This window comes from Balaenoptera physalus (assembly GCF_965194825.1).
Source record: "Balaenoptera physalus genome assembly, chromosome: 7".
NCBI classification, from domain to species: domain Eukaryota; kingdom Metazoa; phylum Chordata; class Mammalia; order Artiodactyla; family Balaenopteridae; genus Balaenoptera; species Balaenoptera physalus.
Window position 1 is genome coordinate 87,493,569 of NC_138886.1, and position 1,101,680 is coordinate 88,595,248.

A 1,101,680-nucleotide genomic window follows, 5' to 3' on the forward strand; every position below is an offset into this window, starting at 1 on the left:
CTTTGTTTCTCAATCAGATATATAAAAGTGAGCTGTGAGGTGGTTTCTTTAGCGCTAACACAAAGTATGAGCAGTGAATGGCTCCACTCTCAATAAGCATATAAAACTTGGGTTTTACTAGTTGCGAGCATACAATACAGTATGTTTGTACTCTGCCACTGCAGGCCATGGCAGACGTAGCCACATGCAGGCCTAGATCTGAATGACAGTAAAGTGCAAAGTCTGCGCAGGCGGCTGCAGTGATGGTTCTCTGCCCTGGGGAACCGCGCGGTGTGTGGTCCAGGAGCTCTCCAATTACACAGCCCCACCCCCAATTCTGACAAGTCCCCAGGGGGCAAATGCTCTGTAAAGCTTCCCGGGGAATCCCCTGCGACTCCCCCCTACCCTTCCCCAGGCTGAGAATCAAAGCTCTGAACTGCCTTCCAGTTTGTTGAGAAGTCTCATCTCCCAGGATCTGGTCAGGTGAAGCACTGGACTTAATCTATAAATACCTTATCTTCCAAAAGAAAATATTTTCATGATTATCTAAGTAAGCAATATGTTTATTATAGAAGATTAAAAAATACCAGAGGGTATAAAGAAGAAAAAAATCCACGAATACCCTTGCTAGAACCGCTGTATCATAACCTGGGTGCTTGTCAGCAATGCCCTACGCCAGAACTCCTGAGTCAGAATCTGCATTTTCACCAGACACCCAGTGGGTTCTTTGCTTATTCAAATTTGAGAAGTCTTGAGCTAGCTAATCCCAGAACAACTTTTGAGTGTATTTCCTTGTAGTCTCCTATACGTTTACTAAAGCTGGGATAAATATTAAATGATCAATATTGCAGTCGCCAACTTTTAAAAGGTTATTTTAATTTTATTTTAATATTATTCGGAGGTTCAGTTTGTGTCCTGATTTTCTCCTTTAATTGCGTACTCTATCCACCATCACTTCTAGTTGTTTTGGAGGCTTTCTTAAAACCTCGTTTCTTCATTCTCGGGTGAAGGATAAAATGGCAGGCGGCACACGAAGGGTTAATGTCTACTCATTGCTGTGATACCCACCTAAAGACCCCGCAGCCACCGCCTGCCAAGCCCAGATTTTGCAATATTTGCCATGTGCATGAATCATGTTGAAAGATGGACTGAACGGAGATTTCTTTTTGTTTGCACGTACTTGTGTGTGTGTGTGCGTGTTTCTCTGCACAGTCTCCATGTGTGGCCTCCTCCGGGTGAAAGCGCAGTGTTCCCACTGTTGCTTATCCTGAAGGCTTTCCAAACCTCCCTCCCGCCGACAGCCGGTGTGGGGTGGGGAACACCCCTGAGGAGAGAAAGGACAGTGAGAAGCACAGATTTCTCAGTCCGTTCCTGCTCAAGGAAGGCAGGCGAGGGAGCCCCCCTTCTTAAAGACCTCTTTTAAACCCATTTCTTCTTAGATACATAGTTTTGGAAGGTGCGCAAAGGACTGGCGACCGTGTCCCACCTTTCTCCAGCGGCGCTGGGAATACGGAAGAGGTGACTGCTGCCGCTTGCCCAGAGGAAGGAAGGGCTGAGCAATCCTGGGGCCTTCGGGGCCTGGAAGCCAGTGGCAGGGGGATCAGGGTGGGGTGGCGCCTTGCAGTGGCCGAAGGGCTGAGACAGACCCCTCAGCCACAAGGAGGGCGAGGGGAGTATGGAAGTACCGTCCACCACTCCCCAGGGACCGTCACCTCACTCAGTTATTCCCCCAGCAAGAATCGTTTGATATCTCGGTCGTCTCTCTCTCTTTCACACACATTCTGGGAGCTGCTTCTTCCCCAGCTCTGTCCCCTCTCACATCTTCACCCCATGTCCTGCCCTGGTCTGCTGTTCTGGGCCTCGCCCCTTTCCTTTCTCTGTAACAGGAGTCTGATTTTACGAGGGCTCTTTGGCGGGCGAGGCCCGTCATGTTTCCACGTTTCCCGGTGGGTCCAGAAAGCAGGCCAGCCACGCTGAGCAGCTGCTCTGAAAACAGCACAACACCTCTCACCACCACTGTCTCCCGCGGAGCTGAGCCCTCCTCCCACTTCCATCCGCGGGTTCCCTGGGGGCCTCTGGGAACACTCTTCCCGGCAGCCGTGGTTGTCGCCACAAGCATGTCAGTCATCCTGAGCATCGGCCCTGCTTGAATTCTCCTGCAAGCCCAGGCCACAAAGACCTTTGTTTGCAGCCTTGTCTTCCTCCCCCCATTCCCACAAACCCGCGGTCCAGGGAAAACACCCAGTACAAAAACTTCCTGTTTGCATCTGGTAAATTTTCCACTAAAAATTTCAGCACCCAGGTGAATGGGTTCTGGATCCGACCTCTCTGAATACTGAGAAGTAAAAGAGGGCGTTTCGTGTGCGCTTGGCGCCCGCGGAAGCCAGCAGCCTCTGGGGGCCCAGCGCAAGTCCCGGCTGGTGTCACCACGTGCGCAGCCCGCCTGCTCTGCTGGTTTTCCTTACCTTGATCTCAGCCACCTATCTTGTTGTCTGAAGAGAAGGGCGAGCTGTAGATTTCTCAGCGCTCACGATGGTTTTTCAGATGACTTGCGCCAACTCCCGAAGGTACTAGAAAAATGTAGACAGGTTGGCCACCTAAGGAAAAGCCGTCGATGGCATTTTTCCCAGCCTCAGCTGAATTCAAACCACAAAACACTTGTGTTTTCTACAACTTTCCTAGCTAACAAGACTGGATGGATGCCTCTGAAAAAAATAACATTTCAAAATAATATTTTAAAACCTGGCATTATTTGTTTTTCCCTCTGTAAAGGCCAGTCTATCGTCATTTCTCCGTAGCATGCTTCGGGGAAAGGGGTGGCTGATGGGCAGAAGGGACGTGACATGGTAACTAGGAAGAGCATGAGACATGAAAGAAACAAAAATCCTTTGTTCAGATGTCTATTCAGCCACCTACCAGCACAGTCACAATCTTTCTGGGTCTCAGTTTCCTCCTTTGGAGAATGGGAAGAATAATAGTATAGGCTCAATTACCTTACAAAATGATTTTTTTTTTTTTAATTTACTTATGGCTGTGTTGGGTCTTCGTTTCTGTGTGAGGGCTTTCTCTAGTTACGGCAAGTGGGGGCCACTCTTCATCGCGGTGCACGGGCCTCTCATTATCGTGGCCTCTCTTGTTGCGGAGCACAGGCTCCAGACGCTCAGGCTCAGTAGTTGTGGCTCACGGGCCCAGTTGCTCCGCGGCATGTGGGATCTTCCCAGACCAGGGCTCGAACCCCTGTCCCCTGCATTGGCAGGCAGATTCTCAACCACTGCGCCACCAGGGAAGCCCACAAAATGATTTTATGAATCATACGAGCTAGTGTTTGTAAAAGCATTTATTCACCATAAAGTGCTACACAAATGTGAGTTATTGTGCTTTAAAAAATAACTTGAAAGAAGTATTGAGTTTCTGGAAGCCTACATACCCAGAACCCTGGGTCGTGTGTTCTCAGATGGCAAATGGTGGTCCCTGCATGATCTGTCCCATGTACCCCAGTTGCTTTCTCGAGGTGTCAGGTTTTGGGGGGACTTTCCCATGCAGTAAATATGAACAGTAAGAGCTCTAGAAACTCATTCTTCACTTACCTGTTTCTTTGTCTTAAACCATCACTGTTAGCACAATTGTTAAGGGTACACGTGGCACTGGAGCAGGACTGACATAGCTTTGAGTCTGGCTCTGCCACTTAACTTGTTTAACAAGTTACTTCGCTTCTCTGATCCCAGTTTCCTCACCTGTAAAATGGGAATAACAATAATACTAATATTATTATTATTATTATCAATACAATACATAGCTTACAGATTTCTTGTGAGATTAAAAGACAGTGCATCAAATTGCTAACTTGTACGGTATCTAGCACATTGATTAAATGAATGTATAATGATGATGATAATTATTTTAAAGAATCTGAAGGAGAAAGTTTCCATTAACTGGTTCTTTTGCACTGAGTCGTAGAACTTCCTATTGGCCATGCATTCATTAGACAAGCGTTTGTTTAATACCTTCTATGAGCCCAAGCATACCTTTTGGTTCAGTTTAATGAAGGGCTACCACCCTGACCAAATACCTCCAGTAATCTAGCACTGAGAACTCCAACTGCAGTGTACAAAAGGAAGATGAACATAGGGAAAGTTAGTACTTGGCGGATACTGGAGGAGGACCTCTGTGGGAGCAGAGCTTTGGCATTTGGAGTAGGTTGCAAACATGGTAAAAATGATCTGGAGCAGTGATACATTCAGATACAGGATAGATGGCAATAGCAAAGAGACTCAAATATAGTGACCAAAATAAGGTAGAAGCTTATTCCTCTCTTACTCAGGGACTGGGTAGGCAGTCCAGGGCTGCAGGAGTGGCCTGATAGCATCAGGGAGCCAGGCTTCCTCCCTCTTGTTACTCTGCCTTCTCCCAGGGTGTTTGTCAGGTCCATTTGGCTCCCTGACATGTATGATGGATTTGCATTCCAGCCAGCAGGAAGGAGAACAGGGAAGGCACAGCCACTGCCTTTAAGGACATGACCTGGAAATTACACACATCCCTACCATAACTTAGTCACATGATCACAGATAACAAGGGAGACTGGGAAATGCAGTCTTCATGCTAGCTTGCCATGTAACCAGCTAAAATGTGGGGATTCTAGTACTACAAGAAGAAGGAAAGGATAGCAGTACCGTAGACCACACAGCAGATGAACAGTTTTGCCAAATAAGGGAGAGTGGGTCACGAAAAGCCAGGAGAAATGGCTGATCGACAGGGGGAACTGAGCCACAGACCACTGGGGACTCTGTGGGCTGTGTGGTTGTAAGAGGGCAGTGTGGTAGGAGGTGGCGTGTTTGTGCAGGTGGCTGCAGTATGGTGGGCACACTGACCATGTGGGATTGTAGAAGGAAGCATGATTTGAGGACTGGCCCATCATCACTTAAATGTCTTTTCTGGGACAGCCTGATTCAGTCTGGGATTTTTCTCTGCTACTTGAATTATTTGCCCATTCATTATGGGGTCACTTCACTGACTTTTCACTCAAGTTTCTACTTTCTTATATGAGCTCTATCCACTAATCACTACTGTCTACAGTAATGGTTGGATATAACAACATCAACAAGGAAAGAGATAGGATTACACTTAAGACTTTCTGAAGTGGTTCAGATGCTATCTCACCTGGGATGAGAAGGAAGGATGTGATCCCCTTTCATGATCTTCTCCAAATTTACAATCCTTAGACCACTAATTGAGCTGGTGAAAACTCAGTCTAAGAAGTCAGATAGATTTGAACTTGTATTGAACAATGCAGGGAAGGTATATCAGTGTATATGATTTTAATTTTAAAGTTCTCATCTCCAGCCTCATTTTCAACAACATGATAACACCAAGCTAAAAGTGATCCTTATAAAGATGTACTTCTTGTGTTTATTATGGTTTAGATTTTTGTGCCAAGAATACATATGACAGGGCTGCCATTCTTCCCAGCTAAATGCACGTGAACATGTGTTCTTGCATTTTCATCTGTTTCTCTGTGGAGAAATCATTCACTGAACCAACAACTCGTTTGGCGCAGTATCTTATGACTTCAAAAGCTTCTGTCTGTGAGCCACCGAATAGGCATTCATGGTGGGCATTCTTTGCTCTCAGCTTGAACCTCACTTTACAGAGATGTGGTTCCTCGGCTCAGACACGGATGGTGCGTCCAGGGTGCCCAGAGGGTTGCTAGAGCCTCTGAGACTTAGAGGAGGAGAAACGTGCTAAATGTGTCTGTGCAAACTTCACTTGTGTCTGCCAAGAAGCAATATAGCTTAGTGAATTACAGGAGAATGTGGGCCTGCCATATTGATCCTCGAGCACTGACTTTTCAAGAAATCTCCAGGAGTAATGGATATGAATGAAGTTACCTGGCTTCTGGTTTAACCTTGTCACTCAAAAATACTTTGGTAGTTCATTATAGCTCCAAGTACCAGATACTTATATGTTGCTAAGGATAAAGGGTTGGATGTGATAGACCTGTAAACACATAATTACTGTATACTGTGTGAGTTGTAGATTGAAAGCTATAGGGCTACAGCCAAATTAGGGCACCAAAGGTGGGATTTGGTGCCCAAGATCAAAGCCCTCTACACTCTGGCATTTCAGGATTCAAAAGAACAAAGGCAGGCTCCCCTCACTCAATAGTGAAACTGTCAGTCAAAGCATGTAAGTGGTGCTTTACAATGACATGGACAATGGAAACATAAGAACACTAGAGACTGAGATGACAGAGAGACAGGGGAGAAGTGGAAAGACTTGGAGGTAGGTGGGCTGATGACCTCGTCTAACAAAGCAGGGAGACAAGAGATTTCATCTTTAGTTGATGGAAAAAAGAAATAATTGCATTTACAAACACAAATAATAAAGAAACCAAAATAGTGATGCACCTTTATTGACAGGAAGAAGCAAGAAATGGAAGAGGAGCTCAGGTGAGCTGAAGTCAATACATGGGGTCTAAAATGGATAAACAGAGAAAGAAAATAGAAACATTATTTAGAGATGTGGAAGTAACCAATTAAAAGTGTACCTCTGGGGAGATCAACTGGGACTAAGGAAGCCTTAGGGTATGTCACTTGCTTTTCATTATAAGCCCTTCTGTACTGTTTGATTTTTAAGTCTTGTTGCATTTGTTAGAATTAGCTTTAGTTTCATGACAGACTACTTACAATAACAGTAGTGTAAACAAGAACGAGGTTTATGTCCCTTACATAAATTTAGTCCAGGGGTAAGCAGTCTTCGATGGTGGCTCTGCTCCCAGGAGTTTTCAGGACCACAGACTTCATCCAACTCATGGCTCCATAGTGCCATCCCTAGGCTGTGGTCCTTAGCCTCCTGGTTCCGGACGGCAACATCTGTGTCCCAGGAAGAGAAATGGAGGCAGGGATGAAAGAGAGGGCGTAGGGAGTGCCTCTTAGGGAAGGATCCTGGAAACTGTCACATGGCACTTCCTGTTACATTTTATTGATCAGAACTTAGCCACATGGCTACACCTAGCTGCAAAGGGGGTTGGGAAATATAATCTTTGTGTTAAATTTTCATACACATATACGTATTTTAAATTTCTACTACAAAAAGAGAAGAGAGTATATATTGTGGGACATTTAGCTGACCCAGCTACACTTACCTTGATATAAATAACAACAAAAAACATGAGCATTTAACAAAAAAGCTGTTTCCATAAGAAAATGCTGGGAATAAAAATATAAAGAAAAATAGAATGGATTGATGAAAGGAGAGAGGGATGGGTAGATAAACTGATGTGTGATAAAGCAATTCTAGTGATCATTGTAAAATCTAGGTTGTGGGTGTGTTCACTGTACAATTTTCAACTTCTCTATATATTTGAAATTTTTATAACAAAATGTTGGGAGAAAATAGGGTTAGGGAATACAAAAAATCAATTATTTTTTTAAACTCTTTTTAAATGTCACAGCATGTCTGACCTGAGAACTTTGGTTTCTCCCACCCCTTTACTCAATTCCACAAGTTTTATACAGAACTCCTCTAATTCTTCATATTGTAACTTACTGTCCCTTACCCCTAACTCCTTTTCCTCCCCCATCTGTCATTTCCTATTCTCTTTACTTTCTGTTTTTGTCTAGGTCTTAATATATGGCTTCTGGTGTCTCAGGCTTGAATTGCCTGCTTGGGCTTCTCCCCATAGGCTCTGCCCTAATCTGATTATAAGTAAGAGAGAGTCCTGGCCCCTCATGGACCAGCTTACTGGATTGACTGCCAGGGCAGGCTCCCCTCCCCCTTCCCTAGGCTGGGGAAATTGAACCCAATATTTTGTTCAACAACTTGGAGGAATATTTTTTCTCCCTCCCTGCCTCCCACCCTTCCTTCCTTCTTTTTAAATTTTGTGCCACTTAGCATATAGCAGGTAGGTTGAGGTTGTGGTCACTCACTCATTCATTCATTCAATAAATATTAAATGCCGACTATGAGCCAGACACCATATGGCTCTGGTCATTGATTCATCCTAAACACCAGTCATTTGGGAAACAACTTAGCTTCCAGACGAAAGCAGTAAAAGGGTCTTGCTGTTACACCATCCTTGGGGTTGCACCACAGCTGACCTTTTAGAAGAGGCTGCCTGATCAGGAGTCCTTCTGGTAATTCAGTAACTAGGCACCTTGGACGGGGGCCAGAAGGGCCTGCACTAGAAGCACTCTCCCCCGTGTGATTTAGGCTGAGAGCGGCTTGCCGTTACCACCTGCCCCGACCCAACGCACAAGCGCCTCATGGTTTGACCTCGCAGGTGTGTTTCATGCTTGGCAAAATCTGAAGCAAGCAAACTGCACAGACTTTCTCTCTGCATGTCTTTCTTCTCAGCTGGATGCATAAATAGTTCATTTATTTATTCCATGTCAACAATCGTCGTTTGCTTCTTCCTACTCCCTGTTATATGATGCGAATAACATGTCACTGCCCAGATGGGTCTTTCATTCTGTTGAGACTTAGTTGTCCTGCTAATGCTTCCTTTATATTTGGCCTTTGAAAGCAGCAGTTATGAATGGATTTAGTGCATGCCCTTCGTGCGATGTTTTCTGCCTACTTCTTCATTTCTGTAGAATTTGGCACTGAGTGAAGAGGAGAGATAATAAGGAATGAAAGGGCAAAATAAAGCCAATTGTTCAGCTGAAAACAAAACGTTCTGCAATCTCCTTAGCTAATTCAACCCCTTGGGAACAAAACATTTTAACCTGTTCACATTGTTTTGACTTACCAGGTTATAGTGGGTAAATGTGGTGACTAACGGCTGGGAAGGTCGCTTCACATCTCTGCCCTATCAGTCTAGCCTAAGTGGCACTGGCTTCTTTCTGCCTAAAAATATTGATAGGCTATAATCAGATACACTTAATGTGAATCAGGATAGGTCCATTGCCCTGCTGTCTCTTTGTAGTAAAAAAAAAAACAAAACAAAAAAGGATGGAATTAATAACCACAATAATAAGAATAATTCCAGTGCATTTTCCCCTGGCTTCCTGAGAACTCATCAGTTTGGGAGCGCCAAGAGGATAACCCCTCCCTCATCCATCCGGAGTAAGAGAGCTGGGTGGTGGCCCTTCTGTTAATGCCTTTGGTACAAACCTCGCAAGATATATGAGAAGGAGCCTCTCTAAATGTGTGCAGGTGGCTTCTTGCCTCCGGTAACAAGTCTCATTGTCCCTTTGTGTCCTCACATTCAGTAAGTCTCTCACAAAGCAATAAGTGACACTGTAGAAAAGGCAGGAGGACAAATAGGGATCCCTAAACAAAGAAGGTAGTTTGGGAGGGGGAAAAAAAAAGAAAGAAAATCCCTTGAAACATCTTAAAAGCAGCCAAGCCTAAGCATGATCATATGAAAGAAACTTTCTCTTTTATTTCACCATGTCGAGTTGAATTTACTTTCAGGCTTTTTTTTTTTTTTTTTTTAAGAGATTTTGTGGCACAGATGAAGCTCCTCCAGCAATCAAGACAATGGTCACTTCCAAAGATCCAGTGAAAGGAATAATCCAATTCAAATGGACATTTCAGATTATATTTTAATAATACAGGCTATATAATAAAAGCTACAAGAGTAATAGTCAAACAGTGCTTTGGGTGGAACAGCACCTTTCTCCAAGGAGCTCACGGTGATTTATAAGCATTGTTAATTCACAGGCAAACACCTCATCAACTGACTGAACAAGCAGCAATGACTGCCCTTCTGTGCAGATAGGGAACTGAGGACCCAAGTGATGTCCTCAAGCTCCTGGCACTTTGGCCTGAATGTACAGGAATGTTACAGGCCAGGCTGATCCTGCTCGGTCTTCACCCAAGCTGGGGGGCCACAGCATCACCGGCCAGCTGCTGGCCAGTGCCCCATGGAGGCCACCACCCCTGGCAGGAGAAGGTGGTGGTGGCCTTAGCTACTAGGGCCTAGATTCCTCTGCCTGTAATCATCCCCTATTTCTCAACTCCACAGTTGCCACCAAATCTGGCTTTGTGACTTCACCTTGCTAACTAATCTCTTGAAACCCTGGTTTCCTGATTTATTAAACTGGAGCAATAACACACACTTCCCAAGATGATTGTAAGAACTTGAAAAAAAAGTAGGTAAAGCACATAGCACTGTGTCTCCCATATAGGAGATGTATGGGAAAATGTTGATTTTTAAATTTTATTAATAGGTGGAATTGGTGCTCTGCTGCTTTGCAAATATCAGACGAGCTCCCCTCTGAGAGATGCTTTCCATTTTGAAGATTACCTTTAATGTAAGTTTTAAGCTGATTTTTCCTAATGGGGAAAAATGTGATTACACCTCACTCCTCTAACACACATGCAAACACAGACACCAGATCTCCCCAAGGAGAGCTTGGTTATACTTTTTGCAATTTGTACTAAGTCCAGCCATTAAAAAAAAAAAAAAAAAAAAAGATGTTCTATGAAGAATGAGCACATTTTACTAGTCAGGTTACAGCTTCATGAAGGAAGCTGGCAAACCCAGGTTCACTTCTGAATAGAAAAGGTTTCAGCCCGAATCTCTCCAAACAACTGGCAGATCCTCCTTCCAGGGAGCCAGTAGGCTTTACGGTTAGTGTAGGCTCTGGAGTCAGGCAGACTTGGGTGTGGGCTCCCCCAATTCTGAGTTCTCATCTGTAAAACTGGGGACAGCAGTACTCCCTGGCTCACAGCTCAGTGTAAGAATGGAACTAATGCAGGGGAGATGCTTAACACTGTTTCTGGGCACTACTGGGTAAGTGGTAGCTGCAATAGTTCACAACCATTGTACAGAAGGTGAAAAAAATTTGTAAATTCAGTACAAGCCAAAGTTTTCCTTTAAGCCTGAGCTATAGAGCTTTTAGCAACTACCTTTGAGTGTACACCATGATCAGGCTCCAGGAGGAAAGGAATCTTAACCAGCTAATTAGTTAGAGAGGAAAGACAGAGATATATGGAACGTACACCAGTGTGAACATTGTATTCATGGGTGGATGGAATTGTTAGAACATTTTAGAACAGCTGCTGGAATTTAGGCTTCAGGGCTTCATCTTGCTTTTTTTTTTTAACTTTGAAGAGTTTTGTGGGGACTGAAAACATTTTAGGATAAATGTCTACATGCAAGGCTTTTGGCAGAGACAGAAAAATTGTCATTCTGAATCCAGGTTTGACTTGAACAGGGAGTGACTTTAAAAAAACATCAGGAAGACAGAAATTTGTGAAAATTGTATTTACTCAAGGCTCAAGAGACGGTTTCTGTCTAGTCTAAGTGATGTCATGCAAATTAAGAAGTGAAATGCTGAGGGGATACATTGGACAGTGTTTCCCAAGGTGTGTTCCATAGAACCCAAGTCTCATGAGTTGATTGGTGACAAAGGAGGTCTGTGACCAGATAAGTTTGGGAAACTGTACATTAACTCTGCCTCTTGAGATAAACAGTGTACATTCACATATAAAAGCTTTCAGAAGTCCTGGAGTAAAGGAATCTCTCATGGTAGACCCCATAAGTAGCTTCCAAATAGCCATTCCTCCTTTCTTTGCCATCAGAATTGTGATTTTGTTTGAGAGATAATGGGCCCAGCTCCAGGAAATGAATCACAATATTTCTATGGCAGTAACAGAAACTGTGAACTCCTTTGCCAGGGGTGAGTATGGGGTGAGCATGTGACTCAGTTCTTCTGGTCAATGAGACTTACTTTGGGGACTCTGGAAATAAAAAGAGAAATACAGGGAGAAGGTGCTTCTTTTCTGACACCTCCTTGCTTTCTGCTTTTGCATGAGGTTGTATGAGAGAATATGATACCTGGTGCAGCGGCTGCCATCTTGTGACCATGAGGGGAGGACCCTGAGAACTGAGACAGGAGATGCCAATCTAGTGCCAGATACCGCAGAGCAACTGAGCTTACCCCAGAGCTGCCCACCACCATAACTTTGCTAATGTCAACAACTGTCTTGGACAGTTGGTTTGAGACACTGCTGGTTGGGAATGGAATGCAGCTTACAGTAGCCACCTTTTCGTTTTGTTTACTCCAGCTTTTCTCAGTATATGGCTAGGCCGGATTAGTAGCTTCTGAATACCCGTTCCTCTTTTTATGTGAAGGTGCACCCGTTTATCCCAAGATGCAGCATTAATGCGCAGCTGTTGGACCACAGGTCTGTTTTTTAGGTCTCTCTCCATCCCTCACCAGCAGTGCATACTCCATGGAGCACACTTTGAGAAATGCCTGTGGGAAGGGACCAGGAGAGAGAAGCAGGCAGTGGGTCCCAGGCCCCACTCCCCTACTAATTCAGCCCTTTGAGTCTCAGCTGTACCATCTGGTCTCCATCACCTCTCCCCTCGGTCTCCAGCTCCAGCACTTAGCATCCCTGAGACCAGGCCCCGTGCATCACACCATGCACTGGGGATCCAGCAGCTGCCACCCACCTACCCTGCCACTCAATCGAGTCTCTACCTTTCCAAGGTTGTAACAGTATGTACTCCTTAAACAAGACGACAGGGGCACTGAAAATCCACTTAGGGATCAACTGATTCTTTTACTGTTTTTCAAGTTTGCCTTCCCTTGTTCTCCCCACTGCCCTTCGGTGGAAGCCAGGGGCCCTCAGCCAGGGCCACTGGAACGGTGCTGTGCTTGCCACACTGGGACGGGCGCGGGAGGAAGTTGAAGCGTCGAGCGGAGGGTTGGGGAGGCGTCATGCGACCAGAGCCTTTCGCGCTGCTGGGGTCACCGGTTCAACCCGCTCCCAGGTCGGTAGTTACCCGGCCTGTGTGAAAATCCCACAGCAGAACTCGATAGCACACCCGATTTTAGGTTTCCCTGGCTGCCTCGCGGCCAGGCGGGCTCTGCTGCCCAGGCTGGGCTCCCAGGGTGGTGGGTGGGGCTGGAGGTGCCCCTCCTCTAGGGCAGCTCCCGGGAAAGCTCCACAGTCACCACTGGCAGAGGCTGCGGGGCTTAGGAAGCCGGCGGTGGTTTATCAGCCGTGCTCTGAGCCGGCTCCAGAGGTTGAAGTTCTGCTGCCCGTTTTCCTGCAAACATATCTTCTTCACCCCACAGCAACGCCTGCTTCCGATCCAGAAAGTAGCGACGCGAAATGATCCAGGGTTTTCTGATCCAGGGTTTTCTGTCCTGTGTTTATGTGCAGAGGGTGGGAGAAGAGGGAAGCAAAGTACCGTGAAAAGAGATTCGTTCCCCTCATTTTTTCTCAGTTATCCTAAAAACCCGAGGAGCACGTTTTACTGCCCTGCTTCTTAGAGATGTTGGAAACTGAGGCTCCAAAAGATTCAGAAACCTGTCCAAGGACACAGGGCGAGAAGTGACAGAGCTGAGATTCTGACTCAGACCTGCCTGATTGCAGCGGCTGCTCTAGACTCCTCTGGCACCGCCTATCTTCTAGGACAGGCCACGTTGGTTGGGAAAATCCGCCCCCCGCCCCAGCTTGTACTAAGCTCGTGTGAAGCTTTCAGAGTTATAGAAGGGCCAGGAGATTTATAAAGAAATTCAGATTTAATGTGCTCAGCAGCTTGGCAATTTGGGTTGCAGAACTTCTGCAGATTTCATCAGAGTGGGTAAGGGGAGGGAGTGGGATAGAAGAGACCAATTGTCCGGAATGCTCACAATGTAGACGGTTCAAGGCCTCTGGCCTGGTCAAATCAGCCTCCCTCGGACCTGAGCCTACCTGGAGGCGGTCTTGTGACTGCTTCCTCGAACAAGGTGGCTTTCCATGCGGTGACACAGTGCCTGGTGAGGAGTTCCAGCCTGGCGGTGAACAAATGACATCATTGGCTGAGGCCATCCATTTGGCACCTTCTCAAGAATGCTGGGATAATTTTAAAAGGTGGCAGGGCAGAGACAAGGGTGAGAGAGGACTCCTCTTTAGGAATCCTGTGTTGACAGCCATCTGTGACATCTAAGATGGGAACTGACTTACGCAGAAATGGAATTTTTAATATTAAGGGAAGAGTCGGCAAACTTGTGTGGGCCTAAATGAATTTCCAATGGATCAGCAGAAAAGTCAACAAAAGGTTGTGTTTCTTGTTCTAATCCCTTCACTTATTCCACCAAATGGTTGTCAGATGTTCAACCACACTGAAAGGCAAGGAAAGCCCACACCAGAAGGCTAAGCTTTTGGCTGCAGCGAGGTGTTTTAAAAACAGCAGTATTACGTATGGTTCTGGAACCAGCTGAAAAGCCCTGAAGAAGAGCTTACCCTGTGTGCTTTCTGATGCCTAGGGACAAGGCAGGAGGAAGGAGAAATAAAAGGCCTGCTCATTGCTGGAATAAAGAGTCAGTATGAAAACCCAGGTTCTTTAAGCAAAGCTTGGAGTCCAGACATTTTTCTCCCTGCATTGGAGAAGTGCTGGTATCCTTTAGAAGGAGTTTTGGAGTCTCTCCTCCAGAAGAGAGCTTCTGATAAGACATGGAAGTAAGACTCTTGATTCCTGATGCTCATCAAATTGCTGTTTGTAAATAGTTTTCCACTTATTTTCCATCCCTGATCAATTGGTAGTGGTTTTATGGAACACTCAGAGAAGGCTTCTGAGACCTTGTCTGGGCTCAGAAGGAGAAAGTGGGTTGGTCAATCAGTGATGCCTGCCAAGGGTCCCCATAGAGGAGAGAGGCAGCACATAGGCCAGATATTTACACCCTGTACAGAATAGAGCAGTGGTAACCAGCAAGGGTTCAGAGTTATATTGCCTATCTTCAAATCCTGCTGCACTCTTGTGACTTCCGTAGGTCTTATCCTGTGGGGCTCAAATTTACATACCCTATTTCAGATGAACAAAAAAGGTACAACCTCTTTATTTTCTTAAGGGATCTGATTTTCCTTGCAAGTCCTCACCTTGCTAGAAGGATGGGTTGCAGGGAAAGGAGGGAGGTGGTGGGAGCTACTAATTTGCCAGTTTTTGTATTTCCATTTCTTCTCATTTAAACAGTCTCTTTGGAGGTGAGTGGGTAATTTGGTCTTTCGTATTTCCTCTTCCCACCTTACTCTCCCACAGAGGGTACCTGGGTATGTGGGAATGGGGGAAGGAGGGATTGTAACCTTGTGGCTGAGGGGAGGAACCTCGGGTTGGGAGCTGCCCTGAGATTCTGGTTGCTGCCATCTGCATTGGGCTGTGTCGTCTCGCCCTCGAGCTCCTTGAGCTGTTGTCCTGGAGTTCTGTGGGGTCACCTATGGCTTGTTCTCCTGCCTTGGTTGAGACCCCATAGTCCTCCTTGACTGGGCCTCTTACTGACTTTCACTGGTGTCCCAGACTCTTTGGAACTTCAACCTCATCTTCCACCTGGCCCCTGGCTAGGATGCCTGGCTTGCCATCTCTGAGGCAGTGTCATTATATCAGTTAGGATTATAGAGGTTCAAGTAATAGCATAGAACTATAATTCATACTGCTTGAAGCAGTAAGAACATGCATCATCTTACATCATGAATGAGTCGAAAGTTGGCTGGACTCCAGGTACATTGTACTCACAAAATAATAGTTTCTTTCCCTCCCTCTACTCTTTATCTTGAAGCTGCTCCATACTCTCAAACCCTGTCACATGGCTGTCAGTGGAAGTCAGTAGGGCTTACTTTCTCGCTATGGCCCAGAGACAACCAAAAACTCTCCCCAAGCAAAGATGGTGAGTTCCAGTTCTTCATTCTGGTGGGCTCTCCATGTGGCTTTACTTCCCTACATTGTGGAAGAGATTCTACAATCTCAGCTCACCAGGCATGGCTCCTGCTGTTGGAGCCATAAATTCATTGGTTTATTATTCCTCTAATATTATCATTCCTCATCTGTAAACTGAGGGTAATATGGTACCTAACTCATGAGATTGCTATGAGGATAAGATGAGATAATTTACATAAAGCTACTTAGTATAGCTCCTGGCATATAGAAATGCTCAATAAATGTTAGCTTTTTTTTCAGTTCTTATAAGAAATATTAATTTTTCCTTTTGGCAAAAATAAACATTAACATTCTGAAATAAGTTTTAGAAAGATGATGTTCCAAACTGGAATCAAATTGTTCCATTTTGAAATGATAATTTGTGAATGTATATGAATTATATTTCATTATTCTCCTAAATTTTGAAGGGCTTGTAATCAGAGGCCTGTGAGAACAGCAGGTTCACAAGTTTGCTAGGTTCTTGGTTCTTCCTTGAGCCAGTTTCTATGAAAAAAATCCACTGGAGCTACACATGCCATGGTTGATTTACTACTAAAGGTATGAGGATGTTCAATGAAGGGAATGATAATGTCCATCACACAACATTCTGTTGCCATCCTGCTGGCTCTTTTGTTCATACTCTCTACTCCCTCCCCAAAAGCTTGTGTCTCCTACATGTGGACCCAACTACCACTCAACCACGACTTACCATCTCTAACTCCATGCTATTGTCTTCTTATAAGGTAAGTGGGGTAACCAGCTGTCCCTGTGTCCCTGGGTCTTTCCTGGATTTAGCACTGAAAAATCCCGTGTCCTGGACATCTTCAATCCCAGATAAACCCGGAGGGTTCGTGCCCCTATAGGTAAACCTTCTCCACCTGCTAGTCTGATAAGCAGGCTCTAAGAATCCTAGAAAATTAAATTTTCTCCATCTCATTCTATAAAGAACTTTGGATGCTATCTAAAAACTATGGGAAATTATCAAAGGATTTTGAAGTAGCTAAAACATATAATGAAAATTGCATTTTAGAGAGATCTCTGCAAATCAAAACTGCAATGAGATACCCTTTTACATCCACTAGGATGGACGGCCATAATAAAAAAGACAGAGAATAACAAGTGTTGCCAAGGATGTGGAGAAACTGGAATTCTTATCCACCACTGGGGGGGGGGAATGTAAAATGGTGCAGCTGCTGTAGAAAATAGTCTGGAAGTTCCTCAAAAGGTTAAATACAGAGTTCCATATGATCCAGCAATTCCACTCCTAAGTACATACCCCAAAGAATTGAAAACAGGTGTTCAAACAACAACTTTTGCATCAGCATTCTTAGCAACACTATTCACAATAGCCAAAAGGTAGAAACGACCCTAGTGTCCATTGACTGATGAATATTTATGACAAAATGTGCTATAGCCATACAGTGAAATATTATTCAGAGATAAAAATAAATAAATCTATGTTACAGCATACTGACCATGCTACAGCATGGATGAACTTTGAAAACATGCTAAGTGAAAGAAGCTCGTCACAAAGGACTGCATATTATATAATTCCATTTATATTAAATAACCAAAATAAGAAAATTTATAGACACAGAAAATATATTAGTGGTTACCTTGGGCTCGGGGAGATGGGAGCATCTGTAGGGGAGTGATGACTAAGGGGTACAGGGTGTCTTTTGGTGTAATGAAGATGTTCTAGAATTGATTGTGATGATAGTTGCACTCAAAGCCATTGAATGGTACACTTTATTTGGGTGAATTTTGTGGTTTGTGAATTATATCCCAATAAAGCTGTAAAAAGAAAGAAAGATCTCTGACAATATGTGCAGAATGAATTGCATGGAGATAAGGTTGAAGGCAAGAAATCCAGTTAGAGGGCTTTGGTAAAAATCCAGGTAAAATGTCATAAAGGTGAATCATGGTAGTGGCTGGGCAGTGAGAGAAGAGAGCTAGTTTATAAGCTATTAAGAACTCCATTCCACAAAACTGCTGATTGGTTGTCATCTAAATCTGGGGAGATGAAGGAGATGTCGTCAGTTGGGCAGCTCATGATGCCATTCTGCAAGATGAGGCAGTTCAGGAAGAGGAGGCTTAGAGGGTGAAAACATTGAGTCCAATCTGGACTGGTCCATTGGAACGTGATTAATTTCAGGAACCTGTGGGTCATCCGAGTGATATACCTCCTGTGCCATTGTTTATAGAACTCTAGAAAAGGGAAGGCATTGTCGGCTGGATAGACTTGGGATGGATGGTATTATCTAGAGCTACACTGTCCAAGATGTAGCTGCTACTCATAGGAGACCATTTAAGTTTAAATAAGTTAAAATTAAATAAAATTTAAAATTCAGACAGTCGGTTGCACTATCCATATCTCAAGTATTAAATAGATATGTGTAGCCAGTGACTATCATTTTGGACAGCACAGATATAGAATATTTCCATCATTGTAGAAATTCCTGTTGGACAGTGCTGATCAAGGGGATTTTGTTCACTGAAAAGAGAAATTTATTAGTAAGAAGATCATCTGAGGTCTTGAGAAGAATGGAGTGGTGGAGCCAGCCTCCAAAACTGATAAGGGGTTAGGAACTAGAGCTGATGAGTGTAGACAGTCTTTTTAAGAAACTTAACTATGTAAATAAATGTGAGAGTAACATTGTATCTGATACATACTATGCATGTAATAAATAGTTGAATCTGAAGAGCCCCTGACAAGGTGGCTTCTGCATTTCAGTGCTTCATGTGGACCTGGAGACCTTATTGAATACGACCTGAGAGCCATCATTTGGCAGGACAGCCATAGTAGCCACGCAGCCGCCTTACTTGTTTCTCTAATGTAGCTTAGGCACTGGGAGGGTCTAACTCATGAAATGTTCATGTGTGGGTCTGGTTAACCTGAAAACTTTTTCCCCATTTTGGGTAGCAATAAAATGAAAGGAATTCAGCTGATTTTTTGACTTGAAATGGAAAGGGATACCTCACTGGTAGGAAGATGAAAAGTTATCATTTCTTCTTATTTTCCCCTTATATTAAAGAAATCATTTGTGTTTTATTTCACATTACAAAAGAAATACATTTTCATGCAAAGTAATTTAGAAAACTCATATAAGCAAAAAAGAAGAAATTAAAATTATCCATGATATCCATTTGTGGGTTTCAGCTCCAGAAGAAGAAACCCTGGCTTAAACAACAAATATCATAATTTCCTGACATAACAGGAAGTCCAGGGTAGGGTAGGTTTCAGGGCTGGTTTCTCCATTGGCCCACTGATGTCATTAAAAATCTAGAGTCCTTCATTATGTTGTACACCTGAAACTAATAAAATGTTAAATGTCAATTATACTTCAATTTTTAAAAAAAAATCCAGATTCTTTTTCTCTCTCTGATCTGCCATCTTCTGTGTGGATTTATCGTCAATCTTGTGGCAAGATGATGGCAACAGTAGCTCAGGGTGTCACATCCAGAAAGAAAGGAGAGAGACTTCCTCATCTCTTTTAAAAATGAGAAAACTTGTCGTAAAACTTCTTATTGGACTCCTCCTCAAACCCTGTTTGCCAGAACTGGGTGGCAAGCTCACTCCTTAACCAGTACTTGCAAGGGGCACAACATTCCTTTCTAAGACTTTGAAGCTATGGGGGTGGTCAGTTGTCCCTGAGACATATGAATAAATGGGACTTGGGGAGATATTTTTTAAAAAGCAGCAAGCTATTCTGAAGAAAGATAGGGGAAATGGATACTGGGGAAGCAATCAACAGTATCCATAGTTAGTAACCTGTAGGTTTAACCTTCGTTAATGTTTTGGTAAATATCACCTGTGTGTGTGTGCGTGTGTGTGTGTGTGTGTGTGTGTAATAACACTGTTTATTCTGTGGTAATGTGTTTTTTCCCATCAACAATACATCATGAATATCCTTCCATGCCATAAACAATTTTCTATAGCATCATTTTAATGACCAGAGATATTTCATTTTTTAAGGATATGGCATGGTATATTTACCAAAGAGAAATTAAAAATAAATATTTCCAAGTCTGATGTGGAAATTTAAATTTCCATCTGCTATAGGCTAAAATGGTATTACAAAGTTAAGATCTTGCTTTTTTTGAAGGTCAGTAACAAATCAGGAAGGAAACTTGTGTTGACATTTATTTTAATAAATTATGTTTTAAGTTAAAAGATGACCATTTCTTAGCTCCCTAACAAAAATTTCTAGAGTAACCTTCCTCACACATCAAATGATTCCTTGATATGTGAATCACTGGATTTCTATTTAATAATGTTGTAAAGATAACAGTAAAACATCAGTCATTTCTGATAGGCTTAGGCCCTCTTATATAAGCTCTAAGACTAAGACGTTTATTTTACATTTCTTATGGATGTTCATAATATTTCATTTGTAAGATACAATAGCTAACCTTCCTTAGAAAAATTTGCTTTTTAGACAAATTGCTTCTCCCATATGGATTACCTGAAAAACAGCAAGAAAAGCCACACTTTCACAGGTAAAATAAAATTAGGAGTTAAGCATTGTTTTTTCAGACTAACTATATATTTTCCTCTATTTTAAAAATATTTTGGAAAAAAAGTAGAGCCCCAGTTTTGTCAAAATAACTGCCCCAATTCTCCACTTGAGTCTACAAAGATCTCAGTGGGAAGATACAAAGTAAATCAAGGAGTCTGCTAGTTTTTACATTCCACATTGTGATAAATTTATGCTGTTTCCTTTAAGGCTTACATTTAGTGAGATATCTCATTCCTAAAAGTCCTGCCAACTAGTTATTGCTCTTGAACTTGGTGAGGTGAGGATACCAACCTTCTTCCTGGTGGTCCTGTTTACTCTATCCCAAGCCTTTATTTGAGATAAATTTCCTACCCACAGTCTGTTTCATATGCAGAAATTCACTGCTAGTTTACCTTATTGCCTGTTAAATATATGGCCAACTTGTGATTATTCAGAAACTTAAAATCCAGCCATTGCTTCTTTCATACTTTGTTCATTCATGTTTGGTTAGCAATTCCAGCTCAGGAAGAACAAGGCATATTTTGTATGGTGGAGAAGGAAAGGACTGACCACCAAAAATATCAATTATGTCTTTAGTCTATAGTGTTAAAAACACCAGAAGAAATAATACAGTCAGCATTACTTAATTTCAATGCTTATAATTTTTGAAGCTCACCAGAAAAATAAAGTGTTATGCAAATTTACTTCTCTCTCTTCTTTATTTCCCTTCCCCAGCAAAAATATTGTAAATTGTTGAAAGAAGTCTTCTGGTGACTTGTCATATTTGGCACTAGTTTAATTAGTTTTGGCAACTGTATTAATGACTCATAAGAGAATACTTTTGGTCTCTTTACTAACAGATGCCAGCGCTAAAAGCAATGACAACAATGTCACGTGGCCCTAAAATTGCAGGAATTCGCCACTGGTGGTCCAATAAAAACAAACGTGTGTGAAAAGAGAGTGAGGAGAAGATAAGACTTAAAATATACATTGTTATAAATGTTTAATCATGAAAGATCTGATCTTCTGTCACTTACTTAAACAACATGTTCAAGTTGGGGATCTGCAAGAAACATCATAGGAACCACTAAAATTTTGAGTCCAACGTGTTTATAATCATATTTCACTTGGACTAGTGTTCTCATTTCTTGTTCAGAGGAAGTGTCTCTAACAACATCAGAAAATTCAGGTGATATCTTACTCATGTTTTGCTTCTCTAAAAAATTCCTTTTTGAAAACTAATGTGGGCCCTTAAAATTATTATCATTTTCCCATGTATCATCTGATTTGATGGCCATTATAACTACATGAGGTACTATCATTTGAAACATGACAATATTCAAGCAACAAATGTTTGAATGCCTGTTTGTCTGCCACAAACTCTGCTAAGTACTGGAGAAACAACTCTAAACAAGTCCCTCGCCTTAAGGAACTCACAGTCCAAAGGCAGAAGAAGCAAGAAAACACTTGTGCTTATCAAGAACTTTGATAGGAAAGGTCCCATATGCTATGCTAGTGTCATAGAGACAAGATTCCCTGATGTGGAGGACCCCCAGCCTCCTCTCTATCCCAGACCCAAAGAGAATTGTGGTCTTTCCTGTTCTGCTTTCCTCCTCCGCAGTACTTTAGGGAGATTCTGTATTTGCCTAATTATGGATTTTTGTGCTTCAGAATCAAGAGAATGGGTAGAGAGAGATTGAAAAGGTGTGAGGAAAAAGGGGGCAATTATTTTTTACAAGATGAATTCTTTGCCTACACCATTATGAAGAATCCTCATGGTGAGGAAAGAAGAAAAGGCACTGAAAAAAAGAGTTGAGAGGCTAAGCCATTACACGTAAAATCACATAAACAAGTTGCAGAGGGCAACTTGACTCCAATCAAAAAACATGCCCATGACCAATTCCCTTTTACCGAGGGTCCAGGACCATGCCCCCAGTCCCAGAGACTAGAAAGGGGTCTTTTTCTCTCCAACCAAGCTCTTGCTAGTCTGTGACCCAAACAAGGAGTCAAGGTAAACAGTGGTACATTTTCCAGAGCTTGGAACATTCAGTTTGATCCAACACCATATGTATGCATTGGCATAATGTCAATAAACTCTCCACACTGATTCAACATGATCCCTATTAGAATCCCAGTTGGCTTCTTTGTAAAAATTGACAAACTGATCTTAAAAATCATATGGAAATGAAAATTCATGTGGAAATAAATTCTACTTACATGAAAGATCTATACAGAAAGTAGATTAGTGGTTAGCCAGAGCTAATGATGAGATAAGCAGGCGATAGCTAGAAGACAGGGAGTTTCTTTTTGAGATGATGAAAATGTTCTGAAATCAATTGTGGTGATGGGTACACAACACTGGGAATATACGAAAATCTATTGAACTGTACACTATAAATGGGTAAAATGTATGATATGTGAATTATATTTCAATAAAGCTATTACAAAAATTATACCCTTTTTACGTTTTTCTTAGATGACTATTCAATTCAGCAAAGTTTTTAATTGCTTTGAAAAAGAAGACAATGACTGATGTCCTCCAAAAAGATTGCATTCAACATAAATTCAACTTACATCCTCAACAATAGTGAATGAGGATGCCTGCCTTCCTCCTTTTTTTCCTCTATTTTCACTTCCATAGCATTTATTTTATTTTATTTTTTAACATCTTTATTGGAGTATAATAGCTTTACAGTGGTGTGTTAGTTTCTGCTTTATAACAAAGTGAATCAGCTATACATATACATATCCCCATATCTCTTCCCACTTCTGTCTTCCTCCCTCCCACACTCCCCATCCCACGCCTCTAGCTGGTCACAAAGCACCGAGCTGATCTTCCTATGCTATGTGGCTGCTTCCCTCTAGCTATCGGTTTTATATTTGGTAGTGTATATATGTCCATGCCACTCTCTCACTTTGTCCCAGCTTACCCTTCCCCCTCCCCATATCCTCAAGTCCATTCTCTAGTAGGTCTGCATGTTTATTCCTGTCCTGCCCCTAGGTTCTTCATGACCATAGTTTTTTAGATTCCATATATATGTGTTAGCATACAGTATTTGTTTTTCTCTTTCTGACTTATTTCACTCTGTATGACAGACTCTAACTCCATCCACCTCACTACAAATAACACAATTTCGTTTCTTTTTATGGCTGAGTAATATTCCATTGTGTATATGTGCTACATCTTCTTTATCCATTAATCTGTCGATGGACACTTAGGTTGCTTCCATGTCCTGGCTATTGTAAATAGAGCTTCAGTGAACATTGTGGTACAAGACTCTTTTTGCATTATGGTTTTCTCAGGGTATATGCCCAGTAGTGGGATTGCTGGGTCATATGGTAGTTCTATTTTTACATTTTTAAGGACCCTCCATACTGTTCTCCATAGTGGCTGTATCAATTTACATTCCCATCCAACAGTGCAAGAGTGTTCCCTTTTCTCCACACCCTCTCCAGCATTTATTGTTTGTAGATTTTTTGATGATGTCCATTCTGACCGGTGTGAGATGATATCTCATTGTAGTTTTGATTTGCATTTCTCTAATGATTAATGATGTTGAGCATTCTTTCATGTGTTTGTTGGCAATCTGTATATCTTCTTTGGAGAAATGTCTATTTAGGTCTTCTGCCCATTTTTGGGCAGGGTTGTTTGTTTTTTTGATATTGAGCTGCATGAACTGCTTGTACATTTTGGAGATTAATCCTTTGTCAGTTGCTTCATTTGCAAACATTTTCTCCCATTCTGAGGGTTGTCTTTTCGTCTTGTTTACGGTTTCCTTTGCTGTGCAAAAGCTTTTATGTTTCATTAGGTCCCATTTGTTTATTTTTGTTTATATTTCCATTTCTCTAGGAGGTGGGTTAAAAAAGATCTTGCTGTGGTTTATGTCATAGAGTGTTCTGCCTATGTTTTCCTCTAAGAGTTTGATGGTGTCTGGCCTTACATTTAGGTCTTTAATCCATTCTGAGTTTATTCTTGTGTATGGTGTTAGGGAGTGTTCTAATTTCATTCTTTTACGTGTAGCTGTCCAGTTTTCCCAGCACCACTTATTGAAGAGGCTGTCTTTTCTCCACTGTATATTTTTGCCTCCTTTATCAAAGATAAGGTGACCATATGTGTGTGGGTTTGTCTCTGGGCTTTCTATCCTGTTACATTGATCTATATTTCTGTTTTTGTGCCAGTACCATACTGTCTTGATTACTGTAGCTTTGTAGTATAGTCTGAAGTCAGGGAGCCTGATTCCTCCAGCACCGTTTTTCTTTCCAGGATTGCTTTGGCTAATTGGGGTCTTTTCTGTTTCCATACAAGTTGTGAATTTTTTTTTTCCCAGTTCTGTTAAAAATGCCAGTGGTAGTTTGATAGGGATTGCATTGAATCTGTAGACTGCTTTGGGTAGTAGAGTCATTTTCACCATGTTGATTCTTCCAATCCAAGAACATGGTATATCTCTCCATCTATTTGTATCATCTTTAATTTCTTTCATCAATGTCTTATAATTTTCTGCATACAGGTCTTTTGTCTCCTTAGGTAGGTTTATTCCTAGATATTTTATTCTTTTTGTTGCAAAGGTAAATGGGAGTGTTTTCTTAATTTCACTTTCAGATCTTTCATCATTAGTGTATAGGAATGCAAGAGATTTCTGTGCATTAATTTTGTATCCTGCTACTTTACCAAATTCATTGATTAGCTCTTATAGTTTTCTGGTAGCATCTTTAGGATTCTCTATGTATAGTGTCATGTCATCTGCAAACAGTGACAGCTTTACTTCTTCTTTTCCGATTTGGATACCTTTTATTTCTTTTTCTTCTCTGATTGCTGTGGCTAAAACGTCCAAAACTATGTTGAACAATAGTGGTGAGAGTGAGCAACCTTGTCTTGCTCCTGATCTTAGTGGAAAAGGTTTCAGTTTTTCACTATTGAGGACGATGTTGTCTGGGTGTTTGTCATATATGGCCTTTATTATGTTGAGTTAAGTTTCCTCTATGCCTACTTTCTGGAGGGTTTTTATCAAAAATTGGTGTTGAATTTTGTCAAAAGCGTTCTCTGCACCTATTGAGATGATCACATGGTTTTTCTCCTTCAATTTGTTAATATGGTGTATCATGTTGATTGACTTGCGTATATTGAAGAATCCTTGCATTCCTGGGATAAACCCCACTTGATCATGGTGTATGATCCTTTTAATGTGCTTTTGGATTCTGTTTGCTAGTATTTTGTTGAGGATTTTTGCATCTATGTTCATCAGTGATGTTGGCCTGTTGTTTTCTTTTTTTGTGACATCTTTGTCTGCTTTTGGTATCAGAGTGATGGTGGCCTCGTAGAATGAGTTTGGGAGTGTTCCTCCCTCTGCTATATTTTGGAAGAGTTTGAGAAGAATAGGTGTTAGCTCTTCTCTAAATGTTTGATAGAATTCACCTGTGAAGCCATCTGGTCCTGTGCTTTTGTTTGCTGGAAGATTTTTAATCACAGTTTCAATTTCAGTGCTTGTGATTGGTCTATTCATACTTCCTATTTCTTCCTGGTTCAGTCTCAGAACATTGTGCATTTGTAAGAATTTGTCCATTTCTTCCAGGTTGTCCATTTTATTGGCATAGAGTTGCTTGTAGTAATCTCTCATGATCTTTTTTATTTCTGCAGTGTCAGTTGTAACTTCTCCTTTTTCATTTCTAATTCTATTGATTTGAGTCTTCTCCCTTTTTTTCTTGATGAGTCTGGCTAATGGTTTATCAATTTTGTTTATCTTCTCAAGGAACCAGCTTTTAGTTTTATTGATCTTTGTTATCATTTCCTTCATTTCTTTTTCATTCATTTCTGATCTGATATTTATGATTTCTTTCTTTCAGCTAACTTTGGGGTTTTTTTGTTCTTTTTTCTCTAATTGCTTTAGGTGTAAGGTTAGGTTGTTTATTTGAGATGTTTCTTGTTTCCTAAGATAGGATTGTATTGCTATAAACTTCCCTCTTAGAACTGCTTTTGCTGCCTCCCATAGGTTTTGGGTCATCGTGTTTTCATTGTCATTTGTTTCTAGGTATTTTTTGATTTCCTCTTTGATTTCTTCAGTGATCTCTTGGTTATTAAGTAGTGTGTTGTTTAGCTTCCATGTGTTTGTATTTCTTACAGATTTTTTCCTGTAATTAATATCTAGTCTCATAGCGTTGTGGTCGGAAAAGATACTTGACATGATTTCGATTATCTTAAATTTACCTAGGCTTGATTTGTGACCCAAGATATGATCTATCCTGGAGAATGTTCCATGAGCACTTGAGAAGAAAGTGTATTCTGTTGTTTTTGGGTGGAATGTCCTATAAATATCAATTAAGTCCATCTTGTTTAATGGGTCACTGAAACCTTCTTTTTCCTGATTTATTTTCATTTTGGATGATCTGCTTATTGGTGAAAGTGGGGTGTTAAAGTCCCCTATTATGATTGTGTTAATGTCACTTTCCCCTTTTATGGCTGTTAGCATTTGCCTTATGTATTGAGGTGCTCCTATGTTGGGTGCATAAATATTTACAATTGTTATATCTTCTTCTTGGATTGATCCCTTAATCATTATGTAGTGTCCTTGTTTGTCTCTTGCAACAGTCTTTATTTTAATGTCTATTCTGTCTTATATGAGTATTGATACCCCAGCTTTCTTTTGATTTCCATTTGCATGGAATATCTTTTTTCCAATGGTCTTATATATGGGCCTTCTTTTTGTATCCATTCAGCCAGTCTGTGTCTTTTGGTTGGAGCATTTAATGTATTTACATTTAAGGTATTTATCGATATGTATGTTCCTATTACCATTTTCTTAATTGTTTTGGGTTTGTTATTGTAGGTCTTTTCCTTCTCTTGTGTTTCCTGCCTAGAGAAGTTCCTTTAACATTTGTTGTAAAGCTGGTTTGGGGATGCTGAATTCTCTTAGCTTTTGCTTGTCTGTAAAGGTTTTAATTTCTCCGTCGAATCTGAATGAGATCCTTGCTGGGTAGAGTAATCTTAGTTGTAGATTTTCCCCTTTCATCACTTTAAATGTGTCCTGCCACTCCCTTCTGGCTTGCAGAGATTCTGCTGAAAGATCAGCTGTTAACTTCATGGGGATTCCCTTGTATGTTGTTTGTTGTTTTTCCCTTGCTGCTTTTAATATTTTTTCTTTGTATTTAATTTTTGATAGTTTGATTAATATGTTCTTGGCATGTTTCTCCTTGGATTTATCCTGTATGGGACTCTCTGTGCTTCCTGGACTTGATTAAGTGTTTCCTTTCCCATATTAGGGAAATTTTCAACTATAGTCTCTTCAAATATTTTCTCAGTCCCTTTTTTTTTTCTCTTCTTCTTTCAGGACCCCTATAATTCAAATGTTGGTGCATTTAATGTTGTCCCAGAGGTCTCTGAGACTGTCCTCAATTCTTTTCAATCTTTTATCTTTATTCTGCTCTGCAGTAGTTATTTCCACTATTTTATCTTCCAGGTCACTTATCCGTTCTTCTGCCTCAGTTATTCTGCTATTGATTCCTTCTAGAGAATTTTTAAATTTGGTTTATTGTGTTTTTCATCATTGTTTGCTCTTTAGTTCTTCTAGGTCCTTTTTAAACGTTTTTTGTATATTCTCCATTCTATTTCCACAATTTTGGATCATCTTTACTATGATTATTCTGAATTCTTTTTCAGGTGGACTGCCTATTTCCTCTTCATTTATTTGGTCTGATGGGTTTTTACCTTGCTCCTTCATCTGCTGTGTGTTTCTCTGTCTTCTCATTTTGCTTAACTTACTGTGTTTGGGGTTTCCTTTTTGCAAGCTGCACGTTCATAGTTCCTGTTGTTTTTGGTGTCTTTCCCCAGTGGCTAAGGTTGGTTCAGTGGGTTGTGTAGGCTTCCTGGTGGAGGGGACTGGTGCCTGTGTTCTGGTGGATGAGGCTGGATCTTGTCCTTCTGGTGGGCAGGTCCGCATCTGGTGGTGTGTTTTGGGGTGTTTGCAACCTTATTATGATTTTAGGCAGCCTCTCTGCTAATGGGTGGGGTTGTGTTCCTGTCTTGGTTGTTGCTTGGCAGAGGGTGTCCAGCACTGTAAGTTGCTGGTCATTGAGTGGAGCTGGGTCATGGCGTTGAGATGGAGATCTCTGTGATATTTTTGCCGTTTGATATTATGCGGAGCTGGGAGGTCTCTGGTGGACCAGTGTCCTGAACTCAGCTCTCCCACCTCAGAGGCACATGCCGGATGCCCGACCAGAGTACCATGATCCTGTCATCTACTCAGTTCAGAATAAAAGGGAGAAAGAAAGAAAGAAAAAAGTAAAATAAAGTAAAGTAAAGGAAAGTTATTAGAATAAAAAATTAAAAATAAAAATTAAAAATTAAAAATAATTTTAAGTAATAAAAAATGAAAGAAAGAAAGAAGAGAGCAACCAAACCAAAAAACAAATCCACCAATGACAACAAGCACTAAAAACTATACTAAAAACAAACAAACAAGCGAACAAAAAATGGACAGATAGAACCCTAGGACAAATGGTAAAAGCAAAGCTGTACAGACAAAATCACACACAGAAGCATACACATACACTCTCACAAAAAGAGAAAAAGGGAAAAAAAATATATATCGTTGCTCCCAGCGTCCACCACCTCAATTTGGGATGATTCATTGTCTAGTCAGGTATTCCAGAGATGCAGGGTACCTCAAGTTGACTGTGGGGATTTAATCCGCTGCTCCTGAGGCTGCTGGGAGAGATTTCCCTTTCTCTTCTTTGTTCACACAGCTCCTGGGGTTCAGCTTTGGATTTGGCCCCTCCTCTCGTGTAGGTCGCCTGAGGGCGTCTGTTCTTCGCTCAGACAGGATGGGGTTAAAGTAGAAGCTGATTAGGGGGCTCTGGCTCATTCAGGCTGGGGGGAGGGAGGGGTACAGAGTTCAGGGTGAGCCTGTGGCGGCAGAGGCCAGTGTGACGTTGCACCAGCCTGAGGCACGCCGTGTGTTCTCCCAGGGAAGTGTCCCTGGATCACGGGACCCTGGCAGTGGCGGGCTGCACAGGCTCCTGGGAGGGGAGGTGTGGATGGTGACCTGTGCTTGTACACAGGCTTCTTGGTGGCTGCAGCAGTGGCCTTAGTGTCTCATGCCTGTCTCTGGTGTCCGCACTGATAGCCATGGCTTGCGCCCATCTCTGGAGCTCGCTTAGGAGGCGCTGTTAATCCCCTCTCCTCGCGCACCATTAAACAAAGAGGCAAGAAAATGTCTCTTGCCTCTCCGCCCGGTCCAGACTTTTTCCCAGACTCCCTCCCGGCTAGCCGTGGCGCACCAGCCCCCTTCAGACTGTTTTCTCGCTGCCAACCCCAGTCCTCTCCCTGCAATCCAACCGAAGCCCGAGCCTCAGCTCCCAGCCCCCACCCTCCCCGGCGGATGAGCAGACAAGCCTCTAGGGCTGGTGAGTGCTGGTTGGCACCGATCCTCTGTGCGGGAATCTCTCCGCTTTGCTCTCCGCACCCCTGTTGCTGCGCTCTCCTCCATGGCTCCGAAGCTTCCCCCCTCTGCCATCCACAGTCTCCGCCCACGAAGGGGCTTCCTAGTGTGTGGAAACCTTTCCTCCTTCACGGCTCCCTCCCACTGGTGCAGGTCCCGTCCCTATTCTTTTGTCTCTGTTTTTTCTTTTTTCTTTTGCCCTACCCAGGTACGTGGGGAGTTTTTTGCCTTTTGGGACGTCTGAGTTCTTCTGCCAGCATTCAGTAGGTGTTCTGTAGGAGGTGTTCCACATGTAGATGTATTGCTGATGTACTTGTGGGAAGAAAGGTGATCTCCATGTCTTACTCTTCCACCATCTTGAAGCTCCTCCCATCACGCCTGCCACCTTGACTGATATTCAGCTGTCAGGCACTGGATGAACACATGGTACTTTATGGCTGGCATCGGTTTTGAGAGTTTGGTGTCTGTACTATATTGGTTGTTAAATTATTTTGAATATGCCTCCTATCTGTTCCCTACATCCTGGCTTACCTTGGGAATCATGATATTTTCACTTTTTTGCAAAGTTGATAAATTGAAAGTAATTTGGTTGAATTCTTTTAATTCTGAGTGGAATGGAGTATGATTTCATTTTTAAGCATTGATCTTTTATTTTTATCAAAGTAATCTACACATGGTTTAAATATTTAATTAGATCGTAAGAATTTAAAATGAAAATCATCTGTCCCTAGCCCATCTCAGTCCTGTTCCCTGAGGCAACCGTGTTACTCTTCTAATGTTTTCTGATTTTAGTTGTTTGTGTGATTCTCAATATCTTTAAATCTACTCAATACCTCTAAATAATATACATAAATCCCTATTTCTTGAAGTATCCCTTTAAAAAGCCATCTCTTGACTTCCTGCCACTGTATTTAGCTCATCTTCTTTCCTATCTTCCATATATTCATGTCATTCATTTTATCTTTATCAGTTGCTTTTGTAACTTTGAATAATATACTTACATGTTTCTTTTTTTTTTGTCAATTACCAACATAAGGATCTTAGACTCATAGTGTTTCCTTCTTCTGTCATTCTTCCCTTTCCCTTTCCCTTTCTACTTTCTGTCATCTATTGAACAAACTTGACAACTTCCACATTGTCAAGACTGATGGTATTTATTATTTATATTCTGCTCTGAAATGGTAAATGCATCTGTGCTGTGTCAATACTTTGATTCTAAAAGCTGAAACTCAATTAAATCCTTATGGTACTATGACCATGTAAATACTGTTCACTGTAGATCCAAGAAATGTGCTATGTTTATATTTCCTTTTCTTGTTCCTTGTGGAGCTTCTAATTGCTTATTTATTCTGGTATTGTAGGTTTTATTGCAACTTAAATATTTTTTCCATTCTCCAAAGAATACTATGAAATGTATGAAATCTCCTTTTCCAAGATACCTCTTTCTTGGACACCTAGCTCCCTAACACTAATTGTTTTCTAGATTGCTGCACAGCTGCATTCTGGAGCTTCCCTTTGTCATTCTCCTGGGTTCAGTTCACTACATCTCAGATCCTGGTATAACTGCCTGAGAAAGGCCCTATGAGAGCTAAACTTGGTCTGAAAATATTTTCATTATTTCATCACACTTAATTTATAATTAGACTGAGTACAGAATTTCCAGATAATAGTATTAGAATATTTTTGTTGTGAATGGCAGAAAACTTGGTTTACAAAGAGAGGGGTAGGGGGTTTCTGGAGGAAATAACCAAAAAGTCTAGAGTTGAATTGTCTTCAGGTATGTTTCAATTCAGAGGTTCACAGAGTTGTATGGGCTTTGGCTCTATTTTTTTGAAGTGATTCTCCCCTTCCCTCCACCCACTGCACTGTGATCAGAGAATGTGATCTGCATTTTTTAAAATTGTTTTTAACATTAATCGAGATATGGTTAATTTTATAAATGTTCCTTGGATTTTGGAAAAAAGTATACTGTCATACCAAAGAAGTAATTTTTTTTCCAGATTCTATAAATACTCATTTATATTATATTTCAAAAACCCAGCTTTATTTCTTTTTCTTAGCATGTATCTGGTGGGTCTTTTCCCGTGTATTTGCTCTATTCACACAGCTCACTATTGTGCTCCAGTAGTTGTGATGGAAACCATTTTAAACTCAAAGCATTATTTGGACTATTTGTGGGACAGAATCTCTATACACCTATACCTAGGAGAGTCTGGTGCATGGGTGCTCAAAATACTTGTTAAAAGGGTTAGTTTATAAAATGGAAGGGCACATCTAAGGAAAGCAGCTCAATTCTGCTCTGCTTTGTAGGTATCTCCATCTATTTCTGCAATTTCCCATGTGTTTCATTTTTTATTCCCTTTAGCTATTTGAAATCAATATCTAATTTTCAGTGCGAATATCTCAGGGACAGAAGTACATCACTGACCATATTTTTTGCCTGCTTTTTTATCCACTCAAATTCTCACTATTCATTTACTAAGAGTACAGAAAACCTGTGAAAGAATTGTTCCTACTCACAACTAAATTAAAGGAACTCATGGAGTGTCAGTTTTCTCAAACTCCCAGAAACGTCCTAAAGACAATCACCTAGGGACCCCATTTGTGCTCAGAAACAGGGTGGGATTGCTTTAGTGGGCATGTGGCCTCTTTCCTATTGATACCTCCGGGGTACAGAGGGAGGGAATGCAGAGGGATGGCAAAGGTTCAGGGGCACCAGGTCCGCTCCCCTTTGAAACATCACCAAAGGGCCTGACCTTGTGGACAATTGTCTGGCTTGATTTATGGAGCAAATCTAGCCTCACCCAGAAAAGTTTCTCTTTCCCCTAAAATGAAACTTCTATATTCAGACTTACATCAGCAATTTTGTTCCTTTTAAAGACACAACTCTCCCCACCCCCAGGGACTTAGGCATAATTTGAATTGTCATATGGTGCTGATATACAGAAGGTTTGGTCTGGCTGCTAATACTGGCAAAAGGAGTTGAGTTTTTCCCAGTAGAATGAACATTCTGTATTTAATGAAAGCAAGATTCTAAAAATTGGTTTCTGTAACATGTAGGTCTTATAGAATTGTACATGGCTCAGGGACCACTTAGATGATATACAGGAGTGAGCTATTTTATCCAAAGAAGTGTTCTTTAGTGATTCCAGTTGTGGTCCAGGGCTAACAGCTTCACATAAATCTCATCCGAGACAGACCCAAGGTGGATCTTCCCTTCAGTCAGCATTTGTGTGTTCTGTGTGGCTAATATTTTTGACAGTGTGACTTAATCACAAAGATGTGATCAAGTATCAATTTTTAAATGGTTATATTTCTTAATGAACAGCCTGCTGGGTGGGAGATGCTACTCACTTGATGGCTTGCTCTGTAGTATTCTAGAATGAGAAGAACATTGTTTTGCATCTCATTCTAAGCGTCTCTTCAAGATAAGCACCTCCACACTTGAATTTGAAATGAATCAAGGCGTTTGGCCAGTGCACTGTCACCAGTGTTTTCCAATTTTTTTCTTCCTAACCTAAGCAAAATTAGAAAGCTTTCCTTCCTCTAGATTGTAGGTAACATAAAATGTTAGAATAGACTGAAAAAGAAAACTTAGTTTAAAAAAAATTCCACTTCTAGGAATATAATCTACATATATATATATTTAAAAGCCAAGCTATAAAAGGATCTTCAGTCAGCATTTTCTTTAATTAAAAAAAAAACCCTGGAAACTACTTAAATACCAATTAATAAAGGGCTACTGAAATATATCGTAGAATATATTGAATATATATAGCTTCTGACAGAACTGGATGCTCTGCAGCTGTTAAAAAGAATGAGATTGATCTATTTGTGCTAACGTAGGAAGTTCTTCAAAATATCTTATTATGTGAAAACAAGGCGGATGAGGCACTATGGGTATTAGTTGTGTGATGCCCTCTATGGAAAAAATTTAAATATGTGCATGTGTGAGTGTGTTTGTGTATGTACAGTGCATTTGATATATGAGAAAATATTTTCTGAAAGAACTATAAGAAACTGCCGATAACAGGATAAGAGTGACCAGATGAGGAAGGAGAATATTACGTTACACTTTACAACTTTCTGTACTGCTTCAATTTTTCTTTATGTACCTGAATTAATTTTTAAAAAACGTGTTATCAGAGGTTATCTATGGGTAGGGTTATAGAACATTATTAGTGTCATCTTTATAGTTTTATACATTAAAGAAAACAAGCAAATGTTACTTTTAAAAGCCCAATTATGGCATATTATAGTCTTAACAACAACAGATAAGGTGGTTAAATTTCAAAGTTTAATTGTTTCTTTAATACAACTTATAAATTCACTCTCTTCTAGTCTAACAGAAGTGATGCTTGTGCAAGAAAACTTTTGCTCTGTTATGTGAAATAGGCTCAGGAAGAGAAAGTTGTTTCAGAGTGTGATAATCTAGAATTAGGGATTTAAAAAAATATATTAGAAAGAAGTTTTTGAAAAATATATGTATTAATTCATAATGATATCAGGAAAAATGTATAAAATGAATACACGATAGACAAAATGCATTTCTGAGTGTTTTTCTTTAGTTGCACACATATTGTGTAAAATTTTTTTAATTTAAAGATTTTCTCAAAGATATCATAATTTGCCACAATCCTTAAGAAATACCACCAAATGAGGACACTGAAACAGGTACTGGATGTTTTCCTTTCATGAAGCAGCTGTTTAAGTCATTCTGCATTTCCTTCCCTCTACCTGATAGTTTCAATTCTGTGGTTAAAATTACTTGAAACCAGCCCTGATCATTCACTTAAGACACAGTGATACTCTGTTCTCCCATAACCTCACAGAGCACCAGAGAGAACGCAAAGCGCTCACACTTCCCTCAGACTTGCTGATTACCTGATTGATTATGAAGTGGGATAGAAGTTGATTCTGGTGTATATCACTTCCATAAAATTAATGATCACCTCAAAAGTGGTTTTAGTCTACATTCAACAGGACCCACGAAGGGATTTTCACTCAGCTTCAGGTTTTTCTCTGATTAAAAATAGACTTTTCTCTTTTCCTTTAAGTTGAATTTCAAAGTCCAGTTGCTGTGATTGCTCAGTAAGAAAGAGGTGAATCAGATTTGCATTTGTGACTTATGAAGAACTTTAGTGCCTGATGGTGAGTGAAAAAGAGGAAGTGGGACACGCCTTGGCTGGCACACCAGGCTTCCAGGAAGCCAAGGGGGTCTGTACCTTTTCTCAGTGTCCTAGGAGGTTTAAAAGCATTCTCTTCTCAGCAAACAATGCCTCAGAGGGCACCAAGTCCCACCATATTTATTCAGACTGCTTAATATGAGTAGTCAAATTTAGGACAAAACACCATGTTATTTCCAGGGAGAATATTTTAACAATATTTTGTAAGAGTTGACTTGGTACAAATGCATTTCAATTAAATATACCCAAATATTTGCTGATGAAATACCTGCTCAGGTCATAGTTGGGAGTCTACACAGTAGACCCCGAGTCCACTACAAGTCACATCACCAAATGGTCTCTGCATTACATCAGAGCATAAACTCATTACACCTCATGAATATTCAGAACAAGTTTTTTCTCTCTCTGGATCTTAGTGGTCTCCCTGTAATCTTGCTCCTGACCTTGATCCTCTCCTCAATGCCAGTTCAGCTTTAATTCTAGTTCAGACACGTTTGAAGTACCATCCTAGGCCTTAACCCTCCATTGTCTGTTTTGGTTGTGATAAACTTAGTATTACTTCATTTTGAGCCAACTCCTGCCCCAGTCCAATTTTCATCTGTTACAAGATGTTGTGAATCTGCATCCAAAGTGGGAATTTGCTTGGCCCACCTGTGTTTCTTTAAAAGTCTTGAAAGTCGGTGTGTTTATTGTCTTTTGACTTTGAGGACTCCAGGCTTGCTTACCTCCCATGACCTTTTGTCCCTGTGTATCCTTGTATGTAAACAGTTTTGCAGCAGTGAAACTCCAACTCTCAATGACCTTGCCAGCACGGCAGTGAGTAATTGTTCTCAGAGAGAAATCTCTTTCTGAACTCATTTTGCTTCACATCTCCTGCCCCCAAAGGGCTGCTGTTGGCAACAGTCAGACATGTCATTTCTCCTCCACATGATCTTGTTTTTAGATGAACATCTTCAAAAGAGCAAGTTGACAAACAATTTGCAGTCCTCTTTCAATTATCTTCATTCTTTGTTTTCACCAAGTATAAATCTCCCATTTCCTCATGTCTTTGGGGTATGTTTCCACATTTAACCTTCTTTCAGAAGAAGGATATTTCTACCTTCTTGCTCAACTGGCTTTTGACCTAGATTCCTCTACTCTCCCAAATGCCAATATACCCATCCCGAATCCTCAGGAAAGGAGCACAAGTGGGTTTCTGCCTCCAAACAGCACAGTATGGAGAGAAAAGGTCCACTGATTTCCACCCTTTACCCACCTGCCCTCCAACACACGCCCGCAGCTGCATGGCAGACCACGTCCAAGCAGAGCCTGGCATAGGCTCCAGAGGGAAAGGACCTGGGCTCAGGGTCAAGGTGAAACCTAAAGAAACTATTTCCCTGAGCATAATGGCCCCTTTATAGTGGGATGCCTTTGCACAGTCTGGGGGTGGTCCCTTTGCCCAGAAACAAACCTGGGTAAAGGGGAGAAGTCCAGAATGGAGCAAATAATGCTTCTCTGCTATTCCAGTTGACAATTTGTTTTCCTAACATAGGTAGCCAGAAATTGCTGGCTATCACTTAGAGACCAGGAATTGCAACCCTGATGCATACAAATCAACTACAATATTGTTTTCTAGCACAGTTTCTTTAAAAAATAATTTGAATTTGAATGCCTTCTCCAGTTTGCCTTAGCCTGTCTGCTCCCTGCTTACCCCCCAAGTGTTTTGAGTTTACACCCCATTAGACTTATCAAGAATTAATTGGGGACCTTCTGAGTTCTCAGCTCTATGCTAGGTACTACAGACATGCCTTGGACAGACGAGACAAAGGCCACAAGCTCCTCCCTAGGAGATTTTCCTGAGACTTAGGATCTCAAGAAGAAAAAGCAGGAAATACACAAGAGGCAAAGTTAAGGGAATTTGGACATAGGGATAAACGTTGGCCAACAAAGCTGGAGAGGCATCTTCGTATATGAGGAAGGGATTGTTGAAGGGTGGGAGGGTATGTGAATAGAGAAAGGCAATCAAAGATTCATGAGCCAAGATGTAAATCTGTGGGGAGGTCCTTTGGGGTTTAAGAGGAGGAGAGCCTTGTCTGAGTGGGGATTTGTGTGAAGGAGCTCCAGGAGCTGCAGATTCCTATCACATTCACAGTGGTTTTTGTTCTTTGTCTCCTTTTAATACTCTTGTATTCAGTATTTGGATGGTGTGACTTTGTCTAACAGCATTGCCTAAGGGTCCTTCCTCCAGACCACATCAACCAAGGAAAGACTTTGGATTTACTTTTCTGTGGTGTTCTCCCATTAGAATTCTCTAGCCTTTCACACCTAGGAGCCATTTCTACAGCCATGCCATCAGGCACATGAAAGACTTCACTCTAGAGCCATATACTGAGTCTGCCCAAGGCCAAGTCCAATAGAGGAGACCACATAAGTGTCAAATGAATATCTAGAATAGTCAATTCAGGTTTACTTTCTTGTCTTTATCGTATATCATGCACTGAATTTCTAAGGCAAGATAGCTTATTTTTATGATCAATCATTGCACTAAACTAATGTGTTTATAATCACATTTTTCCCAGGTATCATTATTTAACAGGTTAATTGTTGGAACATTTAACCAGCAATATGATGAGGCATCATTCACCTTCTTCGCCTCTAGGCTAATTTGGCTGTTCACAGTTATGAGGTTCCTTTGAAAAATATTGGTAGCCTTTAGCAGTTAGAGATCTATGTCCTCTCCCTCATCCAACTCACCACCAGGACACATGTTTAAATGAAAGCACATCTCAGATCAAATTCTGCCACATACCCACGAACATGTATTAGCAGGTAGGCACAAAAATACTCATTCAAGCTCTTTCCTCTATTCTTTTGTCTTTTTAAGTATTCTGACCAGCCTCTTGCAGGAAATATTCAGTTAGATGTGGTCACAACAAAATTTTGACATCAGGATCAGGTGACAGAGGTGACAGAAGCTACCCTCCAATAGGTGGGGAACCACAGGACAGAATTCTATCCCTAGGGCATCATTCCAAAGGTGTTGGGCCACTGGGTTTGTCAAATCAAGGGAGGAAGTGCCAGTGGAAATCTTAGGCAACCACATGCCTTAACACTAGTCATTTATCCAGTGAAAATCTACTTCTAAGACTCCCTGTGATAACTAATAAACCCTCTGAGGCAGATGGAGATAGGATTATTTGAAGCCCTTGCCTTGGTCTCTTCTGGAGCCTAAATTCCTGATAAGAGTTCTTTATATGTTAACCAACAACTGTTGACTAATCACCCTAAGGCATAGATGAAAGTAAAGTATAAACATAGATATCATCTGGTTTGTCTGTATTTTAGGTCCCCCTCCCTTTAATCCCTAACAGCTGTCCTAAAGCAACCTCCAGTAAAAATATAACCTAAGTCAAATAGCATGCTTGCTAACTATCCATATGCAGCCTCCATGTAAATCCTCCAGCACCTCCCAATCTCTCTATCATCCTAATGAGATTGGCACCATTGAATTTCTCCCAAAAGCCACCACTGCTGGAATCCAAATTCAATTGATTTTACAGAGATCCAGAGACAAGCTACTTGGATCAATACACAGCAGATGTGGTGATGCTTTGCTCAGATCCCCCTTCAGAAATAAAAGACTTGTTCCCTGAGCTGCTGGGAGCTCTGCTGGAAGCCGACCTCATTTATCAGCTCTGTCCCCGCCCCACCCCTGCCCTGGGAATTGCCCAGACTCCTTCATCCAAGGTTACTCCCCAAGGTTACAATTTCCTGGGACAATCTGCATCCAAAGACTGATCAATAATGGGATATGAAGGTCTGGCCTCCTTGCCACAATACCTCTGATAGTGCATCCCAACTACAGAACTCCCAGCTTTCCCCCCTAACCACAGTCCTGCTTCCCTCTCTTTACCCACAGGTATTGATCCCAAGAGCACTCCCCAATAAACCTTCGATGCACTAATCTCCATCTCAGAGACTTGTTGTTTTGGAAAAATTTACTTGAAAATTAGAGGTTTGCAAGGGTGCCCACGCATCCTTGCAGCATGTGTAACATGTATTCATACCAGGAAAGGGGCTGTAAGCATCCTGAAATAGAGGGACCTAAAGTATAGTATCAAACAGGCCTAAATCCTCTTGGCTCCACACCATCTGCACAGTCTTTTCTGGGGGTGCCTGCATTCTGCTTCAGGACCCCAGTTTCTAGCTTTCAATCACTAATTCAGTTGATCAAAAGATGATCTTTAAGCACTGGGTGTTAAATTTAGTTTTTATTTGTATGGAAGTTATGCATGAACCTGGTTGATAAAATCAAATAATTCTACAAAGCTTATTTGACAGAGGTGCTGCTTGAGCACTGACATCAGTTCTCACCTTCTTTAATAATAGGACTTCTGAGTTTTAGCTGAGCACATGGCTAACAGCTAGTCACTGCATTTCCCAGCCTCCCCTGCAGCTTGGTCTATGTGCCCACAGTCGGGTCAATGGCTATGTGCTGCTTCTGGGGCGTGTTCCTGCCAAGGTATGTACATGTGCTCCCCTGACCTGTTCGCCCTTCCCACTGGCTGGGAAGACAAAAACTAGAATGGTCCCAGAGATGAAAGCTAGATTTTGCCTTGGTCCCAGAGATGAAAGCTAGATTTTGAAGGTTATAAAGCCAACCTTCCAACCCAGATTTTTTCTCTCTGGACCATATCAAACAAGACACATATACCTATCTTATTTAATTAAGCCTCTGTATTTGGGGGTCTTGTTGTTAAAGCCGGCTGTACCTTCATCCATATAGCTAGGTTTTTGTTTTTTTGTTTTTTAAAAAGGACAATCTTGCCCATCCTCTTTTCTTTTTCCCAAAAGCAACCACAACATGTTTAAATAACATACTTCTATCTGATATTTCATCTTTAGGCATTATTAATTGAGTTTCAAGTTTGGAAAATGAATATTCCACTCTCTTTCTCCTTCTCTCCCACCCTCACCATACCAATACACACTTACCACCCACCCCTCCATGCTCCAAAAATAGTTATGTTGTCATTTAGGATAGATAGATATTTAGTTTTTATATAATTATAACAATGCAAATGGTATATAAAACTGACCTCTGCAGTGCACTATGCATGCTTTATCCTTTCTTGAATAACATTTTTTCCCCCTGGAGATGATACTGAACTATTTTGTTTTTTCCATTTTCCTAGCTTCCCATTGACTTATCATTAATTCAAACCTAAACACTGTTGCATGATCTCCTCTAAATACATTCAGAAGTAATTGGGATGCAATCAGTTTCATTTGTTTGAAGAAATATGCCCAGAGCTCTCTGACTGGCTCCATCTAGACGCGTTGTTTACTAAGCCTGATGTGTGTGTTTGACCTGCCATCTTTAACAGGACTTCAGTGCCAGTTTTATAACTTTGGATTGCTATGCAAGTCTTAATCCCTTCAATGGGCTGCAAGAGCTGCTGGCTATGTGACACAGCAAGTTTCCTTAAGTCTAACCTGAGAAGGCCCCATATGTCAGTGTTCTCCCTGTTGGAAGTGTTCTCTTGAGAACATTTACCAATCTTCTGCACAATGAAGAGACTGGAAATCTCCAAGCTGGATCAATGTCTTCCTTCTTGGAGTTCAGACTTGAAACTCTTCCTGCATTAGGCAGAAAAATGGATGCCAATTAACAGCTTCCTAAAAAAAAAAAAACCCTCTAACTCAAGATATCACTGTTTAATCATTTCGAATCCAATATTGTTCATGCTGCACTATTGCACATGGATACTGGCCAACCTTCAATTTGACAGAATCCTCAAATATTTTGGGTATGGTATTAATGCATAATCTTTTGGTCTTTGTCCAAGTTCAGGTTTAGGTATAACGCTTACTGAGAATGCCTGGAATCTGAACAGCCAAGTTTAGAGCTTAAACAGAATCCCCTTCCTCAGTGCCCTTTTACTGCCAACAGAGCCAGATACCCCCCACTACCACCCCACTGCCCCCCACAGCTCTCAGGGAATTCTGGGAAGACAACTTACCTTGGCATATTTTATTACAAGATTAAACCACTGTGGAAGCCTGGGAGAAAACTTAAAGGGCAGACACTGTTCAACAATTGTCAGGCTCATTTTTACTTCAGTTATCTTTCCCAAATTCCAGTATGATTTTGGATGTTTAAACAATCATTGTGGTCTGATGAAAGCTTATCAGCTCAGAGCAGCCATAGAGAAGGGAATGAAGTAACTATTTCCTCCTAGGGTCTGAAGTGAAGCTAAACCACCCAAACGCACGTGCACTTGTGCACAAACACACATACACATCCTAACAACAAAAAAGGAAACATGCAAAAAAGCAATATACAGATTCAAAGCCTGATCATTTCAATCTGGCTATTGATAAAAATTTTGAAAAAATTGGAAGGAAATTATTATGAGTTGAATTCCAGGTGAATTTAAGAAGGCATTTCTAACTGGATATGTCTTTGAAATCTGTGCTTTTATATTTGCAATCATCACCACACATTTCTGAACATCTGTAGAACCTGAGCCAGGTGCTGGCTGCCACATACACAGACGACTAACGACAAAGCAAGTGAGATACATTAAATAGCCAACATGAAGGGAAGAAGGGGATGTAGAGAGGTGGGGACTTTATTCACACCTCCAAGAAAGGATAGAATGTATACCAATGAAAAGGAGGAGGCAAGCTGTCTGTGCAAGCGGGAGAGTATGAATGTGGGACCAGAGGTAGAGATGGACCTGACATGCATCTGGCATGTTCAGAGAGCAACAGGTTTGTCTAGAACACAGGATTCACATGTGGAATAATAAAAGACAACTGCAAAGGGTTATATTTATTCTAAACAGTGGTCGAGCTGAAATGCCAACTGAAGGCATTTGAACATCTTGAAGGCATTGGGAAAGCACAGAGGTTTCTGTTGTTGTTCAGGGTTGTGGGTTTGGTTAGGGGAGAGGAGGAAATGTGATATATACAAGTGCTGCTTTGGGATGATTCATCTGACCATGATGTGTGGCTGATAAGAATCGAGAGGGAGTGAGGCTTGGGAGTTAGGGGCTACGGCAGACTCAGGGTAAGGAAATGGGAACCTGGCCTAAGGTTACCAGCTGTTAAGCACCTTGGCTGTAATCTATGTTACAGGCTGTGTGAGCTCCACACCTTATCTCAGGTAACCTTCACAACACCCCATGGAGTAGGTATCTGGCTCCATCTTACAGATCAGGAAACTAACTGAACAGTTCAAGGTTACACGAGGAGCAAATGACACAGGTGGGATTTGAATTAATTTTTTTTCTGATGTCCAAGTCCATGTTCTTTCTTTCTTTTTTTTTTTTGAATTTTTCAATTTTATTTTATTTATTTTTTTATACAGCAGGTTCTTATTAGTTATCCATTTTATACATATTAGTGTATATATGTCAATCCCAATCCATGTTCTTTCTACTACGACACATCGGCTTCTTGTTTTTAATAATGGTTAATCATAGCCGTGACAGAGGACATAGTAGGGGACCCTACTTAGGACTGGGCTATCCTTGCAACCTCAGTGTCCTTATGTTGTACCACTATTTTGTGAGTCAGTCAATATCCTCTTATTTCCACTCGGGATTTATGAAGTAAAAACCATTTTGTGCTGCAGAGTCTCCCCAAGGGCCAAGTCCTGTGATCGCCGTGACATGGAAAGTGAGTAGCGAAACATGTTTCGGGTTTGTGGGAAATTGCGAAGGACAAGACAGAAATCATAAAGGCGCAATTGAATTATGTTGTGCCGTGGCCCCTGGGATAACAGCTGTTTTCCAGGTCTACAATCGTTCTCATTAGGAAATTAAAAACGTGAAGCTCCGCATCCGCAGCTTTGCACGGCTCCGGCCACGTGGTGACAGGAAGCCCTGTGTTTGCACAGGTGGGGGATCCAGCAGCCTCACAAAGCGGGTGGTTGGAAGCCCTGCCTGGAGCACAGGTGGGCTACCGGAGGAAAGGCAAACCCAGGAAGAGGCTCAAGTGCCCTGGTGCTGTCAGCTCCCCTCTGCACAGGGAGGAGGGGCCCTGCAGGCCTCTCCACCTCGGTGGGTCATTGTAGGGCCAGATCCAGCTACTGGTTGAGCACTCTCTCCATCCAAGCTGGTGCAGAAGGATTTGGTCCTGGCACAAGGTCAGTTCCCCTTTCTGAGCAAGTCCCAAAAAATTACTTACAATTTGATACATTTGTACACTGCTAAGAAAAACCCAAACTACATATGCTTTTGAGAACACATATAGGAATGTCATACTTTTCAAAAAAGGTATTTGTTTAAAAGCAAAAGGAATAAACAACACAAGACTTAGGGTAGTGTGTGGCTACCAAAGGTTTGGGGTTTGGGGAGGTGAGGGGCCAGGAAGGGCGGGACCACCTGGACGTCTACAGTGTTGTCAGTGTTCTAGTTTCTGAGTCAGGTGGTGAGTTCATGGGTGTTGATAAAATTATTAAAAACTAAAAGATCTACATATAAACCATAGCGGGGCATGCATGGACCAATGATAAGAGTACATTAAGATTATAACTAATTCATTTCTGTCCACCTGAGGTACAAAAAGAATAAGAAAATAAAAGATGTGATGTTGCCAGGACTCTGCCAAGGCACCCCTATTCTAGGACACCTAGGCTTTGAACATTCTTACATTTGAACATCTTACCTTGCTGGAGGCTTCAGTGTGCAGCCTGATGACCTGGCACCTGCCATCTGCTGCCTTCTTGGCATGCAGGGCCACTGATACCCACATGCAGAGAGAGCACAGTCCTTGACTAAAAACTGGGAAATGAGCGATGGTAGAAAACTTCATTGAAAATGAATGTGGAGAATGATAGTAATACCAGACTACTTTGGAAATTTAAATGTCAGTGATAGTTCCTTCAATTAAAAGACATTTAATACCAAAGAGAAAGTCAGAAAATGTGTATTTGCACCTGACCTATAACTAGTCTTGTAATCTCAAGAAATTAATTCCTTCTCAGGAGCCAGAATAATTCAAGTATACCTTTTATGGTCTCCTCCCCTGCCCTCCTTTCTTCATTTCTAATCTCTAACCTGAAACATCCATTCCACCCAGAAAGAACACGAAATGTTATGAGTTTGGGCTAGCTGATCTCAAAGGCACCTCTGTGCTCTGATGTCTATCCTGCCATGTGGGTCATGGCAGGGCCCTGGGGCTGGCAGTCAGGACACAAGGCTGTTGCCATTTCCTCCAGCTGAGATTGTCCAGTTCAGGGTGAATTGGGGGATTATCTTGAGATTTCCTAAGACTTATCTTCTTGTTTCTCTCTCCAAAGTTAGAAAATTCATCTCAACTTTTCCATATCTTGAATGTTCAAAGCATAGAACTAGAGTCATTGAAAACCAGAGAAAGAGGGGGAAAGGCAGAGAGATTAAGATGAGTGGGAATATGTGGCAGTCTGAGAAAAGCCAGGGGACCACAATTAAAGCAAAGCAGCACATCTCCAAATGTGTCCTCTAAACTCTTCTCATAACTAGGTTCAGAGGATTAAAATGTGCTCCTGGTGAGATGGGCAACTTTCACGGTATTACTGAAGAACATGTTAACTCAACAAAAATGTACTGAGAAATATCTGCGTGCCAGCAAATGTGTTAGGTCCCAGGGACAAAGAAATGACCAAGCCAGGTAATGTCCCTGCCCTGGAGGAACTTCTACAGGGAGAACAAGAACCAACTGCACTTAAGTGAATATACTGCATAACACCAGGCAGAGATGGGTGCTTTGCAGGAATGCTTCAGTGTATGGGGAGGGGTGACACCAAGGACGTAATGGTCAGAGAAGGCTTCTCTGCTGGGGAGGGCCGAGTGAAGGAGAGAAGCAGCCAAGTAAACATCTTACCAAGTGAGCTTTCTCAGAAGAAGGAAGGAGCAGCAACTGGCCAATTCCTGAGGCAGAAGTGGCAGTGTGTCAGGCCCATTTGAAGATAGGAGGAGGCTTGTGGGTCTGGAGTCAGAGCATGCCACATGATATACAGGGCCCAGTGTGAAACAAAAATGCAGGGCCTCTGGTTCAAAAATTATTAAAACCTTCAAAACTACATTAGCAGAGCACTGAACCAAGCGTGGGGCCCTTCTAAGCTCAGGGCCTGGACAACAGCGGGCCTGGCTGGCTCTGTCTAAGGTGGGAAATGAGATCTCAGAAGTACCTGTGGCTGATTGTGCTTGGCCTTGTAAGACATTGCAGGTTGCTTAGACTTTACTCCTAGTGCAATAGGAAGGCATCATAGGTTCTGAGTAGGTAAGTGTGGGGCCTGATATGGTTCTAGAAAGAGCTCTGACCCGTGTGGAGATGAGCCTGGGAAAACCAAGAAGGACAACAGGGAGGTCAGTGAGGTTGCTAAAGAATTGTAGCAATGACTATAAAGAAATAACTCAGTATGGCATTCTTTAATCATAATTGGATACAATATTGTCCTCACCACCCCTCACATTCGGAATATTCTATGTGTTCGTCGGCTCTGGAGATGAATGAAACTACTCTGGTTGCTGGAGCAGATGTGAGTAATATGCTTGGGTAAAGAACTTGGGCAGAAGGAGAAGCCAGGCTGAAAGTGCCCTTTACATGCTCAGTACGCCCCTGCCTCAACTGATTTGACATCAGGCAGGGACAGGAAATAGAAAGAACAGGAACACATACTTCATAAAAATTCTGTCCTGTGGGTCTCTGATGTGGAATTCCATTTCATTTTCTTTAAAGGAAAAGGAAAGTCCTGAGGTCTTAAAGAATGTCTTTCAATGGCTTCTACAGGTGTCACGAGAGGGGAGATTTGAAATTCTAACCAAACCCGAAGGCAGGGGTGGGTTCTTAGGCATGATTGAGTAGTAGGGTAGGTGGCCTCTGCAAGGTGTGGCTTCCCTGGGCATTCCACCATATCCTTCCTCAACCACTGAAGGGCAACCGGGAGATTCCACCTTCTGAACAATGGTTTTGAGAGCAGATTTTGGTGGAATTATGGGAGGAAGATTGAGGATTCTCCTGCCTGAGAAGGGAGGTAAATGTGGTTAAGAAAAAAGAGGCTTAAAATCAGCCAGCTGTTCATGAACACCAATGCACTCTAACGTGGATTTGTGCATATTCTAGCAACCTTGTGATTGATCACGATCTGAGTTTGTAAAGAAAGAGGTCAAGTAAGCTTGCCCAAGGCCACCCATTTAGAAACGGAGGAATCAGGACTCAAAGCCAAGCTCATATTTTGTTCATCTTGCCAAAACCATATCCTTGGACCCTCCTCTCATTGACCCCTCCCCTTGAATCTGTGTGGGCTTATGAGTGCTTTAAATGATGAGCATGGCAGGAGTGATGCTGTGTAGCTTCCAAGACTAGGTCAGAAAAGGCCAGACAGCTTCCATCTGGTTCTCTTGGAACCCTTGCTCTTGGAATGTTCCCTGTTAGATCCTATCAGCCACACTCTGAGAAACCCAAGGCACACAGAGAGGCCATATAAAGGTGCCCTAGTCAAGAGCCCCAGTGAGCTCTTGGAGCAGCCCAGCCCAGGAGCCAGGCATGTGAATGAAGAAGCCATCTTGGAAGTGAATCCTCCAGCCTCGGCTGTTCCAGCCTTTTCAGCTGAGGCCGCAGACATCACAGAGTGGAGACAAGCCAGCTCTACTGTGCCCTTTCCAAATTCTTTACCCACAGAATCCATAGCATAGTCTGATAGTTTTTGTTTTATGCCACTAAGTTTGGGAGAGTTGGTTATGCAGCAGTAGACAATGAGACTAATAACTTTGACTTGGGCTGACTTGATGGTGTGAATGGGTCTAAGATCATGTCTCCTAGGAATGAGCAATGTGCTTTGAAATAACTTGACTATAGAAACAAGCTAATACTTGATTGCTATAACCTTGGTCCAGTTGCTAGAAATGTCATGTATTCTCTTAAATCCTGTCATTTAAATGACAGGTGTCTGAAACCAGAGGTTCTTGGGCCAACAATTGATACATCTTTTATATAAATTTTAAATGAAGTCTTTCTGGCTTATGTAAGATCATTAAAGTCTCCTTTCAACACAATAATTCCATGCTCTGTAGCCTGTAAAGTCATTTGGAATTACATGGGAAATGACATTTCTAAATCAATGGCTGGTGGAAGCAATTTTAAATCAAAACATTTGAATAGGGCTTCCCTGGTGGTGCAGTGGTTAAGAATCTGCCTGCCAATGCAGGGGACATGGGTTCGAGCCCTGGTCCGGGAAGATCCCACATGCCACAGAGCAACGAAGCCCATGCACCACAACTACTGAACCTGCGCTCTAGAGCCCGCAAGCCACAACTACTGAGCCTGTGCACCACAACTACTGATGCCCACACACCTAGAGCCCATGCTCCACAACAAGAGAAGCCACCACAATGAGAAGCCCGCTCACCACAACAAAGTGTAGCCCCCGCTCGCCGCAAGTAGAGAAAGCCCGAGCACAACAACAAAGACCCAATGAAGCCAAAAATAAACAAATAAAATAAAATAAATTAAAAAAAACATTTGAATAACTTCAATTTTTTTCAAAAGTAATATATTTTAGGCTATATTTCATATACAAGAAGGTTTGGTCAAATTTACATTTATTCAGATACCCAAACCATATCCAGATTACACTTGAACATTTCTTTGAGGATCCTATATAGTATTTAATTGCTTTTGACAAGCATGATACCCTATAAAAGATATGACTTTCCTCTGAAAACCCCCTTCAGCTAAAAATACATTGTACTGAAAATAAAGTGGTTGCATCATCTAAACTCGACTCTCTGTAGCATTTTGTAAAATTTCATGACCAGAGAGAATGAGCTCTTAAACTTGGTTTCAGGGTGTCTAAAACAAGATTTGAGTGTGAAGACATGAGGGCGCTGCCCTCAGGCCAGGGAGCCAGGCAATACATTCAGGTCCTTCTTGCCAGGCTTTCAGTGCAACAACGTGGGACAAAGCAGCTTAGGATTTCTTGGGCGGGGATTTTGTGGGTGGAGGATAATTCTTGAGGAAAATCTTTTGAGGGGAAACTGAGGCGTTTTGAACAGAACATGGGAAAGCACCTGGGGCAGAACCGGAAGAATGGAGAATATGTAGCTGACAGGATACGTTTGGCAGAAGCTAAGAGTGACGACAGGAGAAGGTGAGAGAGTGAGAGCGAACAGTGGGTGATTGTGCAGTAACACCAAGAGCTCTGAGCATCCTTGTCACCAACATGACCATCTGCGCAAAGCCCGATGGCAGAGGCTGCATGCTTCTTCTGGCAGCCATTCTGCCTCAAGCGTTCTGTTTATTGTACAAATCCATGTTCATGGTGCTATGTCATACCCGTGAACACCAGAGTCTTCTTGTGTGTGTGCATTAAGGATTGTGGCAGAAACCCACATGAAAGACTTGGGTTACTGCAGTGATAAATTCTCTGGAAGATTAAATGACTCTGATGGCTTCCATGCTGCCATCTGGACTGTAGTCATTTTGAAGATTAACTCTTTACTTGTTTTAATTAGTGTGGCCAGCATTGCTTGTGTTGTTAGACTAAAGATAAAACTAAGGAAACCCACCTTACCACCACGAAGGTTATGGCCGTAATACTTGTGAGCTTGTCAGGAGTGACTCATCAAGTTACTTGAAGCCAGAGGCTCCAGTAAATCTAACATTTGATAATGCTTGTTCTTGTTTAACTTAGTGAAGCAAGGCCAAATAGTCAAACCTACTGCCATGCACAAGACAGGCAACCTTTTATAAAAACAGAAGGATCTTCTTCAAGATACCAAGAATGTCTAGATAATCATGCTGTTTCTAAACCTATTGGAAGTTTATCTTCCAATCGGAAATATATATACAGCTTCAAATTAAGTTCAACTTGGTTGAAAACACCTTGAGAGTTGTTACTACATTTTATGCACATTCATATGCCCCATTTAGTAAACACTCTTGTAAGGTCAGGTTCTCCAGAAACTACTCTCTGAGATGAAGATTTGTGTGTGAGGGATTTACTAAGGAAGTGCTCACAGGGAGACCAGTCAAGAGTGATGGAAGCAGGGCAGTAAGTGTAAACAGATAGGGTAGGGGGTCCCCAGAGAAAGAGAACCAGGCATGGCTTTCTTGACATAAGAGAAGCCATTTCTAGCCTAAGCCATTTTGTGATCTAAGCCTGGCCACAATGCTGGTCCATGAACAGGTCTCAGTAATTAATGATCTTAAGAGAACAAAAGAAGGCAGAAACAAATAACTGTTATCAGGCAAGAGAAGTAAGAATAGCAAAGATAATATATCAGTTGTAAAGACTCCCAGTTTTGTTTCAGTGGTAAAGATTAGCCTGAAGTGCTCAGATCAACTGGAACCTAAGGGAGGATGATGTTGACCTTTTCTGACCCTCAAGGCTTCAATCAACTAAAGCTTAGATTCTGTCGACCACCCAAACCCCTTCATGAATATGCATGTAACCCTAAGGTTAAAACTTCTCCAATTTTGCTGTTCGGGGAGACACTGCTTTGGGAAAGATCCCCAGTGTTCTCCTTACTTGCTGCAGGTAATAAATCCTTCCTTCTCCCGATCTTTGGCTTGGCTGTGTCTTTTGGCTCAGCACTTACCAAGAGGCGAATCCAATATCTATTGTGTGCCTTCTATGGTCCAGGCATCATGCTAAGCTTTGGAGATACAAAGCAACAAAGGATGCAGTGTGTAAATGAGTTGACATCCTTGGAACAAAGACTGGGAAGGATGGAAGGAGACATGAGACTGGAAAGGTAAGCAGGAGCTATATTGAAGAGCTTCCTGAAAACTATGCTAAATATAATGAATTTTCACTGGTCATATTTTCTGGGGCTCTATGCTTTTAAAAATATCAACTTCCCAGTTTTTCCTTAACCCATTCTAGAGACTCTGAGACCACAAGATACAAACACATTCAGACACCTTCCCCTCTAGCTCCAAATCAAAATTTCCATGTAAACCACCCCTCAGGGGTATGGATTTTACAGAGTGTAGATGATTATGTTCTTTAAATCTATTGTCTGCTTTTCTTGGCCTTTTCCTGAATTTTACCTTCTGGGCACGTGACTCTTACATAAAACAGATTATTTTTTTAAATTGAAACTGAGCAGGACCCCATGGGCCTCATGTGTCCCCCATTCCTTGTTTGCAGGGAACAGACTCCAGCCTCCATGACCTTCCCTGAGTTCCAAAGGGCAGATTTGAACAGTTGCTAATCACGGAAAGGAGGGGATGCTGAGACAAGGAAGGATAAGCCAAGAAACAATAGTGCAGCCTTGGGGCAGGGTCCTAGTTCTGCCTCAGTCCCTACTTGCTGCAAGTAATAAATCCTTCCTTCTCCTGATCTTTGGCTTCGTTGTTTCTTTTGGCTCAACACCCACCAAGAGGCGAATCCAGTTTTTCGGGTAACATAAGGGAGGAAGCCAAACAAAGGTGCTATCTCAGGCTGATTATCAGGCTGATCTTTACCATTGAAACAAAACTGGGAGTCTTTATAACTGATATATTATCTTTGCTATTCTTACCTCTCTTGCCTGGTAACAGTTATTTGTTTCTGCCTTCTTTTGTTCTCTTAAGATCATTAATTACTGAGACCTGTTCATGGACCAGCATTGTGGCCAGGCTTAGATCACAAAATGGCTTAGGCTAGAAATGGCTTCTCTTACACAAAACAATATCTTTGAGTCCTTTGCAGAATCAAAACCCCCTACAAATGGAGTTAGCATTCCTCATTCCAGAGAAGAAAACCTGAGACCAGATTAAAGGAGTGCAGGCCCTGCATACACCCTAATCTCTGGGTTGGGACACACAAGTTTCAAAGGCAGGAACCTGCTGTGTCCCCTTTGCCTGGCAAAGCAATAAAGCTATTCTTTCTACTTCACCCAAAACTCTGTCTCTGAGATTTGTTTCGGCACCAGTACACAGAGGGTGAGTTTTCAAAATCAACAGTATTTTAGGAATATTCCCTCTTTTCTAACTTCAATTATTGCATGTTGATTTTTATTATTGGCATGGGCATTCTTAAAATTCTTAATTGACTACACCTTGGGGTTTTATTTTTGATATTGCAAAAGAAGTATTTTGTAATCCTAAGAGTGCAATTCCCAAAAAGAGAGATAAAAGCTCTAAGAATGATGTACCAATTCAGAGTCTCTACTAGGGTTCAGCACTGTGGAGATGTAGGTTTTTATTTATTTTTAATTTTATTTTATTAAAGTATTGTTGATTTACAATTTCATGTTAGTTTCAGGTGTATAACACAGTGATTCAGATATATATATATATATATATATATATATATATGTATATATATAGCACAGTGGTTGAGATATAGATATAGATATATATATATAGAGAGAGATATATCTTCTTTTTCAGATTCTTTTCAACTATAGGTTATTACAAGATATTGAATATAGTTCCCTGTGCTGTCCTCGTTTTTTATCTATTTTGTATATAGTAGTATGTATATGTTAATCCCATACTTCCAATTTATCCCTTCATTCCCTTTTTCTTTTAATTTAATTTAATTTTTTATACAACAGTTCTTACTAGTTCTCTATTTTATACATTAGTGTACATATATCATTCCCAATCTCCCAATTCATCCACCACCACCCCTGCTTTCTCCCCTTGGTGTCCACACGTTTGTTCTCTACATCTGTGTCTCTATTTCTGCCTTGCAAATCGGTTCATCTGTACTATTTTTCTAGATTCCACATATATACATTAACATAAGATATTTGTTTTTCTCTTTCTGACTTACTTCACTCTGTATGACAGTCTGTAGGTCCATCCACATCTCTACAAATGACCCTATTTTGTTCCTTTTTATGGCTGAGTAATACTCCATTGTATATATGTACCACAACTTCTTTATCCATTTGTCTGTTGATGGGAATTTGGTTGCTTCCACGACCTGGCTATTGTAAATAGTGCTGCAATGAACATTGGGGTGCATGTGTCTTTTTGAATTATGGTTTTCTCTGGGTATATGCCCAAAAGTGGGATTGCTGGGTCACATGGTTATTCTATTTTTCATTTTTTAAGGAATCTCCATACTGTTCTCCATAGTGCCTGTATCAATTTACGTTCCCACCAACAGTGTAAGAGGGTTCCCTTTTCTCCACACCCTCTCCAGCATTTGTTGTTTGTAGGTTTTCTGATAATGCCTATTCTAATGGGTGTAAGCTGATACCTCATCGTAGTTTTGATTTACATTTCTTTAATAATTAGTGATGTTGAGCATCTTTTCATCTGCCTCTTGGCCATCTGTATGTCTTCTTTGGAGAAATGTCTATTTAGGTCTTCTGCCCATTTTTGGATTGGGTTGTTTGTTTTTTTGATATTGAGCTGCATGAGCTGTTGTGTATTTTGGAAATTAATCCCTTGTCCATTGATTGGTTTGCAAGTATTTTCTCCCATTCTGAGGGTTGTCTTTTCATCTTGTTTATGGTTTCCTTTGCTGTGCAAAAGCTTTTAAGTTTCATTAGGTCCCATTTGTTTATTTTTGTTTATATTTCCATTATTCTAGGAAGTGGGTCAAACAAGATCTTGCTGTGATTTATGTCAGAGTGTTCTTCCCATGTTTTCCTCTAAGTTTTACAGTGTCGGTCTTACATTTAGGTCTTTAATCCAATTTGGCTTTATTTTTGTGTATGGTGTTAGGGAGTGTTCTAATTTCATTTTTTACATGTAGCTGTCCAGTTTTCCCAGCACCACTTATTGAAGAGACTCTCTTTTCTCCGTTGTATATCCTTACCTTCTTTGTCATAGATTAGTTGACCACAGATGCATGGGTTTATCTCTGGGCTTTCTATCCTGTTCCATTGATCTACATGTCTGTTTTTGTGCCAGTACCATATTGTCTTTAGGTGCAAGGTTAGGTTGTTTATTGAGATGTTTCCTGTTTCTTGAGGTAGACTTGTATTGCTATAAACTTCCCTCTTAGAACTGCTTTTGCTGCATCACATAGGTTTTGGGTCGTCGTGTCTCCATTGTCATTTGTTTCTAGGTATTTTTTGATTTCCCCTTTGATTTCTTCAGTGATCACTTCGTTATCAAGTAGTGTATTGTTTAGCCTCCATGTGTTTGTATTTTTTACAGATCTTTTCCTGTAATTGATATCTAGTCTCATAGCATTGTGGTCGGAAAAGATACTTGATACGATTTCAATTTTCTTAAATTTACCAAGGCTTGATTTGTGACCCAAGATATGATCTATCTTGGAGAATGTTCCATGAGCACTTGAGAAAAATGTGTATTCTGTTGTTTTTGGGTGGAATGTCCTATAAATATCAATTAAGTCCATCTTGTTTAATGTATCATTTAAAGCTTGTGTTTCCTTCTTTATTTTCATTTTGGATGATCTGTCCATTGGTGAAAGTGGGGTGTTAAAGTCCCCTACTATGATTGTGTTACTGTCGATTTCCCCTTTTATGGCTGTTAGTATTTGCCTTATGTATTGAGGTGTTCCTATGTTGGGTGCATAAATATTTACAATTGTTATATCTTCTTCTTGGATCGATCCCTTGATCATGATATAGTGTCCTTCTTTGTCTCTTGTAATAGTCCTTATTTTAAAGTCTATTTTGTCTGATATGAGAATTGCTACTCCAGCTTTCTTTTGATTTCCATTTGCATGGAATATCTTTTTCCATCCCCTCACTTTCAGTCTGTATGTGTCCCTAGGTCTGAAGTGGGTCTCTTGTAGACAGCATATATATGGGTCTTGTTTTTGTATCCATTCAGCCAGTCTGTGTCTTTTGGTGGGAGCATTTAATCCATTTACATTTAAGGTAATTATCGATATGTATATTCCTATTCCCATTTTCTTAAATGTTTTGGGTTCATTATTGTAGGTGTTTTCCTCCTCTTGTGTTTCTTGCCTAGAGAAGTTCCTTTAGCATTTGTTGTAAAGCTGGTTTGGAGGTGCTGAACTCTCTCAGCTTTTGCTTGTCTGTAAAGGTTTTAATTTCTCATTCAAATCTGAATGAGATCCTTGCCGGATAGAGTCATCTTGGTTGTAGGTTTTTCTCCTTCATCACTTTAAATATGTCCTGCCACTCCCTTCTGGCTTGCAGAGTTTCTGCTGACAGATCGGCTGTTAACCTTCTGTGGATTCCCTTGGGTGTTATTTGTTGTTTTTCCCTTGCTGCTTTTAATATGTTTTCTTTATATTTAATTTTTGATAGTTTGATTAATATGTGTCCTGGCGTGTTTCTCCTTGGATTTATCCTGTATGAGACTCTCTGTGCTTCCAGGACTTGATTAACTATTTCCTTTCCCATATTAGGGAAGTTTTCAACTATAATCTCTTCAAATATTTTCTCAGTTCCTTTCTTTTTCTCTTCTTCTTCTGGGACCCCTATAATTCGAATATTGGTGCGTTTAATGTTGTCCCAGAGGGCTCTGAGAATGTCCTCAGTTCTTTTCAGTCTTTTTTCTTTATTCTGCTCTGCAGTAGTTATTTCCACTATTTTATCTTCCAGGTCACTTACCCGTTCTTCTGCCTCAGTTATTCTGCTATTGATCCCTTCTAGAGTATTTTTAATTTCATTTATTGTGTTGTTCATCGTTGCTTGGTTCCTCTTTAGTTCTTCTACCTCCTTGTTAAATGTTTCTTGCATTTTGTCTATTCTATTTCCAAGATTTTGGTTCACATTTGCTATCATTATTCTGAATTCTTTTTCAGGTAAACTGCTTATTTCCTCTTCATTTGTTAGGTCTGGTGTGTTTTTACCTTGCTCCTTCATCTGCTGTGTGTTTTTCTGTCTTCTCATTTTGCTTATCTTACTGTGTTTGGGGTCTCCTTTTCACAGGCTGCAGGTCCATAGTTCCCATTGTTTTTGGTGTCTGTCCCCAGTGGGTAAGCTTGGTTCAGTGGGCTGTGTAGGCTTCCTGGTGGAGGGGACTAGTGCCTGTGTTCTGGTGGATGAGTCTGGATCTTGTCTTTCTGGTGGGCAGGTCCACGTCTGGTGGTGTGTTTTGGGGTGTCTGTGGCGTGTTTTGGGGTGTCTGTGGCCTTATTATGATTTTAGGCAGCCTCTCTGCTAATGGATGGGGCTGTGTTCTTGTCTTGCTAGTTGTTTGGCATAGGGTGTCCAGCACTGTAGCTTGCTGGTCGTTGAGTGAAGCTGGGTCTTGGTGTTGAGATGGGGATCTCTGGGAGATTTTCATCGTTTGGTATTACGTGGAGCTGGGAGGTCTCTTGTGGACCAGTGTCCTGAAGTTGGCTCTCCCACATCAGAGGCACAGCCCTGATGCCTGGCTGGAGCAGCCTGTCCTCCACACGGCTCAGAATAAAAGGGAGAAAAAATAGAAAGAAAGAGGATAAAATAAAATAAAATAAATAAAATAAAGTAAGATAAAATAAAATAAAGTTATTAAAATAAAAAATAATTATTAAGAAAAAAAAATTTTTAAGTAAAAAAAAAAAAAAAACGACGGACGGAACCCTAGGACGAATCGTGAAAGCAGAGCTATACAGACAAAATCTCACACAGAAGCATACACATACACACTCACAAAAAGGGGAAAAGGGGAAAAAATAGTATGTCTTGCTCCCAAAGTCCACCTCCTCAATTTGGGATGATTCGTTGTCTATTCAGGTATTCCAGAGATGCAGGTACATCAGGTTGTTTGTGGAGCTTTAATCCGCTGCCTCTGAGGCTGCTGGGAGAAATTTACCTTTCTCTTCTTTGTTCGCAGAGCTCCCGGGGTTCAGCTTTGGATTTGGACCCGCCTCTGCGTGTAGGTCGCCTGAGGGCATCTGTTCTTTGCTCACACAGGACAAGGTTAAAGGAGCAGCTGATTCGGGGGCTCTGGCTCACTCAGGCTGAGGGGAGAGAGGGGTACGGATGCGGGGCAAGCCTGTGGCAGCAGAGGCCGGCGTGACGTTGCAGCAGCCGGAGGCGTGCCATGCGTTCTCCCAGGGAAGTTGTCCCTGGATCACGGGACGCACAGGCTACCAGGAGGGGCAGTGTGGATAGTGACTGGTGCTCGCACACAGGCTTCTTGGTGGTGGCAGCAGCAGCCTTAGCGTCTCATGCCCGCCTCTGGGGTCTGCGCTGATAGCCGCGGCTCACGCCCGGCTCTGGAGCTCCTTTAAGCGGCGCTCTGAATCCCCTCTCCTCTCGCACCAGGAAACAAAGAGGCAAGAAAAAGTCTCTGCCTCTTCGGCAGCTCCAGACCTTTTCCCGGACTCCCTCCCATCTAGCTGTGGTGCACTAACCCCTTCAGACTGTGTTCATGCAGCCAACCCCAGTCCTCTCCCTGCGATCCAACCGAAGCCCGAGCCTCAGCTCCCAGCCCCCGCCTGCCCCGGCAGGTGAGCATACAAGCCTCTCGGGCTGGTGAGTGCTGGGCGGCACGGATCCTCTGTGCGGGAATCTCTCCGCTTTGCCCTCCGCACCCCTGTGGCTGCGCTCTCCTCCGTGGCTCCGAAGCTTTCCCCCTCCACCACCTGCAGTCTCCTCCCACGAAGGGGCTTCCTAGTGTGTGGAAACCTTTCCTCCTTCACAGCTCCGTCCCGCTGGTGCAGGTCCCATCCCTATTCTTTTGTCTCTGTTATTTCTTTTTTCTTTTGCCCTACCTAGGTACGTGGGGAGTTTCTTGCCTTTTGGGAGGTCTGGCGTCTTCTGCCAGCATTCAGTGGGTGTTCTATAGGAGCAGTTCCATGTGTAGATGTATTTCTGATGTATTTGTGGGGAGGAAGGTGATCTCCGCGTCTTACTCTTCTGCCGTCTTCTCCTCTCCTACCATAATGTCTTGATTACTGTAGCTTGTAGTATAGTCTGAAGTCAGGGAATCTGATTCCTCCAACTCAGTTTTTTTCCCTCAAGATTGCTTTGGCTATTCGGGGTCTTTTTTGTCTCCATACAAATTTTAAGATTTGTTGTTCTAGTTCTGTAAAAGATGCCATTGGTAATTTGTTAGGGATTGCATTGAATCTGTAGATTGCTTTGGGTAGTATACTCATTTTCACAATGTTGATTCTTCCAATCCAAGAACATGGTATATCTCTCCTTCTGTTTGTGTCACCTTTGATTTTTTTCTTCAGTGTCTTATAGTTTTCTGAGTACAAGTCTTTTACCTCCTTAGGTAGGTTTATTCCTAGGTATTTTATTCTTTTTGTTGCAATGGTGACTGGGATTGTTTCCTTAATTTCTCTTTCTGATCTTTCATTGTTAGTGTATAGGAATGCAAGAGATTTTTGCACATTAATTTTGAATCGTGCAACTTTACCAAATTCATTGATTAGCTCTAGTAGTTTTCTGGTGGCATCTGTAGGATTTTCTATATTGAGTATCATGTCATCTGCAAACAGTGGCAGTTTTACTTCTTCTTTTCCAATTTGTATTCCTTTTATTTCTTTTTCTTTTCTGATTGCCGTGGCTAGGACTTACAAAACTATGTGGAATAATATTGGCTACAGTGGACGTCCTTGTCTTGTTCCTGATCTTAAAGGAAATGCTTTCAGGTTTTCACCATTAAGAATGATGTTTGCTGTGGGTTTGTCATATATGGCCTTTGTTATGTTGAGGTAGGTTCCCTGTATGCTCACTTTCTGGAGAGTTTTTATCATAAATGGGTGTTGAATTTTGTCAAAAGCTTTTTCTGCATCTATTGAGATGATCATATGTTTTTTCTCCTTCAATTTGTTAATATGGTGTATCACATTGATTGATTTACATATATTGAAGAATCCTTTCATCTCTGGGATAAATCTCACTTGATCATGGTGTATCATTCTTTTAATGTGTTGTTGGATTCCGTTTGCTAGTATTTTGTTGAGGATTTTTGCATCTATATTCATCAGTGATATTGGTCTGTAATTTTCTTTTTTTGTAGTATCTTTGTCTGGTTTTGGTATCAGGGTGATGGTGGCCTCGTAGAATGAGTTTGGGAGTGTTCCTTCCTCTGCAGTTTTTTGGAAGAGTTTGGGAAGGATAGGTGTTAGCTCTTCTCTAAATGTTTGGTGGAATTCAACTGTGAAACCATCTGGTCCTGGACTTTTGTTTGTTGGAAGATTTTTAATCATAGTTTCAATTTCATTACTTGTGATTGGTCTGTTCATACTTTCTATTTCTTCCTGGTTCAGTCTTGGAAGGTTATACCTTTCTAAGAATTTGTCCATTTCTTCCAGGTTGTCCATTTTATTGACATAGAACTGCTTGTAGTAGTCTCTTATGTTTTGTATTTCTGCAGTATCCATTGTAACTTCTCCGTTTTCATTTCTAATTTTACTGAAAATAAAAGTCCTCTCCCTCTTTTTCTTGATGAGTCTGGCTAAAGGTTTATCAGTTTTGTTTATCTTCTCAAAGAACCAGCTTTTAGTTTTATTGATCTTTACTATAGCTTTCTTTGTTTCTATTTCATTTATTTCTGCTCTGATCTTTATGGTTTTTTCCCCTTCTACTAACTTTGGGTTTCGTTTATTCTTTTTTCTCTAGTTCCTTTAGGTGTAAGGTTAGATTTTTTTATTTGAGATTTTTCTTGTTTCTATAGGTAGGATTGTATTGCTATAAACTTCCCTCTTAGAACTGCTTTTGCTGCATCCCATAGATTTTGGATCATCGTGTTTTCATTGTCATTTGTCTCTAGGTATTTTTTGCTTTCCTCTTTGATTTATTCAGTGATCTCTTGGTTATTTAGTAAAGTATTTTTATAGCCTCCATGTGTTTGTGTTTTTTACGTTTTTTTCCCTGTAATTGATTTCTAAAATCATAGTGTTGTTGTCAGAAAAGATGCTTTACATGATTTCAATTTTCTTAAATTTACTGAGGCTTGATTTGTAGCCCCAGATGTGATCTATCCTGGAGAATGTTCAATGTGCACTTCAGAAGAAAGTGTATTCTGCTGTTTTCGGATGCAATGTCCTATAAATATCAATTAAATCTATCTGGTCTATTGTATCATTTAAAGTTTGTGTTTCCTTATTAATTTTCTGTCTGGATGATCTTTCCATTGGTGTAAGTGAGGTGTTAAAGTCCCTTATTATTTATTATTGTATTACTATTATTGTATTACTGTCGATTTCCCCTTTTATAGCTGTTTGCATTTGCCTTATGTGTTGAGGTTTTCCTATGTTGGGTGCATAAATATTTATAATTGTTATATCTTCTTCTTGAATTGATCCCTTGATCATTATGTAGTGACTTTCCTTGTCTCTTGTAACATTCTTTATTTTAAAGTCTATTTTATCTGATATTAGTATAGCTACTCTAGCTTTCTTTTGATTTCCATTTGCATGGAATATTGTTTTCCATCCCCTCACTTTCAGTCTGTATGTGTCCCTAGGTCTGAAGTGGGTCTCTTGTAGACAGCATATATATGGCTTTTGTTTTTGTATCCATTCAGTGAGCCTGTGTCTTTTGGTTGGAGCATTTAGTCCATTCACATTTAAGGTAATTATCAATATGCATGCTCCTATTATCATTTTCTTAATTGTTTTGGGTTTGTTTTTGTAGGTCCTTTTCTTCTCTTGTTTCCTGCCTAGAGAAGTTCCTTTAGCATTTGTTGTAGAGCTGGTTTGGTGGTGCTGAATGCTCTTAGCTTTTGCTTGTCTGTAGAGCTTTTGATTGCTCCATCGAATCTGAATGTGATCCTTGCTGGGTAGAGTAATCTTGGTTGTAGCTTCTTCCCTTTCATCACTTTAAATATATTGTGTCACTTCCTTCTGGCTTGTAGAGTTTCTGCTGAGAAATCAGCTGTTAAGCTTATGGGAGTTCCCTTGTATGTTATTTGATGTTTTTCCCTTGTTGCTTTTAATAATTTTTCTTTGTCTTTAATTTTTGTCAGTTTGATTACTATGTGTCTCGGTGTGTTTCTCCTTGGGTTTATCCTGTCTGGGATTCTGTGCTTCCTGGACTTGGGTGGCTATTTCCTTTTCCATGTCAGGGAATTTTTTAACTATAATCTCTTCAGATATTTTCTCGGGTCCTTTCTCTCTCTCTTCTCCTTCTGGAACCCCTATAATGTGAATGTTGTTGCGTTTAATGTTGTCCCAGAGGTCTCTTAAGCTGTCTTCATTTATTTTCATTCTGTTTTCCTTATTCTGTTCCACAACAGTGATTTCCACCATTCTGTCTTCCAGGTCACTTATCCATTCTTCTGCCTCAGTTATTCTGCTATTGATTCCTTCTAGTGTATTTTCATTTCAGTTATTGTATTGTTCATCTCTGTTTGTTTGTTCTTTGATCTTTCTAGGTCTTTGTTAAACGTTTCTTGCATCTTCTCTGTCTTTGTCCCCATTCTTTTTCTGAGGTCCTGGATCATCTTCACTATCATTATTCTGAATTATTTTTCTGAAAGGTTGCCTATCTCCATTTCATTTAGGTGTTTTTCTGGGGTTTTACCTTGTTCCTTCATCTGGTACATAGTCTTCTGCCTTTTCATTTTGTTTGTTTTTCTGTGAATGTGGTTTTCCTTCCACAGGCTGCAGGATTGTAGTTCTTCTTGCTTCTGCTGTCTCTGCCCTCTGGTGAATGAGGCTATCTAAGAGGCTCGTGCAAGCTTCCTGATGGGAGGGATTGGTGGTGGGTAGAGCTGGGTGTGGCTCTGGTGGGCAGAGCTCAGTAAAACTTTAGTCCGCTTGTCTGATGATGGGTAAGGCTGATTTCCCTTCCTTTTGGTTGTTTGGCCTGAGTTAACCCAGCACCGGAGGCTACAGGCTCTTTGGTGGGGCTAATGGTGACCTCTGGGAGGGCTCACACCAAGGAGTACTTCCCAGAACTTCTGCTGCCAGTGTCCTTGTCCCTGCAGTGAGCCACAGCCACCCCCTGCCTCTGCAGGAGACCCTTCAACACTAGCCGGTAGGTCTGGTTCAGCCTTCTATGGGGTCACTGCTCCTTCCCCCAGGTCCTGATGCACACACTACTTTGTGTGTGCTTTCCAAGAGTGGAGTCTCTGTTTCCCCCTGTCCTGTCGAAGTCCTGCAATCAAATCCCGCTAGCCTTCAAAGGTTGATCTCTGGGAATTCCTCCTTCTGTTGCCAGATGCCAATGTTGGGAAGCCTGACATGGGGCTCAGGACCTTCACTCCAGTATGTGGACTTCTGTGGTATAATTATTTTCCAGTTTGTGAGTCACCCACCCAGTGGTTATGGGATTTGATTTTATTGTGATTCAGCCCCTCTTACCATCTCATTGCAGCTTCTCCTTTGTCTTTAGATGTGGGGTGTCTTTTCTGGTGAGTTCCAGCGTCTTCCTGTCGATGATTGTTCAGCAGTTAGTTGTGTTTCTGGTGCTCTCACAAGAGGGAGTGAGTGCACATCCTTCTGCTCCACTATCTTGAAGCAATCTGTCCCTCAATTCATTTTTTTTGTTGGCTCTAAATTTTCTGGTCCAGACTAACATCCACCAGATCTCCTGGGGAGGCCAAAACTATGGGAAAAGCCAGTGGCACAGCTCAACCATGTGTTTTTTACCTTCAAACATACCTTACCTGGCTCACATTGTTGTGCCTGCCACCTCTGCTTCATCTCAGTCACTGAGAAGGCTCACCTGGCCTCCTGCATCAGACTCCCCAGTCATCTCTCTGCTTTCACTCCTGCCAGAGTGATTATATTAGAAAAAAATTAGATTAAGTTATTCTTTTCCTCCATACCCTCCACTGGCTTTCTTTTGCACATAAAATTCAAGTAAAATAAAACTCCAAATCCTTACCAGTAGCTTCCACAGTTGTTCATGCTCTGGCCCCTCTGGGCTAATCTCCTGCTACCTTTGGTCAATCAAGGGCAGAGTGATGACTGTGACAAGCTTTGGGTACAGGCAATAAGGGGATGCATTGACCACAGAAAAATATTAAACCATGGTAAAACCCACTTAGTCAGCTTTTTATTACCTCCCTGAACCAGCAATTCCAAACTATGTCAGCGATAAAATAGTTCCTTGAAAAAAATCATTTTTTGATCTAAATTCTGAACAATTACTGAAAGTATGTAGAGTTTTAATAACATATAGGTAAGTTAAATGAGCACATTTTTTATTCCTTATCTTTTAATAAACATTGTATTTAATGTGGAAGTCAGTTTGGAGTTCTCCCAGGTACTGCAGGCAAAATTTCTTCTTTTTTAATTGCTAGTTAGTTTATAACTTGTGAGTGAATAAAAATGATTGTTATGGATTGCTACACAATTATTTTAGAAAATAATTTTGTCATGTAGCGTAGCAAGTGTTAAAAATGCCTCCTGACCTTGGTTTGGTTCATTGGACACCTCAAGCTTGATTATGACTGTGAGCCTTTACTCCAGCACAGTGGTTCTCAAGCACAGTTTTGCCCCACAGGAAACATTCAGCAAAGTTTGGAGACATTTTGGTTATCACAGTTGGGGGTAGGGTGATGGAGCTGCTACTTATATTTAGTGGGTAGCACCTAGGGATGCTGCTATGTAAGCATCCTACAATGCACAGGACCATCACCCAAAAGAATTATCTTGGCCAAAATGTCAATGGTGTTGAGGTTGAGTAACCCTGCTATTCTCTCTGCCTAGAATGCTCTTCCATCAGCGCTTCTCATGGCTAGTTTCTTGCCATCCAGTTCTCAGAATAAAAGTCACTTCCTTGTAGAGGTTTTCTCTGACTATATCAGTGTACTCCACCCAGTCACTTGCCATTGTATCACCTTATTTTGTTTTATTTTCTTCATCACAATTTTCACCACCTGATCACATAAGTTGATCACTTATGTGTTTGCTGGTTGTTTGTTTCTCTTCTGTGAATGGAAGCACAATGAAAGCAGAGATCTTGTTCACCTTTATATATCCAGTGTTAAGAAAAGTGACTGACACTTAATAGGAACTCAATAACTATGTGTACAATGAATGAATGGACAAGGATAAGGCACCAGATATCTACTGAATTCCTACACTAATGTGAAATAGTGCATTACCGGTTTTCTCTATTCATTAGCAGTGCATTACTTTACTTTTTCTATTAGTCATTCACATATCTAGAGATCAGAATCACACTTTTTTTAAAAAAAAATTTTGGCCACATGGCTTGTGGGATCTCAATTCCCCAACCAGGGATTGAACTGGACCATGGCAGTGAAAGAGCCAAATCCTAACCACTAGATCACCAGGGAACTCCTGAGAATCACACTTCTGATTGTCCCAATTCAGGATGGAAAATATTCCTTTTGACATATAGACTCAGTGTTTTTTTAATGTCAATATTCCAATAAGTTCTTTCTTGACCACATTCAAAATTTTCCCCTCTCCTTTTGTGCGTATAGTTTCAGACCTGAGCAAGAGCAATACATTTTAAATATGAGAAGGTAATCTCTTCGTTGATCTCTCAGATATTCTGTGTCTTGTGATTATGCCTATGATTATGCTTGCTTTATAAATTATGCTTATATATTATTAAGGCAGGTTACATTGTTACTCACTGTGATAAACTTATTTTGGTGGTAGGAGAGGGGGAAATACACATAGTCATTTCCTTTTAAACATTTTTAAAATGTCAATATTCTTCCAACAGACAGATGTAAGATGCCTTACTAGTCCTGGACTATGTAAGTAGAGAGAAGTCAGACAAGCCTCTGAGGGATCAGGGAGAATAAGATGTGCATCAATCAGCTACGACACAAGCTATATAAGCTGTCCATTCTTCAGGTGTGGAATAGATGAAATGCTCCTGAAGTCCGACTGTTAGACTCAGTAAATCATCGAAGACTCCAGGGAGGAGATGGCACTGAGTTGGGCCTTAATGGCTGGAATGGATTTGGATGTGGAGGGATGAGGGGAAGCGGGGGAAAGAGCAATGTAACCTGAGGGAATTTCATTAGCAGTGGCATAAAAAGCTGCTGCACATGGTATAAAACAGAGTAGCAAGTATTTCGGTTTGACCAGAGTAGAGATAAGGAAAGGGAGTAGGAGAAAATAAAGTTAAAATTGTTATGGGGTCAGGTTCTGGACACACTAGAACTCCCTGCTAAGGTGTTGAGCCTCACTGAGTTGTAGATGGGAAATCAATGGGGTCTTTGACACATGGAAGTGAGATGAGTAGAGCTTCAGGAAGTGCAAAGTTGAAACACTGCTTAAGAAGAATCAGAGAAGACAGGCTGAAAACCATAGCAATAGTCTGAGGGAGAGGCCATAAGGACCAGAACCAGAGATGCCTGGTAGTGCCAGGGTTGAGGTGAAAGTGGGAAGAGACCAGAGCATCATTTGTCAGTCTCAGATGTTGATAATTTTCAATAGTTGTCCCTCAACACTTATGTGAAGATTCCCTAAAGGAGAATAAGAGTGCTATGTGCATGAAAACCAGAGGAGGTGCTATGGTAGTAGAGCCAGAGTTCTTTAGGTAAAGGCTATGCCCTTTTGGAAGGCAAATTACTGACCTTCTCTTCCTTTGTGAGCTAACCCTTGGATGGGCCTCCCCTGGTACACCCCACCTTCTGGCCACATGTCACACTCTCCTTGAGGAGCTCTGGGAAGTATACTGGTACATCCTGTGCATTTCCAAGGGTATTTCAGTGTCCCTATCATTGGCACTTTTCACAACTGCCCAGGAGCCCCACCCTTTGATCTGGATCTGGAATGGGTAGACGAAATGTTGCAGAACAGTCTGCTTCCACACCTAAAGTGTATTTGCCCTTCCTGGATGTTATTTAGAGTAAATTCAATCAGTTACTCCAAGTGTCCATCTCCATCTTGACTCTGAAATTCCTTTTAAAAAATTGCTTCTCCATGTAACTGTCCTCTCTACCTCCTTTCAGAAAGCTGAGAATTATCTAAAAATGTAATGAAACTGCACTATTCCCTCAGTGTCTTTGACTATTAACTTTAACATGAAGATAAGGTAAAATCATGTAGAAACTGCAGTACAAGAGGATCAAAGAAGGAGAACATGAATTTGACATGTTGAAGTTTATATCCATATTTCTTCTGGTTGATCCTGGAGATGTGGCTTTTGCACAATTTACTTTTCAGTAAAAAATTTAGTATCTGATAGGAAGAATGTCTTTGGGTTGGTGGGCTGCAGAGCTCTCTCTCTGAATCACCCTAATAGATCCATTCCTTGATAGCAAGAAGCAAAATCTTTCTCACACCAGGTATAACCACCTTGTCTAAGGGTAAATTATGGTGATTATACCAGTCACCCTTGCAGAGTGCTCCATTCACAGGCCACTGGCATCACCATTGCCCACTCTTTTGCTCAGCCTCACTGTGACTATATCTCTTCCTGCTGCTAATGCCTAGAGTAGCAGCTACACCACTGAAGCCACCACAGACACAGCCACTGCTGACACAGAGACCTTCTACACTGGGTGGCTGATCCATGTCTCCTAGCAACACCCTGCTGTGGTCAACACCCAGAGACTCACTTGCTACTGCAGCTGAAAATGGTGCTACTATCTTCAGTGGCTGCAGAAGTCAGAAACCAGGTATCTCTGCCATGCCACCAGTGCCATGTCTTGTTGCTGCCATGCCACTGGGACCAAAGCTGCTGACGCCCATGAAGGCTTTAATGGAACAGCTTTTTGCTTTCACACCCTCTTTTGTTGTAACACCTGATTTTTATAACTCAAGCCTGAGCCCATTGGAACTGATTGGAGAAAAATTCATGAAACAGACACTGTAGTGTACTTGGGATTGTCACTGTCTCTAACCCCAGCTTCACTCAGCTCCACCTGCTCCCTAGTCTCAGTTCCTTGCTGGCTGGAGACCCCCAAGCATTTTCACCTCTTCTCTGACAACAACAACCAGCTACGTGGCAAAATTTGAATGAGAGACAAGAGGTGGAAAGATGAATCACCTAGGAATAAATTTAACCAAGGAAGTGAAAGACCTGTACACAGAAAACGATAAGACATTGATGAAAGAAATTGAAGAAGACACAAATAAATGGAAAGATATTCAGTAATCATGGATTGGAAAAATCAATATTGTTAAAATGCCCAGACTACCCAAAGCAATCCACAGATTCAATACAATCCCTATCAAAACTCCAATGGCATTTTTTGCAGAAATACAACAAACAATCTTAAAATTTGTATGGAAACACAAAAGAACTTGAATAGCCAAAGAAATCTTGACAAAGAACAACAAAGCTGGAGGCATCATGCCCCCTAATTTCAAACAATATTACAAAGCTGTAGGAATCAAAGCAGTATGGTATTGGCATAAAAATAGACACATAGATCAATGGAACAGCATAGAGAGCCCAGAAATAAATCTGTGCATATATGGTCAATTAATTTATGACAAAGTAGGCAAGAATATACAATGAGAAAAAGATAGTCTTCAATAAATGGTGCTGGGAAAACTGGACAGCCAAATGCAAAAAAAATGAAACTGGGTCACTATCTTGCACCACACACAAAAATTAACTCAAAATGGATTAAAGACTTGAAAGTAAGACCTGAAACCACAAAACTCCTAGAAGAAACCATAGGCAGTAAGCTCCTTTACAATAATGTGTTGGTAACAATTTTTTGGATTTGACACCAAAAGAAAAGGCAACAAAAGCAAAAATAAACAAATAGGGGCTATATCAAGCTAAAAAGCTTTTGCACAGCAAAAGAAACCATCAACAAAATGAAAAGGCAACATACCAGATGGGAGAAAATATTTGCAGATTATATATCTGATAAGGGGTTAATATCCAATATATTAAAATAACTCAATGGCAAAAAAACCAATCTGATTTAAAAAATGGGCAGAGAGTCTGAATAAACATTTTTCCAAAGAAGATATACAGATGGCCAACAGGTGCATGAAAAGGTGCTCAACCTCACTAATCACAATGCAAATCAAAACTACAATGAAATATCACCTCACACCTGTTAAATGCTTTCCAGTATCATGAGTAGAAGGAAGCGTAAGATTCTATAGAATTTCTAGGAAATTCAGTTCTTCCATAGATATTCACAGGAGTATGGGAGGGTTATTTGTCTCTGAAGTAATCATGATTATATCCCTGTAACTGAAATCCTTTATGATGTTTATACCTTGTGATATAGTCTCAGATTCACTGCACTGTATTCCTAGGTATGGCTAATGATGTCCATTTTTATCTGATTGCACATATAGAAAACTTTATTCTTGTTGCTATCCAGGAAGCTGAATATTCAGAAAGTAGATGAATGGATTGAATACATACCTATTTTCTTTTTAAATAACCTCCCAATTCAAAAACATAAATTTAAAGATTTATGGTGAGCAATTTATAGCATAATTATTATTTTCTTCCAAATTCAATGCTAAAAAAATTAGATAACTATCTTCATCTACTTGGGCTGCCATAATAAAATACTATAGACTAGGTGACTTAAACAAAAGAAACTTATTTTCCCACAGATTTGGAGTCTAGATCAGGGTGTTATATGGTCAGATTCTGGTGAGGACTTTTTTCCTGGCTTGTAGAAGACCTCCTTCTCTCTGTGTCCTCACAGGGCAGAAATTGCGAGCTCTCCAGTGTCTCTTGTTATAAGAGCACTAATTCCATAATGAAGGTCCCTCTCTTGTGACCTCACTTAAACCTAATACCTCTCAGAGGACCCACCTTCAGATGCCATTATATTGGGGCTTAGGGCTTCAACTTGTGAGTTTGGGGACATAGACTTCAGTCCATAGCAACAATATCACCTGGGTTTTCATGTTGAGTATTGTAGTTGACTCTTCCAGATTTCCCAGTAACCAGTGTTTGCAAACCATGATGTGTGGCCATCTGTCCGTCTGACAGAAAGTACCTGGGATAATTCAAGAGAACCTATGTCTCCTATTTTGGCTGCCCCTCCCCTTATTTTTTTCAGAAAAACATGGTCAACAGAGACTCATTTTTGAGGAAATCTAGGAATTCTTGGTTGAATGACTGATAGATCTGATGGAAAAAGGAAGAAAAAGAGAAAGTTCAGAAACAATGCAGAATTTTTAAACAGACCCTATATCAAACATCTTTTCTTACCCACTTTCCATTAAACATAAAAAATTATGTAAACTCGTAATTCTAACTGCTCAGTACAGCTTACTCATTTCTCTTTCTGCCTAAACACATCCATACATATACTGTAGTACATAGTCCCTGATTCTTTCATTTTGCAGATTTCATGTGAATCCATACATACAATGGTATAAAATTTATCACATTTGTTTGGAAAAAAAGACAAGAAATAACAGGTGTTGGTGAGGATGTGTAGAAAAGGTAACCCTTATGCACTGTTGGTGGGAATGTAAATTGGTGCAGCCCCTATATAAAACAGTATGGAGATTCTTCAAAAATTAAAAATAGAACTATCACATGACCCAGAAATTCCACTTGTGGGTATTTATCCAAAGAAAACAAAAACACTAACTTGAAAAGATATATGTACCCCCATGCTCATTGCCACATTATTTACAATGGCCAAGATATGGAAACAACCTAAGTGTCATCGATAGATGAATGGATAAAGAAAATGGGACACACACACACGTGCGTGCACACACGCACACACACACAATGAAATATTATTCAGCCTTAGAGAAAGGAGGAAATCTTTCCATTTGTGACAACATGGATGGACCCTGACAGCATGATGCTAAGAGAAATAAGTCAGACAGAGAAAGACAAATACCTTATGATCTCACTTACATATGGAATCTAAAAAACAAACAAAAACAAAAACAAAAAAAACAGAATAGCCCTCATAGATACAGAGAACATATTGATGGCTGTCAGAGGCAGGGGGTTGGGAGGGGGTAAAAAGGCACAAATTTCTAATTTCAAAATAAATAAATCATAGGGATATAATGTACAGCATGGTGACTATAGTCAATAATACTGATTGCATATTTGAAAGTTGCTAGGAGAGTAGATCTTAGAAGTTCTCATCATAAGAAAAATAATTTGTTAACTATGTATGGTGACAGACGTTAACTAGACTTATTGTGGTAATCATCTCACAATATATATAAGTATTGAATCATTATGTTGTACACCTGAAACTAATATAATGTTATATGTCAATTATACCTCAATAAAAAATAAATTTAATTTAATTTAATTTTAAAAAGAGGTAGAGAGATGGGAAGGAGCAGCAGATAAATTCCTTACCATAAATAAATACCTTTTCCCTCCCCTCCCCACCTCCATTGAAAGACTCGTTCAAAGGAACAATTGTTCCTATCTGGAAGAAATCTATATATCTTCCTGTGCAGGTGTAGTCATTTTAGTAAAGCTTCACTTTTTATTTAACTCCATTTTCCTCATCTCCCTTTTTTCTTTTTTCTTTACTCCTCCTGCCTGGAACTGTACCTTCCAATAAAGCTTTATTTGGGGGTATACTGGTAAAACCCTTCCTCTCTGACCTGGATCCAATGCCCTATTTTTCCCTTTCCTGAGGCTAAGTGATTTTCTAGAAGCTCTTTGAGTCTTCATAGGCATAGACCCCTCCACACTCTGTCAAGCCACTAGATTTGGCTGCGTTCTCATATGAATCCATCTTAGGCTGTGGGTGGGAATCATATAAATCTGCGTCTACTCAGGAAAACAATAACCATGCCAAGGGGTTCGATTAGAGTTTTATAGATAACAAGGAGTTCAACAGAGAGAATAAAATGCTAGTTACAAAGGTTTTTGGAGAATTGAAAGGATACAGAAGACAGTGAGGAAAAGTCAGATATTAGCAACATTAGGAAGCTGCTATCACCTCAAAGGAAGGAAAGACATAGGAAGGAGGTGGTGTTACCAGACTTTCAACAGAGGGGGAACCACTGCCAGGAGCAGAGCCCAGCAGCTGGAGCTGAGTGGGATCACAGAGGAAATGCAGCCCAAGCAGAGAGGAAGGAAGAGCAATATTCTGTTTTTTTCCTTTTTCCTGCCCTCCTATCACTAACCAGTGTCTCTCATTGCCCGAATCCAAAAGGAAACTATTTGGTAAGGGAGCTTTTGGGAAATGAAGCTTATGGGGATCAGCTTTCCGTGAAACAGAGTGAAGACGGGAAAGAGTATGGAATGGAACTGAAAGAAATTAGGCAAATGAGCAGCACAGGATCCAGTGTTCCATAAGTGAGAGCATCACTTTACTACCAGAACCCTCAGAGATATTATTTAATCTAAAGTACCTTCTTCTTTATGAGGTTTCAATGAGTATTGCCTAATGTTATGGGTGCTTAAGGATGTTTTTCAACTGAATTTTATGACTGGGGTGAGGGAGGGAAGCGTCTATGTTTTCCTAGATGTATTTAGTATATGCACCCTGTGTATCAGTTTAACACATGGCATTATAAAATGGAAGGTGGGACAGCAATGTTGACATGGATATGACACTGAAAAAATAATTTTCTATTTCCCATGTCAAGTATAAATTTTTGTGATGGAGAAGAAATGCATGTTAATTACATTTGTTTATGATTACATATTCAATTTATCAATATTAAAAGGAACCAATCCCTGTAAAGAATTATCACTATTCTAATAATAAATAGTATTAAGAGGGGTTAATCCATGTAAAAAGAATTAATGTAAAGCAAAAAATTAAATATAAGCTTGACTTTCAATCAGACAAAAATTAAGATTTTAAAATTAAAATCTAAAGTTAAATCTTTTCAAATCTAAAGCTTGATCTTATTTAATTCTGATTCAAGACCAGCTATCACTCTTACATAAAATGATTAACTCTGTCTGTTGTGCCAACTAATGTTTTATTAGATTGTCTACACATCCAACCACCTTGAATATCTTGACTAATTACAAGTTAAAACTTGTAATTTCTAACTGAATTATGTAGATTTTTTAATGGATACGTTTAACTGGATAACTGCTAAATATTCAATCAACTCTGTGCTAGGTGGACACAAGAGATGCCTTGGCTGAGGCAGAAGAAGTCTTCCTGGTAGCCAAGATAAAAAGGAAGATACATGTTATGTGGTCTTCATTGTCTTACAAAGAAAAAGAAGCACTTTCCTAAAACTATATCTCTAAATCAAATTTGTCACAAAGATCCTGACACAAAGGGTATTTGAGCAACATCATAGGTATCTTTAAGAGCACTTTTAAAAATCAGAAACATATTTATGTGCGTAATTCTTACAAAGTATATACTCTGCCACCCCACCATGAGCAATACCAAATGAGGCCAAGGAAAAACACAGAATTTTTCTGAAAGATTATGTGGTCTTGAAATAGAAATTTTTAAAATTCTCACTTGGTACACAGATAGGGCTTTGAAGACATAGAGAAGTGAGAAGTTAGCATGTCTCATAGAACATGTTTCTGCAACCATGTTTGAGAAATGGTCTCAAACTTGAGAAATGGTCTCAAGCAGGTCTAAGCAGGGGCTGCTGAGCTGCCAATTCTTGTTCCCGCTCAATGCCAAGTTGCCTGAGAGTGAGGAGTTAGTGTGGTTGCCTGGGTGGAAAGATTCCTGTACCTTAGAGATTGTATGTGTGGAGTGTCAGACTGACATTTCGTTAGAAAATTCAAAGAATTTGATTTACCTTTTTTTCCTCCTAGATGGAGGGCCATTCAGCTTCCTCACATAAATTGGCTTGCAAACATCCATTTATTTACTCCTTCACACACTCAAACAATTGATATTATTAATCGAATACTACATGCCAGGCATTGAGAAAATAGTGAACTTGAGTAAACCAAGTGAAGGGAAAACTGGCAGAATTGGAGGTCAAAGGTTAGACAGGGGCAAGGTGATGCTCTGCCCTGTGGGTGATAGCAAGAATTTAATTGGGATTTTATTTCCTAAGAGTGATATGATATGCTCTGATTTACATTTTAAAAGGATTACTTTGGCTACTACAGGGAAAATAGAAGAAGAGGGCCAAAGTGGAAGCTGGAGACCAAAAGGATTATTGCAGGAATCCTGGCAAGGGTTCAGGTGGTAGAGGCAGGGAGGCAGGGTAGAATTCAGACCACACTGTGAACGTGGACAGACAGGATATGCTATAGGATAGAATATGGGGTGTGAAAGGATAAGAAAAATCAAGAATGATGCCCAGAGTTTTACAAAGTTACTAGGTGAAAGTGCTAACATTTGCTGAATGGGAAGACTGGGAGGAAGCGGGGCAGAGGAGGAAGGATAGGTTCAGGGTGGCAGGAAAAGAGTTCTGTTTTAAACATGGGAATTAGGCCAGTCAATTAGGTGGTAAGAAGCAGGTCATGTTTCCTCAAAGAGTGGCTTTGCATTTGTTTAGAGGCCTCATTGTTGAGTACTACAGAATATGGAAGAGACAACTTTGCCTAGAATATGCAGGACAAGTATTGCTCACTGTTATGGGCTGAACTGTGTCCTCCCCAAAATTCATATATTTAAGCCCTAACCCCCAGTGCCTCGGACTATGACTGTATTTGGAGATAGGGTGTTTAAAGAGGTAAAACAAGATAAAATGAGGTCATTAGTGTGGGCTCTAATCCAATACAACTGATGTCTTTAACAGGAGAAGATGGCTATCTACAAACAAAGGAGAGGGCCTCAGAAAAAACTAATCCTGCTGGCACCTTGATCTCTGAGTTGTAGGCTCCAGAACTGTGAGGATGTTAATTTATGCTGTTCAAGCCACCCAGTCTATGGTACTTTCTTATGGTAGCTCTAGCAAATTAATGCACTCACGTTGGTTGTTAAAAAAAAACAAATCTATATTTTTTACTATATGATACCTTTTTAAGGAGGATAAAAGTCTGTTGGAATTGAACTCTTCCTCAAAAACAAATAAAATTGGCTTGCTCACTGGAATTATTTACATTTCTGTCTGAATGCTAAAGGATCTATACTAACAATTTCTGCTTCTAATATTGAGCAAATTCCCCCAAACAATTCATTGTTTCTTTTTTTTACTGGAGTATAACTGCTTTACAATGTTGCATTAGTTTCTGTTGTACAATGAAGATAATCAGCTATATGTATACCTTTATCCCCTCCCACTTGGACCCCCCTCCCAGCCACTGCCCCATCCCACCGATCTAGGTCGTCACAGAGCACCAAGCTGAGCTCCCTGTGCTATACAACAGGTTCCCACTAGCTATCTATTTTACACATGGTAGTGTATTTATGTGAAACCTAACCTCCCAATTCATCCCACCCTCCTCTTCCCCCATGTCCACACGTCTGTTCTCTACGTCTACATCTCTATTCCTGTCCTGCAAATAGGTTAATCTGTACCATTTTTTAAGATTCCACATACATCAGTTAACATATGATATTTGTTTTACTCTTTCTGATTTATTTCACTTTGTATGACAGACTCTGACTTATTTCACTTTGTTTGACAGCTGTAAGTCCATCCGCATCTCTACAAATGACCCAATTTTGTTCCTTTTCATGTCTGAGTAACATTCCATTGGATATATGTACCACATCTTCTTTATCCATTCATCTGTCAATGGACACTTAGGTTGCTTCCATGTCCTGGCTACTGTAAATAGTGCTGCAATGAACATTGGGGTACATGTGTATTTTTGAATTATGGTTTTCTCAGGGTATATGCCCAGTAGTGGGATTGCTGGGTCATATGGTAGTTCTATTTTTAGTTTGTTAAGGAACCTCCATACTGTTCTCCACATTGCTGTGTCAATTTACATTCCCAACAACAGTGCAAGAGGGTTCCCTTTTCTCCACACCCTCTCCAGCATTTATTGTTTGTAGATTTTTTGATGATGGCCATTCTGACCAGTGTGAGGTGATACCTCATTGTAGTTTTGATTTACATTTCTCTAATAATTAGTGATGTTGAGTATCTTTTCATGTGCCTCTTGGACATCTGTATATCTTCTTTGGAGAAATGTCTGTTTAGGTCTTCTGCCCATTTTTTGATTGGGTTGTTCATTGTTTTGATATTGAGCTGCATGAGCTGTTTGTATATTTTGGAGATTAATCCTCTGTCTGTTGTTTCATTTGCAAATATTTTCTCCCATTCTGAGGGTTGTCTTTTTGTCTTGTTTATGGTTTCCTTTGCTGTGCAAAATCTTTTAAGTTTAGGTTCCATTTGTTTATTTTTGTTTTTATTTTCATTACTCTAAGAGGTGGGTCAAAAAAGATCTTACTGTGATTTATGTCAAAGAGAGTTCTTCCTATGCTTTCCTCTAACAGTTTTATAGTGTCTGGTCTTACATTTAGGTCTTTAATCCATTTTGAGTTTATTTTTGCGTATGGTGTTAGGGAGTGTTCTAAATTCATTCTTTTACATGTGGCTGTCTGGTTTTCACAGCACCACTTATTGAAGAGACTGTCTTTTCTCCATTGTACATTCTTGCCTCCTTTGTCATAGATTAGGTGACCATAGATGAGTGGGTTAATCTCTGGGCTTTCTATCCAGTACCATTGATCTATATTTCTGTTTTTGTACCAGTACCATACTGTATTGATTACTGTAGCTTTGTAGTATAGTCTGAAGTCTGGGAGCCTGATTCCTCCAGCTCCATTTTTCGTTCTCAAGATTGCTTTGGTTATTCGGGGTCTTTTGTGTTTCCATACAAATTGTGAAATTTTTTGTTCTAGTTCTGTGAAAAATGCCAGTGGTAGTTTCATAGGGATTGCACTGAATCTGTAGATTGCTTTGGGTAGTACAGTCATTTTCACAATGTTGATTCTTCCAATCCAAGAACATGGTATATCTCTCCATCTGTTGTGTCATCTTTGATTTCTTTCATCAGTGTTTTATAGTTTTCTGAGTACAGATCTTTTGCCTCCTTAGGTAGGTTTATTCCTAGGTATTTTATTCTTTTTGTTGCAGTGGTAAATGGGATTGTTTCTTTAATTTCTTTTCCTGGTCTTTCATTGTTAGTGTATAGGAATGCAAGAGATTTCTATGTATTAATTTTGTATCCTGCAACTTTGTCAAATTCATTGATTAGCTCTAGAAGATTTTTGGTGGCATTTTTAGGATTTTCTATGTATAGTAGTAACATGTCATCTGCAAACAGTGACCTTTTTACTTCTTCTTTTCCAATTTGTGTTCCTTTTATTTCTTTTTCTTGCCTAATAGCCATGGCTAGGACTTCCAAAACTATTTTGAATAATAGTTGCAAGAGTGAACATCCTTGTCTTGTTCCTGATCTTAGTGGAAATGCTTTCAGTTTTTCACCATTGAGAATGACTTTTGCTGTGGGTTTGTAGGAGATGGCCTTTATTATGTTGAGATAGTTTCCCTCTATGCCCACTTCTGGAGAGATTTTATCATAAAGGGTGTTGAATTTTGTCAAACTTTTTTCTGCATCTATTGAGATGATCATATAGTCTTTATTCTTTAATTTGTTAGTATGGTATATCACATTGATTGATTTGCATATACTGAAGGATCCTTGTATCCCTGGGATAAATCCCACTTGATCATGGTGCATGATCATTTTAATGTGCTGTTGGATTCTGTTTGCTGGTATTTTGTTGAGGATTTTTGCATCTATGATGTTCCTCAGTAATATTGGTCTGTAGTTTTCTTTCTTTGTGACATCTTTGTCTGGTTTTGGTATCAGGGTGATGGTGGCCTCATATAATGAGTTTGGGAATCTTCCTCCCTCTACAATTTTTTTGGAAGAATTTTAGAAGGATAGGTGTTAACTCTTCTCTAAATGTTTGATAGAATTCACTTGTGAAGCCATCTGGTCCTGGACTTTTGTTTGTTGGAAGATTTTTAATTAGAGTTTCAATTTCATTATTTGTGATTGGTCTGTTTATATTTTCTATTTCTTCCTGGTTCAGTCTTGGAAGGTTGTACCTTTCTAAAAATTTGTCCATTTCTTCAGCTTGTCCATTTTATTGGCATATAATTGCTTGTAGTAGTCTCTTATGATCCTTTGTATTTCTGCAGTGTCCCTTGTAATTTCTCCTTTTTAATTTCTAATTTTATTGATTTGAGTCTTCTCCCTTTTTTTCTTGATGAGTCTGGCTAAAGGTTTATCAATTATGTTTATCTTCTCCAAGAACCAACTTTTACTTTTATTGATCTTTACTATTGTTTTCATTGTTTCTATTTCATTTATTTCTGCTCGGATCTTTATGATTTCTTTCCTTCTACTAACTTTGCGGTTTTGTTGTTATTGTTGTTCTCCTTCTTTCTCTAGTTGCTTTAAGAGTAAGGTTAGATTGTTTATTTGAGATTTTTCTTGTTTCTTGAGGTCAGATTTAATTGTTATAAACTTCCTTCTTAGAACTGCTTTTGCTGCATCCCATAGGTTTTGGGTCATAGTGCTTTCATTGTCATTTGTTTCTATGTATTTTTTGATTTCCTCTTTGATTTCTTCAGTGATCTCTTGGTTATTTAGTAGTGAATTGTTTAGCCTCTATGTATTTGTGTTTTTTACAGTTTTTTTTCCTGTAATTGTATTCTAATCTTGTAGCATTTGTAGTCAGAAAAGATGCTTGATATGATTTCAATTTTCTTAAATTTACTGATTTGTGACCCAAGATGTGATCTATCCTGGAGAATGTTCCATATGACGTTGAGAAGGAAGTGTATTCTGCTGCTTTTGGGAATGTTCTATAAATATCAATTAAGTCTATCTGGTCTATTGTGTCATTTAAAGCTTGTGTTTCCTTATTAATTTTCTGTCTAGATGATCTGTCCATTGGTGTAAGTGGGATGTTAAAGTCCCCCACTATTATTGTGTTACTGTCGATTTCCCCTTTTATAGCTGTTAGCATTTGCCTTGTGTATTGAGGTTTTCCTATGTTGGGTGAATAAATATTTATAATTGTTATATCTTCTTCTTGGATTGATCTGCTGATCATTATGCAGAGACTTTCTTTGGCTCTTGTAACAGTCTTTATTTTAAAGTCTATTTTATCTGATATGAGTATTGCTACTCCAGCTTTCTTTTGATTTCCATTTGCATGGAATATCTTTTCCCATCCCCTTACTTTCAGTCTGTATGTGTCCCTAGACCTGAAGTGGGTCTCCTATAGACAGCATATATGTGGGTCTTGTTTTTGTATCCATTCATCCTGTCTGTGTCTTTTGTTTGGAGCATTTAATCCATTTACATTCAAGGTAATTATTGATATGTATGTTCCTATTACCGTTTTCTTAATTGTTTTGGCTTTGTTTTCATGGGTCTTTTTCTTCTCTTGTTTCCCGCCTAGAGAAGTTCCTTTAGCATTTGTTGTAAAACTGGTTTGGTGGTGCTAAATTCTCTTCATTTTTACTTGTCTGTAATACTTTTGATTTCTCCTTGAATCTGAATGAGATCCTTGCTGGGTAGAGTAATCTACCAGGGTTGTAAGTTGTAGGTTTTTCCCTTTCATCACTTTAAATATATCCTGTCACTCCCTTCTGGACAGAGTTTCTGCTGAAAATATCACCTGATAACCTTATGGGGGTTCCCTTGTATGTTATTTGTTGATCTTCCCTTGATGCTTTTAATATTTTTTCTTTGAATTTAATTTTTGATAGTTTGATTAATATGTGTCTTGGAGTGTTTCTCCCTGGGTTTATCTTGTATGGGACTCTTTGCACTTCCTGGACTTGGGTGGCTATTTCCTGTCCCATGTTAGGAAAGTTTTTGACTATAATCTCTTCAAGTATTTTCTCAGACCCTTTCTCTTTGTCTTCTTCTTCTGGGACCCCTATAATTCAAATGTTGGTGAATTTAATGTTGTCCCAGATGTCTCTGAGACTGTCCTCATTCCTTTTCATTCTTTTTTCTTTATTCTGATCCTCAGCTGTTATTTCCACCATTCTATCTTCCAGCTCACTTATTCATTCTGCTTCAGTTATTCTACTAATAATTCCTTCTAGTGTATTTTTCATTTCAGTTATTGTGTTGTTCATCACTGTTTGTTTGTTCTTTAATTCTTCTATGTCCGTGTTAAACACTTCTTGTGTTTTCTCAATCCATGCTTCCATTCTATTTCTGAGATTTTGGATCATCTTTACTATCAGTACTCTGAATTCTTTTTCAGGTAAGTTGCCTATTTCATTCATTTGGTCTTGTAGGTTTTTATCTTGCTCCTTTGTCTGTACCATATTTTTCTGTCATCTCATTTTCTTTGATGGTTGGGCCTGTGCTCCTATCTTGCTGGTTGTTTGGCCTGAGTCATCCAGCACTGGAGTTTGCAGGTAGTTGGGTGGAGCCAGGTCTTGGTGCCAAGATGAGGACCTCTGGGAGTGCTCACACCAATTAACATTCCCTGGGATCTGAGGTTCTCTGTTAGTCCAGTGGTTTGGACTTGGCACTCCCACCACAGGAGTTCAGGCCCAACACCCAGCCTGGGAACCAAGACCTCATGAGCTACATGGTGTGGTAGGAAAAAAAAAAAGTCAACAAACAGAAAGGAGCAGAACAATAACAAGGAATAAAAAGTAAAATAAAATTAATAAAATAAAAAATATATTAGAAAACAGAAAAATAAAAATGTAACAACAACAAGATCAAAGCAAAACAGAACCACACCACTGTAACAGCAGAAAGAAAAGAAAAAAAAAGCCAGAAAAGGCCTTGAACGGGGGTGGGTCTCAGGACTGGGACACTTGCAGCTGGAAAAGGCCCTGGTTGGGGAGTGGGGCTTAGGTTCAGGACAGCTAAGGCCCTGGGGTTGTGGCATAGACTCAAGCCCTGCATGGCCAGAAAAGGTCCTGTGGGGGATGTGTGGGTAGTGGTGGGGTGGAGGGGTAGGGTTGGGGAGGGTATGGGGGCTTAGGTTCAGGACCCCTGTGGCCAGAGTGGGCCCTGGAGGACTAAGGATCAGGCCTGGCACCCCAGCAGGCTCGCCCGGGCCCGAGTGGGCGGGGAGCCACTTGCCGCATTCCCCTCTGATCCTCCAATCCCCCGAAGGTCTTTCCCCTTCCTCACCAATCCCCGCACCATGTGTTAGCCTCTCTGATCATGGGAACCCCTCCCCTCCCCCAGCCGCCCCTCAGGGGTGTTGATCCAGTCCTGCCTCCACTTTTCCTCCCACCCCCCCGCAAGTCCTACCCAGTCACGTGGAGATTCTTCCCATCCTTTTAGGTGTCCGAGGTCACTCATCAGCACCTGGTTGGTGCCCTAGTTGTGAGGAGATGTGAACTCCATGTCCTCCTACTCCACCATCTTGACTCTGCCTTCAAATTCATTGTTTCTTATCATAACTACTGGATTATACTATTAAAAACCTTGGAACTTCCCTGGCGGTCCAGTGGTTAAGACTTCACCTTCCAATGCAGCAGGTGTGGGCTCGATCCCTGGTTGGGGAGCTAAGGTTCCACATACCTCGCGGCCAAAAAACCAAAACATAAAACAGAAGCAATATTACAACAAATTCAATTAAGTCTTTAAAAATTGTCCACATCCAAAAAATCTTTAAAAAAAAAACCGTGACATTGACAAGTTGTATCATTATATAGATTTAAGCTTAACAGAAAGGAGAGCTAGGACAGTATCCTATTTTATATCACTTAAAATTGGAATCTGGTTTTTATTATTCTGTTCTGCATGCTTATATTTGTGGTTTTACAACACAGGCTTTGACAGAATATTTGTAGTCTAGAATCTTCTGAGATCATATGGCTTAGTCTGTGGCATCAGGTTAATAAATACTAAGAAACATTTCAACCATCTTCTTGGTAAGAAAACGCTGAGTATGGAAAAGGTCTATAGGAAACTTGTCACTAAATGAAGTCCACTAGTCCACTCAAGCCTCATACAAAATATTGGATGGAGACAACTACAGCTTTGGGTAAGGAAATGCTGAGCCATGTTCGATTGAGGAAGACACAGAGTACCTCTTCTGAAAATATGATTGAGTCCATCTTGAAGGAGTGATACCTGCTTCCTCATTATGATAAGTAATTATTAAAAATCAAGGTCCATAGAAGGATTTAAACAGTTCTGGAGGCATAAAGATTTTCACGGAGTGCCATTTTCCAAATTATTGCTAATAATATTTGTACTGAGGTTGGGCTGAGGAGAGAGTTATCCAACTCTAATTATGAAAACTGAATCTCACATGGGATCCCTATCATGCACCACTGTGTCCCCAAGACTTCATTCATTGGTGGCCTATGTGGCTGTCTCCTGCTGAGATTTAATTTACCTCCATTTTTTAAAGACTAGTTTATTTTCAAAATTAAGTGGACTTCCATTTATTTTTGAGAGTTTTAATTGAGACTTCTTACTTAGCCAGACTGTTTGTTCCAGCAGTGTCTATTAAATCAAGGACAGGCTAGCCAGGCATGGGGTAGTCACAGTTTGTTTTACACTGTCTATTAAACTGTCCATTAACTTGGCTATCAAAGAAGCTGCTCCCACAAAGCAGCCAAATTGATGCTCATGAATTGTTTGCTCCACCAAATAAGTTTTATGAACTTGAGGACACCCTCACTTTGTTTTAGTTTCATTAAACTTTGTATTTATTCTACTTATATGATTAGTTAGCCTTAGGAGCCTGAATGCTCAAGGAGATTTTAAGAACTAATAGATGATTTTGCAGCCCAGTTTATTGACTAATTATAAGTAATCCCTAAATCTGTTGATGAGAGGTGACAGTAAGTTTTCTTGCCCTTCTCTGCTAATGAACAGTACTACTTTGTGATTACACATGAATTTGGATAAGTGTTTCCTTCTCTGACTACTCCTCCTCAGATTCCTAACTTAGTTTTTCCATTTATATTATTTATTGGTAGAACATTAATAGAACCATTGCCCAAATTAGTAAGGTTTAGAAGATTGTTTATACAGAATGCCTCCAATCTGGCATGTTTCAGCATGATATTTCTGCAGTTTCGGTGTCTTAGCTCCAAGAAGGCACAGCAATGAAAAATAGTCACTAATTTCAAATTGTTATTGAAAGATATGTTACAGACGATTATATAAAAATCAGCTAATTAACCAGTAATTGCTATGTAAGCAGGAGGTAAGATTAAAATATATTCTTTGAAGTCTTTTATCATTTCAACTTTTTATCTTGTAGGCTTACTGGAGGAGTGAGGTAAGAAAAATGCATGTCTTCAGTGGTGATAAGAAAAGAGTAAACATTTTTCTTTGTTGGGGAACAGCCAACAGTTCTATTTTCCTAGAAAATCCAAGGCCTGAGGAATCACAATTGATAGGATGTGTTTAATAAAATAACAGAAAAATGTTTGGTTGGGAAACTTGTCAGTTGGCTAGTTTTACTCAAAATTGTAAAGTATGTGGCTTTTGTCTTTTATGTGCCCTTTCTTCCCTGCCCCCTCCAAATGCAAAAGATAACGATGTCTACAATTGACTACAAAATACTTGTGCAGAGTCAGGGGGAACCAAATATCCATAATCTAAGATGGTGAGCTTCATTCTACCAGAAAGGCCAAACTCAGGGGCTACTCCATGACCAACACCTGGAGATTTTCTAATTAGTGTACTGAATGTTGAAAACAGGTTGTTATTGATGAAAATAGTGGCCTGTTGACTATCATGATAAACACTATACATAAGCTCTAAATGTTGAAGTTAAAGATATTCAGGATGCACAAATAAACTAAAAGTTTTAAATTTTTTTAAACTTCCCCCCCTCAAATGTAAGGGATGTAAGAATCTAATGAGTAGCCTGTGTACTTTGCCATAACATCTATGCTTGATCTCCAAGGAGTCCTGTGTCCAGTCATTGGTTAAGGTTCTGATGAACGAACGAATAAGGGTAACAAAATCTTGCTTCTGGAATATTGCCCTGTTTTTTTTCCAACGAGCCTTCCATGCAATGTAGTGGTCAGTGTACTAAAAGGCTATGAAGCTGGAACTTTGTGGAGCCCGTGAAACAGGTGATAAGAAGTGTTTAGGGCCTGTTTACCTGAGAATGTGTTTGATAAATGTTTGTAAGGTAGCAGAATTTTTTGAGACTTGCTTCCATAATAACCTGATAGTAAGGTTGTGCTTAAGTTACTAACCCTTATCGACATAAAAGCTCTTCCTCAGCTGCTGTTATCTAAGACCAAAGGGAACCTAACAGTGGTGTATGGCCAAATTGGCTTTCAGTCCTTTCGGAACACACACCTACACCGGGTTCATGGTCTGTTTCTTCTTTTCCTAGTGCTCTTCCTTTTATCTTCTCTCTGTAAATCTTTTTTAAACCATACAGACCTTCCAGCGATCCTGTGCCCTCATGATATCTTCTATTTCTCAGTTTTCTCCTCTCCTCTGCCTTCTTGCCTCACTCACACACCCAAGCGCAAACAGTTAACTTACTTACTGTTAAGGCTCAGGTGCTTACGGTCTCAATGGGATTTCTATTTTAAGCCCCCCAAATGAAGTTCTAACAGTAGAATTTCAGGCATCAGAACGAGTAAGAGAGGTATTTCAAGGTTAGTTACCACCAAATGACTTTAATATTAAAGGCCAGGCCCTGGCGGTGTTACCCAATTAACAGGAGGGCAAATTGAGACAGGGACATTCTGGGCAAATCTGGGTATGAAGTGCCGTTTGTTTTATGATTTCCCCATTCTGCACGTGCCTTGTCCTCAACCAGCATTCCAGGCTCTGAACTTTTCCTGACCTTCTATTGTAAAACCTTCTTTTACTCTCCATTTTCTTAGCATCCAGTAATCTGACAAATCATCGTTGCAAGGATATCAGTGAAGCTTGTGGGTTCATGTATTATTTTATTTTATTTTTTAACATCTTTATTGGAGTATAATTGCTTTACAATGGTGTGTTAGTTTCTGCTTTATAACAAAGTGAATCAGTTATACATACATAAACATATATCCCCATATCCCCTCCCTCTTGCGTCTCCCTCCCACCCTCCCTAACCCACTCCTCTAGGTGGTCACAAAGCACCGAGCTGATCTCCCTGTGCTATGCGGCTGCTTCCCACTAGCTATCTATTTTACATTTGGTAGTGTATATATGTCAGTGCTACTCTCTCACTTCGTCACAGCTTACACTCCCCAACCCATGTCCTCAAGCTCATTCTCTACATTTGAGTCTTTACTCCTGTCCTGCCCCTAGGAACATCAGAAACTTTTTAAAATTCCATATGTATGTGTTAGCATATGGTATTTGTTTTCCTCTTTCTGACTTACTTCATTCTGTATGACAGACTCTAGGTCCATCCACCTCACTAGAAATAACTCAATTTCATTTCTTTTTATGGCTGAGTAATATTCCATTGTCTATATGTGCCACATCTTTATCCATTCATCTGTTGATGGACATCTAGGTTGCTTCCATATCCTGGCTACTGTAAATAGTGTTACAGTGAACATTGGGGTACATGTGTCTTTTTGAATTATGGTTTTCTCAGGGTATATGCTCAGTAGTGGGATTGCTGGGTCATATGGTAGTCCTACTTTTAGTTTTTTAAGGAACCTCCATACTGTTCTCCACGTCAGCTGTATCAATTTACATTCCCACCAACAGTGCAAGAGGGTTCCCTTTTCTCCACACCCTCTCCAACATTTATTGTTTCTAGATTTTTTGAAGATGCCATTCTGCCAGGTGTGAGGTGATACCTCATTGTAGTTTTGATTTGCATTTCTCTAATGATTAGTGATGCTGAGCATCCGTTCATGTGCCTCTTGGCCATCTATATATCTTCTGTGGAGAAATGTCTGTTTAGGTCTTCTGCCCATTTTTTGATTGGGTTGTTCGTTGTTTTGATGTTGAGCTGCTTGAGCTGCTTGTATATTTTGGAATTAATCCTTTGTCAGTTGCTTAGTTTGCAAAGATTTTCTCCCATTTTGAGGGTTGTCTTTTTTCCTCTTGTTTAAGGTTTCCTTTGCTGTGCAAAAGCTTTTACGTTTAATTAGGTTCTATTTGTTTATTTTTGTTTTTATTTTCATTTCTCTAGGAGGTAGGTCAAAAAGGATCTTGCTGTGATTTATGTCATAGAGTGTTCTGCCTATGTTTTCCTATAAGAGTTTTATAGTGTCTGGCCTTACATTTAGGTCTTTAATCCATTTTGAGTTTATTTTTGTGTATGGTGATAGGAAGTGTTTTAATTTCATTCCTTTACATGTAGTTGTCCAGTTTTCCCAGCACCACTTATTGAAGAAGATGTCGTTTCTCCATTGTATATTCTTGCCTCCTTTATCAAAGAAGGTGACCATATGTGCGTGGGTTTATCTCTGGGCTTTCTATCCTGTTCCATTGATCTATATTTCTGTTTTTGTGCCAGTACCATACTGTCTTGATTACTGTAACTTGTAGTATAATCTGAAGTCAGGGAGCCTGATTCCCCCAGTTCCTTTTTTCTTTCTCAAAGTTGCTTTGGCTATTCGGGTTCTTTTGTGTTTCCATACAAATTGTGAAATTTTTGATTCTAGTTCTGTGAAAAACACCATTGGTAATTTAATAGGGATTGCATTGAATCTGTAGATTGCTTTGGGTAATATAGTAATTTCCACAATGTTGATTCTTCCAGTCCAAGGACATGGTATATCTCTCCATCTGTTTGTGTCTTCTTTAATTTCTTTCCTCAGTGTCCTATACTTTTCTGTCTTTTGTCTTCTTATGTAGGCTTATTCCTAGGTATTTTATTCTTTGTGTTGCAGTGGTATATGGGAGTGTTTCCTTAATTTCTCTTTCAGACTTTTCATCATTAGTGTATAGGAATGAAAGAGATTTCTGTGTGTTAATTTTGTATCCTGCTACTTTACCAAATTCATTGATTAGCTCTAGTAGTTTTCTGGTAGCATCTTTAGGAGTCTTTATGTATAGTATCGTTCTGCAAATAGTGACAGTTTTATTTCTCCTCTTCCAATTTGGATTCATTTTATTTCTTTTTCTTCTCTGATTTCTGTCTCTAAAACTTCCAAAACTGTGTTGAATAATAGTGGTGAGATTGGGCATCCTTCTCTTGTTTCTGATTTTAGAGGAAATGGTTTCAGTTTTTCACCATTGAGAACAATGTTGGCTGTGGGTTTGTCATATGTGGCCTTTATTATGTTGAGGTAAGTTCCCTCTATGCCTACTTTCTGAAGGGTTTTTATCATAAATGGGTGTTGATTTTGTCAAAACCTTTTTCTGCATCTATTGAGATGATCATATGGATTTGCTCCTTCAGGTTGTTAATATAGACTCTCACATTGATTGATTTACGTATATTGAAAATCCTTGCATTCCTGGGATAAACCCCACTTGATCATGGTGTATGATCCTTTTAATGTGCTGTTGGATTCTGTTTGCTAGCATTTTGTTGAAGATTTTTGCATCTATGTTCATCAGTGATATTGGCCTATAGTTTTCTTTTTTTGTGACGTCTTTGTCTGGTTTTGATATCAGGGTGATGGTGGCCTCATAGAATGAGTTTTGGTGTGTTTCTCCCTCTGCTATATTTTGGAAAAGTCTGAGAAGGATAGGTGTTAGCTCTTCTCTAAATGTTTGATGGAATTCGCATGTGAAGCCATCTGGACCTGGGCTTTTGCTTGTTGGAAGATTTTTAATCACAGTTTCAATTTCAGTGCTTGTGATTGGTCTGTTTATATTTTCTATTTCTTCCTGGTTCAGTGTTGGAAGCTTGTGCTTTTCTAAGAATTTGTCCATTTCTTCCAGATTGCCCATTTTATTGGCATATTGTTGCTTGTAGTAATCTCTCATGATCCTTTGTATTTCTGCAGTGTCAGTTGTTACTTCTCATTTTTCATTTCTAATTCTATTGATTTGAGTCTTCTCCCTTTTTTTCTTGATGAGTCTGGCTAATGGTTTATCAATTTTGTTTATCTTATCAAAGAACCAGGTTTTAGTTTTATTGATATTTGCTATTGTTTCCTTCATTGCTTTTTATTTGCAATCTGATCTTTATGATTTCTTTCCTTCTGTTAACTTTGGAGGTTTTTTTGTTCTTCTTTCTCTAATTGCTTTAGGTGTAAGGTTAGGTTGTTTATTTCAGATGTTCCTTGTTCCTTAAGGTAGGATTTTATATCTATAAACTTCCCTCTTAGAACTGCTTTTGCTGCATCCCATAGGATTTGGGTCACCTTGTTTTCATTGTCATTTGTTTCTAGGTATTTTTTGATTTCCTCTTTGATTTCTTCAGTGATCACTTCGTTATTAAGTAGTGTATTGTGTAGCCTCCATGTGTTTGTATTTTTTACAGATTTTGTCCTGTAATTGATATCCAGTGTCATAGCATTGTGGTCGAAAAAGATACTTGATATGATTTCAATTTTCTTAAATTTACAAAGGCTTGATTTGTGACGCAAGTTATGATGTATCCTGGAGAATGTTTCATGAGCATTTGAGAAGAAACTGTATTCTGTTGTTCTGGGATGGAATGTCCTATAAATATCAATTAAGCCTATGTGGTCTATTGTGTCATTTAAAGCTTGTGTTTCCTTATTAATTTTCTGTCTGGATGATCTGTCCATTGGTGTAAGTAGGATGTTAAAGTCCCCCACTATTATTGTGTTACTGTCGATTTTCCCTTTTATACCTGTTAGCATTTGTCTTATGTATTGAGGTTTTCCTAGGTTGGGTGCATAAATATTTATAATTGTTAAATCTCCTTCGTGGATTGATCTGTTGATCATTATGCAGAGACTTTCTTGTCTGTTGTAACAGTCTTTATTTTAAAGTCTATTTTATCTGATATGAGTATTGCTATTTCAGCTTTCTTTTGATTTCCATTTGCATGGAATATCTTTTTCCATCCCCTCACTTTCAGTCTGTATATGTCCCTAGGTCTGATGTGGGGCTTGTAGACAGCATATATATGGCTCTTGTTTTTGTATCCATTCAGCCAGTCTGTGTCTTGGTTGGAGCATTTAATGCATTTACATTTTGGTAGCTATCAATATGTATGTTCCTATTACCATTTTCTTAATTGTTTTGGGTTTGTTATTGTAGGTCTTTTCCTTCTCTTGTGTTTCCTGGCTAGAGAAGTTCCTTTAGCATTTGTTGTAAAGCTGGTTTGGTTGTGCTGAATTCTCTTAGCTTTTGCTTGTCTGGAAAGGTTTTAATTTCTCCATCAAAACAGAATGAGATCCTTGCTGGGTAGAGTAATCGGTTGTAGGTTTTTCCCTTTCATCACTTTAAATTTGTCATGCCACTCCCTTCTGGTTTGCAAAATTTCTGCTGAATGATCAGGTGTTAACCTTATGGGGATTCCCTTGAATATGATTTGCTGCTTTTCCCTTGCTGATTTTAATATTTTTCTTTGTTTTTAATTTTTGATAGTTTGATTAATATGTGTCTTGGTGTGTTTCTCCTTGGATTTATCCTGTATGGGACTCTCTGTGCTTCCTGGATTTGATTAACTATTTCCTTTCCCATATTAGGGAAGTTTTCAACTATAATCTCTTCAAATATGTTCCCAGTCCCTCTCTTTTTCTTCTGGGACCCCTATAATTCCAATGTTTGTGTGTTTAATATTGTCCTAGTGGTCTCTGAGACTGTCTTCAATTCTTTTCATTCTTTTTTCTTTATTCTGCTCTGCAGTAGTTATTTCCACTATTTTATCTTCCAGGTCACTTATCCATTGTTCTATCTCAGTTATTCTGCTATTGATCCCTTGTAGAGAAATTTTAATTTCATTTATTGTGTTGTTCATGATTGTTTGTTTGCTCTCTAGTTCTTCTAGGTCCTTGTTAAAGGATTCTAGTATTTTCTCCATTCTATTTCCAAGATTTTGGATGATCTTTACTATCATTATTCTGAATTATTTTTCAGGTTGACTGCCTATTTCCTCTTCATTTGTTAGGTCTGGTGGGTTTTTACCTTGCTCTTCATCCGCTGTGTGTTTTTCTGTCTTCACATTTTGCTTATCTTACTGTGTTTGGGGTCTCCTTTTCACAGGCTGCGGGTTCATAGTTCCCGTTGTTTTTGGTGTCTGTCCCCAGTGGCTAAGGTTGGCTCAGTGGGTTGCGTAGGCTTCCTGGTGGAGGGGACTGGTGCCTGTGTTCTGGTGGATGAGGCTGGATCTTGTCTTTCTGGTGGGCAAGTACACGTTTGGTGGTGTGTTTTGGGGTGTCTGTGACCTTATTATGATTTCAGGCAGCCTCTCTGCTAATAGGTGCGGCTGTGTTCCTGTCTTGCTAGTTGTCTGGCATAGGGTGTCCAGCACTGTAGCTTGCTGGTCATTGAGTGGAGCTGGGTCTTGGCATTGAGATGGAGATATCTGGGAGATTTTTGCCATTAGGTGTTTCGTGGAGCTGGGAGGTCTCTAGTGGACCAGTTTCCTGAACTTGGTTCTCCCACCTCAGAGGCACGGCCCTGACGTCTGGGTGGAGCACCAAGAGCCTGTCATCCACATGGCTCAGAATAAAAGGGAGAAAAGAAAAGAAAGAAAGAAAGAGAAAGATAAAATAAAATAAAAGTTATTAAAATAAAAACAAAAAAATTATTAAAAAAATTTTTTAAGTAATTAAAAAAAAAAAGAAAGAAAGAAGAGAAAAACCAAACCAAAAAACAAATTCACCAATGATAACAAAACTATACTAAAATAACAAACAGGAGAGGAACCAAGATGTCGGAGTAGAAGGACATGCTCTAACTCCCTCTTGCAGGAACAGCAGAATCATAACTAGCTGCTGGACAATCATCAACAGGAAGACAATGGAACTCACCAAAAGAGATAACCCACATCCAAAGACAAAGGAGAAACCACAATGAGATGGTAGGAGGGGTGCAATCACAGTAAAATCAAATCCCATAACTGCTGGGTGGGTGACTCACAGACTGGAGAACACTTATACCACAGAAGTCCACCCACTGGAGTGAAGGTTCTGAACCCCACGTCAGGATTCTCAACCCAGGGGTCTGGAAATGGGAGTAGGAATGCCTAGAGAATCAGACTTTGAACCATAGTGGGAATTGATTGCAGGACTTCAGCAGGACTGGGGGAAACAGAGACCTCACTCTTGGAGGACACACACATAGCAGTGTGCACATCAGGAACCAGCAGAAGGAGCAGTGAACCCAGGGGAGACTGAACCAGACCTACTTACTAGTGTTTCAGGGCCACCTGTAGAGGTGGGAGGTGACTGTGGCTCACCATGGGGACAAGGACACTGGCAGCAGAAGTGCTGGGAAGTACTCTTTGGTGTGAGCCCTCCCAGAGTCTGTCATTAGCCCCACAAAGAGCCCAGGTAGGCTCCAGTGTTGGGTTGCCTCAGGCCAAACAACCAACAGGGATGGAACCGAGCCCCACCCATCAACAGTCAAGCAGATTAAAGTTTTACTGAGCTCTGCCCACCAGAGAAACAGTCAGCTCTACCCACCACCAGTCCCTCCCATCAGGAAACATACACAAGCCTCTTAGATAGCCTCATCCACCAGAGGGCAGACAGCAGAAGCAGGAAGAACTACAGTCCTGCAGCCTGTGGAACAAAAACCACATTCACAGAAAGATAGACAAGATGAAAAGGCAGAGAGCTATGTGCCAGATGAAGGAACAAGATAAAACCCCAGAAAAACAACTAAATGAAGTGGAGATAGGCAACCTTCCAGAAAAAGAATTCAGAATAATGATAGTGAAGATGATCCAGGACCTTGGGAAAAGAATGGAGGTAAAGATAGAGAAGATGCAACAAATGTTTAACAAAGACCTAGAAGAATTAAAGGAAAAACAAACAGAGATGAACAATACAATAAGTGAAATGAAAACTATACTAGAAGGAATCAATAGCAGAATAACTAAGGCAGAAGAACAGATAAGTGACCTGGAAGACAGAATGGTGGAATTCACTGCTGTGGAACAGACTAAAGAAAAAAGAATGAAAAGAAATGAAGACAGCCTAAGAGACCTCTGGGACAACAATAAACACATCAACGTTCGTGTTATAGGGGTCCCAGAAGGAGAAGAGAGAGAGAAATGTCCAGAGAAAACATTTGAAGAGATTATAGTCGAAAACGTCCCTAACAAGGGAAAGGAAATAGTCACCCAAGTCCAGGAAATGCAGCAAGTCCCATACAGGGTAAACCCAAAGAGAAACATGCAGAGACACATAGTAATCAAATTGGAAAAAATTAAAGACAAAGAAAAATTATTGAAAGCAGCAAGGGAAAAATGACAAATAACATACAAGGGAACTCCCATAAGGTTAACAGCCGATTTCTCAGCAGAAACTCTACAAGCCATAAGAGAGTGGAATGATATACTTAAAGTGATGAAAGGGAAGAACCTACAACCAAGATTACTCTACCTGGCAAGGATATCATTCAGATTCAATGGAGAAATCAAAAGCTTTACAGACAAGCAAAAGCTAAGAGAATTCAGCACCACCAACAGCTCTACAACAAATGCTAAAGGAACTTCTTTAAGTGGGAAACACAAGAGAAGAAAAGGACCTACAAAAACAAAACCGTAACAGTTAAGAAAATGGTCATAGGAACATACATATCGATAATTACCTTAAATGTGAATGGATTAAATGCTCCCACCAAAAGACACAGGCCTGCTGAATGGATACAAAAACAAGACCCATATATATGCTGTCTACAAGAGACCCACTTCAGACCTAGGGACACATACAGACTGAGAGTGAGGGGATGGAAAAAGATATTCCATGCAAATGGAAATCAAAAGAAAGCTGGAATAGCAATACTCATATCAGATAAAATAGACTTTAAAATAAAGACTGTTACAACAGACAAGGAAGGATGCTACATAATGATCAAGGGATCAATCCAAGAAGAAGATATAACAATTATAAATATATATGCACCCAACATAGGAGCACCTCAATACATAAGGCAACTGCTAACAGCTATAAAAGTGGAAATCGACAGTAACACAATCATAGTGGGGGATTTTAACACGTCACATACACCAATGGACAGATCATCCAAAATGAAAATAAATAAGGAAAGAGAAGCTTTAAATGACACAATAGACCAGATAGATTTAATTGATATTTATAGGACATTCCATCCAAAATCAGCAGATTACACTTTCTTCTCAAGTGCGCATGGAACATTCTCCAGGATAGATCACATCCTGGGTCACAAATCAAGCCTCAGTAAATTTAAGAAAATTGAAATCATATCAAGCATCTTTTCTGACCACAGCGCTATGAGATTAGAAATGAATTACGGGAAAAAAACTTAAAAAACACAAACACATGGAGGCTAAACAATACGTTACTGAATAACCAAGAGAACACTGAAGAAATCAAAGCGGAAATTAAAAAATACCTAGAGACAAATGACAATGAAAACACAATGATACAAAACCTATGGGATGCAGCAAAAGCATTTCCAAGAGGGAAGTTTATAGATATACAAGCCTACCTCAAAAAACAAGAAAAATCTCAAATAAACAATCTAACCTTACACCTAAAGGAACTAGAGAAAGAAGAAACAAAACCCAAAGTTAGCAGAAGGAAAGAAATCATAAAGATCAGAGCAAAAATAAATCAAATAGAAACAAGGAAAACAATAGCAAAGATCAATAAAACTAAAAGCTGGTTCTTTGAGAAGATAAACAAAATTGGTAAACCATTAGCCAGACTCATCAAGAAAAAGAAGGAGAGGACTCAAATCAATAAAATCAGAAATGAAAAGGAGAAGTTACAACTGACACTGCAGAAATACAAACGATCATGAGAGATTACTACAAGCAACACTACGCCAATAAAATGGACATCCTGGAAGAAATGGACAAATTCTTAGAAAGGTATAACCTTCCAAGACTGAACCAGGAAGAAACAGAAAATATGAACAGACCAATCACAAGTAATGAAATTGAGACTGTGATTAAAAATCTTCCAACAATTAAATGTCCAGGACCAGATGGCTTCACAGGTGAATTCTATCAAACATTTAGAGAAGAGCTAACACCCATCCTTCTCAAACTGTTCCAAAAATTTGCAAAGGAAGGAACACTCCCAAACTCATTCTATGAGGCCACCATCACCCTGATACCAAAACCAGACAAAGATACTACAAGAAAAGAAAATTACAGACCAATATCACTGATGAATATAGATGCAAAAATACTTAACAAAATACTAGCAAACAGAATCCAACAACACATTAAAAGGATCATACACCATGATCAAGTGGGATTTATCCCAGGGATGTAAGGATTCTTCAATATATGCAAATCAATCAATGTGATACACCATATTAACAAATTGAAGAATAAAAACCATATGATCATCTCAAAAGATGAAGAAAAAGTTTTGACAAAATTCAACACCATTATCATAAAAACTCTCCAGAAAGTGGGCATAGAGGGAACCTACCTCAACATAATAAAGGCCATATGCGACAAACCCACAGCAAACATCATTCTCAATGGTGGAAAAGTGAAAGCATTTCCTCTAAGATCAGGAACAAGATAAGGATGTCCACTCTCACCACTATTATGCAACATAGTTTTGGAATTCCTAGCCACAGCAATCACAGAAGAAAAAGAAATAAAAGGCATCCAAATTGGAAAAGAAGTAAAGCTGTCACTGTTTGCAGATGACATGATACTATACATCGGGAATCTGAAAAATGCCACCAGAAAACTATTAGAGTTAATCAATGAATTTGGTAAAGTTGCAGGATACAAAATTAATGCACAGAAATCTCTTGCATTCCTATACACTAATGATAAAAAATCTGAAGGAGAAATTAAGGAAACACTCCCATTTACCATTGCAACAAAAAGAATAAACTACCTAGGAATAAACCTACCTAGGGAGACAAAAGACCTGTATGCAGAAAACTATAAGACACTGATGAAGGAAATTAAAGATGATACCAACAGATGGAGAGATATACCATGTTCTTGCATTGGAAGAATCAATATTTTGAAAATGAATATACTATCCAAAGCAATCTACAGATTCAATGCAATCCCTATCAAATTACCAATTGCATTTTTTACAGAACTAGAACAAATCATCTTAAAATTTGTATTGAGACACAAAAGACCCTGAACAGCCAAAGCAGTCTTGAGGGAAAACAACGGAGCTGGAGGAATCAGACTCCCTGACTTCAGACTATACTGCAAAGCTACTAGTAATCAAGACAATATGGTACTGGCACAAAAACGGAAACATAGATAAATGGAACAAGATAGAAAGCCCAGAGATAAACCCACGCACCTATGGTCAACTAATCTATGACAAAGGAGGTAAGGATATACAATGGAGAAAAGACAGTCTCTTCAATAAGTGGTGCTGGGAAAACTGGACATCATGTAAAAAATGAAATTAGAATACTCCCTAACACCATACACAAAAATAAACTCAAAATGGATTCGAGACCTAAATGTAAGACCAGACACTATAAAACTCTTAGAGGAAAACATAGGAAGAACACTCTTTAACATAAATCACAGCAAGATCTTTTTTGATCCACCTCCTAGAGTAATGGAAGTAAAAACAAAAATAAACAAATGGGACCTAATGAAACTTAAAAGCTTTTGCACAGCAAAGGAAACCATAAACAAGATGAAAAGACAACCCTCAGAATGGGAGAAAATATTTGCAAACAAATTAATGGACAAAGGATTAATCTCCAAAATATATAAACAGCTCATGCAGCTCAGTATTGAAGAAACAAACAACCCAATCCAAAAATGGACAGAAGACCTAAATAGACATTTCTCCAAAGAAGACATACAGATGGCCAAGAAGCACATGAAAAGCTGCTCAACATCGCTAATTATTAGAGAAATGCAAATCAAAACTACAATGAGGTATTACCTCACACCAGTTAGAATGGGCATCATCCAAAAATCTACAAACAACAAATGCTGGAGAGGGTGTGGAGAAAAGGGAATCCTCTTGCACTGTTGGTGGGAATGTAAACTGATTCAGCCACTATGGAGGTTCCTTAGAAATCTAAAAAAAAAATTACTATGACCCAGCAATCCCACTACTGGGTGTATACCCAGAGAAAACACATAATTCAAAAAGACACATGCACCCCAATGTTCATTGCAGCACTATTTACAATAGCCAGGTCATGGAAGCAACCAAAATGCCCATCGATAGACGAATGGATAAAGAAGTAGTGGTACATATATACAATGGAATATTACTCAGCCATAAAAAGGAACGAAATTGAGTCATTGTTGAGACGTGGATGGACCTACAGACTGTCATACAGAGTGAAGTAAGTCAAAAAGAGAAACACAAATATCGTATATTAACACATATATGTGGAACCTAGAAAAATGGTACAGATGAACCAGTTTGCAGGGCAGAAATTGAGACACAGATGTAGAGAACAAACGTATGGACACCAAGGGGGGAAAGCCACAGGGCGGTGGGGGTTGGGGATGGTGGTGTGATGAATAGGGCGATTGGGATTGACATGTATACACTGATGTGTATAAAATTCATGACTAATAAGAACCTGCTGTATAAAAAAATAAATAAAATAAAATTCAAAAATTATAAAAAACAACAAAAACAAAACAAACAAACAAAAATGGACAGACAGAACCCTAGGACAAATGGTAAAAGCAAAGCTATACAGACCAAATCACACACAGAAGCATACACATACACACTCACAAGAAGGGAAAAAGGGAAAAAAATATATATATATCCTTGCTCCCAAAGTCCGCCTCCTCAATTTGGGATGATTCGTTGTCTATTCAGGTATTCCACCAATGCAGGGTACATCAAGTTGATTGTGGAGATTTAATTCTCTGCTCCTGAGGCTGCTGGGAGAGATTTCCCTTTCTCTTCTTTGTTCGTACAGCTCCTGGGATTCAGCTTTGGATTTGGACCCGCCTCTGCGTGTAGGTCGCCTGCAGGCATCTGTTCTTCCCTCAGACAGGATGGGGTTAAAGGAGCAGCTGCTTCGGGGGCTCGGGCTCACTCAGGCATGGGGGAGGGAGGGCTATGGATGCGGGGCGAGCCTGCTGCGGCAGAGGCGGGTGTGACGTTGCACCAGCCTGAGGCGTGCTGTGTGTTCTCCCAGGGAAGTTGTCCCTGGGTCATGAGACCCTGGCAGTGGTAGGACAGGGGAAGGTGTGGATAGTGCCCTGTGCTTGCACACAGGCTTCTTGGTGGTGGCAGCAGCAGCCTTAGCGTCTCATGCCCGTCTCTGGGGTCCACACTGATAGCCGCGGTTCGCGCCCGTCTCTGGAGCTCCTTTGAGCAGCGCTGCTAATCCCCTCTCCTATCGCACCAGGAAACAAGAGGCAAGAAAAAGTCTCTTGCCTCTTAGGCAGTTGCAGACCTTTTCCTGGACTCCCTCCCGGCCAGCTGTGGCGCACTAGCCCCCTTCAGGCAGTGTTCACGCCACCAACCCCAGCCTTCTCCCTGGGATCCAACCCGACCGAAGCCCGAGCCTCAGCCCCCAGCCCCCGCCCACCCCGGCGGGTGAGCAGACAAGCCTCTCGGGCTGGTGAGTGCTGGTCGGCACCGATCCTCTGTGCGGGAATCTCTCCGCTTTGCCCTCCGCACCCCTGTAGCTGCGCTCTCCTCCGTGGCTCCGAAGCTTCCCCCCTCCGCCACCTGCAGTCTCCGCCCGCGAAGGGGCTTCCTAGTGCGTGGAAACCTTTCCTCCTTCACAGCTCCCTCCCACTGGTGCAGGTCCCGTCCCTATTCTTCTGTCTCTGTTTTTTCTTTTTTCTTTTGCCCTACCCAGGCACGTGGGGAGTTTCTTGCCTTTTGGGAGGTCTGAGTTTTTCTGCCAGCGTTCAGTAGGTGTTCTGTAGGAGTTATTCCACATGTAAATCTGTATTTCTGATGTACTTGTGGGGAGGAAGGTGATTTCCACGTCTTACTCTTCCGCCATTTTGAAGCCTCTCCCTATCATATGGTTTTTATCCTTCATTTTGTTAATATGGTGTATCACATTGATTGATTTGCGTATATTGAAGAATCCTTGCATTGCTGGGATAAATCCCACTTGATCGTGGTGTATGATCCTTTTAATGTGCTGTTGGATTCTGTTTGCCAGCATTTGGTGAGGATTTTTGCATCTATGTTCATTAGTGGTATTGGCCTATAGTTTTCTTTTTTTGTGACATCTTTGTCTGATTTTGATATGAGAGTGTTGGTGGTCTTGTAGAATGAGTTTGGGAGTGTTCCTCCCTCTGCTATATTTTGGAAGAGTATGAGAAGGATAGGTGTTAGCGCTTCTCTAAATGTTGATAGAATTCACCTGTGAAGCCATCTGGTCCTGGGCTTTTGTTTGTTGGAAGATTTTTAATCACAGTTTGAATTTCAGTGCTTGTGATTGGTCTGTTTATATTTTCTATTTCTTCCTGGTTCAGTCTTGGAAGCTTGTGCTTTTCTAAGAATCTGTCCATTTCTTCCAGGTTGTCCATTTTATTGGCATATAGTTGCTTGTAGTAATCTCTCATGTTCCTTTGTATTTCTGCAGTGTCAGTTGTCACTTCTCCTTTTTCATTTCTAATTCTGTTGATTTCAGTCTTCTCCATTTTTTTCTTCATGAATCTGGCTAATGGTTTAACAATTTTGTTTATCTTTTCAGAGAATGAGCTTCTAGTTTTATTGATCTTTGCTACTGTTTCCTTCGTCATGTATTATTTTAAAATGACCTACTTAATCATCACCAGGGCCTTTCATGTTCCAAAACCAGAGAGGGAACCAGTAGAGGAAATGTTTGTAATCAGAATAGTTCAGAGGAGAAGGTAATTTTAAGTAGATGTCTTTGCCTATGCCCCAAATTGTATACTATTTTTCCTGTCAACCTCAGCTTCATAGACTGCCGGTCTCCAGCCGTGACATTCTATTTATGAAAAAAATTAACTAGACTTTCTGCTAAGGAATTTTTTTTATTCCTCTTGTTTTCTAGATTGATGGGGTATATTATTCATTATTATTTTTATAATGATTATAATACAATGAATAAATATCTTACCTTTCTTTTAGGAATGCCAAGTAATTTCTATAAAAGCATATAATTATATATAAAGCATATATTTTATATATATTTACATTAGAATATTTCCATTAAGTCAATGTGAGATGAGATGGTAGATTTTTTTTTTTAAGTAATTAATTAATGTATTTATTTTTGGCTGTGTTGGGTCTTCGTTTCTGAGCAAGGGCTTTCTCCAGTTGTGGCAGGCGGGGGCCACTCTTCATCGCAGTGCGTGGGTCTCTCACCATCGCGGCCTCTCTTGTTGCAGAGCACAGGCTCCAGACGTGCAGGCTCAGTAGTTGTGGCTCACGGGCCCAGCTGCTCTGTGGCATGTGGGATCTTCCCAGACCAGGGCTCGAACCCGTGTCCCCTGCATTGGCAGGCGGATTCTTAACCACTGCGCCACCAGGGAAGCCCGAGATGGCAGATGTTTTTATTTTTATTTTATAGGCAAATAAATTGTAGCAGATGCTGTTGTGCCCCACCCATACAGGGTCTTATCACTACACTGCTGGCCTGACACTTTCCCGCTACCCAGAGCCATATCTCTTTGCTGGAAATAGGCAAGGCTACTCTTCCCCACTCACTGGAGACAGAATTACCAAGGGGAATCAACCACCCTTTACCATGACTGATTTCAGTTGATGTATAAATACGCCAGCTCTCTCTATCCTCAGCAGTGTTACACGTTTGCAGTGTGTTACACGTTTGCAGTGTGTTACACCTTTTCAGTATGTCTTGTTATATTTCCCACAGCTTCTCGACAGAATTAAGTTCCAGCTTAATTTTAGGGGCAACTGGTTTAATAATGTGCCCTTAATAATGTGTCCCTTCCCTGTTTTACTACTTCACTCTGCTACTGTGTTTCTTCTACTAATGTTGTGCTGGTAAACTGGTGCTCAAAACACAAAGAAAACAAAAAACAACAAAAACAGCCCTGATGTGTAGCACCTGTTGATTTCCATGGTGTGAATACTGCTGCTTGGTCTATTTCAAGCTCCTAATGCAACATCACTGAACATGGAACTGAGGAGAGATGTGCACAGTCAGTTCTCCCAGGCATCATGAGCTTCCTCCAGTACACGACTCCCTGTACCTCCTAAATGAACTGTTTGCATGCAAATCCTTTCTTCGGCGTCTGTTTCTGGGGGAATACAAAGTAAAACAGAAAATAGAGAAACTAGGTAAATCCTTAGGTGTGGACATGAGGTCAGCATCTGAAGGAATGCTTTATTATTACCAAATAAATTATATGGTAAGATGTGATATTATTTTGCCATTTTCTTAGACTTTCACTTAGTTGTCAAATAGTAGTGCATTAAGTACATGCTGCTTTATAGAGAAAAGTGAAAGGACTTATAATTTTATTATTACAAACACTGTGAAGCAGATAATAAAATCCTGTATTACAGCATTATCCCATAATATTCTGCCAAAAGGCCTGATTTCTCTCCATTCATTGCTTTGCTGCATCAGTTTCACTAGCCTTGTCTGTACTCATGTTTGTTCATGTAATTAGCAAGATTAATTTCGCCTAGTAAGATTAAGAACCATAACATATTTATTGTATTCTTCAGAAGAACAGAAATTAATCAGTCTTGGGCTTTTCCTTTTTTTAAAAAAATTGCTAAAAGATGTTAAGAACCTCCTAACTTTTGAGAACATTGCCTTGAAGTCACTTTTAAAAAAACTTTTTTCCACTGCCAAGACATTCCAAGCAGCTCAACTCCTTTTGCTTTTCCTTTGCAACATAGGCTCCATACTGCCAGCATATGAACGGTGCTGGAAACTGCAGGAATTACCCTCCAGTGTGCAAAATGAAAGGATTTCAACTATCAGAAACATTCCACTTTGGCTTCCTAGAAAAATGGGTCAGTGTGCCAAATACAATATATGGTATGAATTGGATGCTAAGAGAAACTTGGATGACTGACTCACACACAGTTCTCAGTACTTCTGAAAACCTTCTTTTAAGAATTATTCCATGCTTCTCTGGTAGAAACAAATGTGAGTTTTGGAGGTAAACAGTAAATAATCATTTCCCCCAACTTTACTGACCCTACATACAGATTTTAATCCCTCCTTTACTATATTTGTATTCATGGTTCCCTCAATATCCTCTTCTATTTAAGTTCCTCTTTGAATTATTTTTTATTTAATTCTTAAATAAAAGAGCCCAAGACTATAAAGCATTTTGCGATTATTAAAGCACTAACTGTCCATGATTTTGTGGCACAGCAGTACATACTGAGCCTACTTATGCAAATTAAGAGTGAATAAATTGTAGACTAAGCCATGGGCAGACTGTTTAGGCCTGGGAAGAGACATGATCATTTAGTTCACTCAAAAAGCCATTTATCAAATGTCTACTTTGTATTGGGAACTGAATGTGCTAAGAGTAGTCTAAGGGAATATGGAGAAGTTAACACCTTACTCACTGTTGTTGTCATTGTTTTTAAACCTTGGTCAGTTATTACCATGTCTTGCATTTATTGATTTGTGTATTTATCTTACCCTCTTCATTAGATTTTAAACACTTTCAAGACAGACACTTGGTCTTATATCATTTGTCTAAGTGCGTCGTAGGTACTTGACAAAAAGTGTTAAACTGAACTGAATTTGAGACAGGCTGGGACCTGGGGCCCTTTGCTGGGACCTGGGACCCTTTGCTGCAGTGCTGCAATGCTTGTACCTGGACACATCTCTCCTCAAGCAATAAAATACAAAGAAATTGTATGGGACTAAAAATAATTGTGTGCATTCACAGTTGGGGCAAATTCTGGACCCAAAAGATACAGAGACCAAAAAATCCCACTGCCACTTTTAAAGAGCCTGGAGTAAAAACAGGGTGTGGGGAGCAAAAGCAGGGTACTGCGCATGCCCCCTGCACACAACATCACCTAACGGGTGGGCAAAACACCTAAGCCACCCCTCTGGCTTGACCCTTGGACACGCCCCTACCCTCACCGCATGTAAGAAACAAGCTTGCCCCACCCTTGGGGAGTGAGCAAGCACTCCCCTCTGCTGCAGCAGGGACGCAAATAAAGCCTTGCCTGAATTTCTTGTCTGGCCTCTAGTCAGTTTCTATTGATTGGAGAAGGCCAAGAACCCTGGTTGGACTACCAGTTGTAAAATAGATAGCTAGTGGGAAGCAGCCACATAGCACAGGGATATCAGCTCGGTGCTTTGCGACCACCTAGAGGGGTGGGATAGGGAGGGTGGGAGGGAGGCGCAAGAGGGAGGGGATATGGGGATATATGTATATGTACAGCGGATTCACTTTGTTATGCAGCAGAAACTAACACACCTTTGTAAAGGAATATACTCCAATAAAGATGTTAAAAAAAAAGAATTTATCATGGAACTGTGGTCCTTAATATAACAAATCTAAATGCCTTTATTCATTCACTCAATAAATATTTATTGAAGCTTTCCTAGCTCCAAGGACACAACAGTGAAAAAAAAAAAAAAAAAACAAAGAACCCTGGTTGCTAACAGAGAGGTGAACGCCTTTTTTTTAGTCCTGTGCTTAAGCCAGTAACAGAATTTAGGATTCCTGGCTTTACATTCTCAGCTGCTTTACCTTTTATTTATAACTTGTAACATAATTTGTGACATAAATGTCCTTTGTGTCTAAAGAGTTTATTATTAATGGGACCCCTTGAGTGCTTAATATGGCAACATTTATAAATGTATATTTGGATACTATTTTTTAAGTGTTAGATTTTATTCTGACTCAGCATATTGATTCTTTCACTGGCTCCTGTAAATGTGGCCCAAAGTCGTGGGTGGCAAAAATGCAGCCTGTGGACCACATGTGTTTTCTAGGCCAGTGGTCCCCAAACATTTTAGCACCAGGGAACGGTTTTGTGGAAGACAATTTTTCCACTGACTGGGGTGGGGGGGTGGGGGATGTTTCAGGTGGCAATGCGAGCGGTGGTTCAGGCAGCAATGCAAGCAATGGGGAGCGATGGGGAGCGGCAGATGAAGCTTCGGTTGCTGGCACGCCACTCACCTCCTGCTGTGCGGCCCGGTTCCTAACAGGCCGCGGACTGGTACTAGTCCACGGCCCAGGGATTGGGGACCCCTGCTCTGGGCCATATTCAAAACATGAAGAGTTCTTAAATTCCAGATGAAACTTGGGCTTCTGGTACAACTTGCCTAAGAGGAGCCATGTCTAAGAGATTCTGAGCCAGTGACGGGGCTGGCTGAAAAATGCATTGACCACCCTTACCCGCTTCACAGTCTTTAGCCTTCAACCCAGTTCTCAAGCTTCAGCCTGCTTTTAATTGAGTACTTGGGAATCCACAAGAAATCTTTGCACACACTTTTCTGTTTGCCACTCTCTTCTCCAACTTGATTCTGTCAGTTTTGCCCTTGTGTCTCCTTCACTTTATTCTAGTCCTTTCCTCTCCTCCTCCATTTCCCTACCTCACACTTCTCCCCAACCCCTCCCAGAAAAAGAAAAACCCAACACCCTGGCTGGGTCGGTTTGACTTAACTTTTGCTGAAGCCTTATACCAAAGAGGTATAATTCTGTGATGTGAATTAAACTTGAGTGTAAGAGTGAGATTGTACTATAAACAAGATTAAAACCAGTCAACCTGTGGATGATGAATGTGTGGCATGTGCGGTCAGTTGCTCCTCCTGTACCTACAGTGTGCATTATTACTCTGTCCTAGAGCTCTGTTCCATTGAGACTGGACATGACTCAAGAATCCTTCTTAACACTGAGTTTCCAGTATCTACTACCTTCAACTTTTTTTTAATCTTCTTTTGAATTTCTTCTCTTCTTGGGTGGGAAAAACTAGTCTTTAAAGGAGAGGTTTCTTCAAGTGTGGTTTCTGGGCCAGCAGCATGAGTATCACTGGGAAACTTGTTAGAAATGTAAATTCTCTGGCTCCAACCCAGAGTCAGAGACTCTGGGAATAGGACCCAGGAATCTGTGGGGTATTTGTGTGTGTGTGACAAAATATACATGAGATAAACATGCCCTTTAAACCATTTGTATGGTGTTCAATTTAGTAGTGTTCAGTGCATTAACACTGTTGTGTAACCATCACCATTATCCATTTCCAGAACTTCTTCCATCATTTCAAACAGAAACTCCATACCCATTAAATAACAGCTCCCCATTTCCTCCACCCTACTCCCCAGTCTCTCTATTCCACTGCCTATCTTTATAAACTTGCCTACTCTAGATACCTCACATAAATGGAATCATACAATATTTGTCTTTCTGTGTCTGGCTTATTTCATTTAGCATAATGTTTTAAAGATTCATCTATGTTGGAGCATGTATCTAAATTTCATTTTTTTAACAGCTGAATAATATTCCATTGTATGTATAGAAGACCTTTTGTTTAGCCATTGACCTATTGACGGATATTTGTGTTGTTTGCATCTTTTAGCTATTATGGATAATGCTACTATGAACATTGGTGTACAGTATATGGGTCTCTGCTTTCAATTCTTGTGAGTATATACTAAGTGGAATTGCTGGATCATATGGTAATTCTGTGTTAACTCTTTGAAGAACTGCCAAACTATTTTCTACAGTGGCTGCACCTTTTTACATTTACACCAGCAATGTACACAGGTTCTAATTTCTCCACATCCTTATCAATACTTGCGTTTAATCTTTTTTTTTTTTTTAATAATAGCTATCCTAATGGGTGTGAATCAGTATCTCACTGTGGTTTTGATAAGCATTTCCCTAGTGACTAGTGACATAAGCATCTTTTCATGTGCTTATTGGTCATTGGTATATCTTCTTTGGAGAAATATCTATTCAAGTCCTTTGCCCACATTTTGAATCGGGTTGTTAATTTTTTGTTGCTGAGTTTTAGGATTTATATTTTATATGTATCTTTTTAAAGTTATATATTAATATATCTTTATATTCTGGATATTAATTCTTCATCAGATATATGATTTGCAAGTGTTTTCTCCCATTCTGTGGGTTATCTTTTCACTCTCTTGATAGCATCCTTTGATGCACAAATGTTTTAAATTTTCATGAAGTTCAATTATCTATTTATTTTTCTTTTGTTTCTTGTACTTCTGGTGTCATGTCCAAGAAATCGTTGCCAAATCCAAAAAAAAAAAAAACCAAAGAGCCCTGGTTGGTAACAGAGGTTACCAAGGTCATTAAAACTTCCCCCTATGTTTTTTTCTAAGAGCTTTAGAGTTTTTAGCTCTTGTATTTAGGTTCTTGATCCATTTTGAATTAATTTTTGTTTATGGTTGAAGATAAGGGTCCAGGTTTATTCTTTTGCATATGGATAGTCAGTTTTCCCAGCATCATTTGTTGAAAAGACTGTCCTTTCCCCATTGAATAACCTTGACACTCTGGAAGCAATCTTTGTTTTAACTAGGACTTGAGGTAACTCCAATGCATACTCATTTTAACTGTGCTTTATCCTTTATCTTACACTTAACCAACCTAAGATTGCAACAGTCATAACCAAATGGTCTTCCCAATGCATAGAAGGCATATTATCTTGAAAATTATTACCAATCTCACTGCAGTAACCTAATGGGAATCCTAGACAATGAGAGAGCTCTTAACAAAAATGAAAATGTTACCAACTTAAATCCATACTTGTTATGACCAATAAGTGATCCACTGAATTTCTCTCATTGCCCTGTTACAGTTAACCGTAAGAAAAGACCCATGACATTTGGTTAATTGGGCTCTAGAAATACAATTTTCTTACAGACACTCAAAAAGCTTATATACAGTCTTTGAAAGATTTTTACCAAACTTGATTTTAAACTTGTTTATGGTAAGCAATGTGCATCTCAAGTTTAGTGTAGTAAGTTAACAAGACTAAAAATTTTAAAGCTCTGCTGAATTTTGTACTAAAGCCTGATTTGAATCATGCTAAATTGGTACTTAGCTTTCATGCATTAACGAAAAAAGAGTCTAACACATCATAAATAAATCTACATATACAGTTAAAAGTCTGCTTGTATACAGCCAAGCTAAACCAGCCATATCTAAGTGGGGCAATGATATGTCCAAGCTTTGTAGCAATACCTAGAAATTTATCTTCAACATAGCCCTGGAAGAGAAAGAGTTACATCAAACATTTCAAAATCCAGTGACATAGATTGATTTCTACTTATTATTTAGATATTCAGGTTTATTTAACTGACAAATTAGAATTTATATTTTAGTTAGCTGTATCTTTCAATGGTCAGTCATCATGCAACCCTGAAATAAATGTTAGCTGATTAAAGTAGTAAAGGTTAAAACATTTAAACCACAGGCTATAGATTTAGAAAAAATCAAGTCAACATGTATAAAGGGAAGAATTATTACAGGATTTATGAAATCTGGCCCAAACAAATTAATTCATCAGTTTAGGCAAAGGTCCGTCAATGAATTCAAGAGCCTTTTCAAAAAGAAAAATATCCATTGCAATTTAAACTTCTGTTTTTAAGTGAATGTTGTGGATTATTCCTTCTGAAAAAGGATACAACAGTTTACACAAATGTATTGAAAGTTAATTTGAAACTACTCTTGTGTATTCCAGGATCAGGGGACAATCCATAGGGGATTTGTGCTATTACTGTACTCTCCACCCCTTCTTGGTGATAGAAGGGAATTTGAACCTCATGGGACTGAAAGATGTTACAACAAACCATGATGCCAAATTTCAGGAAGAGATCACTAGATGAGTATGCAAGGCCTCTACCTACCTGTGTTGGATTTAATAAAAAGGTGTATTTAATGGGAGATTTAAAGGCACTTCCAAGGATATACATATATATCATATACATATACATACACATACACCATATACCATATATATGTACATACATACATACATTTCTGCATTACACATTTATTTAGAACCTAATCTTCAAATTAGAAGAAACTCCACTGTATTTTGAGCTATGTAAGGCAGGTATTACACACATGTAATAGATAAGGAAACTAAATCTCAGAATCATTACATGAATTTGTTCAGGAATGCATAGTTAGCAAGTGGCAGGACTTAAATTTAAACTAATGACATTTGATACTGGGGCATTGTTCTTTCTTTTGCAACACATTACCTTCCTAGCCATTCCCAGCTGTGTTTACATAGATAATTAGGGCTCATCAGAGGTCACCTACACTTCCTACTTAAAGTGTGATCTGTGGACCCGCAGTATTGGCATTTCTTGAGAGCATGTTAAAATGCAGACACTCAGGCCCCACCCCAGACCTAGTGAATCAGAATCTACATTTTTTTTTTAAACATCTTTATTGGAGTATAATTGCTTTACAATGGTATGTTACTTTCTGCTTTATAACAAAGTGAATCAGTTATACATATACATATGTTCCCATATCTCTTCCCTCTTGCATCTCCCTCCCTCCCACCCTCCCTATCCCACCCCTCTAGGTGGTCACAAAGCACTGAGCTGATCTCCCTGTGCTATGCGGATGCTTCCCACTAGCTATCTATTTTACATTTGGTAGTGTATGTATGTCCATGACACTCTCTCACCCTGTCACATCTCACCCCTCCCCCTCCCCATATCCTCAAGTCCATTCTCTAGTAGGTCTGTGTCTTTATTCCCGTCTTGCCACTAGGTTCTTCATGACCTTTTTTATTTTCCCTTAGATTCCATATATATGTGTTAGCATACTGTATTTGTTTTTCTCTTTCTGACTTACTTCACTCTGTATGACAGACTCTAACTCCATCCACCTCATTACAAATACCTCCATTTCATTTCTTTTTATGGCTGAGTAATATTCCATTGTATATATGTGCCACATCTTCTTTATCCATTCATCCAATGATGGACACTTAGGTTGCTTCCATGTCCTGGCTATTGTAAATAGAGCTGCAATGAACATTTTGGTACATGACACTTTTTGAATTATGGTTTTCTCAGGGTATATGCCCAGTAGTGGGATTGCTGGGTCATATGGTAGTTCTATTTTTAGTTTTTTAAGGAACCTCCATACTGTTCTCCATAGTGGCTGTATCAATTTACATTCTCACCAACAGTGCAAGAGTGTTCCCTTTCCTCCACACCCTCTCCAGCATTTATTGTTTCTAGATTTTTTGATGATGGCCATTCTGACCTGTGTGAGATGATATATCATTGTAGTTTTGATTTGCATTTCTCTAATGATTAATGATGTTGAGCATTCTTTCATGTGTCTGTTGGCCATCTGTATATCTTCTTTGGAGAAATGTCTATTTAGGTCTTCTGCCCATTATTGGATAGGGTTGTTTATTTTTTTGTTATTGAGCTGCATGAGCTGCTTGTAAATCTTGGAGATTAATCCTTTGTCAGTTGCTTCATTTGCAAATATTTTCTCCCATTCTGAGGGTTGTCTTTTGGTCTTGCTTATGGTTTCCTTTGCTGTGCAAAAGCTTTTAAGTTTCATTAGGTCCCATTTGTTTATTTTTGTTTTTATTTCCATTTCTCTAGGAGCTGGGTCAAAAAGGATCTTGCTGTGATTTATGTCATAGAGTGTTCTGCCTATGTTTTCCTCTAAGAGTTTGATAGTGTCTGGCCTTACACTTAGGTCTTTAATCCATTTTGAGTTTATTTTTGTGTATGGTGTTAGGGAGTGTTCTAATTTCATACTTTTACATGTAGCTGTCCAATTTTCCCAGCACCACTTATTGAAGAGGCTGTCTTTTCTCCACTGTATATGCTTGCCTCCTTTATCAAAGTTAAGGTGACCATATGTGCGTGGGTTTATCTCTGGGCTTTCTATCCTGTTCCATTGATCTATATTTCTGTTTTTGTGCCAGTACCAAACTGTCTTGATTACTGTAGCTTTGTAATATAGACTGAAGTCAGGGAGCCTGATTCCTCCAGCTCCATTTTTCGTTCTCAAGATTGCTTTGGCTATTCGGGGTCTTTTGTGTTTCCATACAAATTGTGAAATTTTTTGTTCTAGTTCTGTGAAAAATGCCATTGGTAGTTTGATAGGGATTGCATTGAATCTGTAGATTGCTTTGGGTAGTAGAGTCATTTTCACAATGTTGATTCTTCCAATCCAAGAACATGGTGTATCTCGCCATCTATTTGTATCATCTTTAATTTCTTTCATCAGTGTCCTATAATTTTCTGCATACAGGTCTTTTGTCTCCTTAGGTAGGTTTATTCCTAGATATTTTATTCTTTTTGTTGCAATGGTAAACGGGAGTGTTTTCTTAATTTCACTTTCAGATTTTTCATCATTAGTATATAGGAATGCAAGAGATTTCTGTGCATTAATTTTGTATCCTGCTACTTTACCAAATTCATTGATTAGCTCTAGTAGTTTTCTGGTAGCATCTTTAGGATTCTCTATGTATAGTATCATGTCATCTGCAAACAGTGACAGCTTTACTTCTTCTTTTCCAGTTTGGATTCCTTTGATTGCTTTTTCTTCTCTGATTGCTGTGGCTAACACTTCCAAAACTATGTTGAATAATAGTGGTGAGAGTGGGCAACCTTGTCTTGTTCCTGATCTTAGTGGAAATGGTTTCAGTTTTTCACCATTGAGGACAATGTTGGCTGTGGGTTTGTCATATATGGCCTTTATTATTTTGAGGAAAGTTCCCTCTATGCCTACTTTCTGCAGGGCTTTTATCACAAATGGGTGTTGAATTTTGTCAAAAGCTTTTTCTGCATCTATTGAGATGATCATATGGTTTTTCTCCTTCAATTTGTTAATATGATGTATTAACGTTGATTGATTTGCGTATATTTGATTTGCGTATATTGAAGAATCCTTGCATTCCTGGAATAAATACTTGCATTCCTGGAATAAACCTTGCATAATCCTTGCATTCCTGGAATAAACCCCACTTGATCATGGTGTATGATCCTTTTAATGTGCTTTTGGATTCTGTTTGCTAGTATTTTGTTGAGGATATTTGCATCTATGTTCATCAGTGATATTGGCCTGTAGTTTTCTTTCATTGTGACATCTTTGTCTGGTTTTGGTATCAGGGTAATGGGGGCCTCGTAGAATGAGTTTGGGAGTGTTCCTCCCTCTGCAATATTTTGGAAGAGTTTGAGAAGGATAGGTGTTAGCTCTTCTCTAAATGTTTGATAGAATTCGCCTGTGAAGCCATCTGGTCCTTGGGTTTTGTTTGTTGGAAGATTTTTAATCACAGTTTCCATTTCAGTGCTTGTGATTGGTCTGTTCATATTTTCTATTTCTTCCTGGTTCAGTCTCGGTAGGTTGTGCATTTCTAAGAATCTGTCCATTTCTTCCAGGTTGTCCATTTTATTGGCATAGAGTTGCTTGTAGTAATCTCTCATGATCATTTGTATTTCTGCAGTGTCAGTGGTTACTTCTCCTTTTTCATTTCTAATTCTATTGATTTGAGTCTTCTCCTTTTTTCTCTTGATGAGTCTGGCTAATGGTTTATCAATTTTGTTTATCTTCTGAAAGAACCAGCTTTTAGTTTTATTGATCCTTGTTATTGTCCCCTCTATTTCTTTTTCATTTATTTCTGATCTGATCTTTATGATTTCTTTCCTTCTGCTAACTTTGGTGGTTTTTTGTTCTTCTTTCTCTAATTGCTTTAGGTGCAAGGTTAGGTTGTTTATTCGAGATGTTTCCTGTTTCTTGATGTAGGATTGTATTGCTATAAACTTCCCTCTTAGAACTGCTTTTGCTGCATCCCATAGGTTTTGGGTCGTCTTGTCTCCATTGTCATTTGTTTCTAGGTATTTTTTGATTTCCCCTTTGATTTCTTCAGTGATCACTTCGTTATTAAGTAGTGTATTGTGTAGCCTCCATGTGTTTGTATTTTTTACAGATCTTTTCCCGTAATTGATATCTAGTCTCATAGCATTGTGGTCGGAAAGATACTTGATACGATTTCAATTTTCTTAAATTTACCAAGGCTTAATTTGTGACCCAAGATATGATCCATCCTGGAGAATGTTCCATGAGCACTTGAGAAAAATGTGTATTCTGTTGTTTTTGGGTGGAATGTCCTATAAATATCAATTAAGTCCATCTTGTTTAATGTATCACTTAAAGCTTGTGTTTCCTTATTTATTTTCATTTTGGATGATCTGTCCATTGGTGAAAGTGGGGTGTTAAAGTCCCTTACTATGATTGTGTTATTGTCGATTTCCCCTTTTATGGCTGTTAGTATTTGCCTTATGTATTGAGGTGCTCCTATGTTGGGTGCATAAATATTTACAATTGTTATACCTTCCTCTTGGATCGATCCCTTGATCATGATATAGTGTCCTTCTTTGTCTCTTGTAATAGTCCTTATTTTAAAGTCTATTTTGTCTGATATGAGAATTGCTAGTACAGCTTTCTTTTGATTTCCATTTGCATGGAATATCTTTTTCCATCCCCTCACTTTCAGTTAGTATGTGTCCCTAGGTCTGAAGTGGGTATCTTGTAGACAGCATATATATGGGTCTTGTTTTTGTATCCATTCAGCCAGTCTGTGTCTTTTGGTGGGAGCATTTAATCCATTTACATTTAAGGTAATTATCGATATGTATGTTCCTATTCCTATTTTCTTAAATGTTTTGGGTTTGTTATTGTAGGTGTTTTCCTCCTCTCGTGTTTCTTGCCTAGAGAAGTTCCTTTAGCATTTGCTGTAAAGCTGGTTTGGTGGTGCTGAACTCTCTCAGCTTTTGCTTGTCTGTAAAGGTTTTAATTTCTCCATCAAATCTGAATGAGATCCTTGCTGGGTAGAGTCATCTTGGTTGTAAGTTTTTCTCCTTCATCACTTTAAATATGTCCTGCCACTGCCTTCTGGCTTGCAGAGTTTCTGCTGAAAGATCAGCTGTGAACCTTATGGGGATTCCCTTGTGTGTTATTTGTTGTTTTTCCCTTGCTGCTTTTAATATGTTTTCTTTATATTTAATTTTTGACAGTTTGATTAATATGTATCTTGGCATGTTTCTCCTTGGATTTATCCTGTATGGGACTCTCTGTGCTTCCAGGACTTGATTAACTATTTCCTTTCCCATATTAGGGAAGTTTTCAACTATAATCTCTTCATACATTTTCTCCGTCCCTTTCTTTTTCTCTTCTTCTTCTGGGACCCCTATAATTCAAATGTTGGTGCATTTAATGTTGTCCCAGAGGTCTCTGAGACTCTCCTCAGTTCTTTTCATTCTCTTTTCTTTATTCTGCTGTGCAGTAGTTATTTCCACTATTTTATCTTCCAGGTCACTTATCCATTCTTCTGCCTCAGTTATTCTGCTATTGATCCTGTCTAGAGTATTTTTAATTTCATTTATTGTGTTGTTCATCGTTGCTTGGTTCCTCTTTAGTTCTTCTATGTCCTTGTTAAATGTTTCTTGCATTTTGTCTATTCTATTTCCACGATTTTGGATCATCTTTACTATCATTATTCTGAATTCTTTTTCAGGTAGACTGCCTATTTCCTCTTCATTTGTTAGGTCTGGTGTGTTTTGACACTGCTCCTTCACCTGTTGTGTGTTTTTTTGTCTTCTCATTTTGCTTATCTTACTGTGTTTGGGGTCTCCTTTTCACAGGCTGCTGGTTCGTAGTTCCCGTTGTTTTTGGTATCTGTCCCCAGTGGCTAAGGTTGGCTCAGTGGGTTGTGTAGGCTTCCTGGTGGAGGGAACTAGTGCCTGTGTTCTGGTGGATGAGGCTGGATCTTGTCTTTCTGGTGGGCAGGTCCACATCTGGTGGTGTGTTTTGGGGTGTCTGTGGCCTTATTATGATTCTAGGCAGCCTCTCTGCTAATGGATGGGGCTGTGTTCCTGTCTTGCTAGTTGTTTGGCATAGGGTGTCCAGCACTGTAGCTTGCTGGTCGTTTAGTGAAGCTGGGTCTTGATGTTGAGATGGAGATCTCTGAGAGATTTTTGCCGTTTGGTATTACATGGAGCTGAGAGGTCTCCTGTGGACCAGTGTCCTGAAGTTGGCTCTCCCACATCAGAGGCACAGCCCTGATGCCTGGCTGGAGCACCAAGAGCCTTTCATCCACACGGCTCAGAATAAAAGGGAGAAAAAATAGAAAGAAAGAAAGAAAGAGGATAAAATAAAATAAAGCTATCATAATAAAAATAAGGAAAAAAATTATTAAGAATACATTTATTAAGAAAAAAGTTTTTTTAATTTTAAAAAATAGATTTATTATTTTCTATAAGAAAAAATAAGAAAAAAAATTAAGAAAAATTTCATTACGAAAAAAATATTTTTAATTTTTTAAAATAAAAAATATGAAAAAAATTATTTAAAAATTTGTTTGAATTTTTAAAAATAGAAAATAAGCAAAAAATTATTAAGAAAAAAAAATTTTTTAAGTAAAAAAAAAAAAAAAAACGGACGGACCAAACCCTAGGACTAATGGTGATAGCAAAGCTATACAGACAAAATCTCACCCAGAAGCACACACATGTACACTCACAAAAAAAGGAAAAGGGGGAAAATTAATATATCCTGTTCCCAAAAAGTCCACTTCCTGAACTTGGGATGATTCCTTGTCTATTCAGGTATTCAACAGATGCAGGCACATCAAGTTGTTTTTGGAGCTTTAATCCACTGCTTCTGAGGCTGCTGGGAGAGATTTCCCTTTCTCATCTTTGTTCGTACAGCTCCCGGGGTTCAGCTTTGGATCTGGACCCACCTCTTTGTGTAGGTTGCCTGAGGGTGTCTGTTCCCCACCCAGACAGAACGGGGTTAAAGGAGCAGCTGCTTCGGGGGATCGGGCTCACTCAGGCAGGGGGGATGGAGGGGTACAGATGCGGGGCGAGCCTGCAGTGGCAGCGGCTGGCGTGACGTTGCAGCAGCCTGTGGCGCACTGCATTCTCCCGGGGAAGTTGTCCCTGGATCATGGGACCCTGGCAGTGGCGGGCTGCGCAGGCTACTGGGAGGGGCGGTGTGGAGAGTGACCTGTGCTTGCACACAGGCTTCTTGGTGGCGGCAGCAGCAGCCTTAGCGTCTCATGCCCATCTCTGGGGTCCACGCTGATAGCCACGGCTTGCGCCCGTCTCTGGAGTTCATTTAGGCGGTGCTGTGAAACCCCTCTCCTCGCGCACCAGGAAACAAAGAGGGAAGAAAAAGTCTCTTGCCTCTTCGGCAGCTGCAGACATTTTCCCGGACTCCCTCCCGGTTAGGTGTGGTGCGCTAACCCCTTCAGGCTGTGTTCACGCCGCCAACCCCAGTCCTCTCCCTGGGATCCAACCGAAGCCCGAGCCTCAGCTCCCAGCCCCCGCCTGCCCCGGCAGGTGAGCAGACAAGCCTCTCCAGGTTGGTGAGTGCTGCTTGGCGCCGAGCCTCTGTGCAGGAATCTCTCTGTTTTGTTCTCCGCACCCCTGTGGCTGCGCTCTGCTCCGTGGCTCCAAAGCTTCCCCCCTCTGCCACCCACAGTCTCCGCCAATGAAGGGGCTTCCTAGTGTGTGGAAACCTTTCCTCCTTCACAGCTCCCTCCCACTGGTGCAGGTCCCGTTCCTATTCTTTTGTCTCTGTTATTTCTTTTTTCTTTTGCCCTACCCAAGTACGTGGGGGAGTTTCTTGCCTTTTGGGAGGTCTGACGTCTTCTGCCAGCGTTCAGTGGGTGTTCTGTAGGAACAGTTCCACGTGTAGATGTATTTCTATTGTATCTGTGGGAAGGAAGGTGATCTCCGCGTCTTACTCTTCTGCCATCTTGCCCCGACCTCCAGAATCTACATTTTAACAAGATCCCAAGGTGCATATTATTGTTGGAGAACCTGGTTTAGAACTCACCTTGGGAAGCCAATGCTACAACTTGTGTGCTAAAATAAGATCTGCTGAAACCCTTAAGTTTCATTTTAATTTTCAAAAGAATAATTTTCTACATTTCAAAGATGCATAATGATTGATTTTTGTGGGTTTTGTTCCAGACTTATTAAAAGACAAAAGATTCACTAACTATAATGGGTTTGAGACCAATTCTTTAATTTTCATTTAGGAACTAGTACAATGTTACACAGAAGAAAACTGAGCAATTTACTTTTGAATACAGTTTTTAAATCAAGAATAAACTTTTAGCCCAGTTCATGAGCTCTGTTCCGCTACGGGTGGAGTTCTCGCTGCCTTCTGTTTTTTTGGGGAAATGGTCTCTGTGTAAAGGCAGGCATGCCGTTTGCATTGGTAGCACCCTAGGTGCCTAGTCCCCTGCGTGGCACACACTAGGTACAGTCAGTCTGGCTGAAAAGAAAGTGACATCTGATAAACATCAAAGACAGACAGGGCAGGGAGGGCCGCGGCCGAGAAGGCTAAAGAGCTTGCATCCGGGAGGAACCAAGATGGCGGAGTAAAAGGACGTGCTCTCACTCCCTCTTACGAGAACACCAGAATCACAATTAGCTGCTGGACAATCATCGACAGGAAGACACTGGAACTCACCAAAAAAGATACCCCACATCCAAAGACAAAGGAGAAGCCACAATGAGACGGTAGGAGGGGCGCAATCAGAGTAAAATCAAATCCCATAACTGGTGGGTGGGTGACTCACAGACTGGCGAACACTTATACCACAGAAGTCCATCCACTGGAGTGAAGGTTCTGAGCCCCACGTCACGCTTCCCAACCTGGGGGTCCGGCAACGGGAGGAGGAATTCATAGAGAATCAGACTTTGAAGCCTAGTGGGAATTGATTGCAGGACTTTGACAGGACTGGGGGAAACAGAGACCCCACTCTTGGAGGGCGCACACAAAATAGTGTGCGCATCGGGACCCAGGGGAAGGAGCAGTGACCCTGGGGGAGACTGAAGCAGACCTACCTGCGAGTGTTGGAAGGTCTTCTGCAGAGGCGGCGGGTGGCTCTGTTTCACCATGGGGACAAGGACACTGGCAGCAGAAGTTCTGGGAAGTACTCCTTGGCGTGAGCCCTCCCAGAGTCTGTCATTAGCCCCACCAAAGAGCCCAGGTAGGCTCCAGTGTTGGGTTGCCTCAGGCAAAACAACCAACAGGGAGGGAACCCAGACCCACCCATCAGCAGTCAAGTGGATTAAAGTTTTACTGAGCTCTGAGCGCCACAGCAACAGACAGCTCTACCCACCACCAGAGCCTCCCATCAAGCCTCTTAGATAGCCTCAACAACCAGAGGGCAGAGAGCAGAAGCAAGAAAAACTACAATTCTGCAGCCTGTGGAAGAAAAACCACATTCACAGAAAGATAGACAAGAAGAAAAGGCAGAGGGCGATATACCAGATGAAAGAACAAGAAAAACCCCCAGAAAAACAACTAAATGAAGTAGAGATAGGCAACCTTCCAGAAAAAGATTTCAGAATAATGATAGTGAAGATGATCCAGAACGTCGGAATAAGAATGGAGGCAAAGATCGAGAAGATGCAACAAATGATTAACAAAGACCTAAAAGAATTAAAGAACAAACAAACAGAGATGACCAATACAATAACTGAAATGAAAACTACACTAGAAGGAATCAATAGCAGAATAACGGAGGCAGAAGAACGGATAAGTGACCTGGAAGACAGAATGGTGGAATTCACTGCTGCGGAACAGATTAAAGAGAAAAGAATGAAAAGAAATGAAGAAAGCCTAAGAGACCTCTGGGACAACATTAAACGCAACAACATTTGCATTATAGGGGTCCCAGAAGGAGAAGAGAGAGAGAAAGGACCAGAGAAAATATTTGAAGAGATTATAGTTGAAAACTTCCCTAACATGGGAAAGGAAATAGCCACCCAAGTCCAGGAACTGCAGAGAGTCCCATACAGGAAAAACCCAAGGAGAAACACGCCGAGACACATAGTAAGCAAAGTGGCAAAAATTAAAGACAAAGAAAAATTATTGAAAGCAGCAAGGGAAAAATGACAAATAACATACAAGGGAACTCCTATAAGGTTAACAGCTGATTTCTCAGCAGAAACTCTACAAGCCAGAAGGGAGTGGCATGATATACTTCAAGTGATGAAAGGGAAGAACCTACAACCAAGACTACTCTACCCGGCAAGGATCTCATTTAGATTTGATGGAGAAATCAAAAGCTTTACAGACAAGCAAATGCTAAGAGAATTCAGCACCACCAAACCAACTCTACAACAAATGCTAAAGGAACTGCTCTAAGTGGGAAACACAGGAGAAGAAAAGAACCTACAAAAACAAACCCAAAACAATTAAGAAAATGGTCATAAGAACATACATATCGATAATTACCTTAAACGTGAATGGATTAAATGCTCCGACCAAAAGACGCAGGCTTGCTGAATGGATACAAAAACAAGACCCATATATATGCTGTCTACAAGAGACCCACATTAGACCTAGGGACACATACAGACTGAAAGTGAGGGGAGGGAAAAAGATATTCCATGCAAATGGAAATCAAAAGAAAGCTGGAGTAGCTATACTCATATCAAATAAAATAGACTTTAAAATAAGGAATGTTACAAGAGACAAGGAAGGACACTACATAATGCTCAAGGGATCAATCCAAGAAGAAGATATAACAATTATAAATATATATGCACCCAACATAGGAGCACCTCAATACATAAGGCAACTGCTAACAGCTATAAAAGCGGAAATCGACAGTAACACAATAATAGTGGGGGACTTTAACACCTCACTTACACCAATGGACAGATCATCCAAAATGAAAATAAATAAGGAAAGAGAAGCTTTAAATGACACAATAGACCAGACAGATTTAATTGATATTTATAGGACATTCCATCCAAAAACAGCAGATTACACTTTCTTCTCAAGTGCGCATGGAACATTCTCCAGGATAGATCACATCTTGGGTCACAAATCAAGCCTCAATGAATTTAAGAAAATTGAAATCATATCCAGCATCTTTTCTGACCACAATGCTATGAAATTAGAAATCAATTACGGGGAAAAAACGTAGAAAACACAAACACATGGAGGCTAAACAATACACTAGTAAATAACCAAGAGATCACTGAAGAAATCAAGGAGGATATCAAAAAATACCTAGAGACAAATGACAATGAAAACATGACAATCCAAAACCTATGAGATGCAGCAAAAGCAGTTCTAAGAGGGAAGTTTATAGCTATACAAGCCTTTCTAAAGAAACAAGAAAAATCTCAAGTAAACAATCTAACCTTACACCTAAAGCAACTGGAGAAAGAAGAACAAACAAAACCCAAAGTGAGCAGAAGGAAAGAAATCATAAAGATCAGAGCAGAAATAAATGAAATAGAAACAAAAAAAAAACAAGAGCAAAGATCAATAAAACTAAAAGTTGGTTCTTTGAGAAGATAAACAAAATTGATAAGCCATTAGCCAGACTCATCAAGAAAAAGAGGGAGAGGACTCAAATCAATAAAATTAGAAATGAAAAAGAAGAAGTTACAAGAGACACTGCAGAAATACAAAGCATCCTAAGAGAAGACTACAAGCAACTCTATGCCAATAAAATGGACAACCTGGAAGAAATGGACAAATTCTTAGAAAGGTATAACCTTCCAAGACTGAACCAGGAAGAAACAGAAAATATGAACAGACCAATCACAAGTAATGAAATTGAAACTGTGATTAAAAATCCTCCAACAAACAAAAGTCCAGGACCAGATGGCTTCACAGGTGAATTCTATCAAACACTTAGAGGAGAGCTAACACCGATTCTTCTCAAACTCTTCCAAAAAATTTCAGAGAAAGGAATACCCAAAATCATTCTACGAGGCCACCATCACCCTGATACCAAAACCAGACAAAGATACTACAAAAAAAGAAAATTACAGACCAATATCACTGATGCATATAGATGCAAAAATCCTCAACAAAATACTAGCAAACAGGATCCAACAACACATTAATAGGATCATACACCATGATACAGTAGGATTTATCCCAGGGATGCAAGGATTCTTCAATATATGCAAATCAATCAATGTGATACACCATATTAACAAATTGAAGAATAAAAACCATATGATCATCTCAATAGATGCAGAAAGAGCTTTTGACAAAATTCAACACCCATTTATGATAAAAACTCTCCAGAAAGTGGGCATAGAGGGAACCTACCTCAACATAATAAAGGCCATATACGACAAACCCACAGCAAACATCATTCTCAATGGGGAAAAACTGAAAGCATTTCCTCTAAGATCAGGAACAAGACAAGGATGTCCACTCTCACCACTATTATGCTACATAAGTTGGAAGTCCTAGCCACAGCAATCAGAGAAGAAAAAGAAATAAAAGGAATACAAATTGGAAAAGAAGAAGTAAAACTGTCACTGTTTGCAGATGACATGATACTATACATACAGAATCCTAAAAATGCCACCAGAAAACTACTAGAGCTAATCAATGAATTTGGTAAAGTTGCAGGATACAAAATTAACGTACAGAAATCTCTTGCATTCCTATACACTAATGATAAAAAATCTGAAAGAGAAATTATGGAAACACTCCCATTTACCATTGCAACAAAAAGAATAAAATACCTAGGAATACACCTACCTAGGGAGACAAAAGACCTGTATGCAGAAAACTATAAGACACTGATGAAAGAAATTAAAGATGATACCACAGATGGAGAGATATACCATGTTCTTGGATTGGAAGAATCAATATTGTGAAAATGACTATACTACCCAAAGCAATCTACAGATTCAATGCAATCCCTATCAAATTACCAATGGCATTTTTTACAGAAGTAGAACAAATCATCTTAAAATTTGTATGGAGACACAAAAGACCCCGAATAGCCAAAGCAGTCTTGAGTGAAAACAACGGAGCTGGAGGAATCAGACTCCCTGACTTCAGACTATACTACAAAGGTAAAGTCATCAAGACAATATGGTACTGGCACAAAAACAGAAACATAGATCAATAGAACAAGATAGAAAGCCCAGAGATAAACCCACGCGCCTATGGTCAACTAATCTATGACAAAGGAGGCAAAGATATACAATGGAGAAAAGACAGTCTCTTCAATAAGTGGTGCTGGGAAAACTGGACAGCTACACGTAAAAGAATGAAATTAGAATACTCCCTAACACCATACACAAAAATAAACTCAAAATGGATTAGAGACCTAAATATAAGACTGGACACTGTAAAACTCTTAGAGGAAAACGTAGGAAGAACACTCTTTGACATAAATCACAGCAAGATCTTTTTTGATCCACCTCCTAGAGTAATGGAAATAAAAACAAAAATAAACAAATGGGACCTAATGAAACTTAAAAGCTTTTGCACAGCAAAGGAAACCATAAACAAGATGAAAAGACAACCCTCAGAATGGTAGAAAATATTTGCAAACGAATCAACAGACAAAGGATTAATCTCCAAAATATATAAACAGCTCATTCAGCTCAATATTAAAGAAACAAACCACCCAATCTAAAAATGGGGAGAAGACCTAAATAGGCATTTCTCCAAAGAAGACATACAGACGGCTACGAAGCACATGAAAAGATGCTCAACATCCCTAATTATTAGAGAAATGCAAATCAAAACTACAATGAGTTATCACCTCACCTCAGTTAGAATGGGCATCATCAGAAAATCTACAAACAACAAACGCTGGGGAGGGTGTGGAGAAAAGGGAACCCTCTTGCACTGTTGGTGGGAATGTAAATTGATACAGCCACTATGGAGAACAATATGGAGGTTCCTTAAAAAACTAAAAATAGAATTACCATATGACCCAGCAATCCCACTACTGGGCATATACTCAGAGAAAACTGTAATTCAAAAAGACACATGCACCCCAATGTTCATTGCAGCACTATTTACAATAGCCAGGTCATGGAAGCAACCTAAATGCCCATCGACAGCTGAATGGATAAAGAAGTTGTGGTACATATATACAATGGAATATTACTCATCCATAAAACGGAACGAAATTGAGTCATTTGTTGAGACGTGGATGGATCTAGAGACTGTCATACAGAGTGAAGTAAGCCAGAAAGAGAAAAACAAATACCGTATGTTAACGCATATATGTGGAACCTAGAAAAATGGTACAGATGAACCGGGTTGCAGGGCAGAAGTTGAGACACAGATGTAGAGAACAAACGTATGGACACCGAGGGGGGAAAATTGCAGTGGGGTGGGGATGGTGGTGTGCTGAATTGGGCGATTGGGATTGACATGTATACAGTGATGTTTTTAAAATTGATGACTGATTAAAAAAAAAAAGAATAATCTTTTTAAAAGATTTTCCTAACTTAAGTTCAAAACTCATGGTATTCTCTGTTTCTTTCATCTTATATTTGATATATTCTGTATGTTCTTGGTAAGGTTTATGGTTTTTATCATAATTAAGTGAGGAGAATTTATAGCTTTTATTGTGCTCAAAGAATAAGAATCTCAATTAAATATAGTGACCAGTAGTAGGCATGAGTGCTGCAATTGAAAACCATCTTTATCCAAATTAAGGCTATTCTATTACTGACTTTTATTAGCTTTCTAATACTAAAATCATCCCTAGGCAAAGATATATTCTTATTAGCACAAAGTTACAAGACAACGTCTATTATCAAAAGGCCTTTAGTAAGCCTGTGGCTTCACGATAACTAGTCCTCAATGGTAGAAAGTGATGACAGTCACTCAATAGTTAAATTTTGATTTTTGGGGTCTTTGTGAAATGCAAATTCTAACTAGCTTTCGCAAGAAACTCATAGCCATGTCAAAGAGGAGTTAACTTCTAACTCTGGTATTTTATATTCAATAAAAATCCACAAAATCAAATTTTTTGAAATTCTTTAATTGTGCCTCTGAATTACTTAAGTGTAACAGAACCCCAACTTGAGATGGTGCCATACTCACCATGAGACATGGGCATAATCAGACATGTTGTGAGATCTTGCTGGGATCCTAGGGGTCTATTCACATGGGAATCCAAGGAGCTTCTGTGGGAGGTTGGAGGTCAGGGTTATTGTAGGAAAAAAAGTGTTGGCATTTAGTGCTTTCTTAACTATCCTCACAGGTAGTTGGAGCAGAAAGAGGCAGACTTCAGTACTATGGAAGCTGGAGCATGATTCACTGGGTAGAGCAGGCAAATAGTAGCAGGTATAAGGTAAATGGGGTATATAAGCCAGACACCTCAGAGCCAACCTCTAAAAGCAAGAGGGGAGTTTCAGATAAATAAATCCAAATGGAAGGGACTTAAATAGAAGTTAAACACAGCATGAAATGAAAATGTGCTCAACATCCTTAGTCATCACACAAATTAGATAACCACTATACACACAGTGGAATGGCTAAAATGAGAAGATGAGCAGTTCCAAGAGCTGGTGAGGAAGTAGAACAACTAGAACTTTTACACGTTGCTGAAGGTAGTGTATGTTGGTACAACCACTTTGGAAAACTCTTTGGCAGTATTAACATATCGATACATATACTTCACAACCCAGCAATTCCATTTCTAGGTGACAAAAATAAGTGCATATACCAGTTTCTAGTCTGGAATGTAAGGAGCTTGGAAGTCATCACTTTGTCCTAACAACAAGTAAAAAGCTAAACAAACAGAAAACTCAGGTCTTCTTAGATCTGCCAAAGAAGTGAAGTCACAGACAAAGTGCTGCCCTCAAAATTGGAGAGACAAACAGGCAAATACACAGCATCACAGCTTTTACTGGAGCTGAAACCCATGCACAGAAACCTCCATGGGAACAAGTACCAAGGTAGTAAAACCTGAACTATAACCAACGAATTGCTGGCGGCTCAATGTGGACAAGTCTGAGACTTAAAAACTCTAGAGGAGATGGGTGGCTAGTCGTGGGGGGAGGACACAATTTTGTAAGCTCTAACAGGTACTGATAGTGAATATCAGAAAAATCCTCTCATGCTTCCTGCAAAGGAGAGGGGAAAATAAGCCATTATGAAATAAGCCAGAGCATTCTGTTCTTTTTAACAAGGGCAGCTCTCATGAGAAACTCTTTTACTGAAGCCTAGCTTATTGGGTTATTAGAGCCTAACTGACTTGGGGGAAGGGAAATACCAAAATCCAGCTCACTTTAACCATCCAGTCCCACCTAAGGAGTGGGGGGGAAACAGAGAAGCACCTGTGAAGTTTATAGCCCAGGCCATATGCTCACTAAAAGACTGATACCTAATCACAGGAATATAGAGTGCTTTCCCTCCTCTGACACCACAGCATTAATGCCTATTGACTGGAGTTCTTTTTATTCACTATATCATATCTAGCTATCAAGAAAAAATTACAAGGCATACCAAAAGGCAAAAACACAGTTTGAAGAGCCAGAGCAAGCATCAGAACCAGATTCAGCTGTGGCAAGGATATTAGAATTATCAAACCATGAATTTAAAACAACTGTGTTAATGTACTAAGAGCTTAAAGGAAAATTGTTTATCTGCTCACAATACTTCTGATATCAAATGTGTGGGTTTTCCCAGAATTTTCCAGTTCTTTGTGGACACCAACTGGGTGACCTATAGTTAATTAATTTCTAACATTAGCTACCTTGAGTTAGAACAGACCCCATAGGGTGAGGGCTCAGTCCCACAAGATTGTGCCTCACTTGCCACTTGCAAGTATTGAGTCCCCAGATTGTCCAACTTGGCTACAAATCAGGAGTTCTTACAACCATCCCCTCAAGTTCAATAATTTGCTATAATGGCTCACAGAACTCAGGGAAACATTTTACTTACATTTACTAGTTTATTTTAAAGGACACAAATTAACAGCTAGATGAAGAGGTACATAGGATGAGGTCCAGAAATGTCCCAAGGACAAGAGCTTCTGTCCCCATAGAGTTTGGAATGTGCCGCACTCTTGGCAAGTGGATGTCTTCAGCGACCTGGAAGTTCTTTGAACCCCACCATTAGGGTTTTCATGGAGATTCCATTTAGTAGACATGATTGATTTAGTCATTGACCATTGGTTATTAACTCAATCTCCAGCCTCCTCCCCTCCCTGGACCTCAGGGCATGGAGCCAAAAGTTTCAACCCTCTAATTACATGGTTGATTCCTCTGGCAACCAGCCCCCATCCTCCACATTATTAGCATAAACTCCTGTATGGTTAAAACAGGTTTATTATGAGTAACAAAAGACACTCCTATAACTCCTATTATTCAAGAATTTACAAGAATTTTAGAAGCTCTGTACCAGGAAGATGAAATATATATTTCTTATTATATCACAATATCACAGGGCTCTAGTGGAAAAGGTAGATGACATAAAAGAACACATGTGTAATGTAAGCAGACATGAACATTTTAAGAATCAAAAAGCAAGGCTAAAAAAAAAAAAAGAAAACCCACTGTAACAGAAATGAAGAATGCCTTTGATGAGCCTACTGGTAGACTGGACATGACTAAGGAAAGAAACTCTGAGCTTGAGGAAATGGTGATAGAAACTGCCAAAACTGAGAAGCAAAGGGTAACAAGACTGAAAAATAAAACCCAGAATATCCAAAATCTGTGAGACAACTACAAAAGTTATAACATATGCACAATGGGAATACAAGAAGGAGAAGAAAGAGAAAGGAACAGAAGTAATATTGGAAGCAATAATGACTGAGAATTTCCCCAAGTTAATGTTAGACACCAAACCATAGATACAGGAATCTCAGAGAACACCAAGCAGGAAAAATGCCAAAAAACAAAAAAACTCACATAGGCATATCATATTCAAATTTCACAAAAATCAAAGATAAATAGACATCCTGAAAGAAGCCAGAGGAAAAATTCACCTTATAAAGGAACAAGGATAAGAATTACATCAGATTCCTACCAGAAACCATGCAAGCAAGAAGAGAGTGGAGTGAAATATTTGATGTGTTGAGAGAAAAATCTCATCAATTCAGAATTCTTTATCCTGTGAAATTATCCTGCAGAAGTGAACCTGAAATGAGGATTTTCTCAGACAAACAAAAATATAGGAAATTTATTGCCAATGGACCTACCTTGCATGAAATGTTAAAAAAAGTTCTTCAGAGAGAAGGAAAATGATATAGGTCAGAAACTGGAATCTACATAAAGTAAGGAAAAGCACTGGAGAAGGAATAAGTGAAGGTAAAATTAAAACTTTTTTTTCTTATCCTTAATTGATCTAAGAGATCAATTTGTTCAAAATAATAATAGTAACAATGTATTTGATAATGTACTTTTACATATATATGTTTATATATAAGTAAAATGAATGATAAAAATGATACAAGAAATAGGAGGGAGCAATTAGGACTATTTTGTTATTATAAGTTATTTGCACTACCCCAGGGGTGGCATAGTGCTAGTTTAAAGTGGACTTGGTTTTAGGTGTAAATGTATATTGCAAACTCTAGGGCAACCAATAAAAAAAGTTAAAAAAGAAGTATAATGAATAATGCTAAGAAAAGAGAAAAAATGAAACTATATAAGGAGCTCAATAAAACTACAAATGACAGAAAAAGAATGGAATTTAAAGATAGGAATAAAGTGAAAGTCACTAAGAGAGCAGATCATTTTTAAAACATTTATTTATTTATTTATTTGGTTGCGTCGGATCTTAGTTGCAGCAGGCAGGCTCCTTAGTTGCAGTTTGCGGGCTCCTTAGTTGTGGCTTGCCAGCTCCTTAGTTGTGGTATGTGAACTCTTCGTTGCGGCATGCATATGGGATGTAGTTCCTGGACCAGGGATGGAACTTGGCCCCCCTGCATAGGAAGCACGGAGTCTTAACCATGTACCACCAGGGAAGTCCCAAGAGTAGATCTTTCTCATCACAAGAAAAAAAATTTGTAGCTATGTATAGGGATGAATGTTAATTAGACTTATTGAGGTGATCATTTTGCACTATATACAAATATCAAATCATTATGTTGTATAGCTAAAAGTAATGTTTTGGTTTTTTTGGATTTTTTTGCTTTAAATTTTCTACTATTTATTTTTTTATTGAAGCCTAGTTGATGTACAATATTATATAAGTTACAGGTGTACAATATAGTGATTCACACTTTTTTCTTTTTTTTTAACTGATTGGAAATTGAATGCAAACTAAGACCACTTGACTGTTACTGTAATGAATAGCCCAGTTTTGCTTTTTCTTTTTTTTTTTTAAAGAAATTCATGTTCTTTTATTTATTTATTTATTTATTTATGACTGTGTTGAGTCTTCGTTTCTGTGAGAGGGCTTTCTCTAGTTGCGGCAAGTGGGGACCACTCTTCATCGCGGTGCGCGGGCCTCTCACCATCGCGGCCTCTCTTGTTGCAGAGCACAGGCTCCAGACACGCAGGCTCAGTAACTGTGGCTCACGGGCCCAGTTGCTCCGTGGCATGTGGGATCTTCCCAGACCAGAGCTCGAACCCGTGTGCCCTGCATTGGCAGGCAGATTCTCAACCACTGCGCCACCAGGGAAGCCCTGTTTTTTTTGTTTTTTTTTTAAAAGATTTATTTATTTATTTGGTTGTGCCAGGCCTTAGTTGCAACAGGCGTGCTCCTTAGCTGCGGCATGTGAACTCTTAGTTGTGGCATGCATGTGGGATCTAGTTCCCTGACCAGGGATCGAACCCCAGCCCCCTGCATTGGGAGCATGGAGTCTTATCCACTGCACCACCAGGGAAGTCCACACATTTTAAAAGTTATACTCCATTTATAGTTATTATAAAATATTGGCTATATTCCCCATGTTGTACAATATATCCTTTTTTTAAACATCTTTATTGCAGTATAATTGCTTTATAATTGTGTGTTAGTTTCTGCTTTATAACAAAGTGAATCAGTTATACATATACATATATCCCCATATCTCCTCCCTCTTGCATCTCCCTCCCTCCCACCCTCCCTATCTCACCCCTCTAGGTAGTCACAAAGCACCAAGCTGATCTCCCTGTGCTATGCGGCTGCTTCCCACTAGCTATCTATTTTACATTTGGTAGTGTATATATGTCCATGACACTCTCTCACTTTGTCCCAGCTTACCCTTCCCCCTCCCCATATCCTCAAGTCCATTATCTAGTAGGTCTGTGTCTTTATTCCCGTCTTGCCTCTAGGTTCTTCATGACCATTTTTTTTTCTTAGATTCCATATATATGTGTTAGCATATGGTATTTGTTTTTCTCTTTCTGACTTACTTCACTCTGTGTGACACACTCTAGGTCCATCCACCTCACTACAAATAACTCAATTTCATTTCTTTTTATGGCTGAGTAATATTCCATTGTATATATGTGCCACATCTTCTTTATTATTCATCTGTGTACAATATATCCTTGTAGCTCATTTTATACCTAATAGTTTGTACCTCTTAATCCCCTATATTGCCCTCCCCCCTTCCTTCTTCCCACTGGTAACCACTGGTTTGTTCTCTTTACCTGTGAGCCTGCTTCTTTGTTGTTATATTCACTAGTTTGCTGAATTTTAAAAATTCCATATATAAATGATACCATACAGTATTTGTCTTTCTCTGTCTGACTTATTTCACTTAGCATAATGTCTTCCAAGTCCATCCATGTTGCTGTAAATGGCAAAATTTATTCTTTCTTTTATGGCTGAGTAGTATTCCATTGTGTGTGTGTGTGTGTGTGTGTGTGTGTGTGTATATATATATATATATATATATTTTATTTTTTATCCATTCATCTGTTGATGGACACTTAGGTTGCTTTCATATCCTGGCAATTGTAAATAATGCTGCTATGAACACTGGAGTGCATGTATCTTTTCAAAACAGTGTTTTCATTTTTTCCAGATATATACCCAGGAGGGGGATTTCTGGGTCATATGGTAGTTCTATTTTCGATAATGTTATACATCAAGCATACCACAATAAAAAAGGAACAAAAAACAAAAGCATCAAATTGAAAATAGTAATAAATCTGGTAGATATTAATCCAACCACATCAATAATCACTTTAAACATCAATGGCTTAAATATACTATTAAAAAAGAGATTGTTGAAGGAATCAAAAACCAAAACTCAACTATATATTGTCCAACAGAAAACCACCCTAATTTTAAAGACATATATAGATGAAAAATAAATGGATGGAAAATGATACAACATGCTAACACTAATTAAAAGAAAGCAGGAGTAGCTACATTAATTTCAGGCAGAACAGATTTTGCAGCAAGGAAAGTAATCAGGAGTTAAGAAGAGCATTCCATAATGATAAAGTGTCAATTCTTCAAGAAGATATAACAATCCTTAACATGTATACACCTAACAACAGAGCTGCAAAATACATAGGGCAAAAGCTGGTAGAAATGCAAGAAGAAATTGATTAATCCATTATTATATTTAGAGACTTAACACTCCTCTAACAAAAATGGGCAGATCTAGTAGGCAGAAAATTAGTAAGGACATAATTTAACTCAATAGAACCATCAATCAAACATAAATAATTAACACCTATAAATTACTTAGTCCAACAACAGCAGAATATATATTCTCAAGCTCACAAGGAACATGCATCAAAACAGACCAAAACAGACATTATGGCACATAAAACACACCTTAACAAGTTTAAAAGAAGAAAATCATATAATGTCTGCTCTCAGACCACAGTAGAATTAAACTAGAAATCAATAATAGAAAGGTAGATGGAAAATACCCAAATAATTGGAGATTAAACAACACACTTCTAAATAAAACATAGGTCAAAGAAGAAATCTCAAGAGAAATTTAAAAATAATTTTAACTAAATGAAGATAAAAATACAACTTATCAAATTTGGGATTCAACAAAAGCAGTGCTTAGAAGGAAATTTATCTCACTGAATGCATGTGTTAGAAAAGAAGATCTAAAGTCAATAATTTAAACTTCTACCATAGGAAACTAGAAAAAGAAGAGCAAAATAATCCAAAATAAGCAGAAGAAAATAAATAAAAATTAGAGAAGAAATTAATAAAACTTAAACAGAAAATCAATAGAGAAAATCAATGAAACCAAAATCTGATTCTTTGAAAAGGTCAGTGAAATTAATAAGCTTCTAGCTGGGCTATACAAGAAAAAAAAGATAGCAATGCAAATTACTAATATCAGAAATGAAAGAGGGGACATCATTACTGATCCCATGGAAATTGAAAGAACAATAAATATTATGAGCAACTCAATGCCCACAAATTTGATAACCTAAATGAAATGAACCAATTCCTTGAAAAACACTATCTGTCAAAATATACACAATCTGTCAAAATGTACACAAGAGAAAGAGACTGTCTGAACATACCTATATCTATTAAATAACTTGGGTTAAAAATTAATAACCTTCCAAGTCAGAAAGCACCAGGACCAGTTGGACTCATTGGTGAATTCTACTAAACATTTAAGGAAAAAAAATTATACCAATTCTCTACAATCTTTTCCAGAATGTAGAAGCAGAGGGATTACTTCCTAACTTATTTTATGAGGCTAGTATTACACTAACACCAAAAGCAGACAAAAAGGCATTACAAGAAAAGGAAACTACAGACCAGTACCCCTCATAAAACTAGATGCAAACATCCTCAACAAATTATTAGCAATTCAAATCCAACAATATATAAAAAGAACTATACACCATGATTAAGTGGGATTTATCCCAGGTATACAAGGCTATTCCAACATTCAAAAATCAATTAATGTAATCCATCACATCAACAGGTTAAAGAAGAAAAATCACATGATTATATCATTAGATGCAGAAAAAACATTTCACAAAATCCAATACCTATTCATGATAAAAACTCTCAGAAAACTAGGAACAGAGGGGAACTTCCTCAACTTGATAAAGAATATCTACAAAAAGCCTATAGGTAACATCATACTTAGCAGCAAAAAACTAAAAACCCCTGCTAAGATTAGGTCCTCTCACCATTCCTTTTCAACATTGTACTGGATGTACCAGCTAATGCAATGAGAAAGAAAAGGAAATATAAGATATACTGATTGGGAAGGAAGAAATAAAACTGTCTTTGTTCACAGATGACATGATCATTTATATAGAAAATCTGAAAGAATGGACAAAAATACTCCTGGAACTAATAAGTAATTATAGCAAGGTTGAAAAATACAAGGTTAATATACAAAGTCAATCACTTTTCTATATACCAGCAATAAACAAGTAGAATTTGAAATTTAAAACACAATATCATTCACATTAGAACCCTTAAGAAGAAATACTTAAGTATAAATCTGATAAATATGTCCAAATATATATGAGGAGAACTACAAAACTCTGATGAAAGAAATCAAAGAAGAACTAAATAAATGGAGAGATCGTCCATGTTCATGCACAGGAAGATTCAGTATCATTAAGATGTCAGTTCTTTCCAACTCAATCTATAGATTCAATCCCAATCAAAGTCCTAGCAAATTATTTTGTGGATATCTACAAACAGATTCAAAAGCTTTTATGAGAGGCAAAACACCCAGGATAGCCAGCACGGTATTGAAGGTGAAGAAGAAATTTATAGGACTGACCCTACCTGACTTTAAGACTTACTATAAAGCTATAGTAATCAACCGTGGTCTTGGTGAATAGAAAAACTTAATAGACAAATAGGTTAATAGAACAGAACAGAAACCCCAGAGATAGTCCCACACAAATATAGTCAACTGATATTTGACAAAGGAGCAAAATCAATGCAATGGAGAAAATATAGTCTTTTAAATAAATGATGCTAGAACAACTAGACATCCACATGTAAATAAATGAATCCAGACACAGACTTTACACCATTTACAAAAATTAACTCAAAGTGCATCATAGAGCAAAACTATAAAATTCCTGAAAGATAAGGTAGGAGAAAATCTAGGCGACCTTGGGTTCGACAATGACTTTACGTACAACACCGAAGTCACAATCCATGAAAGAACTGATAAGATGGACTTCATAAAAATTAAAAACTTCTGCTCTGCAAAAGTCACTCAAGAGAATGAGGAGATAAGCTACAGATTGTGAAAAATTATTTGCAAAAGAAACATCTCATAAAGGACTATTTTCCGAAACATACAAAGAAAGAATTCTCAAAACTCAACAATAAGAAAACAAACATCCAGGTTAAAAAATGGGCCAAAGATCTAAACAGCCATCTTACCAAAGATATACAGATGACAAATAAGCATATGAAAAGGTACTCTACACCATGAGCCATTAGGAAAATGCAAATTAAGACAACAATGACATACCACTACACACCTATTAGAATGGCCAAAATTTCAAACGCTGACAGCACCAAATGTTGGTGAGGATGTGGGGCAACAGGAACTCTTGTTCATTGCTGGTGGGAATGCAAAATGGTACAGTCATTTTGGAAGACAATTGGTAATCTCTTACAAAACTAAATATACTCTTACCATACAATCCAGCTATTGTACTTCTTAGTATGTATCCAAAGAAGTTGAAAACTTATGTCCACACAAAAACCTGCACACAGATGTTTATAGCAGCTTTGTTCGTAATTGCCAAAACTTAGCAGTAACCAAGATATCCTTCAGTAGGTGAATGGATAAATAAACTGTGGTACATCCAGACAATAGGATATTATCCAGTGCTAAAAAGAAAATAGGCAAGCCATGAAAAACTATGGAGGAAATAAATGCATATTACCAAGCAAAAAAGCTAATCTGAAAAAGTTACATGCTGTATGATTCCAACCATTTGACACTCTGGAAAAGGCAAAAGTTAGAAGACAATAAAAAAAATCAGGGGTTGCCAAGGATTAGGGAGGAAGGAGAGATGAATAAGCAGAGAATATAGGATTTTTAGGACAGTGAAACTATTCTGTATGATATTGTAATGGTAGAAACCTGTCATTATACATGTGTTAAAACCCACAGAATGTACAACACCAAGAGTAAACCTTAGTGTAAACTATGGACTTTGGGTGATAATGATGTGTCATTACAGGCTCATCAATTTTTAAATTGTACAACTCTAGTAGAGGATGTTGAGAGTGGAAAGGCTGTGCATATGGTGGGGCAGGAGATATATGGGAAATCTCTATACCTTCCGCTCAATTTTGCTGTAAATCTAAAGCTGCTCTAAAAAAATAAAGTCTAATAAAACAAAACAAATAATATACATATGCTCATCAAAAGACATATTTTGTAACAATCAAAGCAGCAGAATAGAAATATAATATGAATGGTGGCATCTGCACACAATGCAATACTAATATTAATATGAAAAATAACAAACTACAGCTGCATGCAACAACATAGGTGAGTCTCACATAAAAGACACAAGAGAGTATATATTTTATTATTCCAGTTACATCAAGTTTAAGAACATGATAGAAATCAGTATCATGATTACCTTTGGTTGGGGGGAGGTTGAGCTAAGAGGAAGCATGAGAGAATCTTCTGGAGTGCTGAAAATGTTCTATATTTTGATGTGGGTGGTATTTACACAGGTGTATTCATATATAAAATTCATTGAGCTGTACACTTAAGATATGTGCACTTCACTATACAGCATGGAATCTTTTCCTCAGAGTGTCCTTCAGCCTGGTTCTCATATACTTTGGCCTGGGTCCCAGGATGGAGCTCATCAGCTGAAATCCTACGGGACATTGAGATCCCAAGGTGTCAGCAGCTTTGGTAATAACAGGAGGTAGCACAACCAGCAGCAATGTAAAGGGTCCTCTGTATAGACAGTAGTGTCCTCACCTTCAGGCATTTGCAGCTTGGATTCCCACATCAATAGCAGGAGCAGCACCATTAGTTAAAGCTGTTGTAACACTGGGGGAATCACAGCTGTTCTTGATATTTACAGGCACTAGAGATTTCACCACTGAGGTGGAGGAGAAAAATGGAGGCTACTTTGTGGGGTCCAAGAGAACCACTTCATGGAGACCACTCCTTCTGAAGACCGCTGTCACACAAGGAGGTCAGTGCATTTATGCCCTTTTGCACTAGAGTTCTGAACCATTTGAGATAGAATGTGGAACCAGACAGATGGAATGCAAATGTCAGCCTCATTATTAATAGATCAATGGGAGAAGAAGGTATAGAAACATGAGAAGAATTAGATACCCAATACTTAACCTCATAATTAGAGGCAGTGCTGGGAAATCACAGCCCCCTGCTCCCCTGCAATGACAAAGCCTTTATCATTTACCTCATGATCAAGAGCAGCCTAAAACACATGCCTTCTGCAGGCAAGCATACACCAGTAATAAAGAAAGAGGAAGGAGCTAAGCTGTAAGTACCCAGTTCATTATCTGAAGCTCCCTACTCAGATGAGGTGCTACCTTTCAGAGGAGGAGAGTGAGGCAGCACTGTGCCGCACAAACAGCTGTCCTCTACCTGGAAACCTCAGGAGAGGGGAATGAGTGTCTTCCAACAGCTGCCCAAAATATCTGGCAGGAATATGAGAATCTTGAGTTCCCACAGAGCAGACAGGGAATTGTCATTATCACTATGGCCTGTTTTTAGTCAGATAATAGCATGGCCTTGCAAAAAAAATGCACATCCTGAATGTAGGACATTTTGTAATGACATGTGGTGGTCATCATATTATGTCAGGGTCCTGAGAGTGTATGAGGAGACAACAGGAGAAAAATGATGTTTTTTTGTCTATTTATGAAAAGAAAATAAGGCAGGCTCATATTTGGATCAGAATGTAATTTTTACAATTCTAGGTGCCTGTTGCCCCAAGATGAGTGTAAAAAGAGTATTTCTTCTTTCTATGAGGTAGGCCTGTGTAGGAGGAGAAGATGCATACTCAGGGGTCTTTCATCTGAACAGCTAGATCCCCCAGGAAGAGGTCAAACCCAACCGCTCTCTCATCTAAAATGGGATCAGGATGCTGTTCAGATCTTCTGGGGCAGGGCTCCAGTTATAAAGCAGGGAAAAATCTCAGTGTGCTCAAAAAGGCACATGCTTTCACACAGAAAATAAGCTTAAAAGCTTAAGGTCACTTCAAGCTGGGAGAAAGTGAACTAAATTGCTATCAAGTTTTAAAGGCAAAGATAAAGAATTGCCACAATCATGTGAACAACGTGTGAAAAGTACCAAACTTTAGGTACTTGACAAATATTGCACTTGGGACATCTTATTTCCAGTTATTACTGGATGATATTTTCCTAATGTTTTAGAAATTATTAATATTTTTGAGAACCATTCATATTTTAACCTATAATAGTTTATTTAAATATGTGATTTTAACAGCTGTTGTATTAAGAGCTTTATTCAGATAATAAATTACTTCCAGGAAAATATATCTCTTTATAATGATAGTCAACAATCACATCACAAAATAGAATTCACTTGAAAGATATGCTTTACTGTTTTTATTTCAAACCAAAATTCATGTAGTCCATAAGCAACCATGCCATGAAATACAAATGGAGGGTTTCAGATCCTCTGTGGGGTAGATTATCAAGCCACTTAGTGCATCCTTGAGAGAACACAGATGTTCTGGCGAAGGAATCAGAGAAGAGTACTGAGGGGAAATGACCAGAAGGGACACCAGCAAGGGAGGGACAGGGTCTACAAGAGCAACCACAAGGAAGAAGGAAAGGTTGTTACAAACTTCCCCTATTTCAAAATTTTGCAAAGGACTTGGGTCTAAACTTCTAGCAAATTGAGATAGAAAATTTATAAAAACATTATTATACACAAGGCAATTCTTAAAGTATTGCTTTAATCTTTTGTGTAACTTCCTCTATTCTCTGGATTGTTGCAGTGATAAGGAACAGCAGACAGAGACATTCTTTGTAGAAACAAGAAGAGGTAATTACCTTCTATACTGGCACTGTTTTTTTGTTTTGTTTTTTTCTCCCTGATTTATTCATTCATGGGCTTCTTCAGCTGTCCTGAGTCTATGGGAAGGGGTGTTTACCCGTTAGTCATTGAATGCCTATTTCTCCCTTCCCTGCACTACTGATCAAGTAAAGGACACTTTCAACTTCTCAAAAGTCCATTTTAGATGTTCCTTGTATGACTCAATTGACATGTTCACTGGCGATAAGCAATCTCACTATGACTAAGCAGCTTCTACTTTTGACATCTTCCAGTAGAAGAAATGAGTTACTGTGTAGGAGTTTCCTTTCAGGTGGCCTTTACCTCAACAACTAACAACTGATCAATTCTATAATGCAAAACTTTCTCTTCGAGAGATCAGAATGTCTTATTAACGTAAAGTGCTTACTGCTGCCAAGTTCTACCTCTCAAAATGGTAGAAGACAACGATTTTCTGTTACTGTAGGGATTTTTAAAAGAATTTTTTACTTGGCACCCAAGAATAAAACTTTTTCCTGTTTCAGATTTTCAGAAAAAATAAGAACATTCCTCCTAAGAAGCTGTCATCTGAATGTACCAGACTGAAAGGCGGGGTTTTGCATGCCAGGTGGAAATCTACATTCAGTTGAAGGTAACTAGAAAGCTAATATTTAATATTAGATTTAAGATCCGGGTCCTATCTTCCTAACCACCTTGAAGAACCTTGTATATTATTCATAGTGGATTTCAGAGCAGACTTGGATCATCAAGGCATCTGAGAAGGGGTTGACAGTTATGGGAGCTCTAGTATAAGATGAAGCTTCAGTGATGGACTGGGTTTGAGAATATGATGGAGGGACCATAATTTAGTACTTGGTCTTCCCAGGGCTTGTTGGAAATCACAGGATATCATGACATATTTTCAACACATGTATTAAAGTGAAGGGGAAAAGTGAGGGGAAGAGAAAGGTATCCTGGGTAGTAGAATACAAGCAAGATAAATGGAAAAAAAAAAGAATAATTGAGTATTAATTGCAGAGTGATAGCAAGGATAATTAAAATTATTTAACTTTATTTAATTTTAGCTTTTTCATGTTAATTTAAGTCATAGAATATGACATAATTGATGCATAAACCTTATTTTAAATTAATATGATTATCTTTACATTTTGTCAAAAGCCCCTGAATTAGTAAGAAACATATCCTTGATCACACTGCTTACTATTGTGTAAACAAATGTCAATGCCAGATATTAAGGGAGTAATTTTTATCACCATTGCACAACACTAACAGGTATTTCTTCAGCTCAATATTTCACTTTTATATTTAACAGATAAACCAATTTGCTACTAAGTTTGTTTCTCCAGCCTGGGCTGTAAAAAAGCAGCATCTTCTGGGAAGCTTTGCAATTAATGCAGTATTACAGAGATGCCAAGACACAAATTCAGTGAGATCCATACTTACTCAGGTAAATTCAACTAATTCTTGTGCTATGTTAGCTAAATGGTAAACTATTTACTTAGTCATTCTACTTAACAAAAATTGTTAGATTTTACGTTAGGTCAGAATTTCATCAAATGCCTATCTAAAACTTATGTAAAGGTGGATGTGTGTGATACTGAAAATAATTAAAAACATACTGACCTCTATGAGCTTCAAGTTGTGCAGTGCTCTAGGCCATTAGCATCCATATTTATCCTGAGAGAATACATATTTAGAAACGCAGATAACTGGTACTGTGATGCCAGCTGCCTATGTCTTAAGGATGATCACCATTATTTTCTTGGCACTTATTTAGTAATAGGTTAATGGCATTCTTTGTAAAGAGTGCTAGTTCATTTTTGAGCTTAGCTCTATATCTTTAATAGAGAATTCCTTTGGATTCTTTTTAAAAAATTCTAAAAAGTTCTGTCTTTTATTATAAATGCTTAAATAACTTTTGTTTTCCCAACTTTTTACTATGAACATTTTTCAAGTATATAGAAAATTTGGAAGAAAAATACAACAAACACTCATATCACTCATACACGTACCATCTAGATTCAACAATTGTTAATATTTTTCCATATAAGCTGGTGTGCGTGCCTGTGTGTGTATGTGTGTGTTTGCTGAATCCGTTTCAAAGTGCAGACTTGATGATATTCTTCCCTAAAGATTTTAGCTGCATCCCCTTAAAACAGCATTCCACTACAGAATCACATCATTAACACACCCAAGAAAATTAACATTAATTCTATAATATTATCTAATACCCAGACCACATGCAAATTTCTTCATTTGTTCCGCAAACACATTTTATGTCATATATTGTATAGCTGGTTTGTGTGTGTCTCCTTAGTCTCTCTTTTTTTTTTTTTTTTTTTTTCACCCTTAGTCTCTTTTAATTAGAACAGTGCTCTCCCCGGCACTCCCTGCCCTCAACACACACACATTTTCTTTTCTTTGGCATTGGACTTTTAAAGTGTTCAGGCCAGTTTTTTTGTATATGTTCCACGTTCCCAATCTGTTTATTTTTTCATAGTGTCATTTAACTTGTTCATCTCTCCTGTGTGTTTCTTGTGAACTCAGTTGAGTCCCTTAAATCTATCTTAAACATGTGATCTAGCTACACTCACTTATGTTGATATTTTTTATTATCACATGTACATAAGACTTGGCCTTATCCAATAAACTAAAGTCTTTCTAATTTCATAAAATGTAATACCATTTAGTGAGACCACTCTCCTGTGCTTTATGATTTCTTAGCAAAACATACACTGCACGTTTAGCAGTTGAATCATACTATTCATATTCAACCTCTTTGCATTCTCATCCAAACATTTTCATTTAGAATGTAGTATACTACACTAAAAATTATTCTTTTCCTGTCAGTGTGCCATCATTTTTTCTTAGTATTATCTGTTTTTTGATTTTAATTTAATATATTCTCCTGTATTAATATGCAGTTAAAATCTTAGAACTATCTAAACAGCTGGTTATCTGCTTCTAGAATAATAATATATATTATGAATACATTAGAATGAATGCATTTTATAAAAACTAAGTTCTTTAGTGTACCAATGAAGTGTGAGGGAAATCTGTATGCTATTTCTATAACGTGTAATGAGTATCATGAAGTAAAATAGTCTATAAAAAATTGTGAAATTTTTAATCCAAACTATGAATATCTGGAAAACCAATGTCTGAATGTTTCAGTGACTGCAAATTAAACTAATTACAAATCTATTACAATTTATAAGTTAGTTCTTTAAACTCTTCTCAAAAGAACATAAAAGTGGAATGTTTATTTATGTTTGATTTGACTATGCACAGTATTTGTTTTAGGGCAACATTTTAGTCTTTTAAAGATTCACCTTTTAACTAGATATTGGGGAGAAATTGAACTTTTATAAATAGCAGACATATTTCTGGCCCAGAGGGCACAAATTCAATTACAAAAAGACACAGTAAAATGTACAGCACCTTGCATCAGAGAATCATTATGTATAGTACAGAAAAGAACTAAAGCCAGAAAAGGAGATTTTTCATCCATTTAATTAGTCATTTAAGTTGAGAATTAGAGAGCTGGTAATCCCTTGAGGTACAGTATCGGGAAGAGGAGGCCAATGTTCTGAAAATTTATTAAAAGTTAATTAACCAATTTTCTAATCTTAATTTTAGCTGATAGTCTTCTTGAATATATTTGCCCACTAGGAACAAATTATTCTTGTATTCAATTAATTCATTTAACAAGTACTTATTGAGTGCCTACTACGTCCAGGAATTTTTTTTTAATGTTGTGCCCATAACAGAGAGCATCAATAACAAAAAGTCGCTGCCCTCACTGTGCTTAAGGGAGATGAACAATGAACACATAAAATACATAAAATGTAACATCTGGTAATGATAAGTGCTATAAAGTCCCAACTGTACCTCCTCTCCCTTCCTTTCCTTAGCAGATCTCAGTGGTCTAGATCTGGTATCCATCCCCTGGCAAGCAGCCAAGAAAAGGAGTAATGCTCATAAAGTCATATATGGATCCACGGTCCCTACTTTGGATGAATGAGCCATGAGAATATCTAGGGAAATAATAGTACAGGCTGAAGGAACTGCAAATACAAAGAACTTAAAGACAAATTCCTTAATAAACATTTATTTTAAAAGACTAGACTAGAAAAAAATGGCCATAAGAACCCTAGACTGCCTATGTCCTCACTTGCTACAAGTGGAATATTCTTTAAAATGATCCCATGAATACAGGCGTTTAATATATTCAATATATTTCAGAATGTTAAATTATCTTATCCATGAGGATAATCTATTTCTCCTAACAGGCCAAGTAACGATACTGGTCCACAGCCTGGGGGTTGGGGACCCCTGTTCTAGATGATCATTGCTGGTATAGAGAAATGTTAACTGACTTTTAAAAACTGATCTCGTACCCAGCATCTTTGCTGAACCTCCTGATTTGTTTTACTTTCTTGAGCTGTTATAATATCCATATATAATACTGCTCTTTGGCTTTTATAATATTTTGCCTTGAATTCTCTTTTGATAGATATTAAGATTGGTACTCTAGCCCTTTTTACTGTTGTTTATATTTTAGTATGTTTTATTAATGATTTAAATTTCCATCTTTCTGTATCTTTTTGTTTTAAATCTCTTATTTTTGCATTTAGTATATTGTTTTGTTATCCAATATGATTAACATTTACATTTACTGTAATTACTGTTATATCAGATTTATTTCTGCATTTCATATTTCCCTTTGCTATGCTGCTTATTTTTCTTCTTCCTATTCTTTATTTCACATAGATTAAAAATTTGTTCAAATATCAAATTTCTTCAAATATCAAAAATTGAGATTTACATTCCAGTTTTATTCTTTTAATGGGTTATCCCTAACTTATTAAGACTGATTGTTACACTTTTTCATATTTTTCTATTTCCCAAGTTTATCAATATCTTTCCTCAAACAATACAAATGATTTAGAATTCTCTCATCTCTTTTTAGTTTCTCCCTGAAGTGTTTTGGTTCACATCATCTAGAATTTCAGTTTTTGGAAATTCAGTTGTAAATGTGTTTTTCTCCATTTTCTGTCATTTTCCCCTTATTATTCTTTATTTTTTGTCCTTACACTTTTAGACAATAATAATTTTTAAAAGTTTTTTGCCCACTCTTTCTTCCCCTATTTCTATAATATCATGCTGAATTTATTTCTCTTATTAGAGTTCTTCTAGAAGCTTTCATGTATTTTTTAATTGTGGTAAAATATACAAGGCAGAAAATTACAGTTTTAACTATTTTAAATTGTGGTAAAATACACATAACATAAAACTTACCATTGTAACCATTTTTAAGTGTACAGTGCAGTAGTGTAAGTACACTCACATTGTTGTGCAACCATCACAACTCTCTGTCTCAGGAACTTGTTTCATCTTCCCAAACGGAAACTCTGTACCCATTAAAAGTAAGTCTCCATTCCCTCCTCTCTCTAACCCCTGGCAATGGCCATTCTACTTTCTGTCTTCATGGATTTGGCTACTCTAGGTACCTCATATGAGTGAAATCATATAGTATTTGTCCTTTTGTGTTTGGCTTATTTCGCTTAGCATAATGTCTTCAAAGTTCATCCATGTTGTAGCATGTGTCAGAATTTCCTTCCTTTTTAAGGCTGAATGATATTCAATTGTATGTATATACCACATTTTGTTTATCCATTGATGGACACTTGGGTGGCTTCCATCTTTCAGTATTTGAATAATGTCACTATGAACATGAGTGTACAAATCTCTGTTCAAGTCCTTGCTTTCAATTATTTTGGGTGTATAACTGGAAGTAGAATTGCTGGATCTATGCTAATTCTATAATCATATGATAATTCTATGTTTAACTTTTTGAGTAACTGACATACCATTTTACATAGCAGCTGCACCATTTTACATCAACATTCTTCCTACCAATGCACAAGGGTTCCAAATTCTTCACATTCTCACTGACACTTGATGCTTTCTGTGTGGGTTGTTTTTTTTTTTTTTTGCCTGTTTTTTGTTTACAATAGCCATCCTAATGGGTGTAAAGTGAGATTTTGACTTGCATTTCCCTATGATGTGTGACATTGAGCATCTTTTCATGTGATTATTGGCCATTCACATATTGTCTTTGGAGAAACATCTATTCAGGTCCTTTGCCCATTTCTGAAATGGACTGTTTTCAGATTGTTCCTTGCTAGTGTGTGGAAATGCAACTGATTTTTGCATGTTGACTTGTATCTTGCTACTTCACTGAATTCATTTATTAGTTCTAACAGCTTATGTGTGTGTAGTCATTAGGGTTTTTTACATACAAGATCATATCATCTGCAAACAGAGATAATTTTACTTCTTTTTTTCCAGTTTGGATGCCTTTTATTTCTTTTTCTTGCCTTATTGCTCTAAGACTTCCAGAACTATGTTGAATAGAAGTGGTGAAAGCAGGCATCTTAGCCTTGTTCCTGATCTTAGAGGAAAAATGTTCAGGCTTCCATCATTGAGTATGATGTTAGCTGTGGGTTTTCCATAAATAGGCTTTATTATGCTGAAGTAATTTCCTTCTATCCCTAGTTTATTGAGTGTTTTTATCATGAAAGTGTGTTGAATTTTGTCAAATGTTTTCTCTGAATCAACTGAGATAATCACGTTCCATTTTGTTTTTTGGTCTGTCTTTCATTCTCTTAATGGGGTGTATTACATTGATTGATTTTTGTATGTTGAACCATCCTTGAATTCCAGGAATAAATCCCACTTAGTCATGGTGTATAATCATTTTACTATGCTGCTGAGTTCTGTTTGCTAATATTTGGTTGAGGACTTTCACATTCATATTCATAAGGAATAATGTTGGTAGTTTTCTTGTCTGAGTTTGATATCAGGATAATGCAGGCCTAAAATGAGCTAGGAAGTGTTCCTTTCTCTTCAGATTTTTGGTAGTATTTCAGAAGGATTTAATTCTTCTTTAAATATTTGGTAGAATTCACCAGTGAAGCCATCTTGTCCAGACTTTTGTTTATTGACATTTTTGATTACTGATTCAATCTCCTTACTGGTTATAGGTCTATTCAGATGTTCTACTTCTTCATGATTCAGTCTTGCTAGGTTGTATGTTTCTATGAATTTGTTCATTCCATCTAGGTTATCCAATTTGTTGGTGTACAATTATTGATACACTTTTATAATTCTATTTATTTCTATAAATCAATAGTAATGCCCCCTTTCTTATTTCTGATTTTAGTTATTTCAGTATTCTCTCTTTTTCTTGGTCAATATAACTAAAGGTTTGTCATTTTTGTTGATCTTTTTGAAGAACTCTTGGTTTCATTTTCTCTATCATTTTTATATTCTCTATTTATTTTTGCTCTAATCTTTATTTCCTGTTGCTGGCTTTGGATTTGTTTGTCCTTCTTTTTCTAGTTCCTTAAGTTGTAAAGTTAGGTTGTTGATTTGAGACCTATATTCTCTAATGTAAGTCTTTACAATTATAAACTTTCCACTTGGCATTACTTTTGCTGCATCACATAAGTTTAAATATGCTGTGTTTTCATTTTTCTCAAGATATTTTTAATTTCCCTTGTGATTTCTTCTTTGACATATTGGTGTGTTGTTTAATATTTATATATTTATGAATTTTCTAGTTTACCTTGTACAGTTGATTTCTAGTTTCATTCCACTGTGATTAGAAAAGACACTTGGCATGTTTTCAATCATTTAAACTTTATTAAGACTGTTTTGTGGCCTTAACATATGGTCTATCCTGGAGAATGCGCCTTGTGCATTTCAGAAAAATGTATATTATGCTGTAAGGAGAGTTCTGTATATGTCTGTTAGGTCCAATTTGTCTATAGTGTTATTCAAGTCCATGCTTTCTTTACTGATCTTCTGTCTAGTTCTTCTATCCATTATTGAACGTGGGCTATTAAAGTCCTCTGCTATTATTGTAGCAAAGAGCTTTTTTTTTTTTTTTTAATACAGTCTGTGTGTGGCAATGTTTCTGAGGCCTTAAATGGCTGAGATGATTTTTTATTGTACTCTCATATTTAAATGATGATCTGGATAAGTGCAAAATTCTAGCATCAGAAATTTGTCTCCCCTACAATACTAAAATGTATAACCCAGTTATCTTTTTACAAAAGTTTTTGAAATGTCTAAAATGAGTATATTGCCTGGTCATATGTGAGTGATCTGCTCTTTCACTCTGGAAGTTTTTCTTTATTTTTGATATTCTAAAATTTTACTAAAGTGAGGCAAAGTATGAAAACTATCCAAATAACAGCAATCTGTCTTATTTAACTGTGTGAGAGTCTATGTAATCTCCATGTTTTAAAGTATTAATTTTGGGCATGTTATTGACTTTGAGTTTTATGAGGGCAGGGGTCATGTCTTTCTGGTTCATGGCTTTATCTTCAGTGCCAAGCAGGGTTCCTGGCATATGACAGGTGTGCTAAATAAACATTTGTTGAATGAATGAATGACTAAATGAATAGATACTAAGGGAACTGCCAATTTTCCTAAGATTCTATAAAATTTATTAATATTTCTTCTGTAATTTATCTCAATAGCTAGGGAATTTTTATGGCAGAAATGTGAGAAATAGACATTTAATAGAATTTAACAGTAAACTGAATTAGTTCCATTAAATGATCTATGGATTATATGAAATATAAGAAATACATAGTCAGGAAAAGGATCATGCAAATTATCATTGGCTTCTACACAAATCTGGAGCCTGAAAGATAGAAGTCTCAGTCATAAATGCAGCAGCCCTTTGTACATGTCACTTATCACACTGTACTTGGTTTACAGCCCTTCCTCCCCTACTAAACTGTGACCAACTTGGAGGGACAACCTGTTTTTGAAGGAATACTGTATATGACAAGATTTGTACTGCACTTCTTTAGACTAGTGATATGTACCACTATAATAACTTAAATACTTAAAAGTGGAAAGAAGTGGTAGTTTTCTTTTTTTCCCTCAAGAATATCCACTTAGGATTTAATGTACAGCATGGTAGCTATAGTTGATAATACCATTGTATATAGTTAGAAGTTGCTAAGAGAATAGACCTTAAAAGTTCTTATCACAAGAAAAAAATTTTGTAACTTTATATGGTGATGGATGTTATCTGGACTTACTGTGGTGATTGTTTCTCAATATGAACATATATTGATTTATTTTGTCATACACATGAAACTAATATAATGTTGTATGTCAATTACATCTCAATAAATAAAAAAAGAATATCCACTTACATCAATGAATGCTAAGTTAAAAAAAAAGACAGAATGGAAGAGAGAATGGGGGACATTCTTTCTTAAATCATCTTTGTTATGGTTCTAAGCTTATTATGCTTAGTGGTATGATTTTTTTCTAATGATAACAACCATGTGTGAGCCCCCACCATCGTATTCTCTGCTTCTCTTAACTACCATCTAAAATAACAGCAGTCAGATGCAGACATAGAGAATGGACTTGAGGACACGGGGAGGGGAAAGTGTAAGCTGGGACGAAGTGACAGAGTGGCACTGACATATATACACTACCAAATGTAAAATAGATAGCTAGTGGGAAGCAGCCGCATAGCACAGGGAGATCAGCTTGGTGCTTTGTGACCACCTAGAGGGGTGGGATAGGGAGTGTGGGAGGGAGGCACAAGAGGGAGGGGATATGGGGATATATCTATACGTATAGCTGATTCACTTTGTTATAAAGCAGAAACTAACACAGCATTGTAAAGCAATTATACTCCAATAAAGATGTTAAAAAATAAATAAATAAAAATAAAATAATATCAGTAATGTCCACATTTAACAGTCCTATACATTTGAAAGTTGTCACAGATTTAGAAACAGATACAATCTTTCCTGAAGAAAAGTAATAAAAAGGTTGATAGAAAAAGAAAAGACAGGTATTCTCATGGTTGTGAATATAGAAAGTCTAATGATAATTCACAGCCACAAAAGACATTATTGTGACAACAGTGGTAAATGCAAAAAGATCTTAAGAATATGCTTTGGATGGTGGAATTCTTGCAGGTTTTTAGATATTTAGAATCTGTAACACTGAACTGTATAAATAACTAACAGTAAAAAAAATAAAGCCTATGTTTTTCTACAGAATTTGAATGAATTACAGAAATTTGAGAAGGTTTTAACAGACTTGAAAATATGAATTATTTGGATTTTGCATTGCTACTGTGCAAAAGAGGTATGGGATATTTCAACCAGTATGTCAAATAATATATGCATAAATTGGACAGAGCAGAGTTGCCTTATATTTTAAATAATAGTAATCAGTTTAAAAATAAACTCATTTAACTTTTACATACTTTTCATATTTCCCTGTCTAAACTAGTTCCTCAAGTTATTCCTAGCCCATGTTATTTCATTAGAATATATTGATGAATGTAGAGCAAGGTGGTAAAAATGATTCTCATAAAGGAAGTATAATAAAATATTTGCTTTCAGAATAAACTTCTATTCAAGTCTGTACATCCTGTAATGACCACAGAATTCCCTTTTACTGTTGTTTCATGGTTCCTAAGGTATCATTCCATTTGGGAACATATTTGAAAATTAAAACTTTGGCAACCATCTTTACAAAGTATATAGGCATACTTTAAAATTTGAACTTTAACATTTTAAACCATGTCTATATATCTTCCCTTTTGAAACAGTTGCCTTGTTTGAAGAATTTAAGCAATGAAAATGCAGGTAAAGTCACCAACAATGAGGCCATGTGGGCTAAAATAACTTGAGGAAAATTTACCTTTAACAGAAGTTACACAGAATTTTAGACTTAAAATGGACACTACAGATCATGTAATCTGAAAACCATTTGGGGAGCACATGGTAAGGATTGAAAACATCTTTCACCCTAAAATTTTTAATGTGATTCAGATATTTAATGTTTCTATCCTGCTTAGCAAAGGCAAATCTATATTTTTTGCATTCTCTAACTGTTATTTAAATGTAATTCCCATTACTTTAACTAGAATCTTTAGTGGAAAAGAGAATCACATTATGAATATGTAATGAAGTTTTGGAGTTTACTTAATTCCTTGGAAAAATACATCTTCATTAGTATTTTTTTAGTTGGGCAAAAAGTCTTTCTATGATACTTATATCAGTTAATTTTTTATGCTACCACACTTTTGGATAAATAGGAGGGAAGGAACATATGGGTTAAGTCCAAGTATTGTTTTTCAATATTTTATCTAAAATTGTATTCAATTTTCAATTTAGTTTTTAAAAGTTAGTTTTGCAATATCATTGCAATTAAGCCTGTAATTGTTGTATTTATTTAAAGCAATACTAGCCTATCGATTTACATTTAAGTTTTAAACAACTTATTTTGTTTTTATAATGATAAAGTTGAATAGCATGTTCTTACATGGATATACTAGTTTTATGCTGATTGTTTTCAGAATAAGCTAATCATATATGATATAATTAAAATTTTATGTTAAATAAAAGTATGCTAAAAGAAATACTTCAAATATAACTATATATGCATCATTAATATGCAAATTTTGACATGTAAACAATAAAATACTGTTCTAGTTGTCTGAAGAGTTAGAATAAAGGCATGTCTAGTAAGGCAACTGCCTTGTACATAGTCGTACAAATGGCATAATTATACCACTTTGTTTATCATTCTATTACTTTACCACTCATTTGGTGTTTGATAGCTGTGCTGGGCTGACCAGAAATTTTGAATATGTGAAAAGAATTTGTTGGGTTGGTGGGTTTTTTTTTTTCTTTCTAAATTTTAAACTTCCTAAAAATTTTAAAGTTTTTCATTTTACATTTGGTTTTTCATTTACTTGGAATTTAATTTTATGTATAATGTTGGAAACAAATTCAACTCCACTTCTCTCCCCTGTGAAAACTCAATTGTTCCAGTTTTGAACAATTACTTATTGAACTGTTCCTCCTTTCCTTTTGGTATCTTGTCAAAACTGTCTTGATATTCTTGGCACTTTATACTTCTTCTTTATAATCCCCTTGTCAAGGTCCACAGGAAAAAGCTCTGCCAGTAATTTGATAGTGAATTTCATTGAATCTATAGATTAATTTTGGAGAAAGCTGACATCTTTATCATATTAAATTTTTATACCATGAACATAGTGTATCTCTTTTTCATGTATGTTTCCAATAAAGTTTATTATTCCTTCTACAACTATCTTGTATACATTTTAAAAGATAATTATTAACTGTTCTTATATATTTTTAGTTGATACTATAAATAGTATATTTTAAAAATTATGTTTCCTATTTTGTGTTGCTAGTGTATAGGAATGCAGTTGATTTTTATAAACTGCACTTGTACTTGAATTCTCTTATTCTAAAATATAATCTGCATATTCTCTTATTTTTATGTGAATTCTCATATTGTCTTTGAATAATAGTTTTTTTGTCTTAATGTGGTAAAATACACATAAAATTTATCATCTTAACCATTTAAAGTGTACAGTTCAGTGGTATTAAATACATTTCCATTGTTGTGCAAGCATCACCACTATCCATCCCCATAACTCTTTTCATCTTATAAAACTGAAACTCTATCTATTAAACAATAACGCCCCATTCTCCCCTCTACCCAGCCCCTGGCAACCATCATTAACACTTGCTGTCTTTATGATTTTGACTACACTAAGTACCTGATATAAGTGGAATCATATAGTATTTGTCTTTTTGTAACTGTCTTATTTCACTTAGCATAATGTCCTCAAGGTGCATCAATGTTGTAGCATATTGCAGAATTTCCTTCTTTTTTAAGGTGGAGTAATATTTCATTATTTGTATATACCACGTTTTGCTTATCCATTCATTGATCAATGGACACTTGAACTGCTTCCACATTTCAGCTATTGTCCACTCCGCTGCCGTGAACTTGGGTGTACAAATATCTCTTTGAGACCCTACTCTCGATTCTTTTGGGTATATACCCAGAAGTGGAATTGCTGGATCAAATGGTAAAGTAATTCCATTTTAAGTTTTCTGAGGAACTGTCATACTGTTTTCCACAGTGTCTGTATCATTTTACACTCCCACCAACAGTGCTCAAGGGTGACATTTCTCCACATCCTCTTCAACAAGTTATTTTTTTGATATAAGTGTTCCTAATAGTTGTGATGTGGTACCTATTTTAGTTTTGATTTGCATTTCCCTAATCATTAGTGATGTTGAGCATCTTTTTTATGTGCTTATTGGCCATTCATACCTCTTTCATATCCAAGAAATTACTGCCAAGTCCAATGTTGTGAAGTTTTGTTCTGTTTTCTTTGAAGAATTTTATTATATTAGGTATTACATTTGGGTCCTTGATCCATTTTGGTGTTTGGTAAGGGTCCAACTTCATTCTTTGCATGTGAATATCCAGTTTCCCAGCACTGTTTGTTGAAAAGACTGTCTTTTCCCCATTGAATGGTCTTGGTACTCTTGTTGAAAATCATTTGACCATATATGTGAGGGTTTATTTCTGGGCTCTCTATTCTATTCCATTGATCTATGTCTGTCTTTGTGCCAGTACAAAACAGTTTTGATTACTGTAGCTTTGTAATAAGTTTTGAAATCAGGAAGTGTGAGTCCTCCAGGTTTCTTCTCCTTTTTCCAGATTATTTTTGGATACTCTGGGTGCTTGAGATTTCATCTGAATTTTAGGATGGGTTTATCTATTTCTGCAAAAAAAAATCATTGGGACTCTTATAAGGGTTACACTGAATCTGTAGATTGCTTTGGATAGTACTAAATCTTAACAATATTAAGTTTTCTAATCCATGAACTTTGGATGTATTTCCATTTATTTTTTTCTTCTTTAATTTTTTTCAGGAATGTTCTGTAGTTTTCAGTGTATAAGTCTTTCATCTCTTTGGTTAATTCCTAAGTACTTTTTTAGTTTTGATACAATTGTAAGTGGAAATGTTTTATAATTTCCCTTTCAGATTATTTATTGTTTGTGTATGGAAATACAACTGATTTTTACTTAGTGACTTTGTATTCTGCTATTTTGCTGAATTAATTTATTCTAACAGCTTTTGTATGGGTATGTGTGTAGTCTTTTTTTACACATAATATCATCTGCAAACTGATAATTTTACTTCTTTCTTTCCAAGTTGAATGCTTTGTATTTCTTTTTCTTGCCTAATTACTCTGACTAGAACTTCCAATACTATGTTGAATAGAAGTGGTGAAAATGGGCATCCTTGCCTTGTTCTTAATCTTAGAGGAAAAGTGTTCAGTCTTTCACCATTGAATGTGTTGTTAACTGTAGGCTTTCCATAAATGGGATTTATTATGTTGAAGTACTTTCCTTCTATCCTTAGTTTGTTGAGTGTTTTTATCATGAAAGGATGTCAAATAATTTTCTGCATTCATTGAGCTGATCATGTGGGTTTTTATCCTTCATTTTATTCATGTGCATATTGCATTGATCAAATTTTATATGTTGAACCACCTTTGTATTCCAGGAATAAATTCTACTCATCATGCTGCTGAATTCTGTTTGCTAGTATTTTGTTGATTTCTGCATCAGTGTTCATAGGGATTTGGCCTGTAGTTTTCTTTTCTTGTAATGTCTTACCTGACTTTGGTATTAGGTTATGCTGGCCTCATAGAATAAACCAGGAAGTGTTCCCTCCTCTTTAATTTTTTATAAAAATTTGAGAAGTATTAGTATTAGTTCCTCTTTAAATGTTTGACAAAATTCACAAATGAAACCCTCAGGTCCAGAACTTCTCTCTGTTGGCAGATTTTTGATTACTGATTCAATCTCCTTACTGGTTATAGGTATACTCAGATTTTCTATTGCTTTGTGATTTAGTTTTGGTTAGTTTTATGTTTCTGGGAAATTTGTCCATTTCATCTGGGTTATTCAATTTTTTTGGCATACCATTGTTCATTGTACTCTCATAATCCTTTTTATGTCTGTAAGACTTCTAGTAATGTCCCTACTTTTATTTCTGATTTTAGTAATTTGAGTCTTCTTTTTTCTTAGTCCATCTAGCTAACGGTCTGTCAATTTTGTTGGTCTTTTCTAAAAATCACTTTTGTTTTCATTGATTTTCTCTACTGTTTTTCTATTCTTTATTTCATTTGTCTCTGCTCTAATTTTTATTACTTCCTTCCTTCTGCTAGCTTTGGGTTTTGTTTGTTCTTTTTCTAGTTCCTTAAATTGTAAAGTTAAAGTTGTTGATTTGGGAGCTTTCTTCTTTTTTTACATTTTCCTGCTTTTTTTATATTTCCCCAAACACATTAACTTTCTTACTCAACTTCAGAGCAGTTAGCCAGCCACAGCACTTGCCCTTCAGATTCTTAAGGTTTGAGTCAAACAGTCCATCATGTTCCAAACATTCCAAGGGATGCATATTAAATATTCCAAGTGATTCCTCTGAAGCTCCTTTTGCTTGTCTTGAGGTGTGGAACTTAGCTCTGCAATACCTCTATCAGAAACATTTTCTTCTCTTCCTCTAACCTCCCATCCCCATCCTCTAATCCCTTCCATCCGACACTTTCATATACTCAATGTAGATGAGGAATTAGGATCATAAAATCTATGTTGTTGACTTCCTTTGGAAATCTTATATGGAAGACTATCTTACATTAAATGTGAGGTTTGTCATTTTAGGGCCTCAGCTGAAGAAGTCTTATAATTTCCATCATGATTTTTTTCTCTGACCCATAAGTTTAGAAGTGTTTTTAAATTTCCAAATATATCATCTTTTAAAAACATTTTTGAAATATTGATTTCTGACTTAATTCATGGGACTAGATCATGGGACTTAATTCATCTGTCTGAAGCAGACTGCTGGAAAGCTGTTGAGCCTTGTTTTATGACATAGTTTATAGTCAATTTTTATAAATGTTTCCTATGTGCTTGTGAAGATGTTTATTCTCTAGTAATAGAAGAGTACTCTATATATGTCCATTAGATCAAGACAGTTAATTGTGTGGCTTGATTCTACTTTCTTTTTAATCTGACAATTACTGTGAAGAATATTAAAAATTTCTACAATGTTTATGGCCTTACCAGTTACTCCTTGAAATTCTGACAACTTTTATATATTTGAGAATATTGGTAGGTGGTTATAAGTAGAGATCCTTTTTTTATCTCCTTGGTAAACTATGCCTTTTATAATTTCTGTGGCTAATTTCTTTGTCCTTAAGGCTTTTCACATTAAAGCTTGTATTGTTGGAAATTAATATTCTGAGCTATTCTAATTGTCTTTTCCCTCCACTATTTCTCTATTATATCTTTTTACTTTACTTTCAGCCTTGCCTTTACTTTTTTAAGAGTATGTATTGTAACTGACATACAGCTGGATTTCATTTTTATCCAATCAGAAAGTACCTTCTACCAGGAAAATTAATCTTTTAAATACATTTATTGCTTTTACTAAAATATATGGATCAATTTTTATTATTTTGAGCTATTAATCATGTTTTGCTTTATTTTTCTCCTTTCCTGCTTTGTATTGGATTGATTGAATTTTATAATCCACTTTTTTATTAAGAACTTATATGTTCCTTTAATATTTCATTACATATATCCTGACATTTAATGTGAATATTTCACTTAGTAAAAATCATCCGTATCTCTACTCTCCTCTTTTCCAACAGAAACATCTTAAACACCTTAGATTCTTTCACTGTTATCATATTTTCAAGTTTTTTGTCCAGCATTTTAATTTTCCTTTATTTTTTATATATTTAAATTACATAATTACTATAGTTTTACACAGTTAATGGTTGTTTGCTAATTTTTTTTAGGCTAATCATTCTTCTTATATTTCAGATCTGTTTTCTGAGTTCAAAATCCTTAAAAAGATCTTGTAGTGAGAGTCCGCTGGTTTTATGCTTTTGATTTTGTCTGAAAATATTCTTATTTTGCACTCACTATAGTGTAGCAGACTATGAAGTTAAGGTTGACAGCTATTTTCTTTTTGCACTTTGAAGTTACTATCCCATTGTCTCCTGGCTTCCTTTCTAATATTGAGAAGTCTAGTGTTATCAGTTAAATTGTCATTCTATTCTATAGGTAATCTGTCTTTTCTAATGGCTGCTTTCAAGACTCTCTGTTACTTTCTTCTGTAATTTTACTTCAATGTGTGCAACTACTGGTATATATATATTTTTAATATTGCACCCAATTCATTGTGCTTCCTGAATCTGAGGATTTCAGCTATCATTACTTAGAAAATTTTCTTTCCTCATTCTCTCTATTCATTACTTCTGGAAATCCAATTCTAGCCTCTGTTTTTCTTAACCTTTCTTTTGTACTTTCCCTCTACTTGACATTTTGTCCTGCATTTGGGGTCATTTCTTTAGATCTGACAGGTCATGAATTCTCTATTAGGGTTTTTACTTTTCTTTTCTTTCTTTTTTTTGGGAGGGGGGGATATGGCCGCTCTGCTTTTATTTTTTTAATTTTATATTTTTTAGTTTTTATTTTTTTTGAACTATAGTTGATTTACAATGTTTCAGGTGTACAGCAAAGTCAGTTCAGATTCTTTTCTATTATAGGTTATTACAAGATACTGAATATAGTTCCCTGTGTTATATGGTATGTTATGGTGTGTTTAATCTGCCATTTAACTTACAATTGAGTTTTTAATTTCAGTAATTAAAATTATCATTTCCAAAAGTTCTAGTCCTTTTAAAAAAATCTATTTGCTGTTTTTTGACTGTGTCTTTTCTCTTTCTCATGTTCAGTTTCATTTTTTAAAATATCAGTACGTATTTTATCTATACACACACACAAACTTTTATCTAATACTTCTAATAACTGAAATTACTAAGGGTCTATCTTTGTTGCATGTTTTTCCTACTGGCTTTTGTTCATGGTGGCTCATTTTTGTGTTTTGCAGTTTGGGGACTGTGAACTGTTTTATAGGGCTTTATCTCTAAGAATTTTGAGGGGTCTTTGTTTTAACATGTTTTCTTTTCGAGAGGATATGCTATTTTCTTTCTCCCAACCTGGATGTAATTAAACTGGCACTACATTATGCTATTATCATGGCTTGGGGTTTCCTAGATCATGCAGATTATGTGAATTCAAATTGTAATCCATTTGGGGGCATGGCTGTGGTTTCAAAATGTCAGAGGAAGTACACACACGCGCGCACACACACACACCCTGTCCAAAGAGCCCATGCCAAGAAAAACAAGTCTCTCTTCTTCATCCTCCCTGTTTTCTGCTCTCCAGAGTTTTCTTCTAGCCCACTGTTTCACTGAGGATGTTACCTTTCAAGGTTTCTGATTTCAAATGAGAGCCTCAGTTCCAATTTGGGACCTTATGAGAGCTTAAGACCATGTCTTCTGTCCCCACAAAACTGTTAACACTCAGACCTTTTGGTAACTGAGATGGGCATATGCTTCCAGGACAGCAGTGGCATAAGCGCCAGCTTAATAAGCTAGTTTTCACCTCCCTCCTTACTTTTGGCCTATGAGTATTTTACATACTTTATTTTGCAAGGTCTGCTATGCATTTTGAGTATTTTTTTTTTTTTTTTTTTTTTTTTTTTTTTTTTTTTTAAAGATTAGTTTTGTTTTGTTTTTTTTTTAATACTTTATTTATTTATTTTATTTATTTATTTATGACTGTGTTGGGTCTCTTAGTTTTCGTGTGAGGGCTTTCTCTAGTTGCGGCAAGTGGGGGCCACTCTTCATCGCGGTGCGGGGGCCGCTCTTCATCGCGGTGCGCGGGCCTTTCGCTATCGCGGCCCCTCCCGTTGCGGGGCACAGGCTCCAGACGCGCAGGCTCAGTAGTTGTGGCTCACGGGCCTAGTTGCTCCGCGGCATGTGGGATCTTCCCAGACCAGGGCTCGAACCCGTGTCCCCTGCATTAGCAGGCAGATTCTCAACCACTGCGCCACCAGGGAAGCCCCATTTTGAGTATTTTTATAAAATTATTTCAACCTGCAGTTCCTCGTGTTTTGTTGCAGATTTGTTAGGCTTACTATGTGACGTGATATGAAGTATTACATGAAATTGAATCACAACATTTAATTTTTCAAATCTAAAAGTATCTTCTGTGAAATATTTTTGTATACTTATCATATTGCAATGAGTATCAGGAATCATGTTCTAGTCCTGATTTTATTTGCTATTTGTGACCAGGGGCAAATAACCTAACATTTCTCAAAACTACTTTCTTGTCTTTAAATTAGAGCACAGGATCAAGGAATCCCTTAGATTTCTTCAAGTTCTAATACATAATGAGTCTATGAAGTAAAAACAGCCTTGGTGAAGGTTCAAGAGGTAATAATGCTCATCACATTCCTAACACTAACCTGCCATTCACTATATATCTTTCACTACACCTGACTCAAGAATCAAACTGTCCTTTTGTTGACCCAAGTTTTTTGTTTTGTTTTTTAAGGAGAGTAAAAGAATATGTATTACATGAAATTTACCTTCTTCACCATTTTAAAGTGTGCAGTTCAGTAGTATTAAGTACATTCACACTGTTGCATAACATTGACTTTTAAACTTTAAGGTTTAGGTTACTTATTGGCAAACAAGGACACATCTATTTCTATCATCTCTACCCTGCCCTCATCTGTTCTTCCTTTCTTCCCCTTGATACAATGGCTGGAAAACTGTATCAGGGGAGAAATGTTACAACCTAAAATCAGCTAACTAAAACTCTTAGACTCAATTTCTTATGTTGTCTTATGTTTTCATACTTCTAAGGTCTGAATGTTTGTGTCCCCTCAAAACTCATATGTTGAAATTCTAATGCCCACTGTGATGGTTTTAGAAGGTGAGGTCTTTGGGAGGTGATTAGTTCATGAGATGGAGCCCTCATTAACAGGATTAATGCTCTTAAAAAAGAGATACCACAGAGCTCTCTAGCCCATGCCACCATGTGAGGACACAGCAAGAAAGGGCCAGCTATGAACTGGACGAGGGCCTTCACCAGAATGCTACCATGCTGACACATTGATCTTGGACTTTCCAGCCTCCAGAACGGTGAGAAATAAATTTCTGCTGTTTATCCACAGCTACCCAGTCTGTGGAATTTTGTCACAGCAACCAAAATGGACTAAGACACATACCTATTTTTTTCTTGAGCCTTTTTGCTGGATTAACTCACAATTTTGGAGGTCTATGAACCACAGATAGATTCATATTTGACTTCTGCAGTGTGAATATAAAGTCTACTTTTCTGTAAAATATTAAAAGGTTTAATCCTCTTTCTCAAGGGCCTCTTTGATATTCAAGTAATACTCTTTTGAAATGCCCATGCTATCACCATCTGTGTTTTTTCTCTTTTTGTAGATTTTACAGGCTTAATTTTGCTAGATCATACTTTCCCAATGGTTTTGCATCCGACTTAGTTATCCAATATCATTTTTATTGACTTTTGGTAATTCCTCAATATTTTGCAAGGCTTTCAATTTCACTTTGCAGTGCAGTTTTACAGTGTTGGATGCTTAAAATATCAGCACCTAGACAAGGATGTCACTCTAATGGGCTCAGACAAAAGCTACTGTTAAATGGGGGAAGGAATGTTTCAGGATGTCTAATTTTGTGAGGCATATAATTCACTAAAACCAATTTTTATGTCATGATTATTTCTGCTTCACCATGTATCATAACCATGGTGGTGAGATTAAATAAGAAACACTCAGAAATTGAGGCCCCCTTCACTTCTGTTAGTCACAAGAGAATTCCATCACCCAGATGATCTCTTTCATTTAAATCAATATTTACTTCTTTGTGATTTGTCTAATCACTCCTATTTAGAGGTCAGCTCTTTAGAAATGAACATCTTAATTCAGTGGACCTCTGGAAAAATAAGACATTAAAAAATAAGACAATATTACATAACTAGTCATTTCAGTATGAGAAAAAAATCAAATTTCTTCTCTGATAGTTGCAGAAAAAAAAAGTAAGCTTGACTGAAATTTCCAATTGCTATTGATTTTAGGAACAATGTGAACAGACTTTAAGTAAAACAGATATATTTCATCAATTCCAATTCCAGGAAGATTTTCCCCTACATTTTAGAATTTCCAATATCAAGATGCATGTTAAAATCAAGAGTAACAATTATAATGAGTTTTTTTCAGCTGCACCTAGAAAATATGCCTTATAATCCATGGTGTTTAAGTTAGAATCTAGTCTAAAATTCTAATCTAATTAATAATGTACTATCAACTATTAGCCAAAATATTAAATTGAAGAAATGGCTATGCAGAATTCAACTTTCAAGTGGATTCATTCTATTGATAACAATAGTATATTGCAATACTAAATCCTTACTGAGACTAGGTATTGTTTTAGGTGTTTTATTTAATTTAATTTTTACAGTAACCCTATTATTAATCTGTCATGGGTGAGGACACTGAAGCAGTGGGGTTAAATGACTTAACCTCTTAACCATGTGTGAGGACCAACATAATGGATGAATTAGATGTTTCTCTTCCGTACAAAATTTTTACCCGCTGGTAAACAGAAACAAGTGCTATTCTAGATGAAGCATTTTATGAAAACACGCTAATTTTTAGTATCTGTCAAAGAATGGATACCTATTTACAGAGCAAATAGCCATATAGTTTTTCTCATTAAGACCCTGTGGTAGGCAGAATAATGATCCACCAAAGATATTCACATCCTAATCCTTGGAACCCATGAATATGTTACTTTATATGGCAAAGGGACTTTGCTGATGTGAAAAAGGGTATAGACCTTGATATGGGAGGATTATCCTGGATTATTGGTGGACCCAATCTTATCATGTGAGCCCTTAAAATCAAATAGTCTTTCCCTGCTGCAATTAAAGGGAGATATGACTATGGAAAGGTCAGAGGGATGCAACACTGCTGGCTTTGAAGACAGAAGGGTGTCCGTGAGCCAAGGAATGTGTATAGCCTCTAGAAGCTGGAAAAGGCGAGGAAAGATACTCTGCAGAGCCTCCAGAAAAGAAGGCAACCCAGCTGACACTTTGATTTTAGCCTAATGAGACCAATGTAGGGCTTTTGACTTACAGAACTATAAGATAACACTTTTATGCTGTTTTAAGCCATTAAGTTTTTGGTAATTTGTTACAGTAGCCATAGGAAACTAATACAGGCCCATGCAGGCTAATCTACTTCAATGAAATATCCTACAGCACACAAAAACATTTTAACATGTGAGGAAGCATTTTTGGATTAATCTACATACAACGTCTGGAAAAGTATTAGATGAGCAGTATTCATTAATTCCTGAGTGGTATGCTGCCCTGAAGATGCTTACCAAAACAGCCTGATGGTTTGCTTAGTGTTTACCCATAACGTGTTATACAAACCACTGGTAACTTGGGATGGTACACGAAAAAACACTTTCAAGTTTTCATAGTATCTTTACCTTTGCCTTCTACTTAGGACATGTGTTGCAGGTTTTGTACTCAGAGAAGTTATTTATAACTTACTACATTTTAGTATATAACCTAAGAAAATATGCCTTCTCTGGGTGTCCTGAGCCGTCGGAGTCCACACGGCTGAGGCGGCACTCCAAGAGGGAACCGCTCGCTTCCTAAAGTCCCTGGGCGTCCAGCAACACGACGAAGGAACCAAGAGCCTAATATAAGCCACAAGATACGATCGCGGGGACGACGGTCTCCTGCCAGGCCGTCACCCTCCTTACCGGTCCTTAAAAGACCCACAGCAGATCCACGCCCACGAGCATCCTGCCTCTCTCCGCAGCCACAAGAGCCGCAGCAGGCTAGCAGGCGATATCAAACTTCGCGATACTTGCAACTATCGCGGAGCTTTGCGTTACCGGCTTCCTAGAGGAAAGACGGCCGGAAGATCGCTCCGCCCATGTCAACCAAGATTTTGTTCTCGTGAGATCCCGAAAACAGTTCGGGAGCCACTTCTCGCGGGATTTTCCGAGTCAGGGCTGGAAGTTGCGGTGGGTCCCAGAGGGAGGCCCGTTACTGAGAGGGAGGCTAGGGGGTCGACCTGCCTGCTTGTTGTCCTCCCCCGGCGGCGGAGCCCCAGACGATTAGGTGAGCACCGCCTTGCCAGCTTCCACAGCGCCCTCCGGCTCTGCCGCTGTCTCGAACGCCACCGGCCGTTCTCCTTGGACCCCGTCAGGCTCCACCTTTGCTCCCTCTCGTCCCGTGACGTCGGGCTTCGGGGGGGGGGGGTCGATGTACAGAGGGCGGCGGCAGGTGGAGTTGGCCGCCGTCCGCCCGCCAGCCTCCTCCTGGCGGTCCTCCGCCGCCTGTCAGGTGTTAAATGCTGCCAGGCCCTTCCCCCTGGCCAGATGGATCTCTCTGTCCCGAAGCCCCGCGCGGAAACCAACAGCAAAGGTATAAGCTCCGAGCTCCCCTCTCTCCCCAGACAACTGTCTTTACTGCGTAGGGTTGGACCTGTTCCTGCCAGTTCCCTTGGGGTTGGGGTTTTACCCTGTGGCTCCTGTGAGTGACAGCTGGAGATTGTGAACCACCTCTAGGGCTGGGACCAGTTCTTTGTGATTCAGAGTTGAGAACCTGCACTCTGAAGTCGGACTGCCCTTGGATCTAGTGCTGACTCTGACAGTCATTTGCTGAGCAACTTTGGGTGGTTTCCTCGTCTGTAAAACTGAGATCTTTGCTGAGTGAGTTCTTGTGATTATTAAATGAGATGGTGTTAAGCAAAGCATTTATGTGACCCAGTGTCTGGCTCATAGTAAACCCTAAGTAAATGTTTGGTATTTTTATTCTCTGTTCTTGTATGCCTCAGTTCTTAGTGAATGGTAGATTTGTTATTAAGTAGGTGAATAAAGGTTGAGATATTTAGTTCAGTTTATTACACAAAGAGCTTAATATATGATGTACTGAGTCGGCATCACCTTTACTGGGTCACCAAGAGAGAATTTAAGGAGGGTATGGTTATCTGCCACAAGTCATCTGGGATGGCTTCTTGCCCCTAAATTAACAACTTTCATTATTAATAGTGGCATAACAAAAGCTACCAGATATTGAGTGCTTGTTCTGTGCCCGGAAATATGCTAATTGTTTATGTACATGTTTTCCTTTGAGGAAGATATTGATCTCATTAAATAGATGAGGGATTCAGAACTAAAGTTCAGAGACGTTTAAGTAACAAGCCTCAGCTCTGACGGCTAGGAATTGATGACACTATAATTCGGGGACCACAAATATAAATACCTATAGAAACCTGGCAGGTGAAATAAATGGATGAAGCTGCTGAGTGGAGATTATAGTAACTGGGATGCTCATACCTCATTTAAAAGGGGCAGGGCTACTCAGTTCCAAGGAATTGTTCATTCATGTGTGAACTGCTACAGCATTATAGCTACAAGTTCAGATAGCTTGGTTCAAATCCAGACTCTGCCACTTTCTAGCTGTGTGACCATGGTTAACCTTTATCTGTTTCACCATTTGTAAAATGGAACTAATAATATTGCTTACATGAAGTAATGAAAGGGTTGCTGTGAGGCTTAAATGAACTGCTACATCTAAATTGCATGTCTGGCACACATAAGCCCTCAAAATGTTAGCTATATATAAATATTTGTTAATTTGACAAGTATTTGAGTTTCAAACTTTGTCCTAGGTGCCCAGAATATGGCAGTGAACATAAGTCCCTGCTCTGGGGAACTTATATTTAAGTTGAAATAAACAATACCAGACAGTTCATATTTTTCTCTGAAAATGGAATCAAGCAGGGTGAAGGAAGAGAGAGTGGCGGGGAGAGCTATGTTAGATTGGGTGGTCAGAGAAGATACCTCTGAGGAGATGCCATTTGAACAGAACCCTGAATGAAGTGAAAGAATCAGTCACTTTGGTATTTAGGAGGAGTGTTGGCGAAGGAACAGAAATCTCAGGGGACTAAGGTGGAGTATGCTTACCATGATTAAGGAATAGCAAGGAGGCCAGTTTGGAATGAAATCAGGAGAGATGGAGAAAATGAAGTTAAAGAGGAACACAGGAACCAGATCAAAAGGAGCCTTACCCCTATTCAGTCCAAAAGGAAATCATCCTAATTTAAGCTAATTGTTCTGGAGTTTGAATACTGAGAGATAACCGCCCTGCTCAAACTTAACTGAATCTATTAATATTTAGTTCTAGAAATTACCCAAACTCAGGAACCAAATAGACTTCTATAAGTTGTGTGAAGCCCATGAGGATTTTGCACATGCTGTATGTGCCCTCTGACTGACATTCTCTTCTTAGATCTCCTTACTTTTTAAACTGTTTCCTCAGTACCTCTTTCTTACAGCACTCTGTTCTGCCAAAGCACTTATAGCAATTTCATGTGTGTGAACTTTTGAGTATTTGTCTCTCTCACTAGATGTCAAGGTTCTATGAGATCAAGGATGTGTTTTTGTTAATAAATTCAGCTCATTTATTGAGGGCCTACTCTGTGCTGGTCCTGGGGAGAAAATTTTGAAGAATACAGACATTTTCTTGGAAAAGATATTATTCTCTAGTGAGAGAGGCAGATAAAAAAAGTAAACATGATACTTAAACATTGTGATATATGCTATAGAGGCAATAAAATAGTACAGAATAGTGGAGTTCCCTACTTTAAATAAGGTGGTCTGAGATAAAATCTCTGAGGCCATGACATAAAAACACCTGAGAAAAGACCTGCTTAATATGCTTGAGTCAAGGGAAAAATTGATAGATTAAATTGGAGAGGTAAGTATGGGAAGATCATACAAGGTCTTATAGGCCATAGTAAGGAGCTTGGACTTTATTCTTTGTGCAGTGGGTCATTATTAAAAGATTTTAAATTAAAGATTTACTAATAATTTATATTCTTAAATAGTCACTATTGCTGCTATGTGGAAAATGGATTATAGAGGGAAATAGTGTCAGCAGAGAGAATGGTTAGAGAATGGAGAATAGAGAATGGAGTCTGTAGCAGTAATTTAGGAGAAAGCCAAAGTTTGGCAAATTACAGTCAAGGCCAAATTCAGCCTGACACTTGTTTTTTGTAGATAAAGTTTTACTGGAGCGCAGCCATACCCATTTGTTTATGTGTCTGTGGCTACTTTTGTGTTACAAGGGCAAGAGACAGTATAGCCTGCAAGATGTAAAATAACAAGTAGCTAAAATCTGACTCTACAGAAAAAGTTTACCAACAGTTGTTTTAAAGTGATGGTGGCATGGAGGAAAGTGATGCTTTTTTTTTCGTTTTTAGGTAGAGCCAGCAGGACATTCTGATGGAGAGGATGTAGGGACTTATATAAAAAGAGGAATAAGGGCTGACTAAAGGTTTTCTACCTTGAAAAGTTGGTTAGACAGTGATGCCTTTTAATGAGATTTGGAAAGACTAGTTCTAAGCAAGGTTTAATCACTATCATTTTTTTTTTTTTTTTTTTTTTTTTTTTTTAAATTTATTTTATTTATGGCTGTGTTGGGTCTTCGTTTCTGTGCGAGGGCTTTCTCCAGTTGTGGCAAGCGGGGGCCACTCTTCATCGCGGTGCGCGGGCCTCTCGCTATCGCGGCCTCTCTTGTTGCGGAGCACAGGCTCCAGATGCGCAGGCTCAGCAATTGTGGCTCACGGGCCCAGCCGCTCCGCGGCATGTGGGATCTTCCCAGACCAGGGCTCGAACCCGTGTCCCCTGCATTGGCAGGCGGATTCTCAACCACTGCGCCACCAGGGAAGCCCCTCACTATCATTTTTGACATTGGTTTTCTTCATTTTAACTGTGTGTTACAGTTGTAGTAAATAATTGGTGTTAAATCATATATGTTGAATAATAAATAAATTAATGAATTAAGTCTTTAAAAATTAGAAGGTGTTTGCTGGATAGGTAGACAAAGCATGTGAAACAAATAATGTGTTAAAAATTGTTGCAAGGCTTAACGTAGGTTTTAAGGCTCAAACAGTACTGTTATGAAAATAGGGCCCATCAACCTATTTTTTATCCCTGTATAGTGAATAAAGGTTTTATTTTCACATTAAAACTCTTGTCTTTTAGAATAATGTAACAATTCTCAAACAGTTTGGATGCAAAGATTAGAGTGGGAGAACAGATTTTTTTTGCTGATTGTTATATAAAAACAACCTTATCAAAATTAGAATAATGGTTTTACTTTTGAGGAACAACTGATGAGGAATAGTATAATGAGCTCTTCTTGCTAAAGAGAATATATATGTACTAGTTATAATCATGAATGTTATAAAAGCCTAATTCAGCATCATTAGGAAGTCCCTGGGAAACTGCCAATGATCATATGATCTCAATGAGAAATATGTGAGAAAAATAATTCCTAGTATCCTTACAATTGTAGCCATACAATTCCTCTGGGATTCTTGCTCTAAGAAATTCCATTTGGAAAATTATTTTTACTTAATTTCCTCTATTTGGTACCTTTTAATTGTACCAACAGTATATACTCTGTAGAGGCCCTCCTCCTCATTCACAGTGCTATATTTTCTGAATAGAAAATAAAATAGCTCTACAGTTAAGCACAGAATAAATTTGTACATAGAGACAAGTCAGACTCTTCAAAGAATAATAGAATCTTAGCAGAAAGAGATCTTAGAATTCATCTCTTTTTTAAGAACCTTGGCTCTTCAAAACCTAGAAGGGAAAAAGCTGTGACAAAGCTGGTACATATCACTTTGTAGTTGAGTTGGAGATTCCCTTGATTAGTTGTATACAGATTCAAGCAACATTTTAGAAGCAGCAATATTGACAGAAGAAACAGCTGTCTTCAGAGAAAGGAGATGAGGTAACTAAAAAAGCAGACAGAAGAATCACAAAAATATTGCTGTTCAGAGGATTTTAGCTTACCTGTTACCAAGTCCTATTCAGTGTTACTCTACCATATCATGAACGTTATACCTAATGTTCATGAGTCATCATGAATATTTAAATAAGTGGTTCTCAATCCTGGCTGTGCATCAGAGTCACCTTTTGAATTCAGCAGTAACAACCAAACACAATAATAAAACCAAATGCCCATGGTCCATATCCACTGAATCAGAATCAACAGACGAAGCATATATGGGGAGATTATGACACACAGCCAAGGTGAGAAAAACTGGAAATAAATTATGTACCCTTTATTATGTTAATATACTTGAGGAAAATATACTTTAGGAAAATATTTATACATGTTATAATTTATCTTGTTTCAGATTTTGGAAAGGGTATTTATGTGAGGAACACTTTTTTCTCATAGCAGTGGATAAATGAGGTGTTACTTTATAAGTTAGATTTGGAAAGTTTATTTTCTCTTTTATTATTATAGATATATGGCATCCAGGAGAAAGATGTCTCGCCCCTTCTCCAGATAATGAAAAACTTTGTGAAGCAAGCATAAAATCTGTCATAGTGGATGAAAATGGGAAGTCATTTGCAGTCATCTTATATTCAGATTTTCAAGAAAGGAAAGTACCTCTTAAAAGACTTCAAGAAGTGAAATCTGTTAAAGATTGCTCCAGGAATTTTATATTTGATGATGAAGATTTGGAAAAACCTTATTTCCCAGACAGAAAATTTCCATCATCTGCTGTTGCTTTTCAATTATCTGAAAATGGAGACTCTATTCCTTATACTATTAATAGGTATTTGAGAGACTACCAAAGGGAAGGAGCCCTGTTTCTCTATGAACACTTCATCCAAGGAAGAGGATGTATTCTTGGTGATGACATGGGACTTGGAAAAACAGTACAGGTATTTATTTTAATTACTTTATAATTAAAATTCAATGAAGTCATACATATTATATCATATATATTACATACATGAATGGATACCATATGCAAATTTCTGTTTGTATCCCAGATCTTATAATTGTTTCATGTGTGTGTGTGTGTTTGTCTCACACAGTACTTAAGGATGGTGTTTAGTCATTATTTTATCCTCAATATTTATTTAGTACCTATGAAATACATTATTTAAAATGATGTTATAGTAGAACTTGACTTGTTTTTACCTTTAGTAATACTAGTACTAAGATATCAATTATATTTAGAGTAATTTAACTTTCTTAGTAATACCTTATGGAAGGAAAGCATTCTGACATTTGTTAAGCTACATAGCATGGTTAAATTGACTTCTGCAGGCCTTTTGTACATATTGTTTGGAGTTTATCATAGCATAAATTTCTTAGTCTGGGATCTCTGGGCCACTAGGAGTTCTGTTGGTGGACTTCAGAGAGGCCTCCTATTTCTGTAAAATGTGTGCCAGAATTTGTATATTTATATACTTTTCTGCAGATAGGCTCTATGTTAGATATCTATTGCTGTATAACAGAGTATTCCAAAATGTAGCAGCTTAAAACAATACACATTTATCATATTACAGTTTCTGTGAGTCAGGAATCTGGGTACCATTTAGCTGGGTCTTCTGGCTCTGCCTCTCATAAGGCTGCAGTTATTTCAAGGTTGGACTAGGGAAGATTCACTTCCTAGCTTATGTGGTTGTTGCAGGATTCAGTTCCTTGTGGGTTCTTAGACTGAGGCCTCTGTTTCTCGTGAGCTATTGGCAAAGCCCTCCCTTGGTTCCTTACCACGTGGGCCTCTTCATGGTGCTTCTCACAGTGTGGAAGCATGCTTCAACAGGGAGAACAAGTGATTGGGCAAGAGAGAGCACTAGTGAGACAGAAGTCATGGTCTTTTGTAACCTAATCACAGAAGAGACAGCCTTCATTTTTGCCATATTCACATCATTAGAAGCAGGTTGTGAAGTTCAGCCCAGACTCAAGGGGGGACATTAAATAAAGTCATGGATACCAAGAGGTGGGGATTATTGGGAGCCTTGTCAGAAGCTGTGTACCACAAAGGTTTATAATCCAAAAAGATTAGAGTTCTGAACCTAGACTTTATACTAAGCAATCACTCTGGATTTTCAGGAGTGTTTGTCTAGTGTGATTAAGTCCTTCTGTGTTTCCTTCTTTACAATTGAATTTAAGCTACTTTATTCTTCATGACACCTCCATTGTTAGTGGAGTTCAAAGGTAAGCGAAAAATTAAGTTTAACATTTGAAAATAGACAAATAATAGCTATGTATAAAGCTCTGGTGTAAAAAACTAGGGTAAAATTAAGTCCCTCAGGAATCATAGTGTATTACTATTAGCCATAATCTATTTTCCTTTAATCTCAGGCAATGCACAAAGTTCTAGGCTTGCACATTGAAGGTGTTAAATAATTGCTTGTGGAATAAACGAATTTACTTTCTCAGGAGAACAGGTTCCAAGAATAAAGATAGGAGCCTTTTGGAAACTACCATCTGTGACCAAGATATGCAGATGAATATTAAAGGAAAATAAATAATAAAGCCCTTCTGTGACTGTCTTTACATATACTTTTACTGTTTTTGCCCATGCTAGAATGTTCTTTCCCACATGTCTTTGACTAGTCAATGCCTGTTCATCTTCAAAATCAGAAACATGAGGGTGCTATAAAAAGTGACTTGCAATTTGGGAAACCCCACCCTAAACCTACTAAATACAATTCAGATTCTTCTACACATTTTAGGCTCATATTAAGCTTTCATCTCGGAAGCTCATGTCACAAAGAAATTCCCTTTATTTTACATTTTATAAGATTATTTTAAAAGTGATTTTACTGCCCAATTTTATATTATCTAACACACTGAAATCATTGGAAGGCTTTGAGTTGTATTATATGCCATGACAGTGCTGCTATGAATAACTTTGAGGGCTCACCTTCTGAAGATTAGGAAATAGTTTTTGTACTAATTTTGATACATAGCTGGATTTATCTGATCCTTGGGGACCTAGTTCTCTGGTTATTATTCTTGTAACTCAGAAAATAATTTCTACATAAATAGGCGGTTTGGGGAGATCCATTTAAGATAGAGCTTCTGTAGATAGGATGACTAAACCAGTTGAAGAAATGTGAACAATAGTTAATGAGTTCACTAGAATTTCAAAATGTAGTAGAATTAGGTGAAAATGGTCTATGAAAATAGACCATTGGCAATTACTCTTTGAACTATAGTAGTAACTTCTTCATTTCTTTTTCCTTTTTCCTTTTCCTTTTTCCCCTTAATTTTTCCCCTTCCTACATTCTAACTTGGCCGTAGTATGAAATTGAGCTCTTCTTTTTAAAAATGCTTGTTTTACATACCAAAAAAGTTTGCTTCCCTCATTTCAAATTGAAAAGTGGGTAAATTTAATATTTTACATTCTTCAAGGGATGAGGATCTAAAAATATCCATTTGATCTACTGACTTGGAAATCATTGAAATCTTTGAGTAAGAGCCATTTTGCTGGAGTATTGGGGGCACAAGCCAGAATGGAGTAGGTGAAGACATGGACACCAGAAGTATGCTCATCTCTTTATATGACCTAGTAGTAGCTGAAAGAGGATGGAATTTTGAGGGAATTTCTTTTTTGTTTGTTTTGTACCATTTGGGGATAGGGGGAACTTGAGTATGTTTAAAGTGAATTGGAAGGATCTGATTGAGAGGGAATAGTTGCATATACAACATACATAAATATATACATGCATATGCTTCATATGTGCATGTCGATGAACACACAGACATACATAAATATGCAAAAAGTGGAATCCCTACTATGTTACAAACTGATTTTTCCTCAACATCTTGTTATGAAGCTTTTCAAACACGTAGAAGAGCTGGAACAATTGTACAATGAATACCCACATACCTACCACCTAGATTCTGTTAACATTTCATTATATATGGCTTATTCACATATCCATCCATCCCACCATCTTTTGTTGCGTTTTAAAGTGGCATACATCAGTATGTTTTATCCCCAAACACTTGAGCATGCATATCATTACCAAGGTTCAATATTTAATTATAGTTCTTTTTTTTTCATTTTGAAGTAAGATTTACAATGAAATGCAGAAATCTAAAATGTTCCCACAATTCCATGAGTTTTGACAGATACATGTCTCTGTGTAATCCGGCTAAACTGTGTAAGGTCTTTCAGGATATAGAGCATTATCACTCCAGAAGATGTCTTCACATTCCTTCCTGCCACCCCCAAGAGACATCATTGTTTTGCTTTTTTATATCATAGATTAGTTTTGCCTTTTCATATAAATGGGATCATACAGATGTATTCTTATATAAGGCTTCTTTTAGCATAATATTTTGTGATTCATCTTGTTATTGAGTGCATGGGTAGTTTGTTTCTTGTTACTGCTGAGTAGTATTGCTGAGTTGTATGGATGCTGCATTCTGTTTATCCATTCTCCTGCTGATGGACACCTGAGCTATTTCCAGTTTTTAGCTCTTAGAAATAAAACTGTTAAGAACTTTCTTGAACAATCTCTTGTGTATCCCTTCCTCTTGGGTAAATAATTAGGAATGGAATTACTTGGTCATAAGCTGATGTGTGTTTAGTTTTGTATGAAACTGACACTTTGGAAACACTTTTCTTTCATTCCTATCAACAATGTATCAGAGTTATGGTTACGCCATAACCTCACAAAATTTGGTTTTGTCAGTCTTATTAAATTTTTGTTGGGTGTGTGTATGTGTGTAAGTTTGTGTGTTGTTTACATATTTTATTAAGGTATAATTGGCATACAATAACTGTGTAAATTTATAGTGTACAATTTGATAAGTTTTACATATATTTGCACCCAAGAAATGATCACTGCAGTACCACAATCAAAATAATACATCACTCCAAAAGTTTCCTCATGTCTGTTTGTGCCCATGATTTTTTCAACACCAATAATTCTATCACCACTATTTTCACTTTTAGTTTTTAATTGGACTAAGAAGTTAAATTGGGAAAGAATGCAAAATCCTAGATTTTTATGAAAATTTCTTAGTGTTTTACAGAAATCTCACACCTAATTCAAAGGTAATTTGAAAATGACTCTCTATATATTTACATGATATCTAAACAGCTAATGTAACTATAATAAACAGTTTCAACTGGAATATACAGGTTTGGGAAACTGACCTTTGATAATCAAACAGCTCAAATGATAGGAATGGAGTTGAATGGGCATTTACTATAAGGCCGTGTTTCTCAAAAGTGTGATTTCTGGGCCAACAGCATCAGCATTACCTGGAATTTGTTAGAATTGTAAATTCTTGGGTCTTATCCCAGACATACTGGATCAGAAACTCAGGGGGTGGGGCCCAGCAATGTGTTTTAACAAACCCTCTAGGCAATTTGAGGTCCACTAAAGTTTAAAAACCTTTGCTCAGACTATACATTTTTCAGAGGTGATGGAAAACTTGTTAATCTGGTGAGTTGGTTCAGTGAAGGTTGATTAAGAGAGTGTTTAGTCTATGTGAATATTTATACATAAGATGACCATTTCATTTCTAAAATAAAATTTTAGAAACAGAAATGGTATTAGAGATAGTCTTGTTCAGCTTCTTTAAATGAAGAAACTGAGGCACAGGAGTACTAAATGGCTTCCCTCTAAGGACATATACAGGAAGTAACCATTTTAATTTCCATTCTAGTACTTTTTTCCCCCTTTTTTCTCTTCCCTTTGCTGCCTCCATCTTGCAACCTTTTGTTCAGCTTTTAATTAACTGTATTCATTCATTCAATTAGTTGACATTTATTAAGCACTTAGCGTGGTCCAGGCCCTGTGATAGGCACTGAAGAGTCTAATATAAATGTGCATGATCACTACCCTTACAGAGTTCACAGATGATGATGAAAAGAAATGTAGTTAAGGGGCCATCACCCAGTCTGATATTCTAGTGGAATTAAGTGGAGAAGCAAGCCTTCCTGGGGATGTCAAGGAAGGCTTCCCAGGAAGTTGGTATTTTCATCCTTTGCTTTTTGTTGGGTTTGCTTTTGAAAGTTCACCAAAATTTAAAACTAATTTGAGTGATATCAGTTAGGACGTTGAGGTTTCTTTTGTTTCTTTTTTTCACTGATGGCATAGTTCTAGTACAGTGTTCAAAAGGTTTATCATAAAAGAACTCATTCATTGAATCAAAGTGATTTTGAAAATCTTAATTTGGTAATTAGCTTTCATAGGCACAAAGTCTTAAAACACTACTATTAAATAAGTACATATGTGTTTTACATGTTTATTTCCCCATCTGCTATGTGAAGAAGATGGTATTAGTACTTTTTGAGCAGCAGAGGAGAGATAAAATTTTGCAAACTCTAAAGATATTCTTTGAATCTTTGTTTTTATATTATTTGATATTATAAAAAATGTCATTACTATACATTTAAAAAATATAGGTATAGTAAACCTCAATCCTGAGAGAAATGGGGGGATTGCTGATAATTATAGCTTTCTTAGGTTATTTTCAATACTATTTTTTGGATAATATGATCTTTAGTTGATTCAAAAGCTATACTAAAATTTAAAATTTCTTTAGATCACAAGTCATGTTGTTCACTCAGGAATATAGTAATAAAGAAAATAATCATATTGTCTTTATTTTCATTCATGGAGAAAATGCCATGACATCCAATGTGAAAGGTGAATTAACCTCCAGAGGCACAAAGCCTTTAAAGCAGAAACAAAAATGTCTTAGCATTTTGAAGATAAATTGCTTTTCTTGTTTTGGCATGTACTTCAGGTTTTAGGAGTAGAAGTTTGTAAAGATAAATGGGCTAGGTCCCCTTTTAAAATAGCACTTTGTTGTTTCTGTTGTTTAAAGCAAGCAAAAATCATCCTACTTTTTGAAGTATGATTCCAAAGTACTCGCTTACCTTTTTATCTCCCAGGGAGATGAAAAATAAGGAAAGTAGGCTTTTTTTTCTTAATCCTATAAGAAATAAACGATTTTTGCTCTGCCTTCTGTTGGTCTAAGAGGAGGTTTGTTGCATTATTTGCCTGTCTCTGACTTATGCTATATATCATGAGCTGACTGTGTATGAGAAAAGATGGCCTATAAAAATGTTTGCCTGACAGTTTCAAAGGAACGCCTGTAAAAACAAAGCTTTCCCAGAGTGATATATCATTTCTGAAATGCAGTTTTTGGCCTTTTACTGTTCTATAGGTAGCTGATTAAATAGTTTTTTGTTCTTTTCATCTTTGACCATAATTTGAAAACTACTGTATTCCACATTAAAGCATGTTCTGTTTTTGTTTTTTTTTTCAGATTAGTTTTGTAAACCTGCATTGTAAATATGTTGTTCTCCTTCTGTGAATTAAGATTTTGTTAGACCTCTCCTATGCTAGTATGAGTGATAGAGATGGCTAGATCTACATCAAAATTATGTATTCCCTTTGCCTTCTTGGAGTTGTGGCCAAATGACAAAGAATAGGTTTCCCAGTTCCCCTTTCATGTCTTGGGCTTGTCAACAGAGATGAGGGTGGAAGTGATGAGTGCTATTTACAATCTTGGTACATAAAATCAACCTGTGCTATTCTTTGCATTCTCTCTCTCTCTCTGTCTGCCTTCTGGATGTTGACACATTACTGCTAGCATTACCTCAGTATAATGAGCTAAAAAGTTTGTCAGTGGTTTTAAGTTAGCCTCTCTAGTTAGTGTGTATTCTCAACTAAATTCAAATTTATTTTCATTTTAACTTACATTTTAGGGGGTAGGTGAATAATCTGTTAGGAGGTAGTGTAGACTATTTTAAAGGGATGCAAAATTTTTCTTTAAAATCATTAATGTATTTAGTGAATTAAGTAAAGCTAATCCATAATTAGAGCTTACAAATTTAATCATCTTTTATGGAACTTCTTCTAAAGATCAGATTTTTCAGTAAAATAGACATTTTATATATCTTTGTTTCATGGAATTTGACAAGTTAGAGCTAAGATTGTATATCAGATAGATGAACAGATTGAATTATGAATTATCATAATTAGGACTATATAAGCATACCTCAGAGATATTGTGGGTTCAGTTCCAGACCATTGCAATAAAGTGATATCACAATAAAGCAAGTCACACGAATTTTTTGGTTTCCTAGTGCACATAAAAGTTATATTTACACTATGCTGTAGTCTATTAAGCATGCAATAGTGTTATGTCTAAAAAAACAATGTACATACCTTAATTAAAAAAATACTCTGCCACTGCTTTATCAACTAAGTTTATGTAGTATTCTAAATGCTTTGTTGTCATTTCAACAGTCTTCGTAGCACCTTCACCAGGAGTAGATTCCATCTCAAGAAACCACTTTCTTTGCTTATGAATAAGAAGCAACTCCTCATCCCTATAGTTTTCTCATAATATTGCAGCAGTTCAGTCACATCTTCAACCTGTAATTCTAGTTCTCTTGCTATTTCCACCACATCTGTGGATACTTCCTCCCCTGAAGTCTTCAGCCTTACAAAAGTCATCTATGAGGGTTGGAATTAACTTCCGAATTCCTGTTGATGTTGATATTTTGACCTCTTTACATGAATCATGAATGTTCTTAACGACATCCAGAATCGTGAATCCTTTCCAGAAGGTTTTCAATTTACTTTGCCCAGATCCATCAGAGGAATCACTATCTATGACAGCTATAGCCTTATGTAGTATATATTTTAAATAGTAAGACTTGAAAATTGAAATGACTTCTGATCTATGGGCTGCAGAATGGATGTTGTGATAGTAGACATGAAAACAACACCAATTTTATTGTACATCTCCATTAGAGCTCTTGGGTTAAGAAGTACATTGTCAATGAGCAGTAATATTTTGAAAGGAATCTTTTTTTTCTGAGCGGTAGGTCTCAACAGTGGGCTTAAAATATTTAGTCAACTATGTTGTGAACAGATGTGCTGTCATCCAGGCTTTGTTATTCTATTTATAGAGCATAGGTAGAGTAGATTTAGCATCATTTTAAAGGGCCCTAGGGTTTTCAGAATGGTAAGTGAACAGTGGCTTCAACTTAAGTTACCAGCTGCATTAGCCCTTAAGAGTCAGCCTGTCCTTTGAAGTTTTGAAGCCAGGCATTAACTTCTCCTCTCTAGCTATGAAAGTCCTAGATGGCATCTTCTTACAATATAAAGCTGTTTTGTCTACATTAAAAATCTGTTGTTCAGTGTAGCCACCATCATTAATTAGTTATCTAGATCTGGGTAACTTGCTGTATGTCGGCACTTGCTGCTTCACTTTTACGTTATGGAGATGGCTTCTTTCCTTAAACCTCATGAGTCAACTCTGCTAGCTTCAAACTCTTATTCTGCAGCCTCCTCACTTCTCTCAGCCTTCGTAGAGTTGAAGAGAATTAGGGCCTTGCTCTAGATTAGGCTTTGGCTTAAGGGAGTTGTTGTGGCTTGTTTGATCTTCTATCCAGATCACTAAAACTTTCTTCATATCAGCAATAAGGCTGTTTCACTTTCTTATCATTCATGTGTTCACTGGAGTAGCACTTTTCATTTCCTTCAAGAACTTTTCCTTTGCATTCATAATTTGGCTGTTTTGTGCAAGGTGCCTAGTTTTTGGCCTGTCTTGGCTTTACACATGCATTCCTCACTAAGCTTAATCATTTCTGGCTTTTGATTTAAAGTGAGAGACATGTGATTCTCTCTGTCACTTGAACACTTAGAGGTCACTGTAGGGTATTAATTGGCCTAATTTCAATATTGTGTCTCAGGGAATATGGAGTCGCAAGGAGAAAGAAGGAGAGAGGGGAACAGCTGGTTGGTGGAGCAGTTAGAATACACACAACATTTATTGATTAAGTTTGCTGCCATATGTGGGCGCAGTTCATGGCACCCCAAAACAATTAGAATAATAACATCAAAGATCACTGATCACAGATCACTATAACAAATATAATAACAGTGAAAACGTTTCAAATATTGTGAGAATTACCAAAATGTGACACAGAGACATGAAGTGAGCAAATGTTGTTGGGCAAATGGCACTGATAGACTTGCTTGACATAGAGTTGCCACAAACCTTCAATTTATAAAAAACACAATTATCTGTGAAGTGCAATAAAGTGAAGTGCAATAAAATGAGGTATGCCTGTAGTTTTCCTATAATGAAACAATCTGAGATGAGTTAAGAGGAAAGCAATGGATTAGGTCTTATACTGCCTCATTTAATAGGTATCTAATAGGTATCTAATAGGTATCTTTTTCTTGCCTTTTCAGTAACCTTTGAAGACCAGTTGCCTATAATTCAAAAGAATATACCTATCAGTGTGTGTGATGGTATGATTACAAACAGTAAAATGTACACATCCTTAAGATGAATGAGTTTTGACAAATATATATATATGTGTGTATATATATATTTGTAATCAATACTGTAATCAAGATATAGAACATTTCCCTCACCATAGAAAGTTTCCCCATGTTCTTTTACAGTTAATACCCCAGTTGCCTAAACTTTTTATTATACATTTTCTATGATTCTTTCTGTTTTAAGTTACATTCTAGGAAGTGTTGAGAACCCAGGGTGTTATGAATACTTACATCATCTGTGAATTCAGTAAATTCTAAACTTAAGTTACATATCTTTGAATACAAAGTATAAATAACTTTAAATTGACTAAAAAAATTATAAAGTGGAAATAGTGGGCATGCATCAAAGATCTTTTATCAGGAGGTGGGATCTAGATGGCAGAGTAGGAGGATGTGGCGCTCACCTCCCCTCCATAGACACATAAAAAATACATCTACATGTGGAACAATTCTCATGGAAAACTAACTGGAAACTGGCAGAAGAACTCCTAACAAGCAAAACTGCAAGAAAGATCACCACATAACCAGGTAGGATGGGAAAAAATGGCAGGTCAGGACCTGCACGCCTGGGAAGGACCTGAAAGAAAGAGAAGGTCCACATGGGCAGACCCTTTCCTCAGGAGCGAGCAGGTTGAAGCACAATCTGGGTATCCCAGTCGTGGCATCCTGTGTGGAGGAGACAGGCTCCCTTGCCTGTGGAAAAAACCACTGGGACAGACAGAAGCACTGGAGAAATCTAGACTCTATTCCAGGGAATGCGTGCATGCTGGCTTGCCAGCAGTCATGGCGGAGAAAGCCTTGCACTTACAGCTGCCGCTTTGATGCACTTCCCCATCTGAACTGGGAGAACACCCCAGCCTCGTTCACTCCACACTGCAGCATGGCCAACCGAGCCCTGGGAAAAGACTCAATCTTGCTACACAGAGACAGACCAGGGGGGCCTGGTGTGTGATCTAGGCGGGGTGGCGGCCATTGTCAGCACACACATGAGGCAGCAGGCAGGACTGCTGCAGCCACTGTCACGGCATGCACAGGTCAGTGCCACAAGAACACACCGTGGCTAAGTGCTGAACCTGAAGCAGACAGGCCCTGGGAGAGGACTCAATCTAGCTATGCAGACAGCCTGGGAGGCCTGAGGTGTGATCTGGGAAGGACAGTGGTGGCTATTGTCAGTATGTTCAGGAGTATGCAGTGGTTCATCTCCCAGTGAGAACGCCCTACCTCTGCACACTCCACACCACAACTTAGTGCTAGATCTGGGACAGACAGGTCATGGGAGAAGACTGCCTCAGAGGCAGCCCAGATGTCTGGCAGCTGTACAGCCACCTGAGTTCCTGCAGCCACAATGCCCTGACCCCCCAGCCCACACCACACCCTAGCCTTGCACTAAATGTGGGATGAACACAACAGAGAAAGGGATGTGAATTTGGGCTGCTTCTGAGCAGAGGTGCAGCTGCCTACACAGGCTATGCACAGGTAATCTGGAGTACATGAGCCTCACTTGCTTCAGCAATCACAACCTTTGGGGCAGGGCATGCACTCGAGGACAGTGGAGCTTGATTGAACCTGACCCTCAGGGCTTCTACTCCAACAACTGGGCAGCAAACCCCACCCCTGACAGAGTGGCAACAGCCACAGAGCAGAGAGGACATTACGCCTCACACCTTCATAAGCTTTAGATACTCTGACGATACCAACCACACCCCCTTTCAAGAGGATAATGGCCAGCATACCGAGGAAAGATGTGGCTGGCATCCATACCAAAGCCAGCCCTTGCACCAAAAACATTGGATACACAGTCTACAGAGGGACACTCCCACATAAAAACATTCCTTCAAGACTGCAGTAGATAACTGTTTCTCCTAACTTCATAGAGACAGAGAAAGTTAAGTAAAATGAAAAGGCAGAGGAACTACTCCCAATTAAAAGACAAGAGAAATCCCCTGAAAGAACAAATAATGAAACAGAGCTCATCAGTCTACTAGATCTTGAGTTCAAAAAGGTGGTAATAAAAATGCTAACTGAATTAAGATTATCAATAGAAATGCAGCTCACTGTAACAAGGAACGAGAAACTATAAAGATGAACCAACCAAAACCAGACAATTCAATTGACAAGGTAAGAAACAATCTGGAAACAATGAGTAACTGACTAAATGACACAGAAGAATGAATAAGTGATCTGAAAGCTAGTTAATGGAAATCACCCAAACAGAACAGCAGACAGAAAGACGAAAGAAAAAAAAAAAAAGAAAGCAACATACGAGATCTATGGGATAATATAAACATGCCAACCTATGCAAAGTAGGGGTTCCAGAAGGAGAAGAAAGAAAGAAGAGGATAGTAAATGTATTTGAAGAAATTATGGCTGAAAACTTCCCAAACTTAAAGAAGGAAACAGATATCCATGTACAGGAACCACAGAGGGTCCCAAGCAAGATGAACCCAAACAGACCCACACCAAGACAAATCATAATTAAAAGGGCAAAAGTTAAAGAAAGAGAAAAACAAAGAGTTTCAAGAGAACCCCCATAAAGTTATGTAGAAACTTTGCAAGCCAGAAAGGAGTGGCATGATATATTCCAATACCTGGAAAGGAAAAACCTGCAACCTAGGATACTCTACTCAGCAAGATTATCATTTAGAATAGAAGGAGAGAGAAAGAATTGCTCAGACAAGCATAAACGAAAGGAATTCAGCAATACTAAACCTACCCTAAAAGAAATATTGTAGGGTCTTCTCTAAATCGAAAAAAAGCAAGAATCTATAGGAAAGGGAAAATCACATTAGGAAAGGCAAATATATAACAGGATTGAAGATCATATAAATAAGCCAGTATGTAGGTTAAAAACCAATTAAAAAATTATAAAAGTGATTACAACTACAATAAACAGTAAAAGGATAAGGATGAAGATGTAAAATAGGACATCAAAATCACAAAATGTGGGGGAGGGGAGTATAAACACGTAGATCTTTAGAACGTGTTTGAATGTAAATATCAATTTAAAGCAATTAGATATAGTTATGGTTCAACATACTTGAACTCCATGGTAACCACAAATTGAAAATGTATAATAGACTCATAGAAACCAAAATGAAAGGAACTCAAGCATACTACAAAGGAATTCATCAACCCACAAAAGGAAAAAAAAAAAAGAAATGAACAAAGAAGAACTATGAAAACAACTGGAAAACAAGTATTAAATTGGCAATAAGTACATACCTATCAATAATTACTTTGTCAGTGGACTAAATGCTCTGATCAAAAGACATGGAGTAGCAGAATGAATTAAAAAAAAACAAGAACCTCCAATATGCTGCCTACAACAGACTCACTGCAGAGCAGAAGAGACAGACACTGAAGGTGAGGGAATGGAAAGATATTTCATGCAAATGGAAGTGACAAGAAAGCAGGGGTAGCAATATTCATATCAGACAAAATATACTTTAAAACAGAGGCCATGAAGAAAGACAAAGAAGGGCATTGTATAATGATAAAGCAATCAATACAAAAAGAGGATGTCACACTTGTTAACATATACACACCTAATATAGGAGCCCCTAAGTATATAAAACAAATACTAATAGGCATAAAGGGAGAAATTGACAATAATAAAATAATAGGAGAATTTAACATCCCACTGACATCAATGGACAGATCATCCAGACAGAAAATCAGTAAGGCCACAGAAGTCATAAATGACACAGTAGACCAGTTGGATGTAATTGATATCTAAAGGACACTACATTCCAAAAAAAACCCCCCAAAAACCCCACAGTACACATTCTTTTCAAGGGTGCATGGAACATTCTCTAGGGTAGATCACGTATAAGGTCACAAAATAAGCCTCAACAAATGTAAGAGGATAGAAATTATTTCAAGCATTTTTCGTGACCACGGTGGTCTGAAACTAGAAATCAACCACAAAAAGAAAAACAGGAAAATAATGAAAATGTGGAGACTAAACAACATGCTACCAAAAAACCAATGGGTCAATGATGAAATCAGAAAATACCTTGAGATAAAAAAGATGAAAACACAACTTTATAAAATCTATTGGATGTGGCAAAAGCAGTTCTTAGAGGGAAGTTCATCACAACACAGGCCTTCCTCAAGAAACATGAAAAATTTCGAACAACCTAACTTACCACCTAAAAGAATTAGAAAGAGAAGAACAAACAAAATCCAAAGTCTGCAGAAGGATGGAAATAATAAAAATCAGAGAGGAAATAAATAAAATAGCAATAAAGCACAATAGAAAAGGTTAATAAAACCAAGAGCTGGTTTTTTTAAAAGATAAACAAAATTGACAAGTCTCTAGCCAAGCTCACCAAGAAGAAGAGAGGCCCCAAATAAACAAAATAAGAAATGAAAGAGGAGAAATAGCAACCCATACTGCAACAGTACAAAAAAATCATGAGAGAATACTATGAACAGTTATATGCCAACAAATTGGGCAACCTAGAAGAAATGGACAAGTTTCTAGAAATAGCCTGCCAAAACTGAGTCCAGAAGAAACAGATAATCTGAGCAGGCTGATCACTAGAAGTGAAATAGAATCTATAATAATAAAAAAAAAAAATTCCCTGCAAACAAAAGTCCTGGATTGGATGGCTTCACTGGAGAATTCTACCAAATATGCAAGAAGAACTTATACTTATCCTTCTCAAACTATTTCAAAAAATTGAAGAGGAGGGAACATTCCCAAATTCATTCTGTGAAGCTACCATCACCCTGATACCAAAACCAAAGAGGCTACAAAAAGGAAAATTATAGGCCAATATCTTTGATGAATATAGATGCAGAAATCCTCAACAAAACTTTAGCAAACCAAATCCAACAATACATAAAAAGGATCATACACCATGATCGGGTTAGATTCATTCTGGTGTCACAAGGATGTTTCAACACATGTGAATCAATCAGTGTGATACACCACATTAACAAAAGTAAACAAAAACTACATGATCATCTCAATAGACAGAAAAAGCATTGGACAAAATTCAACATCCATTCATGATAAAAAAAAACTCAATAAAATGGGTATAGAGGGAACATATCTCAACATAATAAATACCATTTGCAACAAACACACAGCCAAAGTAATACTCAACTGTGAGAAGCTGAAAGCCTTTCCTTTAAATTCAGGAACAAGACAAGGATGCCCGCTCTCACCACTTCTATGCAACATGGTACTGGAAGTCTTAGCCACAGCAATCAGACCAGAAAAAGAAATAAAAGATCCAAATGGGAAGGGAAGAGGTAGAACTGTCACTATTTGCAGATGACATGATACTCTATATAGGGAACCCAAAATTCTCCACCCAAAAACTATTAGAACTAATAAATGAACTCAGGAAGGTAGCAGGATACAAGATTGATATACAGAAATCTGCTGTATTTCTTTACACTGATAATGAAATATCAGAAAAAGAAAGTAAAAAAAAAAAAATCCCATTTAAAATTCGCATTAAAAAAGAAAAAAAAAACCCTAGGAATAAACTTAACCAAAGAGGTGAAAGACCAATATGCCAGGGGTCCCCACCCTCCGGGCCATGGACTGGTATTGATCTTTAGCCTGTTAGGAACCGAGCTGCACAGCAGGAGGTGAGCGAGCAAAGCTTCATCTGCTGCTCCCCATTGCTTGCATTACTGCCTGAACCATCGCTTGCATTAGCGCCTGAACCATTCCTCCCCCCCCATCTGTGGAAAAATTGTCTTCCATGAAACCAGTCCCTGGTGCCAAAAAGGTTGGGGACCACTGCTATATGCTGAAAACTATAAAACATTGATAAAAGATATTGAAGATGATTCAGAGAAATGGAAAACTATCTCATGCTCTTGGATTGGAAGAATTAATATTGTTAAAATGGCCATCCTTCCCAAAGCAATCTACAGATGTACTGCAATCCCTATAAAATTCCTGTGACATTTTTCACAGAACTAGAACAAATAATCCTAAAATTTCTATAGAACCGCAAAAGACCCAGAATTGCCAAGGGAATCCTGAGGAAAAAGAACAAAGCTGGAGGTATAACCCGTCCAGACTGCAGACTATACTACAAAGCTACAGAAATCAAAAGAGTGTGGTATTGGCACTAAAACAGACATATAGATCAATGGAACAAAATAGAGAGCCCAGAAATAAACCCATGCACTTGTGGTGAATTAACCTACGACAAAGGAGGCAAGAATATACAATGGAGGAAAGAGTCTCTTCAACAAGTGGTGTTGGGAAAGCTGGATAACCACATGAAGACAATGAAATTAGAACATTCTCTCACACCATATACAAAAATAAACTCAAAGTGGTTTAACACCTAAGTACATGACCCCATAAAACTTGTAGAAGAGAACATAAGCAAAACATTCTCTGACATAAATCGTATTCAGGGCATAAAGCCTCCTTACCTCAGTGAAATGATGCTAACAAAAATAGCTCTTGTTTATTGAATCATTCTTATGTACTAGCTTGACATTTTACATATTTTTCCTCTTTTTCTCAAGAACTAAAATAATAATGATTATATCATACATAAATGCATACTCATAAAACTGTAAGGTACAATTTTTTTATTGAGGTGAAATTCACATAACATAAATTAACCATTTCAATTTATGCAATTTAGTGGCATTTAGTGCATTCACAGTGTTGTGCAACCCCCATCTCTCTCTGGTTTCACAACTTTTGCATCTCCACAGAACAATACCCCACACGCATTAAGTAATCAGTTTTCTTTTCCCCTTCCCACCATCCCTTGCCAACCACTAATTGATCTGCATCTATAGATTTGCCTTTTCTGAATATTTCATATAAAGGAAATCATACAGTTGTGACCTTTTGTGTCTGGTGCTTTCATTTAGTGTAATGCTTTCAAGGCTCATCCAAGTTGTAGCATGTATCAATACTTCATCCTTTTTGTGGCTGAATAATATTCAATTGCATGTAAATACAACAATTTTGTTTACCCATTTATCCTTTGATGGTCATTTGGGTTGTTTCTACGTTTTGGCTACTGTATATAAGTTTCTGTGTGGACATATGCTTTCATTTCCCTTGTATATATACCTAGGAGTGGAATTACTAGATCATATGGTAATTCTATGTTTAATTTTTTGTGGAACTGCTAAACCATTTTCCACAATGGCTGCACCGTATTACATTCCCACTAGCAATGTATGAGGTTTCATGTTTCTTCACATCCTTCTCAACACTGTTATTTTCTGTTTTCTTCATAGTAGCTATCCTAGTGCATATGAAGTGGTACCTCACTGTGGTTTTGATTTGCATTTCTGTAATGATCAATAGTGTTGAACAACTTTTCATGTGCTTTTTGGCCATTTGTATATCTTCTTTGGAAAATTGTATGTTCATGTTCCTATAGATTGAATGTTTGCATCTCCCAAAAATTCATTTGTTGAAACTCTAATCCCCAGTGTGATGGTGTTTGGAGATGGGGCCCCTGGAAGGTAATTAGGTCATGAGTGTGAAACCCTCATGATGGTGTTAGTGGCTTTGTAAGAAGAGATACTAGGGAGTTTACCCCCTCAGTCTGCTTTCTGTCATCTGAGGATACAAGATGACTGCCATCTGCAAAACAGGAAGTGGGCTCTCACCAGACATCAGATCTACCAGCACATTGATTTTGAAATTCCTAGCCCCCAGAACTGTGAGAAATAAAAGTTTGTTGTTTAAGCCATCCAGTCTATGGTAATTTGTTATAGCACTGCAAAGTGACTAAGATACATGTCCTTTGCCTATTTTTTAGTTGAGCTGGCTGTCCATATATGTATGAGTCTTGATTCTAGTCTTTTTATTGTGTCATTGTTCAGTTTTACTGTACTTACACTCAATTTTTTTTGTTTTTTTTTGTATTTAACTTTATTTTTTTATACAGCAGGTTCTTTATTAGGTATCCATTTTATACATATTAGTTTATATATGTCAATCCCAATCTCCCAATTCATCACACCACCACCACCACCCCCACCACTTTCCCCTCTTGGTATCCATACGTTTCTTCTCTACATCTGTGTCTCAATTTCTGCCCTGCAAACCAGTTCATCTGTACCATTTTTCTAGTTTCCACATATATGCGTTAATATACGATATTTGTGTTTCTCTTTCTGACTTACTTCTCTCTGTGTGACAGTCTCTAGATCCATCCACATCTCTACAAATGACCCAATTTCGTTCCTTTTTATGGCTGAGCAATATTCCATTGTATATATATATACCACATCTTCTTTATTCATGCATCTGTCGATGGGCATTTAGGTTGCTTCCATGTCCTAGCTAATGTAAATAGTGCTGCAATGAACATTGGGGTGCATGTGTCTTTTTGAATTATGGTTTTCTCTGGATATATGCCCAGTAGTGAGATTGCTGGGTCATATGTTACTTCTATTTTTAGATTTTTAAGGAACCTCCATACTGTTCTCCATAGTGGCTGTATCAATTTACATTCCCACCAACAGTGCAAGAGGGTTCCCTTTTCTCCAGGCCCTCTCCAGCATTTGTTGTTTGTAGATTTTCGGATGATGCCCAGTCTAACTGGTGTGAGGTGATACCTCATTGTAGTTTTGATTTGCATTACTCTAATAATTAGTGATGTTGAGCAGCTTTTCATGTGCTTCTTGGCCATCTGTATGTCTTCTTTGGAGAAATGTCTATTTAGGTCTTCTGCCCATTTTTGGATTGGGTTGTTTGTTTTTTTAATATTGAGCTGCATGAGCCATTTATATATTTTGAAGATTAATCCTTTGTCTGTTGATTCCTTTGCAAATATTTTCTCCCATTCTGGGGGTTGTCTTTTCGTCTGGTTTGTAGTTTCCTTTCCTGTGCAAAAACTTCTACTTTCATTAGGTCCCATTTGTTTATTTTTCTTTTTATTTCCATTATTCTAGGAGGTGCATCAAAAAAGATCTTGCTGTGACTTATGTCAAAGAGTGTTCTTCTTTTCCTTTAAGAGTTTTATAGTGTCCGGTCTTACGTTTAGGTTACTAATCCATCTTGAGTTTATTTTTGTGTATGGTGTTAGGGAGTGTTCTAATTTCATTATTTTACATGTAGCTGTCCAATTCTCCCAGCATCACTTATTGAAGAGACTGTCTTTTCTCCACTGTATATCCTTGCCTCCTTTGTCATAGATTAGTTGACCATACCTGCGTGGGTTTATCTGTGGGCTTTCTATCCTGTTCCATTGATCTACATTTCTGTTTCTGTGCCAGTACCATATTGTGTTGATTACTGTAGCTTTGTAGTATAGTCTGAAGTCAGGGAGTCTGATTCCTCCAGCTCTGTTTTTTTCCCTCAATACCGCTTTGGCTATTTGGGGTCTTTTGTGTCTCCATACAAATTTTCAGATCTTTTTCTTCTAGTTCTGTTAAAAAAGCCATTGGTAATTTGATAGGGATTGCATTGAATCTGTAGATTGCTTTAGATAGAATAGTCATTTTCACAATATTCATTCTTCCAATCCAAAAATATAGTATATCTCTCCATCTGTTTGTATCATATTCATTTTCTTTCATCAGTGTCTTGTAGTTTTCTGCATACAGGTCTTTTGTCTCCCTAGGTAGATTTATCCCTAGGTATTTTATTCTTTATGTTGCAGTGCTAAATGGGAGTGTTTCTTTAATTTCTCTTTCAGATTTTTCATCATTAGTGTATAGGAATGCAAGAGATTTCTGTGTATTAATTTTCTATCCTGCATCTTTACCAAATTCATTGATTAGGTCTAGTAGTTTTCTGGTGGTATCTTTAGGATTCTCTATGTATAGTATCATGTCATCTGCAAACAGTGACAGTTTTACTTCTTATTTTCCAGTTTGTATTCCTTTTATTTCTTTTTCTTCTCTGATTGCTGTGGCTAGGACTTCCAAAACTATGTTGCATAATAGTGGTGAGAGTGAACATCCTTGTCTTGTTCCTGATCTTAGAGGAAATGCTTTTAGTTTTTCACCATTGAGAATGATGTTTGCTGTGGATTTGTCATATACGGCCTTTATTATGTTGAGGTAGGTTCCCTCTATGCCCACTTTCTGGAGAGTTTTTATCATAAATCGGTGTTGCATTTTGTCAAAAGCTTTTTCTGCATCTATTCAGATGATCATATGGTTTTTCTCCTTCAATTTGTAAATATGGTGTATCACACTGATCGATTTGCATATATTGAAGAATCCTTGCATTCCTGGGATAAACCCCACTTGATCATGGTGTATGATCCTTTTAATGTGCTGTTGGATTCTGTTTGCTAGTATTTTGTTGAGGATTTTTGCATCTCAGTTCCTCAGTGATATTGTCCTGTAGTTTTCTTTCTTTGTGACATCTTTGTCTGGTTTTGGTGTCAGGGTGATGGTGGCCTCGTAGAATGAGTTTGGGAGTGTTCCTCCTTCTGCTATATTTTGGAAGAGTTTGAGAAGGATAGGTGTTAGCTCTTCTCTAAATGTTTGATAGAATTCGTCTGTGAAGCCATCTGGTCCTGGGCTTTTGTTTGTTGGAAGATTTTTAATCACAGTTTCCATTTCAGTGGTTGTGATTGGTCTGTTCATATTTTCTATTTCTTCCTGGTTCAGTCTCGGCAGGTTGTGCATTTCTAAGAATTTGTCCATTTCTTCCAGGTTGTCCATTTTATTGGCATAAGTTGCTTGTAGTAATCTCTCATGATCCTTTGTATTTCTGCAGTGTCAGTTGTTACTTTTCCTGTTTCATTTCTAATTCTATTGATTTGAGTTTTCTCCCTTTTTTTTTGATAAGTCTGGCTAATGGTTTATCAATTTTGTTTATCTTCTGAAAGAACCAGCTTTTAGTTTTATTGATCTTTGCTGTCGTTTCCTTCATTTCTTTTTCATTTATTCCTGATCTGATCTTTATGATTTCCTTCCTTTGGCTAACTTTAGGTTTCTTTTGTTCTTTCTCTGATTGCTTTAGGTGTAAGCTTAGGTTGTTTATTTGAGTTGTTTCTTGCTTCTTAAGGTAGAATTGTATTACCATAAACTTCCCTCTTAGAACTGCTTTTGCTGCATCCCATAAGTTTTGGTTCACCTTGTTTTCATTGTCATTTGTTTCTAGGTATTTTTTGATTTTCTCTTTGATTTCTTCAGTGATCTCTTGGTTATTAAGTAGTGTATTGTTTAGCTTTCATGTGTTTGTATTTTTTACAGATTTTTTCCTGTAATTGATATTTAGTCTCAGCGTTGTGGTCCGAAAACACACTTGATATGATTTCAATTTTCTTAAATTTATCAAGGCTTCATTTGTGACCCAAGATATGATCTATCCTGGAGAATGTTCCATGAGCACTTGAGAAGAAAGTGTATTCTGTTGTTTTTGGTTGGAATGTCCTATAACTATCCTTAAGTCCATCTTGTTTAGTGTATCATTTAAAGCTTGTGTCTCCTTATTTATTTTCATTTTGGATGATCTGTTCATTGGTGAAAGTGGAGTGTTAAAGTCCCCTACTATGATTGTGTTACTGTCGATTTCCCCTTTTATGGCTGTTAGTATTTGCCTTATGTACTGAGGTGCTCCTATGTTGGGTGCATAAATATTTACAATTGTTATATCTTCTTCTTGGATTGATCTTTTAATCATTATGTAGTGTCTTCCTTTGTCTCTTGTAATAGTCTTTGTTTTAAAGTCTATTTTGTCTGATATGAGAATTGCTACTCCAGCTTTCTTTTGATTTCCATTTGCATGGAATATCTTTTTCCATCCCCTCACTTTCAGTCTGTATGTGTCCCTAGGTCTGAAGTGGGTCTCTTGTAGACAGCATATATACTGGTCTTGTTTTTGTATCCATTCAGCCAGTCTATGTCTTTTAGTTGGAGCCTTTAATCTGTTTACATTTAAGGTAATTATTGATATGCATGTTCCTATTACCATTTTCTTAATTGTTTTGTGTTTGTTATTGTAGGTCTTTTCCTTCTCTTGTGTTTCCTGCCTAGAGAAGTTCCTTTAGCATTTGTTGTAAAGCTGGTTTGGTTGTGCTGAATTCTCTTAGCTTTTGCTTGTCTGTAAAGATTTTAGTTTTTGCGTCATATCTGAATGAGATCCTTGCTGGGTACAGTAATCTTGGTTGTAAGTTTTTCCCTGTCATTACTTTAAGTATGTCCTGCGTCTCCCTTCTGGCTTGCAGAGTTTCTGCTGAAAGATCAGCTGTTCACCTTATGGGGATTCCCTTGTATGTTATTTGTTGTTTTTCCCTTGCTGCTTTTAATATTTTTTCTTGTATTTAATATTTGATAGTTTGATTAATATGCGTTTTGGTGTGTTTCTCCTTGGATTTATCCTGTATCGAACTCTTTGTGCTTCCTGGAGTTGATTAACTATTTCCTTTCCCGTATTAGAGAAGTTTTCAAGTATAATCTCTTCAAATATTTTCCCAGTCCCTTTCTTTTTCTCTTCTTTTTCTGGAACCACTATAGTTCGAATGTTGGTGCATTTAATATTTTCCCAGAGATCTCTGAGACTGTCCTCAATTTTTTTCATTCTTTTTTCTTTATTCTTCTCTGCAGTAGTTATTTCCACTATTTCTTCTTCCAGGTAACTTATCCATTCTTCTGCCTCAGTTATTCTGCTATTGATCCCTTCTAGAAAATTTTTAATTTCATTTGTTGTGTTGTTCATGATTGTTTGTTTACTCTTTAGTTCTTCTAGGTCCTTGTTAAACGTTTCTTTTATTTTCTCCATTCTATTTCCAAGATTTTGAATCATCTTTACTATCATTTTTCTGAATTCTTTTTCAGGTAGACTGCCTATTTCCTCTTCATTTGTTTGGTCTGGAGGGTTTTTCCTTTGCTCCTTCATCTGCTGTGTGTTTCTCTGTCTTCTCATTGCTTAACTTACTGTGTTTGGGGTCTGCTTCTCACAGGCTGCAGGTTCGTAGTTCCCGTTGTTTTTGGTGTCTGTCCCCAGTGGCTAAGGTTGGTTCAGTGGGTTGTGTAGGCTTCCTGGTGGAGGGGACTGGTGCCTGTGTTCTGGTGGATGAGGCTGGATCTTGTCTTTCTGGTGGGCAGGTCCACGTCTGGTGGTGTGTTTTGGAGCGTCTGTGACCTTATTATGATTTTAGGCAGCCTCTCTGCTAATGGGTATGGTTGTATTCCTTTCTTGCTAGTTGTTTGGCATAGGGTGTCCAGCACTGTAGCTTGCTCATCGCTGAGTGGAGCTGGGTCTTGGCATTGAGGTAGAGATCTCTTGGAGATTTTTGCCGTTTGATATTACGTGGAGCTGGGAGGTCTCTGGTGGACCAATGTCCTGAACTTGGCTCTTCCACCTCAGAGGCATAGCCCTGACTCCTGGCTGGAGCACCAGGAGCCTGTCATCCACACGGCTCATAATACAAGGGAGAAAAAAAGAAAGAAGCAAAGAAAAAGATAAAATGAAATTAAACTTAAAAAACTCTTATTAAGATAAAAAACAAAAAATAAATATTAAAAAAATCTTTTAAGTAATTAACAAAAAAGAAAGAAAGAAGAGAACAACCAAACCAACAAACAAATCCAACACTGATGACAAGCACTGAAAAGTATACTAAAAATAAATAAATAAATAAAACCCCCCCTTAAAAAACGGACAGACAGAACCCTAAGAGAAATAATAAAAGCCAAGCTATACAGACAAAATTACACACAGAAGCATATGCATACACACTCACAAGAAGAGAAAAATGGAGAAGTATATATATATCATAGCTCCCAAAGTCCACCTCCTCAATTTGGGATGATTCGTTGTCTATTCAGGTATTTCACAGATGCAGGGTACATCAAGTTGACTGTGGAGATTTAATCCGCGGCCCCTGAGGCTGCTGGGAGAGATTTCCCTTTCTCTTCTTTGTTCGCACAGCTCCCGGGATCCAGCTTTGGATTTGGCCCTGCCTCTGAATGTAGGTCGCCTGAGGGTGTCTGTTCTTCGCTCACACAGGACGGAGTTAAAGGAGAAGCTGATTAGGGGGTTTGGCTCACTCAGGCCTGGGGGAGGGAGGGGTACAGAGTGTGGGGCTAGCCTGCAGCGGCAGAGGCTAGGGTGACTTTGCAACAGCCTGAGGCGTGCTGTGTGTTCTTTCGAGGAAGTTGTCCCTGGATCACTGGACCCTGGCAGTGGCGGGCTGCACAGGCTCCCAGGATGGGAGGTGTGGATAGTGACCTGTGCTTGCACACAGGTTTCTTGGTGGCTGCGGCAGCAGCTGTAGCGTCTCATGGCCGTTTCTGGGGTCCGCGCTGATAGCCGCAGCTTGCACCCGTCTCTGGAGCTCCTTTAAGCAGCGCTCTTAATCCCCTCTCCTTGCACACCAGGAAACAAAGAGGCAAGAAAAAATCCTTTGCCTCTTTGGCAGTTGCAGATCTTTTCCCGGACTCCCTCCCGGCTAGCTGTGGCACGCTAGCCCCCTTCAGGCTGTTTTCTCACAGCCAACCCCAGTCCTCTCCCTGGAATGTGATCTCCGAAGCCTGAGCCTCAGCTCCCAGCCCCCACCTGTCCCAGCGGGTGAGCAGACAAGCCTCTTGGGCTGGTGAGTGCTTGTCGGCATCGATTCTCAATGTGGGAATTTCTCTGCTTTTCCCTCCGCACCCCTGTAGCTGCACTCTCCTCTGTGGCTCTGAAGCTTCCCCCCTCCGCCACCCGCAGTCTCCGCCCATGAAGGGGCTTCCTAGCGTGTGGAAACCTTTCATTCTTCACAGCTCCCTACCACTGGTGCAGGTCCTGTCCCTATTCTTTTGTCTATTTATGACTGTGTTGGGTCTTTGTCTGTATGTGAGGGCTGTCTCTAGTTGTGGCAAGTGGGGGCCACTCTTCATCACGGCGCATGGGCCTCTCACCACCGTGACCTCACTTGTTGCGGAGCACAGGCTCCAGACGCGCAGGCTCAGTAACTGTGGCTCATGGGCCCAGCCACTCTGTGGCATGCGGGATCTTCCCAGACCAGGGCTCGAACCCGTGTCTCCTGCATTGGCAGGCAGACTCTCAACCACTGCGCCACCAGGGAAGCCCTATTAGTTGGTTTTTAAATGTTAAACTAATTTTGTATTCCTGGGATTAAACCCAGTTTGATCATCAGATTTTTTTTTTATATTGCTGGATTCAGTTGCTTAATGTTTGAATAATTTTTGCATTTATATTTATTATGGATATTGGTCTGTAATTTTCTTTTCTTGCAATATGTTTGTCTGGTTTTTGTATCTGGGTTTTGTAGGCCTCTTAAAATAAATTGCAAAGTGTTTCTTTCTTCTGTCTTTTCTAAAAATGTTGTGTATTTATGTTATTTTATACTTAAATATTTGATGGAATTTACTAGTGAAATCTTTTAGACCTGGAGTTTTCTTTAAGGGAAGTTTTTTGTTAATGAATTCAATTACTTTAATAGATATGTGGCCATTCAGATTTTTTATTTTTTGCTGTGTCAATTTTGGTAACTTGTATTTTTCAAAGAATTTATCTGTTTTATCTAAGTTGTCAAATTGATTGGCATAAACACTTCTTCATGTTCCTTTTTTATTCTTTTAGTATTTGTGGGATCTGAGTAATACCTCTCTGCATATTAACGTGGATCTTTTGTAGCCTCTATTTTATTCTTAATTAGTATAACTTGAGGGGTATTGATTTTGTTGATCTTTTCAAAGAATAAACTTTTAGCTTTGTTAATCTTCTCTGTTGTTTGTTTGCTACTTCATTGAGTTCTGCAATTATTCTGCAGTTGTTTCTGCAGTTGGATGTACTATTCTATATAATTACCAATTAGCAGTTCAAGGTAATTGATAATATTCAGATTTTCTATGTTTTTAGTATTAATAGCTGAGGGAGGAAAGTTAAAATCTCCTGCTATGATTGTGGGTTTGTCTATTTTTCCCTTTAATTCTCTCAATTTTGTCTTCATGTACTTTGAAGCTCTGTTATTAGGTCATATACTTTTATGATCACTATTTCTTCCTGACCCCTTTGTTAAGTGTTTCTGTATTTCTGGTAATACAATTTGAAATCTACTTTATCTGATATTAAGATAACCACTCCAGTAGTCTTATGCTGACTGTTTGAATGGTTTGTCTTTTTCCAACCCTTTATTTTAAGCTATCTGTGTCTTTATATTTAAAATATGTCTCTTGGAGACAAGTCTTTTATTTATCCTGACAGCCTCTGATGTTTAATTGGAGTGTTTAGTCCATTTACGTTTAATATAATTCCTGTTATGTTTGGATTTGGTTATATTGTTTGTTTTCTGTTTGAACAGATTGCTTTCTGTTTTAATATTTCTCCTTTATTTGGGGTTGATAGGATATTTTTTAGAATTCCATTTTAATTCTTCTATTGATTTTTAACTGTGCTCTGTTTATTATTTTTTCATGTTTCCTCTAGTGATAAAGATATACATTCCCAACTTTTTACTATGTGCTTAAAGCTAATAATGTATCACTTCACGTAAAATGTAAGTGAAATATTGGGTTGGCCAAAAAGTGCCTTCGGTTTTTAAGTAAAAGTAAAAGACACATTTTTCATTTCCACCAATAACTTTATTGAACAATGTATTCACCCTTTTGTTCCACTACCTTCTGCCATTTTTCAGGCAGCTTTGTAATTCTGTCTTTTTCCATTAAGAGAATTTTGTAAAGATCGAAATAAATAGAAATCCAAAGGTGCAATGTCTGGTGTATATGGTGGATGAATCAGAATTTCTCAGCCAAGCTGTAACAGTTTTGCCTGGTCATCAAAGAAACATGTGGTCTTGCATTATCCTGATGGAAGATTATGCGTTTTTTGTTGACTTCTTCTGGATGCTTTTTGTCGAGTGCTGTTTTGAGTTTTTCTAATTGGGAGCAGTACTTGTTGGAATTAATTGTTTGGTTTTCTGGAAGGAGCTCATAACAGAGGACTCCCTTCCAATCCCACCACATACACAACATCACCTTCTTTGGATGAAGACTGGCCTTTGGTGTGGTTGTTGGTGGTTCATTTCACTTGCCTCACGATCCCTTCCATTCCACATTATTGTACAGTATCTACTTTTCATCACCTATCACAATTTGTTTTAAAAACGGAACGTTTTCATTGCTTTTAAGTAGAGAATTGCATGCAGAAATGTAAGAAGGTTTTTTTCACTTAATGTGGAACCCAAACATCAAAGGGATTAAACATAACCCAGCTGGTGCAAATGATTTTCAGTGCTTGACTTGGATATTTTGATTATGTTGGCTATCTTCTGCATGGTGTAAAACGTTGATTGTTCTCAATTAATGTCTCGCTATTAACTTCAACTGCTCTACCCAACCATGGTGAAATCTCCAGGACGAAACTTCACAAGCCACTTTGGACATGTTCAATCAGTCACAGCACCTTCTGCATACATTGCACAAATCTTTTTTTGCATTTCGGTTGCGTTTTTACCTTTCTTGAAACAATAAAGCATAATATGCCGAAAATGTTGCTTTTTTCTTCCATCTTCAATATTAAAATGGCTACACAAAAATTCACCAATTTTGATGTTTTTTTTTTTTAAATACACACTGATATCACAGCTGTCACAATCTAACAAAATTGTTTTGAATGAAGATAGAAGACAACTAAGTGCTACTAGAACCATCTTATGGAAAAAACAGAGCAAACCTTTTGGCCAACCCAATAGATTGTCCTATTTTAATTTATTTTTATTTTAAGGAAACTAAGAGTTAGGAAAGCTAAGTGTAATACCTAAGATACTAGTTAATACATATTTAATATCTAAATTTTGAAGGTTAAACCAACATTACATTTCCAGAGTCAACCCAACTTGGTTTTAGTATATATTTCTTTTTTACATTTCTATGTTCCATTTGCTAATATTTTAAGAGTTTTGCTTCTATGTGAGTATGAGAAATTGGCCTGTAAATGTCCCATATTTTTGTTAGATTTTCTTATCAAGGTTATGTTGAACTCATAAAATGAGTTGAGAATATTTCTCCCTTTCTCTAAAATCTGGAGAAGTTTAAGACTGGCATTATAGCTTTCTTAAGCATTGGTAGACTTTATTGGTGGCTATTTGACCCTTAGTTTTCTTTGTAGAAGGTTTGTAATTATGTATTTAGATTTTGATAATAGTTATTTGAATATGTAAAATTTCTGTTTCTTCTTGTTTCAGTGTTAAGTTCTGTTCATCCATTTCACCTAAAATTTCAGTTATTGGCATAACATTGTTTATTATGTCTTATACATATTTTTTTGTGTGTTGCCTGTTCTCTTAGTTTCTCTTTTTTTTTTTAATCAATTTTCTAGGGGTCATCACTTTTAAAAATCTTTTCACAGAATGATCATTTGGCTTTGTCAATCTTTTTATTTTATGCTTTTTCATGTTTTATAATTCTATTTTTGTGTGTTAAGTTTTCTGTTATTTTTATATATTTTTCAGATAGATTCTTAGATATTTTATTAGCAGGCTCTCTTCTGTCCTAATATATATGCATTTAAGTCCATAAAGCATGGCTTTAAGTGTATTCCACAAATTTAATATGTAATTATTACTCATTAGTATTCAACTTAAATATTTTCTAATCTCCATTGTGAGTTCTACTTTGAAATATATTCCTTACTTTCCAAATATTTGGGGATTTTCTGTTTATATTTTTGTTATTTCTGATTTCTTGCACTGTGACCAAAGAACATATTCTGTATGATTTTTGTCTGTTGGATGTATTAAGATTTGCTCTATGACTTTGCATGTCAACTTTGGTAAATATTTTATGTGTACTTTAAGTGAAACTGTTTTGCTGTAGTTTACAGTGGTCTATCAAATGTTTATTAGGTCAAGTTTGCTTACCATTTTTTTCAAATATTCTGTATCTTTACTGATTTCTTTGTTTTGTTCTTACTAAGTTATTTCAAAATCTACCATTGTGCTTATTGATTTGACTACTTTTGTTTCAGTAAATGTTTTCTTCTTTAGTAGTTTACACTTCGTATAACTTCCAAATGAATTAATCAGTATCAAGTGTGCCTCTTTAATTTAGTAATGCTTTTTGCCTCAGATTATCTGATATTAATATAGCTATATCAACTTTCGTTTAGTTTTTGTTTGCATGGTCTTTCTCTACCTCTTGTTGTAGATGTTGTTTGTGTAAGTGGCACACATATTGTGAACAGAACCTCCATACTGTTCTCCATAGTGTCTGTACCAACTTACATTCCCACCAACAGTGTAGGAGGGTTCCTTTTTCTCCACACCCTCTCCAGCATTTATTATTTATAGACTTTTTGATGATGGCCATTCTGACTAGAGTGAGGTGATACCTCGTTGTAGTTTTGATTTGCATTTCTCTAATAATTAGTGATGTTGAGCATTCTTTTTATGTGCCTTTTGGCCATCTTTATGTCTTCTTCGGAGAAATGTCTATTTAGATCTTCTCCCCATTTTTTGGTTGAGTTGTTTGTTTTATTGATGTTGAGCTGTATGAGCTATTTGTATATTTTGGAAATTAATCCCTTGTCAGTCACATCGTTTGCAAATATTTTCTCCCATTATGTAGGTTGTCTTTTGTTTTGTTTATGGTTTCCTTTGCTGTGGAAAAGGTTTTCAATTTAATTAGTTCCCAGTTGTTTATTTTTATTTCCATTACTCTAGGAGACGGATCCAAAAAAGATATTGCTGCGTTTTATGTCAAAGAGTGTTCTGCCTATGTTTTTCTGTAGGAGTTTTTTTTACATTTAGGCAGAGACAGATTCAATGCAATCCCTATCAAATTACCAATGGCATTTTTCACAGAAGTAGAGCAAAAAAATTTTAAATTTGTATGGAAACACAAAAGACCTCAGATAGCCAAAGTAATCTTGAGAAAGAAAAAACAGAACTGGAGGAATCAGGCTCCCTGACTTCAGACTGTTCTATAAAGCTTCAATAATCAAAGGCATATGATACTGGCACAAAAACAGACATAGATCAGTGGAACAGGATAGAAAATCCAGAAATAAACCCATGCACCTGTGGTCAATTAATCTATGACAAAGGAGGCAAGAATATACAGTGGAGAAAAAGCAGTCTCTTTAATTAGTGGCTCTGGGAAAACTGGACAGCTACATGTAAAGAATGAAATTAGAAGATTCTCTAACACCATATACAAAAAATAAAGTCAAAATGGATTAAAGACCTAAATAAAAATATCACTCCGTTGTATAGTGTCTCCACTGTTTTTGCTGCAAGATCAGCTATTTGTCTAATTGTTGCTTACTTAATAGATAGATAATCTGTTGTTTTTCCCTCTGACCACTTTTAATATATTTCTGTCTCAAATTTTGAGCAGTTTTTTCTCTGCAGGAACTACTTGTGGATTTTTTTTTTTTTTGGCTTCATGTTCTTAGTCGATATGGAATATATGGCTTTTTAAAAAATTATTTATTTAATCTATTTTTGGCTGTGTTGGGTCTTCTTTGCTGTGCACGGGCTTTCTCTAGCTGCGGTGAGCAAGGGCTATTCTTCATTGCAGTATGCGGACTTCTCATTGCAGTGGCTTCTCTTGTTGTGGAGCACAGGCTCTAGAGCGCAGGCTCAGTAGTTGTGGTGCATGGGCTCAGTAGCTCCGCGGCATGTGGGATCTTCCCAGACCAGGGGTTGAACCCTTGTTCCCTGCATTGGCAGACGGATTCTTAACCACTGTGTATGGCTTGATTTTTGAAATCAGTTTTTGAAAGCTTTCAGCCCTTATCTCTTCAAATACTTCTACACCATTCTTTTTCTTCTATCATTTGAGATTCACATTGTAGGTATCCACACCATGTTGAAAACACTATTTTTTGATAGTTTTTCTAATTCTCTCATATTTTTTCTTTAGGTTTTAATATTTGTATAACTTATTTTTCTAAAGTAATGATCAGTTATTTTCCCCCATATATATGTATACCTCATATATTTTCCCCTTAATATTTAAAACAACTCTTCCAGTATTATATTTGGTGTTTTCATATAATTTTAGTTATTCAAAGAGATGAACTTAGTTGCCCAAGTTCACATATCTGCCAAGCAACTTAGGTTGAAATTTGAACCAAGGTCTAGTTTAAATATCTCTTGCTCTTCATTATATGAAGTTACATTTCCTTTTTTCCTATGTCTTTTTGTCTATCTCACTTGATATTTGGAGAATAGCTATTATTCAGAATGGTGTGTATAATGATGAATTGCCTTAGTTTATCTTAAAATAACATTCTATCATTCCACCTATATGTATTGGATACAGAAAAATGCACAAATTTATGAGCCAAGTATTACCCCCTTAATGAGTTTATTTTCTACAAGGAAAAAGGAATGTACACAGTTTATTGTGATAGAGAATATGATATCTCAACTGATAAGATCAAGAAAGAATTCACTGAGTAAGTAGAACTTATCATGGAAGAGATGGCAATGTGAGAATTTTTATTTTAATTTTTTTTACTGCATTCAAGGGTAACTTTTATATTATAGATTTGTTTGTTAATACAAATAAAGAAAACAAATACTAGTGGTTCATATTGTGTTTCCTCCCAGCAAATCTGTTTGTACTTACTCAAATTGTCACTTACTGAGTATTCAGGTAAACAGTAAAATTTTGTCCATCACGATACACAGTGATTGAAAAAATTGGACTTTTTCTCCCTAGGTTATTTCATTTTTGGCTGCAGTTTTGGGTAAAAAGGGAACTCGTGAAGATATTGAAAATAACATGCCAGAGTTTTTACTAAGAAGTATGAAAAAGGAACCCCTTTCTTCTGCAGCAAAAAAGGTAAGATATCTAGAAATGTACAGTTCATGAAGCTGGTATTGCAAAAGTGTCTGGAAACTTTTAAACATTATACATTATAGTATAAATTTAAAACATAAGGATTTAAAGATGTTATTTAAACATTTCTTTCATAGACCTAATTTCTGAAGGATTATCAGTTTTGTCCTCAAGTTAGATATGATTGACTCTGAAAATAGTAAAATGTAATTTCAGTTTGAATTTTGGGGGTGGGGTGGGGCTTTCAATCTTTTGCCTGGCAAGATTTACATGACTTAATTTGATTAATTTGTTAAATTTCCATGAATGTGTATGTAAAGTTAATTGAAGTCCATTGTATTGTTTTTTATTTATGTGAGAATGAAATGCAGACAGTAGTAGATATTGCTAACAAAGGTGCATCAATGATGAAGTTGCTTAGCAGAATAATTACCTCCTGAATATATGAAACAAATCCTTCCTATACAAGGAATATCAAAGTTAGAATCAGAAAGGCTAAGTAAGGTCTAGGCTTGTCACTGTCTCTGCCCATGTGACTGTTAATGCTATTCATATCCATTCTTCAGCTTTCTTCTTTGTAAATGTGTGTTTATAAATATCTTATACATAATTCTTATAAAAAATAAGAGATGTCTAAAAAAAAGAAATGCAAAAAAGAAAGGTGTACTATAGGTATGTGTCTGACTTTTATATTGTCCTCAGCATCCAGGAAACTGGATAGAAATAAAGTTTAACTGATTTCGTGAAATCCTTATCATGTTATGGTGATGAACCACTTCCTACACATTGTTAAACAGTGTCTTTTACATATTTCTTATATATAAGATTGCTGAGAAGTCCAAGTTTACTCTTGTCAATGATTACGGGCATTTCAGTGTAATTTTGAGAGGTATTGGCTTAAGGTATTAAAAAATCTTATTACTTTAAATTTCCTATTATTTTCAATAGCATAGGTCCATTCTTAGTGTCAATTTAAATTTGATCCTAAAGAAGCATTATAATTCTTAATGTGTTTTAAGTTTTCAAGAGTTCAAGTACTGTTTTTAGCTTTGCTTTCAGATTGATTTGAATGTGTTGAACCATCCTTGCATCCCTGGAGTAAATCTCACTTGATGATGGTGTATGATCCTTTTAATGTATTGTTGAATTCAGTTTGCTAGTATTTCCCTGAGTATTTATGTTTGTCAGGGATATTAGCCTGTAATTTTCCTTTCTTGTGGTGTTCTTGTCTGGTTTTGGTATCAGGGTAATGCTGGCCTTGTAAATGAGTTTGGAAGTATCCCCTCCTCTTCTATGTTTTTTGGAAGAATGTGGGAAGAATTGGTGTTAATTTGGTAGAATTTACCAGTGAAGGTGTCTGGTCCTAGATTTTTGTTTGTTTGGAGGTTTTTGGTTAATGATTGAATCTCCTTACTAGTAATTGTTCCATTCAGATTTTCTATTCCTTCATAATTCAGTCTTGGTAGGTTGTCTGTTTATAGGAATTTATCCATTTCTTCTAGTTTATCTAATTTGGTGGTGTATAATAGTGCAGAGTAATTTCATATGATCCTTTGTATTTCTGTGTTATTATTTGTAATGTCTCCTGTTTCATTTCTAATTATATTTATTTGAGCCTTCTCTCTTTTTCTTAGTCTAGTTAAGGGTGTCAGTTTTGTTTATCTTTTCAAAAAACAGCCCTTAGTTTTATTAATTTTTTCTATTATCTCGCTAATCTCTATTTCATTTATCTTCTCTGATCTTTGTTGTTTCTTTCCTTCTACTAACTTTGGGCTTAATTTGTTCTTTTTCTAGATTCTTAAGGTATAAAGTTGGGTTGTATATATGGCTTTTAAAAAATTTTTTTAATATAGGCATTTATCACTATATACTTTCCTCTTAGAACTGCTTTTGCTGTGTCCCATAAGTTTTAGTATGTTGTGTTTCAGTTTTCATTTGTCTTAAGGTATTTTTTTATTTCGTTTTTGATTTCTTCTTTGACCCATTGATTGTTGAGGAGCATATTATTTAATCTTGACATATTTGTGGTTTTTTAGTTTTCCCCTTTGATTGATATCGTATCATTGTGTGATAAGATACTTGATATGATTTCAGTCTTCTTAAGTTTATTAAGACTTGTCTTGTCTCCTAACATTTTATCTGTCCTGGAGAGTTCCATATGTGCTTGAGAAGAATATGTATTCTGCTGCTGTTGAATGTTCTGTATATGTCACTAGGTCCATCTGATCCAATGTGTAGTTTAAGTTCACTGTTTCTTTGTTGATTTTCTGTCTGAGTGACCCATTGTTGAAAGTGGAGTATTGAAGTCCCCTATTATTTTATTGTTGTTATTTTTTTCCTCTTCACATCTGTTAATATTTCCTTTATATACTTAGGTGTTCTGATATTGGGTGTATAAATATTTACAGTTGTTACATCCTCTTGATGAATTGACCCTTTTATCATGATCTAATGACCTTGTTTGTCTCTAAGAATAGCTATCCCCACTTTCTTTTGGTTTCCATTTGCATGGAATATCATTTTCCATCTACTCACCTTCAGTTTATATGTGTCTTTAAAGCTGAAGTGAATCTCATTGGTAATATGTGTTTGGGTCTCTTTTTTTAAAAATCCATTCAACCTCTTTATGTCTTTTGATTGGAGAATTTAATCTATTTACATTTACTGTTCCATTCGTTTCCATGACCCAGTCCTTCCAACTGCCTGTTCTTCATTGCGTTTTTTGTTGTTGTTTTATTTTGTTGGTTGTTGTCATATTTAAGTTTCTTCTAGGAAAACTCACTTTGTGGGTTTTTTTTTTTTTTTTTGGAAGTTTTCTCTTACATAGGTAAAGGATGGATTCCTCAGGTCTTCAAGTATGTCAGTTCTCATCTGCTCTTGTAGTGTTCTGATCATCCGGTAGTGCCCTTCCAGGCATTTTACTGCTATTATGGATTTATTTTTATATTTGTTCTTCTGTTTTATTGGCATCAATAAATACATGTGTTTAGTTAATCATTTGAACTGGAATTCTATAAAGAAAGTTTTTGATGAGATTACCAGTAATGTCCTACAGTATTCCCCAGAAGCAAATCCAAACAAAACATAATTTTGTGTGATGAAATTTACAAAAGATAAATTTGTTTTGATCCATTTAAAAACTCTGTGAATTTTTAAAAGATAGTCTATTAAATAGCTAGAAGAGAAATAAATTTCTTTATTATGCTAATGCAAAAATTGCAATGGAATCTTGAAAAATTAATGTTCGAACTACTTGAAAAAAATCCTTTTAATGAATTTAAATGTTATCAGTTAAGGAGTGATGGGTTTGAGGTATGTATGTGTGATACACGATGCATCTTATATATATTTTTAACCTTTTCAAGTGTGAATAAATCATCTAAGAATGTGTGAAATAGATGTTTTGTGCCAAGAATAAATTCTTAAAGGAAAAGATACAAACTATGCATTTCAAATATTCTTGGAATGATTCTTTAGATTTAGGCTGTTAAGATTGGAATTCAGTCTTTATGAAAATGAATCAAAGTAAATTCTTTTAAAAATACTACTATCTTGTATGATAAAACTTTAAAGATTCTGTGTAAAATTCATAATCAGTATTAATGCAGAGAGGGAGGATTTTTCTAGCAGTCATAGTACCAGCATCAGATGCAATTTCAATGGTGATTAAACAAAAAATTTTCCAGTATTTTATTTACTGTACACTATTTCTTTAGTTTATTATCTTGCAAATGATGCTACTTGTTTGATTTTTTGCTGCTAAGTTTATATATTTTGGATATTAACCCCTTGTTATATACATGGTCTGCAAATATTTTCTCCATTTAGTAGATTTCATTTTGTTGATGGTTTCCTTTGTTGTACAGAAGCTTTTTAGCTTGATGTAGTCCTACTTTTTGGCTTTTGCTTTTGTTGCCTTTGCCTTTGGTGTCAAATCAAAATACTCATTGTCAAGATGTAAAGGAGTTTACCGCCTATGTTTTCTTCTAGGAGTTTTATGGTTTCAGGTCTTAATTTCAAGTCTTTAATCCATTTTGAGTTCATTTTTGTGTATGGTATAAGATAGTGACCCAGTTTCATTCTTTTGCATGTGGTTATCCAGTTTTTCCAGCACCATTTATTGATATCTTGACAATATTTATTCTTCCATGAGCATGGATTATCTTACCGTTTATTTGTGACATTTAAAATTTTTTTCATCAGTGTCTCATAGTTTTCAGTGTACACGTTTTTTTATTTCTTTGTTTACATTTACTCCTAGTTATTTTATCCTTTTTGATACAATTGTAAATGGGATTGTTTGCTTAACTTCTGTTTCTAATAGTTTGTTGTTAGTATGTAAAAATGAAACAGATTTTTGTATTGACTTTGTATCCTGTAACTTTACTCAATTTCTTTATTAATTCTAACAGTTTTCTGGTGGAATGTTTAGGGTTTTCTGTGTATTTCTATGTCTTTGGCAAACAGTGACAGTTTTACTTCCTTTCAAATTTGGATTTTTTTTTCCCCTCTGGTTAGGATTTTCAGTACTGTGGGAATAAAAGTAGTGAAAGTGGGCATCTTTGTCTTGTTCATTGTCTTACAGGAAAAGTTTTCAACTCTCACCATTGAGTATGATGTTAGCTGTGTGCTGGTCATATATGGCCTTTATTATGTTGAGGTATGTTGTCTCTGTACCCAGTTTGTTGAGTTTTTATCATAAATGGATGTTGAATTTCCTCAAATGCTTTTTCTGCTCTATCGAGATGATCGTATGATTTTTATTCTTCATTTTGTTAGTGTGGTGTATCATGCAGTTGATTTGCATAGGTTGAATCATCCTTGCGTCTGTGGAATAAATCTCACTTGATCATAATTTGTGATCATTTTTGATATATTGTTGGATTCATTTTGCTAATATTTCATTGAGGATTTTGGTATTTATGTACATCAGGGATATAGCCTATAATTTTCCTTTTTTGTGGTATCCTTGTCTGGTTTTGGTATTGGGCCTCTTAAAATAAGTTTGGAAGCATCCCCTGCTCTTCTATTTTTTCAAAAAGTTTGAGAAGGATTGGTATTAATTCTTCTTTGAACGTTTGATAGATTACCAGTGAAGCTGTCTGGTCCTGAACTTTTGTTTATTTGGAGGTTTTTGGTTACTTATTCAATTTCCTTACTAGAAACTGTTCTGTTCAGATTTTCTATTTCTTCATGATCAGTCTTGGTACATTGTATGTTTCTAATATATTTCCCTTCTAGTTTTCCAATTTGTTGACATAAAATTGTTCGTAGTAGTCTCTTATGATCCTTTTTATATCTGTGGTATCAACTGTAAGTTCTCCTCTTTTATTTCTGATTTTATTTGAGCCCTCTATCTTTTTTTCTGTTACTTCTAGCTAAAGGTTTGCCAATGTTGTGTGTGTTGTCAGAGAATCAGCTCTTAGTTTCATTAACCTTGTCTGTCATCTTTTTAGTCTCTATTTTGTTTATTTCCACTCTTATCTTTATTATTTTCCTCCTTCAACTAACTTTAGGCTTCATTTTCTAGTTTGTGTTTTTCTAGTTCCTTGAGGTGTAAGTTTGGTTGTGTATTTGAGAATTTTTTTGTTTCTTGAGGTACTTATGTATCACTATGAACTTTCCTCATAGAATTGCTTTTGCTGCAGCAATAAATTTTGGTACATTATATTTCCGTTTTCATTTGTCCTAAGGTATTTTTTGATTCCTCCTTTGATTTCTTCTTTGACTCATTGGTTGTTCAGTAGCATGTTGTTAATATCCACAAATTTGTGAATTTTCCAGTTTTTGTCTTGTAATTGATTTCTAGTTTTATACCACTGTCGTCAGGAAAGATGCTTGATATGATTTCAACCTTCATAAATATATTGACTTTTTTTGTGGCTTAACGTATGGTCTGTCCTGGAGAATGTCGCATGTGAATTTAAGAATATATTCTGCTGCTTTTGGAATCATCTGTATATAAGTTATAAGTCAATCTGGTCTAAGTCATTTAAGGTGCCACATATATTTTTAAATTTGACTTTCTTAATTCTTTGATATTCTTGTTAGTTAATTTACTGTTCATTTATTTGCTTTACTTATGTTTTCTACAAATAGTTATAATTTTACTTGTCATTTCCATGCTCATGTTTTATTTACTTTTGTTTAATTAGAAGAGATGGTATTTATTGTTTTGCTATCCATTGATCTAAGTGATATTGGTCTATAATTTTCTACTTTGTTAGACTGTTTATCAAGTTTTGGTATTACTATTATGCTGCTTTTCTAAAAAGGATTTGCAGAGGCTCCTAGAGTGGATTCTCAACTTAAATTTCCATATATTAAATAGCCATAATATACCAAAGAAAAAGTTATCAATTATGCACAATTAGGATGTAAATTAATTAGATTCAGCATTTTTGAAAGAATTAAGATTGTAGAGTTAATTACAGGGAATATGCTTTAGAGCTTTGAGTTAAATAGAAAAAATTCCAATTTTATGGTCTGTAAGTTCTCTCAATATAGGTACATTTTATTTTTCAGCTTGATATCGCACTTCCTCCAATGTGAAATTTTTACTTTGGTTCTGGTGGTCTGTCATTGTCCTCTGAATAGACAGTGCTAGTCCTACCTTGCCACTGACACATGCTTTTATTCATTATTTCATTTATCAACTGAACACCTCGGTTTTCTAAGCACAGCACAAAGTACCATGGTTACAGTGGCAAATAAGAAAGTTATGCATCTCAAGGTCATAGGCTTTCTGATTTAAGGTGCTAACATGATATGTCATTGTTGGTTAAGAGCTTTGGAATTACACAGACATGGGTTCAAATACTTACTTTGCCACTTAATAACATTATGACCTTGGCATATTATTTAACATCTCTATACTTTAGTTTTCTCATCTCTAAAAAGGAAATAATAAATATTTTTACTTTATAGCGTTTTTATGTGAAGTCCTTGGGTTAATGTCTGTTAAATGGCATAACTCAGTTCTCGTACTTCTTTTAGTATTAAAATGAGTTATTGATCCATTTGATTTACCTTTCACAACTTTGAAGACCAATAATGTCTATAAGGAATGTCTTAATTTTTAAACAACTTCTGGAATCTTAGGGCCAATTCTAGGAATCTTCAGGTTCATTGGCACCTTTTTTTTCTTTTTTAGGTTTGGGATCTTTATTTATTTATTTATTTTAGCACCTTTATTGGAGTATAATTGCTTTACAATGGTGTGTTAGTTTCTGCTGTACAACGAAGTGTAGATTCATTTGCACCTTTGATGAATGACCCCTCGAGTGGAAAACTGCTCAAAGTGCTCAGTTGGAGTTTGGATAACATTTTCATCTTATAATATTAAAAAGTAAAAAGGTTGGGGGGTCGGGCAGAGACAATAACTGGGCTTATTACTTGGAGCCCAAATTTTTTATTTGAAGGTAGTAGGAGAAAAATGGAATTCATAGGATAAATTCTGAGCCAGAAGATGAAACTATTTGAGATGAATCATGTATGACAAAAAAGTACTTATATATGCTTGATGCTGGGGTAGAAAAAAGGAACTCTCACATTTAGTAGGTTAATCTTCCCTTCTTTTTCTTTTTCCTGTTTCTAAAACAAAGTCACAGTTTTGACATCTTACAGCTGACAAATGGCCCAGCTGAAATGTTTCATAGAAGAGAGTGTAGGATTTAGAGTAGTATTGTATTATTTTTTTGTTTGTTATTTTATTTTTTTGTTTGAATGTATGTTTAATTGGTTCATCTTTATCAAGTAGGACAAGTATAAAACTTCAGAAAAAAAACTTACTTAAAACCCTATTAAAGATAATAGCTTAGGAATAGTGGTAACAGGAAGAGATAAAAACATTAAAAATTAAAATGGCTGATGACAACAGGATTTGGGATTAGTACAGGAAAGGTCGGTGAAACCCCAAAACATTTATTTCAAGATTAAACAGAAATATTGTTAATCTTAATGGGTTAGGGCAGAAGTCCCACTTACATGAGTTAAGAGAGAACAGGAGGAGAGTAAGTATGGACAGCAAGTGTTGATAACTCCTGAGGATCATTTCTATAAAGAAAGTAAAGTAATGGGGGATAGCTAGAGAGAGATGTAGGTTTAAGGAAGAATTTTTTTGTTTGTTTGGTTTGTCTTTTAACGCTGAGAAATATATATTAGAATTTGTTTGCTTGAGGTTGTATGTGGTCCATTGAAAAGCAAAATGTAATCATGTTGGGCAAACTGGGGACAGTTTCTTCATCATTGACTTCAGGTTGACAGGAAGTGATTGGAGGCACTATATAAGTTCAGGGTTTGTCTTTAGAAGAGAACATGGACAGTTCACCCATGATAATAGGTGGGAGGGCAGAATATATAGAAGTAAATATAGATAGGTTATTGATCTAGTGATAAGAGAAGAGGAGGTTTTCTTCTAATTGCTTCAATTTTCCAGTGAGTTTTCCAGGTTATCAACTGATAGTATCTGAGAGAGGGGGACAGGAAATGGACTAGGAAAGTGAAAAGGAAAGAGAGCTCTGGAAGACCATACATTTCAAGAAAAAAACCTGGCCTGCTTTGCATATTTCTATTACCCACATGGCCCTTGAAGTTATTATTGGGATCCTGATTATACTCTTTTTTTGTTTTGGAGAATTATTTTTTTCTTATCTCTCAACTCCTTTTGGGGGGAAAATAAAAAATAGCTGCTCCTTTGGACAAGGTTGGGTATCTATTTTTTTTCTAATAAGGTGCTAAGTAAACAACAAAGTATTTTTTGATGGTCTTCTAAGTCCAGATATATTCAATTTCTCAGTTGTATTTATACTTATTAACTACAGTGTCAAAAATCAAGGAATAGGACTATTGATATTCTGGATTTAACTTTGGGGTTCTTTTTCATTTAAAAAATTATATCATTAAATTTTTTTTCTTCTTCTTACAGATGTTCTTAATAGTTGCTCCTCTTTCTGTCCTCTACAACTGGAGGGATGAACTGGACACCTGGGGATATTTCAGAGTCACTATTTTACATGGTAACAAAAAAGACAATGAACTGACTCGTGTGAAACAGAGGAAATGTGAAATTGCTCTAACAACATATGAAACACTGCGCTTATGTCTGGATGAACTTAACAGGTAATCGGAATAATGGGAATGATTGCATTAGTATTCTGTTTACGTCAGTTGTATTTATCCCTTTATATTGTGATTTTTTTAAAGCTCTAAATATTCTTTAGCATGATTTAACTTGATTTCAGGATTATTGAAATAGACAGTTTATAATAATTAACTTATTTTCTAAGAAGAAAAACCTGAGTCAGATTTTCTACAGTTCCTTATTTTATTTCCTCTATTACCTCTCCAAACAATGCATGTTAATGCATAGGACTTGTCCTAAATCTCATGTACAACCTTTTATGTGTATGATACCTCTGGACTAAAACAGTGATTTTCATGAATTATTTTAATTATGGGAGTCTGTTGTGAATATAGAGTGGCAAAAAATACATATACAGGGGCTTCCCTGGTGGCGCCGTGGTTGAGAGTCTGCCTGCCAATGCAGGGGACATGGGTTCGAGCCCTGGTCCGGGAAGATCCCACATGCCGTGGAGCGGCTGGGCCCGTGAGCCACAATTACTAAGCACTTTTTATGTCATGGAAATTAATCATTTTTCTGTTAAATGTGTTGTGAATGTTTTCCCATGTATTTTAACATTGTTTATGCTGTGTTCTTTCATATCGGATTTATTTTATAAAGTAACGTCCCTCTTGAAAAAAAAAAAAACAAAAAAACTGCACGTCTGGAGCCAGTGCTCCGCAACAAGAGAGGCCGCGATAGTGAGAGGCCCGCACACCACGATGAAGAGTGGCCCCCGCTCACCGCAACTGGAGAAAGCCCTCGCACAGAAACGAAGATCCAACACAGCCAAAAATAATTAATTAATTAATTAATTAATTAATTAAAAAAATACATATACATATTGAGAACCACTATTCCAGGACTATAAGTACCCAAAAGAAATGAACTGTATCTTAAGATTTTAGTGGGGAATCTAGAGACAAGCAATTATAAAGTCATGTGAATGCTATAATATGAAACAGGTGATGTTATAGGAGCACATGAGGAGCCTGACTGCTGCAGAGTGAGGAGAGTAGTCAGGGAGCTTCTCAGAGAAGATGACCTATGAGCTGAGTGAGAATTGAAGGATGGGTAAGAATAGGAAAGAGTAGGAAAATAATCCAGGAAGAGGGAACAAACAACATTTGCAGAGAGGACTTCCCTGGTGGCACAGTGGTTAAGAATCTGCCTGCCAATGCAGGGGACATGGGTTCCATCCCCGGTCTGGGAAGATCCCACATACCGCGGAGCAGCTAAACCCATGCACCACAACTACTGAGCCTGTGCTCTAGAGCCCGCAAGCCACAACTACTGAGCCTGCATGCCACAACTACTGAAGTCAGTGTGCCTAGAGCCCATGCTCCACAACAAAGAAGCCACCACGCTGAGAAGCCTGAGCACCGCAACCAAGAGTAGCCCCTGCTTGCTGCAACTAGAGAAAGCCCGCGTGCAGCAGCAAAGACCCAACACAGCCAAAAATAAATAAATAAATTTATCCCTTAAAAAAAAAATTGTAGAGGCCTTCAGTCAACAAAGGTCACAGCACTTTTTAATAAAGGAAAGCAGTTCTGATGTTTTCTGCATGTAATGACTGTAGCCTAGAGTGTAAGAAGGAAGTGGCCAGGAGACAACACCAGTGTGGTAAGCAAGGAACAGATCATAAAGAATACTGAAAGTCTCTTAGAGGATTTTGGTCTTTATTCTTAGAGCAGCAGAGTGTCCCTGAAGTGTTTTCAGGAGATTACTATTATGATAAAAATGATTAGATTTACATTTTATAAGTAACCAAGTTGCTCTGTGCAGAGTAGAGCCGAATTGAATGGAGAAAAACCAATTAGGAGGCTTGTTATGAGCTAAATTGTGTCCCCTCCAAATTCATGTGTTCAAGTCCCAACTCCAAGAACCTCAGAATGTAACTTAAGGTAATTAAGTTAAAATGAAGCCATTATAGTGTATGGACTTAATCTGGGAGTCCAATCTGACTGGTTGTCCTTAGAAGAAGAGAAGGCGATACCAGGAACTCATGTACACAGAGGAAAGGACACATGAAGACACAGCAAGAGGGCAGCAATCTGTAAGGAGAGAGACCTCAGAAGAAACCAAACTTGCCAACACTTTGATCTTGGAATTCGAGCCTCCAGAACTGTTGTGTCTGGCATCTTTTGCTCATCATCACGTTTTTGAGATTCAGCTATGTTATTGAATGTATCAGTGATCATTCTTTTTTAATGCTGAATTGTATTACATTTTATGAATATATCACATTTTGTTACCCATTCATTTGAGGATAGATATTTGGGTTTTCCAGTTTTTTTTACTGTAAGTAAAAATTTAAGTAATATTTATGTATAAGCCTTCTTTTGACATATATTTTGATTTCTCTTCTGTAAATTCCTAGGGGTGGGATTTCTGGGTTATATGGTAAGTATAGGTTTAACTTTAGAAGAAACTGATAAACCATTTTCCAGAGAGGTTGTACTATTCTACTCCAACTAGCAACCTATTAAAGTTCATTTGTTTCATATTCTCACCAATATTTGGTATTGTCAGTCTTTTTGTTTTTAGCGTGTATAGTGGTAACCCATTGCAGTGTAATTTGCATTTTTCTGATCTGTGTACACTTGAAAAAAGTGTTTTTTCTACCGTGGTTGGATGTGATGTTCTATAAATATCAGTAAAGTCAGTTTGGTTAGGTGGTGTTCAAGTATTCTCTATCTTTACTGATTTTCTTTCTAATTGGCTTACAATTTCTGAGAGAGGAATGTTGAAATTTTCAATTATAGTTATGGATTTGTTTATTTCTCCTTTCAGTTCTGTCAATTTTCAATTCATATATTTTGAAGCTCTGTAATTAGGTACACACACATTGATGATTAGTATTTTTTCCTTATAAATTGATCCTTTTATCTTTAAAAATGTTCCTTTTCATATCTAATAATCTTGAAGTTTCATCTGGTATTAATATAGACAATACAGATTTCTTATGCTTACTGTATGTTTATCATTTTCCAACTTTTTGTTTTTATCTGTTCTTTATATTTAGGGTGAGTGTCTTGTGGTTAGCATATAGTTGGGTCTTGCATTTTTATCCTTTTTGATAATCCCTGCCTTTTATTTGGAGTGTTTAGTCCATTTATATTTAATGTAATTACTTTGTAAAGTTGGATTTAGAGCTACCATTTTTGTAAGCTCTAGGATTTTATTTTACTACACTTACAAGCTCATAAGTTTGCCTGTTACTATTTCCTGGATGCTGTCAGAAGACAGGAACAATCTGAGACATGAAGTTAAGTAACTTACCCAAGCCTACAGCAACTAAGTCAGTGGTGGACATGAGATTTAAACCTTGACTTTGGGCTTTTATGCAATGTATTATATAATAGATATTCTATAGTTAGATAAATGTAATAAGAAATTCATTTATCATAGCACCAGTCATATTTTAACTTTTGTTTAACTGCTCCTTTAGACTGTGAGGTCTTTGATATAGAATAATTTCTGTATTTCAGTGCTTATTACACTTCTAGCATATAATAGTATAAAGTGGTTATTTTCTGTGATTGTTATAAATATTAAATAGGAATTCTAACAGAGTTATATAAATATAAATCAGGTTTCTGTGCAAAATTAGAAAAATCAAATGTTACAGTTTTTGCTGTATTTAGTTTTCCTTTATTTGTTTGAATGGTTTTATTTTTAACAATATTCGAAATAATTTATATTCAATCTGAGTAAATATTAAGTAATTTTTGTGAGAATGCTGTATATGATAGACCAGTATTAAACATTTATCATAGATAATCCATAGAGTAGATAAACACTCTATGAGTGAGCTATATCTCTGTTATTACTATTATGTTTTACTTCATTTTTATTTTTATCAAAGTTATATATGCATATTATTTAAAGAGCCAAATATGAACACTGTTCACTCCTGTCTGCCACCCCCATTAGCTGTTGTTCAGAGACAGTCACCTTCAACTCTTTAACTTATCTTCCTAGTTTTTACTTCCATATCTCAAAGAACATGTTCATGCTGCAACTTAAAAATTGTCCTTTAAGTTTTTTTTTTTTTTAAAGTTACTTTTGATTCTATTTGGTTTTTTTTTTTTTTAATTTTATTTATTTATTTATTTATGGCTTTGTTGGGTCTTCGTTTCTGTGCGAGGGCTTTCTCTAGTTGCGGCAAGTGGGGGCCACTCTTCGTCGCGGTGCGCGGGCCTCTCACTATCGCGGCCTCTCTTGTTGCGGAGCACAGGCTCCAGACGCGCAGGCTCAGTAATTGTGGCTCACGGGCCTAGTTGCTCCGTGGCATGTGGGATCCTCCCAGACCAGGGCTCGAACCCATGTCCCCTGCATTGGCAGGCAGATTCTCAACCACTGCACCACCAGGGAAGCCCGTCCTTTAAGTTTTTAACATCACTTGTTGATTTCCTCTTAAGGAAAAATGAGGATTTTGCTGTATTTTGCCCTTCTTTTGCTTACTTTACAGTGTCCTGGCTGACTATTTTGTGGGATAACGAATAGTATATAGGAGCTCCAACAACTTCTTAAACAGACTGTTGAACATTTACCTAACTCCAATTTCCAGAAGCATCTGGTGCTACCATTTAAGAAAGAGCTCAATAATATGAATCAGATTGTTTCTTGGCTTTCTTTACTACCGGCATGGGATAATCCTTCCTCTGTTTTTATAAGTTGTGTTTTTCATCTTCTTCCCTGCTTTTAAAATTTTGTGATTGTTTTCTCCTCTTTTCCTTTGTTCTTGATCTCTTATCCTTTTTCAACTTTATATTAAGAAAATGATCAAACCTTTAGAAAAACTGAAGTAATAGTACATGAACATCTATATACTCAACACCTATATTCACCAGTTGTGTGTGTGTGTGTGTATATATGTTGGCAAGATATAAGTTAATGTGTGTGTGTTGACTATTAAGTCTGTTTAGTCTCTTCTAATCTAGAACATTCCCTCAACTTTATTTTTTTATTATAAGACATTTTGAGGGTACCAGGCCAGTTGTGTTTTAGGATGTCTCACATTAGATTTGTCTGATTGCTTTCTCAAGGAGTTGTGTATTCCTCTAACATATGTAGTTTTGTAAGCTGATTTTGGTCTAAAGACTTAATTAGCTTCAGGTCAGACATTTTTGACAAGAATACTTCATAAATGATGCTGTGGACTTCATATTACATTATTTCAGGAGATATTAATGTCAAGTTGTTCTACTATTAATGTTGCAAAGTTTGTCCCATAGGCTAAGGACGTGATCATCAGGTCTCTCCATTGTAAAGACATGTTTCTCCCTTTACAATTAGAAGTACTTTGTGGGTTACGCTTTGCTACCATTTGAATATCCTGGTTCCTCAATCCTTTTACTTAGTGGTATTAGCATACAGAAGTTATTCTTGCCTGAATCAGTTATTTTATTGGGTTTTGCAAAATAATATTTTCCTAAGTTTATCATTTCTTCTACACTTATTAACAGCATTCTCCTATAATTAGAAATTAACTATAATTTCAACTGGCAAAGCAAGGTGAATGATGCTTGATTCTTTAGCTTTAATTTCCAATTTTCAGACTAACAAATTGGTACAATGGTCATTCGCAATGATAGCAAAGTTTCTCTCCCACTCCCCAACCCCCGTTTTTTGAGTATCACTATGGACTCATAGATTATTGAGGTACAATTGACATGCCATAGAATGTACCCATTTTAAGCATAGAATGGTTTTTAGTAAATTTATAAAGTTGTGCATTTATCACCACAATCCAGTTTAAGAACATTTCCATCACCTCAAAAAGTTTTTTGTTTTCAGTCAATCTCTGGTCCCATCTCGTTCCAGGCAGCCACTAATCTGCTTTCTGTCTCTATAGATTTGCCTTTTCTGGAAATTTCATATAAATTTCATACAATATGTAGTCTTTTGTATCTGACTTCTTTCACTTAATATGTTTCTTGGGGTTCATCATGTATGATGTTTCAGTGGTTTATTCCTTTTTATTGCTGAACAGTACTATTTTGTGTGTGTATGTATATACATATATATATATATATATATATATATATATGTATATACATACCTCATTTTGTTTGTACAGTGAATGGACGTTTGGATTGTTTCCACTTTTGGGCTGTTACCTATAATGCTGCTCTGAACATTTATGTACAAGCCTTTGTGTGAATGTAAATTTTCATTTCTCTTGCATAGATACTTAGGAATGGAATTGCTGGGTGGTATGAGGAAATTGAACTTTTTAAGAAACAGCCAAACTGTTTTAGAAAAATAGCTGTACTTTCCCAAAAGCAGTGTATGAGGTTTGCAGTTTCCCTTACCAGTACTTAATATTGTCAGTCTTTTTTTTTTTTTTTTTAAACTTTTATTTTTTTTAAATTTTTATTTATTTATTTATTTTTAATTTATGGCTATGCTGGGTCTTCGTTTCTGTGCGAGGGCTTTCACTAGTTGTGGCAAGTGGGGGCCACTCTTCATCGCTGTGCGCGGGCCTCTCACTATCGCGGCCTCTCTTGTTGCGGAGCACAGGCTCCAGACACGCAGGCTCAGTAATTGTGGCTCACGGGCCCAGCCGCTCCGCGGCATGTGGGATCCTCCCAGACCAGGGATCGAACCCGTGTTCCCTGCATTAGCAGGCAGATTCTCAACCACTGCGCCACCAGGGAAGCCCTGTCAGTCTTTTTTTGATTGACAGTCAAATAGGTTTTCGGTGGTATCTCTTTGGTTTTTCTTGCATTTTTCTAATGATGACATTTTTATGTGCTTATTTTCCCTTTGTATATCTTCTTTGGTGAAATGTCTATTAAAATCTTCTACCCATCTTTTTAATTGGATTGTTTTAACTTCAACTGTGTTGTAATAGTTCTTTATATAATTCTGTATACAAGTTCTTTATCAGGTTATGATTTGCCAATATTTTCTCCCAGTCTGTAGCATGTCTTTTCATTTTCTTTTTTTTTTTTTTTTTAATGTCTGAAACATTTATATTAACATATTTCCATACATATTTCCATACAAATACAAATATAAGATTTTTAGAAATTTCATGTAATGTCTGAAACATTTATATTAACATATTTCCATACAAATAACCCAATTAAAGTTTAGTATTAGTTGTTTTGTTTTTTTTTTATACTGCAGGTTCTTATTAGGCATCGATTTTATACACATCAGTGTATACATATCAATCCCAATCGCCCAATTCAGCACACCACCATCCCCACCTCACCGCAGTTTTCCCCCTTTGGTGTCCATATGTCCATTCTCTACCTCTGTGTCTCAACTTCTGCCCTGCAAACTGGCTCATCTGTACCATTTTTCTAGGTTTCACATACATGCATTAATATACGATATTTGTTTTTCTCTTTCTGATTTACTTCACTCTGTATGACAGTCTCTAGATCCATCCACATCTCAACAAATGACTCAATTTCGTTCCTTTTTATGGCTGTGTAATATTCCATTGTATATATGTACCACAACTTCTTTATCCATTCGTCTGTTGATGGGCATTTAGGTTGCTTCCATGACCTGGCTATTGTAAATAGTGCTGCAATGAACATTCGGGTGCATGTGTCTTTTTGAATTACGGTTTTTCTCTGGGTATATGCCCAGTAGTGGGATTGCTGGGTCATATGGTAATTCTATTTTTAGGTTTTTAAGGAACCTCCATATTGTTCTCCATAGTGGCTGTATCAATTTACATTCCCACCAACAGTGCAAGAGGGTTCCCTTTTCTCCACACCCTCTCCAGCATTTGTTGTTTGTAGATTTTCTGATGATGCCCATTCTAACAGGAGTGAGGTGATACCTCATTGTAGTTTTGATTTGCATTTCTCTAATAATTAGTGATGTTGAGCATCTTTTCATGTGCTTCGTGGCCATCTGTATGTCTTCTTTGGAGAAATGTCTATTTAGGTCTTCTGCCCATTTTTGGATTGGGGTGTTTGTTTCTTTGATATTGAGCTGAATGAGCTGTTTATATATTTTGGAGATTAATCCTTTGTCCGTTGATTCGTTGGCAAATATTTTCTCCCATTCTGAGGGTTGTCTTTTCGTCTTGTTTATGGTTTCCTTTGCTGTGCAAAAGCTTTGAAGTTTCATTAGGTCCCACTTGTTTATTTTTGTTTTTATTTCCATTACTCTAGGAGGTGGATCAAAAAAGATCTTGCTGTGATTTATGTCAAAGAGTGTTCTTCCTATGTTTTCCTCTAAGTGTTTTATAGTGTCCAGTCTTATATTTAGGTCTCTAATCCATTTTGAGTTTATTTTTGTGTATGGTGTTAGGGAGTATTCTAATTTCATTCTTTTACATGTAGCTGTCCAGTTTTCCCAGCACCACTTATTGAAGAGACTGTCTTTTCTCCATTGTATATCTTTGCCTCCTTTGTCATAGATTAGTTGACCATAGGTGCGTGGGTTAATCTACGGGCTTTCTATCTTGTTCCATTGATCTGTGTTTCTGCCAGTACCATATTGTCTTGATTACTGTAGCTTTGTAGTATAGTCTGAAGTCAGGGAGTCTGATTCCTCCAGCTCCATTTTTTTGCCTCAAGACTGCTTTGGCTATTCGAGGTCTTTTGTGTCTCCATACAAATTTTAAGATGATTTGTTCTAGCTCCGTAAAAAATGCCATTGGTAATTTGATAGGGATTGCATTGAATCTGTAGATTGCTTTGGGTAGTATACTCATTTTCACAATGTTGATTCTTCCAATCCAAGAACATGGTATATCTCTCCATCTGTTGGTATCATCTTTAATTTCTTTCATCAGTGTCTTATAGTTTTCTGCATACAGGTCTTTTGTCTCCCTAGGTAGGTTTATTCCTAGGTATTTTATTCTTTTCGTTGCAATGGTAAATGGGAGTGTTTCCATAATTTCTCTTTCAGATTTTTCATCATTAGTGTATAGGAATGCAAGAGATTTCTGTGCATTAATTTTGTATCCTGCAACTTTACCATATTCATTAATTAGCTCTAGCAGTTTTCTGGTGGCAGTTTTAGGATTCTCTATGTATAGTATCATGTCATCCGCAAACAGTGACAGTTTTACTTCCTCTTTTCCAATTTGTATTCCTTTTATTTCTTTTTCTTCTCTGATTGCCGTGGCTAGGATTTCCAGAACTATGTTGAATAATAGTGGTGAGAGTGGACATCCTTGTCTCGTTCCTGATCTTAGAGGAAATGCTTTCAGTTTTTCACCATTGAGAATGATGTTTGCTGTGGGTTTGTCATATATGGCCTTTATTATGTTGAGGTAGGTTCCCTCTATGCCCACTTTCTGGAGAGTTTTTATCATAAATGGGTGTTGAATTTTGTCAAAAGCTTTTTCTGTATCTATTGAGATGATCATATGGTTTTTCTCCTTCAATTTGTTAATATTATGTATCACGAAGATTGATTTGCGTATATTGAAGAATCCTTGCATCCCTGGGATAAATCCCACTTGATCGTGGTGTATGATCCTTTTAATGTGTTGTTGGATTCTGTTTGCTAGTATTTTGTTGAGGATTTTTGCATCTATATTCATCAGTGATATTGGTCTGTAATTTTCTTTTTTTGTAGTGTCTTTGTCTGGTTTTGGTATCAGGGTGATGGTGGCCTCATAGAATGAGTTTGGGAGTGTTCCTTCCTCTGTAATTTTTTGGAAGAGTTTGAGAAGGATGGGTGTTAGCTCTTCTCTAAATGTTTGATAGAATTCACCTGTGAAGCCATCTGGTCCTGGACTTTTGTTTGTTGGAAGATTTTTAATCACAGTTTCAATTTCATTACTTGTGATTGGTCTGTTCATATTTTCTGTTTCTTCCTGATTCAGTCTTGGAAGGTTATACCTTTCTAAGAATTTGTCCATTTCTTCCAGGTTGTCCATTTTATTGGCATAAAGTTGCTTGTAGTCTTCTCTTAGGATGCTTTGTATTTCTGCGGTGTCTGTTGTAACTTCTCCTTTTTCATTTCTGATTTTATTGATTTGAGTCCTCTCCCTCTTTTACTTGATGAGTCTGGCTAATGGCTTATCAATTTTTTTTATCTTCTCAAAGAACCAACTTTTAGTTTTATTGATCTTTGCTATTGTTTTCTTTGTTTCTATTTCATTTATTTCTGCTCTGACCTTTATGATTTCTTTCCTTCTGCTAACTTTGGGTTTTGTTTGTTCTTCTTTCTCTAGTTTCTTTAGGTGTAAGGTTAGATTGTTTACTTGAGATTTTTCTTGTTTCTTTAGGTAGGCTTCTATAGCTATAAACTTCCCTCTTAGAACCGCTTTTTCTGCATCCCATAGGTTTTGGGTCGTCGTGTTTTCATTGTCATTTGTCTCTAGGTATTTTTTTATTTCCTCTTTGATTTCTTCAGTGATCTCTTGGTTATTTAGTAATGTATTGTTTAGCCTCCATGTGTTCGTCTTTTTTACGTTTTTTTCCCTGTAATTCATTTCTAATCTCATAGCGTTGTGGTCAGAAAAGATGCTTGATATGATTTCAATTTTCTTAAATTTACTGAGGCTTGATTTGTGACCCAAGATGTGATCTATCCTGGAGAATGTTCCGTGCGCGCTTGAGAAGAACGTGTAATCTGCTGTGTTTGGATGGAATGTCTTATATATATCAATTAAATCTATCTGGTCTATTGTGTCATTTAAAGCTTCTGTTTCCTTATTTATTTTCATTTTGGATGATGTGTCCATTGGTGTAAGTGAAGTGTTAAAGTCCCCCACTATTATTGTGTTACTGTCGATTTCCTCTTTTATAGCTGTTAGCAGTTGCCTTATGTATTGAGGTGCTCCTATGTTGGGTGCATATATATTTATAATTGTTATATCTTCTTCTTGGATTGATCCCTGGATCATTATGTAGTGTCCTTCCTTGTCTCTTGTAACATTCTTTATTTTAAAGTCTATTTTATCTGATATGAGTATAGCTACTCCAGCTTTCTTTTGATTTCCATTTGCATGGAATATCTTTTTCCATCCCCTCACTTTCAGTCTGTATGTGTCCCTAGGTCTAAAGTGGGTCTCTTGTAGACAGCATATAGATGGGTCTTGTTTTTGTATTCATTCAGCCAGTCTATGTCTTTTGGTTGGGGCATTTAATCCATTCACGTTTAAGGTAATTATCGATATGTATGTTCCTATGACCATTTTCTTAATTATTTTGGGTTTGTTTTTGTAGGTCCTTTTCTTCTCTTGTGTTTCCCACTTAGAGAAGTTCCTTTAGCATTTGTTGTAGAGCTGGTTTGGTGGTGCTGAATTCTCTTAGCTTTTGCTTGTCTGTAAAGCTTTTGATTTCTCCATCAAATCTAAATGAGATCCTTGCTGGGTAGAGTAGTCTTGGTTGTAGGTTCTTCCCTTTCATCACTTTAAGTATATCATGCCACTCCCTTCTGGCTTGCAGAGTTTCTGCTGAGAAATCAGCTGTTAACCTTATGGGAGTTCCCTTGTATGTTATTTGTCGTTTTTCCCTTGCTGCTTTCAATAATTTTTCTTTGTCTTTAATTTTTGCCACTTTGATTACTATGTGTCTCGGCGTGTTTCTCCTTGGGTTTATTCTGTATGGGACTCTCTGCGCTTCCTGGACTTGGGTGGCTATTTCCTTTCCCATGTTAGGGAAGTTTTTGACTATAATCTCTTCAAATATTTTCTCTGGTCCTTTCTCTCTCTCTTCTCCTTCTGGGACCCCTATAATGCGAATGTTGTTGCGTTTAATGTTGTCCCAGAGGTCTCTTAGGCTGTCTTCATTTCTTTTCATTCTTTTTTCTTTAGTCTGTTCCGCAGCAGTGAATTCCACCATTCTGTCTTCCAGGTCACTTATCCATTCTTCTGCCTCAGTTATTCTGCTATTGATTCCTTCTAGTGTAGTTTTCATTTCAGTTATTGTATTGGTCATCTCTGTTTGTTTGTTCTTTAATTCTTCTAGGTCTTTGTTAATCATTTCTTGCATTTTCACAATCTTTGCCTCCATTCTTATTCCGAGGTCCTGGATCATCTTCACTATCATTATTCTGAATTCTTTTTCTGGAAGGTTGCCTATCTCCACTTCATTTAGTTGTTTTTCTGGGGTTTTTTCTTGTTCCTTCATCTGGTACATAGCCCTCTGCCTTTTCATCTTCTCTATCTTTCTGTAACTGTGGTTTTTGGTCCACAGGCTGCAGGATTGTAGTTTTTCTTGCTTCTGTTGTCTGCCCTCTGGTGGTTGAGGCTATCTAAGAGGCTTGATGGTAGGCTCTGGTGGTGGGTAGAGCTGACTGTTGCTGTGGAGGTCAGAGCTCAGTAAAACCTTAATCCACTTGACTGTTGATGGGTGGGGCTGGGTTCCCTCCCTGTTGCTGTGGCGGTCAGAGCTCAGTAAAACCTTAATCCACTTGACTGTTGATGCGTGGGGCTGGCTTCCCTCCCTGTTGGTTGTTTTGCCTGAGGCAACCCAACACTGGAGCCTACCCGTGCTCTTTGGTGGGGTTAATGGCAGACTCTGGGAGGGCTCACGCCAAGGAGAACTTCCCAGAACCTCTGCTCCCAGTGTCCTTATCCCCACGTTGAAACAGAGCCACCACTCGCCTCTGCAGGAGACCCCCCAACACCAGCAGGTAGGTCTGGTTCAGTCTCTCCCAGGGTCACTGCTCCTTTCCCTGGGTCCCGATGCACACATTACTTTGTGTGTGCCCTCCAAGAGTGGGGTCTCTGTTTCCCCCAGTCCTGTCAAATTCCTGCAATCAATTCCCACTAGGCTTCACAGTCTGATTCTCTAGGAATTCCTCCTCCCGTAGCCAGACCCCCAGGTTGGGAAGCCTGACATGGGGCTCAGAACCTTCACTCCAGTGGGTGGACTTCTGTGGTATAAGTGTTCGCCAGTCTGTGAGTCACCCACCCAGCAGTTATGGGATTTGATTTTACTCTGATTGCGCCCCTCCTACCGTCTCACTGTGGCTTCTCCTCTGTCCTTGGATGTGGGGTATCCTCCTTGGTGAAGTCCAGGGTCTTCCTGTCAATGATTGTCCAGCAGCCAGTTGTGATTCTGGTGCTCTCGCAAGAGGGAGTGAGAGCACGTCCTTCTACTCCGCCATCTTGGTTAATCCTCTGTCTTTTCATTTTCTTAATTGTGTGTTTGGAAGAGCAAAAGTTTTTAACTTTGACGAGGTCCAACTTATCAAAATTTTTTTATTGACCATGCTTTTGGTGTCATATCTAAGAAATTCTTCCCTAACTGAGTCACAAGATTTCTTCCTACATTTTGTAACTTTTATAGTTTTAGCTTTATATTTAAGTCTGTGATCTATTTTTAGTTAGTTTTTGTATATGGTGTGAGGTAAAGGTCTAAAGTAAATGTTTTCATACAACTCCTGGGTTTTTATTTATTCAATGTTTTATACTATCCTATAATCATGCTTAAATTTTGTAATTAGTCTGGCTCCTGTGTCCTTTGGACATGCCCCCATTTGTCTTTGAATACATCTGTGCTTTCTCACTCTCCAGTATTTCCCCTGCTGCACACCTGAAATCAAGTTTTTCACCATGGGAATCTGCTTCCTTTTAGTGGATTGACCACTATGGCTGTTCATTGCTACTGGGGTAACAATCAATTCCAAACCTTTTTAGCAGACAGAGCTATGTAGTACAACTTTTAAAAATCATGAGTTTATATTGATATTTTTTCATTCATAATTAATATAGTAAGTTTTGCTTCTTTTATTTTATATTTATTTCTCTGCTTTATTACTTTTAGAAGATTCCTTTTTTGTCATTTTAGTCATGTTTAAATGAGTTATTTCATTTCATTGTTACTAAACAGAATCTCTATTTCTTTTTATATTCCTACACATTTAATTTTCATGGGTTGTCCAAAGATGTGATCATTTAAATAAGGAGGTGAGAATTCTGTGGAATCAACAAAGAGTAAAGAGGAAAAAAACTTCAAAACTTTGGTAGAGAAAGCTGCACTCTAAAAAGTATATAGACTAAGAAAGGGAAGTTTTTTCAACCTTTCCTCCCTTTTTCCTCACTTTATAGTTTGGAATGGTCAGCTGTCATTGTAGATGAAGCTCATAGAATCAAGAATCCAAAGGCTAGAGTAACAGAAATTATGAAAGCTTTAAAATGTAATGTCCGAATTGGCCTCACTGGAACCATTCTTCAGAACAACATGAAAGAATTGTGGTGTGTTATGGACTGGTGAGTAAAAACACTTTTTCTTTTTTGGAAAATTATTTAATATTTCCTTAACTTAATGTTACCTTGTTTCCTAATTATTTGTTTCTGAAAAACAATTGTCTGTTTACAGAAGTGTTTGATCTCAAACATAGTATACAGAGTAGAGTGTCCCATGAAAGCCTATCTTTATTATTCTTGGTCCCTGAAGTAAATATCTGAACTAATTTACCAATTCCATCATCTTCTTATAGTTGTTCACTAAAATTGTCATAAAGAACATTCTGCTTTCTTACCTTTTGTTATTGTTATCATTAATAAACAAGTGACTTAGTATATTTCTTAAAAGCAAAAAGAAGTCAGTGATTTCCTATTTAGATAGTTTAATAAAGCCTTAACATTTTTTCTTATTGCCTTTATAAAGGGCTGTGCCAGGACTTTTAGGTAGCAGGATCCATTTCAAGAAGCGGTTTTCTGACCAAGTAGAACACGGTCAGAGACACACAGCAACAAAAAGAGAACTAGCTACTGGCCGAAAGGCCATGCAAAGGCTTGCAAAAAAGATGTCTGGATGGTTTCTGAGGCGTACCAAGACTCTAATCAAGGATCAGTTGCCTAAGAAGGAAGACCGGGTGAGAACAGCTTTTGTGTATATTATAAATTTCTTGTCGTGTTTTATTTTTTCTAAAAATATTCCTTTTGAAGAGGAAACCTATCTCCTGTGGTATTTTATGAATATAGTATTTTGCCTTTTACTCAGTGTGAAAAAAAGTTATGTGCAGAATTTCATAAAATATTAATTGAGCGCAATCATCTTCCTCACTAACTTTACTAACATTTTATCCAACAGATTTACTGTTAATATACATTAAACTCATTTCTCTTATTTTAGAACAAGAAGGCTTTTGATATAATTCTTCCTCAATGAAGGAAGAAGAACTTCTTTCCCTAATGTGTTTTCTGTTCATATTTTGTCCTTCCTAACTGTGTACCATCTACAACCCAGTATATTCTTTGGTAATTTAATTCTAACTACAGGCCAAAGTTGTTAAAAGCTTTTTTTATATAGGTACATCTTGTAGAATGCAATGTACAGTTACACAACTAACCTAATTTTAAGAATTTGTAGGAAAATTACAATTAAATTCTGTTAATTGTATAAGAAAATTTGAGGCATTAACCTTAAGAGAATTTTTTAAAAATATAGTGGTCTTTTATAGTTTTTAATCGTGTGGTTCTTCTAGCTCAGGCAATGGAATAAAGTTTCTAAAAATTACTGTGAATTAAATCTAATTAATATTGTCCTCAATAGGGGCAGTCCTATCAAATACCCTAATCTTAGGATATCCTGTTGATTATTACTTTAAAAAATAGATTTGAAAGGAAAATATGATCTTGATATGCAAGTTGGGGAAACTGATACAACATTTGACTTTTTGATCTAAAGCATATATTATCATTCAGTTGTAATACTTCATGAACCCCACTTTTTTTTTTAACATTATTTTGAAGTATAATTGCTTTACAATGTTGTGTTAGTTTCTGCTGTATAACAAAGTGAATTAGCTATATACATACATATATCCCCATATCCCCTCCCTCTTGCATCTCCCTCCCACCCTCCTATCCCACCCCTCTAGGTGGTCGCAAAGCACCAAGCTGATCTCCCTGTGCTATGCAGCTGCTTCCCACTAGCTATATATTTTATATTTGCTAGTGTATATATGTCAATGTTACTCTCTCACTTCGTCCCAGCTTACCCTTCCCCCTCCCCGGGTCCTCAAGTCCCTTCTCTACGTCTGTGTCTTTATTCCTGTCCTGCCCCTAGGATCATCAGAAACATTTTTTTTTTTAGATTCCATATATATGTATTAGCATACGGTATTTGTTTTTCTCTTTCTGACTTCACTCTGTATGACAGACTCTAGGTCCATCCACCTCACTACAAATAACTCAATTTCATTTCTTTTTATGGCTGAGTAATATTCCGTTGTATATATGTACCACATCTTCTTTATCCATTCATCTGTCAATGGACGTCTAGGTTGCTTCCATGTCCTGGCTATTGTAAATAGTGCTGCAGTGAACATTGTGGTATATGACTGTTTTTGAATTATGGTTTTCTCAGGGTATATGCCTGGTAGTGGGATTGCTGGGTCATACAGTAGTTCTATTTTTAGTTTTTTAAGGAACCTCCATACTGTTCTCCATAGTGGCTGTATCAATTTACATTCCCACCAACAGTGCAAGAGGGTTCCCTTTTCTCCACACCCTCTCCAGCATTTATTGTTTTTAGATTTTTTGATGATGGCCATTCTGATTGGTGTGAGGTGATACCTCATTGTAGTTTTGATTTGCATTTCTCTAGTGATTAGTAATGTTGAACGTCTTTTCATGTATTTTTTTGGCAATCTGTATATCTTCCTTGGAGAAATGTCTATTTAGGTCTTCTGCCCATTTTTGGATTGGGTTGCTTGTTTTTTGATATTGAGCTGCATGAACTGCTTGTATATTTTGGAGATTAATCCTTTGTCAGTTGCTTCGTTTGCAAGTATTTTCTCCTATTCTGAGGGTTGTCTTTTCGTCTTTTTTATGGTTTCCTTTGCTGTGCAAAAGCTTTTAAGTTTCATTAGGTCCCATTTGTTTATTTTTTGAACCCCACTTTTTAAATGTTTTGTGTAATTTTAGTTATCTATCTAGTAGGAACAATAAATTTTAAGTATATGAAGAAAGAGTTGTGCATAGAGGTTTAGAACTTGGTCTCTGAAATCAAATACCATGGACTTGAATCCTGGCTCCACTACTTATTAGTTTTATCACCTTGAGCAATTTGTTAAATCTCTCAAAACTTGATTTCCTTATCTTTTAAGTGGGAATGATACAATCGTGCTTGCCTCATATGGTTGCTCTGAAATGTGTGACATGTAAGAAGTGTTCAGTAAATATTACTACATGTTTTAGTAACAACTCAACAATAAAATACTTTGGAATATATTTAACCAAAGAGGTGAAACACAGTATGCTGAAAACTATGAGACATTCATAAAAGAAACTGAAGAAGACACAAATAAATTGAAAGATTTTCCATATTCATAGGTTTGAAGAATTAATATTAAAATGTCCACACTACCCAAAGCAATCTACAGATTCAGTACACTCCCTATCAAAATTCCAATGACATCTTTCACAGAAATAGAAAAAAAATCCTAAAATTTGTATGAAACCACAAAAGACCCCAAATAGCCAAAGAAATCCTAAGAAAGAAGAACAAAGCTGGAGGCATCACAGTTCCTGATTTTAAACTATATTACAAAGCTACAGTAATCAAAACAGTATGATGCTGGCATAAAAACAGATACATAGACCAGTGGAATAGAATACAGAGCCCAGAAATAAACCCATGTGTAAACAGTCCACCAATATTTTAGAAGGGAGCCAGTACTCAATGGAGAAAAAAAGACAGTCTTTTTGATAAATGGTGCCGGGAAAATTGGGTATTCACATGCAAAAGAATGAAATTGGACTCCTGTCTTACACCACTCATAATAATTAACTCGAAATGAATTAAAGATTTAAATGTAAGACCTGAAGCTATAAAATTCGTAGAAGAAAACATAGGGAAAAACCTCCTTGTCATTGGTCTTGGCAATGATTTTCTTAAATTAATTAATTAATTAATTAATTTTTGGCTGCATTGGGTTTTCGTTGCTGTGCACGGGCTTTCATGGCTTGCAGGTTCTGGAGCGCAGGCTCGGTAGTTGTGGTGCACGCGCTTAGTTGCTCCACGGCATGTGGCGTCTTCCTGGACCAGGGCTTGAACCTGTGTCCCCTGCATTGGCAGGCGGATTCTTAACCACTGTGCCACCAGGGAAGTCCTTGGTAATGATTTTTTGGATATGACATCAAAAGCACAGCAACAAAAACAAAAATTAACAAGTGAGATTACATCAAACTAAAAAGCTTCTGTACAGCAAAAGAAACAATCAACAGAATGAAGAAGCAGCCTATTGAATGGGACAAAATATTTGCAAACCATATATTTGATAAGGGACTCATTTAAAATATATGAAATCTCATACAACTCAATAGCAAAAAACCAACAATCCAATTAAAAAATGGGCAGAGGACCTAATAAACAGACTTTTTCTAAAGAAGACATACAGATGGCCAACAGACCCATGAAAAGATGCTCTATATCACTAATCATCAGGGAAATGCAAATCAAAACCACAATTAGATATCAGTGCACACCTGTCAGAATGACTGTTATCAAAAAGGCAAGAGGTAACAAGTGCTGTGATGATGTGAAGAAAAGGGAACCCCAGTGCACTGTTTGTGGGAATGTAAATTGGTATAGCCACTACGGAAAACGGTATGGAGATTAATCAAAAAATTAAAAATAGAATTACCAGCAATCCCACTTCCAGGTATACAGTTGGCCCTCTGCACCTGCAGGTTCCACATCTGCGGATACAGAGGACCAACTATACTACACTATTTTATATAAGGGTTTTGAGCATACACAGATTTTGGTAAACATATGGGAGGTGGGTCCTGGAACCGATCCCCTGCAGATATTGAGGGATGATCGTGTACCTGAAAGAAATGAAATTACTCTTGAAGAGATACCTGAACTCCTATGTTTATTGCGGCATTATTCACAACAGCTAAGATGTGGAAACAACCTTACTGTCTGTTGACAGATGAATGAATAAAGAAAATGTGTATGTACATAGAATGGAATATTATTCAGCCATAAAAAAGAAGGAAATCTGTCATTTGTGATAACATGGAGGGCATTATGCTAACTGAAATAAATCAGACAGAGAAAGACAAATACTGTATGATCTCACTTACATGTGGAGTTTAAAAAAGAAAAAAAGCTACACTTACAGGAACAGAGAGTAGAATGGTGTTTTCCAGAGGCTAAGGTTTAGGGGAAATGAGGAAATGCTGGTCAAAAGGTACAAAGTTCCAGTTATAAGATGAATAGTTCTGGGGATCTGATGTACAGCATAGTGACTGTAGTTAGCAATACTGTGTATACTTGGAAGTTGATAAGAGAATAGATCTTAAATGTTCTCACCACACATACAAAAAGTAATTATGTGAAGTGATGAATGTGTTAACTAACCTTATTGCTCTGGTAATCATTTTGCAATAAATACACATATCAAATCATAATGTTGTACACCGTAAACTTATACAATGTTGTATGTCAAATATATCTTAATAAACCTGGAGGAAAATAACTCAGAATTTCCCTCTGTACCTTAATCATTGACCCCATCTTCAATATTCTCATATGCACAATGTGTCTTTTGTTTGCAGTAATATGCTATTGTAGTGATACACACATATAAGTATTTTAAAATAGGTGGCTTTTCCCCTATTCACATTCCTCAAAGTCCTGATATGGATATACTTAGTTTTATTACCCTGGTTACATACAGCTATATGTAGAAGAATTTTACCAATTTCCAGTACTACCAGAAATATAAGGCAAACTGTATCCACTATAACTTTGTGGCATTGTTTTCTTATATTTTTTTCTTTTCTTGAATTTGGGCACAAAGTAGCAACTTCTACAAGTTTTGCTTTTATGTGTATTTACTTAATTCTTATCTTTACTAATCTTGGGAATTTATAGCAAGATATCAAATACAAATACTTTATCCTGTTTTCAGTAATAGGAAGTTTTTCATTTTTTTCTAAATTTTCAAGTAATTCAGTAAGTATTATCCATACCATTGTTCTAAAAATCTTCCCTTCTTCCTTTTCTAGTTTTTCTATTTGACCTAAACTTTAATCACTTATTTGCATGATGGGCTAATAATATGGAACCCTGAAAAGACCCACAATAATATGTTGAGAAATTTATAAGGAAATTACATACTGTTTTCATATTTTGATTTTTTTAAAGTAAAGAACAAACTATGAGATTTATTTGGAAAGTAAGTTATAATTTGTATACTTTAGGGTAGGGTTATAGCATAGAATATGGGAGAATTAGGAGAAATTTTTTTGTATTCTCCTATGTATAATGATGTATCCAGAAAAAATATAAATTTATGAGCAATTTTCACTATTACAGTCTACGAAACCTGATGTGCATTGTGATTATTATTGCTATAAAAAAGATACTAATAGTTACCTTGTATTTTATCTTGGCAGATGGTATATTGTTCTCTGACAGATTTTCAGAAAGCCGTCTATCAAACAGTATTAGAAACAGAAGATGTGTCTTTGATACTTCAATCTTCTGAGCCTTGTACCTGCAGCAGTGGCCGAAAAAGGAGAAATTGTTGTTATAAGGTAAACATTTCCATATGATATCTTTACTATCTTGCTTTTGATTACACAGGACTCTATTCTAATAGTATCAGAGTAAGTAGCAGATAAAATAACTTTTCCTCACATGGTTCTTTATCTTTAGAAGCTGTAAGTTACGAAAAGGGAATAATTTTCCAAAAGATTTTACAATATCAAATAGTAATCACAGCAAAATACAATATTCAAGTATCTTTTCAAAAAACTAGTTTTTAAAAGTAGCTCCAATTTTATATCTTCCCTTTCAACTATTATTGGGAAGTATCCTGCTTTAATTTTGAAATTTCATTTCATTTCCAGTAAATTTCTCATCAATGGATAATACTTCCTCTTTGATAGCAGGCTTAAAATATTATTCTGATGTGAGATTGAATGTTAATTTAAAAGAAACTGTGTATCAGTACAGTGAAGTATTTTATTTTTATTTAGAAGCAAATATTCATTTATGCTTTTTTTAAAAATCTATGTATTTCCTGCCCTTTTTTCACCTTGCCACTTTATTATCAACTCATATCCACATACATAGAGGGACCGTAAGTAAATATTTATCTAGATTGATATTTATTGCATATGTCATTTATTTTGCTGGCTTTAACCACTTCACATTTTTGTAATAGCACAGTTTCCTAGAAAACTGGAATGGGTGAGCGGAGAGAGTAAAGGCTTCTGTGTAACACCATCACCACACTGTAGAGTTTTATGACCAGGAACCTCTTATGGCAGCATTTCAATCACTTCCTGGAATGAGGACTTTCTCCCCTCTTTTATTAAAAACATCATTGTGTATGGTTCACCAAAACTACGATTCCACATTAGAGATTCATGGATATTTTGTATATCAATTGACCATTATTTTCTCAGAGCGTATTGTGCCAATAGTAACCGGATAATAAGTATTATTGTAAGTGGCATATTTTGTGATGTAAGTAGTTACATAGCCATGTTAGTCCCTTGCTTATTTTTATTTTCTGTACTTTTCTGGTTACAGACCAATTCACGTGGCGACACAGTGAAAACCTTGTATTTCAGTTACCTTGCAGTCCTTCAGAAGGTAGCTAACCATGTTGCATTACTGCAGGCTGCTAGCACCTCCAAACAACAGGTTTGGGTTGGCTTTTTAAATTTCTTTGTGATGCTATTTGGAATAAGTATTCTATATTTGGTATAAAATTTCTTAGCCAAATATCCTTAAGTTATTTTTGTATGAAATTTAAGAGGTTACTGACTTGCTTGTTTTTTAATTTAGGTATAAAAGAAGTATATGCACTTAAATTTTTAATCAAAGTGAGAAAAGTTAACCTTAAATTAAAATAACTTTTTTATGCCTCTGATAATGTTCATATATTTATTTTCCTAACATCTTTTGATATAATTACTAATTAAAGATATTTGATGAGTCAGTCCTAATTCTACTAATAATGTGTCTAATTACATTTATCTTATCTACTGGATTAAAATGAGGATTTATAATAATCTGTATATTAACTATTAGGAGTGCCTCCCAAACTGGCAAAAATCAGTAATTTCAGAATTTAGGCATACATGCAGTTGTTTACTTTAGTCATTTCAATTGTGTCTTATTCTAAAGCACAATGTAAATAAAAAAGATCTTTTTTAAAACCTTTTTATATAATGATTTTATATTTTCTTTCTGTGTGATAGGCTTGAGGCTGTTCAAATGTAATTTTAAAAGACTGGTCTTTGAGAAGTATTCAGTTCCTTATTTTGGAAATCTTAAAAAAAAGTAACAGCCAAATTAATAACCATATCACTATCTCAGAACTCATCAAAGCCATATATGATTAACATATCACTTTAAGGTTTTCTGAATTAGAGAAGGTAAAATCTTCAACCTAGGAAGGAATATATATTCCTTCTAAATAGATTTTTTTCATAAATGATTTCAATTTATACAGGTTTAAATTGTGTTGAGATTTCTTTTCTTCTACCTTTTCCCCTTAAGGAAACACTTATCAAGAAGATATGTGATCAGGTATTTTCCAGATTCCCAGATTTTGTGCAGAAAAGCAAAGATGCAGCCTTTGAAACACTTTCTGACCCGAAATACAGTGGAAAAATGAAGGTAAGTATTCTTCTTTCAGTTTGCATACACACAAGGATGATATACAATATATTTATCAAATGGTATGACAGGGACACCAATTAATCAGAACAGATGCCCAATCATTCAGAAGAGATAGTGACCAAAGACAACTGGTATAATTGTTATCAGCTCACTACGAACCCTGCGTATGGTAGATTTCTCAGGTAGTAGTAGTTACATCAAGTGTACTTCAAACTTTCCTTATTGATGTATTGGATTCATGCCCTGTTAAAAATGTATGCTGTCACCACATATATAATATCTTGTCTTCAAATGTTTAAGGAAGTAATCTACCAGAAATAAAAATGTTAATGCCAAAAAAGAGGATGATGATAGCCAGTAGTTCCAAATTTGAGAAAGGAACTACTTGAAGAGTTCAAGGTGGACAGGCCCTCTATGTCTGGACCTAATTTTCCGGCTCTTGTTTTTACTTGCTGACCTATATTGTAAGGTTGCTAAATCTCATTTGTGACAAGTGGACATTTGCTGTATACCAGAAAACTGACCTGTTGGTGCTGCTCTTGGTGGTGTATTACTGAGGGAGGGGTGTGAAAAGTAAGGCTAGGTTCTCCAAACATGTCCAGGCCTTTGGGAATTTCCTGTGACAGCTGTGTGAAATACTGACAGCTTCAAGCCACCTTGCAATAGAATTTGTTTGTTTAACCCTTTAATAACTATCAAGAAACTTTATTTATGGATTCAGATTTTTACAGAACAATTCCCAATTATTATGTTTTAATTAAGAAAAAATAAATTATTTCTTTTGGCAAAAAATAAAAAATAAAAAGGAAGTAATTTAAAATAGTCAGGATTTTTTCCCCTTAAAATCCTGCAAATATTCTTAAAACATAATGTACATAAGCACACAATAGTTTACTTGGACGTCTAAATTCAATGAAATAAAATGAAAGATTACCTTAAAAACTTGTGTATTTTTTTTACTGAGATGTAATTGACATCTGACATTGTATTAGTTTTAAGTGTATAATAGAATGATTCGATATATATATATATAGAGAGAGAGAGAAATGACTGCCCCATTAAGTTTAGTTAACGTTCACAATACATATTTACAATTTTTTTTCTTGGGCCGAGAACTTTTAATATTAGCCACTTTCAGGTATCAATGTGGTATTGTTAACTATAGTTACCATACTGTACGTTACATCCCCAAGAACTTATTTGTCTTATAACTGGAAATTTGTACCTTTTGACCACCTTCACCCATTTTACCCACTCCCCACCCCCTGCTTCTGACTACCACTAATCTGTTCTCTGTACCTATGAGGTTTTTTGTTTTTTAGATTCCACTAAGTAAGATCATACTGTAATTGTCTTTCTCTCTCTGACTTATTTCACTTAGCACAGTGCCCTCAAGGTCTAACCATGTTGCCACAATGGCAGGATTTCCTTCTTTTTCATGGCTGAATAATATTCCTTGTGTATTTTATATATATATATATATGTATATATGTATATATATATATATACACACACACACACATATATATATGTATCACATTTTCTTTATCCATTCATCTGTCAATGGACATTTATATTGTTTCCATAGTTTGTCTATTGTAAAGAATACTACAGTGAATCTGGGGGGTGCAGATATCTTTTCAAGATTAGTTTCATTCTTTTGCACGTGGCTGTCCAGTTTTCCTAGCACTATTTATTGAAGAGAGCCTTTCCCCATTGTATATTCTTGGCTCCTTTGTTGTAAATTAAATGACCATATATGCACGGTTTATTTCTGGGCTCTCTATTTTGTTCCATTGATCTATGTGTCTGTTTTATGCCAATATCATACTGTTTTGATTATTTTGGCTTTGTGATATAGTTTGAAATCAGGAAGTGTGGTGCTTCCACCTTTGTTCATCTTTCTCAGGATTGCTTTGGCTTTTTGGAGTTTTTTGTGGTTTCATACGAATTTTAGGATTTTTTTTTCTACTTCTGTGAAAATTGTCATTGGAATTTTGATAAGGATTGCACTGAATCTATAGATTGCTTTGGGTAGTATGAACATTTTAACAATATTAATTCTTCCAATCCATGAGCATGGAATATCTTTCCATTAATTTGTGTCTTCTTCAGTTTCTTTCATCAGTGTCTTACAGTTTTCAGTGTACAGATCTTTCTCCTCCTTGGTTAAATTCATTACTAGTTATTTTACTCTTTTTGATGTAAATGTAAATGGGATTGTTTTCTTAATTCCACTTTCTGATAGTTCTTTATTAATCTACAAAAATGCAAGTGAGTTTTGTATATTGATTTTGTATCTTGCAGCTTTACTGAATTTATGTATTCTAACTTTTTTTGGTGGAGTCTTTAAGGTTTTCTGTATATAATCTCATATCATCTGCAAATAGTGACAGTTTTACTTTTCCTTTCTGATTTGGATGCCTTTTTTTTTCTTGCATAATTGCTCTGGCTAGGACTTCTAGTACAATAAAAGTGTCAAGAGTGAACATCCTTGTCTTGTTCCTAATCTTTGAGGAAAAGCTTTCAGTTTTTCATCATTAAGTATGATATTAGCTGTGGGCTTATCATATATAACCTTTATTATGTTGAGGTATGTTCCCTCTATACTCACTTCATAAAAATTGTGTATTTTTAAAATAAATAAGTTTGTATTAGAGAGAACATCCTATGATTTATTATCACAACAAATAATTCAAATCTAACATTTCCTAACAGTAATATTTTTGTCATCCATATTGACTTTTATTTAATTATTTTTAAATTGAGAAATGTAAAAAGCCCAGTTAGTTTAGAACTGAGCACTTATAATCCTATAATTTAAGCCAATAGAATATTTCCAGAAATCATGGCCTTCTCTGAAAACTTCATTATTCATGGCTATTTATTTAAATTTTATTCATTGTGATTCTTCACTAAAAATTTACCACTCCTGAAATTAAATGGAATTTTATTACTCTGCACTTTATATTCTTATATATCCATTAACTATATGATTTAAAACATACTGTTAGAGTTACTTATTTAGGAATAATAGTGTTTGATTAAGATAATTATTACATTTATTTTTATTATGATTTTTAGAAAGGAATTATTGCCAGAGGCTGGGTATGTGTATTTATATGAGAAGGAAGCCTGTACTTTACTTGTTTTGTGGGAGAACACCAATAAAACAGAGACTGATGGTAGTAAGCTAGGGATATGTTTTCAAGACTGTGTTTCATCATTTGATTAGCAACATCATCTCGTGATCTAGTAATACAAAACTTACAGGCTTATAATGGAATTATTGCCTGTGGGGTTAAGAACTCCGAATTGCATAGACTTCTTGAATTCAGGTGATAAAAGATCCTAGATCTGCTTCTTTTATTATAGGTTAGCCTGCAGCTGTAGTTTATTTGTGGACATAATACCTACTGTACCTATCATAGCCTCAAAGCTATACTCATGAACTCCAGCTCTTTCTCTTAAGTGCCAAGGTCTTTTTTGACCTCAACTACTATTCAAGGGGATGGGCACAAAGTTGCACTCATTCCCCTGATGAGAATCCTCATTTTCCCTTTAATTCCCTTGTGAAATACCACAGAGTCTTATTGTGGAGGGTGGAAAAAAGACTAGGAAACCCAATTTAGTGCTGTTGGAATCATACAAGGGTCATGTTCATCTCTAGGCCTGACTGATTTGAGAAAAGTTAGATCTAAGATTCATTAACTGTGAACATCCTCAAATTTAGGATTCCTTTACAGGTGGATTGTCTTGTTCTGTGGAGGACAACTGAGTGACAAAACATTGGGTCTGTATTATTAAGACTCCAACTATAGTTACCACACTGTTATTTCTGAAATTTTTAGTAAGGAATCTTAGCTTACAGTTATTCATTTAACTAGTAAGGTTTTTTTTTTTGTTTTTTTTGTTTTTTAACTAGCCTAATAAAGACCTTCAGTCCAAAAACATTCACTTTCCATATTACTTTTTTTTGTTTTTACTATAAAATGTTCAAGAATACCTGAAATTGTAATAGGTATGATACCCTCAAACAATCAGAGTGAATTTCTGTGCATCATATCCTTGCCTTAAAATGTTAATGTCTGTAAGAGAATGATAAGAGAAGCCACAGACTGGTAAGAATTTATTTGCAAAACAATAAGGGACTGGTATCTAAAATATACAAGGAACTCTTAAAACTCAACAATAAGAAAATAAACAATCCAATTTAAAATACACAAAAGATCTGAACAGATATTTCACCAGAGAAGATATACAGATGGCAAATAAGCATATGAAAAAATTCTCAACATCATATGTCATTAGGGAATTGCTAATTAAAACGAGATATCACTAGACACCTATGGCTAAACTCAAAACACTGACAACACGCAATAGGAACTCTTATTGCTGGTGAGAATGCAGAGTGGTACAGCCACTTTGGAAGACAGTTTGGCAGTTTCTTACAAAGCTAAACATATTCTTACCACAGGATCCACTAATCGTGCTCCTTGGTATTTACCCAAATTAGTTTAAAACTTATGTCTGCATAAGAGCCTGTACACAGATGGTTATGGCAACTTCATTTGTAATTGCCCAAACTTGGAAGCAACCAAGATGTCCTTCAATAGGTGAATGGATAAACAAACTGTGGTACCTCCAGACAATGGAAAATTATTCAACAATAGAAAGAAACAGGATATCAAGCGAGAAAAAGACACAGAGGCACATTGAATACATATTGCTAAGTGAAAGAGCCAGTCATACATACTGTATGATTCCAACTATATGACATTCTGGAAAAGGCAAAACTATAGAGAAACGAAAAAATCAGTGGTTGCAAGGGGTTTGCAGGGAGGGAAGAATAGATAGAGAATAGGGAATTTTTAAGACAGTGAAACTATTCTGTATAATAATGTAATCATGGATGCATGTCATTATATATTTGTCAGGACCCATAGAACTGTACAACACAAGTGAACCCTAATGTAAACTATGAACTTTAATTAATAATAATTTATCAGTATTTATTCATCAGCCAAATATATCACCCTAATGCAATATGTTAATAATAAGGGAAACTGTTCAGGGAAGAGGCCTAAATGGGGGGAGGGAGGGAGTCTGTGGGAGTTCTCTGTATACTCAGTTCTTCTGTAAATCTAAAATTGCTCTACAATATAAAATATATTAATTTTAAAAAGTTAATGAATTATGTGAAATTCAAATGCACATGCTTTATTCAGTTATTTTATTAAAAAATAAAGCTAACACAAATAAAATTTACTTTATATTTTCTCCAAGTATCGAAATAATGTTTACCTGATCTGTGACATTTTTATTTACCATTTGCTTGGTTGTCCGAGTAGCTTTTTTTTTTTTTTTTTAACTCCACAGCTTTTTTTTTTTGAGAGATTGTTGCATAGAGGTCAGAGTTAGCACAATGTCTTTTCTTGCTCAACTATTAAGAGTTTTATATTGACTATAAATTTTTTTATTTAAAAGTTTAAATGTTTATCATTTAATAAATAAAATTAGTTCTTTATTGTATAGTTCAAAAAACCTTATACTTAGTACAGAAAATTCCTTTTCTTTCCTTTGTGGTTTGCTTTTCCACAGTGTTCTGGAGCTGTCATTGTGAGAGTGGAAATGCCTTTTTAAAAATAACAGTACTACTGTCATACACAGGCTTTGGATTATCTGTTTCCTCCCTAAAAGCACTGCATATGGGGGTAAATTATTGGCATTTTGAGGTCAAAATCAAATCTGGAATTCAGGGCTTACTGTAAATAGAGAAACGGGAGAAAATGAGAAGAGGTGTATATCTGACTGATTATTCTGAGAAAATAAATATCAGAACTTTTAGAACCTAGGTGAAGTTAAACACATTTTATTATATCTATCTAGAGAAAACTTAAATACTTCCTAAAAGGAATGCTCCTCTGTAATTTAGTTTCTGAACATATTGTAGGTATAAATAAAGTGTATTTTGGATATTAAATTAATCCATTTAAATGCATCCCATAATCTAAAATGCTTCCTTTTTATTAAAACCAGATGAGATGAAAGAAAAGTCTTTGAGAACTTTACCTCATTATTAACAATATGATGATGAATTTCATGTAATATCTAATACTTTATTTCTCTTACTTCGAAAAAATGAAGGGAATTATAAAAGATAACTGAGATTATATTGTATAAAAGTAATTTTTAAGAAATTCTCAAGTGATGTTTATATGTATAAACTATACTTTTTGTTGAAACTGTTTCACTGATGTTCTCTGGTTCCCTTCTAGGTCCTTCAGCAGCTTTTAAACCATTGTAGGCAAAACAAAGATAAAGTTCTTCTTTTCTCCTTTTCTACCAAGGTGAGTTTTGTCTGAAGCATATTCTTGATTGGCTCAACCTTAAATCCTGAGGCATAAAGTCTAAGAGGTAAAACAGCATCCAGGTCCGCCACAGCAACAGTCAGCTCTACCCACCACCAGAGCCTCCCATCAAGCCTCTTAGATAGCCTCAACCACCAGAGGACAGACAGCAGAAGTAAGAAAAACTACAATCCTGCAGCCTGTGGACCAAAACCCACAGTTTCAGAAGGATAGACAAGATGAAAAGGCAGAGGGCTATATATCAGGTGAAGGAACAAGAAAAAACCCCAGAAAAACAACTAAATGAAGTGGAGATAGGCCACCTTCCAGAAAAAGAATTCAGAATAATGATAGTGAAGATGATCCAGGACCTCGGAATAAGAATGGAGGCAAAGATTGAGAAGATGCAAGAAATAATTAACAAAGACCTAGAAGAATTAAAGAACAAACAAACAGAGATGACCAATACAATAACTGAAATGAAAACTACACTAGAAGGAATCAATAGCAGAATAACTGAGGCAGAAGAACGGATAAGTGACCTGGAAGACAGAATGGTGGAATTCACTGCTGCGGAACAGACTAAAGAAAAAAGAATGAAAAGAAATGAAGACAGCCTAAGAGACCTCTGGGACAACACTAAACGCAACAACATTCGCATTATAGGGGTCCCAGAAGGAGAAGAGAGAGAGAAAGGGCCAGGGAAAATATTTGAAGAGATTATAGTCGAAAACTTCCCTAACATGGGAAAGGAAATAGCCACCCAAGTCCAGGAAGCACAGAGAGTCCCATACAGGATAAACCCAAGGAGAAACACACCGAGACACATAGTAATCAAATTGGCAAAAATTAAAGACAAAGAAAAATTATTGAAAGCAGCAAGGGAAAAACGACAAATAACATACAAGGGAACTCCCATAAGGTTAACAGCTGATTTCTCAGCAGAAACTCTACAAGCCAGAAGGGAGTGGCATGATATACTTAAAGTGATGAAAGGGAAGAACCTACAACCAAGATTACTCTACCCGGCAAGGATCGCATTTAGATTTGATGGAGAAATCAAAAGCTTTACAGACAAGCAAAAGCTAAGAGAACTCAGCACCACCAAACCAGCTGTACAACATATGCTAAAGGAACTTCTCTAAGGGGGAAACACAAGAGAAGAAAAGGACCTACAAAAACAAACCCAAAACAATTAAGAAAATGGTCATAGGAACATACATATCGATAATTACCTTAAACGTGAATGGATTAAATGCTCCAACCAAAACACACAGGCTTGCTGAATGGATACAAAAACAAGACCCATATATATGCTGTCTACAAGAGACCCACTTTAGACCTAGGGACACATACAGACTGAAAGTGAGGGGATGGAAAAAGATATTCCATGCAAATGGAAATCAAAAGAAAGCTGGAGTAGCTATACTCATATCAGATAAAATAGACTTTAAAGTAAAGAATGTTACAAGAGACAAAGAAGGACACTACGTAATGATCAAGGGATCAATCCAAGAAGAAGATATAACAATTATAAATATATATGCACCCAACATAGGAGCACCTCAATACATAAGGCAACTGCTAACAGCCATAAAAGAGGAAATCGACAGTAACATAATAATAGTGGGGGACTTTAACACCTCACTGACACCAATGGACAGATCATCCAAAATGAAAATAAATAAGGAAACAGAAGCTTTAAATGACACAATAGACCAGTTAGATTTAATTGATATTTATAGGATATTCCATCCAAAAACAGCAGATTACACTTTCTTCTCAAGTGCACATGGAACGTTCTCCAGGTTAGATCACATCCTGGGTCACAAATCAAGCCTCAGTAAATTTAAGAAAATTGAAATCATATCAAGCATCTTTTCTGACCACAATGCTATGAGATTAGAAATGAATTACAGGGAAAAAAACGTAAAAAAGACAAACACATGGAGGCTAAGCAATACGTTACTAAATAACCAAGACATCACTGAAGAAATCAAAGAGGAAATCAAAAAATACCTAGACACAAATGACAATGAAAACACGATGACCCAAAACCTATGAGATGCAGCAAAAGCAGTTCTAAGAGGGAAGTTTATAGCTATACAAGCCTACCTAAAGAAACAAGAAAAATCTCAAGTAAACAATCTAACTTTACACCTAAAGAAACTAGAGAAAGAAGAACAAACAAAACCCAAAGTTAGCAGAAGGAAAGAAATCATAAAGGTCAGAGCAGAAATAAATGAAATAGAAACAATAGCAAAGATCAATAAAACTAAAAGCTGGTTTTTTGAGAAGATAAACAAAATTGATAAGCCATTAGCCGGACTCATCAAGAAAAAGAAGGAGAGGACTCAAATCAATAAAATCAGAAATGAAAAAGGAGAAGTTACAACAGACACTGCAGAAATACAAAGCATCCTAAGAGACTACTACAAGCAACTTTATGCCAATAAAATGGACAACATGGAAGAAATGGACAAATTCATAGAAAGGTATAACCTTCCAAGACTAAACCAGGAAGAAACAGAAAATATGAAGAGACCAATCACAAGCAATGAAATTGAAACTGTGATTAAAAATCTTCCAACAAACAAAAGTCCAGGACCAGATGGCTTCACAGGTGAATTCTATCAAACATTTAGAGAAGAGCTAACACCCATCCTTCTCAAACTCTTCCAAAAAATTACAGAGGAAGGAACACTCCCAAACTCATTCTATGAGGCCACCATCACCCTGATACCAAAACCAGACAAAGACACTACAAAAAAAGAAAATTACAGACCAATATCACTGATGAATATAGATGCAAAAATCCTCAACAAAATACTAGCAAACAGAATCCAACAACACATTAAAAGGATCATACACCACGATCAAGTGGGATTTATCCCAGGGATGCAACGATTCTTCAATATACGCAAATCAATCTTCGTGATACATAATATTAACAAATTGAAGGAGAAAAACCATATGATCATCTCAATAGATACAGAAAAAGCTTTTGACAAAATTCAACACCCATTTATGATAAAAACTCTCCAGAAAGTGGGCATAGAGGGAACCTACCTCAACATAATAAAGGCCATATATGACAAACCCACAGCAAACATCATTCTCAATGGTGCAAAACTGAAAGCATTTCCTCTAAGATCAGGAACGAGACAAGGATGTCCACTCTCACCACTATTATTCAACATAGTTCTGGAAATCCTAGCCACGGCAATCAGAGAAGAAAAAGAAATAAAAGGAATACAAATTGGAAAAGAAGAAGTAAAACTGTCACTGTTTGCAGATGACATGATATTGTACATAGAGAATCCTAAAACTGCCACCAGAAAACTGCTAGAGCTAATTAATGAATATGGTAAAGTTGCAGGATACAAAATTAATGCCCAGAAATCTCTTGCATTCCTATACACTAATGATGAAAAATCTGAAAGAGAAATTATGGAAACACTCCCATTTACCATTGCAACGAAAAGAATAAAATACCTAGGAATAAACCTACCTAGGGAGACAAAAGACCTGTATGCAGAAAACTATAAGACACTGATGAAAGAAATTAAAGATGATACCAACAGATGGAGAGATATACCATGTTCTTGGATTGGAAGAATCAACATTGTGAAAATGAGTATACTACCCAAAGCAATCTACAGATTCAATGCAATCCCTATCAAATTACCAATGGCATTTTTTACGTAACTAGAACAAATCATCTTAAAATTTGTATGGAGACACAAAAGACCCCGAATAGCCAAAGCAGTCTTGAGGGAAAAAAAAAGGAGCTGGAGCAATCAGACTCCCTGACTTCAGACTATACTACAAAGCTACAGTATTCAAGACAATATGGTACTGGCACAAAAACAGAAACAGAGATCAGTGGAACAAGATAGAAAGCCCAGAGATAAACCCACGTACCTATGGTCAACTAATCTATGACAAAGGAGGCAAAGATATACAATGGAGAAAAGACAGTCTCTTCAATAAGTGGTGCTGGGAAAACTGGACAGCTACATGTAAAAGAATGAAATTAGAATACTCCCTAACACCATACACAAAATACACTCAAAATGGATTCGAGACCTAAATGTAAGACTGGACACTATAAAACTCTTAGAGGAAAACATAGGAAGAACACTCTTTGACATAAATCACAGCAAGATCTTTTTTGATCCACCTCCTAGAGTAATGGAAATAAAAACAAAAATAAACAAATGGGACCTAATGAAACTTCAAAGCTTTTGCACAGCAAAGGAAACCCTAAACAAGACGAAAAGACAACCCTCAGAATGGGAGAAAATATTTGCCAACGAATCAACGGACAAAGGATTAATCTCCAAAATATATAAACAGCTCATTCAGCTCAATATCAAAGAAACAAACACCCCAATCCAAAAATGGGCAGAAGACCTAAATAGACATTTCTCCAAAGAAGACATACAGACGGCCACGAAGCACATGAAAAGATGCTCAACATCACTAATTATTAGAGAAATGCAAATCAAAACTACAATGAGGTATCACCTCACACCAGTTAGAATGGGCATCATCAGAAAATCTACAAACAACAAATGCTGGAGAGGGTGTGGAGAAAAGGGAACCCTCTTGCACTGTTGGTGGGAATGTAAATTGATACAGCCACTATGGAGAACAATATGGAGGTTCCTTAAAAACCTAAAAATAGAATTACCATATGACCCAGCAATCCCACTATTGGGCATATACTCAGAGAAAACCATAATTCAAAAAGACACATGCACCCCAATGTTCATTGCAGCACTATTTACAATAGCCAGGTCATGGAAGCAACCTAAATGCCCATCAACAGACGAATGGATAAAGAAGTTGTGGTACATATATACAATGGAATATTACTCAGCCATAAAAAGGAACGAAATTGAGTCATTTGTTGAGACGTGGATGGATCTAGAGACTGTCATACAGAGTGAAGTAAGTCAGAAAGAGAAAAACAAATATCATATATTAATGCATGTATGTGGGACCTAGAAAAATGGTACAGATGAGCCAGTTTGCAGGGCAGAAGTTTAGACACAGATGTAGAGAACAGACATATGGACACCAAGGGGGGAAAACTGTGGTGGGGTGGGGATGGTGTTGTGCTGAATTGGGCGATTGAGATTGACATGTATACACTGATGTGTATAAAATTGATGCCTAATAAGAACCTGCAATATAAAAAAACGAACAAAACAACTAATATTAAACTTTCATTGGGTTATTTGTATGGAAATATGTTAATATAAATGTTTCAGACATTACATGAAATTTCTAAAAATCTTATATGTTCTGGTATAATGTTATAAGTTATAATCCTAGTTATTACCTTAAAGTGTATATCTCAGAAATAACTAATTTTATTGTCAACTGCATTATTATGAACTTTCATCAAATTTTTAACTGTGGTCATTTTTAAGTCTTTTGTCATTTACAGACAGTTCTGGGTGTACTCTGATGCTTTTACAAATATGTTCCTATAAAAGGGTTTCATCTTTAAGAAATTCATGGAAAAGACTCTGACAAGTACAGGTTTCTGGTAACTGAATGTACTGCTGAACTGAATGAATAAGCATTTTCAGAACTCTAATGAAAAACTGATGAACTCATAAAAGTGCTAACAAAAGTTCAAGATGAAAAAAAAAATTAATTACATGGGACTGAGTGAACTGATGAGGATGAGTATAATTTTTGTGACTTTCTGTCTGAATTAAAAAAAAACACATCCAACAAGGACTCAGAGGCAAAGAATATACAAAATCAATTTTCACTGCAAAGTAAAGGAGCTGTTACAGTGGAGGATTACTGGACTGAATGTCAATATTATGACATAGTATGAGTGTGTTTCATGTTTGGTAATTGCAATCATTGTTGCTTTTGTTGTGGTCATCCATGTACAATGCTTGGTGTCAGTCTATTTATCTCTTGTAAAAATAAAATACAGTGTGTGTGTGTGAAAAAAAACAAAAAACAAAAAACAGCATCCAGCCACATTTACTATCTTATGTATCTTCTGTAGGAAATGGTAATGAGGGAAGAACTTTTAAAACAGATACTAAAATTTCAATTGTATCAGAGTTGCTTACTGTCAAATAGGAAACTCAAAGATAAATTTCTAATTCTCTGTTGATGTTTTTGTTAATAATTAAAGTGTTCTTTAAGACATTTAAGAAATTTTAGAATGTGGAAAATAGCAAAAATAATGTAATTTATTTACATAATTGAGTTAGCCAATACTTTTCTTTTTATTCCGTTTTAGTTTAAAAAACTAAAAATTGATTTTTTTTCCCCTGAAAGATTGATTTTTCTTTTTTTAAAACAAAGGTTGCTGAACACTAAAGTCAGTTTCAGTATAATGGGAAGATATATATGAGTCAGAAATTAGAAAAATATTTGTTGCTCTTGTAATTATAAGAAATTGTGACCAGCAATATTAATACTTAGTAAAGCTCATCTCTATAATGGTATGAAACTTACTAAACCATGAATTTGTCTTTGCACTTCTCTGTATCTTTTCTCTAGTTGCTCGATGTGCTGCAGCAATACTGTATGGCATCTGGGCTTGATTACCGACGACTTGATGGAAATACAAAATCAGAGGAAAGAATCAAGGTTGTGAAAGAGTTCAACAGTACACAAGATGTTAACATTTGCCTTGTCTCCACAATGTAAGAAAATAAAATTTGATAACTTGGTTTTTATCTAATTGCTTTTAAGATTTAAGGTAATCTTTAAACTAGTACTGGATTTTCAGTGGTTACGCTTGTATTGCTTTGTTTCATTTAGCTTTAAGAAGAAGCAAAAAAAATGCTGTTAATTTTGACTGAAATAACAATATCTTGAGTTTTATTTAAACTTTTCTCTCAGTTCCCTTATCACTGAATTCTCTTTATATGTCTGGCTTTATTTTTTAAAAATCCAAAAAATGGATGTTTCCTCAGAAGTTTTCTGTACTGTTTTGACTCATGTCTTGTGGTTAGAGCAATCAGACTTAATTGGATAATCAAGTTATTAATCAAATAGCTGAGAATGATAGGTAGCAGTGGTTTTCGAACTGTGATCAAGGAGCCCTTGAGAACCCACAGTGCTTAGTGGGCCAGGAGTTTCCCTCCTCTGTCTCTACCTGGTCTCAAGCAGAGCAGCTCAACATTTATAGGTTTTATAAAAGTTAAATAAGTTCTAACACCTATTTATGAATCTCTCAATAAACTTTTTAAGGAATACACTCACTTTAGAGAAAGATTTGATATAAACACCTAAGATTAATCCCTTTTGGGGGGTAACAAATCTGTAACTTTCAGCATCTAATGTAATAAGTATTTTATAGATGTGCTTCTACTATCTTTCAAAAAGAATTTCAAAGGACTTTTATTTATTTATTTATTTATTTTAAATTGAAGTATAGTTGACTTACAATGTCATTTGTGTTAGTTTCAGGTGTACAGCACAGTGATTCAGTTATATATATATATATATATATATGTGTGTGTGTGTGTGTATATATATATATATATATATTCTTTTTCAGATTCTTTTCCCTTATAGGTTATTAAAAAATACTGAGTATAGTTCCCTGTGCTATACAGTAGATCCCTGTTGGTTATGTGTCTTATCTCTAGTAGTGTATACATGTTAATCCCATCATCTTAATATATCCCTCCCCTCCCTTTGTCTGTGAGTCTCTTTCTGTTTTGGAAAGTTCATTTGTAACTTTTTTTTTTTTTTTTTCCCCAGATTCCACATGTAAGTGATATCATACGATGTTTATCTTTCTCTGTCTGGCTTACTTCACTTAGTATGATAATGTCAAGGTCCATCCATGTTGCTGCAAATGGCAGTATTTCATTCTTTTTCAACGCTGAGTAATATTCCATTGTGTGTGTGTATATTATATATATATATATATAACACATCTTTATCCATTCATCTGTTGATGGACATTTAAGCTGCTTCCATTTCTTGGTTATTGTAAATAGTGCTGCAGTGAACACTGGGGTGCATGTATCTTTTCAAATTATAGTTTCCTCTGGATATATGCCCAGGAGTGAGATTGCAGGATCATATGGTAGCTCTATTTTAGTTTTTTGAGGAACCTCCATACTGTTTTCCGTAGTGGCTGTACCAATTTACATTCCCACGAACAGTGTAGGAGGGTTCCCTTTTTTCCACACCCTCTCCAGCATTTATTATATGTAGACTTTTTGATGATGGCCATTCTGACTGGAGTGAGGTGATACTTCATTGTAGTTTTGATTTGCATTTCTCTAATAATTAGTGATGTTGAGCATTTTTTCATGTGACTGTTGACCATCTGTATGTCTTCTTTGGAGAAATGTCTGTATAGATCTTCTGCCCATTTTTTGATTGGGTTGTTTTTTGATATTGAGCTGTATAAGCTGTTTGTATATTTTAGAAAGTAATCTCAAGGGACTTTTAAAATAAACATGTAAAATACAAAAAATGAAAAACTAAGTCAAAATAAAAATTACTTTGGGAATTCTCTGGCAGTCCAGTGGTTAGGACTCGGCACTTTCATTGTCATGGCCTGGTTTCAATCCCTGGTCAGGGAACTAAGGTCCCACAAGCTGCACGGTGTGGTCAAAAAAAATTAAAAAAGAAAAAAGAAAAAAAAATTACTTAAAATGAGGAATCAAGTGTTATATATGATGAGTGAGCTACTTAACTGTTGAGCACTAAAATTCTTGAATTCTTGCAACTGAGGCCCAAGCAGAGAAGCTCTAGATTTCCATTTTCCTGTGAATGAATTCAAGAAGTAATTTCACACATGAGTCCTTAAATACAAAGTATTAAATGACATAGAATCCTGTCTTGAGCTAAGTTTTATAAGACACACATAAGCATTCTTATTTTTTAAATGATGTTTTTTTAAAGTAATACCCACAAATCAATCAATGTGATATACCACATTAACACATTGAAGAATAAAAATCATATGGTCATCTCAATAGATGAAGAAAAAGAGTTTGACAAAATTCAACATCCATTTACCATAAAAACTCTCAACAAAGTGGGTATACAGGGAACATACCTCAACATAATAAAGGCCATATATGAAAAACCCACAGCTAATAATATACTCAATGGTAAAAAGCTGAAAACTTTTCCTATAAGGTGAGGAACAAAAGAAGGATGACCAGTTCTCACCAGTTCTATTTAACATGGTACAATGATTCCTAGCCACAGTAATCAGATAAGGAAGATTAAAAGGCATACAAATTGGAACAGAAGAAGCAAAATTGTCAGTATTTGCAGATATCATGATTCTACATATAGAAAACCCTAAAGACATTACCAAAAAACTATTAGAACTAATAAATAAATTCAGTAAAGTTGCAGGACACAAAATTAACCTACAGAAATCTGTTGCATTACTATACCAAATAATGAACTATCAGAGAAATTAAGGAAACAATTTTATTTACAATTGCATCAAAAAGAATATAATACCTAGGAATAATTTTAACTAAGGAGGTGAAAGGCATGTACACTGAAAACTATAACACAAATATGAAAGAAATTGAAGACAACACAAATAAATGGAAAGATATACCATGTTAATGGATTGGAAGAATTAACATTGTTAAAATGTCCATATAACCCAAAGCAATCTTCATATTCAATACAGTCCCTATCAAAATACCCATGGCATTTTTCACAGAATAGATAGTCCTAAAATTTGTATGGAACCACAAAAATCCCAAATAGCCAAAGCAGCTTGAGAAAGAAGAACAAAGCTAGAGGTGTCATGCTTCCTGATTTCAAAATCAAATGTGTGGTATACAAAGCTATAATAATCAGACAACATGGTACTGGTACAAAACCAGACACATTGATCAATGGAAAAGAGTAGAGAGCCCAGAAATAAACCCACACTTACATGGTCAATTAATCTATGACAAAGGAGCCAAGAATATACAGTGGGGAAAAGACAGTCTCTTCAAAAATGATATTGAGAAAATTGGACAGACACATGTAAAAGAATGAAAGTAGACCGTTTTCTAACCCCACATGCAAAAATAAGCTCAAAGTGGATTAAACTTCTAATGTTAGACCTGAAACCATGAAACTTCTGGAAGAAAATATAAGCAGTATGCTATTGGACATTGATCTTAGTAATATTTTTTGGATCTGTCTGGGCAAGGACAACAAGAGCAAGAATAAACAAATGTGAGTACATCAAACTAAAGAGCTTTGGCACAGTGAAGGAAACCATCAGTGAAATGAAAAGGCAACCTACTGAATAGGAGAAGATAACTGTAAATGGTATGTTCAATAAGGGGTTAATATTCAAAATATATAAGGAACTCATAAAACTCAATATCAAAAAAACAATCCAATTAAGAAATCAGCAGAGGACCTGAGTAGACATATTTTCAAAGAAGACATACAGATGTCCAACAGGCACATGAAAAGGTGCTTAACATCACTAATCTTCAGGGAAATGCAGATCAAACGAAAAAGAGATTATCACCTCATGTCTGTCAGAATGGGTATTATCAAAAAGACAAGAAATAACAAGTGTTGGTGAGGATGTGGGGAGAAGGGAACCATTGTGCACTGTTGGTGGGAATGTAAACTGATACAGTTACTATGGAAACCAGTATGGAGGTTCCTCAAAAAATTAAAAATAGAACTATCATACAATCTAGCAATTCCACTTCTGGTCATTTATCTGAAGAAATGCAAAACACTAATTTGAATAGATATATGTATCTCAGTGTTCATTGCAGCAGTATTTAGAATAGCCAAGATATGGAAGCAACCTAAGTGTCCATTGATAAATGAAGTGGATAAAGATTACACACACACATATATATACACAATGGAATATTACTTAGCCATAAAAAGAATGAAGTCTTGCCGTTTGTGACCACATGGATGGACCTAGAGGTATAATCTAAGTGAAATAAGATGGAGAAAGACTAGTACCATATGATTTCACTTACACGTGGTATCTAAAAAACAAAACAAAAGAACAAACATAGCAAAACAGAAACAGACTCATAGATACAGAGAACAAGCTAGTGGTTGCCAGGGGGGAAGGGGTGAGATAGGTGAAGGGGTTTGAAAGGTACAAAATAAAGAAGTCATGGCAATGCAATGTATAGCATAGGAATATATTCAATTTTTTAAAAAGTCTTATTTATATGTCTCAAATCTAGCTGATCAGTTTTACATATATTTTGTTTTTTATGGTTTCTAGCTTTTATTTCTTTAGTAATTTTAGTCATTTTTTAAAATATCTGTTTGAATGGCATTTTTGCTCTATTAACTCCTGTGCTTGGGGGGTGCTAATCCTTCTATTTGTTCTTCCCTCTGGCTTTTGCTTATGGTAGATGGTTTCTTCACACATTTTGTAATTTTTTATTTTGAGCTTATCTTCAGTGGGGCTTCTTTCCTCTGTGGAAATCCTTTGGAGACTGGTTGTAGGAGTTCTCCATTACTGTGATTTTACTTTGACTTCTTTGTTAGGCATCCCAACCAGGACAAGAGAAGTTTTGGATTCCTGTTTTCCTATGACTGAATTCAAAGAGTGATTTGTTACCTAAGTCCTTACATTTGTTACATAAAGAACCTTACAAGACACAATAAATCCATTCTTTAGCTATGTTTTTCAAAAGACATATGCTCAGGTTTTGTTCTGTTTTCCTTGTTTTGCAAAAATTTATATTTAATTTCTAGGTGTTGAAACAAAAGAGTTTCACAATGGCTCAGTCCATCATTTTTGCCAGAATCCTAATTCTTCATTATCTTTTAGTTTATCAGCTTTAAACAGCTTGGACTCTTTGTTATGTTAGAGGAGGATTTAGTTTACTTATACTCCTCCCTCCCCATTTTCCACACAGTCTTTACTATTTTTATTTTTATTATTTGTCTATAAATTACTTTTTTAACCTGAAATAATATACTTCAATCTTTGATTTTTAGTCCAGCAACTTTCTACAATATCTTTTAAGTACTTGTAATGTGTGGTATTAGCATTAGCACACATCCACCCTTTCTTCTACTTTTGTCACCTGTCCATATCGTCTGTAAGCTATTTTAACAAATAACTTTGTATGCCAGAATATATAGAAAGTAAATTTTATGTTATCTTTGAATATCAGCAAATGTCTTTTATGTGCTCTCTCACTTGCTACTTTGGCCAACTGTAGAATTCTAGATTGAAAATAATTTCCTCTCAGATCTTTGTGGTATTACAACATTGTTTTCTGGTATTTAGTGTTGCTGAATTTTTGTCTAATGCCAATCTGATTCTCCTTCCTCTTTGTGAACTCACAAGAGTTTCTCTTCATCTGTTGTATGATATTTGAGTCTTGGTCTGGGTTTTTGTTCATTTATTTTGCTGGGCATAATCTGAGGGCTTGTATTTTTCAACTCTGGAAAATTCTCTTTGATTATTTCTTTGACAATGGCTTCTCTTCCATTTCCTTTGGTATTTCTCTCAGACACTAGGTTATCTGATTTTAGGGCTCCTACAATGATTCTTTTATTTTTTCCAGCCGCACTATGCAGCTCGTGGGATCTTAGTTCCCTGACCAGGGATCGAACCCGGGCCCTTGGCTGTGAAAGCTTGGAGTCCTAACCACTGAACTGCCAGGGAATTCCCCTACAATGATTCATTAAACCTCTGAACTTGGACTCTTACTTCATATTTTTATCTTTTTTGCTCTGTATTCTGAAAAATGTCATTTTCCGATGTTATTATTTTATTTTAAATAACTGATTTTTAGTCTTTTTTTTTTTAAGCCCTTGTTCTCTGAATTATCTTTATTCTGAAATGTCAACACCTTAAAGCTTTGCTTTCCATAATCATCTCATTCAGTTAATTAAGGAAGGGTTATCTGGCATTTTTCCTTGGGTTGGGATTTTTATTGGAATCACCGAATTTATAAATGACTTTGGAGAAAAGTGACATTTTAATGCTATCGAACCTTCCTATCTACGAACATGGTATCTCTTACTTATATTTAGGTTTCTCAGAAGTATTTGTTCAAGTGACTACTTCATTCCACCTTTTATAATAGTTAATACATAACAGTAAAATTTAATTCATTGACAGAATTTTTTTGTGGAACATTGATATGGTTAAAATACAATTTTTTACATATTTATTGATACAAAATAGGATGTGGAACACCTAAGGAATGAATAGCCTGCATGTTTATTAGCAATCTATCTTAATACCATTCCTCAGCTTGAAGAGGGCTATATTCTAAATATTTTATTGCTTAAGGAGTAAGCCTTTGCTGTTATCCATATGAGAGGAGTGAGAGGTTTGAAAGTTTATGAGTCTGAGTTGTATTATCGTCAAATAGAGAATCATCTCATCTCTAGAGATAGAGTTTAGAGATTATTTTTTCTTTAAAAGAAACATTGCCTCTTCTTTAACTCGGACAGTCTTAAGTTGTAACTTCAGAATATCTTTGAAGATTGTTACCTCAAGTGGTGACCTTCCTGTGACTCATTTAGGGCATCTGAAATAAATTCATGCATATCTTACTGACAAGAAGCTAACTGAACAGTTGACTAGACTTACTTTTGGTGTTAAGTGTTAGAAAATACTTCTTGATTTCCAATTTTATTTTGATTATAACTGGTTGATTTTTCACATAACTAGTCTAATTATATAATCTTATGAACCTTGTTCCTTCAGAATTTTCCCCATCACCGTAATAGACAGATAAACTTCTAACTTCTCTTCTGCTTGTTGGGTATCTAAATCCCACCCACTCCTGTAATTTACCCATTTTTTAAATCCTTTCCCAAACTTCCTCTTTATCCCACCTAACTTCTTTCTTTGAGTTCAAGTCTCTGTGACATCTTTATGCTGTTGCCTCTAAAGTAATTTTCCAAAGGAGAAAATTCAATTTCTATTGAATATTGAACAAGTCAGGATACTTGGGTTTGAATCCAGACACTGGCCACCTCAGAGACCTTGAGCAAGTTAATCAGTATTTCAGATTCTCAATTTTCTCATCTGTAAAATGAGAATAATAGTTAACTCCTAGAGCTGTGTTGAGGATGAAAGAATAAGATATATGAAAATATCTTGCACCATTCCTGGTATATAGTAGATGCTCAATAAATGTTAATTTTTTTCTATTTTGATAGAAACTGTATAAGAGAAGATTATTAACATTTTCCCTCCCTGGATGGTTAGTATCTAGAGTAAAGCATTATCTAAGTGTGAGTTACGTGATGGTCTAAGCATCTGAAAAGGGAAAATCAGCAAGAGAAAGCCTCAGTGAAAGCTTTGAAGGTTGAGATTAGAAAAACGAAGAAAATGAAGAAAATGATTTTATTATTGGATTTTAATTTTACCTCTCCTTTAAAAAATACAAAATTTTATCATTATTATATAATAAAATAATTATTAAATGTATGGTGTTTAGACCCAGAAAATTCAAAACATGAGAAGATAACAGTTATTTTTAGGTAAAATCTAATAAGCTATGCAGGCAGCTGAAATCTTTAACTCAGTAGACAAACATTTTATATATTCAGTTTTGCTAAAAGATACATTTAGAAAAGATATCTTTAGAAATAAACTTCATTCCAAAATGAATTATTTGTATTCTGACATGTTGTGACTGATAGAAAAATGAATCTATCAAATCCATTAAGCAATATCATATTTTAAAAACTGTCAAAATATACATATATCTTTCGTGGCTTCTTTTCACTGTATATTTTAACCACAGGTCAATTAAGTGAAGATAAAGCTTTGGCTTTCCAAAGAATTGAGGGGTTTTAAACAGAGGAATGATATACTTAGTTTTCTATATTCTGTGCTTAGAATTATTTTATGTAATGTGGGAATGGATTTAAGGTCTGAGGTAAGGGAAGACAGGAAGCCACTGAAGTAATACATACAGGTGTGACATAAAAGCTTGACCTAGGGCAAGTGAAAATAGGAATGGAGAAAGGACTCATGAAAAAAACATTTTTGAGGTAAATTTGACAGGACTGGATATTGGTTGGCTTTTTAGTTGTTTTATTATATCTTTCCTCTAAGTCTGTGGGCGACAAATTCTCTTAGTTTTCCTTAATCTGAGAATGTCATGATTCCCCTTTCATTCCTGAAGGATATTCTTGCTGGATATAGAATTCTGGGTTGATAGTTCTTTTAGCACTTGAAAATGCACTGCTTCCTCCTGGCCACCTTGGTTTCTAATGAGAAATCCACTGTCATTTGATGTTTCCTTAAAAGTTGTGTATCATTTCTCTCTGACTGCTTTCAAGAGTTTTTCTTTATCGTTTGTTTGCAGAAGTTTAATTATGCTGTATTTTAGCATAGGTTTCTTTGGGTTTATCATTTTGGGAGTTCATGCAACTTTTTGCATTCTATAAGTTTATCTCTTTTCCCAAATTTGGGAATTTTTCAGCTATATTTCTTTCAATATTTTTTCAGTCTCACTCTTTTCTCCCAGGACTACAATGATAGAAGTGTTAGCTCTTCTGTTACTGTCCCTCAGGCCTCTAAGAGTGTTATTTTTTTTTTCAGTATATTTTCTTTCTGTTGTTCAGATTGGGTAAATATCAATAATATTGACGTGCTCTTATGTTTATTGATTCTGTCATTTGTCATCTCCACTGTGCTATCAAGTCCATCCAGCAAGTTTTGTAATTCAGTTATTTTTCAATTCTAAAATTTTCATTTGGTATCCTCTCTTTCTTTGCTGAGACTTTCTATTTTTAAATTGTTTCAAGCATATTTGTAATTGTTTTTTGAAACATTTTTATTGTGGCTGCATTAAAATCCTTGTCAGATAATTCCAACATCTGATTCTTTGCAGTGTTGTCGTATGTTAATTGTCTTTTCTTATAGAAATTGAGATTTTCCTAGACCTTGGTAGGACTAGTAATTTTTTATTGTATGCTCGACATTTTGAGTATTATGTTATGAAACTCTGTATCTTATTTAAAACTTCTGTTTTACCCAGACACCATGCCAGCCACATGGGCTGGAAATCCGTGTCTCTTGCTTGGCCTCTGTTGACATCCTGAGTTTGAGGCACTTCACTGCTATTTCTCCATGGCTTCCACCCACACTACAGAGGGGCCTGGTTATAGCTGGGCAGAAATGAAAAGTTCCGGCTCCTCAATCAGTCTTCTCTGACACCACCCGAGTGAGAATGAGAAGTACCTCATTACTGTCAAAGGTGGGAATTTAGTCTCCTCACTTAGCCTTTGCTGACCAGGTTAGGGTTGGAGCCACAGATTTTTTTTCTGTGGTGTTTGCAAGAATAGGCTGTTTATTATCTAACATTTTTCGGTCTTAAAACTCTGTATCTTTCCTGGTTCTTTGGCTAAAGGAAGAAGGCTTTTCTTGGGGCTTTTTTGGTCTGTGACTGTTGGCTGCTGGCATTTCCAGTTCACTGGCTTCTCCAGAACCCAATCTGGGATATATTAGGCAAAAATGAAGCCAGGGAACTCACTGCCATGTCATTCCTTAGGTTTTGTGGTCTCTAGCCAATCTGTGTTCTCTCTACCTTTCATAATCTTGTGTTTTATTTTATATATAATGCCCAGGGTTTTTAGCTGCACTTAGTGGGAGGAATAAGGAGGAGCGCATTTTTTTAAGTGTGTATATTTATTTAGCTGGAGTATACTAGCAGTTTTTAAAACTTATGTTAGGAAAATCTTCGAGAATAGTATTTGAGTATCCAAAAAAATGTAAAAACCAGCACAACCTACTTACATGGTCTCTAATGCTCAAATTTCTTAGGGATATTCTAGAGTGGTACAAAAAAAATTGTTCCATAGCCTCTTTACTTGTGGCATATTTGTGTTTTAATCACCTTACTTTTATAATGTTAATGTAATATTGTGTTGATTTGGTTATAGAAACCTGGCATAATTGAGTTAGAGAGCAAAATTTATTTTTGCTGTCTTAATGTGCTCTATTCTGTTTACTCCAGGGCTGGTGGACTAGGCCTCAATTTTGTTGGTGCCAATGTGGTTGTATTATTTGATCCTACATGGAATCCAGCCAATGATCTTCAAGCAATTGACAGGTACCATGGTGACAAAATTTAAATTGACCTGCAAATACTTTTAATCTAAAAATGCTTCTGAATTTTTTAGGTTGCTTACAATGTGACTGTGATTAGAAGATAGGGAAGACCTTGTAAAAATTTTTTTAACTTTTATTTAAGATAACCCTGAACTTCTGAATCCAAATGGCAGGCTGATAATAGCCATTAATTTTCCATTCATCTCAAAATCCCATTATTGTGACAAGATTAATTTAGAAGAAAGAATAAATCCCCAGTACTGCAGGAAAATAGAAAGGTCACTACTAGTAGATCAGAAGTTTTGAGAAACTCATGGGAGAATTTTTATGATGAAGGAACCAGCAGGGAAAAGCCACAATCCCAAGTCAACAGGAGAGCACAGAGAAATTCAAGCATGGGATCAGCAACTTCAGGATATAGGAGTAGACTAAAGTACATCCTTATGGGAAATTAATTAATGTGCTGACTCTAAAACAAATTCCTCTCCCACACCTTGTACATAAAGAGGGATTAACCTATAACATGTGCTCCTTGATCAAAACTGAAAGAATCATTTCATAAATTTTATAAATAAGTGGGGAATGAGGCTGATAAAAGGTTCTTGCAGTGGGTGTTTGGACCAGATCATAAAGCACTGAAACCCAGCTTTCTTATACAGTCCATTTCATCAGTGTCTTATAGTTTTCTGAGTAAAGTTCTTTTACCTCCTTAGTTACATTTATTTCTAGATATTTTATTCTTTTTGATGTGATTCTGAATGGGATTATGTTCTTAATTTCTCTTTCTAATAGTTCATTGTTAGCATATAGAAATGCAGCAGATTTCTGTTTATTAATTTTGTATCCTGCAGCCTTACCAAATTCATTGATGAGCTCTAGTAGTTTTTTGCTGACATCTTTAGAATTTTCTATGTATAGTGTCATGTCACCTGTAAACACTGACAGTTTTACTTCTTCCTCTCTAATTTGGATACTTTTATTTCTTTTTCTTGCCTAATTGCTGTGGCTAAGACTTCCAATACTATGTTGAATAAAAGTGTCCAGAGTGGGCATTCTTCTCTTGTTCCTGATCTTAGAGAAATGCTTTCAATATTTCACCATTCAGTATGTTGTTAGCTGTGGACTTGTCATATATGACCTTTATTATGTTGAGGTATGTTCCCTCTCTACTCACTTTATTGAGAGTTTTTATCATAAATTGATGTTGAATTTTGTCAAAAGCTTTTTCCACATCTATTGAGATGATAATACGATTTTTATTCTTTAATGTGTTAACGTGGTATATCACATTGATTGATTTGCAGATATTGAACCATACTTGTGTCCCTGGAATAAATCTCACTTGATCATGGTGTATGATCCTTTTTTTTTTAACTGTTTTTTTCTCCATTTTCCTTTTTTTTTTTTTAATCTTTATTGGAGTATAATTGCTTTACAATGTTGTGTTACTTTCTGCTCTATAACAAAATGAATCAGTTATACATATACATATATCCCCATATCCCCTCCCTGTTGCATCTCCCTCCCACCCTCCTTATCCCAACCCTCTAGGTGGTCACAAAGCACCGAGCTGATCTCCCTGTGCTATGCAGCTGCTTCCCACTAGCTATCTGTTTTACATTTGGTAGTGTATATATGTCAGTGCCACTCTTTCACTTCTTCCCAGCTTACCCTTCCCCCTCCCCATGTCCTCAGTTCCATTCTCTACATCTGTGTCTTTTTTCATGTCTGCCCCTAGGTTCTTCAGAATCATTTTTTTTTTTACATTCCATATATATGTGTTAGCATACAGTATTTGTTTTTCTCTTTCTGGCTTACTTCACTCTGTATGACAGACTCTAGGTCCATCCACCTCACTACAAATAACTCATTTTTGTTTCGTTTTATGGCTGAGTAATATTCCATTGTATGTATGGGCCACATCTTCTTTATCCATTCATCTATCAGTGGACACTTAGGTTGCTTCCATGTCCTGGCAATCGTAAATAGTGCTGCAGTGAACATTGAGGTACATGTGTCTTTTGATTTATGGTTTTCTCAGAGTATATGCCCAGTAGTGGGATTGCTGTGTCGTATGGTAATTCTACTTTTAGTTCTTAAGGAGCCTCCATACTGTTCTCCATAGTGGCTGTATCAGTTTACATTCCCACCAACAGTGCAAGAGGGTTCCTTTTTCTCCACACCCTCTCCAGCATTTATTGTTGTAGATTTTTTGATGATGGCCATTCTGACTGGTGTGAGGTGATACCTCATTGTAGTTTCGATTTGCATTTCTCTAATGATTAGTGATGTTGAGCATCCTTTCATGTGTTTGTTGGCAATCTGTATGTCTTTGGAGTAATGTCTATTTAGGTCTTCTGCCCATTTTTGGATTGGGTTGTTGGTTTTTTCGATATTGGAGCTGCATGAGCTGCTTGTATATTTTGGAGATTAATCCTTTGTCAGTTGCTTCATTTGCAAATGTTTTCTCCCATTCTGAGGGCTGTCTTTTCGTCTTGTTTATGGTCTCTTTTGCTGTGCAAAAGCTTTTGAGTTTCATTAGGTCCCATTTGTTTATTTTTGTTTTTATTTCCATTTCTCTAGGAAGTTGGTCAAAAAGGATCTTGCTGTGATTTATGTCATAGAGTGTTCTGCCTATGTTTTCCTCTAAGAGTTTTATAATGTCTGGCCTTACATTTAGGTCTTTAATCCATTTTGAGTTTAGTTTTCTGTATTGTGTTACGGAGTGTTCTAATTTCATTCTTTTACGTGTAGCTGTCTAGTTTTCCCAGCACCACTTATTGAAGAGACTGCCTTTTCTCCATTGTATATTCTTGCCTCCTTTATCAAAGATAAGGTGACCATATGTGCATGGGTTTGTCTCTGGGCTTTATATCCTGTTTCATTGATCCATATTTCTGTTTTTGTGCCAGTATCATACTGTCTTGATTACTGTAGCTTTGTAGTATAGTCTGAAGTCAGGGAGCGTGTTTCCTCCAGCTCCGTTTTTCTTTCTCAAGACTGCTTTGGCTATTTGGGGTCTTTTGTGTTTCCATACAAATTGTGAAAATTTTTGTTCTAGTTCTGTGAAAAATGCCATTGGTAGTTTGATAGGGATTACATTGAATCTGTAGATTGCTTTGGGTAGTATAGTCATTTTCACAATGTTGATTCTTCCAATCCAAGAGCATGGTATATCTCTCCATCTGTTTATATCATCTTTAATTTCTTTCATCAGTGTCTTATAGTTTTCTGTACAGGTCTTTTGTCTCCTTAGGTAGATTAATTCCTAGGTATTTTATTCTTTTTGTTGAAATGGTAAATGGGAGTGTTTCCTTAATTTCTCTTTCAGATTTTTCATCATTAGTGTATAGGAATATGAGATTTCTGTGCATTCATTTTGTATCCTGCTACTTTGTGAAATTCATTGATTAGCTCTAGTAGTTTTCTGGTAGCATCTTTAGGATTCTCTATGTATCATGTCATCTGCAAACAGTGACAGCTTTACTCCTTCTTTTCCGATTTGGATTCCTTTTATTTCTTTTTCTTTTCTGATTGCTGTGGCTAAAACTTCCAACACTATGTTGACTAATAGCGGTGAGAGTGGGTAACCTTATCTTGTTCCTGATCTTGGTGGAAATGGTTTCAGTTTTTCACCATTGAGAATGATGTTGGCTGTGGGTTTGTCATATATGGCCTTTATTATGTTGAGGTAAGTTCCCTCTATGCCTACTTTCTGGAAGGCTTTTATCATAAATGGGTGTTGAATTTTGTCGAAAGCTTTTTCTGCATCTATTGGGATGATCATATGGTCTTTATCCTTCAGTTTGTTAATATGTTGTATCACATTGATTGACTTGTGTATATTGAGGAATCCTTGCATTCCTGGAATAAACCCCACTTGATCGTGGTGTATGATCCTTTTAATGTGCTGTTGGATTCTGTTTGCTAGTATATTGTTGAGGATTTTTGCATCTGTGTTCATCAGTGATATTGGCCTGTAGTTTGTCCTTCCTTGTGACCTCTTTGGCTGGTTTTGGTATCAGGGTGATGGTGGCCTTGTAGAATGAGTTTGGGACTGTTCCTCCCTCTGCTATATTTTGGAAGAGTTTGAGAAGGATCGGTGTTAGCTCTTCTCGAAATGTTTGATAGAATTCGCCTGTGAAGCCATCTGTTCCTAGGCTTTTGTTTGTTGGAAGATTTTTTATCACAGTTTCAATTTCATTGCTTGTGATTAGTGTGTATGATCCTTTTAATGTACTGTTGAATTCAGTTTGCTACATTTTGTTGAGGATTTTTGCATCTATGTTCATCAGTGATATTAGCCTGTAATTTTCTTTTTTTATGATATCTTTGTATGGTTTTGGTATCAGGGCAATGCTGGCCTCATAGAATGAACTTGAAAGTGTGCTTTTGCAATTTTTTTGGAATAGTTTGAGAAGGATATTGTTAACTCTTCTCTAAATGTTTGTTGAATTCAACTGTGAAGCTGTCTGGTCCTACACTTTTTTTTGTTGGTAGTTTTGCAATTACTGATTCAATTTTATTACTGGTAATTAGTCTGTTTAAAATTTCTATTTGTTCCTGGTTCAGTCTTGGGAGATTATTCATTTCTAGGAATTTGTTCATTTCTTCTAAGTTGTTCACTTTATTGGCATATAATTGTAGTAATATTTTATGATCCTTTGTATTTCTGTGGTATCAGTTGTAACTTCTTTTTCATTTCTGATTTGATTGATTTAAGTCTTCTCTCTTTTCATGAAGAGTCTGGCTAAAGGTTTATCAATTTTTGTTATCCTTTTGAAGAACCAGCTCTTAGTTTCATTGACCTTTTTTTTTTTAAGTCTCTCTTTCATTTATTTCTGTTCTGATTTTTATTTCTTTCCTTCACTAACTTTCAGTTTTGCTTGTTCTTTTTCTAGTTCCTTTAGGTGTAAGTTTAAGTTGTTGATTTGGCTTTTTTCTTGTTTCCTGAGGTAGGCTTGTAATTCTATAAGCCTCGAAACTGCTCTTTCTGAATCCCATAGATTTTGGATCATTGTGTTTCCATTTTCATTTGTCTCCAGGTATATTTTTATTTCTTCTCTGATTTCTTCAGTGATCCATTGGTTGTTTAGTAGCATATTGTTTAAACTCACATGTTTGTGTTTTTTCAGGGTTTTTTTTTTAATAGTTGACTTCTAGTCTCATATTGTTGTGTCAGAAAAGATGCTTGATATGATTCCAATCTTAAATTTACTAAGACTTGTTTATTGCCTAGCATATTGTCTATCCTGGACAGTGTTCCATGTGAACTTGAAAAAAATGTGCATTTTTTTCTGCTTTTGGATGGAATATTCTATATTTATCTGTTAAGTCCATCTGATATAATATGTTGTTTAAGGCCAGTGTTTCCTGATTGATTTTCTGTCTGGATGATCTGTCCAGTAATGTCAGTTGGGTGTTAAAGTTCCCTACTATTATTTTATTACTGTCAGTCTCTCCCTTTATGTCTGTTATAATTTGCTTTATGTATTTAGGTCCTCCTATGCTGGGTGCACATCCATTTACAACTGTTATACCTTCTTCTTGAATTGATCCCTTGATCATTATGTAATGTCTTACTTTGTCTCTTACTACAGTCTTTGTCTTACAGTCTATTTTTTCTGATATAAGTATTGCCACCCCAGTTTTCTTTTCCTTTCCATTTTCAAGGAATACCTTTTCCCATTGCCTCACTTTCAGTCTGTGTATCTTTAGCTCAAGAGTGAGTCTCTTGTAGGCAGCATATAGATGGGTCTTGTTTTTGTATCCAATGAGCCACTCTGTGTCTTTTGATTGTAGCATCTAGTCCATATATTTTTAAAGTAATTATTGATAGGTATGTTCTCCTTTCCATTTTGTTAATTGTTTGGTGGTTGTTTTTGTAATTATCTTTGTGTCTTCTCTTCCTTGTGATTTGGTGGCTATCTTTAGTGCTCTGTTAGCATTCCTTTCTCTTTTTCGTGTGTGTTTAGATTTTTGGTTTGTGGCTACCAAAAGTTCTTCAAAAGGATAACATAAATTGCTGATCTTTTAAGTTCACATACACTTAAGAACCCTAAATTTCTACTCTCCTCCCCCACCATGTTTACTGTTTTTGACATCATATTTTACATCTTTTTGATTTGTGTATTCCTCAACTACTTATAATGGATATACACAATTTTGCTACTTTTGTCTTTAAACCTTCCTACTAGCTTTATACATGGTTGATTTACTACCATTACTGTATATTTGCCTTTACCAATGAGATTTTTTTTCCTTTCGTAATTTTCATATATCTAGATGTGGCCTTTTCTTTTTCACATAGAAAAGTCCCTGTAACATTTCTTGGAAGCTGGTTTGGTGGTGCAGAACTCTTAGCTTTTGCTTGTCTGTAAAACTTATGATCTCTCCATCAAATCTGTATGAAAGCCTTGTCAAATAGAGTATTCTTGGTTGTAGGTTTTTCCCTTTCATCACTTTAAGTATATCATGCCACTCACTTCTGGCCCTGCATAGTTTCTCCTGAAAAGTCAGCTGATAGCATTATGGAAGTGCCTTTGTATGTAACTTGTTGCTTTTCCTTTTGCTGCTTTTTAATATTCTCTCTTTATCTTTAATTTTTGCAGTTTTAATTGCAATGTTTCTTGGTGTGCTCCTGTTTAGGTTGATCCTGTTTTGTGCTTCCTGGACCTGGATGTCTTTCCTTTTCCAGGTTAGGGAAGTTTTCAGCTATTATGTCTTCAAATATGGTCTCTGCCCCTTTCTCACTCTTCTTCTGGGACCCCTGTAATGTGAATGCTAGTATGCTTGATGTAGTCCCAGAGGTCTCAAACGGTCCTCCTTTCTTTTTATTCTTTTTTCTTTTATCTATTCCTTCAGTGATTTCCACTGCTGTGTCTACCAGCTCACTGATCCATTCCTCTGTATCATATAATCAACTGTTAATTCCTTCTAGTGTATTTTTAAAGTTGTATTTCTGCATTTTTTATTATTGAGATATAACTGACATATTATAGTATTTTTTTAAATGAAGTATAGTTGATTTACAGTAATATATTAGTTTTGGGTGTACAGCATAGCAATTCAGTATTTTTACAGATTATACTCCATTGAAAGTTATTACAAGATAATGGCTATAATTCCCTGTGCTATACAATGTCTCCTTGTTGCTAATCTATTTTATATACAGTAGTTTCATCTCTTAATCCCATACCCGTATCTCATCCCCACCCGCTTCCCTCTCCCCACTGGTAAGCACAAGTTTGTTTTCTATATCTGTAATTCTGTTTCTGTTTTTCTATATACATTCACTTGTTTTATTTTTTAGGCTTCACATATAAGTGATATCATATAGTATTTTTCTTTATGTCTGACTTAATTCATTAAGCATAATATTCTCTAGGTCCATCCATGATGCTGCTGTTGGCAGAATTTCATTCTTTTTTTTATGGCTGAATAATAATCCATTCTATGTATGTACCGCATCTTCTTTATCCATTTGTATGTTGATGGACACTGGATTGCTTACATATCTTGGCTATTGTAATTAATACTCCTCTGGACATTGGGGTGCATGTATCTTTCAAATTAGTGTTTTCATTTTTTCCAGATATATACACAGAAGTGGAATTGCTGGATTATAGCATAGTTCTTTTTTTAGTTTTTTGAGGAACCTCCATACTGCTTTCCATAGTGGCTGTACCAATTTACATTCCCACCAACAGTGTACAAGTGTTTCCTTTTCCCCACATCCTTGCCAACATTTGTTATTTGTGGTCTTTGTGATGATAGCTATTCTAAGAGGTATGAGATGATAGCTCATTGTCATTTTGATTTGCATTTCTCTAAAAATTAGCAATGTTGAGCATCTTTTCCTGTGCCTGTTAGCTGTGTATATGTCTTCTTAGGAAAATATCTTTTCAGCTCTTCTGCCCCATTTTTTGATTGGATTGTTTGGGTTTTTTGACATTGTTTTTTTTTTTGATATTGAGTTGTATGAGCTATTTATATTTTTTGGATATTAACCCCTTGATGGTCATATCATTTGCAAATATTTTCTCCCATTCTTCAGGTTGTTGTCTTGTTTTGTCAATGGTTTCCTTTGCTGTGCAAAAGCTTGTAAGTTTGATTAGGTCCCATTTATTTATTTTTGCTGTTGTTTCTTTTGCCTTAGGAGACTGATCCAAAAACCGTTGCTAAGATTTATGTCAAAGATTGTTCTATGTTCTCTTCTAGGAGTTTTATAGTTTCAATTCTTACATTTAGGTCTTTAATCCATTTGGAGTTTATTTTTGTAGTTGGTGAGTAAATGTTCTATTCTCATTGTTTTACATGTGGCTGTCCAGTTTTCCCAGAACCACTTATTGAAGAGACTGTTTTCTCCATTGTATATTCTTGCCTTCTTTGTCATAGATTAGTTGACCATAGGTGCTTGGGTTTATTTCTGGGCTCTCTATTCTGTTCTCTTGATCTATACTAAGGAGAAATGTTAAGGAGAGAGTTTCAATTTCAAATGAAAGGACTCTAATGGTATCTCAAAGTCATATGAAAATATAAAGTTCTCCAGTACAGGTAAGTACATAAATATCAAAACCAGTATTATTATAATTTTGGCTTATAATTCTTCTCCCTGTTTTCTACAGGATTTAAAAGACAAATGCATAAAAATAATTATAAATCTGCTAATGAATACATGACATATAAAGATATGATTTAAAGCAGAACTGTAAAGGAGAATTTTTTAATGCAATTGAAATTAAGTTGGTATCAATTTAAGATAGAATAAATTTGAATCCACACAGTCTGACTTGCAGAGCCTGCACTTTTAACCAGCCTCTTGCCAGTGACAACTGCCCAGGAAAATAGTTAAATGAAAACCACAGAAAAATATCCATTTCTTTTTGTCTTAACAACATTTGTTGTAATTTTGTTCTTTTTCGTCTAGGCCATCAAGACTTATTTATCCCAGTGTTCCCTTGAAACACAGTTCACTGTGCTTTGGCTTTCAGTGAAAGTTAGTTGACAGTAAAACTAAATGAACAGAATTCCTCTTCCTCTCCCTCTCCTTCCATTTACTCTGACAGGAGGAACAAAGAAAAGAAATGAAAATACTGACCTCCACACTGTATAACAGTTTCTCAACACTTGTCTTTGCATGATAAAAGACCATTTACATATCCGTACTTTATAGAGCTAGAAAATGATGAAGCATAGGTCCAGTGTAACATGTTATAAGGTTTTTGTCTGTAAAGATTCAAGAATATGTATTCTGACAGAATCTATCCCATTCAGCAAACAATTGCCTTACACCCAAAAGACATTTCCTTAGATCCATATTTTTTTTTTTAGACCCAAATCCATTGTGGGAGAGAAAGGGATTATGAGTCCCTCTCTATCCAGGCTGCAGGATGAAAGTGAGAATTGCAGTAACTTACCCCTGGCTTTGCTGTGTCACAGGAGCCCCCATTCTTTTCTGGGAATGCAAGATTTTTCAGTACCAAGATGTCCTCTAGTGAAAGCCCTTCTCTGTGAGGAGGAATGGCTGAAGGAGGCAGAAGGAGCACCAAATATAACAATACAGTGTGACTTTATAAGGTCAAAATTAAATTTCCCCCAAATTGTAACATTTTCAAGCATGAAGCAGTATGGCCTTGCCCCTGATCCCACATGACTATAACAGGTATTTAGAAACAGGTGACCTCATTCAGAACATCCAATAAAGCCTCCACCTGGGAGAAGCTACAGGGACTGGACCTATAGTTAATCAGTGTGGTGAGTCAGGTTAGAGTTTTAATTAGCACTGCAGTCCATATCAAAACACCTGGGGTACTAATCAACTGAGTGATCCAGTCAGACAGACTGCTTGGAAATCTCTGTGGATGAAGGCTGTAAATCTGCACTTCCATAGGCTTGCCAGTTGATTATTGCTTTTCCTCCAAGGTGTTTTTAACAGTTTCGTTGAGATATAATTAACATACAATAAACTGCACATATTTAAAGTGTACAACTGATAAGTTTTGCTGTAGGTATGCACCATGAAACCATTACCACAATCAAGATACTGAACATATCCATCACCCCCCAAATTTTCCTTGTGCCACTTTGTAATCCATCCATCTGGCCCCTCCCAGGGCCCCCCAAGCAACCACTGATCTGCTTTCTGTCACTGTGGATTAGTTTGCGTTTTTGAGAGTTTTATATAAATGGAATCATTCATAGGCTTAAGATTTCCATAAAAGAAAAATCTGAATTTAGGAAAAGTTTTTGCACAATAGAAGGCGATGTTTGTAACAGAAATGAAGTTGATATGTATATTTTTTTCTATAATACTTTCCTCCTCAATGACTGGCCTTTTATATGAATTTCTGTTTTTACATTATTATTAAATAATATAGCATATCTAAACATAAGATATTTCTTTTTAAATTAAAATTTTAGCAATATTTCATTTTTATATCCAAAAGCTACCTCCTGAACCCGAAGTTGTTTCACTTGATCTTGGTTGCCTTTTGTTTTTAATGTTTTTACAGAGCATATAGGATTGGGCAATGCAGAGATGTCAAAGTGCTTAGGCTGATATCCTTGGGAACTGTGGAGGAGATCATGTACTTACGACAGGTATACAAGCAGGTAAATATATTTCCCTTTTTCTAATTAAAAGTAAACATTTGTCAGTTTTCAAAAATTAATAATAAATTTGTGTACAAATATGTTTTTTATTTTATTCTAGCTATAATAAGGAATTTAATAAGATTATGAAATATACTCTAGAATACACTTCTATAAAACAGATTAAATCTTAGGTTCATTGAATTTTAGAGCTGAAAGTTGCTTAGAGCAGTACTTCTTTAATGTGCACATGAATTACCTAGGGATCTTTAAAATACAGATTCTGATTTAGTAGTTCTGGGTGGAACGCAAGATTCTGCATTTTTAACAAGCTCCCGGAAGTGCCAACAGTACTAGTCTGCAGATCACAATTTGAGTAGCAAGGTCACAGCTCCCCAAACTGTGGGCCAAGATGTAAGTGTATGCCACAGATGGGGTACAGGTGCACCCAGACATCCTACAGCTCTCTGAGCAGCAAGATTATCTAAGCCAGCTTCCAGCCTTGAGTAACCTCCTCTTTGAGTAGATGTTCACATGTTTCCATTTTCTATGTGTGCATGAAGAAGATTAGAGAGGAATACCTTAGAGATATCTAATACAAATGTTTCACGTTGTATATAATGAAACTGGGATCCAGGACACCCCAGTAAATGAAATTATAGAAATAGAACTCAAGCGCACTAACTAGTGTGCTGGTGCTTTTAATATTCATCTAAAATTGCATTAACTCTTTAATATCCTTAGGGTATCAATTACTACTCCATTTATGCCTCTAAATAAAGTTTACTTAGTCTGTAACTGCCCACTTGAGAAGATCTGGAATGAGGTTCAAGTTTAATTATAAATGTTAAATTTGAATTACTCCCTATATATTCAGCTGGAATCTGTTTAAGAGCAAACATCTGCCACATGTGGTGGTAGTTAACCTAAGAATGATCCAGTCTTAAATTTATGCTATTTTCTTAATTCTAAAAATGGAATTGTACACAGCAGTGTTTATTTTTCTTAAAGCATTTAGCTCTGTAAGAAACCTTTAGTCTTTTTGTTCTTAGGTATAGCACAACTATTTGAAAATTATTTTTTCAGACATTAACTAATCTTGGAAAAAAGTAGATATTATTTTTTCATCTTAGGAGCAGCTCTTTAGAATACTATCTTTGACTTGTCACAAGTAAGAGTCTTTCCTCAATCACATAGTAAGTTTTCTTGATCCCATTACTATATGTATTTCCTTTTTGCCTATTCATCTGACTCATTTAATGAAATAAAATGGCCTGTTATATAATATATAATAATATGTAATAAAAAGGCTTCAGAAGATGAGGGTAATTTAAGTTTTCAGAACTTTGTATGATCTAATTGCTTATTAAAATAAGCCACTTAAGGAACATTCAGCCATACAACTTGATAAGCACAAATAAAGATAAGATGGCAATCATATGAGGAAATGGCATAAATGTGATTTAAACATTGATTGGAATTTGAACCAAGGGTGCAAATGGCAAACACACGCTAGCCTCACAAGTGTTCCTCAAATCTCTTGGGGGGAAAACAATCCAATATGATGTTTAAAAATCCTATAAAAATGTTGGAAAGAAAAAAGAGTTCTCTCTGTGGGCCAAAAATGATAAGGAACCCTGAAAGACAAAAGGCAGTTGAGATGAGATTGAAGGAAGAAATGAAGCTAGACTCAGTCATAAGAAGACTACTGGAAAAGGTAGATGCAACTTGTGAATATTCCAAGCTTCGAGTCAACAGATACTAAAAAAAGAAAGGAGCCTTGGGTTAACTATGATGCCCCCTCTTTGGGGTATTATTAATGATCTAACAAGGTGGTTTAACCCTTATGATCTTTCCCCCATTGTACCAGATTGTAGACAATGGAAATGTCTGCTCTCAAGTAGGAACAATAAGTAGAAATACTGGAAGGAAGGAAACAAAGCTCTAAGTTTTTGCTGAAATCGAGAAGAAAGTCCAAAATAATAAATACTTGCAAACCCCTCCACCTGCTGCCTGCTTTGAATAATTACTGCAGTAGGCCTAGATAAGCCCATAAGGCATTTGAAGACAGATGAATATCCCCCCACCCCTCCAAAAAAATAATTAGTATTGAACAGTTTAGGAAAATAAACACCATGAAAATGGCCCTCAAAGATACCAGGTCCTAATCCCTGGAACCTATAAATGTTACTTTATATGGAAAAAAGGGTCTTTGCAGATGTGATTAAATTAAGGATTTTTGAGATGGGGAGATTAGCCTGGATTGTCCAGGTGGGCCCTAAATCATAAGCATTCTTGTAAGTAGGAAACAAAGGGAAATCTGACAGAGACAGAAGAGAAGCCAGTGTAACCACAGAGACAAGAGATTGGAGCTATGTAGTTATAAACTAAGGAATGCTGGCAGCCAGCAGAAGTGAAAAGAGGCAAGGAATGGATCCTGCCCTAGAGCCTATGAAGAGAACATGGCTCTGCCAAAACTTGATTTCATTCTAGTGATACTGATATCAGACTTCTAGCCTCCTGTAAGAACTGTAAGAGAATACATTTCTGTTGTTTTAAGCCACCAAGTTTATGATAATTTATTGCAAGAGATACAGGAACTCATATAGGCACTAAAAAAGAATTAACATCAGAGAAAACAAAATTAATAGAAAAGAGTAAAAGATTTTTAAAGAAATATAACTATTCAAAAGGTAAATGAGGCCTACCATCAAGCCTCTTAGATAGCCTCAACCACCAGAGGGCAGAGAGCAGATGCAAGAAAAACTACAATCCTGCAGCCTGCGGACCAAAAACCACAGTTACAGAAAGATAGAGAAGATGAAAAGGCAGAGGGCTATATACCAGATGAAGGAACAAGAAAAAACCCCAGAAAAACAACTAAATGAAGTGGAGATAGGCAACCTTCCAGAAAAAGAATTCAGAATAATGATAGTGAAGATGATCCAGGACCTCGGAATAAGAATGGAGGCAAAGATTGAGAAGATGCAAGAAATGATTAACAAAGACCTAGAAGAATTAAAGAACAAACAAACAGAGATGACCAATACAATAACTGAAATGAAAACTACACTAGAAGGAATCAATAGCAGAATAACTGAGGCAGAAGAACGGATAAGTGACCTGGAAGACAGAATGGTGGAATTCACTGCTGCGGAACAGACTAAAGAAAAAAGAATGAAAAGAAATGAAGACAGCCTAAGAGACCTCTGGAACAACATTAAATGCAACAACATTCGCATTATAGGGGTCCCAGAAGGAGAAGAGAGAGAGAAAGGACCAGAGAAAATATTTGAAGAGATTATAGTCGAAAACTTCCCTAACATGGGAAAGGAGATAGCCACCCAAGTCCAGGAAGCGCAGAGAGTCCCATACAGAATAAACCCAAGGAGAAACACGCCGAGACACATAGTAATCAAAGTGGCAAAAATTAAAGACAAAGAAAAATTATTGAAAGCAGCAAGGGAAAAACGACAAATAACATACAAGGGAACTCCTATAAGGTTAACAGCTGATTTCTCAGCAGAAACTCTGCAATCCAGAAGGGAGTGGCATGATATACTTAAAGTGATGAAAGGGAAGAACCTACAACCAAGATTACTCTACCCGTCAAGGATCTCATTTAGATTTGATGGAGAAATCAAAAGCTTTACAGACAAGCAAAAGCTAAGAGAATTCAGCACCACCAAACCAGCTCTACAACAAATGCTAAAGGAACTTCTCTAAGTGGGAAACACAAGAGAAGAAAAGGACCTACAAAAACAAACCCAAAACAATTAAGAAAATGGTCATAGGAACATACATATCGATAATTACCTTAAACGTGAATGGATTAAATGCCTCAACCAAAAGACATAGACTGGCTGAATGGATACAAAAACAGGACCCATCTATATGCTGTCTACAAGAGACCCACTTTAGACCTAGGGACACATACAGACTGAAAGTTAGGGGATGGAAAAAGATATTCCATGCAAATGGAAATCAAAAGAAAGCTGGAGTAGCTATACTCATATCAGATAAAATAGACTTTAAAATAAAGAATGTTACAAGAGACAAGGAAGGACACTACATAATGATCCAGGGATCAATCCAAGAAGAAGATATAAAAATTATAAATATATATGCACCCAACATAGGAGCACCTCAATACATAAGGCAACTGCTAACAGCTATAAAAGAGGAAATCGACAGTAACACAATAATAGTGGGGGACTTTAACACTTCACTTACACCAATGGACAGATCATCCAAAATGAAAATAAATAAGGAAACAGAAGCTTTAAATGACACAATAGACCAGATAGATTTAATTGATATATATAGGACATTCCATCCAAAAACAGCAGATTACACATTCTTCTCAAGTGCGCACGGAACATTCTCCAGGATAGATCACATCTTGGGTCACAAATCAAGCCTCAATAAATTTAAGAAAATTGAAATCATACCAAGCATCTTTTCTGACCACAACGCTATGAGATTAGAAATGAATTACAGGGAAAAAAACGTAAAAAAGACAAACACATGGAGGCTAAACAATACGTTACTAAATAACCAAAAGATCACTGAAGAAATCAAAGAGGAAATAAAAAAATACCTAGAGACAAATGACAATGAAAACACGACGACCCAAAACCTATGGGATGCAGCAAAAGCGGTTCTAAGAGGGAAGTTTATAGCTATACAAGCCTACCTAAAGAAACAAGAAAAATCTCAAGTAAACAATCTAACCTTACACCTAAAGAAACTAGAGAAAGAAGAACAAACAAAACCCAAAGTTAGCAGAAGGAAAGAAATCATAAAGATCAGAGCAGAAATAAATGAGATAGAAACAAAGAAAACAATAGCAAAGATCAATAAAACTAAAAGTTGGTTCTTTGAGAAGATAAACAAAATTGATAAGCCATTAGCCAGACTCATCAAGAAAAAGAGGGAGAGGACTCAAATCAATAAAATCAGAAATGAAAAAGGAGAAGTTACAACAGACACTGCAGAAATACAAAACATCCTAAGAGACTACTATAAGCAACTTTATGCCAATAAAATGGACAACCTGGAAGAAATGGACAAATTCTCAGAAAGGTATAACCTTCCAAGACTGAATCAGGAAGAAACAGAAAATATGAACAGACCAATCACAAGTAATGAAATTGAAACTGTGATTAAAAATCTTCCAACAAACAAAAGTCCAGGACCAGATGGCTTCACAGGTGAATTCTATCAAACATTTAGAGAAGAGCTAACACCCATCCTTCTCAAACTCTTCCAAAAAATTGCAGAGGAAGGAACACTCCCAAACTCATTCTATGAGGCCACCATCACCCTGATACCAAAACCAGACAAAGACACTACAAAAAAAGAAAATTACAGACCAATATCACTGATGAATATAGATGCAAAAATCCTCAACAAAATACTAGCAAACAGAATCCAACAACACATTAAAAGGATCATACACCACGATCAAGTGGGATTTATCCCAGGGATGCAAGGTTTCTTCAATATACGCAAATCAATCAATGTGATACACCATATTAACAAATTGAAGAAGAAAAACCATATGATCATCTCAATAGATGCAGAAAAAGCTTTTGACAAAATTCAACACCCATTTATGATAAAAGCCCTGCAGAAAGTAGGCATAGAGGGAACCTACCTCAACATAATAAAGGCCATATATGACAAACCCACAGCAAACATTATTCTCAATGGTGAAAAATTGAAAGCATTTCCTCTAAGATCAGGAACGAGACAAGGATGTCCACTCTCACCACTATTATTCAACATAGTTCTGGAAGTCCTAGCCACGGCAATCAGAGAAGAAAAAGAAATAAAAGGAATACAAAGTGGAAAAGAGGAAGTAAAACTGTCACTGTTTGCGGATGACATGATACTATACATAGAGAATCCTAAAACTGCCACCAGAAAACTGCTAGAGCTAATTAATGAATATGGTAAAGTTGCAGGATACAAAATTAATGCCCAGAAATCTCTTGCATTCCTATACACTAATGATGAAAAATCTGAAAGAGAAATTATGGAAACACTCCCATTTACCATTTCAACAAAAAGAATAAAATACCTAGGAATAAACCTACCTAGGGAGACAAAAGACCTGTATGCAGAAAACTATAAGACACTGATGAAAGAAATTAAAGATGATACCAACAGATGGAGAGATATACCATGTTCTTGGATTGGAAGAATCAACATTGTGAAAATGAGTATACTACCCAAAGCAATCTACAGATTCAATGCAATCCCTATCAAATTACCAATGGCATTTTTTACGGAGCTAGAACAAATCATCTTAAAATTTGTATGGAGACACAAAAGACCCCGAATAGCCAAAGCAGTCTTGAGGCAAAAAAATGGAGCTGGAGGAATCAGACTCCCTGACTTCAGACTATACTACAAAGCTACAGTAATCAAGACAATATGGTACTGGCACAAAAACAGAAACATAGATCAATGGAACAAGATAGAAAGCCCAGAGATTAACCCACGCACCTATGGTCAACTAATCTATGACAAAGGAGGCAAAGATATACAATGGAGAAAAGACAGTCTCTTCAATAAGTGGTGCTGGGAAAACTGGACAGCTACATGTAAAAGAATGAAATTAGAATACTCCCTAACACCATACACAAAAATAAACTCAAAATAGATTAGAGACCTAAATATAAGACTGGACACTATAAAACTCTTAGAGGAAAACATAGGAAGAACACTCTTTGACATAAATCACAGCAAGATCTTTTTTGATCCACCTCCTAGAGTAATGGAAATAAAAACAAAAATAAACAAGTGGGACCTAATGAAACTTCAAAGCTTTTGCACAGCAAAGGAAACCATAAACAAGACGAAAAGACAACCCTCAGAATGGGAGAAAATATTTGCAAATGAATCAACGGACAAAGGATTAATCTCCAAAATATATAAACAGCTCATTCAGCTCAATATCAAAGAAACAAACACCCCAATCCAAAAATGGGCAGAAGACCTAAATAGACATTTCTCCAAAGAAGACATACAGACGGCCACGAAGCACATGAAAAGCTGCTCAACATCACTAATTATTAGAGAAATGCAAATCAAAACTACAATGAGGTATCACCTCACTCCTGTTAGAATGGGGATCATCAGAAAATCTACAAACAACAAATGCTGGAGAGGGTGTGGAGAAAAGGGAACCCTCTTGCACTGTTGGTGGGAATGTAAATTGATACAGCCACTCTGGAGAACAATATGGAGGTTCCTTAAAAAACTAAAAATAGAATTACCATATGACCCAGCAATCCCACTACTGGGCATATACCCAGAGAAAACCATAATTCAAAAAGACACATGCACCCGAATGTTCATTGCAGCACTATTTACAATAGCCAGGTCATGGAAGCAACCTAAATGCCCATCAACAGACGAATGGATAAAGAAGTTGTGGTACATATATACAATGGAATATTACTCAGCCATAAAAAGGAACGAAATTGAGTCATTTGTTGAGACGTGGATGGATCTAGAGACTGTCATACAGAGTGAAGTAAGTCAGAAAGAGAAAAACAAATATCATATATTAATGCATGTATGTGGAACCTAGAAAAATGGTACAGATGAGCCAGTTTGCAGGGCAGAAGTTGAGACACAGATGTAGAGAATGGACATATGGACACCAAGGGGGGAAAACTGCGGTGAGGTGGGGATGGTGGTGTGCTGAATTGGGCGATTGGGATTGACATGTATACACTGATATGTATAAAATTGATGCCTAATAAGAACCTGCAGTATAAAAAAACAAACAAAACAACTAAAAAAAAAAAAAAAAAAAAAAAAAGGTAAATGAGGTTGTAGGATCCTGGGAACAACAAAAGACTACTAGAAAAAAAATCCATTAGAGATCCAGAAAACAAGAAACTCCAGCAATAGGCTGAATAGCAAAGGACAAAGTTTTCACCTAAAAGAAAGAGCCATGCAATTCTTCTAGATTACACAGCAAAAAGACAGAGATAGAACGAACACATGTAAGAAAACTTAGGAGAAATGAAGGCTAGATCTAGAAGTTCCAATATCAGTCTTATAGTTGAGCAAGGGAACAGAAGAAAGAGAAGGAAGAAGCCCCAAAGGATGAGAGTCCACAGATTATATGAGCCCACTGAGTGTTAAATAGGATGAATGAAAATAGATCCACACTTACATTGTCTTTCTATAATTGTAAAACCCTTAAAATTTCCAGAGATAAACTTTATGTAGAGAAAAAAAATTGTCTACAAGAGTACTAGAATTAAATAGCTAGCTAACTTCTTAATAACAATACTGGATATTTAGGAGCAATAACTTCAAATGAGGGGAAATCATAGCTCTATATTGTCAAAGAAAGTGAATTTTTAATTCAAAACTTTTCCACAGTGGTAGAAATTTTTCCTTCAGTGGTGAGTTCTATCAAACATTTAATATTCTTTTTGAGGACAGAGGAGGGAACAATTCCAGCCTACTTTAGAAAGATAGAAGAATCCCGATGCCAGAATTGGCAAAGACATTACAAGAACAGAAAATTATAGACAAATATGTCTCATGAGCATAAATGTAAAAATCTTTAACAAAGCCTCTGTTAGAAGTTGAATTGTGCCCCCCCCCAAAAAACAAATAAAATAAAAAACATATGTTGAAGTCCTTAACCCCTGGTACCTGTGAATGGGATCTTATTTGGAAGTAAGGTCTTTGCAGATGTAATCAAGTTAAATAAGGTTATACTCTATTACGGTGGGCCCTAATTCAATGACTGATTTCTTATAAGAGGGAAATTTGGATACAGACAGACACAGAAGGAGGATACCATGTGATGACTGAGGCAAAGATCGGAGTGATGAAGCTGCAAACTGAGGAATGCCTAGGATTGCCAGCAACCACCAGAAACTAGGAAGAGGAAAGGAAGGATATTCCCTTAGAACCTTCCGTGAGAGCATGGCCCTGCCAATATCTTGATTTCAGACTTTTAGCCTCCAGAACTGAGAGAGAATAAATTTCTGTTGTTTTACACCACTTGGTTTATGGTACTTTGTTACAGCAGCCTTAGGAAACTGATATAGCCTCTAAGGCAAATGTTGTAAATTTGACTACATTTTTATATGAAACTTCTATATGACAAACAAACTATAAGCCAAATTAAAGGAGAGACCAGAGGAAATGTTTGCCATAAGTATAGTAAACAAATTAGCATCTATAATATATAAAGAACTCCTACAAACCAATAAAAAGACTGATTAGGCATTTTAGTGAAGAAAAAATACAAACAGTTAACATGTATATGAAAAGATGCTTAACTACACTTATAATCGAGAAGTAAAAAATAAGATTGCGTTCTGCACGTTCTGCAAGAGACTTTCTTGTTTTGTTCTGTGGGGTTTTTTTTTAAGGAGGTGAGGAGATTGGCGTTGCTCATTGTTGGTGGGGATATTTTTAAAGAGGTGCTAATATAGTGTTTTTGAGAATACAACTTGGTGCACTTATTTTAGAAGCTAATTTAACAGCATTTTTAAAATGCACTTTCTCCCTATTTACCTGGCAGAAATATTCTCACATATGCACAGTGAAGGATGACAAGGATTTATATTCAGAATTGTTAGTAATTGTTCGAAAAATGAAAAAAGGAACAGCCTAAATGTCCAATAGTAACAGAATTAACATAAATTCTGATATACCCATATACAGCAAAAAAATTTTTTTAAAGATTATAGAGCAAATGTACTGATGTGGCACAATCTTTAAGACATTTTAAGTGGGGCAAAAGTAACTTGCAGAACAAGTATATCAATTGTGTTTATTTATAAAACTGTTTCTACATGTATATATAAATAGTTCTAACTGCATTGAAAAAAATCTAGGAAGGATAAACCTAAACATTACAGTGTTGGTTAGACTGATAAGGGATGATCTGTGTTGTTCAAGTCAAGGGATGATCTGTGTTATTCAAGGGGGACTTGCCCTTTGACGTTTTTGTTTGTGTTTGTTGTGATAAAGCCTTCACAACGTAAAATATAAAGTATATTTTATACTTAAAAAAATCGCTTATACAGCAACTGTGCTCCTTCAGGTTTGGAGCATTGCATGTAATCTAAAATTTGGCATTCAGAAATTCATCTTTCATATATATGTAATTTATTTAGAAATTAATATGTATTTACAGAAGAGTTACAAGAACAGCACAGAGAACTCCCAATTAACTTCACCCAAATTCCCCAGTTGTTAACATTTTACCACATTTGCTTTCTCTTTCTCTCAGCCATGATCTTTATTCTTCTTCTGAACCGTTTGAGAGGAAGTTGAAGATTTATCACCTTTAAATTCTTTGTTTTCTCCCAAATAAGGACACCATCCTATTTATAGGTACATATAAAAATAGCTTTATGCATTATAAACACTCAGTTTTACATATTGTTCTGCAACTTGTTTCTCCCTCACCGACTCCCCCCAACTCTCCTCTCAAAAATGCAGTTATCCAAATCAAGAAACTAACACTTATACAGCATTACCTTGTAATCCATAGAACCCATTCAGATTTCATCAGCTTTTCTGGCAATGTCTCCTTTCTCCTTCTGGCTCAGGATCCAATTCAGGATCATAATTACATTTCTTTTTGTGTCTTCAACCTTAAGTTAAAGTTTTCTTCAACCTTAAGTTACCCAGGCTTTTCTGGTCTTTCATGACCTTGACAGTTATAAAAAGTAAAGCCTTTCCTTGTGTATGCTTTCCCTCAGCATATGTCCATTTGATGTTTCCTCATCTTCCAACTCAAGACAAGAAGCCTTGGCAAGAATGGTACAGAAAGAATGCAGTGCTCTTCTCATTGCATTGGTCAGAAGGCACCTGGTGGTGACCTGATCCACCACTGGTGATATTAACCTTGATCACCTGTCAAGTTTGTGTCTGCCAGCTTTTTCCACTGCAGAGTCACCACTTTTTTCATTTGTAAATTAGTGTATATTTTATCGGGAGATCATCAGAGACTATGCCAATATAGTCAGCCCTCTGTATGCATGGGTTCTGCATCCTCAGATTCAGCCAACCATGGATTCAAAGTATTCAGAAAGAAAATTCCAGAAAGTTTCAAAAGCAAAACTTGAATTTGCTGCGTGCTATTTACCTAACATTTACATTGTATTTACAACTATTTACACAGCATTTACCTTGTATTAGATATTATAAGTAATCTAGAGATGATTTAAAGTATATGGGAAATAATTCATGGCTTATATGCAAATACTATGCCATTTAATAAAAGGGACTTGAGCGTCCATGGGTTTTGTTATCCATGGGGATCCTGGAACCAATCCCCCCTATACCAAGGGATGACGGACAACTGTATCCTGTTCCTCATCAAGCTTGTACTCATCAGCCTTAGGTTTCATTGATGATTCCCGCCTGAATCAGCTACTACTAAGATGGTTTGTCAGATGGTGATTTTTCTATTTCCATTATTACTTCCTTTATATTTGTTGGCATTCTACCATAAAAAAAGAGCTTTCCCTTCTCTTCCATTTATTTAATCTGTGTGGACTCATGGGATAGTATTTTAGTAACAGATTTTAGTAACCCACTGAATATCATTGATTATTTTTATGTTCAAACTCTCATTTTTTGAACAGTGAGAACCCCTTCAAGGGGGCTTCTGCGTCATTTTGACAAGCCCTCATCATGCTTATTGCACTTCCTTACTGTGGTAGGCTGAATAATGGCCCCCCCACAGATATCCACATCCTAATTCCTTGAACTGACCTGGATTATGTGAGTGGGCCCAGTGTAATCACAAGGGTCCTTATAAAGGGAGGGGTAGCAGTAGGGTCAGAAAGAGGAAAGAAGGCGGCAACGTGATGACAGAAGCAGAGAGTCAGAGAATGATACGAAGATGCCTCATTACTGGCCTTGAAGATGGAGGAAGTGGTCATGAACTCTAACATGATGAATATTCCTTTTTTACTTCTTGCATATCTTGTGTATTGTGAAGAAATTAAGCATTTTATAGCCTTGTATGGGTTCTTCTTAAGCTAGAAACTAAGCTACATTTTCCAAATACTGATTTTTTTTCCCTACCCTCTTGAATTCTAACATGATTTTGCTATAGTTACCCTACAGATGGATGCATCTGGCCTTTACTTTTACTGGAGCCACTTTGGAAAACTTAAGTACAAAATAATGTGCCTTTTATAAGTTTTGTGACAAAACTTTGGTAGGAGACTTATAAAGATTCAGATTAATGCTTACAAATTACTTTGGTGATTATATTTAGTAGTATAGCAGTCTGACAATACAGTGTTTAAGGAAGAGTCAGTAGCAAGGGTAAAGTCATAGGTAACTGGGCCATCAAGTACATCAGTTGCTATTGTGATTCTGTATTTCCAGGACTATAGCCCATATTTCTGGGATGTTGATATAAAACTAATCAAGTTGGTATGTTGATCCATAACTTATTCAAACTTAGGTCCCAAGGGTCTTGTTTTAAGAGGGACATCTGGATATGAGAAATTGATACAAGTATAAATTTTGAATTCAGCCAAACTCAGGTAAAAATTCTAGAAATGATGCTTCCTAGTGAGGCAGCTGTGAGCAAGGCACTTAATTTCTCTGAATTTAAGTTCTTTTATTTCTAAAAGGGAGATGATAATATCTTATAGGGTTGTAGGAATTAAATGAGAACGTAAAAATGCTACACATGTGTTCAATAAATAGTAGCTATTATTAATAAGAATAATTTTATTTGCCTAAAGTAATTTATTATGGTGCAAATCAATCTGATGATAATCACCATAAAGTATCGCTTCTTACTAATCCTTCCATTAGCAATAGATTGAAGTTATTTTTCATTCTTTGTTTCTTTCAAGAAATGTTAGAGTGTACATGGGGTTAATCAAATTGTATATACATCATAGACAGTAAATAAAGTGATGACATTATGTTGGTACTAAAGTGGTATATGTCCTTAAGGATTCCATGTCAGTGTTCTTTCTGTATTCAGAATTGTTTCAGAGATTCAGTGTTGCTAAACAATGATTGGGTTTTTGCTGTTAGTTGACAATGTAACCATGGCCACAATTAGTTTGATACCAACATGGTTATTGTATAATTACTTTAGATTATAATTTAACTTTGATGATGTAGCAACTATTTCTGCCAGTTTTAGTAGTTTCTATTGAAATAAGAGTCTAGAAAGGAGAAGTGTATTCAAATGTATGCCTTTTACATTTTACATCAGGTGGCTAGTCCATGGAGATATGATCTTGAGTCAGTTGTTAGAAAACAGATAAAATAGGAAATGTAAGATTTCTTCTTTAATAAAACTGGCCAGATTATTATTATTTCACCATAATGGCAACATCTGCCAGGGAAATTAAAATAAAATTTCCTCCCTACAGAGATTCTCCCTGCTCCAGCTAAAGCTGTGTATATACAGGGAATGCCAGGAAATTCTGACATATTGTTGGAGCGAACACTTCAAAATATCTTGTGTTTTTTCTGTTATAGCAACTTCACTGTGTGGTGGTTGGAAGTGAAAATGCCAAGCGGTATTTTGAAGCAGTTCAAGGATCAAAAGAGCATCGAGGAGAGCTTTTTGGGGTCTATAATCTCTTCAAACTGAGGTCCCAAGGGTCTTGTCTTACAAGGGACATCCTGGAGGTGTGAAATTTTTTTCGGATCTTTTCAATACTTTAAACATGGATTTCTCCCTCAGGAAAATTGCTGGTGCCTTTTCAGAGAAATTTTTGGTTTTCTTCTTAAAAAATGTTTTATGTTTAGAATTTCTACTTTTATAGAAATAGGAAATGAATTACTGTACCTCTAAACTAAGATTTTCCCCATGCATAGTTATAAATAATGTGCATACACAAATTCAGATACATATACAAGACAGTATGACCTCCAAGGCCATTTTCAGACGGTAAAGAGAAATTTATTATTTTGAAAACAGCTGTTGAAGTCAGGAACTAAAATAGAGACTTTCCTAAATAAACAAAAATATAAAATGTGTTTTGATTAAAAGTTACCAAATACTCCCTGAGATGCACTCTCATGTCTCATGGAGATTTTTGTTTTCTGTTCCCAATAAAAATTCCACACCAGTATTTCAAACTCTCCCAGTTGTGTTCATCCTCAGGATACAGATGTTTCTTATTCTTAACAGGATATTTATATCCTTTAAAAAATCTTTAAAATTCTTTAATATACCAGAGTACTAAGAATATTAACCTATTTTTTAGTTAATATTGATATGAGTATCATAAAATTCTAGACTATCATTTTTTTCAATCCCATCATCATACAGTTGAGGAAACTGAGTCTTGGAAAACTTAAGGATATTTCCCTTAACTTCCAGGACTTTGTAGTAAAGCCTTAATGTACTTCATTTATTTAATAGTACCATAAAAACAGTTCAAGGAACAATTGGTCCCTGTCCTTAAAGAACTTAGACCCTCTTTATGGGAGGTGGAAGAGAACATTTACATACTGAACACGTAACATCAGTAAGCATATGTTAAGCAAGTTTAGTAGCAGTTCAAATGTGATCATCAATGGTTGGGGAAGAGGAAGGTATATATGATTTGTATGTTGTGAATATTACAACTATTATACAATGTCTGATGTATATTGCTGAGTTTTTATTTTATAGTAACTATTTGATTCTGAATTGAGTGACCCATTTAGTCCCCCTTTCTCTGTCTTTTTCTTGTTTTGAATATGCTATTTCTCTGATGGACTTGTTCTTTCCCATTCCTCTTCTCTAATCAGTAAATAGCCTTGTTTGTCCTACAGGACCCCCTCAGATCCTACCTCCAGCGTTGGGTAGTACTACCCAACGTACTAGAGTATATTCATGTTTCTAATTTGAAATCATTACCTATAAAATATATTAGTATTATATTACTTATCCTGTTTTCTACTGTGTATCAAATAGTTTTATTCTCTTTTTTATCAGAATAGCCACCTATTCCTCTGTTAAAAAAGTGTTAGGTAAGACATTCCATATGACAAGTTATGAAACGGAAAGTTCTCTTATTCTTTGGTTGTCCTAAATATATGTTGTTTCTCCTCCAGGATTGTTTATTAATGACAGGACCCTCCATATCTTATATTTTGTTTATGGTAAAATATGCTTAACTGCTTGCTAGGCACATCATTGGCACTCAATTATTAAATTAAATTTTGAATTAAAATTTCTCATTTGTTATCAATCAGAATTTAGTAGATTCATGCTGTGCTTTTGGCCGAACGATGTTTTAAAATATTATTAGTCCAAGCCCTGCATAATGGAAACATATATTATAAAGTAAAAGAAGTATTTTACTTCCTATGATACATTTTTAATTTTTAAAGGTTGTAGAAAAATCCCTTTTAAAATGTTTTAAGATGTAGAAATTTGAATATATAGAACACTTTTAATCTGATGATTTCTGGGCAATTTAGTTCTATTTTGCATTGACTTTCTTTTAATGGTTTCCCTTTAGAGATAGATATTGAGAGCTAATTTCACAAATATTTATTGAGTATATGTTAAATATCCAATACTATACATCATAGAACTAGGCACACAGAAATGAATAAAATAGACAAAAAGCCCTGCCTACAAAATTTTACATTCTATTTGGGGGAAACAAATAATAATATAACTGAAGTTAGTATATTATGATGATAGATTCTAAGGATAAAAATAGAGCAAGTAGATCAATAAGTTCTAGAGATCTACTACACAGCATGGTGAGTATTGTCAACAATACTATTATTATTATATACCTCAAAACTGCTAAAGAACTAGATCTTAAATGTTCTCACCACATAAAAGAATTGATCATTATATGCCATATTAGAGGTGTTAACTAAAGCTATGATGATAATCATATTACAGTATATAAATATATCAAATTAACACCTCGTAGACCTTAAACGTACACAGTATTATATGTAAATTATATCTCAAAAAAAAAAAAATAAAGCAAGGAAGGGAAATAGGGAGACTGTCAAGGAAAGAGCATTAAAATTTTAGATGGAGTAGCCAAGGAAGGATGCACTATGAGATTGCATTTGATTCTTTGAAGAGACAAGAAAGGAAGAGGTGTTTTAGACAGAGGAACAAATGCAAACAAAGGCCCTGAGGGAGGAGCATGCCCAGCATGATTTCAAAATGGCAAGGAAGCCAAAGTGGCTGGAGTGGAGTAATCAAAAGAGCAGAAGATGGGGCCAGAGAAATGACAGGAAACCAGATCCTGCAGGAACTTTGGCTTTGACTTTGAGTGAGAACAAAAGCAATTAGAGTTCTGAACAGAAGAATGACATAGTCTGATCTATACTGTCTATTCTAAATGTTAAGAATTGGACTATAGAAGTACAAGAGCAGAAGCAAGACGCCAGGTAGGAGGATACTGCAACAATCCAGCCAAGAGATGGTGGTTTGGGCCAGAGGGTAGTGGTGGATGCCCTGAAGCACTGACAGGATTTACTGATGGATCGTCTGATAGGGTATGAGAAATAGGAGTTAAGGATGACTCCAAGTCAACAGAAGACTGGAGTTGCCATTTACCTATCACAAAGGGATTCTGACAGCTTGTAGATTTCTGGTGCTGCCAGTTGCGTCTGTTGTAGCCATTTGGCTTCTGTTAAAGAGATAAAAGGGAGTTCTCGGACAGAGGCTTCCCACTCCCTTACAGTAATAGCCTCTAGGCACTGGAAGAAAAGATCTCATGGCAATTCAGGAACTCTTTATCATTCTTTCAAGTTCTTTAGGGGTGATTCTCACTTGTTGCCCTGGATACCAGGTAACTGGAGCCATGCCATTGCTATATTATGAATATTGGTGTATTCGTAAGTTGGATATTTGTAACTCTGGTGATGATAGTATTATTTCCCCTTGTTCTGTCAACAAATAAAGCCTTGAAAAGAGAAATTTATTTCCTTTTGAAGAAGAATTTAATATTCTAGAATCCAGGCCATTAAATATCTCTGCTAAATGATATACCAAAAGCTATAAAAGCATACTTTCCTAAAAGATGTAGCAAGCCTATTATCTAATTAAGATTTTTTTAATTTTATATTAGATGGATATTTTCATTTTGATGTCTACTACACTGAAGGAGTCAATAAGCATATTTTAATGAATATGAACTATGAACACACTAGCAATATAAGCTAGAATATCAAGTTCCCAATACCCAACATTATCCGTGGTATTTAAAATGTTGATAATATGTGCTTACAGTTATTGCAATATTATATAATATTTACACATATACAATAGTTATATAGTTATCATATAGACATAGTTATTATGGCTATCACTACTGGGTAAATTTTTAACAGTTTTTCACTCTCCCTCCCTACTAGGGCTTTTAGTGGAGTTTGCTGAAAAATGTTATTAGTTTTCTATCAGAAAAAGTAAGCTTATGATAAGAAGTAAGAGTTTTTTATGAGCCCAGCAGGCTTCCACTGTGCCTCTATACTACCTAAGAATTATGAGCATTTTAAAATATATATGAATTCCTTAATTAGCAAATTGAAAAATAGCATTAAGAGAGTTAAAGCAGGCTGTACTCAATTTTTTTTTTTTTTTTTGGCCATACCACGCACCTTGCGGAGTCTTAGTTCCCTGACCAGGGATCGAACCCAGGCCCATGGCAGTGAAATCGCTGAGTCCTAACCACTGGACCGCCAGGGGATTCCCTGTACTCAATTTTCTTAACTCTAAGTTTTAGCATGCCGTTGCTGTTGTTTATCTGGTTGTTTCTACCCTATATTTTACACAGTTATTTGCATTCTTTACAGAGAGAAGGCCAAGTGGAAGCAGGGATCATGACAGCTACAACATGGTTGAAAGAGGAACCTCCAGTACACAAACTAGAAACAGTAAGCAATCTTTGAATCTGTAGCCTAGAACTCCTAGGAAACATGTATGTGAAGATTTTAAGTTTCTTTTCCTTTTCTTTCATTTTTCAATGCATAAAGAAAATGTTTTTTTAAAAACGTCAAGGACACAAAGTCAGAGGACTGTCAGTAAAATTAATAATTTAGGCTAATATTTCATATCATATCATAAAAAAAAATTCAGGAGCAGTCACCAGGTGTTTACATCCAAACTGGAATTTTAACTATGCCAAACTGTAAATCCAAAATTAAATGCACTGTATAGGTGACCAATCCAACCTAAATAATTTTTTTTTACTAAACAACAAATTAAATGGAAAAATAGCAATCAATGTATATTTAAAATTATTAAATTCAAACACCAAACTCATTCTCTGACTCAAGCAGATATTTTATTTGAGTCCTTTGTCTTGTGGTAGTTTGTCATCTCACATACTACATACTTTATTGTCATCATAAAGTCTTTTTAAAAGTAAAGAATATATATAGAAGATTTTTTTAAAAATTGTTATTGCTGTTTTTTTCTTGTTTTTTTTTTAAGGGATTTAACTCTAAATTTGTACTAGCCCAAAGATATAATGATAACTATGATAACTATATATTATGATATAACATATATATATATATGATATAACAGTATATCATATAATCTGTATGATAACTATATGCAATGATAACTATAAATTTATAACACCCCTATAAATTTATATAACCAAGTATGGGGTGAATATTTTTCTAAATTTATAGAAATACATGAGTATCAAATGTTGGCAGAAGTATTACCAGATAATACTTTCCCAAAATCTTTTACTAATGAAACCTCAGTTTTCAGAAACTGAGAATATATTTAGCTCTAATTAATGTGGAAAAAGTAAATATTGGATTTAAATTTGTAGCAAATTTTACTTCAAAATAGATTCAATATTTTCTTTATTTATGGTGGTCAAGATCCTATCCAATCTATTTTTAATCAATTAGAAACATTTTCCAGTTGGGAATTCTTTAGCTCCTACAAATTTGTTTTGTTTTTAACGCATGATTGAAAGTATCTGCTGGACTGTCGTAAGCAATAAGTTGTGTGCTTTTCACTTTGAGGCCAGAATCAGTCTCTGCATCTTAGAAGCTAACAGCTCTGCTCTGTGTTTTCCTTATAAATAATTTGATCATTTGATATTCTAGTTTTAACTTTTATTTATTTGTAAAGTTATTCAACTTTAAAAGAGTATACCAGACTGTAATATTAAATCCTTTATGTTTGTTTACTATCAATAAATGTTTTACTTTTAGAAAATACCAAGTAATATACTTGTACATAAATTATCTGCCCAAATTCAATTCCCCTCCACTGTGATAGATTTGATATCCTTATTTTGACATTTTCTAATGTTTCCACCATTGCTTCTTATATAGGCTAGGGAGCCTGACTGTCAAGAATACAAAAGTCCAGAACAGCCTGCAGAACCACTAGCAAAAGAAGCATGTGATCTCTGCAGTGATTTTAGTGAAGATGAATCAGTAGGACACTCAATAATAAAGACTGCTAAAAACAAAGCATCTGACTCAAGTAAAGCTTCGGGTACTCCTGGACAGCTTACCTTACTCCAGTGTGGTTTCTCTAAATTGTTTGAGACAAAATGTGAAGCAGTTGAGGACAGTGATGGAAATACTGCCTCTGACGATGAAAGTTCTGATGAACAGCCCACATGCCTTTCAACAGAAGCCAAAGATGTTGGTTGTCGGAAAAGTCAAGACTCTCTTGGTACTTCAAAGCATCAGAAATTACCTAACATCCTAAATCCAAATGGGAAATATATTTTTGATAAAAGTGAGATTTTAGAACAGAATATTTCTTCTGAGTCTGATGATGAGAAAAATTTTAAAAATACAGTTGACCACCATTGCATTTCACAGAATGTCACAGAATCAGAAGATAGTGATATCATCTTTCCCACACAGTACACAACTCAAAGATTCCTCAAGAAGAGTGTAAGGTTTAAGCCACCTGTGGATGGATCTGAAGATTCTGAAACAGAAAACCCTGTAAATATAAGAAATAATGGTGATAATAGAAAGACCGATGTCAGAGGAAATGGACTAATTTCAAAACAATTAAATCCTGAGAACAAGACCCTAAAATCTAATACAAAAAGAAAAGGCAGTAGTGATATTAGTGACGAATCTGATGACATTGAAATTTCCTCCAAGTCAAGAGTAAGAAAGAAAAGAGCTACTAGTTCTCTGAGGTTTAAGAGAAAAGAGGAAAATAAAAGGGAACTTTACACTTTTCCAAAAACAATGAAGAAAACAAACCAACTGTGTGCAACAGATGAAGACTGTACCTCTCAGGCTATTGATGATTTTACATCTTCAGATGATGATTTATCTGTTAGCCACATCAGTGTCTCTAAACAGAACCATAGACCAAAAACTATAAAAGATAGAATCAGTTTCTCTTCAAAATTAACTAGCCATGAGAAAAATAGCACTTTTATACCAAGAAAACCAATGAAATTTCCAAATAAGAGCATTGTCAATCAAGATCAGATGTGTGAATCAATGGATAAATTTTTAGGTAACTGCAGATATATTCTGAAAACTTTTCTTTGCATATTTGTTTCATGCAATCAAATAGTTTCGCAAGAGATTCTTGAATTAACTTGAATTAGCTCTACAATCAAGATGCTACATTGAGACACAAATGAGGAAGTGGGTGGTGGCAGGATAAAGGGGAAGACCACCTAGGTCAAGATAGAGAACTTCGTCATCTAGACCAGGACCCCTTCCATGTGGCCCATCTGAATCACAACCTTCCCCATACACTAATTATTCTAACTTTTTTGCATTTTTATGGCTTTATTAAATGTATATACAGTTGATACAAATGTGTATCCCTAGACATTATAGTTTAGTCTCACTCATTAAAAAAATTTTATATAGCTTAATGTATAGGATTCCTCCTCCATCCCTTTTGTTTCTTTACAATTTATATTTCTCTGTTGAAGAAACCAGGCCAATTGTTTTCTGCAACTTGCATATTGCGGATTGGTGCAGTTGAACATATTTCTCCGCCCTCTGTATTTCCTGAAAATGATCAGTTGGCGTCTGACACTATATCAAACTCAGGTTCAGTTCCTTTGACAAAACAAAAGTTAGTGTTTGACAGAATGTATGCTGGTTTCTCTCTTTGTGATCTTAGCAGCCATTGATGCTTAATGCCTAGAATTATTTATTCATTCAGAGTAGCAAAATGACATTTTCTACTTCTCTCATTTCTTTTTCATTTGTTAGTTAGGATGCTTCTGAAAGGAGATACTTCCCCTCATCTACTGTTACTTACCCAGTGGTACAGTTCATACAGAGAAGGCAGGAAAAATAATTTCTTTCACAGCTTTTAGTATAAATTGATTTCCTATCATCCTTAGATTTCTTAAAATCATTATGAATTAATTGATTCAAACACATTTAATGAGTCCAAATCCATTTCAATTAATATCATTATTGAGGCTCAATTTTCCCATCTTTGGACAGTGGGAGCCTTTAAACATGAGCATTTTGATTCCTGAGATCTTTAACATGATGCTAATCATCTTTGATACCTCTCAGGTATTACAGGATGTTCCATCATGCATTTTTTGCCTCATACCTAAAATCAGTCATTTCTCTAAGAAATCTTGGTTTCTTTTAGTGAGAAAGTGTGTTTCAGGACCACGGTCTGGTGCTAGGAATGATCATTGCTACTACTCGCTTGGGCCTTTCAGTGGATAAATTGTTTGTGTTACGTATGTGTGTGTGTATATATAGGTATATATGAGTTTATATATGTATTTATGTACATGTATGTATTTTTATATATGATGATAAAATATTTCATGAATTCATATTGATACTTCCATATTTGTACTTACCTTGGGGGTATAGAGCTTTTACTTAACCTCTTCTCTATCATATTTACATACCACTTCTTCTATGCTGATAATACCGGTTCTTTGGCATATAGGGAACGATTTAATTATAATGTTCCATAATTACTCATGTTTTATCCATGTTATACAAAAATCGAATAAGAAAAATATTATTATAATATAATTCCTAGAAACATTAAGGTTTTGGGGTGGTTTTTTTTGTATATACTCTCCCATTTCTCCCCATTTTTAAAATGGATATATTATGTCTTCATTGTCAACACACATGAATATTGCATTATACTCTCTCCTCTTAGACTTCATTTATTCTTGGTTTGCAGATAACTATAAATTTAGTGCTTCTCATTAGTCAATGTCTCTAATGTCAATGTCTCTCTAGTCATTTTGGTTGTCTGAAGCTTATTTTCTAGTAGATCCCTTATTTCTAGTAGATCCCAGGAAGTACTCATGAAAGTAATATTCCCTGAGATTGTTGTTGATAGCAGTTTGTACCCTTTATACTTAAAAGTCATTTTTTCTGGATATAAAATTCTTGGCTTACACTTTCTTAAGTATTTTAAATATGTAGCTTCATTTTCTTCTGGCATGAAGTATTGTGCTATGTGTTCTTTTTTTTTTCTTAGATGCCCAAAGTGTGTTTTTTCTTTTCCTTATTTTCTAGTAATTTTACTAGATTATATTTTGGTGTTTGTCTTAGCTCAGGCTGCTGTAACAAGTTACCATAGACTGGGTGGCTTAAACAACATTTATTTCTCACAGTTTGGGAGGCTGGAAGTCCAAGATCAGGAAGGATTCTTGATTAGGGCCCTCTTCCTGGTTTACAGATCACTGCCTTCTTGCTGTCTTTACATGGTCGAGAGAGAAATCATCTCTCATGTCTTTTATTATAAGGGCACTAATCCCATTCATTAGGGCTCCACCCTCATGACCTAATTATCTCCCAAAGACCTAACCTCCAAACACCATCACACTGGGGATTAGGGCTTAAACATATGAGTTTTGAGGGGACACAAATATTCAGTCCATAGTAGTCTGGATCAATATTCTCATAGTGTAGTTTCAACTCAGTTTTTATTTAAGGAAAGCTTATTTGTACTAGTATTTTTAGCTACTTGTTCTATTCCTTTACTTTGACTTTCCTCTTCAGGAATTTCTGTTATTCAGATGTTCAGTCTTCTTTGCCTGTCTTCAGTATTTGTCACATTCTCCCAAATCCTATTTTATTTATTTTTCATTTCTTTTTGCTTTTTAAAACTGTCCTTCTATTTCTCTTAAATCAGTATCTATTGTGTTTATTCTCTCTTACGTTCCTTCTAATTTAGTCTCCATTTCTGAATTTTTTTTTTTTAATTTCTATGTCTTTCTGAGTTCTGCCACTCATTTCTGAGTCATTCTAATTCTGATTTATATTATTGGTTCCTATATTTTATCATTTTCTTAAGGTGTTTTACCTAATTTTGAAATCAATTACAATTTTGTTGTTTTGTAAGCATATCTTTCTGGCATATTTTCATTGTAAGGATATTATTCTGCTGCTTATTCTCTTTTCTCTTATAATTTTTATGAGATTTGACCCTCTTGCTCATTTTTATAGAAGTTCTTTTACCTGAATTTTTTTAAATGAGGCAGAGTTTAAGAAATCTTTTCTAATTTCACAGAGATTCATATTTGTTATTTTTCTATAGTGTTCAAAACTATGATAGGATTTCCTGTTTCTGTTTCCCCTGCTTTGCTCTAGACCATCTCTTTCCCTCATCCCTGTTCTTCCTTTTCTGCTCATTTTGACTCCATCCCAGCAGTTTTTCCTCATTGTATGGCCCTGGCCTGGGAGCCCTGGAGGGTTAGTTTGGGGAGTTCCTTAGGGCTAGCTTGCCCCAGCCCCTCAGGCCTTCTTACCACAAGCCCCCTGTACGCTGTACTCAGCTTTAGAGAATGCAGAACCTTCCCAGATCCAGCTGCTGATCTCCAGGTAACCCACCGTGCTAGGGTCTCCTGTTCTCCGATCCATCAGATGCCACCCTGTCGCTTCCTTCTTCTTTTACACAGACTCTGATGCCATGCAGAGTGTGTAGCCATTAGTGGGTTATACCCACCCTCTTGTATTTTAGGGCTAATGGGAGTATCTTGTCATCTAATTTTGTTGTAAGTGTTGTCCTTTGCTTTTGGTTTTGCGGTCTAGTTGTTCTCATGTTCTCATGTGGGGATTCAGAGAGATTGAAAAACTGCTTCCCCTTACCACCATCTGCTGAGAATCTGATTAGTAGTTTTTAAGAGTTAGCATTGCTTTCAAAAGTGTCTCACTCATTCCCAAAAAAACTACATGAAAGAATCTGATATGTAAGCAAGCTTATATTTTGATAAGCTTTCTTTTGTGGTTATTAGTAGTGTCATTTAAAAGTTCATTATGATATATATTTTGATACCCTTGTAATTAAGTACAGGTTTACCCTGCTCTCTGAAAGTAGAGCCTTCCTATGTAACTTTTTGTAAGCTGAAATGGTGTAAAGCAAAGAAGCAATTACCTTAGGACACATCTTGTTAATGGTTGCACAAAATAAATCCAGATAAAGCACAGATGCTCACAGATACAGTCCAAAGCTATGATGGCTTGATGCTGAGATACTGAGTGTCATTCCTGGGGAAGGAGCTTGGTGGTGCCACGCTTGCTGCTGGGCTGTGTGCTGCCTCTACAAGGGCTTGCTGCAAAACAAACACTGCAACACTTTTCACTTTTGGCCCTTTTTCACAAAAGCGAAAATTCTCTTTGGATTTCCTTCTGTTAGAGTGAAAACAGGTACTAACGTAGGTCTTTTGGAAAAGCTAAGTGGTGCAAAGCAAACTTTCAAGAGCTAAGGGATACCGGTACTGCACTATCCTTTGGTTTCTGTGCTACAATTAGATTTTAGGTTTGAGGAATTATTGCATAAACTTTTTTAAAAGAGCAGCTAAGTTCTGTTTTTTGTTTTTGTTTTTTACTGTGTAAAAGGTGTCAATAGTTTGTGTGGAACTCGTTCTATTTTGAATAATGCATAATATGTGTCATCAGAATTAAGAAAAATCTGGGGAAATTTTCTACCAGAATCCTTTTGAAGGTTTTAAACTGTTGGTATACTTACTACTGATATTTTGAAATTTAAGGCGAATATTATCTTGGTTACTCTTTTACTCATCTTATTTAACAACATCTTGTTTTCTCATGATTGGCAATTCTGGTTGAGAAAGGTTCAGGACTAAAACAGCACAAGTGTTGAAGGTCATAATTGAGGTTCATTGCCAGAGCTGTTTGAGGGAGCTTTTATAGACCTCAATTTGAGCCTTCTTTTTTATGACCGTAATTTAAAAGTAAATTATAGGTGCCTAGAAGCAAAGCAGTAAAAAAAGTAGCCATTTTTTAAACTTCTTTCAGATAAAAGGTGTAAGTTAATTTTTTTTGTTTCCTAAAAACCTCCAAATCTGGGCATATGTACAAAAAAGACAGTGTACAAACAGTAAAACTGAACAAAGCCAACCAAACGAAACTCCCTGGTCATAAACCCCATGCTCCTACTTCGTCACTGTAATCAAATACGTGTTTAAAGGAACAGGTGAGGTTAGCACTGCTTTTAAATTAGTAAACTTTTTTTTTTTTTACATCAACAGATACAACAAATTCATAGAGACAACCTTCCACTATGACTTTCCTCTTAGCCAAAACCCTCATTTCAGGCTTAAATCTAAAAATTGTTACCTGATTCAAAAGTTCTTATATTGATGAGAGGGAAAAGTCATTTCTAAGTTAACCTAGACGAATATATTTGAACTCTTTCTCTTTTCAATTGTTTTAAAAAAGAATATTGTGATATTGACATACAATGTTTTTCTTGAGGATTAAAAATAAAATAAGCATAACCTGTTTTTAATGTGTTGCTGATAATTTTTAAAGTATACCTTGAACCATATTGCTTCATCATGAGACATCACTTAATAAACATCAATTACCTCCTAGGTGGTGTTCAGGAAGTGGCTTACATTCACTCAAACCAGAATGTGATTGGCTCAAGCAAAGCTGAAAATCACATGAGCCGATGGGCAGCACGTGATGTATTTGAATTGAAGCAGTTTTCCCAGCTTCCTGCTAACATAGCTGTTTGTACTTCTAAGGTAAGTAGAACATAGGATAATGTATCTCTAGTTTTTAACCTCATTTTCACTGAAGTTCCTCAACAGGATCTTCTGTAAGTACTCCCTAAAAAGTACCAACAAGACTATAAATGACTTACAAATAAGTGTAAAAAACAGAATACCATTTGGGGCACTATATCCACTAAAGATGTTTTATATTAAAAGACAAATCTATATCTAAATGCCTAATAATGTTGAGTTGCTTAATAGTTTCCCTCAGTGAAAGTCTGCCAAAAATGAGGAATCTGAGGGAATCACTTAAATCAGAATCAAAAATACTTCTCATATGGAAAAAGGAAAATGTATCATTAGATTTACCTCCATAATTTTTCATCTAAAATGAAGACACACACAAAAACTAACTTCTTATAGAATTTATATTTTTAACAAAAGGATTTTTATAATGTTAAAAGTAATAAATACTTCCTATGGGCTCTTCTCATTTAAATTTGCTGTTATATAGAAATAAGGCTTATATAAAAGTGATATTTTATTTACACACTTTTGTCAAAAGTTTTAAAAAATATTTTCTTCTCTTTGGCTTATTATTCTTTCTTAATTCCTTAGAGCTAGGTGTCTGAGGAGTAGTTTTTCTACCACTTTATGTGTAGAAGTGAAAAATTGGTATTGTATATAACAATGACACTTTGTTTCAAGTTAGTGCTACTTTTGAGAATGAAACGGGGCGGGGGTGGGGGGTGGGGGTGGGGATGCTATCTGAACTGTCAAGCTGAGACAGGAGATAGATGGGCCCCCAGGGCAAACGGTTTGTGTTCGTTCCTTGTGGACCGGTACTCTGAGACAGGAATAACAGCAATTGAGAGAGGAGGCTGGACCCTGCCCAGAGGGAAGATAAGAGACCACTTATTCCTCATTCCTGAAGTCAGGAGACCTCCCAGACTACACATGAGCAGAAAGGCTCCTTGGAGGTCAAAAGGGGAGTGATGCCAAGTGTCCAAACCTACCCAAAGGCCTCTTGCATAGAATTCATCTTGGCTAAGAGATGCATGCGCACACATGGAAAAATCCTGAGCTGTACCAAATATGGACTTTGAACCAGGCAAATCAAAATGACTGGCCAAAGGAAACCCGAAGAAATGCCCCATAAAAGTGATTCAAACTGCCACGAGGGTGTGACTCTTTCTCTGAGCCCACCCGTGTGTCTATCCACACATACTCTTTTTCTCGCCTAATAAATACTTTACTTGTTTCACTACTTTCCGTCTTTGTGGGAATTCTTTTTCTGCAAAGCCGTACAGCCAGGGCCTTGTCACTGACCACTGGTCTAGTAGCTAGGATTCGGTGCTCTCACCGGCGCGACCCAACCTCAGTCACTGGCCGGGAACCGAAACCCCGCTTCAAGCCGCTGCAGGCCTAGGCCACCCAAGATCAAAGCTATCTTCATTTATTTGTACCTCATCTGGTTTGACAAAGATTTTGGATTGTCTTAATAAAATCAGAATACAAAATTAAGTTAATGACCACAGAAAATATAAATTAAGACGGAAGTTCAAGACTGGGAGAAAGTTAGAATGCAGGTATATAGGATATACTATACTTTCCCAGATATATTTTTTTAATGAAATCTTGATTGAGTTTCCTGGTAGACAAAACAAAGGAAGTGAACAATGTATTTAGTGTTTTCTCAACTAGTACATTTGGAAATGTTGGGCAGTTTGGGTGGTCACAATGACTAAGTGCCTGACTGGTATTAATGTCTGGAGGCCAGGGATGCTAAATGGATGTCCTGGGGGGTGGGGGGAGCATCCCACATGCCAAGAATTGTTCTGCCCAAAATGCCATAACACCCTACTGAGAAACACTGAGCTAAATGATTGTCCTTAAGAAAAAAGAAAAACAAAAAACAAAAAAACACCTCTTCTAAGGAGGAGCAAAGCTTTTCCTAGCGTTTAATTTGAAAGAAATTTGTCACCTGGCATTTTAAATGGGGACCACTGAATGATCTAGTTAACTGTCAGTTGTCTTATAATATCCTTAGAGTAAATGTAATATTGAGCTTTGAAAGGCTGTGCTTTTAGCATTTTTCAGTGTAATCCAAAGGCCCAATTCCAAAATGCAACTCATGAAAGGACTTTCATGACCCAAGTATGCCACTTTTTTATATTCTCATTTGATCTGGGAGTATACCATATCTCAACCAATGCTATAAAATAGCATTTCTACAGTTTGACTACCTTGTGGGAGCTATATGAAAAAGGTAGGCAGAAATGTGCTGGGTTTGCCAGAAATTTACTATATTAAAATGAAGAGCATATCAGAATCTTTTAAACAGACAGCTAATTTTTTTTAACGCATTGTTTACTTTGTTTATTTATTTATTTATTTATTTTTGGCTGTGTTGGGTCTCCGTTTCTGCGCGAGGGCTTTCTCCAGTTGCGGCAAGCAGGGGCCACTCTTCATCGCGGTGCGCGGGCCTCTCACTATTGCGGCCTCTCTTGTTGCGGAGCACAGGTTCCAGATGCACAGGCTCAGTAATTGTGGCTCACAGGCCTAGCTGCTCCGCGGCTTGTGGGATCTTCCCAGACCAGGGCTCGAACCCGTGTCCCCTGCATCGGCAGGCAGACTCTCAACCACTGCACCACCAGGGAAGCCCCAGACAGCTAATTTTTTATTAGGTTTTTCTTTCTTTTAAACCATGCCTTTTTTTAAACCATGCTCTTTTCCAAACAAATTTTAATGTGAAAGGTCAGAAAATTTGGCAAACTCTGTAGTAGATGTTAATGCAATAATTTAACTGGATATTGGTCACTAGCTTATTTAAATATTTCTCAGAGAAGAAATTTACAGCCATGTAATACCTCCCAAAACGGACCCAAGAAGCAACCCCTAGATATAGAAGCAATAAAAAGTACCTTTGGAACCTTCGTAAGGAAAATTGTAAAAATGAAAATGCTGGAAATATACTTTGCCTTTAGTTGGGGGGGGTGGGTGTGCAAAGGGATTTCCTTTATCCTTACATTAGCAATACCAGTAGTTTTCAACCTTTTTCAACCCCAGCATTCTTGAGATGAACAGCACAGTCTCATCAGAAACCTTGTCTTTTCACAGTGATTTTCAGAGTGAGGGGCATTTCTTACCAGGAAACAAATTGGAATACCCAGCTCCTGGAATTTCTGATATGTCCTTTGAGGCCATATATCTCCCCAGTCACACATAGACCAATTTAGTAGACCTTTTTCAGGGAATATGAAGAAATCTGGTGTTTAATGACTAAATCACGGTGGGTATAAAATACTCAGGGAAGTTTTAAAGCCATTAAGCAGGAAGTCCAGTCCCATGCCACCAACGCTAGCAGGCATTATAGAATAGTCTATATAAACATACTTATTTCAGTGGCTAACTTCTTTAAATCAATACTTGATACAGTAAAATTCTGACAGAATAAGATTCAATCCCTCAGATTTGACCTATATCATTTAATACATCAGGTTAATAATATAGTTGTACTTTAGCATCTTGAAAGCTGAAATGTATTACCTATAAAAAACAATCACTTGGGGATGGTATTATAAACTTACCATCAAAAAAGAAAGGTCTTGGATACACACTACTATATATAAAATAGCTAACTAATAAGGACCTACTGTATAGCACAGGGGACTCTACTCAATACTCTGTAATGGCCTATATGGGATAAGAATCTAAAAAAGAGTGAATATATGTATATGTATAACTGATTCACTTTGCTGTACACCTAAAACTAACACAGCATTATGAGTCAGCTATACTCCAATCAAAAGTTAAATAAATAAAAAGTCTTGGTATATGAAAATCAGAGTTTTCAGGGCTTCCCTGGTGGCACAGTGGTTAAGAATCCACCTTCCAATGCAGGGGATATGGGTTCGAGCCCTGGTCCGGGAAGATCCCACATGCCACGGAGCAACTAAGCCCGTGTGCCACAACTACTGAGCCTGTGCTCTAGAACCCGCGTGCCACAACTACTGAAGCCCGCGCGCCCAGAGCCCGTGCTCTGCAACAAGAGAAGCCACCGCAATGAGAAGCCCACGCACGGCAACCAGAGAAAGCCCGCTCACTGCAACGAAGAGTAGCCCCCCCCACCCAGCTCACTGCAACCAGAGAAAGCCTGCACGCAGCAACGAAGACCCAGCGCAGCCAAAAATAAATAAATAAATTTTAAAAATAAAATCAGTTTTCAAAATAGTTAGTGATCATACATATTTTTGTTGTTCTTAGTTTTTCACCAACATCAAAAACTAAACCTACTATATTTTTGACATAAAACTGCAACCCCTGAGACATACCTCATGCTTTCCTTTTAGTTTAACTAGAAATAAATAAATAAAAGAACTCATATAATGAGACTCATCTTCAGTTTGTTGAACTCTAATATTCTAGAGGCAGAAGAAATTTTTGATTGTTATAACTAGCCTATGGCATGGAGTCTGTTCAGGCTGTCAGTTTGAATTGTAGCTCTACCTGATACTTCCTGTGTGACCATGAACAAGTTACTTACCTTCTCTGTGCCTCAATTTCCTTGTGCTTAATATACAAGTAATTATACTTCTTACCTCAAATCGTTGTTGTGAAGACTAAATGAGGTAATACCTGTAAAATGCTCTGAACAGTACCTGACACAAAGTAAGCAGTCAATGAATAATAAGTATTGTTACTACAACCAATGGATAAGACTGATGTCAGGTCTCTAACTCCCCTGGAGGGTGAGGATCAACAAAAACAATTAATCTATAAACAGTTGTATGCAGCTATATTTAACTATAAGTAAAAGAATGGGTGGTACTAGTCCATCTGGGGCTTTGAATTTCCTTAAAAACAAAACAAGAATATTTATGGTAGATTATTTTTCAAATTTTTATATGTGACTACTGTTTTTGTTTATGAAAACAAAGTCACTCAGTACTTTATACTTTATATTAATTTTGTTTTAGGATATTCTGTATTAGAGTAGAAGTTATTGGTAACTTTTCTTCTTAAAGCTGATAGATTTATTTTCTGTTTAGATTCATTAGTTTGTGACTACTTCTAATTCATGATATCTCCATAGCTGCTGACAGAGATTCAAATGAGTGAGACAGCACTCTGCCATCAAACTAGTCCTTTTGCATCTCTATACATATTACTCTGGGTTCTCCTCATTATAATTCTTCTGGAAACTAGAAACTACTTTAATAATGTCAGTGAGATGGAATGATGGTAATGTTGTGTTTCTCTTTACTAAAACTATTTGTAAAGATGGTTAAATTAAGCATTTCTGAAGACTTTAAAAATTAAAAAATATTATTTTACGTAAATGAGATATTGATAACATGTCAAAGCCATTCACAGAATTTCTAAGGAAAAAAATGATCACAATCACTGACCTCATCATATCTGGTCGATAGTATTTATTTCAACACCTTTAATGAGTAAATCATTGAACCACACCATCATCTTTGGTTAGATATATATATGTCACTCACTGAGAGGTTTTGCAGCTCTCCCTGTGGTGGTGGCTGTCAATAATGGATTTGCAGTTTTGGGAAAACTTTTAAACCGTTACGGGAAGAAAAGAGAATAAACTAAGGTGAAGGTAAATGAAGCAAGATGAAGGCAGAAAGTCTCAGCCATAGTGTTAGAAATATCGACAACCCTCTTCTTCTGAAATCTCCAAAAATCCCTAGACCTCCCAGCTACAGTACAGTATCTTTCATCTGGGGCTCACATCCAGAATCTTTTTGATTACTGAGAATTCTTTTGAGTGCTTCATGTCTGTCACCAAAGTTTTATTAGAGACCTTTGTGTTTGAAAAGATTTTGTGTTTGTATGTGTGTATGCCTGTGTGTGGTCTCTGTGTGTGTCTGTGTGTCTGCAGCCAGATGCAGATGTGTTGCCTCAATTCCTAAGAAAACAAAACAAGTCCTATTTATTTGTATGAAGGCAACACAAGATTAACAGTGGCCACAATATGCAAGTATTTCACTTTCCAAGGAATACTGTAATTGAGTCTAAGTAAGAGCTTTTAACTAAATTGCAAAGGAATATACTAAATGGAAAACTTACAAAAGAGAAGTAATGTACACTACAATTATAGATAACATACTATGGTCTTTCAGAGTTTCTCAGTCCTTTGATGTAATTATTGGTAACCAGAATGACAAAAGCTATGAATCAAATGGAATTCACCCATATATTAAGAAAAGTTCTAGAATATACTATCTTCTCCTATTTCCTTTGGTTTCTTACAGTTTATACTTTTATAAAATAATTTCTACTTATTTGAACATATTTGATAAATGTCTTGAATTAAAACCTATCTCTCCTAAAATAAATTTCTAATTATACCTTTTTAATTTAGCAATACAAACTATATAAAATGAGAACTTGCTTTGCCTTCACTTGTACTTGGATATTTTAGAACCATTTCTGAAGACAGCTTATTTTAAAAGACAAGATGTCTGATAACAAGGGGGAAAACCTGTGTGATTTAGGTTTAAGCTTAGACCAAAAAGAAATGTTCTAAGCATTGGAAGGAACTTCATTAGAGTTAATTTATTCTTTTAATATATGGAAGTATGTCATAAAGCTTAGCTATACCTGTGTGTGATATGGTACCTCATTTTTTCAATCAACTGCATGTTTTCAACTTAAGTTTACTTAAAGTTTTCTGAAAAGAATTGTACAAAGACAGCATTTGATTAAGGATTAATCACTATGGCAACTGAGACGTGGTGACTGAAAGGGGGAGGATGTATTCTCCCCTCAGTTTCCTGCCAGCTGTCATAGTCAACCTCTGCTGCCTGAATCCAAGCCAAAATATAGACTGTGACCAACTTGAAGAAACTATATCTGTATTTTTATAAATTGGTACAAGTATCAGACTATAAAAGAAGACTTAATCCCCTGAATTGGATGACAGACACTTGGCACTCTTGCCAGTGTTTGACAGAGAAATAACGGGTTGCTTTGTAGTAAAACCTGGATTAATAGTAAACCGTTCTTTATGTTATTGCAGTGTGGTGTAAATGAGAGAACTAAGCATGCCGACAGCCTGGAGGCGGGGGTGGCATGGGGGAGAGAGTGCCTTTTATATAACCAGTGCAGGTTTAAGCACTGTTCAGAATACTGTAAATACAAAATGTTGTCTTAGAACTTCTCTTTCTTGTATTTGTATTAAATTGGCATTTTGTAGATTACTTAAAGAAAGGATTTCTATGAGCTATGGTGGATTTAGTTGCAGTATGTTTATACAGCTTTTGGAGTCAGCAAGGAGGGATGGACTGTTTACAATGAGCAGACTTTGGGGAGATATAGCATTCCATTAGCCTAGTTTTCAGGATAGTGAATGGCATGATGGTTTAAAGTAATTGTTCACAAATGACTGGTTTATGAAGTAGTCCAGTAAGTAAGGTTTATGGTTTCAGCATGTAGCAGAATTAACTCTTACTGGGTGGGATTTTTCATGGTCTTATGATTTTTCTTTCTATAGCTAGATGTTAATTTTATGGTGTTTGTATCAGAAAGTTATTCTTTCAAGTGATTTTAGTAGAGATTGGATTTTTTAAGTTGTGTGTGTATATGTATGAAATTACGTGACCAGTGCTAGCATGAAAAAGGCTGTTGTGTTTCTATCCTTAGAACTAGGATTGATTCAGAGAGATAGTGTGTCATTTGTGAGGAACACGTGTTACCTCATTAGAGGAATGAGAATCTGGTGTTAACTATAAGCACCTATACCTATTCCACTCCTAGCTGGTGGTGATGAGAAGCTGTGGCATCCTTCCTCACAGTGACGTTACCAGGATTAATAATGCCACTAATGAGCTGATGTGTACAAAACACATTCAACTCCTTGCAAGAAAGGCATAAATTTTTATTATTGTAATTATGATTATTGCTTATTAGTAGGGGTGATGAGTGAAACTCTTTCTATTATTTTCTGCAATGACCTGTTATTCTTTTTGTTGTTAATAGCACCAATAATAGAATATGTTAGAATACCATAAAAGATATCTAGTCCAGTCCTCAAATTTTATAGATGAAGGGCCCACCTTGAACTATGCCTGATTTATCATAAAGAATACTATAGAAAAAAATTGTATTTGACAGCACTTATAAAAAACTAATTTGACCATGGCCTAGACTGACAAAAATATTCTTTGCTTATTAGGAAGTAGCTTGATTCTAACTCTTCTCCTAGCTGGTCATTGTTCCAGTTGCATAGACGATTGATACGGCTTCTTTGAACAGTTTCTCCATTTAGAATAGTTGAAAGATTATAAATAGCTTAAAAATACTATTTCTTCAAATAATGCCTTCTAAGTAACAATATAAAAGCTTAAAGATATAAGGCCTCATTGAACTCTGATTGACTCCACCTAGCGACTTAGAGAATGTTAAGCACTTAACAGCCCTTTTCAAATTATATTTTATCCCTCTATTGAAAACCATGGTATCAATTGGACATGGCCACTTAATGGAAACACCTATTGCCTTGTCATCTGAGAATCCTGCCTGTATACATATGAATTCTGAATTTTATAGGACGAATAAAGCAAAATTATAAGGTCATAATGTGCAGGATTCTTGGAGACTAATGCAAACAATATTTTACTGATTTTTTTTTTAAATCAGAGGGTACGTGACTTCCCTCAGGCTCAACAGTGGCAGTCAGCTTAAATCCCTGTAGTCTTTCAATCTTTCTGTCTTCTCTTGTGCTTTTCCCTCAGTTCCTTTGGTTTCTAGTTTGCTTTGAAGGTTTTTACTTTTTTTTTTAATTCCATTTTGCTTTTCCAATATGACAAATCAGTCTAGTTTTCCAAGATAACTTGCCTGTGAAGACTTACCGTCACTTTAGCAGTTAAACAAAAAATTCAGGTGGACTGAATGCATCTTTCTCTTTAAAAAATATTTTTTTAGATAGTTAAAACTATCTGTACTCAAGAAATATAGTAAGACTGTTTGCAATATCTATTCTGCCAAAGATATTTTGGCAAAGACATAATATTTTTTACTTTTTTCTCTTTACTTGTGCTTTTTCTCTACCACAAATAACCTTCAGCCTTAGTTTTTCTAACCTCCCAAATCTCCAAACCTCTCTTCCTTTCAGCATCTACCTCAGATGTGTCACTCTTTCACAAAGCCTGCCCCAATTCCAACCTAAGATGGAAGTAAGCTGTCCTTCTCCTTACACTCTTTCTGCTTCTCCCAACAGTACTTTATGTGGCCTGTTATTCTAACATATGACTTCCACATTTTTATCATAGTTATGTAAGTATACATCTTTTTCTTCTTTTCTATAAACTCTGGACTTCAAAAAATAGCACAATATATCTCAGATTCACATTTGATAATTCTGGAGACCTAAAGTAGTGTCTCGTACAAAATTGATAGTTTTTGAATAATTTAGGTTTTCAAGTTGTTGTCAGCGTATAATGAACCCCATCACTATCTTCTGAAAATTAAATGGCTTAAACTATCTTTTCCATTAACAACTTTCATAGTTTTCCTGAAAATCCTCTGGCAATGACCTGCCATTGTTCAGAGCTACTGCTGAATATATTTAATTAGCCAAGGGAAACAATCCCTCCTTATCTGAATTAGAAGTATTCTCAGGCTTGCCTGGCATTCATGGTCTTCGATAAATTTACTCAATCTGCACCTCCAAGTAAATCATCTACTGGCTGATCCTCCACTCAAGTTTCACTTCTTACATGAAGCCTCAGTCCTCGGAGATCACTCTATTCCAAGCTCCTTTCACACCCATTCTCTGTGCCAGTCATCACTGTAGACATGACAGACACCGTATTAACGTTTGCTCTCTTCTCATGTATGTTACAAGCTGCTTAAGGATCAGGACCATGACATATATGTCCGTAAGCATCACCAATTAGCAACAGGCAGCACAGAGTAGAAGTTCAGAAAATATTTGTTACTGGTAATTCCTGCAAGAAAGTACTACATAAGGCAGATCCCCACAACCATTTTCACTATGAGTAAAGGCTCCTTAACTCTTAGCTCCACAAGTTCATGTTAAAGGAGATACACTGGCAGATAATGTAAAGATGTTAGTTATTTTAGAGCAGCATAAATGCTGGTATTCTTCATCTTCACTCATTATCTGTCATCTCTTGACCATAGTGCTGGTATAAGACACCCACTCGAGAAGTGAGAACATGGAGAATGGTGTCAGAAAGATACCCCTACCCATGCATGACTTTGTAAGCTTTCCTCATCTAGCAGTTAACAAATCTGAACAGTCACTTTGGGGCATAATTTTCTCTCTTCCAAAGTTCTATAAAATATCTTAACTGTGTTTCTTTTCCATAGCACATGAGGCCTATCTCAATTTGGTGCTAGTCTCCTTTTCCAGTCTCATTCTGAGATACTCATTCAGAATTATTGACACTATGTGCCAGGCACTGTGCTAGACTCTGGGGATAGAAAGATGAGCAGACTCTTCCTAGTCAGCCTTCAGTTTATAAATCAGTCTCCAAGCACACTGTGGACTTTTACTCTTCCATGTCTTTGCTCTTGTGGTTCTTTTGTTTAAAATTCCATTTCACCTGTGTCTGCCTGTTGAACTCCTACTCCTTGTATCATCAGTGACAGTTGTCCCCTGTCTTCTCCAAAGCAGTATAAATGTTTTCCTCAAATTCATCTTTACTTATTTGTGTGTGTGTGTTTCTGTGTGCATGTATGTCTGCTATAGCACTTATCACATTGTATTATGTGATACTTTATAAGTAAGTATCTACAGGATGCTTTCAGCTGCAAGGAATAGAATAACCATCTGAAAATGGCTTATACAATAGGCTGTTGAACTAATTTACATAACAGCAAGGCTGGAGGGAGGTATTTCCAGGTGTATTACTATAGTCCAATGACATCATAAGAATTCAGGCTCTCTCATTTTCTGCCCCACTATCCTCAGTAAGTTCAGTTTTAGTTCCATGAGGCCTTTTGCCTTATGTTACAAGATGACTACTGCATCTCAAGAACTTATTTCCTCTTACAAATGTATCCGAAGACAGAAAGGCGTGGTTCTCTTCCTGTATCTCTCCTTTTATTGGGGAGGAAAATCTTTCTGGCAGAACATAATTGGCTTGACTAATTTGTTTATCGCCTAAGAACTGAGAGGGCAATCTACCTTCCCTGAGCACATTTCTAAGAGAACCTCAGTTTTGTTCAGACAACAAAGAGGGAGGCAGTGGCTGTTAGTAGGCCATCCACAGTGTCTGGCACTGTATTCCTGGTTAGACTGTGAAACTGTTTTGCATTAGGAAGTGAATCTTACTCTACCTTTTATTCCCAGGACCTAAAAAAGTACCTGCTACATAGATACTCAATTAGAACTTACCGATTTTAATTGAATTTCTAGTATATACTTAAGAGATTCTATACAGAGAAATGTGGAGAATTATTCTAATTTATTAGCATAAGCATGAATTCTTTTGTAGTAGATTAGCTTTAGGCAGGATAAATATGTTTGAACTATGATCCTTGATCTAAGATGGAAGTTGTGATATTTTTGCAAATTTCCTGATGAAGATAGAATCCCTTTTAACATAACCAGAGTCAGCTCTCACAGCATTTACGACAAAATTGTTGGTAGGTTGATGTTTTATTTAAAGGTGTCAGTCATTTTGTAACCAAGTTATTATCGGAATCAAATTTCAATTGATCTATAAACAACTTTCATGACTATTTAGCATTAACTGCTTCAAAATGGAATTAGAAAGCCATATAATACTTTTATTCAGTATTTAAGGCTATCCCGTTGCTGTAGCCAGATGAAACAATGAATACCTTAAGAGAAAGAACTTCTCACTTTGTTCATAAAAATTATTTGGGCCACTAGTATTTACCACCGCATACTTTCAGGAAAGGAAAACTACTTTTAGTTTCTCTTAAGAATATCCTTGATGGGGACTTCCCTGGTGGCGCAGTGGTTAAGAATCCACTTGCCAATGCTGAGGACACTGGTTCAATCCCTGGTCCAGGAAGATCCCACATGCCACAGAGCAACTAAGCCCGTGTGCCACAATTATTGAGCCTGTGCTCTACAGCCCGCATGCCACAACTACTGAGCCCACGTGCTGCAACTACTGAAGCCCACGTGCCTAGAGCCCATGCTCCACAACACGAGAAGCCACCACAATGAGAAGTCCACGCACCGCAACGAAGAGTAGCCCCCGCCGGACGCAATTAGAGAAAGCCTGTGTGCAGCAACAAAGACCCAACACAACCAAAAAATAAATAAATAAAATTGATTCTTTAAAAAAAAAAAGAATATCCTTGATGAATCAATAAAAATTACTAATTTTCTTAAATCTCAACCCTTTGGTACTCATCTTTTTAATATTCTGTTTGATGAAATAGGAAGTGTACAGAAGCACTTGTATAATTGAACTGCAGACTAAACTAGCCACTTTTTTTTATGGAACACAATTTGTATCAATACTTGAAAGAATGACTGACAAACTATGGTTATTTAGACTTGTGTATTTGGTAGATACTTTCTGTCACTTCAAGGAAGACAACAGACAGTACTTGTTGCCAGTGATAAAATTCAAGCTTTCAGGTGAAAATTAAAATATTGAAAAACTTGTGTCTGCCACTGTGACCATGACCACTTCCCAATATTTAAAAAGATTTTTTCTGATGCATAGGTGGTAATAACAACAAATATGGTTTTCCAATGTTGTATAATTGAATGTGTCAACATTTTGAAGATCTGCATAACTGACTTAATATTTTCCAAATGACCAGTGAATGATACTACAAAATCATGCATGGGGAAAAAATTCAGCCAAAGTACAAAATATACCAATGAATTTTAATTTTAACAATATAAAAAGTTCACTGATATGGTTTCAAATATTACATGAAACTAACCTTAATTGAATTTTGATAAAGTATCAAAAAAGAATATCTACAATTACCTGAAAAGGCTATGAAAATATTCTGCCCTTTTTCAACTACATATCTGTATGAGGCTGATTTTCTTCATACACTCCAACTAAAACAACATTGTTGCAGCAGACTGAATGCAGAAGAAGATATGAGAATCCAGCTGTCTTTTATTAAGCCAGCTATTAAAGACATTTGCAAAAATGTAATATGTAGCCACTCTTCTGGCTAATTTTTTGTTTGTTTGCCTTGGAAAATATAAACTTTTTTGCTGGTAAAGAGTTATTTAATTATTTTAAACTTTCAATAGATATAACCTACATAAACAAAATCTCTTTGGCGTCCTCAATAATTTTTAAAGTGTAAAGGTATCCTAAGACCAAAAAGTTTCAGAACTGCCATTTTAGACCATAAGAAGGGGTCACTTGATCATTAAATTCAGTTCTAGTGGAACATACTTTCAGTTGGCCTTTCTCTGTGGGAAAGCTTTACTTTGTCTTCTACATGACTCAAGAAAGCATATCAGAATAGGAGAGAGTATGTGGTTATAGGAAATCCACTCTAATTTACTAAAAAGAATTATTCACAGATTTCAGTACTTTATTATTAACAATAATCTGCATCCAACTTCACAACTAGTTACAGTGTCCTGGTGTCATTTGTGTCAGGGTGCTTGAAATGTTCTTCCCTAGACACTGGAGAGCCATTGATGGCCTTGTCACTGAATCAGGCTGCATAGAAACCTACACTTACCCCAGCTGGAGGCCTGGAGGAAGGAAGTGAGAGCCTAAGCTCCCCTTGGAAGTGCCAGCCACTGGAAAGGCAAGCAGGGGCGGGTGCCTTCCAAGAAAGACTTTAATTAAAATTTTTCCATCAGCACCACCCTTCCGTGATCTTTTCACTGACAGGTATTATTTAGTATAGGACCTTCAAGTAGTGTTTAGAGACATTTTTACAGTAATATAAATAATATATGTAAAGATTTAAAATTGAGTCAGGGCTCAAGATGCCAAGGACCTATTCATTACTATTTACTGGAGATCCTAAAAAGACTAGTAGATACCAGGGCTTGTGGTGCTGAGTCCAGTGCTCAACTACCCCAAAAGGCCTTGCCTTTGTCTGTAGGAGGTATTAAGGGGAATTTACTCCCTGACCACCCTCCCATGAAGGACTGAGGGAATATTAGCCAACACTCCCTGTTGCTGGTCTGCAGGCTTTTTTAAAGGTAGTTGCCACCATCTCACCTGCCTTTTTCCCCCAGGTTGACTGCTGTGGCACTGCCTTCATGTTTCCAGATCCCAAGGAGATAGGGCTTTTGTATTTCTGTTTGTTGTGTGTGCCCCACAGTATTCACCTGCACTCCCGAGGCTATCACTTCGTCCCTTTAGATAGATGAGTTTCTTGTACAATGAGAAATGGACTGCTGTGCACAAAAAAAGGAAGCTAGGCTCAGGGAAGCCAATATAAAGTTGTCCTTTTGTGGCTCACTCAGCAAGCAAAGTACTATCAAAAAAGAAAATATATATCTATATATATAAAAAACTGAATTGTAATGGTTACCCCTTCCAGGAGGAAAAGAGAACCATAATTACAAACTTTAATCTCCCTTCACCACCAAAAAAAAAAAATGTTTTAGGTTTGAATCTAAGTGTTTGTTTTTTCAGACTTGAATGACATTTTTAAACATATGCAGAAAATTATACTTCAGTGTATATTCGTGGTGGGTCCTCTAACCAGCTGGCTTTTCTCCAGAGGCTGAGTGAAGACAATTCAGGGGTACCTCATACTTGCCTTAAGTTTTTGTTGAATGTTGGAAAACTGCATTTACAGTAATATTTCCTACCTCCAGGCAGAAATCTTGAATGATTACTTCAAAGATAAGGGGTTTTTCACACTTTTGCAAAGATACTTAAAGGTCTTTGTCCTTTTAGACTCTCAGATGCCATATGAATGAATTTATTTACATGTGCTATATGTTTTTATGGTACTCCTGATTCCCTGCTTTGCAAAGACAAGCAAGTTTATGACTTTTTATGTGTTTATGGGGTTTGGCCCTTACCCAAAGAGAGATTTCTTTTTAATCTTTTGTTTGAACAGATGTGTAAACAAAAGCATTGCTGCCTCTCAGACTTAACTATTTAAGGTTTAATGAAGAAAAAAAATGAAAGAGCACTTGATGTTTTTTAGTCTTTATGGCAAAGTTGGTGTGATCAGGCCAGTGTGAGGGGCTTTGGCTACACGGTGTGCCCACTTGTGGCTGTGACCATAGACTGGCTTGTGAAGCTCTGTGCTATTCTCAGGAGCAAGGTGTAAACCAAAGAGCTTTCCTGTGATGGGCAGATCCTCTGGTGATCTTAGAATCTAAACTCAGGCTTCTCAACAAGTCAGAGCCATTGGGACCTTCCATTGCCTTTGAAAATCTCCTCCCCGGTCTCCAGTTTTCTCAGTGACTCATCAAGGCTGATCATCCAGTTATGGAAAAAACAGTGAATGTGGCTGTTAAATATACATTGCTCATTGTTCTGGTATATCCTCTGTAAGGTGTTTTCTGGAGAAACCGGCTCAGCAGACAGATCCATTCCAAAATTGCTTAATAAAGATTTCACTACATCATGGTAGCCTATCATAGACAGGCTACCCATTCTTTCAGGCTGTTCTTCATTGTACATTGTCCCCCTGCAAGCTTCCTCTACTTGTGGGGAATACAGATGAGCAGAGGAAAAGGAATCAGCATTATCTGTACCAGCTATGGATGTGTCTCCAGTAATTAGCCCCAAAGAGATTTAGAAAGATGGTAGAGATTGCGATAGTGTTTCTCCTGCCAAAATGGGAACTAGAGGCTGTTCATGGCTGTTTTTGAAACTCAGTCTCCTGGATTGTAATGTTTCCTGCCCCATTTGTTGCCCACAGGTGGGTGAGTATGGGAAAAACTGATTCCTATCAACTTTTCTCATTTCCTTGCTATTCCTACCTAGGTGCCCTCTATAGTTCTTTAGTAATTTGCCTCCAAAATTATTTTTTACTTCAAAGAAAGAGAGTTTTTTTCCTTAAACATTCTGTGCACTATTCCAATGAAGTTTTCTATTATATAAAGATAAATTTCATATGTAGCAGAGAAAAAAGAAAAATGCTAATGTAATCATATGGCCATGAGGTAGGGGGAATATTCCCTTTTTTCCTTTTCTCAGTGCACTGACATTAAAGTTTGTTATCTGCAAACTTTTTAAGAGTCAGTTTTATTTTTTCTTACTCTTTCATATTGAAAATCTATATATACCTTATCTTTTTTCAGTTATATCTTTAAAAAAATAACTACTGGTTCAATATTTTAATTGGCTATTGCTATTAATATTGCTGTTTGGCTTAGGTCTAATGCCTTGAAATACGGACAGTACACTTTGGGTCCAAAGGAAAAAGAAAGTATTTATTATCAAAGGTCATTTGAATGTCTCATACTATTAATCTAAAGATAAACTTTCCTTCTAGAACCAATATAAACCTAAAAGTTTACAGTAAGAAATTAGTTGTACAGGATTATGTACAGTTGACTAGGTCTAGTGTAAATTCATTTTGGCTACTCTAAAAGAAGAAATTTTTCCCTACAAAAGTGCCCTCTTATTTATTGTAATCCTAATGTATATCTTTTACAACTTAAAATTATAGCTTTTATTTTACAGACTGTATACTTTACACGTTTAAATAGTAATTTTATGATGTATTTTTAAATATATTTTAGAGACATTCAAAAAATGAATAATGATTTTATAACTTTATCAAAATTAAGTCAAAGCAGATGTTGATGATATATTACTATGCAGCATAGGGAAATACAGCCTTTGTTTTATAATAATGTAATAATTTAATAATAATGGAGTATAATCTATAAAAATATTGAATTACTATGTTGTATACCTAAAACTAATATAATATTGTAAATGAACTATACTTCAATTTTTAAAAAAGCAGTTATTCATGAAGTCTTTGAAGTGAGCCATTTCCACATTAAACATTTGATTGTGGATAGGTGAGGAGACTATTTTGGCCAAAATATATTAAAACAATTACCATTTATAGAAATAATATATATTTAATGTTTTTGTTGAATTAAATAATTTTTTATATTCCGAATTTTATTTTTAATGACAAATATTTACTTTTCTGACAATAACATGTTATGTTTTAAATTTTTAATTATATAAATCAGATTAGGACTTAACATAATTAGCCATGGCCAATCTTTTACCTTTTTAGACCTGTTTAACTCTGACGGGGGTGGGTTTTCTTCTACTTTTTCAACGTTCAGCTGGCTGCTCCACATAGTACATATATGTCCAAAGGAGGAAGACATTTTACCACTCATAAATTAGGATTATTATTTCAATATTCCCTGATAAATTCAGCTTCTTAAGTAACCTCACATTTCCATTCATTTAATCTCATCATCAAATGGATCTTTTAACTGTATGTTTACATTATTTAGAAATAATTACTACACTCTTTATACTTACTAAGTTTTATTTTTAATAAAGATTCCATAAGTTGAACTTGATTATTTTCATAAAAATACCATAGTAGAAATACCTAACAATATCCAATAATTTATGAAGATAATCATGAACATAGCAATTACTAAGTTATAAATTAAACTTTAACAGTGTCAAACTTTCTAAAATACTTATTAGCAGACATATTTATACTATACAAATACTGTACAAAGTTCTTGTCTTCATAATTCCCTCCTTTTCATTATAACCATAAATCTTAAGGGGAAGGAAACCTTCATCAGAATCACGGAGTATAGAAGTAATTTCTCAAAGCAAATCTTGGATAATTTAGAAGAAACTTTCTAGTAAAAAGTTAGGAGCAATCAGGGGCTTTTACAGAAACTGGGCTTTCTACTTTCTTCGTGTTATGATCTCAAAATTTCCTATCAGATACAGACATAGTGTTCCAGTTGTTGGCCATTCTGTTCTCTGGTGGAAAGAAGAGTGGGTTTATTTTGCTTTCTTGAGCAAGCAATCTCACCCTCTACCGTAATATTAAGGAGTGATAATGTTCTCTTTTAATTTCCTAATCCAGCTCATTTTTACTGAATTTTTCATTACTTGACCCTTCATTACTATTGCTACTTCATAGTGTTGCCTCAGTGTCATATGACTTCCTAACTTTGACATAAGCGGTAGTGAAAGAGTTTGCGTCCAATTTCACATGGTCTGGAATCTTTTCATCTTGGCCCCAGGCCTTGTACTTTGCTTTATAATAAATTATAACTGTCCCTTCAATTGCAACTGCACTGTCACTATTTTCCTTATATCAGCTATTGTAAAAGATACTATTTTACTATAAATAGTGAAACCAGCTTTTATAACAAGGGCATCAAAATGTTTATTAAAATAATTAGTAAACAAAATTTTGTTTCACAGCCTAGTTTCAGTAAGTGTTAAACTACCCTACTAAAATGGAAATCTGAACCTAGATTTTTTTTAAGTAAAAGATGGGATATTGAGCCAATGTGAGAGAAAAAATGCTTTTCTCTTTTTATTATTATCTAAAATAATCAGGTTTTTAAGTGTATAATATTTGGCATAAATTAAAGATCCACATGTCTGATAGCTATGAATAGAAAAGTTGAATTTCCCTGAAGAATTTGTAAAACCAACTTAAGAAAAAATGTATCTGTTCGAAATATGAGCTTTGAATGCTGCCAGGGTCAGAAAGACCCAGAGTAATCATGTAAATAATTGAAAATTGCCATGGCCTGGCATGATTTCTCCATGGCTTCAGAAATTGCAGTATATGAGGAGGGAGTGTTCTTGGTTGGCCCAGTTCCTTCTCTTTAGGTTTACTCCCTTTATCCCCATGTAAACATTCCCATCCCTCCTTATAATAATGGATAATTATTTCTTGGGAATCATCAAAGATTATGAGCTATTTTATTAGGAACTTTTAACATTCATCTTGTTTTCTTGTGATGTAAAATAAATGCATCAAATCTCTTTCAAATTTATCTTTAAAGATCAGCATTTTCCTCTCTTTATTAATAATGTTTTAAGATTTAAGAAATGATGTCTTTGAGGAAAGTACTTTCAGCATTACTGACTGAAGCAAAGCCCTGGTTCAAAATGGCAACCTGGCATTTTGTGTTTGTCCACATGAGTCACACTAGATTTTGAAGAAGTCAATTTCTTTTCATTAGAAATGGTTTGCTGTTAAAGAACATATAATTATGTCTTTTGTTCAGTTTATTTCAATGAAATGAACTTGAATATAAATTAAAGAGATAAATGATTTATTTTAAAAATGGAAAAAACTAAAAAGGGAGGGGGGAGCTCAGCTTTTTTAAGCCCCTTAAGAGTAGGGGCCTCTTTGTATATGTAAATATTTTTGTTCTCAACTGCATAGCACGGTGGCAGGAATGTAATAGGTGCTTAGTAAATATTTGTGGAATGAAAGCCATTCCCTACAGACATTCAGTGATATGTGCCACTTCAATCCCATTGAACTCCTGTAAAAGAAAAAATCACTGTCTAATTGACAATTACTAATCTGTGTTTTGTAGTATTTGTATGCCTGCAGATTTCTTAAGTGATAGTTTAATTGGGTTTAGAATTCTAGGTTGACGGTTTTTTTCTCCCAGCATGTTGAAGATACTCATTATCTTCTCTTGGTGGTGGTGATGGTGGTAGTGGTAATGAGAAGTCTGCCTTTAGTTTGATTATTATTTCTTTGTGGGCTAGCTTATTTTTCTCTGGTAGTTTTTAAGATATTCTCTTTATCTGTGATATAACAAGGTACAGATTTATTTTCATTTTTCACACTAGAGATTCTCTCTCCTTTTTTAGTTTGAGGATTCATGCCTTCTTCAATTCTCTGCTATTACTTCTTTGACATTATCTCTTCCATTTTCTGTTATCTCCTTCTAATATTTTAGAAATGTTGGTATGTTTTCTGCCGTCTTCTGTCTCTTAATTTTTCTTTCTTGTCTTTCTTTCTTGTCTGTCTTCCTTCCTTTCTTTCTTTCCTTCTTTCTTTCTCTTCTTTCTTTCTTTCTTCTTCTTTCCTTCCTTTCTTCCTTTCCTCCTTTCCTCCTTCCTTTCCTCCTTTCCTCCTTCCTTTCTTCCTTTCTTTCCTCCTTTCTTCCTTTATTCCCTCCTTCCCTCCTTCTCTCCTTCCTTTCTTCCTTTCTTTCCTCCTTTCTTCCTTTATTCCCTCCTTCCCTCCTTCTCTCCTTTCTTTCTTTCTTTCTTTCTTTCTTTCTTTCTTTCTTTCTTTCTTTCTTTCTTTCTTTCTTTCTTTCTTTCTTTCTTTCTTTCTTTCTCTCTCTCTCTGCCTAGCATTCTGAGTAATTTTACTCTACCAATTTATCAACTATCATTGTAAGGCTGTGTAGCCTGCTGCTTAACCCATATTTTAAGTTTGTTTCTATGTCTATTTTTTTTCAAACCTATATTTCTTTTCTAGAATTTGTATTTGGTTCTTTCTCAGATCTGGTATTTTACAATACCCAGTTCTTCCTTTATCTTTCTGGATATGCTAATGATTTAAAGTCTCTTTCAGATTGCTTTGTTATCTATAATTCCTCAGATATGGATTCTCACGTTTGTTGTATCTGTCCATTTTCATGGCAGTGGGCTTTGTATGTTCTTTATAATTTTTACCTGAACTCTTTTCCCCCTCCCCCCAGCATTGGAATCACAAGCATTCTCTAGATTTAAAAAGTGTTCCTATGTTATATTTTTGTATTCACCCCTCATTGAGATCTATGGTTTTCACTGGTTCTGGGCCAGTTTTTTATGTTGGTTTTTAGCTTAGATTTTTCCATACAATGCAAGTGCTACAAAATCAGATTCCACAAATGGCACAGGCTGGACATTCCATGTTTTCACCAGTGATTCTATCTAGAATAACAAGAGAGCCTGTTTCTATCCTGTGCCCCCAGTTTGGGCTTTCCTAGCTTTAATTTGAAAACTGGATATCCATTTAATTCCTGCTGTGTTTTTATTTTGTTTGTTTGTTTGTTTTTTAATTCAGAGAGTTAAATCATTTCCATTTTCCCTCTACACATGGAATCCTGCAGACTAGAACTTAGGACCCTATCCCTGGGGCTGCTGAGCTTCAGCTCCCACTTACCACTATGTTACTTGGTTTTGGCATCTAGAGATTTTCCTTTCTTACTTTTGAGCTCAAATATAATTTTGTTGTTGTTGTCAAATTGCATCCAGTATTTCTCTTTTTGGAATAAGATGGGGACTTTCCACATACTCACCTTACCATTTTGTCAGGGAAAATGGAACCATACAGTTTAAAATTATTTTTTTCTTGACTCACTATTTTTAACAATTTGTGTTATGCAAGACACCCTTAGTCTGTAAAATAAATATGATTCTATCTGTAATTTCAACCACCTCTAGTTAACATCTTAACAATCACTTAGTAATTCATGCAACCCACTGGAGATTGAAGTAGGATTTACAAAACCTAGTGTATTTCATTATTATATAAAGGTTGTTATTTCTTAAAAGTTTGACTACTTATATAAGATTAAATAACTGAAAGTCTGCTTAATAATATTGAGAGAAATTGCTGAATTAAAAAGTTTAAATATACCATTTTTATGCCATTATTTATATAATCATTAATTTTTATCCTTGTTTAGGAGAGTGGATGCCAGCATGTGTATCAGTATACCCGTAGTCTTGACAGTAGAAACATCATATTACCATTTCTTTTATTGTATCTTTAAGAAAGGTATATCTTTAGCATATATCTTAAACAATGAAAAGAGAAACATCACATTACTGCTACAAGTAATATCTTTTTAAAGATCTAACAAGATCTGACAGTGATATCACTTGGAGAATATGATATACTAGATTGTAAAGAATACTGGGAAAAAGTAAGACAGTCTCCTTATTTGACCAAAAATGACTGTTTTTTCAGAGTTTTTGCTTTCATCCTTTTTTCAGACATATAAGGAAAAAATGAAGGAAGATACATTGACACATACAAAGGAATGCCAACAACCAAGTGAAGGCAGCATTTCCTTTCCCCTTTACATTTCACACCCTGTAAGCCAGAAGAAGAAAAATGTCTACCGAACAGGCCAGACCACCTTCATAATTGGAGAAACACCAAAAGGGATCCGCAGGTATGTCATCTATAACAACATTGGACTTTATGAACGATTCTCAAAAGAAATATAACTACCTAGTAAAATACACAAATTATTTGAATTTTAACTATACCTGGCATCTGAATATTTCAGAGAAATATGAATTTGTACACTTTAAAAAATAAATCCTGGAATTCCCTGGTGGTCCAGTGTTTAGAGCACTTTCACTGCAGTGGCCTGGGTTCAGTCCCTGGTCGGGGAACTAAGATCCCACAAGCCATGCAGCACAGCCAAAAAAAAAAAAAAAAAAAAAAAAATCCCAAATGTTTTAGTGTTTTCAGAAAGCTAATCCCCAAATTGATAAAACATGAAATTATTTTATATAAATGAAATACTTAAGTGCATTATATTCATTCACTCATTGAGTATTTATTGAGCATCTAATATGCACTCAGGCATTTTGCTAGATGCTAAATATACAGTGTAAAAAAAGAGGCATAGAGCTTACAGTACAGTGGGATGGGGGTTGGCATCAAACCGTAAAATTTTCAAAAGTAAAAAAACTTATAAATAAATAATTATAAAATGGTGTGTTATAGGAAAAAAGTAGACAGGCCCCCTTTATAGAGAATAATGGGATCGGGAGGGATATAACTCCCTTTCTAGTGGGTAGTCAGGGAAGACCTCTCTATACGAGTGACATTTAAGTTAAGACCTGAAGGATAATGAGGCAAAGAACCAAAGTAAGAACTTTCTGAAGAGGAAGGAGGTTTTGAGAGAAGACTGGTGTACTTAGTGCATAATAAATCAAGCAGAGAATGGCATGAGATGAAGGGAGAGACATAGATGGGGCTGGAGCATGCCAAGCCTTGTAGATTATAGAAAAGAATTTGAATTTTGTTCCAACTGCAGTAGAAAGCTGTTGAAGCATGACATGATCTTATGTATGTTTCTAAAAGATTTTTCCAGCTTCTTCATGGAAGAGGGCAGAGTGGACTAAGGGAAGCCATAAGGAACTAGGTGATGGTGGTTTGCAATAGAGTAGTTGCCATGGAGACAGAGCTGAATGGATAAATTCAGTTTGATGTTGAACTGGTTTTTGGGAAGGGGAGAAGACAGGATTACTCCCAATTTTCTGCCTTAAGCAGCAGACTGGATTCACTGAATGGGGAAAACTAGGAGAGACACAAGTTTGGAGTAAAAAAAAAAAATCAAGAGCTCTCTTTTGCTCATATTAAATTTGAGGATATAGGGAAATGTCACATGGGCAGTGGATATGCTACTCTGAGATTTGGAGACTGGAGGTCTAAATTTCGAAGTTATCAGCATAGACATTATAAATAGATTACAGATAGTTTTTATAGCCATAGACTGTGTGAACAGCTTAGGAACAGAACACAGAGAGGAGAGGAGAAGCCCCAGTACTGAGCCTGGAGAGTGACTGTGGCCTACTGGGTAGGAGGCCCAGTGCAAGGTCCTAAAGTCCGAGACAAGTGAGAGTTTCAAAAAGGAGGGAACACTTAACTTTATTGACTGCTGCTGAGAACCAGAATCAGAAGAAGTGGGAAAGCCCCTGGAGCTGAAGAACTCTTTGGTCACCTTTCCATGAGCAGTCGAAGTAGGCAGATGCCAGGGTGAGGTGGGCAAGCAGTGAAAGGGCAAGCCCCTGGGACTGCTCCTTAAGTTTGGACGTGGAAACTAGCAGTAGCTGGAGGGCATTGTGGGATGAAGTGTAGTTTGTTTTTAAGTTGGGAAGATAATAGAACCTGTTTGTGTGTTGAGGAAAAAGACTAATAGGAAAAAAAGAGATCATGCCAGAGAGGTGATAACAGAAGAAGTGAAGTCCTGGAGGCAGGAGAGGGTGGGATCCAGACCACAGGCGGAAGATCTAGCCTTTGAGAAGTAGTAAGAGAAAGGGATAAAGAAAGGCACAGATACAGCGATATTTCCTCAATTAATTGAGAATTAAAGTCATCAGTACAGAGGGAAAGAGATTTGGGGAGAGAGAAATTCTGAAAGAAGTCATTAGTGGAAGTCATAAAGTAGGAAAGCAAGCTTAGTGGGGCTAGACTTCCTGGGTGATGTTAAGTTCCTATTTGAGAGTAATTCCAGTAAAACCATCTGTGCAGTGGTGCAGACTTCATTCAGCAAGCTTCAGTTGTTCAGTTGCAGACACAGAATAGGGAAACAGCTGAGTTTTACCAGGAGAAGGAGAGAGAAGCAAGGAAGCTAAAGGATGTTTGCAAAGAAGCGATTATAAAATTGAACATAAGCTGGAAAAGGGGAGGCTGATGTTAGTGAGAAAGCAGAAGAGTCAGCAAATTGGAGGACTTGATGAGAAGAAGGGTATATTCCAGCATTGTTGTCATTGGGATAATTGAGCAGTTGAACTGGAGCATGATATGATTGAATTCAGGGATTTGGAGGTTGTGCAGTTAATGGTAATGACATTAGTGGTATATGACTTTGGGAATAGGAGTTGGGTGGGACGTGGAATCGAGTCTGTGGAGGTGAGGTCAAGAAACTGGTGAGCCAGGAGTTGGGTGGGACATCCACATGGATACTGATGTTATCAAGAATGATGGCAGGAGATGGGAAAGGAAGCAACATTAATCCAGGATCTTGAGTGTTCAGTCACTATCAGGAAGCAACTAGGAAGTCAGTTAACAAGGTGGGGTGAGGGTGAGAATGGTTAAGCTGGATAGCACAAACCTTAAAGAGGGGAAGGAGTTTTTAAGAAAAAATGATCTGGAAGCAGCAATGGGAAGCATGAACCCTGAGGTTTAAGGATGTGAGGTATAAGATCTTGACTTGTGAGGGCTGCAGTGGGGAGGCAGTATCAGGAGGAGGCAGAGGGCTCCTTGGGTAGAAGACACAGGACAGTTAGTAGATCATAGCCTGGTTCCAGGGGCACCGAGGAATGGTCTGGAAGGATGAGGGATTGGATTAGATCAGGGATGTAGAGACTAGCAGGGGGATGAGCAGCCAGTGGTTATGTGTAACTGAGAAGTAGTGACTGAGGTAAGCAGGGAGAGGAGGCATGGTCCAGTTGGTCCTGACGACTTCTACGGACAGTAGGAAAATGGTGGTTGCTCTGCGTGTTCCAGATGCTTCCCTCGGGTTTTGGCAACTCCCAGGCAACCTGTCCCTTAGCTCCTCGGGTGCTGGTGTGGCAGATTGGAGCACGCCTCTCAGCTGCCCACCGTTGCCCACAAAGGTGAACACCCCACACTGCTATAGCAACACAACTCCTCACAAACAGATTTACAACAATGATTTTGGGTAAATTGCGGTTAATTTTCATCGGGCAATTATTTTTGCTAGGAGACCAACCATATACATTTTACCAGTCTTTAAGCACAAGCGTCTTATCCCCTTTAGCACTGTATATAAAAATAAAAGTATTAACAGTAATTAGTTTTTGCCTCTTTTTTTTTTCTCTACTTAGCCTAGGGATAAATGCCTCATGCTAAATAAAAAGGTGAAGGGTGTCTAATATTAGAATGCCAACATCTGAACTAGGGATTGGTGTCCAAACTGCTAGCACCTCTTTCCTGCTAACCATCCTACTTTATGTGAATCAAGAATTTGTACCATGCTGTAGCCCCATGGATTATCTGAATGAAGTTTCAGTCCTACCTTCACTTCAGAAAGCTTAGGCAGAAAGAACATGGTTTTAGCTGTGTTCCATCCCTTCTCCTTCAGTTCCTCGAGAAAAAAAGGAGAAAAATTGAATTTTTTCCGTGATACATAAATACTATTGATACACTTGCTGAAAGACTGAAAGATACCTAACGTTGATTTCCTTTGCCCCACTGCTGCCCCTTTCTCTAAATGGATTATGAGTGTCTACAAAGTTTTCTTCACAAAGTGGTGGCTAGCTTATATCCCCTGGTTGTACCTTGCAATTCGTTGAGTGTTTAGAAAGACCAAGAATTACAAAAGCAAGTTTAGAAGGCAAAAATAAAATGAATTGTAATCACAGCTCATCCTGTAAAGGGCAACCACACAGCCCAATTTACTAGCATACTACTCAGGTAGAATAAGGTCTGAAGCACCTCTCCTCCCAGAGGTGACAGATTTGCAGGGTCATGGGTGAGGTCAGCACAGCAAAGGTGAAAGTACTTTGGCAACTGCTGAAACACTACCAAGTCTTGGATGAATAAAAGACATCAGCCTGTAACCCTGCCAATAACTTAATCTTCACAGCACAAATATTTATGAGAAAGGCCATGAAAATGATTCAGAGATGATTAATAAACAAAATAATGACACTTCATTACTTCATGTGAAGTTAAAACTGGAACCTTTTAAGAACATACTTGTTGCTTTCCAACAAAGAACACTAGCCATATCCAGGACAGAAATTTGGAAACTTGTTTTTGTGTTATTAACTGTTTTGTTGGCAATGAGAGTGGCTGTTGATCAGGCATAGATAGTACCTGGATTTGGAACAAGTAGCAGGACGGGTGTGGTGAGGACTAGAAGCCAGGGTACTCGTCTGAAGCCACAAGAGAAAGTCATGAATTTGCAGCATGGGTTGCCACTAAAATCAAAGGAAACACAAACTTTATATAACCTGGTCTGAGTGGCAAAAATAATAGTGGCTTTAAATAAAGCTCCTGTTTACGTACATTTAAAAAAATCATTTTTTACCCTCAGGATTCTCTGTTGTATACAGGATAAAATTCAAACTTCTGAAATTGGCGTACGGATCCCTCATGATTTTCAGCCTTTTTCTTGGCAGATTCTCCTGCCCCTATGTGCACCAAGTCTTCTTGGAACTGGGCCCGTGCACGTTCCCTCTCTCCCTAGAAGGCTTCCTGGCTCATCTTTACCTGACTGGCTTGTGGTGACAGCAGAGAAGCCTTCCCTGCCACCTTGTCCACTACCAGTCACTGGCTTAGGTACCCCTTCTGTGGGTGCCAACAGGGTGCCGTATTTACCTCCATCATGGGGTTTATCACTCCCTTCTGGTTTGATTTTCATGTATCTCTCTCCCCCAACTAGACTATAAACTCCTTGACGACAGGGAACTGGGGTTTGTTCACTGTTGTATAGTTTCTTTTACAGTGCCTAGCAAATAAGAGGGCTCTATAAATATTTGTTGAGTGGATAAATGAATGTTGTAAGGAAATATTATATAAAAATAGATATAATTCTACAATTTGGGGACTTTTAATCATATGCTGCAGCACTATCTATGGCTTTTGTTTAAAAGAACATTTATAAGCATTGGGCTCTCCTGACTCATGGCCTAAACTCAGCATCAGCAAACCAATACCCTCTGTCTTAGTCTGCTATAACAGAATACCACAGACTGCGGCTTAAAAGACGGAAATTTACTTCTCACAGTACTGGAGCCTGGGAAGTCCAAGATCAGGGTGCCAGCTGATTTGGTTCCTGGTGAGAGCTCTCTCCCTGGCTTGCAGATGGCCACCTTCTCACTGTGTCCTTTCATGGCAGAGAGAGAGCTCTCTGGTGACTTTTTATGACCTCTTTTAACCTTAATTACCTGCTAAAGGCCCCATCTCCAAATACAGTCACACTGGGGTTTAGGGCTTCAACTTATGAATTTTGGGGGAGGATACAGTTCAGTCCATAGAACCCTCACCTAGGGAAAGGAGCAGAGTCTAGTGCCCAGGGTTCCTAAACAACCTTTCCACTTCCATCTTAGCAGGGTTTCAGAAGGCTCATTTCCTCACACATGCATATGACAGCTTTTATTAATATCTTATACTAGGACTGAAACGCATTTCTTCAAATAGCATCTGACTTATTAGTTTAGCTATCTGTACTGAAGTCAGATCAGTACTGAAAAAGAATCTAGGTTTATCAGTTTAGAACTTTCCTTTAGGCTCATCAAAAAGTTGTGTGAAATTTCTATATTGTATTGATATTTGTGGAAGGAGAAAAGAGAAGATAGATGAAAAAAATTCCTGTCTTAATTTATCAGCATTTTCTCTTTTCTATTTATTAAGACCCTTCTTTGACAGTTTTATTTCATGGATCTTGAATGCAATATAGATTTCCAAATACAGATTAGATAAATTATGATTTTCATGTAAGGCATAAATTGGCTGACTGGAGTAGCAGCATGCTGGGATCACACAATTCCCAGGAAATGCCTGATAGTATAAGTCAGAATAACTTAAAAAGCTGGTAATTTCATGAGCTAGAATATTTTTTTCAATAGTGTAAGGAAAGAGATCACATTCTCCTAAGTGTAAAATGCATGTTCATTATGGAATTAAGCTAATATATGCTAAAGGAATACGATTACATTGCTTTGTTGCTACATAGCATAACACTGAAAACAAGCTCTTTAAAAATAAAATGTAATAAAAATAACCACTGGTTTTGTTCATTAAATCTTCAGAAAACAATTTGAAGAAATGGCTTCTTATTTTAAGTTGTCTTCTGTAAAGGAATTTGCTAAATATATAACTAATGCCACATCAGAAGAACGACAGAAAATGCTAAGAGACTTTTATGCTTCTCAGTATCCAGAGGTAAAAGAATTTTTTGTGGATTCCCCTTCAGAATGCATTAAATCTGCCTATGAAGAAGGAGAGAGAGTCAGGAATCTGTCTGAAAAAAGAGAGTCTCTTATAAAAGAAAGGGTGTCAGATTCTGTAACTTTGTCATTTAAAAATTCTACCAAACAATTTTCTCAAATTTGCAGCCCAAAAATATATAAAGAAAAATCAATTAAGTTTCGAAATCACAGTTTCTATAGAGAAGAGGTGCTTTCTAATAATGTGGAAACTAAGAAATTACCTATAAGCTCTACCCAAGAGACGAACAATGGGAAAAACAGCCAAGCATCCAAAGATACTGCAGTATCCTGTTTCCTGAACAGTAAGTCTGGAGCGTATGAGTTGGAAAAGTTGGAAAATACCATGAAAAACCGACAGAATCTCACAGGATTGGATGTTTCAAGAAATGGACCCCTTTTCAAAGTGGAAAACAAAAAGATAGAAAATCCAGTGTTAGAAAACACTTCTGTTGTAAGCTTACTTGGTGACACCTCTATTCTTGATGACCTCTTTAAAAGTCACGGGAACAGTCCCACACGACTGCCAAAGAAAGTTCTTTCAGGGCCCATGGAGAAAGCAAAACAGAGACCAAAAGATTTCTGGGACATATTGAATGAACAGAATGACGAGAGTCTTAGTAAACTCACCGACTTGGCAGTAATAGAGACTCTGTGTGAAAAAGTGCCTTCTGCTGCATCCTCCAAAAGGAAAGAGGATCTTGAAGCTCCTCTTTGGAAATCAAATGAGAAATTTTTGTGGAAAAAATTTAACTCCACTGATACAGATGAAAGCACAACTAATACACAAGAGTAATACATAAACACACAAATTACTACAACCAATGAACTTCTGCCATCAACGTTTACAGCACTGTATTCCACACTAATTATGTTACACAGTTGTCAACATATATTTTTAATAAACTCTTGCTCTAGGGTTTTCTTTTTAAGTCTAAAATGTTATCATGTATTGGTTTTCCTTGATAGCTGATTTGATCTTTTAAAAAAATATGATTGTATTATAGTATAAACCTCTTTTATGAAATGGAAAATATTCTGGATTTGTTATCAGGAGACGTGGGGTATCTCTCTTATTGTATAATTATGTGACCTTAGATAAGTCATTTAGGCTGGTGTGCAACCATTTCCTAACATGAAAGACGAAGGGCTTGAACTTGATCCACATGAGTGTCCTTCCAGTTTAAAAAAGCTTTGTTTCACTCTCCTAGATTCCATTAAGTCATAGGCCAAATTATGCTCACCCCCCAAATCAAATGTATACTAATGAGTTTCTTTCTTACTACCATTTGGAAAATTATTAACTTTTATTTTCCCTCAGTATCATGTACTACTATTATGAAATTATTTATACAAAAGTAATAACTAGTACTGAATACATGATGTGTATTAAAATAGTAAGCTTATAAACTCAAAATCAAAGGGTTAATGTTGTATCACTTTGATATATGTTGCAGTAATACAATAAGTATACAATTATTATCATTAGCCACAGAACACCAATGCGTCAACTTTTTGTACAACTATATAAAGCTTTGTATAGTACTTTGCATTTTTGTAAGTATGAATAAATGAGTAAACATTTGATTTTATTTCAAACTCTTATGTTTTGTTGAACTTAACTTATATAGTTTATAACCAATGGAATGTGCTTGTTGTTGAATTCACTTATTTGGAAACATTCACTCAGCCCCTATGGGTGCTGTGCTAGGAGCTCGAGATGTACAGGTGAGGCACTGCTACCAGTAAAACAAAGGAAACCATATGTATAAAGAGTCGGGTCTGTAAAGCCCCTGGCATCATGCCTGGCACATGGTAGCAGGACCTGAGGCTTCTACTGACCCACACACAGATACACTGTGGCAACTTTCCCTCAGTTGAACCCGCAGGGCTATGATGGGAGGAAATATCCAGAAAATAGCAGTGAACCAGGAAATGGTGGTGCGCGGAGATCACTGTGAATTGTTACTGTATTGAGGGGAGGGGGCCTTTGGAGTACCCAGCCATTGCAGTGTGGAGCCATTGCTCAGAAATGGGGAAAAAAAGAAAGAAAAATCTTTTCTTAAGGGACTGAATGGCCAAGTATGTTTTTCTCTAGGGCAGTGTTGAGAGCTGTGAAATATATATTATTTCATGACCCAGTACACGCGTTAATACATATATATGAATGAAAATGTTTATGAAATAATATTTACCCTTAAGGCATGCAACATATTTTGGTATTTTCTCTTCTATTGCACTTTTGCCTCTTGTGTATGTATGTTTTTTAATGCTTTCATAACCCACTAAATTGATTTCATGACCCACTAATGACTGGGAACCGCAGTTCAAAAATTCTGTTTTAGGTTATATAGACTTAGTCTTTTTTTTTTTTTTGCTGCTCGCAGCTGAGTTGTGTCCAGACTTATTAGATGCTACATTTCACCACCAGGAGCTTGCTACAAAATGAATGTGCTGTGCAGTGTGTGATAGACTTGACATATAAATGTTAGACTGCTGTGGGGTCAGCTGTACGAGGAGCTCAGAAAGAAAGTAGATGCATCTTCATCTCAGTTTATATATCAGACAGTAGAGTTCAGTCATTTTAATCAAAGTGTATCTTTCATAAAATAAAGTACCTTTTAATTTTTTTACATAGACATGACCTTAGAAACATAAAATGATGTTCATACAAATATTACCTCTATACTCTTCAAATATAATTAAATGCTATTTAATTTTAGATTTTTATCAGTGCTGGTCAAAATGGGAGCAAAAGTACAGATCTGGAGTTTAAAAATTAGTTTCCAACAGTTGTCAGTGAAATGTTTGTGATAATTATCATGTAGGAATGGTTTGCCAAGCAGAGTATGAGGTTCAGTATGGAAATGAGCCACTCAGAACGTTCCAGAAGGGTAACTTTAAGGGTTGACCTTCCTTGCAGTGGAGCAGTGGGAAGATTTGGTTCAACTATTGATGAATGTGAGAACAGACACTGTAATAAGAATCCTTCCTTCCCCACTCCACTAGTGTCATGCCACCAAGTTCTCCCAACTAAGAAGGTGACCACAGGCAAAACCCAGGGTTTCTTTCAGCATCAGTTTCCCCTTTAAATTTGAGATGGACTGTATCGGTAGTGTTCAAGCATTTTTTTTTTTAATTTTTAATTTATTATTTATTTATTATTTTTTTAAATTTTTGGCTGTGTTGGGTCTTCGTTTCTGTGCGAGGGCTTTCTCCAGTTGCGGCAAGTGGGGGCCACTCTTCATCGCGGTGCGCGGGCCTCTCACTATCGCAGCCTCTCTTGTTGCGGAGCACAGGCTCCAGATGCGCAGGCTCAGTAATTGTGGCTCACGGGCCTAGTTGCTCCGCGGCATGTGGGATCTTCCCAGACCAGGGCTCGAAGCCGTGTCCCCTGCATTGGCAGGCAGATTCTCAACCACTGTGCCACCAGGGAAGCCCCCAAGCATTTTTTTAAGCAAAGGAACTCTACCGTAATTAGAGGCTCAATTATTTATAAGAATTAAAATGGAGGTCTGTTGATTCAAGCAGCACCACTGTGGCTCCGTGGAGCATTAGTTTGAAAACGACAGGGATGAGATCATTGCCAAAAAATCTTCCAACTTCAAGTTTCCATGATTCTTTTTGCCACAATCTGTATTTTTTACTTCTCTTCAAAGCAGCAATAGAGTTTCTGGCTGCTAGCACTCAAAACATAATTATCAGTATTGGAAACTGAGGCAAGATAACTGTGAGACCATTGCACTTGAACTCTTCAGAGTTCCCTTCAAGCCCTGAAACCACTTCTTTGAGTAAATTAACATCATCTGCAAGCAGTGCAGCTGCCCCTAAGTGTTCAAGGTGAAAGAGCCTTAGTTTGCAGAGATGAGTTGGTGATAAACTTTTCATCAATCCATACAAAATGAGAAAGCCAAGGACAGTATAGGGTTGTTTTTAAAGTTGAATGAGCAGTTTTAAGATTCTGAAGTTATCCTTCATGATATAAAATAGTCATCTTTTATGAAATGATAGCATATCATAGTTTTTCGCCTATTTCATTGTCCTTACTTGATGTAAAAGTTGATAACCATATGTCAGTTCCCAAAAGTTTTGACATTTACTAGTCTATAAAATCCAAAAGAATGGGTTCACTGCCTGCCTCAAAGGTCATTTTTCACATATGAGGCAATAGAGCTCCACGGTCACTATGTCATAAACCCAGTTAACAGTGGGTCTAGAACCCACCAAGGATGCCAGTGAACCTATAAGATCCTATAAGATGCATCTGCCTTCAAAGAGCCCAGAGTGCAGAGCACTTTTTAGGCTCCTCACCTAATTCTCATTTAATCATCACTGATGTGATCTTGTTTCCCAGTTCTATCCCCACCTTTTGCAAAGCATCCTCCACCCAGCGCTTCTGGAGGGCCTTAAAGGGAAGGTTCGTAAGCTGAGGAACAGGTCTTGGCACTGGTGACACTGCATTTGCCCTGGGTGACAGCCCCATGCACTGCCCTGTCTGCACACCTCCCCCAGTGCTGGCTCCATGTGGTGTTTGTGGCAGGTGGAAAGAACACCGTTGCCTCACAGGATCTTGCAGAGTATTAAGTATGAAAACAGCCACTTGGGTGTTTACTTTCTGCCCCTAGGGGGAGAGACTCGGACTGACCTTCCCTTCAGAAGTCTAAGTCTGTGTGGTCCCCAGCCCTGAAGTGGCAAGTCAGAACTACCTGCAGGGGCTTTTCCACACACGGGTGCCCAGGTCCCTCCCCAGAAGATTCTAGTTCAGAAGGTCTAGGATTCAGCATAGATACCCATTTTTATTTTTAAAGTTTCACAATAATTCTGATATGTTAATGTTTTGTCTGAGACTTTGTTGCTGGACAGGACTCACTTGACCTCTCCAGTGAGCCCCCAACCCACGTGAAACCAGTGGACATGCAACTGAGCTCACGCTGGAGCCATCCTGTATTTTTTTTAGGCCCCAAAGTGGTTGTTATGTTTCCATAAAAATACCCACACACAGAATTGTTTCTCTGATTAAACTTTACCAAAAATACTTCATTTATTTATTTTTTTTACTGTAGGTTAACAATTTTTGTGGTAATATTTATCCCCTAAATTTCCAAATTTAAGACCAATCTTATTTCTATGAGCATGATGCCCTTATGTCACTGACATGGATAATGCCCAATGGACATTCTTGGTTTTGTACTGCTTTCTCTCATAGTTAAAAATCAAGAATGCCTCTTTCTACAGATGTCTTTTTGCGCCCCTTCCTCTCATTGAAAGAAATAACTGAAACTTAATTTATATTGTTTATATATTTAAGCAAGGGGGAAAGTGTGCATCTTGGATGTATAGGAAATCTTGGAATTTCCTATACAACTCTAAGGAAACTCCAGTGAGTCCTCTTGTCAAATATGAGTTTTTGTCCCCCTCCCCATATCTTTTAACTTTGGGTTTTTCTTTATTTTTTGTAAAGTGAAACTTTGTAAAGTGAAACTGGACTGAAAGATGGACTTCAAAAGAAGCCTCATAATAGCTAATTCATATATATTTTCTTCTTTCCTAAAGCCATTATAAAAGTATTGATAAAAACAAAAAAAAAATCTTAATTTTTCAAAACATAAATGTCAACATGTGGTCATGGGAACTTCTGATTTTGCATGATCAGAGTCTGCCTGGCCTGCCCATCTGCCAGCGTCCTCACTATGCTTCCAACAGTCAACTCTGTCTCACTGTATCAGCCAGTACTCACCGCCTTCCTGACCCAGTGCCAATGCCCTGAGTGGCCTCCCTTCAGCACTGCCTGGCAAAACCCCAGGTTTTTTCCAGGTCAGTCCTTACCCACCCCTCCCTGCCCCCAAGCATCCTGCTCACCAGTATCAATGGAGCCCCCAGTGCCCTGCCCAGCAACCTAATAGCTTCCCCTCCTCAATCAGCTTTCCCCACTCTCCGCAAACACTGCATCAAACCTGCATCTCAGACTTCTTAACTCCCCAATTTCCCTATTTAGTAGATCCCTCACCCTCCGGCTTCACATATTGGGAAATGCCATCAGCAAAGGAGCTCTGAATGTCATATGTGGGACACTGCAGAGGCCCTATCACCAGGCAAGTCAACCCCAGAGGCAGCAATTCACTGACCTCCCATGAAAAGGGAAAACCAACCAGTTAGTGGGGCCCTTGCAAGAGGTGCCATTCACCACCTGAAATGGCCCAGAGCTGCCACATTGCCCTGAAAGGCATAACAGCCCCTATAGTCCTAGAAGACACCCTAGGGCACAGCAGTGTGCTGGGGGATGTTGGGGAGGACAGCCAGGTCTCAGGAAGACTGGAGGGTCCCCTAGGAAGGTATGTGGGTAAGGGAGCAAGAGCCGCCAAGGAACCCAGGCACAAATGACGGGTGAGCGAAGCATGATTTGGGCTGGAGTGATAAGAGCAGGTCACCCCCAAATTCTGGAGATGGGTCGGTGGCCAGACCTGAAAGAATGGGAAGGCCAGAACATCACTTCCTCCCTTGGCCTTTAAAACCCTAAATGAGCACGAACGTGGGCCTAGTAGGGAAGTTGGAGCTTTGGACTGCCAAACATAAAAATGCTTCTGACGACTAACCTAACCTCCAAAATATGTAAGAGGGGCGGGGGACAAGAGGACGGAGGGGGAGACTGAGAGCTCGGGTGTCAATGACTGCAAGTCCTGAGTGTCGGGGCACCTCGCAGATTTCCGTCTCTGGGCAAGGGGAGGCTGATGGGCTTTTCCTCCCTCGCCTGTTACTCTGTGGGATGGTGTCGGGCACGTGGAGCCGCGCTGCGGCTTGCGGTGCTGGGTAGGACCGCGGACCCGAGCGCGAGCGCGCGCTCTGCTCTGCCCCTCGCCCCCGCTTTTCCCCCCGGCCCTGCACTCCCTTTCCCAGGAGCGCTGTCGGGGAATCCACCTTACTCCCGGCTCCGCCTTCCCATCCCGCCCGGCAGGCAAATATTAGAGAGTGTATGTAGAAATTGCTTCAAGTAAAGCTCATGTGAATTTTCCTCAGCGAGTTTCCAGAAGGCCACCCGCCGCCGCTGAGGATCGTCGCTGGAAACCCTCGCTGCAGTGCCACAAAACGGGAGAGGGGGTTCACCGCCCCCCAAGCAGTGGAGACAATCTGTTCCTCCGAATCAGGTTTACTTTCTCCTTTTGGGGGAAAAAAGAAGGAAAGCTAATTACATTACGCTCTGGCTGTATTGACGGAAAACATGGAAGCAAACTGCAGGGATTGCGCCTCGAGGGCGCGTGATCTTCCACTAGCCGCAAGCCTCAGGAAAGTCCCCGAGCCCCTCTGTAAGCAGGAAACGATGGGTGGCCGATCTCCACCGCGCCCCGGGGTCTCGTCCACCGCGAAAAGTGAGGCAAGGAAGGCGGAGGGGCGGCCGTTTGTGGGGTCCTGCTTACCCTCGAGCTTCGGGTGCAGGGAGCGCTTGATAATCCCCAACCCTGGTCTGGGGGACCAGGCGGGAGCTTGCGACCCCCCGGGGACAGACAGGGGCGAGGTATGTGGGCTGGCGGCGGCGTGAATTCCCCCCGTGCGCACACACCACAGTTAGCTGCGCGCAGCCCGCGATCGCCCAGCACGCAGACACCGCTCGGGCAGGCGGGGTCAGCACTCTGCGGGTTGTGAAAGGCGAGACCCTCTGCCGGCCGCGCCGTGGCTGGGGGGATCGAGCCGACAGGGGCCCCTCCCCGCCGCCCGCGCCCGTCCCGCCCTGGCCGCGGAGGGCGCGCGGCCACCGGGTGTGAAGGCCGACGGTTTCTGCGGTCTGGCTGGCGGCCGGCGGAAAGATCAGCCTCAGTTTGATCCCCAGCGCGTCTGAGGTCAAGCAAAGCAGGAGGGCGGAGGCGCCGGGGAGGTGGGCGGAATGGGAGCTCTGATGGAGGACGGTGAGGTGCGGAGGGAGGGAGGAAGGAAGCCAGCGGCTAGATGGAACTCCTCCTGGCGGGTTCCAAGCTCGGTACCTGCGAGTGCCCCTGGCCGGCTCGTCCAGGCACACCCGACAGTCGCGAAGCCGACGGTCCGGGGAGGAAATGGGGCCTAGCACCTACTTGCACAGCACCTAGACCAGAGCCAGCTGCTCCAGAAGCAGGCCCCCAACGTATAAAAATACTCCACCTCCTGCCCTAACTCCATCCCTGCACTCCCCGCCTCCTCTGGGCCTGCTGCTTGTCCCAAACTGCACGTGTCGTACCCTCCCCCCCAAGATCATCCCTGTACCTGCCCTCCCTACCTTCCATCTTCCTCCCTCCATCCAAGCCTGGTGCTTGACCAAGGGCCCTTTCCCAGCCTAGAAAGTCAAGAGATCAAGTCCTGGAGATTATTTCTCCAAAGTAACGACTCAAACTGCCAAGGACCCGAGGTCCCGCCCCTCGACCTCCCATCTGGATGCCTGCAGACTTCTCCCTGGATTCCTACTCTCGCTCCTCCTCCCTCCCTAATCCGTTTTTCACACTGCTTCCAAGAGCCTGTTGAAGCACAAGGGGACCCCGGTGGTGGTAAACCGCGTATTTCCTCTGTTAAGCAGGCTAAGGGTGCTTGGGCTGGGGAATAAATGTTCTGAGGACTTCGGCTCACATTTATTGAGTGCTTACTATGTCATTTGTTAAACACTTCAAGTGGATATTCTCATTTGACTGCCCAACAACCCTTCCGGATAGGTATTATTAAGTATTGTTATCTATTATTATTATCATCTATTATTATGAAGGAAGAAACTGAGGCACAGAGGATCACACAGCTTATGAGTAGCAGAGGCAATTTGGAGTCAGGCAGTCCTCCCCCACTCCCCATGCAGCCCCCAGTCAATTTCTCCACCACTGCAGAAAGCCCTGACATTCCTATCAGGGATGGAATGACCCACAGCACCTGCTCCCTTTCCAGGACCCACACTGGCACCACAAGAGTCCCTAGCCCCCAATTCCTGTCTACGACTTAGGGGTGATTCCTCTCCACTGGCCTTTCTATGACCTAGGTAAGATGGGCAGACACTTGAGACGGTAAACAGGAACCATCTGATTACCATTTGCTCAAGTGAATCCCTGCTTTTTATTTCTGTGAACTGAACTATTATGTAATACTTGAACTATTATGTAATACATTACTAAATAACCAGGAGATCACTGAAGAAATCAAAGAGGAAGTCAGAAGATACCTAGAAACAAATGACAATGAAAACACGATGACCCAAAACCTATGGGATGCAGCAAAAGCACTTCTAAGAGGGAAGTTTATAGCAATACAATCCTACCTCAAAAAACAAGAAACATCTCAAATAAACAACCTAACCTTACACCTAAAGCAATTACAGAAAGAAGAACAAAAAAACCCCAAAGTTAGCAAAAGAAAAGAAATCATAAAGATCAGATCAGAAATAAATGAAAAAGAAATGAAGGAAACAATAACAAAGATCAATAAAACTAAACGCTGTTTCTTTGAGAAGATTAAAAAAAATGGTAAACCATTAGCCACACTCATCAAGAAAAAAAGGGAGAAGACTCAAATCAATAGAATTAGACATGAAAAAGTAGAAGTAACAACTGACACTGCAGAAATACAAAGGATCATGAGAGATTACTACAAGCAACTATATGCCAATAAAATGGACAACCTGGAAGAAATGGACAAATTCTTAGAAAAGCACAAACTTCCGAGACTGAACCAGGAAGAAATAGAAAATATAAACAGACCAATCACAAGCACTGAAATGGAGACTGTGATTAAAAATCTTCCAACAAACAGAAGCCCAGGACCAGATGGCTTCCCAGGCGAATTCTATCAAACATTTTGAGAAGAGCTTACACCCATTCTTCTCAAACTCTTCCAAATTATAGCAGAGGGAGGAACACTCCCAAACTCATTCTACGAGGCCACCATCACCCTGATACCAAAACCAGACAAAGACGTCACAAAGAAAGAAAACTACAGGCCAATATCACTGATGAACTTAGATGCAAAAATCCTCAACAAAATACTAGCAAACAGAATCCAACAGCACATTAAAAGGGTCATACACCATGATCAAGTGGGGTTTATCCCAGGAATGCAAGGATTCTTCAATATACGCAAATCGATCAATGTGATACACCATATTTACAAATTGAAGAAGAAAAACCATATGATCATCTCAATTGATGCAGAAAAAGCTTTTGACAAAATTCAACACCCATTTATGATAAAAATCCTCCAGAAAGTAGGCATAGAGGGAACTTACCTCAACATAATAAAGGCCATAAATGACAAACCCACAGCCAACATCGTTCTCAATGGTGAAAAACTGAAACCATTTCCTCTAAGATCAGGAACAAGACAAGGTTGTCCACTCTCACCACTATAATTCAACATAGTTTTGGAAGTTTTAGCCACAGCAATCAGAGAAGAAAAAGAAATAAAAGGAATCCAAATCGGAAAAGAAGAAGTAAAGCTGTCACTGTCTGCAAATGACATGATACTATACATAGAGAATCCTAAAAATGCTACCAGAGAACTACTAGAGCTAATCAATGAATTTGGTAAAGTAGCAGGATACAAAATTAATGCACTCTTGCATTCCTATACACTAATGGTGAAAAATCTGAAAGAGGTATTAAGGAAACACTCCCATTTACCACTGCAACAAAAAGAATAAAATACCTAGGAATAAACCTACCTAAGGAGACAAAAGACCTGTATGCAGAAAACTGTAAGACACTGATGAAAGAAATCAAAGATGACACAACAGATGGAGAGTTATACCATGTTCTTGGATTGGAAGAATCAGCATTGTGAAAACTACTATACTATGCAAAGCAATCTACAGATTCAATGCAATCCCTATCAAACTACCACTGGCATTTTTCACAGAACTAGAACAAAAAATTTCACAATTTGTATGGAAACACAAAAGACCCCGAATAGCCAAAGCGATCTTGAGAAAGAAAAACGGAGCTGGAGGAATCAGGCTCCCGGACTTCAGACAATACTACAAAGCTACAGTAATCAAGACACTATTGTACTGGCACAGAAACAGAAATATAGATCACTGGAACAAGATAGAAAGCCCAGAGATAAACCCATGCGCATATGGTCACCTTATTTTTGATAAAGGAGGTAAGAATATACAATGGAGAAAACACAGCTTCTTCAATATATGGTGCTGGGAAAACTAGACAGCTACATGTAAAAGAATGAAATTAGAACACTCCCTAACACCATACACAAAACTAAACTCAAAATGGATTAAAGACCTAAATGTAAGGCCAGACACTATAAAGCTCTTAGAGGAAAACATAGGCAGAACACTCTATGACATAAATCACAGCAAGATCCTTTTTGACCCACCTCCTAGAGAAATGGAAATAAAAACAAAAATAAACAAATGGGACCTAATGAAACTCAAAAGCTTTTGCACAGCAAAGGAAAACATAAACAAGACGAAAAGATAACCCTCAGAATTGGAGAAAATGTTTGCAAATGAAGCAACTAACAAAGGATTATTCTCCAGAATTTACAAGCAGCTCATGCAGCTCAATATCAAAGAAACAAACAACCCAATCCAATAATGGGCAGAAGACCTAAATAGACATTTCTCCAAAGAAGATATACAGATTGCCAACAAACACATGAAAGTATGCTCAACATCACAAATCATTAGAGAAATGCAAATCAAAACTACAATGAGGTATCACCTCACACCAGTCAGACTGACCATCATCAAAAAATCTACAAACAATAAATGCTGGAGAGGGTGTGGAGAAAAGGGAACCCTCTTGCACTGTTGGTGGGAATGTAAATTGATACAGCCACTATGGAGAACAGTATGGAGGTTCCTTAAAAACCTAAAAATAGAACTACTATATGACCCAGCAATCCCACTTCTGGGCATATACCCTGAGAAAACCATAATGCAAAAAGAGTCATGTACCACAATGTTCACTGAATTTACAATAGCCAGGACATGGAAGCAACCTAAGTGTCCATCAACAGATGAATGGATAAAGAAGATGTGGCACATATATACAATGGAATATTACTCAGCCATAAAAAGAAATGAAATTGAGTTATTTGTAGTGAGGTGGATGGACCTAGAGTCTGTTATACAGAGTGAAGTAAGTCAGAAAGAGAAACAAATACCTTATGCTAACACATATATATGGAATCTAAAAAAAAGAAAAAAAAAAGGTTCTGAAGCACCTAGGGGCAGGACAGGAATAAAGAGGCATATGTAGAGAATTGACTTGAGGACACAGGGAGTGGGAAGGGTAAGCTGGGATGTAGTGAGAGAGTAGCATGGACATATATACATTACCAAATGTAAAATAGATAGCTAGTGGGAAGCAGCCACATAGCACAGGGAGATCAGCTTGGTGATTTGTGACCACCTAAAGGGGTGGGATAGGGAGGGTGGAAGGGAGATGCAAGAGGGAGGCGATATGGGGATATATGTATATGTATAGCTGATACGCATGTTTATAAAGCAGAAACTAACACACCATTGTAAAGCAATTATACTCCAATAAAGATGTCCAAAAAAATTTTTTTTTAATTAAAAAAAAGGAAGGGAGCATGGTCTGCTTCTGGCTGCAGCTCTGCAGTCTCCCTCTAGTGCCCCCTATTGGCAGAGCCAACGGGGCCAGTGACAGAGGGGAGGGTCAGAGTCCTATGATGGTCCCACAGGACAGAGCAGAGCAGAGTTGACTGGATTGGGAGCTTAATAACTGGCACAGGGGAGAAGGGCAAAGAGAAGGGAGACTGGGAGCAGGAATCACCAGCAGGGGAAGAGACATAGCTATGGGAGAAGGTGGGAGAGTTCTCCCCAGTCACCTCTTCTGGGGCATTGAATGGAGAGAAGATAGAATACCCTTGAAACAAACAGTGTCAGATGGGCTGACTTTGCCCCAAGCCCATTACCTGCCACTTCACACGCCAGAGTTAGTAACACATACCAACACATACATGTATACTATACAGACCATACACCACACACACACCACACACACACACCACACACAGCACACACACACACCACACACACCACATAAACACACCACACACACACACCACACACATGACACACACACACCACACACACCACAAACACTCACCACACACACACACCACACACACCACATACACATACCACATACACACCACACACACCACATAAACACACCACACACAGCACATAAACACACCACACACACACCACATAAACACACCACACAAGCACACCACACACACCACATAAATACACCACACACACCACATAAACACACCACACACACCACATAGACATACCACACACACACACCACACACACACACCACACACACCACATACACACACCACATACACACCACACACACCACATACACACACCACACACACACCAAACACACGACACACACACACCACATAAACACACTACACATACACACCACACACACCACATAAACACACCACACACACACACCACATAAACACACCACACATACACACCACACACACACAACACATAAACACACCACACACACACCACACACACCAGATAGACACACCACACACACACACCACACACACCACACATACACCATGCTTTTGCTCATGAGATTCCTCAGCCTATGTCCAGTTCTCCAGAAGTGGGTCTGGGACAAGGTTTGGTCTGCATGTGATATATTAAAGAAGTGCCACCAGGGGAGGGGGAGGAGGCAGGAAGCCAAGCAAGGATGTGATTTCAGGCTGCATCCAGTGGAAGTAGCTTCAATCTGAATTTGCTGGGGACTCTGGAGGCTAAGTTGTACCCACAGCCATCCTAACCTGAGGCCAGAGAACGTGGATTTCATACTCCTGCACTTAGGAGTCAGAGTAAGCAGTGTCTGACCCTCCTCTGCCCTGGCGACTCTTAACCAATGGCTGACCCTGCAGTTCCATTCCAGGTCAAGATGAGTGGTATTCAGAGCTGCCACTCTTAGATGGCCTTCCTCCCTTCCTCCCTCCCTTCCTTCCTTCCATCCTCCCTCCCTTCCTTCCTTCCTTTTTTCTTTCCTTCCTTTCCTAACACTTGTGGGGCCTGGGTAGCATTGCATGTGGAGGCTCCAGCCCACAGCTTACCCTCCTTCTCTCCCTGCCCATGGCTCCATTAGTCACTGAGAGGGGCCTCACATGTAACTGTGTGGACATCCCAGCTCTGTGCATATAACTTCTAGTTCCACCGAATACATACCCTTTGGCCACCCCTCAGGCCCAGGAGTCCATATATCAAGTGTACACTCCAGGAAAGAGATCTGCCTGAGCCTTGGAAACAGTGGAGTATTTTTATCATTTCGGTTTTTATCTCTCCTTGGGTAAAAGCTGAACACGCTACTTTCCTTATTTTGTTTCCCTAAACATTTTAGCATGCGTACTAAACAGACCAAATCTGTGGGTAATCAATATTTTTATCCTCCTCCTTAAATCCAAGGACCTTAGAACATTTTAACTCTGAGTCTCCCTTCCCAAATTGTGTGCTCTTTTTATTATGTTTTATCTCTTTAAAAACCCCACAGAACATTATTGTTATTTGGGTTTGATACAGGTAATTCTGTTTACATTTATGCCCATATTTTTATTTTCTTTGTTCATCAATCCTTATTGCTTCTTTGACCATCCATCCCTTTTTCCATCTATCTGAAGTGCATCCCAGAATTTCCTTTTGGTAGCTTCTGTTGGGGGGAAAAAAAAACCCTAAGTTTATCTTTTTCTGAAAAGTGCTGATTTCAGCACCTTATTAATTCTTTCATATCCTAAAGCGCTTTTGAACAGTTTTTGTATCATCTGGTAAGGGTGGTAAAGAAAGTGAGGAGTTGAAGACTTTCCAATAAATGGAAAAGAGGAGGCAATGTTAATCAACTTGCTTTTCTCTGGGTGGTCCTTTATGCAAAGACATCAAAAAAAAATACAGCTTTGAGAAAGATGTACCTACAAAAGAGAAAATGATTCATCATTATTACTTTGATTTTCTTTTTTATGGTTCTCACCTCTTCTGAGGACTACAGGATACTTACAAAAAGTTTCTGTCCTTGAATGGCCTAAAGCATTTGGGCCATCCAAGCCTCCTAAAATTATTTATACACTCTGGTTCCATTTTATCAATTTCTACTCAATATTAATTCACCCTAGTCTGGCTTCCAGCCTCATAATTCTATCTAAACATCTCTCACTGAAGTCACCAATGGCCACTGTGTCAATTCAGGTACTTCTAGAAGCAGACTCTGAGATAGAGTTAGAGGTGTTTCATTGGGGCTAACACCTGTGAAAGATAAAGCAGGAAGAAGGAGCAGGCAGGGAGAGCTCCCTACCACGCTTTGATGTAGATCTGACACCTGTAAAGGAAGAGAGGGCAGGAAGGGGAGAGGGTAGGAAGGACACTGGGCTTCGGGGAGTCTGAGCCCTAGCACTACCACTCTGGTCAGCCATTGGTTGGGGGCTGCCCTGGAGGAACAGGCCTTGTTCAAATGCTGAGGCAGATCCTGAGGGCACCACAGCTAGAGGGTGTCAGAAACTGCACTCCTTGGGCCAGGTCCTCCCTGGCAGGGGGGATCTGAGTGGTGTACTGACATGTGACCATGGCCACTGTGGCAATAAACCCAGGGTCGTCCTCCAGCCTTGATCTCACCTGACTTCTCTGAACATCAAGATTTTTGACCCGTCCCTTCTTCTGAGACTCTATCTTGCCTTGGCTTCTGTATCTCAGTATTTTCCTGGTTTACCTGAGATGTCACTGGATGTTCTTTCTGAGAATTCTTTGCAGGTTCATCTTCATCCACGTGACCTTTATACATGGGTATTGTCCAAGCCTTACTCTTAGGTCTTCTGTTCCACATTCTCCCAGGTGATCTCACCCACACCCATGACTTAAATTACAATCCTGATCTAGAACCCAGTCTCAAATTGGCAACTATCAGAGAGTCCTCTGACAGCTTGATTCAGTTTTGCACATGAGCCTCAGTCCTCCTCTGTCCCTCCAACCCTCAGCTTTCTCAGAGCACATTGCATCAATAATCAATTCTGTAATCTGGACTAATAACTCCCACCCTCAGAGTTGACTGGGGTAACGTACTTGAAGATACTCTGTAAACTGTAAAACACACAAAATAATGTTGTTATTGTAACACTTTTCAAAGTTCTCTATTTTCTAGAAAAAACATCCCAAATCCCTCTTTGCATTAAAAATTCAGCCCGAAGTGTATTTTCTACTACCCCATTCATTCACACTCTGCTCTGCATAAACATATCCCAAAGCTGTCTTACTTGGAACACTAGTACCCCTTAAGATAGAAGTTGATGCTCCATGAAAAAAGTCAAGTTTGAGAAATATTGCTCTCCTGGAAAGTTAAAATATACTCTGTTATATTAAAGGTCCTGAGAAGCATAACCTTTTTAACCACTTTTTTCAACTGCCTTAGCCATAGGGCCTTTTTTTTTTCCATGCCACACTATAAAATTCCTGTGGACCACTAGTGTTCACACAACAGATAGAAAACTTTGCTCTGTGCAGGTGGGACAACTAACTATTCCACCTAAAGAGGTCATCCACAAGTTCTCCCTACCAAGATCCCCCCGCTAGTAGGGGGAGACCTGACTCACATCCTTTTCAAAGCCTGGCTGTTCCCTCTCTTCCTTCTATTCTGTGAGCTCCTTAGAATGGTTCCAATAAACCCACCTTTTTGAACCAAGTTGTCCAGTGTAAGTTCTGTTGGTCAAAACTGAAATGCTGCCTGACACACCAGTGGGCAAAAAGTCAGTGGAGGGGCCAGAGTCCCAAACTGGAAGTTTCCCGAACACCCCTTGCATTTGAATGGATAAATAAATTGTGGTGTATCCCTACAATGGGATACCGTACAGCAATGAGAATGGACTGTCTTCCACATGGGCAATAATATGCATGAATTTCACAAATATAATTTGACAAAAAAGTGAGGCATAATATGAATCCTTTTTTATGAAGGTAAAAATCAGGCAAAACTAACCAATGCTATTAGACGTCAGGATGGTGGTTGCCATTGGAAATGAACAGGGTACAAGAGGGCTGGTTTCCTGGGTGTGCTCACTTTGTGAACATTCATGAACCTGTACCTTATGATGGATGCATTCTTCTGTATGTATGTTATACTTCAGTAAAAAATTTTGGAGGGGTGGTGTCAGAAAAGGTCATTCCCCACTGACAATTCCATTGGCAAAACCACCCAGAGGGAACATGTTGATTTCAGGACCAATATAAATGATAGCTCCAATATGATAGCCCCAGTTGTCTTAGCTCACTCTGTGTTTGGTTATCACATTTGTCTAAACATCTGTACCCATAACTTTTACATTTCTATGCATGTCAAAGAGTCATTCTGTATTAATCATGTTTTATGTTGTCTATATTTTATGATACTTTGACATCTCAGGACTTTGGGGACCCAGTGAGGGACTGCACCTCCCAGGATTAGCTAATTCCTCCAGACAGCAAACAACTTACCTGCATATCTTTCATATGCAAACTAACCCATCCAGAGCCCACACTCCAAACCACCTCCTCTATCTGGATTTTACACTCCTAGAGGCAATATGCTCTTTACACTCCTAGAGGCAATACACTCCTAAAGCCCATGCTTTACCCTCTCTTTCTGCCTCCTGATGGACCCTGGTGCTTCCCCACATGGCCCTGCTATGCCTCCAGTTTCTAGGGATCTGTGAGTATAGACTTCTTCTTTAATGACAGTCATTTCCACATGTCTTACCAACCTGATAAAAACAAATCCTGTGTACATTTCAAAGTACATTCATTCATTCCACAATTTTTTTTAAGCACCTGCTATATTTCAGGCATAGTTTTAGATGCCAAGGATAGAGCAGTGACCATACAAACAAGGTTTGTGCTCTCATGGAGCTCATGTCTAATGAGACAGAGATAATCAACAAGCAAAGAAATAAATATTTCCAGATAGAGTTAAGGTGGTATGAATGAAATAGGCCAGGATGGGTCATTTTATGTTGTTTGGTTTTTGTTTGTTTGTTTTTTAGGAAGACTGGTCAGAGAAGTTCTCCCCTTAAGGAGGTGACACTTGACCCAGGGCCTGAATAGATGATTGTATACCAAGGGCACCCAGAGATCTGTCATGGGTGCCTGGAGTCATCCAAAATAACCAGAATGACGTATCTGCTGCCAATACTCATCCAGAACAAATTTTCTCCCTTTCTCAACAAGCAAAGGAGGGCTTGAATCCAACAAAAAATAATTTACCCGCATCAGCAAAGTCCACAGCCTGCTCCAATCAAGTTGCCTTCCAAATGCTATAAAGCTGAGGTGCCCAAGCACCAGGACCCAGGGGATGGTTGGGCTACCTGCCTAAAACCTCAGGGCAGCAACCAGCTTGCATATGTGTTTACATAACTGTTTGCAAATAGAAAGGAAGTGTGTAGGGCCCTGAGCCCTCTTTGCTCTCCATCCCTGGGCACCCACTGCCTGGTTCAGCTCCGCACTGACAAAAGCCTTCCCTGGCCACTGCAGACCTGACTGCCCTCCCACCTGCCCCCTGCCCCAGGCCCACCCCAGGAAGGGCAGGCTGGCCATCCACCATCCACATTAAGAGCAAACAACATTTCCACCATTTTTTTTAAGATCCAACTTACTTTGGACAACATTTGAATCAAATAAGGGTAGAAAAATGAAATCTCAGGGCCCTCAACTCATCAGTGGCACAATACGGGTCATTGACATGATGCAGGTCTGTCCAGGGGCCTGCAGCTAAGGGATGCGTATGCCTGGGGGCAGAGAGGGGCTGGCAGCTTCCACATTCCCCTTCCTCAAAGCTCCCAGGCTGGGCCTGGGTATTTCGCACTGGGAACCTTCCACACATACCCTGGGCCCCAAGGCCAGCGCTACACATACCTCCCTTCACCAAGGAAGAGCCAGGGACCCCAGATCTGAGCATGTCTCCCACTGGAGCCTCCAGGAAAGGGCAGATCCATTTCACTTGGGGCAACGGGAACTGGGCCGAGCGAGGCCTGCTAAGTGGAACCTGCACGTAGCATCTCGCTCAGGCTCTGTTTCCATAGCCTCTCTCTCCCCAGAGGGTTTGTGCCAGTGCCAGCTCCTCAGAGAACATTTCCTAGGAGCCCCGGCGGTGATTTGGCTCTGGCGCTGAAACTGGCTTGTTTATCTTTGCCTCAGATTCCAAGTTTGTCTCCCACCATATATCTCCCTGGCGGGTTTGTTTGGGTACTCATACAAACACAGCCCTTCAGCTTTGATAGTCATCCTTCCGGAGCCTTTTTATATGTCAGTAATGTCATGCTTCGGAGCTATGAAAACTCGAAAGAACCCCATTATACCTTGCAGCAATTTAAAAACAGCAGAGATCTCATGGAGAGCCTGGGGCTGGCAGGGCCAGAGAGAGCTTCTCTGTGGCCAAGATACAATGCTGACCACCTCTAAAATGTCATTGTCCTCCACAGACTCCATCAGGTACTTGATGGCCTGTGAAAAGGGCAATTCCTTTGTATGTAGGTCAAATCCCAAAGTCTCAAGGCTCCCAGCTGGCTTACAAATCAAGCAAGAATCTTTCTACTTATCAAGCATTCTGTATTTCCCTATTTAATCAAAAAGCCTGCAGAGGCACGGCCCCCACTTCCTGTTTAATCAAAGAACCAGGCCTCAAGGGTCACAAGTTGGCTATTTAGCAACCTTTATGCATAAGTGCCTTTTTAGATAAAGCTTCCATGGAAAGTGCCTAAATCCTATAAAAGTAATTTATTTGCTTACCCACAAAATTATAATATTCATTTTTGTGTAAACCTGCCAGTCCCTGGTCATTACTGTGAACCACAAAAAACTGTTTCAAGTAGGATTTCATCCCAGACATAGTTTCCAGTTTGAATCTGACATATTATACCTGAGAGGATTACAGGAAACCATAGATAATTCCTAATTTCTACTTTGGGTCTTCATATAATAATTTTTCTTTTTCTCTTTTTTTTTTGCTATTTGAAGAATTGCCCCACACAGGAAGAGGCTGGGAACTAGGTATCCGGGAAGGAATGCTGGCCTTGGGACGACACTGCCCCTTCTTGTAGCCATCAAAAAATAAAAGAAATGCCCCTTTCTGTCAGCAGTTATCATTTGGACAGATTACAAAAATGTATTTGGGGGTTTGGGCACATGGTTTGAATCTAGGCACCCCAAGCAGGGTGCGAGCCAGAACTGGCAGGAAGCCCCAACCCCCATTCAGGATGGAGCAGGGAGGTCAAGGCCACTGCAGGACCTCGGGCGGGAAGCAGCCATGGAAGGGCCAGCTGTCCGCGCAGCCCAGCTGCTGAGTTGTGGCAGCCAGCTCTGCCTGGGCCACTCCCCACTCGCTGGGAAGCACATCCGAAACCTGTCCTGAAGCCTCTCTCTCTTCTCCCAAGTTGAAAGGAAAGACAGCAACCTTCAGGGGCCTGACAGGCCCAGGGGACCCTGCACTGCCTGCCCTCTCCATGCGGCGCAGGGTGGGGACAGGGCAGGGCCCGGCTGGGAGTCCCCAGAGGTTCACACCCTCAGGGCCCTGTTGTCTGACACCAGCCACATGCCTGTAGCCCGCTGGCTTTGAAGAACCCCTGATTTGCTAAAGAATCTGGAGGAGGAAACAGTGAGAGACACAAAAACACATGGCAAGTGGCGGAGGACCTTCCAGGCATCATTTGGGGAGTGTCAAGTAGTGGCTTGCCTAAAGCTTCCCTCCTGTAGCACATCAAAGTGCCTGACGTCTTACTTTACAGCTTCTTAAATTCGTGTCCATGCCAAGGAAGCTCATTTTCCCATGGTTAATCATATTCCTAGTGGTTTCCTAGACTTTCAGAGGAGGCTTCTGGGAAAAGATGGGCTTTGACAGACAAGCCAGAATTAGGTGGATGGGACACAGAGGCAAAGGCATTACAAGCAAAAGGGCAGCCAGTGCCCCCACCAGGAGATGCAGAGCCCCCTGGGATGCTCAGAAGATTGGCAGATCCATCCATGGGTGAGGAGCCGTGAGGCTGGGCAAGGGCACAGACTGGAGCCCAGAGGAGTGCCCAGCTGAGGGGTTGGAGGTTTTTCTCAAAGCAAGCAAAACACGACTGAACAACTTTGCCCAAGACAGACACAATGTTAGACTTGCTCTTTAGAAAGATCACTGTGGCCACAGGGTGAGAAATGGATTGGAGAGGGGTGAGAGTGCAGGCAGGCAAACCAGTAAGGAAGGGTGGAGAGCCTGACCCAGCGCAGAACTTCTGGAAGCATCTGTAGTATGCACTGGAAGGCCCGTTTGTTTTGTTTCCAATCCTTCTTGGACAGATACTTTTATAAAACATATTACCAGAGAAAGTAAAATTTTAAAAGAACATACAAAATATAAGCCCTAGTTTTTTATCAAAACAGTTTTTAAATTGGGATCAAATATACACAACATAAAATTTACCATCCTAACCATTTTTCATCATATATAGTTCAGCAGTATTAAGTACAGTCACACTGTTATGCAACCAATCTCCAGAACTTTTCCATCTCGCAAAACTGAAACTACCCATTAAACAACTTTCTATTCTCTCTTGACCCAGCCCATGGCAACCACCTTTCTACTTTCTGTCTCTGAATTTGACTACTATGGGTACCTCATTCAAGTGGAATGATACAATACTTGTCCTTTTGTGTCTGGCTTGTTTCACCCAGCATAATGCCCTCAGATTTCATCCATGTTGTAGCATGTGGCAGAATTTCCTTCCTTTTTAAGTCTGAATAATATTCTACATTTTGTTTATCCTTTAATCCTACAATGGACACTTGGGTTTCACCTATCTTTTGGCTAATGAATAATGATACTATGAATATGGGTGTACAAATATCTGTTCAATCCCTCCTTTCAATTCTTTGGGGGATATACCCAGAAGTAGAATTGCCAATTGTATGGTAATTTTTAAAAAAATTTTTACTAACTGCAATACTCTTTTCCACAGTGGCTACACCATTTTACATCTGCACCAACAGTGCACAGTGTTCCAATGTCTCCACATCCTCACCAGCACTTGTTATCTTCTGGTCTTTTGATAGTGGCCCCAATGGGTGTGAGATGAAGCCCCAATTTCTCATCATTAGATTCAACCTGTATAAAATTATCCATCAGACCCTATAACAGTTTAGAACACTTCAGGGTTAAAACAGTTTAAAACAGTTTAACACGCTTACTCTCAACTTCTGAACTTATCTCGTTGCAAGCCAATGACAAGTATTTCCCAAACTGGCCCCAGTCTGTGGACCAGACCTTGAGTAGCACTCCTAGGCCATGTCTATCCCTGGGGGTGAAGAGCAGTGATGGTCAGAGCCAGACTTTACTGAGCTCTTACTCTCTGGCACTACGTGCATTCATCACGAAACCAGCACAACATCCCTATGAAGTAGATACTGTTATTATGCCCAGTTTACTGAGGAGAAAGCAGAGGCACAGAGGTGACGGGCCTTGCCCCATGCCAGCAGGTCAGGAGGTGGCCGAGGCAGCTGTGAACCCCGGCACTATGGCCTCAGCCACTTTTATAATTATTATTGTTTTGTTTGTTTCCCAAGATTACTTAATTGATTGGTCATATGGGGGGTAAGACGGAAGGCTCCCAGGTTCTGGTTTGAGTGACCAGGTGGACAGGGATGCCAAGTTTGGGAGGAAATACGATCAGTCTAGCTTTGGACGTGTCAAGGTCAAGATTCGCATGTGACATCCAGGTGGAGCAGGGCCATGGACCGCTGGGCAGTAAGTTGTGAATTCCTTAACAAGGACGGGGCTAGAAGTACAGCTGCGGAAGGCCAGGGTGAAGGTGACATGAGTTTGGTGAGATACCTCAGAGAGACCAAGAACATTCTAGGAAGAAAGAAAGGAGCCAGAGGAGAATGAGGAGACAGACAGGAATGAGGAGAGAGTGTCAGAGGGAACGACGTTTCGACAGGGAGTCCAGGGCTACGTGGAGGCCACACAAGACAGGATAATCTGTGGAGCTGGCTGTGTGGTGGCCCCCAGGGCATCATGGAAGCCAGGGAGGGGAAAGCTAGGTTGCCAAGGGTTGAGAGGTGGGTGGTGGTGGGAAGGGTGGAAGAAGAGACCAAGAGTGCAGACCACCCTTTCTAGAAGCTCAACTGTGAAGTAGAGGAGACACAAGACCGTCCAACTATGGGTGTCTTGTGTGGTAGGGGAGAGACTGGGCCAAGGGTGGATTGTTATTTTGTCTCACCTTTTAAAAAAAAAGGTTGGAACAAACATGAGTTTGTTCTTAGTTTGGGGGTGAGAGGGGCAGGGGAACCCAGTAGAAAGGTGAAGGATTGAGAGGAATCTGTGCTGATTGCTGGAGGAATAGGGCATTGGATCAGACACGGTCAAGCTTGAATAAAGGAGAGAAGCCCCTTTTCCCCTAAGAAGGGAGGGAAGGCAGTTTATGACACAGGTTCATTTGTGAAAGAGGGAGGAAGCTGATGCCATCAATGAAGCTGGAGGCAACTGCCTGCTGAGAGCATGTGGTGTGAGGGTCCGGAGGAGGGAGGCGGACTTTGGATGTGCCACCAAGAAACAGCAGTGAGAGTCACCTAGGGCGGCAGAGAAGATGCACCAGAAGCAGGAAGAGCCCAGTGAGGTTGGAGAAAATGCGTCAGCATGAACCCCATCGCCCATTTGTGAGATTTTTCTTCATCAGGGCTCAGTTGCCCATGCACAGAAGAGAAGGTGGATGACAAGATTGATCCCAGTTAAGGTTTCACAAGTTGCTCTGACTGTAGTCAAGGGGGCAGGAAAGTGGAGTGATTGCTGTCATGAGAGGAAAGGAATGAAGTGAGTTGTGGTGCTTTTTAAAAATGTCCACATGCTCCCAACACTCCTCCCTTCAAAAGGTTGAGTCTAATTCCCCTAACTTTGAGGGTGGGCTGGACTTAGCAACTTGCTTCTAAGGAATAGAATGTAGCAGAAGTGCCAGTGACAGTGTGTGACTTCCAATTCTAGGTCACAGAAGATTTGTGGCTTCTCCTTTGCTCTTTCTCCTTCTTGGATCACTTGTTCTGGGGGAAGCCAGCTGTCATGTCCTGAGGATGCTCAAGCAACCCTATGGAGAGGTCCTTGTGGCGGGAGCTGAGGCCTCCTGTCAACAGCCACACAGGGAGCCCTTGGAAGCAGACCCGAAAGCCCTAGTCAAGCCTTCAGATGACTGCAACCCTGGCCAACATCTGCACTGCAACCTCCCGAGAGACCCTGAACCACAGCCACCCAGCTCAGCCCACAGAGACTAAATAAAGAAAACTAAGTGTTTGCTATTTTAAGCTATTAAGCTTTGGAGTGATTTGTTAGTAACAATTGATAACCAATATATTGCCCAAGTGTGAGAGCAGAGAAGGCAGACGGTGAGACTGATCCAGGGCCAGGGTTTGGCAGGTGGGCCCTGGTAGAGGTCAAGGGGCAGGAAAATAGGGTCATTAGTGGCATGAGAATAGAATGAAGTAGGGCCGGGAAGCGCCTCTCAGGTGAGAAGGTGATGGAGAAGGCACAGGCCTGGAGGAATCAAAGAGCATATGTATAGGAGTAGGGGTGAGGGGGTGAGGTGTAGGGGAGTCAGGTAGTGGGATTTCTTGTTTGAGGAGCACATGTTCAGGCGGACAGGGTGAAGGTTAAGGAAAGTTGAGGACAGTGGAGTTAAGGTTCATGGACAGAAAAGGGAGTCAGGACAGAGGCAGGACTTAAGGTGGAGAGAAAGACCTACCTTCAGATGCCAAAGGTCTTAACATGCATGGGGGAGTGTCAGGCCGATAGGTGACAGGGGGTAAAGGTGGCATCTCTGGGTAGCTTGAGGCTTCAGGTAGGTTTTTCCAAAGAGTAGAGCCATAACAGCCTGTGCAGAGCCAAGGATGGCACTCAGGATGCCCCCACCCCAAGAGGGCTGCAAGGAAGATGGTGTGGCCAGGAGAGAGCAGGCCACAGATGGGCATGGAGTCATCCCCAGTGTCGAATCCCACCATCTGCAGGATGCCAGGGACGCTGAGATGAAGACGTGTCCTAACCTAGGGGAGAAACAGACAGCAAAGGGAGAAAAACCCAGAATGGGAATCGGGCTTCAGAGAAACAAAGTCCTGCCGGCCCCTCCCAGATGGTCTGCCTCCTATTCCTGTGTCACGTGTGCTGTGCTGGGATGAGGGGACTCTTCATTCATTTACTGTTCTCCCCGTCAGAGGCAGGATCCTGTTCCTCCTCACGTCCTGTTTCCTCCTCCCATACGCAGTGTTTCTTTATCCTCGGGTGCCCCTCCCACACCGTGTGCCACCACCACTGCTGTTCTTCCTTCTCCTGGCCACACCCCCTTTTTTCTGGGGGTTGCTGTGTTCCCCAGGCATTACCTCCTGCTGAGAGTCTGTGCTACTGAGTCACCAGGTAGGCCTAAGGCCACTCTTTTCTCTGGACTGGCTTGTCTGCTAGATTCCATCTTCACTGACATGAGTCTTTCCCAGGAGGCCCTATAGTTCCTCATGTGAGTAAATCTCAGCAAGACCTTGCCATCAGTTCCAGCAAGTCTGAACCCCAGAAGGAGGCAGAGCTTATTGCCAAGACCCTTACTTGAGTTCTGTACATTTGCCCTGAAATCCTAATATCTGTCTCTATATCATTAAATTCACTAAGGTTCCCAGGTCCAGGTTTATCCGCCAGGCTAAATGCCTTTGAAAGGACAATGGCAACTCTTCGGGTGGCCCCCTTGACCCTTTCTGCTGTCTATACGCATGCGTAGTCCACAGCCACACCTTCCCTGTGAAGTGACACGAGTGGCAGCATTTGCAGGAAAGTGAATATTGTCAAACAAACACACAACAGAGCCAAAAACACATTTTGCAAAAAATGTTAGGAGTAAAATGACAGGCTTGTAATGGTCTTGGACATCAGTTCTTATCCCTCTGCTTTTGCAGTTGTTTACTGTTGAAACAAGTCAACTTGAAGCTGTATAATAAATGAATTCCAGCTTGAGTCTTGGCAGGATTTGTTTTGCTTGAGGGAAGTTGTTTATGCCCCTAGTTGTTATGCGGGGGGGGGGGATGTTTAAACTATGCCCCCCCCTGCATCATTTGATTTATGTTATACAGAGTCTTGTCCGTCATCTGATGCTGCTGTAAACAAGATTATCCTTGTCTACCAGGAATGAGCCCGATGCCAATAACTTTAAATAAACACAAGCACCAGTTTTGTATTTACATTGTCTGAGGTAACCCCTGGCAAGAGTTTTTAATGGCGCCATCGGCCCCTCCCTGGCTAAGGTAGTGTGGGCTTTTGGGACTGACCTTGTTTGTGGAGGACTCACTCGGGAAAGATTTCTTACTTGGCAGATGAGTGCTACACCCAGGCCTGATTCTTATGTGTGGTTTTGGCATTTTCCTTTCTGTCAAGTTTGCATTGCCTCTTTTTGTGCTGGATGGAGCAGGACAGGGGTGGGGAGGCGCGGAGCCTTAGATGTGTAAAGTGAAATCCTGACCTGGAGCTACTGAAACCATCAATGGAAAGGTTTGAGTGAAAGGGGGCTTGGAGAATTGTGTTATTCATAGGACTAATTATTAGAAAATTATTCTTGTTGACCTGCTCTCTGGAAGACATCAGTGCATTCAGTTGCATTCCACGCAGAAAATAATTGAAATTTTGCAGAAGTCTCAGTGTCTGTTGCAGTTCCAAACCAAGAAACCACAGAAACATACAATTCTTCAAAGAGTGATAAATTATCTCTGTGGAGGAGTGAAAAGAAGAGCAATCCTCCCCTGCTAATCTCCCCTACAAAGAAAGCAAGAACTATGTAGTGCACACTCCAGCCCTCTTTAGGAACATACTGAGAATGTCTTTTGCAGTAGCACTATTTGGTTAATATTCCAGACTTCAAATGCAGGACATAAAGAAATCAGTTTCTAAGAGCTAAACAGGCTTCTTGTGGAATATCATTCTGCTGGGGGATGGTGTAAGGGAGGGGTGGAAAAGAGCCTGACTATGTGGAAAAACATAATGGGAGAGAGAGATTTATGGTCCCTTGTTTGAGTTCAGGTTTCAAAATCTCTCAGGAAAGTTATTTAATTCACCTGTGACTCCATTTCCTCTTCTGTATGATAGGAGTGATAATAGTACTTTGCTCTTAAGGCAATGGAGAGGATTAACGTAACTTTGGTGCAGCACATTGAGAGCCATTCTAGTACTTCTCTGATGGACTCCTTCTTGCCTAGTACAATGTGAACTCATAGCAGATGCTCAAAATAGATCGATCCTGTAGAATAGCTGTATCAGTGGGGGCTCAGTTGCAGAGAATAGAATCCACTCTAGCTAGTGTAAGTGAGTTGGGCTTAATTAAGCAAAATGGTTTGTAAAATCAGTGGGAGGTGATTCTGAAACCACCTCTAGGGAGAGATTTCAGAGGTGATTCTCAAAGCCACTCTGCAGAATGGAGCCACCAAAGGGCTGCTGCCTCTTCTGTAATCAAGAAACAGCCACTACCGAGGCAGGCTCCAGAAATCACACCTGTCTGCTACCAGCTACCCCAGCTAAATGGAAGGCGCCCATGGCTCCTGATGTCCGCAAGCCTGCAGAAACCGCAGACGTCAACCCTGCCTCACTCCCATCTTCCAAGCCTGTCTCAGATGTATCTGAGTGGTTAACTTGAACTCATGTGAAAACATTCAGGTACAAGAGAGTTTGGTAAAGTTGTTTAGTGCTCCGGCCCCAGCAGATCAGGAGCGTGAGAAGAAGGTGGGACAAGGGCCAAGTCCCAGCCACCATGCTACCACGGTGGTCATGAGATAAATGCCTAAGGACAGGGAGAAGGGAAACAGGACTTGTGTCTCCTTCTCTCCCTGCCTTCCTTGTCCTTGGGTTCCTCAGCATCTGTGGCCATGGATGAACCCCAGTGTGGCTCTAAAAGCTGTGTTCATTTAGACCAGTGCTGTAGAGAGTACTGAAAGATTCAAGGAATTTCTAGGAGAGAGGAAAAATGGAAAATATAGGGGGAATCCAAGCAGATATTGCTGGACATCTAGAAATATTGGAGGGTAAATATAGATTCTGTAATAATTAGAAAAACCCACAAGGTTTTCTGTTGTTGAGCTAAAGTCATTTGTCTATGCTGGTAGGATTCTATGGGATAGCAGTACAGTATGAAAATCACTTTATTCTTGCTGGTTAAAAAGGAAACAACAGAAGGGAATACAACAAAATGTTAGCAGCGTTCTGGGTCACGGGAATAAGAGTGACTATTATTTTCTCCTTTATATAATCTCTTTATATATCCATCAATATCTATATATTAATTTTACTATCTGTTTAAAAAGCCATTTATATGATTTTTAAGGTAATCAACCAAAACCAAACTTTTTCTCTCCTTTTTTTTTTCTTTCTTTCTTTTTAATCTTTCAAATTATTTGCTGATATTTTAAAAGCCCTCACCAGTAGGTAAATCCTTACCTGCACAACTAATAGACCATTAAACATTTTCAAAATATTATAAACACACAACATTTGAACTAAATTCATCTGCTTGCTAATGGCTGGATTTTATCCCATCTCTTGAGTGAATTTGTCTCTCAACATCTTGAAACTGAAATGCTGACTTAGAAGCTATTTTAAAGTTGTCTGCTTTAACTTGTTTCTCTAATGACAATGGCAAAAACCAAGAAATACATTTTGTTAAAGATTACAGTTATTTTTAACCCTCAAAAATATCAAGAGTATTCTCTATCAGGTAAGCTAAAAACTGGTATTTGTTTATTTGCTTATATAGTATAAGTGTGTGGCCTACACAAATTCCTCTCGTACAGGATCTCATTTAGCCTCATAAGGCCCTTAAGGAAGGTATTATGCTCTTTTTTTAATTGACGACAAGGAAACAGGCTGAGAGAGGTTGAGTGGCTTCTCAAAAACCACACAGCCCTCTGATTGCATCCATGGACCCACGTTAGCCTTAGACAAACACCTGTCAGCTAAGGATCGTGACACATGTTATATCAGCTTGCCTCCTGCAGCCATCCCGTGGTTGCTCACAGCCTGGGGCCCCCACTCCTCAGCCCAACCCAAGTACTAATCAGGGAGCCAATCTGAATGGGATGATAAGCCCCTGTCATTGACACCCTCACATCTCCATGATTCTCAGTTGGGCTGCGTCCTTCAGGACCCCTGGTCCCCTCAGTAGCACCCTGAGGTTGCCAGCCTCTGGCTGCCATGCAGATGATGCTCTGGGGAAGCATGTCCATGGTACTATTTGGCCCAGAGCATTGTTTCCCACAGTCTGGAACTTCATGGACCAGGAAAATGTCAGTTTGCCAACTTTTCGTTTTTTCTCAAAAGGACATTTCATACTATTTAACATCCCCTCCCTCAAATTGCAAAGGCATACAGAATTACAAATTTTTTTCTAAAAATAGCTTCATAGGAAAATCATTACGTTGTTATTTTTCTCATTTTGCTGTGGACCAGTGTGGTAGGTCTGATGGCTACCTCCTAATCCCTGGAACCAGTAAATGTGTTACCTTATCTGACAAAAGGGAATTCAGGTAGCAGACAGGATTAAGGTTGCTCACAAACAGACCTTAAAATGGGGAGATTATCTTGGATTATCCAGGTGGGCCCAATGCAATCACAAGTCCAGTGTAATCTTAAATGGATGAAGGAGGCAGAAGAGGAAGTTGGAGTGATGCCATATGCAAAGCCCTCCACCCACTGCTGTGGCTGTGATGACAGAGGAGGGGCCGTGGGCCCTCTTGAGGCGGCCTCTTGAAGCTGGAAAGGTTAGGGAAGGGATTCTCCTGCAGAGCCTCCAGGAAAACACGCAGCCCAGCTGACACCTGGATTTTAGCCCAGTGAGACCTGGAACCTACAGAACAGCAAGATATAATGCATTCATGTTGTTTTCAACCACTAAGTTTGTCGTAATTTGTTGCAACAGCAATAGAAAACTAGCACAACCAGTGAAACTTCATCGTGGCCTGACTGAGGTCTGGGGGGTCCCTAGCTTTAGAAGCCCATCCTTGAAAGAGCCTGTCAGAATTTCCCATTCTACAGAAGGACATTTCGTATAACCAGGTAAGACGATGTACACAAGAACTGTGCCCAGTGCCTGGCATGTAAAGCCATTCGGGAGCGGGTAAAGCCCAGGCCCCACCTACATGTTTCCGAGGTCACAGCCTCAAATGAGGGACACAATGCCCCAAGAGCAAGTTGTGGAGGGCTGAGGGGAAGAACTGCTGCCTGGTGGAGCATGACCTGCCCAGGAGGGTTGGGGGAAGAGCAGTTCAGAAGGTGCTGGGCTTGGAAATGCCAGCACAAACCCTAGGGTGAAGGCTGAGGTCGCTTATGAGTGTCTCTAGGAATATAATAAGTGCTTGATGAATGGCAGCTATCATTATTAATAACAGCATCACTACCATTTTGTCATTGTCATTATTGTTGTTTTTTAACCAAGGCAAATGATCAGGTCCATTTTTAGAAAAGGTCACCCCAGAGCTAAGATAGAGAATTACTGCGAGACCAGAAGAGTCAGATCACAAAGAGAACAAGGAGGAGGCTGCTGGACACACAACCCCCAATCTCAGCTGCACAGGTAATTACACGTATATGTACCTCACTTCTTTACTCCCTAGTCTTGCAGCAGAGGAGAATGCGGCTTAGAGAAGTCCAGTGACTTAAACTTCAACCGCCAGTAAGTACTGAAGTGGGAGTCAATCCCTGGTTTGCACACAGGCAGAAAGATGGGGTAATTTTTCTCAGCAGTAGAGACCAAAATAGTATCATGGGAAAGTCAGCACAACTTGTCAGTTCCCTGTGGAACCTGAATTTGGGTTAAAGTCCCAGATCCTCAACGTGTCATTAGTCAGGGTAGGTAGAAGTGACTGCAGTAACAAACAATCCCCAGACATCAGTGTTTTAACACAAGAAAAGTTTTTTCTTGATTACATCTCAGCCCAGTATGGGAGGTTGAGGGAGTGACTTTGCAGCACACGGCCATTCAGGGGCACTTTGGGGTTTGCCTTCCTCTGTTAATCTTTCTCAGTGACGGAAGATCACTGGATCATGTGTCTTAGGGGTATTTGGGGGGTCCAGTAACTAAACTTGTTGTTTTGAGACAATGGTAGATTTACATGAAGTTGTAAGAAATAATACAGAAAGAACCCATGGACCCTTCACCCAGTTTTTCCCAATGGTAACATCTTATAAAACTCTAGTTCAAGATCACAGCCAGTGCTGACATCAATACTGTCAAGATAGAGAACAGTACCATCACACAAGGATCCCTCATGTTGCCCTTTTACAACCACACCTGCTTCCCTCCCACCTCCATCTCCTCCTTAATCCCTGGCAAGCTAATCTGTTCTCCAGTTCTATAATTTGTCGTTTCAATCATATTGTATATGTGAAATCATATAGTACGTAACCTTTTTAAAAATTTAGTTAGTTATGGCTGCGTTGGGTCTTTGTTGCTGTGTGCAGGCTTTCTCTAGTTGCTGCGAGTGGGGGCTACTCTTCGTTGTGGTGTGTGGGCTTCTCATTGCGGTGGCTTCTCTTGTTGTGATTGTGGACTCTAGGCACGTGGGTTTCAGTAGTTGTGGCACACGGGCTCAATAGTTGTGGCGCATGGGCTTAGTTGCTCCACGGCATGTGGGATCTTCCCGGACCAGGGATCGAATCTGTGTCCCCTGCATTGGCAGGTGGATTCTTAACCACTGCGCCACCAGGGAAGCCCCAGTACGTAACTTTTTGAGACTGGATTTTTTTCACTCAGCATAATTCCTGTGGAGATTCTTCCAGGTTGTTACATGTAGCAATAGTTTGTTCTTTTTTATTGCTGAACAGTGTGCCATGGTATGATGTGCCACAATTTGTTAACCATTCACCCACTGAAGGAGATCTGGGCTGTTTCCAATTTTTGGCTACTATGAATAAAGCTGCTGTAAACATTTGTATAGAGGTTTTTATGTGAACATAAGTACATAAGTCTTCATTTCTCTGGGATAAATGCTCAGGGGTGGAATCTCTGGGGTAGAAGATATTTGCATGTTTAGTTTTTTTGTTTTTGTTTCTGTTTTTTTAAGAAACTACCAAATTGTTTTCTGGTATGGTTATCTCATTGTCATTTTAATTTGCATTTCCCTAATGGTTAATGATGCTGAGCATCTTTCATGTGCTTATTTGATTCTGTATATCCTTTCCAGTGAAATGTCTCTCTTCATGTTTTTTTGTCCATTTTCTAGTTGGATTGTTTGCTTTTTGACTACTGAGTTTTGAGAGGTTTTTGTGTATTCTAGATATATGGATATATGGTTTACGAATATTTTCTCCCAGTATGTAGTTTTTCTTCTCATCTTCTTAACAGAGTCTTTCTCTGAACAAAGGCTTTCATTTTGATGAAGTCTAATTTAGGAAGTCTAAAGGATTTTTTTCCTTTTATGGTTTGTGATTTTATGTCAAGCCTAAGAACTCTTTGTCTAGCTCTGGATTCCAAAGATTTTCTTCTATGTTTTTTTCTAAAGGCTTTATAATTTTATGTTTTATGTTTAAGTCTGTGATCCACTTTTGAGTTCATTTTTGTAAAGTGTGGGAAGTTCTTATGGGCTGGGCCTGGATGTGGCACACATCACATGCTCACATCTCATTGTCTGGGACCCAGTCACATGGCTCCACCTGACAGCAAGGGAGGCTGAGACTGTATTCCAGGGGTGTGCGCAGCAGGAAGAGAGGATCACAGGGATCAGGTATTGATTGGCGAGCACTACAGTCTCTGCCACACCTAGTTATAATGTTCAAAAATGTTACTCCTTGCTCTGCTAATGTGTTCCAGAATATTTACCAAATAACTGGGAGCTGGCAATGTTTCTGTACCTGGAATGTAATAGATATTTTTTTTTAATTAATTAATTATTTATTTATTTATTTTTGGCTGTGTTGGGTCTTCGTTTCTGTGCGAGAGCTTTCTCTAGTTGCGGCGAGTGGGGCCACTCTTCATCGCGGTGTGCAGGCCTCTCACTATCGTGGCCTCTCTTGTTGCGGAGCACAGGCTCCAGACGCACAGGCTCAGTAGCTGTGGCTCACGGGCCTAGTTGCTCCGCGGCATGTGGGATCTTCCCAGACGAGGGCTCGAACCCATGTCCCCTGCATTGTCAGGCAGATTCTCAATCACTGCACCACCAGGGAAGCCCCTGTAATAGATATTTGATAAATATTGGTGGACTTTTAAAAAGGGAGGATCTTACTTTTTTCACATTGTCCTGCAAGATCAGACTCATGATCTCTATTTTACTGCTTGGGGAAGCTGTATTTTTCTGTCCCTCCTGGGAGGCCTGTGGAGGAGGGTTGACCTGGGTGTGACACCCTGGGCCACAGGTGAGAGGCTGGCTCTCCAGGAGGACGTGTGCATGCTATAGGCCCAGCCCTCTGTTCACCTGGTGTTCTGGAGGCAACAGCAGCAGGAGTGGGAGGGGTGGAGGTGCAGGAGCAGAGATGCCGGGGGAGCAGAAGGTTGGGTGTCTATTTAGCAAGGGAACAAGGACGTGAATTCCCAGTGGTGCAGAGCAGAAGGATTAAAGCGCAGCTCTTGAGTTAAAGTATGAGTGAGTTTACTGTGGGAGGTGACACCATCACCTGAAGCGGGAGCTGGCTCTAACAACCCAGGATGCAGGGAGGAAACCTTCCTGGATGTGAAGTGACCACTCAGCCAGGAACCTTTGGCCCTTGTTCCATCTCTGTGGTTTGTGCTCTGGGCTAGGGAAGCCGAGGTCAATAATTTCACCAGCATGGTCACAGGCTAAGAGGAAGCTTCAGGAAAACCCCAAGAAAGCTCGGAAGAGAGAACTCATTCTCCTGACCGTCTGCACTGCTTGAGGTTAAGAATTTGTGTACCCCATTAAGACATCCTGGAACTGTGTGGTTCCCGTTCCAAACCAAACCAGAACCCCTGGGCTTCCAACTTTGTACCTATTCTTGGCAAAATCATTTTCTCCTTTCAAAAAGTGCGAGTGTAAGAAGAAAGAAGGCACACCACAAGTCTTCCCTCCAGGTCACTCTCCTTGAAGCACCCTAGTGTGAGAGGCAAGCGGGGACAACCTTAGAAGGCGCCGGCAATCTGCCTCCCACGCCGCCCCCGGGAAAGCCACTCCACGGTGCGCGGAGGGGCGGGGGTGGGCAGTGGATGGTGAAGGAAAAACAAAAACCGTGAAAAAGCGTGGCAGTTTTTGCCAAGCTAGATGTGGCAGTGATGTCTGCCTGGGACCGGGACTCGGGGTGGGGGCTGGGGGCTGGGGCTGGGGCTGTGGCTGGGGCCTGGGGCTGCCCTCCCTCACCCTGCCCAGCTCGCCTCTAACCCACCCAGTTAACCAAAGCGCCATAAGTGCTTCTTGAGTGTAACTGCCTCGTGCTCCTTGGATGCATTGGAACCTATGTCTACATAAAAGTTCAAAAGGGAAAAAAAGAAAGCCTAAATCTTCTAAACTTCAAACAGGGCGCTAGTCGGGTTCAGTTTACCCTGCATGAAGTTTGCAGTCAGTGACAGGGAAACAACAATAATTTTGCCCCGATGTCTCCTGCAAGAAGCATACTCCTAGAGCCCTCATAATCTCATTTAGGGGGGCCCACATTTCAGGAAGTGGGGCCGGGGGGAAGGGGCATCCCCTGGACTCGCGGAACTCAGGGCAAGTTTTCACAAAATGGACCTCTTTCGGGGGGAAAAGTTGTGTGTTTCTTGCCTCCCCACACAAAATTGATTTCAACAATTCCATTCGGCTCCATTTTCTTCTCTAACAGCTGTGTTTAGGTGGCGCTGGCTTTTGTGTGAGCTCTCTTTAGGATGGGGTGCACACACTGTAGTAATCCATTTTTTTCATCAGCTTGTTGCTAACAAAGGGCCGCCTAAGCCTGGGACACCCCTTCACATTTGGCTGTGGATGCCAATGAGCTTTCCTGCTGTCAGTTGGGGCCCTCTGTCAGGGCGAGGAGAGGGGAGTGTGTGTGTGTGTGTGTGTGTGTGTGTGTGTGAGATGGGGGCAGGGGGGAGGGCAGGCACCGCCGGTTCAGAACCATCTCTGTGTGTGGTCTGAGGCTACTCCTCATTTCATGAAATCCAGGCTTCATTCCTGGCTCCGGTCAAACTTGCACGTCACTGAATGAGTCCCTTGTCCACTTTCCCAAACACCGCTGAGGTTTGAAAGGGCTCTGTGGGTAGACTGTTACTATCAGCAAAAGCAAACAAGCCGCCGTATTTAGAGAAGCATTTTCGAATATTTAAACATAATAAGCTTCAACTAGTCGTGCGCAGTTGTGGCCAGGGGAAAAGCTGTGAATGTTCCTTCCTCACAGTGACCTTGACATTCCTCTGAGGGGCTGGCCCTGGGCGGGGCTGAGCTGCCTGTGCCTGGAGCTGGGAATGAGGGCCTGTCTCGCCTCCAAGGCCTCCAAGGCAGGGAGAGCCCGGGGGCAGTTTGTGTGGCAGCTTGAGTGTAATTCTCTCAGAGCCCCTTCATAATCAGATGTGGTCTGAGCCTAAGGTAAGGTCGTTTTTCCCACCCTCGGAAAAATAAAAAGCTCTGGGCAGCCCCTCCTTGTATAAGAAAGAAAGCTCTATGATTGCAGCATAAATAAAAGGCTAAACTGGGTAGCTGTGGTGTCCCAAGCAGGTACAGCTAAGATTGTCCCTGTGGACGCGGCCTGGCACCCTCTGGGGCTGCTGATGGCTCTAGAATCGCCTTCCCTGCAGCCACCCTCCCACGGCAGGATGGCACCAGACACCCGCCCACGAGGCCCCATTCCACCAGCTCAAAGTGGCTTTCTGGTGTATGGGGCAAGACAGAACCGTAAAGTCAGTCCTTCTCATCGGCCAGAATAAGGTCAGCGCCCAACCCCACTTGAGCCAAAGGAGGCTTCCAGAGGCCACTCCAACCCCCCTAACCAGGCGTGGGGTCCAGGCTCCCAGGCCAGACTCTGCCTGTGCCACCCCAGGACTCTGAATGGGCTCCCTGTCTGCCAGAGCAAACAAGGTCCCCGTGGTGGGGAGGAGGTTACAAGGGACATGTAGGAAGACAGGGGACTTTTTCTCTCTGGATGTTCCATTAGGGAAAGCCTGCCAAGGGATTTGTCAGCGTCCAATCTGCTCCAGTGTTATGGATTCACCAGTAAATAGCCCCATTCAAGGAAGACAAGGCCCAAAGGGCTCTTATAATGCCGCTGCTTCTCGCTCCCCAGCCAGAGCCACCTCCTGGTCACCCGAGGCTGCCACCCAGGTTTCCTCCCCGCTTTGGGCTCACACAGTTTGTCTGCCTGCCTTATACGTGCTCCGGGTTCTGGAGCACACAGTTGACTTACTTTAGCTTCTATCTTCCTATCTGTAAAATGTGAGTATTGATAGCTGACTTGCAGGGCTGTTATGGGGTTTAGAAAAGGGCCCGACTTAGATAGTGCCTGGCCTCAGCAACTGCCCAATGAATGCCTGCCTCATTCAAACTTTGAAGCACTTTGGGGAGCTCCCATAGCCTTGCTAACAACCCAGGAGTTCGATGGGAACAAGGGGCCTGGGGCTGTGTTACCTGCTGTCAATCCACCTCTCAGAGCCCATTTCCCATGGGGACTGGTGGGGTGGCGGTGGGGACAGGACATGGGTGTCTGACTTCTGACTGCATATCCTTCCTCCTTCAGTATACGGCCCCTGGAGAAACCAGCATGCTGTCTTCACCCTGCCCCAGGGATCTCTAAGTTCCCTCCCCTCCAAGCCCCCTGTGGCCTGAGCCCTGGTGCAGCCTCCAGCATCCCAGCCTCTGATACACTCAGCACTGAAGCTCAGAGTGCAACCTGGAGAAGCCCTGGGCTCATTGCATTGGCAGGAGACCCGTGAAGGCAGAGAGGACCCACGTCACTACCAGGCCCCCTCCTCAAGCCACTTGTCCTATATGTCAGGAGGGCATCCTGTGATTTCCTCCCAAGGAGACCTTGGAAAGTTGGACTTCTTTTTGTTTTTTTTTAATTGAAGTATAATTGATTTACAATATTGTGTTAGTTTCAGGTGTACAGCAAAGTGATTCACTTATACATATATATACTATTATTTTTCATATTCTTTTCCATTATGGTTTATTACAGGATATTGAATATAGTTCCCTGTGCTATACAGTAGGACTTTATTGTTTATCTATTTTCTGTATAGTAGTTTGTGTCTGCTAATCCCAAACTCCTAATTTATCCCTCACCCAAACTCTTTCCCCTTTGGTAACCATAAATTTGTTTTCTCTGTCTGTGAGTCTTTCTTTTTCTGACTTACTTCACTTAGTATGATAATCTCTAGTCCACCCATGTTGTTGCAAATGGCATTATTTCAATTCTTTGTTATAGCTGAGTAGTATTCCACTATATATATGTACCACATATTCTTTATCCATACATTTGTTGATGGACATTTAGGTTGCTTCCATGACCTGGCTATTGTAAACAGTGCTGCAATGAACATTGGGGTGCATGTATCTTTTTGAGTTAGAGTTTTCTCCAGACATATGCTCAGGAGTGGGATTGCTGGATCATACGGCAACTCTATTTTTAGTTTTTTAAGGAGCCTCCATACTGTTTTCCATAGTGGCTGCACCAATTTATATTCCCACCAACAGTGTAGGAGGGTTCTTTTTCTCTACACCCTCTCCAGCATTTGTTATTTGTAGACTTTTTAATTATGGCCATTCTGACCAGTATTAGGTGGTACCTCATTGTACTTTTGATTTTCATTTCCTTGATAATTAGTGATGTTGAGCATCAAGAAGACAGACTTCTTGAGTCTGCGGCCCAATGGGCATGATTTGAGACCATGGAATCTCTTAGACAACGGTGCCTCCCATTTGGGAAGCTACAGGATAAGGAGAAAAAGAAGTGTTCTGCAAAGAGCAGGTGCTCAATAAAAACTTCTTGGCCTCATTTAGTTTATCCAGAAAAGAGAGGGCAGAAAAAAAGAAAAGAGTGGCTAAAAGGAGAGCAAAGTGAGGTTGGGAAGAAGAGAATTTCAAACTTGGAATTAACAGAGAAGCGATCCCTGGCATGTGCCACTAGGACAAAAATAGTGTTGACCCATGGCAGGCGACCTAGCACCGGTGCTTCAGTCCCCACACCCATAGGGGCTGATGATACCTCCCCCTGTGATGAGGAGGAGGGGCCACGGCCTGTGCAAAGTGGCTGGCTCAGAGTCAGAGCACAATGAATTGCTGGTCCATGCCCCTTGTGTTTCTTACTCTTCTGTAGAGGTAGGACCAGAGCCCATGGCTCAGGCTCCCAGAGAATGTTCTCCCTGCTCCCTCTGGAGGTCTTGTGTGTTGGAGCCCAATTACCTTTTTCTGCACCTCTTTAGCATGCAGTGCCTGGGTCTTGTCCCTCCTGTGGTGGGGCCTCGCTGCAGGAGGGAACATCTCTGAGAGTCCGTGGGCTCAGCGCCTGGCTGGCAGACTCCTTAAGCAGGACCAACATGCCAATGACTGCCAGGGCCCGCATTCCAGTCAGGAGACTTCTGCCACTGAAGCTGCCACGTGAAAAACTGCAAATCACCACAACAACTATAAACAGAAAACTGATTGAATAAATTAGATGCAACCATATGATGGAATACAATACAGCCATTATAAAGAATGAACTAGAGTGATCACATGCTAATTTGAAAGAGCTCTAATGTGTAGAAAGTAAAATCAGCAAGGGCCAGAGTTGTGGATAGAGAGAAATTACTTTTATATAAATAAAAAGTATATAATCTTTCCTGGTTTAGGAGCTGACATTTTTCTGTAAATGTCCAATCTCTGAAAGTTTCTTTTGGGGGGAACAGCTGGGATTTTATCGTACACTTCTCTGTACTGTTTTGTTTTGTTTTGTTACTCTATGTACGTACTGCTTTTAGTTTAAATAATGAGCATTGTATGTGGTGGTTACCTGAGATTAAGGGCACTTGGAGGGAGTTTTGTTTAAAATAGAGCAGGAGTTGATTGGTGGGAAGGAGATAAGAGACCCTGACGGAGTTCAGCATGTTTGTGACAGTAGAGGCAGTTTCAGCTCGAGCTGTTTCTGATTAATCCCGGTGCCCTCCAGATGAATGGGATGTAAACCACAGACCGATTATGAGAATCCCAAGAAGGAAACTCCCTCTTCCGTCTATCTATCCACTCACTCATCTGCCCACCCACACACAGGACTGTAGTGTCTACCCACCACCCCACAAAAAAGGGGGGTAAAAGGGAGAAAGCAGTGCTGCTGCTAATAATAAATTATCCCTGTGGACAAATCCCCTCTATGTTTCCCCCTTTCTCTCCTCTGTGTTGCAGCCCAGCACTCAGTGAAGGGAGATTTAAAAGATGCAGGGGAGCTGCTTACTCACATGTTAAAAAACCACGATTGGCAATGAATAGAATCATTTTCCCTGGCTCTGAAACAGAACACATGCGGTGGAGTCCCTGAGAGCTGGCAGCACACTAAAAGGTAAACAGCTATTGTGAAATGCATGAAATGCACCTCCCAGAAAGGCTCCACCCAAAAGTGTGGGCTGTTTTTCCAAATGTGCTCCAACTACTTAATTTCCCTGCCCTCTGAGTCAGCCCATATTTCCTGATTGTTGCCCACATCCAGCTCTGCCCCTACCCCACGGGGTCAAAAATAACCAAAACTATCGCACAGCTGACTAGACCCAGCTGACAGGTCAGATCTGTTGTCTGACAGTGTCTACTCTGGGTCGGGACACCTGGATTTTACTCCTGGGGTGACGACCACTAGCTGGAGGCTAATTTGAAGAGTCATTTTTCCTCTTTTGGTCTGTTTGCTCTCCCACAGCATGTGGGGCAGTATATCCCACATATGTGCATAGGTTTATGTGTGTTTATTTGGGGGGGTGGCTTTTGGAACAATGGGGAAAACCCATGTCCACCAAATCTAGGTAGGTAGGAACAGGAGGTAAAAGTGAATCTGGATCAGAGAGGGCTTACTGGATGGAAAGGTAAAATTCTATGAAGAAAAAGGAGCATGGGTGGGTACAAGGAGAAGGGAAGGAGCTTGGAGGCCTAGGCCTCACTCTGGTAAGAAGATGGATCTGAAAGTTTGGAGTGTATGGAGAGAAGGTATGGGGAAAGAGGACCGACAGGAAAAGATCCTTGAAATCTTAAGTCTATCAGACGCAGGAAGAGAGAAGGATCCAAGGTCTGGGCAGAACAGTGAAATGGCACTTAAGGAGCTGAACACTTTGTTTTGGGAGATGCAGGGCTGAAGACCCTCCTCTGTGTTGTCCAAATGCCACGGATCTCTGATGCTCTGCTGGCCCCTAGAGGGATGCATTATAATAAATGCCACCAAACAAACATCCAGATTTGTGCTCTGATCCAGAGCTCCACAAGTCAGCCAAACTGTGTCTCCAGCTGATTTTCTAAGGAATTCAGAAATCACAACAGGGAAGAATGCATAGAGAGGATGACAGAGCAGGTGACTGAGTCTCAGAAAAAGTTCAGGGCAATGTTTTCATGCTCTAGGGCTCTGCAAAGTTGCAAAAGCTTTCTGCTCTGTGAAAATCTGTTATTAAAGGCCAGACTTAGCAAAGAGACAAATGAGGGAGGAAAGTTGGGGCTCAGGGTCAACTGAATCTTATTACCAAGGAAGGTGGCATATCCATGAAGGGACTACATGGTCTGCTCTAAAAATATTAGCCAACATTTATGTGATCAGCCACCTCTATGACAGGTGCTGCTTTAGGCATGTTACAGCTCACCCATTTCATTCTTACCCCAGCCCTACAAAGCAGAAGTGTATAATTATTATCCTAATTCCAGTTTTAAAGATGAGGAAACTAAGACATAAATTGGTTTAGTAACTTCCCTACAGTCACACAGTTAGTAAGTATATCATTATCTTTTGTTGCCTAACAAATTACCACAAATTCAGTGGCTTAAAACAAGGCTCATTTATTACCTCATTTATTATCTGATATTATTTATTATTCCTGTGTCAGGAACCAGGCACAGCTTAGCTGAGTGATCTGGCTCAAGGTGTCTTATGAGGCTGCAATCAAGGTATCAGCCAGGGCTGGGGTTTCATCTGGAGACTTGACTGGGGAAGGATTTGCTTCCAAACTCACAGGGTTTTTGGAGGTGGCAGATCCTTGAGTACTGTTGGGGTGAAAGCCTCAGTTCCCTGCTGACTGTTGGCCAAATACCACCTCATTTCCTTGCCTCGTGGGCTTCTTTTTATGATGACTCACAGCATGGCAGCTTGCATCATCAAAGCCCGCCTGAGAGAGGGTCTGCTAGCAAAGAAGTTACAATCTAATGCAACATAATCACAAAAATGGCATATTCTGTTAGTTAGAAGAAGTCACATGCTCCCACTCTCAAAGGGAAGGATTGCACAGGGCCAGAATGCAGGAGGCAGGATCACTGGAGGCCATCATCGAGGCTGGTTACCACAGTGAGCACAGTGCTTTATCTGAATGCAGGCAGTATGGCACCAAAGCTTACACGCCTAACCACTATGATCTTCTACCACTGATGGCTTTGCCATTTCTGTCTAGCACCCAGATCCTTGATGCCCTTCCTCTTTTGTGTGTCCTTATCTTTAATTCACAGAGCCCTTGAAAGAAATAGCAAAGCCTCCACTGGATTCTAGCCACCAAATTAAGGAAGGATGCAATCTACTGTCAAATGATTCCTGAACCCTCCAGACTTTATCAGACAGGGACCCAACAGGAAAGAGAAGGCACACACAAATTACAACAATTAGAATAGGGTTTCTTTACAAAGGTACTATTTACAAGGTGTAGGCTAAGGCAGTGGAGCTGTTATTACCACCAGACCAAATGGGATGAGGAAAGGAGAAGTTATGGGCTCCTGGAAGGAGAGAGTTGTGTGGAGGATGCCTTCCTGAGAGGTGACTTTGCAGGGAGGAAGCCAGAGAAATGAATACCCTGGACCCCTCTCCCCCCCCCATCTCCTGTTGGGGCCCCCATTGGCCAAGCCCACCCAGAAGCCTGAGGAACTGGCAGCTGTAGAAGGCAGTCCATACAAGCCAGACTCCTAGGATGGGGTCAGTTGGGAGGGTGAGGGTGGATGGCGAGAGGGGGAAGGTGGCAAACAGGATGCCCAGCACTTAGACCAATCCTTTAGGAGGTTCCCCTGGAAGGTTTAAGTGTTTGCCAAACCTTAGTATCTCGGGAGAACTTAAAACTAAAGTTTTAAGAGCAGAGAAAATTGAACACCAATCAGAAAGGAAAATAGAGCCATTTCCAAGTTAAGTGTGAATGTATGATTTAATTTATTAAGCATTTATTTTGTCCCAATCTTTCAGTAGCACAAACAGCTAAAGTGAAACAAGCTATTGCTTTGTGTAATTCTAAATCTTCTATAGGTTCCCACTGTAGACCCATAGTCTAGAACTTAATTTATAATAAAAATGCTATTATTATTGTGTTGTTACCATTATCATTATTATTAGGATTATATAGCAATTTTATATCTCACAGATCACTTTAAATGCGTTATCTCACTTAGAAATTATCTATTCCAGGAAGCCATTAATTTCACTGAAGCTTAAGGGAACCATCAGAAATAAGGAATTCTTAAACAGGATTCAGTGTTTACTTGGCATGGGACCACTGTTTTTCCCAGTCCTCCTTTGTATAGACCCCTATTTCTTTCTGAAAATTTGGGAGCTGAAAGATGGATGTCTAACAGAGAGCCCTGTTCTGGCTCTGCCCAGGAGACTCAAAAATGTGTTGCTCTGATTATAATTATTAGTCTAATATACTACCCACTTGAAGGTTGTGATACATCCCTGGGATGGAATACTAAGCAAGCACTAAAAATGATGTGCATGATGCAAAAGAACTTATGTATAAAACAGAAACAGACTCATGGACATAGAAAACAAACTTATGGTTACCAAAGGGGATAGGGGGAAGGAGTGATAAACTGGGAGTTTGGGATTAGCAAATACAAACTACTATATAGAAAACAGACAAACAGATTCATCAAGAAAAAAAGGGAGAAGAATCAAATCAATACAATTAGAAATGAAAAAGAAGTAACAACTGACACTGTGGAAACACAAAGGAGCATGAGAGATTTCTACAAGCAACTATATGCCAATAAAATGGACATCCTGGAAGAAATGGACAAATTCTTAGAAAGGTATAGCCTTCCAAGACTGAACCAGGAACAAATAGAAAATATAAACAGACCAATCAGAAGCACTGAAATGGAGACTGTGATAAAAACTCTTCCAACAAACAAAAGCTCAGGACCAGATGGCTTCACAGGCAAAATCTATAAAACATTTAGAGGAGACCTAACACCTATCCTTCTCAAATTCTTCCAAAATATAGCAGAGGGTGGAACACTCCCAAACTCATTCTACGAGGCCACCATCACCCTGATACCAAAACCAGACAAAGATGTCACAAAGAAAGAAAACCACAGGCCAATATCACTGATGAACATAGATGTAAAAATCCTCAACAAAATACTAGCAAACAGAATCCAACAGCACCATTAAAAGGATCATACACCATGATCAAGTGGGGTTTATCCCAGGAATGCAAGGATTCTTCAATATACGCAAATCAATCAATGTGATACACCATATTAACAAATTGAAGGAGAAAAACCATATGATCATCTCAATAGATGCAGAGAAAGCTTCCAACAAAATTCAACACCCACTTATGATAAAAACCCTCCAGAAAGTAGGCATAGAGGGAACTTTCCTCAACATAATAAAGGCCATATATGACAAACCCATAGCCAACATCGTCCTCAATGGGGAAAAACTGAAACCATTTCCACCAAGATCAGGAACAAGACAAGGTTACCCACCCTCACCACTATTATTCAACATAGTTTTGGAAGTTTTAGCCACAGCAATCAGAGAAGAAAGAGAAATAAAAGGAATCCAAATCAGAAACGAAAAAGTAAAGCTGTCACTGTTTGCAGATGACATGATACTATTCATAGAGAATCCTAAAGATGCTACCAGAAAACTACTAGAGCTAATCAATGAATTTGGTAAAGTAGCAGGATACAAAATTAATGCACAGAAAACTCTTGCATTCCTATACACTAATGATGAAAAATCTGAAAGTGAAATTAAGGAAACACTCCCATTTACCATTGCACCAAAAAGAATAAAATACCTAGGAATAAACCTACCTAAGGAGACAAAAGACCTGTATGCAGAAAATTATAAGACTCTGATGAAAGAAATTAAAGATGATACAAATAGATGGAGAGATATACCATGTTCTTGCATTGGAAGAATCAACATTGTGAAAATGACTCTACTACCCAAAGCAATCTACAGATTCAATGCAATCCCTATCAAACTACCACTGGCATTTTTCACAGAACTAGAACAAAAAATTTCACAATTTGTATGGAAGTGCAAAAGACCCCAAATAGCCAAAGCAATCTTGAGAAAGAAAAACAGAGCTGGAGGAATCAGGCTCCTGGACTTCAGACTATACTACAAAGCTACAGTAATCAAGACAGTATGGTACTGGCACAAAAACAGATATATAGATCACTGGAACAGGATAGAAAGCCCAGAGATAAACCCACGCACATGTGGTCACCTTATTTTTGATAAAGGAGGCAAGAATATACAATGGAGAAAAGACAGCCTCTTCAATAAGTGGTGCTGGGAAAACTGGACAGCTACGTGTAAAAGAATGAAATTAGAACACTCCCTAACACCATATGCAAAAATAAAGCCAAATTGGATTAAAGACCTAAATTTAAGACCAGACACTGTAAAACTCTTAGAGGAAAACATAGGCAGACACTCTATGACATAAATCACAGCACGATCCTTTTTGACCCACCTCCTAGAGAAATGGAAATAAACAAATGGGACCTAATGAAACTTAAAAGATCTTGCACAGCAAAGGAAAACATAAATAAGACAAAAAGATAACCTTCAAAATGGGAGAAAATCTTCTCAAATGAAGCAACTAACAAAGGATTAACCTCCAAATTTTACAAGCAGCTCATGCAACTCAATATCAAAAAAAACAACAACCCCATCAAAAAATGGGCAGAAGACCTAAATAGACATTTCTCCAAAGAAGATATACAGAGTGCCAACAAACACATGAAAGAATGCTCAACATCATTAATCATTAAAGAAATGCAAATCAAAACTACAATGACATATCATCTCACACCAGTCAGAGTGGCTATCATCCAAAAATCTACAAACAGTAAATGCTGGAGAGGGTGTGGAGAAAATGGAACCCTCTTGCACTGTTGGTGGGAATGTAAATTGATACATCCACTATGGAGAACAGTATGGAAGTTCCTTACAAAACTAAACTTAGAACTACCATACAGCCTAGCAATCCCACTACTGGGAATATACCCTGAGAAAACCATAATTCAAAAAGAGTTATGTACCACAATGTTCCTTGCAGCTCTATTTACAATAGCCAGGACATGGAAGCAACCTAAGTGTCCATTGACAGATGAATGGATAAAGAAGATGTGGCACATATATACAATGGAGTATTACTCAGCCATAAAAAGGAACAAAATTGAGTTATTTGTAGTGAGCTGGATGGACCTAGAGTCTGTCATACAGAGTGAAGTAAGTCAGAAAGAGGAAAACAAATACCGTATGCTAACACATATATTTGGAACCTTAAAAAAAAAAAAAGGTTCTGAAGAACCTAGGGGCAGGACAGGAAAAAAGAGGCAGACGTATAAAATGGACTTGAGGACACTGGGAGTGGGAAGAATAAACTGAGAGGAAGTGAGAGAGTGGCATGGTCATATATACAGTATCAAATATAAAATAGATAGCTAGTGGGAAGTATCTGCATAGTACAGGGAGATCAGCTTGGTGCTTTGTGACTGCCTAGAAGGGTGGGATAGGGAGGGTGGGAGAGAGATGCAAGAGGAAGGAGATATGGGGATATATGTATATGTATAGCTGATTTACTTTGTTATAAAACAGAAACTAACACACCACTGTAAAGCAATTATACTCCAATGAAGATGTTAAAAAAAAAAAGAACACGTACTGTGAAACTCAATTTTTGAAGAAATTATATGTGCCTCTGTGTGTGTGTATGTGAGTTAGAGTATATTTTTAAGTCATGGAGAGTAGATGTGAAAATATTCTCAATAGTTAACAGGTGGAATTCTAGGTCATTATCACTTTTTTTTGTTTTGTTTCTTGCACTGTTTAAATCAACATGTAATTAACATGTAAGAAAATTGTTAAGGTATTTAAAAATATCCTGCTTATAACACCTTGGGGACAGACCAAAGCCCCAGGGTCCCCACAGGGCACAGCTCTAGACACTCTTGTCATATTGTGTCCTCTGCACACTGTGTAAAGGGGACCCCTTAGAGTCTTCATTCCACCCCTTGGCTACCCTGGTGTTTATTATAAATATGCATTGTTTTAGGTAAGAACAAAAAGGCTGGCCTCAGTGTCCCAACAGAGAAAGCCAAGGTGAGCCACCCTAGACATGACAGTCCAGTCTAAGCTAGGCCTTATCTCTATGCCTTTTACTTTTTTCCTTCCCATGGCCTCTGGGGTCAGGGGCTAGTGGGTATAGTGTTGATATGGGCTCTGGAATTCTGATTGTATAACTTAAATCTGGTGTGGTCCCTGCTTTCTTTATGTTTCACTTCCTATTTGCAAAATGGTGATGCTGTTTTCTCATCCAGGAAAGAGGCCCTTCTAGATATCCCTGGACTCCTTCCTGCACCCCATCCTGTTCCAGCTGGGCTCCAGATGAGAAATATTAACCAACACTTCCTCTGTGTAAAATCATTGCCAGTGATGCTTTCATTAAAGATATTCCCAGATCATATAAGGTCTTCTTGGTTCCCAGCAAATCACCTGAAGTGACCTCATTCTGGAGATGTATGACCTGAGCTCTCCGCACGTCCTCTTCCATATGAAAAACACTCTTTTGGGATGTCTCCTTTCCCCAATATTGCTCTCCTGAAGGCAGTGACCTTTGCTTCTTTTCACTTGCTTTCCCAGTTCCAGATTCTATTATGTTCCCTAGCGAGTCTGTAAAATTTCCCTTTTTGGAAATGTTTCAGGTTGAGGAAGGTTTTTACAGGCATGGTACTCCTGATGATGAATGGATTCACTTCTCAGCATCTGTTTTTTACCTCCCTTCAAAGGGATGGAAAGCTAGAGAACATTTGATGGCTAAAGGCCCAAGTGTTGAGGAACTGAGCCCATGTCTTTTTCCTCCTAGTGATCATTTCCCTACTTCTGGAATATCTTTTCCCTGCCTCATTAGACTGTTTCACACCTTGGCCTCAACTTTGGTATTCTCAAATCAGAACCAAAAAAGTGAAGCAGAGTCAATCCCCAAAGACCAGTGTCAGGGGGAGGCAGGGAGTACAGAGGAAGCCCCCCATCCCCTATAGACTGTGAGCTTAATCACTGCTCTCCACCAGAGTTCTTACTGTTTCAAGTCATCACGACCCACTGCCACCAGCCTAAGGGAATACTCCTGAGTGATGGAATGTCCAACGAAGTCCACAGAAAGGCAGGAAAGGAGGAGAAACAAAAGACGTGGACAGAGATACAGCACAGGTCCTAATACCTAGTGCAGTATCTCCTTTAAAAGGCACCACACCCTTAGGTGCAGAGGACAGGGCCTGGGGTGGCACCTCACCTGAGCAGTTCATTAGTTGGGGGAATGAGTCACATAAAAAGCTCCACTCCAAGCATCAAGACATTGCGGTCCTGAGATGAGGCAAGATGGCGGAAGAGTAAGACGCGGAGATCACCTTCCTTCCCACAGATACAGTAGAAATACATCTACATGTGGAACTGCTCTTACAGAACACCCACTGAACACTGGCAGAAGACGTCAGACCTCCCAAAAGGCAAGAAAATCCCCACGTACTTGGGTAGGGCAAAAGAAAGAAGAAATAACAGAGACAAAAGAATAGGGACGGGACCTGCACCAGTGGGAGGGAGCTGTGAAGGAGGAAAGCTTTCCACACACTAGGAAGCCCCTTCGCGGGGAGAGACTGCGGGTGGCAGAGGGGGGAAGCTTCAGAGCCACGGAAGAGAGCGCAGCCACAGGGGTGCGGAGGGCAAAGCGGAGAGATTCCTGCACAGAAGATCGGTGCCGAGTAGCACTCACCAGCCTGAGAGGCTTGTCTGCTCAGCCACCAGGGCGGACGGGGCTGGGAGCTGAGGCTCGGGCTTCAGTGCTAGCCGGGAGGGAGTCCAGGAAAAAGTCTGCAGCTGCCGAAGAGGCAAGAGACTTTTTCTTGCCTTTGTTTCACGGCGCGCAAGGAGAGGGGATTCAGAGAGCCAGCTAAACGAGCTCCAGAGACAGGCGCGAGCCGCGGCTATCAGCGTGGATCCCACAGCAACAGGGGCGCAGAGGGAAAAACGGATAGATTCCTGCATGGAGGCTCGGCGCCAAGCAGCACTCAGCAGCCCAAGAGGCTTGTCTGCTCAGACGCCGGGGCGGGCGGGGGCTGGGAGCTGAGGCTCCAGCTTCGGTGCTAACCGGGAGGGAGTCCGAGAAAAACTCTGCAGCTGCCGAAGAGGCAAGAGACTTTTTCTTGCCTCTTTGTTTCGCGGTGCGCAAGGAGAGGGGATTCAGAGCACCGCCTAAACAAACTCCAGAGACGAGCACAAGCCGTGGCTAACAGCGCGGATCCCAGAGGCGGGCAGGAGACGCTAGGGCTGCTGCTGCCGCCACCAGGAAGCCTGTGTGCAAGCACAGGTCACTCTCCACACCGCCCCTCCCGGGAGCCGGTGCAGCCCGCCACTGCCAGGCTCCCGTGATCCGGGGACAACTTCCCCGGGAGAACGCATGGCACACCTCAGGCTGCTGCAACGTCACGCCGACCTCTGCCGCCGCAAGCTCACCCCACATCCGTACCCATCCATCCCACCGTCCTGAGTGAGCCAGAGCCCCCGAAGCAGCTGCTCCTTTAACCCCGTTCTGTCTGGGCGGGGAACAGACGCCCTCAGGCGACCTACATGCAGAGGCGGGTCCAAATCCAAAGCTGAACCCCGGGAGCTGTACGAAAAAGAAGAGAAAGGGAAATCCCTCCCAGCAGCCTCAGAAGCAGCGGATTAAAGCTCCACAAACAACTTGATGTGCCTGCATCTGTTGAATACCTGAATAGACAATGAATCATCCCAAATTCAGGAGGTGGACGTTGGGAGCAGGATATATTAATTTTTCCCCTTTTCCTTTTTTTGTGAGTGTATATGTGTATGCTTCTGGGTGAGATTTTGTCTGTATAGCTTTGCTTTCACCATTAGTCCTAGGGATAGGTCCGTCCGTTTTTTTTTTTGTTGTTTTTTTTTTCTTTTTTTACTTAAAAAAATTTTTTTCCTAATAAATGTTTTCTTAATAATTTTTTACTTATTTCCTATTTTTAGAAATTAAAAAAAAAATTTAATACGTTTTTTCATATTTTTTATTTTTAAAAATTAAATTTTTTTCTTAATAAATTTTTTCTTAATTTTTTTCTTATTTTTTATTATAAAAAATTAATAAATCTATTTTTAAAAATTAAAAAAAAATTTTTTCTTAATAAATTTATTCTTAATTTTTTTTCTTATTTTTTATTATAATAGTTTTATCTTATTTTATTTTATCCTCTTTCTTTCTTTCCTCCTTTCTATTTTTTTCTCCCTTTTATTCTGAGCCGTGTGGATGAAAGGCTCTTGGTGCTCCAGCCAGGCATCAGGGCTGTGCCTCTGAGGTGGGAGAGCCAACTTCAGAACACTGGTCCACAAGAGACCTTGCAGCTCCACGTAATACCAAACGGTGAAAATCTCTCAGAGATCTCCATCTCAACATCAAGACCCAGCTTCATTCAACGACCAGCAAGCTACAGTGCTGGACACCCTATGCCAAACAACTAGCAAGACAGGAACACAGCCCCATCCATTAGCAGAGAGGCTGCCTAAAATCATAATAAGGCCACAGACACCCCAAAACACACCACCAGACGTGGACGTGCCCACCAGAAAGACAAGATCCAACCTCATCCACCAGAACACAGGCACTAGTCCCATCCACCAGGAAGCCTACACAACCCACTGAACGAACCTTAGCCACTGGGGACAGATACCAAAAACAATGGGAACTACTAACCTGCAGCCTGTGAAAAGGAGACCCCAAACACAGTAAGATAAGAAAAAATGAGAAGACAAAAAAACACACAGCAGGTGAAGAAGCAGGGTCAAAACACACCAGACCTAACAAATGAAGAGGAAATAGGCAGTCTACCTGAAAAAGAATTCAGAACAATGATAGTAAAAATGATCAAAATCTTGGAAATAGAATAGACAAAATGCAAGAAACATTTAACAAGGATGTAGAAGAACTAAAGAGGAACCAAGCAATGATGAACAACACAATAAATGAAATTAAAAATACTCTAGACGGGATCAATAGCAGAATAACTGAGGCAGAAGAACGGATAAGTGACCTGGAGGATAAATTAGTGGAAATAACTACTGCAGAGCAGAATAAAGAAAAAAGAATGAAAAGAACTGAGGACAGTCTCAGAGACCTCTGGGACAACATTAAACGCACCAACATTCGACTTATAGGGGTCCCAGAAGAAGAAGAGAAAAAGAAAGGGACTGAGAAAATATTTGAAGAGATTATAGTTGAAAACTTCCGTAATATGGGAAAGGAAATAGTTAATCAAGTCCTGGAAGCACAGAGAGTCCCATACAGGATAAATCCAAGGAGAAACACACCAAGATACATATTAATCAAACTGTCAAAAATTAAATATAAAGAAAACATATTAAAAGCAGCAAGGGAAAAACAACAAATAACACCCAACGGAATCCCCATAAGGTTAACAGCTGATCTTTCAGCAGAAACTCTGCAAGCCAGAAGGGAGTGGCAGGATATACTTAAAGTGATGAAGGAGAAAAACCTACAACCAAGGCTACTCTACCCAGCAAGGATCTCATTCAGATTTGATGGAGAAATTAAAACCTTTACAGACAAGCAAAAGCTGAGAGAGCTCAGCACCACCAAACCAGCTTTACAACAAATGCTAAAGGAACTTCTCTAGGCAAGAAACACAAGAGAAGGAAAACACCTACAATAACAAACCCAAAACATTTAAGAAAATGGGAATAGGAACATACATATCGATAATTACCTTAAATGTAAATGGATTAAATGCTCCCACCAAAAGACACAGACTGGCTGAATGGATACAAAAACAAGACCCATATATATGCTGTCTACAAGAGACCCACTTCAGACCTAGAGACACATACAGACTGAAAGTGAGGGGATGGAAAAAGATATTCCATGCAAATGGAAATCAAAAGAAAGCTGGAGTAGCAATTCTCATATCAGACAAAGTAGACTTTAAAATAAAGAATATAACAAGAGACAAAGAAGGACACTATATAATGATCAAGGGATCGATCCAAGAGGAAGGTATAACAATTGTAAATATTTATGCACCCAACATAGGAGCACCTCAATACATAAGGCAAATACTAACAGCCACTAAAGGGGAAATCGACAATAACACAATCATAGTAGGGGACTTTAACACCCCACTTTCACCAATGGACAGATCATCCAAAATGAAAATAAATAAGGAAACACAAGCATTAAATGATACATTAAACAAGATGGACTTAATTGATATTTATAGGACATTCCACACAAAAACAAGAGAATACACATTTTTCTCAAGTGCTCATGGAACATTCTCCAGGATAGATCATATCTTGGGTCACAAATCAAGCCTTGGTAAATTTAAGAAAATTGAAATCGTATCAAGTATCCTTTCCGACCACAATGCTATGAGACTAGATATCAATTAGAGGAAAACATCTGTAAAAAATACAAACACATGGAGGCTACACAATACACTACTTAATAACGAAGTGATCACTGAAGAAATCAAAGGGGAAATCAAAAAATACCTAGAAACAAATGACAATGGAGACACGACGACCCAAAACCTATGGGATGCAGCAAAAGCAGTTCTAAGAGGGAAATTAATAGCAATACAAGCCTACATCAAGAACCAGGAAACATCTCGAATAAACAACCTAACCTTGCACCTAAAGCAATTAGAGAAAGAAGAGCAAAAAACCCCCAAAGCTAGCAGAAGGAAAGAAATCATAAAGATCAGATCAGAAATAAATGAAAAAGAAAGGAAGGAAACAATAGCAAAAATCAATGAAACTAAAAGCTGGTTCTTCGAGAAGATAAACAAAATTGATAAACCATTAGCCAGACTCATCAAGAGAAAAAGGGAGAAGACTCAAATCAATAGAATTAGAAATGAAAAAGGAGAAGTAACCACTGACACTGCAGAAATACAAATGATCATGAGAGATTACTACAAGCAACTCTATGACAATAAAATGGACAACCTGGAAGAAATGGACAGATTCTTAGAAATGCCCAACCTGCCGAGACTGAACGAAGAAGAAATAGAAAATATGAACAGACCAATCACAAGCACTGAAATTGAAACTGTGATTAAAAATCTGCCAACAAACAAAAGCCCAGGACCCGATGGCTTCACAGGAGAATTCTATCAAACATTAAGAGAAGATGTAACACCTATCCTTCTCAAACTCTTCCAAAATATTGCAGAGTGAGGAACACTCCCCAACTCATTCTACGAGGCCACCATCACCCTGATACCAAAACCAGACAAAGATGTCACAAAGAAAGAAAACTACAGGCCAATATCACTGATGAACATAGATGCAAAAATCCTCAACAAAATACTAGCAAACAGAATCCAACAGCACATTAAAAGGATTATACACCATGATCAAGTGGGGTTTATTCCAGGAATGCAAGGATTCTTTAATATACGCAAATCGATCAACGTGATACATCATATTAACAAATTGAAGGAGAAAAACCATATGATCATCTCAATAGATGCAGAAAAAGCTTTTGACAAAATTCAACACCCATTTATGATAAAAGCCCTGCAGAAAGTAGGCATAGAGGGAACTTTCCTCAACATAATAAAGGCCATATATGACAAACACACAGCCAACATTGTCCTCAATGGTGAAAAACTGAAACCATTTCCAGTAAGATCAGGAACAAGACAAGGTTGCCCACTCTCACCACTATTATTCAACATAGTTTTGGAAGTGTTAGCCACAGCAATCAGAGAAGACAAAGAAATCAAAGGAATCCAAATCAGAAAAGAAGAAGTAAAGCTGTCACTGTTTGCAGATGACATGAAACTATACATAGAGAATCCTAAAGATGCTACCAGAAAACTACTAAAGCTAATCAATGAATTTGTTAAAGTAGCAGGATACAAAATTAATGCACAGAAATCTCTTGCATTCCTATACACTAATGATGAACAATCTGAAAATGAAATTAAGAAAACACTCCCGTTTTCCATTGCAACAAAAAGAATAAAATATCTAGGAATAAACTTACCTAAGGAGACAAAAGACCTGTATGCAGAAAATTATAGGACATTGATGAAAGAAATTAAAGATGATACAAATAGATGGAGAGATATACCATGTTCTTAGATTGGAAGAATGAACATTGTGAAAATGACTCTACTACCCAAAGCAATCTACAGATTCAATGCAATCCCTATCAAACTACCACTGGCATTTTTCACAGAACTAGAACAAAAAATTTCACAATTTGTATGGAGACACAAAACACCCCGAATAGCCAAAGCAATCTTGAGAACGAAAAATGGAGCTGGAGGAATCAGGCTGCCTGACTTCAGACTATATTACAAAGCTACAGTAATCAAGACAGTTTGGTACTGGCACAAAAACAGAAATATAGATCAATGGAACAGAATAGAAAGCCCAGAGATAAACCCACACACATATGGTCACCTTATCTTTGATAAAGGAGGCAAGCATATACAGTGGAGAAAAGACAGCCTCTTCAATAAGTGGTGCTGGGAAAATTGGACAGGTACATGTAAAAGTATGAAATTAGAACACTCCCTGACACCATACACAAAAATAAACTCAAAATGGATTAAAGACCTAAGTGTAAGGCCAGACACTATCAAACTCTTAGAGGAAAACATAGGCAGAACACTCTATGACATTCATCACAGCAAGATCCTTTTTGACCCAGCCCCTAGAGAAATGGAAATAAAAACACAAATAAACAAATGGGACCTAATGAAACTTAAAAGCTTTTGCACAGCAAAGGAAACCATAAACAAGACCAAAAGACAACCCTCAGAATGGGAGAAAATATTTGCAAATGAAGCAACTGACAAAGGATTAATCTCCAAGATTTACAAGCAGCTCATTCAGCTCAATAACAAAAAAACAAACAACCCAATCCAAAAATGGGCAGAAGACCTAAATAGACATTTCTCCAAAGAAGATATACAGATGGCCAACAGACACATGAAAGAATGCTCAACATCATTAATCATTAGAGAAATGCAAATCAAAACTACAATGAGATATCATCTCACACCGGTCAGAATGGCCATCATCAAAAAAATCTAGAAACAATAAATGCTGGAGAGGGTGCGGAGAAAAGCGAACCCTCTTGCACTGTTGGTGGGAATGTAAATTGATACAGCCACTGTGGAGAACAGTATGGAGGTTCCTTAAAAAACTAAAAATAGAACTACTATACGACTGAGCAATCCCACTACTGGGCATATACCCTGAGAAAACCATAATTCAAAAAGAGTCATGTACCAAAATGTTCATTGCAGCTCTATTTACAATAGCCAGGACATGGAAGCAACCTAAGTGTCCATCATCGGATGAATGGATAAAGAAGATGTGGCACATATATACAATGGAATATTACTCAGTCATAAAAAGAAATGAAATGGAGGTATTTGTAATGAGGTGGATGGAGTTAGAGTCTGTCATACAGAGTGAAGTAAGTCAGAAAGAGAAAAACAAATACAGTATGCTAACACATATATATGGAATCTAAGAAAAAAAAAAGGTCATGAAGAACCTAGTGGCAAGACAGGAATAAAGACACAGACCTACTAGAGAATGGACTTGAGGATATGGGGAGGGGGAGGGGTGAGATGTGACAGGGTGAGAGAGTGTCATGGACATATATACACTACCAAATGTAAAATAGATAGCTAGTGGGAAGCAGCCGCATAGCACAGGGAGATCAGCTCAGTGCTTTGTGACCACCTAGAGGAGTGGGATTGGGAGGGTGAGAGGGAGGGAGATGCAAGAGGGAAGAGATATGGGAACATATGTATATGTATAACTGATTCACTTTTTATAAAGCAGAAACTAACACACCATTGTAAAGCAATTATACTCCAATAAAGATGTTTAAGAAAAAAAAAAAAAGACATTGCGGTCCTGACATAAAGATAAATTTGCAAATCAAAGGGATAGAATTGAGAATCCAGAAACAAACCCATGTATCCATGTTCAATTGATTTTGGACAAGGATGCCAAGACAATTCAACGGGAAAGAATTGTCTTTTCAACAAATGGTGCTGAGACAAAAGCTTGATGACTTGAAACATTAAAAGCCCCAGTGGAGGGCAGTGATTAAACTCCCAGTCTACAGGAGATGGGGGGCTTCCTTGGCACTTCCTGCCTCCCACTGACACTGGTCTTTGGGGGTTGACTCTGCTTCACTTTTTTGGTTCTGATTTGAGAATACCAAAGTTGAGGCCAAGGTGTGAAACAGTCTAATGAGGCAGGGAAAAGATACTCCAGAAGTAGGGAAATGATCGCCACATGTAAATGAACCTACACTACAGACAAAAATTAACTCAAAATATATCAAAGATCTAAATGTAAGAGCTAAAACTGTAAAACTCTTAGAAGAAAACATAGGGTTAAATCTTCATGATCCTGTATTTTGCAGTGGATTCTTAGATATAGCACCAAAAGCTTAAGCAACAACAACAAAAAAATACATAAATTGGACATCAACAAAATTCTAAACTTTTGTGCTGATCGCCAAGAAAGTAAAAAGACAATCCATGGAGTAGAAGAAAATATTTCAAAATCATATATCTGATAAGGAAGTTGTGTCTGGAATATATGAAGAATTCTTACAACTTAATAGTGAAATAACCTAATTTAAAAATGAGCAAAGAATATGAATAGACACTTCTCCAAGGAAGATATACAAATGGCCAATAGCACATGAAAAGATGCTCAACATCATTAGTCATCAGGAAAATGCAAATCAAAACCACAGTGAGTTACCGCTTCACACCCACTAGTATGATTATAATAAAAATGTCAGATAATAACAAGTGTTGGTTAGGCTGTGTAATAATTGGAACCCTTGTACACTGCTGGTGGGAATAGAAAATGTTGCAGCCACTTTGGAAAACAGTCTGGAAGTTTTTCAAAGGATTAAACATAGAGTTACCCTATGTCCCAGCAATGCTACACCTAGCAAGAGAAATAAAAATAAGTGTTCAAACAAAAACTTGGACATAAATGTTCATAACAGCCAAAATAATAGTCTAAAGGTGGAAACAACCAAAATGTCCATCAAGGGGTGAATAGATAAAGAAAATGTGGTCTATCCATACACTGGAATGTTATTCAACAATAAAAAGGAATTATACAGGTTATGTGAGATCTGAGGGGTGGGGATGGAGGAAAAAGAGATGACCGTAAGAGGCAGTAACACACAGCAAGATTTTTTGGGCAGCATTTGGACAGGATTCTATAAGAAGGGAAGTTCCTCACAACATGAGACCGTGCAGAGGCTTATGACCACCCCAAAGGGGAGGAGGGCAAAGGAACCCCAGGGAGGGGGGCCAGAACAAGGGCATATGTGTCTAGGTGACCTTTCTTAGAAGCACAGCAATGAGTCTTTGAATTGGAGAGCTCTGAAGGGCAGTTAGCACCTTGGGGCCTGAAAACCACAAGGCTCTATCTTGTCAATGGTCAGCAGAAGCTGGGTGTAGTTTCCCAATGTATGCAAAACAGGCAGACCCTATACGGCTAAAAATCTGCTTGTTTGCACTATTCTTAACTAGACGTAAAAATTTGAGTGTGGCACCTGAAGACTTTGGAGATTAGGGGTCTCAGACTGCTGTGAAGAAATAAACAAGCTAGGACCACCTTGGCTCATTTGTACGATAGGAATGAAGTACTGATGTATGCTACAACATGGATGAACCTTGAAAACATTATGCTAGGTGAAAGAAGCCAGTCACAAAAGGCCACATATTATATAATTCCATATGAAATGCACAGAATAGGCAAATCAATAGAGACAGAAAGCAGATTAGTGGTTGCCTTGGGCTGGGCTGAGTGAGGGTTGAGGGGATGAGGGTGATAAGGATGAAGTAAGATGTATGGGGTTTCTTTTGGGGGAGATGAAATTGTTCCAAAATTGACAGCGATGGTGGCTGCACAACTCTGTAAATATGCTAAAAGCCATTGAATTGTACACTTTAAATGCATAAATTGTATGTATGTGAATTATATCTCAATAAAGTGTTCCAAAAAGAAAAAAAAATTAAAACTTAAAAAAAAGGGCTCCACCTGCAGGCTGCCTTCTCCACCTCTAATGTTTCAATATCAATTGAGCAGACTGGCCCTTCCACATCAACATTTTACCACAAAAGCAGTTAAATAAGCCTCGCGATTAGTGAAGATACACTCCTGCTCTGCCTCTTAACTAAGTCACTAGGTCTGAACTTTCCAATGACATGAAATTGTGCCCAGGTTGATAATTAATGATAAAGCACATACTGTATATTCGTTTGTAATTCAAACTTACAGAAAATTCAGAGAAAATTTGTGGGAATAGTATAAAGAACTCCATATAACGTTCACCAGATTCATTTTGCCAAATTTGCTTTACCTCCCTACATCTATATCTATATTTGTATCTATCTCCAGCATTTTTTTAGAACTAGTTGAGATATCCTTTTAAACTTAAATCATGCCTCTGTACCCTTAATACTATACCGTTCATTTCCTCAGAACAAGAACATTCTCTTATATATCATAGAAGTCAATAGATTTTTTTTAAGTTTCCTTTTTTTCCACAACTCACACACACACACTGTATTTTATTTTTACAAGAGATAAATAAACTGACACCAAGCCTTGTAAATGGATGACCACAACAAAAGCAACAATGATTGCAATTACCAAACACAAAACACACTCATCCTATGTCATAATATTGACATTCAGTCCAGTAATCCTCCACTGTAACAGCTCCTTCACTTTGCAGTGAAAATTGATTTGTATATTTTTTGCCTGAGACCTTGTGGGATTTTTTTTTTATTCAAACAGAAAGTCACAAAAATTATAATCATCCTCATCAGTTCACTCAGTCCCATGTCATTAATTTTTTTTTCATCTTGATCTTTTGTTAGCACTTTTATGAATTCATTAGAGTTCTGAAAATGCTTATTCATTCAGTTCAGCAGTATAGTCAGTTACCAGAAACCTGTACTTGTCAGTCTTTTCCATGAATTCCTTGAAGATGAAACCCTTTTATAGGAACATTTTTGTGAAATCATCAGAGTACACCCAGAACTGTCTGTAAATGACAAAAGACTTTAAAATGACCACAGTTAAAGATTTGATGAAAGTTCATAATAATGCAATTGACAAAGAAATTTAGTTATTTCTGAGATATACATTTTAAAGTAATAACTAGAATTATGACTTATAACATTATCACAGAACATATAAGATTTTTAGAAATTTCATGTAATGTCTGAAACACTTATGTTAACATATTTCCATACAAATAACCCAAAGAAAGTTTAGTATTAGTTGTTTTTTTGTTTTTTTGTTTGTTTTTTTATACTGCAGGTTCTTATTAGCCATCAATTTTACACACATCAGTGTATACATGTCATTCCCAATTGCCCAATTCAGCACACCACCATCCCCACCCCATGCAGTTTTCCTCCCTTGGTGTCCATACGTTTGTTCTCTACATCTGTGTCTCAACTTCTGCCCTGCAAACCGGTTCATCTGTACCATTTTTCTAGGTTCCACATACATTCATTAATATACGATATTTGTTTTTCTCTTTCTGACTTACTTCACTCTGTATGACAGTCTCTAGATCCATCCACATCTCTACAAATGACCCAGTTTCGTTCCTTTTTATGGCTGAGTAATATTCCATTGTATATATGTACCACATCTTCTTTACCCATTCGTCTGTCAATGGGCATTTAGGTTGCTTCCATGACCTGGCTATGGTAAATAATGCTGCAGTGAACATTGGGGTGCATGTGTCTTTTTGAATTATGGTTTTCTCTGGGTATATGTCCAGTAGTGGAATTGCTGGATCATATGGTAATTCTATTTTTAGTTTCTTAAGGAACCTCCATACTGTTCTCCATAATGACTGTGTCAATTTACATTCCCACCAACAGTGCAAGAGGGTTCCCTTTTCTCCACAACCTCTCCAGCATTTGTTGTTTGTAGATTTTCTGATGATGCCCCTTCTAACTGGTGTGAGGTGATACCTCATTGTAGTTTTGATTTGCATTTCGTAATAATTAGTGATGTTGAGCCTTTTCACGTGCTTCTTGGCCATCTGTATGTCTTCTTTGGAGAAATGTCTATTTAGGTCTTCTGCCCATTTTTGGATTGGGTTGTTTGTTTCTTCAATATTGAGCTGCATGAGCTGTTTATATATTTTGGAGATTAATCCTTTGTCCATTGATTCATTTGCGAATATTTTCTCCCATTCTGAGGGTTGTCTTTTCATCTTGTTTATGGTTTCCTTTGCTGTGCAAAAGTTTTGAAGTTTCATTAGGTCCCATTTGTTTATTTTTGTTTTTATTTCCATTATTCTAGGAAGTGGATCAAGAAAGATCTTGCTGTGATTTACGTCAAAGAGTGTTCTTCTGATGTTTTCCTCTAAGAGTTTTATAGTGTCCAGTCATAAATTTAGGTCTCAAATCCATTTTGAGTTTATTTTTGTGTATGGTATTAGGGAGTGTTCTATTTCCATTCTTTTACATGTAGCTGTCAAGTTTTCCCAGCACCACTTATTGAAGAGACTGTCTTTTCTCCATTGTATATCTTTGCCTCCTTTGTCATAGATTAGTTGACCATAGGTATGTGGGTTTATCTCTGGGCTTTCTATCTTGTTCCATTTATCTATGTTTCTGTTTTTGTGCCAGTACCATATTGTCTTGATGACTGTACCTTTGTAGTATAGTCTGAAGTCAGGGAGTCTGATTCCTCCAGCTCTGTTTTTTTCCCTCAAGATTGCTTTGGCTATTCGGGGTCTTTTGTGTTTCCATACAAATTTTAAGATGATTAGTTCTAGTTCTGTAAAAAATGTCATTGGTAATTTAATAGGGATTGCACTGAATCTGCAGATTGCTTTGGGGAGTATAGTCATTTTCACAATATTGATACTTCCAATCGAAGAACATGGTATATCTCTCCATCTGTTGGTATCATCTTTAATTTCTTTCATCAGTGTCTTATAGTTTTCTGCATACAGGTTTTTTGTTTCCCTAGGTAGATTTATTCCTAGGTATTTTATTCTTTTTGTTGCAATGGTAAACGGGAGTGTTTCCATAATTTCTCTTTCAGATTTTTCATCATTAGTGTATAGGAATGCAAGAGATTTCTGTACGTTAATTTTGTATCCTGCAACTTTACCAAATTCATTGATTAGCTCTAGTAGTTTTCTGGTGGCATTTTTAGGATTCTGTATGTATAGTATCATGTCATCTGCAAACAGTGACAGTTTTACTTCTTACTTTCCAATTTGTATTACTTTTATTTCTTTTTCTTCTCTGATTGCTGTGGCTAACACTTCCAAAACTATGTTGAATTATAGTGGTGAGAGTGGACATCCTTGTTTTGTTCCTGATCTTAGAGGAAATGTTTTCAGTTTTTCACCATTGAGAATGATGTTTGCTGTGGGTTTGTCGTATATGCCCTTTATTATGTTGAGATAAGTTCCCTCTATGCCCACTTTCTGGAGAGTTTTTATCATAAATGGTGTTGAATTTTGTCAAAAGCTTTTTCTGCCTCTATTGAGATGATCATATGGTTTTTATTCTTCAATTTGTTAATATGGTGTATCACATTGATTGATTTGCGTATATTGAAGAATCCTTGCATCCTTGGGATAAATCCAGCTTGAGCATGGTGTATGATCCTTTTAATGTGTTGTTGGATTCTGTTTGCTAGTATTTTGGTGAGGATTTTTGCATCTACATTCATCAGTGATATTGTTCTGTAATTTTCTTTTTTTGTAGTATCTTTGTCTGGTTTTGGTGTCAGGGTGATGGTGGTCTCATAGAATGAGTTTGGGAGTGTTCCTTCCTCTGCAATTTTTGGAAGAGTTTGAGAAGGATAGGTGTTAGCTCTTCTCTAAATGCTTGATAGAATTCACCTGTGAAGCCATCTGGTCCTGGACTTTTGTTTGTTGGAAGATTTTTAATCAGTTTCAATTTCATGACTTGTGATTGGTCTGTTCATATTTTCTGTTTCTTCCTGGTTCAGTCTTGGAAGGTTATACCTTTCTGAGAATTTGTCCATTTCTTCCAGGTTGTCCGTTTGATTGGCATAGAGTTGCTTGTAGTAGTCTCTTAGGATGCTTTGTATTTCTGCAGTGTCTGTTGTAACTTCTCCTTTTTCATTTCTGATTTTATTGATTTGAGTCCTCTCCCTCTTTTTCTTGATGAGTCTGGCTAATGGCTTATCAATTTTGTTTATCTTCTCAAAGAACCAGCTTTTAGTTTTATTGATCTTTGCTATTGTTTTCTTTGTTTCTATTTCATTTATTTCTGCTCTGATATTTATGATTTGTTTCCTTCTGCTAACTTTGGGTTTTGTTTGTTCTTCTTTCTATACTTCCTTTAGGTGTAATGTTAGATCGTTTATTTGAGATGTTTCTCGTTTCGTGAGGTAGGCTTGTATAGCTATAAACTTCCCTCTTAGAACTGCTTTTCCTGCATCCCACAGGTTTTGGATCATCGTGTTTTCATTGTCATTTGTCTCTAGGTATTTTTTGATTTCCTCTTTGATTTCTTCTGTGATCTCTTGGTTATTTAGTAACGTATTGTTTAGCCTCCATGTGTTTGTGTTTTTTACGTTTTTTTCCATTTAATTCATTTCTAATCTCATAGCGTTGTGGTCAGAAAAGATGCTTGATATGATTTCAATTTCCTTAAAGTTACTGAGGCTTGATTTGTGACCCAGGATGTGATCTATCCTGGAGAACGTTCCGTGTGCACTTGAGAAGAAAGTGTAATCTGCTGTTTTTGGATGGAATATCCTATAAATATCAATTAAATCTATCTGGTCTGTTGTGTCATTTAAAGCTTCTTTTTCCTTATTTATTTTCATTTTGGATGACCTGTCCATTGGTGTAAGTGAGGTGTTAAAGTCCCCCACTATTATTGTGTTACTGTCGATTTCTTCTTTTATAGCTGTTAGCAGTTGCCTTATGTATTGAGGTGCTCCTATGTTGGGTGCATATATATTTATAATTGTTATATCTTCTTCTTGGATTGATCCCTTGATCATTATGTCATGTCCTTCCTTGTCTCTTGTAACATTCTTCTTTTTTTTTTTCTTGTAACATTCTTTATTTTAAAGTCTATTTTATCTGATATGAGTATAGCTACTCCAGCTTTCTTTTGATTTCCATTTGCATGGAATATCTTTTTCCATCCCCTCACTTTCAGTCTGTATGTGTCCCTAGACCTGAAGTGGGTCTCTTGTAGACAGCATATATATGGGTCTTGTTTTTGTATCCATTCAGCAGGCCTGTGTCTTTTGGTTGGAGCATTTAATCCATTCTCATTTAAGGTTATTATCGATATGTATGTTCCTGTGACCATTTTCTTAATTGTTCTGGGTTTGTTTTTGTAGATCCTTTTCTCCTCTTGTGTTTCCCACTTAGAGAAGTTCCTTTCACATTTGTTGTAGAGCTGGTTTGGTGGTGCTGAATTCTCTTAGCCTTTGCTTATCTGTAAAGCTTTTGATTTCTCCGTGGAATCTGTATGAGATCCTTGCAGGGTAGAGTAATCGTGGTTGTAGGTTCTTCCCTTTCATCACTTTAAGTATATCATGCCACTCCCTTCTGGCTTGTAGAGTTTCTGCTGAGAAATCAGCTGTTAACCTTATGGGAGTTCCCTTGTATGTTATTTTTCGGTTTTCCCTTGCTGCTTTCAATAATTTTTCTTTGTCTTTAATTTTTGTCAGTTTGATTACTATGTGTCTCGGCGTGTTTCTCTTTGGGTTTATCCTGTATGGGACTCGCTGCGCTTCCTGGACTTGGGTGGCTATTTCCTTTCCCATGTTAGGGAAGTTTTCGACTATAATCTCTTCAAATATTTTCCCTGGCCCTTTCTCTCTCTCTTCTCCTTCTGGGACTCCTAAAATGCGACTGTTGTTGCATTTAATGTTGTCCCAGAGGTCTCTTAGGCTGTCTTCATTTCTTTTCACTCTTTTTTCTTTATTCTGTTTCGCAGCAGTGAATTCCACCATTCTGTCTTTCAGGTCACTTATCCGTTCTTCTGCCTCAGTTATTCTGCTACTGATTCCTTCTAGTGTAGTTTTCATTTCAGTTATTGTATTGTTCATCTCTGTTTGTTTGTTCTTTAATTCTTCTAGGTCTTTGTTAAACATTTCTTGCATCTTCTCGATCTTTGCCTCCTTTGTTTTTCCGAGGTCCGGGATCATCTTCACTATCATTATTCTGAATTCTTTTTCTGGAAGGTTGCCTATCTCCACTTCATTTAGTTGTTTTTCTTGGGCTTTATCTTGTTCCTTCATCTTGTACATAGCCCTCTGGCTTTTCGTCTTGTTTATCTTTCTGTAAATGTGGTTTTTGTTCCACAGGCTGCAGGATTGTAATTCTTCTTGCTTCTGCTCTCTTCCCTCTGGTGGATGAGGCTATCTAAGAGGCTTGATGGGAGGCACTGATGGTGGGTAAAGCTGACTGTTGCTCTGGTGGGCAGAGCTCAGTAAAACTTTAATCCACTTGACTGTTGATGGGTGGGGCTGGGTTCCCTCCCTGTTGGTTGTTTGGCCTGAGGTGACCCAACACTGGAGCCTACCTGGGCTCTTTGGTGGGGCTAATGACAGACCCTGGGAGGGCTCACGCCAAGGAGTACTTTCCAGAACTTCTGCTGACAGTGTCCTTGTCCCCACAGTGAGCCACAGCCCTCCCCACCCACCTCTGCAGGAGACCCTCCAACACTAGCAGCTAGGTCTGGTTCAGTCTCCCCTGGGGTCACTGCTCCTTGCCCTGGGTCCCGATGTGCACACTACTTTGTATGTGCCCTCCAAAAGTGGAGTCTCTGTTTCTCCCAGTCCTGTCGAAGTCCTGCCATCAATTCTCACTAGGCTTCAAAGTCTGATTCTCTATGAATTCCTCCTCCCGTTGCTGGACCCCCAGGTTGAGAAGCCTGACGTGGGGCTCAGAACCTTCACTCCAGTGGGTGGACTTCTGTGGTATAAGTGTTCTCCAGTCTGTGAGTCACCCACCCAGCAGTTATGGGATTTGACTTTACTGTGATTGCGCCCCTCCTACCGTCTCATTGTGGCTTCTCCTTTGTCTTTGGATGTGAGGTATCTTTTTTGGTCAGTTCCAGTGTCTTCCTGTCAATGATTGTCCAGCAGCTAGTTGTCATTCTGGTGTTCTTGCAAGAGGGAGTGAGAGCACGTCTTTCTACTCTGCCATCTTAGTTCCTCCTCAGAAGTCAGTAGATTTAGCATTAGTATATTACCATTATTTATTGTAGAATTAAATGTTTTCAGTTGCTCTGATAATGTCCTTGTGACATTCCCCACCTGCACCCATCCATGATCCCACCCAGGATTACACATGGCATTCGTCTGTCATGTTTCTTTAGTCTCAAACTGGTCCCCACTCTTTTTTTTTGTCTTTCATAACATCAATTTTTTTGAAGAGCACAGGTCAATTGTTCTGTAGAATGCCCTCAGTTTTGGTCTGTCTGATGTGTCTTCATGAAGCAATTTGGTTTTGTGTTTTTAGAAGGTGTTGAATAATGTTGATGAATGGCCTTCCAAAGATAACAGGTCTCAATCCCTGGAACCTGGAAATGTTATATGGAAAAGGGACCCTTGCAGATGTGATAAAGTTAAGGATCTTGAGATGGAGAGCTTATCCTGAATTATCTGGGTGGTCCCTTAGTGCAACCATGTGCATTCTTATAAGAAGGAGTCAGAGGGAGCTTTCACACTGACAGAAGAGGAGGAGGTGATGTGACCACAAAAGTAGAGATTGGAGTGATGGACTCCAAGCCAAGGAATGTCGGCAGCCAGCAGAAACTGGAAGAGGCAAAGAACAGATTTTCCTCTAGAGCCTCTGGAAGGAGCAGGGCCCTGCTGACACTTTGATTGTGGCCCACTGACACTGACTTCATACTTTTGGCCTCTGGAACTGTGAGAGAATAAATTTCTGTTCTTTTAAGCTGCCAAGTTTGTGGCAATATTTTTTACAACATCCACAGGAAACTAATACAGCAGGAATAGCACAAAAATGCTGTTTTGTCCTTCTTACTGCATTGTATCAGGAGGAAAATAAGGAGGTTTGTCCCATTGCTCCTTTTGTTAACATTGATCCCTTAGTTAAGGTGATGTCCTCCACGTTTCTTCACCATAGACTTACTATTTTTCCCTTTGAAATTAACGAATAACTTGTGGGGAGGTACTCTGAGACTCGATATAAAGATCCTGTTTAAGAACATATTTATAAATGATGTTTATAAAGATCATATTTTCCTCACTAGTTTTAGCACCTAATGATAATTCTTGCCTGAATTAATTATTACTGTGATGGTTCCAAAGGTGATTTTCAAAATCTAACTAATTATAACTTAAGTAGTTGGCATTAGACTATAAGAAAGCACGTTCCCTTCTCCGCAGTTGTTTATTTATCCACTTATTTCTATCAATATAGAATCAAAGATTACTCTTTTACTCAAATGGTTATAATCCATTACAATCGCTGTTTATTTTGATGTTCCTATTATCCTAGATTTAGCCACTGGGGGCCCCTTCAAACAGACTTCTGTGTCCTTTTTTTCTCCTCTTTTTTCTTTTCTCTCTCTGCTCCCTACCCCTACTCTGCATTCTCTCAATGTGTTCCCATCATTACATTCTAGCACAAAAATCTATTTCAGATACATCTCATACTTTCTCTACCTTGTCCTAGAATCTGCCGTTTTTTCAAGGAAGCCTGGTTTCACTCAATGGGGAATGGTATTTAGAAACCAATATCTGAGCAACAGGTGAAGACACACATATTCTCAAACGGTTTCCTATAGCACAGGCCTTTGCTGATGGATAGACTTTTAGCCGAGAGAAGGGGCTGACTCTCTTGTCAGCTTTTGCAAACTGTGTCTGGAGCTCTGTGTTTCCGTAGTGTTCCCCTAGGAGTCTCCATGAGAGCGGAATGGGTCAGAGCAGGAAAGGCTCTGTTATGGGTTGAATTGTATGCCCCTCCCACCCCGACCCCCTGCCAAATTCATGTAAGTCCCAACCCCCAGTACTTCAGAATATGAACTTATTTGAAGATAGGGTCTCTACAGAGGTAATCGAGTTAAGGTGAGGTCTTAGGGTGGGCCATAACCCAACATAACTGGGATCCTTACAAAAAGAGGACATGTGGACACAGAGACATGCTTAGAGGAAAGACAATGTGAGGGGAGAAGACAGCCACCTCTGAGCCAAAGAGAGAGGCCTGGACACATCCCTCCCTCACACTCATGCTCTCGGAAGATCGATTTAAGATGTCTGCCTCCAGAACTGTGAGACAATACATTTCTGTTTGTGGTCCTGTGTCATGACAGCCCTCACAGGCATCTTGCTCACCCTCCCCATTCCTCAAGTGAAATGTTTCCACCTGGCTTTGATTAACATTTTGTTTGAAAACTGACACCTATTGGCTTAAAACAAAAATTTGGAAATTTGTTGTTCTCATCCACACCTCTCCCATTTCACATATGAGAATGTTGACGCCCACAGAAATGAGTGCTTTGCAGTCTCAAAGCCCTTTCCTGTGACTCACATTTTGCATTCTTGGAGGCTGAAGGAGAAAATGAGGGAAGAAAAGGAAGAAGCCTGGACTAGAGTCCCTGTGAGGCTGCATTATGGCTACCGAAGAAGGACCAGAGCTGCTTTGGCTCTGAGGATCGGCAACGGCTGTGAGCCCTGTTCTCTGCTGCAGGGGACCAGACAGAGCTCAGAGTGGCGGCGGCAGCAGGGCCACCAGCTCCCAGGGGCACATGCAGTTCTCACCCTCTTCTGGTGCACAGCCTGGCATCGACCGCACTTACCATGTGTCCATTTGCCCCTGGGCTGCTCCTGTGACCTAGGACGTGTCCGGGAGGATTGACTGTTGGATTCCTGGGGATTGTCAACCTCCAGATGTCCTGAGCAGCCATCTGAACTTTATAACGTTCTTTGGTTTCCTTCATCCCCTTCCATTCTCCTCTTCTCTCCTCTCTTTAAATCTTTCTTGCCCCACTCTCTGGTGTATTTGCGGTGCAAAAAGGTAAATATACCTCTGGTGCTTTGGGTTTTACAAAGCTCTGGGCCCAGCCAGTGCTGCCAAAGACTGGATCATGTTCTCTCTAGTAACTTTTCACACGTTTCTTTTGTTTCTTATGTCATTTCTTCCTCCCTGGGAATGAAAAACTTGCATCAACGGAAGTTCAACTTGTTGCAGGTAATTAGTGGGAAAAAGTTAACTTAAAGAATGCTTGTTTGAGAAACCTACAGTGCCCCTGTTTTTTGTATTGACTCTATCCCAAGCCGCTGTTTCAGCGTGGGTGCCGAGGGCTGCTTTAGTAAAGTTCTCAGGTCTCGATGCCACAAGTTACTTGGGACTAAAATCTTTTACTCCAAGACTTCCTTATTTTGATAACATCTATTCAGATTCATCATTAATTGGGTTTCACCCTTGTCTTTATTCTGAATTCCTGATGGAAAGAGTGGGGATGCCTCTACCTCTAGAACAAAGTTCATGATGGAACTATGTGTCACCCTTTTCCTCCTATAAATACTGTTACAACAAATGGACATGGCTGGGTGCCAATAAAGCTTTATCCACGAGAATAGGCCTGGGACAGACTTGGTCTGTGGGCTCTAGGATGTCCTCTTGTTGACACATCAGGGACTATAGGGTGACATTCCTGGCGGACCCCCACTCTTTCCTCACACTGCACCTGCAGTGTGCTGAATGCCCTCCTCACACTGGGAAACTTTCCACTGGGGGATTTCTCTGCAATCCTGTTCCCTGGAGGGTCCCGAGTCCTTCAGACACTTGACTCTCACTGAGGCTTAAGTCCTTTTTAGTGGGATCCCAGGGAAACCAACAGATCTAGCTGGACACTAGTTTATGAGATCCTGAGAATTTGGTCACAATTAAGGTGGTTTTGTCGGCCCTGAGCAAACAGAGGTCCACTGGGGGCCAACACTCAACTCCACGTCCTACCAAGCCTGTCTGAAATCACCAAGACACTCCAACCTCATGTAAAGTGAGGAGATTTCCTCAGTTGTATCCTCAGACTCTGCAGCTCTACATGCCCAGGGTTTTCTATCAATAACTAGGAGGAGAAACAGCAAAAGATTAGAAAGGCTCTTTGCTGAATAACTAGTGCAGTGAGAAGAAAGGCATAAAGCTCTTTCTGGCTGACTCAAGAACTCTAGATTTGGAAGCTTAACATATCCCAAGTTTGGGCTCCTCCCAATAATTAGGCCTGGACCAGTTTCACCTGAAGTGAGAGTACTACAGGGCCTGGAAGAGGGAATGTAGAGCCATGTGATTCTGGAACTCATTAGGTAGTCATGTTCAGAGCTCACGCAGAACATTCCTTTCCCTCTTCACTGGACCAGCACTCGGATGACACCCGGAGCTTTCTCCACCTACAGAAATGTTGCACAACTAACATACGCATGCTCAGGAGCCATCATATAAGGCTCCTCATTACGCACATGTTAAAGTGTCCAACATTTAGGTTCTCAGACTTTATACAGCCTACCAAGTGGAGAGAGCACTTTCTGACCCTTCTATATGCCAAAGCATATTGTAGGCCAGGAAATACAGGGAAAATATCTCCTCTCTGGCTTGGAAGGTATGATTTTTTTTTTCCTGTCACACCTTCTGTCTCCAGACCTCTCCACCAAACAACAAAACCCAGGCACCTAGGGAGACTCCATTCAGAGGCTTCCTGCTAGCTGCCAGCTGTGTTTGTTTTCATTAGGAATATTCATTACAAAACTTGAAAAATTAAAACATTGAAACTGGCTGTATCATTTAATTATTGCTGGGAAAGAAACCATCCCAAAACTTAGTGGCTTAAAACTACAATGTCGTATTATTTCTTTGGATTCTGAAGGTTGGTTTCTCTCTCTGCTGGCTCACTTAGACTCACTCACATGGCTGCATTCATCTGGAGGGTCTCTGAGTCTGGCAGATGTCACTGGCTCTTAACGTAGTGCTTCAGCTCTCCTCCACCTGGCCTCTCATCCACCAGGAGGCTGGGCTGGCTTCCTTATATGGTGACCTCAGGGAAGCACTCCAAAATGGCAAGAGCAGAAGCCACAAGGCCTTCTAAGGCCTAGCCTTGGGGGTCACATACCCCACCTCTGGTGTAATCTATTGGTCAAAGTAAGCCACATGTCATGTCTAAATTTAAGGGAAAAGGAAACAGACTTTGTCTCTTGATGCAAGGAGTGGCAGGGTCCCATTTCAAGAGACCACGGGATAAGTTACTGCCGCATCTTTGAAAACATCTGGAGTAGCAACACAGGTATGAAGTCCTCCTGAACAATCCCTGCCTTGTGGAAAAGGCCATGAGGGAAAGGCTTACATCCCTCTCTAGACAAAGGCCTTCTTTGTTGATAAAAAGGGAAAAGGGCTCTGAAATCTTTGGTTTAGGGCTCAGAGTTGAGCTTCTGCCTCTACTAGTTAGAAGTATCTAAGTTGTAAGTGACAGAAACCCCATTCAAAGTGCTTCAAACAAAAGGAGAAATGTTACAGAGATCGTGGATCTCACACAGGAAGGTGGTGGTCTTTGGGAACATTACAAACCAGAGGCTCAGTGTTTCAGGACTCTTGGTCTCTCCTTCCCATTTCTCTGAGGACCTGGCTTCCTTCCTCTCTCTGGCTGTTGAGTGCTTTCTCCTTGTGGTGGCAGATGGGGCTGCCAATAGCTCCTGGATTTTACAATTATTGGAGAGAAATAGACCCTGACTCCTTACTAATTTCAAGTTTGAAAACCCTGGGGAAAAAGTCATAAACTGATGAGTCAGGGGCACATTCATAGACCAATGACCTAAGGTTGGGGCAGGGTCATGTGAGAACACAAACCATGTTGATGGAGTCAGCCAGGGGTCTCCAGAAGGAAAGAGTGGGATGCTGGACAGGCAAAACCACAGCATCAACTTTATGACCCCTAGACACAGGGCAGGGAGGTGGGCATGGGAACAAGGTCCACAGGCCGACTGCCTGGGCTGAGCTCCCAATTCCACCACTCCTTAGCTGGGTGTCTAAACTTAGATCCTAAATCATCTGGGCCTCCCTTTCCTCATTCATGAAATGGACATAGCTGTTCCTATACAGTTGTAAGAGTAAAAATGGGTTAATATATGCAAGCTTCTTTAAACAGTGCCTGATTGCATAGTGTGTGCTCACAGTGTTAATTCTTATCAATAGCAGGAACAGATTTCATTACATTTATATGATATGAGACAGCGTACAAAAGGTCACAGAAGATTTTTATTTCCTTGGAACTGAAATAATGAATCTGGGGCAAAATGTGTATTAAGGGTCTTTTGTCTACTTCAGAAATGCTTCCTGGAGGTTCACAGGGGAGACATTTATGCTTTCTCTTGTTCAACAAATATATTTGGAGTGCCTGCCTGTGCCAGCTGCTCTGGGCACAAGGCGGACCCCACTGGGGAGGCAGGGCACACTGCCTGCCCTCATGAAGCTGGCATCCAGTGATGGACCATACACCTAGTTTAACAAGAAAATGTGGTTTTCTAGAAAAGTGAAGTTCCATCAGGCCAAAGATGGTTGTGTCAACCATAGCGATTTCCAAAATTGCCACAGAGGATGGCCTACACTAGATTCTGGGCTGTACATCGCAGCAAACATTCTCTTCTGGTCTATTTGGAAACAGTTATTGGCTCCCATTTCCCCAAATCCCCTCAACCTCCATCCCCAAACAACCTCACAGAAATACCCAAAATTAACCCAGTCTATTCTGCTATGGGTCAAAGGAAGGGAGAGAGAATTCCTGAGCGATCCCTGAGGCGAATACCACAAACTTCAAGATACCCTGGGGTACGAGTTTCACAGGGAATTTGGCCTCTTGACTTTTTCACTAAATCATACATAGTTTGTGTCCATTTCTCCCTCCAGTACCAAAATGAATTGTTCTTGAATTGTCTTGGGAAGAAAATCTGTATCTCTAAAGGGGATAGCTCTTCACCCAGCTACCATGTTTCATTATCCTCACTGGGTTGGAGAGGCCTCAGACAGGGCTGGGGGCCGGTCCAAACACAAGTAGGACCCACACAGAGCCACTTCAGGCCCTCGGGAGAGACAGCTGAATGAGGTCTGAAGGGTGCTCATCCCTTCAGAAAAATATTTGAACACAGCTGTTACCCTCCTTCCTGCCACCCATGTGGTTGTGTTTTTAAATATGGCTTGAACATGAAGCAGTTTCCATTTATAAAAATTCTTTAGCAAAATGCTCTTTCCAATAACAATATTCCCATGTGTGCCTTTTGCTTCTGATATTTTCCTTATAAATGAATCTGCTAAAACTGAGTTCTCTTGTCCTTTGGTTTTTTCTGTTTGCAAACTCTATTGCCACCACCATGTAGTTTTGAGACCTCTTGCTTTGACATAAGAACCCAGAAAGGCAGGCTGCCCTCTTTTCATTCCTGGGAGCTTATCTTACACTATTACAACAGTCCACGTGGGGATCCAGGCCAGTGTGTGGTGGGGTCCACACAGGCAGGGCCACTGGCTCCCTGAAAGAATGCCTGGGCCTGAGGTCCCCAGATGACCCCACATGTTCCCTGTGCTGTTTCTCTCCACAACCTTCCACTCCAGAGAAAGAGACAGATTGAAGACAAGCTATCTTGGTAGTTTCTGCCCCCAAATACCAAGTACTTCTCAGCTGATGACCTCACTGCAGTGGTTTCCAACCTTGGCTTGACCTCGCCCATACCAGTCAGGGAAAACTCTGCAGGTAGCACCCCAACAGGAGTAGTTTTGGAAGCTCCTCAAGTGATTCCAATGTGCCAATAAGGTTCAGAACCGCTGCCCTAGGCGACACCCCACAGCACACCGACCTCAGGATGCAGGGTATCACACTGGGGCACTAACTGAAATGGGTGTTTGCCAACAACTGTTTCCATAAAACTGATTAAGTCCTGTAGGGATTTGGCTGCCAGGGTAGGTTTCTCCCCCAGCAGATGTTTTCCGTCTGCTGCATGGGGATTTGGGTCAAGTTAACTCCAAATGGTCTTATCACTAGAATTATATAATATTGCTCACTTCCAAAGGGCGACACCCTCACAGGCTTAGAGTTGAGAAAATCATTGGGACACTCCTCTTTCAGTCAGTACAAAATTCCACACATTCACTGAGTTGTGAAATCTAGAGCCACAAACCAGTTAATGTTTTCATTTCTTTGTTAATGTTGCATTTTTTCTAATATGAAGAAAAAAGAGGCACAAACAGAAATATATATATATAATATATGCACATACAAATATATTTGCATATGTGTGTATAATATATATTGAACATACATATATGAGTACATATGCATCTATATATACACACATATATATGTATGTATACACACATGCCTAGAAAAGATTCCAGAATGACAGTGGATTGGATCAGAATTTTGGAATTGGAGCCTGGGCAGTTGACACTCTCTCCCCAAAGTGAGGAGAATCATCAGTGGCGATGCTGGGATTTTTAAGCCAAGGAAAACTGTAGTAAGGTAGGTTGAGCCCAAAGAATATCATCTGCAGTTGAGCAATGACTGTAAAGCCTTTTTTAAAAAATCTAAAACGTTTTATAATAATGGAACTTGTTGAATTAGACAGAGGATGTCATTTCAGGGATGGAACTTAAATCTGCAAAGGGAAGCCAAAAGGTGGGGTGCTTGGCCTGGAACCCTTCTGCCCTCCCAGCACTGACGGCACCGAGCGGCAAGAACGAGTCCTCCTCTGCTGGCCAGTGGACCCCAAGTTCCCTGCAGGCCCAGACCTCTTCTTCATCTTGTTCTCATTGCTCAGCAAGCGTCCAGCATTGAACGAGATGCGCACTCAATATTAGTTGGAAAAGTAAACAAACGATTCAAACACTTTCAAATGTTCATAACTAAGCTTATGAATTAGGTTTTAGGTTTAGAAATAGATTTCAAAATATTAAGTGTTGCCTGCCCCCTCACACTTTTCCACACTTCCCCTAACCAATTAAACTATTTTCCTCTCTCATTCTTTCCTTCTAAAGAGCTATTATGACAAAATTACTGAAACAACTTTATCTATAAGGGCAAAAAATAATTTGAAAAGAGAGTAACCATGAACTACCTTATATTGGGTTCCAACATTAAGGAGGGTGAAGGTATTTTTTCTTGAGATCTGAGCCTCTCCATAAAACAGTTGTCCAACTATCTACTTCCTACCTATAATGTGGGCATTACAGGGAAACGGAGAAGCTATATGCCTATGCATTTATAGAGGAAAGATATTTTAAATGTTTTTCGACCAATAATATTGTGAAAGTACCCAGGAGACTTGTGATGTGGAGCCAGAAGGAGTCTATGAGGTGAGGTTATGTCTGCCCTAGTCCCCTTTGAAACACTTAACAATGTTGCAAATATAGAATAAACCCAATAATCTGGAAAGGTAGAAAATGGGAGGGTCTTTACCCTCTGTGACTTGGGTTTGGTTTGTCTTTTGAAGGGAAAGCAAAGTGTGTATCTAAGAAAGAAACATTTGTCTTGAGATAAACCTCAAGCGATTTGTTATTAAGGGATACATAGGCCTGATGGAAGCACTGCAGTCTCCTCTAAGTTGGGACTGAAAAACCAACAAACAGAACTGAAGAGTCTTTATTTCTTGTACAGAAATGTTTGGGTTTTTTAATGCCCTGCCTACATTTATAGACCTGCTTAGGCCACCCGCAGCTTGCAAATAAGACATGCTCATAAGTTTATAAACAGGTTATTTGGAACTTGGAAGGCATACTAGGTCTTGTATCCTCTGGCCATAACCTACTTCATCAGCCTAGTTGACTTTCCCTTTTTGTATTTTATACTCCAGTATCACTGAATTTGCCATTCCTCTAACTGGCTTTGTCTTTCATGCCTCCATGCATTTGTCCATGCTGTTACTTCTGCCTGGAATTCCCTTCCTCCACTTCTCCACTAAGCCAAGCACTTAGTCTTCTTTCAAAGCCTGGTTTCACCTTTACTATGAAGGCTTCCTTGATACCACAAATAGATTTCACTGCTCCTGCTCAGGCACTGCCTCACACTTTAGCTATGAGAATGTATAAGTGCACTTGAGTATTATTACTCATCTTTCTACATGTCTGTCTCCATCACTAGGCTGTGAAACCCTTCGAGACAGGAATTATATTTCATTTATCTCTGTATGTCTGGTTCCTAGTCGAGTACCTCTTTGGTTGCTAATCTAGGAGTAATCAGTAGGGAAGTTCTATCAAAATGTGGAATAAATGAAGAAAGAAGAAGATATGGAACACTGGAAACAATGCCTCCAACCCACAAGAGTTGAATGGCAAGTCCAAGGATGACTGTTGAGCAGCAGACCCTGAGATCAACCAGTAGAGGATGAGACCAAGGAACAGAAGGTCCAGGAATAAGGGCCTTTGTGAGGCAGAAAAAAAAGAAGCATACCTGAAGTGATAGAGATTTAAGGGCAGAGTGGGGGTGGAGAAAAGCTGAAACTATAATAATGACAGATACTAGCAAAAAAAAAAAAAAAAAAAAAAAGGCTAGTTAAAACTCTAGGAAAGAACAAAAAGTTTATGAGATGTTCTTTATAAGAAAAGAAATGATTCATTTCTTGTAGCTGGAGTAAACAATATTTACACAATCATAAAAATAGAAACTTTGATTATTAACTACAAATAGTGATATATCTATATCAGGACAGAGGTGGAGAAGAGATGTAACTAAGTTAGGGCTAGTGATATATCTATATCAGGACAGAGGTGGAGAAGAGATGTAACTAAGTTAGGGCCAATGAAATCTGAGTCTAAGTTGTTGGTAGGACTTATGGAAAAGCTCCTTAAAAGGTCAAAAAACATGTGAGGGCATTCCCCTCTTCCTTTCCCTTGTCTCCTTTCCAGCCAGATGTAGAGAGTCTGGGATTTCTATGGTGGCTCTGTAATCATTTGGGATCTAAGTTCCTTCTATCTTTCTGCTCCCTGTGTCTGGTTTCTCTTATGTGAGAGATAAACAAATCTTTATCTTGTTTAAACAGATTTTGCTGGGTCTCTGTGCTGGCAGCTGAACACAATCCCTATCTGATACAAAAAATATAGCATTTTATTTAGAGGTATGGAACTAAGCAATTAAATAAGCCCAGCCCTCTCCAGCTGTGTTAAACAACTTGGGACACGTACGGGTGGAGGGGTGTGTGTGAGAGGCAGATTGGTACTATTGACTGCTTATGCACCCCACATCGAGAGGTGATGAGTGAGCACGTGGGGAGAGCCAGGCCAAGTCAAGGGGTACGTCCTCACAGCAGCAGCTTTGCCTAATTTGTAATAGGATGCATATGTCTGGCCATTGATTTAAAATGCAGCTTGAATTATGGAATCACCCTTTGAATGAACCTAGGCTGGATGATGCTGATTAAACTCCAGGGCTGATGTTCTTCCTATCCCCTCATCCCCGCTCCTCTCCCAGTTAGGTGTCCCAGCTGCCACAAATTTCTGTGTCCCTGCTCTCCCCAACAGGAATACTGTGAACAGTTAGTTGTTCAAATCGTGCACTAAACTAGTCATTTACTTTTTTTTTTTTAACTTGAGAAAGGGGTGCCTTTTTTGAAGTCACTGGAAACTACTGTATGGACTAGCTCCTATCTCTCATTGCCCTTAAAATCCAAAGTGCCTGTCATGGCCAGCAGTGGCTTCCACGGTCTATCCCCACCTATCTCACTGATCTCAAGGTGATTCCTCTTGTTCATGCCACCCAGCCACAGCACACTTCTCTCTTCTTCACCTTCCTGAATCATATTTGCATCTCAGAACCCTTGCACTTGTCTTCTGGTGGCATCTCACAGTATCCACTACATCCATCTTTTTCATCACTGCATCCTAAGTGCCTATAATAAGACATGGTCCCCGGGAGGTACTCAGTAAGTTTTTGACAGATAGATGAATGCTTCATGAAGGTCTTAGTGGCTTCACAGTCAGCTTGTCTCCTTCAAGTAACCATTACATATTACCACTCCAAACCACTATGTTTAATCTTGAATTTCAACCCCCACAGGACATGTTATTTCATTAATCTTGGAGCCGACAGGGAACAGATCTTCACTATCCCAAGTGCCTTACTGCCACACCAGAGAGCCTGACAGAGACACACGCTATCAAATACTCCATGGCCCCGCTCCCCCAGAGGTGCACTGCTGACCCTCACAGGCAGATCCATGTGGCAAGCAGGCTCTCCCTGGAGCTCTGCTGTGCCATTGGCTTTGGACCTGCTCTTGCATAATGCAAAGCAAAGGTGCTTCTATTCAGGGAATTCCCTTTGGCAACTCTTAACCATGTCAGCCTCTCACTCCGACACCTCTGCCTCACCAAGAATATTCTATTGTAACAAGGTCCTTCATTTAACATAGAAGATGACTCATCACAGAACACAATGCAGGCCTTCTTCATATATTATAGCTTTTTTATTCACAGATATTAAAATAAACTCAGAGGAAGAGTAATTTTAAATAAAAATATATAATGTTAGGCTTGAGAATTTGAAGTGTATTTTATTAGGAAGTTAAACTAAAAAGAGATAGTCAGAAACTTTGAAGATAGGCATTATCATGTGACTTGTTCTGGCCAAAGAAATGTGAGTGGAAGAAATGTGTGTCATTTCTGGGTCAAAGCTTTGAGAACCAGTGCAAAGGATTCTCCGAGCATCCTTTGTCCTGTCTGGATGGTGGTAGCAAGAGTCAAGATGGAGCCCCCATCAGCCTAGGTCCCCAAATGACTATGATGCTGACATGCAATGGACAAGCAGTTCAGCAAGAAGCAGACCTTTGTGGTTTCAACCACAGGGATGTGGGAACTGTCTGTTACTGAAGCATAACCTCAGCCATCCTGACCAGTCGTCAGTGCTCTCTCTTTCTTGGGCTTCTTTTTCACACTAATCACCCTTGTAAATGCAGATTGACTGGGCTTTCAATGTGCTTCCCACGTGTTTTGTTGCCTCCTCTACTTACCCTGATCTCTCTCCCCAGCCACCTCAGGGATGCTCTCTCCTGCTTCAAGAGCTCATAAGTTTCTACAGTTTTCTGCCTTTTCCAAATATTCAAACTCTGGCCCTGGCTTCCCATGCCTGTCTCTTGGTGCCAACTTCTCACAGTAATCCTGCTTCTGGAAACAGCCCAGAGACAGGAGGGGGCTCACTGGAGCAACTTCCCACCAGTTTCTGCCATCTGATCTCTCACACTCCACCTGCCTTCCTCTCATTAATCTCAGAGGTAATATATTTTCCTAAGGACAGAGAAAGATTCATCTGTCTTGCTTTAAAATTCACATTTGTGACTAGATCATTCCTTTTCCCAGTTTCCTGTCCTCACTCTTAACTTCAATGCATGGTTCTAACTTCCTTTAAAATATGACTCCAAACTCACCTTGTTCAGGAAACATTTCAGGACTGATTGCACATGAATTGAGTCATTCCTTTGCTTGCTGTTCCCCGGAACTTAGTTATTCCAGGGGACTATTAATGTTCCCTTGTTGATGAGCCCTTTTGTAAATGTGTTCTTTGGATTTCTATGCTGCCTTTTCAGACTAGATTTTACATGTAGGATTAGCAAAAAGAGTTCAGAGTTGAAATACAAGGGGATAAATTAATCTTTCACTGAGAAATATTAAAACAGCTTACTTTAGAAACAATAAAGAAGTCATTTAATTGGAACCTTCTCAGAGCTCAAATCTTCTATTTCATCAGGAAGTGTGCCAAACTCATGGATCTGTACATCTTAAGCATTCAACAAACATGTTTAACTGGCTTAGGAGACAAATTTTCTGAAGCAAAATTTTCAATTATTTTCAGTGAGTTACTTTCACAGAACACATTTTGACACAAGCATTTCATTGCGTAACGCAGTTGGTGCCTGATGCTGTTACTCATCTGTTTGCTTGTTAATTCAGTTATTAAAAAGCACTCAATAAACATTTACTGGCAATACGGCACCCTGTGGGTAAGACAAGGTTCATAAAGGAAAGTAGAAGCCTTGGTGCCTATTTCTGTGGAACATGCCATTTATTCATTCAAACAAGAGGAGGAGGGAAAAGAGAAGCAGCTTCAAGGTGCCAGTCACCCTCTTCTGGTTGACAGGTCAGCCAATTTGGACATTGAATTTTACCAAGTGCAATGTGTGGCTTCCCACTCTTGAAGCTGTTAGATACAGAGTAGGGATCAAGGTGCAAAGCCAGGGGCAGGTGCCATGTTACTAAACTAAGTAAAGAGTGAAAAAAATTAAGCTACAGTTGGTCATTTCCTCTCCTTTGTTTCCTTTATTATGTCTACTACTACCATTAATAGCTTACATTTTTTGACTATCATAGGCACAGTCTGGGATGACTGCCTGGCTTAAAATGATTTCCTCTATCTCTCTTTTGAAAGATGAGCATGTGACCCAGAGTAGGACACTCAAGGTAAGTCAGGTCTCTGAGTACTGTGAGGGGCACAGGTGAGGGCACAATTTGAATGGAACTCATCAGAGACCTTCTTGGGCTTTGTTGAATTGGGGCCAGGAGAGAGGGCCCATTTTCCTCTCTACTTGTGCAATTGTCAACACATGTATCAGGAGATGCTGGCAGTCATAGTGGCAGGTTTGTGAGACAGCTGGAGTAGTAGAAGAGGAATCCAACAAACTGGGGTCCTCATTGCACTCACACCCTCCTCACCCCTCCTTGTTCTCCTCCTGGCTTGGTTACACAGACCAGTAAAGCAACCTCCACCTCCTTTTTTTTTTCATAAGTAAGTTCAAACTGGGCTTCTATCACTTTCAAATTAACTGTCTTTTTTTTTGGCCACACCACACAGCTTGCAGGATCTTAGTTCCCCAACCAGAGAATGAACCGGGGCCCCCAGCAGTGGAAGTGCAGAGTCCTAACCACTGGACCGCCAGGGAAATCCCTCAACCTAACAATCTTAATTAACTGTACTGACTGAGAAATGCTCAACATTTTACATAGTCTTATCTAATCCTCACAAAAAACCTAGGAGGTAGTAATTATTAACTCCATTTTAGAGATAAAGAAACAAAAATTCCAGGAGATTATACCTCACATCTTTACTATCACAGTACCTTCCCTGCTTTTAAAATGTTTTTGATTTGATTTTTTTTAATTTGATTTGATATTTTAAAAATTCAGTTGATTTACAATGTTGTGTTAGTTTTTGGTGCACAGCAAAGTGATTCAGTTATATATATATCTATATATTCTTTTTTATATTCTTTTCAATTATGGTTTATTATAAGATGCTGAATATAGTTCCCTGTGCTATACAGTAGGATCTTGTTTAGGTCCTATAGTAGGATCTATTTTATATGTAGTAGTTTGTATCTGCTGATCCCAAACTCTTAATTTATCCTTCCCCTATCCCTGTTCCCCTTTGGTAACCATAAGTTTGTTTTCTATGTCTGTGAGTCTGCTTCTGTTGGATAAATAAGTGCATTTGTGTCATACTTTAGATTCCACAGATAAGTGATATCATATGGTATTTGTCTTTCTCTTTCTGACTTACTTCACTTAGTATGATAATCTCTAGGTCCATCCATTTGCTGCAAATGGCATTATTTCATTCTTCTTTATAGCTGAGTAATATTCCATTGTATATATACCACATCTTCTTTATTCATTCATCTGTTGATGGACATTTAGTTTGCTTCCATGTCTTGGATATTGTAAATAGTGCTGCTATGAACATTGGGGTACATGTATCTTTTAGAATTAGAGTTTTCTCCAGATATATGCCCAGGAGTGGGATTGCTGTATCATATGGTAATTCTATTTTTAGTTTTTTGAGGAACTTCCATAGTGGCTACACCAATTAACATTCCCACCAACAGTGTAGGAGCACCTTCCCTGCTTTTCACTAAAGAGCCTCTATTTTATTGAATTTTCAAATTAAATTCTTTCATTTAAATGTGCCTAAACAGCTTCTTATATCCTCCATCATTTCTTTTTAATTTCTCCTATTTCTTCATGAGACACTTCCTTTAACTTCTGTCTTATTCAGAATAACATGTATTGAGCAACTACGATGAGCCAGCCACTGTGCTAGATTCTGTTGTCACCATAGTGAGCCAGATGGACACACTTGCCATCTGCTCAAAACTGAACGTCCCATAGGGAAGAGATACAGCCATGCAGTCACGGTGTAGGTCATTGTAAACGATGGTGGAAGCCCATAGGAGGGTCACTGTTTTCTAGAAGGTCAGGAAGGGATTTCCAGAGAAGGAACGATCCAAAGCAACACCTGAAAGACGTCGCTTTGTTTTTGTTCCTTACTATTTGTCCCTTACTATTATTTTTCATCACCTGTATTTTGTATGGCATTTGTTTTTTTCTTATACTTGTTCTTCTATTCGTAGCTTTCAGACCTGAGTCCAACAAGCACTTATGGAACATCTACTATGGGTTAGAAACTGCCCTAGGGACAAATTGATAGATTACTGGGGGAGACAGTGTCTCAAAGAACATTTTGGGGACTCTGAACCTTCTGATGAAAGTTGCTCAGGACGCTGGGAAAGCACAGACAAGGGCTTCTTCCTCTTCGTGATGCTCTGCTCTGCACAGCCCTTTCTCTGTGGCTTCCTCTCCTCCTTCCCTCTTTTCTTGGTCCATCCTCTGCTGCATTTCCCATTTAATTCCCACCCTTGTTAATGCTCTTCATTTTTACATTTACAGAGCTCACCATTCTTCTCATTTCCTAATCCCTCCATTTTTTCTATTAAAGTGAGGAATATGAAAATAAAGCAATCAATTTTATCCTTTTTTTTTTTTTTTTTAAGCAGGCATCAAAAACACACTTAGGCCAACAACCAGATTCGAAAGGCATGAAATATGCCATTCTGAGATTTGATTGCATTGAACTGGAAAAAACAATGTTCCCTTTTCTAACTCCTCTGTCAGCTTCATGCCTTAGTTTGACTCCTCTGTGTTTCCCCTTATTCATTTAATTCATGCTGTTGCTTTTATTTTGATGTTTTGTTATCTCCTAATCTCTCCTGAAAGTGATAATAGGATGGAGGTAGCATGAATAAATGAATGAGTGAATGATGTATTGAATAGGATATTTGGGATATGCAAGAAGGGATAAAGAGGATATGAAATCAACTTTGCCCTACTTAGTCTACTGTTCGTTTATTTTTCTTTGTCCTTGGTTTCTATTAGTTTGGCTCCTCCCAGGTCTCCATAGTTTGTTTAATTAGGTTTCTTCCCTCTCCCCGCAGGCCCCTGCTTGCACTGAGTTGCTCTGTCTGTTGTTTCTGAGACAAGAGTCGCTGACTCCAAATCTGCAACATAACTGACGAGGGAGGAAGGACAGCTCGTTTTAATGCAGTTCATGTTGTCTACATAACCTTGGCGTCTCCATTAAACTCTTCCTGGTATTCAAAACATGTGATCTGAGATAAGATTTTTAAAATATTAACAAAACCCAGGCCTCAACACAGCGTAATCCAATGGAAATAATATGCAGAGCAACAGCCCCACCAGGGTTCACGAGCCACAGCTGAAATGTTATTATTGTGCAATGAAAATCTGCAGCCTCCCCATTATGGAATCAGAGCATGAGCTTTAACTAAGTCACACTCTGTTTTGCTTAAACACCAAGGACAGTCTAATCACACTGCAATACATAAGCACTCTTTTCTTTCCTTTCCTTTTCTCTTTTATGAAAATAAAACTATTAGCTTTAAACTCAAAGTTGACAGCAAAAAAAAAAAAAAAAATTTTTTTACTTTCACCTCCTTCAACAGAAAATTGTTGTCTTCACTGTACTGCCACGGCTGAGTGTGAAGTGGTGTTAAATCCCACTTATAGCTTCTAAGCCAGGCCATTTGCTTTGTATATTATTGGAATTAAATTATCCCAGTAGCCTGAAATCTAAGCATGTGGAGGAAGAGGAGGAAGAAAAGGAGGAAGAGGGAGGAGGGGGAAGGAGAGGGAAGGGAGCGGAGCGAGGAGGGAAAGTAAGCTGGAAAAGAGGAAGAAAGGAATTTCTTAAGCCATCAGGACTGCAAGGGGAGGTGAGATTCAGTTGGCTTGGAAACTATTAAGAAATATTTTAGCTCCAGGTCAGATGGAGCAGTTGATATTTTGGGCAAAGGAAATTCTGGTCACTTATTTGATGTGAAGGATTGATAGAATCGTAGAATCTGAATTGGGAAGGGTGGTGAAGGTCTTTGAGCCCAACTGGCCATCTCATCCTGGAATCTTCCCACTTCCGTTCTCATCAAGAACTGGAATTTTAATCATTCTGTTCACTTCTTTTCTCAGTTTTTGGAACGTGATTCTTATCCTTCCAGAATTTATTCTTTCCAAGGTATTCATGACAACTTTGTTCTCCTGTTTCTAGAATATTTGGTGTTACCTATTCTTCCTGATTCCTACTTTTCCTGGAGTTTTCCAAATGATCTGCTCACCTCTCAAAGTTGTCACCTTCTTCCTTAAGGTGGCTTGCTCTGAGCCCAGCCACCCACATTTTCCAGAGTCCTGGAAAGCACAGTCATGCTTGTTTGTAATCATGGAAATGACTACCCACTAAAGATGAGCACCCTGGTTCTCACCATGTGTCCAGAAGATAATGCCAATGTGAATCATTCCTAAAAGATAACTAGTCATGGGGATTACCCCATGACACTGGAGAGATGCCTGGAAGACTTACCTCAAGCTCACCTGGCTAAACAATCATTTACCCTCCTGCACATCTCCTCCCATATTCCACTGGGAGGCCAAGATTTTTACTGCCCAGCATTTCCAAGTTATTAATCAGTGTCATTTAACCTTAAGGAAGATGCCCAGGGCACTGCACTGACCATGTAGGACATAAGGAAATCAAGAGCAGAAGTGAATCTGCCCACCCTTCTGTGGATATATAGGTCATGGCATAAGCCTTGAGAGGGTCTCCCTTGACAGGCAGCATGGCAAGGTGATTAGTCAGGCTCTAAGCTTAGACTGCTTGGGTTTAAATCCCAGTTTTACAGCTGACTATCTAGTTGACCCAGACAAGTTACTCAAACTCCCTGAGCATTCATTACATCATATGGAAAATGCTTCAAATAGTGTATGGTTCCTGGCAGGTGATTAATACATGCTTGCTATTTTTATCACTGCCCACTTCATCACCTTTGGATAAGATTATGAGCTTAGTTAATGAATAATTAATTAAACTGCAAACTTATTTCTACCAAATAACAATTATTAAAATAACTAATTCATGTTTGCAGAGCACCAGCTATGTGCCCACTAGCTGAGCACTGTGATAAGGACCCAGGAGCCACCAGTATTTAATGTTTTCAATGATGCTAAGAAGTAGGGACTAGGATTAGCCCCCTTCTACATAGAGGGAGTGGAGATAAAGGGACAGTCATTAACTCCCCAAGGTCATTCACTAGTGTCAAAAAAGGACCTTTATTTATACCCAGTGGTCAGGCTCCATAGGACATGCGCGCAACACTATGAGTTCCTGCCTTCCTATATACCAGCTCACATGCAAAGCTGAGTCAATACATCAGGGATTAATGAAATTTAGCAAGGACAAAATTGGGTATGGCTTTGTGTCCGCCATGTGTATTTGCTTAAATCAGATTTATCAACTAAGAAAAACATCTTAAGCATTTCATTCTCAGACACTGGATCAGACCTATAAGAAAGAGATGTCCAGGGGGACATTAACAAAACTCTCCTGCACCAGCAAAATGGCCTCAGGAATGAAAGCGGGCTCCCAGATTCAGTCTGTGCACCCATAGTCATCTTTGCAGTCTCTGGCACTTGGTTCTCATACACAAGGTTAATTTGTTCTGATTGTTTAAGTAGCTATTGAAACTGTTCTCAAACAACAAATTACACCACAGTTCTTCAGGTTTTTCCTGAGTGAGTTCTCTCAGAACACAAATGGAGTCAAATCACAGGGGGGAATGAGAACAGTGTTCTCTCAGAACACCACTGGATTCAAACTACAGAGGGGACTGAGAACGATGTTCTCTCAAAACACAATTGGAGTCAAATAACAGGAGAGACTGAGAACGCTGACCTCTTAGAACACCATTGGAGTCAAATCACAGTGGGGACTGAGAATGGTGTTCTCTCAGAACACCATTGGAGTTTAATTGCAGGGGGGAATGAGAACGCTGTTCTCTCAAAACACCATTGCAGCCAACTCACAGGGGAGACTGAGAATGCGGTAACTTAGAACACCATTGGACTCAAATCAAGGGGAGACTGAGAACACTATAAATCAGAAACCATGGGAATTAAATCACAGGAGGGACTGAGAAAGGTGTTCCTTCAGAACACCACTGGAGTCAAATCACAGGGGAGACAGAGAACCGTGTTCACTCAGAACACTATTGGTTCCAAATCAAAGGGAGGACTGAGAACAGGGTGCTCTCAGAACAAAATAGGAGTCAAATCATAGGGGGGGGACTGAGAACAGTGTTCTCTCAGAACACCATTGGAGTTTAATTGCAGGGGGGACTGAGAACGCTGTTCTTTCAAAACCCCATTGCAGGCAACTCACAGGGGGGACTGAGAATGCTGTAACTTTGAACACCATTGAAGTCAAATCAGGGGAACTGAGAACACAATAACTCAGAAACCATTGGGGTTAAATCACAGGAGAGACTGAGAACAGTGTTCTCTCAGAACACTATTTGGTGTCAAATCATGGGGGGACTGAGTACGGTGTTCTCTCAGAAGACCATTGGACTCAAACAACAGGGGGGACTGAGAATGGTGTTCTTTCAGAGTAACATAGGATTAAAATCACAAGGGCGACTGAGAAAAATGTTCTCTTAAAACACCATTGGATTCAGATTACAGAGGGGAATGAGAACGAGGTTGTCTCAAAACACCATTTGAGTCAAATCACCGAGGGGACTGAGAATACTGTAACTCAGAACAACATTTGAGTCAAATTATAGGGAGTACTGAGAACTTTGTATTCTCAGAACACCATAGGATTCAAATCACAAGGGGGACTGAGAATGCTGTTCCCACAGAACACCATTAGAGTAAAATCCCAGGGGGGGATGAGAATGCTGTAACTTAGAACACCATTGGAGTCAAATCAAGGGGGACTAAGAATGCTATATTTCAGAAAGAATTGGAGTTAAATAACAGGAGGGACTCTGAGCGCTGTTCTCTGAGAACACCACTGGAGTCAAATCACAGGGGGGACAGAGAATGTTGTTCATTCAGAACACTATTGGTGCCAAATCACAGGCGGGACTGAGAGCAGTGTTTTCTCAGAACAAAACTGGAGTCAAATCACTCAGGGGACTGTAAACAGTGTTCTCTCAGAGCAACATAGGGGGGAAATCAGAGGGGGGAATGAAAATGATGTTGTCTAAAAACACCATTGGAGACAAATCCAAGGGGGGACTGAGAATGCTGTTAGCTGAGAAAACCATTGGAGTCAAATCTAATGAGGGACTGAGAATGGTGTTCTCTCAGAACAGGACTGGAATCACGGCATGGGGGACTAAGAACAGTGTATTCTCAGAACACCATTGGAGTCGAATCACAGGGAGGACTGAGAGTGGTGTACTCTCAGAACACCTCTTGTGTCAAATCAAGGTGGGGGCTGAGAACGGTGTTCTCACAGAGAAAAATAGGAGTCAAATCACAGGGGGGACTTAGAACGATGTTCTCTTAAAATACCATTGGATTCAAATTACAAAAGTGACTGAGAACGATGTTGTCTCAAAACACAATTGGACTCAAGTCACAGGGGGGACTGAAAATGCTGTAACTCAGTATTGGAGTCAGATCACAAGGATGACTGAGAACACTGTTCCCACATAACAGCATTGGAGTCAAAACACAGGGTGTACTGAGAACGGTGTTCTCTCAGACACAATTGGAGTAAAATCATAGTGGGGACTGAGAACAATGTACGCTCAAACACCATTGGAGTCAAAGGCAAGGGGAAACTGAGAATGCCGTTCACTCAGAACAACACGGGAGTCAAATCAAAGGGGAGAATGAGAACGGTGTTCTCTCAGAACACGACTGAAAGCAAATCATGGGGGGAACTGAGAACGGTGTACTCTCAGAACACCATTGGAGTTGAATCACAAGGGGGATAGAGAATGTTGTACTCTCAGAACACCACTGGTATCAAATCACAGGGGGGACTGAGAATGGTGTTCTGCTGAACAAAATTGGAGTCAAATAACAGGGAGGACTGAGAACGCTGTTCTCTCAGAACACCTATGGAATCAAATCACAGGGGGGAACTGAAAACCCTGATCTCTCAGAACACCATTGGACTCAGATCACAAGTGGGACTGAGAACAATGTTCTATCAGGGCACCATTGGAGTTAAATCACAGGATGGACTGAGAACGGTGTTCTAACAGAACACCTTTGGAGTCAAATCACAGGGGGAACAGAGAACGATGTTCTCTCAGAACACAACTGGGGTTATCAGAGCTGGTATTGAGAACGGTGTACTCTCAGAACATGATTGGAGCCGAATCACAAGGGGGACTGAGAATGGTGTACTCTCACTGTATTGTATTAAAATCACAGGGGGGACTGAGAACGGTGTTCTCTCAGAACTCCATTTGAGTCAAATAACAGAGGGGACTGAGAACACTGTTCTCTCAGACACCATTGGATTTAAAAAACAGGGGGAAATGAGAATGGTGTTCATTCAGAGCACCATTGGAGTCAAATCACAGCAGCAACTGGGAACGCTGTTCTCTCAACACACCATTGGAGTCAAATCACAGGGGGGACTGAGAACAGTGTTCTCTCAGAACTGCAATGGAATCATATCACAGAGGGGACTCAGAACGGTCTTCTGTCAGAATACCACAAGAGTCAAATTGCCAGAGGGACTGAGAATTCTGTTCTCTCAGAACACCGTTCGATTCAAATAAAAGAGGGGACTGAGAACACTGTTTTCTCAAAACACCATTGCAGGCAACTCCCAGGGGGAGTGAGAACGCTGTAACTTAGAGCACCATTGGATTGAAATCAAGGGGGGATTGAGAATGCTATAAATCGGAAACCATTGGAGTCAAATCACAGGAGGGACTGAGAAAGGTGTTCTCTCAGAACACAATTGGAGGCAAATCACAGTGGGGACAGAAAATGGTGTTCGCTCAGAACACTACTGGTTCCAAATCACAGGGAAGACTGAGAACGGGGTTCTCTCAGAACAAAACAGGAGTCAAATCACAGGGGGGACTGAAAACGGTGTTCCCTCAGAGCAACATAGGATTCAAAACACAAGGGAGACTGAGAAAGATGTTCTCTTAAAACACCATTGGAGCACTCCAGCACACGGAGCGGCCGCGGCTCTTGGCAGATGCGCTCGCCCCAGCCAGGGCCTGCCGAACGCCTTTCCGCGGAGTCTCCCTGATGCCCCAAGGAGGAGGTAGTGGCCGCGCCGCGCTAGATCAGAGGCTGAACAACGCCCCCGTCCGGTGCCCAGAGGCACTGCCTTCTAAAACTGAGCAGGTCAGTGACTTGCTGAAGGTGAGCGGCAGAGATGGTTCTAGAGCTCAAGTTCCTGGCACACAAGCCAAGCTCTTTTGCAAACTGTCAGGGATGAAATGAAGATCACAGTTCAGATTGGAAGCTGAATTTCTGTCCAGATGCTGAACCAGACCTTCAGTTAAGAAAGAAAAAAAAAGAATATTTTGAAAAATGTATATATATATATATATATGTATATCTGAATCACTTTGCTGTACAGAATAAATTAACACATCGCAAATCAACTATACTTCAATTAAAAAAAAGAAAGTAGTGTGACATTAGACCCTCTACAGTCACCAGCTCTTTCCAGCTATTCCCCTCACCTGCTGCACACCTGTGTGCTTTCCAAGACTTCAGCCAAATATAAATTCCTATATAAATACACTATGGAAAAGGTGCCAACAATTCTCCCCACCTCAGCTCTGGACATAGAATGGAGACTTTTCAGTTAGGTTGTTCAGTGAGCTATTGCTTTCATAACCAATTTTTGACATTTAAGAATTAGACCTTCTTTAAAAAAAAAAAAGAAGAAGAAGGAAAGGAAGAAAGAGAAAAAAGAGAGAAAAGAAGGAAGGAAGGGAGGGAGGAGGAAGGAAGAAAGAAAAGAGAATGTTTCCTATTGCAAGACAGGGACAGCATTTAAAAATCAATCCCCTGCAGAGCTTCAAGATGGCAGAAGAGTAAGACGTGGAGATCACCTTCCTCCCCACAAATACATAAGAAATACATCTACATGTGGAACAGCTCCTACAGAAAACCTACTGAACGCTGGCAGAAGACCTCAGACCTCCCAAAAAGCAAGAAACTCCGCCACGTACCTGGGTAGGGCAAAAGAAAAAAGAAAAAACAGAGACAAAAGAATAGGGATGAGACCTGCACCAGTGAGAGGGAGCTGTGAAGGAGGAAAGGTTTCCACACACCAGGAAGCCCCTTCACTGGTGGAGACAGGGGGTGGCAGAGGGGGGAAGCTTTGGAGCCATGGAGGAGAGTGCAGCAACTGGGGTGCAGAGGGCAAAGCAGAGAGATTCCCGCACAGAGGATCCGTGCCCACCAGCACTCACCAGCCAGAGACGCTTGTCTGCTCACTTGCTGGGGCAGGTGGGGGCTGGGAGCTGAGGCTCCAGCTTCACAGGGAGAAGATTGGGGTTGGCTGTGTGAACTCAGCCTGAAGGGGGCTGGTGCGCCACAGCTAGCCGGGAGGGAGTCCGGGAAAATGTCTGGAGCTGCCAAAGAGACAAGAGACTTTTTCTTGCCTCTTTGTTTCCTGGTGCATGAGGAGAGGGGATTAAGAGCACCGCTTAAAGGAGTTCCAGAGACGGGAGCGAGCCATGGCTATCAGCATGGACCCCAAAGATGGGCATGAAACACTAAGGCTGCTGCTGCCGCCTCAAAGAAGCCTGTGTGCAAGCACAGGTCACTCTCCACACCTCCCCTCCTGGGAGCCTGTGCAGCCCGCCACCGCCAGGGGCCCGTGATCCAGGGACAACTTCCCCAGGAGAACACAGGGCGCGCCTCAGGCTGGGGCAATGTCACGCTGGCCTCTGCCTCCGCAGGCTTGCCCTGCATCCGTACCCCTCTCTCCCCTCGGCCTGAGTGAGCCAGAGCCCCCGAATCAGCTGCTCCTTTAACCCCATCCTGACTGAGCGAAGAACAGACCCCCCTCAGGCGACCTACACGCAGAGGCAGGTCCAAATCCAAAGCTGAACCCGGGAGCTGTGCGAACAAAGAAGAGAAAGGGAAATTTCTCCCAGCAGCCTCAGGAGCAGCGGATTAAATCTCCACGATCAACTAGACGTACACTGCATCTGTGGAATACCTGAATAGACAACGAATCATCCCAAATTGAGGAGGTGGACTTTGGGAGCAGTGATATATATATATATATTTTCCCTTTTTCTCTTTTCGTGAGTGTGTATGTGTATGCTTCTGTGTGTGATTTTGTCTGTATAGCTTTGCTTTTACCATTTGTCCTGGGTTCTGTCTGTCAGTATTTTTCTTTTGTTTTGTTTTGCTTTGTTTTAGTATACTTTTTAGCACTTGTTATCATTGGTGGATTTGTTTTTTGGTTTGGTTGCTCTCTTCTTTCATTCTTTCTTTTTTTTAAATTTTGTATTACTTAAAAAATTTTTTAATAATTATTTTTTATTTTAATTATTTTATTTTATTTTATTCTATTTTATCTTCTTTCTTTCTTTCTTTCTTTCTTTTCTCCCTTTTATTCTGAGCTGTGTGGATGACAGGCTCTTGGTGCTCCAGCCAGGTGTCAGGGCTGTGCCTCTGAGGTGGGAGAGCCAAGTTCAGAACACTGGTCAACAAGAGACATCCAGCTCCATGTAATATCAAATGGCGAAAATCTCCCAGAGATCTCCATCTCAATGTCAAAACCCAGCTCCACTCAAAAACCAGCAAGCTACAGTGCTGAACACCCTATGCCAAACAACTAGCAAGACAGGAACACAAACCCACACATTAGCAGAGAGGCTACCTAAAATCATAATAAGGCGACAGACACCCCAAAACACACCACCTGACGTGCACCTGCCCAACAGAAGACAAGATCCAGCCTCATCCACCAGAACACAGGCACTAGTGCCCTCAACCAGGAAGCCTACACAACCCACTGAACCAAACTTAGCCACTGGGGACAGACACCAAAAACAACGGGAACTATGAACCTGCAGCCTGCGAGAAGCAGGCCCCAAACACAGTAAGTTAAGCAAAATGAGAAGACAGAGAAAAACACAGCAGATGAAAGAGCAAGGAAAAACTCCCCAGACCTGAAAAATGAAGAGGAAATAGGCAGTCTACCTGAAAAAGAATTCAGAATAATGATAGTAAAAATGATCCAAAGTCTTGGAAATACAATGGAGAAAATACAATAAACGTTTAACAAGGACCTAGAAGAACTAAAGAGAAAACAGTGATGATCAACACAATAAATGAAATTAAAAATTCTTCAGAAGGGATCAATAGCAGAATAACTGAGGCAGAAGAACGGATAAGTGACCTGGAAGATAAAACAGTGGTAATAACTACTGCAGATCAGAATAAAGAAAAAAGAATGAAAAGAACTGAGGACATTCTCAGAGACCTCTGGGACAACATTAAATGCACCAACATTCAAATTATAGGGGTCCCAGAAGAAGAAGAGAAAAAGAAAGGGAAGGAGAAAATAATTGAAGAGATTATAGTTGAAAACTTCCCTAATATGGGAAAGGAAATAGTTAATCAAGTCCACGAAGCACAGAGAGTCCCATACAGGATAAATCCAAGGAGAAACACGATGAGACATATATTAATCAAACTATCAAATATTAAACACAAAGAAAAAATATTAAAAGCAGCAAGGGAAAAACAACAAATAACAAACAAGGGAATCCCCATAAGGTTAACAGCTGATCTTTCAGCAGAAACTCTGCAGCCAGAAGGGAGTGGCAGGACATATTTAAAGTGATGAAGGAGAAAAACCTACAACCAAGATTACTCTACCCAACAAGGATCTCATTTAGATTTGATGGAGAAATTAAAAAAGTTTACAGACAATCAAAAGGTAAGAGAATTCAGCACCACCAAACCAGCTTTACAACAAATGCTAAAGGAAATTATCTAGGCAGGAAACACAAGAGAAGGAAAAGACCTACAATTACAAACCCAAAACAATTAAGAAAATGGTAATAGGAACATACATATCAATAATTACCTTAAATGTAAATGGATTAAATGCTCCAACCAAAACACATAGACTGGCTGAATGGATACAAAACAAGACCTGTATATATGTGGTCTACAAAAGACCCTCCTCAGACCTAGGGACACATACAGACTGAAAGTGAGGGGATAGAAAAATATATTCCATGCAAATGGAAATCAAAAGAAAGCTGGAGTAGCAATTCTCATATCAGACAAAATAGACTTTAAAACAAAGACTATTACAACAGACAAAGAAGGACACTACATAATGATCAAGGGATCAATCCAAGAAGAGGATATAACAATTGCAAATATTTATGCACCCAACAGAGGAGCACCTCAATACATAAGGCAAATACTAACAGCCATAAAAGGGGAAATCGACAGTAACACAATCATAGGAGGGGACTTTAACACCCCACTTTCACCAATGGACAGATCATCCAAAATGAAAATAAATAAGGAAACACAAGCTTTAAATGATACATTAAACAAGATGGACTTAATTGATATTTATAGGACATTTCACCCAAAAACAACAGAATACACATTCTTCTGAAGTGCTCATGGAACATTCTCCAGGATAGAGCATATCTTCAGTCACAAATCAAGCCTTGGTAAATTTAAGAAATTGAAATTATATCAAGTATCCTTTCCGACCACAATGTTATAGGACCAGATATCAATTACAGGAAAAAATTTGTAAAAAATATAAACACATGGAGGCTAAACAATACACGACTTAATAACCAAGAGATCACTGAAGAAATCAAAGAGGCAATCAAAAAATACCTAGAAACAAATCACAATGAAAACACGACGACTGAAAAACTATGGGATGCCACAAAAGCAGTTCTAAGAGGGAAGTTTATAGCAATACAATCCTACCTTAACAAACAAGAAAAATCTCAAATAAACAACCTAACCTTACACCTAAAGTAATTAGAGAAAGAAGAACAAAAAAACCCCAAAGTTAGCAGAAGGAAAGAAATCATAAAGATCAGATCAGAAATAAATGAAAAAGAAATGAAGGAAACAACAGCAAAAATCAATGAAACTAAAAGCTGGTTCTTTGAGAAGATAAAACTGATAAACCATTAGCCAGACTCATCAAGAAGAAAAGGGAGAAGACTCAAATCAATACAATTAAAAATGAAAAAGGAGAAGTAACAACTGACACTGAAGAAATACAAAGGATCATGAGAGATTACTACAAGCAAGTATATGCCAATAAAATGGACAACCTGGAAAAAATGGACAAATTCATAGAAGTGCACAACCTTCCAAGAGTGAACCAGGAAGAAATAGAAAATATGAACAGACCAATTACAAGCATGGAAATTGTAACTGTGATTAAAAATCTTCCAACAAAGAAAAGCTCAGGACCAGATGGCTTCACAGGCGACTTCTATCAAACATTTAGAGAAGAGCTAACACCTATCCTTCTCAAACTCTTCCAAATTATAGCAGAGGGAGGAACACACCCAAACTCATTCTACAAGGCCACCATTACCCTAATACCAAAACCAGACAAAGATGTCACAAAGAAAGAAAACCACAGGCCAATATCACTGATGAACATAGATGCAAAAATCCTTAACAAAATACTAGCAAACAGAATCCAACAGCACATTAAAAGGATCATACACCATGATCAAGTGGGGTTTATCCCAGGAATGCAAGGATTCATCCTTCAATATACACAAATCAATCAATGTGATACACCATATTTACAAATTGAAGGAGAAAAAACATATGATCATCTCAATAGATGCAGAGAAAGCTTTTGACAAAATTCAACACCCCATTTATGATAAAATCCCTCCAGAAAGTAGGCATAGAGGGAACTTTCCTCAACATAATAAAGGCCATATATGACAAACCCACAGCAAACATTGTCCTCAATGGTGAAAAACTGAAACCATTTCCACTAAGATCAGGAACAAGACAAGGTTGCCCACTCTCACCACTATTATTCAACATAGTTTTGGAAGTTTTAGCCACAGCAATCAGAGAAGAAAAAGTAATAAGGAATCCAAATTGAAAAAGAAGAAGTAAAACTGTCACTGTTTGCAGATGACATGATAGTATACTTAGAGACTCCTAAAGATGCTACCAGAAAACTATTAGAGCTAATCAATGCATTTGGTAAAGTAGCAGGATACAAAATTAATGCACAGAAATCTCTTGCACTCCTATACTCTAATGATGAAAAATCTGAAAGTGAAATTAAGAAAACACTCCCATTTACGATTGCAACAAAAAGGAATAAAATATCTAGGAATAAACCTACCTAAGGAGACAAAAAACCTGTATGCAGAAAATTATAAAACACTGATTAAAGAAATTAAAGATAATACAAATAGATGGAGAGATACACCATGTTCTTGGATTAGAAAAATCAACATTGTGAAAATGACTCTACTACCCAAAACAATCTACAGATTCAGTGCAATCCTTATCAAACTACCACTGGCATTTTTCACAGAACTAGAAAAAAAATTTCACAATTTGAATGGAAACACAAAAGACCCCGAATAGCCAAAAAATCTTGAGATAGAAAAACGGAGCTGGAGGAATCAGGCTCCCTGTCTTCAGACTATACTACAAAGCTACAGTAATCAAGACAGTATGGTACTGGCACAAAAACAGAAATATAGATCAATGAAACAGGATGGAAACCCAGAGATAAACCCACGCACATATGGTCACCTTATCTTTGATAAAGGAGGCAGGAATATACAGTGGATAAAAGACAGCCTCTCCAATAAATGGTGCTGGGAAAACTGGACAGCTACATGTAAAAGAATGAATTTAGAACACTCCCTAACACCATACACAAAAATAAACTCAAAATGGATTAAAGACCTAAATGTAAGGCCAGAGACTTTCAAACTGTTAGAGGAAAACATAGGCAGAACACTCTATGACATAAATCACAGCAAGATCCTTTTTAACGCACCTCCTAGAGAAATGGAAATAAAAACAAAAATAAACAAATGGGACCTAATGAAACTCAAAAGCTTTTGCACAGCAAAGGAAACCGTAAACAAGACGAAAAGGTAACCCTCAGAATTGGAGAAAACATTTGCAAATGGAACAACTGACAAAGGATTAATCTCCAAAATTTACAAGCAGCTCATCCAGCTCAATATCAAAAAAATAAGCAACCCAATCCATAAATGGGCAGAAGACCTAAATAGACATTTCTCCAAAGAAGATATACAGATTGCCAACAAACACATGAAAGAATGCTCAACATCATTAATCATTAGAGAAATGCAAATCAAAACTACAATGAGATATCATGTCACACCGGTCAGAATGGCCATCATCAAAAAATCTACAAACAGTAAATGCTGGAGACAGTGTGGAGAAAAGGGACCCCTCTTGCACTGTTGGTGGGAATGTAAATTGATAGAGCCACTATGGATAACAGTACGGAGGTTCCTTAAAAAACTAAAAATAGAACTAACATACTACCCAACAAACCCACTACTGGGCATATACCCTGAGAAAGCCATAATTCAAAAGGAGTTGGGCTTCCCTAGTGGCGCAGTGGTTGAGAATCTGCCTGCCAATGCAGGGGACATGGGTTCGAGCCCTGGTCTTGGAAGATCCCACATGCCGTGGAGCAACTGGGCCCGTGAGCCACAATTACTGAGACTGCGCGTTTGGAGCCTGTGCTCCACAGTGGGAGAGCCTGCAATAGTGAGAGGCCCGTGCACAACGATGAAGAGTGGACCCCGCTTGCCACAACTAGAGAAAGCCCTTGCACAGAAACGAAGACCCAACACAGCTATAAATAAATAAACAAACAAACAAACAAATAACTAAATAAATAAAACATCTGATTGTAAAAAAAGAGTCATGTAACACAATATTCATTGCAGCTCTATTTACAATAGCCAGGACATGGAAGCAACCTAAGTGTCCGTCAATAGATTAATGGATAAAGAAGATGTGGCACATATATACAATGGAGTATTACTCAGCCATAAAAAGGAACAAAATTGAGTTATTTGTAGTGAGGTGGATGGAGTTAGTATACAGAGTGAAGTAAGTCAGAAAGAGAAAAACAAATACAGTATGCTAACACATATATATGGAATCTAAGGGGAAAAAAAAAGGGTCATGAAGAACCTAGTAGTAAGAGGGGAATAAAGACACAGACCTACTAGCGAATGGACTTGAGGATATGGGGAGGGGTAAGGGTAAGCTGTGACAAAGTGAGAGAGTGGCATGGACATATATACACTACCAAAAGTAAAATAAATAGCTAGTGGGAAGCAGCCGCATAGCACAGGGAGATCAGCTCAGTGGTTGGTGACCACCTAGAGGGGTGGGATATGGAGGGTGGGAAGGAGGGAGACGCAAGAGGGAAGAGATATGGGAACATAGGTATTTGTATAACTGATTCACTTTGTTGTAGAGCAGAAACTGACACACCATTGTAAAGCAACTGTACTCCAATAAAGATGTTAAAAAAAAAAAAAAAAGGTGACCGTAGATGTATGGGTTTATTTATGTAATCTGTGCCAGTACCACATTTTCTTGATTAATGCTGCTTTGTAGTAAGTTTTGAAATAAAGAAGTATGAGCCCTCCTTCTTTGTTCTTCTTTTTTAAGATTGTTTTGGCTATTCTGGGACCCTAGAAATTCCATTTGAATTTTATGTCAATTTCTTGGATAGTGATAGGGAGTGCATTGAATCTATAGATCATTTTGGGGAGTGCTGTCACCTTAACAGTGTTAAACATTTTGATCCATGAACATGAAATGCTTTCCCAATTATTGAAATCATCTTTAATTTCTTCAACAATGTTTTGTAGTTTTCAGAGTAGAGGTTATACACTACTTTTGTTAGGTTTATTCCTAAGTATTTTATTTTTTTGATGGTGTAAAATATTGGTGTCAAATCACAGGGGGGACTGAGAGTGGTGTTTTCTTAAAACACCACTGGATTCAAAACATAGGGGATATTGAGAACAGTATTATCTGAGAACTCCATTGGAGTCAAATCACAGGGAGCACTGAGAACACTGTAACTTAGAACACCTTTGGAGTCAAATCAAGGGTGGACTGAGAAGGCTATAATTCAGAAAGCATTGGAGTCAAATCACAGGAGGGACTGAGAACGGTGCTCTCTCAGAACACCATTGGAGTCAAATCACTGGGGGGGACAGGGAAAGGTATTCACTCAGAACACTATTGGTGACAAATCACAGGGGAGACTGAGAAGAGAGTTCTCTCAGAACAAAATTGGAGTCAAATCACTCAGGGGACTGAGAACGATGTTCTCTCAGAACCTCACTGGTTCCAAATCACAGGGGAGACTGAGAACAATGTTCTCTCAAAACACCATTGGAGTAAAATCCAGGGGGGACTGAGAATGGTGTTCTCTCAGAGCACCATTGGAGACAAATCACAATTGGGACAGAGAATGGTGTTCTCTCAGAACAACATTGCAGTCAAATCACATGGGGGACTGAGATCTGTGTTCTCTCATACAAAATTGGAGTAAATCACAGGAGGGAATAAGAACGCTGTTCGCTCAAACACCATTGGAGTCAAATCCAAGGGGAGACTGAGAATGCTGTGAGCTCAGAGGAACAGTGTGTCAAATCAAAGTGGGGGATGCAGACGGTGTTCTCTCAGAACACGATTGGAAGCAAATCATGTTGAGAACTGAGAACGGTGTACTCTCAGAACACCACTGGAGTTGAATCACAAGGGGGACTGAGAATGGTGTACTCTCAGAACACCACTGGTGTCAAACCACAAGAGGGCCTGAGAACAATGTTTCATGATACCGTTGGAGTCAAATCACAGGGGGTACTGAGAACAGTATTTTTTGAGAACACCATTGGTGTCAAATCACAAGGGAGACTGAAAATGGTGTTCTCTCCAAACACCATTGGAGTCAAATCAGGGGGTACTGAGAATGCTGTACTCTCAGATTACTACTGGAGTCAAATCAAGGGGGGACTGAGAACACTGTAAATCAGAAACCACTGGAGTCAAATCACAGGAGGGACAGAGAACGGTGTTCACTCAGAACACTATTGGTTCTAAGTCACAGGGGGACTAAGAACAATGTTCTCTCCATACACCATTGGAGTCAAATCCATGGGGGATGAGAATTGTGCTATCTCAGAGAAACATATGTGTCAAACCACAGGGGGGAAGGAGAAAGATGTTCTCTTAAAAAAAAACATTGGATTCAAATTACAGAGGGGACTGAGAATGATGCTGTCTCAAAAAACCAGTTGAGGGAAATCCAGGAGGGACTGAGAATGTTGTAACTCAGAACAACATTAGGGTCAAATCACAAGGATTACTGAGAATGGTGTATTCTCAGAACACAATTAAAGTCAAATCACAGGGTTACATAGAAAGCTATAACTTAGAACTCCATTGGAGTCAAATCACAGGGGGTACTGAAAATGGTATTTTCTGAGAACACCATTGGAGTCAAATATCAGGGAGGACTGAGAACGCTGTTCTCTTAGAATACCATTGGGTTCAAATCAGAGAGGGTACTGAGAATGATATCCTCTCAGAACACCATTGGACCCAAATCAAAAGGGGGGCTGAGAACGCTGTTCTATCTGGACACCATTGTAGTCAAATCACAAGGGGAATAGAGAATGATTTTCTCTCAGAACACAACTGGAGTCATCACAGGCAGGACTGAGAACACTGTTGCCTCAAAACACCACTGGAGATAAATCACAGGGGGGACTGAGAATGGTGTTCTCTCAGAACACAATTGGAGTCAAATCAGAGGGGGAACTGAGAACGCTGTTCTCTCAGAATACCATTGGAGTCAAATCCCACAAGACTGTGAATGTTGTTCTTTCAGAACACGATTAGAATCAAATCACATCGGGGAATAGGAGTGGTGTACTCTCAGAACACCACTGGAGTCGAATCACAGGGGGGACTGAGAACGGTGTTCTCTCAGAACACCAATGGTGTTAAATAACAGGGGGAATGAGAACGGTATTCTCTCAGAACACCTTTGGAATCAAATCACAGGGGGAACTGAAAACACTGTTCTATCAGGACAACATTGGAATCAAATCACAGGGGGAATTGAGAATGGTGTTCTATCAGAATATCATTGTAGTAAAATCACAGAGGGAACAGAGAACGATGTTCTCTCAGAACACAACTGGAGTCATCACATGGGTGACTGAGAATGCTATTTTCTCAGAACCATTGGAGTTAAATCATGGGGGAACTGAGAGTGGTATTTTTTCAGAACACCATTGGATTCAAATCACAGATGGGATGGAGAATCCTGTTCTCTCAGAACACCATTGGAGTCAAATAACAGAGGGGAGTGAGAGTGGTGTTGTCTCAGAACACCATTGGAGTCAACCACTGAGAATGGTATTATCTGAGAAGACCTTTTGAGTCAAATCACAGGGTGGACTGAGGAAGGCTTTCACTCAGATACCTTTGGAGTCAAATCACTTGGGGCACTGAGAATGCTCTTCACTCAGAACACCTTGTGAGGCAAATCACAGGGGGACTGAGAACTGTGTTCTCTCAGAACACCAATGGAGTCAAATCACAGGGGTAAATGAGAATGAAGTTCTCTCAGAACACCATTGGATTCTAATCACAGGGGGGCTGAAAGAACACCATTGCAGGCAATTCACAGTGGCGATTGAGAACACTGTAACTTTGAACACCATTGGAGTCTAAGTAGGGGGAACTGAGAACACAGTAACTCAGAAACCATTGGAGTTAACTCACAGGGGGGATGGAGAACAGTGTACTCTCAGAACACTCTTGGTGTCAAATCTTATAGGGGACTGAGAACATTGTCCTCTCAGAAAACAATTGGAGTAAAATCAGAGGGAAGAATGAGACCACGTTCTCTCAGGGCAATGTAGGTGTCAAATCACAGGGAGGACTGAGAAATATATTCTCTTAAAACAGCACTGAATTCAGATTACAGAGGTGAATGAGAATGATGTTCTCTCAAAACATCATTGGAATAAAATTACAGGGGGGACTGAGAATGCTGTAACTCAGAACACCATTGGAGTCAAATCACAGGGGGACTGAGAATACTGTAACTTGGAACACCATTGTGGTCAAATCAGGGGGGACTGAGAACACTGTAGATCAGAACACCATTGGAGTCAAACCACAGTGGGGACAGAGATCAGTGTTGTCTCAGAACAACATTGCAGTCAAATCACAGGGAGGACTGAGAATGGTGTTTTCTGAGAACAACATTGGAGTCAAATATCAGTGAGGACTGAGAACACCATTGGATTCAAAACAGAGGGGGGACTGAGAACGGTATTCTCTCAGAACACCTTTGGACTCAAATCACAAGGGGGACTGAGAACGCTGTTCTATCAGGACACCATTGTAGTCATACCACAGGCAGAATAGAGAAAGATTTTCTCTCAGAACACATCTGGACTCATCACAGGCAGGACTGAGGACACTTGTTTCAGAGCACCACTGGAGTTAAATCACAGAGGGGACTGACAGTGTTATTCTCTCAGAACACCATTGGAGTCAAATCACAAGGGGGAATCAGAGTGGTGTACTCTCAGAACACCACAGGAATCAAATCATGGCAGGGGACTGAGAACAGTGTTCTCTCAGAACACCAATGGTGTTAAATAACAGGGGGAATGAGAACGGTGTTCTCTCAGAACACCTTTGGATTCAAATCACAGGGGGAAGTGAAAACGTTCTTCACTCAGAACACCATTGGACTCAAATCGCAAGGGAGACTGAGAATGCTGTTCTATCAGGACACCATTGGAATCAAATCACAGGGGGAACTGAGTATGGTGTTCTTTCAGAATACAATTGGATTCAAATCACAGGGGGATGGAGATTCCTGTTGTCTCAGAACACCATTGGAGTCAAATAACAGGGAGGAGTGAGAGTGGTGGTGTCTCAAAATACCACTGGAGTAAAATCAGTTGGGACACTGAGAATGGTATTATCCGAGAACACCATTGGAGTCCAATCACAGGGAGAACTGAAAAAGGCTTTCACTCAGATACCTTTGGAGTCAATTTGCATGGGACACTGAGAACGCTTTTCGCTCAGAACACCATTGGAGTCAAATCACAGGGGGTCTGAGAACTCTGTTCTTTAAGAACACTTGCAGTCAAATCACAGAGGGGACTGAGAACAGTGTTCTCTCATAACTCCATTGGAGTCTAGTCATAGGGAGCACTGAGTTCATTGTTCTCTCAGAACACCAATGTTGTCCAATCACACAGGGGACTGAGAACATTGTTCCTTCAGAACACCACTGGAGTTAAAACACAGAAGGGACTGAGAATGGTGTGCTCTCAGAACACCATTGGTGTCAACTCACTGGGGTCCTAAGAATGGTGTTATCTTAGAACACTATTGTTGTCAAATTACTGGGGTAACAAGGAATGCTGTTCTCTCAGAACACCACTGGAGTCAAACCACAGGGGGGACTGGAAAGGTGTTCTCTCAGAATACCACTGGACTCAAATCACTGGGGGGACTGAGAACGATGTTCTCTCAGAACACAATGGAGTCAATCACAGGGGGTTTGAGAAAGGTGTTCTCTCAGAACACCATTGTAATCAAAACACTTTGGGCGACTGAGAAGGGTGTCCTCTCAGACCCCCCAGTGGAGACTAGTGACAGGTGGGTAGGACAGTGTTTTTGTCTCAGAACACCACTGCTGTCCAAAACAGGGAAGAGTGGAAAAGGTGTTCTCTCGATACAACATTGGAGTCAAATCACAGGAGGGACTGAGAACCGTGGTCATTGTCAACCCCATTGGAGTCAAATCACAGGCAGGACTGAGAACGTTGTTCTCTCAGAACAACACTGGAGTGAAATCACAGTGGGGGAGTGGCTGAGAACGGTGTTCTCTCAGAACACCAATGGAGTCAAATCACAGGGCGGACTGAGAGAGGTGGTCTCACAAAACATCATTGGATCAAATCACAGGGGAGAGTGAGAATGCTGTACTTTCAGAATACCATTGGAGTCAAATGACAGGGGTGTCAGAGGAGGTGTTCTCTCAGAACATCATTGGGCTCAAAACACAAGGGTGACTGATAAGGGGTTCTCTCAGAAACCCACTGCAGACTAGTCACAGCTGGTAAGGACAGTCATGTTCTCTCAGAACACCACTGCTGTCCAATCACAGGAGGGATGGTGAACAGTGTTCTTTTGGAACACCAATGGAGTAACATCAAAGGGGGGACTGGGAATGGTGTTCATTCTCAACCCCATTGGAGTCAAATCACAGGGGGGAATGAGAATGGTGTTCTCTCAGAAAACCGGAGGAGTCCAATCACATGCGGGACGGAGAACAGTGTTCTCTCAGAACATCAGTGGAGTCCAAGCACAGGGGGGACTGAGAATGGTGTTCTCACAAAACACCATTGGATTCAAATCACAAGGGAGATTGCGAGCGCTGTTATTTCAGAGCACCATTGGAGTCAAATCAGAGGGGGGAGTGAGAACTCTGTTCTCTCAAAATACCATTGGGGTCAAATCACTGGGGGTCTGAAAACGGAGTGCTTTCTGCAAACCATTGGAGTCAAGTCAAAGGGGGGCCAGAGAACAGTGTTCTCTGTAAACACCATTTGAATCAATCACATGGGGGACTGACAACGCCTTTCTCTCAAAATATCATTGGAGTCAAATCACAGGGGACTGAGAATGGAGTCTCTCAATACAACATAGGAGTCAAATCACAGGGGTTTGAGTACAGTTTTCTCTAAGAATATCAATGGATTCATATCACAGGGGGCTGAGAAAGGTGTTCTCTCATTACACAATTGCAGTTAAGTTACAGGAAGGACTGAGAACCGAGGTCTTTCAATACACCACTGGAGTCAAATTATAGGGGGGACTGAGAATGGTGCTCTCTCAGAACACCATTGAAGTCAAGTCACACGAGGGACTGAAACTGTTCACTCAGAATACCTTTGGTTAAAAATCACTTGGAGACTGTGAAGGGTGTCCTCTCAGAACACCATTGGTTTCAAATCACAGGAGGGACTGAGAATGGTGTTCTAGCAGAACACCACTGGAGTCAAGTCACAGGGGGAACTGACAACCGTGTTCTCTCAGAGCACTATTGGTCTCCACTTACAGTGGGTAATGAGAAGTGTGTTCTCTCAAAACATCCTTGTAGTCCAGTCACAGAGGGGACTGAGAACTGTGTTCTCTCAGAACACCATTGGAGTCAATCACAGGAGGGTTGATAGTGGTGTCCTCTCAGAACACCATTGGAGTAAAATAACAGGGGAGACTGAGATAGGTATTCTCTCAGAATACAATTGCAGTCAAATCACTGGGGGGGAGTAAGAATAGCATCTCAGAACACCATTGGAACAGGCAGATTGGTTCAAGATGGTGGAGTAGAAGGACATGCTCTCACTCCCTCTTTCAAGAACACCAGAATCACAACTGACTGCTGAAGAATCATCAACAGGAAGACACTGGAACTCACCAAAAAAGAAACCCCACATGCAAAGACCAAGGAGAAGCCACAATGAGACGATAGGAGGGGCGCAATCACAATAAAATCAAATCCCATAACTGCTGGGTGGGTGACTCACAAACTGGAGAACACTTATACCACAGAAGACCATGCACTGGAGTGAAGGTTCTAAGCCCAACGTCAGGTTTCTGAGCCAGGGGGTCCAGCAGTGGGAGGAATTCCTAGAGAATCAGACTTTGAAGCCTAGCAGGATTTGATTGCAGGACTTTGACAGGATTGGGGGAAACAGAGACCCACTCTTGGAGGGCACACACAAACTAGTGTGTGCATTGGGAGCAGGGGAAAAGCAGTGACCCCACAGGAGACTGAATCAGACCTAACTCCTAGTGTTGGAGGGTCTCCTGCAGAGGTGGGGGGGTAGCTGTGCCTCACCATGAGGACAAGGACACCGGCAGCAGAAGTTCTGGGAAGTACACCTTGGCGTGCGCCCTCCCAGAGTCTGCCATTAACCCCATCAAAGAGCCCAGGTAAGCTCCGAGGATTAAAGTTTTACTGAGCTCTGCCCACCAGAGCAACAGCCAGCTCTGCCCACCACCAGTACCTTCCATCAGGAAACTTCCACAAGCCTCTTAGATAGCCTCATCCACCAGAGGGCAGACAGCAGAAGCAAGAAGAACGACATTCCTGCAGCCTGTGGAACAAAAACCACATTCACAGAAAGATAGACAAGATGAAAAGGTAGAGGGCTATGTGCCAGATGAAAGAACAAGATAAAACCACAGAAAAACTAAATGAAATGGAGATAGGCAATCTTCCAGAAAAAGAATTCAGAATAATGATAGTGAATATGATCCAGGACCCCAGAAAAAGAATGGAGGCAAAGATCGAGAAGATGCAAGAAATGTTTAACAAAGATCTAGAATTAAAGAACAAACAAACAGAGATGAACAATACAATAACTGAAATGAAAACTACACTAGAAGGAATCAACAGCAGAATAACTGAGGCAGAAGAACGGATAAGTGACCTGGAAGACAGAATGGTGGAATTCACTGCTGCGGAACAGACTAAAGAAAAAAGAATGAAAAGAAATGAAGAAAGCCTAAGAGACCTCTGGGACAACATTAAACACAACAACGTTCACATTATAGGGGTCCGAGAAACAGAAGAGAGAGAGAAAGGACCTGAGAAAATATTTGAAGAGATTATAGCCAAAAACTTACCTAACATGGGAAAGGAAATAGCCACCCAAGTCCAGAAAGGACAGAGAGTCCCATACAGGATACACCCAAGGAGAAATACGCCGAGACACATAGTAATCAAATTGGCAAGAATTATTGAAAGCAGCAAGGGAAAAATGACAAATAATATACAAGGGAACTCCCATAAGGTTAACAGCTGATTTCTCAGCAGAAACTCTACAAGCCAGAAGGGAGTGGCATGATATATTTAAAGTGATGAGAGGGAAGCACCTGCAGCCAAGATTACTCTACCCAGCAAGGTTCTCATTCAAACTCGATGGAGAAATCAAAAGCTTTACAGACAGGCAAAAGCTAAGAGAATTCATCACCACCAAACCAGCTTTACAACAAACGCTAAAGGAACTTCTCTAAGTGGGAAACACAAGAGGAGAAAAGGATCTACAAAAACAAACCCAATCAATTAAGAAAATGGTCATAGGAACATACATATTGATAATTACCTTAAATGTGAATGGATTAAATGCTCCAACCAAAAGACACAGGCCTGCTGAATGGATACAAAAACAAGACCCATATATATGCTGTCTACAAGAGACCCACTTCAGGTCTAGGGACACATACAGACTGAAAGTGAGGGGATGGAAAAAGATATTCCATGCAAATGGATATCAAAAGAAAGCTGGAGTAGCTATACTCATATCAGATAAAATAGACTTTAAAATAAAGAATGTTACAAGAGACAAGGAAGGACACTACATAAAGATCAAGGGATCAATCCAAGAAGAAGATATAACAATTATAAATACATATGCACCCAACATAGGAGCACCGCAATACATAAGGCAACTGCTAACAGCTCTAAAAGAGGAAATCGACAGTAACACAGTAATAGTGGGGGACTTTAACACCTCACTTACACCAATGGACAGATCATCCAAAATGAAAATAAATAAGGAAAAAGAAGCTTTAAATGACACAACAGACCAGATAGATTTAATTGATATTTATAGGACATTCCATCCAAAAACAGCAGATTACACTTTCTTCTCAAGTGCGCACGGAACATTCTCCAGGTTAGATCACATCTTGGGTCACAAATCAAGCCTCAGTAAATTTAAGAAAATTGAAATCATATCAAGCATCTTTTCTGACCACAACGCTATGAGATTAGAAATGAATTAAACGGAAAAAAACGTAAAAAACACAAACACATGGAGGCTAAACAATATGTTACTAAATAACCAAGAGATCACAGAAGAAATCAAAGAGGAAATCAAAAAATACCTAGAGACAAATGATAATGAAATCACGATGATGCAAAACCTATGGGATGCAGCAAAGGCAGTTCTAAGACGGAAGTTTATAGCTATACAAGCCTACGTAAAGAAACAAGAAAAAACTCAAATAAACAATGTAACGTTACACCTAAAGGAAGTACAGAAAGAAGAACAAACAAAACCCAAAGTTAGCAGAAGGAAAGAAATCATAAAGATCAGAGCAGAAATAAATCCAATAGAAACAAAGAAAACAATAGCAAAGATCAATAAAACTAAAAGCTGGTTCTTTGAGAAGATAAATAAAATTAATAAACCATTAGCTAGACTCATCAAGAAAAAGAGGGAGTGGACTCAAATCAATAAAATTAGAAATGAAAAAGGAGAAGTTACAATAGACACCGCAGAAATACAAAGCATTCTAAGAGACTACTACAAGCAACTCTATGCCAATAAAATGGACAACCTGGAAGAAATGGACTAATTCTTAGAAAGGTATAACCTTCCAAGACTGAAACAAGAAGAAATAGAAAATATGAACAGTCCAATCACAAGTAATGAAATTGAAACTGTGATGAAAAATCTTCCAACAAACAAAAGTCCAGGACCAGATGGCTTCACAGGTGAATTCTATCAAACATTTAGAGAAAAGCTGACACCCATCCTTCTCAAACTCTTCCAAAAAATTGCAGAGGAAGGAAAATTATCAAACTCATTCTATGAGATCACCATTACCTTGATACCAAAACCAGACAAAGATACTACAAAAAAAGAAAATTACAGACCAATATCACTGATGAATGTAGATGCAAAACTCCTCAACAAAATACTAGCAAACAGAATCCAACAACACATTAAAAGGATCATACACCATGATCAAGTGGTATTTATCCCAGAGATGCAAGGATTCCTCAGTATACGCAAATCAATCAATGTGATACACCATATTAACAAATTGAAGAATAAAAACCATATGATCATCTCAATAGATGCAGAAAAAGCTTTTAACAAAATTCAACACCCATTTTTGATAAAAACTCTCCAGAAAGTGGGCATAGAGGGAACCTACCTCAACATAATAAAAGACATATATGACAAACCCCCAGCAAACATCATTCTCAATGGTGAAAAATTGAAAGCATTTCATCTAAGATCAGGAAAAAAACAAGGATGTCCACTCTCACCAATATTATTCAACATAGTTTTGGAAGTCATAGCCACTGCAATCAGATAAGAAAAAGAAATTAAAGGATTACAAATTGGAAAAGAAGAAGTAAAATTGTCACTGTTTGCAGATGACATGATACTATACATACAGAATCCTAAAAATGCCACCAGAAAACTACTAGAGCTAATCAATGAATTTGGTAAAGTTGCAGGATACAACATTAATGCACAGAAATCTCTTGCATTCCTATACACTAATGATGAAAAATCTGAAAGAGGAATTATGGAAACACTCTCATTTACCATTGCAACAAAAAGAATAAAATACCTAGGAATAAACCTACCTAGGGAAACAAAAGACCTGTATGCAGAAAACTACAAGACACTGATTAAAGAAATTGAAGATGATACCAACAGATGGAGAGATATACCATGTTTTTGGATTGGAAGAATCAATATTGTGAAAATGACTATACTACCCAAAGCAATCTACAGAGTCAATGCAATCGCTATCAAATTACCAATTACATTTTTTACAGAACTAGAACAAAAAATCTTAAAATTTGTATGGAGACGTAAAAGACCCCGAATAACCAAAGCAGTATTGAGGGAAAAAAACGGAGCTGGAAGAATCAGGCTCCCTGACTTCAGACTATACTACAAAGGCGCAGTCGTCAAGACAATATGGTACTGGCACAAAAACAGAAACATAGATCAATGGAACAAGATAGAAAGCCCAGAGATAAACCCACACACCTAAGGTCAACTAATCTATGACAAAGGAGGCAAGGGTATACCATGGAGAAAAGACAGTCTCTTCAATAAGTGGTGCTGGGAAAACTGGACAACTACATGTAAAAGAATGAAATTAGAATACTCCCTAACACCGTACACAGAAATAAACTCCAAATGGATTAGAGACCTAAATGTAAGACTGGGCACTATAAAACTCTTAGAGGAAAACATAGGAAGAACACTCTTTGACATAAATCAAAGGAGGATATTTTTTGATCCACCTCCTAGAGTAATGGAAATAAAACCAAAAATAAACAAATGGGACCTAATGAAACTTAAAAGCTTTTGCACAGCAAAGGAAACCATAAACAAGAGGAAAAGACAACCCTCAGTATAGGAGAAAATATTTGCAAACAAATCATCGGACAAAGGATTAATCTCCAAAATATATAAACAGCTCATGCAGCTCAATATTAAAAAAACAACCCTACCCATAAATGGGCAGAAGACCTAAATAGACTTTTCTCCAAAGAAGACATACAGTTGGCCAAGAAGCACATAAAAAGCTGCTCAACATCACTAATTATTAAAGAAATGCAAATCAAAACTACAATGAGGTATCACCTCACACCACTTAGAATGGGAATCATCAGAAAATCCACAAACAACAAATGCTGGAAAGGGTGTGGAGAAAAGGGAACTCTCTTGCACTGTTGGTGGGAATGTAAATTGATACAGCCACAATGGAGAACAGTATGGAGGTTCCTTAAAAAACTAAAAATAGAATTACCGTATGACCCAGCAATCCCACTACTGGACATATACCCAGAGAAAACCATAATTCAAAAAGACACATGCACCTCAATGTTCATTGCAACATTATTTACAATAGTCAGGTCATGGAAGCAACCTAAATGCCCATCAACAGACGAATGGATAAAGAAGTTGTGGTACATATATACAATGGAATATTACTCAGCCATAAAAAGGAACGAAATTGGGTCATTTGTAGAGACGTGGATGCATCTAGAGACTGTCATACAGAGTGAAGTAAGTCAGAAAGAGAAAAACAAATATCGTATATTAACACATATATGTGGAACCTAGAAAATGGAACAGATGAACCGGTTTGCAGAGCAGAAATTGAGACACAGAAGTAGAGAAAAAACGTATGAACAACAAGAGGGGAAAGCGGCAGCAGATGGGGGTGGTGGTGTGATGAATTGGCAGAATGGGATTGACATGTGTACACTGATGTGTATAAAATGGAAGATTAATAAGAACCTGCTGTATAAAAAAATAAATAAAATTAAATTAAAAATAATAAGAACACCATTGCAACAAATCACAGTGGGGAATGAAAACTTCCTTGTCTCAGAATACCATTGGAGTCAAGTCACGGTGGAACATAGAATGGTTTTCTGTCACAACACCATTGGAGTCACATCACAGGGCCATTGACGATGGTGTTATTTCAGAACAACATTGGTGTCCAACCAGAGGGGTGACTGAGAAATGTATTCTCTCAGAATACAATTGGAGTCAAATCACAGAGGACTGTGATCTGTGTTCCCTCAACACACCATTGGGTGAATCACAAGTGGGACTGAGAACGATGTTCTCTCATAACACCATTGAAGTCAAATTACAGTGAGGACTGAGAATGGAGTTCTCTCAGAACACCATTTGAGTCAAGTCACAGGGGAGTGAGAAATGTGTTCTGTCAGAACACCATTTTTTTCCACTAAGAGGGGGACTGAAAACCATGTTCTCCAAAACCCGGTTGGAGTCAAATCACAGAGGGAACTAAGAATGGAGTTCTCTCAGAATACCATTGGAGTCAAGTCACATGGCAGTGAGAACTGTGTTCTATCAGAACACTATTTTTGTCCACTTACATGGAGACTGAAAACGTGTTCTCCCGAACATGGTTGGCTTCAAATCACAGGGGGTACTGAGAACGCTGTTCATTCTGAACACCATTCGACTCATATCACAGTTGGGACTGAGAACGTAGTTCTCTCACAACACCTTTGTAGTGAAATCACAGGTGGGACAGAGAACACTGTTTTCTCAGAACAACAAAGGTGTCAAATCACAGGGGGGTATAGAACACTGTTCTCTCAGACCACCATTATTGTCAAATCACAGGAGAGACTGAGAACTTTGTTCTCTCACAACACCATTGGAGACCAGTCAGAGGGGGGACTGAGAGGTGTTCTCTCAGAACACCATTGCTGTTCAATCACAGTGGGGACTGAGAACGGTGTTCATTCTGGACCCCATAGGAATCAAAATATGGGGGAATTCAGAACCGTGTTCTCTGAGAACAATGTTTGTTTCAAATCACAGGGGAGTTAAGAATGGTCTTCTCTCAGAACAATATTGTGTCAAATCACAGGGTGGACAGAGAACGGTGTTCTCTCAGAATACAATTGGAGTCAAATCACAGGTGGGACTGAGATCAGTGTTCTCTCAGACACCACTAGAGTCAAATCACTGGGGGCGCTGCGAACGGTGTTCACTCAAAAAACCATTGTGGTAAAATTACAGGGGGGACTGAGAACTGTGTTCATTGTGAACTGCATTGGAGGCAAATCACAGAGAGAACTGAGAACGGTGTTCTCTCAGAACACCGTTGGAATCAACTCACAGGGGTAAGGAGAATGATTTTCTCTCAGAACACCTTTGGACTCAAATCAGAGTGGGTCTGAAAACGTTGTTCTCTGAGAACAACATTGGTGTCCACTTACGGGGGGACTGAGAACGGTGTTCTCTTAGAACAGTGGGGTTGAGAGTGGTGTTCTCTCAGAACACCATTGGAGTCCAGTCACAAGGAGGTCTAAGAAATGTGTTCTCTTAGAACACCACTGATGTCCACTTACAGGGGGGAGTGAGAACCGTGTTCTCTCAGAACGTGATTGGATTCAATTCACAGTTGGTACTGAGAACAGTGATCATTCTGAAGACCATTTGACTCATGCCACAGGTGGACTGAGAACAGTGTTCTCTCACAACAGCATTGGAGTGAAATCACAGGAGGGACTGGGAACACTGTTCTCTCAAAACGCAATTGCTGTCAAATCACAGGAGGGACTGAGAACGTTGCTCTCTCACAACACCATTGTAGTCAAGTCACAGGGGGGACACAGACGGTATTCTCTCAGAACACCATAGGTTTCCAATCACAGGGGAGAATGAGAATGGTGTTCTCAAAACACCATTGCAGTTAAGTCAGAGGGGGAAATAAGAACTGTGTTCTCTCAGAACACTTTTGGAGTCAAATCACAGAGGGCTGAGAACAGTGTTTTTTGAGCACACCAATGGAGTCAAATCACAGTGGGAACTGACAAATGTGTTCTCTCAGAACACCATTTGTGTCCATTTACAGGGGGGACTGAGAATGGAGTTCTTTCAGAACACCATCAGAGTCAAGTCATAGGGGGGACTGTGAACTATGTTCTCTCAGAACTCCTTTGAATTCAAACAACAGGGGGGACTGACAAAGGTTTTCTCTCAAAATATCATTGGAATCAAATCACAGGCAGCTGAGAATGGTGTTCTCTCAGTACACAACTGGAGTCAAATCACAGGGGGCACTGAGAAAGGTGTTCTCTCAGAACACCATTAGAGTCATATCACAGGGGGGACTGAGAATGGTTTTCTCTCAGAATACCATTGGATTTATAACACAGGGGGGATGAGAAGTGTGGTCTCTCAATACACCATTGGAGTGAATCACAGGGGTGACAGAGAATGGTGTTCTCTCATAACACCATTGAGTGAAGTCACGGGGGGACTGAAAATGACGTTCTCTCAGAACGTCATTGCACTCAAATCACAGAGGGCTGAGACTGGTGTTCTCTCACTACATCACTTGAGTTAAATCACAGGAGGCATTGAGAAAGTTATTCTCTCAGAACACCATTAGATTCAACTTGCAATGGAAACTTAGAACCGAGTTCTTTCAATACACTATTGGAGTTACGTCACAGAGGGAACTGAGAACGGTCTTGTCTCAGAACACCATTGGATCAAATCACCGGAAGGATGGAGAACGGATTTTTCTCAGAATATCATTAGAGTCAAATCACTTGGAGCTGAGAAGGGTGTACTCTCAGAACACCACTGGAGTCAAATCACAGGGAGCATTGAAAATGATGTCTTCCTGGAACACCATTGGAGTCAAGTCACAGGGGCGACTGAGAACCGAGTTGTCTCAGTACAGCATTGGAGTCAAATCACACGAGGGACTGAGAACAGTGTTCTATCAGAATACCATTGGAGTCAAATCAGAGGAGAGACTGAGAACGGTTTTCATCTGAACTCGAATGCAGTCAAATCACAGGGAGCTCAGTACAGTGTTCTCTCAGACCACCATTAGAGTCAAGTCACAGGGGGCACAGAGAACAGTGTTCTCTCAGAACACCATTGGAGACAAATCACAGGAGGGACTGACAATGGTGTTCTCTCTGAACACCACTGGTGTCCAGTCACAGGAAGGACAGAGAAAGGTGTTCATTCTGAACACCATTGGAGTCAAATCTGAAGGGAGACTGAGTACTGTGTTCTCTCAGAACACCATTTCATTAGAATCACATGGGGAACAGAGAACGATGTTCTTTCAGAACACCACTGGAGTCAAATAACAGAGAGGATAGACAACATGTTCTCTCAGAAAAGCATTGGAAGTAATTCACAGGTGGGAGTGAGAACTGGGTTCTCTCAGAACAACATTGGTTTCAAATCACAGAGAGTTCTGAGAATGGTGTTGTCTCAGAACACGATTGGATTCAAAGTACTGGGGGTACTGAGAATGGTGTTCATTCTGAACACCATTTGACTCATACTAAAGGTGGGACTGAGAACGGTGTTCTCTCAGAACACGATTGGAATGAAATCACAGGTGATACAGAGAACACTGTTCTCTCAGAACACCAATGGTGTCAAATCACAGGAGGATCTCAGAACACTGTCTTCTCAGACTGTCACTGCTGTCAAATCACAGGAGGGTCTGAGAATGGTGTTCTCACATAACACAATTAGACTCAAGTCAGAGGGGGACTGAGAAAGGTGTTCTCTCAGAACACCATTTGTGTCCTATTACCGGGCAGACTGAGAACACTGTTCATTCTGAACACCATTGGAGTCAAATCACAGGGTGGTCGCAGAACACTGTCCTCTCAGACCACCACTGCTGTCAAATCACAGGAGGGTCTGAGAAGGGTGTTCTTACATAACACCATTGGACTCAGGTCACAGGGGGGACTGTGAAGGGTAGTCTCTCAAAACACCATTGGTGTCCAATTACAGGGCAGACTGAGAACAGTATTTATTCTGAATACCATTGGAGTCAAATCACAGGGGGTTCTCCGAACACAGTTTTCTCAGAATGCCATTAGAGTCAAATCACAGGGAGGGCTGAGAACGGTGTTGTCTCATAAGACCAATGGACTCAAATCACAGGAGGGACTGAGAACAGTGTTCTCTCAGAATACAATTGGAGTCAAATCACAAGGGGTGCTGAGAACATTTTTCACTCAGAATATCATTGGAGTCAAATCACAGGAAGCTTAGAACGGTGTACTCTCAGTACATAATTTGAGTCAGTCACAAAGGGGCACTGAGAAAGGTGTTGTGACAGAACACCATTGGAATCAAGGCACAGGGGAGACTAAGAAGGATGTTCTCTCAGACCACCACTGGCGTCAAATCACAGAGGGAACTCACAATGGTGTTCTCTCAGAACACCATTGGTGTCCACTTAAAGGGGGGACTGAGAACAGTATTCTCTCATTACACCATTGGAGTCAAGTCACACTGGGGACTGAGAACTGTGTTCTCTCAGAACACCATTGGAGTCATGTCACAGGTGGGTTGAGAGTGGTGTTCTCCCAGAACACCATTTGAGTCAATTCACAGGGTTGACTGAGAACTGTGTTCTTTCAGAACACATTGGAGTCAAACTACAGGGGGGACTGAGAATGGTTTTCTCTCAGAATATCATTAGACTCAAATCACACTCAGCTAAGAACGGTATTCTCTCAGAGTGCTATTTGAGTCTAATCGCAGTGGGGGCTGACAACAGTGTTCACTCAGTATACCACTGTTGTCCAATCAAAGAGTGGATTGAGAATGTTGTTCTCTGAGAACACCATTGGAATCATATCGCAAAGGGGAATGAGAACGCAGTTCTCTCAGAGCACCACTGGACTCAAATGACAGAAGGTCTGAAAATGGTGTTCTATCAGAGCACCTTTGGAATCAAATCACTTTGGTGACTGAGAATGGTGATCTGCAAAACACCATCTGAATCATATCATAGGGGGTCTTAGAAGGGAGTTCTCTCAGAACACCACTGGAGTCTAATCACAGTGGGGAATGAGAATCATGTTCTCTAAGAATACCATCGGAGTCAAATCACAGGGTGGACTAAGAACGATGTTCTCTCTAACAACATTGGAGTGAATTCACTGAGGGGACTGAGAATGGTGTTTTCTCAGAAACCATTGGTGTCAAGTCACAGGGGAGACAGAGAACTGTGTTCTCTCAGAACATGATTGGAGTCAAATAACAGGGAGGACGGACAAGGGTTTTGTCTCAGAGCACCATTGGAGTCAAGTCACAGAGAGAACTGAGAACCTTGTTCTCTCAGAACAACATTGGTTTCAAAACAGACGTTGGTTGTGAGTGGTGTTCTCTCAGAACACGATTGGAGCCAAATCACAGGTGGGATTGTGATCAATGTTCTCTCAGAACACCATCTGAGTCAAGTTACAGGGGGCACTGAGAACTGTGTTCTCTCAGAACACCACTGGAGTCTAATCACAGGGGGGACTGGAAAGGCTCCTCTCTCAGAACACCATTACACTCAAATGACAGGAGGTCCCCAAACGGTGCTCTACCAGAACACTCTTGCAGTCAAATCACAGGGGAGATTCAGAAGGGTGTTCTGCAGAACACCATTCGAGTCATATCATAGGGGGTCTTAGAAGGGTGTTCTCTCAGAACACCATTGGAGTCATATCACAGAGGGGAATGAGAATGCTGCTCTCTTAGAACACCATTGGTGTCAAAAAACAGGGGGGACTGAGAATGGTGTTCTCCCATAAAACCATTGGAATCAAGTCACCGGGGGCATGGAGAATGGTGTTCTCTCAGTACACCTTTGGAGTCAAATCACAGGGGAAATTGACAATGGTGTTCTCTCAGAACACCATTTGTACCAAATCACAAGGAGCACTGAGAATGGTGTTCATTCTGAACACCACTGGAGTCAAATCACGGAGGGACTGAGAACTGTGTTTGCTCAGAAACCATCGGAGTCAAGTCACAAGGGACACAGAGAATGGTGTTCTCTCAGAAAACGATTGGCGTCAAATAACAGGGAGGACGGACAAGGGAGTTGTCTCAGAACAACACTGGTTTCAAAACAGAGGTTAGCTGTGAGTGGTGTTCTCTCAGGACACAATAGGAGTCAAATCCCAAGGGGGCCTGAGATTGGTGTTCTCTCAGAACACCACTTGAGTCAAGTCACAGGGTGGACGGAGAACTGTGTTCTCTCAGAACACCATTGGAGTCAAAAGACAGGGGGCACTGAGAAAGGTGTTCTCTCATAACACCATTGGACTCAAGTCACAGGGAGGTCAGAAAACGGTGTTCACTCAGAACACCATTGTAGTCCAATGACAGAGGGACTGACAATGGTGTTCTCTCAGAACATGATTTGACTCTAATCACAGGGGTGACAAAGTGTTCGCTCAGTATACCATTGTTGTCCAATCACAGGGCAGACTGATAATGGTGTTGTCTAAGAACAGAATTGGAGTCTAACCCCCAAAGGAATGAGAACATTGTTCTCTCAGAACACCATTGTAGTCTAATCACAGGGGGCACGGGGACTGCTGTTCCCTCAGAATACTGCTGGACTCAAATGACAGGGTGTCTGAAAACGGTGTTCTATCAGAGCACCTTTGGAGACAAATCACAGTGGGGACTTAGAATGATGTTCTGCAAAGCATCTTTCAAGTCATAACAGAGGGGTCTTAGAAGGGTGTTCTCTCAGAACACAATTGGAATCACATCACAGGGGCGACTCAGAAAGGTTTTTTCCTGGAATACAATTGGAGTGGAACCTCAGGGGGGCTGACAACGGTGTTCTCTCAGTACACCTTTGGAGTGAATCACATGGGGGACTCAGAACGGTGTTCTCTCAGAACACACTTGGAGTCAGATCACAGGAGGAACTGACAACTGTGTTCTCTCAGAACACCATGGATGTCCACTTAAAGGGGGAATGAGTACGGTGTTCATCTGAACATCATTGGAGTAAAATCACAGGGGGAACTGACAACTGTGTTCTCTCAGAACACCATGGATGTCCACTTAAAGGGGGAATGAGTACGGTGTTCATCTGAACATCATTGGAGTAAAATCACAGGGGGAACTGAGAAACGTTTTATCTATATATAACATTGGTGTCAAATCACAGGGCGGGACTGACAATGTTCTCTCTCAGAATATCATGGAAGTCAAATCACAGGGAGCTGACAGCAGTGTTCTCTCAGTACACCATTGGAGTCAAATCACAAGGGGAACTGAGAACAGTGTTCTCTCAGAACACCATTGGACTGTAATCACAGGGGGGACAGGGACTGCTGTTCCCTCAGAACACCCCTGTACTCAAATGACAGGGGGGACTGAGAACGGTGTTCACTCTGAACTCCATTGGGGTCAAATCACAGGAGGTACTGAGAATTCTCTTCACCTGGACACCATTAGAGTCAAATCACACGTGCGACTCAGAACCGTGTTCTCTCAGAACAACATTGTAGTCAAATCACAGGGGGAACTGAGAACGGTTTTCTCTCAGAATACAACTGGGGTCAAATCACAGGGCGGCTGAGATAAGTGTTCCCTCTTTGCACCACTGGAGTCAAGTCACATGGGGAAATGTGAGAGTTGTTCTATCAGAACACCATTGGTGTCCAGTTACAGGGGAAACTGAGAATGGTGTTCTCTCATACCACCATTGGATTCAAATCACAGGGGGGACTGAGATCAGAGTTCTCCCAGAATACCATTGGAGTCAAATCACAGGACTAACTAAGAACAGTGTTCTCTCAGAACACCATTGGAGTCTAATCACAGGGAGGTCTGGAAACGCTATTCTCTCAGAACACCCTTGGATTCAAATGACAGGGTGTCTGAAAACAGTGTTGTATCAGACGTCTTTGGAGTCACATCACAGGGAGCCCTGAAAACATTGTTCTGCAAAACACAATTCGAGTCATATCATAGGGTGTCTGAGAATCGTTGTTCTCTCAAAACACTATGGGAGTCATTACACAAAGGGGAATGGTAATGCTGTTCTCTCAGAACACTATTGGAGTCTAATCATAGGGGGAACTGGGAACATTGTGCTCTCAGAACACCATTGGTCTCAAACCACAGGGGGGGACTGTGAACTGTGTTCTATGTGAACACCACTGTAGTCAAATTACAGGAAGGATATAGAACTGTGTTTTCTCAGCACACCACTGGAGTCAAATTGCAAGGGAGACTGACAACAGTGTTCTCTCAGAACACATTTGGAGTTAAATCACGAGTGGGAATGAAAACGGTGTTCTCTCACAACACCATGGCTGTCAAATCACAGTGGGGAATGAGAATGGTGTTCTCTTAAAACAGCATTTGAGACTTATCACGGGGGGGACTGAGAACGCTGTTTTCTCACAACACATTTGAAGTCCAATCACAGGGGGGACAGAAACGGTTTTCACTCAAAATGCCTTTGGAGTCAAATCACAGAGGAGCTGAGAACGTGTTCTCTCAGTACACCATTGGATTCAATCACAGGGGGGACTGAGACCGGTGTTCTCTCATAACACCATTGGAGTCAAATCTCAGGAGGGATTGGCAACGGTGTTCTCTCAGAACAACATTGGTGCCAAAGCCCAGGGGGTACTGAAAAGATGATCTCTCACAACACCATTGGATTCAAATCTCAGGGGGAACAGAGAACTGTGTTCTCTCGGAACACCATTGGAGTCAAGTCACAGGGGGCAGAGAACGGAATTCTCTCTGAACACAATTGGAATCAAATCACAAGGGGGACTGACAATGGTGTTCTCTCAGACAACAACACAGTGACACCACAGGGGGCACTGACAAGGAGGTTCTCTCATAAAACCATTGGTGTGAAGTCACAGGGTGCACCGAGAACAGTGTTCTCTCAGAAAACCTTTGGTATCCAAACACAGGGAGGACTGAGATTGGTGTGCATACTGAACACCATTGGAGTCAATCATGGGGGGGACTGAGAACTCTCTTCTCTCAGAACACACTTGGCGTCAAGTTACAGGGGATACAGAGAACAGTGTTCTTTCAGGACAGGATTGGCATCAATTAAGAGGGAGGATGGACATCAGTGGTCTCTCAGAGCACCATTGGAATCAAATTGTAGGGATCTGAGAATGGTTTTCTCTCACTAAACCATTGGAGTAAAATGACAGGGAGCACTAAGAAAGGTGTCTGTCAGAACACAATTGGAGTCAAGTCACAAGTGGACTGAGAACCGAGTTTTCTCAGTACACCATTAGAATCAAATCACAGGGGGGACTGAGAATGGTATTCTCTCAGAATATCATTGGAGTCAAATCACAGGGATGACAGAAAATGGTGTTATCTCAGAACACCATAGTTGTCCACTTTCAGGGGTCACTGAGAACGGTGTCCTCTCATAACTCCATTGGAGTCAAGTCAGAGGGGGGACTGAGAACCATGTTCTCTGAGAACACCATTGGAGTCAGATCAGATTGGGGACTGACAACGGTGTTCATTCTGAACTACATTTTATTCGAAACAGGGAGGACTGAGAATGGTGTCCATCTGAACACCATTGGAGTCAAATCACAAGGGAGACTAGAACCGTGTTCTCTCAGAAAAACGATATCAAATCACAGAGGGTTTGAGAGTGGTATTCTCTCAGAACACCATTGTAGTCAATTCACAGGGGGGACTGAGAATGGTTTTCTCTCAGAATACCTTTGGCATCAAATCACAGAGGCATGAGAATGATGTTTTCTGAGTACACCATTGGAGTAAATCACAGGGGTGAATGATAACAGTGTTCTCTCAGAACACTGATGCTGTCCAAACCAGGGGCACTGAGAATGTAATTTTTTCAAAGCAACATTGGAGTCATAACACAGTGGGGCCTGAGAACAGTTTTCACTCAGAATACCATTGGACTCAAATCACAAGGGCCTGAGAACAGGGTTGTCTCGGTACTCATTTGGAGTGAATCCCGGGGGGAGTTAGAACGATGTTCATTCTGAACTGTGTTCTCTCAGTAAACCATTGGGATCAAATCACAGGGGTCACTGAGAAATGTGTTCTCTCAGAACGCCATTGGAGTCAAGTCACAGGGGAGACTGAGAACCTAGGTCTGTCAGTTCAATATTGGGGTCATATAACAGGGGGGACTGAGAACGATGTTCTCATAGATCACCATTAGAGTCAAATCACAGGTGGGACTGACATCAATGTTCTCTCCAAACACCACTGGAGTCAAGTCACAGAGGGGACTGAGAACCGTATTTTCTCAGAACACCATTAGACTCAAATCACAGGAGAGATTGAGAACAGTGTTCATCTGGACACCAATGGAGTCATATCACAGGGGGGATTGAGAATGGTGTTCTCTCAGCACAACATTGAAGACATTACACAGGGAGAATGAGAACGCTGTTCTTTCTGAACACCATTGGTATCAAATCACAGGGGGGAATGAGAACGGTTTTCTCTCAGAATATCATTGGAATCAAATCAGAGGGGGCTGAGAATGGTGTTCTCTCAGTAGACCACTGGAGTCGAATCACAGGGGGCACTGGGAGAGGTGTTCTCTGAGAATTCCATTTGAGGAAAGTCACAGGGGGGACTGAGAGCACAGTTCTCTCAGTACACCACTGGAGTCAAATCACGAGTGAGACTCAGAACGGTGTTCTCTCCAAACACCATTGGAGTTAAATCACAAGGGGAAATGACAAAGGTGTTCTCTCAAAACACTATTCGTGTCCACTTACAGGGGGTCTTAGAACGATTTTCTCACAGAATATCATTTGAGTCAAATCAGAGGGGGCTGAGAATGGTGTTCTCTCAGTAGACCATTGGAGTCAAAGCACAGCGGAGATTCAAAACCATATTCTCTCAGAACATTGGTGTCAAATCACAGGGGGGACTGAGAACGGTGTTCTATCAGAATACCATTAGAGTCAGATCAGAGGAGGGATTGAGAACGGTTTTCATTCTGAACTTCTTTGAAATCAAATCACAGGGGGGACTGAGACTGGTGTTCATCCGAACACCATTGGAATCATGTCACAGGGGTGACTAACAACGTTGTTCTCTCACAACACTATTGCAGTCATATCACAAAGTTGACCGAGGACGGTGTTCTCTCAGAATACCATTGGAGTCAAGTCACAGGAGGTACTGAGACCTGTGTTCTCTCAGAACACAATAGGAGTCAAATCACTGAGGGGACTTAGAATGCTTTTCTCTCACAATAGCATTGGAGTCAAATCACACGGAGTTCAAAATGGTATTCTCTCAGTACACCATGGGATTCAAATCACATGGGGCATTGAGAAAGTTCTTTTCTCAGAACACCCTTGGAGTCAGCTCACAGGGGGGACTAAGAACCGAGTCCTCTCAGTACCCTTCTGGACTCAAATCACATGGGGAACTGAGAACTGTGTTGTCTCAGAACTCCATTAAAGTCAAATAACAGGGATGACGGACAATGGAGTTCTCTCAGAACACCATTGGATCACTCAGGTCGAGTGAAGGAGGGGTACAGAATATGGGGTGAGCCTGCAGCAGCAGAGGCTGGCATGGCATTGCAAGAGCCTGAGGCATGCTGTGGGTTCTCCCTGCGAAGTTGTCCCTGGATCACAGGACCCTGGCAGTGGCAGGCTGTGCAGTCTCCTGGGACGGAAGCTGTAGATAGTGACCTGTGCTTGCACACAGACTTCTTGGTGACTGCAGCAGCAGCTTTAGTCAGAGCTCCACAATCAGCTGCAACTTTAACCCTGTACTGTCTGAACAAAGAACAGACGCCCTCAGGCAACCTACATGCAGAGGCGACAACAAATCCTAAGCTGAACCCCAGGAGCTGTGCGAACAAAAAGAGAAAGGGAAATTTCTCCCAGCAGCCTCAGGAGCAGTGGATTAAAGCTCGACAATCAATTTGATGTATGCTGCATCTCTGGAATACCTGAATAGACAAAGAATCATCACAAAATTGAGGCACTAGACATGGGGAACAACTCTAGATTTGGGGTTTGCTTTCTGCATCTAATGTGTTTCTGGTTTTATGTTTATCTTAGTTTAGTGTTTAGAGTTTATTATCATTGGTATATCTGTTTATTGATTTGGTTGCTCTCTTCTCTTTTTTAATATATACATATTTTTTTTCCTTTTTCTCTTTTTGTGAGTGTGTATGTGTGTGCTTCTTTGTGTGATTTTGCCTGTATAGCTTTGCTTTTACCATTTGTCCTAGGGTTCTGCCTGCCCTTTTTTTTTTTTAGTATACATTTTAGTGCTTGTTATCATTGGTGGATTTGTTTTTTGGTTTGGTTGTTCTCATCTTTCTTTCATTTTATATCTTATTTTTATTACTTTAAAATTTTTTTATTTTTAATAATTTTTTATTTTAATAACTTTATTTTATTTTATTTATTCCCTTCTTTCTTTTTTTCTCCCTTTTTTACTGAGCTGTGTGGCTGACAGGGTCTTGGTGCTCCAGCCGGGTGTCAGGCCTAAGCCTCTTAGGTGGGAGAGCCGAGTTTAGGATACTGCTCCACCAGAAACCTCCCAGGTCCATGTAATAACAAAACGCAAAAGCTCTCCCAGAGATCTCAATCTCAATGCTAAGACCCAGCTCCAATCAATGACCATCAAACTATAGTGCTAGACACTCTATGGCAAACAACTAGTAAGACAGGAACACAACCGCACCCATTAGCAGAGGAGCTGCCTAAAATCACAATAAGGTCACAGACACCCCAAAACACACCATCAGATGTGGTCCTGCCCACCAGAAAGACAAGATGCAGCCTCATCCACCAGAACATAGACACCAGTCCCCTCCACCAAGAAGCCTGCACAACCCACTGAACCACCCTTAGCAACTGGGAGCAGAAGCCAAAAACAATGGGAACTACGAACCTGCAGCCTGTGAAAAGGAGAGCCCAAACATAGTAAGTTAAGCAAAATGAGAAGACAGAGATATACACAGCAGATGAAGGAGCAAGGTAAAAACCCACCAGACCAAACAAATGAAGAGGAAAAAGGCAGTCTACATGAAAAAGAATTCAGAGTAATGATAGTAAAGATGATCCAAAATCTTGGAAATAGAATGGAGAAAATACAAGAAACATTTAACAAGGACCTAGAAGAACTAAAGAGCAAACAAACAATGATGAATAACAAAATAAATGAAATTAAAAATTCTCTAGAAGGAATCAATAGCAGAATAACTAAGGCAGAAGAACAGATATGTGACCTGGAAGATAAAACAGTGGAAATAACTACAGCAGAGCAGAATAAAGATAAAAGAAAGAAAAGAATTGAGGACAGTCTTTGAGACTTCTGGGACAACATTAAATGCGCCAACATTAGAATTATAGGGGTCCCAGAAGAAGAAGAGAGAAGGAAAGGGACAGAGAACATATTTGAAGTGATTATAGTTGAAAACTTCCCTAATATGGGAAAGGAAGGAGTCAATCAAGTCCAGGAAGTGCAGAGAGTCCCATACAAGATAAATCCAAAGAGAAACATGCCAAGACACATATTAATCAAACTATCAAAAATTGAATACAAAGAAAAAATATTAAAACAGCAAGGGGAAAACAACAAATAATAAACAAGGGAACACACATAAGGTTAAGAACTGATCTTTCAGCAGAAACTCTGCAAGCCAGAAGGGAGTGTCAGGACATATTTAAAGTGATGAAAGGGAAAAACCTACAAATAAGATTACTCTATGCAGCAGGATCTCATTCAGATTTGATGGAGAAATTAAAACATTTACAGACAAGCAAAAGCTAAGAGAATTCAGCACCACCAAACCAGCTTTACAACAAATGCTAAAGGAACTTCTCTAGGCAGGAAACACAAGAGAAGGAAAGGAACTACAATAACAAACCCAAAACAATTAAGAAAATGGTAATAGGACCATACACATCAATAACAACCTTAAATGTAAAAGGATTAAATGCTCCCACCAAAAGACACAGACTGGCAGAAACGATACAAAAACAAGATCTGTATATATGCTGTCTACAAGAGACCCATTTCAGACCTAGGGAAACATACAGACTGAAAGTGAGGAGGTGGAAAAAGATATTCCATGCAAATGGAAATCAAAAGAAAGCTGGAGTAGCAATTCTCATATCAGACAAAATAGACTTTAAAACGAAGACTATTAAAAGAGACAAAGAAGGGCACTACATAATGATCAAGGGATCAATCCAAGAAGACGATATAACAATTGTAAGTATTTATGCACCCAACAGAGGAGCACCTCAATACATAAGGCAAATGCTAACAGCCATAAAAGGGGAAACCGACAGTAACACAATCATAGTAGGGGGATTTAACACCCCACTTTCACCAATGGACAGATCATCCAAAATGAAAATAAATAAGGAAACACAAGCTTTAAATGATATTTTAAACAAGATGGACTTACTTGATATTTATAGGACATTCCATCCAAAAACAACATAATATACATTCTTCTGAAGTGCTCATGGAACATTCTCCAGGATAGATCATATCTTGGGTCACAAATCAAGCCTTGGTAAATTTAAGAAAATTGAAATTGTATCAACTATCTTTTCCGACCACAACACTATGAGACTAGATATCAATTAGAGGAAGAAATCTGTAAAAAATACAAACACATGGAGGCTAAACAATACACTACTTAATAACAAAAAGATCACTGAAGAAATCTAAAGAGGAAATCAAAAAATACCTAGAAACAAATGACAATGAAAACACGATGACTCAAAGCCTATGGGATGCAGCAAAAGCAGTTCTAAGAGGGAAGTTTATAGCAATACAATCCTACCTTAAGAAATAAGAAACATCTCAAATAAACAACCTAACATTACACCTAAAGCAATTAGAGAAAGAAGAACAAAAAAAAAAAACCCTAAGTTAGCAGAAGGAAAGAAATCATAAAGATCAGATCAGAAATAAATGAAAAAGAAATGAAGGAAATGATAGCAAAGTGCAATAAAACTTAAAGCTGATTCCGTGAGAACATAAACAAAATTGAAAAACCAGTAGCCAGACTCATCAAGAAAAAAAGGGAGAACACTCAAATCAATAGAATTAGAAATGAAAAAGGAGAAGTAACAACTGACACTGCAGAAATACAAAGGATCATGAGCGATTACTACAAACAACTATATGCCAATAAAATGGACAACCTGGAAGAAATGGACAAATTCTTAGAAAGGCACAAACTTCCAGGACTGAACCAGGAAGAAATAGAAAATATGAACAGACCAATCACAAACACTGAAATTGAAAATGTGATTAAAAATCTTAGAAACAAACAAAAGCCCAGGACCAGATGGCTTCACAGGCGAATTCTATCAAACATTTAGAGAAGAGCTAACACCTATCCTTCTCAAACACTTCCAAAATATAGCAGAGGGAGAAACACTCCCAAACTCATTCTACAAGTCCACCATCACCCTGATACCAAAACCAGAAAAAGATGTCACAAAGGAAAAAAACTACAGGCCAATATCACTGAAGAATATAGATGCAAAAATCCTCAACAAAATACTAGCAAAGAGAATCCAACAGCACATTAAAAGGATCATACACCATGACAAAGTGGGGCTTATCCCAGGAATGCAAGGATTCTTCAATATACGCAAATCAATCAGTGATACACCATATTAACAAACTGAACAAGAAAAACCATATGATCATCTCAATAGATGCAGAAAAGCTTTTGACAAAATTCAACACCACTTATGATAAAAACTCTCCAGAAAGTGGGCATAGAAGGAACCTACCTCAACATAATAAAGGCCATATATGACAAGCCCACAGCCAACATTGTCCTCAATGGTGAAAAATTGAAACCTTTTCCACTAAGATCAGAAACAAGACAAGGTTGCCCACTCTCACCACTATTATTCAACATAGTTTTGGAAGTTTTAGCCACAGCAATCAGAGAAGAAAAAGAAATCAAAGGAATCCAAATCGGAAAAGAAGAAGTAAAGCTGTCACTGTTTGCAGATGACATGATACTATACATAGAGAATCCTAAAGATGCTACCAGAAAACTCTTAGAGCTAATGAATGAATTTGGTAAAGTAGCAGGATACAAAATTAATGCACAGAAATCTCTTGCATTCCTATACACTAATGATGAAAAATCTGAAAGAGAAATTAAGAAAACACTCCCATTTACCATTGCAACAAAAAGAATAAAATATGTAGGAATAAACCTACCAAAGGAGGCAAAAGACCTGTATGCAAAAAATTATAAGACACTGATGAAAGAAATTAAAGATGATACAAATAGATGGAGAGATATACCATGTTCTTGGATTGGGAGAATCAACATTGTGAAAATGACTCTACTACCCAAAGCAATCTACAGATTCAATGCAATCCCCAACAAATTAAGACTGATATTTTTCACAGAACTAGAACAAAAAAGTTCACAATTTGTAGGAAACACAAAAGACCCCGAATAGCCAAAGAAATCTTGAGATAGAAAAATGGAGCTGGAGGAATCAGGCTCCCTGACTTCAGACTATACTACAAAGCTACAGTAATCAAGGCAGTATGGTAAAGGCACAAAAACAGAAATACAGATCAATGGAACAGGATAGAAAGCCAAGAGATAAACCAACGTACATATCGTCATCTTATCTTTGATAAAGGAGGTCAAAATATACAGTGGAGAAAAGCTTCTTCAATAAGTGTTGCTGAGAAAACTGGACAGCTACATGTAGAAGAATGAATTTAGAACACTCCTTAACACCATACACAAAAATAAACTCAAAATGGATTAAAGACCTAAATGTAAGGCCAGACACTATCAAACTCTTAGAGGAAAACATAGGCAGAACACTCTATGACATAAATCACAGCAAGATCCTTTTTGACCCAGCTCTGAGAGAAATGGAAATAAAAACAAAAATAAACAAATGGGACATAATGAAACTTAAAAGCTTTTGCACAACAAAGGAAACCATAAACAAGACAAAAAGACAACCCTCAGAATGGGAGAAAATCTTCACAAATGAAGCAACTGACAAATGATTAATCTCCAAAATTTACAAGAAGCTCATGCAGCTCAATATCAAAAAAACAAGCAACCCAATCTAAAAATGGGCAGAAGACCTAAATAGACATTTCTCCAAAGAAGATATACAGATTGCCAACAAACACAAGAAAGAATGCTCAACATCAATAATCATTAGCAAAATGCAAATGAAAACTACAATGAGGTATCACCTCACACCAGTCATATTGGCCATCATCAAAAAATCTAAAATAAATAAATGCTGGAGGGGGTGTGGAGAAAAGGGAACCCTCTTGCACTGTTAGTGGGAATGTCAATTGATACAGCCAGTATGGAGAACAGTATGGAGGTTCCTTAAAAAACTAAAAATAGAACTACCATACTACACAACAAACCCACTACTGGGCATATACCCTGAGAAAACCATAATTCAAAAAAGAGTCATGTACCAAAATGTTCATTGCAGCTCTATTTACAATAGCCAGGACATGGAAGCAACCTAAGTGTCTGTCAACAGATGAATGGATAAAGAAGATGTGGCACATATATACAATGGAATATTACTCAGCCATAAAAAATAACGAAATTGAGTAATTTGTAGTGTGGTGGATGGACCTAGAGTCTGTCATACAGAGTGAAGTAAGTCAGAAAGAGAAAAACAAATACTGTATGCTAACACATATATATGGAATCTTAAAAAAAATGGTCATGAGGAACCTAGGGGCAAGACGGGAATAAAGACAGAGACCTACAAGAGAATGGACTTGAGGATATGGGGAGGGAGAAGGGTAACCTGGGACAAAGTGAGAGAGTGTTATGGACATATATACACTACCAAACGTAAAATAGATAGCTAGTGGGAAGCAGCCATATAGCAGAGGGAAATCAGCTCAGTGCTTTGTGACCACCTACAGGGGTGGGAGTGGGAGGGTAGGAGGGAGGGAGGAGCACGAGGAAGAGATATGGGGACATATTTATATGTATAACTGATTCACTTTTTTATAAAGCAGAAACTAACACACCATTGTAAAGCCATTATACGCCAATAAAGATGTTTTAAAAAAATGCTAAAAACAAAATAAAATAAAAGTAAACAACCTAACCTTACACCTAAAGCAATTAGAGAAAGAATTTTAAAAATCCCAAAGTTAGCAGAAGGAAAGAAATCATGAAGATCAGATTAGAAATTAATGGGAGAGTGGCATGGACTTATATACAGTACCAAATGTAAAATAGATAGCTAGTGGGAAGAAGCTGCAGAGCACAGGGTGATCAGCTGGCTGCTTTGTGACCATTTAGAGGGGTGGGATAGGTAGCATGAGAGGGAGACGCAAGAGGGAGGAGATATGTGGATATGTGTGTATGTATAGCTGATTCACTTTGTTATAAAGCAGAAACTAACACACCATTGTAAAACAATTATACTCCAATAAAGATGTTAAAAAAAAGAAAGTAATGAAAAAGAAATGAAGGCAACAATAGCAAAGAGCAATAAAACTAAAAGCTGGTTCTTTGAGAAGATAAATAATAATTACATACCATTAGCCAGACTCATCAAGAAAAAAAGGGAGAAGACTCAAATCACTAAAATTAGAAATGAAAAAGGAGAAGTAAAAACTGACACTGCAGAAATACAAAGGATCATGAGAGATTACTACAAGCCACTATATGCCAATAAAATGGAGAACATGGAAGAAATGGACAAATTCATAGACGTGCACAACCTTCCGAGAGTGAACCAGGAAGAAATAGAAAATATAAACAGACCAAGAACAAGCACTGAAATGGATACTGTGATTAAAAATCTTCCAACAAACAAAAGCCCAGGACCAGATGGCTTCACAGGCGAATTCTATCAAACATTTAGAGAAGAGCTAACACCTGTCCTTCTCAAACGCTTCCAAAATATCACAGAGGGAGGAACACTCACTAACTCATTCTACAAGGCCACCATCACCCTGATACCAAAACCAGACAAAGATGTCACAAAGAAAGAAAACTACAGGCCAATATCACTGATGAACATAGATGCAAAAGCCCTCAACAAAATACTAGCAAACAGAATCCATTAAAAGGATCATACACCATGATCAAGTGGGGTTTATCCCAGGAATGCAAGGATTCTTCAATATAAGCAAATCAATCAATGTGATACACCATATTAACAAATTGAAGGAGAAAAACCATATGATCATCTCAATAGATGCAGGAAAAACTTTCGACAAAATTCAACACCATTTATGATAAAAAACCTTCCAGAAAGTAGGCATAGAGGGAACTTACCTCAAAATAATAAAGGCCATATATGACAAACCCACAGCCAACATCATTCTCAATGGTGAAAAGCTGAAACCATTTCCTCTAAGATCAGGAAGAAGAAAAGGTTGTCCACTCTCACCAGTATTATTCAACATAGTTTTGGAAGTTTTGGCGACAGCAATCAGAGAAGAAAAAGAAATAAAAGGAATCCAAATCAGAAAAAAAGAAGTAAAACTGTCACTGTTTGCAGATGACATGATACTATACATAGAGACTCCTAAAGATGCTACCAGAAAACTACTAGAGCTAATCAATGAATTTCGTAAAGTAGTAGGATACAAAATTAATGCACAGAAATCTCTTGCATTCCTATACACTATTGATGAAAATTCTGAAAGAGAAATTAAGGAAACACACTCATTTACCATTGCAACAAAAAGAATAAAATACCTAGGAATTAACCTACCTAAGAAGACAAAAGACCTGTACAGAAAACTATAAGACACTGATGAAAGTAATTAAAGATGATACAAACAGATGGATAGATATACCATGTTCTTAGATTGGAAGAATCAACATTGTGAAAATGACTCTACTACCCAAAGCAATCTACAGATTCAGTGCAATCCCTGTCAAACTACCAATGGCATTTTTCACAGAACTAGAACAAAAAATTTCACAATTTGTATGGAAACACAAAAGACCTCGAATAACCAAAGCAATCTTTAGAAAAAAAAAACGGAGGTGGAGGAATCAGACTCCCTGACTTAAGACTATACTGCAAAGCTACAGCAATCAAGACAGTATGGTACTGGAACAGAAACAGAAATATAGATCAATAGAACAGGATACAAAGCCCAGAGATAAACCAACGCACATATGGTCAACTTATCTTTGCTAAAGGAGGCAAAAATATACAATGGAGAAAAGACAGCCTCTTCAATAAGGCTGTCAGAGCAAGATTTGTGTCAACTTTCATGGGGAAATGAGAATGGTGTTCTCTTTGAACACCATTGCATTCATATCACAGGGGGATTGAAAATGGTGTTCTCTCAGAACACCATTCATATCCAATCACATGTGGGGCTGAGGATGGTGTTCTCTCATAACACCATTGGAGTCAAATCAAAGGGGGTACTGAGAATGGTGTTCTTTAAGAACACCAATGGAGTCATATCACAGGGGGTCTGAGAAAGTTTTTCTCTCAGAATACTATTGGAGTCAAACCACAGGGGGGTGAGAATGGTGTTTTCTTAGTACACCATTGAAGTGAATCACAGGGGGACTGAGAATGGTATTCTCTCATAAGACCATTGGGTTCATGTCACAGGGGTAACTGAGAAGCAAGTTCATTTAGAACAATATTGGAGTCAAATAACAGGAGGGAGTGAGAATGGTGTTCTCTCTGAGCAAAATTAGAGTCAAATCACAGGGGAAAAGACAACAGTGTTCTCTTAGAACATCATTAGCCTCCAGTTACAGGGGGACTGAGAACGATGTTTTCTCATACCACTATTGGAGTCAAGTCACAGGGGGGACTGATAACAGTGTACTCTTAGAACACCATTGAGGTCAAATCACAGGGTGGCTGAGATTTGTGTTCTCTCAGAATACTTTTGGAGTCAAATCTCAGGGATACTGAGAACAGTGTTCTCTCAGAACACCATTGGAGTCAAATCTCAGGGTGGACTGACAAAAGTGTTCTCTCAGAACACCACTGGTGTCCAATCACAGGGGACACTGAGAACATTGTATTTTCAAAACAGCACAGGAGTCATATCACATGGGTGACTAAGAACAGTTTTCACTCAGAATACCCCTGGAATCAAATCACAGGGGTCTGAGAACAGTGTTCTCAGTACACCTTTGTAGTGAATCACTGGGAGGAATTAAAAGGATGTTCATTCTGTACTCCATTAGAGTCAAATCACAGGGGGGACTGAGAATGGTGTTCGCTAAGAACAACATTGGGTCAAATAACAGGGACCACTGAGAAAGGTGTTCTCTCAGAACAACATTGGAGTAAAGTCACAGGGGGAACTGAGAACTTAGTTCACTCAGTACAATATTGGGGTCAAATAGGAGGTGGTCTGAAAATGGTATTCTCACAGAACACCACTGCAGTAAAATCACAGGCAGGACTGACATTGGTGTTCTCTCTGAACACCACTGGATTCAAATCACAGGGGGGACTGAGAACAGGGTACTATCAGAATACCATTGGAGTCAGATCAGAGGGGGACTGAGAACAGTGTTCATTCTGAACTCCATTGGTTTCAAATCAGAGGGGAGAGTGAGAACGGTCTTCATCTGGATACCATTGGAGTCATATCACAGCAGGGACTGACATGGTGTTCTCTCAGAACACTATTGGTGTCAAAACACAGGAAGGACTGAGAATGGTGTTCTCTCAGAACAGCACTGAAGACATATCACAGGGAGACTGAGAACACTGTTCTCTTAGAACACCATTGGAGTCAAATCACAGGGGAGACTGAGAATGGTTTTCTCTCAGAATATCATTGGAATCAAATCAGAGGGGGCTGAGAACGGTGTTGTTTCAGTAGACCATTGGTATCAAATCACAGGGGGCACTGGGAGAGGTGTTCTCTCAGAACACAATCGGAGTTAAATCACAGGGGGAAATGACAAGGTTGTACTCTCAAAATACTGTTGGTGTCCACTTACAGGGGGTCTGAGAAGGTTTTTCTCTCAGAATATCATTGGAGTCAAGTCAGAGGGGGCTAAGAACGGTGTTCTCTCAGTAGACCACTGGAGTCAAATCACAGTGGGGATTCAAAACCATATTCTCTCAGAACAACATTGGTGTCAAATCAAGGTGGGTCGAGATTGGTGTTCTCTCAGAACACCATTGGAATCAAATCACACGAGGAACTGAGAATGGTGTTCTCTCAGAAAACCACTGGAGTCAAGTCAGAGGGGTGACTGAGAACTGTGTTCCCTCAGAACACCATCGGTCACAAATCACAGGAGGGAATGAGAATGGTGTTGTCTCATAACACGATTGGAAGAAACTCTCAGGGGGATTGAAAATGGTGGTCTCTCAGAACACCATTTGTTTCTAATCACAGGGGAGAATGTGAACCTGGTTCTCTCAGAACACCATTGGAGTCAAAACACAGGGCGGACTGAGACCGATGTTCATTCTAAACTCCATTGGAATCAAATCACAGTAGGGAGTGTGAACCATGTTCTCTCAGAACATCATTGGAGCCATATCACAGGAGGAAGGAGAACGCTGTTCTCTCAGAACACCATTGGTTCAAACACAGAGAGGGCAGAGAATAGTGTTCTCACAGAACAGCACTGGAGACATATCACAAGGGTTTGAGAACATGGATCTCTCAGAACACTAATGGAGTCAAATCACGTGGGGGGGGGGACTAAGAACGGTGTTCTATCAAAATACCATTGGAGTCAGATCAGAGGGGAGACTGAGAACAGTGTTCATTTTGAACTCCACTGGAGTCAAATCACAGGGTGGAATGAGAACGGTGTTCATCTGAACACCACTGGAATCAGGTCACAGGGGTGACTAACAATGGTATTGTATCAGAACACTATTGTAGTCATATCACAGGGTTTACTGAGGACGGTGTTTTCTCAGAATACCATTGGAGTCAAATTACAGGAGGGACTTAGAACAATTTTCTCTCACAATATCATTGGAGTCAAATCACAGGGAGCTCAGAACAGTGTTCTCTCAGTATACCATTGGAATCAAATCACATGGGACACTGAGGAAGTTGTTCTCTTAGAACACCATTGGAGTCAGGTCACAGGGGGCATTGAGAACAAAGTACTCTCAGTACACCATTGGAGACAAATCACAAGTGAAATAGAGAAAGGTGTTCTCTCAGAACACAATTGGAGTCATATAAGAGGGATGAGGGACAACAGATGCCTCCAACCATTGGAGGCAAGTCACAGGTGTGAGTGAGAACTGTGTTCTCTCAAAAAAACACTGGTTTCAAATCTCAGGGGGGTTGAGAGGGGTGTTCTCTCAGAACACTATTGGAGTCAAATCACAGGGGGCACAGAGATCTGTGTTCTCTCAGAATACTTTTGGACTTAAATCGCATAGGGAATGAGAACGGTGTTCTCTTAGTACACCATTGGAGTCAAGTCACAGGGTGGACTGAGCAATGTGTTCTCTAAGAACACCATTGGAATCAAATCACAGGGGGTATTGAGAACGGTTCCTCTCAAAATATCATTGAATCCAAGTCACAGGGTGGATTCAGAATGGTGTTCTATCACAATACCATTGGAGTCAGATCAGAGAAGCGACTGAGAATGGTGTTCATCTGAACTCCTTTGGAGTCATATCACAGGGAGAACTGAGAACAGTGTTCATCTGAACACCATTGGACTCATATGACAGGGAGGACTGACAACTATGTTCTCTCAGAACACTATTGGTGTCCAATCACAGAGAGGACTGAAAAAGGTTTTCTCTTAGAAGACATTGGAGTCAAATAACAAGGATGGCAGACAATGGAATTCTCAGAACACCATTGGAGGCAAGTCACAGGTGTAAGAGAGAACGGTGTTCTCTGAAAATAGCATTGGAGTCAAATCACATAGGGGACTAAGACGGGGTTCTATCAGAACACCACTGGAGTCAAATCAGAGGAGGGACTGAGAACGGTGTTCATCTGAACTCCATTGGAGTTAAATCACAGGGGGGACTGATAACAGTGTTCTTCTGAACAGCACTGGAGTCTTATCCCAGAGGGGACTGACAATCGTGTTCTCTCAGAACACTATTGGTGTCCAGTCACAGTGAGGACTGGAAGCACTGTTCTCTCAGAACACCATTGGACTCAAATCACTGGGGGGGACTGAGAATTGTGTTCTATCAGAACATCATTAGGGTCATATCACAGGGGGTACTGAGCACATTGTTCTCTCAGAACACAAATGGAGTTAAATCACAAGGGGGACAGAGGACGGTGTTCTCTCATTAACCATTGGAGTCAAATCACAAGGGGGTATGAGAACACTGTTCTCTCAGAACACACTTGGAGTCAAATGACAGGAAGGACTGATAACGCTGTTCTCTCAGAACACCACTGGAGTTAACTCACAACTGGGACTGAGAATGGTGTTCACTCAGAACACCACTGTTGTCACATCATAGGGGGACTGAGAATGGTCTTCTCTCAGAACACTATTGGAGTCTTATCACTGAGGAGACTGGAAACCCTATTCTCTCAGAACACCATTGGACTCAAATGTCAGGTGATCTGAAAGTAGTGTTCTATCAGAACACCTTTGGAGTCAAAACACAGCGGAGACTGAGAACAGTGCTCTGAAGAACACCATTCGAGTCATATCATAGGGGTTTTTAGACGGGTGTTCTCTCAGAACACCATTGGAGTCATATCACAAAGGGGAATGAAAACGCTGTTCTTTCAGAACACAACTGGACTCAAATCACAGGGGGGACTGGGAACTCTGTCCTCTCAGAAAACCACTGACTCAAATCACAGGGGGGACAGTGAACTGTGTTCTCTCAGAACACCATTGGAGTTAAATCACAAGTGGGACTGAGAACGGTATTCCCTAAGAACACCATTGGTGTCAAATCACGGGGCGACTGGGAACTCTGTCCTCTCAGAAAACCACTGACGCAAGTCACAGGGGGGACTGGGAACTCTGTCCTCTCAGAAAACCACTGACTCAAATCACAGGGGGGGACAGTGAACTGTGTTCCATCAAAACAGCATTGGATTCAAATCACAAGCGGGACTGGGGATGGAGTTCTCTCAGAATACCATTGGAGTCATATCACAGGGGGTACTGAGAACGGTTTTCTCTCACAATATAATTGGAGTCAAATCCCTGGGAGCTGAGAACTGTGTTCTCTCTGTACACCATTAGAGTCAAATAAAAAGGGCCACTAAGAAAGTGTTCTCTCAGAACACCATTGGAGTCAAGTCACAGGGGGGACTGAAATCGGTGTACTCTCAGAACCTCATTGGACTCAAGTCACAGGGGTGACTGACAATGGAGTTCTCTCATAACACCATTGGATTCAAATCACAGGGGGTACTGAGAACAGTGTTCTCTAAGAACACTTTCAGAGTCAAATCACAAGGGGGAGTGAGAACTGTGTTCTATCAGAATACCATTACAGCCAAATCAGAGGGGGGACTGAGAATGGTGTTCGTTCTGAATTCCATTGGAGTCAAATCACAGGGGGGTACAGAGTGACGTTCTCTCAGAACACCATTGTATTCAAAGCACAGGGCAGACTGAGAAAGGTGTTTTCTCAGAATATCATTGGAGTCAAATCACAGCAGGCTGAGAACGGTGTTCTCTCAGTACACCATGGAATCAAAACACAGGGGGGACTGAGAACAGTGTTCTATCAGAATACCATTGGAGTCAAAGCAAAGGGGGGACTGAGAACGGTGTTCATTCTAAACTCCATTGGATTCAAATCACAGTAGGGACTTAGAATAGTGTTCCTTCAATACCACTGGAGTTAAGTCACAGCAGGACTGAGAACTGTGTTCTCTCTGAACACCATTGGAGTCAAATAAAAAGGGCCACTAAGGAAGTGTTCTCTCATAACACCATTGGATTCAAATCATAGGGGGTACTGAGAACAGTGTTCCCTAAGAACACTTTTGGAGTCAAATCATAGGGAGGAGTGAGAACTGTGTTCTATCAGAATACCATTGCAGTCAAATCAGAGAAGGGACTGAGAATGGTGTTCATTCTGAATTCCATTGGACTCAAATCACAGGGGTTACAGAGAACAGTGTTCATCTGAATACCATTGTAGTCAAATCACAGGGGGGACTCAGAACCATGTTCTCTCAGAACAACATTGGTGTAAAATCACAGGGGGGTACAGAATGGCGTTCTCTCAGAACACCATTGAAGTCAAAGCACAGGGCGGACTGAGAAAGGTGTTTTCTCAGAATATCACTGGAGTCAAATCACAGCGGGCTGAGAATGGTGTTCTCTCAGTACACCATGGACACAAATCCAGGGGGGATTGAGAACAGTGTTCTATCAGAATACCATTGGAGTCAAATCAGAGGGGGGACTCAGAACGGTGTTCATTCTAAACTCCATTGGATTCAAATCACAGGGGGGAATGAGAATGGTGTTCTCTCACAATAACATGTGAAATAAGTCACATGGGACTGAGAACTGTGTTCTTTCTGATCACCATTCGAGTCAAATAAAAGGGGGGACTGACAATGAAGTTTTCTCAGACCACCATTGGAGTCAAGATACAGGGGGGAGTAAGAACTGTGTTCTCTCAGAACAACTTTGGGTCAAATCACAGGGGATTTGAGAGTGGTGTTCTCTCAGAACACCATTGGAGACAAATCACATGGGAGACTGAGGAAGGTGTTCTCTCAGAACACCATTGGAGTCAACTCAGAGGGGGGTTGAGAGTGGTGCTCTCTCAGAACATCATGGGAGTCAAATCACAGGGGAGACTGAGATAGGTGTTCTATCAGTAAACCATTGGAGTCAAATCACAGGGGGAACTGAGAATGGTGTTCAGATGAACACCATTGGACAAAATCACAGGGGGAACCGAAAACTGTGTTCTCTCTGAACAATATTGGTGTCAAATCACAGGGGTGTTGAGGGTGGTAATCTCTCAGAACACCATTGTAGTCAAATCACAGGGGGGACTGAGAACAGTGTTCTCTCAGAACACAAATGGAGTCATAGCACAAGGGAGTCTGAGAACGGTTTTCTCTCAGAATATGACTGGAGTCAAATCACAAGGGACTGAGCACGCTGTTTTCTGAGTACACCATTGCAGTGAATCACAGGGGACACTGGGAACAGTCTTCTCTCATAACACCATTGGCTTCATATCAGAGGGGTGACTGAGAATGAGGTTCTCTCAGAATACCTTTGGAATCAAACCAAGGGGGACTGAGAAAGGTGTTCATTCTGAACTCCATTCGAGTCAAACCACAGGGGGGGACTGAGAACAGTGCTCATCTGAACACCATTGGAGTCAAATCACGGGGGTGACTCAGAAACGTGTTCCTCAGAACAACATGGATGCCAAATCACAGCAGGGTTGAGAGTGGTGTTCTCTCTGAACACCATTGTACTCAAATCACAGTGGGAGCTGAGAACCGTGTTCTCTCAGACACCACTGGAGTCACATCACAGGACGTACTGAGAAAGGTTTTCTCTCAGGAGACAATTGGAGTCAAATAACAGGGGGATTGAGATCAGTGTTCTCTCATTACACCATTGGAGTCAAGTCATAGGGGGAATGAGAATGGTGTTCTCTCATATACCATTGTAATCAAGTCACAGGGGGGACTGAGAACCATGTTGTCTCAGAAAATCATTTGAGTCAAATCACATGAGGGACTGACAAAGGTGTTCTGTGAGAATACCATTGGTGTCAAATCAGAGGTGGTACTGAGAACACTGTACATTCTGAAATCCTTTCAGTCAAATCACACGGGGCACTGAGAACGATGTTCATCTGAACACCATTGGAGTCAAATCACAGGGGTGGCTCAGAACGGGGTTCTCTGAGAACACAATTGGAGCCATGTCACAGGGGGTCTGAGAACGGTTTTCTCTCAGAATACAATTGGAGTCAAATTACAGGGGAGTGAGAATGGTGTTTTCTGAGTACACATTGGAGTGAACCACAGGGGGGACTGAAAACAGTGTTCTTTCATAACACCTTTGGCTTCATGTAACAGGGGTGACTGAGTTTGGTGTTCTCTCAGAATACCTTTGGGGTCAAATCACTGGGGAGACTGAGAATGGTGTTCTCTCAGAACACCATTGGAATCATATCACAGTTGGGACTGAGAAAGGTTTTCTTTCGGAATACAATTGGAGTGAATTCACAGGGGTTCTGAAACAGTGTTCTCTCAGTACACCATTGGAGGGAAGTCACAGGGAGGACTGAGAATGGTGTTCTCTCAGAACATATTCGGAGTCAAATCACAAGGGGAACTGACAATGGTGTTCTCTCAGAACACCATTGGAATCAAATCATGGAGGGGATTCAGAACAGTGTTCTATCAGAATGCCATTGGAGTCAAATCAGCGGGGGGACCAAGAGCAATATTCATCTGAACAGCATTGGAGTCATATCATAGGGGGGAAGGAGAACGCTGTTCTGTCAGAACAACATTTGAGTCTAATCACATGGGGGATGGGAACACTGTTCTCTCAGACACCATTGGACTCAAATCACTGGGAAGATTGAGAACTGTGTTCTATCAGAACACCACTAGAGTCATATCACAGAGGGGACTGAGAATTGTGTTCTCTCAGAACACCATTGAAGTCAAATCACAGGAGGGACTGAGAAAGGTTTTCTCTCACAATATCATTGGAGTCAAATCACGCAGAGCACAGAACGGTGTTCCTTCGGTACTCCATTGTGTCAAATCACATGGGGCACTGAGAAGTTGTTCTCTCAGAACACCATTGGAATCAGGTCACAGGGTGGACTGAGAACCGAATTCTCTCTGAACAACATTAGAGTCAAGTCACAGGGGAGACAGAGAAAGGAGTTCTCTCGGAAAAACATTGGCGTCAAATAACAGGGATGACAGACAACAGAGTTCTCTCAGAACACCATTGGACTCAAGTAACAGGGGGACTGAGAACTTTGTTCACTCAGAATACCTTTGGCTGAAAATCACTGGGGTCTGTGAATGGTGTTCTCTCAGAACACCATTGGTTTCAAATCACAGGGGGCTTTCAAGTCCCCCCTGTTACTTGACCACTGGACTCAAGTAACAGGGGGAACTGACAACAGTGTTCTCCCAGAACACAATTGGTGTCCAATCACAGGGGGCACTGAAAACTTTGTCTTTTCAAAACAACATTGCAGTCATATCACAGGGGGGACTGAGAACAGTTTTAGCTCAGAATACCACTGCAGTCAAATCACAGGGGGCTTAGAATGGTGTTCTCTCATTACACCTTTGGAGTCAATCACAGGGGGGACAGAGAATGATGTTCATTCTGAATTCCATTGGAGTCAAATCACAGGGGGGACTGACAATGGTGTTCTCTAACAACACCATTGGGGTCAAGTCACATGGGGGACAGAGAACGGTGTTCTCTCTGAACAACATAAGAATCAAGTCATGGGGGGACTGAGAACTGTGTTCTTTCAGAACACCTTTAGAGTCAAATCAGTGGGGGGACTGAGATTGATGTTCTCTCAGAATACGATTGGAGACAAATCACAGGGGTGACTGAGAAAGGTTTTCTCTCAGAATACCATTTAATCAGTCACAGGGGGCTGAGAACTCTGTCCTCTCAGTACACCATTTGGGTCAAATCACAGGGGGCATTGAGAAAGGTGTTCTCTCAGAACACCACTGGAGTAAAGTCACAGGAGGGACTGAGAACTTACTTCACTCAGTACAATATTGGGGTCATATAACAGGAGGGACTGCAAACTGTGTTCTCACACAATACCATTGGAGTCAAATCACTGGCGGGACTGACATCGGTTTTCTCTCAGAACACCATTGGAGTCAAGTTACAGAGGGGACTGAGTACCGTGTTCTCTCAGAACACCATTGGAGTGAAATAACAGGGGAGACTGAGAACGGTGTACTATCAGAATACCAGTGGAGTCAGATCAGAGGGGGGCTGAGAACAGTGTTCATTCTGACCTCCCTTGGAGTCAAGTCACAGGAGTGAGTGAGAATGGTTTTCTCTCAGAACACATTTGGAGTCAAATCACCTGGGGGACTCAGAATGGTTTTCTCTCAGAATATCATTGGCGTCAAATCAGAGGGGGGGACTCAGAATGGTGTTCTATAAGTACACCATTGGACTCAAATCACATGGAGCTGGGAATGGTGTTCTCTCGGTACACCAGTGGAGTCAATTCACAGGGGGGACTGAGAACAGTGTTCATCTGAGCACCATTGGAATCATGTCACATGGGTGACTAACAATGGTGTTCTCTCAGAACTCTATTGCAGTCATATCACAGGGTTGAGTGAGGACAGTGTTCTCTCAGAATACCAATGGAGTCAAATCACAGGGCGACTAAGGACGGTGTCCCCTCAAAATACAACTGGAGTCAAGTCACAGGAGGTACTGAGAATTGTGTTCTACCAGAACACCATTGGAGTCAAATCACAGGAGGGACTGAGAATGATTTTTCTCACAATATCCTTGGAGTCAAATCACACGGAGTTCAAAACGGTGTTCTCTCAGTACACCATTGGAATAAAATCACATGGGCCACTGAAAAAAGTCTTCTCTCAGGACACCATTGGATTCAGGTCACAGGGGAGACTGAGAACCGAGTACCTTCGGTACACCTTTGGAGTCAAATCACAGGGGAGACTGAGAACTGTGTTCTCTCAGAACACCATTGGAGTCAAGTCACAGGGGAGATAGAGAACAGTGTTCTCTCAGAACACCATTCTAGTCAAATAACAGTGATGACAGACAACGGAGTTCTCTCAGAACACCATTGGAATCAAGTCACAGGAGGGACTCAGCAATGTGTCCTCTCAGAACACCATTGGAGTCAAATCACATGGGGGACTCAGAATGGTGTTGTATCAAAATACCATTGCAGTCAAATCAGAGGCGGGACTGAGAACATTGTTCATCTGAACACCACTGGAGTCATATCACAGGGGGGACTGACCGTGGTGTTCTCTCAGAACACTATTGGTGTCGAATCACAGAGGGGACAGAGAATGGTGTTCTCTCAGAACACAATTGGAGTCATATCACGGGTGGAAAGAAGATTACTGTTGTGTCAGAACACCATTGGAGTCTAATTACAGTAGGGACTGGGAACGCTGTTCTCTCAGAACACCATTGGAATCAAATCAATGGGGTGACTGAGAACTGTGTTCTATCAGAACACCATTGTGGTCATATCACAGGGGGGACTGAGCACATTGTTCTCTCACAACACAATAAGAGTCAGATCACCAGGGTGACTGATGATGCTGTTCTCTCTAACATCATTGGAGTCAAATCACAGAGGTGTCTGAGAACACTGTTCTCTCAGAATACCATTAGAGTCAAATCACAGGGGAACCGAGAACGGTGTCCTCTCAGAACACAATTGGAGTCAATTCACAGGAGGGACTGAGAATGGTGTTCTCTCAGAACAGCATTGAAGACATATCACAGGGAGACTGAGAACGCTGTTCTCTCAGAAAACCATTGTTGTCCACTTACAGGGGGGAATGAGAACGGTGTTTTCTCATAACTCCATTGGATTCAAGTCACAGGGGAGACTGATAACAGTGTTCTCTCAGAACACCACTGGAGGCAAATCAGCGGGAGGACTGAGATAGGTGTACTATTAGAATACCTTTGGAGTCGAATCAGAGGGGGGACTGAGAACAGTGTTGTCTCAGAACGACATTAGAATCAAATCACAGCAGTGTTGTAAGTGGTGTTCTCTCAGAACACCATTGTAGTCAAATCACAGGGTGGACTGAGAACGGTTTTCTCTCAGAATACCATGGAAGTCAAATCACAGGGGAGCTGAGACCAGTGTTCTCTCATACACCAATAGAGTCAACTCACAGGGTGGACTGAGAACCATGTTCTCTCTGAAAAATATTGGTGTCAAATCACAGGGGGAATGAGAACGTTTTTCTCTCAGAACACCATTGGAGTCAAATCAGAGTGGGGACTGACAACGTGTTCTCTCAGAACACTATTGGTGTCCACTTTCAAGGGGACTGAGAACGGTGTTCTCTCAGAACACAAGAGAGTCAAATCACTGTGGGGCTGAGATTGGAGATCTCTCAGAACACCATTGGAATGAAATCACAGGGGGTACTGAGAATGGTGTTCTCTCATAAAACCACTGGAGTCTAGTCACATGGGGCACAGAGAACGGTGTTCTCTCAGAACACCATTGTAGTCAAAACACAGTCGGGAGTGAGATCAGTGTTCTCTCAGAACACCTTTTGAGTCTAATCACAGTGGGGATTGACAACGGTTTTTTGCTCAGTACACCATTGTTGTCCAATCTCAGGGCAGACTGAGAATGGTGTTCTCTCAGAACACCATTGGATTCATATCACAATAAGGAATGAGAATGCTGTTCTCTCAGAACACCATTGTACTCAAATGATAGGGGGTCTAAAAATGGTGTTCTATCAGAACACATTTAGAGTCAAATCACAGGGGGAACTGAGATCGGTGTTCTGCAGAACACCATTCGAGCCATATCATATCGGGTCTTAGAAGGGTGTTCTCTCAGAACAGCATTGGAGTCATATCACAAAGGGGAATGAGAAGACTCTTTTCTCAGAACACAATTGGAGTCTAATCACATAGGGTAATGAGAACCATATTCTCTAAGAACACCATTGGAGTCAAATCACAGTGGGGACTGAGAACGGTGTTCTCTCACAACACCATTGAAATCATATCACAGGAGGGACTGAGAGCGGTTTTCGCTCAGATATCATTAGAGTCAAATCAGAGGGGCTGGGAAGGATATTCTCTCAGTAGACCATTGGTGTCAAATCACAGCAGGGTTGAGAATGGTGTTCTTTCTGAAAACCACTGGAGTCAAATCACACGGGGAACTGAGAATGGTGTTCTCTCAGAACACCGTTGGTGTCAAATAACAGGGGGGACTGAAAACGGTGTTGTCTCATAACATGATTTTATGCAAATCTCAGCAGGGACTGACAAAGGTGGTCTCTCAGAACACCATTGGTGTCCATTCAGAGGGGAGACTGAGAACGTTGTTCTCTCAGAACACCATTGGACTCAAATAACTGGGGGGACAGAGAACTGGGTTCTATCAGAATACCACTGCAGTCATATCACAGGGGGGATTGAGAACAGTGTTCTCTCAGAACACAATTGGAATCAAATCACAAGGGGGCTGACAACGGTGTTCTCTCAGAACACCATAGGAGTGAAATCACAAGTGGGACTGAGAAAGGTGTTCTCTCAGAACACATTTAGTTTCAAATCACAAAGGGCCTGAGAACAGTGTTCTCTCAGAACACAGTTGGTGTCAAACACAAAGGGGACTGAGAGTGGTGTTCTCTCAGTACACCATTGGAGTTAAATCACAGGGGGGATGGAGAATGGTGTTCTACCATTGGAGTCAGATCAGAGAGGGGACTGAGAACGGTTTTCATTCTGAACTCCACTGGAGTCATATCACAGGAGTGACTGAGAACGGTGTTCATATGAACACCATTGTAATCATGTCATAGGGGTGACTAACAATGGTGTTGTCTCATAGCACTATTTCAGTCATATCACACAGTTGACTGAGGATGGTGTTCTCTCAGAACACCACTGGGGTCATATCACGGGGGGACTGAGCACATTGTTCTCTCAGAACACAAATGGAGTCAGATCACAAGGGGGAAAGAAGACAGTGTTCTCTCACACACCATTGGAGTCAAATCACAAGGAGGTATCAAAACACTGTTCCCTCAGAACGCAATTGGAGTTAAATCACAGGAGGACTGATAATGGCGTTCTCTCAGAACACCATAGACTTAAATCACAAGTGGGACTAAGAATGGTGTTCTCTCAGAACACCACTGTTGCCAAATCACAGGGGGACTGTGAACGCTGTTCTCTCAGGACACCACTGGAGTCAAGTCACAGGGGGGGTCTGAGAACGGTGTTCTCTCAGGACACAAATGGAGTCATATCAGAGTGGGGTGTGAGAACGGTTTTCTCTCAGAATACGATTGGAGTCAAATCACAGGGGAGTGAGAACAGTGTTTTCTGAGTACATCATTGGAGTGAATCACAGGGGGGACTGAGAACAGTGTTCTCTCATAACACCGTTGGATTCATGTCACAGGGGTGACTTAAAATGGTGTTCTCTCAGTACACCGTTGGAATCACATCACAGGGGGGACTGAGGGCCATGTTCTCTCAGAACATCGTTGGCGTCAAATCACAGGTGGCCTGTTAACCGTGTTCTCTCAGAACACCATTGGTGTCAAATCACAGAGGATGGACAGTTTGTGTGAGGAGAAACAATGCTTTTTTAAAGTGGGTTTAACACATGGAAAGACTATTTTATGAATGATGAGTGTACTTTTTCCTGCTGCTGCTGTTATTAGTTACCACAAACTTAGAAGTTTAAAACAACACAGATTTATTGTCTTACAGTTTTTGACCCCAGAAGTCCAAAATGGGTCTTCTTGGGCTGAAATTGAGGTGTCGGCAGGCCTATGTTCCTTCTAGAGGCTCTCGGTGAGAATCCATTTCCTTGTTTTTCCATCTTCTAGACACTGTCACATTCCTTGTCTCTTGGCCTTTTCCTTCCAGAAATTGCATCATTCCAACCTCTGCTTCCATTGTCATATCTCCTTCTATGACTCTCCTGCCTCCTTCTTTCCTTTGTGGTTACCTTGGGCCCACCAGGATCATCTCCTCATCTCAGAGTCCTTAAGTTTCTTACACCTGCAAAGCCCCTTTTGTCATGTAAGGTAACATATTCATTCACAGGTTCTGGAGAACCTCTCTGGGGGTCATTATTCTGCCCACCTCAGTGGGTCTTCTATCTGTTCACTATAATCCCTGTGTATGTGCCTGGTCTATGGGACCTTCCCTCATGCTGGGAAGGAGCTTGTAGAACTCTTCCCTCCCCATAAACCCCAATATCAGCATGTGAGTCTATATGCCCTTCCTGAAAGGCCTTCCTGAATGCCTTAGAGTTGGGGGTGGGAGGGATCCAGATGGAACCCTGGTCAGAGCAGTTGCATCAGGGAGGAGCAAAATATTTCTGCCTCTCTTTGCCTCCTCTACTGCCTCTGCTTCAGTGGACCCAGAAGAAGGGAGGGATGAAGGCAGGGTCTCACCACCATTTTTACATTACGAGTCGATGACCAATCTCACAGGTGTCTCAGAAGGCCAAAAGCCCTGACTCTGAGGGAAGAATACAACAACCCATGCACCTGTCTACCTGGGGGCTGTATTAGTCAGGAAGGTCTAGGCTATGACCTGACCCCCTTGACGACCACACTGGGGCCTTCCCTGGTGACTGGTCTGGGCAAAGGCAGAGCACTGCCCTTTCTGGGAAACATCTGAATGGCTTTTTTTCCAGCCTGCCCATCATATACATGCCCTGTACTAGTGAACTGTCCTTAAGGCTGTTTTAATAATTTTCTTTTTTGAATGGGTGAGACCTCTGGAGATTATGAGTTGTGGTTGTTATATCACTAGCCTATGGATGATCCTAAATGGGAGTGGAACTGTCATCTACTTACCTATCTGTCATAGGAATCAGAGCTTAAGAAGTGGACATACAGGCTAAATCCCACTGTCACAAATAGAGTTACAGCAAGAGTCTCAGTGGACCCAAAACATTTCTAAAAACTTGAGTGTCCACTTGGAACTTTCTGCATGTGCTTTATCTGTAAGCTTAACATCTCTATGTTCTGAGACTAGCTTCAAGCCCTACATAAATAAATAGATTCACTCTCCTGCCCTGGAAACGACTTGGCTGCATCTGGGATTCTATTACTATCTCGTCTGGGCTTCTGTAGGCTCTGTTTGGTGTTGGCCACACAGCCTTGTCCTGTGGCGGCTCTGTTCTCGCTGGGAGGTTGTGTCTGTTGGAGGCAGGCTGCTGGACCACACAAGGACTGTTAATAAACTGCTTACTCCACACTGGTATTCAGGCCGGTACACCCACTGTGGTCCAACTCCACCTTAATGACCAGATCTCTGCAGCTAATACCCCCTAATCAGGTACCTCAGAACTGGCCAGAGTTTCTTTCTTTTGTCTGGCAAGGGCTTTCCTTTTCATCCTTTACCCTTACATCCTACCTGCTCATCCTTCCTGAATTTTCTGTCCAGCCACTCTGAAAAAGCAAAAAATTCAAATGTTGGACCCACCAAGTAGCTTTAAGTAGTTGCTTTTATTTCTGCATCAAAGGCTTTTGGGAAAACAAGACTGTGTTCTAAGCAACCCACTGAGTTTTAGAAATTACTTCGAGGGAAAAGGCCGGCTGTCATCTTTCAGGTAGGACAATGCTAAGGGGCCATGAACCGACAGCAAAGGGAAGCCAACCACCATCTTCCTTTCTAGAAGGTGTTTGGTCACATTTACTTTGTCACTTGCACACCCTAGGAAACTTCTTCAGAAACAGAGTATGAGGCCAAGACCCCTGGCCACTGAGGAAGAAAGACCTCTGTGGCTTGCCCCCTTGGGAGAAGAAAGTAGAGAAGGAGAGCCATCAGGCCTCTGCCATCGCCCCCACCCCCGCCTCCCTTCATGCCTTTCTCAGCCATTCCAAGGATGCTGACAGCCATAAAAAATCAGGCCTGTTAGCAACAGGAAAGATCACAGGCCTTGATTCCTGTTGAGCTCCTTCAACAACAGCTGCCATCTGGCTCACCATCACAGACAAATGCAGGCCCTGATTTATGGGGCAGCTCGGGTCAGGGAGTGGGCCACGTGCATTGCCTTTGCCCCCACAAACACCCCAGTGGGCCAGGGCCTGGGAGAGGGCTATTGCAGGTCATCAATAAATCCTGGGGATAAAACAATGCAGAGGTTATTAAACGGAGCCGAGAGGGGACTAATGTGAGTTATTCCAATTACAGGCATGGTTATCTTCTTCTGTGCAGTTCAAAGTGTATGTACCCTAATGCATTTCAGCAGCTAATAAAAGTACTAGAGGGCCTTTTTTTCTTTTCTTTTTTTTTTTTTTTTTTTTTTTGGAAACCCATAGTGCTTATAAATTATAGGGTAGAGGGGTGTGAAAGATACATAGTGGCTTTGAAGCCGCGCTGACAGCCTTAAATTAATTGATCATAAAAGGAAGTCAACTGCAGTAGATGATGAACCATTTATCTAACCAAAAATAGATGGTTCCCCTATGGGGATAGGAAGAAAGAAAAAAAACTAAAATCAGGGGTGGGCAACAGGGAATAAATGTAACATTTTTAGTGCTTCAGTTGCAGGCTCTAAAACCAGAGGCACTGCAGATGGGACTGTGGCTTTGCACTGGAAGACCAGGACAGCAGGGCCATGCCTATAAACACAGAGCAAGTCCAGACTACCACATCAGCCTGCAGGCAAGCTGATCAAAAGATTTATCTCTACATCTTTCCCCAGATGAAAATCTGACCAGAACCCTCACTTGTTGGCCACTAAGTCCCTCTAGCTTTTACTGTGCTAAAATGAAATTGGCTGGAGATTATAATTAAACTGCATTGATATAGGCTAATTGGGTGGGGTGGTAAGGAGAACACAGACAAAGATTTAGGGAAATGATGATGTCATACAATAAACATTAAAAGATGTAGCCACGTGGTCATGTAGTTTCCAAACTTAGCAGTATATATTCATGGAAAGCAGACCCTCTGGACAAACCTACTTTGATAAATAGGAAAAGTCCTCTGTATATCACATGTTGCTTTCACCCAAGAAATTGGTAAAGCATTCAAAAATGGTTTATTCTTTCAAATAAACACTTCCCAAGCCATCTTGTACATTTGCTTAAAGGCAATCACTTTTTTGTTTTTTTTTAAGGAAATATAACAAAAAGGAAGCTCTAGTCTGGTGTTTGAAATCCAGTCACTAATTACACTTTATCGGAACTTTACTATATGCAGGTTTGTATGAGGGCAGGTTGGAAAAAATTTCAGAGGGAGTGTGGCTCAGCAGTCTCACCATTTCCCTTTCTCCCCACCCCGCCCCATCTCTCCAGACCCTCCCAGGTTCACACACTGCCACCAGAGTTAATCGTACATTGGTTACATTGTGTCACTCCTCTACTATGACCTGCCGCCAGCAGGCTCCTCACTGACAGCTTGGTCAAGGCCGCAGCCCTGGATACAGCATCCACGGCCCTTCCCAGTGCCCTTGGTCTCACCGCATTGCTGGGAGTGCCCACATTATCACTGTCCTGGAGCCATACTGCTGGACAGTGGCCAGTCATGCCCTGCCATGCCTCCCTGCCTCTGCACAGGGGAGGCTGCCTTCCCACCTGGAGAGCATGTATCCTTCTAGATGCAGCCCAGCAGTGGCCAGCTTGCCACTCTGGCCCCTTGGCAGACTTTGCTGTCACACGGGACTGCAACGCTTTGCTTACAGCTTTGTACCCCACCTTGAGTCCTTGTTGCCTTCATCTTCGTTCCCCCAAATCGAAGTCCCCCCAGTGGGCCACCTTGGCTAGCTCGCAGTGAACAGTGTTTCTTCTGTGTAGGAGAAAGGGGCAGAGTGAATGGATGAAGAGGAAGCTGGGCCCGGGTCACTCAGCTAACTAGCAGTAACCTGGGGACTTAGAGCAGCTTTTCTGCCTCCAAGCCCAGCCTTGCATCACAATGTGCAGTCATTTATTTTCTCTAGACCTGGTAGACAGCCTGTTCCCATAAACTAAAATACAGAGTCTGGTGTAAGAGCTCCTCTAAGAGGCAGGTTTTCTGAGTTTGATTTTAGGCTCTGCCAGTTATGAACAGGGAAACTTGTGGGAGTGTCTTACCTCTGGGAGTAATAAGAGTACCCATCCTAGATGGTCGCTGCAGGAATTAAATGACATAGTATATGCAAAGTTATTAAGATACAATCTGGCATAGAGTAAGAGCTCAATAAATGTTAGCTAAATAAATGTTATTAGTTATTAGTTACTTCTACTAATGTTCATATGCAAAATAAACTGTTTTCCCATTCAGCAATGAATATGCTACATAAATCTTACAAATAAGGATCCTGTCCCCAGAATTACAAATCTCATTCCTTCATATTTCCATATTTCTAATGCTTTTCCCACATGAATTTTACCCCACATAGTAAGGAATTTACTACAGAGTCCTAATTTCAAATATCTTGACCAACAGTCCTCATAAACCATCAAAATATTTGGAAAACAGCACATTCTCATCACAAAAACTGCATCTTCCAGACTGTATCTTTTCACCCAGAAGTGGAGCCAAAAAAAAAAAAAATTGTTTTTAGTTTAGACTCTAACTCTTTTTCACACTTGGAAAATATGACCACTGTACCCTTATGGCCCTCCAGCTCACTGAGGTCACAGGGACGGCATCTCCATCCCTTATCCACCTGGGTGAACCCTGACCTACAACCCCATCCCTCTGGGGTGTGAGGCCTAGTCCTGGGAGTGAGCAGAGCCTGTGCACATCTCGGGGGCATGTGTGTTCCCCAGAGGCTGGAAAAAGCACCCGATCGTTTAGGCACTTAACGAACGCATGAATGAACGAGTCGAATGACCAGATGAACGAACGCAGACCTCCCCCCAGCACGTGCACAAGGAGGTGCTCTGTGGCAGGGAAGGTGGTGGGCAGGCGGGAAGAGATCCCTGCCTTCTCCTCCTACCTGGGAGCCCCTCAAGCAGACCCTCAGAGGACTATGCTGTCCCCACGGAGGCTCCCCTCCCCTCGAGATTCCCATCAGAAGTCAGCAATGGTCCCGAGGCTTTAATGTTGGGAATTGTTTGGTGTGTGCAGTGCTGCCAGGATTCAGATTTCAAAACTCTCTCTCCACCACCCACCACAGCCAATGTCAGTCTGGGGAGATTTGCAACATGGGTGTCTCTTCATTGTACTGAAGGAAGGATGGTTTTCGTTGCTGAACTGAATGCTCTTTGGTGTCCCTGGTAAGAAAAGACCCCGGGCTTGGGAGTGGGGTTGGGAGGGTAGAAGGACCTCCTGCCCAGGTGGAGGGATCGCCTGGGGCTGACATGGCTCTGGGGACTTCTAGAGCAGGGGCTGCCCTCATCTGCCTGTTCCAGACAGCAGTGCGACTCCCCTGGGACTGAGGCATCTCTCCTCCTCCTCCCTTCCCTTTGTCTTCCCTTCTCGTCCCTTCCCTTGACTTCTCTGTCCTGGAATTTGATAAAAGCTGCAGGAAATAATTGGAAACCAACCCTCCCCAGGTGCTCATCATATAAAAAAGATTGTTCTCTCTGGCACAGCTGCTGTCACTGCCACTTCTCCTGGCCAACTGGAGACTTTGATTTATCATCCTATGCATAAACACTAGGAAATAAATGACAAAAAAGCCTTTTGCCCCTGGCAACTACCCAGCCTCACGATAATTAACTTGTTCTTTTCTCCCTCTCTTACCAACCACAAAGCAGTGATATTCTCTGATGAATGAGCTGCCCATGACTGTCTTGCTGACAGGTGTTTCATACAAAAGACGAGCTGTCCCATGAAGACGTAAGGCAGATGTTGAAAACTGGAGGCTCAAGGGTCAATTTGCCTCACGGAATATGACTGTAAAGGTTGAGGTCACACTGAAAAAGCAGAGACTTCACATGAAAATTCATAGTTTGCTCTTCTCTTGGATACTGGGAGGTCTTCTGGAGAGGGTGGACCTACATATCCACCTGGCAGTAGCTGCCTGGGCATGCCTGCCCACAAATGCCATAGTCTCACCCTTCCTTTTATGTCTCTGAGATGAAGGCTGAATGTCAGTTGCCATTTATCATTGTGTTTGCTCTGTTGTTTTTCCAACAGCAGAGACAGATTGAAGATGGCTGCAAATTCATTACCATTCCTCCCATGGAGAAGCGAAGTAGATTCCCCCTCCTCTTGAATTGGGCTGACCTGTGACTTGCTCTGTCCAACAGAATGTGATAGAAATGGTGCCATATAACTTCCGAAACTGGACCTTCAGATACCAGTGTCTGCTTGCACATACTTGCAACACTCCCTCTTGGAATTCAACTATCATGGTGTGAGAAGCTCACACCACTCATAGAGACCATCTGGAAAGAACTGGAACTTTCATTTCCACAACCCCAGTTGAGCTTCTAGCCAACAGCCAGCCCAACTGTCAGCCATGTAAGTGAGCAATCCTGGACGCTCCTGCCTAGTCAAGCCTCCAGATGACCACCACCCTGGCTGACACGACATGGAGCAAAAGAAATGCCCAGCAGAGCCCAATCCACTCACAGAATCGTTAGAGACAGTAAATGGCTGTGGTTGTTTTATACCTCCAAGTTTTGGGGTGTTTGTTCTGTAGCAATAGTTAACCAAAACACCTTATCTTTTTCAAAGTTTGGGACAAAAAAAAGGTGGGTCAGAAGGCTGCATGTCTCAAGAAAAAGAAAGTAAATCTTTTTGGAACTGAAGACTTCCTTGTATGCAAATACCCAGCTTGCTTCACAAATACACACTAGCCAGTCTCCAAAGCACTTTGGTTGAGGACTCTGGCTCTAAGGGAAATCATTTTCATAGATAGAAAAACACGGGGCCTGCAGACCTGTAGGCACTGCTGCTCACCAGCTCTCTAATGGTGAGCGATCATCAACTCTCTGGCCTGCAATTTTCCCATCTATGAAAATGAAATAACAGTATCTGCTCTTTTAACCTTATGTGGATGTTTTATAAATTTCAAAGGACTGTGTAAATCCAGACTATTGTTATTTGCATTATATACCCAACAAATTTTTTTATCTCTACAACTCTTTGGGACCCCAAAAGTATAATATATTTTTGTTTGATATGATGAGAGTTATTTATATTGGAGTTTTTCTATCCAACTAAACTTGAAGTCCATGTCTTTGGACCAGGGATGACAAAGAGGTTTCATATCATATGCCAAGTCCAGTTGTCTTTACTCCCTGGAGAATCGTATTGAGAATGATTCTGAGGCCACATCTGAGAAGGGAGAGGGGTACACGCAAGCCATGAATTTACCCTCCCAGCATTTGACAATCTTTTTTTTTTTAAGGGCTTTTGTTTTGTTTTTAAAGAGCTTTCCAATGAAATAAAATATGAGTTAGAAGACATGGATTTGAGCTGTGTGACTGTGACCCTGGACTACACATAACTTCTCTGATCTCTAGTTATGTCATCTGAAAAAGATGATGATGATGATGATGGTAATGCATTTATTTAACATTGGCTCTATTTCAGTCAATCTTCACAGCTTCTTAGAGGAAAGTCTGCTTTACCATTATCCCCATTTTATACATGAAGACACAGAAGCACACATAAAACCATAATTCAAAAAGAGTCATATACCACAATGTTCATTGCAGCACTATTGACAATAGCCAGGACATGGAAGCAACCTAAGTTTCCATCGACAGATGAATGGATAAAGAAGATGTGGCACATATATACAATGGAATATTACTCAGCCATAAAAAGAAATGAAATTGAGTTATTTGTAGTGAGGTGGATGGACCTAGAGTCTGTCATACAGAGTGAAGTAAGTCAGAAAGAGAAAAACAAATACCGTATGCTAACACATATATATGGAATCTAAAAAAAAAAAAATGGTTGAAGAACCTAGGGGCAGTACAGGAATAAAGACACAGACATAGAGAATGGACTTGAGGACATGGGGAGGGGGAAGGGTAAGCTGGGACGAAGTGAGAAAATGGCATTGACATATATGCACTACCAAATGTAAAATAGATAGCTAGTGGGAAGCAGCCACATAGCACAGGGAGATCAGCTCCGTGCTTTGAGACCACCTAGAGGGGTGGGATAGGGATGGTGTGAGTGAGAAGCAAGAGGGAGGGGATACGGGGATATATATATACATATAGCTGATTCACTTTGTTATAAAGCAGAAACTAACACAACATTGTAAAGCAATTATACTCCAATAAAGATGTAAAAAAAAAAAGAAAGAAAGAAAGAAACGACCAAGACACACAGCTAGTAAATCAGGAAACCAGGATTTGAACCTTGATAGTCTAGATAAACGTTGGCAAACTTTTCCAATAAAGGGTCAAATAGTAGATGTTTTAGGCTTTGTGGGCCATATGGTCCCTGACGCAACTGCTCAACTCTGCTATTGTAGCTCAAAAGCGGTCAGGGACAATATGTAGACAAATGGGCATGGCGGTGTTCCAATAAAGCTTTATTTACAAAAACAGGTGATGAGCTGGATTAGGCCTGTGGGCTGTAGTTTGCCAACCTTTGGTCTAGACAAGTGCTTTCCTATAGAAACAATGCAAGCCACAAATGTGAACCACATATGTAATTTAAAATTTTCTTGCCACATTTTAAAATGTTAAAAGAGACAGGTGAAATTAATTTTAATGCTACAGGCGTACCTCATTTTATTGCACTTCACTTTATTGCACTTCACAGATATTGCACTTTTTATAAATTGAGTAAACTGCATCAGGTGAGTCTATTGGCATGATTCTTCCAACAGCGTTTGCTCACTTCGCATCTCTGTGTTGCGTATTGGTAATTCTCTCAATATTTCAAACTTTTTCATTATTATTATATTTGTTTTGGTGATCTGTGATCAGTGATCTTTGATGTTACTATTCTTTGGGCATTTTTTAGCAATAACGTATTTTTAAGTTAACGTATGATCGCTTCTCGGCCTTTTGGCTAAGATCAAGTGTAAGTTAACGTATGAACATTGCTTTTTTTTTTTTACATATAATGCTATTGCACACTTAATAGACTTCAGTAGAGTGTCAACATAACTTTTACACGCGCTGAAAACAAAAAAAGTTCATGTGACTCACTTTATTGCAATATCTGCTTTATTGCTGTGGTCTGTAAACAAACCTTCAATATATCCGAGGTAAGCCTGTATATTTTTAAACATGATATATCTAAAATATTATTTCAATGTGTAATCTATATTTTTTAAGTTATTGAGATATTTTTCATTTTTTCACATCTTTGAAATCCAGTGTGTGTTTTATACTTAGAGCCCATCACAACTCAGACCACATGTGGCTGGTGGCTACGTAGAGGACCTCCAGGTCTAGAATCCAGAATCTTGCTATCTGCCTCAAAGGGGGTCACTAGGACCATGGAACTAACACATAAGAACACAGGATAGAAATGCTAATTATTGTTCTTCAATTCAGTTGGGTCTCTTGGATGTGCCCAAGCTCCTACCTTGTATGAACCATTTTAAGAGTTTGATTCTAATTTATCCATTTGGAGCTCAGAATGCTTCTTTCCTTAGACACAGCACTATAAATGGCCATCAGAGCCCTGGGTTCTCCCATAAATCCCTAGGTAACAGGCAGTACACCTGGTGAATATAGTGTAGCTTGAATTACCCCTAATGATCATTCAAAATGTTATTTTGTTAGCTCTAATTTTGAATGCCAGGAATGGCCCTGGGCAGCAGGATAAAGCAGGTGCCCCCCTGAGCTTTTTAGGAGAGGCCGCTCTTGGAGATCTAATCATGGCCCAGTATAGTTGCCCCTTGTTGGTGAGAGCTCTGATGCCCATTGGCTTGCCTTGACTCTGGAAAGGCTGCATCCTAAGTCAGAGGCTGCCCAGCCAAATTTCTCTCTTCATCAGTGTCACATAGAGGGTCTAGTATGTGCCCTTCATTGCTTCCTGTAAGCAGAGGTTCAGGCCTGCAGAAAGCAAACAGCAGAGCATTTAGCAGTGATCTCCAAAATGGAATTTCATGGAACAATAAAATTTCAAAAAAACCCTGCAGAACCTACATAAGGTGGCCAACTCGTAATTTTTCCAAGTAAACACACTAAGGAAAAAAAAAAAACAAACTACTACTCACTGGCACCATCATCTTAATGCCAAAGGATATTAAAATGGCATTTTAATGCCCCAAAGTGGGGGGAGTATCATCAGAATTAAGGACAGGTTTTTTTCAATCGAATAAATGTGGCTTTGTAGAAAAAACCCACCCCATTGCCTTTATTCTTAACATTTTGCCAAGGACCAAGAAAACTTTGCCTTCAGGAGCAGAGGCTCTCAGGCTAGCATTTGGGAACCCAGGTGAGTAGAATTTTCATAGCAGTTGCATAGGGTAATGAAAGGTCTGGACAGAAAGGAGAGGGAGGGGTGTTGCAGCAGCTGGCAGTGCAACCATTAGGTGAAGTTCTCATCCCTGGAAGGGTTTTGAGTGAGAGCAATGAACACAACATAAATCGTATCCTTTAATTGGCACTAATATCTCATACTTGCATCTTGTGATAGAGTTTAGAAGATATTTGCATATCCCTTTTTCCTCTTTTGATCCTCTCAGAAACTCTACAAAACAAGCAGGAAAGATACTCTGTGCATCTTACAGTACCAAGTACAGAATTACAAAGAGCACCAAAGAATTCTTTTTTCTTTCCTTTTTGGAGACTTTTTACTACAACCCATATTGAACACCCAAAACAATGTGTTTTTGAGGATCAGAACTCCTGGAATATATGCATGACTCAATCACTCATTCATTTTATAACCTTAGGCATTGAGGACCTCATTAATATCTGTAAAAGGGTCTTCAGGCTCCTCTGATGAAAGGAAAAGCAATGTGGAAAGAATCCTTAGGATGCCTCGGGTTTTCTGCTGAGTGATGGGCAGTTCCCCAACCATCTCCTCTCTGCTGCCAACAGGGGCCTGAACTGATCCTGGTCCTGCTCTCAGATCAGTTGCCATTTCCTTCCTAAAAGGCAGCTTCTACTCTCCTGTTTGCGATAATCCTGCATTACCTGTCACCACTTTGGCATTTTGTCACTGTCCACACACATGTAGGGTGGCAGATGTAGGCCTGGGTTTTGCAAAGTTGTTTTCATGATACTTCCTACATGAGCCTTTTTGGAAGGATAATTGCAATGGTAATATATTCTCATGCCAGCGTTTTCCTGACTCTAAGCTGGAGAGCTCAGAACTTGTGTTTAAATTATTCCCAATTTTCAAAGATTTGAAATGAACATACCAGAAAAAAAGAAAAAAAGGTATGCCAAATAAGGATACCAAAAAGCCAGCTTCTTCTTGTGGCCATCTCCAGCTCAATAAATGAAGAATGTGGATATTCTGGGCACTACTGAAGCGGTCTGAGTCCATCCATCTCCTCACCCTCACCCTCTCTTCCCCACACTTTGTTTTTAAAACCATTGTTCTGTTACTAGTAGTTCCTTCTCAGCCCACCATCAGTGCTTTGAAGTAAGTATATAAGGCAATAGACAGGCTGCAAGCAAATGGCAGAGTACTGAGACTCTGAATGCAAAATTATCTTCAGCTTAATACTAATCTATTTTGCCTTTCACAGTCTCTGGAATTTAGACTGGGGATCAATGCTAGATGAAAAAGGCTTCCCTTCTCATGTTTGCGTCTAGCATGGTCTGTCTTAAGGTCCCCTCCCTTTTTCCTCAGGACTCCACGTGAAAGCACTTGGACTTAGTGGGCAGCAGCAGCACTCGGAGGGTAAGGGAGCCTTATTGCCAAGTCTCCAGCCCCAGCTTCAGCAAAGCAGTGCATTAAAAGGGCCACAGGATGCTGAGGACTTGAACCAGGTTTGTCCTCAGGTCACAGGTTACCTTTGGGGCTTGAGGGTCAGGAACGGGGAGGAGATAGTTGTCCACATCTTCAGCGGTTCTTATTGCAGAAGGTGCTTGCATTGACCTTCTTCACCCGGTGAAAACACTTTCACTGTCTTTCTGTACTTCCTGCCTTCATTTTAACTTCCTTGATTTGTTGACCTCTCTGTCCATTCTCCTCTCCCCTTCCTCAAAGGGAAACATTTAAGAGTTCCTCTCTTTTTGTGGCTGCAGGAAGAGTGTGCTGTCGCTTTACACGTTGTAGATGGTGCTTCCGCAACCTTGTTAACACTCAGGTTCGGATTTGGGAAGTCTGGTAAGTGGGCAGAATCTGCACTTCTAACAAGCTCCCAGGTAACACCTGTGCAGCCAGCTCCACCCTCTCCCCACCCTCACTTTGAGCAGCAAGCTTCTAGATATTTTGTTTCTGCTTTTTCACTCAGAGCGGCTTTAAGAGCCTCCTCCTGGAAAGGTGTACACCTAATCTGTTGCGCCTCCACCAGCATCTCTCACATTTTGTCTCCTGCACCCCGAGGCTGCACTGTAGAGAAGCACACAGTAGGGGTGCACGACCCATGGGAAAATTTCTTGGGCAGGTAGAAGCAAAATTGCTGGGTGTGGACCTTAGATGAACTTGATTTGATTAAGTGCTGCTAGATTGCCTTTTAAAACCCTCACATTTTAAAACGGTGTTCAGGCTTTCCATTATTATCACAAACTAAAACTCAGAACATGATTGAGGAGAAGCTCCTGGCGATGACAGTCTTAGGGAAACGTTGGGGAGAGGACAGAAGTGGCTAGCAAGGATTTTGCCTTCTGGCATATGACTTAAACACATCCTCTTTGTCTCCATGAAATTTTAAGTAAAATCCCGGCTGCTTGCTGCAGGTGTGTGGCTTTGGATTCTCTGGAGGAGCAGAGTCGAGTAACAGCGGTAGAGTGCTCACAGCTGGCTGCCCCTTTCAGGCACTTGTCTTGTGTCAGCTCACTTCCTCCCACCTCCCCTGTGAGGTAAGTACTAGCAGCAGTCCCTTTCCACAGATGAGAAGACAGACCCCAGATCACTGGCATCCACACCCTTATTTCTATGATATACCGGCTCCCTGGGATAGTTGTCATATGAGAACAGAGACTTTCCCAGGGGTCCTGCCTCACAGGAGGAAATAACTTAATAACACACAGGTGAGGAAACCAGGTTGCAAAGGCATGCACATTGTCCCTGGGCCCCTTGTGTCCTCCAGCAGAGCTTGCTTGGCTTACTGAGATGCAAGAAATCCATTCAAAGCTGGATTCAGGTGAGCATTTGTCAGTTTTGAGAGTGTGAGACCATTTGTTGTGACTCATCCATTGTTTTCTCTGATAGTTTCATTTCCACAGCCCACAACACAGGAAAGCTGTTGGTGCTCGATGCCTGTGAGCTCCTGGAGCTCCATCCGTACTCTCTTGATTTGTTCTCATTAAAGAAATTTTCCAGCTGGTACTCTGCATGGGAAGAAGACTGTTTGAGTGTACACCACCACCCTTGGCCCTCAGCCCGGGTTACTCAGGCATTTCTCAAGTGGAGCCACATCGTGACAGCTAAAAGTGTCCCCTCACACTTCCAAACGCCTTTGGGAAGGGGCAAGGCTGCTCGCTGCTCCCCGCACCAAGCTGCCCAGCCTGCCTCGCCTGTGAGTGTTCACCATGACTCAGGCAGAGCCTGGCTGAGCCTCTCAGGAATGAGGACTCGGGGGAGAAGAGGTGGCCTCTCTGACAAACCCGAGAAGTGTGAGCACATAAATGCCGGCGGAGGTTGTGTCTTCCCGGGACTGGGATACTGAAGCTGCCCAACATCACCCTCCACGTGGCAGCAACGTCCAGCTTCTTGAGGGAAGCGTTCATGGCCGAAGCCCCATGTTCCAGGCCATCAGCAAGGCCTGGGCATCGTTCCTCCCAATGATACATTTAGTCTTTCCCCACAGCACCCCTGCTCTCCTAAGCCATCCAAGCACAGATGAGCTTTCTTTGCACCTAAATTGCCTTCATTTTTGTTCTTCATCTCCTCCTCCTCCTACTTCCCCTCCTCTTCTCCTTCTTCTTCTTGCTAGAAACACTTTTGCTATATTTCCAAACAGAACAAAGTACGTCTCATTATTATCAGATGCGTCTTCTTCCTCAGAGGTTGATATGTGATAAGCAGAAGCTGGACTTTTAAATATGTCCACACCATAGGGAAAAGAATAGTGTAGTTTCTGGAGCAGAAAATGTGGCTGGGTTAGAATGTTCACACATCCATGAATGCCTGGAGCTCATATGGCCCCGGATGTTGGTGACATCCTGAGATGCTAAATAATTTCCTCACACAGAAGTTACCCTGTGACCCACGCTGTTGTTAATCACCTACCTGCTTCTACTCATGGCTGCCTGAACAGAGCCAAATGTAGAGACCAAAGAATCAGATTCTTGAATTTTTCTGTGTTAAATGCGCTCTTGAAACTCAGAAACAATGGCCTTGGAAGCCCAGATCTTAATTTGTAAAAGTTGAGAATTTTGAGAGAAGAAAAGAAGTGGAGGATTGAATTTCAAATGGCTGTCCCCTCTCAAAGCATGAAGGAAGAAATTTTGTGTCATAACAACAGACTGGAAAGAGAAGTAGACAAAGGGCACATGCCCTGCTCCAGGGAGGCTGGATAAATTCAGTCTGCACTGGGGAGGAGGATCTGGGGAAGCAGGAAACAAGAAGGTGATTTATACGTGTGGTGCCTCTGCTTGCCCTTCCCATTTGCCAGCTTAGTCCTGGAAAAGGAGAAATAATGGAATCCCTCTTCAAGTTTAGAGATGCCAGGGTGGACCCTACCTGTACCTTGTTTCCCAAGCAGAATCATCAGACCCCACAGAGAAGCCTCTGTTCCATCATGGTGATGTAGTAGTAAAGCTCACATGACATTTATGGGTCCGGACATTAAAGAGTCAGCAAAAGCCCCATAATTTCCCCCATGTGAAAGCACTGGGATATTTCCTGAGCCCATGAAGGGGGATGAAGGGTGACCAGAGAGAGAGAGAGAGAAAGGGGGGAGGGAGAGAGGAAGAGAAAGAGGGAGGGGACTGCAGAGGAAGACAGACAGACAAGTCTGCATCTAGGACAAAGGGATGTTGGAGCCAGGGATCAGATGGGGCATCCTCGTATGTCTGTAGAACCATCCAAGGACCAGAACAGACAGGTTGAATCTATCTCAGTATAAAACAATCTAGAGTGGAGAAAGCTAGCTGAAGAATGTTAATACAATTTGGTGCCATTTATGTGGTATTTTTTTAAACACACAAAATAAATCTCTTTATTATGCATAGACACACATAAATGTAAGTTTTGATACGTGGGCTGGAATTGGTTCTATCTCAGGACCAAGACAGATCAAGATGGAGATGCAGAGGCCCCTTCAAACCAATGCCTTCAGTGTACCTGTGTGAACTCCCAGAGCTTAGCATCAAAGCATCAACCCCCAGAGAGAAAATGAGCAACAGGACAATCCTGAATTTGACTGTTTTCTTTGGGTACAAAAGGTTGGTTAAAATCTCTACCTATGTTGAAAAAGCTCTCACAAATTTGGTTTTAGGCCATTCACACCTCCCTTCTGCAAGGGGACAGCCAGGTGCATGGTGGTGCCAGGTGCTGAAAGAGAGGTGAGCCACTCACTCCCTTCCTCCCCGAGCCATGGACAAAAGAAGCCACCTTTACCACCATGTTGCTGAGATTTATGTTAGTGCCTGCCTAGCACACACTAGCTCTCTTTTGGAAGACACTTGTTTTTGCTCCATCCCCAGTGAATTAGACTTAGTAAGACTGTCAGTCAGTGGTGCCCCAGCCTCCTCTGGTCAAGGGAAGTGTTCATGACCCAATCTCAGCCAATCAGATCTCTCCTTGGAATAGAGTGACAAGAGAACAGGGAAGAGTGGGAGCTGATCCATCCCAGTGACTCTCCCTTGGGTCCTGCCACCTGAATACCCCAAAAAGCCTGGTTCCCATCCTTTATGAGGTCCGGTTCTTCAGCTAATCCTTCAATTTCCTCACTTATTTCTTAACCTTCCTAGAAATTACTTTTTTTTTTTTTCTTTTTGCTTAATTGGTCAGAAGCAATTTCTATCACAACAACCAAAATATTCTGATGGGCCCAGGAAGGCTGGAGAGAAGAAGTGACCTGTGGGATGTACAATAAAGAAGTAGGCAAAAAATGATAGTAGGAATGAGAAAAAATTCAGGGGCGAGGAGTCATCTAATTTCCATTAGCAAGTTCTTTGTTTCTGTGCAGGAATTTAATCTCTCTCCATTACCCAAACCTTCACTAAATTTCTGCTTTTGAAAGTTTTCTATTAGTTTACATTCCCAACATTATGTATGTTTCTGTTTTCCTACATTTTCCCCAAACTTTGAATGAAATTGGGTCACTTGTAGAGACATGGATGGACCTAGAGACTGTCATACAGAGTGAAGTAAGTCAGAAAGAGAAAAACAAATATTGTACATTAATGCATATATGTGGAATATAGAAAAATGGTACAGATGAACCTATTTGCAAAGCAGAAATACAGACACAGACGTAGAGAACAAACGTATGGACACTGAGGGGGGAAGGGGGTGTGCGATGAATTGGGAGATTGGAATTGACATATATACAGTACTATGTATAAAATAGGTAACTATTAAGAACCTGCTGTATAGCACAGGGAACTCTACTCAGTGCTCTGTGGTGACCTAAATGGGAAGGAAATCCAAAAAAGAGGGGATATATGTATACATATAGCTGATTCACTTCACTGTACAGCAGAAACTAACACAACATTGTAAAGCAACTATACCCCAATTTTTTTAATTAATTAATTAATTAATTATCAAAGGATTGGGAAATAGCCTGCCCAGCGTATAGGTGGGGCCATGTGACCAAATGATGTGTGCCATTTCCAAGCGTTAAGAAGAGTATGCCTTCACATCCCCTTTTTCCTCTTCCACCAGCTGGATGTGGTCAAGCATGGCCACCTAGGAATTCCTATGGTGAGATCCCAAGAAAGAAGGAGGCTGATCCCCAAAACCCGCTTGGAGAATGGTGACTTACCAATCAGGATCATACGCTTTAGACTTTACTTGAAGGAGAAATAAGCTATCTTGTCTGAGCCATTATAAATTTGAGTTTGTTAGAGCATCTTGTTACCTTGGTCAATACTCTGTATCCCAGTAATTCCAATTCTAGGAATAATAGCACAAGTGCACTATTTTTAATAGAAAAAGAAAGTACCCCAGATGTCCATTAGAGGAGAACTGGATAAATAAATTTGATTTAGTCACATGAAGGAATACTAAACAACAGTCAGAATGAATGACTAGATTTACATGTCTCAACATGAATGGAGCTAGAAAACAATCTAGAGTGGAGAAGGCTAGCTGCAGAATGTTAATACAATTTGATGCCATTTATGTGGTATTTTTAAACACATCTCTTTAAATAAATCTCTTTGTTATGTATAGACACACATAAATGTAAGTTTTGATACATGGGCTGGAATGATACCATAGCAAGTGCTGGTGGGGAGGGAGGGAAAGAGAACTGGGAGGAGGGACTTCTTAGACTTCAAAATATGTATAATATTTTATTTAAAAAAAAAAGATTAGAAGTAAATGTATCTGAATGTTAACCTTTGTTCATTTAGTATGGCTGATTCTTGGATGCCTGTTAATTATCATCTCTACTTTTATGCTTTTCTTATTGATTTTTCAACAACAAAAATATCCAAGGTGAGAAAATTCCTGCCTGCTTCTCCAAGACCTGGAAGCAGAGAGCTCTCCACAGTAATAACTGCAGTTCCCTGCTAGGTATCACTTCATGGGGTCCTCAGAGGCTTCCTTTTCCATTTCATGGGGACATTTTCTGCTAAATATAGAAAATAACACCCTTTCTTGGGCACACAGCCTCTTTCCTTCCATCTTTCCTTTTTCCATTTCTTTCACCTGAAAGCATGATCACCACCAAAGATAAGAACATTCTTCCACTGTTTTCCCATGGTTGAGTTTTCAGCTAAAGAAATTCTAAGTTCAAATAGCAAGTTAATTCCCATGAGTAGTAAACATGTCGACCTTTTCTGGTATAGGAGCAAGGAGCACATGATACAAACGTATACCACCAAATAGAAGAGAAGGCATAATTTCAAACATGTAAAGTATTTATGAAGTTCAACGTGGGTTTCCCTCTTCACATAAAATAAACATTGGAGATTCCAGTGACATGGAGTTTCAGATGTACTGAGGATCTGTTGAAATCGTCGCAGTCTGCCATAGCAGAAAACCCCATTACAAATATTCATATCACTTAACTTTACATTTCTAATTGGTGAACCCTTTCATTGCACTGGTGTCATAAAAACAAGGACAAAAACCCACGTGAAATTAGGCGCAACCCAGGGCTGTCCTTTTGCAGCTAGAACATATCTTTCTATTTCTAGAATTTTCGGAGGTAATCTCACAAGTTTTTTATGAATCAGGTTGGGATGGTATTACTTTAGAAGGCAGAAACAGTTTCAAGAAGATGCTCTAGGTTATACGAGTTTCTGGGTCCAGAAAGACACATATCCCCTCCCTAAATTCCATCATATCTGCCCCCTAGTCCTATTGTTAGAGAAGTTATCACCATAAATTAGGCAGACAGAACTACCAGAAGGCCAATCTCAGAATGCAAATTTCTCAAACAGGACTACTATATAGCTTACTGCTCCATCTTACCTCCTAACCTTCCTTTCTCCCCAGGAAAGGTGCCAAACTTAGAAACCATGACTGTGAGTGGCTTGACTTGCAGTCAAACACATCTTAATTGATAAAGACCCTGCATCTAGAGAGATGGAGACATGCAGTGACGTCTGGTTTACCAGCTAAGATCTGTGGACTACATCTGAGTCCTGTGGAAAGAAAGAAAAAGAATTTTTAATGGCTATGTTTGAGATTGAATAATTGGGTTGGATAGTTGATGAGATGAGAGTGAACAGAAGCTGGAGTGAAATTGTTGCAGCCCTACTGGTTTGAGCTGTACTTCATGTGATGGTACTTACATTGCAATAGTCCAGATTTTGGGGACTGTTCTGTCTGACGATTATGAAGTTCTTATTGGGGGCATGGGTTAATACCACAGCTTGTGGGTGGTTCTGTAGGGAATAGTTGTTGTCACACCCCTGGGAAGAGAGGTGTTCTAGTACAATGAATAGGGGTTCTAGAATTGGACCTTTGAGATGACATTATATAGTTCCTCCTCCCCAGGTTCTTAGGGTCATTTTGCCCAGAGTTTGAAGGATAGAGATGCTCAGAGCATTTTTGATGACAGGAGGAGGGAGTAGCTTGATAAAGAATCCTAGAAGGGCCCGGGCCTGTGCATTCACTGAAAGCCCTCCTCCTTGTATTTCCATCTTTTCTCAAACTTCAGTAAATTCTCATAAAAAGGTACAGTCTGGTCTCTTCTGTGCATGGAGAATTAAGGGGAAGGACTGGTCAGTGGTTCAGAGGAGAACAACGTCCCTCCCTCTGGTCATCACTGGGGACAGCTATGCCTGATGGTCAGTATTCTGAGGGCCATTGGCAGCAGCTGTAGTGGGAGAGCACAGGCCACAGCTGCTAAAGGACCTGCGCTGAGCCCTGCATCGACAAAGCTCTCTAGCCTCTGCATGAATCCACCCAAGTTCCTGCTCATCGCGGAAGAATGAAGACCCAACACTGAAGCATCTTTGAGGACATCAGAAAAATCAAGGAAGCAGTCCAAGGAGGTTCTGGATTTCTGGTTATTTCCATCAACTGGGCTTGAAGTTGTTTATGTGAAGTATCGTCTTTCTTAATATCCATTCTCCCCTTCTTTCTTTAATGACAGAACCTCTGAAATTTAGCTGGGTGTGTGGCCTCCCTTGTGATCATCAGCTTGAGCCTGAGCATTATTCATGTATAGATAAACAGTTAGGAAGGTTAGGTCAAGTAACAGATGGGCCCCTAAAATGTGATAGCTTAAACCAGTTAAAGTTTGTATGTCCCTCATGGAAAAAGTAGGAAAATTACTGGTGTGGACTGATATAGTGGCTCCATCCTTTAAGATGAGAAACACAGTATATGTGAAAGGGCAGAAGCCAAAATGAGTTCAGAGTCGGAGATAAAATGGTGCATGACATGTCTGGGGGAGAATAATCCACACAGCAGTCGCAGGAGGACTTTCCTCTCCAGGTCTTCCACAGCACATGGGGGTGTAAGTGGGGAATCTTGCTTAGAACATAGAAAATGTTCCAAACAGAATCAGCCCACAAATAAATCAGTGGCGTGTCCAAACCCAGAATCCAGGTTTTGCATGCATGGCCTCCAGCGTGAGTGGCAATGAGACAGGCTAATACTCCAAATGCAAACTTATTTATACTTAAAATAGCGAGGTACAGACTCATTGTCCACAAAGCAGAGTGATTTGTTCTCAAGCTCCTTAATGAGGTTGGGGAGGGGATGTGCAGGGAGGACAAGAAGTGTGTCTGAGTCCAAGTGTGTTTGAGGTTTGTGAATTATTTAGTACAATAATGGCTGGGTTTTTATTTATTATACTGAAGTGGAGCTTTTCGTATTTGAATCAAAAGCACACATAAAAGCCTATTGTAGAAAATCAGCCTCTATTATAATATAAATGTACATTATAGAAATCAAAAGAAAAGGAAAAGAAAAGAGTTTTTTAAATTACAAATAAACCATGGAGCTTATAAATTGTGGGAGAGTTGAGGATAATGGGAAGGATCCGAGATGGCTCTCCTGTTCTTTGCCTGACCAGAGTCTCCATCACCACAACCAGCTCTTGCTAAGATCACACTTCAGTTAGACAAATGGGAAATGAAATGGTTCTTTCTGCAGTCCTCAGAACCATGACTATCCCAATCCCATTAGATTTCCTGCTTCAGGTTTTATGGAGCTTAGTGGAGAAAGAATAACAGAATAGGAAGAAAACAACAAGAAGAAGGTAGATGGAGCTCCCCAAAGCATTTTGCATGTACTCAGTAACAGGAAGTGCATTAAAACAGCCCCCTCTTCTATCTTCAGCAATACTCCAATTTATAGGGATTTCCCAGATGGTTGCCCTGCATTGGTCTGCCTTTATTGTGAGACGGTGTATTAAATTGCTGGAGTTCTGGTGCTAGGCTATATTTTCGCTCTGAGTAGTTTTTTTTTTTTTTTTTTAACAGTTTAATTACAAAATAGTTCACATATAATACCATTTAAAGTATAAAATTCAAAAGTATATTCACAGATATGTGCAACCATCACCACAGTCAATTTTAGAACATTTTCATCAACTCAAAAAGAAACCTGGTACCCTTTAGCTATTACCTCCTACCTGCCAGCCCCACCTCCCCACCTCTAGGCAACCACTAATCTACTTTCCGTCTTTGTAAATTTTCCTCTTTTGGACATTTAATAAGAATAAAACATATAATATAAGATCTTTTGTGACGGACTTCTTTCACTTAGCATAACATTTTCAAGATTTGTTCATATTGTAGCAGGTATCAGTATTTCATTTCATTTTTATGGCTGAATAATATTCCATTACATTGTTATAACATATTCTGTTTATTCATGTGTCATTGATAGACATTTGGGTTGTATTCCCATTTTAGCTATTATGAATAATACTGCTATAAACATTCATGTACAAGCTTCTATGTGGTTATATAATTTTATTTCTCTTGGGTATATACCTAAGAGTGGCTGGGTTATATGGTAATTCTATGTTTAATAATTTGAAGAACAACCAGATTGTTTTCAAAAGTGGCTGCACCATTTTATGTTCCTATCAGCAGTGTATGAGGGTTTTAATTTCTCCACATCCTCACCAACAGTTGTAATTATCTGACATTTTGATTATAAACAGCCTTACAAGTGTGAAGTAGTATCTCATTGTTTTGATTTGCGTTTCCCTTATGATTAATTGGATTAAGTATTTTTTCACGTGCTATTGGCCATTTGTATATCTTCCTTGAAGAAATATGTATTCAGATTCTGTATTTTTTAATTGGGTTATTTGTTTTTTTTATTATTGAGGTGTAAGTGTTCTTTATAGATTCTGGATATAGGCCCCTTATCAGATATATGGTTTTAAAGTATTTTCTCTCATTCTGTGGGCTTTTTCACTTTCTTCACAGTGTCTGTTGAAGCACAAAAATTTATAATTTTGATGAAGTCCAATTTATTTTTTCTTTATTGCTAGTTCTTTTGGTGTCATATCTAAGAATCCTTTGCAAAATCCAAGGTCACTTCTGTGTTTTCTTCTAACAGTTTCATAGTTTTAGCCTTACATTTAGGTCTTTGATCCATTTTCAGGTAATTTTGTATATGGTGTGAGGAAAGGATACAACCTGAAGCTTTTGCATGTGGCAATCCAATTGTCCCAGCAACATCTGTTGAAAAGATTGTTCTTCCCTATTGGATGGTCTTGGCACTCTTGTCAAAAAACAGTTGAGACAGAGAGGAGAAGATGGCGGAAGAGTAAGACTGGAGATCACCTTCCTCCCCACAGATACATCAGAAACACATCTACACGTGGAACTGCTCTTATAGAACACCCACTGAACGCTGGCAGAAGATCTCAGACTTCCCAAAAGGCAAGAAACTCCGCCACATACCTGGCTAGGGCAAAAGACAAAAAAAAAAAAAACCAGAGACAAAAGAATAGGGATGGGACCTGCACCAGTGGGAGGGAGCCGTGAAAGAGGAAAGGTTTCCACACACTAGGAAGCCCCTTCGCGGGCGGAGACTGCAGGTGGCAGGGGGGAAGCTTCGCAGCCACGGAGGAGAGCGCAGTAACTGGGGTACGGAGGGCAAAGCGGAGAGATTCCCGCACAGAGGATCAGTGCCAACCTGCATTCACCAGCCTGAGAGGCTTGTATGCTCCCCCGCGGGGACGGGCAGGGGCTGGTAGCTGAGGCTCGAGCTTCGGAGGTCAGACCCTAGGGAGAGGACTGGGGTTGGCGTCGTGAACACAGCCTGAAGGGGCTAGTGCGCCACGGCTAGCCGGGAGGGAGTCCGGGAAAAGGTCTGGAGCTGCCGAAGAGGCAAGAGACTTTTTCTTCCCTCTTTGTTTCCTGGTGCACGAGGAGAAGGTATTCAGAGAGCTGCTTAAAGGAGCTCCAGACACGGGCGCGAGCCGCGGCTATCAGCGCGAACCCCAGAGACGGGCATGAGACGCTAAGGCTGCTGCTGCCGCCACCAAGAAGCCTGTGTGCAAGCACAGGTCACTATCCACACCGCCCCTCCCGGGAGCCTGTGCAGCCCGCCACTGCCAGGGTCCCGTGATCCAGGGACAACTTCCCCGGGGGAACGCACGGCATGCCTCAGGCTGGTGCAACGTCATACCCGCCTCTGCCGCCACAGGCTCGCCCCGCATCCGTACCCCTCCCTTCCCCCAGCCTGAGTGAGCCAGAGCCACCAAATCAGCTGCTCCTTTAACCCCGTCCTGTCTGAGCAAAGAACAGACGCCCTCAGGCGACCTACACGCAGAGGCGGGTCCAAATCAAAAGCTGAACCCCGGGAGCTGTGCCAACAAAGAAGAGAAAGGGAAATTTCTCCCAGCAGCCTCAGAAGCAGCGGATTAAATCTCCACAATCAACTTCATTTACCCTGCATCTGTGGAATACCTGAACAGACAATGAATCATTCCAAATTGAGGAGGTGGACTTTGGGAGCAAGATATATTATTTTTTCCCCTTTTGCTCTTTTTGTGAGTGTGTATGTGAATGCTTCTGTGTGAGATTCTGGCTGTATAGCTTTGCTTTCACCATGTGTCCTAGGGTACTGTCCATCCATTTTTTTGCTTTTTTTTTTTTTTTACTTTTAAAAAATTTTTTTCATAATAATTATTTTTTATTTTAATAACTTTATTTTATTTTATCTTATTTTATTTTATTTTATTTTATCCTCTTTCTTTCTTTCTTTCTTTCTATTTTTGCTCCCTTTTATTCTGAGCCGTGTGGATGAAAGACTCTTGGTGTCCCAGCCAGGCATCAAGGCTGTGCCTCTGAGGTGGGAGAGCTAACTTCAGGACACTGGTCCACAAGAGACCTCCCAGCTCCACATAATACCAAACAGCGAAAATCTCCCAGAGATCTCCATCTCAACACCAAGACTCAGCTTCACTCAACGACCAGCAAGCTACAGTGCTGGACACCCTATGCCAAACAACTAGCAAGACAGGAACACAGCCCCATCCATTAGCAGAGAGGCTGCCTAAAATCATAATAAGGCCACAGACACCCCAAAACACACCACCAGACGTGGACATGCCCACCAGAAAGACAAGATCCAGCCTCATCCACCAGAACACAGGCACTAGTCCCCTCCAACAGGAACCCTACACAGCCCACTGAACCAACCTTAGCTACTGGGGACAGACACCAAAAACAACAGGAACTACGAACCTTCAGCCTTCGAAAGGGAGACCCCAAACACAGTAAGATAAGCAAAAGGAGAAGACAGAAAAACATACAGCGAAGACAGAAAAACATACAGCAGATGAAGGAGCAATGTAAAAACCCATCAGACCTAACAAATGAAGAGGAAATAGGCAGTCTAACTGAAAAAGAATTCAGAATAATGATAGTAAAGATCATCCAAAATCTTGGAAATAGAATAGACAAAATGCAAGAAACATTTAAAAAGGACCTAAAAGAACTAAAGAGTAAACAAGCAATGATGAACAACACAATAAATGAAATTAAAAATACTCTAGAAGGGATCAATAGCAGAATAACTGAGGCAGAAGAACGGATAAGTGACCTGGAAGATAAAATAGTGGAAATAACTACTGCAGAGCAGAATAAAGAAAAGAGAATGAAAAGAACTGAGGACAGTCTCAGAGACCTCTGAGACAACATTGAACGCACCAACATATGAATTATCAGGATCCCAGAAGAAGAAGAGAAAAAGAAAGGGACTGAGAAAATATTTGAAGAGATTATAGTTGAAAACTTCCCTAATATGGGAAAGGAAATAGTTAATCAAGTCCTGGCAGCACAGAGAGTACAGGATACATACAAGATAAATACATACAGGATAAATCCAAGGAGAAACATGCCAAGACACATATTAATCAAACTATTCAAAAATTAAATATAAAGAAAACATATTAAAAGCAGCAAGGGAAAAACAACAAATAACACACAAGGGAATCTCCATAAGGTTCACAGCTGATCTTTCAGCAGAAACTCTGCAAGCCAGAAGGGAGTGGCAGGACATATTTAAAGTGATGAAGGAGAACAACTTACAACCAAGATAACTCTACCCAACAAGGATCTCATTCACATTTGATGGAGAAATTAAAACCTTTACAGACAAGCAAAAGCTGAGAGAGTTCAGCACCACGAAACCAGCTTTACAAAAAATGCTAAAGGAACTTCTCTAGGCAAGAAACACAGGAGAAGGAAAACACCTACAATAACAAACCCAAAACATTTTAAAAAAATGGGAATAGGAACATATCGATAATTACAATAAATGTAAATGGATTAAATGCTCCCACCAAAAGACACAGACTGGCTGAATGGATACAAAAACAAGACCCATATATATTCTGTCTACAAGAGACCCACTTCAGACCTAGAGACACATACAGACTGAAAGTGAGGGGATGGAAAAAGATATTCCATGCAAATGGAAATCAAAATAAAGCTGGTGTAGCAGTTCTCATGTCAGACAAAATGCAATTTAAAATAAAGACTATTACAAGAGACAAAGAAGGACACTACATAATGATCAATCTAAGAAGAAGATATAACAATTGTAAATATTTATGCACCCAACATAGGAGCACCTCAATACATAGGCAAATACTAACAGCCATAAAAGGGGAAATCGACAGCAACACAATCATAGTAGGGGACTTTAACACCCCACTTTCACCAATGGACAGATCATCCAAAATGAAAATAAATAAGGAAACACAAGCTTTAAATGATACATTAAACAAGATGGACTTAATTGCTATTTGTAGGACATTCCACCCAAAAACAACAGAATACACATTTTTCTCAACTGCTCATGTAACATTCTTCAGGATAGATCATATCTTGGGTCACAAATCAAGTCATGGTAAATTTAAGAAAATTGAAATCGCATCAAGTATCTTTTGCAACCACAACGCTATGAGACTAGATATCAATTACAGGAAAAGATCTGTAAAAAATACAAACAAATAGAGGCTAAACAATACACTACTTAACGAAGTGATCACTGAAGAAATCAAAGGGGAAATCAAAAAATACCTAGAAACAAATGACAATGGAGACACAATTACCCAAAACCTATAGGATGAAGCAAAAGCAGTTCTAAGAGGGAAGTTTATAGCAATACAATCCTACCTAAAGAAACAGGAAATATCTCAAATAAACAACCTAACCTTGCACCTAAAGTAATTAGAGAAAGAAGAATAAAAATACCGCAAAGTTAGCAAAAGGAAAGAAATCATAAGATCAGAACACAAATAAATGAAAAAGAAATGAAGGAAATGATAGCAAAGATCAATAAAACTAAAAGCTGGTTCTTTGAGAAGATAAACAAAATTGATAAACCATTAGCCAGACCCATCAAGAAAAAAAGGGAGAAGCCTCAAATCAATAGAATTAGAAATGAAAAAGGAGAAGTAACCACTGACACTGAAGAAATACAAAAGATCATGACCGATTACTACAAGCAACTCTATGCCAATAAAATGGACAACCTGGAAGAAATGGACAATTTCTTAGAAATGCACAACCTTCCAGGACTGAACCAGGAAGAAATAGAAAATATGAACAGACCAATCACAAGCACTGAAATTGAAACTGTGATTAAATATCTTCCAACGAACAAAAGCCCAGGACCAGATGGCTTCACAGGCGAATTCTATCAAACATTTAGAGAAGAGCTAACACCTATCCTTCTCAAACTCTTCCAAAATATAGCAGAGGGAGGAACACTCCCCAACTCATTCTACGAGGCCACCATCACCCTGATACCAAAACCAGACAAAGATGTCACAAAGAAAGAAAACTACAGGCCAATATCACTGATGAACATAGATGCAAAAATCCTCAAAAACATACTAGCAAACAGAATCCAACAGCACATTAAAAAGATCATACACCATGATCAAGTGGGGTTTATTCCAGGAATGCAAGGATTCTTCAATATACCCAAATCAATCAACCTGATACACCATATTAACAAATTGAAGGAGAAAAACCATATGATCATCTCAATCAAAGCAGAGAAAGCTTTCGAAAAAAATCAACACCCATTTATGATAAAAACCCTGCAGAAAGTAGGCATAGAGGGAACTTTCCTCAACATAATAAAGGCCATATATGACAAACCCACAGCCAACATCATCCTCAATGGTGAAAAACTGAAACCATTTCCACTAAGATCAGGAACAAGACAAGGCTGCCCACTCTCACCACTATTATTCAACATAGTTTTGGAAGTGTTAGCCACAGCAATCAGAGAAGAAAAAGAAATCAAAGGAATCCAAACTGGAAAAGAAGAAGTAAAGCTGTCACTGTTTGCAGATGACATGATACTATACATAGAGAATCCTAAAGATGCTACCAGAAAACTAGAGCTAATCAATGAATTTGGTAAAGTAGCAGGATACAAAATTAATGCACAGAAATCTCTTGCATTTCTATACACTAATGACGAAAAATCTGAAAGTGAAATTAAGAAAACACTCCCATTTACCACTGCAACAAAAAGAATAAAATATCTAGGAATAAACCTACCTAAGGAGACCAAAGACCTGTATGCAGAAAATTATAAGACACTGATGAAAGAAATTAAGGATGATACAAATAGATGGAGAGATATACCATGTTCTTGGATTGGAAGAATCAACATTGTGAAAATGACTCTACTACCCATAACAATCTACAGATTCAATGCAATCCCTATCAAACTACCACTGGCATTTTTCACAGAACTAGAACAAAAAATTTCACAATTTGTATGGAAACACAAAAGACCCCAAATAGCCAAAGCAATCTTGAGAATGAAAAAAGGAGCTGGAGGAATCAGGCTCCCTGACTTCAGACTATACTACAAAGCTACAGTAATCAAGATAGTATGGTTCTGGCACAAAAAGAGAAATATAGATCAATGGAACAGGATAGAAAGCCCAGAGATAAACCCACACACATATGATCACCTTATCTTTGATAAAGGAAGCAAGCATATACAGTGGAGAAAAGACAGCCTCTTCAATAAATGGTGCTGGGAAAACTGGACAGGTACATGTAAAAGTATGAAATTAGAACACTCCCTAACACCATACACAGAAATAAACTCAAAATGGATTAAAGACCTAAACATAAGGCCAGAGACTATCAAACTCTTAGAGGAAAACATATGCAGAACACTCTATGACATACATCACAGCAAGATCCTTTTTGACCCAGCTCCTAGAGAAATGGAAGTAAAAACAAAAATAAACAAATGGGACCTAATGAAACTTAAAAGCTTTTGCACAGCAACGGAAAACATAAACAAGACCAAAAGACAACCCTCAGAATGGGAGAAAATATTTGCAAATGAAGCAACTGACAAAGGATTAATCTCCAAGATTTACAAGCAGCTCATGCAGCTCAATAACAAAAAACAAACAACCCAATCCAATAATGGGCAGAAGACCTAAATACACATTTCTCCAAAGAAGATATACAGATTGCCAACAGACACATGAAAGAATGCTCAACATCATTAATCATTAGAGAAATGCAAATCAAAACTACAATGAGATATCATCTCACACTGGTCAGAATGGCCGTCATCAAAAAATCTAGAAACAATAAATTCTGGAGAGGGTATGGAGAAAAGGGAACCCTCTTGCACTGTTGGTGGGAATGTAAATTGATACAGCCACTATGGAGAACAGTATGGAGGTTCTTTAAAAAACTAAAAATAGAACTACCATACGACCCAGCAATCCCACTACTGGGCATGTACCCTGAGAAAACCATAATTCAAAAAAGGTCATGTACCAAAATGTTCATTGCAGCTCTATTTACAATAGCCAGGACATGGAAGCAACCTAAGTGTCCATCATTGGATGAATGCATGAAAAAGATGTGGCACATATATACAATGGAATATTACTCAGCCATAAAAAGAAACGAAATGGAGTTATTTGTAGTGAGGTGGATGGAGTTAGAGTCTGTCATACAGAGTGAAGTAAGTCAGAAAGGGAAAAACAAATACAGTATGCTAACATGTATATATGGAATCTAAGGAAAAAAAAAAGGCCATGAAGAACCTAGCGGCAAGATGGGAATAAAGACACAGACCTACTAGAGAATGGACTTGAGGATATGGGGAGGGGGAAGGGTAAGCTTTGACAAAGTGAGAGAGTGGCATGGACATATATACACTACCAAACGTAAAATAGATAGCTAGTGGGAAGCAGCCACATAGCACAGGGAGATCAGCTTGGTGGTTTGTGACCACCTAGAGGGGTGGGATAGGGAGGTTGGGAGGGAGGGAGACGCAACAGGGAAGACATATGGGAACATAAGTATATGTATAACTGATTCACTTTGTTGTAGAGCAGAAACTGACACACCATTGTAAAGCAATTGTACTCCAATAAAGATGTTAAAAAAAAAAAAAAAAGGTGACCATAGATGTATGGGCTTATTTATGTAATCTGTGCCCGTACCACATTTTCTTGATTAATGCTGCTTTGTAGTAAGTTTTGAAATAAGGAAGTATGAGCCCTCCTTCTTTGTTCTTCTTTTTTAAGATTGTTTTGGCTATTCTGGGACCCTAGAAATTCCATTTGAATTTTATGTCAATTTCTACAAAGAAACCATCTTGGATAGTGATAGGGAGTGCATTGAATCTATAGATCATTTTGGGGATTGCTGTCACCTTAACAATGTTAAACATTCTGATCCATGAACATGAAATGCTTTCCCAATTATTGAAATCATCTTTAATTTCTTCAACAATGTTTTGTAGTTTTCAGAGTAGAGGTTATACACTACTTTTGTTAAGTTTATTCCTAAGTATTTTAGTTTTTTGATGGTGTAAATGGAATTGTTTTCTTAATTTCATTTTCCGATTGTTCATTGCAAGTGTATAGAAATATAATTCATTGCTGTGTATTGCTCTTGTATCCCACAAACTTGCTAAACTTGTTTATTAGTTCTAATAGCTTTTAGTGGATTACTTAGGTTTTTCTATACACAAGTTCATGTCATCTGAAAATAGATATTTTTATTTCTTCCTTTCCAATCTGTATGCTTTTTATTACTTTCTCTTGCCTAATTGCCCCAACTAGAACTTCAAGTATAATGTTGAATAGAAGTGGCAAGAGCAAACATCTTTGCTTTGTTCCTGACATTGGTAAAAAAGCATCTAGTCTTACATCATTAAGTATGATGTTAGCTGTGGGTTTTTCATAGATACCCTCTGAAGAAGTTCCCTTCTATCCCTTGTTTGTTCTGTCTTTTTATCATGAAAAGTGTTGGATTTTGTCAAATGCCTGTTTCTGATATTTGTTTTTTATTCTATTGATATGATGTTTTACATTAACTGATTATTGGATGTTAAATGAATCTTGCATCCCTGGGATAAATCCCACTTGGTCAGGGTGTGTAATTCTTTTTATATGTTGCTGAATTTGGCTTGCTAATACTTTGTTGAAGATTTGGGGGTCCACAGTCATAAAAGATATTGGTATTTAATTATGTTTTCTTATGATGCCTTTGTCTGGTTTTGGTATCAAGGTAATACTGGCCTCATGAAATGAACTGAGAAGTATTTCCTCCTCTTCTACATTTTGGAAGAGTTTGTGAATAATTGGTATTAATTTTTCTTTAAATGTTTGATAGAATTCACTGATGAAGCCATCTGAGCACGAGCTTTTCTTAAAATTAGTAGTTTTTTTCAATTACTAATTCAATTTCTTCACTTGGCATAGGTCTATTCAGATTGTCTATTTTTTCTTGAGTCAGTTTTCTTAGTTTGTATATTTCTAGGAATTTTCCCATTTCATCTAAGTTAATTTGTTGGAGTACAATAGTTTATAGTAGTCCTTTATAATGCTTTTTATTTCTATAAAAACAGTAGTAGTATCCTCCCTTTCATTTCTGATTTTAGTAAATTAGGTCTTCTCTCTCTCTTTTTTCTTCCACTTTTATTGAAATATAACTGACATATAGCACTGTATACATTCAAGGTGTACAGCACAATGATTTGACTTACATATATCACAAAATGATTATCTCAATAAGTTTAGTGAACATTCATCATCCCATATAGATACAAAATTAAAGAAATAGAAAAATATATAGTTTTCCTTGAGATGAAAACTCTTAGGATTTATTCTCTTATCAACTTTTGTATATAACATACAGCATTGTTAATTAGCTTTATCATATTGTACATTACATGCTTAGTACTTACTTATCTTATAACTGGGAGTTTGTACCTTTTGACTACCTTCATCCAATTTCCCCTCCCCCTACTCCCTGCCTCTGTAACCACAAATCTGATCCTTTTTCTATGCATTTGTTTGTTTGTCTTTGAAGTTTAATTGACCTACAACACTATGTTAGTTCCTGTTACACAACACAGTGATTTGATACATTTCAAAAATGATCACTACTATAAGTCTAGTAATAATATGTCACAACACAGATATTACATAGTTATTGACTATATTCCCCACACTGTATATTTCATATCTGTGACTCATTTATTTTGCAACTGGAAGTTTGTACCTCAATCTCCCTCACATATTTCTTTCCTTCCCCTTCCCCCACCCCAGTCCCTCCCTCTCTGGCAACCACCTATTTGTTCTCTGTGTCTAAAACTCTGTTTCTGTTTTGTTACGTTCATTCATTTGTTTTGTTTTTTAGATTCCACATATACTTGAAATAGTACAGTACTTGTCTTTCTCTGTCTGATATATTTCACTTACCATAATACCCTCTAGGTCCATCCATGTTGTTGCAAATGGCAAGATTTCTCTCTTTTTATTATGGTCAATCTAGCTGAAGATTTGTCAATTTTGTTGATCTTTTCAAAAAACCAGCTTTTGGTTTCAATGATTTTCTCTATTGTATTTCATTTATTTCTACTTCAATCTTTATGTCTTTTCTTCTACTTGCTTTAAGTTAGTTTGTGCTTCTTTTTCCAGGGCCTTAAAGTGGAAGGTTAGGTTCTTGACTTAAGATCTTTTTTCTTCCTTAATATAGGCATTTATGGCTATAAAGTTCTGTCTAAGTACTATTTTAGATGCATCTCATACGTTTTGGTATGTTGTATCTTCATTTTGATTCATCTCAAATTCTTTTATGATTTCCCTTTTGATTTCTTCTTTAACCCATTGATTATTTAGGAGTGTGTTGTTTAATTCCCACTTACTTATGAGTTTCCCAAATTCTTCCCTGTTACTAATTTCTATTTTCATTCCATTGTGATCAAAGAACATACTTTGTATTATTTCTGTCTTTTAAATTTATTAAAGTGTGTTTTATAGCCTAGCACATGGTCTGTTATAGAGAATATTTCATGTGCACTTGAGAGGAATGTGTATTCTGTTGTTGTTGAATGGAATATTCTATACATGTCTGTTAGGTCTAATTAGTTTATAGTGTTGTTCAAGTCTTTTATTTCCTTGTTAATCTTCTGTCTACTTGTTCTATATATATATACATATATATATTTTAAACATCTTTATTGGAGTATAATTGCTTTAAAATGGTGTGTTAGTATCTGCTTTATAACAAAGTGAATCAGTTATACATACACATATGTTCGCATATCTCTTCCCTCTTGCATCTCCCTCCCTCCCACCCTCCCTATCCCATCCCTCTAGGTGGTCACAAACCACCGAGCTGATCTCCCTGTGCTATGCAGCTGCTTCCCACTAGCTATCTATTTTACATTTGGCAGTGTATGTATGTCCATGACACTCTCTCACCCTGTCACATCTCACCCCTCCCCCTCCCCATATCCTCAAGTCCATTCTCTAGTAGGTCTGTGTCTTTATTCCCGTCTTGCCACTAGGTTCTTCATGGCCTTTTTTTTTTCCCCTTAGATTCCATATATATGTGTTAGCATACTGTATTTGTTTTTCCCTTTCTGACTTACTTCACTCTGTATGACAGACTCTAACTCCATCCACCTCATTACAAATACCTCCATTTCATTTCTTTTTATGGCTGAGTAATATTCCATTGTATATATGTGCCACATCTTCTTTATCCATTCATCCGATGATGGACACTTAGGTTGCTTCCATGTCCTGGCTATTGTAAATAGAGCTGCAATGAACATTTTGGTACATGACTCTTTTCGAACTATGGTTTTCTCAGGGTATATGCCCAGTAGTGGGATTGCTGGGTCATATGGTAGTTCTATTTTTAGTTTTTTAAAGAACCTCCATACTGTTCTCCATAGTGGCTGTATCAATTTACATTCCCACCAACAGTGCAAGAGTGTTCCCTTTTCTCCACACCCTCTCCAGCATTTATTGTTTCTAGATATTTTGATGATGGCCATTCTGACCGGTGTGAGATGATATCTCATTGTAGTTTTGATTTGCATTTCTCTAATGATTAATGATGTTGAGCATTCTTTCATGTGTCTGTTGGCATTCTGTATATCTTCTTTGGAGAAATGTGTATTTAGGTCTTCTGCCCATTTTTGGATTGGGTTGTTTGTTTTTTTGTTATTGAGCTGCATGAGTTGCTTGTAAATCTTGGAGATTAATCCTTTGTCAGTTGCTTCATTTGCAAATATTTTCTCCCATTCTGAGGGTTGTCTTTTGGTCTTGTTTATGTCTTCCTTTGCTGTGCAAAAGCTTTTAAGTTTCATTAGGTCCCATTTGTTTATTTGTGTTCTTATTTCCATTTCTCTAGGAGCTGGGTCAAAAAGAATCTTGCTGTGATGTATGTCATAGAGTGTTCTGCCTATGTTTTCCTCTAAGAGTTTGATAGTGTCTGGCCTTACACTTAGGTATGTAATCCATTTTGAGTTTATTTTTGTGCATGGTGTCAGGGAGTGTTCTAATTTCATACTTTTACATGTATCTGTCCAATTTTCCCAGCACCAGTTATTGAAGAGGCTGTCTTTTCTCCACTGTATATGCTTGCCTCCTTTATCGAAGTTAAGGTGACCATATGTGCGTGGGTTTATCTCTGGGCTTTCTATCCTGTTCCAGTGATCTACATTTCTGTTTTTGTGCCAGTACCAAAATGTCTTGATTACTGTAGCTTTGTAGTATAGTCTGAAGTCAGGGAGCCTGATTCCCCAGCTCCATTTTTCGTTCTCAAGATTGCTTTGGCTATACGGGGTCTTTTGTGTTTCCATACAAATTGTGAAATTTTTTGTACCAGTTCTGTGAAAAATGCCGGTGGTAGTTTGATAGGGATTGCATTGAATCTGTAGATTGCTTTGGGTAGTAGAGTCATTTTCACAATGTTGATTCTTCCAATCCAAGAACATGGTATATCTCTCCATCTATTTGTATCATCCTTAATTTCTTTCATCAGTGTCTTATAATTTTCTGCATACAGGTCTTCGGTCTCCTTAGGTAGGTTTATTCCTAGATATTTTATTCTTTTTGTTGCAGTGGTAAATGGGAGTGTTTTCTTAATTTCACTTTCAGATTTTTCGTCATTAGTGTATAGAAATGCAAGAGATTTCTGTGCATTAATTTTGTATCCTGCTACTTTACCAAATTCATTGATTAGCTCTAGTAGTTTTCTGGTAGCATCTTTAGGATTCTCTATGTATAGTATCATGTCATCTGCAAACAGTGACAGCTTTACTTCTTCTTTTCCAGTTTGGATTCCTTTGATTTCTTTTTCTTCTCTGATTGCTGTGGCTAACACTTCCAAAACTATGTTGAATAATAGTGGTGAGAGTGGGCAACCTTGTCTTGTTCCTGGTCTTAGTGGAAATGGTTTCAGTTTTTCACCATTGAGGACAATGTTGGCTGTGGGTTTGTCATATATGGCCTTTATTATGTTGAGGAAAGTTCCCTCTATGCCTACTTTCTGCAGGGCTTTTATCATAAACGGGTGTTGAATTTTGTCGAAAGCTTTCTCTGCATCGATTGAGATGATCATATGGTTTTTCTCCTTCAATTTGTTAATATGGTGTATCACGTTGATTGATTTGCGTATATTGAAGAATCCTTGCATTCCGGGGATAAACCCCACTTGATCATGGTGTATGATCCTTTTAATGTGCTGTTCGATTCTGTTTGCTACTATTTTGTTGAGGATTTTTGCATCTATGTTCATCAGTGATATTGGCCTGTAGTTTTCTTTCTTTGTGACATCTTTGTCTGGTTTTGGTATCAGGGTGATGGTGGCCTCGTAGAATGAGTTGGGGAGTGTTCCTCCCTCTGCAATAATTGGAAGAGTTTGAGAAGGATAGGTGTTAGCTCTTCTCTAAATGTTTGATAGAATTCGCCTGTGAAGCCATCTGGTCCTGGGCTTTTGTTTGTTGGAAGATTTTTAATCACAGTTTCAATTTCAGTGCTTGTGATTGGTCTGTTCATATTTTCTATTACTTCCTGGTTCAGTCCTGGAAGGTTGTGCATTTCTAAGAAATTGTCCATTTCTTCCAGGTTGTCCATTTTATTGGCATAGAGTTGCTTGTAGTAATCTCTCATGATCGTTTGTATTTCTTCAGTGTCAGTGGTTACTTCTCCTTTTTCATTTCTAATTCTATTAATTTGAGTCTTCTCCCTTTTTTTCTTGATGAGTCTGGCTAATGGTTTATCTATTTTGTTTATCTTCTCAAAGAACCAGCTTTTAGTTTCATTGATTTTTGCTATTGTTTCCTTCATTTCTTTTTCATTTATTTCTGATCTGATCTTTATGATTTCTTTCCTTCTGCTAGCTTTGGGGTTTTTTTGTTCTTCTTTTTCTAATTGCTTCAGGTGCAAGGTTAGGTTGTTTATTCGAGATGTTTCCTGTTTCTTGAGGTAGGCTTTTATTGCTGCATCCCATAGGTTTTGGGTCGTCTTGTCTCCATTGTCATTTGTTTCTAGGTATTTTTTGACTTCCCCTTTGATTTCTTCAGTGATCATTTCATTATTAAGTAGTGTATTGTGTAGCCTCCATGTGTTTGTATTTTTCACAGATCTTTTCCTGTAATTGATATCTAGTCTCATAGCATTGTGGTCGGAAAAGATACTTGATACGATTTCAATTTTCTTAAATTTACCAAAGCGTGATTTGTGACACAAGATATGATCTATCCTGGAGAATGTTCCAAGAGCACTTGACAAAAATGTGTATTCTGTTGTTTTTGGGTGGAATGTCCTATAAATATCAAGTAAGTCCATCTTGTTTAATGTATCATTTAAAGCTTGTGTTTCCTTATTTATTTTCATTTTGGATGATCTGTCCATTGGTGAAAGTGGGGTGTTAAAGTCCCCTACTATGATTGTGTTACTGTCGATTTCCCCTTTTATGGGTGTTAGTATTTGCCTTATGTATTGAGGTGCTCCTATGCAGGGTGCATAAATATTTACAATTGTTATACCTTCTTCTTGGATCGATCCCTTGATCATTGTATAGTGTCTTTCTTTGTCTCTTGTAATAGTCTTTATTTTAAAGTCTATTTTGTCTGATATGAGAATTGCTACTCCAGCTTTCTTTTGATTTCCATTTGCATGGAATATCTTTTTCCATCCCCTCACTTTCAGTCTGTATGTGTTCCTAGGTCTGAAGTGGGTCTCTTGTAGACAGCATATATATGGGTCTTGTTTTTGTATCCATTCAGCCAGTCTGTGTCTTTTGGTGGGAGCATTTAATCCATTTACATTTAAGGTAATTATCGATATGTATGTTCCTATTCCCATTTTCTTAAATGTTTTGGGTTTGTTATTGTAGGTGTTTTCCTTCTCTTGTGTTTCTTGCGTAGAGAAGTTCCTTTAGCATTTGTTGTAAAGCTGGTTTGGTGATTCTGAACTCTCTCAGCTTTTGCTTGTCTGTAAAGGTTTTAATTTCTCCATCAAATCTGAATGAGATCCTTGCTGGGTAGAGTAGCCTTGGTTGTAGGTTTTTCTCCTTCATCACTTTAAGTATATCCTGCCACTCCCTTCTGGCTTGCAGAGTTTCTGCTGAAAGATCAGCTGTGAACCTTATGGGGATTCCCTTGTGTGTTATTTGTTGTTTTTCCCTTGCTGCTTTTAATATGTTTTCTTTATATTTAATTTTTGATAGTTTGATTAATATATGTGTCATCGTGTTTCTCCTTGGATTTATCCTGTATGGGACTCTCTGTGCTTCCAGGACTTGAATAACTATTTCCTTTCCCATAATAGGGAAGTTTTCAACTATAATCTCTTCAAATATTTTCTCAGTCCCTTTCTTTTTCTCTTCTTCTTCTGGGACCCCTATAATTCGAATGTTGGTGCGTTTAATGTTGTCCCAGAGGTCTCTGAGACTATCCTCAGTTCTTTTCATTCTATTTTCTTTATTGTGCTCTGCAGTAGTTATTTCCACTATTTTATCTTCCAGGTCACTTATCCGTTCTTCTGCCTCAGTTATTCTGCTATTGATCCCGTCTAGAGTATTTTTAATTTCATTTATTGTGTTTTTCATCGTTGCTTGGTTGCTCTTTAGTTCTTCTACATCCTTGTTAAATGTTTCTTGCATTTTGTCTATTCTATTTCCAAGATTTTGGATCATCCTTATTATCATTATTCTGAATTCTTTTTCAGGTAGACTACCTATTTCCTCTTCATTTGTTAGGTCTGGTGTGTTTTGACCCTGCTCCTTCATCTGCTGAGTGTTTTTCTGTCTTCTCATTTTGCTTATCTTACTGTGTTTGGGGTCTCCTTTTCACAGGCTTCAGGTTCATAGTTCCCATTGTTTTTGTTATCTGTTCCCAGTGGCTAAGGTTGGTGCAGTGGGTTGTGTAGGCTTCCTGGTGGAGGGAACTAGTGCCTGTGTTCTGGTGGATGAGGCTGGATCTTTTCTTTCTGGTGGGCACATCCACGTCTGGTGGTGTGTTTTGGGGTGTCTGTGGCCTTATTATGATTTTAGGCAGCCTCTCTGCTAATGGATGGGGCTGTGTTCCTGTCTTGCTAGTTGTTTGGCATAGGGTGTCCAGCACTGTAGCTTGCTGGTCGTTGAGTGAAGCTGGGTCTTGATGTAGAGATGGAGATCTCTGAGAGATTTTCACTCTTTGGTATTATGTGGAGCTGGGAGGTCTCTTGTGGACCAGTGTCCTGAAGTTGGCTCTCCCACCTAAGAGGCACAGCCCTGATGCCTGGCTGGAGCACCAAGAGTCTTTCATCCACACGGCTCAGAATAAAAGGGAGAAAAAATAGAAAGAAAGAAAGAAAGAAAGAGGATAAAATAAAATGAAATAAAATAAAGCTATTATAAAGCAAAGCTATACAGACAAAATCTCGCCCAGAAGCATACACATATACACTCACAAAAAAAATGAAAAGGGGAAAAATTAATATATCCTGCTCCCAAAGTCCACCTCCTGAATTTGGGATGATTCGTTGTCTATTCAGGTATTCAACAGATGCTGGTACATCAAGTTGTTTGTGGAGCTTTAATCCCCTGCTTCTGAGGCTGCTAGGAGAAATTTCCCTTTCTCTTCTTTGTTCACACAGCTCCCAGGGTTCAGCTTTGGATTTGGACCCGCCTCTGTGTGTAGGTCGCCTGAGGGCGTCTCTTCCCCACCCAGACAGAATGGGGTTAGAGGAGCAGCTGCTTGGGGGGCTCTGGCTCACTCGGCCGGGGGGGAGGGAAGGATCCGGATGCTGGGCGAGCCTGCGGCGGCAGAGGCCAGCGTGACGTTGCAGCAGCCTGAGGTGCACCATGCATTCTCCCGTGGAAGTTGTCCCCGGATCACAGGAGCCTGGCAGTGGCGGGCTGCACCGGCTCCCAGGAGGGGCGGTGTGGAGAGTGACCTGGGCTCGCACACAGGCTTCTTGGTGGCGGCAGCAGCAGCCTTAGCGTCTCACGCTCGTCTCTGGGGTCCGTGCTGATAGCCGCGGCTCGCCCCTGTCTCTGGAGTTCGTTTAGTCGGCGCTCTGAATCCCCTCTCCTTGCGCACTAGGAAACAAAGAGGGAAGAAAATGTCTCTTGCCTCTTCGGCAGCTGCAGACTTTTTCCCGGACTCCCTCCCGGCTAGCTGTGGTGCGCTAACCCCTTCAGGCTGTGTTCACGCCGCCAACCCCAGTCCTCTCCCTGCTATCCGACCTCTGAAGCCTGAGCCTCAGCTCCCAGCCCCCGCCCGCCCTGGCGGGTGAGCAGACAAGCCTCTCGGGCTGGTGAGTGCTGGTCGGCACCGATCCTCTGTGCGGGAATCTCTCTGCTTTTCCCTCTGCGCCCCTGTTGCTGTGGGGTCCGTGCTGATAGCCGCGGCTCCCGACCATCTCTGGAGTTCATTTAGGCGGCGCTCTGAATCCCCTCTCCTCGTGCACCAGGAAACAAAGAGGGAAGAAAAAGTCCCTTGCCTCTTCGGCAGCTCCAGACTTTTTCCCGGACTCCCTCCCAGCTAGCTATGGTGCGCTAACCCCTTCAGGCTGTGTTCACGCCGCTAACCCCAGTCCTCTCCCTGCGATCGGACTGAAGCCCGAGCCTCAGCTCCCAGCCCCCGCCCGCCCCGGCGGGTGAGCAGACAAGCCTCTCGGCCTGGTGAGTGCTGCTCGGCGCCGATCCTCTGTGCGGGAATCTCTCCGCTTTGCCCTCCGCACCCCTATGGTTCTGCTCTCCTCCGTGGCTCAGAAGCTTCCCCCCTCTGCCACCCGCAGTCTCCGCCCACGAACGGGCTTCCGAGTGTGTGGAAACCTTTCCTCCTTCACAGCTCCCTCCCACTGGTGCAGGTTCCCTCCCTATTCTTTTGTCTCTGTTATTTCTTTTTTCTTTTGCCCTACCCAAGTACGTGGGGAGTTTCTTGCCTTTTGGGAGGTCTGATGTCTTCTGCCAGCGTTCAGTGGGTGTTCTGTAGGAGCAGTTCCACGTGTAGATGTATTTCTAATGTATCTGTGGGAAGGAAGGTGATCTCCGCATCTTACTCTTCTGCCATCTTGCCCTATCTCCTCTATATATTATTAAAGTGAGATATTGAAGTCTCCAACTATCAGTATTGAACTATTTTTTCCTTTATATCTTTTTTTAATTGAAGTATAGTTGATTTACAATATTGCATTAGTTTCAGGTGTACAGCAAAGTGATTCAGTTATTTTTTTCAAACTATATTTCATTATAAGTTATTACAGGATATTGAATATAATTCTCTGTGCTATACAGTAAATCCTTGTTGCTTATCTATTTTAGATATAGTAGTTTGTATCTGTTAATCCCATACTCCTAATTTGTCCCTCCCTCCCTCTTCCTTTTGATAACCATAAGTTTGTTTTCTATGTCTGTGAGTCTGTTTCTATTTTGTATATAGATTCTTGTATTATTTTTTAGACTCCACATATAAGTAATATCATATAATGTTTGGCTTTCTCTGTTTGACTTACTTCACTAAATATAATATTCTCTAGGTCCATCCATGTTGCTACAAATGGCAATATTTCATTCTTTTTTATGGCTGAGTAATATTCCATTATATATATATACTGTACCTTCTTAAGCCAATCATCTCTTGATGGGCACTTGGGTTGTTCCATGTCTTGGCTATTGTAAATAGTGCTGCTATGAACATTGGGGTGAATGTATCTTTTATAATTAGAGTTTTTATTTTTTCTGGGTATATGCCCAGGAGTGTGATTGCTGGATCAGATGGTAGTTTTATTTTTAGTTTTTTAAGGAACCTCCATTTTGTAGTGGTTGCACCAATTTACATTCCCACCAACAGTGTAAGAGGGTTCCCTTTTCTCCACACCCTCTCCAGCATTTATTATTTGTAGATTTTTTGATGATAGCTCTCTATTTTTGTTCAGTTTTGCTTCATATATTTTGGTGCTATGTTATTAAGTGAATGTGGTTATTATTGTTATATTTTCCTAATGGACTGACCTTTTGTTATTATAAAATGTCCCTCTTTATCTCTAGTAATATTTTTTGTTTTAAAGTCTATTTTGTCTGATATAACTGGAATGGCTGATAAACATATATATCAGTATAGCCATTCCAGTGTCCATGTGTTGTTGTTTGCATGATGTATTTTTTTCATCCTTTTACTTTCAAGCTGCTTGTATTTTTGAATCTAAAGTGTATCTCCTATAGAAAGTATGTCATTGGGACATTTTAAAAATCTAGTCTGACAATCGCTGTCTTTTGATTGAATTGTTTAATCCATTCACATATAATGTTATTATTGATATAGTTCAATTTATGTCTGTCATTTTGCTTTTTGTTTTCTATATGTTTCATTATCTTTTTTTGTTCCTCTATTTCTTCTTTACTGTTATTTTACATTAAGTAAATATTTTGTTATGTAGCATTTTAATTTCTTTACTGATTTTTTCCACTATATTTTAAAAATGTTTTTAGTGGTTGCTCTAAGACTTACCATATACATCTTATCTTGTCAGAATTGGCTCCTGGCTTATACTAGTTTCATTTCATTGATATATAGAAACATTACTTCTACATAGTTATATTCTTCATACTCTTTTTTGTGTCATACTATTTTTGTACATATTAGATCTATTAATGTTACAAACCCAACAATACATTGTTATAATTATTACTTTACAATCTGTATACATTTCCTTAGCCCAGTAAAGCTTTCCTCCCACCCACCTCCTTTGTGCTATTATTGGCAAATACATTACACTTATCCTATATATTTATGTGTTATAGGCCCTCAAATACATTATAAACACATTATTTTATACCAGTGTTTTAAAATCAGTTAAGAGAAGAGGGGACAAAATGTGTATTTAAACTATCTTTTATAATTACATAATTACCTTTTCTTGTGGTCTTTGTTTTTCATGTGAATTTGAATTATCATTTGGGACATTTGCTTTCAGCCAGAAAAAGTTTCTTTAGTATTTCTTACAAGGTATTTGAAATTTTTATTTCTTGTAAAAAGTAATTGTTCTACCAACAAATTCTCTCCGATTTTGTTTATCTGTGAAGGTCTTTATTTCACCTTCATTTTTTAAAGATAGTTTTACTAGGTATAGAATTTTTAGTTTACAGTTTTTTCATTGAACATTTTGAATATATTCTCCCAATGCTTTCTGGCCTCCATTGTTTCTGCTGAAAAGTCAGCTGTTGATCTTATCGGGGTTTCCTTGTAAGCAATAAGTCAGTTTTCTTTTGCTGTTTTCAAGATTTTCTCCTTGTCTTTAACTTTCAACATTTGTACTATGACGTGTCTATTTGTGGCTTTCTTTTATTTATCCTACTTAAAGTTTGTTGAACTTCCTGTATGTGTAGGTTCATTTTTTTTCAGTAAAATTGGGGATACTATGAACAGCTCTGTGTCTACAAATTTGATAACCTAGGTGAAATGAACCAATCCTTGAAAGACAGTCTGCCTAAATTCACACAAGAAGAAACAAACCATCTGAATGGGCTTATATCTGTTAAAAACAATTGAGTCAATAATTAATAACCTTCTAAAACAGAGAGCATCAGGTCCAGATGGGTTCACTAGTGAATTCTACCAAATATTTAAGGAAGAAATTGTATCAATTTTCTACAAGCTCTTTCAGAAGATAGAAGCAGAGGGAATACTTCCTAACTCACTTTATAAGGCTAGCATTACTGTAGTATCAAAACTAAACAAAGACATTACAAGAAAACTGCAGACCAATATCTCTTAATACATTTGTGAAGTTTTCAGCCATTATTTCTTCAAATATTTTTTCTGCTCCTTTCTCTCTCTCTCTTTTTTTTTCTTTTCTGGTACTTCCCTGACATGTTTGTTGGTGTACTTTTTTTCTCTCTGTTCTTCAGGTTGCATAGTCTCTCTTGATCTATTTTCAAGTTCCTTTATTCTTTCTTCTGCCAGTTAAAATCTACTGTGTGCCCCTCTGGTGAATTTTTTCTTTCTGTTATTGTACTTTTCAACTCCAGAATTTCCATTTGATTCTTTTTTATAGCTTCTATCTTTTTATTGATATTCTCTATTTGATGCAACATGGTCATGATATGTTCTTTTACTTCTTTAATCATGGTTTCCTTTAGCCCTGTGAACATGTTTACAATGGACCTTTTGAAGTCTTTTTCTAAGAAATACAATAGTGGTCACTCTCACAGGCAATTTCTTTTCCTGCTTGTTTTTCAACTATATAAATCATGTTTTTATACTTGTTTGCCTGCCTTATAATTTTTTGTTGGAAATTGGGTATTTCAGATGGTGTATTGTAGGAACTCTAGATATCCGTCTTCCTCTCATCCTCCAGGTCTTGTTACTGTTATTTAATTGTTTATTTGTTTAGTGACTGGCTGGTTTATTTTCTTGAAATCTATTTTCCCTCCCATAGTTTTCAGCCTCTGATATTTCTCCTCAAAGAAGCACAGCTTTGGGTATAACCACAGTCATGCTTGGATGACAATGGTCTTGCAAGCATTCTCAGCCACTCTTTCTCTGACCACATAAAGCTGTTAAGCTCCACTAATTGGTGGCTGATTGTTATATTGTTTCCAGAAGCTTTAAATAGTTAGATTTTTAAATAGTTTTTCACCAGTTTCACTGAGTAGTGCATCAGCAGAGCTCCTCATGCTGTCATGCCAGAAGTTGATCTTACTCTGGGTAGTTTTATTTTGAGTATGTAACTATTATTAATACCATTTTGTATAAATAACAAAGAACTTCTGGCATGCTCTCTTCATGGTGATACCGAGGACTAAGAATGAGGTGTTGAAGTTTGAACCCCCAATACCTGTGAATGTGACCTCATTTGGAAATAGGGTCTTTGCAGATACAACCAAGTTAAGGCAAGAATATACTGGATTAGAAGGGCCTAATCCAATGGCTACTGTCCTTATAAGAAGAGAGAAGTGTGGACACAGACAGACACACAGTATGTGATCACACGGGACTACAAAACAAGGAACACCAAGGATTGCTGGCAACCACAAGAAGCTGGAAGGACAAGGAAGAATCCTCTCTTAGGACCTTCAGAAAGAGCATGGCCCTGCTGACATCTTGGTTTCGGACTTCTAACCTCTAGAACTGTGAAACAATAGACACACAGGCCATTTGGTAGCATTGTCTAGTGGATAGCTGCCTCACAAGGAGTTTCAAAAAAACCATCTGGAAATGTCACCTGTATTTTGTTTCCCATTTAACATCATTCATTTTCCTTTTTTGTTTCATAATCTGGTTCCATGGGGAGACCGCATTTCTGTAAACTACTCTTTCGGTTCCTTCTTAAATTTGAGAAATTCTTGGTTTCTAGAAAGTTGTTTTAAAAAGTACATTTTAACTGCCATACCCCCCCAAAATCTACAATTACCCCATATTACTGTTTAACAAGGAAATAATTAATCCTCAAATAAGCATTTCCTCTAAGGCCTCTATTCAGATTTTCTTCTCTTTGGTGACTGGGTTATTGCCTATAAAGAAGCACAACAGTGCTAACAGCTTCAAGGAAGGGGCCATCCAGAAATCTGATTAACCAACCACTTCTTTTCCCCAGATTTGTCATATTTTTATTCTTGGAAACAGTATATAAAACACCCTGTTGCAACATTTATATTTTTCTAACATCTAATAATTTACTGTTTTATGGTATAAAATCTGTTTCTACAAAACTTTTTTCAATTTATTTCTTACATCTTTGTGTGTCTCTACAATGTGGTTGTGGTTAATCCCAAAACACAGTGAAATTTAAGAGTGCCTACATTGAGCACATAATAGTGAAGGAAAATAATGGAGTATCTTAAACAACTGATGGTAACTTTTGGATCTCTGGACAGACACCTCCGGATCATACTCAAAAGTGATCACTATGCGATACTGTACACTCAAAGTTTTGAGAACCTTGAATCATCTCACACTGCTAAGAATTTTGGACTGTAAAAAAAGTAGGAAAAAAAAAAGAGAAGAGAGGAGGATGCCCAAAAGAGTGACTAGTTAAAGGACTATTAATACTTCTCCCCATGTTTGTTATACTTCATAGAGGAATGGGCCATATCTAAACAAAGAAAACTAAACCCAAAGAACAAGACAATCCAATAGTGAAATGATTGCTTTAGAAATGCTCTTGAAATCTAAGAGCATTGATGAGTTGGAGTGTAAAGGAACAGTGTATGTGTGTGTGTGTGTGTGTGCGCACATGTGCACGTGTATTTGAGTGTGTGTTATCTGTGTGTGCTTATTGCTACCTTTCGAGCATGGTCTGGAAGGGAGAGAGTCTTCATATCTGGTTTCTATCTTGATATCACCATCCTGGTTTTCTCCACCCTTTCCTTTTCTACCTCCTCAGCTATAGCTTACCATCACTTAGTTAGTCCCTCAAATGCCATCCAGCCACATAATTGTGGTCATATGGCTTACAAATCTAAGGAAGAAAACATGTTAAAATATGTCTTCATAGAGCTTGCATTTTTTTATTGTAAAAATTATCATTTGAGTTTCAATGGACATGTATCTAGAAGCAAGACAGCCTGCCAGTGGCAACTTTTCCAATTTCATTGTTCTTCCAGAACAACACTCTTTCTCAACATTGGTTAGGATCTTGGAGGCCTAAAACCAAAATTGATTAAAATTCTTCTCTCATTCCTGGAAAGCTAAGAAGGGCTCAGATTGAGTAAGACCTTGACTCTCAGGCTTAATGTCTTATATATAATGTGGAAGCTTGGATATTTTTTATTAATCTGGAAATTGTGAACAAGATGTGTTGAGCTGAGGAGAACTATCTAGAAGCTGAAGGGTCCCTGAGGAGCCTGTGGACAGAACTGGAGCCAGGAGCAGTATGAGTAGGGACAAAGTAGGGTCAGTGGGAGTGGATACTGGGAGAGATTCTGCACAGAGTTGTCCATGGGGTCTGTTGACTGATGGACTTGTGGAGCCACAGAAAGGGAGGAGCAAGTTATGACTTGGAGATGTGATCCTGGCTGGTAGGACAGTGAGTTGGAAAACATTCCTAGAAGCACCTCAGGAAGCTACCTAGCCTGAATGGGAGGATCTCGATGAACCAGTTACACTGCCTGCCCCACTTCCAGAAGATTCATCTTCACACAGGGGCCCTACCTTTCTCATAGATCTCTGCATTTCCTCCAAAGAGGCAGGCTGCTCAGTGTTGGGCTGCAAAACATGGCAAATGTCCTCTACAGTAGATAAAATTGAAGAAGGTGCTAGAGTGGTTGTGCCTCACTAATCCTTTTGTCACCAAACCAAACTTGGGACCACTTACCCACATGCAATAAAGCCAACCTACTGACACTGGGTTGTGTTGAAGGAAAGTGCAGTGTTTATTGCAGGGCACCAAGAAAGGAATCCAGGTAGATAGTTCTTAAAAGGCCCCAACTCCCTGAAGACTTTCAGAGAAAGTTTTTTTTTTTTTGGCTGCATTGGGTCTTTGTTGCTGTGTGCGGGCTTTCTCTAGTTGCAGCGAGCAGGAGCTACTCTTTGTTGTGGTGCACGGGCTTCTCATTGTCATGGCTTCTCTTGTTGCAGAGCACAGGCTCTAAGTGCGTGGGCCTCAGTAGTTGTGGCATGCGGGCTCAGTAGTTGTGGCTCACAGGCTGTAGAGTGCAGGCTCAGTAGTTGTGGCACACAGGATTAGTTGCTCCGCGGCATGTGGGATCTTCCTGGGCCAGGGATCAAACCCATGTCCACTGCATTGGCAGGCGGATTCTTAACCATTGCACCACCAGGGAAGCCCAGGGAAAGATTTTCAAAGACAGAGTGAGGGATGGGTGTTGTGGGATGTGTGATCAGCTCATGGACATTCTGATTGGTTGGTGGTGAGATAATCGGGAGTCAACATCATCAACCTTCTGGTTCCAAACAGTCTGGGGTCTACATGCTTGTGGGCAGCATACAGTTAACTTCTTCCACCTGGTGGGGGTTTCAGTATCTGCAAAACAGCTCAAAGGACATTGCTCAGAATATTACCTATAGCCCTTGAAGAGGAACTAAAAGTCCTTGACTTTGTTTAATGGCTAAACTATTATTATTTTGTCTTGCTTGACTGTTTTCCTTTCTTTCTGCATTTTCTCACTTCTCTGATTAAATTTACTCTTTGGAACTCTGGGAAGGCCTAGGAGGCTAAAGTTTTTCTACAGAAAAGAGGCAGGCAGAGGACATGGGGAGTGGTGTTTCCTGTTCTGGGAAGGCCCCATAGGGTCTCACTTGGTTACACTTTTACATATGTTAGTTCACTTAATTTACACAACCAGGGAGACTTCATTATCTTCAGTTTTATGGATGAAGAAACCAAGATTCCAAGAGATTGAGTAACTTGCTAAAGCTCTCACAGGCGAGAATGAACAGGGATTCCAACGTGTCCCTGGAGGCTTTAACAGACCAAGGGGATGAGGATGCTGGAGTGGGCATGGTCTGGGGTCAGGAGCTTATTTGTAGAGCAAGTAACGTTCTCCTTGAAGCTCTGGGCTCAGAGAAAGTGCATTAGTTTGCTCAGAATGCCATAACAAAGTACCACAGGCTGGGTGGCTTAAACAACAGAAATTTATTTTCTCACAGTTCTGGAGGCTGGAAGTTCAAGGTGAAGGTGTCAACAGTGTTTGGTTTCTTCTGAGGTCTCTCTCTTTGGCTTGTAGATGGTCATCTTCTCCCTGTGTCTTCACAGGGTCTTTCTTCTGTGCATGTCTGTGTCCTAACATCCTCTTCTTACAAGGGAAGCAGTCAGATTGGATTAGGACCCACCCTAATGACCTCATTTTAACTTAATTACCCCTTTAAAGACCCTATCTCCAAATATATTTACATTCTGATGTCTTAGGACTTCAACATATGAGTTCTGGGGATGACACAATTCAGCTCATAACATGAGAGTAACAAGTCAAGAAATCCCTCCTGGCAGGAAAATGCCAGAAGAAGAAGATAATGGGACCCTAAAAGATAACCCTCAGCCCCCAATTGACAGAGCTACTGAATGATGCCCCACCTGCCTTCACTGTCATCCAAACTGTTGGGTTAGCCTTTATTTAGAACCCAAGACAAGTGTGTTCCTCTTTGATTCTTAACATAGCCTCTTCTCTCCAAGTTAATTTATCTTTCAATCAACAATATTTTTTCCTGTTTCATGCAGCAGAGTTCTGTCCATTTCCAGCTACTAAGTTGCCAGACCTATTATGGGAAATCCACACAGTGGGGGAGTGCTATGGATCAATTGTGTCTCCCCAAAAGTCATAAGTGGGCAATGAGATGGTATTTAGAGGTGGGGACTTTGGAAGATAATTAGGTTTAGATTAGGTCATGAGGTTTAGATCAGTTCATGATGGGATTAGTGCCCTATAAAGAAGAGACACCAGGGAGCTTGCTCTTGCTCTCTCTACCCTGTGAGGAGACAGTGAGGAAGCAGCCATCTACAAGCTTGCAAGAGAGTCCTCACCAAAAACTGACCATGCTGGCACCTTGATCTTTAATATCCAGCCTCCAGAACTGTGGGAAAATTAGTTTTTGTTATTTAAGACACCCAGTCTATGTTATTTTGTTGTGTCCACCAGAGCAGACTAAGACAGGGAGGGAGTAGCTGTTATAGCAACCCTCTACCTCTCCCTGCCTCAGCCCCAATGGCTGTCCTTGCCCTGACCTCTACATATTTTTATCTTCCTGCCTCTTTCTTTCCAGATCTCCCCCACTGAATTTGTTTCCTAGGGCTGCCATAACCAATGACCACAAACCTGGTGGCATAAAACAACAGAAATTTATTCTTTCACAGTTCTGGGGACCAAAAGTCTGAAATCAAGGTGTTGGCAGGACCACATTCTCTTAGAAGGTTCTAGAAGAGAATTCTTCCTGCCTCTTCCAGATTCTGGTAGCTCCTTGACTATGGCAGCAACACTTCAATCTCTACCTCCATCTTCACATGACTATATTCCCTCTATGTCTCTCTGTGTCTCAAATCTCCTTCTCCTTTCTCTTACAAGGATACCCATCAGTCATTGAACTTAGGACCCCTATGTCCAGGATGATCTTATCTTGAGATCTTTAACGTAATTACACCAGCAAAGGCTCTATTTTCCAAATAAGGTCACATCCACAGGTTTTGTAGGTTAGGACTTGGACATATCTTTTGGGGACCACTTTACCCACCATACCCACATGCCTCCTCCCCACCATCACCCATCTTCCCACCTTCACATCCATGATGTTCTCCTTCCCTTCTTGGCCACAGAACCCTGGGCTGGATCGAAGCTGGATGTTGCTGGATTAGACATTGCCTCTTGTCCCTACATCAGGACCCCTCAGTACCTAGGGAGGACAACTTTTTTAGTCTCCAAGTAGGAACACAAGAGCAATCTTATAAAGAGCCTCCTAACTGGGAAGGAAATAGTTTACCCATTCATATGAGTGTGTTTACACAAAGAATATTTACCCAACTGGCAATGTCACAATTCTTCAGGCAAGTCCCAGCAGCCAGTTGTGCCTTGTTAAGGATTCATTGACTTTGGGTGGCCCAGATTTCATTGTCACCTACGATATGATCAATGTGGGCCAAGTTCCCAATGCCTTTGGCTGTGTTTAGAGCATAAGGAAGAGGGAGAGAGTTAAATAGTCCCCTACATGGAATCTGAAGGCTTTATTCATATGGCCCAGCACTACTTTTCCCCACTGAATAAAACATTCTGTACCCAAGAGCAAGCCCAGTGCCCATCTGGTACCTTTCCCAACATCCCCACAGGCCGCCTGGCAGCCTCTCAGCACAGAACCCTCAGGGTTCGCCAAGGATCCAGCTCCAGGATTCTAACTCCACCCCCTCACCAGGGGGTTGGCTGTTCTTGCAGTGCATGGTCCATGAGTCCTTGATCACTGTCTTGACAAGTGGAATCCAGCAGATGGCCTGTGAATGACAAGTTCCTCAGCCTGGGGAAGAAACAGACACAACTCATCCAAATTGTCCAGCTGAGAACTCGGGTCAGACGAGAAGGGCCACTCTTGGCCCAGTAACCACCGTTTCAGGCAGTTCTGGCCCCAAGGGTGGGACTTTCAAGTCCCTCCATCCCCCCGTTTTACTTTTCCCCCCTTATAGTCAGAGTCCATTTTTTCGAGGCAGGGAACTAAAAGAGCAATGGCTGTTCTTTCAGATGGGCGCTAAAATGTTTTATTGTGGGACTTTTTCTTCATACAGCATCATTTTAAATTTGGCAGCCTTAACAAAGGATTAAGTTACTGTTTTACGCCTTGATAAAACTCTGACATATTCAGAGTTACTTAGACCCAGTGTCCCCAGTGTCTAATACTCTGGAAACTAGCAGGGGTTGCTTCATCCCCCGTTTCCAATTCTGCATTGAAAGTGAGGGCTCTAGTCATGAAGATCCCACAACATCTCCCCTGCCCGCCTCAACTCCAAATAAGTGGGGAGGCCATTTCACTGGAAATGTGGTGGGCAGCTAGGAGACAATGGAAGTGTCCCAAATGTGGACAAGAGACACACAGGTGGGTTGGTTAATGACTTCAGGTGTTATGGCTTTATGGAAATTTATGTAAACATGATAAATTGCACACACACATTTCCTTCCACTCCCTCCCAATACCCCATTAAAGTGACAGAAAAGAAATAAAAAGACATCAACCCACAAGGGCAAAGAGAACATGAAAGGAGTCAGAGCAGAAAGAGTTCAGCTAAACTTCTGAAAGCAGTGATCAGATCTAGTGGTGATTAACTGAGCAGACCACAGGAGGCAGAGAACCAAGTCTGCAGGGGCTGAGCCAGGGGCTGTGGGCAGGTTCATACCTCAGAACCCAGGAAGTCTCAGGGAGTGGAAGCATCAGGTGATTCTCATGGAGAGGGTCCCGCTGGGCTGAGAACAGGAGGATTCAATGAAAATGGATAAAAGAAGTCACGAGTCCTTTTGCCTGGGACCACCCTCCCTCAACCATAAGGGGAGTCACTCTTTAGAGACAATAAAGCAGAGAGAGTCTAGGCCCAGGTGTAAACAGAGCATGAGGTCAAAGTCAAGCCCTTTTCCTCACTTGGCTCCCAGCTCTGAAAGTCAGGCTTAGGCCCTCCCCTCCAGAACAAACCACAGCAGAAAATTAGAGAGTCCCTCTCTGGGGAAATTAATTGATCTACCTGAGCATTGACAGCAGATAATGACATTCGAGGGTTTCTCTACAAAATAGCCAGTTACCCTCTGGGAAACCCCACCAAAAGAAAAACCCTTGCATGCAGAATTTCCTTTGCTGTTGTTATAGTTGCTCACTCTTAAATATGTAAGAACTCAAGGATTAGCATATACTGGAGAAAAGTCTTTGTGAAGAAAAACAGAAAAAAGGAAAGAGAGATAATGTAAGAATCAAAATGTCTTTTTGAAATCTGTAATTCATTTTTTAAGTGAGAAAAAAAGGAGATATTGCATCCATAAAACAAGATCAAGGTGCCATATAAAGAGGAACATATAAAAATAACACAAATTTTTAAAACTTTAAAAATTTATAAATGTTAGAAGATACAGTTGAAGAAATTTATTTTTTAATGGAGGACATATAACCAAGGGATTGAAAAATAAGAGAGAAAATATGAGAAAATTAGTCCACCAAATTTGAGAGCTAGACTTTCTTCATTCTGAATGAAGAAAATTACCAGAGAAATAAAATAAGAGAATTTTCCAGAACTGAAGGACCTATGTCTCCTGATTGAAAAGTCCCACCAACTGCTTGGCACAATAAATGAAACAAACAGCAAATGAAACACATCAAAGAAGGCCACCTTAAAATTTCAGAATACTGGGAAAAGTAAGAAGACTCTAGTATGTTCTAGAGAGAAAGACAGGACACCCATAGTGGACCAGGAATCAGAATGGCATTGGACTTTTCAGGAGCTGGACTGGAAGCCAGAAGAGTAATGCCTTCAAAATAATTTCCGGCCTAGAATCTTTAGGTTGGAAAACATCACCCCAAAAACATCAATCAAAATGTGACAGTAAAATAAATACTTTTTCATTTTCAGACAAGCCAGTCTCAAAAAAAAAAGGTGGTGGTGGGGAACTATTGGAGGGTGTAATTCACCAAAGCAAAGACATACACCAAGAATGAGGAAGATATGGGATCCAGTAACAGGACATCCAAGACAGATGAGAATTCCTAGGGTGATGGATGAGATCCCCAGGTTGATGACAGTCTGCAACCTAGAAATGGGTCCTCACCAGAACCCAACCATGCTGGCACCCTGGTCTCAGACTTCCAGACCCCAGAACTGTGAGAAATAAATTTCTGTTGTTTATAAGCTACCCAAATTATGATACTTTGTTATAGCAGCCAGAATGAACTAAGACAATATCTAAAATTGTAAAATCAAAAAATAGCAATGTAAGCTTATTATGTTACAACCTGGAGATAAGCACCAAAAGCAAGAACTAAAAGAGTTTAAATGTTTGCTGCAGGAGGGGGAATGGGGGTAGGTGAGGTGGGGTGGGCAAAGGCTGCTTTTTTGCTGTTGTTGTAAAACTGTTTCACTTTTTTTTATCGTTTCCTTTTTTTTTTTTTTAATTGGAGTATAGTTGCTTTACAATGTTGTGTTAGTTTCTGCTGTACAAGGAAGTAAATCAGCTATAGGTATAAATATATCCCCTCCCTCTTGGACCTCCCTCCCACCCCCACCCATCCCACCCATCTAGGTCATCATAAACTATGAACATGTATTGACAAAAATGAAAATGAAATGTAAGATGTTCGTTGGAGGTGTGTGGTCTTACAGTTAGAGAAAATTCAATTAGCATTGAAAAGTCCTTACTAAATACTTGCTCATACATAGCAAGTTTTAGACTTCAGAGAAATGATTTATACTGTACTGCTCTTTAGATATATGTTTTTATGTACATTATCAGTTTTGTTCATAAACCATAGCAGAGCTTCCCCTGTGCCCTGTCACTGCAGTGGAGGCTGGGGTTGCAAAGGTGATAAAGCTCTGTCTTCACACCTAGAGGAAGACCCCATGGTCTGGCAGGGTGGCCCAACCCTGTGGCACGTGTCATGCTGGGGCCCATGGTGGGAAGGGAAGGGCAGGGGTATGGTTCTGGGGCAACAGCCTTGGTAACACACCCTGCCACAGGGCATTGACTCCTGATCCAGCCTGGGCTAAGAGGGTACTACAGCAAGCCACAGTGTCCTCCCTGGAAGCTGAGGCTGTGGGATAACCCTGTCTTCCTTTGGAGCACCAACTGTAAAGATGTCACATCAGAGCTGCCTCATGCATGTCCCTTCCAGGAGGAGGAACCTTGGAGAATAACATTAATAATTGTGGCCTACTGAGCTCTTACAATAGGCCAGACCCTGTTCTAAGGATTTCCCATGTACTAACTTATTTAGTGCTTAGAGCAACCCTCTGAGGCAGGTTCTAACATGATCCCCATTTTATGGATACAGAAACTGAGGTACAAAGGCATTAAGTAATTTGCAACCGTATTCCCAAATCCAGACTCTCAGTCAACACACAGAACAGAAGACGGAAGTAGGGAGATGGGACTTGAGTCACTTGCGAGCACTGGTTCACAAGCCCTGACTGATACACATATCCTTGTCTAAAACATCAGCTAAGAACTCTTCTCAGCCTAAGGCTAACTGAAAGAAAATGAGCATTACAAATGCAACTTTACAGGAAAAATCAGAAAAAGTAGTTGCAGACCATTCAAAATCCAGTGTGAGAAAAGAGAGTGAGCACCAGTGAGTCCCTCTCACTGTCCCCTGGCTCTAGGTGTGGCCATGTCTGAAAGGGATGCAGCCGACTTGGAACAATGAGGACCGAGGTCAAGGCTGACCTGTGAAGGATGGCAAACAGAAAGAAAGAACCTGGGTTCTTGCTGGTGTCATTTGAGCTGTGAAATTAACCAGCCCCAGAACCATCTGACCTCTGGACTTATGGTTCCATTAAATAATAAATTTCCTCATGAGGTCATTTTGAGTTGGAATTTTCTGTTAGTTGTAGCCAAAAGCGTCCTATATGATACTCCTGGCACCTTGCCTCTGCCAATTATTAGCTATATGATAAATATAATTTGTATATATATAGCTTCACTCCAACTCCTGGAGGCTCAGTTTCCTCCTTTGAAAAATGGGCTAAAATCTTTTAACAATTATTAAATACTTTTAATAGGAAGGGTGTGTATAACACCTGAAACAGGGCAGACACAGTACACAGCAGGTCATGTTATATGTACTAACACACCATCCTTCCAGGTTAAACCATTTAAACTTAGCATAGACATACAATGCTTTGAGCCTGAGGAAAGACTGTGCTAGTATAATCTTAGGCTTTGTGACAAGGAGACTGGGACATGAGGACTAAGTGCAGAGGGACCCCTGCTGGTGCTCAGCTCATTGTATCACACATTGTTTCACCTCCAAGTGAAATGATGATTCCTATCAAGGAATATTCAGATTCATGCCTGCAGAATTATTCAATTATGAATTTGAAGTCTACCATGAGGCATGTGTACACACACCATTTTTTCTTCTAGATGGCCTAGGCAGTTATAACCCAAGTTAGAAAGGTCCCAAAAGTTGCTAATCATAATCCAGACCCTGCCCCAGGTGGAAATGCCTTGCAGGCAAAGTCTCCAGTATAATCAGCAAATGTTACAAAGGGACCACATCTGGTTGCTTTGTATTCATCTCATCAGACAGGCCAAAATTTGAATAGGAAATAGAAACCAAGCTTCCAACTCAACCTCAGCGGGTCCCCTAATTTCTGACCAAAACACATTCATTAAAGGCTGGAGAAACAACACTAGTGCTTATGTCAGCCTTCTCTTAGCCTGGTATATTCACCTCTGCTTTGAAGCTTTTCCAAAAAATAACCAACTTCAACTTTTGAATGGAATATTTTTTTTCTTTTACAATTTGCTCTGTGGCACTATGGACTCACGCAAGCAGCTCTGTGGAAGTTCTAAAGTTTATTCAATCACTTCTCCTTCGGGAACTCCGTCCTCATGCAGGGTGGTCTCGGCGGGGCTGTCCATCATGATCCCTCCTCCACCAGCCAGTGGACCAGGTCCCAGATGGCTGGAACATCCCAGGCACTGGCCTGGCCAAAGTAACTGCTTCAAGAATGAACAGCTGAGGCTGGTTCTCCAAGACTCTTCTTGGAGGGCAGAGGCAGAGCCACTGATGGCTCCAAGATATATTTTGTTAGGCCTACATAGCATTTTCAAAAGCAGAAAAATTTACATGAAAAAATCCAGATTTCAGGCTTTTCTTGAAAACTGGAGGATCTGGTGACCCTGGGCCATATCCCTGAAGTAGCTGCGGCTGGTGGTGGAATCTCAGTTTGTCACCGTGCCCAGCACATGGCCCTTGTCACAGGGTTATATTTCCTGCCTAGCCCAGTTCCCGCTCTGTAGAGCTACTGGGAGAAACTGCCCTGACCTGGAGGCCCGAGGCAAGGAGGCTGTCCAGTGAGGGCTTCTCCATGCAGGGAGGAAGCCTGTGCCCAAGTAGGGAAGAATGGGACAGATTCGGAGGGTGGCAGATCCAAGAAGGGGAAAGAGTACACCTGGGACACTGGAGGCAAGACTGAGTCGTGCTTAGGGACTCAGCTGTTTACGCCCTCATCGTTCTGTCCAGACCCTGCCACTTTCCAGCTGTGGGTCCTGCTCCTCAACCTGTACCTCTGAAAATGAGATGAGGCTAGAGCCTGGGTCATTGTGTGAATGGAGGGTTAAATGCCTGGGCTCGTGCATTCCACATTCGGGGCTCAATACATGTTCACTTTCACCAGTCTCACCAGAGTGCCTGAGCCCATCCGGACTTCCCTGCTGTAGAAGCCCAGAAATTTCCTTTGCTGCTTAGGCCAGTGTGGGGCTTTCTGTCACTCACAAGCTTAGTAGCCATTCCCACAACCAAAAATCTTTATTCCCAAAGAATGTTGTTTTCAGGCTTCCCAGGTAAAGGGAAACTTGTAATCACTCCACTGCAAAGACCCCAAAATGCTCTGGCTTCACAGATGTGAGTAGGATCTGAAGTTCTTAATGTAAGCATTAAAACCTCATAAGTCTCTGTCCCAACTTTTCTCAAGAGGGCCTGACAGATTACCCATGTGATTTAAATTTGGAATAAATTACAAAGGCAACGTGCAAATTTTCTATGTTGTTTGCTTACAAGTAACCTGTGAAATGGAGGTGCTGGGACAACACACCTTCAAAGAATGCCACCACGCCAGCCACTTGGACTGCATCACCTGGAGGCAAATCCGTGCTCTGTTTCAGGCCCCACTAGTTCTATGAATCAGGGGATCCAATCTTAGGGCACAGGCTGCTGAGAAGCCCTGATGGCCTTTGGGGTTTTCTTCTCTTTGGGAGGTTGTGTAGGTCTGTGAGTGTGTGTGTCTGTGTCCCTCCTCCCCCACTGGAGAGCTGAGAGCTAAAGCACTCAGTGGGTACATTTGCAGCTTCTCAAAGGAAGTAAAGAGCCTGTAAAAGGAACCGGTGCTTTTTCTGGAGCTGTTTACAGAGAAGTAACCCCTGTGTCATTTTCCCTCACAGGGAGGTCCTTCCCTTGATTGCTAATCGTCTGTGTACTTTAGCCATGTGTGGCTTAAGCCATGGTGGAGGCCCTGAGCAGCAAGGTCCCTCTACCCGCAGCTTTCTTTTAACTCCACAGAGCACAGCAGGCCACCGGCCGGGCCACCCAGGGTGCAGGCACCGCAGAGCTCTGTGCGTGCATGCGGAGGCCTCCCTGCCTTCCCCCCTCCCCCTGCCCACCGCCAGGGCTCTCCACCAGGGCGGCCAGCAGCCCTCCTGACCTCCTGCTCAGGACACCTTCTGGAGCCTTCCACCCCAGGTCAGCAGCAGGGCCTCTCCGGGAGCCAGAGAGCAATCAGCCCTCTCTTGAAGGGCTCAGCAATAGCCCAGGAAAGCAAGTGGGTGGAGGAGTGGCCACCTGAGGGCGTGGAGTCCAGCCTTGCTGCCTCCACAGTGCACAGACCGAGGGCAGCACTGGCACCCCCAGGAAGATGTCTTTGGGAGCTGCACATGTGACCCTTGATGGCTCAGACTACCTGGGGTGACTACCAAACATCACTTGGGGTGACTGGGGGCCAGTATGCCTGGTTTGAGCCAAGGGACCAAGGGAGGAAGGACGGGGAGGCTGGGGCCAGAGCGCAGCTGGTCTTATTCTAAGAACTAAGAGCACGGGATTGATGGGAGTCTCACAGAGATTATGCAGGCTCAGGATGGAGGCTGGCCAGGGGAAGATGGAAGCAAGGGGACCAGTCCACGGCTCTCATGGTCCAGAGAGAGAAGAGGGCATGGAAGAGGGTGGTCGGTCCTGGCATGTTCCACGGGCCAGTCAGGTCCTGCCCTCTTGAGGTTTATGTTGTAGAGGGGCTGCTGGACAACCAATCAATACATGATACAATAAAATTCCAAGTTGTGATGAGTTCTGTGAATAGCACTAAGCAGAGTGAGCGCAAAGGAGAAGGCAAATGAGAAAAACTGATCAGAGCAGAGAGAAATGGCTGAACCGGGACCCACTAGAAAGTGGCCATGCTGGCCTCCTACCCCCACCTTCTGCTTCTCAGTCAGCACAGGTCAGTGCTGCCCAGCATGGCCTGGTGACAGGCTTGTGAACATACAGATCCTGGGCCCCAGGCTCATTTAATCATCTGTCCAGGGGTGGAGCCCAGCAGCATGTTTGTTCAACAAGTATCCCAGGTGAGTCTTATCAGACAAGTTCAGGAAATAGAGACGTGAAGACTATGGTTTGCGGAATCAGATAGGCTGGAACTTTAGTGCTGCTCCTACCACTTTTCTTATGACCTCGGGCCCTCCGCTTAATCCTCCTAAGCCTCACCTTCTTCATGTGTAAAATGGGAATCAGAGCAGTGCTAGTCTCACAGGGTTGTTATGAAGATTCATGATAAAATGCATATAAACCACTTTGCAGGATGCCTGGTTCATAGTGTGGGTGATAAAGTATGAAGGAGGAACTCTACAGCATGATTTGTAATACCTGATTATACTTTATCAAGTCAATGAGTCTATATTTAGCTCTACTGTTTATGTTTTATGTCTTGGAACCCAAACTCCTTTTCCCTTGCTCCCCAAGTTAAATCAAGCTTCAATGATCCCGTCTCACGATCATGCATCCCATCCCCATGGCCAACACTCTGGCCCAGCCATCACCATCCCTACTGCAACAGCCTCCTGCTGAGGCCTCCCTTACCACCTCCAAACCACCCATCTCCAAGCCCCAGCCTTGCTGTTGTTTTAGTTGGATTGTGTCACTCTCTCACTTAGTTTAAAGGCTTTCTGTTACTCTTCAAATAAAATTCAACATCATTACCATAGCTCACCCGACTTCCCCTAATCTGGCTCCAGCTTCATGCTCTGGCCCCACTTTGGAAGCCCTAACCCTGGAGTCCTCAGTTGCAACTTAAATTTATGACTTATTCAGGAAGACTTTGGTCCCCCTCTGATATGCTTCCATAGCAACCTTTTGTGGAATTTGTCAGACTTGCAATTAGTGGTTTAATATCTGTGTTCCCTGTGAAATAGTAAGTGCCATGAAAGCAAGGGTAGTGTCAGTCTTCTTTGAGTTGTGGATTGTATTGGGATTAAGAGTACCAATTCACAAGTCCCTAGGTTTGAATCTCAGCTCCACCACTTAATAGATATGTGACCTCGGGCAAATTATTTGGACTTTCTGGGCCTCAGCCTCCAAATCTACAAAATCTATCTCATGGGATTATTTTTCAGTTAAATTAGACAATAAGTGAGAACTGCATAGAACATTGCCTAATATATAGCAGACATTTACAGAATTTTAACTGCTATTATATTTATTCATTCTAGACCAGTATCTAGACATTATGTACTTAATCAACTCTTGTTGAATGAAGAATACTCTTTATCCTGCCTAGTATTGTGGCTTGCATATGCCCAACAGCTTGCACTTAGTGATGCTTCCCTTCCATAGCCAGGCAGAGTCCCGGCTAGATAATGCTTATGTATTTTGTGCAGAATTAAGAATGGAATCCCTTGAGGATGGTTTGGAGAAGAGATTTGGATTTCAGGAATAGAATGTTTGTCATCAGTTAGAATTTTCTTGGTAGGTGATGATTTTGGAGTAACATTTTCAGAAGGCTTTAGAAGCATTTTGGTTTTCAAGTTCTCAAATACAATTAAAATAATGGAAATACTGTAGTACAATCTAATTCCTTCCCTTTTCCTTAGGGATTGCTGACTGCTGGTTGAGGTCTTGGTTTTTAGTGTATAGAGGCAAGCTACACAATATAGTGAGTTGGGCCCAATCAACATCTTTAAATAGTTGAAAACATCCACGCTCTATGTCATGTGTGGCCTTCTGGACCCCACCCCAGCAGGCAGTTCCTTCTTTTTTTTTTTTATTTATTTATTCATTTTTGCTGTGTTGGGTCTTCGTTTCTGTGCGAGGGCTTTCTCTAGTTGCGGCAAGTGGGGGCCACTCTTCATCGCGGTGCGCGGGCCTCTCAGTATCGCGGCCTCTCTTGTTGCGGAGCACAGGCTCCAGACGCGCAGGCTCAGTAGTTGTGGCTCACGGGCCTAGTTGCTCCGCGGCATGTGGGATCTTCCCAGACCAGGGCTCGAACCCGTGTCCCCTGCATTGGCAGGCAGAATCTCAACCACTGCGCCACCAGGGAAGCCCAGGCAGTTCCTTCTAATCATTAATGTTTGTGGGGATGCTGAGAGGGTTGCCCACATTCTTAATTACCAGGCTTCCATATGAATGGCCCTTCCTCAAAGATGTTTGGGGAGAAGCGACAGACATGCCCCAGCCACACGTTCAAAAAAGTAGTTGACCTAGAGTGTCAAGCTGCATAGATAGACTCAGGGATGGAATGAGCCCATCTCCTTCACCTTTGGGTGTCACGTTTCCTAGGGAGAGCAGGGAGGGAGATGGGTGGTGGTGGCTGGAATTCCCATGTGCAACCGAGTCTTGACATTTAAAAAGTGGGATATAGTCATGTAAAACTCACTTTTCTTCTAAAGAGACCAGAATGTTGTATGTCAACACTCTGGTACTTTCCTTCTCATGTTTGTCCCCACACTGCGGCCTTGTCAATGTCTTTGCTCAAAATGAGCCACTCCTATCTGGAACAAACCCTATCCCAGGGTAATTTAAACCAGGGCTTCTCAATCCTGACTAATTGTAGGAATCCCCCGGGGATCATGTTAAACTATAGATTATGCACTTTGTTGTACACCTGAAACTAACACAGTGTTATAAATCAACTATAGTTCAATTTACAAAAATGCAGATTGTGACTCAGAAGGTCTGCAGTGGGGCCTAAGACTCAGCATTTCAATCAAATTCCCCAGTGATATTAATGCTGCTGGTCTATGAGCAACACATGGGTTTTGGGTTACCAGGGTTAGCCAGCTGGCTGCCTGTGGGGTGGGGGGGGGACCCCAGGTGACAACAACATCCTTGAAATGGTGCTCATTTTATTTATAAGACATATCCCCATTTCCTATCTCCGGGTCTCCACACCAGTTTATTCCCACTCTGGGGTCAGTCACCTTCACCTCAACCAGGACTGGTAAAAATATGTTTCTGTCGTGCTCGGAATTAATCCAGTCTGCATGCCTCTATTGTTTACCTCCGGAGGTGGAAACTTTTCCTACCTTATTAGCTTTCCACGGTCCTCCCAGACCGTTCGTTGTTGATTTTAACAGAGAAAATAAGCAAACAACTAGGAGAAAGGAAGCTGGTTTACATGGATAATTCTGCTGTTCTGTTAACTTTAAAATTGTGGTGGAATTTCTGTTTTAGCTCAAAATATCTCCCGACCTTATTCTCCAACGTCAGCATTTTAAGTGGACTCTCGGCCACAAAATCCCCACATTCGGTTCTAACAGAGTCTGATAGTCTTTTAATGTACAGAACTGTAGGCCAAGATGTTTGTGTTTATGTCCCAAGTCCCGAATAAATAAATAGCTGCATGGTATTGAAATCACCTGTCAAAATATCCACTGCGGGGTACAAAGAGAAGTCTCTCAGTGTGATTGGCTTCCTTGCAGGAAGAATTCAAAGGCTGTTTATCTCATTTGGCAAAAAAAAGACCTGTAATTACTGCATTTTGACCCCAAGGCAGGCAATTACTTCACAAAAGCTCTCCCCAGGAAACCAGACATTAGCCTGGCTAATTAGGCTGACCTCACTCACAAACTCTCTCCTCCTGCACAGGGCAGCTCGGACACCAAGGACAACCCTGCCAGTCACAGGCGATGCCGTGGCACTGCGCTGGGTTGTGCTGTGTTTTTTACTACTTTCTTTTATGTGTTCCTTGAAGCCCAGTCCCTTTCCCAGAGATAGGCTCTCATCAAAAAGAAGGGGCGCCTGGACAAACTGATCTCCTTTATTGCACAAGGAGGAGGAAGCTGGAAAAAAGAAAAAAGAAAGGAAAGCAACCAAGGTTGTAAATTCTTTCCCACGTAGGAAATCATTCTTTGCCCTTTACGAAAATGGTTTGTTGTTTCAGCCGTTTAGGCACGTTTCTTACCCCCTTTTGTCTTTGCACATTTTGGGGGTTGACTTCTGTTTGGGTTCTATGAGACTGAGAATGTTTTAAGGATCCCAAGCATGTAGAATTCTCTCCTTCTAAAGAATCAGACATCTCCCCAAGAGCCCTGCAAGGTGGGTTACAAAGTCATCAGGTCCCTTCCACACATGGAGAAGCACATAGAAGGATGGCCTGTGTGCTTCTGGCTGCCCAGCCCTCAGCCATGCCTGGCAGTCAAAACGCTGTCCTTGGCCTTTAACTCCAGGACATCCCAGCAATTGAAACAAGGGTCTACACATTCGGAGGTTTTTGAGGGCAAAAGAGGAAGAGGTGATTCTCTTCCAGGGCTGCAGACTAGAGGTGTCCCCTTGCCAATGCATGACAGGATGCCTTGGAAGATGAAGAGACGGTGATTTGGTGTGGGTGGGTCTCCAAAAGCAAAAGGCAGCCCAAGTCAGCTTGAGTCAGCTTTGCTTAGGGGTCAGAATAGCCAGGGACAAGTCACCCCTTTGAGCTCAGACCCTAGTGACGATAAAGAAAAAAAATTATTCTGACACTTGTTAATGTAGTAGACTTTATTCAGGACTGAGGGAACAAGCTTCATGATTATGGCAATAAAGAAGAGACGTAGGGCTCAACTCTGAATACAGCCAAGACAGCTAGGGATTTATAGCCAAGGAGCAGAGTGAGGGGGTGTCAGTGGATAGAAAAGCACTCAGAGGAGACAGCAAGGGTAGGGGGATTCTTGCTAAACCAACTTAAGATTCTTGATGAAGGTAGGCCAGAGTGATCAGATACTGAGGATGATCAGATACCAAGGGTGGTGGGATTCTCTCTAAACTGATTTAGCAGGATTCTTGCTACAACGGCCTGAGGCAGGCCAAAGACAGGCCCAAGGATGAGGCCTAGTCAAGAAGAGATTTCAGAGGAATATAACTAAAGTGTGGTCAAGAAGAGACTGTCTGTGAAAAGTTGAAAGGCAAAAGGTGCAGGCAGCACCTGGACCTTTTGCCTAATGCTCTTAAAACAAGGACCAGAAAAGGAATGAAGCAGCCCTGGGCCAGGAGAGGTGGGGTTTTGTGGTGTGCACGTGGCTCGGCTGGTGCACTACTGGCTTCTGGATGGCGAAGTGGCTCCAGCTGCCTGGCCAGGTGAGATCCAGGAGGAGGAGAGCATTCCAGGAGGCATCCTGAGGCAGAATTTCCCTGGTTTCCTACAGATGAAAGAGTCAAGATATTCTGTGACTCCACTCAGAGCAACCGTCAGGCAGAAGATCTGATGCTTGCCCTTGTATGGCACTTTGAGACTTCCAGAGGCAAGTTCCCAGAGACATATGGAAAAGCTAAGAGTAATGCTATCCACTCATTCTTACTCAAAGGCATCTGGGAGGGATGAATAATTACAAAACGATGATGCCAGCATTTTGAACGCCCATTTTAAAGGCAAATTACCCAATAAAGTCCCAGTTGCATGGTTTGGCTTTTCAGCAGTTCCCGACCTACCTTTCTCACGAAACTAAACCGTTTAACCAGGGTGAGGTGGCTGAGCCAAGTAGGGCCTCTGTATGTATGTGTATGTGCATGTGTATGTGAGAGAGAGAACTTTTTACAAGGTAAAACCAAGACTCATAGAACCATAGGTATCCCCCACTTTTCGAAAGTTTGCTTTAGGTCACTTTGCTCTTACGAGAGATCTGCATTAGTACCCGTTTTTTGCTAACTGAAGGAAATCCGAAGAAGATTTTGGCTTTTACCAAAAAAGGTGAAAAGCAAAAATAGTGCTCGGCGTTTGTTTCACAGCAAACTGTTATAGAGGCAGTGTGAACCCCAAGCAGTGAGAGTGGTGCGGCTAAGCTCCTTCCCCAGAAACTGCACTCAGCATCTCAGCATCAAGCCCTCATAGCTTTGGACTGTGTCTGTGAGCCTCTGTGCTTTATCTGGATTTATTTCATGCATCCACTAGCAGGATGCTTCTTCATTTTATGCCATTTCGGCTTATAAAATGTTTCATAAGGAACGCTCTACTTTCAGACAGCAGGGGAAACCTGTGTAAAATGAACATGTGTCAAGGGCTTTATTTAACTCATTAATTAATGAGAGAGCCAGTGAGATGTTAGAACTGGTTTAAAGGAGAACCCAAAGAACAGACACATATATAGGCCATCAAGAATACTGAAATGAATTTGCTCAGTAGATGAAAAAGTGACTCCTTCCACAGCTGGGAGGGAAATCAACAGGACCTCCACCCATGTGCAAAATTCATTTGTACTGCTATCAGTTATCTACAATTTATAGAGTTCTGAAAAGCTCAAAGACAGTGAGAGGAGCAGAGACCCCACAGAATCCAATCATCTGAAAGAGTGTGCCACACAATGCCTGGTTTTCCATTTGAAGACAGTTATCATTTTGGTTCATTTCTAAGTCTTTTACAAGTTTTCCCTCATATGTAATATGTACACATACACACATCTGAGTGTGTTTTCCCACCCATATGCCCTTGCACATGTTCCTTTTTAATCAAAGCACTCTTTCCCCTTCTTCCTTGCCAGCCTGAATATGACTCTCCCATCCTACCTAGAGCCAACAAATCAGAATCTCTGAGGGGACTCAAAACTGCATTTTGACCAGCTTCCCCAGGTGAGACTCTGATGCAAAGCTAATGGCAACCCCCCCTGTGAGGAATGCAAGTCCATCCTCTCAAGATTCAGAAAATATGCAAATATCACCAGAGTCGTGAGGAGATGGTTCATATAGGTGGCAGGTTCGGGATTGAAACTTGAACTATGGGCAGTATTTGGAGAAGAGAGCAGAAAGCATTCCAGGAAGTGGGAGGCCATGGGCGAAAGGGCAAGGAAGTAAGAATAAGCATGGGGATGGTGGGGCGAGGCAAGGATTCCCACCTGAGTGAAGCACGGAGGAGGAGGGAAACAAAGATTGGGTGAGTATGGCAGATGCAGCAGGTTTAACTCATTCCAGAGTTAGCGCACATTTTTTAAAGCAGGGAACTAACATAAGAAAAGTAGTGTTTTAAGGAAGACTTGTGGGGACATGGTATACAGCACAGGATCTGCTGTTCCATAAGATGGAGGCCTGGTTCCTGAATGTGCCTCTTCATTTCAGTCTGGGAAAGGAGGGTGATGTTTATTCAGAGAGCAAGATGTGGCCAATTTCCCCAAGTATAACCACTGAGAGACTGAATACACAAGCAGGCAATGACCATATACAAAAATAGAACTCTGACCCACAATCTGCACCACCCACTTAGGAAACTGACCCACAGCCAGCCTGCTGTCTATAATGCTTGCAGGAAGTCATACCCCCTATCTCTAGCCACTGGTCCAGGAAGCCAAAAAGTAAACTGTACAAGTCAGCTCAAAACAGCCAGGACTTTATTCATAACTGACAGCTTCCCTGATTTTTCTCTCTGCTTCCAGCTTAAGACAAAAGAGGTCTTAGAGGCAAAAGTCAAATCTGCACCCTTAACCAACCATATAGGAGGCCCCACTTCTAGTTATTCTTCTTCTGGCCTCCCCAGACCCACGGCCTCCAGACAGGGCACACCTGCAGCCTTCCTTTTTTGCCACTACTATAAAGCTTTCCAGCTCCTCTGCCTGCCTTTGAGTCTCTGCCAAATTCGAGCGATAAAGGCTGCCTCCCTCGCTGGAGCCAGTTCTGAATAAATAGCCTTTGTTTGTTCTCTGTGGGTGGTCTTTGTTTATTTCCACACCACAAACAGTCATCTACATCTCTGCTTATCCAGCAGGAAGATGTTTACAACCCACAGACCTGCCAATTCGAACCGTGCAAGGTTACTTCTACCATTAATTTAATATGCTTCATCCACAGGTGGAATATTGTAATAGACATTTATTGTTTATCATTTCTGCATACCATATATCTCACACATAAATAAAATAATTCTGTTAGTCAGCTGTGGTAAGTAAAAGAAAAAGTAGGCACTTAGAAGACATGGGTTCTAGTCCCAACTAAGTACCCACTCTGAAAATCACAGCACTGAATGACTTGGTGGTGAAAAAAGATTAATGATTTGGTTTGTGCCTTGAGGATCTTACACACTGTTTGGAGGAATTTGAAATTTGTGCTTGTAAATCTAACTAAAAAATACAGATGCCAAAAAATGGTTCTGGGCAAGAAGTGTAACAGGTGAGTAGAAGAGAGGGAGGAGTCACTGAGTGAACTTGTCACAGTGAAGGTGGAATGTGAACAGGACCTGGAGGATGGATAGGATTTGGACAGATAGAGAAGAAAAAGAGAATAGAGGTCATTCTAGGAAGGACAAATGGTGTGAATCAGGACGGAATAAGTTACATTCAGAGCACCACGAGTAGCCTTGTCAGACCGAGTTCTTTGAGGGGGGAGACGTAAATATAACAGTAGTGACTTTAACTTGAAATGCACAGGACTGCAAATGCCAAGCTGAAAGTTTTAATTTTTCTAATTGTTGCTTGGCATCATTGCAGTTTGTCATAAATCCTGTTATCATTTTACTTGAGCCTGTGGTAAAACAGACTCTTCTTGATGATTGAAAGAAAGAATACAGTGAATGAGGAGAAAAATTTGACAAAGTTTGACTTGTGTGTGTGTGACCCTATTTATCTCTAGTAATACTTTTAAAAAATATTGTACTAACAACACATATATTACATAAAATTTACCATTTTAACCATTTTAAGGGTACAGTTCAGTGGTATCAAGTACATTCACATTGTTGGGCAACCAACCCCACCATCTGTCTCCAGAAGTCTTCGTCCTGCCAAACTGAAACTCAATACCCATTAAACAATAATTCCCACTACCCACGCCCCAGCCTCTGGTAACCACTGTCCTACTTCATGAGTCTGACTATTCTAGGTACCTCACATAAGTGGAATCATACAATATTTGTCCTCTATGTCTAGTTTTTTAGCATAATGTCTTCAAGTTTCATTCATGTTATAGCATATGTCAGAATTTCATTTCTTTTTAAGGCTGAATTCATTGTATGTATATACCACCCGTCAACGGACATTTGAATTGTTTTCCTCTTTTTGCTAATGTGAATAATGTCGCTCTGAACATGGGTATACAAATACCTGTTCAGGCCCTTGCTTTCGGTTCTTTGGGGTATATACCCAGAAGTGAAATTTCTGGATCATATGGTAATTCTATGTTTAATTTTGGAGTTTTTTTGAACTACCATACCATTTTCCACAGTGCCTGCACCATTTTACATTCCACCAGCAAAGCATGTGTTCCAATTTTGTTATCTTTTGTTTTTCTCTTAATAACCACCTTAATGGGTGTGAAGTGGTGTCACATTATGGTTTTGATTTGCATTTTATTACTGATTAGTTATGTTGAGCATCTTTTCATGTGCTTTTTGGCCATTTGTATATCTTCTTTGGAGAAATGTCTATTCAAGTTCTTTGTGCATTTTTTTAAACTTGGATATGTGGGGTCTTTTGTTGTTGAGTTGTAAGAGTTCTTTACAGATTATGGATATTAATAATATCCATAATTAATAATTATGGATATTAATCCCTTATCAGATATATGATAAATATTTTCTCCCATTCTGTGGGTTGCCTTTTCACTCTGTTGATAGTGTCCTTTGACACACAACAGTTTTTAATTTTGATGAAGTCCAATTTATCTATTTTCCTTTTTTACTGCCTCTAGTTTTGGCATCATATTCAAGAAATCATTGCCAAATGAAGCTTTTCTATATGTTTTCTTCTAAGAGTTTTATAGTTTTAGCTCTTACACTTAGATCTTGGATCCATTTTGAGCTAATTTTTGCAGATGATGTAAGGAAAGGATCCAACTTCATTCTTTTGCATGTGGATTTCCTCAGCACCATTTGTTGAAAAGACTATCCTTTCCCCATTGAGTGGTCTTGGCACCCTTGTAGAAAATCATTTAACTGCATATGAGAAGGTTTATTTCTGGGTTCTCTATTCTATATAATATTTGCCTTTTAAGGTGACTAATAATAACAGTTGTGTTGAAGAAACAAAGATAGTGCACGCTACTCCAAAAGAGAAAGAAATTAAATTGCTTTTCTCAATAATTACAACGAATTTCCAGTGTGAGAAAATGCATTCCTTTAGATATTTCTTTTTCTCTTCAGGAAATTTTTTTAACTAGTATAGGTTTACAGGAGGTTGCAAAAATACTACAGAAGTCCTGTGTACCCTTCACCCAATTTTCCCCAATGGTACATCTTACCTATGTGTGGTACAATATAGAAACAAAGAAACTGACATTAGTACAATCCCAGATCTTATTCAGATTTCATCAGTTTTACATGCATTTGTCTGTGTGTGTGTAGTTCTATGCACTTTTATCACATGTGTAGATTTGTGTGATCACCACTATAATCGCTAATCTCTTCTCCATCTTTATGATTTTGCTATTTCAAAAATATTATATAAATGGAATCATACAGTATAAAACATTTTGAACTTGTCTTTTTTCACTCAGCATTATTCCCTTGAGATCCATCCCAGTTGTTGCCTGTATCAATAGTGCTTTTTTATCAATGAGTTGTATTCCATGGCATGGATGTTCCAGTATGTTTAAACATTCATCCGTTGAAGACATTTGGGTTGTTTACAATTTTTGCTTACAACAAACAAAGCTAATATGAACATTCCTGTACATGTTTTTGTGTGAACATAAATTTTATTTTCTCTGAGATAAATGCCCAGGAGTGCACTGGCTAGATCATGTGGTATGTTTAGTTTTGTAAGAAACTGTTAAACTATTTTTCAGAATGGCTATACCATTTTACATTCCCATCAGTAATGTCTGAGAGATATCCAGTTTCTCTGCATCATCACCAGCATTTGATATTGTCACTGTTTTTTATTTTCACTGTTCTAACAGGTGTGTAGTGATACCTCATTGTAATTTTTCAGGAATGATTTATAATTTGCTATATAACAGTTCAACTACTTTGCATTGCTATCTTCTTCCTCTTACTCTCATTTTTAACAGAGAAAACTCCACATTCCCTTCCCTTTCCTTACATCATTATTCCTCATGGGACTAAAGAAATGTGGAAAAGACTCCTCATTTTCTCTTGGATTATATTGTCCTAACGAAGCCTCAGTTTTATCATCTTTTCATTTGCTTTCAACATTGGCCTTGTAGTCAGCGGGGAATAAAAGAAAGAAGCAGCTGGCCAGAGGGCTAGGAGGAGGGGGCCTGTTCTTTGTGCCTGTGTATATTCATTTTCTAGTCACAGCTCAAGTTGTTTTGCTTTCCCCTGCTCGGGGAGAGAGGGAAATGGAAATGTACTCACTGTTGTTTAAGCCTCCTGGACAGTAAAACAAAGGCAGCCCTACTGCCTTTTTCCTAAATAATGTCACATAACCCCTTTGAGAGCGCTTCAAAAATGATCTACACATTTCAAAGACTTCTAAAGTTAGAAATGGTGCTGGGCAAGGCCCTCAATAAACATTGATTATGTGCCTACTGTGTGCCCTGCTCTGCATCCTAATAAGCCAGGCTCTCCATCCGGTGTCAGCAGCTGTGAGTGAGGTGGACAAAGTGCTTATGCAGAGAGGTGAGCAAGCAGCTGTAAGGGCCTGAAGCTCACTGCCTAGGAATCAGGGAACTTAGTGACCAACTCACCCAGAGCTTCTCAAGCCTGAGTGAGTCTGAGAGTCCTGTGGTGTGGCTGCTAAAAATATAAATTTCTGGATACTGCCCCAAACAGACCAAATCAGAACCTCTGGAGGAAAGACCCAGGAAGCTGTATTTTAAAACAAACTATCCATCTGTGCAATGGGCTGAATTGTGTCCCCCACCCCCCGCCAATTCATATGTTGAAGCCCTAAACCCCAATGTGATGCTATTTGGAGGTGGGGCCTTTTGAAGGTGATCGGGTTTAGATGAGGTCTTGGTGGGACTTGTGCCCTTATAAAAAGAGACACCAGATGTGCATGCACAGAAGTAAACAACCATGTGAGGACAGAGAGAAGGTGGCTATCTGCAAGCCAAGCAGAGAGGCCTCAGAAGAAACCAAACTTGCTGACATCTTGATCTCAGACTTCTAGCCCCTAGAACTGACATAGCAAGAAGGCAGCTGTCTGCAAGCCAGGAAGAAGGTTACCACCAGGAACTGAATCAGCCAACACCTTGATCTTGGACTTCCAGCCTCCAGAAGTGTGAGAAATAAATTTCTGTTGTTTAAGAAGTCACTCAGTCTATGGTATTTTTTTATGGCAACCCAAGCAGACTAATACAATATAATTTTTGGAATCATCCCGATTGACAACCATTGACCCAATCCAGCCCTCTCATTTAACAGGTGAGGAAACTTTTTTTTTTTTTGAGTTTTAAAATGAACTTATTAAAGAATGGTCTTAGGAAGGCAACAACATTTGATTTATTTAAAAAATTTTTCTGTTTCTTCATACTATACAATGAAGATAATGTAAAAGGGTACAGAGTTATAAGCTTCTTTCTACTGAAATTCTCTGACAGTACAGCATAGTGTAGTCATTCTGCAATGCTAGAAAAAATTTTTAGAAAGTCTCTTCTATGCTTCTCTTTAAAAAGCGATGAACAATAACAGAGGATGGCATAAAAAAGCCTTTTTTTCCCCATTTATTCTGTAGTATTGGAGTCAGTATTTTTACCATCACAGGCTACAATTTTCACTTTATCCACTTTAAAACTGTCACCTCTCTGAATTCAACATCATTCAATACAAAAGTCCACCCATTATTGCAGAATCTGTACGTATTTAGTCAGGTTAAAATCCTCATATGATGTCCCCACAGCCGGTTAATGGCCCAGTCATGATTAAGTCCAGGTTCTCTGACTTCTAGACCAGTGCCCATTCTACCAACTCAAAGGTGACAAGTAACTTTATACATATATCAACTCTGGTCGATTGCTGGTGGCTACCAAGAAGACTGTGTCAGGAAGGACTCTGAGTACAAGTCCAGGCTCAGCTGATGTGGGCACCATGACTGGCAGGGAAAGCACATGAGGAGTAAGAAGAATCATAGTATTGGCGGGAAACCTGGACTTAGAGCCCAGCTACCCTGGTTGAATAAAGGCTCTTGTCACTTAAGCTCATTGAGAACAGTACAACTCAAAGGTGTTGTCCATGACCAGCAGCATCAGCATCACCTGGGAGCTTGTTAGAGATGTAAATTCTTGGGTCCTATCCAGACGGACTAGATCAGGAGCTCCGGGGGTGGAGCCCCTGAGTCCATCCTGCTGCTTTTGCACACTACGGCTTGAGAAGCACTGCACTAGAATATAAGGACAATAATGTCAGTGTCTCTGGGTGGTGACCATGAGAAGATGTTATAAACTAAAAAGCAGTTCACAAGCGTAAACTAATCTCCCTCTTCCTAGCAGGAGTCTTGTTTCTATGGGCTCACTCTGCATGTCGGTGGAGGAGCATCTGCCCTCCCTGAGAGAAGTATTTACATGGCACCTCTCACATCCACTCCTCTGGTTGCGTGCGGAACAAATGGAATCCCTCAGAGACCTCCTGAGAATGTCAGGATGCTTCTTCCAGCCCTCATCCCTCATAACCAATGAAAAAATGCCAGGGCTGTGTATTTTTAGTTCAAGACATCTGCATTTGCCATCTCCCAGCCCGCCTTCTAACCACGTGGCCAGCATTGTGCAACTACTACACTCCTTTATGACAAACCCTTCCATTTTCTGTTAAGTAATGTGTTTGGAAGCTTGAGTGAATCAGAGACAGTAAGCATTTGATTGCTTACATTATTTTGGTTCAAACATGGCTCACAGCCCAGGACTAATTTACTTATTTTTGTATGGTACATTTCTATTTCACTTGGGAATTTGCCACCCCCCCCCCCCATTCTCTCTTCCAGCTGCTCTCTCTTCGCCCGCCCACCCACCCCTTGCCACCCTTCCTCCTGGGCCTGCCTCGCCTGTCTCGCATCGGGTAGAAAGTTTGTGAAAGATGCCCCATCAGCAGCCTCCAAGCCAGAGACTCTGTTCTTTGCCACTGTGGTTCACTTGCACGTTCCCACCCACAGCCTCAGACCTGACAGGCAGAGACCACCTACTGCTGGCCCAACAAAGGCCCGCCTTTTCCACAAGCCAGCCAGCCTTCTCCCTCTGGGGGCACAGCTAACCGTGTGGGTGTGGATCTGGGCTTTTTTTTCCAGGAGCCACCAGACCTAGACACAAAGATTGTAGGTTTTTGCTCAGAGCCACCCTGGGGAGGAAAGCCAGCAACCTGGACACGACAGAATCAGTATCCTATTACAGGTCCCCTGAACCAAGCTGTCCCCTGCCTACCCCACCCCCATCTGCAAAAACAGCCTGTTCTGCATATGGGATGGAAACTGTGTCCTGGCAAAACACAAAAAGTAAATATTTAAAGGGAAAAAAGCACACACAAGGAAACAAAATGCCTTGCGTTTATGTTTCCATGGGCTGTTGCCAAGTACCTCCCAGCCTCCCCCGGCTCGAGTTCAGCGTGCCATATGGTTTGAGACCAGTGGATTAAACCCTCCACGGTTGTGAAAAACATCAGTCCATTTGGTCTGGCCTTTCTCTCCCTGCATTTGTTGTTCATTTGCGAGTTTCTCACATCCCACGGCTGACTGCTGTCAGTGTGTTTACAGGTTTTAGATTTCTGATGGAATCTAAAGCACCACACCACCCGGAGCCTGCCACAGACCATCTCCGGGAGGAAGAGAGGCAGCCCTGGGGCACCTAAATGGAGGTTTGCAAACAGAGTCCTGGGACATGTGTGACCCAAACAAAACTCACATTTTGTTGCATCAGTGATGAATAATTTCCCCCCAAAACTCAGGCCAAAAGAAGAGTGATTCTGTGTTTTAGTTCCCACTTGACATCCTCCTGTGACATTGCTAAACCAGAGGTGGAAGGGTGGGTCCTTACCAGGAGTGGGGTGGAATACTGGCCAGCACTGGAGGGAAAGGTGGGCGCACCAGGATCTGTTGGAACAAAGTCTTGCCCGCTTCTCACTTTGGGATGGGACTGGACCTCTAACTCTTCACGTGGAGGGTATGGTATTAAATAGCCATAAGAAATAAAATTAAAATAACCTATACAAGGTCTGACACTTCCCTACTGCAATTCTGGGAGTGGAAGCACAGCGCTGATGTGATGATTGGGAAAGACAAGCAGATATAAGGGAACACCTTTCCTATTAAATAAGTTCAGATAAGCAGCTGGAGTATGATATGCAAGTCTGAATCAAACTTCCAAGCCTTGTGCCCATAACCTTTTCCTGCCATCCCTCATTTTTTTGCCTAGTGACATTTCTAGAGGCAGAGCCATATGGAGAAAATTCCATTCTTATTTCTCACTCGGTTCTATCCAATTCACATTGGGGTTCTGTTTGATTCAGGCCCTGCAACACATTTAGTTGGTTGTGGGAGATTACTTAGCAGGATTCATAGGCGACTTTTGGCTGTGGATATATGGGTGGGCTAAGAGGCCACCAGATGTGTGCTCATCTTTGAAGACAGAGGAAGACATAATATAAATTCATTGCATTTATTTTTTTGAAGCTTCTAGCCTAGGTTCATAGAGAGTCTGTCACTATCCTGATTTGGAAGTTTGCTGATTTGGAAGAATACGAACTACACTTCTTCATTGTAATAAATCATGCCTTGAAGTTGCATAATTATTGGAGCAAAGGGCTTTAGAGACCGTAAGAAGTCATTTTGCCCACCACCCCCGACTCCATCCTCACCTCTGTTCCTTTGAGTACTAACCTTCAGCTTGGACTTCTATAGGACCCCTTTTTGATAAAATGCCCTAGAGTTGTTCACATAATGAGTGCTGTTCATGAAACCAGAAGTGATTGGACATTAACCCTTGGGTATGTCCTGGTAGAGAGGCACAAACTCTTAGCAGGTAACGTCATGAGCCAACACCACCAACATAGCTACATAAGGATAGACCAACGAGGCACAAAATAAAGTAAGCCCCAGAATGGGCATGAGAGACAAAGGAAAATACTTTAAAAGAAGTGTCCCTGGGAAAGCCCCATTTTGGTCAAAGTCAGAAAGTAGCCATCCTCCTGATGTCACAAAGAGACTAGCAATCTTAACTATGATACATATAAAATAGAAATGGAGCACAATATTCTTTTGAAAAATCATTTGAAGACTATAAATTTTCCTCAGCATACAGGCCTGACCATAACTCATAGTTTTTGATATGAAGTATTTTTCTTTTCCTTAATTTGTAGATAATTTGTCATTTTAAATTTGTCTTTTTTCATTTTAATAGGTACCACCAGATTATTTTCCCAAACTGTGTGCCAGTCCAGGCCCCACCAGCATCATAAGACGTGAGAGATAATTTTCCCACACCTTTACTGGCACTGAATATTATCACTAATTTTTGCCAACCTGATTGGCAAACTATTGGCTCTCTTTATTGTTATATAACATTCCCCCAACTACTAGTAATGTTGGGCATATTTTCAATTGTTTGATATTCATTTTCATTCCAACCTCATTGAATTGCTCACTTTCCTACTTTTTTTTCTGCTTAATAATTTATAAAAGGTTATCGATATTAGGGAGATTAATACTCTATCATATGTGTTCCAAATATTTTCTCTAGTTCCGTCATCTTTCTGTCAATATTTTTGTATTGTCTTTGGCAGTGCAAAAATATTTAATTTTTATGGAGTCAGAATTGTCAGATTTTTCCCTGAAGACTTTTTGGTTTCCTGTCTTGCTTAAAAAGGTCTCCTCTCTGAAAGGTTGAAAAACATTGTCTTAAATTCCTGATTAGAATTGCATTAAATGAGGTATTGATTTAGGAAGTTTTATGTTTATGATATTGTCTTCCTCCATAGCAGGGGTCAGCAAACCACTGCCGGTGGGTCAGCTCCAGCCCATTGCCAGCTTTCCTAAATCACATTTTATTGGAACTCAGCCACATTCATTAATTTACATATTGCCTGTACCTGCTTTTGCACTGCAATGGCAAAGTTCTGTAGCTGCAACAGAGACCCTAGAGCCCTCACAGCCTAAAATATTTGTTATCTGGTTCTTTATGGAAAAAAATGTGCCAACCCTTGCATTCTAGGATCTTTGAATGTCTCTCCATTTCTTCAGACCCTATTTTACTTCTCTTAATAATGCTTTATAATTTTTCCTCATCTTTAAAAGGGTGCTAATGATAGTACCCATCTTATTGTTGTGGAGATTAAATTAACTAACATAAAATGCTTAGCACAGTGCCTGGTTCATAAAAAGCTCCTGAAAAATAACCACCATTGTTTTAATGCTGAAACAAAGAGGTGCAATAGACAGTAAGACAAAATTCTTGCCATTCTGAATTACCTGTAGATTTTCTTTGTTTTAAAGGCATCTGCTGGCTTATTAGAATTATTTTTCCTGATTGCAAAATTAATATGGATTCATTCTAGAAATTAAAATTAAGATCTCCCCCGACCATCTTACTCAGAGAAACTAGTGTCATTCTGTTGATATATACATAGTGTGGTTTTGTTTGTGTAGGTACATACTACCTGTCAAGTGTTAACAATTCCATAACATTTGAGTACTAGAGACATCACATTTTTTTTTCTAAACCAAATCTCATTCTGGCTGAGCCTGGTGAGAAGGCCAATGACAGTCCTTTTGGGGCTCTATCCTATGCCTTATATTGGATTAATTATGGCTATTGTGCTTTTGGAGAAAGGGGCAGGCACAGTCCTTGCTGCAGGGTGGTCACTGCTGTTACTATGCACCATCAGCTAAAGGCACTGCTGCCATTGGACAGCATTTCTTCACCATGGGTAGGCACATCTGCCCCAGATGGTACCAGGATGGTCCTCCCCACTGACCACTGCCTGAGCCCTGAAGACCCTTGCTGCCGTTCCAAAGCCACAGCTTAGTGACCCACCCTCACAGGCACCCAGGCAGCCATGAAGAGTGTACTGAAAATTGTTTTCAGTAGATGAAGACAAAAGACTTTTTGATTTACTCAAGTGATTAGGTACAAATATTTCCTTCCAGGAAACATAATATTAAAAAGCTCTTTTTCCTGAATTATATTCTGCTGTGTGCCCAAAGTGTAATGGTGCTATTAAACATGCTACTTTTGTACTTTTACAACAGTTTGACAGCATGGTGGATTAATGATGAAGTCAAGTGTGCTTCATCTTTATTTCAGTGCCAAGAGGCTCTGGTTCTTCCCAGCATAGTGAATCTGATTGAAGAAATATTTATGAAATGAAAAGTCCATCAAGAAAAGTGTTGGGCAATTGTCTCTGACAATGGAACAAACACAGTGACAGCTACGAGTGATTTAAGGATCACAAACATCCCATGTTGTTCACACTCTTCAGCTGCATATTGAGAAAGCTATTATGGCACAGAACTGCTGCCTGTAGTCACCAGGGATGGGCCCCTTTTCATTATTCTTTTTCATCCAAAGATAAACTACGTGACATAGAAGAGATTTTGGAACTGCCTTATGTAATTTTACAAAACGTTTCAACAAACTAGAACAGCAGCCATTACATGTTCAAAGGTTGCTTGTACCAAAAAAGCCTTAAAATTGTACCATGCAGAAAATAATGCCAGTTCAGCAAGGGTACTAACAACCAAATGTTGCTTGCAGAGAAAGTAGTTCATTTGTGAAACATGGTGAAGAAGTGAACCACCCAATGGATTTTGAGAAGGCAAGTATTTCATTCTTAAATTTGCTTTAAGGTCCTCCTATGTTCCCACTGCGGAAAAGGTGCTGGACTTGGCATGCATGCAAGGGAAGCTGAGGAACAGGTGGAAGTTCCCGGATAATAGTGTTATCTTAAAAGCCAATTACAGGTCCCCCCCCACCCCCCAGGTTTTCCAAAAGTAGAGCATTCCTATGAAACCTTTCGTAGCGTGAAGATAAGAAGCAGTTATCTCAGGACACATCTTGCTAGCGGAGGCACAGAATAAATAGAGTTAAAGCACAGATACAACACAGCTCAAAGCTATAGCGACTTGAGGCTGAGATGCTGAGTGCAGTTCCCTGGGGAGGAGCTTGGAGTGCCTCTCTCACCGCAGCTTGGGGTGCATGCTGACTCTATAACAGCTTACTGCAAAACAAACTCTGATGCTATTTAGAATTTTTACCTTTTTCTGTAAAACTGAAAATCCTCTTCAGATTCCTTTCTGTTAGCAAAAGCAGGTACTAATGCAGGTCTTTTATAAAAGCAAAGTGGTGAAAAGTGAACTTTGGAAGAGCCGAGGATACCTATACATTGTTCCAATGTTCCATTTTTTGATCAAACATTTAAAGACAAAATTTTCCTATAGTCCATGCAAAAATATTAGAAATAAAGATGACCAAGGGAAGGCAACAATCTGAGTTCTGCTTCTGAAATATTAAGAAAGCCTCTTCAAGCAGGGCATACAGCTTTGGTTTGAGTGTTGCTTCGGCTCCATAGACCAAATCTTCAAGCCCAGGAGATGAAGAGGGGAAAAAACTTGACTTTAGTTGGTTGTTAATGTTTAGAGCAGGGTTTCTCAACATCTACGCTAGTGACATTTTGAGTCAGTAACACTTCGTTGTGAGCGGCTGGCTGTCCTGTGCACCATAAGATGTTTAGCAGCGTCCCTGGCCTCTACTCAGTAGATGTCAGTAACGTGTCTCCTCCAGTTATGACAACCAAAAATGTCTCCAGACTTTCTCTAATGTCCCCTAGGGGGCAAAACCAAAAATCACCCTGAGAACCACTGGTTTACAGGAAGGAAATTGTAACAGTACAGGCGTTTCTAATGGTGCACGATAACCCCTGGTAAAGATGCTGCCTTTAATCCTCCTCAGCCCCTAGCATCTTCTTCGGAACCCAACAATGATAAAGCTGTCACACACACCACACTCCCCACTAATTCCAGTTAGAAATAGGCTTCAGTTTCGCTCACAGGTATGAGCACAGCATCCAGGGGACCTCTGCCGGTTGATGGTGCTGAGACATCATTGTTACAGTATACAATCAAACTTTAAAAATTTAACTACTGGTCTGCGGGAGCCAGGCCTGCACCGCTGGCAGCCATCAAGTGGCTTGTTAAGGAAATACAGTTTATTATGGGCCTGTGTGGAATAGAAAGACAGTTCTTTATTTGACTGATAGGGGAGAAATGAGAAGACTCCTCAGGGTTTCCAAGGAGGACTGGAGCATCTGCTTTAAACCTTGGCAAATGATCACAGTGACACTACATTACTTTTCAAGCCACTTTCATTTGGTGCTATACCCCATTCATTATCTTAGAAGCTGTGTGGATGAAAGGCTCTTGGTGATCCAGCCAGGCATTAGGGCTGTGCCTCTGAGGTGGGAGAGCCAACTTCAGAACACTGGTCCACAAGAGACCTCCCAGCTCCACGTAATACCAAACGGCGAAAATCTCCCAGAGATCTCCATCTCAACACCAAGACCCAGCTTCACTCAACGACCAGCAAGCTACAATGCTGGACACCCGATGCCAAACAAGTAGCAAGACAGGAACACAGCCCCATCCATTAGCAGAGAGGCTGCCTAAAATCATAATAAGGCCACAGACACCCCAAAACACACCACCAGATGTGGACCTGCCCACCAGAAAGACAAGATCCAGCCTCATCTGCCAGAACACAGGCACTAGTCCCCTCCACCAGGAAGCCTACACAACTCACTGAACCAATCTTAGCCACTAGGGACAGATACCAAAAACAACAGGAACTACGAACCTGCAGCCTGCGAAAAGGAGACACCAAACACAGTAAGATAAGCAAAATGAGAAGACAGAAAAGCACACAGCAGATGAAGGAGCAAGGTAAAAACACACCAGACCTAACAAATGAAGAGGAAATAGGCAGTCTACCTGAAAAAGAATTCAGAATAATGATAATAAAGATGATCCAAAATCTTGGAAATAGAATAGACAAAATGCAAGAAACATTTAACAAGGATGTAGAAGAACTAAAGAGGAACCAAGCAACGATGGAAAACACAATAAATAAATTAAAAATACTCTAGAAGGGATCAATAGCAGAATAAGTGAGGCAGAAGAACAGATAAGTGACCTGGAAGATAAAATAGTGGAAGTAACTATTGCAGAGCAGAATAAAGAAAAAAGAATGAAAAGAACTGAGGACAGTCTCAGAGACCTCTGGGACAACATTAAACGCACCAACATTCGAATTATAGGGGTCTCAGAAGAAGAAGAGAAAAAGAAAGGGACTGAGAAAATATTTGAAGAGATTATAGTTGTAAACTTCCCTAATATGGGAAAGGGAATAGTTAATCAAGTCCAGGAAGCACAGAGAGTGCCATACAGGATAACTCCAAGGAGAAACACGACAAGACACATATTAATCAAACTATCAAAAATTAAATACAAAGAAAACATATTGAAAGCAGCAAGGGAAAAACAACAAATAACACACAAGGGAATCCCCATAAGGTTAACCGCTGATCTTTCAGCAGAAACTCTGCAAGCCAGAAGGCAGTGGCAGGACATATTTAAAGTGATGAAGGAGAAAAACTTACAACCAAGATGACTCTACCCAGCAAGGATCTCATTCACATTTGATGGAGAAATTAAAACCTTTACAGAGAAGCAAAAGCTGAGAGAGTTCAGCATCACCAAACCAGCTTTACAACAAATGCTAAAGAAACTTCTCTAGGCAAGAAACACAAGAGAAGGAAAACACCTACAATAACAAACCCAAAATATTTAAGAAAATGGTATTAGGAACATACATATCGATAATTACCTTAAATGTAAATAGATTAAATGCTCCCACCAAAAGATACAGACTGGCTGAATGGATACAAAAACAAGACCCGTATATATGCTGTCTACAAGAGACCCACTTCAGACCTAGGGACACATACAGACTGAAAGTGAGGGGATGGAAAAAGATATTCCATGCAAATGGAAATCAAAAGAAAGCTGGAGTAGGAATTCTCATATCAGACAAAATAGACTTTAAAAAAAAGACTATTACAAGAGACAAAGAAGGACATTATATAAGGATCAAGGGATCTATCCAAGAAGAAGATATAACAATTGTAAATATTTATGCACCCAACATAGGAGCACCTCAAGACATAAGACAAATACTAACAGCCATATAAGGAGAAATCAACAGTAACACAATCATAGTAGGGGACTTTAACACCCCACTTTCACCAATGGACAGATCATCCAAAATGAAAATAAATAAGGAAACACAAGCTTTAAATGATACATTAAACAAGATGGACTTAATTCCTATTTGTAGGACATTCCACCCAAAAACAACAGAATACACATTTTTCTCAAGTGCTCATGGAACATTCTCCAGGATACATCATATCTTGGGTCACAAATCAAGCTTTGGTAAATTTAAGAAAATTAAAATCGGATCAAGTATCTTTTCTGACCACAACGCTATGAGACTAGATATCAATTACAGGCAAAGATCTATAAAAAAAATACAAACACATGGAGGCTAAACAATACACTACTTAATAACGAAGTGATCACTGAAGAAATCAAAGAGGAAATGAAAAAATACCTAGAAATAAATGACAATGGAGACATGATGACCCAAAACCTATGGGATGCAACAAAAGCAATTCTAAGAGGGAAGTTTATAGCAATACAAGCCTACCTCAAGAAACAGGAAACATCTCAAATAAACAACCTAACCTTGCACCTTAAGCAATTAGAGAAAGAAGAACAAAAAAAACACCAAAGTTAGCAGAAGGAAAGAAATCATAAAGATCAGATCAGAAATAACTAAAAAAGGAATGAAGGAAACAACAGCAAAGATCAATAAAACTAAAAGCTGGTTCTTTGAGAAAATAAACAAAATTGATAAACCATTAGCCAGACTCATCAAGAAAAAAAGGGAGAAGACTCTATCAATAGAATTAGAAATGAAAAACTGACACTGCAGAAATACAAATGATCATGAGAGATTACTACAAGCAACTCTATGCCAATAAAATGGACAACCTGGAAGAAATGGACAGATTCCTAGAAATGCACAATCTGCCGAGACAGAACCAGGAAGAAATAGAAAATATGAACAGACCAATCACAAGCACTGAAATTGAAACTGTGATTAAAAATCTTCCAACAAACAAAAGCCCAGGACCAGATGGCTTCACAGGCGAATTCTATCAAACATTTAGAGAAGAGCTAACACCTGTCCTTCTCAAACTCTTCCAAAATATTGCAGAGGGAGGAACACTCCCCAACTCATTCTATGAGGCCACCATCACCCTGATACCAAAACCAGACAAAGATGTCACAAAGAAAGAAAACTACAGGCCAATATCACTGATGAATATAGATGCAAAAATCCTCAACAAAATAGTAGCAAACAGAATCGAACAGCACGTTTAAAGGATCATACACCATGATCAAATGGGGTTTATTCCAGGAATGGAAGGATTCTTCAATATACGCAAATCAATCAATGTGATACACCATATTAACAAACTGAAGGAGAAAAACCATATGATCATCTCAATAGATGCAGAGAAAGCTTTTGACAAAATTCAACACCCATTTATGATAAAAGCCCTGCAGAAAGTAGGCATAGAGGGAACTTTCCTCAACATAATAAAGGCCATATATGACAAACCCACAGCCAACATCGTCCTCAATGGTGAAAAACTGAAACCATTTCCACTAAGATCAGGAACAAGACAAGGCTGCCCACTCTCACCACTATTATTCAACATAGTTTTGGAAGTGTTAGCCACAGCAATCAGAGAAGAAAAAGAAATCAAAGGAATCCAAATCGGAAAGAAGAAGTAAAGCTGTCACTGTTTGCAGATGACATGATACTATACATAGAGATTCCTAAAGATGCGACCAGAAAACTACTAGAGCTAATCAATGAATTTGGTAAAGTTGCAGGATACAAAATTAATGCACAGAAATCTCTTGCATTCCTATACACTAATGATGAAAAATCTGAACGTGAAATTAAGAAAACACTCCCGTTTACCATTGCAACAAAAAGAATAAAATATCTAGGAATAAACCTACCTAAGGAGACAAAAGACCTGTATGCAGAAAATTATAAGACACTGAAAGAAATTAAAGATGATACAAATAGATGGAAAGATATACCATGTTCTTGGATTGGAAGAATCAACATTGTGAAAATGACTCTACTACCCAAAGCAATCTACAGATTCAGTGCAATCCCTATCAAACTACCACTGGCATTTTTCACAGAACTAGAACAAAAAATTTCACAATTTGTATGGAAACACAAAAGACCCCGAATAGCCAAAACAATCTTGAGAACGAAAAATGGAGCTTGAGGAATCAGGCTCCCTGACTTCAGACTATATTTCAAAGCTACAGTAATCAAGACAGTTTGGTACTGGCACAAAAACAGAAACATAGATCAATGAAACAGGATAGAAAGCCCAGAGATAAACCCATGCACATATGGTCACCTTATCTTTGATAAAGGAGGCAAGCATATACAGTGGAGAAAAGACAGCCTCTTCAATAAATGGTGCCGGGAAAACTGGACAGGTACACGTAAAAGGATGAAATTAGAGCACTCCCTGACACCATACACAAAAATAAACTCAAAATGGATTAAAGACCTAAATGTAAGGCCAGATACTATCAAACTCTTAGAGGAAAACATAGGCAGAACACTCTATGACATAAATCACAGCAAGATCTTTTTTGACCCAGCTCCTAGAGAAATGGAAATAAAAACAAAAATAAACAAATGGGACCTAATGAAACTTAAAAGCTTTTGCACAGCAAAGGAAACCATAAACAAGACCAAAAGACAACCCTCAGAATGGGAGAAAATATTTGCAAATGAAGCAACTGACAAAGGATTAATCTCCAAAATTTATAAGCAGCTCATGCAGCTCAATAACAAAAAAAACCCAACCCAATCCAAAAATGGGCAGAAGACCTAAATAGACATTTCTCCAAAGAAGATATACAGCTTGCCAACAAACACATGAAAGAATGCTCAACATCATTAATCATTAGAGAAATGCAAATCAAAACTACAATGAGATATCATCTCACACCGGTCAGAATGGCCATCATCAAAAAAATCTAGAAACAATAAATGCTGGAGAGGGTATGGAGAAAAGCGAACCCTCTTGCACTGTTGGTGGGAATGTAAATTGATACAGCCACTGTGGAGAACAGTATGGAGGTTCCTTAAAAAACTAAAAATAGAATTACTATATGACTGAGCAATCCCACTACTGGGCATATACCCTGAGAAAACCATAATTCAAAAAGAGTCATGTACCAAAATGTTCATTGCAGCTCTATTTACAATAGCCAGGACATGGAAGCAACCTAATTGTCCATCATCGGATGAATGGATAAAGAAGATGTGGCACATATATACAATGGAATATTACTCAGCCATAAAAAGAAACGAAATGGAGTTATTTGTAGTGAGGTAGATGGAGTTAGAGTCTGTCATACAGAGTGAAGTAAGTCAGAAAGAGAAAAATAAATACAGTATGCTAACACATATATATGGAATCTAAGGGGGAAAAAAAGGTCATGAAGAACCTAGTGGCAAGACAGGAATAAAGACACAGACCTACTAGAGAATGGACTTGAGGATATGGGGAGGGGGAAGGGTAAGATGTGACAAAGTGAGAGAATGGCATGGACATATATATACTACCAAACGTAAAATAGATAGCCAGTGGGAGGCAACCACATAGCACAGGGAGATCAGCTCTGTGCTTTGTGACCACCTAGAGGGGTGGGAAAAGGAGGGTGGGAGGGAGGGATATGCAAGAGGGAAGAGATATGGGAACATATGTATATGTATAACTGATTCACTTTGTTATAAAGCAGAAACTAACACACCATTGTAAAGCAATTATACTCCAATAAAGATGTTAAAAAAAATTTAACTACTAAATTTCGTAAATGAACATTGAAATGTTACCTACATTTTTAAATAAAATTTGAGATGTATCCATGTAACCCAGAAGTTCTAAGATGGCAATATGTGGCTTTGACAGAATATCAGTTTACAAATGTGTGCATTCAACATTGGGTCATACTTCACATTCAGAGCACATGTCTGAGAAGAAGCTTGCTGAAGCAGGACCAAGGCCAGAAGACAGCGGGCACTGCAGTGGGGTGTTCAACAAATGATTCTCTTGGCCAGTCCTACGTGGGTGAGCATTGAAGTCGTTTGCAATATTTTGGTCTTATACATTAATTTGTGATGAACTTTCTTAATTAGAAAGCAGTGAGGTCTTATTTAATTATCCCCTTCAAAAACATTTCTAGAAGTGAAAGTATGGCATCAAAAGGCCTGAACAGTTTTATGCTTTTTTATACCTATTATTGTGTCCTCAAGAGAAACCTCATTCATACTATCAACAATGAGTGTCTTGGTGGACCCTAGGTGTTATAAAATTTTCAACGATCTTTATTAATATGATAGGGGGACATCATATCTTCTTTTTATTATTTCACAATTCTTTGGTTTAAGAAAAAACAACAAAAATTGCACAGTGTCAAAACGACCATCGATCACTGTTCTTTAGTAGAGACCCTGATGACACAGTTGGATTGCAGTAAGGGTGCATGAGGTATGAAATGTACACAGCTTTAAACTCTAGATTGACACTTGGCATGGTGAGATGTTCACATTGACGCAGATGAGGGAACAGAGCTTTGTCAGGGAGCAGCAGGCACCCCCAAATATAAGTTTATTGAGTGGAAGAGTGAATAAACTCAGGAGATTTTCAAGCTGCCTTGTTTGAGCAAGGTATTTAAACAAACTGGAACTTAACTTTGTGTTTTCCCAACTCTTTCCTTGCCAAGTATGAGTAGTTGAATTTGCAAAGCTTTAACTCACGTGTGATGTCACTGATCTGTAATACTTACTGAGTTGCTGCCATGTCTCATGGATATCAATTTATCCCATTCATTCTTTGAAATGGTCTTGCCAAGTAGGTAACATCTCTATGTTGTGAATAAGGGACTTGAGATTTTAAAATTGGGTGTGAGGTCCAAGGCCATTGAGTGGCAGAGCTGGAATTCACATCCAGTTCTGCCTGATTCCAAAATCCCTACTCTTTTATTTCCCATACCATATGGTGTACCAATATCAGTCTCAAATATTCATGTTCCCTCATGACTCCTCCCTCCCCTTGAGAATGAAAAGCCCCTGGTTCTCTCCAACTTGAGTTCAAAGAAAGCTACTGAAATTATTTAATTATTTTGATGACTATTGTAGAACATCTGGTTCTCTTTTTTCCCCTGTTTTATGGTAGGGAAAAACAGGTGGGAATAAAAGGGGAATTGGATTTCCTAGTGCAAGGAATCATAGCACATTATGACAGGAAACACTCGGTCACTCGTTCTTCTCTTAAAACCCCTCTTGTTTTCAGCTTTGTGTTACAGCGACATGACGTGGGCAGAGCCTGGCCCAGGCTGTCTTTTCATGTCCCCACTGGGAAACATTTGAAGGAGTGTAATCATTTGTTTCCTCACCAGCAGGACTCTTCCTGGCTGAGGACACACTTGGCCTCCTGGGTGGTATCTCTCTGATGCCATCATTTGGTGGTTATTTCCGTCTAGCCCTCACGGGCCCTTGCAACTAAAGTCACCATTATTAAAGACCCTGATATTCAAACTGAAAAACAGGCTGCCTCACCAGCTCTCCCTCAGAATTCCCAGTCTTCCTGGGACAGGAAAGTGAGCAGCTCTCATTCAGTCTCCACTGAGTACCAAGAAGAGACAGGTGTTTGAGTTTCTGTACTTATTTCTTAAGTTCGATAGAAGGGAAGGACACTGAGCATCCAATGACATGCATTCTAATTCCAGAAAAGTCACTTTTACTCATGTGACCCTGAGGGATTTCCTTAACATTCCAGGCCATCTATTCTTATGAAGATCACATAGAATATACATGTCTGGCACATGGAAATGATGAAGCCTCATGAAAACATAAGGCAGGTTAGAATTACTCATAATAGTACTTTTCACCATCTAACATACTCTATGTTTGACTTATTTTTGTTTCTTTTCTATCCTCACATTTTCCCAATTTCCCCCACCCCCCAATTAGAATGTAAGACCCATGAAGGCTGGGATTTGGGCACTTTATTAATTACTGTATCCCCAGAGCTCAGAAAAAGGCCAGGCACAGAGTGACCCCTTGATAAATATTTGTTGAATGAATTTATGATAATCCCTCTGGGGAATTACCAGTGTAACTTGTAAAATTTTACTCCCTGGAAAACTTTAAGACAAAGGCAGGCAGCACCCTATCCAAATGAGTTTAGTGATAATACTACTTGGAGGACCAGACTAGAACCAAGGAACTCTAACAGTTACTTTGAGTCCTGATTCTATGGTTTTATGGCTCTTTATCCAGTGTTGGTTCCACTGGGCCTGGCCACTCACCATGTTCAAATCATGGTTCAAAGCCTTCCTTTAAAATGTGTAAAACTCTGGCTCAGAAAATCTTAAAAACTTGTTATAGACTGATCTCCCCCTCACTTATTCCAGGGAAAAAGTTTCATTTACTGATCATACATTTAGCTACTGGCCACTCCAATACTCATGAGGCACTGAGTCTGCCCAGGACTTTCCTAAATAGCCTTCAACTTGACAGGCTGGCCAAGGTCTTTCCAGGATCCTAGTGACTAGCTGCCAATGGAATCCAGGGCTGCAATATTTAGTCAGCATTCAGCTTGTACATTCTGTCCCCTCCTTCTTCCCTCCAGGAAAACATATGGTGAGAACTGCTTTTTTTGGAGCAAACCCTTAAGGAAAACAAACTTTTCATCTTTAAAAAAAGTTCCAGTAAACCCTTCTTACTGATTTCTAAGGAAATCACTCCAGAGCTTAATTTTGCGTTTCCCATCAGAGTAATCACTTCTGTTACTGGAGAAAGTGCAACTGACGAGGGTTTTGAGACGGCAGCAGGTGGGCTTAAGTGCCCAGGTGCAGGTGTGTGCACACATACATGTGTATGCAAACCAATGTATATCGTACATTTATTGATCACTGAAATCAATGCTCGAGAATAGTCCATTTCCTTTTCCAAAGAATGGCCAAATCATAACATTGCTGACAGCTCAGCTGGGCATCATCTGATGAAGTTTTTGACCCTGGAAATGCCAGGTATTGAAGCTTCCAGCCTCCATTAGTGCCTCTGAATATGAAAGGGGCTCAGTGTGTGTCTGGAGGGGCAGGAGCTGAAGGGAAGGCAAGGGTAGGTTCTATGGGTCTTTGCTTCCTCTGCTTCTAACAAAGGCAGGAGTCAAATGCCAAGGCCAGAGCTAGGGGCAGCCAAGCCTAGCATCCGTCCTGAAGACAGGAATGCATTTGTAATTAGCGCAAATGTTAATTACGTTGAAACAGAATCGGGCCTCAATTTTTCCCTGGGTATGTGGATCATGTCCCCTAGGAAAACCCTGTTTCTATTTTGGTTTGCAGTGTTTAGTGCAGGATTTTATTTTTCTCAAGAAATGGATGGAGGTTTAAATAACACTGTTTTCTTGTTCTTTCCCCAGATGCCTGCAATGTCAGCTCCACTAATATGGGAGCTACCTCCTTTAACTTTTCTAAGAGCGAAGACCTCTCTGCATGGGTCCAGGTGTACCAGCTCTGAGAGGCTGCCCAGGTGTCATCCCTCAATAATTATCTGATGGGGAGCTCAGCCCTGGTTCTCTCTGGAACCCCTATCTGTTCAGAAATACAGCTCTTTTGGAAGGGAGAAGCATGTGTTGTTGAGCAGGTAGACTCTGTAAGGCCGTGTGTAGGAAGTAGTATCGGGCACCGCAAACCGCAGGAACTCGAGAGAAAGGTCCATGTGGAGAATTTAGCAATGTGTCTCAGGAGCAAACAAGAAGCACTCAGTATTTGACAGTTCCAATTTTTATCATAAGATATTATACATTTTGGCCTTTATCATCATTCTCCCTGAGATAAAAACCTAGATGCTTTTCCAAATAAAAAACAGAGCCAGAAGTCAGAGAAAGGAAAGTGTGTGTGTGTGTGTGTGTGTGTGTGTGTGCGCGCGCGCACGCGTGTGTGCGTGTGCAGGCAGCGTATGTTCTCAGCACAGCTTTTGAGAAAACCCAGGAATGTCTTCAGGTCTCCACCTTTGCCTCAGGCGACACACCGATATCATTTGCTCCTTTATCTCCCTGTCCACTAGGTAGCTGGTCTAGCAGGGAACTGCAGTGGATCAAATTCAAAGCCACACACCTGTGGGGTACCTCCATGAGAATGAGAAAAAAGTTCACCCTGTGAGCAGACACAGCCCCTCCCCAGAGCACACAGCTTGGCAAACAGAGCAGGCCGAAGTCTAGCCCCTGCCCCTTTTGGGGGCCCTTTGTGTCGTGCTGAAATTGCTCACGTGGGTACAGCAGCACTCACCAATTTGAAGTTGAAGCTAAGAGAGGGAGAAGATATGACTTTTCTGTCAGCTTGGGATGCTACCAGCTTGGGATGGCCCCCTTCGAAGAATTCCAAAACCTGGAAAACAGGTCTTGTGTTACCACCACAGCTGTGGTCTTCTTCAGAGTTTCCTAGCTCAGTAATCAGACTCCACCTGGATTTCTTTTTGCCTTCTACCCATTGCTTGTGACCAGTCTAACACTTGGTGGAGCTCTGGTGTACAAAAGATGCTCCATACATGTTTGGAGTTGGCTGTATGGCCTCGCGACCCCAGCACTCTCCGAGGATGTATGCATTTCCTTTGGCAAAGCTTTCCCACTCCTGGATTCATTGACACCATTGTTTCAGAAGACTGCATGCAGGACAGGAATAAAGACACAGATGCAGAGAATGGACTTGAGGACACGGGGAGGGGTAAGGGTAAGCTGGGACGAAGTGAGAGAGTGGCATGGACTTATAAATACTACCAAATGTAAAATAGATAGCTATTGGGAAGCAGCCACATAGCACAGAGAGATCAGCTCCGTGCTTTGTGACCACCTAGAGGGGTGGGATAGGGAGGCGGGGAGGAGATATGGGTATATATGTATATGTATAGCTGATTCACTTTGTTATAAAGCAGAAACTAACACACCATTGTAAAGCAATTATACTCCAATAAAGATGTTAAAAAAAAAAAGAAGACTGCATGCAGGGGATGGCTCTCTGAGATGCATCCTGGTTTTCATGAAAATCCACAAATAACAGCAGATGAGGTCTTCACATAATTAGCACATCACACTCCCAAAGAACAGGAAAAAAAATTAAATTAAAGCAACAGGCCAGGAGCAATTCGAGTTTGTTTCACCCTGGCAGGACGTCTTAAGATCACATTAGAAGAGAAATAAATGTCTCTAAGGCAAGAAGTGCTGGTGACTTCCCACTGGTCCTGGAGGTGATTCAATCACACCTCCACAAGAGCCCTTCCACCACCACTCCTAGCATCTGCTTCAAGAGCCTTCAATACAATTGTACTAGGTATTTTCTGTGGTTTCCTCTGAAAAAAAAATTAAGCTCAGATATGACGAGACGAAACTGCAAAGACATTTATTGGTTACAGTGAATCTTTTTCTCTTCTGCTTAGAGCAACTTCTCTAATTATTGAGTAGTTGATTATTAAATGTTAAATCACTTCAATAAATGTAGTTTTTTAAACAAGACCAACTCTGGGAATACAAGCACAGACCTTGGTACCTGGGCCATATTAACCCCTGAGCCCCAGGTTTAAGCCACATTGAAATCCGGCTCATCACCTCAAGGTTATACAAAGTTATGAACATCATTACGAATAGAGAAGCAACAAATCTATTCTTCCCTTGAGAACTAAACCTTATTTTCACCACATGTTTGAGGCTTTAAGTGCTAAATAGGTTAATTTACTTTTTTAAGATAAAAGAAGTTATTCCAATAACCATCTCTTGATACACTGTCTAATTTCCCCCAACCTTGCCTTCCCTCTGGTGTTAGCATTGGCGGGTGAAGTTGCTCTCGCCAATAAGTCACCTGAGGGACTCTGAATAAATGGCTCCTACATGTCTTTTGAGGTAGAACTCTCCCAGAGAAACAATTAGACTGATGACTTTGTTATAAAGACCACGACCAAGAGGATGGGCAAACACCTCTGGATGTGAGAATCTTCATCATGGGGCATTGGAGAAAGAGGAGGGCCACAAATGATTTATATCCACAGAGCCCAGGCATGCTTCCAAGCAGAGACAGGAACTTGCTGAGATGTCCAGGATGGAGGGAAAACAAGATGAAGCAGGAAGAAGATGAAAGGAGGCCCACTTCTCAGGTGAGAATGTCTACCCTCAAGGACTTGTGACCACCAGTGAGAAAGAAGGGAGGGAAGGAAGGAAGGAAGGAGAGAAGGAGGGAGGGAAGGAAAGGAGACAAACAGTAAAGAGGAGATGAGTGATCCCACTCTCTCTGTCTCATGTTATCTTTACACAACTTGCATTCTAAATGGTGATGTCTCTCTTTTTCCATCTTCTTATTTCTAATGGAGTTTTTAGACACACCTTTTTTGTGGTTCTTGAGCAGAGCCTACATTGTTTGATCTAAGACCCCACCTACACAGAGTTGGACAGATCCATTTTCAAGATAAGAATTAGAGGAAATCCAGGAGCACATCTAAGAAGGAAGTCAGAGAAGAAGACAAAATGAAAAAAAAAAAATTAGTCCTTATTGCACATAAATGGAGGCCAGAAATGCTGCACAGAATCTTTATAGATTTCTTAGGAACTTGTAATGTTCTCACTGTTTATTATTATTTTTTAATACCTGTCTATTCCCTATAGTTATAAGCAGTAACAAATCTTGAAACAAAGCAAAAATGGCAAAAGGGCTATGGGATTTATTTTGGAGGGCAAGAGAGATATATCTTATTTCATTGCTCTTCTGTACTATCAGGAGAAGAACCTTGAGAGAAAAGCAGATGAAAACAGATTAGAAAGAAAGGCAACCCCTTAAGTCCTCTGGGAGAAAAATAAACAGAGAAAGTGTAAATTCAGCTTGGAGAGAACTGTCTCTAGGGAATTTACCTCCGTGATAGTCACTTTCCTCCTGACATCAAGTCATAGAAACTTCCCGATAGACTTTGTTGAGTGCTAAGCATATGTTGGATTATGCAGAGCTGAGATACAGTAGTTTTCTGTCATACTTCAGGTTCTCAGGACAGCTTATTAGTTATCACTGAAGTAACATCAACAATACCTGAATTCACCCAAATTAGAATTAATTCCCAGTGAAAATTTTCAGTGAAAACTACAAATTTCTAACTGCCACTCTCAACCTTTTGTTCTACACCTGTCAACATTAGCTTGATAATCTATTGCAAGTTTCATCCTTATAATTGTAGGTATGGTAATAATAGTAATAACAATAACTTTAACCAATGTTTATTGAGCAGTTAATGTGGGCAAGGCAGTATTTTATGTGCTCTATATATACTAATTCATGCCTCACCACATCTCCTTAAAGAAGGAACTAGTCTTATTTTACCGATGAGGAAACTGAGGCTTAAGATCACTCAGCTAGTTAGCCAGGGAGCCAGATGTGCTTACAGGCAGTGACTCCAGAGCTCTTAACCTCATAAACACAGAACATCTAAACACTAAGCATCCTCCATCAAATACAGACTTTGGGCTGGGTTTGCTGCTCTCCCAGACCACCCACAGTCCTGTGGCTTTCAAAATGTTTAACCCCATGGGCTCCTTTCTTCAAGTAAAACCTTGCATGGAAGCCCCAAATCTATATTCAATAGATAAAATTAAGGTTCACTGATTAAATCAGGTGGAGAAGCAAAGACTCTTCCCTGTCCCACCTCCACTCAGCTCTTCCTGGTGCCTCAGAAGGTTCTGCAGAGCCTTGGAGCTTCTGTGAAACACAGTTAGAAAACGTTTAACAGTCTTTAGTTGATCTCTTTCCACCAGTAAAATTGCCAGCTCCAGAGATGTTTTCCAACTTGCTTCCAAAACTCCAGCGTTTCTTGTTGCTTCTAGGATAAGTTTTGAAATTCTGCACTGGGAATTCCAGGTTTCCCAAGTCCTGTCCATACCCCATGCACACAGGCCTTCCTTCCGTAACCCCATTCCTTCCAGCTGGGCTGACCTCCTTGTCATCCCCAAATAGACATCATTCTCTGAACCATTTGAAGTGACCTCTGTTTTCTCCTCCTGCAAATTCTAGCATCAGAAACTAAGTCAAGTGTGAATTCTCCATAAAATCTCCTCTGACTGCTAACTCTGTCACCATGTGTAATGCTCACTCAGGCCCTGTCCCTTCCCATGATAATTAGCAGATAGGTTCCACTGCCAGAACAGAGATTAAAGCAATGTCTTAAGATACAAGTTTATTTCTCTTTCAAGAATTGTCTGAGCACATGCACCTTAGGCTGACACAACACCCCACAGTGTGGGACCCAGGCTCCTTCCATGCTGTTGCTCTGCCACACTCTCTATGATGGCCCACCACCACTGCATCCCCATCAGAATGGGGAAGGGGGAAGGGAGGACACATTCTTTCCTTTTAAAGGCTTCACCCTCTACTTTGAACATATCCCACTGGCAAGATGAGAATGGGTATTTGGAGAACATCTAGCAATCTCTTTCCACATTTAACTATTTCAAGGAGAAATTGGGGAGGAGAATTTTCTCTCATTTCTTGTACGCTCCTGGAATAAAGGGACTTTGTCCCACACATTGTATTCCCCACAATGCCTATCTAACCTGGGTATCTCGAATGTACTCAATATTAAAATTAAAATATTAAAGAATTAATATATAGATACAGGTGTTAGTGAATAAGAGAACATATGTGTGGACATTTTTAGAAACCAAAAATAACCAAAGATAATGTTGAGTTTCTTTACGTCAACACTGAATTTAAAGTTTCCAATTACTGGGTCCTAAATCTAAAAGGGTTTTATTACTAACTTTTAGAAAAGTTACCCTAAGAGATTATTTAAATGGGTGAGACTTTTCCCAGCTATCTTCCTACAAATACACACACACACACACACACACACACACACACACACACACACACATCCATCTTATTCAAATACAGAATCACAAGATAAGTAATGCAAAATTAATGAAAGGTTTGGAAAGCTAAACTTTAAAATATAAAAGTATAATGATATACTTACCTTTTTAGGTACCAATCTATGGTGATAACATCTTAAATAATTCACTGAGCCATTTACCAAGTGACAAAAATTTTGGCAACACTTTGATCCAAGTGATGTTACTATATTTAGGAGTATGAGTTCTAGTGTACCTTCTTTTTCAAAGAGAATTTATTTTCAAGTACTTATTAAAGAAACTATCTATCTTATTTTATTTTAGGCAATAGTTCGATTTATGTGTTGATTAATCCACTTCTACTTATATTAGATATTACAAATACTACCAAAATTTTAAGAAGCTTTAAGGCAGCTGTGGTTAAGGAACAGTAACTAAATACATGGACCCTATTGACCAGCTGCAAAAATATTGTATCAGTTCAGGCTTCCCCAGCCTTGAATGAAGCCTGGTAAATAATAACAACAATAATAAAAGCAGCTTCCCTATTGTACCTACTCTGGACCAGATAACATACTAACTGTGTCACATGGATTCTTTCAATCCTCTAACAATTCTGTAGATAAGAAATCCAAGGCTCAGAAAAATGAAATGATCATTAGAAGTCCTTCAGAACTGAGGTCAAGTTGAGCACATTTATTTCCAAAGACCTTTGCTCTTTCAAATGCAGATAAATCAGATTAATAGTTGTCACCTTGCTGCTCCATGTGTGCTTGGTACTGAGTCCTACGCAACTATTTACAAGAAGGCGCCAACTTGTGTCGCTGGTGTTTGTGCTCATGTCTCATGGCAGGATTAAAGGGATTAGGTAGAGTGTGTCCACAGATGCCCCACCAATGAGCTCCCACAGAAAAACCTCCTTGTTGGCTGGGAATCTCAGGAGACTCTGGATAGGGTGGGTAAGGCAGTCTAAAGATGCTAAGCCAGACTAGACATAGAAGAAGGTACCTCCCTCAGAGGAGGCCCCCCTGGTCTTTCCCTTGTTCATCTAGACCAACCCTCCCTTTGTGAGGCATTCTCCCATCTGCCTTCCCCTTGAACTCTCCCCCCTGAATTCAGTTCTAGTGGCTGGAAGTCTGGGCCTCCGGAACAGCCTGAGTGAAGGCCAATCCACTTTCTCCCTGGCTATCACTGCAACACACCACTAGGGGCACTGACAGAGTTATTTTGTGCTTTGAATATGATGTTTCTGGCAAAGGAAGGACTGATCCTCAAGGCCTCTAGGTCCAGCCACACTCAGCAGGAGTCTGGCAGCGTTCCAGCTAAGGTATTCTTCCAGGTCCCTCAAGGAAGTAGTGGGGATTTTCACTTCCCTTCAGTACAGAAAATCATCCAATCCTTCTTCAAAAGACTTGGCTGGGAGAGACTGGCTCAGAATCACAGATGCATGAAAATATTCTAGGATTTAGCTCTCCCCTGATGCTAAATTTGCAGAGTAGGACACAGGCCAGCACATATCAAGCAGACTCGGGTGGCTTGTGTCTGCAATGCTTTCCTCAGCGGAATGGAATCTCGCGCAGACCTCCTGCACCATTCTGGCTCTCCCACATGAACCTTGTCTTCAAGTCTTTCTCAAGAAGCTTCTCTCTCTCCCTCTTCTAGTCCAGGGTTGCTCAACAGCAGTACCATTGACATTTTAGGCTGGATAATTCTTTGTCATGCAGCTTTCCTGTGGACTGCAGGAAATCTAGCAACATCCCTGGCTTCTACCCGCTAGATGCCAGAAGCACCCGCCTCCCCATCTGTGACAAACAAGTGCATCTCCAGACATTGCCCAATGGCCCCTGGGAAGCAAAATCACCCTGTTAGAGAACCACTGGCCTAGCCAGGTGAAGCCCAGCCAGTTCTGATGGCCTCGAGCTGCTTTTCCCCAAGGCAGCAGGCATACCTCATCCCCCCGGGTCTGTCTCTCAACACAATCTTCAGATAATAAAACTCTTGCATGTCTGAAAACACCTGTAATACAGATGTCACTGAGCTTCCTAGCAATTCAAGTTTGCCCTTCCCCACTAATGTTCAAATTGTTGTAATCTGAGTGCCTTTCCTGAGGAATTACAAGAATATCCTTTCCTGGGCATTTCTGCAGATAGCAGCTCTCCCACTCTCCCCTAGCCCTCTTCTTACTGCCTTGCTGCTCCAGAATGTCACTCAGTCCAACCACAGGGCCAGGGTCTTCTCTAAGCCATAATAGAAGGAGATGGTCATGCTTAATGATTTTAACTAGCAACCTTGAGAATTTACAAGGTAAAAGGGGGAATAGGCATTAGATATTAGCCCTCACAGCTCCCAAACACCAGTGACCATGTTTTTGTATTGGACTATCTCCCCCTGGTCTCTCCTCAACCACCAGCCTAGCACATTCCTCCCTGCCACTGCCACTCCCCACCCCAGGAGGGTCAATAATTCCTGCAGAGATGCACCCGCCCCAGTGAAGGCCAGCATTTGCCCTTCATTAAACAAAATACTGAACATTCTAGCCTGATGTGTGAACCAACTGCGTTTGGACACTTCCTTGGGCAGGACTCCCACAAAGAGAGTGAGCAGGTGTTTCAGGTGCAACTTCCTGATCAAAGACCAAGTCTCATGAGCTGCAGGAAGCAATGGTTACAAAGCCAGCCCGCCCTGCTCAGTCTTTCAGGTTTGTTCCTTCTCAGCATCACACCGGCGACCAGAATCAAAGTTTCTGCAGCCTTAAAACATGACTTCCCATTTTAATTACTTCAATGCTGGGGGGCTAAAAAGCCACGAAATTTCCAGTTTTGATCTTTGCCCCATAGAATCATCCTAGTGGGGTACACCAGTCATATGAGTAGCAGTTACTCATCACCATTCCAGGAACATCCTTACTCTGCCACTTTCAAAGAGCCAAGTTAGAGCCAGTGGTGGTTTTCAAACTTCTCATCATCAAGACCCTTTCGTTACACAAGTCTGGCTGAGGCCTCAGGTGGAGCCACACAGGCTGATGCAGGCTGGACCTGGAGCCCCTGGACACACCTTAAGTACTGATGACCTGAATTATAATCAGAATAATGAGGACCTCGGAATCTGGTATCTAGAAATCTGGTCTCAGAGGCCAAAGAAAATGAGGTGTGAGTCCATGTCTCCATCTGCTTAAGTCAGGTCAGATTTTATTGTCACAAACAAGGACAGGGAATGACAAGCAGAGGTGTCTGGCAGGCGGAGGAGGAGCTGTGCTGGCTGGTGGACAAGAAGGCAGGAGGAGAGTCCCACACTCATGCTAAGCTGTTGTAGCTCCTCTGGTTTACCAGGCACTGGCTCGTTAGGAAGAGGATGCTGTGGGGGAAACACACAGGGTCTCCCGAGGCCAGGGCATCTCGGCCTCTCACTGCTGACATCTGGGGCTGGGTGATTCTGTGCTGGGGGTGGGGGCTGTCCCGTGCACTGTATGTTAGCACACAAGGTCCAGGAGATATATATCTCTCTCTCCAGGTTCAGCCTGCATTAACCAGGGTGGCTCCATCTAAGGCCTCAGCCAGACTTGTGTGATGAAAAGTTCTTGACGATGAGAAGTTTGAGCATCCCGTGCACAAGGATGTTAGCAGCACCCTGGACCTCTACCCACTAGATGTCAGTAGGACCTTGCCCCTGATCTGTGCAAGTTGTAACAACCAAAAATGTCTCCAGACGTTGCCCCAGCAATATCGCCCAAGCTAGAACCACTGGTTCTAGAACCAAGCTTACCGGGCTAAGAACTGCAGAAGAGAAAAAGCATGTAAGACATTGTTCTTATCCTCCAGAAACTTAACATCCAGCTAGAAAGAAGTAAACATGCTGAATCAGTGAAATAGTTAAATAATAACAGATCAAGATACCAAGAGATGTCACAAGATGGTATGTAATTAAAAGGATCTTAAATAACACTTTCCTAACACTTGTAACATTGTATTTTATTGAAATTAATTAATTATCTATGTTCCTTAATATGAAATGGAAATGCCATGAGCATAGGCTCTGACTCTATTTTGTTGACCACAGACATCTTCCCCCAATGTCTGACACATAGTAGGTGCTCAGTACTTATCAGGGGCAGCCTTGCACGGGATCAGACCTGGCAGGAGAAGGAGGGCATTGAAGGGGATCCTGTCCAGGTGGCTTCAGGCACTAAGCGGTAATCAGGTGAACTGGGCCAACCTGAATGCTTGACTGTACATGGTCAGGGACTTTTGCAGTACTTTCAATTTAAAATATCTATATCTATATCTATCTGCTTTGAGACAGAGTGGAGGGGAGGCATGTCTGTGTGTGTGTAAGCTCAGCAATATGAAGGAAATTTGTGGGGAGGGAAGATTTCAGAGGCAGTCCTGGAAGAGCCGTTTTCTCTGTCCCACAGCCCTCCCATCCCTCCATCCCTGAACTCGTCTGCGCTTAATCCCCTCAAAAAGACAAGGGGATGGCAAAACCCAGTAACAAACCCTGGGCCCTCAGCTGAGATAGATGGGCTGCGTGGGGCAGGGGCAGAGGCGAACTTGTGGGAAGGAAAAGAGGAAAACACCCATCCATATCCGTTAGCTGGCCCTCCCCCATGCACCACCTGTTCATCTGTAAAATGCGCATTGAGCACCTGTTCAAGGCTGGACAGCTTTCCAGGGCCTGGGGACCCAGCCGCACAGAACAGACAGAAGCCCTGCTCGGGTCAGCCAGCAGCCAGGCTCCTTGCTTCACACGCTTGGGTGTGCATGGAATCACCTGGAGACGTTGTAGAAAAGTTGGCTGCGCCCCCTTTCCGGAGTTTCTGATTCAGCAGGTACGGAGCAGGGCCTGAGAACTGCATTCCTGACAAGTTTCCAGCTGAGGCCGCGCTGCCGTCCCAGGACCACCCTTTGAGCCGCCCTGGACTCCCGCTTCCGCACAGAAGATGCTAACTGGCTGCTGGGAAGTGTCTGGGGCAGTAGATGGGCCAGGAAGAGGACCCAAGGGAACATCTGAAAAAACAAGATGAACGGGCCCAAGTGTGCCCCTGTGGCACGGGACAAAGATAGAGCTTCTCTGTTTACTGGAAAGTCCAGGGAAGGCCCGCGGTCCCGCCTGCGCGGTGGGTGGCGGCGGTGGCTCCCGCCGGTGGCCCTTCCCGGTCAGGGCCGGCGAGGGAGGGTGGGGGCCCGGCCAGCCCGTCCTCCGACCAGTCTATTTACTTAAACAACACACAGCCCGCCTTCCGCGGGGCCAGGCCCGGGGCAGTTCCTGAATGGGACGAGACGCTGCGTCTTCACAGCAGCCCACCCACGTCGCCGGGAGGCTTTCACGACCGGCCTCCATCGGAGGAAACGACAAGCTGTGTTGGGGCGTCGCGGCGGCCCAGGAATGTGGGTGACGCCGAGCCGCTGCAGTGGCCCGAGGCAGGCTCCCTCCTCCGCGGCGCGCCTTTCTCTTCCCGGTTTTAAGTCTCCCTTTATTTTGCCTTCAGAGTTTTCATTCTTCTCGACGCTGATAAAGAAAAGCAGATAACATTTTTTTAAAGAAGAAGAAAAAAATGTTAGGCTGTCTCCCTCAGTAGGGAAAAAGGGGGTTGAACAAACAGAATGTCACTGAAAAGACAACAAACAAGACTATTTCTGAAAGAACCAGATGGACTTGGAAATAGCCTTCGATTGCGGCCACAGGGCTGCATTGGGAGCGGCAGGGGGACGGGGGTGGGGGGAGGGCTGGGCCTGGGGCTGTGTGCAGGGGAGGGGGTGTGGACCCTCGGTAATTTAGATCAGGAGTCTAAACCCTACAGGTCTGCCTGTGAAAAAATAGGCGGTTTTGGAAACCTTAAACCTCATTGAAACGGGATGAAATAAAACAAGCCTTTATTATCTTCCCTTTTTTCTAGCATGTCCTATATGATTACTTTCTTTCTGACAGATCACCAATGTCTTGAATAAGAAATTGCTGACCAGATTTTTTTCTTATCGCAAAGTTGAGGGAGGGTTGGGTGTTTGTTTTTGTTTTTCATTTTTCTAAAGCTCCCTCAACTTAGCTAAATGGACATGTGCAGAGTTAGATGGGTCAGTCTGACTGGCCCTTTCTTCTTATCTATTTCACTTATCCTTTACCCACTAAATCAGCTATGTTTTTAAAAATGATATCTGACTGATATCCAAATTGCTCTAATAATTTCTCAACTGCAGGGTGATGTGTGCTACACAGACTGAAGGGGAAAAGGTTTGTCTTAAAAATCATGTTTCCATACTCTAAGGATAAATTCAACTTTTTAAATAGATTATCTTTCGAGCAGTTTCAGGTTCACAGCAAAACTGAGCAAAAGGTACAGAGATTTCTAATATACCCCCTGTCCCCAGACATGCAGAGCCTGCCCCCACTAACAACATCTCACACCAGAGTGGTACATTTTTTACAATGATGAACCTACAGTGACACATGATTATCACCCAAAGTCTATACTTTACACTAGGGTTCACTCTGAATTTGTTACATTCTATGGATTTTGACAGATGTTATTTGATAGACATTACTGACATATATCCATCATTATAGTATCATATAGATAATTTCACTGCCCTAAAAATTCTCTCTGCTCTACCTAGATAAATTCTATTTTTCAAAGAGAATCAAGTTCAGTATATGAAGTATCTCCTATTGGGCATTTATATGCCACTCATCTATTAGGAGAGAAATTTCTTTTTTGTCAAGTCTTTAACTTTGAAAGGTTTGAAGAAGGGCAATAGTTACTTCAATTGCTAGAATAAGTGCAGTTGACATTTCCCAGAAGGGAAGCATGAGACACATGCTGCCGTCATCACTTGGAGTGGAAGTTCAGGTCCCAGTCATTGGTGGAAGCTCAGGCACGAAGGTCCTGCTGGCCTACCAGGTCCACCCAATTCTAAGAAGGATGGCCTGGAGCCCCCAGTGCCCTATCTGACTACTGACACTTGAGATTCTATTACTGGAGCTTTCTTCCATGCCATGAATGTGTCAGGGCACACCTCCAGAGCCTCCTCTAGCAGCATATTTGATGGTGACTCTGAAGAGATGGAATAGGAGGCAGCACCAAGAGGGTAAAGGGGTGAGGTCAGCAATAAACCTGGCTTACCTCGGAGTAGTCTTCAGACCCAGTTCTACTTGGATACAAATGAAAATAAGCAAAATGTGAAACTATGGCATATCACATATGTTACCTAGTGGGCACACATGAGGTTAGAAGGCAGAAATTCTGGGCAATATATTGACTACAATTCCACTGCCATTTATCAACTGGATACTGGACAGGTCACTCTACCTCTCCAAACCTTGGTGTCCTACATGCAAAGGGGAATAGTCAGAAGGCACATCTTGTGAAGATGCAGAAAGAAAGTATCTATAAAGTTTCCTTCACTGTGATGAATGTTTATACAACAAACTTATTCCTGTATTGTTTCTTTTCTATAAAAGAAACAGTTATTTAGGTGAGTGCTGGAGGATAGAGACATCTCAACAGATTTAAAATTGTTGATATAAAATAAAGGAAGGAAGAGAGAAAGAGAGGAAGAGAGGGAGGGAGGAAATTCAAAATGTAACTGGCCACGCTTTTTTAATAGCACTGATAGAAGAGTTTTTCAGCTATACCCTCAGTTTTTAGGTGGAGACAATGCCAAGAAGTATTATTTTCTAATATCAAAACTCCATTACAGGCTATGGTTAAGAACCAGGGGAAAGGGAAAAAATCTTCATCAAGGCTCTTAAAGTTGTTCACAGCAAAATTGCAACATTACATCTCAGCTAAACAATTCCAGAATTTCCTAATATGTGACCTAGCTTCAGAGGAAATGGTGACATTTCACCAAAACATAAATTCTTTGTTTCATCAATGTGGCCTCCTTTTCATTGGTTGGCAACCTTAAAGAATTTTTTCTAAGCAGCAGTTTGTCAGGCACATTTTATGATCTTTACTACACAGGAACAAAGCCACCGAAGCCATGCTAGCTTGGGGATGTCCCATGCCCAGAAAAGTCCTTCCCCATCTTTGGGGTTGCTCCAGAATCACCTGAAAGGCTTGTTAGCACACAGACACTGGGCACCACTCCCAGGGCTTCTGGTCCAGCAGGTCATGGGTGAGCCTGAGAGTTTGGGTTTCTCACAAGTTTCTGGGTAATGCTAATTCTGCTTGTCTGGAGACCACATTTGATATCCACTGGCATAGAATAAGACTTGGTGCATACCAGGTCCTCAATAAATATGTGCTGGTTTCATGAAAAGGCAGTGTCTTGGATTGTGTTTCTGACAGTGAAGGTGGAGAAGGCTGAGTGCTTTGGGTTGCTTTGCAGAGTTTCTAGAACTTAGGAAGAATCTTAAAGGTCATTGGTCCTACCACAGCCAAGGTAGACATTTCCATAGGGCCAGGTTTTATTTATCAAATCTATTCAGTGCCTAAAAGAAAAACAAGAGCATCAGGGATATCAGAAACCTGTTGCATTTCTTTACACTAACAATGAATTATCAGAAAGAAAATGTTAGAAAAAAAAGGAAAATCCCATTTAAAATTGCATCCAAAAGCAAAAAACAAACAAAAAAACCTAGGAGTAAACCTAACTAAGTAGGTGAAAGACCTATACACTGAGAACTATAAAACATTGATAAAGGAAATTGAAGATGATTCAAAGAAATGGAAAGATATTCCATGCTCTTGGATTGGGACAATTAATGTTGTTAAAATGGCCATACTACCCAAAGCAATCTATAGATTTAATGCAATTCCTATCAAATTCCGCATGACATTTTTCACAAAACTAGAACAAATAATCCTAAACTTTATATGGAACCACAAAAGACCCAGAATTGCCAAAGCAATCTGGAAAAAGAACAAAGCTGGAGGCGTAACCCTCCCAGACTTCAGACAATACTACAAAGCTCCAGTAATCTAAACAGCATGGTAATAGTACAAAAACAGACATATGGATCAATGGAACAGAATAGACAGCCCAGAAATAAACTCACACACCTATGGTTAATTAATCTTTGGCCAAAGAGGCAAGAATATACAATGGAGAAAGGACAGTCTCTTCAGCAAGTGGTGTTGGGAAAGCTGGACAGCTACCTGTAAATCAATGAAATTAGAACATTCCCTCACACCATATTAAAAATAAACTCAAAATAGTTTAAAGACTTAAGTATAAGATATGACCCCATAAAACTCCTAGAAGAGAACATAGGCAAAACATTCTCTGACATAAATCATAGCAATATTTTCTTAGATCAGTCTCCTAAGGCAAAAGAAATAAAAGCAAAAATAAGCAAATGGGACCTAAATGCACAGCAAAGGAAACCACCAGCAAAATGAAAAGACAACCTATGGAATAGGAGAAAATACTTGCAAACAATGCAACCGACAAGGGCTTAATTTCCAAAATATACAACAGCTCATACAACTCAATATCAAAAAAATAAACAACCTAGTCAAAAAATGGGCAGAAGACCTCAATAGACATTTCTCCAAAGAAGACATACAGATAGTCAACAGACATGTGAAAAGATGCTCAGCATCACTAATTATTAGAGAAATGCAAATCAAAATTACAATGAGGTTATCACCTCACACCAGTCAGAATGGTTATCATGAAAAAGTCTACAAATAATAAATGCTGGAGAGGGTATGGAGAAAAGGGTACCCTGCTACACTGTTGGTGGGAATGTAAATTGGTGTAATCACTATGGAAAATAGTACGGAGTTTCCTTAAAAAACTAAAAATAGGAGCTACCATATGACCCAGCAATCCTGGGTATATATCCAGAAAAAAAAGAAAACTCTAATTCGAAAAAATACATGCACCCCAATGTTCATAGCAGCCCTATTTACAATAGCCAAGATATGGAAGCAAACTAAGTGTCCATCAACAGATAAATGGGTAAAGATTTGGTATATATATATATATATAAAACCCAGCCATAAGAAGAATGAAATATTGCCAATTGCAGCAACATGGATGGACCTAGAGAATATCATACTAAGGGAAATAAGTCAGACAGCAAAAGATAAATATAATATGATATCACTTATATGTGGAATCTAAAAAATAATACAAATGAATTTATCTACAAGACAGAAACAGACTCACAGACATAGAAAACAAACTTATGGTTACCAAAGGGGAAAGGGTGGGAGGGGGGAGGGATAAATTAGGAATATGAGATTAACAGATACACACCACTATATATAAAACAGATAAACAACAAGTATTTACTGTGTAGCACAGGGAACTATATTCAATATGCTGTAATAACCGGTAATGGAAAAGAATCTGAAAAAATATATATGCTTATATCTGAATCACTCTGCTGTAGACCTGAAATTAACACAATATTGTAAGTCAACTATACTTCAATTAAAAAAAAAAGCAAGAGCATCCAGTAACTTTTCAACTCATCCTGCCTTTCCCTTTCCCACTGCTAGTTGACCCTGAGTACTTATCCAGAATTGTCATCCTACTGTTCTATTTCTACAACCAAGAACTAGTTCCATTACAAGGCCTTATGGGTCTTCACATACAATTTTGCATTCATTTCTGATTTTAGGCAAGTTTCCTTGGCTCCTCTATTCTAAGGATGAAGGGACTGAGGCAGTCAACTGAGATTTTGAGATTTATCCTAAGAACTGAACACTCACATGACTGTGGTAGGATTATCTGCCTCTCCATGACCAATAATCCTCCCAACAGTTGGCCTGATGCTCATTAATTACACAGAAGTTTGGTTACCTGATGAGTACAACTAGGCATCCTGTTTTTCTGTTGAAACATAGGGTGCCCCATTCAGACCTATGGTGGCAGAGATCCAACCATAATATTCTTCTGGGTAATAAGACAAAGATGCCATGTCTCCACCTGCCCAGGCAAGAATAGAGATGCATCTTCTCTCAAGATATGTTTATATTAACCATATTGACCCCAATTATTGGGCTGAACCATTTCCAGTGATGAAATAGCGCTGAGCTATTGATTTTCTAACCAGTTCAACCTAGGTTGAATCCAGTTGTGCCTTTCAAGGAGCAAATCTTTGACACTGAGCCTGAAAGTCTTTAATGACAAGAGGAGAGAATAAGTGCAAGTTTGATAGTAAGTCAAAGAATTGATCCTACACCAGGCCAAGGAAAAATACATGCAAGGGCTGGGAAGGATAAGAGGGGAAAGGGAAAAAAAATCGTATTAGATTAAGTCATAAAAAATTACCATTTTTGTAGGTCAAAAGTGCTGCAATATGGACAATTTCATGTGGTTCAACTTAATAGGTAGGAGAAGCACTGACTTATTACCCATCTGGTATATTCCCTTTCCCAGAATCTGGGCAATTCTACTTCCAGCCACTTCCTTTCAGCCATGTGACCACTATTTCCTCAGTGGAACAAAAGCAAGAGATGTAATGGCCCTAGATCAGCTATCTCACAGATCATAGGTGAGAAACAATATGTCCTAACTCCAAGCTCCTTTTGTTTTCCCTTTTCCTTTGATCTCTGAAAAATCAACTGCTGTAAACAGAATACCTCTTTTGGCTAATGCTCAAATGGCTAGCATTGTCCATTAAGATAAGCCAACTCAAAACCAGTCATGAGCTGAGCAGAAAAGTGTCCTTCATGGAATAAAACCTGAAACTTTCATATTTGGTAAACATATTGCATTAGTGAAGTTAATATTCTACAACTATAACTGTAATAGAGTAACATGTTAAGGAACCATAAAATATGGGATTGGAATATCGAGAGCATCATTCTTCTTATGTAGACTAAGAGGTAGGATCCTGCTCCATGACCAGCTTTGTGCCCTTGGGAATCCATTTCACCTGTCTGAGCCTCAGATCCCTTAGCAGTCAAAGGAGGGGAAGGGATTCAGTTCATCTAAGGCTGTCCCTCCCCAACTGCAGTCTGTGACTTTCTGGAGCTATGTATGCACCATGACTGTCCTGAGAGACAATATTAAATAGTGAGAAGGTACATGAGGGGGTGGGCAATAATGACATAAATGACAACAAAATTCATCATTTAACTTACATTTTTTCAAAATAATTAATTCCAGCCTTGATGAAGGAAACCTCCCAAACTTCTAGTTCAAGGTGCTTACCTAAGAGGAGCAAAGGCAAAAGGTAATCTTCCCCATTGGGGTGACAGGTTTGCCTCCACCACACACATCCAGTGTTTGTCTGTTTGTTTTATGGATGATCAGTCCAATTTTGTGCAGCAGAAAATAAGGGGTAAAGAGCAGAGACTGGGGACCTCAGCTGACAGGGTGAACTGACACTGATGATGAAGGTACATGTTATGAAAAGTTTCCTGTCAGACTTTAATAACTTAGGTCTTGGCTGTGATGGCAATCACCTCTCACTGGCAATTGAAAGCAAATGCATTATACCTCAAAGCTGTTTAACAATTGAAGTTAGAATGTGATAGTGAGTGTCCATGTTGTAGGCTCAGTCCCTGCGTGGCCACACGCTGTTGACAGCACAGAGTAGGGCCTAGGCCTGTCTGTTTTGTTCATCAGTGTGTAGCTAGTGCCTGCACAGAGCAGATCCTCAACATATATTTGTTGAATGAATGCATTACCTATTTTTACAAAATTGTGCACAATGCACATGACTCTCCAAAGCTTTAGAAATAGGATAAGTTGAGTGGCTAGCGGAGTGAAAAACTTCTGAACTATGAGAAGAAAAGTCAACCTATATTTAAACAACACTTATAGATTATTTCTATGCCATTTTCAGACTAAATTTTTACAATTTAAAAAATTGTGTAATAGCTCAAAGTAGATCCAATGTTTAAAATATACTTGTGAGTAGGTTTGAAAAGAATGACCAGCCTATACTTTCATTTTTACCACCTTGTCCCAAAGGATGCAAATTATAAAGTTAAGCATTAATGGGAAGAGAAAAATTTTGGCTCTGCTTTTAATATCATTTTACTATTTTGTTTAAATCTATTTTTAACATAGAGTACTGATAAGGTTGAGGTTTTCCTAATTTTAAGCTCTTTAAGAGAAAACAGAAACCAGTTGAGAGCAGGAGGCTCTATTTGTCCTGCTTAGAAAATAATACTATAGAAGGAAACAGAGGGTATGTAGCTAACCCTACCCAGGAAAGAAAAGGAACCCTTGTAATTCTTGGAATTTAGAGATAACGAATTAATTCTTTTCTAAAATTAGCAGCTAGCAGTCAAGGAAAGATTATCTAAGGACATTTGAAGATCCCAAGGGAACTTTAAGAGATGAAGAGCTGCAAGCTTTACAAATCTATTGCATTGAAAGTGAGAGAAAGAACTAAAAAGTCTTTATTTTAAACAACATAGGAAAGTGAAGGGGGAAAGAAGTAACTCTCAAATTTTTATTTGAGTTTTGCACCAAAGTACTTGTATTCCTTTAAATTTTGCTCTATAATACATTATACTTTAAAATTTAAAAGCCTTGAAAATTCTTTTAAGTACAAATATTAGTAAACATTATGTTTTTGGTCTTAATAAGTTTCATTTTGATTAAGGAAAAAATTTTAATTAAATAGGAAAATGCTCTATAGTCTAACATCTCAGTCAACCATGACTATGGGAAGTCCTCTCTTTGAATCACAGAGCTTAGTGCAGAAACACCCATTCACATGCATCAACACAGACAGGAAAACAAAAGTTTCCCGTGAGCATGTCTCATAAAACTAGGAATGATGAGAACCGTCCTCTGTGCTATCAACATGGCTTTGAAATTTCCTGTCTAAATTCCCAGTCTTCCTGGTAAAACACACAAGTCACAATTCTGAAGGCAAGTATAAAATGTGATTCAAATAAACATGTACTGAGTTTCCAGTTTTAAATTTTACCTAATACTTACTGAATGTCTACTACATACAAGAGACTTGCTGAACATTTCCGGAGAAACAAAGATGACCAAGACATAGATCTTGATCTTCAGGGAAGTTACAAGCTACCAGAGAAGAAAAATGTGTGCACAAATAATATCAAACACATAACTATTTTCTTTAAGGGAAAATACTTATAACACATACATTTTCCTTAAAGAAAATACTTATGTGTTCAGAACCATCTTTTTAGTGTTCAGAAGATGGCTTTTAGATGGACGGCTCAGGGATGAAACATGGAGAAGCTGTCATTTAAGCTGGATTTGACAAGTAGGAGGGCATTTAGAGAAAGGAATAATAACACAAAGCAATGGAGTTTATTGGTTAAAACTAGATATTACAAACTGGCAGCCCATGGCCAAATTCAGCCAGCAGATGTGGGTTTTATTTTATTTTTTTGACCTGAGCAATGTTTTAAAAAATTTTTGAATCTGTTGCCAGCATTTAAAAATTGAGATTTCAGGGACTTCCCTCGTGCCTGGTCAGGAAACTAAGCTCCCACTTTCCGAGGGGCAACTAAACCCCTACTGAAACTACTGAGCCCACACACGCTGGAGCCCACGTGCCACAACTAGAGAGAAACGAAGCACCGAAACGAAGAGCCTGCGTGCCGCGATGAAATATCCCACGTGCTGCAACTAAGACCCAACACAGACAATAAATAAATAAATAAATGAATAAATAAAATATATTTTTTAAAAATCATGCTAATAAATAAATAAATAAATACAATTGAGATTTCACATAAAATTTGGGATTTTGCAGCTGCTCTTAAAGAAATCAGAAGATGTTAACACTGGGTCCACAGCTCAAATAACACCAAAAGCTTTGTAGCAGTTGCTCACTTTAGAAAGGTCACACAGCCCACACTGTGAGCCCACTCAGCCAACCTCATCCTTTATGTGTCCCGCGAGTCCCCTGTGGGAGATTACCTTGTGATTCCCAATTTAAAGTGTGAACACGGGTCAGACCAGTGGTATGCTGCTAAATGTTTAACCACAGACTCTCTAAGGAAAAAAAAGCCCCAATTGTAGTATTTGGCAATTTCTGTGGTATAAATACTCTCACCATGGTCAATTTCAAGCTACTAAGGTTATGTCACTGAAAGTGGAGTTGGGAAGAGATACATACAAAGGGCTCTCACAGGTGGTACAAACCAGCCCCAGCATATTGCTGGATAAAACAGATCTGAGTTCAAAGACAGGGTCTCTTGATGAAGTTTCTTAACTCTTCCTGTGTTAACAAGGAAAAACAATCTCCTACCTTGAAGTGTTATTGTGAGGTTTAAATGATTTTCCCAGGTCTGCCTTCTAATTTATTACCTCACAACTGAGATTGGCCTCCTGTTTAATCCTTATCCTTATATGAATACTGCATTTTTTTATTTCTGGAATTTTTGTTTGGTTCTTTTTCTAAATTTTTCTGTTATTTTTAAATAAAAACCTCAGTTTTGCCTTATTCAGGATCGTTACTGCTCTCATCTCCCTAAGCCAGGTGCTCAAAATGTCCTACTATTTGCATTGTTAGGGTGTGAAATCTTTAGGTGTTGCCTCTGTACACTATTTCACTGAGTGCTTGTTTTCTGCTGCAACTGGAAGTTTCTTGTGAAGGATCATCTTCAGGAGGAATTTTTCAGTAGGAGAACGACTGCCTCTGTTAAAAACATGATGCAGTTGTGCATGTCTAGCCTACATTTTATATTAACTTAGGGGCTCAGGATTCCCACAGTGCATGAATAATGTGGACGCCCAACAGGACAGGCAGGGGCAGACTGGAGTTTAAATTTTTGCCAAAGGTTCTTTTTACTCCCCCACCTTGAACGAGCAAGCTTTCCTTGTCACAGCCCTCAGCCAGGGAATAGAGTTTTTCTCTAGTGGTGGAGGACAGTCCTTAGAGATGCCTGGCTTTGTGCAGGGGGCTCACTTCCAGCTCCCAACCCTGCCTGGACCTAAGGCCCTCCCCACTATGGAGCATTCTTGGTTCCAGTCCTCTCCTTGACCCAGAATTTAGCTCCTGCTCACCACTTTGGCTTTGCTTCTAGTACCTGGGATTTCCCTTTCTAAACTTCTGAGCTCCCTATAAATTCTTGTGTTAAATTTGTTATATTTAGGCAGCAGGAGGGGACTGTTAACTGGATGTCTGTGAGGAATAAGTGAAATCGTGTAGGTGAGGTACCTAGGAGAGCTCCCGACACACACTAGGTGCTCCATAACTGGGGATTATCCTCATGGAGACAGGACAGGCTGCAGGACAGTTTGGTTTGCAGGAACACAGGGCCATAAAGGGGGGCCCAAGGATAAGACTGAAAGGAGGAATCTCATCCAGGTCATAGGATATCAGAGGCCATGCTCAGGACTTCAGATGATAGTCTCAGACAAGAGGGCCCATGGAAGAGTTTTGAACAGGAAAAGGATTAGAGTTCTGCCTTTAGAATTTGATTCCAGAAGCAGAATCAAAAAGGTTAATTAGGAGGCTCTTGCCACAGTAAAAGGAAGAGGTCATGGGAATCTGAGTTAGGGGCCTAGGTGTGGGGACCAAAACGAGGGATGAGATGCAGAATCAATACATTCTGAAGCCTGATTAGCTGTGGATTATTAACAGGAGTACATGCATATAGGAGGATACAAAAGTGAGGACCTTAAAATTGATTTATTTGGCTGAAGTCAGATCTTCTTTATTCTGGATAGGAAAAAAAAAAAAGGGTTGGGGGGGAGCAGAGGCTGGTGAGGAAGCTAAAACAACCTTGAGTTCACAGTGGACTTATAGATAGTGAGTGACAGGCCCGCTGGGCACAAGGCCTTCCGTTGCGCCTCTTCCATTGGAGGCTGACCTGTGGCAACACAAGATTTAGAGTCCCTGTTGGGTTTGGGTAACGGGGAGCCCCAGAGGAACTGGCAGGAAGGAAGAGAGTGAGCTTTGGCATATATTCTCACCTTCTCCCCTTCCCCCAATGGGGTTGCTTCAGGCTGTCTACTCCCCACAGCTGTAGCCTCCTGTCAGGAAGGGCCCCTCTTTAGCACTCTAGTTTCTTGTAACAGGTCCTATCCTCATACATCAGGTCTCCGTTAGCAGGCTCAGGTCCTGCACTATGCCTTGTGGTTTCCCTACAGTGTGCCCACATCTTTATAAATAGCCACTTTTAAACTTTTCAAGAGGAAAGAACCACAGATATAATTTTGACCAGCTTCTGAACTTTATCAAAGAGGAAACTGGAGCTGACACAGTGACTTGTACAAAACAAGTTGATGGCAAAGGAGGAACTAAGTAGAACACAGGTGTCCTGAATCTCCATCCAGAGTTCTCCATCCCACCCATGAGCACTGGACTCCAAAGTGGTGGCATCATTCTTCCAAAGCCATGGGTGAGGCCATTGTGTGTGTGCACCTACACACACGTATGTACACACACAGACACACTCACACAATTATATGCAGTCAATCAGGTTAATGAGGTTATAAAAAGCCTTCCTGGGAAAATAAAACTTAGGCGCATCCCAAGGGGTGTGTAAAAGAGGAGAGTAGAAGCCGCACCATTTGCCACACTGATGTTGGAGAGGCTTACGGACTGACTGCAGCTCAGCCTCAGGCGTCTCCTTGTACCAGCTGGTGGTATCACCTCCTCCCATCACCTCCTCCCCTCACCGCTTCCCAGAGTCACTAGGAGTGAGTGCAGGGTCCAGTGGATATGATAACCATCTTTTCAAATCCCTAACTGGGATACATGGTTCAACACAGACCCATGGGGTAACTTCCAGCTACAAGAGACAGGATGGGAGATGTGCTTTGAACACTAATATTTTCAGACTTCTGGACATCTCAATGGTATACGAAGGAAAGAGGATAAAACATGGGATACTGGGATCAAACCCAAAAATTCAGAACCTGCTAGAGGCAGGGGAAAGTTGGGAGAGGGAAAGGAGGGCATTAAAACAAGGCTAGGTGAGTCCTATTTTTTTCTAACCTTAAAAATATATCTGAAAAAAAATAGATCCCCATGTGATTATATTTTATTATATACCCTTCCCAGAGCTGACACAGTCCAGAAAATTCTGCCATCGAGTTTCCTCTCCACCTACATGCTTTCAGACATCCTGAGAGTCCAAGATCTCCTGACTGCGCATGGGAAATCCTAGTAGAATAAAGAGCATTTGAGGGAAATTCTGTTTTTGTAAGTCAAAACACATAAACAGCAAAATTTACGTTCCAAACATACCTATACATCCCCCTTCTTTGATGCCCAATATCAGTCACTTTTGTGACCAGCTACATCCAGGTGACTTCTCAGTTCCCCCAGAAACTGACCCGGAGACAAGGACTCAAGTGGAGACACTGGGACTCTGGCAGGAGAGTGCAGAAGGGACACGGGGAGGACGATAAAGGGTGTTCCATCAAGCCAGCTGCCACTGCCAGTGGGCAACTGAAGCTTAAGCCTGTGGGCAGCCCTAAGAAATGGAGCACCCCATACCTCAGAGTCATCCCCCATGGGGACTTATACACTTCTCCCTAGATTCATGGCTGAGGGCCACTCCAGGGAGTATTCATTCTGTGGTACGTCTTGTGGGCCACATGCAAGCTGCATGGTCTTCTGTAGTGGGAGACAGGGTTGGTAGGAAACGAGCTCTTAGACACAGGTGCAGGTAGTTGGAGGTGGGTCAGAATGCACTAAATATTATCAGAAAAATGGACATGACAGGGAGAGCATTTAGCACACAGGATACTAGCAAGTCCCTACGACCAGCATCCAACCTGCAACAATAACTGTTGAATACTTCTTGAAGGCAGGGACTGAATCTTTTTTACCTTTGACCTCTCAGCCGAGCAGGACCACTGTACCTGAGGTTGTCAAATGGGCCAGGTTGGAGGCCATGGTCTCTACAGGGAGGGAGGAAGGAAGGAAGGATGACACAAACCAATGCCACCAGAAATTTCCTACCGACAGGGACCTATTCTTTTCAAGTTCTAATTACTGAAAACCTTTCATTTCATTTTAGGAATTCATAGCAGTGTTCTGAAAATAAATAAATGAAATGAAACCAACACTGTACCTATATATTTCTGATGTAGATCTCAGTCAATGTTCTCAAGCAAAGTGTCGGAGTTTAGATAAAACTCCAATCACAGCACTGACAACATTTGCCTCAAAAGAGATGTCTTAACTAGAAGTTATAAAAGTCACTTTTCCCATAGCCTTCCTAATGGACAGGAAAAAGGAAAGGACAAAGAGGGAGATAATAGTGTTGAAACCAAATGGGAAGTCGGAGAGGACATGCGACAGAGGGGACCCACAGCAGAGCCCTCATTCTGCCCTGATTGTTCCTGAGGGAGCAGCAGGGCTCAGAGGGGAACTACAGAAGCCCCCTTCTGTGTGAAGAACTATTGTTCAATAACATTTTTGACTTCACAGCTTTTTAACAAAAGGAATTTTAACAAGGGCAGTTTCCTTCAAGGTTTTTTTATGAAGTGAGGAAGCTAAGTTCAGTATTTCTCCCTCAGATTAAGGTCTGTTCTAAGAGGCTTTCTCATCATCTTTCATATTCTGTGTGTGTGTGTGTGTGTGTGTGTGTGTGTGTGTGTGTTTTATTTATTTATACATATGTATTTAGTTTTGGGTTTTTTTTTTTTTTATTGCATATAGTTGCTTTACAATGTTGTGTTAGTTTCAGGTGTACAGCAAAGTGAATCAGTTATACATATACATATATCCACTATTTTTTAGATTCTTTTCCCATATAGGTCATTACAGAGTAGAATTCCCTGTGCTAGACAGTCATCTTTCATATTTCCAAAAAAAAAAAAAAAATGAAGAAAAAGAAAAAAATAGTTGAGTTAGTTTACTTGAAGATAATTTTAAAGAGAGGGGAGAGGGAGAGAGTGGAATTGCATTTAAGGATCGGAAACATGTCTGAAGTTAGTCTTCCCAAGACTAGGACCCCAGAAACAGAGGCAATTCTGAGCGCCCCCACAGTATGTGACAGCCCTGGGAGCTTTTCCACATCTCTTGTTGTGGGAACTAAGTATTATTTTTCCTCAGTTAAGTTCTTTTTGGAAAATGATTTGAAAAACCAGTAGTGTTTTCCTCAGAATTAAAGGAACCCAATCCCTTATATCAGGAAATTGAAGTCACTTCAGTAGCACAAAACAAAAAACCAGGCTCAACAAAGCATTGCCATTTCATGAGGTGGCCATTTTGCAAATGACTGTCCCTCTGACTCGGTGCTTCCTTGAAATTCTGAATCAGAGAAAATCAATATTAGCACTCACCTCCTTGAGAATCTAGCCTGTCCATTGGGTGGTTCAGTGATAGAAGCCAAATCTTGTCCTGGATTTTTGGTTTCTATGTGATCAAAATCAGGCCACTGCCTTTTCTCTGAGCCTCAAGAGGTTCCTCCCTTGTCAATGAAGTCATGATTCTGAACGCATCTCAATACGCTATGAAAAAAGGTAAGGAGGAAAAACTCCTAGTAAAACTCCTTACCCAATAAGGAATTGACAGCTACTCATCCAGTGATGGTTTGCAGGCTCAAGACCAGATCACTTCAAGTGAGAAATTGTCCTTCATAGCTGAATTCTTCTTTTAAATCTGACTTTTGGTCACCAAGCCTGTACAGTTATTCTGGGCTCACCAACAACATGCAGACCATCGTGACAGAACTGCGGGAAGTTCAAAAGGAATAAAAACACAGAGCTGTGAAGGCAACATTTGTGGCTCAATTCCACCATGACCTCATTCAGCAACCCCTTCACCCACTTGGGTGGAGACTCTGTTTACACTCTTACCTACTCATTGTTCTCATGGTCCTTGTTCCCTTCTGCTTCCCACTTCCTCCTACCAAAACCTGCTTTCCACAAAAAAAAAAAAAAAAAGAGAGCACAACACAGTACTCATTCACACGTATTAAGGGCAAATAACTGACAGCAGTTTAAAATCCCCCAAGGAGACTTCAAATTTCCCAGGGCATAGAAACGAGGCTGCTAAAGTGGGATTTCAGCCATCACAGTCCAATACAACGTGGGCTGGAAGCTCTGTTCAACACCCAGAAGTCCCACTACAGAAGGCTCTGCTGAGACCAGAAATACCATGGGAGTCACAGATATAATTGAACATTTTCTAGTAACCTCATAAAAAAGAAACAGCTGAAATTAATTTTAATAATGTATTTTATTAAACCAAATATATCTAAAATATTACTTCAATATGTAATCAATATAAAAAGAAATAGAAATAATATCGTACATTCCTTTTTTCATAAGTCTTCAAAATCCAGTGTGTTTTACATTTGCAGCACTTGTCAATTTGTACCAGCCACGTTTCATCTGTGGCCATCTGTGGCCAGTGGCCATTGCGCTGGACAGCAGAGTCTAATGAATGACTATGTATAAGACACCCCCAACTAGTGTTGCTGTGTATGTCTAGAAGTGTCACCTGACTGAAGACCAGAGACTTTTCTGTCAAAGTCTTTTGGAAACCCTACTTTATCCTTAGTGGGTTGAATTATTTAATACCAGTTAGCTGGTTTTGCTTTTGTCCTCATGGTTTCTTGGCAAATGGCTTGAAAGAATTGTTCGCCTGAGGTCTTTGGAGCTCCTTTGTAGACTAGATGGGCCATGTGCATGTGGGCTGATGGAGGGTGGAGTTATTGGGGATTTGGGGCTCTGGTGCCCATTAGGAATGGCCAGCAGGGGGGCTCCCACACCCCCATTGTTTATTTCCAATTGCTCAGAGGCACCTTCATTATGGATGACTTCTGTGCAGTGCTAACTCCCCCGAAATTGTCACCGTCTGCATTTTTAAGATTATGTGCTTATTTAATTTTGGCCAGAAGTTTATTACCATTGGTGCTTCCTGTTACCCTGCAAAGGGAATTCCAGAGCCTGTGTGCATTTAACCTGCCTAGGTCTTTTTCTCCTTTGACTGCTTTTCTAAAGAGCATCTCATTTTGGTGTACATTTGTGTCCTAACCCTCTTGGAAATGAAAGGGGGTTTTAGCTATAACTAAGAAGGGTGTGACCTTGGGCCAAGACCCCACACATCCAGACAGCACGCTGGGCCCTCCTTAATCAAGGACAGTGCTGATGCCCTTGGGTTCATGGCATTCTCTGTAGGGTATTCTTCTTAATTTACTAAATCCCTCTGGCCTTGTTCTTAACTGTGTTTCCTGCCATCTTTAATATATTTGTAAAGCCTCAGACATTTTAATCCAGTCTTGCATTTTAGGCAGAGATGTACTCTCTAATGTTGGACCTGCTTCACAGAACACAGATCTTTTGAATTAATGCTAGCAATTCTAAAGATCTTTCTCTTTTTTTTTCACCGTCCTCAGTAAATCATTTGCAGAGGCATTCATTTTGAAAGGAGGAAATATTTGGCTTTTACCAAAGAGGTGTTCTTTTTTTAAAAGCAAAATCCTTTCAGCAAAACTTGCTTAGGAAAGGGTGGATTAACAATGCATTTATCGGGGGAGACCTTCAAGATGGCGGAGGAGTAAGACGTGGAGCTCACCTTCATCCCCACAGATACATCAGAAATACATCTACATGTGGAACAACCCCTACAGAACACTTACTGAACGCTGGCAGAAGACCTTAGGCTTCCCAAAAGGCAAGAAACTCCCCATGTACCTCGGTAGGGCAAAAGAAAAAAGAAAAAATAGACAAAAGTATAGGGACAGGACTTGCACCTCTGGGAGGGAGCAGTGAAGGAGGAAATGTTTCCACACACTAGGAAGCCTTTTCACTGGCAGAGACAGGGGTTGGTTGGGGGGAAGGTTTGGAGCCATGGAGGAGATCGCAGCAACAAGGGTGCAGAGGGCAAAACGGAGAGATTCCTGCAAAGAGCATCAGAGCCGACCAGCACTCATCAGCCTGAGAGGCTTGTCTGCTGACCCTCTGGGGCGGGTGGGGGCTGGGAGCTGAGGATCAGGCTTCGGAGGTCAGATCCCAGGGAGAGGACTGGGGTTTGCTGCGTGAACACAGCCTGAAGGGGGCTAGTGCACCACAGCTAGCCAGGAGGGAGTCCAGGAAAAAGTCTGGAACTGCCTAAGAGGCAACAGACCATTGTTTCAGGGTGCGTAAGGAGAGGGGATTTAGGGCACCACCTAAACAAGCTCGAGATGGTCACGAGCCGCAGCTATCAGCGTGGACAACAGAGACAGACATGAAACACTAAGGCTGCTGCTGCAGCCACCAAGAAGCCTGTGTGCAAGCATAGGTCACTATCCACACCTCCCCTCCAGGGAGCCGGTGCAGCCCGCCACTGCCAGGGACCTGTGATCCAGGGACAACTTCCCTGGGAAAACACACGGCATGACTCAGGCTGTTGCAAAGTCACGCTGGCCTCTGCCGCTGCAGGCTCGCCCCGCATTCCGTACCCCTCCCTCCCGCCAGCCTGAGTGAGCCAGAGCCCCCGAATCAGCTGCTACTTTAACCCCATCCTGTCTGAGCAAAGAACAGATGCCCTCAGGTGACCTACATGCAGAGGCAGGGCCAAATCCAAAGCTGAACCCCAGGAGCTCTGTGAACAAAGAAGAGAAAGGGAAATTTCTCCCAGCAGCCTCAGGAGCAGCAGATTAAATCTCCACAATCAACTTGATGTACTCTGCATCTCTGGAATACCTGAATAGACAACAAACCATCCCAAAATTGAGGCGGTGGACTTTGGGAGCAACTGTAGACATGGGGTTTGCTTTCTGCATCTAATTTGTTTCTGGTTTTATGTTTACCTTAGTTTAGTATTTAGAGTATTTATTATCATTAGTAGATTTCTCTATTGAGTGGTTGCTGTTTTCCTTTTTGTTTTCTTATATATAGATTTTTTTTTCCTTTTTCTCTTTTTGTGAGTGTGTATGTGTATGCTTTTTTGTGTTATTTTGTCTGTATAGCATTGCATTTACCATTTGTCCTAGGGTTCTCTCTGTCCATTACTTTTTTTGACTGTTGTTTTTCTTTTTTTGTTTTTGTTTTTGTTTTGTTTTCTTAGTAAGGTTTTTAGTACTTGCTATCATTGGTGGATTTGTTTTTTGGTTTGGTTGCTGTCTTCTTTCTTTCTTTCCTTTTATTACATTTTAATTTTTTAATTTTTTATTTTAATGCCTTCATTTTATTTTATTTTATTTTTTCTTTCTTCTTTCTTTTTCTCTCCCTATTCTTCTGAGCCGTGTGACTGACAGGGTCTTGGTGCTCTGGCCGGGTGTCAGGCCTGTGCCTCTGAGGGGGGAGAGCTGAGTTCAGGACACTACTCCACCAGAGACCTCCCAGCTCCACATACTATCAAACTATGAAAGCTCCCTGGAGATCTCCATCTCAACGCTAAGACCCAGCTCCACTCAACGACCAGAAAGCTACAGTGCTGGACACGCTATGCCAAACAACTAGCAAGACAGGAACAAAACCCAACTCATTAGCAGAAGGCTGCCTAAAATCATAATAAGGTCACAGACACACCAAAACCCACCACCAGACGTGGTCCTGCCCACCAGAAGATAAGATCCAGCCTCATCCACCAGAACACAGGCACCGGTCCCCTCCACCAGGAAGCCAACAGAACCCACTGAACCAACCTTAGCTACTGGGGGCAGACACCAAAATCAAAGGGAACTACAAACATGCAGCCTGTGAAAAGGGGACCCCAAACACAATAAGTTCAGCAAAATGAGAAGACAGAAAAACACACAGCAGATGAAGGAGCAAGGTAAAAACCCAACAGAACAAACAAATGAAGAGGAAATAGGCAGTCTACCTGAAAAAGAATTCAGAGTAATGGTAGTAAAAATGATCCAAAATCTTGGAAACAGAATGGAGAAAATACAAGAAACGTTTAACAAGTACCTAGAAGAACTAAAGAGCAAACAAACGGTGATGAACAACACAATAAATGAAATTAAAACTTCTCTAGAAGGAATCAATAGCAGAATAACTGAGGCAGAAGAACGGATAAATGACCTGGAAGATAAAATAGTGGAAATAACTACTGTAGAGCAGAGTAAAGAAAAAAGAATGAAAAGAATTGAGGACAGTCTCAGAGACCTCTGGGACAATATAAAAAGCACCAACATTCGAATTATAGGGGTCCCAAAAGAAGAAGAGAAAAAAAAAAAGGGACTGAGAAAATATTTGAAAAGATTATAGTTGAAAACTTCCCTAATATGGGAAAGGAAATAGTCAATCAAATCCAGGAAGCACAGAGAGTCCCATACAGGACAAATCCAAGGAGAAACACGCCAAGACACACACTAATCAAACTATCAAAAATTAAATACACAGAAAAAATATTAAAAGTAGCAAGAGAAAAACAACAAATAACATACAAGAGAATCCCCATAAGGTTAACAGCTGATCTTTCAGCAGAAACTCTGCAAGCCAGAAGGGAGTAGCAGGAAATATTTAAAGTGATGAAAAGGAAAAACCAATAACCAAGATTACTCTACCCAGCAAGGATCTCATTCAGATTCAACAGAGAAATTAAAACCTTTATAGACAAGCAAAAGTTAAGAGAATTTAGCACCACCAAACCAGCTTTACAAAAAATGCTAAAGGAATTTCTCTAGGCGGGAAACACAAGAGAAGGAAAAGAACTACAAAAACAAACCCAAAACAATTCAGAAAATGGTAATAGGAACACACATATCTATAAGTACCTTAAATGTAAATGGAGTAAATGCTCCCACCAAAAGACACAGACTGGCTGAATGGATACAAAAACAAGACTCACATATATGCTATCTAGAAGAGACCCACTTCAGACCTAGGGACACATACAGACTGAAAGTGAGGGGATCAAAAAAGATATTCCATGCAAATGGAAATCAAAAGAAAGTTGGAGTAGCAATTCTTATATCAGAAAAAATAGACTTTAAAATAAAGAATATTATAAGAGACAAAGAAAGACACTACATAATGATCAAGGGATCAATCCAAGAAGAAGATATAACAAATGTAAATATTTATGCACCCAACATAGGAGCACCTCAATACTTAAGGCAAATGCATGCTAACAGCCATAAAAGGGGAAATCGACAGTAACACAATCATAGTAGGGGACTTTAACACCCCACTTTCACCAATGGACAGATCATCCAAAATGAAAATAAATAAGGAAACACAAGCTTTAAATGATACATTAAACAAGATGGACTTAATTGATATTTATAGGACATTCCATCCAAAAACAACAGAATACACTTTCTTCTCAAGTGCTCATGGAACATTCTCCAAGATAGATCATATCTTGGGTCACAAATCAAGCCTTGGTAAATTTAAGAAAATTGAAATCGTATGAAGTATCTTTTCCGACTACAACACTATGAGACTAGATATCAATTACAGGAAAAAAATCTGTAAAAAATAAAACACATGGAGGCTAAACAATACACTACTGAATAACCAAGGGATCACTGAAGAACTCAAAAAGGAAATCAAAAAATACCTAGAAACAAATGACAATGAAAACGCGATGACCCAAAACCTATGGGATGCAGCAAAAGCAGTTCTAAGAGGGAAGTTTATAGCAATACAATCCTACCTTAAGAAATAAGAAACATCTCAAAGAAACAACCTAACCTTATACCTAAAGCAATAAGAGAAAGAAGAACAAAAAAACCCCATGGTCAGCAGAAGGAAACACATCATAAAAATCAGATCAGAAATAAATGAAAAAGAAATGAAGGAAACAACAGCAAAGATCAATAAAACTAAAAGCTGGTTCTTTGAGAAGATAAACAAAACTGATAAACCATTAGCCAGACTCATCAAGAAAAAAAGGGAGAAGACTCAAATCAGTAGATTTACAAATGAGAATGAAGTAACAACTGACACTGCAGAAATGCAAAGGATCATGAGAGATTACTACAAGCAACTATATGCCAATAAAATGGACAACCTGGAAGAAAGGGACCAATTCTTAGAAATGCACAACCTTCCAAGACTGAACCAGGAAGAAATAGAAAATACAAACAGACTAATCACAAACACTGAAATTGAGACTGTGATTTAAAATCTTCCAACAAACAAAAGTCCAGGACCAGATGGCTTCACAGGTGAATTCTATCAAACATTTGGAGAAGAGCTAACACCTATCCTTCTCAAACTCTTCTAAAATATAGCAGAGGGAGGAACACTCCCAAACTCATTCTACAAGGCCACCATCACCCTGATACCAAAACCAGATAAAGATATCATAAAGAAAGAAAACTACAGGCCAATATCACTGATGAACATGGGTGCAAAAATCCTCAACAAAATACTAGCAAACAGAATCCAACAACACAGTAAAAGGATCATATACCATGATCAAGTGGGGTTTATCCCAGGAATGCAAGGATTCGTCAATCTATGCAAACCAATCAATGTGATAAACCATATTAAAAAATTGAAGGAGCAAAATCCTATGATCATCTCAATAGATGCAGAAAAAGCTTTTGACAAAATTCAACACCCATTTATGATAAAAACCCTCCAGAAAGTAGGCACAGAGGGAACTTACCTCAACATAATAAAGGCTATGTATGACAAACCCACGGCCAACATCATTCTCAATGGTGAAAAACTGGAACCATTTTTTCTAAGATCAGGAACAAGACAAGGTTTTCAACTCTCACCACTATTATTCAACATAGTTTTGGAAGTGTTAGCCACAGCAATCAGAGAAGTAAAAGAAATCAAAGGAATCCAAATTGGAAAAGAAGAATTAAAGCTGTCACTGTTTGCAGATGACATGATACTATACATAGAGAATCCTAAAGATGCTACCAGAAAACTACCTGAGCTAATCAATGAATTTGGTAAAGTAGCAGGATACAAAATTAATGCACAGAAATCTCTTTCATTCCTATATACTGATGATGAAAAATCTGAAAGAGAAATTAAGGAAACACTCCCATTTACCATTGCAACAAAAAGAATAAAATGCCTAGGAATAAACCTACCTAAGGAGACAAAAGATCTGTATGCAGAAAACTATAAGACCCTGGTGAAAGAAATTTAAGATGATACAAACAGATGGAGAGACATACCATGTTCTTGGATTGGAAGAATCAACATTGTGAAAATGACTATACTACCTAAAGCATTCTACAGATTCAATGCAATCCCTAACAAACTACCAATGGCATTTTTCACAGAACTAGAACAAAAAAATTGCACAATTTGTAGAAACACAAAAGACCCCAAATAGCCAAAGCAATCTTGAGAAAGAAAAATGGAGCTGCAGGAATCAGGCTCCTGGACTTCAGACTATACTACAAAGCTACAGTAATCAGGACAGTATGGTACTGGCACAAAAACAGGAATATAGATCAATGGAACAGGATAGAATCTCCAGAGATAAACCCATGCACATATGGTCACCATATCTTTCATAAAGGAGGCAAGAATATACAATGGAGAAGAGACAGCCTCTTCAATATGTGGTGCTGGGAAAACTGGACAACTACACATAAAAGGATGAAATTAGAACACTCCCTAACACCATACACAAAAATAAACTCAAAATGGATTAAAGACCCAAATGTAAGGCCAGACACCATCAAACTCTTAGAGGAAAACATAGACAGAACACTCTATGACATAAATCACAGCAAGATCCTTTTTGACCCACCTCCTAGAGAAATGGAAATAAGAACAAAAATAAACAAATGAGACCTAATGAAACTTAAAAGCTTTTGCACAGCAAAGGAAAACATAAACAAGACCAAAAGACAACCCTCAGAATGGGAGAAAATATTTGCAAATGAAGCAACTGACAAAGGATTAATCTCCAAATTTACAAGCAGCTCATGCAGCTCAACATCAAAAAAAAAACAAAAAAAACTCAGTCCAAAAATGGGCAGAAGACCTAAATAGACATTTCTCCAAAGATATACCAGATAGCCAACAAACACATGAAAGGATGCTCAACATCACTAATCATTAGAGAAATGCAAATCAAAACTACAATGAGGTATCACCTCATACCAGTCAGAATGGCCATCATCAAAAAACCTAGAAACAATAAATGCGGGAGAGGGTGTGGAGAAAAGGGAAGCCTCTTGCACTGTTGGATTGTAATGTAAATTGATACAGCCACTATGGAGAACAGTATGGAGGTTCCTTAAAAAACTAAAAATAGAACTACCATATGCCCCAGCAATCCCACTACTGGGCATGTACCATGAGAAAACCATATTTCAAAAGGAGTCATGTATCACAATGTTCATTGCAGCTCTATTTACAATAGCCAGGACATGGAAGCAACTTAAGTGTTCATTGACAGATGAATGGATAAAGAAAATGTGGCACATATATGCAATAGAATATTACTCAGCCATAAAAAGAAATGAAATTGAGTTACTTGTAGTGAGTTAGATGGACCTAGAGTCTGTCATACAGAGTGAAGTAAGTCATAAAGAGAAAAACAAATACCATATGCTAACACATATTTATAGAATCTTAAAAAAAATGTTCTGAATAACATAGGGGCAGGACAGGAATAAAGTCACAGATGTAGAGAATGAACTTGAGGACACGGGGAGAGGGAAGGGTATGCTGGGATGAAGTGAGAGAGTGTTATGGACTCATATAAACTACCAAATGCAAAATAGATAGCTAGTGGGATGCAGCCACATAGCACAGGGAGATCAGCTCAGTGCTTTGTGACCACCTAGAGGGGTGGGATAGGTAAGGTGTGAGGGAGAGGCAAGAGGAAGGAGATATGGGGATACATGTATATGTATAGCTGATTCACTTTGTTATACAGCAGAAACTAACACACTATTGTAAAGTAATTATACTCCAATAAAGATGTTATAAAAAAAAAAGAATGCATTTATCCACATCTACTTCTGCAGGTGTTTAATCATATTTATGTGAGTAAAATGTTGGAAGAATTCTTGAAGATAATCCTTTGTGGTGAAGTATCCTGGGAAATTCTCTCAGGTAAAGAAAGCTTGCAGCAGATGGGTAATATATGTCTTGAGAGCTATTTATAAGAAATTTAGGGATTGTTTTGTGTTCCTTTATTAAAGATTTAAGGTTTTTTACTTTGTAAAGAAAAAAACTACCAAAGTTTTATAGTCATAACTTTGCTACTTTTTTAAATTTTCTGAAATAATTAGATGTAGCCAAATTATGTGTTTATGTTTTGCTATGTTAGAATTTGAAAATGTAATATGTGTGGTAAATCTACTGTTTGAAATTTATAATGGTCTCAGATATGGTTGGAGTTTTGGTAACTTTTAAAATAGTTGTTTGTTTCTTTTAAGTCACAAAGGCAACTATGGATTTTTATTTGTTTTTTTGAATGGCAACTTTTCTATGAAGCAGCCAAAGTTGACCAGTCTTTTCCTAGGTAGAAAACTCAAAACTTGTTAACTCTACTTTAATAAAATTGAAAATTGAAGAAAAAAAAGACATTCCCAACTCCGACAAACTGCATAAGTAACTGATAAAACTGCTTGTTTCCCTTTCTTCCTCTGCATTCACCCACCCTGTGGCTCTTCATAACACCTACCATTCAATGAGTACCCACCGTACATGGGACGGCTCCATTAAGCCTTATAACTTCCCTATAAACCAGGTTCAGGTGAGGAAAGGAGGCACAGGAAGTGAAAAACTAGCTGGCTGTTTCCTAGCTGAGAAGTGGGGGAGTGGATGAATAATAAGAAATGATCATAAAGGAGGGAGCAGAAAAGAGGACAGAGGCAATAGGCTGAGCCAGCTAGACCCATTTGAGGACATGAATATCACACAAACTTGTGGGTCCCAGGTTGGCAGAGGGGACTTAGAAGTGTAGCATCACAAAGCCTGTCTCCCCCAACCACCTGTCTGTTCTCATCTTCCAAACAAAGCCAGGCAAAATGGGATCTCCAGTCACACAGCCTGTGTGGCTCTCTGTCCGCAGCCCTCTGGCCTGTTAGAAAATAAGCACAGAATATAGAGGAATATAGGACACAAGCCTGCCTTCCAGGGGTTTATAATCTAATTGGGTAGATAATGAAAATACACCACATAACTCAGCTCTCACAGTCAATAAACAGACTCAAATTTAGAGTATTCAAGGAAGGCTTCATCGAGGAGAGGGTATGGGGCTGAGCTTTGAAGGAGGTCAGGAAACAGCCCTGGGAGGCTATTCCAGGCAGAGGGAACTGCTTAAGCGAAGGCTTGGAGGTGGAGAAGGAAGCAGGCTGCCACTGACAAAGATGAGCCCCTGGTTACCACAGGTACCAGCCAGCTGCAGGACTGTCACCTGTGCCAGAACTTCCCTCATGGTAGAAAAATGGCCAGAGCTGTTCCTGACTTCCGACTCTCACCCCCACTCATCCTTAGGAGGAGAGCTCTGTCCCAGGGTTCCCAGAAAACAGCCAGACTTTCTCTCTGCTTTGGTCACATGCCCACCTCTCAGCAACAAGCTCCACCCCAGGATCTGGGGTGACATTGTCTCTTCAGAATCCCCTGGAGATCCAGATGCAGCTGTCCCAAAGAGGGAGGAAAGAATGGATTCAACAATAGCAGGACGGCAACCATCAATTGTCCATTACACTGAGTCTCATAGGTGCGCACATCTTGCCCAAGTTTTAAGGAGAAAATATTGTGGGTGTGATTTCTGAAGCATTTTGCGCATAAAGGCACGGGCTGATATTGCCATGGGTGACGATTTATGGGAACAGTTTCATTTTCACCCTACAGTTTCCTCTCTTTCCAATTATTCACAACATAGTAAACCACATTAAACTTAAGTGTCACAAAATAGAAGGCAGCATCTATGGCAGGGTTTCTCCACCTAGACACTTGACATTTTCAGCCAAATAATTCTTTGTTGTGGAGGCTATCCTTTGAAGTATGGGATGTCGAGTTGCATTCCTGGCCAGTTGCAAGTTTCAGCAGTCAAAAATGTCTCCAGACGTTGCCAAATGTCCCCTAGGGGGTAAAATCGCTCCCCATTAAGAACCACTGCCCTGGGGGAGCTCCTCTCTGGAGGCAGCTATGGTCACCCAGCCAGGAGCATTAAGTTCAAGGGCAAAATACTGCTTGAGGGTCATGGGCGTGAGCTCCAGGGTCAGCCAGACCCAGACTGGAGTCAGCAGCTGTGTACTTTGGGTGAGTAGGTCCAGCTCCTCTTCTGTGTAGCGTGGGGATATTGCAGTTCCTACCTCATGGAGTGGTTGTAAAAATCACAGGAGATCAAATACAGGTAGGTCTCATCCAAAGGTAGTTATCAATACCATTGGCTATTTTCCTCGCAATAAGACAGATATTTTTTTTAGATTGTGTGTCTCGGGAGAATATTTGCAGGGGCACGGGGAGTGTTTGCTTGTTTGTTTTTCCTTTTCCTTTTTAAATCGAATCCGTGCTTTAGAAGAAAGAAAGCAAAGAAAACTTCTCTGAGGATAGTTTTTGTGTTTAGACCTCCTTGAGTTTCCCCTCTTCAAAGAGAGCCATTCCTTCTCGCTTAGAAAGGAGTGGCCAGTGGAGACAAAAGTCAAACGACCGGCAGGTTAGCTGAAGGCTTGAGGAGGCTGTGCTGGGACAGAGCCGGTTGGCCGCCCTCCCAGAACCTGAGCTTCCCGCGCACGCGCTCTCAGGGCGACCGGCAGACTGGCGCTCCCCTGGGTACTGTGGGTGGTCACCCCGCTGGTCGCGGGCTCTTTCTGTGTGGACTCTGCTGGGGGTTCCTGGGGCTGCCTGCGACCTACATGGTCCTCATGCAAGAGAAGGGCCTTCAAGGTGGCGAATTTGCTTTAAATAACTAATCTTTCTTTCATACGAGGCACAAGTTTGCTCCAAAATGTCAACTTTAGCTTTGCTTCCCTGTCCCCGTTTTTTAAAAATTATGCTCTGTCAATCTCCAGAACCCTCAATAAGACAGATGAAAATACCCAGTGGCACCGATCAGGAACTTTTGGGCTTCCCAAGATGACATGGAAATCTGGGAAACCGGACGTGGCGACCGCACTCTAATTTTATAACCCAACTTTATTGCCAGCACAGAGGCAATAAAGAGAAATAATAAACGAAACAACGTGCGGAGCTCAGGAGGCAGCAGCCTGGCTGAATCTGTCCAAGACGTTTAACCTTTACGTGCAGCAGCTTCGCCTGTCCAGGGAAGGGAATGCTGACCCTTCCCCAAAAGCGGGTTCCAGGTGGCTTCATAAAAAGGTACATCAAATACTGCGTTTCTGGTGAGACTGTGTACAAGGTAGTGGCATTGTGATGGAGCATCAGGAATGGGAAGGCAAATGGAAACAGGATGGATTCTCACAATTGTGACCCAGTGAACCAAAATATTAAAACATGAAAATGAAGGCAAATTACTCAGGATGTGTGTTAACTCACAGCACAACTGTTCTAAGTAAATTGATTTTCAAATACTTAGTATTTTTAATTTAAGTTTTTGTTTCATTAAGTTTTTGCAGGAAAGAGGAAAGATCCATTATCTCCTCATATAAAATCCTTAAAGAAGAACATTTTGTAAATTAGATTTCCATCTCTGAGTTTGGGTTTCTGATTCATGGAATTACATGAATCACAAGAAGATTAACCATTTAAGGTCTCAGTACATAAGAACAATTAGAATTCTGTTGATTTTTCTGTTTTTCAGTGTCCAGAATTATTCTTTTAACTAAGATGTTCTGCCGACATTAAAACTATTTGCATCCACATGTCGATAATAACTGTAATCCCCTAAGAGAGTATGATAAGTATGGACTCAAGAAATAGGAAACCCGTGTTATTAGTTTCATCTTTTTTAATTACAAAGAATCCTCATAGTGTAGACACTCGCTAACTATTAAATAAATGATTCCAAGTTGGAATCAGTGGACAACAGAAAATTTAGATAAAAATTAGATAGGAATACATGCATATATGTGTGTATATATATATATGTATATATATATGTGTGTATATATATATATATATATATGAATGTTCTTTTTTTTGTTTGTTTTGTTTTTAACGTTTTTATTGAAATATAATTCACATATATGAATGTTCTTGAAAAGCTAATTTAATAGACATAACTGAAATATGTTCTCAAAAATATTCAACAGTAAGTAATAGTGTGCAAGAGAGATTAAATGTAAAAAGACCAAAGTATAGTCAATGACTTCTGGAGAGTGGAAATCTGCATTCCCATTATTAGTTTCTACCTGTTGGCACTACCTCATTCTTGTTAGAGATATGGTGGAGTGACCTACAGTGACTATGGAACTCAGGGTCTGAGACAGGCTGAATTACCTCCCGTGGTTCTTAACCAATTACCAGGGGAAGAACTGTGTGGACACTGTTTACCTCTGACTTTAAGTCAGTCATCCTGCCTTTGTCCTCAGGTTCCTCACCTTTGGAAATGAGAATAAGGCCCCATGGCCAATAAGAACCATTTATAAAACATAAATGAAATAAAGAAAACCCAATTCACATTGCGACTAGGGATAGCCACATGGAATCCTCATAAGAAGTTTGCTCCAGAGCAAGAAAGCTCCATTCTCACTATCATTTTGCCAAAGAAGTTTTTCCTCTTTTGTTTTGGGGTTTTCTTAAGCACTCATTTATAAATTCATTTTGTGACACACAGAAAAGAAGCCAAACCAGAGGTGACCCTACCAACCCAGAGACCTGGGACCAACACAGTTTTTCTTTTCAGAAACTTTAATTATGAAGAAAGACTATGAATCTTGATTTCTTTTATTTGGAAACAACGCCCATATTTCGTCTCAGAATGGAATCAGTTCTCAAAACCAAGATGACACAGAAGCCAGAACTGAGGTCTTTCAGCAGCTCTGGAGTTAGTAATCTGCTGTTTTTGATTTGTGGCCTAAGGCATTAGCCTCCAAAGGTAGCTGAGGATTTTTTAAACACAGTGAGCTGTGTTTTCATGGCAAGTCCCTGAGGAAATGATCCTAAGAAAGATATGTATGAGGTCCCTCCTGAATAGCCACTGGACACCAGGCACGTCTCTGGCCTCCCCTGGGGACTGGTAAAACCCTCATGTCAGCCATGGTTGAAGAACCCGGCCTTCTGCAGACAGAATGCCTGGCACCCCAAGGTCTGGCTATTCTTTCTTGTCCTCATACGATCCTTACTACTGCTCCTTAACCAACTATCCCAAGTCTTAGTGGCTTACAACAACAACCATTTTATTGCATCACATGATTTTATGGGTAAGGTTTTATTGCCAGGAATTTGTGCAGGGCTCAGAAGATCGATTCTTCAGTCTCATAAAGCAGCCACGAAGGTCACTCAGTGGTATTCAGCTGGCAGACGGCTTTACTGTCATGCCCTGCACCTTGGCAGGGATAGTTGGAAGGCTGGGCTCACCTGGGACTGTCACCCATATGGCCTCTGTGGGCTGGAACTAAAGAAAGCTGGACTCCCTGCATGGCAGCTCAGGCCTCCAAGAACACTTTTTAGGTATTGCTTTTTATGACCCAGCCTCAGAAGTCTCATAGCGTCACTCTACCACATTCTATTGGCCAAAACAGTCACAAACATGATGAGATTCAAGGGGTGGGGACACAGATCCCACCTCTCTATGTGAGGTATGCCCAAAACATACAGGAGGCCTCTTCTGCTATTCCTGAGAGCTGCTTCCTCAGAATTCTGGTTTCTCTGGTCTTCTCAGTACCTAGAGAGTCCAGGACTACCCACCCTCTGTCCCACCTTAGAGGACGTCTCATGGGAGTGTGCTCACATCCCACCCAACCATTAACTGTAACAGCAGGTATGTGTCACCAGTGACCTGGGCCAGGCTCTTCTTCAGAAGGGCAATTTGACAAAACTTGTTCAAACCTCTCCAGACACATGTCAATGAAATGAGTCTTCTTTATTAACTTCAATGACTTCCCATCACACACAGAATAAAATTTAAACTCCTTACTGCAGACTCTAAAGGCCCTAGATGGCCTGAACCTGCCGCTTCTCCAAGCCTTCATTTCTCTTCAAGCTCTTCCTCAATTGTCCTCTCCAGTCACACTGGCCTTTCTTTTCTCCACCTCGCCAGGCTCATTCTCCCCTCAGGGTCTTTGTACTTTCTGTTGCCTCTGCTGAGAATATCTGCCTCCCACTCTTCACATGGTTGTCCCCTTTGAATCTTTTAGGTCCATCCCACATGTCATGAATTCAGGCCTTTCCCCACCAGCTATTTTACTCCTTATTCATCACTCTATTCTATTGACTTCACACAGACATCTAAAATTATCTCATTAATTAATGTTAATCTACATAAGACTGGATTGCCTATATTTGTTACACCCAGCTCAGTTCCTGACACTTGGACAGCACTTAACTAGTAGTGGTTGAGTGAATAAAGGAAAGAATAAATGAATTGTATTCCCCTGACTGACTTCTCAACTCCAATGGCAGGGCACAGACTCCTTTGGGCTCAATGTGAGATTCTGCACAAATGGATCAGAGCCCTCCACCTCCAAAATCACTTGTAGGGAATAGGTCAGCCCATCTCACCCTTCCTGCGATGCCTGGACTCAGATATCCAAGCGATTTGGTAATGCCTTTCAGTGGTCCCACAGGAACAAGATGCAAATGCAGTCCCAGGAAAAGTCTGGGCATCCAATAGCACTCCAAGGTGAATATGCACCGTAATCTAATAGTGAATCCGGCCTTTGCTGAGAATCTGTGCACCAAATCGGTCAACGGGTCCCTATCGCCAAGAGGGCTGGTTAAACTGCTCAGTGGTAACAAGAGGCAGTAGAGCAGAGCTGGCTTCTGTTCACACCTGCTCCTCACACTTACTTCAACTAGGAAAGTCATTTAACTTCCCTGTTTTTCAGTTTTCTCAGCTATACATTGGTGTTGACAATAACAATAATAATAATAGGAGAATTAAAACACATGTAAAAGTCTTAGAACATTTTGTGGCACCTGGGATGTGATCAATAAGTATCAACTGACTGATTTTCAAAGCCTTTCACAACCAAGTCCCCATCCTACACTGATAAAAATCTTCTCTCCTTAGCTCAGTTTAGCTGACTCTCTGCCCAAGCTAGACTGGTCTTCTCACTGCCTGAGAAGGCCCCATGTGGGTCCCAACATCTATGCTTTTGCCCCTGCTGGGAATATGTCTCCTGCATACCTAGGGCTGACTCCTCTGGCCATTCCACATTTCCAAATCCCACCTTCGTTTTCTCCCTGAGCTAGCTCAAACTCCAACTCCTCAGGACAGGAAAGGGTTCTGTCCTTCCTGTAAAGCATGATATGTACAAGTCATTGTTTGATTAATCATGTGGCACCCGTTGGTTTCAAATTATTTAAATCTTTTATTGTCATTCAGGTTTTTATATGTTGAGGTCCTACCTCCTTGGCTAGACTAAGTCTGCTTGAGAACATTGCTACTGGACCTGCTACAGTGTGGGCACTTAGACCATCATCCTGGAATTGCCATGATTGCTACCTGGGATTAGTCCAGTAGGTTTTAGGCACAACTGGACAAGTAGCCTTAGTAAAATTTAAGGTCCATTAAAAATTTCAAGTCCAATCAGAAGAGATTGTCTTTAAATAACAGGTTCATGTTGACAGCTCCAAAGACCCCAAAATCTATCTTTAAATAGCCAGCCTCCCAGAATTCATCCTCAGAGTGGGGAAAATACATTATATTTACTGTCAATTTCTTGACTCGAGGATTTCCACTTATCTGATTTTAAAAATTAAAGCTAAAGGGGTTCATATGATTTGGTGAAGCAAAGAGTTCGTACAACCCAACAGTATGAGCTTATAAAAAGAAATACTTATAATCCCCAAGTGAAGATTCAACAGCTGGACAGCCAGCTGCCAACTCAAGAAAGAAGTGCTAACTTGGGGAATGACTGGGAGACCACAGCCATGCAGAGGCTTCTCTGTTGAGGGAGTATCCTCTGTGTCTTGAGGACACAGAGGCTTAATAGGTAACAGGAGTGTGGTTGGAATATTCTGAGGCAAAACGCGGTTGGTGGAATTGGGCAACTGCCTTAGCATATAACTTGTGGTGTTTTTTGTTTTTTGATTTTCATAAATATTTTTAAAATTTTAGAACTGCTGCTAAACTCAGTGCCCTCTTCCTCTGAGCATCACTTGCCCTGCAGCACAACTTACGCTAAAGCATAAGGTCCTTACGCTAAGGACCCTGGAAGGTCCCTGGAAGTTTCCTTTTACAGTTTTGCTCCTCTCAAGATTAATCTGTGGTCAGAATCCTACTGTCATTCTTCTGTTCTTATACTTAAGTATATTTCGGGGCCTCTAATATACTTCTTTTTCAATACCTTTAGGTAAGGATTAAAACTATTTTGAAAATGTCAGTGTCTGAGCCTCTGCCTCCATCATCAGCAAGTTTTTAATTCTGTAGTGGATATCTGCATTTTTTTTCCAATCCAAAAATGCTAATGGACACAGACAAAAACAATCAGCATGTCTTCTGTCTTTAGTCAAAGGACCAGAAAAGGGGCAGCCCACAAAGACAGAACTTTTAGACAACAGTGGCTCTCCTCCAGCCAACACCACAGAAAAAACTGAGACTCCCTAACATCTCTGCCAGCAAAGGCTGAATAGCCTAGACTTCCACCTCCACCAAACTGTTAACAAGGTGCCCAACTTTGTCACCAGGGGAGTGTCAGAGAAGACCAAGAGGGGAGCCCAGACTTTCAACCTACTGGGCTGTAACAAGCCCCTCTCCTACACCCCCATACCATCTACCCTGTCAGTGGAAACCATGTGGGGAGCCTGGACTTCAGCCCCCACCAGCAGTAACCCTCCTCACTGAGGTAGTATCTGGAGGCACAATGGAGAGTCAGGGCTTTCACCACTGCTCAGCAGTTACAAGGTCATGGCCCCAACGGTCAGTGGAGGCTATGTGGGGAGCAGTAACAAGGCAACACTCCCCAGCTAGGGTGGTATCAGTGGAAGCCTAGTGGGGAACCTACATTTTGAAATTTAAATATAGTTTATCCTGCCAGAGACTCCGTGGCCTCTGCTGGTGAGCCCATAGACCTGATGATGGGAGAGGGTAGGTGATATCCTTACTACTAGGCCATAGGACTATTTTCTCAGTGTAAGCCTGTCCAATTGTCTTACAAGACCTCATTCATGTGGCTGGAACAGCCCTAAACTATAGCCACAACTTCAAAAACAACTCCAATTGTAACCTGGATTTTAGGACCTATCCATTCTGGGGAGGTGACTATCAGGGTCTCAGCCTCCTACTTCTCCTGCTGAGTCATCTACTTACCAAATCCAAAACCAATGCCTATTCATGCCCATGGAGTTGGGATTTTATTTTGTGTGATGGAAACCACTGGAGGGTTTTAAGTGGAGGTTGTTAAATATGATTTATGGTTTTTAAATTTCTCCCTTTTAAGAGCACTGTGGGAAATGGATTTGGGAGAAGGAGGAGAGATAAGCAAGAACAGTAATCAGGTGATAGATGAGGGAGGCTTGAACAAAGGGTGACAGAAACAGTGGGGAGGGATCAGATGTGAGGCATGTTTGTATGGTAGAGCCAGAAGGACTTGCTGTTGGACTGAATAAGGGGTATGAGTGAGAGTGAGGAAACAAGTGTTTCTAGTCAAAGCAGCTGGGTGGATGGATGGTGGTACCATTAACTAAGCTGAGAAAGGCTGAGGTAGGAGAGGGACTGGAGGTGAGGAAGGAATTGTGTTTTAAACATATTGGGGCTGAAATTTCTATTAAACATGGACCCTTTCACAGAAATTAAACAGATGAGTTGGGAGCGCTCTCACCTTCCCACCATCTAATCTAGAATCTAGAAGCATCTGTACACACCTCCCTGTCACTTCCCATGGCCATGGAGGAAGCTCCAGACGTCAGAGACCAATCTCTCCATTTCCATTCTTTCCCTTATCTCTTTTCACCTACTCGGGACTTGCCTTGTGAAAAAGTTCTCGTCTCTCCATCTTTAGAACACTACCCTCTCTTAGTTTTACTCTAACCCCCATGGTCATCTTTCCCAGTCCATTTTGTTGACCTCCTCTACTGGCTCTCTAAATGTTGGAGAGCTGGACTCCCTTCTCTAACCCATCCACACCTTCATCTGGTGATATCATCCAGTTTTGTAATTTCAAATGTCACTTATACCCTGATGACTCTCAAATTTTTATCTCTATCCCCAACTCTTCCCCTAAACTCCAGACTCATATATCCAACTGCCTCTTTGACATCTCTCCTCTGATGATTTGGGGAAGAAGAAGGAAGTGGAAGAGATTTGAAGCAAGAGGGAATGTATGAAACTGATGACTCTGGGAGAGACAAGCTCACTAGAGCTTGGGAGCATGGTGAAACATGGTGTCCATTCGATGTTTAAAGTGAAGCCAATCATCCCTACTTTGTAATTTTCTCCAGTGGCTCAGGTATAGGAACACAGGAGGCATATGATTGGGTTCAACCAAGCTTGCGGTGTTCAAGCTTGTTATGATTACTGCATGAAAAATCTTGCAAAGCCTAGTGGCTTAAAAGGACAACGATTTTTTTGTGTTTCACAGTCAGGAATTCAAGCAGGGCTCAGATGGATGATTCTTCTGCTCCTCAGGGCATGACAGAGGTCACTCGGTGGTACTCAGCTGGCAAATAGGCTGGTCTGGGGCATCCATGACCACTTCACTCACATGTCTGACACCTTGGTGGGGGTATCTGGAAGGCTGGATCTACAGGGGCTGCTGATTCAAGAGCCATAGATGGTCTTTCCAGCATGGAAGTTTTAGGGTAATTGGACTCCTTATTTGGTTGGCTGGTTTCCTCAGAGTGAGGATCCCAAAAGAACCATGGGGCAGCTGCATGGCCATTTCTAAGCTACTTTTGGAATTTACTCAGTATTTCTACTGCATCCTTTTAGTTACAATCAAGTCATGAGCCAGTCTAGATTCAAGGGCAAGGAATTAGATACCAGCTCTCAATTGGCAATGACAAGGTCACATTACAGGAGAGCATGTGGAAGGGCTATATGGATTGAAAAATACAATCTGCCTCTCAGAGCATTCCAAAGGGATGCTCTCACAGAGCAAGGGAATGACTACACATATAACCATGAAATCTAAGTGGGTAGTGAATTAAGTAAAGCCTGTGAGCAGACTTTAGGTAGAAAGTATATGGTGTGATGGATTAGAAGTCTTGGGAGAAGGACGTATTTCAGCAGCAAGAAGACTAGAACAATAGAGAATGCTTGTCAGAGAATGGGATGTTTGAAAATGAGATTTGGATAAAACAGCTTCTGCAAAGGACAAGATCCAGGGTGTGACCTTGGGGGTGGATGGTTAAAATGGAGGTAAAGAAAGGCTCATTAGCAGTGAAGTGTCAAGGACAAATAGCCAAGGGGTCAGATGAGTCATCTATGTGGATATTGAAGTCCCTGAGAAAGAGCACATGCTGAGGTGAAAGAGAAGATTACAGGCCCCCATCTGTACACAGGAGGAACCAGAAGGCCAGTACCAGGAATCCCAACATCACTGTAAGGAGGAGCCAGAGGAGACATAACTGCAAGGCTTGATCTTCAAAGCAGCAGGGATTTTGGCAGGAAGAGGGACAGAGACATCCGAGAGGCAGAAACAGGGAATAAGGAGGCCACAAGCTCCACCTCTTGCCCTGAGGGCCCAGAATATAGGAGAAAACTGCCCCAGCACAGCAAGTGTGACACCCAGCACTCTGTGGCAAGCTGGCACCCCCAAAGGCCAGACGCCAGGACAGCATTCGGAGGGGACTGGGGATGTGGGGGGATCAGATCATCCCAGACCAAGAGCCCCCCCAGAGTGTGGGGGAGAGAAGGCTTGGATCCTTGGAGGTTGAGCATGACTGAGGAGGCTGAGGTGCCCGAGGTAAACAGAATATGAGGCCTGTCGTGGGTCTGGGAGGAAGATGAGAAAATCAAACTTGTGACCCAGAATGCTTTCCTCTGAGGAAGTCTGCTCTCGAGAAGGCTTTTGCCCAAGGCCACACAGGAGTGGTGAGTACAGTGGGTGTGATCAGGTGGGGGTCGCCCCCTTAGGCTTCACTCCTGGGAGGAAGGCAGAACTTCTGAGCTGTCCCCCACTCCCTGCCCCATTCTCTCTTCTTCCCTGAGAAAAGTCATCCCTCCCTTGTTGTGAGGAAGTCCCAGGCCTTGAGGCACCTCGGATACAGCTCTGGGTAGGGGAGCAAGCCCAGGGGAACAGCAAGCAGCTTCCATTCAGTTTCAGCTGGTTTGCTCTCAAAACATCCAAAAGCAAACATGTCATGCTTCAGGGAGGATTGATTTCATTCTTAAGATGCTCCTTTCTAATCTGTACTAGAGATTCATGCTCCTTCATTAATGCGATGTTGGCCATATTTCTTAAGGAATAATAAGCCTGGCATAATTTTGCTAGGGGAATATGCCGTCCCTGCCCTGGTTATATCGCAAAGTGTCCTCATATTAACTGCCTGTTCATTCATTCAACAAATGCTTAATGAGTACCTGCTATGTGCAGGCCATGTCCTGAGCACTAGGGGTGCTGCAGTGAACAAAATGGGAATTAAAAAAAAAAGACTAAAACAGACTAAAAGCTTTGCCCTGGTGGAGTTTATATTCTAATGGGGGAAGATGAAAAGTTCTACAAAATAAAATAAAATAGCAAGGAAAATAGCATGTTAGCAGGTAACAAGTGCTAAGGAGAAAAACAATGCTGAGTGGGTGACTGGGTCAGGAATATTGGTGTGGGGAGCAGGGTGGTTAGGGGAGGCCTTAGTGAGGAGGAGACCTTCGAGCAAAGCCTGAAGGATGTGCCCAAACCACTTCTGTGGAACCCCTTGGTTTCTCTCCTGGCTACGCCCAAGGGGAGAAGAAGTATCCACATCCACCCAGCACATCTTGCCTTCTGGAAGATCCTGGGTAGAGCAGCAAGTACAGTGCCCTGCCTTCTATATTATGGAGTCACCCCCTCCGACTTTCCTCCCGCCCCAGGGTCCTGCTTCTCCCACTTGCGCCACTTTCCACCAGCCAGCCTCCTCCACTTGTCCACATCATTCTCCACCCCTGGGCCCACGACGCAGCACTTATAACTGATGTCCGAATGCAGGGTCTATGCAAGGACAGAGAGGGGAAATCCTTCCTCCTCAAGGCCTAAACGTGGAGTATGCTGAGTCATCTCCATTTGCAGCGACCTCCTCCTGCCTGCTGGACCTTCCTGCAGAAGCTTCCTTCTATTACTAGCATCCATTTTCTCATGTTTTTTCAGTGTCTCTCATCTTCCCTGCTTTTTCCTCCTCTATTTGCTTTTCCCTTCTCTCTGTCTCTCTGTCTCTCACAGACAATTCCTTGTTGTTGGCATAAGGGGGACAGGATGGTGACAAATACTGATCTCACTTAATCGCTAACTCCCTTTCTGACATGCTGGATAAGTCATTTCAACCTCCTTCCGCTCCACACAGCTGGAAAGCTGCAAGGATGAGCAACCCTTCGCTACACACCAGAAATAATATCAGTTCCAAGCAGAACCCTCTTGGATTAATATATTTTACCAAAAGGAAAGACCTTCAGTTGCCAAAAAGAGCATCTTGTGTCAATCACTGACATGAAGGGGCTGCCTCATGCAAAGCTGGACTAAATCTTTAGGGAGAAGGAAGATCAACAGAAAGAAATGAGAACATGTCAGAGGGAGCAAGAACAGCTTTTAGGGGGCCGAGCTGAAATAAAGATAGAGTGTATGCAAGAGAGAAAGAGGGAGAAGCAAAATAGCCATGGGAGCAAAAAGAAGGAAAGATGAGAGACATTGAAAAACACAAGAAAATGGAAGGTAATAACAGACAGAAGCTGAAGAAAAAAACTAAAAGAAAGTTGGGAAATATGCACATAACAGTTCTTTGCCTTCAGCAACTGAAATATGTAACATGCAGAGCAAACCACGCCCTTACTAGCTGTTACCAGTAACGTAGTTCACAGAAGAGAGTTTCCTAGTTGGGTGCATTTATTTAATAGTTCAATTTCAATCCCAAAGAAATATGTTTAGGTAAACAATGAACGGTGCAGAACAGTGGCTATAGCATGCTACCAGCTACATTCTTTAGCACATATATAGACACGTATTCACACACACACGCACATATGTCTGTGTGGGGGTCATCTCTTGGAGGAGATAAAAGCAACTGATAACAGAGGTTGGTTAGGGGACAGGGTTAGGAGAGCTCTTCATTGTATACCCTTTTAAACAGTGCATTTTTTATATTATACTATTACCTATTAAATCAATTATACTTCAATTAAAAAAATAGAGATAGAGGAAAAATATAGATAAAATATTTTAAGCCCTTGAAAAAACTCATGAATATTTTCTGAGCTTCATACAAAGATTAAAATGTGTGTGTGTGTGTGTTGGGGGGGTGGAATCTACAAAGTAAATCTCATTCAAAACCCTACATCCCCCACGTTATCTCCAAATCTCAACAGAATGAGCCACAAGATGAGAGAGTATGATACCACAAATGGATCAACCCCAGCCTCCTTCCTTTGATCTTCTTGGGGGCAAGTCTTGGCTTGCATTATATAAAATAAAATGATCTGCTCAAATGTGAATTTACTCAGGGTTTGGGCATGTCCTCTGGACTAATAAGTCATTCACTGTCTACAAAAAGTTATCTGTTGAAAGTACCACCATGCCTAGTTTTTCCAAAGTATCTAATTGTGGTTTCTTTTCATGTCTAAGCATCACAAGATTTAAAATGCCCTAAACTCTGCATTTCTATAACCATTTAAGTGGATTATGATCCAGACAGTGGCCAGGGACTCCTTGTCCATCCCTATATCTCTATTTCTTGCTAGAGGCCTCAGGTCTATTCCTCAAAACTAGCATTTCCTTTTCATTCCCCACTAAACATGGCTTTGCATGTTCAAGAGTGAATGAAGAATTATAAAGTAGTGAAACTCTCTCCTTAGTAGATTGATTCAAGCTAAGGGAGAAAATAAGTAAGACTTTTGCCTCTGCACTAACCTGGAGTAGCTTGTTACTCAACCAGACGGTGGACAAACCACGGACACAAAGGGCAGGCGATGCACTGAGTTGAGACAAGCCTTTACAATGAGGAAAATCACTAAATGCAAAATTCAGTGTCAATCAACAACATGGAAACAGACTTTAAATACATGGTGTGCAAAAGCACATGAAGGAGGGCTAGTCCCCGCTTTAGGTTTTCTTCCCACCATTACTATTTTTGGTAAGCAATGATTCACACGATTTCTGGAAGGTTTTTACTTGGCTGCAGTGTCAGACAGATGGTCCCAGGATGTTTCACCAAGGGTGCCCCTGGGAACACAGGCTCCCTGAATTGTCCAGTGGGTGTCCCAAACAATATTCATGGGAATCTTGTAGCCCTTCCTTGGAGGGACTTGGCCGCTTTCCACCCTTGAAGATTCCTTTTCTTCAAGCACATGTGCAAGACACCAGAGTTGCTTAACCTAAGCAATGGTAATTTACCCCAAATCCCAGGTAAGGCAGGCTGTGCAGCCAGCAAGAACCATAGATGCAAAATGATCCCTTAGAATCATATACATGGGAAATGCCAGCCACCCCACGGCCCACAGGGTGGGCGTTCAGTGAGGGATTCAGAAAAGAAAACCAATTAGTACAAGAGTTTCCCTTTACCTCAGACACAGGTTCTCAGATAATTTTGTGTCAGCAATCACAGATGGACCAATACCCACCACCTACCCACTATTAGTCCCCTGTTACTCTGCTGAAGTTAGGCCACCTCCCCAGTCAGGCTCTTTTTAAACTCTCACCTGGATTACTGCATCACCATTCAAACTGGTCCACTGGCCTGGACTGTGTCTGCAATCTAACATGCCCTGCTAATACTTAATAGGGCCACTTTAGCCAGGCCACCCCCAGTATGCAGCCTTTCTATAAATCCTTGCCTGGCACTTAGCCTCCAATCACCCTTTCCAGAGTCATCTCCACATCTCCCTCAAGCTACAAACTTTTTTTTTTTGAAATGACCTCTCTCCTCTTTGACCCCTAACCATTTATTGTATGTGCCATTTATCTGGTAACTAATCCAATATTACCTTGTGCCAGCTTTTATATTTTTTATTAGCCATTTTTTAAATTGAAGTATAGTTAATTTACAATGTTGGGTTGGTTTTAAGTGTTCAACAAAGTGATTCATTTATACATATATAAGTATCTATTCTTTTTCAGATTATTTTCCATTATAGGTTATTACAAGATATCAAATATAGTTCCCTGTGCTATACAATATAGGTCCTTGTTGGTTATCTATTTCATATATAGTAGTGTGTATATGTTAATTCCAAATTCCTAATTTATCTCCCTCCCCACCACTATCCCCTTTGGTAACCATAAGTTTGTTTTCTATGTCTGTGAGTCTATTTCTGTTTTGTAAATAAATTCAATTATCTCATTTTATTTAGATTCCACATATAAGTGATTATCATATGGTATTTGTTTTTGTCTGACTTCACTTAGTATGATATTCTCTAGGTCCATCCATGTTTCTACAAATGGCAATATTTCATTCTTTTTATGGCTGACTAATATTCCATTGTAGATATATATACCACATATTTATCTATTCATCTGTCGATGGACACTTAGGTTGCTTCCATGTCTTGGCTATTATAAGTTGTGCTGCTCTGAACATAGGGTTGCGTGTATCTTTTCAAATTAGAGTTTTCTCCAGATATATGCCCCCAGGAGTTGGATTACAGGATCATATGGTAACTCTATATTTAGCTTTTTAAAAAAACCCCATACTGTTCTCCATAGTGGTTGTACCAATTTACATTCCCACCAACAGTGTAGGAGGGTTCCATTTTCTCCACACCCTCTCCAGCATTTATTATTTGTAGACATTTTATTGATGGCCATTCTGACTGGTGTGAGGGGACACCTCATTGTAGTTTTGGTTTGCATTTCTCTAGTAATTAGCAATATTGATCACCTTTCCATAAGCCTGTTGGCAATCTGTATGTCTTCTTTGGAGAAATATCTATTTAGGTCTTCTGCCCATTTTCTGATTAGGTTGTTTGTTTTTTTGATATTAAGCTGTATGAGCTGTTTGTATATTTTGGAAATTAATCTCTTGTTTTAGCATCATTTGCAAATGTTTTCTCCCAGCCCATAGATTATCTTTTTGTTTTGTTTATGGTTTCCTTTGCAGTGCAAAAGCTTTTAAGTTTAATTAGGTCCCATTTTTTTATTTTTATTTCTATTACTCTAGGAGACATATCCAAAAAGTATTTCTGCAATTTATGTCAAAAAGTGTACTGCCTATGTTTTCCTCTAGGAGTTTTACAGTATCTGGTCTTACACTAAGGTCTTTAATCCATTTTGAGTTTATTTTTGTATACGCTGTTAGAGAAATTCTAATTTTATTCTTTTACATGTAGCTATTCAGTTTTCCCAGCACCACTTATTGAAGAAACTGTCTTTTTTCCATTGTATATTCTTGCCTCCTTTGTCATAGATTAATTGACTGTAAGTGCATGAATTTATTTCTGGGTTTTCTATCTTGTTCCATTGATCTATGTCTGTTTTTGTGCCAGTGCCATACTGTTTTGATTATTGTAGTTTTGTAGTAAAGTCTGAAGTCAGGGAGCATGATTCCTCCGGCTCTGTTCCTCTTTCTCAAGGTTGTCTTGGCGACTTGGAGTCTTTTGTATTTCCATACAAATTTTAAGATGTTTTATTCTAGTTCTGTGAAAAATGCCATTTGATAGGGATTGCATTGAATCTGTAGATTGTCTTGCATAATATGGTCATTTTAACAATATTGATTCTTCCAGTCCAAGAACACATATATCTTTCCATCTGTTTGTGTCATCTTCAATTTCTTTCATCAGTGTTATAGTTTTCAGAGTACAGGTCTTTTGCCTCCTTAGGTAGGTTTATTCCTAGGTATTTTATTCTTTTTGATGTGATGGTAAATGGGATTGTTTCCTTAATTTCTCTTTCAGATATTTTGTTGTTAGTGTACAGAAATACAACAGATTTCTGTATATTAATTTTGTATCCAGCAACTTTACTGAATTCATTGATGAGATCTAATAGTTTTCTCGTAATGTCTTTAGGATTTTCCGTATATAGAATCATGTCATCTGCAAATAGTGACAGTTTTACTTCTTCTTTTCCAATTTGGATTCCTTTTATTTCTTTTTCTTCTCTGATTCCTGCGACTAGGATTTCCAAAACTATGTTGAATAAAAGCGGTGAGAGTGGGCATCCTTGTCTTATTCCTGATCTTAGAGGAAATGCCTTCAGCTTTTCACCATTGAGTGTTATGTTAGCTGTGGGTTTGTCATATATGGCCTTTATTATGTTCAGGTATGTTCTCTCTATGTCCACTTTCTGAAGAGTGTTTATCATAAATGGATGTTGAACTTTATCAAAAGCTTTTTCTGCATCTATTGAGATGATCATATGGTTTTTATTCTTCAATTTGTTAATGCAGTGTATCACATTGATTCGCAGATATTTTTGTGACATCTTTGACTGGTTTTGGTATCAGGGTGATGGTGGCCTCGTAGAATGAGTTCCTCTGCAATTTTTTGGAATAGTTTCAGAAGGATAGGTATTAACTCTTCTCTAAATGTTTGGTAGAATTCACCTGTGAAGCCTTCTAGCCCTGGACTTCTGTTTGTTGGGTGTTCTAAAATTACTGATTCAATTTCAGTACTGGTAATTCATCTGTTTACATTTTCTATTTCTTCCTGGTTCAGTCTTGGGAGATTGTACCTTTCTAAGAATTTGTCCATTTCTTCTAGGTTGTCCATTTTATTGGCGTGTAGTTGATCATAGTAGCCTCTTATGATCCTTTTTATTTCTGTGGTGTCAGTTGTAACTTCTCCTGTTTCATTTCAAAGTTTATTGATTTGGGACCTCTCTCTTTTTTCTTGATGAGTCTGGCTAAAGGTTTATCAATTTTGTTTATCTTTTCAAAGAACCAGCTTTTTAGTTTCATTGATCTTTTCTACTTTTTTTTCATTTCTATTTCGTTTATTTCTGCTCTGGTCTTTATGATTTCTTTCCTTCTACTAACTTTGGGTTTTGTTAGATCTTCTTTCTCTAGTTGCTTTAGGTGTAAGGTAGGGTTGTTTATTTGAGATTTTTCTTGTTTCCTGAAGTAAGCTTGTATCGCTATAAACTTCCCTCTTAGAACTGCTTTTGCTGCATCCCATAAGTTTTGGATCATCATGTTTTCATTTGTCTCTAGGTATTTTTTGATTTTCTCTTTGATTTCTTCAGTGATCCATTGGTTGTTTAGTAGAATATTGTTTAACCTCCACATGTTTGTGGATTTTCAGTTTTTTCCTTGTAATTGATTTCTAGTTTCATAGCATTGAGGTCAGTAAAAATGCTTCATATGATTTCAGTTTTCTTAAATTTACCAAGGCTTGCTTTGTGGCCCAGCATGTGATCTATCCTGGAGAATGTTCCATGTGCACTTGACAAGAATGTGTATTCTGCTGCTTTTGGATGGAATGCTCTATAAATATCAATTAAGTCCATCTGGTCTAATGTGTCATTTAAGGCCTGTGTTACCTTATTGATTTTCTGTCTGGATGATCTGCCCATTAATGTAAGTGGGGTGTTAAAGTCCCCCACTATTATTGTATTACTGTCCATTTCTCCTTTTAAGTCTGTTAATATTTGCCTTGTATATTGAGTTGCTCCTATGTTGGGCACATACACATTTACAATTTTTATATCATCTTCTTGGATTGATCTTTTGATCATTATGTAGTATACTTCTTTGTCTCCTGTAACAGTCTTTATTTTAAAGTCTATTTTATCTGATATGAGTATTGCTACTCCAGCTTTCTTTCGATTTCCATTTGTGTGGAATAACTTTTTCCATCCCCTCACTTTCAGTCTGTTTGTGTCTCTAGATCTGAAGTGAGTCTCTTGTAGGCAGCATACATACAGGTCTTATGTTTGTATCCATTCAGCCAGTCTATGTCTTTTGGTTGGAGCATTTATTCTATTTACATTTAAGGTAATTACTGATATGTATTGCCATTTTATTAATTGTTTTACATTTTTTTTGTAGGTCTTTTCCCCCTCTTTCTTCTTTTATTCTCTTCCCTTGTGATTTGATGACTATCTTTAGTGTTATGTTTGGATTCCTTTTTATTTTTTGTGTGTATATCTATCACAGATTTTTGGTTTGCAGTTACCATGAGGTTTTTGTGTAGCAGTCCCTCTCTCTCTTTCACTCTCTCTCTCTCTCTCTCTCTCTCTCTCTCTCTCTCTCTCTATATATATATATATATATATATATATATATATATATACACGCTTGTTTTAAGTTGCTAATCTCTTAATTTCAAATGCATTTTAGATATCCTGCATTTGTACTCTCCTCACCTCATGACTACTGTTTTTCATATCATATTTTACATCTAAATGTTTTGTGTATCCCTTAACTGCTTATTGTGGATACAAATTATTTTACTACTTCTGTCTTTTAGTCTCCCTACTAGCTTAGTGTGTGGATGATTTCCTACCTTTATTGTATGTTTGCCTTTACCAGTGAGATTTTTCATTTTGTAATTTTCTTGTTTCTAGTTGTGGCCTTTTCTTTTCCACCTATAGAAGTTCTTTTAGCATTTGTTGTAAAGCTGGTTTGGAGGTGCTGAATTCTTTTAACTTTTTTTTTTTTTTTTTTTTTTTTTTGCTTGTCTGTAAAGCTTTTGACTTCTCCATCAAATCTGAACAAGAGCCTCACTGGGTAGAGTATTCTTGGTTACAGGTTTTTCTCTTTCTGTCGAAGCAGGCGTGAGTGTTTGTGCACAGCATCCACAAAGGCTCCCACATGTTCTGGGTCCCTGTCAGGGTAAAGTCCATGGTCCAGGTTGGCAATGTAGCACTATGGCCCAAAGTCATTCAGCATCTGCTGCACCAACCGCCCAATCTCCTCCTCACTTTAAATATATCTTGCCACTCCCTTCTGGCCTGCAGAGTTTCTGCTAAAAAAATCATGTGATAGTCATTTGGGAGTTCCCTTATATGTTAATTTTTGCTTTTCCCTTGTTGATTTAATATTCTCTGTTTATCTTTAATTCTCTTTTTTATCTTTAATTTTTGTCATTTTGATTGCAGTGTGTCTCAGGGTCTTCCCCTTTGGGTTAATCTTGTATGGGACTCTCTGCAAGTCCTGGACTTGGGTGACTGTTTCCTTTCCCAGGTTAGGGAACTTTTCAGCTATTATCTCCTCAAATATTTTCTCAGGCCCTTTCTCTCTCTCTTCTCCTGCTGGAACCCCTACAATGCGAATATTAGTGTGCTTGATGTTGTCCCAGAGGTCTCTTAAACTGTCCTCATTTCTTCTCATTCTTTTTTCTTTTTTCTGTTTGGCAACAGTGATTTCCACTACTCTATCTTCCAGCTCACTAATTCATTCTTCTGCCTCATTTAGTCTATTATTGATTCCTTGTAGTGTATTTTTCATTTCAGTTGTTGTATTCTTCAACTCTGTTTGATTGTTCTTTATATTTGCTAATTCATTGTTAAAAACTTCTAATTTCTCCCTCTGTGCATTCATTCGCCTCCCAAATTCTTTGATCATCTTTATGATCATTACTCTCAACTCTTTCTCAGGTAGATTGCCTATCTCCACATCACTTAGTTCTTCTTCTAGGGTTTTATCTTGTTCCTTCATCTGAAATATATTCCTCTGTTACCTCATTTTGTCTAAATTGCTATTTGTATTTTTACATATCAGGTAGTTTAGTTACATTTCTCAACCTTGGAGGATTGGCCTTCTGTAGGAGATGTCCTATGTGTCCCAGCAGTGCACTGCCCTCTCATCACCCAAGAGCCAGGGGCCACCTGATCCGAGGGTAGTGTCTGGCCTGCCTTTGTGGACTCAGTCTCCAGACTGTGGGACTGTAGTTTTCTTGCTTCTGGTGTCTGCCACCTGGTGGGTGAGACTGGTCTAGAGGCTTTTGCAGGCATCCTGGCAGGAGGAGCCAGTGCCTGCCCCCTGGTGGGTGGATCTGGGTCTTGGCCCTCTGATGGGCAAGGCCGTGTCTAGGGGCATGTCTAGAGGTGGCTGTGGGCTCAGGAAATCTTTAGGCAGCCTGTCTGCTGATGGTAGTGCTGTGTCCCTGCCCAATTTGTTGTTTGGCATCCCAGTACTGGAGCCTACAGGTCTTGGTGTCAAGATGTCAGCCTCCAGGAGAGCTCACACAGATGAATGCTCCCTGATAGATAAGTCATCAGTGTCTATGTCCCCAGGGTGAGCCAGAGCCACTCCCCACTTCCCCAGGAAACACTCCTAGACCAGTAGCTATGTCTGGCCCAAGCTCCTATCAAATTACTGCTTTTTGTCCTTGGTCCTGGTGCATGCAGCCTTTAAGAGTGGAGTCTCTATTTTCCCCAGTCCTGTGGAGCTCCTGCAGTCAATTCCACTGGCCCTCAAAGCCAAATGCTCTGGGGTCTCCTCTTCCTGGTGCTGTACTCCCAGGCTGGGGGGCCTGACGTGGGTCTCAGAACTCTCACTCCTTTGGGAGAAACTCTGTAATATATTTATTCCCCAGTTTGTGGGTCACCCACTTGGGGGAGTATGGGATTTCATTATATCATGAGTCCAACCCTCCTATCAGTCTTGTTGTGGTTCCTTCTTCATGTCTTTAGTTGTAGAAGATCTTTTCTGGTAGGTTTCAGTCTTTTTAACAATGGTTGTTCTGCAGATTGTTGTGAGTTTGGTGTGCTCTTGAGAAGAGGTGAGCTTAGGGTCCTTCTACTCTGTCATCTTGGCTGCCTCTCCCCAGCTACAAACTTTTGAGCTAAGACCTAAATGACCAAACAGACTTGATCATGTGGAGAGCTAGCAAGAGCATTCCAGGCACTAGAGAAAGTGTGTGCAAAATCCCTGGGGCTAGACAGAGTTTGGGCAAGAGCAACAAACTGCAAGAAGCCAGTACTGTTGGAAAGTTATATAAAAAAAGGGGGGGTGCAGCAGCTCAACATGGGGTGGAGATGAGAGCCAAGGACCAGGTTGTGCATGCCACAGAGAAGGGTTGCCTCTTCAGTCATTCTAAGGGCTCCTAGACCAATGCTGAAATGGCCTAGTTCATGTTGGAAGATCCCAATGGCTACTGCATGGAAAATAGACCTGGACAGGTTGGGGATGGGACAAGAGCAGAAGTGAGGGCTATTGTAATGGTCTGAGGTGAAGGGATGGAGGCTCACATGACTGGCAACCATGAAGGTGAAGAGAAGTGAACAGACTCAAGATATATCTTGGAGGAAGATTGGAAAGCATTCACTGGTGGAACAGATGTGTGAAGGGTAAGGTAGGTTGAGGAGAGAGAAGGAGGAAACCAAGACTGAGTCTCAGGTTTCAGCCTTGAGCAGAGGAAGAAGGTGGCAAGCTTTACTGAGATCATGAAAACTGGTGGAGAAACGAGTTTCAAGATAAAAATCATGACTTTGGTTTTCAATATGGGAAGTTTGAGATGCTCATGAGACATCCAAATGGAGACATCCTGAAGGCCATGAAAGAGTGGAGCTGGAGTTCTGTGGAAACGTCTGACCTGGAGATAGTTACCTGGAAGTTGCTAGTGCAGATGGTCCTTCTGGCCATGGGAATGAGTAGGAACAGCTTGGGGGCTCAGACGCTAGGACCTTATCCAGATGCCCTGCCCACAACTGAGCTTGCTGCTCTACTGCCCTACTGAATAGGCTCACAGAAATCCCCCTCTCTCTTACCCAATCATTGAGAAATTTTACAAGCTGTCTTTTCCAACATGCTTGAAGCTTCTTAAAAGGATGTGAAAAAAGATTGATTTTGAAATCCAAAGTACAAGAAAAGCCTAGTGATAATGGGAAGGGTCTGATCTTACAAACCCAAAATGGTTCCCAGTTGCTGGCATGATTTCCAGGCCCTTCTGCCCACACAGGAGCTGTTACAGTGGCCAATCAGCAGAGAACCAGCCGATCTGGCCAGAGGAAAATCTGATTATCTATCTAACAGTATCCGATAGCAGCACCCAAACTTCCTACCCCTCCTCCAAAAAACCTCTCCACCCTCCTGCCCCAACCCCCAGCCCTCAGAAGAGACTCTGCATTACAATCGTGAGCTAGCTAGAAAGAGGCTTTGGCTGAAAGGATGTGCTGAAAGCCAGCAGAGAGAGATTGATGTGGGGAGCTGGGCTGCTCGAGGCATGTGCTCCCCATCTGTCAGGCAGAGGGAACCCTGCCAGCCCTACATGGTAATTCAGTATTAAAAGAATATTCTTGAGTTTGACAGACACCCTGGGCAGCCTCGGCCAAGACAGTTGTGCTCTGGGGTCCAGATGGGATGGAGGGGCCCTGCTCTCCTGAGGGAGATGCCGCCAGAGGGCTGGGCCACCCAGGGTATGCAGGCAGGCTCTCCAGGGCCAGGAGGAGAGTGTGGCTTGGCCCAGGCTGAGCAGGCCTGGGCCTGAGCTGGGACTTTTATGAGTGGCTCAGCTTCAACGACAATGGTGGAACTGAAAGAAAATGTTCTTCACACATTACCCCTGCTCCAAATGATCCTTCAGGGAACGGTAATGTCAGGCTTGCAGGGTGCCTCCTGCAATGGAATAATCAACTTTAGGCTTTTCCTGAAAATGTGTATACCTAGATACACAGTAATTTCAGGCCTCAGACCAAGAACGGATAGAAAGCCCCTTTTCAGTACCAGCCCCTGCTGGCTCCATGGAGTATTCTGGTTTCCCCCTACAGTGACCCTCCTCCAGGAAGAGTTAGGTACTCCCTTCCCATAGAATGCAGGAATGGCCAAGTGACCTGCTTTGGTCAATGAAATGCAGGCAGAAATGAAATGTGCTGGCTCCAGGCAGAAGCATTCTAAGCCATATGTGGTTGATTGTATCTCTTCTCCTTCTGCCACACTGGCAAGTTCCCGACAGAGATGATCCTTAAGCCTGAATCCCAGAGCGCAGCTAACATGAAGCCGAGTGGCAGCCAACCCATAATAATGCTATGATGTGGGTTTTTTAAACCACTGAGAGTTGGGGTCTGTTTGTACAGCAAAACCTAGTGTATCCTGACTGATACGCTCTCCAGCCCACACCGCCACCATGCCCTTCACACACCTGTGAGGTATTGGAAGCTTCAATTGGCAGTAGGAAAAATTCCTTTGCAGCAACAAAATTTAGAGGGAAAACTGGAGGAGGAGATTTAATTAAAGCCAATTGCACATTAGGTTTTCACAACTTAGAGGAACACCAGGCCTGGAACCACAAGAAGGTTGCTTAAGAAGCATTGTGTTTGTAACAGAAATAAATAAAAGTTGTAGACCCAGACACAAAAGTCTCAAATCTCCCCACAAATGATATCGTGGTGTAAGGGTATGAGACAGCAATTTAGGGCAAGGAGAGGGGGTTGGACAAAATGTACTAGTGGGTTATTTAAGCATCTCTCTGCCTTACACACCTGCGGGCTTTTTTTTTTTTTTTTGTCATCTGGCTATATCTCCAAAACTTTCATCTTGGTGTGTGATCTAATCTTTCTGGCAATGGATTGGTAAAAATCAAACTTTAACAGTACTGCTTATTTTGGTTAATGAAGAAAAAAGAATTCTGCTCCTCTGAATCAGTTCCAAGCTTATCGGCATGTCTTTCTGGTGTGAGGATTACCTGCATACCCCAGAGCCCTGGCTGAGAACATAGAGACTTGCCTGCAACCAGGATGCTTCCCATTTGGTTACCAGGACATTTCCAGTTTGGCTGCTAAAAAGCCAAACATCTTTCTCATGAGCTGTTCCTTTGAGATGCCTGACTGAGTTGGCTCTCAGAACTGAACTTCACATTTTCCGTTGTGTTGCCAGTTACCGAAAGAGTGGGCTCACCCCCATCTAAAAGAGGCTCTGAAAAACCTGCATCTGATTTAGTGTTCAGCTAACAACTGTGCACTTCTCGCAGGTGAAAGTCACACGAATTGGGGGCACTCATGCTGTTTACACAAACACATATGGTTACGTGTGTCAAATGGCAACACTCCCTCTGCCACAAGGACTGGGTTCTTACAATGTGTTTCAGATGCCAGCCTGGGGTACCTAGGATGTCTCCACCCCCAATGACAGCATTCTGTGGCAGAGGCGAGGATGGCCCATATAAGTGGCAAGTGGCTCTGGAGTAGGGAAATGTTTGCCTTGCCACAAAACTATCATCTGGCAGCACAATCTTTTTTTTCTTTCTTGTTTTTTTCTTGTTTTTTTCTCTTTTTCCTTTCCTCCCCTCCCAGTATCGGCATCTGAGGCCATCATGTGCCCTCCCACTCCCATCCTCACCCCAGACACAACCCCACACCCCCTCCTGCCTCCTCAACTTGGAACTGCTCCCATGGTCTTGTTATTTTGCCCATGAATAAGCCTCAATTTTATAGCAGAAAAAAAAATGTACTGATATCAAAATCTAATGCCGTCTTTGAAATGAGTTAATAAGCATATAAAAAGGAGTATATTGTAAAGAAAAAGTGTGCACTATCACCACACTCTGAAACACCTTGGACTGAAGCACAAATAAATGAAGGGAAAGAGAAGGAAGGAACTTCTGAAATACTCAGGGCAAGTACCAGAACAGGTGCAGACAGGTTTTTAAAATTCGAAGCCTCCCACAAGGCTTGTTGTATTGCTGTATCCCACATTAAGATGCCACAGCTGGGGCCTCCTTTGTAGATTTTACTAAAAGGGGTCTTAGGCCTTAATTCTTCCCTTTGCACCCTTGGTAGTGAAAGCAGTGAGGTTTTGTGAGTTTAAAGCAGGAGTCATCATTTCTACCCCTCCCTCGGGGTCCCCACTCTCCCTCAGGGCCCTTAGTTGCTTTGCTGAGTGACAGAACCACGAGTGGGGGCCAGCAGGAGGCACCCCTATGATGGGACCTGGTTTGGGGAATCACTTGGATTAGGTACAACCTGTAGTTTGTGTCTTGAGGCAATACTAGGGAAATCTTTTCTTAAATGGTCTAGACCTGCAAGTCTGACATTTTATCATGAGGAAGGATCATTCCTTTGAGGCTTCTGCTTTTATTATGCTCTTATCCCCCTCACTAGGAAAACTTGTAATAAGTCAAAGGTCAAATCAAAGACACCCCTCCACCTCCACCCCAAGACACAGCCTACAGGCAGCTGTTGAGTCCAATGGTTAGGGTAGAAGATTCTAGAAGCAGAAGGCCTAGCTGTGTGACCTCGGGCAAGTTACTTAATTTTCCTTCTCTTTTAACCAAAATGAGCACAGAAAAACCAACTTCTTGAGCTTAGAATGACAGAAAAACAACACAAGGTATGTCACATGCTCATCAGCAGTGCCTGGCCCCTAGAGAGGGTTGGGTGAGCTCTGAGCTCCTTTTATCCTTAAATGTGAAGCCTTTTATGAGAGGATGTAACTGAGCCAGGGAAAAGAGCTTTCACACTTCCCTCTCCTGTGGCTGGTGTGGTCAGATGGGGCTAGGTAAATCAGCAGCCAGGAGGAGTCCTCGCCCTCAGAGGGCCTCATATATTATCTCTATCCCTGGAGTTAGAGGAAATTATGCAATAAAACGTAGAGTGAGTGTTTTCTCATTCATTGAGCTGGGTGCCTAGTCTAGAGCAGCACCATCTGATACAACTCACCACAGTGATGGAAACCTGCACTGTCCAACAGGCCAGCCATTAGCCACACAGTGCCATTGAGCACTCGAAATGTTGCCAGTGTGACAGAGGAACAGAAATCCTAATTTCATTTCATTTCAATGAATTTTAATTTACTTAGCCTTGGTGGTTAACAGTAACCATATTGGACAGTGCAGCTCTAGAGATCCATCCATAAATTCTGATAAAATGTCTTTTTATTTTTTATTTCTTCTTTTTCAGGTTCCATCTTTGTCTTCTTCATTTTTTTAACATCATTGATGAATCCTCCTAAGTTTCTTATATTTTATCTTCTTTTTTTCCACCTCTGTTTTTTTGTTCTTCCTTTTGGGACATTTATTTTCTAGTTTAACTTTTCTATTAATATTTTTGCTTTTTTCGTTAAGTTTCAGAAGTTCTTATTGTCTGGTTTTTGTATTGTTTCTTTTAAAAAGAGTCCTTTACTTGGTTTATGACACATTGTATTACTTTTTTCTTAGGATTTTTGGGGTTTTTTTTCTTAAGTTTTCTTGTGTCCTGTGCATTTTCTCTCTTTCCTCTAGGTTCCTTGATTCTGCCTCTGTTATGTCAGCGATATTTCTTAAATGTGTGATGATCCAGGGCTATTTGATTATATTTAAAACTTAGGTGTTAAAGTCTGACTGAAAGCTTTTTGTGAGGCCAGAGCATCTCCACTTGTGGAGCTCCCTTTGGGTCATCAGGTGACAAGTCCACGTTTTTGATGACAATCCTTCATGTCAGTATTGGGAGCTCTTTTGTCTGAGGCCATTTGGTTTCCTAAGAGAAGGCTCCTTTAGTCTCTTGCCTGTGATTGGCCAGGGCCAGTGGTGTGTGTCTGTTTTCTCATGTTCTGAGAACAAAGAAGGTTAAGAAATCTGGAGCTCCCACCTCTCCATATGATGACTTTCACCATATCCTCCCATTTTCAACCCACATCTGCCCCATCTTCTCTTGTCTGCTGTGCCTGGTGTCTTCTCCCCCAGAGATGATGTGGCTCAATGTCTCTACAAATAAGCCTCCATAGTTGCTGGGTGTATGCGCAACTTCATCCAGACCTCTATCAACCCTTAGCTTTTGGCTTCTCACCTTCCACAGTTCCTGATGCCTTTGAGACCTGACAGGTTCTGGGTGACAAGTAAGCTCTCTTCTCACCTGTCTCCCTCTGCTGACACTTAGAATGGATATTTTGGGTCCTGCTCTGTCTGTTACTACTTCTCTAGCAGGTCTCTGTCTTTCAAAGATTTCCCCAAATCTCTCTTCTCCTCTTATGTTGGCCCTTGTAGGTTGTACCCTTGTATTTCCTTTTTTGTCACCTTGGTGAGTTTTTTGGAGGGATAGGAGATAAACACATATGGCCAAATTCACCATGTCTAATAAGACACCTTTGTTTTTAAAATCAAATTCAAGCTCTCTACACAGCTTTTATCCATCGACTGGCCCCACTTATATACCCACTCTTGTTTCCCACTATCTATTCATACAGACTTTTAACTCTAAGCAAATGCCACACCCATTCCCAACTTCATTCTTTTGGTCACATTGCTTTCTTCACTTGGTATCACTTCCATATTTATTGAATTAATTTGACCTCAAATATCACTGTCCTCATGAAGTATTCAGTGACTGGTTCAGCTCAAATTCTTCTAACATCTATGTCTTGTACCATATATTCTAACACTATTTATTTCTTTATTTAGGCAGTCATTCTTTAACTTGTTTCTAAAAGTTTTTTAGGTGGTTTATTAGGGGAAATAAAATATAGTTAACCATTATAATACAACTAATATTATAACTAACACACATTACAAGAGTATAGGAAAGAAAAGGGAAAAGCCAGAGTAGAGATGTAAAGTGGAACCAATATAAGAGCGCATACTATCATGTATTGAGTCCTACATTCTTGATGGGTGGACCTTAAAACTGGCTTGAGTTTTCTAGTAGTCAATACAAACAGGGAAACTAGTTCACTTATTCAAATATGAGCACCCACCATGACAGAATCTACCTTGAGAAAGTTAAATTATCAGCCTCTGCCCACTGTCAGGAGAATAATGACTGCTCATGCATTGAGTTTTCATGGAGACCGCATGTAATGAACAGCATCCTCAACTACACCAACTCAGAAGAACCAAAGATGGACTCTGTGAGACTACAGTGAAAGGGTCATTAAGCTTTCATGGCTAACATGGCAGAAGAAAACTATCACATTCTTTCATCAAAGAATATTTGATATTCTTGTTAGAAATGACACTGGACCACCGGGCTAACCCAGGATAGCATGTTCACTGGCACACCAGCAGTCTCTCTTGGGCGGTACTTAAAACTTGAGTTACAGGCCTGGGTGATCACTTGTCACATAAATCCCTGGTTTCCTCTGAATTTCAGTTTCCTTGCTTGTAAAATGGAGATACAGGTCCCTGCCCATCACTCAGGACTAATATGAGAATCGACTGAGTTAAAATCCAATACTATTAAAATTTTAAAATGTTAAAGAAATGCAATATATTATTATCTTCTTATTGTCTATGAGTTTTCCTGAAGTCTAATGATCATTGTGAGAAGCTGTACTGTCAAAACTCACATGGTTTGAAGACGCTGTACCCATGACACACTACAAGGCCTTATAACACACTGGGCTGACCTGTGTCCTGACATATAAAACAATCTCCCACTCAGCTCTGACTGCCCTGAAGCTAGAACAGAGAACCTAACACAGAAGATGCTTGGTACAGGCAGAAATACAGTCAGTCAAAATGGCAACAACATAGGGCGGAGAGCATCAGAGTCCTTCCACATACTCTATCTCATTATACCTACAACAACCCAGAAAGGTGTGTGTTACTCCTCTCAATTTACAGAAAAGCTAAGTGAATCATTCAAAATTCACTCAGTAATTAGTAGAGCACTTCTGAGTCCTAAATTTTGTTCATCATCTACCAAAGACTAAAGAATTTGTCTAACCAGGGACTATGGTGAGAAATCAAATGGACAGGGAAATTCTGAGTCTTCCATTATCTGTAACAGACACACTCATGCACACACACAAATACACAAAACATAAAGGACCCATCATCACCCAATGGCTCCAGGAATAATTGTGACAGGCACAAAACAGTAATAATAAAATGAAATCCTCCTTTCTGGGGATGAGCTGAGCAAGTTCTTTAAATCTGGTTTAAAGTAAGATTGAGGGAAAGATGCTTTATGGAATCTTTGTTTAAAACCTTGTAGTATAAAGTCCTTTGTTTAGAGTCTGTCTCATGCCCCAGGAGAAGAACATTGTCTTTCTTGAGCTTTGTATAAAATCCCTAGAGTGGAAGCCCCTTGGGTCTCAAACAAGTCACTTTCAACATCTCAGGGTTGGGGGTGGAGGGAAAAGAAAGCCGATTCCCACAACTACCAGGCCCAACACATTGGTTGCCCCAAACTACTAAGCACTTACAAATCGCTCAGCTCATGGGTCACCGTGAAAGGCATCAAGATGTGGAAGGTAGAAGGCGAAATCCATTTGGGGCAGCATAATTTTGCTTCATATCCACTGCCCACACTACTGATAGAGTGCAAGACCCAGGGGTAAAAGGTGAATAGCATGAAGGTCTCAAGGTGGAGTTGCTAAGACTTCTGGTACTATGGCTGGCTAGTATTTAAATCACCCCACACACAAACAGACACCCTGAAAACATCCCAAAATGCTGATGACTGTTTTACCTTTTAAAAGCATCAAAGAATTGATCATTATCAGGCCAAATCTAAATGAAACCAGAAACCCAAGAGAGAGCTGTGATTTGAAGCTCTTGGCTTTGGGGGCATTTGCTGAACCTGGCACATTTGAGCTCCAATTTTTACAGCCCCAGGAAGCACTGGAGAAGAAGATGACACCTAGGAACCACCCAAGGTGGGAAGTCTAGTATAAAAGTGTGACCCATGAGGCTGCCCCATTCCTCTCCCAGGGAACATCAAAGAAAAGTTGCCTCTGTGCTGAGCAGAGCAGGGGGAGGGAGAACCATCATGGAGAAGTTGTACCAACAAGCCTGCCCTCAGCAGTGTTTGCAGCCAAACATGCAAAACGTCAAGCTGTGAATTTAGTTAAAAGTGCTCCAGGGACTTCCCTGGTGGCGCAGTGGTTAAGAATCCGCCTGCCAATACAGGGACACAGGTTTGAGCCCTGGTCCGGGAAGATCCCACATGCCATGGAGCAACTAAGCCCGTGCGCCACAACTACTGAGCCTGTGCTCTAGAACCTGCGAGCCACAACTACTGAAGCCCACGTGCCTAGAGCCCGTGCTCCACAACAAAAGAAGCCACCGCAGTGAGAAGCCTGGGCACCGCAACAAAGAGTAGCCCCTGCTCGCTGCAGCTAGAGAAAGCCCGCACACAGCAACAAAGACCCAACACTGCCAAAAATTAATTAATTAATTAATTAATTAATTTTTAAAAAGTGCTTCAGATGGACAGTGGCCTCAGATGGCAGAGAAAAGTACAGATGGTCTCTGAAGAAACTCCCTCATTCCAAGCCTCAAAGAATTCCCACAGATACCTTTCTAAGGGCAAAAAGTAACACAGTAAAAAATAACCAAGCACACCAGGACAAAGGCATCATGAGTGAGAGGCAGCAGAAACAAAGTCTAGGTTCCACGCTTTCATTTAGAGCCTACAAGGTCTATTACAGAAGAGCCACATGGACCACATCCAACAACACCAAGACCTGAGAACATCTGAGCCAAAAAAAGAACAGAGCATTAGAACAGGGAATTGTCCCCAACACACAGATTCACACTGGTCGACTGGTAGCTTGAGTCCCTGAAATTTAAAATTGCTGGAAAATTAAAGATGTGCTTTGGGAGGTTCTTCTGTCCCTTTCTTTGTTCCCCTGCTGTTTTCACTCCCACTTAAATCATGAGAGACGCTGCCACATTCCTTATATTTCCAACAGCCAGCATCCTCTGCTGCTCCGTGAATGATCGACCCACCTCCTTTCTTTAAGTAACCTGCCAGAGCCTACTCTTAGTGCCCCAAGACCTGGAAGGCTCCCCTCATTCATGGCACCCTCAAAATTAATCTGGCCAAAGTTCATTCCATGGAAACTAATGAGTTTTCTGCTAATCTGACCAGCTTGGCTAATGGTGATCCAAAACCATTTTATCTACCTCAAGATACTGACACTCTTTTCTGAATAACCATTTTCTCTTCGTGAGGTCTGGTTCATAGTCCCTCTATTTTCTTGACCCCAACAATTTTCACTAGCACTCAAGTCAACCACCCATGGCACCACTACCCGTCAACCTCTCAGAAACAAGCAGGGCTCCCTGGTATCTTCCAGCTGTCCCCTTGCAGCTCAGGGCCCGTCTACCTCCCCACTGCTGAAGCGACTGTGTACTCCATACCCTGCCCCTTCACTTCTCTTTAGCTGATTTCTCTACCCAGCCTGAGCTCCTGGCCCATCACTGTAACACTGCCCCCCACTGGGGGAAACTGTGCTAGGTTTGCTAACCTCTCAGCAGAGACCTGAATGCAAAAATCTAAGGCAGGAGGACTCCAGGCAGAACAGTAAGCAGGTACAAAGGCCCTGAGGTAGGGATAAGCTTAGGAGGTCCAAGAAACATAAAGGAGGCCAGTGCCCTGGATGGGGGTGAATGAGGGAGGTGTGGCAGGAGAACAAGATGCAATATTAAATAGATGTATACATGTGAAAACACAGCTTGGGGATTGGCACTAGCATATGTTCAGTAAACTTGTATTTCCTTTCCTTCTCTGTACAATGGTATCCAAACACTCCCAAGTTTCTTGCACTGAAAGTACAGTCAAATGTGGCAGATCATACAGGGACAAAAGACTAGGACAAAGCCTTGGACTTCACCCTGATCCCATGGAAAGCTGGCAGAGGGTTTTAAGCAAGGAAATAGCTAGTCTGAACCATATTCTTAAAAAATCATTTTGGGTGAATTCCCTGGTGGTCCAGTGGTTAGGATTACGGCCTTTCACTGCCAGGGGCCTGTGTTTTTCTTGTTTGTTTGTTTTTTTATGTTTATTTTTTATTTCTTTTTTTTTTTCTTATTAGTCATCCATTTTACACATATTAGTGTATACATGTCAATCCCAATTGCCCAATTCATCACACCACCACCACCCCCCACCCCCGCCACTTTCCCCCTTGGTGTCCATACGTTTTTTCTCTACTTCGGTGTCTCAATTTCTGCTCTGCAAACCAGTTCATCTGTACCATTTTCTAGGTTCCACATATATGCGTAATATACGATATTTGATTTTCTCCTTCTGACTTTCTTCACTCTGTATGACAGTCTCTAGATGCATCCATGTCTCTACAAATGACCCAAGTTCATTCCTTTTTATGGCTGAGTAATATTCCATTGTATACATGTACCACATCTTCTTTGTCCATTTGTCTGTTGATGGGCATTTAGGTTGCTTCCATGACCTGGCTATTGTAAATTGTGCTGCAATGAACATTGGGGTGCATGTGTCTTTTTGAATTATGCTTTTCTCTGGGTATATGCCCAGTAGTGGGATTGCTGGGTCATATGGTAAGGGCCTGTGTTTGATCCCTGGCTGGGGAACTAAGATCCCGCAAGCTGTGCGGCACAGCCAAAAAAACAAACAAACAAACAAAAACATTATTTTGGCTACTGTGTGGAGAATGAGCCATGGGAGTGAGGCTCATTAAGAGATTACTACAGAGACAGAGCCTTAGGCTAGGATAGTGGCCCTCATAGCAGTTGAACTAGAGAGAAATGAGTGGACAAGGATATACTTTGGACATAGAGCTCACTGGACTTGCTGATAAACAATATACATCTCACTGCCCCAGCCACATCCCTAGGGTCTCTGGCTTCCCACTGCCAGTATCTGCATCTCTGGCCTGAGTCTTTTCCCCGAGAACCTCAGAAGTCACCCTGCCATGTGCCTACAGCAGGCAGGAAGGCCTGGGGAATTAATACAACCCTGCTACCTCCACTAATGATCCTAAGTTAGTTACTCTTACATTTGACATGTCAGTCCCCTGGCTCCGTTGCGCCCTGGGTTGGCTAATTCTGAAATGTGAGTGTCCCGAATTTCCCCATGGGACTGTGCTCCAATCTTCCACTGCGCTTAGTGCTCACCTGCTGTTGGCCACCTTCCCCTGGACACAAGGCCAACTCCAAGCCCTCTGTAGTCCTCAAGTGATGAGGGCCAAGGTCACCTGAGTGGCTGCCTTCATTCTCCACCTGGAGGGATGCCCCAGTTCTGGAGGAACAAAAAAGCTTCACCTACTTAAAACATCTCCTCCTCCCAGTGCCAGACCTAAAGCTTCAATAGAATCGCACCTCTGTTTCAGGTAGTCTCCAAATGCCCACAGAGGAATGGGACCAGGGTGCCGGGCCAGGGCACATGAGCTCATCAGCCACAGGAATCCACCACTTCTGGCTGGATTAGAGGATTGGCAGCAGAGACACCAGTGAAAGCAAGAAGAGTAAACACTCAACATGAAAATAGTGGTGATCTCTGGGTGGGGGCCTGTGAGGGATTTTTTTCCCCCTTCTCCTTTTCAAATTATCTAAAATGTACAATGTATATGAAAAACAGGATATCCCTAAGATACTTATTAATTATGAAGGGGAAACCATAACTTTACAGTGGAGAAACCTGGCAGACACCACTTAATCAAGTGATAAAGTAACTGCTCTAGTAATGGGCACAAACAGACCTTATCTGCCTCCTGATGGGATGCCCTGGGTAGAGTCCTGTGGGATCCCACCCCGTCTAATCATGAAAGGATGTCAAGCAGCCCAAATTCATGGACTTCCTACAAAATAACTGGGCTGTATTCTTCAAAAATGTCTAGGTCATAAAAGATAAAGCCAGATTGAAGACCTATTCCAGATTAGAGGAAACTAGAGACCCAACAGCTAACCCAAGGTGTGATCCAGAAAGGGACATCAGTGGGGCAATGGGGGAAATATGAATAAGGTCTGTAGATGAAATAATAGTACTGTATCAATGTTAACGTCTGATCTTTAGATTGGTCATAATTTTAGGTAATACAGACTGAAGCATTGAGAGGTAAGGGGACATCATGTCTGCAACTCACTCTCAAATGCTATTATTGAGGGGGTCTGGGTGAAGGGAACACATTGTATAATTTTTCCACTTTTTTATAAGCCCAAACTTATTTCAAAATAGTAAGTTAAAAAATAAAATGCGCATTAACTTTAAAAAAAATTTTAAAGAACTTTTCAGAAAGAAAATGTGTCGGTATTCATAGCCTGTGCTATGAACCCATGGGATAGATTTTTGCTGTCAGTAAAGTTCCCAACAGCTGGGGAAGAACAAGGAACAAAAGCCCCACCCTGCTCTCCCGAGCTGTCAGAGTGCCAGACACACACAAAGCTGGCTCTGAGGGGCTTTACTGAGAGATAAGTGCTGATAAGGCCTGCAGGTCATCTTCGTCAGCCGCCGGCCGCCCAGCTAGCTGAGAGGAGGCCAGCCCTTCCAGAGCTCTGTCCGACATAAGCCAGAGCAGAGCAAGTTTCTTTCAAGTCAAAAGCTGCAGCTGGTGCTCCCCCCTGGGTATGAGCAGCCCTTCAGCGGGGTGCCCGCCAGAGTGGGGGCACTGCTGGCGCCCCTTCCCAGAGAGGCCAGGAGGTCACAGCCAGAGTCTCCTTCTGATTTACAGGGATGGCATTCTGTTTGGATCTGTTCAGGAAACTGAACAAAATCCCCACATCACTTTTAGTAAAAAGATAAGCTACAAAAACTAACCAGTGGCCTAAACCTGCATCTCTCTCATCAAGTCCAGTGCAGAGTGGACCTGGGAGAACGTCTCCTTTGCCAGCCTTTGGGCAATGCCCACCAGGCCTGGGTGGATGCTGCAGCCTGCTCAGTGGCCACTGACCTCTGATGCTGCTTGTTATAGAACAGAGGACTGATTGCCTGGGGACCAAATTCTCCATATCAACCACGAATGGTTTTCCAGGCCAGGCTGACTACATTGTAGTTGTCCCAAGGAAGTGTTATATTGAAACACTGTCAAGTCTGTGCCTGGTCCCCCTTTAAGCAGAGGCTGGAGCTTGGCATCTAGGTGGGACCCTGGACAGACAGACCCCAGCTGGATCAGTAAGAGCAAACAGAAGCCGTGATCACAACAGACACAAGATGCTGCTCTCCCCCGTTTTAATTGGGGGCCCTCATTATGCAGCCCAGAGGTTTTTTGTTTTGTTTTGTTTTTAACTTCTGGAAGATATACCAATGAATCAAACCCATTCCAATACCTTGCAATCATCTTGAGAAAGAATTGAATGAACGCTGAGGCTGAAGAAGTCTCTATTGCCAGTGAGCCGCCTCTGAGAGGCAGCCGCTGGGGCGCTAGCATGGAGACACAGTGCCCTCGTGAGGTGGCTCTGGGCACGACCCTCGGGGCCAGCATGCCCACCGTGGCCTCTCACTCATTGCCTCAGCCTCGTAAAGGTATGGAAGTTAAACTGTAACCATAGCTTGCTTATATCACAACTAAGATTGGTGTATGGGCAACTGGTCAACCTGGAGCTGGGAAGAACATTCCAAATGGGGATTTAAAGCCATAGGCTTAAGGTCTGGCTCTAGAACTCTGGGCAAGGTGCTGGAATTCTCTGTTCTCTGAAAAGGGAGGAAAATAATTTAAAGTTGTGTTGTTTGCATCACAATGTTGTTGTAAAGATTACATAAGGTAATGTGTCTGGTATCAGTTTTACCACTCCACACACACAGCAAGACAGTAACTGTCCAGTTTCAAAGGGATTTTCAACAAAACACTTCTCCAACTCCAGCTCTCAGGCTCACCAGGAATCTTTTGGCTGTAAGGAACAGAGGTCTCTCCACTCACCTCCATGAGGCTCCAGGACAGGGTGGGGTTTTGTGCTGTAGCACTGCAGTGGGCGCTGATGAAATCCAAGGACAGACCCGGTCCTTCAACTGCAGTGGAGGCCTAGCCTCTGTTGAGTGTCCACTTCGCTGGGGCCTGTACCACATCATGGCCTCTGCCAAGTGGCCCTCTTCCACCTGACTCACTGTTTTGTTGTGTTCCTGGCTTCTGGCTTATAGAAGCTGTGTCTCAGTTCAAAGTATCCTATCCCGTTCACATTCACACGTAACAAAACACTGCCACTATCCTCAGCCTCTCCGTGTCCAATCCCCACGCTCCCGAAAGAGAAATGTGTTTAGCCCCTCTCATCTTTTAGAGCCAGGCCACTGGCCTCACTGACCAGCCTACAGATGGACCACATCTAGGACCAGAGAAATAGTGTGACCTTGCATAAAATATGCTTGTGCCTTTCTGCAGGACCTTGAGCCAGACAGTGGGGTGTTTGGCTCAAGACTCAGGTAGAAGGTGCGGAGGGTGAAGGCCACACCCCTTTCTTGGATGCTAATGTTGTAAGCTTTTTATTTTGAATTTCAGGAGCTACAAAGGCACCCTGAGAGCAAAGCTTCATGACTGTGAAAGATGGGGCTCCGCTGCACCTCACGAAAGTTCTGTGAGCCTCGGAGAGACAGACACCTTCCCGGGAACAGAAGGCGCGGTGGGCGGCGGGGAAGCTTTGATAGCGGGGAGCGGGGCGGGCCTGCCTTCCGGCGCCCCCTAGCGGAGCAGCGCCTCGGAGCGCTCAGCCAGGTGCGTTCTCAACCCCGCCAGGGAGGTGAGAGGACAGACGGAGCTTCTCAGCCCCCCAGAACCAGACCTGAACCCTCGGCCCCTTGCAGGTTGCATGTATTCACCGCGGAGAAGAGATTCCGATTCATCAAGAACTTTTTCTAAATCCCATTCTTTCCATATCGTTTCCGCTCACACACACACATAAAGAAAATCAACAAGCTCTTCTGTGCCCAAACAGTGGCTGGCCTTTACTTCCAACTAGATGTGAAAGAAACACCTGGAGCAGAGGCCGGTGAGGCCACGACTGAGAGTGGGGACTCCTTACACGCTGTACCCTGGGCGCCTCCCTTGCCCCGCTCTAGTCCCAGTCCTGCTTCTCAACCCCCTTGACTAGCAGAAATCTCCAGGGGACTTTCACAGCACGGGCCCTCTTCTCTGCAGTGCCTGTCATAGCTGTAATTCTACCTTAGTTTCTGTAGTGATTTGGTTGTCTGTCTCCCCTATTGGACCATCAGCTCCAGGACAACTTACACTGGATCTCCAGTGCCTTGCTTACTGCCAGGTATATACTAGACACAATAAATACTTGTTGATTGAATGAAAAAAAGAAAAGAAAAACTCAGCGAGATGACAAATCCTCCGGAGTAAGGTCAGAGTCACGACACTGCGACTCCCAGGAGGGCAGACCCCCTTCGGTGACTCTAATGGCCCCCAAACGAATGTTACCCAAAATGTCCTTGCCAAGAGAGAAAGAGCAGGCAGTTTCCTCAGATATATTCCTCCACCCAGCACATGTTTATGGAGCACGTGCTGTGGGAACACAAAGTCTTGTGTATATAAAAAAGTTGAGTGGACTCAGTTTCTGCTCTTGAGGGGAAAAAAGCCAAGTGTATAAATGTCTAGAGTAGAAAAAAGGAAAGAGATGGCATTTGTTGGCTGCCTGTGATGAGCCAGGTACTGGAGGCTTCACCTGGCTGCATTATTTACAACAATCCAACTGCCACATCCTCTTATCTTCATTTTGCAGATAACTGAGTATGAGAAATTAAATACTATTTAATATTCACACGTACCTACCTCTAAACCTTATATTTTTGTGTGTGGCATCATATGGAAGAGGTGTCAAGTGATAAGAAGGTTCTGAGTGAGAAGAGAGATAGAATTTGAGATAGGCTTTGATGTTAGGATTTCTACTGGCATAGATGTTAGCGATGTCCGAGGAGAAAACAGCAGGGTCTTAGAGTAGCTTACAGCTCATGTGTAATGTGATGTTTCATCATGTCTCAGCCTGAGACACTTTACTCTATGTCCAAACCCTCCCCACCTCCTCCCAGCTGATGGGGTCCCTAGAATCATTGCTTGGATCTGTAGTGGCCGAAGAACGGTCTCAGGTGGTAGAGGGCCTGCTGCTTCACAATTGCTGGGGGAAGAAGGGGTTAGTAAAAAACTCAGATCCTGCAAGAATGTGAAGCGGCTGGACTTTCACACATTGATGGTGGGACTATAAAATGGTGTAGCCACTTTGGAAAACAGTTTGGCAGTTTCTTAAAAAATTAAACATATACCTAACATATGATCCACCCCTCTGCTCCTAGGCTACCCAAGTCTACCCAAGAGAAATGAAAATATATGTCCATACAGAGACTTGAACATAAATGGTCATAACACCTACATTTGTAATAGCCCCGAACTGGAAACAACCCAAATGCCCATCAACAGGTGAATGAATAAATAAAATGTTGTACAATCAATCCCTGGAATACTACTCAGCAGCAAAAACGAATGATCTATACACATAGCAACGTGGATGAATTTCAAAATAGTTGAGTGGAAGAAGCCAGACCAAAAAAGAATATATACTGTATGATTCCATCTATATAAATTTCTAGGAAATGCAAATTAATCTATAGTGACAAGGCAGATCAATGGTTTCCTGGGGTTGGATGGGGCAGGAGGGATGGATTACAAAGGGCACAAGGAAGTTTGAGGGCCCTAGTTTGTTAGAGCGGCCATAACAAAATACCACAGACTGGGTGGCCTAAAACAACAGTTTAACAGGTGGCAGTCAATACTGTGGTGGTTGCAGTTGATTGTGGTGACAGTTTCAAATTACACACTTTTAATATGAACAAGTTTATTGTACGTCAATTTTAACTCAATAAAGCTATTTTAAAGAACAGCAACAAACGTCATATCCCTGGACTCTACCCCGTAGAAACAGGCTAATTCGGGCAGTCAGGAGTAGAGCCTGCAAATCTCACTTTTCCAACTTGTCTTAATGACTCTAGTGCAGAGTCAGGTTTGGAAACAAATGATTTAGGTAGACCAAAGAAGACAGGGCAGATCCCAATGTTGACACCCAGCACTGCCATCCAAACCCAGGAATTCTCAGAAATGTTTGGGGACAATCAACAGTCGCATTCCCTGACAAGCAACACCAAACAGGGAAACAGTAGAAGGCAGTTTGTGAAAGTGAGCCTTTCAAAAACGCCATCTCTCCACATCCTGAACCACCCCAGGGACATACAATCTAAGTATAATGGTGCATCCAGTGCCTCTCTCTTAAATAGAAATTCTCAGCCACAAAGTCCTTTCTCCTCTTTAGGAATCAGTTCATGCCTTGGCCACTGACTGACACACCTACCGATACTCACTGCACAGTGGTTCATGACCATAAGTCATCTGGGAAATAAAACATCCTTCCCCAGCTAGTTCATGTTGGGAACCTGCCCATATTATCTCTTAGTCTTGTTGAACATGCACCCATTGGCCAGCAGGGCGGGTAACGACTAGATCTCTACAGATCCTTCTCAACTATAGTAAACTTCCCAGCATGCACATGTGATCCTATTGGGGCTGTTCAGTAAAGCACCTTCATATTCAAGACCATGCTGTAATAGTTCCAGTCTCGGTTCTAACACTTAGGACAGAACGTTGGCCGTCTGCTTAACTTCTGTTGCTTCAGTTTTCTTATCTATAAATTTAATATGAGACCTTTTGGGCTGGCTTCCCTAAAGTGCTGATGCTATTAGTGTGGCAGCTCCCTCTCCCTCAGCTACTCCTCCTACCTTCATAATATTGACATCTTCTATTGACATTTCTTGATATGCATCAGAGGTTTTGCTTCATTACTGTGGGAGTAGGCAGAAGTTTAGGTTCAGGTTGTGCAAATCTGGCCCATTTCAGACACTACCAACCTGTCAAGCACTAGAGTTAGAATAAATTCCACACACCCTATACTATGGGCTAAGGAACAAGCTTTACTGGGTGTCTTAGTCTTCTCAGCTGCCATAACAAAATACCACCTACTGAGCAGCTAAACAACAGAAATTTATTTCTCATAGTTCTGGAAGCTAGAAGTCCAAGATCAAAGTGTTAGCAGGTTTGTTTTCTACCGAGGCCTCTCTCCTTGGCTTGAAGATGGCCACCTTCTCCCTGTGTCCTCACATGGTCATTCTCTCTTTGTGAGTACCCCTGGGGTCTCTATGTGTCCAAATTTCCTCTTCCTATAAGGACAGCAGACAGACTGGATTAAGACCCACCATAATGGCCTCATTTTAATTTAATCAATCACCTCTTTAAAGATTTTATCTCTAGTCACATTCTGGGTTCCTAGGGATTAAGACGTCCACATATGAAATGTGGAAGACACAACTGAGCCCATACCGTTAGGGAACTCAATAGGAAAGAGCAGCATAGTTCCCATGAGGTGAGTTCCAGGGTCACGCTCTCTGCTGGAGATGTGGTGTGGGTTTGCATTCCAGGGGAAGGTCTCCCACCTCGTTGCCCTCTGTTATAGGGAAAGCACAAGAGGAACCAGCTCAACGAAGGGATGTGCAAACCACTTGGGCACCAGTATGGATTTGGGTGCCAGAGTTATATGGGAAAGCCAACTGCCCAACACCTAGGGACCTTGGGAAGTTGTAGCCATTCCAACCAGTAGAGGGGAAGAGGCTAAGGATCCTGTGGGAGATTGAGTTTGATGCAGCACCTCCTGCCAGGAGAGGAGAGATCCCAGAGAGCTCAGTCCAGGCAAAGCAGAGAAGAGTCTTAGGGTCACTTTGAACAATTCTGCAACTTGTGTCAGGTGGAAGAGGAGAGAAGAAGACCACGGAGATGCTTCAACTGTCTTACTTCCCTTAATTCTACAGTCTGTGTGGGGCAAATTCACGGCTTAACCTTGCAAATGTCCTCATTCTCCTTATAGAACAACTTCCTCTAGACCTATCTGAAATAAAATAAATTAGAATTAAAAGAATAGGGCCTATTAAATGTAAAAAAAATAAATAAAATCTCCTAATCTACTAGTCCACGTTTTAAGTCACTATCGAACAAGCAGGGAACAATCGGGCAAAAGAAAAAGAGGAAAATGTTGATGAGTCAATAGCTATAGAACAAGCTGAGTGTTATTAGCTAAGAATCATCTCCAAAAAAAATATGCTGGCCCAGACAGTTTCAGAGGCAAGTTCTTTCAAACCTTCAAGGAATTGAAAATGCCTTTGGTTTTTAAACTGTTCTGTAGGATAAAAACAAATGAAAATTTTCCAAGTTCATTTTACTAAATTAACACAATCCTGATGCCATGGCTGGTGGGAGGATTAATTAGCAGACATGTGCTGGAGCAACCAGTGAGGTAAAAGAAAAGTAGGGCGTGGTGTCATGAAGTCACATAAAGAAAGTGTTCCGAGAAGAGTATATGGGTGACAATCACAATAAGAACCAGAAACTGAACACTGGATTAGCAACATAAGGGTCAATACTGTCCTTGACAAGCATAGTCTCATTGAAGAGGTGAGAACAAAGGCTGATTGGAATGGGTTGAAGGGAAACTGTGAGGTGAGGAAGTGGAGACAGTGACAAAGGAAAACTCTTTTGAGAAGTTCTGTGAAAGGGGACAGAGAGAGGAGGCAGCAGCCAAAGGATGACATAGAGACAAGGAAGAAATATTTTTTAATAGCACATGCTAGAGCTTGTTTGTATACTGATGAGAGTGATCCAGGAGTGGGAGATTAGCTGATGGTAAAGAAAGGAGCGGAGATAATTATAGGAAAGGTGGGATGGAAACCAGGGGACCAGCGGTCTTGGATAAGAGCAGGGACCTTTCATCCATAGTAAAAGGAGGAAAATAGAGAGTGTGGACATTTAGGGGTGTGCAACTATGAAATGCATAAAGCTTTTGCAGTAAGAATATTTATTGAAATATTGTTTATAATAGCAAAAAATAAAAAACAAGCTAAATGCCAAAAGAAGCATTGGCTAAATGTACCAGAATATTATGCAGACATTAGAAGAGATGTTATATACCCACAGCTAACATTTTACTTAATGATAAAGACTGAATGTTTCCACCTAAGATCAGGAACAAGGCAAGGATGTCTGCTTTCATCACTCCTATTCAGTATAGTATCAGAAGTCCTAGACAGTACAATAATGCAAGAAAAAGAAAGCCATACAGACTACAAAAGAAGAAATAAAACTGTTATTTCCAAATGACATGACTGTCTTTGTAGAAAATACCAAAGAATCTACAAAAACATTATTAGTACCAATAAGTGGCTTTAGCAAATCCACAGGATACAAGATCGGCACACAAAAATTAATTGCATTTCTCTATACTAGCAATGGATGATTGGAAACAAATTAAAACATAATACCATTTATAATTGGTGGAGGGAAAAGGGAAAGAAGGGGAGAGTTAGGTATAAATCTAAAAATAATGTACAGGATCTGTATGCTGAAAACTGCAAAACTGTAATGAAAGAAATCAAAGAAGATCTAAATAATTGGAAAGACATAACATGTTCATAGATTATTAAGACTCAACTCAGTAAAGATGTCAATTCTTAAACTGATCTACAAGTTTAACACAATTCTTATTAAAAAATCCTAATAGGATTCTTTGTAGATACAAACAAGCTAAATCTAAAATTTATATGAAAAGGCAAAGTAACTAAATCACTAAAATGATTTTTTTAAGTATTACCTGATTTTAAGACTTACTATGGGGACTTCCCTGGTAGTCCAATGGTAAAGAATCCGCTTTCCAATGCAGGGGACGTGGGTTCGATCCCTGGTCAGGGAACTAAGATCCCACATGCCTCGGGGCAACTAAGCCCGCACACCACAACTACTGAGCTCGTGTGCCTCAAGGAGAGAGCCTGTGTGCTGCAAACTACAGAGCCCATGCACCCTGGAGCCCGCATGCCACATCTAGAGAGAGAAAAATCCGCAAGCCACAACTAGAGAGAAGCCCGCACACCACAGACAAAAAAATAAAAGAAAAAGAAAAAGACTTACTATGGCTCTAGCAACAAAGATAATGTGGTATGGGCAGAGGCATAGACACATAAATCAATGAAACAGAACAGAATTTTCAGAAATAGATCCACACAAGGATGACAAACTGATTTTTGACAAAGATGCAATAGCATCTTTTCAACAAATGGTCTTTTCAACAAATGGTATTTAAACAATTGGACATTCATAGGCAAAAACATGAATTTCAACCTAAACTTCATACATCGTACAAAAATTAACTGAAAATAGATCATAAATTGAGATGTAAAACTGCAAAACTTCTAAAGGAAAACAGGATAAAATGTTTGTGACCTAGGATTAGGCATAAAATTTTTAGATATGACACCAAAGGCACAATTCACAAAAGAAAGTTTTGATCCATTGGACTTCACCAAAATTAAAAATACTTGCTCTGCAAAAGACCCTGTTAAGAGGATTAAAAGACAAGACACAGACTTGGGGAATGGGGTTGCAAGTCACAGCTGCAAATATCAGACTTGCACGCAGACTACATAGAAAACTCTCTAGATTCTATAATAAGAAACAAATCCAATTAGAAAATGGGTAAAAGACTGGAACAGACACTTCACCAAAGAAGATATATAGATGGCCAAAAAAGTCCATAAAGAGGTGCTCAATATCATCTATTTGTAATGAACAAAAGTAACTCTACACTAGATCAAAAAACACAAAAACAAAAAACAATGCATTTTCTACAAATTCACTGGGACACTGTCTGTTGAAACCCTAAGTTGCCAAGCAAGATCTCTGTGCTGTGAGGAAGCTCAAGCCACATGAGGAGGCTTCAATTTACAGCCCCAGCTGAGGTCCCAGCCAATAGTCCACATCAATTGCTAGACACTGTCACTTCCATCCATCACACCTTCCAGGTGAGGCTTCATGCATCTTTAAGCAGATACAAGTCTTTTCCACTATATCCTGTCTGAATTCAAAACCTGCAAAATCCACGAGCATAATAGTTTTATGCTAAGTTTTGGGGTATTCATTACACAGCAATAGTAACCAGAGGAAACGGGTACTCTTAGTTCTCTCTGAAAAACATACTGACTGCAAATCAGTGAGTATGCTTACTAAACATTTACTACCAAGTATAAATCTCCTCTCTCTTATGTACCCTTTCATTTCTTCCTACCAGTTGAGTTTAGTGCTTATGAAGATGCATTATGTTGTTCCCAAACCTGTTTATGTCAGTTGTATTTATTATAATTATGCAATTGAATTAAAAATTATATAAACCAACAAAATCTTGGTATGAAAAGAAAAAGAATTATTATTATGAAACTAAGGTTAATGCTTTGAAAAGACTCAATAAGAGGAAATCAGTAAAAATTACTACAGTAGAATTTGTTGTGGACAAGATAACTGTAAAATATCATTGGGGGGATTTTGAAACTCCAAAAGGATTCTGCATTCAGATTGCTTTTAAATGTCAAGTTCTCATTTCCCTTTAAAGAAATAAAATATATATGCTGTAATTGATGCATTATATTGTGTGATTTATGTAAGAAAGTAAAGTTGCAATTCCAATCAGTGGACCCATATTTAAAAGAAAGGACTTGGCCCTACATCAAAAGATTGGCAAAGAAATACACTTTTATATGTTTTAAGTTAAAATAAAATGTTTAATACGCCAACCCTTTGACCCAATAAATTCACTCCTGGATATAAACCTAAGAGAAATGAAAACATATGTTCACAAAAATACTTAGGCAAAGATGTTCATAGCAGCATTTGTCATGATAACCCAAACTGGAAAACCAAATGTCCGTCAAGAGAAGAGTGGATAAACAAATTGTGATATGTTCCTACATGAAATAATACTCAAAAGTAAAAAGGAGTGAGTGAGATAACACGGGTGAACCTCACAGACATGATACTGAGTTAAAGAAGCCAGACACAAAAGAACCCAGACTGTATGATTTCATTTATATAAAATTCTAGCACAGGCAAAACTAATCTATAGTGATGGAATTCAGGAAACTTTCTGGGGTAATGAAAATGTTTGATATCTTGATAAGATTGTGGATCACACACCTGCCATTTTCAAAACTGTACAGTTAAGATTTGTATATTTTAATTATGTAAATTTACCTAAAGAAAATGGAATTTTAAAACTCAAGTAGGGGATGGGAAGAAAATGAAGTTATAGATGAAGCAAGAATAGCAAAATGTTGATAACTGTTGAAAAGTATAATGAGGGTGCCTTAGACTATTGTGATTGCTTTTGTGTGTGTTTGGAATTTTCCATAATAATTTTTTAAGTCAAAATGTTTAAGGTATGTGTTATCCTCCAGGATTCCCAGGTTTAACCAACTTTTTCGATGAGCTGCCCAACTCCCTGCCCCAGAGAGGGGCCTCTGCTGCATAGATTCCTATGTGCTCTCTCCAAAGGCTGAGTCACAGCACTGGCATGAGGTTGGCACAAGGGAGCTTTTAAAACCACAGCCAGAACTGGGGGCCTACTGCTCTCTGACACATATTCTAACACCTTAAAAATGTCTGCCTTGTTTTATAATTGATTCATGTCTTGATACATCATTAAAACTTTAAGTGAAAGGTGATGTGATATAACAGAAAAAAAAAAAAAACAGAACATGAATTTTGTTATCAGACAGAGCTAGGGTCAAATCTCAGGTCTGATATTTATGTATGTCCCTGAGCTTCCATATCCTTACCTGTAAAAAGAGGGCAAAAACTGTGCACAGACTGCTGTTGTCTCTCCATTTCTGTTACCCTTTTTTCACAGTAATACAAGTCTTGAGATTTGCATGTGGTGTCACATGCCAGCCTTTCTTGCAGATAAGTGTGGCCCTGAAACTAAGGTCTGCCCATGAGAAAGAAAAGAATATATCATGTGACAGCTTCTAGGAATCTTCCTTAAAACAAAACTGGCATACACTTGTTCCTTTTTTGTCATCCCTTTCTTCCATTTTGCTACCTAAGTGTGGTTGTGATGGCTGGAGATTCAGCCACCGTCTTGGACACCTTAGAAATAGAGTAGTAATAAGCTGGCAGGAACCTGGGTACATTGAGACAGACACCCTCATAAACCAAAGGTCAGAGTTCCTCAACATCAGCACTATTGACATTTGGGGCCAGGTAATTCTGTCTTGGGTGGAGGGAAGGGGCTATACTATGCACTGTTAGGATGCTTAGAAGCACCCCTGGCTTCTGCTCATGAGATATAGCAAGGGTATCCTCCTTCCCTGACTTCAGGCAACCAAAAATGTCTCCAAATATTGCAAAAAGTCCCTGGGGGAGAAAATCACACCCACGGTTGTGAACCACTGCTAAAGATGGAGGTATAAATTTATACAACTTCTAGAAACGACTTGGTAATAAGCATTAGGAGTTTTTTTTTTTTAATGTTTAGACCTTTTCCTCCAGAAACCCTACTTCAAAAATATAATTAGTAAAGTTATACACACATGAATAAAAAAGACAACCTCATTTAAAAATGGGCAAACAGAAAAAGGAGCTTCAAGATGGCGGAAGAGTAAGACATGGAAATCACGTTCCTCCCCACAAATACACCAGAAATACATCTACATGTGGAACAACTCCTACAGAACACCTACTGAACGCTGGCAGAAGACCTCAGACCTCCCAAAAGGCAAGAAACTCCCCACATACATGGGTAGGGCAAAAGAACAAAGAAAAAACAGAGACAAAAGAATAGGGATGGGACCTGCACCTCTGGGAGGGAGCTGTGAAGGAGGAAAGGTTTCCACACACTAGGAAGCCCCTTCGCAGGCGGAGACTGCGGGTGGGTGGAGGGGGGAAACTTCGGAGCCACGGAGGAGAGCGCAGCCACAGGGGTGCGGAGGGCAAAGTGGAGAGATTCCCACACAGAGGATCGGTGCCGACCAGCACTCACCAGCCCGAGAGGCTTGTCTGCTCACCCTCCGGGGCGGGCTGGGGCTGGGAGCTGAGGCTCGGGCTTCGGTCGAATCCCAGGGAGAGGACTGGGGTCTGTGGCGTGAACACAGCCTGAAGGGGTTAGCGCACCACAGCTGGCCAGGAGAGAGTCCAGGAAAAAGTCTGGAGCTGCCAAAGAGGCAAGAGAGTTTCTTTTGCCTCTTGCATGAGGAGAGGGGGTTCAGAGCGCTGCTTAAAGGAGCTCCAGAGACGGGCGGGAGCTGCGGCTATCAGCGCAGACCCCAGAGACGGGCATGAGATGCTAAGGCTGCTGCTGCCGCCACCAAGAAGCCTGTGTGCGAGCACAGGTCACTACCCACACCACCCCTCCTGGGAGCCTGTGCAGCCCGCCACTGCCAGCGTCCCGTGATCCAGGGACAACTTCCCCAGGAGAACGCACGGCACACCTCAGGCTGCTGCAATGTCATGCCAGCCTCTGCCCACCGCAGGCTCGCCCCACATCCGTACCCCTCCCTCCCCCCGGCCTGAGTGAGCCAGAGCCCCCGAATCAGCTGCTCCTTTAACTCCATCCTGTCTAAGCGAAGAACAGAGGCCCTCAGGCGACCTACACGCAGAGGTGGATCCAAATGCAAAGATGAACCCTGGGAGCTGTGCGAACAAAGAAGAGAAAGGGAAATCTCTCCCAGCAGCCTCAGGAGCAGCGGATTAAATCCCCACAGTCAACTTGAGGTACCCTGCATCTGTGGAATACCTGAATAGACAACAAATCATCCCAAATTGAGGCGGTGGACTCTGGGAGCAATGATATATATATTTTTTTCCCTTTTTCTCTTTGTGAGTGTGTATGTGTATGCTTCTGTGTGTGATTTTGTCTGTATAGCTTTGCTTTTACTATTTGTCCTATGGTTCTGTCTGTCCTTTTTTTTTCTTTCTTTCTTTTTTTGTTAGTAGAGTTTTCAGCGCTTGTTATCATTCGTGGATTTATTTTTGGTTTGGTTGCTCCCTTCTTTCTTTTTTCTTTTTTAATTACTTTCAACCTTTTTAATAATTATTTTTTATTTTAATAACTTTATTTTATTTCATTTCATTTCATTTCACTTTATCTTTTTAATTCTTTCTTTCATTTTTTTCTCCCTTTTATTCTGAGCCGTGTGGATGACAGGCTCTTGGTGCTCCCCCAGGTGTCAGGGCTGTGCCTCTGAGTTGGGAGAGTAAAGTTCAGGACATTGGTCCACCAGAGACCTCCCAGCTGCATGTAATATCAAACAACGAAAATCTACAGGAGATCTCCATCTCAAAGCTAAGACCCAGCTCCACTCAATGACCAGGAAGCTACAGTGCTGGACACCCTATGACAAACAACTAGCAAGACAGGAACACAGCCCCACCCAATAGCAGAGAGGCTGCCTAAAATCATTACAAGGTCACAGACACCCCAAAACACACCACCAGACGTGGACCTGCCCACCAGAAAGACAAGATCCAGTCTCATCCACCAGAACACAGGCACTAGTCCCCTCCACCAGGAAGCCTACACAACCCACTGAGCCAACCTTAGCCACTGAGGGTAGACACCAAAAACAACAGGAACTACAAACCTGCAGCCTGTGAAAAGGAGACCCCAAACTCAGTAAGTTAAGCAAAGTGAGAAGACAGAGAAACACACAGCAGATGAAGGAGCAAGGTAAAAACCCACCAGACCTAACAAATGAAGAGGAAATAGGCAGTGTACCTGAAAAAGAATTCAGAATAAGGATAGTAAAGATGATCCAAATCTTGGAAACAGAATGGAGAAAATACAAGAAACATTTAACAAGGACCTAGAAGAACTAAAGAGCAAACAAACAATGATGAACAATGCAATAAATGAAATTAAAAATTCTCTAGAAGGGATCAATAGCAGAATAAATGAGGCAGAAGAATGGATAAGTGACCTGGAAGATACAATAGTGGAAATAACTATTGGAGAGCAGAATAAAGAAAAAAGAATGAAAGGAATTGAGGACAGTCTCAGACACCTCTGGGACAACATTAAATGCACCAACATTTGCATTATAGGGGTCCCAGGAGACGAGAAAAAGAAAGGGACTGAAAAAACATTTGAAGAGATTATAGTTGAAAACTTCCCTAATATAGGAAAGGAAATAGTTAATCAAGTCCAGGAAGCACAGAGAATCCCATACAGGGTAAATCCAAGGAGAAACACAACAAGACACATACTAATCAAAGTATCAAAAATTAAATACTTCCCTGGTGGCGCAGTGGTTGAGAATCTGCCTGCCAATGCAGGGACACGGGTTCGGGCCCTGGTCTGGGAAGATCCCACATGCCGCGGAGCAACTAAGCCCGTGAGCCACAACTACTGAGCCTGCGCGTCTGGAGCTTGTGCTCCGCAACAAGAGAGCCCGCGACAGTGAGAGGCCCGCGCACCGCAATGAAGAGTGGCCCCGCTCGCTGCAACTAGAGAAAGCCCTCTCACAGAAACGAAGACCCAACACAGCCAAAACTAAAATAAATAAATAAATAAATAAAAATTTTAAAAAGCTAAAAAAATAAAAAAAAAAGTCAGATCATGGACTTCCCTGGCGGTCTGGTGGTTAAGACTCCGCTCATACACTGCAGGGGACACAGGTTCAAAAAAAAAAAAAAAATTAAATACAAAGAAAAAACATTAAAATCAGCAAGGGAAAAACAACAAATAACATACAAGGGAATCCCCCTTGTTAACCCCCTTAAGGTTAACAGGTGATCTCTCAGCAGAAACTCTGCAAGCCAGAAAGGAGTGGCAGGAAATATTTAAAGTGATGAAAGGGAAAAATCAACAACGAAGATTACTCTACACAGCAAGGATCTCATTCAGATTTGATGGAAAAATTAAAACCTTTACAGACAAGCAAAAGCTAAGAGAATTCAGCACCACCAAACCAGCTTTACAACAAATGCTAAAGGAACTTCTCCAGGCAGGAAACACAAGAGAAGGAAAAGACCTACAATAACAAACCCAAAACAATTAAGAAAATGGGAATAGGAACATACATGTCGATAATTACCTTAAATGTAAATGGATTAAATGCTCCAACCAAAAGACATAGACTGGCTGAATGGATACAAAAATAAGATCCATATATATGCTGTCTACAAGAGACCCATTTCAGACCTAGGGACACATACAGACTGAAAGTGAGGGGATGGAAAAAGATATTCCATGCAAATGGAAATCAAAAGAAAGCTGGACTAGCAATTCTCATATCAGACAAAACAGACTTTAAAATAAAGACTATTACAAGAGACAAAGAAGGACACTACATAATGATCAAGGGATCAATCCAAGAAGAAGATATAACAATTGTAAATATTTATGCACCCAACATAGGAGCACCTCAATACATAAGGCAAATACTAACAGCCATAAAAGGGGAAATCAACAGTAACACAATCATAGTAGGGGACTTTAACACCCTACTTTCACCAATGAACAGATCATCCAAAATGAAAATAAATAAGGAAACACAAGCTTTAAATGACACATTAGACAAGATGGATTAATTGATATTTATAGGATATTCCATCCATAAACAACAGAATACACTTTCTTCTCATGGAACATGGAGACTATGCTCATGGAACAATCTCCAGGATAGATCATATCTTGGGTCACAAATCAAGCCTTGGTAAATTTAAGAAAATTGAAAGTGTATCAAGTATCTTTTCTGACCACCATGCTATGAGACTAGATATCAATTACATGAAAAAATCTGTAAAGAATACAAAAACATATGGAAGCTAAACAATACACTACTTAATAACAAAGAGATCACTGAAGAAATCAAAGAGGAAATCAAAAAATACTGAGAAACAAATGACAATGAAAACATGATGATCCAAAACCTATGGGATGCAGCAAAAGCAGTTCTAAGACGGAAGTTTATAGCAATACAATCCTACCTTAAGAAATAAGAAACATCTCAAATAAACAACCTAACGTTACACCTAAAGCAATCAGAGAAAGAAGAACAAAAAAACCCCAGAGTTAGCAGAAGGAAAGAAATCATAAAGATCAGATCAGAAATAAATGAAAAAGAAATGAAGGAAACAATAGCAAAGATCAATAAAACTAAAAGCTGGTTCTTTGAGAAGATAAACAAAATTGATAAACCATTAACCAGACTCATCAAGAGAAAAAGGGAGAAGACTCAAATCAATAGAATTAGAAATGAAAAAGGAGAAGTAACCACTGACACTGCAGAAATACAAAGGATCATGAGAGATTACTACAAGCAACTATATGCCAATAAAATGGATGACCTGGAAGAAATGGACCAATTCTTAGAAATGCACAACCTTCCGAGACTGAACCAGGAAGAAATAGAAAATATGAACAGACCAATCACAAGCACTGAAATTGAAACTGTGATTAAAAATCTTCCAACAAACAAAAGCCCAGGAATGGATGCCTTCACAGGCAAATTCTATCAAACATTTAGAGAAGAGCTAACACCTATTCTTCTCAAACTCTTCCAAAATATAGCAGAGGGAAGAACACTCCCAAACTCATTCTATGGGGCCACCATCACCGTGATACCAAAACCAGACAAAGAAGTCACAAGGAAACAAAACTACAGGCCAATATCACTGATGAATATAGATGCAAATATCCTCAACAAAATACTAGCAAACAGAATCCAACAGCACATTAAAAGGATCATACACCATGATCAAGTGGGGTTTATCCCAACAATGCAAGGATTCTTCAATATACACAAATCAATCAATGTGATACACTATATTAACCAATTGAAGGAGAAAAACCATATGATCATCTCAATAGATGCAGAGAAAGCTTTTGACAAAATACAACACCCATTTGTGATAAGAAACTCTCTAGAAAGTAGGCATAGAGGGAACTTACCTCAACATAATAAAGGCCATATATGACAAATCCACAGCCAACATCATCCTCAATGGTGAAAAACTGAAACCATTTCCACTAAGTTCAGGAACAAGACAAGGTTGCCCACTCTCCCCACTATTATTCAACATAGTTTTGGAAGTTTTAGCCACAGCAATCAGAGAAGAAAAAGAAATCAAAGGAATCCAAATCAGAAAAGAAGACGTAAAGCTGTCACTGTTTGCAGATGACATGATACTATACATAGAGAATCCTAAAGATGCAACCAGAAAGCTACTAGAGCTAATCAATGAATTTGGTAAAGTAGCAGGATACAAAATTAATGCACAGAAATCTCTTGCATTCCTATACACTAATGATGAAAAATCTGAAAGTGAAATTAAGAAAACACTCCCATTTACCACTGCAACGAAAAGAAGAAAATACCTAGGGATAAACCTACCTAGGGAGACAAAAGACCTGTATGCAGAAAACTATAAGACACTGATGAAAGAAATTAAAGATGATACCAACAGATGGAGAGATATACCATGTTCTTGCATTGGAAGAATCAACATTGTGAAAATTTCTATACTACTCAAAGCAATCTACAAATTCAATGCAATCCCTATCAAACTACCACTGGCATTTTTCACAGCACTAGAACAAAAAATTTCAAATTTGTATGGAAACACAAAAGACCCTGAATAGCCAAAACAATTGTGAGAAAGAAAAATGGAGCTGGGAGAATCAGGCTCCCTGACTTCAGACTATACTACAAAGCTACAGTAATCAAGACAGTATGATACTGGCACAAAAACAGAAATATAGATCAATGAAACAGGATAGAAAGCCCAGAGATAAACCGACGCACATATGGTCAACTTATCTTTGATAAAGGAGGCAAAATATACAGTGGAGAAAAGACAGCCTCTTTAATAAGTGGTGCTGGGAAAACTGGAGAGCTACATGTAAAAGAATGAAATTAGAACACTCCCTAACACCATACACAAAAATAAACTCAAAATGGATTAAAGACCTAAATGTAAGGCCAGACGCTATCAAACTCTTGGAGGAAGACATAGGCAGAACACTCTATGACATAAATCACAGCAAGATCCTTTTTGACCCACCTCCTAGAGAAGTGGAAATAAAAACAAAAATAAACAAATGGGACCTAATGAAACTTAAAAGCTTTTGCACAGCAAAGGAAACCATAAACAAGACCAAAAGACAACCCTCAGAATGGGAGAAAATATTTGCAATCGAGCAACAGACAAAGGATTAATCTCCAAAATTTACAAGCAGCTCATGCAGTTCAATATCAAAAAAACAAACAACCCAATCCAAAAATGGGCAGAAGACCTAAATAGACATTTCTCCAAAGAAGATATACAGATTGCCAACAATCACATGAACGAATGCTCAACATCATTAATCCTTAAAGAAATGCAAATCAAAACTACAATGAGATATCATCTCACACCCGTCAGAAGGGCCATCATCAAAAATCTACAAACAATAAATGCTGGAGATGGTGTGGAGAAAAGGGAACCCTCTTGCACTGTTGGTGGGAATGTAAATTGATAGAGCCACTATGGAGAACAGTATGGAGGTTCCTTAAAAAACTAAAAATACAACTACCATAAGACCCAGCAATCTGACTACTGGGCATATACCCTGAGAAAACCATAATTCAAAAAGAGTCATGTACCACAATGTTCATTGCAGGTCTATTTACCATAGCCAGGACATGGAAGCAACCTAGGTGTCCATCAACAGATGAATGGATAAAGAAGATGTGGCACATATATAGAATGGAATATACTCAGCCATAAAAAGAAATGAAATTTGAGTTATTTTTAGTGAGTTGGATGGACCTAGAGTCTGTCATATAGAGTGAAGTAAGTCAGAAAGAGAAAAACAAATACAGTATGCTAACACTTATATATGGAATCTTTAAAAAAAAAAAAAAAAAAGGTCATGAAGAACCTAGGGGCAAGACGGGAATAAAGACACAGACCTACTAGAGAATGAACTTGAGGACACGGGGAGGGGGAAGGGGGACAAAGCTGGGACAAAGTGAGAGAGTGGCATGGACATATATACACTACCAAATGTAAAATAGATAGCTAGTGGGAGGCAGCCACATAGCACAGGGAGATCAGCTCGGTGCTTTTTGACCACGTAGACGGGTGGGATAGGGAGGGTGGGAGGGAGGGAGACACAAGAGGGAAGAGATATGGGGATATATGTATATGTATAACTGATTCACTTCGTTATAAAGAAGAAACTAACACACCGTTGTAAAGCAATTATACTCCAATAAAGATGTTAAATTAACAAAAAAAAAATGGACAAACAATCTGAGTATATTTTTCTCCAAAGAAAATAAATGGTCAATAAGGACTTAAAAAGATTCTCAACATCATTAGCCACCAAGGAAATGAAAATCAAAACCACAGTGAGGTATCACTTCATATCCACTAGGATGGCTATAATTTAAAAGATAGAAAATAACAAGTGCTGGTGAGGATGTAGAGGAATTGGAACCCTCATACACTGCTGGTGGTAATGTAAAAATGGTATCACCACTTTGGAAAACAGTGTGGCAGTTCCTCAAAAGGTCAAACATAGAGTTACCACACCACCCAGCAATTCCACTCCTAGGTATATATCCAAGAGAAATGAAAATATATGTCCACACAAAAACCTGTATGCAAATGTTCATAGTAGCATTATTTATAATAGCTAAAAAGTAGAAATAACCTAAATGTGCATCAACTGATGAACTGACAAAATGTAATATTATTCATACAATAGAATATTATTCAGCAATAAAAAGGAATGAAGTACTGATATCTGTTACAACATGGATAAACCTTGAAAACATTATGCTAAGTGAAAGAAGCCAATAAAAAAACCCCACAGATTATATGACTCCAGTTATACTAAAAGTCCAAAATAGGCAAATCCATAGAGACAGAAAGTAGATTAGTGGTTGCGTGGGGCTGGGGAGGGGGCATGTGGAATGGGGAGTGACTGCTGATGGGCATGGCGTTCCTATGTGGGGTGATGAAATGTAAAAAAATTATTCTAATATTAATTGTGCCAATGTCTGCACAACTTTTTGAATATACTAAAAACGATCAAAGTGTACTCTTTAAATGGGTGAATTGTATAGTATGTGAATTAATAAAGCCATTATAAAGGTACTCAAAACATCAACATCAACAACTGTAAAAACGATGCATATAAAGGATGTATATTGGTGTAAGTTATTTATAAGATTTTAAAAATAAGAAAATACCTAAATGCAAAGCAAAAAAAAAAAAGATGGTAAAATAAACGATGTTGAGTCATTTAAGTAACCATTGTAAATCATTTTTTGAATACTGATTAACACAAAGAAATCTCATGCTATAATCTTAAGGCAAGAGGCAGAATATAAAATCTGACACACACAAAGAGAAAATTTATAAAAGAAAATCCATAATCAATGAAGAATGGTTAATATTGGGTGGTGGGATAAATGGTGGTTTTTATTTTCTTCTCTTCTATATTTTCTATATTTCCTACACTGTTGTTTATAATCAGGAAAATTATTTTTTAAGGATTGAGAAAGAAAGTTTATTTGCAAAACTTACTTGAGATGCATAGACTATAAGAGCTGAATTGAAAATTATAGATCATGTGATAAAATCTTCTAACTTTACTGCTGAGGTGATTTTACTGAAGAAGCTAAGTGCCTTGGCCTATTGTCGGCCATCTTGTCAGAGTGTGTGAAAGTGAAACAATTCCTCTCCTCTTCTCTCCTCCTCTTTCTCTCTTGATAATGCCGTACACAGATACACAAACACACACACTCACAAAAGTAGCTCAGAAAAAGAAAAAATTGAAGGCTGGACCTTGAGGGCATTATGCTAAGACAAACAAGTCAGACAGAAAAGACAAATACAGTATGATCTCATATATATGTGGAATCTTTTTATAAAACCCTAATTCATAAATACAGAGAGCAGATTGATGGTTAGCAGAGGCATGGTGTGGGGTGCGGGGGTGAGGGTGGTCAAAAGGTTATGAAATAAGCAAGTCCTGGTGATATAATGTGCAGCATGGTGACTAAAGGTAACAATACCGTGTTGTATATTTGAAAGCGGTTAAGAGAGTAGATCTTAAAAGTTCTCATCACAAGAAAAAATTTTTGTAAACATGTGTGATGATGGATGTTAACTAATCTTATTGTGCTGATCATTTTGCAATGTATACATGTATCAAATTATGTTGTACACTTGAAACTAATATTATGTTATATGTCAAGTATACCTTAATTTAAAAAAAAAAAGAACTAAAAATAATTTGAGAGATTTCTTTCCCCAAATTGGATTCTGTTCTAAAACTCCTATAGGATTATAAAAAAAAAAAAAACCAACAGTCTCTGTCCTAGACCATTAGAGGGCAGTCACAAGTTAAAACAGACTGCGTCCTAAGCACAGTGGATAAACTACAATGAGAATAATCATCTTCTTTGGCATCGGAAGCAGACAAACATGATTAAAATCATGCTGACCTTGGGATGACCGTCTTCAGCTTTCTCTGGCAAGCTCTGGCTAAAAAAGTCTTTTTGAAGTAGGGCTTTCTGTTTCCCATCCCACAAGAACAAGAAATGGATGATGCCTCAGGGAACTGCCCCAGCAACAGCTCCCAACTTTTTCGGAGCAGCAGCCCATAATCACCTCATTTTCCTGCTCCAAGTGTTGTCAGAGGGATTCTTCCGCCTTTGGCATCCAGGGAGGTAATACAGATGGAAGGCTGGAAGAAGGACCAGCTGCTGATGCTGTTCCTCAGGCTCCCAAGACCTCCAAACAAAAAGAAGAGAATCAGGCAAGAAACAAGAGCTCAGTACTCCTCAGCGGAAAGAAAAGCTCTGTGAAGTTTGGCAAGCCTCGCTGTTCCCAAATGATTCCCAGATGATGGTAAATTTGGAAAATGGTCAATGTTGAAATCGAGACACGTGGGCCTGGTTGCAAAGCCCAATTCCTCCCCTCTCTCCAGGACATGTGAAAGTGAAAAATACAGAGTTGGGGGCAATAGTGTTCACCCCTTGCCATTACTCCCAATTAAAGAACCTTATCCAGACAGTTAGGGCTATACTATAGTGCTTTAGCCTATATGCTGGAAGAGGATGCACGTTCGTATCCCAGCTCTGTCACTCACTGGTCAGGTGAATCGGTATGAGTTACTCAACTTTTCTGTGCCTCAGTTTCCTCATCTGTAAAATGAAGGTAATAATAATATGATTTCCTACCTACTTCCTAAGTTATTATATAGGAAGGATTTACATAGTCCCTGACACATTATTAGTACTCAACAAATGTTAGTTATTATCTAGTGCTAGTGGTGATGAGAATAAAGATCTTAAAATACAGCATTTTTCTACCCTCATTTCATCCAGTCCAACATCTTAGGGCTTTTCCTATGAGGAAATGCTCTCTTAAAGACCCTCAAAAAGCTTGTTAGATAATCAATCATTCAAATCTACCCAGGATTAATACATTGGAAAAACCCATATATCACACAACTAAAAATTTATCTCTAACATCTGCCCAAGGTTTTATTAGCTGAACTGCATTCCTTTTCTCACCTAAGCTGCTGGTTGTAGAAGTTCTTCCCCAAAGGCAAATTTACCAGGGATTGAAGTAAAGGTTTTGAAACACAATATCTACACAAGTTGCTCCATCAATAGTTGAAATGCCAAGTAACTCTCCGTAATTGATATAGGCCAGGACAAAAAAGATTAATTAGTGTGGCTCATTGTATTTTCCAGAGGTGGTCACAACAATATTTCCTATTACATGTGATACTTCTCCCATCAAGAGGTGGGGTTTGTGACCCCTCCCATTGAATCTGGGAGGGCTTTCAAATGATGCCATGTGACTTCCAAGGTTAAGTCATATAAACAGTATGGCTTCCGCCTAGTTTTCTTTGGGATGTTCATTCTTGGAACCCAGCCACCATGCTGTGAGGAAAACCAAGCTGCATTTAGAGAAGCCATGTGTAGGTTTCCATCCTGCAGCCCCATCTGGGGTCCCAGGCAGCAACTCCCATCAATTGCCAGACATGTAACTAAGCAACCTTTCAGATGATTCTAGCTCCAGAAGCTGAATCATTTCCAGTCATTGAGTCTTCCCACCTGAGCCCCCAGATATCATGGAGCAAAACAAACTTGCCCACTGGGCCCTTTCTGACTCACAAAATCTGTAAGGACAAGAAAATTGTTGTCATTTTATGCTACTAAGTTGGGCATCACTTATTACACAGCAATAATAACCGGTACAGCAAGCAAGCATGATTGTCTCATGTTTAAGTAGATTAGCCTTTAATGTCTGTAAAATACCTCCCACTTTGCTGATATCATAAATTCCACAATGAGATACTTACTCTTTTGGCTTAAAGTTTTACCCCTTTTGAAACATAGAGTGAAGTGTAGTAAGAAAGAAGCCCAATGTCCTAATCCAGGTGTTACCAACTATTAATGGTATGACTTGGACAAATCACCTAATATGTGGGGCTTATGTTGCATCCCTTTTCTCCAACCTCTACCCTTCCCCCTCCCCACCCCCAACTTTGTATCTCAGGAGATTAACCTTATGATTTACATCAGTGAGCTTCCCGTTTGTTGTGACCAATGGGAGGCACCAGGAGAGGCCCAGAAGACAGCAGGAGAATGAAGTTTGGGTATCATTTCAGTAAAGGTAAAACACCCCTGTTTTTCCACTCAACCCTCTCTCTACTCTCAAGTAATTCTGACCACCAACTGTGTGGGGAGATTTTCCCACAGCAAGCAATTCTTGGACACCCGCTGGATGTCCTACAATTCAACTCAATTCTGACACTAGCTACCTGAAGATAGCATCAGATCCCACAGGTTAAGGGCTCAGTCCCTCAAGACTGCTCCCACTTCATATATCAATTGCAAGTCCAGGCTGTTATCTGGGCTTCTGACCAATTGGCTGTAAATCAGAAGTTCCCACAATGCCTCCTCAGATTTGATCATTTGCTAGAATGGCTCACAGAACTGAGGAAACCAGTTTACTTACTAGATTTCCAGTTTATGTATAAAGGAATACAACTCAGGAACAGCCAGAGGAAAGAGCTGCATAGGTTAAAGTATGTGGGAAGGGGTGTGGAGCTTCCATGCCCTCTGTGGGCATGACACCTTCCCAGCACCTCCACATGTTCACTAACCCGGAAGTTCTCTAAACCCCATAGTTATAGTTCATATTATATGGAGGCTTCATTACATAGGCATGATTGATTAAATCATTGGCCATTGGTGATTGAACTCAGTCTCCACCCTTCTTCCCTCCCGAAAGGTTGAAGAGCGAGGCTAAAATTTCCAACTCTAATCACATGATTGGTTCCCCTGGCAACAAACTGTCATCTTCAGGGCTTTCTAAAAGCCACCTCATTAACTTAAACTCAAGTGCAGTTGAAAGGGGCTCATTATGAATAACAATTGACACATTTATTGCTCTTATCACTTAGGAAATTCCAAAGAATGGGAATGAAAGTGAAATATATATTTCTCATTCTAAACCACAGTATCACAATTCCCCTCTGTCTCTCTATGGAGTGGCCACCACCTGGCAGCATCTCTCAGCCAAAGGTTGCAGTTCCTCTGAGGCAGTGCTTCTTACACAGTTCCCTTTCTCTCTCTCTCCTAGTATTTGGTCCTTTCCCAGCCCCTTCAGGCCTTGGGGTAGTAAAAGCACCCCTCTATCACTAGCTCTGATGACTTACCTACACCCTTCCCACACATTTTCAATTAATTCCTCAAATTGCTCAAACATGCCTTTTGTTTCCTCTTGGGATACTGACTGATAAGGAGTTTTTGATTCTTCGTTGTAAAAAAGAGATTCCACCCATCCAGCCTGCTTCAGAGATCGAGGAAGATAATCAATGTGACAGATTATGTCAGGTCCAGGCTCAGTTACCTCTAATCACAAAAAACAAAAACAAAACAAAAGCACACTGAGTATTTCAAACAAAGGGAATTTAAGAGAGGGAATTGGTAACACCAAAGTTGAAAGGCTGAAAGAGCAAAAAGAGGATACTAAGTAACCCAGATATCAGTAACTGCAGGGCTGGTGGAACAAAAAGGAGGAGGTGGAGTTTCTGGGAACTGGATGCTTAGAGGGGGACCCCTGCATGGTTAATGCTCAGATACCTAAAGAGGGCTTTGTGGGGCTGGTGCTCAGATCCTTACAGGCTGCCTCTTGATTGGTGCTGAGTCTGGCTAAAGCTGTTCTCTCTGCAGAGTGATGGCAACAGAAGTACAAACACGAAGAAATTTCCCTAGCCCTTTCTACCTCCTTTTACTCTCCCAAATTTGCCTCCCCTAGGCAGAATCTAACCCAAAGCCAGCTGGTGTGAGTGTCTTAGGACTCGAGTTTGAAGCTTCCCCAGACCATCACCATAGATCAGAGTATAAAAGGTGGAGCTTAGGACTGAAAGACACCAGGTTAATAATCAGTACATAAAAGCATCCTGTATTATAGTTGTTATTGTTACCCATAACTGAGAAAATATGAATAGATATCTATACTTTAAAATGGATAAATTTTCCCAGTCTTTTCCTCAGAGAAGGTCTAATAAGAGCTATGATATTATAGTCCACTTTCTAAGCTTACCAAGGTTTTAAATGTTCTATCCTCTGCTTTCTTCCAGAACATCAAAATGTCCCATAAATTCCAACCAAATCTCCCAGAATCCTTTTAAAACTGGAGCAGCAGCACATAATCTTTGCTCACACCATAAATGCAAATGACATTCTCAGAAAAGATAAGTGCCACCAAGCATTGGCAGTGCCTAGAACACGATGATGTCTTGGGGAAGCACTCCTGACCAACGCCAGACAATGCAGGATCACCAGCTGGCATGATCCTCCCCCAACTCCCTCAAGAGTTGAAGGATAGTAGTTCCCTAACACACCACCTCATATGCATTGACAATTAAAGCCCTCAGTCCAGCAACCCAAGGGCTGGAGACCTGTAAAAAATCATTTCTAGAGATGCCAACTCCTGTATTAGAGCAATGGTTTTTTAAACTACTTTTAGCAACATATTTTCTGTTTTTATTTTTATAAACACAGTCTTCCATAGAACCCCAAATAAAATTGAAATAGATAAATCTGGTGCTGCATTAGTTGAAATAAGGGGTCCCCAGAAACTGTCCTGATGTAGCTGTTGTCCCCACCCCTTCTCCTAGACAGTTTTCTGGGTCTCTGAGGAAGCCAGTTTGAGAACCAGTGAGGGCTCTAGGACTACAGCAGTCTTGATAAAGTTTAGTAATTTCAGACATTCTTTAATATAGCTATAAAAGTAGATTATAGGTATAATTGTTACCAATATTCAAAGAATTGGAGGCTTTCTTCGCACTACATTATATTATAATCCCATACAGAAAATTTTCCAGTTTTACCTATAGACACCCTCACCTTCTGTAACTATTAAAACCCCATTGCACAACACATGTTTTTACATCACAGCTCTCCCAAAGATCTCCAGACTTGAGTAAAATTGCAAAACAAAGTTGAATATTAAGTACTGGATCTGTGACATGGGCCCTCCAGCTTCAGGGAGGTGACAAGTACTGGTCTGTTCCTGGGTCCTCTGTGGCCAACGCAGAACTTGGTGAAGAAAGCAATGCTGGGTGGCACATCAGCCCACCAGGACTATCTGATGTTGGCATTCTGCTTGAGGTAGTCCATGTAGCGAGTCAGGAGCATCTTCTGAAACACGCTGCTGTAGAAGGCCCATGACGGGATCACGCTCAGAATGCTTGCCTTTAATAGACAAAAACATAAGTGTCTGGGAGAAAAGAAGAGCAAGGAAGTTGCAAGAAAACATCTCAATTTATATTCATCATCTTTAAAAATGTATGTCTGATGACTGAAGTTAAGTCCCAAATCTTTTAAGTAGTTGTTAAAGTTTAAATGTCTTGTGACATTTTCTCAGCAAACAGGGTTTTCTCAGGAACGTCAGAACAGTCAAAGCAGTCACTTGTCAGAACAGTCGTGAGGTATTTCTAAATTAATAGAACTCTGTACATAGTAACACCCTCCCTTTCTTCTTTCTCTTAGTGAGCACTTTCTCTTTCTGGTGCTTGATCTCCCAGTGTCTTCATATTCTTTCTAGCAAGATTCTACTAAAATGAGATTCCAGGAAAAGAATCAGAAATGCTTTCCATCACCTGGCACAATGCCTGAGGCACAGTAGGCACTAAGCAAATACCTGAATGCATAAAAAAGTGAATGAACAGGAGAGTGGCCAAGATGGTGGAGCAGGAAGATGCTGAGCTCCCCTCCTCTCACAGGAACACCAAAATTACAACTATTTACAGAACAACTACTGATGAGAGAGACCTGAAGTCTAGAAGAAAAGATCTCCTACAACTAAAGATATAAAGAAGGAACCACAAAGAGATGAGTAAGAGGGGTGGAATGTGGTATAATCAAGACCTATTCCCCCAGGCAGGAGACCCACAAATGGGAAGATAATTACAATTGCAGAGGTTCTCCCCAAGGAGTGAGGGGTCTGAGCCCCACATTGGGCTCCCCAGCCTGAGAATCCTGCTCCAGGAAGATGAGGCCCCAGAATGTTTGGCTTTGAAAGTCAGTAGGCTTATTTTTAGTAGAGCCAGAGGGCATTAGGATATAGAAACTCCACTTTTAAAGGGCACACAAAATCTCACACACTCTGGGAACCAGGGCAAAAGTCCAACCATCAGTGCACTGGCACTGGCCCCAGGACCCCCAAGGCCCCACAGCCAGCTGTCAGGTCCAAACCTGTCCACCAGCAGGCCAACACCAACTCCAGGACCCCCAGGGCCTTGCAGCCAGAGACACTGGGACCAGGCTCTGCTCACCAGGGGGCTGTCACTATCTCCAGGACACCCTGGGCCTCAGCCCTGAACACAAGCAAGCCAACACCATTTCCAGGACCCATGGGCCCTGCAGCCAAAGACGCCAAGACCTGGTTCTGCCCACCAGTGGGATGTCACTAGCCCTAGAACTCAGTCTTACCTACCAGCAGACAGACACAATTTCCAAGAACATGACAGCCCCACAGCCTGACATGTCAGGACCTAGCCCACCCATCAGCAGACTAACACCAGCTCTGAGACACCTTGGGCCTCACAGCTGCCCTGGGATCAGGCTCCACTCACCAGAGGGTTGACACCAGCTTTGGGACACCACAGACTCAGCAGCCAGCCATGTGAGGAACCAGCCCCACCCTCTAGTAGGCCAACACTAGATTTGGGATCCCAAGCCCTGTAACCAGCCACCCTGAAGTCTGATCCACACACCAGTGAGGCAGCACTAGCCCCAGGACACCCTGGGGCTCCACAGCCAGCCACCTAAAGACCCAGTCCCACCCACCAGTGGCCAGTAGCCTCCGCAAAAGACAGAACTGGAGGCCAACCTAGCCTACCAGACCACCCACAGTAATCAGCCCGCCATGACAGAAGAGCCTGCACAGTCCACATGGGGGCACTCCTAGAGCATATAGCTCTGTTGACCAGAGGGGAGTACACTTCTGGGATACATAGGACATCTCCCACAAAAGACCACTTCTCCAAGATCAGGAAATGTAACCATCCTACCAGATACATAGAAATAAAAACAGTAAATTAGGCACAATAAGGCAACAGAGGAATATGTTCCAAATGAAGGAACAAGATAAAACCCCAGAAAAAGAACTAAGTGAAGTGGAGATAAGCAATCTATCTGATAAAGAGTTCAAGGTAATGATCAGAAAGATGCTCAAAGAACTCAGGAGAAGAATGGTGTAAGATGAACGGAGTGAGAAGTTAGAAGTTTTTTTAAAAAAAGTTAGAAAATATAAAGAACCAAACAGCGCTAAAGAATACAATGACTGTAATAAAAATACAGTAGAAGGAATCAGTAGATTAGATGATACATAAAAATGTATCAGCAAACTGGATGACATAGTAGTGGAAATTACTGAAGCTTAACAGAAAATAGAAAAAAGAATTTTTAAAAATGAGAACAGTTCAAGAGACCTCTGTGACATCAAGAATACTAACATTAGCATCACAAGGGTCACAGCAGGAGAAGAGAAAGAGAAGGGAACAGAGAAGATATTTGAAGACATCATAAGAGCTGAAAACTTCCCTAACCTGGGAAAGGAAACAGATATCCAGGTCCAGGAAGCACAGAGAGCCTCAAACATGATCAACACAAAGAAGACCACACCAAGACACATTGTAGTTAAAATAGTAAAAATAAAGAGAGAATATTAAAAGCCACAAAGGAAAAGCAACAGTTACATAGAAGGGGACTCCCAAAAGACTAACAGCTGACTTTTCAGCAGAAACTCTGCAGGCCAGAAGAGAGTGGCACAGTGTATTGAAAGTGAAGAAAGGGAAAAACCTACAATGAAGAATACTCTACCTGGCAAGGTTTTCATTCAGATTTGAAGGTGAGAAAAAAGGTTTTACAGACAAGCAAAAGCTAAGAGTTCAGCACCATGAAACCAGCTTTACAAGAACTGTTAAAGGGACTTCTTCCCTAGGCAGAAAAGAAAAGGCCACAAATAGAAATATGAAAAGTACGAAAGGAAAAAAATCTCATCAGTAAAGTCAAACATACAGTAAAGGTAGTAAATAAACCACATATAAAGCTAGGAGGAAGGTTAAAAAACAAAAGTAGTAAAATCATCTATATCCACAATAAGCAGTTAAGGGATAAACAGAACAAAAAGATGCAAATTATAATGTCAAAAACAGTAAATATGAAGGGTGGGGAGTAAAAATACAGGATTGTTAAAATGTGTTCAAACTTAATAGATCATTAACTTAAAACAATCATGTATATATAGAGATTGCTATATATAAACCTCATGGTAACAACAAACCAAAAACCTATAATAGATATGTTTACACAAAAGGAAAAGGAATCAAAATATAACACTAAAGATAGTCATCAAATCAAAGGAAAGCAAGAAAAAGAAGTAGAAAGGAACAAAAAAGAACTACAAAAACAACTCAATTACAATTAACAAAATGGCAAAAAGAACATACATATCAATAATTACTGTAAATGTAAATGGATTAAACGCTCCAATCAAAACACATAGAGTGGCTGAATGGATATAAAAACAAACCCAGTATATATGCTGCCTACAAGAGACTCATTTCAGATCTAAAGACACATACAGGGAATTCCTTGGTGGGCCAGTGGTTAGGACTCAGCACTTTCACTGCCATGGGCCTAGGTTCAATCCCTGGTTGGGGAACTAGGATCCCACAAGCCACGCAGTGCAGAAAAATTAATTAATTAATTAATTAAAGACACATACAGACTGAAAGTGAGGGAATGAAAAAAGATATTCCATGCAAATGGAAATCAAAAGAAAGCCAGGGTACAAAACATACATCAGAAAAAATACACAACGTTGTAAAACAACTATACCCCAATTTAAAAAAAAGAAAAAATACACTTTAAAACAGAGACTGTAATAAGAGAAAAAGTAGGACATTATATAATAATCAAGGGATCAATCTAAGAAGAAGATATAACTATTGTAAATACATGTGCACCTTACATAGGATAACATACGTACATAAATATTAACAGACATAAAGCAGAAATTGACAGTAACACAATAATAGTAGGGGAACTTAACAACACACTTACATCAATGGACAGGCCATCCAGACAGAAAATCAATAAGGAAACACAGGCCTTAAATGATACAGTAGGACAGATGAATTTAATAGGTATATATAGAACATTCCCTCCCAAAGCAGCAAAATACACATTCTTTTCAACTGCACATGGAACATTCTTCAGGATAGATTACATGCTAGGCCACAAAACAAGTCTCAGGAAATTTAAGAAGACTGAAGTCATAGTAAGCATATTTTCCAACCACAACTCTATAAGACTAGTTATCAACAAGAAAAAAACTGCAAAAAACACAAACAAGTGGAGGCTAAACAATATGCCACTAAACAACCAGTGGGTCACTGAAGAAATCAAAAACTGCCTGGAGACAAATGTACACAAAAACAGAATGACGCATAATCTACGGGACACAACAAAAACAGTTCTAAGGGTGAAGTTTATAGTGATACAAGCCTACCCCAGGAAACAAGAAAAATCTCAAATAAACAATCTAACCTTACACCTAAGGAACTGAAAAAAGAGAACAACCAAAATCCAAAGTTAGTATAATGAAAGAAATGATAAAGATCAGAGCAGACATAAATGAAATAGAGACTAAAAAAATTAAAATAACAACAGAAAAGATCAATGAAAGTAAGATCTGTTTCTTTCAAAAGATAAACAAAATTGATAAACCTTTAACCACACTCATCAAGAAAATAAGAGAGAGAACCCAAATCAATAAAATCAGAAATGAAAGAGGAAAAGTTACAACCAACACCTCAGAAATACAAAGGATCATAAGATATTACTATGAACAATTATATGCCAATAAAATTAACAACCAAGAAGAATTGGACAAATTACTAGAAATGTACAATCTCCCAAGACTGAACCAGGAAGAAATAGAAAATGTAAACAGACCAATTTTCATAATGAAGTTGAATCAGTAATCAAAAAATTCCCAACATCTCCCAAAGCAATAGAAATAAAAGCAAAAATAAATAAATGGGACCTAATCAAATTTATAAGGTTTTGCACAGCAAAGGAAACCATAAACAAAACAAAAAGACAAAGACAACCTATGAACTGGGAGAAAATATTTGCAAACAATGCAACCAATAAGGGCTTGATTTCCAAAATACACAAACAGCTCATATAACTCAATAACAAAAAAAACAGCCCAATCAAAAAATAGGCAGAAGACCTAAATAGACATTTCTCCAAAGAAGACATACAGATGGCCAAAGATGCTCAACATCACTAATTATTAGAGAAATGCAAATCAAAACTACAATGAGGTATCACCTCACACCAATCAGAATGGCCATCATTAAAAAGTCTACAAATAATAAATACTGGACAGGGTGTGGAGAAAAGGGAACCCTCCTACACAGTTGGTAGGAATGTAAATTGGTGCAGCCACTATGGAAAACAGTATGGATGGTCTTTAAAAAACTAAAAATAGAGTTACCCTATGATCCAGCAATTCCACTCATGGGCATATATCTGGAGAAAACTTTAATTTGAAAAGATACATACATCCCAATGTTCATAGTTATCACTACTTATAATAGCCAAGATATGGAAGCACCTAAATGTCTATTGACAGATGAATAGGTAAAGAGGATGTGGTATATATGTGTGTGTGTGTGTGTGTGTGTGTGTGTATAACTCAGCCAAAAAAAAAGAAATAATGCCATCTGCAGCAACATGAATGGACCTACAGATTATCCTACTAAGAGAAGTAAGTCAGACAGAGAACGACAAATACCATATGATATCACTTATATGTGGAATCTTAAAAAAATGGAAAAAATGAACTTATTTACAAAATAAAATAGACTCACAGATGTAGAAAACAAACTTATGGTTACCAAAGGGGATAGCAAGGGGGAGGGAGATAAATTAGGAGTTTGGGATTAGCAGATACAAACTACTATACATAAAATAGATAAATAATAAGGTCCTACTGTATAGCACAGGGAACTATATTCAATATCTTGTGATAAACCATAATGGAGAAGACTATGAAAAAGAATATATATATGTATATATACATATATATATATATATATATATATATATATATATATATATAAAACTGAATACATATGTATAAAACTGAATCACTTTGCTGTATACCAGAAATTAACACAACATTGTAAATCAACTATACTTCAATAAAAATTTTTTTTTAATTAAAAAATAAAAACTCCCAATAAACAAAGGTCCAGGACAAGATGGCTTCACAAGTGAATTCTACCAAACATTTAGAGAATTAACACCTATCCTTCTCCAACTATTCCAAAAAAATTTCAGAGGAAGGAGCACTTCCAAACTCATTCTGAGGCCAGCATCACTCTGACACCAAAACCCGACAAAGATATCACACAAAAAAAGAAAATTACAGGCTAATATCACTGATGAACATAGATGCAAAATGTCTCAACAAAATATTAGCAAATTCAACAATACATTAAAAAGATTATACAATCATGATCAAGTGGGATTTATCCTGGGGATGCTAGGATGGTTCAATATCCACAAATCAATCAATGTGATATACCATATTAACAAATTCAAGAATAAAAATCATATAATCGTCTCAATAGATGTGGAAAAGGCTTTTGACAAAATTTAACATCCATTTATGATAAAACCTCTCAACAAAGTGGGTATAAAGGGAACATACCTCAACATAATAAAGGCCATATATGACAAGCCCACAGCTAACATCATACTCAATGAGGAAAAGCTGAAAGCGTTTCCTATAAGGTCAGAACAAGAAAAGGATGCGCATTCTCATCACATATTATTCAACATATTAGTGGAAGTCCTAGCCACAGCAATCAGATAAGAAAAAGAATCAAAAGGAATCCAAGTTGGAAAGGATGAAGTAAAACTATCACTGTTTGCAGATGACATGATACTATACATAGCAAATTCTAAAGAGATCCAAGCAAACCACTAGAACTCACCAATGAATTCAGTAAAGTTTCAGGATACAAAATTAATATACAGAAACCTGTTGTATTTCTATACACTAGCAACAAACTATCAGAAAGATAAATTAGGAAAACAATCCCATTTACCATCACATCAAAAAAATAAATAAAATACCTTTTAACTAAGGTATTTCTGTACTCAGAAAACTACAGGACACTGATGAAAGAAATTGAAGATGACACAAAGAGATGGAAAGATATAACATGCTCATGGATTGGAAGAATTAATATTGTTAAAATGACCATACTACCCAAACAATCTACAGATTCAATGCAATCTCTATCAAAATACCAATGGAATTTTTTCAAAGAAGTAGAACAAATAATTCTAAAATTTTCATGGAAACACAAAAGATCTTGAATAGCCAAAACAATTTTGAAAAAGAAGAACAAAGATAGAAGTATCATGCTACCTAATTTCAAACTATACTATAAAGCTACTATAATCAAAACAGCATGGTACTGTCACAAAAACAGACACATAGATCAATGGAACAGAATAGAGAACTGAGAAATGAACTGACACTTATATGTGCAATAAATCTACAACAAAGGAGAAAAGAATATACAATGAGGAAAAGACAGCCTCTTCAATAAATGGAGTTGGGAAAACTGGACAGCTACATGAAAAGAATCAAACTGGACTACTTTCTCACACCACGCACAAAATTAAATTCAAAGTGGATTAAAGACTTAAATGTAAGACTTGAAACCATAAAATTTCTAGGAGAAAATATAGGCAATATGCTCTTTGACATCAGTCTTAATCATATTTTTGCATATATCTCCTTAGGCAAGGGAAACAAAAGCAAAACTAAACAAATGGGACTACATCAAACTAAAAAGTTTTGCACAGCTAAGGAAACTATCAACAAAGCAAAAAGGTCACCTACTGAATGGGAGAAGATAGTTCCAAAAGACTTATCTGTTAAGGGGTTGACATCCAAAATACACAAAGAACACATACAACTTGACATCAAAGAAACAAACAACTTGATTTAAAAATGGGCAGAAGCCAGGACATGGAAACAACCTAAATGCCTCAACAGAGGAATGGATAAAGAAGATGTGGTACATATATACAATGGAATATTACTCAGCCATATAAAAGAATGAAATAATGCCATTTGCAGTGACCTGGATGGACCTAGAGATTGTCATACTGAGTGAAGTCAGTCAGAGAAAGATAAAGATCATAGGATATCCCTTATATGTGGAATCTAAAGAAATGGTACAAATGAACCTATTTACAAAACAGAAGTTGAGTCACAGGCATAAAAAAAAAACTTGTGGTTACCAGGGGGGATAATAAGGGGAGGAATAAATTGGGAGGTTGGAAATTTACACACTACTATATATAGAATAGATAACTAATGAGAGCCTACTGAATAGCACAGGGAACCCTAATCAGTACTCTGTAATGACCTATATGGGAATAGGATCTAAAAAAGAGTGGATATATGTGTGTGTATAACTGACTCACTTTGCTGTACAACAGAAACTAACACAACATTGTAAACAGCTATACTCCAAAAAAAATTAATTAATAAAAAATAAAAATTTTTAAATTAAAAAGAAAAAAATGGGCAGAGGATTCAAATAGACATTTTCCCAAAGAAGACATATAGATGTCCAACAGGCACATGAAAAGATGCTCAACATCACCAATCATCAGGGAAATGCAAATCAAAACCACAATGAGATAGCACCTCACACTTGTCAGAATGACTATTATGAAAAAAACAAGTAACAAGAGCTGACAAGGATGTGGAGAAAAGGGAACATGCTATAGAAAACAGTATGGAGAGTCCTGAAAAAATTAAAAATAGAACTACCAAACCATCCAGCCATTCCATTCCTAGGTATTTATCTAAAGAAAATGAAAACACTAATTTGAAAAGATATATGCACCCTTATGTTCATTGCAGTACCATTTACAGTAATCAAGATATGGTAGCAACCCAAGTGCTCATCAATAGATGAATGGATAAAGAAGATGTGATATATATATAATGTAATTTATAATTAATTGTAATAATTTGTATAGTAATAATTAGTATATGTAATAATTTATATATAATATATATAATATTACCCAGCCATAAAAAAGAATGAAATTTTGCTATTTGTGGCAACATAGGTGGACCTAAAGGGTATTATGCTAAGTAAAATAAGTCAGACAGGAAGACATATACTGTATGATTTCACTTATGTGTGGAATCTAAAAAACAAAACAAATGAACAAACATAACAAAACATAAACATAGATCCAGAGAACAAACAAGTGGTTGCCAGAGGGGAGGATGGTGGGGGGAGGAGAGAAATAGAGGAGGGAGATTAAGAGGTACAAACTTACAGTTGCAAAATAATTGAGTCACAGGCATGAAATGTACAGTGTGGGGAATATAGTCCATAATTATGTAATATCTTTGCATGGGTGAGAAATCAAATTTAGACTTATCATGGTGATCAGGTTAAAATGTACAGAAGTATCTCATCACTATGTTGTGTAACAGGAACTAACATAAAATTGTAAGTCAATTATTCTTCAAAAACAAACAAACACATAGCAAAAGAGATCAGATTTGTGGTTACCAAAGATGAGGGTACGGCATGGGTCATTGGGGGAGTGGGAAGTGAATGAAGGCAGTCAAAAGGTACAAACTTCCAGTTAAAAGATAAAAAGGTACTAGGGAAGCAGTGTACAACATGATAAATATAGTTAACACTGTTGTATGTTATATATGAAAGTTGTTAAGAGAGTAAATCCTAAGAGGTCTCATCAAATGAAAAAAAATTTTTTATTTCCTTAATTTTGTATCCATATGAGATGATGAATGTTCACCAAACTTATTGTGGTCATCATTTCATGTAAGTCAAATCATTTTGATGTACACCTTAAACTTATAGAATGCTGTATGTCAGTTATATCTCAATAAAGCTGGAAGAAAAAAATTCTTTTAAAGAGTTAATGAATGGAAATGAGTCATAGCAAGGTGTAAATTATTATCATGGAGTATTTGCTTTGAAAAGGAGGGGAAGCCTCAAGTTGAGGCACAAATGCCTATTGCTTTTCAGGCAAGAGGCACAGGCCTTGGAAGGTTCTTGCCCTCAAATTACACTTGTGTCCTATAAGGCAGGTCCAGGCCCCCAGAAGTAATCATTTTGTCCACAGTGTGATCCGGTTAATCCAACATTCCTCAATCTACCTACAAAACAACAGAAGTTCACCTAGAGGAAAACTTGAGCCTTGTGGGCAGCTTGAACCTTCAGATTTTTGCAGTCCTCTGAGGTATCCCAAAGCAGGAAACTAAAGATGGTTTCTGGGAACCAAAGTAGAGCTCTTCATCCACTGGCCAAGTCTATGAATCAATGCAACATCTTCTTCAAGAACTTCATTTTTCTCCCAGACAGAGCTTTTTTTATTTCACAGCAAAATCAAGCCCTTCCATTAGCTTTGTCTTGAACTGAATGTTTTGGCTTACTGAAGTCAGCCATAAATAAAATAAACTGAAATCCCAGGTCCCCAGAAAATGTTCTAAAAGGCCCCCTCTCCCATCCCCATCTTTATCTACCTTCTCCCAACCTGGAGATGCCACGTAGAAGGAAACAGAAAAGGTTTGGCATCAGACAAAAGTGGACTTAAACCCTTGCATCACCTTTACCAGTCAGGTGGTCTTGGGCCCTCTGATCCATCTGAGCTTCATCTGATCTGATCCAGCTCTGAGCTTTGGTTTCCTCAATGTAAAAGGGGAGCCAAATGTCCTGTCTCACAAGATGTTTAGGAGAATTAAATGAGGTAACTATGAAGCCCCAAGTTCCACACGGATTCTTAGGTAGAGGCTCCAGTCCCACCTCAACTGCTGCCCCAAAACTCCTTGAGGGTAGAGAGCATCCTGTCTTTGCCTCACCTCTTTGAAATGGAAGACTTGCTTGTTTACTGGTTGATTCTACTTGATTACCCATAACTTTAGATTCAACGATCTTTCTAAACCCTGGCAAATTCAAAATTGGTTTTAATGGTTTTAATGATTTATGTGTTTTCCTTTGTTTTCTCTTTTGCTTCACCAGGCACAAAGACTTTTTCCTACTGTTTTTGGCATCTGTTTACCAGTAGAGATTAGAATTTGTTACATAAGAAATCAAAGAGAAAAGAAAAAAAAAATTCAACTTTTGACATCTAGAATTGGATTACAGTGTGTATGTAGCAAGACAATAGTCTTGCAAGCCATGCTATTGTCTCAAGAAAACATTTTCTAAATGCTAATGGATTCCATTTAAAACATCAGTATCCTGGAGGACTAAAAGTTCTGCTAAGGGGAGGAGAGGATGTCTTATCCACTGGAGCTACCTAAATCCCTCTGAGATGAACAGGATGTGACCTGGGAAAGCATACAAAAAGCCTGTACTTTTTCTGCCCTGGATATGGTGGGAGGTACAAGAGAGAAAGAGGAAGACGTGGCCAGATGTGTGTCCTCTGATGTGTGTCCTCTGAGCTTACGCAGGAGGGCTGGGGGCCTGGGGTGAAGGATAGGAAAGTGTGATAAATAAGTAATGGTAGCAGAGGAGGGTTTATCGCCTCCAGTCTGCTGGAGTGCTGCCACAGAATATTATCTCAGCGTGGCGAGGTAAGTGCTGAGATTTGGTTTTCCAGCATCCCTCAGGTTCAAATTGGTGCTGATGTAGAGTAGAGAGCCAGAGGGCCTCTGTGAACCAAAGCTGCAGATGGACAGCTGGCCTCTGGCTGGATGAGGAAGGTAGCAGAGATTCAGGCATGTTCAGCCATCAGTAGCTGGGGAATGCATTGGCCTAGCCAAAAGGACAGAAGGAGTCAGCCCCACAACCCCACAGACATAAACCAGCAAGGTGAGCAACCATCAGATTGATTAGGGACACCAGCCACACACACTTAAGGACCAGCAGGAGATCATAGGGACTCTTTCCCCAGTGTCATTTTAGTGAGAGAGGCCAGAAGAAGGGACACTCAGGCAAGACTGAACATTTTTCTCTAAATAATGGACAGCATATTTCCTAAATGGACAGTTTAGATTATCAGATCAAACTAAGTTTAAACTCATTAGACATTCCACTAATTTGTTTTCGTGCCATGCAGCAAGTAGTGGTCTGAAGAAAAACCAGATCAGCAATAGGCAAGATAAAGATCTTATATTCTTTCTGCTTGTCCACTTGGCACTGTGTGTTCAAATGGTGATTCTGCACATTGTTGAGATCCTACAGTAAAAGTAGCAAGTAATCAGCTAAGGCAATTCAGTATCTCTTGCCAGAGTCTCAGTACTGAGTCCCAGGAGACAGCTGAATGCTTTGGGAGGATTTAGTGCATTGACCCATGAATCTCTCTAGCATCAGAGAGAGAAAGAGAGAAATAAAGAAGCCTAATTCCCATGGTAGAAAAACATATGAGGCAGAGGAGAAAGTTGACACATGAAGGGAAAGTAAAGATCTGTCTAAAATTCTTTGGTGACGCTGGAAACAGAACTACCCTGACACTGTTTGTCTGTTTTCAGTATTAGTGTGAAACTCAAGTCCACCTTTGTTTCATGTTTGTGTTTTTTCCTAAAAGCAGCCCAGGGATGGTAAGAACTCCTCGTGCCATATACTTCAGACTTTATTTCCACGTTTGATGAAGCCCGTGGTATACAGGAACCAGACTGTACTTTCTCATGAGAGCCAATTGTGAGCTCTCCTCCTGAATTCATGTGCAGTGACCACACACTGGTAGCTTAACATCAGTCATGGAAATCAGCAAACGCTACAAATCAAGGTGTTTTGTTTTATTTTTGGTTTTTTCCTGCATAGTTAAACATTTACTGGCACAGAGGGCCAAGGACATCGACAGCCCCTACAGGGAAGCACCCTGTGTTTTGGCCTGACCTTCACAAAGCTCTGGGAGCCGCCTTACTTTCTGAGGGCAGAGGTGAGGCAGCCAAGGGTGAGATTTGCCAACTTCAGAGTTATCTATAGGCTGGGCACCCAGTGCTTCAGCTTCTCCTTCCCCTTGCTAGATACGCCTTTTCACAGGCTGGACTACCCTCAGCAGCATACCTCTGGCATCACTATCCTTGCGTGACAGAGAACGGCTGAAAGCTCCAACAGCAAGGAAGAGCTGGCTAAGCCCTGCTAGGGCGCCCTGCTAAGGCCCCCTGCTTGTCTGTCCTCCCTTGCTTCAAGAAAGGAGAAGTTATCAATTACCAAGATTTCATGGGCGAGGCAGCCACAGGTTTCGTCTCCAATCGTGACATAATTCAGTGATTCTTTAACAAACTCATCAGCAGTCTTGGTTATCATGTTGGTATTTAGATACTTTGTCATTGGGGTTGAAACAGCATAAGGGGTGAGCACCTACAATAGGAAATAAAGACCGTAACACAGGAGCAATCTGCCCAGCCCTGAGAAACTAATACCCATTTTACCATCCCTTCATGTTCCAACTCTGTTCCCCCCCTAAAAAGTCTCAGGATACTATATGATAAGAGAACAGTTAAAGGTATAGAATGAGCACAGAGCTGGGAATCAGAAAGGCCAGTTTCTGGCTTAACGTGGCAACTAACTCAAGATGAGGCCTTAGCCACACAACACCAAGTGGTTCAAATGCACACAGGGTGAATGAGGAGCTCTGTCTTAGAGCACGTTCCCCAACTTAGAAAGTGAAAATGCAGGACACCCAGTTATATTTGAAGACAAACAATGGAAAAATTTTCAGTTTAATTATATCCCAAGTATTGCATGGGATGTACTTATTCTCAAAAGATTATTTGTTATCTGAAATTCAAATTTAACTGGATGTCCTGTGTTTTATCTGGCAACCCTATCACAGAAGTTTATTTCTAACACATATAACCAAATTGGAGCACTTTCAAGTACTTTAGATTCCCACTTTCACACTTCGGTTAGGAGCCAGGAGTGGCACATACCTCATAATCTTTCCTGTCATGGTAAGAAAAATAAACAACAGAAGACTGTACCCTGAAAACCCAATACCATGTTTCCACTGGTGGTCTCACCACCTTGTGGCCTGGCATGAGGCTTCATAATGGGGTTTCTTACTTTATTCCCAGACACAGAGACCTTGGCATCTTTAGGGAAAAAAAAATATCCATGCTTGTTTTCTTTTTCTTCACATCACCTTTGAAATTTTTGTCACATCACTTTTGTTTTCCTCATCACACTTGAAATTACGTTGTTTCATAATTTAATCCAATGTATGTCAGTCAATTCGATTCAATTGGTTCTCATGGAAATGAATGCAGTTATTAATTTGCATAACATTTTTCTTCCAAAGATCTCAAAGTGTATTCTTAGAAAAATATAAGAAGCTTGCATTTTCAAACACAGTTTTCAGATAGGGAAATAATAAAAAGTGTTTCCATTCTTACAGTGAGTTTTGGTTGACAAAACACCTTTATGTATAAAACAAGGGCTCAATAAATATTGGTTAAATTTGCATACTTATTTATTCATTAGATCGTCACAGTAACCCAGAGAAGCAGCTATTATAAACCCCTTTTTACAGATGGGGAAACAAGCTCACAGAGTTTAAGCAGGCTGTCCAAAACACTCAGATAATAAATGGCAGCAGCACTGGGATTTGAAAATCAAACCCAAGAGTACAGTACATACTTCGTCAGGAATTTTACAAATATTTACTGAGCACCAATTACATGCGTGTTTGGAGAGACCAGTTGGTTTTCAGAATGTCACAGTGTCTTTTCCAGGACTTGGAGCAGCTCCGAGGCTTCTGCATGAGGGAAGGGGCTCCCTCCCCCTTCCTCACCTCCTCCCACACCTTCTGCCCCGCAGAACCCACTAACTTAGCAGCTACAGCATCTCTGGCCCACAATTATCAAGATCAAGATGATGCTAAGACTTGATACTCAACACTAATATTTAGTGTTGTTCACCAAATATTTCTAGTTCTTCTTTCTTCCAGACACATGATAGAATTGCACTTCCTGGGTCCCTATGGTTGGGTGGGACCATGTGACCAGACCTGACCAATGAGTATGAGCAAAAGTGACATGTGACTTTTCTGAGCCAGAGCCCTTAATTATCTTTATTCTTTTTTTTTTTTTTTTTGGCTCCATTGGGTCTTTGTTGCTGTGCACAGGCTTTCGCTAGTTGCAGCGAACGGGGGCTATTCTTCATTGCAGTGCACGGGCTTCTCATTGTGGTGGCTTCTCTTTGTTGTGGAGCATGGGCTGTAGGTGCGTGGGCTTCAGTGGTTGCAGCATGCGGGCTTCAGTAGTTGTGGCTCGTGGGCTCTAAAGTACAGGCTCAGTAGTTGTCAGAGCCCCTAATTATCAAAGCAAGTCTCTTGAACTCCTACCACTTTTTCTTTGACATGTCAACTGACAATATCCAAGATGGCGGCTGCTCCATCAGCCTGGGTCCCTGCGTCACTACAGTGAGCTAATCCCCTCTGACAGTTCACAGTGAATGTGTAGCATGAATGAGAAATAAATCTTTGTGGTTTTAAGCCAATGAGATTTTAGGGATTATTTTTTACTGCAGAAAACTTAACATATATAAGGTAGAGCTGTTGCAAAAGGAATCCGTCCTCAGCTGGGAGTTGGAGAATGGATAGAAGGGAATAATCTCTGATAGGTGAGACTTTAGTTCAGCAGGGCAGAGAATGGGACTGTAGTCTAGTGACAAGTCTGTTACAATCACTCACTACAACTGGGAAGATGATGTTATTTACAAAGCTCCTACTATTAACTCATATCTGCCTGTTGAATAAGCTTCATGCTATAGCTGGTTAATTTATACTGGGATACTCTCACCTGGGTATTTTAATTGAAAATCAGTATGTGCAGCAGTAATTTTAAAAATCTAACTGAGTGTGCCCTTCTCATTCCTAATAGTATGTCATCGAACTTCTTCCCAAACAATTAACCGTAAACTGTTTATTCCAGGTTCCAGAAACCACTTAGAGTTAATTGTGTTGCTGAAGGAAGCACATCATATTGCTCAGCCTACAGACAGCAGTGACAACCCAGCTTTGTTTACAGTTAGGACAAGGTCAGCTCCGTGACCACTCTGTCATTGTAGGGGAAATGGAGAGCAGAGCATCTCTTCCCCAAGTGCTCAAGAACCAGAGTGTGGAGATCTCTGTGTTCCATCACAGGTGAACAGCCCCCAAGCGAAGCACCCTCTCCCCTCTTCCAACATTGACCAAGTGCCCAGTTTTCTTTTGTTCCTTCTCCACAATTCCTCCCACATGAGCCTGTCTCCTCTATCTAGGTCGGAGAGTAAAGGATGCTTAGACAAGACCCTATTTCTGTCCTGATGCAGCATTGGGTAGCAAGCATTTCTGAGCACTCACTCATCCCACCCCATTTCCTTCTCCAGCACCCAGGGCATGGTGAGGGCAGCAGCAGGCAGAACCACGGTGGCTCCGCTGCCACCTCTATGGTCATAGGGATTCACATGGTGTCATCCAGACCCTCTCTCCTGGTCACACATGCACAACCTGTCCTGCAGGAAGCAGTGGCCCAGGCTCCATGGGGATCCAGAGTTCCCATTCCCAAGGACTCAGAACTGTTGACCTCACCTGGATAATGATTCCTTTCTCTTTATATTCTGCTTGCAGTGCCTTGGAAAATGTGCACACAAAAGCCTGGAGCAAGAAGGAGAAACACCTAAGGACTTGATTCTCTGTCAGAGCCAATTCACTCAGATTTCAAAGGACACCACAGGGAGCTTATCTTCTTCACCTTAAAATGCAGCAGTTTGTCTTGATGGGAGTTAGAACTTCATTTCTTGGTCTGGGAAGAGCTCCCGCAATGAGAAGGAACATACGTTTTGTAATAAATACATACCTAGGGCCACTGCATATAGATACCCTACCCGGGGGAAGCTCTGCCTTGTCTAGAGCACCCAAAGTTCCAAAGATTTGTTTTATGGCTAGGGCAAGAGGACACCTGGTGAGGCCTCTGGGATGGAAGGAAACTACAATGTTACTTGCTGGCCAGAGGAGCGCAGGGCTCCCAGGCAAGGAAGTGAGTGGGAGCTGGAATTCCATGCAGGCTGCGCTTGCCCGGCTGTGCTGCTGCGAGGCTTCATCAGCCCAGGGGCAGCATCTTTTTCTAATTTGTACCCAGATACTGGCTGACTCGCTCCTCCCTGTACCCAGAAGAGTGCCTCTAGGCAAATCAGTCCATCGCCTTGCCAGATGATCCAAAGGAAAATGCTAAATGGGAAAAACAAAAGGAAGAAGGAGAAGGAGGCTTGGACTACATCTGTCACTCACCTTAGAAGCCGAATATGTGGAGTACAGAGGCCAGGGAAAGAGGGCCACCCCAGAAGATATGTTCAAGATGAGACCTTTCCGCCTAAAAGGCAAGAAACAAAGTTTCAATATTTTTGCTGCCTGATTACACCTCGAGAAGGAAGAAAATAAAGGGGCTCATGTGAATTCTGGGAAACTTCCACCCTCTCTAGGTTTCCATGTGTGCTAAGTGTTCTGCTTCCAAGAACTGTCAGTGGAACTTCACCTCAATCATGAACTACACCACACAGTGATGCCACTCGGCGGTCAGTTGACTTCAAGAGCTTGTGACTGGAAACAGGGGCTCTGCTACAGCAAAGATCCACCACCAAAATGCAGAGAACCAACTCAGCTCAGACAAGACTCAAGGGGGAAGTGATCCTTCTCTCTCAAATGTGACCATATGAGCTCAAGTTCCCTTCTGACTCATAAAGATGACCCACAACAGGACAGATGTCATATGCAGAATCCTGTCTTGGGTGGAATTTGACAGTCCATCATCTGCTCACACAGGCACTCCTACACAAGTCTCTGGGGTTCTTACTTACCCTTTTGAAATTCAATATCCTTAATCCTTCCCAACTAGATGGATTCAATCCAGAAAAATCAAGAAACTGAAAATTGGAATACAAGGCCAAGCCCCTTCTTTCTCTAGGGAAGATAAAACTATTAACCATTTTCTTTTAGTGAATACCACCTGAGAAAAACCAGCTCCCAAATGGGCATTGTAATAGGGTGATTTAAAACATGGAATAAATAGAGACACTGATGGGGTGGTGATTTTTACCCCAAAACTGGAGTATTCATTCTGACAAGAGCTGAAATGCATAATAACAAAGAGATGATCTTGGTCTCAGGCCAACTTCTGAAGTGTCTTTTACACTCACTGTGAGTTAATTTTTTTAACACAAACACAGTCTGCTGAAACTGCTGTTCTCTTCCTCCCTCCAGTATATGCTACATTTGACCTGCAAATATGCTTATCTGCTTGCAAACCTGGCCTGGTCCAACCATAATCTCCATGTCCTTTCATCATAGTTTTATCATTTGTTAAAGCAGCAGCAGATGAACCATATCCCCCTGGTCCCCAAGTCAGCTGATTGCCAGGCCAGGCAGACCATGGCTTTTCCAAGGAAAGACCTTACCTTGATTCCATGTGTTTCAGAATCAGCTGTGTCATCTATAAGAGAAGGGCAAAGTTAAGCCCTGACAAAGGAACTATGTAGCAATGTGCCGTGGGGACTTAGGAAGTAGGTGTTGGAGGAAACGAGAAAGAGCTTCATCTTCTCAGATGGCCTTGAAAATCTGCTGACACTCACTGGAGGTAATTCTGACAACACTAGAGTCTGGCTGGAACCCATAAAAGGCAACTTAGACAAATGGCAAACAGTTCAGAGGCCTCTGGTTTCTTCTTCATAAAACTGAAGTCTTCCTGGAAAATGAAGGGAGTGAAAAACTATGGAAATTGGCTTATGTCTGTGGGACCAACACTGAGGTTCCCCAGATACCCTTCATTCTGGGAGAGAGGCAAAAGTAGTTTAGCCATTACAAAACTCACACAAGAGTTAGAATTAGGGGACTGTCAGGAAACCTAACAAGTGCCCATGAGTGTCTCACATACAAGGTATGAGATGGAGAAGGACATCTCTTCAATTCAACAGCAGCCTCATTGGCAGCCTGCAGGTGGTCTGTGAAGTAGCTCCCTAGACACAACATGTCTGCTGGCCTGTTGGAATTACCACAGCATTGAAAAATCCCTTCCCCACCCCAACCTACTGTCCCTGGAAGAAGTCTTCCCTGCCAGTTCTGGAGCTTAAGTATTTCATTAAGAAAGATTTTCATGTCATAATTTCAAGGCATCCATTTTAAGAATTAAGAAAGAGGCAAACCCATGGACTGAAATGTTATTGAAAGTACAATTGAGTGGAATCAGGCCCTGTCTTGGGAGCAGGTTTGAGACAGAGAGGATCCAAACAGATGGAGAGAGGCAGAGAAATAGAGGACACTGGGGACCAGAAGACAATTTTGCCTAATTTTTCATGCTGTCTGGGGCCCTGTATTTCCTAGGAAGGCCCCTAAGCTCATCCCTGGGAGCCTCCAGATAATGTTTTCACTGCTCTGGAGAAGCAGCAGGGGTGGGAGTGGTGAGGGCTTCCTAGACTGGACTACCTTCTGAAACCCTGGATTTTGAGGGAGGTGAGAGAAGGATGAGGACTAGATCATGTCAACACCCTTTCCTTGCTTCTCCCAACTTCATTAAGGATATAATTGGAGCATTGTTGGACAGCATTTCTCAGTCTCCCAAAAGCCTGACTGGGTGAATGATCCCAATCAGAGACACAACACTGGACTTTGTGGGTCCCTGTCTCAAAGGTTCCAGTATTTAGTCTCTTATCCCATGTTCCCTTTGCCCTCAAACTCATTCTCCCATCTCTGCCTTTGATAGAGAACTCTAGTGTTTCCAGATGGTTCCTTTGGAATAATTAAGTGATACTAGTCATGCTTCCAACCAGCGTGGCCAACTTGGGCATTGCAGACTTAGAAGCTAAACTTCAATTTGTTTTCTTTGTTACTTAAGGAAGTTAGTGTCTACCAAGATATAAAATAATTTTTTTGAAAATCAAAGCATTTCTCTGCTAAAAGAGTCAGAGGGTTGTCAAATACATTTGGGAAACCCTGTGATCAAATGGACCAAGAATGAAAGATCAATGTATCCATTAATGTGAAAGATTTTAGTGGTAAGGCTGCAGACAACAGTGGAACATATAAAACCTTCAATTACATCAGCTGGGGATTTTAAAAAGCCATTGATTGCTCAGCATAAAAAGAATGTATGTACCAATAAAAACTGAGCAGGAAACTATAAAATACCAGTATACTTACAAAAAAAAAAAAAAAAAACCAATGGTGAAAATAATTTTTTTCAGCTCAACTGCAGCCACATGAAAAAAAATTTTTTTGGTCTGTTCAGCATCCATCCCCCCTTTTTATGTTGATAGGAACCTATTTTCCTCTGGGAAACCAGTTCTCCCCGCCAGTCCATGCTGTGAAGACGAGACAGCCCCCTGCTGCTCCCCAATAAGGGTCCCAGTTCCATGAAATCAGTCATACCTGATTCATTGCTGAAGTTCCATTGGACCAGCCAGAGTGGTTATGAGGGCTGCCAGGCACAGCTGTGAATTTTGTGTACCGAGCAAGGTGCCCAGCTGTGGGGGTGAGTGTGGGCTGAAAGCCCAGGGTTCACTCACAAGCCATTTAGAGGGCTCTCATCATTCAGAGGGAAGGGAAATATTGTGTTCACACAAAAACATCATCTACTCACCAAGCATGGGGCTATGTCCACTCTAAAGCAGCACCTTTCTCCAAATTGTCTGCCCAGACAATTTGTCTCCCTTTTTCTTATTCACACAAAGACACAGCATAGGATAGCTTTGTGGTACTCATGCCTATAAATGCGTATGCAGTTAATTCTAATAAAAGGATCTGAGTGCTGAATGGCACCTGACACATCAATTAGTTCAATACTCTTTTAATAGCAGATGAAGAATCTGAAGTTCAAAGGGGCTAAATAGCATGCCCAGTGCTGTCCAATTAACTAGTAACTGATCTGGGATCAGAATACATATGAACTTGAACTTCACTTCAACAAATAGTTTTTGAACAACAACAGTCTATAAAATCCAAGCCACACCCTCTGTCCTTTTTCCAAACTGAGTGAGCTTTCCTCTATTTACAAAGACTAAAATCACAAGAAGATAACTAATTTTTTTTAAGTTGCTTTGGAATCCTGAATAAGTTTCATCATCATCAGGCCTAATATGTTCTGACATATGACAAAACTGAATGCAGAAAAAGGATTCATATGCTAGGGAGAATGAATCCACTGTATTTTCTTGATGAAAACAGACAAGACAATTAAAAGGCTACTACATGGTCTCTCAGTTCAATTTTAAAGTACAGTTCAATTTTAAAGAATTCTGCATCTACAGGGAAGGGGCCAATTCTCCTGAGTTGCCAAATCCAACAGCTACTACATTTTAATGCACTGAGCACTTACATTGATCACATACCTTCACTACCGAGGTGATGTTACAGTGGATGAGGCTCTGTAATAAATAATCACAATCATGAATCAGCCGGATCATTTGAGAAATTCTCTTGAAAAGTATTCAGTGCTAAACAACCATGAAATGGGCAAGTGTGTCTGATTGGTTGCCTCAGCCTGCAAATTAGGCTCCTAGTTGATATTCAGAATGCACTAGAATGGGGAAACATCTGACACCCACATTATGATTCTATAAGAATGTGATCTCGAATAGAAGTCAATTAAGAGTTTCCTTGAAAATTTCGGCAGGAATACGGAAACAGTTTTTCAAAGGGAGATGGTTAATTTCCAGCTGAAGGAAGGGAGGTTAGTATATGTGGTCTAGAAGACAATAGCATAGAGATTAGAAAGGTGAATGGTTGTATAACACAAGGTATACAGGTTCCGGGCTACAGAGGGCAGTCAAAGAAACTTCTAGAATCACCCAAGACAGACAGAGAGGAAAAGAGGGTCAAACATATAGACAAGTACAAATGCAGACATAAAAAAAGAGAAGCAAGAATGGAACCTGCTTAATGGAGAGACACCAACTTGTGCCGGAAACAGGGACCGTGGAGTTAGACGTGTGGCCGGTGAGGATGTTCAGCAGGGTCCGAGCAATCTGGCATTATTTGTCCACGCAGTAGATGTGGGGCCTACACAGAACCTTACGAATACTTCGGGATTGGGGAATAGAAGCATGCTAGCCTGTTCAGAATTGTTATAACCCCACGACTTCAAAGGTCAGGGCTTGGGGAAGTGTCGAAATATAGTGCCTTCAAAGACTGTTAAATGTGTAGTAAATTTGCTCATGGCCAGCAAGGGCAGTCATGGGTCCGAGTCAAGCTGGCTGAACTCACAACAACCCCAACCACAGAGTCTGTGCGAGGGGCTTCTCTCACACTGAAAGTGGAACGAATCTTATTACCTGGGAAGACAAAGAAAGCCAAAGAGCTGGCCTTCTCCCACTGAATCCACAGCTATGAATTTGTTAGGCAGAATTACCCCCTTAGAAAGCAAAGTGCAGAGCCCCGAAAGACTGGCATAGGTAAATTTTGGTGTGTGGAGAAGAGGGAAGATGTCCTTATCCTAGAGATAGTCATGAACAGCGGTACCCTTGACTGTGTATCAAGTACTCAGGCGAAAAGAAAGGGAGACCTCCAGTCATCCACCTGGAATACAGAATACAATCCCATTACCGCCTCCCGGCCCTGGTGATTACCCAGCCAGGGGGCTCAGGGCCACGTGAGAGGAAAACATCCACAGAAGAGTATAGGCCTACCTGGATGTCATCCGGTGTGTTAAGGAAATGACGCGGGAGAAGGTTTGGAAGCATGCCGACATTGTTGACTGACCAAAAGAGGCAAAACAAAAAGATGTCAGAAGAGCCCATGGCAAATGTCTATTGAAAGCCTTAAAAATTGTCATACTCAACCCAGGAATTCTTGGGAAGTTTTCCAAGGAAACATGTACAAAAGATTTATATACAAGGTTGTTTGTTGCGACATCATTTGATAACAGTGAGGAAATTGGAGAGAAAGAAACTGTGGTCCTATAATACAATGCACATAAAATGAATCATGGTGGTGGGATGCAATGGAGTCATTCAAAACTATGACTGCTCAGAGTTTTAAAAACCTGGGAGAACACTAGTGATGTATGATTTTTTTTTAATGTTGCAAAACAGTACGTAAGTTTAATCCTGATTTTGAAAATATGTGTGTATGTATCTGGAAGGATATATACCAAGATGCTATCTCAGGCTGTCAGGACTTCAAGAAATTCATAGCTCTTTTACATGCTCATCTGTTCTTTCCAGTTTTCCTGCAACACGTTTTACACTTTTATTAGTAAAAATGTAATTATTCTAGAAATCAAAATCTTCTTTCTATGTACAATACAAACACTGTACTGTGATGTGGTTACAAAACAGATTGTCTATAAATTATCTCAGAAAAAAATTGTATCTCATTTCCCAAATGAGAAAGTCAGTCCTCAGATAACCACACTGACTCACTATTTCATGGATCAATTGCAGCGATGTTTGTTTGCTAAACTAATTCCTTTAGGCCAAAGTTTCCCTCTTCCTGCCAAATGTCAATATCAGTTCAGTGAAAGAAAAATATTTTAATACTAGGAAATATGGTTGGGAAGATTGAAATATGTAGATTTGCTACATTCCAAAGTCATATACAAATTTGTTAATCCAGTAATTCCTCTTGAAGAACTGAATTTTAATATTTGGTTTAATGCTACAGCTTACAGTCATGGGTTAAGTTTAAGCTACTATTGAATAATCAAGTATCACTAAGATAATTGTTTCACTGATTTATTACAACAAGCTTTGCATTTTGTAATTCACTTACCTAAAATTCCAATTTCTAAGTCTTTAAGTTTTTCTTTAATATACTCATAGATGTCATCTTTGGTAAAATCTGCTTGTATAATCTTCACACTACTTCCTATCGTCCACTCTGCATTAGAGACAACAGTTATTTTTTAATGAACAGGAGTCCAAATCCCCCCCTTGCCCATGTTCTCCCAATGCTCCTGTACTACCTGAACAGACACTTAAGAGAACAAGCCCATCACCTTAATTAGAAACAAGAAATAGCCTCGGATAAATGCTGGGATGTGTTAAAAGATTTGTGAATGATGGTTTCTGTGTGATTCTAAGAGTCACTACAGTGACAAGTAAAGACATTATAACAGATTTAATGCAGTGGTTCTCAAAGCAAGGTCCACAGACCACAGCATCAGCATCACTGAGAACTTGTTAGAAACACAAAATCTCAGGCTCCACCCCAGACCTACTGAACCGTGAAACCCTGGGAGTTGGCCTGGTAATCTGTTTTCACATGTGCTCGGGGTGACTGTGGTGCATGCTCAAGTTTCAGACCCCTGGACTAAGGGCTGTAAGAGCAAAGTGCAATGCCTCTGCCCAGTGAGTGTCAGGTCCTCGTCACATACACTCAGAAACCCTTTGTATTTGTCCAACACTTTAGCATTTATAAAACATATACATGCACAGTATATTTTTTAATCCTCTCAACAACCTTGTAAAGTAGGCATTTTCTCCATTTTTCAGAGGAGAAAATTAAGGCTCAGAGAAGCTTACTAGCTTGACCAAGGGCACCCAAACTCTGCTCCCTCCAAGTTCAATCCTCTTTCCACTGTTTTATGTGAACTTGCCTTGTGCAGGAGCTCTTTCTTAGATATAAAAGCAGCAGGCAGATTTCACCAGCTGCTGCCTGCTTAGCTTTGGAATTAGACCCAATATTTCTGGGGCAAGTGATCTTAAGGCAAAGTTTGGGGGCAGTTCAAAGACACTACTTGCTTTTCAAAAGGATGATAAAAAGTACACTTTAGCACTGTAAGGGAAACACTGAAGAATGTCCTAGTCCTGGGTCAAAGTTATTTCTGATATCCAGACAGAAAACAAAAGCAGAATTCACTGGTTCAAGGGCACTGAGCCTCCTCGTTGTGACTGCTCAACCCCACACCTCCCACGGCCTTCTCTTAGCCCAAATTCTCTCCAGGGAAATAAGGCTCTCCCCCAGACAGCCTGCTATGGTCTTCACGAGTCTTCATAGTTGAAGACTCATTCCTTTGAGTTAAGGAATTTATTAATTACTAAATTAGTAATTATTATTAAAATGCAAATGCCCAGAAAGGAATATGATGATCATTATTAACTAAGAACATGTCAGAGTCAATCATAATAATAAAGCTTTATAATATAAATGCTGTCTCTTGGGGTTGTATAGTGTACAACCTTCAAAACCATACATGGCAGCCCTGGATCAAATCTTTTTTTTTTAATCGAACAACTAGCAGTAAGCATTGTCCCTCACCCTACTGCAAGGAGCACAGCATAGACATAGGGAAGTGAAGTCCCAAACATAGATTCTGCTTTTGAAGGGAGTAGCAGAAGCAATCAGACAGCTGAGGCCTCTGGATGAGAGAGTCTGATTCTAGATATGGAGACACTAGACCAAAGAAGAGAGTAGACCTATTTGTGGGGTGAGTCTGCCCCTGCTTCATGCAGCCTGAAGAACCCCTGGTGAACTAAACTGAAGTGAACTAAAGCCACTTATATCCTGCACTTAACTTTGTAAACTGGGATCCCCTAAGGAGGCTGGTACCCCAGCCTCCAGACAGCAGACGTAGGGATGCTGACAGATGTCTCTATGGGCAGGACAGGAGCAGACTTGGCTGGTGGGCTCCACAAACATCTCCCTTATTTCTTGGGGTCACTCACCAATCTCCGCAGCAATGGCCTGTAGTTTTTCCGGTGTCCGGCTGATAAGCACGACATTGAGTCCCTGTCTTGCTAACTGAGGGTAGGGACGGGAAAACCAAAAAGGAGATGATAAGCAGACAGGGAAGGCTTGTTACATTAAAGGTGAGTTGGGGCATCACCCAGTTGGTCACAGTGTGATGTGCTTGCTTCTCCTGAGTTTAAATATGCAGAATGTGATAAAGGTTTCTGGGCTATGAGTAAAACAGCCACACTGGGCCAGGCTAAATGTAACATAACAGTAGTTTATTTGCATGTGTTTATTATGTGCCAGGAACTATTATTCTAAGTGCTTTTTTGTACAGATCCACAATCTGAATGCCCTCCTATCTAAAGCACCTATGATCAGAGGTGTGGTGGAATTCAGAATTTGGAGGATTTTATACTATAATTTATGTAACAGGGTCTAGAGTAGCATCCCATAACAAAAAACAATATTTCTGCAGCGACTTGTGAGCTGCCTCCTATTCACAAGAACGTTCTTCCTGTGGTTCTCTTCACTTGGGCACAGTCATGGGCCTGAGCCCTTTCTTTCTGTTTTCTGGCTCCCACCAGGACAGAAAATGGAATAGGAAACTGGAGGGTAAACAGATGCTTCCCTGAGATCAGAAGGAACTCTCTTCAGATTGGACACTGCTTTGACTCATGGGGGCTGAGCAACAGTGTGCAGAAGTGGTGTGCTTGAGCATAGCATAGGAGACAGGTAAACGCAGTGTACTGGGTGGTCATGGACAGGCCCAGACTCCTCATACCTAAAAATGCTACAGGTGAGAAAAGATAGAGCTTTGCCTGAAGACAAGTGGAAAAACCAATGTTCATTTAAACAGAGACAGACAACATTTGAGTTAGTGACAAAGGGCCCAGTTAATTGAAATCCTTCTCTATGGTTTTAATTAAATGAAACTGTTATATTTTTAAATTGTGGTAAAATACACATGACATAAAATTTACCTATATGGAATGTTTCACAATTATGGAATGTTTCACAATTTGTGTGTCATCCTCGCACAGGGCCCGTGCTAATCTTCACTGTATCGCTTCAGTTTTAGTGTATATGCTGCCAAAACAAGCACTATGCCAGATTTTAACAAGGAGTTATATTATAGAAAACACATAAGAAGCTGAATTGAAGACTTTACTCTATGGTCTCCAATAGCCAATATTCAAACCTGTGGTATCAGAATCATTCAGGAAGACATCAAAAATAAACACCAATTCCCACCACAACCATCCAATTAAGAATCTCTGGAGTTGAAGCCTCAGCATTTACATCTTTTTCTATTTTGATTTATTAAATTATACTATTAAATACACAAGCACATTCTCACTGTAAAAGGTGTCACTAAGCCACTCCCATGGTTCCATTTCCCCACCACCGCTAGGCTCCCGCTGTCTTTAGTTTGGTGTTGATCCTCCTTTCTAACTTTCTCTCTGCATCTACATGCATCTATAAGTACATACAGAAATAGAAGTTTGTTCTGTGGGATTTCTTTCTTTTCACACTTTATAAATGGCATTATAAGCTTGTCTTTTTAACTTAATGATGTGTCTTATCTCTAAGTATTGTATCTATTTCTACGTCAGTCCACGCTGAGCCACATTTTTATTGCTTCATAGTTCACTTTTGGGTGAGCATTTAAGTTGTTTTGAAGTTTTCCTATTACCAATATTGCTACAGTGAAAACCCTTCAATACTGCTCTTTGTATATACAAGTGAATTAATTCCTAGAGTAGATAGCCAAGGAGAAGTGGAAATGCTGTGTTAAAAGGTACATGCTTTTTAAATTTTCACAGTATTGGCCAAATATCCTCCCTTAAAACTGTACCATCAAAAATACAGTTTCTACTTCTCCACACTCTGGCCCATATTTTATATTAGCAAATTTTTCAACCTAAAAGTCAAGAAATTACATCACTTTACTGTTTTGCTTTGCACTTTTCCAACTATCAGTGGGACTGAATTTTTTTTGTATGTTTATATGTGAATTACCAGCATACACCCTTTTTATTAAATTTTTTGTTGAAGTATAGTTGATTTACAACATTGTGCTAATTTCTGCTTTACAGCAAAGTGATTCAGTTATACATATATAAATTCTTTTTTATATTCTTTTCCATTATGGTTTATCATAGAATATTTTGTTCATTTGTTTTTTGTTTTTCTCTTTTTGTGACTGGTTTATTTCACTAAGCATAATGTCCTCAAGTTTCATCCACATTGTAACATGTGTCAGAATGTCCTTCCTTTTCAAGGCTGAATAATACTGCATTGTATGCATACACCACATTTTGTTTATTCATCCATCATCAATGAACCTTTAAGTGCATCTTCTGTTTTTAATTTTCCCAGTTTGTTTATTTATTTTTTTTAATTTTTATTGGAGTATAGTTGATTTACAATGTTGTGTTAGTTTCTGCTGTACAGCAAGTGAATCAGTTATACATATACATATATATATCCACTATTTTTTTAGATTCTTTTTCCATATAGGTCATTACAGAGTATTGAGTAGAGTTCCCTGTGCTATACAGTAGGTCGTTATTAGTTATCTATCTTATATACAGTAATGTGTGTATGTCAATCCCAATCTCCCAGTTTATCCCTTCCTACCCTCCTTTCTCCCCTGGTAGCCGTAAGTTTGTTTTCTACATCTGTGACTCTATTTCTGTTTTGTAAATAAGTCCATTCGTACCATTTTTTTTAGATTCCACATATAAGCAATATCATATGATATTTGTCTTTCTCTGTCAGACTTACTTCACTCAGTATGACAATCTCTAGGTCCATCCATGTTGCTGCAAATGGCACTATTTCATTCTTTTTTATGGTTGAGTAATATTCCATTGTATATATGCCCATTGACAGAGGAATGGATAAAGAAGACATGGTACATATCATAGAATACTGAATATAGTTCTCTGTACTATACAGCAGGACCTTGTTTATCCATTCTGTATATAAAAGCATACATCTGCTAACCCCAACCTCCCAATCCATCCCTCCCCTAACCCCCTCCCCCTTGGCAACCACAGGTCTGTTCTCTACATCCGTGATTCTGTTTCTGTTTCATAGATAAGTTCATTGTGTCATATTTTAGATTCCACATACAAGTGATATTGTATGATATTTGTTGTTTTCTGACTTACTTCACTTAGTATGTTGCAACTCTACTCACATCCATGTTGCTGCAAATGGCATTATTTTGTTCTTTTTTATGGCTGTGTAGTATTCCATTGTATATATGTACCACACCTTCTTTATCCTTCATCTGTCGATGGACATTCAGGTTGTTTCCATGTCTTCGCTATTGTGAATAGTGCTGCTATGAACATAGAGGTACATGTATCTCTCTGAATTATAGTTTTGTCTGGATATAACTAGAATATACCCGTTGCCCATTCTCCTGTTGGGTTGTCATTTTCTTATAAGTTTGTAGGAGCTTTATTTTTATATATTCTTGGTATTAATTATTTGCCTACTATATATGCAGTAATTATTTTCTCCTTTGATTATGGTGCCCTTTCCATACATTACATAATATTAATTTTAATGTTACCAAGTTTGTGAATATTTTCCTTATTTTTTTTTAGAATTTCCTTTATGATTTTCCCTAACTTCAAGGATATAAATACATTTTCCTGTAACCCTTGTAGTTTGTTTATTTTTGTTGTTGTTGTTTATTTTTGAGAATAGTGTGAGGTTGAAATCATCTAGCACTATTTTTTTCAAAATGGGTGGCTCATTGTCTTGGCAACATTTTTCTATTTGTCCATCTTTTCCTGGTGTGAAATGCTTATGCCAAATTCTCATATGTACGTGGATCTGTCTCTAATCTATCTGTTCAGTTCCACTGGCCTATTTGTTAACTTCTGTGCCAGTGCCACTTCTGATAATCTTATAATAGGCTTTGATATCTGGTGTCTCATAGAGGAAGTCCCTATGATTTATTATTTTCTTTCAAAATGTTCTTGTGTTATCTTCTTAGTTTAATTTTCCAAGTAAATGATAAGATTATATTTTTTAATGTTTTATATTGAAATTATAGATATTTAAGGGGAAAGTTGCATCTTTGCAGTAATCAGTTATCTCATCCGTAATATGCTATTTATTCAGATCTTATGCATTCTTCTAAAACTTTTAGAAGTTTCTTCATGTAAATCTTGGGCATTTCTTGTTAGTTTGCATTAGTTGGGATAACTTAAGCTGCTGTAACAAATAACGCCGAAATTTCAGTGGCTTCACGCAATGAAGTCTGTTTTTTGTCTTATATAACAGACTCTATTCCACATAATCCTTCAGGACCCACAGCAGCTTCAACACTAGGTTTCTAAGATTGCCCTGGCTGTTGATATCCAGCCAGTGTAAGGATCTAAAGAGGGTAGAGAAGATATATCCCCTCCCTCAACCACCTTGACCAAGAAATGACACACATCGTTTCTGCCTGATTTCATTGGTAAAATGTCACATAGCCCCAGCTGCACGTAAGGGAATCTGGGAAGTTCCCTGGCTGGATAGCCACTTACCAGCTACAACTTTATACAGTGGAAGAATAGGGATTTGGGGGGAAACTTAGCTGTTCCTGCCACCAATATCCTATGTTTATCTGTTGCCATTGTGAATTAAATTACTATGGATAACTAAATTGGGTCAATTTATATAATGGAATACTATACAATACTGAAGATGAATGAACCATGTTCTATACACATCAGCATGGATGAATTTCAAAAGCACAATATTGATCAGTACAAAGCAGATTACAGAAGACATATGAATCAATTTACATTAAGTTCAAAACAAGTGATGCAACCAAATGTTGTTGAGGGATACACGCATGTGTAACAACTTTTTTTAAAGTAAGGAAATTATTAACACAACATTCATGATAGTGCTTACATCTGTGGGAGTGAGGAGGGGAAACACAAAGGCATGACATATGTGCCTATATGACAAACTTCAAGGAAGCTGGTGATGCCCTATTTCTTAAGCTTGGTGATAAGAGACACTTTACTCATTTTAATTTTTTTTGTAACCGCACTTAGATATTATGTACACTCTTGTTTGGTACATCTCTCTCTCTCTCTCTCTCACACACACACACACACACACACAACCATGACATACTACAATGAATTTAGGATACTCAAAGCCTGGTTCAGAAAGTATAGGGTTTAAGTCAAGACACACAGGAACAAAGCAATGAATCCAAGGAAACATAAAAATAATTAAAAGCTGCTGCTTTCATTTAAGGGAAGATGAAAGAGAATAAGCTTAGAGTGCAGCTGGAGTAATTTAGACTAGAGTAATTTAGACTTTAGGAAGAAGAATTTCCTTGTTGAAATGGCATAAGACACCATCATATATTGACAGTACATGTATGATAATATTCAAGAATAGAGCAAAGCAGTTGGTTTTTCTTGGGTTGGGCTGAGCCAAGGGATTTTAATCCAAGGGGCAACACTGTGCCATTACCTGTAACTGCCAGGAGCACTGTCTTGAGAAGCATTCTAACTGCCTTGTCTGTCACACTGGAGCTTGCAGCATCCATACCACCCCAGACCTTGGGGGTGGCACTAGAATTGCCCAGATATGGAGAAATTAAAACAGACAATCTTTAGTCATATATTTTGCTTCTAGCATTCTGTGGGCATTAATAGCCAAGAATGCATGTTTATATATATTAAAGTGATGAAAAGTAAGTTTTATAATGTTTAAATATATATGTATATAAATATTAAAATTTATAGTAATATAAGATGGGTTAAAATTGGTTCAATCATATAGAGGACAATCTGGCAATGGTACCCAGTATTTAAATGAACATACCCATTGAGCCAGCAATCTTACTGATAGGGATGTATGCTTGGATATGTGTAAGTTTATCTTCAAGGGTGTGTCTTGAAACATTATTTGTAACTACAAAAACAAAAAGCAACCCTAGTGCCCATCCCTAAGAGGCCAATAAAAGAGACATAGTACATCCCTGGGGTAGGATAACCCTGAAACCATTAAAAAAATGAAGTCCATCTGTATGCCTTTGCTGTGGCAAGATCTCCATATTACATTATTTAATGAACAAAGCAAAGTTTAGAAGAGAGTTTATGGTTATGTGAAGCAGGATCCCATTTGTGCTCATGTGGGCAAAACCTAAACATACAGGTGTAAATTCTGCTAGGAGACTATAAATTCCTCTCCTTCTTCCTGGGCATGTGACTAGATGACACTCCTGGCCTTTCTTGCCCTATGTCTGGCCACAGGACTGAGTGCTGTCAGTGGGCTGCAGGACACAGACGTGCTTATGACCCAGCTCCAACCTTGAAGAGTAGCGCAAAGGCTTATAAGATAGACAAGAAGCAAGACAGAAGGAACTGGACAGAGCCACCCATTAATCAGGAAAGTCTCTGGATTGTTACGCTGAAGTTACTCTGTACTATCAACATCCATGTCAACATGTAAGTATGAATATAGCCATGGTTTTCCTTTACCTTTTCTGAAAGGAATCTCAAGACATTGTGAACACTGGTGACCTTTACAGAGAAGGGCCAGGTAAGGGCAGGGGTGAGGGAGGAGAGGCCTTTATTTCCCTTTGTATGCTTTTCTGTGCTGCTTGAGTTTTCTAATTTTATGCCTGTATTATTTTATCTTTAACAGGAATTATCTGAGCAAAGAGATGATGACCTTTTTGCTGTTTTCTTCCTTACACTTCTTTGAATTAAAAATGTATACATAAATATCATTAGCCATCAGGGAAGTGCAAATTAAAACCCCAATGAGATATTACTACACAGCTCTCAGAATGGCTAAAATAAAACATAGCAACACCAAATGCTGGTGAAGATGTGGAGAAAATGGACCACACATACAGTGCTAGTGAGAATGGTACAAACAATCTGGGAAACAGTTTAGCAGTTTCTTAAAAAACTAAACATGCAACTATAATACCAGCCAGCAACTGCACTCCTGAGCATTTATTCCAGAAAAAATAATCTTACATTCACACAAAACTTATATACAAATGTTTATAGAAGCTTTATAAGTATTGCCCAAAACTGGAAACAATATGCTGTAATAAACCATAATGGAAAAGAATATAAAAATAATGTATATATATGTATAACTGAATCATTTTGCTGAACAGCAGGAAGTAACGCAACATTGTAAATCAACTATTCGTCAAGAAAGAAATAATGAAAGAAAGAAGGAGGGAAGGAAGGAAGGAAGGAAGGGAGGGAGGTAGGAGGGAGGGAGGGAGTAAAGAAGGAAGGAGGGGGTGGGAGTGTTTATAAAACGGCCACACAAGGGATCCTTGCGGTGATGGAAATGTTCTATATCTTGACTGTATCTATGTTGATATCCTGAGTGTGATGTTGTAGAATAGCTTTGCAAGATTGGGTAAAGGGTACATGGGATCTCTCTGTATTCTTTCTTACAACTGCATATGAATCTATAATTATCTCAAAATTAAAAGTAAAATTTTTTTAAAAAGCTAAAGGAAGCTAAATAAATACAAGAAAATTAGGTAACAGTGCTTTTTTTTTAAATATTAATTTATTTATTTATTTACTTTTATTTTATGGCTGTGTTGGGTCTTCGTTTCTGCGCGAGGGTTTTCTCTAGTTGCAGCAAGTGGGGACCACTCTTCATCGCGGTGCGCGGGCCTCTCACCATCGTGGCCTCTCTTGTTGCGGAGCACAGGCTCCAGACGCGCAGGCTCAGCAATTGTGGCTCACGGGCCTAGTTGCTCCGCGGCATGTGGGATCTTCCCAGACCAGGGCTCGAACCCGTGTCCCCTGCATTGGCAGGCAGATTTCCAACCACTGTGCCATCAGGGAAGCCCCGGTAACAGTGCTTTTTAAAAGAGAATTGGGGATGTGAAGTGAGTAGATGCTGTACGGGGCTGTATGGTGCTTAGTTGGGGCTGAGATGAGCTGGGAGGCCAGAGGGGCTGGCGCTGATTGGGGCCAGCTGGGCTGCTTTTTGTACAGACCAGAGCAGCTGCACATGCTCCTAAGAACTGGGCAGAGCTGACTAGAACCCTGAATGGCTGGAACCCTGGCAGGCATTAAATATTATGTCTTTCTCTGACCTAAGCCTATTTGGTTGTTCATAATCACTAGGTTTTCTTGTTGCCTCCAGTAATTAGAGATCAATTTTGGCTACAGATCTCCTCCCCAACAACCAGCCAGCAGATGGTATGTTATAAAATTCAAACAAGACTCAGACCAAATCCTACCAACAGAAACATTCATTAGTAAGCTGGCATCAAAATAGTCATGAACCTATTCTTATAGCTCAGTGGAGTCCCAGCTCTCTGTCCCTTAGGCACTCTGTGAAGGCTCATCCCAGGTAGATATGATAATATTCTGGGGGCAGGGTGCAGTCAAACTTCTAGCAGGGTCAGGTGACAGAATCCTCCACTATCAGCAGGACATGGGGCCAAATCAGTTCAAGGCCAAGAACACCACTCTGCCATGCTAACAGATATTACATCCTTGTTCATAGCAGGGCAGAAGTGCCTGTACAATATTTCTAGCTAATCCACATATCTTGGAAGGCACTTCCTCAGGAAAATTATTTATAACATCTCTTAGGCTAAGGGGCAAACCCTCTAATGAAAGTTAAGTTAGCTAAGGCACAGATATTGATGAACTCTAATTTAGCATCTTTAAAAATTAACTAAAACCTGGATTTAGCCAAGGTCCTGGCAAAAACAGCACACTCAAATTGGGTAACTAGAAGAGAGTTTAATAAAAGGATGATTTACAAAGTGTGACTAATGTGTAGAGAACCCACGAGACTCTGGAGCTACTAAGGGCAGAGCTGTTGTCACCTGTGAACCTGAAACGGTTGGGGGATGAACAGTTACCAGAACCAGAGGGTGGAGAGGGCTGCCTGACAGAGCTGCTGCCTTCAGCAGAGGGATACAGCCAGCCCACAGGGAGAGAGCAGAAAGGAACCCAACCTCACACTCCTCTCTCTCTCTTACCTGTTGCCAGTGTCCCCCAACCCCCACCAAACCCCACTGAAACCAGAAGCCATCTGAGGCCCTTGGTGCATGGCAGCCTCCTAGGGCACACAGCAGGGCAAAGAAAGGCAGAGGGTGAATCCCGAGGGGCAAGTAGAAGAAACTCAACACACACCACCTCTTGGTGTGGTGGTGTATTCCATTCCCAGGTAATCTACCCAAGAGAAACGGAGGGACTTCCCTGGTAGCACAGTGGTTAAGAATCTGCCTGCCAATGCAGGGGACATGGGTTCGAGCCCTGGTCTGGGAAGATCCCACATGCCGTGGAGCAACTAAGCCCATGCACCACAACTACTGAGCCCGTGTGCCACAACTACTGAAGCCCATGAGCCTAGAGCCCGTGCTCTCCAACAAGAGAAGCCACGGCAATGAGAAGCCTGCACAACAAAGAATAGCCCCCGCTCGCCGCAACTAGAGAAGGCCTGCGCACAGCAATGAAGACCCGATGCAGCCAAAAAAAAAAGAGAAATGGAAACATATGTCCATGAAAAAAAGCACATAAGAATGTTCACAGCAGCATATTACATAGCCAAAAAATGGGAACAACCCAAACATTCATCAGCTAGTAAATGAATAAACAAATTGTGGTATATCCATACGATGGAATATTATTCTGCAATAAAAATGAAAGAATCACTGACACATGCTACAACATGGATGAACCTCAAAAATCCTGTGCTAAATGAAGGAAGTCAGGCACAAAAGACTACATATTGTGTGGTGGCATTCATATGAAATGTTCAGAAAAGATTAGTGGCAGCCTAGGACTAGGGATGGGAATGGGGGATTAACTGTGACCAGTTGTGAGTGATCTCATTAGGATCTTATTAGGATGATGGAAATGTGCTAAAACTGGATGGTGGTGATGGTGAACACCTTGGTTAATTTACTAAAAATCATTGTACCATACACTTAAAACAGGTGAATTTTATGGTACGTGAATTATATCTCAAGAAGCTGTTTAAAATAAAAAACTGATTGACGTGCATATCATATTATGCATGCTGAAGTATTTTAAAGTAAATTATATTCAGTCTAACAGCTGATCTTCAGCCATAAAGTATTATAACAAGTCCCACCCCTGGCCTGGAACCTATATAGTGAGGTTTCACTTTGTAAAAAGACAATCAATCAATATCTAGACATATATAGAATGTAATTAGGGGTGATACTCTACATCTGTTGTTCCTTTAAATAGTTGATTTTCTAGTATATTTTTAAATGACATACAAAGAAGTTTACTCAGACATTTTGGCTGGAACACAGCTATGGAAAAGAAACAAGCCACAGAAAATGTCTCAAAGATTTTTGTGTCAATTTTGACTGACCTTAGGTAAAGAAAGCTTCATTCAGACCAGACTGAGCAAAGGAGAAGGTGGGAAGCAGGTTCCCTAAGAGAAACTCATCTTCAGCTGGGCCCGTATCACACTTTCCTCTGAAAAACAGCCACCACGGAAAAACTAAACCAAGAAGAGTGAACCCCAAGGTAAACTATGGACTCTGGGTGATAATGACATGCCAGTGTATGTTCACTGTAGCAAACTTCCCACTCTGGGGTGTGTGTGCAGACAGGGTATATGGGAACTCGCTGTACCTTCTGCAAGATTTTGTGGTCAATCTAAAACTGCTCTAAAAAATAAAGTCTATCTTAAAACTTTAAAAATAAATAGAAAATTAAAAGATAAAAAAATAAGAACTGTCCCATTTTAAGGCCAGTGATATCATGAAGTCTTCTCTTTCTCTCTTGGAAAATTCCCCACCCCCACCTCCAGCCCTCATTTTCAGTCTGGGAATCTATCAAAGGATGGCTAAAGAATTAAGCACCTTCGTCTCACAATTCACTTCATCAGCCTCCCGAGGGGGAGATTGTCCATTAAATGGAAAACAATTTGCATTTTCAACACAAAGGATGCTCTCTGCCTTGTGTGCTTCCAGCCTCTCCTGAATTGTGCCATTTCTCTCAAGAGCCATAGACTTTTTAAAGGTTCCATGTGAAGTGGTCTGAGCCAGGAGGGGGACATGGAGAACACTTGGTTGTCTGGGCCAGCATGTTCCCTTTGTCCTTTTGAGCAGGGCTCAATCTTCTTTCTAGAATGTCCAAGCTGACAGGCTCCATACGTGGGTTTTGCCACCACCCCCCTTCAGGGAGTTAAGCCCCAGAAGCACGCCCTCTCCCAGAATTCCCTGCCAGGCACTGTGCTAAAGAAGAATGGCTGCTGCTGTGATGAATAGACCATTTTCCTTCTGCTGTGTGTTAGGGCCTAGGTCAAGGAAGGTACTTGTTGCTGCTAATCTATAACAGGTGGTGGGAATGCCAGGGAAGACAGGGCTTCTTCTGTGTGGCAGTAGATAAAAGAAAGGGCTTGAATTCAGGTGCCAAAGGAATGGAAATGGTGTGAAATACAGAGTGAAGCAGAGGCTTCAGAGGCATGAAGAGCAGGCCCATTCTTGTCCTTCCTCCTCCAGCCCATCCCTCTCCACAATTTTTTTCACCTGATTCCAATAATGCTTGAAATTCCTTTAAAAGGAGGCAAAGTCACTATTGCCACTCTAAATACAAATACATATTAGGTTAAAATGTAATATAGAATAGGCTACTGGAAAGTTGGAGTAAAAGTCCCTATTTCTACCATGAAATGCAAATAAAACATGCAACCTGGACATAATATATAAAATAAATATAAGAAGACTCCAAAAGATAATGAGAAGATCAGCTATGGGCCTTGAGACCTGAGGAAACTGGTGGTGAGTTTCCTGGGTTTTCTTTTTGCCTCATATATCCCAGACTTATTGCTGGAGAAGCTGGATATTCAGAAACACCAACAGTGCAGACATAAAAAGTCCCAATAAAAGCCTGCTCTCTCTAACCAAAGAACCAAAAAATGGCAGCCTAGCAAGGCAGAAAACTTTAGACAATAACTGTCGTACTCCAAACAACTCAAAAAAAAATCTATGTTCCTTTTGCCACCCCTGCCTCCAAAGGCTGAGTGGGGAGCTGACACTTCCACTCTGGTGAGGCTGAGTCCTAACAAGGACTCCAACCCCCTGCCAGGTTGGCATCAGAGAAGGATGAGCAGGGAGCTGGGACTTTCATTCCAGCCACCCCACCCGCCATGTCAGCAGAGACCTGAACATCCACTTCCACCTGACAGTGCCAGAGCACCCCTTCTGCTCTCTCCCCTCTTCTTTCCCCTGGGATGACGACAGAGGAAGCCTAGTGGAGATTCAGGATTTATACCATCACCACAATGATAGTGAGACTACCTCCTCCACGTACTGCTTGTGGGGAGCAGTAAGGATGCAATCTTGCCCCAAAAATCCAGAGTGGCTTATGAGAAGCCAGAACTCCTACACCCATCCAGCAGTAACAAGGAGGCAGCACCCCCCCAAAGGAGGCCAAGTGGAAAACCTGGGCTTCTACCCCACCTGGTAGGAAAAAGCACCCCTTCCTCCCCCTGTTGAAGCAATGTCAGTACAGACCTAAACCAGAAGATTTAAATATGATTCAGAGTCTCATAACATAAAACCAAAACTGTCCAAGATTCAATTAAAAAAAAAACCTCATCACACCAAGAATAAGGAGGATCTCAATTTGAGTAAGATAAAAACAATGGACAAATGCTAACATCAAGATGACACAGATGTTAGAATTATCTGACTAGAATTTTAAAGCAGCTATTGTAAAAATGCTTCAGAGAGCAATCACAAACACAATTAAAACAAATGAAAAATAGGACATTTCAGCAAAGAAATAGTAGATATAAAGAAAAATGAAATGGAAATTTTAGAACTGAAAAATGCAGAAAGTGAAATTAAAAACTCAACGATGGGCTCAATAGCAGAATGGAGAGACCAAGGAAAGAATCCATGAACTTAAAGGTAAAACAACAGGAATTACCCAATCTAAACAGAGAAAAAATGCACTGAAAAAAAAATGAACAGCATCTCAGAGACCCACTAGACTATAAGAAAGGTCTTACATTTGTGTCATTAGAGTCCCAGAAGAAGAGAAGAGGGCTAGGCAGCTAGACAGAAAGAATATTTGAAGAAAGAATGAATGAAAAATTTCCAAATTTGTGAAAAGGTATAAACCTACAGATTCAAGAGACTGAGTGAATCTCAAACAAGATAAACCCAAAGAAACCCACACCAAGAAACATAACTAAACTCCTGAAAACTGAACACAAAGAAAAACATCTTGAAAGCAATGAAAGAGAAACAACACCTTACCTATAGGGGAAAATGATTTGAATAACATCAGACTCATCAGAAATCATAGAGGTCAGAAGGAAGTGGCACAACATTTTTCAAATGCTGAAAGGAAAGGATTGTCAACTATAAATCCTATATTCAGCAAAATTATCCTTCAGGAATGAAGGGAAAATGTAGACAGTCTCTGATGAAGGAAAACAAAGAGAATTTGTCACCCGCAGAGCTACTGTAAAAGAACAACTAAAGGAACTTCTCTAAACAGACAGGAAATAACAAAAGAAAAAATCTTGGAACATCAGGGAAGAAGAAAGAACAATAGAAAGAGCAAAAATATGGGTAAGTACAACACATTTTCTTTCTCAAAAAGAAAAAAAAAGCAATATATGGGAAAGAAAACACAGATTAAATATGCAATAATAATAGTGGCTAAACTTGGAGGGCTTACTCTATGCAAAGCATTTTGCCCACTTAATCCCGTTTAACTTTTACAAAAGCCCAGATGGAATTATCATCACTTCCAGTTTATTGATGTGGAAATTCTGCAGTGAGCATATTGGAGGCAGAGTTTGAACAGACAGACATCTGATCCATTCCCAACCTCGAATTTTTAACCATTACAATCCACAGCATTCCAGACTCTGAACTGCTTTCCTTGAAGCAGCAATTAGCAGGGAAACAAGAACAGGCTCTCTGGGAGAGAGGGAATCCTGCATGAAAGAAAGGTAGGAATCCCAGAAAATTGTTCAACACAGCCTTAGAAAAGAACAAAAGGAAACAAAGAATAAGATTCTACAAGAAGAAGAGCAAAACAAGAATTAGTCTAGAAGAGAAACAGAATTTAGAATTTGAAGGTTCTTGGGAGACATCTTTTGTGCTCATAAAGACCTGGAAGCCCAGAAAGGATGTGTAACTTGTCCAAAATCTGCAGACAGTTAGTGTCTGAATGAGGACTGGAACACATAGCTCCTGACCCCCAGGCCATTGCTTTTGGAAAGAGTAAGGAAATGAATTGCTAAGGAGAATCCGCACATGGGTCTCCTCTAAGAAGAAAGAAAAGTGTCTGAGTCTTAAGATATCAAGGGGGCCACAGGTATATCAGGTCAGCATGAATTTGAGGAAAGAATCTGGAAAATCATAAAGAAATAACCTGAGTTCTCCAGAGAACTGAGAGGTAAGGCCTTGGATCTTGTGGATGAAAGATAAGACCCTTTCCAGAAAACTGGTCTAAGGTGAAAAAACAGTTATATAAGAGGTGATATAGTTTTAACACAAATATCTAGAAAAGCTTTCCTTCTGATTTGGGGTACGGAAGATACAAGGCTTTGGAAGGGTTGGCACATGGTCTCTCCAACCTCAACACTCAAATATAACCACTCGTCTACTGAGTGTTGGGCACTACTGATCATCAGAAAGTTGCTATATACAAATTAGGATAAGAGCAAAGACGAACTCTTTAGCTGGAAGAAAAAAACAAAAACAAAGACAGAGTTGAAGCAGAATGTCAGTACCAAAGAAATTATCTTCAGAGCATGGAGGATGGGGGGTAGACCCAAAAGACCAGCACTAGGAGCTTTTAAGTGGTATGGTTCAGCTCTGTTAACTAAAAAGAAAACCAAAAGTTTCTATCAGGTACCTCCAATATACCTTGCAATGTTCATTTCACAGAAGATGGTTTGACCTCTCTCATGACACAGGCCTTTAGGAACAAGAAAACACATGAGTACTACACTATTGTTGAATGTAGTTTTCATAATTGAAGTGCTTTTCATTACGTTTTTAAGGTGTTGATTTTTAACAGCCATCCTCATAATTTCTAGGATTCTATTTCTTCTATTGTATTTTACATGGTTCTAGAGGTTAGTACAATAGGCACAAGGAAGAAAGAAAATATATAGGAATTCCAGGAAACAATACTTCATTAGTGAAAATGTCGAACTTGTAATAATACTAATAATAATGGCATACAAAACTACATATGCTGTAAACACATTTTTAGAAAAGCGTAACTACCTACTGTCTATCTATCTATCTATCTGTCTATCTGTCTATCTATCTATCTACAGAGAAACAAAAAGCCTGGAAGGAAACACTCAAGGACTCTAATCACACTCCAGTGACTCTCAGCCCTATCAGATTCTCTCTTTATATTATATTTTTTAATGCCCATTAATCTTCTTGAAGTGAAAGTTATATATATATATATATATATATATATATCCTACCTACACAAATGATTTTTAAATCAACATATGCTCTAGCTATAATGTAAAGGGTAAATAAAAGGAAAGTAGTTTATAATTTTTTTATTGCTTTAGGTATATAAATGCTTATGGTACAATTACCCTAGAAAATAACAGTGCCCCCATAAATTCCTAAAACAACTCCTAAGGGGAGATACTGCCACCTTTGAATATCATTGTATTTTTTTTAAAAGGTAGCCAGGCGATGAGATTATGATTTTTAAATTTCCTTTTTTATAGAAAATAGTTTCCTTCATAAGGGAATGTCCATTGCTTTTATAATCAGAAAACTAGTGTTTGGGGTGGGAGTCATGTGACTATGATGTGTTTAATAAAAGGGGAGGAGAAAGTCTCCAAGGACACAACTTACCTCGAATGAATACGCTTTCCCAATCCCATCTCCTGCTCCAGTGATCACTGCAAAAAGCAGAAATGGTTTTAAAGGATAGAATTAATCTTTAAACCCCTTTCTCACTGGCTACATGTTATTGCAGGCCTACTCTCTAGGACACAATATTCCAAAGCACCGCCCTTCTGCTCTCCAGCCCTACTCCGCTCAACTGTGAAGTTTCCAGCCTTGACTCCCTTCACTAAATGTTCAAAATGAAGCTTTTTTTTCTTTTTTTGGATGGGGTTGTGGGGGAAGGGTTGGTGAGGCTATGAAAAACATGCTCCAAAATGAAACAAAGAACATTAGCCAGGGAACATTTTATTCAGACCCCATAAGAGTTTAGACATTTCTAAGCCTGAATTCATCAAGGACAAGCAGTGTACGCTATTATCTCTCTACCCACACACCCAATTATCACTGTAAGGACATTTCAAGGTTCCTACTGAAAGTTGAGTTCTCCCCACTTCCTATCCTCACCCTCACAGGACAGCAGCAATCAAAGCCCATTGAAGATAGAGAACTTAACAAAGATGAAAATACAGAAATACAAAAAGAGGATGCAATGACATGAAGGAACCTAAAGAACTTGTGCTCACTGGATCTATTGATTAATAGATAACAATGAGATGGGCCTTCTAGTCCTTTTATAGCCAACAGCACATACATATTTAATGACTGAGCTCTAGGGTAAACTTCATTCGTGTGAATGTCACAATTTCAAAACACAGTACAATTCAGTATATACATATCTGCAGTTTACCTTTGCACCAACAATCGGAGGATATGCTTTCCAAAAGTGTGTACAAAAGCTATGTATACATTTAGTTTACTTGAGAGGGAGAGCAGACCAAGCTGAAAAAGCTTCAGGCAGCACACTGGCAGAAGCACCCTCATTTTAATAATTACCAGTGATTTTATTTGGGTACTTTTAAGTGACTCCACGTATATGACTTGTTTTACTCTGTAGAAGTACTCTGCTCAGGGTTGTTGTCTTCTGCCTCACCTTCCCCTCCATTACCGGCATCCTCAAAATCACCCCGTACAAGGCCTGAACTATAGTCAAGATAACGTCAATAAGTGGCTGGTACCTACTGAGTGTTTACTTTCGGCCGTGCACTATATTTTTGGGTTTTGTTTTTAGTCACTCAGACCTTATTATTTACAAGTTAAATTACACAGCGTGAGATGGACAGGAGGGAGAAGAGGGGAGGAAGCTGGCTCCTGAGGTTCTTGGCCACCTCCATCCCCTCCTCGGTGCATAGCAAAGTCTTCAGTGCTGCTTCTGCCCCAGTGTCCAGATCAGGCCTCGGAACACAGCTTCCAAGCCAGAAATGAGGTTCTGGCTCTGACACCCCAGAGCACCAGGGCTCCCACTAGCAGCTTCTTCATGGTGGGTGGTGGGAATGTGAAGGCATCAGTTTGTCTAGGTGAGGGTGACAGATGAGGCCACTGGAATTCAGGGAGAAAGTGGAATAGGCATTGTAGGTCCAACAAAGCTCTTCCTGGTCCGGCTTACAGAAATGCAGAAGGAGCATGTGAATGGGCAACCCCACAGCCGCCATCTCATCTGATATTCAAAACAAGCCTATAATTCAGGGAACATAATTTTCCTTAGTTTATATTTGAGGAAGCTAAGGGAGAGAAAGTTCTTAACCCAATCAAGGCCACACTGCTAAAAATGATGACTACAGGATTTGAACCCAGGCTCTGACTTTGGGGTCACAAATCTATAAAGAATATCAGTGATGGGACTTCCCTGGTGGTGCAGTGGTTAAGAATCCACCTGCCAATGCAGGGGACACGGGTCGAGCCCTGGTCCGGGAAGATCTCACATGCCGCGGAGCAACTGAGCCCGTGCACCACAACTACTGAGCCCACGTGCCGCAACAACTGAGGCCCGCATGCCTAGAGCCTGTGCTCCGCAATAAGAGAAGTCACCACAATGAGAAGCCCGTGCACCGCAACGAAGAGTAGCCCCCACTCGCAGCAACTAGAGAAAGCCTGCACGCAGCAAGAAAGACCCAACGTAGCCAAAACAAAAAAAAAAAGAATACCAGTGACAAAATTAGGAAATCAACCACATATGACCACATATGCACTTCTTTTAGAACGTGTGTTCTCAGAAGGGCTTTGCTGTACACTGATGGGCAGAGTTCTAAGCCCCTCAGAGCACAGGCATTTGAATCTGTGTGATGCAGAGTATTTGGATCCAGAACACTCAAGTTCAAACTGCTTAGCAAGTTCACTGGAGACATCATACTGCCCTGAGAGGGAGTGCTCACACACACATATTCTCTCTCTCTCTCTCTCTCCAGATTAACAAGCAACAATTAAAAACGCATTTTTTCATGCCAAACAATTTTCATATAGTAATTTTTTTAGCTTTGGCAAATAAGGATACAGGATGCCTAGTTAAACTTGAATTTCAGGTAAACAACAAATAATTTTTTCGTATAAGAATGTCCACATAATATTTGGGGTGTCATATACTAAAAAATTATTCTTTATTTATCTGAAGTTCAAATATAACTGAGTATCCTGTATTTTATCTGGAAGCCCCATAAGGTTGTTTACAATCTTTCCTATTTAGCCTGGCATTGTATTTCTAAAGCCACATAAATTCTTTTTTTTTTTTAATCATTGGATTTCTTGGTGCCCAACTGTAGTGTAAAACCTGACAGTTGGGTTTTTGTTTTTGTTTTTTTCTTTTTTGTAATGCAAGTGCCTGACTTTGATTGCCATTGAGGCATCAACTTCAAAGAGGCATCAACTTTAAAGATGGTGATTTCTAATAAAAGCTATGCTGGCCACACGATCATGTAAAGAGCCAGGCCACCTCCCCCAAATGAGGTTCCTTTGTTTTAAAAATCTTGATTGATTTCAATAACTGACCATTTGGACCACTTGTTTTTTTCTCTTCCTGTGCTTTAAATTCCTGCTCTTATGTTTTAAATTCACCATTAAAGAGTGAGCATGTGAAACCCTAGGCCCCCACCCCAGAATAAAATAAAAGAAGAACTCCAGGCACATTCACTCTCTCTCTCTCTTTGCACCCATGACCTTGCTATGTGGCACCAGGTGTCCTACATAATTTCCAGGTCCTGTAAGTAATAAACCTTTTTCTTTTTTTTAAGTTTCCTGATGGTTATTGCTGAAAGCCATCTTGCAATCACAGTAAGAACCACAAGGGCCAGCCTGACCACAATATTGGTTATTGATAGACTGATACCAGCACATAACACCAACTTTGAAATGCAAACTTAGCATTTCATTCAAGGACATGCTGAACCCATAGCCTCACGTCCTTCACCTTAAACTCAGTATGGAGCTGAAATTCTGTATGGATGTTCCAGGAGCTAAATCCCATTGGGAGGCAGCAATTAATCAATCTACTTGGGACACAAACCAGACCCAGATTCCATATATAACCATTTAAAAAACATGTCTCCACAGAGATCTTTATTGCCTTGATTTTGTATTACCCTCACTTCTTGAAAGGGCTCAGAGAAATTTTTTTTAATAAAATGAATTTAAATTATTGGATTTCAGAATGTTGAAACACCCTTTAAGAAAATGGAAGCACCCTGGGCTTTTGAAAATCTGGAGAAGAGGATACATAATTTTCTGCAACACCTATTATTTGTATCATCAGAAACTCCAAAAATAAGAAAACCCAACTAGTGAGAATGAGAGGAGAAGCACACAGGCAAGGACTGAGTCACATTGTTCCCTAATTATCCTCCTGATGCCCCACATCTCATTTCTCAGACAATCCTAATTTCATTCGTGCTTTCCAGCCTCCCAAATTAAAATAACCCAAAGGAATTACATCTTTGCTCTCAAAAGGAAAAGATGCAATATATCTTTTGAAACCTAAGTGATAATAAGCAAGAACAACAAAAAAACAAGAGATGGAAAACTTTCTTTACCTGCCCACTGTCCCATTGACTTCAAGAAAGACCTTGGTGAAACTTTCCAGAAGTGCAGGAAAATACATTTGGAGAATCTCACACATTTCACCAGGTGGACCAGGCACACCAGCAGCCCTACAAAAATGAAGAACTGTTCCAGAACCTCCCCCATGATGGCACCGCAGCAGATGCTGTTTTGGACCTGGTTGGGGCCCTCACGGCCTCCAGGGGCGAGCGTGACTGCTCTGGAGGAGTGTCAGTCAGTCCCCTTCTGGAGTCACTGGACACATTCCAACGCGTCACTGTGTCGAGGCATTCAGATTGGAGTAACTTCTTTACACAATCCTCTGATTCACAGGCTTCAGAATAAAATATTCTTCCTAATATCTTTATAGCACTGTTGGGCTTTTGTGACACAGGGGAGTTGGAGAAGAAGTAAAAGGTGGACATAAAGAAAGATAAAGCCTGGACAAAGAAAAATGGCAGCCCAGCATTCCCTCCCTGAATTTGGAAGCTAAAAAAGATACTTAAAAGTATGCAAAATCCTGTAAGTCATTCATTCAGCAAGTATTTATTGACTGCCTACAGGTGGCATCACTCTTTGAGGCGTTGGGAATATAAAATAGTAAACACGGCCAGTCACTGCCATGGGGGAGCTGAGAGTCACAGTCAATGTGCGAATAAATAAGATAATGTCAGATATCAGTGCCATGAAAAAGTGCTACTGAGTGACTTGTTAGAGTGACTAGTGAGCACAGGACGAAATTCTGTGAAGAGGTGGTATTTTGAACTGAAATTTGAACGAAAAGGAGACAGCAAAGACAGCAAACCTGCAAAGATAGGTTTCCCCCTCCAGGCTGAGGGAACAGCTAGTGCAAGTGACCTGAAATGAGAAAGATACATGTATTTGAGGAATAAACAGCACTACATAGAGGAACTGGTCTGTAGAGAACAAAGGAAGGAAAGAATAAAGTAAGGTGAAGGCATGGGGAGGAGCCAGACACACCTGGTGAGGAGTTTGGACTTTATGAGCAACAGGAAACCACTGAAGAGACTCAGACAATGGTGTTATCTAATCCGAGTCACTCTGTATGCTGAGAGAAGATGACCTTTTGGAGGTGGGGATGGAGAGTGGTCGTGACACTGAAGCAGGGGGAGCGAGAAGACTATGACAGTCATCCGAGAAGAGTGGCCCCATGTTCATCCTTTGGCCCCCTTCTCCTTCTGTCCACACTTACTCATTTGGTGACGTTACCCAATCTCTTGACTTTAAGGACGCTGTGCACTGAGGACCCCCAAATGTATAAGTTCAGTGGTAACCCAGGCTGCTCATCTAGACTTGCATTTCCAACTGCCTACTTAACACCTCCATTTGAATGCCTAATAGTCATCTCAAGCTTAAGTCTAGTACTGGTTTCTGATATTACCAGCAAATGTCAAAACTTGTTCCCCTTGCAGACTTCCCTATCCCAGAACATGGCAACTCTTATGTTCCAGTTGTTCAGGTTAAAAACCTTAGAGATATCCTTGACTCCTCTCTTTCTCTCACATCCTGCAGCCAATCTGCCTCCTGTTAACAAACAATTGTATTTGTTTTCAGTTTTAGATTATGCTAAACAACATTGCTATGGATATTCTTTTTTTTTTTTAATTAATTTAATTTTTTTTTTTTTTTTGGCTGTGTTGGGTCTTCGTGTCTGTGCGAGGGTTTTCTCTAGTTGCGGCAAGTGGGGACCACTCTTCATTGAGGTGCGCCGGCCTCTCACTATCGCGGCCTCTCTTTTTGCGGAGCACAGGCTCCAGACGCGAAGGCTCAGTAATTGTGGCTCACGGGCCCAGCTGCTCCGCGGCATGTGGGATCTTCCCAGACCAGGGCTCGAACCCGTGTCCCCTGCATTGGCAGGCAGATTCTCAACCACTGCGCCACCAGGGAAGCCCCACTATGGATATTCTTGTATTTGTCATTTCCCACACGTGTGCATGTCTCTCTCACACACACACACACACAAATACACGTGATTGCAGTGTCATACATGTTATACATGTACAACTTCAATCTTACTAGTGTGTCAGTCCCACTCAGGAGACAAACCACACAGCAATTTGAACATGGACTATTCAATATTAAAAAATTAGTTGGGAATTAGCTACTAAAAGGGCATAAAAGAAAACTCAAAAGAATACTCAAAGGCTGAAGAAGAGTATTTAGGAAACAAATGAACTTGGAAGGGAATTCCTGGAGCCAAGGCTGGGATTCAGACCTCACTGGAGAGAGTGTGGTTGCAGCCAGCTGGTTGGTGATGAAGTTCTCTGGGTTGCCTGAGATAGAGCTGTTCACAGTCAGGAGGATAAGTCTGGTTAGCAGGGAACTGCTGCCTGGGACCAGAAATCCCCTGGGAAGCTGACAAAACTTGCTGGAAAGCTACTGGGGGTGGGGTGGTGGGGGTGGTTGAACTCCCTGGGGTGAGCCCTACTGGGGCTCAACTGGGAAAAACTGACATTTATTTTTACAACATTGAGTCTTTCAACTACAAACTGGCATATCTCTCCTTTTAGGTCTTCTTAATGTCTCTCAATAACTTTTATAATTTCTTTAAAAATTCTTGCTCTTATAGAAATTTATAATAAGAAAAATATCAAAAATATGCAAAAGTAGAGAGACTAATTTAATGAACCTTCACTTACCCATAGGTATAGGTAACTATAATGACAGTTAATAACAAAATTAACTATCATTTTATGTCCATTTTTACTTTGTATATACCCATTTTCCCTACTCCCAAACCCCTATAGTGGGAAGGACTCTTTAAAAGAATAACATAAAAATAATGCTGTTATTACAATTTAACAATTAGTAGTAATTCCATCAAAATACAGTCAGTATTTAAATTTCCCTGATTGTTACATATATATTTTTAAGTTGACTTTTGAATCATTTTTTTCTTAAAGGACTACACATTGCATTAAATTCATATGTCTCATAAGTGGTATAGGTTTTCTCTCCCACCCTTTAAAAAATGTTTACTACCATTTATTTGTTTAAGAAATTAAGTTGTTAATCTTACAGAATTTTCCACATTTTGAATTTGCTGATTGCATCTCCATAGTGTTGCTTAACATGTTCCTTTGTCCCCTATATTTCTTCTAAACTATTTAGATCTAGAACAGAGGTCAGCAAACTTTCACTTTAAAGGACCAGATAGTAAAGATTTTATTTTAGGCTTAGTGCGCCATACGGTCTCTGTTGCAAAAAAGACCCTGGCCATTGTAGTACAAAAGCAGTCATAAGTACTTAAATGACAACTCTATGGATAGGATAGACCTCAAGGGCATTATGCTAAGTGAAGTAAGTCAGAGAAGAAAGATAAATACTATATGATCTCTCTTATATGTGGAGTCCTTTAAAAATGTGTGTGTGTGTGTGTGTGTATATATATATATATATATATGATATGTATATATAAATAAGCTCATAGTTAGAGAGCACAGATTTGTGGTTGCCAAAGCCAAGGGGTGGGGGTGGGAGAAATGGTGCACTTTTTGTGTTTGTCTTTTTGTTTTTGGTTTAAATAGATTGAATTTTTTAAAAGGGAGGGGGTTAGGGAGAAATATGTACAGGAGTATTGGGAACCATGGGTAATTAAGATGTTCCCATCTTCTCCAGTCTTCAGAGATTATTAATACCCAAATGACAATAGTCTAAGTCTCTATTCTACTGCCATCAAAGAGTTCAGTATTTTATTAGGGTTTCCTTCTCATGTAATTTTAGGGAACCATTAAGGAAACTGTTGTCCAAATCCTCCCATTCTAGCCAAGCAAATCTGGTCTCTGGCTCTGGGACAGTGCTCCACTTCTGCTGGTCACTCCGTGCCATCTTGCTCCTTTTCCAGGCTGCTATCTTTCTTCTTCTTTCTAAGGGAAAATAAAAACATTTAGTTATAAGACAACTTAATCTAGATTTAGGGGGAAAAATCTAATATTGCAGGTCAATAATTCTGCTAGTTATACTCAATCTATATGCCCAAACAGAATAGGTAATGTCTCAGCCTAAAGCATTTTCATATTCATGATGGGGAGGGGTAATGGTAGGTGTATTAGCATCACTAAAAGAGTCATCAAAGTGTTGCCTCCAAAATTAAAGGACAGTCTGCTCCCTAAAATACAGAAGTTCATTGCAATCCTCCAAATGATAGTTTTTCAACTTGGAAATATTTAAGATCTTGTCTCCACCAGCTATAGAGGAGACAATGTAAACACTGTGGATCAAAGAGGATTTTTGTAACAACTGATGTGATTCCTGGGTTTTGTTTGCATATACAGAAACAGTAATGATCAACTTAGCCAAATATATACTGAAAGAACAATCTGAGAGATCTTTGGTAGGGAAACTGTGGAGTTACCTGATGACTGAAACTTCCTAACTTGAAGGAGCTATGAAAAAGAGAAGAGACTATAGATAATTTCATATATATGTGGAATATATAATATTGGGAGATAGAATCTAAAAGGAAAGACCAAAGCACAGATAGTGTGACTGTCTTAGCCTGGGTTCTTTCTGATATGAGGACCTTGTGAAGATAGTTATTTTGGGAAGTAATTCCAATGAGCAGGAGTTGGGTTGGGACCAGGAGATTGAACAGGAAAAGACAGAAAGACACGAATATGTCATTGAGCTGGTCACTGCTGTGAGTGACTGAGGCTCCATCTGCTGGAAAAGCCTCTGAGAAAGTGTAGAATGCACCTCAGATTCTTCTGCCTTAAGTAAAAAAGTACAGTAGTTTATCTATTGGCTCCCGGCTCCGTGATCAAGGTTGCCCTGTGGGGTATCACCTCCCTCAATTCCAGGTTTGCCTGTATGTCAGGAGATGAGCGAGTTCCTGTGGGCTAAGAGGAGCCCCAGCTCCCTGAGAGACAGCAGGTACTGTCAAGTTCCGCCTGCATTCCTCTCTAAACCATGCCATTTTATTTACCATGGCACTTTCAACTAAGGTCTTTATCTGGACCAGCTTCTCAGTTCCAAGGGTCAATTGTTCATAAAGCTATGGACTGCCTGAAGAAAGTGTAAGTAATGTGGAGATTAAACTAAAATTAAAGCAAATGAGATGGCCTTTGCCAATGGTGGCTCCCCACTCCTTCCCATTTTCTCCAGCTGCTCCTTATTTACTATGTTTTTTGTATCAGACTCTGCATTAAGCACTTTACAAGGATTACCTGTCTTGTCTAATTATTACTCTTCCCATTGAGGGTTGGTTGGCAGAAGCAGATATTGTGGATCAGCCATCTCAGTGCATCCACATCTGTCCCCAAAGGAGTGAGAGGCTGAGGCTTTTGATAAATATGAAAACAACAATTACCGTTTTCACTAAGGCCTGGAAAAGGCCAGGCCAATGCCCATCCTGCAGTCCTATGCCTCTGCTTTATTTTTCTTCTGAGCATATTATTTATTGGCTTATCTTATTTGTTGCTTGTGGTTGGGTCTCCTGCCACTACAATGTAAACTCCTTTGGATTGGGACTTTGTTTTGTTAGAGCAAAAGTAAGTAGTCAATAAATATTTACTCTTTTTTTTTTTTTAAAGGTTTGGTTTGTTTTTTTTTTTTTATTTTTATTTATTTTTGGGTGTGTTGGGTCTTCGTTTCTGTGCGACGGCTTTCTCCAGTTCCAGCGAGCGGGGTCCAGTCTTCATCGCGGTGCACGGGCCTCTCACTGTCGCGGCCTCTCTTGTTGCGGAGCACGGGCTCCAGACGCGCAGGCTCAGTAGTCGTGGCTCACGGGCCTAGCCGCTCTGCGGCATGTGGGATCTTCCCAGACCAGGGCTCAAACCCGTGTCCCCTGCATTGGCAGGCAGATTCTCAACCACTGTGCCACCAGGGAAGCCCAATATTTACTCTTTAATGAAAAAGGAAAACGAGCCTTTATTGGTGTGGAAGCAATGAAGTTAACTTCCTGTTAAAGAAGTTTTTGGTAAAGAGGTGATAGACACTGGTACAGGTAAGGGGCAAGTTGCAGGGTCTCAGGGAGCAGGGATAGATCTCAACTGGAAGCCTATAGCATATGGAGTTAATGAAGAGGAAAAAAAAAAAAAACTGAAAAAGGCAAAGATGGGAAGGGATTCCTTCACAATTGCCCCATTTATCAAATATTTGTTTGGTGTTTATCTGTCCCAGCATTCAATAGAGGACAGAAGGGTTGGACACAATGTGGTAAGATGCAGAAGAGGGAGCAAAGGGGTTGGCAAACTGGAGAAATTCAGAGGAAGAAAGAGGCCTGAAGAAGGCTCTGTAAGATGTTCATAAGGGCCTGGCCTTCTGCCTGAAGCATCTGTGTAAGTGAGCTGTGGTATGTGTTAGGGGAAAGGATTACAAGAAGTTTCACACTAGAGAGACCTGAAGAGAAATTGACTTTGTCACCAAGTTTCCAGTAAAAGAGGACAAAACTAACGTTTTCTACTGATGCAGGTCATCAAATGTCATCCAAAAATGGAGAGTGGCTTTCACAAAGGAAAAACAGAGCTAATAATTACGTAAAAATTAGCTCCCTGAGAGTAGATTTCTTGAAAGTGGCAAGGTTTAGAAAACCTGAGAGAAAAATAGAAACAAAACAAATTATCCTGGGCTTGGGGGTTATGGATGGTGGAGCTGGGTGCTGTGTATTCAGCCAGTGTTGAACCAGAACTCTTTGTCCAGTGAATCAGTTTTTCCTGTCAAAGCTGAACTTGTCAAACAGACCTTCAAAGAGTTCGAGGATCCCAAGAGTCCCAGGAAACATGTGCCCACTCTTCCTTCTTTGTTTCAAAGCCCCTCTTCCACTGTTGTCTGTGGCTACATTTTCTTGTCTATGGGGCAGGATGCAGCTTGGGAGGCTCAGGCAGCTGAAGGCTGGAATCAGAAGAGACATTCCTGACCCCACACACCCACTGTTCCTTCCCCTTCTTTAGGTGTCAGAACTCTGGGGGACCAAATCCTGGGCTAGCGTTTCTGGCCTTGCCTAAAACCCTCTGTGTCGTTCAAACAAACAATAACCATTGTTGTGTAAGTGACATAAGTCAAGCCAGAAACATGCAACCCAGAGAAGTATATTTTATGTTTTGATTTCTTCTTTCCTTTTGTCAAAAACTTGTTCCCATCCCTGCCAGGGCAGATATAAAGTGCTCTTAGTGTGGAGTGGAAAGGGGCCATTCTGCTTGATGGCACTTTAGCCTGGTGCCTGTTCTGGATGCCCCCTGGTTACAAAGACTCCTCCCCATGGGAAAGCAGTGTGGGTCGGCCCAGGCTTGCACAAACGAGGTGCTCCAGCTCCCACGCTGGCTCCCAGATCAGCCAGAAAATTTTCAGCCAGGGCCAGATCTCCTTAGCACAGAGCGACTGGACTGCAGATTTGATAAGACCTCACTGCATCACACAGTGCATAGAGCCCTGTGTCTGAGGTTGAGGCAAGGCTGAATTGAAGGAATACTTTTTGACTAGTAGAAATCACATGTACTATTGAACAGATTATGAAATTGGTATCATTTGTGACATCATCTTTTCCCAGGCTGGGAAAGTTAGTTATTTAAAATTTCTCCCTTTCCTTTATGTTGTAGATAGAAGTGGTCACCAAATCCAACATTACAAACAACCCCTCTGAGTGATTCCTTTCCTTTCCATGCCCTGCCATCTCCAAGCACCACCCATCATCTGGGATGCAGCTGGGAGGAAGGTGAGCACGGGCTCTGGAGAAAGACATTCCAGATGTACATGCTGGCTTTGTCGTGTGACTTGGACAAGCTAAACTTTCTGTCCCTCAAGTTATTATTATAAAATGGGATTGAAAATACTTCTTACTTTGCAGGGCTATTGTGAAGATTAAATGAAATAACATTTATAAAATGCAGATAAGTGCAGATAAGGGGAGACCTTCAAGATGGCAGAGGAGTAAGATGTGGAGCTTACCTTCCTCTTCACAAATACATCAAAAATACATCTACATGTGGAACAACTCCTACAGAAAACCTACTGAACACTGGCAGAAAACCTCAGACTTCCCAAAAGGCAAGAAAATCCCCACGTACCTGGGTAGGGCAAAAGAAAAAAGAAAAAGCAGAGACAAAAGAATAGGGACAGGATTTGCACCTCTGGGAGGGAGCTGTGAAGGAGGAAAAGTTTCCACACACTAGGAAGCCCCTTCACTGGTGGGGACGAGGAGGTGGGTGGGGGGAGAAGCTTCGGAGCCATGGAGGAGAGCGCAGCAACAGGGGTGCAGAGGGAAAAGCAGAGAGATTCCCGCACAGAGGATCGGTGCCGACCAGCACTCACCAGCCCGAGAGGCTTGTCTGCTCACCCACCGGGACAGGTTGGGGCTGGGAGCTGAGGCTCAGGCTTCGGAGGTCAGATCCCAGGGAGAGGACTGGGGTTGGCTGAGTGAACACAGCCTGAAGGGGGCTAGTGCGCCACAGCTAGCTGGGAGGGAGTCTGGGAAAAATTCTGGACCTGCCGGAGAGGAAAGAGACCATTGTCTCGGGGTGCGCAAAGAGAGGGGATTCCTACTCCGTGTGCCCACAGATGGCAGAGTACCGCCTAAGCGAGCTCCAGAGACAGGTGCAACCTGTGGCTATCATCTCGGACCATAGAGAAGGACATGGACAGCTAACACTGTTGTTGCTGCCACCAAGAATGCTGTGTGCAAGCGCAAGTCACTACCCACACCCCCCTGGGAGCCTGTGCAGCCCGTCACTAACAGAGTCCCGTGATCCAGGGACAACTTCCCCAGGAGAACACTCGGTGCACCTCAGGCTGTTGCAATGTCATGCTGGCCTCTGCTGCCACAGGCTCCCCCTCATTCCAATTGTGACTACCATACCCCTCCCTCTCCCCGGCCTGAGTGAGCAAAAGAGCCCTAATCAGCCGCTGTTTTAACCCCCTCCTGTCTGGGTGGGGAAGAGATGCCTGGGGGGTGGCCTACATGCAGAGGTGAGGCCCAAACCAAAGTGGAACCCCAGGAGCTGTGCAAACAAAGAAGAGAAAGGGAAAATTCTCCGTGTAGCCTCGGGAGCAGTGGATTAAATCCTCACAATCAACTTGATAAACCCTGCATCTATGGAATACCTGAAGAGATAACAGATGTTCCCAAAATTGAGGCAGTGGACTTTGGGAGCAACTGCAGACTTGCGGTTTGCTTTCAGTGTCTGATATATTTTTTGTTTTATGTTTATCTTAGTTTAGTTTTTAGTGCTTCTTATCATTGGTGGATTTGTTTATTGGTATGGTTACTATCTTCCCTTTTTAAAATTTTTATTATTATTATTATTATTTCCATTTTTCTCTTTTTGTGAGTGTGTGTGTTTCTTACTGTGATTTTGTCTGTTTAGGTTTGCTTTTACCATTTGCCCTAGGGTCCTGTCTGTTTGGGGTTTTTTTCTTTGTTTAGTTTTTGTTGTTGTTATTTTTGTTTTTCTTTTTATGAGCGTGTGTGTATGTTTCTTTGTGTGATTTTGTCTGTTTAGTTTTGCTTTTACTATTTATTTTGGGGTCCTATCTGTTCTTTTTTTTTTTTTCTTTTCTTCCGAGCCGTGTGGCTGGCAAGGCCTTGGTGCTGCAGCCATGTGTCAGGCCTGCGCCTCTGAGGTGGGAGAGCTGAGTCCAGGACATTGGACCACCAGAAACCTCAGAGCCCCACGTAATATCACTCGGTGAGAGCTCTCCCAGAGATGTCCGTCTCAACACTAACACCCAGATCCACACAACGGCCAGCAAGCTCCCGTGCTGGATGTCCCATGCCAAACAACTGGCAAGACAGGAACACAACCCCACCCATTAGCAGAGAGGCTGCCTAAAGCCATACTAAGTTCACAGACACCCAAAAACACACCACCGGACTCAGCCCTGCCCACCAACAGGACACAAAACAGCCCCCCACCCACCAGAACACAGGCACCAGTCCCCTCCACCAGAAAGCCTACACAAGCCACTGAACCAGCTTCAACCACTGTGAGCAGACACCATAAATAACGGGAACAACGAAGCTGCAGCCTGTGAAAAGGAGACCCCAAACACAATAAGTAAAACAACATGAGAAGACAGAGAAATATTCAGCAGATAAAGGAGCAAGGTAAAAACCCACCAGACCAAACAAATGAAGAGGAAAGAGGCAGTCTACCTGAAAAAGAATTCAGAGTAATGATAGTAAAGATGATCCAAATCTCAGAAATAGAATGGAGAAAATACAAGAAATGTTTAACAAGGACCTAGAAGAACTAAAGAGCAAACAAACAATGATGAGCAACACAATAAATGAAATTAAAAATGCAATAGAAGGAATCAGTAGCAGAATAACTGAGGCAGGAGAACAGATAAGTGACCTGGAAGATAAAATAGTGGAAATAACTACCAGAGAGCAGAATAAAGAAAAAAGAAAGAAAAGAATTGAGGACAGTCTCAGGGACCTCTGGGACAACATTAAATGTACCAACATTCTAATTATAGGGGTCCCAGAAGAAGAAGAGAAAGAGAAAGGGTCTGAGAAAATATTTGAATAGATTATAGTCAAAAACTTCTCTAACATGGGAAAGGAAATAACCACCCGAGTCCAGGAAGCACAGAGAGTCCCATACAGGATAAATCCAAGGAGAAACATGCCAAGACACATATTACTCAAACTATCAAAAATTAAATAAAAAGAAAAAATATTAAAAGCAGCAAGGGAAAAGCAACAAACAACATACAAGGGAATCCCCATAAAGTTAACAGCTGATCTTTCAGCAGAAACTCTGCAAGTCTCCTCTATTTACAATAGCCAGGACATGGAAGCAACCTAAGTGTCCATTGACAGATGAATGGATAAAGAAGATGTGACACATATATACAATGGAATATTACTTAGCCATAAAAAGGAACAAAATTGAGTTATTTGTAGTGAGGTGGATGGACCTAAAGTCTGTCATACAAAGTGAAGTAAGTCAGAAAGAGAAAAACAAATACTGTATGCTAACACATATATATAGAATCTAAAAAAAAAAAATTCTGAAGAACCTAGAGACAGGACGAATAATGACGTAGAAGTAGAGAATGGACTTGAGGACATGGGGAGGGGGAAGGATAAGCTTGGACAAAGTGAGAAAGTGGCATGGACTTATATATACTACCAAATGTGAAATAGATAGCTAGTGGGAAGCAGTCGCATAACACAAGGAGATCAGCTCGGTGCTTTGTGACCACCTAGAGGGGTGGGTTAGGGAGGCGGGGAGGGAGATGCAAGAGGGAGGAGATATGGGGATATATATATGTACAGCTGATTCAATTTGTTATAAAGCAGAAACTAACACACCATTGTAAAGCAATTATACTCCAATAAAGATGTTAACAACAACAACAACAACAAAACTCTGCAAGCCAAAAGGGAGTGGGAGGACATACTTAAAGTGATGAAAGGGAATAACCTACAACCAAGATTACTCTACCAAGCAAGGATCTCAATCAGATTTCACAGAGAAATTAAAACCTTTACAGACAAGCAAAAGTTAAGAGAATTCACCACCACCAAACCAGCTTTACAACAAATGTTAAAGGACCTTCTCTAGGCAGGAAACACAAGAGAAGGAAAAGACCTACAAAAACAAACCCAAAACAATTAAGAAAATGGTAATAGGAACATACATTTTTTTTTTAAACATCTTTAATGAAGTATAATTGCCTTACAATGGTGTGTTAGCTTCTGCTTTATAACAAAGTGAATCAGTTATACATATACAATATGTTCCCATTTCTCTTCCCTCTTGCATCTCCCTCCCTCCCACCCTCCCCATCCCACCCCTCTAGGTGGTCACAAAGCACCGAGCTGATCTCCCTGTGCTATGCGGCTGCTTCCCACTAGTTATCTATTTTACATTTGGTAGTGTATATATGTCCATGACACTCTCTTACTCTGTCACATCTCACCCCACCCCCTCCCCATATCCTCAAGTCCATTCTCTAGAAGGTCTGTGTCTTTACTTCCGTCTTGCCACTAGGTTTTTCATGGCCTTTTTTTTTTTCCTTAGATTCCATATATATGTGTTAGCATACTGTATTTGTTTTTCTCTTTCTGACTTACTTCACTCTGTATGACAGACTCTAACTCCATCCACCTCATTACAAATACCTCCATTTCATTTCTTTTTATGGCTGAGTAATATTCCATTGTATATATGTGCCACATCTTCTTTATCCATTCATCTGTCGATGGACATTTAGGTTGCTTCCATGTCCTGGCTATTGTAAATAGAGCTGCAATGAACATTTTGGTACATGACTCTTTTTGAATTATGGTTTTCTCAGGATATATGCCCAGTAGTGGGATTGCTGGGTCGTATGGTAGTTCTATTTGTAGTTTTTTAAGGAACCTCCATACTGTTCTCCATAGTGGCTGTATCAATTTACATTCCCACCAACAGTGCAAGAGTGTTCCCTTTCCTCCACACCCTCTCCAGCATTTATTGTTTCTAGATTTTTTGATGATGGCCATTCTGACCGGTGTGAGATGATATCTCATTGTAGTTTTGATTTGCATTTCTCTAAAGATTAATGACGTTGAGCATTCTTTCATGTGTCTGTAGGCCATCTGTATATCTTCTTTGGAGAAATGTCTATTTAGGTCTTCTGCCCATTTTTGGATTGGGTTGTTCGTTTTTTTGTTATTGAGCTGCATGAGCTGCTTGTAAATTTAGGAGATTAATCCTTTGTCAGTTGCTTCATTTGCAAATATTTTCTCCCATTCTGAGGGTTGTCTTTTGGTCTTGTTTATGGTTTCCTTTGCTGTGCAAAAGCTTTTAAGTTTCATTAGGTCCCATTTGTTTATTTGTGTTCTTATTTCCATTTCTCTGGGAGCTGGGTCAAAAAGAATCTTGCTGTGATGTATGTCATAGAGTGTTCTGCCTATGTTTTCCTCTAAGAGTTTGATAGTGTCTGCCCTTACACTTAGGTCTTTCATCCATGTTGAGTTTATTTTTGTGCATGGTGTCAGGGAGTGTTCTAATTGCATACTTTTACATGTACCTGTCCAATTTTCCCAGCACCACTTATTGAAGAGGCTGTCTTTTCTCCACTGTATATGCTTGCCTCCTTTATCAAAGATAAGGTGACCATATGTGTGTGGGTTTATCTCTGGGCTTTCTATCCTGTTCCATTGATCTATATTTCTCTTTTTGTGCCAGTACCAAACTGTCTTGATTACTGAAGCTTTGTAATATAGTCTGAAGTCAGGGAGCCTGATTCCCCCAGATCCATTTTTCGTTCTCAAGATTGCTTTGGCTATTCGGGGTCTTTTGTGTTTCCATACAAATTGTGAAACTTTTTGTTCTAGTTCTGAGAAAAATGCCAGTGGTAGTTTGATAGGGATTGCATTGAATCTGTAGATTGCTTTGGGTAGTAGACTCATTTTCACAATGTTGATTCTTCCAATCCAGGAACATGGTATATCTCTCCATCTATTTGTATCATCTTTAATTTCTTTCATCAGTGTCTTATAATTTTCTGCATACAGGTCTTTTGTCTCCTTAGGTAGGTTTATTCCTAGATATTTTATTCTTTTTGTTGCAATGGTAAACGGGAGTGTTTTCTTAATTTCACTTTCAGATTTTTCGTCATTAGTGTATAGAAATGCAAGAGATTTCTGTGCATTAATTTTGTATACTGCTACTTTACCAAATTCATTGATTAGCTCTAGTAGTTTTCTGGTAGCATCTTTAGGATTCTCTATGTATAGTATCATGTCATCTGCAAACAGTGACAGCTTTACTTCTTCTTTTCCGATTTGGATTCCTTTTATTTCTTTGTCTTCTCTGATTGCTGTGGCTAACACTTCCAAAACTATGTTGAATAATAGTGGTGAGAGTGGGCAACCTTGTCTTGTTCCTGATCTTAGTGGAAATGGTTTCAGTTTTTCACCATTGAGGATGATGTTGGCTGTGGGTTTGTCATATATGGCCTTTATTATGTTGAGGAAAGTTCCCTCTATGCCTACTTTCTGCAGGGCTTTTATCATAAATGGGTGTTGAATTTTGTCGAAAGCTTTCTCTGCATCTATTGAGATGATCATATGGTTTTTCTCCTTCAATTTGTTAATATGGTGTATCACGTTGATTGTTTTGTGTATATTGAAGAATCCTTGCATTCCTGGAATAAACCCCACTTGATCATGGTGTATGATCCTTTTAATGTGCTGTTGGATTCTGTTTGCTAGTATTTTATTGAGGATTTTTGCATCTATGTTCATCAGTGATATTGGCCTGTAGTTTTCTTTCTTTGTGACATCTTTGTCTGGTTTTGGTATCAGGGTGATGGTGGCCTCGTAGAATGAGTTGGGGAGTGTTCCTCCCTCTGCAATATTTTGGAAGAGTGTGAGAAGGATAGGTGTTAGCTCTTCTCTAAATGTTTGATAGAATTCACCTGTGAAGCCATCTGGTCCTGGGCTTTTGTTTGTTGGAAGGTTTTTAATCACAGTTTCAATTTCAGTGCTTGTGATTGGTCTGTTCATATTTTCTATTTCTTCCTGGTTCAGTCTCAACAGGTTGTGCATTTCTAAGAATCTGTCCATTTCTTCCAGGTTGTCCATTTTATTGGCACAGAGTTGCTTGTAGTAATCTCTCATGATCGTTTCTATGTCTGCAGTGTCAGTGGTTACTTCTCCTTTTTCATTTCTAATTCTATTGATTTGAGTCTTCTCCCTTTTTCTCTTGATGAGTCTGGCTAATGGTTTATCAATTTTGTTTATCTTCTCAAAGAACCAGCTTTTACTTTCATTGATTTTTGCTATTGTTTCCTTCATTTCTTTTTCATTTATTTCTGACCTAATGTTTATGATTTCTTTCCTTCTGCTGGCTTTGGGGTTTTTTTGTTCTTCTTTCTCTAATTGCTTTAGGTGCAAGATTAGGTTGTTTATTCGAGATGTTTCCTGTTTCTTGAGGTAGGCTTGTATTGCTATAAACTTCCCTCTTAGCACTGCTTTTGCTGCGTCCCATAGGTTTTGGGTCATCGTGTCTCCGTTGTCATTTGTTTCTAGGTATTTTTTGATTTCCCCTTTGATTTCTTCAGTGATCACTTCGTTATTAAGTAATGTATTCTGTAGCCTCCATGTGTTTGTATTTTTTACAGATCTTTTCCTGTAATTGATATCTAGTCTCATAGCGTTGTGGTCAGAAAAGATACTTGATACGATTTCAATTTTCTAAAATTTACCAAGGCTTGATTTGTGACGCAAGATATGATCTATCCTGCAGAATGGTCCATGAGCACTTGAGAAAAATGTGTATTCTGTTGTTTTTGGGTGGAATGTCCTATAAATATCAATTAAGTCCATATTGTTTAATGTATCATTTAAAGCTTGTGTTTCCTTATTTATTTTCATTTTGGATGATCTGTCCATTTGTGAAAGTGGGGTGTTAAAGTCCCCTACTATGATTGTGTTGCTGTCGATTTCCCCTTTTATGGCTGTTAGTATTTGCCTTATGTATTGAGGTGCTCCTATGTTGGGTGCATAAATATTTACATTTGTTATACCTTCCTCTTGGATCGATCCCTTGATCATTATATAGTGTCCTTCTTTGTCTCTTGTAATAGTCTTTATTTTAAAGTCTATTTTGTCTGATATGAGAATTGCTACTCCAGCTTTCTTTTGATTTCCATTTGCATGGAATATCTTTTTCCATCCCCTCACTTTCAGTCTGTATGTGTCTCTAAGTCTGAAGTGGGTCTCTTGTAGACAGCATATATATGGGTCTTGTTTTTGTATCCATTCAGCCAGCCTGTGTCTTTTGGTGGGAGCATTTAGTCCATTTACATTCAAGGTAATTATCGATATGTATGTTCCTATTCCCATTTTCTTAAATGTTTTGGGTTTGTTATTGTAGGTGTTTTCCTTCTCTTGTGTTTCTTGCCTAGAGAAGTTCCTTTAGCATTTGTTGTAAAGCTGGTTTGGTGGTGCTGAACTCTCTCAGCTTTTGCTTGTCTGTAAAGGTTTTAAATTCTCCATCACATCTGAATGAGATCCTTGCTGGGTAGAGTAATCTTGGTTGTAGGTTTTTCTCCTTCATCACTTTAAGTATATCCTGCCACTCCCTTCTGGCTTGCAGAGTTTCTGCTGAAAGATCAGCTGTTAACCTTATGGGGATTCCCTTGTGTGTTATTTGTCGTTTTTCCCTTGCTGCCTTTAATATGTTTTCCTTATATTTAATTTTTGACAGTTTGATTAATATGTGTATTGGCGTGTTTCTCCTTGGGTTTATCCTGTATGGGACTCTCTGTGCTTCCACGACTTGATTAACTATTTCCTTTCCCATATTAGGGAAGTTTACAACTATAATCTCTTCAAATATTTTCTCAGTCCCTTTCTTTTTCTCTTCTTCTTCTGGGACCCCTATAATTCGAATGTTGGTGCGTTTAATGTTGTCCCAGAGGTCTCTGAGACTGTCCTCAGTTCTTTTCATTCTTTTTTCTTTATCCTGCTCTGCAGTAGTTATTTCCACTATTTTATCTTCCAGGTCACTTATCCTTTCTTCTGCCTCAGTTATTCTGCTATTGATCCCATCTAGAGTATTTTTAATTTCATTTATTGTGTTTTTCATCATTGCTTGGTTCCTCTTTAGTTCTTCTACGTCCTTGTTAAATGTTTCTTGCATTTTGTCTATTCTATTTCCAAGATTTTGGATCATCCTTACTATCATTATTCTGAATTCTTTTTCAGGTAGACTACCTATTTCCTCTTCATTTGTTAAGTCTGGTGTGTTTTGACCCTGCTCCTTCATCTGCTGTGTGTTTTTCTGTGTTCTCATTTTGCTTATCTATCTTACTGTGTTTGGGGTCTCCTTTTCACAGGCTGCAGGTTCGTAGTTCCCTTTGTTTTTGGTATCTGTCCCCAGTGGCTAAGGTTGGTTCAGTGGGTTGTGTAGGCTTCATGGTGGAGGGAACTAGTGCCTGAGTTCTGGTGGATGAGGCTGGATCATGTCTTTCTGGTGGGCACGTCCACGTCTGGTGGTGTATTTTGGGGTGTCTGTGGCCTTATTATGATTTTAGGCAGCCTCTCTGCTAATGGATGGGGCTGTGTTCCTGTCTTGCTAGTTGTTTGGCATAGGGTGTCCAGCACTGTAGCTTGCTGGTCATTGAGTGAAGCTGGGTTTTGATGTTGAGATGGAGATCTCTGAGAGATTTTTGCCATTTGGTATTACGTGGAGCTGGGAGGTCTCTTGTGGACCAGTGTCCTGAAGTTGGCTCTCTCACCTCAGAGGCACGGCCCTGATGCCTTGCTGGAGCACCAAGAGCCTTTCGTCCACAAGGCTCAGAGTAAAAGGGAGAAAAAATAGAAAGAAAGAAAGAAAGAGGCTATAATATAGTGAAGTAAAATAAAGCTATTATAAAGCAGAGCTATACAGACAAAATCTCACCCAGAAGCATATACATATACACTCACAAAAAAAGGAACAGGGGAAAAATTAATATATCCTGCTCTGAAAGTCCACCTCCTGAATTTGGGATGATTCGTTGTCTATTCAGGTATTCAACAGATGCAGGCACATCAAGTTGTTTGTGGAGTTTTGATCCGCTGCTTCTGAGGCTGCTGGGAGACATTTCCCCTTCTCTTCTCTGTTCGCACAGCTCCCGGGGTTGAGCTTTGGATTTGGATCTGCCTCTGCGTGTAGGTCGCCTGAGGGCGTCTATTCCCCACCCAGACAGGACGGGGTTAAAGGAGCAGCTGCTTCGGGGGCTGTGGCTCACTCAGGCCGCGAGGAGGGAGGGGTACAGAGGAGGCGGGGCGAGCCTGCGGTGGCAGAGGCCGGCTTGACGTTGCAGCAGCCTGAGGCGCGCTGTGCGTTCTCCCAGGGAAGTTGTCCCCGGATCACGGGACCCTGGCAGTGGCGGGCTGCACAGGCTCCTGGGAGGGGCGGTATGGAGAGTGACCTGTGCTCACCCACAGGCTTCTTGATGGCGGCAGCAGCAGCCCCAGCGTCTCACACCCGTCTCTGGGGTCCGCGCTGATCGCCGCGGCTCGCGCCCGTCTCTGGAGCTCGTTTAGGCGGCGCTCTGAATCCCCTCTCCTCGCGCACCAGGAAACAAAGAGGGAAGAAAAAGTCTCTTGCCTCTTCAGCAGCTGCAGACTTTTTCCCGGACTCCCTCCCGGCTAGCTGTGGTGCACTAACCCCTTCAGGCTGTGTTTACGCTGACAACCCCAGTCCTCTCCCTGCGATCTGACCGAAGCCCGAGCCTCAGCTCCCAGCCCCGCCTGCCCCGGTGGGTGAGCAGACAAGCCTCGTGGGCTGGAGAGTGCTGGTCGGCACTGATCCTCCGTGCGGAAATCTCTCCGCTTTGCCCTCCGCACCCCTGTGGCTGCGCTCTCCTCCTTGGCTCCGAAGCTTCCCCCCTCTGCCACCCGCAGTCTCCACCCGCAAAGGGGCTTACTAGTGAGTGGAAATCTTTCCTCCTTCACAGCTCCCTCCCACTGGTGCAGGTGCCGTCCCTATTCTTTTGTCTCTGTTATTTCTTTTTTCTTTTGCCCTACCCAAGTATGGGGGGAGTTTCTTGCCTTTTGGGAGGTCTGACGTTTTCTGCCAGCGTTCAGTGGGTGTTCTGTAGGAGCAGTTCCACGTGTAGATGTATTTCTACTGTATCTGTGGGGAGGAAGGTGATCTCCGCATCTTACTCTTCCGCCATCTTCTCTCCAAGAACGGAACATACATATTGATAACTGATAAATGTAAATGGATTAAATGCTCCAACTTAAAGACACAGACTGGCTGAATGAATACAAAAACAAGACCCATATATATGCTGTCTACAAGAGAACCACTTCAGACCTAGGGATACATACAGACTGAAAGTGAGGAGATGGAAAAAGATATTCCATGCAAATGGAAATCAAAGGAAACTTGGAGTAGCAATAGTCATATCAGACAAAATAGACTTGAAAATAAAGACTGTTACAAGAGATTAAGAAGGACACTACATAATGATCAAGGGATCAATCCAAGAAGAAAATATAACAATTGTAAATATTTATGCACCCAACATAGGAGCACCTCAATACATAAGGCAAATGCTAACAGCCATAAAAGGGGAAATCGACAGTAACACAATCATAGTAGGGGACTTTAACACCCCACTTTCACCAATGGACAGATCATCCAAAATGAAAATAAATAAGGAAACACAAGCTTTAAATGACACATTAGACCAGATGGACTTAATTGATACTTATAGGACATTCCATCCAAAAACAACAGAATACACTTTCTTCTAAAGTGCACATGGAACATTCTCCAGGATAGATCATATCTTGGGTCACATATCACGCCTTGGTAAATTTAAGAAAATTGAAATTGTATCAAGTATCTTTTCCAAACACAATGCTATGAGACTACATATCAATTACAGGAAAACAACTGTACAAAACACAAACACATGGAGGCTAAAAAAAACGCTATTAAATAACCAAAAGATCACTGAAGAAATCAAAGAGGCTATCAAAAAATACCTAGAAACAAATGACAATGAAAACCCGACGACCCAAAACCTATGGGATGCAGCAAAAGGAGTTCTAAGAAGGAAGGTTATAAAAATACAATCCTACCTCAAGAAACAATAAAAATCTCAAATAGTCAACCTAACCTTACAGCTAAAGCAACTAGAGAAAGAAGAACAAAACAAACTCAAAGGTAGCAGAACAAGTCATAATTATCAGATGAGAAATAAATGATAAAGAAGTGAAGGACACAATAGCAAAGATCAATAACACTAAAAGCTGGTTCTTTGAGAAGATAAACAAATTTGATAAACCATTAGCCAGACTTATGAAGAAAAAAGGGAAAAGACTCAAATCAACAGAATTAGAAATGAAAAAGGAGAAGCAACAACTGACACAGCAGAAATACAAAGGATCATGAGAGACTACTACAAGCAACTATATGCCAACAAAATAGACAACCTGGAAGAAATGGACAAATTCTTAGAACAGTACAACCTTCCAGGACTGAACCAGGAAGAAATAGAAAAGATAAACAGACCAATCACAAGCACTGAAATTGAAACTGTGATTAAAAATCTTCCAACAAACAAAAGCCCAGGACCAGATGGCTTCACAGGTGAATTCTATCAAACATTTAGAGAAAAGCTAACACCTGTCCTTCTCAAACTCTTCCAAAATATAGCAGAGGGAGGAACACTCCCCAACTCATTCTAAGAGGCCACCATCACCCAATACCAAAACCAGACAAAGATGTCACAAAAAAAGAAAACTACAGGCCAATATCACAGATGAACATAGATGCAAAAATCCTCAACAAAATACTAGCAAACAGATTCCAACAGCACATTAAAAGGATCATACAAATGATCAATTTGGGTTTATCCCAGGAATGCAAGGATTCTTCGATATATGCAAAACAATCAATGTGATACACCATATTAACAAACTGAAGGATAAAAACCATATGATAATCTCAACAGATGCAGAAAAAGCTTTCAACAAAGTTCAACACCCATTTATGATAAAAACTCTCCAAAAAGTGGGCATAGAGGGAACCTACCTCAGCATAATAAAAGCCATATATGACAAACCCACATCCAACATCATTCTCAATGGTGAAAAACTGAAAGCATTTGCTCTAAGACCAGGAACAAGAAAAGGTTGCCCACTCTCACCACTATTATTCAACATAGTTTTGGCAGTTTTAGCCACAGCAATCAGAGAAGAAAAAGAAATAAAAGGAATCCAAATCAGAAAAGAAGAAGTAAAACTGTCACTATTTGCAGATGACATGATACTATACATAGAGAATCCTAAACAAAGCTATCAATGAATTTGTTAAAGTAGCAGGATACAAAATTAATGCACAGAAATCTTTTGCATTCATATACACTAACAGCAAAAAATCTGAAAGAGAAATTAAGGAAACACTCCCGTTTACCATTGAAACAAAAAGAATAAAATACCTAGGAATAAACCGACCTAAGGAGACAAAAGACTTGTATGCAGAAAACTATAAGACACTGATGAAAGAAATTAAATATGATACCAACAGATGGAGAGATACACCATGTTCTTGGATTGGAAGATTCAACATTGTGAAAATGACTGTACTACCCAAAGCAATCTACAGATTCAATGCAATCCCTATCATACTACCACTGGCATTTTTTACAGAACTAGAACAAAAAAATTCACAATTTGTATGGAAACAAAAAGGACCCCAAATAGCGAAAGCAATCTTGAGAAAGAAAAATGGAGCTGGAGGAATCAGGCTCCCTGACTTCAGACTATACTGCAAAGCTACAGTAATCAAGATGATAAGGTACTGGCACAAAAACAGAAACATAGATCAATGGAACAGGATAGAAATCCCAGAGATAAACCCACACACATATGGTAACCTTATTTTTGACAAAGGAGGCAAGAATATACAATGAAGAAAAGACAGCCTCTTCAATAAGTAGTGCTGGGAAAACTGGACAGCTACATGTAAAAGAATGAAATTAGAACACTTCCTAACATCATACACAAAAATAAACTAAAAATGGATAAAAGACCTAAATATAAGGCTATCAAACTCTTAGAGGAAAACAAAGGAAGAACACTCAATGACATAAATCACAGTAAGATCCTTTTTGACCCACCTCCTAGAGAAATGGAAATAAAAACAAAAATAAACCAGTGTGACCTAAAGAAACTTAAAAGCTTTTGCACAGCAAAGGAAACCATAAACAAGACCAAAAGACAACCCTCAGAATGGGAGAAAATATTTGCAAATGAAGCAACTGACAAAGGATTAATCTCCAAAATACACTAGCAGCTCATGCAGCTCAATATCAAAAAACAAACAACCCAATCCAAAAATGGGCAGAAGACTTAAATAGACATTTCTCCAAAGAAGATATACAGATTGCCAACAAACACATGAAAGGATGCTCAACATCATTAATCATTACAGAAATGAAAATCAAAACCCCACTGAGGTATAACCTCACACCGGTCAGAATGGCCATCATCAAAAAATCTACCAATAAATGCTGGAGAGGGTATGGAGAAAAAGGAACCCTCCTGCACTGTTGGTGGCAATGTAAATTGATACAGGCACTATGGACAACAGTATGGAGGTTCCTTAAAAAAATAAAAATAGAACTACCATACGACCCAGCAATCCCACTGCTGGGCATATACCCTGAGAAAACCATAATTCAAAAAGAGACATATATCACAATGTTCATTGCAGCACTATTTACGATAGCCAGGACATGGAAGCAACCTAAGTGTCCATCAACAGATGAATGGATGAAGAAGATGTTGCACATGTATAAAATGGAATATTACTCAGTCATAAAAGGAAATGAAATTGTGTTATTTGTAGTGAGGTGGATGGACCTAGAGTCTGTCATACAGAGTGAAGTAAGTCAGAAAGAGAAAAACAAATACTGTATGCTAACACATATATATGGAATCTAAGAAAAAAAAAAAAAAGGTCTGGTTTGATAGTGTCTGGCCTTACATTTAGGTCTCTAATCCATTTTGAGTTTATTTTTGTGTATGGTGTTAGGGAGTGTTCTAATTTCATACTTTTACATGCACCTGTCCAGTTTTCCCAGCACCACTTATTGAAGAGGCTGTCTTTTCTCCACTGTATATGCTTGCCTCCTTTATCAAAGATCAGGTGACCATATGTGCATGGGTTTATCTCTGGGCTTTCTATCCTGTTCCATTGATCTATATTTCTCTTTTTGTGCCAGTACCAAACTGTCTTGATTACTGAAGCTTTGTAATATAGTCTGAAGTCAGGGAGCCTGATTCCCCCAGATCCATTTTTCGTTCTCAAGATTGCTTTGGCTATTCGGGGTCTTTTGTGTTTCCATACAAATTGTGAAATTTTTTGTTCTAGTTCTGTGAAAAATGCCAGTGGTAGTATGATAGGGATTGCATTGAATCTGTAGATTGCTTTGGGTAGTAGACTCATTTTCACAATGTTGATTCTTCCAATCCAAGAACATGGTATATCTCTCCATCTATTTGTATCATCTTTAATTTCTTTCATCACTGTCTTATGATTTTCTGCATACAGCTCTTTTGTCTCCTTAGGTAGGTTTATTCCTAGACATTTTATTCTTTTTGTTGCAATGGTAAACGGGAGTGTTTTCTTAATTTCACTTTCAGATTTTTCATCATTAGTGTATAGGAATGCAAGAGATTTCTGTGCATTAATTTTGTATACTGCTACTTTACCAAATTCATTGATTAGCTCTAGTAGTTTTCTGGTAGCATCTTTAGGATTCTCTATGTATAGTATCATGTCATCTGCAAACAGTGACAGCTTTACTTCTTCTTTTCCGATTTGGAGTCCTTTGATTTCTTTTTCTTCTCTGATTGCTGTGGCTAACACTTCCAAAACTATGTTGAACAATAGTGGTGAGAGTGGGCAACCTGGTCTTGCTCCTGATCTTAGTGGAAATGGTTTCAGTTTTTCACCATTGAGGATGATGTTGGCTGTGGGTTTGTCATATATGGCCTTTATTATGTTGAGGAAAGTTCCCTCTATGCCTACTTTCTGCAGGGCTTTTATCATAAATGGGTGTTGAATTTTGTCGAAAGCTTTCTCTGCATCTATTGAGATGATCATATGGTTTTTCTCCTTCAATTTGTTAATATGGTGTATCACGTTGATTGTTTTGTGTATATTGAAGAATCCTTGCATTCCTGGAATAAACCCCACTTGATCATGGTGTATGATCCTTTTAATGTTCTGTTGGATTCTGTTTGCTAGTATTTTGTTGAGGGCTGTTGCATCGATGTTCATCAGTGATATTGGCCTGTAGTTTTCTTTCTTTGTGACATCTTTGTCTGCTTTTGGTATCAGGGTGATGGTGGCCTCATAGAATGAGTTTGGGAGTGTTCCTCCCTCTGCAATATTTTGGAAGAGTTTGAGAAGGATAGGTGTTAGCTCTTCTCTAAATGTTTGATAGAATTCGCCTGTGAAGCCATCTGGTCCTGGGCTTTTGTTTGTTGGAAGATTTTTAATCACAGTTTCAATTTCAGTCCTTTTATCAGTGGATTTATCCTGTATGGGATTCTCTGTGCTTTCTGGACTTGATTAACTATTTCCTTTCCCATATTAGGGAAGTTTTCAAGTATAATCTCTTCAAATATTTTCTCAGTCCCTTTCTTTTTCTCTTCTTCTTCTGGGACGCCTATAATTCAAATGTTGGTGCGTTTAATGTTGTCCCAGAGGTCTCTGAGACTGTCCTCAGTTCTTTTCATTCTTTTTTCTTTATTCTGCTCTGCAGTAGTTATTTCCACTATTTTATCTTCCAGGTCACTTACCCGTTCTTCTGCCTCAGTTATTCTGCTATTGATCCCATCTAGAGTATTTTTAATTTCATTTATTGTGTTTTTCATTGTTGCTTGGTTCCTCTTTAGTTCTTCTACGTCCTTGTTAAATGTTTCTTGCATTTTGTCTATTCTATTTCCAAGATTTTGGATCATCCTTACTATCATTATTCTGAATTCTTTTTCAGGTAGACTGCCTATTTCCTCTTCATTTCTTAGGTCTGGTGTGTTTTGACCCTGCCCCTTCATCTGCTGTGTGTTTTTCTGTGTTCTCATTTTGCTTATCTTACTGTGTTTGGGGTCTCCTTTTCACAGGCTGCAGGTTCATAGTTCCCGTTCTTTTTGGTATCTGTCCCCAGTGGCTAAGGTTGGTTCAGTGGGTTGTGTAGGCTTCCTGGTGGAGGGGACTACTGCCTGTGTTCTGGTGGATGAGGCTGGATCTTGTCTTTCTGGTGGGCACGTCCACATCTGGTGGTGTGTTTTTGGGGTGTCTGTGGCCTTATTATGATTTTAGGCAGCCTCTCTGCTAATGGATGGGGCTGTGTTCCTGTCTTGCTAGTTGTTTGGCATAGGGTGTCCAGCACTGTAACTTGCTGGCCGTTGAGTGAAGCTGGGTCTTGATGTTGAGATGGAGATCTCTGAGAGATTTTCGCTGTTTGGTATTACGTGGAGCTGGGACGTCTCTTGTGGACCAGTGTTCTGAAGTTGGCTCTCCCACCTCAGAGGCACAGCCCTGATGCCTGGCTGGAGCACCAAGAGCCTTTCATCCACACGGCTCAGTATAAAAGGGAGAAAAAATAGAAAGAAAGAAAAAAAGAGGATAAAATAAAATAAAATAAAGCTATTATAATAAAAAATAAGAAAAAAATTATTAAGAAAATATTTATTAAGAAGAAAATTTTTTATTTTTTAAAATAAAAAATAAGAAAAAAATTATTGGGCTTCCCTGGTGGCGCAGTGGTTGAGAATCTGCCTGCCAATGCAGGGGACACGGGTTCGAGCCCTGGTCTGGGAAGATCCCACATGCCACGGAGCAACTGGGCCTGTGAGCCACAATTACTGAGCCTGCGCGTCTGGAGCCTGTGCTCCACAACAAGAGAGGCCGCGATGGTGAGAGGCCCGCGCACCGCGATGAAGAGTGGTCCCCACTTGCCCCAACTAGAGAAAGCCCTTGCACAGAAACGAAGACTCAACACAGTCATAAATAAATAAATAAATAAATAAATAAAAGAACATGAATTTCTTTAAAAAAAAAAAAAAGCAAACTGGGCTATTCATTTCAGTAACAGTCAAGTGGTCTTAGTTTGCATTCAATTTCCAATCAGTTTCTCAATCTATTAAAAAAGAAAATTATTAAGAAAAAATTTAAGAAAAAAAATTTTTTTAATATTTTAAAATAAAAAAATTATTAAGAAAAAATTTTTTTAATTTTTTAAAAATAAAAAATAAAGAAACAATTATTACGAAAAAATGTATTAAGAAAAAGAATTTTTTATGTAAAAAATAATAATAAAACGGATGGACCAAACCCTAGGACAAATGGTGAAAGCAAAGCTATACAGACAAAAAACTCACCCAGAAGCATACACATATACACTCACAAAAATAGGAAAAGGGGAAAAATTAATATATCCTGCTCCCAAAGTCCACCTCCTGAATTTGGGGTGATTCGTTGTCTATTCAGGTTTTCAACAGATGCAGGTACATCAAGTTGTTTGTGGAGCTTTAATCCGCTGCTTCTGAGGCTGCTGGGAGAAATTTACCTTTCTTGTCTTTGTTTGCACAGCTCCCGGGGTTCAGCTTTGGATTTGGACCCGCCTCTCCGTGTAGGTCGCCTGAGGGCGTCTGTTCTTCGCTCACACAGGACAGGGTTAAAGGAGCAGCTGCTTCAGGGGCTCTGGCTCACTCAGGCCGAGGGGAGGGAAGGGTACGGATGCGGGGCGAGCTTGCTGCGGCAGAGGCCAACATGACGTTGCAGCAGCCTGAGGCGCGCTGTGCGTTCTCCTGGGGAAGTTGTCCCTGGATCATGGGACCCTGGCAGTGGCGGGCTGCACAGGCTCCCGGGAGGGGCGGTGTGGAGAGTGACCTGTGCTCGCACACAGGCTTCTTGGTGGCGGCAGCAGCAGCCTTAGCATCTCACGCCCGTCTCTGGGGTTCGCGCTGATAGCCGCGGCTCACGCCCGTCTCTGGAGCTTGTTTAGGCGGCGCTCTGAATCCCCTCTCCTCGTGCACCAGGAAACAAAGAGGGAAGAAAAAGTCTCTTGCCTCTTTGGCAGCTGCAGACTCTTCCCCGGACTCCCTCCCAACTAGCTGTGGTGCGCTAACCCCTTCAGGCTGTGTTCACGCAGCCAACCCCAGTCCTCTCCCTGCGATCCAACTGAAGCCCGAGCCTCAGCTCCCAGCCCCGCCCGCCCCGGCGGGTGAGCAGACAAGCCTCTCGGGCTGGTGAGTGCTGCTCGGCACCAATCCTCTGTGCGGGAATCTCTCCGCTTTGCCCTCTGCACCCCTGTGGCTGTGCTCTCCTCCGTGGCTCTGAAGCTTCCCCCCTATGCCACATGCAGTCTCCGCCCACGAAGGGGCTTCCTAGTGTGTGGAAACCTTTCCTCCTTCACAGCTCCCTCCCACTGGTGCAGGTCCCGTCCCTATTCTTTTGTCTCTGTTATTTCTTTTTTCTTTTGCCCTACCCAAGTACGTGGGGAGTTTCTTGCCTTTTGGGAGGTCTGACGTCTTCTGCCAGCATTCAGTGGGTGTCCTGTAGGAGCAGTTCCACGTGTAGATGTATTTCTAATGTATCTGTGGGAAGGAAGGTGATCTCCGCGTCTTACTCTTCCGCCATCTTGCCCAGACCCCAATGATAGCTCTTTTATTAAAACTTTCCTGATCTTCCCATTGGCCAAATCAAGGCTCAGCTAGGAAAGATGCATTCCAAGCTCACTCACATGTTTGTTGCTGGGTTAATTACATCCCCACCACACACATACACAGCTGTTCCTTGACATGTGGGCCTCTTAATAAAACAGCTCAGAAAATGGCAGCTTGCTTCATCAGATCAAGCAAATGAGAAGAGTCAGAGCAATAGAGAAAGAGAGAAGCCACACTCTTTTGTAACCTAATCTTAGAAGGACCCACCCATTACTTTTGCTGTATTCTATACATGAGAAGCTAGCTCACATTCTAGGTGCAGCCCACATTCAAAGGGAGGAGATTATACAAGGAAGTGAATATAAAGAGGCAGGCATTGTGATCCATTTCAGAAGCTACCCACCACATATACATACTATATGATGCCATTTAGAGGCAAACCTAATCTTCAGTAAAATAAATCCAAACACTGGTTTCTTGGTAGAGGTGCAGTGATTGATTGGTTAGGGTCATAAGGAACTTTTCCATGGTGATGCGGATGTTCTGTATTTTGATAAGTATGTGTGTTCGTGGGAGTACAACTTTATCAAAACTCATGTACAGTACACTTAAGGTCTGTGTAATTTATTGAATGTAAATTGTACCTCAGTTTAAGCAAATTTTATCCTACAGTTTTTTTTTTGTTTTTTGTTTTTTTTAAATCATTGAAAGGCTCCACATTCTTTTTTTTTTTTTTTAAATCCCACATTTGTTTATTTATTTTTGGCTGTGTTGGGTCTTCGTTTCTGTGCAAGGGCTTTCTCCAGTTGTGGTAAGCGGGGGCCACTGTTCATCGCGGTGCACGGGCCTCTCACTATCGCAGTGTCTCTTGTTGCAGAGCACCGGCTCCAGACGCGCAGGCTCAGTAGTTGTGGCCCACGGGCCCAGCTGCTCCGCGGTATGTGGGATCTTCCCAGCCCAGGGCTCGAACCCGTGTCCCCCGCATTAGCAAGCAGACCCTCAACCACTGCACCACCAGGGAAGCCCCTACAGTTTTTTTTTTAAAGGGTGGATAACTTAGTCTTCCATATTACCAGAAATGGAAGTATGTAGTAGTTCACTTGTGTGCTTGCTTTTAAACCAAAGTTCCCACCTTTACTTTTTTTTTTTTTTTTTTTTTTGCTGTGCTGGGCCAGATCTTAGTTTCCCAACCAGGGATGGAACCCATGCCCCTTGCAGTGGAAGCACGGAGTCCTAACCACTGGACCACCAGGGAATTCCCCCACCTTTATTTTTCAACATCAAAAAATGTATTCAACTCCACTTAATAGATTGAGAAATTACCTGTCAATATCTGACTATGAATTCAGAAAAGATTTCAAATAAATTCGTATTTCACTACTCACAAGAGTACCTCAATGTATTTGAAAATTAAATTCTTCAATGTGGAGACCTGTTATTTTCTCCAGTCTGTTAGCTGTTGTTTTCTTCCCACTGAAGAAATGTAACTGAATGTGTTATGTTATTATAGCAATAAACATTTACTCCAATGTAAAGCTTTTAAATACTTTTTTTGTCTTTTAAAATTTTTTATTACACTTTTTATATTTTAAAAACAAGTGTATAAGCTGGAAAGCCATCATAAGTATACTTACGTCAGCAAATTTTTTTAATGTTTGATTTTTTTTATTGAGGTATAATTGACATATAACATTATATTAGTTTCAGGTATACAACATAATGATTCAGTGTTTGTACACATTGCAAAATAATCCATCACCATACATAAGTTACAAAATTTTCAAAAATTTTTTTCTTATGTGAGATCTAGCCTCTTAGCAACTTCCAAATATGCAGTGCAGTATTATTAACTATAATCACCATGCTGTGCATTACATCTCCATAACTTATTTATTTTATAACTGGATGTTTTTATACCTTTTGACCCCATTTCACCCACCCCCATCCCACTGCCTTGGCAACCACCAATATGTTGGCTGTAAATACATTATTTTTATAGTTCAATAAATAGTAACAAAAATTTTCCTTGCCATACATGTCTAGCAACTCTACATGGTATGGAGATAAAATAGTTTGAGAACTAGGCCTCTAGAGCTGAAATCAAAAACTCAAATGCCTACAGTCAAGGCAGAGAAGTAACATAAATTAATGAAGTAGGCCAGGCACCTTAATCTGTATTCTTTCAACACAGGCACAGAGTAGGTATAATTTCTATTTCCACAAACAAATACAAACGTTGTCTCTCCTGATTCAGCTATCATTTTCCTCCTATCCTCTCAACTCTGTTTTAAGGAAACAACACTACAAGCACACTGATGGAAGGCCAACATGGCCACACCACTGGCAACACAGAGAATGGTGGAGAACATGACAAAATTAAAACTGCCCCCTCGAACTCAGTGCCAGCAGACTGTTGTCCTGTGGAAATTCTGGCCCAGCTGGCAAGTTGTGATTTCTTTCAAGTGATGCTAGAAATCCAGTTTCTAATGTGAAATTTCTCAATTTTTATAAAAAATTTTATTTAAATGACAGAGCTGGAATATAAAGCAACAAACTCAAAAAACATTTTAACACTGCATAGACGTAAATAAAACATATCTCTAATCTCTAATTGTCCTTAGGACAATTTCCAGAGACCTTAAACGGTTTTTATAGTTTTTTCTACTTTCCCTTGTCTCACCGGAGAGTGGGCCCACAGAGCATCTCATGCTGCTGCCCCACCTTTCCATAAACTTAACATCACGTTTCAGGTAAGCAGAATTTGAAGAACAAGGTTGAGTACTCTGACACAATTGACGAGGCACATCTCTGTTCTGATCTTTGAATGAAGAGGATGTGGCAGTGAAGCCTAGCTATCCTGTCCCATTGTCTCTCCCTTCCCTTCCTTTTCCCTCCCTTTTCCTCCCCTTCCCTTCCCCTCTCCTCTCCTTCCTTTCCCTCTCCCTCTTTCTCCCTCTAGCTGCAGACAGTTGACCACACCGGGTGGAGGATGATGCCTTCCCACCAGGTAGCAGATGTAAAAATTTCCCCGGGCTTATCTATACCCATATAGGAGCAAGCCTCCGCTGGTACTAAGGCCAAAAATGGAACAACTTCTTGAGGAAACATATTAATCTGGAATTTTTTCTTTCTCTCTAAGGCAGGGGTCCTTACTATTTTCAGTGCCATAAACTACAACAGCAGTCTAGGGATGGCTACAGACTCCTTCTCCAAATAATGTTTTTAAATACATGAAATAAAATACATAAAATTATAAAGAAAACCAGTTACCATAAAAAGTTACTGCAATATTTTCTAAATATGATGTACTAAAAATATTCTTCTTTATGAACATATTAAATAACAAGAACTAGTGGAGGCACTAATAACTACCAGATTACTGAGCAGCACATAAATGATTTTCTACAAAAACTATAAAGTGATATGAAAGTATTTCAATTTCTATTGATAACAAAGTCACAAGCACAGCCAATATTACTGTGGTCTTGCCTACATTCAAATGAAAAGAAATGCTAAATTTTGGTTAGGGAAAATCAAGATGTATTCTTTCCCCATCCAAGTTCACCAGTCCACTAAATTCTGTGAACCCCAGGTTATGAACCCTTGGTACTAAAAATATGGTCTGGGCCAAAAGTCTGGGGTAGTGCTTCTCAAATCACCTGGGTAAAAATGCAGATTCCTATTCAGTGTGTGCACCCTGATATTCTGCATTTGTAACAAGCCCCAGGTAATGCGATGTTCTGGTCCAGGTCACATTGGAGAGAAAAGGTTCTGAGACTTATCATGGGGGACCTCAACCTGGAGTGGAGGTGAGAGTCAGAGGCACACAGATGGTATTCCCTGACTGTGAGAGTCCCCAGGAATGGCTTGGGGTTTCTGGTTTCATCCTAAAGAGGCATGCTTTGTTTTACCATGTGCTTCAGTATCTAATGACAGAAAGAGAACTTGGACATTCTGAGCGCTGGGTGCCCTCAGTTTCCCAAAGCTACCACGGAGTAGCAGCTACTGGTCAGCTAAATCGCTGACCCTTGGCAAGTCCCAGCACTCAAAATGTATGCACAGGTACACATATCCATTCAAAGAAAACAGAAATTACTCACAAGTCATAAAAATGACTCACCAAGACTGAAAAGTTGACACGATGATGCAAAAGGAAAAACGTCACTAAAGTCTCTGAAAGTATTGACATATGTACCTTTGCCATTTTCCTGAGAGCACAGAAAATATATATAAATTAAAATAATATGTAATATATAAATATACAATAATAATAATATATAAAATATATAACTCTTCTCTAAACTAGGTTTCATTCTTTAGACAAACTCAGCTGTCACAAAACTCCAGTGCCCCTGTACTTGTACTTATATATCTAATATATAGAAAAATATTAAAACAGCAAGAAAAAGTCCAAGTTAACAAATGTCACTGTTTTTAGCAGTAAAATAGCCAGACATAAGCAAAATATCAAGAATATTAAACTAATTTTCCTTGTTCCATCCAGAATGGTTTTTATTTATTTATTTATTTTTTTTAAAGAAATCCAGAGACCTGGGGCACGGGGCTACATTTCTTCTTTAGCCTCCTTGGAACTCATGGATCCCTTTCGCACCACCTCTCTGCATCCAGCAGTCTCAGCTAACCTTAATTCAAAAGCCAGATTGGCACTACCATAAACCTCCCACCACGGGAATCTGGTTCTGTAGAGGAAGAGCAGAAATCGCAAGTTTCAACCCAGCTGCAAGGACTGCTGGACTGTTCTTAGGGTGCCCTCTGCTGGCCACACATGGAAGCAGAAGTCTTTCCACACTGGTAAAAAGAAAGGGTCATTTAAGGCCAAGTATTTGAGGTGACTGCAAAAGAAAAACATTTAAATAAGAATCCCATTCCAGGGCATTCTGGCTATTAAAACAAAAGACTGACCATATTAAGACTTTAGAAAAACACAAAAGCATCTTCCCTTAAGAATTCTAAAAATGAAAATTAGAAAAAAAAATTTTGGAAGAAAGCAAATCTTGTTTTTGTTTGTTTAATATTTATTTATTTATTTATTTGGCTGCGCCGGGTCTTAGCTGCGGCATGCGGGATCTTTGCTGAGGCATGAGGGATCTTTAGTTGGGCATGAGGGTTCTAGTTCCCTGACCAGGGAATGAACCCAGGCCCCCTGCATTTGGAGTGCGGAGTCTTAACCACTGGACCACCAGGGAAGTCCCTGTTTTTGTTTGTTTTGTCACTGAAAAAAATGAGGAGTTGATGTTTACATTTTTCAAGTCTTACCACTTTTGGTCCCTGGGTTTCAGAAATGATGTTGATGATGCAAGAGAAGGTGGTTACACAGTTTGGGAGCCCCAAGGTAATACTCTAGAAGCCTTTTAAAAGTAAACTCAAACAGGGGGCAGAGTCAAGATGGCAGAGTAGGAGGACATGGAGTTTGTATCTCCTCACAGGCAGCCTTCCGAGGGAGCACCTACTGGGCACTTGTGGGAGACTTCAGACACCTAAAGGGATGGGAGGAATCCCCACGCAACCAGGTAGGATGTGAAAGGGAAGGAGGTGGGGGAAGAAGGGTGGAGGCAGGATTGGACCAGCGCCCCTGACAGGGGGGCTGCGGGAGAAGAGATATTCCCACACTCAGAGGGGCCCACTCACAGTGAGGGGATCAGCAGGGATGGAGAGGAACTTTTGAGGGATCACGGGATCAGAGGGGAAAGTGGCCAGGATCTCCCCTGCATGCTTGGGCCCCAGCGAGCCTGCTGGGCTCAAGGCCTGGGCGTCCCCAAGGCCCACTCCAGCCACACGTATCCTGGGCCTGAGTCCCCCACAAAGCCCCCTCTGGCAGAGCAGGTTCCAGGCCTGAGCGCCACCCCCACCAAGGCCTCCTCTGGCTCTACAGGTCCAGGAGGGCCAAGCACTGCCCCCCTTCCAAGGCTCCTCCTGCTGTGCTGGCCCCTGTGGGCATGCCTGTGGAGGCCTGCACCCTAGCTGGCCCGCGCAGGCACGTGTGCTCCAGGCCAGCTTCAGGAGCAGATGCTGGTGAAAGGAATGCGCACAGAGGTGGGGTTGACGTGCCGGGTCCAGAGGCCTAACTAGAGGTCTTTAAGGGCCTACTGGGGTGGCGGGGGCTGGCTGTGGCTCACTGTGGGGGCAAGGACACTGAGAGCAGAGGCACCAGGGAGTGTGTTTTTTATTTTTTTATTCTTATCTTTTAACTTTTAATTTTATTTTATTTTTTGCTGTTGTGGTTCTGTTTTGCCTTCTTGTTATTTCATTTTCATTTCTATTTTTTCTAATATATTTTTAATCTTTCTAACTTTATTTTTTATTCTTTGTTATCGTTCTGCTCTTTTTTGTTTGTTGTTTTATTTTTTGTTTTTTGCTGTGCCACGCAGCTTGCAGGGTCTTGGCTCCCAGGCTGGGGGTTGGGCCTGAGCTCCTGTGGTGGGAGTACTGAGTCCAAGCCACTGGACTAACAGCGAACTTAAGGCCCCAGGGAATATTAATCAGTGTGAGGTCTCCCGGAGGTCCTCATATCAGCACCAAGACCCAGCTCAACCCAACTGCCTGCAAACTCCAGTGCTGGACATCTCAGGCCAAACAACCAGCAAGACAGGAACACAGCCCCACTCATCAAAAAAAAGTGAAATGACAAAAAAAATATGTTCTAGATGAAGAGCAAGGTAAAAACCTACAAGACCAAATAAATGAAGAGGAAACAGGCAATCTACCTGAAAAAGAATTCAGAGCAATGATAATAAAGTTGATCCAGAATCTCGGAAATAGAATGGAGGCACAGATCGAGAAGATACAAGAAATGTTTAACAAGGACCTAGAAGAACTAAAGAACAAACAATCAGTGATGAACAATACAATACCTGAAATGAAAAATACAATAGAAGGAATCAATAGCAGAATAACTGAGGCAGAAGAATGAATAACTGAGCTGGAAGATAGAATGGTGAAAATAACTGCCAAGGAGCAGAATAAAGAAAAAAGAATGAAAAGAAATGAGGACAGTCTAAGAGACCTCTGGGACAACACTGAATGCACCAACATTCGAATTATAGGGGTCCCAGAAAAAGAAGAGAAAGAGAAAGGGTCTGAGAAAATATTTGAAGAGATTATAGTCGAAAACTTCCCTAACATGGGAAAGGAAATAACCAACCGAGTCCAGGAAGCACAAAGAGTCCCATACAGGTCAAACCCAAAGAGAAACACACTGAGACACATATTAACCAAACTAACAAAAATTAAACTCTAAACTCAAAGAAAAAATATTAAAAGCAGCAAGGGAAAAAGCAAAAAATAACATACAAGGGAATCCCCATAAGATAATCAGCTGACTTTTCAGCAGAAACTCTGCAGGCAAGAAGGGAGTGGCAGGATATATTTAGTGTTGAAAGGGGAAAACCTATAACCAAGATTACTCTACCCAGCAAGGATCTCATTCAGATTCGATGGAGAAATCAAAAGCTATACAGACAAGCAAAAGTTAAGAGAATTCAGCACCACCAAACCAGCTTTACAACAAATGCTAAAAGAACTTCTCTAGGTGGAAACACAAGAGAAGGAAAAGATCTACAAGAACAAACACAAAACAATTAAGAAAATGGTAATGGGAAAACACACATTGATAATTACTGTAAATGTGAACGGATTAAATGCTCCAACCAAAAGGCAAAGACTGGTTGAATGGATACAAAAACAAGACCCACATATATGCTGTCTACAAGAGACCGACTTCAGACCTAGGGACACATACAGACTGAAAGTGAGGGGATGGAAAAAGATATTCCATGCAAATGGAAATCAAAAGAAAGCTGAAGTAGCAATACTCAAATCAGATAAAATAGACTTTAAAATAAAGACTGTTGCAAGACACAAGGAAGGACACTACATAATGATCAAGGGATCATTCCAAGAAGAAGATATAAGAATTATAAATATATATGCACCCAACATAGGAGCACCTCAATACATAAGGCAAATGCTAACAGCCATAAAAGGGGAAATCAACAGTAACACAATAATAGTAGGGGACTTTAACACCCTACTTTCACCAATGGACAGATTATTCAGACATGAAATTAATAAGGAAACACAAGCTTTAAATGACACAATAGACCAGACAGACTTAATTGATACTTATAGGACATCTGAAAGCAGGAGAATACACTTTCTTCTAAAGCACACATGGAACATTCTCTAGGATAGATCACATCTTGGGTCACAACTCAAGCCTTGGTAAATTTAAGAAAATTGAAATCATATCAAGCATCTTTTCCAAACACAACACTATGAGATTAGAAATCAATGACAGGTGTGGACTTCCCTGGTGGTGCAGTGGTTAAGAATCTACCTGCCAATGCAGGAGACACGGGTTCTATCCCTGGTCTGGGAAGATCCCACATACCGCGGAGCAACTAAGCCCATGCACCACAACTACTGAGCCTGTGTTCTAGAATTTGCAAGCCACGACTACTGAGCCTGCATGCAACAACTACTGAAGCCTGTGTGCCCTAGAGCCCATGCTCCACAACAAGAGAAGCTATCACAAGGAGAAGCCCACGCACCACATCGAAGAGTAGCCCCCACTTGCTGCAACTAGAGAAGGCCCGCAGGCAGCAACAAAGATGCAACACACCAAAAATAAAAAATAAATAACTAAAAAAAAAAAAAAGGAAAACAACTGCAAAAAATACAAACACATGGAGGCTAAACAATACACTACTAAATAACCAAGAGATCACTGAAGAAATCAAAAAGGAAATCAAAAATTACCTAGAAATAAATGACAATGAAAACACGATGACCCAAAACCTATGGCATGCAGCAAAAGAAGTTTTAAGAGGGAAGTTTATAGCAATACAAGCCTACCTCAAGAAACAAGAAAAATCTCAAATAAACAATCTAACCTTACACCTAAAGGAACTAGAGAAAGAAGAACATACAAAACCCAGAGTTAGTAGAAGGAAAGAAATCATAAAGATCAGAGCAGAAATAAATGTAATAGAAACAAAGAAAACAATAGCAAAGATCAATAAAACTAAAAGCTGGTTCTTTGAGAAGACAAACAAAATTGATAAACCATTAGCCAGGCTCATCAAGAAAAAGAGGGAGAGGACTCAAATCAATAAAATTAGAAATGAAAAAGGAGAAGTTACAACAGACACCACAGAAATACAAAGCATCCTAAGAGACTACTACAAGCAACTCTATGCCAATAAAATGGACAACCTGGAAGAAATGGACAAATTCTTAGAAAGGTGTAACCTTCCAAGACTGAACCAGGAAGAAATAGAAAATATGAACAGACCAATCACAAGTAATGAAATTGAAACCGTGATTAAAAATCTTCCAACAAACAAAAGTCCAGGACCAGATGGCTTCACAGGTGAATTCTATCAAACATTTAGAGAAGAGCTAACACCCATCCTTCTCAAACTCTTCCAAAAAATCGCAGAGGAAGGAACACTCCCAACCTCATTCTACGTGGTCACCATCACCCTGATACCAAAACCAGACAAAGATATCACAAAAAAAGAAAATTACAGACCAATATCACTGATGAACATATACACAAAAATCCTCAACAAAATACTAGCAAACAGAATCCAGCAACACGTTAAAAAGATCATACACCATGATCAAGTGGGATTCATCCCTGGGATGCAAGGATTCTTCAATACACGTGAATCAATCAGTGTGATACACCATATTAACAAATTGAAGAGTAAAAACCATGTGATCCTCTCAATAGATGCAGAAAAAGCTTTTGACAAAATTCAACACCATTTATGATAAAAACTCTCCAGAAAGTAGGCATAGAGGGAACCTACCTCAACATAATAAAGGCCATATATGACAAACCCACAGCAAACATCATTCTCAATTGTGAAAACCTGAAAGCATTTCCACTAAGGTCAGGAGCAAGACAAGGATGTCCACTCTTACCAATATTATTAAACATAGTTTTGGAAGTCCTAGCCATGGCAATCAGAGAAGAAAAATAAATAAAAGGAATCCAAATTGGAAAAGAAGCAAAACTGTCACTGTTCGCAGATGACATGATACTATACATAGAAAATCCTGAAGATGCTACCAGAAAACTACTAGAGCTAATCAATTAATTTGGTAAAGTTGCAGGATACAAAATTAATGCACAGAAATCTCTTGCATTCCTATACACTGACAACAAAAGATCAGAAAGAGAAATTAAGGACAATTCCATTTACCATTTACCATTGCAACAAAAAGAATAAAATACCTAGGAATAAAGCTACCTAAGGAAGCAAAAGACCTGTACTGAGAAAACTACAAAATACTGATGAAAGAAATCAAAGATGACACAAACAGATGGAGAGATATACCGTGTTCTTGGATTGGAAGTATCAATATTGTGAAAATGAGTACCCTACCCAAAGCAATCTACAGATTCAATGTAATCCCTATCAAATTACCAATAGCATTTTTCACAGAATTAGAACAAAAAATTTTACGATTTGTATGGAAACACAAAAGACCCCAAATAGTCAAAGCTACCTTCAGAAAGAAAAACAGAGCTGGAGGAATATCAGGCTCTCTGACTTCAGACTATACTACAAAGCTACAGTGATCAAAATCCCTACAGTGGTAGTGACTTCCCTGGTGGTGCAGTGGTTGAGAATCTGCCTGCCAATGCAGGGGACACGGGTTTGATCCCTGGTCCGGAAAGATCCCACATGCCACGGAGCAGCTAAGCCCATGCGGCACAACTACTGAGCCCGAGTGGTCACAACTACTGAAGCCCGTGTGCCTAGAGCCCATGCTCCACAACAAGAGAAGCCACCGCAATGAGAAGCCCACGCACCACAACGAAGAGTAACCCCCACTTGCTGCAACTAGAGAAAGCCCACATGCAGCAACGAAGACCCAATTCAGCCAAAAATAAATAAATAAATAAATTTACAAAAAAAACAAAAGAAAAGAAAGACAGTACGGTACTGGCACAAGAAGTATAGATCAGTGGAACAGGATAGAAAGCCCAGAGTTAAACCCACATACCTATGGTCACCTAATCTATGACAAAGGAGGCAAGAAAATACAATGGAGAAAAAACAGCCTCTTCAATAAGTGGTGCTGGGAAAACTGGATAGCTACATGTAAAAGAATGAAATTAGAGCACTACCTAACACCATACACAAAAATAAACTTAAAATGGATTAAAGACCTAAATGTAAGACCAGACACTATATAAAACTCTTAGAGGAAAACATAGGAAGAACACTCGATGACATAAATCACAGCAAGATCTTTTTTGACCCAACTCCTAGAGTAATGAAAATAAAAACAAAAATAAACAAAGGGGACCTAATGAAACTGAAAAGCTTTTGCACAGCAAAGGAAACCATAAACAAGAGGAAAAGACAATACTCAGAATGGGAGAAAATATTTGCAAACGAAGCAAATGACAAGGGATTAATCTCCAGAATATACAAACAGCTCATGCAGCTCAATATCAAAAAAACAAACAACCCAATCAAAAAATGGGTGGAAGACCTAAATAGACATTTCACCAAAGAAGACATACAGTTGGCCAAGAGGCACATGAAAAGGTGCTCAACATCACTAATTATTAGAGAGATGCAAATCAAATCTACAATGAGGTATCTCCTCACACCAGTCAGAGTGGTCATCATCAAAAAATCTACAAACAATAAATGCTGGAGAGGGTGTGGAGAAAAGGGAACCCTCTTGCACTGTTGGTGGGAATGTAAATTGATACAGCCACTATGGAGAACAGTATGGAGGTTCCTTAAAAAACTAAAAATAGAACTACCATATGACCCAGCAATCCCCCTACTGGGCATATCCTAAGAAAACCATAATTCAAGAAGACACATGCACCCCAGTGTTCACTGGAGCACTATTTACAACAGCCAGGACTTGGAAGCAACCGAAATATCCATCGACAGATGAATGGATAAAGAAGATATGGTACATATATACAATGGAATATTACTCAGCCATAAAAAGGAATGAAATTGGGTCATTTGTAGAGATGTGTATGGACCTAGAGACTGTCATACAGAGTGAAATAAGTCAGAAAGAAAAAAACAAATATTGTATATTAATGCATATATGTGGAATCTAGAAAAATGGTACAGATGAACGTATCAGCAAAGCAGAAATAGAGACACAGATGTAGAGAACAAACGTATAGACATCAAGGGGAGAAAGGAGGAGTGGGATGAATTGGGAAATTGGGATTGACATATATACACTACTATGTATAAAGTAGATAACTAATGAGAACCTGCTGTATAGCACAGGGAAATCTACTCAGTGCTCTGTGGTGGCCTAATGGGAAGGAAATCCAAAAAGGAGGGGATATATGTATACATATAGCTGATTTACTTTGCTGTACAACAGAAACTAACACAACATTGTAAAGCAATTATACCCCAATTTTAAAATAAACTGAAAAAATAAAGAACTCCTACAACTCAACAACAAAAGAACAAACAACCCAATTCAAAAATGAGCAAAGGATTTGAATAGACATTTCTCCAAAGAATATGTACAAATGGCCAACAAGCACATGAGAAGATGCTCAACATCACTAACCATCAGTGAAATGTAAATCAAAACTACAATGAGATATCACTTCACACCCATTAGCACACCTACTACTACTACTACCAAAAAAAAAAAAAAAAAGGGATTTCTCCACATCCTCACCACAACAAGTGGTGAGGATGTGGAGAAATTGGAATCCCCGTGCACTGTTGGTGGGAATATAAAATGGTGCGGCTGTGGTCATGTGTTACCGTGAAAAACAAATGATGGGGTTTGGAGAGCTTCCAGTTGATGAACACATTGATGTGCTGGGAGTGGGGCACACCTGGAGGAGTCGTGGAAGTGCCAAACCATTTCCCACATACCTTGTCCTATGCATTTCTTCCCTTTGGCTGTTCCTGAGTTGTCTGCTTCATAATAAACTGGCAGTAGAGAGTAAAGCACTTCCCTGAGTTCTGTGAGCCATTCTAGCAAATTATTAAACCTGAGGAAGGGGGTGTGGAGACCCCAGATTGATGGTCAGTTGGTCAGAAGCACCAGTCACAACCTGGGACTTGGGTTTGGCATCTTAAGTAGGGAGCAGTCTTGGGGAACTGAGCCCTTAACCTGTGGGGTCTGTGCTAACTCCAGGTAGTTAGAGTCTGCATTTAATTGTAGGACCCCTAGTTGATGTCCGAAGAGTTGGAGAATTGCTTAATGTGAGGGAAAGATCCCACACATTTGGCGTCAGAAGTGCTCTGTGTATAGAGGAAACAAGTTTCCTTTTACTATCCGAAAGAACTGAAAGCAGGGTCTCAAAGACATATTTGTACACCCATGTTCATAGCAGGATTATACACAAACAGCCAAGAGGTAGAAGCAATCCAAGTGTCCACTGACAGACGAATGGATAAACAAAATGTGGTATATCCATATGATGGAATATTATTTAGTCTTAAAAAGGAAAGAAATTCGGACATATGCTGCAACATGGATGAAACTTGACGATATTATCCTAAGCGAAATAAGCCAGCTACTGAAAGATAAATATTGTGTGATTCTACTTTTATGAGGTACCTACAGTAGTCACATTCATAGAGAAAAAAAGTAGGATGGTGGTTGCCAGGAGCTGGGGAAAGGAAGGAATGGGGAGTTATTGTTTAATGGGTATAGAGTTTCAGTTTTGCAACATGAAAAAGTTCCAGAGATTGGCTACACAACAATGTGAATATACTTAACACTACTGAACTGTACACTTAGAAATGGTTAGGGTGGTAAATTTTATGTTGTGTGTATTTTACAATTAAAATTTTTTTAAATTTTAAAGTAAATTGAAACATGTCAACACAATCATTCCTTCATTTGCTGCCCTGTCCATCTGGCTCAGCTTCTATAAACTTAGAAAGTCAGAGCTGGCAGGGATTTGGAGACATATTTCCATTTTAAAGATTAAAAAATGGAGGCAACAGTGGCAAGGTGACCTGTGAAGGTCTCGGTAGGTTAGCAGTGAAGACAAGACTAGAAAGAAGAGCTCCTGACTGGCCCCCTCCAGACTGGAGCCCTACCCTGCACCACGACCCCGACGGGGACAGTCCATTTCTTGATGGAGATGATAATAACTCTCATCCAAACCGGGGTTCCTTCCCACACACCACTGGTCTGGGGGGTCAGGCAAGCCCAGGAAAAACATGTACCTTGGTTAAAGTCCATATGATCTGAATTTCAAAGCCCCTGAACAAACCTGGAAGGAGAAGAGGAGAGAAATATGACCAACTTAAATGTTGACAGGGCACACTGAGTATTGTTTTTTCCATTGAGTTATTCTGTAATTTTTCCCAACATGAGCCTTAAAAGGACTATTACCCTTCAAGGCAGACTGAATAAATGACCTACTGTTTTTCTGCCTGTCTACAATAATATCACAGTATGAGGTATGCATATAAATTATTTTTTATTTTACTCTGATGATTGGGAAAAGATACCAACATATAAGATCAAATCAAAGCTAACAAATAACTCTACTGGCAGTTAAGTGGCTGATTTTATTAAAATAAAGACATGTCTGTTTAAACCAAAAAAAATGTTCTCACTGGCACTTTGCTTTGGCTGGGACCTTTGAAATTAAGACCAAGGTGCTGATAAGCACCCTCACGGCATCGGCCTTTTACCTCCTTTGAAGCACTCGCAGTACCTGGAACAGCACACAGATGTGTGGTCCACGCAAGTGCCTTGGAAACAATCCCTTTCACCAGTGGTTTATTTTGAGAAGATTCACTTTCAGCTGGTAAGGCTTTGCCCGGATACATTTCTCAGGGCTGATGATGGCTCCTCATGCAGCACATGATGTAGATTCTCTTTGCATTTTGCAGACATTCCTGTTGTGCCTTAACCAGGGGCGAGTGCCACAACCAAAACAGCTGGGAATATTCCCTCATTCCCCCCAGTCTGCAAGCCAGTCTGCAAGCCAGTCTGCAATTTTGCCCCAGGTTCTAGCCCTTCAAATCTTGAGGGATGTTTTCTTCGTCCACAGGTTGTTTAGGTTTTAACTGGCTGTTTAAAGTTAAAAAGGAGTATCTCAAGCCCCCTGCCATGCTGAAAGGAGAATAAAAAAGAGTGAAAATAAATTCCATAGATGGTACAACCAACAGTTACTGACATCTTTATAAATACAGTCAACTTAATTTTTTTGAAAACTTGGCTGTTTGTTTCTTTTTCTTTATTTTATTGAAGTATAGGTGATTTACAATGCAGTCAGCTTAATTTGAAGGGAATTATTGAGCCCCCTGTTTTACTTCCTCAAATTTGTGTATTAATCGATGAGAATTAACCCTCTTATTTACAAATCTTTGGGGGCAGAAAAAGAGCAGATCAAGTCTAATATAGAAACTTGGAGAAAAAATAAGCACTTGGTTATTACTTGAATAAACTATACAGTATTATCCTAAAATGGTGTCCCACCTCTGAGACCCCAAAATGCCTTTCAAAAGTATCTTAGTCACTCCTCCCAATATCCTTAGCACATGGCACTTCAATGGAGCACAGATTTAGTGAGGCCCATTCAAAAGGAAGACACACAACTTAAGGGCTTTTCTGAGAGGAGGAAACAGAAAATTAGATCTCAACCCTTTGAATTTTCATTACATGTCCCCATGGTCCACATGAAACAGTATGTCATAAAAAGAGATGAACTGAATGATTTAAGTAAATTTTATCCTAGAAACTGTAAAGTCAAAACACCTCCTGCTCTTTCACTTATAACATATGAATCAGACTTTTAAAAATTCATATTTTACTAAAATGAGTTCATTTAAAAATCCCACTTACCAAATATTTAACCCTACAAAGTTTAATACAGAGAAAATGTAGTCTCCACCTACTAACATTCCAATGTAGGCAATGGATACATTCTGCAGAAAAAGAGAGGATTAGTGATTTTAAAAGTAAAGGCTTTAGGGGGAAAACTCATATATATAGTGAAACCTGAAACTAAATATTTTAGTTACTTTTCAAAAAGACTCGCATATAGTAGGGGTTCATGGGAATATTGAATAAGTGGATAAAAACCATTACATATGGCTTTATAAAGAAAATGAAATAAACTACAGCACCATAATCACAGAAACTGCATTATCCATACCCTCTTCCAGTTAATACATAGGAAAAAGATGTAAGAGTTGGGTTGTAATCAGCTTTCCAGATTTCATCTCTTTACCATCACTGGGTAGTGAATTTTAATCATATTAGTCCTAAACTTGAACAAACTAAGACATCTGATAAATTACAAGCAGTACTCTGTCCAGTGTATTCTCAGAGGCCCTTGGGCAGCCAACAGAGAAGTCTACTGTTGAAGCACTCACTCACGGTAGGAGTTCACATGAACAGAAACACAAAGCAACTGAAGAACAGAATTTAGAACACTTCCGCCCTCCTATTCATTAGTGTGTGTTCAAATGCATGCACACACACGCAGCATACACACCAATCCCAGAGTTAATCACCTTATAATTGAGCATAGATCTAGACTGAAAACAGTTCTTCACAAGAATTCCCTTTCTTAGTCAGCAAGGTTCCCCCAGAAAACCAAACTGTAGATCACAAGGTATCTTAGCGCAGAAATTTGGAATTTTTTTCAGCTATTTCACTTGGTTTTCCCAGACCATCCCTTCCCACCATTCCCAATTTAAGTCATAATTTGTCTCTTCCTTTGAAATTAGCAAGTCTTCCCTCTGTTTTGTGGATTAGGAGACTAGAAGACGTAAGGAGGGATTACCCAGGCACAGCTGAAAATATCACAAGCCTCCATTCTTACTACAGCACGGATAATAACAACAATAAAATCAAACAGTCAATTCCCCAATTTGGTTGTGCATTTCAAGGCTTCAACCACTTACCTTGATGGCTCCAACCACCGCCGTCGTCAGGGCCGAATTGTAATAGCTGCACAAAAGTGTGGAGTACATCAACAGAAACCTGGGGCAAGGAAGAAAACACTTGAGTGTGCCTTACTGGTCTGGGTAATAAACAGATTAAGAAGAGCCAGTAAGTGACCCACACAGGTATTTTAAACAAATAAAAAAGAAAAACATACCATAAAGATTTAAGAATACCTACATCTTAAAACATCTCAATAATTCGACATTTTCAGGAAAATGGTCCAGTCGTGCATTCGCCAAACTTTCTACCTTAGGTGTCCTTTTCATTTTGTCTGTGCATTTCCCATCAGTGTTTCCACAAAAAGGGGATAAGGACAATGAGATTTTTTAAATGATCTGAAATCTTGCATTTAACAGATGTTACAACAGTGGGTTTCAATCCTCTCTGTGCATCAGAATCACCTGGTGCACTTTTAACACCATGATGCCCGGCAGAGGGTCTCCAACTGGTTTGAGGTGGGGACCCAGCCATATGCCATATCAAAGCTCTATGGATGATTCTAATGTGCAGCCAGTTCTGAGAACCACTGGTGTTAGCAAGGAAAACCAGCTGAATGATTGCTAGCTTTGGACAAAGATTTAAATAATGGATTCCACATGCCAATGGTACTCCTGTACCTTATTACTAAAGTTAATTCGACAGGCATTCAACACTGACCAGTATATTGACACTTGTCAACAAAATGACTACAGAATCATGACCAAACACCAGACAAGAAAATATACATATACACAGGAATGTAGAATTCAATCAGAGGTAAAGAAATATATTCATTTCACTCCAGTAGTAATGAAAATTAGCTGTAACCTAAGTGGGGTGTAAAATTTCATCCACTGGAATCAGGTGATTAAATGTTGAAAGAGGTTACAATAAAAACTGGTTGAGAATGAAACTGGAAAGATACTGAGAGAGCATAAGATGTATTGGATTTTAAAGCTAAACACCAGTTAGAAGGCATGAGCTTGGGAATTGTACTCTAAGAAAGGGCTCAGCCCCTAAGCATTAGGGAGACTCCCCCTGGGGCAATTTAGCACCCAGTCGCAGGTCCAGGACCAAACTTCTGATTGTTAATAACAGAATCTAGATCACAAACACAGTAACCGTTTTTGTCCTGAGTATGTTCATTACCAGGGATGATAGAGAAAAAATATTAGAGATAACGTACATCAAGCTTTTACATTAAGTTGAGGAATAAACTCAATTACAAACAAATTCTGTAATCTTCAAAATAATGTATGTCTTTGTTATTAAGGTAATTACAATAATCTGGCAAGTTAGAGAATCCAACATCTTGGCCTTTGTGGTTTGTATTTAAAATGTGCAATTGATATTAAATTTTCAATTTTCACTTGAATGGAATAAGAAAATCTAAGTCTGTACACAGTATTCAAATGTTTAAAAGAAGCTGATTTACCACATTGCCAAGTTTGGTTTATTAGATTTCAAAGAGTTGCTAGGCTTGTAAAGCATCCTGGCCCATCAGCTTCTCTAGGGCCTTATTAAGGCTTGGAATTGCTGGAAAAATCAGGTAAATTACATTTGTAAATCACATTTTAAATGTTTAATTTTTTTTAATTCACTAAGTTGTAAATAAGACTGATTTACAGTAAATTATTTAGGAGATTTCAATCAGTTAAACTTGGGTTAACAAACCATTAATCAAATAATTAAAGTAAATATTCTTATGTTAATATAAAAATTACTAGCTTTAAAAATAGAGCAAGAATATTTATAAATTGGCTTAAGAAAATCTAAGTTTTTAAAAAATTTTTACAATTTTAATAAATTCAACATTAATTTAGAGTCCTAGGGAACTATAAATAATCCAACTTATGCATAAAATGAAAAGATTAAAAAACTCAACCTGGTGTTACTTGGCGCCTGCTCTGCTGGGCCTGGGTAGTAAGAGTATATAACCCACAGCATCTGCCCTGGAGGAGCTAAGAGTCTAATAAAATAACAGAGATCACAACTCCCAGGAGGGCCCCAACCCAATTTCCAGGACACAGAAAAGCTTCCTGCAGGCTTCCTAAACTGGAGTGCAGCCTTAAACCCAGGACAGTCATGAATGTCCTTTATGTCCTATTTTTGCTTAAAAAATTTCCTACTCCAGGGTTTCAATCATGCAATGTTTTCTTCATTCCACATTTTAGTGAAACCACCTTGGCCAATATCCATCTAGCATGAGTGTGGGCCACTAGGACACTCACCCACCAGCTGGGCTGAGCGAGGGGAGGAGTCCCTGTCTCCAGCCTCCTCGGGGAGTCTGAATTAGCAGCAGTCCTCCTGAGTGACAGATGGCATCTGATACAGGAACAGCCACTTTCTGCAGACAGAAAGGCTGCACTTCTTAGTATACCACCTGGGTGTCCCCAGAGAGTGTAACTATAAAATGACGAGGATCAAAGGAGTGTATTAAAATTTTTTCTAAGAAACATGATTTATTTCTATATGCAAATATGTACCTACACAGTCCTTTGGCTAAGACCAAGGTTCTGAATCAAAAGACCCTCCATTAACTCAGTGCAAAGGAAACCACTTTTAACACCAAAAATGTCAACCTTCACATGACAGTTTTGATTTTAGCATCTGTGAATTAATAAAATGTAAAGATATTTAAAAGCACTGCTGAATTCTCAGTAGATTTCTGCCATTACGTACTTATAAAATCATACTTATCATCTGTGTACATTTGAAAAATAATGGCACATACAAAAGATACACATTTATTCAGACAACAGATACCAGCTGGTGTTTTGGCTTACAGGGCCCCAAGGGATGGAGATGCCCATGTGAAAACCCCTGAACCAGAACCCTTGCTCAAAGGTTTCTTCCTGTTTCTGAAAAATAACACAAAAAATAACTGATTAACCCAAAGTTGGACGGCACACTCGTGGGAGTCACAAGCAGAACTCAAATGGCCTTGTTTACAACTTGTTGCTCGTTACCATTCCATGTACAAACATACATAGAAATCCAACACAAATGTTCAAATAATAAAATGCTACTTTTACACTCCTTCCACCAACCACAATTGTACCCAAGCACATTACTCTCTTATTTCAGATTTCAAAGAATTTCAAGTAATCTCATCTTGCCCATCTCTGGTAAGAACTCGCTCCTACCCCAGACCTCAGTGGTGTGCCAGGGAAGCCAAAGTCATGGGATAAATATGATCTATTTTCCTGGAGCATCGATTTTACACTACAATTTGGTTTGTTGGGAAATGATGGAAATATCTACACTCTTTGAAGGTTCTGTCACTCCTGTGCCCAAGCAATCAGCAGAATCCTATTTTCTCTTGGACCCTACATCTTGGCAGGATCAGTGAAGGTTCAAAGAATACAACATTTTTTATGCTGTGAGTAGGGAAAATTGATACATTTGTGTTTCTATTAAGGAATATATTACTGCTTCAGTGAGATCAAAGAGGCTGCTACTAGGGCAGAAACAGATTAGGATAATTGCCTCCAGGGCTTAGGGGCTGGTGCCAGATGCTGGTGTGAATGAACCAGAACCTGTCACTTCTCTGCAAGATTAAAAAGAACAGCAGAGCTAGCTTCTTAAAATCTAGTTTGTCAACTTAAATTTCAGTCTTATTTTACCTCTACCTGCATTAAATTATCGTGGCTCCCACAATCCAGTTTACCTGCCTGATGCAATTTCACTTCATCATATGCTTTATTTACAAACTCTTGATTACAAATAGCATTTCTTAAAGCTGAATCATTCACCGTAACTCAGAAGAAAAGTCTGCTCTTTTCACCATTCCACTGGCTTCTTAACATACAGTTTTAAAGTGTTATAATTTTTAAATTATATTTTCAACTCCGGATAGAGGGTTGGTAGTCAGAGAAAGCAAGTTTGAAATGCAAATTTGAAAGCAGTGAAAATAAGAAAGAAGCTGAGAGAGAGTTCTCTGGAGTCAAGGGTTGGAACGCGCACATGTTAGTCCCGAGGCTCCTTGAGCATGAACCGAAGAGAAGCGACAGCCAGTTCCAGTTGTTCTGAAAAGCAAGGACGTGCTCAGAAGCTTACAATGGTTTCTATTACTGCGAAGAAGCAAGTGACCTGATCATAGTGTCCTCTGAGTGAGAAACTGTAAGAAAGCAGGATTCTGAAAAATGCACCATGCCAAAATGGAAGTTTCCTTCTAGAGCAGTTTCAGAATTAAAACTTGGTGGTTGAAGATGAAGTAGACATAACAGAAGAAAAACTACTGAAGTCATGGGCTATAGGCAGAACCAAACCTGTCTGGCGTGAAAAAGGACAGCCAAACTGAACAGGCTGGACTCAAGAAATAGAAATATTAACAACAACAACAGTAGTTAACACTTACTGAACATTTTCTATATGTCTACACTAAGTGCTCTTTACTCATTCAGTCCACATAACCTTATAAATCAGCTACATTACCTCATTGTTCCCATTTTAAAGATAAGGAAATTGAGGCTCAGAGAGGGTAAATAACTTGTCCAAGGACCCAGAGCTAAAAAGTGGCAAAGCCAGGATTCAAATCTAGGCCATCTGATTCCAGAGTACAGACACCTAACTGTTAGAATGATGCCATGATTTTAGTGTCCTCAAAAGACCCACTTAAAAAACTGAGACCTACCTAGTTTTTACCCTTAAAGTTGTAGAATCTGAAATATTAATGTTTTCATCATTTACTGATTTATTTTTAATTACTATGCCTTTATGACATTTTTACATGCAAAATGACTACTGATAAAACACTGATTAAGAACTTATCAAGAGAGTATTTGTTTTCTAGGAAGCACATTATTAATTGGAAAAAAAGGCATGTAGTTGTAGATAAATAGGGTCAAGATTCTGACAAAGAAGCCCCAGAAGTGCCAGCTCAGGCACTGTCCACCCCACCACTCACTGCAGACAGCTGACGTCAAAGGGTTTACTTCTTGGTACTTCCCTGGTGGCACAGTAGTTAAGAATCCACCTGCCAATGCAGGGGACATGGGTTCAACCCCTGGTCCAGGAAGATCTCACATGCCGTGGAGCAACTAAGCCCATGCACCACGACTACTGAGCCTGCGTGCCACAACTACTGAGGTCCGCGCGCTCTAGGGCCCGCGTGCTGCAACTACTGAAACCCATGTGCCTAGATCCCATGCTCTGCAACCAGAGAAGCTACCACAATGTGAAGCCCGTGCACCACAATGAAGAGTAGCTCCCACTCACCACAACTAGAGAAAGCCCGTGCACAGCAACGAAGACCCAACGCAGCCAAAAATAAAATTTTTAAAAATTAAAAGAAAAAAAAAAAGGGATTACTTCTTGATTTCCTTCATGGAATGGCTAAATAGTAAAGTGCAAGTGAAAAAAAAAAGACAAAACAAAACAAAAATATTATCTCATCAAGTTTATAATGACATGAGATAAAACTAAACCTTGGCTCTGCTGTTCACAGGTGAACATGGGCTTAGGCAAGGAAACGTGCTGGTCTGAGTTTGTGTGATATGGGTTGACTTTTTTTCATTGTAATGGGGGGAAAAGGATGATTTCACAAAGGGTAACTCACAAACACAGCTTAGTAGATTTTTTTCAAAGTTATATGTTCTCAGTCAACAACTGGGAAAACTACAAATATCTTACTACACTTAGGCATCCAACAATGGCTGCCTAAGTACTGAGAGCACTTAGTACTCACCCACTGCCAAACAACCAATGCCTGAAAGAACACATTATTTGCGAGACTGTTGGTTTTGAAAGGGGCACAAGAGATTGCCTAATATCCCCCCTTTGGAAAAGGGAGAAACTGGGTACAGAGTGATAAGGGATTTGAGCCAGGCAGGCATCAGAGCAGCAGACAATAGGTACAGGATCAGGGTGCTTCAGGGCAGAGGCCATTGCAAAACAGCACTGTCTGTAAACTGAGCCCTGGGCCAAACCCCAAGTGAGAAGGGACACTAGCCCACTGAGGCCAGACCCTCAAAAAGGCCAGAGTGGTCCAGGTCAGTGGCACACCTGGCTACCAACTAGACTAAAAACAATTTGTCCCTGCAGGAAAGTTTCTCAAATTCCTATTTTCACTCCATAGGACTGATTAAGATTAAATAATATGCTCACAAATCACAGGTCACCAAATACACAAGAAAGCAAACCATAATGACACTCACAAACTACATATTTAGTCAACCAACTACATATTTAGATTCTCAAGAATTGCAGACATTAGAATCATCAGATGCAGAATACAGAATAGCTATGTGTGTAATATTTAAAGAAATAAAAGGTACAGTCCCAAAGATGACCAACAAAAGAATGTTAAGAATGAACAGATAAGTTTGAAAATAAACTGTGGAACTTTTACAAATAAAGTATAAAATTGTTAAAATCAAAAACTCCAGCAGGGAGGGGCAAGATAGGGATAGGGGATTAAGAGGTACAAAGTACTATGTATAAAATAAATAAGGTACAAGGATATATAGTACAACACAGGGAATATAACCAATATTTTATAATAACTCTAAATGGAATATAACCTTTAAAAACTATGAATCACTATGTGGTATACCTGAAACACATAATACTGTACATCAGCTATACCTCAATAAAAAATAAATTTTAAAAAAACCTCCAAAAAACAGGTTAAACATTAAATCAGACACAGCTAAAGAGAGAATTACTGAACTGGAGGATATACATGAATATTTTTACTGATGTGATTACGTTACTGCAACTAAGATCAAGTTTAAGAATTGAAGACTGTTGATCAAAGACTCATGAATTATCTTAGTTCATTTACACACAATGAAAATTACAGTGCTAGCAATATAAAAAAATAAGGGGGAATTCATCTTTCTTCACAGGAAAAATCTTTTGACAAATAATTCCAAGACAGTCATTCAAAGACCCTTTCTTATGGGATAAGACACAGGTGCTTGTGTATACATGGAGCCCAGCCCAGGAAGGATACTCCAAAGACTTCAAACAGCAGTTGCTTCTGGAGAGGAAAACTGCAGTGCCACAAGGCAGGGAAGAAGGGAAGGTGCCTTATGTTCCCTATGCATCCTTTTGCAGCTTTTGGATTATTTACTAGTTGTATGTATTATTTATTCATGAAAAGGAATTTTCAAGTTTGGGGAACATATAAAAAGACAAACTGCATGGTCACTCAACAGGAAGCTATACCTAAAGAAAATTTTAAGAACAAAAGCCTAAAATTATTGGGCAATATAATGGCCTGGGCATCTCCTCAGAAAACACCCTGAATATAACAGGTACAACACTACAGAAAATGGTTATTTCTAAATATTTATGTGAGGTGAGAACCTTGGGAAACTTGGGACATTGTGACAATGACAAAAAACACATTTGAATTTGATAGGGCAGCTGATTTTATTTCAAATTAACTTTCAGAAATCAATACGCAACATCATATTTTGGAGACCACATTTGGCATGGGTCCCAATCCACTCCTCTGCTGCAGTGCTACTTTTCAGTAGAAGTTGGAGAAGCACAAAGGGATTCTGACAGAGTAGACAGAATGTATATTTTGATTTGACTTGTTAAGAGATAACCATAGACCAAAGCTGCTTCTTATCTACAGCTTCTTACCCCAAAAAACAGGAAAGAAGAAACTGTGTGATAAATAGAACATTCTTCCATTGGTTGAATTCAGTAGCCTATTATCAAAAAGAAAGAAAACTAATGGTTAGATTAATAATACTTGTTTTACCAGTGTGTACACTCTAGTACAAATTCCAGTTTCGCAAACAGAAAATACAGTTTCAAATATCCTGGGTAGGGCTTCCCTGGTGGCACAGTGGTTGAGAATCCGTCTGCCAATGCAGGGGACACGGGTTCGAGCCCTGGTCTGGGAAGATCCCACATGCCGCGGAGCAACTAAGCCCGTGCGCCACAACTACTGAGCCTGCGTGTCTGGAGCCTGTGCTCCGCAACAAGAGAGGCCACGACAGTGAAAGGCCCGCGCACCGTGATGAAGAGTGGCCCCCACTCCCCACAACTAGAGAAAGCCCTCGCACAGAAACGAAGACCAAACACAGCCAAAAATAAATAAATAAATAAAAATAAAATTTATTTAAAAAAAAAATCCTGGGTAATACCAGCTGTGTGACATTGGGCTAATTATTTTTCCTCCCTGAACCTCAGGCTCATTTTACAAATGCGGATTATTTTTTTAAAAACTTCCTCAAAAGGTCAATGTGAGGATTTAATGAAATTGTTTAGAAACTTACAGGTGGCAAGAACAAAGTGATAGCTATTATTGCTGTGGCTATCATTAAATCTTTACTAATTTGTAGTCATAAAATCAGCATTGTGTTTTTAATAAATAATATTAAAAGAAAGTTTATTATAAATTTAATTATGTTGGCAAGACTAAGAAAACTGAAAGTTCATAAACTGTTCTCAAGAATTTGCACAAGAGGAAAAAAAAAGGGAATTCCCTGGCGGTCCAGTGGTTAGGACACAGAGCTTTCACTGCCAGGGCCTGGTTCCATCCCTGGTTGGGGAACTAAGAGCAGCCAAAAAAAAAAAAAAAAAGAATTTGCAAATGCTTAGGAAGTATCATGAACAAATAAACTATTGTTTGCTATTTACAAAGCAATCAAGTAATTGGGGTGGAGGAGCTGGTAGACAGAGAAGTTTAAGACAGCTTCTGCTCTTAGTCCCTAGGTGAGAAAATAAAATTAACCCTTTTGAAAAGACAAGTAACATAAAAAGGAGTATTTTATTCATGATTTGTCCCTTGCCTGCGTCCAAAAATGATTTTACAGTGACTCAAGACTATATGTAAGTACATGCTGAATAACATGATTAAATATAAGTTCTATTCACTTTCTATTAAGCAATACTTTGTTAGCCAAGTTTTAGTAACTTTGTAGATTTAAAACTATTTAAATCTTTCTTAAGTTTATAATTCAAATTTTTAAACCAATTAAAATGGAATTCTCTTCTCTGATTAGTACAACCTTGTTACACTTTACTGTCACTGTTTCATTAGTAACACTTTGCCCACCTCTTATGAAAAAATACACATTAAATGTTGATAACTGCCAAACCTGGTTGATGGGTACATGGGATTTGTTATACTATTCTCTTTCCTTCTGAACAGGTTTGAAAGTTTTCATAATAAAACTTTTTAACACTTACTTGTGAAATAAAAAATATAATAAATATAAATCTGTCTTACTGGCAAGCCCCAAGCTGATCAAAGGGTCATAAAACATCCAGGACAGTTTATACCAAGACAGTCAAAGATCAAAACCAAACAGAAACTTATGAAAAGCATTCTGTGTCTGAAAAATTAAATAAGATTGGGAATAAGAGAAAAGCATATGCCCCAAACTTCAAACCAAAGGTAGGAAAACACTTATTTACTCAAAGAACTGTGAGTATTTATGAAAACAGTATACAAAAACTATATATTCTTGATACCACATAAACCATTGAGAGCTATGTAGTAATTTTCATAAAATAGTTGGATTCATTGCCAACCTAAATTTTGATAGAGTTTAGTTTTATTTTGTTTCTTTAATAATGATGAGGCTGTGCTAGTGGCATTTTAAAAAGTCATGTAGCATGACATTTATTTGAAAACACAGAAAATAATTAAAGATGAGTAACAATATTAAGTACTTCCTCCTTTAGAATCACTATTGCTATGAAAATATGTTGGAGTGTGATTCTTTTTCATTTTTCATTATGTGTTTTTTAATCAGAAAAAAAGTCCTATTATTTATCCCTATTCATCAACTGCAACACACTAAATGTACCTTGAACTTATTGCAATGATTCAAATAACTAAAGAAAGTTCACCCACTACTTTCCAGGGGCCTAATTTGTTAATAAGAGGAGCTGGCATTACTGACTTTGTCAATCACAGATAGAATCAAGGTGCTATTACCAGATCTGCTGACTGTGTAAGTTGCTGACTGTGTAAGTCCAAGGTCCAAGAGTGAACCCCCAGTACAGTGAGTCACACACACGAGTCTTAACACAATCTCTGACCCTCTCCAGTCAACCGGGAAAAATGACTCATCAAAGTACTCCTTCCATTAACAAGAGAAGTTAACCTTTCACTCGAATTCCTCAATTAACTTTCAATACAATCAAACCAAACTTGGCAAATAAAATGCAATTTTATATTGCAGACTAACACACCTAATTATGTAAGTTCACTACTTTTTTGTATTTGGTTCACAGTCTAAAATGGATTCAGCCATGGTTAAAAGTGACCAACTGCAAGAAATTCATGGTGAGTCAATGAACACAGAGCAAAACAACATTAGTAGTGAAAAATCTTACTATTTTTTCCTACAGAGTTTTTAAAATTACTGATTACAGTGTTATCTCTTTTGGCATCTCTTATCATATAATAATTTTAAATTAGAGCCAAATTTTTAACTTTATGACTTTCGTATCTTTGTCATCTTATAGAAGGCCTTCTCTTACAGTGTCTTACAGAAAAAAAAAAATTTTTTTCTGATTATAATTTTTCTTATAAACTTTTAAATTAAATCTATATATTTAGCTCTGATCCATCTGGAATTTCAGTGAATAGTTATCATTGCTGGGGCTCTAAGGTAACTATAGTAACTTCTGTTTGAAATCTTAAGAGACTGATCAAATGGAAGAGGCTAGACAGGTAAATACTGAGATATTCCAGCATCGAAAGCCAGAATAGGAGCATAATATTCTTCTAGAACACCAAGATCAAATAAGTTAAGGTAAATGTTAGGCCTCTTATACTTTCTAAGCTATAAGTGATAGGTTATAGTTTTTATCATATGTGAAGGAAAGAAACAAACACTTTTCATATACTGATACAAATTTTAAAATTGAGGGGCTTCCCTGGTGGTGCAGTGGGTGGGAATCTGCCTGCCAGTGCAGGGGACACAGGTTCGAGCCCTGGTCCAGGAAGATCCCACGTGCTGCAGAGCAACTAAGCCCGTGCACCACAACTACTGAGCCTGTGCTCTGGAGCCTGTGAGCCACAACTGCTGAAGCCTGCGTACCACAGCTACTGAAGCCCATGAGCCAAGAGCCTGTGCTGCTCAACAAGAGAAGCCACCGCAATGAGAAGCCTGCACACTGCAAGGAAGAATAGCCCCCGCTCACCGCAACTAGAGAAAGCCTGTGCGCAGCAACAAAGACCCAACGCAGCCAAAAATAAATAAATTAATTATTTTTTTAAAAATTGAGATTACAGCAGATGATATGTTTCTAGAGCCAGATAGCCTCCTGGATCTATCACTTACTGTCCTTGGAAGGTTTTTTAAACACTGTGCCCTAGATTCCTTGTTTATAAAATGGGAATAATAATAGTGTCTTCTCCTCAAGCTACTGTGGGAATGCAACGAGACAGTTCATGTAGAATGCTTCAAACAATGTCTGATAGAATAATTCCTCAATAATTATTAACGATTTTTACTATTACTTGAGAAAGTATAATAATTCTGCATGGTAATCATTACAAGCAGGTGGCAACTTCTGAAAGCACCATGCTATAAGTTTGTAAGTCAACGATTTAAATGTGGAAATACATATTCTTATTGAAATGCTGTTATAAATTATTAACATAATACATCTAGTCTATTTTCAAAAGGTACCTAAAATTCAGTTTCTGGTCACTACGCCATTTATAACATTGTTCCCATAGGGAAATGTGCTTTTAGTTTCAATCAGGTGTTCTAAGAGTTCCTAGAAGTTTCTAGATTTCTATTTCTAGAAATAAATATATATCTGAAAGGCTATAAAGTACCAGAATCTCAGAACAGATAAACTCCAGAGACTCAAAAGAAAAACTCATTTTTATGATAATGAAAAGAGACAAGCCGGTAGGACATTAAGGGCTTGTAATTTCACCTTGTTTATGTAATGCTGCTGACACTAAATTGGTTTAACTGATGGTAGCTGAAAAATAAATAATGTGTTTTTAGATATTCTGCCCTGTTCATCATTGCTAGAGGTATACGGGGTGCTTGCTTTAACTTCCAATATTCTGAATTAACAGTGAGGCCCAGGTTCACACACTGAGACCCCTTTAATCAAAACTGGGGTTTCTTGGTAGTTTTCAATATAAACATATGGAAATGGATGTTTACCCTTGGGGACATTGCTGCTAAGCCGGTCAGCCTTTCCCTTGTTCTGAGAAAGGAACTGTACAAGGGAGAAAGTATAGTTCTGAGAAAGAACAACAAGCCCTGACATTCACCCCAGGAGTCCCCGGAATCTGAAACCTTCTAAAGTCATTCAAACCCCTAAAAGGTGACAAATGGGATTGACGCTCAACCCGTGTGCACCACACCATGCTGACTGTTAAATACAGAAGTGCCGTCAACGTCTGCCACTGGGGTGGGGGCGAAGGTGGGGGGCTGTGAACCCCACCGCCGGCCCAGCAACAACAGGGTTAATGAAGGTTAATGCCCAGCCCATGGTGTGGAGGGGGACGTCTGTGGGAGAGGCCAGAGGCCACACTAGACCAGGATTTTGCCCAGCACACCTCGTTTCTCACATGAACTTAAAGTGATTTGTCTGGCAACTTTCTGAGCCTGCACATTTCAAGGTAGCCATGCAGATGTTATGGGGTGAACATTCACTCTTCCTAAGAGATACCCACCCGCCAACTGGGCCTCCATCCTTCTACTAATTTATCATTTTATTTGTCTCTGACAGGTGTACAGCAGATAAGGTGAACAGGGCAAATACCAAAAGAACAAAACCTTCTCAAAATTCAAACGAAGATCCTGGAATATTTAGAGGCAAATGCCATGATGTCTGGGATTTACTTTAAAATATTCCGGGGGGAAAAAAGTGAGAGCAGATGAGGAGAGATGAAATAAGAATGGTGAAATGCCAAAAAGTGTTGAAGCTGTGTGATGGGTACATGAGAGTTCATTAAATTATTCTATTTTGTGTGTATTTTTCCAAATGTCCATAACAAGGGTAATAAATAAGTAAATCCATTTTTTAAACTGTCAAAATCCCCTTCAAAGTTAACTAGCTTTCCCAGGATCCCCATGCCAACAAAGGGGAAAGTGAGACTCAAATTCAGATTTTTGTTGTTGTTTTGCAAAAAGCTTCAAGACCAGAGTTTTTTTGACTACTTCCTGCTACTCCCCACAGTTCTAAAGATAAATGCCAAAAAAGGGAAAGTGCCAAAGGTATTACTGGGGATACCAAACATCTTGCTTTCGGAAATCCTAGTTACCGTTATACACTTTTTATATCAGTAAGCACCACAGGTTAAATATTAAAATTTTAAAGACTGCTAAGTAAGAATGAATGACTGTCATCAGCTCACCTGTCGAAGGTCTCCAGTAGAGACACTAATGATAAGAGTTGGGATAATCATGAAGCAGGCATTGTAGAAAAGCACTCCATATTTCCCTAACTCCTGCAAAAACCAAGAAAACTCCACTCAATTTTAGAAATATGAAGCATCAGATTTCCTGGAGCCATTTATTTTATTTTATTTTCCCCTGAAGCTAATTATACAACCATGTACTTATGCAGAGTTAGAACATGCATTCTGACCAGCTCTGTATTGGAATATTTTCAGCAAATTTCTGATGTAAAATGCTTCGTTTCAAGTATACTGTGATTTCCAAAAAAAAATTTGTTTTATCCAAAAAATGACAGATAAAATGGATGGAGATGGATGGACTCCGAGGTTCCATCCATCTCTAACATTCTAATTGTTCTTTTTTTAAAAGCATGCTACTCAAAATGGGAAATCTGGAACAAAGTAAAAAGCATTAACAATGTTAATATAAACAGAACTCCTTAAAAACATGTGCTCTTTCTATTAAGGAACAGCAGGGTTAAAACACCAGGTATCTTGTTTTCCAATCTTGCATAAATTTAATTTTCGTTAGAGGCTATATCCACCACTTTCCATACAGGGTGACATACTGTGATTCTCAAAAGACAGCAAAACCAGTTTTGTAAAACTGCCACCATTAAAAAACAAATGGTAGTGCAGAAAAATACAGTGCAGATAAAACACAGCTCATAGGAATAAGCCTGTCCATCAGAGAGAACACCCTCACTCAACACAAAGAACTTGGAACAAAGAAACATATGCCTGGCCCATCCTCCAGAGCTTCCTGCACAGCTGGGGTGGGGATGAGGGCTGGGAGCTCTGACCTGAGGGCAGCCACTCGGAAGGAAAGCTCATCTGCCCACCCGCCCCTCGTGACAGGACCTTGTAAATTATCCATTCCAATCATCTCATTCCACAGATGAGGAAACTGAGGTTTGGAGAAGTGAAGGTTCCAGGTCACAATAACCAGTCAGCAGCAAAACTTGTATCTGTAACCCACATCACCAGACTCTCAAACTACAGCTGCTTTCAGAATACTCCTGACTTCACATTGGTCACTGATGATGATGGCAAAAAAACTTCTTCTAATTTTAATTTGCCTTTCAAAATAATCCCCTTTCTATATAGTATTCTGACTTTGCATCTAAAATAGTGCCCATTTTTCCCTTCCTACCTAATTTTCACCCAAACTTTGCAAGACAAGGAGTAACAAGAACCTATGCAGACAAGATAATTAAAAAGAAATTAGTAATCTGTAGATCATAACATGTAAATTAAATTACATGCCAGCTTTACAAGTTCATTTTTTCATGTAATTTCAGTGGCCAGATGACAAAGCCTAAAAGCTAAAGGAGTGAAGATCTGGTACCTTTGGGTCCATTTTCTGTTTGGTATAAACACCATTCGCTGCTGTGAAGATATCATTCAGGAATACAAAAATATAGCCTTCCAAGTTAAAAGCAAGGTCAGAACTGGGAGGGAGAACACAGAGGAGTATGATTATTCAGAAACTCACAACTTGGCTTCAGACACTCTCTGTTTTATCTTTCCTAATCAAATCCATTTGTGATGCTAGTAACTACCTTTTCTCGGGCATATTTTCCCCCTGTATGGTGATGAATGGTTAATTCTTCTGCCCTGCCCTCAGACAAAAACAAAACCAGGCCTTCAGGAGGCTTAAAATTAATCACAACTGCTTAAAACCAGAGGGATATTAACCATCTTCCTTTGACTGCAAAGCCATTCTTTTGCTAACTGATAAATCGGCATGAGCCCTGCTTTTCTAAGAGGAGTGATTTGTTCAACCCACCTGTGGCTTTTCTTATTGTAGTAAACAGGGCCTTCCCCAGAGTACAGCCCTCTGGGGACAGCTGAGCAGTGACATGGTAAAGGGGTCAAATGAGGAACTGACACCTCCATCTGGTCCCCAGTCACTTCATCCACTAGCACCCCCACTATCCTGTCCATCAAAAAGGCAAGGCAGGGATCCATTCCTTCTCTGCAACTCCTCTAAGGCCCCTTTCTTCCCATTCTTTGAAGCATCTTCTCTTCAATTTCCATTTTAAATAAATAACACTAGTATAAAAATGTTTGGGGGGAATATGGCAAAGGGAGGAGAGAGTGAACAACAGCTAAGCCCAGATGTGATGCATTCACCTGCACTTGACCTTGCAAACAGTACCACACCCATGTCCGAATTCATAAGTATATATTGTCAAGAAGGTTTCCTTTACCCTCTTTGGGTCACTGTCTGGGGGCCTGCGAATTTAACTGACAACAGACAGAGTAACGGGGAAAAAAATACAAATTGTATTAAATATTTTACACGCACAGGAGTTCACAGAAAAGAAATGAAGCTCAAAGAAGAGGTCAGACTCTGGGGCTTAGATACCATTTTAACAAAAAAGAGGGTTTGGGTGTTAAGGAACAAATAAATAGTGGGAAAGGGACTAGGAAATATACAGGGGAAACTAATGGAAGATAAGGGTTATTTTAATAAGGTTTGTTTATGCAGATTCATCTTGATGCTGACTCTCTGTCTCTGGTGATAAGAATTGCTTTCCTATTCCAAGTACAGGACCAAGGGACACCTTCACAAAGGCAAATTTATGGTCTACTTTTAGGCAGAAAAGGGAGGGCAGAGAACTCTTCCCATATCTGTTGATTCTCAATTGCCTTCAACTCAAAATAATGTTTATGCCAAAGCGGCATATATTGGAGTGGCATATCCTTATCCCCTTCAGTATCAAAATAAGATTATTTCTAACCAAAAAGAAGGAAATAGGCAAAAATTGCATCAAAATTTGAATGCAAATTAAACCAGATTTTGCTTGAGGCTTCCACTGGCATTATTTACCTACAAATATATTTGTGAGAATATAAATTAATTTTAGATCATCATAAATCATAATTCTCTGGCTCAATCACAATAGAATCTCTGAAAATAAGGGTTTTCCAGATCTTTCCTACCCCCATTCAGCTCAGTGTTAAGAAGAGTCTGCCATTCCCTAAGATGGCAAAGAGATGAATGAGCAAAAATGTTAGGATTCCAGAGGAATGGAAAGGAAGTGTTACTCACTTCCTCAGAGAGCCTAAGGGGAATTCTTGGAGTTTTCAGGTCTCCTACTTGAGGGGGACAGGAATTCCTAACATCATTTGTTTAGGCCAGTAGTGAAAGCACAGAAGTTTGATAAGAATTTACTTGTGTTATAAATGGGAGCAGATTCATGGTTAACCCGTGTGATTGTCATTTAGGGCTGTTCCCAGACATTCTATTTCAACTTTTGCCGGCCATGTGACTTGCTTTGGCAAATACAATGTAAGAAGACGTCACTTCTGGGGAAAAGCTTGGAGAGCCAGCAGATAATTCCCCACATGCCTTCTTCCCTTCTGGATGAGCAAGGAAACCCCCTTTAAGGCAGAGGTTCCATCACCCTGGGTCCCTAAGTAGGTACAATGGGCAGAGCGCTCCCACAGCATTCACTGATGTTAGTATGCATCTGGAGTGTGAGCAGAATATATTTGGTATGTTAAACAACCACGATGTAGGGGCTATTTGTTACAGCTGCCTAAACTGGCTCATCTGTTACCTGCATTTGATGAGTTAATTTGAGTGAGAGCAGAGAAGGGTGCGGTTACTGCTGGGCTGCAGCTAAGAACTGTGCTTGTTACCCACAGGGATATTATCCATTCTGTGGGTGCTGGGGAAGGGGAAAGCCGAGAGCCGAGAATTACTATTCCAAGCTGGCTCTCAGGTAAAAGTTAGATGTTTTGGGAAACACTATTTACCCTTTCAGCTCACTAGAGTATCACCTATGAGCTGAATTCCTACTAACTGTTTCTGGAGATGTGCTTTCATACACACAGTGTCTGAAGTGCCATTCCTCATCAAAGACTTACATTTTTATAAACCAATTTTTGTAAAAGTCTTCAACTGGCTCTAAGTTAGTGGTTTTCAAACTGAGCTCCAAGAAACCTAGAAGAGAGAGGAGGCCCAGGGGAGACCTCAGCCCTGTGGGAGGAAGGCACTTTCAACAGAGCACCTCCCTTTTTTTAGCTACTGCATGCATATGTTTTGTTTGAACAAAAGTCTTCATGACCAAAACAGGCTCTCAGTGTGGCTGCTTAATGTCTGTACCAGCACCATACCAGGCATGAAACACAGCACTGAAACCAAACAGGCCAGCTTTAAGGGGGCTGAGCTCAGCCACAGCTAGAATTGGAGAAGAGGACGTTACAGATAAAAACGCAAATAATAAACCCTGGTCTAGGCAAGGGACTAAACACATTTATAACAATAATAAACATCATTATTATTGCTAATATCTGTCACCAGCTGGCATGCTGTATTTTTAATCAATTTCTTTTGCTTATTATCTGTTTCCACCAACCTGAATGAAAGCTCCATGAAGGCAAGGATTGTTCTCGGTCTTGTTAACTGCTGGATTCCTCAACACATAGAATGATGCCTGGCATATAGTAAATGCTTCAACATGTTTTTGTTGAACTTGGCCACGAACTAGTGTAAATCCTGGTTTATTATTATCTCATTTAATTCTCACAGTGATGCTATTAGGTGGATGATATTCTAATCTGCACTTCATAGTCAAAATAACTGGGGCACAGAGAGTTTAAATAGCTTGTCCTTGGTTACATAGCCAGTAAGTGAGGAGACTAGAATAAGGTTCCAGACATCCTGGATCTGTAGCCCACACCTTATTTAATTTGCAATTAATGATCCAGAACTCTTGTTTCTAAATGAGTTAATGAAACTGGTTTAACTGAAATTCCTCCAATTTTTTCTTTCTTCCCTTTATTCATATAGGTTTTTCTTTTCTATTACAGTCGTCCCTCCATATCCACGGGGGACTGGTTCCAGGACCCCACACCCCCACGCCCTCCACATGCAGGTACCAAAATCGACGGATGCTCAAGTCCCTTATATAAAATGATGTGCAGTGTCTGCATATAACCTACATACATCCTCCCATATACTTTAAATCATCTCTAGATTACTTATAACACCTAATACAATGTAAATGCTATGTAAATAGTTGCCAGCGCACAGTAAATCCAAGTTTTGCTTCGGGGAATGTTCTGGAATTTTAAAAAAATATTTTCGATCCATGGTTGGTTGAATCCACAGATGCAGAAGCCTTGGACACAGAGGGCCAATTGTATCATTTATACCTTATAAATGAGGAAACTGAGGCACAGAGAGGCTAAGAAATAGCTGACAGAAGTTAAGTTTCAAACCAAGGAAGGTAACTGCATACATGCTTTAACCACTATGCTATAAAAGGAGTCCGAGTGCCTGCTTTCAAATGCAAACTTGGAGTCCTTATTCCTGGTCAGGTATATTAATGAATAAGATAGTAGTCATGCACTGGTATTGGCTCATGTCCCAAACATTTAATGAGAGTATAATGGAAATATTGACCAATAAGGCATCACAGGATGATAAAACAAATCAGCATACAAGAGCTTTATAAATCTGTTATTCTTCTTAGTCAAATGCCTAAGAACTTTTCAAAATTCTTTGTAAAATTTTTATATTGAAGACAAACATTCAGTAATAAAAGTATACAGTATACTCCTTTTTATGAAGAAAAGCTGTATTAATATCTTGTAATGCTCACTCTACATATTTCTCAGAAATGTTCTGGCCAACTTGGAACCCAGTTTGACTTTCACAGGAACACATGGGGATTCCACTAACATCAACAGATTTGTCTCTTGGCTGCTCAATTCAACTGCAGCCAGATGGAAAATGAAAAATGAGGAGGGGGCCAGGCCTATTGTCAAAGACACAAAGGAGTTATTGAGCAGAAATAGTCCAAAGTCTTACCCAGCTGCTATGAAAGCACCAAGAATGATGGCAAAGACACTGACAATGATGTTCAAGGAATACTGTTTCCTGTAATAAATAAATAGTGGATGGATAGATAGGTAGGCAGACAGATGGATAGATAGATAGATAGATAGATAAGGAAAGGAGGAAGAGAGGAAAATATATAGATTATATTTTTTAAATAAACTGAAAATAGACACTGTTAACAGTTTTATAGCTAAAATCTAATGGACAATGCTTTATGTAAAAAGAGTACTAAAGGTACCTTCAATGGATTAGGAAATCAGACCAAATTTACTTTATTTCTTAAGTAGTTGTCTTAATCTAATTACAAATGTATTTCTCTGTCCTCACTAGAAAGACGCTGAGACAAAATGCAGAAGAGCTCCTGCTGGTGGGTCTAGTTGGTATGTACTTTTATCAAGTATCCAAAGATTAAGATAAAATTCAGTAGTAGAAGTTAGAACATTGGGCCATCATCCAAATTTCATCATTAAATAATCTCCACAGCAAAATCAAGAATCACCTTTTTAGATGTCAGCCTGAGTATCTTTATGAGAAATTTTTAAACCAACATTATAAAAATTAATTTATTCTGATGTTACATCATAATTACTGCATCAGAATGAATTTCCCTGATTTTCTGCACTCCTATCCTATACTATATACGTGGACAACTTTTCCTCTACATTGCAAAATCAGTGTATATTCCATCTGGCTCAGGAAACAGATTTACATCTGTTTTGGGGTTGTTGTTTTTTTTATAATTTTCGATCACACACACATTTTATTTATCTAATGTAAAATTATAATTTTTTTAAAAAAACACTCATTACATTCTTAGGGAATCATGGAAATAGGAGACTGCTTTTAAGTGAACAAACCATTTGCCCTTAAGTTATTGCTACTAGCACTTCAAATCAACGATTTGAAAAGATGACTAGATGTTGAGAATTTGCTAGGTAAAAATAATGTGGGGGTGTGGGGAGAGGACACCAGAGGAAAAGAAGAAAAACAAAAATCACCCGAGTATGATGGTTTCCAGGAGTAAAGTAAGTGGAATGGTAAATTTCCTGAGCACGGTGAACATCGGCAAGCTGTCAGGAAAAGATTCAAGTATAATATCATCAGATACCAAGTATTTTTTTAATGCCTTACATTTTTAATTAAGCCCATTAATTTTCCAAATTAAATATAAGGAATTAACCTTAATTATCGCATATGTTACTAACAAGTCATATTAAATAATAAAAAGAAATGGAGATTTAATAATTTCATGCCACTTTTACTTACTAGCAATTCAAAACATCATACTATCCAACTACTACAAAGTCTGTGCTAAAAGATTATATGCAATGTGAACCAATACAGCCTTTGACAAATCAAGTTGGGACTATGTATGGACAGTCGTTAAATGGTCCTAACCTAGGACCTAATTACTTCTTGCTGGGAAACTTACCCTAAGATAATAACCCAAAGGAAAGAAAAAAAATCATGTGCACAAACATGTTCATTGCAGTAATGTCTTTGGGAAAAACATCAGAAACAACCTGAATATCAGACAAAGCAATGATTAAATAAATTATGATAAATCCACTTGAGGGAACATTATACATTAATTCTATAATATAAAACTTTACCACTCTTGGAAAACGAATGTTAAATAAATCAAGGAGGTGACAAAACTATGTAGAGTCTACAACTGTAATAAAATACATTCTGTATATGGAAAAAGACTGAAAATGAATATGTAAAATAGTATGTTAGAGGATAAAATTATGGGTAATTTTTCCCTAAAACTTTATGTAATGAGGCCACATTCACTGCCTTTCAAAAATACTTATGAACCTTTCACCCACTCTCAAAACCCAGAGATTCCAGGACACAGCTCAATGCACAGCTACAGACTGCCAAGGCTGGAAAAACCCACCTCCATCTGCTTCCAATGTGACCCTGAGAAGATGGCGACCAAAGAAAGGAAAGCCAGAACCACAGCGTTTGGGGGGTGGGGTGGGCAGCTCCTCCTGACCAGACTTGAGGAGGGGTTTCACACTACAACCAGAGAGCAGTGCAGAAAGAATTTTCAAGAACTTCACTTAAAAATGTCTTATGAGACTGGTCTGAACTGCCTTTTTCAAAGCAAGACAAAAAAAAAAAAAAAGGTCTTATTATTTTCAATTAAATTCAAAAAGTATTTTTAGATGATGCCTTTTAAAAGCAGATAAGGGGAATTCCCTGGCAGTACAGTGGTTAGGACTCTGTGCTCTCAGTGCCAAGGGCCTGAGTTCAATCCCTGGTCGGGGAACTAAGATCCCGTAAGCCATGCAGCACAGCCAAGAAGAAAAAAATAAAAGCAGATAAGGACACTTAATGGTGAAAAGCTGAATGTTCTTCCCCCTAAGATCAGGAATAAGACCAGGATGTTCGTTCTCACCGCTACATCAATTCCACATTGTACTTGAGGTTCTAGATGGGACAATTAGGCCAAAAAAAAAAAAGTATACAGCTTGGAAAAAAGAAAAGAAATAAAGTTGCCTCTATTTTCAGATGATATATACGGAGAAAATCCTAAGAAATCCATTAAAAAATTATTATTAGAACAAATGAAGTAAGTGTGCAGGAAACAAAATGAATATACAAAAATCAATTGTACTTCCATACACTAGCAATGAGCAATCCAAAAAGGAAATTAACAATTCCATTTATGATAGCATCAAAAAGAACAAAATTCTTGGGAATAACATAACAAAAGCAGTGTAAGAATGGTAATACACTACAAACTACCAAATATTGTTAAAAGGTGAAAGAAGATTAAATGGAAAGACACTCCATGTTATGGATCAGAGGCTTAATGTTGTTAAAATGGAAATACTTCCCAAATAAATCTATAGATTCAACACAGTCCTATCAAAATTTCAGCTGGCTTTTTTTCCCCCAGAAATTGACAAACTAATTCTATAATCAATGTGGAAATGCAAGAAAACCAGAAAGCCAAAACAATCTTGAAAAAGAAGAACAAAGCTGGTGGAACCAATTTCAAAACTCATTACAAAGCTACAATTATCAGTATTATCTAGTACTAGTTTAAAGATAAACATTTAATCAAAGCAATAAGACTGAGAATCAAGAAATAAATCTTTCCAATTATGGTCAATTAATTTTCAACAAGGGTGCCAAGACAATACAATGGGGAAAGAACAGTCTTTTCAATAAATAATGCTGAAACAACTCAACATTCACATGCAAAAGCATGATTTTGGACCCCTACCTCACACTACATACAAAAAATTACGTCAAAATATATCAAAGACCTAAATGTAGGAGCTAAAACTATAAAACTCTTAGATGAAAGAATAGGATTATATCTTCATGACCCTGGGTCAGGCAAAATTCTCTTAGACACAATACCAAAAGCACAAGCAACAATAACAAATATAAATATATCAAACTTCACCAAAATGTAAAACTTTTATAAATAGATAAACGTGTGATAGATACATACAATAGAATACTATACAGTCTTACTAAGGAATGAAATTCTGATACATGTTACAACATGGATGAAACAAAAACATTATGCTAACTGAAATAAACTGGACATAAAAGGACAAATATTGTATGATTCCATTTGTATGAAATATCTAGAATAGGCAATTTCATAGCGATAGCAAGTGAAATAGAGTTTACCAGGGCCGGGGGGATGGGGGAATGGGGCATTCGGTTTAATGGGTACAGAATTTCTGTTTGGGATGATGAAAAATTTCTGGAAATAGATAGTGGTGATGGTTGCTCAAGATTGTGAATATATTTAATGCCACTTAACTGTCCACTTAAAAATAGTTAAAATGGTGAGTTTTATGTTATATATATTTTACCTTAATTATTAATTAAATTTTTAAAACCTTAAAACTTTTGTGCTTCAAAGTACACCATCAAGAGAGTAAAAAGACAATCCACAGAATAGGAGAAAATTTTGCAATCATGTATATAATAAAGGACCTGTATCTAGAATACCTAAAGACTTAAAACTCAATAATAAAAAGATAAATAACCCTGTTAAAAAATGGGCAAAGGACTTGAATAGACATTACTCCAAAGAAGCTATATAAATGACCAATAAGCACATGAAAAGATGGTCAATATCATTAATCATCAGGGAAATGCAAATCAAAACCACAGTAAGATACGACATCACAACCACTACGATAGCTATAATCAAAAAGATAGACAATAACAAATTTGGCAAGAATGTACAGAAATTGTAACCTTCATACACTGCTGGTGGGAAAGTAAAATGGCACAGCCACTTTGGAAAACAGCTTGGCAGTTCCTCAAAATGTTAAACACAGAATGGCCATACGACCCAGCAATCCTACTCCTAGGTATAGACCTAATCAGTAGCAATTCTGTTCTTCCACTTCATCAGGCCAAAAACCATGAAGGCATCTTGGTCTTTCTTTTTCTCATACCCTACATATTATTCATCAGGATACTGTGTTAGCCCTTCCTTCCAAATATATCCAGCACCCAGACTATGGCCTCAACCTCACACTAAAAATAACCAGGGGATCCTTGGAGAAATGGCAGGAAAAGTCCAAATAAATCTGGGACATCATGTGCCAGGAAGCAAGGAAGTAATCAAAGACTACTGGGGCCCTAGAACATAGGAGCCAACTCAAAGAGGCTCTCACTGACCTGAGATGATATAATTTGAGCATCAAAAGAAGTATTTATATAATGAATTAAAACATTAAGTAAATGAAACAAATAGAATAATAGAGAACAGAATAGAGAGCCCAGAAATATACCCACACAAATATAGTCAACTAATCTTTGACAAAGGAGTAAATACAATTCAATGGAGAAAGAATAGCCTTTTCAACAAATGGTGCTCAAACAACTGGACATCTACATGTAAAAAAAACTGAATCTAGACACAGGCCTTATACCTTTCACAAAAATTAACTTCAAAATGGATCATTCACCTAAATGTAAAACATAAACTTCTGGAAGATAATGCAGAAGAAAATCTAGATGGCCTTGGGTTTGGCAATGAGTTTTTAGATACAACACCAAAAGCACAATCTGTGAAAGAAAAAAATGATGGTGGAACTTCATTAAAATGAAAACTTCTGCTCTGAAAGACAATGTTAAGAGAATGAAAAGAAAAGCCATAGACTGAGAGAAAATATTTGCAAAATGCATATCTCATGAGGGACTTGTTTCAAATAAATGAAAATGCATGAATTAATGATGGTAAAAAACAAAACAAACAAAAAACAACAACTCACTATTGAAGGTGACAGGACACTAATTTATTACTCTGAACATTTATAAATAAAGCTTTATCCTGCCTTTCCTGTATGATATGGTGAATGAAAGTTTGTATTTATTGAGGAAGTTTAGACAATTAATGTAGAAGTGGTGATATAGTTAGAAAATCATCATTTCTCAATTTGAAATGAAATAATGGATCTAGACAATGATCATCAATAGATGCTAAAACCATTAGGTGAAAAATTGATGAGAAACATTCTAATGAAGGGACCCTTAAAATCATTAAAAGTGGAACTGATCAATTAAATATCATTAAAGGTGGGATAAAACATTATGTGTCCCATGAGGTGATGCAGTAGAAGGAACCCAACATCACCAATAAACTGATGTTGCCTGAAAAATTGAATCTGAATCTGATCAAGCCTCTAGGACCAACTACCAGTTTATGGAAAATAGGGGAGACAGAGAAACATACTACATGACACCACGTATAAGCAATCTTCCTTCCTTCCTCCTCAGTCTCACTTGCTGAAAGCCCCCATGGCACCCAAGAAGGCTTCATCTTACCTCTTCTGCTATGCATGCAGAGAAGTGTTGAAGAACACTTGTAATAAAGATGTTTGTAAGATCACTAAAACAAGAAGTCCTCATCTGCGAGGCAGAGAACCCCAGTGCAGCTGGGCAGCTCTGAGGGTTACTGAAGGCATCCCCACGCTGCAGGTGGGCTCAGAGACAGGCCAGGAGGATATGTGGCAACACAGCAATAGCACCTACCACAGGGAGCTTTAATACAAATTTAAGATAATTAAGGAAAATTGACTGTCCTAATCCCAGAAGGAAACAACAAAACAACTAAAATATGTAACTAAAAACAGTATTGGACATTTTGTTTTTCACAACAACCACAATCTGTCCTTTCCAAACAAGAGTGATAGGCAACAGGCCTAATTTCACATTTCTCAGTTTTGTATGTACGTTCTCCTTCTGGTCTACCTCCTACCTGCCACTTTTCTTCTCTCCCTATACAAACAGGTTTCCTTCCATTTCTGTCACCCTTTGGTCAGACTTTATTTTCTCATTATTCACATCTTTTTCATAAGGTTTGTCACCCTAATGTGTGTTCATTAGTCTACATATTTCACACCACGTTTTCCAATTTATAGGATGACTTGGTCTTTGTACACTTCTATTTTCATTTGCGCAGTGACTTTTAACAGAGTAGTCAAAGGACCATAAAATAAATGCAAATGCAGATTTCAGAAGTATATATCACATACTTGAAAATAACATCTGTCATTTATTTTTCCTTGTACCAAGCCTGACCTACACCAAATCTGACAGAATATTCCTGCTTTTATAAAACTGTGATGAAACCAAAAGTTACACAGAACCATATTCGTATAAATGAATCTTCCTGAATAAATCATACCTTCTCTATCTTGATTTCTACAGATCTCACATTCTATCTTCAGACTTGAATATAAAGAAAAATATATCAGCTTTTTAACATTTCTAAAGCATTATCAAATTAAGTTCAAAACTCTACCTTAAAAAAAAAAAAAAAAAACTCTACCTTATTTTCTTAAACTATGGAATATTATTGTCTTCTATATGTAGCCCAAGCAATATCTTGAAAAATCAAAGCTGGTCTTTGTGACACTAAAAGCAAACGAGTGAAGAACCTCCGATCAACCATTATCCTGCACTCTACCTTAATTTACTTGTGCTTGATAATCCACTTATGTGGTTTCCAACGTAGAGGAGAGGCAGAGGAAACAGCTTCAATAAAAAAAGAAAGAATATTTGGTTAGTACTCCAATAACATTTTCTTTCATATATAAAAATGGTGACATTCACTCCCCATCAGTAAGCAAATCATTCTGAGTTCCTTTCCTTGCAATGACTAAATTTTCCAGAATCCAGAACACATCATGAGTTTCTCCATGTGATCAAAAAATAGTTAGGTAGGAAGTGATATCCATAATCATGGTGGTGGTGTGGAGGCTGGATAGAAATGGAAATCTTGATCTTGCCCACATTAGTAGACTATTTCCCTAAAAGAAAGCTCTGAACAAGCACCTCTCTTAGGTGGAGACCCCTAGCCAGGTTGGTGAGTTGAGGATGGGTGTTTATCACTTATAAACTATATAAATATAGTTTATGAATGAGATTCAGAAGGCCATTGAAAAAGTGTGCAAACTTCTGTTATCTATGCATATATGCACTTTTCTGGACAAAGGCAAAGGTCTATATCCCATTGACGTGTCACACAGTTGGTGACACTTTCAAAAAGTTGTGTATACTGGCCACATTACTTTGGAGTTACTTTATTTGTTTTAAACGCCTAGAATAATTAAATATCTACCAAGGTTAAACAATGTAGCTTGTACTTGAATTAGGTTTACCGAGCTCTGAGCTCCTGAATTATTTTCTGATTGTTAAGAGAAATATTATTCAGAACACACTGAAAAAGAGACAAAATGTAACACCTATGAAAAAAAAATCCCTTCGTAAGCTCATATGATAACTTTTAAGAACTTTTTAACTAATATAATACTCCATAGCTATCAAGATGAGTCCAACATTTCTTTTTCCACTAAAAAGACACTAAGCATGCAACTCATATATCTTCTGAAAGATTTTTAAATACTATGTGTCATCTGCAAAAAAGTTACAGAATTTCTTTATTAGGAAATTTGTTCAAGAAACATAAGCAAGATAATAGATCCAGGACCTTCCCTTTTATTCATCAACATAGTAAATGAAAAATGTTTGGGCCTGCCATATCAGTAAACAAAGGATGTTGCAGCCTGATGGCTTGATAGCCACTACAGCCCCCCTGAAAGTGAGCCCTGAGGGAACTCAGGATGGAGACAAACGGGCTGCCCACTGCCAAGCCCTCAGTCACTGCAGTCACCTTAGGAGACTCAGGATGGAAAAGAAGAGGATACTGGTCCCAGATAGCTAAGGTCATATCAAAGGAATAATTTCAATGAGCCCAGACTCTTGCATCTTCCCATACATAGAAAAGCACCAAATTCATTAGCTTGAGACACTATCTGGCTTTCTTTAACTAACAGTAATCTTTTGAAGTTCCAACTACCTGGTCTTTGTTGCAAAAACTCCTGTATATGCTGGCCCTTCCCTCACCTCTTTGGAGCAGTCCCTCAGAGCCTCCTGAGCTATCTGAGAGACTGCCTCCTGGGCTTAAGTCCTCTTTTTGTCCGCAAAATAAAACATAATTCTCAACTTTTACGTTGCACATTTTTTTTCAGTCAACAACATTCTGGTTAACAGTATACAACTGACTCAACAATCACACAGCTGGTGATATTACAACTTTAGAGGTTCTTAAGTATTGAAGAGAATCAGTTGCCCCTATTTCCATATACAATTCAAAATAAAGACAGTACTGACTTCTAGTTTCTGGTAACCATGGGCTAAATTATTTGTGCTAATTCCCCTGCTGATTAATTAATATATTAATTAATCAACTTTATAATTTGATAAGTTAGATATGCCTGTTTTGAATTCCAGGGGAACACTAAAAGAACTGAAACAGAGGAGTTCCACCGTGCACAATTAAACACTTTAATTCACCAGTAAGATTTAACTAATTTAAAATTTTAGGCACCTATGGGAATTCCCTGGTAGTCCAGTGGTTAGGGCTCTGCACTTCCACTGCAAGGGGCACGGGTTCTATCTCTGGTTGAGAAACTAAGATCCCGAATGCCGCGAGGTGTAACCAAAAAAAAAAAAAATTTAGGCACCTAATCATACAGCCTCAAAATACATAAAACAAAACAAAAAACCTGGCAGAAATACCAAAAGAAATAGACAAATCCATAATCAGACATAATGGCTGTAGCAATATCTCTCTTCTCACATACTCTTAAAATGTGACTTTGACACTCCCTTCCATCCAGAGGTAGGGTCTATGTCCCTACAGCAAAAGGTAACTGGAACACAGAAAAAAGGCATCTCAAAAAAACCTACAGCAAACAATACACTTAATGGTGAAATATTAAAAGCTTCCCCTTTGAGATCAGACAAAAATGCCCAGTATTTCCATTTCTATCAACATTGCACTGTAGGTCCTGTGCTATACAGTAAGGCAAGTAAAAGAAATGAAAGCTAGAATGTTGCAGATACAAAGACAATATACAAAAGAAAGATAAAAATATGTACCTGAGAAGTAAAATATGTCCTGCCATATCAGTAAACAAAGGATGTCACAGTCATCAGCCATTTCAGCCACCACCTTTGCAGCCACAGCCTATGGTGAGCTGGTGAGCCCTGAGGAAACTCAGGATATAAAAACACAGGATACTGGTCCCAGATAGCTGAGATGCATATCAAAGGAATGATTTCAGTGAGCCCAGACTCTTGCATCTTCCGATATATAGAAAAGCTCTAAATTCCTTAAGTTGACATATCCGGTTTTCTTGAATTAACAATAATCTTTTGACGTTCAGACCACCTGCCCTTTGTTGCAAAACTCCTATATGTCCTGGCTCCTCACCTCACCTCCTCAGAGCAGTTCTCTCACAGTTACTTGAGATGCTGCCTCCCAGGCTTGAAGTACTAAAAATTCCCGCCGAATAAAACATAACTCTCAACTTTTACGTTGTGAATAATTTTTAGTTGATATACTTCTAACTTTCTAAATAACCTGGGGGTTTTTGGCCGTGCCACGCAGCATGCGGGATCTTAGTTCCCTGACCAGGGATCAAACCTGTGCCCCCTGCAATGGAAGCGTGGAGTGCTAACCACTGGACCGCCAGGGAATTCCCCTGTTTTTAAAAGATACATGCAATAGCAAAAAAAAAAAAAAAAAAAAAAAGGATGTACCTCAGAACAAATCTAACAAAAACTGTTAGAACTCTATAGAGAAAATTATAAAACTTTACTGAAGGCAATTAAAGAAGGGGTATGTATACCATGTACATGGATTGTAAGATTCAATACTTTAAAGACGTCAATTCATTCCAAAGTGCTTTAGAGCTTCAATGCAATTCCCGTCAAAATCCCAGAAGGTTATTTTTCATGAAACTTGACAACCTGCTTCTAATATTCACATAAAAATGTGAAGAACCAAGAAGTTAGGAGGAAAGACTTGCTCTACCAGATAGCAAGACTTTGCATAAAGCAATAGTAATTATGACTGTGAGGTAATGGTGCAGAAACACAAATAGACAAATGAAAAAGCATGGAGAGCTTAGAAACATATGTGAACAATAGTACCATGATATAAGTGGCACAATATTAAGGATAAACTTTTCAGTTGAGTCTGACAAATGAAAAAATAAATGAAATTGTACCATTACCTCACACCATCCATAAAAATCAACTCCAAGCAGATTAAAAACTTAACTCTGAAAAACAATATATCTTTTATCTAGAAAAATATCTTCATAACCTCAGAGTAGGGAAGAATTTCCTAAATAAGAAAAATAGTGATTAATTATTAAGGAAAAGACTGATAAAATTTAACTATTTTAAAATTAAGATTCCTTTTCATGATAAGGAACACATGATAAAGGAATACAAGATAAATACATAATAAAGAAAATAAAAAGATATGAAACAGAGCAAGGAAATATATTTGTAATGCTGTATATAACTAACAAGAGGACTATCATTAACATATTTTTTAAAACTCCTACACAAATCAGTAAGAAAAAGACATCAACCCAACAGAAAAATGGGCAAAAGTCTTGAACAAGTATTTCACAAAAGAGGATACCCAAATGGGCACTAAAAAATGAAAAGGCACTCATCCTCATTAATAAACAGGGAAACCCAAATAAAAGCCAAGAAGATGTCATTATGCACTCACCAGATCAGCACAATTTAAAATGACTGGCATACCAAGGATTGGCAAGAATGAGGAGCAATAGGGACCTTCATGCACTTTCGTCAGGAGTGGGAACTGGTACAACCACTTGGGGGAACAGTTTGCCATTATCTACTCAAGTTGACAATATGCTCACCCTAGGAGTCAGCAGTTTCACTTCTTGATAAGCTTCCCAAAAAACTCATGCACATGTGCTGTTTTGGACTGAATTATATCTGCTCAAAATTCACATTTTGAAGCCCTAGCCCCCAGGTGACTGCATGCAAAGATAGGGCCTTTAAGGAGGTAATTAAGGTTAAATGAGGTAATAAGTGTGGGGTCCTAATCCAATAGGACTTGTGTCCTTATAAGAAGAGGAAGAGACACCAGGAGTGCATAGGCACAGAGTAAAGGCCACGTGAGGTCACAGTGAGAAGGCAGCTGTCTATATGCCAAGGAGAAACTCTCATCAGAAACCAACCCGGTTGGCACCTTGATCTTGGACTTCCAGCCTCCGGAAGTGTGAGAAAATAAATTTCTGTTAAGCCACCTAGTCTGTGGTATTTTGTTATGGGAGCCTTAGGTGACTAATACTTGTGCACCAAGATCCAACTATCAGTATGTTCAGAACAGTACTTTTTATTTTTCTAGGGCCCAAACTAGAAACAACCCCAATTACCATCAACTGTAAAACAGATAAATAAATTGTAATACATTTATACAATGAAAATAAAAGAATACAGCTACACACAACAATGTGGATAAATCTTACCAACGTAATATTAAGTGAAAGAAGCAAGATACAAAAGACTATATAGAGTTTAATTCCCTTTATATAACATCCAAAAATAGGCAAACCTAAACTACATAATTCAAGGATACATACAAATTTAGAAAACTTACAAAGAAAGCAAGAAAATTATTACTACAAAAGTCAGAATAGTGGGTAAGAAGGATTTTGTGATCCCATCTCATGACCTAGGTAATGATTACAAGGGTAATTATTCATTCAACTACACAGTCATGTATGATGCCTTTTTTCCTATGTCTAGATCATATTTCACAATTGTTCAAAGTATTTAAAAATTATATCATAAGCTAAGTGTAAGCAAGCCCAACAATATTCTGATTTTTCTTTTGATGATTGGGTTAATATCTTTCCTATACTTCAATATTTTTTTCTCTTTTTGTGGATGTCCCTGATTATTGATGCAGGAAGCATGTGCTTAGTCGACCTGATGAATAATCCAGAGCTAGATGCCAGTGTTTTTCCAGGCCTTAGAGACATGGCAGTGAACAAACCATGTGAGGTCCTCACTCTCAAGGAACTGCAGTCTGATTTAACCTCCCTAAATCCAAAAATGTCACCATGATCAATTTAATACCACCTGTCGTATGGGATTGCTCTAGGAATTAAATGTCTGGCTTCATGCATGTCACCCAGCAACTGTACAATAAAAGTTAGCTCCATTCCACATTCCCAGGAAGGAATGGCAGGTCTCATGTTTCTAGTTCCACCGTGGAAAAAAACCTACATATATCAAAATGTGTTTATTCATCATTCTACTCACAACTGTTATCAATCCAAGCTAAAAATGAAAATTTAAAACAGGGATCAACAAATTGGGAGGGCCCAAGAGATAAATCTAACCCATCTTTTATTTATGCAAATAAAGTTTTATTAGAACACAACTACACCGATTCATTTATATACGTATCATCTACAGCTGCTTTCATGGTACAGAGCTGAATAGCTGCAGCAGAGATGGTCTGGCCCACAAAGCCTAATTATTTGCTATCTGGTCCTTTACCAAATAAGCTTGCCAATTCCTGTTAGAAAGCTTTGCCATTTCAGAAGACACATAGTATTTATTTAATATCCATTGCTAAGCACATACTTTTACTATTATTGTGTTACATTAGTGGACCACTGAATGATATGAAATCTTTATTAAGAAGTTTCTACCCACTGCCAGCAGGAAGCACAGTGTGTATAGAAACGGACCTGTACTCTAAGATCAATTTGTAATTCTATAGCATTTCTACATCTTCCATCATAGCTATATGTACTTTCCATCACATACCTTAATAGGAATTTTCTTGTCAAAATCAGGGAAGTGAATTACTTTATTTAGCTTGGACACATATAGTATCATTATGGTAACTGCCATCTAAAGAAAAGGGAAGAGAAAAACTTCAGCAAAATATCTGGAAAGACTATTTGAGGTACAAACACATCATCAAAAGAAAAGAGATTCACCAAAAATATATATATATCTGAAAAGTCCATTTTCTAGGTTCCAAAAAAATTATTATTCCTTGAAATATTAAAATTGTTTTTCTTGCCACCGTATAGATTGCACCAGAACTATAGATAAAAAGTATAACATCAAATATAACATACACACGATATCTCAAGGGGCTCAAGGAACGACAACAGCGGGAAAAAGGAACAGTGTCCCCAAAACTGACCAGAGTGACCACAGTTGGTGAGGCTGCTTGTTGATCCTGGACCATCCTTCCTATGTACTGAGCATATGGTCACCTTACCCCAGAAAGTTAAGTGTGGGGATGAAAGGAAGGGGGAAGGGAGGCAAATTCCACACATAAACATATTTTGTAAAGTATAGTATTTCTATAACACATAAGTCAAATTAAGAGGAAAATAAATTTTAAAAGGGATTTATTTTTCTCTCCAATCTAGCCGGTGTTGCAAAAATATCTCATTCAAATGCTATTAATCTGGATTACACCAGGTATATCAGAAATACTCCAGATTATTATTATAAAATAAAAAGTTTTAATATCATCTTTCTACACAAATTTTAGAACTTACTTTTCTCCACATTAGGATGCAAAAATTTAAGGTCTCCTTCAAAATGATTATCATCCTAAACCTTGAGCCTGAGTGTACAAACTTAATACTTATAATAGATTTATATAACTCAAGCCCACCCTGAATTATAATTGTAGTTTGTATATATGACTTACTTTATAATTCTTACAGAAATATACCAACACTTATTTAAAATATTCTGCAATTCAGACTTTTTAAATTTGGTCTGCTGGCTTCTTCCCCCACAAACTGCAAATCATAAACGTTTTTACCTTAATCGAGTACAATCCAGTGAATTTATTTGCCTTGGGCATTACAAAGGGCACATTACCACATACTATTGATCTTTTAAAGTACTTTTTAACATATTTTCACATTGAATCATAAAGATATAAATTTTTTGACCTTAAGGAAAGATATTGTTTCCTCGTGATTTTTTTCTCCCTAAAATGATGTGCAAAGAGTACCTTATTAGCAAAACATTTAACTAGAATAATGTTTAATCATATAAATTCCAGATTCACAATTTAAAATTTAGTTAACAGATACAATTTTTATAATTTTAAGTTTTTCTCCTTATAAACTAAAGGAAAACAAAAACAAAAAAACTTTGGTGCCTGTTACCACGTGCCTACTAGAAATCATCAGCATATGACCAAAAAAGTAAAAAAGCCACAAATTAATATTAATGGAAAATTTCAGAAACAGCCAAATGGGGTAAGTTTGAAAGTTTATCCAAGTTTATCCTTACACTTGAGAACAAACATCACAAACTTCAGGAAGGAAACTGCAAACATGTTTTGTTTGGCCTGTAGAGAGTTTTATGAAAATATGAATCTGTTGCCACCATTTACAAATTAGGGGGTTTGATGTAAAAATTAGATTTCCCTGATCCCTAGTGGGCCTCACCTCATCTCCCTAACCCTTTTCTTCTCAGGCACAGTGGCTTAAACTGTGCACACTCATCTGTTACCCAGCAGACCTTGGAGGCTTTCAGTCTGCTGCCCCCTTGCTTTAGAGTAATTAAATTCTATTAAGGAAGTTAAAATTAGTTGTTTTTTCCTACAAATACAACTGTTCCTAAATGGTAAAATGAAATAAGATGTGTGTCAATACTTCATGTTGTTTCACCAAGAGTACCATAGTCCTCTGCCAGCTGAACAAATTCGTAAACCACAGTCTTAAACAAAAGCACTTAAAATTTCATCATGTGTACTGACAACTAATTAAGAGGGTAATTTTTTTTTTCACTTACCTGTCCAATTCCAAGAACAATTGGTGATGGGAAACTACAAAGAATATAGAATAACAAATAATATTAGCAACTGATAAAAAAAGTTGAAGACAACATACAACACATAATGATAGGAGTTATTAAAAAGTCTTAGACTTTTTTTTCAGTCTTAGTGAAATTGTCAAATTTGTTCACTTTTCATTTGTTCATTTCTTTTCCATTTTTTAAACTGATCATTGCTAAACTTGGCAAACTTCTATTGCCCCTTGAGGCAGACTGTCATATTAACAAACAACAAAATTGTATATGTAGAAAGCTAAAGTAATCTGGGGATAAATTACTAGAAATAATAAATAACTTTAGCAAGGTTACTGGATACAAGACGAACACATGAAAAAAATCATTTCTATGTCTATATATCATAAAAACACAAAGAACATAAAATTTTAAAGGTATTCATTTACAATACCACCCAAAAAACATCAAATAACACTAACTGGGTATTTTATGGTAATAAGGAATTATTTTTACTTTTATAGGCATGAAATAATATTGGGGTGATAGTTTTTTTTTTTTAAACAAAAAAGTCCCTCTTATCTTTCAGAAATTCATATTGAAATGCATATGACAATATATTTTTAATTTGCTTCAAAATAATTTTGGGGGAGAGGTTGGGATTGAGAGGAGGAGTGATATAAATTTAGCAAGGTTGTTGAAACTGGATGATGGCTACATGGAGATTCATTATACGGTTTTCCTTTTTTCAAAATAATATACCCAGGTACAAATCTAATAAAAGATTTCTAAGAAATACCTCTACATAGAAAACTATAAATCAATATTTTAAAAATTAAAGAAGCCCTAAATAAATTTCATGGATTAGAATCAATATTGCAGTGAACCATTATCCACAAACTGACCTATAAAATCAAATCTCTCTGTAAAAACACGAGCAGGTATTTTGTGGAAACTGACAAACTGATCCTAAGACTGAATGCAAAGGCAAAAAGCAAACATGATCCAAGATAATCCTGAAGAAAAACAAAGTTGGAGGAATGACTCTACTGGATGCCAGGATTCTTTTTTTTTTGGCTGCGCCACACTGCATGCCGGGATCCTAGTTGCCCGACCAGGGACTGAACCTGTGCCCCGCAGTGGAAGCATGGAGTCCTAACCACTGAACCACCAGGGAAGTCCCCAGGATTCATTTTAAAGTTACAATAAATGAGAGAGTGCGGTATTTGCACAATGATAGTCTAACAGGACAAAGCAAGAGAACACAGATGGGGACAGATACACACCTTTATGGAAACCTGATTCATGACAAAGATGACCATGCAAGCAGTAGGGAAAGGACGGTCTTTTAACAAATGGCCCTAGGTAACTGGAATCAGAATCTTAACCCCTACCTCATACCATACTTAATAAGGCGGCACATCACTTCGCTGGGCTCACTCATTTTCCAGCCCTTCACTGGCTCCCAGTCATTCTCTCAGTCCACTGAAAAAGGGGAAATATCACCTAAAAAACCACCACCACCACCACCAACAACAACACTTCAGCCCTCAATCTGTATGTCAAAGGGAAACATACCTATTTCAGATAGGGTAAGAAAAGAATAAAGAACCAACCTACCTTATCAGAGAAAACCGAATGACTGCCTAGACAGCACCACCGTGAGAATAAAATGAACTCTAATGGATGCCAGATGCGCCACCCAGACACCCTCTTCTGGACTGAAGCACTCATTCTCCAGTTGCTCAAGAGCAACCTCAGCTGAAGAAAGCTGCCTTGCCAATAGCACCCCAACTCCCTGAGAGCAGCCTGTGTTCCAAGCCTGTGTGTCTATGCAGGGGTATAAAAGCCAGGGGCTTTCACCCCAATTCAAGACAACTCTGTAGAGCCATTCCAGCTCCAGAGGCCCTGGGATCAGGCTTTGTTGTGATAAAGCACAGCCCAGCTTCTCCCTCTACCTAATCCTGCTTCCCTCATTCCCCAACAGGAGTGGGTCCCAAGACCTCCGCCCAGTATACTTCCCCTGTATCTGAGAGTCTCCTTGCCCAGGAATACAACCTGCAACATGAAGCAAGATAATAAAACCACAACATAAACAAACAACAAAACAACAACAACGAAAGGCTTACAGAAGGAAGACAAAGAGCTCAGCCTAGAAGAGAACATAACACAGGGAGAGAAGGCACCCCTTATAATTGCTTCCAGCTACGGAACACCTTAATAAGAAGATATCAATAAAACAAGAGCTCAAAATTGAGATAACAAAGCAACCAAGTGAGATGAAAAGGGAACCTACAGATCTAAGGAAGGAAACTGAGGATCAAAACAACATAACTGGGGGAGGACCTTCAAGATGGCGGAGGAATAAGACATGGAGATCACCTTCCTTCCCACAAATACATCAAAAATACATCTACACGTGCAACAACTCCTACAGAACACCTACTGAAAGCTGGCAGAAGACCTCAGACTTCCCACAAGGCAAGAAAATCCCCACGCACCTGGGTAGGGCAAAAGAAAAAAGAAAAACAGAGACAAAAGAATAGGGATGGGACCTGCACCTCTGGGAGGGAGCTGTGAAGGAGGAGAAGTTTCCACACACTAGGAAGCCCTTTCACTGGTGGGGACGGAGTAGGGGGGGGAGCTTCGCAGCCATGGAGGAAAGCACAGCAACAGGGATGCGGAGAGCAAAGCGGAGAGATTCCTGCACAGAGGATCATTGCCAACAAGCACTCACCAGCCTGAGAGGCTTGTATGCTCACCTGCAGGGGCGGGTGGGGGCTGAGAGCTGAGGCTCAGGCTTCGGAGGTCAGACCCCAGGGAGAGGACTGTGGTTGGCTGCATGAACAAAACCTGAAGGGGGCTAGTGTGTCACAGCTAGCCAGGAAGGAGTCCGGGAAAAAGTCTGGACTTGCCTAAGAGGCAAGAGACCATTGTTTCGGGGTACATGAGGAGAGGGGATTCCTTCCCTGTCTACCCACAGAGGGCAGAGCACCACCTAAACAAGCTCCAGAGAAAGGCACGAGCCACAGCTATCAGTGTGGACACCTGAGACGGGCATGAAACGCTAACACTGCTACTGCAGCCACCAAGAAGCCTGTGGCAAGCACAGGTCACTATCCGCACCTCCCCTCCCGGGAACCTGTGCAGCCCACCACTGCCAGGGTGGTTACAACATCATGCTGTTACAACGTCACGTTGTTACAACGTCACGCTGTTACAACATCATGCCAGCCTCTGCCGCTGCAGGATCACCCCACATTCTGTATCCCTCCCTCCCCCCAACCTGAGTGAGCCAGAGCCCCCTAATCAGCTGCTCCTTTAACCCCCTCCTGTCTGAGGGAAGAACAGACGCCCTCAGGCAACCTACACACAGAGGCGGGGCCAAATCCAAAGCTGAACCCCAGGAGCTGAGTGAACAAAGAAGAGAAAGGGAAATCTCTCCCAGCAGCCTCAGGAGCAGCAGATTAAATCTCCGTAATCAACTTGATGTACCCTGCATCTCTGGAATACCTGAACAGACAATGAATCATCCCAAAATTGAGGTGGTGGACTTTGGGAGCAACTGTAGACTTGGGGTTTGCTGTATGTGGCTGACTAGTTTCTAATTTTTATGATTATCTTAATGTAGTTTTTAGCGCTTGTTATAATTGGAGAGTTTGTTTATTGGTTTGGTTGCTCTCTTTCTTTTTTTTTTTCTATCTCTTTCTTTTTTTACTACCTTTTTAATTTTAATAATTTTTTATTTTAATAACTTTATTTAATTTATTTTTTTCTTGCTTGCTTGCTTTTTTTTTCTCCCTTTTCTTCTGAGCCATCTGGCTGACACTTGGTACTCCAGCCAGGTGTCAGGCCTGAGCCTCTGAGGTGGGAGAGCCGAGTTCAGGACATAGGACCACCAGAGATCTCCTGGCCCCACATAATATCAACGGGCAAGAGCTCTCCCAGAGACCTCCATCTCAACACAAAGACCCAGTTCCACTCAACGATTAGCAAGCTCCAGTGCTGCACACCCCATGCCAAACAACTAGCAAGACATGAACACAACCCCACCCATTGGCAGAGAGGCTGCCTAAGATCATACTAAGTTCACAGACACCCCAAAACACACCACCGGACGTGGTCCTGCCCACCAGAAAGACAAGATCCAGCCTCATCCACCAGAACACAGGCACCAGTCCCCTCCACCAGCAAGCCTCAACAAGCCACTGAACCAACCTTACCCACTGGGGGCAGATGCCAAAAACTACAGGAACTACAAAACTGCAGCCTGCAAAAAGGAGTCCCCAAACACAGTAAGTTAAGCAAAATGAGAAGACAGAGAAATACGCAGCATATGAAGGACTGAAGTAAAAATCCACCAGACCAAACAAATGAAGAGGAAATAGGCAGTGTACCTGAAAAAGAATTCAGAGTGATGATAGTAAAGATGATCCAAAATCTTAGAAATAGAATGGAGAAAATACAAGAAATGTTTAACAAGGACCTAGAAGAACTAAAGAGCAAACAAACAATATGAACAACACAATAAATGAAATTAAAAATACTCTAAAAGGAAGCAATAGCAGAATAAGTGAGGCAGAAGAATGGATAAGTGATCTGAAAGATAAAATAGTGGAAATAACTACTGCAGAGCAGAATAAAGAAAAAAGAATGAAAAGAATTGAGGACAGTCTCAGAGACCTCGGGGACAACATTAAATGCACTAACATTTGAATTATAGGGGCCCCAGAAGAAGAAGAGAAAAAGAAAGGGACTGAGAAAGTATTTTGAAGAGATTATAGTTGAAAACTTCCCTAATATGGGAAAGGAAAGAGTGAATCAAGTCCAGGAAGTGCAGAGAGTCCCATACAGGATAAATCCAAGGAGAAACATGCCAAGACACATATTAATCAAACTATCAAAAATTAAATACAAAGAAAAATATTAAAAGCAGCAAGGGAAAAGCAACAAATAATATACAAGGGAATCGCCATAAGGTTAACAGCTGATCTTTCAGCAGAAACTCTGCAAGCCAGAAGGGACTGGAAGGACATATTTAAAGTGAGGAAAGGGAAAAACCTACAACCAAGATTACTCTATCGAGCAAGGATCTCATTCAGATTCTAAGGAGAAATTAAAATCTTGACAAACAAGCAAAAGCTAAGAGAATTCATCACCACCAAACCAACTTTACAACAAATGCTAAAGGAACTTTTCTAGGCAGGAAACACAAGAGAAGGAAAAGACCTACAAAAACAAACCCAAAAGAATTAAGAAAATGGTAATAGGAACATACATATTGATAATTACCTTAAATGTAAATGGATTAAATGCTCTAACCAGAAGACATAGACCAGCTGAATGGAAACAAAAACAAGATCTGTATATATGCTCTCTACAACAGACCCACTTCTGACCTAGGGATACATATAGATTGAAAGTGAGGGGATGGAAAAAGATATTCCATGCAAATGGAAATCAAAAGAAAGCTGGAGTAGCAATTCTCACATCACACAAAATAGACTTTAAAATAAAGACTGTTACAAGACACAAGGAAGGACACTACATAATGATCAAGGGATCAATCCAAGAGAAGAAATAACAATTGTAAATATTTATGCACCCAACATAGGAGCCCCTCAATACATAAGGCAAATGCTAACAGCCATAAAAGGGGAAATCAACAATAACACAATAATAGTAGGGGACTTTAATACCCCACTTTCACCAATGGACAGACCATCCAAAATGAAAATAAAAATGGAAACACAAGCTTTAAATGACACATTAAACACGATGGACTTAATTGATATTTATAGGATATTCCATCCAAAAACAACAGAATACACTTTCTTTTCAAGAGCACATGGAATATTCTCCAGGATAGATCATATCTTGGCTCACAAATCAAGCCTTGGTAAATTTAGGAAAATTGAAATTGTATCAAGTATCTTTTCCGACCACAACACTGTGAGACTAGATATCAATAACAGTAAAAAAAACTGTAAAAAATACAAACACATGGTAGCTAAACAATACACTACTAAATAACCAAGACATCAGTGAAGAAATCAAAGAGGAAATCAAAAAACACCTAGAAACAAATGACAATGAAAACACGGTGACGCAAAACCAATGGGATGCAGCTAAAGAAGTTCTAAGAGGGAAGTTTATAGCAATACAATCCTACCTCAAGAGACAAGAAACATCTCAAATAAACAACCTAATCTTACACCTAAAGCAATTAGAGAAAGAAGAACAAAAAAGACCGCAAGGTAGCAAAAGGAAAGAAAACGTAAAGATCAGATCAGAAATGGATGAAAAAGAAATGAAGGAAACAAGAGCAAAGATCAATAAAACTACAAGCTTGTTCTTTGAGAAGATAAAGAAAATTGATAAACCATTAGCCAGACTCATCAAGAGAAAAAGGGAGAAGACTCAAATCAATAGAATTAGAAATGAAAAAGAAGAAGTAACAACTGACACTGCAGAAATACAAAGGATCATGAGCGATTACTACAAGAAACTATAAGCCAATAAAATGGACAAACTGGAAGAAATGGACAAATTCTTAGAAAAGCACAACCTTCTGAGACTGAACCAGGAAGAAATAGAAAATATGAACAGACCAATCACAAGCACTGAAATTGAAACTGTGATTAAAAAACTTCCAACAAACAAAAGCCCAGGACCAGAAGTCTTCCCAGACGAATTCTATCAAACATTTAACGAAGAGTTAACACCTATCCTTCTCAATATCTTTCAAAATATAGCAGAGGGAGGAACACTCCCAAACTCATTCTATGAGGCCACCATCACCCTGATACCAAAACCAGACAAAGATGTCACAAAGAAAGGAAACTACAGGCCAATATCACTGATGAACATGGATGCAAAAATCCTCAACAAAACACTAGCAAACAGAATCCAACAGCACATTAAAAGGATCATACACAACGATCAATTGGGGTTTAACCCAGGAATGCAAGGATTCGTCAATATACACAAATCAATCAATGTGATACACACCATAGTAACAAACTGAAGGTAAAAACCATATGATAATCTCAATAGATGCAGAAAAAGCTTTCGACAAAATTCAACACCCATTTATGATAAAAAACCCTCCAGAAAGTAGGCATACAGGGAACTTACCTCAACATAATAAAGGCTATATATGACAAACCAACAGCCAACATCGTTCTCAATGGTGAAAAAGTGAAACCACTTCCTCAAAGATCAGGAACAAGACACGATTACCCACTCTCACCACTATTATTCAACATAGTTTTGGAAGTTTCAGCCACAGCAATCAGAGAAGAAAAAGAAATAAAAGGAATCCAAATCAGAAAAGAGGAAGCAAAGCTGTCACTGTCTGCAGATGACATGATACTATACGTAGAGAATCCTAAAGATGCTACCAGAAAACTACTAGAGCTAATCAATGAATTTGTTAAAGTAGCAGGATACAAAAGTAATGCACAGAAATCTCTTGCCTTCCTATACACTAATGATGAAAACATCTGAAAGAGAAATTAAGGAAACACTCCCATTTACCATTGCAACAAAAAGAATAAAATACCCAGGAATAAACCTACTTAGGGAGACAAAAGACCTGTATGCAGAAAACTATAAGACACTGATGAAAGAAATTAAAGATGATACAGATGGAAAGATATACCATGTTCTTGGATTGGAAGAATCAACACTGTGAAAATGACTATACTACCCAAAGCAATCTACAGATTCAATGCAATCCCTATCAAACTACCAATGGCATTTTTCACAGAACTAGAACAAAAAATTTCACAATTTATATGGAAACACAAAAGACCCCAAATAGCCAAAGCAATCTTGAGAAAGAAAAATGGAGATGGAGGAATCAGGCTCCTGGACCTCAGACTATACTACAAAGCTACAGTTATCAAGACAGTATGGTACTGGCACAAAAACAGAAATGTAGATCAGTGGAACAGGATAGAAAGCCCAGAGATAAACCCATGCACATATGGTCACCTTATCTTTGATAAAGGAGGCAAGAATATACAATGGAGAAAAGGCAGCCTCTTCAATAAGTGGTGCTGGGAAAACTGGACAGCTACTTGTAAAAGAATGAAATTAGAACACTCCTAACACCATACACAAGAATAAACTCAAAATGGATTAAAGACCTAAATGTAAGGCCAGACACTATAAATCTCTTAGAGGAAAACATAGGCAGAACATTCTATGACATACATCACAGCAAGATCCTTTTTGACCCACCTCCTAGAGAAATGGAAATAAAAACAAAAATAAATAAATGGAACCTAATGAAACTTAAAAGCTTTTGCACAGCAAAGGAAACCATAAACAAGACCAAAAGAAAACACTCAGGATGGGGGAAAATATTTGCAAATGAAGCAACTGACAAAGGATTAATCTCCAAAACATACAAGCAACTCATGCAGCTCAATATCAAAAAAACAAACAACCCAATCCAAAAATGGGCAGAAGACCTAAATAGACATTTCTCCAAAGAAGATATACAGATTGCCAACAGACACATGAAAGAATGCTCAACATCATTAATCATTAGAGAAATGCAAATCAAAACTACAATGAGGTATCACCTCACACCAGTCAGAATGGCCATCATCAAAAAATCCACAAATAAATGCTGGAGTGGGTGTGGAGAAAAAGGAGCCCTCTTGCACTGTTGGTAGGAATGTAAATTCATACAGCCACTATGGAGAACAGTATGGAGGTTCCTTAAAAAACTAAAAATAGAACTACCATACAAACCAGCCATCCCACTACTGGGCCTGTACCCTGAGAAAACCATAGTTCAAAAAGAGTCATGTACCACAATGTTCATTGCAGCAGTATTTACAATAGCCAGGACATGGAAGCAACCTAAGTGTCCATCAACAGATGAATGGATAAAGAAGATGTGGCTCATATATACAATGGAATATTACTCAGCCATAAAAAGAAACAAAATTGAGTTATTTGTAGTGAGGTGGATGGACCTAGAGTCTGTCACACAGAGTGAAGTAAGTCAGAAAGAGAAAAACAAATACTGTATGCTAACACATATATATGGAATCTTAAAAAAAAAAAAAAAAAAAAAAGGTTCTGAAGCACCTAGGGGCAGGACAGGAATAAAGACGCTGATGTAGAGAATGGACTTGAGGACATGGGGAGGGGGAAGGTTAAGTTAGGACAAAGTGAGAGAGTGGCATGGACATATATATACCACGAAATGTAAAATAGATAGCTAGTGGGAAGCAGCCGCATAGCACAGGGAGATCAGCTCAGCGCTTTGTGCCCACCTAGATGGGTGGGATAGGGAGCGTGGGAGGGAGATGCAAGAGGGTGGGGATATGGGGATATATGTATACATATAGCTGATTCACTTTGTTATACAGCAGAAACTAACACAACATTGTAAAGCAATCATACTCCAATAAAGATATTTAAAAAAAAAAACCATAACTGCCACATGAACCATTTCGAAGCAACACAGAACTAAATGGCCACTGCTTTAAACTGAATTACCAAGATGAGGTAATCACAGTGAATGAGCAGGGAAAAGACAAACTCTCAAACATAAACAGATATAGAAGATAGATATCACCAGAGAGGGCTAATTGCTGTGCTGTTCTCTCAATAAAGAGAGAAAATGATTAAAAGATAAAAGGCAAATTTTTTTCCTTGACATGGGGAGAATAAGTAAACTCTCCAGATCTAAAAAGCACACTTGTTGCAGAAAAAGCTGTTAAGAATATTCAACACGATTAATACAGCAGCCATGAACTCTCCATAAAAATACTACCATACAACAGAATCAACCAATTAGGAGTCAAATCAAAATAATGAACTCTGAAATGGAGACACTGTGATAAAAGGGTGCTGACTACTGTATCCATTTAACATAGAACAGATTCAAACAACTGTGGGATTATAATTACACAACAGGATGCTACACTATAAAAGAAGACATGGAGGGGAGGAAAGATGGGAAGAAGTATGCAAATGTCATCATTCATAGCAGAGAAGCCATATATACTATCAGAAATTGAAAAAATATATATTTGAAAGTCAGCAATTCTTTTTGTTGAACTCTAGTTTCTCTTTTCTCCATTCAGTTCAGTTAAACTACATTTTATACGTACATGCAACTGGCAGTCCTCACCTTAAGTAAGCCTTCAAACACAGCCAGCATGACTAATGGTAGCACAATCCCTCATATGATGCAAGCTGAAGTTTACAGGGTCAGCTATAAAGTGGTCTTGCCAAAAAATGTTTAATCTGAATGTAATCAAGCCTTTAGATCTAACTTTCAGTTAAAAAAACAGAGAGTAAGTTAAGTGAGACTTCAAAAAATAAATCAGACAACCCATAATATGGGACACTTTACAACACACCCGGCCCAGGCTTTTCAAAGCCAGTATCAGGGGAAAGAGGTGGAACGGGGGACTTTTCTAGATAAAAGTCTAAAAAGACATAACTGTATGCGTTGCATGAAGTTTGATTGGATCTTGATTCAAATGTTTAAAACAACCATAAAAACGTCTTGGGGATAATTGGAATGATTATAGATTTGATATTCGATTATTTTAGGAAATTACTGTTAAGTTTGTTAAGAACAAAAATGATACTATGTAGGAGACTATCCATATTTCAGGAGAGGCATGTTGAAATATCTGAGTGTAGTGTCATGATGTATGCAGCTTATATTCAATGGTTCAGGGGAAAATGCAAATATAGCAAAATGTTAATTACTGAACCTCAGTGCTGTGTGTATGGGTGTTCGTTGTACTTTGCTTTCCACTTTTCTGTGTGCTTGAAACTTTTCATAATAAAAAGTGGTGGAGGGACTTAGGTGATCCTCAAAAAATTAAATAATTAAATGAAAGCCCCCCCCCCTCCATTTCCCACTCCTTTTTGGATTAAAGAAAACAATTTATAAAGAAATGAGTAAATAAGTAGCATCTATAATATATACTTTATATAAAAAGTAATTCAATCTATGAATCTTTCTCCAATCCATCCATCTAAAAAGATGTCTGAAGTTATTGCCTAATGTCAATTATAGTAATTTTTAAAATTTTACCCTAATATTTTTCTTTTGTTTGAATTCTTTATAATGATCACACAGAATGACTTTTCTTTAAAAAAATATTTCAAAATATTGATTCTAGGTAGTGGGAATATGTAATATTATTACTGTCTTCTTTGTACATTTCTGTATTTAAATAACTCCCAATTTTTTAACTGAATTATTTTAGGAGTGAATGCAAGGAAGTAAAGACAGTATGTGTGCACAACTCTTTGAAAAGTCTGACTCTGAAAGGAGCAGAGAAATGAGCACCCATGTGGATCAAGGGAGGGTTATCTTTGCTTGAGAAACCTAAACATGCTTTAAGCCAGTAGAGACAGGTTGCTGACGCAGAATAGAGGAGAATAATGAAAGGAGCCGGGAGAAGGGGACATCCAGAAGTGGGGAACTGGACCTTCCACAGGAACAAGATGCTCCGTCCGTCATAGCAGAAAGGGGACATCATCTGACGGTTTCAATTTCCTCAATGAAGTAGCAGAGGAGAGTGGAGGATGGGGGTGTGGGAGGTTTCAGGGTAAAAGAGAAAGTGGGAAGGAGTCATTTCTGTGACAAGGAAAGCAATCCCCCAGAAGAAACTAGCAGGTGGTACTAGAGCCGGTTGAGGCTTGTGATCATCAATTCAACGTCAACCCAGCCAGCCCGGAAGTGTTTTTTCTCCCAGGACAGTCAGAGCTGCTCAGTGCTGAAGGAAGGATGCAGAAGGTAGGCTGTGCAGGACAAGTACCAGCCAAGGCGGGAGCTGGAAAGGAGTCTTGTGGCTTCCAGCGCAGGGGCCCTCCTGCTGGACCAGGAGGGAAGGGATGCCTGAAGGGCGATGTGGCAGAAATGAGCTGGGTTGCAGCGCCGAGCGCGGACATCCTGCACAGGGACTGGAGTGGCTGGCAGGGTCACACTGAGCACACGACCCTAGGAGTGACCACGGGATGTGGGACAAGGCGGGCTGTGATGGTTCAGTGTGTGTATCCCAAAGTCCTGAAGGCTTATGCGAGTCTGGGTGGAGAGGAATACCAGGACTCCACTAAATGAGCCACAGAAGCTCAGGAGCCATTACAGAGAGTACAGAAAATGAGTGCTGAGTCTGGACTCTCCACAGAGCAGGGGCAATGGGAAGCTACGAGGACTCAACCCCACCTCCTGGCCACACCTGGGGTGTGACCAGGATCCAGCTCCTTTCCAGGGGCCAAATGGAACAGCATCTTCAGGAGAGAGCCGGTTTTCATCAGAGTAAGAGAAAATTAGGAGTTGTTTTTGTTCTTTAATATAGACTTCCAGCACCCACCACTGGAGACTCGGATTCAATAGTTTTAAAAAAAAAAAAAACTCTCCAAGTGATTCACATTACCAAGCAAGTTTGGAAACCACTGTATTAAATGATCCTAAAGCCTTCGATTGCATAAAAGTAGACACACAGCAAATATGGAGCAAATACTTGTTGAACTGAATACAACTAAGTTTATATTTTTTATTAAGCATCATTAGTGAATCTTCGCATGTCATAGAGAATAGTATTAAAATAGCAACAAAAACAACAACTCCAGACTGCCTGCACAACCCTCATGAATGTGAGTCTGAAGAACCACTAGTGTCACCAAGTGGCCCCAGATTCGTGCCTCTCCCTCTCACCCCAACAGGGTCTGACAGTCCAAGTCCTTCAAAGGCTCTCTCTGTCCAACCAGGTAAATTTAGCATCTCAACGACCTAAAACTAACAATAACTAAGACCACCCATCAGTCTTGTACCCCAACCAGACACAATCTACTCAAACTGGAAGAGAAAAAAACATCCCCTGAGCTACATTCCCGTAATCCTGCAAATTAGGTGACTACAGAAAGGTCCTTCCTTCTATCCTACAACACAACATTCTGTCCTCAAACAGCTAATGTTTGGATCAGATTTCCATGGTTTATTGTTATAACCAAATCACCCCAACCCTCTTCCCCTCAAAAACGTGCTCCTAAAGCATTTTGAGAGAGAGAATAAACAATGTTTTTTGAACAGGGCCCTCCAACTGTATATTACATTACGGAAATGTGAAATATTTACTTATAAGGTTATAAGGGGCTTTGCCTTGCTGAGACAAAAACTCAATTTCCTCCTTCCATCATGGAACTCAAAATTTTAAAGATGAAAAGGCTAGAGCATGAGATGTCTCATATAAATTCTTTCTGGTCGGACACTATCCTTCATCTTCCAAGCACTTAACCAGTGTTTACTGGTCCTGCTTCCAACAAGAAGACATGTTTTTGGAGGCACTGACTGCCATGGTCAGTGAGCACACTACTTAGTCAAGAGCAGAAAGTAGAGACTTATCTTCAAACTTCAACTGACATAACTGTCAACACTCCCAAAAAGCCTATTAATAGCATTCTCTTGTTTTTTACAGTAGGTGTTTAAGTTTTCTTTTTCTTTCATTTGCTTGCATTGTATACTAAATGATCCATGTTTACGTATCTATTCATTCTAATTTCTTTGAGGGAGGGTTTCTGTTCCCCATGGACGCCAGCAAGCATGCTGCAACACACTAATAGACCTTGTAAAGAATATCAATAGCCCTAGGAACACCAGAAAATATCCCAAATCCATCCCTTCCCTCCATATCCACTGCTACCCTCCACCCCAGTCCAAGCCACCACTAAAAATTATCTAGAATATTACAATCGATTCCTGGCTCCAATACCATCAGTTTTTCACCCACCCAAGAGCCAAAGAAATCTTGTTAATCATACAAATGATGCCGTGTCACTACCCATGCTAAAACCTTCCAAGGGACTTCAAATTGCATTTAGACTAAAATGAAAACTATTTATCATGGTCTCTCTACCTCCACCCCGGTCCCCCAATATCTGCTCTCAACACAGCAGCTACAGGGAGTTAGATCATGTTACTCCTTTGCTTGACACCTTCCAGAAGCTCCCTGAGAGCTTCCGCGGTGGCCACAAAGGCCCTACACAATCTAGAAATCCATTACCCTGGGACCCTACCTAGTACCATTCCCACCTAAACTCCTTACTCTTCCATGCTGGAATGTTCTTCCCCCATCTCCCTCACCTTACTCATGCCTTGGCTCAACTGTTACCTCCTTAATGAGGCTTCACTGATCACGCTGAGACTAAAAACTCTTCCCCATGCCCACAGTCCCTAACTCCCTTTCCTTATTTTTTTCTCCTGACCACACAGCTGCATCTGACTTAATATAAATTCTACCAGTTTATTTACTGATCGACTAGAAGGCTCCGGGTATGCTCCAGGAATATGCATGGATGCTCCACGACACATGGAACTTTGATCTGCTTTGTTCACTTCCGTATCGCAAATGCCTAGAACAGTGCCTGGCATATAACAGGGGCTTAGTAAATATTATTGAATGAATGAAGGAACTGATCCTGCCTTCCCTGCCTACCTCCACGTTGTCTTTCCTACCTTCTCCCACTTGCTCATTCTAGCCAGAATGACATTCTCTCTGTTCCTCCAGCAGGCGAAGCTCGTGCCCACTTCAGCACATTTTCTTCTGTGTGTACTGCTCTAGCCCCAACCATTCCACCCCAGGCACTCTCATAGCATACCTGAAATCACCTTGCTTATTCATGAGCCCCCCTGTTTATTTTCTGTCTCTACCACTGATATGGTATCTCCACAGCAGGAGCTTTGCGGTTTTCACAGCTGCTTCCCTGGTGCCAGTGATGGGCTTGGCACATAGTAGGTGCTTGGTAAATATCTGTTAGAGGTGGAACCAGCCAAGCTCATGTAGGTCTCAGCTTTTGCAAGTATAAAATAAAAAGAAGATACTCTAAGGTCTCTTTGGGCTCTTTATAAAATTCTGATTTTACATTCTTGCAGCACAGTATAGTTTACAAGGAGCCCTCACTTCTGACAGCTTGCGCAGAGATCTGGGAGGTAATTCACAGAGTTGTAATTATCCAGTTTCTGCATCTGAAAAAACTGCCGACTCTGAGACTGGCCCAAGAGGCACAGCTATTAAGTGGTGGAGCTGGGTCTAAATGCACAGCTCTTTCATTGCCTATACAACGAAAGCAGAATTAAACAGGATTTTCTAGTCTTTACAAATAGGTTCAAGGAACTACAAATTTGCTGGTTTACTGCACATTCAACCAAAAAAGTATAGAATATGAATTTTTAATTGTTTTCCCCATTCTTCCATGAACATGCTGATAATCTGAGAATGAATGATCAAACAATGCGAATAAACTTATCCACTCAGGGCTTTTCTGATGGTTGAACATCTTGGTTTGTATAAAGAATAGTCACATTTGAAGAACACATTCAGATCACTTGTTCCAGCTCACCGGTACTTGTGAAAGCACTGGGAGGTAGCTCTACAAGCACAGCTGCGAGGAATGTCCTACAGCAGTAAGAGGCGGTGAGGTGTGCCCGCACTCACTGAGAGTTGAATGACTTTGCTAGGTTGTGGTTTGGTTTTCAGAACACTCCGAAGGTCCCGACCCTGTGAAAACGTGGTCCATGTGCCAAGCACACAGCCGCCCACATTGGCACGGGAGTCAGCAGTGAGGCTCCCCGCTCGCTGTTCCCGCCCGCCCGTTGACCAGGGCGTGGCCAAGGTGCACCGAGGGCAGGGGCAGCCCCGCCGCTCTCCCCGACACGGGGACCTCGGGGGTCGGGGCAGCTCCCGCCGGACAACGCGGCGCCGGAACGGGAAGGTCCCGGGGCAGGTCGCCGCGGAGCAGCCGGGGGCCCCCGCGGACCCCGCCCGGACCTCTGGCGCCCGCCTCACCGGTAGGTGGTCAGCAGCGCCTTGTTGACCAGCACGAGGAGGAAGGAGCAGGTCCCGTAGAAGAGTGCCGACAGTAGCTTGGCCACCCGGGAGGGCAGCCTCGCGGAGGCGGGGTCCGTACCCGAGCCCTCGGCCTGGCGGCCTGCCGTCATGTCCCACGGCTGCCAGTCTCGGCCGCACTCCGGCCCGCGCTGCCCCAGTTCCGTCCCCGCCCCCGGCCGGCGCGGGAGAGGGCGCGGCCGAAACAGGAAGGGCCACGGCGGGAACCCTCCAAGCCCGAGAGCCCTGCCGGGCGCCCCACGCTGCCGACGCGGGGGGAGCGGGTTCGGCTGGAGTTCGTCCTCAAAAGCACCACTCTCTGTCTGTGTCTAAAAGGAGAACAGAAACGGGTCTGGGAGAGTTTAAAAACCCTACCTTCCTCCAAACGGCTGCCTTGGTGAGAAACGTTAAGACTTAGGGTTTGTTTTGCTTTCTTTTTTTCCAATATTTTTAACTTACAATTTACATACAATGAAATGCAATTTTACGAGTCCACAGTCGATGTTTCGACAAATGCATACACCCATGTAACCACCCAAGTCAAAACACAGAACATTTCAATCACCCCAAAAAGTGCCCTTTGTGTCCCACTGGTCGACCCCCCCCCCCATTTCATTCTGATTTCTATTAACCTAGGTTAGATTTGCCTTTTCAGAAAATTCATATAAATGAGCATGTACTCTTTCAAGGCTCTTCTCGCTTTCATTATTTTTGTGACTCACCCATGTTCGAGTCTTTTCATTGTTGAGTAGTACCACAATTTGTTTATCCATTCACTAGGTAGGTGGTGGGCATGTTTGGTTGTTTCCAGTTTAGGGCTATTGCCAAAAAATGCTTCCATGAACATTCGTGTACAAGTTTTTTGTGTGAACGTATATTTTCATTTATCTTCGGGAAATACCTAGGAGTGGAATGGCTAGGGGTATAGTGGGTGCAAAGTCTCCAGGCTGTTCTTGCCTCTGGGTGCTTTAAGGCAGGTTCTCCCCCTGCCCATTTCTTTTCTACATGGGTGCGTCTAAACATCAGGTTGTTGTTCATGTTAACTGAAGGAGGGCCTCCCAGAACTGCCTACTCTGACCAGAGTCTACCTGCTCTAGCATTTTTTCAATTAAATGTCCCATATTTTCATTCTAAATAATTAATTTTAAAAATCTGAAATTTCAACTTTTTAGAAAAGCTAAAGATTTCAAGTTAAATAGATATTTGAGCCTAACTATATCGATGCCATGCAATGGTTTTCTATTGGAGTCACTGAACAACCAAAAACATTTTCAGTACTGATAAGAACTAAAGCAGAACTTCTGACAAATAACGAGCACTAAAAGAGCCAGAAAGGAAGAGTCTACATTACCCAAAACAGGAAAGGAACAAACACACATAAGACTGTTTAAAATAGAAAATAAATTCATATTCAAGTTGAACCCAAAAATCTGAACATGTAAGTCATTTTGGTTAATTTCCTCAAAAAGATCAACTATGTTTCCAGTGAGTCTCCAAATAAGTTTTGGCTGCAAAACAGTCCTGCTTCGCCCCCACCCCACCCCACCCCACCCCACCCCACACACACATGCTGCACAGCATGCAGGACCTTAGCTCCCAGACCAGCGATCAACCAGAGCCCCCTGCATTGGAAGCTCGGAGTCTTAACCACTGGACCACCAGGGAAGTCTAGGACTATTTTAAAGTCACTTTTAAAGACAGCCTTAATCATATTTGCATTTAATTTGCTTCTATATACATACTTCCAGGAACTTAAGTTACTGTCAAAATCTCATCCTTACTTTGTTTAAACCACAACTCACACTGAACAGTTGCTTCTGAAATTCTTTTGCACAAAGCCTGGACAGGCTGAACCTTGCCATTGCAAGTAAACAACTAAAGATCTACCAAAAATAACTAATAAAAAAATTAAATTTGCTTGACTCAGAAAAGTAATCAGGCCCTGAGTGGATTCTATGGGTTTGACCCCAGATTCAACACATCCTGGATACAAGTGAAATGAAATCCCAGTTGCTGATTACCCTAATATAAAGCCTGGGATAGAGCTGGCAATAGTTTAATACTTTTTTACACCAGTATTTTTAACACTGTAATAATGAAACAGATGAGGAAGTTAAATGAATATCTATATTCTGAAAGGCCATAATTTTAAAGTAAGAAAAAGGAATTCACATGATGGTTCCAACTATGCTAAAATGATGCACCAAAATAATAATGATGGGAGAATGTATGGCTATAGGTGACATTTCTTTCCATCTTTAGATTTTTATATTATGGCTATTATATTTTTAAAAAGAAAAACAAATTATAAAGGGTTTAAGAATGAACATGTACTTTAAACTGTAAATTAAAATAAGTTTTTATTCAAAGCATCTTTTAAAATTACAGCATGTTTATTCTTATGCTGTTAACTCTGCCAAACTACAACTTAGCCATATGAAGCATAAAACACTTCAAAAATTTGAATGTAAACCACATTTTTAAAACAAAAAGCAGTGTTAACACACCTCAAATTTTAGATGCCAATGTATTTTGTCCAAGTATACAGCTTATATCAAAAAAAGAACATTTTAAATATTTCTATAGTAAATAGTTGTAATAATTTCTTAAAACTTCCAATTATACAAATAAAAAGTTTGTGAATATAACTATTATAGTTGGCAAAAGCTGACAGGATAAACAAACAAAAACTCTTACTTTTGAAGGCCTTAAATTTTATTATCTGTGAATTGGCAAGTATTTGTATTTTTTAAATTCTTACTGCACTTCCTTCTTTAGGTAAGTTCATCAAATTTAAAATTTTAAATTTCCCAAGACTGACGACGCTTTTTATAATTCATTTAAGTCATATTTGAGAGGAAAAATTCTAGAGAAAAATGTTGAAACCTAAACCAAGAAAATTCAGATGCTATAGTCTCTCTTACTTGCTCATAAGTGCTCCAAGTTAAAATTCTATATACCAGATTACAAACAAAATTCTTAAACCATTACAAATATAAATTCTCTTATTACAAAAAAAAAACAATCCCTCAAGATTTGTAATTTACTGTACAGAGGAATTACATTTTTAAAGTATGTCCTCATCATACACATTATTTGTTACTATCAGCTTTCATACTTTTGCTCCATTTCAAGACATTTACATACCTCCCCTTCCCCATGGCTACATATTTTAAACTATCTGTGTACTGCAACACATTGGGATTTTGAGATAAAGAAGCCTACATTTTAGATAATGTTTAAACTACATCTGTAGGCCACTACTTCAATACAAAAAAGAAAAAAAAGGCACTGAAGAGCCCATATTTCCCTCTCTTATTCTGAAGTTTACTCCAATTAAGCAATCTATGAAATTACCATGCTATGATGTTATTTAATTTCTGCTTAAAACAAGTTAAAATGATGGAGGCTTATGCCTACATAAAGGAGGTGAACTACTCAGCTCTTGATTTTTCTATTCATGCTTCAGTACATAAAGTGGTGTTTAAAAACTTCATCTATTTTGGAAAAAATGATTTAAAACCACCACACAAGTTAACACACTTGCAGTTAAAACTATTCCAGAAGCCTACTTATTTGAGTCGCTAATATTTTCTGCAGTGTTTAACTGATAGCTAAATTTAGTGAACACAAAATAGCTTGGCATGTTATTCTGAAGTAAAGCAAGAAGGTGGCTTTATGCACTGAAAATATAAATAGGAGGCTTCCATTTGCTAATAATTCTAAACAAGCAGTACATTTAAATTTAGTGTTTGCTAACAAAGGATCTAAAACAGTTCACTACAAAACAACCCTGTAGATGTCCCTTTTATTAAAAAAATCCAACTGCCAAATCTCATTACAGGGCCCATAATATTTTTTAAAAATACCAATTACCAAGTTACCTAGACTTTGCAAGATTAATCATTCAATTTCAGCAAATGAGAAACATGAAATGTGCAAAAGTTCCCAAGTTAATAAGCTAAGGGTGACAAGTGCTTTCAAACCTAAATATCACAGTGAGTTGTAAAGCCTCAGAAAGATAGAATAAGACTGATTTTACTCCAATTTTGAAAATTCTGAACTACTGTTCATCTTACCAAGGTGTTCAAATACCTACTTTCTTCCAAAGTCGGTAAGTTAGAAAGTCTTCCGAAATAGTCAGTTTTCCATTTCCCTAGTCTTATTAGGCACACTATTTTGCAATTTAAAAATATATATCTTACACACATCTTATACTTTCTTGCTTGTTTCAGTGTTTACAGTATTGTTAAACATACTAATATACATTGTTAAAAATGATCTTATAAATAATCTATTTAAACCTTCTTTGGCTACATGTACCATTCTTTTTTTTTTTTTCATACAAGTGTCTTATTCAGAAAGTGCTTCCTGTGAGAACTGCTTCCAATGAATGCATTAAACTTGCAAAATCTAGCTTCCCACAATATGTAGTTTTCTACCCTGTACTAGAAGTCCCATATTTACAAAATATTTTAAACTTTACAACAAATCCATTACCATATAAAAAAAGTGCAATTCTCTCTCACCCCATATTCTGGGGCAATGACATTCTTCATAAATTTCTACAGAATAGCAGCCTATGATAAGCAAATAAGGTGCTTAGCTTATGCCCAAGGATCTACTTTTTAAGTACGCTGGGCAGTACTTTTGTACAGTGGAAAGAGTCAGTGTTCTGGCTACTGGCGGAGCGGCGCTCCCGTCAAGTTTGCGAGCTCGATGAGAGCGAGGGCTCCGTGCAGGCGCTCCCGCTGCTCCTGCAGCCGCCGCTGGGCACCGCTCTTCTCATCGTCCTCCTCGTCAGACTGAAGGTACTCCAGAGGGTCCTGCTGCTCCTGATCTGCCTTCTGAACCAGCTTTCCTTTCAACGTGGGAGTACGCTGCTCTCGTGTTTCCCAGTACCTATATGAAATGCATCCGTATTACTTATACAGTATACATAACATTCTCAAATGTTCACTTTTCTTTAAAGAAAAAAAAAGGGGGGTCTTTACTACAGTATTATTTTATGTGTTTCAGTTTATAAAGTTATAAAGTGATTTCGCATACATCACATGTATATTTCCATAACAGAGGAAAAAATTCAAGTTCAAGAAGTTGAAGGACTTGCTCAGAATAACAAAATCAACAAGTGGCAGTTCTGGGTCTTATACTCAACTCTCTAGTCACGTGTTTTTGTCATTAAACTATAGCTGCCTTAAAGATCATATGTGAAATGGACTAGAATAAAATATAGAAACAGTAGAATAATCATTAGAAACCCATTTATTCTATCCACAGAGGGATGATGGCTTCTGACAAAGTTAACTATGAGAAAGTTTAAACCCACAAAATAGGACAAATGGATTAATATGTGTAACACATAGAGCTTATTCAAGAATTTAACAGCACCATCATTTTCTATTACGTAGCCAACTGATAATTCACAAGAGAAAATGCAAATGTTCCACCTTTTTTGATAACCAAAGAAAGGCATATTTAAATGACAGTACCATTACCTACAAAAATGTCCATTCAAAGACTTGTATATTCATGTTCATAGCAGCTTTATTTGTAATAGCCAAAAACAACATAAAGGCCCATCAAGAGCTGAATTAATAAATAAGTGGAGGTGCATCCATATAACAGATTACTGCACAGCAATAAGAAGGAATGAAATGATACACTCAACAACATGATGACTCTCAAAATAATTATGCTGACTGAAAGAAGCCAGACGAACAAGTACATACTATATGACTCCATTTGTATAAAACTCTAGAAAATGTGAACTAACTATAGTGACAGAAAGCAGATCAGTGTCCTTTGGGGTGGAAGAGGGCAGGGACATGCAGGGACAATGGATTACAATGAGACATGAGGAAGCCTGTGAAAGTGATGGGTAAGTTCACTATCTTGATTTTGGTGATGGTTTCACAGGTGTCTACATACGTCAAAAGGCATCAGATTATACACTTTAAATATGTACAATTTATTGTGTGCCAATTATACCTCAATAAAGCTGTTTTTAAATTTACATATAAAAAAAAATACAATTACCAGATTTCAGGAAATCCAGACTACTCAAACTAGAAAAGTTTTGGAAATACTCAGAAGTATAAAAAGAGAAATGCAAACAGTTCAGTATGACTTGAAGGACAACTAAAAAAGGAAAATAGCAAAATAGCAAAATACCTTAGCAAGGTCAGCAAGGACTGGGTAACGAAGGGCTTTGAATGCTATAATAAAGGGCTTAGACTTAATATTGAGCATCATATTAGCATTTTAGAAAGACTCCTCTGGCAGCAGCATGGAGAATGGATTGAGAAGACTGAAGTGGCTGAATCTGATAATTGTTAAGGAAGTAGAATCCATAGGTTGGTCACTGAGTAGATGGGAGAAAAAGAAGATAAACACAAGGATGACTAATAAGTTTCTGGCTTGGGCAAAATTAGATATAATGGGGCAGTGGGGGCCAGGCAGGAGGAAGAGGGAGGAAGGAAGTGATGCAGTACTCGGGACAAATATATTCCCTGTCCTTGTGGAGCTTACGATCCAGCAGGGAAGATAGCCACTGAACAAGTAAATGTGCGAAGGAGGTTTTGAGAGGGAAAATACAATGTGTTATAAAAGCATCTATTAAGTGGATTTAACTTTGTTTGTTTTGGGGGTTAGTGGGCAGGTTAGGGAAGAACTTCCTGAAGTAATGTTTAACCTGAGTAAGAAATGAAGAATGAGCAGAGTGGCTAAATGAACAGGGAAGTGAGCACAAAGGCCTGGAAACAACAGCAATAGTGCTGTTGAGAGACAAGGAGCCCGGGTGGCTGGAGACAGCTGTGTTGCTAGAGGGAGGCAGAGCCACAGCAACACAATTAGGGATTCTAGACTTTATCCTCAGTACAGAGGAAGCCAGTGAAGCTAGGGAGCGGCACAGTCAGCTGCTGCTGGTGTGTATGTGATAGATGATTCCTTAAATCAAAATATCCTTAGAGAAATGTTTTTATACTGGTGCCGTTGTTGCCATTAAAAAAAATTAAACTGGGTGCTTTTTGGAATTTTACTTTAGAATAACATCTAGTCTCTATCCCTCTAATAATCAACACGTAGCTAAATCCAATATAAAGAAAATGAAGAGGGACTGCATTAATGACAAATGAAATACAATACATAAAAAACATTCTTTTCAAATGGGGTAAACTCTTGCTTTTAAAATAAATTGTGGTCTGAGCACTCAGACTAATTAATATCATATAGTAGTTTTCTATCACACAGATCCAAATAAAACTCCTAACAATTCTGTGGTTTCAGGAAACAAAGTGCCATTTCAAGTTATTTTATAAAATGTGTAGAAAAGCGACTTATTTAAACTGAATGAACTGTCAAAGTCCCCAACTTCAACCCACACACTGGGCAGTGTTCTGCAGTAGACTCCAGAGAGAGCCTTACTTTGCCAACCACTCGGCGGCAGCCTGGTTGTCCACAGCCTGGGGCTTACTGAGAGCATCTGTGGGCTCCTCTCGCTTCAGCCTGGCATAAGGGTGCTTCGGACAGTGGCGGTTTGCATGGGTGAATCTGCTTAGGCAGCCTTCAAAACACAGAAGGAAACAGTTATCAGAATCTGGACATCCAGCAGACATGGAAAATGTTCAGTTTCACTGGTATCCGAGAAAAGTAAATTAAGATGATGAAATTTATCATTCTATAACTTGAGGAGAAAAAAAAATAACCCTAAGCTGATATTATCAATGCCACTGAGAGGAATGTGAAGACGGTTCTTTCACCTTGGTCATCGCAATGTAAATGCATTCAACCCCACTGGAAAGTGATTTATTAGCACAAATCATAAAAATGTTCAAAATCTCTGACCCAGGAATTTCATTCTTGGACTCTAGCATAAAAAAAATCCCAAAAGGTAAACAAAAGTTTAAGAAGGAAAACATGCCCCTCATGTTTGTTGGTAACAAGCAAATTTTAAAAACAAATTAAATATTTAATAACTAACATTGAGGCAATCATTGTTCATATGCTAACGCATATATATGGAATCTAAAAAAAAAAAATGGTACTGATGAACCTAGTTGCAGGGCAGGAATAAAGATGTAGACATAGAGAATGGACTTGAGGACACGGGATGGGAGGGGAAAGCTGGGGCGAAGTGAGAGTAGCATCGACATATGTACACTACCGAATATAAAATAGTTAGCTAGTGGGAAGCAGCAGTATAGCACAGGGAGGTCAGCTCAGTGCTTTGCGATGACCTAGAGGGGTGGGATAGGGAGGGTGGGAGGGAGGCTCAAGAGGGTGGGAATATGGGGCCACATGTTTACATATGGGTGATTCACTTTGGTGTACAACAGAAACACAGTATTGTGAAGCAATTATACTCCAATAAAGATCTATTAAAAAAAAAGAAAAAAAGAAAACCATGGAGAAACAGAACAAAACTGTACTGAATTTCAAATATAACTGTGTAAAAATGTACATAAGAAAAACAGCTTAAGAAACTATGAAATTACCAACAGTAGCAGTGTTGAGCTGGTAAAATCCACCCCACCCCCGCTCCTCCTGTACTGAAAATTTCGACAATAATGTGCTTCTTTCAGTTTAACAGTTAAAAAGTTTAAAACCAAAGTAAAAGCCTACTCTAAAGGCTGTATTTACTTGTATAGATTTTTCTACAGCATACAACTGGATATAGCATTTTTAATTGCCCTTTAAGATTTTCACCTAAAAAGAGTACTTTATTTAAAAATCAGTCATTTTCTGGAAATCGAGCATGTATCACAATTAACAAGGAAGAAAACTTATGAGGTTTGATTAAATCTTTCTCAAAAATCTCGCTTCCCAAAAATTCAAGCAAAAGATATTTTAACTTCCAACTAGCTATTCCATAAACTTAACTCCTAACACCATACCATTTTCTGAACAAACAAAAGGTTTTTCTCCGGTGTGAAGACGCTGATGGGTTTTGAGCTGTCCACTTTGAACAAAGGCTTTTCCACAGTCTGGATAATCACACAGATAGGGTCTCTCACCTAAGTAGACAGATGTTATATATTATTTCTGAGACAATAAGGTGAGAAGGGGAAGGGGCAGGGAGAGAGAATCAACCTTTATGTAAGTTACGACTGCAAACAACAATTAAAACATGTCACAGGGCTTCCCTGGTGGCGCAGTGGTTGAGAATCTGCCTGCCGATGAAGGGGACACGGGTTCGTGCCCTGGTCTGGGACGATCCCACATGCCGCGGAGCAACTGGGCCCGTGAGCCGCAATTACTGAGCCTGCGCGTCTGGAGCCTGTGCTCCGCAACAAGAGAGGCCGCGATAGTGAGAGGCCCGCGCACCGCGATTAAGAGTGGCCCCCGCTTGCCACAACTAGAGAAAGCCCTCGCACAGAAACGAAGACCCAACACAGCCATAAATAAATAAAAATAAAAATAAAAATTATAAAAAAAAAAAAAAAAAAACATGTCACAGCCTCTGCAGAGCTGCAAGTGGAAGTGCTAAGGGCACACTTCGATGATATGAAGCATCTATCCACTTGGAAGCACAATATTTTCTTTAGGCGTTGAGCTTTTAGGTACCCAGGTTCAAATCCTTGAAGTTATCATCTTCAACTTATTCCATATTTTCGCCCCACAATCCAAATCGCTAGTAGCTCTTCTTGCTGATTCTTTAACATGTCTGCCACTCCTGCCTTCCCACTGCCACCTCCCCTGGTCAGACTGGTAGCCCCTCCCACCTAGAATGAACCCTGGCAGGCCTCTAGTCTCTGACCTGCACAGCACTTCCAGAATAGCTGCCATGCAACTACCCTCTAAAATTACCCCAAACCCTACTATACCCCTTGAACAACTGAAAATTATCTGCTGACTTTTAAATGGTCCTCTAATACCTGTACTATAGCTACTAGGTTAGGGAGCAGGGTTTATCTTTACTTCCCTCTTGGAGATTCATTCCAGCCATGAGGCAGTTCCCCATCTTCTACTCCTTGAAATCCCTATCTTTTCTGCCCATTCAAATCTTCCCAATCCTGTAGTCTCAGTAAAACTCCTCCCTACCCCCCAACCCCCGCCTCCAAATATTAAGCTACATATCCCTTCACTAACTTAGTGTCTATGTTGTTTATGTATCATGGTACTCTCCTTATACAAAGATGCGTAACACCTTGTACTCCATTTCAATTTCTATATACAACACAGCGCTAGGCTAAAGAAAGTACTCAAAAAGGTTGTTTTTCAATCATGATTAAACTTATTATTTCTTGAATAAACATTCTTTGGTCAACAACTATATACTGGTTCTTCCCATATGACTCAAAGAACAGTAATGAGTCTTCCCTAAATTTCTCATTATTTAGAAATGTACTAAATGAATGTGACAGTTGGACACAAGTTAATAAACATAGGATAAAGTAAGACAAAAACCTTTTATAAAGCATATACTATTAGAGCTTAACTATAGCATGGAGATCTTCGGCTCAGTTCCCTGGCATACAGTGTAGTAAGCCTGGAAGTACTGGGTGACACACAATGGGTTAGTGGTAGATCAGGACTGGGACTCAGGCACCTTTTTATTATGCCACATGGTCTTGAATCTTGGCAACTGATTTCACACTGGCAACATGTACTCTACAGCTGTGTACCAGTTATTTGGGGTTATTTCAGACTAAGTAGATTGAAAAAATACAAAAATTCTCAAAATCAGATATTCATTCAATAATAGTTTTACTGAATGATACCTAAAGTCAAAACATCTTGGCCACCTTAGTTTATAATGATTCAAAATTAAAATTTTACCCTTTTTCAGGGATTTAGCTAAGAAAACTGTATTCTAGCATACCTTAAAATATATCTTTTCAAAAACAGAAAGAAAAAAGAAACAGGTGATGACCGTAAACATACTGGAACAAACAGGCCACTAAGGGTTAAAAGCCCAAGTTCTAGACCCATACTGACCAACAGAAGTAGAATGAGGACCATTTCTGGTAGCCACATTAATAAAGTAAAAAGAAACAGGTGAAATTAATTGATAATATACTTTATTTAACCCAATATATCTAAAATTCTATCATTTCAATTTGTAATCATTATCAAAAATTATTAAGGGTATCATTTACTCTCTTTTTTTCATACTAAGTGTATTTTAAACATCCTGCTCATCTCAGTTTAGACTAGCCACATTTCAAGTGCTCAAGAGCCACATGTGCTACTATACTGGCCAGTGTAGTTCTAGAATTAAGGGTATGAGAAGTTGTAAGTCAGTGGTAATTGGGTGTTTTCGTGCCTCAGTTTCCTCATCTGTAAATTATTTGATATCATTATTAGAACCACATGGCTCCTTCTGGGTGGGACCAACTTTCTCTATGGAAAGAACAAGGCCCTCTTTATATTATCTTTTTGCTCTCTATATGGTATTTTTATGGTATTTTAAATGCAAGTATAACTTCTCTACACAAATAAAGATATATGATAGTCTTGGGATAGCTACCTACAATACACTTAATTCTGAAAAATTATACTTCACCTTAGATTTAATAGGTCAAATACCTTGAGGACTGTAGAAATTCTATTAAAAACTTGACTATAACTGATTTAGGATTTGGCCTACAAATCAGTTTTAACAATTATACAGACAACTTAAGGGCATATCAAGTAAAATATGGATACACAGAAGGATAGAACCAAATTTAGTAATAACATTCCTGTGACAACTACATTAATTACCATGATAACTTTAGAAATCACATGGTATCAATGTTCAGAAAACTATCCCTCCCCACCAAAAGAGAAGCTGACTACACAGTGCCTGTTTTAAAAACTTTACAATAAGGAAATGTAAGATAACTAAAAATTAATTTATAGGCCCAAACATCAAATCAGCTTTCAGTTAAGTATCACTTTTGGCACTCCGTAAATTTGCTCAGCTTACCTGTATGAGTCCTTTTGTGAGCCTGGAGCGATTTCTCCCGTGGAAACACCCTATTACAGATGTTACAACGTATTCTGCTGGACGAATGCTCTCCTTCATTTATTAAATCCCGTACAGTATCTGCTCTGGGTCTACCACGTCGGATTCCATCCTGTTAACAATTTGCAAAAACATTAATATAATTTCTTGGACTCCACTCATTAAAGCAAAATATCATAATACAGGCATACCTTATTTATTATGCTTCACTTTTTTTTTCAATTTTTGAATTTTATTTATTTTTTTATACAGCAGGTCCTTATTAGTCATCAATTTTATACACATCAGTGTATACATGTCAATCCCAATCGCCCAATTCAGCACACCACCACCACCACCCCCACCACCGCTTTCCCCCCTTGGTGTCCATACGTTTGTTCTCTACATCTGTGTCTCAGTTTCTACCCTGCAAACCGGTTCATCTGTACCATTTTTCTAGGTTCCATGTATATGCGTTAATATACGATATTTGTTTTTCTCTTTCTGACTTACTTCACTCCGTATGACAGTCTCTAGATCCATCCACATCTCTACAAATGCCCCAATTTTGTTCCTTTTTATGGCTAAGTAATATTACATTGTATATATGTACCACAACTTCTTTATCCATTCGTCTGTCAATGGGCATTTAGGTTGCTTCCATGACCTGGCTATTGTAAATAGTGCTGCAATGAACAGTGGGGTGCATGTGTCTGTTTGAATTATGTTTTTCTCTGGGTATATGCCCAGTAGTGGGATTGCTGGATCATATGGTAATTCTATTTTTAGTTTTTTAAGGAACCTCCATACTGTTCTCCATAGTGGCTGTATCAATTTACATTCCCACCAACAGTGCAAGAGGGTTCCCTTTTCTCCACACCCTCTGCAGCATTTGTTGTTTGTAGATTGTCTGATGATGCCCATTCTAACTGGTGTGAGGTGATACCTCATTGTAGTTTTGATTTGCATTTCTCTAATAATTAGTGATGTTGAGCTTTTCATGTGCTTCTTGGCCATCTGTATGTCTTCTTTGGAGAAATTTCTATTTAGGTCTTCTGACCATTTTTGGATTGGGTTGTTTGTTTTTTTAATATTGAGCTGCATGAGCTGTTTATATATTTTGGAGATTAATCCTTTGTCCGTTTGCAAATATTTTCTCCCATTCTGAGGGTTGTCTTTTCGTCTTTTTTATGGTTTCCTTTGCTGTGCAAAAGCTTTCAAGTTTCATTAGGTCCCATTTGTTTATTTATTTATTTTTATTTCCATTACTCTAGGACGTGGGTCAAAAAAGATCTTGCTGTGGTTTACGTCAAAGAGTGTTCTTCCTATGTTTTCTTCTAAGAGTTTTATAGTGTCCAGTCTTACATTTAGGTCTCTAATCCATTTTAAGTTTATTTTTGTGTATGGTGTTAGGGAGTATTCTAATTTCATTCTTTTACATGTAGCTGCCCAGTTTTCCCAGCACCACTTATTGAAGAGACTGTCTTTTCTCCATTGTATATCCTTGCTTCCTCTGTCATAGATTAGTTGACCACAAGTGCATGGGTTTATCTCTCACCTTTCTATCTTGTTCCATTGATCTATGTTTCTGTTTTTGTCCCAGTACCATATTGTCTTGATTACTGTATCTTTGTAGTATAGTCTGAAGTCAGGAAGTCTGATTCCTCCAGCTCCATATTTTTCCCTCAAGACTGCTTTGGCTATTCGGGGTCTTTTGTGTCTCCATACAAATTTTAAGTTTTTGTTCTACTTCCATAAAAAATGCCATTGGTAATTTGATAGGGGTTGCATTGAATCTCTAGATTCCTTTGGGTAGTATAGTCATTTTCACAATATTGATTCTTCCAATCCAAGAACATGGTATATCTCTCCATCTGTTGGTATCATCTTTAATTTCTTTCATCAGTGTCTTATAGTTTTCTGCATACAGGTCTTTTGTCTCCCTAGGTAGGTTTATTCCTAGGTATTTTATTCTTTTTATTGCAATGGTAAATGGGAGTGTTTCCATAATTTCTCTTTCAGATTTTTCATCATTAGTGTATAGGAATGCAAGAGATTTCTGTGCATTAATTTTGTATCCTGCTACTTTACCAAATTCATTAATTAGCTCTAGTATTTTTCTGGTGGCATCTTTAGGATTCTCTATGTATAGTATCGTGTCATCTGCAAACAGTGACAGTTTTACTTCTTCTTTTCCAATTTGTATTCCTTTTATTTCTTTTTCTTCTCTGATTGCCATGGCTAGGACTTCCAAAACTACGTTGCATAATAGTGGTGAGAGTGGACATCCTTGTCTTATTCCTATTCTTAGAGGAAATGCTTTCAGTTTTTCACCATTGAGAATGATGTTTGCTGTGGGTTTGTCATATATGGCCTTTATTATGTTGAGGTAGGTTCCATCTATGCCCACTTCCTGGAGAGTTTTTATCATAATGGGTGTTGAATTTTGTCAAAAGCTTTTTCTGCATCTATTGAGATGATCATATGGTTTTTATTCTTCAATTTGTTAATACAGTTTATCACATTGATTGATTTACTTATATTGAAGAATCCTTGCATCCCTGGGATAAATCCCACTTGATCATGGTGTATGATCCTTTTAATGTGTTGTTGGATTCTGTTTGCTAGTATTTTGTTGAGGATTTTTGCATCTATGTTCATCAGTGATATTGGTCTGTAATTTTCTTTTTTTGTAGTGTCTTTGTCTGGTTTTGGTATCAGGGTGATGGTGGCCTCACAGAATGAGTTTGGGAGTGTTCCTCCTTCTGCTATATTTTGGAAGAGTTTGAGAAGGATGGGTGTTAGCTCTTCTCTAAATGTTTGATAGAATTCACCTGTGAAGCCATCTGGTCCTGGACTTTTGTTTGTTGGAAGATTTTTAATCACAGTTTCAATTTCATTACTTGTGATTGGTCTGTTCATATTTTCTATTTCTTCCTGGTTCAGTCCTGGAAGGTTATACCTTTCTAAGAATTTGTCCATTTCTTCCAGGTTGTCCATTTTATTGGCATAAAGTTGCTTGTAGTAGTCTCTTAAGATGCTTTGTATTTCTGCGGTCTCTGTTGTAACTTCTCCTTTTTCATTTCTGATTTTATTGATTTGAGTCCTCTCCCTCTTTTTCTTGATGAGTCTGGCTAATGGCTTATCAATTTTGTTTATCTTCTCAAAGAACCAGCTTTTAGTTTTATTGATCTTTGCTATTGTTTTCTTTGTTTCTATTTCATTTATTTCCGCTCTGATCTTTATGATTTCTTTTCTTCTACTAACTTTGGGTTTTGTTTGTTCTTCTTTCTCTAGTTTCTTTAGGTGTAAGGTTAGATTGTTTACTTGAGATTTTTCTTGTTTCTTGAGGTAGGCTTGTATAGCTATAAACTTCCCTCTTAGAACTGCTTTTGCTGCATCCCATAGGTTTTGGGTCGTCGTGTTTTCATTGTCATTTGTCTCTAGGTATTTTTTGATGTCCTCTTTGATTTCTTCAGTGATCTCTTGGTTATTTAGTAACGTATTGTTTAGCCTCCATGTGTTTGTGTTTTTTAAGTTATTTTCCCTGTAATTCATTTCTAATCTCATAGCGTTGTGGTCAGAAAAGATGCTTGATATGATTTCAATTTTCTTAAATTTACTGAGGCTTGATTTGTGACCCAAGATGTGATCTATCCTGGAGAATGTTCCGTGTGCACTTGAGAAGAACGTGTAATCTGCTGTTTTTGGATGGAATGTCCTATAAATATCGATTAAATCTATCTGGTCTTTTGTGTCATTTAAAGCTTCTGTTTCCTTATTTATTTTAATTTTGGATGATCTGTCCATTGGTGTAAGTGAGGTGTTAAATTCCCCCAGTATTATTGTGTTACTGTCGATTTCCTCTTTTAGAGCTGTTAGCAGTTGCCTTATGTATTGAGGTGCTCCTATGTTGGGTGCATATATATTTATAATTGTTATATCTTCTTCTTGGATTGATCCCTTGATCATTATGTAGTGTCCTTCCTTGTCTCTTGTAACATTCTGTATTTTAAAGTCTATTTTATCTGATATGAGTATTGCTACTCCAGCTTTCTTTTGATTTCCATTCGCACGGAATATCTTTTTCCATCCCCCCACTTTCAGTCTGTATGTATCCCTAGGTCTGAAGTGGGTCTCTTGTAGACAGCATATAGATGGGTCTTGTTTTTGTATCCATTCAGCAAGCCTGTGTCTTTTGGTTGGAGCATTTAATCCATTCACGTTTAAGGTGGTTATTGATATGTATGCGCCTATCACCATTTTCTTAATTGTTTTGGGTTTGTTTTTGTAGGTCCTTTTCTTCTCCTGTGTTTCCCACTTAGAGAAGTTCCTTTAGCATTTGTTGTAGAGCTGGTTTGGTGGTGCTGAGTTCTCTTAGCTTTTGCTTATCTGTAAAGCTTTTGATTTCTCCATCGAATCTGAATGAGATCCTTGCCAGGTAGAGGAATCTTGGTTGTAGGTTCTTCCTTTTCATCACTTTAAGTATATCATGCCACTCCCTTCTGGCTTGTAGAGTTTCTGCTGAGAAATCAGCTGTTAACCTTATGGGAGTTCCCTTGTATGTTATTTGTCGTTTTTCCCGTGCTGCTTTCAATAATTTTTCTGTGTCTTTAATTTTTGACAGTTTGATTACTATGTGTCTCGGCGTGTTTCTCCTTGGGTTTATCCTGTATGGGACTCTCTGCGCTTCCTGGACTTGGGTGGCTATTTCCCTTCCCATGTTAGGGAAGTTTTCGACTATAATCTCTTCAAATATTTTCTCAGGTCCTTTCTCTCTCTCTTCTCCTTCTGGGACCCCTATAATGCAAATTTTTTTGCATTTAATGTTGCCCCAGAGGTCTCTTAGGCTGTCTTCATTTCTTATCATTCTTTTTTCTTTATTCTGTTCTGCAGCAGTGAATTCCACCATTCTGTCTTCCAGGTCACTTATCCTTTCTTCTGCCTCAGTTATTCTATTGATTCCTTCTAGTGTAGTTTTCATTTCAGTTATTGTATTGTTCATCTCTGTTTGTTTGTTCTTTAATTCTTCTAGGTCTTTGTTAAACATTTCTTGCATCTTCTCAATCTTTGCCTCCCTTCTTTTTCCGAGGTCCTGGATTATCTTCACTATCATTTTTCTGAATTCTTTTTCTGGAAGGTTGCCTATCTCCACTTCATTTAGTTGTTTTTCTGGGGTTTTATCTTGTTCCTTCATCTGGTACATAGCCTTCTGCCTTTTCATCTTGTCTATCTTTCTGTGAATGTGGTTTTTGTTCCACAGGCTGCAGGATTGTAGTTCTTCCTGCTTCTGCTGTCTGCCCTGTGGTGGATGAGGCTATCAAAGAGGCTTGTGCAAGTTCCCTGATGGGAGGGACTGGTGGTGGGTAGAGCTGACTGTTGCCCAGATAATCAAGTTCTTACTTCTTTCTGCTCGTGTTGGAGGGTCTCCTGCAGAGGCGGGGGGTGGCTGTGGCTCACCGTGGGGACAAGGACACTGGCAGCAGAAGTTCTGGGAATTACTCCTTGGCGTGAGTCCTCCCAGAGTCTCTATTACGCTTCACTTTATTGCATTTTGCAGATACTGCGTTTTTTACAAATTGAAGGTTTGTGGCAACCCTGTGTTGTCAGATGGTGATTAGCATTTTTTAGCAATATTTTTTAGAAAAATTTTTAAAAGTGTTTTTTATTTAAGGTAATTTTTAGACATGATGCTACTGCACACTTAAGAGACTACAGTATAGTGTAAACATAACTTTTTATTCACTGGGAAACAAAAGCTTGTGTGACTTGCAGTCTGGGACTGAACCCATAACATCTCAAAGGTATAACTGTAAATAGTTTTTTGAAACCCTTCTTGAGTGACATCAGTGAAATGGCAAAGTAGGTAGTTCCAAGGGCCCACCCCTCCACAGATCACTAAGAAGTCGAGCAAAAACTGTTCAGAATCAGCTTTGTCACAACTCCAGAAAACGATGAGAAATTTACAGCAACTCAGAGAACAATGAATCAAGAAACAAGCAACGTAAAACAGTAGGAAAGCTTTGCAGCGCTTTTTACAGCCCTTGCCCCACCCCTTCACTCAGTGGTCTTTGAAGATTACTGCCTTCATTCTCAGTGTAGGAATCTAGTCCCTGGTTTAAGAAAGAACAGAGAAGACTTTACTCTGAAAGAATTTTGTTTGTCTGTTTTGCCCAGCCTGGGGACTACCTGAAGGTCTGACACAAGATGCTTGTCTTTGTTTTGCTAACTTAGAACTCTCTCTGGGCAGAAAAGTGGCTACACAGAGGGCATCTCTCAAAAACCTTGTAAGGGCAATAACAACTTGCTGCCACCTGGGGGAAAAGATTTCAACTAAGGCACACAGACACACCCAAAGCCTGGGAGGAAAAGCTGGGGAGAGAATTCCTCGGGAAATTAGGGCACTGAAAAGTGCCCACATATCCTAAAGACAGGAATTTAGGAAGCCACACACTTGCCTGCCCAGCGCAGGAAGCATACTCAGAAAAGACCTGAAAAGAACATAAGTTTTCACCTCTGGCTGATCTTTAGGCTCAGCACAAGCAAGAAATGAAGGCTAAGACAGACTTGTAAACAGTCTGGCTAAGTACAGAAGGAGAGCTACAGCACAGACCATTCTGCAAAGTTAGAAGGGGTTTTTCCCCCCTTTCTTTTCTTTTCTGTTTTGGTTTTTTGGGGTTTTTTTTTTTTTTTTGGCATTCAAGATCTCTCTCAAAATATGAGCTGACTAAAGCTAAAGAAACAGACTTTAGAGAACAAACACAATAAAGAATAGAGTTTACAAAAATAGTTTAGAAAAGTCACCAAACAACTACAAACCACAGCACACAACTAAAACAAACTCTGAGGAGAGAGAAGAATCTGATTTCCAGAGTTACTACTTTATAATATTCAAAACACCCAGTTTTCAACAAAATATTACAAAGCATGCAAACAAACAAAAATATTAACTCCCATACATAGGAGTTAATTTCTCCTATGAGTAAGCAGACATTGGACTTACTAGACAAAGATGTTAAACTGTATTAAATATGCTGAAAGAGGTAATGGAAACAATGGACAAAGAACAAAAGAAAACCAGGAGAACACTGTTTCAACAAACAGAGAATGTCAAAAAAGAAACAAATTATTTTTAAAAATAGAAATTCTGAAACTAAAAAATACAATAACCGAAATGAAAAAAATTCACTACAGAGTCTTAATGGCAGATTTGAACTGTCAGGAGGAAAGAAACAGCAAATTTAAAGACAGGTCAACTGAAATTATCCAGTCTGAGGAAGAGAAAGAGAAAAGAATGAACAGGGCCTATGATACCAGTAGGACATCAAGTGTCTTATGGGTCCATTTGGGCTGCTAAAACAAAATACTACAGACTGGGTAACTTATAAACAACCAAAGTTTATTTCTCACAGTTCTGGCAGTTGTAAAGTCCAAGATGAAGGTGCTGGCATGGTCAGGTTAGGGACTACTTCCCAGATCATAGCCAGTGCCTTCTTACTGTGTCCTCACATGGCAGAAGGGGCAAGAGAGCTCTCCAGGGCCTCTTTCATAAAGGCACTAATTCTATTCATGAGGGCTCCACCCCCATGACCTAATCACCTCCCAAAGACCCCACCTCCTAACACCATCATCTTCGGGGGTCAGGATCCAACACACGAATTCTGGGGGGCACCACAGCATCAAGCATACCCCCCCACACACAATTGGAGATCCAGAAGGCAAGAGAGACTAGGGAAGAAAGAATATTTGAAGAAATAATGGCATAAACACAAAGACGGATATACATGGAGACATAATCAAAGTATCAAAAGACAAAGACAAAGAGAGACTCTTGAAAGCAGCAAGAAAGAAGCAGTTTATCACACATACCAGTCCTCAATAGGAATAACAGCTGATTTCTCAGGAGAAACTATACATATCAGTGGGATGACATGTTTAAAGTGCTGAAAGGAAAAAAAAAATCAAACAATCATCTTATATTCAACAAAACTATCACTCAAAAATGAAGAAATTAAGCATTCCCAGACAAACAAAAGCTAAGAGAGTTCATTGCTAGACCTGCCCTACAATAAATCTAAAGGGAGTTAGTTCTTCAGGCAGAAATGAAAAGACACTAGACAATAACTCAAAGCCATACAAAGAAATAAACGACACCAGGTAACTACATAAGCCAGAAGTATTGCACTTTGGGCTTATAACCCTTCTTTTCTTTCCTATATAAAAGACAAATGCCAAGTGTATTAAAAAATAATAAATCTTTGTTAATGGGAACACAATATAAGATGTAATTATGACAAAAAGAGAGAGGGACAGAAATATATGGGAGCAGAACTTTTGTATACTATTGGTGCTAAGGTGATATTAATTCAAAAAAAAAACAGAAAAGGAAACAAGAAAGGAAAGAAAATGGTACACTACAAAAAAATTCAAACCCTAAAGAAGGCAGTAATCGAAGAACTGATAAACAAAATAAGTATAACACTATAGAAAACAAAATGGGAGAAGTTCTTCCTTGTAAGTAATCACTTTAAATGTAAATAGATTAAATTCTGCAAACAAAAGGCAGAGATTGGCAGAATGGATTTTTTTTTTTAAATGAACCAACTATAGGCTATCTACAAGAAATTCACTTTAGAGCCAAAAACATAAATAGGTTTAAAAGTGAAAGGATGGAAAAAGAGATAACAATTATAAACACATGCACACCTAACAACAGAGCTCCCAAGATGTATGAAGCAAAAATTGGCAGAATTGAAAATAAAAAGACACAGCTCAAAAATAGCTGGAGACTTTCACTTTCAATTAATGGATAGGACAACTAGACAGGTCAACAAAGATATAAAAACAGCAGAATATCCATTTTTTTCAAATGCACATGGAACATTTCCCAAGATAGACCATATGTTGGGCCCAAAGCAAGTATCAATAAATTTTAAAAGATTGAAATCATCCAAAGCATCTTCTTTGACACACTTGGAATGAAACTATAAATAACAAAAAGAAAACTGGAAAATTCACAAATATGTGGAAATTAAATAACACTCTTAAACAGCCAATGGGTCAAAGAAGAAATCACACAGGAAATTAGAAAATACTTTGACACGAATGAAAATAAAAACACAACATATCAAAACTTATGGGATACCTTTCTAGGACTGGAAGGCTTAATATAAGATACCACTGCTACCCAAAGTGATATACAGATTCAGTGCAATCCCTATTAAAATCCCAAAGGCCTTTTTTGCAGAAATGGAAAAAGCAATCCTCTACTCATGGAATTGCAAGAGGCTCCAAGTAGAAAAAACAATACTTTAAAAGAACAAAGCAGGACTCACACTTCCCTATTACAAAATTTACTGCAAAGCAATGGCAATTAAGACAGTGTGGTACTGGCATAAGGAAAGACATAGGCCAATGAAACAAAATGAGAATCAAGAAATTAACCCTTATCCTATGGCCAATTGATTTTCAACAAGGGTGCCAAGAGCATGCAATGGGGAAAGAACAGCTCTTCAACAAATAGTTCTGAGATAACTGGATTTCTACATGCAAAAGAATGAAGTTGTACCTCACACAATATATAAAAAATTAACTCAAAATGCATCATACACCAAAATGTCAGAGCTGAAACTTTAAAACTCTTAAAAGAAAACGGGGATAAATATTCATGACCTTGGATTTGACAATGGATTCTTAGATGTGGCACCAAAAGCATAAGCAACAAAACAATAGATAAACTGGACTTAAAATTAAAAACATTTGTGTCAAAGGACATTATCAAGAAAGTGAAAAGACAACCTACAGAATGGGATACAATATTTGCAAATCATATGTCTGATAAGGTTTTAGTATCCAGAATATATAAAGAACCTTTACAACACAACAACAAAAACTCAAATAAAAAATGGGTAAAGGACTTGAATAGACATATCTCCAAAGCAGTTATATGTATGGGCAGCAAGCCCATGAAAAGATGCTCAACATCATTAGTCATTAGGGAAATGCAAATCAAAACTACAACTGAGGTCAATTATATCTCAGTAAAGCCTAAAGGGAAAAAAATTAAACACACACACACACACACACACACACACACACACACACACACACACAGAGAGTGAGATACGACTTCACACCAACTCAGTTATACTCAAAAAAAAAAAAAAAAAAACCAGGAAAAAAGTAGAAATAAGGTTTTTTTTTGTCAAGAATGTGAAGAAACTAGAAACTTCATACATTGCCAGTAGGAATGTAAAGTGGTTTAGCCACTGTGGAAAAGTTTGACAGTGTGATACAATGTCATATACATATGTACATATACATATACAATGGAATGTTATTCAGCCATAGAAATGATACATGCTACAAGGTGGATGAACCTCAAAAACAGTATACTAAGTAACAGAAGTCAGACACAAAAGGCCACATATTTTATGATTCCATGTAATAAAATGTCCAAAATAGGTAAAACCACAGACAGAAAACAGATTGGTGTTTTCCAGAGACTGCCTATAGAGGGGAAAAGGGAGTGACTACTTAATGAATACAGGACTTTATTCTGGAGTGATGAAAATGTTTTGGAACTTGATATAGGTGGTGTTTTCACAACATTGTGAATTACTAAATATCAGTGAATTATACTTCAAAATGGTTAATTTTATGCTATGTGAATTTCAGCTCAATTTTTTAAAAAACTAAAGAGCTCTGAACATACTATGGACTTTAGTTAATAATGTACCAATTTGGTTCATTAATTGTAACAAATGTATCATATTAATGCAAGATGTTAGCAATAGGGGAAACTGGATATGTGGTTGATGGGAACTCCCTGTACTGTCTTAACATTTCTATGTATGTAAAACTAATCTAAAATAAGCATTTCCTTGAAGAAAAAAACTTTCTTTCCAGGTAAGTTAAATTTTTACACATATAAATGAAAGAAAAAAAAAAGAAAAACATAAAAAACACCTACATCCAAACTGAAGATGTTTTTACTGCTGTCAATATAAAAACCTAAAGCCTTCCCAAAGCTTAAAAACATCAGCCTGAAACCTTGATAATAAGCCACAGCAAAATTCCCTTCAATCAATTTTCACCTTGAGAGAAAAGCTCAATCTCCATGGATGAGTTATCTTATAGGATAAGTCATGTCTAAAAAATTCTTAGATATTAAAACATATTTCTGCAACAGCCAAGAGGTGGAAACAACCTAAATGTCCACTGACAGATGAATGGATAAAGAAAATGTGATATATACAATGAAAAATTATTCAGCCTTAAAAAAGGCAATTCTGCCATATGCTACAACGTGGATGAATATTAAGGGCATTATCCTAAGTGAAATAAGGCAGTCACAAAAAGACAAATACTACATGATTCCACTTATATGCGGTATCTAAAATGGTCAAACTTAGAAACAGAAAGCATAATGGTGGTTGCCAGGGGCCATAGAGAGGGAGAAAGGGGGAGCTCGAGATGGGTGCAGTTTTGGTTTAGTAAGATGAAAAAGTTCTGGAGTTCTATTAAAACAATGTTCATATAGTTAATACTTTAAAATGGTTAAGATGGTAAATTTTATGTTATGTGTTTCCTGCCACAAAAGTATAAAAAGAAAAAAAAAATGTGAGGGGACTTCCCCGGTGGTCCAGTTGTAAAGAATCCGCCTTCCAATGCACAGCACACGGGTTCGATCCCTGGTCAGGGAACTAAGATCCCACATGCTGGGGGGCAACTAAGCTGGCGCCACAACTATTGAGCTCGCATGCCTCAACTAGAGAGCCTGTGTGCCTCAAACTACAGAGCCCACATGCCCTGGAGCCCGCACGCCACAACTAGAGAGAAAAACCTGCAAGCCACAACTAGAGAGAAGCCTGAGCACCGAAACAAAGAGACCGCGTGCCTTAACGAAAAAAGATCCCACATGCCTCAACAAAGATCCCATGTGCCACAACTAAGACCCGATGCAGCCAAAATAATAATAATAATAATAATAAGGGAAAAGAATGTGAGAAAGCACTGTGGCAGATTATAATATTTTTAAAATATTCACTGCTCCTTCCGCACTGTGGACCCCAATGAAGCCAACTTGGCCATATGACTTTGCTTTGACCAATAAAATGTGAATAGAAATCACATGTGTGACTTCTGAGCAAAAGCTCTAAAAGCCATCACAAGGTTCTACCATCTCTCTTTCCTCTCTGCCTTGAGACTCGCATGTCCCAGGTAGGGGATGTTCCTCCTGGGTCCCAGAGTGAACAGGATGAAGAGCACACCTGCGGTTAACTCTCACAGGATACATAACACGAGCTTTGTTTAGGTTGAGATTGAGATTTTGAGGTTCATTCTGCAGCATGGTTTAGCCTAAGCTAACTGACTCAAGCACATTGTTAATAAATATTTGTTAATGGGATAAAGATCTCATCAATTCTCCACAATAATTGTATAAATTGTTGCTGGTTATGATCATATCATGAATAATTGTTTTAAACAGTTTTTAAAATGTAAAACAAACACAGCATCTATGATCCATAAAAATAGCAGATGATTTGTTCTGTTAAGAAAGAAATGGAACATGAAATAAGGTTAATTAAAAACCTTAGTAATACAACTCCTCTGCCATGAAAGGATCATTTCCCTAATATTTTTTAAATACATAAAAACATATTGTTGACTCTATTACAATTTGAAATAACTGATTTAGTATCAAATACTATTTAGTATCAAAATTTTAAGATTATCCATTACTATTTTCTCTGTTTCTAGTTAAAAAAAAAAATTAACAAGCATGTTTAATAGTGGGGGAAGATTTTTTTTTTTGAAGTTAACTATTTGGCTGCCTCCCAGTAACTCTAAGATCTTGTTTCATCTACAAATCATACTTGCATTTTCCAAGTGAGAAATAAAGAGCTGAAAAATGCAACATAATACAACATCCCAGCCATATACAGGTAAGACTTCACTAAGTGCATTCTTTCAACTAAGAAAATTAAACAAGGCAAGTAATCATCTAATACCCTAAATAAATGAATAAATAGCATCTTTTAACCATATACACAAAAACAAGCAGTGTCACTTAAAGAGGACCCTTTTCATTTTAGCCTTAGCAATAAGAAAAGCATGTATCTATGTACATTTTGACAATAATAGAGTTGACTCATCAGCAACTAAGTGTACCTGTAGCTTAAGAGAGAAATCTTGTCAAGACTGCTTGATTATTTGCAAAAAAAAAAGAAAAAAAGTAAAGTTAAAAAAGAAACTCTAAGACATCCTATTGCTATTATATGGCAACTGCTGCAAAATAAGCTACTAGAAAGAAGAAAAATGAATAAATCGCCAAAAATGTTTGCATACTTCAGCAAGTTTAATTTTTAAAACAATCTCAGTACCTCCGGAAGATAGTGATTTTGAAAGTGTTTCTAAAATATTTCATGGTAAATGTTTTGTTTTCAATGTCAATAACTTTAAAGTTATTTAATAAAATTTGAGTTATTTCTCAAGCCACTTAGAATAATGTACATATTTACCTAGGCTTTAGAAAAAGTTATGTTCAAACTTGATATTCGTGTGATTACTAAAAAGACTAAAAGTCCTCAACACATTTTTATACAAAGTAAAATTCAAATAAACTATACAGATACAACATGGAAGGAAAAGAAAAACAGTTCTCAGAGGGAGGCATGTGTACCTTCTCACTTTCATGAGAAAATGTAAATAGATCTTATTTCCCTTTTCGAATTCAGATTTAGATCCGAATTTCCTATGGCTCGCATTATCTCCTTCCTAACTCTATCTCCCACCTTGACCTATCTGGACCACTTTCTAAGTCTTAATTTGTATCTATCTATTGTACTGTGTGTATTCTCATGATGCATCTCAATCGAGATATAGGTAGTTATGAATAGTGTGTATTATTTCATAAGTCTACTTGCATCTTCTTTTTTTTTTTTTTGTTGGCCGTGCTGCCTGGCGGAATGTTAGTTGCCTGACCAGGGATCAAACCTATGCCCCCTACAGTGGAAGCGCAGAGTCCTAACCACTGGACCACCACCAGGGAATTCCCTACTTGCATCTTCTTAATATTAAAAACAAATAAATAAACCCCTAAAGTCAACACACACATGATAAACACAGAAGCAATATCAGGTACAGATTAAGAGTAAGGGCTCTAAAAAGTTCCAATCAGTTCTGCCACTTATCATATGATGTTAACTTAATCTTGGGGACTTCTCTAATTCATCCTTTTTCATCAGGTAAACAAGGTAAATTAATTAAAGAATTCAAAACAATCAACACAGAGTCTGGTGGTTTGCTCTGCAAGGCAATAAATAACAAATGGTGGCTACTATGTTCATGTAACATGTTAACATGACGTTATGTTTAAACATGGTACTGATCAAAAACTACTGTGTACTAATCAGCTGTTTGTAAGGCTATGTGCAGTCTAGATGTTTAAAGTGATTGGTGATAGAAAGGGGAAACAGGATAGGCAGCTGGCGGGTCCTAAAGGGTAAGTGGTATCTGAGGATGTGCAGAGAAGCCAAACTACACAGGTCCCAAAGTGGAGAAGTAACCTCATGAATGCAGTCTGAGTAAAGGGCACAAAATATGGAGGCTTGGAATATCATTTGGCAGATGAAAATTAGACCTTCTCCCTTCCTGCCCAGAATTCTACAACCTGGGAAGAGACAGTGCTAATATATAACTATATCCCAATAGTGCTAAACAATCTTGTGATGAGGGGCCAAAATAAGTTGGTAGAAGATGGATGTTCTCCTCACAGGCGGGGAGGCAGTGTTGGGCACAGAAACAAACAAGAAAGCAAGCAAAAGCTGACACCAGGTGTGTAGGACTCAGATGTTAACACCTCCCATGGGACAGGTGGCATCAAATAGACAGTAAATGAACACAAAAGTTGTTCTCAAACCCACAGCTGTTATTGTCTCTAACCCACACACTGAGAGAAGGGGGTAGAGTGGTGCATGTTATTGGCACCAACTATATTACAAACTTGTCTTCCCAAAAAGTGAGCAGACTCAGCCAGCATGATTCACCTATGATGTATATGGAGATAAAAGAACTACGAGTACTTTAGAGAAGCAAAACAAAGTAAAGGAGGCTGGAACTCCCAACCTTTAGTCTAGAATGTACTGATCACAATCAAACTAGGTAACTTCCTTAAATGAAAGTATATTCCAGAGGGCACAAAATATGGAGGCTTGAGGCTCCCCCTCAAGTTGCAGAAACTAAATGAATGAATTTTTGGAGCTGTATTTGGATTGCTTCATTGATAAAAGGACACGTTAAAATCAATTTGTCTACTAATTTATGAAACAGTTATGGCATGAAAGACGGTGAGGAGGAAAAAAAGTGAAATATATAAAAGCCTTTTCACTTTTAAATGTTTTTCATAACTTGTGTTATGTTTTACTTCTGAAAAGAGGTAGATAAAGTGGAAATAAAATTCAAATCTATGCATTATTAAGAATGTTTTTTAAAAGGTTTATGTGAAGATAAAACTGTTTTAGCCACCCCCAAAAAAAGTATAGATTTCACTTATCTATTATAACATTAATCTTCTTGGATAATCCAAAATTAGATTCAGTTATAATTAAGGATAAAATAATAGATGCAAAATCTTCTATAAGTAATTTGTGCATATATGTCTTTATGTTGCTCAACCATATAACCTACTACATATATATTTTTTTAAGTACTAAACATGTAAATATGTTAACACAGAAAAATATCTAGGATACCCAGCCATCTTACTAAGGGCTACCTAGAGACAGCACACAATGATTGTTCACTTCACAAACTCAGCACTAATATAAATATTTCTACTGCTTCTTCTTTCAAATTTTTACTGAAGTGCAGCTTCAAGAGTTGAAGTGTGTCAAGGCATATAGCCGTATAAATTTATAGTTCTTTAATAACAATGCCATTAGTAACAAAGTGTATCAATTTCCTCAAGGCTCAACACAGTGTTTCAACATCTTTGCTACTGAGTGTAAAATGATGATAAAACCTGTTTCAATTTTTATAGTATTTGCCAATATAGACGTACTTATCAACAAGGTGATTTACTTGTTTTATCTTTAGCAAACTGCTTATCTTATATAGCCACTTAACAAATAGAATCTGAATGTTAACCTTATATTAGCACCATTCATTACACAAATACTTAACTGAGCACATTTATTCAGCATTTACCGAGTATAAGGTATTAAAAGTCAAATAAGTCTACCAGAGAGAAATTGTCCCGGCGCTCCTGGAGCTTACAGTCTATAGAGGTAAGTCTATGTCAGCATGGAGGCACCTCCAACACATGCTTCAGGACTAGGAGCCACAAAAACTCAACTACAGTACCAGCGTTCCCGCTACCTAGCTGTGTACCTTGGGGAGCTCCCTTCACCAATCCCTCTAAGCCTCAATTGCCTGATCCGTAAATTGTAGGTTTGAATCCTTTCCAGCTCTAATACAGTCTGAGACTCCAAGCAATTAGAGGTTGGTGACAACAGCGTCCCATTCCACTCTGAGCTCTCAGAACCTAGCAAAGTTGTACGCCGGATGCGTGGAAGACAGCGAGGGCTCAACTCCCGCTGGGGAAGATTCCCCTAAGTCCCTTCTTGTCCTTCGGCTATCTCTACAAGGCATCTTTAGCAGGGTCGGGGTATCTGCGGTGAGGAAGAAACTGCGCAATCGCTCCCCCCCCCCCCGCACCCAGAGGAACAGTTCAAGGCCTGCGGCCCCTTCCCGCCCTCTCCCGCCAGAAAAGACTCAGCGGTGGGCCGAACGACTGGCAGAGCGGGTTGACCGTCCCCCTCCGTGACCCCAAGGCCACGCTCCCGCCTACTGCACCTGCTGGCCTGTGGCCTCTGGTCCGCTGGGCTTCCCCACCCCCCGCGCGGTGCCACGTGACTGAAACCTAGCCCCGCCCCCGGGGGCAGTTTTTTGGCGCGCGGCAGTGACGTCAGCGTCCTGTCACCCGCCAACGCCCCCGCCCCCGTCAGAACGACCTCGCGTTTTAAACTCGGCCCCGCCCCGCCCGCCGCGTCTGAGGGCGCTGCCGGCTCCCGGGCCGCGCCGTTAACGGGCCTCGACTACCCCAAGCCCCGCCCGCGCCGCTTACCTTGAGGTGGCCGCTGTCCGGGCTGCTCGCTTCCTCCTCGTCCTCACCTCCTGAGGCGGCGGCGGCCGAGGCGGTGGGCGGGGGCGCGCCCCGGCCCCGAAGCCCTGGGTGCTCTGCGGAGGCGGCGGGCAAGGCAGCCGAGGCGGCGCCCCCGGCAGCTCCGGGGCTGAGCGTCACGTTGTGCGCGTTCTCGCCCCAGCGCCACGGGTACACCATGAAGTCACTGAAGCCGGGGCTGGTGGGAATAAGCGGTGGCGGCGGCTCCGGCTCCCCTCCGCCGCTGCATGTGGGCTTGATCGGGGTCGTCCTGATGACCGACACCAGCACCCGCTTCGGGGAGTCCTGGCAGAAGATGACGGGCGGCGGCTGCGGCGGGTTGTCAGCCATCGGCGCCTCCACACCCCGGATCATTGCCCGGCCCCGATCCGCAGCTCCGGCGGCCGTGGGCCGCACTCCCTGAGCCCGGGTCTGGCCCTTTGCTCCGCTCGCCCGCGCTGCTCCGAGTCGCCGGCTCTCAGTCCCGCTGGCTCATGGCAGGCGGACGTTTCCTGGAACCCTCCTGCGCGGCGGCCAGCGAAGGAGCAGAGCCGCTCGGCCTGCACCAGGCTGCCAGGGCCGGACCCCAACCCTGGGTCAAGCCCGCCCTCCACTCTTTGTGCTCCCCAACGCAGGCTGCAGCGGCGGGAAGCAGCGGGCGCCTTGCCTTGCGATGACAGGAAAGCAGGACGCGCGGCTCCGAGCCCCCGAAAATAACAACCTGCCGCCGGGGTCCCTGCTCCAGTTTTTCCCGCGTTACATTTCGCGCCTGGGCGGAACCAATCACCGCGAGTCCCCTGCCCGCTGGCCGCAGCGGCGAGTGACAGGACATGCGAGCCAATAGCTGTGCCTGGATTTCTTTCTAGCTGGAGCGGGGCGGAGCCAGACCTGCGCGCGGGTCCTTTCTGCCACGCTATTGGCCGCGGCTCTTGTATTTTTTTCTGCCTGAAGAGCCAACAGCGTTCGAAACTCCGGGGGAGCGCGCGACGTCTGCACTCGCCCAGACACACCCTCCAGTAGCCCCGCCCCTGCTGTCCTTCCGCGCGGTTAGTCAGGGTTGGAGGCGCGCTGGGGGCGACAGGCAGGGGCGGGCGGTAAGGGAGTTGCTGATTGGAAAGTTATCAGAGAGGGGGCGGTCCAGGGGTGGTAGTTGGCCAGCGGGGGCGCGCGTCTGCCGGCCCCACCCGCCTGTGGCTGTTGGGCTGTAGTTCCCGCGCGGCTGGGAATTTAAAGGGCTGGGGCTCGGGCTGCCCGCCCCCGTCCGTGGCTCCCGCCACCCGCTCTAGGGGGACCGACGCCTTCTTACTGCAGTTTCTAGTAGACACCAAGAGGTGCGTCGTTTCTTAATGGTTCCCATCTGCCCAGCTCTTGGACTCGCTGTGAGTTGACTCTCTCCGCACCACCGACTCGCCCCAAGGCTGAGGTGGGCATCAGTCCCAGCCTTCGCCTCCCCGGGCCTCGGTTTCGCATCTGTGTAAAGTGGGGTAGTTAAGGAAGTCGTCTCTGAGGTCCCCGTGTGCTGCTCGCGGCTCGGAGGGGACACGAACACAGGCGTGTGTCCATTCTTACACCCGGGACGGATGCCCCAAAGACGCCAGAGGACTCCCCGCCCTCCCGCTGTGGTTCCTCACCCGTCCGGGGCCGGCCCTTCATCCCGCGTCTGGAAGGGCGTTGAGCTGTGGGTGCCCCGGAGGGTTCGGGTCATTCCCGACTCTGCCCGCCCCCGCCTCAAGGACCCCACCCCGCACCAGAGGAATCCTGAACGACCGGAGTCCAAGTCTGACAGTCACCCACCGAGGGCCAGTGTGGGCTCGGAAGGGGATGGGGCAAAATGGGATGTCCAGCCTCGTATTCACTAGAATGTGAAAGAAGTGACTGTGTTTTGTTTTGTTCTTTGGTTTATTGCCAGGGCCGAGCCTGACTCATGGTAGACTTTCAGTAAATATTTGTTGAATAAATGAGTGAATATTTGGTAGTTAAAGGTTAGGATTGGTAATTAGAACAGACCTGCGTAATAGCTGAGTATTCTCTCTCCCCAACACACACACACACACACACACACACACAGAGGTATGCCACAAGTGTTTAAAAACAAGTTTAACTTATATGAACAACTTCTAAGATACATTTTTAAGTGATTAAAAAAAAAAATTGGGGACTTCCCTGGTGGTCCAGTGGTTAAGACTCCACACTCCCAATGTAGGGCGCCTGGGTTTGATGGCTGGTCAGGGAACTAGATCCCGCGTGCCGCAACTAAGACCTGGCGCAGACAAATTTTTTTTTTTTTTTTTAAGGTACTAGTATGATTTTATTCACCTTTTTAAAAAGGTGGGGGGAAATAAACATACCTTTTTGCTTTTAGATATACAAAATACTTCTAGCAAGATACACAAGAAACTGATACGTAAGTTGACCCCAAGGAGGGGAATTATATGGCTGGGAAACAGAAATTGAAAGATTTCAAAAGATACAACATATAACTCTTTGTATCTTTTGAACCTTGAAACAAGTGAAAATATCTTTGCAATAAATAAACAAAATAGTATGTAGCTATCATCTCCTGGAGGCCTAGTATAATAATAGCATATATCTACTGATATACAATAATATGGTTGGATGCTTCACTTACATTCTACTGCTCTCAACAATTCTGAGGTAGTTATTACTATTCCTACTTTATAGATGAGGAAATTTGAGGCTTGTCCAAGGTCACCTAACTCGGTAAAAATCTTTTGTAAGGATGGCTCTGAAAACTGCCTATGGAGTATACCCCTTAGAGTCTGCTGAACAAAAGGAGGAAGTGGCTGAAAAATGGGCACCCCACATTTCTGAGACCTCTTTCTCATGTTCTAGAACTTTAAGGTTTTAGAGGTTAAAACCAATTTGATATTTTAATAAATAGCTGATGTGGAAAGTTGAAAGTTCATCTCTCATTTTAATTAATTAATAAACACATTTTGTTTTCATAATTTTATGTCAAATGACTGTACCACATACTTCTGAGTCCATTAGAAGGAAACTATAATCCATCTATTTTATACTTGAAAAACACTGAAAAGAAAAAAGTGATATATCCATCTTGGACTTTCAAATTATGGGTTGAGTAAGATCCAACAGATTAAGCACCAATAGTTACTGTTTAACATGCCCCAGAGTTCAAGATGAATCATTCAGAACCAAGACACTGACTTTCTGCTTCTAAAAATTACTCTTCATCAACAGTAACCTGGCAACTCCACTTGCTCTCTGCCACAAGAGAATGAAAGACATGCCAGGAATGTATGAAGTGGGCAGAGGGTGATTCTAGGAGCAGAGCTGAGGTCATGCAAGATCTGCTTGTTTGGCTCCATTTCCATGCAACTAGGAAACTGTCTGAAGTGTGTGGATCATATTTCTGATGTCTTTGTTCTGCCCTAGGCAGAGTCAACATCCCAGAATACTAAAACCCATCTAAGGATACTTACTATATTATTACAGTGGTCTTTCCAGTTGTTAAAAATGTAGGCCTCTTCTGATAAAGATATATACCTCAAACCCTCTTTTTGAAATATATTTTAAAGTTTCAAGATACAATCTGAGTAAAAGAAAGCAAGATTTTTTTCACTTTGAAAACAATATCAACAAGAGCATTTGAAGCTGCTTGATTGCTACAAAATCTTCTGGTTAATGTGGGAGACTGAGCATAACATAAATCCTTTTAAGTGATTTGTCTTCATAGCTAAAAGTGCAGATAAAACAGCTTTGCAAATAAATGTAGATGAAATGGGATTAAAATGCCTGATCACTTGTTTTGAGATGATTAACAGGGAAATATTTTACCATAAAAATTCTCCAAAATAATTTTCTCAATGTTCTGTTCAGCAGCAGACTCAAACTTGAGTTCCAAAAAGTCCTCTTACGATGAAAGAAATCTAGGAGGAAATGGTTCCCCATAGTATTTCAGTGGGATTTTTAAGCTCTAACAACAGGAAAATATCTACATAGACCAGGTATGTTTTTCATTCAAAAGAGCTTTCCCCAAAATATTTTCCAAAAACTTTGTGCAATGAGAGTTTCATCAAGTTAAGAGTATAAGGAAACATTTTTAACATTGATTTGCCTATCTACCATCACAAATGCCCAAACATCTCATTATGATGTTATTGCTAATTTTCTTAGAAATAGCTCTTTTGCTTTCAAATAGGCAATCTAACTTCGGTTGTAAGTAAAAGTAAGCCTCTCAGACCAGTTTAGAAAACGAAGACAGAATTATTAAAAGGAAACAAGGGTGTCAAATGGACTTCAAAGTCAGGATTAGAACCTGAAACTGGTCTTCAGAACCTTCTGGGGACACATGGTTTCTGGCCTCAGTTCCTCTATCTGTAGGTGTGCTTCATTCTTTCCTCTCTGTAGACACGTTTCTTTGCTTTTCCGAGTAAATGGCTAAATATACACAACCATACACCAGCCTCTGAGTTGTTTATGCTGTATTCAAGCCACCAGAAGAAACAGATTGGCATTTTCAAAGCTCAACTTCAAATTATTAAGAGGTAGAATTTGATTGTCCAGCTTGGATCAGGTAGTGCAATCAGCAGGCACAATCCAGTAGCAAAGAAGTGGGCTGGGATCTTTATGATCTGAAGAACAGTTCTCAGAGAAGAGGGAGATGGCTTGTAGGTAGTACTAAAAATGCAAAAAGTACATCTTTTCCAATGAGATGTGTGTTTTCCATTTAACAGTAAATCATGAACGTGTATTATGTCATTACGTATTCTTTCTCAGTGATCTAAGTGACATTGTATTTAGTTGCATGGGAGCACCATAGCTTCTTGAACTATCCTCTATTTTTCAAATTGTAGTTTTCTTAGTTTTCTGTTTTTAAAATTAATGCTTTAATGGCCATGCATATAGTTAAATCTTTGCCTGCATTCATGATAATTTTCTCAGGTTATATTTTTCTAAGTAGAATTGATAGGTCCAAAAGTTTGCAAAACTTTTAAGTCTTTTGATATGTATTAGGATATTATTTGATCTTATATATCCCATTTGATGGGCCCTGAATTCAATGCACTTATGTCTTGTCTCTTTTTCATCTTCACCAGTAGCCTTCAAATTGCAGCGCATATCACAGAGGTTAAATTAATATTTGTTAATTGACTGACCAACTTCATAAGTGAATATGTGTGATGTGGTTGGGAAACACCACATTGAAGTATATGAAATTAGTTTAACACACATATAGTGATGACAATTGGTGATTATTTAGACTGACTATAAGTTGGAATTTGATTCTCAGAAAAAGGACAGACTCTAAAACTACAATATTTTTAGTTTTGCATTTACCCAGTTCATGTGGTTGTTCAGGGAATAAAGTACCCAGTGTGCCACACTGAATCATTATTACCCTGAAACATAGCAGGAAGCTATATGTTCCTCCTTTCTGTATTCAGAATGACCCTATGGCACTAGCTGACTACGTATGGTCCCCTTCTTTCTTCATAATAAAATCCCTATATTTTTGATGCATCATTGTACCTAGCTAAAATTCTACATCTACCATCCTCCCTTGAAACTAGATGTGTTCATTGTCAATTAGCTATTAAGCAATGTTACTAGGTGGTATCTCAGGAAGCTTCTTTAGTCTTTTCACCCTTCTTCTCTCTTCCAGCCTGAGTTGTGAATGTGATGTCTAGAGATTTAGCAGCCATTTTGAAAAACTGAAGCTCAGTGTTAAGAATGATAAAGCAGAAAAACAGAAGGAATCTGAGTCCTTGATGACTTGATGCAACAGCCATACCTGCCAAGATGGCCCAGTTCTGGATATCTTTTATGTGACAGAGAAATAAACTTTGGTCTTAAGTCATTCTTATTTCTGGAATCTGTCACTAATGGCCCAAAGCCATTCCTAACTGGTAGAGTACCTATATCCAAGCTGGATTTCAACAGAATGGCTCTAATGATAGGGTGGTCCGGTGTGTCACACAACTAGATATCCACCAAAGACATGAGCTTCCATTTCACAGTGTAGAGTTTTCCTATAAAAGGACAGTACAGGTAGAGACTACTGTTTTGTCACTCCTTACACCTGGGTGTCACCATGTGACTTGTTCTCAGCAATGTAATATGAGCAAAAGTGATGTGTTATTTGCAGACCAGCAATGTTAAGAGGAAGATGTGCCTAACCCACAGTCTCTTCTCCTGTCTGTCAGCTGGATGCAGAGAATCAAACCAAAGACTTTGAGTCCTTAAGAGATAGCAGAGCCACAATCTGAAAGGAGGAGGTGTCCCTCTGTCACCACAAAGAGAGAAGCTACCAGCCATTAAGAGCATCATGGAACATTTGTTACAGCAGCCAGAATTACCTTAATTAATACAGAAATTAGTATCAGAAGTAGGGTGTTGATGTTACAGAAATCTAACAATATGCAAAGCTGGGTTAATTATCAGGTGGAAGTAGCAAAGAAACTAATATCAAAAGCTGAAGAGCGAGTGATCCATGTCATGCAGCCACAGGACATTTGACAAAACTGTCTAACTGGTAGGTAGGAAGGAAGACCAGAGGTCTACTGAGTAGCTTCAGAGGAAGTAGTTGGTAAGAGTTGGTGTGATAGTATATGCTGATGTTTACTTTCGGCTTTTAGCAAGTTATTACAAGCAAGAGGTGGAATTCAGGGAAAAAACTGGCCAGCCTGAGAGCAGAAATGGAATGCAATACAGAAAAAACAAACACTGGGCCTCTAGGTGTTGCAAAAGCTGTTTGCAGGCCCCAAACAGTAAGAGATAAGACCCAAAGAGGTTTAGGTACCAAAACTTATGGCTAAGGCAACAATCAGACCAAGAGTGCAGGATTCTCACCTATTGTTTCATAGGGCTTCAATGTAGTTAAGAGAGCAATAGGGGGCAAAGAAGCAGAGAAACAGATTAAGCCTCAGAATTCTGCCTAGATTGTGGTTATAGTCACACTGAACAGCCTGGATGCAAATAGATCAGAAGCCTACCAAGTGTCACAAAGAATTCTTGACCACACGGGTCACAGGGAACCAAAGGGAGTTTCTTCCAGAGGCATAACCAGAATCCACTCAATGAAACCCCACCCCCCACCCCATTTCAATGGCTGCCCTTCAGGATTTTGTCATTTCTGTGGACTAAGGACTGCTGTGTGTCTCCATTTTTTTCTTGTCCGAATGGGTGTTTTATCCTGTCCCTACTCCACCATTATATTGTAGAGCAGACAACTTTGTGGTTTATAGGTGGTAAACCATGAGGAGCCACTTTGTGCTTTGCAAAGAGGACTGTGTATTACCTGGATGTAGTAAATTGGATGGATCTTTGGAGGAATTATGTTCTATGTATGAGAAGAAGGGTTCTCTTGGAAATTTGGTGGTTAGAGGCCTGGGGGAGATGGATAGCTGTCCACTGTTAAAAAGAAAATCATGGGCCCAAGATGGGCTCCCTTATGCTAAGCCATGCCATCAAACCAGGGCTTCATACCTAACCTAACTGGAGCTTCAACATCCCCCAGGAGTTTTCTGCTCAGCATCTATGAGGTGATCTGTCACATGGGCCCTCTTCATCCTACAAAGGAAGATGAGGTGTCCACCACACAGACCCCTTCTGTCCCCATAGGGAGGTTACCTAAACCTGAAATAATCTTTTCTGTTTATGACTTCTTTGTGTTGCCTTTAAAGAACTTTCTCTTTTTTTATAGCCCTTTGGAGCTTCTTTCTACTTGCTAGATGGAATGCTGCCTTATTCATGAATCATCCAATAAAGCCAAATAGATCTTTAAAATGTACTCGGTTGAATTTTTGTTACTTAATACCGCTAAAAGTTCGTTTTCTACAAAGATTCCTTTTTAGTCCAAGGAATACATTTCCTAGCCCCCTGTTATCTAGGTAGGGGTCGTGTGACAAGTTATCATCAATTAATGTGATCAGAAGTAATGTGCTTCACTTTTAGGCCAAGGAGATTACAAAGCAGTTGACAGATCTCCTCCCTCACCTCCCCATCTCCCACTATGATGCTGAGGATACAGCAGATGAGAAGCCTAGGCCTCAGGAACCAACAACACCAGCATCACCTGGGAACTTGATAGAAATGCAAGTGATTGGACCCCATCCCCCCACCTTACCCCACCCCACCCCCAAACTACAGAATCAGAAATTGTGAAGATGAGACCCAGCAACCTATGGTTTAGCAAGCCCTCCAAGTGATTCTGATGACGCTCAGATATGAGGGCCATTGTCTTAACAGATAATGGAGCTCAGTCTCTAAGGGCCTGAGTCCTTCTCTCCCCAAGGAGGAAAACCATCCATAAATCAGGAATGCTTCTTTTGGACTTTACCTGAGTGAAAAATAAAGTTCTTTCATGTTTGAGCCATCAAACATTTGGGAATTTACCAGTTTCAACAGCTAAAGTCACTTTAATTCACCTGAAGTGTTTGGAAAGGGGCTGAGAACCAAAACCATACACCCCACTCACCCCGGACACTGAGAACTGAAACTACTTCACTCCCACTTACCTCATCCTCTACATTAACATCTACATCAACATGTTTTTATTCCTCTGTCTTCATTACTTTTCTGGGAGTTTCTTTCCCAGGCAAAGATTGAGAGTTCATCACAGGAATTTCCTAAAAGAAACCCTTCAAAGTAAGACATCCCCAGGCATTTTGTGCCCTAAGATTCTTTGAATCCCTAGCTCAAAACGCATTCCTTGTTGTTTCTACCAATCCTGAACAGTTTTATCTGATCCTTACCCAATTCTAATCAAATCCCTACACTGAAAACCTTTCTTAAACCAAACTTCAAATTCTCAATAAGCTCTCTCCTGAGCTTCCCCCCTTTCAGAAACTGCCAAAACTCTGAAGAGGTGTGGTTCTTCCTTACCAATGTAAGCAATAAACTCAGCTCTGTCTTATCAGTAGATTGTGTTGGTGATAATTGTGAGACATCACTAGACAGGGCTGACAAAATACTACTATATCCTTGAATTAGTAAATAGGGCAAGTAGAAATCACATAGATTGAGAGCATATAATAATTTATGTGCTTATAAATAGAAGAATGAAATCACAACATCCTATCCTCCCTGGACAGAGTGTGACCTTGGCCAAGAATTTAATATAAACTTATAAGTACAACCTTAGCGAGGTCTAATATAGCTAAGGGAGCAGCCTGTAAAAGGTACAGTTTTTACCTATTGGGCTAACAATAGGATTGCTTTGTTTTCCTAGAAGGCCTGAGAGGTCATAATGTGAAAGCGGAGATCAAAGAAGGAGCAATGAAGGGAAGAACCAATACGTCTCATATTATAATGTCCAGTAAATAATGTACAGGACAGATTCCGTTTATCAAGAAGTGGCTTATAAATTATGAGTAAGCAGGAAAATATTTGTCTTTCTCCTCATGGGTTCATTGCACTACTTATGGGAATTAAAATTTGTCTTTGGGAGATGGCATGATGAACATGATTATGTATTGTGTGTTTTTTTCAGTAGTTAGCCTAGACAGTCCAGAGAATAAAAGATATGTTGAACTCCCACTGGAAAGAGATCAAGAGAACCAGATTTTAAGTTACCCACAGCTATTCTAAACTGCTTCTTGAAACGGAGCACCAAAGTCTGCCCTCAATTCCATTCCCAACTGTTCTGTGGGACTTGGAGAGTCACCACCAACTCTTCTTCTCCAGGCCCTCTTCCCTGGGGTGTTATTCTAATCTAGATTGAATAACTCATACTTAAGGGCTTAAGCTGCTAAAAAAAGAAACATGGATTCAGAATAAGAGCAATTCTTATGTGTAGGGACTAGAGTTTCTTGAAAAGTAGCAGGGGAGTGGGACACCTGTATTACCAGGTTTAGAAGGAGGCACTTCCATAAGAAAAACATGGCCTTGATGACAGGGAAGCAAGAGATTAGGGTAGGAATGAGGAGTCCTTCTGGAGGCTTTAACTTCTTGAGTACTTTATACCTAGGACTTCAGGAAAGTGATATTCAGTGTATACTTTTGAGTTTTTCCTCTCCTGCACAGCAATTCCAAGCATTCTGAAAAGCCTGGTGCATCCTTAGAGGCACATGTTGTAGTCCAATGAACAATAAAGAACAAGGTAGAAAGGGAAATCTGGCTGGCCCCTCACTCAGTCTCCCTAGACTTGTGTAGAGAAGAACAGCATCCCATTCAAGAGTCTAGGAGTTCCAAATGGTGACTGGCAGGGCAAAAGACAGAGCTGATAGGGGCAGGGAGGGACAGCTAATGGGGGAAACTCAGAAGGACTTAAGACCCTCACCTAAAATTATATACTTGTATACTTTATTTGCATGTATAACTTTGATTGTTTAGTTGAAAACACATGTTGGTGAACAAATTACATATTTTGTTTAAGATCAAATAAAAAGTTATTGTTTTTCAAACTTGAAAATTGGATGTTATTCACAGTTGAAGACATTGTGAGTGCTCCACAAAGACCATAAATATTTTGTTGTATAAAATAAAATTGCCCTTTTTACAAATCTATAGAGACAGGAAATAGATTAGTGGTTGCCTTGGGCTAGAGGTGGAAAAAGGATTGACTACAGTTGGGCAGAGGACTCTTCTGGGGGTAGAAGAAAAGCTCAAATTTGGATTGTAGTGATGAATGTACAACTTTGTAAACTAATTAAACTGAATTGTGCACTTAACAGGAGAATTCTGTGGTATGTGAATTATATGTCAATAAAACTGTTTTTAAACAAAATCCCAAATTGCCCTTTTCAGTTAGAAGGAATATTTATTTTAAACCCTCATATCATCAATGAAACTCTTATGAACATGCATCCTTAGACTGCCTAGCCTTCAACAAGATAAGAAATTAAGAAAATAATTAATTCCAGAGCATACCATTTGAAGTGACAAATTGATGACTTAACTGAAAATGTAATACACATCAACTTTTAAATAAATAAATAAAATTACACCCACTTTTGCAATTGGTTATGACATATCTACTAATACAGAAAATTATCCTCAACTGTATATGTATAATATGTTGTTAAACCTCCTCTAGAGTAACCTGTTTTTATCATTATGATTTTTCTCATGCCTTGGAAAATGGCTAAAGCTGAAGATATCTCAAAATTTTTCATGATCTGAATAGGTTCTTGTTTATATTGCCTACCCCAGCTCCCCTGCTAAAGCTGACTGAACCATGAGCAGAATTTGGAATTGGGTCTGAGAGAGCCAGCCAGTCTGTGGGCAGCTAGACCGGCAGCAGGTATGTTGAGGAGCTGTGGGGCAGCAATCAGCCACATGAATGGAGAAGTGAAGAAAAATCTGAGATGAAATCTGACCCACAGAGCCCACAGAGGAGAGATGTAGAAAGGGTACAATGAACTTCCTGACCTCTCAATGACCCTTCAACTCCCAGAGGCACAGCTGCATTTCTGCCCAGGGTTTCCAGAAGACACCATGTTTTCTATTTTCTGTTACTTGCAACCAAAAAGCCTTAACTGAAACAGAAATGTAATAATATGCATAGGGATATAACTGGGAGGATAGTCACCAAAATGGCAACAGTGGTTCTATCTGAGCAGTGAGATTGATGGTGATGTTTTCTTCTTGTGTTTGTATAAATTATCTATAGTTAAAAATTACTATTTTGTAATAAGATTACATTTTTATTGTAAAAAAATACACATAACATAAATTTTGCTGTTTTAATCATTTGACGGTGAACAATTCAGGGGCATTTAGTAAATCTACAATATTGTACAGTCATCACCACTATCTAGTTCCAGGACATTTTCATCATTCCAAAAGGAAACCTTGTACTCATGAAGCAGTTATTCTCCATTCCCCTTTCTCTCCCTAGACCCTCGAAACCACTAATCTGCTTTCTCTCTATGGACTTGCCCATTCTAAAAGGTTATATTTACTTTTCTAAGACTGACATGCACAAAACAATAGCTGACCCCCTGAAGTCTTGTGGCTCCCTTGCTAACCTGCACCCAAAAGCCTCTGACATTCAAAAGAACCTCTTTGGAAATGTCTGATCTCTTATAACATTAAATTTATCTTAGGAATTAAATATCAAAATTCTCTGATTAGAAGGCATAAAGTGAATGAATGTTACAAATAAGTTAGTTTAACTACGGATATTTTCAAATTTGCACATGCCAAACTAAGAAAAATTATTTCCTAAAAAGAACATCCCTGACTCTTTTTGAATGATCTTTGTCTGTACAGCCAGTACTTGTGTGGCTTTCATGGAGTAGAAGCTTGATGTTTAATAGGACTTATGCTATTGTCTTTTTTCTGTATCTGGGATTTAAAACTATATGACAACACTATTACTTTTATTTAGTGGTTCTAAGAATTTTCTTCAGGTTTAGTAGATTGATTGAAAGGGACATATATGCAATATGTAAGCTTCGAGGGGAAAAAATAGAATTATTTCACAAAATTCACAATAATAAGAGGCAAAAGAGAAAACCATCTGCTTAAAGAAACCATTACAATAAAAATTAAACCAAAGAATACCATAAAGAAGCATGTCAATGATCAAGACATTAAAAGACACTAATTCTTCTACTTGGAAAGAGAATTTATAGATACCAATAGACACCACCACTAATTTAACTTTGAAATATGGTCTTCATGCTAGAAACTCTAAAAACTCTTATTAGCTATGTAAAGATGTAGTAGAAAATCACCGATTTTAAAAAAGAGTCAGTATGGGAATTCCCTGGCAGTCCAGTGGTTAGGACTTCGTGCTTTCAACTGCTGAGGGCGCGGGTTCCATCCCTGGTCAGAGAACTAAGATCCCACAAGCTTAAGCTTGCAGCCAAAAAAAAAAAAAAAAAAGTCAGTAGCTATGCACTTCAATTTATAATGACAAATCCGAAAATGCTGATTTATTTAAAGCAATCCAGCCATACTCAAAAAACACTTAAAAATGGATCTAGTGTCTACCTCATGACTGTATGAGGAATAAATGAGATAAGGTGTGTGAAATTTGGTACTAAATGAATAGCTTTTAAAAATGAAATTAACCCTCTTTTCAACTCGCTTCCCTACAATCTACACAGCACTGAGTATAGTACTCTTCAATGAACACATGCGAATTCATTATCTAAAGCATGTCAGAAAATTATGAAATAATATACGATGTGTCATATAAGTGAAATTCTTTATGATGTCAATACATTCTGCAATTAAGAATGATTCTGCTTGCAAACTATTATATATAGAATGGATAAATAACAAGGTCCTAATGTATAGCACAGAGGACTATATTCAATATTTTGTGATAAACCATAATAGAAACAAATATTAAAAAGAATATATAAATATGTATGTATAACTGAATCACTTTGCTGTTCAGCAGAAATTAACACAATAGCCAAGATACACTTCAATTTAAAAAAAGGAATGATTCTCCTGTGTAAAAAAATTCTGATTGTCTTTCTAAAATGTATTTCCTTTCATTTGTTTTTTGTTGTTGTTTTTGTTTTGTTTTTTCTTTTTTTTTAGTTTTTATTGTGGTAAAATATACATAACATGAAATATACCATTTTAATCATTTTTAAGTGTATAGTTCAGGGGCATTAAGTACATTCACAATTTTGTGCAACCATCAACACTACTTGCATCATCCCAGACAGAAACTCTGAACTCCATTCCTCCCTCCCTCAGGCCCTGTTAACCCCTATTCTACTCCGTCTCTATGAGTTTGCCTATTCTAGGTACCTCATATAAGTGGAATCAACCTTTCATTTGCTTTTACCCTGAGAAAAGAAAAATAACCAATGTCTTCACCTTTGACTCCTCTTTCCTCAAAACCCAATGGATTTACAAATCCTGCAGATCCTATCTCCAGCATGTCTTCTGAATTTATCCCCTCCTTTTCATCCCTGCTGCCATTTCCCTATTTGTTTCTCCTCACACCCTTATAAAACCCTCCTCCCCAGTCTCCCTCCCTCATGTCTCTCTCTACTTCAGTGCTTTCTCACTTCCTGGAAGTGAGCTTCCAAGTTATCTTTTCTCACCCCAGCTGGGTATGAAGCTAAGATCTAAGGTTGTATATCTTTGTGTTCTCAGCATTTGGCATTGTGGCCAGCACATACAGTAGTCCCCGCTATTGAAACCATGCCCCATAGGGTTAACAGAAACTGGTGACTAACATAAATCCTTGAGCTTGTCTTACAGAACAGCAGATAAGGGAGCAGCTTGTTTTTTTAAAAAAAAAAAAAACCTCCACTTGTAACCTGCCTTCACTGAGCAAGCTTGCCTTAATTATTATTATTTTTTTAATTGCATGCCCTCTAAGCTTCACACAGCCTAGGAATTGGAGTCAGCACTTGTCTAGTTCAAGCCAGCTAAGACTGGTTAGGACCACCGACCCTAAAACTGGGCCTGCACAGGTGTCCAATGAGTGACCTTTTAATGTCAGAGAAATTAAAAATAGATCTACCATATGATCCAGGGATTCCATCTCTATGTACATACACAAAAGAAATGAAAACAAGATTTTGATGAAATATATGCACTCTCATATTTATTACCACATTATTTACAATAACCAAGATATACAAACAACCCAAATGTCCATCCATAGATGAATAGATTAAAAGGATATGGTATATTTACACAATGGAATATTATTCAGCCATGAGAAAGGAGGATATCCATCTATTTGCAACAACATGGATGGACCTTGAGCACATTATGCTAAGTGAGATAAGTCAGAAAGACAAGTACTGTATGATATCACTTACATATGGAGTCTAAAATAATTAAACCTATAAAAAACAGAGGGTAAAGTGGTGGTTACCAAGGGATGGGAGGGGGGAATGATAAGAGTGATGATGTTTAAGAGTACAAATATGTAATGAGCAGTAAATAATCCATAGATCTCTAATGCACAGTATAATTAATATAGACAATAATATTGTACTATAATTATGTAATGTGATATATATATCACTACATTGACAATCATATTACAATACATACATGTATCAAAGAAACATGCTGTACACCTCAAACTTACACAATATTACAAGTTGAATTCATCCCACAAAAAGTCCAGTTTTCAATAAAAATTAAGAAACATACAAAGAAACAAGAAAATATGGCCCATTAATAGGGGAAAAAATAGAAACTGTTCCTGAAGGTGCCCAGATATTGGACTTACTAGACAAAGATTTTAAATAATCTATTTAAAATATGTTCAAAGAGCTAAGGATACCCTGTCTAAAGAACTAAAGGAAAGTATGAGAATGATGTCTCGCCAAGTAGAGAAAGAGGAATTATAAGAAGGAACCAAATAGAAATTCTGGAGCTGAAAAGTAAAATAACAAATTAAAAATCCACAAGAGTGGTTCAACACTAGATATGAGCTGGCAGAATAAAGAATCAGGGACTTGAAGATAGGTCAATTGAGATTATCCAGTCTAAGAAACAGAATGAAAATATTAAACAGAGCCCAAGACAACTATGGGACACCATCAATCATACCAATATATGCATGGTAGAGTACCAGAAAGAAATAAAGATAAAACTGGACAGAAAGAATATTTGAGGAAATAATGGCCAATTTACCAAAAAACATTAATCTACACATGCAGGAAACTCAATGAATTCCAGTTATTAATAGATCCCTTTCCAGACATCTCACAATTTAATTGTCAAAGGCCAAAGACAAAGAATCTTGAAAGTATCAAGAGAGAAACAAATCATCACGTGCAAGAGACACTCAATAACACTAAAGACTGATTTCTCATTAGAAACCATGGAAATCAGAAGGCTGTGGGATGACATATTCAAAGTAGTGTGATAAAAAATTGTCAACAAAGCATTCTATGTCTGACATAATGATCTTTCAAAACTTAAGGAGAAATTAAGACATCCCCAAATAAACAAAAATTGAGAGAGCTCGTCACTAGCAGACCTACACTACAAGAATTACTCAAGAGAGTAGAATGTATTTTCTTGCAACTACTTTTTTCCTGCCTGATTTAAAAGTCAGCTTTACAAAGCAATAATTATAAATCTATGTTGATGGACACATAATATACAAAGATGTAATTTTTGACAACAATATACTAAAGGGGGAGGGACAGAGTTGTACAGGAGCATGTTTTTTCTATAGTTTTGAAATTAAGGAAGTATCAGTTAAAACTAGATTTTTCTAAATTAAGATGTTAGTGCTAACCCCCAGAGCAATCAATTAAAAAAACTCAAAATATATAGTAAAAGAAATGACAAGGGAATCGAGTTGATATACTAGAAACTATTTAACACAAAAAGCAGTAATTGAGGATTTGAGGAACAGAGAAGATATAAGACATATACAAAAAAAATCAAAATGGCAGATGAAAATTGTACCTTATCAAATAATTACATTAAATCTAAATGAATTAATTTCTCCAATTAAAATGTAGAGATCTGCAGAATAAATTTTAAAATGCTATTCAACTATATGCTGTCTAAAATTGACTCCTTTTAGATTCCTCAACATAATACCATCAAGCTAAATGTAGCAACATATAAAAAGGATTATACACAAATATCAAGTGGAACTTAATCCAGGAATGCAAGGAAAGAAAAGAAAATCACATGATCAGATTTTTGATAGACACAGAAATGGCATTTGACAAAATCCAGCACCCATTCATGGTAAAACAACAACAACAACAATCAAATAAACAAAAAAACCTTGACAAACTAGGAATGGAAGGGAACTTTCTCAACCTGATAAAGGTCATCTATGAAAAACCCACAGTTTACATCATACTTAATGATGAAATACTGAAAGCGTTATCCCCTAAGTCCAGGAATAAGACATGAACATTCACTCTTCCCATTTCTATTAAACATTATACTAGAGGTTCTAGCCAGAGCAATTATACAAGAAAAAGAAGATTGGAAAGGAAGAAGTATAACTACCTCCATTTCAGATGACATAATCTTATATATAGAAAACCCTAAATAATCCTCACACAAAAAACACCAAAACTGTTAACATTAATTAAAAAGTTCAGCAGTGTTGCAGGATAAAAGTTAAATATGCAAAAATCAGTTGCTTTTCTATACTCTAGCAATGAACAAAGTATGAAATTGAGAAAATAATTCCATTTGCAATAGCATCAAGAGGATTAAAACAATTAAATTTAATCAAGGAAGTCCAAAACTCGTACATTGAAAACTATACAACTTTTTTGCAACAGCTTTATTGTTCACATATTATAAAATTCATCCATTTAAAATGTGCAATTCCATGATTTTTACTATAATTACAGTTATGTATTACCACAATCAATTTTAGAACATTTTAATAACCTCAAAAAATAAACACCATCCTCTTTACTTATCAACCCAATCCTCTATCCTATCTCCACTCCCCAATTCTAAGCAACCACTAATCTACTTACTGCTTCTATGGATTTACCTATACTGAATATTTCATATAAGTGGAATCATATAATATGTGATTTTTTGTAACTGCCTTCTTTCGTTTAGTATAATCTTTCAAGGTTTATTCATGTACAGTCAGCCCTCTGTATACACAGGTTCCACATCTGCAGATTCAACCAACTGCGGATTGAAGATTTTTTTTTTTTTAAGTTTATTTATTTATTTTTGGGTGCATTGGGTCCTTGTTGCTGTGCATGGGCTTTCTCCAGTTGTGGCGAGCAGGGGCTACTCTTTTTTTTAAATTTTTATTTATTTATTTACTTTTGGCTGTGTTGGGTCTTCGTTTCTGTGCGAGGGCTTTCTCTAGTTGTGGCGAGCGGGGGCCGCTCTTCATCGCAGTGTGCGGGCCTCTCACTGTCGCGGCCTCTCTTGTTGCGGAGCACAAGCTCCAGACGTGCAGGCTCAGTAGTTGTGGCTCACGGGCCTAGTTGCTCCGCGGCATGTGGGATCTTCCCAGACCAGGGCTCGAACCCGTGTTCCCTGCATCGGCAGTCAGATTCTCAACCACTGCACCACCAGGGAAGCCCTGAAGATCTTTTTTAAAAATTCCGTAAGGTTCCAAAAAGCAGAACTTGAATTTGCCACCCACCAGAAATATTTACATAGCATTTACATAGTACTAAGTATTATAAGTAATCTATAGATGATTTAAAGTGTACAGGAGGATGTGCACAGGTTATATGCAAATGTTTCTGTAAAGGACTTGAGCATTGTGGATTTTTTTATTCAAAGGGTGGGTCCTGAAGCCAATATCCCTCAGATACCTAGGGATGACTGTATAGCATGTATCAGTACTTCATTCCTTTTTATGGATGACTAATAACCCATTTTATGTACATACCACATTTTGTTTATCCATCAGTTGACAGACATTTAGGTTGTTTCTACTTTTTGGCTACTATGAATAATGCCTCTATGAACATTCATGTGTAAGACTGTGTGGACATATGTATTTATTTCTCTTGGGTATATACCTAGGAGTTAAATTGCTGGGTCAAATGGTAATTTTACGTTTAAATTTTTGAGGAACTGATAGACTGCTTCCCAAAGAGGCTGCACCATTTTACATTCTCAACAGAAATGTATGAGGGTTCCAATTTCTCTACATCCTTGCTAACACTTGTTATTATCTACATTTTTTACTATAGTCATCCTAGTGGATGTGAAGTGATAGCTCATTGTTGCTATCAGGGATAGCTTCCAATTCCCTGTTGACTAACAATATTTAGTCTGTCTTCCCATGCTATATCCCCTTTGGAGAAATGTCTATTCAGACACTTTAACATTTTAAAATAGTTACTTATCTTTTATTATTAGTTGTAAGAGTTCTTTGTATATTCCATATATATGTCCGTCAGCAAATATATAATTTGCAAATATTTTCTCCCATGCTGTGGGTGTCTTTAACTTTTTTGATAGTGTCTATTGAAGAACAGAAGTTTTCAATTTTGAAGTCTAATTTATCTATTTATTTTTGTTGTTGCTTTTGGTGTTACATCTAAGAATCCATTGCCAAATTCAAAGTCATGAAGATTTACCTCTATGTTTTCCTTTCTAACTAGGGTAAAATGTACATAACATAAAATTTACCATATTAATCATTTTTAAGTGTACAGTTCAGTAGTATTCAGTACATTCACATTGTTGTACAACCAATCTGTAGAACTATTTTCATCTTGCAAAACTGAAACCCTATACACATTAAACAACAACTCCTAATTCTCCCCTCTTCTCAGCCTCTGGCAACCACCATTCTACCAGCTGAGTCCATGAATTTGCCTATTCTAGGTACTTCATTTAAGGGGAATTGTACAATATTTGCCTTTTTATGACTGGCTTATTTCACATAGCATACCCCCAAGGTTTACTCATGTTGTAGCATGTATTAGAATTTCCTAACTTTTTTTCTTTTTGGCCCTGCTGCGTGGCATGTGGGACCTTAGTTCCCTGACCAAGGATCAAACCGGCGCCCCCTGCATTGGAAGCACGAAGTCCTAACCACTGGACTGCCAGGGAAGTCCCTAGAATTTCCTAACTTTTTAAGGATGAATATTCTATTGTATGTATAGAGATACATACATACGTATGTATTTATATCACATGTTTATTTATTTATCCACTAATGTACACTCAGGTTGCTTCCACATTTTGGCTATTGTGAACAGTGTTGCTATGAATGCAGATGTACAAATATCTCTTGAAGTTCTTGCTTTCAATTCTTTTGAGTATATACCCTGTAGTGGAATTGCTGGCTCATATAGTAATTCTTTTTTTTAATTTTTAAGAAATCTCCATGCTGTTTTCCATAGTGGCAGCATTATTTTACGTTCCAATCAATAGTGCCAAAGGGTTCCAATTTCTCCACATCCTCACCAATACACATGTTATTTCCTGTATGACTATCCTAATGGGTGTTAGGTTGTATCTCATGGTGGTTTTAATTTGCATTTCCCTAATGGTTAGTTATGTTGGGTATCTTTCCATGTGTTTGTTGGCCATTTGTATATCTTCCCTGGAGAAATGTCTAAGTCCTTTCCCCCTTTTTTAATGGGGTTGTTTGGGGTTTTGTTGCTGATGATGAGTAGTGAAGTTCTTCACATATTCTGAATATTAACCTCTTTCATATACATGATTTGCAAATATTCTCTCCCATTTCATAGGTTGTCTTTTCAATGTTGATTGTGTTCTTCAATGCACAGAAGTTTTAAATTTTGATGTAGTCCAATTTATCTATTTTTATTTTTGTTGCCTGTGCTTTTGGTGTCATACCCAAGAAGTCATTGTGAAGCCCAATGTCATGAAATTTTTCCCCTAGGTTTCCTTCTAAGAGTTTTATAGTTTTAGCCCTAATGTTTAGGCCTTTGATCCATTTTTCATTAATTTTTTTTATAATGTGAAGTAGGGGTCCAACTACATCTTTTACATGTGGATATCCAGTTGTTGTAGAACTGTTTGTTGAAAGACTCTTCTTTCCCCATCGAATGACTAGTCTTTGCACCCTTGTCAAAAACCATTTCTGTTCCCTTGATCTATACGTCCATCCTTATGCCAGTACCCCACAGTCTTTATTATTGTTGCTTTGTTGTAAGTTTTGAAATCAGGAAGTGTGAATTCTCTGACTTGTTCTTCTTTTTTAAGATTATTTTACTCTTCTTGTTCCCTTGAGTTTCCATATGAATTTTAGGATCAGCTTGTCAATTTCTACAAAGTAGCCAACTGGGATTTTGATAGGAATTGCATTGAATCTATAGATCAATTTGGGAAGTATTGTCATTTTTCACAATATTAAGTCTTCCTATCCATGGCCATAGGAATCTCTTTCTACTTATTTAGATTGTCTTTCATTTCTTTCAATAACTTTTTATAGGTTTCAGAGTATAAATTTTATACTTGTTTCCTTAAGTTTATTTCTGAATATTTCATTCTTTTTGGTGCTATTTTATTTTTTTATTTTTTTATTTTTAACATCTTTATTGGAGTATACTTGCTTTACAAAGGTGTGTTAGTTTCTGCTTTATAACAAAGTGAATCAGCTATACGTATACATATATCCCCATATCTCTTCCTTCTTGCGTCTCCCTCCCACCCTCCCTATTCCACCCCTCCAGGGGGCTGCAAAGCACCAAGCTGATCTCCCTGTGCTATGCGGCTGCTTCCCACTAGCTATCTATTTTACATTTGGTAATGTATATATGTCCATGCCACTCTCTCACTTCGTCCCAGCTTACCCTTCCTCCTCCCTGTGTCCTCAAGTCCATTCTCTACATCTGCATTTTTATTCCTGTCCTGCCCTTAGGTTCTTCAGAACCTTTTTTTTTTTTTAGATTCCATATATGCATGTTAGCATACAGTATTTGTTTTTCTCTTTCTGACTAACTTCATTCTGTATGACAGACTCGAGGTCCATCCACCTCATTACAAATAACTCAATTTCGTTTCTTTTTATGGCTGAGTAATATTCCATTGTACATATGTGCCACCTCTTCTTTATCCATTCATCTGTCAATGGACACTTAGGATGCTTCCATGTCCTGGCTATTGTAAATAGAGCTGCAATGAATATTGTGGTACATGACTCTTTTTGAATTACGGTTTTCTCAGGGTATATGCCCAGTAGTGGGATGGCTGGGTCATATGGTAGTTCTATTTTTAGTTTTTTAAGGAAACTCTATACTGTTCTCCATAGTAGCAGTATCAATTTATATTCCCACCAACAGTGCAAGAGGGTTCCCTTTTCACCACACCCTCTCCAGCATTTATTGTTTGTAGATTTTTTGATGATGGCTATTCTAACTGGTGTCAGGTGATACCTCATTGTAATTTTGATTTGCATTTCTCTAATGATTAGTGATGTTGAGCTTTCTTTCATGTGTTTGTTGGCAATCTGAATATCTTCTTTGGAGAAATGCCTATTTAGGTCTTCTGCCCATTTTTGGATTAGGTTGTTTGTTTATTTGATATTGAGCTGCATGAGTTACTTGTATGTTTTGGAGATTAATCTTTTCTCTGTTGCTTCATTTGCAAATATTTTCTCCCATTCTGAGGGTTGTCTTTTCGTTCTGTTTTTGGTTTCCTTTGCTGTGCAAAAGCTTTGAAGTTTCATTAGGTCCCATTTGTTTATTTTTGTTTATATTTCCATTTCTCTAGGAGGTGGGTTAAAAAGGATCTTGCTGTAATTTATGTCATAGAGTGTTCTGCCTATGTTTTCCTCTGAGAGGTTTATAGTGTGTGGTCTAACATTTCGGTCTTTAATCCATTATGAGTTTATTTATGTGTATGATGTTAGCAAGTGTCCTAATTTCATTCTTTTACATGTAGCTGTCACCCAGTTTTCCCAGCACCATTTATTGAAGAGGCTGTCTTGATTCACTAGGTTTTAATTCCTCAGGAAACAGGTATTGCGCTGTCAGGATTGCTTTTTGGTTTTTTTTTGTTTTTTTGTTTTTTAAACATCTTTATTGAAGTATAATTGCTTTACAATGGTGTGTTAGTTTCTGCTTTATAACAAAGTGAATCAGTTATACATATACATATGTTCCCATATCTCTTCCCTCTTGCATCTCCCTCCCTCCCACCCTCCCCATCCCACCCCTCTAGGTGGTCACAAAGCACCGAGCTGATCTCCCTGTGCTATGTGGCTGCTTCCCACTAGCTATCTATTTTACATTTGGTAGTGTATATATGTCCATGCCACTCTCTCACCCTGTCACATCTCACCCCTCCCCCTCCCCATATCTTCAAGTCCATTCTCTAGTAGGTCTGTGTCTTTATTCCCGTCTTGCCACTAGGTTCTTCATGACCTTTTTTTTTTTCCCTTAGATTCCATATATATGTGTTAGCATACTGTATTTGTTTTTCTCTTTCTGACTTACTTCACTCTGTATGACAGTCTCTAACTCCATCCACCTCATTACAAATACTTCCATTTCATTTCTTTTTATAGCTGAGTAATATTCCATTGTATATATGTGCCACATCTTCTTTATCCATTCATCTGTTGATGGACACTTAGGTTGCTTCATGTCCTGGCTATTGTAAATAGAGCTGCAGTGAACATTTTGGTACATGACTCTTTTTGAATTATGGTTTTCTCAGGGTACAGGCCCAGTAGTGGGATGGCTGGTTTGTATGGTAATTCTATTTTTAGTTTTTTAAGGAACCTCCATACTGTTCTCCATAGTGGCTGTATGAATTTACATTCCTACCAACAGTGCAAGAGGGCTCCCTTTTCTCCACACCCACTCCAGCATTTATTTGTAGATTTTTTGATGATGGCCATTCTGACCGGTGTGAGGTGATACCTCATTGTAGTTTTGATTTGCATTTCTCTAATGATTAATGATGTTGAGCATTCTTTCATGTGTCTGTTGGCAATCTGTATATCTTCTTTGGAGAAATGTGTATTTAGGTCTTCTGCCTATTTTTGGATTGGGTTGTTTGTTTTTTTGATATTGACCTTCATGAGTTGCTTGTATGTTTTGGAGATTAATCCTTTGTCAGTTGCTTCATTTGCAAATATTTTCCCCCATTCTGAGTGTTTTCTTTTGGTCTTGTTTATGGTTTCCTTTGCTGTGCAAAAGCTTTTAAGTTTCATTAGGTCCCATTTATTTATTTTTGTTTTTATTTCCATTTCTCTAGGAGGTGGGTCAAAAAGGATCTTGCTGTGATGTATGTCATAGAGTGTTCTGCCTATGTTTTCCTCTAAGAGATTTATAGTGTCTGGCCTTACATTTAGGTCTTTAATCCATTTTGAGTTTATTCTTGTGTATGGTGTTAGGAGTGTTCTAATTTCATACTTTTACATGTACCTGCCCAATTTTCCCAGCACCACTTATTGAAGAGGCTGTCTTTTCTCCACTGTATATGCTTGCCTCCTTTATCAAAGATAAGGTGACCATATGTGTGTGGGTTTATCTCTGGGCTTTCTATCCTGTTCCATTGATCTATATTTCTGTTTTTGTGCCAGTACCAAACTGTCTTGATTACTGTAGCTTTGTAATATAGTCTGAAGTCAGGGAGCCTGATTCCTCCAGCTCCATTTTTCGTTCTCAAGATTGCTTTGGCTATTCGGGGTCTTTTGTGTTTCCATACAAATTGTGAAATTTTTTGTTCTAGTTCTGTGAAAAATGCCAGTGGTAGTTTGATAGGGATTGCATTGAATCTGTAGATTGCTTTGGGTAGTAGAGTCATTTTCACAATGTTGGTTCTTCCAATCCAAGAACATGGTATATCTCTCCATCTATTTGTATCCTCTTTAATTTCTTTCATCAGTGTCTTATAATTTTCTGCATACAGGTCTTTTGTCTCCTTAGGTAGGTTTATTCCTAGATATTTTATTCTTCTTGTTGCAATGGTAAACAGGAGTGTTTTCTTAATTTCACTTTCAGATTTTTTGTCATTAGTGTATAGAAATGCAACAGATTTCTGTGCATCAATTTTGTATCCTGCTACTTTACCAAATTCATTGATTAGCTCTAGTAGTTTTCTGGTAGCATCTTTAGGATTCTCTATGTATAGTATCATGTCATCTGCAAACAGTGACAGCTTTACCTCTTCTTTTCCAATTTGGATTCCTTTGATTTCTTTTTCTTCTCTGATTGCTGTGGCTAACACTTCCAAAACTATGTTGAATAATAGTGGTGAGAGTGGGCAACCTTGTCTTGTTCCTGATCTTAGTGGAAATGGTTTCAGTTTTTCACCATTGAGGACAATGTTGGCTGTGGGTTTGCCATATATGGCCTTTATTATGTTGAGGAAAGTTCCCTCTATGCCTACTTTCTGCAGGGCTTTTATCATAAATGGGTGTTGAATTTTGTCGAAAGCTGTCTATGCGCCTATTGAGATGATCATATGGTTTTTCTCCTTCAATTTGTTAATATGGTGTATCACGTTGATTGATTTGTGTATATTGAAGAATCCTTGCATTCCTGGGATAAACCCCACTTGATCATGGTGTATGATCCTTTTAATGTGCTGTTGGATTCTGTTTGCTAGTATTTTGTTGAGGATTTTTGCATCTATGTTCATCAGTGATATTGGCCTGTAGTTTTCTTTCTTTGTGACATCTTTGTCTGGTTTTGGTATCAGGGTGATGTTGGCCTCGTAGAATGAGTTGGGGAGTGTTCCTCCCTCTGCAATATTTTGGAAGAGTGTGAGAAGGATAGGTGTTAACTCTTCTCTAAATGTTTGATAGAATTCACCTGTGAAGCCATCTGGTCCTGGGCTTTTGTTTGTTGAAAGATTTTTAATCACAGTTTCAATTTCAGTGCTTGTGATTGGTCTGTTCATATTTTCTATTTCTTCCTGGTTCAGTCTCAGAAGGTTGTGCATTTCTAAGAATTGGTCCATTTCTTCCAGGTCATCCATTTTATTGGCATATAGTTGCTTGTAGTAATCTCTCATGATCGTTTGTATTTCTGCAGTGTCAGTGGTTACTTCTCCTTTTTCATTTCTAATTCTATTGATTTGAGTCTTCTCCCTTTTTCTCTTGATGAGTCTGGCTAATGGTTTATCAATTTTGTTTATCTTCTCAAAGAACCAGCTTTTAGTTCTGTTGACCTTTGCTATTGTTTCCTTCATTTCTTTTTCATTTATTTCGGATCTGATCTTTATGATTCTTTCCTTCTGCTAGCTTTGGGGTTGTTTTGTTCTTCTTTCTCTAATTGCTTCAGGTGCAAGGTTAGGTTGTTTATTCGAGATGTTTCCTGTTTCTTGAGGTAGGCTTGTATTGCTATAAACTTCCCTCTTAGAACTGCTTTTGCTGCATCCCATAGGCATTGGGTCGTCGTGTCTCCATTGTCATTTGTTTCTAGGTATTTCTTGATTTCCCCTTTGATTTCTTCAGTGATCACTTCGTTATTAAGTAGTGTTTTGTGTAGCCTCCATGTGTTTGTATTCTTTACAGATCTTTTCCTGTAATTGATATCTAGCCTCATAGCGTTGTGGTTGGAAAAGATACTTGATACGATTTCAATTTTCTTAAATTTACCAAGGCTTGATTTGTGACACAAGATATGATCTATCCTGGAGAATGTTCCATGAGCACTTGAGAAAAATGTGTATTCTGTTGTTTTTGGATGGAATGTCCTATAATTATCAATTAAGTCAATCTTGTTTAATGTATCATTTAAAGCTTGTGTTTCCTTATTTATTTTCATTTTGGATGATCTGTCCATTGGTGAAAGTGTGGTGTTAAAGTCCCCTACTATGATTGTGTTGCTGTCGATTTCCCCTTTTATGGCTGTTAGTATTTGCCTTATGTATTGAGGTGCTCCTATGTTGGGTGCATAAATATTTACAATTCTTATACCTTCCTCTTTGATCGATCCCTTGATCATTATATAGTGTCCTTCTTTGTTTCTTGTAATAGTCTTTTTTTTAAAGTCTATTTTGTCTGATATGAGAATTGCTACTCCAGCTTTCTTTTGATTTCCATTTGCATGGAATATCTTTTTCCATCCCCTCACTTTCAGTCTGTATGTGTCTCTAGGTCTGAAGTGGGTCTCTTGTAGACAGCATATATATGGTTCTTGTTTTTGTATCCATTCAGCCAGTGTGTGTCTTTTGGTGGGAGCATTTAATCCATTTACATTTAAGGTAATTATCGATATGTATGTTCCTATTCCCATTTTCTTAAATGTTTTGGGTTTGTTATTGTAGGTGTTTTCCTCCTCTTGTGTTTCTTGCCTAGAGAACTTCCTTTAGCATTTGTTGTAAAGCTGGTTTGGTGGTGCTGAACTCCCTCAGCTTTTGCTTGTCTGTAAAGATTTTAATTTCTCCATCAAATCTGAATGAGATCCTTGCTGGGTAGATTAATCTTGGTTGTAGGTTTTTCTCCTTCATCACTTTAAGTATATCCTGCCACTCCCTTCTGGCTTGCAGAGTTTCTGCTGAAAGATCAGCTGTTAACCTTATGGGGATTCCCTTGTGTGTTATTGGTTGTTTTTCCCTTGTTGCTTTTAATATGTTTTCTTTATGTTTAATTTTTGACAGTTTGATTAATATGTGTCTTACCATGTTTCTCCTTGGATTTCTCCTGTATGGGACTCTCTGTGCCTCCAGGACTTGATTAACTATTTCCTTTCCAATATTAGGGAAGTTTTCAACTATAATCTCTTCAAATATTTTCTCAGTCCCTTTCTTTTTCTCTTCTTCTTCTGGGACCCCTATAATTCGAATGTTGGTGTGTTTAATGTTGTCCCAGAGGTCTCTGAGACTGTCCTCAGTTCTTTTCATTCTTTTTTCTTTATCTTGCTCTGCAGTAGTTATTTCCACCATTTTATCTTCCAGGTCACTTATCCGTTCTTCTGCCTCAGTTATTCTGCTATTGATCCCTTCTAGAGTATTTTTAATTTCATTTATTGTGTTTTTCATCGTTTTTTGGTTCCTCTTTAGTTCTTCTACGTCCTTGTTAAATGTTTCTTGCATTTTGTCTATTCTATTTCCAAGATTTTGGATCATCCTTACTATCATTATTCTGAATTCTTTTTCAGGTAGACTACCTATTTCCTCTTCATTTGTTAGGTCTGGTGTGTTTTGACCCTGCTCCGTCATCTGCTGTGTGTTTTTCTGTCTTCTCATTTTGGTAACCTTACTGTGTTTGGGGTCTCCTTTTCACAGGCTGCAGGTTCATATTTCCCATTGTATTTGGTATCTGTCCCCAGTGGCTACGGTTGGTTCAGTGGTTGGTGTAGGCTTCCTGGTGGAGGGAACTAGTGCCTGTGTTCTGGTGGATGAGGCTGGATCTTGTCTTTCTGGTGGGCACGTCCACGTCTGGTGGTGTATTTTGTGGTGTCTGTGGCCTTATTATGAATTTAGGCAGCCTCTCTGCTAATGGATGGGGCTGTGTTCCTGTCTTGCTAGTTGTTTGGCATAGGGTGTCCAGCACTGTAGCTTGCTGGTTGTTGAGTGAAGCTGGGTCTTGATGTTGAGATGGCGATCTCTGAGAGATTTTCACCGTTTGGTATTACGTGGAGCTGGGAGGTCTCTTGTGGACCAGTGTTCTGAAGTTGGCTCTCCCACCTCAGAGGCACAGCCCTGATGCCTGGCTGGAGCACCAAGAGCCTTTCATCCACACGGCTCAGAGTAAAAGGGAGAAAAAATAGAAAGAAAGAAAGAAAGAGGATAAAATATAGTGAAGTAAAATAAAGCTATTATAAAGCAAAGCTATACAGACAAAATCTCACCCAGAAGCATATACATATACACTCACAAAAAAAGGAAAAGGGGAAAAATTAATATATCCTGCTCTGAAAGTCCACCTCCTGAATTTGGGATGATTCGTTGTCTATTCAGGTATTCAATAGATGCAGGCACATCAAGTTGTTTGTGGAGTTTTAATCCGCTGCTTCGGAGGCTGCTGGGAGAGATTTCCCTTTCTCTTCTTTGTTCGCACAGCTCTCAGGGTTCAGCTTTGGATTTGGACCTGCCTCTGCGTGTAGGTCGCCTGAGGGCATCTGTTCCCCGCCCAGACAGAATGGGGTTAAAGGAGCAGCTGCTTCGGGGGCTCTGGCTCACTCAGGCCGGGGGGAGGGAGGGATATGGATGCGGGGCGAGCCTGCAGCGGCAGAGGCCACCGTGACGTTGCACCAGCCCGAGGCACGCCGTGCGTTCTCCCGGGGAAGTTGTCCCTGGATCACCGCAGCCTGGCAGTGGCAGGCTGCACAGGCTCCGGGAAGGAGTGGTGTGGAGAGTGACCTGTTCTCGCACCCAGGCTTTTTGGTGGCAGCAGCAGCAGCCTTAGCATCTCATGCCCATCTCTGGGGTCCACGCTGATCGCCGCGGCTTGTGCCCATCTCTGGAGCTCGTTTAGGCGGCGCTCTGAATCCCCTCTCCTTGCACGCCACAAAACAAAGAGGCAAGAAAAAGTCTCTTGCCTCTTCGGTAGCTGCAGGCTTTTTCCCGGACTCCCTCCCAGCCAGCTGTGGTGCGCTAACCCCTTCAGGCTGTGTTCACGCCACCAACCCCAGTCCTCTCCCTGTGATCCGACCGAAGCCCGAGCCTCAGCTCCCAGGCCCCGTCCGCCCCGGCGGGTGAGCAGACAAGCCTCTCCGGCTGGTGAGTGCTACACTGCACCGATCCTCCATGCGGGAATCTCTCTGCTTTGCCCTCCGCACCCCTGTGGCTGCGCTCTCCTCCGTGGTTCCAAAGCTCCCCCCCTCTGCCACCCGCAGTCTCTGCCCGCAAAGGGGCTTCCTAGTGCGTGGAAACCCTTCCTCGTTCACGGCTCCCTCCCACTGGTGCAGGTCCCGTCTCTATTCTTTTGTCTCTGTTATTTCTTTTTTCTTTTGCCCTACCCAAGTACGTGGGGAGTTTCTTGCCTTTTGGGAGGTCTGACGTTTTCTGCCAGTGTTCAGTGGGTGTTCTGTAGGAGCAGTTCCACGTGTAGATGTATTTCTAATGTATCTGTGGGAAGGAAGGTGATCGCCACGTCTTACTCTTCCGCCATCTTCTTCTCCCCCCTCCTGGTGCTATTTTAAATGGAATTGTTTTCTTAATTTCATTCTAGGATTATTCACTGCAAGTGTGTAGGAATAAAATTAATTTTGTATATTGCATCCTGCAATCTTGCTTTTATTTTTCTTGGGTGAATATCTAGGAGTGGAATGTCTACACCATATGGTAGGTGTATATTTAAATTTTTTAATAAACTGCCAGGTAGTTTTCCAATGTGGTTGTATAATTTTACATTCCCATAATCATTTATTAGAGTTCTAGTTTCTCCTCACTCTTGCCAACCTGCTATCATCAGTCCTTTTCTTTTTTGTTAGCCATTTTAGTGCATGTATAGTGGTATCTGATTGTGGTTTTAATTTGCATTTCCTTAATGACTCATGATGTTGAACATCTTTTTATGTGCTTGTTTGCAGCCACAGATCTTCCTTGATGAAGAGTCTTCACACTTTTTGCCCTGTTTTTACTGTGATGTTTTTCTTACTTTTTAGTTTAAATTTTTTCTTTATATATACTGGGTACAAGTCCTTTATCCATTGAGTGATTTGTAAATATTTCTTCCCATCTCTTTTTTTTTAATTGGAGTATAGTTGATTTACAATGTTGTGATAGTTTCAGGTGTGCAGCAAAGTAATTCAGTTATACATATACATATATCCATTCTTTTTCAGATTCTTTTCCCATATAGGTTATTACAGAGTATTGAGTAGAATTCCCTGTCCTATACAGTAGGTCCTTATTAGTTATCTATTTTGTATACAGTAGTGTGTATATGCTAATCCCAACCTCCTAATTTACCCCTCCCCCCCAACCTTTCCCCTTTGGTAACCATAAGTTTGTTTTCGAAGTCTGTGAGTCTGTTTCTGTTATTGTAAATAAGTTCATTTGTATCATTTTTTAGATTCCACCTATAAGTGATATCACACGATACTGGTCTTTCTCTGGCTGACTTACTTCACTTAGTATGATAATCTCTAGGTCCATCCATGTTGCTGCAAATGGTATTATCTCATTCTTTTTTATGGCTGAGTAATATTCCATCATATATATATGTACCACATCTTCTTTATCCATTCTTCCATCGATGGACATTTAGGTTGCTTCCGTGTCTTGGCTATTATTGTAAATAGTGCTGCAATGAACATTGGGGTGCACTTATCTTTTCAAATTACGGCTTTCTCCAGATATATGCCCAGGAATGGGAGTGCTGGATCATATGGTAGCTCTGTTTTTAGTTTTTTAAAGAACGTCTATACTGTTCTCCACAGTGGCTGTACCATTCACATTCCAACCAACATTGTAGGAGGGTTCCCTCTTCCCATCTCTTAACAGCATATTTTGAAAATTTTCATAATTTTATGTCCAGCTTATCAATTTGTCATTTTATGAATTGTGCTTTTGGTGTTATAACCAAAACTTTTTTCCCTAACCCATGATCACAAAGATTTTCTTTGTTTATATCTAGAAATTTCATTGATATTCTCTATTGGCTTTCTAATATTTTAATTTCATGGATTTCTGCTTCAATCTTTATTATTTTCTTTCTTCTGCTTATGTTGGGTTTCATTTGCTTTTCTTGTTCTAGTTTCTTAAGGTGGAAGCTGTGGTCATGCAGGTTCAGTATCCAAATTTAGAGTTGGAAAGCTTAGTTTTTGATACTTTACTAAGACCAATTCTACTACTAACAACACTATCTCTCTGTGTGTATACCAAGTAATTGCACTCCCTGCTCACATCCACTCTTTATGTTTTTCATAAAAGAAGAGGTAAGATTTCAGAGAGATAAAAGTAATAAATCTCTTTGCAAGTCTATTTAATAACATACAAGGTCTTATTATTTGAGAGGTTTTTTTTGTTTATCATTCATCAGTTGTTGCACATTTGGGTTGTTCCTACTTTTGAGCTATTGTGAATAGTGCTATGATGAAGATTCATATACAAGCTTTTGTGTGAACATGTGTCTTCAGTTCTCTTGGGTATATGCCTCAGAGTGGAATTGCTGGGTCATATGGTAACTTTATGGCTAAATTTTTGAGGAACTGCCAAACTGTTTTCCACAGAGGCTACACCATTCTACATTTCCACAGTATGTGGAAATGTAGAATGGTGTAGTATGTGAGCATTCCAATTTTTTCATATCCTCACCAATACTTTTTTCTTTTTTTAATTATAGCCCTCCTAGTAGGTGTGATGTAGTATCTAGTGATTTTAATTTGCATTTCCTTGATGGCTAATGACATTCAGCATCTCTTCCTGTGTTCCTCTTCTTGGTATGCTATATTTCTTAGTAATGGTAGCTCTTTTCCTCGCAATACATTAGGTAATAAATACCTAGTGCTGAAGTAACTTTTATACTGTGAATTAAACCCTGTATGATGTTTTTGCTGAGCTAGAAGTAAGAAAAGGCTGTATGATGAACACGTTAGTTGGCAGATAGAAACAAAGACCCATTGCAAAGAGAATAATTATTATATTGATGTCCCTTGCAGCTTCCTCCAAATAAATCATGTATTAGTTCAGCAAGAGCCTGCTGTGGGTTATGGAGAAAACACAGATAGGTCAGATTTACAGGGCCAGCACTAGACAGACCTGGGTAGAACTGGTGGTGAGCCCTGCAGAATCAGCTCTGCTGAGAAGAGCTCAGTATGCTGCAGGAGTAAAAACAGAAAGTTGGGTGTCTTGAGCCCGCAGCATCTACCTTTGGGAGGGAAGCTAGCTAGAAAACCAGCTTATAATGTGTGTGTATTTGTGTATGTGTGTTGTCCATTCATTCATTTATTTGTTCATACCTGGGTATGAGCTCAGAAAACTTCTGTGTTTCTCCTTTACTCCCACACTACTATTACACTCACAACATTTCTGACACCTGATGCATGTGTGTATGTGGGGAGGGTGTTTCCTTCAGCAAGCCATTCTGCAACACCAGCTAGCTGTCCTACAGTTTAAGTCAATTTATCTCCAAGTAGTGTCAGAGCCCACAAGACTGTCCCCCCTACCTCACTTCAGATGCCAATCCAAAGTCCAGGGTGCAACCTGTTCTTCTGACCAACTGGCTATAAATCAGACGTTCCCACATTCCCCCCCGACTTGGGTTCAGTTAATTAGCCAGAGTGGCTCACAGAACTCAGGAAAATAGTTCACTAACTGTTTACCAGTTTATTGTAAAAAGATATTATACAAGATACAGACGAACATCCAGATGAAGGGATATGTAGGGCAAGGTATGTGAAAAGGGACACAGAGCTTCCATGCCCTCTCTGGGCCTGCCACTCTTCCACACGTACACAAGCCTGGAAAATTCCTGAACCCCGTATTATTGGAATTTTAATGGAAGCTTCATCATGCACGCATGATCAATTACTAACTTCATTTCCAGCCCTCTGCACTCTTTGAAGAATGGGTGATGGGGCTGAAAATTCCAAGCTTATAATCATAGCGTGGTCTTGCTGGTGACCAGCCCCCATCCAGGAGCCCACCAAAAGTCACTTCATTAGAACAAATGACACTGCTATTACCCAGGAAATTCCAAGGGATTTGAGAATGCTGTGTAGGTTCAGACAAATACTGTTTGATTCCATTTATGCAAGATCCGTAGAATAGTCAAATTCATAGAGTCAGAAAGTACATTGGTAGATGCCAGGGGCCAGAGGGTGTGGGTGTGGGGAGGGGGAATGGGGAGTTAGTGCTTATGGGGACAGGGTTTCAGTTTAGGAAGGTGAAAAATTAGAGAGATGGATGATGGTGAGAGTTGCACAACAATGTGAATGTACTTAGTGCCACTGAACTGTATAGTTAAATATGGTTAAAATAGTATGTTTTATATTATGTGACTTTTACCACAATAAAAAAAAAATTAAAAAAAAGAACCAGGGTCAAAGACCAAATATGAGAACAAATGGTTCTCCTAGCACTCCTATTTGCAAGGATTTTAGAGACCTTGTGTCAAGAACCAGGAACAGAGACTAATATACATATTTTTTTTAATTTCACAATACCTTGCCAAAAAGAATTATCTCAGGTGGCAGACAGAAATCGATAGGTAAGGAGTTAAACTTCCAAAATAAAATACCATCAACAAGGATTTGTAACAATTTTTATAACTTCTGAATTCTTGGACTCAAGATTTATGATACTTTTCTATGTAAACTTTTCCTTTCTCTTCTTCACTAATTTTCTTCACCAGCAAGATGAAGTCAACCCAGGACTCCCTGTCCACCAACCCAGACCAGCTGGGTAACATCCTGACACACAGGCAAAGTCTGAGCCCCAAATACTCCTCATACTCATCCTGAATTCCGACTGCAATCTAGTTCAGGCATCCCTTTATCTTCAAACATCACCAGCTGGTCTACTGAGCTCGCCTACACCACCAAGCCTCTCCTTTCTGTGCCTTGTATTCTTTGTACATTTCTATTCCATTTTCTCTTGGACTTTGCATCTTGGTTCTTTCTGTGCTCATTTCCACTTCCCACTTCCCTCCATTCATTCACTTCTTCATTTCTGGTCTCACAACTCCCGTGAGACTTGATCTTCCAAAGTCATCGGTAATGTCCCAGTAGCAAAATCTAATGGCTTCTTTTAAATTCAGTTCCCATACCCATACTCAGACATAACTTTCGTTGTCAGTTAAGTAGTATCATTCTAGGCCTTTTTAAATGCACTTATAAACATGTACATATAAAGATGCATGGTACATTTTGTGGTTTTCTTAAAAACACAGAGATTAAACTGTTCCTTTTGCTCTGTGACTTGCATTTTCACTTCAAAAAATATGTCCTGGAGATCTTTCTATGTTGTACATTGATCTTTGCCTCAGCCTTCATATTTACTGCATAGTATTCTGTGGTATATAAAAGCATAGTTTATTTGACAATATTATTTCATATTATTCTTCTAACCTATGGACATTTCAATTGTTTAACTTTTTTCTAATATTTTAAACAATAATGCAATGAACATTTTTAGTTAGGCCACCCTATGCCCATGTGCAAAAAATGTTGCTGGGTTGAAAACTTACTGGGTTGAAAACTATAGAAAATTTTAACTGGTAAATGTAGGCAAATTGCTCTTCTAAAATGCTATGACAATTTACATTCCTACCAGTAGTATAAAAGAGTAACTCTTTTTTCACATTACCAGTAATAGTGAACATTATCTTTTTTTACTGTTGCTAAGCTGTTGGGCAAAAATCATTTGTTATACATTTATTTATTTATTTATTTATTTATTTATTTTAATTTTTACTGGAGTATAGTTGATTTACAATGTTGTGTTAGTTTCGGGTGTACAGTAAAATGAATCAGTTATACATATACATATACCCACTCTTATTTAGATTCTTTTCCCATATAGGTCATTACAGAGTATTGGGTAGAGTTTCCTGTGCTATACAGTAGGTCCTTCGTAGTTATCTATTTTATATATAATAGTGTGTATATGTCAATCCCAATCTCCCAGTTTATCCCTCCCCCCCCACCTTTCCCCTTTGGTAACCATAAGTTTGTTTTCTACATCTGTGACTCTATTTCTGTTTTGTGAATAAGTTCATTTGTTCCATTTTTTTAGATTCCACATGTGATATACGATACTTGTCTTTCTCTGTCTGACTTACTTCACTCAGTATGACAGTCTCTAGGTTCATCCATGTTGCTGTAAATAGCATTATTTCATTCTTTTTTATGGCTGAATAATATTCCGTCGTATACATGTACCACATCTTCTTTATCAACTCCTCTGTTGATAGACATTTAGGTCACTTCCGTATCGTGGCTATTGTAAATAGTGCTGCAATGAACATTGGGGTGCATGTATCTTTCCGAATTATGGTTTTCTCCAGATATATGCTCAGGAGTGGAATTGCTGGATCATACGGTAGTTCTATTTTTAGTTTTTTAAGGAACCTCCATACTGTTCTTCATAATGGTTGTACCAATTTACATTCCCACCAACAGTGTAAGAGAGTTCCCTTTTCTCCACACCCTCTCCAGCATTTGTTGTTTGTAGGCTTTTTAATGATGGCCATTCTTACCAGTGTGAGGTGATATATCATTGTTGTTTTGATTTGCATTTCTCTAATAATTAGTGATGTTGAGCATCTTTTCATGTGCTTTTTGGTCATCTTTGGAGAAAGATATCTTCTTTGCAGAAATGTCTATTTAGATCTTCTGCCCATTTCTCGATTGGGTTGCTTGTTTTTTTGATATTGAGCTCCATGAGCTGTTTGTGTATTTTGGAGATTAATCCCTTGTTGGTCGCTTCATTTGAAAATACTTTATCTTATTCTGTGGGTTGCCTTTTCCTTTTGTTTATGATTTTCTTTGCTGTGCAAAACCTTTAAGTTTAATTAGGTACCATATGTTTATTTTTGTTTTCATTTTCATTACTCTAGGACGTGTATTAAGAAAGATATTGCTGAGATTTATGTCAGAGTGTATTCTAGCTATGTTTTCCTCTAGGAGTTTTGTAGTATCCGGCCTTACATTTAGGTCTTTAATCCATTTGAGTTTATTTTTGTGTATGGTGTTAGAGAATGTTCTACTTTCATTCTTTTACATGTGGCTGTACAGTTTTCCCAGGACAACTTATTGAAGAGACTGTCTTTTCTCCATTGTATATTCTTGCCTCCTTTGTCATAGAATAGTTGACCGTAGGCATGTGGGTTTATCTCTGGACTTTCTGTCCAGTTCCATTGATCTATATTAGTGTTTTTGTGCCAGTACCAAACTCTTTTGATTAAAAAAATCATTTGTTATTTAAATTTACATTTCCTTGATTATGCTGCATTTGAGCACCCATTCATATGTTTGCTATTTGATTTTTTTCTTCAGAAAATTTCCTGTTCATATCTTTGTTGTATTTTTCCAATGAGTTATCTTTTTCTCAATGATTTGTAAAAATATTTGTATACTCTACATATTTATCTGTTGTCAGTTACACATATTGTAAATGTTTTCTTTCAATCTGTTACTTTCTTTACCTTGTTTACATTAACTTTTGATATTTAGATGCTTTCAGTTTTTTTTAATTGAAGTGTAGTTGATTTACAATGTTATGTTAGTTTCAGATGTACAGAAAAGTGATTCAGTTATATCTATATAATATATATATTATATATATAATATTTTCATATTCTTTTTTCATATTCTTTTTCACTATGGTTTATTACAGGATACTGACTATAGCTCCCTATGCTATAGAGTAGGGCCTTGTTGTTTATCTATTTTATATATAGTAGTTTGTATCTGCTAATCCTAAACTCCTAATTTATCACTCCCCCACACCCTTTCCCCTTTGGTAACCATAAGTTTGCTTTCTGTATCTGTGAGTCTGTTTCTGTTTCTTGATTAAGTTCATCTGTGTCATATTTTAGATTCCACGTATAAGTGATATCATACAGTATTTGTCTTTTTCTGACTTACTTCACTTAGTATGATAATCTATAGGTCCATCCATGTTGCTGCAAATGGCATTATTTCATTCTTTTTAATGGCTGAGTAATATTCCACTGTATATATGTACCACATCCTCTTTATCCATTCATCTGTTGATGGACATTTAGGTTGCTTCCGTGTCTCAGCTATTGTAAATAGTGCTGCAGTGAACATTGGAGGTGCATGTACCTTTTCGAATTATGGTCTTCTCCGGATATATGCTCAGGAGTGGAATCGTTGGATCATATGTTAGTTCTATTTTTAGTTTTTTTAAGGAACCTCCATACTGTTCTCCATAATGGTTGTACTAATTTACATTCCTACCAACAGTGGAAGAGGGTTCCCTTTTCTCCACACCCTCTCCAGCATTTATTGTTCGTAGACTTTTTAATGATGGTCATTCTGACCAGTGTGAGGTGGTGCCTCACTGTAGTTTTGATTTGCATTTCTCTAATAATCAGTGATGTTGAGCATCTTTTCATATGCCTATTGGCCATATGTATGTCTTCTTTTAGAGAAATGTCTCTTTGGGTCTTCTGCCCATTTTTTTGATTGGGTTGTTTGTTTCTTTTGTTATTGAGTTCTATGAGCTGTTTGTATATTTGGGAAATTAAGCTCTTGTTTGTTGCATCCTTTGCAAATATTTTCTCCCAATCCATATGTTGTTTTTTCATTTTGCTTATGGTTTCCTTTGCTTGCAAAAGCTTGTAAGTTTGATTAGGCCCCATTTGTTTATTTTTGCTTTTATTTCTATTGTAAAAGCTATTGATTTTTGTATGTTAATGTTATATTCTGCTGCTTTACTGAATTCTTTTAATATTTAAATTAATTTTATCATTGATTTTTTGAGGGGGTTTTCAGGTATACTATCATATCATCTGCAAATATAGATGTTTTTACTTTTTCTTCACCCATTCTGATGCCTCTAATTGATTTCTCTTGTCTAATTGTATTGGCTAATATCTCTAGTACAATGTTGAATAGTAATGGATAATGCACATACTTGTTTCCAATCCTAGAAGAATTGCCTATAATGTTTGCCCATTAGCTTCTTTGAAGGTAATACTATGATCCTTTTTCTTAGATTTATTAATATTAGGTATGATACTAATTGATTTCTAAATATTTAACCAGATTTGCATTTCTGGAATATAACCCACTTGGTCATCGTGTATTATTTACTTAATGTGGTATTTACTTAATATTTTGTTTAGAATTTTGTATCAATATTCTTTTTTATTTATTTATTTATTCTTGTCTGTGTTGGGTCTTCGTTTCCATGCGAGGGCTTCCTCCAGTTGCGGCGAGCGGGGGCCACTCCTCATCGCGGTGCGTGGGCCTCTCACCATCGCGGCCTCTCTTCTTGCGGAGCACAGGCTCCAGATGCGCAGGCTCAGCAGTTGTGGCTCACGGGCCCAGTTGCTCCGTGGCATGTGGGATCTTCCCAGACCAGGGCTCGAACCCATGTCCCCTGCATTGGCAGGCAGATTCTCAACCACTGCACCACCAGGGAAGCCCTGTATCAATATTCTTGAATGATATTGGCCAATAGTTTTCTTTCTTTGTACCCTATTTAGTTCAGATATCAGTGTTATACTTTCCTCATAGAAAAAAGATTTCTTTCCTTTTTAATGTTTTAGATAAATGGTTTGGTAGAATTCCCCTGAGAAATTATCCATGTCTTGTGCTTTTCCTTGAGATAGTTATTTAATAATTTTCTTTGTTTCTTCTATGGAAATTGGTTTCTTTAAACTTTCTAACTCTAATGAGCTCAATTTTGCTAATCTGAATTTCCCTAGGAAATTATCAATTTGCTCTAGGTTTGCAAATGTATTTGCACAGAAGTTTGCAAAGAAGTCCCGTATGGTTTTTTAAGATTTTCCTTGGGACTTCCCTGGTGGTCCAGCAGTTAAGACTCCATGCTCCCCAATCTTGAGAAAGAAAAATGGAGGTGGAGGAATCAGGCTCCCTGACTTCAGACTATACTACAAAGCTACAGTAATCAAGACAGTATGGTACTGGAACAAAAACAGAAACATAGATCAATGGAACAGGATAGAAAGCTCAGAGATAAACCCATGCACATATGGTCACCTTATCTTTGATAAAGAAGGCAAGAATATACAGTGGAGAAAAGACAGCCTCTTCAATAAGTGGTGCTGGGAAAACTGGACAGCTACATGTAAAAGAATGAAATTAGAACACTCCCTAACACCATACACAAAAATAAACTCAAAATGGATAAAAAACCTAAATGTAAGGCCAGACACCATTAAATTCTTAAAGGAAAACATAGGCAGAACACTGTATGACATAAATCACAGCAAGATCCTTTCTGACCCACCTCCTAGAGAAATGGAAATAAAAACAAAAATAAACAAATGGGACCTAATGAAACTTAAAAGCTTTTGCACAGCAAAGGAAACCATAAACAAGAAGAAAAGACAATCCTCAGAATGGGAGAAAATATTTGCAAATGAAGCAACTGACAAAGGATTAATCTCCAAAACATACAAGCAACTCATGCAGCTCAATATCAAAAAAACAAACAACCCAATCCAAAAATGGGCAGAAGACCTAAATAGACATTTCTCCAAAGAAGATATACAGATTGCCAACAGACACATGAAAGAAGGCTCAACATCATTAATCATTAGAGAAATGCAAATCAAAACTACAATGAGATATCATTTCACACCAGTCAGAATGGCCATTATCAAAAAATCTACAAACAATAAATGCTGGAGAGGGTGTGGAGAAAAGGGAACACTCTTGCACTGTTGGTGGGAATGTAAATTCATACAGCCACTGTGGAGAACAGTATGGAGGTTCCTTAAAAAACTACAAATAGAACTACCATACAACCCAGCAATCCCACTACTGGGCATATACCCTGAGAAAACTATAATTCAAAAAGGGTCATGTACCAAAATGTTCATTGCAGCTCTATTTATAATAGCCAGGACATGGAAGCAACCTAAGTGTCCATCAACAGATGAATGGATAAAGAAGATGTGGCTCATATATACAATGGAATATTACTCAGCCATAAAAAGGAACGAAACTGAGTTATTTGTAGTGAGGTGGATGGACCTAGAGACTGTCATACAGAGTGAAGTAAGTCAGAAAGAGAAAAACAAATACCGTATGCTAACACATATATGTGGAATCTAAAAAAAGAAAAAAAAGAAAAAAAAATGATCAGAAGAACCTAGGGGCAAGATGGGAATAAAGATGCAGACCTACTAGAGAATGGACTTGAGGACATGGGGAGGGGGAAGGGTAAGCTGGGACAAAGTGAGAGAGTGGCATGGACATATATACACTACCAAATGTAAAATAGATAGCTAGTGGGAAGCAGCCGCATAGCACAGGGAGATCAGCTCGGTGCTTTGTGGCCACCTAGAGGGGTGGGATAGGGAGGGTGCGAGGGAGCAAGATGCAAGAGGGAAGAGATATGGGGACATATGTATATGTATAACTGATTCACTTTGTTATAAAGCAGAAACTAACACACCATTGTAAAGCAATTATACTCCAATAAAGATGTTAAAAAAAAAAGACTCCATGCTCCCAGTGCAGGGGGCCCTGGTTCAATCTCTGGTCAGGGAACTAGATCCCACATGCTGCAACTAAAGATCCCATGTGCCACAACTAAGACTCAGCACAGCCAAATAAATAAATAAGTATTTTTAAAAAAGATTTCTCTGGTTATTCTCCCTTGTTTATATTCAATTAAAGTGTGTCTTAAGAGAAACCTAATATGATGGGTGAAGAAATGAAAGGAGACTTTCTTGGTTTTCTTGGTATGTTTTTATATTCCTTTTCTTTTTCAGTGGAAATATTCATGTATTCCTTATATAATTTTTTAAAAAGCAACATGGACAAAAGAATGAAGCCCCAAAAGGACATAGACACACATGCATGCATGCATGCATGCACACAGAGGGGTGATCTCTAACTGGTAAGTGTCTACTATGTGGAGTCTATGGCCCCATCATCCTCCTTGATACAAATTAACATGTCAAGATACAATCTGAGTCAGCCAATTCTTTTAAAAATTATATTTGTATCCAAGGCACATTTTGGAAATGATTGCATTATTAGTTAGTTTAGCACATTTTCAATGTGCCTACAGCCCCACATCCTCCAACTCAATGGAAAGCCTCTCTGTGAACTTAGATGCAGATATCTCCCATAATATAGGCAGAGTCTCCTGGTTATATTCAGTGCCAAAAGTTGATGACTGATTATTACTTTGACATAATGATAATACCTTACATTTTCATGATGCTTTTCTGGCATTCAAAGCACTTCTACATATTTTCTTATTTGACCCTCACAATACCTCTCTTAGGTAGACTTGGCAGGGTGTCTTCATTTTACAGTCAAAGAAAAAGTCCGAAAGAGATTAAGTGGCTTTGCTAAGGCCATCTGGCTGACAAGGGTCGGGGGTAGGACTGGCACCAAATTCACTCCTCTTCTCTTTATGCTGCAGTGCTCATCACAACCTGACTTCTCCTACGCTGTGTTTTAATGGTATGCCGCATCACAGTGCTTACTAAATGATGTCAAAAACAGCAATGTTATATAGGCAAAAGAATTTAGCAATTGTGTTTTTAAATGCTCACTCAGCCTTAAGAGGGTAATTATATAATGACTTAGGAAACCCAACCATTTTAAAAGACTTTCTACAATGGCAGCAATAATCTTTGATGTTAAGCAAAGGAATCAAGTACACTGTATTGCTTAGCATTTCTATTTAGCTGAAAGTACGTTTTTAGACATTCCACCCCATTCATTCAACAAATATTTATTGAGTGCCAATTATGTGCCAATCCCAGTTCTCAGCAATGAGGATATGCAGTGGAGAAAACAAAGTCTGTTCTCAGAGCTCACACTCTAGTGGAGGGAGAAGGACAACAAGCAAATGAATGTACACTGTGGAAGATGCTGTGGAGGAATATACAGTGGGAAATGGGACTTAAAATGGGTTGGTCAGGGAAAAGTGTCTCTGATAAGAAGACGTCTGAGCAGGGATGTAAAAGAATTTACGGACTGAGTCTTACTGGAGAAACAACTCCAAACAGAAAGGCCTTAGAGCAGGAGAGGAACTTCTGTCATTCTTTTCTATTTCAATTTTTAATTGAAATATAGTTAATGTACAATATTTCATAAGTTACAGATGTGCAACATAGTGATTCACTATTTTTAGAGGTTATATTCCATTTATAGTTGTTACAAAGTACTGGCTATATTCCTTGTGCTGTACAATACATCCTTGTAGCTTATTTATTTTCTACATAATTGTATCTCTTAATCCCCTACCCATATCTTGCCCCTCCCTCCTTTTCTCTCCCCACTGGTAACCACTAGTTTGTTCTCTATATCTGTGAGTCTATTTCTTTTTTGTTATATTCACTAATTTGTTTTATTTTTTAGATTCCATGTGTAAATGTTACCATACAATATATGTATTTGTCTGTCTGACATTTCACTTAGCATGGACCCTCCAAGTCCATCCATGTTGTTGCAAATGGCAAAATTTTATCCCTTTTTATGACTGAGTAGTATTCCATTATGTATATGTATATACCACATCTTCTTTATCCATTCTTCTGTTGATGGATACAGGCTGCTTCTATGTCTTGTCAGTTATAAACAATGCTGCATGAACATTGGGATGTATGTATCTTTTTGAATTAGTGTTTTCTTTTTTTTCAGATATATATATATATAGCCAGGAGTGGAATTTGCTGGATTATGTGGTACTTTTATTTTTAGTTTTTTCAGAAACTTCCATACTGTTTTCCATAGTGGTTACACTAGTTTACATTCCCACCAACAGTGTACAAGAGTTCCCTTTTCTCCACATCCTCACCAACATTTGTTGTGTTCTTTTTGATGATAGCCATTCTGACAGGTGAAAGGTTCTCTGTCATTCTTAAACATGTAGAAGAGAGAACTAATTCTCTCCTCCCTAAATGATCCATAGAGTGCCTTCAGAACTCAAATTTTCCCCCATGATTGGAGAATTAGTACGAACAGTGTCTTGTATTTAAAATAAAAAATTAATAAATAGTAAAACCTAAGCCTCTGTTGCCTAAACAATGTCAAATATTTTAAAAAAGAAAATACTGACCATTTTATTTATTCATCTATTTTTGTCTTCATGTCTTCACCACATAGACACTGTCTTTAGTCTTTGTTTCCTAAAAAATTGCATTTTTACCTAAAGAGCTTACCTAAGCTACACATCATGAGGCTCTGGAAAATTTTAGTTGACCTGGAAAAACAACCAGAAGAGGTGTCTTTTTATGTGGACGTTTGTTGTGCTGAACTGCCCTTTGTGTTACAAAAACCACAATTCTTGCTCAGGATGCTTATGTACCTTCCTCTTATATTTTTCTCTATGCTAGGGAAATATCTAGGATATTTGGTATCTTTGTGTTATTGAACTCACAGTCTAATGATCTCCAAGCTCAAAACTCAGTGACTTAAAACAACAACCATGCTATATCTTATGATTCTGTGGGTTGACTGAACTCAATTGGGCAGTTCTGCTGGTCTTGTTTGATGTATTTCAGGCAGTTGCAGTCACATAGTAGGTGGTCATCTGGAAGCTTGCTGGTGATGCAGGAATGGCTGAGTTTTCCTCCTTCTCCATCTGGTCTTAGGGCTTCTCCTCTCCATGTGGCTTTTCTACATGGCTACTTGGGCTTCCTCACAACATGGCAGCTAGATTCCAAGAAGGAGAGTTCCAAGAAGGAAATGGAAGCTGCCATTCTTCTTAATGGCTAGGCCCAGAATTGGCAGAGCATTATTTCTACTTTATTCTGTTACCTAATAGTCACAGCCAGTCCAGATTCAATGAGGGAGGTGGCTGTGCAAGTGCGTGAATACTGGCAAGTGATGTTCATTGAGAGCCATCTTTGGAGACCATTTATAACACCTTCTCATCCTGCATTATCATTCTGTGTGTTTACTTTTGTTAGATAACCAAATAGAAAGGCTATAAGACATGGCAGTACAAAGTGTTATACAATCACAGAAAAAGGAATGACCAACACTTTCTGGTAGGGAATAAACAACCTTGAAAGAAAGGAGACTTCAAAGCTAAATGTTGAATGATGAATGGTCTCCCTGTGCAGTTCAGGTAGGGCAGATTAGGCAGAGGAAATATCACGTGTGAGGTCACTGATGCATGAAGAAGCCAGGGATGTTTGGGGAACAAAATACGTTAAGGAGCATATGAGAAGGTACAGGAGGTGGCAGGAAAAAAATGGAAAGGAAAGCTGGGGTTTGATCAAGAAAGTATAGGTTCTACCTGCAAATGAGTTAGCCAAATTTTAAGGAGTTTAAGGGCATCTCCAGACTACCAAGTCTGCCCAACTCTGACAGCAACTGCAATGAGTTTGCCAGAGTGCAAAGTCACAGGAAACAGTCCCCAGAAGACTGCCTTCACTTCAGACACCAGCCACAAGTTTGGAGGTCTTCAGGGCCATCCTCATTTCAGACTAGCTGACTACAAATTTGGGGGTTCTCACAACCACACTCAGGCTTGATAACTCACTAGAATGACTCACTGAGCTCAGGAAAATGCTTTATTTATTATTAGAGTTTTATTATAGTGAAAGGATACAAATTAGAACCAGCCAAAGGAAGAGACTCGTAGAACAGAATCTGTGGAGAAGGGGGATCAAAACGTGAAGCTTCCATATCCTCAGGAACATGTTACCCTCCTGGCATCACCGTGTGGCAATACACATGGAATACTGTCAACCCAGGAAGCTCACCTGAGACTTGGTGTCCAGAGTTTTACTGGGGCTTGATCACATACTACTTGTGTGGCTGACCTGTAGTCTCCAGCTCCTCTGGAGGTCAGAACTGATATGGCCTGTCCAAAGCACCTCACCATTTATCACATTATTAGATTGTCTGATGGGCAAAGCTCACAGGCAAACAAAGACACTTATCAGGCAGGACATTCCAGGGAGCACCTCCAAGCAAGTCAGAGGCCAGACCTCTCTTCGGGTAAAGTTAATTCCTCAGCACACACTACACTATCTGTATTTTGGAATACATGTTAGGAGTATAGGCTTCAGAGTTTGCCAAGGTTTGTCTGCCCCATGTGGTTGTCGTTGTCGGGCACTATTTATAAATATATTGGTTCTCTTCTCTTTCTGGGCACAATGTGGGATTGTGCTTCCTTACCCCCTTTGAAGACAGGTATGGCCTTATGACTTGCCTTAGTTGAAGAAATGCAAGTGGAAGTGATGAGCAGGCAGAAGCTTTAGAAGTCAATGTGAGATTCATCACATACCCCTTCTGCCACCTCAGGAACTGTGGAAACACGTGTTGAGATGGAGACTCCATCTGCCTGGGCCCCTAAGTACCTATGAAGAACAAGTGCTTTGCCCCCAAACCTTGTTGGACTTGAAGTGTGAGTGAGAAGTAAATCTTTGTTGTGTTGCACTGCTGAGATTCGGGGATTATTTGTCACCACAATACATCTTGCTCTATCCTGATATTATACCATGGGTGATCTTGGGCAATTTATTTAGCTTCCCTGTGCCCTAGTTTCTTTCTACAAATGAGGATAATAATACCTACCTCTCGGGGTTATGAAGAGAATAAGTGTGTTACACATTGTATTACTTTGCTAGAGCTGCCATAACAAAGTACCACAGTCTGAGTAAACTTACACAACACAAATTTCTTTTCTCATAGTTCTGCAGGCTGGAAGTCCAAGATCAAGGTGTGGACAGGATTAGTTCCTTCCAAAGCCTGTCTCCTTGGCTTGTGATGCCTGTCTGCTCCCTCTGTCTTCACAAGGTCTTCCTTCCATGCATGTTTATGTCCTAATCTCTTCTCCTTACAAGGACACCAGTCATATTGGATTAGGGACAACCCTAATGACCTCATTTTAACTTAATTACCCCTTTAAAGAACCTATCTCCAAATACAGTAACATTCTGAGGTCTTAGGACTTCAAGAAATGAATTTGGGGGGAACACATTTCAGCCCATAATACAGATGGAAACATTTACAGTAGAACAGTACATAGCACATAGTTAATATTCAATAAACTTAACTATTATTGTTACTACTATCATTATCTTTTATATACACTGATAATAAAATATATTGAAGGCATAGTGTTACCTGAAGAAAGTTGTTAAATGATAAACAATATGTTATTATCCCTATTTATTTAATTAATTAATAAGTAAGCAAGCAAATAATATTGTGCACTTAGGGAAAACAATCTAAAAAAATATATCAATTTGAAAAGGCTAAATACTGTATGATTCCAACTATCTGACATTCTGAAAAGAAGGCAGTAAAAAGATCAGTAGTTGACATGGGTTAGGGGGGAAGGAGGGATGAATAGGTGGAGAATGGAGGATTTTTAGAGCAGTGAAACTATTCAGTATGATGATGTCATTATATATTTGTGTGAATACATAAAATTTACACCATCAAGAGTGACCCTAATGTAAACTATGGACTTTGGGTGATAATGATGTGTCAATGTAGGTTCACTGATTCATAGACTACATTTTGTGCACTGCATTTATAGTGTAACAAATAAAACACTCTAATGGGGGATCTTGACAGTAGTGGAGGTTGTGCTTGGTTGGGGGAGGGAGTGTATGGGAAATCTCTGTACCTTCTGCTCAATTTTGCTGTGAATCTAAAATTGCTATAAAAAATTGTCTACTGAGATGGCAGACAGCAGAAGCAAGAAGAACTACAGTCCTGCAGCCTGTGGAACAAAAACCACATTCACAGAAAGATAGACAAGATGAAAAGGCAGAGGGCTATGTACCAGATGAAGGAACAAGATAAAACCCCAGAAAAACAACTAAATGAAGTGGAGATAGGAAACCTTCCAGAAAAAGAATTCAGAATAATGATAGTGAAGATGATCCAGGACCTCGGCAAAAGAATGGAGGCAAAGATCGAGAAGATGCAAGAAATGTTTAACAAAGACCTAGAAGAATTAAAGAACAAACACCTAGAAGAATTAAAGAACAAACAGACAGAGATGAACAATAAAATAACTGAAATGAAAACTACACTAGAAGGAATCAGAATAACTGAGGCAGAAGAACGGATAAGTGACCTGGAAGACAGAATGGTGGAATTCACTGCCACAGAACAGAATAAAGAAAAAAGAATGAAAAGAAATGAAGACAGCCTAAGAGACTTCTGGGACAACATTAAATTCAACAATATTTGCATTATAGGGGTCCCAGAAGGAGAAGAGAGAGAGAAAGGACCTGAGAAAATATTTGAAGAGATTATAGTCAAAAACTTCCCTAACATGGGAAAGGAAATAGCCACCCAAGTCCAGGAAGTGCAGAGAGTCCCAGGCAGGATAAACCCAAGGAGAAACATGCTAAGACACATAGTAATCAAATTGACAAAAATTAAAGACAAAGAAAAATTATTGAAAGCAGCACGGGAAAAACACCAAATAACATACAAGGGAGGGCTTCCCTGGTGGCGCAGTGGTTGGGAATCTGCCTGCCAATGCAGGGGACACGGGTTCGAGCCCTGGTCTGGGAAGATCACACATGCCGTGGAGCGACTAGGCCTGTGACCCACAATTGCTGAGCCTGCGCGTCTGGAGCCTGCGCTCCGCAACAAGAGAGGCCGCGATAGTGAGAGGCCCGCGCACTGCGATGAAGAGTGGCCCCCGCCTGCCGCAACTAGAGAAAGCCCTCACAGAAACGAAGACCCAACACAGCCATAAATAAATAAATAAAATTTAAAAAAAAAACATACAAGGGAACTCCCGTAGGTTAACAGCTGATTTCTCAGCAGAAACTCTACAAGCCAGCAGGGAGTGGCAGGATATACTTAAAGTGATGAAAGGGAAGAATCTACAACCAAGATTACTTTACCCAGCAAGGATCTCATTCAGATTCGATGGAGAAATCAAAAGCTTTACAGACAAACCAGCTCTACAACAAATGCTAAAGGAACTTCTCTAAGTGGGAAACACAAGAGAAGAAAAGGACCTACAAAAACAAACCCATAACAATTAAGAAAATGGTAACAGGAACATACATATCGATAGTTACCTTAAACGTGAATGGATTAAATGCTCCAACCAAAAGACACAGGTTTGCTGAATGGATGTGAAAACAAGACACATATATATATGCTGTCTACAAGAGACCCACTTCAGACCTAGGGACACATACAGACTGAAAGTGAGGGGGTGGAAAAAGATATTCCATGCAAATGGAAATCAAAAGAAAGCTGGAGTAGCAATACTCATATCAGATAAAATAGACTTTAAAATACAGAATGTTACAAGAGACAAGGAAGGACACTACATAATGATCAAGGGATCAATCCAAGAAGAAGATATAACAATTATAAATATATATGCACTCAACATAGGAGCACCTCAAAACATAAGGCAACTGCTAACAGCTCTAAAAGAGGAAATCGACAGTAACACAATAATAGTGGGGGACTTTAACCTCACTTACACCAATGGACAGATCATCCAAAAAGAAAATTAATAAGGAAACAGAAGCTTTAAATGACACAATAGACCAGATAGATTTAATTGATATTTATAGGACATTCCATCCAAACAGAAGATTACACTTTCTTCTCAAGTACACACGGAACATTCTCCAGGATAAATCACATCTTGGGTCACAAATCAAGCCTCAGTAAATTTAAGAAAATTGAAATCATATCAAGCATCTCTTCTGACAACAACGCTATGAGATTAGAAATCAATTACAGGGAAAAAAAAGGAAAAAACCCAAATACATGGAGGTTAATCAATACGTTACTAAATAACTAAGAGATCCCTGAAGAAATCAAAGAGGAAATCAAAAATTACCTAGAGGGGCTTCCCTGCTGGCACAGTGGTTAAGGATCCGCCTGCCAATGCAGGGAACACGGGTTCAAGCCCTGGTCCGGAAAGATCCCACATGCTGCAGAGCAACTAAGCCTGGGCGCCACAACTACTGAAGCCTGCGCACCTGGAGCCTGTGCTCCGCAACAAGAGAAGCCACAGCAATGAGAAGCCCGCACACCACAACAAAGAGTAGCCCCCACTCACTGCAACTAGAGAAAGCCTGCGTGAAGTAACAAAGATCCAACTCAGCCAAAAAAAAAAAAAAATACCTAGAGAGAAATTACAATGAAAACACGGTGTTCCAAAACCTATGGGATGCAGCAAAAGCAGTTCTAAGAGGGAAGTTTATAGCAATACAAGCCTACCTCAAGAAACAAGAAAAATCTCAAATAAACAATCTAACCTTACACCTAAAGGAACTAGAGAAAGAAGAACATACAGAACCCAAAGGTAGTAGAAGGAAAGAAATCATAAAGATCAGAGCAGAAATAAATGTAATAGAAGCAATAGCAAAGATCAATAAAACTAAAAGCTGGTTCTTTGAAAAGATAAACAAAATCGATAAACCATTAGCCAGACTCGTCATGAAAAAGAGGAAGAGGACTCAAATCAATAAAATTAGAAATGAAAAAGGAGAAGTTACAATAGACACCGCAGAAATGCAAAGCATCTTAAGAGACTACTACAAGCAACTCTATGCAAATAAAATGGACAACCTGGAAGAAATGGACAAATTCTTAAAAAGGTATAACCTTCCAAGACTGAACCAGGAAGAAGTAGAAAATATGAACAGACCAATCACAAGCACTGAAATTGAAACTGTGATTAAAAATCTTCCAACAAACAAAAGTCCGGGACCAGATGGCTTCACAGGCAAATTCTATGAAACATTTAGAGAAGAGCTAACACCTATCCTTCTCAAACTCTTCCAAAATATATCAGAGGGAGGAACACTCCCAAACTCATTCTATGAGGCCACCATCACCCTGATACCAAAACCAGACAATGATACTACAAAAAAAGAAAACTACAGACCAATATCACTGATGAACATAGATGCAAAAATCCTCAACAAAATACTAGCAAACAGAATCCAACAACACATTAAAAGGATCATACACCATGATCAAGTGGAATTTATCCCAGGGATGCAAGGATTCTTCAATATATGCAAATCAATCAATGTGATACACCATATTAACAAATTGAATAAAAACCATATGAAAAAAACTGTCTACTAAAATTTTTTAAAATACAAAAAAATGCTGAACTGTTAATAGTGATTTTTTCCACTCATTTTATTTCACTTGTTAAACCATTTTTTTGAGGTACGATTGACATAGAAAAAGTTATACAGATTTAATATAAAAATGTGATGAGTTCAGAGAGAAGTATATACCCATGACTCCATCACCGCATCTATGCCATTAACATACCCATCACCTCCATAAGTTTCTTCTTGCACTCTTTATTTATTACCATTAAAAAAAATTATTTTTTTGGCTGTGCTGCATGGCACATGGGATCTCAGTTCCCCAGCCAGGCACTGAACATGGGCCATGACAGTGAAACCCCGGAATCCTAACCATTAGGCCACCAGGGAACTCCCTTTTCATGTTTTTGTTTTTGTTTTTAAATTTTTTTCCAGTTTTATTGAGATATAATTGACATACAGCACTGTATAAGTTTAAGGTGTACAGCATAATAATTTGACTTACATACATCTAATAATGAATTTTTCTGGAAAAGGGTGGGAGGTTGATGGACAAATTATGAGAATTTTTGTCACATATTTTGGTGATGTTTGAGTTTTATAAATTTTCTGTGTCCATAAATTTATAATCAGAAAAAAAGCATGTATGAAAAACAAAAATAAAGGATGGCCAAAACCTTTGGGATGAATAATCAAAGACAAAGGTGGCAGAATCCACACCCTGCACTTCTGTCTCCTGGCAGGCCTGACATACAGCTGATGCTCAATAAAAGCTAGTCAAATCTTCACTGCTTGTTAATAGTCTCAGGCAGCATAAAGTCTCTGGGAAATACTCTACAAGGGAAGGGCGCATCCTCTCAGAAAGAACCACTGCCCCTTTGCCAGTAACCCCTGTCTAGGACTGAGAACTCCAAAAGAGAGGACGGTGACTTTGAGAAGCAAAGACCTCTGTGGGTGAAAGGTGTTCAGATATCCACAGGAAGAGCCCCTGGAGGGGAGCCAGCCACCAGGGCCAGAACAGGCAGGGCAGGGACTTCTGTAAGGGTCTTGGGAAACCATGGGGTAGGGTGAGCCTTTTTGAGCCAATATAGAAGATAGCAAACCTACTGGGCTTTTTCCCTTTGGGGTAATTATATTTTTTCTAAAATATGAAAGCAGCTTGGACTTGGACTTGGGGGCTGGTTTCAAATTCCAGCTTTACGACTTGTTACCTCTGTGACGTCAGACAGACCTTTTAGTTTTTTCACTATAATTTCCTCATGGTTAAAGTAGTGATAATAACACCTAGCTTTCAAGATCCTTCTAAGGATTCCCAGTCATAATATGATTGCTCAGCTGATTAATGGATTGAAGTATGTCTGCAAGAAGTGAACACCAATAGGGTGAATTTGAGGGATTTCTAAGCAGGAACTGGGGGGTACAGGGGGTGGGGGAAATTAGGACAAGCCTTCCATGTAGTAGACTGGGTCCTAGAGGGCTTTTGGTTCTATTTATAAATATCTATAAATGTGGCGTCTAATACAACAAATTTAAAAATATTCCCAAGGAGAATAAGCTAATCTCCTAAGAGGGAAAAATGGACTCCTCAGGTGCCAAGTAAAGAAGGAGCTGAGGGCTTCCCTGGTGGTACAGTGGTTAAGAATCCGCCTGCCAAAGCAGGGGACACGGGTTTGAGCCCTGGTCCGGGAAGATCCTATGTGCCGTGGAGCAACTAAGCCCGAGTGCCACAACTACTAAGCCTGCGCTCTAGAGCCCGGGAGCCACAACTATTGAGCCTGCATGCCACAACTGCTGAAGCACACACGCCTAGAGCTCCACAACAAGAGAAGCCACTGCAATGAGAAGCCTGCTCACTGCAACAAAGAGTAACCCCGCTCGCCGCAACTAAGAAAGCCCGCATGCAGCAATGAAGACCCAACACAGCCAAAAATAAATAAATACAATAAATAAATTAATAAACAAACAAACAAACAAAAAATCACTTCTTTAAAAAAAAATTAAAGAAAAAGAAGGAGCTGAAAGATCTCTGGTGGTCCTAGGGGTGGCAGGACAGAGGTCTGTTACGCTGGGAGAGGCCTGAATGGCTCAGAGCTTGGGCTTGGATGACAATTTAGAGATGGGAGATGAGGCTTCGGTGTATGAAGACTTCTTAAATAGTTCTCTCTGGTAGCTATAGTGATTCTTAGAAAAGTAGCTGTGCCAACTCTAGAGGAAGCCCCTCATCACCTCTGAGTGATCCAGGCAGCAGCTGATTTCCACAGCATTTCCATAAGCCAACTGTAGCTTTGATTGACTAATCCAAGAATGGGATGTAAAGCTCATGTTCATCTCCTCAATTTAAAACTCTCTTCTAATAATTACTTGAGTGTGAGAATATGTGTATCTAGAGTCTTACATGCCAGCATTATTGAAAATGATGAAGCATGGGAAACACCAAAATACCCATTAATAGAAAACTGGTTCAGTACACTGTAGTATGCTAGTTATTGATTTATTATCTCACATCTGCAAATGCATCCTTCATTGCCTGCTCCACAAAAATGGATCTAGGTCCTTTAAATCATTTTCCTTTGCCAGTGGAAGGTGTCAGACTCTGGTAGTAGCAGGTGCTGAAAGGACACTGGAAGAGAAAGAGCTTTTCTTTTCCTTGTTCTGGGGTACATTGTCACCAGGCTCCTACAGAGCATGCTTTTTTCTCCACTAACTCCAAGTGTTTTTTTCTGTACTGTTTGCTGGGCTTCTGCTCTTTCCAGCTGTCAACATGGACAGTTAGCCAGGAGCCTCAGAATGCATGGGCCTGTGTCTCAGCCCAGGTGACTGCTCCTGGCACCCTCTTCTCTGCCTCCTGTGTGTACACACTAGAGCCCCATAAGACTAGCCATCTAATGGGCCAGGCAGCCAAATTTTGTTCCATGCAGTGTCCAGAGTCTCCTCAGCCCAAGCGATACACAGGAGTGTGCTGGGTTCCTACAGAGTGTGATTGCCCCAGCTTCTGGTTCCAGCAGTGTCAACAGTGGCACTTGACTCCCTTTATGCACCCCCCTCCCCCATCAGCCTTTAGTCACCTAGGCCCTGGGGTGCTGCTCCTGTTTTCCCAGTGATTGTGGACCATCTATGACCCAGAAAACTTCTCAACCATTCAATGGGCTATAACCAACACCTTCCTCAGTGATGTCTGAACCCCCTTCCAACTTTGTCCTTCCTTGGATACCCTTCCTCAGTCCTAGGGTACCTTTTAGAATTATTTTTCTATCCTTATAGTTACTCTCCTATCATAAGTTAATAATTCTTTGCGTTAAGCTTCCCTGTTTAAATTACTGCGTGTTTCTCTCTTTTGATTGGATCCAGATCACATACAGTGTAATATTTTGTGGCCATTAAAATGATGACATTGATGTATTTATTGACACAGAACTATGTCTATGACATTGTTGAGTGAAAAAAGCAGATATGTAAAATTATATGTATGTTTACATGCATGAAGAAGACTAGAAGTGTGCTTAGAAAATGTGGGCAGTGATAATTTGTGGGTGGTGGTATTTCAGATGAGTTTTACTTTCTTTGTGTTTTTCATAGTTTTAATTTCTTTCAGTGAGCATGTATAATTTCACCCAAACAATAAAGTTTATTTCTCCCAACCCTCAGAAAACTCTGGTGATACACCCTAAATTTAAAAGATAAAGTCCAAACTCCTTACCACGGCACATAAAGTAATTCAAGGTATGGCCCCTTCTTGTTGGTATAGCCCCATATTTTACCGTTCTACACAGAAATTCTAGTTAATCCAAAGCTCCCAATTTTATACCTATGGGTCTTTGCACATGTAATTCTCCCTGGAATGGCTTAATCATTCATCAAAGCCCTCCTTTCTAGAGCCTTTCCCAACTCGTTCCCCTTAACCTTGTGTTAAGGCATTAAGTTCATCAAAGGACATGTAGCTAGAGGACTTTGCAGTGGAAGAGGTTGTCTGAGCCTCTGCTGGTGCAGGATCTCTGTCCTTCCTTGGTGGTCAGACTCTTTTTCATTGTGTGCCTAGGTCCCAGGCTGAGCACTTCAAACTCACCAGCTGCCAGATAAGACTAAACTAGTCAACAACAAATGATGACCAGGCTTCCATCAGGTGGTACTAAGAGATCCCATTGCTGGCTTTGTATTTTTACTTTAGCTTAGTGCTTCCCAAATTCTACTGTGCACAGACATTTCTTAGGGATATTGTAAAATGCAGATTCAGATTCAGTAGCTCTGTGGTGGGCCTGAGATTGTGCATTTCAAAAAAGCTCCTGGGTGATTTGCAGTTGCTGGCTCACAGATCATCCTTAGAGAGTTAGATGTGAGCTTATTTTTAATACATTTCTGAAACATAATCTAAGCAGAAGAGCAGCCCTATTTCAACATCTTGGTCAATTCAAACTTAGCATGAACACTATAGCTTTCATTCCACAAAATTATAATTTTAGTCAATTCAAACTTAGCATGAACACAATATAGCTTTCACTCCACAAAATTATATTTTTCATTCCACAAAATTATATTTTAAGTATACCATTTCCCCCACTAGTGTCTCAGTGAGCACTCCCTAACATAATTCTATTGGTGATATAATTACAGACCCTTAGGTCTCTTCTGAGAACTGTGCCTTATGTGCACAATGTCTGCCCCCCACCTTGCATAGCTCTTTAAGGAGAGAAGCCATGTCCTGCTCACACCAAAGCTGTTAGCTCAATACTTAGCAGGAAAGCATTATGGTTAGGAGTGTAGACTCAAGTTCATGATCCCAGCTCTACCACTTACTGAGGCACTCATCTCATGGCACTGTAACATGGGGACAGTAGAAGCATCTACATCTTCAGGTTGTTGTAAGGACTAAACAAACAGAAAATGCTTAGAATGATGGCTAGCACCTAGTAAGCCCTATATAAAATTCAGCTATGATTATTAGCAAATGTGTAGAATAATGAGTCTTTCAGAAAAAAGAAACAGTATCACATCCATTTAATCATGTAAATATATTAATTAACTTACACACATTAATTCGTTTGTTGCATTTTTACTTTATTTGTAACACATGCAAAATTGTCAGGAGCACATACATACAAAGAAGAAACTCATTTATTCACACAACAAATATTTCCTGGATGAAAAGCACTTTTGCAGGCACTGAAGATGAAGCCAAAAAGAAGGGAAGGAGGGGACAGAAAAATGAATTAGATATGATTTCTGGTCTTCAGGAGGAGAAGTAAGGAGAAAGAATTATAATGCAGGGCCCAACAATCCAATAATACAAGAGGGGTGCCAATAACATGTTCATGCTAATCATCACCTGTGGGGAATTCTGTTTGTTACCTACCCGGCCATCCATTCCTATCTGCCGGTATTGGAAAACTTATTTTCCTTGGGGACTTACTTACTCCCTCCACTCAGCCCCGGTTGAGGGGGCTGACTCCAGCTTGAGCTGGTGAACTAGGCCGGCTGATCAGAGAATCAAATGCCCTTCGCTATAGCAACTGGTTCAAAGGTGTACTCATGACCCAAGAAAGGCCAATGATTCAATTCTGGGACTCTATGCTAACGTTGCCAGAAAGGCCCTTTCTTTTCCTGCTGGGCTTACAACTATAAGGGTTTAAATATGGTACTACTGGGACCATCTACAAAGTGAAACTGATAAAAGGGAAGCCAATACAGAAGAACATATAGCAAAGAGATGGCAAGGGGCAGAGAGAGAGATGAGGTCCTGGTATGGTTTATCCCTGACCCAGCTATGCCTGATTCAATCATGGACTTTTTTCTTGAGCCAACAAATCCTTTGTTTTAATTATAGGTTTTCTGTTGCTCACAACTGGAACGATCCAGAATAAATGTAGAATTTAAAAGTTCTAAAATAAATTATTTTATTCAGGCTTGATTAAAGTTACAACCAAGGGGGTCTGGGCAAGATGGTGGAAGAGTAAGACACGGAGATCACCTTCCTTCCCACAGATACATTAGAAATACGTCTACACGTGGAACTGCTCCTACAGAACACCCACTGAACGCTGGCAGAAGACGTCAGACCTCCCAAAAGACGCCCTCAGGCGACCTACACTCAGAGGCGGGTCCAAATCCAAAGCTGAACCCCAGGAGCTGTACCAACAAAGAAGAGAAAGGGAAATCTCACCCAGCAGCCTCAGAAGCAGCAGATTAAAGCTCCACAAACAACTTGATGGGCCTGCATCTGTTGAATACCTGAATAGACAACGAATCATCCCAAATTCAGGAGGTGGACTTTGGGAGCAGGATATATTAATTTTTCCCCTTTTCCTTTTTTTGTGAGTGTATATGTGTATGCTTCTGGGTGAGATTTTGTCTGTATAGCTTTGATTTCACCATTTGTCCTAGGGTTTGGTCCGTCCGTTTTTTTTGTTTGTTTTTTTTTTTTACTTAAAAAATTTTTTTTTCTTTTTCTTTTTTTTTTAAAATTTTTATTACACACACACACACACACACACACACACACACACACACACTGTATTTTATTTTTACAAGAGATAAATAGACTGACACCAAGCATTGTACATGGATGACCACAACAAAAGCAACAATGATTGCAATTACCAAACATGAAATACACACTCATACTATGTCATAATACTGACATTCAGTCCAGTAATCCTCCACTGTAACAGCTCCTTTACTTTGCAGTGAAAATTGATTTGTATGTTCTTTGCCTCTGAGTCCTTGTGGGATTTTTTCTTTTTTAATTCAGACAGAAAGTCACAAAAATTATACTCATCCTCATCAGTTCACTCAGTCCCATGTAATTAATTTTTTTTTATCTTGATCTTTTGTTAGCACTTTTATGAGTTCATCAGTTTTTCATTAGAGTTCTGAAAATGCTTATTCATTCAGTTCAGCAGTACAGTCAGTTATCAGAAACCTGTACTTGTCAGAGTCTTTTCCATGAATTTCTTGAAGATGAAACCCTTTTATAGGAATATATTTGCAAAAGCATCAGAGTACACCCAGAACTGTCTGTAAATGACAAAAGACTTAAAAATGACCACAGTTAAAGATTTGATGAAAGTTCATAATAATGCAGTTGACAAGAAAATTAGTTATTTCTGAGATATACATTTTAAAGTAATAACTAGGATTATGACTTATAACATTATACCAGAACATATAAGATTTTTAGAAATTTCATGTAATGTCTGAAACATTTATATTAACATATTTCCATACAAATAACCCAATGAAAGTTTAGTATTAGTTGTTTTGTTTCTTTGCTTTTTTTATACTGCATGTTCTTATTAGGCATCAATTTTATACACATCAGTGTATACATGTCAATCCCAATTGCCCAATTCAGCACACCACCATCCCCAGCTCACCGCAGTTTTCCCCCCTTGGTGTCCATATGTCGGTTCTCTACATCTGTGTCTCAACTTCTGCCCTGCAAACCGGCTCATCTGTAATAAGTGTTTTCTTAATAATTTTTTCCTTATTTTCTATTTTTAAAAATTAAAAAAATTTTTTCCCTTAATAAGTTTATTTGTATTTTTTATTTTAAAAAATTAAAAAAATTTTTCTTAATAAATTTTTTCCTTAATAATTTTTTTCTTATTTTTTATTTTAAAAAATTAATAAATCTATTTTTAAAAATTAAAAAAATTCTTAATAAATTTATTCTTAATAATTGTTTCCTTATTTTTTATTATAATAGCTTTATTTTATTTTATTTTATTTTATCCTCTTTCTTTCTTTCTTTCTACTTTTTCTCCCTTTTATTCTGAGCCGTGTGGATGAAAGGCTCTTGGTGCTCCAGCCAGACATCAGTGCTGTGCCTCTGAGGTGGGAGAGCCAACTTCAGGACACTGGTCCACAAGAGACCTCCCAGCTCCACGTAATACCAAACGGCGAAAATCTCTCAGAGATCTCCATCTCAACATCAAGACCCAGCTTCACTCAACGACCAGCAAGCTACAGTGCTGGACACCCTATGCCAAACAACTAGCAAGACAGGAACACAGCCCCATCCATTAGCAGAGAGGCTACCTAAAATCATAATAAGGCCACAGACACCCCAAAACACACCACCAGATGTGGACCTGCCCACCAGAAAGACAAGATCCAGCCTCATCCACCAGAACACAGGCACTAGTCCCCTCCACCAGGAAGCCTACAAAACCCACTGAACCAACCTTAGCCACTGGGGACAGATACCAAAAACAACAGGAAATACGAACCTGCAGCCTGTGAAAAGCAGACCCCAAACACAGTAAGGTTACCAAAATGAGAAGACAGAAAAACACACAGCAGATGAAGGAGCAGGGTCAAAACACACCAGACCTAACAAATGAAGAGGAAATAGGCAGTCTACCTGAAAAAGAATTCAGAATAATGATAGTAAAGATGATCCAAAATCTTGGAAATAGAATAGACAAAATGCAAGAAACATTTAACAAGGACATAGAAGAACTAAAGAGGAACCAAAAAACGATGAACAACACAATAAATGAAATTAAAAATACTCTAGAAGGGATCAATAGCAGAATAACTGAGGCAGAAGAACGGTTAAGTGACCTGGAAAATAAAATAGTGGAAATAACTACTGCAGAGCAGAATAAAGAAAAAAGAATGAAAAGAACTGAGGACAGTCTCAGAGACCTCTGGGACAACATTAAACGCACCAACATTTGAATTATAGGCGTCCCAGAAGAAGAAGAGAAAAAGAAAGGGACTGAGAAAATATTTGAAGAGATTATAGTTGAAAACTTCCCTAATATGGGAAAGGAAATAGTTAATCAAGTCCTGGAAGCACAGAAAGTCCCATACAGGATAAATCCAAGGAGAAACACGCCAAGACACATATTAATCAAACTGTCAAAAATTAAATATAAAGAAAACATATTAAAAGCAGCAAGGGAAAAACAACCAATAACACACAAGGGAATCCCCATAAGGTTAACAGCTGATCTTTCAGCAGAAACTCTGCAAGCCAGAAGGGAGTGGCAGGATATACTTAAAGTGATGAAGGAGAGAAACCTACAACCAAGGTTACTCTACCCAGCAAGGATCTCATTCAGATTTGATGGAGAAATTAAAACCTTTACAGACAAGCAAAAGCTGAGAGAGTTCAGCACCACCAAACCAGCTTTACAACAAATGCTAAAGGAACTTCTCTAGGCAAGCAACACAAGAGAAGGAAAACACCTACAATAACAAACCCAAAACATTTAAGAAAATGGGAATAGGAACATACATATCGATAATTACCTTAAATGTAAATGGATTAAATGCTCCCACCAAAAGACACACACTGGCTGAATGGATACAAAAACAAGACCCATATACATGCTGTCTACAGGAGACCCACTTCAGACCTAGAGACACATACAGACTGAAAGTGAGGGGATGGAAAAAGATATTCCATGCAAATGGAAATCAAAAGAAAGCTGGAGTAGCAATTCTCATATCAGACAAAATAGACTTTAAAATAAAGACTATTACAAGAGACAAAGAAGGACACTATATAATGATCAAGGGATCGATCCAAGAGGAAGGTATAACAATTGTAAATATTTATGCACCCAACATAGGAGCACCTCAATACATAAGGCAAATACTAACAGCCATTAAAAGGGATATCAACAGTAACACAATCATAGTAGGGGACTTTAATACCCCACTTTCACCAATGGACACATCATCCAAAATGAAAGTAAATAAGGAAACACAAGCTTTAAATGATACATTAAACAAGATGGACTTAATTAGTATTTATAGGACATTCCACCCAAAAACAACAGAATACACATTTTTCTCAAGTGCTCATGGAACATTCTCCAGGATAGATCATACCTTGGGTCACAAATCAAGCCTTGGTAAATTTAAGAAAATTGAAATCGTATCAAGTATCTTTTCCGACCACAACGCTATGAGACTAGATATCAATTACAGGAAAAGATCTGTAAAAATTACAAACACATGGAGGCTACACAATACACTACTTAATAACGAAGTGATCACTGAAGAAATCAAAGGGGAAATCAAAATATACCTAGAAACAAATGACAGTGGAGACACGACGACCCAAAACCTATGGGATGCAGCAAAAGCAGTTCTAAAAGGGAAGTTTATAGCAATACAAGCCTACCTCAAGAAACAGGAAACATCTCGAATAAACAACCTAACCTTGCACCTAAAGCAATTAGAGAAAGAAGAACAAAAAAACCCCAAATTGAGCAGAAGGAAAGAAATCATAACGATCAGATCAGAAATAAATGAAAAAGAAATGAAGGAAACAATAGCAAAGATCAATGAAACTAAAAGCTGGTTCTTTGAGAAGATAAACAAAACTGATAAACCATTAGCCAGACTCATCAAGAGAAAAAGGTAGAAGACACAAATCAATAGAATTAGAAATGAAAAAGGACAAGTAACAACTGACACTGCAGAAATACAAACGATCATGAGAGATTACTACAAGCAACTCTATGCCAATAAAATGGACAACCTGGAAGAAATGGACAGATTCCTAGAAATGCACAAACTGCCGAGACTGAACGAGGAAGAAATAGAAAATATGAACAGACCAATCACAAGCACTGAAATTGAAACTGTGATTAAAAATCTTCCAACAAACAAAAGCCCAGGACCAGATGGCTTCACAGGCGAATTCTACCAAACATTTAGAGAAGAGCTAACACCTATCCTTCTCAAACTCTTCCAAAATATTGCAGAGGGAGGAACACTCCCCAACTCATTCTACGAGGCCAACATCACCCTGACACCAAAACCAGACAAAGATGTCACAAAGAAAGAAAACTACAGGCCAATATCACTGGTGAACATAGATGCAAAAATCCTCAACAAAATACTAGCAAACAGAATCCAACAGCACATTAAAAGGATCATACACCATGATCAAGTGGGGTTTATCCCAGGAATGCAAGGATTCTTCAATAAACGCAAATCAATCAACGTGATACATCATATTAACAAATTGAAGGAGAAAAACCATATGATCATCTCAATAGATGCATAGAAAGCTTTCGACAAAATTCAACACCCATTTATGATAAAGGCCCTGCAGAAAGTAGGCATGGAGGGAACTTTCCTCAATATAATAAAGGCCATATATGACAAACCCACAGGCAACATTGTCCTCAATGGTGAAAAACTGAAACCATTTCCACTAAGATCAGGAACAAGACAAGGTTGCCCACTCTCACCACTGTTATTCAACATAGTTTTGGAAGTGTTAGCCACAGCAATCAGAGAAGAAAAAGAAATCAAAGGAATCCAAATCGGAAAAGAAGAAATAAAGCTGTCACTGTTTGCAGATGACATGATACTATACATAGAGAATCCTAAAGATGCTACCAGAAAACTACTAGAGCTAATCAATGAATTTGGTAAAGTAGCAGGATAAAAATTAATGCACAGAAATCTCTTGCATTCCTATATACTAATGATGAAAAATCTGAAAGTGAAATTAAGAAAACACTCCCGTTTACCATTGCAACAAAAAGAATATCTAGGAATAAACCTACCTAAGGAGACAAAAGACCTGTATGCAGAAAATTATAGGACACTGATGAAAGAAATTAAAGATGATACAAATAGATGGAGAGATATACCATGTTCTTGGATTGGAAGAATCAACATTGTGAAAATGACTCTACTACCCAATGCAATCTACAGATTCAATGCAATCCCTATCAAACTACCAATGGCATTTTTCACAGAACTAGAACAAAAAATTTCACAATTTGTATGGCAACACAAAAGACCCCGAATAGCCAAAGCAATCTTGAGAATGAAAAATGGAGCTGGAAGAATCAGGCTTCCTGACTTCAGACTATATTACAAAGCTACAGTAATCAAGACAGTTTGGTACTGGCACAAAAACAGAAATATAGATCAATGGAACAGGATAGAAAGCCCAGAGATAAACCCATGCACATATGGTCACCTTATCTTTGATAAAGGAGGCAAGCATATACAGTGGAGAAAAGACAGCCTCTTCAATAAGTGGTGCTGGGAAAATTGGGCAGGTACATGTAAAAGTATGAAATTAGAACACTCCCTGACACCATACACAAAAATAAACTCAAAATGGATTAAAGGCCTCAATGTAAGGCCAGACACTATCAAACTCTTAGAGGAAAACATAGGCAGAACATTCTATGACATAAATCACAGCAAGATCCTTTTTGACCCAACTCCTAGAGAAATGGAAATAAAAACACAAATAAACAAATGGGACCTAATGAAACTTAAAAGCTTTTGCACAGCAAAGGAAACCATAAACAAGACCAAAAGACAACCCTCAGAATGGGAGAAAATATTTGCAAATGAAGCAACTGACAAAGGATTAATCTCCAAGATTTACAAGCAGCTCATGCAGCTCAATAACAAAAAAACAAACAACCCAATTCAAAAATGGGCAGAAGACCTAAATAGACATTTCTCCAAAGAAGATATACAGATTGCCAACAGACACATGAAAGAATGTTCAACATCATTAATCATTAGAGAAATGCAAATCAAAACTACAATGAGATATCATCTCACATGGGTCAGAATGGCCATCATCAAAAAATCTAGAAACAATAAATGGTGGAGAGGGTGTGGAGAAAAGGGAACACTCTTGCACTGTTGGTGGGAATGTAAATTGATACAGCCACTATGGAGAACAGTATGGAGGTTCCTTAAAAAACTAAAAATAGAACTACCATACGACCCAGCAATCCCACTACTGGGCATATACCCTGAGAAAACCATAATTCAAAAAGAGTCATGTACCAAAATGTTCACTGCAGCTCTATTTACAATAGCCAGGACATGGAAGCAACCTAAGTGTCCATCATTGGATGAATGGATAAAGAAGATGTGGCACATATATACAGTGGAATATTACTCAGCCATAAAAAGAAATGAAATGGAGGTATTTGTAGTGAGGTGGATGGAGTTAGAATCTGTCATACAGAGTGAAGTAAGTCAGAAAGAGAAAAACAAATACAGTATGCTAACACATATATATGGAATCTAAGGGGGAAAAAAAAAGGTCATGAAGAACCTAGTGGCAAGACGGGAATAAAGACACAGACCTACTAGAGAATGGACTTGAGGCTATGGGGAGGGGGAGGGGTAAGATGTGACAGGGTGAGAGAGTGGCATGGACATATATACACTACCAAATGTAAAATAGATAGCTAGTGGGAAGCAGCCGCATAGCACAGGGAGATCAGCTCGGTGCTTTGTGACCACCTAGAGGGGTGGGAAAAGGAGGGTTGGAGGGAGGGAGATGCAAGAGGGAAGAGATATGGGAACATATTGTATATTTATAACTGATTCACTTTGTTACAAAGCAGAAGCTAACACACCATTGTAAGGCAATTATACTACAATAAAGATGTTTAAAAAAAAAAAAAAACTCTTCTATTGGCATGAGTGCCTTGAGGATATAAAGCACTGTGGTAGCCAGTAACATCTTGACATAAGAAAGTTGGAAAGAGGACTTCCCTGGTGGCGCAGTGGATAAGAATCCTCCAGCCAATGCAGGGGACACAGGTTCGATCGCTGATCTGGGAAGATCCCACATGCCACGAAGCAACTAAGCCTGCGCGCCACAACTGCTGAAGCCCGCGTGCCCTAGAGCCCATGCTCTACAACAGGAGAAGCCACTGCAAGGAGAAGCCACCGCAAGGAGAAGCCCGTGCACCGCAACGAAGAGTAGTCCCCGCTGGCTACAGCTAGAGAAAGCCCGTGAGCAGAAGCAAAGACCCCACGCAGCCAAAAATAAATAAATAAAAATAAAATTAAAAAAAAAAATGCTGGAAAGAACCTCAGTGACAACAAGAATACAAATATTAGTAGGCTGGGTGCAGGTCCTTTCCTGGTTTAAATATTCTGTTTCTGGTCGTCATAAATGGAATTTGGCTTGCTGGAAGTTCTCCTGCAGCATCCTGATTGTTAATGATTTATGGTTCTATAACCCCTAACTTTGAGACTGTGTACTTGCTTTATTCATTTGCTGTGGGAAACTGAATTTAAATTCACTTCCACCTGTTAACAACTAAACCAGGACCTATAATTTCACTGATCTTATCACAATTGACTCAACTGGCAAAAAAGACAGATGAGATCCTCTTTGAGTTAGGAAAAATATTTTTGTTCTTGCATATATTATTCAAGTAGAAACAACTGTAAAATAATGTTAAATTTTTAACCTTTTAAAATTTACTTCTTTCGTTTTATCTTCCCATCAGCCATATGCGGAACACAGGACCAATTTTAATCATCCTAGTTTTATAGAGGAGAAAGGTAAGCAAAGAGGGAGTAATAATCCAGTGGCAAAACAGTGTATATGGAATGATGATTCACAAAAACTCACACGCTTTATAGCCTGACTGGCCCCTCCGCCTTGGCCCTCGCCCAGGTGTTGCTCTTTGCATGTAATCAAAGGTAATAAAGCTACATGCTTGTAAATTCTCTAACTTTCTGTGAATTTTAAGTCAATCTGGAAGATTTTAGTGTATTTTATTTTATTATTCCTAGTGGAATTTGCCTATTAATTAACTCAAGGCAATTTACATTTTGTATGTAGTTAAACTTCACTGCATTTCCACTGGTGCCAATAAGTAACTGCTATGGAAGGGCTGGTGGTATCGTTCAGCATCCACACTTCACTGCTTTTTTTGTATGCTTTATTTTCTGAGTTGTATGGTTGTGTGCATGTTTTGGTTTTTTCTCTTTGGTATCATAATTACTATCAAATAACGTTTATTGAGGATCTACTCTGGCCAGGTATGGTAATGAACACTTCATATGCATTATTGGACCCGGTTCTCACAATAACCCTCTGAAGTAGGTACTATTATTTTCTCTGTTTTACAGATGAGAAAACTGAGGCACAAGAATAAGGAATATGTCCAAGGTTACAAAGTCAGTTAGTGGCATAGCCAGGATTCAAATCATGGTCTAACTCCAAAATATAAGCTTTAAAAAAATTGTGGCAAAATACACATAAAATTTACTATTTTAGCCATTTTACAATTCAGTGGTATTTAACTGTCACCACTATTTAGTTCCAGAAAATTTCATCACTCTAAAAGGCAACCTCATGCTCTTTAAGCAGTCAATCCCCATTCTTTTTCCCCTGAGCCCCTGGCAACCACTAATCTGCTTTCTATCTCTATGGATTTGCCAATTCTGGACATTTCATATAAATGAAATCATACAATATGTGACCTTTTGTGTTTAGTTTCTTCCACTTTGCATAATGTTTTCAAGGTTCGTCCATGTTGTAGCAGGTACTAGTACTTCATTCCCTTTTCTGACCAAATATTAATCCATTGCACCACATTTTGTTTATCCATTCATCAGCTGATGTGCATTTGGTAGTTTCTACCTTTTGGCTATTGCGAGTAGTGCTGCTATGAACACTCAGGTACAAGTTTTTGTTTGAACACCTGCTCTCAATTCTTTTGGATAAAAAGTATAGGCTTTTGATCATAAGCCTCTGTTGACTCCAAGAAGGAGAAGACCAGATATCTTAAAATCTTCATTCAACAAATATTTACTGAGAACCTACGGTACAGCTACCTAGAATGCTAAGCACTGGGAATACGTTGCAATAATGAATAAGACGGACATCATCCCTGTTCTCTTCCTCGGGAATGACAGAAAGTTGAATAAGTGAGTAAAACACAGACCTGGCAGCAGTTAAGATGAAGGGTTCCTTTTCCATTTGCTATTAAAGGAAAGTAAAAGCTGGTACTGATGTATCTGAGCAAGATGCTATAACAGAATGCTTTTGATGCAAGAAACAAGTACAACTAAGACTAGTTTAAACAATAATGGCATTTATTGTCTTACATAATAATAAGTCTGAGGCAGGAAGTTTCCTGATTGTGGCAAGTCAGCAGCTCCACATCATCAAGGAACTAGGTTTTCTCCATCCTTCTTCTCTGCCATCCTCATAGTCACAATAAGGGCCAGCACTCTAGGCATCATGCCCTCCTCACATAACAAGGACCAAAGTACAGAAGTGGAAAGTTAGCAGATCCTGTCGCAATCCCTTTTTAGGTACAAGAAAAATGATCCCTCCAAGAAATCCTGCAGAATACTTTCCCTCAGGTCTGTTCTGCCAGATTTGCACCAGAAGCCTATTCCTACACCAATAATTGGTAGGGGAATGAAACTACAATGGGTGATTTAAGATTAATCAAGTTTGAGGCTGGAAAAGGGCCCAGTTCCCCCCTGGGGCAAACAGCTCCTTGATGCCCTAACAAAACACAGGTTTTGGGAAAGTGTAAGAGGGAAAGGAAGGGCTGTAGTATAGGCAGCCAAGAGTGTCTCCACCAGTGCCTAGGCAAGAATTCCTGGAGAAAGTCCAATTCACAGTTCTTCTCTGAACTTCAAGCCCTCAGTTGAATAAAACAACCAACGAACCAACCAACCAAACAAAACCCTAAACTTCAACATGTCCAAGACTGAACTTATGATTCTCATCAAAGTGGTCTATAAATGCTCTGTTTCTTTGTGAATAGCATCACCATTCCAGTTGCAAGAGCCAGAAAAATAGGAGTCATCATACTCTCCTCCTTTTTCCTCACCACCCATATCTAGTGCATCACTGAGTCCTGTTGATATAACCTCCAAAATAGCTCTTGGATCTACTACTCTCTTCACCTCCACTGACAGTATCCACTATCCAAGGATAGTGATCATCACCTTTTCCCTGGAGCTCTGCAGCAATCTTCAGCTTGGTCTCCCTGCATCCATTTTGACCTCCCTCCAACCTAGTCCTTCACATTACAGCTACAGCAGCCTTTTCAAACACGTGCTCATGCTTAAAATTTGCTTGCCGCTGCTCCTAGAATAAAGACCAAAATAAGGCCTTCCCCCAACTCTTAGCAATCCATTTCCTTGAGCTTGAATGGGCTGTGCTCCACCCCAACTCAAGACTTGTGCACTTGCCGTTACTCATGGCCCTTGTCATCCTTCAGATCTCAGCTTAACCGTCATTCCCTGGGAAAGCCTCTCCAAACTTCCTAATTAGGTCAAGTCTCTCTGCTATAGGATCATAGAGAAGTCTGTGCCTTTTCTTCAGGGCACTTTTCTGCCTATAGGCTGTAAGATCTACGAAAACAGAGAGCTAGTATCTCCTACAACATAACGCCAGGCACATAGTAAGTGTACACTATACAGTTGTTGAATGGCTCAATCAATGTATAAACTTCAAAGAAGTGTGGCTGATGATGAATGTGGACCCAGTCCCAGAGAGAACATAAATTATGGCCGTGACCCACCTGCACGGTCCAGCAGCCTGGACCGCAAGGCTCGTTGCTCCTCCCAGTAGCTCCGCCCCTTGGGTCCTGCCCCTCCCTGCTGAATCGTGGGGAGGGGCATAGAGGTCGCATGACGTGACAGCAGCCGGCCGCTGATTGGGTTTCCAGGCGTGCTGGCTAGGAAAGGGGGCGTGTCCACATGCGCTGATTGGCTGGCGGGAAGCTGCTGGACGGGCGGCGGCGGCAGCGCGGGGGCGGGCGCTGGTAGGGACGGGACTGGGCTGGGCGGGGAGGGATGTAGCTGCGGGTAGGATGGGTCATCGCTGCCGGCTTCGGTGAGACTCGCTCGCGTGGACCGCCCGCGGCGGGCCCGCAGTGGCCGCGGCGGCATGAAGGGCGCTCTGGGGAGTCCTGTGGCCGCGGCCGCCGCAGGCGCCGCGATGCAGGAGAGTTTCGGCTGCGTCGTGGCCAACCGCTTCCACCAGCTGCTAGACGACGAGTCGGACCCGTTTGACATCCTGCGCGAGGCCGAGCGCCGACGCCAGCAGCAGCTGCAGCGCAAGAGGCGCGACGAAGCGGCGGGGGCGGCGGCCGGGGCTGGCAACCGCGGCGGCAGGAGCCCGGCTGGGGCCTTGGGCCACAGACCCGGCGCGGGCGGCGGCCGGAGGGAGTCTCAGAAGGAGCGCAAGAGCCTCCCGGCCCCCGGCGCGCAGCAGCCAGACAGCCCAGGGGGCGGCCCTCAGCCGCCCGGTACGCGCGCTCCGCCCGGCACCTAGATGCCCCCGGGTGGGCGCGGTGGGCGGGAGGAGAAGGAGAATGGGGTCATGGAGGTCACCTCTCCTCAGCAGCCCCACGACCTCCTACTACGAGACTGGGATCACTGGAATCTGTTCCAGAAAGGGGAGGGGGCTCCGGGAAGAGTTGGCTGGAGTTGAGGGTCCCTGTGGCCGAGGAGGGTGGGAAAAGAGAACGGGGTGGGGGGGGTGTCATGCCCCTTCTGGCCTTTCCCAGTCCCTTCTGGGGGCGAAGGAGAGTGCAGGCTTGGAGTAGGGGGTTTCAGAACGCTGAAACTGAGGCTTTACAAGTTGGGCAAAGTTGAGGGATATTTCTGGGTTGGTGTGTGGGGGCGAACACTGAGGTCGCTGCCCCGGGGCTCTCAGATCTAGAACTAGCAGGGACATTCTCCATCCTGCAGCCCAACCTCTGCAAGATTCGCGTCGGGAGGCAAAAAGTAGTGTGGTGGGAAGGAGGGAGGGGAGCGCCTTTTAGGGAGAATGGAGGAGGGCGCACGCGGACCCTGGGGGTGGTGGCGAGAACCCGGGGTGTGTGAAGGATCGCCGGGGTGAGGGGCTGGGGCCTCTGTGATAGAGGGAAGTCCTGGGTGACCTCGGGGGCAGGCTGTGACGTCAGGGCCGCGAGCAGAATGCGGCGGGGGTGGACGCGGGGTCCCCGGCGGCGCCTTCCAAGCTCTGTGCCTTCACCCATCCATCCCTCTTAACGGAGCTTCCAGCAGTCATCCCGCACGAGTTTTCAATATAGCAGGCAGCATTGATGGGTTGTGTAACTTGTCCTTAACTCAGGCTGCTTTAAGAAAAGCGTTTTTAATTAACCTTTTCAACAAGAATATTCAAAGCTCCCCACTCCCTGCTTAGCCAGAACGGCAAGTGCAAAGCTTGGTGTACTACTCTCTGCATCTAGGGACGGAGGGTGCTTAAGAGTCTTTTCTCACCTGAACTGCATCAGTGGCAAAGCCTACAAGTTTCCACCTGTGTTTCCTCTGTTTTTCAAAAATAAGACAGTGGTCCTAAGGTTTCCGTAAAAAGAATGTTAAGATGTATAATTCGACCACTCCAGCCAGTGTTTGGCAGTGTATTCAACTTGGCTTTACTGACTTGGTCCTTGCTTGATAAAAATTGTGCAGCCCAGCCCTGAGAGAATAACACCTGATTTGAGTGTTGGGGCTTTGACTCCTGCAACTAGGTAATGTTTACCTTTATCTGTGGAAAGTTCAATCCAGCATTATCTCTTGAAAATCAGAAAATTAAGTCACTATAATAAAAATATTGAAAATTATTTAAAATGCTATTGGATATCCCAAGACTCCTTGGTAGGCCAGTACATTTATGAGCCTATTTAAACAGTGAGTGAGACTTGAGGTATTTTGTACATTTTGCATTATGTTCTATCTTTTCTTCTAAATCTATTTAGATAAATATCATAGTAATAAGAGAATTGGGAAAGGCTAAGCTTTATTTTTTAACAAGTGAAAATATGTATTTTAATGTGAAACTGAATTTAGTTTTCTATGTCCATGTATTGCTTTTTAACCTTTTTACTATTAAAAATGTCATGCATTTTTGTTATAAAAATTTTAAACAATTCAAAAGTGTATGAAGTAAAGTGAAAATCCTGTATTTTTCTTACTTTTAACACCTTGCATTTACATACATAATTGCACAGAGTTACTTCTTTTTTTCTAAATTTACCTGATATAAACTGGGTTGTAACCTGCATTTAGCGTTATGATCTAGTACAGTTATAACTTGCTAAACTAATAAACTTAGCACTGTAATCTAGTACATTTATAACTTTTTTTCTGTCAATTGTTTATGATCCAAGTGATCTGGCTTTTGAGATCTATATTAAAGAATTTTAGTTAGTTTTGTAGTTAAAATGGAAATTTTGTAATTCTAGTTCTTTCTCAAGTATGTTATTTCAGGAGCAAACAGCTCATTAATTTCCGTTTATGTAGTTACTGTGCTAAATTTATCTGTAATGGGTGTTAGAGAGCTACTCTCTCAAGGTTTTGTAGCCCTAATTGATATGGACTGTACTTTTCTAACACTCAAAATTTTTAATTTAGTTAGAATATTATAAATGAATGCTTAGTGTAGACAAGAATCAAAGTCAAAACAAGTTTGACATATAACGGAAACATTAATCTCAAAAGGATGTGGAAATCATAAGATTTTCCCATAGAAATAGGTTTTTAATGGCCTTCACTATTTAACAATATACAAAGACCCTTGGACGAGCCTTGCTCAAAAAAATTCGTCCTTGAAGTCTTCAGAGGCTGTTTCAGCTTTGCTTTTCCTGGCCTTTCAGAGCTAATCTCTGAGTCAAAGCTCAAATTTATTTGGGGGAAATCTCACTGTAAATTTTATTGTATTCTAAATTTATTCACAATAAATTTTATTGTCCCTTCATGTGGGCTTGGGGTTACATCAGTGATCAGACTGCATATGCCAGCCTATTATTGGAAAGGGCTAGTAAAATTCAATGTTTGCATATCCACTTGGAGCCGCTGATCTAGCACAGAAAAACTAGGTTCAGTTGCATTCTTGAATCCCTTAATAGTAAATTGTGGGAAAAACTGGACCCCTATTGTCTTTGTTTTTTGGATTTTGGGAGGAAAAGGAAATGTTTGCAGGGTATTGATAATTATTCTAATAAGTTGCCAGTTATATTTAATGGTTTTCAACTTATACACAGAAGCTTTGGAAGAAGCTTTAGTATAAAGTATGCAGCAAATGTCATTTTAAATTTTGAATGATGAATTCCAAATTTAATTGATACAATTTTTAAAATAACCTTGAAAGCAGAAAGAAGGTGGGAATAAGCTCCTAAGTAATTCTGTAGTTGAGTGGAGATATTTAGTTTTTTTTTTTTTTTTAATTACAGGTTATGAATAGGAAATTTGAAACTGTATTAAAATAACTTTTTACATTGAGGGAAAAGTATTGAAAAGTATTGTTACTGTTGATGTTCTTGCTGTTATGTCATGGTCTAATATAGTTTTCAACTTGTTAGGTAGTTAACTTTCACAATAACATTTTCTACCTTACATTTTAAATGCCTCTTCCAAATTTGATCTCTCTTAGTAACGTGTGTGCGCTCGGATCTGGCATTGCATACTCCTGGGCAATTGGGCACCAGTGTCAGTCTCTGTTTCTGCAATAAAAGCATAATGCTCTGTTTATGATAACATCTTTCCTATATCCTAAACATGTCACAAGCTCAGATTGTGGCTTCAGGAAGCAAATCAGATTTAAGCATTTCCTAGGTTATGGGACATTAACTTACGATTGAACTTAGATCTGTTGTGCAATATTTCACATTTCAAAAAAATACTTTGTTAGCTAACAAGTAATAAATCGCACAGTTTTGTGTTACTGGTGTCACGACATGATTTTTGCTTTAAAATGAGATTAGTAACGTATTGGAACTATGTTAATATTTACATGTGCCTAGTTTATAAGATTAGATAGAAAATATTAAGTGGGAAAATAGGAGAATACATGTAAACATATATTTCTTAAGAGTCACAAGTATCTGCCTAAGTAGAAGAGGAACCCAGTAGTTTAAAAAAATACCCATTAACTCAAGTACATTTAATATTTTTATAGCCATACAATAAATGTGAAGGGTGACATACCAAGAAAAATCTAAAATTTTCTACTAAAATGAAAATTGTACATAATGTTTGAGATGGAGACCTATTAAATGTATACAAAGAAAAGATAAACACACATTTTTGGAAGATGATTTAAGAAGTAACAAAGTTTTTCACAATATATTCACCAAATATTAGTTGCCTTAAGACATAGACCCTGCTGAAAAATTTTAAAGCGTCAAAACCTAGAGGAGTAAAAAGAGAACAGAGAAGGCTGGAGTGCCCCAGCCCCTACCTCCTCAGTGCTGGCCGCTCCATGGATGGGAGATGCCCCTTCAAGTGCTGTCCAGCCCTTGCATGAGTTGGCAAATACCAGCTTGGCCTCATATTTGAGAAGTGTGATCATAATGTGTAAATCCCATCAAAGAGCAGGAAAATCTGTTTTCAAATGAGAATGATATAATGGTACAAACTATTTAAAAATGAAAACTTTATTAGCCAATGAATGATAAACTATAGTTGGGATTCTCAAAATATGTTCTGGAATACAGGATATTTATCCTTTAGTTTTCTGGAAGGAACTTAGCTACCATGTTTTGATAAAGCTGCTCTTGTGAAATGTAGTTGATAATATATCTCCGTAGCTATCACAGAGTCATTGTAAAATATCTGTAATTGTAAGTTAGTTGGTATAGTTTATCTTATCATACTTTCTAGGACATAGGGGGTTCAATGGTAATGTCAAAGTTTTATTAAAAGACGACTCTGGGCAGTAGTAGTATCAGCAACTTTTTTTCTTCTCTGAACTTTTCCAAACTTCCCAAATTTTCCTATGACACTGATTTCTAGAAAAGTAAAATTTAAAAGTACCTGTAATAACGTGCTGCTGCAGACCTTGTGTTCTAGCTCTCCCCTTTGATTTCTCCCTGTCAGGCCAGAAACGAACTTCCAGAAGAGGCGAGCAGCAAGGATGGAGTGAGAGCCGGGGGACAGAGGTGACGCTTGATAGAGCAGAGCGGAGATCCTACAGGGAATATCGACCCTATGAGACGGAGAGGCAGGCAGACTTTACACCTGAGAAGTTTACAGATGAAAAGTAAGTACTGCAGACCTCGGCCTGGAGGGTTGGGGGAACCAGAAGGATTTTCAGAGGACTACTAGCCTTTGCAACATTTTTATGGTGCCAGTCCTGGGAATATTTTGCCAATTTAAGTACCAAATCATACTACCTTAGGTAACACGTGAAGCACCTTCCATTTATCTCATAGATGACCTTAAGTCTTGGTTCAGGAAATCATTACACAATGAAAAATGGATTACTTATTGGTAACTATGAAAAGCATTCTTATAACAAACTATATAGGAGTATGCTAAACTGATTAAATTTTCTTTTGAAATTTAGGCCAGGGATATAATTATGTTCTTGATTTAGCAATACTAATTTGGGCTACTAATGAATTTAAACAAATTCCTAGCCCCATGTCAGGTCAATAGGTTATCGTGATGAAATTGGACAAAATAACTGATAAAATATGTGACACAAGTTTAAGGCTCCCGTGCCGTCTCTAGAAAGTGCTCTGACCTGGAAGATGGTCTCAGGCTGGTGCAGCCTGACACCCTTCTGAGTAATGTGGCATGTGGGCTATCATGCCCACCTATACACAGAAAGCAGTTCTTAGTGTCTTACGCTTGGCACTAACAAGATGGATGCTTGATGCCTCAAGTTTTTAATTATTAAACCTGCATAGCACTGGGTTTAGATTAAAACAAAACAACTTGTGAATCATATTTAAAGGAAAAGAAAGTTAAAAAGGCTAAAAGAGACTAGAATAGTGTACAGTTTAATGTCAAGGGAGCCGTTATTCCCAAAGTCTTTCAACTTCTTGACTACCTATTCCACTACACATTCAAAACAGAGATGGTATATCTGCCACCATGTTAGAGGATGAGGGCTAGAGAAAGGCTTAATTCTGCTTTTTTGGGTGATTAGTTCAAATTTGCTATGTAACAGCCGCAGTCTGCTTGCTTACAGAAAGCCTTCTGGATCAGAGCTGCTTATTTTTGGAAGCATTTGTGTATTTTTTTCCTTCACTGCAGGGATTTATTCTGTGGAAATACAGAAATTATAACTCATGTTTCCAGCTTTTTTAGTAGCAAAATTATGAGTTTTTTTAAAAGGATAAGTCTTTATATGTTACCATGAAAAAAACTGCCTATTTTGGATACAGAAAGTTTTAAGAATTATGTAAGGAATTCCCATATACCCTCATCCAGATTCTCCAATAACATTTTACCACATTTGCTTTATCATACCCCTCCCTCACTCTCTCCTTCCCTTTCTCCTCTCTCTCTTTCTCTCTGTCACACACACACACACACACACACACACACACACACACACACCGCTCTTTTTTCCTTGGCATTTGAGAGTAAGGTGCAGGAATGTCTCTTTATCCCTAAATACTTTAAATATATTTCCTAAAAACATGGTACAATTATCAAACTCATTAACATTGATACAATACTATTATCTAATTCTCTAAATTATGTAATCTACAGACTACTCAAATTGCACCAATTGTCCTAATAATATCCTTCTAGCAGAAGAAAAACAATTTTGGTTCAGGATTCAGTCCAGGAATGTGCATTGCATTTAGTCTTCTTTAATTTAAAACAGCTCTTCAGTCTTTCATTTATTTATGGATTTGACATTATTTAAGAGTATGGACCAGTTATTTTGTACAACAGCCCAGAATTTGAGTTTGCCTGCTCAAATTCTTAATGCTCACCAACCTATTAAAAAAGAGGATAAGCTACATGTAGAAGAATGAAATTAGAACACTACCTAACACCATCCACAAAAATAAACTCCAAATGGATTAAAGACCTAAATGTAAGACCAGATGCTATAAAACTCTTAGAGGAAAACAGAGGAAAAACACTCTTTGACATAAACCACAGCAAGATCTTTTTTGACCCACCTCCTAGAGTAATGGAAATAAAAACAAAAATAAACAAATGGGACTTAGTTAAACTTAAAAGCTTTTGCACAGCAAAGGAAACCATAAACAAGATGAAAAGACAACCCTCAGAATGGGAGAAAATATTTGCAAATGAAACAACAAAGGATTAATCTCCAAAATATACAAACAGCTTATGGAGCTCAATATCAAAAAAAACAAACAATCCAATTAAAAAATGGCTGGAAGACCTAAATAGACATTTCATCAAGGAAGACATAGAGATGGCCAAGAGGCACATGAAAAGATGCTCAACATCACTAATTACTAGAGAAATGCAGATCAAAACTACAATGAGGTATCACCTCATGTGGTCAGAATGGCTATTATCAAAAAATCTAGAAACAATAAATGCTGGAAAGGGTGTGGTGAAAAGGGAACCCTCCTGCACTGTTGGCGGGAATGTAAATTGATACCACCACTATGGAAAACAGTATGGAGGATCCTTAAAAAACTAAAAATAGAACTACCGTATGACCCAGCAATCCCACTACTGGGCATATACCCTGAGAAAACCATAATTCAAAAAGAGACATGTACCAAAATGTTCATTGCAGCACTATTTACAATAGCCAGGACATAGAGGCAACCTAAATGTCCATTGACAGATGAATGGATAAAGAAGATGTGGCACATATATACAATGGAATATTACTCAGCCATAAAAAGAAACGAAATTGAGTTATTTGTAGTGAGGTGGATGGAGTTAGAGTCTGTCATACAGAGTGAAGTAAGTCAGAAAGAGAAAAACAAATACAGTAGGCTAACACATATATATGGAATCTAAGGAAGAAAAAAAAAAAAAAGGTCATGAAGAACCTAGTGGCAAGACGGGAACAAAGACACAGACCTACTAGAGAATGGACTTGAGGATATGGGGAGGGGGAAGGGTAAGCTGTGACAAAGTGAGAGAGTGGCATGGACATATATACACTACCAAACATAAAATAGAAAGCTAGTGGGAAGCAACCGCATAGCACAGGGAGATCAGCTCTGTGCTTTGTGACCACCTAGAGGCATGGGATAGGGAGGGTGGGAGGGAGGGAGATGCAAGAGGGAAGAGATATGGGAACATGTGTATATGTATAACTGATTCACTTTGTTATAAAGCAGAAACTAACACACCATTGTAAAGCAATTATACTCCAATAAAGATGTTAAAAAAAAAAAGATGTGGCACATATATACAATGGAATATTACTCAGCCATAAAAGGAAACGAAATTGAGTTATTTGTAGTGAGGTGGATGGACCTAGAGTCTGTCATACAGAGTGAAGTAAGTCAGAAGAGAAAAACAAATACCATATTCTAACGCATATATACGGAATCTAAAAAAAAAAAAATGGTACTGACAAACCTAGTTGCAGGGCAGGAATAAAGATGTAGACATAGAGAACAGACTTGAGGACATGGGGTGGGAGGGGGAAGCTGGGGCGAAGTGAGGGTAGCATCGACATATATACACTACCGAATGTGAAATAGTTAGCTAGTGGGAAGCAGCAGCATAGCACAGGGAGATCAGCTCGGTGCTTTGTGATGACCTAGAGGGGTGGGATAGGGAGGGTGGGAGGGAGGCCCAAGCGGGAGGGGATATGGGGACATGTGTATGCATATGGCTGATTCACTTTGGTGTACAACAGAAACTAACACAGTATTGTGAAGTGATTATACTCCAATAAAGATCTATTTAAAAAAAAAGAGAATATATTTTATAAGAAGGGGATTATAAAGAAGCAATTGAGCATATATTTAATTGGGGGTGGGGTAAACCTGTGGGATAAAGAAAAATGATTTAAGGGATTAAAATAGACTAGAACACAGGGTTATTTTTAGGGTCAGCTTCAGTTACTATTATATTATTAATGAATTCGTTATTTTATCAGTATCTGATCTAGATTTCATGTAAATTTAGACCCGATTTTGACTATTGGCATTATTTTCCATATAGAGTTTTATGCTTCATTTCTTCTCAGTTTTTAGGTAGACTTCTTTTCTTTTATGGCCCTGTCCAACTTCCTGGTTAAGAACTTACTGTTACTTTTCATTTGTCATTGTTTTAGAGCTCTGCTTTAGATATTTACTGTAATGTGGAATCAGATTCTACAACAGTCTCTATTTAAAATTTTGGTTTTGGTCTGGGGAGGTGGGAGACAGAAAGGCCAGCTTGGAGAATTGATTTAAGATGATGTTTCTTGAAAGAGACTGGCATAAAGTTAATGATTGGCGCTTCTGTATTTCTTTATCTTTTTGAGTAAGGAGAATTGTGAGTTTTGTATCTTTTTATCGGTGATTGTATAGTAGCTTTTTAATGTAATATTTTCAGCCTGTTTCAGTAGACTGGAACACACCTCTAGTTCTGGTGTTTGAGCCACTAATGTCACTAGATTTCAATAAGTAATTTGTTGCTTTAAATGTTTTTAAAAGCCTTGACAAATTAAAAAACATAATTTATCTTATTAAACTAGGATTTAACAATGAAAAAGATGAGGCCCTTCCTGCAGAAGCTTTGAGTCTGGTGGAGGAGAGACAAGTCCTCATAAAAAGTGACAGTGACCAGATGGTAGCAGAGAATGGATGTGAGGAGAAGCGGGCGGTCAGGCCCTGGATCCAGTGGGTGTGGCAGGGAAAGAGTGAGAAAAGGCAGATTCTTGGCTTGGACACTTCCACGTTGTGAGTTAGGGACCGTAGTAGGAGCAAGGGGTCAGTGTTGGTCATGTATCTTCAGGGCCATGGGGTGACATAGGGGGATGTCCAGGAAGTAACTGGCTTTGTGGCCTGAAATCAGAGAGACCCCCAAATGAGAGACACAGGGTCACGTGAAGGGGCCATGTACCATTAGCATAGGGACGAGGACGATGTGTACAGGAGGTGGGGAGTCAGGAATGCTGGTGCTCTTAAGGACAAATGGGTAGGTATCCAGAAGATGAGATATCCAAGACATATTCCATGAAAAAGGCAAGGTGTAGAACCTTTCCCTGTATGTGACTCTGCAGTGTCTGCCTCTGAGAAGTGGAATTGTGTGGCCAAGAAGCAAGAGGAGTACCTTGTGAATGTTTGGGTATTACCTATTTCAAAAATCATTTTATAAGGATGAGCAGGGAAAGAGAAGCCAGAAAGGGCAGAGGAAAATTAGTGGTTGGCAGTGTCAAATGATGCATAAGGGTCAAATGACCTAGAGACAAAAGTTGCTATTGGATTTAACAACAAAGACGTCATCTTCAGCTATCTTCCTCATCTGTGGGCACTAGTTGTAATTAAACGACTGTACGTGAAGGGCTCAGAACAGTGCTAGAGATAGTATGTGCTCAGTAAATTTAACTATTAATTTTTTTATTCAAGACACACAATTCTTTCCAATATACTGTAGGCATAATGTCCTTCTAGAATTTTTTTTTTAATCAAAAAAAGCCTTAGCTCTTTAATGCAATTCACTGCTTTTTATTATACTCATCTCTTCCAAGACCAGTTGACAGGTTTGATCGAGACAGACCACTGAGAGGTCGTGGAGGCCCAAGAGGGGGCATGCGAAGCAGAGGCAGAGGTGGTCCTGGGAACAGAGCTTTTGACGGTTTTGACCAGAGAGGGAAACGAGAATTTGAGAGATACAGTGGGAATGATAAAATGTAAGTTTCTTTGTAAATGGCTATTTTCCCTTTAAGATCTTGGTGTGAATCTGTTGTGTGTTAATATTTAGTTGACTTTATACTAGTATGCAGTTATTCCTAAGGGGGCTGATCCTGGGACAGTTTTTATGATCAACTTTTCTGATTTGGAGATTGACTGGAGACCAGCTTCCAGTTTAAGGGAATATTCTTTCTTTTTCTAGAGCAATCAGAACTGAAGACAACATGGGTGGATATGGAGTTCGCACCTGGGGATCAGGTAAAGATACCAGGTATGGTGCAAATGTGTACCTTCTGTGAACCTACAATTAAGTGGAAATATCTGGATCTTTATTTGCCTGTCTTGAAAATTATGTCCTCTGTGTTATGCTTGCCATGTCTTTATACTTGTGTGCTTTACGTAGCGATTGAATTTAGGCTTTTGTTTCATGAGATAACTTTTTAAAACAGTTTTGCTATGTTGCGGTTAGATTTGAAACTGCTTTCAAAATTCTTTTATTTTATCTTATTTTAGCCAAGCAAATTGTATATTTGCTGATGCCCCAAGCACATGGCACTGTATATTTGCATATGCCTCAGAATGCTTTTTAAATTCCTGGATATTCTATACTTTATTTTTCTGTGACTTTCCAAAGTTTTTGTATACATTGCCTCTTTTTTTTTTAAACAAGTTTATTTATTTATTTATTTATTTTTGGCTGCGTTGGGTCTTCGTTGCTGCGTGCAGGCTTTCTCTAGTTGCGGCGAGCAAGGGCTACTCTTTGTTGCAGTGCGCGGGCTTTTCATTGTGGCTTCTCTTGTTGCGAAGCATGGGCTCTAGGCGCACGGGCTTCAGTAGTTGTGGCACACGGGCTCAGTAGTTATGGCTCGTGGGCTCTAGAGCGCAGGCTCAGTAGTTGTGGCACATGGGCTTAGTTGTTCCGCAGCATGTGGGATCTTCCCAGACCAGGGATCGAGCCCGTGTCCCCTGCATTGGCAGGTGGATTCTTAACCACTGCGCCACCAGGGAAGTCCCTGCATCTTGATTTTATAAAATCATTTGCAGATGAATGCTCAATGACAAGTTTCACCTGAGGTTCAAATTTGATATTTCTCAGGCTTTATGATATCTCAGATCTGTGCCAGTTTTGCTACTTAGGGGAGGTGCTTGGTTCTGCTATTTCTGTCATTTCAGGGCTGCAGGGAAGTACGAGGAATGGGTTGCTCCAGGATGTGTTGCAGGGAAGGCTTTACACAAGTTTGAAGGTTTGAGGGGATCCAGACTTCCACTTTTTTTCTTTTGAAGAATATAGGCTCTTTACATAAACTTATTTTTCTTAAATTTTTATCCTTAAAAACAAATGTACAAAATGAGATCAAATGTAAAATTAAATTTACTACCATTGCACATCTGTGTTGTCCTTGAAAAGAAACTTGTTGAATGTTTGTCAATCTAGGGTTCTATAGAATCTCAAATACAGACTTTTTCATTTTGTTTTATTTTACTGTAATAGTATATTTTTAAAAAGTAATATAGGTACTTTCTGCATCATCTGATTTACTAGCTTATTTAATACTACCACCCCATTTCAGTTTGCATTTGAGTTTAAAATCATTTTGGCTCCAAGTGATTACTTACTCTAAGAGGTAATTATTGACCTTGGAACATGAAGAAGTGACCACAAGTGCTCCTGGCAGATGGTATGTCCCAATGTTAAAATGAAACGTGCCCCATGGCATTCATTTTGGATTGGTTTGTGAGTTATAAAGTCAAAGCGCTTAGGTGGTAATAATGTGTAATTGAAAGTTCTTTTGTAGAATAAGACTTTAATTTCTTATTTAATACATTGAGATTTTGATTTGCCACCATGGTATAGTGCAGCTGAGTTATGATTAATGAGAAAACAGCAGAGGTGAGCCTAACAATAAGTGATGTGTTCGTGGCTGACAAGGGCGAGTGCTGCACCACGCATTGGAGGTGTGAGGGTTTTGCTGTAGTTTAGTATTCCTGTTTGAAGACATTGGCAGTATAACTAGATCTAAGGACAAGATGCTTTCAAAATGGTGTGACTGAGCCATTTCCATTGTTATTGGTTTTCTTCAAGAGTTTGACTGTTAGTACCTGTGCTGAAAATAGAATTTTCTCCATTTGTAATAATTTTAAAAGTGTAATATCAGATATTATTTTCTTGTTACTAACTGGAATAGACACCCACAAATGCAGTTTTTAATAATACTGCATTCCAACTTTTGTTGTGAAGAGCCAAGACAGTTTTATGCAGTAATCAAGCAACACTGGATTAAATCTGTTCACTGTCATAGATTTGGTTAAGTATGAAGTCTGATTGAATTTGAACTAGTTAACAAAGCATTGAGGTGTTTAAAATTGTTTTGTAACCATACTTGTGCAAACAGGCATTTTCTACATAAGTATAACTGAAGTCAAAATATAGGCATGGGCCCTGGAGCTTTATCTTTCTTCTAATAAATCCAACATTGGTGATTTACTTTCAACAAAATAATAAAATTTGCCAAAATAAATTGTTGCTAATCTTGAAACTTGTTCTGTAGTTTTGGTCATATGGTTCTATAAGCTATGGTTCTATTGAGCTATAAGCACAAAATTAGCTTTATGTTTATTCATAAAATAATTTAGGTCAATACAGGAGGGAGGTCTGTGATTTTTCTTCTAAATTGATTGACAGGTTTAAGAATTGCTGGTCTCTTTGTTTTGTATTCTGCTTCTTTTTTCTTCCCCTATATAGTTATAGCCCTTTTATGATTTTTAATTGTTGAAAGCTATGAACTGTCAGTGAATCCATGTTTTTTATCCCCTTGGTTTATGACATGGCCAAGGGAATAAAGAGAAAGTTGGAGTAATACAGCACTGCCACTGCTGCTAGACTCCTGGATGCTAAAAACTCCCATGACCCACGAGGGTCAGGCTGATGTGTAGAGGCTGCTTTTGTTAGAGGACTTCAGTCAGGCAGAGCAGCAGGGATGTCCTTCCAAACAGGGAGAACATTTGATTTAGGACCTTTTTTAAAAGTAAAAATTATTTATTCAAATTTGTGTTGGAAAACTGAGTTTTTTTTAAAGTTGATAACAATGGCTTTGAGTTGAGAATTAAAATATTTTTAATGTAAAAACTCTATTCTTTTATTACAGTTCAATTTATGTTTACTTAAAAAAAACCTGATTTTATGAAGATTTTTCCTGAACTGGGGATGAAAAAGTGCTGGGTTCTGAATGTAGAGTGTAAAATATTTCTATTATATTGACCAATTTTAGCATTTTCCTGAGAATGAAATTTCTTTTGCTGGTACTTTTTTAAAAGTAATGTTCGGATAGGATTAATGTCAACATAAAAAAATTAAGATTATGTATTTAAAATTCAAATTGTTTTTCACTGTGCTGTAATTTCTAATCTGCAGATTATGTATTTAGATGTGATGGTATGTAAATTGATGTTTCAAAGCCTTATTTTTCTGGTATGGTTATCACCAGCTTGTTTGTAATCCTACACATTCCTTTTTGTGGAATGTTTCCACTTTCTTGCCATTTTCTAAAGTTTGAAATGGCATATTCTTAACTATTTTAAGTCATTTAACACTAACAGGTTGAAAATTTTTATGGCCCCTGTTAATATTTGGAATTTCCTAGGATAATAAGAGTTTTGAATAATTGTTCTGGTCCTTTACAATCTGTTTTTAATTTTAGGCCATTCATGGAAACTTGTATTTCTCAAAGTACTTTTCACACTTTTGGAAATAATTTATATGGATTAGCAATTAAGAGCATTTTTCTTCTTCTTGTTTATTTTGATGTGGGTTACCTGTATGTACATATTAATTCCTTGAGGGATGTTTACTTAAGAAAAAGGACATTGAAATGTGGTTTTTTTCTATCTTGAATATGTAAGGGCATTGATGTAAACAGATCTGTGTGACTAGAGTGGTTCTTGCTGCTTTGCAGTGACATGGACCCGACTGCCCCCATGGAAGAGACCACAGTGGTGGAGGAGTCCCTGGGCCCCCTGGAGGAGGAATCTCCAGCCAAGTGGGTATTTCATTCATTTTACCCATTGGGTTGTTGGTGGTTTTCTTAAAGATTTATAAGAGGTCTTCATAGAATAGGAAGCTCAGCCTTTCATCATATCACAGAGGGTTATCTTCTTAATGTGTTAATGAATAATCAAACTAATTAATAGTTCAAATCATCTAATGAATGATTATTAATGATAATTAATGGGTTGAATTCAAGTATTCTGTCCTGTGCCTACAACTTATTTTCCATCAGCAGCCTGTACTGTGACTAGTCTCTCTCTCATCAGGACCCCCATCTTTTGTCCCTTTATTCTCTCCCGGTCCCTCCTTCCTCTTTTCTTCATGGAGCTTAGTTCCCTGGTCCATCTGTAGCACCCTTGCCAAGGCTTTAAACTCCCTTGCCCCTTGGGTCTATGAGTACCTTGCTAGCAAATGCACCCACCTCCTGGACAACCGGTAGCCATCTGCCTTCTTTCTGCCTGCATCCACAGGCTGAGCACTGCAAGATACTCAGCAGGACTGATGGGAACCCCTGTAAATTCCCGATCACCACATTCTGAACTGAGCCCTCAACACCGCCCAGCAATACCCATTTCTTGGATTCGCTCTTTCCCCCACCCACTACAATGACTGGCTCAGTCCTTCCTGTCCCCTCAGAGCCCTGACATTGCCCCCCACTTTCCCCTTCTTCCATCCTTACGACACCCACACCTCCTCTTTCATTTTCTGGGTACAACTTGGCCTCCTTTGTCACAGAGAAATTACACCACTCTCAAAGGTGCAAACCTGCCTGCACCTGCCTCCTGGGCTTCTTCCCTTGTGGTAAAATAGAGGCACCATCCCTCCACCAGCCTCTCCAGCGTTTGGATCCTATTTCCTACTGACTTCAGAGAAATCTCACTATCAGTTAGCTCCTTCGTTTTTAGGCATACTCACTTCCTTCTTCCCATCTCTGGTCTTCTTATCAACATTTTACCTGCGCTCAATCTCTCCTGTTTTAAGCCTCTTGTTGCCCCTACATTCACATTCAGCTGCCTTTTTCGGGGTTATGTGCATTCTTTCTTCATTTCCTCCCCTTCACTTCATCCTCGCTTCACTCCAGGTCTGGCTTTGTCCTCATTGCCCTTCTGAAACAATCACCACATGTCTCCAGACCTAACAGATGTTTCGGTCTGCATCTTTCTTGACCTCTCAGAACATGTGACTTTACAGGCATACCTCAGAGATATTGTGGGGTTTGATTCCAGACCACCTCAATAGAGCGAATATCACAATAAAATGAGTCACACGATTTTTTTGGTTTCCCAGTGCATATAAAAGTTATGTTTAGACTATACTGTAGTCTATTAAGTGTGCAATAGCATTATGTCCAAAAAAAAAGTATACATACCTTAATTTAAAAATACTTTATAGCTAAAAGATACTAACCTTTTTAACATATTTATCATCTCAGCCTTCAATGAGTCATAATCTTTTTGCTGGTGGAGGGTCTTGCCTTGATGATGGCTGCTGACTGATGAGGGTGGTGGTTGCTAAAGGTTGGGGTGACTGTGCAGTTTCTTAAAATAAGACAGCAATGAAGTTTGCCATATTGACTGACTCTTCCTTTCATTTGAACACTTAGAGGCCATTATAGGGTTATTAACTGGCCTAATGTCAATACTGTTGTGTCTCAGGGAATAGGGAGGCCCCAGAAGAGGGAGAGAGATGGGAAGGCCAGTTAGTGGAGCAGTCAGAACACATACAACATTTATTGATTATGTTCACTGTCTTATGTGGGTGCAGTTTGTGGCACCCCAAAACAATTACAATAGTAACATCTTTGTATCATTGGTCACAGATCACCATGATAAATATAATAATAATGAAAATGTTTGAAATATTTCGGGAATTACCAAAATGTGACACAGAGACATCAAGTGAGCAAATGCTGTTGGGAAAATGGTGCTGCTAGACTTGCCCAATGCAGGGCTGCCACAGATATTCAATATGTTAAAAAGGCAGAATCTGTGAAGTGCAATACAACAAGGTATGCCTGTGTTGATTTCCTCTTAACCACAACCTCCCATTGGTTTCTGCATTCTTCTGGCTTGCTTTCTGCTGCTCAGTTCCTCCTTTGCAGACTCATCCTTGTCTTTCCGCTCTTTTAAAATGTTGAGTTCTTCAGGGCTCTGCCTTAGGCCCTCTTCTCTGTGTCTAGTGTCTCTTTATAGGATCTCATGCACTCCTGCAGCTTGAGTTGTCATTTATCCCCTGACTCCAGAATATATACCTCTGGCTCCAACCTTCAACATGGACTCCAGGCCCATGTGTCCATCTGCCTCCTAGACACCTCCCTGTGGGCATCCCAAATGCACCTCATGCTCAGTGTGGCCAGGACTGAGGTCCACAAGCCCCCACCCTCATTAGGTGTTTCTGTTTTGTGGAACGTCATTGCCATTCATCCAGTTGCACAAACCAGAAACCTAGGAGTCATTCTTGAGATTTCCTTCTTCTTGACCCACTGTCTCCCCAAAATCCAATCTGTCACCATGCCCTGAGGAATGGTACCCTTTTATATCTACCATCTCCACTCGCCATCATAGTCTCCGCTACTGCTATCTGCTCTCTCACCAGAGCTCCTAATGGGGCTCCTTGCATTCTCACATTCTACCAACCCACCCGTTTCACACCAAAGTGGCTTTCACACTGCCATTCTGATCATCATGCCCCTACCCCTCGAGTAAGACCCTCCCCCTGGTGGCTTCCTGTCCTTTTTCTGTCCCTTGCCCTGACCTGCACAGTCCTGCATGGTCTGGCCCATGAAGAACCCTCAAGTTCAACCACTCCTGTGCCTTCTCCAGGTTCACCATGTGGCCCTTATTTCATGTTCCCAAGCACCTTTCTCCAGCTCCTATGCCACACCTGCCAAAGAGCTTTTGCAAGTGCTGTTTTCTTGTTTTTCTGTACCTCTCTTCCACACCCCCTTCACCCTTCACCTATTTATTTAACTCTTACTCATCCTTCAGCTGCGAAGAGGCAATGCTTAAGAGCAGAGACTCTGAGCCAGTGTTCTGGGTTCAAATCCCAGCTCTGCCATTTACTAGTTTGGCTAAGTTATTTAATCTTTCTGTGCCTCAGTTCTCTTCATCTGTAAAATGGGAATAATAATAACACCTACATCAGAAGGCTGTTATAAGGATTGGTTGGGTGTGCATGTGTTTCATGTAGAGTGGGGCCTGGCATGTAGTTAGTGCTGTATAAATACCTACTATTATTATTGTTACTTATTACAAGAGTAAAGTGCTACGATTGATGATTGTGAAAGCTGTTAAGTTACTATTCAAAACAACTAAGTAATGTATTTAATTAAAGAAATAGATTAATAGTTAATATGAATATTTAGACAGTAAGTTAACTAAGAAAATAGATCAACAGTGTATATGAATGTTAAGAAGTGAGTTAATTAGATACCTTCAGGAAAAATTGGATCCTTTTTGAGCCAGTAAACCATTTATACAAATTCAGGTAATATAAAGCAGAATAATAGAGAGTAAATTATAGCATAACTGTAATCTTTAGAATTGATTGAGGTACTCTAGCATTCATAATATTAGACAAAATAATTATTGCAATTAATCAGTTATTCTGAAAGACAAAATAATACTTAATGATTTTGTTGGCAGTCTCATTGTCCGCGATATCCTAGTGGAGCTAGTCAGCAAATCTCTCTCCCTCTGCTGAACATGCTGGACAGTGAGCATCCAGTTAAAATTGCAGGAGCTGCAGTGCACCGCAGCTGCAGTCTAGTGGCCTACCACATGAGAAATTCTTGTTTCTGCACTGCCTTGTCAAATTTTAAAATTATTACTAACATTTGTAGTAATACAATTATAGTTTTTTATAATTTCAAAATTAGGCTTGTATATGCATTCTAGGATGGAGATGCTCTCTGATCTTGGCTTTGTCGGGATATTGACCTAACAGCCAAGCTTTCAGCATTCAGCCAGAATGTATATTTAGTGCAATTCTTGGTTTAGAACTTCTTGGTAGGTGAATTTAATGTACCCTTGCTTATTTTCAAACCTACAACCCAAAGTACATACATTTTCCTCAAATTGGACACATTTTGTTGACAGTTATATGTGCTATGCCCTTCCTTCTTCGTTTCATTACAGAAGTATTACATGTTTCTTGTCACGTGGTGTTCTAATGTCCAAGGATACCTGTGACAGTTTCCTGTTTTGCTTTAAGAGTAAGTCTAATATTTATTGAGCATTTCTTGTGTGCCAGGAACTGCTCTAAATGAGTCTATGGCTTAACTCATTTAACCCTTTGCTGCCTGTGAAGGAGAAGGTACTGTTCCTATTCTAATGCTGAGACATACAGATTAAACAACTTGTAGTAAATGTCAGAGCCAGAATTTGAACCAGGTATTGTGGCATGAACATTCATGTTCTTAACTGTACTGAGTGGTAGGAATGGTTAAAAGTGCCATTTAGACTGACTTGCTATTAAGAACTGCAAATGGGAGAAGGTGGTTCTGTAAGCAGGGGAAGAGCTGCCAGGATCACTGAGGATTTCCCTATTAAGTAACATGGATCAACAACTCCCTTCCATCCTTAAAAATTTTAAACTCTATGAAAAGAGAATGGTGAGGAAGCATTATTACAAAATATCTGCAATTAATTATTTTGTACTTTGTTTCCAAGGGTATTTGCTTAGACAATGAAGATTGTTATGTACTGAGTCTTCTTAAAGCAGGACCACACCTCTTTAAAATTTTTATCGCAAATTTATGAGGAGCTCAAAGTTTATCATGAAATTCACTTCCCTTTCAGTACTTAATTTTTTTCTTTTATCACTTTTTTGGCTGCATAGGGTCTTCGTTGCGGCACGCGGGATCTTTCATTGCGGCACGTGGTCTCTTTGTTGCAGCGCTCGGGCTTCTCTCTAGTTGCGGTGCCTGGGTTTCTCTCAAGTTGAGGCACTCGGGTTTTCTCTCTAGTTGTGGCGCATGGGCTCCAGAGTGTGTGGGCTCTGTAGTTTGCGGCACGCGAGCTCTCTCCTTGAGGTGCACGAGCTTAGTAGTTGTGGTGCGCAGGCTTAGTTGCCCTGTGGCATGTGGGATCTTACTTGATCAAACCCACATCCCCTGCATTGGAAGGCGGATTCTTTACCACTGGACCACCAGGGAAGTAGCCCTTTCAGTACTTTGGAAGGACGTAGGAGGTATTATTTACATGTTAGGTTAGATCCACTTGCCGCAGTTAAGTATTCAGTGAGTAAAGTTTTATTTCTAGAACCCACTTTCCTTGATTCACTGCACATTTTCATTCAGGTGAAAAAGTATTGCCTGAATGGAAGTTTGGACATTTGAATTGATGATTTGTATGCTTCCTCTGTCCATATCTTGACTATCTTCCATCTAAGCATTTTTTCTGCCATCTTATTCCTTAAATAGCACAGAGGTTAAATGCGGGCTTTGGAGATAGAATGAATGGATATGAAACTTGGCTCTTTCATTTATTTGTTAGCTGTATAACCTGTCTCCTTGATTTTCTTACCTGTAAAATGGAGCTGTTAATTTTAACTAACTTGTGGCATTAATTATCATGAGCAAATTAATGTAAAGCACTTTGAATAGCATCTGGCACCTAGTAAACATACAGTAAATATTAGCATTATTATCCCATTTATTTCTACATAAAGATAACTGTTGTTAAAACAGTTCTATTTCTTCTATAATTTTACCCATTTAGAAACAAAATGTATAATTATCAAATCTTCATACAGCATTGTTCACATTACAAGTCATAGATTTGATGACTTATATCTATAAGCAGTTTTGATGGAAAATTCTTTCCAAAAATTTTTTATCATATTGGGTGGGCCAAAAGTTTCATTCGGTTTCTTCTGTAAAATGGCTCTAGTAGCACTTAGTTGTCTTTAACTTCATTGGAAACAATTTTGTTACATTGTATTTGACAGCTGTCATATTAGCGTGCATTTAAAAAAGACATAAAAATTGGTGAATTTTTGTGTAGCCATTTTAATATTGAAGATGGAAGAAAAAAAGCAACATTTTCGGCATATTATGCTTTATTACTTCAAGAAAGGTAAAAACGCAACTGAAATGCACAAAAAGATTTGTGCAGTGTATGGAGAAGGTGCTGTGACTGACCAAATGTGTCAAAAGTGGTTTGCAAAGTTTCGTGCTGGAGATTTCTCACTGGACGATGCTCCACAGTTCAGTAGACCAGTTGAAGTTGATAGCGATCAAATCAAAACAATAATTGAGAGCAATCAGTGTTATGCCACGTGGGAGATAGCCGACATACTTAAAGTATCCAAATCAAACGTTGAAAATCACTTGCACCAGCTTGGTTATGTGAATCGCTTTGATGTTTGGATTCCACATAAGCGAGAAAAACCTTCTTGACGCTATTTCTGCATGCGATTCTCTACTGAAATGTAATGAAAACATTCCGTTTTTAAAACAAATTGTTGGGGACTTCCCTGGTGGCACAGTGGTTAAGAACCCACCTGCCAATGTAGGGGACATGGGTTCGAGCCCTGGTCTGGGAAGATCCCACATGCCGCGGAGCAACTAAGCCAGTCCGCCACAGCTACTGAGCCTGTGCTCTAGAGCCCGCGAGCCACAACTACTGCAGCCCGCGCGCCTAGAGCCTGTGCTCCGCAGCAAGAGAAGCCACCGCAATGAGAAGCCTGCGCACTGCAATGAAGAGTAGCCCCCACTCGCTGCAACTAGAGAAAGCCTGCACCCAGCAGCAAGGAAGACCCAACTCAGCCAAAAATTAATTAATTAATTTAAAAAAAAATTGTGACAGGCGATGAAAAGTGGATACTGTACAACAATGTGGAATGGAAGAGATCGTGGGGCACGCAAAATGAACCACCACCAACCACCAAAGGCCGGTCTTCATCCAAAGAAGGTGATGTTGTGTATATGGTGGGATCAGAAGGGAGTCCTCTATTATGAACTCCTAACAGAAAACCAAACGATTAATTCCAACAAGTACTGCTCCCAGTTAGACCAACTGAAAGCTGCACTCAGTGAAAAGCGTCCAGAATTAGTCAACAGGAAACACATAATCTTCCATCAGGATAACGCAAGACCACGTGTTTCTTTGATGACCAGGCAAAAACTGTTACAGCTTGGCTGGGAAGTTCTGATTCATCCTCTGTATTCACCAGACATTGCACCTTCGCAGTTTCATTTATTTTGGTCTTTACAAAATTCTCTTAATGGAAAAAAATTAAATTCCCTGGAAGACTATAAAAGGCACCTGGAACAGTTCTTTGCGCAAAAAGATAAAAAGTTTTGGGAAGATGGAATTATGAATTTGCCTGGAAAATGGCAGAAAGTAGTGGAACAAAAGCGTGAATACATTGTTCAATAAAGTTCTTGGGGAAAATGAAAAATGTGTCTTTTATTTTTACTTAAAATACCGAAGGCACTCTTTGGCCCACCTGATAAACCAAGAACTGTAAAGGTCTTTGAATTACTCAAAAAGGAATTGTTAAATTTAGAGTGATAGCAGTTATGTTGCTTTTATAACTGTTAGAAATATACTTGCATTAGTCCTTCCTGGAACTGAGAATTAGTTATATCTCTTCCTGTTGAATATCCAGTCTTTGCTAAAACGGCAGTAAAAACTACATTCAGAGCTGATTCAAATGGGAAATGGAATCTGCCTTACAGAACTGTCATAGAATGTGTTTTGTTTGTTTAGAGTGTGTTTTTTATAATTATTTTTGGTCAATAGGCAATGAAGTTAAGGAGCCTGTCCTTGGTGATTTTATACTGCTCCCAAAATGGCTTGTTGAAATAGCAGGTGATAAAGGAGAATGCATGGGGGCATCTGTAAGAACACCTCTGAATGAGGCACATCTGAGTGAAGGGTGTCAGGTTGATCACTTTCATGGATGGAATCACTTGTGGCAGATGCTCTATTCTGAACTGCACTATTTGCTTTATTTTGAGTGTCTGTGTCGCTTCAGGGCTGCATTTCTTACATGCCTTCTACTTTTTCTAGTTGTTTATGTTTAGATATATTTTTTAAGACAAACAAGCAAACAAAAAGTACTTCTTTTGTGGTCTTAACACAAAATCTGTTCTTATTGAACTTTTTGGAATTTATTAACTTCTATTAGGTTATCTTAGTTATGAAAGAATCCTCAAATTCATAGCATCCGGTTCCACAGATTTCTTAATTCTATCACAAGTAGGCTACAGAAACCCTCATGATTCCTTAATATTTCTTTATTTTTAGCTCTTTTTGTTAAAAGTTATAGAAAAAATGTATATAAAATAAGAATAGTATATTGAAACTCCAAGTAAGTTATTCAGCTAAACTGTTAGCAAATCATGGTCATTCTTGTTTCATATATTTCTCTACCCACTTCCTCTACCTCCAGGATATATTATATATTATCCAAAAATGTTTCAGAATGTTATATCTAAAAGACTTCCTTTAAAAAAACCATAACTGGAATATCATTATCCCATCTAAAACTTTTTAACAATTCCTTAATATCATTAAATATCTAGGTAGTTTGTCAGTTTCCCTGATTATCTCAAAATCCTTTTTTAAAACAACTTATTTGTTTGAATTAATATTGAAATATACATTTTAATTTCTATGTTTCTTGCATCTCTTTTAAAAACAGCTTTATTGAGATACAATCCAAATCCAATAAACAGCACATATTTAGAAGGTACAGTTTTACAAGTTTGAAATCCATAAACAATCAAAATAATGAGCACATCTATCAACCCAAAAACTTTCCTTGTGTCCCTTTGTAATCCCTCCATCCCACCCCTTTCCCCCAGGCAACCAGTGATCTACTTTTTTGTCATTAAAGATTAGTTTGCAATTGCTATAATTTTATATAAATGGAAGCATACAGCATGTATTCTTTTTGTATTCTTTTTTTGTCTATATTCTTTCACTGAGCACGAATATTTTAAGATTCATCCAGGTTGTTGAATGTATCAGTAGTTCCTTCCTATTTATTGTTGAGCAATATTCCATTGTACAGATAGACCTCTATTTGTTTATCCATCTGCCTGATGATCATCATTTGGGTTGTTTCCAGTTTTTGCTATTATAAAGCTACTATGAACATTTCTGTGTGTGCCTTTCTGTAGATATACATTTTCATTTCTCCTGAGTGAAATGGCAGGTAGTTATGTAACTTTTTTAGAAACTGCCAAACTCATTTTCAAAGTGGTTGTTCCAGTTTTTATAATTTTTAGGCATTAGAATAGGTGTATATCTCATTGTGGTTTTAATTTGCATTTTCCTAATGACTAATGATGTTAAGCCTCTTTTCACGGGTTATTTGCCATCTGTATGTCTTCTTTAATAGTCTGTTGAAATCATTTGCTCATTTTATAATTGGTTTGTTTTCTTATTACTGAGTTCTGAGAGTTCTTCATATATTCTGGATTCAAGTCCTCTATCAGATACATGATTTGCGAATATTTTCTCCAGATCTGTGGCCTGATTTTTTATTCTCTTGACAGTGTCATTTTTTTTTTAAATGATGACCACCCATTTTCTTTTCTTTTTTTTAAAAAATATTTATTTATTTATTTTGGCTGTGCCAGGTCTTAGCTGTGGCACATGGGATCTTCATTGCAGCATGTGGGATCTTTAGTTGCAGCCTGCGGGCTTCTTAGTTGCAGTTTGCATGCTGGATCTAGTTCCCCGACCAGGGGTCAAACCCATGCCCCCTCCATTGGGAGCGTGGAGTCTTACCCCCTGGACCACCCAGGAAGTCCCCTCTTGACAGTGTCTTTTGAAGAGCAGAAGTTTTTAATTTTGAAGAAGTTCAATTTATCAGTTCTTTCATTGATCATGATTTTGGTATGAAATCTTTTCCTAACCTAATACCACAAATGTTTTCTCCTATAAGTTTTATAATTTGGGGTTTTATATTTAGGTCTGTGATCCATTTTTTAAAATTAACATTTGGTCCATTTTGAGTTGACTTTTATATACAATGTGAGGTATGGATAGATGTTCCCTCCTTTTTTTTGCATATGCATATCTAGTTTTTCCAGCATACTGAAAAGCATTATTTGAAAATCAATCACCCATGTATGTGTGGGCCTATTTCTCTACAGTCTGTTCCATTGGTCTGCCAATATCAAACTATCTGGATTACCCTGAAGTCGCTTTTAATCTATGTGTCTTCTCTTTTTTTTTCCCTTGCAATTTATTTGTTGAAAAAGCTGGGTCATTTGTCCAAATAGTTTCTCAGAGTCAGAATTGTATTGATTGCATCCCTGTAAGCAGTGGTGTGCTGGTAAATATTTAACATCTGGTTCTCTGGGATGAAAAAGCCTGGATCTGTTGCACTTGCTAGTTTCTGTGGTGTAAATATTGCTACCATGGCTGATTTAAAACTACCAAAGTAACATCATTGAACACAGAGTGGGGAAAAGATGTGCAGTAGTACATCGTTGCGTAGTATTTCCACTCTACACATAAAATAGAGATAAATAACTTCAAGTGCATAGGAAAAGGCAAAATGTAGTGAAATAATTAGGGAACAATGAGTTGTGAGGATTTATTACCTTTGTTTTAACATTGTTAATTATGCGTTTCTATAATTTAATTTTTAACAACTGTATTTCACAGCCAACTCGCAAAATTCCTGAAAATTTAACAATTGGCTGTTATGACTTGGTGCAAGCCAGTCCCAGCATGGCATTGTAGAGTAGTCCAACATGTTTCTCTGTTCTTCATATTTTTTTAAAAATTTCCTGAATATTAATAATGAGAGGCAGAGGTTTGATTAAATTCAGGTTCAACTTTTTGGCAAGATTGTTTCGTAGGTTATGGAAGGCTGCTGATTATCATTGCCTTTATCCATTAATTCATTAGGGCTGCAAATTAGTGATAGTCTAATTCTATCATTCTTTCTTCAGTTAAGTAGCTGGGATGGTCTGTAAAGAAAAGCTTACTTAGAACTAGTTGATTACACTGAGTGTAAGTTTGTTTAGGAAATGAAGGATGCATAAAAGGCATGTTTTACTTTTAATTTACTCATTTTCAGAATAATGAGCTGGTTCCCTCATATCCTTCAAAGGTGCCAGTGACTTTTTTTAAGTGTCATTGTGAACTTAGAGATTTAAACATATCTGATGTGTTTCAATCCACTGAGTTTTTATGCTTATTGGTGCTTAAACTGATCCATTTTTTGACTGAAGGGAGCCTCTTCAAGTTGATTCTTGATCCTTTTGACACACATTCAGTGGTCTTTGATAGCTTCCTTGCTTTCTGGTAAGACATGTTTCAGACTCATCATCTATACTTCACCCCTCATACTGAGTCATTTTTCCAGGGAGCCAGAGTCCTTTAATAGAATATGGTATTTAGAACCATATGATATCACTTATATGTGGAATCTAAAATATGACATAAATAAACTTATCTACGAAACTGAAACAGACTCACAGACATAGAGAACAGACTTGTGGTTGCCAAGGGGGAGTGGGTGTTGGGGAAGGATGGATTGGGAGTTTGGGATTAGCAGATACAAACTATTTTACATAGAACGGATAAACAACAAGGTCCTACTGTTGTATAGCACAGGGAACTCTACTCAATATCCTGTAATAAACCATAATGGAAAAGAATATGAAAAAGAATGTATATCTATGTATAACTGAATCACTTTGCTGTACAGTATAAATCAACTGTACTTCAATAAAATAAATTAAAAAAATATATAATATGGTATTTAGAGACCATAGTCTAGGCACTAGGGTTACTTACTGCTACTAGGTTCTTAACTGTTTCTAGGACATTTAAGTGGACAGAGCTGAGGAATACACACACACACACACATTTTTAAGCTAAAATATATTATGAGTTCATTCAATATTTCCATTTGAAATTTAGGAGTACAAAATTTTTAGCTAAACTTTCTTAAGTTTGTTTCTCTTTTTCTTCCATGCTGAAAATCCCAGTTGTCAATAACATCATACTATTACTCATTTGCTGCACACATGACAGTAACAAATAACATTACCAACACTACCTCCAATAATATTATTAAAAAGTTATATACAGAGAGATGAATAATTATAAATTTGGATTTAAAGGCACTTTAAATAGCTTTTTTCTGATGCTTTTATCACCAACTTGATAAACAATTAGGCTAATTTGATTAATTTTGCTTCCAAATTTTAGAGATTGAATTTTAATTTAAATCTGTTTTATAATTATGTAAAATATTTAAATGTTTCCAAAGTATAATCTGTTAAAACATGATATTTTCCAAATAGCTGCTATCCCTGTTCTTTCCCTGGTTTATATTATGATTTTTTTTTTTAAAACCTATGTGTATATATATTTGTATGTCTCCTTATTTCTTAGGTGAATGGTAACATACATACCACCTTGCTTTTTCATCAGTATATCCAGGAGGTGCTCCATAGCAATTTATGTATTTCTCATTCCTTTTTAGCTGCTTAATATTCATGTTTGATATCCATAATTTTTCCACCAAATTCCTCTCCAGATGATTTTGGGTTGTTTCCAGTATTTGGCATTACAAAATTTACTGTCTTTTTATATTTTTGCCAATGTATGTTTGGGATATGTTTTAATGTTAGTATTTTTCCAACATTTTATTATGAAAAATTTCAAACACAGCAAAGTTTAAAGAATTTTACAATGAACACCTATACCCACCACCTAAACTGATATAAAATTTATTTATTGTGAAATGTACAAAAATAAGTGTACATTCATTGTTTTGACAAATGCACATTTTTTAGTTGCATCATTTATTTTTTTGAGTTATGAGTCCTTTATGTATTCTAGATCTAAGTCTCTTATTAGATATATATATGATTTGCAAATATTTTCTCCCATTCTATGAGTTGTCTTTTCACTTTCTTGATGGTGTCCTTTTGCAGCACAAAAATTTTCAATTTTGGTGATGTCCAGTTTATTTACTTTTTCTTTTGTTGCTTGTGCTTTTGATGTCATATGTAAGAAACCATTGCCTAATCCAAGGTTTATGCCTCTGTTTTCTTCTAAGAGTTTTATACTTTTAGCTCTTACATTTATGGTGTGAGAAGTCCAACTTAATTCAAAGGAGAAAGAACAGTCTTTTCAACAAACGGGGCTGGGAAAACTAAATATCCAAGTGCAAAAGAATGGTCTTTGGCACACTGATCAAAAAAAATTAATTGCTCATAAATGTGAGGGCTTATTTCTGGACTCTGAATTCTATTCCATTGTTCTATATGTCTGTCTTCTGTTTTAAGAATTCATGAATTTAAGGAGGATATTTACAAAAGTATGTATTTGTGACCCATTGTTTATAACCTCTGTTCATGGTTTCCTTATATGTGTTTTGTCTCAGTTACTTCTCCCATTTGTTTCTATAATTACCTTTCTCATTTTGTGTGTAATGTCATAGGGGAAGGGAGTGCCTGGTGATGAAGTGTAATATTGTCATTGAGATGGTGATGCTCCCATTTTTCAAAGACTGCTTTGAACACAGACAGGAAGTACCTTCAGTTGGCAATGGTGGCATAAAATGATGAAAATAAAATAAGGAAGCTTATGGTTCAAAGATTTTCTTACCTTATTTAAATTTAAGATACAGAACCATGAAAGTACGTTAAACTAATGGTTATGACTTTCTCTTTGAGAAAGTAGACATTTCAGACCTATCAAGAAATTATTCTTTATGATTATACTTCTTTATAGAGTTCCTGAGTTGGAGGTAGAAGAAGAAACTCAAGTTCAAGAGATGACCCTAGATGAGTGGAAAAATCTTCAAGAACAGACCAGACCAAAGCCTGAATTTAACATCCGGAAACCTGAGTCCACTGTCCCTTCCAAAGCAGTGGTTATACACAAGTCTAAATATAGAGATGATGTAAGCATGATGTTTTGTATCTAGAGGTAATCTTCACTGTTACCTTATTGGAAATGAAATGGGTTTTTCCACTTCTATTTTAAAAATGGAACATTAGTAGTTGACTTTCTAGTTTCAACCTAAGAGTAATCAGAGATTATGTGTGCCTAATTTTACTGTATTTTTATTGTTTATTAAGAAAAAAAATTGAAAAAGAATTGACCCATTAATACTTAATCCAAAGCAGTTATAGTGACAGTGCACTTTCTGCTCCCTCCAGAACTTTGCAAAGACTGTGCACATGCTGTATGTTTTAGCTGCATTTCAATTTTGTGTCAGAAGAGAGGTACAGAATGTTTCCTGAATCCATTTCAGAGGATAACTACTCTGCATTTTCGTGATTAGATTACCTTCAGTTCTAATTCTTTTTTTTTTTTTAAGTTTAAGTATAGTTGATTTACAATGTTTTGTTAGTTTCAGGTGTATAGCAAAGTGATTCAGTGTTTTTTTTTTTCACAGTTCTAATTCTTAATAAGAGCATTTAGTTGGAACTAGTTGATCATTTTTAACTGGTCAGGGTTGGGTGAAGCCTTTTTTGTGTTATTGCAGCAGCTTTGCTCCCTCTGCAGAAACTCACCAGAGGAGCCCTGAAGCACCTGGCAGCACAGTCAGGCACTGCTGCTGTGGCCAGCTATCCTGCTGGAACTGCTTGTGCGTTCCTCTGTCTTTTGTGGTCCTGATTTTACAAGGTTTATGTTCAGCTCTTCATTGGCGGCTTCAGCTTTGAAAATATCTTCCAGCAGATATTGATAAGGCTGGTCAGAGAGTTATTTAATCACATTCTGTGTAAAGCTGCTGGACTTAAGGAAGGGTACACTGAAGCATTCTAATTTTAAAATTTAGAGTTTGTATCATTCAGTCACAGCTATTTATTTTGATACCAGTCTCTGTGTCGATGACGGCAGTGAGCACCCTTCCTGTCTGCTGGATATTCATTGATTTTCCATTTGAAACTCAGAGGTTTTGTACTATGTAGATTTGTCTGTGTTCCCATTTACACTTTGGTTAGTTATATTCTTTGAATGAATAGTTTCCCTAGGGGGTCATTTATGATACAGGATCCCCTCCTAACTCCTGTTTCAGTCAGTCCAAGCTCTTGGAGTCTAATAAGTTTTTAGCTGTTCCACTAGAAATGGCTTTTTGTACACATACGAGTGAGGCCTTTTTACAAGTCCATCAGCTAGTTGGGTTGTGTTTTTTTTCCTATCCATTTTCTTCTTTTTTGTTCTGGGGCACTGTAAATAAAGCTTTGCCTAAAACAATTGTGCTGTCAGGATTTGAAATGTTCAGCTGACATGTTAGGTAAAAATAGAAGCTGCTCTTCCTTAATCCACACCAGATTCATCCTCCCTGGCTCCAGAGAGAGGTCTCCTGGAATCTTTGAAGCAACTGTGTTAGCTGCTGAGTCATCGAGCTTAGTCTCAGTAAAGCACACATCTTTGGTACTTATTAATCTTATGGCATTGACGATTTTAGCCAGGAATTTTTCTTAAAGCAACAGAAGCCAAATCACTAGTCCTGGAAGTGATTGGTGTCACTTAGTTTGTTCTGAGTACCCTAAGAGACAAAAGCACTAGAATAACACCTCTTGTTTGCATGGAGCGCTGTTCTTTGCAAAGTTCAGACCAAACAGTAGCCTGTGAAGAGAGCTGGGACCTTAAAGCACCTTGGCCTGACTATTCGCTCACTCTGCTTCCATTGCAAGCTGTCCCTTCTTACTGGGAAGGCCGCCGTGTCTCTGCTGAGGCACACTGACAGCCAATTGTTTTCTAAACCAGGCCGTAGTTATCATTTTGCCTCTTATATTTTTTGCGTTTATCTTGTTGCCAGAGTGCCATTGTTCCTGAATTGTTCTTGATTTCCTTCATCTTTTTAGCTTTGAGAGCCCATCTATCTAAGGCCTTTGCTTTATTTTAATCTGAAACTTTGAAGGGGACACAAGTGTTAAACGTGAAACCTGAAATGAACATATGGCCAAAAGGGATTGATGTGCTCAGGGAAATTTGATTCCATTTGCTGGACGAGCTGTAGGGATGTTTAACCTTACAGCACTTCAGAGATTCTCATCTACTATCACTGGCATATTTTCTGTAGGTTTATATTTTACTTAAAAGTGAGAGTTGTTCTTTGTTTCATTCATTGTTAGGAATTGAAGCCAAATCAAATTTGAAGGAGATTTATTTAATACAGTGCTCTTTTAACAAGAGGTAGAACTTATTTGACCTCTTACAATAAAATGTACTTTCTCAAAGAAGTTGAACTAGAGCAGTTCTTCAAAAGCAGCTTGAGTTCTTTATGCAGCCTTGGTAGCAACCCTCAGATAAATCGTACTGTTGTTCTACCCTTTCCATATATTTTGAGTCAGAGTTGTTTATTGTATATCATCCAGTTTTTAACATATGGTATTTGTACAGCCAGCACCCATGTTGAAAGAAGTTTCTCCAACAAGCTCTATTCTAGGAAGGTGATTTTCCTTATTTATCAAAGTAGCATTTGTGAAGAAATAAAACAAAAGGCAGAAACTAAAAGTTTTCAATCTCAGCAAAATACACTTAGATATAAAACATTTAAATGATTACTGTTAGTCCTGTCAAATCTTACATCTTAACCTACTAAACTGATAGAAATTTGGTCTCACTTGAAGTAACGGTAAGGTCAAAAATGTTTGAATTAAGACTGTGAGACACTACTATATATAAAATGGACAACCTTGTAGCACAGGGAACTCTGTTCGATACTCTGTGATGACCCATATGGGAACAGAGTCTAAAAAATAGTGGATATATGTATATGTATAGCTGACTGACTTTGCTGTTACAGCAGAAACTAACACAGCATTGTAAGTCAACTGTAGTCCAGTTCAGAAGAAAGGACTGTGAGTATGAGAACGTGTGGCTGCAAAAATGTGCAGAACCCACCTGGCTGGAAGCGGAGCAACAGCATCACCTTTCTCTGTCCAGAGAAGCCCGGCCCAGTGAGTGTCCATGGAGACGGCCGTGTGTATGTCCTGTGTTTGATGCTGTAACTGTGTTTCAGTTGGTAAAGGATGACTACGAGGATGATGCCCACGTTTTCCGGAAAGCGGCCAATGACATCACATCCCAGCTGGAGATTAATTTTGGTAACCTCCCTCGTCCCGGGCGTGGAGCCAGAGGTGGCACCCGGGGAGGCCGGGGAAGGATCAGAAGGGCAGAAAACTATGGACCCAGAGCAGAAGTGGTGGTAAGTGTTTATATTCTAAACCCTGGATGGTTTTCTGAAGTGAGAGGATGAAGATGCCCTGGGCCTACATAGTCTAATTTTGGAAGATCATCAGGTTCTGCCTCATCTAGATAGAGGAGGTTCTTCGCCCTCTGTCTAGTGTGGGTCTGATGTTGGAGTGTTTGGAGCGGTCATGTCAGCATGATAGACATCAGTTGGATACAGACCATTGTGTAGCCCTGGCCTCCAGGGTCTCCAGGGAAGTCCGATGTCTGCCACGAATGCACGTTCAGAGCTGGAGAAAAATTCACACATCTGCATCAGATAAGATCCCCAGGCTTGGGATTGAATTAGATCAACTGATGGTGGCTTGCCATGGTCTGATCATCTGCCCTGTGCCCTGATGCTTTCAGGGTAGACAAAATCCTTCCTACAGCTTCAAGGCCACCTTTTCGCTTCAAACCATTCTTCCCCACTCTTCAGCCAACACTGCTCTACTTCTAGAACAGACAAGCATGTTCCTTACCCCACGGGGCCTTTGCACCTGCTGGCCCTTCTCCCACCCCTTTGCCTGTTTACCTAGAATAGATCCTCCAACCTCCCTTCCTCAGAGGAGTCTTCCAGACCAGGTCAGAGTCCTTATTTTCTTTGAAGCACCATCTGCATTTGTAATTGTATTCTCGCTGGTGCAGTTGTTGATCAGTGTCTGCTGTCTCCAGGGGACATGATGGTTTCCCCAGTGCCTAGCACAATGTAAGCTGTAGTAGGTGCTTTGTAAATGTTTTTTGAACAAATACCTGTTTAGTGGGAGCTGGGCACAAGGCCCGGTGGCAGGCACAGGCCGCCGTGCAGTCCTTGTGACGATGGAGCAGGAGCAGCCCCTTCTCTGTGGCTGGTCTTGGAAATATTCCTTTTGCTGCCTGATTCCCTTACTCCAGGGAGCAGCCCCTGGGAGGAGAAACTAGTTTGTTATACTTAAACAAGAGCAAAAATACAACAGTGTTTCTTCTGGGTACATTTGAGGCCATGTTGGAAAAAGGAACTATTCTGGGAATAGAAAATATACATCCACTCCTTTCCAATAGCAGAGCTCTGCCACCGCGGCGCTTCGTGTGCAGTGTGGTGATCTGGTGCCTCGAACCTGCTGCCCACCTGGGCTCTTCCAGCTCCTAACAGCCTTCACAGTCGCATTGTTTCGGGATCCTGTTCCTTTTGCTCATTCATTGAGGCTTATCTCTGGGAGAACCTTCTCTTCTAGAAAACATTACTTGACTGTGATGTGTACTTTGCCACCAAATTGCATTGGATTTCCTGACTGTGGGCCCCCATCCCCAGGCCATCTGTTACTGAAGTTACCAGTATGTTTCTCCCCCAACTTTGTGAGCTCCCCGAGGGCAGGACTATCTTTAATCATCCTTATATCTCCATGTAGCAAACATTCCATCATATTTATTGGATGAAGGAAGCTCCAGATACAAAAAGGGTCACTCAGTAAGGATCTGTGGGAGGGAGGGCCGGGGGTGGCCAGCCATTCTGCAACAGGGATGGGAGCGGGTCAGAGGAGGGAGAGGCACCCTTCCATGTCCCCTCTTCGGGGTCTGTGCAGTACTTGGCTGCAGCTCAGAGCAGGGCCTCACTTAGGGTGACCCTGCCACTCTTCTCTTCCCACTGGGACCCTCTCTCCCTCAATGTTTGGGCCGCTACCCCTACCCCATTAGCTCCTCCCCTAAGGGAGAGTGGGCACCATGTTTCACATAGCTCTGCACCCAAGTGGGAATGGGTGAAGTGACAGTTGGTTTCAAAACTTTTCTTTTTCAGACACAAGACGTTGCTCCAAACCCAGATGACCCTGAAGATTTTCCTGCTCTGGCTTGAGAGAGCCCTATTTCCCTGGCAACTTAAAACAGCACTGGCATACCTATAAAGAGACTTTTCTTGCTGTGGGGAAAAGAGTCAGACTCTAAGAACAATAGATGTTGCTTTTTCCCATGTAGTTTGAATTCATTGCACTTTTTTGGCCTGGGGGTGGTGTGGGAATAGGGATTTCTCCAGATGCTAGAGAGCAGCAGTTCTGGTCAGGGGTTAGTCTGGCACTTTCCCAAGAAGGTGGAGAATGGTGATTATTTTTTTATTTAAGGAATTCCAAAGTAGTTCAGAAATAATGTTTAAAATATGTACATAGAGATTGTATTGAATCTTCCACAAAAGCATGGAGAGTAAAGCAAGTTGTAAAATAGAATCTATTGAGACTACTTAGTAAGTTGTATAGATACCGGAAGGCTACGTCCTTCTGTATTAAAGGAAATACATGTAACTTGGACCATTAATTTAAAGCGGTCACAGCCTAGTTTTCCGAGACCAAGAAATTAAAATACAGTTGTATTTACTATTTACTTGTAAATGTTATATTCTCCTGGAATTTTTTGGTTTTCATTTAACCAATAATTTTAAGTAGCTATCGTGCAGTCACTGGTTACCGCTCTGTGGCAGAGAATTAGGGAAGGTATTGATTTTTTCATGGTGATCTAAACTACCTCGTGGTTTCTGCGTGTATGTACACACACATACACACACATGCTTAGTATAAATGTGCATATTTAGTGTTTGGGTGGTTTTTAGGATGAGTATTAAGTAAATGATTTTTTAAATAATGTTATTTAACCCACCAATCAAATGAAAAGGGGTGCAGGCAAGAGTATTGCAACTTAACACCACATGCTTTTCTCCCTCAGAGCTAGTGTCAGAATTCAACACCTGTGACAAAGGCCCTCTGTCCCTGTCCTGGGCAAGACTTACAAATAACTAATATTTATTGAACACCTATGTTTAGTTTTTCTCACTTGGCCCTTGCACCAGTTCGAGTTCCTATTTCTTGCCTTTGGAGAATTTTGGGGTTAGGGGCTTCCTCAGAGGTTCAATAACTCCCTGAGTCCCACCCTAACCAGCAGGGCTGAGACCTGGAGGCCCATGTTCTCTCAGCCCAGCTGCCTGCAGGGTGGTGCCCAGGGTGGCAGCCGGGGCAGAGGCAGCTGTAACAGCCGCTGGAAGCTGGGGTGACACTCTTCCCACTTTACTGAAGAAACTGGGTAACATTTGCTGGTTGTCACACAGTTAATATGCTTATGTGGGAATCTGAACCTTGGTCTCAGGATCTGTGCTTTTTTTTGCCTTGCTATACTAAGATGGCAGTTCTGAACTTGAACCCAAGTGTAAATAAAGGTTGGTATTCCCTCCTTTGTGTATAGAGAGCTGAATCCTTTTGGTGACACCCAGGTCAAGAGAGAAGAATGTGGGAAAAGGCCACAGTGGAAAGAGTCATTTCATATTTTGTTGAATAATCAGCACTGAACCCTTGGCCACGTTAAGCCAGTTAAGGACCTTCCCTGTGGTTGACAGCCTACTTTTGGATTCTTGTTATTAATCTGAGTACTAAGGTAGTCATTTTATTCCCTCTCCCCGGAAAAGACACAGTGAACGTGAGTACCTGACCTGAGAAGTCTTGTGAGAGTGAATGTCATGTTCAGCCATGATAACCCGCTGGTGCAGCGTGAAGATGTGTCACTACTCATCAGGCTTGAGCTGTCACATTAAGTCATTTTGCCTTGCCCTGGCTTTGAAGATTGGCAAAACAGAGATCCTTCTCAAGAAAATTCCCTTTAGTGTTGTGAATAACAATTGAAAAGCCCATTGTGCTGGATTTAATGTATTTTCAAACACTGCATCCTTCCCAAACACATTGAGGATTCCCGTACCACGGAGCAGTCTCGGGTCTTGTGGTCAGAAACTAAGTTTGGGGGAATAGGGGACGGTTTCTGAGCCTGCTCGAGGTCTTCATTTGCTCACCAGGACTACCTCTTGCCAATTTGGTGGGGCAGATGAATGTCAGGCTTTTGTCATGTGGTTGTCCACAGTCCGGCCCCAGAGAAGACAGAGCAGAAGCAAAGGGCAGGGGAAATCCATGATGTGCTGTAGGGAAACTCAGGAGGCAGGATTGTGTATTCGGACCTATATACAAGGCAGAGCCTTCCACGTGACAGTGCCTTGCGAGACTCCTTTGAGGTGCTTGGGTGTAGACGTGTTGTTGTGAGGCAGGACACGTTTCTGGCTGGTAACCTTAATACTAAGCAAATTAACCCCATTAAAGAAAACTTGTGAGCCTAACAGACTCTCTTGGAAAGTGGGAGGTCAAGCATGTATTTTTTTTTTTAATTAATTAATTTATTTATTTATGGCTGTGTTGGGTCTTCGTTTCTGTGCGAGGGCTTTCTCTAGTTGTGGCAAGCGGGGGCCACTCTTCATCGCGGTGCGCGGACCTCCCACTATCGCGGCCTCTCTTGTTGCAGAGCACAGGCTGCAGACGCGCAGGCTCAGTAATTGTGGCTCACGGGCCCAGTTGCTCCGTGGCATGTGGGATCTCCCCAGACCAGGGCTCGAACCCGTGTCTCCTGCATTAGCAGGCAGATTCTCAACCACTGCGCCACCAGGGAAGCCCATCAAGCATGTTTGAATTCCAAGGGCAGGTGTGCCAGCCCCAAGCCTGACTTGGATCCCTTCTGATACGGGCGCTCACTGCCGGGGCTCCTGAAGCTGAGCTGGTCCCAGGACCTGCAGAGGGGGCAGCCTCATCAATAGGAGGAGGTGTGACCCCTGACAGGTTTTGGTACCCTGCTTCGACTGGATGAAAACCTAAGTCACACAGCTGACAGGGTCTGGGAAGAGGCGGACTCACTGCAGAAGCTGCTCCTGGCTGGGAACCTTGCAATGGATGGTTTGAACGTCTGGCCAGGCTACTTGGAAAAGTACATCCTTAGCCTAATGTTACTGATAAGCATTTGACATTTTCATCCCATGCAAGGCAGCCTCCTCAGAACCAGAGAAGCCGCAGCAAGCACCCCGTTTTCTAGTGCTGGTCTCTAGTTGAGGTCCTTTCCTTCTCTCTTCCCTCGCTCCTCCATGCCAGCCCAGGGCATAGGTGTTTCACAGGTGAAGGCATTGTTTGTCCTTTGGAACCACACCATGTGTGGTGTTGGCAAGGCCTATGGAGCAGCAGGACCCGGGTCTCAGAAGCTGGGAAAGGGCAGCCCTCAAAGTAAAAACAACTGCCATCTTCTAAGCTATTCAGGAGACAGCTACGCTGCCCTCCCTCTCAGCAGAGCATGACCCAGCAGGACAAGCAGGGTTTCACTTTGAGAAAAAATCTGCCCACTTTCCTTTCATGGCTGCTGCTGCTGCCACCCTCAGCCTCCATGGGTATCACACTCTGTGAACACCTTCCAGGGTCCCGCCCTCCTCACCGCCACCTGCTCCCGACATCGGCCTGAAGTCAGGTACTTGGGTTGCTGGCACCACTGCCGACAACGTGTCCCAAGTGTAAGGCTCTGCCTGGCTCTCTGTATTTATGTAGTAAGGAGAATGAGGAAGGAAAAAAGCAGAAAATAAAGAAACCTTTATTGTAAAATACAACACGGATAAAAGTGCAAAAACTTTTTTGTAACCACCACCTAAGTCAAGGAGCCAACTCCCCCAGAAGCCTGTCCATGCGACCATGCCCATCACAGCCTCCCCTCCTTCTGAAAGGAGCCACTCTCCTGACTTAGAGGAAGCACTGCCCAAGGACGCACCCCTAACAATACGGTTCTGCCCTTTACCTGAATGTCCTTTAAGTCTGAAGGATCCCCCTCCACCCTTTTTGCAGAACCTGGGTAACTGGAGGAAACAAGCATTTCTTGAGTAACTGCTGTGTGCTGTCTTGTAATTGTCTCATCACTTTTCAGTCAGGGAATAGGAAGGGACATCTGTCTTCCTTGCTCCCTAGCTAGTATTTGGGCAGGGATGGGGTGAGAAGATGAAGCAGATAGAAGATTCGGTCCCCAAGCTGTGTTCTTTCTACACACTCCTGAAATTTCCAGTTAATTGATTAGTCCCTCTGGCAAAGCTGCTAAGAGAGAGGGAAAGGCCAGAGGACACATGTACTTCTGTGGGGGCCCGAAGGACCACATGGGGCTGTGTGCTGCCATGCTTAGCCACTCCCTGTGGTGAGGTGGTGCTCAGGGCAATGCCACACTGTGACACGTTCTCCTGAAAACATTTGAAGTGCTCTTAGAAAGCTTTATTAGGTCTCCTGCACAGGTGGAGATGCCAAGACTTGAGAGGCCACGAGACTAGGTTCAAGGCTGCCGGCAAGGTGCTGGTGGAGACAGGAGCAGAAGCTTGGCTCTCCCAGGGGCCTCATGGAGCCTGAGGTCCGAAGCACTCCAGGGGCCTCCGCTGGCCCAGGCGGCCTCTGCCCATCTCCTGCTGCTCTGGGAAAGCCTTTTCCTTGGCCATAGGTTTCCCATGACTCCAAGGCAATAGGACTTTCCCCAACCAAACCACAAAGGTTCTCTAACCCATCACAGCTTTACCACGGGCAAAATTAGCCCCATAGTGTGGGGAGAGCACCAGCTGCCTTGTTTCTTTGCAAAATGTGGCCCCATTTCAGAAGACTGACTTGGGAGCACAGTCATCTATAAGTTGAGAAACGCCTGTCATGAGAATGGAGTGGCATCAACTTACACATAAGTAAGTCCCTCAGGGGGCTCTGAGAGTTCTCAAATGTACTCAGAAAATAGGAAAACTATTTTCTTGAGAACAGCCACCCTGCCAGAGGCATCGAGGATACCTCCAGAGAGGTGTGCACTGCCCAGCCCCAGGGGACCTCACTCACCTTGATGAACCACCCGCATAACTGTGCTGGTGGCTCTGGTCTGCACTTCACCCACCCGCTCAGATAGGAGCAGCATTAGAGCAACAGGGAGGAAAACTTAAAGTACGTGAGGTGAGTCCTACATTCTTGGCAATGCAAAATGATCAGAACCTACATGTTCTGGTGGTGAGGGAAAGTGAGAGTGGAAGTGAGTGGAGACGCCAGAGAAGTGTTCAATAAGAGGGAAAGGACGGTGGGTAGAAAGGAAGCAGGAGAAAGGCAGAGCCCAGGTGGCCCAGCGAAGGAAGTGGCAACCCAGGGTCCTGTGACCAGGGTGGAAAGACATCCTTCAGGGGTTTTCACCGAGGATCCTGAAGGCCCAGAAGGGTGCCTTGGGATGACTGGTGAATAGGCTCCTTCATGGCACACCTCTAGGGGACACCCTTCACACTGCACCTGTGTGAACAGCACCTCTGGATGCTGTGATGCCATGGAGTGCCTGTCTATGAAGTCTTCAAAATTTTGCTTTTGGGGGGCAAGAGGGACCAACTCCCATCAGATAGTCACAAGGACCTCTAATGTAAGAAAGGTCAAGGAATACTGTCAACTTGGATTTGGGATTGCACCACTACCACAGAGGGTGCCAGCCTGGTCATGTCCCCAACCCAGTCATCCCCCCAGGTCACCTACAGGAAGTCCCAGCTCTGGCTTTGGGCTGAAATCTCCATACCCAGTGGAAGAACAAGGCAAAAACTCCTTTGCTGTGAAGCTGAGGCATGGGCCTGAGGAAACAGGTTTAAGCAGTTTAAGCACCTTGAGAAAATCTGATGGTGAGCGCTGTGGTGTCCAGGAGAAACCTCTGGAGATCTAGTCCCTGCGGATCCCGAGCCAGATTAAAAGTCGGTCTAGAAAGGTTACAGCCCAGGACATCCAACCATCGCTAGAAAAGGTGGGAGACAGACAGAGTTGTACTTACAACACCAGAACCTGTCTTAGGGGGTTACTGGATATGGCAAGGACTAGTTTAATATGCTGGCTGGAGAAAAGACCCCAAGGTTCATCCTCTAAACTCCCTGGTTAACCGCAAGGCAAATCTGGGGCTGGCCAGAGAGAACGGCTCTGAACAGCAGGAGTGAGCTAGGGTGGCCACCAGCCATCATGCTCCCTGCCCTCACTCCTGTCCTGCCAATGTTGAGTGAACACTCAACTGCCACTTAAGGACATGCCAATCACTGGTCTGCCTATGGTACTCCGTGTGTTGTCCAGCTGTCACAACAGACCCCTCACAGGGATGGAGACAACAGGATGGGCAACCTCCTCATGGCTGCTACATTGATAAGCCAGGGCCAGGCAGGAAGGCCCCGCCTAAAATCTCAGGGTCCCCCAGTCTCATGAATACTCATGAGCCTTATACCCAGGATTAGCCTCTGCTGCCTCCTATATAAATGAAACCTTTTCTCCGACCCCTTCCTCTGCCAGCTGGGGCTTGGGCCAGAACAGAACAAGGAAGAAGAACAATATTCACTTCCCAAGAGCATCTGCTACTGTTTCTGTGACATCACAAGTAAAACTGTGAACCTAATCAGCGGTTCCCAACTGGAGGCAGCACTGCCTCCTGAAGGTGGCTGAAACTATGGTGGTGGTGGTGGGTAGGGGAAGTTGGATTACTCAACAGCTGGGACATGACTGGCATTTAGTAGGTTGGTGGGGGGTAGGTTTGCAAGGAATGCCAGACTGGCTGCATTCTCTGTGGAGTCCTACACAAGGAAGAACTGTCTGCCTGAAAAATCATCTTGCTTTACATAGGGAAGCAAACCCACGATGAAGAGAAACCACTGTCTTTCTCCAAGTAAAACGACGCACAAACCTCACTACCTCCCCTACTCTTTCTATTCCCACCCAAAGCCTCTCCTCACTTAACCTATGCTATTTGGCCATTATAAGAATCAGAGGGGCCAAGGCCAGGCTCCCGACCCGCAGGAGGCCTCCTTACCTGGGCACCTCAGTGTGGATAGAGCACCCGTCATCCAGAAGCATGTCAAAGCCATGCAGACTTGCTAGCAAAGAAATGAGACACAGTTAGAGACAAGGCAAGGAGACCAGACATGCTTCAGGGGCAGCGCAGAAGGATCTCCATTCCACATGGACTGGGCCAGCTTCCCCATTGAGGGAGCTGGGGTTATCTGGAGAGGAACCTGAAAGGGTTTCCCAGAGTCCATGTGCTCCTCCAATAAGCTGAGAAAATGGTGAGACTATATATAACATAGGGGCATATTATGCCAACCACTTAGAAGACAAAATGCCCCAAATCTTAATAATGGGGCAGCTAAAAGATAGGACTATATATAGCAGGGAGTGATGGTGACCATGACCCATGGCACTAGGGCCAGTGTCCTCCCGTTAATTAACCAGCTCAGCAGTGTCACAACAGCTGCTGATGGGGGAACGGAGGGAGTACAGAGAACTGTATGTATCATAGTCCTTTTGAAGAGCATTAAGGCAATACTTTAATTTTTAAATTAAACATAATATATATAGCTCTTAGTATGTACCAGGTGCTTGTCCTAAGTAATTAACAAATATCAAATCATTTAATCCTCATACAACCATATTAGATATTGTCACTCTGGCCCAAATCACACAGCTAACAAGCAGCAGAGCAAAGGTTTACACCCAGTCTGGGTCCAGAATCCGTGTTCCAAACAATTATACCAAGCTCCTTTTCGATGCACTGTACATCGAAACCTTTAAAATTTTGCATATCCCTGACCTAGAAATGCCTTTTTAAAGAATTTATCCCAAGAAAATAAGCAGCACCACCCAGGAAGAATTTACATATGAGAATATTCAAGCAGTGGTATAAAGGTAAAAGGTTGGAAACTACCTACATGGGCAACAATGGGGAGAGAATGATTATTGAAGTCATGGCATATTGCAGAGAAGGTAAAAATCACATTTGTGGAGAATTCCTCCCACTACACAGCTTCCCAACGCACCCACAGCTGCACTTAAGACCCACGGGCAGAGGAAAAGCAAGCAGTGGTGGATGTTATGCTCCACGCTGGCACTGGGCCCCATACTATGCCACCATTGTGTACTTTGGTCTCTTTTAATCCAAACCCTACGCATTTACTAGTCCAATTTTACGGATAAACAAAGGGAGGGCCAAGAGGCAGATAAAGGATCCCCAAGGTCACAGAATAAGTGGCAGAGCTCATTTTAGAATGCACATTGCTGATTGCTCTTTCCATTATCAACTTGCTATTTAAATAAACTCATGCGGCCTCATGAAGGGGCCTTTTCTACTTAACTATGCCCCTGCTCTGCCTTGAACAAACCACTCTCAAGAGACTCAGAAGTCAAAACAGTCTGACCTCTTTAAAAACGTACACCATTATACTTACATGGAATTATGCTACAGGTACCAAAAATAGTGGCTACTGAGGGACCATAATCTGCTATCAAAAACTTGGTCTTTACCTAATTATCTAGAGAAAATTACCTTAAATGTATGAAAAAATTAATTTATTGAAAGCTGTGTGCCAAATGCTGTTTTAAGCACTTTCCAAATGCTGTATTATCTCATTTAATTCTCCTTGTAACTGTTAAGGTGGGAAATTCTCTTTATTCCCGTTTTACTTGAGGAACAGAAGCAGAGGGATTTAGCAAATTGTCCACGTGGTAAATGAAAACTGGACAGTGGTCAACAACAGAGAAGGAGACCAAGAATCTACAGGGCCGGGGTCTCAGAGGCTGGTTGCCCACACTGCACAGTCCTGGAAGCCACAGCTGCTCCCACGAGAAACAGACACGCCCTATGGTTTCATCCAGAGCCTTGCAAGCCTCAGAGCCTTGCTGCCAAGCCTGCCCCTTTCACAGCTCTCATGTACCTTGAGTTGCTTGGCCCATGCCAACTGAGCTCCAGTGGGTCAGCAGGAGGGCACACGATTCAGCACGGGTCTCAGGGTAAACCATAGAGGGGCAGGCAGACGCTGCAGAGCCTGGAAATCGCTCTTTGCGAGTAGTGGTGTGCGGGAGGAGCTTGGATAGGGGTGAGAAGACAGATCCCTTTGCTTTGTACTTTGAAAACTCATATCCTAGCACAAATCAAAGCTAAGTTCCTTGGGGGAACTGGACAGCACTCCTTAACAGGACAGACTCCTACAACCTAGACACAACCTCTGCATGATGGTGTAGGCAGTTAGGTCTTTTAGGATTCCGCCCTGCAAGAGACCAAGAGGGAAGGCAGGTAATTAACACTGCGGATGGCGTCCTGGGTTATACATTGGGATGTGAAGTGCTCTAGCACTGGTCCTGCCCTTTACTCAGCACTTTAATCCTGACCTTGGCAGGCAAAATGAAGGGGCTAAGGTGTACATAACCTACAAGACTCTAAGGGCCTGACTTACTTGTGTCTTATCCTTAACAGTTTCCAGAAAAGTCAAACCTTTGCATGCCTGAGCTGGCTAGTGGGTGTGTGTGAATGGGTTCTTAGCAGGAGGCCCCTCACTTGCTTACTGTCTTATCCTGGGGAAGATGTTATGGACAACTGTATACCCCCAAATTCTTAAGTTGGAGCCCTTCCACCACTACCTCAGAATGTAACTAACTGTATCTGGGGACACTGCCTTTAAAGAGGTAATTACGTTAAAATGAGGCCATTAGGATAGATCCTAATCCAACCTGACTCGTATTATAAGAAACGGAGGACAGACAGAGGGACACCAGGGACTGCAGGGCACAGAGAAAAGGCCAAGGAGAGAGGCATCAGAAGAAACCAACCCTGCTGACACCCTGATCTTGGATTTCCAGCCTCCAGAACTGTAAGAAAATTAATTTCTGTTGTTGAAGCCTCCCAGATCACAGTATTTTGGTATATAGCAGTCCTAGCAAACTAATACTACAGAGGGTTACATCCACTTTATACTTTAACCACTGCCTACCATGATTCAGAATGGTAAGTGAATAAAAAACTCAAAAGGCTCTTTGGTTAATACTTTTAATTACATGATTATAATTATACAATTTCCACTATTCAACATTTCATATAAAACCAGTTACAATACACAAATGTGACAATATGTATCAAACTATATAGATATGCAAAGTTTACATGCCATTATGAAGCTTTATCTTAAAAATACCTTCAGGAAAATAGACATTCATTCAACCAGTTCTCTCAGCTTTATAAAATATGATTAGAAATATACATTTTAATTTAAAAAAATCAAGACAATGATTGATCCAATACTGATTAATCAGTTACATTTTAAAAGTTTTAATAATCTATACATGAGTGCAGGTTAGATAAAAGTCTGCAAATCATTAATATAAAACTGCAGTAATATAATCAGATGAATACATCTGCTGACAGTTAATTCTACTGGGCAATTAAGGAGGTAATTTCCTACACAGATTAGGTGAACTGTCCAGTCAATTAAACACATCTGTAGTATTTCCACTTAGTGACATGGAGAATACTCAGATTTAGGAGAAAAGGAAGAGCAGCAGCTAGCCACACAAGGACAGTTTCGGTGGGAAAGAACTATGAAAGAATTAAAATATGTTTTTAAAGTTGTGATGAGCACTGCTTTCCAAAATGCAATAATCACTTTAAAAACTGTATGAAGAGAAGCAGCTCAGCCGCTTTCTGACAAACATCAAAGGAACACAAGGCCCACTGGTCAAGCAAGGGAAGGGCTCCCGGAGCTCTTGGCATGACGCGGCCCAGAACACCCAATGGTCCAAACGGTTCACCCAAGGGGAGACACATCGCCTCATGAGAACACTTGGGGACTCCTTCAATCTTGTCGGGGCCCAAGAGGTAGAAATCACCCCTGTGAGAGGCGGAGGAGGGCAGGGAAGGAAGTGGGTGGGGGACAGGCTAAGAGGATCGAGTTCACAACAGAAAAATTCTGGAGACTAGAAGAGTGGCGGGCCGCTTAGATGCAGCTACATCTTGACAAGTAAGGCTGCTTGTTTTAGTGAGGCACTGCTCAGGATCCATCCCTCATCACTGACAGGTTAGAGGGATTTCTAGTTTTTCTGTAGCATTACATAATGGAAGTCTGTCTGTATGTCTAGGTACCCAGTTTGGCAGACACCCTTCTTTTGGACTGTCCCTAACTCTTGATGGTTTGAGTCCCCAGAAAGCTTCAAGGGCACCTAAAAATATTCATTTCTAATTTTAATTCCAATGGAAACTGTCTTGGTGTACTTTCAAAGTTATTTAAGGCTCTGAAGTTAAAGAAATCTCTCCATCTGACATGCCCTGTTTCATATTCCATAGCAACAAGATCTTCTATAACAAATTAAAAATGAGAATCTGAGAAGATTCTTGGGTATGTTAAAGTTTCAGTTGGGGGCCGGGGGAAGAGTCTACTTTTATTCACAGCAGGAAGAACTTTCCATCAATCAGATCCAGAGACTTCCTAGATTCTAGATGTCCCCAGTACATTTAACACTGTGCTATACAATCCATCTGAAGCACTATCCCAAATTGTGTGTTCCAAGGAATGCTTCTTTAACAAATGACTAGTTTGCTATGACTAATTTCAGTGAACCTGTCAAATACAAGGATTTTTAGAAAGAACCACAGTGACAGCAATTCTAGCTGGAAACTTGAGCAGCCACACAAAAAGGCAATTTGTAAAACAAAAAGTACATTGACGCCCAAGAGACACCAAATGGCTTATTCACTGTGAGGGTGATGGCACATTTACTTGTTCTGACCAGCAAGAACGGTTCAGATGGAAGTTTGATTTTCACAACTACCGGGATTATTTATGTAGAAGATGGCCTTTAAAAGTATAAAGGGAAGAAGAGTTGCCCTGAGAATTCAGTGTTTAATGCCTGGGCACAGCTTGAATATTTAGTATCATCTCCCAGACCAACACAGCAAACAGAAGGTTTCCCCTCCCACTCAAAGCTTAATGAAGAGCTGTCTTCCCTCAGGTAAGTAGGTCTTTGTATTTATGAACTTCCAGGGATAGAAAAGTACTGTTTTTCTGAGGTCTAGTCCTGATGTTTAAAAGCTGGCATGGCCCTCATGGTGCCCAATGAGGACGAGCTGCTTGTTTGGCCAAAACAATGGCATCTTCCATCTCCCCTCAAAACTAGGCAACCTTACAATTTACTCCAAGAGAGTAAATACCAAAATAGATCCACCGTCTTCTAATTACTTTCTGCATTAACAGACTTTAATCTGTTTATTCCAACCATTCCTTATTCTTCATATTTGTATTAAAAAGGCAGCTTTTTAAAAATGGAATTGCCTACTGACCTGATTCATTCATCTTATAACGTGAAGGCATTTTGCCTTTTAATATTGTATCATCTCCCCATTCTCCAAACTAGGACAGGCAAACACTGGTTAACAATAACTAAACCATTCACTTCTTATGGAAGTAACCAAGATGATTACAAATATTTTTTTCTTTTGGGTCCCATTTTTTTTTTTTTTTAGCAGCAAATAAATTCTGTTTTGTGATTGTTTTACATTACAGACTCTGCTGTGTTTCTTTGGGGTTGAGGGGAGAAGGCACTCTGCAAAGAGTTATTAGTTGTATTCCCTAACCAAAGGCAACAGTGAGTTTCTTATTTACAAACAACTGAAATCCAGATACGAATAACTGTCACTGAAACCAAAGGGTGTGTGAATGGCCTTAGGTCATGCACATAACAAAAAAAATCCACAATGCTACAGAGGAAGACCCTAACAAAGTAACTTTTTTAAAAAGTCACCATTATTTGGGATCACTGTTTCCAGGGGAAACACCAACAGTGTGGGGTTTTTTCCTGCATGGAAGGAAATATGATTTTAATTTGTATGACTGGGCAACCAAATAGTGGGCAGCCTTGGCATTCTTCAGTCTCGAAATGACAAAGGAATGACTTACAACCATCTTCCAACTCTGAAGCCAGTTTCTCCTCCTGAGTCTTCTAAAGCTACTATTAACATTCTCTTGAAAGCTTTAGGTTACCAAAGTACCGCAACATGCAACAGTCTTTAAATGTGGTTTTCACAGATTCTTGTTAATAAAGCACTCTTTGGTGGAAGACAAGCAGCTTGGGTACTTAACAGAGTTAACATTACAACAGTATTACAAATACTAAAGTGAAGATGATTAAACCAAATAGTATCAAATTACAGAAAGTACCATTTCAGTAATGCTTGTTTTATCTTTATAAATTTTGACACAGGGTGAACAGCAAATAAATAAGTAAAAAACCTCCATCAGACCCTCAATTCTTCTGAAGGCCAGCAGCTAAAATGATTGCCATCACAGGGACACACGTGCACCACACAGACTAGTCAGCTCTCCTGATAACAGAGGGCTTTGATATTTACACCTGAGACTAATTTACAACAGCTTTTTTGTTAAAGACATTTCTATAGAAGGAGAGTTGGGCCCTCTTCAAGTCATTCACTTGTACCCAAACTCATGTAGTTATTTAAGTTCCAGTGGACATTTTCTTCATTGAATGAACTTCTTAGGTGGAAAGCAGCTAAGGCTTTTGCAATTCTGTTTTGTTTCCAAATAAATCGTGCTAAAGTCCTGTTGTAGTTTTCTGTTCCTAGAGTCTTCCTTCAGTTCTGGTCACAGGTTTTTACTTAACGCAAGACTGTTTTAGTCCTTGAAATGGAGGGACTACAGGGGAAAAAAGAAAGGATTTTACCATGAAGGCTTTTAAGTGTCCCATATGTAGTTATCAAAGACAAGGAAGGCAACATAATAAAAATATTGACATGCTAAAAAGTGTACACTTTGTATAATTCTTTAATGACAGATACTTTGGAAAAGACAGTACAATATCAACCGTAAAGTAAAGACAAACAGGAGAGAAGAGGCAGAGCAGAAAAAGGTTCAGTTCTGCAAAAAATTAAAAAACAATAAAAAAACAATAAAAAAAGAAGGGAGGGCAAAAGCAGCCGAGCAATGAGAGTACCATAATGCCATTAAGGGCATTTGTTGCAAAGCATTCCTTTTCCTTCTTTCCCTCTGAGGAATCAGGCTGTGGGAAAAGTGGAAAGAACGAAAAGATAAAGAAGTGTTACTTGATTATTTCCAAAGCCAGAAGTCGGTCACAGAAAAAGCTGGGGCACAGCAAGCAGTTTCCAGTTTAGCAGAGCGCAGCAGGCACCCCGCACCTGCTCCCACCTTGCTCCGCACTGCTGCACAGCTGCAAGGGGACAGCCGCCGACCCTTTTCTGTTCGTGAATAATTGACCTACATTGATCTTCACCCTACCTCCTTTCTTTCCTTCCCCAACTGATCACTTTAACTTTCAACTAAATAGCAACTTTCAGAGAACAACTAAAGCAAAAAAAAAAAGAGAGAAACCAATTCCAATCTGGAGGTGAGCCTCACTTGGATGATGATAATGGTGCTCTATCAGAGCAGCTCAGCTGAATCAAACATTTAGTTTTCTGAGCCCCCAATAGAGTACTGAGTATAAAGGTCCAGGTTAGTTGGTGGAGCCAAGAGGGAAAATATCTGAAATTTCAAAGGGAGATTAATATTTTAAAAGAACAGAGGTAACCAGCATAAAAGAGTATTTAGGTACAACATTCTGGGGCTTCTACAGTGATATAGTTTTTAAACATAATGGCAATGACAAAGAACTAAAGCCCAGAGGTGATGGAACAGACACTGAGATCTGAGACTCTAAGGAAAAAGAAGCAGTGACAGGTATGATGATGGCAAACGTCACAAATGAGAAGACTTAAAAAGCCAAAGTCCTAAATGTAGTTACACCAACTGAAGGGCTTGTGAAGAGACTCATGGTTTCAGAGGCTGAAGAAAGAGCCTGAGCATTTATCTTCCTCCAAACTATGAATAATTAGGTACAAAATACCCCAAAGCAATGAACATTGGTTTGGTTTGGCAGGTGGAGCAGAAAGTGATGGTTCCCAGTGATGCAACTTGGAATAAAAAAGGCACTTATACCTGACAGTTTTCTTAGGAAACAAACGAAGTTATAATTTTTTAAAAAAAGAAACAAAAGACTGCCCCAAAGAAACAGCATAAGCTTACAGAAACATGCACTCAATGGGTGAGCAGTGTAAAGACATGAACCGAATTGAATGACATCAAATGAGGTGGCTACAGGTTCTCAATCGGAGGCTCGATGATGAAATGTTCGAGACTCATTCTCAGGGAGCTCTTCAGAGTTGATACAACAACACTGAAAAATGGGCCAATTCTATTTAGCTGGTTCTTCAGTGGATTAATGATTAAAACAGAAACATTAAAATGGGTTTCTAGCTCTAACAGGAAGTGGGAGGTGTAGAAGCCCATTAATTTACTTCTCTGGACTTAAGGAAGGGGATGAGGACGGTGCTACACAGACCCCTCTCAGCACCCCATCCGCCACCAGACACTCCAGTGTTTCCGTGCCTGAACTGCCACAGCTGCGCCAGAGCAGAGCTTGTCACCCACAATTTAAGCTTAGATGTGGCTAATGTTCAATGGATACATGGGAGAATAATCAATCACCTGCCATGAGAGAAACATGGTGGCAATTCTTCCCAACAACAAATACTTATGCCAACACTCCTATTTTTTCAGTCTCCAAATAACTGCTCTTTTAACATGTTTGTGGAAAAGTTCTTCAAAGATGTAAAGCCTCTCAGTAAACTGTCAAAAATCAAAAGAGACAAATCAATGGAAAGTGAATTTTGGTGAGGTCTTCATCCTGGAGAGCCTCGAAGAGTAGAATAGAACATGGAAATGAAAGGTCAAGTTCTATGGCACAATAGAGATGATGATGATGACGTGCAAACAACATCAACCTGCAAGAGAGAAGGCCTCACAAATGGGAATGACAGCAGACTGGCAACCCTGGCTCCTTGCAAGTGTTTATGAATGTACACGGAAATGGTGTAAAAATGGTGTACTATTTTGTGTGTGCGTGTGTGTGTGTGTATTGCTGTTCAAAGAAAAGATTTCTATTCAATATTTTAAAATTACTCAACAGTCTTAGCTCATATTGTTTTGTCCTGAATCAGATTATGTACAATTGTGTTAATTCTCTCACTACCCTCCAACCAAAAACGAATACTATCCCATAGGACAAAAACTTCAGGCTACACCTTGGGTGCTGAGTCCCATTATTTCCTAGAAGCAGGGAATGGGACCTGTGCACAACATATTTGCCTTTCTCTTGTGAGCTGCATGTGGTCACAGTTAAGGTGATGTCAATACAGGCCAAAGCCCAGAAAGAGGTAAAGGACACCCGGCATGGAGGGCGTGGTTAAAAGCACTGTGAAACCCAATTAACTCTCGTTGTTTTACTTCTTTGCCCCTCCAAATCTCTGAAAGTCCATTTCAGAATTTAGAAGAAGTCTTTTTAGTTTTCAGCACTATCCCGAATGCCTGAAAACTGCTTTCTTTGGGCCATTTCAATATTTGGTCAAGCTATTCAGTCTGAACTCTACTTTAGAGCCCTCAAAGCAACAAGTCCAGGGACCTCAGGCAGATGCTCACTGCAATCAGGAACCACCTCTGCTGAGAAGCACAAGCTTAGATCACTAGACAAGACCTAGATGGAAAAACTGCCATAGGGCCACACCCTAAGAGGAACGGGGTGTGACTGGGCAAGTGCAGTCCCAGCTCCAGGACTCTAGCCAACTCCTCTGAAACCTGCAGAGCGCCATCCAGAAAAGCAGAAAGCAGAATTAAATGTGCAAAACACACTCGGATGTGATAGAAGTCTGAAAAGAATATGTCCATTCAAAACATGTCTAATTATCATCAACAGCAGGCCCTTTATTTGAATTTTTAATAATTTAATTTACATAAAAGTGTCAAAGTTAAAAAACCTCGCATTTCCCCTCATTTATTGTAGAAAAGTTAGAAAAAAAGAAAATGATAAAAAAAAGAAAAAAAATCCCCAAATGTCCTACCAACCAGAAGAACTGTTAGTGTTATGGCATATTTTTCCTTTATCTTACTTCTCTACATATATATTGGGTTGGCCAAAAAGTTCTTTTGGGTTTTTGGGTAAGATGTTACGGAAAAACCCGAACGAACTTTTTGGCCAACCCAATAGAAATGTCCGCATCTATAAATATTTAAGCTTATAAATATTTACACATCTATACTCTTTTACACATACATATATAAAGTATATTTTACATTTACAAAATTAGAGCAATACTTCATAATTTTTATGTGCAGCCCTTTTCACTTATTGCTCCATGAGCAATTAACCCAGGTCATTAACTTTCCTTTGAAAACGTGACTCTCGATTCATTCGGCAGAATTCATCAATCATTTCCTATTTCTTACTATTATAAATAACATTCTGATATTATGTTATAATGTACCTAAATCTGACTTTTTGTCAGTATTTCTCTAATATTCTTCTCAGTGAATTAGAGTAAAAAGAGTATGAATATTTGATACCTTTCTAATAAAAAGTTTTAAACCCTAAAATCATGAGTCAGTGCCCAATTCTCAAATACTTGTATTGAGGCACTATCATGTTCTCAGGCAAGTAAAAGATTGTAGTAAAACTGTACAAAAGAATCAGCAAAGAAGGAGAGTGGCAGAATGGAACAATTCCTTACAAAAGCAAAATACACAGAGCCCTCTAGATTGTCAGTGAGTCCCCCCCACGACACAGGCTGCCGTGGGACTGCACCGGAGACTACCTTAGCACTGAAGGTCAACGCAGGCCCAAAGCCTCAAAGATCTGAGGGCAGGGAAGTCAAAAAGAAGCAAGGAAAACTGTGAAGGACGTTTTAAAGTCTGGTTCAGATTACCTTCAGGTTGCTTGTGGTGTCTATAAGACAACACTGTGCCCTGAGCACGGTACTGTCATGCTCAGGACCGCATGGGTTGCCAGCTCAAGGCAAAGATACACAAACACAAAAAAGGTGCCTGCCTGCCTATCCCTCCTGAGATGATAGGAAGTGGGCAATCTGCTCTCCCCTAAAAGGGGATCTGTTTTTGGAATATGTTAAAAATGAAATGTCTCAGTTCATGATAAACAACCAAAAACAATGGTGAGTAATGGATTTGGTCACAGAACATGTCCATTTTTTTGTGAAAGCCTCTATTAATGAAGGAAGTGAAAGATGCTGGGCCAGAAAGTGAAAAAGCTAGCGCCCTTGGGTATATATAGACTGTGGACAAGAGGATAGTCACTAGGTAAAGAAGGATCCCAAACTCAAGAGAGTTCTCATTTTTCCACCATCACACTTATTTGCAACTAATTCTCCAACAATTATGCTGGATCTGATACACAGACAGAAAGATTTCCTCCAAGTCCTGACAGAGAGCTTTGGAAGTTCTTAATTTAAGAACTTAGAAGTACAGCATTCTCAACTTTCCCATATTATGACCCAGAGACCACATTTCCAGTGTTGAGAATCACCTCTGTAAAAAAAACAAAACAAAATCCCAAATTAAAATGGTCCAGATTGTCTTAGATGATGAACAAGTCAAACATTTTTGATTAATTTCCTGCCACAGGGACTCTGCTTTCTCCTGTCTTCATTTCTATCTCCAGAAGATTAAACTGGAAAACCAATGCTTAGAACATTTCAGAAGAGTAGGATTCTTTTCTCACCTTTTAAAACTGCTTTTTCTTGAAGCAGATCTGGTGGTTCTTTTAGTAATGCCTGCACTGCCAGAAATGTTAGGTTCAGATGTTTTACAGCTCTGAACACTGGACTGAAGAATTACTCTGAAAACAGTTGAAAAAAGATAACATTATATTCACTGAAGCAATGTGCAAATACTTGACAGAGGAAGGCACTTTTGCACTTTAGTACAAATTATTTTCTTGAGAACGGACAGGATTTTCCATAAACACATTTGCCAAAAAAAAAATTTGAAACACACTTTTACATCAAGGTCTTTTGAAATAAAGCATCTCATTTCCCTATGAAGGTTTAGACAAAGATAACCAAAGAACTTTGCTTTTGGAAAATGAAATGACCTGGCATGTCAAGCAATTCCCACACCAAAGAAATCAATCAGTAAGACAAATTTTTGTGCCCCAAAGTAAAAATAAATTCTCAGAATTCTAGTCATGAAAACAAGAAATCATTTAAAAGCCCCAAATTCTAAAGACTACGAATATAAATATATATACAGTATTCACTCTTCAGAGCTGGAAGTACAAGCAATAGACATCAAGTCAACAGTAATTTTTTATAACATTTCAAATTTTAGAAGTATGTTCAAACAGAATTTTTTGGGCTGGCTTACAACCACTTACAAAGTCACCCAGTACCATTCAAGTGAAGCTGTTTAAATTTTGTGAAACTTGATTTAATTAAACTCTAGACATCTCAAGGAACTGAGACCTATGGGAGTAGACTGCCCAGGAGGCAAATTCATGAATCAGAAAGAACACCCTCAGATAAAGCCCACACAGAATACCTGTTCAAAAGTAGAGGGTGTTTTAAAATTCCTCACTGAATTGTCAGAGGGACAACAGCAGAAAACACCAAAAAATTTTACAAGCAATTCTTTTCTTCAAGAGATAATGACTAAAACACTGAACTGCATACATACACATTTACATATACTCAACTTTTATTTATCTTTGAGAGAAAATACTTTAAAAGGCTTTCTCCTCTCATATCCAAACATAAAGGTGAGATAGCCAACAACAACTTATGAGAACCCAGCTCATGCGTAAAAAGAAACCATTACAACGAACTAGCAGTCAGTCCTACCTCCTATGCCTGTGTTAACACCACATTAGTTAATAACCAAAGCCAGGTCCTTAAAATGTAGTAAATTCTTATAATCTTAATATTACTCAAACCATAGGATATTCAACATTTAGTAAAATACTAACTTCTCATCACTAAAAAAACAATGGGTTGTACTGCACCAGAGCAGAAGTCTGGAGGTCAGTGGTTTTCGAGCCATTTGGGGGAGAGGAGTAGAAGGCTGAGGGAGGGGAACTCCTAGCCTAGCTGTTTCTCTTTATCCAAGAACCATTTCTGAAAGTCTTATGAATCAGGCCTTCAATCTCACTGAGGGAAACTGATCCTGGGTAAATGAGCCAATGCTTGATTCAGGATTTCTGATAAAGTTTTATCATCCTAAATGTTGACTGTTTTAACAAAACAGAAAATGTATATGCAGACATAATTATATTATCTAAGAGGGTACCAACTGCCCTGGCATATAAATTCTATCCTTGAAAACAAGGATTTATTTTTAAATTCTTTCTGATTTTATAAAGTGAAGAGGAAATATTTAGTTGTCTCTGTTAAGAATGTGAATCTAGAATTTTTCATTAAAAAAAACAAACTGCAATGCTTCCATTGCTATTTCGAAGGCCCAGGCCCAGGGTTTGGTGCTGCCACTACTGTCCCGAGGCCTCTCACCCACTCAGTGAGGTTCATGAGTTTTATCTCCATTTTTTACAAATGGAGAAAATGAGACTCCTGTTGGCTTTTTTTTTGAAATACAACATCTACTTTTCAAATAATTTGAGGCCACTTATGGTCAAAAGTATCAACTATCACACTGTAAAATCATTAATATGAGGAAAAAAACAAGAGCCAATACATTGCCTGCTTAGGAAATTTACCTCCTGATTTCTTAAGTTAGCTATTATGTTTAAATACTATTCAAAACAAGAAATTACTGCTAAATCATATTTTAGGCTGATAGAAACATCCTTTTAAAAGTACTTATTTCTCTATAAAATTAGTGTAAACAATTCATGTGAAGTAATATACTATTTTTTTTAAACATCTTTATTGGAGTATAATTACTTTACAATGTTGTGTTAGCTTCTGCTTTATAACAAAGTGAATCAGTTATACATATACATATGTTCCCATATCTCTTCCCTCTTGCATCTCCCTCCCTCCCACCCTCCCTATCCCACCCCTCTAGGTGGTCACAAAGCACCGAGCTGATCTCCCTGTGCTATGCGGCTGCTTCCCACTAGCTATCTATTTTACATTTGGTAGTGTATATATGTCCATGCCACTCTCTCACCCTGTCACATCTTGCCCCTACCCCTCCCCATAGCCTCAAGTCCATTCTCTAGTAGGTCTGTGTCTTTATTCCCGTCTTGCCACTAGGTTCTTCATGACCTTTTTTTTTTTTCCCTTAGATTCCATATATATGTGTTAGCATACTGTATTTGTTTTTCTCTTTCTGACTTACTTCACTCTGTATGACAGACTCTAACTCCATCCACCTCACTACAAATACCTCCATTTCATTTCTTTTTATGGATGAGTAATATTCCACTGTATATATGTGCCACATCTTCTTTATCCATTCATCCGATGATGGACACTTAGGTTGCTTCCATGTCCTGGCTATTGTAAATAGAGCTGCAATGAACATTTTGGTACATGACTCTTTCTGAATTATGGTTTTCTCAGGGTATATGCCCAGTAGTGGGATTGCTGGGTCGTACGGTAGTTCTATTTTTAGTTTTTTAAGGAACCTCCATACTGTTCCCCATAGAGGCTGTATCAATTTACATTCCCACCAACAGTGCAAGAGGGTTCCCTTTTCTCCACACCCTCTTCAGCATTTATTGTTTCTAGATTTTTTGATGATGGCCATTCTGACTGGTGTAGGATGATATCTCATTGTAGTTTTGATTTGCATTTCTCTAATGATTAATGATGTTGAGCATTCTTTCAGGTGTCTGTTGGCAATCTGTATATCTTCTTTGGAGAAACGTCTATTTAGGTCTTCTGCCCATTTTTGGATTGGGTTGTTTGTTTTTTTGTTATTGAGCTGCATGAGCTGCCTGTAAATCTTAGAGATTAATCCTTTGTCAGTTGCTTCATTTGCAAATATTTTCTCCCATTCTGAGGGTTGTCTTTTGGTCTTGTTTATGGTTTCCTTTGCTGTGCAAAAGCTTTTAAGTTTCATTAGGTCCCATTTGTTTATTTGTGTTTTTATTTCCATTTCTCTAGGAGCTGGGTCAAAAAGGATCTTGCTATGATTTATGTCATAGAGTGTTCTGCCTATGTTTTCCTCTAAGAGTTTTATAGTGTCTGGCCTTACACTTAGGTCTTTAATAAATTTTGAGTTTATTTTTGTGTATGGTGTCAGGGAGTGTTCTAATTTCATACTTTTACATGTACCTGTCCAGTTTTCCCAGCACCACTTATTGAAGAGGCTGTCTTTTCTCCACTGTATATGCTTGCCTCCTTTATCAAAGATAAGGTGACCATATGTGTGTGGGTTTATCTCTGGGCTTTCTATCCTGTTCCATTGATCTATGTTTCTGTTTTTGTGCCAGTACCAAACTGTCTTGATTACTGTAGCTTTGTAATATAGTCTGAAGTCAGGGAGCCTGATTCCTCCAGCTCCATTTTTCATTCTCAAGATTGCTTTGGCTATTCGGGGTCTTTTGTGTTTCCATACAAATTGTGAAATTTTTTGTTCTAGTTCTGTGAAAAATGCCATTGGTAGTTTGATAGGGATTGCATTGAATCTGTAGATTGCTTTGGGTAGTAATATACTATTAATAGCTAATAATTTATGTGCAATTTTGAAAATGAGAGCATGACAGAAATTTGAAATGCATTAATCTCATCAGTAAAGATTCAGGTCACCAGTTATTTGCATTAAAAACAGAGCAGTTATTACATCTGTAGGTTATGCATCAATAAAGTGGGAAGGAAACACAGCAACTACACTTAGATATTACCTGAGATATCCTACAAGTTAACACCCTAAGGTAGGTTAAGCTAGCAAACGTGTGAAGTATTCACTCTGCCACAGGGATGTGGGAACTCACTACCCCCCACCTTGCACACTAGGCCAATCACATGGCCCTGCAGGACAACATTCAGCAAATGTCATTTCTCCTTTCCATCTTTTCCTGATAGAACCCTCAGTCCTACCTTCTATCTCTTGCCCATACTAGAGTTCGTTTTCTTCTCTGCAGTATCTTTTGAGGCCCAATATTTTCCGATTTTGGATACAAAGATATCTGCAACTTGAGGCAAAGCAAAAAATTGAAAAGCCAGGTCTCTCACCTATCAAGTCACAAAGTACTTTGAAAATAAATGTTCATTCCAAGAAGAGAATCCATCAGCTCAACCATGCACTATTTACACTGGTTGTCCACCACTGATACAAAAAGAGCCTGCAAAATGATGGGTCTGAGGCCCTGCAACCTGCAGAGATGCCTTTCCCACTGTCTAAAAGGTCTGAAGCAGCATGTGAAGTGCTGTTATAAGGAAGCTCTCCAGGCATGTCAGGAAACAACCTATCAGGCGATGCTACATCATCAGCCAATAGAGGTGAATGTCAACAACAGTGCCCATGAGTAGTCACCTCAAAGGATAAATATAAGGATTATATCTGTTTACATTATTGTTATTGTTGAAAGCTTTTGTTTCTGTAAATTCCAAATTAATCAGGGTAGGCTAAAGTGAATACTCTGCTTTGGGCTAGAAATACAATGGCAAATGTCAGTAATAACAAAAAACGTTATGTCTTACATAGAATATTAAAAAGAAAAGAGCCTGATAGAGACCATTTTTTAAACTTACCCAGCAAAAAATAATACAACCATGAAATGCCTAAACATTATGAGCAATGACTCTACCTGTTTGAAATTGCCACTCGGAATAGTTTGAGAAGAATAAATCTATGCAGTGTGTGATGGCCCTGAGTCCAAATGTGTGAAATCTAGGCTCAATAAGAGAAGTAAAGGAACAAAACACCTGAAGGGATAATCCGTATCAGAAACATAGCATATGTGCCTATGTAATAAGCTTGTATTAATAAGATTTTTAAAAAATGTCATATATAGGTTCATGTTAAGTAGCTTTTCCTTAATTTTGAAAAGAATGGCATCTGCTAGTTTTTTAAATCTTTTCTAGCCATTTGAAAGCATTCAACGAACCACAAAGTACTAGAGTTGGTTGCAATGGAATTTTACTTTGGAGGAGATCCTAGAAGGCACTTTTGTATTCCTTTATAACTCCCAAGTCCAAGTTGGAACAAGACAAGAAATTCTTAAAATTTGAGCTAAAGAAAAAGTTTCAGAGAAAAAAAGAATGCAGCCTAGACATAAGAGGGTAATGGTGAACCACAGTCTCACAGGATACACCCTCCTTTCTGTGCTCTTGGTCTTAACATGATGTTCCCGGAAAGCTTCTTGCCACATTCTTCTGCAGAAAAGGAGTCTCTTCACTGTGAAGGTATTCATTTAATGACGAAAGATATCAAGAGAATACAAATTCTGCCTCTATTAACCTAATAAAAGCATTCTAGTTACTTTTGGGAAAGGAGGAAAGTGGGAAGGAAAAAGGAGCACAGTGCCTGTCATGTGAAAACACAAACATAAACAAGGGACTCCAGTTTTCTCTGCTTTCCTATCTTCATTCAACACCAAGTGTTGAAAACTATACTTAACTGTATTCCCTGAAGGGGAGGAAGTGAAACGAGGTAGAGGAGAAAATTCTGCATACTCAAGACAGAAGATTTATTAGGGAAGCAGGTGCCTGCTGAGAGAGCACCGTGTACAATGGCAGAATCAGAGGTGAAAAAGGATGCAATGCTCACTAGACCTCATGGCTACAAAATAAAGTCTTTACTAACAGCAGAAAACCAGTGGGAAATTTCTTTTTGCTAGATTGGAAAGGATATATTAACGATATTTACTCTAGAAAACCAGAGGAAAGTTGTACAGACAACTGATTGAAAGAAAACCACCCCAATTACCCCAAACTAACTATACATTTTTGATAAGAAAAAGAAACTGCGTCATTGTCATCATAAATTGCTATTTCAAAAAATCTGTTAAGAGTAAGCACATCTTAAACGAAGCGTGTTACTTTTAATATCCCTGGTATGAAAGTAACAGAGAAGACTTCCTTCCCTGCCACCAACCCATGAAGTGCAATGATTCAGAATAAGAACCTTTGAAAAAAGGCAAATCAACAAAGCTAGAAGAGCTGATAGTGAGAAAAACATGCATCATGAGAAACACACTGGACACCAGAGGTGAGCACTAGTAGAGAAGTGGAATGGGACACTTACACAGCAGCTATCTGTCAAGGGTCCTGATGGCTACTGTGTTCTTAAACCATCGAGACAGAATAGCAGGATGGGGAGAATGTAGTCACAAACAATCCACCAGATGACAACACTACACAGTGCAGAGGTCAGCACAGCTAGGGAACATCTGGAAAGGGGCGAAGGGGAAAGAACAGATGTTCAAATTGGGAAGCCAAAATAAATAAAATAATAAATAAATAAAGCCACGTGTGAATTTTAGATACGCTGCGATGCAAAGGAGCAGGAAACAGGGATCAAATTTTGCCATTTTATGTTGGAAAAAAATGCTGTCTTCAGTTTTAAACAGATTTGATATTTGGTAAAGAAAGATTAGACCCAATCTCTAGTTGGATAACTACCCCATGTTAATTTAACTGTATGATACTGAAATTAGAGTCGTAGCTATGCGATTGAAATTCTTCAAAAAGCACAATATGCACACAGAAAACCAAATCACAGAGAAAAAGGAGGCAAAACCAACCAGACAAACAAACAAAAAAAGCCCTGAACTGACACAGGCTTGTGTCTGCTTTATAGATTTTCATTTGTTCCTCTAGTAAAGCTCATGGCATGAGAATTATTTTTCAATGATGAAACATACCCACCTACACTGTACTGTTTAGGTGGTTTTAAGGGATTTTCAAGGCTAACTATATCTGTATTTTTACCTGTTCCCATAGGATGCACTTCCACTCTTCATGCATCATTTCCTTCGCCCCTAACAAACCTAGCAGAATTCATCAGCACAATGCAGAAAGATAGGCAGCATGGATGAAGTTACAAAATCTACCCAATCTGTTTTAGCACAGACAATAATATACTTGCCATTATCCTGAAGATCACTTCAAGATCATGGTGCTACATAATTTCCTGTCTTCATGGTAGTCAGGATCAGACAAGCTCTCTGACAAAATTACCAATTTTACAATTTCTAACACTTAATTCTCCCCAAATATTGACTGTAAAACAGAAACCAATGACTGGATTACTTTATGTACTATAACTTTCTTTTAAGAATCACCAGTACTCATATATTTTTAATTAACTTTCCCTCTTACATTTTCATTTGGCTAAGTACCAACAGTGAAGCAAAATAACATGTCCACACTGACAGATGGGTCAAAATCAGGAGGCAGGAATTGAATTTAGATTTTTCAACCCAAGCTGCTGCTGCAAACTCTCTCTCTCAGGGGACTTTTAAATATTTCTAAAATAACAACAAACACTTGGGAAGGAAAGGAAATCTCCAGTTGACCTCCTCTTCTAGGGCCAAAAGAGCTACAAATAGAGCAAAAATGAGATGACTGTAACAGCAAAGAGGGTCTGAAAAAGCAGGAAGGGATAAGGAAGGAGAAGGAAGGAAAATCTGCTGTGACTAATCTTAAATCTCCCAGAGTGTTTACGCATAATTAAGAGCTTAGAATTTTAGCATTTTGCTTTTCCTTTAAAAGTGTGACCTAAAATCTTGTTAATTGTGTGTATGGGAAGAGGGTGGTTTGGGGACTATTCTATTTTTTGGGGGGTTACAATTACAATTAAAGGGAATCCTGAGCTAGCTTTTTTTTTTTAACTTTTACCAAGTAAAAGGTTGTTTTAGGGAATTCCCTGGCAGTCCCAGTGGTTAGGAATACACTTTCACTGCTGAGGACCCAGGTTCGACCCCTGATAGGGGAACTAAGATCCCACAAGTCGCAAGGCGTGGCCAAAAAAAAAAAAAAAAAAAGATTGTTTTAACACATGCCAAGAATGCCAAGAGTGCTTCAGAGCAAAGGGCCAGTGTTCTTTACTCCTTTTAGGGTAAGGTGGGGTGTAAATAGATAACTAAGCAAATGGATAGCACAGAGGCTGGTCTTTCCTCCACCGGTCTTTGCTAGTTACTATCATTCAGCCATCCATCAACTACCACCCCAGGGAACCTCACATACCAAGATAAATGTCATAGCATCTAGTGTCATCTTTGGTTTCCAACAATATTTCTAATTTTAGTCTACATTTATTGTTTTCTTTTATGTTTCCACAAATCCATGAGCTATGGAAGAGACTTTTATAGTCTCATTTTTCTAGAAAGGAGCATCAAATGATTTGAACTCTTATAAAACATATTCACAAGATAGCAGACTCAGAGTAACTACAGAAAATTTCCTATAAGCCCTATCGAACTCAAAAACCTTTGACTAAGCAGAATTCCCATCCCTGACTCCCAACTTGACTTTTGAACAGAAGGCAACAAGCTATTGAGAAATAAACTGATGCTGCAGATTCTTAAAAACAGAACGAAAAATCTGGACATGACTAAAAGCAACCCACAAAATCATCCATTTTCTAGGGCTTGTGATTCCAAGTGTGGTCCCTGGACCAGCAGCATCTTTAACACCTGGAGGCTTGCCAGAAATGCAGAATCAGATGGCACCCCAGACCCACTGATCATTATCTGCATTTTAACAAGCTTCCCAGGAGACTCAAATGCACACTGAAGTTTGAGAAGCACTGCTCTAGGGCACTAGCTATTTCCTCCTGTCTAAAATTGGCTTCAGAATGATTATTTGGAGGGACTATACTATTTCTAAATAAAAAGAACCATTAAGGGCTTCCCTGGTGGCGCAGTGGTTAAGAACCCACTTGCCAATGCAGGGGACACGGGTTTGAGCCCTGGTCCAGGAAGATCCCACATGCCGTGGAGCAACTATGCCCGTGCGCCACAACTACTGAGCCCGTGTGCCACAACTACTGAAGCCCGTGCACCGCAATGAAGAGTAGCCCCCGCTTGCCGCAACTAGAGAAAGCCCGCGTGCAGCAATGAAGACCTAACATGGCCAAAGATAAAATAAATTAAAAATAAACTAATTTAAAAAATAGTAACTAAAAAAAAAAAGAACCATTAAGACCTTAAATGAAGACTTATAATGAAATTAAAAACAAAATGGCATTTGGAATTAAATAAATTATTTAAAGCATTCTAGTTGATTGAATGCACAACTAAACAGCAAAGAGAATGCTTAATTAATGCCTATAATCAATACTGATGCCTTTCATTCACATGGCACTTTATTTTGGAAAACTCGTTCCTTTTCTTTGGGTCTTTTAAGAATCTCCCAAGGCAGTGGCCCATGATGACACATCCCTTAAGTGTAATTCTACTTTGGATTTTAAGATTATGAGAAGATACCAGTGAAGAACTACTTTTAATTAAAAAGGCCTGTTCTTCTCTGCCATAACCATTTACTATGTCATAGTTCCTTGCCATATTACAGGATGCTTACTGAATACTAAGATGACCTATCTCCATCACCAAAAAAGGGGGGCGGTGTGAAATTTGGCACCCACCCCACAATGAAAGGTACTAGAAGGAAGGAATCCATTGGTATAGGTGGGAGCATCTACTAAAGAATACCCTAGAGAAAAAGTACAATGGTCAAGTTTTTGATTCTACATATCTTTCTAACAATCCTGGACGTTCCATGAGATTGAATCCCGACTAACACTTACAGAAGCAAGTATAAGTGGACACACACACAACCCAATAACTATAAAACTTCCTATCTCCATACTGAACCTTCTTCTGTAACTTGAAAAATTCCTCCAACAAAAAATTAATATAAAAATATAGTTTAATCAATTCACTGTTGACTTAAAATAATATAATGACATTAAGCCACCATGTCACCACTAATTAAAGTTTACCATATCAAAACAGATTATGTGTAATACGGTAGTAAATTTAAAGAAATTCACAATTTTAATAACTCTGGACAAACCTACAGTTATTCTACAGTTTATATCTGCTGTCGCTCTCTTGAGGATGTAACATGTTTATGAGAAATGGAATACTGTGTGTCATATCAGTAAACAAAGGATGTCACAGTCATCAGTGATTACAGCCACAAGCCAACAATGAGCTGGTGAGCCCTAAGGGAACTCAGGAAGGAAAGAATACCTGCCATCTAGCAGCCATCAGACTGCAGCCACTCCTACTCCCCATGGTGAGCCCTGAGGAAACTCAGCATAGATACTGGCCCCAGATAGCTGAGGAGCATATCAAAGGAATTATTTCAGTGAGCGCAGACTCTTGCATCTTCCCATACATAGAAAAGCACTAAATTCCTTAACTTGAGATATCTATTTTCTCTTATTAACAGTAATCTTTTGACATTCAGACTACCTTTGCTGCAAAACTCCTATATATCCTGGCTCCCTCCTCACCTCCTTGGAGCAGTTCTCTCAGGGTTACTTGAGATGCTGCCTCCCCGGCTTCTTCAAGTCCTAAAAATTTCCGCCAAATGAAACATAACTCTCAACTTTTAGGCTGTGAATATTTTTTTAGTCGACAGTTATTATCCATGGAGAAAAATCACTCCGAATAGTGCTTTCCTGTCTATATGAGCTAGCGAGGTTGCAACAGAAGACAGAGATAATCAAAGGATAGCTAAGAGCTTCTTAGGCAACACCCTTAGATTTTAAATAAAGTAGATATTCATTTCAAAGTGGCATAATGGGCATGCAACCATGGAGAAAATGTACAGGAAAAAATGCTCATGAAGGACCTTATACACAAATTAAATAACTACAACCACACGAAGGAAATCAGACTCACGTGAGGGGAATAGCGTTTGTTTTTGATTGTCTTCTGCTTTTCAGGGCTCGAAGTCTATCACCTTGTGTCACTACATTGATTTCGTCGTCATCACTGTACTGTGTAAGTAGAAAAACACTGAGCTAATGATTTAAGCTGTACTTATTAATGCAGCGAAGCATAGCAGCTACATTTACCCATATAGATCATACATAGACACATATAAATATACTTCAACATTCTGATGAACTCTAAAATATTTTGCTGCTTTCAAAATAAAGGTACCGGACACATTTCGAGACAACCAAAAGTTGACTTTCATAGACAAAGAACCCAATAGCACTCTTGTTATAAAACATTTTGACAGTGAAGAGGCATAATGGGTTTTCAGTATTGAAAACACTCTCTTTTGAATTTCACAATCTACTTACCACCACTTAATATAGTACTGCTACCCCCTAAACTCTTGGTTCTTTAAAGTTCCCCATCTGAGAACAATTGGTTCCCTAAATCAGCTACCATGAAATAGGAAAAAAATGGGGGAAAGGGGTGTCACGAGGTCCATCTAAAGAGTGTACTTCGCATACCTCTTTTTATCACCAGTGCCTTGTGAGTAAACAAAAAATAAACTTTAGTTTTATGGACACATAACCTCGTTTTAACTATTTTGACTAAAAAGTTCCTAGAGAGGGCTATAAGTATAAAAAATGTGTGATGATAATCCCTCAAAATGTGCTTTATTATTTTTATCTACAATTTTCTCCATGCCCTAAAAAGTTCTCAACAGCACTTAAAGCAATGACAACAGTGTGATGGGGGTGGTTCGATTACCAGTTCATGTTCTTGCTTGTCTTGATTCTCGACCCCATTGATTGAAATGTCATCAACAGCCAAGAGGAGTTTTGAGACAGCTGCTCTGTGTTTTCCATTCTCCTGACCCTTTAACTTTTGACGAAAATAGTCACCTTCCATCCAGAGGCTTGCCTGTTTCCTACAGTATTTAAGTAACAATATCAAAATACAGCCTTCCAGAAAGATACATACAAACAACTTTCTCCTACTAGACTATCTGCTGTTACTGGAGCCTAAGGAAAATTCTACTTCCCATCACTTTCCAGACCCATGCATTCCTGAGGAATTACAAAAGCTCTCCATCCACTTACATCATCAAAAATTGTTGCTGAGGTCCAATCACTGAGCCAGGTCTGCAGATTCTGACCCAAGCAATGGCCTCGGTTGCTGTCATCCTGTAATGCTTCATGATGTAGCAGGCTATCAAAGTGCCTGTTCGTCCAAGGCCAGCTAGGAAAATAAACAAACCAATGAGACCTGGTGTCATGTGCTCCAGAATTTCGTTGGGCAGGTAGAATTTTTTAAAAAAGCTTCCCATGATTCTGCTCCCCTCAACAGTGGTTCACATGTTTTGATGCACAGTACAATCAACTGGAGTTTTTTTGTTTGTTTGTATTATTCTTTCTTTATTTTAGGCTACATTGGGTCTTTGTTGCTGTGTGCGGTCTTTCTCTAGTTATGGTGAGCGGGGGCTACTCTTCGTTGCAGTGCACGGGCTTCTCACTGCAGTGGCTTCTCTTGTTGCAGAGCACGGGCTCTAGGCGCCAGGGCTTCAGGAGTTGTGGCTCGCAGGCTCTGGAGCGCAGGCTCAGTAATTGTGGCACACGGGCTTAGTTGCTCCACAGCATGTGGGATCTTCCCGGATGAGGGATCGAACCCGTGTCCCCTGCATTGGCAGGCGGATTCTTAACCACTGTGCCACCAGGGAAGCCCAACCGGAGAGTTTTAATTGGTATGTGATGCAGCCTGGACACAGAGATTCCTAAAATCCCTCACTTGATTCTATGTTTAGCCAAGATTGAAAATCACTTTCTAAGCGATGATTCTCAGTAAGTGCAGTGTTTTATACTCTGGGTTTTCAGTTAATGGAACCACCATCTTTCCAAAAATACAGGCTTAAAATCTTGTACTTTCTCCCTCATCCAACTGTTTTTTCTACTCTACTTTTATACCTATTTGCACGTGGACTTTTTTTTCCACTCTATTCCTGCTGTCCTCCTTTACTCTCGTCTAGACTAGTATCATTACCTCCTGTGATGGTTAATTTTATGTGTCAACCTGGCAGGTGTATTTGGATGAAATTGGTAGACTTTGAGTAAGCCAACTGTCCTCCGTAATGTGTGTGGGCCTCATCCAATCAGCTGAAAGTCTGAACAGAACAAAAATACTTGCCTCCCAAAGTTAGAGGGAATTCTCTACCAGACAGCCTTTGGACTTGAACTGCACCATTGGCTCTCCTGGGTCTCCAGCCTGCCAGTTCACACTGCAGGTTTTATGCTCACCAGCCTATATAGTCACATAAGCCAATTCCTTATAATAAATCTCCTTCTCTCTATATATACATCCTACTAGTTCTGTTTCTCTGGAAAACTCCCACTAATACAGATTTTGTGAAGTGGCATGCTACTGAAACATTATGTAAAAATGTGGAAGTGACTTTGGCATTGGAATTCTAAAGGCTGGGAGAGTTTTAAGGCACATGTTAGAAAAAACCTAGATAAACACACCATTGTAAAGCAATTATACTCCAATGAAGATGTTAAATTTAAAAAAAAAAAAAGAAAAAAACCTAGATTGCCTTGAAGGGGCTGTTAGTAGCAGGAATACAGACATTAATGGTGATTCCAACGGACTCACATGGAAACTGGAAGAAAGGCAATCCTCGTTAAGAAGTGGCAAAAAAACCTGGCTGAATTGTGTTCTAGTGCTTTGTGGAAGGTAAAACTTATGAGTGACAACCTTGGATAATTAGCAAAGGAGATTTAAATTCATAAGTGAAGTGTTAAAGGTGCAGCTTGGTTTCTCCTGACTGATGTGAGAGGAGAGAGAGGAATTGAAGAAGTAATTGTTAAGCAAAAAGGAACGAGAAACTAAACATTTAGAAAATTCTAGGCCTATTCATTTTGAAAAAAGTGAGAAAGTGTGTTCTGGATACCAAGGGTATGATTGAAAAATCAGTTCCATAAAGATATTACCCATGGATTTAATCAGCCATCTCATCAGAAGCTAAAAATACTGATGGGATTACACTGGAAGACTGCCAGTTTGGACTAAAGGGGACAGAAACAGGATGAAATAAAGGAAGGCTTTTACGTTTCAGGGATCCTATAGGACTGGACAACAGAGGTAACTGGTTGCAAACATGGCTTATCCTTCAAAAGAAGGTTAGTATGACCCTGAGGGTGATGCAGAGATCAGCTTCCACTGCAGGGGGCACAGGTTCAATCCCTGATCAGGGACCCTTGCATGCCATGTGGTGAACAACAACAACAAAAGACAGTTTTTTTTGTTTTTGTTTTTTCCCAAAGATAGTAGTCATCTTTTCTTTTTAAAATTTATTTATTTATTTATTTATTTTTGGCTGTGTTGGGTCTTCGTTTCTGTGCGAGGGCTTTCTCTAGTTGCGGCAAGAGGGGGCCACTCTTCATCGCGGTGCGCGGGCCTCTCACTGTCGCGGCCTCTCTTGTTGCGGAGCACAGGCTCCAGACGTGCAGGCGCAGTAGTTGTGGCTCACGGGCCCAGTTGCTCCGCGGCATGTGGGATCTTCCCAGACCAGGGCTAGAACCCGTGTCCCCTGCATTGGCAGGCAGATTCTCAACCACTGTACCACCAGGGAAGCCCGACAGTTGTTTTAATGTCTTTGTCTAGTAAGTCCACCATCTGGTCTTTCTTTGGGACAGTTTCTGTTGATTCATTTTATTCCTTTGAATGAGCTATCCTTTCCTGTTTCTTTGTATATCTTGAGATTTTTTGGTGAAAACTGGACATTTGAATCTTATAATGTGTGAACTCTCGAGATTAGATTTCTGATATTCCCCGGGTTTGCTGTTTAGTTTTTCTTTTCCCCAGTGTTGGATTTTTCTTAACAAAAATGTATCCCTTGCCTTCTTAGTTAACTAACAAAAGGAGAAAAGTTAAATAAATCCTAGTATATTCATACAATGTGTTATTACACATTCATTCAATAAATATTTATTAAGTGCCAAGCACTGTTCTAGCTGCTGAAAGCCTAGCAACTTGTCAGAATATAAAGTCCAAAAGATAAGCTCTTGGAGTCTGCTCTGCTTACTGACATATGCCAGAACCTACCAAAGTAGGCACTGAATAGATATTTGATGAATAAATGAATGTGATAAGCCTTTGTAGTATTACCCATGAATACAACTTAATTTACTATACTTTCCATATGAAATTAGGGTTTTAAAAGCATTCTTTATATGTACAGCCTTTTTATGACAATCATACCTCAATAAAGTGGTTTTAAGAAAAAAAAGTAAATCACAAAAGGAAAAAAAAGCACTCTATAAAAAACAAAGGCATCTTCATGTGTCCTTGCATATAATCTAAACGAGTATGGTGTGTTTCTACACATATATACATTCATGTCCCCCATTTTTTAACCAACACTAGAAACATACCTTTACAGTGTACTGCAATGGCACCCTCTGCATTTTCACAAATATCCAGAAATTCTTTAACAATGGCATCAGTAGGGGTGCTGCCATCCGCAAAGAAAAGATCATAGTGATCGAAACCAGCGTTCGTAAAGCGTTTGGCATCATACATCCTTTTATTCAGACGAATAATGGTAGTAACGTTGTGATTCTTAAAATACGGAATATAAGCCTCAGGAGAATGTTGGTGGTAACCTACATAAAGAAATTCACCAGATGCTGTAAAATGCAGAAAGAAAACAATGGATAACAATTTCACTTGTAACTGGGTGGAAACAGTATCTGGACTGGGGATTGAATACCAGTTTGATTATAACTGTGAAAAAAATAAATTTAAAAAGTTAAAATTCAGGCAGAATGATGTGCTAAAATGTCCACGTACACTTAATTAAGACAGTCGAGCTTTGGCCTCTTTTAAAAGAAAATATTGGATAGATACTTTTAATAACAAAACTATACTGGTCCCATGTACTTGCATACCACTTTCAAGTCTGGTTCTTGAATGAGGTCCACAGAAGGCAAGAAATCGGTCTGGTATTATCCAATTTAAATCTCCATTTTCTGCTTTCTGCAAAGGGAAGACCAAAACAAGATCAATGTATGTGTATGTATACGTGTACCTAAGAACAGGTAAGAAATAAATCAAGAGTTGCCTTAAGATCTATAGGCCAGGCAAGTAACCCAAAACTGATTTATTTGACTTAATTACCAGCCAAGGGAATTGATGAGTTCATTCCAAGCTAAAAGATGTAAGCAGGAATGAGGACAAGCATTGCCACATGTTCTGATTTTGAAGTAAAACCAGAAGTCTGGAGTTTTTAATGAGAAATGTGTGGTAGATTTCATTGAATCACAGGCATCACAGATTGTAAGATATATCCTGAATTCAGAGAATTCCTACTCAAAACAGGATAAAATGGGCATCGTGGACTCAATGAAAAACACTAATCCAAAATTTCTAAATATACTTATAGAGACTAAACAAAGCTACCATGGTGGTCTGTAGCTACCCTGTGTCTCAATGCAGTTTCACTGAAAGTAAACGACATTTGTGGGTGACCCTGCTACTCTCCCGCAATGCTGCAATTTCCACATTAGCGAGAGGGAAGCTAATTAGCACCTATATTACTCCTTAGTAAAAAACACATAAAGGCATCACTGTGCTACACTGAGGGAATACCAACTGGTGTTTTTATTAGTTTTGCTTATCTAAAAAGAGAAAGTATATTTTATTTTAAATGTTTAATTTTATAAGGAGAAGCACAAAAAATGGTGTTAATAATTCAATTATATTCAGTAGTTAAGATGGTAAATAAATATTGATGTATATTGTACTTTATAAATGTACTGCTCTTACACAGAAGTAAAGGCAGAGTTGGCCTAATGAATCACACAATATGCTTTTAAGTGTTTGGTACATCACAGTAGTGACTAGTAGTAACTATTAACCCAATTTATCAATAAAATAGTTCAGTTATACTCAGGAGTTTAAAATAATAGTTACTTTAAAAATTGATTGTGAAAGAACAGTTATCTGAGGATTCAAGATACTGCTGAATAAAGTACTGTCTATGGAATCACTCCATTATTAGTGAGACTGCTCAAGATAACTATAGCAGGATAAAAAAAAAAAACAAGATTCCACAAGTATTCTTGGCTGGAAAAGACCTTTAGCATAACATCTTACTCATTATCTACTTGGAAGGTAGAATGGTAGAATCAAACTACTCATTAAAAAAAAAAAATACACTACATTAAAAAACATAGAGGACATCTGTGGTTTTGCCTGCCTGGACTCTCTCCTCTCTGTGCCCCCCCCCCCCACCTTTCTTGGTCTGTATGATTTGATAGGGCTGACCCGATTCCACTCCTGTGATGGCCAAAGTATTCTACACCTACTCATCCCCCACCCTCACCAAAAACACAACCTAGGTCAGGGCTAGAGACATGATCTAAGCCAGGTCAATGAGAGGAATTCGAGAGTCTTCTGCTGGAGCTATGAATTTTCTTTTCCAATGAGTTGGGTAAATCAAACGGGTAAGTCAAAGCTGTTGGTAGCCATCTTTATTCTAACTGGGGAGAACTGACCTTGGAACAAAACTAGCTTCAGCCCAATTTCTGGTAAGTGCTTGAGTACCTGAATCTGGTCATGAGTGAAGTTACACTAGCTCCTGGACTTTTTATTTACGTAAATCAATAAATTTTCCCCATTTTATTTAAGCCATTTGTGTTTACTTTTTGTAATTTGCATCCAAAAGTGTCTTGACTTCTCAGAAACAATAGGTTCTGACAAAAACAGATATTTTCCAGAGTTAATTAGATGTATAATGGCTATTCATTTCATCAGATCCTATGCTAAGGGTTTAACAAACATTATCTCATTTAATCACTGTATGAAAGTCATCAATAATAAAAAAATTTAAACTAAAAATTAAAGAAAAATGCCAGAGCACACTCATTCACTCTGGAAAGATGTATCAAATGCAAAAATCAATATGAACTAGGACTACAGAAATAGGAATAAGAGAAAAAAAGACTTGAGTTTTTTTTCACTCTACACACATCTAAATTGTTTGATTTTTCAAAAAATAAGAATATTACTTCTGGAAGTAAAACATGCATAAAAGAGTTAAAAACAATATCCTTGAAAACTTACTTCATAGTATTCATACTCATCAAGGTTAAATGAATTGAAATTAAGGAAGCCATACTGCATTGCCTAAAATACAAAGGAAAGCTTTTAATAACAAAGATGCAAATAAGGAAACAGTTTCCAATCCAATTTCTTAATAATAAGTATCAGGAGGCACCCCAGAAAAACATTATTATATTTAGATTATGTTCTATTGAGTAGTTTTCAAAGGAGGTGGGCTATGTCTTTTAAATGCTTCCATTATCAGGAAAATTAGTTATAACAATATTTATTTTTTTAACAATATTTATTTTAATGAAATTTTATTTTTTATTTTCCTTCATCAGTCATCCTATCCATGCAAGATCTAAATAATCAAGCCTTCAAAGTAATCCTACTGATTTATTAGATCAACATCATTCAGGCTTCAAATATAATGCATAACCCAACGGTTGCTAAATAAATAATATAAAGGAAAGAAACCATGGGTTAGTTTATATCAAACAAATCCCACACATTTCATAAACACCTTCACTTTCAAATTCTGAACAGTCTTGAATTAAAAGATGAATGTTCCCTATACTAAAGACAGCCCAGAGATCAACACTAAAATGCAAAATTTTGAGGGAAAAAACCCTTCTTTCAATAAGGAAAAATATATGAATTTTCTCTTCTACTCTGTAGCCTCACTCTGAGTTGCAATGGGCAGAGCATGCTAAGCAAAATAAGCACAGTATCTATTTTCTGAGACAAGGACGAGCTGGCGGCCTCTGACAACCGTTCTCCCAGCTTACTGAGCCAGACAGTATGTAAGCAACAATTCTTGATCAAGAAGGTATTCTTGGTTCAGAAGGGGTGATTCTGCAAACCCAGTGTGCAAAATGTAAACTACTGGAATATGAATGAGAAATAAGAAGGCTATAATACCAAACAAAAAAAACTCATTTTATAAAATATAGTTGCTTAAGTCCTAATTCCAAGACCAAATCCACGATGAATTTTATTTCTTTGAATTCGGAGTACCCAATATATATCATATTTGGACTAGAATGATACAATAACATAATAATACAACAACAGAGTGATACAGTAAAATAACAGAATGATACCATAAAATGTATCAGTTTGCAGGGAATTTCTATTATTTGAATTTCATAAGGAGATCCTATTAGAAGTAGCACTTAAAAAAAAGCATTACTAAAATCAAGACATAATTATTGATACATTTATAAAAATTTCAAATACACAATAATATTCAAAATCAGTCACAAATAGAAAATGTTTAAATGGAAAATCAGAAGCTGTTGTCTCTTGAATAAAATTAAATGTAGCATGGAAAAAGCAATCTTTGATCTATAGTTACAGCTAATTAAACTTTGGATATAACATCTGATAAAAACAAAGCCAATGTTATAGTAGACCATCTCCAAGGCCCTCATAAGTGTTTCTTCTTCTTTTCTTTCTTTGTTTTAAAAGGTGCTGGGAGCAGAGAGAAGGGAGCCCTAGGATCAAGGACAAGTATGCCTGGCTACATCAGCAGTTCCCTGGGGTCCATCTGGCAAGGACTGCAACTGTAGCTAGAAGGGGTCATCTATACCTACTGTCCCTCCATCTCCTGATCACCTCCTCTGCCCATGACCTGCCTAAACTGCGGCCTCATGGAGCTGTCTCAGAGCCTGCGGCAACTACCTCCATTAGCTCCATACACCACAGAGTTGCTGGACTCAGCCCCAAAATTAAGGTCCATCCTCATTGCCTTACATAGGAAAAAAGATATAATAATTAATCTCTGAATTTGCATACTAATTAGGTCTCTCAGTTTAACCCATAAAATTTCTGTCAGAATTCTCAGAAAGCCACCATGTTTCATTATACAAGAAAGTAAACCTGGGTTCCTTTTGCCTCTGAAAATACAAGCCACACAAACTTGAGATGTTTTTGAAGGCTTATTTGATCCAAGGGCTACTGACTGACAATTCTAGTTTCTTGCACGGCCCTGATGTTCAAGAAATATACCTGAGGGAGTGAGTGTTATAACCAGGGTCTGCTGCATCACATGACTCCAGGGGACCCTGTTTATTTAAAATGTGGTATGACGGTTGTCCCCTGGAGTCAAAGACAGCAAGTAGCCCTGGTTATAAAACACAGGAGTTATTTTTAAATAGCTTTGACAAAGCAGTAGTGACCTATACTTAGTATTATATAAAACCTAGTAACAAACTAATGGGCTACTCAAATACTTCTGTTGAACTAGAAATTGAATGCTTGAAGATACAAAAACAAAGTATTTGACAGTTACTGTGTTATAGAAATGTCTGTTGTAAACAGAATTGATGGGAATCAGACCCATAAAATACATAAATCAAAGAGAACTTAGAAACCAGTAACCTATTTACTTCTTGTTTTTCTTTGAAATCATAACACATTCAAAACCAGTTCTGAATTTAGAACCTAATTACAAAACTGTTTCTTATTGTTCCCTGTGTTCAAGTGGCTTTTCCCCCAACTCATGCACAGAAGCACTCACATTCAGAATAATCTGTTTTCTAGTTTAGTGTCATTCTAATGTTGGCAGGGAAATGGGATACCTCTCACATCATATACATCTTGGAAGATCTTTGGGGAAGAAGGCCTGTCTTCCTTGCATTGTACTTAAGTTCTCCAGCACAACACTGGGTGTATCCTACGAGTCACTTACCTTCTTTACTGCATAAAAACAGTCAAGAAGTGTAATGTAGAAATTGCAACTCCCATAGGCAGCATCTCTGAAATTCCAAAAGTATTGAAATACATAGCTCAGTTAATTTAATTTTCTGCTGTACACTTATCTCAAGACAAAGTTGATTAGAATTTAAAATCAAACACATACTCAGGATCAGTCTCAAAAAAAAAAAAAAGAATTCTTGCCTTTTGGTTTTTAAATAAAGGATAAGTCACTGTTATACAGTTCATTGTAATGTCTACCTATTCCAGTAGATACTGTTTTATAGATGTGGATCAATAATGACCACATCTTAAATTTCAAATGATCTCTGTAGACTGTTTTTGGCTTTAATAGTTGAGCTTCAAAAGCTCCTTCTTGAGTTCAACTTCTCAATAGTATGTACTCCTCCCCTCAAAAGGGAAAGGCATTTGAATTTTTTCTTCCAACTGGAGAATACTGTGTCAAACTGTTAGCAGGAAAGACTGCTTTTTGATTCTGTATATACATGTTGTGTGTGTGTGTTTATCTCCATCCACGTAGCAAAAAAAATTTGGAAAGCAAGCTAATATTTGAAATAATAGGTGCAAGCTAAAAAGCATTTTGCTCCTCTCATTATGCTCTTATACTTTTTAACAATTTAACTGGATAACTTCTTTCTGGTTCTTAAAGGACAACAGTACCAATAAAACCACAGAAACTAAGGAGTCAACTACTGTTAGGAGAATCACTCTACATTGGAGAAGTGCTTAAATTAAGTTAGACAGCCCCACCCAACACTGCATCAACACCTGTTAGTAATCTTACTACAAATGTCTTATGTCAGTTAAGATTTTGTCCAGAAAAATAAGGTACTCCTCCATTCCCACCTGCTTCTCCTTTTTGGCTACCTTGAGTCATTTCATTACAAAGTGAAAATTTTAAGAATTAGGCAAGATAAAAATGAATTTAATTATGATCATTCTAGGCATGCCAAGCAACTGTGCCTATCAGAATGGTACTTATTTGGTCCCTATGTGGAACCAGGTTGCTACTGGAGCCATAATTAATTGCCTGCCGTGGTTGGGTTTTCACACTGTGATTCACTTACCTGAAAAATTAAACGGCACATTTAAAATGTTTAGTTCTTGTACAAACTTTAAGAATATAGACTATTATGGCAACATTAACATCAAAGAAAAGGGCATCCTTTTTAGCTAAGACAGTTTTAGACATTACTGTCTGAATTGGTTAGATTTACTTAAGCATATGTTAGGCTTCATGAGGATTGGACGCAAGGCCTTACAACGTGCCATTTTTGTTCTGTTAGCTTTTGAATTTAAATGCTGCTCTTCCAAAAGCTAGGAAAGGTCTCAATGCAACCGAGAAAATGATTTTTACCAATAGCTTACTGGCAATATTCAGGAAGGAGAAAAATAAAATGACCTGCAGCATTAGTTCTCAGAATATACTCCCTGGGCAAGGAGCACCAACATCCACCCCACTTGTTAGAAATGCTAATTCTCAAGCTCCACCCCAGACCAGTTCTAGGGGTGGGGCTGGGTCCTCCAGGTTATTGTGATATATGTTCAAGTTTAAGAACCACTGACTTATAGGATCAACACAAATAATGTTTTGTACAAGTAATTGTTTCATGGAATAAGGAATGTTTTGTACAAGTAATTGTTTCATGGAATAAGGAATGTTTTTTAAGATAAAGAAGCTAAGGTAGGAAAATGAAGTAGTTTAGTCTAAATCAAAATCAAAATTATCAGTGGAAAGAAGATGAACTCTCAAATTGCATCCCAATGTTTTTCACCATGTCTCCTCAGTTAGCTATGATTATTATCTTCTTAACCTATGATAATTCTTTTCCAATCAAGTTAAAGGCATGTTGATTCAGTTTTTGTGAGGATTTGATGCATTTATTCAATGCATAACTTTGAATAAACCTACTGTGGGCCAAGCCCTGCTCTAGTCAAGCTTTGATCTGAGCTTGGATAAAGTTCTGCCACATTATCTGAATAGACAAGAATCTTTCTTTATTCACTCATGTTTATTTCATTAACACCTCCAACTTTAAACACATCCACACCTCCTTCCTCCCACCCAAGCAATCAGACTTCTTCAAAATGGTAAAATAGCAACTACGAATCTGGATATAAGCCTTTGTGAGGGGGAAAACCTTGTCACAGATCATTTAACAAACTTGGAAAAACAGATGAGAATCAATAAAGGAATACTGCTTAGAAACTGCAAAACGATGTCAAATACTAGTTTAAAAAAATAACATTTTTCATAGCAACTTGCATTCATAACAGCCTAAAACTACAAATAACCCAAGTATCCATCAAAAGGATAATGGACAAATAAATTGTGGTATATTCATAGAATGGAATGTTTCAAAAGCAATAAAAATAAGACAAACTATTGATACTAATACCTGCCACCACATGGATAAATCTCACAGACATTATATATTTAAAACACAAGATCCCAGCTCTCCAAAAATGTATACTGTATGATTCCATTTATATGACATTAAAAGATAAGAAAAACTTTTAGAAAGGGGGTAAAAGAGAATCTTCATGCGGGCTGACAATTTTCTGTATCTTGAACTGGATGGTAGTTACATGTAAATATGTAGGAGTTTACTGTGATGTACACATAGGGGTTAGAGTTTTTAATTGTGTCTAAGTTATACATGGTTTTTAAAAGGAAAAGAACATGAATGTTTAACAAATGTCATCTAAGGATCAGGCACCAAGTGTTTCACAAGCAGGATGTTACTTAATCCTCACACCTCATTAGGGTGATCCTACTATAGTTCCCACTTATAGACTAAGAGACCAAGGCTCACATTTGTAAAGAACCACGGAGATATTAGTGGCAGAACGGAGAGTCAAACTCCCATCTCTCTGATGTCAATAGCCAAGCTATTAGCAGCTCTGCAATACTACCTCTCAAGAAAATAAAGAATAGAGCGCCCCCTCCCCAAAACCAAAAAAACACACACAAAAAGAACAACTAAGAAGCAAGGAGTATTATAGGTAATACCAAAGAACAGAAGTATATGCTCTTCATATAACAATGATCCAAAAGTATTAAGAAAATGTTGAACTATATTTTATACTGTTTTTTCAGGTAGACAGGTAGAGAAATATCTAATACAATTCATTAAGAAATCATATATATATATATATTTTTTTTTAAACTCAGTGGTTGAAGAATTATATGTAACTTAAATTACATCTAATTAAATACTGTTATGAGCCTAAAAGGAGTTATTAACTACAAATGAACACTATTCTTGCACAATCCCTTATTAGCAGTTATATTTATTCTATGCTCTTGAATTGGCAAAGATAAAAGACTATAGTGTAATTTCTGTCAAAATATTATCAGGTTTTATTAATCCTGATTTGCCTACTTTCTTTTTTTAAAAAAAATATTTATTTATTTATTTGGCTGTGCCTGGTCTTAGTTGTAGCGCGTGGGATCCTTGTTGCGGCATGCAGGATCTTTAGTTGTGGCATACAGGATCTTTTAGTTGCAGCATGCAGGATCTAGTTCCCTGACCAGGGATTGAACCTGGGCCCCCTGCATTGGGAGTGTGGAGTCTTAACCACTGGACCACCCGCCTACTCTCAATTAGTAAGTTCTTCAGAACAGTAAAATGTGGTGAAGCACAGATTTTTAAATCTGTCAAAGGCTGATACTTTTGTAAAATACAATAATATTTGTACTATCACATACCCAAAATAATGCAATAATCTTATTTTATAAGTAAAAATGAATTACTAGAAAAATGGAAGGAAAAAACACATAAATACAAGCCTAAATTCTTCTATTATTTGATTCCACAGACATAAAAATACTCTATTAAATTGCTAAAAAGTCTGTAAAATCTTACTCGCAATTCCTGTACTTATCACAAGCTGGTAACAAAAAGTTCACAGACTGGCACTAGTTCACAGGCCACACTTGGAGAATCATTAAATGTTTGGCATCTATGACTAAAGAGATTCAAATTTCACAAACCTGAACTGCTTCTAGCTAAGTCCTGTTTTTTAGAGAATTAATGATTTTTGTTCCTGGAACCAGAAGCAACTAACTACATTTTTCAGTGCCAAACTTTAAGAATTTAAACACGGGTATGGCAGTAAACAACACTTATTCTATTTTTGATCCCTGTATTTAAATTAACACAATACTTCTCTTACATTAACAATGTTTCATGGATCCTTACTTAGATTATGTGAAATCTGTAAGCTTATCCCTGTTTCAGGACCTTGCGTTATAAACTTTAAGAATGGCACTATTATAAAGGATTACTATTATAAAAGAAGAGTTCTGTAGGACAAAATTATCACTACAGCAATGTGCCTATGACTCAGGGACCACAAACACAATCACTTCTTCTGAAGGAAGTATACGGTTGCTGTTATAAGTTGAGAAGAAAAATGGAGCACTCTCCAGTTTAGAAAATAACCTTCATCCCTTCCTACCTACCACAAAGAATACTTAAGATATCTCTGAGCTAGGAAGAAAGGCAGAGCGATACTGGGTCCAAAGCAATTCTTCTAATTGGCTAAATCACTAATATACGTGCAGCCTTTAGTGCAATATATAACTGAACTCTGCAGACTATCCTAACAAAAATCTCTAATTCATGGAGTATATCCATGGACAGTCCTACAGAGTTATTTAAGAAGGAGACAGATTCTGTGTAAGGTTAGGGACACTCATCCCAAAACTTGTCCACAATTAAGTCAGGTTCATAACCTTCCCTTTAAAGGCAAGCCCACATCTTCAAAATCAGGCATTTGAGGTATATGCAACAATCCTAAAACTATTAACTAATTTGCAGGTGGAAGAATAATGCAGTATTTGAAATTCTCAATACAGTATGCAATGAGTAAAATCATTTCACGCACTTATTATACTTAAGCACCATACAAGTATTTAATTATACAGCTAAGTCAAGCATTTTGATAAACAGGAAGAGCAACTTTTAGAACTTCATTTGATTTTAAAAAAAGAAAAAAACCCACAAGTTTTTGGGTTTTTTTTTCAAAATATCTTCCAACACAATCACCTGGTAACTTTGACATAAGGATGAGGATGTCATTAACTTATATAAAGACATTACTTATCTACCACCTCTATGACACAGCCGTTTTGGTTTTTCAAATAGCAACCTCACCCACTATTTCTGCTGGCTGTGTCCCTAGGAAAAGGGGGTTCGTTTCTGCCCCAGAAGTAACTCCTGATTATTGGGAAAAACTTATTTCTTAACTCCTCAGAACCAAAACTCCGCAGTACTGGAAAACGGTCGTTTTGCATACTGTAACTCCAGGATTCTCATCTGATTACAAAGCACAGTTTCCATCAGTGAGAGTGGTTCTGACTTCTCATGTCGGAGCGATTCACCACCACTACCACTAGCACCACCACAGACATCTGGCAATGTCTGGAGACATTTTTGGTTTTCACAATTAATTTTCTGGGGTGAAGGTGTTACTGACATCTAGTGGGCAGAGGCCAGTGATGCTGTTAAACATCCTGCAGTACACAGGACAACCACCCCCCGAACAAAATGTCCACAGCATCACTGTTGAGTAACCTAGATCTATGGTGTTATTTGCACCCACCTCAAAATGACTAATTATGAGGTCTTCTTTTTTCAGAAACAACTACACCAAGATATTTCTGGCAAGGGCCTGATTAAATGAATCTACCATAACATTCTTATATTTACCTGAAAGGAATATAGGATGTATCTCCAAACATTAATATTCTATATGCTTCTTCTGGAGTTTTCCCCAAATATATAACCTACATTTGAAGAGAGAAGAAAAAGGCAATTTACTTCTAAATAAAGATATAGTACTGTCACTGAGAAGTAAGCTTTGTACAATCTTTAGCCAATCAACTGAGCCTGATTCTCTAGCCTTCCCAAGGATCCTATGAGTCGCCCACTACCCAGTCAGTGAATTCCCCTTTTGTTTAAATCTGTTGTCATAGCTGGTTTCTGCTGCTTGCAGAGCCCTGACCAACAACTTTTTACAAAAGCCTTCTGTGGTAAGAAGTATAGCATTTCAAGAACAGATTTTCTAAATCAAGATGTTAGACTGAGCCCATGCTTTTACCTCATGTCCTTTCTAAAAATACACCGAAATGATAGTAAAGAAGTGTGTGGGAGATGGGGATTGGGGATGGATTGGGACTGGGAGGAGGATGAGAGGAACATAAAAGCAGAACAAAGATTTTTATTAACTCCATCCATTTAGATTTAACAGCTTACGATATTGTACGGGTTTCCTATAAAACTTCATTTGTTTACTATTGCCATTTGCTTCTTTTATCTTCAGAACCATGTTATGCTTCAATTTTTATCTGGTAGAATACTTCAAGTGGATTCTTCAGCATTTGAGGTCCACAGTTGGTGGACCTTTTTGTATTTCCAAAGTATCTTGTTTTCTGCCCTGACACTGGACTATGTATATGATTTCAGGTCTGCAGTCCTTTTCTCTCAACAGCTCATAGATGTTGTTCCACTGTCTTCTCATTTCCAGTACTGCAGAAGTATTTTACTAGTCTCATTCTCTTCTCCCCCTCCTCCTCCTCACAAGCAACCTGTTCTAGAAACTTGGATTTTGAGAATGTCCACTGGCATCCCCCTAAATAAGTCATCCCCCAGCCCCAATTAAGTTTGCCTCGGACTTTCTGACCCTCACTCTAACCGAAGGCATATCTTTTTCCAACTCAGAATCTTCTGGTAGGACATTTTCCACCCATACATGGAGGCAAGGGGTGAGAGAGGCCACAAGCATTAGATTTGGCACACATATTATCACCCAAATTCAATTCAATTCTTAAGCTTACTTTGGGATAAAATACACTTTAAATTTTGACCAGTAAAAATAAATAACTAAAAAATTTAATTACAAACTTTTTATCTCCATTACTTAAATTTATATAAATGAGCTGTTTCTTCAACCAAATTGTGAACATTCTGAAGTAAGAACCCATGTCTTATGTTTCATTGTAACTCCAGATTCATATTGGGTTGGCCAAAAAGTTCATTCAGTTTTTCCATCCCATCTCACAGAAAAACCAAACGAACTTTTTGGCCAACCCAATACCTTTTATATGGACTCAGATTCCATCCTTAATTCATTGAACTTAAATCTACTTATAATAGTTAGGAAATTTTAAAATCATTGATAAAAAGTTAATATAAATATAAAAATATCATTGGATTAAGAAAAATTATAAAAATCAAAGATCCAGCAAGAATCTTTGAAACTTAGAGAAGGATATATCTTAAAACAAGTCAGCTTCCAGAGGGCATTTTATCAATTTTGTTTTAAGACTCATAAATGGAAATGTTTACCCTGTTTCTGAAAATGATTTTATCCCATTTACTCTAAAAATAATACAGAACTATAATTAACTATACAGAATCTTCTAACATTTATCTATAGCAGCATACAAACCCACAAAGAACAATCAATCCCAAGAACAAAGGAATGCCTTCTTACCTAGTATCAAACAAATTTTCAAGTACAATATTACTGACTCAGAGAAGGTTGTAATTTATCATGAATTAACTAATCAAAATCATCTATAATTGCACTCAACATTATATTTATCTATATATTACTTATTTAGATGTTTTAAGGATCAATCTGTCAATTGACTTTCTATTGTCTTACTATTTATTTGGAAATAGAGCATAACAGTTCCTTTAAGAAAAACTAAAAAGTCTTTTAAATCTAGTGCCCCCCCCTTCTCTACATTTACTCAGTCTCTTCTAGTCTCCAACCTGCTTCCTTTCTCTTCTAAGACTTAATGAATAACTTTAGGAAAGCCTTTTCATTTCTCCATTCTATTTTAGGACTTCCTAGCAGGACTCCTCCAAAAAATTTCCTCTAAAAAAACAACAACAAAAACAAAAAACAACCAAATAAAAAAATACCTTGAGGCCAATGAGGGTATGAATAGGATTTGATTCACTGATGTACATATATACATACATAATTTAAATAAATAAATTAAATGAAATCCAGAAACCTCATTCAGATTTTCCCTAAATTTCTAATACGAACTTCTCTCAAATTATATAAACTTTTTCTTAAGCACCAGGTTAAAGATAATTCCTCCAACTCAAGACTGCAGTTCCTTGGTTTCTTTAATTGCTAAAATTGCAATGGTATTATTTCCTTCTAACTTTCAAAACAGAAATAGTCTGTAATACATTAAATAATTGTGGGTTAGCCTTGGAATACAAATTCAGTTCAAAGAACCCAAGAACAATGTAACATTTTTTCCTATGGAGAAACAAAACCTATATTCCTAGTGATGAACTTTTTAAAAACATAATCTTTAAACCCAACTGGGGAATGCTTATACATAGAGAGTTTAGGTACAATGTAATAAGTTGAAGGAAATTTACAGATTCAGAATAAGTTTTTTATATAATACTATGGTCCAAATGTTTCTGTCCCATCCAAAATTCATATGTTGAAATCTTAACCTCCCAAAAGTGATGGTAGTAGGAGATGGGGCCTTTGGGAGACAGCCATTAGAGTGAAACCCTCGTGAATGGGATTAGTGTCTTATAAAAGGGACTCCAGAGAGATCCCTAGGCCCTTCCACCATGTGACAGCCCTCACTGGAGCATGCTGTCACCCTGATCTTGGACTCCCAGGCTCCAGAACTGTGAGAAATAAACTTCTGTTGTTTATAAGCCTCTGGTATTTTGTTATAGCAGCCCAAAAGGACTAAGACATATAACAATCAAAGAAATGTTTGCTAACAATCTATAATTCTTAATTTTACACCCACTCATCTTCTCTAGTCAAAAGCCCTTCTCCATTAAAATTATTATAAATTTGTTACTTGAGAAGAATCCTTAAAATGGCTCCTATATAAGTTCTCAAATTAGTAAACTCTAAATCAATGAGATTTTATGATGCATCAGTGTGATCCCAGCAATTTGGAAACTATGTGCTTCTCAAATTCTTTTAGTGTATTTTCATGAAAAGCTATATATATAGAATGGTCACTCTAACTGCACATTGCTGTCCAAAAATAGAAAACAACAAGAGATGAACAAGAGAGATACTAAATAGCTGTGGTAGCCAGCTTCCAAGACAGCCCCAACAATGCTCATCTTCTGGTATTTCCACCCTCAGTGAATAGGTCATCACTGTGTAAACAATAGGATACTGCATTAATGGTAGAGTGTAACACCTGAGGCTAGATGACAAGGACATTGTGGCTTTTGCCTTGCTTTCTTTAGGACTCCTCACTCCAAGTAAATCAGGTTCTTGTTTTGTGAGGGCAGCCCACGTGGCGAGGAACAGAGGCTCCTTGCCAACAACCAGTGCTAACTTGCTGGGCATGTGAATGGGCCATTTGAGCAGTGGACCCTCCAGCCCCAGTCAAGCCTTCAGATGACTACAGCCCAGCCAGATCCAGAAGCAGACCCACCCAAGTTAGCCAATCTCAAATACCTTCCCCACAGAAACTGTTTGAGAGAACATTAATTGTTGTTTTAAGTCACTAAGTGCTGGTGTAATCTGTAAGGCAGCAATAGATAATACAGCAAGTAACACAGTAAAGAGTGAGCAATTGATCATTTCAGTTTGTTGAAAGTAGATAAAGTTTTTAAAAATGTGACAAGTGCAGAGATGTAAAAGTAAAGAAGCCCTGTGGCTTAGGAAACATGAGTAAGGAGAACCTGCTGTCTCTCTCCAGGGTAAGGAATCTCTCTGAAGGAGCAAAAGGCAATCTCACAGGAAAAATAAAATACTGGGATAGAAAATACTTAGGAAGTTGGTAGTGCTTTTCAAAGTCATGACACAAACTTTCTTGGTTTTGTTTTTTGTGGGTTTTTTTGTTTGGTTTGTTTTTTTGCTGAACAATATTGTAGCCATTAGGATTCCACTGCCCCCATTTAAAACTACCATCTGCCTAACCCAGCCCCTGTGAAAACTTCTGATCTTGGATTGCTGATTGATGTTTCAAAATCCAGGAGAGGCTCAAGTAGCAATGGATAAATTAGTGGACTGAAACAAAAAGATCACAACTTGATCATGTATAGTTGTAATCCTGACAATTCAGGTCTCAAATAATAAAGCCCAGTTATTTAGACATGTGCTTCTCATTTCTATTCTTCTACAGAACATTTTGAAGTTTAATCTATGTACTTAGAGAAGCCTCTGGTAGAGTTTAAAAAACCAAAACATTGAGGGGGACCTTCAAGATGTTGGACGAGTAAGACATGGAGATCACCTTCCTCCCCACAAATACATCAAAAATACATCTACATATGAAACAACTCCTACAGAACACCTACTGAATGCTGGCAGAAGACCTCAGATTTCTCAAAAGGCAAGAAACTCCCCATGTACCTGGGTAGGGCAAAAGGAAAAAGAAAAAACAGAGACAAAAGAATAGGGATGGGACCTGCACCTCTGGGAGAGAGCTGTGAAGGAGGAAAAGTTTCCACACACTAGGAAGCCGCTTCACTGGTGGAGACGGGGATGGGCTGGGTGGAAGCTTTGGAGCCAAAAAGGACAGCACAGCAACAGGGGTGCAGAGGGCAAAGTAGAGAGATTCTCACACAGAGGATTGGTGCCGACCAGCACTCACCAGCCTGAAGCTTGTCTGCTCACCTGCCAGGGCGGGTGGGGGCTGGGAGCTGAGGCTCGGGGTTCGGAGGTCAGACCCCAGGGAGAGGACTGGGGTTGGCTGCATGAATACAGCCTGAAGGGGGCTAGTGCGCCACAGCTATCTGGGAGGGAGTCCAGGAAAAAGTGTGGAACTGCCTAAGAGGCAAGAGAACATTGCTTCGGGGTGCGCAAGGAGAGGGGATTCCTTCCCTGTCTGCCCACAGTAGGCAGAGCACTGCCTAAACGAGCTGCAGAGATGGGCAGGAGCCGCAAATATCAGCTCGGACCCCAGAGACGGGCATGAAATGCTAACGATGCTGCTGTAGCCACCAAGAATCCTGTGTGCAAGCACGGGTCACTATCCACATGCCCCCCCATCCCACCCCGACCCAGAGCCTGTGCAGCCCGCCACTGCCAGGGTCCTGTGATCCAGGGACAACTTCCCCAGAAGAACACACGGCACGCCTCAGGCTGTTGCAACATCACGCTGGCCTCTGCCGCCACAGGCTCGCCCTGCATTCCAATTATAACTACCATACCCCTCCCTCCCCCGGCATGAGTGAGCCAGAGCTCCCTAATCAGCTGCTGCTTTAATCCCACCCTGTCTGGGCGGGAACAGAAGCCTTAGGGCAACCTACAAGCAGAGGTGGGGCCAAAACCAAAGCTGAACCCCAGGAGCTGTGCAAACAAAGAAGAGAAAGGGAAATTTCTCCATGCAGCCTCAGGAGCAGTGGATTAAATCCCCACAATCAACTTGAGGTACCCTGCATCTGTGGAATACCTGAACAGACAACGGATCATCCCAAAATTGAGGCGGTGGACTTTGGGTGCAACTGTAGACTTGGGGTTTGCTGTCTGCGACTGACTTGTTTCTAATTTTTATGTATATCTTAGTACAGATTTTAGCACTTGTTATCATTGGTGGATTGCTTATTGGTGTGGATGTTCCCTTTTTTTTAATTACTTTTTTATTTTTAATTTTTTAATTTTTTTTATTTTCATAATTTTATTTCTTGATTTTTCAATTATTTTTTTCTTTCTTTTTTTCTCCCTTTTCTTCTGAGATGTATGGCTAACAGGGTCTTGGTGCTCTGGCCTATGTGTCAGGCCTGAGCCTCTGAGGTGGGAGAGCCAAATTCAGGATACTGGACCACCAGAGACTTCCCAGCCCCAAATAGTATCAATCAGCAAGAGCTCTCCCAGAGAACTCCATCTCAACGCTAAGACCCAGCTCCACCCAATGGCCAGCAAGCTCCAGTGCTGGACGCCCCATGCCAAATAACTAGCAAAACAGGAACATAACCCCATCCATTAGCAGGGAGGCTGCCTAAAATCATACTAAGTTCACAGATACCCCAAAACACACCACTGGACACAGCCCTGCCCACCAGAAAGACAAGATCCACCCCACCCACCAAAACACAGACACCACTCCCCTCCACCAGGAAGTCTACAAAACCCATTGGACCAACCTCACCCACTGGGGGCAGACACCAAAAACAACAGGAACTACGAACCTGCAGCCTGCAAAAAGGAGACCCCAAACACAGTATGTTAAGCAAAATGAGAACACAAAGAAATATGCAGCAGATGAAGGAGCAACGTAAAAACCCACCAGACCAAACAAATGAAGAGGAAATAGGCAGTCTACCTGAAGAAGAATTCAGAGTAATAATAGTAAAGATGATCCAAAATCTTGGAAACAGAATGGAGAAAATACAAGAAACGTTTAACAAGGACTTAGAAGAACTAAAGAGCAAACAAACAATGATGAACAACACAGTAAATGACATTAAAAATTTTCTAGAAGGAATCAATAGCAGAATACCTGAGGCAAAAGAATGGATAAGTGACCTGGAAGATAAAATAGTGGAAATAACTACCGCAGAGCAGAAAAAAGAAAAAAGAATGAAAAGAATTGAGGACAGTCTCAGAGACCTGTGGGACAACATTAAACGCACCAACATTCGAATTACAGGGGTCCCAGAGGAAGGAGAGAAAAAGAAAGGGTCTGAGAAAATATTTGAAGAGATAATAGTTGAAAACGTCCATAACATGGCAAACGAAATAGTCAATCAAGTCCAGGAGGCACAGAGAGTCCCGTACAGGATAAATCCAAGGAGAAATATGCCAAGACACATATTAAACAAACTATCAAAAATTAAATACAAAGAAAAAATATTAAAAGCAGCAAGGGAAAAGCAACAAATAACATACAAGGGAATCCCCATAAGGTTAACAGCTGATCTTTCAGCAGAAACTCTGCAAACCAGAAGGGAGTGGCATGATATACTTAAAGTGATGAAAGGGAAGAACCTACAACCAAGATTACTCTACCTGGCAAGGATCTCATTTAGATTTGATGGAGAAATCAAAAGCTTTACAGACAAGCAAAAGCTAAGAGAATTCAGCACCACCAAACCAGCTTTACAACAAATGCTAAAGGAACTTCTCTAGGCAGGAAACACAAGACAAGGAAAAGACCTACAATAACAAAGCCAAAACAATTAAGAAAATGGGAATAGGAACATACATATCGATAATTACCTTAAATGTAAATGGATTAAATGCTCCAACCAAAAGACATAGACTGACTGAATGGATACAAAAACAAGACCCGTATATAGGCTGTCTACAAGAGATGTACTTCAGACCTAGGGATGCATACAGACTGAAAGTGAGGGGATGGAAAAAGATACTCCATGCAAATGGAAATCAAAAGAAAGCTGGAGTAGCAATTCTCATAGCACACAAAATAGACTTTAAAATAAAGGCTATTACAAGAGACAAAGAAGGACACTACATGATGATCAAGGGATCAATCCAAGAAGAAGATATAACAATTGTAAATATTTATGCACCCAACATAGGAGCACCTCAATACATAAGGCAAAGGCTAACAGCCATAAAAGGGGAAATCGACAGTAACACAATCATAGTAGGGGACTTTAACACTCCACTTTCACCAATGGACAGATCATCCAAAATGAAAGTAAATAAGGAAACACAAGCTTTAAATGACACATTAGACAAGATGGACTTAATTGATATTTATAGGACATTCCATCCAAAAACAACAGAATACACTTTCTTCTCAAGTGCTCATGGAACATTCTCCAGGATAGATCATACCTTGGGTCACAAATCAAGCCTTGGTAAATTTAAGAAAATTGAAATCGTATCAAGTATCTTTTCCGACCACAACACTATGAGACTAGATATCAAGTACAGGAGAAAAACTGTAAAAAATACAAACATATGGAGGCTAGACAATACGCTACTAAATAACCAAGAGATCAATGAAGAAATCAAAGAGGAAATCAAAAAATACCTAGAAACAAATGACAATGAAAACATGACAACCCAAAACCTATGGGATGCAGCAAAAGCAGTTCTAAGAGGGAAGTTTATAGCGATACAATCCTACCTCAAAAGACAAGAAACATCTCAAATAAACAACCTAATCTTACACGTAAAGCAACTAGAGAAAGAAGAACAAAAAACCCCCCCAAACTTAGCAGAAGGAAAGAAATCATAAAAATCAGATCAGAAATAAATGGGAAAAAAATGAAGGAAACAACAGCAAAGATCAATAAAACTAAAAGCTGGTTCTTTGAGAAGGTAAACAAAATTGATAAACCAGTAGCCAGACTCATTAAGAAAAAAGGGAGAAGACTCAAATCAATAGAATTGGAAGTGAAAAGGGAGAAGTAACAACTGACACTGCAGAAATACAAAGGATCGTGAGAGACTCCTACAAGCAACCATATGCCAATAAAATGGACAAATTCTTGGAAAAGCACAACCTTTAGAAAAGCACAACCTTGTGAGACTGAACCAGGAAGAAATAGAAAATATGAACAGACCAATCACAAGCACTGAAATTGGAACTGTGATTAAAAATCTTCCAACAAACAAAGCCCAGGACCAGATGGCTTCACAGGCGAATTCTATCAAACATTTAGAGAAGAGCTAACACCTATCCTTCTCAAACTCTTCCAAAATATATCAGAGGGAGGAACACTCCCAAACTCATTCTATGAGGCCACCATCACCCTGATACCAAAACCAGACAATGATATTACAAAAAAAGAAAACTACAGGCCAATATCACTGATGAACACAGATACAAAAATCCTCAACAAAATACTAGCAAACAGAATCCAACAGCACATTAGAAGGATAATACACAACGATCAATTTGGGTTTATCCCAGGAATGCAAGGATTCTTCAATATATGTAAATCAATCAATGTGACACACCATATTAACATACTGAAGGATAAAAACCATACGATAATCTCAGTAGATGCAGAAAAAACTTTCGACAAAATTCAACACCCATTTATGATAAAAACCCACCAGAAAGTAGACATAGAGGGAACTTACCTCAACATAATAAAGGCCATATATGACAAACCCACTGCCAACATTGTTCTCAATGGTGAAAAACTGAAACCATTACCCCGTAATATCAGGAACAAGACACGGATGCCCACTCTCACCACTATAATTCAACATAGTTTTGGAAGTTTTAGCCACAGCAATCAGAGAAGAAAAAGAAATAAAAGGAATCCAAACCAGAAAAGAAGAAGTAAAACTGTCACTGTTTGCAGATGACATGATACTATACATAGAGAATCCAAAAGATGCTACCAGAAAACTACTAGAGCTATTCAATGAATTTGGTAAAGTAGCAGGATACAAAATTAATGCACAGAAATCTCTTACATTCCTATACATTAATGATGCAAAATCTGAAAGAGAAATTAAGGAAACACTCCCATTTACCACTGCAACAAAAAGAATAAAATATCTAGGAATAAACCTACCTAAGGAGACAAAAGACCTGTATGCAGAAAATTATAAGACACTGATGAAAGAAATTTAATATGATTGAAACAGATGGAGAGATATACCATGTTCTTGGATTGGAAGAATCAATATTGTGAAAATGACTGTACTACCCAAAGCAATCTACAGATTCAGTGCAATCCCTGTCAAACTACCAATGGCATTTTTCACAGAACTAGAACAAAAAATTTCACAATTTGCATGGAAACACAAAAGACCCTGAATAGCCAAAGCAATCTTGAGAAAGAAAAACGGAGCTGGAGGAATCAGGCTCCCTGACTTCAGACTATACTACAAAGCTACAGTAATCAAGACAGTATGGTACTGATACAAAAACAGAAATATAGATTAATGGAACAGGATAGAAAGCCCAGAGATAAACCCACGCACATATGGTCATCTTATCTTTGATAAAGGAGGCAAGACTATACAATGGAGAAAAGAGAGCCTCTCCAATAAGTGGTGCTGGGAAAACTGGACAGCTACATGTAAGAGACTGAAATTAGAACACTTCCTAACATGATACACAAAAATAAACTCAAAATGGATTAAAGACCTAAATGTAATAAGGCCAAACACTATAAAACTCTTAGAGGAAAACATAGGCAGAACACTCTATGACATAAATCACAGCAAGATACTTTTTGATGCACCTCCTAGAGAAATGGAAATAAAAACAAAAATAAACAAATGGGACCTAATGAAACTTAAAACCTTTGCATAGCTAAGGAAACCATAAACAAGACAAAAAGATGGCCCTCAGAATGGGAGAAAATATTTGCAAACAAAGCAACTGACAAAGGATTAATCTCCAAAGTATATAAACAGCTCACGAAGCTCAATATCAAAAAAACGAGGGCTTCCCTGGCGGCGCAGTGGTTGAGAATCTGCCTGCCAATGCAGGGGACACGGGTTCGAGCCCTGGTCTGGGAAGATCCCATATGCCGCGGAGCGACTAGGCCCGTGAGCCACAATTGCTGAGCCTGCGCGTCTGGAGCCTGTGCTCCGCAACAAGAGAGGCCGCAATAATGAGAGGCCCGCGCACCGCGATGAAGAGCGGCCCCCACTTGCTGCAACTAGAGAAAGCCCTTGCACAGAAACGAAGACCCAACACAGCCATAAATAATAAATAAAATAAATTAAAAAAAAAAAAAAAAACGAACAACCCAATTAAAAAGTGGCCGGAAGACCTAAATAGACATTTCTCCAAAGAAGACATATGGATGGCCAAGAGACACATCTATTAAGATGTTCAACATCACTAATCATTAGAGAAATGCACATTAAAACTACAATGCGGTATCACCTCACACGGGTCAGAATGGCCATCATCAAAAAATCTACAAACAATAAATGCTGGAGAGGGTGTGGAGAAAAGGGAACCCTCTTGCACTGTTGGTGGGAATGTAAATTGATACAGCCACTATGGAGAACAGTATGGAGGTTCCTTAAAATACTAAAAATAGAACTACCATATGACCCAGCCATCCCACTACTGGGCATAAACCCTGAGAAAACCATAATTCAGATAGAGTCATGTACCACAATGCTCACTGCAGCTCTATTTAAAATAGTCAGGACATGGAAGCAACCTAAGTGTCATCGACAGATGAATGGCTAAAGAAGATGTGGCACATATATACAATGGAATATTACTCAGACATAAAAAGAAATGAAACTGAATTATTTGTAGTGAGGTGGATGGACCTAGAGTCTGTCATACAGAGTGAAGTAAGTCAGAAAGATAAAAATAAATACCGTATGCTAACACATATATATGGAATGTTAAAAAAAAAAAAAGTTCTGATCAACCTAGGGGCAGGAAAGGAATAAAGACGCAGATGTAGAGAATGGACGTGAGGACATGGGGAGGGGGAAGGATAAGCTGGGACGAAGTGAGAGAGTGGCATTGACATACATACACTACCAAATGTAAAATAGATAGCTAGTGGGAAGCAGCTGCATGGCACAGGAAGATCAGTTCAGTGCTTTGTTACCACCTAGAGGGGTGGGATGGGAGGGTGGGAGGGAGGAGATATGGGGATATATGTATACATATAGCTGATTCACTTTGTTATACAGCAGAAAGTAACACAACATTGTAAAGCAATTATACTCCAATAAAGATGTTAAAAAAAATTACACAAGTCATCATATCTCAGAGTTAAGTATAACAAAGGATATTTAAATTCCAACCCAATAAACCAGTAAACTATTTTCAATTATTCTTCATGATGAAGTGTCGCAACGTTTCCTATATTTAATTATTTTCACATCAGCCAGATGACATAGTCATTCCAATGCCAAGAACTTGATTGATCTTTTTTTAAAAAAAATCACTCAATCCAGATTAACATAAAATTTTCATGAATTAATGCAAGTTGGAAACAGGCTTAAAGATTCAACTGCTGAATAAAAAAGGTGAACAGGGAAAAGATTATATATAATAAGCAATTTTATGTGATAAAGTAAGTAAATAAGATAAAATCACTCTCACAGCTCCTGCACAAATACCAGTAAGAAAAAAAAAAGCATAAATCTCTCTAAAAAATTCAGATGGCCTTATATTTCAATAGTTTTAACTTCTCAAATTACTTTTATTTGTATGTATAGTATGCTGGTATAATGATGCTCAGTTTAGATAAAAGGAAACTGGAACTCTAGAGTAGCAAACACATCTTTACCAAGGCCAGACTAATAAATGTGAGGGAATTGGCCTTGGGTATAAGCACACATGGATATAGTCTATGTGAGTGGCAGGGACTTTTTTAAGACAAAGCAAAAATCTTGAATTTTTAAAATAAAGGCACCTAATTTGTAAACATTGGCAAAAACAAACTACTAATTATAAATACTCTGAGTTATATAAAGCTGGCATGCTACTACTTTCTAACCTCTGGCGTTAACTGCTCACCCATGATCACACTGCTTGTTATTGATGGAAGAGGGCCTACTGCTCAAGCCTTATTTACAGATAAGAAACGATACTATGTAAAAGAAGTACTAAAACAAGAATGGGATCCAAAATTACACAGAACTTAACAGATCTGCAATCAAAGATCATAAATGGTCAGAGGGGCCATTTCTCTTTACTCTTTCCCAAGACTTGCTAGCCCCTAGCAAGTCTCACAGGCAGCTGAAATATCAGATAGGCTCAGTAAGGTGAAAAGGGAAGTAAAGTTCTGATGAATGATGGTGACAACAGCCAGCTGCCTCCACCACAGGGCTTTGTCCTATGGCAGGGGCCCATGCTGGCCCCTTTCTGTGGCTCTGGTGCACCTCACACTGCCTGGTGTCTGATTGCTGTTTGCCCTGCCTTTCACAGGTACCCAGGAGGGTGTTTGCCCAGGGGTGGGTGTTTACAAAGACCTTGGCCATCCCACCGGGTTCTGTCTTCCCGTCTCTGTTGCCCTGTCTAGACTGCTATTTGCTGCACTGGATTCCCACCCACTGCTTCCAGATCCTTTCCCCTCAGCATTCCTTGTCTTAAGTTCTTGTCTAATGCCTTCACCCTGCAGCTACCTTAACCCAGCATTGAGTACTCTGAGTCCAAAATAATTAAATCATTAAGAAAAATGGACAACAGGTTCAAAAGATCAGCATTAAGTAACAAATTAAGCCCCTGAGCTCTTATTACAACTGTTGAAGCAATCTCAAATTCAATGCAATTTAGGATTCTACTCAGATTGCTGAATTAATATATTCCTAGAATTTAATTAGTATCACAGTTTTTAGTATAAGTGTTTACAAGGTAAACCATTCTGAAGGCTATAAAAATTGCTTAAAATAAAAATATAATACAGTGATACATTTTGAACAGGGAATCTATATGTTACCACAATTAGCTCTACCAAATAATCTATTGAACATTATAGGAGGGCAAATTTGCAAATTATGTACCAACAGTTTGCTTGTGTCATTTATTTTACACTCAGGATGCTTTAACCACAGAAAAATGTTAGAAACAATGGTTAATTCCCCAGGCAAGCCCTCAAAAGTACATTTAACCTATAGAAGAGCTAAGTACTATGTATCTATAGGAAAATATAAATGCTGGGGCAGTAAGATGTAACCAAAGTTGATAATCAGTAAGATACAATGGTAACTTTCTTGTTTTTTAATATAAAAAGCAGATTTAAGGTGTAATAATGGTAGACAGAACCAAAAAAAGAGAAAGAGAATGACGTTTAGTAAATGCTTAATTTGTGCCAGATAGTCTACCAAACAAATTAAAAGCTAGCTCAATCTGAACCTAAATCCCTAAACTTCATCCCCTATACAATGGCCTCTTCCAAATAACTGTTCGCAACTAGATATTAATGTTTGCACCTACTAGTGTAATAACACAAGACCATCATTATAAAGTATACACATAAAAAATTAAAAAGTGACATTTCTAAAATGAATTATTATATACTGTAATTGTGTTTTAAAAATTCTGTTCACTAAAACATTAATAAATTTAACAGTTAATGTGATCGATGTGCTTCAATTTTTTTAAATCTTGATTTAAAAGTCTAGTTGTGGGCTTCCCTGGTGGCGCAGTGGTTAAGAATCCACCTGCCAATGCAGGGGACACGGGTTCAATCTCTGGTCCAGGAAGATGCCACATGCCGCGGAGCAACAAAGCCCGTGCACCACAACTACTGAGCCTGTGCTCTGGAGCCTGTGAGCCACAACTACTGAAGCCTGCGTGCCTAGAGCCCGTGCTCTGCAAGAGAAGCCACCGCAATGAGAAGCCCACGCACAGCAACGAAGAGTAGCCCCCACTCGCTGCAACTAGAGAAAGCCCATGCACAGCAACGAAGACCCAAAGCAGCCAAAAATAAAATAAATAAATTTACAAAAATAAATAAAAGTCTAGTTGTAAGTCCAGCTATTTCAATTCTTGATTTTAATGGCTGCTGTAACTAAAAAAGATACATTACCATGATATGTAAATGCAAATGCAGGAATGATTACACTTACTTTTTTAATCCCATTCAGCAATGATGTGCATTTGGTTAGTAAATTTCCAACTTCCCAAATGCTAATCAGGTGTTGGGAAAGTGTTGCACATTTTTTAAATGTCTAGCAAATGAGTTCAAAACCCAATGAAACATTATTTAAATAACTTTAAATAAGGTTTTAAAATTTTGTTTTGTGGCTATTCATGTAATACCTCAAAAACTGGTGATTAAAGGGAAACGGCCACTCTTTCTGCCTTCTCGGCAGGAAAATTGGTTTCAGGGTAACCAAAGAGCCCCAACTGAATGAGGGAAAGCTCAATTTCCATAAAAGTAAGCCAGCTAATAAGTGAAGGAGGAATGAAATAATTAGAAAAATGTTAAACTGAAACCCTAATAAAATTATTGATTCAGGCAAGTATGATCAATTGTTTAAAACACCAACATGCATGGTTGATGGGGAACTGAATATACAAACAGTTCCAAAATAACACCACACAGAATGCTTAAATCATAAGGAGAAAACAATATATTGAAGGGATTTGATGGCTGGCACCTAATCCAGTGGTGCCATTTTTAGCACCACTAATGGCAATTTAGGTATTACATGTCTTCTTATGGGATACAACATATACTACTAATGCACAAGCCTATAGGTAAAACTTCCAGTTCACAAGAAATACAAAGAATGGAGAAACAAGTTAAAAAACACCACAAAGAAGAAACCAGAGAAATTCAAAAGGTGGAACTTTCTACAAGAAAATAGGTCTGGCCTCTTTATAAAAATCAGTGTTAGCAAAAAAGGACCATGTGTGAGAGAGATTAAGGACACAACCACCACATGCAATGTGTGGTCCTGGATTAGATACTGGTTTGGAGACTTTGGATCAATTGAGAAAAACAAATACAATCTAGGTATAAAGATGATAAAACATGTACTAAAATGAAAGAACAGATCACTAACTAAAAAAATCAGGTGATAAAACTATACTGGTTAAAAAAAAAAAAAAAAAAAAAACTATACTGGTGAACACATCCTGCTTCTATAAATAAATATAAAAGTATTTTTTAAAGGAAGTTTTTCTAAATTTCTCAAGGGTCCAAATATGGGTTTTGCACATGACATTTTTTTATAACAAAATGACAAAGTTTCAAACTTTTATTTTAGAAATACACTCTCAATCGCGAATTTGTTTTGAAAAGCACTCACTTTGCCACTTAGAATTTCACCTTTACTTGAAATGACAGGTTAAGTACCACCACCCCAAAATCTGGCTAGGAAACAGCCACTGACTTATCACAACAGGGTAGCAAACTTATTATTTTGTAAAATGATACGGTTCACTTACCTTTTTGTTAAAAAAACCCCAAAAAATCCAGTTATCTTTTATGTTCCTCAACTCTTTTATGGTGAGTGGTACAAAAAGATTTTTAGTTGCACCCTAATTTGTTACCCAAGAATCTACCATTTCAGATAGTTAGCAAATCCATTTGCCAGGCCACATAAACTGTAATATTTAGAAATACAATGTATTTGAAAAGTATGGGCATGTCAATCCTATTTTAAGTATTTGAGTATTTTAAGTATTTATAAAGCCTAACCTCTTCTGTTTTTAAGGTAAAAAAATAAATAGAATTACTAACACTTTATTCTCTCACTCTCTCCACATCCCCTATTAGGTCCTTTTGAGTACACAAGAATGAAGGGAGAATGATTCCTTTCAGAGGCCCAGCATTTAAAAGGACAGAGTCAGTCCTTTTAAATACAATCAGTCCATTTGGAATACTTCCTTCCTGTCTGTACTTCCTCCAGACTTTTTGTTTTTGTTTTAATATTACTACACCATCCTCTAAGTCAGTCATTAAAAAGACTTATTATCTCCAAAATTCCTCAAACAACTCCAGAAAAGGTCATCAGGTCTGAAGATCAATTTTTAGGGAATTCTCACTCATCTCTACAAATCTTTAATCAGAGGATCCAACAGACTTCAACCAGATTAAACCTACACTACTTACTTACTTTGATGTTTAATCTTTTGGGGTATCCATATCAAGTCTTGACACTCCTTTCCTACTATTAATAAATCTCTTCTTAGAAGTTTTTCTTCTGTTTCCCCACCTAGCATCATTACAGCTCCAAGCTCCTACTTTAGCCAGTCAGTCATGGTGCAAAGACATTTACTACAGCCAAGAGCTGTAAACCTCCTGCCAAGCTGGCTTCTAACTGAACAGAGGAATGAACTCAAGTTCATTCCTTGAGTCCAAATTGCTTACCTGGCACTTTCCTAACCAATCAAATCAGTGCTAACCTGGGAGTATAAAATCCTGGAAGGATTTCTAAATCTAAAACATATTAACTGTAGAAAAATAAACTTCTGCGTGCCAAAATACAACCATAAACAAAGTAAAAACAAAGTCAAAACAAAGTCAAACACCAAACTAGGAACAAGCACGCTAACACATTTTCAATCAGTATGCCAAGGGGTTACTGCTTTTTCACTAGCTATGAAAAAAACAACAGCAACAAGATCTAAAAAGAGAGATTTCTTATCTATAAAATTATCAAGTGTTTTGTTTCTAAGACAATGCTTGGTTTGCATGATGCCCACAGCTACCCTCTAAGGGCTTCTTTCACACTGAACTTACCATATCTGGCTACTCAAGACCCCACCGTTTTAGGGACATCTCATCTAACAAAGAAAGACAAATGACTGACTCCAGTGCAGCCCAGGCAAGCTCTGTGTGCTCTGCTCAGGAGAACGTTCTCTTAGGTGGAACTGCTTCAGCCATCCAGATTTTCTCCTGGGCAGTGTAGTGACTTTTACTGTTACACCAGGGCCTTTTCTCCATGGTTCCCTTTAATACTTTATGAACACCAAGAATTCTGGCTGTGTCCCTTTTCCTGTAAAGCTGTCACAATTTACTCTAATCTATGGCATTCCTCTCCCCAGTGACTGGCCAAGTAATGGGATCAATTACCCCAGTTAAAACAGCTACCTTCTCCATTCTTTTTCTTGGAATCCTGCAGAGGCTCTTTCCACCCATCCTCCCCCTCAGGATTTTTGCTGTTAAGTACAGTAAACATCAGGAGAGATGACAAAAGCCAAAAAACAAACAAAAGTCCTTATCTGGGTAAGCTTAAGAAAAATCAATTTTTAAGAGACATAATCTACCACCTGTGTTTCATACAGAGATGATAATAAAACTTAGTTATCTCAGAAACATTTCTCTCAGTTACTTTTGTGAGCACAAGTATAAAAACAAAACCCAAAAAGGCCTTAGTCATTGTTTATGATATACCTTAAACGTAGAAAAGGAAAATACCCAATTTTGAGGTACAATTTCAACTAGTACCACCAAATTTTGGTCTAATCATTGTAAATTCCAGACGTTCAAACTACATGTCAGAAAATTTTAAAAGAAAGCATGACAGAACCAAGTAGCAACCTGGGAGAAGAAAGAACTTACCTCAAGAACTCCAACACCAATCCTTTTTTATCTGGAATAACTACTCGATATTCTTCTCCACTGAGTAGAACAGCTAGCTTCCACACCACCAAAAACATGAGGAACACCACTCTGGAGGACCTCTTAGCTTATTCAGGAAAACCTGTTACTTAGGTACTCCTGAAGATGAATGCAGGCACTAGATAAAATCTGCCTCTAAATAACCACTTTCCATGATATTTACAAATAAATGAAATTCATAACTCATGAAATACTGGCTATTCCAAAGCATACTTCCAATGACCCAAAAAGACCAACCACTCAATGTTGTATGTAATCTACACAGTATGTTACCCATTTTCCTACAGTACCGACATGCCATGTCCTTATGGCATGTTTTGATGTGTTTAGAATCACACCGTATTTAGGAAAACATTGCCTGTATTCAAATTATACAGCACTCTTACCTCATGTGATACACTTTTGATGTTTTTTGTTTTTGTTTTTTTTTAAATCAATTATTGGTCCTGATTCCACCTTTACAACTTTACTAAATGGATCATGAGTTAATAAAAACACAGATTTGGGGCATTATTTTCTAACCTTAAGTGCTGTAACACATAAAAAGGTTTTCACACTAGTTGGTCAATTTTTTAAAAAATAGACTTTTTTTGGAGCAGTTTTAGGTTCAGAACAGCAAAACCGAGTAGAAGGTACAGAGATCTCCCATATACCCCTTGCCCGCTCCATAGCCTTTCCCAGTTGGTCAATTTTTATAAAGCAAAACATGTTCTTTCTGGAAAGAAATCAAGATGTCTGAGAAAAAGTAATTTCAAAATTTCAACCACAAATTTAAAGTACCACTGTTGTACATATTTTCACTAATACATTAGAAAACTAGTTAAATACTCACCATATAACATCCAACAAGGAAAGCAGCATTTGCCTGTTTTCTCTGATCAGGGCCAGTAAAATGAATAATTTTCTTCCTCATCATTGTAATGGACTGCATAAAGATAAACAGCTGTTAGTATTTCCTTTCTAATTTCAAGTTTTCTAAAACTTTATTTTGTGATTAAAATAAATTCCAAACCTCACAATGTTGAAGCATTCATATTAGCAAGACTTTTAAAAAGATAAACTTTGATACCCAAAAATACCATGTACCTTCCCATAAAAGACATATCCTTGGAGTAGAACAAATGTACAATTAAAGGGTGGGAGAGGAGAAACCTGAAACTAGTATGATATCATAAATCAACTACACTTCAATTTTTTAAAAAGGTAGGAGAGGAGCTACGAACAGATACACTTTAAGTATAGACTACCTCTGAAAGAATACATAAAAAGCTGGAAAAGGTAGTAGGAGAGACCTTTTCTTTCCTTTTCCTACTGTCTGACTCTTTTTGTTAATCTCTTCCCAAAACCTTTAAATTAAAATCAAAGGGTATAGAAACGGGCAAAAATAATTCATTCTGTTAGAAATCAGGATAGTGAATGGGGTAGGGAGGGGTGGAGTGAGGAGGGTGGTACAGAGATAACCAAGAGAGCCGAAGTGGGCTCTTCTGGGGTGTTGCTAATGTTCTGTTCTTGATCTGATGATCCAGATGATTATCCATGTATATTCAGTTTGTAAAATTCACTGAGCTGTATATTCATGATCTGTACATATTTCTGTACATACATTGTGCTTCAATAAAAAGTTAAAAATAAAAAGGATATGGAATTTAAAAACCAAAGGAACACATAATTTATTAGCTCTTCCTCACCTGTACTTCACTAAGGTGAGTAGACATGTTTCAAGTAAGGGTAAGAAACAGGATATATTCAGTTGAATAAGCACAGTATTCTTTTGCTTCTGTGAGCCAAAATTTGGGTATTTCAATGATGAATGTTACATATTTTCTTTTAGTTGTTTTACATAGAGTAAGAAATCCAAGTTGATTTAAAGAAAAAAAAAAACAACCCAACCAGCCCTCAAGCAGCATACACACAAGACACTCTTAATACAAATTCTCAACACACTTTTACTACTATTAATTGAATAGGAATTAAGTTTCAGTCAGGTGGGATGGTCAACACTGCAAGCTGTTCTGGTAAATAATTTTTTTTTAAAGTTTGAAAAAAGGACAAATATATTCTTGGTTGACCCAAAGGATAAAAGGATGGCCAAGTATGTTTAAAACAAAGAAACAAACAAAAAACTTTCAAAATTAAAGCAAAGGAACACAAGCAGGGGAAAAGGAAATTATTTTTAGCTTCTCAGCCCTGTATGAAACAAAAAACCTGCCACTGGCAACTGGAAAAACGGAATGGGGGGAACATAAATACCCAAGGCCACAAATGCTTATATTCCTGTTCCGGGGAGGAATAAAGTCCAGAAAGAAGAGTCTCCATCTCTGTATACATCTCTAGTGAATACAAATTTAATAAAAAAAAGAAAAAGCAATGCTGCAACTTCCTTTATACATATTAGTAACTTCTGACAGATGCTTCTAACATTTATGGTGTGGAATTTTAAGTTTGATGTTCAAGGGGAAACAGATCTGCCTTACTCACCCATAAATTTTTAGTATAATTTAATTTTTAATTGAAAATGAATTTTATTTCTGTGTAGTAGTCTAATAAGTAATCAGCTGAATAAACTTGTTCTTAAAAAGCACCTGCCCCCAAATCCAGTATTTCTACTTGAGAATATACAGTGACTCTTAGAATTGCTAGCAGTATATGAACACCTTTTATTGTACATGACCAACAATTCAAAGTTTTTTTAAATAAATGAATAAGGTCTAAGTTCAAACTTATAGTAATACACTCTTAGAATTCAGTGATACAGTCTTAAAGACTGTATGCTGTCTGCCCTTGCTTCTCTGCTCCTTAATCATGTGTAAAGGGTCATGGTGAAGAGTCACAAGTAGTACAATATCATGGGAGATTCAAGGCATAATGAAATAAAGTAAGATGAATCCAATTTCTCTTAGTTTCCTAACACTCCCTATCAAAGTGAAGGCAGAAAGAACAATGACCAAAGGAAGAAAAGCTCCTCTTGTTAGGTGACAGTTCCACTGGCTCAGACAATAAGAGGTTCACTTTACTGACCATCTGCACTTTGGCTTTTCAAGTATATGAGCATCACCAATCCAAACCAGAACCAAATGACCCAAACTTAAGCCATTCATCAAAACTCTGGAGAACAGATATACTATGACTTTATAAAACAATAAACCACATGTATGTCTCAAACACCACTGCAGTGAAAAACATGACATTTCCTTTTTAAAAACAGATTTCCCTTCCTCCCCGCAAGATCAGGCTAATAATGATTACTTAAGTGAAATCTTCAGTAAGGAATACTTTACCTTTAATTTCTTATTAATCTTGCAGCAATATCTGTAAACCATTGCTAGATTGAGTGGTCCAAAATCTGCGTAGAAGCTGCAAAAATGAAAAACAAAAATGTGTATGTATATTCCAGATGCTCTGAATATAAATGCCTTTTTGTAGCTGCAAGATCAAAATAAAGCAAGAAAGCACACACCAAATTATTATAGGTCACACAACTTAAAGGTACTGCCTTACTAATGGAAGAAATACTCTGGTAAAAGATGACTATTAAAATACATGACAAGTGTTACAATGCCTAAATCTAACCTCAAATAACAAATGAAAATACTTTCTGAGTAAAAAAGCTGTTTTTCCACACATATTTTTCCACTGGCAAAAACACAACATCTTAGTACACTAGTTTATATCTCATTATACTGTAAACTATTAGAATTTCAAATGTAAGTTGTTAAATTTAGGAAGGTTCTTTCATTCTGATTTTTTTCCCTAAGGATCTATTTTATTACTAAGGGTTAAAGAAAAGAGTATCCTGCAACTAACAGTCAACAGATTTGTAATGTTCCAATTTTATAAACATACCTTTAGATTCTTCAAAATAAAAAAAAGTTACTAACAATCTTTTAAAAAGCAATACTTACTTTTCATATTCAAGTTCATTATCTATGCTGAAATAATGTACATTTGATGAACTCTTTGGTCTGCTGTAGAGAATGGCAAAACAAAGGCGATCTGAAATGGAAAAATTGTAATGTTCCTTCCTTCACATTATTAAAAAACGTTTCATACATCATGTTGCAACTCTTTTCAGATGAAGTCAAATTTTTATTTTTTTCCCATGCATGTTTCAGATGGTAAGGTTGTCAGTGAGTAACTTCAAAATGTTCTGGCTATTTTGGTGGGTAATAATAAGTAAGCAATTTTTAAAAAGGAGAAATTGCCTTTAATATAAGTTTCAATAGCGGTAAATGACTTTTCATACAGCCATACGGCTTGATTTCTGGAAAACTTTAGTTACCCTGGACTAAGAAATTTCGGTAAGTGGCAGCATGCATTTGATAGCTAGACCACCAGCCTGGATGACTTTCCCTATGTTTCGCTATGTTTTCAAGACATCCTGAAAAGTCATTTCAATAAGAAACTATGTTTTAAGTAGAGAGAAAACGCTTTCAAAATTGCTTCAAAATTAATGTTTACGGCTATAACACACAAAACAAACCATATGCTTATCCAATGTTCTTAGGGGTCGCTACTTTTTTTTTTGATTCGGAATCACTACTTTTGTAATGATTATTACAATCAGACCCTTATAGCAGAGGCAAATAAGAGTATTCTGCACGATGAGTATGAGATGAACCTGCGTTGCATAAAAGCAGTTAGGCTGCTGTGAGGTTTAGCAAGAATGGTAACAGGGTAAGGTTCAGAGGCGCCACCCTTCCTCTCCTGCCCCACCCCAAAAAGAGTTGCCTAAAAATCCTTGGTGAAGCAAAGTCATCCGCAATACCTAGCAGTAGTAATACTGGTAATAGTGCTAGTAGAATACTTAGATTCAAATTGTGGCAAAATTAAGTACAGCCCTTAAAATAGTAAGGAACAAAGGACGCCAGCTGGCATCCTTTCCCCAAATAGTAATTTAAACAATTTTTTGTAATAGTAATTTAAACAATTCAGTACACACAATTGCTGTATTTATTTCCCTATAAACGCCTCAACTGAAACGTCCTGCAACCACAGACACCCAAACGGATGACGGGGCTGACTCCTTTTCAGCCACAAATGACCCTTGATCCCCATGCAGTGACCACGGATTTTGCTCCCTGAGGTGGAGAGCCTACCATCCACGGTGTAAGGACACAAGGGTCCGAACTGCACACATCCGTGCGGATTCGCCCCAAAGCAGGACCACGCCTGGGGACTAGGAGTCCCAGGAAGCCACCCACGCCCAAGAGACAGCATCGGCCCTGGCCCCGAAGTTTAAAGGCACATCTTGGCCAGCAATGGGGGCCTCCTCGACCCCCGTGCACTGCCTGATGCCCTCTAAATAGGGGATGTCCCGAGGGCGCGCCCTCCACACTAACCTTTGATCACCTCGGCCACCAGAGGGGTCCCTGCGCCCTCCAGGCTCATGACTCCACAGCATCTGGAAGGCGGGGCGGAGGGAAGGACCGGGTGGCCAGGGAGCAACCCGCAGAGAGAGGAGGGCCGTGACCACACCCCCGAAGTTTAAAAAACAAAAAAGTTTAAAGGGACACGCCCAAACATTGGGCACAGCGACGCCCTTCGGCTGGCCACCACACCGCAAGCCCGGGAGAGCCAACCCGGAAGTTCAAAACTTCTCAAACTCCCCAGACGGGGTAGCGAGGGAGCGGGGCGCGGAAACCAGCCCCAGGCGCCGGGGCTGAGCTTCGCCCCGCCTCGGGGAAACCTGGCAGTCGTCTGCAGCGCCAGGGCGCTCTAGCGCCGCAATTCTGCGCTCAAAGTCGGCACATGCGGAAAGGGGTCAGACAGGCAAATGCGGGCCTTGTGAAAGAAAGCGGCTCCCAAAGCGATTAAAAGGATTTCTCGGAAGCGAAGGGTTCAGCGGTGGATCTGACCCTCAGCCTCGTGCTTGGCCGCCCTTGCCTCCGCCACCAGGGGGCACTGCAGCCAGGCTCGAGGACCCCAGCCGGCCTGGAGCTCCGTCCGCTCTCGAGTCGAAACCCGCTGAATGTCGGGCTCGCCTGAGTGCTGGTGTCTCATTTAAAATGGAGCACTTTAAAACTGTTCAAAATTTAAAGGTATGCCTAAAGCCGAGGTCATTCACTCCTTTCAAGGCCTCAGATTTCGCCTCAGAAAAATATTAGGATGGTTGAAAAAAATTCTGACACCATGCTAAACGACAATTTATTTTCTAAACCTAAGTTCCTATGTTAGTCTCAAGTGAGAAAAAAATAAGTTGCAGTATGAGTACGGTCCCAATTTTGTTATATATAATATGGTAGTGGGATTATGGTTGATTTTTATTCCCTCCTGTATTATTCTAAATTTCCTACAGAAAAGTGTTACTTTAATAATCTGTGAAAAAATTTTCAATGACTCTCCCTTAAAACGAACAAGCAATACAGTAACAACTCTTTCCCAAGAATTACACTTTATTTATCATCTCAATACAATATACACATTATATATCACAATATATACATTTTTGCCTCAAAAGTAAAGCTGCATACCTACTACCCTTATTTAAACTTCCAGACAGATCAAAGACTTTAAATGTAAAAAAACAAAACCATGAATTATTTTTTAATAAAGAATGCCTTTCTAAATGAAACAAAATCTAAAAGCCATGAGAATCTGTTAAACTAATAAACATTGTTTAAATGGTCTTCATGGCAATAAACACAAATTCAAGGGATAAACTAGAAAAATATTTTAAGTACATCTCAAAAAGGTGCCCAACTTCAATTTTATGTTATTGCGAAATAACAAAAATGCAAATTTAAACTACAAGGTACTACTTTTCCTTCAGACTGGCAAAAATGAAAGGAGTTTGATAAGGCACTGTGTTGGTGAGATGGGCAAACAGGTACTCTCACTGCCTGTGGGTTAGAACATAAACTGGGACAACCTCCATGAAGGGCAACAAAGGGCAATTTGGCAGAAATTTCCAAGACTGAAAATTGAACACGGGCAAGATTGCCAAGATGGACAGCTTTATAGGTGTTTACAGGCTGGATGATTTATAGGTGTGTATTTAAAACACAAATGTATACGATTGTATATGAAATCTTGCATATCTCTGGAAGGAAACACAAGAAACTGGTGTTTGCCTTTATAAGGGGAAACTGAGTATCTGTATATAGGGAAGGGTAAGAAAGATTTATTCGTTTTTGTAACTTTTGAATTTTGTAATATATATTACCTATTCAAAATTATGAAGCTTTTGAAAAGTGAACCTGTGGGCTAAAAGTGTTTTTCCAAGTCTGACTCTTCATCAAGATATGAAGCATTCAGTAAACATAGTATAAGACAATATGGAAAATGTCCTTTGCACACATTTAAATAACAGAACTACTTAGTAACCTCTTGCTTGCTACCATCTCTTGAAATCCAGTTTCTTTAACAAACCCAAATAAAACTGGAAGGAAATGGGGAGAGGTTTTCCCTCCAAGTCCAAACCTGAAATTCAGCTCCCTAGGAAATATTTTATATATTACATGTCGGGGAGGAATCGCTGATTTTTTATGTCCAATTATCTCTGCACAATATATTCTCAAAATTCTATTGTTAGAGTCATATTGTGATAAACTACAATAGAGGCTAGAGTGCTGGGATGAGAGCTATTTATTAGAAACCTGGAGCTAGAAAACAGGTCTCTTTACGTTTTGCTTAAAAGTTCATGATTAAACTTATAATCCTATTGTAAACCCACGTATCCTCCCTTTAATGTGTTTGTTGTCCTCCCTTTAATGTGTTTGTTGTCCAAAACTGAAGTGGTAAACTTTCTTCCCTCTATACCCCATCACATAATGTCACCATTCCTGCTTCTTTGACTGATATAATACAGTAGAAAGAAATGAAATCTCATGGTTTTAAAATACTGACAAAAACATTCAAAATCCATCCTTGTGCCAAATTTGTCTACAGTTCTGATTTGGCTTTTGGGCCTCCAGTTTACTACTTCTTCCTTTAATAAATATTTGTTAAATAAATGAATAACATTTTCCCGCATAACAACTAGCTATCTGGGGGACAGTTAATCATAAAACAGAGAGAGGTATGTTCTAAACCAGGGGTCCCCAACCCCCAGGCCATGGACCAGTACTGGTCCGTGGCCTGTTAGGAACCGGGCCGCACAGCAGGAGGTGAACAGTAGGCAAGAAAGCGAAGCTTCATCTGTATTTACAGCCGTTCCCCATTGCTGGCATTACCGCCTGAGCTCTACCTCCTGTCAGATCAGCGGTGGCATTAGATTCTCATAGGAGCGTGAACCCTACTGTGAACTGCGTGTGGGAGGGATCTAGGTTGCGCGCTCCTTATGAGAATCTGATGCCTGATGATCTGAGGTGGAGCTGACGCAGTGATGCTAGCGCTGGGGAGCGGCTGCAAATACAGATTATCATTAGCAGAGAGATTTGACTGCACAGAGACCATAATAAATCAATGTGCTTGAATCATCCTGAAACCATTCCCCCCCCTCCCCCGCCCCGTCCTTGGAAAAACTGTCTTCCACCAAACTGGTGCCTGGTGCCAGAAAGGTTGGGGACCACTGTTCTAAACCAACTGAGAAATATATGTAACAGTCAGGTGGCAATGATAATACAGTATCTACATTTTAGTAGAAATGATTAAAATAACTCTACTATGGACACAATGAACTTCTCACTATTTCTGTTCCCCCCTGGAACTAGACTGACTTCACAAGTCCTGGCAGAGGAAATGGAGAAGTGCAAGGCTTCTCTATTGGACAAGGAAGTCTGCCCTTGGTGAGCTAACTGTAAGACAAGCAGAAGGGAGAATTCACACCCCTTGGGAACAAGAGAGAACAGGCCAAAGAACAGGCTCCACCTGAACAGTGACTGTCCCTCAGAGGGGGTCAATAGCCATCGCTCTCATCTATTATTAGTCCCTCATTCTTTGAGATAAGTAGTGACCAAGGGGAGCAGAAGAAGAAATGTTCATAAAACTACTGATTAATAAAAAGAAGCAGTACCCCCTAAAACAATGACAGCTAACAATTATTGAGAGTATAGTGCCAGGTATTATATTAATAAGCTCATTACAACCTACAAAGCAAATACTACTACAACTATCAATATTTTCCCAGAAAGGAAACCTAACCTTAAAGAGGCAAAATGACTAACCTGAGCGGAGTCACAAAACTTGTACAGTAGCAGAATTAGGATCTGAACACAGGCTATTTGGGTAAAAACTGAGATTTTTAAATTCCTGCCTCAGAGACTTGCCTTAATATAAAGCAAGAGTAATTAAAACAATACGATTTTAGCACAGCAACATAGAAATATGAACCCAGGCATATATGAAAACCTAGTATATGAGAAATCTGGTTTTTCAAATTAGTCACAAAGAAAGCCATATTCAATAAGGGTCAATGTCTGTAAGTATGAAAAGAAAATGAGGTTCCAATCTCACATACTATATAAAACAAATACCAGATGAAATAAGTTTTTAAAAGCTGTCAGATAACTATAAAATTATAGCAAATAATTTTACAATTTAAATGGGGTTTTTAAGCATGACACAAAACTCAAAAGTTATAAAAGAAAAAAAGCAACAGAAACTTACAGAAAATATATAATAAAGGGCTAATCATCACAACTGATAAAAAGTATCTGTAAAGCAATATAACAACCCAACAGAAAATAAAAATCTATAAAGGCTACGAACACTCAATTCAGAAAAGAAATACAAATAGTCAATAGCATATTAAAAGAAAATTAATCTTACCAGTGGCTCAACGTTAAACAGTCCAACATCATGAATATATTACAGAAGAAAGCCACATAATTATGTCATTAACTACAGAAGTCATTAAAATCAACTCATTCCCAATTAAGCCTTTACACAATGGGACTAAAAGAGGACTTCCTTAAACTGATAGATTATCTTCCAAATACCTCTAGCAAAATATAATACTTCATGCTTTAACTTTGTAAGTATCTCCCTGAAATGAAAAACAAGAAAAAAATTCCTACTACCATTACTCCTATTTAATAATGTAATAACTGGAAATACTCACTGATGCCAAGATAAGAAAAAGAAATGAGAGAAGACTTAGAAAGGAAGAAACAAAATTGTCCTTATTTACAGACGATTGTCTGCCTAGAAATTACAAAAGAATCTGTAGATAAACTATTAGAATAAATAAATAAATGTTTGTAAACTTTCTGGATATAGATGATTAACACAAAAACCAGGAGTTTTTCTATATACTACTTGTAATAACTAATTTATGAAATATAAGTGCTTAATTATTTATGGACATATGGAAAGATAAAGCAGGGTTTTTTTAAAATTTTATTTTATTTATTTTTTTATACAGCAGGTTCTTATTAGTTATCCCTTTTATACATATTAGTGTATATATGTCAATCCCTATCTCCCAATTCATCACACCACCACCCCCCCATAAAGCAGGTTTTTAATGGGAAGATTCAATGTCACAAAGATGGTAATTTCCCTCAAACTAAATGCAACTCTTATCAAAATCTCAACAGAGCTTTCCACAGAACCTAACAAGCTGATCCCAAAATTAATCTAGAAGACCACAGGGCCAAGAAGAACCAAGACCATTTTGAAAACGAACGAGAAGGGAGCTCTTGCCCTACCAAATATTAAAACTTACAATAATTTAGGCTTGTAGAATTGGAACAGATATACTAGATCTTTATCTATTACATACAACAGCCCAGTAAGAGACTACATATACACAGAAACTTCCCTTATGACATGCATTACACATCAATGGGAAAAGTAAGAATGCTCAACACACATGGTGTGGTGACAATTGGTTGTCCATATTGTCTGGGGTGGAAGGAGGGGGGAAATTCACGATCCTCATCTCATACCACAGGCCACCACCCCTCAAAGAAGAAAAAAATCTCAGGTGGATTAAAAGCCTAGCTATGAGAAGAAAAGCTTCGCCAAGTCTTAGAAAAAAATATAGAAAAATAACTCATAACGGTGGAGTAGGGATGGATTTTTTTTAAATTAATTAATTAATCAATTAATTTATGGCTGTGTTGGGTCTTCGTTTCTGTGTGAGGCCTTTCTCCAGTTGCGGCAAGCGGGGGCCACTCTTCATCGCGGTGCGTGGGCCTCTCACTGTCGCAGCCTCTCCCGTTGCAGAGCACAGGCTCCAGACGCGCAGGCTCAGTAGTTGTGGCTCACGGGCTTAGTTGCTCCGCGGCATGTGGGATCCCCCCAGACCAGGGCTCGAACCCGTGTACCCTGCATTGGCAGGCAGATTCTTAACAACTGCGCCACCAGGGAAGCCAGGGATGGATATTTTTTAAAACAAGACTTAAAAAGCCCAAACTATAAAGCAAAAGATTGAGAAATTTGATTATATGAATATTTAATGTTTCTGCTCAACATAAGACCCCCAAAACAAGATTTAAAAAGGTAACTCACAGACTAGGAAGATAGGTACAATGCATAAAAGCAACAAGGATTAGTATTCAGAATTTACAAAGAACTATAAATCAAAGAGAAAAAAGCTAACACCCCAACAAATAAATGGGCAGAGGATGGGAGTAAGAAAGTCACAAAAGAAGAAACCTAATTGTCCTACCTTACTCCTCTTTTTCCAATCTACCTACAGTGAGTATGGTTTTGGTCTACTCTATGTCCTGTGATGAATTTAGTTTATTAGTCAGAGTAAGGTATGGCAAAAATAACCCTGAAATCTTAGTGATTTAATTTACAACAGAGGCTATTTCTTGCTGGGGGGCTATGTTCAGCCCAAGGATCCAAGATGATGGAGGCTCCACCAGTTTGCAGATGCACCATCTGGAATTTATCCCTGGGGTTGCCAGTGACTGCTTGTGTAAGTAATTCCACTTGTCTACAGATCTAAATGTACACAGGTATAAACCAAGCCCCATAATGTTATCAGTAATAAAGCTTACATTTTAATCTTTATCTGTTTAACTCTTATGTTCCTCAAACAGTTAGTACAGAATTAAGGTGGGGAAAAGAGTAATCTTGTCTAAAGATGTTCCAGACATCCTCCCCCAAAATTATGTTAGTCTCCATATTCACCTATATTTCTAAAATATTTTATAAATGAATTTTTTAAAAGGGAGCCACTAGAAGAATTTTAATAGTTTTCATACCTTTCAAATCACTGGAGCCGGTGAAAAAATAAAACTAAGAAAACGTGATCAAGGCACCAAACAGCAAGAAGAAGCATGGCAAACAGAAAACAAAATAAGTCCAAACATATCAGTAAAAATAAAACATGCAAAATATTTAAATTCACCTATTAAAATTTTTTCAAATTGAGTTTAAAAAAATTCAACCTATATATTGTTTAATAGAGATAATTAAAACAAAACCATATAGAAAATATTTAAATGAAAGGATAGAAAACAGTATGCTATACAGTTACTAGGAAAAAGAGAAGGTATATTAATATCAACAGCAGATGAAACAGAATTCACAGCAAAAAGCAATAAAGACAAAGATGTTTCACAATTATGTAATCTAAAGAGAGATTACAACAATCACACACCTTATGACAAAAGATTTTATATCTATAACACAAAAACTAGTGAAAATAGGAAAAATTAGTAAACCCATAATAATAGAAGGTTAACACACCTCCAAAAAATAAAATAAGTAATTAGAAGCTTGATCTAGTAAATACAGAGAACCATTTTCAACAGAGAGCACAAACTTTTCAAAAAATAGGATATTCACTGAAGTCATCACGTATTACGTCACAAGGAAATCACAACAAATTCAGGAAAGCAAAGATCATACATACATATCATACAGTTAACACAATATAAAATTTGAAATTCATTGATGCAAATATAACAAGCAAAAATCTATCAACCTGCAAATGTTTAAAACCCATTTCTAAATAACTTGCAACAAAGGGAAATTAAAAGAGAATTCAACAGGGCTTCCCTGGTAGTGCAGTGGTTAAGAATCCGCCTGCCAGGTTTCCCTGGTGGCTCAGTGGTTAAGAATCTGCCTGCCAATGCAGGGGACACGGGTTTGAGCCCTGGTCCAGGAAGATCCCACATGCTGCGGAGCAACTAAGCCTATGCGCCACAACTACTGAGCCTGTGCTCTAGAGCCCACAAGCCACAACTACTGAGCCCACGCGCCTAGAGCCCATGCTCTGCAACAAGAGAAGCCACCACAATGAGAAGCCCATGCACCACAACGAAGAGTAGCCCCTGCTCGCCTCAACTAGAGAAAGCCCACACAGCAACAAAGACCCAACACAGCCCCCCCCAAAAAAATTAATAAAATGACAATTCATCACAAATTACTTTAAAATTAATCTCAATAAGAATTCATGTTAAAATCTGTGGAATATGCTTAAACAAAAATCTGAAGAAAATCATCTGCCTAAAAAAAAGGCTCCCTCTGTCACACCATTCACAAACAAAAATAAATTCTACCTGCATTAAAAAGCTGAACATAATAGTTCTGGTTCCCTACATTCCAGGCCATGGTAGGATTGTCCTGACTCCTCTGAGATTAAATGAGCAGAGGTGAAATATACGACTTCCAGGCCAGCCCATTTAATTGATGGTACAAAACCCTATAGAACTCTCTTTCCCTCTGACCAGCAGCAATCGAGATAATAGCTGAAATACAGCCATTTTAGAAAACTGGCCATATTTATAAAAAATGAACATCACACATCTTTTGACTTAGTAATTCCACTTCTAGGCATATATACAACAGAAATGCATACACATGTTCATCAAGAAAGGTACAAACAGTGGTTCATAGAATCATTATTTGTAATAGCCAAAAATTGAAAACAAACCAAATGTCTAGAAATGGTGGACTGAAACACTGTGGTACTTTCTCACAGTTGAATATTATATACCAGCAAGAATGAATGAATGAACTTTGACCATGCCCAACATCATGGATGACTCTCACTAACATACTGTAGTGAAAGAAGCCAAACAAGAGTATGGCTTCATCACACAGTATGATTCCATTCAAATAGATTTCAAAGCCAGACAAATCTATGGCAATTAAAAATTATGATAGTGTTTATTCTTGGAAGGGGAGTGTCTGGGAAAGAGCACGAAGGAGTAGTTTCTGGGGTATAGTGATATTCTCTTTCTCAATCTACCTGCTAGTTACTTACCCATGATGTACAAAGCTGTCTATCAAGTTGTTCACTTTGTGCACATTTCTGTGTATGTATGAATCATTACGACATATTATAGAGATATGTGTATATTATAAAATAAATTAGACTTCAGTTATGTTATACTGAATTAAAAGTTATATGTGTAGTAGTTATGCTCCACTAGCTGGGTCACAAAAGTAAGACGATTTATAACAGTTCTTACTAACCAGTGATAGACATGTGTCATGAATAAAAAATAAACCTTTACTTGTTACATGCCACTAAGATGTTGGGGTTGTCATCACAGCATAACCTAGCCTATCCTGAATGATACATATCTTTAGATATTTAAGTCTTAAACTAAGACACAAAATGCAAAAGCTATAAAAAGAAAGGATTTGATAAATTTACAAAAGACACCATTAAAATATTTTTAGAAAGGGGGTGGGAAGAAAGTGGAATACAGGATCCAACCTGAAAAAACTCCCAACAGCCAAAGCTGGAACAATTTGAGCAATGAAGTAAGTACATAATATTGGATTATAACTGAAAGTATAAAATAAATATGGGGACTTCCCTGGTGGTCCAGTGGCTAAGACTTTGCCTTCCAATGCAGGGGGTGCGGGTTTGATCCCTGGTCAGAGAGCTAAGATCCCACATGCCTTGTGGCCAAAAAGACCAAAACATAAAACAGAAGCAATATTTTAACAAGTTCAGTGAAGACTTTAAAAATGGTCCACATCAAAAAAAAAAAATCTTTAAAAAAACTTTTTTTAAATAAATAAATATGCATGAATACATGCTGATATAAAAAAGTGATTGATTAAATAAATGAAGAGACAAATCTTCCTTATACAAGAATTCCAAGTAATATATATAGATACATCCCCCTAAGAGGTAGAGCTTAAGTCCCCTCAACTTTGAGTATGGGTTGGACTTAGTGACTTGCTTCCAAAGAATATAGAGTTGGCCAAAAAGTTCGTTCGTTTCCCCCATAACATGAAAAACCCGAATGAACTTTTTGGCCAGCCCAACAGTATGGAAAGGGAATTATAGTAACTTTACAGAGGAGAAACCTGGCCAAAACTACTTTAATCAAGTGTTCATAATTCATCAGTGATGTTATGCGGATGTCATGTACCCCCTGATGTGATGCAACAAGAAGGGCGCTTCTCCTCTGTGGTATTTTTTTTTTTTCACTTTATTTATTTATTTATTTTTGGCTCTGTTGGGTCTTCGTTTCTGTTCGTGGGCTTTCTCTCTAGTTGCAGCGAGTGGGGGCCACTCTTCATCGCGGTGCGCAGGCCTCTCACTATCGCCGCCTCTCTTGTTGTGGAGCACAGGCTCCAAACGCACAGGCTCAGCACTTGTGGCTCACGGGCCCAGCTGCTCTGCGGCATGTGGTATCTTCCCAGACCAGGGCTCGAACCCGTGTCCCCTGCATTGGCAGGCAGATTCTCAACCACTGTGCCACCAGGGAAGCCCTCCTCTGTGGTATTTTATTCCAAAAATCCAGTCTAGTCATTAGAAAATATCAAACAAAATATGAGGGACATTCTACAAAATACCTGACCAATACTCATCACAACTGTCAATATCATGAAAAACACAACTGAGAAATTGTCATGAACCTTAGAGGTGGCTAAGGAGATGACAACTAAATGCAAGGTGGTATCCTAGATTGAATGCTGGAATAGAAAAAGGACATTAATGGGAAAACTGGGGAAACATGAATAAAGTCTGGAGTATATGTAACAGTAACATACCAACCAGTGTTGGCTTCTTAATGCCACATGGTAATGCAGAATGATGTTATGGACCAAATTGTGCCCCCCCTCCCCACAAATTCATATGTTGAAGCCCTAGCCCTCAGTGTGCCTGTATTTAGAGATAGGGCCTTTAAAGAGGTAATTAAGGTTAAATGAGATCATAAGGGTGGGGCCCTAAACCAATAGGACTGGTGTCCTTATAAGAAGAGGAAAAGACGCCAGGAATGCATAGCACAGAGTAAAGGCCACATGAGGTCACAGCAAGAAGGCAGCTGTCTCACCAGAAACCAATCCTGCTGGCACCTTGATCTTGGAATTCCAACCTCAAGAATTGTGAGAAAATAAATTTCTGTTGTTTAAGCCAATAAGCGTGTATATCTTATTATGGCAACCTGAGCAAACTAATACAAATGATAACATTCAAGGAAACTAAAACTGGGTGAAGAATATACAGAAACTCTCTGTAGTATCTTTGTAATGTTTCTGCAAATCTAAGTTATTTAACCTAGAAGGAAATGGACAAATTCTTAGAAAGGTACAATCTTCCAAGACTGAAACAGGAAGAAATAGAAAATACGAAGAGACCAATCACAAGTACTGAAATTGAAACTGTGATTAAGAAACTTCCAACAAACAAAACTCCAGGACCAGATGGCTTCACAAGTGACTTCTATCAAACATTTAGGGAAGAGTTAACACCTATCCTTCTGAAACTGTTCCAAAAAATTGTAGAGGAAGGAAAACTCCCAAGCTCATTCTATGAGGCCACCATCACCCTGATACCAAAACCAGACAAAGATATAAAAAAAAAGAAAATTACAGGCCAATATCACTGATGAACATAGATGTAAAAATCCTTAACAAAATACTAGCAAACCAAATCCAACAATACATTAAAAGGATCATATACCATCATCAAGTGGGATTTATCCCCAAAATGTAAGAATTTTCAGGGACTTCCCTGGTGGCGCAGTGGTTAAGAATCCGCCTGCCAATTCAGGGGACACAGGTTCGAGCCCTGGTCCGGAGAGATCCCACATGCTGCAGAGCAACTAGGCCTGTGCCCCACAACTACTGAGCCTGCGCTCTAGAGCCCACAAGCCACAACTACTGAGCCCACATGCCACAGCTACTGAAGCCCGTGCGCCTAGAGCCTGTGCTCCGCAATAAAAGAAGCCACCACAATGAAAAGCCTATGCACTGCAACGAAGAGCAGCCCCACTCGCTGCAACTAGAGAAAGCCCACGCACAGCAACGAAGACCCAATGCAGCCAAAAATAAATAAATAATATTTTTTTTAAAAAAAGAATATTTCAATATCTGCAAATCAATCAGTGAGATATACCACATGAACAAACTGAACAATAAAAACTATATGATCATCTCAAGAGATGCAGAAAAAGCTTCTGATAAAATTCAACACCCATTTATGATAAAAACTCTCCAGAAAGTAGGCATAAAGGAACCTACCTCAACATAATAAAGGTCATATATGACAAACCCTCAGCTAACATCATACTCAACGGTGAATAGCTGAAAGCATTTCCTCTAAGATCAGGAACAAGACAAGGATGCCCACTCTTGACACTTTTATTCAACACAGTTCTGGAAGTCCCAGCCATGGCAATCAGAGAAAAAAAAGAAATAAAAGGAATCAAAATTGGAAAAGAAAAAGTCAAACTGTCTCTATTTGCAGATAATATGATACTATACATAGAAAATCCTGAAGATGGTAACAGAAAACTGCTAGAAATCATCAATGAATTTGGTAAAGTTGCAGAATACAAAATTAATACACAGATATCACTCACATTTCTATACACTAACAACGAAAGCTCAGAAGGAGATATTAGGGAAACAATCCCATTTACTATCGCATCAAAAAGACTAAAATATTTAGGAATAAACCTACCTAAGGAGGCAAAACACCTGTACTCTGAAAACTATAAGATGCCGATGAAAGAAATCGAAGATGACACAGATGGAAAGATATACCATTTTCTTGGATTGGAAGTATCAATACTGTCAAAATGACTATACTACGCAAGGCAGTCTACAGATTCAATGCAATCCCTATCAAATTACCAATGGCATTTTTCACAGAACTAGAACAAAAACTTTTTATATTTGTATGGAAATACAGAAGACCCCTGAATAGCCGAAGTAATCTTGAGAAAGAAAAACGGAGCTGGAGGAATCAGGTTCCCTGACTTCAGACTATACTACAAAGCTACAGTCATCAAAACAGTATGGTACTGGCACAAAAACAGAAAAGTAGATCAATGGAACAGGATAGAAAGCCCAGAAATAAACCCACGCACCTATGGTCAATTAATCTACAACAAAGGAGCAAAGAATATACAATGGAGAAAAGACAGTCTCTTCAACAAGTGGTGCTGGGAAAATGGGACAGCTACATGTAAAAGAATGAAATTAGAACATTTTCTAACACCATATTCAAAAATAAACTAAAAATGGATTAAAAACCTAAATGTAAGACTGAAAACTCTAAGAGGAAAACAGAGGCAGAACACTCTCTAACATAAATCACAGAAATATCTTTTTGGATCCACCTCCTACAGTAATGAAAATGAAAACAAAAATAAACAAATGGGACCTAGTTAAACTTAAAAGCATTTGCACAGCAAAGGAAACCATAAACAAGACGAAAAGACAACCCTCAGAATGGGAGAAAATATTTGCAAATGAAGGAACTGGCATGGGATTAATCTCCAAAATATACAAACAGCTCATGCAGCTCAATATCCAAAACAAACAAACAACACAATCAAAAAATGGGCAGAAGACCTAAACAGAAATTTCTCCAAAGAAGACATACAGATGGCCAAGAGGCACATGAAAAGGTGCTCAACACTGCTAACTATTAGAGAAATGCAAATCAAAACTACAATGAGGTATCACCTCACACGGGTCAGAATGGCCATCATCAAAAAATCTACAAACAATAAATGCTGGAGAGGGTGTGGAGAAAAGGGAGCCCTCATGCATTCTTGGTGGGAATGTAAATTGATAAAGCCACTCTGGAGAACAGTATGGAGATTCCTTAAAAAATTAAATATAGAACTGCCATATGATCCAGCAATTCCACTCCTGGGCATATACCTGGAGAAAACCGTAATTCAAAAAGATACATGCACACCAATGTTCACTGCAGCACTATTTACAATAGCCAAGACATGGGAGCAACCTAAATGTGCATCAACAGAGGAGTTGATAAAGAAGATATGGCACATATATACAATGGATTACTCAGCCATAAAAAGAATGAAATAATGTCATTTGCAGCAACATCGATGGACCTAGAGATTATCATACAAAGTGAAGTAAGTCAAAAAAAGACAAATATCATATGATATCACTTATAGGTGGAATCTAAAAATATGATACAAATGAACTTATTTACAAAACAGAAACAGACCCACAGACTTGAAAAACAAACTTATGGTTACCAAAGGGGAAAGGTGGGGGGGAGGGATAAATTAGGCATTTGGGATTAACATACATACACTACTATATATAAAATAGATAATCAACAAAGACCTACTGTATAGCACAGGGAATTCTGCAATATTCTGTAATAACCTATATGGGAAAAGAATCTGAAAAAGAATGGATATATGTACATGTATAATGGAATCACTTTGCTGTACACCTGAAACACAACATTGTAAATCAACTATACTCCAGTACAAAAATAAAATTAAATTTAAAATAAATAAATAAAAGTTATTTTAAAAAAGCACTGACTGGGAGAAAATATTTGTAACTTATATAACAAAAAATATACGTATTATACAAATATTTTTTAATTCCTATGAAATATCTTAAAATTGCAAACAGTCCCATAGAATACTGAGTCAGGTATAGAAAAGGTAAGTCAGACAAATAGAAATGACAAAAAAAGGTGAGATGCTTAAACTAACTAGTAAACAGAAAAATAAAAAGTATAAAACAATGACATTGTATTTCACACCATCAAATTGGAAAAAAATTTAACAGTGCTATCAGTTAGGGAAAGGTTGTGCGGAAGTTGTTACCTTTATACAAGGAAGATGGGACTGAAAATTGGTAGAGGTATTCTGGAGAGCAAGCTGGCAGAATCTGTTATGCATGTATCCCTTGACCCAGCCAGTCCCCCTTCTTCACATATACCTCAGAGAAAAAGTAGCATATGACAAGTAAGAAGCTGTAAGGATGTTTACTGTAGCACTGTCTGCAGTAAAAGTAAATTGAACTAACTGTTAGCAATAGAGGAATAATTACATAAAACTGTGGCAGTCATACCATGAGTTAAAATTAATGAGGTAGATCAATATGAAATATTTCCACAGTAATACAAAGACAAATTATTTTTTTAAAAAACTAGTTGTTCAACAGATACATGTAAAAATGATAAAACAAATCTAAGCCATAGGCAAATTTATTTGTATGAAAATAAACAGAAAAGCAACTGAAAGAATACCCCTACCAAACTGCTTACGGAGATGGCACTGGGATTGCGGGATGGTGAAGGAAATTTTTACTTGATCAGTATTTACCTGGGTTTTTAGAACATCTTGGTGTTCGTTTATAATTGAAAATATACTCTTCTGGAGAGTAAGGGAGGGATGGGGAATGAAGTCTTTCAAGACTGTCTTCCCCTCAACCTGGGTACCCTACTTCCCTGATAATACGTGTGGTAAAACAACAGCTATTTCCAACCAGGACAAGATTTACCACCCCAGTGTAGACAGTTTAAATAAAGCATTAGCAGCTAGTATTCTTAAATGGAAAGATGAGTTAATAATCCCAGCCAGTTACCTTTCACGATCCTTCCTTATCTTGGTCTATCCTTCATCCCTGGACAGGAGATTCAAAGTTGTTTGACTCTCAGTACACTTTAAGGGGAGTAACTGAGGAGTGGCAACAGTAAGAGAGCTGTATCAGCTGTTTGGCCCTTCTCTTTTAAAACAAGAGTGAAATCTTCCTGTTGAAAAAAATCATAAAGTACTGGGACTTCCCTGGCGGCGCAGTGGATAAGACTCCATGCTCCCAAATCAGGGGGCCTGGGTTTGATCCCTGGTCAGGTAACTAGATACCACATGCCACGACTAAGAGCCTGCACGTCACAACTAAAAGATCCCAGCTAAGATGCCGCAGCTAAGACCTGGCGCAGCCAAATAAATAAATTAATTAATTAATATTTTTTAAAAATCACAAAGTACTAAATATTCTGATAAAATTTACAACTGGTAAGTATATTTTATCGTTTTTGTTTAAATCGAATGGATATGTGCAAGCATTCTCCTTATACTTAATCACACATCCTAAATTTTCCTAAACAATTCTAATTTCAAATATTCTGCTCCATTCCTAAGAGTAACCCTTATAATTGTCAGATGCATTTATTTGCTTAAAATACAGGTAAAACATTCTCTGAAATCTGGATTCTTGATCTCCAAGAGCTTAATAAATTCCAGGAAGAAATACCTACACAAATAACAATACTAAGATTAGTATGAAATAGAAGTAGATGTGAAACTGAGTTTTTTACAACCATAAATTCCTTTTGTGATCTCTGATCACAGCATAAAACAGCATAAAATTTATCATCTTAACTATTTTTTAGGGTACAGTAGTGTTAAATATATATATATATATACCTTGTTGTGTAACAGATCTCTAGAATTTTTCATCTTGAAAAACTGAAACTCCCCCCAATCAAGATAGATATTTTCATTACCACCACCATTTATTTTCTGTTTCCAGGCAATTGGCTACTTTAGATATGTCATAATTGGAATCATACATTATTTTTTTGTGACTGGCTTATTTCACTTAGCATAATGTCCTCAAGGTTCATCCACATTGTAGCATAGGACAGGGTTGCTCTTTTTTTCTTTAAGACTGAATAATATTCTACTCTACATATATACCACATTTTCTTTATCCATTCATCTGTCAATAGACATTCCACCTCTTGGCTATTGTGAAAAATGCTGCAATGAACATGAGTGTGCAACTATCTCTTCAAGAGCCTGTTTTCACTTCTTTTGGATAAATACCCAGAAGTGGGACTGCTGAATCATATGGAAGTTCTATTTTTAATTTTTAAAGAAACCTCTATACCCTTTTCCATAGCAGCTGCACCATTTTCCATTTCCCTCAACAGTACAGAAGGGTTCCAATTTTTCCACATCCTTGCCAACACTTGTTACTTTGTGCATGTGTTGGAGGTTTTTTTGTTTTTGATAGTGGCCATCCCAACAGGTATGAGATACCTTATGGTGGTTTTGATTTGCATTTCCCTAGTAATAGTGATGTTGAGCATTTTTTTCATATGCTTGTGTGAGATCTTAAAAAAATTATATCAATATATGTGTGTGTATATTTAGATATACACAGAAATATATATTATATATATCTGCCGCCAGTTTTTGGCACAGAGTTCCTAAAACCCTTGCGATTTCCTAAGTGATAAGAACACTAGGAGCGTCTTTGATTCTAATATTTGGTCTCTGACCCTGGTTCCTGACACCAGGATACCAAATCCCTTAGAATTTCCTGGGTAGCAGGAGAGTCTCTTGTTCTAATGAGGTGACTCTGGTGGGCTCCATGATGTGTATGGTGCCCAGAAAGACCAAGCCATATTAGAAGCCTGAAGTTTCAGCCCTGCCCCAAATTCTCTAGAAGAGAGAAGGGCTGGAAATGAAATTGATAATTGATCACGCCTAAGTCAGGAAGCCTACATAAAAATCCTAATAGTATGGGGTTCAGGGAGCTTCCAGATTGGTGAACACAGAGGTGCTGGGAGAGTGGTGGGCCCAGAGAGGATGAAAAAGCTCTGTGCTCCTTCCCACATACCTACATTCTGCATCTCTTCCATGTGGATATTTGTCTATATCCTATGTTACATCCTTTTATAATTAACTGGCAAAGAGTAAGTAAACTATTTCCTAAGTTCTGCGAGTCACTCTAGCAAATTAATCAAACATGAGGCAGGATCGTGGGAACCTCTGATTTATAGCTGATCGGTCAAAGCACAGGTAACAACATGGATTTTCGACTGGCATCTGAAGGTGGGGTGGGTAGTCTTGTGGGACTGAGCACTAACCTGTGAGATCTGACACTATCTCCAGATAGATAACGTCAGAATTAAATTGTAGAACACCCAGCTGGTGCCACAGAATTGCTTGGTGTGGGGAAAACCAGAAAGGTCAGAAGTGAAGTGTTCTGTGTGAGAGTAAAGGAGACAACACAGGAGGGAACACTGGGAAATATCTTCCCAATACAATCTGTTGGCCATTTGTATATCTTCTTTGGAGAAATGTCTATTCAAGTTTTGCCCACTCTTTTTTGTTAACATCTTTATTGGAGTATAATTGCTTTACAATGGTGTGTTAGTTTCTGCTGTATAACAAAGTGAATCAGCTATACATATCCATATATCCCCATATCCCCTCCCTTTTGCATCTCCCTCCCAATGGACTGTTTATTTTTCTGTTGTTGACTTGTAGGAGTTATTTATATATTCTGGATATTTAACCCCTTATATTAACTCATTTATCGAATACGTGGTTTGCAAATATTTTTCCGATTCCACAGGTTGCCTTTCACTCTATTGATTCTGTCCTTTGATGAGCAGAAGTTTTTAAGTTTGATATAGTCTCATTTGTCTATTTTTGCTTTTGTTGCCTGTGCTTTGGTACCATACCCGAGAAATCACTGCCAAGTCCAATGTCATGAAGCTTTTCCCCTGTTTTCTTCTAGGAGTTTTATAGTTTTTGGTCTTAACTTTAGGTCTTTAATTAATTCTGAGTTAATTTTTGTATACGATGTAAGGTAAGAGTCCAACTTCATTCTTCTGTTCCCCCCCGAGCCAAGCCCTTTTCTGGCTTTTTCTTCTTTTTCCTCTTTTTTGCTATTGTGGTTCTGTTTTACTTTCTGGTTGTTGTTTCATCTATATTTTTATTTTTTTCTAACATATCTGTTAGTTTTCTAATCTTATTTTATTTTTTACTCTCTTGTTATTGTTCTGCTCCGTTTTTTCTTTTTCTTTTTTTTCTTTTTGCAGCCCTGCACAGCTTGCAGCATCTTGGCTTACGAGCCGGGGGTCAGGCCTGAGCTCCTGCGGTGGGAGTTCCAAGTCCAAACCACTGGAAAAACAGAGAACCTCAGACCCCAGGGAATATTCATCAGAGTAAGGTCTCCCGAAGGTCCTCATCTCAGCACCAAGACCCACCTCTACCCAACAGTCTACAAACTCCAGTGCTGGAAGCCTCAGGCCAAACTGTTCCTGTCCAGTAAGACAAGAAAACAATCCCAACCATCAAAAAAAAAAAAAAAGACGACAAAAAAAATATGTCACAGATAAAGGAGCAAGGTAAAAACCTACATAACCAAATAAATGAAGAGGAAGTAGGCAACCTACCTGAAAAAGAATTCAGAGTAAGGATACTAAAGATGAGCCAGAATCTCGGAAATAGAATGCAGGCACATATCAAGAAAATACAAGAAATGTTTAACAAAGATCTAGAAAACAAAAGAACAAACAAACAGAGATGAACAACACAATAACTGAAATGAAAAATACACGAAAAGGAATCAATAACAGAATAATTAAGGCAGAAGAACGAATAAGTGGGCTGGAAGACAGAATGGTGGAAATAACTGCCGAAGAGCAGAATAAAAGAAAAAGAATGAAAAGAAATGAAGACAATCTCAGAGACCTCTGGGAAAACACTAAATGTACCAACATTAAAATTATAGGGGTCCCAGAAGAAGGAGAGAAAAAGAAAGGGTCTGAGAAAATACTTGAAGAGATTATGGTGGAAAACGTCCCTAACATGGGAAAGGAAATAGCCACCCAAGTCCAGGAAGCATAAAGCATCCCATACAGGATAAACCCTAGGAGAAACACACCAAGACACATTTTTTTTTTTTCAAGACACATATTAATCAAACTAACAAAAATTAAATTCAAAGAAAAAATATTAAAAGCAGCAAGGGAAAAGCAACAAATATCATACAAAGGAATCCCCATAAAGTTATCAGCTGATTTTTCAGCAGAAACTCTGCAGGCCAGAAGGGAGTGGCAGGATATACTTAAAGTGATGAAAGAGAAAAACCTACAACCAAGGTTACTCTACCTAGCAAGGATCTCGTTCAGATTCGACAGAGAAATCAAAAGTTTTACAGACAAGCAAAAGCTAAGACAATTCAGCACCACCAAACCAGCTTTACAACAAATGCTAAAGGAACTTCTCTAGGCAAGAAACACAAAAGAAGAAAAAGACCTACAAAAACAAACTCCAAACAATTAAGAAAATGGTAATAGCAACATACATATCAATAATAACCTTGAATGTAAATGGAATAATGCTCCAACCAAAGGACACAGACTGGCTGAATGGATACAAAAACAAGACCCATGTATATACTGTCTACAAGAGACCCACTTCAGACCTAGGGACACAAACAGACTGAAAGTGAAAGGATGGAAAAAGATATTCCATTCAAATGGAAATCGAAAGCTAGAGTAGCAATACCCGTATCAGACAAAATAGACTTTAAAATAAAGACTGTCACAAGAGATAAGGAAGGACACTACATAATGATCAAGGGATCAATCCAAGAACAAGATATAACAATTATAAATATTTATGCATCCAACATAGGAGCACCTCAATACATAAGGCAAATGCTAACAGCCATAAAACGGGAAATCGACAGTAACACAGTAATAGTAGGGGCCTTTAACATCCCACTTTCACCAATGGACAGATCATCCAAAATGAAAATAAATAAGGAAATACAAGCTTCAAATGACACATTAGACCAGACGGACTTAATTGATATTGATAGGACATTCCACTCGAAAGTGGCAGAATACACTTTCTTCTCAAGTGCACACAGAACATTCTCCAGGAGAGATCACATCTTGGGTCACAAATCAAGCCTTGGAAAATTTAAGAAAATTGAAATCGTATCAAGTATCTTTTCTGACCACAACGCTGTGAGATTAGATTAGACTTTTTCAATTGCGGGGAAAAAAACCTGTAAAAAGCACAAATACAAAAACACTGCACTACTAAATAACCAAGAGATCACTGAAGAAATAAAAGAGGGAAAAAAAAAATACATAGAAACAAATGACAATAAAAACACGATGACCCAAAACCTACGGGAAGCAGCAAAAGCAGTTCTAAGAGGGAAGTTTATAGCAATTCAATCTCACCTCAAGAAACAAGAAAAATCTCAAATAAACAATCTAACCTTATGCCTAAAGCAACTAGAGAAAGAAGAACAAAGAAAACCCAAAGTCAGTAGAAGGAAAGAAATCATAAGATCAGAGAAGAAATAAATGAAACAGAAACAAAGAAAACAATAGAAAGATGAATAAAACTAAAAGTTGGTTCTTGAGAATATAAACAAAATTGACAAACCTTTAGCCAGACTAATCAAGAAAAAAAGGGAGGATGCAAATCAATAAAATTAGAAATGAAAAAGGAGAAATCACAACTGACACTGCAGAAATACAAAAGCATCATAAGAGACTACTACAAACAACTCTATGCCAATAAAATGGACAACCTCAAAGAAATGGACAAGTTCTTGGAAAGGTACGATTTTCCAAGACTGAACCAGGAAGAATTAGAAAATATAAACAGACCTATGACAAGTAATGAAATTGAAACTGTAATTAAAAATCTTCCAGCAAACAAAAGTCCAGGACCAGATGGCTTCACAGGAGAATTCTATCAAACATTTAGAGAAGAGCTAACACCCATCCTTCTCAAAATCTTCCCAAAAATTGCAGAGGGAAGAACACTCTCAAATTCGTTCTATGAGGCCACCATCACCCTGATACCAAAACCAGACAAAGGTGTCACAAAAAAAGAAAATTGCAGACCAATATCACTGATGAACATAGATGCAAAAATCCTCAACAAAATATTAGCAAACAGAATCCAACGATACATTAAAAGGATCATACACCATGATCAAGTGGGATTTATCCCAGGAATACAAGGATTCTTCAACATACACAATCAATGTGAAAGACCGTATTAACAAATTAAGGAATAAAAACCATATGATCATCTCAAGAGATGCAGAAAAAAATTTGACAAAATTCAACACCCATTTACAAAAAAAAAAAAAAAAACTCGCCAGAAAGTAGGCATAGAGGGAAACTACCTCAACATAATAAAGGCCATATATGACAAACCCACAGTAAATATCATTCTCAATGGTGAAAAACTGAAAGCATTTCTACTAAGATCAGGAACAAGACAAGGTTGCCCACTCTCACCACTATTATTCAACATAGTTTTGGAAGTTTTAGCCACAGCAATCAGAGAAGAAAAAGAAATCAAAGGAATACAAACTGGAAAAGAAGAAGTAGAACTGTCACTGTTTGCAGATGACATGATACTATACATAGAGAATCCTAAAGATGCCACCAGAAAACTACTAGAGCTAATCAATGAATGTGGTAAAGTTGCAGGTTACAAAATTAATGCACAGAAATCTCTTGCATTCCTATTCACTAACAACAAAAGATCAGAAAGATAAATTAGGGAAACAGTCCCATTCACCATTGCAGCAAAAAGAATAAAATACCTAGGAATAAACCTACCTAAGGAGGTAAAAGACCTGTACTTAGAAAACTACAAGACAGTGATAAAAGAACTCAAAGATGACACAGATGGAGAGATATACCATGTTCTTGGATTGGAAGAATCAGTATTGTGAAAACGACTATACTACCCAAAGCAATCTACAGATTCAATGCAATCCCTATCAAATTACCAATGGCATTCTTCACAGAATTAGAACAGAAAATTTTATAATTTGTATGGAAACACAAAAGACCCAGAAAACCAAAGCAATTTTGAGAAATAAAAACGGAGCTGGAGGAATCAGGGTCCCCCACGTTAAACTATACGACAAAGCTAGAGTAATCAACACAGTATGGTACTGGCACAAAAACAGAAATAAAGCTCAATAGTACAGGATAGAAACCCAGAGATAAACCCACGCACATATGGTCACCTAAGTTATGACAAAGGAAGCAAGAACATACAATGGAGAAAAGGCAGTCTCTTCAATAAGTGGTGCTGGGAAAACTGGACAGCTACATATAAAAGGACGAAATTAGAACACTATCTAACACCATACACAAAAATAAACTCAAAATGGATTAAAGACCTAAATGTAAGACCAGACACTATAAAACTCTTAGAGGAAAACATAGGAAAAACACTCTTGACATAAACCACAGCAAGATCTTTTTTGACCCACCTCCTAGAGTATTGAAAATAAAAACAAAAATAAACAAATAGGACCTAATTAAACTTAAACGCTTTTGCACAACAAAGGAAACCATAAAAAAGACAAAAAGACAACTCTCAGAATGGGAGAAAATATTTGCAAACGAAGCAATGGACAACGGATTAATCTCCAAAATATGCAAACAGCTCATGTAACTCAATAGCAAAAAAACAAACAACCCAATTAAAAAATGGCTGGAAGACCTGAATAGACATTTTTCCAAAGAAGACGTACGGATGGCCAAGAGGCACATGAAAAGATGCTCAACATCACTAAATTATTAGAGAAATGTAAATCAAAACTACAATGAGGTGTCACCTCACACCAGTCAGAATGGCCACCATCAAAAAGTCTACAAACAATAGATGCTGGAGAATGCTTTTGTACTGGGAACACTTCTGTACTGTTGGTGGGAACATAAATTGATACAGCCACTCTGGAGAATAGTATGGAGGTTCCTTAAAAAATGACAAACATATGACCCAGCAATCTCACTACTGGGCATATACCCTGAGAAAACCATAATTCAAAGAGAGTCATATACCACAATGTTCATTGCAGCACTATTTACAATAACCAGGACATGGAAGCAACCTAAGTTTCCATCGACAGATGAATGGATAAAGAAGATATGGTACATATATACAATGGAATATTACTCAACCATAAAAAGGAATGAAACTGGGTCATCTGTAGAGATGTGGATGGACCTAGAGTCTGTCATACAGAGAAAAGTAAGCCAGAAAGAGAAAAACAAATATTGTATATTAATGCATACATGTGGAATCTTGAAAAATGGTACAGATGAACCTCTTTGCAGGACAGGAATAGAGACATAGATGTAGAGAAAGGATATGTGGACATAGTGGGGGAAGGGGAGGGTGGGACGAATTGGGAGATCCGGATTGATATATATACACTACCATGCATAAAATAGATAGCTAGCGGGAACATGCTATAAAGCACAGGAGTCTCAGCTTGGTGCTCTGTGACGACCTACATGGTTTGGATGGAGGTGGGTGGCAGGGAGATCCAAGAGGGAAGGGATATAGTACACATATAGCTGATCCACTTCATTGTACAGCAGAAACTAACACAACATTGTAAAGCAAGTATACTCCAATTAAAAAAAAAAAAAGAAGAGTACGTTTGTCTTTTTACCAGTGTTCTTTCACTCCACCTAATGATTTCAAGGTCAATATGGTTTGTTGCATTTATCAATAGTTCTTTCCTTTATATTGCTGAATAGTATTATTCCATTTTATGGATATATGAAAATTTGATAATCCATTCACCTGGTCATGGACATTTATGCGGTTTCCAATTTTTGCCTATTACAAAGAAAGCTGCTTTGAACATTCATGTATAAGTCTGTGTGAGTATGTGTTATCTTTTCCCTTTGGTAAATACATAAGAGTGGGATCACTGGGACATGTATGTTTAGCTTTCTAAGCAACTGACAAACTGGTTTCCATGGTGGTTGTATCGTTTCACACTCCTTATGGCAGGATATGAGAGTTCTAAATGCTCCACATTCTCCCCAACAATTGGTATGGGGAGTTTTAAAAATTTTTGCCTTTTTTATTGGTGAGTACCACACTGTTTTGATTACTGTAGCTTTGTAATATGTTCTGAAATCAGAAGTGTGAGGTCTTAGCTTTGTCTTCCTATATGAATTTTAGGATGTGTTTTCAATTTCTACAAATATGCCGTTGGGACTTTGATAGGGATTGATTGAATCTGCAGATCGCTTTGGGCACTATGGACATTTTAACAATATTAAGTTTTCCAATCCACAAACATGGAATGTCTTTCCATTTATTTGTGTCTTTGCTTTAATTTCTTACAGCAGCGTAAAACCCTAAGTTTTTTTTTTTTTATGTTTTAGCTCCACAGAGTTTGTTTTTATTAATTTATTTATTCATTTATTTTTGGCTGCGTTGGGTTTTCGTTACTGCACGCCGGCTTTCTCTAGTTGCAGCGAGCGGGGGCTACTCTTTGTTGCGGTGTGCGGGCTTCTCATGCAGTGGCTTCTCTTGTTGCGGAGCACAGGCTCTAGGCACGCGGGCTTCACTAGTTGTGGTGCATGGGCTCAGTCGTGCCGTGGCATGTGGGATCTTCCCAAACCAGGGCTTGAACCCGTGTCCCCTGCACTGGCAGGCAGATTCTTAACCACTGCGCCACCAGGGAAGTCCAACCCGAAGTTTTTAAAAGACCATTTTGCTTCTCAAGCAAATTCCTACTCACTTATCAAATAAAAAAATCTATTCACTGAATACAATCACTATTAGCCATACTAACTTACTCTACATAGTTCAAAAACAGGTAGCTAAACAAGGATATTAATAGAGTCTTATTTACAAGGGGTAAATAAGAAAATAGCAACAAGATCAAAATGATCAATCCCTAAACTTTAATAATTAAAAACAAAGCCATGAGGTAATCATCTATATTGTAAATGTAGTATTAATATAGTTACAGTAACTCCTCAGTCTTTATTCTAACATCTAAACATTGAACTGCCACTTCTACTTTCCAAACCCTTTGGTAGGTACTGTGGAGTCAAAGTTAAATAAAATTAAAATATTTTCCATAAAGAGTTCAGCTAATTGTTCAGAGAATTGTTAATATGTGAAATAAACAGAGGAGAAAAAATATCACATTCATAATAGTAACAACAAAGATTAAAGTACCTATGAAAAAGCTTAACAAGTAAAGTGTAAGACACTGTATGGTATGAAATCTTAACACATTAATGAGCTACCGAAAAGAAGACTTGAGCAAACAAAAAGATATACCATGTTTGTGGACAGAAGAGCCATCATCCTAAAGATTATTTTTCTCCAGGTTAATTCATGTAAGTAACTAGCAGGATTTTTTGTTTGTTTATGGAATAGACAAGTTGATCCTAAAATTCATATGGAAAAATATGCAAGAATAAACAAACAGGAATAGCTGGAGGAAAAAAAAATTTTTTAATGAGTTCTAAGAAGGAGCTAGCACTACCAGATTATTACTCCATTACTAATACAGAGTGTTCCTAGTCTCTGATAGACATATATACAACAGAAGTTCTGAAACAGACCCAGCCATATACAGGAACTTAACACTTGATAAAGATGATAAATCAAACCAGATGTCGAGTAAATAAATGGTATTAGGTAGCAATCTGAAAAAGTAAATAAAAGTGGTCCCATGACCTCACAGCAGAATAAATTTCAAATGGAGAAAATATTTAAATGTAAGAAAATGAAACATAAAATATATAAGAAAACACATGATTTCTACTGCTAGCCAAGATAGAATAACAGGGACCAGATTTACCATTCCTCCTAAAAAAAATTCTTTTTAAACAGACAAAATACATTAAATAATGGTTTTCAGGACTCTGGATATCAGAGTATGGAGGACAGTGATCCCCAAGGCACAGTAAACAAAGAAAGGTGAGTCCTGCAATTACCCCAGCTTACAGCCACTGCACAGAGAGGGTAAACCAAGGCAGAACCCAGCAGACTCCATGTTGAGATGAAGCTGAATCCAGGGAAACCAAGCAGCAAAAGTTCATAGTACAGAGTACCAAAGAGAAGGAAGCTGCACAGAGAGGGAACCCTGGAGATTTGTAAAAACTCTCAAGTATTTGAGCATACAGAACACGCACGTTAGGAAACCACTGGAGCCCATCTGAAAGGATTACAGCAAACAGTGCCTAGCATTCACACAGGCTGGGAGAGCACTTGTTTTCCAGGCCATTTTGTGAAAACTCCTAAGTTACAGGGCATTGGATAAGACTCGGGAAGGTCTTGCCTCAATAATGAATAATTAGTCCTCAGCTGAATACTGATCCAGGCCCACCTAGTAAACCATAAAAGCAAGAACTGAAAGTATGAAACTAGTAACTTAACTGCATCCCTGAACAAAACTCAAGAAGATTTATAAAAATACAAAAATATCCAGCATCCACTAAGGTAAAATTTAGCATTCAAAGATTGACAGGCATGCAAGGAAGTAGAAAAGCATGACCCATTATGAAGAGACTACTCAGTGAATCAAAATAGACTCAGAACTGATGCACAAGTTAGAATTAGCAGAGAAAAACATTAAAAGTTATCATAACTGCATTCATATGTTCAGTTAGTAGACGAAAATATATGTCCACATAAAATATATGTCCACATAAAGTTATATATACACACATATAAGTTTAATGTGATCTAGTCATACAATGGAATATTATTCAGCCATAAAAAGGAATGTAGTATGATACATGTTACAACATGGATGAACCTCAAACATTATGCTAAGTGAAAGAAACTACTCACAAAATATCAATAATAGTATAATCCCATTTATATGAAATGTCCAAAATAGGAAATCTATAGTGACAGAAAGTAGATTAGTGGTTGCCCAGGGCTGGGATAGAAAAGAAGGTGAAGGGAATGGGGAGTAACTGCTATTAGGTACAAGGTTTCTTTCTCGGATAATGAAAACGTTCCAAAACTAGATTATGAGGATAGTTGCACAACTCTGTAAATATACTATTTATCCCCTGAAATACTATTTTTTAAATATTTAGTATTTCAATACTACATAAAATGTACTATTACAAAAAAATAAGCCACTGAAATGTACACTTTAAATGGGTGGATTATATGGTATGTGAATTACATCTCAAAGGGCTATTATTTTTTAAATAGAGTAAAAAAATGTAGACATGGAAGATATAAAAAACACCCAAATCAAGCTTTTCTAAAAATGAAAACTACAATCCGAGATGAAAAATACATTGGATTTGATTAATGGCTGATAAGAAAATAGAAGAAAATATTAGTGAATTTGAAGGCATAGCAGTAAACCTATCCAAATGAAAGTGAGTGAGAGAAAACAAAAATCCAAAAAAACTGAAAAGACCATCTGTGAGCTCTTGGACAGCTTAAAATGGCCTAATATACAGGTAATTGTATATTAAGGAGGGGAAATGGGCAGAAAAAAAATTTAAAGAAATAATGGTTGAAAATTTCCTGAATTGATAAACTCTTTAAACCCACAGCTCCAAGAAATTCAAGTCCTGAGCACAATGTGAAGAAAAATATGCCATAATCAAATTCTCAAAACCAGTGAGAAAGAGAAAATCTTAAAAGCAGCCAGAGGAAAAAGTACATATTACAGAGAAACAAAGATAAGGACATCAGATTTCTTGTAGGAACCAATGTAAGTGATAAGACAATAGAACAATGTCTTTACAAGTACAGAAAGAAAAAAGAAAAATGCCAAACTTGAATTCCATAATAAGCAAGAACGTTTCAAAAATGAAGGCTATAAGAGGCTAAAAGAGACCCGACTATAAGAAATGTTAAAAAACAAAAACAAAACAAAAAAAACACCATCCTTCAGGCAGAAGGAAAATGATACCTTTTGGAACTCTGGATCTACACAAAGGAATGAAGAGCACTAGCAATGGTAACTATATGGGTAAATATATACGATTTTTCTCAATTATATCTCTTTAAAAGATGATTGTTTTAACAAAAGTAATAACAATATATTGGGCTGGCCCAAAAGTTCATTCGGGTTTTTGGTAGCGTGTTATGGAAAAACCCAAACGAACTTTTTGGCCAACCCAATATTGTGGGGTTTATAATATATGATATGTGTGAGTAAAATGCTTAAGAACAACAGCATACAGGCCAGGGCAGGAGAAATTAAACACATGAGAATTCCTTAATAGCTTTGTTGAGTTCAACTATGACTTAAAATCCAGAAGCCGTAAGAGGAATGATTAGCAGGTTCACCTACAAACTTTGCATGGCAAACACACATCACAACCACAACTATAAGATAATCAAAAGGCAAATGACAAATAGAAAACACATTTGTAAATCATCACGGATAATAATTTCCCTAATAATATACACAGGGCTCCTGGAACCAATCCCCCACGGACACTGAGGGACAATTGTATTTACCTATCCAAAATATCAAGTTTATGGGAATTCCCTGGTGGTCCAGTGGTTAGGACTCCACGCTTTCACTGCCAAGGGTCCGGGTTCAATATCTGGTCAGGGAACTAAGATCCCACAAGCCTCACGGCGTGGCCAAAACCAAAAAACAATACAAAACAAAAAAACAAAATATCAAGTTTAAAAAATTATAAGACGGTACTTTATGAAGGGACAAAGGGGATGAAGAGAGGTTATTCTCAATAGCACTTATATTTACAACCTAGAGACCATGATAGGAATCCAATGCTTGGCTGGGGAGGGTCTACAACCTCTAAATATTTCTACCAATTTTATGGAAATTAATGTACATTTTCCTCAGGAGAGGAGCCACAAGGAAATACATTATTATATAGGCATAAGATAGAATAATATGCATCCAAAAGAGATACATATTTAGACACATACTTAGGACAATGAAAGATTCTGCTATAACATATGAAGTGGAAAAAAGTAATGATAAAATTACTTAGTGTTTATCTTATTGATATAAAAATATATCTCTCTATAGAGATATCTATGTATACAAATATACACTGAACAATCTAAAAGGCTAACTGTGGTACTCATTAATGCTGTTCACCTAACAGGCACATTCTTGCTCCTCTGTGGTTGGGTGGGACCATATGGTTAATTCTGGCCAATGAACTATGACGAAAATGAGCATTTAATTGTTGATCAAGACCCTCCACAGCATTCTTTTCCCCTCTGGCACAGGGACCAGCAATATTAGAGACCATTGTTACTTATAAGCCTAGGTTCCCAAACAATTACAGGAAGCAGAAACCCCTGCCAGCCCACAGTGGCTGTGAAACAGAAACAAGAATTAAATCTTTATTTTAAACTGCTGGGAATGGGAGGGGGCTTGCTATTACAGTATAACCAAGCCTAAACTAACTGGTAGAGAAAACACCCTTGCTAGTAGCATCACTGATCTTTTTCTTTATGTGTTGTCTTTTTAAAAAATAATGAGCACCTATATCTTAGAAACTTTATTTGGAGGTGGAGGACAGACATAGGTTTTAGCATGGGCCTTAGCATGGAGCATACACTGACTAACCCAGAGGCTATTATTATCACATCTTAATCTAGAGCATCTTGAAAGCATGGCCCACTAGGATCCTCCAGCTCGCTTTATTCCAATTCTGGGCTCAGTGAGCAACCTAAGAGCAGTGAAAAAAAGCAAGGTAGAGATCAGTGGGAATAATGGACCATAATTTGCATGAGAGGATACAAACATACAGACATCTGTATACACACATATACATATATTTGTAAATACATAGAAAACCTCTGGTAAGACATAAGAGGTCAGCTTTGTCAACTGATTCTGAAGAGGGGAAATAGGCAGCTAGGTGACAGGTGAAAGTGGGAATCTTACTCTGTGTTGTTTACTCTTTTGTATCTTTTAAATTGTGAACCATGTGCATGTATTATCTATTCAAAAAATAAAGAAAAGAAAAAACATAAAAGAAAAACAAGCAACTCTAGTTGAAGAGTATACTGAGTGTTCTTTAGTGGGCCATATTTCAAAAACAGAAAGCCTAATAAAAGGGCTTGCATGGACCAATGATAAATGTGTCAGGAGCCCAGGATCAGGAATGCACCTCAAGAATATGGAACAGGATTATAGGGCAGGAAACATCACCAGCACTAGTTTTTCTAATAAGTTCTAAAAGCTGCCCACTCATATTTAGGAAAATGATGAAAAACTATTTCTAATATCTCCAAAGTCAAGGCATTTATTACTGAATCTTGATCCCCTGTGAAAGCTTCAGCATTGTTAAAGTCTACCTCTCACAAGATTAGCAGTATGACTATTTTCCCCCTCTGTTAAATAGAATGAATTATTTTTTCCAAAGAAAAATGAAAAGGAACTATGCAAAGCTTTAATAATATGGGAAAAGCATCCAAAAGGCAGGAAAATAACTCTTACTTACACAAGGTAAACTGTGATTTCCCTACTTTGTGTAACACTTTGTACACGCATATGATACATTGATTATAAACTCTTGAGCAATTAAATCAGTAGATTTATTTATCTTGAACCACTCATAAGAGTACCTAATGCTTGTTATCTGGCCTTATTGGAAATAAATGACATAAGGTGGCTGACTTCACATGTATGCATAAACTCCATTTAGCTGGGGGTGAGGAGTTCTTGGAAATGGTACTTGCACGGAATCCATAGTGTCCAAGGAGATCAGTCCTGGCGTTCTACATTGGCAATGGCTCAGCTCCTTCCAGTCACTTCACATTCACTGAAGTCAGGATTGTCTCTGGCCATAATTCTTCTAGATGCTAATCACAACTGTTAGTTACATCTCCAAGCTACAGTGATCTTTATAAAGCCTTTCATAAAAATCCAAGAACTTCCAACTATCCTTAACTGCACACAGATCTTTACCTAGTTTCCTTAAACAATTCCTTGCAAAGGCTTCATTAAGCTCACATCATAAACATCCAGCTTAATACTCTCCCACTGGTTCTTTCTAACAAACCCGCCCTGTCACGTGTGTGCCTCTTCCCAACATTTGCTATCAAAATTGCCTCACCAGGACACAGCACAGTGACAATAACACACTCAACTTGGGATAATGGTTGAGGGCTAAAGAGCTAAAAAAAACACTAATAGCACTAAGAGCACACAGAAAAAATTTAACCATACTATGACCGACTGCAGGAGTCACCGCTCCCTACCCTCCCCTTCTCAGCACACATTCCAATTATACCAACATTTCTTTCAGGACTTTCTCCCACCTGCAGAGCCCATTTGGGCTGCCCTCACAGCACTTCAAAATTATCACTCACCCTCTGAGCTACTAGTGTACAAATATCCCAGCCCCCTTCCATCCTCACGTATTCTACACTGGCTCCCAGATTTCCCCTGTGGGATCAAACTACAGCTACCACAGTAAGTAACTTGCTTGCTAATGAGCTGTCTATGGCCTGCACCTCCTGATCCTCTCACTTACCTACTTCACTTTGAGAGTTGCCTGGGACCATCTCCTAAAGAAAGTACTTGCCTTGGAATCCTTGACTCAGTCTGTTCTGGGGGAATCCGAAACAAGACATTGACTGCAGTTTTATATATGCCTATTTATTCTTAGTAAAATGTTTTGAAGACAATATAATTAAAACAAAGCAGCACTGCATATGGTTATGTTAAATGGGGTGTGTAAAAGGCACACAAAAGAAATTGGCATTATTTAAAAATTGCTTTTGTGGCATAAAACAAAATTTATTAATCCTTTTCATAAATCTCTATATTAGAATAATACTCATTTTCTGAAATCATTTTAAAATACAGTCCTTAATCCAAAGCATGGATTTTTTTAAAAATCCAAGTTTATTGCTTAGCCTTTGGAATAGCCAACATTTTTATTTTGGAAATTCACGAAAGTGTTCCACAAGAAAAAAAAAATTCCTTTAGCACTGTGCCTGGAAATGATTGTGTTCTGAATCCACAAATTTAGCCTCTAAAAATGTATTTGTTCAAAATAATCTGAATAGGTCCTATTAAATAAATAACGTTTTAAGGTTTATCTTCCTTTTCCTGCCCTCTTGAGTAAGAGAGCTTTCACCAAATAAAGTATTTTTCCATTTTGGAGCAAAGTTATTATTTAATTCAGGTTAACTGCTGAATACAAGAGCAGGACAGGTCGGGGAGGGGGGTATCCCATGCTGGGATAAAGTCTATCCCCAATCCCAGCAATCACCCTACACACATACAAATGCCACCACAGTAGTAGCAATGGTACTGTCAGGAGGAAGGAGAAAGCAGAGACTACTGTGTGTTACTGTCAAGAACAGTTCCTGCTAGTTCTGCAGGGGAAAATAAGAGAATCATTTAAAACACAGCTCAAGCCTCCTTTCCAAGGATCACATTCATTCAGACGCATCTATCTTTGAGTGTCCATGACATTCACAGATAAGTTCCTCTATGTGATACAGAAGATATATAGATATCACCCAGTTCCATGTACTAGTGTCACTTCCCAGAGATCCGGGGTCAACTATGAAATCTCTATCGCAGCTCTTGCAGCATCCATTGCAAGGATGAGACTATAATACACACTCAAACATATCCTGAGTGGATTTTTACTTCAAGCCCTTTTAGTCACAATAGTTTAAAATTAGAATATAATAGTGGAGTTAAAATCCCAACCTCTGTTGTGTTTGCTAGCTAAATTCTAAGCTTTTTTGACAGTACACTGTCAAAAAGGAAATAAATGAATGTTAAGATGCTTGTTTCATGTATTAGGCGCTTCCAAAAAGCTACCTAATGACAGCAGTACAATAAAAAAATTCTAAGAGCAGATTGAGAACAGCTCCCAAAAATGTAAAACCATAATGTTAATTCTGCTACACATTCGTGTCAAAGCAATTCTTCCTCAGCACCTATAAAAGAATGTGAAAATCAGAATGCTTTTCAGTTTAAAAGTCACACATGCCAAATATAGTTCTTAAAATATTTAGCCATCTTTAGTGTCTCCAATTTAAGAAGCAATACTCAACATAAAAGGTGCTCTATAATTACTTCTTACCAATAAATAAGGTATTCTTAAAAATAAAATGAAGTATCTCATTTTAAGTTATGTCCTGTGGGATACTTTGACATTGAAATTAGTAATACAGAATTAATTGGAATTCAGACCTTTCACTTTGGCTCTGTGTTAGTAGAGATATAGTTTTCAGATTATTATTAACTATATGCATATATTCATATCATACATATATATGATTAGTTATATACCAAAATGAAGCTTTTTCTCATTTCTTTTAAAGGTTAAAACATACACACACACAAACACACACACACACGAGAAAGACACCATAGGACAGATCATTTTGACCACATATTGAAAAAAATAATTCACTTTGTGTAGGAATTATCAAGTAATATTTCCATCACAAATTTCTCTCAAACTGACACTGTTTAAATTAAGAGAGCAAAATTACATAATGACTGATTCCTTCACTGCCTGTCTTCATTGAGATGATGACTTAAGAGTGTATGCCTTCTCAATCTTTCAGTAATAATGAGCATGTTGTTATTAAATCTTCATATCCCCTCCTCCCTTCCTCAGTAATACTTGGTCCACTGCCTTGTTCAAAGTAGTTGCTCAATAAATATTTGTTGAATAAATTCCATAGCACAATCCATACAAATACAAATGAGGATAAATGAGCAAAATGCAGAGAATGATTCAGCTGAGATGGTCCTAAAATAGAGGACTTTGCAGAATTCATAATCTGTAATGATATTACAACATTACGGATTGGGTATAAAAAGATCAATGTCATAAATTGCATAGCAGTGCCAAGAAAGTAATTTCACTGTCAAATTAGAACTTGAAAGAACAACAAATATCACTGACATCAGGAACAAGATGTTTTTTGCCTTTGTGAAAAGTACACTTTCGACCAAATTTTAATGGTATAAAAGTAAACTACCTGAGAAATGAAATCAATATGTGATTATTATGTAATTAGAATGAATTTACCCTGCCTAGCTTCCTCAGCTTTTCAGACTCAAAGACAATGGGACCAAATCTTTGAAATGACTGGTGAATAAAGGACTCTTGAGAGAATTGCTCCTCTAGAATATAAATTATACTAAGAATTAAAACTGCTGAATAAAAGATGAAGAGGATAAAGTCAGAAAATTTTCAATTGAAAATAATAAGTATATGGGGCCATTCAGATTTGTTCTTTTGGTAAATGGCCTTGGTTGAGGAACCTGAAAATCAAAGGGAATCAGAATATTTAAAAAAAAAATTTTTTTTTAATAGGATACAAAAGAACTCTCCTGTTCCCAAAGTTCAGGTTGGCATTTCATGAGATTTCCCTCTTACCAAAAACAGTAAGTGAGATATATACCTGTCCACTAAGCAAAGAAATGCCTAGAAATAACTAAAGTAACCTGGGGGGAAAAAAATCAAGAACAGCTGTCATAACAACTCATTCTAAGTATCTTTTCGGCAAGCACCTACAAAAGTGAGATTTAATTAAAATAAAAATTTAGTATTACCAAAAATATCCACCATCCAAAACATAGCATTCATAATTAACCCCATAAAATATCACAGAAACTACTTCCAGCATCACCTGTACACAGAAACCAACAGAACTTTTCTTTCATGTAAAGACAGATTTCAACTTAAGTCGTAAACATATGAAAGATACTCTACAGTTATAGAAAACTAAAACTGCTACCTAAGACTAAAATTAAGACAAGAAAACAGGAAGAGACGGAACCAAGAATCACAACTAACAGATTAAATCCACAGTTTTAAAATCATCAAAGAACTGCAAAGTAGAGTCAATGATCTGAATACCTTTGTTGGAGCAGTATCCATGAAAAGCTATAGAAAAAAGAGAGAGAGAGAAGGGCGTAAAACTTTCAAATAAACTAGAGAATTCAGATGAGATGTACAAATTCCAGTTAAATAACCTTGTGTTTCAGAAGTTAAAATCAATTTTATTTTGGAAATTGTTTTCTAAGGTAATCCCTGGCTAATATGGTAGTCAGCACTTCTACAAATTAAGTGACTAACCAACCTTGGAAGCTAAAAATCAAAAACTGTAAAGAAACAGTATTTGAAAATTGGTTAGCTCCTGCTGCACCACTTTCTTTGTCTCCATACAATCTCTCCACTTTTGGCCCAGAGTAACCCCTGGACCTACTTACCTCACTCATAATGGTACCTGACCTAAGGGAGGATTGGCTTTTAAATACTCAGATAAACCAATCTACCCATGTTTTCATTTCTTTTTAAAGACAATTATAAAAGTAATTTTAATGTGAAGGACCTTAAAGGACTTACTAAGATTAAAATAAAAATATTCTGTAGCTAGGATGGGAAGAAAAACAAAATACTGGCTACTAAAATTATTTTTTCCCAGTGTAATAAAAAAAATATATTTAAAGATATCATTTCTTATTTATCTTATTTTCTAACTCCCACCCCTTCCAAATAAATTGGGTCTCTGTGCCACACACTAAACATTAGAAAGGTCTTTTGAAAGGTAACTTGTTTTACCCCAAACAAACAAACACCCTGTCTGCCAATAATATGCACCACCAGTATCAAAGCTTTTGGATCTGTGAAATACTCTTTTAAAACGGATGTACTAGGGCACAGTCATGCTTTAAGTTAGTCACTCGGAAAAATTTGTATTTTATCAGTCAATAACTTAACACACTTTTAAAAAATAACCTTCTACCTGAGGCTCTCCCATGAGGACTTTGCATTTTTATGAAGAACCACCCCCCATAAACTTAGCTGCAATTTAATAGTAGGCAACATACAAACTCTTCAGTATAATAAAAGCATGTAACAATAGCCTCAGAAGAGTTTTGGTTTATTCTTCCTTTTACAAGAAATCTTTAAAGTGAAACTGTAACGTTTTTCCCAAGGCAGAAAAGATTATCAACACGGCGCCAAACCTCCTCAGTCTCCGACAAATACTGAGCCAGCCTCATCTGCAGCGTTTCTGCTCTGAAGATTACATTCAGAAGCAGGGAGAGGAACACACTGCATTTTCACTGTTTTGATTCACCGAACCTTTTGTGCAAGTACACGTATGGGGGAAATGTTTGCTTCTGAGCCTGAAACCCTCTCAACCATGATGACTGTCTCAGTGTGCCCTCTGTACCCCCCGGCCTTGCCCATTGCTGGCACACTTGTAATACCAGAAACCATTTATGGAGCCCCGGTTGTCAGCGAGGCACCAAGCCAGGCACTTAACATGCATCCCCTTCATTTCATCCTCCCAACAACACTGCAGACTTTTTATTTTTAAACAGATGAGAGAATCCAGGCTCCAAAAGGTTATTAAATCTGGCTGTGTTCAGCCCCTGTGTGGGGAGACACCAGCTTTCCCTGGTGTCCTCGAGCCTAACTACCAGAATTAGCTCTTCAAAAACTCTACCATCAAAGTTTTTCTTCCCCAAAGATTTCAGCCAAGATATGGTTCCTCTTCAGGAACCCTCCAAGTTTTATTTTCTCAAATAAAGAAAAGAACATAACCTCCATGAGAGCACGGACTCTCTCCAGCAGTGACCTATTTTATGCACTTGAAGGGGGAAAAAAAGGCTGGCAGAATAGATATTCATTACATGTTTGCTGAAGGAATGAAATATCTGGAAGATCAGGGGTGTAAATGATGGCCAACTTGGAAAACAGCATGAGCTCTGAAAGACCTGAATTGTGTACTTAGTTTGCTCATTTTTCCAAATTCACTAGATAATTATTCATCTCTCTAAATTCAACTTCATAGATACTACTTATGGAGCATCTACTATGACATCATCTACTAGCCAAAGTAGCAAAGGACTAACTAGTAGATGTTCAGGAAATCATTTATGTATAACTGTGAAGCAGCTTTATATGTCAGAAAGAATAAAAGGCAGGTAATCATGACCTTCCCAAAAAGAAACTGCATTAATTTGCAGTTCGCAAATTTGCAAACTTATTTTACTAATTTGCAAAATTACTTATCTCTGGTCTTGGTTTCTTCACAGGGAAAAATGGACAACTGTGAAATTCCTAGGTGATTTCTCAAAATTCTTTCAAAAAATACCAGTTCTATCAATTCAGAGTTCCCCAGAGACTATCTCAGAAATTTCCAAGAAATGTCATTGGTATGTGCCAGTGCCTTCCTTCCATCCTAAAAATCCACAAAGTGGTTTCATTCCAGCTCTCCCCAACCCCAACAAAATTTGGAGAAATTCATTCCCATTCTAAGGCACAGCGCAGTTAATTTGTGCTGTCAACTCCTGGCATTAATACCATCTCTGTGGGACTTCCCCGGTGCTCCAGTGGTTAAGACTCCGCACTCCCAGTGCAGGGGGCCCAGGTTCAATCCCTGGTCAGGGAACTAGATCCCGCATGCCTCAATGAGGATCCCACATGCCGCAACTAAGCCCAGTGCAGCCAAATAAATAAATAAATATTTAAAAAACACAACTATCTCTGTAACCCAGTTATTCCACCTCCCCTTTATCTTTATGCCCAAACACTCTTTATGTGGCAGCAACACTGAAACTGTGTTAAGTTTTTGCCTTTTTATTGGTGCCTTAAGGAATGAGACTCATAGCAGATGACTAACATGATACCATCAGAAGTAAAGATGTTGAAGAATTAAGCAAGCACATAAATCAAGAAAATAAATTCACATTACACAGAGAGTAAGTATAGACATAAGTCATAAGAAGAAAAATGGACACTATAGACTTTGATGAGTTTCAGTTACTGAAACTCAATAATCTACTACATGAAACTGTTGAAGAAAAATTAATTTATTTCCTCCTGAATCAGTGCCCCAGGTTAACAGCATTCCTTTTCTATCAAGAAAAATATATTTCTATCACTGCAAACAATGAATACGCATGACTATTTTACATAGTAAGCATTCAAAAAATACTTCAATTAATGAATAAATTTTCTGTCTAATGATGTCTAGTGTGATTTTTTAAATCCTAAAAAGAAGGGGAGAGGAGTAGTGCTGTATCTGTTTAATTTTATTTGATGAGTATCCAATACACCATTAATCAATGCTTTTAAGTAACAATCCTGACCTCAATTAGAGCTTCTCCAATAAAATTATTTACTGTTATAATATAGACACTCTTTAAAAGGTAGAATATAATGGCAGACACTGAAAAAAAGTATTTTTCAATTTAAGACAAACCACCAAGAATATTTTTTAAGCCAGCAGTTATTGACAATTTTTGTTACTAGTCAGAAATTTAAAAAACAAAAAAAAAGTAAAATAAATTGAACTTCTGTACCAACTATTAAATCCTATAAATTATCAAACACAGATTATGCAGTAATGTTATAGCCTTTAATTTTTTTTCTATATTAATAAAGAGGAAAGGAAAATGTGCAATGTCATTTACGGAGAGCCCTATTTAAGGGACAGGAATGTATAGAGATCAAAAAGATTCAGACATCTGGCCACAAGGAGGTTCATAGGAAAATCAAAAACCTGACTGTGGGGAATTTCCTGGTGGTCCAGTGGTTAGGACTCTGCTCTTTCATTGCCAAGGGCCCAGATTGGGGAATTAAGATCCCACAAGCCGCATGGCCAAAAAAACAAAACAAAACAAAACAAACAACAACAACAAAACCTGACTGTGTCCAACATTTTTTCCCTTGGTATTTCTCTCATCTAGATACCTAGTTCCAAATCCAACTGAAAGCCCTCCTCACTTCCCTTCTTCCCCCTGCTTCCTGACTGATAACTCGTTAGGATCTTATCTTTACTCAGTTATCTCTCAGTTAGCATTAACATATACAGTTTATACTGTATTTATAACCTTTCTTTCACATGGTGCACTGGTACTGCACCAGGAATACAGGTAAAATTCCATGTCATTGCATATGGCAAGAACTGAATGAATGGTCAATGAGAGGTTGATGGGGTCTGCTTAGGAATAAAACCTGGGTCAGTCTGCTCCTAGTAAGAGTAGTGTCCAGTGTATTGGGGTGGCAGGATAGACAATAAATAGTGACCACATAAAAGAGAGAGGAACAAAAATAGGAATTAAGCCTCCTATGTTAAATGTACACACATGAAATACCCTGGGATCTATGGGAATTCAACCTATAGATAAAATAGACTGTAATAAAAATGTGAAGGGACCAAAGTTTAAAAAAAAAAAAAAAGTAATGTATTTAAAGGCAGAGTGGGCAGAAGTAATAATGTTTACAAACCAACCCCACTGGGAAAGAATCTTCACAATCCTATAACAAGTGTTGGTGAGGATGTGGAATAATCCATACACTGCTAGTGAGAATGCTGGTGGTACAGCTGCTTTGGAAAAAAGCCTGGCAGTTACCATGTGATCCAGCAGTTCTACTCCTAGGTATATACCCAAAGGAATTCTACTCCTTGGTATATACCCAAAGGTATATACCCAAAAACTTGTACGTGAAAACTTGTTCATAGCAGCATTATTCATAATTGCCCCAAAAGTCCACTCACAAATGGATAAACCTATATATACTTTGGCCTGGCCTCTTCACTTCAAGTTTACACAGTCACACATGTAGGTAGACATGTACACTGATGCTACTGCAGCCATTTGCAGTAGGGACTGGAAAACCCCCAAATAACCATTTATTTATTAGCATTATATAAATCACAATTCAGCCATACAATGCAATACCATGCAGCCATTAAAAAGAGGACCACTCTTACTGGTATGGCACAATTTGTAGAAACTTGAATATGAGTAGAAAACTGAAGGGAAAGAAAATATTACCAGGCGAGGGGGACTAACTATATTTATATATCTCCTTTAGTAATGTTTGATATTAAAAATGTGCATGCAATGCTTTTAGAAAACAATAACTGAGGGAAAAACAAGTTGGGAAGGATGGTACCAGGTTGCCATTTGCTGAGGAGGAGGCATCAAGCGTTTCCTACAAGCCCAGTAAAAAGAAATCCCCACCTTGCATCCAAAGTTACTTTGTCTTGTATATCACACCCAATCAAACTGATTGTGTCATTATTCCCAGAAATACAAGACTGTCACTAAGGGACATCTGGAGAAATCGTAGGGGAAGTTGATTTCCTTAACTCCCCTGGAGTGATCTTACACTGAGATTGGACCCTTCCATTATCTGGGCTTGTCATCTAAATAAGAGTATTATGATTTTATATAGTACACCAACTATTTCCTCAATATTCTGTTTGGTGATGTTTTCTGAAATTAATTCATTGATCACTACCTCAGGAAAGCCAGCCACATTGCATCTTTTTCTCCATAAAGAAGGAAGATTTACCCCAATGACTTTGCTGTCAGACACTTCCTTTTTGATTGGAGACAAGTGTCTCCAATAGGGAACTGTCTAAACAAGTCATAAAACATACACATATATATAAACAAGTCATAAAACATACATTTAAATCCACATACACCATTTTATGGTTTTATACTTTAAAACCATATCTATTTTGGCAGAAGCAGTAATTAAAACCAAATGAGGTAATACTTTACCTATTACCATGTACTAATACAGAACAATCTTTCTGCTAAGAAAAACTGTGAAAACAATGTGCAAAACAACGTATTGTATGCTGCCTTGCTTGCGTACGGTAGAGAATGTATACGTGTAACCACGCAGTCTATTTCTGTAAGGATTCACAAGAAACTAGGAACATAAGTTGCCTCTGGGGAAAAACACCCGGTGGCTGAGACCAGCTTTTCACTATATATAATACTCCTCTTTACCTTTGTAATTAAGAATTCTGTACCAAGTAAGTGTGTTACTTGCCCCCAAATTAAATGCTATTCAACAAGGTCCTTCGAAAAGGTATACATAACAAGGCATAAGGCCTGTGTGGGTCCTGCACCCGTGGCCCTCCTCTGCGGGGCCATCTCCCCGGGAGCGCACAACGTGGTGGGACCTAGTCTCAGCCTCAGCAAGTGCGCTTCACCTCCTAAAGCGCCAGGCGCTAAGGTGGACCTGGGCAGGTGCCAGCCGGAGACAGGTACTTACGGGAACCCCTTCCTGCCTACCTCCTCCGTTGCCAAGGTCCAGCCACTCAACGCCGAGATACCTTCCGCTCTACTCTCAACTTTCTGTGAAATGACCTTAGTTTCAAAACAACTGTCCATCGACCTAGAAAATAATTTCTACTAAATTTCTGTGTTTGAGCATTTTCTTGATTAATGTTCTGACCACTCCAGCTTACCTGGTTTATCCATAGGCGGGAAACAGTTTATAAAAATCCAACACACCGAGGTTTACACACTCTGCGCCACAGAAAACAGACTGAAAAATCCCTCAAAATTGTAGACAAAGCGTTTCCACAAACATCATCTCATTTAATGCCCTCACACGCTTCAGTGTCAATCCTGGCAAACCCAACGGCTCCCAAATTGGATTTATAAAGTCTTCAAGAATTGTAGAATAGGCACTAATAATAAAGCAGTTATCAAACGGCTGCTTTTCTACCTGTGATTTCTCAAAAGTGACAACTCTGGGCATTGATCAAGCTGACCGGTTCAAATGCCATCAAAGTGACATTCCAGAAGCAAGGCAGGGGAATTATCCCTAGGAGGTCTGGGGCGTGCTCGTGGCGCGCTGGGAAGGGGGTGAGTGCAATGAGGACCAGGGCAAGGATCTGGCTTCCGCGCCGGACCGGGGAACGCCGCCCCAGGCGGGAGGGACTCCATTTCCCACAGAGCAGCGGAGGCTTGGCAAACGCCAAATAAATACTGCAGCTCCCGCGCCGGCGTGTTCAGCGCGCTCGGGGAATCCTTTGGAGTGATTCGGAGGTTCACACTCCTTAAGGGCCAACCGAGCTTGCAACCCGGGAGGCGGTATCAACTCGAATTTAGGAAAATCCCGAGGCGCCGAGCAGACGCCCGCAATTTAGAAAGGTGACCCCTGGGGCCATCTTGCTGGGGTAGGAGGGTGCAAAACGGATAAAGTTACAGCTTGCAACAATCGCAGAAGAAAACTCGGGGTAGGGGGGCGCTCCCAGGGCCCGGATCCTGAAGGGGGTGTGGCCGGCTCGGGCTTTTATGGGGGTGGGGGTGGAGGCGTGTCAGTCTGGCCCCGGGAGGCGCCTCTACTGCCCCGGGTGGGTGGGCTAGGACCCCCGCGCCGGGTGCCGCGTGTCCGGGGTGCCCCGCCATGCGCTCGCTCGCCGGCTCACCGGTGATGTCCAGGTACAGGTCGTCCTGCCGGTCCAGGTGGTGAAGTTCCTGCGACGTGGAGCTGCGGCTCTTCTTCACTCCCGGCGAGGACGACGAGCACCGCCGCGAGCAGGGGGGCGCGGCGGCCCAGCTCGGCCGCCGCTCGCTCTTCCGCTTCATGGAGGCGGCCGCGGCCCGTCAGGGGACCACGACCATGGCCTCGCGCGCCCGCTAGCCCGCCGAAGCCCCCGCTGGCCCCGCGCGCGGGCGCTCAAGGCTGCGGGCGCGGAGCGGCGCTGCGGCGACTGCAGGCGCCGGCGGAGCCCGGCGGGAGGTGGCCGCGCAGGAGCCGGAGGAGGGGCCTGGCCCACCGCGGCTGTCCCGCTCCCTCCTGCGGCCGCCGCGGGACCCGCGCCGCAGCCCTCGCTACAGCGCCTCCTGCCGCTGCCGGCGACCCCCAGCCCGCCCCCAGGTGCCTGCAGCCCGCTGGCGCGGCAGAGGCGACGGTGTTGCCGCCGGCGGTTGGGGCTGCCCGGAGTAACCGTGCGCGCCCACCGCATACGCGGACGCTGCCGCCGAGGCGCCCGAGCACAGCGGGCCGCGGCTCCCGGGGACTCCAGGAGGGCTGGTCCGTGAAGCTTCATTCACAAAAAGGGCCCACAACCCTCCTCGGGGCCCGCAGACTGAGGCCTTTCATTGGTCAGTGAGGCGTGACGTCACGGAGACGGAGCTTTTCTACAGGCAGGTAGCCGGTGACGCCATAAAGAAAAGTCTGAGTGATTCCGCCAAAGATAAGAGTGTACTCGCCACCCTACGCAAGCCCCCCAACTTTTCTGTTCCTTCTGTGTTCCCCGAGTGCCAAGACCCCAGTTCACAACTTCATTTAATGAGTCACCAAAGCTTTACACAGCCCCACCCTAGTAACTTAACTCCAGTTCTTTGGCCTGTATATTTTTTTAAGTATTTCTTGGTTTTCCCTGTAATAGCGCCAAGTGAAAGGGACTCTTGCCATGCCTGCTGGCTTGGAAGAATATGGACTTCTTAAATTGTCTGCTGTTATATAGATTTAAGGTAGAGTTGATGTCAGAACTTAGGAACTATCTAAATCAGCTACGCTCTTTTTACTGCCCAGGATTCAAATAGACCAAGCAAGGGCTTCTTAAGGAGTCAATAAAACTACCATGGAAACACGATATACTATAAAGGTTTGCACCTCGAAGTTCTTCATCTCGGAATCCTGTGCCCGAATTGACTCAGTAGTTTTATACACCAGTTGCTATGTTTTTCTTACCTAAGGTATCGACAGGTCCAATTATTGAAATATTGAAGCAAGTGGCGAATTTAATCCTTTAACTTTTATCTTGCAAACTGTATAATCATATTTTTTTTTTTCTACTGAGTTAAAATAATGCCTGATCTTTCTAGAACTTAACCAAAACTGTCATTTTGGAAGGCTTTTAAATGAATTTCCATGGTGGCATAGAAAATGGTGTTAAGACTGGAGGGCAGTATTTAGATATCGTACCCCAAAATCCTACATCTTGCAAGCTCTTCCTAATTTTTCACCAGTATTTTAACGTTTTACCCTGCAGTTCCGCAGTTACTGCCAGCCTCTAGAAGATGAATTTGAGTCAGTCCTCCAGGAAGCCTCTTAGAAATGCACATTTCGATGGAGTACCTCGGGGGAGGGGGGGAGGCTGTTTGACTTCTATTGTTGAAGGCCTTTACCTTAAGCACTACTAATTAAGGAGGAATGGGGGCTGGGGGAAAGAGAGCTCTGCATGACAGTGGCATTTGAACAGTCTGGAACTAGAGATCTGACACTTGGACCAGAAATTTAGTAATCATGTTCATTCTTCCTGTTTCGCATAAGGAAATCAGTCAGTGAAGGCCTTAAATTAAAAATGACCTACGTGTTGTCTGTAAGGGCAGCAAAGAAGCAAGAGACTTGGGAGGCTGTGAAGTGCTGTGCAAATGAGTCTAGGTAAGCAGAAACCTACCCATCCCAGGTCCTATGTTCTGACCGAGAAGAGGAGGCCTTTCACACTGGCCTAGAGGCTCAGCGGTAGAAAGGCTGCCATTTCCCGGACTATCTGGCATTTTACAAGAGTAGGTCTTGGTTTTTGTTTTGTTGTGTTGAGGTATAATTGATATATAACATTATATTAGTTTCAGTTGTACGACATAGTGATTTGATATCTGTATATACTGCAAAATGATCAAAATAAATCTAGTTAACACTGAGTAGGTCTTGTTTTGAATAGATAATACTTGGGAGTTGTCCACTTGGCTCCTTAAAGAAATTCAAGTACACTTTGACATTGTATTTGTTTGAAAGTGACCTACCTAAATGTCAGACTAAGACTAAAGTGCCAAGAAGTTCACCTATATCAGTTTGTTTTCTCTCACCTTCAAATACAATGTTTGGGCTAGAAATTCTAATGAAATGTATATGATTTAAATAAAAGAAAAGGTGTTATAAATACAGATAACTATACTGTTAAGTATTTTCACATTTTAAAAACATTAAAACTTTATGGTTTTGTTAGTATAACATCATTAGGAGAGAAGTTATGTGATTACACTTTGAAATTATGCAGAAATATTTTCCATTCTGGAGAATAGGTAGTCCCTATGCTAAGTATACATATTGAAGTTTAAAACCTTATTTATATTTTGTTTTTAGGTCGTGTTTAGATAGTGGCAGAAAAGTGCTATTTCTTACTGATACTTGTTTTGTGTGTAGCACGTCTTTTGAACAAATTGACTCTTCCCACTGTTTAATAAGCTGACCTCTGGGCTCCTGGGCTCTGAGAATTTGGCCACAGGAAATGTAGTTTAGTTTGCTTGGTTGGTTAGCTAGTTTGTTGTTCAGATTGACCATTGATCATAGAATTTTAGAGCTTGAAAGCACCTTAGACAATATTTGGCGCAAGGCTGTTCTTTTACAGTCAGGACATGGGGACCCACCTAAATGGCATTGGCAGCCCTAGGGCCAGAATCCAGACACTTTACAGGATTCTGATTGTCTTTCTGGTTGTTTCCTCAACATCATGGGCAGCACAGTGAAAAGCTAAAAAGGGAAGGCAGGGGTTCTCTAAAATAGTCCTTTCTACTAGGTAAATTGACCCTGAAAGGAAAACAATTATGGAACATTTTCTTATACATTTTAGATAACTCATATTCTGAAGAATTTAAATCTTGCCCTAAAATTAGTAAAAACTGGTGGATATATATATGATGCTAAAGTTTCAAATGATAATATAAATATCAGAATCAGTGAATTACAGCTTTAATTATGTGAAGATAATTTGTTTAAGGTCAAATTTCCATAAAAACTAGAGGGTTTAGGTAGCAGGCATATGGGAAAACACACTAAAATCTTCACTAGCATATTTAAGAAGAGTTGGTTTTATTTCATTGGCTATTCTGGTAGTCTCAGTGTTAATCTGAAATCCCCTATGTTTCTGACCCTGAGACTGAAAATCTCTTAGAACTGCAAAAAAGGAAGAAAATGAATATATATATATATATATAGCTACCGCCACATGCTGGCCACAGTGCTAAGGGCTTCACACAAATGCCCTGTTTGATGGTATTGTTCTTACTTTATTGGTGAGAAATCCCTCATTTGACAGGTCAAGGCAGTCATCCCACCCACCTCTTGCTGTGAGTTTGGTTTGAAAACCCATGGCTCTTTCTTGGGGCCAGCATCATTCATCACAGGTTGAGAACAGAGTTTGAAGGGATCTTTCCTTGTAGGTAGGTTTCTGAAATTGAATAACCTCTATAGTTGTGTAAATATTGTAAATTTTGATTAATTTTTTGGACCTCAGATCAGACCCTAACATTGTGGATTTTTAAAACAATATTCCTGATGGTAATTTGGATTTTTTGGTCATGTATGCTTCTTCCCACCAAATAATAATAATAGTAATAATAATGGAATAATGGAATGCTGGGGTGGAGGTGGGGTAGAGAATGAGGAGAATTCTGGTTATTTTGAGTCTTGTGATCAAGTATGACTGAGGATGCTTTCACCGCAAAGCCAAAGAGCCCTGTGCCTAGGAGGCTGAGTGAGCAGTACCAAACTCTTTCTCTCACATTACCTTTCAAAACATGCTGACATGCTTTTGACATACTGTCAGATATTCAGTATGTCAGTAGAGTAGAATTTAGTAATTTGGAAAAAATGGAAAATGATACATGAAGATCAGCACATCATGCGCTCCTTGGCTAAACACTTCTACCAAGACTGAATGAACATACATGCTCATTATTAGCTTCTTAAATCTAGGTCTTATTTTGTGATAGTGGCTTGGCTTTTTACCTCAACGATTTTTTAGTAAGGACTTTTTCTTTCTCTTTGATTTTATTGCATATGACCAAATAATGCATGAACATGTGGTTGTATTTTTTTTTAATTTAAATGAAAAGCAGAAATATATATATGTATGTATATATATATATATATACATATATATATGAAAGTTCTCCTTCACACCTCAATCCTACCTTCATAGATAACCACCTTTAACAGTCTATATTTAGATTTAAAAGATTTGTAAAAATAAATTGGTTTATACTGTGCATATTCTGTGAACTTATTTTTTTCACTTAATACTGCATCTTGAAAATTATGTCAGTCCTTATGGCCAGTTTCATCCACTCTGATGGCTGCATAGGCTTCCCTGTGTGTTTTCCATATTTATATTCCTATAGATAGACACTTAGGTTGTGTTGCGGGGGTGGGGGGGGACGCTATTCATCGCAGGTACAAACAGTGCTGCGATGAATATCCTAACATATGTATATCCACAGGAGATGGAATTGCTGAATCAAAAGGTATTCACTTTTAGAATTTAATAGATACCAACAATATTTTGGGTGTTTCCCCACACCCGCACCCTGAATCACTGGATATAATTAATATTTTTAAGTTTGAGAATAAAAATGATATCGGTTATTTCCATTGCATTTCCCTGATTGCTAGTGAAGCTAAGCATATTATAAAGTGCTTATTAGATGTTTACAGTATGTTTTCTAAGAATTTCTTATTTATGTCCTTTGCTTGTTTCTCTATTTGTTTTCACTTTCTTTTAGATTGGTGGGAATATTTATATATTATGGATATCATCCCTTCAATCTTAGTTGATATTATCTGTCTATTCTTTGTCATATTACTCTCTTCATGTTGCTACAAAAGTTTTGTGTTTTAATGTCAAATCAATTTTACCAATCTTTTTAAGGCTTCTAGATGTTGTATCTTGTTTGTCCCATCCCAATATTTTAAAAGTATTCTTTATTTTCTTCTATTTTTTTAGAGATGGTATTATATTTAGGTCTTTAATCCACCTGGATTTTATTTGGAGGATGTAGGATAAAGTAGGCATCTATTTTTTTCCCCAACATTTTTTATGATATAGTCCATCTTTTCTCCAGTGATTTGAAATGCTACCCTTTTGTATGTATAGTTTTCATATATACTGTGGCCTGATTCTAATCTCTGTTCTTTTTTATTGATCTTTTTTGTCTATTTCTGTGTCTATGCACACTATTTAGATTACTGTAGCTTTATAGTATGGTTTGGTATCCAATGGGATTAGTTCCTCCTTACAGTTTTTCTTTTCCAAAAATATTTTTATAATACTATCACCACTTTAAACCAAATGTTAAATGTTGCCTCTCTAAGACTGAGCCAAAAAGAGATGATGTGCCTCTTGATGAACACAGCATCACCAATAAAGTATTAGAGCCAAAAATGTTTACCCTGAATCTAATCAAGTTTTGAGATCTAATTTCAGTTTACAGGAAATATAGAGGGTAGAGGAACAAGTTAAATGACTTATAAGGAAACAATCTAACAAATCCTGAATGTGGGACTTTCTACGAACTGTTTCTTCAACAAGCAAATGTTGGGGGAAAAAAACTGGAGTCTATTGAGTGACGGGATCTGTGGTAAATGAAAAGAGCCTTAAGAAGCATAACAACAAAATGCAATGCATATACTCTCCAGCTGTAAATGACATGTTTAGGACAACTGGAGACATCTGTATATGGATTGGGTACTAGATGATACTAGGAAAATATTGTTGTATGTTTGGGGTATGATAATAATATGGTTATGTAGGAGAATGGTCTTATTCTGGTGGTATGGACTGAATTGTGTCTCCTCAAAATTCATCTTTTGAAATCCTAACCCCCAGTGTGATGGTGTTAGGAGATGGGGCCTTTGGGAGGTAATTACGTTTAGATGAGGTCAAGAGGGTGTGGCCCTCATGTTGTGATTAGCACCCTTATAAGAAGAGGAGGAAAGTGAGGACACATCTAGAAGGTGGCTGTCTGCAAACCAGGAAGAGAGTCATTACCAGCAATCGAATCCACCAGCACCTTTGATCTTGAGGAGATAGCAGTGAGCAGTGGCTTGAAGCGAGATCTCAGTTCCCTGCCCAGGAATTGAACCTGGGTAGCCTGGGTGAAAACCAGGAATCCTAGCCACCAGCCCACCAGGGGCTAGAGGCTAGAAACAAAGTTGCCCTGGCTCTTGCCCCTGTTGAAAAATGAATTTCTCAAGGAGGCAAAAACTGTAAAAACAGGTACAAAGTTTATTATTAGTGACACAGCACAACAAGTGGGAGAGCACACAGAGAAACAGTTTGTTTTAGACAGAAGCAAGGCAGATATAGACACCCTGAGAGAAGGGGAGTGGGAGTCCTCCCTAATGAGGAGGAGTGCACCAGAGAGGTGATTCACATCACTTATATAGAGCAGTTCTTCCAGGTCTTTGTTTACCTTTGGCAAACTATCTCATTTCTTTTCCACAGGGACCTGTCCTAGACCCCTGCCTGACATGCATGCGTATCTTTTTGCCATGGATTCCAGTACAGAAGCCTATGGGGAGGTTGACACCACCTATTATGTGGTGGCGCCCCCCCACCCCTTGACCCCCAGGAGCCTTTCTGCGCATGTTTAATCAAGGAGGTCTCCTTGACCTCAAGAATGAGAAATATGTGGTTTCTTTATCTTTTATCCAAGCGGGGCTCAGCTCCTCCTTGCTCCTGCCATTATCTTTTTCTTGAGTATCTGTCCACAGGGGACAGATGCCAGCTTCTCAGCCTGAAGCCCATCTATTTCCTGCCTCACCTTGATCTTAGACTTCCCAGCTTCTGGAAATATGAGAAATAAATGTCTATTGTTTAAACCACCCAGTCTGTGATATCTGTTATAGCACCCAAACCATCTAATACATCCAGTAAGATGCATACTGAAGAATTTATGGATAAAGTGTTAAGAGTGTAACACTTTTAAATGGTTCAGTAAATGTGTACCTTATATCACCTTCTGTCTGCCTGTCCATTTATCTATGCAGCAACTATGGCAAAGCAATAAGAATTGTGGAGTCCAGGTAATGGTTACTTGTTTTTTCATTGTCTTTCTACTCTTTTCTGTGTTTGGAATTTTCATAATCAAAGTCAATTTTTCTCTATAGTCTTAGATATTTTTAAATTCTTACTTTGATTTTTCCTGGGGTAGCATTCAATTGCTAGACTAATTTGAGGAAAATTGATATATTTAAAATACTGAATTTCTTTAATAGAAATTTCATAAAATATCAAATTTGTTTAATTAATGGAAAAGGTATAGATTTCAATTTATTTAAATCCTCTTATGCCCTTCAGTAAGTAAATCATCATTGGTTTATTATGAGGCATTGCATGATTTTGCTGCAATTGTGAAAGGGCCTCTTTTTTTCTCTTATACAGTTTCTACTTGGTCATTGCTGGTGGACAGGGAAGCTTATTGATTTTATGTATTGTTCTTGTATCCTACGATTGTTACTACAAGGTACAGCCTATATCCATACTAAGAAATGCAAAGTTTTTTTTCATTAAACATATATTTCTCAGCTTCTTTTGTTCACCAGAGAGACAGTATTTTCAATTATTGTCCAGACTAATTTCAGTTCCTTCTCCTGGCTTCTCACAAGGCCCAGAGGTCTACTGGAGCAAAAGAAATTACACCTATTACAGTCTGACCAAAAAAGAGAATCTACTACATCTGGGACACTTTTATTTACACCAAAGCCGAACACAACTTCGAAATTAAACTCTTCTTTATTTTAGCCCGATTTCTGGGCAGGGCAGTCTCTCATCATCTCATTTTTGTAAGTGTAAAGGAGGCCTTGTGAGGATTTATTAACCTATGTTCAGAGTAAACTCTGGGGGTACAGTCAGTAAAACTGTGATTTCAGCTACAGAAGTTTCCTGCTGTATTTACTTCCAACAGGCTTTTAAAAAATCAAGGTATAATTAACGTACAATAAAAGCAAAGATTTTAGGTATCAGTTCAATGAGTTTTAAAATTATATACACCTGTGTAACCACCACCCAAAACAAGATACAGAATCACGGACCTTTTAAAAATACCATCCATGCAAAGGTGAGCATGGTTGCCTGTGTCAGGCCTTTATCCTGACAATCCCCCTTACCATTCCAATCCATCCCCCACTCTTCCATTGCCCCTGCTTACTGCTCTCCATTGTCTCTGACACCCCTTGGTGCCATACCTCAGCTTCTGAAACTTTCCTCCTGCTCTCTCACCCTGACTGAATTGGATGGTCTCTGCTGGCTGGAGTCGCAGTCTTTTTCTTCATACAGGACTTGACTGTTCTCTCTTGGACTCTGCAAAATTTGCTGCAGACCCAAGTTGTCCCTGCCTTTGGCCCCAGCTGCTGGGCCAAGCCCACCAGGTCTCCTCCCATTGGGGCTTGGTGGTCGTAGTATAGAGCTTGCGAGGTTAGTAATCAGGAGAGACAACCAGGTAATCTGAAGTAGCTAATAGCCTCCTTCACTTTACTACACACATTTTTCTTTCCAATTGTTGCAGGACAAGAAAGACATCCTTGTCTGACTCTGCCCCATCCACGCAGAAGTAGATTAAAGGCATCAATTTCAAGTCACTTCTCTAGTTGTGGAAGTGTAAGAGCAATTTATTCTTTATCTCGTGTTGTGGCTAGGAAGGAAATTCCTTGCAAAGGTTTTCAGAGAAAACTAGCTACCAATTCCAATACACTGGGTGATTTTTCTGTCTTTTTGTTATAAATTTTCCCATCTATGAGGAAATCCTAGCCCAGTCGTGGTTCTCCACTTGCACCCACTATTTCCTATAGGAGTAGGGAAGGCAGGAAAGAGTAAAATGCACAGATCTATACTCCCACCAAATTCTTACATGGTGGGAGGTTTTCACTATTCATGATTTTTTTTCTTCTTCAATGATACAAGAGCACAGATGGGCAGATTAAGTTGGATTCTCCATTAATTTCCTCTTTTCATTTTTAAATACAGATTCATGTGAGCAGTGAATGATTTTATCCAAAGGTAGGGACTATGCAAAAGAAAAAAAACAGAAGCCTGAAACGATCCATAATATAGGCAATCAGTTTCTAGAAATTGTATGTAAAAGTGGATTTTCATTTAACAATATTTATTGAAAGAAAAGCAATTATGTTTTCACATTTAATGTATTAATTCTTTTAGTTTGTGCACTACTAAAAATTATATTTAAAAGTTATGCTTCTGACTTAAATCTAGCTGCCAAAATAACACTAAAATGTATTTAGAGAATCCAAGTGATGAGTTTGGGGATCAGACGTGTCTTGGACTATGTTCCACCCTGCTCCCCTAGTAAAATTTCAAAACAGCAAATCTAATAGTATCATATTATCAATTAAAATGTTCTAATAGCTCCCTGCCCCATGTAGGGAAAGTCTTCTTGAGTTTATTTTCTGGACCATCCTATACATTTCTATGAGAGTGATCTTTATTTTCTGTCTTTTTTTTCTTCAAGTTTTATTAAGATATAGTCGACATACATCACTGTATAAGTTTAAGGTGTACAGCATAAGGATTTGGGACTTTTTATTATTTTTTTTTTAGTTTTAAAAGTTTCAAACCTATGGAAAATTTAATTTAGGGGAAAAACTTTAGTATCTGAACCATCCAAGAGTAAGTTACAGACATCATGACTGTATTTCCTAAGAACAGGGACATTTTCTTACATAACCATAATGTCATTGTCAAATTCAGAAAACTTAACATCATTACAATGTTATCGAATATTTAGTCCATCTTCAAAATTCACCAGTTGTCTTAATACTGTCCTTTATAGCACTTTTTCCCCTGACCCAGGAAGAAATGCTTTTCCTAAAGATTAGCCTCAGGATGTACATTTTTGCAGGAGTTCTCTGCTGTGATGGTGTATCCTTGATGTGTCAGATTAGGACTCCAGGATGTCAATTTCCCCCATTCTGGGTAATTCACGAACTTTGATTCATTAAGGTGTTGTCTGCCCGATTTTCCACTGTAAAGGTGTAATTTTTCCCTTTGTATCTAATAAACAATTCATCGGGAGATACTTTAAGACCACAAACTTTCACCCAGTGATTCAGTACACATTGATGATTCCAAATGAGTTGTTACTATTCTGTATTATACTATACAATGCAGACTGGTGATTTTCTAATTGTCTTCTACATTCATTAGTTGGCATCCTAGACCTAAATAGATGTTTCTCCAAAGAAGACATACAGATGGCCAATAGCACATGAAAAGATGCTCATCGTCGCTAATTATTAGAGAAATGTAAATCAAAGCTACAATGAGGTACCACCTCACACCAGTCAGAATGGCCATCATTAAAAAGTCTACAAATAATATGGGATTTCCCTGGTGGGCCAGTGGTTAAAAGTCTGTGCTCCCACTGTAGAGGGCATGAGTTCGATCCCTGGTCGGGAACTAAGATCCCACATGCTGTGGGGTGCGGCCAAAATAACTTTTTAAAAAAAGTCTACAAATAATAAATGTTGGAGAAGGTGTGGAGAAAAGGAATCCCTCCTACACTTTTGGTGGGAATGTAAATTGGTACAGTCATTATGGAAATCAGTATGGAGGTTCCTCAAAAAACTAAAAATTGAGTTGCCATATGATTCAGCAATCCTACTCCTGGGCATATACCCAGACAAAACTATAATTCGAAAAGATACATGCACCCCAATGTTTTTTGTTTGTTTTTTGGCCACACTGTGAGGCATGTGGGATCCTATTTCCCTGACCAGAGATCAAACCCATGCTCCCCGCAGTTGGAACGCAGAGTCTTAACCACTGGACTGCCAGGGAAGTCCCACACCCCAATGTTTATTGCAGCATTATTTACAATAATCAAGACGTGGAAACAGCCTAAATGTCCATCAACAGATGAATGGATAAAGAAGATGCGTTATACATATACAATGGAATAACACTCAGCCACAAAAAAGAATGAAATAATGCCATTTGCAGCAACATGGATGGACCTAGAGATTATCATACTAAGTGAAGTAAATCAGAAAGAGAAAGACAAATACTGTATGATATCACTTTTATGTGGAATCTAAAATAAGATGTAATCTAAGATTACACTGCAGTCCATAGATTCTAAGTCAATATTAGAATAATATCTCAACATTAAGAATTAGCTACATTTTTCCCTAAAAAAGTGGCAAAAAGATGCTTAAAATGTTTGTGGTCACAGGTCTCTCTACTGGAATGTCTCTGGTACTATATTTTATTTTCTTCATTACAAAACATACCTGGATCATTGGTTCCAATACATTTTTGAGATATAATGGACATAACATTATATTAATTTCAAGTGTACAACATAATGATTTGATATCTGTATATATTTTTAAATGATCACAATAAGTCCAGTTAATGTTCGTTACGGTACATAGTTACAATTTTTTTTTCTTGTGATGAGAACTTTCAAGATCCATATTTGAAAAACTCTATTCAGATATGCAATACAGTTATTATTAACTATAATCACCATACTGCACATTACATCCCCACAGGACCATGACTTATTTATTTATAAATGGGAATTTGTACCATTTGAATTCCTTCATTCATTTTGCCCATCCCCTTAGCCCCGTCTCAGGCAACTAACAATCTGTGCTCTTTATCCGTGAGTTTATTTTTTTGTTTGTTTGTTTTGATTTGTTTTGTTTTTAGATTCCACATATTAGTGAGATCATATGGTATTTATCTTTTCTGTCTGACATTTCACTTAGCATAATGTCTTCAAGTTCCATCCATATTGTCGCAAGTGTCAAGAGTTCATTCTCTTTAATGGCTAAGTAATATTCCATTGTATATATATATACCACATCTTCATTATCCATTCATCCATTGACAGACATTTAGGTTGTTTCCATGTCTTGGCTACTGTAAATAATGCTGCAATGAATATGGGGGTGCAGATATCTTTTCAAGTTAATGTTTCTATTTCCTTCAGATAAATACCCAGAAGTTGAATTGCTGGATCTTATGGTAATTCTATTTTTAATTTTTTGAGGAACCTCCATAGTGTTTTCCATAGCAGCTGCACCAATGTATCATCCCTCCACCAGTGCACAAGGGTTCTCTTTTCTCCACATGCTCACCAACATTTATTATTTCTTGTCTTTTTGCTCCTAGCCATTCTAACAGGTGTGAGGTGATATTTCATTGTAGTTTTGATTTGCATTTCCCTGATGATTAGTGATGTTGACCATCTTTTCATGTACCTGTCTGTATGTCTTCCTGGAAAAATGTCTCCAGTACAGTTTTGTTTTGGTTTTTGTTTGTTTTGGGTTTTTGTTTGTTTGTTTTGGGGTTTTTTGGTTTTGTTTTTTGTTTGGGTTTTTTGGCCACTGCACACGGCTTATGGGATCTTAGTTCCCCGAACAGGGATTGAACCTGCACCCTCAGCAGTGAAAGCATGGAGTCTTAAACACAGGACCACCAGGGAAGTCTATCCAATACTTTTTTTTTTTTTGGCTGCGTTGGGTCTTTGTTGCTGTGTGCGGGCTTTCTCTAGTTGCGGTGAGCGGGGGCTGCTCTTCGTTGTGGCGTGAAGGCTTCTCATTGTAGCGGCTTCTCTTGTTGCAGAGCACAGGCTCTAGGTGCGTGGACATCAGTAGTTGCAGTGTGAGGGCTTCAGTAGTTGTGGCATGCGGGGTCAGTAGTTGTGGTGCACGGACTTAGTTGCTCTTCAGTATGTGGGATCTTCCCAGACCAGGGATCGAACCTGTGTTCCCTGCATTGGCAGGCAGATTCTTAACCACTATACCACCAGGGAAGACCCTCCAATACATTTTTTTAAAGCATTTTCTTTTGCTCCATTTTCCTCTTGTGTGGCAAACAGAATTAATTGACAGGAGGCCCTCATACTTGTCAATATAGACACAAGCAACAAAACATCAAAAGCTGAGCTTTCAGTTTTAAAAAATGGAGAGGAAAGTGCGCTGGTTTAGGCAGAAAGAAAGATGAATGTTGTGTTTATAAGAGATGTAGGCATGTTGCTTGGAAATATGAAGCTATTTTTTATTTACATCAAATCAGTAAATACATTCACATATGGCATTTTAAGTCCTTAGGAGTCAACGTCTGGAAATGTCAGTGATTACAGGCTGCTCTCAGAGTAAAGTTAACAGAGCTGGAATTATTTCTAAAGAAACCTTTAAAATATTCTGAGTGCTACCTGTTTTTAAAAATAGCATTGTAAGAAGATTGGCAAAATATTTAAAATAATTTTCTAGAAACAAGCTTTACTTCCAAAAGAGCTTTGATCAAATACTTCATCATGATGAATAAAGCCAATTACACTTGTGGTCCTTGTGAGCTGCTTTTAGAAATTCATGTACAAACCTTCTTCGAGCACTTCAGTCTCCTGCATTTCCCTGCAGGACCGTCTTCAAATCACTGTGAGGTTTACTGCCCCTCCAGTGGGCTATTTATTTTACTACTCTATTTTGTTGGTTACCTTGATATTCTTCCTGCCCTCCCCAAATATATTCTGAATGATTAAAGGCAGAAATTCTGCTTTATGTATCCATTAAGTCTCCCACAGTACCTAACACATAATAGGAACTCCAAAACATCTTTTCCTTGATTATCAGTCTACATCACCTGTAAGGCGGAACCGCAGCACAGATCCCAAGCAAGAAATACACCTCTGTGTTATCATTTTAGGTGGGAACTGAAAGGAGAGCTACATGTTCTAAAGGTGTACAAATTATTTTTCCACTTCCCATGTATAAATATAAAATTGATGACTGCCCTCTCTCTCAATACATAAGCTGTAAAGGCAACTATTGGATAATAATGTAAGGCACAAAGCAATTAATACATCTACATAACAGGCTATGGTATATATATATTTTTTGAATATATTATATATATTTATGTGTGTATGTATATATACACCTATACATTTAATTTTCAAAAATACTATACACCATTTAAGAATACAAAAGGTATAAAGAATGACATTACAGATACCCATGTATCCACTATGCCACTTAAGAATGAAATGTTGCCAACTCAGCCATAGCCCACCATAACCACTCTGATTATCTCCACTTTCATCCCCTAAAGTATTTTCATTATCCTTAATTTGCTATTTATCATTCCCTTGCATTTCTTTAAAACTGTAATACATATGTAGGTATCCTTAAGCAATATATACTATTTGAAACCTAATACCACAATTAATTCATCCATTTTCCTGGTGATGAAAATTAGGATGTCTCCAGTTTATAGCTATGAACAAACAATGTTGCTGTAGACATTCTTGTTCATTTTTCTGATTTATATAAGACTGACTCTAGAGCTGTACATGGTTTTTATTTTACTAGGTATTGCCAAATTTTTCTGTAAATTGTTTCTCCAATTTATGCTCTCACTGTCAGTGAATGAAAGTACCCATGACTCTGTATTCCCAACACCTGTATTGTCATACTTTTTATTTTTTACCAAATTCCTGAGTATAAAATAGTATCTCATTGTAGTTTTAATTTGCAAGTTCTTAATTACTAGTGAGGTTCGACATACTTTCATTTGTTTGTTAGCCTTTTACGAGGTTTTTTCCCCTATAAATTTGTGGTTGTATAGTAAAGAACATGGTCGTTCCCCAAAAGAGGTCTAGCCTTTGGTCTCAGCTTCTTAGAGATAATCTCTAAGCCCTTAGAATGCCTGATAGGAGTGTTTTTGTTTGCCTGAGGACCTTGGGTCATACCAGATAGACTAATGATAGGATTAACAATATACTGGGTTGGCCAGAAAGTTAGTTCAGGTTTTTCCATATCATCTTATGGAAAAACCCGAACACCAATAATTTATGGCCCAACCACTACGGAAAACAAAAAATTAAAAATAGATCTACCATGCAATCCAGCAATTCCACTTCTGGGTATATAACCAAAGGAAATGAAAACAGGATTTTGAAGAGATATATGCAGCATTATTCACAATAACCAAGATAGGAAAACAACCTTAAGTGCCCAACAACAGATGAATGGATAAAAAAGATGTGAGATACACACACACATACACACACACACACACACACACACACACACACACACACACAATGGAATATTATTCAGCTGTGAGAAAGAAGGTTATCCTGCCATCTGTGACAACATTAATGGACCTCGAGTCCATTAATGGACTTAGTACAATTGTACTAAGTCAGACAGAGAAAGACAAGTACTGTATGATGTCACTTATATGTGGAATCTAAAATAGTCAAGCCCATTAAGAAACAAACAGAGTAAAATGGTGGTTACCAGGGCATGAGAGGTGAGGGGATAAGATTGATGTTGTTTAGGGTGCGAACTTGCCACAAGTAGTAAATAAACCATAGTGATCTAATACACAGTATAAGATGTGTTTATCTTATACTGTGTGTTGTTTATAAGATATATACACAACAGTATTGTACTATAAAAATATAACGTGATAAATTTTGTTACAACTGCAATCATATTATAATATATATCAAAGTAACACATTGTACACCTTACATTTACACAATGTTAAATGTCAAATTTGTTCAATTAAAAAAATGCAATGGGGACTTCCCTGGTGGCGCAGTGGTTAAGAATCTGCCTGCCAATGCAGGGGGCACGGGTTCGAGCCCTGGTCCGGGAAGATCCCACATGCCGCGGAGCAACTAAGCCCATGTGCCACAACTACTGAGCCTGTGCTCTAGAGCCTGTGAGCCATAACTACTGAGCCCGTGTGCCACAACTACTGAAGCCTGCGTGCCTAGACCCCGTGCTCCACAACAAAGAGAAGCCACTGCAATGAGGAGCCCACGCACCACAACGAAGAGTAACCCCCGCTCGCCAGCAAAGAAGAAAGCCCGCACGCAGCAAAGAAGATCCAATGTAGCCAAAAGAATAAAAATAAAATTAAAAAAACAAAAACAAACAAAAAAATTAAGCTATTAAAAAAATGCAATATATGGTAGAAGTTTTGAGTCATGTGATATCAGCTTAACCTCTGGAGGGGCTGGAGACTGAGGTCAGCCACTTGGGGAGTTAACCATGGAGCCCCAGTAAAGACTCTGGATACCGGCTTGGATGAGCTTCCCTGGTTGGTAGTACTCCATGCCTATGGTCACTCATCAGTGCCAGGAAAGAAACACTGTCCAGAGTCCAAGGGGAGAGGGCAACTGGAAGCTCTGCATGTGGTACTTTCCTGGACTTGGCCCTATGTGCTTTTTCCCTTGGCTAATTTTAATCTTTTAAAGATTTTTAAGACCTATTGATTTTAATCCTTTCCCTGTGATAAATTGTAATTGTGAGTATAACAGCTTTCAGTGAATTCTGAGTCCTTTTAACAAATTATCCAACCTGAGTATGGTTTTGGGACCCCTTTGAAATGGCAGTTGGTGTCAGAAGGGAGGGTGATCTTGTGTACTGTACCCTCTAATTTTGCAGTGGTTGATCTCTTTTGCCTATTTATCCTATTATGTTGTTTAACTTGTTTAAAAATCGATTTGTAGAAGTTCTGATATATTCTTGATATTAATCAGTTTTTTGTTGTTATAGGCATTGCGTATATCTTTTCCAAATTTATTTTCTCCTCTTTTGCTACCCATTGAACAGAAGATTTTGATCTGATGGAGTGTCTCAGTCTTTCCTTTATGATTTTTGCTTTCTTTAAAATCTTATTTAAGGATTTCTTTCCTACCCTAATTTCAAAAATACATTCTCCTACAGGAAATAAAAGTAGAAACGTTTCGGTTTTCACATTTAGGTCTTTAATTCTTGTGGAGTTTGTGTGTTTGGTGTGAGTTAGGAATCTATTAAAGAGGATTAGATTTAGCTGAAAATAATAGTGATTTGAAAAACAGTGGCTTACAAATATTGCACTAATGTATTTATCTTATCCTATGGTAATCAAATATCCCAGCACCGTTTATTTATTAATTCTCTATCCTTTATGAAGCATAGACTTGGTCATATATCAAGTGTCTATGTACGTGTATGGACTATTCTATTCCATATGTGTATATATATTTTGCCAATTCCACACCATCTTAATTGTTATGGCTGTATTCTGCATTTTGATATCTTATAGAACAAGACACTTCTTGCTTGTTGTTCTTCAGGAATATCTTAGCTTTTCTTAACTTTTTGCTTTTCTACATAAATTTTGGAACCAGCATTTCAAGTTCCATGAAAAAATCTGTGAGGATTCTGTTAGGCATCTGTAGATCAATTTGGGAATAACTAACATTTTTAGGATAATGAGAATTCTTCTTTATGAATATGTTATACCTCTACATTTATCAGCTCCTTTAAATATTTCTTTAATAAAGTTATATAATTTTCTCAGGTTTAACACATTAGATTTATTCCTGGGTCCCTTATAAGTTTTATTGCTCTTATAAATGATTTTATTTTATTTTATTTTTGGCTGCACTGTGTGGCTTGTGGGATCTTACTTCCCTGACCTGGCATTCAACCCAGGCCATCGTCAGTGAAACCACAGAGTCCTAACCACTGGACCATCAGGGAATTCCCATAAATGATTTTAAAATTAGGTTTTCTATTTATTAAGGGTACGTAGAAATGCAGCTGAATTTTGAATATGGATGTCATATTCAGCAACGTACCTTACTAATTCTAAGTATTTGTCTTCTTTTTGTTTTTTTATGTTGACAATTATGGCATATGTGATAAATGAGAGTTTTAGTTCTTTTCTAATTCTTATACTTTTTTATTAGTTTTGTTGTGGTTTTGAACTGGCTAGAAATTTGGTATAATGTCAAATGTTAGCAGTAAAAATGAGCGTCTCATCACAGTCCTTTGTTTAAAAGGAATAGTGGGACTTCCCTGGTGGCGTGCTGGTTAGACTCTGCACTCCCAATGCAGGGGGCCTGGGGTTCGATCCCTGGTCAGGGGACTAGATCGCACATGTATGCTGCAACAAAGAGTTTGCATGCCACAACTAAGAGTTTGCATTCCACAACTAAGGAGCCCACCTGCTGCAACTAAGACCTGGTGCAACCAAATAAATAAATATTACAAATAGAATAGTTATGGCATTTTCTCATTAAATATGATACCTGTTGTAGGTTTTTGGCAGATAGATTTTATCAAATTGAGGAAATTCCCTTTTATTCCTAGATTTCTTAAGGTTTACTTTTCTAATGTGAACAGATGCTAAATTTTATCATGTGCTTTTTCTGCTTCTTTGAAATCACTATATACATTTTTTCTTCTTTAAATGTGATAATGTGGTGAATTGTATTAATTTTTATCTGTAAAACCAAATTTGCAGACCTGGAATAAACTCTATTGTGGTAAATTAAATGTTTTATATATTGTTTGATTCTGCTTGTCAATATTCATTTTAGGAATTTTGCATTTGTTCATGGGAGAGTCCAAATTATGATTTTCCTTTCTTTTATTGTCCTAGTCCAATTGAAGTAGCAAGGTAAAATTAGTCTCATTTTTCTATTCTCAGGAAGTTTGTATAAGATTGGAAATACCTATAATTGAGTCTCTTTGTTGTACAGAAGTAATTAATACAACATCAAAACACTGTAATTCAACTATACTTCAATTAAAAAAAAAAACATTGGAAATTACTTTTCCTTGAAAATTTGGTAGAATTCACTTGTAAAAATTTGGTAGAATTTACCTCTTGATCTGGTGTTTTCTTTGTAAGAAGAAACTGCTGGTTCAATTTTTAAATGGCTATAAGGCTACATTATTATTCTATTATAGTTCTTTTAAGACTTTTGAAAAGTTACTATTTTTTTAGATAAAATATATTCATTTTCTCTAAATTTTCAAATTTATTGGCATAAAGTTATTCAGTTTTTTTATATTTTAATCTCTACTATGCATGTAATTATGTCCCTTTTTTACTACTAATATTTGTACTTACTCTCTTTTTTTCCTTCATCAGTTTTGCCACAGATTTGTCTACTTAATACCAGATTTTGGCCTGTTGTGTCTCCCTATTATTTCTTTTTTTAAAAAATTAATTAATTTATTAATTAATTTGGCTGCGTCAGGTCTTAGTTGCAGCACGCAGCATCTTTCATTGTGGTGCGTGGGCTTCTCTAGTTGTGGCACACGGGCTCTAGAGCTCTCGGGCTCAGTAGTTGTGGCACGCAGGCTTAGTTGCCCCATGGCATGTGAGATCTTAGTTCCCCGACCAGGGATCAAACCCGTGTCCCCTGCATTGGAAGGCTGATTCTTAACCACTGGATGACCGGGAAAGTCCCTCCCTATTATTTTTTTGTCTCTTTAATCAATGACCAATCTAATTTTTCTTACCTCCTTTCTTTTTTTTTATACAGGTTTAGTTTGCTTCTTTTTTTTTTGTTTGTGTTGTTTTGTTTTGTTTTTGGCCTCGCCGTGTGGCTTGTGGGGTCTTAGTTCCCCAACCAGGGATGGAACCCACGCTCTTAGCAGTGAAAGCCCGGAGTCCTAACCACTGGACCCCCAGGGAATTCCCTAGTTTGCTGCTTTTTTAACTTCTTAAAGTTGAACACTTAGTCCATTAATTTTCAGCCCTTTTTTCTTTCCTAATATGAGTGTTTAAGGGTATATAAATTTACATTAAAATACTATTTCTGAAGAATTCCATGAGTATTGTCATTATTCAGGTCTAATTCTTAACATCCATCACAATTTCTATTTTGTCCCATGACTTTCAGTGTTTTTTAAATTTAAAAATGTCTATAGAGGTTTTTTGTTGTTATTGATTTCTAATTTCATTGCAGTGTGATAACAGAACATGGTCTGTACGAAATTGAGTCTTTGAAATTTATCGAGATTTACTTTAAGGGATAATATATGGTTAATGTTTTATGTTCTTGAGAATGATAGGTGCTTTTAATTATTGTTTTGATTTGTTAATTATATCAAGCTGATTATTTCTATTGTTCAACTGTTCTTTATCCTTAATTATTGTTTTATTTATTTAATTTGCTTCATCCATCAATGAAGATGATCAATAAGGTGGCCATATAACCTATAGTCCAAACCAGAACATCTGAGAGTGAAAAAAGCCACAAAAATAAAGATTATATAATTTCTTGAAATATTAATTGACAATTGTTTCAGTGTGAAGGGACGTATAATAATCTACTCAAAAACTATTAAAATTTTTTTCTATACATTTTAAAACCTTTTATATTGATTATCTGAAATTTAAAAAGGGAATTCCCTGGTAATCCAGTGGTTAGGACTCTGTGCTTTTGCTGCCGAGGGCCCGGCTTCAATCCCTGGTTGGGGAACTAAGATCCCGCAAGCCATGTGGCAAAAAAAAAATAATAATAATAAAAATAATAATAATGCAAGCAGAATAATTATGCTTAGCCCATGTTTATATACTTTAGTCCATTTGTAAGCTGAATCTGTCTCTAATACTACGTCATTGGTATATTTCTGAAAACTGTATTTTTCAATATGGTTTTATTATTTTTAATTTTTATATAAAATTCCTTGCAACCTTCTCTAATGTTGCATTTTAGCGTTAAATGACTTAGAATTGTAGACCTCTTCATCTGATTTTTCTCTGTAGTCCACATTTCAAGTTGAGAATATTCAGTCTCTACAGATACTGAGGTACCTCGTAAGCTCAGGACAAATTTTGCTAAATGAAGGATATTTTCAGGTCAATATTTTCATATTAAAAACAAATACTTGTGGGGGAGGGATAAATTGGGAGACTGAGATTGACATATACACACTACTGTATGTAAAATAGATAACTAATAAGGACCTACTGTATAGCACAAGGAACTCTACTCAGTACTCTGTAATGACTTATATGGGACAAGAATCTAAAAATGAGTGGATATATGTATATGTATAACTGATTCACTTTACTGTACATCTGAAACTAACACAACGTTGTAAATCAACTGTACTCCAATAAAAAATTTAAAAAATTAATTCAGCCCTAACATTTTCAGATACTGTTTTTTTGCTTCCACTCAGAGTGCCTTTCTTTAACACATAATTTTTACAAGATGAAACTCATAAAATAAATTCTCCACTTAAAATTCTTTTGAATGTTTCACCATATTTTGATGCTATAAAATCATAGGCCATTTTTTCCTTTTTAAAAAAAATTTCATGCCTTTCTGATGCAGAATTCACTTTTACCCAATTAAAAATAGGAGCTCTATCATAAGTTCAGAAACTATAAAACAAAGTTATAGAATTTAACAATTATATCTTTTATCCTATTTGAGCTTTCGATATTTATTTTGTTTAGTTTTCTTCTTAAGGACCAATTTCAATGTCTTCTTATTTGTAAGGTTAGTTTTCAATCACAGTTTTGCTAAAAGCTTCAAAAGTGATAGTTTTTTGGCACACCATTCATTGAGTAAATTCATTAAATATTTCCAACTTACTAAACAGAAGAAATCAAAACATACAGGATCCATTAAAAAAACAAGTTCACTATCAGTGAGGATAGCACAGGTTGACTTACCAGAGCAGTTCTTCAACACTTCAAACATTTCTAATGTCTGCTGAATTGTGGACAACAACAATAAAGTGCCCAGTGTCATGCTCGCTTTTTAAAAAATTGCTATTCAACATCAGCTTCTCTCAAACATTGTGTTGCCTTATCACTCTGTATATACATTTTTAAAAACTGGCACATTTTGTCAAAACTACAGTGAGATATCACTTCATACCCATTAAAATGGCTATTTTTTTTTTAAAGCAAAACAGAAAAATGTATGTAGAGTAATTGGAATTCTTGTGCATTGCTGGTGGGAATGTAAAATGATACAGCTGATATGGAAAACAGTGCAGCAGTTCTTCAAAACAAACAGAATGCCCACTGTGGATATTCCGCTTGTGGGAATGTACACAAAAGAATTGAAAGCAGGGACTCAGACAGGTATTTTTACACCAATGTTGATAGCAACATTATTCACAATAGCCAAAAGGTAGAAATAACCCAACTATCCAGATGAATGGATAAGCAAAATGTAATACACACACACACACACACACACACACACCCAAGAACATCCAGCCTTAAAAAGTAATAAAATTCTGATACATTCTATAACATGGATGAATCTTGAGGATATTATGCTTAGTGAAATAAGCCAGACATAAAAGGGTATATATTGTATGATCCACTTACATGAGGTACCTAGAATAGTGAAATTTATAGAGACAGAAATTAGAACAGTGGTTACCAGGGGCTGGGGGTTGGGCAAATGGGGAGTTATTGTTTAATGGGTACAGAGTTTCAGTATTAGATAACAAAATTCTAGAGATGGATAGGAATGACGCTTGCATAACAACATGAATATGCCTAATGCCACTGAACTGTATACTTAAAAATGTTAAACTTTATATTATGTATATTTTACAATAAATAATGCTTATAATGGTAAATTTAATGTCATATATATTTTACCACAATAAAAAATTTTTAATTGGTAAATTTTAACAACTATAATCTCTGTTTTGATTGACAGCTTGTTTGGACCTAATTATGAATTATGCGTGCACCACAACACATTCCAAAACACATCTGCCCCATAGGTTTCTTAATATAGTATGAACATTACTTTTATCAAAATATATATTCATCCAAATCTATGCTCATATTGTCACCACGAAAACAAATCATTTTTTCTTCAGCGTTGAATTTTTAAACTGAATTTAGAGTAGCACACACCATACTGTCAGATATTTCATCTTCCGAAAGTTTTGCCTTGATTTTGTAAACTAGATTTAAAAAAAAAAAAAAAATCTTTTTTTAAGCTCCTTTGTAAGGAATGAGTTTATCTGATTTTCTATTTGAAGCATCTGATAATACTGATTTAAAACTGGCATCCTGAAACTGTTTTCAGAGTTTTCTGCTAACAGAGCCAGTACATGAAGAACTACCACTTCACTTTTTAAATGTGCACAAGAAAACTTGGAATTGAACATAAGTGAAATTAATTTAAAAGAACTCTGATCTAAATGAAAAATCGTTCTTCACAGAATGATGTGTAAGTGTACCTTCTGCAACTGCATGTCTTAAATCATCTTCTGGAACACTCTTAAAATAACTCTTAACCTTGAAGTAGATGTTGCTTCTTTAGAAAGTTTGTCTTCCAGTTTTCATGTGGTCAGTGTTATCACTTTGCCCCCCCCCCATGGTAGATGGCAACATGAACAAACATTTTATGCAGGCTATTAGTTATCAATATCCTTGAGAAACAAAAATACTTGAATTTTTAAATTAAACATGAACTTTCATTTTATTGAAATTCTTTTTGCCACAAAGGTTCATTGCAGAAGCTTTACAACATATTTCCTCACAGGGCTCCTTGGTCTATAGATGGATTTGACTGCAGCCCATTCTTACACTGTCGTAGCCCTCAGAAGTCCCAGGTCTCAGGTAGTGCTTTAAGCAGTGGTCTTACTTTTAACTCTACAGTGTAAGGCCTTTGAGTTGGCCAAGAAACAGCCTTCTCTAACTCCTGGGAGGGGGACAGCCCTCAGGGCAGCCCATGGCTTCAACGCATGGTCAACAGCCTGGTTTCTGCTTCTGTTTGGCCCTTGTGGAGTTTCCTCACTTTCTTGTAAGTTCGACTTAAAAAAAGATGTTGTTTCTGTTCTGTAGAATGGAGTTGACAATGATAATGATGATAGTAATATCAATTCCACAGAGCTAATGTATGTAAAGAACTTGGAATAGTACCTGGCAAATAATTAGCACCACAAAACTGTTAGATGTTATTATTTTTTTATCCAGCACTTCTACATATTTATCACCAAAAGGTTTTTCAAAATTTTGTGTCCAGTACATTATTGGATATGGAGTATGTTTATATATTTCATAGCACCTATTATAAGTAATTTTTATATTAAATGTTTGTTCGGGTAGGCAATTTACTACTGCACTATATTTATGTAACTGTTCCTCCATGAAACCACATAGAGAACATTTATGTATCTTAAAAAATGTGGTGTACATTTTCATAATGTATATATATAATGTACATTATAAATGTAAATATATAAATTTTGTGTAAGCTATGATTCAGCAGTTTTAAGTCTAAAATCAGTAGAAGGATCTGGGCCACCAGTCTCCTTACTATAAAAAATAGCACAAAATACCTTAATTTTAACTTTTATAAGATAACTCATTTTTTTTGATTAAAAATATGATTTTCCATTTATATACACATGAAAATAGATTCAAATTTTTGGACACTTTAAATTTATATTTTGTGTATGACTCCATATACTTGATATAAAAGTTTAAGTTCAGAGCAGTATTATACTTGCTAATAATTACAAATACTTTAATTTTGCTGTACTTTTCAACAGAATTCCTGGGACACTTCCAACAAAACATATTATGATTCCAGAAATATAAAAGATCACAATAGTCTGCTAAATAAAAGAAACTTGGAGGTGAGAAATAGAAACTGTCCAGGAATATACAACCTAACCAGTGTACATTTAAATTACAAAGTTTTTTTTTTTTTTAGTTTAAACAATTCTTAAAATTTCCTTTCAGAAAGCATACTGATTATATTTTAAATACGTATCTTAAATATCTAAAACATATTTCTCTCCTTTTACCAGCAACCCCGTTCCCGTTTCCCCAAACAAAATCCTAGTGAAATGGACGGTGGGTGTGTGGTCAAGATGCTGTGAGCACAGGCTCTGTGAAGGTTCCATCTGTTGTATTTCCTCTGAGTAAAGCAATCAGGATAGAAACTTGTGGACTGCAGCCTATATAATTGTACCTTTGTGGAGCTTGCTATGTAGGGATATATTCTTCATATAATTTTAAAGACCTTTTCCTTGCCAAAAAAATGAATCATGTTCATTATAGAATAGTTGGGAAATATAAAAAAGTATGGAAAAGAAAATTAAAACACTTGTAATCTTACCACCTAGAGATACTTAACTTGTGATACTCTGGTGTGTTTACTTCCTGTCTTTCTAAGCATACAAAAATATAAACATATACATACAAAAATGTGATTATACTGTTTACAGAATTTGAGATCCTGCTTTTCTCAATGGATAAAATGGTCTTGGGTTGCTTCCCTTTCTCCTTATATGTTCTTCATGAGAATTTATGATTTTAATGGCCAAAAAAACCTTCATTGAATGGATATATCATAATGTAAAATAAAGAATGGTATTTATAATTTTATAGCTTTTAAAGTTTTATTTTGCAAAAATAAAATTTAACTTTTTTACAAAAATTTTTATAGAAAATAAAACTTTAAAAGCTATAAAATTATAAATATATGTCACATTTTTGACAACTGATGCCTCTCAGCATGCTATTCAACTGGTGGTCTCTTTATGGTTTCATAACTCCTCAAAGGCTGGGAAGAGCCAACAAGTTAGGCACTGCACAAGTATACTGCATTCCCACAATTCAGGTCACATCCCAAGGTCCATTTGAAAGCGACAGAGTCTGCAATGTCACACATGGATAACTGAAGGTCTGCTTGTAAAGTCCACGTGCTGAACTCCTACAAGCTGTAAAACAGAGTTGATGGGTTTGTGATCCAACCTATTCCTATCACGGTGTATAAAATGGATGTTGTTACCTAGAAGAGAATAAGAATAAAAGGTAAAGGTTGACATACAGTGTTATTCATTAGATTTATTGCTTACTAGAATCAAGGAAGCATTTTAACTTTAAATTAGTAAAAAAGAAAAAATTATTTACCTGGAGTACATAATATTCTCTATATAATGACATAATAATTTTTAATTAAGGTAATAAAGCATGACAAAAATTATCATTAAATAAGGCTAATACTTAATGTTTTATGAGATCCAAGGGGAAAGATTCTTAAATTATAACCATCTGTTAGGTTTTATTAAATGTAATTAAATAAAATATCCTGTCAAACAGACAGGCAGAATATGGAACTAGCATAAATATCAAGCTGGAAAATCATCTGTTTCTTAAATGTAATAATAGAATAAATCACTTCCTTAAAAAATTCACTCCCAAATACTGATTTAATAGGCTATCTACATTATAACCATAGACCAAAAGAGGCTGAAAAAAATAAGGGCATTAAGACAATCAGTTACAATACACTTAGATGTTCACAATTCTTTTATCTGCTCAAATAAAATAGTCGTAATTTATACTCTGTGCTCTGTTTACTTTGATTCTTGGACTCAAGACCAGAATTTTAACTTAAAACATTAGATTAGTAAATATTATGAGGCATGTTTTGTGCATTGTATTTATCTGCTGTCTACAGTAATCACTGTAGATTTAATATCATAAACTGGCTTATTATCAAATAAGGCAAAATTAAATACTTGGTTAACCGTGTAAGAGATTTGTATAAATAAGTAGGTAAACCCAGCTCTTTCCTTAAAGGAGCTACAATTTTTCCAATGGGTAGTACCAAAATTTTATTAAGTCTGCTCCCAACTGGGCACACAAATGATGCTTTCTGTGTGCTCTTCATTCTTACACAACAGAACGTGTGCTCAAATGATGCTGAAACCTGGAGATGAGGGACTCAAAAAATAATGCCTTACAAGTCTGAGGATGGAAATAATTCATTCAGAAATATGGCTCAGTGTCATTCTGGGCTAATTTACAGGATATATTCTCATAAAACAAAGCTTTTTTTTTTTTTTTTTTGGCTAGTCTAACTAGTGTAAATTCATGAGAGAGAGGGAAAGGGAGATTAAATAAAATGAAAGATTTTAGCTAGCTATAGTGTTCCAGCTGCAAAAAACCAAAAAAAGTTATGATATTTGGTCAAAATCCTCCTTCTAAAGACTTCCTTATAGACATCTGGAATTTATTAAAGTAAATGTTAATTTTATAACCTGTAGAAGCTATGCTCACTAATATGAACAGTTTTAAACATGAAGAAGAACCAAGAAAAATCAGTTTACAACACAGTGATTTAGGCTTTTTGGGTGTTTGTCCCTGACTGCAATACTTGAACGTGGTAGAGATCCAATGCCCAGCCATTTAGTAGAGGGAAGCCAAAGGAATTTCAGGTGGTTCAAATTGATCAGTAAAACTATTTATAGATCAATGGAACAGGGTAGACAGCCCAGAAATAAACCCATGCACTTACGGTCAATTAATCTACCACAAAGGAGGCAAGAATATACAATGGAGAAAAAGCAGTTTCTTCAATAAGGGGTGCTGGGAAAAATGGACAGCCACATATAAAAGAATGAAATTAGAACATTTTCTAACACCATATACAAAAGTAAACTCAAAATGGATTAAAGACCTAAATGTAAGACTGGATACTACAAAACTACTAGAGGAAAACACAGGCAGAACATTCTTTGACATAAATCACAGCAATATCTTTTGGATCCACCTCCTAGAGTAATGAAAATAAAAACAAAAATAAACAAATGGGACCTAATTAAACTTAAAAGCTTTTGCACAGCAAAGGAAACCATAAACAAAATGAAAAGACAACCCACAGAATGGGAGAAAATGTGTCCAAACAAAGCAACCCACAAGGGATTAATCTCCAAAATATACAAACAGCTCATGCAGCTCGATATCAAAAAAACAACCCAATAAAAAAATGGGCAGAAGATCTAAATAGACATTCCTCCAAAGAAGACATACAGATGGCCAAAAAGCACACGAAAAGATGCTCAGCATCGCTAATTATTAAAGAAATGCAAATCAAAGCTACTGATACAATGAGGTATCACCTCACATCAGTCAGAATGGCCATCATCAAAAAGTCTACAAACAATAAATGCTGGAGAGGGTGTGGAGAAAAGGGAACCCTCCTACACTGTTGGTGGGAATGTAAATTGGTACAACCACTATGGAGAACAGTATGGAGGTTCCTTAAAAAACTAAATACAGAACCACCTTATGATCCAGCAATCCCACTCCTGTTCATATATCCAGAGAAATCCATAATTCGAAAAGATACACACACCCCAATGTTCATTACAGCACTATTTACAATAGTCAGGACATGGAAGCAACCTAAATGTCCATGGACAGATGAATGGATAAAGAAGATGTGGTACATTTATACAATGGTATTACTCAGCCACAAAAAAGAATGAAATAATGCCATTTGCAGCTACATGGATGGACCTAGGAATTATCATACTAAATGAAGTAAGTCAGACAAAGAAAGACAAATATCGTATGACATTACTTATATGTGGAATCTAAAAAAAATACAAATGAACTTATTTACAAAACAGAAACAGACTCACAGACTTCAAAAACAAACTTATGGTTACCAAAGGGGAAAGGTGGGGGGAGGGATAAATTAGGAGTTTGGGGTTAACATATATACACTACTATATATAAAATAGATAATCAACAAGGACCTACTGTATAGCACAGGGAACTCTACTCAATATTCTGTAATAACCTATATGGGAAAAGAATCTGAAAAAGAATGGATATATCTATAAGTATAATTGAATCACTTTGCTGTACACCTGAAACTAACACAACATTGTAAATCAACTATACTCCAATATAAAATAAAAATTAAATTAAATAAAAAAAGAAAGCTATTTAAAGGATGCAGCTTAGAGTAACTGTTACTGAATAAGCTGCCCCTAGGGTTGACTTGCTTCCCTTTTTTTGGCCACGCTGCTCAGCATGCAGGATCTTAGTTCCCTGACCATGATCGAACCCATGCCCCCTGCAGTGGAAGCACTGAGTCCGACTGCCAGGGAATTCCCCTTGACTTGCTTTCTGACATAGGGCAAGTCTGCTAGTTTTGTTAGATATAAATAACTAGATTTGATTCTTCTATTGACAAAAAAAAGTTCTTGATGGTTTTCTCCCATTTGAAAATGTTCGCCTCCACTGAAATTTTTAAAGAGTGTTATAGCCACATACAAGTCACCAAACCAATGCTGATTTCTTCTATCCCAAATACCTGGAATCACTCAGGTATGGAATCATGTAAATCCAGTAAACAAACATCAAAAATACACAGGAGCATTTGAAAACAAATGATGACCCCTATGAAAGCACAGCATCCTGACTGTTACCATGTCCAGTTGCCCATTTTTACATGGCGGCTATTTTATAAAGAAAGTGGATGGCCTCTGGACTTCTAAAAAGCACGAGAAGTGTACTGCTGAAGTTGGGCTTTGATGCTTACCTGGACCTAAAATGAGCGTTCCACCTTGCTGAGCTGGATCTCCTTGAAAATCAAAAAGAGGGCCAGTCACTGCCCGCCACAGGCTCCGAATGCTTCCTGAGAGTATATTTGATTTTATATGGGGGCTCTGTCCTGAAATATTAGGAATTGTCTTTAGATGCTGTCATTTTATAGTTGATTAGATATTAAGATAACAGTATTTCTAGAAAACAGTCTCTTTCTTATGTGTCATCTTACTTTTGACTTGTCTTTTTTTCTTCCTTCAAAGAACAGTTCTCAGCCTTTCATTACTGATGTTTTAGACCAGATAATTCTTTGTCCTGTGCAATGTGGGGTGATTATCATCATCCTTGCTCTCTGTACCTACTAGATGCCATAGCAACCACCATTCACCAAGCTGTGACAACTGAAAATGTCTCCAGACAATGCCAAATGTCCCCTGGGGGCAGGGGTCAAAATTGTTCCCGGTTGAGAACTACTGCTTTAAAGGAAGAAGTGATGACACACCCAGATCATTTTCTGCCATAGAAAAATGTCAGCTACAGACTTACCAAACTGGTAGTGCTTTCCTTTTTAATTCCCCATTTATATTTTGTTTAGTCTCTTACTAACTAATAGATAACTACATTCCTCTTCAGGAGACATTGTGGCACAGACTGTTATACGCTGGTCAAAACCCGTTTCCTCTTTCTGGGACCACAGCTAAACACTTCCTGGAGTTTGGTATGGCTATGTGACTACACTCTAACCAATGAGTAAAATGATGTGTGCCACTTCCAGGGCACCTCCTAAAAACCTCTCAGGAGTGATTCTCCATGTTCCTTCTACATCCTTTGAAGTTTGGATTGATAATGGCAGAGCCACAAGATGGAAAGGGCCTGAGTCTTTCCTACTGTGTCCCCGAATTGCTGCTTGGAGAAGCACGCAATAGATATACCCTTCTTGAAATGTGAAAGAAAAAGAACCTTCTCCCACGTTATGCGACTGAGACTTTGCGGTTTAGCTGTAACAATAGCAACTATAGCTACCACTCCATCTTTGCTTGGCTGTCAGTTTTTCTATTTCCTTTCTCACAGTAACTGATACTTCACTTCCACTCCCCCCTCTTTTTTTTAAAGTAATTTCATATTTTATTTATTTATTTACTTTTGGCTGGGTTGGGTCTTTGTTGCTGCGCGCAGGCTTTCTCTAGTTGGCTGCTAGTGGGGGCTACTCTTCGTTGCGGTGTGCGGGCTTCTCATTGCAGTGGCTTCTCTTGTTGCTTCAGTAGTTGCAGCACGTGGTCTCAGCAGTTGTGGCTCATGGGCTCTAGAGCGCAGGCTCAGTAGTTGTGGCGCATGGGCTTAGTTGCTCCGCGGCATGTGGGATCTTCCCGGACAAGGGCTCGAACCCGGGTCCCCTGCATTGGCAGGCGGATTCTTAACCACTGCGCGACCGGGGAAGTCCTCCACTCCCTTTGAGTAAAGAAACTCAGTCTCTACCTTTCTTGTAACTTATCTTTTTCCTATCCCTGCCTTTTACATCTTTTTAGTTTTTTTAAATTTTGGACTCCACCAGTTCTGAGGCCAGAGAATGACTGGTTGAGCAGCAAGACACCATGGCCCAGGTCCTCTTGCCCACCGTCTGCCCCTCTGGGTGCACGTCCACCAGTGTACAGCAGTTACCAGTCCCGTTCATCTTCTCCTGCCGGGTCGCAGCACAGAGCCCAACCCTCAGCCCTGCGGTCGGCTCCTACTAGTGCTTTTTGCTTTTTATTTTGATGATTATGCTGCCTTTGACCTGCCTGATTCCTTAATATATCCTGATACCTATTATTTCCTTCATCTCTCCAACTTTTCTATTTCTTTCATGTTTATATTGGGATGGACATTCATCTCACCAAGAAACAAATACAGGCTCATTAGCTTAGAGACATGGGTAAAGGACTAAAGTTTACTGTTTTTTAGGATTTTACACTTAAAATAGATGTTCATAAATCCAAACTATCTCCTCATGTCTGAAGAAGGGTCATTTAACATTTCTGAAATTTTAGAAATTCAATTGAAGAAGATTCACAACCTAGAATTTCACAATCTTTGCTGTAAAGCACAATCTAATTTTGCTAGTAAGAATTTAGTTATGTGTAAAACTCTTGTTTTTCATTTTTTCCTCTTAGTTTGATTCTTGGACTCAAGACCAGAATTTTAACTTGAAACATTAGATTAATTAAGTATTATGAGAGGCATGTTTTCTGCATTGTGCTTATCTGCTGTCTACAGTAATCATTATAGATTTAACACCATAAATTGGCTTATTATCAAGTAAGGCAAAACGAAATACTGGGTAAACCCATTACTCCCTTGAATTTAGTGGCTTTATTTTCTTACTCTTTGTCTTTATAAACTGTCCCATTAATTTTAAATTATTATATTTTATTTTCAGTGTCATAATTTTCAAGTAGGATTATTCTGAAACTGATTCTGAGATTTGTGCTTTTTCAGGTAGGAACTTTAAAAAATTATTTTGTGAGAACCTAATGTTTTCTGTTTGGAAATACAGTACTTTAACACAGATCAAAGGAGTTTAAATGATTTGAATATACTCTCTCTTATAATCACAAGCATGTATTTTGCTTTAAATTCATGTTTTCTTTGCAATTCCACATCTTTATTGAGGCAATGAACGGTGAGGTGTTTCTAAAGTGAAACTCACAGTTTATATCTAAAGTGGCTAAATGACAAACAGACCTTACACATGCTGAGACTCTCCTATAGCACAGGAAAACAGTCTACCAAAGACGAAGGTTCACAATCTGTACTGTTGCAATTTCCTATACTAAAAAGAGAGGGGCAAAAAAGAGCAAATTCTGTATTTATGCTACCTCATCATTGGTTTTAATAAAGTTTAGGTTGCTTTCTTTAAAAACTTCAGTAAAGGGATCCTGTCAACTCTACCTCATAAGTAGCTCTGTGATCTGTCCCTCTGCATCTCTACTTCACGCCATGTCATTTCTTTCTAGCCTATTACTACAAACCTGTCAAGAATATCAATGACTCCCATTTGGCACATTCCAATTGCTCCTCCACCTGGCAACAAGACTGTATCACTTCTCCACTCAAATATAATACTTTTATGACTCCCCCACTGCCTCCAGAACAAATCCAAACTCCTTGGCATGTTCCCAGACTCAGTCCCCTGGCTCACACAATCCCCCAACTGGCTCCTAGACTCTGGCCAGACACAGGGAACTGCACTTCTCCAACAGTCACATTTTTTCATACCTGTGTGCTTTTGCGCGTGCTACTTTCCGTCAGCTGCACCATTCCCAGCCTCACTTCACCCAGCTAACTCCTTAAAGAATGAGCTTAGACAACACCGCCTCTGAGAAGCCTTCCCAGATTCTTCTCTCCCTGTGCATTTCTGGTGTTATAGGCATTTCTGCATTATAGGTATTGCCAGTACATGCTCTCCTCTTTTATGAGCCCTAAACTGTAATGTAGTTGACTGTTTGCTTCTGTCTCCCAGAGTAGATTATGAGCATTGGGTTGGCAGGGGCTGTGTCTTTTATCACAGTCCTCCTGGGAACATCCAACACAGTGGGTGCCATGGGTGTCATTCTCAGCATTTGTTGAGAGTAAGTGATTTGAGTTCAAGTTGAGTTCTCTTATTTGGTATTTCAGAAGCCAAGTTCTTTCTACCTAAAATACATATAAATAGTTCACCTAAAGCTTATTATACTCTTAATTGTAAAGAACTGTGTAAGGGCAGGGAATATGGACCATATAAAGATGAATAAAACATCAAACTTTTCAACTAATTATACTACCCACCACCTTAAGTGCAATTATGGAGTATATAATAGAGTACAAGGTGCTATTAAAATACAATGAAGGAAGCAATTGCTTCTGCTTGAAGAGCTATTAAGAGCCCCTTTGAGTTGGGCTTTAAATGAAAACTAAGATTTCATCTATTAAAGAATATAGAGCGTTCAAAGCCATGGTGTTGAGGTATGAAAATATATTAAGCAATATTATTTTTCTTGTAATTACAAAAGTAAAATGTACTTATTGTAAAAAATTCAAAAGCCACTTTTCTCATTCCCATGCCTTGGGGTAATCATTGCAATATCTTTTAAAACAGTTTTCATTTCACACATATATAGTATAGATCTTTATGAAAATGGTTTTTATTTTTACAAAAATGGAATCATACTAAAAACACTGCTCTGCAACTTTCATTTTTCATTCATTTAGTACTTCGCCAACAGCCTTCCATGTCATTACATCCAGGAAATGAATCTTTTAGAGTCTCATGAATCTGGATCACTTATTAGAATCACAAAAAGCAGGCTGATTTATGAATTTACCATTTGTTCCCCTATGCATATATATGCATATGTGAAATGTGAAATACACCATTAGTGTTTTCTACTTGAGACATATCATGTCTTACCTGAGGAGGCAATTTCTTCACCTCTTTTCATTCCCAATCTTTTATAAATTTCTCTCTCAGGATCAACATAGATTTCATGAGAATACCCAGTCAGTTTACAGAAAGGCTGAAAAAAGAGTAGAGTTGGAATTTTTGTCAAAAGAAATGGGAGAAAAATAGTGATAATCTGACTTAATTTTAGCAAATTTAGCCTACATTTAGTGATTCAAATAATACAATTTTTATGTCTGAAAGAGATCTAACCTGTAGAGTCCCAATTTGCTATATATTTACCTCAATATGATGGTAGGATGACTGTCCAATCACTATAAGAGTGACATTTGCTTCCTTTAGGAGAGAAAAAAGACATGTACATATTATTGGAAATCACATGTTTCATACAACTTCCCCTAATCCAACTCTTTTGTTCCACTCTAATGCCACCTATAGGCTTCTAGAAGAATGGTATAAAGAGCAAAATTGTGTGAGTCAAAGCAAAGAGATGTATGCTAAAATGTTCAATTAATTCAGATGATTCTTTTGCTAAGTAAGAATTTCAAAATAATATAGTCAGTAGTTCTCTACACTTCCCCCAAAGGCATACATTAAACAAGAATAAAAACTATTAAAGTAGGGTTATTTAATCAGACAATTTTATTCTTTCACATCTCAATTGATAAGGTCTGCTGAAAATAGACCTTATTTTTACAAAATCTACCCAATGCGTTCACTCAAAAGCTCAGCTGAGGACAAACCTCTATATGCCTGAAGAAACACACCTGTATGTGGTTGTCAGACCAATGTGGAACATACATTCCATTAACAATACAAATTTTCACCTTTAAGATATATTAGTATTTTCCTATAACGAACAACTATTTGGAGTGTCTTTATTACAAAAATAAAGGGAAGGAAATATTTTTAGCATGTCTGTTTTTGGTCATTATCAATCAACATTTGAGAACTGGCAGGTTATTAGGTAACAATAAAATTATTATTATGGTTAGTATGTTTATAACCAGGAAATAATGAACAGGCCAGAAAAAGACTTCTAACGCGTGCCTCCCCTTTTTGGAGGTGTTGGAGAGATGTGTGGGATGGTTAGAATCTGGGTTTGTGAGTGTCTGCGCTGGGGAGGTGGTGCACTCCGCACCTCATGCCATTGCACTCCTTATAAATGGCAGGTGATTTTCACAAGGCCGCCCTGAAGCTGGGCTCGCTGCTGCTCACTCTCAGGAAACTTACTTGTAAGAAACTCTTGGGGATTTTGGCCAGATCTTCTACATATTCCTTGCAGATGTAACACAGGAAATGCTGAAATCCCAATACGGGCAAAAAGGACAAGTTAGCAACTAACACCCCCGGGGTCAGAAAGGACCAAGTACTTCATTATGCGTGATGCTAATTAACACAACACCCAAGACGGGTAGAAAGAGGTGTCGGGGCGCCCAAATATGCATTGAAATTAGGCCGCACCCAGTCTGTGCTAGGCCTCTTCGCTCGCTGAGAAAATGGCCTTGGCTTGGCGGGCTGCTTTTCCATTCCCGTTCAAGGAAGCGAGAGGAGCAGTTCGCATTCCGGAAGCTTCCAGTGGATGACCACGGGAAGGGGCCAGGCCCGGCGGGCTCCGCTCTCGGGCCCTGGACCCGTCCAGGGGCCCGATGTAACCACCCCCCAGCGGAGGCCGTGGAAGCAACCTCCGTCTCAGCCTGCGGGTGAGGTCCCTGCTCCGGATCGTCCCGCAGCCCGCGCTCACCCGCACGAAGACCACTACAGCCCGGCGCTCCCGGAACAGCGCGCCGAACAGCACCCGCCTCCCGGAGACGTCCAGCACCGGCAGGTCGGCCACGGCGGCGGCCAGGGGCTGCCCGCTCTCGGGGCCGCTTGGGACTGGGACTGGGGCTGGGGCGGCGCGGCCGCTGATCTGTCGCGTGACCGGGTCCACGGATGGGGCGGCCATCGCGCCCTGCATCCGCGGGCCCTGGGTTCGCGAGGGTAGGGGTCAGAATCTTTGGTGGGCCGGATCGCTACCCAAGCTGGGCGTAAGGAGCGGACCGTACAGGCGTGGCGGGGCGGGGCGCACGGCGGGGCGGGGCGCACGGCGGGGCGGGGCGCACGGCGGGGCGGGGCGCACGGCGGGGCGGGGCGCACGGCGGGGCGGGGCGCACGGCGGGGCGGGGCGGGGCGCACGGCGCGGAGTTGCGCCGTCCAGACCCGCTGTGGCGCCCGGGGAGAGTGAGGGGCGCGGTGGCAAGCCGCGGCTTACATGTCGTCTTCCAGGTTAGGCCCCGCCAAGTCTCTGTACGCAACTCCGGTGGTTCCGAAGCTCCGGGAAGGTACTGAACCGTTGTCGCGTTTTCTGACTCAGCCACTCATGGTAGGGAGAGACAGAGAGAGAGACAGAGAGATCCAAGCCGAGAAAGGAGTTAATTAGGAAGAAAGCAACCCCTGCTCTCCGTAGCCGCCTGGGTCGAAGTTAGTTCTTATCTGTTCAAGAGAACCAGTTACCAAGCACATCCATATTTATGATCCGATAGATTTGTTTTTCCTTCTAGTCTGTTTTTAACCCACTCCCGCCTCAGTTCTCGTGCTTCTTTTTGTTTTTTGCAGGTATCATTAACATACGGTGTAATGTACAAATCTTAAGTGGAGTTAAATTTTATTTTTTAATTAAGTTTTTAAATTTAAAAATTTGCTAAAATTTTATCATGGAAATTTTAAAACATGCCCAAAAAGTTGAAAGAATTTTACAGGGAACACTCCTATATCCACCACCTAGATTCTATTTTACTCCATCAGAATCTGTGCATCTGTCCACAGTTAGGTGAGTTTTTCCTGATTATCCACCCGTTATCCACAATCCTATAAAAATATGGACCATTGCTATCACTTGAGAAAATTCCCTCAGTTATATTTTTTAAGAGCAGGTATAATAAATCTATTTATAAATGTGCTAGGGTGTTTCAGGAGTCCATGTCCTTTCTTCAGACTTTTTTTGCTAAAGCTATTTACCAGGCCCCTCAAGTGATATAACTGTGTGTGTGTGTGTGTGTGTGTGTGTGTGTAAATGATGGATTGAGAGGGATGAGGAAGATGGAGCCAAATGGCTCTGTTCTACCTTAATTTCTCTTGGGGCAGGCTGCAGGCAAGCAGGCATAGAGGAAATTAGGAATTTCTGCAGACTCTGTGAGAGTCAGCTGGTCCTGGACTTGGAGGTTGGTTTTGCACTGGGGTTTCTCATAGATGGTGACCATGTGTCCAAGTCTTCCAGGGCAGAACCAGACAACATTCAGGTTCTTTGTCTTTATAAGTTCACCCACCCTTGTTTCTGGATTTGTGGTTCAGAAAATACAATCCTCTATTTATGGTATTTGTCTAGTGGAACCCCTTCAGGATCACACTTATCAAGGGCAGAGTGCTGGTGAGGTAAAAGTGACCAATTTCACTCTGCCACAAAGTGCAGGAGAGACTGATCCTGAATCCTCTGGCTTTCAGTTGTGTGAAGACATACATTATTGAACACACATTTAAGTGCTCCCAGTTTGAGAAACTCTGCTGTGGGTTTGGACATTTCTAATCATAGACCTGTTTCTAAGTCATGTTCCACCAGTGCTGGGTGCCACAGATGCACTCTCAGGGGCACAGCAGGATATTTTAAATACTTGAGGGAAGCAGGGGTTATCCTCCTGACATCCTGCTTGTGAGTGGAGATAGTTCACGATTTCACATTAGACTACATTTCTTTTCCACTATATTTCTTTGAATAATGTCATATCTTTGCCAAGCTGGGTTTCTAACAGTTGTGATAAAAAGCTGGAACTGCACAGGCTTCCCTGGTGGTACAATGGATAAGAATCTGCCTGCCGGGGCTTCCCTGGTGGCGCAGTGGTTGAGAGTCTGCCTGCCAATGCAGAGGACACGGGTTCGAGCCCATGTGGGGTCTGGGAGGGTCCCACATGCCACGGAGCAACTGGGCCCGTGAGCCACAACTACTGAGCCTGCACGTCTGGAGCCTGTGCCCTGCAACAAGAGAGGCCGCAATAGTAATAGGCCCGCGCACCGCAATGAAGAGTGGCCCCCACTTGCCGCAACTAGAGAAAGCCCTCGCACAGAAACAAGATCCAACACAGCCAAAAATAAATTAAAAAAAAAAAAAAAGAATCTAGGCAATAAAATAAAGTCTAACCTTTAAAAAAAAAAAAAAAAAAAAGAATCTGCCTGCCAATGCAGGGGACACAGGTTCGATCCCTGCTCCAGGAAGATCCCACATGCCAAGGAGCAACTAAGCCCGTGTGCCACAACTACTGAGCCTGCGCTCCACAGCCCGTGAGCCAGAATTCCTGAAGCCCACGTGCCACAACTACTGAAGCCCGCGTGCCTAGAGCCCGTGCTCTGCAACAAGAGAAACCACCGCAATGAGAAGCCCAAGCACCACAATGAAGAGTAGCCCCAGCTCGCCACAACTAGAGAAAGCCCGCACAGCAACGAAGACCCAATGCAGCCAAAACTAAATAAATAAAAATTTTTTTAAATTAAAAAAAATAAACTAGAACCGCACAAAAATCACTGTGTTTAGGGAATGAGGTTGGGGATGTCCAGTCTGATTCCAAGATTGGAGAAGTTGTGCAGTGTCCAACAGGCAGGCACACTCTGGGATGAAATAAAAATATTACTTTTTCTTTTAATTTATAGTTGTATCTTCAAATAGCTACTAAGTTGTTCAGACATAAATACTTACTAAGTTGTTTGGATCTAACTTCCAAATAAAAGAAACTGATAGGAATTTCTTTTGGCCTAAGGGTGCTGTGAATAAACTACTGACACCAAGAAATAAACTACTGTGAACCAAGAAAGTTTGGAAAGCTTTGAATCAGACAGTAAGCTCCTTGCCTCCTGCAGCACTGCAATATCTTCACAGACTGGCACAAGGCCTGGCACATTGTAGGCCTCCATGAATATTGTCTGATTGGTGAATGCATGGAATGTGCAAGATAGGGTGGCGCTAACAGAGCTTTCACCATCCGGCGTGGATCGAGTATGAATGGGAGCAAGGTAGTCATAGTGCCTTACAGAAATGGTGTTTCCCACTGTCTGAAACAAGCAGGGCAGAGCTCAGAGGACATATGCAACTGCAGGCTTGCCAGTCCACAGAAACCCATCAACCTAACACCCAGCCAGCTCTATTTCATTCAGATTATTCCAGGGGTGAGCCTCACCTGACAGTAGATGCCCAGGTTTCCTTGGTTTAGATGCTAACCACTGACTCTAAGCACACTGTCTTCACACTGTGACCAATAGCTGGTCAAAGCTCCCCAAAACTTCCTGGTTGAACCTGGGAATATGTTACTTGGTACATCATATATTCCAGACCATCAAATATTCCAACTTACCAAATTTTCCTGACCTCCTAACTTCTGGTTATTTGGTACACTGCACACTTTTTTTTAAAAAAGCATTTGTTACATTTATGATTAAATAATTATTTGTTTTTTGTCCATTTCTTTTTTTATTGAAGTATAGCTGATTTACAATGTTGTGTTAGTTTCTGGTATACAGCAAAGTGTTTCAGTTATACAGTTATACATATATATATATACATATATATGTATATATATTTTTTCATATTCTTTTCCATTATGGTTTATTACAGGATATTGAATATAGTTTCCTGTGCTATACAGTAGGACCTTGTTGTTTATTTATTTTATATGTAGTAGTTTGTATCTGCTAATCCCAAAGTCCTAATTTATCCCTCCCTTACCCTTCTCGTCCATTTCTTGAGTATAAACTCCCTGAAAACAAGTCCATGTCCATTTTGTTCTGCATATCTCCAGAATCTATCACAGAGCTTGGAACATAGAGAGTACCCAATAAATACTCATAAATGGATGAACTTCTTTTTGCTTGTCCTTATCCTCTTGTACTTCTCCCTCTACCTTCCTCCCCACTCCCTAGCCTTTCATTTTTCATTTTGTTCTCCTCTACTATGTTTCTGGTATGCCATTATCACCCACACACCTGGCTGAGTTATGCAGCTGTTCTTCAGTCTGAAAATAGTACATTCCTGGTGAATTCATGTCCGCTGCTGTCACTAATGAACCTTGGTTTTTCTGAAACAAGGAATGTGTCCCCCAAGAGGTTAATTCATTGAGAAGTAACTTAGGCTGAAGGGATAAGTTGTTGCCAATATACCCTATCAGCCTTTTGAAGAGAGCCTTGCCCAGAGAGCAAGGTTTCACTTTGCCCCCTTTGTCTATCTATTTGCTCATGAGAAAGAAGAAAGTACAGTAGAACGCTATCTCTGAAAGGCAACTTTTGGGTTTTATTATTAGCTGTTAATGATTAGTGTCAGTAGAGTGCAATATTAGCAGGAGAAATGAAATACACAGATAATAGAGGATTTTAGGACTGGAAGAGATTTTATAAACCACTTATGCCCATGGAGGTAAGGAATCTGACCCTCAGGGTAACTCACAGGTTCAAGCCCAGCTCCCTTCAGGCCTGGTCCAGTTCACTGACCTCATGTCCAGGTGTTACCAACCTGGGTTCTTGGACTCTTCAAGCAATAGAAATTGATAAGAGGCCAGACAAGAAATTCAGACAAGGCTTTATTGGGACTGGTGCTGCAGCACGAGGGAAGGAAAACAAGTAATAGGTTCCCTTGCTTGCTCCCTGAGCTGGGGCAAGCTGATCCCTTAAATGGGGTGAGGGTAGTAGGGGCGGACCCGTGTGTTGGGCAGAAGGAGTGGCGTGGGTGATCTGCCCACCCCCTTGGTCGTGCTGTGTGCAGGGATCATGCACAGTACCCTGCTTTTGCTCCTGACACCTCAGAAGTGGCAGCTGGGTTTTTGGGTTTTTTGCATCTTGTTGTTCATACTTTGCCCCAACTGGGCATGCACACAGTTATTTTTAGTCCCTTATAGTTTCTTTGTATTCTGTTGCTCGGACTAGACTAGACGTTTGTCCAGGTGTAAGTGAGGCAGGAGATAGATGGGCCCCAAGCTGAGGAGCCAGAGTTTGTCCTCTGTGGACAGATACTCCAAGTTGAGGAGCTAGAGAAGAGCTGAGCCCTGCCCAGATAAGAGATAAAAGACCACATATTCCTCATTCTCGAAGTCAAGGAGACCTCCCTGACTACACATGCATAGAGAGGCTCCTCGGAGGTCAAAAGGGAGGGGGTACCACCCCACAGTAAGTGATACCAACCTACCCATAGGCCTCTTCACTAGAATCCATCTTGGCTATGAGATGTGCGCATGGGAGGACCCTGAGATATACCATATATGGACTCAGAACCAGGCAAAGCAAGATGATTGGCCAAAGGAAACCCGGAAGAAATGCCCCATAAAAGTGATTCAAACTACTGTGAGGGCGTGACTCTCTCTCTGAGCCCGCCCGTGTGTCTATCCACACATATGTACTCTTTTTCTTCCTAATAACACTTGTTTCACTACTTTCCGACTCTATGTGGAAATTCATTTCTACACAGCTGACAGGCCAGGGCCTTGTCACTGGCCCCTCTTCCCTGGTGGTCTGTCTAGTGGCTAGGATTCAGCGCTCTCACTGCTGCGGCCTGACTTCAATCTGTGGCTGGGAACTGAAATCCTGCTTCAAGCCGCTGCAGGCTGAGGCCACCCGAGATCATAAGCACTGCAGCAAAGGGTCCCAGGTCCCAAGTCCCAGCCTGTCTCACAGGCTTCATTCCTGCAGGTGCTTTGGTGCTTTCAGCTTCCTCCTTACAGCATCTTTCCATGAGTGCTTTCCCATATATGGGGAGAAATGTTCTTTCTGAGTCACTTCTCCAGGTGGAGATGAGAATCACCAAAGGAATGTAGTGACGTTGGTCTGTAAAGCATAAAATATCCTAAAATAAGGCATTATTATTACTACAAAAGAATTTCTAGAAAGCTTCAGACATCAGAAAAGAAGAAAGAAAAAAATGGAAAAAGCTCTAGATAAACAAAATTTGAGAGACATTTTACAAAATACCTGACCAATACTCTTCAAAAGTGTTAAATGTCATAAAAGACCAAGAAACCATCACGGATGGGAGATAAGGAGTCATGATAACTAAATGCAGTGTGGTATCCTGAATTGGATCCTGAAAGAGAAAGAGGACATTAGTGGAAAAACTGGGGAACTCTGGATAAAGTCTGAACTTTAGTGAGTTGTGTTGTACTAGTGTTAATTTTTTGGTTTTAACAAATGTATTATAGCTATATAAGATATTAATATTAGAGGAAAGTGAGTAAAGGGTAAATAGGAGCTCTGTACTGTTTTGCGATTCATCTGTATATCTAAAATTAGTTCCAAAAGTAAAGTTTAAAAAAATGTTCTAGAGTCCAAGTGACAGGAAGAAAGCATGAGTAAAGCCACAAATGATCACCATTTGGCTTATTCTGGTATGGATGTTTCATTTGGTTACTCTCAAATGTGTTTGTTTTTTGGAGTATTAATTGCAATGTATTGTAGTTTCCTTTACACTTTAAGCTTACGAATACGAACTATGTTTCGTATAAACACCCCAAATCCTTGAAATCAGGATGCAACAGGCAGAACCAGTCACAGAGTCAACAAATATTTACTTAGTAACTTCCCTGTGTCAGGCATTGTTAGAAACTAGAAAGATTAAGATAATTAAGACAAGCTCAAGGGAAGGAGACAGGAGTCTAGTTGGGAAGATAAACTCAGAATAAATAGTTGTGATGAAGGGCAATAAATAATATAGCAGAAGTATGAATAAAGTATAATGAGAACTTGTATCAGTTACGATATTTTTCTTTTCAAGTGACAGAAAACCTTGGCTCAAACAGTTTTGCGTCATAAGGATATTTATTATCTACCATAACAGGAAATTCAGGGACAAGTCAGTTTCTAGGTGTGGTAAAATCAGGGCTTCCTTCCTCAGCTGTTCTCTTGGTTCTATCCTCCTTTGTATTGGCATTGCCCTTAGGCTGGTCACAAGATGGATCCCAGTTGCAACAGAGCTGCATTTTCTAGTTCAGGTGCGATGAAGAGACATAGAACATGTTCATCGCCAGAAGCCCTAGCAACCTTCTCCTTTTGGTTTAGCTTACCTAAATTTGCTATAAAAAATGATTAAACAGCAACCTGAGTTAAATAGAGTTGGGAAACCAGGAGGGGGCACTCTCATGCTCTGCAGCGATAGCCAAGCCCAACATTTGTAAGAAAGACTCCTTTCCTGGCAAGGACTCAGCCAACGAAAAGCCATGGACTCTTTGCTTCTTATAGCCCTCCAACTTCCTTTTCCCTCTATAAAAGTGTTCGTCATCCCTTGCGATGGGTGAACTTGCATGTAGCTCACCATGGTTGCAGACCCAGAATTGCAATTCCCTGCTGATTCGGAATAAACCCATCTTTTCTGGAGAAAAATCTGGAAGTCTATTTGTTTCAGGTCAACATAGCTTAGATCTGCCCTTCCCTGGACCAGTCTCTGGCAAAAGACTTAAATATCCATGATTAGTTTAAATTGATTATTTGAATAAAAGAGACACTGGGGAAAAAGCCAAAATGACCATTACAGGGTACAAAACAAGGAGAGATCCATTTTCCAAAGATGATATTATCACTGACAAAATTAAATGAAATAAAAAATAAATAAACAATCAGAGCTGAACTCAACTGGTTGAAAATCTTCAAACAGGATGATCAATCTCTATATAGTTGTGCTGGTTAGTAATGAATGCATCTCAGCTGCAAATCCACCCTTCATTACTTACTCTATGGTAATGAAGAATTTCTCCTTTGCAGTAAACACATTTTGTCAGTAGGGGGCTGTATTAACCATGTATTTCTGATGGTTTGACATTTGGGGGCCTTGCTGACCCTGGAGGGACTGCCTAGAAGCCAGTTCCTAGAGACAGCAAAGGCCTGCCTGCAAGCACAGCTTTCAGATGCACACTAAACAATCCAGAGCCCATACCCCTCCACCACTCTTTTATTGGGTTCTCACACTATGGGCCACTGTTCCCTTGCACTAATTATAATGGGGCCAGTTATCAGACAACTAGGAGCAGGCCCTACACCCTGGAGCTCACTAAAATTACTCAATCCTAAGCCTGTTTACCCTACCTCTCCCATTCCTTCCCCTGAAAACCACAGTAAAGGCTGTTGCCCATGTTTTCCCCTCACTCCCTCTGCCTCCTGACTGACTCTGATGCTTCCCTGTGTGGCCCTACGTGGCATGGCCTGCTCTGTCCTCTTGGGAACTGTGAGTAACAAACTATCTTTTCAATGGCAATTGTCTCCTGACTTGGCCTTACCGTACCTGAATAATAATAAGACCTAACGTTTTAAAACAGGGGTGCTGGAGGGACATTGCAGGAGAAAGGGCTTCTCTTCTTGTTTTGATGTGCTTCGGTTTGCCTCACCTTGCTCCAAATTCACAATTACCGGGGGTGCACGTCTGGGGACTTCAGTGATGCTCTGTCTCACTGGGCATCCAGGAGTGGGTAATCCCTTGGTGAGCTTACAGTCCCGGCCCAGGCCCAGTGACCACCTTGTTGCAGCCCACACAGTGTGAACATTGTGCACCCCAGGCCTCACACTGCACTGCTCATAGATGGGCTCCTGATGCCCTGACTCCCTCTGCTCACCCAACTGACAGCCTCAGTCCACTTGCACCCTGGAGGGTTGTTTCCTATTGTTCTCCCAATGTGGACACCACACATGCCAGGCTTAATACCACTCAGTGGGCTCCTGATGCCCAGCTCCCTTTGCATGCCTATCTGGTAGTCTCTGCCCACCTGCAGCCTGAAGGAGTATTTCCTGCTTGCCTGGACTATGGACCAGCTTTGGCTTAGGAAACCCAGCAAATTTCTCCATCATCCAATGGGCTAAATCCACATCTCAGAAGAAACTGAATTCTAGCCATGCGGAGGGAGCCCCTGACAAGTTTGTTCCTTCCTTGAGCACTCTTCCTCAGCCCTAGGATATTCTTTAGAGTTATCTTTTCACCCTTAGTTACTGCCTATATATAGTTACTAGTTTGTTATATTATTTTTTTCCATTTAAGTAATTAGTTTGTTATCGCTCTTCATTGGGCTCTTCATTCAGTAGGTTTGTATTTAAGATGAAAGATCTCAAGATGTGTAACTTATCTTAATGATTAATATCTTTGCTGAATTGTAGCAAAAGGCTTTGCAAACAGAATGCCTCTTTTTGAGTTTTTAGTAAATAAGAGCAAGCATCCCTTGATGAATGGAACAAGTTTGCTCTACTTGCAAAGTGGTTTCATAAAATACATTTGTGGTATCTACTGTTGTTTAATAACATGCAGATAAAATTCTTGTTGATTTGCAATGGGTAGATTTTAAATGTTCTATAGCCACACAAGAACACCAATCAGAGAGAATATTTTCCCTCTTTCTTTAAAATTTGCCAGTCCAGGACATTGAGTCTTTCTTTACGAATTTAGTAAACAGATGATGAAACAATGTTTTATCAGTTGTGTGAGAACCAATTTGAAATTCAGGGACTCTTGGATTTAGGAAACATATTCTAATTTCAGATTGAATTATAATCTACTTGTTTAGATTGTTAAGAAAATAATCACTGAAAAAAAATAATGATGCATCTATTGTTTACTCATTCATCTGTTCAAACAGCTCTCATTTATTGAGCACCTACTGTGTCCCAGGTGCAGTGAACTCTTCTGTTTGAAAAACTAGTTGAACTGAGAGAAAACAATAGAGTTAAGAATCAAAGTAGGTTCTGACTCTAGTATGAGCTTTTTTGTTGGCTAATTCTATTTTTCATTTAATGCCTTAATTCACTGCCTAATTTCCTTTTTATTTTTTAGAATAAAAGAGAAATTTATTGTTGCATGTAACAAAATAAGAAAGGCATAGATATGGCTTGTCTTAGAAGATAACACCACCAGGAACTTCTTCCTTCTTCTCTAGTTTTGCATCTCTTTATGGGTGGGTTTCCTTTTCTCAACTTGTCCTCTTATACAATGCCTGAGAACATGGCTACTCCCAGAATCATGTCTCACACACTCCACTGGGGATGAATTGAGCTTCCCCCTTGTGAGGTAATGGGAAATATATATTGGTTCTGCCCCCAGTTCCTGGCACAGAGCTCCTGAAACTCTTGTAATTTCCTAAGTGATAATAGCTCTTGAGGCATTTTTGTTCTAATATTTGGTCTTTGACCCTGGTTCCTGACAGTGTTCCTAAAACCTTTGTAATTTCCTGGGTGATAGGAGCATCTTTTATTCTAATGAGGCAGCTCTGGATAGCTCCTGGATAGGAGCTGGTCACAGGAAAGACCAAGCCATGATTAGAAGCTTGGAATTTTCAGCCCCACTTCCCATGCTCTTAAGGAGGGAGAAGGCCTAAAAATAGAGTTAATGATTGATTATGCCTTCATGATGAAGCCTCCATAAAAATCCCAATAATAGGAGGTTCCGAGAGCTTCCAGGCTTGTGAACATGCAGAGGTTTGGGGCGGGTGCTATGCTCAGAGAGAGAGCATAGTAGGTCCATGTCCTTTCCCCACACGTTGCCCTGTCATCCATCTGGCTGTTCCTAAGTTATATTCTTTTTATGATAAAACTGTGATCTAGTAAGTAAAATGTTTCTCTGAGTTCTGTGAGCTGCTCTAGCAAGTTAATAAAACCTGAGGGCCCTCATGGGAACCTTTGACTTTTAGCTAAACTGGACAGAAGTTGTGGGTAACTTGGGGACCTACTACTTGTGATTGACATCTGAAGTAAGGGGTGCCATTCTTGTGGAACTGAACCCATGACCTGTGGAATCTGATACTATCTCCCAGTAGATAATGTCAAAATGGAGTTGAATTGTTAGGATACCCAGCTAATGTCTGGAGCATTGTTTGGAGGAGTGGAGAGAAACCCTCACCCCGCTCCACCGCAGCACACACACTGGAATTGGTGATCAGAATAAAACACCCTTCCTAGGTCTCACGTTTAGAAGCCAGAGAAGAGCCCTGAATGGCACAGTTTGAGTCATATTACTAAACCCAGACCATTCAATCGAGGTTCTCTGATGGACCCAATTTGGATTAGGTACCTAAGCATAGACTTATCATTGTGGCAAGGAATGTGGAGTTTATAAGAGGATTGCAACTCCATAGTAAACACTTGAGTAGACAGTGTGTATCTGAGTGATGGTGGGAGGTTCACATCTGGGCAAATAAAACAATATTCAATAAGAAGCCAATGTGGAGGTAGGTTATTACTAATTACTATCAATGAATGATTACCACAGTGCTGGAACACTCCTATAAGCTTATTATTGCATTTAATACAACTAACTTTGATTTTTTAAAATTGGCACACATTTCAAAGTTATTCATTGCAGCACTGTTTTTTTAAAAAAAATTATTTATTTATTTAGGCTGCGCTGGGTCTTAGTTGCAACATGCAAACTCTTAGTTGTGGCATGCATGTGGGAATTGAACCTGGGCCCCCTGCATTGGGAGCGTGTAGTCTTACTCACTGGACCACCAGGGTAGTCCCTGCAGCACTGTTTTTGATAACAAAAAGATTATGACAACCCAAAACTCTATCATAGGAAACAAACAAAAAAAACCTGTTTCATTCATTCAGTAGAGTACTATGCAGCTGTAAAAATGAGCAGGAAGATCTCTATATACCAATATGGAGTGATCTCCAAGATATATTATTGAGCAAAAAAAAAGAGCAAGATGCAAAGTACTTTTATAGTTTGCAAATTTTGTGTAAGAAAGGGAAGAGAGTGTGACTATATTTAAATGCATTTGCTTGTATTTTCAAAAAGAAAAAATGAAAGGATAAACCAAAACTAAGAAAACTAATGGTCTAAAGAGGGAGGAAAAGAATTGCAGGGATGAGGATGGAAGCAAAATTTCCATGAATGTTCTTTTTTTTTAAAATAATTTTGACTTGTAACCATGCAAATATTTACATAATTAAAAAAGCAAAATTTAAAAAAGGAAAAAATTTCTAAAACTTGAAAAAAATAAACTTTTTTTTATAGTGAACATAGCTGTATGTCAAGCTGATGGCATAACCACATACTGAAGAACTACTTCAAATGACTCTAAAACAGCATTTTTGACTGTACATCCCTAGGAGGATATATTCCAAGATTAAAAAAAGAACACTAAGAAATTTTATATTCTATTCAGTAGCCAATATTAGCATTTTTAAAAATTAATTTTTATTGGAGTATGGTTGCTTTACAGTGTTGTGTTAGCCTCCCCTGCACAACAAAAGGAATCAGCCATACACATACAGATATCCCCTCCCTTTTGGACTTCCCTTCCATTTAGATTACCATAGTGCATTAGGTAAAGTTCCCTGTGCTATACAGTATGTTCCTATCAGCTGCCTATTTCATACATAGTATCAATACAGTATTGGCATTGTTATTTCAAGACTTTTATATGTATTCTGCAGGATAAAGCAAAGAAGTAATCAACAACAAGGTCCTACTGTATAGCACAGGGAACTATAGTCAATATCCTGTGATAAACCATAATGGAAAAGAATATGAAAAAGAATACATATAAACATATATATATATATACAGCAGAAATTAACACAACATTGTAAATCAACTATACTTCAATTTAAAATTTTTTCAGCATACATGAAAGGGATATAATTATACAGTCAAATAAGTTCAACAAAAACCCTATTGTCTTTCCTGTGAATGGGAAATAAATATCAACTTTTAAAAAAAAATTGGCTTTTTTGAAGAGTAGTTTTAGGTTCACAGCAAAATTGAGCAGAAGTTATGACGAGTTCCCATATACCCCCTGCCCACACATGCACAGCCTTCCCCACTATCGACATCCTGCACCAGAGTGTATATTTGTTAAAATGATGAACCTACATGAACGCATCACTATCACCCAAAGTCCATAATTTACATTACCATTCACTCTTGGCGTTGTACATTCTATGGGTTTTGACAAATGTATAATGACATGTATCTTCTATTATAGTATCATACAGAATGACTTCACTGCCCTAAAATTCTGTGTGCTCCCCCTATTTATCCCTCCCTCCTGCCTCTCTAACCTTTGGCAATCACTGACATTTTTACTGATCTCATTAGGTTAATGAGTGCTCTAATGAAAACTTCATTTTTTTCATCTTCCCCATTTCCTTCCATCTTCAAAGATACAAGGGTGGGAGCTTACCACCAGGTATGCACTGCTCAGCTCACCCTCTTCAGGAGAACTGTCCAAATTGCTTGAGGAAGAAGTTTTGTTGACTTGTTTCTTCATAGGTCTTGTCTTCTTTCTGGCTTTTCCATTCTTCTTTTTAAAGCTCTTAAACGTCCACTATAAGAGGAAAACTTAGGCAAAAATAAGGACTTCACTGGATAAAGGTAGCAAGTGGAGTATCAGATGACCATCAAAATAGCTATAAGAGCTACTACTGCTTTGAACCAAACACAAAGAAACTTATAGGTTAAATGATAGGGATTTTTCAGTCTGTGATTGAAAAGCTACAGCTTCTGATTTCTTATCCTGGAATTGCTCAGAGATGGTAGATAAGTTTCTTAATTTATATGACATTAACACAGTTATTGCAAAATCAAATCAACTGAGTTAAGTTAATTAAGACTTTAAAGAAAACGTTTTCAAATTTTCTCTATGGCAAGGAGAGATCAATTTGGATTGCAATACAACAGAAGACAGTTTGTTTCTTGTGTAAGCAGGTCTTGAGGGGATAAAAATGCAGAAAACAAAAAGAGAATATTATGAGAGTCACTCTTTGGCATAGGTGATGACATTGCTATCAATTCCCAAGTAGTTAGAAAATAAAGTTAAATAGGTCATTAAAATATTTTAAAAAATATGCATATATTATAATCTGTTTAAATCCATATCAGAAACAGTGACTCCCATTTGTTTAAACATTGGAACCTGGTATTTATATTTTCAAAGTAATGGAGGAATCGGGAAAAATACAGTTACCTTCCTTAAGGCCTAAAATTCATCTTTGTGAAGCATCATAATTTATACAGCTGAAAGATCATAAAATTCCTTTTAAAATTTCAAAAATAAATGTGGTTATGTTAAACCATAGCTTCTTTGATATTTTATTAACTTATTGATTTGGGAGAATAATTTAGGAGAAAAATTTGTTTCTTTGGAACATTTTTTTGATGAATTTTTCAGAACGATCTTCATTGTGCCAGTATTACAGAATGAATTATAAATCTGGGATTTTCTATAAAGTTTCTAAATCTAGTATTTAATGGAAAATCTTTGCTGTTTCTGTAGTGGTAAGATAAATTAAACCTCTACCTCATAATTGATAAGCTCACAATTAAATTTATTTTGGTGGAGCCTGAGGAGAATGTCTGTGTTTGTGTTTTGGGGGGTTGAGGAGGGTGGTGGAGGGTGTAGTTATCAGGAGGAAGTTCCCATCTGAGCTATTCTTAAAGAACCACAGTCTACAACTTTGTCTAGATAGAATATTGTGAAAGGGCATGATTTTATTCTGATTTTACATTTCAATGTTGTTACTTTAACTGTCACTTTTATTTTTGTCCTCAAGGGATAAGGTACAAATGTAAATTAAAACAGTCACATGTTCTGGAAATATTAACAACGAACAGTGGTTTCTCTTTGTAAGTGAATTTAACTATACAAATGGCAATATTTCAACTTGATCGTGCTCTAGATAGAAATCATTTAACACTTCTTTTCTAAAACCACCTGATACTTTAATAAATAAAGATTCTTTCAGGCCAATTTAACAGGAATCCAGCAAAATTACACAGAGCATTCAATTACTTAATTAGAATATATTCCATACTAATAGTGTAGTTATAGTAGGTGTCAGTCATGTATAAAAATATTTGTTAGCTCTACCTTTAAGAAATAGCACAAGAACACAAATCATGATAGATATTTTATATTAATTAATCAGTCATGAGTGTGGGCATGACTCAGTTTCTTGGCCCTTCTCACTTATACTTGATGGGGATGTGAAGACGTTGAGAGCATAAACAACTCCCCATTTCTCCTCCCCCACCTCTGGCAACCACCATTCTACTTTTTTGTTTCTATGAATTTGACTACTTTACATATCTCATACCCAGTGTCCAGCAGAGTACCATGCACTGGTTACCAACACCAGGGGAAGGACTCTAAACACTTCTGCACATTGCATCTTGGTATTGGAGTTGCCAAGGAAAACACAACACAGTTAATTAGGCACTGGATGGAACAACGCTTTACTTACATAGAGAAGAGACAGAACAAGATCAGCCTCAGTAGTATGTGTCAGTCCTCCATGGCCAGGGAGTATCTCCTGGTGGCTGACTCAGGCCAATTTGCCTATGTGCATCCCTCTAATGTTGCAGTGGAAGGAACCCTGTCCCCTCCCTGTGAGGAGGGATATGACGGTGGGGTTGGCCAGGTGCCATGTGATGCACACATTTAAAGCAGAGATGAGAGTACTAGCTGTGGCTGTAACAAGGAGAGATATTCCCATGGCATGATAAGCTCACACAGGCTATGTGGGCTCTTTATCTCTTGGTATGGAAGTGTTCCAGACCCAAGGCCCATTCTTATGTGACCAAGTGGGAGTCAAAAGGCTGCATACATGAGACTGCCTTTACCAACATACAGTATTTCTCCTTTTGTGACTGGCTTATTTGCCTTAGCATAATGTCCTCAAGTTTCACACATGTAGCATGTGATAGACTTCCTTCCTTCTTTTTAAAGCTGGATAATATTCTACTGTGTGTATATGCTATCTTTTGTTTATCTACTCATCCATCAATGGACATTTGGCTTGCTTTCCACCTCCTGACTACTGTGAATAGTGCTGTTATCAACATGGGTGTGCAAATATCTCTTCAAAACCCTGCTTTAAATGCTCTTGGATATATACCCAGAAGTGGCATTGCTGGATCATGTGGTAGTTCTATTTTTAATTTTTTGAAGAATCTGTATACTGTTTTCTACAGTGGTTAGACCAGCTTACAATCCCATAAACAGTGCACAAGGGTTTCAATTTCTCCACATCTCTGCCAACAGCCAACACTTGTTCTATGAACTGAATTTTGTTCCCTCCCAAATTACTATGTTGTAGCCCTAACCCCCAATATGATAGTATTTGGGAAATGTGGCCTCTGAAGATAATCAGGTTTATATGAGGTCATAAATGTGGGGACTTCATGATGGGTTTAGTGCCCTTTTAAGAGATGCCAGAGAGCTTGCTCTTTCCCTTACCCTATATGCACATGCATCAAGGAAAGTCCATGTGAGCACAGGGAGATGCAGCTGCCTACAAGCCAAGAGGAGAAGTCTCAGAATGAAACCTGCTTTGTGGGGACCTTGATCTTAGACTTCTAGCCTTTAGACCATGAGACTGGCTGACACAAGCCACCCAGTCTATGGTATATTGTTATGAGGGCCCAAGCTAAGACTCATGTTATTTTCAGTTTTATTGATACTAGACATCCTAATGGGTGTAAGGTGATATCTCACTGTGATTTGGATTTTCAGTTTCATGACTAGTGATGTTGAGCCTTTTCTCATATGCTTGTTGGTCATTTGTACATCATTTCACCTGTTGACTGTGTCCTTTGATGCACAAAAGCTTTTAAACTTGATGTAGTCCCATTTGTTTAGTTTTTTGCTTTTGTTGCCCTGCTTTTGGTGTCATATCTAAGAAATCATTGCCAAGTACACTGTCATAAAACATTCACCTTCTGTCCACAAATATTGGTGCTCTTGGTTCTCAGGCCTTCAGACTCAGAATGGGACTTAGACCATGGTTCTCAAGCCTCCGGACTAGGGCTGGGACTTAACACCATCAGCTCAACTGGTTTTCAGGCCTTTGAATTTAGACTGAATTACACCACTGGCTTTACTGGTTCTCCAGCTTATAGGTGATGGATTGTGGGACTTCTTGAACTCCGTAATCATGTGAACTATTCCTATAGTACACTATTTACATATAACTATATATATTCTGTTTCTCTGGAGAACCCTGACTAGTAAAGATTTTGGTATGGGGAGCAGTACTAGAAGAACAAAATGTTAAGGATGAGTTTTCTGAATTGGTTCTGGGGTTTCTGGAATTGGCTCTCTAGTCTGATTAGATTTAGAGATGCTAATGACTCCATTTCGAGTAGTAGAGAGCCCTGATAGTCCATGGTGTGAAAAGTATATAGAGATATGAAAAACATCTGCATTGAATATCCTCATCAACCACTTAAAAGAAGAAAGGAACTAAGTGACTCTGTGTTTGGCATTTTTGAACATTTTTGGAAAACCAAGGAATTCTAATCCAAGAACATGGTATATCTCTCCATCTATTTGTATCATCATTAATTTCTTTCATCAGTGTCTTACAATTTTCTGCATACAGGTCTTTTGTCGCCTTAGGTAGGTTTATTCCTAGATATTTTATTCTTTTTGTTGCAATGGTAAATGGGAGTGTTTTCTTAATTTCACTTTCAGATTTTTCATCATTAGTGTATAGGAATGTAAGAGATTTCTGTGCATTAATTTTGTATCCTGCTACTTTACCAAATTCATTGATTAGCTCTAGTAGTTTTCTGGTAGCATCTTTAGGATTCTCTATGTATAGTATCATGTCATCTGCAAACAGTGACAGCTTTACTTCTTCTTTTCCGATTTGGATTCCTTTTATTTCTTTTTCTTCTCTGATTGCTGTGGCTAACACTTCCAACACTATGTTGAATAATAGTGGTGAGAGTGGGCCACCTTGTCTTGTTCCTGATCTTAGTGGAAATGGTTCCAGTTTTTCACCATTGAGGGCAATGTTGGCTGTGGGTTTGTCATATACGGCCTTTATTATGTTGAGGAAAGTTCCCTCTATGCCGACTTTCTGCAGGGCTTTTATCATAAATGGGTGTTGAATTTTGTCGAAAGCTTTCTATGCATCTATTGAGATGATCATATGGTTTTTCTCCTTCAATTTGTTAATATGATGTATCACGTTGATTGATTTGCATATATTGAAGAATCCTTGCATTCCTGGAATAAACCCCACTTGATCATGGTGTATGATCCTTTTAATGTGCTGTTGGATTCTGTTTGCTAGTATTTTGTTGAGGATTTTTGCATCTATGTTCATCAGTGATATTGGCCTGTAGTTTTCTTTCTTTGGGACATTTTTGTCTGGTTTTGGTATCAGGGTGATGGTGGCCTCGTAGAATGAGTTGGGAAGTGTTCCTCCCTCTGCAATATTGTGGAAGAGTTTGAGAAGGATAGGTGTTAGCTCTTCTCTAAATGTTTGATAGAATTCGCCTGTGAAGCCATCTGGTCCTGGGCTTTTGTTTGTTGGAAGATTTTTAATCACAGTTTCAATTTCAGTGCTTGTGATTGGTCTGTTCATATTTTCTATTTCTTCCTGGTTCAGTCTCGGCAGGTTGTGCATTTCTAAGAATCTGCCCATTTCTTCCAGGTTGTCCGTTTTATTGGCATAGAGTTGCTTGTAGTAATCTCTCATGATCCTTTCTATTTCTGCAGTGTCAGTTGTTACTTCTAGTTTTTCATTTCTAATTCTATTGATTTGAGTCTTCTCCCTTTTTTTCTTGATGAGTCTGGCTAATGGTTTATCAATTTTGTTTATCTTCTCAAAGAACCAGCTTTTAGTTCTGTTGACCTTTGCTATTGTTTCCTTCATTTCTTTTTCATTTATTTCTGATATGATTTTTATGATTTCTTTCCTTCTGCTAGCTTTGGAGTTTTTTTTGTTCTTCTTTCTCTAATTGTTTCAGGTGCAAGGTTAGGTTGTTTATTCGAGATGTTTCCTGTTTCTTGATGTAGGCTTGTATTGCTATAAACTTCCCTTTTAGAACTGCTTTTGCTGCATCCCATAGGTTTTGGGTCGTCGTGTCTCCATTGTCATTTGTTTCTAGGTATTTTTTGATTTCCTCTTTGATTTCTTCAGTGATCACTTCGTTATTAAGTAGTGTATTGTTTAGCCTCCATGTCTCTGTATTTTTTACAGATCTTTTCCTGTAATTGATATCTAGTCTCATAGCATTGTGGTCAGAAAAGATACTTGATATCATTTCAATTTTCTTAAATTTATGAAGGCTTGATTTGTGACCCAAGATATGATCTATTCTGGAGAATGTTCCATGAGCACTTGAGAAGAATGTGTATTCTGTTGTTTTTGGATGGAATGTCCTATAAATATCAATTAAGTCCATCTTGTTTAAAGTATCATTTAAAGCTTGTTTTTCCCTATTAATTTTCATTTTGGATGATGTGTCCATTGGTGAAAGTGGGGTGTTAAAGTCCCCTACTATGATTGTGTTACTGTCGATTTCCCCTTTAATGGCTGTTAGTGTTTGCCTTATGTACTGAGGTGCTCCTATGTTGGGTGCATAAATGTTTACAATTGTTATATCTTCTTCTTGGATCAGTCCCTTGATCATTATATAGTGTCCTTCTTTGTCTCTTGTAATAGTCCTTATTTTAAAGTCTATTTTGTCTGATATGAGAATTGCTACTACAGCTTTCTTTGGATTTCCATTTGCATGGAATATCTTTTTCCATTCCCTCACTTTCAGTGTGTATGTGTCCCTAGGTCTTAAGTGGGTCTCTTGTAGATAGCATATATATGGGTCTTGTTTTTGTATCCATTCAGCCAGTCTATGTGTTTTGGTTGGAGCATTTAATCCATTTACATTTAAGGTAATTATTGACATGTATGTTCCTATTCCCATTTTCTTAATTGTTTTGGGTTTGTTATTGTAAGTCTTTTCCTTCTCTTGTGTTTCCTGACTAGAGAAGTTCCTTTAGCATTTGTTGTAAAGCTGGTTTGGGGGTGCTGAATTCTCTTAGCTTTTGATTGTCTGTAAAGGTTTTAATTTCTCCCTCAAATCTGAAAGAGATCCTTGCTGGGTAGCGTAATCTTGGTTGTAGGTTTTTCTCCTTCATCACTTTAAATATGTCCTGCCACTCCCTTCTGGCTTGCAGAGTTTCTGCTGAAAGATCAGCTGTTAACCTTATGGGGATTCCCTTGTGTGTTATTTGTTGTTTTTCCTTGCTCTTTTAATATTTTTTCTTTGTGTTTAATTTTTGATAGTTTGATTAATATGTGTCTTGGCGTGTTTCTCCTTGGATTTATCTGGTATGGGACTCTCTGTGCTTCCTGGACTTGATTAACTATTTCCATGCCCATATTAGGGAAGTTTTCAACTATAACCTCCTCAAATATTTTCTCAGTTCCTTTCTTTTTCTCTTCTTCCTCTGGGACCCCTATAATTCGAATGTTGGTGTGTTTAATGTTGTCCCAGAGGTCTCTGAGACTGTCCTCAGTTCTTTTCATTCTTTTTTCTTTATTCTGCTCTGCAATAGTTATTTCCATTATTTTATCTTCCGTTCACTTATTCGTTCCTCTGCCTCAGTTATTCTGCTATTGATCCATTCTAGAGAATTTTTAATTTCATTTATTGTGTTGTTCATCATTGTTTGTTTTCTCTTTAGTTCTTCTAGGTCCTTGTTAAACTTTTCTTGTATTTTCTCTATCCTATTTCCACAATTTTGGATCATCTTTACTATCATTATTCTGAATTCTTTTTCAGCTAGACTGCCTATTTCGTCTTCATTTGTTAGGTCTGGTGGGTTTTACCTTGCTCCTTCATCTCCTCTGTGTTTTTCTGTCTTCTCATTTTGCTTAACTTACTGTGTTTGGGGTCTCCTTATCGCAGGCTGGAGGTTCGTAGTTCCCATTGTTTTTGGTGTCTGTCCCCAGTGGCTAAGGTTAGTTCAGTGGGTTGTGTAGGGTTCCTGGTGGAGGGGAATAGTGCCTGTGTTCTGGTGGATGAGGCTGGATCTTGTCTTTCTGGTGAGCAGGTCCACGTCTGGTTGTGTGTTTTGGGGTGTCTGTGGCCTTATTATGATTTTAGGCAGACTCTGTGCCAATGGATGGGGCTGTGTTCCTCTCTTGCTAGTTGTTTGGCATAGGGTGTCCAGCACTGTAACTTGCTGGTCATTGAGTGAAGCTGGGTCGTGGTGTCGAGATGGAGTTCTCTGGGATATTTTCACTGTTTGATATTATGTGGAGCTGGGTGGTCTCTTGTGGACCAGTGTCCTGAAGTTGGCTCTCCCACCTCAGAAGCACAGTCCTGACACTTGGCTGGAGCACCAAGAGCCTTTCACCAAACGGCACTGTAGATCCTGGTGTCCTCAGCCAGGAAAGGACACAGCATCTGATAAGATGGAATTAGCACTTGGGTGAAGAAAGCAGTGTATGAGGGGTGGTCAACACTCCATCAAATTCATGGCATCATTACATTTGAGCAGTGAAAGTACTCCATTGCTTAATCTCCTTGAGTCTCAATACTCTCACCGCCCAGGCAAATGAAGAGACACTGTAGAATAATGAAGTTTATACTGAAGATAAATTCTTCTCATTCCTGCTGGACCAGTCACCTGAAACTGCTTATATCACAATCGTTGGTCAGTCAAATCCACAGGGCAATTCTCCTCAAGCAGCAATCAGGGATCCATGGAAGCTGCTAGTTTGGAGGGTCTCCTGCAGAGGTGGGGGGTGGCTGTGGCTCACTGTGAGTACAAGGACACTGGCAGCAGTTCTGGGAAGTACTCCCTGGTGTTAGCCCTCCCAGAGTCCTCCTGTCCATTTTTAAATTGAGTTGTTTTGTTACTGTTCAAAAAATTCTTTGTATAGTTGGGATACAAGTCCTCTGTCAGATATATAGTTTGCAAATTGTTTTCTGTCTGTAGCTTGTATTTATTTTTATCTTGTTTATTTATTTATATTTATTTATATTTATTTATTTTGGCTGTGCCAGGTCTTAGTGCAGCACGTGGGATCTTTTTTGCGGCATGTCAACTCCTTAGCTGTGGCATGTGGAGTCCTTAGTTGTGGCATGCGGACTTCTTAGTTGTGGCATGCATGTGGGAATTAGTTTCCTGACCAGAGATTGAACCCCGGACCCCTGCATTGGGAGCACAGAGTCTTACCCACTGAACCACCACCGAAGTTCCTATTTCCATCTTCTTGCTATTGTGTTTCTCAGAGTAAGTGTTTTATTTTGATGTTCAATTTATCAGTTTTCTATTCTATATTTATCTTCTATTTATTATGAGTATCCTGTCAAGACTAAGTTCTGGAAGAATATTTTCCCTTTTTCTTCTAAAATTTTATAGTTTTACATTTTATATTGAAATCTCTGATCCATTTTGAATTAAATTTTGCATAGGGTTTTAGGTTTAGATGCGTGTGTGTGTGTGTGTGTGTGTGTGTGTGTGGTAGATAGATATATAATTTATTTTTTGTGTTGATCTTGTAACCTACAAACTTGAATTAATTTATTAATTCTAGGAAGTTTTTATTTTTTTCTGGATTCTTTGGGATTTTTGTACATACATAGACAATTATGTCATATGTAAGTAGGTATAAATTTATGTTTTTCTTTTATAATCTATATGCCTCCTTTTCTTTCTTTCTTTCTTTTTTTTTTTTTTTTGCCTTATTGTGCTGGCTAGACTTCCAGTACTATGTTGAATAACAGTGATGAAGGTGGGCATCTTTGCCTTGGTCTGAATTTTGAGGAAGATATTCAGTCTTCCATTATTAAGTACAATTTTAGCTGTGTTTTCAATTAATTATCAGGTTGGTGACATTCTCTATTCCTAGTTTGCTGACTTTAAAGAAAAAATCATAAAACGGAAATGATTTTGTCAAATGCTTTTTTGCATTAATATGATCATGTCATTTTTCTTCTTAGTTTAATATGTTGGATTACATTTATTTATTTTCAAATGTTGAATGAGCCTGGCATTCCTGGAATAAATTCCACTTTGTTGCGATGTTAGTTTTTATATATTGCTGGATTTGATTTGCTAATAGGCTTTTGATGATTTTTTAATGGAAATTCATGAGAGATATAAATATTTAGTTTTTTTTTCTTATTGTCTTTGTCATGTTTTTGTGTACAGGCCTCATAAAATGAGTTGTAAAGTATTCCCTCCTATTCTGGAGGAAGTTGGGTAGAACTGGTGTTAATTCTTTAAATGTAGAAGAATTCTTCATTGCAATCAACTGAGCCTGAACATTTCTTTTCGGGAATGCTTTTTGCTTTGAATTCTATGTATTTAATAGTTATAGAAAAATTTAGATTTTCTGTTTTATTTTGAGTTTTCATAATTTGTGGCTTTGTGATATTGACGTCAGTATTGGTTGGTTTCACATAAAGTGTCAAAGTGACACACACAGTTTTTGTAGTGTTCCTTGATTATCCTTTTAGTATTTGTGTAGTGATATCATCTTTTTCATTCCTGAATTAATTTGTATCATTTTTCTTCAGTCATAGTAGAGTTTTATCAATTTTATTTCTCTCTTCAAAGGATTAAGTTCAGGTTTCTTAGATTTTCTCTTCTCAACATGATTGAATCTTGCTGTTACATTATTTCTTTGCTTCTGATTGCTTTGGGTTTTTTTACTCTGCTCTTTTTGTTTCTTGAGATGAGAGATTAGACTATTGATTTGAGATCTTTCTTTTACTAATGTAAGTTTTTGGTGGTATGAATTTCTTGCTCAGCACTGCTTTAGCTCCAGTGCATCAATTTTGACAAGTTTTTTCCTTTTTGTTCACTTCAAATTATTTTCTCATTCCCTTTGTAACTTTCTCTGTCCCATGAAACATTTAAAAGTGTGTTGTTTAATTTCCAAGTGTTTGAAGATTTTCTTTTTCTTTTATTTTGTAAAATTTTTATTGGAGTAGAGTTGATTTACAATGTCATGTTAGTTTCTTGTGTACAGCAAAGTGAATCAGTTATACATATACATATAAGCACTCTTTTCTAGATTCTTTTTCCATATAGTTCATTACAGAGTATAGAGTTCTGTGTGCTATACACTAGGTCCTTATTAGTTATCTATTTTACATATAGTAGTGCATGTATGTCAATCTCAATCTTCCAATTGATCCCTCCCCCACTCTTTCCCCACTGGTAACCATAAGTTTGTTTTCTACATCTGTGACTCTGTTTTGTAAATAAGTTCATTTGTACCATTTTTTAAGATTCCACATATAAGCAATATCATATATTTGTCTTTCTCTTACTTCACTCAGTATGACAATCTCTAGGTCCATCCACGTTGCTGCAAATGGCATTATTTTGTTCTTTTTTATGGCTAATATTCCAAGTAGTTTCTCAGTTTATTGTGTATCAAGCTAGTCAGCTGATAATTAAGCTAATTATGCTTTTGTCAGTTGGCAGTCAGTTCCTTAGAAAACCGGAAGATCACTAAAATAGCCAGTTGGTCAGGCAGGTTAATGGTACTTGGAGACTGTGCAGTCTCCACAAAACAAATTTGTTTCACCCCCATTATAGTGTGAAGCTGCCTTGGTAGAAGGACAGAATATACCATTTCTGCTTGGCTTCTAGGGAGATCTTTAATGTGAGAGAAGAGGTATTATATACCTGGCAAGGAAAAACAAAACATGGAGGTAGGTCAGAGCAGATGTTATACCTGTTCTTGTGGGGTCAGACATGTCTCCTAGGAGATAGATTTTGGACCTGAGAAAATAAAAAACTTTTCCTTGTAACTGTCAGGAAGTTGATTGGGAAGTAAAAATGAGCAGAACTAATGGTATGATGAATTAAAGACGTGACCCCAAGAACTAATTATTTTGCCTTCCCATTTGGTTGATCCTGAAAATCTAATTTATCATTGTCATTGTTATGCACAATTTTTTGGATTGGTACTTAAAAAATATTTGTGTGGAAGCACCTCCCCCCAAAAAAAGCCTGTACTCTCCAATGCTAATAAAAAACCGATAGCTATGCAGACATAATTTTGAACTGGGAATACTAGTTTATTGAAAATAAATTTTGTTTTGGCTGAAAGAGATCTGAAGAACACTTCTGAATATTAAGAATGAGTTTTCTCTTAGCAATTTTAGAAAATATCCAAAAGAGAAGAGTCTGAGTGTGAGCTTAGAGCAATAATTTCCTTAACTATTTATAATAATGAATAATCTCAAAATATAATTTGAAGCATCAAAAGGAAAAATTTTCAGATATCACTTTGATAATTCTACCTTCAACAAGTATTTTTTAGTGCCCAATATGTAGAGGGACTCTTCGTAATTTTTTAATGCCCAATACGTAGAGGGACACGTTATGAACAAAACAGATAAAAATTCCTGCCTTCATGGAGGCTTCTTTTATTAGCTCGAAGACCCTTAATAGGCAGGCAGACAGAAAATTGACTCTGCCAGTGTCTCTAGATAAGGCACCCATCTGTTGGAATAAAAGTTAATACTTGGAAAGGAGATAAACCAGGCAGGGAGAATGGAGCGTTCGTGACTACAGCATAGACCATGGTCTCCAGTTGATAATGTATTATCTGGAGAGGCTTCCCCACCAAGGGGACAGCAGATAAAGCCTGAGTGCCATCAGGGGACTTTGTCACCTGGCCTCCCATTCAGGCCACTTGGGTGAATTGGTTCCATCTTGGAGGGTAGATGGTCCTGCACTTAATAGCAAATCCAATCATAATCCTAAAAAATGATATATGAAAGGGGGTGTAAAGGAGATGATTCTACATATCTTAAGAAACAGAGAAATTTTATGAAAGAATGACTTTCTTTATATTACCAACAATTATAAAAACAGAGTAAACAGTAATCTCTTGATTTTCAGGGAATATAGTACGAATTGGACATTATTTTCTCTTATCCCAGTTGAATCTTCTTCACAATGCTGCTGGCAGCTCTGGAGTAACAATGTAACTGGTCTGTGATGTTTCATTTCCAAAGTCCTAGGAGGTATTCTCCCTTTCTAAACTTGATTCAAATACCCTTCAGTGAAACATTCAGTATCAGGCCAGAAAAACAGGGTATTTTGGCTCATATGAGGTATAAGCCATCCCTGTTCATAAAAGGAGAATCTGTTACTAATATGGTCACGAGTGGTCAGTCATATGCAATATGTTTACAAATGACAAGTTAGTATATGAAGATATTTAAAATCAGTAGGAAAAGGATGAATTAATCAAATGGCATATGGAGCACTGGCTACTAATCCAGAAGAAAAAAACTACATTCTTGTATCAAATGACATCAAAGGAAACATTGGATATATACACAGACCTTTACTTTGTATCCAGGGTAAGATGGTAAATGTTTTGCCATCAGTATGATGTGGATTCAGGTAGCAATGCTGGCAATCATGGTAGTGGGGGCTTGATCAGCAACTTGATTCCAGTCAGTCTTATCAGAGAATAGTCTCTTACCATGTGAATCTAGTTGAACAACCCAGACGTTGTGCTCAGCAGCTGTGATTTCCCTCCCACAGTTCACAGTGCCAAACAGGGGTGCTTTTATAAGCTTATAGTTTTAAAACAGGCATGTCAGATAGCTAGGTACAGTAAGAACCCAAGAGTCCATGAAAACGCACCAAGTTTCATCAGAAGGAATACTGGCTAGAGTTGAGAACATCTTTGTGTTCTGCCCAGTGACAAGAGCAGCCACATTAGTTTTGTGGTCTACATAATGGCACTGAGGTTGAACAGTCACAGTGTCCAAGTTGTTTCAACTAGCAAAACCATCAGTGAAACAGGCCCAATTAGAGTACCTATGAGTTGAGGGTCCTACTGAGCCAGCAGCTTTGCTTCAGGCAGCAAAGTGGGGGATACATTTCCTCTCTAAGGGATAGTTGCTACTATTCCATGTATGACTGAGATACTGCTGTGACCAGGGAAGTCAGAACTAGGTGTGGCATACAACATGAGTATTCTCAGTCTACTAGCCAGTCACAAAGCCCCACTTAGATGACAGGGAGATAGGGAAATTTAGTTTAGCTATGAAATTCTTACTAATGAGATTACCAGCACATGTGATATGAGATATCTAACAAGGCATGACTCCATCCAACAGGGTTTCCATAGCACCTTGAAAGAAATCCTGTGTGAATTCTCTGATACACTCTCAGAGTTGCCTTTTGGGCAAAATTCTTCCTATATTCATACTTATATGGTTTTTATCCTTTGTGAATTTTCCGATGTCAAATAGGTTGGTCTCCTAGTCAGAAGAATTTTCCACAGTTATTATATCAATATGGTTTTCCCCCTCCCTGAATTCTCTGGTATATACTTAGGGTTGACTTCTTAGGCAATTTTCCACATTCATTACATTCATAAGATTTCTCCCCACTGTGAGCTCTCTGATGTATTCTAAGGTTTGATTTCTGGCCAAAAGTTTTCCCACATTTATTACACTCAAAGGGTTTCTCCCCTGTATGAATTCTCTGATGATCACTAAGGATTGCCTTCCGGACAAATTTTTTCCCACATTCATTACATTTAAATGGTTTCTCCCCAGTGTGAATTCTCTGATGAACTCTGAGGGTTGATGTCCGGGCGAAAGTTTTCCCACACTCATTACATTTAAATGGTTTCTCTCCTGTGTGTGTTTTCAGATGTTGAATGAGATGGTCTTTTCGCCAAAAGGATTTTTCACATTCTTTACAGTGATAAGTTTTCTCACCACTGTGAGTTCTTTGATGTATTCTGAGGTTTGACTTCTGGCCAAAAGTTTTCCCACATTCGTTACATTGAAAGGATTTCTCCCCTGTGTGAATTCTGTGATGATCTCTGAGGGTTGACTTTTGAACAAAAGTTTTCCCACAATCACAACATTCATAGGGTTTCTCTCCTGTGTGAATTCTCTGATGTCCCCTGAGGGTTGACTTCTGGACAAATGTTTTCCCACAGTCATTACATTTATAGGGTTTCTCTGCTGTGTGAATTCTCTGATGTGTACTGAGGTGTGACTTCTGGGAGAAAGTTTTTCCACATTCATTACATTCAAATGGTTTCTCTCCTGTGTGAGTTCTCTGATGTTGAATGAGATGTCCTTTTTGACAGAAGGATTTCCCACATTCATTACATTTATAGGGTTTTACTTCATAGTGAGTTCTCTGGTGTACTTTGTGGGCTTTCTGGTAAGACTTCCTATTTTCATGACATTCAAAGTGTTTATCTCCAGTTTGTGTTCTGTCATTACATACCAATGGATTCTCTTCTGTGAGAGTTCTCTGAGGTTGAGTAAGGTATGACTTCCTGCTGAAATTATTCCCACTTGTAATACACTGACAATGTTTCACAGTCATGTTAAATTTATTGTATTCCTTGATAGCTGACTTCTCACAGAAGGATTTCCCACACTGGTTAAGATGAGAGTGTTTCTCCCCTGTCCCAGTTCTTTCATGGTCAAAGAGAGGTGTCTTGTCATAGTTTTTCCTAAACTCTTCATCTTTACAGGATTGTTGTCCTATATGAGTACTCTTATGTTTAACACAGGCAGCCTCAACATAGAAGGCTTTTCCAATCCCATTAAATTCAAAAGCTTGCTTCAATGTTTGACACTTTTGATGTTCAGGAAGATTTTCCTTATAACTGAGAGTTTCCTGATTTTTATTATATTCATAAAATTTCTCTCCAATATGAGTTCTTTCAAGCTTAATTTTGAAAGGCAAATTTTCATGTACATTATAACAATCTGTTTTTTTTGTTGAGTAGGTTCTACTATTAATGATAAATTGAGAAATACTTTGTGAATTCACTCCCCATGAGTCACATTTACAGGGCATTTTTGATGAAGAATCAGGAACTATGTGCAGATTAAATGGTTTTCTCAAAACTTCTTCTTCCTCTCTAGGCAACTGTTTATTATTTATAAATGTTACTTGCTGCAGGTGTTTGTCTTTGACTTTTTTGTGCCTCTTGATTAGATTTTCATCTCTGTAGTCTTCTAAAACAGAAAAATTGAAAACACTTTGAATCTTACAATTCTTATGGATGGGGCTTATAAACATATAGCCTATGTTGCATTTCATTTTTTGATTTCTCAAGATTAATTTGTGGGTTTGTGTGTATGAGAGAGAGACACCTTCCTTTAAAAAATAATATTGATATAGTGAAAATGGGAGAGGAAACTGGTTATAAACATATATCTGTAGTTGGATTGTGATAAATTGGATTTTCCTACCTGGGTGGAGAAGGGAGAGAAATTGGACTTTTATGGGAGTGATGATTTTAGGGAGCAGGAAAACCAGATAATTAATACAACATGGGGGGTTACAAACTTAAGTAGAGTAACAAGAAAATTAGGAGATAATAAGCATTGATGGGCTAGGCCCAACAGGAGAATGGTTTGGTTTGAGGAAGTAAATTACAGTAGAGGTCCAACATTATCTAGGCTCTACTGGTAGAATCCTCAAGAGTCTTCATACTTCAGTTTGATATCATTCCTTATTTCCATTCAGTCTTTCAAAATCAAATTAAATTGACAGCACCAACCTCCTCATGATTAAATGAATAAGTTTATAGCTCAGGATAAAACCCATCTTGCAGCTGTGAGTCACAGAAATACAAGTATAAGACTGATAAAAGGAAAATCAATTCTTGTAATTAAATTAGATTCACTGCTCAATTCTGGCTGTGATACCTTTGACTTATTCCATCTAACAAAACTGCAGATAAGTGAACCTGATTACTTCATTCGAAATTTCCACATTTCAGTTTCATATGAGGGGTGAAATTTTAAATGAGGTATCATGGAAGACCTTACTGCAAAGATCCAAATTCCTTATGCATTCTAGATGCCCATCCTTTCTGGCTTATATGAATTGTGAATACTATTTCACTTTTGGCTCATCTTATAACTTTCTGTTAAGCATGAAACATAATTTATATTTGCATAAAACTTATATGTGCAATTTAACAGTATAGAGTGAACACTCATCAAATTAGAAACCATGTCAAGAAACAGAACATAAATGGCTCTGCAAAAAACCCTGTCTGGTAACAACTTCCTCATGCTTAAGAGTTCATCACTCTCCTGATATTTACTTCCTTGATTTTCTTTGTAGTTTTACCACCTATATATTAATTCCTAAAAATGTAATTGAGTTTTGCTTGTTTCTGACATTTACGTAATTGTAACCATACATGCATATTTATATTTTTTGTTTAATATTATGTTTGCAATCATTGTATAAGATTTCATATAGCATATAGTATAATTCTCCCTTAAGAAATACTATTCCTTTATTCTACTGCTGATGAGCCCAATTTTGGCAAAAATAACCAATATTGCCATAAATATTGTTTTATTCATTCTAGAGAATACAATCATGCCTTTTTATAGGGTATACAGTTGGGAAAATGATTACTTGGTTACAGGTGTATAAAACTTTAACTATTTGATAACATCTTCCTGATTTCATAGTGGTTTTATCAGTTTACATTTTCAGTCAGTAAATAAGGTCTTTAATATTTTACATCCTCCCCATGACTTGCCATTGCCAGATTTGTTAATCTCAGTTCATGTTATACATATTACTTATCTCACCTTATACTCTATTTTGTATTCTGTGAAAAGTAATGAGATTGAACACATTTTCAAAGATTTACCAGCTGTTTGAAAGCTCCTATATATAAAGTCTTTCACCTACACTGAGTTGCTATACTTTCCTATATAGACTTGCAGAAGTTTTTACATTTTCAGGATGCTTATCATTTCCAGGTTACTTGTATTGTATATCTATTCTGCTACTCTGTGGCCTGTCTTTTCATCCTTTTAATGGTATCATTTATGAACAAAATTCTCAATTTTAATGTAGTCAAGTTTATTAATCACTCTCTTTTGACTGGTGCTTTTTGTGCCTTTGGGACTTATAAGAAAAGTCTTGAAATATGAAGGTGTTCACTGCTAAACTGACCTTTTGGAGTCTAAATACCCCACAGAATTCTATTAGTGCTCAGTAACTCACCTTTATGGCTCTGGTTTGAGAATTCTTCCTCTAAGAACCAAGGCTCTTCTCCTTGCTCCAACTTGAAGATCACCTCTGGTTTGAAAATGCAGTTCCCTGTAAACAGGCAACAACTGAGTACTTAGGCCAGATGATGAGCTTTTTAGTCTCCAGAAGTGTAAAAAGTTTCAGGAACAGCATCCTGAAGGCCCGCAGCTGAATTTATCATTGGCAGTTGGCATTGGCAGTCAAACACTTTCTATTCTTCAATAGGGCTTGGTTACATTACATTCCTGAATAAAAAGCCTAAATGACATTAAAATCTAAAATATTCATGTGTACTGATGCATAAAAAGGAAATGCCTTCTGTATGGAGTTATGAGGGTAAGTTATGCTTATATGCTCACCCACTGAGACTAGGTTGTTGTAGTTCTCTAGCATCACATCTCTGTAGAGGGTTTTCTGAATAGGACCCATTTGCTGCCACTCCTCCTGGGTGAGTTCGACAGTTACGTCCTTGAATGACACTGATGCCTGCAAAAGTACATTTCTGTTTAATCTGGGTTTAGAATTAGATGACATAGAAAATACGCATGAAAACAGTTCTTATGTTTATGGTAAAGAGATTAAACAAATGAATATAAAGGATGCCTATTTTGGATCTAATTTTAGCTTATACTTTGGAGGTGTTCAACTAGTAAAAATATTAATAACTTAATTTGTATGTATTTATGAGTTATATACTTGTACTCTCAATAAGTATATTAGTAAAACTTTTGTTTTTTTAATTTATTTTTTAGCAAAAAAATATAAATACACTTCCTACAATTTTCATCCCACTCTACTACCCTGGGCATGCTCCAGGGAAGCAGTCAGCAAATTATGACCTGTGGCCAAATCCAGCTTGCCACTTTTTAAAATAAAAGTTTTATTGGGGCACAGCAACCCCCCTACCCCCAATAATTTTGTATTGTCTATGGTTGCTTTTATGCAAAAACAAGCAGAGCCTAGCAGTTTTATCAGAGACTTTATGACTATCAAAATTGAAAATATTTACTACCTGACACATTACAGAAAAAATGTGCCAACCTCTGGACTAATGAATACAATTAAAGGAAAGACTGACAGCATAAAAATAACAACAAAGAAAACACAATTTATAGAGGCGGATGTATGAAGATTGAAAGGAAAAGGATGGAAAAAGATATATACATAATCACTAACCAAAAGAAAATTGATGTGGTTATATTAACATGAAAAGCAGTAGACCTGAATGTAAGAAAGTATGAAATATATATATATATATATATATATATATATACACACACATATACATACACATATATATAATGATAAAATGATTCTTTTAACAGAAGGTGTAACATAAATTGATATGCTTCCAAATACAGCATATCAACATAGCTTCCAAATACAGTCAATTCTCATTTTTCAGATTCTGTATTTGCAAATTCACCTACTCACTAAAATTTACTTTTAACTTCCAAATCAGTACTTGTGATTTTGCAGTCATTTGCAGACATTCACAGAATGATAAAAAATTTGCCTAATACACGTTTTCCCAGCTGAGTTTGAACAAGATAATGCCTTGCCTTCTTGTTTCAGCTGTTGTACTGTAATCTTATCCTTATTGTAGTCTAGCACATTTTTTTTTTCATTTTTGTGCTATTTCTTGGTTTCACATTTTAGAATGGCCCCATTGTGTAGTACAGAAGTGCTATCTAGGGACTTCCCTGGTGGCACAGTGGTTAAGAATCCGCCTGCCAGTGCAGGGGACAGGGGTTCAAGCCCTGGTCTGGGAAGATCCCACATGCTGTGGAGCAACTAAGCCCGTGCACCACAACTACTGAGCCTGCGCTCTAGAGCCCGTGAGCCACAACTACTAAGTCCGCATGCTGCAACGAATGAAGCCCACGTGCCTAGAGCTCATCCTCCGCACAAGAGAAGCCACCCCAATGAGAAGCCTGTGCACCGCAATGAAGAGCAGCCCCTGCTTGCCGCAACTAGAGAGAGCCCGCGCACAGCAACAAAGACCCAATGCAGCCAAAAATAAATAAAAATAAATAAATTTATAAAATTCCATATTAAAAAAAAAAAGAAAAAGAAGTGCTATCTAGTGTCCCTAAGTACAAAAATGTTGTGATATGCCTTATGCAGAAAACAAGCATGTTTAATAGGCTGTGTTCAAGCATTAATTATGGTGCTGTTGGTTGTAAGTTCATGTTCATGAATCAACAATATTACTAAATAAGATGTTCTTAAACAGAAACACACATAACCAGGTTACATATTGATTGGCTAACCAAAATGTTGTGACCAGGAGCTTGCAGGAACCTAATCCTGTATTTCCCCTGGGAGCAATGATTCAGTATTTGCTAATTCAGTGTTCATGGCCACTTTACTGAACATAATTACTGAGAACAATGAGTATTATTGTATATTGTATATATATAAACAATAGTTGAGAGAAATTAGATATACAGACACACAATTATAATTAGTGTTTTTAACACAACTCTCTCAGTAACTCACAGGACAAGCAGACTGAAAAACCAATAGAGATTTAGAACAGGGGTCAGAAAATTATGGGCCAAAGACCAAATCTGGCACACTACCTGTTTTTTTGAAAATAAAATTTTATTAGAACACAGCTCATGTTCATTTGTTTATGTATTATCTATGGCTGCTATAAGACTAAAACTGTAGAGTTCAGTAGTTCCAAGAGACCATATCTCCCACAAAGCCTACTACCTGACATTTACCAAAAACGTTTGCTGACCACTGATACAGAAGATTGAAATGATAATTACCCAACTTGACTAACTGAAATATAAAGGATAATCTGATCATAACATAAATTATTTTCTGGTACACTTTGCATATTATAAAACAAAAATGGTAAGTCTCACCAAATTAGAAAAAATTACAATCATACAGTGTGGCTTTAGATTTTAGCTCAGAGATGTAGAGAACTGAAAAGAGCAATACTAACATCTTACAAGAACAAAGCTTGGCAAACTGAAAATTAATGTCTTTTTGAACTCATTAGAGAAATGAAATTGCATGGCAAACAAACACAATCTGAAATCAGGAGAGAGATAGGTACCTGTAGGGAGAATCAGGACCCATTCATTTGCTTACTGAACCATATGCTAAACTCCATATAAGAAGATAGGAAGCTTAAGCTATAAAAACCACATGCATGCAAATGTGAAGAGTGTGAAGTCCCTGGGGAGATGGTATGTGTCACAGACATAGGGTAATTTCTACCTTCTTTGTGAGATTTTCTCAAGGGAGCCAATCTGTCATAGAGAGGATTGGGGGAGAATTCAGAAGAAGCCCCTTTCTGTCCCATGTGGTGATAGCTAGTGTAGAGGAAGAACAGTCAGTGCTTAAATCCACTCAGACTCATGCATATCTCCACTAAAGAATACTTAATCTGTAAGGGGAAAGTCATCAGAACACATAATGTGATTGGCGGGATCTCACTGCAGTAGGGAGAGAGCAGGAGCAGACACTACCAAAACTGCTGCCTAGACCCATCTGCCCTATCTCTTCTAAGTAATAAAATGCTGAGACCCAAGTTCTCAGTACCTAAGACTGAGGTTCAATTAGAAGATAAACCCCATTCCCAGAGAACTGGCATTATTTGGCCTGTCCAGTGGTTTCCTAGACCACCCCTCTTCATTTGACATGACTCAAAGCTGTAAATAACATTTTCCCTGGGGACATGACATTATTTTTTTTTAAAAATCATGGGTTATTGTTTACTATCACGGCTACTTGACTACTACAGGCAGTTTTTAACAGTTAAGGGAAACAACAGTATTACTAAAAAGCTTAAAGGGAAAAGCTGGAGAATGAGATATCCAGAAGGGGCTCTGAAAAGCTCAGGTATATTCCTCATGATCTAAAAGGTGACACACAATCCCTGGGCTGTGTGCACATTCAGGAAAGACCTGAGAAGGTGCTAAACCCTTGCCTCTCACTAACCTTGAGGCTCTATGAAGGAAAAGTGAAGGCTAATGTGGAGTAATAAAATGCTGGGCTAATTGTTGAAGGCATGCCCCAACATACACACAGAGTAACTTAGCAAATATTGGGAGCCTTATTGGTTACAGGTATTTAAGGAAATCATTGTCCAATTATTAGCTGGCTATTTAATTAATGGAGCAGTGACTTCAGTTGGCCACACATGACAAAAAATACAGATTCTACAGAATTAGTTCAAAAGAGTCACCAAATACATAACAACAGCTGCAGTTGTTGAGATTCTGATTACACATTACATATTATATTTTAAATGTCCAGTTTTCAACAAAAATTTGAGACGTAAACAGATGAGAAACTATTACTCATATACAGGAAAACAAACAGACTATGTATGAAACAGTGTAAAAACTGTCTCTTGAGTAAGTCCAGACATTGGACTTACTAGACCAAGACTTTTCATCAGCTGTTTTAAATATGTACCAAGTACTAAAGGAAACCACATCAAAAGAACAAAAGGAAAGTATGGGAACAATGTCTCATCAAATAAAGAATATCAATAAAGAGACAGAAATTATACATATATTGAAAAAGCAAACTGAAATTCTGGAATTGAAAGTACAATAATTGAAGTGAATAAGTTCCTAGAGGGTTCAAGAACTGAATAGGCAGAAAAATCAGCCAATTTGAATATAAATCTATTGAGATGACCCAACCTGAGAGCATACAGTAAAAATAATGAAGGAAAATGAACAAAAAGCCCCAGTGATTTGTGGGTCACAATCAAACATAGCAACATTCACATACCAGAAGTAGGAGAGAAGAGAGGAAAAAGGGCCAAAAGACAAAGAATAAAACTTGAAAGCAGCAAGAGAGAAGTGACTCATTGCCTCCAAAGGCTCCCAAGTAAGATTAATAGCTGATTTCTCATTAGAAACCAGGGAAACCATTAGGCAGTTGTATGACATATTTAAAGTACCAAAGGGAAAGACTGTCAACCAAGACTCGAATATTCGGCAAAACCATCCTTCAAAAACGAAGAAGAAATTATGACACTCCTAGGTAAATAAGGACTGGGAAAATGTCATTAGTATACCTGCTGTATAAGAAATATTAATAAGGGAGTCATTCAGGCTATAATGAGAGTACAATGGACAATAACTCAAAAATCCATATGAAGAAATAAAGAAAACTATGTAGGTAAAAGTAAGTACACAGGTAAAAATATAAAAGACACTATAAATGTATTTTTTTGTATTTATTTTTCTCCTGTATGATTTCAAGACCACTACATGAGGCAGTAATTAGAAATTGCTACTAGTATACACACAACATATATAAAAATGTTAATTTAGATGACAATAACAGCATAAAGGAGTGAGGAGGGTGTGAAGCTATAGAAGAGCAAAGTTTTAGTATACTATTGAAATTAAGTTTGTATTCATCTGAACAATACTGTTATAGTTGTTAATTGTAATCAACAAGGTAACCACTAATAACTGGGAAAAAATGTAGTAAAGGCACAACAAGGTCACTGAAATGGTATACTAGGAAATATTGACTTAACACAAAAGAAAGCAAAATTTGTGAAGTAGAAAAACAAAATGGACATATCACATACTCAGAGCAAATGTCTAAACAGAAGACAAATTCTTCTTACATTAAATGTTAATGGTTAAATATTTGAATTAAAAGGCAGAGACTTGCAGAATGGATTTAAAACACATTATCCAATTATATTCTGTCTACAAGTAACACTTCACATTCAAAGACACAATAGTTTGAAAGTAAAAGACTAACACAAGATATATCATGTAAACAGTAACCAAAATAGACCTGGATTGCCTATACTAGGATTAGACAAAACAGACTTTAACTCATTAATGACTGGGGGATTTTTGCAAAAACTAACGCCTGTGGCCGGCGATTTTTATTTCGGCTGGCCAGAAATTAATTCTGTTATTTCACTGACACTTTGCAGGTTATTACATTTAATAGTTACACCTGACACACATGTAAAGTCTTCTAAATTTGTGAAATGTTGTCTTCAATCCACTCTTCTGTAGAAGCAAAGGAGCAAGTTCCAGCACCTTGAGTTTCATTTTCACTTTCCATATCAGAATCAATGATTCTGTTGGTCTAATATTCACATCACCTGAATCAGAACTATATTCTGAAGAACTATCATCCTCTGAGAGACTAGTATATATGTCGCTCGGACAATCAGAGAAAGTATCTGCATAAAATTCACCAAAAAAATCTTCTTCACTCAAAATTTCATGATGTGTCATTTTTGAAAATTTTACGTTTATAATATACATAAGGTTGGAACAAAAACCTAATGGAGCAAAATGTGAATGATAATGACAATCATAAGTTGTATAATGAACCCTTGGTCAATTTTAAGGTCTAACAACTTCACACAGTGAAGGTAATTTTATCACTCTCTACAAACGTATTGATACGTCTCCGGTCAATAACGTTCGGGTAACAAAAGACTAAGTATTAATACATCTCTGGTCAATAATGTGTTAAGACCAAAAAAAAAAAGAGAGAGAGAGAGAGAAAGGACATTTTACAATGGTAAAAGGGTCAATAAATCAAGAAAACAAAACAGTTATAAACATACATGTACCTAACAACAGAACTTCTGTTGGCAAAAACTGACAGAATTGACAAGATAAACTATTCAACAATAATAGTTGGAGATTTTATTGCCCCACTTTCATAATGGGTTGAACTACTAGACAAAAGATCAATATTGGGGGGCTTCCCTGGTGGCGCAGCGGTTGAGAATCTGCCTGCTAATGCAGGGGACACGGGTTCGAGCCCTGGTCTGGGAAGATCCCACATGCCACGGAGCAACTAGGCCCGTGAGCCACAGCTGCTGAGCCTGCGCGTCTGGAGCCTGTGCTCCGCAACAAGAGAGGCCGCGACAGTGAGAGGCCCGCGCACCGCGATGAAGAGTGGCCCCCGCTTGCCACAACTGGAGAAAGCCCTCGCACAGAAACGAAGACCCAGCACAGCCATTAATAGATAAATAAATAAATAAATAAAATTTAAAAAAAAAAAAAAAAAAAAAGATCAATATTGGAAGAACACACTTGAACAAAGCTGTGAACTGTAGATCACAGATATCTACAGAAACACTCAGGCCAACACCAGAAGCATACATATTCTTCAGAAAACACGGAACATTCTCTGGTATAGACCATATGTTAGGCCATGAAACAAGTCTCAATATATATTAAAGGTTAAAATCATACGAAGTACCTTCTATGACCAAAATATAATGAAACCAGAAATCAGTAGGAAAAGGAAAACTGGAAAATTCAAAAATATGTGGAAATAAAACCACACACTCTTAAAAAATCCAAAAGATCAAAGAATAAATCAAAGGGAATCGAAGGGAAGTTAGAAAATATTTTGAGATAACTGAAAACAAAAACACAACATACCAAAACTTATGAGATGCAACTAAAACAGTGCTTACAGGGACATTTATAGCTATAACACCTACATTAAAAAAGATCTCAAATCAATTACCTAGCTGTATATCCTAAGGAACTAGAAAAATAAATGTGAACTAAACCCAAAACTAGCAGAAGGATGGAAATAATGAAGATTAAAGCAGAGAAAAACCAAATAAAGAATAAAAAACAATATAATCAACTGAATGTTGGTTCATTGAAAAGATCAACAGAATTGATGAACCTTTAGGCAGACTGACTAAGAAAAAAGAAGATTCTAATTTACTAAAATTGGTAATGAAAGTGGGGCCATTACTACCGACTTTACAGAAATAAAAACGACTATAAGAGAGCACTATAAATAACTGTACACCAACACACTAGATAACCTAGATGAAAAGGACAAATTCTTAGAAACATACAAACTATGAAAACTGAGTCAAACAGAAATAGAAAATCTGAAGAGTTCCATGTAAGGAGACTGAATTAGTAGTTAAAAACCTCCCAACAAAGAAAAGCTTAGGACCAGACGGATTCACTGGTGAATTTTACCAAACATTTAAGAAGAATGAACACAAACCCTTCTCTAACTCACTCCAAAATAGAAGAGGAAACACTTCCTAACTCATTCTATGAGTTACTTTTAACCGAAGTCAGACAAAGAAATCACAAGACTAAAGATCAATATTCCTTAGAAATATAGATGCAAATCTTCTCAGCACAATACAAGCAAACCAAACCTAGCAGTATATTAAAATGATTATACACCATGACCAAGTAGGATTTAACCCAGGAATGTAAGAGTGGCTCACCAAAGGAAAATCAAACAATGTAACAGCACAGTAATAGAATGAAGGAAATAAACCACATGATCCTCTCAACTGATGCAGAGAAAGCATTTGACAAAATCCAACACAAATGATAAAAACACTCAACAAACTAGGAATAAAAGAGAACCTCCTCAACACAATAAAAAGCACTTTTTTTTTAAAAACATCTTTATTGGAGTATAATTGCTTTACAATGGTGTGTTAGTTTCTGCTTTATAACAAAGTGAATCAGTTATACATATACATATGTTCTCATATCTCTTCCCTCTTGCTAAAAAGCACTTCTGACAAATCCCAGCTAACGTCATACACAATGCTAAAAGACAGGAAGTTTTCCTCCAAAGTTCAGTAATAAGACAAGGATGTCCACTGTAACCAATTCTATCATTGTACTGGAAGTTCTAGCCAGAGAAAATGAGCAAGAAAAAGAAAAAAGATAAAAGTGGAAAGGAAAAAAGTAAAACCACCTCTAGTCAGATGACATAATCTAATATATAAATATATATAACACATCAACACTAAATCTACAAAAAGTTATAGCTAATAAACAAACTCAGCAAATTTTCAGGATTCAAGAACATACAAACATTCGTATTTCTAAACATTAGCAATGAACGATAAAAAAAATTAAGAAAACAATTCCATTTAGAATAGAATAAAAAATACTAAGCATAAATTTAACCAAGAAGGTGCGTGATATATGAAAGGGACAGTACTTCAGACCCAGGTGTGAGACATCCCAGGAATGCAAGATTGGTTAAACACTGATAATTCAATCAGTATAATCCACCCCTTTAACAGAATAAAGAAATAAAATTATACTGTTATCTCACCAAATGCAGAAAAAGCACTTGACCAAATTAATACCTCTGTGTAATAAAAATTCTCAGCAAACTAAAAACAGAAAGAGAACTTCCTCATTCTAATGAAGGGCATGTACAAAAACTCTAAAGTTAAAACCACACTCAATGGTGAAATATTAAGTATTTTCCCCCTCAGGTGAGGTAGAAGAAAAAGATTTCTATTATCATCATTTGTATTCAACATGGTACTAGAAGAATAAAAAGAAATTAAAGACATAAAGATTGAAAAGGAAGAAGTAAAATTTTCTTTATTTGCAAAAGACATGATGTGCATTTAAAATCCAAAAGAATCTACCAAAATAAGCTATTAGAATAAGCGAATTTAACAAAATAGCTAGATATAAGATCAATATTTAAAAATCCATTGTATTTTGATAAACCAACAACTAAAAATGAAATTTAAAAATATTTACAATATCAAAATAGATAAAACACAAAGGAGTAAATGTAATGAAATGTCAGACTTCACCTCTACTCTTAAAAAACCCCAGCAGGATTTTCAGTGGAAACGAAATTTCTATGAAAACACATAGGATCAAAATTAGCCAATAAGTTTTTTAAGAAGTAAAACTTTAAGGCCTACCCTATTTCATGACTTACTGAAATACAACAGTAATTATGACAGTGAAGTACCAGTAAAAAGAGAAATAACTGGATCAAAAGAAGAGAATACAGTCTAGATATAGACCACTTGACTGTTTCACTTGATTGAACAACAGAGGCCCTGCTGCAATTCAGTGGACAGAGGATGGTCTTTTCAACAAATGGTGCTAGGGCAACTGGATATCCATATGGAAATATGAACCTTGACACTTACCTTGTACCATACACAAAAGTAATTCCAGGTGAATCAAGGTCAAATAATCAAGCATCCACTAACAACACAGGAGAATATCTTCATGATCTCGGAGTAGGGAAAGATCTTTCAAACATGACACACAAAGAACTACCATTAAAGAAACATTGATACTGAGCTTTATTAAATTTCATAATTTAGTTCATCAAAAGACACTAGAAATAGTCAAGTCACAGAATGCAAAAACATTAGCAATACATACATCTGGCAAATGACCTGTATTGATAATACAGATATAACTCCTACTAATCAATAAAAGCAAATAGTTCAATTAAAATAGAGAACTGAACAGGTATTTTACATAAAAGATATCTACATGGCCAAAACACAAATAATGGTGCTCAATGCTAGTATTTATCACAGAAAAGCAAATTATAAATTTCAATGAGAGACCACTCACTACACATGGCTAAAATCAAAAAGGCTAACAGTAGTGAGAATTTGGTACAGACAGAAGTGTAAATTGGTTCAACCACTTTAGAAAGCTACTTGTATAACCAAGAGAAATGAAGATATGCCAAGAGACACAAAGGAATGTTCACAGCAGCTTTATTCATAATAGTCCCAAACTGGAAAAAACACAAATGAAAAACCAACAAGAGAATGAGCATATCATCATACATTCATATAATGGAATGCTGCTCAGCAATAAAAAGTATTAAAATACACAGCAACATTGATGATCTAAAAACATGTACAGAGAAAAAAGCCAGACCGCCCCTTCCCCTGAAAAAGTGCACGCATTGGTATGGTTCCATTTATATGGTGTTGAAAATGAATTTATACTTTTTTTCCTGATAAGTGAGGTTAGATTAGTGGTTACCTCTGCAGAAGGGGGCAGTTATTATTAACTGAAAATTGGAAGGAAGGAAAGAAACTTCAGGGATGATGGAAATGTTTTCTCTCTTAATCTGGGTGGTAAATTATATGTATATACATATGTAAAAATCCACTCAGTTCACAATTAGAGTGCACTTTACTAGTATTAAAACTGTACCTCAGTTAAATAAATAAGTAAAAAATTTTTTAAAATTAAAAAAAATTTTATAGTTGATAATTAGGGAAGGTTTATTACATTATCCCTTTGTATCTTTCTATATTTTAACAATTTCTCAAAATGCTACTAGCAAAAATGAAAGAACTTGGTCAACTCTGGACAAAAAGTGTCCAAAGACAAATAATGAAATAGTAAAAAATATCTGTCACGTATGTCAGAATAAAAGGATAAATTCTTTAATAATTAAAGAATTCTTTAATAATTAAAAAGCCTTTAAAATTAGAAAAAAAGAAGACTGATTCACAAAAAAGAAATATAAATGACTTTAAAAATATATGAAATTATGCACATTCTCAGCTCTCATACACTTCTACAACAGGGATCACCATTCTGCCCTCCTATCAGAAAAACTCTGGAGTCACATGGACTCTTACTTTACCCCTTTCATGTCTTTCCCATTCTGCTAGTACTTCCACATTAAAAACAAAACTGCTTTTATTACATGAATTTCTTCCCCATATCATATGCTAGAACTCATGACGACATCAAATCGTTAAGGATGGCATCCAAGGACTTCTAGTGTTAGGGGCTTTAGTCCAACTCAAAATTCATACATTGAAGTCCTAATCCCCAGTACCTCACAGTAACTGTATTTGGAGATAGGCTTTTTATTTTATATATAATGAGGTCATTAGGGTAGGCCCTAATCCAATTTGATTAGTGTCCTTATAAGAGGAGGAAATTTGGACACAGATATGTACAGAGGGAAGATTATGTGAAGACAGCTATCTATAAGCCAAGGAAAGAGGCCTGGAACTGATTCTTCCCTCACAGCTCTCAGAAGGAACCAAGCCTGTCTTTACCCTGATCTCAGATTTTCAGCCTCGAGACCATGAGAAAATAAATTTCTGTTGTTTAAACCATCAAGTCTGTGGTACTTTATCATAGCAGCCATAACAAACTAATACACCTAGTCTGGTCCCAAGATTTCTCTATCTCTCTTAGTGTTCCCTGAGAGGAAGTCCAAAGTGTAATAGGCAAAGATTCTTACTGGACCTTGTATCCCTTGTTTAGTCCACTTGATGTTATTCTTTCAAGATGTAGTAACCTGCCCATACTCTGCAACAAAATTCCACCCATTCTTCAGGACTGACACAATTCTTTTCAACTATCCACCTTTGATCAACTGAGCCTATGCCACCAGTCTGTCCTTTCTTTGACAAACTGCAAATCCTGATACTCACTGAATTTAAATGGTCAATCAATCAACTAATTCCTTTAATCCTGACTTTGTTTCCCATGTATGAGGAAGAAATCTTCACATTATTCCTAGTATCTCCTGTGTATTACCTCCTTCAAGGGGACTGTATTTGTCCACAAGAAGTTTAGTCCTTCTTATAAGCACGAAAAGAATCCAGAGGTGATATGATCTTAAAGGTTAAGAGGCTAAATGACAACATATTAGAGGAAGCACAATACAGAGGGAAAGTCAGAAAAACTTCCTCTTGGAAAGCCCTTCATTCAGAAGAACAGGCCTATTTGTCACAAGCAGAACAAGTGTGCACAGGTTTGTAAAAGAGAAGATAATAATGGAATGGGCTCTATCTTGTAAGAAATGAAGTGGTGGTCTGAGAAGAATATAAATCCGTATTCTCTTGGTGGCCCAGTTCCATATACATAGGGGATGATCTTTTATTTGGAACAGAGTTTAATGAGCAATCTCAACTAGGAAAGCTGAAAGCCTATGAAGATGAACCCATGGTGGTTCCAGATCTTGAAGCTAATGGTCTAACCAGACAGACAAACACATATCAGGTAATTTCCACTAATGTATGAAGTGCAGATAGGTGAAAGACAGAGGGCTATGCAGATTCAGAAGAGGACTGGAAATTAGCCCAGAGGGAGACAAGGGGAAAAAAAAGAGCACTGTTTCCTGGATGAGGCAACCAAAACTTATTCATGATAGGTCAAAAGCAAAGAGCCAGACCGCCTATCCATTAAAATGGCTACTATCAGAAAAACAGAAAATAGCAAGTGCTGACAAGGATCTGGAGAAACTGAAATCCTTGTGCACTGTTGGTGAAAATGTAAAATGGTGCAGCCACTGTTGAAAACAGTATG

General features: G+C 39.2%; 8 protein-coding genes and 2 long non-coding RNA genes across 35 annotated transcripts in view; 3 read left to right on the forward strand and 7 right to left on the reverse strand.

Moving 5' to 3' along the window:
* Positions 1-154,436: 154,436 nt before the first annotated feature.
* On the forward strand, positions 154,437-356,187 carry ERCC6L2 (ERCC excision repair 6 like 2; the record flags this gene model as incomplete). 8 transcript variants are annotated; one of them, XM_082469555.1, is made up of 20 exons in its annotated part: positions 154,437-155,150; positions 160,056-160,480; positions 191,477-191,599; positions 200,523-200,716; positions 214,711-214,872; positions 215,273-215,480; positions 221,023-221,163; positions 222,167-222,280; positions 223,142-223,261; positions 229,543-229,614; positions 236,158-236,303; positions 246,582-246,677; positions 257,191-257,290; positions 270,788-270,940; positions 275,075-275,155; positions 276,584-277,745; positions 283,082-283,236; positions 305,112-305,293; positions 342,270-342,407; positions 351,130-356,187. In XM_082469555.1, exons 1-20 carry the CDS (start codon positions 155,105-155,107, stop codon positions 351,260-351,262), a joined length of 3,951 nt encoding a protein of 1,316 aa, XP_082325681.1. In that variant the 5' UTR covers positions 154,437-155,104. The 8 variants fall into 8 exon arrangements, with proteins under 8 accessions (XP_082325681.1, XP_082325682.1, XP_082325683.1 ...); XM_082469556.1 differs by lacking the exons at positions 342,270-342,407; positions 351,130-356,187 and adding an exon at positions 317,367-317,828; XM_082469557.1 differs by lacking the exons at positions 342,270-342,407; positions 351,130-356,187 and adding an exon at positions 335,813-342,263 and having other exon boundaries at positions 154,438-155,150.
* On the reverse strand, positions 211,263-462,736 carry LOC309664564. Its single transcript, XR_014265932.1, has 2 exons — positions 462,613-462,736; positions 211,263-213,780 (listed from the first exon to the last, which is right to left on the reverse strand). It is a non-coding gene; the product is annotated as an uncharacterized lncRNA (long non-coding RNA).
* Positions 462,737-463,143: 407 nt separating this feature from the next.
* LOC309664555 lies at positions 463,144-865,803 on the forward strand. The gene is made up of 2 exons (XR_014265923.1): positions 463,144-463,183; positions 849,465-865,803. It is a non-coding gene; the product is annotated as an uncharacterized lncRNA (long non-coding RNA).
* Positions 630,688-717,496, reverse strand: HSD17B3 (hydroxysteroid 17-beta dehydrogenase 3). Of its 4 annotated transcripts, XM_082469889.1 has the most exons (13): positions 694,302-697,636; positions 692,736-692,885; positions 686,027-689,920; positions 682,077-682,123; positions 666,190-666,265; positions 664,295-664,402; positions 663,211-663,278; positions 661,915-661,950; positions 658,990-659,024; positions 657,827-657,908; positions 657,128-657,193; positions 653,767-653,916; positions 630,688-640,702 (listed from the first exon to the last, which is right to left on the reverse strand). In XM_082469889.1, exons 3-13 carry the CDS (start codon positions 686,178-686,180, stop codon positions 640,592-640,594), a joined length of 933 nt encoding a protein of 310 aa, XP_082326015.1. In that variant the 5' UTR covers positions 686,181-689,920; positions 692,736-692,885; positions 694,302-697,636; the 3' UTR covers positions 630,688-640,591. The 4 variants fall into 4 exon arrangements, with proteins under 4 accessions (XP_082326015.1, XP_082326016.1, XP_082326017.1 ...); XM_082469892.1 differs by lacking the exons at positions 692,736-692,885; positions 694,302-697,636 and adding an exon at positions 717,344-717,496 and having other exon boundaries at positions 630,748-640,702; positions 686,027-686,143; XM_082469890.1 differs by lacking the exons at positions 692,736-692,885; positions 694,302-697,636 and having other exon boundaries at positions 686,027-691,550.
* On the reverse strand, positions 727,735-781,873 carry SLC35D2 (solute carrier family 35 member D2). Of its 3 annotated transcripts, XM_082469844.1 has the most exons (12): positions 780,341-781,873; positions 764,511-764,544; positions 762,504-762,590; positions 756,295-756,362; positions 750,332-750,403; positions 749,304-749,372; positions 744,825-744,927; positions 743,435-743,527; positions 737,725-737,792; positions 730,104-730,182; positions 729,037-729,119; positions 727,735-728,304 (listed from the first exon to the last, which is right to left on the reverse strand). In XM_082469844.1, exons 1-12 carry the CDS (start codon positions 780,490-780,492, stop codon positions 728,202-728,204), a joined length of 1,011 nt encoding a protein of 336 aa, XP_082325970.1. In that variant the 5' UTR covers positions 780,493-781,873; the 3' UTR covers positions 727,735-728,201. The 3 variants fall into 3 exon arrangements, with proteins under 3 accessions (XP_082325970.1, XP_082325971.1, XP_082325972.1); XM_082469845.1 differs by lacking the exon at positions 749,304-749,372; XM_082469846.1 differs by lacking the exons at positions 749,304-749,372; positions 750,332-750,403.
* Positions 782,721-816,443, reverse strand: ZNF367 (zinc finger protein 367). 2 transcript variants are annotated; one of them, XR_014265740.1, is made up of 6 exons: positions 809,437-816,443; positions 792,291-792,441; positions 789,274-789,393; positions 787,805-787,943; positions 786,554-786,743; positions 785,147-785,281 (listed from the first exon to the last, which is right to left on the reverse strand). XR_014265740.1 is itself a non-coding variant. In XM_082469840.1 (5 exons), exons 1-5 carry the CDS (start codon positions 809,845-809,847, stop codon positions 785,059-785,061), a joined length of 1,044 nt encoding a protein of 347 aa, XP_082325966.1. In that variant the 5' UTR covers positions 809,848-816,301; the 3' UTR covers positions 782,721-785,058. The 2 variants fall into 2 exon arrangements, 1 of the variants encoding a protein (XP_082325966.1); XM_082469840.1 differs by lacking the exon at positions 786,554-786,743 and having other exon boundaries at positions 782,721-785,281; positions 809,437-816,301.
* Positions 865,804-876,944: 11,141 nt separating the features above from the next.
* HABP4 (hyaluronan binding protein 4) lies at positions 876,945-911,282 on the forward strand. The gene is made up of 8 exons (XM_082469826.1): positions 876,945-877,416; positions 881,993-882,155; positions 887,541-887,702; positions 887,906-887,974; positions 891,657-891,740; positions 905,470-905,641; positions 908,717-908,902; positions 910,700-911,282. The coding sequence occupies exons 1-8, from the start codon at positions 877,056-877,058 to the stop codon at positions 910,754-910,756; spliced, it is 1,254 nt and encodes a 417-aa protein (XP_082325952.1). The 5' UTR covers positions 876,945-877,055; the 3' UTR covers positions 910,757-911,282.
* A 9,269-nt stretch (positions 911,283-920,551) lies between these two features.
* CDC14B (cell division cycle 14B) lies at positions 920,552-1,026,579 on the reverse strand. 10 transcript variants are annotated; one of them, XM_082469746.1, is made up of 14 exons: positions 1,021,888-1,026,577; positions 977,914-978,004; positions 977,290-977,365; positions 974,844-974,936; positions 955,760-955,836; positions 950,017-950,083; positions 947,343-947,405; positions 945,167-945,254; positions 944,651-944,881; positions 941,324-941,462; positions 940,992-941,151; positions 940,182-940,279; positions 929,145-929,261; positions 920,552-924,217 (listed from the first exon to the last, which is right to left on the reverse strand). In XM_082469746.1, exons 1-14 carry the CDS (start codon positions 1,022,045-1,022,047, stop codon positions 924,181-924,183), a joined length of 1,497 nt encoding a protein of 498 aa, XP_082325872.1. In that variant the 5' UTR covers positions 1,022,048-1,026,577; the 3' UTR covers positions 920,552-924,180. The 10 variants fall into 10 exon arrangements, with proteins under 10 accessions (XP_082325872.1, XP_082325875.1, XP_082325878.1 ...); XM_082469749.1 differs by lacking the exon at positions 929,145-929,261 and adding an exon at positions 935,573-935,717; XM_082469752.1 differs by lacking the exon at positions 1,021,888-1,026,577 and adding an exon at positions 979,351-989,289.
* Positions 1,026,580-1,045,456: 18,877 nt separating this feature from the next.
* On the reverse strand, positions 1,045,457-1,057,859 carry PRXL2C (peroxiredoxin like 2C). Of its 4 annotated transcripts, none has more exons than XM_082469912.1 (6): positions 1,057,521-1,057,859; positions 1,057,010-1,057,078; positions 1,056,059-1,056,112; positions 1,055,786-1,055,891; positions 1,051,355-1,051,396; positions 1,045,457-1,047,805 (listed from the first exon to the last, which is right to left on the reverse strand). In XM_082469912.1, exons 1-6 carry the CDS (start codon positions 1,057,734-1,057,736, stop codon positions 1,047,678-1,047,680), a joined length of 615 nt encoding a protein of 204 aa, XP_082326038.1. In that variant the 5' UTR covers positions 1,057,737-1,057,859; the 3' UTR covers positions 1,045,457-1,047,677. The 4 variants fall into 4 exon arrangements, with proteins under 4 accessions (XP_082326038.1, XP_082326036.1, XP_082326037.1 ...); XM_082469910.1 differs by having other exon boundaries at positions 1,051,355-1,051,486; positions 1,057,521-1,057,856; XM_082469911.1 differs by lacking the exon at positions 1,057,010-1,057,078 and having other exon boundaries at positions 1,051,355-1,051,486.
* A 24,816-nt stretch (positions 1,057,860-1,082,675) lies between these two features.
* ZNF510 (zinc finger protein 510) overlaps positions 1,082,676-1,101,680 on the reverse strand; it is a 22,793-nt gene continuing 3,788 nt past the window's right edge. Inside the window, exons 4-6 of the mRNA XM_082469743.1 lie at positions 1,088,943-1,089,069; positions 1,088,557-1,088,652; positions 1,082,676-1,086,533 (exon numbers count right to left, since the gene is read on the reverse strand). Coding sequence (XP_082325869.1) covers positions 1,084,834-1,086,533; positions 1,088,557-1,088,652; positions 1,088,943-1,089,069 — 1,923 coding nt within the window. The 3' untranslated portion in view covers positions 1,082,676-1,084,833. The remainder of the gene's footprint in view (positions 1,086,534-1,088,556; positions 1,088,653-1,088,942; positions 1,089,070-1,101,680) is intronic.

Bases quoted from the DNA above. Each gene is read 5' to 3' on its own strand.
- PRXL2C (XM_082469910.1), bottom strand. From the start codon at position 1,057,736: ATGCAGGGCGCGATGGCCGCCCCATCCGTGGACCCGGTCACGCGACAG. The intron at 1,056,113-1,057,009 runs GTAAGTTTCCTG...TCTCTCCTAAAG, and splicing joins TCCCCAAGAGTTTCTTACAA to GAAGCAAATGTCACTCTTAT. The intron at 1,047,806-1,051,354 runs GTAAGCATCAAA...ATTCTCTTCTAG, and splicing joins AACGCTCATTTTAGGTCCAG to GTAACAACATCCATTTTATA.
- CDC14B (XM_082469744.1), bottom strand. From the start codon at position 1,022,047: ATGAAGCGGAAGAGCGAGCGGCGGCCGAGCTGGGCCGCCGCGCCCCCC. The intron at 941,463-944,650 runs GTATGTTTCTAG...TTATTTTCCTAG, and splicing joins CATTGCAGTACACTGTAAAG to CTGGCCTTGGACGAACAGGC. The intron at 924,582-929,144 runs GTGAGAAAAGAA...CTTTTCCCACAG, and splicing joins AGAAAAAGCAGTTTTAAAAG to CCTGATTCCTCAGAGGGAAA.
- HABP4 (XM_082469826.1), top strand. From the start codon at position 877,056: ATGAAGGGCGCTCTGGGGAGTCCTGTGGCCGCGGCCGCCGCAGGCGCC. The intron at 887,975-891,656 runs GTATGGTGCAAA...GCTGCTTTGCAG, and splicing joins GGATCAGGTAAAGATACCAG to TGACATGGACCCGACTGCCC. The intron at 891,741-905,469 runs GTGGGTATTTCA...ACTTCTTTATAG, and splicing joins GAGGAGGAATCTCCAGCCAA to AGTTCCTGAGTTGGAGGTAG.
- ZNF367 (XM_082469840.1), bottom strand. From the start codon at position 809,847: ATGATCCGGGGTGTGGAGGCGCCGATGGCTGACAACCCGCCGCAGCCG. The intron at 792,442-809,436 runs GTAAGCGGCGCG...AATTGTTAACAG, and splicing joins CGGACAGCGGCCACCTCAAG to GATGGAATCCGACGTGGTAG. The intron at 785,282-787,804 runs GTAAGGCTCTCT...CATTTCATATAG, and splicing joins GCCGCCGAGTGGTTGGCAAA to GTACTGGGAAACACGAGAGC.
- HSD17B3 (XM_082469892.1), bottom strand. From the start codon at position 717,491: ATGAAACCTAGTTTAGAGAAGAGTTATATATTTTATATATTATTATTA. The intron at 666,266-682,076 runs GTAAGTTGTGTC...CCCTACCCTCAG, and splicing joins GGAAAGCGTATTCATTCGAG to TTAGCAAGACAGGGACTCAA. The intron at 664,403-666,189 runs GTGAGTGACCCC...TCTCTAATGCAG, and splicing joins GGCCATTGCTGCGGAGATTG to AGTGGACGATAGGAAGTAGT.
- SLC35D2 (XM_082469844.1), bottom strand. From the start codon at position 780,492: ATGACGGCAGGCCGCCAGGCCGAGGGCTCGGGTACGGACCCCGCCTCC. The intron at 730,183-737,724 runs GTAAGAAGCTGT...TCCTTGCCCCAG, and splicing joins CTTCTTTCCTGTTTTTTGGG to GTTTCTGTTGATGTACTCCA. The intron at 728,305-729,036 runs GTAAGTGGGATT...TTCTCCTTTCAG, and splicing joins TTTGTAGGGTTAAATATTTG to CATGGCAGGGGGCTTGAGAT.